Source organism: Lepus europaeus, chromosome 4 (assembly GCF_033115175.1).
Source record: "Lepus europaeus isolate LE1 chromosome 4, mLepTim1.pri, whole genome shotgun sequence".
Lineage (NCBI taxonomy): Eukaryota > Metazoa > Chordata > Mammalia > Lagomorpha > Leporidae > Lepus > Lepus europaeus.
Window position 1 is genome coordinate 88,045,028 of NC_084830.1, and position 1,153,433 is coordinate 89,198,460.

Below are 1,153,433 nucleotides of genomic sequence, written 5' to 3' on the forward strand. Positions count from 1 at the left end.
ATTTGTTACTCTGTAATTGTTCATAATAATCTCTAATGATCCTTTATATTTCCTTGACATCTGTTGTAATTCTCCCTTTTAATTTCTGATTTTATTTATTTGATTCTTCTTTTTTTTTTGTTTCTTAGACTCAGATTTTCTTCAAGGAACCAACTTTTCATTTCATGGATATTTTCTGTAGTTTTGAAAGTCTCAGGGGCTGGCACTGTGGTGTAGTGGATAAAGCTGGCACCTATATAGGTATTGGTTCATGTCCTGGCTGCTCCACTTCTTCTTCTTCTTCTTCTTTTTTTTTTTTGACAGGCAGAGTGGACAATGAGAGAGAGACAGAGAGAAAGTTCTTCCTTTTGCCGTTGGTTCACCCTCCAATAGCCACCGCGGTAGGCGCGCTGCGGCAGGTGCACCGCACTGATCCGATGGCAGGAGCCACGTGCTTCTCCTGGTCTCCCATGGGGTGCAGGGCCCAAGGACTTGGGCCATCCTCCACTGTAATCCCTGGCCACAGCAGAGAGCTGGCCTGGAAGAGGGGCAACCGGGACAGGACCGGTGCCCCGACCGGGACTAGAACCTGGTGTGCCGGTGCTGCAAGGCGGAGGATTAGCCTAGTGAGCATCAGCTCCGGCCTGCTCCACTTCTAATCTAGCTCTCTGCTGTGGCCTGGGAAAGCAGTAGAGGATGCCCAAGACCTTGGTTCCCTGCACCCACATGGGAGATCCAGAAGAAGCTTCTGGCTCCTGAATTCGGATAGGCACAGCTCTGGCTGTTGCAGCCCTCTGGGGGAGTTAATCAGCAGATGAAAGACCTCTCTCTCTCTCTCTCTCTCTCTCTCTCTCTCAGCCTCTCCTTCTTTCTCTGTGTAACTCTGCCTTTCAAATAAATAAGTAAAATCTCAAAAAAAGAAGAAAGTGTCTGTGTCATTTATTTCTTTTTTTAAAGCTTTTATTTAATGAATGCATTTTTCATAGGTACAACTTTGGAATATAGTGATTCTTTCCCCCATATCAGCCCTTCCACCCCAACTCCTGTTCCATCTCCTACCCCCTCTCCCATCCCCTTCTTCATTATGGTTCATTTTTAGTTTAACAGAGGACCAACTCTATGCTAAGCACAGATTTCAAAAGTTTACATCCACACACACACACACACACACACACAACATATAAAGCACAGTTTCTCATAGCACAACTCATTAAGGACATTACTACCTGGGGAGTAAGTGCACAGTGACTTCTGTTAATCATTTAACAATTAACACTCTTATTTATGACATCAGTGATCACCTCTTGCTATGAGCTGTCAAGGCTACAGAAGCCTTTTGTGACCACAGACTCCATCAGTATTTGGACACAGCCATAAGCAAAGTGGAAGTTCTCTCCTCCCTTCAGAGAAAAGTACATCCTTCTTTGATGGCCCCATCTTTCCACTGAGGTCTCACAGAGATCCTTCATGTAGGATTTTTTTTTGCCACAGATTCTTGGCTTTCCAAGCCTGAAATGCTCTCACAAGCCTTTTAGCCAGATCAGGAAGCCTTAAGGGCTGATTCTGAGGTCAGAGTGTAATTTACAGGGAATATCATTCTATGAGTCTGCTGTGTGGACTGCTTCCCAGGTTGGACAGTCCCTCCTTTTTAATTCTATTATTATTACCAGGCACTTGATGTTATTTATATGATCTCTTTTATGCTTAATCCTATCTATATGTTGACTTTAGTCAACTTAGTATGATCACTTTCACAATTAAGATGACATTTTTACCATCAATTTTAATGGGATTGGAGTTCTGCGACAAGTTTTTAAACTGTAATCCTTAGAAGTAAGTCTGTAGGTATGTCACTTATTTGTACCCTGAGTTTTATTATTTCTTTCCTTCTACGAATTTTGGATCTGATTTATTCTTGCTTTTCTGATTCCTTCAGGTGCAGTGATTAGTTGTTCATCTGAGGTTGTTTGGCTTTTTTAAAATTAATTTTTATTTATTTATTTTATTTATTTGAAAGATATAGAGTTAAAGATAGAGATAAAGATGAGGGAGTTGAGATGGAGAGAGCAAGTGAGAGAAACCGAGATCCTTTCTGTTGGTCCACTTTCTTGCTGGTGCTGGGCCAGGCTGAAACCAGGAGCCAGGGACTCAATCCAGGTCTCCCATGTAGATGGCAGGCACCCAAGTATGTGAGCCATCACTTGCTGCCTCCCAGTGTATGCATTAGCAAGCAGCTAGAACTGGGATTGGAGCTGGGTCTTGAACCCAGGCACTCCAATATAGGGATGCAAGCATCTCAAGTGAATTATTTTATTTTTATTTGAAAAAGTTACAGAGAGAGAGAGATAGAGACACACACACACACACAGAGAGAGAGAGAGGGAGAGAGAGAGAGAGAGAGATCTTCCATCCACTGGCTCACTCCATAAATGGCTGCAACAATCTTCTGAAGCCAGGAGCTTCTTCCAGGTCTCTCACATGGGTTTAGGGGCCCAAGGACTTGGGCTATCTCTCCACTCCTTTCTCAGGCCCATTAGCAGGGAACTGGATTGGGAGCGAAGCAGCTGGGACTCACATGGGATGCTAATGCTGCAGGCCAGGGTTTTTTAACCCCCTGTGCTATTGTGCCACAGCGCTGGCCTCCTTAAATGAAATTTAACCACTACAAACGCTTGTACCTCTTTCTGCTGTCTTGATGCAATCATTGATTGCTTCCAACTTCTTTGTAGTAGTTCTTTTGCTGTATTTCACGGGTTTTGATATGTTGTATTTCCATTTTCATTTGCTTCAAGAAATTTTCAAATTTTTCTCCCTAATTTCTTCCTTGATGTATTGGTTTTTTAGGAGTAAGTTGTTTAATTTCCATGTGTTTATGTAATTGAAAATGCTTTTCTTGTTATTGAGTTCTTGCACTGTGGTCCAAAAAATACTCAGTATAATTTCTATGTTTAAAAATTGGTCAAGACTCGCTTTTGGAAGTACTGTGCCGTATGATATTTCCTGGAGAATGATCCATGTGCTGTTGGGAAGAGTTTGTATTCTGCAGCTGCTGGATGGGACTTTCTGTAGAAGTCTGTTAGGTACAATTGATCAAGAGAGCAGTTTAATTTTGCTGGTTTTCATTGATTTTCTGTCCGGATGATCTGCCCATTTCTGAAAGTAGGGTGTTAATTTCCCTTACTATTATTGTACTGGAGTATATCTCTCTTTTTAAGTCCATTGATATTTGCATTATGTATTTGGGCACTACAAATTGGTTTGTATGTGTTTACAAGTGTTATTTCCTCTTGCTGGATTGAATTCTTTATCATTATATAATGACCTTCCTTGTCACTTTTGACTGCTTTTTGTTTGAAATCTGTTTTGTCTTATAGAAAAATGGCCATTCCTGCTTTCTTTTGACTTTCATTTGCATGAAATACCTTGTTCCATCCTTTTAGTTTAAGTCCATTTGTATCTTTAGAGGGGACTGCATTTTTTGTAAGCAGTAGATAGCTGGATCTTGTTTGTTTGTTTGTTTAACCCATTATGTCATTCTCTGTCTTTTAATTGGAGAATTAAGTCCATTTACAATTAAGATAATCATAAATAGGTAAGGTATTACTACTGCCATTTGATAGTCATTCTAGTTTTATGACAGTTCATTTTTTTTTCTCCTTCCTTTACAATCTTATTTTATTATTGAATGATTTTGTCTAGTAGTATGTTTTGATTCTCTGTTTATTATTTTTCATAATTTTATTATAACTTTTTGCTTTATGGTTACCATGAGGCTTACAAAAACATATTTTGATTATAATAAGCTACTTTGAAATGATAAAAACTTGCCTTTGGTTGTAAAGAAAAGAAAAGAAATACCATAAAGAAGAAATACAAATAAAGAATTTTACACCTGCAGTGCTTTCCTCCCTATTTTGAATTTTTGATATCCCATTTTACATCTTTCTATAATGCCTGTCTCTTAGTATTTTAGTGTAGTTACTACTGTTTTTCTAATTATTTTACTTTTTAGTGTTCATTATAAAGATACGAATGGTTAAGGCACCATGTTTACTGTGTTAGAGCATTCTGAATTTGCATACCTCCTTTAACTGTGAGTTTCCTACCTCCTGATATTTTCTTCTTACTAATTAGCATCCCTGTCAGTTTGAAGAACTCCCTTTGGCATTTCTTTGAAGACAAGTATGATGGTGATAAATTCTCTCAGCTTTTGTTTGGGGATGTCTTTATCCTTCTCTCATGTCTGAAGGATAGTTTTGCTGGTTACAGTATTCTTGGATGGCTTTGTTTGTTTGTTTGTTAAAGTTTCATTCAAGAGGCAGGAAGAAGAAGGGCAGATAGGATGGGAAGAATCACTATGTTCCTAAAGTTTTACTTATGAAACACATGAAGTTTCTATACCTAAAATAAGATTTCTGGGGAAAAAAATAAAGCCTCATCCACTCTCTGCTGGCCTATAAGGTTCCTACCGAGAAGTCTACAATCAGGTAAATTGGATTCCCTTTATGTGATATTTTACTTCTTTCCTCTTGCAGATTTGAGAATCCTCTGTTTATCTTTAAACTTGGAGAGCATGATTATAGTATGTCTTAGGGTAGACTTGAGTTGAGTTTGGTGACCTCTGATCTTGTTTCTAGATAGTTACATATTTATCTATTTAAATTTGGGAAAATTTTCATTATTATTTTTAAAAAACATTTATTTTATTTATTTGAAAGAGTTATAGAGAGAGGTAGAGACAGAAAGAAAGATCTTCCATCTGCTGGTTCACTCCCCAGATAGCCACAATGGCTGGAGCTGCACGGATCCAAAGCCGGGAGCCAGGAGCTTCTTCCAGGTCTTCCACGTGGGTGCAGGGGCCCAAGGACTTGGATCATCTTCCACTGTTATCCCAGGCCATAGCAGAGAGCTGGATCAGAAGTGGAATAGCTGGGTCTTGAACCGGTGCCCGTATGGGATGCTGGTGCTTCAGGCCAGGGCTTTAACCTGCTGTGCCATAGCACTGACCCCTCTGTTATAATTTTTTTAAATTTTATTTTATTTATTTGAAAGAGAGAGGAGAGGAGAGGAGAGGAGAGGAGAAGAAGAAGAAGAAGCAGAAGAAGCAGAAGAAAAGAGAGAGAGAGAGAGAGAGAGAGAGAGAGATCTTACATTCATTGGTTCACTCCTCAAATTCCCACAGCAGCCAGGGCTGGACCAGGCTGAAGCCAGGAGCCAGGAACCCCATGAGATGAGTGTAAGGACACAAATACTTTGCCAACATCTGCTGCCTCTCAGGTGCAGTAGCAGGGAACTGGATAGGAAGCAGAGTAGCCGGGACTTGCACCAGGCACTCCTGCATGGATATAGGCACCATAGGAGCCAATGTAACCACTGAACCAAGCACCCACTCCAGTGTCTTTTTTATTGCTCTACTAACAGCAGTATTGCAGTCTCTCACCTGGCTTTAGTGTGAAGGTGGCTTGAATCAAGGAAAGCTGTCCCAGTGGGTTCTTCATGGGAAGACAATCACCTGAGCATCTTACTCTGCTGTCACCTTGCTCTGCCTTCCCAAAACTGCAGTTTAAAGCAGACTTGTGAGTGAACCTTGATTCCCTTAGGTGGAAACATCACTGGGATCCAGACTATTTGTTAAGGATAATTAACTTAGGAACATTCTAAAGTTCCTAACTCTCTTGTCACTATTTTTACCATTGAAACAGGTAAGAATGTAGAAAGCATATCAAAATTGAGGCTGAAAAGGTTTGCAATAGCTTAAATGTTTAATGACAGTTTTCAAAGAAAATCTTGACATCTTAAATGTATCACTAATTCAAATGAGGAAAAGTTTAACAGAATTAACACAATGAACTCCATTAAGAAATCAATTGCTTAATCACAGCTTGAATATGGTTCATAGGAAAAAGATTTGACATAATAGGATGTAACAGTGTGGCTCTGAAAAGTGCAGCTCAGGGGCAGGTGTTGCAGTGTTGTGCTTGCAACACCGGCATCCTCTGTAGGAGCACTGATTCCAGTCCCAGCTACTTGCTTCCAGTGAAGCTCCCTGTTCATGTGCCTGGGGAAGCAGCAGAGGATGGCCTAAGCGGTTGGGCCCCTAACATCCATGTTGGAGACCTGGGTGGTGTTCCTGACTCCTGGCTTTGGCCTGGCCCAGACCTGGCTATCATAGCCATTTTGGAAGTGAATGCAGCAGGTGAAAGATTTCTCTCTGTCTCTCCCTGTTTTTCAAATAAAAACTAAAAAAATTCATTAAAAGCTTGTTCTCTTTATAATGAAATACAATTTAAAACATTGATGTATCTAAAAATATACACAAAATGACTGACTTTCAGTGAGAAAATGAAATTGTTACTTCTTAATAGCTCTTAAAAGTGCAAAAGATTAGGTACTATAGTTAAAAAATCTAAGTCTGCTTTGATTAGGTTTCCTAATTAAAAACTTTTTCTGGGGGGGGGGCGGTTAAGCTGCCACTTGCAATATCAGTATCTCATATAAGTGCCAGTTTGAGTCCCAGCTACTTTGCTTCCAATTCAGCTCCCTGTTTATGTGCCTGGGAAAGCAGCAGATGATGGCTCAAGTAAATGGGCCCTTACCCAGTCACATGTGGGAGACCCAGATAGAGTTCCAAGCTCCTGGCTTTGACCTAGTGCAGTCCCAGCCGATGGAGCCATTTGGGGAATGAACCAGCAAATGGAAGATCTCTTTCTCTCTTTCTCTAGTCACATCATTCTTTCAAATAAACAATAAAATAAATCTTTAAAAAAATAAAATGAAAAGTGAAGCAGAGATGTGGGGCTCAATACAACTGATGCTGTTGTCCAGGTTAAAGGATCTGAGAGTTTCATGTTGTGTGATTATGTGTCATGTGAAAATGGCTAGATTCAATGTAGTCCTCACCTTTTACTAATTGGGATGTATTAATAAACAGTGATCAGAACTATAGTGGGGTAGAAGCATCAACTAAAATGGACATTTCCAAAGTTTTACAAATTATAGATGTGAAAGGTTTGGATTTGTTCTGTGTAGCTTCGAGGCGCAGGACTGAGATGCACCTAGAAGTTCATAGAGAAGTTAATTTTACCTTTACGTGAGGAATATCTTTCTAGTAATTAGAATTTTTTAAAGATTTTTTTTAAAGATTTATTTATTTATTTGAAAGTCAGAGTTACACAGAGAGAGGAGAGGCAGAGAGAGAGATCCTCCATCTGATGGTTCACTCCTCAGTTGGCCACAATGGATGAAGCTGCGCTGATCCAAAGCCAGGAGCCAGGAGCTTCTTCTGGGCCTCCCACATGGGTGCAGGGCCCAGGGACTTGGGCCATCTTCTACTGCTTTCCCAGGCCATAGCAGAGAGCTGGATCAGAAGTGGAGCAGCTGGGTCTCAAACCGGAGCCCATATGGGGTGCCAGTGCTTCAGGCCAGGGCTTTAACCCACTGTGCCACAGCGCTGGCCCCTAGAATTTTTAAAAAAAATATTTATTTCATTTATTTGAAAGGTAGAGTTATATAGAGAGAGATAAGGAGAGACAAAACGAAAGAGAAAGAGATCTTCCATCAACCGGTACACTCCTTGAATGGCCACAACATCCACAATTGGACCAGGGCGAAGCCAGGAACCAGGAGATTCTTCCAGGTCTCCCACGTGGGTGCAGGGGCCCAAGCGCTAGGGCCATCCTCCACTGCTTTCCCAGGCACATTAGCAAGAAACAGGATTGAAAGTGGAGCAGCCAGCATTTGGACCCATACCCATATGGTATTCTGGCACTGTACGTGGTGGTTTATCACACTATGCTACGATGCCGGATCCCATAATCAGCATTGTTTAAAAATTAAATGACTTTTCTTAAATCATAGAAAATATTCAGAGAATAAACAATGACTATTGGAGGTGATTGGATGAAATTTCTAGTGTGTATACTTAGACTTGCTCACTTCAGAGGTGTTTTCTAATTCAAAAACTTATAAGATCAAAGTCAGCGAACTCTAAAGGCTTCCATAGCCCTGGCAACTCATGACTAGAGCCTAGGGAGATTACTGACGCCATGAACAGGAGTGTCAAATTGTTAAGTCAGCAACAGGAGTCGCTGTGTACTTACATCCCATGTGGGATCTCTCCTTAATGTGTTGTCTAATGTGCAGTGATGCTATAACTAGTACTGAAACAGTATTTTTACACTTTGTGTTTCTGCGTGGGTACAAACTGATGAGGTCTTTACTAATTACATACTGAATCGATCTTCTGTATATAAAGATAATTGGAAATGAAAAAAAAAACCTGGTGTTAAATTGGAAATTGCATAGAAAATTAATTAATTTTTAAAATATATTATGTCGGATCTCTGTCTTTAATGTGCTGTACACTCTTATTTAATGCTATAACTAGTATTCCAACAGTATTTTTTTTTCACTTTGTGTTGCTATATGGGGGCAAACTGTTGAAATCGTTACCTAATATATACTAAACTGATCTTCTGTATATAAAGAGAATTGAAAATGAATCATGATGTGATTGGAAGGGGAGAGGGAGCGGGAAAGGGGAGGGTTGTGGGTGGGAGGGAAGTTTTGGGAGGGGGAAGCCATTGTAACCCATAAGCTGTACTTTGGAAATTTATATTCATTAAATAAAAGTTTAATAAAAAAAAAACTTAAAGCAAACATTGTTTTAACCGCTTTGAGTCCATTTTCTTGTATATAGTCTTATATACTTCATAGTGTATCATTAATGCATCAATATTCTTTTTGTTATAAAAATGTTTAAAATTTAAAGGGTCAGATTATTTTTATTTATCTATAGAAAGTACACAATAAATCTGATTTCTACCCTGAAGCTAGTGTTAAAGAAACACATATGTGCCTCTTCCTATTTATTCTACTGGGATATATGGATTCTCCCAAGTGGTCAATTATGCTGTTCTGGGATTAGGAGTTGTGGAGAGTGAGTCAGAATAAGTACTTTCTTTCTTTTTAAAAAATATTTATTTATTTATTGAAAGTCAGAGTTATACAGAGAAGGAGAGGCAGAGAGAGAGAGAGAGGTCTTCAATCCTCTGGTTCACTCCCCAGATGGCCATAATGGCCACAGCTGCGCCAATCTGAAGCCAGGAACCAGGAGCTTCCTCTGGGTCTCCCACATGGGTGCAGGGGCCCAAGGACTTGGGCCATCTTCTACTGCTTTCCCAGGCCACAGCGGAGAGCTAGATCGGAAATGGAGTAGCCAGGACTTGAACCAGTGCCCATATGGGATGCTGGCACTGCAGGCAGTGGCTCTACCAGCTATGCCACAGTGCGGCCCTAGAATAAGTGCTTTCTAATTTCTTTTTTTTTAATTTATTTTTTTAACTTTTATTTAATGAATATAAATTTCCAGTGTACAGCTTATGGATTACAATGGCTTCCCACCTCCCATAACTTCCCTCCCACCCGCAACCCTCCCCTCTCCCGCTCCCTCTCCCCTTCCATTTGCATCAAGATTCATTTTCAATTCTCTTTATATACAGAAGATCAATTAAGTATAAAGATTTCAACAGTTTGCACCCACATAGAAACACAAAGTGAAACATACTGTTTGAGTACTAGTTATAGCATTAAATCACAATGCACAGCACATTAAGGACAGAGATCCCACATGAGGAGCAAGTGCACAGTGGCTCCTGTTGTTGACCCAACAAATTGACACTCTAGTTTATGGCGCCAGTAACCATCCTAGGCTGTCGTCATGAGTTGCCAAGGCTATGGAAGCCTTCCAAGTTTGCCGACTCTGATCATATTTAGACAAGGTCATAAAAGACAGAGTGAGGATAGTCACCAATGATCCTAAGAGTGGCATTTACCAGGTTTGAACAATTATACAGCATTAAGTGGGGAAGAGGGCCATCAGTACACACAGGTTGGGAGTAGAGCCATTGGTGGTAGAGTAGAGGTTATGATTACAAAGGAATGAGGCCCAAGTGTGCTAGACAGAGACTAGAACAAAGGACAGAGTCATTATTAGAGGAGCTAAGAAAGGTGCTGTCTAAGCTACAATTAAGTTTTCTGATTGAGAGGCAAATAGAACCTGATAGAAGGGGCTTGATAATAATCTGGTGGGCTTTAGGCCTTGTAAGTTAAGAGGCCCAGACCTATCTATCTCTTCACGTGGGGCATATCCTAAGGGAGGTGTGAACCTCCTAGGGGAAGGCACTCTGTTGACTTTCATTACTTGGCTGGCCTGGGAGGAGAGCTGGCCAGGTAAAGGCAGGTGCCATCTCTAACAAGAAATTTACAGTTCTGCCTGCAATGTTGCTGACCCTACTTGACCACACCCTCAGCTGCAGTGGTCACTTTGGAAGTTGGGCTGAGTGAAGGGCTTTTCAGCTTAGAGCCAATAAGATCTGTGGCTCTGACCTGGGCATCCGTCGACTCCAGGGCAGGTCCATTTCCAGTGATCCAACTCTTGGCAGAGCTGCCAGGGCTCTTCACAAGCTGACTTCTGCTGAAGCCCAGGCTTACCACATTGAAAGCCACTGCAGTGGACTGGCCTGTTGGGTCTCATTGAGGGCAGATCACTGTACAGATCAGCCATTAATAGGCCTGCCACCCATTGCTTCTGATGCCTAGCTTTCTTTTCCTCCTGGTTTTTGTTAAAGCAGACCAGAGGATGCAAGTCAAGGGAGTGCCCAAGTCCCATCTCTAATCTTCAGTGGCCTGAACTACAAGTCTATATTCACAGGCATGTTCTGTAGGTAGTTTTTCTAAGGTAGACAATGCCCATGAGGAAAATTATATTCTCACTTTAAAATTTTCTTTCCCTTTGGTCTGAAAGGGAGGTTTCTTCTACTTACTGTATACTTCGCTGATGGTGAAGTGAATCTAGCTATGAGATTATTATTTAAGTTCTTATTTTGGCTATGCTATTACAGAAAAATGTTAGCCATCTCTTTTATAAGGTCTAAAGATTAAATTGTGCATCCTACAGATTCCTTCATAATAGAATTAGTTTCCTACCTTGAAGAGAATAGAGAAATGAAAGAACAAGTTGGGCTTAGAATAGAGAAATGAGGGAGCAAGTCCTAGATCGCTTGCTGACAATAGCAATATTACATGAATACTTAGCAAACCGTTTCAATCATTAGATAACAACTTAAGAAAACATTTACCAGAAGGTCCAATGCCTTCTATAAATTTTAAGAATCATGTATTTGGAAACACCTCTTAAATATCTAACATGGTGTAGTTTGTTTAACCAGTAAACTTAAGCACAACCATATACAATGTTTTTAGTTTCTTTCTACCAACAAGTTTAAAACATATGATACACAGATTCAGGTCACACAAATTAAAATGTATCTTTGATTGATTTTAGCAGCTTAAATTTATGGACAATCTTATCTATAAGCCATTTAAAATAAAACTCTTAATAAAATTTCCCCATGTGGACATACAATATGTACATACATATAATATAGCATAATAGACCAATATAGCAATTTTAATAATAGCTTTTAAAATCTTTAACTCTTTTTGTAGATTGCCAATTGATTTGAATTGCTTTTTGTTTTTAGTAACCTCAGTTAACCATACTTTCTCTCAGCTGGTACTGTTAATACATTATTGGCTTCATGTGTTTACAGAGCCATCCCAAAGTACTGAATACAATAAAGTGGCTGGAAAAAGTCCATAGGGACCTATAGGAGGACAGCTAAACACAGAACCAACAACACTTTAGTTTTATGAGCAGCACATCATATATAACTATGGATGACAAAAGACTTTAAGTTGCCATGTTTAAAATTATAAACTCATCCACCAACAAGAGGCACTTGCTTACTTCACAGTATTTTTGAAAGCACATGTAGGATTTTACAAGTATTTTACCCTTTAGGCCTCTGGGGCTTTCTCATTAAGATAACTATCATGTCTAGTAACACAAGATCATTAGACTTTTTAATTCTCAAACATTTGTATTAATAGCATTTTCCATTATAGAAACTTAAAGTCTGGTACCACATCACATCTTGACAGTCCTTCTAATATAATCCAAATAGTCTGATTAGTTGGTGTCTCTATAAGATGAGACACATAGGTCCTTCGATTTTTTCAGTTGGGCCCAAACTGGAAAAACCAAAGTCCAGGATTTACTGGAAATTTTAGAGACCAGATTGTTTGAAACTTTGATTTTTTGAATGCCTGTCAAGAATGCCAAGAAGACTCAAAATCCAAATTATCTGGTTGAAATAAGATTTCTTAAAATCATGACATAACATAGACCAAATTTGATCATTGTTACAAGGTGATTATTCCAATCTTTGAAAAAAGCACATATTTAAATAACCCATAGCTCTTAATAAAAATTCAGCTGTTTTTGAACAATTAGAATTTAACAGACATCAAGAGAACATCATAGATTACTTTAACACATTGCTTTAACAGAGAATCAGAGTTTAATTCTATGTCAAAGAGAAATTGAGCTTCCTGTGATCTTTTGCTGTGAGGTTTCCTTCCTTTCCCTTCTTTCATATTGGTGACCATGTTTCTGTGTTTCTGTGTGTCACACATCTTTAAGCATCTTTTGCAGGGCAGGATGAGTGGCAACAAATTCTTTCAATTTCTGTTTGCTATGAAAAGTCTTAATTTCACCTTCATTCACAAATGAGAGCTTTGCAGGATATAGTATTCTGGGCTGGCAGTTTTTCTCTCTTAGTACCTGGGCTATGTCTCGCCATTCCCTTCTAGCTTGTAGGGTTTCTGATGAGAAGTTTGCTGTGAGTCTAATTGGAGATCCTCTAAGAGTAATCTGGCGTTTCTCTCTTGCACATTTTAGGATCTTTTCTTTATGTTTCACTGTGGTGAGTTTGATTACAACATGTCGTGGTGAGGATCTCTTTTGGTCATGTTTATTAGGGGTTCTATAAGCTTCCTGTACTAAGATGCCTCTGTCCTTCTCCAAACCTGGGAAATTTTCTGCTAGTATCTCACTGAAAATGCCTTCTAATCCTTTCTCTCTCTCCATGCCTTCAGGAACTCCTAGAACCCGAATGTTGGGTTTTTTAATAGTATCCTGTAGATTCCCGACAATATTTTTTAGATTTCTAATTTCTTCTTCTTTTCTTTGGTTTGCCTGTTTCCTTTCCTGTTCTCTGTCTTCTAAGTCTGATATTCTCTCTTCTGCTTCGCCCATTCTGTTTTTAAGGCTCTCTAATGTGTTTGTCATTTGATCTATTGAATTCTTCATTTCATTATGATTTCTCGTTACTATCACAGTTTCTTGTTCCACTAGTTTTTTCATTTCATTTTGATTCCTCCTTAATATTTCATTTTCACGAGGGAGATTTTCTATTTTCTCCATTAAGGATTTCTGTAGTTCAAGAATTTGTTTTTGAGAACTTCTTAATGTTCTTATCAATTTTTTGAGATCTGCTTCTTGCATTTCTTCTATCTCATCATCTTCATAATCTTGGATTGGGGTGTCTTTTTCATTTGGGGGCGTCATAGTGTCTTCCTTGTTCTTGTTAGCTTGGTTTTTGCGTTTGTTGTTTGGCATGTTGGAGATATTTGGTTTCTTCACTGTGGTGTTTTTTCTTGTTACACTATGGCTCTATATTAAGTGGACTGTCTGCTTTCAGTGGAGCCTTAGAGGCTTGAGATGAGTGTGGACTGAGAGCTGTGTTTGGTTCCTCAGGGTTGAGGGTGTGTCAAAGATGACACTCCCAGGTTAGGTGTGGTAAATCTCTCTTTCTTTTTTTGATTTAAAAGGGAAGTAATTCCGCACAGCTGAACGTAATTGGAGGTAGTTAGCAGGCAAATGATATACCCACAGGAGCCAGAGATCAGAAGCTCTTTCCCAAGGACCACACAGGGAATCTCTGCTGCCCTCGGTGTGGGCTCCAATTCTCCTGCAGTCTCCCACTGGGTTGCCAAGTTAGATGCTAATCTCCTGTTATTTCACCCCTCCCCCCAGAGTCAGGTTTTTCTGCTAGGCTCAGGGCCGGTGCAGACCTGAGGTCGCCCTGCTTATGACGTATGTCCAAAATGGCGCCTGCTCTGTCTTGCTCGCCTTTGAGAGGTGAGCGGAGAGAGAGAAACTTGTGTCCGTATCGGTCACTTTTTTATTTTTTTCCTCTCTCTCTTCTAGTTAGCCTGGTGAATTTTTCCCCACGGAGTTTCAAGCCTCATTCCCTCTAGCCTCCTCTTTCTGCTTGCCCGCTGGTGTTTCGGGCTGTTGAGGTTCGGCTCACCTCGCGTTCCAGCGCTGGTGTGTTGAGCCTGCTGCTGCTGTCCCAAACTTGGGTTCCCACGCTCTCCACGCCGGTCCACTGTGAATCACTAGTTCCGGAAGAGTTTCCTCTGCTGTTTCATCCCCTACTCTTCCTTGACCCTGCAGTATCTCCACTTATATTAAACTGTCTCTGCCCCCGGACTAATAGTGTGCGCCCTGCCTATTCCGCCATCTTGCCGCTCTCCCCGTGCTTTCTAATTTCACTGCTAACATTTTTACTCTTTGAAGATGTTGAAACCGAGCCTCAACTCTTTGACAAATTTCTCTTTGTTTTCAACAAACTGTGGACAAATTAAATTGATTGTATCAATTTCAAGCTGGGTAAATTGTTCAGCTTTTCCTTACAAATTTTTGGCTTCCCAAGGACTCTGTTAGCCTGAAAGTAAAGAAACAAAGAGACAAACCAAACACATTCCCAAATGACTAGGTTACAAGGTGTCATATGAAATGGAATTTGGAGAAGGTCATCACTGATTAAGTTTTTTTTTTAGGTTTATTTATTTATTTGAATGTCAGAGTTACACAGAGAGAGAAGGAGAGAGAGAGTGTCTGGGATTGAATCCTGGCTCTGCTCCCAATTTCAGTTTCCTGCTAGTGGTTACCCTAAGAGGCAGCAAATGATGGCTCAAAGAGTGGATCCCTGTCATCCATATGGGAGACTCAGACTGTGTTCCCGGCTTCTGGCTTCAGTTTGATCTGGCTCTGACTGTTGCAGGCATTTAGGGAATAAACCAGTAGATGGAAGTCTCTATCTTTCTCTGTCTTTTAAATATATAAATAATTTTTTTAAAAGAGAAAGTTCAATCTACATATCTTTTAAAAAAAAGCTATGGATGGATGTATTTGAAAACTTTCAGCACCAAAATAATATGTTTTAATTCCATTTTTCCATGAACATTTTGAGGTATGTGCATATAGGTAATTAAGATACACAGTGAATAATTCCTGCTACTTGAATTCCTTATGGTCTGCCATAACAGATGGCTATTTTGTTCATTCACAATAAAATGATTGGAGCGTTCTTTTGAGATGGACTTGGAGTAATGTCTTCAGGTTATATTTAAACTTCTTGTGAGACAACCTTTTTCCTAGATGGAACCTGATGTGGGAGAAGAACCAAAGAAAACAGATGGATCGGAATTGCTGGCTAAACAGTGTGGAGAATCCTGGCTCCTAAACTCCTGGTTCTACTTTCATACGATTCCACTTACACATACACTGGTCCATCCCACATTTACATAGGAAGTTCCTAACTCCCCCTTTCCCAAATCATGGACCCATTTGAGACGGTCCACATAAGGGTTCCAGTTGTTCCTTGACGAGTCACTTGTTTGGTGTCTCAGGCTGATGAATCAGCTTTGGGAACTGAGTCCACTGTTGGCTGTTATGGATAAACAGATCAGGGCACGGACAGTTCAGTTTGTGCTGCCTTTACTTTTAGATGTGAACCAGTCAGAATCAAGTCATGTGGACTGTGTATAAACCCCGACTAGTGGTATGTGTGCACACAGCCCGTGACTGTGAGTCAAAGCCAATAGGATGGAGAGGATTCTGAAAGTTTTGAGAAGTATAAGCAGTTTAAAAGAGGGCTATAGATTGCTTTCCTCTCATGTCCCTTATGAAAGTATGCATAGTCATGCAATGAACCACACTTAGATTACATTAGGATCCCACTCTGAAGTGCTATTTGTCACAAACGGAAGCAGTCTCAAAAGAGGACCCGTTCTGTAAGTAGCATCAGAAAGGATGATCTAAAACCAGCTGTTCTAAAACCTTTCGGATCAGCACTTACAGGAACTGCCTTTCAAAGTTTAATTGCCTGACCACAGACAATTAGCATAGTTGGCTCCACTGGTTTACATACTCATGGATATATTTTACAATTGACTGTGCCAGAGCCTTCACAAGGACAGTTTAAAAGGAGCCATTTCGTAGATGAGTCATTGAGTTTTTCTGTAGCAATGGTGAACAGTGGACAAATGACTGAATTATTTTCCAATCCAAGATGAGGTCAGTGTGGAGTCCATGGACTAGTCTACAAGAAGGCACTGAATTCTGCACTGAAAGAATTGTTGGGTTCAACTTGGAATAAGTCCTCCCAGTTTATCTTCCAGTCTGACATAAGTCTCATTATGTTCTTAATTTTTTTTTAACTTTTATTTAATGAATATAAATTTCCAGTGTACAGCTTATGGATTACAATGGCTTCCCCCTCCCATAACTTCCCTCCCACCCGCAACCCTCCCCTCTCCCGCTCCCTCTCCCCTTCCATTTGCATCAAGATTCATTTTCAATTCTCTTTATATACAGAAGATCAATTTAGTATAAAGATTTCAACAGTTTGCACCCACATAGAAACACAAAGTGAAACATACTGTTTGAGTACTAGTTATAGCATTAAATCAAAATGTACAGTACATTAAGGACAGAGATCCCACATCAGGAGCAAGTGCACAGTGGCTCCTGTTGTTGACCCAACAAATTGACACTCTAGTTTATGGCGCCAGTAACCATCCTAGGCTGTCGTCATGAGTTGCCAAGGCTATGGAAGCCTTCCAAGTTTGCCGACTCTGATCATATTTAGACAAGGTCATAAAAGACAGAGTGAGGATAGTAACCAATGATCCTAAGAGTGGCATTTACCAGGTTTGAACAATTATACAGCATTAAGTGGGGAAGAGGACCATCAGTACACACAGGTTGGGAGTAGAGCCATTGGTGGTAGAGTAGAGGTTATGATTACAAAGGAATGAGGCCCAAGTGCACTAGACAGGGCCTAGAGCAAAGGACAGAGTCATTATTAGAGGAGCTAAGAAAGGTGCTGTCTAAGCTACAATTAAGTTTTCTGATTGAGAGGCAAATAGAACCTGACAGAAGGGGCTTGATAATAATCTGGTGGGCTTTAGGCCTTGTAAGTTAAGAGGCCCAGACCTATCTATCTCTTCACATGGGGTATATCCTAAGGGAGGCGTGAACCTTCTAGGGGAAGGCACTCTGTTGACTTTCATTACTTGGCTGGCCTGGGAGGAGAGCTGGCCAGGTAAAGGCAGGTGGCATCTCTAACAAGAAATTTACAGTTCTGCCTGCAATGTTGCTGACCCTACTTGACCATCCCCTCAGCTGCAGTGGTCACTTTGGAAGTTGGGCTGAGTGAAGGGCTTTTCAGCTTAGAGCCAATAAGATCTGTGGCTCTGACCTGGGCATCCTTCGACTCATTTCCAGTGATCCAACTCTTGGCAGAGCTGCCAGGGCTCTTCACAAGCTGACTTCTGCTGAAGCCCAGGCTTACCACATGGAAAGCCACTGCAGTGGACTGGCCTGTTGGGTCTCCTTGAGGGAAGATCACTGTACAGATCAGCCATTAATAGGCCTGCCACCCATTGCTTCTGATGCCTAGCTTTCTTTTCCTCCTGGTTTGTGTTAAAGCAGACCAGAGGATGCAAGTCAAGGGAGTGCCCGTGTCCCATCTCTAATCTTCGGTGGCCTGAACTACAAGTCTATAGTCACAGGCATGTTCTGTAGTAGTTTTTCTAAGGTAGACAATGCCCATGAGGAAAATTATATTCTCACTTTAAAACTTTTTTTCCCTTTGGTCTGAAAGGGAGGTTTTTTCTACTTACTGTTTACTTCGCTGATGGCGAAGTGAATCTAGCTATGAGATTATTATTTAAGTTCTTATTTTGGCTATGCTATTGCAGAAAAATGTTAGCCATCTCTTTTATAAGGTCTAAAGATTAAATTGTGCATCCTACAGATTCCTTCATAATAGAATTAGTTTCCTACTTTGAAGAGAATAGAGAAATGAAAGAACAAGTTGGGCTTAGAATAGAGAAATGAGGGAGCAAGTCCTAGATCGCTTGCTGACAATAGCAATATCACATGAATACTTAGCAAACCGTTTCAATCATTAGATAACAACTTAAGAAAACCTTTACCAGAAGGTCCAATGCCTTCTATAAATTTTAAGAATCATGTATTTGGAAACACCTCTTAAATATCTAACATGGTGTAGTTTGTTTAACCAGTAAACTTAAGCACAACCATCTAAAATGTTTTTAGTTTCTTTCTACCAACACGTTTAAAACATATGATACACAGATTCATGTCACTCAAATTAAAATGTATCTTTGATTGATTTTAGCAGCTTAAATTTATGGACAATCTTATCTATAAGCCATTTAAAATAAAACTCTTAATAAAATTTCCCCATGTGGACATACAATATGTACACACATATAATATAGCATAATAGACCAATATAGCAATTTTAATAATAGCTTTTAAATTCTTTAACTCTTTTTGTAGATTGCCAATTGATTTGAATTGCTTTTTCTTTTTAGTAACCTCAGTTAACCATACTTTCTCTCAGTTGGTACTGTTAATACATTATTGGCTTCATCTGTTTACAGAGCCATCCCAAAGTACTGAATACAATAAAAGTGGCTGGAAAAAGTCCATAGGAACCTATAGGAGGACAGCTAAACACAGAACCAACAACACTTTAGTTTTATGAGCAGCACATCATATATAACTGTGGATGACAGAAGACTTTAAGTCGCCATGTTTAAAATTATAAACTCATCAACCAACAAGAGGCACTTGCTTACTTCACAGTATTTTTGAAAGCACCTTTAGGATTTTATAAGTATTTAACCCTTTAGGCCTCTGGGGCTTTCTCATTAAGATAACTATCATGTCTAGTAACACAAGATCATTAGACTTTTTAATTCTCAAACATTTATATTAATAGCATTTTCCATTATAGAAACTTAAAGTCTGGTACCACATCACATCTTGACAGTCCTTCTAATATACTCCAAATAGACTGATTAGTTGGTGTCTCTATAAGATGAGAGACATAGGTCCTTCGATTTTTTCAGTTGGGCCCAAACTGGAAAAACCAAAGTCCAGGATTTACTGGAAATTTTAGAGACCAGATTGTTTGAAACTTTGATTTTTTGAATGCCTGTCAAGAATGCCAAGAAGGCTCAAAATCCAAAATATCTGGTTGAAATAAGATTCCTTAAAATCATGACATAACATAGACCAAATTTGATCATTGTTACAAGGTGATTATTCAAATTTTTGAAAAAAGCACATATTTAAATAACCCATAGCTCTTAATAAAAATTCAGCTGTTTTTGAACAATTAGAATTTAACAGACATCAAGAGAACATAATAGATTACTTTAACACATTGCTTTGACAGAGCATCAGAGTTTAATTCTATGTCAAAGAGAAATTGAGCTTCCTGTGATCTTTTGCTGTGAGGTTTCCTTCCTTTCCCTTCTTTCATATTGGTGACCATGTTTCTGTGTTTCTGTGTGTAACACATCTTTAAGCATCTTTTGCAGGGCAGGATGAGTGGCAACAAATTCTTTCAGTTTCTGTTTGCTATGAAAAGTCTTAATTTCACCTTCATTCACAAATGAGAGCTTTGCAGGATATAGTATTCTGGGCTGGCAGTTTTTCTCTCTTAGTACCTGGGCTATGTCTCGCCATTCCCTTCTAGCTTGTAGGGTTTCTGATGAGAAGTCTGCTGTGAGTCTAATTGGAGATCCTCTAAGAGTGATATGACGTTTCTCTCTTGCACATTTTAGGGTCTTTTCTTTATGTTTCACTGTGGTGAGTTTGATTACAACATGTCGTGGTGAAGATCTCTTTTGGTCATGTTTTTTAGGGGTTCTATAAGCTTCCTGTACTTGGATGCCTCTGTCCTTCTCCAAACCTGGGAAATTTTCTGCTAGTATCTCACTGAAAATGCCTTCTAATCCTTTCTCCCTCTCCATGTCTTCAGGAACTCCTAGAACCCAAATGTTGGGTTTTTTAATAGTATCCTGTAGATTCCCGACAATATTTTTTAGATTTCTAATTTCTTCTTCTTTTCTTTGGTTTGCCTGTTTCCTTTCCTGTTCTCTGTCTTCTAAGTCTGATATTCTCTCTTCTGCTTCACCCATTCTGTTTTTAAGGCTCTCTAATGTGTTTGTCATTTGATCTATTGAGTTCTTCATTTCATTATGATTTCTAGTCACTATCAGAGTTTCTTGTTCCACTAGTTGTTTCATTTCATTTTGATTCCTCCTTAATATTTCACTTTCACGAGAGAGATTTTCTATCTTGTCCATGAAGGATTTCTGTAGTTCAAGAATTTGTTTTTGAGAACTTCTTAATGTTCTTATCAATGTTTTGAGATCCGCTTCTTGCATTTCTTCAATCTCATCATCTTCATAATCTTGAATTGCGGTGTCTTTTTCATTTGGGGGCGTCATAGTTTCTTCCTTGTTCTTGTTAGCTTGGTTTTTGCGTTTGTTGTTTGGCATGTTGGAGATATTTGGTTTCTTCACTGTGGTGTTTTTTCTTGTTACACTATGGCTCTATATTAAGTGGACTGTCTGCTTTCAGTGGAGCCTTAGAGGCTTGAGATGAGTGTGGACTGAGAGCTGTGTTTGGTTCCTCAGGGTTGAGGGTGTGTCAAAGATGACACTCCCAGGTTAGGTGTGGTAAATCTCTCTTTCTTTTTTTGATTTAAAAGGGAAGTAATTCCGCACAGTTGAACGCAATCGGAGGTAGTTAGCAGGCAAATGATATACCCACAGGAGCCAGAGATCGGAAGCTCTTTCCCAAGGACCACACAGGGAATCTCTGCTGCCCTCAGTGTGGGCTCCAATTCTCCTGCAGTCTCCCACTGGGTTGCCAAGTTAGATGCTAATCTCCTGTTATTTCACTCCTCCCCACAGAGTCAGGTTTTTCTGCTAGGCTCAGGGCTGGTGCAGACCTGAGGTCGCCCTGCTTATGACGTATGTCCAAAATGGCGCCTGCTCTGTCTTGCTCGCCTTTGAGAGGTGAGCGGAGAGAGAGAAACTTGTGTCTGTATCGGTCACTTTTTTATTTTTTTCCTATCTCTCTTCTAGTTAGCCTGGTGAACTTTTCCCCACGGAGTTTCAAGCCTCGTTCCCTCTAGCCTCCTCTTTCTGCTTGCCCGCTGGTATCTCGGGCTATGGAGGTTTGGCTCACCTCGCGTTCCAGCGCTGGTGCGTTGAGTCTGCCGCTGGTGTCCCGAACTTGGGCTCCCACGCTCTCCACGCAGGTCCACTGTGAATCACTAGTTCTGGAAGAGTTTCCTCTGCTGTTTCATCCCCTACTCTTCCTTGACCCTGCAGTATCTCCACTTATATTAAACTTTCTCTCCCCCCGCACTAAGTGTGCTCCCTGCCTATTCCGCCATCTTGCCGCTCCTCCAAGACCAAAGCTTTTACAATTGTATAGGAGGAACACCTTCGGGACACTCTGAAATTTAGGTTCAAAGTGTGTAGCATAGTTCAGGTGTCTGAGATAAAGTGGTTGTTAATTAGGTATTTTAAGAAAAAGTTGGCAAGGCATTCCTGATTCCTAAAAGCAGAGCTTTAAGTGGAGATGGGCTTTGCCACTTGCTGCTCCAGACATCAAACCAGAAAGCATTGTCAGAAAAGAGCAGGCTTCAGACACAGGTATATTGTTATGTTCTTAATTTTTATAAGATGATTCAAATATAGTAAAAATTCATCACTCTATTAAAAACGTGGAGCAAGAATATGTACTTTGGCTTCTTGCCAGCAAATACAGCCCTGGCTATAACCTACTCCTCTCTGCAGCTCCAATTCACAAAGAGGACTTCATTCACCTTCCTTAAAATACTGTTTCACAAGATATGCTCCTTAAAAATGTGAAGACCTCACATGGGGTGTAAGTACACACCCCATGTGGGATCTGTCCTTAATGTGTTGTCTAATGTGAAGTGATGCTATAACTAGTACTGAAACAGTATTTTTACACTTTGTGTTTCTGTGTGGGTACAAACTGATGAGGTCTTTACTAATTATATACTGAATTGATCTTCTGTATATAAAGAGAATTGGAAATGAAAAAAAAAAACAACCTGGTGTTAAATTGGAAATGGCATAGAAAATTAATTAATTTTAAAAAATATTATGTAGGATCTCTGTCTTTAATGTGCTGTACATTGTTATTTAATGCTATAATTAGTACTCCAATGGTAGTTTTTTCACTTTATGTTGCTAGATGGGCAAACTGTTGAAATCTTTACCTAATATATACTAAACTGATCTTCTGTATATAAAGAGAATTGAAAATGAATCTTTATGTGAATGGAAGGGGAAAGGGAGCGGAAAAGGGGAGGGTTGCGGGCGGGAGGGAAGTTATGGGGCGGGGGGAAGCCATTGTAATCCATAAGCTGTACTTTGGAAATTTATATTCATTAAATAAAAGTTTAATAAAAAAAATGTGAAGACCTTGGCTTCATGCTGGAACTCTGAATTCGGAATCTCTGGAGTGGGGCAGTGTTGTTCTCTGAATCGAGAGTCCGAGCTCTCTACAGTCTAAACGGACTTGGGACCAGTGAGGCTGCAGAATTCTTTTTTACTACATAGTGTCTGGGTGTTAAGCCCTCAGAGACAGGGAAGAAGCAATTGGGTAGATAAAGCATCTGATTTTCTGAGGCAGCTGGACAACCCTTCCTGCTTTCCACCATCCACGTAGATGGGCTTCCACTTGGAGTGGAACAAATATAATTCTTCCCTCTCTTTTTTGGCCAAGATTCAACAGCCTCAATTCCCCATTGGGTCTCAGGAGAAATTTCCAGTTTCCCATCTATTTTAGCCATTAGATACAAATGCAATACTGCTGTGGTTATTGTAAGAGTATTCTTCAGGATGCATCACTATATTATGACATGGTGCACAGTATATCATTTAATCACCCAGGATGGTTTTCTTCAGGTATCACAGCTGCTGCCAGCTGCAGCCTCTCCAATACATAGCATAGGCCCATGTGAATTTTGTGATTATCATGTTTTTGGCTTTGCTTTGGTAATTTGGCAATTAAATGCATAGCCCACTGTTAATAACCATGTATAGGCCATTATGGAATATATTTCTATATATTGTGTAATATACTTTGCTCTGGTCTTTGTATTTTAAAATATTTATTTATTTGAAATTCACAGTGACACAGAGAAGGGGGAGAGACAGAGACAGAGATCTTCCATCTGTTGATTCACTTCCTAAATGCCCACAACAGCCCAGGGGCTGCATCAGGATGAAACCAGGAGCAAGGGAGAAAATCTGAGCCTCCCACATGAGTGGTTGGGGCCCAAGCACTTAGGCCGCCTTCCGCTGCCTCCCCAGATGCATTAGCAAGGAACTAGGCCAGAAGCCAAAGGGCTGGGACTCAAACTGGCGAGAGTCCTAAGAAGTATCTTAACCCACTGTGCCACAGAGCCCGTCCTTGCTCTGGATTTTTTAAAACCTGGGGAGGAAAATATTTTAGTGACCCAATATGCATGTCTTATTCTCAATATTTTATGAATGAAGATACAAGTTCAACAATAGTTAACTAAAAATCACATGTAAAAGTGGTGTTTTTATCATTGTGCCCTGCACATATAATACATTTAACAAATCTTTGTTGAGTGAGTGAGTGATGCATCGTAGAAGGCATGTAAAATCTCTGGACGTATACTATTTCTTAAGAAGACAAATGAATAGAGACAATGGCTAATACTAGTTATAATAGCTGACAGCATTGTGAGCTCCATGCTGTACACACAGTCTCACTTGCTTCACAAAAGCTATCATTAATATCTTTGATTTACAGATTAAAAGCTCTGGGCCACAAAGAGGGTGCTGACTTCCCAGGTTACCAGGGGTGGGTGGCCAAACAGGAAATTTTGCCACATGTTTTACAGCCAAGCTCTTGATCCAGCTGTTGGCAAGAACCCAGTGGCCACAAGACTTAGGTTGGCTTTTACCCAGTTTGTTCCGGGCAATCATTTGCCCTGAGTAATTCAGCTTTTACCCAAGGTCAGCTTGTCCTTTGTGCTGAAGACAAAATCAATACACGCTCTTGGGGCCAGCGCTGTGGTGCAGCATGTTAAAGCCCTGGCCTGAAGTGCTGACATCCCATATGGGTGCTGGTTCAAGACTCGGCTGCTCCACTTCCCATCCAGCTCTCTGCTATGGCCTGGGAAAGCAGTAGAAGATGGCCTAGGCCGGCCCCGTGGCTCAATAGGCTAATCCTCCGCCTTGCGGCGCAGGCACACCGGGTTCTAATCCCGGTTGGGGCACCGGATCCTGTCCCGGTTGCCCCTCTTCCAGGCCAGCTCTCTGCTATGGCCCAGGAGTGCAGTGGAGGATGGCTCAAGTCCTTGGGCCCTGCACCCCATGGGAGACCAGCAGAAGCACCTGGCTCCTGGCTTCGGATCAGCGTGGTGCGCTGGCCACAGCACGCCTGCCGCGGTGGCCATTGGAGGGTGAACCAACGGCAAAGGAAGACCTTTCTCTCTGCCTCTCTCTCTCACTGTCCACTCTGCCTGTAAAAAATAAATAAAAGAAGAAGAAGAAGAAGAAGAAGATGGCCTAAGTCCTTGGGCCCCTGCACCCATGTGGGAGACCCGGAAGAAGCTCCTGGCTCCTGGCTTTGGATAGGCTCAGCTCCCATTGTGGCCATCTGGGGAGTAAACCAGGAGATGGAAGACCTCTCTTTGGTTCTACCTCTCTGTAACTCTTTCAAATAAATAAAATAAACCTTTTTTAAAAAAAATACACACTCTTGCTTGACATCCTAGAAAAAAATCCAGTGTCATCCTCAAGGGTCCTCTGGTTTCTTGGACAATTTTGTTCCCAGTTACTTCTGGCTCAAAGTTCCTGCTTTCATGGGGCTTTTGATTGTCTCCCTTCTCTCCCTTTCAGCTGATATCCACAGACCCACTCTTGGAGTGCACTTGAGTGTGGAGGATTTCAGTAAGGTCCAGAGAAACAGGGAGGATTTACGCTCAGGATCCCAGGCCACTCACTGCTGACTCCTGGGCAATCCTGTCCTTAAACATTATTCAGACACCCTGCCGTGGGGGATTTTTTCCTGGTCACTTTCTCCAACTGTGCTAGCTGCACGGCTCACTCCCTCTCCCTCAGCCCACCCAGAGAGTTGAGGATGTGCTATTGGGAAAGGTATTCCATGTTTTGTGACATGGAGAGCTTTTTTTTTTTTTCCTTTCAATTTCTGTTCATATTTATTCTTTTCTTATAAAAAGCATTCTGTTGAAATACAGTGTACATAACAAGAAAGGCATGTAAGTGTTCCGATAATTGAGTTTTTTGTCCTCTGGGTACACTCATAACCAACACCCAGACTAAACAAAACATTACTAGTACCCCAAGAGTCCTTTCTATTCCCCTCTCTCTATTTCTTTTTACTTTTTAAAGTGAGAAAGAAGAAGTTGGTGCTGTGGCATAGCAGGTAAAGCTGCTGCCTGCAGTGTTGGCATCCCATATGGGTGCCACTTCAAGTCCTGGCTGCTCCACTTCCAATCCAGCTCTCTGCTACGGCATGGGAAAGCAGTAGAAGATGGCCCAAGTGCTTGAGCCTCTGCACCCATGTGGAAGACCTGGAAGAAACCATTGGCTCCCAGCCTCAGATCGGTGCAGCTCCAGCTGTTGCAGCCAATTGGGGAGTAAATCAGCAGATGGAAGACTCTCTCCATAGCAGAGAGCTGGATCAGAAGTGGAGCAGCCTGGACTCGAACTGGTGCCCACATGAGATGCCAGCATTGCAGGCAGCAGCTTTACTTGCTACACCACAGCTCCAACCCCTAGTTTTAAGGTAACCCATTTTAAAATCAACAATGTGCAAATCCATCGATCTGCCTGAAAATTCTGCTATGATTTGAGTGTTTTTGTGATTCTTTTTTCTTCTTCTTCTTCTTCTTCTTCTTCTTCTTCTTCTTCTTCTTCTTCTTCTTCTTCTTCTTCTTCTTCTTCTTCTTCTTCTTTTTGCCAGGCAGAGTTAGACAGTGAGAGAGAGAGACAGAGAGAAAGGTCTTCCTTCCATTGGTTCACTCTCCTAATGGCCGCTACGGCTGGTGCTGCGCCTATCCAAAGCCAGGAGCCGGGTACTTCCTCCCGGTCTCCCATGCAGGTGCAGCTTGGGCCATCCTCCACTGCCCTCCTGGGCCACAGCAGAGAGCTAGACTGGAAGAGGAGCAACAGGGACTAGTACCCGGTGCCCCAACCGGAACTAGAACTTGGGGTGCTGGCGCCGCAGGCGGAGGATTAGCCAGTGAGCCACAACAGAGCAGGCCATGATTCTTTTTTTCATAATGACTGGCCCTTTCCCACTTTACAGAATACCTTGCTCCTATTCCCACATTACAAATAATTATTTCATTTATTTGAGATGCAGAGAGACAGAGAAAGAGAGAGCTTCCATCTACTGGTTCTCTCCCCTAATGTGCACCATAACTAGGGATGGGGTACACCAAAGCTGGGAACCAGGAACTCTTTCTAGGTTTCCCCACTGCTCCAGGGTCTGCATTAACAGTAGGCTGGAATTAGAGCCAGGAATTGACCCCAGACACAAACACAGGCATTCCTACGCAAAATGCAGGCATCTCAACTGACATTTGAACTGCTAGGCCAAACATGCACCCAGAATCTCATGTATTGCTGCATATATATTGCCCTGCAGCACTAACACCTTCACACAAAGGATTCATTTGAAATATCCACATGGACCTAAGAAAGTCACAGGCTCGCATTCTGTCTTAAGTCAGGTGGCTGGGCTGGGTGCTTGCAGTACTGGCATCTCATATAGGCACCAGTTCAAACCCTTGGCTGCTCTACATCTGATCCAACTCAGTGCTAATGATCTGGGGAAACACCAAAGTATTTGTCAAGTGCCTGGGCCCCTGCACCTACGTGGGAGACCCAGAAGAAACTCCTGGCTCCTGGCTTTGCAAGATCAGTTCAGTGCTGGCCATTGCAGCCATTTGGGGAGTGAACCAGTGGATGGAAACTCTCACGTTCTCTCTCCCTCTATCTCTTAACACAGCATTTCAAATAAATAAGTAAATAAATCTTTAAAAAATCAGGTGGCTTGTAATTCCTGACTTAGAACAGACTTGAAGCAGACTCATGGAGTATCAGCTGATAGATCATTGACACAAACCTCGAGAATATACAAATTGACTGCATGTTAGGAAATGTAGCTCGAAGAGAACTCAGGAATTGAGTGGCATTAGTAAACTAAAATGCTTTCATCCCCATCTTCTTATTTAGTTGAGTAAGGATTTTCTTCAATAAAAAAGAAAAGTCAGGATAGAATTAATGCTGTCCCCTATGTTATTTTAGTAATGAATCATTTTAATCTATTGGTATTGGAACTAAGAAAAATCTATGAAGATGAACATTTCTAATTTTTATTTTTTGCTTTTCATGAAATGTATGGACATTGATGTACTGCTATTGTTTGTTGTAATATTCAAATCCAGAAGACATCTAAAAAAAGTTCATAAATATTAAAAAACTTCAAATTTTATTTTGATTCATTTATGGTAATCAATGAAAGGCTTTGCAATATAATAATATATTAAATTTGCACAAAATTACTTAGAAAAAGTGGGCTGGACATGCAAATTTCCAAACATCAACAAAGGATGAGCTAAGCTTAAGAAGAAAAAGAAAGAAGTGATATTCCAATGTTGTCCTCCTGTCCCTCTATGGATTGCACAGCACGTGACATACACATGCCCAAACTGCTTGAGAGGGTCCTGTCAGAACTCTTTGGGCCAGCCATGTGTACTCTGTGTGCCAGAGGAAGGAAGGCAGTGTAGGGTTGCTTTAGGAAGACAGGTGGAACATCCTTAATTCAAAAGTCTAAAATCCAAAACTTTCTGAGCACTGATTTGATGCCCCTGGGTGGAAAATTCCATAACTAATTCTTGTAATGGGTCATAGTCAAAATGCAGGTGCACTCAAAATACTGTTTGCAATTACCCTAAGGCAATGCAACATAGCTGAATATCATGTTTAGACGTGGGACTCAACTCCAAGACACCCATTATGTATTTATAAATATTCTAAAATCAGAAACAATCTGAAATCTGAAACACTTGCAGTGCTGAGCATTTCAGATAAGGTATACTCAGCCTGCATGCCCTGCATGAGTCACTCCATATATTGGGTTCTATGTCCACTGACTTTGGGGATATTATACTTCACTTTTTACATGGAGTTATTTTTCATCGAAAAACCATTTGCAACAAAATGGATGCAACTGGAAAATATTATACTTAGTGAACTAAGCCAGTCCCAAAGTGACAAATGCCATATGATCTCCCTGATATGTGGTAACTAATAGAACACCTAAAAGGTAATCTATAGAAGTGAAATTGACACTTTGAGATGCGATGACTTCAAACAGCCTTTGCCTTGACTGTTGAGAAACAACTTTTTATACCAGTAATCAAACTCTTTACTTAGTATAGAGTTAATTCTATGTGTATAAAGTTAATTGAAAATAGATCTTAGTAAAAAATAAAAATAGGAATAGGAGAGGGAGGAAGAAGAAGGGTAGAAGTGTGGGTGGGAGGTGAGGTAGGGTGGGAAGAATCACTAAGTTCCTGAAGTTGTATTTATGAAATTCATGATGTCTGTATACCTTAAATAAAAGGTTTCTGGAGGAAAGAAGTGCTTTATGGATATAAGCCAAAATAAATAATCTTTTTTAAAAATGGGATTTATTTATTTTAAAGGCAGAACAACATGGAGAGGGGAGAGAGATAAAGAAAGAGAGAGAGAAAAAGATATCATCCATTCACTGGTTTTCTCCCCAAGAGGCCACAAAAGCCAGGTCTGGGCTGGTTTGAATTCATGAGTCAGGAATTCCACCTGGGTTTTCCATTTGGGTGGCAGAGGCCCACGTACTTGGGCTATCATCCACTACCTTCCCAGGTACATTAGCAGGGAGCTGGATTGGAAGTAGAGGGGCCAGAACTCAAATCAGCACTGAGATATTGGATGCCGGCATTGCAAGTGGCAGTTTAACTCACTGTTCTGCAATGCCAGTGCAGTAAAAACAATCTTTTCTTTGCAGAAGACCAGAAAACATTAAGGGTCTTTTCTGAAATATTACAAGGCAGGAGAAGGAGGAGGAAAGCTGTCTTATAGTCTTCATTCTGTAATTTGTGTCTGTAGATGTGAGGTGGTGTACAACACTAAGATTCTAGCGTTATTGTTTATTGTAACTTGTGAAAACAGCCTGCCCCAATAATAAGCTCTTTCTTCTCAACATTTAAAGCAAACTTATCAAGTTTGCTTCTGCTCAATAGCTCTGACGAATTCATCAATAAGAGACAGTGGTTGGGGCTGGCGCTGTGGCACAGTGGGTTAAAACCCTGGCCTGAAGTGCTGGCATCCCAAATAGGCGCCAGTTCGAGACCTGGCTGCTCCACTTCCAATCCAGCTCTCTGCTATGGCCTAGGAAAGCAATGGAAGATGGCCCAAGTTCTTGGGTCCCTGAACCCACGTGTGAGACCCGGAAGAAACTCCTGGTTCCTGGCTTTGGATCAGTGCAGTTTTGTTCGTTGTGGCCAACTGGGGAGTGAACCATCGGATGGAAGAACTCTCTTTCCCTCTCTTTCCCTCTCTCTCTCTCTCTCTCTCTCTCTCTCTCTCTCTCTCTCTCTCTCTCCTCTTTCTGTATAACTCTTTCAAATATATATATATATATATATATATATATATATATATATATTTTAAGAGACAGTGGTTGAGATGCTTGTTTCCCATATCGTAGTGCCTGGTTCAGATACAGCTGCTCTGTTTTTGATCCAGATTCCTGATAATGCATCCTGAGAGACAGCTGGTAATAAAACAAGTGCTTGGGTCTCTGCACCCACATGGGAGTCTCATTGGTTTCCTGGCTCCTGGCTCCTGGCTTCAGCCTGCCCCAGCTCTGGTTTGGGCATTTGGAGACTGAATCAGCAGGTGGAAGATCTTTGTCTGTCTGTCTCTCTGCCTTTAAAATAAAATAAAAATATAGCTTGCCGAAATAGCTCAGTTGGGAGAGCATTAGACTGAAAATAAAATAAAAATATACACATAAATAAATAATTTAAAACATAAATTAAAGGTAGGTACTGTAGTGCAGTGGGTTAAGCAGCTGCTTGCGATGACTTCCAATAAGGAAGTGCCAATTCAAAACCCAGCTACTCTGCTTCTGATTCAGCCTCCCGCTAATGCACCCTGGAAGGCAGCAGGTGATGGATCAAGTATTTGGGCCTCTGCCACCCATGTGGGAGACCTTCATGGAGTTCCAGGCTCCTGGCTTTGGCCTGGCCCAGTCCTGTCATTGCAGGCATTTGAGGAGTGAACCAGCAGATGGAAAATTTCTCTTTGCCTCTCTGTCTCTCTCTGTTACTCTGCTTTTAAAATAGATGAAAAAAAAAGTCAATGATCAAAAAATAAATTAAACAATACCCTTAAAACACTGAGGCTCAACAAAATGACAGTTTGAGCTATTAATAAATATGCTAAAAACTGAAAAAGAGATATCTATTCAAAAAAATACTATGAAGTCTTTAAAAAAGAGTGAAGATGACCTGAATGTATCTATAGACATTTAAGATACCTAAGTTCTCTTGTTAAATGAAAAGAACTGATTTCAGAACAACATTTAAAGTTAATTTATTTGTGTGTTATCCTATGCCTATTAACACCTAGAACTTTTTTGGATCACAAGAAACCATTTCTCCCTGGGAAATGAGGGTAGGGAACATAGGGGATGTGAGAAATGAAGGCTATTCCTTTTTCTTTTGAATCATTCTATACTATTTTAACTTTTCTATATTTTTAAAAAGATTTATTTATTTATTTGAAAGTCAGAGTTACACACAGAGAGAAGGAGAGGCAAGGAGAGAGAGAGAGAGAGAGGTCTTCCATCTGATGGTTCATTTCTCAATTGGCCATAACAGCCAGAGGTATGCCAATCCGAAGCCAGGAGCCAGGAGCTTCTTCCGGGTCTTCCACGTGGGTGCAGGAGCCCAAGCACTTGGGCCATCTTCTACTGCTGTCCCAGGCCACAGCAGAGAGCTGAATGGGAAGTAGAGCAACCAGGACACGAACTGGTGCCCATATGGGATGCTGGCACTGTAGGTGGCGGCTTTACCTGCTACGCCATAGCACCGGCCCCTTAACTTTTCTATATTGGTAACTCCATAGTTATCTCTTTCAGAGGCAAAGAGATAGGTAAATAGATACATAGATCTTCCAACTGCTAGTTCAATCCCCAAATGCCAGCATTGGCCAGAACTGAGCCAGGTTGAAGCCAGAAACTGGGAGTACAACCAAGGTGTCACATGTGGGTGGCAGGAGCCCAAACACTTGAGCTATCACTGCTGCCTCCCAGGGTCTGCATTAGTGGGATGCTGGAGTTGGGAACACACCAGTAATCAGACCCAGACACTTTTTTATTGTTTAAAAAAGATTTATTTATTTAAAGATTTTATTTATTTTTACTTGAAAGGTGGAGTTACAGAGAGGCAGAGAGAGAGAGAGAGAGAGAGAGAGAATCTTCCATCCACTGGTTCCCTCCCCAGGTAGCCACATGGCCAGAGCCAGAATAGGCTGAAGCCAGAAGCCAGGAGCTTTATCTGGGACCCCCACGTGGGTGCAGGGGTCCAAGCACTTGGGCCATCTTCTGCTGCTTTCCCAGGCATATTAGGAGGGAGTTGGACAAGAAATGGAGCAGCCCAAATATGAACTGGAGCCCATATGGGATGCTGATACTGAAGATGGCAGCTTAACGGGCCATGCCACAATGCTAGCCCCAAACCCAGCCACTTTAATGTGGTATGTGGGTGTCCTAACCAGAACCTTAATTGCTGTGCCAAATGCCTGCTATTGCTGCTGCTGCTTCTTTTTATTTTGCTGTAAGAAAGTCACTTCTAAAAGGAAACATAATCTAGTTGAAAAATGAATTCATCTCCTGGCTTTGATCTCCTCTGCCTGGTCTCTGTCTTCCCATTTTTCCTCCCATGAAATGCCACTCATCCCTACAGCACAGTCAGCTTTATCTCTTTGATGACATCTTCCAGAATCAATCATCTCTTTCCTTACTCTCATGACGTTGTGTACACGGTTAGTCTTTTTCATATTAAATGAGGGTACTTCAAAAAGTCCATGGAAAAGGGAATTACAAGGTAAGTTGATTTGGGTGCAAAAAATTTGAAACTCAATTATCTTTTTCCCTCTTACATATGTGGATTTTAAACTTTTGCATCAAAATGACTTACTGAGGAGGATGTTAGGCCGGGTAGTTAAGAAGACCATCTCCTACACTGGAGTACTTTGGTTTGAGTTGCAGCATCCTTTCTTTCTTCCTTCCTTTCTTTCTTTCTTTCTTTCTCTCTTTTTTAAGATTTTATTTATTTATTTGACAGAATTAGACAGTGAGAGGGAAAGACAGAGAGAAGGGGCTTCCATCCTCTGGTTCACTCCCCAAATGGCTGCAACAGCTGGAGCTGTGCCAATCCAAAGCCAGGAGCCAGGAGCTTCTTCTGTGCAGGGGCCCAAGTGCTTGGGCCATCTTTTACTGCTTTCCCAGGCCACAGCAGAGAGCTGGGTCAGAAGAGGAGCAGCCAGGACTCGAACTGGTGCCCATATGGGATGCTGGCGCTGCAGGCAGAGGTTTAGCGTACTACACTACAGCGCTAGACCCGTACATCATTTCTGAGTCTAGCTCTCTACAAACATACACTCTGGGGAGGCGCAGGTGGTGGCTCAAGGAATTGGGGTTCTGCATCGGACATGTGATATTTACATTCAGTACACAACTCCTGGCTTCAGCATGACTCAGCCTTGTTTGGTGTGGGCATTTGAGCAGTGAATCAGCAGATAGGACCCCTCTTTTTCTGTCTCTCTGCTTCTCTAAATATAGATAAACAGAACACAAAACTGACTTATCTTTTGATTGTATTTTCCACAAGCTTTTTGAAGTATTTTCTTGGAAATAAAACTTGTTTTCTTTTTCCATTTGCACTTAGCGAGAATCTATGTCTTTATATTTTCATTGCCTGCAACTTAGTGAGTCCTCAAGACATCTTAAAACTGTAGACTTTACTGCAACTTAGATGAACTGTGAAAGTTCAAAAGTAATTCAAATCTAGAAAATACTAGGGATAACCCTCACAAGACATGTGCAAGATATGTTTTGGTTTTGTAGTAGAAGATATCGGAACTGTAATTGAGTGTGCTATAGAACCTCATTTTTAAGGTCCATTGGGCTCTGGAATAATGAACGTTCCAATCAAACAACTAAATATTTATTTATATGGCTTTTAAACCAAAATCAGTAGAGAGGTCCCAGTACCCTTGACCCAGTTCCCCTCAATGGTAACATCATACATAGCTATAGAATAAAAACAAAGTCAGGGTGTCCATGTACCAGAAGAGGTTACTGTCAGTTATGTTGGGGCTTCCCTTCACTTCTTGGTGTTCCAGTGAGGTGATCATGTCCACACTGCAGAGGGGACCCAGGAAATCTGCAGGGGGATGGTGACAGTACATGGGCTGGGCAGGTGCCATTGTGGAAACAGTGTGAAGATTCAGTTGTCTTTGAAGCTTTCAAGGATTCTCATGACATTCACTAGGAAACCTTATACATTCCAAGGCCAGCAGTGGTCACCTACAAGAAGTATAGTTAACATCATAGCCATGCTGGCCACATCTAGACAGCAGAGAATCTTTGACATTGAGGGGCTGGAGTGGACAGTGAGTGTTTGGACAGCTGATGTCATCCTTGTTTTATTTCTCCTTGAGATAGAATTCTCATATCACAAACTGTATTCTTTTTAAAACTATACTTTAGTGGCTCTTAAATATTTTCAAAGTTCTACAATGATTGTTGCTTGTCTAATCACAGGATATTTTCATCACTCCAGAAAGAGAGACTGTGTCCATTGTTTGTTACTTCCCATCTCTCCCTCCTCTTGAGAAATTTATATTTATCTGGATTCAGTTATTCTGGATGAATATGTGATGTTTTTTGTTTGGCTACTTTCACTCAGCATAATGTTTTTGAGGTTTTTTTTTTTTTTGATGTGTAGTTTCTATTAGCACTTAATTTCTCTTCATGACAGAATAGTATTTTATTATATGTACCTACTGAAATTTGTGCACCTTTCATCCCGTAATTGGGCATTTGTGTTGTTTCCAATTTTTGACCGTTAAGAATGATGCTTCTTAGTGAGACATGGATTCTCACTAAGTGCAAATGGAAAAAGAAAACAAGTTTTATTTTCAAGAAAATACTTCAAAAAGCTTGTGGAAAATACAATCAAAAGATAAGTTAGTTTTGTGTTCTGTTTATCTATATTTAGAGAAGCAGAGAGACAGAAGATTAAGAATGTTGGCATCCCATTTGGGCAGTAGTTCAAATCCCAGTTACTCCACTTCCAATACAGCTTTCTGCTGAAGTACCTGGGAGGGCAGTGGAAGATGGCTTAAGTCCTTGGATCTCTGTACCCTCATGGGAGACCCAGATGAAGCTCCTGGCTCCTGGCTTCAGTCTGGTTCAGCCCGGGCTGTTGCACCCATTAGGGGAATGAACCAGCAGATGGAAGATCTCTCTTTTACTCTCTGTTTCTCCTTCTCTCTTTTCAACTCTGCTTTTCAAATAAAAAAAAGAATGCTTCCAGCAACATTTTTAGACAAATTTTCTTTCCTTTTTCTTAAAATAGCACTTTTTAAAATTAATTAATTTGAAAGAGGGAGAGGAAGAGAGACAGAGAGAGAGGGAGAGAGAGAAAATGCATGCCCCCAAGCTATTGTTTCACTCCTCCAATCCCACAGTACCTGGAGTTGGCCAGGCTGCAAACAGGAGTCGGGAATTCAACCCAGGTTTCCATGTGAGTGGAAGGAACCCAATTACTTGAACCATCACTGCTGCTTCCCAGAGTCTGTGTTAGCAGGAAGCTGGAGTCAGGAGCCTGAGCCGGAATTCAAACCTTGGTATTTTGATGTGGAACTCAGGCATCTTAACTGCTAGGCGCATTGCCCAGCTCAAGTTTTCTAATTTTTTTTTTCTTTTTGGCAGGCAGAGTTAGACAGTGAGAGAGAGGGAGACAGAGAGAAAGGTCTTCCTTTTTCCATTGGTTCACCCCCTAAGTGGCCGCTACGCCCGGTGTGTTGCAGCTGGCGCGCTGCGCCGATCCAAAGCCAGGAGCCAGGTGCTTCTCCTGGTCTCCCATGGGGTGCAGGGCCCAAGGACCTGGGCCATCCTCCACTGCACTCCTGGGCCACAGCAGAGAGCTGGACTGGAAGAGGAGCAACCGGGACTGAACCGGGGGTGCCGGTGCCTCAGGCGGAGGAATTAGCCTAGTGAGCTGCAGCGCCAGCCAAGTTTTCTATTTTAAAATGCATATCACCGAGAGCCCATCTTAGTTGAAGCATATCAATGGGCCAGTAACAACTCATTTATACTAGACTTTAAATTTGTCTGGCTTGTGCAGAAGCCATTGTACTTTGGCAGTAAGAAATAAAAGGATCTTTATTTACTTTATTATGTACTGGGGATATGGGGAAAAACTTTATTTGCCTGTCTCATCTACATATTTTTAAACTATCTTTAGACATTTAGTTAAAAGTTGTTGTTGGACTGGCGCTGCAGCTCACTAGACTAATCCTCCACCTGCGGTGCTGGCACCCTGGGTTCTAGTCCTGGTTGCCCCTCTTCCAGTCCAGCTCTCTACTGTGGCCCAAGAAGGCAGTGGAGGATGGCCCAAGTCCTTGGGCCCTGCACCCTCATGGGTGACCAGGAGAAGCACCTGGCTCCTGGCTTCGGATTGGCACAGCGCGCCAGCCGTAATGGTCATTTTGAGGGTGAATCAGCAGATAGAAGACCTCTCTCTCTGTCTCTCTCTCTCACTGTCTAACTCTGCCTGTCCAAAAAAAAAAAAAGTTGTTGTTGGTTGATTATGTCTTTTCTGTCATGTCTGTACCACAGTTCTATTTCAGGAATGTCTTCTGTTTTATGAAGGGTTTCAAAGCTTGGCATCAACCTATTCATGAGCTTGGTGGTCCCCAAAATGAATGCCAGGTACCTTTGAGTACTGCATAACAACCACTGGTGTACAGCAGCATTTTTTAAACTTATGAATTTGGAATATTCAAAACTAGGTACTTCTACTGACAGCTGGATTATGGTTTCTACGTTAGGTAGTGATAAATTCTGTTGAAGTGATATCTTTGTGAAGCTGGGGTTTTGGTAGTAGCTCTGATGACTTACAAGTGCTCACAAAAGTCATAGAGGAACAGCAAATGAGAACCGGGTCCATTCTGATGAAAAGGCTTGAAGAGCCGTGCAGTGCCCAGCTGAAACTCATCGTCCAAGTAAGTAGTAGTGGTTACTTAATAGTTACTATTTTTTCTCTTGTCTTTGCTGTGACTTAAATGTTATTTGAACCTAACTACTTATAAATGGAACTTACAGTGATTTATTTTGAGCTAGGGGTGCCATGAGAAAATTACTGACACACTAATGCTACAATAAACCAACAAGTTTGGGAACTTCTGCTGTAGTCCTATGTATTTTTTTTTAAACATCTAGCATTTGCCATATTAAACTCTCATTTCTAAAACATACTTGCCCTACTCTCTACATCCTTGCATGTTCTGCTTTCTCTTGAAGGCCCCATTTCTTGCCATTTCCTTCTTCCCTGGAAAGCTTCATTTGCCCTTCAAGACTCACCTCAAAAATTCCCTCTTCCAGTAATCCTTCGTGGACACCCCTGGGAGCCATCAGTGCTGAATCCTCAGTGCTTCCGTAACATCTCTTTCATTTTTCTTCTCTAGTATTCACCAAACTGCTCTGACATGACTTTACCACCGTAGTTCTTCTCCTGTTATACATTCCACAACCACAGAAACCACGTCTTAGCACTGTTGTACCCCAGAACAGTGCCTCGTGCATTGTAACTGAGTAACTGAATGACCTGAATGATAACATAAGGTATCTATCAGGCTCTCTACCATATTTTTCAAGGGAAGCAAATTGTTATGGTAGTATTAGAAAGTACTGTAAATAATTATGATTGCAGTGCCAATAAAGCATTGTAATCAGTCAGAGAGACCATTTGAAAACAAATTGTGATCATTTCGAAGGCAATTTCCTGGCAACCTCAAAGCACCTGTCAGACACAAAAGTTGTGCCAATCTAAGAACTCCATTTGAAATAAAAAGGTTCACTGCAAGTTCAGCCTGAATTGGGCTTAACTGAAATGAAATTGATACCAGATGAAAGCTCAACAGGTTCCAGAATAATTGTACACTTGCTATGATGTTCTCCCTAATTGGAGCATCGCTCAGTGAACCTCAGCTCTGGAACTGCTGCTGGGGTAACCGGCAGGCACATCTGTTTAGTGTGAATCTGCATATTTGCTCAACTGCCAAAAATGTAAAAATGGAGCCCTAAATTAGTTTCAGCTCACTTAATCACTTCCAAACTGAAGAATCAGCTGAATGCTTTGCAGCACTTTTCTTTTTTTTTTAAAAAAAGATTTATTTATTTATTTGAAAATCAGAGTTACATAGAGAGAAAGAGAGGCAGAAAGAGAAAAGTCTTCCATCCACTGGTTCACTCCTTAATTGGCTGTAACAGCTGGAGCTATGCTGATCTGAAGCCAGGAGCCAGGAGCTTCTTCCAGGTCTCCCAAACAGGTGCAGGGGCCCCAGGACATGGGCCATCTTCTACTGCTTTTCCAGGCCATAGCAGAGAGCTGGATAGGAAATGGAGCAGCTGGGACTTGAACGGGCACCCATATAGGATGCTGGCACTGCAGGCAATGGCTTTACCTGCTATGCCCCAGCTCTGGCCCCAGCACTTTTCATTATCTCTGCAACATGGCACATTTCATCCACAAGTGAGCTTTCAGAAAAGGCAGCTTTGAAGCAGAGTACCCAGACTGGTGATGCAGAGACCAGTCCAGCCTTTGGACAAATATATTTTGCTCTCATTTCTCTAAATCAGGGATGGGTATTTACACCAAGGAGGAAAGAGAGGGAGGAGATGTACAATTTGGGACATGCTCAATCGGACTTGCCCCAAATGATGGAGTTAGAAATGTGCCAGGGGATTCCAATACAATCCCATCAAGGTGGCATGTACCAATGCCATCTCACTAGTCCAAGTGATCAGTTTCAGTTCACAATCGATCACACTGATAGGTCTAAGAGTCAAAGGGATCACACAAACAAGACTAGTGTCTGCTAATACTAACTGATAGAAGCAAAAAGGGAGAGAACGATCCAACATGGGAAGTGGGATACACAGCAGACTCATAGAATGGCAGATGTCCTAAATAAGACTCTGGCCTCAGAATCAGCCCTTAAGGCATTCGGATCTGGCTGAAGAGCCCATGAGAGTATTGTAGGCATGGAAAGCCAAGATACCATGGAAAAGAAAAAAAAAAAGAAGAAGACCTAAATGAAAGATCTCTGTGAGTGAGATCCCAGTGGAAAGAACGGGGCCATCAAAGAAGGAGGTACCTTTCTCTGAAGGGAGGAGAGAACTTCCACTTTGACTATGACCCTAGCGGAATAAGATCAAAGTCAGCGAACTCTAAAGGCTTCCATAGCCCTGGCAACTCATGACCAGAGCCTAGGGAGATTACTGACGCCATGAACAGGAGTGTCAAATTGTTAAGTCAGCAACAGGAGTCACTGTGTACTTACATCCCATGTGGGATCTGTCCTTAATGTGTTGTCTAATGTGAAGTGATGCTATAACTAGTACTGAAACAGTATTTTTACACATTGTGTTTCTGCATGGGTACAAACTGATGAGATCTTTATTAATTATATACCGAATCGATCTTCTGTATATAAAGAGAATTGGAAATGAAAAAAAAAACCTGGTGTTAAATTGGAAATGGCATAGAAAATTAATTAATTTTTTAAAAAAATATTATGTAGGATCTCTGTTTAATGTGCTGTACACTCTTATTTAATGCTATAACTAGTATTCCAGCAGTATTTTTTTTCACTTTGTGTTGCTATATGGGGGCAAACTGTTGAAATCGTTACCTAATATATACTAAACTGATCTTCTGTATATAAAGAGAATTGAAAATGAATCATGATGTGATTGGAAGGGGAGAGGGAGCAGGAAAGGGTAGGGTTGTGGGTGGGAGGGAAGTTTTGGGAGGGGGGAAGCCATTGTAACCCATAAGCTGTACTTTGGAAATTTATATTCATTAAATAAAAGTTTAATAAAAAAAGAGAAAATAATAAAAAAGCTCTGATTTTCAAGTTCATTGTGAAACTTGTATTTTCTTAAGGGAAGGTCCTCTAAAGCACAGTGCATTCCCTTAGGCAATGTGTATGTTAATAGCTAAGTGTTTGCTTAAGGGTTTCAAAGTTGTGCTTCTGGGGCCATCATCATGGTGCAGTGGGTTAAGCCGCTGCCTGTGACACCAACATCCCATATGAACTCTATATGAGTCCCAGCTGCTCTGCTTCTGATCCTGCTCCCTAATAATGCACCTGGGAAAGCAATGGGAGATGATCCAAGTGTTTGGGCCCCTGTCACTCAAGGAGTTCCTGGCTCCTGGCTTCAGCCTGGCCCAGCCTCAGCCATTGCAGCCATTTGGAGAGTGAAACAGAGGATGGAAGATCCCTTTCTGTCCTTCTCTCTCTCTCTCTCTCTCTCTCTCTCTGCCTTTCAATAAATAAAATACATTTTTTAAAAATTGTGCTTTTAACAGAATAAAAGTTTAATCTTTATCGGTCCTAGTAGTATTCTCTCCAAAGTAACTTCTGTCATCATAAAATTTCTGTAATTTTATCCTCGTTCTGAAATTGTAGCAATCCTCCTATCCTTTAAATTCAATATAAAGCAATTTATATTTATGTATTATATTTATATTGTACTTTTATCTTCAAAGGTTCTACATCTGGCCGTGTAACACTAACCATTCTGGAGATAGAATGAGTTATGAAGAAAGAGTTCCACGTCCCTCTTGGTTAATATTTATGTCATCTTTATTCAGACCATAAGGGGCAGTGGTGACTGAGTTATCTTTTGGGCTAGAAATTCATTTATGGAAATGTCCTCAGCTGCTACATCAGCTCTACCATACCTGTCAGGACCTGAATCTCTTCCTCCTGAAGCTGTACCTGTTTCCTTGAACTGGTGTTCACGGTCAAGTGTTGACTGGATCCCGGCCATGTGCTGAACACTTGACTAAGTTCTGGCTTTATAGCAGTGAAGAAGAAAAACAATATGTCTGTCCTCACAGAGTTCAAAATCAAATGAAAGACATGCAGGGAAAATAATTTAGCCATACAAATCATATCAGTTGAACACATTTGTTCCTGCTCTATGGGTCAAATTTCCAGAGAGGAAAACATGGGTTTTTGGTATTGTAGATATTACCCAAAAATAAAGTGTTGGTTATCTGGAAATCTCTGGCGAGTGTTCTGTCCAAACTTTACTGTCTATTTTGTAGCATATAGTTAAGTCTGGTTCTACCATTCACTCTGATTCATGGGCTGTGGATAAAACAGTCAGCTGTCCTTGGTTCCCACCATGCTCAGGTTAATAGTAAATATCTCATATTCTGCCATGAATTCCAAGATAGTGGATTAGGGAACAACATACTGTGCTAGGCTAGGGATAAATAGAAAAAAAAGAAAAGAAAGAAAGAGAAAGTGTAGGAAGTGCACTGTCAGGGGAGAATTGGAGAGAAAACCACACTGCAGATCCTACAAGAGGAAGAGGAACATTTCGGACCTGTGTGGAGGGTATGGATGTGCAGCACCAACATGGACAAAACACATGACTGCAGCAGCCAAAAGCTGGAGCAGGCAGCAGATTAGAGTCAGAGGTGAGACCAGACTGCAGCAACCCGTGGTGATACAGCCAGAGGGAGAGGGTGGCGTGAGTTCGGGCTGTTGTCCTAAGGGCTAGCAGCTGTTAGCAGTTGTGCACAGACCCAGTGGAAGTAGAGGGAGCAGGTTTATCTCACCCCAACTTTTCTACAACAGCACTCACTGCCTGGCTAAGAAAGGTGGGTGCCATTTTGAGTTTGGGCAGGAGCTGCAAAAACCTTTGTGAGCATCAGCGGTACTGGTGGCAATGGTTGGGAGAGAGTAACATTCTACCAGTCACTCTTTTGTATGTGTGTGGTCCAGAGATTCCAGCGGAGGGAAATATCTGCAGTCCCCACTGATTTTATGGCTGGGATGTGGCTGAGATGTGGCTGAGATGTGGCTGGGCACCCACGTAGGACTGTAAGGTGCCTCCCAGGATCAAGACACCTAGGCAGAGCTGAATTGGAGAACATCTGCCTCTTTGTTGACTGGACAGGCTGGCAGGGCAAAGTGAAACCTTGGCACCAGTGACTGTGGGAACCTTGTAAGCTGAAGACTTGGGAATTCTGTGGTTACATGAGAGGGTACAGGATATAGTTGGATTTTTGGGCAATCATAGGGTGCAGGTCCAGCTGCTTGGAGCTCCTTTGTTGCCTGGGGTGGGTTATTGCAGCAGGAACCATGCTCACATTGAGGACGGTGCAGATCATTTGTGTGGTTCATATGGCAGTGTGGATGAGTGTTGAACACACTGAGGGCTAACACCCGAGCATTGCTCAGCTTGAAGGAGAGGAGGTGAGGGGGGATCACACCAAAAGTGGTGATCATTCCTCTCCTTCTGTTAACAAGAAGATATCTACGATGCTCATCTTGGATATTATGCTGGAAGCTCGCCCCACCTTGGAGCACTGACCAGAGATACCTGGTTATACCCACCACACACCTTTTGGTATTCACTGAAAGTGCAAACATTCCACTAAGCCACAGAGGCATAGCTTGAAGAAAAAAGCCATCAAGGGAAAAAACAAATTAACTCTACAAATGCCTAAAAATAAGCAGAGAAATTCAACAAACAAGAGTAAGGAAAATATGATGAGTCCTTACCCCCCGAAGGGACACAGCAACATTTCAATATTAGAATGTGGCAGCACATATACTAAAATTGGAACGATACAGAGAAGATTAGCATGGCCCCTGAAAAGGATGACATGCAAATTCGTGAAGCGTTCCATAAAAAAAAAAAAAAGAATGTGAAAATGAAGAGATTGATGAAATGCTGAAATGGAATTCAAATAATTAGTCATAGGATTACTCAAAAGCAAGTGGAAGTAAGTCCATAAACTGAAGAAAACCGTACATGACATGAATGGAAATTTTTCCTATTATTGAGATTTTAAAGAGAAATTAAAATGAAATATTGGAAGTGAAGAATTCAACAGATCAAATAAAATGTGATGGAAAGCTTTAACAGCAGAATTGGTGAGGCAGAACAAAGAATATTGGAGCTAGAAGGTAAATCTTTGGGAATCTTTCAGTGAGACAAAGGAGGAGGAGGAGAGGAAGAAGTGGAAGAAGAGGAAGAAGAGGATGAAGAGGAAGAATAAATAATTAGAAATCTGAGAAACAGTGTTGGAGATTTGTGGGATACTATTAAATGACCCAACATACAGGTCTTAGGAGTTCCTGAAGGTGTGGAAAGAGAGAATGGACTAGAAGACCTATTTAGTGAAATGATTACAGAAAACATCCACAATTTGGAGAAAGAAAGGGATATCCAAGTACAGGAAGCACATAGAACTAACAGACATGACCAAAAAAGACCTTTACCACAACACATTGTAGTCAAATTCTCAACAGAAAACATAAAGAAAAGATTCTAAAATGTGCATGAGAATAATGAAGATTACTTTCAGAGAATCTCCATTAGACTCACAGCTGACTTCTCATCAGAAACCCTATAGGCTAGAAAACAATGGCAAGATTAGTCCAAATCTTAAGAGGAAAAAACCATGAACTCAGAATACTGTTTCCTGCAAAGCTCTCATTTATGAATAAAGGTGAAATGAAGGCCTTCCATAATAAACAGAAATTGAAAGAATTTGTCACCCTCATCCAGCCTTACAAAAGATGCTTAAGGATGTGCTACACAAAGAAACACAGAAATTTAGTCATCACTATGAAAGATTATGAAGGCAGAAAATCCTCCAGTAAAAGTACAACAGAAATCCAAAGTAAACAATAGAAAAATTTTGGAAAAATAGCAGAGCCAGGTCATTACATATCAATAGTTACCTTGAATGTAAATGGCCTCAACTCTCCAGTTAAGAGATACAGACTGGCCTAATGGATTAAAGAACAAGACCCATCTATTTGCTGCCTATAAGAAACACATCTCATTAACAAAGATACATGTCAAATGAAAGTGAAAGGATGGAAAAAGATATTACATACTAATGGAAAAAAAGGGCACATGTATCTATCCTAATGTCAGACAAAATAGGCTCTAACACAAATACTGTTAAGACACAAAAGGGCGCTATGTAATGATTAAAGGAAAAATTCAGCTGGAAGATGTTATTATAATAAATGTATACACACTGAATTACAGGGTGACTGGCTATTTAAAAGAATGTTAATGGAACTAAAGGGAGACATAGATTCCAATGCAATAGTAATGGGATTTCAACACCCCACTTTCATCCATGGACAAATAAACTAGACAGAAAATCAACAAAGAAACAACAGAGCTAATTGACACTATGGATCAAATGGACCTAACTATATATTTTTTTGACAAGCAGAGTGGACAGTGTGAGAGAGAGACAGAGAGAAAGGTTTTCTTTTTCCATTGGTTCACCCCCTAAGTGGCTGCTGCGGCCAGTGTGCTGTGGCCAGTGCACCGCGCTGATTTGAAGCCAGGATCCAGGTGCTTTTCTCCTGGTCTCCCATGTGGGTGCAGGGCCCAATCACTTGGGCCATCCTCCACTGCACTCCTGGGCCACAGCAGAGAGCTGGATTGGAAGAAGAGCAACTGGGACAGAATCCGGTGCCCTGACTGGGACTAGAACCGGTGTACCAGTAATGCAGGTGGAGGATTAGCCTATTGAGCTGTGGCGTCGGCCCCTAACTATATCTACAGAATACACGTTCTTGTCATCAGTACATGGAACTTTCTCTATGATAGACCATATACTAGGCCATAAAGCAGGTCTCAGCAAATTCAAAAAGCTTGAAATCATACCATGCATCTTCTGTGACCACAATGGAGTTAAAATGGAAATCAACAACTCAAGAATCTCTAGATCATATGCAAAAACATGCGACTGAACAACATGCTCCTGAATGAACAGTGAATCATAGAATAAATCAAAAGAGAAATCAAAAATTTCTGGAAACAAATAAAGATGACAATACATCATCTCAAAACTTATGGGATAAAGTGAAAACAGTGTTTTTTTTCTTTTTTCTTTTGAAGCAGTGTTAAGAGGGAAGTTTATAGCAATTAGTGCCTACATCAAGAAACTGGAAAGTCACCAAATAAGTGAGCTAAAATGCATCTCAAGGAGCTAGAAAAACACCCAAAAAATCCTCAAATTAGTAGGAGAAAGAAATAATTAAAATTAGAGATGAAGTAAACACACTTGAAACCAAAAAGCAATACAAAATATTAGTGAAATGAGAGCTGATTTTTTGAAAAAAAAAATAAACAAAACGGACACACCATTGACCCAGCTAACAAAGACAGAGAGAAGACTCAAATCAATAAAACCAGAGATGAAAAAGAAAATGTAACAACAGATACCATGGAAATAAAAAGAATCATCAGGAATTATTACAAAGTGCTGAATGCCAACACATTGGGAAACCTAGAAGAAATGGATAGATTCCTAGATACATATTATCCATCAAAATGAGTCATAAAGACAGAAAACCAAAACAGACCAATAACCAAGGTGGAAATTTAATCAATAATAAAGACCCTCCAACAAAGGAAAGCCCAGGACCAGATGACTTTACTGCTGAATTCTACTAGACATTTAAAGAAGAACTAATTCCAATTCTTCTCAAGCTATTCAAAACAATTGAAAGGGAGAGAATCCTCCCAAACTTCTTCTTTGAAGCCAGCATCACCTTAATTCCTAAACCAGAAAAAGATACAACAGGAAAGAGAACTATAGACCAATAATCTTGATGAAAAATCTTCAACAAAATATTAGCTAATTAAATCCAACAACACATCAGAAAGATCATTCACTCAGACCAAGTGGGATTAATCCATGTTATGCAGGGTTGGCTCAGCATTCACAAATCAATAAATGTGATACACCACATTAACAAACTGAAGAATAAAAACCATATGGTTATCTCAATAGATGCAGAGAATGCATTTGATAAAATACAATATCCTTTCATGATGAAAACTTTAAGCAAATTGGGAATAGAAGGAACACTGCTCAACACAATCAAGGCAATTTATGACAAGCCCACAGCCAACATCCCATTGAATGGGGGAATGCTTCCAGCAATTGGATCCAGAACCAGACAAGGATGCCCATTCTCACCATCACTATTTAATAAAGTCCTGGATGTTTTAGCCAGAGACATTAGGCAAGAAAAAGAAATCAAAGGGATACAAGTTGGAAAGGAGTAAATCAAATTATCTCTATTTGCAGAAGATATGATTCTATATATAGGGGCTCTAAAAGACTCGACTAAGAGACTATTAGAACTCATAAAAGTGTAGGGTAAGGTGCTAGAATATAAATCAACACACAAAAATCAATAGCCTTTGTGTACACAGTGTTATGGCTGAGAAAGAACTTTTAAGATCAGCCCCTTTCACAATAGCTCCAAAAAGAATTAAATACCTTGAAATAAACTTAACCCAGGATGTCAAGGTGGGGGGCATGAAGGAAAGAACCACTGTATTCCTAAAGTTGTATCTATGTAAAAATGCATTCATTAAAAAAATAAAGAAGAAGAAGAAGAAAAAGAAATACAATAAGCCAGAAAAAAAGAAAATTACAAGACAGTAAAGGAAGAAATAGAAGAAGACATTAACAAATGCAAAAAATTCTCCATATTCATGGATTGGCAGAATCAACATCATCAAAATGTCCATACTACTAAAAGTAACTTACAGATTCAGTGTAATCTCAAACAAAATACCAATGACATTCTTCATGGATCTAGATATTCATATGTAAACACAAGAGACCCTGAATAGTTAAAATAAACAACAAAACAAAGCTGGATGCATCACAACACCTAATTTCAAGATATACTATGGGGCAGTTATAATCAAAACAGCCTGGTACTGTCACAAAAACAGACTTGTAGATCAATGGAACAGAATAGAAATTGCAGAAATAAATCCATGCATCTACAACCAACTTATTTTTGACAAAGGAGCTAAAATCAATACCCGGAGCAAGGACAGTCTCTTCAAAAAACGGTGCTGGGGAAACTGGGTCTACATGTGTATAAGTATGAAACTAGACCCCTATCTTATACCTTACACAAAAATATAATCAAATGGATCAAAGACATAAATCTACAATGTGATACCATCAAATTAATAGAGAACATTGGGAAAACTCTACAGGACATTGTCATAGGCAAAGACTTCTTGGAAAAGACCCCTGAAACTCAGGCAATCAAAGCCAAAATTGACAGATGGAATTACATCAACTGAGAAGCTACTGCACTGTAAAAGAAACACTCAGCAAAGTGAAGAGGCAACAGACAGAATGGGAGAAAATATTTGCAAACTACACAACTGATAAGTGGTTTACATCCAGAATCTATAAAGAGCTCAAGAAATTCAACCACAACAAAACAAACAATCGAGTTAAGAAATGAGCAAAGGACTTGAACAGATATTTTTCAAGAGAGAAAATTAAAATGGCCAACAGACACATGAACAAATGCTCAGAATCACTAGCCATAAGGGAAAAGCAAATCAAAACCACAATGAGGTTTCACCTCACTCATGTTTGAATTGCTCTCATACAGAAATCAAGGAATGACAAATCAGGGCAAGGTTTTGGGGAAAAAGATATCCTGCTCCACACTTGGTGGGAATGTAAACCTGTGCAGGCACTGTGGAAGACAGTGGATACACCTCAGCGTATATCTGTGGATATACCTCAGAAATATAGAACTACCATATGATCCAGCCATCCCACTCCTGAGAATTTACCCAAATCAAAAGAAATCAGCATATGAAAGAGTTATCTTTAACCTCACAGTCATTGAGAAGAATTCACAATAGCTAAGATATGGAATGAAGCCACATGTCCATCAACTATTGACTGGTTAAAGAAATCACGGTATGTATGTACTATGGAGTACTACTCAGCTGTAAAAAAAAAATGAAATCCTGCTTTTGCAAAAAGATGGTCACAACTGGAAACCACTATACTTAGTGAAATAAACCAGCCCGCAAAAGACAGATATCATATGTTTTTCCTGACCTGATGTAACTAATAGAGTATCTAAAATGTAATGTATTGGTATAAAATGGACATTTTGAAATTTGATGATTGATTATAGTCCTTGTCTCTTCTGTTGAGGAACAGTGTTTTTTTTAATTCATACTGTTTTTTGAACTTAGTGTAGAGTTAACTTTCTAATCATTAAGTAAACTGAAAATACATCTTTGCAAAAATAAGAGTGGTAATGAGGGGCTGGTGCTGTGGCGCAGTGGGTAAACTCCCTGGCCTGAAGTGCTGGCATCCCATATGGGCACCAGTTCTAGTCCTGGCTGCTCCTCTTCTGATCCAGTTATCTGCTATGGCTTGGGAAAGCAGTAGAAGATGGCCCAAGTCCTTGGGCCCCTGTACCCGTGTGGGAGCCTGGAAGAAGCTCCTGGCTTCAGATTGGCACAGCTCTGGCTGCTGTGGCCAATTGGGGGAGTGAACCAGCAGATGGAAGACTTCTCTCTCTCTCTCTCTCTGCCTCTCCTCTCTCTATGTAACTCTGACTTTCAAATAAAATAAATAAATCTTTAAAAAAAAGAGTGGTAATGGGAGAAGGAGGAGAAAGAAGGGCTGGGTCATGGGCTGGAGGGAGGGTAGGATGGTAAGTATCACTATATTCCTAAATCTGTATATATGAAATACATAAAAGTCATATAATGTAAATAACATTTTTTTAAAAGCAACAATATGACAGACCAAAAAAAAAAATCCCACCTTTTGGTTTGTGTTTACTCTTGATGTGCATACCCAAGTCTATTAGAGCAAAGGTTAAAGCAAAGGGAAAGACCATGAAAGGAGTTGATCACATAATGCTGGGTTCATATTTGGTTGAAGTTATGGATGCAATAGGCTTGAAAATAACATTTTCAATTACCTTTTATTGTATATATCAGATAAATTTTCTGTTAGCCAACATGATATTCTGAATTTTGGTTTCAGTGCTGCTTTAGTACAAATATCCAGGGACAAATCCTTTTATTGAATCAACTGAGAAACCATTTGTACAATTGTTCTTCCAAATCAAAGTCATTAAATGATGATGATGGTTTGCTACAGTTAGTGACTAATTTGGGTACTGCCCAAAGGCTCACAGGTTGCTCCCCAGAGTCTTAAATTAGTGGACTAAGGATGAGGAGAGCGGCAAGATGGCGGAATAGGAAGGGAGCACACTGATAGTCCGGGGAGAGACAGTTTAATAAAAGTGGAGATACTGCAGGGTCAAGGAAGAGTAGGGGAAGAAACATCAGAGGAAACTCTTCCGGAATTAGTGATTCACAGTGGACCTGCGTGGAGAGCGTGGGAGCCCAAGTTCGGGACACTAGCGGCAGACTCAACACACCAGCACTGGAACGCAAGGTGAGCTGAATCTCAATAGCCAGAGACACCAGCAGGCAAGCAGAAAGAGGAGACTAGAGGGAACGAGGCTTGAAACCCCGTGTGGAAAAATTCACCTGGCTAACTATAAGAGAGAGAGGAAAAAAAAAAGTGACCGATATGGACACGAGTTTCTCTCTCTCCACTCACCTCTCAAAGGCGAGCAAGACAAAGAGCAGGCGCCATTTTGGACATATGTCTTAAGCAGGGTGACCTCAGGTCTGCACCGGCCCTGAGCCTAGCAGCAAAACCTGACATGTGAGTACTCTCCAGAGATGCTACAATTTGGTAACCTTGGCAACCCAGTGGGAGTCTGCAGGAGAATTTGAACCCACACTGAGGACAGCACAGATTCCCTGTGTGGTCCTTGGGAAAGAGCTTCTGATCTCTGGCTCCTGTGGGTATATCATTCGCCTGCTAACTACCTCCAATTCCGTTCAGCTGTGCGGAATTACTTCCCTTTTGAAAAGAAAGAAAGAAAGAAAGAAAGAAAGAAAGAAAGAAAGAAAGAAAGAAAGAAAGAGATTTACCACGCCTAACCTGGGAGTGTCACCTTTGGCACACCCTCAACCCTGAGGAACCAAACTGAGCTCTCAGGCCACACCCATTTCAAGCCACTAAGGCTCCATCGAAGCAGACAGTCCACTTAATCTAGAGTCATAGCATAAAAAGAAAAACACACCACATGAAGAAACCAAAGAATATCTCCAACATGCCAAACAACAAACGCAAAAACCGAGGTAACAAGAACAAGGAAGATACCATGATGCCCCCAAATGAACAAGACACCCCAATTCAAGATTACGAAGATGATGAGATCGAAGAAATGCAAGAAGCGGATCTCAAAAAATTGATAAGAACATTAAGAAGTTCTCAAAAACAAATTCTTGAACTACAGAAATCCTTCATGGACAAGATAGAAAATCTCTCTCGTGAAAGTGAAATATTAAGGAGGAATCAAAATGAAATGAAACAACTAGTAGAACATGAAACTGTGATAGTGACGAGAAATCATAATGAAATGAAGAATTCAATAGATCAAATGACAAACACATTAGAGAGCCTTAAAAACAGAATGGGCAAAGCAGAAGAGAGAATATCAGACTTAGAAGACAGAGAACAGGAAAGTATACAGTCAAACCAAAGAAAAGAAGAGGCAATTAGAAATCTAAAAAATACTGTCAGGAATCTACAGGATACTATTAAAAAACCCAACATTCGGGTTCTAGGAGTTCCTGAAGGCATGGAGAGGGAGAAAGGATTAGAAGGCCTTTTTAGTGAGATACTAGCAGAACATTTCCCAGGTTTGGAGAAGGACAGAGACATCCAAGTACAGGAAGCTCATGAAACCCCTAGTAAACATGACCAAAAGAGATCTTCACCACGACATGTTGTAATCAAACTCACCACAATGAAACATAAAGAAAAGATTCTAAAATGTGCAAGAGAGAAACGTCAGATTACTCCCAGAGGATCTCCAATTAGACTCACAGCGGACGTCTCATCAGAAACCCTACAAGCTAGAAGGGAATGGCGAGACATAGCCCAGGTACTAAGGGAGAAAAGCTGCCAGCCCAGAATATTATATCCTGCAAAGCTCTCATTTGTGAATGAAGGTGAAATTAAGACTTTTCATAGCAAACAGAAACTGAAAGAATTTGTTGCCACTCATCCTGCCCTGCAAAAGATGCTTAAAGATGTGTGACACACAGAAACACAGAAACATGGTCATCAATATGAAAGAAGGTAAAGGAAGGAAACCTCACAGCAAAAGATCAGGAAAAGCTCAATTTCTCTTTGACATAGAATTAAACTCTGATGCTCTGTTAAAGCAATGTGTTAAAGTAATCTGTTATGTTCTGTTGATCTCTGTTAAATTCTAATTGTTCAAAAACAGCTGAATTTTTATTAAGAGCTATGGGTTATTTAAATATGTGCTTATTTTCAAAGATTGGAATAATCACCTTGTAACAATGATCAAATTTGGTCTATATTATGGCATGATTTTAAGGAATCTTACTTCAACCAGATATTTTGGATTTTGAGCCTTCTTGGTATTCTTGACAGGCATTCAAAAATCAAAGTTCCAAACAATCTGGACTCTAAAACTTCCAGTAAATCTTGGACTTTGGTTTTCCCAGTTTGGGCCCAACTGAAAAAATTGAAGGACCTATGTCTCTCATCTTATAGAGACATCAACTAATCAGGCTATTTGGATCATATTAGAAGTACTGTCAAGATGTGATGTGGTACTAAATTTTAAGATTCTATAATGGAAAATGCTAATACAAATGTTTGAGAATTAAAAAGTCTAATGATCTTGTGTTACTAGACATGATAGTTATCTTGATGACAAAGCCCCAGAGGCCTAAAGGGTTAAATACTTGTAAAACCCTACAGGTGCTTTCAAAAATACTGTGAAGTAAGCAAGTGCCTCTTGTTGGTAGATGAGTTTATAATTTTAAACATGGCAACTTAAAGTCTTTTGTCATCCACAGTTATATATGATTTGCTGCTCATAAAACTAAAGCATTGTTGGTTCTGGGTTTAGCTGTCCTCCTATAGGTTCCTATGGACTTTTTCCAGCCACTTCTATTGTATTCAGTACTTTGAGATGGCTCTGTAAACACATGAAGCCAATAATGTATTAACAGTACCAACTGAGAGAAAGTATGGTTAACTGAGGTTACTAAAAAAAAAAGCAATTCAAATCAATTGGCAATCTACAAAAAGAGTTAAAGATTTTAAAAGCTATTATAAAATTGCTATATTGGTATATTATGCTTTGTTATATGTGTGTACATATTGTATGTCCACATGGAAAATTTTATTAAGAATTTTATTTTAATTGGCTTATAGATAAGATTGTCCATAAATTTAAGCTGCTAAAATTAATCAAAGATACATTTTAATTCGTGTGACCTGAATCTCTGCATCATATATTTTATACTTGTTGGTAGAAAGAAACTAAAAACATTTTATATGGTTGTGCTTAAGTTTACTGGTTAAACAAACTACACCATGTTAGATATTTAAGAGGTGTTTCCAAATACATGATTCTTAAAATTTATAGAAGGCATTGGACCTTCTGGTAAATGTTTTCTTAAGTTGTTATCTAATGGTTGAAACGGTTTGCTAAGTATTCATGTGATATTGCTATTGTCAGCAAGCGATCTAGGACTTGCTCCCTCATTTCTCTATTCTAAGCCCAACTTGTTCTTTCATTTCTCTATTCTCCTCAAGGTAGGAAACTAATCCTATTATGAAGGAATCTGTAGGACGCACAATTTAATCTTTAGACCTTATAAAAGAGATGGCTAACATTTTTCTGTAATAGCACAGCCAAAATAAGAGCTTAAATTGTACTCTCATAGCTAGATTTACTTCGCCATCAGCGAAGTAAACAGTAAGTAGAAAAAAACCTCCTTTTCAGACCAAAGGGAAAGAAAGTTTTAAAGTGAGAATATAATTTTCCTCATGGGCATTGTCTACCTTAGAAAAACTACTACAGAACATGCCTGTGACTATAGACTTGTAGTTCAGGCCACCGAAGATTAGAGATGGGACTTGGGCACTCCCTTGACTTGCATCCTCTGGTCTGATATAACACAAACCAGGAGGAAAAGAAAGCTCGGCATCAGAAGCAATGGGTGGCAGGCCTATTAATGGCTGATCTGTACAGTGATCTGCCCTCAAGGAGACCCAACAGGCCAGTCCACTGCAGTGGCTTTCAATGTGGTAAGCCTGGGCTTCAGCAGAAGTCAGCTTGTGAAGAGCCCTGGCAGCTCTGCCAAGAGTTGGATCACTGGAAATGGACCTGCCCTGGAGTCGAAGGATGCCCAGGTCAGAGCCACAGATCTTATTGGCTCTAAACTGAAAAGCCCTTCACTCAGCCCAACTTCCAAAGTGACCACTGCAGCTGAGGGTATGGTCAAGTAGGGTCAGCAACATTGCAGGCAGAACTGTAAATTTCTTGTTAGAGATGGCACCTGCCTTTACCTGACCAGCTCTCCTCCCAGGCCAGCCAAGTAATGAAATTCAACCTGGTGCCTTCCCCTAGGAGGTTCACACCTCCCTTAGGATGTACCCCATGTGAAGAGATAGATAGGTCTGGGCCTCTTAACTTACAAGGCCTAAAGCCCACCAGATTATTATCAAGCCCCTTCTATCAGGTTCTATTTGCCTCTCAATCAGAAAACTTAATTGTAGCTTAGACAGCACCTTTCTTAGCTCCTCTAATCATGACTCTGTCCTTTGTTCTAGTCTCTGTCTAGCGCACTTGGGCCTCATTCCTTTGTATTCATAACCTCTACTCTACCACCAATGGCTTTACTCCCAACCTGTGTGTACTAATGGTCCTCTTCCTCACTTAATGCTGTATAATCGTTCAGACCTGGTAAACGCCACTCTTAGGATCATTGGTTACTATCCTCACTCTGTCTTTTATGACCTTGTCTAAATATGATCAGAGTCGGCAAACTTGGAAGGCTTCCATAGCCTTGGCAACTCCTGACGCGAGCCTAGGGTGGTTGCTGGCGCCATAAACTAGAGTGTCAATTTGTTGGGTCAACAACAGGAGCCACTGTGCACTTGCTCCTCATGTGGGATCTCTGTCCTTAATGTGCTGTACATTTTGATTTAATGCTATAACTAGTACTCAAACAGTATGTTTCACTTGTGTTTCTATGTGGGTGCAAACTGTTGAAATCTTTACCTAATATATACTAAATTGATCTTCTGTATATAAAGAGAATTGAAAATGAATCTTGATGTGAATGGAAGGGAGAGGGAGAGGGGAGGGTTGTGGGTGGGAGGGAAGTTATGGGAGGGGGAAGCCATTGTAATCCATAAGCTGTACATTGGAAATTTATATTCATTAAATAAAAGTTAAAAAATAATGGATTAAGGATGAGGTTCAATTGCATTATAGTGCCTGAAGGTGGGGCCTTGGAAAATGATGAGATAGGATTAGGTCACTTGAGTGGGACTGCATGATCAGATAAGCATGGATATTTTAAAGAGAGGTACATGGATATGAAAAAGGACAGTTCCTATCTCTGCTTCCTGGCTTGCCATTGATCATTTTTCTGCACAGATTTCACCACAGGCTACCTCCAGCAGGCCCATGGGGCTGCCTGATCTTTGACTATGATCCTCCAACTGTAGGCTGAAGTAAGCCTTCTTCCCTCCACAGTGGTTCCTCTCATATATTTTAGCTAAAGTAGAAAAAAGATGATTAATACAGTTTGGAACAGGATACAGAGAAAAGAATGATTTCTCGATGGAGCTGGAGTACTGGTGGACAGGAAGGCTCTTCTGAGCAGGTACCAGGTAAGGTGAAGGCAAACATGAGAAGGTGTCAGTCTCGAAGACACCCAGAGTTAAGTACAAGGACCTTGAGCACAGAATAATGCTGATCTCTCTCCCTCTCCCTCAGCTCAACTGTCTTGAGGCACTCAGGACTTTCCTTACCATTTAATGTTTCATATATGTAAATTGGCCAAAGTTTCCGTCTCTGGCAGACACCTGGATGCACCCAAGAGCCAGTTAACAAATTGCATGAACTGGTTTTTAGGTCCATGAAAACCATAAATTCAAAGTTTTTCCAGGAGAGCTCTCCACCGACTCAAGTTCTGTGCTTTATCAGTGAATACTGAGAAACTTACAGACTTTTAAGTTGTGCCCTGTTCTACCTTCTGTGAGGTTTACTTAGGTACCCATGAAATTCTGTACACCTATGAGGAGTTGCTATGCTGTCGGGTTTGTTTCCTGTAGACAAGTCTCTGACACATTTCTAGTCTCTTGAATTCTTCCTAGGTTGGGGTCTTGAATCAAAGGCAGACCTAACATTGATTACTGTGTGCTTAGCTCGTGGCCTGCAGGCAATCCCCGTGGCCATAGGGTAACCTCATCAAGTTCTGCATTCCTTCCACCTTGAGAGGATATTACCACTGAAAGGAACGAAAATGAGCACCACACATAACACTGCATGGGGACTCTGTCATCAACTGCTTGGGGTAAGGAGGCAGAGGAACACAATAGACAGGACTACATTCCTGGAGGGAGAGGGGCTGGGGAGGGGCTGGCATTGCTCTCCTCCTTAGCCAGAGGAATTCCCATTGTTGTTAAAAACTCAGTCCAAATGACTTTTTATGAAGCATTGCCTGATCACCTCTAATTCCCATCCCTAGGGGCTCCATGAACCCCGTGCATCCGCAGTACTTTGTCCCAGTCCATTCCAGTGAGTTGGAGAATATTTGACTGTAAACCTACATCCCTATTGTGAGCTCATCTGCATTTAGCTTACTTATATATACCCAAATTGTCTGCTCAAAAAGTGTTTTGTGTAAATGAATAAATGAATGATACATAATTGTAGGCAGCCCATAAACAAGTCATAGACAAGTCAATGTCAGTCTTGGCTTGTGGAATTCCTGGGAGGAAAAAAAGTCACCTACTCCCATGCTGAAGGAGAAGGATCAAACAAGAACACTCCGCCAAAATTAACTATGTTATGATTGTGTTGCAGAAAGCCTGATAAGTTGCTTGCCTTTGTTGTTCACTTCTGTGTTGCCTTGAGCTGCAGCTGGTTATGTATAAAATATCGCTGAGATGCTGGAATAAACGAGCCTTGATCAGACTTTTGTCTTGGCTCCATTCTCTGCGCCCTTGTCCCTCTTTTCATTCCCACTCCCTCCTTCAGGTTCCGTTCGACAGGTGCGGCTGGCCCGCATCACATAATAAATACAGCTCTACCAAAACAACACCAGAAATGTTGACAGCCAACTAGCAATGGTAGTACAGTATTAATGCACTTTGGTAATTCAAGGAGGAGGAGTAGGGAGGAGAAGAGGGGAGCCTTCCTTAGTAGAAGCAAGGCCATGTCCACAATAAAATAAGGACCAACACTCACTTAGGATTGCTGATATTCCATCCATGTTGCCACCTTATTTTCTGCTGCTTTGGGAAATGGCAGAAGGTGGTGGGACTGAGATGTTTTGAGGAAATTATCTCATCCTTAATGAGTTGGCCCACTTTTTTTTGTTGCTATCGCATCATCAGAAAAGTCTTTTTAGTTCCTCTGCCTTAGTAACTTCATAAGTACAGTATTATGAACAAAATCAAACCTTTATTTGAAGATTGAAACTATTGTAATGCCTAGAAGCCATCATAACTCCCAAACCCCTGCCCTGTTATATTCTGAAAAAGGAATGGGAAATACAGCCGACTCTGCAATGACCCCAGGGTTTGGCTGGCACAGTTGTTCTTTGAATAAATCTTAAAATAATCTGGTTTCTTCATGACCCACACTTTTCACCCAGAAGTCATAAGCTATAAACAGTTCTTGTAGGCTTATTTTTCTGGTTAATCAAGGTTTAGTGTCTGGTTTTAGCTTAGTGCCAAGTAACACCAGTAATCATTCTTTGGCACATGTCATATACAACACTGAAGTCAAATTCATCAACTGATAGGTACACTCATATCCCAGAAGAGAGTCAATTCATAAACCTCTCATCTTTATTTATTTATTTACTTACCCATATCAGGGAATCTTCCAGCCCAATGCTATTAATAGAGGGAGCATGACCTTCCACATTGCCATAATATTGTCTCCTCTTCTATGTCTTTAGTTGGTGTGTTTAGTAAGAAGCCTTTGGAAAAATTTATATGGCGACAGTAGGATGTATAATCCTTGTCTTCCTAATTGTGCTGTGGTGACCAGTGGACGATGAATGATGATGAGTTTTGATTACTTCCTGAATCAAGCAGCATGTTCTCTCTCTCTCTCTCTCTCGCTCTCGCTCTCTCTCATCTCCCCTGGCGTGTGTGTTTATGTGTGTTGCAGATGCTGTCTAGACTATACTTTCTCTTACTAAACCATCAGGATGATCACAGATAATCAAAGGAAAAACGAAATGATATCAGATGCATAAACTTTACTCATCTGTAATACTAACAGTGTAGTTAACAAGACACTCCTGGGACATCATTTACCTTAATGATGTAACAGTGGCAACAGCTGCAAAGAGTTTCTCATTGTTTTTGACACCATCTATATCTGAAGACAAAAGGACTTGCATCCAGGGCTTGCTGTATGGGTACTCTGGCCAAGTCAGGTTATAAACAATTCTAAACCTTTGCATCCTGCCTCCAAAAGCTACTGAGAGGACAGGGCTAGTGAGAAGGTACACCACAGGTGGGGAGTGCTGGCCATAGAGTTTAAACACCTGACTTCAACTCTCACTGTCTAATGCTGGATAAATGCCTTACATCTTGGCGTCTAATTTTCCTCATTTAATAAATGTGGATAGCAATATTGTCCTTACAGGATTTTTGAAGGAATTAGATGGAGATATTGCAAATAAGATGACTGTAATATTGTGGGTGTTCCTAGGGAGAAAGGTGTTCATTCTTGTTTCATAAGGCTGAAGAACTTCTATTCTTCATACACGATTCAACTTAAATGACTGAAGCCAAATTGCTTAGTTGAATCAATAAATATTGAGTAATAAATATGATGTGAAAGTACTCTGTCAATATTAGCTATTATTAATGACAAAATATGACAATAAGGGATTTGCCTTCCCACTGTGAACAATTATAAAACTGAGCATGTAAATGGAAGGGGAGAGGGAGCGGAGGAGGGTAGGGTTGTGGGTGGGAGGGAAGTTATGGGGGGGGGAAGCCATTGTAATCCATAAGCTGTACTTTGGAAATTTATATTCATTAAATGAAAGTTTAAAAAAATGGGCACAGCATATGCAACAAATCTTGTCTGGACTATATAATAGGCATCCAGTATCTGAAAACTCTGGTTTCATATATTTTATTCAATTTTTAGTTGTTTCAGGCTGCAAGATAAATTAAGTTCTTTTTGTCACTTTGCTGTAGCTAGAAATGGAGCTCTGCCCATGGTCTGTGCTAAATTGAAGATGTACATACTTAAAAATAACAATGCGAAGAAGCATAGTTTAATAGCCAATGCAGACAATGAAACTCAATATGAGAAAGCATTCTATTAACCCAAATGAAAGCAGGAGAAAAACAAAAAAAAAATGAAACAATAGGAAACAAATAAAAATAAAAAGATAGTAAAAGCCAACTGTGTTAATAATTACATTATACATAAAGGGATCAAACATTCTATTTAAAGACAGACTGAATGAACGACAGGGCTATGGTAGATAAGGAGCTACACCACCAGACTTTAAGGGAGCAATTTTGCTCTGGCTGTCTGCTGAAGGCACTCACCTGGTAGCTATTTTAGGTTTTGCCCCAGCTCCTGAGATCCACCTCACCCAAAGCCTGCCCTTACAGTGTAATCCATATCCAATGACTGATTAAGACAAGGACATAAAAAACTGGCCACGTTAGCCCAATGTGGGATGACTTTGAGAGGCCACATATGTTCTAGAGCTCCTTGTGGAATGAGCTAAGGCTCTGTGAAACTACAGCACAGTTTGAGTTTTTGTTTTCTTTTTTGACAGGCAGAGTAAGACAGTGAGAGAGAGAGAGAGAGAGAGAGAGAGAGAGAGAAAGGTCTTCCTTTTTCCGTTGGTTCACCCCCCAAATGGCTGCCATGGCCGGCGTGCTGCGGCCAGCACTGCGCCGATCTGAAGCCAGGAGCCAGGTGCTTCCTCTTGGTCTCTCATGCAGGTGCAGGGCCACCCGGGCCACAGCAGAGAGCTGGACTGGAAGAGGAGCAACTGGGACAGAATCTGGCGCCCCAACCGGGACTAGAACCCGGAGTGCTGGTGCCACAGGTGGAGGATTCGCCTAGTGAGCTGCGGCGCCGGCCCACATTTGAGATTTTCCTGATCCCATCTTCTTTAATCTCCTTCCTTTCTACAGTTGCTAATTCTAGTAAATATTCTGACCAACAAGCTCCAGCTCACAATTTGATTTTGGAGTACCTTACCTGGGATAAGGACCTAATTGTATGCTCACTGCTATTCACAGAGACAGATTTTAAAGATTTATTTATGTATTTGCTTGAAAGGCAGAGAGAGAGACACACACACAGAAACACACATAGAGAATCTTCCATTCACTGGTTCACTCCCCAGAAGGTGGCAACTGCTGGGGATGGGCCATGCTAAATCCAGGAACCTAAAACTCCATTCATGTCTCCCAAGTGGGATTCAGGGACCCAAGTACTTAGGCCATTTTTTGATGCTTTTCCAGGCACATTAACAGGGAGCTGGATTGGAAATGGAACTGCTGAGACCCAAACTGGCACTTTGATAGGGGAGTATTGCAAGGAGTGGCTTGATCATCTACACTACAATGATAGCTCCAAGATGGGCTTTAACTTAGCTGGGTTAAAATTAAAAGGATAACCAAAGATGTACCTTGCAATCTGTATACTTAAGAAAATTGGTGGAACAAGGTACAACTCCATACAAGGAGGTTCGGCATGCATGTGCAATTGAGGCAGAGAGAGAGCGCGAGAGAGCAAGAGATCGAGAGCTATTTTAAAAGATAAAAGGTAAATTTAATAGAAAATCACAAGCATCTTAAATGTGTATGCATCTAATAGCAGTTTCAAAATATATGAAGAAAACTGACATAAATAAAGGAAGACATAGACACATCTACAATCTTAGCTGGAGAGGTTAACAACCCTATATAGAAGAAGCAGAAAAACAACCAGAAAGCAATTTGATCAGCTTGGCCTTAGTTTTATTTATATAACACTATAACTGACAATATTAAAATACACATGTTTTTCAGGTGCTGTGGAATGTTCACTAAGGTGTATGCTACAGTACAAACAAGTCTTAGAGGGTTGAAATCTTGGGGCCGGGTGCTGTGGCACAGTGCGTTAAGCCACTCTCTGCAGTGCCAGCACCCATATGGGCACTGGTTCAAGTCCCAGCTGTTTCACTTCTGATCCAGCTCCCCGATAATGTGTCTAGAAGAGCAGTGGAGGATGGTCCAAGTACTTAAAACTCTGCACCCACATGGGAGATCCAGATGAAGCTCCTGGATCCTGGCCCAGCCCTGGCCCTTGTGGTCATTTGAGGAGTGAAACAGCAGATGGAAGATCCCTCTCTCTCTCTCCCTCTCTCTCTCTCTCTGTAATTCTGACTTTCAAATAAATAAATAAATAAATCTTTTTTAAAAAGAAGACTGAAATCTTGCAGAGCATGTTTTTTGACTATAATAGAATTAATTAGAAGCTAATAGCAATCAGATATTTCAAAAATCCCACAAATATTTGGAAATTTGCTAAACATTTTAGAATAATTCAATGGGAAAAGAAGAAATAATAATGGAAATTAGGGAATATTTTTGGTTAAATGATAATTAGAAACATACATTGTAAAATTTATATGATAAAATAAAGCAGCAGTTAGAAGGGAATGTGTAACTTCAATGGAATGCATATAAAATTAGAAAGATCAAAACTTATTTGCAAGTTTCCAGAAAGCAAAGCAGGTAGATAAAATGAACAAACCAGGGGTCATTGTTATGGCCCAGCAGGCTCAGCTGCTACCTGCAACATCAGCACCCTGTATTGGCGTGCAGGTTCAAGTTTCAGCAGCTCTGCTTCCTATCCAGCTTCCTGCTACTATGCCTGGGAAAGCAGAGGAAGATGGCCCAAGTACTTGGGCCCCTGCCACCCACATGAAAAACCTGAATGAAGACCTGGGCTCTTGGCTGAAGCCTAGCCCAACTCCTGCCATTGGAGCCACTTGGAGAGTGGACAAGAAACTCTTGTTCTTTCTTTCAAATAATTTAATATTCTTTTAAAAATTGACAAACCTGATTAGTTATTTGAAAAGACTACTAAAATTGATAAACTTCATTGAAGACTTATGAGGAAAAAGGAGAGTAAGTACAAATCAACAATATTATAAATGAAAGAGGAGATATTACTACACAGCCTGTTGACATTAATTGAATGCTATAATTTAAATGAGTCTTATTCAAAGTCCATATTGAAGTTAAGTCTCCAGTGCAACAGTATTAAGAGGTGGGGAATTGAGGGGTGATTAAGCCATAAGAGCTAAGCTTTCTTGCACAGATAAGTGCCTTATGAAAGGGCTTTAGGAAGCCAGTCTGCCCTGCCATGCTCCCACCATAAGAACATGGCACTCATCCTCACCAGAAGATACAGTACTAGCAGTGTTCTTGGAGACAGAGAGCAGCTTTCAAAAGGTACCGAACCTGATGATGATTTGATCTTGGACTTTGCATCATCTAGAACTGTTAGAAGTAAATTTTTGGGGCCAGCACTGTGGTGCAGCAGGTTAACGCTCTAGCCTGAAGTGCCGGTATCCCATATGGGCGCTGGTTCGAGACCCGGCTGCTCCACTTCCCATCCAGCCCTCTGCTAAGGCCTGAGAAAGCAGTAGAAGATAGCCGAAGTCCTTGGGCCCCTGTACCCGCGTGGGAGACCCAAAAGAAGCTTCTGGCTCCTGGCTTTTGATCGGATCAGCTCTGGACGTTGTGGTCAACTGGGGAGTGAACCATCGGATGGGAGACCTCTCTCTCTCTCTCTCTCTCTCTGCCTCTCCTCTCTCTATGTAACTTTGACTTTCAAATGAATAAATAAATCTTTTTTTTTTAAAAAAGAAAGAAACTGGATATTTTAAAAAAAGAAGTACATTTTTGTTAGTTATGTTACCCAATCTCAGGTATTTTGTTATAGCAGTACAAACAAATAAAGACATTGGGCAACAAGGAAATAAAGAAACATGTCAATGCATTTAATAACACATATAAAATGGACAGCTTCTCTGAAAGTCATAAAATACCAATGCTCACTCAAGAAGAAATAGAAAATTTACATAGCTTCGTAGGTATTAAATAAGTTGAGTTTATAATCACAAACCTCCCCACAAAGAAAATTCCAGGCCTGGCATCTTTACTGATGAAGTCTATCAACTAATAAAGATAAAATTTAAAAATGAGAGGCCAGAACAGTGGCACAGCAGATAAAGCCACTGCCTGCAGTGCCAACATCCCATATGGGCGCTGGTTCGTGTCCCTGCTGTTTTACTTCCAATCCAGCTCTCTGGGAAAGCAGTAGAAGATGGTCCAAGTTCTTGGGCTCCTGCACCCATGTGGGAGACCCAGAGAAAGCTCCTGGTTCCTGGCTCCAGATCCAAACAGCTCTGGCTATTGTGGCCAATTGTGGAGTGAACCAGCAGATGGAAGAACACTCTCTCTGCCTTTCCTTCTATCTCTGTGTAACTCTGACTTTCGAATAAATAAATATTTTAAAAAAGATTTATTAATTTATTTATTCAAAAGTTGGAGTTACACAGAGATAGGAGAAGAGGCAGAGAGAGAGGGAGAGAGAGAGAGAGAGAGAGAGAGAGAGAGAGAGAAAGTGTCTTCTATCCACTGGTTCACTCCCCTAATGGCTGAAACGGCTGGAGCTGTGCTGGTCCAGAGCCAGGAGCCAGGAGCTTCCTCTGGGTCTCACACATGGGTGCAGGGGTCCAAGGGCTTGAGCCATCTTCTACTGCTTTCCCCGGCCATAGCAGAGAGCTGGATGGGAAGTGGAGCAGCCGGGTCTCAAACCAGCGCCCATATGGGATGCCGGCACTTCAGCCCAGGGCGTTAACCCGCTATGCCACAGCGCTGGCCCCATAAATAAATAAATAAGTCTTAAAAAATAAAGAAATTTACAAATGCAAACATTACACAAGCTGTTTAAAAAAGAGAAGTAAAAGTGTATCCTAACCCATTTAATGGGACTTGCATAAACTTGATATCAAAATCTGACAAACATGTTATAGCAAGGAAAATTATAGATCAATATTCTCCATGAACTTATATGCGAAAATACATGACAAAATTTTAACAAGTCTACTCTATCCATGAAGAAAACAATGCATTGTGAAGTGAAGTTTCTAGAGGAAAGCAAAACTGATTTGAAATTGAAAAATGTCAACCAACTTAGTTCATCATATAATAGAGTGAAGGAGAAGCACCATAAGGTCATATCAATAGATGTAGAAAAAAATCCTCTAAAAAATTCAGCACCCAGCCATGTAGGAGCAGAAAAGATATTTCTGAATTTGTTATGGCAGAACATCTTAGTGGTGACACAAGTGGTGAACACTTTCCCCATGAAATAGAGCAAGGCAAGAATGTTCACTCTCACTTTTATTCAATACTCTTTTCTAGACAGTGAAATGAGGAAAGAAGAAAAGAATATACATTGGAAAATAAAAAGTTAAGCTATATTTATGGATAACATGATTATTTACATAGAGAATATTAAGGAATCTAGCAGCCTCACCAGCCTTCCCCTCTGATGTTGTGGCTACAAGGACAAGACCGAGGTTTGAGTGAGCGTGTACACAGATAGAAGGCGTGCACACATTGCTCTTATTAGAGAGAGATAGGCACAAGAACAGCTATGGGTTTTGTGTTTCTTGGGGTCAGAACTGCTGTTACCAATGGATGGCCAATTAAGACCTCTTGAATACTGAGTGTCCATGAATATTTAGTTTATCCTGAATATTTTGTGGTGCTTCTATATTTAGTACTGCATATGCCTTATACATATTTAATAGATCCTGAATATTTAGTATCTTCAGTGTATTTACTGTATCATGAATATTTAGTATATAACTGCTTTATAAATATAGACTGTCTCAACTTTCAGTGCTTTGATTTAAGATTTTTCTGACTTTGCCATGATGTGAAGGTGATATACCTTCAGTAGAAATTATACTTTGAATTTTGTATCTGACCCTTTTCCCAGGGTAATAATTTGTAGTCCAATCCTCTCTTGGAATACAGGGCAGTAGCAGTGAGTGCAGCTCCCCAGCAGCCCAGTAGTCACAAGGAGTCTACAGTGCATTGTGTACTAAGCTGTGATGTGTAGTTGGGTGCAGTCAGTGAATTTTCAGCTTACTGATATTTTCCATTTACCATAGGTTTATCAGGACATAACCTCACTATAAGTCAAAGAGCTTCTGTATCAGGTTTTTTTTTTTTTTTGTCCTTCTGCCTTTTTCTTTCTTTCTCTTTCTTTCTTTAGTTTTTCTTCCTTTACTTCTTTTTAAGAGTTATTTATTAACTTATTTGAAAGGCAAAGCAATAGAGAGAAAGAGATAAATATCTTTCACCTGCTGGTTGACTTCCCAAATGGCTGCATTTGCTGGAGCATTGGCCTGGCCTCGCCCTAGCCATTGAGGTCATTTGGGGATTGAACCAGCAGATGATAGATGTCTCTTTTTCTGTCTGTTTCTTTCCCTATAACTATAGCTTTCAAATAAATAAAATAAATCTTTAAAAAGTTGATTATTATGCTGTGGTATGTTAGCCACAAAGAAGAATGAAATACTGATATGTGCTACAGCACGGATGAATCCTGGAAATGTACTAAGTGATGAAACCAGACATAACAGGTCATATATGCTATGTGAGTCCTTTTATAAGAAACTTCCAGAATAGGACAGAAATTGAATTAGTGGTTCCCAATGGCTTAGGGAGAGGGAGAATGGGGAGTGATTGCTAGTGAGTATGGGTTTTCATTTGGGGTGATGAAAATGTTCTGGAATTAGATTATGGTGATGATGTACCATCTTGTGAGTATAATAAAAGTCACTAAGTTGTTAATTTTTTTTAGAGTTCTTGATTTTATAATTTAATGTACATGTACAACAAAGAGTATAAAGACTAAATTTTGACTAGTACTTACAGATACACATTTCTATAAATAAAGAGAATTGAAAATGAACCTTGATGTGAATGGAAGGGGAGAGGGAGCAGGAAAGGGGAGGGGTGCGGATGGGAGGGAAGCCAATGTGGGGGGAAGACACCATAATCCATAAGCTGCACCTTGGAAACCCACATTCACTAAATAAAAGTAAAAAAAAAAAAAGATACACATTTCCAATGTACCCAGGCACTGGTTTTATCTTTGCATTCATTCAAGTGCATTAAATTTTTCATATTCAGAATGTCATAGCAAATACAAATGAATTTATTTATTTTTTAAATTTATTCAATGAATATAAATTTCCAATGTACAGCTTATGGATTACAATAGCCTCCCCCTCCCATAACCTCCCTCCCACCCGCAACCCTCCCCTCTCCCGCTCCCTCTCCCCATCCATTCACATCAATATTCATTTTCAATTCTATTTATATACAGAAGATCAATTTAGTATATATTAAGTAAAGATTTCAACAGTTTGCACCCACATAGAAACACAAGTGAAACATAGTGTTTGAGTACTAGTTATAGCATTAAATCACAATGTACAGCACATTAAGGACAGAGATCCCACATAAGGACCAAGTGCACAGTGACTCCTGTTGTTGACCCAACAAATTGACACTCTACTTTATAGCACCAGCAACCACCTTAGGCTCTCATCATGAGTTGCCAGTTTTATGGAAGCCTTCCAAGTTCGCCGACTCTGATCATATTTAGACAAGGTCATAAAAGACAGGGTGAGGATAGCAACCAAAGATCCTAAGAGTGGCATTAACCAGGTTTGAACAATTATACAGCATTAAGTGGGGAAGAGGACCATCAGTACACAGAGGTTGGAAGTAGAGCCATTGGTGGTAGAGTAGAGGTTATGATTACGAAGGAATGAGGCCCAAGTGTGCTAGACAGAGACTAGAACAAAGGACAGAGTCATTGTTAGAGGAGCTAAGAAAGGTGCAGTCTAAGCTACAATTAAGTTTTCTGATTGAGAGGCAAATAGAACCTGATAGAAGGGGCTTGATAATAATCTGGTGGGCTTTAGGCCTTGTAAGTTAAGAGGCCCAGACCTATCTATCTCTTCACATGGGGTACATCCTAAGGGAGGTGTGAACCTCCTAGGGGAAGGCACTCTGTTGACTTTCACTACTTAGCTGGCCTGGGAGGAGAGCTGGCCAGGTAAAGGCAGGTGGCATCTCTAACAAAAATTTACAGTTCTGCCTGCCATGTTGCTGACCCTACTTGGCCGTCCCCTCAGCTGCAGTGGTCACTTTGGAAATTGGGCTGAGTGAAGGGCTTTTCAGTTTAGAGCCAATAAGATCTGTGGCTCTGACCTGGGCATCCTTCGACTCCAGGGCAGGTCCATTTCCAGTGATCCAACTCTTGGCAGAGCTGCCAGGGCTCTTCACAAGTTGACTTCTGCTGAAGCCCAGGCTTACCACATTGAAAGCCACTGCAGTGGACTGGCCTGTTGGGTCTCCTTGAGGGCAGATCACTGTACAGATCAGCCATTAATAGGCCTGCCACCCATTGCTTCTGATGCCTAGCTTTCTTTTCCTCCTGGTTTGTGTTATATCAGATCAGAGGATGCAAGTCAAGGGAGTGCCCAAGTCCCATCTCTAATCTTCGGTGGCCTGAACTACAAGTCTATAGTCACAGGCATGTTCTGTAGTAGTTTTTCTAAGGTAGACAATGCCCATGAGGAAAATTATATTCTCACTTTAAAACTTTCTTTCCCTTCGGTCTGAAAGGGAGGTTTTTTCTACTTACTGTTTACTTCGCTGATGGCTAAGTAAATCTAGCTATGAGAGTACAATTAAATCTCTTATTTTGGCTGTGCTATTACAGAAAAATGTTAGCCATCTCTTTTATAAGGTCTAAAGATTAAATTGTGCATCCTAGAGATTCCTTCATAATAGGATTAGTTTCCTACCTTGAGGAGAATAGAGAAATGAAAGAACAAGTTGGGCTTAGAATAGAGAAATGAGGGAGCAAGTCCTAGATCGCTTGCTGACAATAGCAATATCACATGAATACTTAGCAAACAGTTTCAACCATTAGATAACAACTTAAGAAAACATTTACCAGAAGGTCCAATGCCTTCTATAAACTTTAAGAATTTAAAAACACCTCTTAAATATCTAACATGGTGTAGTTTGTTTAACCAGTAAACTTAAGCACAACCATATAAAATGTTTTTAGTTTCTTTCTACCAGCAAGTATAAAATATATGATGCAGAGATTCAGGTCACACGAATTAAAATGTATCTTTGATTAATTTTAGCAGCTTAAATTTATGGACAATCTTATCTACAAGCCAATTAAAATAAAATTCTTAATAAAATTTTCCATGTGGACATACAATATGTACACACATATAACATAACATAATAGACCAATATAGCAATTTTAATAATAGCTTTTAAAATCTTTAACTATTTTTTGTAAATTGCCAATTGATTTGAATTGCTTTTTGTTTTTAGTAACCTCAGTTAACCATACTTTCTCTCAGTTGGTACTGTTAATACATTATTGGCTTCATGTGTTTACAGAGCCATCTCAAAGTACTGAATACAATAGAAGTGGCTGGAAAAAGTCCATAGGAACCTATAGGAGGACAGCTAAACCCAGAACCAACAATGCTTTAGTTTTATGAGCAGCAAATCATATATAACTGTGGATGACAAAAGACTTTAAGTTGCCATGTTTAAAATTATAAACTCATCAGCCAACAAGAGGCACTTGCTTACTTCACAGTATTTTTGAAAGCACCTGTAGGGTTTTACAAGTATTTAACCCTTTAGGCCTCTGGGGCTTTGTCATCAAGATAACTATCATGTCTAGTAACACAAAATCATTAGACTTTTTATTTCTCAAACATTTGGATTAATAGCATTTTCCATCATAGAAACTTAAAATTTAGTACCACGTCACATCTTGACAGTACTTGTAATATAATCCAAATAGCCTGATTAGTTGATGTCTCTATAAGATGAGAGACATAGGTCCTTCAATTTTTTCAGTTGGGCCCAAACTGGGAAAACCAAAGTCCAAGATTTACTGGAAATTTTAGAGTCCAGATTGTTTGGAACTTTGATTTTTTGAATGCCTGTCAAGAATGCCAGGAAGGCTCAAAATCCAAATATCTGGTTGAAATAAGATTCCTTAAAATCATGACATAACATAGACCCAATTTGATCATTGTTACAAGGTGATTATTCCAATCTTTGAAAATAAGCACATATTTAAATAACCCATAGCTCTTAATAAAAATTCAGCTGTTTTTGAACAATTAGAATTTAACAGAGATCAACAGAACATAACAGATTACTTTAACACATTGCTTTGACAGAGCATCAGATTTTAATTCTATGTCAAAGAGAAATTGAGCTTTTCCTGATCTTTTGCTGTGAGGTTTCCTTCCTTTACCTTCTTTCATATTGGTGACCGTGTTTCTGTGTTTCTGTGTGTAACACATCTTTAAGCATCCTTTGCAGGGCTGGACGAGTGGCGACAAATTCTTTCAATTTCTGTTTGCTATGAAAAGTCTTTATTTCACCTTCATTCACAAATGAGAGCTTTGCAGGATATAATATTCTGGGCTGGCAGTTTTTCTCCCTTAGTACCTGGGCTATGTCTCGCCATTCCCTTCTAGCTTGTAGGGTTTCTGATGAGAAGTCTGCTGTGAGTCTAATTGGAGATCCTCTGGGAGTAATCTAACGTTTCTCTCTTGCACATTTTAGAATCTTTTCTTTATGTTTCACTGTGGTGAGTTTGATTACAACGTGTTGTGGTGAAGTTCTCTTTTGGTCGTGTTTACTAGGGGTTCTATGAACTTCCTGTACTTGGATGTCTCTGTCCTTCTCCAGACCCGGGAAGTTCCCTGCAAGTATCTCACTAAAAATGCCTTCTAATCCTTTCTCCCTCTCCATGCCTTCAGGAACTCCCAGAACCCGAATGTTGGGTTTTTTAATAGTATCCTGTAGATTCCCGACAATATTTTTTAGATTTCTAATTGCCTCTTCTTTTCTTTGGTTTGCCTGTTTCCTTTCCTGTTCTCTGTCTTAAAGTCCGATATTCTCTCTTCTGCTTTGCCCATTCTGTTTTTAAGGCTCTCTAATGTGTTTGTCATTTGATCTATTGAATTCTTCATTTCATTATGATTTCTCGTCACTATCACAGTTTCTTGTTCTACTAGTTGTTTCATTTCATTTTGATTCCTCCTTAATATTTCATTTTCACGAGAGAGATTTTCTATCTTGTCCATTAAGGATTTCTGTAGTTCAAGAATTTGTTTTTGAGAACTTCTTAATGTTCTTATCAATTTTTTGAGATCTGCTTCTTGTATTTCTTCTATCTCATCATCTTTGTAATCTTGAATTGGGGTGTCTTGTTCATTTGGGGGCATTATAGTGTCTTCCTTGTTCTTGTTACCTCGGTTTTTGCGTTTGTTGTTTGGCATGTTGGAGATATTTGGTTTCTTCACTGTGGTGTTTTTTCTTGTTATACTATGGTTCTAGGTTAAGTGAACTGTCTGCTTTCAGTGGAGCCTTAGAGGCTTGAGATGAGTGTGGCCTGAGAGCTCAGTTTGGTTCCTCAGGGTTGAGGGTGTGCCAAAGGTGACACTCCCAGGTTAGGCATGGTAAATCTCTCTTTCTTTCTTTTCTTTTCTTTTCTTTTTTTTTTTTTTTGATTCAGAAGTGATGTAATTCCACACAGCTGAACGGAATTGGAGATAGTTAGCAGGCGAATGATATACCCACAGGAGCCAGAGATCGGAAGCTCTTTCCCAAGGACCACACAGGGAATCTATGCTGCCCTCAGTGTGGGCTCAAATTCTCCTGCAGTCTCCCACTGGGTTGACAAGTTAGATCCTTATCTCCTATTATTTCACCACCACCCCCCCCCACACACACAGAGTCAGGTTTTTCTCTATGCTCAGGACCGGTGCAGACCTGAGGTCGCCCTGCTTATGACGTATGTCCAAAATGGCGCCTGCTCTTTGTCTTGCTCGCCTTTGAGAGGTGAGCGGAGAGAGAGTAACTCGTGTCTGTATCGGTCACTTTTTTTTTTCCCTCTCTCTCTTCTAGTTAGCCTGGTGAACTTTTCCCCATGGGGTTTTAAGCCTCGTTCCCTCTAGTCTCCTCTTTCCACTTGTCCGCCGGTGTCCCTGGGCTATTGATGTTCGGCTCACCTCGTATTCCAGTGCTGGTGTGTTGAGTCTGCCTCTGGTGTCCCGAACTTTGGCTCCCACGCTCTCCATGCAGGTCCACTGTGAATCACTAGTTCTGGAAGAGTTTCCTCTGCTGTTTCTTCCCCTACTCTTCCTTGAACCTGCAGTGTCTCCCATTTTATTAAACTGTCTCTTCCCGGACTATCAGTGTGCTCCCTTCCTATTCCGCCATCTTGCCGCCGACTTACCTATGTTGTTAATTTTGAAAGAATGGATTTCATAGCAAGTGAATTACATCTAAATGGAAAAAAAAAAACCCAGATATGTTTTAGTCCATAGACCTCCACAATGTCTTTCATCCTTAGTGATGTCCTCTTTCAGTTCATTTTCTTCCTTTTTTCTCTGTGATCCCAGAGCCTCCTGCCTTTACCTCTGTTTCTCAGATTTTTCCATTGGGTATTCTTTCTAAAATTTTATTTATTTATTTGAGAGTCAGAGAGACAGAGGAATGGAGGCCCCATTTCCTATGCCACTCTAAATAACTGCAATGACCTGTGACTGGGGCTAAACCATGGACTCAGAAACCCAATCCAGGTGTCCCCCATGGTTGGCAGGAACTAAGTCACTTGAGACATTGATTTATTTCCCAGGAATAGCAAGAAGCTGGAATGAGGAGTAAAGCTGGGTCCTGAACCCAGGCACTGCAGTATGGGACGTGAATGTCTTAACTTCTGAGCCAAACACCTGCCCTACCATTGGGTTTTCCTGTTCTCTAGTCACAACATAGAGCATCAGTGGTGGTTTTCAGATTGTCTTCATAGGACTCATCCTTCTTTCTTCTTTCCTCCTGCTGTTTCAGTCACCCAGTGACTGTGCTGGCCTGCACAGGAAGTACACCATGAAAACTGGCAGGAGCCCAGGAAATGGCATTCTACTTCCTGCCCGGGTACTCAGGTGGCAGCTCCGGACTGAAAGCCACCATCTGCTGTGTCATCCAGCTGCAGAACAGCTTTGGACCCCATTGCTTGTTCATTTCAAGTGGGATTCAGAGGACCTGAAACAGAATAATTAAATGAAATGTAATCTGATATAATCAGGGAACAAGTGGCTATCACATTTTTACCTCATTGGAAATGAGAATAATAAATACTAGAGCACTTCAAAAAGTGTGAAAAATGGAATGAAAAGATAAGTTTATTTTGGTGCAAAAAATGCTGAAATCCATGTGCATGTAGTTTGCTCATGAAATGCATTTTAGTCTTTCAAAAAATTTATTTATTTATTTATTTATTTGCAAAGCAGTATAACTGAGACAGAGAGAAAGAGAGATCTTACAACCACTGATTCCCTCACTAAATGGCTACAATGGCTAGGGCTGCGCCAGGCCAAAACCAAGAGCCTGGAACCCCAGCCAGGTCTCCCAAGTGTGTGGCAGGGGTCCAAGTCCTTGAGCCATCTTCTGCTACCTTCCAGGCACATTAGAAGGAAGATGGATCAGAAGTAGGGCTGCCAGGACTTGAACTGGCACTCCAATATGGAAGCCAATGTCATAAGCAGTGGCTTATCCCACTGTGCCACAATGCTGGCTTCCCTAAATTGCATTTTCCATAAAATTTTTGAATTCCCACTTAGACAAGGAAAGAAGAAAAGCAGTGCCAAATAGTGCAGAACTACCTAATTCAATTTCTCTCCTGTTGCTCTGTGGGTGTAATTCCTGTATTTCCAAACCAGTTCCAGGAAGAAGTAAATTGTTTTGTTCGGGACATATCAGCTCATCCTGGCTTATTCATCATTTCAGGGAAACAAAGCAAAACCATTCTATCTAAACATAAAAGGAACTAAAGAAAAATGCAACTATAGAAAGAAAACCACAAGTGTTTATACCACTGGTATAAGGGAGCTGCAGAAACCCATCTGGACAGGAAGAGAAATGAGCAACTTAGTACACACACCGGATGCTTACAAAGTGCAATGGGTCTGCAAAGAGAGGAGCCTGAGCCAGTTATGAAAATGATTAGGAGCAGGGGGAGAAGGAATTAGAGTGAAAAGAGCTAAAACAAAAAGGATACTGCCCAAGCCATGTCATTAAGGAGAACACAAACCAGATCCAGAGAGCAGTCTCCATCAAGGTGGCTTTCAAGGGCTTATTTCAGATAATATACATACAAAAACAATTAGAGCAGTGCCACAGTTACTTTGAATTTGTTTTGGAAAAGAGACAGAGAGAATTAAGGTATCCCGTCAATGCTCTACAGGAGCTATGAAAAAAACTAAGCAGTGCTCAGTGTTTTTTTTTTTTTTCTAGGTTGCTTATTTGAGAGGCAGAGTAATAGGGAGAGAGAGAGAGAGAGAGAGAGAGAGAGAGAGAGAGAGAGGTCTTCTATCCACTGGTTCACTCCCCAAATGACCGCAGTGGCCGGAGCTGGGTTGATCTGAAGCCAGGAGCCAGGAGCTCTTTCAGATGTCCCACGTGGCTGCATTTGGGCCACCCTCCACTCCTTTCCCAGGCCACCAGCAGAGAGCTGGATTGGAAATGGAGCAGCCAGGACTTGAACCATTGGCCAAATGGGATGGAGGTGCCACAGGTGGAGCCTTAACGTACTACACTACAGTGCTGGCCTCAGTGGTGCTCAGTGTTAGCAACACCATATGTGGTAAAGGAAATGCCTGTCCTATTTCCCATTTCTTCTGCCTATGAGTTTTGGAGTAAAGAACTGGTGATTAAAGAAAGGACTAACTACAGAACTAAATACTGATCATGAGCTTTCCTCTTGGTTTTGCCTCTGGAGTGATCCTTAATCTTGGCTAAGTCATTTCAACTTTCTGTGTCTCACTGCTTAATTCTACACATTTCGAGGTACTTACTTTCACAAGAAGTATTTATGAATTGTATGCTCAGACTATATGGCCTTGCCTTTCTATGCACACACATCATTTATAACAGATGCATACTAGAATTGGAAGTGCAAGATATATACTCCCAATTTAAGAGATCATAAAAACGGATTCCCAAGAAAGTTAAGTAGGTTACTTAAGAACTGTTAGCTTGGGATGGAACTGTGATGATGTTGCTTCTTGCTGCAGGCTGGAAACTGAAGGCTAACTTCATTTTGCTTAATATGAAATGGAAAGTTCCAGTTAAGATGAAGTAAAAATTCCTTCACTTCGTTCACTAGAAAACTAATAATATCAGCATTAAGAAGCTACTTCTGTTTAAAAATGCATAGTAAAATATCACTGTCTTCTTGCGAAATGCAAATTTGTTAAAGTCAAAGATAAATACTTTTTTTCTAGTAGGAATAGTTAGCATTTACTGAATACAGACGGTCCCTGACTTGCAGTGTTGTGACTTCTGATTTTGTGCCCTTAGCTTTGTGCAGAAGGAATATTCACTCAGTAGAAAACTGCACTCAAAACTTTGAATCTGGATCTTTACCTGGGATCTCTATATAAGGTGAAATCCTCTGTCCGAATGTGGGGCTGCAACCGTGAATGCACCTCGAAGTCAGCATCCCCCCACCCTGCAACCAGGAGGGGAAACCATGTACACCCCGCAGTGTGCTGTGTTGCTGAGCTAGGCTGTGTGTTCAGGTTAGGTGGACTGAATGCGCTTTCCACTTAACGATACTCGCGAATACAATGGGTTTATTAGTCACTATCTGCTGAGCACAGCCCTAGGAGCTTGGTGTTTAGTGCTCAGTATCTTCCTGTGAGGTCATTGTTGGACCACTCTACATCTAAGTAAACGGAGCCCTAATGAGTGAAGAAAGTTAACGAAGTCTTGGGGCCCACTGAACCTGTGTCTGTAGCCCAGTGTTCAAACTGATGTGGCAATGAGAAGTTTGGAGGACCTCAAGCAAGCATCTGTAGTTCCAGAAAACACTGTCTTAAGTGAAGAGGCAAAACTAGGCTTCCCCACCACAGTGATGGTGGAATTGGGAAGAAAATGGAGCAGTGAATGGGTGGTGGGTATGATTGCCAAGAAGGTGTGGGAGGTGACAGCCAGTTGCCCTCACTGTCATTCTCTGCCCTAAACCTCTGCCTTTCTTACCAACCACCATCATGCAAGGGGCACCACTACCTTGGTGCCTATACCTTTCATGCCCTTTGTGAATGTCTTTTTCCTTTAAAGCCACCAATTTATCATGACTCATATTTTTTAATAGGTGTAATACATATAATAATCTGAATATAAATAATGTGGAGAATTTAGATGTACAAGTATATTGGTGTTTAACACACATGCACCATTTTGATTAATAATATAATAGTCATCACTTATTGAATGCCTGTTATGTAGGACTTGGCATATAAAATATGAGACTTTTTAGAAAATCATTATGAATTATTATCCCATTTTAAGAACTTGCCTAAGGGCAGGGATTTGGCCTAGTAGTTAAGATTCCAGTGATTAATGTTGCAATACCTGGATTTGATGTCCACCTCTGGCCCTGGAGTCCTGCTTCCTGCTGATGCCCACTCCGGGAGGCAGCAATGAGGCTCAAGCACTTTGGTCCCTGTTACACACATGGGAGACATAGATTGTGTTTTTGGCTCCTGGCTTTGGCATTGGAGCACTTCTGCTCATTGTTGACATTTGGGGAATGAATCAGCAGATAGGAGCTCTGTCTGTTAGTCTGTCTTTCAAATAAGTAGGTATGTAATTTGAAGAGGCGATCAACAGAATGGAAGAAAATATTTGCAAACTATGCACTGATAAAGCATTAATTTCCAGAATCAACAGAGAGATCAGGAAATTAAAAAACAATAGAACAAACAACCCAGTTAAGAAGTGGGTAAAGGATCTGAATAGACATTTTTCAAGAGAGGAAATTCAAATAGCCAACAGACATATGAAAAAAAAAATGCTCAGGATCACTAGCCATCAGGGAAATGCAAATCAAAACCACAATGAAGTTTCACTTCATCGCAGTTAGAATGGCTCTCATACAGAAATCAACAAACAACAAATGCTGGTGAGGGTGTGGGGAAAAGGGTAGCCTAATCCACTGTTGGAAGGGATGGAAACTGGTGCAGCCGCTGTGGAAGAAGGTATGGAGATACCTCAGAAATCCAAATAGAGACCTGCTATATGATCCAGCTATCCCACTCCTTGGAATTTACCCAAAGGAAATGAAATCAGCATATGAAAGACTTACCTGCACCTGCATGTTCATTAGAGCTGAATTTACAATAGCTAAGATATGGAATCAATCCAGAAGTCCATCAACTTAAGACTGGATAACGTTATGGTATATATATGCTATGGAACACTATACAATGATAAAAAAATAAAATTCTGTCATTTGCAACAAAATAGGTGTACTGGAAATCATTATATTCAGTGAAGTAAGCCAGTCACAGAAAGACAAATACCATATGTTGTCTCTGATCTGTGGTAACTAATAGAGTACCTAAAAGGTAATCCATAGGAGCAAAACTGACACTTGTCTTGGATGTTGAAGAACAGTATTTTTTACTTTTTTGTTTTTGTCTTTTTTTCCTTCATAGTATTTGGGAAACTCCCTACTAAGCATAGGGTTAACCTTATGAGTATAAAATTAACTAAAAATAGATCTTTGTAAGAAGTAACATGGTAATGGGAGAAGCAGGAGGAAGGAGGGGGAGTGGAAGGTAGGGTGGAAGAATCACCAAATTTGTATATGTGAAATGCATGAAGTTTGTATTCCTTAAATAAAATGTAAAAAAAGAAGATAAAAAATTAGACAGTTTGTCTAAGTTTAAAAACTTGCTTAAGGCCACTTGGTTAGAGGGTGGTGAAACCAAGATTTGAACCACTTCCATCAATTCCAAGGCTGGGACTTCTTAAGATTTATTTATTTATTTATTTATTTAAAGGTTGAATGACAGAGAGGGCCACAACAGCTGGTGCTGTTTACCTTTTTAGCTCCAAAGATGGAGCCCAGAACTCCATCTGGGTGTAGAGGCTCAAGTACTTGGGCTATCTTCTGATGCTTTGCTTGGCACATTAACAGACAGCTGGATTGGAAGTGTGTAGCCAGGACTCAAACCAGTGCTCTGATATGGGATGCTGGTATTTTGCTGTAATTGCTGTGGCTGAGATATTTTGTTATTCTAACTCAATCTTGAGATCTCCCTCTTGAGACTGACTGTAAATTGTAGCCCTGTCCTGAATGGGAGGGGAGTTAGGTTCAGGTGTGTGAGTATATGTGTGTGTGTGTGTGTGTGTGAAGTGAGACAGAACGAGGAAGTGAAACTAAAATACATGAACCGTATTACTCACAGGTTCAAGGGAGTGAGACTGCCTTTTCTAAAGTCTCTGGGTGTGTCCCTGGGGCTCTCCTCTGGGAGTTGTGGATTGGCAGGTTTAAAGAAAATACATGCAAAGAGAGGATTTATATCTTTGACTCTGTGTCGATGATTAGGTTTTGTCATGATTGGCAGCTGTGGGGGGTGCTTGGTTTGCTATCAGTCACAAGATTACATCACAAACAACAGTCCCACCCCAGGGAGATTTAACCAGCCAAAGATGACAGGATTCTAAAACAACTGTCAGTCCTGGAAATGGATGCGGAGATAGCAAGTATATTTAGCAAAGTCTTGACAGTCCCTTTCCACTGTCACTGCCCTCTGTGGAGGTCTTCTCATTTCCCTCATTGTTCTCTTCCTCCTTCAGCCCCCAGCATCATGGTGTCTCCTTTTGCAAGTGTTTTCCAAGCTCCAGACATGGGTAGGTACCCTCTCTGTGTCTCCCTAGGCGCTTACTGCATTGTGTCATGCAGTTGACAATCTGTTGATTTGTCCACCCTCTCCACAAACACTGAGCATTGTTAAGTCAGGGCAGTGTCAAGGACAATTACCCCCACACCCATGATGGCAGTGAGCCTGTGAGGAGTACTCTATCAATATTTGATTAAATGTGGATATGAATATCTGGCAAAAGGTCCGGCAGAGAAAAGGTACTAAATAAAGGCTCATCATTACTCTTTCTTATTCAAGCTCTAATACCCCGAGATTATAGAAAGCTAATTGCATAGCTGGCATCTGGTTGGCACTGATCTTGCTGTGATGAACCTACTAATTTGCACAATCCAAAAACTAAATATAGATGGCAAAGGCAAAGCATTCCCATTTACAGAGAATGGCAATCATGTGCTAAAAGACTGGGTCTGTGAGGCAGCCTTCACCCCTAACCTACTGTCGCTCACACTAGCCTCTTAGCACCTGTTTGAAAATAAAGTGATGTGCTTTCCACTGGGCCTGCTCTTATCTGTGTTCTCTATGTTTCCACTCTGTTTGTCCCAGGCTTTGTGACCAGGAGCCTTTCTTGATTTCCTAGTTGGATGTGGCTTCTCCTTTTAATCTATTCTCAAAGCACTTTTTTCATTGTGCAATATCAAGTGCTGGAGAAAAGAGCACCCACGGGCACTGAACTATTGTCAGTCACTCTGCATGGTCAAGAAAATTCTATATGACATATTATTTACTTTTTTTTTAAAAAAAAGATGTATTTATTTACTTGAAAGTCAGAGTTACACACAGAGAGAGGAGAGGCAAAGAGAGAGGTCTCCTATCCGATGGTTCACTCCCCAATTGGCTGCAACGCCGGAGCTGCGCTGATCCAAAGCCAGGAGCCAGGAGCTTCTTCCGGGTCTCCTACATGGGTGCAGGGGCCCCAGTCCATCTTGTACTGCTTTCCCAGGCCATAGCAGAGAGCTGGATTGGAAGTGGAATAGTGGGTCTCGAATTGTCATCCTTATGGGACGATGGCACTTCAGGCCATGGCGTTAACCTGCTGTGCCACAGCGCCGGCCCCCATATTACTGACTTTCAACTATAGCCTTCCACAGTAGCCTTGGAAGAAGGAGTCCTTGTCATACCAATTTTAGAGAAAGGCAGCTGGAGGTTCTGACACTCGTTCAGAAGTAGCAGTGCCCTGGGTCTGCGTTGAAGTCAACTCCATGAGACAGGACGCTACCGTAAGACAAGACTGTTTGATTTACTCAAGGGTATTAGACTTGGAAATGTCATATTTTCGACTTTATGGGATTTTTTTCACATGCAGATATTTTAAAATAACTTTGTATAGTCAAATCCCTTTTCCTCTTGTAAAACAGAGTCTGGATTTTGAGTCTTTCCACTTTGGAATACTGAAACATTCTCCCAAGGTTTCCTATAATTCTTTTATATTTAAAATGTTTTTTCCCCAATGGAAAAAAAAAATGCAGTAATCTTTCTGTCATCTGGAGTTTATTTTGGTATACTGAGACAAATAGAGATCAACTTATTTTTTTCCCAATAACTACTTGTTTATAGACACTTCTTTCTTGTCCCTGCTGATATGCAGTGCCTGCCTTTTCCCTATATGAAGTGCTCATCTGTAAGTGGATTTATTTCCAGTTGTTCAAATTCTGTGTCTATTCCCACATCAGTACTGCCTGTTAATTGTGACAGCTCTGTAATACAGCTAACTCTTTGGAAGGGCTCAGTGGAAGGGGTCATTCGGAAGCCCTCATTTTTCTGGGTTTTTAGAAGAATTTCCTTTACTATTTTTTTTACTTTTTTACCACAATGATTTCCTACAACTTAACTTTACACAGATGACATGGAGGCTATTAGGCACTGGACACAGACTCATGCAGATATTTATACTCTTAAGTCTTAACATTAAGGGCTGATGGATTATGGGAGAAATCTTGGATGCTGGCCTTGTGGTGCAGCAGGTTAAGCTGCCACTGGCATCACTGGCATCCCATATGTGTGCTGCTTCAAGTCTTGGCTACTGCACTGATGATCCAGCTCCCTGCTTATGCATCTAAGAAAGACCAGATAATGGCCCAAATCCTTGGGACCCTGCTGCCCACATGGGAGACTCTGCAGGCGGAGGATTAGCCAAGTGAGCCACAGCACTGCCTCCCCACTTTTTTTTTATTTATTTGACAGATTAAGTTAGATAGTGAGAGAGAGAGAGAGACAGAGAGAAAGGCCATGAGCTGCTTTTAAGTTGTGAGCTGCTCACAGGTAGAAAAAAATGCTATATTTTTGTACTATCTGGTGCAGAGCTCAGGCAGCTAACTGAGGAAGGAGAAACTTGGAATATATTGGGGACTGAAGGTTTATGTCCTCTGAAATACATATATTGAGGTCCCAGTGAAGTATGTTGGGAGCTGGGGCTTTTGGGTGGTGATTCGGAGACGAGGAAGAAACCTTCATGAATGCCCCAGAGAGTTCTCCTGCCTCTTTGACTGTCCCTAGACAAATAGTCAGGCCCTTACTGCTTGTTGCTTAGAGAACCAAATCACCAGAGAGTTGGTAAGAGGAAAGGATTTATTTCAAGAAGCTGACAGCGTTTTCCAGAGTGATCTCTGGATTCAAAATGTGCTCTTTCCACAAAACAAGCCAGCAAGAAGGAGTTTTAAAGGGAGAGAAGTAGGGGCCAGCACTGTGGCATAATCAGTTAAGCTTCCTGCCTACAATCAGCTCAAGTCCTGGCTGCTCCACTTCTGATCCAGCTCCCTGCTGATGCGCCTGAGAAAAGCAGCAGAGGATGGTCTGAGTGCTCAGGCTTCTGCACTCCAGTGGAGACCAGAAGAAGCTCCTGGCTCCTGGCTCTGGCCTGGCCCAGCTCTTGCTGTTGTGGCCATTTGAGGAGTGAATCAGAGAATGGAGTCTCTCTCTCTCTCTCTCTAACTCTGCTTTTCAAATAAATAGAACAAATCTTTTTTTTTTTTTTTTGCTTTTTAGAGAAAGAGGTAATTGCAAGGGGAGTTCGGAATAAATAAATGAGTCTGATAAATTGAAAACTATGCAGATTTCTAGGGTTTGTTCTGATGATGGTCTGTCCTGGTCCATCTGGGAAATGCAGAGCATCAGCCAGGTGGAGCTTTCTTGATAATGAAGCTCAGCATCAGTTGACAATTGGGCTTAAGGTTTGCTATTCCAAGCCATCTTCTTTCTGTAGGCTCCTGAAATTCTTATGCAAATATTTATTATTCACTAGTCACAGGTAATTCACAATATCAATGGTTGCTTTTTGTTGGATAAATTTTGAAAAGAAGATGCCTTCATTAATATAAAATTATAAAAGCAAAGGAAGCTACCTTTTTGAGGATTCACAACCACGTGAGGACACAGCAAGGAGACCGCCATCTGCAAACCAGGAAACGGGCCTCTCACCAGACATCGAATCTGCCAGTGTCTCGATCTTGAACTCCCCAGGCTTCAGAACCATGAGAAATCAATATCTATTGTTTATGACGTCACCATTCTGTGGGATCTTTGTCATAGCAGGAGAGACACTCAGATAGCAAGAAAACATTCCATTGCCTGAAAATCTGGAAGACTGGTATTGGAAGAGGTTTTAAAGATGAACGTTTCACTTAGTAGATGAGGAAATTTGTTAAAATTGAAGCGACTATTTAAGACTATACAATTAGTTACTTGGTGGTAAAGTCAGGATGAAGATCTGTCCCATGCCTCTCGGTCACATCTTTTCATGATGGATGGGTCCTGCAGGAATCAATAGCAAAGGTGTATGCTTTGAAATAAAGCAGCTCTCCCTAGTCTCTCCCCCTTTAAATCTTCCACAGACAGTTCACGTGAATGGGAAATGCAGATCTGAAAGTTCTGCTATGTTCTTTCTTCATAGAAAGCCTACTTGGCACATTAGCAAGGGTCCAAGTGTAGCAATGGAATCTTGAAATGGTTTTGTCTCTAAAGTAACTCATGTGTTAGAGGAATTCTACACACTTTCCCTCTGCTTTTCATTTTTCCATTGATAAAATATCCTAAACCATCTGGAGAGAACTAGAGCTTGGCTTCATTTCTCTTAGCAGCCATAGCACTGTGAGCAATGGAGGGAGGAGAATGAGATGCATCGGGAGTAACAGTCTCCTGAGCCATCACCACCAGTTATCTGGAGAGAACTAATCTGGATCTCCACAGCAATGGAGCGGAAGTTTGCATGTGAATCTCTCTGTGAGTTTGCTTTGGGAATAAGCATTATACCTTATAGATCCCAAATGCATACTCACTTCACACCAAAAGTTTAAATAATATTTCCAGGCAGTTAAGAGGAGACAGGTACCTTCTACATTGAAACTCATGAAGAAATTCAGCACCTAGGTTTAACTTCCAAGGCTAAAATTTGAATTAAAAAATATAATCCTGCCATGTCATGTTTATTAGTTGGATGTTATATATTTGTGTTACTTATTTCCTATTTATGTCAAAGGAAATTCAAAATGTGTTAAAATGTAGAACAAACACACAGAGCTTTCCTTCATATGTGCCATTTCTTTATGCCCCATTTTCCAAAACCTGTCTTATTCTAAGAAGATGTCAAGCGATGCAGCCAAAGTGAAGTCTATGGGATGCTCACAGTCTGGGAGTTGTACATGGCTATTTATAAAGTGCTCTACTTTCACCATCTGTTCTCTACATTCTCTTGTCTCTTCCACGTCCTGCTTTTCCTGAAACACTGGCCATAGCTCCTGAATGAATTTCCAGATCCCTTTCTCTGTCTTTCTTTGGTGAGAGTCCCTTTGACATTTGATCACATTTGGGAATTGTCTGATGGCTCATGCTCTCTGCCTACCCCCAGTTCCATACTCCCCTGGATTCAGCAGCAGTTCTGAAGCTCTTCCTCTTGCACATGGACACAGGATGGACTGGCACCTCCACAGGGGCCAGAGGCCTCTGCCTGAGCTGGACTTGTGGTACATATGACACAGCCAGGCACCTGAAGTGTACATGACACAGATATGTCCCTTGAGGTGTGTGTGACACAGTCATGTACCTGAGATGTGTATGAAACAGATGTGTCACTTGACACATGTATTCACCTGAGTTGTATGTAACACAGACATGTCACTTGAGGGGTGTATGACACAATAATGTGCCTACAGTATACATGACACAGGAATGTCACCTGAAGGGTATGTGACACAGTATATGTATATATGTACACACAGGGGTATATGTCACCTGACATGTGTATGATGCAGCTGTGTAGCCTGAGGTGTGTACAACACATTTATGCACCTGACGTGCATGTATGACACAGATGTGTCATTTGAAGATGCATGTCACAGGTTTGCATTTGGGGTGTATGACAGTCATGCACCTGAGCTGTTTACTTACCCTTACACAGACATTTCTCTGGAGGTATGTATTATACAGCAATGCACATGTGGTACATATGACACAGCCCTGTCATCTGAGGGGTGTATGACATAACCATGCTCCAGAGACGTCCATGAAGTTATGGGAATGTGTAGGAAATTGTAAAAGGAGACATGAAGTTTCCTTTGGAACATCTAAGCTCAGTTCATCCATAGCTAATTAAATTTGAGATCAGGGCCATATGAATAGGTAATTTTAATCCCAGAATTTTCATTAAGCAACTTAACTCCACCCTCATTTTATGGAAGTATCCCATAGTCTATTATCACGAGAGATAGAAATGACCCTACAGTAGTTCTATGAGCTACAGAAAGTTTACCCAGGGAATCCAGTGGCATAGCAGCAGGAGAGCTGAATGCCTGTGAAGGAAGTCTCTGCTGTGCATCCGGGCGGGAGGCTCACCATCGCGACTGCTCAGTGAGTCACCTCAGCTAGCAATGACGCTGACAATGTCCTTCTAATTGCATATGTTACATGTTTAGCGACAAAAATAGCTGTCCTCATTCCCTTCAATTCCACAGGAAAGATGACCTGCCCAGTCCTCGCTATCATGAAATTTTCATGGCCACTGTCTGCAGAATGAGCCCTTAAAGACACTGTCAGCAACACTTTAAAGAAAGAGTCCAAGAAAGGCCTTTTCAGAGGTCCAGAGCTGAACCTTTACTGAATGCTGATATTGAACCAGAGAGGAAAAAAAACCTCTACACATTTATACAGCGACAGCAAAAGCCCTAATCACATTACAGTAAAAATAAAATCTTTTGTGTCATAAATTTCCAGCATCCATGAGAAAATGTATTTGTAACCATATTAATGTTTGTAACCCAGTCCTTTCCAAGCTTGAATAATTGAACTGCAATGGCACAAAATAAAATGTAAAACTATGCTATCATAAAGCTGCCAGTGACAGAAGGACAGAAGTTTAACACCCTCATTATTAACAACATTTCTAAAGTAAGCAGAGAAATTGGAATGGTAGCATGTGTCTCAATTCTAGCAATGAACTTTAGCAAAATCAAGTACTGTTTCTTACTGCTTTCAATTGTTGCCATCCAGTTGTCTGAATATCGAGGTGCCTTCTTTTTTATTTATTTATTTTTATTTGACAGATAGACAGTGAGAGAGAGAGACAGAGAGAAAGGTCTTCCTTCCTTTGGTTCACCCCCCAAATGACCGCTACGGCTGGAGCTACACCGATCTGAATCCAGGAGCCAAGTGCTTCTCCTGGTATCCCATGTGGGTGCAGGGGCCCAAGCACTTGTGCCATCCTCTGCTGCCTTCCTGGGCCACAGCAGAGAACTGGACTGGAAGAGGAACAACCGGGACTAGAACCTGGTGCTCATATGGGATGCTGGCGCTGCAGGCGGAGGATTAACCAAGTGAGCCATAGCGCAGGCCCCGAGGTGCCTTCTAACAGAGCCTAAACCAAAGACTTAAGGTTTCTTGAGTCAAACACCTAGCTTGTTTCTGAAGAATTTTAACGTCTGGTACAGAGTGTCATCGGCCTGAGTTATACAGCTCCTCCAATATGCTGGTCCTAGGACTGACACCCAGGTCTCTGTCCTCCCCTGTCATCCTTCTATATACATTTTATTCCTCTCTTCCTTTCTCCTTCCCTCCTTCCTTCCTTCCCTCCTTCCTTCCCTCCTTCCTTCCCTCCTTCCCTGCCTCCCTCCCTTCCTTCCTTCCTTCCTTCCTTTCTTCCTTCCTTCCGAGTTATTTATTTGAAAGCTAAGTGACATAACTAAAGAGAGGGAGAGATCATCCATCTACTGGTTGACTCCCCAAATGCTCATAACAGCTGGGACTAGGCCAGATTGAAGCCAGGAGCCTGGAACTCCAACTGAGTCTCCCAGGTGGGTGTCAGGAGCCCAAGTATTCGGGCCATCTTCTGCTGCTTTCCCACACGCATTGGCAGGAAGCTGGATCAGAAGCAGAGTAGCCAGGACTCGAACTGGCACTCCAGTATGGGATGAAGGAGTCCCAAACAGCAGCTTAACCTGCTGCACCACAAGATCCTAGCTACATTTCTTTCTTTCTGGTTTTTTTTTTTATTGTTTAGGTAACTTTTTTTTTTTTAGTTTTTTATATCTTTTTTTTTTAAACTTTCATTTAATGAACATAAATTTCCAAAGTACAGATTATGGATTACAATGGCTTCCCTCCCCCCCATAACTTCCCTCCTACCCGCAACCCTCCCCTTCACGCCCGATCTCGTCTGATCTCGGAAGCTACATTTATTTCTACTGGAAGACAATATTGCAGGGTGGTACAGGAAAACTTTTCCCAGAATTGGCTGGCGCCGTGGCTTAACAGGCCAATCCTCCGCCTTGCGGCGCCAGCACACCGGGTTCTAGTCCCGGTTGGGGTGCCGGATTCTATCCCGGTTGCCCCTCTTCCAGGCCAGCTCTCTGCTATGGCCCGGGAAGGCAGTGGAGGATGGCCCAAGTGCTTGGGCCCTGCACCTGCATGGGAGACCAGGAGAAGCACCTGGCTCCTGGCTTCGGATCAGCGAGATGCGCTGGCCGCAGCGGCCATTGGAGAGTGAACCAACGGCAAAAAGGAAGACCTTCCTCTCTGTCTCTCTCTCTCACTATCCACTCTGCCTGTCAAAAAAATAAAAAATAAAAAATAAAAAAATTTAAAAAAAGAAAATTTTCCCAGAATTGATAACTTGATAGGATTTAGACCATAGAGAAATTGTTATCTCTGTACTAATGACCAATTTATTTAAGGTGATGGTATCATCTGGGTTCATCCATTGAGCCCAAATATATTTCCTCATTGTTCCTAAAATCATATTCATGACAATCTTCACAACTCTAGAACCAGGTGCAACGTTCTTATCTTGCATGATAATTAAGTATAGGAAGCTATATGAAAAATCTCACAGCCTACAGATTTTACTGCAGCTGGGATCTTGTCTATACTTTGAGCCAAGACTTAACAACAATTGCAGCTGATTTGTGAGGAATGTCAGCGCACTTCAATCTAAAAAGCATTTGAAGAGCAAACAAATACCTTTGTTGTAGAAACTGCAAGGAGAGAGATAGAGATTTATTATGTTATTAAAATGGTGCCTTCAGTGGAGTTTTCCTGAGCCCATACAGAGTGACAGGTTTTTCAGGAATGGCTATGTCTTGTCTGTTGTCCAGTTCTGTTGAAATATTAGTGAGTCTTCATAGTCTATCCAGTGATATGGAGCCATGAGCAGTTTTATACCATGGTTTGACAAGTTATTTGGAATTTAAAGGAAAAGCAATGTTTTTGTATGGGGAGTTGGAGAAGTATCCACCACATAGGAGGAGATTGAGATTGTCCTGTAGTATCCACTACATAGAAGGAGACTGAAAGGCCGTGCTGAGGACAAGATGGAAACACTAGTCAAATAGAGCAGTGGAGCTGTTGGGGGAAAGTGGAGGGCTTTTCAGGGTGTGAACAGCTCAGGAAAGGCATGGATATGTTCAAGTGCAGCTCTTGAGCAGGGATGGGGAATCCTGCAGAGGAGATGTAGGAGTGAAGGGCGGGAATTTGGCAGGTGAAGGTCAAGTTGGGATAGGACTTAAGCTATAATTAGGGAGGGGAAGGCTTGGAGATGACACCGTAGAAGTGTTCTGAGCTGGTGCCGCAGCATCATGTCATGTCGGCTCTTTGCCTGTCCTAATTAGAGATCAGGATGAAACTCACATTCAAAGCAATCATGCCCAAAGCAGAGAATGAGTTACCAGTGTGCTTGCTGTGTGCCTGGGCACTGTGGTCTTACTTCTGCAGAATGTATACCCTTGAAACTAGCTGTTGAGTCAAGGAAACATGATGATGGTTTCCTAGATGTAGGATTCCTCTTGTGCTTAAACCTAGTGTCCTGTATCTTCTGATCACAGAGAACACTGTGATGTCCTTTGTTCTTTATACTGAGCAGCCCAGTTAACTATAGAAATTGGGTATTCTCTGTAGCCATGGACCTATTGTTTTCTAGATGCCAACAAATTAGGCCCTGTTTTTTTTTTCCTGCTGTAAATAGAGGAGATCTAGTTTCTGGTGTCACTGAAGTGTAGAGGGGGTAGGAATGTTGCCCTGAAATTCCTCTGGGGAGCCAATGACACAGAAGGTCTGTAGTGTGCACCCTCGGCAGAGGCATTCAGTAGACTATACACAGAGAAAATTTCCATGCAGAACATTGCAATCACCCCTGAACCCCAGGAACTATTGGCTTTAAACACATGTGACTCTTATAAGGAGAAAATAGGTTTCAAGTTATACTATTGAGAGATATTCTAAGAAGTTTTTTTTTTTTTTTCAGTTGGCCGGCACTGTGGTACAGTGTGTTAAAGTCCCAGCCTGTAGCACTGGCATCCCATATGGGGGCTGATTCGAGTTCCAGCTGCTCCTATTCCAATCCAGCTCTCTGCTATGGCCTGAGAAAGCAGTAGAAGATGGCCTAAGTCCTTGGGTCCTTGCACCCACGTGGGAAACCTGGAAGAAGCTCCTGGCTTCGGATCAGCTTAGCTCTGGCTGTTGTGGTCATTTGGGGAGTGAACCAGTGGAATGGAAGAGCCCCCCCCACCCCCCACGGCTCTACCTCTCCCTGTATCTCTTTCAAATAAAATAAAATATTTATTTATTTGAGAAGTAGAGTTACAGACAGTGAGAGGGAGAAACAGAGAAAGGTCTTCCATCTGCTAGTTCACTCCCCAGATGGCTGCAATGGCCGGAGCTGTGCCGATCTGAAGCCAGGAGCCAGGACTTCCTCCGGGTCTCCCACGTGGGTGCAGGGGCCCAGGGACTTGGGCCATCCTCTACTGCTTTCCCGGGCCACAGCAGAGAGCTGGATGTGAAGAAGAGCAGCCAGGACTAGAACCGGTGCCCATGTTGGATGCCGGAACCACAGGCGGAGTATTAACCTACTGCGCCACAGCAATGGCCCCAAATAAAATACTTCTTTAGAAAAAAGAAGTTTTTATTTTCAGACATTCTAGGTCTTTTTATGGATTGAATTCTAACCACCACCTACCCTCTGAATGTATGTGTTGAAGTTCTAACCCCAAGCACGTCATGACATGATCTTATTTGGACACAGGTCATGCAGATGTAATTAATTCAAATGTGGTCTTACTGGAGTAAGGTTGGATCCCTAAGCCGGTATGACTGGTGTTCCTCTATTTTTTTAAGATTTTATTTATTTATTTGTTTATTTATTTTAATTAGAGACATAGAGTTACAGAGAGAGAGAGAAAAACAGAAAGATCTTTCTTCCACTGGTTCACTTCCCAAACAATTGCAATGGCCAGAGCTGATCTGATCGGAGGCTGGAAATCAGAAGCTTCTGGGTCTCTCACGTGGGTACAGGGGCCCAAGCACTTGGGCCATCTTCTGTTGCTTTCCCACGCCACAAGCAGGGAGCTGGATTGGAAGAAGAGCAGCTGAGACACAAACCAATGCCCATATGGGATGCCGGCACTGCAGGCAAAGGCTTAGCCTACTACGCCACAGTGCCATCTCCTGGTGTTCTTATAAGAAGAACACACACGTACACACACATACAGAGCAAGAAGGTCTTGTGAAGATACAGGTAGAGATCAGGGTGATTCTTCCACCAGCCAAGGGACACCATGGATTGCCAGAAAATCATGAGAAGCTGAGGGACAGGCATGGAAGAGATGCTCCTTCCCAGCCCCGAGAAGGAACCAACCTGCTGATACTTGCTGTCAGAATTCTTGCTGCAGCGCTGGGAGACAGTACACTTCTGTAGTTGAAGTTACTGCTCTGTGGTTCTTTATTATGGAGCCCTGTCAAACTAATCAGGCTCCAACAACTGAAGAAGAGACCCAGCTGGGCACCCTTCATGCACAAAGCCTGCCTTGAAAGGAGGTTGCCCAGGGTGGTGAGTACTTTTCCATTGATTTCTTGGGTGTTTCCTGTAATCACTAATAGGACAGCTACCTTATCCTTGCATGACTATTGCCAGTTACACTTTATCCAAATCCATTTTCTCTCTTATGTTGAGAGTGGCTAATTTCTTTCTTTCTTTCTTTCTTTCTTTCTTTCTTTCTTTCTTTCTTTCTTTCTTTCTTTCTTTCTTTTTTTTTTTTTACAGGCAGAGTGGACAGTGAGAGAGAGAGAGAGAGACAGAGAAAAAGGTCTTCCTTTTCCGTTGGTTCAACCCCCAATGGCCACTGCGGCTGGAGTTCTTCGGCTGGCGCACCGCGCTGATCCGAAGGCAGGAGCCAGGTGCTTCTCCTGGTCTCCCATGCGGGTGGGTGCAGGGCCCAAGCACTTGGGCCATCCTCCACTGCACTCCCGGGCCACAGCAGAGAGCTGTCCTGGAAGAGGGGCAACCGGGACAGAATCCGGCGCCCCAACCGGGACTAGAACCCAGTGTGCTGGCGCCGCTAGGCGGAGGATTAGCCTATTGTACCGGGGCACTGGCTGAGAGTGGCTAATTTCAATTGAAATCTAAACTATAATGTATTTTTGCTTTTTTTCCATTTTATTGATCTAAGTTGAATCTTTCCTATTTTATGTTGTCAAATTACTGTTTTCTTTGAAATTGCATACTTTTTTTCTTTAAATGTTTATTTATTTTATTTGAAGGGGAGAGAGAGAGAGAGAGAGAGAGAGAGAGAGAGAGAGAGAGAGAGAGAAACCATCTATCTACTAGTTAACTTCCCAAATGGCCACAATAACTAGGTCTGGGCCAGGCAAAATCACTAGCCTGGAACTCAATCAATTTCTCCCATGCAAGTGTCAGGGAGCCAAATACAGGGGCCAAAATTTTCTACCTCTCGGGGTGCACATTAGCAGGGAGTGAGAGCTGAAAGCAGAGCTGGACCTCAATCCCAGGTACTCTTGATATGGGATGTGGCATCCCAAGCAGCAGCTTTAACAATCATGCCAAATGCCTGCCCGTGGCTGCTGTTTAACTTTATGTGGTCACTGTGAATCTCGTTTTCTTAGTTTGTTTATATCCGAACAAAAGCCTTGAATCAATTAAAGTGAAGGTCACATGAATTTCTTCTTCATTTACATTGTTATTCATCAAGGGCCTAGGATGTACAATATCTTATTTCAGGTTCTTCGGAAAATGCTAAATTAAAATGAACAAAATCTAAAATATTAAGCTGTACACAATAAATATATACAAATTTTATCTATTAAAATTAAGGAAAAAAGAAAGAGAGCAAGAATAATATCCTTGTCTTCAAATTAGTCTGGTTCATTCATCAAATGCCCACAATGGTTCATTTAGGCCAAAGCTGGGAACCAAAAATTCAATCCATGTGTCCCACCTGGGTGGCAGGGACCCACATGCTACCTCTCAAAGTCTACGTGAGCAGGAAGATGGAATCAGGAGCCAGAGCCAGGAATTGAACCCAAGTACCCTGGTGTGAGACCAGGTTATCCTAACTAGTATCTTAACCCCTAGGCCAAATGCTTGTCCCTAAAACAAATATTAAATGAAAAATTAGTCTAAGCAAAATTTTATTTCCAGTACTGGGGGGCTAGGTCATTCAGACAAGATTTCTTATGAAAATAAAAATCATACCAGAAAAAGTATTTTTAAAATTATACCTTAAAAGCAACAGGGAGGCACTGGTATTATGATGCACTGAATTAAGCCACCTCCTGCAATGTTGGCAATGCATACGAGTACCCATTCTAGCCCTGGGCTGCTGGCTGTCTGATCCGGATCCCTGCTAATGGAAAAGATGGTCCAAGTGCTCAAGTCCCAACTACACATATGGGAGACCTGGGTGGAGTTCTGGGCTCCTGGCTTTGGCCTGGCCCAACCATTTGGGGAGTGAACTAGTGGATAGAAGATCTCTCTCTGTCTCTCTCCCTCACTCTGTAACTCTGCCTTTCAAATACATAAGTAAATGTTAAATAAAATAATAAGAAAATAAATGAAACAATGGGGAGATGAAATATGAGTTGGGGAGCATCTGATGGGAGGTGGGACACTGAAGAATGAAGCCAATTGTCTCATTCTCTCCCTGACTCCCAGCCCCAGTGGCTAGCTCAGAGCACAGGTTCCACCAAGATCAATGGGACCAAGCCCCTAAGAAGTGCCTTGATGCAGATGGTAGATGCCATCAGGTCCTAGTCTCCTAATCTCCCTCCCTTAGCTTAAAGTATCCTAGTCCTGCCTTTTGATAGCCCTAAAGTTAGCTCATTGAGTTGAGGGCACAATTTAGCCAGCCCTACAAGGATCTAATCACCAGACTCAGGTGTTGTCTTGTGGGATTTAGAGGAATTCAAGATCTGGGTAGGGAAATTCCAGGTCTAGGGCTGCACATAGCCCACCTGCACATAGCCCCAGGCTGACTGGAGCCCAACTAGCCAACATAAGAATTTCCTGAGGAGCATGACATGACTGACCAATCAAAGGAAGGCCATGAGGACCACTGACCAAGCCCAACCAGGAACCTGGACTCAAATTGATCATGCACCTCTCAGCCCCAACTTCAGTTTATGAGAATCTTCACCCCTAACCTCTTGGGGACTCTGGGAATTAAGTAATGGCTGTCTGGCTTCTAGCTCTGCACTCTGCAATACATGCTTCCTTTCTTCCACCACCCCAATGTTGGAGATTGAGTTTCTGTGTGTTGGGTAAATGGACCCAGTTGTGTGAGTTTTATAGCAACTCCTCCAACAGTTTTGGAAGATAATCTGTGTTACCAAGGAGACATACTTCATCTGGGAAAGTTGGGATGCATCCTAGAATTTCTCTTGGAGCCATGAGCTGAGAGCTGCTAATTGATTACTGGAGTCTTTTTTGCAGCCCTGGAACAAGCCATGCCTGAGAGTGCTTAGTTACATGAGCTGATGCTACGGTTTGAATATGTCCCTCCAAACACAGTTGTTAGAAACTTAACTCCAATGCAACAGTGTTGGGAGGTGGACCCTAATGGGACATGTTGCATATTAATGCAGATTCTAAAAGGGCTAGAGGCTGTGAGTTAACTCTTACTCTCTGGCCATGTGATCCTTCCATCGTGGGATGATATAGCAAGAAGGCCCTCCCTGTTGTGGTGTAGGCAAGCAGTTAAAGTTCAAGAAAGCTGGAATTCTAGTAATGCCTGCAATGTAACTGTATCTCTCTATCAGTTGGATATGCCCAACTTCCCAGGATGCACTGTCACATCCAGGACTAGGGCACATGCTCAGAGCCCACACTGGTTCCTTATAAAAGGAATTTGAGGATGGCCGAGAGCTGTCTTTCTGCAATGGTCCCTCCTAGAGGTACTGCTCACTTTCTCTCTTTCATCCATAGATATCTCTTGGGTGGACTCCTGCTCTCACTTAGAGGTACTGTTTTTTGTTTTTCTTTCTCATTTTTGGGCAACTGTTTGGCCCTCTCATGTTGGGTATTTCTCAGTGTGGGCGACTCACACTCATGCCTGTATGTATGTTTATTCCCTCACTGTTAGATAAATTTTGTTCCTATTTGCACACAGTATTAGTTTCTGTTCAGTATTTTTACCTTTGTGAGAGACAAGAATCTGGATAGAAAATTAATATATTCATTATTATACCATCACTAGGTCACATCATCACACCATTTTGATATCAGGTTTCCAGATCTCTAGAACTGTTTGTAATAAATTCCTTGTTATTATAAATGATCTAATTCTTATACTAATACAACATAGATAGACTAAGGCATTGGATCAATTGCCTCTTTTGCTTTTTAGTCTTTTGTCTTGGTTCAGTTTTAATTCTCTTGTAACAGAAATATCATGAGGTAGGGGCCATCTCTGTGTGATACACTGAAAAGTCATGATCTGGATGAGCTATTTTTTCTTTTTAAAGATTGAGTTATTTATTTGAAAGTCCATTACAGAGAGAGGGAGAGAAGAAATCTATCCAGTGGTTCACTCCCAAGATAGCCACAATGGACAGGGCTGGGCCGGGCGAAAGCCAGGAGCAAGAGTTTCATCTGGGATTCCCATATGGGTGGCAGGGGTCCAAACACTTGTACCATCTTCCACTGCTTTTCCCAAGCTGTTAGTAGAGAGTTGGATTGAACATGGAGCAGCCAGAACATGAACCAGCACCCATATGGGATGCTGGCATTGCAGGCACAGGCTTTACCCACTATACCACAATACCAGAGGATGGGTTATTTTTAAATAAGAATGCCCATGGAGAAAGATGTGGACAGAATCTAAGTTTAAGCTCTATGAAGAGAGTGAGAGGCTGTCCCCAGACTTGGTACTTGGAAAAAAAAGAAAATAGGAGAAAACAGCTTCTCTGTATACAAGGTGGGGGTAGGGGCAGAGAGAGGTTTCAGCCATCAGCTCACTCAAGGCTCTAGGTGAATGAGCACCAAAAGAGACAAGAAGATTTGAGGACTGGTGGTGATACCTTTAAAATTTGGCCCAGGCTGCTAAGACACTGGACAACCAATTCACTAGAGATGAGCATTGATGCAGGGGAATGGGTTTACTTAAGAAGCTAGTGGTCTTGAGGGAACGGCAGAAATCTTCCATCTCAGAAGTGTTTTTCCCAACACTACTAGTCAAACAATACCCTATACCTTGTGCGGTTGTGTGAGTGCAGCCTGTTGAAATCCTTGCTTAGTATATACTAAGTTGATCTTCAGTATATGAAGATAATTGAAAAATGAAACTCGATGAAGGGTGGGATGGGAGAGGGCGTGGGAGAGGGGAGGGCCACAGGAGGGAGGGAGGTTGAGGGGGGGAAGCCACAACAATACAAAAGTTGCACTTTGTAAATTCACATTTATTAAATAAAAAAAAACTATATAACAAACAAAAAAAAGAAAAAAAAGAACTTAATACTTTACCCTTTTAGTATTTTTTATGTTCTACTTAAAACTATTGGTTGAACTCTGTAATTAATACACAATTATTCTTAGGTGTTTAATTAATGCTATAACTAGTACTCAAATAGTATTTTACACTTTGTTTCTGTGTGGGTGCAAACTGTTGAAATCTTTACTTAATATATGCTAAATTGATCTTCTGTATATAAAGATAATTTAAAATTAATCTTGATGTGACTTGAAGAGGAGAGGGGGTGGGATAGGGGAGAGTTGTGGGTGGGAGGGAAGTTATGGGGGGGAAGCTATTGTAATCCATAAGCCGTACTTTGGAAATTTGTGTTCATTAAATAAAATTTTAAAAAAAAGAAAGAAAGAAAAAAAAAGTGTTTTTCCCAGTTTGCAAGTTAGCAGGAGGACTTCTAAAGGGGACATGGGAATTGAGGGAGGTTAAGGAAGATAATGGGTCTAGTTAATTTGCTGATAGGCAGGTCTCCAGGGTCAGTTCTTTTAGTCATCCTGATGTCAACCAAGTGGAGATTTCTTTGATATGAAGCCTGACTATTTCTGGCTGGTGGTCAGAATTTCTTTCCTTATGTGAGGGCTGAAATTTTAACCATTTCCCTGCAGTTAGCCCCTGAAATTCTAGGGCAAGCATTATTTAGCTGTTGAGCAAATATTCTGATTAGTCACAAGGCTAGCAGCTAGCTTTTGTTAATTACAGTATATAAAGGGAAAGGAAGATGTATTTTCTTTACAGGTGCAGTTGTCATAAGGCTAGTCACAAGGTTATAATGTGGAAAGGAAAAGGAAGATATATTCATTATGATTTAAAAAGACCACTGGATGTTTCAGGAGAAATTTCAGGCTCATACATTCATGATAAGAAGTGAAAAGAATGAACTCTTCATTACATGGGATGAGAGGAGGGAGGAAAGAGAAACAGGAGATGGAAATAGAAAGGTGCCAGCAATTGGGCCGCATGTCTAAAGTAGAGGAAGGGACAGACACAAGGGAAATTTGTCGAGTAGGAGAGACTAAAAAGTTTTGCGTATGTAGGGGAAGGATCAGAGATGCAAATAGCAGTAATTTATGAGTGGGTTCTGGAGGGACAAAAGGAAATGCGACTGAGGACAAAGAAGAATAAAGGATGCAGGAATGAGAGGCAAAGGATGCAGTAAGGAATAGGACCACAGGAAGGCCATGTACAGTCATAAAACTGGCTGAATTCCAGAAGAAATTCATGTGAAGAAAGTATGAACTATGAAAAACCATGCCTTAAAGTGTTCTTGTCCTGATTTTTTGATAGCACAGAAATCAATTCACTGAATTGAGAGAGTGGCACAACTGGTCCTGCTAGGTTCGAATCATTGGACTCATGAGGTCATTTGCTTCTCCAATAGATAACACCTTGATGGCTGGAATCAGGGTTTTGTTTAGGGGACTTTCAGGTCTGGGCAAGGGAATTCCAGGTCTGGGGCAGAAAGTACTGTCTGCATGTGACCACCAGCCTGGCTTGAGCCCACTTGGCCACCTTAAAATTCCCTGACGAGCATGACATCATCAGCCAATTAAAGGAAGGTCATGAACCCTACTGACAAACCATGAACTTGGACATGAGCTGAACATGAACTTTTCAGCCTCAGCTTCAATCTGTAAGAACCTTTACCCAGAAATCCTTGGGGAGCTTGGGAATTAGGGGATAGCTGCCTGGCTTCTCTGAAATAAATGCTTCCTTTCTTCTACTGCTCTCATGTGAGTGAGTGACTTTCTGCACATTTGTTGCAAGAACCCAGGTTTGGGGATTCTGCAGCAACTTGTTCAGCCAGCTTTGGAGGTTGTTCTGTATCAACAAGCACACTATATGTGTAAAAGACATTCTTAGGAACTGTGAAGTAAAATAGTGTTAGGGGAGAAAAAGGAAGAATGAATTGTTGTTTTCAGCTCTCTTGCTTTTTTTAATTGACAAATAATATTTGACAATATTTATGAGGTGAATCCTATGTTTTGATTCATGTATACATTGAAGTAATGAGCTATTCAGGTGAAAGTTAACTATTAGTCGCTAACATACCCATCATCTCAATGTTTCATCATTTCTTTGTGGTGAATTTTTGGCATGGTTTTCACAAGAGTGCAAGTGAATCATGCCATAGAGCTGAAAGGAACTGATTCTCATTTGCTGTGGCTCTGCTCACTTGTAGAGAGGCCTGAAGAGGAAGTTCTAGCATTTATTTTTCCCAGGTGACTATCTCTGTAGGCAAGAACCAGGCTTAACCTTCTGGAAATTGCCTCTAAATCTATTAGTGTGCTCTGAGAGAGATGTTTAAAGGTTTTTAAAAAATTTCATTTACATGAGAGGCAGAGGGATAGAAAGACAGAGCTTCCAGCTGCTGGTTCATTCCCCAAATACCTGCAATAGCCAGGGCCTAGGCCAGTTCAAAGCCAGAGCTGGGAGCTGAGTCCAGTTCCCCATGTGTATGTCAGGGAGCCATCACAATGGTCTGCTAGGTCTGTGTTGGTGGGAAACAGGAGGCAGGAGCCACAGGGAGGTATTGAACTGAGGCACTCTGATGTGAGACATGGATACCTTAACTGATATCTTAACTGCTAGGCTAAACACCTGCTCCTGGGAAAGATGCTTAGTACTCACTTCCATACAATGGCTTCCTTTGGCTGTGTCTCTTTCCCGTATCCACTGGAACTTTCAGTCATTCCATTGTCAAAACCAACTGGGTCCTCTTCCTTCTGATAACAATGTCAAAGGGAAGTGCTGTCTCACAGTACAGCCTGTTTCAAGCAGTGGCATGCAAACCGATCCTAACAGATCAGCTTGGAAGGGGTGTGAGATGCCACTGTGACCCTAATTATCTTAAAATTCAGTCCCAACAGCAAAGTCAGAACTCCTCAGAATAATAGAGACAATCAAGAAAGAGGACTTTTGTGTTGAGACAAGTGACACCAGTGTGCCACCTTCTGTAACAGTGCTGTCTCTAAAAACACATGAGGGGTGTGAATCCTTGGGGGAATGTTTCTATCTATAAGTAAGGCGGTTGGCTGTGCAGTAGGTTTTTATTTATATTCATGGTTTCCAGACTGCTTTGAGCAGCCCACTTGGGAGCTGCTGTGAGAGAGGGTAGGGTGTAAAGGAGCTGGAGAAGAGACTAGAATTTCATATGAAGGCTTTGGACACATGAATAGAATTTTGTTTGAACAAAATATTGTGGGAGGGGAAGGAAACCACTATTTTAAGCCAACATTATTAGTGATCAGGTAAACAGAGTTGCGGGTAGAAAGTTATTATTTTGGCTTGTACATCTGAAGCATTGGGCAATACCTTGATAATGCCACTAAAAGAAAGCTGCATTTTTGAGTTTGTAACCTTAGTGAACCTAGAAAAGCCATATCTATTTCATCTGTCAAAATGTAGACTTCTTTTAAAGATATTTCTTGTACCCAAGGTCTTGTGCAGAAAATATCCCTAAGTATATCTCAAGTCCCAAGTCCTCATGAATTTCTTCACTCCCAGTCCTTCTGTTGCAATTTTTAGTATCTTTATTAGATTACAGTTCACAGTTCCCTTGCATTAGATTTGTTTTTGTAAGTGTTTGTCTCTTCCACAAGACTTGGGGCCTCTGGAGAACTCATTTATTTTCATATTCTCCATAGCACCTGTCTAGGCATGGGGACATATAGAAAGGAAGCTCTAAATAAATGTCTATTTTTCTGAATTCTTTGAAGTCATAATTTTTCCAACAGGATAAGGTAGCAAATATTCATAATGGGAGTGAAGTAGCTGCCCACAGCAATCTACAGCATCTAGGGAAAAGTTTTCACTTACCTGGAGACATTATGGACGAGGAAAAAAACACCGTGGTAAGTTACTGTGGATAATTCCAGTTTGTCTTAACTACTCTCAATTATTCTCTTCTAGAAATTTGATAAAATGTCTAGTTTGACTGCTACCAGGATAGCTCACATAAGTTAATACAACTGAGAGACTTGGGGGCTCTGAAATATCTTCTTGTTAAGTTGCTGTTGACCAGATACTGATTCTCCTAAGTTTTATGAGCATCTGCATTCTGTAATTTCCACATTTGTTCTTCATTTCAATTTAAGAAGAAAGTCTATAAAAATTGTTTGGATAGGTGTGTTGGGACAAGAAAGTGCGATTCATTTGCATAGAGTTTTCATCACATAAGGCAGGTAGGATGGCTTGGTTATCAATGACAGGAAAATCCTTGCAGTAGCTAGTCAATGGTCATGGAGATTGGTAGAAATGATTTACTTTAATTCAGTTGTGTCTGTATTAGACTGGGCAAGGAGAGACCCTTTGAAAACCATGTACACCAAATAATGGCCATCAAAATTGCCCATGTTCTGATCCCTGGAACTTGTGACTGTGTTACCTTATCTAGCAAAAGGAATTTTGCAGATGCAAAGGATTCTGAATAAGGAGATTATCTTAGATAATCACAATGGAATCACAAATGTTCCTGGATGAAGAGGCCAGAGTAGGAAGTAGAGACACATTGATGTAATCAAGAAGTTTCAATGAAGGTCATGAGCCCAGGAGTGCAGGTGGATTCCTGGGTTGGAAGAAAGCACCAGATTCCCCCCTAGAAGCCTCAGAAGGAAGGAGCCCAGTAGGAAGACTTGTAAGACTCATTTTGGGCTTCTGACCTTCAGAACTATAATATAATAAAGTTATATGCTTAAAGTCATTGAGTGATTTGCTGTTACAGGAAACATAAAAAATAAAGTATAACACATAGTTAATCCATATACTTTTGAGTGTATACTAAGTGGATGTACAGTTGCTCATGAGTGTACACCAAGAAGTTTGTAGAAAAATAGAATTAAAGGTAACTTTATTTGGGGCTGGTGTTGTCGTACAGTAGGTTAAGTTGCTGCCTTTAATGCTGGCACCCCATATGGGTATGAGTTTGAGCCCCAGCTTCTCCATTTCTGATCCAATTCCCTGGTAATGTGCCTGGAAAAGCACATGGCCCAAGTCCTTGGGCCCCTTGACTTTCGTGGGAAACCTAGATGAAGCTCCTGGCTCCTGATTTTGACCTAGCCCAGCCCTAGCTGCAGCCATTTGGGGAGTAAACAGCAGATGACAGATCTATCTGTCTCTCTCTCTCTGTAACTCTGCCTTTCAAATAAATAAATAAATCTCTTAAAATGAAAAGATATATTTTTATTGCATAAAATTAAAACCCATACATAGTTTTTCATAATACATATTTTCCATGAACTTTCTGAAGACCCTCTGTATGTATGGATTTCAAAATTTTTAGCAGCAAAATAAGCTTAACTTTTAATTCCATTTTCCACAAACCTTTGGAAGTACCCTGTACATCCAACATCCTCTATCACTTTTCTTTGAGCTAAGTTCATGAGGCAAAGCTTAGAAAATATAAGCTCTTATTCCTATAAGTGAGTTTAGTTTTCTCTTTACAGGCCAGAATAGCCCTGGAAATAGGACATGCTGAATCTTTCTGTATGACCCTGTCCATATCCCTGCCTTCTCTCAGGCTTCTTTCATCTTTGATGTGAATGCTCCACCTGCTGTTGGGAAACTGTTCGGTGCTAATTAGAAGCTCTGCTCCTGAAATCATCACAAACCTCTGGGCAGCACTGCGGATGTCGTCCCCAGATCGGGGAGGGAAGGCGGTTTGACATTTTCAAAAAAGAGTGTGTTTTATTGAGACTATTTTAGTTGTGAAGTACACAGATTCAATCAAGCTAGTTTATGGAATTAGACACTTTTTGGATGCTGATGGTAAGTGTGACAAGTGAAATTTTGTTCCATAATGCTGAAATGAAAGAAGACACACACACACATATATATATATAATATATATATGATTATATATAGTATATAATATATACTATATATAGTATATACTATATATAGTATATATAATTAAGAATTACTTTATTTATTTGAAAGACAGAGTTACAGAGAGAGGTAGAGTCAGAGAGGAAGAGAGAGAGGTCTTCCATTCTACTGATTCACTCCCCAAATGACTGCAAAAGCCAGGGCGGAGCCTACCCGAAGCCAGGAGCCAGGAGCCTCCTCCAGGTCTCCCAAGTGGGTGCAGGTTCCCAAGGACTTGGGCCATCTTCTACTGCTTTCCCAGGCCATCAGCAGAGAGCTAGATTCGAAGAGGAGCAGCCGGGACTCGAACCGGTGTCCATATGGGATGCTGGCACTGCAGGCTGGGGCTTTAATCCAATGTGCCACATCGCCGGCCCCAGAAGACAAATAAATTTGGCTTGGTCCCACTTAGTAATGGTGGGGGCTGACAGTTCCTCTTTATTTTCCTTGGAGTTCTAAGAAGGAACCTCAGAAGCATAAGCTCCAAAGTGCACTGGTACTCCGTTTACATCACAGCAGTGTCCTGCGGGCCAAGGTATTATCTTTTTCTGGCTTAGGAATTAAGGTGATGCAGGCTTCATGGAAGGAGTTTGGGAGGATTCCCTCCTTTCAATTGTTTGTAACAGAGAAGAATTGGAATTAGTTCTTCTTTAGATGTCTAGTAGAATTCAGCAGTGAAGGTATTGGGACCTGGGCTTTTTTTTATTGGGGGGGTCTTTATTACTGATTCAATCTCTATATTGGTTATTGATGTGTTTAGATGTTTTATGTCTTCATAACTCAATTTAGTAGGTCGTACGTATCCAGAAATCTATCCATTTCTTCTAGGTTTCTTGATTTGTTGGCTCGATTATTTGTTGGCTTGATTATTCTTTTTATTTCTGTGGTATCTGTTGTTACATTTCCTTTTTCATCTCCTTTTGTTGATTTGGGTCTTCTCCCTCTTTTTTTGGTTAGTTTGGCCAATGATGTGTCTATTTTATTTATTTTTTTTTTTAAAAAAGCCAGTTTTTCATTTCATTGGTCTTTTGTATTGTTTCTTTGGTTTCAATTTTGTTTATTTGTTCCTTAATTTTAATAATTTCTTCCCTCCTGCTAATATGGGGTTTGTTTTGTTGTTTTTATAGGTTCTTGAGATGCATTGACAACTCATTTCTTTGTTATCTTTCCAGTTTCTTGATGTAGGCATTAATTGCTATAAACTTCCCTCTTAATACTGCTTTTGCTGTATCCCATAAGTTTTGATATTTCTTGATTTCACTTTTGATTTCTTTTATGACTCACTATTTATTTAGGAACATATTGATCTGTATTCATGTGTTTGTATATGTTTGAGATTCTTGAGTTGTTGATTTTGAGTTTCAATCCATTGTGATCAGAGAATGTACACGGTATGATTTTGATTTTTTTGAATTGGCTGAGACTTGCTTTATGTCCCATTTTATGGTCTATCCTATGGAAAGTTCTGTGCACTGCTGGTAAGAATATGTATTCTGTCACCGCAGGGTGAAAAGTTCTGTAGATATCATTTAAGTACATTTGGTCATAGTGTCGATTAACTCTGCTGTTTCTTTGTTGATTTTCTTTCTGGCTTATCTATCCAGTGATGAAAGTGGGGTGTTGAAGTCCTCCATTGTTATTATATTGGAGTCTATGTCTCCCTTTAGATCCATTATTTGTTCTTTTAGATAGCTGGATACTCTGTAGTTGGGCGCATATACATTTATTATAGTCATTTATTCCTGTTGGACTGATCCATTAATCATCACATAGTTCCTTTCTTTGTCTGTTTTAACTTTTTTTTTGTGCTAAAGTCTATTTTGACTCATATTAGGATGCCTCACCTGCCCCCCCCCCTTTTTTTTCCTGTTAACATGGAATATCTTTTTCTGTCCTTTCACTTTCAGTCCATGTGTGTTTTTGTTGGTAAGGTGTGTTTCTTATAAGCAGCTTGATTTGTAATGCATTCATCCAGTCTGTGTCACTTTACTGGATAGTTGAGGCTATTTACATTCTAGGTAACTATTGATAAGTAACTACTTGGCCCTGCCTTTTTTCTGTGAATATTCCTATCATTTGCTTTAGATTTCTTCTTCTTCTTTTTTTAACAGGTACTCAATTTCTTTATTTTTTTTAAAGATTTTATTTATTTATTTGAGAGGCAGAGTTACAGACAATGAGAGAGAGAAAGAGACAGAGAGAAAGGTTTTCCTTCCTCTGGTTCCTCCCCAAATGGCCACAATGGCCAGAGCTGTGCCAGTCTGAAGCCAGGAGCCAGGTGCTTCTTCCTGGTCTCCCATGTGGGTACAGGAGCCTAAGGACTTGGGCCATCCTCCACTGTCTTCCCGGGCCATAGCAGAGAGCTGAATTGGAAGAGGAGCAGCCTGGACTAGAACTGGCGCCCATATGGGATGCCAGCACCACAGGCAGAGGATTAACCCACTGTGCCATGGCGCCACCCTGCTTTGGATTTCTTATGTATTGTAACTGGGAGATTTTTCTGTCTTCACATTCTTTCATGATGACGGTTTTCTTTCTGTGTTTCTCTGTGTAGCATATCCTTTAGCATCTTTTGTTAGGCTGTCCAAGTGGTGACAAATTCTGTTTGTTATGGAAGGTCTGTATTTCACCTTCATTTATAAATCAGAGTTTTTCAGGGAACAATATTCTGTATTGAGTTTTTTCTCTTAAAATTTGGACTATATCTTGCCATTGTATTCTAACATGTAGGGTTTCTGATGAGAAGTCAGCTGTGAGTCTAATTGGAGATCATTTTAAAGTAATCTGGCATTTCTCTCATGCATTTTTAGAATCTTTTCTTTATGCTTTACTGTGGAAAGTTTGATTACAATGTGTGTGGTAAAGATCCTTTCTGGTCATATCTGTTAGAAGTTTCATGTGCTTCATGTAGCTTCTATGTGCTTCATGGAGAAATTCATGTAGAATTTCTCCTAATTATGGAAATTTTCTGTAATTATTTCACTAAGTAGGCCTTCCAATCAATTCTCTCTTTCCACACCTTCAGACACTCCTAAGACCCATATATTGGGTCATTTGACAGTATCCTATGTATCTCCAACACTGTTTTTAAGTTTTCTAATTTCTTCTTGTTTTTGGTCTGACTATAAAAGTTCGAGAGATTTATCTTCTAGCTCAGATATTGTTTCTTCTGCCTCACCAACACTGTTGTTAAGGCTTTCTACTATATTTTTATTTGATCTATTGAATTTTTTTTTTTGGACAGGCAGAGTCAGACAGTGAGAGAGAGACAGAGAGAAAGGTCTTTCTTTTTCCATTGGTTCACCCCCAAAGTGGCTGCTATGGCTCACACGTTGCAGCTGGCACGCTGCGCTGATCCAAAGCCAGGAGCCAGGTGTTTCCTCCTGGTCTCCCATGCAGGTGCAGGGCCCAAGGCCCTGGGCCATCCTCCACTGCACTCCTGGGCCACAGCAGAGAGCTGGACTGGAAGAGGAGCAACTGGGACAGAATCCAGTGCCCCAACCGGGTCTAGAACCCAGGGTGCTGGCGCTGCAGGTGGAGGATTAACCTAGTGAGCCATGGTGCCGGCCGATCTACTGAATTCTTCATTTTGGTATTTCATTTTGATTTCTCTTTAAGATATCAATTTCATGGCAAAAATTTTCATTCATATCATACATGGCTTTCTTTTATTTGTGGATTTGCTTCTGATTGCTTTTGAGTAATCCTATGATTAATTTTTTGAATTCCATTTCTGCCAATTTCTCAATATCTTTATCTTCACATTCTTATATTGATGTTGTTCCTTTGGGGGGCTCATAGTGTCTTCCTTATTTTTTTATTTTATTATTTTTAAAAAATTTGTGTGTATCTCATAAATACAACATTATGGACATAGTAATTTTTCCCACCATATCCACCCTCCCACCTATTCTCTATGCCCCTTTCTGCTCCCTCTCCTGTTTTATCCAATAAGAAAAAGAAAAAGAAATAAGGGAAAAAAAAATGGAGTAAAAAAAAACCTGTTCCTCAATAGTCTATAAAAAGGCTATTCTATGTTGTTGCTTCTTGAAGGTGATTTTGCTTTCCCCCTTCTTCTTTTTCCTTCCTTCCTCCCACTCTTTTTTTTTTTTAGAAACTTACTGTTTTAAAGAAGAACCCAAGAATGATACACCTTTTATGAGCCCTTAGACATAACTATGAGACATAATAATATCCTCCATTTAATGCACTAAAAGGAAGTGATTCTGGAGAACAAGTTTTACTATTATGTTTCATGGTACTACTCTTCAGGGACAGAGGTCCTGTGTGGGAAGTTAGTGCACAGTGACTCTTGTTGTTTATTTAACAAATAGCACTCTTATGTATGACATCAGTGATCACCTAAGGCTCTTGACATGATCTGCCTCAATCTTTTGGATCCACTAGCTTGACAAGGACATAAGCAAAAGTGGAAGTTCTTTCCTCCATTCAGAGAAAAGTATATCCTTCTTTGGTGGCAACTTCTTTGCACAGGGGTTCTTTATGTAGGACATTTTTTGCCAAAGTTTCTTGGCTTTACATGCATGAAATACTCCCTCTGGGCTTTCCGGTCAGACCAGAGTGCATTAAGGGTTGATTCTGAGGTCAGAGTGCTACTTAAAGTGATTGTAATTCTGATTCTCCTATATGGACTACTTCCCATGTTGGTGTCTTCATTCCTTTTTAATTTTGCCTGTTATTGTTTCCATATACTTAGTCCTATTTGTATGATCATGTTATCACTTGATCCTGTCTACAGGGTCATTTTACCACTAATCCTATTTGGTTTTTGTAACACTTAAGCTGCCATTTTTATCAGCCAGATTAAGGGATTTTAGGGTCCTATGGCGAACTGTTTAGCTGTATTCTTAGAAGTCAGTCTGTAGTGAAGTTTGTAGGACTATAGTGCTTTGCAGTTACGAACTTCATACATTTCAAATTTACAGCTTTAGGATCTTGGTAATTCTTCCCACCATGCCCACCCTCCCACCCCGCTTCCTCTTCCCTGTCTTATTCTCTCTTATTCTTTACTAAGATCTATTTTCAATTAACTTTATACATATGTGATTAACTCTATGTTAAATATAGAGTTAAATGATCCATATGAAAGAGAAAAAAATGAGGAAAATATTATAAAGGAAAAGAAAGAACAGATATCATAAAATATAGAATAAAATGTTCCTCAATAGTCAAGAGATGAGCTGTTTAAAATCATTGCTTCTCATATTGTCAATTTCATTTCTACATGTTGCCTTTTATGTTCTCTATTAGTTATCACAAATCAAGGAGAATGTATAGAATTTGTCCATTTGAGTTGGCTCATTTCACTAAGTATGATGTTTTCCAGTTTTGTCCATTTTGTTGCAAATGATCAGACTTCATTTTTTACTGTTGTGTAGTATCCCATGGTGTACATATCCCATAATTTCTTTATCCAGTCTTCACTTGATGCATATTTGGGTTGATTCCATGTCTTTGCTATTGTGAATTGAGCTTCTATAAACATGGAGGTACAGATAGCTCTTTCATATGCTGATTTTATTTCCCTTTGGCAGATTCCCAGGAGTGGAGTAGCTGGGTCATATGGTAGGTCTATGTTTAGACCTCTAAGATATCTTCACACTGTCTTCCATAGTGGCTTTACCAGTTTACATTCTCACCAACAGTGGATTAGGGTACCTTTTCCCTCACATCTTTTCTATCATTTGTTGTTTGTTGACTTCTGTATGAAAGCTGTTCTAACTGGGGTGAGGTGAAACCTCATTGTGGTTTTGATCTGCATTTCTCTGACAGCTAGTGATGCTGAGCATTTTTTCATGTGTCTGTTGGCCATTTGAATTTCCTCTTTTGAAAAATGTTTAAGTCCTTTGTACATTTCTTAACTGGATTGTTTGTTTTGTTGTTGTTGAGTTTCTTGATTTCTTTATGTATTCTGGTTATTAATCCTTTATCAATTGTACAGTTTGTGAATTTTTTAAAGATTTGTTTTATTTATTTGAAAGACAGAGACAGGTAGAGATGTAGAGAGAGGTCTTCCATCCGCTGGTTGAGTCCCCAAATGGCCACAATGACCGGAGCTGTGCTGATCTGAAGCCAGGAGCCAGAAGCTTCTTCCAGGTCTCCCATGTGGGTTCAGGGGACCAAGGACTTGGGCCATCTTCTACTGCTTTTCAATGCCATAGCAGAGAGCTGAATTGGAAGAGGAGCAGCTGGGACTAGAACCTGTGCCCATATGGGATGCTGGTGCTTCAGGCCAGGGCTTTAACCTGCTGCACCACAGCGCCGGCCCCTATAAATATTTTCTACCATTCTGTCAGTTGTCTCTTCACTATATTGATTGTTTCTTTTGTAGTGCAGAAACTTCTCAATTTGATGTAATCCCATTTATCTCTTTTTGCTTTGATTGCCTGTGCCTCTGGGGTCTTTTACAAGAACTCATTGTCTATGCCAATGTCTTGTAGAGGTTCCCCAGTGTTCTCTAATAACTTGATAGTGTTGGGTTGTAGATTTAGGTCTTTAGTCCATTTTGAGTGCATTTTGGTGAAAGGTGTCAGGTAAAGGTCTTGCTTAATGCTTCTGCTTGTGGTAATCCATTTTTTCCTAGCACAATTTGTTGAAGAGACTGTCCTTGCTCCACAGCTTGATTTTAGCTCCTTAGTCAAAGATTAGTTGATTGTAGATATTTTGATTGATTTTGGGTGTTTCTATTCTGTTCCATTGGCCTACATGTCTGTTTTTTGTACCAGTACCAGGTTGTTTTGATTGCAATGCCATGAAGTATGTCTTTTTTTCTAAAAAAATTTATTTATTTATTTGAAAGGCAGAGTTACAGTTAGGCAGAGGCAGAGAATGGCAGAGACAGAGAGAGACAGAGAGACATAGAGAGAGGTTCTTCCATCCACTGGTTCACTCCCCAGATGGCCGCAATGGATCTGCGCCAATCTAAAGCCAGGAGCCAGGAGCTTCCTTTAGGTTTCCTACACCAGTCAGGGGCTCAAGGACTTGGGCCATCTTCTATTGCTTTTCCAGGCCATAGCAAAGAGCTGGATCAAAAGTGGAGCAGCCAGGACTCCAACCAGTGCCCATATGAGATGCCAGAGATGCCAGCACTGGAGGTGGCAGCTTTACCACTATGCTACAGCTCCGGCTCCATGTAGTATGTCTTGAAACCTGGTATTGTGATGTCTCCAGCTTTGCTTTGTTGTATAAGATTGCTTTAGCTATTCGGGGTCTCCTCTATTTCCATATGAATTTCCACATCATTTTTTTCTGTATTTGAGAAGAATGCCATTGGTATCTTAATTGGTATCATGTTGAATCGGTAAATTGTTTTCTGTAGTATGGACGGTTTGATGATAATGATTATTCCAATCCATGAACATGGAAGATTTTTCCATTTTTGTGTCTTCTTCTATTTCTTTCTTTAATGTTTTGTAATTCTCATTGTAGAGATCTTTGATATCCTTGATTAAATTTATTCCAAGGTATTTGATTTTTTTGGTAGCTATTGTGAATGGGATTGATCTTAGAAGGTTGTTCTCAGCTGTGGGTTTGTCTGTATACAAAAAGGTTGTTGATTTTTTTCTGAGTTTATTTTATATCCTACTCTATTTCCAAACTCTTTTATGAGTTCCAATAGTCTCTAAGTGGAGTCGTTTGGACCCCCTATGTATAGGGTCTTGTAATCTGCAAATAGCAATAGTTTGACTTCATCCATCCCAATTTGTTTTCCTTTGGCATCTTTTTCTTGTCTAGTGGCTCTTACTAAAACTTCCAAGACTGTATTGAAAAGCAATGGTGCTAGTGGCACCCTTGTCTGGTTCTAGATCTCAATGGGCTTGCTTCCAACTTTTCAATAGGACATTGGCTGTAGTTTTTCATATATTGCTTTGATTATGCTAAGAAATGTTCCTTCTGTTCCAAATTTGCTTAAAGTTTTCATCTTGAAAGGGTATTGTATTTTATCAGATGCTTTCTCTGAATCTATTGAGATAATCATATGGTTTTTATTCTTCAGTTTGTTAATGTGATGTATAACATTGATTTATGAATGTTGTACCATCCCTGCATACCAGGAATAAATCTCGCTAGATCTGGGTGGATGATCTTTCTTATGTGTTGTTGAATTCGAATTGTAGTATTTTGTTGAGGATTTTTGTATCTATGTTCATCATTGATATTGGTCTGTAGTTCTCTTTCTCTGTTGTATCTTTTTCAGGTTTAGGAATTAAGGTAATGCTGACTTCATAGAAATAATTTGGGAAGATTCTCTCACTTTTGATTGTTTTGAATATCTTGAGAAGAATTGGAGTTAGTTCTTCTTTAAATGTTTTAGAATTCAGTGTTGAAGCCATCTGATACTGGGCTTTTTTTTGTTGTTGTTGGAAGGGTCTTTATTACTGATAAAATTTTGTCTTGGTTATTGGTCTATTTAAGTTTTTTATGTCTTCATGGTTCAATTTAGGTAAGTTTTATGTGTCAAGGAATCTATTATTTCTTCTAGGTTTTCTGTTTTGTTGGCAAACAGCTCTTTGTAGTAATTTCTGATGATTCTTTTTATTTTTGTGTTGTCTATTTTACATTTCCCTTTTTATATTGTTTTGGGTCTTTTCTCTCCTTTTTTTTGGATATTTGGGCCAGTGGTGTTTCAATTTTGTTTATTTTTTCAAAAAACCAGCTCTTCATTTTGCTAATCTTTTGTAATTTTTTTGTTTCAGATTTGTTGATTTCTTTTCTAATTTTAATTCTTTCTTTTCTCCTACAGGTTGTGGGTTTACTTTGCTTTTATTTTTCTAGATCTTTGAGATGTACTGATATCTCATTTATTTGGTGCCTTTACAATTTCTTGGTGTAGGCTCCAATTGCTATAAACACATTGAGAACATTCCTCTTAATGCTGCTTTTACTGTATCTCATAAATTTTGATATGTTGTATAGTCATGTTTATTTGTTTCCAGAAATTTTTTTTATTTCCTCAGTGACCCACTGTTTGTTCAGGAGCATGTTGTTCAGTCTCCATGTGTTTGCATATGTTCTTGGGATTCCCAAGTTGTTGATTACCTACTTGATTCCATTGTGGTCAGAGAATATGCATGGTATGATTTTGACTTTCTTGAATTTGCTGAGACTTGCTTTATGGCCAAGCACGTGGTCAATCCTAGAGAAAGTTCTATGCACTGGTGAGAAGAATATATATTCTGTGGCTGTAGAGTCAAAAACTCTGTAGTTATCTGTTAGGTCCATTTGATCTGTAGTATCAATTAACTCTGTTGTTTCCTTGCTGATTTTCTGTTTGGTTGATCAGTACATTGCTGAAATTGAGGTACTGAAGTCTCCCATTACTATTTTATTTGAGTCTATATTTCCCTTTAAATCTGTTAATATTTCTTTTAAATTGTCAGCTAACCTGTGATTAGGTGCACATATATTTATAATAGTCACATCTTCCTGTTGAATTGATTCCTTAATCATTATATAATTCTCTTCTTTGTCTCTTTAAATAGTTTTTATGTTAAAGTCTATTTTGTGTGATATTAGGATGGCTATACCAGCTCTTTTTTGGTTTCTGTTAGCATGGTTTATCTTTTTTTTTCTTTTTGACAGGCAGAGTTATACAGTGAGAGAGAGAGAGAGACAGAGAGAAAGGTCTTCCTTTTCCATTGGTTCACCCCCCAAGTGGCCGCTATGGCCAGTGCATTCCGGCCGGCACACTGAGCCAATCTGAAGCCAGGAGCCAGGTGCTTCCTCCTCATCTCCCATGTGGGTGCAGAGCCCAAGGACATGGGCCATCCTCCACTGCACTCCCAGGCCACAGCAGAGAGCTGGACTAGTAGAAGAGCAACCAGGACAGAATCTGGCACCCCAACCGGGACTAGAAACCAGGGTGCTGGCACCGCAGGTGGAGGATTAGCCTAGTCAGCCATGGCGCCAGCCCTATCATGGTTTATCTTTTTCCTTATTTTCATTTTCAGTCTTCATGAATCTTTGCTGGTGAGATGTGTTTCTTGTAGGCAGCAAATAGATGGGTTTTCTTTATTAATCCATGTTGCCAGTCTGTATCTTTTATTTATTTATTTGAAAGTCAGAGTTGTGTAGAGAAAGAAGGAGAGGGAGAGAGAGAGAGAGAGAGAGAGAGAGAGAGAGAGAGAGAGAGAGAAGTTTTTCACCAGCTGGTTCATTCACCAGATGGCTGCAATGGTGGAGCTGCACCAATCTGGAGCCAGGAGCTTCTTCTGGGTCTCCCACTTGGCTGCAGAAGTCCAAGAACTTGGGCCATCTTCTATTGCTTTCCCAGGCCATAGCAAGGAGCTGTATCAGAAGTGGAGCAGCCAGGACTTGAACCAGTGCCCATATGGGATGCTGGCACTTCAGGCAGTGGCTTTACCCACTATGCCACAGCACTGGCCCCAGTCTGTATCTTTTAGTGGGAGAGTTGAGACCATTTATACTTAGGATAACTATTATTAAGTGATTACTTTGCCCTGCCATATTTCCATTAATAGTCCTAATTTTTTACTTTGGGTTTCCTTTGTGTTTTTACTGAGCAATTTTCTGCCTTCACTTTTTTTCATAATGATGTTCCTGTTTCTATGTATAGTATATCCTTGAGCATCTTTTGTAGGGCTGGGTGGGTAGTTACAAATTCTTTCAATTTCTGTTTGTGATGGATAATCTTTATCTCACCTTCATTCATAAATGAGAGCTTTGCAGGGTACAGTATTCTGGGTTGACATTTTTTTTCTTATAACTTGGAATATGCCTCACCATTCTCTCCTTTCCTGTAGCATTTCTGATGAGACATCCACAGTGAGTCTAACTGGGTTCCTCTGAATGTGGTCTGGCATTTCTCTCATGCACATTTTAGGATCTTTTCTTAGGACCTGTATGTTGGATCCATTGATAGTATCTTGTAGATCTCCAACAGTGATTTTCAGTTTTCTAATTTCTTCTTTTTTTATCTGACTGTAAAATTTCCAGAAATTTGTCTTCTAGTTCTGATATTTTTTCTTCTGTCTCACCTATTCTGCTGTTGAGGCTTTCCACTGCACTTTTATTTGATCTATTGAATTCTTCATTTTCAGTATTTCATTCTGACTTCTCTTTAATATCTTAATTTCATGGGAAAACTTTTCATTTAGTTCATGAATTTGCTTCTGATTGCTTTTAAGTAATCTGATGATTAATTTTCTGAATTGTATTTCTGACATATCCTCAGTCTCTTCATCTTCAGCTTCTACTATTGAAGTGTTGTTGTGTTCCTTTGGTGGAGCTCATAATGTCTTCCTTATTCTTAGCTAGTGTTTTTCCTTTTTTTTTTGGCATTTGTGTATTTTTTTTTGGTCTGGTTGCTTTTCTCTTTGATTTGTGTCTTTGTGGTTTAGTGGAATGTCTGTACTTTCATTGAGTACAAAAAGGTATATGCTAGATGTGGCCTGGGTACTGTGTTCAGTATTCCAGGGTGGAGCAAGTGTCTAAGTTGTTTTGACCCATTCTTCTTCTCACAGTTGTGGGATGCCCTGGTGTTAGTCCCTGGTATGTTCAGCACTACTTCGCACTACTTAATGAATTGCACCTCTAATCTGTGGAGACTTTCCTGTGAGCACAGTTCCCTCTGTTATGAGCTGCTATGTGTTTGTGTGTTGCAAGGGAGTGCAGGGAGCCTGCCTACTGGAGCTTGGCTCACTTCTCAATAGTGGTGAGAGTGGGTAGGAGCTTCTGATAGGCAGGACTTCCTCTTACTGTATAGCTTGCATCATGGGGGAAGAAATTCTTCTGAACTGCTGTGACTTCCATTTTTGGGTGGGGAGTGAGGTGAGGTGACTCCCGCTATTGCTGGGCATGTGCATGGGAGGCAAGGGTGGCAGTCCCCAGCTTGCATCCAAAAATATAAACAAAGGGGCAAAATGGTTTCTCCTAGCCAGCTGCAAGACTGGGTTGGGGGAGGGAGGAGAGAGGTGCCTGACCTCCCTATTTGTTCCTTTATATTTTCCTTTCTTCTCACGTGGAACTTCAAAAGCAATTCACCAAGCTCTCCTTCCTGCTGCTATCTGCAGCTGTGTAGACCTGTAGATTTTCCCCTCACCTGGTCTGCTGGGGGGATTGTGCTCACCTCTCTGGTCCAAGTTTCTGCCATTTCCTTTTCTTATTTGTTCTTTCAGTGTGGACCAGGACAGTCTCTGCTGTTCTTGTTGGATTTCCTGCTGAGAATTTCCCACAGCCTTATCTCAGGCATGTCTCTTCTCTCCTTTTAGCTATTAATTTTCCCCCATGTGATTCGGATCATCCTGTCCTATTCTACCATCTTGGAACTCCCCATCTTCCTTATTCTTGATCCTTGAATTTTTGCATTTTTAGGCATTTGTAGAATTTTTTTTTCATCTGGTAGCCTTTTTCTTTGATTTATGCCTCTGTGGCTTAGTGGAACATCTGCACTTTCAGTCAATATCAAGACACATGTGGTTGGTGTAGCCAAGGAGCTCTGTTCAGTGCTCCAGGATGGGATGAGTATCCAGGGTAACACCCAAGTTGGTCATGGTAGCTCTCCTCTGGTTAGCTGAGTGAAGAGCAATGGTCACTTCTGTTGGTACTACCACCAATTCTATTCCAAGCTGAGGAATGCCCAAATGTTAGTCCCCAGTGTGTTCAGCCCTCATTTGCACTGCCATATGAAGCACACATATGATCCACAGAGTCTTTCCTGTGAGCATGGTTCCCTCTTCTGTGAGTTGTTCTAGGAAACCAAGGAGCTCTTCGACTGTACAGCAGCACTCTGTGATAGTCCAGAACCCAGCTACACCCTGCCTCCTCTCACACAGTCAGTGTTTTCTCAGTCTCAGCACCCAGGGCTCTCAAGGTTAAGGAGTGCCAGAGGTGCCACTTGGCCCTGTTAGCCCATCCTGTCCACAAGGAAATTAAGGTGTTCTCAGAGCCACTGTCTGTGTGTGTTTCAGCCCCCTGGATCGAATCTGATCTTCCCAACCAGATTCGACATCAGTGGGGAAAATGAATTTTTCTCTCTACTAAGATCTTTGGTTCACAGACATGCAAAATACCTGCCAGCCACAGCCCTGGTCACTTCATAATTGTGCTGGGTGCAGAGGGGAGTCCTGCAGGCAGCACTTCCCTTCCATAGGGATTGCTCCCCTTCCCCTCTTATTGTTGGGTGGGTGCAGCTGGTGGGGTGGAGTTGCCTTCCTCAGTTGCACTTGAACTGCTGTGGTTGCCCCTGCTGGGGGAGGGTGACCCCAATAATTTCTGGGTGTGTGCACACAAGCTGGGGTAGCCACTACCTGCCTGTGTCCAAAAATTGCACCAGCCCTCCTGCTGCTGGCTGCAGGTCTCTTTTGTAGCAGGGAGAAGGGGAGGAAGAGAGATATGCCTTTTTTTTTTCTTTGCCTCTGAGTGAGCAGTTGCCCCACTTTCCTGAGGGATCCGGGTCACTGATATTTTCCTTCAGTTGTATCAACAATGGTGCGGGCCCATGGAGTCCAATCTCACCTGGTTTGCCAGGGTGGGCACCTCCCTCCCTGGATCCAAGTTGCTGGGTCTTTTGCTATGTGCCCACTTTATGCACAGGTCCAGGCCATTGCTACTGCTTTTGCAGGACTTCCCACTGCAGTTCTCCTGCAGCTTTACCCTGAAAGTGTACTTTCTCCACTTTTTAAATATTGATTTTGCCCAGCCTAAATCAGACTGCCCTGTCGCTATTCCACCATCTTGGAACTCCCTGAAAATAACTATCTTAAAAACTCATATTTGCTGATTTGTGGTGATAACATACATGTCTGTATACATATTCTGAGCTGTTCTTATTACTGATTGGAAAATATAGACAAAACTGGAAAGACACTCAATAATGATGTGAATGGAAGGGGAGAGGGAGCGGGAAAGGGGAGGGTTGCGGGCGGGAGGGAAGTTATGGGAGGGGGGAAGCCATTGTAACCCATAAGCTGTACTTTGGAAATTTGTATTCATTAAATAAAAGTTTAATAAATGAAAAAAAAAAGAACCACTCATATGAAAAATAATACTATTTTGGTATGGGAAATAATATAATTATTTTTAGACATTGCTTTCATTTTTCTGAAGAATCAACCAGGAAGATTCTATTTGAGATATTCTTTGATGCTGATCACTGAGAAATATTGGTTTAATCATGGTTAGTGCATAGGATATTCAGAGTCTAAATGACAAAGTACATGTAGTTTTCAGCTTTTCATCATGATAACAAATATTGGAGAGGAGATACTTATGAAGGAAGGAGGTTTATTTGGGCTCTTAGTTTTGGAAGTTCACAATCCCATTAATTTGGGGATTTGGTGAGGTCAAACAATGGTGGGGGACTAATCACATGGTAAGCCAGGAAGCCAAGAGAGACAGTGAGCACAGTCATCCTGGTGGTGTCTCCTTATAAAACCACCAGGACTCAACCACCAAGACTCTGCCCTAGCAACCTAACCCAATGTTATCACCTCTCAAAGTTACTGCCTCAGACACATTAATTAGATCAAACTTCCACCCTGCTTTGGCTGTAAGCATCTGTGTTATTTGGTGAAATAAATTGTATAAAACTACAGCACTAGGCATATATTAGATTAGTTGAAATTCATTGACTCATTTTGGAGAAATCATTCCTACAAGTCTTTTGCTCAAGTGCTTCAAGAATTCTCCAGTCAGGGAAAACTTGCATCTGATATTATTCCACTATATTGCCACTCATATTGCTTTAATAACATTTACTTATTGTTCAAATTAAATAACTTTTTCTTCCCACGTAGACTCATTTTTTAAAAGACTTATTTATTTATTTGAAAGTCAGAGTTACACAGAGGAGGAGAGGTAGAGGTAGAGGCAGAGGTAGAGAAGGAGAGAGGGAGAGAGAGGTCTTCCATCTGCTGGTTCACTCCCAAATTGGCTGCAATGGCCAGAGCTGTGCCGATCTGAAGCCAGGAGCCAGGAGCCAGAAGCTTCTTCTGAGTCTCCCACATGGGTGCGGGGGCCCAAATATTTGGGCCATCTTCTGCTTTCCTACTGCTGGCTGCAGGTCTCTTTTGTAGCAGGGAGAAGGGGAGGAAGAGAGATGTACCTTTTCTTTGCCTCTGGGTGAGCAGTTGCCCCCCTGTCCTGAGGGATCCAGGTCACTGATCCCTTCCTCCAGTTGTATCAACAATGGTGTTGATGCAATAGCAGAGAGTTGGATTGGAAGTGGAGCAGTTGGGACTTGAACCGGTGCCCATATGTCATGCCTGCAGGTGGCGGCTTTATCTTCTTTGCCAAGCACCGGACCCAGGCATTTAGATTGTTGCATTGCTGCAATTCCTTCTGAGGTTATAATCTTTTCTCATTTTTTTTTCAAATTATAGTAGTCCTAACTCACTAATCACTATAACTGTATAGAATTATGTTGTAAAATCACTGCCCTCAAAGTGAAAGGGGGAGTATCTATCTAAACCTATTCAACTTTTAGAGGGAAAGATTTAATGATGTGCCTGTGAGCCTGCATCTTTGTTTCTACATTTCAGCTTCTGATTAGGCAATTTTATATATTCTGCATCACCTTCAGCATTTTCTAATATAATGCATTCATCTTAATGACATATATATATATATTCACTTTAAGTTAACTTTTTCTTTGCAAATGATTTATTTGTCATGTATTGTGAGGTACTCTTATGATGGGATTAGCATCCTTGTAAAAAGAGGGGTAGAGCTAGCTTTGTCTTTCTCTTCCATGTGAGGTTGCAACACAAATGTGGCTATATGAAAATAGGGAATAGGACCCCCAACCAGGGACTAAATTAACTGGCACCTTGATCTTGAACTTTCCAGTTTCAAAAATTTTAAGAAATAAATATCTGTTGCTTAAACTACTCAATCTATAGTATTTTATTATAATAGATTGAGTTGGCTAAGTCATATGAGTTCTCTATCTCTCTCTCTTAAAGATTTATTCATTTATTTGAAAGTCAGAGTTACACAAGAGAGAAGGAGAGGCAGAGAGAGAGAGAGAGAGAGAGAGAGAGAGAGAGGTCTTCCATCTGCTGATTCACTCCCCAAATAGCTGCAACAGCCAGAGCTGTGCTGATCCGAAGCCAGAAGTCAGGAGCTTCTTCCAGGTCTCCCACGTGGGTGCAGGGGCCCAACACTTGGGCCATCTTCTACTGCTTTTTCAGGCCGCAGAAGAGAGTTGGATCAGAAGTGGAGCAGATGGGACTTGAACTGCCGCTCACATCGGATGCTGACACTGCAGGTGGTGGTCTCACCCGCTACTCCACAGCACTGGCCCCATGAGTTCTCTTTTAAAGTAAAGCTAGACTTATTCAGCAACTTGGTAATATTCTTTAAAAGCAAAGGGCATTTTTTTAAAAAATGTCAGTACCATTTTATTTACATTCCTAGATGAGGTATGATTAATGAATTTATAAGCCAATTGCTTGTTGATCATCCCTAGTTAGAAAAAATATGAAATACAAAGTGTCCCAAAATCCAAAACTTCATGAGCACTGAAATAATGCTATAGTGGAAAATTCCACACCTGACCTCATATGTTGGGTTGCAAGCAAAACAGCCAAATAAAACAGCTGTGTGCTATTACTTTCACCTATGTGTATATGATGCATGTGAAGCACAAATGCATTTCATCTTTAGATTTAGGTCCCGCCCGTAAGACATTTCGTGATGTACATACAAATGTCCCCATTCTGAAAGAAATCTGAAATCTGAAACACTTCTTGTCCCAAGAATGTTGCACAAAGTATCCTATACTGACATATACTCTGATACACTTGCTAAAATACTTATTTTCACCTTGCAATGACTGAACTGAATTGTTTCTATATTTATTTTCATTCTTTGTTACATTGTTTCATGAAAGTTCAAAAAGTATTGATGGTATACATTACTTTATCTTAAGAAAAATTGTCTTAAGAGCACAGATGGGTAGCAAAGGGCAGTCAAACATTAAGGGAAAACCTGAGCTGATGAAGCTGTCTTCCAGGTGGAAGGCAACCCTAAGAGTAAGACACATTGATGATGGATGGAAAAGATGATGAAGTGATTGGTATGAATGTTCTCTAATAAAAACCTGTACAATGACCCAAAAACAGCATCCCAAAGCACAATTTTTTTTCCTTTTCAAATTAGCAAGTCATCCAATTGTTTTGATATGTGGTCATTTCAGTGTCTTTCTATGATTGATGATATCATTAATAAATGTTATGAATTCACAAGTACAATTTAAAAGTTGCTATATTGGATAAATGAATGAAATTCTGAATGAGAACATCTGCTTGTTGCTATTCACAAATTTTGTTAATCTTAAAAGTATAATTATCAAATCTGATTAAAGGTTTATTAGTTTTTTTAACTCATGGCATAATTTGAATGTTATTCTTCGATCTCAGGAACTTCCTTTCTTCTTCACTTCCTAATCCTGCCAGTCATTAGTGTTTGACCAGTAAGGCTCAGAGTTAGCAATATTGAACTCTCACATAAATTGATGGGGAATATATCAATTTTAGTAGTCTGGAAATCCATCTTTAGATTAATGATAAACAGTCAAATGATTATTATTAAATAGTCTAAAGGTGCTATTTCTTCGGAGAGCAAACTGGGAAAAATCTCTCCTGGCTTATTGCAGAATCTTCCACTCAACATTATAAGTTTGTGTTGATAAATGGGTTCTGCCAAATATGTACCTTTTTGATTCAAGCAGTGTCCCTGAAGGGATGAACTATGGGGGAGGTAGGCTTTCCAATAGCTTGTTCCTAAAGATGACATTTTAGCAGCTTCTATAGTTTGTGCAAGAATGATGTCTACACAAACAGGTTGTGCACTTAGGACTTGATGGTGAAATGAAATGAGGAAAATCATCTTCAGGGATAACTTGTTACTAATGACCCTGGGAAGAAAGCCGTTTAAATAACGTGAAAAAATTCTCAAGGAGGCAATATGGATATAATTTAATAAAGTTGGTCTAATTAATGATGACATTTATTATTGCGAAGACAAGAGTGTGCTATTCTATATGGAAATTGTAAATAAAATAAAGACGAGCCAGAATTTTTCAATGTTTTTTAGTACAGCAAAGTTCCAGGTGACTTAGAAAGAAATATTTTCCCTAGAGCAGAAAATAAAACCTTATCAAGAAACTGTAGATCTTACCAGTTTCTTTCTTTCTTTCGGTTCATGGCACAGGTTTTTTTTTTTTTAAACTTTTATTTAGTAGATATAAATTTCCAAACTACAGTTTATGGATTACATTGGATTTCCCCCCCATAACTTCCCTCCCACCCACAACCCTCCCATCTCCCTCTCCCTCTCCCATTCCATTCACATCAAGATTCATTTTCAATTATCTTTATATACAGAAGATCAATTTAGTATATATTAAGTAAAGATTTCATCAGTTTGCCCCCACACAGAACACAAAATGCAAATTACTGTTTGAGCACTAGTCATAGCATTCATTCACATTGAACTACACAATAAGGACATAGATCCCACATGAGGAGTAAGTGCACAGTGACTCCTGTTGTTGACTTAACAAATTGACACTCTTGTTTAATGCGTCAGCAATCTCCCCAGGCTCTAGTCATGAGTTGCCAAGGCCATGGAAGCCCCATGAGCTCGCTGACTTTGATCTTCTTTCGATAAGGCCATAGTCAAAGTGGAAGTTCTCTCCTCCCTTCAGAGAAAGGTACCTCCTTCTTTGATGGCCCGTTCTTTCTACTGGGATCTCACTCACAGAGATCTTTCATTTAGGTCCTCTTTTTTTTTGCCAGAGTGACTTGGCTTTCCATACTTAAAATACTCTCATGGGCTCTTGAGCCAGATCCAAATGCCTTAAGGACTGATTCTGAGGCCAGAGTGCTGTTTAGGACATCTGCCATTCTATGAGTCTGCTGTGTATCCCACTTCCCATGTTGGATCCTTCTCTCCCTTTTTCATTCTATCAGTTAGTATTAGCAGACACTAGTCTTGTTTATGTGATCCCTTTGACTCTTAGACCTATCATTATGATCCAGTTTCATTGCCTTTATAAAATGCATAATTTGGCCTGTTGGTGTACAAATGTGAACCTTGATGTATTAATCAGAATCCTCCTAGGAACAAGCAGCAGAAATTAACTTAGCCTAGCTTAGGGAGAAGAGCTGTGAGGGGTGTAGTAGGGACTCAGATACTGTGGCTGGGAAGCTTAGCAGGATCCCAGTGCAGAAGGGTAGAATGTGGGACATAATGCTCAGTGATTGCCATTTTGAGATTTTTTTTTGTATTTTCACTTTCTGGTGACTTTCTCTGTTTTTTCTCCATGTTTATATGTATATGTGTGTATTTATGATTTATTTATTTATTTGAAAGGCAGAGTTATTGGGAGGAGAGAGTGAGAAAGAGAGAGGTATCTTCCATCCACTGGTTCACTCTCCAAATGGCCACAACAGATGGGTCTGTGCCAGGCCAAAGTCTGCAGCTTGGAACTACATCTGAGTCTCCCACATGGGTGTTGGGGATTCAAGCATTTGTGCTATTCTCTACTGCACACCAGCAGAAACCTTGATTGGAACTGGAACAACCAGGACTCAAACTGGTGCTTATATGGGATGATCGAATTGCAGGCAGTGGTTTAACCTGCTGTGCTACAACTCCATCCCTGATGTTTATATTTTAAATCGGCACATAGTAATTGTACACTCATGGACTACACTGAGGTACATCAGTATATTTAGATAGTGAATAATAGACCTATCAGGTAATGCCATATCTATTACCTCTGACATAGATACTGTCTTTATATTGGGACTTTTTACCATTCTTCATAATTTATCTTTGAATTTGTGTTTTAAAAGGGAAGGCTGGGAGACAGTTGAGAGTGGACCAAAGACTTAAGGACTGGCTCAAGTCAGGTGTTGGTTATGTGTGATCAGATGACAAAAAACCCTCATTGATCTGTACACTTCTGTGCATTTCTTGGTATGTGTACTGCATTTTAATAAAATGTTTAAAAAGAAAAAAACAAGCAAACAAATCAGGCAACAAAGTATGATGCATTCCCATTTTAATACCTAAAGAGTGTCTACTGCTTTCGAACCAGGTGCACCACAATTTCATTTTGCACTGGGTTCTACAGAGTATGGAGTGGTCCTGGGCTCAGTTCTCAGCGGCTGTGGTTGGAGTTTTTGTAATTTATTGGAATTGGAGACTCAACATTGACTGAAATTTCTGGCTCCTTTCTCTGCTTCTTTCTGAAGTTGGATTTCTTCCTCAGAGAATTCTCTGCCAATACGCTCCCCTAACAGTCAGGTTGTGGGACAAAGTGCTGGTGAGGAAGAGGCTGAGACAACGCGATTCCTCTGCTGTGGTTAGCATCTGATGCTGGGCCAGCTGGGGCATGAGAAATGTGACTACTCAGCTGGAACTGGGAATTCACCTTCCTATTAGCAGAGAGAGCTGGGGGAGGGAGAGGACCAATCTAGCTCCAGGAAGTCACTGTGAGATGATTTCATTTTTCTTTCTTAATCTGAGTTTTCTACATTTAATTAGTATAACTCTCTTTCCTAGGGCTCTTTTTACCTATGAATAAACTCATAAAACTAATTTGTTTCAACTGTTAGATTTTCTTACTTTTAATGTATTTGAGAGACACAGAGACAGGAAAGCACAGAGAGAAGGAGAGAGAGAGAGAGAGAGAGAGAGAGAGAGAGAGAGAGAGAGAGAGAGAGAAGATTCTGTCTGCTGCTTCACTCCCTAAATGACTACAGTGACTGGTCTTTGACCAAAGCTGGAAGTCTGGAAGTCAATCCAGCCCTGTCACCTTGGCTGCAGGAACCCAATTACTTGAGCAATCATCTGCTGCCTCCCAGAGACTGCATTAGCCAATAACTGGAGTCAGGAATCAGAGCCAGGAACTGAACCCAAGCATTTCCATGTGGGAGGTGGGTGTCCTAACCAGCACCTTAACTTGTCCCAAGACCGCAAAATTTATGGCAGAGTCCCCACCCTGTATGACTGAAACAAAACACAAATGTCCTCTGCAACCCAGCCTCAGGAAACTTCTACAAATCTAACTCTTTCCAAAAACTGTACATTTTCTTACATTTAGAGTTCCCCTAATATTGTTTGGGGGACTTTCATATATATAAATGTATATTCATTCTTCACTGTATTTTGCTATTTATTTATTGAACAAATATGTAATGTGTGCTGGAAATAAGTCATGGGGGTTAAAGCTTACTCAAGGGAGAAAGATCCAAAAACCTGTAAATCCTATTAAAATTTAAAACCGTCTAGTAATTCTATGGCAGAGCACCAAGAATGGATGGAATGTTCCAGCTGTCTTTATTTTTGGAAAAGGTTCAGGACTGGGAAAAATAGATTCTGAGCTGTGGAATAAGAGCTCATCTGTAAAGCTGTATATTTCTGCATGCATTCCTATAGACTTGCTTCTAAGGGTACAGTTTAAACACTTGCCATGGTGTGGGTCCTGTGCCTGGCTGGGAGACTGCCTGCCTAGCCCATGCAGGAGGTTATGAGGGCATGGCACATAGTGCCTCCCAGGAAAGACCCTGGTCGGGGGCTCAGCACACTGAGAGCCACATATGATCTGACTGCTGGCAGGTGGCAGGAGCCACAGGCACATTTCTCCCACACCCACTTCCTGTTGAAGGGTCTTATAATTGTCAACTAGGTAAACAGCTCCTGGGTGTGGCCTAGACCCAAAAAGAGCACCTGGAAGGCTACATAGGTTAAGTGACCTTCAAGCTGATTGGAGAAGCATAGAGGTGCTTTATCCTATAGAATTAGTGTTGCTACCCTGAATTAGCTACTCCCCTTTGTCTTCTTTTAAAAACTTATGCATGATTGTTAATTAATGGACATGTTCACCAAAACTGTCTCTTGTGCTTCTTGTCAAAGAATGTTGTTGCCCCACTATCCTAATAGTGTAGCATTGCAGGATGAGCCTGCACAATGGGACCCCATATCCCCTTAAGCTGGGTGGTAAAAATACCACCTTAAGTGTTGAAGTGATCATATAGATAAGATTAAGGGTCTGGTGATAATAAGAAATAGAATTAAAAGGAAGAGGAGAGTGCTCCAACATGGGAAGCAGTCCAAAAGGCAGACTCACAGAATGGCAATCACTTTAAATAGCACTCTGACCTCAGAATTAGTCCTTAAGGCATTCTGGTCTGGCTGAAAATCCCATGAGAACATTTCAGGCATGGAAAGCAAAAACAATGTGGCAAAAAATGTCCTACATGAAGGACCTCTGTGAGTGAGACCCCAGTGGAAAGAGCAGTCATCAAAGAAGGAGATAACTTTTTTCTGAAGGGAGGAGATAACTTCCATTTTGCTTACTTCTCTAAATACTGACAGAGATTGGGAATTCAAAAGGCTTCCATAGCCTTGGAAGCTCATGTCAAGAGCATAAGTTGATCATTGATGTGATATATTAAGAGTGTTAATTATTAAATTAACAAGAGTCACTGTGCACTAACTTCCCATGTAGGACCTCTGTTCTGAAAGAGTTACATTATAATTATGTCTAAGTGATCACAAAAGATGTTTCACTCTTGGGTGCTCCTTTTTTTTTTTTTGACAGGCAGAGTGGACAGTGAGAGAAACAGAGAGAAAGGTCTTCCTTTTTTCCGTTGATTCACCCCCAAATGGCCACTGTGGCTGGCATGCTGTGGCCAGCGTGCTGTGGCTGGTACACTGCGCTGATCCGAAGCCAGGAGCCAGGTGCTTCTCCCGGTTTCCCATGCAGGTGCAGGGCCCAAGTCCTTGAGCCATTCTCCAATGCACTCCCTGGCCATAGCAGAGAGCTGGACTGGAAGAGGAGCAACTGGGACAGAATTTGGCACCCCGACCGGGACTAGAACCTGTGGTGCTGGCGCTGCAGGTGGAGAATTAGTCTATTGAGTCACAGCACCGGCCTGGGTGCTTCTTTAAAGTTAAGTGTCCGCAGCAGACTCATAGAATGGCAGATGTCCTAAACAGCACTCTGGCCTCAGAATCAGCCCTTAAGGCATTTGGATCTGGCTCAAGAGCCTATGAGAGTATTTTAGGCATGGAAAGCCAAGACACTCTGGAAAAAAAAAAAAGAAGAAGAAGAAGAAGACTTAAATGAAGGATCTCAGTGAGTGTGATCCCAGTGGAAAGAACGGGGCCATCAAGGTAGGAGGTACCTTTCTCTGAAGGGAGGAGATACCTTCCACTTTGACTAGGACCCTGTCAGAATAAGATCAAAGTCGGCGAACCCTAAAGGCTTCCTTAGCCTCGGCAACCCATGACTAGAGCCTAGGGAGATTACTGACGCCATAAACAAGAGTGTTAAATTGTTAAATCAACATCAAGAGTCACTGTGTACTTACATCCCATGTGGGATCTGTCCTTAATGGGTTGTCCAATGTGAAGTAATGACATAGCTAGTACTGAAACAGTATTTTTACACTTTGTGGTTATGTGTGGGTGCAAACTGATGAAATCCTTACTTAGTATATACTGAATCGATCTTCTGTATTTAAAGATAATTGAAAATGAAAAAAAAAACTTGGTGTTAAATTGGAAATTACATAGAAAATTAATCAAATTAAAAAAAAATATCATGTAGGATCTCTGTCATTAATGTGCTGTACACTGTTATTTAATGCTATAACTAGTACTCCAACAGTATTTTTTCACTTTGTGTTGCTATGTGAGGGCAAACTGTTGAAATCTTTATATATACTAAACTGATTTTCTGTATATAAAGAGAATTGAAAATGAATCTTGATATGAATGGAAGGGGAGAAGGAGCAGGAAAGGGGAGGGTTGTGGGTGGGAGGGAAGTTATGGGGGGGAAGCCATTGTAATCCATAAGCTGTACTTTGGAAATTTATATTCATTAAATAAAAGATAAAAAAATAAAAAAAGATTTAAATCTTTAAAAAAAATAAAGTTAAGTGTCCGAAAAAAACAACAACAAAAAATGAGATTAACTTCAGGATGCAATGACTTTGAATGGCCCTTGTGTCGACTGTTGAGGAACAGTTTTGTTTGTTTGTTTGTTTCATTTTGCTATTTTCCATGCAAATTGTTGAACTCTGTACTTAGAGTTGGTCTTCTCTGTGTAAAACTGATCAGAAATGAATCTTAGTGGAGAATGGGACTGGGAATGGGGAAGGGAGGAGAAGAAGGGTTGGGAGTGTAGGTGGGAGGGTGGGTATGGTGGGAAGAATCACTATATTCCTAAAGTTGTACTTAAGAAATGCACAAAGTTTGTATACCTTAAATAAAATACGTCTTTGGGGGGGGGATAAATAAATAAATATCTCATCTAACTTACTAATTGATTGAAGTTTTCTGATGAATGTTTAAAAGTGAAGAGATCTGGGGTGCTGATTAGTGAAACTGAGCTGCTGTCTGGTGACTTGTGGCTGGCAAATAGTGCTCTGTGGTGATTCCACAGCAGTGGTGTAAGTGTAGCCTACACAGTAAAATCTAGTGTCCTAAGAAATTATTTTAAAAGTGAGTCCGGCCTTGGAGGGAGTCACTGGCAGCTTCCTTTTCTGTGTCTAGGAGGGGTGTGTCTCTTTTGTGCTTTTGTACACATATATAATGGCTCATTATTTCTGATTTTCCTTTCCAAAAAAGGCATTTAATATTTTTAGTATTAAAATTATTAAATTTCTCTCACATCTGGAGTTTGAGTGGTATCTAATGGACTTTAGCTGACAGAAACTAAAATAGTCTCCTAATGATTTTTTTATTAAACTTTTATCTAATGAATATAAATTTCCAAAGTATAGTTTATGGGTTACAATGGCTTCACCCTCCCAAAACTTCCTTCCCACCCACAACCCTACCCTTTCCCGCTCCCTCTCCCCTTCCAATCACATCATGATTCATTTTCTATTCTCTCTATATACAGAAGATCAGTTTAGTATATATTAGGTAAAGATTTCAACAGTTTGCCCCCATATAGCAACACAAAGTGAAAAAAAACACTGTTGGAGTACTAGTTATAGCATTAAATAAGAGTGTACAGCACATTAAAGACAGAGATCCTACATAATATTTTTTTAAAAAATTAATTAATTTTCTATGCCATTTCCAATTTAACACCAGGTGTTTTTTTTTTTCATTTCCAATTATCTTTATATACAGAAGATCAGTTCAGTATATAATTAGTAAAGATCTCATCAGTTTGTACCCACGCAGAAACAAAGTGTAAAAATACTGTTTCAGTACTAGTTATAGAATCACTGCACATTAGACAACACATTAAGGACAGATCCCACATGGGATGTAAGTACACAGTGACTTCTGTTGCTGACTTACCAATTTGACACTCCTGTTCATGGCGTCAGTAATCTCCCTAGGCTCTAGTCATGAGTTGCCAGGGCTATGGAAGCCTTTAGAGTTCGCTAACTTTGATCTTATTCCGCTAGGGTCATAGTCAAAGTGGAAGTTTTCTCCTCCCTTCAGAGAAAGGTACCTCCTTCTTTGATGGCCCCATTCTTTCCACTGGGATCTCACTCACAGAGATCTTTCATTTAGGTCCTCTTTTTTTTTTTTCCATGGTATCTTGGCTTTCCATGCCTAAAATACTTTCATGGGCTCTTGAGCCAGATCCGAATGCCTTAAGGGCTGATTCTGAGGCCAGAGTGTTGTTTAGGACGTCTGCCATTCTATGAGTCTGCTGTGTATCCCACTTCCCATGTTGGATCTTTCTCTCCCTTTTTGATTCTATCAGTTAGTATTAGCAGGCACTTGTCTTGTTTGTGTGATCCCTTTGATTCTTAGACCTATCAGAGCCATCGAATGTGAACTGAAATTGATCACTTGGACTAGTGAGATGGCATTGGTACATGCCACCTTGATGGGATTGTATTGGAATCCCCTGGCACATTTCTAACTCCATCATTTGGGGCAAGTCTGATTGTGCATGTCCCAAATTGTACATCTCTTCCCTCTCTTTTTCCATTCTTAAATTTAACAGGGATCACTTTTCAGTTAACATTTAAACACCTAAGAATAATTGTGTGTTAATTACAGAGTTCAACCACTAGTACTAGAACAACAACAACAACAACAAATACTAAAAAGGATAAAGTATTACATTGTACATCTAGAGTCAGGACAAGAGCTGATCAGGTCATTGTTTCTTATAGTGTCCATTTCACTTCCCCTTTGGTGCTCAGTTGTCGCCGATCAGGGAAAACAAATGAAATTTGTCTCTTTGGGACTGGCTTAATTCAGTCAGTATGATGTTTTCCAGATTCCTCCATCTTGTTGCAAATGACTGGGTTTCATTGTTTCTTACTGCTGTATAGTATTCTATGGAGTACATGTCCCATAATTTCTTTATTCAGTCTACTGTTGATGGGCATTTGGGTTGGTTCCAGGTCTTAGCTATTGTGAATTGAGCTGCAATAAACATAAATGTGCAGATGGCTTTTTTATTAGCCAAATTAATTTCCTTTGGGTAAATTCCAAGGAGTGGGATGGCTGGGTTGTATGGTAGGATTATTATTATTTTTTAAAAAATTATTTATTTATTTATTTATTTATTTATTTATTTATTTATTTTAAAGGCAGAGTGACAGAGAGGGAGAGACAAAGAGAATTAGAATCTTTCATCCACTGATTCACTCCCTAAATGGCCAAAAGAACTGGGTCTGGGCAAGGCTGAAGCCAGTAGCTTGGAACTCCGTCCTCGTCTCCCATATGGGTAGCAGGAGCCAGCACTTGGGCCATATTCTGCAGCTTTCTCAGGTGTATTAGCAAGGAACTGGATTGGAAAGGGAATAGCCAGGACTTGAACTGGAACCCATATGAGATGCTGGTCTCACAAGCTGTGGCTCAACCCACAGTACTTCTTTACTGTAAAGAAAAAAAAAAGTTTTGATCTCATTGTTCATAGTTTCACAACCTTAATATAATTTTTTATTAGTTTTGAAAGTTTTATTAGTTTTTTTCATTTCTTTTGGATTTACATGTAGAAGATCATGTCATCTTTGAACAAAGACAGTTTTATTTCTTCCTTCTTAATCCAGGTAGCTATACTTGGATTTCTTTTCTTTCTCTTTTACATTAGCTAGAACTTCCAGTATAACATTGAAAATTAGTGATGGCAGGAGGTATCCTGCCTTGCTCTTGAAAAATAGTAAGTAATTTTCATCTCAAGGGTCATTACTTAGCTTAAAAATTCTGTTATACATTCCATATTGACACAGGTGAAAAGATGACACCCAAGATTGTTGAAGATATCTGGATAAAGGTACTCATTTATCCTTCTGCTAAGATTGCAAACTGGTTCTTTCTCAGAGACTTTTGGTTTACAGTATCTATCCATACAATATCTACCCATTAAAATGGACAACCAGTTTTAAACCAGGAATTCAGTTTCCAGGAAGTGTTCACATGAGTAATAAACCTTTTTTATTTTTTATTAAATAAGGTGAACAAATCCAAGTATTTCATATATACAGATTTAGGAGCATAGTGATCCTTCCCATCCTACACTCCATCCTGCCCATGCTCCCACCCTCTTTCCTCTTTCCTTTCTTATTCTTTCTTTTAATTTTTGCAATGGCACACTTTGTTTATTTATTTTTATTTTTTAAACTTTTATTTAATGAATATAAATTTCCAAAGTACAGCTTATGGGCTACAATGGCTTCCCCCTCCCATAACTTCCCTCCCACCTGCAACCCTCCCCTCTCCCGCTCCCTCTCCCCTTTCATTCACATCAAGATTCATTTTCAATTCTCTTTATATACAGAAGATCAGTTTAGCATATATTAAGTAAAGATTTCAACAGTTTGCACCCGCATAGAAACACAATCAGAAAGTTAACCCTCCAGTAAGTAAAGAATTCACCAAACAGTAAGAAAAAAACACCGTTCCTCAACACTAGGGAGAAGGGCTGTGAACAATCTTTGAAGCTCAAAATGTGAATTTCACTCCTATACATTACATTTTTTTGTACTCTATTAGTTACCACAGATAAGGGTAAACATATAATATTTGTCTTTTTGGGAATGGCTTAGTTCACTTAGTATAATGATTTTCAGTTGCATATATTTTGTCGTGAAAGAATTTCATTCTTTTTTTTACAGCTGAGTGTTCCATAGTGTATATATACCACATTTTATCCAGTCATCAGTTGATGGACATCTGAATTGATTCTATATCTTAGCTATTGTGAATGGAGCTGCAGTAAACATGGAGGTACAGAAAACTTTCATATGTTGATTTCATTTTATTTGGGTAAATTTTCAAGAGTGGGATGGATATAGCATTGACTTTTTAACAGGCAGAAAATTTAAAAAGGGAAGTAATACACTTATTCATTAATAAGAATGGATCAAATCACTTAGAATATATCCTTATAGTGGAATATACTATGACGTTTTCAGAAAGAATTGTAGGTCTCTACTATGTACTGACATAATATGTGGATATCTGTGATATATTTTATTGGTTAAAATCCAATGAAGATATCAGTGATACATCCATTTATGGCTTGAAACACATGTTTCAGAACAGAAAATATAGTATGATTCCATTTGTGCAAATAAGTAATACTTGTAAATATGTTAGCACAGAAAATATTTAGTAGAATTAATGAATAGCAGGAATGAGCTGGTCACTGGAGAAGAGAAAGGAATATTTCTGATCAATCCTGTGACTGAAATAATCAGCCTGGTTGGATAATCAAATCTGGAGTTTCATCTGTAAGTCAAAATGAGTACTTAAAACCAGAAGCAGTCTGAATTTTTTTTTTGTAAGCTTCTGTTTGGCTACAAGTTTTATACTTTTTCCTACAGGTGGGCAGGTGCATTGAGCCAGGTTTAAACAAGACAGATTGATGCCATGGATGCTATTCACATTAAAATCAGAGAAGGATACCTTGTCATAGTTATAGACTTGATTATTTTCAGGTAGTAGACTGCACTCCCACATTCCCACAGTACCTCTATGCTGGGAGAGGCAAACACTGGGGTCATTAATCATTCCAGACAATGAGGTTGTTAATCACTCTTCCTATAATGGCCCTAAGATGTAAAGCTAACTCCTTCTTATGGCACAGCAGATGTTTCTTCAGTTACCAACAGAGTTGGGAGGAAAGTCAGGCTGAATCTCAGGAGCTGACTGCACAGCGTCTTCACAGCATGGACAGTGTCCCAGCTGACTTAGGCCTCTGGCAACACCATTCACTCTGGAGTCTACAATTGTACATTTTCTACACGTAAGAGCTATCGTGTATTATGTTTAGAATTAGCAAAACACTCTTGCAGTTTAAGTACTATAGTGAATCTGAGAAATACTTGGGGCCAATGCCTTGTTAATGACTAAGAAAATATCATTTTTCTCTATTTATTTTCCTCTTGCTACTTAAAAGTAGTAAAATATCCTTTTTATTTGTGTTTGAAATCTCATATTTATTCATCAGTACTTGGATTTTTTTCCTTTGGTGACTCAATAATATATTTTAAAACATCATTTATGTCTCAGAACATTCATTGGAATTTTAAAATTTTTATTTATTTGTTTTATTTGAGAGAGAGGAAGAGAGGGAGAGGGATACACACACTCACACACACACAGGCGGGGGGAGGGAGAGAAGGAGAGAGAGAGATATCTCATCTGCTGGTGCAGTTCTCAAATTCCTTCAAGTCAGTGAGTGATGTGTCAGGTCAAAAATAGAAGCCAGGAACTCAATCCAGGTAATCTACATGGGAGCCATGGATGTTTACCTGGGATTATCTACTAATAGAATTTGATAAGAGGTCAACTTCAACCCAGATAAAGTTTTTTTGGGGGGAGTTTATGCTTGAGCACAAGGGAGATGGCACTGTGGGAACAGCTTCTCCCAGCTTCCTTTCCAAAGGGAATTAAGCAGAAGTTTTTATTGTGTGGGAGAAGACCCTTTTACAGTTAGGGTGTGGATGCACCTTGCTTCTGATTAGTTTAGACTGGGTGGAACAAGCAATGGTCAAAGAAGGATACATACTTAGGTGGGATGTGGATACATATCTGGTATGTCTGGTTGGGAGGGCCTGATTTTACGAGTCCTGTTTCCACCCTATCTTATCCATCCTGAGAGATGTTTTTCTTCCTTCTTCTTAGGGAGAGTGGGCTGAGATCTTGTCTTTTGTTGCTGCATCCTGATGAGGAGGAACAGCTGAAATCTTGGGGCCATAAAAATCTCTTGCTGTCTGTTCTAGTGACTTGTAAGGACTTGGTGGGTACTTCTGATAGAGAGGTGCATTGGAAGCCATGGTCTAATATCAGCCTGATGTGGAATTGTTGGAGCCTAGAAGATACAAAGTTTAGCAAATGCCTAAAAACACAGGGACTGAAGATTAGTAACAGCAGGATAGTGACCAGAGGTCCTATGAAGGGTAGAAAGCAAGTAAAACTGGAGATGATCCCTTTAATGGCTTCCTTATAATTGAAGCTACATCTTTTTTTTAGTCCAAATTCCTGAAGCCATTCTAGCTGTTTATAGAATTCTTTTAATATTCATCTTTACTTCCTCCATGGTATTTATCCAGGTACAACAACAGGTGTTAGTAGTGACGATAGTAGTAGTAGTAACAATAAGTGCACAAACTCAACCATAATGAGCAAATAGTCAAGGGTTAAGACATTGTCTCAAACTGCATTGGCCAAGGAACCAATTGATACTTCCAAGTGTGAGAGTATAATCGGTACTAGATGATAGACTCTCTAAAGACTTGGCTAAATTTCAGATGGTTGCTTCTTGGTAAATGAAGCCCATTCCAAGAGTTCACCAACACTGATACCAACCCATTCTAGACAGAATTGAGCCAATGGTCTCTTAGTTCTCCCATTTGAGGACCAGGGTCTTAAAGCAGGTTGGTTGTGAATATAAATTCTCTGAAGCCCCATATCCAGAACATACATTCTTCTATAAATGGAGAATTGTGAAAGCATTGCCAGGCTCAGGGAGGGGAAATAGATGAGGGCTAAAGTCTTTTGTAACCTGGAATCTTGTAACGCAAGGGTCAACAAACAAACACTATTCCATGCAGTGTCTGTACTTGCATGAAAGAACAAGACTTTTGGGCCTGGATGAACTGAGTTATCCAAAACTCCTAGGCATGACTACAAGAGGTTGATAACAGACTCCCATAGTAGCTAGTTCTCTTGGCAATGGGTGCTCTACTGGCAAGTTAGGTTCTCTGTATATCATTTTCCACAACTTGTCTGATTTGTTTATTTCTGATCATTCCTTACATTGCCCAATCCAAAGCTTCTTATTTGGGTGCCCTTCCTTACACCACTGATGAGTTCAGTTAGGGGAACACTGGGCTGACATGTTCAGATGGAAAGATTATTTAGTTTCATTGGCTCCTGCAGCAGTGCCACATGGGACACAAGAGGCGCAAGGGTTTTGCAACTTAGTTGCATAGATCCAGGAGAGAGGTCTTATTGCAATAAGTAAGGTCTAACCATGCAAAGGAATTACCACGGGACCTAAATTCAACATCAGTGAGAAGATTGGAGTGAAACACCACTGGAACCCCACTAAACACTTAAGTTTAGAGATGAATTAGTGAGAGAAAGGAAATGAAATGGCCAGCTATGTATTGGTTGAGGATGAACATGATTCTTTCATCTATTATGCAAGAAATTACGACAATGGAGTTAGATTTCCAAGGTTTTCAAACAGCAGGAGTTAGAAGGCTTAACAAGTATTTTGAAATCATGCCTATTTTAGATCCAGCAAACGCAAAAAAAAAAAAAAATGCTTCCTAGGCATTTCTGGATGAAGAAGCCCACAGAAAGTAAGCATAATAGTTATCACCAGGCCTGTGTCCATCCCCAACAGTATTCTTCTGTCCTTTTTAAAGAGGTATCTCAGGTCCTCCCTGAATCACAGAAGTAGGCAGGTTCATCTAGAAGAGCACTGGGGGCTTCAAAAGGAACTTGCTTTAAGACCCCTACCTTACACCTTACACAAAAAACCACTCAACGTGAATTAAAGATCTAAATCTATGACCTGACACCATCAAATTATTAGAGAACATTAGAGAAACCCTGCAAGATATAGGCACAGGCAAAGACTTCTTGGAAAAGACCCCAGAGGCACAGGCAGTCAAAGCCAAAATTAATAATTAGGATTACATCAAATTCAGAAGTTTTTGTACTGCAAAAGAAACAGGAAAGTGAAGAGACAACCAACAGAATGGAAAAAAAAATTTGCAAACTATGCAACAGATAAAGGATTAATAACCAGAATCTACAAAGAGATCAAGAAACTCCACAACAACAAAACAAACAACCCACTTAAAAATACTTTTAGTATTTTTTTGGGCCAAGGACCTCAATAGACATTTTTTGAAAGAAGAAATCGACAGACACATGAAAAAATGTTCAGGACCACTAGCCGTCAAGGAAATGCAAATCAAAACCACAATGAGGTTTCACCTCACCCCGGTGAGAATGGCTCATATCCAGAAATCTACCAACAATAGATGCTGGAGAGGATGTGGGGGAAACGGAACACTAACCCACTGTTGGTGGGAATGCAAACTGGTTAAGCCACTATGGATGTCAGTTTGGAGATTCCTCAGAAACCTGAATATAATCCTACCATACAACCCAGCCATCCCACTCCTTGGAATTTACCCAAAGGAAATTAAATTGGCAAATATAAGAGTTGTCTACACCTCAATGTTTATTGCAGCTCAATTCACAATAGCTAAGACATGGAATCAAACTAAATGGCCATCAACAGAAGACTGGATAAGGAAATTATGGGATATGTACTCTATAGAATACTATACAGCAGTAAAAAAACAATGAAATCTGGTCATTTGCAACAAAATGGAGGAATGTGGAAAACATCATACTGAGTGAAATAAGCCAGTCCCAAAGGGACAAATATCATATGTTCTCCCTGATCGGTGACAACTAACTGAGCACTTGAAAGGAAACCTGTTGAAGTGAAGTGGACACTAGGAGAAACAATGACTTGATCAACCCTTGTCCTGACTGTCATGGAACAACTTACTGTTTTATTCCTTTTAGTGTTTTTTTTGTTCTACTTAATACTATCGGTTGAACTCTTTAATTAACACACAATTATTCTTAGGTGTTTAAATTTCACTGAAAAGTGATTCCTGTTAAATAAGTGGGAATAAGTGAGGGAGGAGATGTACAGTTTGGCACATGCTCAATCGGACTTACCACTAATGGAAGAGTTAGAAATGTGCCAGGGGATTCCAATTCAATCCCATCAAGGTGGCATGTACCAATGCCATCTCACTAGTACAAGTGATCAATTTCAGTTCACAATTGATCATAAGGATAGGATTAAGTTTCAAAGGATCACATAAACAAGACTAGTGTCTGCTAATACTAACTGATAGAATTAAAAAGGAGAGAACAATCCAACATGGGAAGCGGGATACACAGCAGACTTGTAGAATGGCAGATGTCCTAAACAGCACTCTGGCCTCAGAATCAGCCCTTAAGGCATTCAGATCTGGCTAAAAAGCCCATGAGAGTATTTCAGGCATGGAAAGCCAAGACACTGTGGCAAGAAAAGACCTAAATGAAAGATCTCTGTGAGTGAGATCCCACTGGAAAAATGGGCCATCAAAGAAGGAGGTACCTTTCTCTGAAGGGAGGAGAGAACTTCCACTTTTACTATGGCCTTGTCTAAATAAGATCAAAGTTGGCAAACTCAAGAGGCTTCCATAGCCTTGGCAGCTCATGACAAGAGCCTCCGGTGATTACTGAGGTAATAAATAAGAGTGTCAATTGTTAAATCAACAACAGGAGCCACTGTGCATTTACTCCCCATGTAGGATCTATGTTGTTAATGTGTTGTACTTTGTGAATTAACAGTATAACTAGTACTCAAACAGTACTTTATACTTTGTATTTCTGTGTGGGTGCAAATTGTTGAAATCTTTACTTAATATATACTAAATTGATCTTCTGTATATAAAGATAATTGAAAATGAATCTTGATAAAGAATGGGATGGGAGAGTGAGCGGGAGATGGGATGGTTGCAGGTGAGAGGGAGGTTATTGGGAGAAAAAGCCGTTATAATCCAAAAGTTGTACTTTGGAAATTCATATTTATTAAATAAAAGTTTAAAAAAGGGACTTGCTTTAATCAGGTGATGTGGACCCAGCTTGGGATCTCTCTAGACATGGAAAGATTACTCAGAAGGATTGTTTTCATTTTTTAGACAACTGGTCTTTGGGAGACCCTTCTATCTGAGTTTCAAGAAGAACCTTATCTCTTGACTGCACTGAGGTAAAGGAAAATGTCTCATTGTTGCGTGTCGGCAATACTTGGTTTTTATGTTCCTGAATAGCTCTCTGGACTTGTCCCAGTTTTATAACATGGTTTAGGGTCTGGTCTAATTCCCCACCTGAGAGGAAGTCATTAGTAAGGAAGGGTCTTCCAAAGATTGTATCAAAGGGGCGAGGTTCTATGCTTCCCTTGGTAGAGCTTAGTTATAATTTTCTTAAGGATATGATTAATTTTTCAACCTCTCCAGAGAACTGGGAATGCCAGGAAGTGGGTAATTTATAGTGTATTCATAGTGAGGTCAAAGGATCTAGTGACATTTGCTACAAAGGCAGAGCAGCTTTCACTCTGGAGGGATTTGGAAAATACAGATTGGTGCATTATCTCTTTGAGGAACTTTACAAACTTCCATTTCCTTCCCAGTACAGGAGAGGATTGCTTCTACCCATTCTGTGAAGGTATTGACAAATCTCAAGAGGTACATGAGTCCTGATCTAATAGGCATCTGAATAAAATCCAGCTGCCAATCTCCAGGTGTGTTTTGCTGATTTATTATAGGCCCACATTTCACTGGAGAAGGCCACTTGATTTATGATATTTCTGAGACCTTTTCTTACGGTCCAGTTTCTGCCAGGTATCTCTCCCATGGTCAGTGGCATCGTGGAAGTGTTTAATGAACTTAATCTAACCTAACCCTAACCCTAACCCTAAGCATTTTTGATGAACCATCTAATACACTCTTCTGCCATTCCAATCTTTTGGCCTCCTCGTTATTGTTGGGAGTACTGGAGGATGGCTAGGAAGCTTGGAGGGATCAATCATTAGGGCTGGCCCCTTGTCAGATTCCTGAGATTGGCCTCCTGTTTAGCAGAATTCTCTGCCCTGTTTCCTTGGTTCACAATGAACCCATCCTTTTGGTGGCTCTTACAGTAAATGATTGTCATTTGTTGAGGAAGTCATTGCCTCTCAAAGAAGCAAGATTAGATGTTCAGGTTTTATAAGAGTATTTTTGGTTATTAACATTCCTCTTCTTTCCATATAATAGCATGAACATACAATACCAGAAGTTTATAAATTGTAGCATATTAATTGTTTTAGCATTCCCAATTGTAAGGCCTGGATCAGGGCAAATAGTTCTGCCTTTTGGGCTAAAGTTTGGGATGAGAGCACTCTGCCCTCATAGAGTCACTTAAATGTGCCATGGTGTAGCCTGCCTTCTGGACTCTTTTCTTTACAAAACTGCTGTTATTGACAAAATTCAGCAACCATAATCTTGAAGGGCTCACCATGTAGGTCAGCCTGCTAGAGTAGGTGTATTGTATAATTGAACTCACTGATGTTGTGGAGCCTCCTTTCTGATCAGGGGGATGGTGACTAGTGTTAGGAGCTCACAGACTTTCAAGGTGACGTTGGTATATCTGACAGACGAGCTTCTTCCTGTCAGGCAATGATGCACTTTGAGCTCTAACACTACCCTTGGGGAGCTTTTAGTAACTCTATGTGTTTTTCAAATACTAATTTAGAGGTCTTGTTGACCATAAAGACAATGGAAGCCATGGCTCTTAAGCAACTGGGTGGGCCATCCCTGAGCCACACGGTCCAACATTTTGAAAAAGTAAGTCCCCAGTCTCTGGATATGCCCTGGCCTTTGAGTCAAAACTCCTAAGGCAATTCCCGACCTTTGGCAGATGTAGTGAGTGGTTTATCTAAGTTTGGGATTCCCAGAGCTGCAGCTTGGCCCATTACTGTCTTTAGGGTCTCCAAGGCCCACTGCCACTATGTGTTCCAGTACAGTGATTCTTGCGCCTCACAATTTAGGACCTCACATTTTTTCTATGAATTCATAATCCAGAATTCAGATGCTCAAAAACCTGCCATTCCTAGAAATCTTTTTTTTTTTAACTTTTATTTAATGAATATAAATTTCCAGTGTACAGCTTATGGATTACAATGGCTTCACCCCCCCCATAACTTCCCTCCCACCCACAACCCTCCCCTCTCCTGCTCCCTCTCCCCTTCCATTTGCATCAAGATTCATTTTCAATTCTCTTTATATACAGAAGATCAATTTAGTATAAAGATTTCAACAGTTTGCACCCACATAGAAACACAAAGTGAAACATACTGTTTGAGTACTAGTTACAGCATTAAATCACAATGTACAGCACATTAAGGACAGAGATCCCACCTGAGGAGCAAGTGCACAGTGGCTCCTGTTGTTGACCCAACAAATTGACACTCTAGTTTATGGCGCCAGTAACCATCCTAGGCTGTCGTCATGAGTTGCCAAGGCTATGGAAGCCTTCCAAGTTTGCCGACTCTGATCATATTTAGACAAGGTCATAAAAGACAGAGTGAGGATAGTAACCAATGATCCTAAGAGTGGCATTTACCAGGTTTGAACAATTATACAGCATTAAGTGGGGAAGAGGACCATCAGTACACACAGGTTGGGAGTAGAGCCATTGGTGGTAGAGTAGAGGTTATGATTACAACATTACTAGAAATCTTGAAGCTGTTTCTTGATTTGGGGGACTGGCAGAGGAAAATCACTTTTTTCTCCAATCAACAGCTAGAGCATGAGACCCTGGGGTCAAAATGAAACCCAAGTATTTGGCTAATTCTAGGGAAATCTGTTATTTTGAGGGAGAGACCTTGTATCTTCATTAAGCTAAGAATTTTAAGGATTTTTTTATAGCATTATAAATCAAATCTTACTGAGATGGACTGGTCATCTACATACTGCAAGAGATACTACTTATCAGGTCATACTTCCTTAACTCTTTTGCCAAAGCGTTTCCAAACATATGAGGGCTATTTCTGAAACCTGAACATGCACATTCCATATGTATTTTGTAGCTTCCCAAGAATCTGGGCATCTCCATTCAAAGATTAAAAAAATACTAGGAATCTAAGTGAAAGATAACACACACACACACACAAACACAAAAAAACATCCCTTATATATAGGAAAGTATTATATTGGGCCTCTCTAGGTATGTAAGCATGGGTATGGGTTTGGGACCATGGGGTGGATGGAAATAACTGCCTCATTTATTTTCTGTAGATCCTGTACAAATTAGCACTCTGGTTTGATGGGGTCCTGTCTCTTCAAAGAATATTCCACCCCAGCCTTTAACTTATGTCTATAGGGAGCCTATTATAAGCTTTCCCTGAGGGATAGAAATGTCTCATTCAGATGTGTCTATTTGGTTTTTAATATTCTTGGGAACGTTGACAGCCTCTAGGCTCTGAAGGTTGAGAGGTGCTAACAGATTGGACTCATTATCACCTGGACCTGGTCCCCTTCTGGGGAGATGGTGGCCTTGGATTTGCTTAATAGATATCTACCCAGAAGGGGATAGGGCATTCAGGGACATATGAAAATGAATGAGTTACAGAGATAGACCTGGTTTTATAGGCAGTGGGAAAGTAAATCTTAGTAACGTTAACATCAATCCCCCTATGGTTGAAGAGGAGCCAAGAAGATGAGTCTTGACAGAGTAGGTAGCTCCAGTGCCCACAAGGAATTCATTTCCCCTAAGTGACACATCTAGGGTGAGTTGAGGCTCTGCTAGAGTGATGGATGCAAGCAAGCACTTGGGCCCTGTAAGTTGGTGAGTGTCTGCATTACTCACGAGAGGCTGACCAAGAGGGGTCTCTTACCAAGGTTGTCTGAACTCTCCAGTCCAGGGCAACCAGCACATGCCTTCTTCCAGTGACCCTGTCTCCTGTAATAAGCATACTTGTTGCATCCAACATTGGTGATTTCTCTCAATTTGTCCAATCTTCTGGGCCTATAGCGGTCCTCCTAAAGTGGCTGGTTAATTAGAGCAGCCAACAGCTGTACTATTTTAACCAATCTCTTATCTTTGCTCACCATCTCTGCCTTGTCCTGGTTACTGAAGACCTTGAAGGCCTCCTCCACCAAGGTTGACAGTGGGGTCCCCAGTCCTGCCTCCAATGTTTGTAACTTTCTTCCAATGTCCAGGGCTGAATGAGTAAGAAAATGCATAGCAAGGAAGGTTCTGCCCTTGGCAGGTTCAGGATCTGTATTAGTATATTTCCTAAAGGCCTAAGAAAGTTGGCCCAGAAAGACAGTTGGGTTCTCTTCCTTTCTTTGACTGATCTTCACTTTGTCGTAACTAATGACTTTATCACACATTTTTTTCATTCCCTCTGTTACACAGATAACAAAGTGTATAATCTTAGTTATATCAGGTTGGTCCTCATAATCTCAACGGGGCTCTTTGTCTGGAATTGCTTCTAACCCTACCTGGTATATTCAGTGTTGGGAAGAGTGACAACAAAAGAGCATGCTCTCAGGCCTTCCTAAGGGTAGAGTCCTTCTCACCAGGAGTGCAACAGATAGTTAATATAACAATGCTGTCACACCAGGTAAATGACTAGGTCAAACTCAGCTTGATAAATTCATTGCTGAAATTTTCCAGGTCCCCAGAAAAGCAACCAAATTTTTGCTTACTTAGTGCTAACTCAGCTACTGAGAAGGGAACATGTACTCTGTGTACTCTGCCTTCCCCATTTGCAACTTCTCTTTAAGGAAAGCTACCTGGGAAGAAAGAGGGAAGAGATAAAGGAAATAGTTTTGCACCTGTGGCGAGGCCTATTGCAGAAGGTGCTGAAGGTGAGGGTGTAGAAGCCTATTGGGGCTAGAGGATCAGATTCTAAAGGTAGGTTCAGTAAGAAGGTCAGGGTTAGGTCTACATGCCAAGTGGCTGAGGAAAGGTAGCCATCCAGACACAATAGGAATCATGATACTCGGGATCCTCAATGAGCTTCGTGAAGCCCTGAATATAGATGATCTTTTCCCATTTCCTTTTATGTTCACAAAACAAATCTAGCCGGAGGATGGTGTTATAATTTTGTGACCCATTCATGGGCCATGTCTCCTTTAGTTTGGTTGAGGATGGTTCTACTATGAAAAAAATTAACTTTTTCTTTTTTAAGCCATCTAACTTAAGCGTCTTCCAATTACTTAAAATAACTTAAATTGCACCCGAGGCGAGAGTCCCTGGGGATACTCATCACATTTCCCAGTATGAGCCTTTCAATAAAGTTTGTGGCCTACTCTTAAAAGTTCAGGGGCCAGGCGTAATCTCTGTGACTGAGTATCTGTATGGGAATATGAGCACTCCTGATTCTGAACTACCTGCAGACATAAGTGGTAGAGAAAAAAAAGATTGACAAGATCTGCAGACCAAAGAGATAAGGACAAAGAGGTGTTTTCAGAAACAATTAAACCAAAACGGAAGCCAAAAACTGTGGTTCCACAAATTGGTAATTTCAATCTGTTCCTATATGGGTGTCTATTTTTTTTAAAGATTTATTTTATTTACTTGAAAGGCAGAGTTACAAAGAAAGGTAGTGACAGAGAGGTCTTCCATCCACTGGTTCACTCACCAGATGGCCGCAACTGCCGGAGCTGTGCCGATCCGAAGCCAGGAGACAGGAGCATCTTCTGTGCCTCTCACATGGGTGCAGGGACCCAAGGACTTGGGCCACCTTCCACTGCTATCCCAGGCCACAACAGAGAGCTAGATCAGAAGAGGAGCAGCCAGGACTAGAACCGGTGCCCATATGGGATGCTGGCACTTCAGGCCAGGGCGTTAACCTGCTGCGCTACAGCGCCGGCCCACATTTGGGTGTCTATTAAGATGGGTCAAACCAATAACCAAAGTTGGTGAAGATGTGCAACCTGTGCAGGTGTTCCATTTAGGGATTCCATTGTTGCAACCTGTCTCTCACAGATGGCTAGTAAGACAGCTCAAACAAGAAAGCAAAAGTGGAACCAAAGAACTGAACCAGAGGGATTAGAGAGGCAAAGGATAAAAGCAAGCAGAGAGAAAAGACAAAGCAGAACATCTGGTGGAAAATAATGGGGATCCAGGGAGGGCCGAGGAGAACTCACCAATCAAAGAAATGTTGAAGCAGAGGTTGAGGTGGCCACTGACCCATTACAAGGGTATTCTGCCCCTCAGTCCTGCTGAACCTAGACTTTCCCAAGGGAGAGATGTTTCTCCTTTTGTAGGTCCCTTCATGGTCACCAGGAATATGACACTGACTCCAGGGTCTTTGGCTTACTTGGAAACAGAAATTAACAAGGGGCCAACATTCAGTGCAGACATATTTGCTGGAGACCTACTCTTGAGTACAAACAAGACAGCAGGACAAGAAGAGTTTCCACCAACTGACTCTCCAGTGGGAGTTGACAAGAACTATTGTTGGGTTGGGGAGGGGTGGCCACACTTTCTAGCTCCTCCCCCTCTGCACAAAGCACTTAGGTTTGCACCCAGCTTAGTGTACTGCACAGGTGTATTTATTTCTTTTGAATCTGATATGCTCAAAATGGCAGTTGCTCACCACTTTCTCCCCAGGAAGGTCAAAAGTCAGTTGTACTGGGCTATTCTGTGCATGGGTGAAAGGTCTATAAAAGGTGTATTTCTGTTAGAGTGTGGACACAACTTCCTTCTTATTTGTCTGGATCTGAGTGGGCCAACCTGTGGTCAGAGATGTGGATGTGGGAGATGGATACATATCTAGTATGCCTGACTGGGAAGCTTGACTTTGTGAGTCCTGTTTCTATTGTGTCTCAGCAGGGAGCCAACTACTTAAGCAGTAACCTGCTCTTTCCTAGGGTGTGCATTAGCAGGAATCTGAAATTAGGAGCAGAACTTGAACCCAAGTGATTCAGCATGAGACATGGGCATCCCAAGAGGTATCTTAGCTGCTATGCCAAATGCCCATACCTTTGTAATTTTTGAAGTTTATTATTGATTTTTTTTTAATTTTGGGAAGTCAGAGAGAGACAGAGAGGAAGAAAGAGAGAATTTTCCATCTGCTTGTTCACTCCCCAAATGCCCATAAAAGCCAAGGCTGGGACTGGCTGAAGCTAGGAGTCAGGAACTCCACCTAGGTCTGCCACTCCAGTGGCAAAGATTCAAGCACTTAAGCCATCATCTGCTTCTTCCAAGGGCACACATTAGCAGGGAGCTGGATCAGGAGTGGGTGGAGACAGGACTTGATCCCAGGCACTGCAGTGTGGGATGTGGGCATCCTAAGAAGCAGCCTAACCTGCTGTATCGCAATGCTGGTCCAAGTATGTTTGTTTGCTTTGTTTTAATAGTCTAGGAAAATATAGTTTTTTTCTTATTCCTTTTTTGAGGGAGTAGCCATGTGAAAGAAGAATTTTCTTTTAAATGGGGAGACTGATATCTACTTAAGTGTAGAAAGAAAAGAACAAAAAAGGGGAGCAAAGATTAAAGATTAAGATAGAATTTCAAGAATGGGTGAGTGAACAACCACAGAGATGTTTTGGAAGTAGAGAGAAGTGGAGGGAATTCTGACAGACAATTCTCCATCTGCTACTTGTGGTTCTCACATCTGTGAATATGTGAGGTATGCTAGGGCACTGGTGCATGGAAAAATGTCTTACACTAGGCTCTGGAGAAAGCATGCCTAGATTGTAGCACTTGCTAATTCTTACAGCATCAATGCTGCAACCAGGGTCAATTTCATGATATCAATGGCTTCACAATAGGCTTACTACATTATTAGACATTCATTAAACTTCTGGTAGAAGCTGGTAATAGCACAGCACTGACAAGAATATATGAAGTCACTATCTATTGTAGTACTTCATTCTAATGTGATACATTAATTTGAAGACTTGGCAGAAAGCACATTTTCATACTGCTTTGGTCTGAATATGTCTCCCAGAATTCATATGCTGGAAGCTTGACCCCTGCCCCTTGCCCAGTGCACAGCATTGGGAAGCAAGGCCTTTTGGGAGGTGTTCAGTTCATGGGGGATACACGGATTCATGAATGGACTATCGCCTTTATGTAAAGAGCTTGTGAATGAGGGGCTCCCTCTCCTCTGCCCTTCGGCAGTGTGAGAACACTGTTTTCCCCCTGCAGCAGATAAAGCACTCAAGACAACATCTTGCAGGCAGACAGCAGCCCTCAGCAGGTTCTAGCACTTTGATCTTCAACTTCACAGCTTCTAGAAGTGTAATAAATATATTTCTGTTCCCTATAAAGGACCCTGTCTCAAATATTTTGAAATATTTTATTATAGCAGCACAAATAGTCTAGAGATGCAAATAAATCAAACATGGAACCTTCCAATTTTGAGTCCAGGGCTTATTAGAAGCTTTCAGAGGTCCCACTTTGTCCTTACAACAAACAGGAAACAGAACAAACTAAAATCAAAACCTTGTCAAACTGCCAGCACCAAAATTGGAGAGATAGGATCATACCTGACCCACGCAGGGGCCCCTACAGGATAGGGAGAAGTGAACTGGAGCTGCTGAAGGCTCAGCATGCACGAACCTGAGAGATTACAAACAAACAAACTCCAGGGGAGCCCTGTTTTGGGGAGCCCAACAGTTTTGTGAGTTTTGCCCCCAGGAACTTGACCAGGCTTTCATACTAACTAGGAGAAAAAGCCCCCTGTGCTTCCAGCTTGGGCAACAAACAAGGAATTTTTTTAAAAGATTTATTTATCTACTTGAAAGTCAGAGTTACACACAGAGAGAAGGAGAGTCAGAGAGAGAGGGAGAGAGAGAGAGAGAGAGAGAGAGAGGTCTTCCATCTGCTGGTTCACTCCCCAATTGGCTGCAACTGCAACGGCTGGAGCTGTGCTGATCCGGAGCCAGGAGCCAGGAGCTTCTTCTGGGTCTCCCACGTGGGTGCAGAGGCCCAAGGACTTGGGCCATCTTCTACTGCTTTCTTAGGCCTTAGCTAAGAGTTGGATTGGAAGTGGAGCAACCGGGACTAGAACTGGCTCTTCAGGCCAGGGCTTTAACCCACTGTGCCACAGTGCCAGCCCCTGCATCATAGACTTTTATGCCCTGTTATTAGAGATTGCTGTATCTTCCTGGAGAAGTGACTCCTTTATCATTATGTAATGCTCCCTTTTACCCTGAATCACTTTCCTTGCTCTGAAGATCTTTTAATCTATATGTGTTATTATATTTAAAATGGGCTTCTTGTAGACAACATATAATTAGGTCTTGTGTGTTGATCTATTCTGACAATATTCTTTAATTGGTGAATTTAGACAACTGACAGTCAAAATGACTATTGATGCAGTTGAATCATTATTACCATATATGTGCTATTTTATATTTGTTATTCTTGTTATTTGCTCCAGTTTTTGCCTTCAGTCTTTTTTTATCTTTAAACATTTTGTATAATTTCATTACTGGTTTTAATGTTTATATAATATTTAATGTTTATATGATTCTAATGTTTTTATTAAAGACTCAGTATGGCCAAAACAACATTGAACAAAGTTGGATGACTGATACTATCTGACTTAAAGAAAGACTATGAATTTACAGTTATCAGAACAGTGTGGCAATGGAGAAATAATGCACAAAACGAACCAAGGAATAGACTAGAGAAACTATAAATAGGCCCAAATGTATATAGTCAATCCTTTTGACAAAGGAGCATAGCACTACAAAGGATCAAAAACAGTCTTTTCAATAAATGGCACTGAAGCAAGTGGACATCCACATGCAATAAAAAAAGAAGAATCTAGATGTAGACCTTATACCCATCACAAAAATGAATGAAAATACATCACAGATCTAAGTGGAAAATACAAAGCTATAAACTCCTAAAGGATAACATAAGAGAAAATCTAGATGACCTTGGATTTGGTCGTGACTTCTTAAGTATCACATCAAAGACATGACTCATGAAAGAAAGAATTGATAAGCTGGACTTCATTCAGAGTAAAAATTTCTGCTCTACAAAAGGCATTGCCAATAGAACAAGAGGATAAGCCACAGAACAGTAGATATATTTGCAAAATACATATCTGATAAAAGACATCCAAAATACAAAAGGAATTCTTAAAACTCAACAAGAAAACAAATAACTCATTATAAAATGGGCCAAAGGCTTTAGCAGACATCTCACCAAAGAACATTTAAGATGGCCAGTAATGACACAAAAAGATGCTACACATTATATGTCATTAGGAAAAGCAAATTAAAACAGTGAGATACTGTTATGCACCTTTAGAACGGTCTAAATCCAGAACACCGATGACATCACATACTTGTAAGCACATGGAGCAACAGAAACCTTCATTCATTGCTGGTGTGAATGCAAAATGGTACAACTACTTTGGAAGGCAGTTTCTTGTAAAACTAAGCATACTCTTTCTAAATAAATAATCTTACTTTTTAAGAAACAAGACTATTTATTTGAAAGACAGAGTAACAGAGAAACACACACACACACACACACACACAGAGAGAGAGAGAGAGAGAGAGAGAATCTTCCATCTCCTGGTTCACTCCCCAAATGCCCACAATAGCCAGGGGTGGACCAGAATGAAGTCAAGAGTTCAAAATTCTATCTGGGACTCCCACATGGGTGTCAGGGCCCATTACCTGCTGTCTTCCAAGGAGCATTAGCAGGATGCTGAATTGGAAGCAGAGTAGCTAGAATTCAAACAAGTACTCCCATGTTGAATGCAGGCATCCCAAGTGCAGCTTAACCCATCACACCACAACACCAGCCATTAAGCAAACTCTTAGCATAAAATTAATCAATAATACTCTTCAATCTATCTGGAAATGATTTTAGGGTAAGATGTATGGTAAGGATGCAAATGCATTATTTTTTTCTAAGTGGAACCATTATTGCCAAATTATTTATCAAATCCTCACTTCTTTAATATGAAATCCAAGTTTAGCTTTTCCTAAGTTTCTACATATTCATAAATATTTCTGATCTCCATTTTGCTGGCAATTTATTTGTCTATTACTCTAACAGAACTTTGAATTATATTTGGCTATCTTTGGAGAGTAATTTGCATTTTATTTTTTGGTTTTGTTTCTAAAAATTTCACAGCTATTCTTATACTCCTCTTTTTCCACATGAATTTATAATCAGACTGTCAGTTTCTATTACTACATGAAAAATACCCTAAAACCTAGCAGCATAAAATAACCATCAGCTATTTTGGTTTGCTGGTGCTTTTGGGATCAAGAATTGTGTAAGGGCATCACTAGCAGTGCTCATTTGGAGTTTCTTGTGCCTATAGATGTCAGTGGGGTTGGGGTCATGTGAAGGTCTGAGTGGGTGGGTGTGGATGGCTGGCAGTTGATGCTGGCTATTGGCTGGCAGCTTACCTGGGGCTGACAGCTATAGGACCAAACATTTGCCCTCTGCATAATAGCTAAACAGCTGAAATGGCATATGTCCTTTCTAAAAGTGAACATCCCCACAAAATTAGCTCTGCTTCCGATCCAGTTTCCTGCTCATACACTTGGGAGGCAGCAAGTAAGGCTCAAGTACGTGAGCCCCTGCCACCCACGTGAGAGATGTAGATGGATTTCTTGGCTCCTGGTTTTGACCTGGCCCAGGCCTGGCTGCTGTGGGCATTTGGGGAGTGAATTAGCAGGTGGAAGATCTCTCTCTCTCTCTCTCTCTCTCTTGCTCTGCCTTTCAAATAAATAAATCTTAAAAAAATAAAATTAGCTCAGGAACATGTCTGTCTTTTCTGACTTAGCCCAGAAGGTGTGCACTATCATTTAAGGATAACAAACATTGACTCCTTCCTCTTGATGGGATTATCAAAGAATTTGTGGTCATTTAAAAAACCTACCCAGGGTTGGGGGTGGGAGGAATTTAGCCTAGTGGTTTACATGCCACTTAAGAAACTCAAATTCTCTATCAGAGTATGTGGGTTTGTTACTAGACTTCAGTTCCTGAACCCAGTTTCTTGATAACGCAGGAAAATTCTAGGAGGCAGTAGGTAATGGTTCAAGCAGTTGGCTTCCTACCACCCACATGGGGGACCTGTTCCTGGCTTCCAGCAATGTCCTTGGCTTAGTGCTAGACATTGTAAGCATTTAGAAAAGGAATCAGTGGATAGGAGTCTTCCCTTTGTCTGTCTGTTTTTCTATCCGTGTTGTTATTTCCCTGTTGATAAATTAAATAAAATTAGAAAAATAAAATGATAAAACTGTCTTTAAAGTAGGTTTATCCTTTTCCAGTGATTGCATCAAATGGAGAGATCAGGTCGGAGAGAGTTGAAGCTTTTACAAAATTAAGTCTTCACATTAGGCACCATTTTCAAGTCTTACTGAAAAATGTCCTTTTGGAACAGCTTTATGCTCCCTTGTTTACACCTACTTATTTGTGAAACAATTATTTTGCTGTTATTTAAATGAGAAGCTTTAAATTTCTGCATTGCTGTCATGTTTTAAAGTATTTTCCTCACCACATAGGAGCTCTGTGTTTATTTCATACATATCACCCTGCCAGACTCTTATTAATTCTCATAGCTTTTAAGTTGGTTTTCTTATGTTGTGTATGTGAAATTTGTCATATATCAATAATAACAGTCTCATATATGTTTATGATTTATGACGTTTATGCCTCTAATTTCTTTTTTTAACTTTTATTTAATGAATATAAATTTCCATAGTACAGCTTATGGATTACAATGGCTCTTCCCTCCCATAACTTCCCTCCCACCCACAACCCTCCCCTCTCCCACCCCCTCTCTCATTCCATTCACATCAAGATTCATTTTCAATTATCTTTATATACAGAAGATCAATTTAGCATATATTAAGTAAAGCTTTCAACAGTTTGCACCCACACAGAAAATCAAAGTGTAAAATACTGTTTGAGTACTAGTTATAGCATTAAATCACAATGTACAGCACATTAAGGACAGAGATCCTACATGAGGAGTAAGTGCACAGTGACTCCTGTTGTTGACTTAACAAATTGACACTCTTGTTTATGGTGTCAGTAATCACCCTAGGCTCTTGTCATGAGTTGCCAAGGCTATGGAGGCCTTTTGAGTTCGCCAATTCTGATCATATTTAGACAAGGTCATAGTCAAAGTGGAAGTTCTCTCCTCCCTTCAGAGAAAAGGTACCTCCTTCTTTGATGACCTGTTCTTTCCACTGGGATCTCACTCGTGGAGATCTTTCATTTAGGTAATTTTTTTTGTTTTTTGTTTTTTGTTTTTTGTTTTTTTTTGTTTTTTGTTTTTTGTTTTGCCACAGTTTCTTGGGTTTCCATGCCTGAATTACTCTCATGGGCTTTTCAGCCGGATCCGAATGCCTTAAGGGCTGATTCTGAGGCCAGAGTCAATTTAACATATATTAAGTAAAGCTTTTAACAGTTTGCTCCCACACAGGAACACAAAGTGTAAAATACTGTCTGAGTACTAGTTATAGCAACTAATTTATTTTTTTTAAAGATTTATTTTATTTATTTGAAAGTCAGAGTTAGAGAGAGAGAGGGAGATCCTCCATCCGCTGGTTCATTCCTCAGATGGCCGTAACGGCCAGAGCTGATCTAATCTGATCTGAAGCCAGGAGCCAGGAGCTTCCTCTGGGTCTCCCACGTGGGTGCAGGGACCCAAGGACTTGGGCCATTTTGTACGGCTTTCCTAGGCCACAGCAGAGAGCTGGATTGAAAGTTGAGCAGCCGGGACTCAAACCAGCGCCCACATGGGATGCCGGCACTGCAGGCCATGGTTTTAACCTGCTGTGCCACAACGCCGGCCTCTCTAATTTCTTATTCTTTACTGTTGCACTGTATGGAATCCCTAAAATAGTCTTGATTGTCAGGAGGAAAAGAGGGTTGTCCTTTATGTGTTTATTTATGGTTCCAATGTTTCATGGTTGGTGTATTTGCTATCTCTTCCTGGCAAATATCATCTACTAGTCAGGATTGTTAGTTGTACGCACTCTAACCAGTTTAAGAGGATTTTAGGCAGCACACAGCATTTCTATGTGGCCCCAGAAATAGGGCTGGGATGCTGCATGGACATCAACAATGCAATTCGTGATAACAAAATCCAAGAGGAAGTCCCGGTTTCATCACAGCACTAGGCCATGTGCCGTTACAAATGGCCTGGGCATGAGTTCAACTTGTATTTCCTAGAAATGCATCAGGAAAGGAACAAAGCAAACAAACTGCATCTGTAGAATTGTTTTATCAACATTAAGTTTTCTGATTTCATTTTTAACATGTAGTGGAAAGATAATATACTTTTTCTTGTTTAGTCTGTCATGTATTGTTATAAAATCTTTGCATTTTTAAATGAGTCTTATTTTAAAATTAAGTAAATCCCAAATCTGTATTAAACACATTTTACAGAATTTTTGCATCTAGTGGTTTGTGTCCATGTCTGCAGTTTTAAAGTCAGGATTGTATTATCTTCCTAACATTAGTTAGATTTCCATTTTCTTTATATGTTATGGAACCATATAGAAATATACATATTCACCATTTTTGAATGATGCAAAGAGATTCACATACAGGGGCCGGTGCTGTGGCGCAGCCAGTTAATGCCCTGGCCTGAAGTGCCAGCATCCCATATGGGCGGCAATTTGAGACCTGGCTGCTCCACTTCCAATCCAGCTCTCTGCTATGGCCCGGGAAGGCAGTGGAGGATGGCGCAAGTCCTTTGGCCCCTGCACCCGCATGGGAGACCAGGAGGAATCTCCTAGCTCCTGGCTTCAGATTGGTGCCGTTCCGGCCATTGAGGCTGATTGAGGAGTAAGCCAACGGATGAAAGACCTCTCTCTCTCTCTCTCTCTCCCTCCCTCTCTCTCTCTCTGTAAGTAATTTTCAAATAAATAAATAAATAAATAAATAAATCTTAAAAAAAAAAGAGATTCACATACAAAGTTATTTGGTTACTTTTTTTTCCTTTTTGGAAACATTTTTGAATTTCCTTTCAATGTCTTCTACTTTTATTGATCTAGTCAGCTTTTCCACTTCTTTTTGAGATAATTATAGTAATTTGTTCCATGGAAAATTGCTCATTTGTTTGAAAACCATTTATTGATTATATACTATAAGTGAGGTAATTTCTAGACATTGGGTATTTTTCAGTAGCAAAAATATTCCTTGCATTTATAAAGCTTACATGAGATTCAGTGAGATAGATATTAAGCAAAATAAATAGAAAAAAGTACATGGTTGAGTAGATGATAAGATACATATTGGAAATTTGGCAAAGTAAAGCATAGGGAGTGGAAGATTTTCTCATTTTAAGAAAACTTTCAGGGCTGGTGCTGTTGCATAAGTAAGCTAAGTCTCCGCCAATGGCGCAGGCATGCCATATGGGTGCCAGTTCGTGTATCTCGGCTGCTCCTCTTCTGATTCAGCTCTGTGCTGATGGCCTGGGAAGCAATGGAAGACAGCACACATACTTGGGCCCCTGCACCTACATGGGGGACCCAGAAGAAGCTCCTGGTTAATGGCTTTGGATCAGCTCAGTCTGGCCATTGCAGCCATCTGGGGACTGAACCAGTAGATGGAAGGCCTTTCTCTCTGTCTCTCCTCTCTATAACTCTGAATCTCAAATAAATAAATAAAACTTTTTTAAAAAAGAAAGAGAACTTTCTGGTGAAGTCATCTATCTCATATACATATGGAATCTCTCTCTATATAGAATATATATGTTTGTGAGTTTAAATATATTGTAGTATTCAAATATCTGATATTTATTTTAATTTATAAAAATCAATTGCTTTATGAGAGAGTAGGCCAATTGTAGATTTTATATATTTTTCCTAATGCTTCTAACATTTGTTTCCTTCTTTTCTTTTTTCAGGTGTTCGAAGGAATTTTTTCCTTCCTCCCTACCAGCTTTACTTCGGTGTAAGTGACAATTAACAATCATGTATAGTTAAGTGCATAAAGTGCTGATTTGATATATGTGTACATTGTAAAATGATCACCACAATTAAGCTAATTAGCATATTCATTACTACACAGTGTGATTTTTTTAATGGTGAGATCATTTAAGGTCTATAATTTTTTTAAACTTTTATTAATAAATATAAATTTCCAAAGTACAACTTTTGGATTACAGTGGCTTTTTCCCCCTATAACCTCCCTCCCACCCACAACCATCCCATCTCCCACTCACTCTCCCATCCCATTCTTCATCAAGATTCATTTTCAATTATCTTTATATAGAGAAGATCAATTTAGTATATGCTAAGTAAAGGTTTCAATTGTTCGCCCTCACACAGACACACAAAGTATAAAGTACTGTCTGAGTACTAGTTATACCATTAATTCACATAGTACAACACATTAAGGACAGAATTAAGGTCTTTAACTGTAGCAAACTTGAAGTATACAGTTTGATATTATGCATTATAGTCATCATGCTGTAGGTGAGGTCTTCAGAAAGAACTCATCTTGCATAACAGACTTTGTGCCCTTAAACAGAGTCTCCCTTGTTCCTCCTCCTGTTAGCCCCTAGCAAACGTCATTCTCCTTTTTGTGTCTATGAGTTCCACTTGTTTCAGTTTTCACGTATACATGAGTTAATGCAATGTTTGTCTTTTGGTGCCTGGATTTGTTCATTTAACATGGTGTCCAACCAATTCACCTACGGTTTTATAAACGGCAATGCCTTCTTAATTTTTAAAGGCTAAATAGCATCCCATTGTACCTATTATCCAATGGATTGATCAGTTAGTTGGTTGATAGATATTATATTTTCTTCATCTGTTTATCCATGGATGGGCACTAAGGTTGTTACAGTAAACAGAGTACAGATATCTCTTCAACATACTGATTTTATTCCTTTGGAAAAGGAAAAAAATGCAAACTCTACTTTTAACATTTGAGAGCCATATACTGCTTCCTATAGTGGCTTTACTAATTTACATTCACACTAGCACTGTAAAAGGGCTCTCTTTTCTCCACATCCTTGCCAACGCTTAGTATCTTTTGTCTTTTTGAGAATAATCATTCAAAAGGTGTGATATGATTTATCATTGTGTTTTTTTTTCTAGAATTGTTTTACTTCTCATTTCTTTTAAAACTTTTATTTTTGCTTATTTCATTTTTTATTTGAGGGTGGCGGTGGGGGAGACAGAGACACAAAGAGAGAGATGTTCCATGTATGGCTGACTCCCCAAATGCCCACAACAGCCAGAGCTGGGCTATGCTCAAGTCAGGAACCCAGAACTCAATTGGGTCTCCCACATGGATGGCATGGACCCAAACACTTGAGCCATCATCTGCTGCCTCCCAGAGTATACCTTAGCAAGAAGCTGAATTGGAAATGGAGGAGCCAGGATCCAAACCAGTTATTCTGATGTGGGATTCAGGGTTCCAAACAGTGATTTAACAGCTGTACTAAATGCCTGCTCCTTCTTATACTTTGGTTTCTCTTCAGATCATGTAAATCTTTCACCTTTTGCTAAGTGCTTGCTCCTTTCATTGTGAATTCGATTTGCATTTTGTGATGACTAGTGGTGTCATACATTTTTTCTTAAACCTGTTGACCAGTTCTATGCTTTATTTTTATTTATTTACGAAGCACATTTTTGTTGAATTTATTTGCAAAGCTGATACACACAAATGCACACATGCACATATGCACAGAGAGGTCTCCCATCTGCTGGTTCACTACCCAAATACCCACAACAGCTGCAGCTGGGCTGGAGCCAGGAGCCAAGAACTCCATTCAGGTCTCCATTGTGGGTGGCAGGGAGCCAACTACTTGCGTCATTGGCTTGCTGCCTCCCAGAAAGCTGAAATCAAGAGTGGAGCTGGATTTGAACCTAGGTACTCTAATATGGGATATAGGCATCTCAAACGCCTGTCCTTGCATATTTTACTTCAAGAAATACTTATTCAACTCTTTTGGCCATTTTAAAATCAGGGTATTTCTTCCCATGCTTTCATTGCCTGCAGAAAAGTCAAATGACCTATTAGCTACATCCCTAATTTAGGTACCTGCTCTTTCCATGTGTCTCATTCATGATCAGGGCATCCTAGGCTTCTGATTACTGAGTGAACATGCAGCTATTAGTCTGACTGTAAAGCATAGATGTGCCTTCATAAGAGTGTATGTCATGTTAAATGCACTTATATTGAAGTTCTGTGCATGTTTTCCTTGTTCTAAAGTAAAAATATAATCAATTTAATAATTTATTTTTAATTATTTATTTGTTTATTTGAAAGGCAGATTGACAGGAGAGAGAGAGAGAGAGAGAGAGAGAGAGAGAGAGAGAGAATCCATTTGTTCATTCCCCAAATGGCTGCAACAGCCAGGGTTGGGCCAGACCAAATCCAGGAGTCCGGAACTCCATCCAGGTCTCCAATATGGGTGGCAGGAGCCCAAGCATCTGGGCCATGATTTGCTGCCCTCCTAGGCACATTAGCAGGAAGCTGGGTCAGAAGTGGAGCAGCTGGTAGTGGAACTGGTGCTCCCATTTTGATGCTGGTGTCACAGGCAGTGGCTTAACCAACCGTGCCTCAACTTAGTAAGTTCTACTAACAAAATGCCTCAGATCATAATCTTTCTGAATAGTGACTGAAAGACGCATGCACATATGTAATTAACTACACTCACATCAGTGCAGGGGGAGCAACATCATGTTTCTTAACAGAATGCTGCTGTCTTTCTGGGGTCTTCAGAAATTGCTGCACATATAAGGACTTCCAGGTTGCCCTGGCTCATCTCACAACATTGCCTCTTATTGGGCCACCTACACTTTTCTAGACTTGTCAGTTCTTCACCTCAGTGCCTTGCATATGCAGTCATTCTCTTCTTTGATTGGATTCATGGTTTTAAAGAAATTGATTGAAATCTGTTCAACAAAATAATAGGAGAAAGCATTTAGTACTATGGGAGGGTTTGATTAAACATATTGTATTAGTTTACTCAGGATTTTATAATAAAGCATTGATGGGTGACTTGAATAACAGAAATTTATTTGCCCACAGTTTTGGAGGCTAGATGCTGAAGGTCTTGATGTCAGCTGGGGCACCAGCATTGTTACACAGCAGGTTAAGCCATGACCTGCATCACCAGCATGCCATGTGGGCACAAGTTTAAATCCTGGCTGCTCCACTTCTGGTCCAGCTTCCTGTTAATGTACTTGGGAAAGCAGCAGAGGATGGCCCAAGTGTCTAGGCCCCCACCCCAACTTGAGAGATACGGAAGGTCTCTCTATCTTTCAAATAAAATTAAAAATTTTTAAAAAGATGAAGCAGTTTGTTAAGACAGAGGGGAAACTCACAGGGGATTTTGTTTGAGATCAGGTGTGGTCATAGTGGTGGAGTAAGGGAAGCCAGCCTTACTGGTGTTGCACTAATACACTGAAACTCCTCTCACAAAGTTCAGGGAAGGGTTACTTCTAAGACGTTGTTCTGAATAGCCACACACAGAAAGGTCTCCACAAGTCACGGTGTGGCATGGAGTTTCCAGCTCCTGGCTCTGCTTCTCCTACCTCTCTGTACTTGTTCCAACTTTGATTCACGTGGAGAATGATGATCATCAATATTCATCTTCTTTAAGCAAATTGGAATATATTTTCTAGAAGGTCATTGAATATATAGTTCTGCTTAAAATTATGATGAGAGTCAATTTCTAAACAGAGTACTAGAGCTGGTATTTGCCAAGTGTGGCAGCATTGCATTGGTTAGATTCTAAAACTTATGATGATGGAAAGATGTATGATAAAAAATATGGAATGTGAATGTAGATCTTGTTTGAAACATGTTGGATCTGCTCCCCTAAAATATAGCATCTGTATCTGTTACAACATTTCCAGGACATTCTTTCACTTAACTTTTCTTTTTTTCCTTTCTTTTCTTTTTTTTTTTTAGATTTATTTATTTTGCTTGAAAGTCAGAAGTCAGAGTTACACAGAGGGAGAAGGAGAGGCAGAGAGAGAGAGAGAGAGGTCTTCCATCAGCTGGTTTAATCCCCAGTTGGCCGCAATGGACGGAGCTGTGCCGATCCAAAGCCAGGAGCCAGGAGCTTTTTCCGGGTCTCTCACATGGGTGCAGGGGCCCAAGGACTTGAACCATCTTCTACTGCTTTCCCAGGCCATAGCAGAGAGCTGGATCGGAAGTGGAGCAGCCGGGACTCAAACTGGTGCCCATATGGGATGCTGGCACTGCAGGCGGTGGCTTTACCCACTACACTACAGCACTGGTCCCTCCTTTCTGTTTTTTTAAAAAATAAATTACTGGTTTTGGCAAAGACTTCATTATTTCTAATTGCTCTAATTTTTTTCTTGAAAAAAAAAAAGATGTTTAATAATTGAGTTCATTATCTGAGAAATTAGCAAGGATTTTATATTTTCAGCAACTGGTGATCAGTACAGTGCTCTCAGGGAAGTGTTAATCCCAAGAAATATTCTGAATAATTTTATCTAATTAGATTTGGTTAGAAGAGAGCAAAATTTCAGACTTGGGATTGGTGGGCTCTTACAAATTCTACAGAGTGCATCATGGTTGCTGCCCCACTCCAGCTTCTGTGTGGTGATGAGGCTGCAAGGACAGAGGATCTTGGAAGGTGACTAGATTTACATAAAGCCACGACTGGACCAGCAATAGTGTAAGAAGAGAGCAGAGGGCTCACGTTTTCTCTCTGTGTGTCTCTCCATGCGCATGTCCAGAGGAAAAGCCACAGGAGGACACATGGAGAAGGGAGCTTCACCAGGAACTAACTCTGCTTGCACTTAAGTCTTGGATTTTTCCAACCTCCAGATCCTCCAAGTGTCTATTGTTTAAGCCATGCAATCCACTATTAACACCAACCTCAACTGACAGACACAGATATTCATACATGGTGGACGAATTTGTAAGAACTCAGCAGTTCTAAATACTCTGAACTTCAAGGTAAGGGAAGAAGTTGACCCATGCAAGAGTAAATGCTATTCCTTATTAGGCTAAACCTAAATGCTGATCAGTCTCTCTCTGGGTTTTCATAATCTTATTAGGATTCCCCCAGAATGGATTAAAATAAACAACTTGGTGTTGAAAGTTCTTTGTGTTCTATGTGTCCAGTTCTCTGTGAGGCACTGGGATGCAATGGTAAACAGACACATTGTGACCCCCACAGTTGTGACACCTACATAGTGTTAGGGAGAAAATAAGAATAAGAATAAGAAAACAAGGGTAGTGTTCAGAGAGGGGCAGATGCAGTGGGAGCTCCAGGAGCCTCTGGAAGGTGAGTCAACCAGGATAAGGGAGGCTGAGAATCAGAGATAAAGGAGCAGGAGGTCCAGGCAGAGAGCTATTGTTAAATGGGAAGAATCTCTTTGTGGCTAAGATATGCAGTTGGGAAAGAGTGTCATGAGAGATGAACCTGGGTCACCCACATTTGGACTATGCAGAGCTTTCTAATCTATGGGAGTTTGAAATTTTTTATTTTTATAATTTTATTTATGTATTTGAAAATTGGAGAGGGAGGAGGGAGAAAGAGAGAGAGAGAGAGAGAGAGAGAGAGAGAGAGATTTCACTTCCTGGTTCACTCCCCAAATGCCCTCAATGGCTAGAACTATGCCAGAGCTGCAGCCAGGAGCTAGAAATTCAGTCCAGATCTCCTACATGGTTGGCTGCCTCCTAGGGACTTCATAGATATGAAGCTAGAGCAAGGAGCTGGCATTGGAAAATGAACCCAAGTATTCTGATGTGGGAAGCAGGCACCTTAACTGTTAGGCCAAATACCCTTTCCTGAAGTTTATTTTATTTTTAAAGATTTATATATTTCTTTGAAAGGCAGAATTAGAGAGAGGGATAGATAGATAGATAGATAGATAAATTTTTTTTCATCTGCAGATTCACTCTCCAAATGGCTACAATGGCCGGGGCTGTGCCAAGCTGAAGCCAGGATCCTGGAACTCCACCTGGGTTTACCTCATGGGTGACAAGAGCTCAAGTCCTTGGGCCATCTTCTGCTGCTTTCTAGGCACATTAGCAGGGAGTCTGATTGGAAGCAGAGCAGCTGACACTCAAACTGATGTTCATACAAGATAAACATACAGGATGCCAATGTTCCTGGTGGTGGCTAACTCACCACACCATAATGCCAGATCACTGAAGTTTTTTTTTTTTTTATTTGAGAAAGAGAGTTACAGACAGTGAGAGGGAGAGACAGAGAGAAAGGTCTTCCATCCGCTGGTTCACTTCCCAAATGGCCAGAATGGCTGGAGCTGAGTCGATCGGAAGTTGGGGGCCAGGAGCTTCTTCTAGGTCTCCCACGTGGGTGCAGGGGCCCAAGGACTTGCACCATCTTCTACTGCTATCCCAGGCCATAGCAGAGAGTTGGATCAGAAGTGGAGCTGCTGGGACTCAAACTGGCGCCCATATGGGATGTCAGCATCGCAGGTGGAGGATTAACCTACTGAGCCACAGCGCTGGCCCCTGAAGTTTATTTTAAAGGCACTGATATTAAATAGCAACAAATTGCTATTATGTACATTTTAGAAAGATTATTCTAGTTTCTGTGTGAAATGGATTGGAATAGAACCAGAAAAGACGCAATAGTACTTGATACCTGGAAGGGTTGTAACAACCCAGGAGGGAAATGATGGGGTGGCAATCCAGCAGAATTCAGAGATTTTAAGAATGTAAACTCAATTTAGTGGCTGATTGGATGGGGAGAAGAGGTGAGGGAGAGTGGAGAGTCAAGGAATACATCTGGGTATGTGGCAGTTACGTGCTGAGGGTAGGCCAAGTGAACCAGAGGAGAAAATTATCCATTGGACTTTGTCATATAAATCTGTGAGGATCATCCCACGGCATGGCGGCCAGACTGAAGTATAGCCTGAGGAATTAGTGGAGGATGAAGAAATGGAATTAACCAGAGAGGACAATTCTTTATTGGAATTGTATTCATGGACACACATCATTGTCTATTTGCCATACAATGTATAGCTGGGAGAGAATGATGTGACGGGAAATTCCACACTATCATGAGTCTGTGCTGTTAGACAGACGAACTTGTAGAACGAAGATTCTGTGGATTGGTGATATTTCTTGTATCCTCATATATTGGGTGTATGGTTGGGACAGAAAGGATTTTCAACTCTTTACTCATGTGCTTCCAACATTATTGTGTAAGGGCAGAGTAGCCCATCTTAGCAAACACTTGCATGCCAAAGACCCTGACTCACTGATGCTTTGAATGGAATTTACAATAGGGAAGTAGATCTTAGTGAAACACTTGGTCAACCCATCTTCTCAGCCTGAGTTCAAGTAAGGTTGCAAAGCATCAAACCCTCTTTGGCTGCCCACAAATAAGTAAAGTTTTCTGCTCAGAGAAACTTGAAGAACTCTTCAACCAATGAAGGGTAATTTCTACTGTCTTTTTTTGTTACTTAAAGATTAGAATGGACAGCTCAGGAAAGCTGCCAAGAAAACTTCTCATGACTTAGTTTTAGGGAAGGAGTGAAGTTGCTTCCAGCATGGCTAATTTTTTGCCCTATCCACTTTCTCTGCCCACACAGACCTGAGCTTGGAGGATGATTCCACTCTTTCTAGATTTCCTTTCACCTGCTAGCCCTGGTGAGTTTGTTTATGGAATATGTACTCATATTTGTTATGGTGTGAATGTGTCCCTAAGGTTCACATGTTGGAAATGTAATCCCCAGTGCAACCATGTTGAGAGGTTGGTCATTTTGGGGGTGATTAAGGTGTGAGGGCTCTGCTCTCATTTCTGGGTTAAAGCCATTATTGTGAGGATGGGTCTGTTATAGGGAGAGCAGGTTTGTAGTGAAAGTGAATTTAGTCCTCTCTTAACTCCTTGCTCACCCTCTTTGTCATTCTTCTTCCACCTTCTGCCATGGATGACACAGCAAAAGGCCCTCACCAGTTGATGACACCTTGGTATGGACATTGTAGCCTCCAGAAGTGTTAGAACTAAGCAGCTTTTTTCTTTTCTTTCTTTCTTTCTTCTTCTTCTTCTTTTTTTTTTTTTTGACAGGCAGAGTGGGCAGTGAGAGAGAGAGAGAGAGAGAGAGAGAGAGAGAGAAAGGTCTTCCTTTTTCTGTTGGTTCACCCCCCAGTGGCCACTGCGGCTGGCACTCTGCGGCCGGCACACCATGCTGATCTGAAGCCAGGAGCCAGATGCTTCTCCTGGTCTCCCATGCAGGTGCAGGGCCCAAGGACTTGGGCCATCCTCCACTGCCTTCCCGGGCCACAGCAGAGAGCTGGACTGGAAGAGGAACAACCAAGACAGAATCCGGTGCCCCGACCGGGACTAGAACCTGGGGTGCCAGTGCCTCAGGCGGAGGATTAGCCTATTGAGCCTCGGCGCCGGCCAACTTTTTTCATTTATTGAATAATCCCTGAGTAAGTCACCTAACCCCCTACAATATTATACATGCACATGACGTCGCCATAGATCTGAACAACAGAGACCAGGGCAACTGTGAAAGGATACCTTAAACCTGAGAATCTGCCAGACTGCCTGAAAGGTTGTGATGTGGTCATTATCCCAGTTGCAGTCTCCAGAAAAACATGTATGACATGGGATGATCAGTTCAATACCAATGTCAGCATTGTACCCACCCTAACTGCTGCTTATGTGCAGCATTGTCCTGAAGCCATGATCTGCATTATTGCCAATCCAGCATGCTCCACCACTGCAGTAACATCAGAAATTTTCCAGAAACAGGGAGTAGACACCCTAATAAGATACTTGGCATGACAACCCTGGCCATTGTCAAAGTTAACACTTTGTGGCAGCTTGATTCCATATTCCTGCCATTGACAGCCATGCTGTGAAGACCATCATTCCCCTGATCTCTCAGTGCACACTCTAGATGGACTTTCCCCAGGACTAGCTTATGGTGCTTACTGGACTGATCCGGGAGATTTTTATGTAGCGTAAGGTGGAAGCTGGAGTGGGCCACCCTGTCCGAGGCATATGCCAGTACCCAGTTCGTCTTCTCTCTTGTAGGTGTAACAGCATGAAAGGTGGGGAGTTGTTGAATGTTCCTTTGCTAAGTAATAAGAGACAGACTATGTCTATTTCTCCACACCATGACTATGGAAGAAGAGAGAATGGAGATGAATTTAAGCATCAGCAATGTTTCCTCCTTTGAAGTAATGTGACAGCTCAGGCCTTTCCTGAGCTGAAAGTCTCTGCAGAATTTTATTTTAGCAACCCCAATGCACTAAAGTATCTTATCAGAAAACATTCTTCTAAACATGAAGAAATTTAAAAATTGAATCATTTAAACCTCTTAGAAACATTCACTATTAGTAGATCTGTATATTTAATTCATCTTAATATCTGCACATGATTAAATACATTGACTTGCTGTGCATGTTTAGGTGTTGTTTAAATTGCAAAGAATATTGAAAAAATTTATAATCTACATGTATAAATCTTAACCTCTTTAAGAAACAATTAGCTAGCAGATAGACTAGCAGTGAAGCCAGTTAACATGGAATGTTTCTATGAGTTGAGTCTGAAGAGGAAGGATATATCCAGTTCACCAACAATGAGTATGAGGTCATGAAGTTGCAGTTAAAGAGAAGGGGTAAGCTCAGCACATTACTATGTTACCCACTGGAAAGAATCACTAAACAATTCTTGATGCTCTTGACTTTCACAGTAGTTTTGCAAGAACCTTGACAAAGGTGTATGCATTAAGTTTATGCAGTCTAGAAGACATAAGCAAAGGTCAATAAAGTAACAAACTCAAGCTGTTCTTGACACGTTTCTCCAGAAGGCAATAAAGAATGGACGAAGATCAGGAGTGACATAATTAGACCTAAAAGCAAAAAGAAGATAGGAACACATTTTGATTGGCATACTGAGTGAAAAAGTAGTTCTCAAATCTGGAGAATTGTTGATCTCTCTCTCTCTCTCTCTTTTTTTTTTTTTTTTAAGATATTGGTACATATGTCTGAGTCTGACAACAGAAGGCATTTTTAGTACCTTCCATGTATAAGATGCACCTAATGTCATAGAAGAGGCCTTTAAAGAGCTCTTATAGAAAGAAGAGGAGGAGGAGGGGCCTGTGCTGTGGTGCAGTGGGTTAAAGCCCTGGCCTGCAGCACCAGCATCCCATATGGGCGGTGGTTTGAGTCCTGGCTGCTCCGCTTCCGATCAAGCTCTCTGCTATGGCCTGGGAAAACAATAGAAGATGGCCCAAGTGCTTGGGCCCCTGCACCCATGTGGGAGACCCAGAAGAAGCTCCTGGCTTCTGGCTTTGGATTAACTCAGCTCTGGCTGTTGTGGCCATTTGGGGAGTGAACCAGCAGATGGAAGATCTCTCTCTCTCTCTCTCTCTCTCTCTCTCTAACTCTGTCTTTCAAATAAATGAAATAAATCTTAAAGAAAAAAAAGAAGAGAACATGAGGCCAAGCATCACCATATGTCCATATGTGAGAGTGTGGAGAGAGGAAGTACGGCTAAGAGAGAGAAAAAGGAGAGAGGAAAACAAAGATCCAACAGGGAAGATTTAAGTGAGTTTTAAAAAGGAAATGATCAACAGTGTCAAATGTAGTCAAGAAAAATCAGGAAGGAGGAAGAGCATTAAATCTAATGAAATTGGGACTCACTGGTATTTGGGAGAGCTAATAGGGTTGCAGTAAAATCTATTATTGAGGTCTGTCTACTGAGTCCTAGTCATTGTGCTGGGAGATTTCTATGTATTATCTCTACTTTCGCCATAACCATCAATCTGTAGATGAGAAAAATGGGACTCCAAGAACCTGATGGATTGTGTGTGGTACCATTCTTTTATGCATTCAATAGCAATAATTTTAAAAACCCTAAACTACGATATATCCCTACTCTGAAGGGATTTGTAGTAGCTGCCTTTTGAATGAATGACATGAAATTTGCAAATTATTCCTTCAAGAAGAATAAAACAAAGGGAAAGGGAAGGGGTGGGCAGGGAGAAGTCTAGGAGAGAGGAGGAAGAAGGACGGAAAATCTAGGACTCTGTTTTTGTCAGGAAGATTTCAGCTCAAGGGCAGACAGAAGGAAGATGGCCTCAGAAGAGATGTGAGACAGGGAGAGCAGATGGAGTCCTTTACCATAAAGAAAATAAGCAGAGTTAGAAAGCACAGGTGGAAGTTTGTGCCCTGGGGGAAGAAGGACGGATGTCCCTGAGAGACGGTGGTAAGGATGGCTGCACCTGCAGATGGGTTTTAATTTGCAGGAGGCAGGCCAGATTTTACACCTGTGATTTTGTCTGTGAGATAAAAAGGCATTTATTAAGTGAATGGGTCAGGGTAGACCGAGGCGCTTAGCAACTTGGCCATATCGAGAGAAAATGGCCTGGAAGTGAGTAGGAAAATAGTCTTTGTCTATTTTGTGCTGCCATCATGGAACGCTGCCACAAATTCGTAACAAGCAGAAGGTTACTGACTCACTTTGGAGGCTGGGAAGTCCAGAATTGTGGGGCCACATCAGATAAGGGCCTCTTGTGTCATCATAACGTGGTATGATGAAAGGGGAGAGGGAGAGAGAGAAAGGCACAGATTTTTCTCCTTTATAAGGAGCCCAATCCTCTTATATTCACAGTGACCCATTCACGAGGGTAAAGCCTGAGGCCTCATCGTGGCTCAAAGGTCCCACCTCTTCATACTGTTAGGATGGCTATTCATTTCACTATGAGTTTGGGAGGGAGCAAACATTTAAACCACAGCAGAGGACCTTAAAGCCGGTACTGATTAGATCAAACCTGCTGGGATTGGTGGTGTGGCATAGTGAGTAAAGCTTCTGCTTGTGATGCCGGCATCTGAGTGGTGGTTCGAGTCCCAGCTGCTCCACTTCTGATCCAGACCTCTGCTAATGTGCCCGGGAAAGCAGTGGAAGATGGTCCAAGGGCTTGAGTTCCTACACCAGCCTGGGAGAACTGGAAGAAGCTCCTGGCTCCTGGCTTTGGCCTGGTCCAGTCCCAGTTGTAGCGAATTGGGGAGTGAGCCGTTGTGTCCATTCAGGGAGTGAAACAATGGATGGAAGATATCTCTCTCTCTCTCTCTGTAACTCTTTCAACTAACTAACTAAATAAATCTTTATTAAAAAAAAAAAAACAAAGCTGTCAGTTGAGGTTGGGCTTTTGCTTCTCTTGCTCATTGAACTGGTGTCCTATTGCATACAGTGGGTGCTGTCACATTTGTGAATACTGAATGCTACTGAATAGCCACAGGGGTTACTTTGCAACACTTTTCCAGCAGCCCCAGTTTCCTGTTCAAGGCCATTTCCTATTCTCTTCTTATCTTTCTTAGTATTTACTTGGTTGCTTCAAAAACAACCTTTTCCTAAAATCTCTTCAGATCTAGACATGTCTCCTAAGCCAGCTGTGGTTACAAACGCTTCAGAGGAACTTCCAATTATCTCCCTAAGTGGTGAGTCCTTTTTCAGAAATCTGTCAAAATAAATTCAATTCACACCTAGCATTGTTGCCAGTTTCTTACTTATTGGTCAACTGATTGCATTAGACCAGACTGTTTTCAAGTATCTGCGTATTTGGGTAATGCCTGGATTCTCTTTCCTTTCAATATTCTTTACTCATTAAGCCATCATTTGCTTGGGATCCCAATGTATTGTATTACTGTATTTTTGTTTATCAGTTTACCAAGAAACTTACTCTGTTGTTCTTTACATTCAAAATAAAGTTTTAATCACTAGTATCATGATTTGTTACAACAAAGTTACCTTGAATTATATTTATGATTTTTAGTTGTTACAGGGTGTTACATTGTATGGATATACCATAGTTTGCTTTCTTTTGTTTTTCATTCATTTCTAATTTTTCATGTTATAAACATCATTTCATGTTATAAACATCATTGAATATAAACATATATATTTTTAGGATATTTGTCCAATCCAGTGAGGGTCAATATTTTTATCAGTTGTTCAGATATTTCTGTTTCTTCTTTAAGGGAAAGGAAATTGCACAAATACATAGGTATACACATAGCTGTATTTTCTTGCTGATTATAATCTTTTTGTGATCTCTCTTGTATGTGGAATAAAAGAAAGTATTGCTCATCTCAATGTATTAATATACTATTGCTATTATTGTACTTTCCCAGAAGTCTATTGTTAATCCATATGATGCTATCTGGGGGCAAGAATACATCCCTAGAGGTGACCTGATTATCCTAAGACCATCTATTGATGAGGTCATCCTTTCTACATTGGTTGCAAATGACCATATGAAATTCATTCATTTATTCTGTACACATCCTGTTTCTGGACTTGTGTGTGTGTGTGTTACTGATTATATGTATATAGTTACTGATTATGTGTTCATGTGCCCGTAACAAACTCTTGCAGTTATACTAACTTACAATAGGATGGGAGTGCATTACCTAGTTTCAAAAAATACTTGGCTATTCTTGTGCTTTTACTCTTCCATATAAGTTTATAATCATTTTGTCATGTTTTATAAAATACCTTGTGGCTTTCTTTCGAGTTGTATTAGGTTTCTAGATTAATGAGGGGGAAAATTCAAGATTATGGTATAGTTTTTCTCTTTAAAAAATCATCTTAAATATAAATTAAATTGACTTTCTGCTTACAATAATGTTACACACTGATTGTAGAGAACATGACAAATTCAGAAGAAGAGTTGTTTCTTTGTCTCTCTGTTTTTGGGCCTCACCACAAGAACTGAGCTAAGACTCTTCCTTGTTGAGTGCTCCTGTAAAGTCAGAAAAGAGCAGCTGCCCTGACAGAAAAGCCCAACACCAGCGGCCAGCTCAGGAGGGGCTTCTGTTTCACATGTGTCCATTTCGATTCAAGAGTGTTGGATGGGGACTCTGTTCCACTCACTGATTCAGAGATCCAGGCTCCTTGGGTGTGACTCTGTCCCCGACCCTGGCCCTGGGACACTGGGTTTGGTGCTCCCATCATAGTCTGTGTCCATCTCTATTTCTGCTTTTACCATCAAATAATAGCAAATGAGTGTATCTAGACATCTTCCCTGACTATACTGCATTTTTAAGAAGAAAATGTATTTTTTCATATTTATAACCCTCAAACCATGCAAGGCCAGAGATAGGATTTTTTTTAAAAAAAATTTGTTAAATTAACAGCTTCAAAAAACAGATAAGCTTGTAAAAAAAAAAAGGCAAGACAGAAGTACATCAAGAGGATGGGTTTTAATTGTTTTAACATTTAGCTTAAGTTACTATTAGGATGATAACACCAATAAGTATCTCAAAAAAAGAAACAAGAGAATTCTTAAATTATTTCCATTTCTTTTTCTAATCATTTCCTTATCAGCTTCTGTTTTCCATAGCAGTTTCTAGACTTAGATATTATGCTACAATTTCCTTCTAATATTTTATAACAGGCATTTATAAGCTACTAGAACTCTTACCTTCTGGGTAATAAAAAAGACAGATTACTGAAAACAAAGCAATTAGAATATTTTAAGAAATGCAATTACAGTAAGCAGAAACCCTAATTTGTAGACAAAGCAGTCACTTAGATATATTATTATTATTTTTTTTTTTGACAGGCAGAGTTAGAGAGTTAGTGAGAGAGAGAGAGAGAGACAGAGAAAAAGGTCTTCCCTCTGTTGGTTCACCCCTCAAATGGCCGCTATGGCCGGTGCAGAGAAGCAAGGAGCCAGGTGCTTCCTCCTGGTCTCCCATGCGGGTGCAGGGCCCAAGGACTTGGGCCATCTTCCACTGCACTCCTGGGCCACAGCAGAGAGCTGGACTGGAAGAGGAGCAACCGGGACAGAATCTGGCGCCCCAATCAGGACTAGAACCCAGGGTGGTGGCGCCGCAGGTGAGGATTAGCCTAGTGAGCCACAGCGCCAGCCTAGATATACTATCTTTTAGAAATACTTTTGTTCATTGATAATTTTAATTAATATTTAAACAACTTATGTGATTATTATTAGCCTCTTTGTGACCTGAAATATCTTGTTGCTTTTATTCATAATCATTCTAGATGAACACTCTTTAGCACTTCTCAGAAATAAAAGAAATGAAACATCCTAAAAAGTGATGTAGCTTCATTTTAAGTGTATTTCAATTTTGTTTATTGTAAGATTTTTTTTATTTTTTAAAATTTTTTGACAGGCAGAGTGGACAGTGAGAGAGAGAGGCAGAGAGAAAGGTCTTCCTTTGCCGTTGTTCACCCTCCAATGGCCGCCGCGGCTGGCGCGCTGCGACCGGCGCACCGCGCTGATCCGATGGTGGGAGCCAGGTGCTTCTCCTGGTCTCCCATGGGGTGCAGGGCCCAAGAACTTGGGCCATCCTCCACTGCACTCCCTGGCCACAGCAGAGAGCTGGCCTGGAAGAGGGGCAACCGGGACAGAATCCGGCATCCCGACCAGGACTAGAACCCGGTGTGCCGGCGCCACAAGGCGGAGGATTAGCCTAGTGAGCCATGGTGCCGGCCTTATTGTAAGATTTAAACCCCTTGATCCACGTGTACATTTTTCTATCTTAACAACAATTGTGTCTTGCTCTTTTGGAAGACTTAAAAAGAATCAAGAACTCACACTTCTGTTAAAATGACCACAGTGTACTTTATTTAATGATTTTGGTACCTTGTGTTGCAATAAAATAAAAAAAAATCTACAAAATCCAAATATATAAAATTTCAAGTTTTCTTTTTTTAAAGTTTTACAAGAAAAATCATGTAACCAAGGAAATTTGCTCATTGTGAAGTACTACTTTCCACTTCATTTCATCACAAATTGCAACTTATTTAACAGACCAAAATAACTATGGTACTGTAGTACATCAAATACTCCACACACTGTGCTTGGAACTAGAGCACATGGGGTCAGTGCCAGGAGGCAGAGGCCTCCAGCCATACAGACACGCTTACGATCCGAACGCTAAAGGAATGTTTGGATACATGGAATTTGAATATATATATTTACAGGAAGGAAAAATTTAATAACTCATTTAATTTCTCATTTCAAATAAAACTCCAAATACATTTGTACAGTGTTTACAAAGTAAAAGCACAAGAACTGCCAAGGTTGTCATTCGGGTCCAGGCACTGTGCTCCTACTGGGGAAATTCTCTACACACACATGGGGGCTCTCAGATCTTATTTCTATGAATGGAGAGAGACACACAGGAATGGCAATGTTGTGCAATCAGAATGTCATGCAGATAATTGACAACAGGGAACTGAGAAATTATTGGTCCATTCTCTTCAGTTTGCTGTTCATCTGCCACCTGTTACATTTCTGTTTCCAGAGATAGTTTTAAAACAAAAAAATTATATGAACAGGGAAAGGAGCACAAAATATTTAAGGCAAATTAAGCAAATATAGAGCAGCTTCTCTTGGTATTGAGTGGAAATGAGGATTTTACCACAAACCAAGCTTAGAAACAAACAGAATGAAGTACAACCTTCTGAGGTTGGGTTGCTTACGTCATGTACACACCTTTGCAAATTGCTTTATACCAAGTATCCTTTCGAAAATTTAAATGAAGGACTTATTGATCACAAAGTGCATGATCTCATGTGTATAAACAAAACAACAATTGTTGAGGTAGTTAGATGTGAAACTTACTTAAAATAACTGGAGAATGAAGAACAAATATCAATAACAAAAATCCTTGCTATTTATAAGCAGGTTTATATTGTGCAATGATTTAATGCTGAGAAAATACTTCCATTTTTCTATTAAATATTTTTATTTAAACCAGAATATTAGTGGTAGCAGAATTTATTTCCAATCTGCTTCATAGGACACTGTACAGATGAAATTTATATCTGTAGTCATCTCATTTGTAGCTGTCTCTCACCATTTCTGTATTGAAGATATCAGATAAAATGGCATGAATGGTAATTCCTAGAAAATGTAATCCAAACTAAGAAGAATTGAGTAAAAACTGAGAAGAGAATCAATAAGATGATTTCCTTTTTTTTAAAAAAAATTGTGTCTTAGCCTTCAACTCGATGTGATTTCAAAGAAGGAGAGAGTTTCTGGCTCATTGGTTTTTCTCTTTGTTCTGAGAATGGGAGAAACACAATTTCTATATTGGCCACTGTATTTCTCCTGAGATTACTGAGCTCTCTGACTATGGAGAAGAAAAGCAGAAAATACGTAGGAGAGGCTAAGTTCTCACCCAGAGAATACTGTGGTCCCCTTTTTTCCAGTCTCTTTAACCAATGAAAGGCTTCAGGTGGGACTCCCAATAAACTCTTGACCACAAGATTTATTCTTTCATTTAACTCAAACCATCTAAACATCAAAGGTACTTTGTGATAATAATAATCCAATGATATAAACAGACATAAATAAGTTGGGAGGCAATTGCTTTGAACAAAAGGGACTTTCCATTTGTTTTCTATCATTTGTTTACAGAATAGAGCCTTAACTGGAAATAGCCGTGAAAGTTGGCAATTACACTTACACAGTATCACATATGTGATGGTTACAGAAATGATGTGTCCAAAGCAGTATAGTCATATATATCTTTGTTAAAAACTAACTTTTCTAGCAGAGCTTCTGACTTTCAAAAAGGGCTCTGGAGAATTCCATGTGCTTGGGAAAGCATTGAAAAGAGGCTCAAGCCTCCAAGCTCTCAGAAGCTAGATATCTAGTTTATAGCTAAATAACACACTACCTCCATCTGTGTTTTTTTTTTTTTTACCTGTTTGATTAATAACTTTTTCAAGGAATTGTCCAACTCTAACTCTTGTGGATTCTGTTTTGTATCTTTGTGTTTGAATCTCCCCATGCCTCCCTCTCATCCTAGCAATCTGGAAAGTCACCCCTCGCTCATTTCAGGCCCTTGTATCTAATTCACATTGTCAACTTCAGTTTTCTTGTGCAAAACCAAATAAAAACAGAAACATTTCTTTTCATAGCAAAAAAAAAATCTTCTGTTGTACTTGGAATTAGAAAAAAAAAAAAGCCAGGGAAAGTAAAATCATTTTTTTGACTCACTATACTAATTTTATTTCAAAGCAATACTTAAGTCTTGAATGGCAGCACAGATTTTTTTTTTAATTGCCTGGATGATTTGGAATGTTCGAGAATGCACTAGAAATGTTTAACCGATTTGGAAATTTTAAAGTTTAATATATTGAAATCAAGTAGATTTTAGAATCCAGAAGAGATTATATTGAATAAGTATGTTATGTCTACATCAGCTCTAAACACAACAGGAACATAAGCCCACTTCTCATGGTAAACTTCCAAAATCATACCATTAAGAGCACACAAAAAGATTTGCAAAGGAATATAATCATTATGTAAAGACACAATAATATTTATGTACAACTTTGCTACCCGAAGTCACATCATGAAAACATTATCTGCTTTGTTAGTGTTGTTTCATGGATGTCTTTTTACCTCATGATATCACCTCTTTACCTTCAAAATTGTAAATACTTACAACCCCAAATAATGTTATTTAGCACTAGCTCTTATTAGGATGGATCATTTAAGTAAGAGAAAACATCATAGTTGGAGGAGGTTGTCGAGGACATTTTGAGGTTGTTTGCCTACCAACTCCTTTATCTTTCAGTAGTATTCACATATACATTGATAGACAACTGAAGCTCTTGAGTCAACATTTCTCTAAAATATTTGAAATGTATTTGTAATATGAAAATGAACCAACTCAGGAGTTCTAAGCAGGAATGAGCCTTTATATTTTTTTGTTGGGAGAGATGTGTAACATCAGGGATAAAAAGGAAACTCAGTGTAAGCGACACAAAATTTAATCTCAATAATATCTCTTAAGGATTTCCCCCCCACACACTGCAGATTTCAGAACACGACTTGGTAATCATTAGTGCTAAACGGGAGGTACCATCTGTGGGTTACAGGAAACGTAGATTGGGGTCAGGCATGCAAACTCCTTAGGCATCAGAAGCAACCAAGTTTTCTGGATACATTTTTAATAAACATTTAGTAAAATTTCAGTTTGGCTAAGAAGAAAATTATTGTTCTGTATGAAGCTTCTCAATGTCTGTATGAAAGGAATTCATTTCCTCATTAAAAAGCTGGTCATTTACAAAGTTCTATAGGGACCTTTGAAGGGAAAGTTTTGAGTGATGAAGAAGAACTGTTCTCTGCTTGGTGAGTTATCGCAGGTGAGTTCCTCAGACAGCCTGCCCCGCCCCTTAGCCCACCCTTGTGCTGCAAATAGCTCTCCTTGGGTTCATGTCAATCATTGGGAGTGACAGTGTTTCTAATCTCAGAGTACTTCACCAATACTCATTAATCTTTACAACATCCCACGAGGTAGACACATAAATATTATCTCTCTTCTATCTATGGGAAAAATGAGGCCAAGGGTGAGTTTCTGAAGCTAAAGAGATGGCCCAGGGATTAGGACTCAGGTGTGCAGTTTTCTAGTCCCTTTGTTCCAATCCCCGGACCATAGCCCCCTCACATTCCTGTGGCCAGGAATGGAGTGTAAAAGTGTACTGCTTCATAGGACATATTTAAGCCTACTGAAGACAGCCATTATGTTCAACACAGGGATTTGGGGTTTACAGCTAAACCATAACTTCCATTCAAAGATTACATATTCAAAAATAACTGAAAAAAAATGACAATTTTTTTATTCTTGCCAATTGATTTTTATCTCTTTGTTTCTAATTCAACTAAACATCTTGTCAATAACATGTTGGTAAAAAATTTTGGAAAAGGATTTAGGGAAGTAAAAATCTCAAGGGAAAAGAAAAGCAAAACCAATTTGGGTTGCTACACACATTGATGTTGGAGAGTCTTGCTGGGTTTGAAGGTTTTACACAGTAGCCATGACCTGCCTTCCAAAGACACAATTAGCACCGGGCAGTGGTGCCACAGTGGCTGGAGGTTCTTGCTATACAAAGTGGAGTATCCATTTGAGGTAAGGGAACTTCTGCATTTGAGGGAAGGGGGAACTCAAAAGAGTTTCATGGCTTAGCCCAGGAAGTTGTTCTAACTTGGCACTGAGTATTGAACTTGACACATGAAAATATTACCTAACCCCAACCTTCAAAATATTTAGATTTTCCCTGGAAATCCCCTCAAGATTTTGCATAGCTGAATACCTTTCAGTGCTCTGTGTGCCTGCTCAGAGTCAGTGCCTTCTAGTAAGTTCTGCAATATAAGAGCTCTTAAGAGAAATTTGGTCTAAATTTCTTTGCTTTTCTGCAAAGTTTCTGAATGGTAAATGAGCTAAGCACACAATTTGAAGAAATTCACATGCTCAGCAACCCAGAGCCAACCCTAAAGAAACAAGATTATCTTCCTAACCTTATAAAAAACGTCCACAAATAATCACAAATACACGAGTCAATATGAACACCACACACGTTCCTTCTGAAAAGAGCATTTTCCTTTGATGCCATTTTTTCTTTTTTTTTTTCTGGGAATTTTAACAGTGACTATAAGTAAAAACACTAATATTCCAGTTTTCACAAAGACCAGTTAACACTTGGCAATAGGAACAATATCAACAATGAAACAAAAGATTATAGATTACTTGCTTCTGTTGACACTGTGAAATCATTGCCCCAAGCTGTTTAAACAATTTTTAGGGTGAAAAGGTATAGAAAGGAATGCTTGACATGAAAACTTCTATTTGAGAAATAAAAAGTTAATGAATTTGTATTACCCTTTACATTGCATAAAGTAGACTTTGTGAATGATTAAGATTATATAAACCGCAGAAGAGTGACAATAAAAACTCTAAAAGTAGCAAAATCCAAAGAAAAGGTTTCACTACCTGAATGGGGCCAAGTGGAAGATCCCTGGAACTACCCCTCTGAAGAAGGGCAATGCTGCAGTCACACCTATGATACCCAGGGCAGCCTCCTGAACTTCTTCCATCCACGTGTTTTCCCACAGTAAATAAAAATCAAATAACATTTGCTCTACATCATTTATTTCTCTTTGCACAACAAAGAGACTGCTAGCAATAGAATACCACCAGCAATTGATTATGACACCAGGAAGTTGAATTCCATTACCTACATCACCTGAGCAGTTTGTCTGTTCATACAATACCAGACAACCAAACAGAAAACTATACACTTCCAGTATCTGCACTTTTCTTAATAGTAACTAGATGCTTAGTATCAAGAAGGCCAAATTTACCACTTGAATGAGCTTCTTCACTTTTTGTTGGGATGTTTGCATGCGCATGGACAGTCTTTATTTTTAATAATGCTGTACTGTCTACTTTGGTTTAGGTTCAGCAATCATCCGGAAAATTCAGATGCTGAAATACCTCAAATGGAAAGAAATTTGGTCATGAGGAAAAATCAGAGCTTAAGGGCTATCAATGGTCCAATGGGTTTGTCTATGTTGGAAAAATGCTTAACTGTTCTTTTTTTGTTGGTTTGTTTCCATTATTCTGAAAATCATTTTCACAAGAATTAGATTCCAGTTTGGAAATAGATACATAGACTAAGTGATTGGCAGAATCAAGATCCAAAGTGTGTTTAAAAGATTCTAGTACCTGTAAACCTGGCTTACTGAGTGTGAACAGAGACTCCTGATGCCATGATCTATTTAAAATGGGATGATGGATAAGGCCATGGTAACCCTGAATCTCATTGTTGTTAGAAGGATGGACAATTAAATATTTCATGCTCTACAAGCAAGATTGACTCACAATACCTTCAAATAGCCTATCTTATAATCCATCAGAAGCTCTCGGTGTGCAGAGCAGTGTATGGAGCCAGTGATCAAGAATGGTCAGAAAGTGGGAGTTCTCTTAAAGAGACAGCCATCTCAGACAGAAACCTCGAATTTCTGCTCCCTCTTCCTATGCTAGTCAGGCATTGGCCTTTCTCAAGTCTTTTGTCCTGGTTATGGAACGTCAGTGACTACCTTAAACTTGTTTCTGTAAAAAAGCAGATATTCCTGGTGAGCCACTGACAGATTTTCTCTTCAGTCACCATACCTGGTCCTCTCCAATGGAAAGAAACCCTCAATTCCAACACCCAGCACTGCTATGGTCACTCTTTCCCATGAGCCTTGTCCAAGAGGACTGTTTATTGCTCCTTTGTCCCCACAGTCAACCACCTCATTGTATGTTACACAGTGTCTTTGTGCTTATGTTCTCTTTAGACTTCAAAAATGAACTTTTCTTCAGGTTGCACATTTTCATTGCCTTGCAATTGAGAGTAAGTCACATGGTGGTAGGCCACTTTTCTATCATTCAATTTTAGTGCTTGTGCCAAGAGCTAGTTCTCATAAAGGACTGGCTGTGGCCCTAGAGTTGAGAACTTGGACTATCATTTAGTAGCTCTTGGTGCATCTTGGAGACAACCACCAAGATGTTCATGTAGGAAGAGAAACATCTTTGAAGCACAAGAAAAATGATCCCTGCTTCTTTCTCATCTCATTTTTCTTCTAGACTACCATTGGTTTGATCTGATTACTTTCACTCATTCATCTAGGGCTAATTCCTAAAACTGTGACAACAAAAGATTAGACAGGAGACTTCATAAGAACATATGGATAAGTGACTCTCTTGAATACTCTGAAACTATGATCAATTTGAAAATGTCTGGTGACCTCATTCTTATCGTATAACTCAAATCTTTGAAAAAAAGAGAAGCAAGTGGGAGAGAACTATAACTTAAAACTATAAGATCACTTGTTTACTTCTAAGTGAACACAAAGGCATTAAGAATATCATGGTGAAGATCTTGGAGTTTGTAACCAAGGTTCTGTGTGATCTGAGAAGCCATAGGGTGGCTAATTCCACATAGAAATAGATCTCAGTTTGGAAGTGATAATGTCATCACCTTCAAATCATTCAATAGCTATATCCACACAGATTTTACCTCTGAAATCGAACTATAAACTCAATTTTTACAAATTGCTTATTACAACGCTGATAATGGTAGTCTCAAGAAATGCAGTAAAAGCAGCAACTGTATGCAGACAAAGGTCAATGACTGAACAGGTGACAGTGACTTTTTTTCATTTCCAAACAAGTGGATTTGAATCCACTTAAAGGAATTCTCCATGACTCATACCCATTCTCTGAGCTGCACAAGCCCCCAAGAATTCATTGATAAATTTCTCGCTCTCTTTCTTTCCCAAAGCAACACTTAGTGGCATAAAAAATGAAGCATCTGTATGTTCCTAGCATTGGTGAAGAGGAACCAGGTTGTACGAATTCATTAGCTCTGCTTCACAGAGGTCTTTATCTTCAGGCCTGGGTACTTCATGGCTCACCCTTGAAGGAAGTGCTCCCTTTCCACAAACTGATTAATGTTCCCTTGTAGTAGCTTGATTATAATATTACAAGTCAAGAATTTGCAAGAGTAAAGTGTCTGTTGAATTAATGAACTGCGAATCATTTCCAGTAAAACTTGACAAGTTCCAAGATGCTTCTGTAAAAAAAGAAGGGAATCAATAGCATCAGCAATGTGGAGCTTGGCGACAAGCGAGACCTTGTTTCTGAGTATGACTGGCTCACAGCCACCCTTCCCCTTCCCATTCACAGAGCACCATGTCTCTGATTCAGACCAGGGAATACATTTCAACACAGGCTTTCCAAACATCCTTCAGAGATTCACTTCACTTTTTGTGTATAGTGCATTGCTAAGGTTAATAATGGATGTTGAATATTTAAATTTTTTGAAAAGAGGATAAAAAATGACAATTCTTTCACTAGCTGACAGGTTTCCATTGGTTACACCAGTGTGTGCTGTGGCTTCCAATTTGAATAGGAAATCATAGAGAACCCAATAGAATACCACAATTCAAAGGTTAATTGCTAAGTGAATGTAGCAGTGCCCAACACACTGAACCTCTAGGGTTCCCTTTCCAGAATCACAATGGCTTGAAATACAGTTGTTGATTAAGACACGTGCTACTGATTTGTGATTGAAGTAAGAATTCTTTCCAATGATAGGAACCAGAAATATATTTTCAACCAACTTTGGGGTGTCTTAGGATTTACTGATAAATTAATTCACTGAAATAATTAATATTGTTAATTTGATACATCTCCACACCAGAATGCCACCAGAGCAGTCAAATTAAATTGGTTCAAGCACAACATCTCTGTTAATATTTTTAGCCCTTCAATTAGGTAAGAATTTGATTAATTCCATTTTAATGCAAATCTAGCAGTGGAGAGAAGAGAGGGCCAACCTACTTAATTCAGTCGATTAAGCTCAATAAAAACACAAACCCTTGCATTTTATTCAATTTTAATAACAGAGCAGGTGACAGGCTTCAATAACAGCACAAGAAAAAATTTGTGTTGGCACTGTACTGATGATATTTGCTTATTATTTTCCTTAATGAATTTGGTGTTGATTTGTTTTGTTAAACATGATCTTTGCTCTGCAAACATCTTATCAGTAACTGCACTCTTCTCTGGTGCAATGGCTAAAACAGCAGCAGTCAGAGTAGTGAACATAGTAACAGTAGCACAAGCCCAGAAATCCTGGTACAGAGGCGGCAATATGGTTACACCAACTCTTTTATTAATGCTTAATGAAGCTTATCAGGGATTTCTTCAAATTACTCTGTGCTCGTAAAAATTAATACGCTTTCTTTCCTCTTTTAGTGCATAGCAAACCAATTGATTTATAATTCCCTAAAGAATTATTTCTCTTAAGGAAAATTAGTCTTACAGATTAGCAGTGATTTTTAGTAATGCGATCCATACATCTGTGGGGAGCCATTTTCTTTGCACCATGTTGCAAGAGCTACCAGGACTGGAGCCAAAGACAGCAAGAGGATGCCCAGGGTCTGGGCTGGCTATCTTGACCCCTGGTTTTGGGCTGTGGAGGTATGGCTTTCATCAAACAACCTCCCAAGTTGTAATAGCTGAAGTTGATTGGAAATTTGTTGTTCCTGAATAACGGCTGCTGGCAACATCCAGTGTGCACCCATGAAGGATGCTTTCCTGAAATTCAGAGAAGCAACATCTTGGAAATCTCTACAGAGACCTCAGGGGCTCCTTAAGTTTGTGCCTTTTCTTGAAAGAAATTCTCAGACATATCTCCAAAATGTATTCAGAAGTGGCTGCTTTGAGTTAAATACTATATGCTATGCGAGTATCTTAAATGTTTCTGTTTCTTTTCGACTTTTATTCAAAGCTATCTGATGTTGGAGCTATAAAAACAAGTTATAAAATTGCTTTCTCTTTTTACTGATAGTTATCAAGTATTTGTCTTTGTATGTACATCATGATGTATGTCATTTGGTATGGTGACTACTAATTGTGCAGATTATATAATATAGTCTTTGGAAATATTTTTGTTTTTTATGGCTTTATTATAAAATTATTATTATTAGCAGGGTTTTAAATTTTATTTTAAGATTTTTACCTGTTTATCTTCATCTTATTTGAAAGGTAGATGGAGAGAAAAAGAGAGAGGGAGACTGAGAGAGAGAGAGATCTATCTGCTGTTTCACTCCCCAAATAATCACAGTAGCTACAGCCAGACCAGGCCAAATCCAGGAGCCTGCAACTCAGACTGGGTTTCCCAAGTAGGTGGCAGGGATCGAAGCACTTGAGCCATCATCTGCTGCCTCATGGTGTACAGTTGCAGGAAGCTTGGTCTGAAGAGATGGAGGCAAGACTCAAGCCAGGCACCCAGGTATGAGATGTGGGCATCCCAAGCAGCATCTTAACTGATGTGCCAAATGCCTGTTCCTGTTATAAAATGAAATACTGATAATAGGAAGAGAAGCATCTGTGTGGTACAGTAGAAAAGAGAGCTGAAGTTATGAAATTGATGCCACTACTCGTGAAATTGTGAGCTACTCTGGTGCAAGATTCCTTTTGTGCTTGGAGGTGCATTGCCCAGTGGTCCTAGTCCTGGAGATCATTCTTGCTGAGTGAATGACTGGATGGAATCAGTAAAAGCCTAATGTAAGATAGTGAACACAGAAATTACCTGACACGCTTAGATCTCAGTTGTCTCATTTATAAAAAGAGGCTGATGAAGTAACACATATCTCCTTCTGAGGCTGTCTTCTATACAAATGAATGACTTATAATCTCATGTAAGTTCATAAAGATCTGCTTAAATCAAATCAAAGTAGGAAGGTAGATGATTGTTTACATTTTAACATGTTACACTCAGGGGCCGGCACTATGGTGTAGTGGGCTAAGCCTTCCCCTGTGTCATTTTGTGTCCCGGCTGCTCCTCTTCCTATTCAGCTCTCTTCTGTGGCCTGGAAAAGCAGTGGAAGATGGCCCAAGAGCTTGGGCCCCTGCATCCATGTGGGAGACCCAGTAGAAGCTCCTATCTTGTTTTTTCGAGTAGGCCTACCTCTGGCAGTTGTGGCCATTTGGGAAATAAACCAGTGGATGGAAGACTTCTCTCTCTGTCTCTCCCTCTCTCTGTCTGTAACTCTACCTCTCAAATAAATAAATTCTTAAAAAATTTATTACATTCAGATTGATCACTGAAACCTTTTAGAAAATAAAAACCAGGGGTTGAGGAAATGCCTGGTTTATTATTGATTACCTTGTTAATATTATTAATTCAAACATGACACAGAGCTTACTATGCAATATTATTCAATGTATTACAGCACTAAACTTTCCTCTTCTAAATCTTTAGGCATGCTACATCTAAACTGAGAAGGGAGATATAGCATTAATTAATTTATAATTAAATTAACAAAATATTTGTTATATTGCTACATTCTTTGCATCTACCCCTTTGATCTAAGACAAGGCTCTTTGTAAAAACTAAATTTTGTGACTTGAAGATATCAAATAAAATTTAGGAAAAATAATGGCAATGGAACAGGCTTATCTTATAAAATGAAAATAATGTCACTTTGAAGAGGTAACCAAGCTCAACCTCTTTCCTTTCTTCCCTCTCTCTCTCCTTCACTTTCTTTATCAAAGTAATGGGATTTAGTTAGTTTTCTATCTGCCTAGATAGATGATAGTGGTATACACATAAAAAAATGTGAGAAGAGGTACCAAGTTAATTGATGTTCATCACTTAATTTAGGGCAGAGTAGAGTCATGTGAGAGGAAGCATTTTCCAGACTGGAAGAGTACAGGCAATAGAGATTCCATTTCTCTTTATTGACATTTTATCTTTAACTTTTAATTTTGAAAGATATATTTAGCTTCTAAATGAAATTTTCTTTGAAAAATTTGATCATCCTATCATGATTCTGTTTCTCCTGAAGATCTGTCAAATCAGGAATAGATTTTGAGGGGAATATTCCAAATATTCGTTGTTCTTCTAGAAGGAGTTGCAGTTGTGGAAAATTGTGTTCGACTCTCAGCTCCACTGTGTGCCAACTGCAGAGTCTTGGACAAGCTGCTTACCATGCCTGAGCTGACATTTTGCCTTCTGTAAGTGATGCTTCACTCAAAGGCGGTTGTGAAGGCTAAATGAGATCACATAGACAAAGATCCTTGGCACAGCACTGGGCAAGTGGTGACTTCTTAATCCCAGCAAACTACTCTCAACATGGAAAATGGAATTGCAAGAAAAATCTAAGGGGAACTAAACTGACCAAAGCAAAAATTTGATTTATTCAATTTGTTTCTGACTTTGGGCTGTGTCGTCAATATATTATGCAAACATTTCAGAGACGTTCAGCCATGCCTTATTTAGCACAACATAGGCCCCAGATTGACTGAGTTTTATATTTCCGGGCTAGATTACTCCATGCAGTAGAACAAAAGTCTGCTTATTTTTCTTCTTGTGGAATCCAGAGACAGAGCTTCAGATAGATAACGAAACCACATGACACCTCAAACACTCTAGGGAGAGTTTCTGAGTCCCTCATTCCTGTGGGCACATGGCTGTTGGCCACTTCTTCCATTTGGCTTTCTGCTGCTAGAGCAGGCGGCTTGTGAGTTAGCCTAATTGCTACAATTAGCAAAATTAAATGGCTCATTATGTTGTTATACAATCCCACCCACACTCCGCAGTTTTTCTTTAGGATGAGTAATGAACCTGTCGAGGCTGTCGATCACAGGCACGTGCTGGGAATCTTTCCATGAGCCCATTTTTAGGACAGCAACTGGACAAGACATACGTAGGCAGAAAGAGCTCTGCAGTGTCCTGGTGCTGTGGTACGCTGATACCCAAGCATGCAGATCATTTCTTGGCCTGACCAGAGATGCAGAGACACGGGCTGGGCTGCAATGACCATCCTCAGCCATTCCGGAAAGCCTGAGCATCAGGTGGAGAAGCAGTGTTAGGAGTTACAAGCTGGCAGAAGCAGTGATTTTGATTGTTTTCAGAAGTGGCATTGCATTGGTGAAGTGAAGGAATGAAGTGAACTTCTTTGAACCCATCACTGAAATTTCGGGAAGGGCCACCTCATTCCCTCGGTGCTGTCACCATGCGCATCAACCATCCTCTAAGCCAGATTCTGAAAGACAGGCTGCGCTATTTTTAAAAAGGCTTTAAGGAACTCTCCTTAGAAATATAAAAATGCACCCGTCTCATGCAAGTTTTTTATAGAAATGGTAATGGCTAATGGCAAGGATGCGTGGAGAGTGCAAGAGAGCATATATTTAGTCTAGAAAATGGTTCATTTGACAAAAAAATCCTTGGATTCTTGTCTAAACATTTTGTCAGAACCTGTTTCCACTTAACGGCATTTGGAAATTGAAAAGCAAATGCGTAACCTTATACAAACTTGGTAAGGACATCAGAAGATTTTTTTGCTCAACTCTATCTGTTCAGAGAAAGAAAATTTGAAATGACACAAAGCTATTCTACTCAGCTACTTAAAAGATGAGATCCTTAAGTAATGAAAAAGCTCACTCAGCTGAGGAATGCTGAATTCTATCGAGGGTTTTCCAAATGAAGTTCATACATGTATTGATGTCTTGTAGCCATGGACTGTAAGTATGAGATGATTTTGAAAAAGATGAAGGAAAAGTTTTCTTATCTGAAAGTTCATACATCAATAACACACCACTTCGTATGCATTAAAGGGCACTAACTATGCTCTTTATCTCCGTTCCTTTAGTTGGGAAAGCATATATACTTGTATACTTGATTTTTTTTTTAAATGTCACGGGGATATCATTATTCTAACCCATTTTTAATTGCTCATTAGAATTGCATCATTTGTTCTTAGAGGAAAATAAGTCGGGGATTTAGAAATGGGCCATAAATGCTTCATTTTACCTTTATTGTCAGAATGTCTTTGTATTTATCTTTTGCTAATACTGAATTTCTCACATCCATGAGAAGATTGTTTTATTTGTGAGATTCCTAGCACTCATCACAAAAGAACTGGGTGTCTATAAAGTCAGAGTTACTAAAACAGACAACCCACGTAAGGCCATGTGAATGGGCCAACAGGATAGTCTAGGGGAGCAAACTTTGATTTCTACAGGAAACTTCTTTTTCCATCCAAATACTAAAAGTACCAGTCTTTATTTTAAGACAGATACCTCTCTGTATTTTAAGATAAATATCTGTCTGCATTTTAAGATATATATATATATGTATTATAAGATATATATTCATGCATATTTATGTTAAGATAGATTTATATATATTTACTTTATATAAGTATACACATATATATCTTTGAAAAGCTCGTGGAAAATGAAAAATAAACTATGCATGGATTTCAACCAAAATTTACTTTTAAAATTCCTTTTTTTCCAGAAAATTGAAGTACTTTTTGTACTTTTTTGGGATATATATATAGAGAGATATAGATATGTTCTTTAAGTGTGGTTTCATTTAGAAATGTTTGTTTGAACATCAAAAAAGTAGTTATTTTCCCTTAGCAGATTTTAAGACTCTAGGCAAATAGCGGGTATACTAAGAGCAGATTCCTCTCTTTATATCTTTATGTGGATTAAATCCCTGAAGGCGAGGAAGTCAGAGCTCACAGATGTGGGATCAGTGGTTCCAATTTGTACACTAACCACAGTTAATCCTTGTAGATTCTCCAGTTCCTCCCTGTAGAGGGTTTATGATAAATTAAAAATTAAATTTTTTTTCATTTCCAATTATCTTTATATACAGAAGATCAATTCAGTATATAATTAGTAAAAAAAATAACCTGGTGTTAAATTGGAAATGGCATAGAAAATTAATTAATTTAAAAAAATATTATGTAGGATCTCTGTCTTTAATGTGCTGTACACTGTTATTTAATGCTATAACTAGTATTCCAACGGTAGTTTCTTCACTTTGTGTTGCTATATGGGGCAAACTGTTGAAATCTTTACCTAATATATACTAAACTGATCTTCTGTATATAAAGAGAATTGAAAATGAATCTTGATGTGAATGGAAGGGGAGAGGGAGCGGGAAAGGGGAGGGTTGCGGGCGGGAGGGAAGTTATGGGAGGGGGGAAGCCATTGTAACCCATAAGCTGTACTTTGGAAATTTATATTCATTAAATAAAAGTTTAATAAATGAAAAAAAAATTAAATTTTAGGAAAGATTAGAATATGAATACACAAATCAAACAGTTCCCTTATACACTGAATACATTGCTTTAGGTCTTAATACTACAAACTCTGTGTAAACTCTGCATCTAGAAACTGGCAAAACTTGTATTCCCATACCAGTCTGATGGCTGTGCAGTGCTTTTTGAATCATGAAAGTACGATTCAATCGCCATGGCTCTTGGAAGCAAGTGTTTGTTCTTGTAGTCTTTTGAAAGGTTGTCATTTATAACATTTTGGATATGGCACTTCCTTAACAAGAATTCATGATTCACTAAAACATCATCATCTTCAAGTATATTGTATGACAGAGTATGTACATTTTTGGAGAAAAACCAAGCTTCTGACTACTAGTGTCACCTCCAAGACAAAGCACAGTACATTATTTTTTATTTACATAGTAGCCGTTTCAACTCTTAATGCATTACATGAGGGATCAAGTTGAGAAAGAAGTTAGAACTTACGTGATTGAAGAATGATGGGGCCTGTTGGATTTGTGTTCATTGACACTATTATACTGATATTTACTCATGGGATCAAAGGTATAGTCCAACTGAGAGATTCAATTTCCATAGATCATCAGTTAAAAGTTGTCTTGGAACTAACAAAGCTAATAACTCATGGTTCTGCTCAAAAGTGAAGAATTGCCAAAGTAATCTCTCTCTCTCTCTTTTTTTTTGTCCTTCTACAGTGGGGGTGCAAAGTTCTCACCAAGCGCTGATAAGAAGAGCGTCCTCCAGGGCCTCTACTGGTGACTAGGAAATCCTTCCACTTCCCAACAAAGGATAAGTTAATTTTTAGTGGAAATCTTGCTTGGAGGATCAAATCATGGAGTAGTATGAAGAATGTCTACTGATAAAAATTGTCTATTTTAAAAAAAATCGCTTTGGGGTTTTGTACCAAAAAAAGTCCTAGGTTGAACCTCTGTAACTTGCTGTGGATGTCATCATGAGGACAGCGGTCTCTGAATGACACACCTGATAGAGGTGGTGGCTATGGAACATGACTATTTTAAGTGAATTCAGCAGTCCAAATAACTAAGTTAAACATTTTCCTTTCTGTTTAGTATCTTGATTGGTATTTAATATATCACTTGGGTTTTTATAAAACAAGGGAAGGAAGTTTAAGACATCTTCCACTGTGGCCAGGTGTGTTATAATGGATGGATGAAAATAACCATTTACATCTTTGACCTCCTGGGAAACATTGGCCAGTCATGACAAGCCCTTTCTAGTTAAGCTGATTCTCTCTCCGCCTGAAGCACTGATAGCACCCCTGGCCAGGTTCCTAGGGGCACTGACTTGCAAAAATAGGGTGATCTTGCAAGAGACAGGTGTTTTCAATCTGCTAAGGCAGGCTGATGGAATTTGTGGACCAATTTCTGACATCCCAAGTGACTATGATGCTGAATGTATTTTAAACAATTCCAGGTCTATAAAAAAAGTGATGATGTCTATGTGTATACCCTATATTTTTATTACAAAAATATTGAAATAATCCATGAGTTATTCCACTCTGCACCAACTATAAAAAAATACTATCAAAGTTTGACTGGCACTTTTAATGCAACAAAAAGCACCATGACCGAGGACACTGAGAACAGAAAGCTGAACAGTTACTTGCTGTGCGGAGGTATTTAAAACCCAGAAGCTTGTTGCAAGAGTGCGACTTTGCAGATGATTCAAATACAAATATTAGCTGGATATAGTGATAAGCCCTCAATCAGTTTGGAAGGGTTTTCTCATAGCGTATTCACTGCTTTTGTTTGCTTATACTTACTAAAAAGTGTACCAAAGCCTCTAAAAGATGCATCACTTTGACCTCAGATGGGACGGGGGCAGTCTATACACAGTGGAGAACTTGATTGTTCATTCTCTTGTCCACTTTTAGGGGGCTCAAGCCACTCATTCTCAGTTGCTAGGGGATTGCCTGTCAGTCCTGTAGTTATGGTGTTTGGCACTAGAAAGGTGTGGCATAGCGTCATTTTTATTGTACAAATTTTTTGTACAATTTTATTTGCCCACAGAGCCACTTGTTCTGCATTTGGGCCCAGCAACACTTCAGTGTGAGCTGCACAGGCCTGGGAACCAGATTCTCATTTTGCCTCCCCCCTCCACTTCCTCTTTGTATAGTTATTGAATTTTTGCAATTGAATACTGAATCACAATAATCATTTAAGTTACATCACGAAGTCATCAAGCTCGCATCAAAAGCCATACATGTGCTGCATAGGATTTCTGTCATAAAGAACGTTCTCAACTGAAAGTTAAAAGAACAACAAATCCTGAAATGTGTAGGACATGAACCATTTTGTTTATGGCAGTACACGTGTAAACACACTTGAGTGGGTTGTCCATTGGATAGGCATCTCAAGCACGGTATTTGTTTCCAAATGAGAAAACGGTTTATGAATTCTTTTCTAAGTGCTATTACTTTTTTTTCTGGAGTCTTGAGGGATGTATTCTCCCTTCCTCTTGGTGTTTATATTCCCACGGGAATCTGAGCTTTGCCTCAAGAAAGACCACCTAACCTATTCTGACAGAGAACTGGTGTTGTGTGCGTGTCAGTGTGTGTAGATGTGTGTGAATGACTCAATATATTTTTATGCAAAGATCAGTTAACTCCATCAAAACACCCTATTGATCAGAGGCATGTTAATGGTGCCCTCTGGCGGATATGCTCCAAGACTGTGTGCAGGAGGGGTGTGGTAGCCACAGTCGCACCCAGCTGGCCTCATCCTTTGGGTGGAATAAGAGACTCTGTGCTGCTGGTTTGAAAGGGGACCAGCGGCAAACAGTCAGCTGCTGGGGAATCAAACGATGATCATGATGACGGTCAGACTAAGAACATCACAGCTCACTGCCCTACTCTAGGATAACTGTCCTTATTGCCACAGCCCTGCTGTCACCCTTCAACTGGACCTTGTGGCTCCTGTAGGTCCATTTGTTCTATAAAGTGGTTTCGTATTCCAACCGCTCCTGGATAAGGGCATCATCTTTGTACTGCAGCCTTGGAGGAGACGGGGAACAGTCAAAGGCTAAAATGGCCTTGCGGAGGCTTCGGTCCAAAACGTGTCTCTCCCACGCTGGGTACCTATTCCTGAACAGGTCAATTTTAATGACTGATTCTTCAATCCGTGGTGGACGAGATGATGGGGTGGACGGGGCAGTGGGGCGCACCTGAAAGACAGGGACACACCCGTCCCTCTCTGCAAATTTCTGGTCGCGGTCGCTGACCATGCTGCGGTTGTTGGAGATGGAGCGTAGGGTGCTCGTGGCCACTTCCGGTGGCAGAGTGAAGGCAGCGACGGGGTCCTCACAAGCACAACTTGGTGACTGCCCGAATCTGGGTCCATTGGGGTGGAAGAAGGCATAATACATCAGCATAAAAACCACGCCAGTTAAAAAGCTGCTGAACACCACGCAGAGCGCCGGAATGGCAAACGCGTCTGCGATCTGAGGCGCCTTGTAGAGGTACCAGAGGGCGCTCAAGGCTGTGTTTTCCAAAAGGATCACAAAATAGTAAATGAACAGCCGACAGCGTGTCCTGCCTTCCTTGACGTTGAACCAGCTGAAGATGTAGATGATCCCCACCACCATGTCGAACACGATCTCCTCCCATTTGGTGATACAGAATTCCGTCTCACAGTGGACGATCCAGAAGGTCATGATGCACCAGTGAAGGACGATGAAGATCCCAAAGTAGAGCTGGAACACGGAGGCAAAGAGGGCGAAGGTGATGACCCTGGCGGCGATGGTGAAGAAGTGCCAGCAGAACTGGATGATGACGGCCATGTAGCTGATGGGTTTCTTGTCATCCCGAGAGTCCCGGAGGGCCTTCTGGTAGGAGGCCAGGGCCCAAGCCAGGGACACGAGGGAGGCTGCAGCTGTGAAACCTACAGAGGCAAACAGGAAGACATTCTGTCAACAGTGAGATGCAGTGATACCCTCTGGAAGTCAAGTCACAGGCAGCAGTGGGCCTGGGGACACTACCTGTGACCTTAGCAGAAAATAATTTCTTTGGGTTTTCACGGGACTGAACACTCACTTGGGAATGCAAGCTCTGTCCACTCTAAGGTCCAGACCTTATGGGAAAGTCAAGAAGCAAATAGAATGTTCCTCCAAACTAACATGGAAAGGATTTTACTTTCTGTGTGTGTGATGTAAATAGACCGAAGAGTTAGTCTCATTTCCTGGGAAAATAACAGTGGGTTGGAGGTTGAGAACTGGGTTCCTGTTTCAAGGTGACCACGTCTACCTGCATGACCTTGGACAACCGTTTACACTGGAGTCCTAATTGATAAGAACCAGGGCTTCCTATCAGCTTTGAGATCCTGTGATTGACAGGGATAGATCATCTTGGGTAATCTGAAGACCAGCTGCTTTACCTTTCTGCTCCTAAGCATGAGTAAGTGTAGCTCATTCGTTCACAAGGGAGAGCTTACTCTTAAAAATAAGGAGAGGTATCTCCAGAACAATGTTTCTTTTGATGCCTGGTGTTCAGTTTGAATTGATGCAATCTAATACTCTTCCTGCAGTGTTGAACTTTCTCATTACCATTGCCTTTAGAGAAGACACGTCCACTCACTGTCATTTCTGCCACAGCCTTTCATAAATTAGAGATTGCACTGACACAGCTTGCCTACCACTTCTATTTTTATCATTGTGTCAACCCTACTTGGTGAGCATTCCTTCTAAAAGTAAATTTCCAAAATTTTAAAATCATTTTCACTGCTTTCCTTTACTCTTGATCCATTTACTGTAACTCAGAGTTCATTCTTGAAGACCAGATAGGGACAAAGATTCCCTAAAAACACACTGGCATCCTTTAGGACGGCTCTTTGGAAGATTTCCAGACACAGAAAATGTTACATCAATCTGCATTGCAGCTGGTTTATTTCATGAGCTGCAGCAAGGCTTACTAAGATTAATCATGGTCTCCTGTTAGAGCCCAACTGGCTTTTTCCTCATGAGGTCTCTTATTAATTACATATAGGAATTATTATATTTTTCTCCTTTTTGGAAGTTAATATTAGGTAAGAGGATTGTCAAGAGCTTGTAATGGATTTAGTAGATTCTTTTTAAAAAATATTCTTAGAGGAAGCTGTTATCTACAAGCCTTGAAATGTGAACTTAAAAAATGACTCTTGCAGAAAATGGGCTCGCTAGTTGATAGAAAAAATATTCAACCAAAATAATTATTTCTTATGCATCCTCTTTGAGCAAGGTGAATTCTAGAAAACAATGTTGATACAAAAATATTTTCAAACAGCCATTATGCATGCCTTCTCCCAGTAAAGCAGTCACAGTACCCAGACATGTGGCACTGAGAACTTGAGATGTTTTTCTGGTCAGCACAAAAATCTTTAATTTCTAAAAGTTAACAGCTACAATGATTTGAGGGAATATCAAAAAGTGCATAAAAATGAAATTAAAGGGTAAATTTATTTTAGTGCAGAAATTTGAAATCCATTTATAGTTTTTTCATAATACTCATTTCCCATGAGCTTTTAAAAATTCACTATATGTGTGGATTTCAAAACTTCTGGCACCAAAATGAACATCTTTTAAGTCCATTTTCCACAATTTTTTACTTTTTAAAAAAATTGTATTTAAGTTATACAAGTGTGGTATATTCCCTATTTACAGATTTAGGAACACAGTGATACTTCCCTCCCTCCCACTCCAAAAATGCTTTGAAGTACTCTTGTATTTCTAGGTCAGTTAGAGCCCAGAACACAAAGGAGAATATGTTAATTTAATTCCTATGAAATGGAAGACACCAATATCAACTACAAAGCAAGTTAAAGAGTGAAGAAAGTGAAAGAGGAGTGATTAAAGAATGCAGAAAGAAAATGAGAGGATGGGAAATAACAAGATGATGGAATAATGACTGTGGGAACAACATTCTTATTATCAGTTTAGGATATAAGAACAAAGGTTGTGCCATTTTAATGTGAATCCTTTGTACGACATAAAAGCCACTGATATCTTACTCCCATATGTACTATTTGCAAAAGTGCAATTTCTTGAGCTGTCAGTGCTTTCTATCATTGGCTTCTAAGCTGGGCCCTTTAACCCCTGGGCACCAGCACATCTCTTCCCTGCCTCACTACCCCTCCTTTAAGAAGCACTGGAGCACAGCGCCACCCTCAGGAAGACGACTGCATTGTGGGTCATGCTCCTACAAACCACAGAGCCACAGAGCAGACTTCACCAGGGTGGTCGGAATGGGTCTACTAGCCTGATGTTGAAGGCTGTTTTCCAAAGCAGTGAGAAACAGCCAGAAATTTTAATTACATGACATTATCAAATTATCTGTTATCAGATTTAAAAGAATAGAAAAACTAGCCTCATCCAAATTCCCTGGTAATGTTCACCCCTTTTATTGCAAGTCCTAAAGAGTAACTCAGCCTATGTTTGAGACTCTGGGAACAATAACATGATATTTTGTCAGTAGGCAAATGAAGGCTGACCATCAGATTTACTTTCTATATAGCAATTATATACAATTAAAAATTAATCCATACCAAAGGGGCATCTCCTGCCACTGTGACCACCCCTTTTCTGAATTCTCTGCCTTAGCATGAGTTAGACTTTCTCTTAATCATTTCATAATGCTTTTTTCTTCTGCTTAACAATTTTTATGAAGCAAACATACTTGAACATAAAATATGGGATCATTTAAGAGTTGACTCCCTCAGCATTCTTCAATACAAAGTCACATCTGCCATGGAACATTCAGTATTTTTACTCTTTCCACAAAGGCTATCAACCTGAGTGTTTCCAACACCAAGACACACTTCCTCAGTAAGGCACCGCCTTATAATTCGAGAATGGCTCTCCAGAATTTCTTTTTAAATACAAATGTTATTTATTTATTTGAAAGGCCATGAGAGAGAGAAAGAGAGAGCGAGAGAGAGTGCCAAGATCCAGGAACTCCATCTGGGTCTCCCATGTGGTGACAAGGATCCAAATACTTGAATTATCATTTGCTACTTCTCAGGGTGCCCATTACAGAAGGCTGGATAGGATGCAGAAGTGGGACTTGATCCCTGACACTCTGACATGGAATGTGGGCATCCCAGGCAGTGGCTTGACCTGCTGTACCACAACACCTGCCCCAGTTTCCAGAACTTCTGAAGGATGATGGCACAGAACTGGAACACAGACCTCTGATGATGCCTCCTTCAGTTAATAAGTTAATGACAGACATTTAAATTTTTCTCTGCAAAGAATTTCAAACTTAATTCCAAGGGTAAAAATAGGGCATTGAACATCTATATACCCTCTGGCCAGATCTCATTTTGGTCTTTTGGTCTCATTTGGTCCATCATTGGACAGCCCACCCCAATTATTTGAGAATAAATTGCATATGTTGGGGTCAGTGTTATAGCACAGCAGGTTAAGCCACTGCCTATGATATTAGCATCCCATATAGGAGTGACAGTTTGAGTCCTGGCTACTCCACTTCTGATCCAGCCCCCTGCTAATGTGCCTGGAAAGGCAGGAGAAGATGGCTCAAGTACTTGGGCCTATGCCACCCACATAGAAGACCCAGATGGAGTTCTGGCTTCTTGGCTTTGGCTTGGACCAGCCCCATCTTACTGCCATTTGGAGAGTGAACTAGCAGATGGAAGATCTCTCTCTGTAACTCAAATAAAATAAACAAAATTTTTTAAATATTTGAAAAACATTGTTCATGTAGGTCTTTAAAAAACTGCATATGTAATAATGCTTTACTCTGAGATGTACAAGTGTTTATGTTTTATGGATATGAATATTCTTTCATAACCATAGTAAAGTTATCAACTTCAGTTAATTTAAGATTGAGGAATACTTTTTTTCTCATTGACCATCAGTATACCAATGTCATCAGTTGACCTTAACAATGTCTATTCCAGAATTTTCCCCACTAGTACAGGATCACGTCTAGGATCAGACATTGCCTTTGTTTGTATTACCAATTTAGTTTTCTTTAGTCTGGAAAACTTCCATGGATTTTCTTTGCCTTTTATGATATTAACATTTTGTGAAGAGTATAGTAACTCAAAAAGCATGCATGCAAGCAAGCAGGCAGGCAAGAAATGGATTCCTTGTTTTGAGTTCCCCTGCTCTTTCCTTATGGTTAGACAGTTTGTGCATCTTAGGCAGGAATACACAAGTGACATTGAACAACATAGTTTTAAAAACATTACAATACTAAAATGTAAAGATTCCTTCAAGCGTCCAAGGAAATACTTTATGTGTCTGTCTGTATTTTTTTTTTTAAATGAGTAGCATATCACTCATGGAAACATTACGCTAAAATCAGACTGCAAACACAGCTACAGTGGACTCCAAGGGATTATCTTATTTCTTAACTTTTTAAAAAAAGATTTATTTATTTATTTGAAAGGCAGAGTTACAGAGAGGCAGGGGCAGAGAGAAAGAGAGAGAGGTCTTCCATCTACTGGATCACTCCTCAGATGGCCACAATGGCCAGAGCTGTGCTGATCCGAAGCCAGGAGCAGGAGCTTCTTCTGGATCTTCCACATGGGTGCAAGGGCCCAGGGACTTAGGCCATCCTCTACTGCTTTCCCAGGCCATAGCAGAGAGCTGGATCAGAAGTGGAGCAGCTGGGACTTGAACCAGCGCTCATATGGGATACTGGCACTGCAGGCGGAGGCTTTACCTGCTATGCCACAGCGCCAGCCCTATTTTGTAAAATTTTAAAACAGATAATAAAACCTCAGAGCTGACCTAGTGCTATGATGTCTTTTTTTTTTTTTTCTTGACAAGCAGAGTGGACAGTGAGAGAGAGAGAGAGAGAGAGAGAGAGAGAGAGAAAGGTCTTCCTTCGTCATTGGTTCACCCTCCAATGGCCACTGTGGCCAGTGCACTGCGGCCGGTGCACCGCGCTGATCCGATGGCAGGAGCCAGGTGCTTCTCCTGGTCTCCCATGGGGTGCAGGGCCCAAGCATTTGGGCCATCCTCCACTGCCTTCCCGGGCCATAGCAGAAAGCTGGCCTGGAAGAGGGGCAACCAGGACAGAATCCGGCGCCCCGACCGGGACTAGAACCTGGTGTGCCAGTGCCGCAGGCGGAGGATTAGCCTATTGAGCCACGGTGCCGGCGCTATGATGTCTTTTTATGGAAAAGGAATTGAGCCTCACTTTGAAATGTTAAATGATTTATCCTTCCTGTTTCCTGCTCTTCCTTTGTCTCAGGTATAAATGGCCCTTCTTCTTCTCCAGGGCTGACCCTCCTGCTTCCAGAGAAAGGATCCTGCCCCACTCTCTAGCCTGTCTTCTTCTCTTCCCAGAGCTCCTTCCCAAGGCCTTACAAACATGCAGCAAGGCCCCCGTACCCTCTGCAAACACCATTCACTTGATGTGATTTCTTCTCCTTCACTTCAGACTGATCTCTTGCTTTCCCTCTTGTTCCTTGTTTCACTATTTTTGTCTAATTGTCCCCCAGGTGATGGCATTGCTCAGGCTGCAACCCTTGATCCACTTTCCTTCTCAGCCTCTCTCTACTGATTTCACTGGCTCCCTACCTTCTATTTCTCTCCCAGAACTGCAGGCAGCAAATCCTGTCCTGAGCTGTGTATCTGTCTACCTGAGGCCCTACCTGGAAGCCATCTGGCTATAGGTGACAACAGTGACTTTCTAACAGAAATAACAAAATGAGTCTTCCCTGATCCCATCTGCTGTTGGTGTAAAGCCCTTCTCAGAATGAGAGGGAACACGAATTTCCAGACAGGATGAGATAGTTATAACACAAAGGTTTTATGTGCAACTTGACTGAAATACCATGTTGCACAGTCACCCAAATCCAACTCTTCATGATCCAGCTTGGCTTCTGTCACCCAGCTGAATCCAGCTGACGATTCCGGTTCTTTGTTTTCTTACTTCACTGCAGCCCGAGTGATGGACATGACTTTGAATACAGCAGTCCAGTGACTGTAAAGTTGGTATAATTTTTATTTTTCTTCTGTCATTTTGAGCTGGTTATCTTTACAGATATCTAGATATCCATTTCCTTTGTAGGAGAGTTGATAAAGGACATAGCACTCTTGGAACTATTATAATCCAGGAGTTTTGCTGTAGAAGTCTTCAGGAGCTATTTCTGGCCCCTCAGACATGTGCTTATGAATTATTACAGCCAAGGCTTCTTGAGCCAGAGGATGTCTAAAATATTGGTCCATTTTGAGTAAAGACTTTTCAGAGTCAGGGTTATGGATCTAATACGAACTACTTAACATGTCAAAAGGAACTGATAGAAATCGATATCATGTAGTCCCAGTGAACAGCAAAGTTTTCAGGTTTTCTCCTCTCTTCTTTTTGCTTCATGGGGCTGCCTTTTCCTCAGAGGGCATCTCCTTTTGTGCTTTTCTTCCTTCCCTGCCTTTCACTTGTTCTGTCTTCTCTTGGTCTCTTCTTCCCTGTTTTGTCTATGCTCTAGCATTATTTTTTCCCTATTTCCTGCTTCCAATAAACATAATATGAAATTGGATTTTTTAAAAGATGTATTTACTGAGTTGAAATGCAGAATTACAGAGAGGCAGAGGCAGAGAGAAAGAGAGAGGTCTTCCATCCGCTGGTTCACTCCCCAAATGGCCACAATGGCCAGAGCTGGGCTGATCGGAAGTCTGGAGCCAAGAGCTTCTTCTTGGTCTCCCACACTGGTGCAGGGGCCCAAGGACTTGGGCGATCTTCTACTGCTTTCCCAGGCCATAACAGAGAGCTAGATGAGAAGTGGAGCAGCCGGGACTTCAACTGGGGCACATATGGGATGTTGGCACTGCAGGCTGTGGCTTTACCCACTAAGCTACAGTGCCAGCTCCAGAATTGTATTTTTTTAAAGATTTTTATTTATTTATTTGAAAGTCAGAGTTACACAGAGAGAGGAGAGGCAGAGAGACACACACAGAGAGAGAGACAGAGAGACAGAGAGAGAGAGAGAGGTCTTCCATCCGATGGTTCACTCCCCAGTTGGCCGCAATGGCCGGAGCTGCACCGATCCGAAGCCAGGAGCCAGGAGCCAGGAGCTTCTTCCAGGTCTCCCACACGGGTGCAGGGGCCCAAGGACTTTGGACATCTTCTACTGCTTTCTCAGGCCACAGCAGAGAGCTGGATTGGAAATGGAGCAGCCAGGTCTCGAACCGGCACCCATATGGGATGCCCGTGCTTCAGGCCAGGTGTTAACCTGCTGCGCCACAGTGCTAGCCCCATAAGAATTGTATTATTTTTAAAAGATATAGCTAATTATTTGAAAGACAGAGTTACAGAGAGAGATGGAGAGATACACAGAGAAAGAGAGATCTTCCATCCAATGTTTCACTCCCCAAATGACTGGAGCAACAGGGGCTGGGACAGGCTGAAGCTAGGAGCCAAGAGCTTCATCCAGGTCTCCCACTTGGGTACAGGGGCCTAATTACTTGAACTGTCTTCTGCTCTTTTCCCAGGCTATCAGCAGGGAGCTGGAACAGAAGTGGAGGAACTCAGGGACTCGAACTGGTGACCCTATGGGATGCTGGCATCTCAGATTGTTGCTTAACCCACTATGCCACAATGTCAACCCTAGAACTGAATTTTTTCAAGATTTACTTATTTGAAAGTCAGAGTTACACAGAGAGAAGAGAGGCAGAGAGAGAGAGAGAGAGAGAGAGAGAGAGAGGTCTTCCATCTGATGTTTCACTCCCCAGCTGGCCGCAACGGCCGGAGCTGCACCGATCCGAAGCCAGGAGCTTCTTCCAGGTCTCCTACGCGGGTGCAGGGGTCCAAGGACTTGGGCCATCTTCTAATGCTTTCCCAGGCCACAGCAGAAAGCTGGATCAGAAGTGGAGCGGCCGAATCTCAAACTGGCGCCCATATGGGATGCTGGTGTTTCAGGCCAGGGTGTTAACCTGCTGAGCCACAGTGTCAGCCCCGAACTGGATTATTTTTAAAGAAATAGTTATATTAATGGAAATATGTTTGGTGTTGCCCAAAGCTAACCTCAAAATTGTTCTTAAATCAAGTAAAGCTCACAATAAGAAAGAAATGTAATTTATTTAAATGTTAGAGGTCTATGGTATGAATTAGATGGGATTTGTCCTCCAAGCAAAGTTAGGTCCCCAGTGTGAGGTGTTGAGGCAGTGGAACCTTTACGCGGGAGGTGGGGCCTCGTGGGCAGTACTCAGGTCATGAAGGCTCCATGCTCATGAATGGATGAATGCTGCCTTGGAGGCATAAGTCAAGCCTCCTGGGATTGAATGAATTCCCTCAAGGATGTGTTGTTGTCAGTGAGCCTGGCACCTTCCCTGAGTCTCTCCACTTCCACCCAGCCTCCGTCATTGATGCCACCCACCATGAAGTCTTCACCAGAGCTGAGCAGGCACCAGCATTACACTCTAGATCCCTGGGAGCTGTGGACCAAAGGAGCCTCTTTCTTTGTTGATTACCCAGGTTTACACATTTTGTTTTGCAGCAGAAAATGGACTAAGACAGTCTATGAAAACTATTCTTTTCCTACCCCTGCTCTGGATTCTAAGGCTTTGCTTCAAATCCAGGCTGGCTTTAAAGGCTTCTCTCAGCTCCCATTGAATGCACTCAACATCACTAACCTTTGCTTTTCAGCCAAGCCACTTGTTTTCCTAGACCTTTTTCCTAACTTGTATCTCAATATACTTCATTGAGAGACGTAGAGAATTCTTTGTAAATTAATTCTTTGAAAATTACAGACAGCCCAGAGTTTGGTTGAGAGGGAGCATGGAGGGGCAGGGGTGGGGCATGGTAGAAAAAGCTCTATAGGGCCAATGCAAATGTTATTTCTTCTTGGAAATAATAGACAAGCAGCTGTTATGTGATCTAAGATTCTTGGGAGAGGCTGGCACTGTGGCGTAGAGGGTAAAGCTGCTGCCTCCAGTGCTGGCATCTCATATGGGCACCGGTTCGAGTCCTGGCTGCTCCTTTTCCTATCCAGCTTTCTGCTATGGCCTGGTAAAGCAGTAGAAAGACTAGAAGAAGCTCCTGGCTCCTGGCTTCAGATCAACGCAGCTCCAGAAGTTGTGACCAATTGGAGAGTGAACCGGTGGATTGAAGACCTCTCTCTCTCTCTCTGCATCTCCTTCTCTCTCTGTCTAACTCTGACTTTCAAATAAATAAGTAAATCTTTTTAAAAAGACCCTTGGGAATGGTATAACCCGGGGTTTCCTTTGCTTTTGAAGCTGCCAGATGCAGATGGGGGGGACCTCCCCAGTGTAATTTAGTTCTCTCCATGAGCGTGTTTTCATATCAAGGACTCTGTCCTCTCCCCTCGGAGTACTCCCAATTGATAATCGCACTTCATTTGTGCCTGTTTAATTATTGTGTCTCTCATGGGAGCCTTTGGGCAATGGTAAGTCCTTGCCCTGCTCACCTTTCTGCTCCCTGGTGCTGTGCACAGGACCCAACGTACGTTAAGAACTGGAACTTAGAGGCAGGGAGTGAGGCTGAGAGGGAAGGTAGGAAGGAAAAGCGAGAGTATTCCACATCAAGAGCGGAACAGACAGAGTGAGCTGTTGAAAAGATTTGCACAATTCTCCATGGCTCCCTTTATTCTGTTTCCTTGCAATTTCAGTTAGAGTCACAAATGCCAAAACACTGTGAAATAAAATCTGTATTCCTGTCATGTTGTTTGTGGTCTGAGTGCAAGCAAAAATTCCTGGAAATCTCTAGAGAATATTTCATGGGCTTGCTAGCCTAATTTCCTAGACGGAGGAGGTTCAGGGAATTGAACCGAGGACGCTAATCCTTTGATTCGTCAACAAAGAGAATGAGCTTGTTCCTTTCCTTTCTGGGCAGGGGATGCCGTTCCTGTGCCGTAGGCAAGCCAAAGGTCACTGTCTCAGAGACACATCTACCCACAGGCCCACTTCAATATCCAGACTTCATGGGTGAGATAGGGCTCTTAAGAGAAAAAAAACAAAACTTAAAATGTACTATTATGAAGAATGTACAAAATCAAGCAGAATAGTACAACAAAAAGGAGAGTACTTCAGAAAACTAGTGGAAAATGCAATTAAAAGATAACATTTATTTTCATGTAAAAAATTCAAATTCATGCATAGGGAAGATTTTTAAAAAGTTCATGGAAAATTAATCTTATGTAAAAGTTATGCATGGAGTTCATCTTTTTTTGGATCAAAGTAAACATTTTTTTTTTGGACAGATAGAGTTAGACAGTGAGAGAGACAAAGAGAAAGGTCTTCTTTCCATTGGTTCACCCCCCAAATGGCCGCTGTGGCTGGCACTCTGCGCCAATCTGAAGCCAAGAGCTAGGCACCTCCTCCCGGTCTCCCATATGGGTGCAGGGCCCAAGAACTTAGGCCATCCTCCACTGCCTTCCCGGGGCCACAGCAGAGAGCTGGACTGGAAGAGGAACAACTGGGACAGAATCCGGAGCCCCAACTGGGACTAGAATCCGGGGGCCGGTGCCGCAGGCAGAGGATTAGCCAAGTGAGCCTCTGCGCCAGCCAAAGTAAACATTTTTAAAAAAACATTTTAGAAGCAGAGAGACAAGAGATAGACAGGGAGCGCTCTTATCTGCTGGTTCATTCCCCAAACACCCACACTGCTGGAACTGGCTGAGCCAAAGTCAGGAGTGTATCCAGGTCTCCCACAGGGATGGCAAGGACCCAAGTCCTTATACCATCACCTGATACCTCACCAGGGTGTGCCTTTAAAGGAAGCCAGAGGTAACAGCCAGAACCAGCGCTTTAATCCAGATACCCTGAAATGGGACACAGGTATCCTGACTGGCAGCTTAACAACTAGGCCAATGACTTTGCTCCAAATGTATCTTTTAACTCCATTTTTCCATGAACTGCTTGATGATCCTCTTGGATCCTTCATGCAGAATCAGCAAAAGAGCTCTTAATGAGTCCTGAACATTCTTTCCCCTTTCCCAACAGAGGCAGAACAACTGTTCTGAGGATTAACTCCCAGCTAGGTCCAAGGGAAGGCCCACAGAGCTCACAGCTGGGCCTCCACTGGGACTTCTTGGAAGGCCCACCTGATTCCCCTGCCTTATCTTGTCCCTACCTGTCAGTGTACTTGCCACAGGGCCATCATCACTGTATCTCTCAAGTGCTGTGCAAAGCCATGCTGTCTTCCCAGAGATGGGAGGGGATTTGCTCCTCCATGGAAACTGCATCTCTACTTAATCCCTCTTCATACTTCATTTCTCATTCTAAGCATCACTCATGTCTTCAGGGAAGGGTTTCCAGCCCTAATCTAGGTCAGTTCCCTTGTCACTTGTGTCCCTATACCTTGCACTGGTTCTTGCTTGTGCACCCCAGCATGCCTGTTGTAGTTAGAGAAGTGTCTTCAAAAGGTTTGTGAAAAGCATGTCTTACAAGATAGCCAAGTATGGATTGAAGTGTCCTTGTGGGACCCATCTCCCAAAGGGCAGGTCTGCATCCTCAGGCTCACCGGCACTGGCCACTATCTGTTTCTATTTATTCAGTTGTTTATGTCTTAAAGCTTTACCTATTTTAGAGGCAGAGTGACAGAAAGGGAGACAGAGGCACGCACACTCACACACACACACACACACACGCACACACCTTCCATCTGTTGGTTCACTCTCCAAAATGCCCACAATAGCCAGATCTGGGCCAGGACAAAGCCAGGAGCCAGGAATTCCATCTGGGTCTCCAACATGGCAAGAGGGGCTCAAGTACTTGGGCCATCATTCACTGCCTTCTCAGGCTCATTAGTAGGAAACTGGATAGGAAGTGGAGCAGCTGGGTCTTGAACTGGCACTCTGATATGGGGTGTGGGTGCCCTAACCTGGCTCACTTGCTGGGACACAATGCCCACCCCTCTATTTCCTGAACTAATGTATTTGTCATCCATATGAACTACTTTCATCTCATTTCCCTGTCTTTCCATCATTTTGATTAAAACCATCTTGAATTCTCTTCTTCTCAGCCCCTTTCTTCATCCTTTCTACTAACTTTAAATATTTTGGGAGGAAACTTAAAGTATCTCCTCAAAAAGTGCTTGGGAATGGATGGTGTACAGCATAACCCTCCTCGGCTGTGGAGGTGAGGCTAGCATGTGGTCCTTCATAAGACACACAGTCTGCTCGTCACACACACGACACTCATCACACTCACGTGTCACACCACATGCACAGTCCCTAAACACATTAATTTTAGATGGCAAGATAACATCAAGTTCAGTAGTCAAGAAGTTGCACAGTCTCCTTAATGCCACTGAGGCTCACATCACTGACAAAGAAGGAAGAGGATTTATTGGATCTCCCCACCCCCCCCGCCCCTCCGCCAGCTCTCTTTGTAGAGATGGACCTGGGACCTGCATCTTTTGTCCAACTCCAAGTTTGTGCTAACACTTTGAGGCAGGTGTTGTTATCTGCATACAAGGAAAGGGAACCAAAGGGAGGTTAGGCAACTTGCCCAAATTCAAGCAATTAGCAAGCAGGACAGACAACAGAATTCCCAGATTTCACAGCTCTGTCATCACCACTATGGACTGGTGTGGCCATCCTCATTAGTGCCTGTGGTTAGCGACACTGGCAAGTGCAATGAGTCCTCAGGTCTCCCATAATTCAGACTCAGGAGACACCAACAGTGTGGGCTATATGTGACTTCAGAGGTAATTGAACTTCTGCCACCTCCCCAGACATCTTACTCCATGTGGGCTCCCACATTACTTGCGCCACTAGGACTAGACAAACACAATTTTTACTCAGGCCAAGGACCTTCTTTGGGATTCTTTCCACAAAAAGGACCAGAGGAACAAGCACTTGGAAGGAAGGCCTTGCTTTACTCCCCTTCCAGCCCCATCTTCCCAGATTTTCTCCTGAGAAAAACCGTTGTCCCATTCAAGTTGCCTCATGTGATTTCAGAGTAGCAGTGATGTTACCAAATGAACATGCAGAGCCCGAGTGACTTCCCATGTATTCAGCACATGCAAAGCTTGGCTTTTCGTTATAAGTATAAAAGCAGAAGATCCACTTGGCCAGAATCATATCCCATTAACCCAATTGAAAGAGGTAAAAATTGAAAAAAAAGAAAAAAAGTGAAGCCTTCTATTTTCTGATCTCTGCTGAGTGGGGTGAAAGAGAAGTAAGAAATACAAGCTCCACTGGCCTAAGCCTTTCTCAGTCTTCTTGCATTGAAGCCATTTTTATCGCTGTTTAAAGCCTTGTAATAGTTCTGATTAAAAATATTTAAATGCTTTAATATGTTTAGTTTGGGTAGGGATCTGCATTCTTTTCATAATCCTTCCCTAGGATTTCAACTTCTTTGCAAGGCAAATTGTCAGGCTGCTAAGGAGGTGATAAGGGAGACACATGAATTGAAATTTTAAACGTGTTTTAATGTGAAAAGAATTGAAGAACGTGTTGGGAGAATCAAGGGTCTCTCCTCCTTCCTTCTTGACAAATGTGAGAAATTATCCCTTTCATGTTGCAAAAAAAAAAAAAAGTCTCAAATAATCGCATAATTTTGTCCTGTTCTTAAAAATCTTGTTTTTTTTTTTTTTTGTTTTTTTTTTTTTTTTTTTTAAATTTCTCAAGAACACAAACATTTTGCATCTGGGAACTTTGATATCATCTAAATAAACTTTCTCTAGAAAAAAAAAACCCAAAAACTCTGATATAGGACAAGTCCAAGAAGTTGTTGTTCTTTGTACAAGTCCACATATTGCATAGCTGAATTACATTGAAAATAGAAATGCTGATATAAATTACAGGGGCTGGCCTTGGTGCGAAGTGAGTTAAGCCATGGCCTGTGACAACAGCATTCTGTAGAAATACCAGTTTGAATTCCAGTTGGTCCACTTCTGATCCAGCTTCCTGTTAATGTTCCTGGGAAAGCAGCGGAAGATGGCCCAATTGCCTGGGCCCCTGTCACACACGTGGGAGACCCAGAGCGAGTTCCTAGCTCCTAGATTTGGCCTGGTCCAGCCATGGCCATTATGGCCATTTAGGGGAGTGAACCAGAGGATAAAAGATATCTTTCTCTTCGTCTCTCCCTTTCTCTCTGTAACTCTGCCTTTCAGGTAAATAAACAAAAAAGAGAAAGCAAGAAAGATATAAAACAACAACAACAACAAAACCCTGAGATGCTCAATAGAATTACATTCTCCTTAAAAGTAAGCTAAACTTCTGTCTCAAAGCTTTAAACAACTATACTATATTTTTCCTGAAGCTTTTCTTCTTTGGGTAGTCAGGGGTACAATAAATAAAGTGAAATAAGGAAAATAAAGGGAGAAACAGGACTAGAGCTAGGAAGATAACTGGTGTCCTTCTACGTGTCAAATAGGGATGCTATTTGGACAACAGCAAGATTAAAATACCTTAAGAACCTTAACGTGTATTTTGCCGACTTTTAAAGATGAGGAAATCGAAACTTTGAAAGATGAAAAATTCTTGCCTACAGGGTGGCAAACTTTCTCTGCAGAGTGCTAAACACAGCATCTGGGCTTTGCAGCTCTCTTGGTTTTCTGTCACAAACACTTGACTCTTCCGTGGTAGCCACAGACAGTGCTACAGGCATCAGGCTGAACATGGCTTCCCGCCTCCACTAACTTGTGAACTGGCCTGTAACAGTGCCAGGATTCACACTCACATTTTTCTGACTTGCATCTTTATACTTTTCCTTTCTTGCACTAAAATGTTTTTGACCAATTATGAAACTAAGTTATTTGGGCAGACTTTTTAGGTGGTTATAGCGTGGTTTGAGAGGGTGACTGTCAGTGTGTAGTTTTGTTTGTTTGTTTGGAATCTAATAAGGAGCACAAATGCTTCTTGGTCATTTCAAGGCAATCAGCTATAAGCATTTGCAAAGTGGACAGACAAGATGGCTCCTGGCTCCAGGCTGGTGCCCTGCATGCTTGATTCTGCCCCTGATTGCTGAAAAGTCAGCTCCTCCACCCAGCTTAGCCCTGTACTGTGCCCCTGGCATGAGATGCAATCTTCTGCTGTTCATCCATACCGTATGTTCCTGAGGTGCCCTTTGGTCTGCCACGCATGTGAGTCTGATGGTCCACTTGCAAAAAGCCATCCGCTGGTGTGACTAATATTGACAGTGACTGGCCTGTTTCGGGCAAGCTGTAATGCTGTGCATCCCTGGGAGAGTGACAGAGTCTGGGTGGCAGGGTTTATAATCAAATGTTCAGCCTAATGAAAACTGTCTAGTCATCTACATTTGGAGTTAGTCATGCTTCGAAGACTTGGAAAGAGGCCCAGATGTTGGGAAATGGTGACACTAATGCCATCTCCCATCCGTGGCCAGGGACTTACAGCCACAGACAGTGGGGCATGCTTGGGGTGGTGGCACAGGTAGAGGTAGTGTTGGCATGTGTTGTTCACAGTGACATAAAGTGGAAAGCTGCTTCCTGTTAGGAAAGCGAGGTTCCTGCGGAAATGTGACTCTGCCTCCCTGATAGAGAAAGACACAAAGAAAGCCCATGGTGGGAGCGTTTGCATGGCACAGAGTGTGGAGGGAGCACACTGGCCGCTGCCCATCAGTGGAGGTGCACATTTGGCAGTTGTTCAGCTGTCTACAGTTTGCACCCAGAAGGCCAGGGCTCAGGTCCTCCCTACTTCCCTTCTCCTCCCCACCTTCCCTTAATTCTTGCCTCTTACAAATGTTCACTGAACACCCACTAAGCGGCAGGCACTGAGCATACAAACACAGCTCCCTAGAGGACCTGAAAGCTCAGCGTGGGAGTCTGGCTTCTATTTGCACTGCACGTATTTCCAACACGAGGCACAGAGCGTGGAGAGGGAGAAGCAACTGTGTGCTGAAGCTGAGTTCAAGGGGAAAGTGGCTTGGGAAGGTACAGGAGCCCAGTCCTAAGCTTGCAGATGTGGTCAGGGCTGGAGCAGGTGTTTCTGAGGAAGGATGGAGGAGATTCAGTTGGAGGAGGGAGGATACTAGTGTCATGGAAGACACAGGACACAGGGCACCTGCAGGGGTCACCTGTCAAGGTGCGTGTGATCATGAAAGCGCAGACTGAACCAGGGTGAGAGAAATGCTGTAGGCAGAGGTGGGAGGCATGGCCACACCTCCAGGTGGATGGCAGTGAGGACGGGGAAAAGATTATGGGGGACTCTGCAGGGCGCAGACTTCACACCTACTAGCTCTGTGCCTCTGGGTCAGCCCACAGGTGTGAGAATTAGTGATAAAATCTGTCCATTACAGAACAGAGAGTACCTGAGTTACAATCGTTTGACTTCTGATTTTAGACTCCATGATGGTGCTGAAATAATACACAGGCAACAGAAACCAGACTTGGAGCTTTGCATGGGCTCTTCTCCTGGGCTAGTGCTGTGCAGTCTCATCCTCTCTGGTGATGCTGCAGTCAGGAGGAGGAGAACCCACACTCTCTATTGCACTGTGCTGCTCAGCTAGGATACATAGTATGCTATGTGCAATCAACGGTGTTATGGTATTTCCAATGTGACCTGGATTTATTGGGATGTAACCCATCATGAGCCCAGGAACATTTATACTATGTGAGCAGAAATCTTTTCTGAAAATATAATCAGCCACTCTCAGTTCTAGCTTGCTCTTAATTTTGTCCCTGCCTGGCCCCAAGTGAACTTTTATGCCTGGAATTAAAGATTTATGGGAGAAGGTTGGCTTTAATAGAATAGTCTGACAGAGAAAGCTTAGCATAAGAACTATGACTGATGGAAGTGAAAATATTTTTTTCTCCCCAGAGATTTCAAAGAGATTCTTTAGATGGGATAAGATTTGTAAAAATCACTCTAAAGTAGGAGGAAAAACAATTGGCATCATTTACCTATGCAGAGTATGTACCTGATTTTCTTGGGGCTAAAGGTATTTAGGAGGACAATGGAGACCATTTAATGAGAAGGAAGGAAGGGTGAGGTTTATATTGTCCAGGGTTTGCAGAGAAGACAAAGGCAGGAGCAGACTTTGGTGGCTCGGCCTCCAATGGGGCTGTCTATGATAGAGATCCTTCTAAGGCTGCAGAGGAGGCAGTGAGAGAAAGGCTGGGTGCAGGGCAGTGGGCTGGTGGGAGAGGCACAGCCAGGGAGAGGGAGTAGCTGAGGCTAACCCTTCTGATGTGCCTGGGCAGCACTGGTCATCCACACTGTCTGCTCCTTTGTGCTTGCCCTGCCTGGCATAAGTGAATTAAAAAAAAAAAAAAACAAAAAACAAAAAACAAACAAACCCTGCCTTGAACCTGGTGTAGTTTTTATTTAAGGGTCTCAGATGTAGAATTGCTTCCCCAGGCTGGGTGGTTGGAGAGCAGCAAGAGGCCTTTTCTGTGTGTGCTGGAGGTGTGGGGAGCTGGAATCCCAGCTTCTACTCCAGTGTCCCACTCTCTAGGTCACCTGTTTTTACTGTCAGTAAAAGGAGCAAGTCTAGATACTAGGGCCATTTAATAATGTGGCAATAAATTGTGCTTTCAAGCCTAGCAACGCTTCCTAGGTGATTTACAAAGGACAACTTGATACTTCCAGGACACAGATTGTAGCATTGTCTGTCCTCAGGGTTGGACTGGCTCCTAGAAAGACAAGGCTGCAGGATCGCTGGGCTTCAGAGATGGCACAGCCTTCCCAGTTACCCCATGCTCTACTGCAACTCATGGAGGGTTGCTGGCATGCCCCTCGCTCAGACTTAAGAAAGGAAAGAGGGTTCCACCCCCCCAAACAGGCTATAGAACATCTAACACAGTGGTGAAGATCCTCTTAGAGACGAGACTGTAATTTGCAGCTCTCGTGTGATTGCAGCTTGGCACTACTCCCTCTCCCTTGGGCTTCAGTGTGCCCTTCCTCCTGCGCAGCTGCAGAACGCCCTGGCCAGGCGAGTGCCCACCCTTCCTGTCCCCAAGTTCCATGCTCTGCATACTACCTTCTGCAGCACCAAGATGTCCTGGGGCTATTCTTTTTTCTCCAGGGAAGGGAGATGCAGTGAAGGCCATTCATCCTGTTGCCTGTAGGTGCTGCACTTTCACCACCTGTAAGTAGGTTCTGTCCCTAACTTCCAGAACTATGCCAGCAAGAGGCACGAGAGAGGCTGTGCAAGTGCTTTATGAACTATAGAGTTTTGCCAATATTAGGTATTGTCTCCATTGTTAAAAAAAAAAAAAGACCAGGCCGGCGCCGTGGCTTAACAGGCTAATCCTCCGCCTTGCGGCGCCGGCACACCGGGTTCTAGTCCCGGTTGGGGCGCTGGATTCTGCACCCGCATGGGAGACCAGGAGAAGCACCTGGCTCCTGGCTTCGGATCAGCGAGATGCGCTGGCCGCAGCGGCCATTGGAGGGTGAACCAACGGCAAAAAGGAAGACCTTCCTCTCTGTCTCTCTCTCTCACTATCCACTCTGCCTGTAAAAAAAAAAAAAAAAAAAAAAAAAAGACCAAAAGAAAGAAGCTCAGTTGCTGCATTGTGAAGTTTCTTTTTGGAAATCTCTGGGCTTGAGAGATGCCTTTCTCAGCGAAGAAGACAGATGATCAGAGCTGCCAAGCATCCTGCTGGGCTGAGATTCTTAGATGACAAAGTGTTTGGCACTTCGGGAGCTCTGAACAAGCCGAGTGACACCTGGCTTCCAGCGTCAGGAGTACTGAGACCAATTCAACAGACCTTTCCTACTGGAACTTTCCCTTTAGACATAAATAAGCCTTCACCAGCGAGGGTGAATTAGCTCTGTGTTCACTACATGTGATTACAGCAGCATCCCTCCCCATACACAATCCTGCCAATACCCAGGGCCACCTTTGAGTGCTCTGCCACATGTTGAGATGGTTTCCTTTTTTAAATTTTTATTTATTTATTTATTTATTTTGACAGATATAGACAGTGAGAGAGAGAGAGACAGAGAGAAAGGTCTTCCTTCCGTTGGTTCACTCCCCAAATGGCTGCCACAGCCGGCACTGTGCCAATCCGAAGCCAGGAGCCAGGTGCTTCTTCCTGGTCTCCCACGCGGGTGCAGGTTCCCAAACACCTGGGCCATCCTCCACTGCCTTCCCGGGCCACAGCAGAGAGCTGGACTGGAAGAGGAGCAACCAGGACTAGAACCTGGCACCCATATGGGATGCTGGCACCACAGGTGGAGGATTAGCCAAGTGAGCCACGGCGCCGGCCCAGAGGTTGTTTCTTAACCACTGTATTTTGGAACAACAAAATTCTATGTGGGAAGACACCCTGGAAGTGACCTAAGTCACTGCATGTTTGTGATGATTATAAAGATATATGGGCAGAATCCTTAAAAAAAAAAAGAAAATGAAAGAAAAAATTAAGAAACAGGAATTCTTTCTGGAAGTGTGAGTTCACAATGAAGTATAGGCACTGACATATCAGCCCTTTGAAGCCCACAGGCAGCAAAGGAGAAATTTTTTCAGGTGCTGCAATCTCTATGAGAGCCTCACACATATAGTCAGCCCCAGGTTACACATTAACGCGGGCAGAGGGCAAGACTGTGCTCCCCAAACTGGGCCAGATGACTGCAGATTGACAACACAAGTGGGTGGGTGGTGTAGTAGTTAAGTTGCCACTTGGGATGCCCACATCCCAAATGAGAGTGCCTGGGTTCTGCTCCTGATGCCAGCGTCCTGATAATGCACACACTGGGAGGCAGCAGGTGATTGTCCAAGTAGTTTGGGTCCCTGCCACCCAGGGGAGAGACCTGGGTTGAGTGTTTCTGGCTCCTTGCTTCAGCCTGGCCCTGCCCTAGCTATTACAGATATCTGAGGAGTGAATCAATGAATAGAAGATCTCTGAGAATCTCTTTCTGTCTCTCTGGTTTTCAAAAAAACAAGCAAAAAACAAGCACCTTAAAAAAATAACGACAAACCCAGCCATCCCAGTCCTAGGAATTTACCCAAAACAAATGAAATCAGCATATGAAAGAGTTATTTGTACCCCATGTTTATTGCAGCTCAATTTGCAACAGCTAAGGTATGGAATCAACTCGGATATCCACCAACTGAAGACTGGATAAAGAAATTGTGCCATATATATATGTATATACTTGGTGTATATATATACATACACACACACACACACACATATATATATATACACTTGGTATGTATATATATATATATATATATACACTTGGTATGTATACTTGGTATACTTGGTATATATATGGTGTGTATAAATATATATATATATATATTTGGTATGGAATAGTACTCAGCTGTAAAAAGAATGAAATTTCTGTCTTTTTTTTTTTTTTTGACAGGCAGAGTTAGTGAGAGAGAGAGAGACAGAGAGAAAGGAAAGGTCTTCCTTTTCTGTTGGTTCACCCCCCAGATGGCCGCTACGGCCGGCGCGCTGTGCCGATCCGAAGCCAGGAACCAGGTGCTTCCTCCTGGTCTCCCACACAGGTGCTGGGCCCAAGCACTTGGGCCATCCTCCACTGCTTTCCCTGGCCACAGCAGAGAGCTGGACTGGAAGAGGAGCAATCGGGACAGAATCCGGCGCTCCGACCAGGACTAGAACCCGGTGTGCCAGCGCCGCAGGCAGAGGATTAGCCTAGTGAGCCGCGGTGCCAGCAGAAATTTCTGTCTTTTGCAATAAAACAGATGCAATGGAACCATTATATTTGCTGAGATAAGCCAGTCCCCAAAAGACAAATACAATATGTTTTCTCAGATCTGTGGTAACTAACAGAGTACTAAAAAATGTAATATATAGGAGTGAAATTGACATTCTGAGATTCATTGATTGTTTCTAGCCCTTTTCTCTCCTGTTGAGAAACAGGGTTTTTTGTTTTTTTCTATTTGTTGAACTCTTTACTTTGTGTAGGGTTAATCTTATGAGTATGAAATAAACTGAAAGTAGATCACTGTAAAAATTAAGAGAGGGAATAAGAGAAAAGGGAGGAGGAAGAGGGGTACATGGGAGGGAGGGAGGGTAGGGTGGGCTGCCAGGGAGAGGGAGTAGCTGGCACTAACCCTCCTGAGGTGCCTGGGCAGCACTGGTCACCCTCATTATCAGCTCTTGTGTGCTTGCCTTGTCTAGCTTAAGCAGATGTCTTAAAAAAAAACACTGTGTTTCTAAATATGTGTATATTAAATACATGAAGTTTGTTCACCCTAAAAAAAAACTAAAAAAAATTAATGACAGGGGCTGGTATTAGACTGCAGTGAGTTAAGGAGCCCCCTGCAATGCTGACATCCCATACTAGAGCACTGGATAGAATCCCAGCTACAACACTTTAGATCTAGTTTCCTGCTAATTGTGCCTGGAAAGGCAGTGGAGGATGGCCCAAGTACTTGGGCCCCTGCCACCCATGTAGGAGACCTGGATGGAGCTCTGGGATCCTGGCTTTGGCCTGGACCAGCCCCAGTGTTTGCAGCCATTTAGGGAATGAACTAGCAGTCAGAAGATCTCTCTCTTTCACTCTGCCTTTCAAATAAATAAATAAACAAATAAATCTTTAAAATGATGATGACGGAAAGAATAGTCCACACTGTATGTTCTTTATATTGTTTGATCTATATGTCTTTCTAAAAATGATTTACTTATATATTTGAGAGGCAGAATTATAGACAGAGGGAGAGACAGAGAGTTCGGTCTCCATCTTCTAGTTCACTCCCCAGATGACCACAACAGCTGGAGCTGGTCCAATCTGAAGCCAGGAGCCAGAGTTTCTTCCAGGTTTCTCACATAGGTCCAGGGGCCTAAGCACGTGGGCCATCTTTCACTGCTTTCCCAGGCCATAAGCAGAGAGCTGGATTGGAAAAGGGGCAGCTGAGACACGAACTGGCACCCATATGGAATGTCGGTGCCGCAGGTGGAGGCTTAGCCTACTACAGCACAATGTCGGCCCCCTTAAAGACATACAGTCTTTAATACTATAAATAATATGGACATTTAGCTAATTTATCTCCACCCCCTACATTTTATATGTACTAAAGTCAGCTTCAGAACTATTTAAATATTCTTCTTTCACTAGAGAACTGGAGGGTTCCTGTGTATTAAGAATAATCTCTGAATCAGATCAAGTAGTGACCAACTTCTCAATTAACTTTTTCACACTATTGTGCTTCTCTTCAGAATTCTCTACAGTCTCTTACTGAATCAACAAACACCCACAGAGTGCCTGCCTTGGGTCCACCTGTGGGCTACAATCTGAGAATGTTTAGGAAGGTCTTCATTTTCCACCTGTCTTAGGCCTTTCAGATTCTCAGGACCCTGTCTGGGCCTAGACCTCCACACATATCCCATCTTTCCTTCTCCAGGCGACTATCTGGGCTGCCTGGCTGAGCCCTCTCCATGGGAAACCCACCCTTTCCTCTTCACCACTGCTCGCCTACTCATTTCCCTCTCCCTCCAGGGGAATGAAGCTGCTCCTCTGTGTTCCCTTACCACCTCATGTGTACCCTGATTTTAATTCTAGAGCTATTCATCAGCCTTCTGCTTTTGTGTGACCCATGAGGGTAGAAACTGAGTTCTATTCAGTGCTATACTCCTAGAGATTTAGAAAGTGGCTGGCATGGTTGATAACTTACTTGATAAATTGCATTGGATTGAGCTGAATGGAATTTGGAGATGCTCTAAAATGAAATATTATCACCTGGGTGCTGCTCTTGCTTATAATAAAGATACAAATGACCTGGATCTGGGGCCATTTATTAGTGCCCTGGGGGAATGAATTAGCTTTTGGGGACAGACTGTATAAAACACAGATCACCAAGAATCCAGAGCACATTCCTTTCCTGACCAAGACATGTTCCTAATCGGACAGAAGTAAATTAAATGCATGCCATCATGCATTTAGAGGGTTTTCAATTAGGATTCTGTATGCTGGAAGCAGTAAACGAACAATAATTTCTCAAGACAGAGATATTTAAATGGCACTGACCAACTCCATGTACAAGGCTCTCTTCAAATTTTCTGAATGAATGAAAATAAATTTCTTTAAGCTTTCCATAATAGAGAGAGGGGTGATTTTTATATTATCAAGGAATTTTTAAGTCTGAGTTCTGACAAAAGTTCTGGTATTAAACTTGTCTCATATTTTGGGGGTTCAGCACAATTCAGGGAACTATACAATTTGAAGGCACTGATTCATATATGTGGTCCAGTACCCATGGCAACCATGTGATCATTCGGATGCCAGCAGTCACTATTAAGTTCATTTCTGATGATAAACTTGTAAAAAAGACTCAAAGTAGTAACTGTGAAAGAAATATTTTTTTTTATCTTTTTTTTTTTTTTTTTTGGACAGGCAGAGTGGACAGTAGAGGGAGACAGAGAGAAAGGTCTTCCTTTTGCCGTTGGTTCACCCTCCAATGGCCGCTGCGGTAGGCGCGCTGCGGCCCGCGCACCGCGCTGTTCTGATGGCAGGAGCCAGGTGCTTCTCCTGGTCTCCCATGGGGTGCAGGGCCCAAGCACTTGGGCCATCCTCCACTGCACTCCCTGGCCATGGCAGAGAGCTGGCCTGGAAGAGGGGCAACCGGGACAGGATCGGTGCCCCGACTGGGACTAGAACCCGGTGTGCCGGCGCCGCAAGGTGGAGGATTAGCCTGTTAAGCCACAGCGCCGGCTAGAAATATTTTTAATATTAATAGACTAAGTGATTAATATAGAATAAGAGAAAAAAGTTCCACCATGAGCGAGCCTGGATTAATAATTACTGTTTTATTGAGCTTTTTTATACCTGAGCTTCCAAGAAGCTAAAGTGGAAAAAAAATCCAATGGGTTAACTAATTCTTGTCATTGGATAAAAGTGAATGGTTCTCATCCTGGTATATGATTCTCACAGCAGATAACCAGCACAGTCCCTGCACCTCTTATAGAATGAAATAAGTGCTGGGCTTATAAGCAGTTGTTTGCATTCCGAACTCCATCAGACTAAACCAAGCCTACTCATATACACGAAAGGTCCACATGGACTTTTCCTCCAGAAATGAGATACAACCAAGGCAGAATAGACTTAGCATCTGCAATGAGCAGACAAGAAACCAGATTTTACCAGATTTTCTCTATTAGTAGAGAAAGGGGATGTTGACCATGGCCAGTATACATTCCCCACTCTGACAAGATGAGATCATAAGGAAAATTAGTGATTACCACCAGGTGGAGGATAGGGAGTTGACCTTTCAAGGGCTTCACTAGGTTCTTTTAAAAGTCATTGTTAATATTATTTTTGATTGGCACGTCGTAATTATGTACATTTATGGAATACAATACAATGTTTTGACACATGTATACAATGTAGAACGATTAAATCAAGCTGATTAACATATCTGTCACCTTGCTTATCTATCATTCTTTATGGTGACACATCTGAAATTTATTCTTAGTTATTTTGAAATACACAATACTATTGACTACTGTTACAGTGCTGTGCAACAGAACCTATTATTCTTTCATGTCTGAGAATTTGTACCCTTTGGTCAGCATCTTCCTTTCTCACCTCAACCCCTACCCACACTCAGCCTCTGGCAGCTATTATTTTAGTCTCTATTTCTTTTTTGAATTTTAAAGATTAGATTTTTTTTAATTTAATAAATGTGAATTTACAAAGTGTATTGTTGTGGCTTCCCTCCCCGACCCCCGCCAACCTCCCTCCCTCCCGCAGCCCTCCCCTCTCCCACTCCCTCTCCCATCCCGCCCTTCATCGAGTTTCATTTTCAATTACCTTCATATACAGAAGATCAAATTAGTATATACTAAGCAAGGATTTCAATAGGCTGCACTCACACAACTGCACAAGGTATAGGGTATTGTTTGACTAGTAGTGTTGTCTTTAACTCTCATAGTAAAACACATTAAGGACAGAGATCCTACGTGGGGAGCATGTACCCAGTGACTCCTGTTGTTGATTTAACAATTGGCACTCTTATTTATGACGTCAGCAATCACCCGAGGCTCTTGCCATGAGCTGTCTAGGCTATGGAAGCCCCTCGAGTTCACCAACTCTGAACTTGTTTAGTCAAGGCCATATCACCATGGAGGTTCCTTCCTCCCTTCGGAGAAAGGCACCTCCCTCCTTGATGGCCTGTTCCTTCTGCTGGGGTCTTGTTCACCAGGATCTTTCATTTAGGTTGTTTTTGACACCCTGTCATGGCTTTCTATGCCTGTTAGACTCTGATGGGCCTTTTAGCCAGATCCGAATGCCCCAAGGGTTGATTCTGAGGCCGGAGTGCTGTTTGGGGCGTTTGCCATTCTATCAGTCTGCTGTGTGTCCTGCTTCCCCCGCAGGATCATTCTCTCCCTTTTAATTCTATCCTTCATTATTTGCTTACACTGGTCTTATTTGTGAAATCTCTTTGACACTTACCCTACTTTTTGATCAGTTGTGTACTTATACTTATCACTTTACGAAGTGAGCTGGCATTGGTGCATGCCTCCTTGATAAGATTGAGTTGAATATTTCTTTTCTATCTATGACCTTTTTTTTTAAAAAAAAAGAGATTTTATTGATTTGAAGAGCAGAGTTACAGAGGGAGAAGGAGAGAGAGAGACAGAGATCAATCTTCCATCCACTGGTTCATTCCCCAGATGGTCACAATGGCTGGGACTGGGCCAGGTTGAAGCTAGGAGCCAAGAGCTTCATCTGGGTCTCCCATGTGGGTGGCAGGGGCCTAAGAACTTGGGCCATATTCTGCTGCCTTGCCAGGTGCATTAGCAGAGTTCTGGATCAGAAGTGGAGCAGATGGGACTTGAGATGCTAGCATTGTAGTTGGTGGTTTAAACTGCTGCACCACAATACCAACCCTCTGTCTTCAGAGTTCAAATTTTTTTAGATTCTCACATGAGATCATGCATGCTACCAGGTTCTTGATAAGACACTGAGAGAAAGCAAGGCACCGTGAAGGCCATCTGCTGCTGCTGGGGGTAGTGGAGGATGGAGGCTTTGCAGGACAGTCCTGCTGTGTGCATCTGATCTGCATGCAGCTCTTCTCCAGAGAGGTTTTGAGTGGGAGCATTTGGGCCTGCTGTATGATTTCTGCTGTGAGTGCCTTCAAGCCGATGTGCTTACTATTTGCTTCGTGGAGAGCCTGCGCTGATTTAGGAGCCCTGTCCCTACAACATTCACATTCCTAAGCCCAACTGTGAGGCCCTGTGGGTTGGGAGGAAGCAAGAATTGGGTGACATGTGCATTTCATGCCCTTATGAAAGTGGGACAACCAAAATTTCTACCAGGGTACAGTTGGTATTTGGAGGGTAATCTCATCTGCCTTCCAATGCCCAGAGCTATGAAACTGTGGCTACTGGTCTGTTGGCAGAAAAAGCAGTTGCACAAATCCATGTTGGATCATGCACAATTTGTATACCCAAATATGACAGCCCTGGAAAAAACTGCTTCAAAAGTTCAAATGCAGATATTGATATAGGAAGATTAAATAATGTCACGGCAAATAAGTCCTGAAATAGAACAGATTACTTCACGTGTTCCAGTATCTGCTTCACCCTCCCTAAGATTTTCTGTTTCTTAGAATTAGGTGCTGAACAACTGAAAAGAAGATCAATAAAGAAAGAGAGGACTTGAAACTCAATCCAGGTCTCCCATGTGGGTGACAGGGACCCCACTACTTGAGCCAACGTGGCTACTTCCCAGTGTCTGCATTACCAGGAAGTTGGAATAAGGAGCAGAAGCCAAATTCAAACCCAGGTTCTCTGATAATGGGACATGGGTGACTTAACTGGCATCGTAACTCCTGGGCTAAATGCCCACTCCTGTGCCTAGGTTTACATCTGGATTTGAATGCTGACTCTGAGTGTGGGGCATCAGTTTTCTCATCCATAAAATAGGGATAACAGTATTAATTGTTCAAGATTTGGGGAGTGTTCATGAGATTATAAATGCAAAAACACCCAGCTTGTGCCTGTCAGATATCAGAGTAGGTATAGATTTTCTTCTCCCATTGTCCCATGGGATATCAGTCTTCCCATGACAGGGAATAGGGTCAGTTTTCACAGATCAGTGATGGGATGGGGACAGGAGGATTGTTTAGTGGTTTATGTAGGGTCTCCTGCAGTGGTCACAGATGTTGGTAGAAGGCTGGGTGGAGGCAGAGAAGCTGGGACTTGATCTAGCACTCTGATATGGGATGTGCTGTCACTGGTGGCAGCTTAACCAGTTGCATCCCAATGCTTTCCCCTACTTGCTCCTTAGTCAGCCCTTCCTCCGTGGGCAGAGAACATTCCTGTGTCCATGCTGCAGGTGTACAAGCATTTCCTTCCACATTCCCTCTCAAATTTTTCAGAAGTGGAATGGAAGAAAGGGAAGAAGAAAATGAATGTTGGCAAATTTTTGACACTGGCTATTCCTTTCTTCTGTCTTACTTTTAAGAGCGGTGTTTCCCATAGACACACTAAAGCACTGATAACTTCACCAACTGGAGGCAAACCTTTAGGCTTCATTCTGAATTCCAGCCACAGCCCCATCAAAACAAAACACAATCAGAAAGGAGAACCGTGAGTTAAAGATGGGGCCACAGCTGGATGTTGAGCCGACCGCTGTGTAAATACATAATTAAAGACCAAATTGGTATTATTAGTGCTTGATGGCTTTCCCCAGCAAGCTGCCTCAAGCGGTTGCTTTGACTTCTGTCCATCATTCTGCAAGTCTCAGCTTGGTGGCCCTGTTGGTCCCAGGGTTCATCTCACATTAAGTGACCACAGATGTGGAGAGAGAGTTCTCTCTGCCTGTTAATATACCACCCTTCTGTTCAGCTTCCTAACTGAGGCATTTGCAAACATAATACCAGAAAAGACATTTTACCAGGCATTATTTTTCCAAAATTGAAGTCCTCTGGAACTGAATACTCTGGTCCCCAGTGTCCCAAAGCCTACCTGATGTGTATCATGTGTTAAGTGAGAAATTTTCAAATGGTGAGAAGCATAATATTTAGAGAAAAGTTGCATTTTTAAGTAACATGTCAATAAACCATTTCTTTAACTGACTTCTGTGCTCCAGGAATTTGAAATAGTGGTCATAACAACTTGATCTCCAATTTCTTTTTTCTTTTCTTTTCTTTTTTTTTTTTGGACAGGCAGAGTGGATAGTGAGAGAGAGAGACAGAGAGAAAGGTCTTCCTTTTTACCGTTGGTTCACCCTCCAATGGCCGCCGTGGCCGGCACACTGCGACCGGCACACCACGGTGATCTGATGGCAGGAGCCAGGTGCTTCTCCTGGTCTCCCATGGGGTGCAGGGCCCAAGCACTTGGGCCATCCTCCACTGCACTCCCTGGCCACAGCAGAGAGCTGGCCTGGAAGAGGGGCAACCGGGACAGAATCCGGCACCCCGACCGGGACTAGAACCCGGTGTGCCGGCGCTGCAAGGCGGAGGATTAGCCTAGTGAGCCACGGCGCCGGCCTCGATCTCCAATTTCAAAAATAATCTTAGTATAGACTGTGAGTTTGATGTTTTTCACATTTACTCTAATTTTGATGTTTCTAGTTTCTTTGATTGTTATCTATAAGTCAGTCAATACCCCTTCTGCATTCTGAAGTATTTCTCATCCCAATAGGAGAAAAGAGCCACATAAAAAGAGATGGGCACTTTATTTGTATTTGACTACAAGGTCTGCAGATAAAATGGCTTTATTGTGGCCGGGAAAGACCTTTGCCACCCCCAGCTTTGCTTGCTAGAGCCGCATGGTCAAATTAGCTTCCCTAAGGCACATTGCCTGGATACGGATTCTGGCTAGGCAAGTACTTCTCATCTCCAAGTCTCAGTTTTCTCAGCTACAAAACACGAACTCAGTTTTTCAGCAGATTTTGGTGAATTCTCAAGGCAAGTATTTAGTGCTAGGGATAGAACATAATCAAGCAGGGAGCAAAGCCTGGACTTTGCTGGCTCTCCTAGAATTACATTTCATTGGGGGAGGAAAAACCTGCCTACAAGGGTGAAGTTATTCTGCAGAGGTGAGATGGAGAACTGCAGATGAGGAGCCCTGCTTCTCTGGGGAGGAGAGGATGAGCCTTGAGGGGTCTGGGGAGCGGCTGCTGCAGGCAGAGCAAGTGCTCATGGCAAAGTCCCTCATTGGGGCTGCGTATCAGAGAGACTGCAAGGAGGCCAGTATGGTTATATGCAGAAATTGGGGGTGGGGCTAGAACAAAGGGAGGGCTTGGCAAGAGGCTGAAGTATCCTCCCATCTCATAGCAGTGTTCTCAAAGGTAGAAAGGTCAGTAAAGGAAAAGATTGGATCAGAAGCATATACAAAATAGACATGCAATAAATACTGGGTATAAAGGTACATTACAAAAAACCTGTAATCAATAAACTGCAGATTTGTTACTGTGATCCATTTAGAAATATATTTACAACAAGCACACACCCAAATCCTCCCAAAGCAGGTGTGTGGACTTCCCATCAAAGAAGCTGGAGTCTAGTTTCTCAGGGAAGATGATTGGCCCAGAGCTGCCTTTAATTGTGGGTTGCTTGTGCAACTACAAACTTGAAACCTTATTATCAATGGTCCTACTTTTTAGATGAATAAACTGAGGCTCGGAGAGGTTGGCTGCCTTAAGATCCCACCCTTTCTAAGGGACAGAGTCAGAATTTGACCCCAGGTCTCTGACTGGTTCAAAGGCTGGTGCTTTTAAAGACAAAGGGAGTTGCATTAGCTGGCTGGTCAAACAGATAATTCATGTAGTCAGTGCCTGGTGTACGAACTGGCTGAGATGCTGAATTGAAGAGAGTAATTCTGTTCCATATGGATAAGTTTCTAGGATCTCAATTGAAAGGCAGAGAGAGAGAGGGAGCTATCTCCCATCTACTGGAATTCACCCCACAGATTGCTACAACAACCAGGGCCAGACCAGGTCAAAGCCACAAGCTAAGAACTCAGTCTGTATCTCCCAAGTCTGTGGCAGTGTCCTAAGTAGTTAAGCCATCCTCTGCTTCCTCTCAGGCTGCTCATTAGCAGGGTACTGGATCAGAAGTGGATCCAGGACTCAAACCAGGCACTCCAGTGTGGGACATGGGCATCCCAAGCAGCATCTTAACTGCTATTCCAAACACCCAGCCCTCGAGGGTCTTAATCTCTATCAAACATTACAGTTTAGGATTCTCTTTCACTTAAGTGGCTCCATCCACTCAGTATCCAAGTACTTACTGTGCTCATTACAACCCCCTAACATTTATCAAGTGCCTACTGTGCCCTGAGTTCCTTACAGAACACATCATACATACTCTCCCAGCTTCATTTGAGCTTCCAGAGGGCCGGCAGGGGAGCCTTGATTGACTGACTGAATTAATTTCCAAGCAAACATTTCTTAGTTCATATTCGCAAGTTAATTTGACCTCAATGTTATGCCTGAAGCAATTTTTCTAAAACATTTCACATATGGTGCTTTTGAGGTGTGTGAATATGTGACTAAATTCAGATTTTTTTTTTTAACTGTGAGAGGATGGGTACAGAGGTTATTAACTTACACTGTGTTTGGGGACCACAAGCAATTAATATCATGGCAAGCAGAAAATCAATATAATCTTTGTTTTATACCTCCCTGAATTGAAAAAATAAGAAGTGTGTGGATGGGTAGCAGTGCTGGGTAAAGGGCATGGCCATCTTTACAATCTGTTCCTGTTACGGTCAGTCCAGACAGGGCTTGACTTCCCATTCTACTACTTATTAACTAAAAACAACAGAAGCCATGATGATTTATTGAGAGCATCCTATGGGCCAGGATTTTTTTTTTTAATAGAGTAAACTATGGCTTCTTTAACTCTCAGAATACCCCTAGAAAATAGCTATTATTATCATTGATATTTTATAGATAAAAACAATGAATTTTAGCAGGTAGAGTTGCTGGACTAATCAGTAATGCCAAATACATCTGTTGACCGCATCCCATACATAGCCTTTTATAATTCTCCCCTAAACCACTGTGGCTGGGAACCTCAGAAGTAGGTTTTCCAAATTCCCTGCTCAGCTGGAGTTTGTTGCTGGCAATGGGAGGCACTTACAACCCATTAAATCTGGGAGGAAAATAGAAGCCGCCCTGTTCCTGGCAGTGGATGTGACTACGGATGACTGAGTAGTGCCAGCAGCCCTACTGCCTCTGGCAGATGACACGTATGCCTGCAGAGGCAGCCGCCCGCATGATCCAGGCCTTGTGCAGTCTGCATGCTGTGTCAGGCAGGTGAGTATTCCTCCTGCTAGGGTGGTGTGGCTTTCTGTGGTTTCTCATCTCTGAATGCCACAAACTTTCCCCCTTTTTGTTGATTCAAACCCCCCCCCCCCAATTTTGTCTCTTGAGTCTCTGATTCAATATCTTCTTGTTTAAATGTCTAGATAGATGTGTGTTTTCCTGAGGGAATTAATATCACATCCATTTGGCCTGCACTATCTTCCCAAATCTGCTCACACTTCAAGTGTGGATAGACAGTACTTTTTTTTCTGGACCCAAAGAACTTTCATTAGCATAGTCACCATGGCTCTGCTCCTGGGAACTCCACCTGCCTGTCTGGGCCATCGCTCTTTTACTGGCACAGTGCTCACAGAAGCATAGGGTCCAACAGAAGAACCTCAGATATTATAACTGCAACTTTGACAAAGTTGTGAGATATTTAAGATTCAGTTGAGTATCAATGGAATCATGCATAATCGATCAGACTGAAAAAAATTCAGAATTCCATAGAAATTAAAAATCTTTTAAGACATCAAGAAAGACATCCCTGTATCATAGGAATAACAACAGCAAGAAAGCTGAATATGATCAGTTGGTCAACCTGAATGGGAGTTGAATCCTTCTGTGGTTAAAATGAAGAATTAGGTAATGTGTTTGTCTTGAGTCTAGGGATGTGGGCCAAGTAGCATTGCTAGTCGATTATGACATCATCTACATGGAAATTGTAAATAGGACTGAGTTCCCTTAGCTTAGATCTGTCAAGAGAACACAGTTGTGGCTAATCTCTGTTCAATTAGCTGGGGTCACAGTTGTTTTGCTTAATGGGTGAGAATCTCACCGGGTTCTAATCCCGGTCGGGGCACCGGTCCTGTCCCGGATGCTCCTCTTCCAGGCCAGCTCTCTGCTGTGGCCAGGGAGTGCAGTGGAGGATGGCCCAAGTACTTGGGCCTTGCACCCCATGGGAGACCAGGAGGAGCACCTGGCTCCTGCCATCGGATCAGCGCGGTGCGCCGGCCGCAGCGCGCCAACCGCGGCGGCCATTGGAGGGTGAACCAACGGCAAAAGGAAGACCTTTCTGTCTGTCTCTCTCTCTCTCACTGTCCACTCTGCCTGTCAAAAAAAAAAAAAAGATTTTATATAGGGCATCTGTCAGAACAGAAAGGACGGATAGAGAGTACCCCGTCACTTGGACTCTGGGAGAGTAAGGTTACATGGTTGAATGGAGAGAATACACCTGGGCATGCCAGGCAGTGGATCAGCAGACAGCAGACAGCTGAGCACACAGCCTTTGTTTGGACTTCTGATTTTTAAGGGAGCCTCTTTACCTTCTCCCCCTCCTCCAGGACAAAGGATGGGAGCCCTGGCACAAGTGTTTGTTAGGTGAAAATTAGAAAATTCCTCTCGAGATTTACTGGCACTGGGCAGAGTAGATGAGCTTCCCTTAGGGATTCTGTGAAGGTTTTATTGCTCCATGTTATCAGGTCAGGTAACCCATTTAGTCCTGAGGAGAGAGAATTCTCCTGGGAGCTTTCCTTGGGGAGAAGGGCTGAGATCACCTGGAAGGTTATCAGGGCCTGGGCAAAACTTTTTGAAGTGCAAAATGCTGGACTTCAGGAGCTTCCACAGTAGATGCTGGTCTTCAGGCCCTTCTCACACATACATAGGCTAATATTTTAACTTCTCACCTAACATTTCCCTCTCAAGGGAGAAATACCCATAATCTTATGGGGATAAATGGCCGGAGGTCTGTCTTCTGTAGCTACTTTGGAAGCTGACAAATGGATGTAGAGATGGATATCGGTATTTTTCTCTTGCTATCTGTCCTATGGTGTTTGAGAGTGGCCTTGGAAAGACTGTCCTGCTCAGTCCAGAGGACTGCACAGGTTGTCCAATGGGATGAGCTGGAATCCTTGTTTGACAACCATCTGAAGCTCGACAGCTCTTACTCTGCATGGAGTTTTTTTCAATCCCTTCCTGATCCCTTAGTTAATTCCCCTGTGGATTTCTTCATGGATCCCTTCATGGTCACCAAAGAAAAGAGCTGTGGAAGCCATGGGGTTCTTGTCTTCATGCAAGAAAGAATTCAGGTGTGAGACAGACAGTAAAGTAGTAAGATTTTATTGGGTATAGGGAATCCATCAGAATGGGAGGGACAGGTAGAGAGCAAGGTTACATGGTTGAATGGAGAGAATATCCCTGGCAGGCCAGGTGGGTGGCTCAGCGGAGAGCAGAGGGCTGAGTGCGCCAAGATCTTTCAACCCAGTAGAATGCAGCACTATGTATAACAAGGGTTAAGAGAAGCAAAATCACAAGGTCAGTATTTGGGGGCTAAGAAGGAGGAATATATGCATACTTGGTGTTTACAGTACTGTAATTTTAAAGAAAATATTTCCTATAAGAAATGATTTTACAGCTTTTACTAAAATTATAAAGCATTGACTATATGGATCTGGATTTTCTTTGCTGCCATAAACAATTAGACACCTAGACAAAATAGATCAGACACTGTTTCAGATACTAGACAACAGGACAGGCCTATTTTGCTTCTCTTAACCCTTGTTATACATAGTGCTGCATTCTACTGGGTTGAAAGATTCTTGGCACACTCAGCCCTCTGCTCTCCGCGGAGCCACCCACCTGGCCTGCCAGGTATATTGTCTCCATTCAACCATGTAACCTTGCTCTCTACCTGTCCCTCCCATTCTGATGGATTCCCTATCCCCAATAAAACCTTACAGCTTTGCTGTCTGTCTCACACCTGAACTCCTAGGTAGAAAGGAAACACATAGGTGAGAATGGCAATTGCTCAGACTTTTTGCCTGGAGTCACCTTATAAACCTTGGTGCAGGAAGAGGTACTTGAGTAGCATATTGCTTTGAAAGAGACAGATACTGATATTCAGGAGAACCAAGATGGCTGTGATTTGTGGTGAAGGGAACTGGAAGCAGGAAGTGATGCAGAGAAAGCTCCAGAAACCTGCACAGGCATGCTTTAGTTTTTTAATGTGCATAACCTTGTAAAGAATAAGACTACTGAGGAGCTATCAGCTGAACAATTTCCAGAGCTTGAATGGGACTGGGAGACTTTCGGTTCTGAACAGAAGAAAAAAACACCTCATTGAAAATCTGGAACATTCAGAAAGTACCCCAGAAGGCCATGCCTTACAAAGCAGGGTTAAATTGGCCCTAGAGAAAAAGGTACTTCGGATTTGCAAAGCAATGCTTAGAAACAAGCCCTGAAATTATCAAGCCCATCCACACATTCACAAATTAATTTATTTCCTGCCAGACATTCTTTCAAAGAAGACCAGATCAGATAAACAACATCCAGCTTGTAACCCAAAGTCATTGGGTAGGAATGACCACTGACATTGAACGTGGACCCAGCCAGAAGACAGCATCTTCAAAGTCCTAGAAGAATACAATTATCACCCATCAAACCAGAATTCTTTAACTAGGAAAACATCTTTCCAAGGTAGAGATAAAATAAAGAAACCTCATATGGATAAAAACCGAGTGTCACCTGTGGACTGACACTACAAGAAATGTAGGAAATTCAAGTTGTAGGGAAATATCAGATGCAAACTTGGATATATGCAAAGTAATGAAGAGTGCCAGAAACAAAATATGTGAATACTCACATTTAATTTATTTAAAAGAGAACTCATTAGACCAAAATAATTATACCATATTATGGGGTTTATAACACATGTACAATGACAATAGCACAAAAGCTGGGAGGGGTAAATGGAAATGCAGTATTGCAAGGTTGAATGCTTAAGTGTTATAGTGAATTGAAGGTAGACAGAGCCATGATATGTATTGTAACCAATTTAATGCATAATTGATTTTGACTTATTTCTATGTTGAAAACTTAGAGTTTATGCAAGGTAAAATATTATATTCATAAGTGGATAAATTACTAGAAATTATGTGGTATTTGAAAAATTTGTAGTAAGTTCACTAAAATACTTTAAAAAAGACAACATGCAAATATTAAATGCATAGCTCTAGTTTAAAATAGTTTGATGTATCATGATTGTCTTTTTTTTTTTTTCAGTAAAATGTTAATCTGTGGTCTAGATGGGTTACTTGATTTGCCCAAAATAACATAATGAGAAGACTCAGGACTTCATCTTTTCAGCCCATCCCATATGGGCACCGGTTCTAGTCCTAGCTGCTCCTCTTCCGATCCAGCTCTCTGCTGTGGCCTGCGAGGGCAGTGGAGAATGGCCCAGGTTCTTGGGCCCCTGCACGCGCGTGGGAGACCCAGAGGAGGCTCCTGGCTCCTGCCTTCAGATCAGCGCAGCTCCAGCCATTGCAGCCATCTGGGGAGTGGACCAGTGGATGGAGGACCTGTCTCTACCTCTCTCTGTAACCCTTTCAAGTAAATAAAATAAATCTTAAAAAAAAAAAAAGAAAGAATCCTTCTCCTTTTTATGCAGGCTAGCTTGGCATAGAATCCCCAGCCAGATGGGTTTGTGTACCATCAGAAAAGGATTGTGCACAATTTTACTTTTCTTTTTTTCTCCCACAAACTGTAACCTGTTTGCTCAGTGTGGCCACTCTAAAGTGAACTGATGTTCAATCCTGACAAGGATAGACATTTGCTGCTTTCATGCCAGTGCCTCCTGTGCTCAGCTGCTGGGCAAAGGCTACCCTTTCCCAGGCCCCCACAGTGGGTGATGGGCCATCCAGCTAGAGAAACAGGGATGCAGTAGCCAGCTCTAAAACTAATGAAAAAGAGACATTTTTCACAGCTTTAGAAATACAAATATCCTAGCTCCTTAGTTAAACCAAGCAAAGGCAATCACACTCAGATTTAAGGAAGTTGGGTAGGCATGGAAATGCTAAAAATGCTCAGCTTTGTCTTGTTGCCTGATGAGTGTCACTGTGCCTTGCACATCTGGAAGGATATGGGGGTATTTCAAAATTTTGTGGAAAAATAGAACTAAAAGCTAAGTTCATTTTGGTGCAAAAAACATCTTTAAATCCATACATAATTTCAAAAATTTTTTGCACCAAAATGAATTTATGTTTTAATTTTATTTTCTAAGAACTTCTTAAAGTCCCCTCATATAACTGTAATGGGGCTGGCACAGAACATGGGAGAGGCTTTGCAATTTTCTGTGGTATCCTTTTGGCTCAAAAGACTCCAATGTCTACGTTCCTTTCCTCTTGAATACCTTTCCCACTCTGTGTGGACATCCTCCCCTTTCCCCTTTTAAGACTCCAAGTCACCATTTGCTGTTTTGGTGTATGCATTCCTGTTTATATTTAACACACTAGACAAGTGATGCTCCCTTGCAGCCGCTGTTCTGTTCTTACTGCATGTAACCCTCAGCAGACTGCTCACTTTGTGTGAAGGTTGTAAATCCTTGCCTTTGCACCCACACTTGTAATTTGCTGATTATCCAGTGCTCTACACAGTCTTCTCTTCACCACTTTTTCTGTACCCACTTTGGCAGGGAGAGTCTCTCTGTCATCATTTTCCTTTAGCATTTCACTTCCTTTATGCATGTACCTTTTTGTCTGACAAGTATTTACTTAACTTTATGTAAGGTAGCCTGTTCAACGCTAATGGCACACAGAGATGATGTTAATTCTTGCCCTTACAGGGTCTGCCAGCTAGCAGGAGAGGGCCAAGGGGCAAGTTGGTGATGATAATGCAAAGTGTTATTTGCGCCTGCACTGCACTGAGGGCCTGGAGATCACGTGTGAGGATTGACTTCCAAACTGGGACTTTGGGTGACCCATGGAAATCTCCTGGAGGGAAAAATAACACAGTTGATATCCCAAAGATGAAAACCGATAAGAAGTCCTGGAAGAGTGTACCAGGGAAAGGTTACTGCTTATGAGAGAGTCCCAGGATGGATGTGTAAGGAACAGCAAGAGGCTCAACAGATCACAGATCACAGATTGCAGAAGAGAGGCTTAAGGCTCGGGGACCATGGAACTAAGGGTGATAGGTTTAGTACACTGTGCTATTTGGTCTTTGCCCTGAGAGTGACAGGAACTATTGAAGGGCTTTAAGCAGAGCTGTGACTTGATCAACACAATAGTGCTCATGTTTTTGAAGGACTTCCTATGGAAAGTGGATTTTAATGAACAAGAGCACTCAGGAGGAGGATTTACTAATCCAGGCAAGAGAATAACTGCAAGTTCAATAAGAGTAGAAGGATGGCGGATGGCAAGTAGGTGATTCCAGATACACTGAAGAAAACTTGTATCTCTGGTGAGTAGTTTGTTAGGAGAGAGGAATCAAGTTTGTAGCCTCACATTTTTAGCTTAGGCAGCTCAGTGGAAGACAGTGCATTCCCATAGAAAATTGACAGCTGAGGAAAATGCAGTCTTTTCCTAATTAATGAACTTGGTTTTTTTAGAGCAGCTCTAGGGTCACAGGAAAATTGAGTGCAATGTGCAGAGACTTCTCATAGACCCCACACAACTGATGAACCTACACTGACCCACCATTATCACTCACAGTCCAAATTTACATCAGACCTCACTCTTGGTGTGCCATCTTCCTTAAGTTTTAACAAAGACCTGCATACTCTGTTGTAGAACAACACAGAGTAGTTCCACTGCCTGGCCGGATCACCCTCTTTTCCTATGAGCCCCTCATAACCACTGAACTTTTTACCATTTCTATAGTTTTTCCTCTTTTTAAAAATAATATTACATAGGCAGAATCACACTGTGAGTTTTGAGACTGGCTGCTTTCTTTTAGTAATAAGCATTCAGTTCATTCCATGTCCTTTTCTCCCTCCCTCCCTCCTTCCTTCCTTCCTCCCTCCCTCCCTCCTTCCTTCCTTCCTTCCTTCCTTCCTTCCTTCCTTCCATCCTTCCTCTCTTCCTTCCTTCCTTCCTTCCTTCCTTCTCCTCCTCCTCCCCCTTATCCTCTTCCTTCTCTCCCTCTTCCTTTCCGTCTCGTGATAGCTCATTTCTTTTTTACATTGAACACTATCCCATTGCCTGGGTGTAACATAGTTTATCCATTTTTCAAATGAAGGATACTTTGCTTCCAAGTTTTGACAATGCTGAATAAAGTTACTATAAAAATTTGTGTGCAGTTTTTGGTGTGAACATCACAGTTTTCAGTTCACTTGAGTACATACCAAGGAATGTGATTGCTAGGTCATGTGTATGCTTAGTCATGTGAGTATGTTTCATTTTATAAGAAACCATTGTCTTCCAAATTGGCTTTGCCTTTTCTCATTCCCATCAGCAGTGGATGAGGGTTCCCGTTATTCCATGTCCTCACCAACATTTGGTGTGATTGTTTTGGATTTTAGCCATTGTAATCAGTGTGTACTGGTATTTTATTATTGCTTTAATTGGCATTTCTCTAATGACATGATGTGGAGGACTTTCCATAGGTTTACTGGCCATCATATATCTTCTCTGCTGAAGTGTCTCCTATGTCTTCAGCTCATTTTTAATTGGGTTGTTTGCTTTCTTATTGTTGAGTTTTCAGAGTTCTTTGTATGTTTTAGATCATTGTCCGATATGTATTTTGCAAATATTTTCTCCCAGTTTGGGTCTTGTTTTTTTCATTCCCTTGACACCATCACTCAAAGAGCAGAAGTTTAAAATTTTAATAAAGACCAGCTTGTCAATGCTTCCTTTCATAGTTAATGCTGTTGGCCTTGAAGGCATGGTTTTGAGAGAAAGAAGAGTTCAGTCACGTGTATTGGTGTGAGTCCCCATTGGATGCCCATGAAAAAAGGTCTGCTAGTGAGAAACACCTTCCTTTGCCTTCTCCCTTACCTCATTCCTGACAGCCCCATCTCCACTTCTGTATCCTTCAGTGGTCACAGTGGCCCTCCTACTGCCGCCCTGGGCCTGTGGTTCCTGACTTTACTGTCCTGAAAATCTGTGCATGGCAGCCATAAAACAATAGTCTTACTGCCACACTGTCCTGCTCTTCTTCGGGAAGCTTGCCACAGGCTCACGCCTGTTACTCATTTTTCCCTTCTGTAACCCCAATTCAGCCTTTAATTCTTAGGATCCCACCAACTAACACTCTCCAGGAATCTCCTCCTTTCTCACTTACTTCCCTGCCCATGCTAGGCTATTTTGACTCATCTTCAATACTCACAGTCCTCTTAGCATCCTGCCAGGCCCACTTCTGTGGCATCGCTATATCAATCCTTCATTTCTGCTGCTGGACCACAGATCATTGCCAAGGAGAATTCTGGAGCTTTGCCCACCTGATCCAGTACACATTCATGTGAATGTCAGCTGGGCAAACATCTCTGCTTATCAGTCTCACTATTTGTGTCTTTCTGCTTCCCTGGAAGACCGCAATGTTCTTCTAACCTGGTCTACACCCTAAAATAATTCAGAAAAATCTCTCTGTACCTTCAAACATTTTTAAATTGAGACACAAAAGTTTTCAGCAGAATTTTAAATAGCTTAAGAAATATACTTTCTGGCATATTGTAATGTTGACATTTTAATAAAAGTGTTGCATCGCTCCTTTAAATGGATCCAGTGTAATAGAAATACCGTGGTAATTTGACACCTGGCATTAACCACACAAAACCTTTTTTTTTTTTAAACAGGCAGAGACTTCACACTCTGTCCTTTACTTCTTGAAATCATCTATGCATTTTACTTCTGCCAAACTTCATCCTAGTATACTTTTATACTCAGTGTCTATTCATAATTCTACTGGACTTCTATATGACAAAATACATTTATTTATTTATTTACTTTTATTTACTATGGCTACGAGACTTCATATGTTAAAATATTTTTCCTAAACTGGTTTATCATAAAAATTATTATAAACAGTTGCTCAAAACATCGTAAGTGTAAGGATATCCTCTTCAAAAAGTTCATGGATAAAAGGAATTAAAAGATGTTTATTTTGGTGTCAAGATTTTTGAAATCCATCCATAGTTGTTTCATAATACACATTTCCATGAACTTTTTTAAATAAAGATTTTGCTTTTTTTTTTTTTAATTTGAAAGAGAAATCTTCAACCTGCCTGTTCACTCTCAAAAGGCCACAACATCCAGGAGTGGGCCAGGCTGAAACCAGGAGCCATGAGCTTCATCTGGGTCTCCCACCTGGGTGGCAGGGGTCCAAGCACTTGGGCCATCCTCTGCTGCTTTCCCAGGTGCATTAGCAGAGAGCTGGATCAGAAGCAGAGCAGCTGGGGCTCAAACCAGTGCTCCAAAATGGGGTGGTAGAGTTGCAGGTGGGAGCCTAAACCACCGTGCCACAAGGCTGGCCCCATCCATGAACTTCCTAAAAACTCCTAGTATATGGCAGTGCTTGAGAAATAGTTCCTAAACAAACATTTTATCTGGTTACTTAATGAAAGGAACTGCTGAATTCTTCCTTCGTCTTGTGGAACTGAGATCTCTACACCTGGGCAACGTACAGGGAGAATGGGAGATTTGCCTCATTTTGAGGAAGTAAAGAAAGGGAGTCTGTAGAGAGGAATGGATAGAGATGGGAGACGTGGCTCCACAAGTCAGTCTAATTAAGAGCATGTGAGGTGGTGGGCATTTGACCTAGCAGTTATGACACTAGTGCCATATTTCAGAGCATGTGGGTTTGAGTCCTAGCTCCACCCTGATGAAGGTGCACCCTGGGAGGCGGCGAGTGATGGCTTCAGTATTTGGGTCTCAACCACCTACTTGTGAGACCGGGTTTGAATTTCTGGCTTCCAGCTTTGGTCTGCCCCAGTCCTTACTGCTGTAGGGATTTGAAGAGTGGACCAGCAGATAGGAGCTCTGCCTGTCTTCCTCTGCTTCTCTCTCTTTGCCTCTCAAAAAAAAAAAAAATACATGAAGAAGTAGAGGATAGAAATCAATTTCCAGTAACCTCTCCATGTCTTGTGCTCCCAGAGTTCCTGGTTGCATACTTTGAAGCCAGTGTCTTGACTCCTTTTTTCTCCTCAAGCTCCAGGTTTGAGACAATGAGGAATGTGATAACAGAAGCCCTCATCTTTCATTCTTAAACCTGCCACAGCCCTACCCTTCCTCCAATCCTGCCTCCTTTCCCCTCTCTTGGAGTATATATCCATGCTTATAAGGTTAATTTATTCTCTCTCACAAATGCTGTTTTTTTTCCCCCACATTTTTAACTGCATTATCTGTCCCTGTCATCTTTAGTTTCTTTCTTTCCAGATGCCTTTCCTTCTGCCAGCAAACTTGCCAGGTATCTCCTATTTGTGTGTTTTAAGACAGCTTTTAGTTTTTGAAAATTATTCACTCAATATCACTGCCTTGTCAAGACACACGCTATCTCCATTCCTACTGCAACTACATTCTGGGACTCGTGTGCTTGACTCTGATGTATCTAATTTCTCTCAATATTCTCTCTCCCATCTGCCTCTTCTGCTCAATAGGCCACACTTCACTCCTTCCTGCATTCTCCCCCATGCTCACCCATTCTGCTACATATTTTGAAGTATCTAGATTTTCTGCCTCTCATGCCTACCAGCCTCTCCCTTTCCTGTCCCTTAGGTGGTGCAATGCGCCTGGGCCCCTCTTCTTCCAGGAGGCTTGGAAAAACCTCTGCTTCCTGTTGGAGCTCTCCTTTTCTGTTCTGTTCCATTGAGCTCTGTTTCTTTCTGTTCTCCAGTACTATACACTCTCGAATTCTGAAGCTACCTTTTAAGACTTAAAGTTGGGTAGACCCTTCTCACTTGAGGAGATTCCACTCACTGTAGTTTTCAATTTTTCAAAAAATCCTTTTAGTTATTTTGATTCCATTGAATTTCATATAAATTTTAGAATAATCTCTAAAACTCTTACCAGGCTAAAGACCAGGATTGCAGGTTATATAATCACCTTCAATGCCAGTATCCTATATTGGAGCCTAGGTTCAAGTATTGACTGTTCTGCTTCCAGTCCAGCTCTCTGCTAATGCATCTTGGAAGACAGCAGAAAATGAACCACATGTTTGGGCTCCTGCTACCAATGTGGAAGACCAGGATGGAGTTTCTGGCTCCTGGTTTCAGCCTGGCCTGGCCCCACCACTGACAATTTATAGACGTAACCAGCAAATGGAAGATCTCTTTCTTTCTCTTTCTTCTCTCTCTATCAATCTGTCTTTCAAATAAATAAATAAATCTTTAAAAAAATCTTGCCAGGATTTTGAAAGGGATTGCATTACATTGGAAAGAATTGATATTTTCACTATGTTGACTCTTTCAATTCATAACCATCGTGTCTCCATTTATTTAGATATTCTTTGATTTCTTTCATTTGCATTCTCTTTTCTCTCTCTCTCCCCATCTTTGCATCTCTATAACTCTGCCTTTGAAATAAATAAATCTTAAAAAAAATCTTCCCTGAGAATTTACTTTTGACCCATTTGTTGTTTTGAAGTGTATTGTATTCAAGTGTTGTCAGCTGGCCTCTGTTGTTCACCTGAGTGAGGGGCTCTACTTGGCTTTAAATCCTGCAGATCTAGCTCAATCTATTTTTTAAAAAAGATGTATTTATTTATTTATTTATTTAGAAGGCAGAGTTACAGAGAGGCAGAGGCAGAGAGAGAGAGAGAGAGGTCTCCCATTTGCTGGTTCACTCCTCAAATGGCTGCAACAGCTAGTGTTGCGCTGATTGGAAGCCAGGAGCCAGGAGCTTCTTCCAGGTCTCCCACACAGGTGCAGGGTCTAAGCATTTGGGCCATCTTCTACTGCTTTCCCAAGCAATAGCAGAAAGCTGAATTGTAAGTGGAGCAGCAGGGACTCAAACAGGCTCCCATATGGGATGCTTTACCCACTATGCCATAGCACTGGCCCCAGCTCAGTATATTTCATAACCCTGTTTCTCATTATAGCTTGCAACACAATCCCTGATTCTAGACAAATTTAATGCTCCACACTGTTAGTGAAATGGTACCATCTTATCTGAGGAGCCATCTTTTTTTTTTTTAAACTTTTATTTAATGAATATAAATTTCCAAAGTACAGCTTATGGGTTACAATGGCTTCCCCCCTCCCATAACTTCCCTCCTACCCGCAACCCTCCCCCCTCCTGCTCCCTTTCCCCTTCCATTCACATAAAGATTCATTTTCAATTCTCTTTATATACAGAAGATCAGTTTAGTACATATTAGGTAAAGACTTCAACAGTTTGCCCATATAGCAACACAAAGTGAAAAAACTACCATTGGAGTACTAATTATAGCATTAAATAGCAATGTACAGCACATTAAAGACAGAGATAGTACATAATAGTTTTTTTAAAAAAATTAATTAATTTTCTATGCCATTTCCAATTTAACACCAGGTTGTTTTTTTCATTTCCAATTCTCTTTATATACAGAAGATCAATTCAGTATATAACTAGTGAAGACCTCATCAGTTTGTACCCACACAGAAACACAAAGTATAATAATACTGTTTCAGTACTAGTTATAGCATCACTGAGGAGCCATCTTAATCCCCAGGTGCCATCTTAGGCTCTGGCCTAGCCTCCATCTTGTACACTGAGTTTGATTTCTCCAGCCTGGCTTACTAGAAAAGTCAGGTGACCCAATGGTCCAACCACAAGCAGCAACTCCACCCCCACTCTAATCGGATTTGCTGTTCCCACTCCCTCATCCCTGGAAAGCTATAATAAGGCCTGCTTTTCCACACAGTCCTTCTTTTCCCCTCTCTTTTGCTCTCTCCCTCCAGCCTGTGGAGTTTCCCTCCACTCAACAATAAACCTTTAACTCTGGTGTTTGGTATATTTTGTGGTGGCCTTTCATTGGTGCCGTGACTCAGATTCAGGCTCACCCATCAATCTTGCTTTCCCTTTGGGGACCTGAGCTGCTTTGGGATCCTAGATCCCTGCCAACCACAAAACTCACCTCCAGATCTCCTTCTTCACCACCAAATGCTCTGTGATTTCCATCCACACACTGGCCTTCCAAAATCCTGACATACGATGGGGAACAAGGAGTCCTCCCACTGCGACCTCTACCTTGGGTTGTGGTTTCACTCTACTTGGTCTTTGTCTTTAAGTCCTGGTACTAGGCACCACAACCTGCACGGGTTTTACACCTCTCCATGGACTGTACACCCTTGGGCAACAGTGGGTGCAGGTGATGACCCCCACTCTCTGTTCCCATACTCTCCCTGTGAGAAGGCTGAGATCTGATCTAGGGGGTGCCTGATATCTGCTAGTCTGATCCCATGGGTCACTATGGGAGCTTCCTTGTCCTGTGTTCCATCCAACTTTCCTCTTGGTTGTTTCCTAAACCTCAAACGTCATTACCTCATCTTTCTAATCAGGCGCGGTCCATGTATCATCTCAACAACTAGTCCAAATGGCCGCTCAATGGCATGTTTGATCTTGACATTATTTGCGATCTCTAACACTTCTGTTTAGGAAAGTGGAAGGAAATTCCCTAGGTTCAGGCTTTCTCCTATCTCTTCTCTAAACCTCTCTGTCCTTTGTGTCCTCCAGCTCAGGTTCTCTTAACTTCCAAAGCTCCCACTAAAAGGCCAAAACCCCTTTCTTCTACTTTCAGCTCTACAGACGAGCCCCCACCTCAGAGCCCACTGCCTACATCTGGTCCAGCTCCCACCGTCTCGCTCACTGTACCTCCCCTTACCACCTGAGAATTCCTAGCTCCTGCTCACCCTTAGCTCAGAACCAGCCCTTGTGCATTTCTACTCTCCCTGCCTTATCTATGAGCCTCTCTAACACGCTCCTCCTGGAGAAGCACAGGTGAATTTGAGAACAGGTCCGACTCTGTTACTGAAACTCATCAAACTGACCCATCCTATCCCGTAGGTGCAGATGCAGTCCTGGAACAAGACCCTAACTGGGATTACAACTCACCCAATGGCATAATGGCAGGAAATCATTTCATCACCTGATTATTAGCCGACCTCAAAAAATCAACCAGAAAGGCAAAGTTAAAGCAGCTCAAGAGGGTCCCATTAACTCCACAGGCAGAAATCCTAGAGGTGGTCTTTAAAGTATATAATGGGAGAGATGAGAGAGCTCAAAAGGCCAAATTTCAAATGCTGGCCAAGGCCATTCAACAACCTGCTGCCTCCAGTAGCCCCACTGATCGCAGGGGTTCTCCGGGTTCATGCTTTAAATGTGGCCAAATGGGCCACTAGGCAAGAACATGTCCCAACCCTAGAGACCCACTGAGTCCTTGTCTTAAATGTCACCAGAAGGGGCATTGTGGGGTGGATTGTCCTCTTATCTATCAGGTCAGTGGCCTTCCAATCTCCTCACGCCCTGAGTTGACCTTCTAGGATTGGCAACCAAGGATTAAAGGAGCCTGGACTCCCGCCACCCGACTTTGACCATCACCCTGCAGGAGCCCAAGGTAACTGTGTTGGTAGAAGGTAGGACAATTTCTTTCCTCATTAACACAGGGGCAATTTTCTCAGTCCTTTTCCACTTTTGGGGGCCCACCTCTACTGCCTTCTTTACAGACTCCCAATCTACTCTGAAAAGACACCCTTCTCTCACTTCTTAGATAGTTTTCACCCCTTGGCCATTAGCCCCAAATTTCCCCCTCCCCATCCTATTCCAATTTTATGAGAATAGTAAGGGTGTGGCAATTCCATCCATCTGAGTTCATAGTAAACAAGTCACCGATCCCACCCTTCCGATGGCTCTTTGTTTTATCATGAGCAAGCCAGACAGGATAAAGGATTGCAGCTCAGGCCTTTTGATGGGTTTTTGGCCCATTAGGGTGTCAGCTGAAAACTGCATTCTGTTCTTCCTTCCTCAGAGATGAATTTGTCAGTGAGACTGGGTGCAGCCTGGAGTGAGGCTTCCCTACCTTGCCAGGTCCCTTCAATCCTTACAAATTCGATTTCCTGGCCCCATTAGTGAGCATTTCCTAGACGTTCTGTTCGCTAGCTCTGGGTTAACAGCCAAAACTATCTCTATCTTTTCCTAAACCCTCCTCTTCCATTCTGGCACTCTCTCTTCCTGAGTACAAAAAAAAATATTGTAAAGGGTAACAAAATGTTCATCACTCCAAAAGCCCTGCACCTGGGACATTCCAAACTCTTAAAACCACGGAACTGTAAACTTCACCAAAGAGCCTTTCTCTCATTTGCTAGCCTCACTATCAGCGTCCTTGTGGTGCGCTACACCTCCCCCAACAAACAGCTCACTGTTCAAGCCCGATTTCAAACACCCCTGCCCTCTGTCTGGGCAGACTCAGCTCTAAAGTCTTCTCTAATTAGCCACCTCTTCTTCTTTGGACTCTAAAATCCTAAAACCTAACAACAACGTCCCCCTCCAGACAACATTACCCTGAGAGCTCTCTCTCCCAATCTATGTGAAATGATGATCAAGACTACTGGCCCTTTAAACCAGCAGGCTCATCAAGTTAATTACTATTTCCAGACATATTTCCATTTCCATAATTGCTCCTTATTCTGTCACCTGTCAGATTCTCAGGAATCTCTGGAGGGATGCCCATCTGCTCTGATGGATGCCCTCTCCCATTAAACCCAACATAATAGTAAACAATAACTTGCCAAACTTGTTTTACAACTTCATTTAATAGGTTTCTGATAGCAATGATCATCTGGTTCAATGTCACTGATTTATAGCTAAAATGAGTAGAATTCCATATAAATGCAATTTTGACCTTAATTCAGATGAAGGTATGATATAATATCAACATCTTCAGTTATCTAGATGTAACTATTAAATGTAAATTGGGTAAGACAAATGATAAATGTGTTTAAATGTAAATGTTGGTACTCTTAACACCTTATATTCTATAGAAAAACTATTTGGGTTGTTAACAAATATGTTTTCATAAACTACCTATGAAAAATAGTTCAACACTGCTAGAAAGTATGAAAGAAGTAAATTTTTGGATACAAAATTATTAATCTATTTTCCTCTGTATATAAAATTAAAATCTGGTCCTCTGCTAAAGCAATTAGATTTTTACAATACATATGTGTTAGTAAATATTTTAAAATCATCTTAAAAACCTGTTTAAAACTGCAGTATCTCCTTTTGATAGTTTTTGTTTAATAGGTGACTATCAGTTTTCCAGCCAGCTCTAGTAAGCTATTTTCTCTTCCCTAGTCCTGACTCTGTTAAAATTGTTCCAAGTTATGGATGACTCCATGCGCTAACTCTTATATTTAAGATTTTATTTCCAATTCTTGGAATGACCAAAAAGATAGATTTGTGTTCTATTAATCTATTGTGTTCTCTACTGTCTCTATTAATCTCTGATTGTTTAGAAACAACTGAGCTTTAAAAGAGTTATGGTTTGTTTGAATATGTACTCATTCTAAAGCATTTAAATAATCACCTTGTAACAGTGATCAATTCTGGTTTATATTATGTCATTTTGTTAAGGTGTCCTATTTCTACCAGATATTTTAAACCTACTTGACATCCTTGACAGGCATTCCCAAAAAAAAGTTCAAGGTTCTAAATTCTTTGGAGTTGATATTTCCAGTTGGGTCCCTGGAAATATCAGGATGTATCTCTCATCTTGTAGAGACACCAACTAATAAAGCTATTTGGATTATATTAAAGGTACTGTCCACATGTGAAGTGGTGCTAAATTTTAAGTTATGATAATGTAAGATGCTATTGATACAAATGTCCAGAAGTTAAAAAATCTAATGATCTTGTGTTACCAGACATCTTAATGAGAAAGGCCCAGAGACAAAAAAGGAATAAATGTTTTGTAAAATCCTACAGGAGCTTTCAAAAATAATGTGTGGAGTAAACAAGTGCCTCTTGTTGGTTAATGAATTTATAACTTTAAACATGGCTATTTAAAGTCTTTTGTCATCCACAATTTGTATTCTCCTCCAAACACTAAAAATCAGATTTGCTGCTCATGAAAACTAAAACATTGTTGGTTTGGTGTTTAATTGTGTCCTCCTATAGGTTCTTAAGGAATTTTTCTGGTAACTTTTATTGTATTCAGTACTTCAGGGTAGCTCTGTAAGCAGATGAAGCCAATAATGGACTACAGGTTCCAAATGAGAGAAAGTATGGTTAACTGAGGTTACTAAGACCAGAAAGTAATTTGAACTAATTGATTATTTATTTATGTTTCAAGATTTATTTATTCACTTGAAAGAGTTACACAGAAAGAAAAGTTGAGGCAGAGAGAGAGAGAGAGAGAGAGAGAGAGAGAGAGAGAGAGAGATCTTCTATCCACTGGTTCACTCTCCAGTTGGCCACAACAGCCGGAGCTGTCCAATCCGAAACCAGGAGCCAAGAGCTTCCTCCAGGTCTCCCATGTGGGAGCAGGAGCCCAAGGACTTTGGCCATCCTCCACTGCTCTCCCAGGCCACAGCAGAGAGCTGGATCAGAAGTGGAGCAGTCGAACTCGTGCCCACATGGGATGCTGAAACTGCAGGTGGTGGCTTAACCCTCTCTGCCACAGTGTCAGCCCCCCAGTTGATAATTTAAAAAACAGTTGTATGTCTACATGGGAAAATTTAAGAAGTCTATTTTAATTGGTTTATAGATAAAATATGGCTCATGAATTTAAACTGCTAAATTAATCAAAGATATATTTTTGGTTCATGTGACCTAAGTCTCTGTATCAGCTATTTTAAATTTGGTAGAAAGAAACTAAAACTGTTTAAGTCATTGGCATGTTTGTACTTGATTTTGCTGGTCAAACAGGTTACACTTGTGTTAGATATTTAAGCAATGTTTCCAAATATATGTACTCTTTGAAATTTATAGAAGGCATTGGACTTTTTTGTAAATGTTTCATAAGTAATTATTCAACAGTTAAGTTGCTTGCTAAATTTTCAATTTAAGTGATCTGGGAAGCCTGACTTGTTCCCTCATTTCTCTATTCAAGATGGGAAACTGATACGCAGTTTGATCTTTAGACCTTATAAAAGGGATGTCTAACACTTTCTGTAATAACAATATAGCCAAAATGAGAGCTTAAATTATTATTTCACAGCCAGATTTACTTTGCCACAGGCACAATACACATGAAAAACCTTCCTTTTCAAACCAAACAAAAGGATAGAAAGTTTTACTAATGACTTCTAATTTTATAGATAAGGTGGTCACCGTGTTTGTTAAAGTGAGGACATAGCTTTCCTCATGGGCATTGTTAATCAATTGGGCCAGGTAGAACAAAATGTTAAATTATTCATTTAATGCTCCTCCTTGTACCATTGGCTGCTATTCTCACCCTGGATTTTATACTATCTTGTCTGTTTAAGTGTTTAGAAGAGATGATAATAGAACAAATCAAAGCCTTCCCCAACCAGGAAGTCACCCAAATGCTACTACAGGGATATATTCAGCTCCTCACCCAGGAGATCATGACTTGAGACATTGCCCCACCAATGGAGAGTGACTCATTGACCCATGTCAGCAAGCAGTAGCTCTAGAAGATAGATCATTGTCCCTCCACCCTTCCTGGGCTCTTAGGGCTGATGTAATCCCATACAACACTTACTTTATAAAAAACAAAAGGGGGGCATGTTTGAAATAGTGCTCTTTTATCTGAGGTGCCATCTTAAGCCCCAGGTGCCATCTTAGGCTCTGGCCCAGCTGCCATCTTGTTCATTAAGTTCGGTCTCTCCAGGACATAGCCTATTTTACTAGGAGTCAGGGGACCAAATGATGGAATCGCAAGTGGCAACTCCACCCCCACTCTAATGGTATTCACCATTCCTACTCCTCATCCCTGCAAAACTATAACAAGGCTTCCTTTTCCACACAGGCCCTTTTTCACTCTTTCACTCTCTCCCTCCAGCCTATCAAGTTTCCCCCACCTGACAATAAACCTTTCCTTTAACTCTTGTGTTTGGTGTGTCTTGTGGTGGCCTTTCACACACCACACTCTGAAGATTACCTTGTGTTTTCCTCATTTTCTATTTGTGCTTATATTTATAATTCCTTGATGATTAAGTTTTCTTTTCATTTCCTAAATAACAGTTGCAAAGTCACTTTAAATCTATATTATAAGAAAATTCATACTAACTCTTCTTAGTTTAGAACAAGCTTGTGGTTGAAATTGTCAAAACAGAATGAAGAGTGGTACTTGAAGGGGAAAAAATGATCAGATTCATACCAAGAGTTTGGGTTCCTAACCATGGACCCATTTTTTTCTCAAACAACACAGAACACTGCACCCTGAGTATGCAGGATGAATATCCACCACCATCTGAATGGACAGCTCTACAGCAAATTTACACTTATACTCTTTTGCCTTGAGAAATTAAGTTTCTCATGTTTTCTGAGTTTTTTTCCCAGAACAAGGTTAATAATGATTCATTTGCAAAATGCCCGGGGCAAGAAAAATCTCATCTGTGCAAAAAATTTTAAAAAATATATAATTAATGACAACACGACATGAGGTTTTAGAGAATTTGATTATAGTCTTTAATCTGAGAGAACAAATATATCTAATTGAAGCTTGCTGAATAATAAAGAATAAAATTTCCTTTTTAGAAACCCAAAATACAGTTATTGAAAATTATCAGGTAGTAAATCTAATGCAAACAATTCTCATTTATTATAACCATTTGAATTTATATTGTACTCTTTTCTAAATTCAAAGAGTTTTAATTAAATAATTTTTTTATAAAACCCAACATATAATCATCCAGTAAAATCTACTCATTATTAAATGAACCATAGAATAATGCTTTTTTTGTGTAGGTTTCTACATGTGTTTATGATTTCTAACATGAAGTTTCATGAGTTAAAATGGTATCCGTTTCCTGCCATGGGTAGCATTTTGACTTTTTGGTGGAATCATTCTAGAATTCCAATTCTTTACTATGTGATGCTCACTAACAGTGTTTGGACACTCTGTGACCCCCATGACTGGCTTCCGCTTTATGTCACTCATGGGTTGGTTGTCGGTCACTGCCCCAGGCAGTTGGATCTCATATTGGGTTCTTTGAACAAACTGTGACAATGTAGTTTCCTAAGGTCTACCTGATACCTGTAAGTGATCTTGAAATGTATAATTTTTCCAGCACCAGAAGTAAGGAAAAATTAATTATAATGATGAGTCACTGGTCTGAGATAGGACAATCTGCATTTTCAGTTATGGAATTCCTCTGTACATGGCATAATTTGGTTCACCTGCTCACATCCTTGGTCCATCAGATACAGCATGGCTGTTTTTGTAGTCAATATTGCTGTCTGCTTCTGAGTCTCAATCTACATTGCTCCTCTCTCAGCTGATGAGGACAGAAGTCCCCACTATGCTCTTCATTCTATTAGCTGTCATCATTTTGACCTACTGCCTTGATATCTGAGTACTCTTTAGCATCATTGAGTATATAGTCTACTTTTTTGCATGTGTTTTTAGGTTCTTAGGTAATTGTTTTTAGCTGTAGAATTTGTATGCATATTTTGTGTCTCTCCTATCATACTTTCAACTCCTTGAGACCAAAAGACTTTATTTCTTTAACATTTCAGAGCAGTACCTTGCTCAGGTCTGAGGGCAGCTGGTGTTCATTAAAAGTATTTCACAGACTGGTTTTCTGCATATCTGTATTCAGCTTTAGAAGAATAGGTATGCCCTGAAACATTATGGTAATGTGGCACTGGATGCACATGTATAAGTTACATAGCAAGATATGTGAATAGTCTATTGCACACATGACTCATCTGGCACTTCTTGTGACAGAAGAGACCATTTTCATACCATTTTATTAACATTGAGTAGGAATTCGTGATTAATTAAAAGTGTTAGTGATCATCATTGCCTGAGTGTCAGACAAGATAGTTATTCTGCATATGTTCTAATTATAACTTGAAACCCCTCCAATTTTTGGCCTATATTCTAGTTACCTCAATGCATTTTTTTCCAAGAATGTCTTAGAATAATAGATCACATTTTGCATAAGTCAGTTAATATTTCCTAAAATCTCAAGAACACGTTAGTTCTTTTTCTGAGAAGAATTTTTTAAAAAACTTGTTTAAGTTATACCAGTTTCATGTATTTCATACATACAGATTTAGGAACATAGTGACACTTCCCCCTCAACCCTCCATCCCATCCAAACTCCAATACTTTTTCCTCCTCCCTCTTACATTCCCACTCTTAATTTTTACAAAAACCTATTTTCAGTTTACTTAATGATCATATAGTTAACCCTACCCTAAGTAAGAGTTCAACAAATAGTATGAAGAGAAAAAAACAAAAACAAAAACAGTGTTCCTCTATGGACGTGACAAGAGCTGCAAACAATCATCAAATCTCAAAATATCAATTTTATTTCAATACATTACATTTCAGGTACTTTATTAGTTACCTTGGATCAGTGAAAACATATGATATCTGTCTTTTTGAGACTGGCTTATTTCACTAAATATAATAGCTTCCAGTTGTGTCCATCTTGTTGCAAAAGACAGGACTTCATTTTTTTTTTATAGTCGAGTAGTACTCCATAGTGTATATGTAACATATATTTTTTCTTTTATTCTGAGTAGAGAGTGTGCATCTGTATATATATGTATAATGTGTGTACAAGTGTGTAGACAACTAGAAAGTCTACCTGATTTTAAGCTCCATAATAGAGAATGTATTCTAATTTTTAAAGATTTATTTATTTATTTTATTTGAAAGGTAAAGTTACAGAGAGAAAGGGACATACACACACACGCGCATATGCACACACAGGAAAGACAGAGAGAGAGAGAGAGAGAGAGAGAGAGCGCGCCAGAGAGAGAGAGAGAGATTTCATTTGTTGGTTCACTCCTCAAATGACTGCAATGGCCACAACTGGGATTGGTGAAAGGCAGCATTGAGGAACTCCATCCAGGTCTCTCATGTGGGTGTCAGGGGCCTAAATATTTGGGCCATCTTCTGCTGCTTTCCCCAGCACATCAGCAGGGAGCTGGATCAGAAGTAAAGCAGCCAGGACATGAGCCGGCACCCATATGGTCTGCTGGTGTTGCAGGAGTGGCTTAATTTTCTACACCACAATGCTGGCTCCACACTAATGCATTCTAATTGGTTCACAGAATTTAGTGACAGTTATGAAAATCAGGGTCCAGCCCAATATATATATATATATATATATATATATATATATATATATATATTTACTTCACTTATTTCAGAGGCCAAGGGAGCTCCTATTTGCTGGTTCATTCCCCAAATGACCACAATGGCTGGAGCTGGGCAAGGCTGAAGCTGGTAGCTAGAAACTCAATCCAGGTCTCCCATGTGGGTGGCAGGAACCAAAGCACTTGAGCTATCACCTGTTGTCTCCCAGGGTGTGTATTAGCAGGAAGCTGGAATCATATGTAGAGCTGAAACTCAAACTCAGACACTCTGAAATGGTATACCAATATCTCAAGGTGTGTTAACCATAGCACCAAGTACCTGCACTTCTTCTAATTTTTAGTCTTTCTCTCCCGGGGCTCTGGGATAAGTATGGCATGAAGAGTGAGGAAGCTATAAATAACATTTCTCTCCCCACTGATGTTGATCTGTTGCTCCCAGTCAATGAGCTCATTGTAGCCCTCTGTTGCCCAGGATGGATTCTATTCTGAGAGTCTTCTCTTTCTTCTCAGGCTTGCTTGGCCTGCCCCACACCACCTAGTGACATCTCTAAGACTTCAGAGTAAATATAGCTTCAGCTTAAAAGCTAGGACATTCTCTACCAAAATGGCATTTGCACGGTTCCTTACCATTGGCCTGACCTAAATTCATCGCCACACCCATCCTATGTAGGAAAGAAAGTGTCATTGTGCATGTTTCACAGGTGAAAGTGAGATTCAGCATCTTGTCCCATAGCTCCACCCTTCCCAGCTGAATCCTAACTATTGTATTAAGGTAGCCATTCTACATTTTCCCCCTGAAGGATTTCAGGTAAGGGGAATAATAATGAGAGCAGAATGTCAAGACTATATGGTAAAAGAACACAGACACTCAGTGGTTAAATCTCTACAAAATTGGCATAGCTGAACTTTATATTTAGCTCAAAGATTTTTGGCAGCCAAACAAAACGGCAGACACTGTCAATTCTGCAGTTCCTGTTTTCAGAAAGGAGTAAGGGTGCCAATTTCTCAGAGGAACCAAAGTACATACTTGTCTAAGTTCTGAAAGACACGTGAGGTCCACATTTCCACACACAAAAGAACATTTTAAAAATTAAAAGAGATGGGGGCTGGTGCTGTGGCGCAGTGGGTTAAAGCCCTGGCCTGAAGTGCCAGCATCCCATATGGGCGCTGGTTCTGGTCCTGGCTGCTCCTCTTCCAATCCAGCTCTCTGCTATGGTCTGGGAAAGCCGTAGAAGATGCCCCAAGTCCTTGGTCCCCTGTACCCACGTGGGAGACCCAGAAGAGCCTTCAGCTGCCTGGCTTCAGATTGGTGCAGCTCCGGCCATTGTGGCCATCTGGGGAGCGAACCAGTGGATGGGGACCTCTCTCTCTGTCTCTACCTCTCCATGTAACTCTGTCTCTCAAATAAATAAAATAAATCTTCAAAAAATATAAAAAAAAATTAAAAAAGCTGTTTCACAAAATTCTCCATAAAATGCTAAGAATGTAAGGCAACTCTGCTGTCACCATGTAACACTGCAAATCATAAATCTATCCTTGCTGCCTTCATTTCTTCAATTTTGGTTTATTCTTCAAACCATGCCGATCTTCTTGAGTTGCTCGGTCAAGTTGCTCCCAGATTTGGAGAAAGCTCAGCAATGGTCTCCAAACAGCCAGTCCAAAGTCCCCTCTTATCCAGCTCTCTAGAACCTGAGAGTGTTCATCACTACCTCTATGAAATGCTCTCTTTGGACTTGCAGGGCATCATCTTATCCTTCTCACTGCTTCTCTTCTTCCCTCTGGCTGGTTCTTCCACTGCAGCCTACACTGTAATATTGCAGAGAATGGGTGTTGGCCCCTGGACATGTTCTCTTTTTACTCTACTTTTGGATGTTGTGTATCCTGTTTGACAAGTGGTGCATACTAATAATAACCAGAAAAACAACACATGTTAATTGTTTATTTTTAAAACTAGAACATATTTATATCTCTCTGATTGAATTTGAATTTTGAGAGACCTTCTTGGAGAGAAAAGGAACTCATATGTGGAGAATTGTATCTAAATCTAGACACATGTCTGAACCCTTACAGATGCAATAATATCATCTGTGAAAGTAGAACCAGAGAGCTACCTATTGTGTCCATTCCTGGCAAATCTGCCCCTAGGTCCTAATGATCTGGAAGCTGTATCTCCCTCCCAAACTTTCTCTGGATTTCTAGACTGACACTTCCAGTAGCATCATCATACTTGATTACCTCCTCAGGAATCAAACTCAAACCCCTGAATATGTTTCTCCTTCTCTATTCACCAACCACCCCAGGGTTATGCTAGACTGGTTCTTCCTCTGTAGATCCCACATTTGGCTTCAAAGGTATGTTGCTAACCTTGACAAAGCTGGCCCTTCCTCTAAGTGACTGGCGTTCACAGTTCAGGGAGCACTGAATCCTTGAGAGGGCTTTTCACAACATACATGGCTGGCCCCATGCCCACAGTTTCTGACTCTGTGTCCGGGGTGAGGCTGAGAATTTGCATTTCTAGCATGTTCCCAGGGGAAGCTAAAGCTGCTTGTGGAGTTTATCAGGGTGAGTAGTCACATTTTAGCAAGCACTGGTTTCACCCTCTACTATTGGTGCTTTAATTGTGTCTCTAATCCTTTTCCACTTGTCTTAGGTAATGATCTCTTTACTCTCCCTGCTCTACCTCCCATAGCTCCAGTACATCCTCTAGACTAGAGCAGCCCAGTAGAACCCTCTGTGATGAGATCAGTGTTCATTCTGTTCTGTCCATTACAATAGCTACCAGCCACATGTGGCTATAGAGCATTTTAAGTGTGGCTATTGTGACTGAGGAGCTGAATTAGCAACTATTAAATTGTTATTTAGCTTTCAACATGGTTGGTGGCTACTGTATTAGCCAGCACAGCTCTATGCTGTTGCCAGAATATTTCAGGATAACAGTCCATTCTGTTTTAAATGCTCTGAATGCTTTATATTGTCTGCAGACAAAAGATTGGACTACGGTGTGGTCCATGTTTGGCTCTGAAATCCCTGAGACCCAAGTTCAAATCATGTTGAATAGCCATGTAGCTTTAGGTAAATGAGTTAATCTTTGAACCTCAGCTTCCTTGTCTGTCAATGTAAGTCATTTTTCTTGGTCATCATACAATGTGATCAATAATAGAACCCTCTAATTGTGATGAAAATAACAATAATTATTGCTCCAAACAGTTTTGTAAGGTATACAAGGTCCTTCATAATTAAACGCTTGCCTTGGTTTCCAGCTTTAATTTTGATATGTATTGTTTGGTTCTTTAACTTCTAGGCTCTCCAGGTTGTTTGAATTTCCCCCAAATATTCTCATATACTATATGATTCTATCATTTTGGTTGGGTTGATTCTTACTGGTTCACCTTGGTAAATGTTACTTATAAGCCCAAGAGTTACTCACCTCTTTTGTGTCTATAGTATGCTGTTTCTATCATGGCATCCATCATCTTTTATGCACTTGTTTGCCCTGATGTCTCCTCCTCCTGGGCTCTCTGTTCCTGGGTGGTGGTGCCATTTTTCATTTTGGTGTTCCAGGACCTAGCACATGATACCTTCCTGGCACTAAACCCCTCTCTGTTGAGTGAATGATTGACCAGGTCCCATATTATAAGGCAGGTTTGGGTCATTCCCTCAGCTGTTCATTCAGACTTTTGTTCCAAGATGTGTTCCTATTGTCTATGTAGATTTAAGTCAGCTCATTCCATTCTATGATCCCTGCTATGAAAGTCTGCTCAGCTCTCTTACACTCAGTCATCATTGTCTTCTGCACGGATGCTTTATTTATTATTTTTAAGTTCTGCTTTATTTTATTGACATGGAATACAGTCAGCTCTCCAATCTGCAAGTTCCGTATGCACAGAGTAAACCAATTGCAGGTAGAAAATATAGTTGGTTAATGATGGTTGCACCCGTGCTTAACATGTACAGGATTTTTCCTCTTGTCATTATTCACTAAATAATACACAATGCCAACTACTTATGTTGTATTTGATGTGGGCTAGGCAGGGAGTTAGTGAGGGACAAAGGAGCTAAGAGGTTCCTAGCAGTCTCTGTGCTGCGGCCCTACATTCCTAACTTTATCCCTTCCATGCCAGTTCAGCACACCCACTTCCACATGCCATGATGAACATGTGTATACTGAGCTCCAAGTGGAGAGGTCATAAAATTTTCCCAGAGATCATCACACACATTGAATCCCACCCAAATCACACCCCATTTGTATATTCTATTAGGGTGTCATCCCCTACCCAATATAGGGGGTAGCTAAGTGGGGGAGGGGTGCATTTCTCTCCTCATGGAGCTGACATATTCACTTCTGAACATGTATTTTCTCTTTAATCTATTTAAATAAATCTTCCAATTCTTACACTTTATGTCTCTGCTTTGAATTCTTCTCTAATGTGAGACAAGAACTTGGAATCAATCCAGCTGAGGACACCCTTCCCCACAATAGTATTTACATTGTATTAAGTATTATAAATAATGTAGAGTTGATTTAAAGTGTACAAAAGGATGTGTGTAGGTTATATGCAAATACTATGCCATTTTATTTAAGTGACGTGGGTGTTGTGGATTTTGGTATCCTCAGGGGACCTGAAATTAATCCTTCATGGATACTGAGGGATAATGTATATTGTTCTGGGTCCAATAAAATGAAACATTAAAATTATTACTAATTATTTTTTCTAATGTTCTTGAAAGTAGATATCACAAACATTTACAGAAACTTTAAGCAGCAAAAGTAAGAATTCAAAACAAAACCTAAAATACAAGGGAAGGTCAAAATATAAGGTATATCCAGGAAATACCAAATATCCTGGGCATGAGCAGGGTGAAGACAAGCAATAATTTGAAAAAGCAATGATGGGGCAAATAGCAGTGGTACTTCATTGACAATCTGAGTGGTTTGTTCTTAATTCATCAGAAAAATAAGGAACTATGAGAATAGTAAATTGGTTATAGAATTTTATAATTCCTCAAATCAGAAAAGATGAAGAAGATACATAATTTTCAACTCTGAGTCCTGGAGATAAGTGGGAGGTAAATTGATGCACAGGGAAGAATTAAAAGAAGGCTGAGACAGATATTGTAATGGACAAAATATTCTGGCTTTAGACACTGATTAGAAATGGGGTGAGAGAAAGAAGATGAAAAATGATTCCTATTTTGAAACTACATACGAAGAAAGAGAATGGCACCCATGGAAGAAATATTTAAATCAAGAGGTTGAAGAGGGATGGCAAGATTTTGGTTTTAGATATTTGAGTTGGAAACAGTAATGAGGTGTTCACAAGAATGTATAATTTGAGGGCCAGCATTGTGGCATAGTAGGTAAAGCTGCCATCTGTGACACCAGCATCCCAATTAGGGGCTGGTTTGTGTCTCGGCTGTTCCATTTCTGATCCAGCTCCCTGCTAATGACCAGGAAAAAACAATAGAAGACATCACAAGTGCTTGGGCCCCTGTCACCCACAGGGGAAGAAGCTCCTGGCTCCTGGCTCCTGGCTCCATCCTGGCCCAGCTCTGGCCATTGTGGCTCTGGGGATTGAACCAGCAGATGGGAGATCTCTCCCTCTACCTCTGTCTCTCTCTCCCTCTCTCCTTGTCTCTGTGTAACTCTTTCAAATGAATAAATAAATCTTAAAAAAAAAAAAAAGAACGTGGGGTTGGTGCTGTAGTATAACATCCCATATGGGCATGGGCTGAAGTCCTGGCTGCTCTGCTTCTGATCCAGCTCTCTGCTAATGCACCTGAGAAGGCAGTAGAAGATGGCCCAACTGTTTGTGCCCCTGCGCCCACATAGAGGACCCAGAGGAGGCTTTTGGCTTCTGGATTTGGTCTGGCCCAGTTCCAGCCATTGCAGCCACTTGGTGAGTGAACCAGCAGATGGAAGATCCCTCTCTCTCTGTAACTCTGCCTTTCAAATAAAATAAATAAATATTAAAAATGTATATTTGGAATCTGAAAATGAAAACAAGAAAAACTAAAGGTGAAGGTTCTTTATGGGAGTGTGAAAGAGGCAAAGAAACAATGTTACCAGGAAATCTTAAGTCAAAACATGAATAGATTGGCCGGCTCAACTTTCTCATTCTATAGGGGAGGACATACAGTGCCTGACAATTAAGAAAGGTTTAAAGAACCTATACCCTTACATTATGATTCATTTACCAATGATGAAGGGACTTGAGCCTTCATTTTAATAGGTAAGTCATAAAGGGATTTTATTTCTATCAAGAAAATATTTGATTATTAATTGTAAATCAGCAAAGAGAAGTGATTTTGCTTCACAGGCATATTGTCTTGGTTATCTAAAGTATTGTTTCCTAATAAGATATGTTTTAGATCACAGATTAAAATGAAAATATTAGATAATATATAGAAATAGTACTCAGAGATGAGGATAAAACTCGAGAACCCAAATGAAATGCTTTGGACAAAGCTGGCTTCATCCCTCTGTTTGTTTTCAAATACTCAGCTGTAATTTGATGGCCCTAAGACAAGAAATGATAACAAAAATGTGGAGCTGACATGCTATGTCCTGAAATGCTAGCAGAATGATACAATGCATTTCTTTCAACCAAGTCATTTGAAGAAATGATGTGCTCATCTCCCTAATGGGCTATCTTAGGCTACATTGGTTTGTATAACAATTGGAAGGCCAATGGACAACATATTATCAGAAACTTCTTAGTATACTATTTGCCTCTATTTAGTCCCATCATTTGAGATGGAAGCTGGAAATCTTATTTGATCCCTTTATTTATTTTTTTAAATAGGAACCTCGGAAAATCACACCAAAGGATAAAAAGCAAGATTGAGTAAATGTAAACATTAATAGGTCTGATTATGAAATTTAAAAAATTTTGCATGGTGCAAGGCACTGTAACAAAATTTAAAAGAAAACATACCAAGAGGAAATACTTGCTACAGGGACAATAAATAGTTAATAGTGTTATGAAGTAGGCCAGCGCCACGGCTCACTAGGCTAATCCTCTGCCTGCGATGCCGGCACTCTGGGTTCTAGTTCTGGTTGGGGCGCCGGATTATGTCCCAATTGCTCCTCTTCTAGTCCAGCTGTTTGCTGTAGCCTGGGAGGGCAGTGGAAGATGGCCCAAGTACTTGGGCCCTGCACTCGCATGGGAGACCAGGAGGAAGCAGTGCACTGGCCGGAGCGGCCATTTGAGGGGTGAACCAAGAGAGGGAAGACCTTTCTCTCTGTCTCTCTCTCTCATTGTCTACTGTCTATAACTCTGTCAAATAAAAAAAAAATTTTTCATCATATCATCTGTATTTGTTTTCCTGAAGGAATTAGTCCAGGAGTGTTATGAAGTAACAGCTAACAGAGAATTAAAACCCCAGAGAAAAACAATCAAATAAATGGGTAAATAATGTTTAAGGAAAAGTAAGACATACCAAGATAATAATAATATCAATATTAATAAAATTAATATTAATACTAATAACATTAATATCTGGAAAACATTATGCTGAGTGAAATAAGCAAGTCCCAAAGGGACAAATATCATATGTTCTCCCTGATCAGTGACAACTAACTGAGCACCACAGGAGAAACCTGTTGAAGTGAATTGGACACTATGAGAAACAGTGACTTGATCAGCTCTTGTCCTGACTGTTGATGTAGAATGCAATACTTTATCTATTATAGTATTTTTTTTTTGTTCTAGTACTATTATTTGAACTCTGTAATTAACACACAATTATTCTTAGGTGTTTAAATTTTAACCGAAAAGTGATCCCTGTTAAATATGAGAGTGGGAAAAAGAGAGGGAGGAGATGTACAATTTGGGACATGCTCAATCGAACTTGCCCCAAATGGTGGAGTTAGAAACGTGCCAGGGGATTCCAATACAATCCCATCAAGGTGGCATGTACCAATGCCATCTCACTAGCCCAATTGATCAATTTCAGTTCACAATTGATCACACTGATAGGTCTAAGAGTCAAAGGGATCACACAAACAAGACTAGTGTCTGCTAATACTAACTGATAGAATAAAAAAGGGAGAGAACGATCCAACATGGGAAGCGAGATACACAGCAGACTCATAGAATGGCAGATGTCCTAAATAGCACTCTGGCCTCAGAATCAGCCCTTAAGGCATTCGGATCTGGCTGAAGAGCCCAGGAGAGTATTTTAGGCATGGAAAGCCAAGACACTCTGGAAAAAAAAAAAAAGACCTAAATGAAAGATCTCTGTGAGTGAGTTCCCAGTGGAAAGAATGGGACCATCAAAGAAGGAGGTACCTTTCTCTGAAGGGAGGAGAGAACTTCCACTTTGACTATGACCCTGTCTGAATAAGATCTAAGTCGGTGAACTCAAAAGGCTTCCATAGCCTTGGCAACTCATGACTAGAGCCTAGGGAGATTACTGAAGCCATAAACAAGAGTGTCAAATTGTTAAGTCAACAACAGGAGTCACTGTGTACTTACTTCTCATGTGGGATCTGTCTTTAATGTGTTGTCTAATGTGCAGTGATGCTATAACTAGTACTGAAACAGTATTTTACACTTTGTATTTCTGTGTGAGTGCAAACTGATGAAATCTTTACTTAATATATACTAAATCGATCTTCTGTATATAAAGATAATTGAAAATGAATCTTGATGTGAATGGAATGGGAGAGGGAGTGAGAGATGGGACGGGTTCAAGTGGGAGGGAAGTTATGGGGGGAAATCCAATGTAATCCATAAACTGTATTTGGAAATTGATATTTACTAAATAAAAGTTAAAAAAATAATATTAATATTAACAAAAAATCAACACTTTTTATCTCATTGCCAGAGCCCCTTCCCAATGACTCTGAGCCAATCACATTTGCCTGTCTTTGGAAAAGATTAAACATAATGATAATTTCCAGTACTGTAGATGTTATCATACATCCAAGCTAATGTACAGCTATAATAGTCCTTGATAAATTAGGCAATTTGAATCATAAACTTAACCACTGTGCAGATTCCATGCACTAGTCAGACTTGTAAGATGGTCATTAGTTCTGTTACCTGTCAATAAACTCCCCTGTATATAATCCACTCCCCTTAGTGAAGAAGGTACCATGCGAGGATGGTTCACTCTCCTGTGATTAGTTCATGGTATCTGGCAAAGGTGAAGAAGGCTTGCAAATGTGATGACAGTCCACAGTCAGTTGACTTTGTTAAAAAGGAGCTTATCCTCAGTGGGACTCGGCCAATAACCTAACTCTTTAAAGAAGGGTCTACAGGGGATAAGGAGCAGTAGCAGGTGCTTGAAGAAGAAAGCCATCATACCCACTGAGGAGATGGCCACATGGCTGATAATGGTGAGTGACCTCTAGGAGCTGAGGGACAGTCCTATAACCCCAAGGAACTAAATTCTACCCAACACAGCAAGCTTGGTGAGGATCCGATGCCCTAGATGGACGCAGTCCTGGCTGACACCTCGCATGAAGCCTTCTCAGACCTCTTGCAAACATCCTGTCTAATTTCTGCCAATACCCCAGATCCACAGAAACTGTGAGGTTATAAATATGGCTTGTTCTAAGCTGCTAAGTCTATAATCGTTTATGTCACATCAATAGAAAACTAACATACATTCTTTGACTGAAGAACTCAGCTAATCTTAGGAATTAAGTCTGAGATTTTAATCAGACACACAAACAAAATATATGTATAAGGATGTTTATTGTAGCATTGTTTACTGGTGAAAGGCTAGAAATAACCTAAACATTTAACCACAGTGGATTAATTAGACATATTCTGGTATATCTTATATTACATGGAGACTGTATACCAAAGTAGCAGCTGATTACATGGGTTGGTAAGAAGATTGTGGGTGAATAAATTTAGTTTCCATATATTCTGATCTCATTTTCTTTCACAAATATTTGTTGGCTTTAAAATATAGCCTTATTGATATATAAGTTAATGCTATAGTATCTGCTCATTTAAACTATATAATCCTTCTTCCCTGTGACATATGGCTATGAGTTTCCCCTTTGTCTACATAGCTTAGAGGTCAGTCAAGACTTGGGCAGCTTTTTCTCACATACCTTGCATTCATTAGGCTTCTGCCCTCTGCTAACTAGTGTTTATGAGGATCAGAACTGCATTTATAATTCTCATGTCTGCCTTAGCTTTCACATTTTGCCAGATTCCCTAGAGTCTCCCCTGCACAAATGCATAGTTTTTCTGAAGGCCAGGAGTGTGGGGGATCTCTCACATCCAGGATCCCCCTGCTCAACTTTTCATTGGTCTGTAAAAAATCTTGTCTTGATTGGGGCTGCAAAGTCAGTCTGGAAAAACTGCTGCAACCTCAGGCTGAAAAATCTTCAGGTCTTGTTTTGTTTCCTACTGCTTGTCACTTTCAGTGGACAAAGCCATGGCATTTTAATCCTCTTTTCAATTGAGTTGGCCCCCATTGGCGCTAAAGCTGATGATGGGTTCCATGTCCAATTTCAGGCTGTTAAAATTGCTGTTCTCTCTGGCTGCACTAGAGGGAGGGATGGGAGCAATCCTTGTGAATGTCACAGACTTCTGCTGTCCTTTCCTGAAACGCTACCAAATCTTCAAAAATAAATGTATTTCAATTTATTGTATACTCTTGGTCAATTTTTGACAGTTTTGTCCAATTTTATACCTTATTATTTTTAACCTAAGAGGATTTGCTGCCCTCTTAATGTCACCATGACAGGAAGTCATCTATTGGTTATGAGGGTACTTAAAAACTTCCTGGAAAATAGAATTAAAGGTAAGGTTTTTTTGGTGCAAGAAATTTGAAATCCATTCATAGTTTTTTTAAAATATGCATTTTCATGAACTTTTTGAAAACAATTCATATGCATGTAATTTTATTGAAAAGATCCTTTCAAGCAGTGACTTGTAAAAAAAATGTTTAAATTTCAAGGCTAAGTTTTATTCTGCACAAAATGTTTTTCATTCCATTGATTGGTCATTGTGCACACTGCATCTTGTTCTCTGGCTCGAAGTCCAGATGTATGGGAAGATGAGCACTTTACTGAGTCACTCTTTTCCAGAGCAGTGACTATTTTATATGAATAAAATGAAGTTTAATAACTCGTCTGGTAATGCTAGGCTTATGAATAGAAATGTATAAAGCGTAGAAGAGGAAATCAATTCCTGGCAACCTAAAAATACACCAAAGAAAGAAAGGAACTGCAAAATTGTACAAGCTTGGCTGTTCTTTTTAGCAAACTTGACAGGCAGCATGCCTGCCAGGGAGCTGTGTAAGCCAGGCTGATTCAGCCTGAGGAGTGATCGTGGCAGCTCTGTGTCGTTCACCGGCTGACTGATAACCTAGCAGGAGGAGCTGACAGGCAGGCACCACTCACTGGGAGAGGTTAATGTTACCCTTCTTTAAAACAAATAGTTTAATAAACCAAGCCTCAAAACTGAGTTAAAGAAGCCTCAAATTCCCCACTCTCAGACTTCCCATTCTTCAGCTAGAGAGAAAATACAAATGAAAATGTAAGGAGATTATCAGCTGTCCCTTAAAATTCTGTAGCTTAGCAAACAGTTTCTAAAAGTGAAGGCCTCAGGAAAAAATGTCTTCCTGAATTTTACTGCAAGCTGCAGTGTGACAGAGGCCTGTGGGTCTATCTGATCATAGAGGGCAGATATCATCTCTTGGCACTCAACGTAGTTTCAATGAAAGAATAATGACAATGGTAGATGGTGATGTTAACCTAGGAGAACTTGTGGCGTGGAGTTTTCCTTTCTGTCCTTGCTATCACCCTGGGTCTGTCCTGTGTTTCTTGGTAAACTTTCATGGAGTACTAGTTTGTATTTGCTTCTTCCCCTCTCAGCTCATAATGACTGCACTAGGGTAGTGAAGCCAATCAAACTTCTGTGATTCAACCTTGGAATGATTCATGGATTTGGCTCTCACTGCAAATCTGGTTTAAGTGCTGTCCCTCTTGCCAACCACAATGGTTTCTAATATTCCCTTGTTCTCTGATCTTTGAAGTATCAACATGGTCATAGAGTGAGCTTTGATCATTTCATGACTAGTGGATCATAGGAGTCCTGTCCAAGTAAATGGTCCACATAGATTCCAATCTGTAACTTTTATTATTACCTGCCTTATTCCCCCACTCCTAACCTCTGATTTAATTTTTCTAGTTATGTAAGTTATACCATCACTTCAAAAAGTTGGATAAGACTTGGGACAAACTTTCTTCTCTGGAGCTAATTAGTATTTCTTTATCCAGTTTTTCATGAGGAGGGTTGAAGTTCCTGACAATAAAAACCTAAATGGTCAAGGCTGGCTCTGTGGTGGAGCAGGTACAGCTGCCGCCTGCAGTGCGGGCATCCCATATGGGCACCGGTTCAGGTCCCAGCTACTCCACTTCCCATCCAGATCTCTGCTATGACCTGGGAAAGCAGTGGAAGATGCCCCAGGTCCTTGGGCCCCTGTACTTGCATGGGAGATCTGGAGGGGGTTCCTGGCTCCTGGCTTCGAATCGGCACAGCTCTGGCTGTTGCAGGCATTTAGGGAGTGGACCAAGCGGATGGAGGACCTCTCTCTCTCTCTTTCTCTCTGTCTCTCTGTCTCTTTGCTTTTCAAATAAAACAATTAAATATTTTTTTAAAAACCAGGTAAATGGTGAGTGAAGCATATTTTTATGTAAAGATTTCTTCCCTGGGGATTCACTGTCCTGAGCATATGGCATTTTCCTTGAATAGTGACAGAAGAAGTCTCCTCCAGAAACATTTGTTTGTCACTCAGTGGCTATTTGCTTGGTGGTAGAAACATGGAGTGCTGTACCTAAAACTTTATTGAGCAAGTTCAGCACAATGACATGACTACCCATTCCCCTCTTCAAATTAGTAGTGAGTTAAAGCAGTTTTTTTAAAAAAGATTTACTTATCTATTTGAAAGTCAGAGTTACACAGAGAGAGGAGAAGCAGAGAGAGAGAGAGAGAGAGAGAGAGAGAGTGCGGTCCTCCATCTGATGGTTTACTCCCTAATTAGTCGCAACGGCTGGAGCTGCACCAGTAGCCAGGAGCCTTTTCTTTTCTTTTTTTTAATCTTATTTTTATTTTTTCAACTTTTATTTAATAAATATAAATTTCCAAAGTACAACTTTTGGATTATAGTGGCTTTTCCCCCCATAACCTCCCTCCCACCTGCAACCATCCCATCTACCACTCTCTCTCCCATCCCATTCTTCATAAATCAAGATTCATTTTCAATTATGTTTATATACAGAAGATCAACTTAGTATATAGTAAGTAAAGATTTCAAAAGTTTGCACCCACATAGATATACAAAGTATAAAGTACTGTTTGAGTAGTAGTTTTACCATTAATTCTCATAGTGCAATGCATTAAGGACAGAGATCCTACATGAGGAGTAAATGCACAATGACTCCCGTTGTTGATTTATCAATTGACACTCTTATGTGGGTGCAAGGGCCCAAGGACCTGGGCCATCCTCCACTGCTTTCCCAGGCCATAGCAGAGAGCTGAGTCAGAAGTGGAGCAGCTGGGTCTCAAACCAGCTCCCATGTGGGTCGCCGGCGCTTCAGGCCAGGGTGTTAACCTGCTGTGCCACAGTGCTGGCCCCAGAGCAGTTTTGTTTTAACACAGCTTCTGGATCACTTCCAGTGCTAAAACTTTGGTCAAATGGCTGATCCCCAGGTGGACTTTCATGGCCCATTGTAGCACGGACATGAGCTCCAAGCTTAGTTTGCATCAGGCCCAGTATCTCTGTGATTGGACGAGTTGGGATTTCAGCACACCTTTCCTCAGCATTCCTAAGCAAAAACTTACAGATTCAAGGTGTAGGCTGAGCCAGGTCTTGGGGTGTGGGGCAGGCAGGAGAACAGAGTCCAGTAGCCCAGGGGCTGTGGGGTGTGGACAGTAATCTCCACTGGCTCACTGCATCAGTCAGCTCATCAGACAGAAGTGGTTCAGAATCTCAAGTAGAGCAAGGAGATTGTTCTTTGGGAGATTTTCACAGACAGGTAGTTGGAGGTTTTTCTGTTAGGAGACTTGGGCTTGTGCAGCTGGCACTGATGACTGAACATGGCAATGTTGCTTGGTATGGAACATCTGCACACACGATAAGAATACCTAGAATAATGTGGCTACTCTTACAATGGTAACAGTTCCATCCACTGGCTCACTCCTCAAGTGATAGCCAAGAGTTAGGGCTGGGTCAGGGTAGGGCCAGGGTAAAAGCCCAGAGCCAAGATCCGGGAACCCTATCTTGGTCTTCACATAAGACGCAGTGGCCCAAGCACTGGGCCGTCTTCCACTGCTTTCCCAGGTGTGTTAGCAATGAGCTGGATGGGAAGCAGAGCAGCCAGGACCGAAACCAGTGCTCCAATTTGGAATGCTGGCATCACAGAAAGCAGCTTAAACCACTATACCACAATGATGGCTTCTAACTTTAATTTTTTAATCTTTTACCCTGGAAGCTCTATTTGGTCCTACTGTACCTGATTGCCTGTTAGTCCTGCACCATGTTTGGATTTACTGGAAAATCTTAAAATATTTATTTCATATTTTGAATTTGATGACTTTGTAGCTCTGTCTCTGAGGTCTTCCACCTCCAACTCATGGTAATTTGTTTCCTTATGTGTTTGGTGATTTTGATTGGGAGGAAGCTCCTGTTCCTTGGGACTTTATACATGGACTTTATTTGAGAGATAGATTTAATGTGCATTTCTCCAGAGAGCATTTGTTTGCTTGTGACAGGTGCTTGGAGGTAAAAATCAATCCATGATACATTCAATTAAATTTTTAGATTGTGAATTTTAAGGTCACATAAGTAATGTGAACATAAGACACACAACCATGTCAGAGTGAACAGGTGGTTGGGAATTCTCATAGGAGACATCCTAATCTGTTACTTACTTCTCTTCTCAGAGTCTAGGCTGAGCCACACAAATCCCCCTATACAAGATTATTTCTTCCATTGTCTTACTCTTCTCTGCCCTCCATTCCCCACACTTGAGGTTCTGGCTTGTGTGTGAATCTCTGGTTGGCTTTCTTCTCCATTTGAGCTCATTGAAGCCCAGGTCCACTGTGAACGGAAATGTACAGATGCTTTCAGAGTAAAAGCTGCCTTCACAGTCACTGCTGTGGGTAATGTCTTCCTGTGCTTGTACTCCTGCCAACTCAGCTATGCCTCAATCTTTTAAAACATATTTTATCCAGCATTTTATGAGTTTTTGTACCAGAGGGTTTTCTTGATCTATATAATAAGCCATATTGTCAGGCGGAGCAGACCACCTATCCCTCCTTTAAATTGATTTGGGCAGGCTCATTTCTTGGCATCTTCTTATGTAAGCCTCATTTTTCTCCTCTCTTTGTGATTTGCTTCCTATTTCCATATTTTGTTCACCTTCAGGCAAGAAGGGAGCCTGTTGTGAGTCACCACTCATGGGCATGCAAGGCTATTTCGGTGCCTCGCTCTAGGTGTTCCCCTTCGAATTGAGTTCAGACTAAGTTAGCTTTCCTTGTCTGGTAATGTGTCCCTGGTGCTCTACTTACTGAGTCATTCTGGATCCAGGCTCCTGGCTCTTGCAGCCGCTCTGGCTAACACATCTTCTCTCCTGATTTCACCCAGGACCTTCTCAGTTTTAATTTGCTCTTCTTTCCACCTCTTCCTAGTTTTCAGAGGTTCCACATTCTTCACATTGCTGTGTCTCTCTTCTTTGCAACTCAGTCAACATTTCCTTTCTAAAATGTCTTATTCCTTATTGTTCACACATCTAAATTGCCACTGTCAGTTCTGTTTGTAAATGACATGCAAGGCAATTCTCACTAAATTGTGAATTTTAACAAATGTGGATCTACTATTTACTAACTTCCCTTGGCTATTTTGTATTCCCTAAGTCTTGCTTTAACACTGTGCAGCATTATCTTGTTTCATCCTCCCAACTATTCCAAAAAGCAGGCAGTATTTTAAAATCCCCATTTTGTAAATGAGGACGTTGAAACATACATGGAATAACTATCATTCCTATGTTTATGGATAAATTTGACTTACTCCAATCTGCTTTAAGAGTCAATATTTTACATAATGCAACACCACCCCTCAATAAATAAAATCATGCATGTGAAATAACTAGCCTTGTGCAGGTTACAAAGTGGGTACCCAACAAGTGTTTGTTCCTCTTTCTTGGAGCATTCATATTCTCAGATCTATCTGATTCTGGGGCACTGGTTGGATTTTCAACCACAAATCTATAAAGTAGACCACACAGGTAGCTAGGAACATAATTATAATGAAGGAAGCTTTGGATTCATGCTGCAAACCCTTGAGAGTGAATCAGAATCCTTAGACTGTCTGTTATATTGCTATTTCACTGTGATTCAAAAATCACATAGAAACATCCAAATCTGATTTGGGCTAGAAAGCTCCCCCCTTAATATAGCAAATTGAATAAAAGGTTTGCTAAAATCATCTGTTGATTTGGTTTGGTATCAGACTTCTCCCAATACCTTTATGCACAACTTCCTTAACAAAGCATTGCTTTTTTAAAATCATGAGTAACACATATTCAATCCCTGTGTGGAATTCTGACTAGGAACAGCAAATCTCACATATTTCTTTTCCTTGTTTAGGAAAACATTCCTAGATAGGGAATCACTAGGAATGGAAATAATGAAAAATGCCCAGCACAGGGGTGTGTGCCTGGGTGCCCACAGCATGCATAGGCCCTGGGCTCAGATGCAATAGAAGCTGCTTCTTCTTTGGTATTTGGATCAATCAACTCTTTTTTAGATTCATTTATTTATTGAGACAGATATAGAAAGAGACAGTGGGGAGAGAGAGTGATCTTACATCTGCTGGTTCATTCCACAAGAGCCAGGGTTGCACCAGGCCTGAGCCAGGAATTAGAAACTAAATCCAGGTTTCCCATGTGGGTGGCAGAAACCCAACTGAGCCATCACCTGCTACCTCCCCAGGTGCATTAGCAGGAAGTTGGAATTCTATGTGGAGCTGAGATTGAACCCAGGCTCTCCAATGTGACTTTCCCAAGTGACATCTTGACCACTGCACCAAATGCCTGGCCCAGGTCAGTCAACTCCTAAATTACAAAAGATCCATAGAGATGATCCAGTCCAGTATCTACATTGCAGAGGGAGAAATGGAGGCTCTGAGAACAGAGGTGACTTGCAGGGTGGGCCTGGCACATGCGTGGCTCTTCTTGCACAGGGACAGGAGGGTGAGACATTTTTGATGATATATCCTGGCAATAATTGTCAGTATGTGAGGGTGGAGATCAGAAGACAATGGAGAGAAAAGTCTTCATTGAAACAGAAGACAAAATGTGGCCTAACAAATCGAAAATGTCTTTTAAAAGTAATGGAAATGACTTCTGAGGTCAAACCTGAACACATCTTAGGAATTTTCCAGGATAAACTCCAATTTCTATGTAACACTATTCTAAGTTGGCCGTGGTAAATATAGGCTTCTGATCAGCAACTTGTCAAATACATTTATTTTTAAATCCCTCTTTGCTTAAAAGCACATCTGCAGACTATTCTTAGCAAAGCTGTAACATCAGTGACACACTCATTTCTTAATTTCCTCAGCAATGAAGGATTCTCAAGGGTTAAATTTTGGTTGGCTGTATATTGTCCTGAAAAAGAACTTTGGTGAAGTAAAGCACTTAGGCAAAAAAAATTCCATGAAAATCATGAATCTATTCATTTGCCTTAATAGGAAAAAATATTTTTGATTGAATATATTATATGGTTCATTTTAAAACCCAATCATAGAATGGCTTGTACATTACAGATTAACACACAGAGAGAACAGATTTGCATCTGCAGGGAAAATGGTGTTTTTATAGATATGTAGTACTCAAAGAAAATATGCCATGATGAAAAGTAATTTGCAAGAAGGCAGCTTTTAGGGAGCCCCTCAATGTGTACGAAATCCTTCAGAGCAGAATTTCTATCCTCAACAGAACACTAGCAGTCCTTTGAGGATCTACGTAAGGTTCCAGAGGCATCTAAGTTAGCTCTAAGTATATATTTTGAATTGATTGAAATTCAAATGCCTATTAAGTCTAATGGGAAGAAAAACAATGAAATGGGCAAAATTTGTCTTAAAGCTCTGTTCCTTCTGCTTCAGTCACATGCATGGATGCATTCCTCCTTTGTGCTCAGTTCTAAGGAAGGAGATCTTTTCTCTGGTCTAGGACACAATGAGGAGCACTAATGAGCAAACATGCAGACTAATGCTAGCCAATGTGTCAACAAACTAGTACCTGAGCTCCTACAAGTATAGGCAGATTGAAGACAACAAGAAACACATGCATGTTCCAAAATCCTTAAGCAACTGATGCCAAGCTGGGATTGGTACATACCCCAGTAGATGGATGGGACATGGTTTGATCAGATAAGAGTTGTGTGTGTGTGTGCGTGTGTGTCTGTTTTCAAAAACATAAACATTCTTTAGACTTCTTGACGTGACTGTAAGATGTTGTGTGTGCACATTGCGTATTTTTGTGGGGCAACAAGTTATATGATGGGCTGCAGATTGAACCCCATGTTGCACAATAGGAAAAGGAGAGCTGACTGTAGGTGTCCCCATATGGTGATCTTTGGAGACAGGCAAGGACAGCTTTGGGGTAGGAAGCAGACATAGTGTAATCGCACTAAGAATTTTTCAATTAAATTGCTCATCAACTGAACAAATAAAATGCAGTAAAGTGGAAACACAGTGGGGTTAATCATCATCACACTGAGTGCATGCAAATCTCATTACCATGAACAGATTTACACACACGAGTCCACCATTTGTACAAGAGACTGCAAAGACTATGTGATGAATAATAACAACAAAATCAACGTCTTAGGATGGTTAATTCTGTGAATGTTAATGAGGTGTCATTCCCATCCCATGAATGGGTGAATCTCATGTTCAATCTGGCTCGTGTACTATGATTGGATTTCACCCAATTAATAAAAACCATCTTGATTGCTTTCAAATTTCTTGATTCCTTTCACATAAATCTTTAAAAACTTTTTAAAAAGATTTATTTATCTATCTGAAAGTCAGAGTTACACAGAGAGAGGAAGAGACAGAGAGACAGATCCTCCATCCATTGGCTCACTCCCCAGATGGACACAATGGTTGGGCTGGGCTATTTCGAAGCCAGGAACCAAGTTTCATTTGGATCTTCTATGTGGGTGGCAGGGGCCCAAGCACTTGGGTCATCTTCCACTGCTTTTCCCAGGCCATTAGCAGGAAGCTGGATTAGATGTGGAACATCTGGGACATAAACTGGCATCCAAATGGGATATAGGTGTCTCAGATGGCTTCTTTACCCACTACACTATAATGCTGGCCCTAATAAACTGGTTTTTTAAATGTGTAAATAGGAAGACTCTCTTTAGAGATGATCCAATTAGATTTCACTTTTATAGAACTTTATGATGTGGGTCACATCATCTTCCACTTGTGCAAACTGTTGAAACTTTACTTAGTATAGAGTTGGTCTTCTGTGTATAAAGTTAATTAAAGATTAATCTTTACAGAGAATGAGACTGAGAATGGGAGAGGGAGGAGGAAGTGGTGTGGGAGTAGAGGTGGGAGGGTGCGAAGAATCACTATATTCCTAAAGTTGTAATTATGAAATTTGTACTTATTAGTTTCTTTGGGGAAAAAAGAACACTGTTACCAACAGCCATTGTGCTTTACTACTAAAATACTTACAACTACAGTATATTTTAAAACTGTAAACTATTATGGACAACTGTTCAAAAAATAAAAGAACTGCTACATGCTCTCTGTCCTTCTCTCCCTGCATTTGGCAAACATTTATGGAGTATCTTCTCTACATCAGACAATTAGCTCTCATGAGTCCCTTTGGTTCTACTTGTCTTCCCACCCTTCAGCTGTTCAAAGATGTTTTTCCCTTTGGAGTGATGACAATGCCTTTTCTCCAGGGTGAAATGTAAATCAGAGAGAGCCACACTTCTGTTCATTTATAAATGACTATTGGTAGGCCCATAAAAAAGGGAGAATACCACTTAAATCAGTAGCCTTGAAAATGAGTATAAAAAAGTAATAAAGCATGAGTTAATGATTTTCCATTATTTTCTGTTCCTATATTAGCCACTGTTTAGTCACAGTTGTAATACAGGGAACTAAATTCTATGTGTGATGCCATAATTTGGTGATTTTGGTGTAGATCTGTTTCTTCATGCCCTTCATGGAAAAAAGCAAAAACAAAAATTAACACAATTACCTGTTTAGTGCGTTATAATTCCAAGGCAAATATTGTTATAGCATTTAGAAAATTATAAATCAGTTGGATTGAGATATTCAGTTCTTCATGTTATATTTTTGCCTCAATATGTTGAATGGAAAGAAGTAACTCTGCTTTTTGGTTGGAACAAACACCTTCCGCTAATTTGCCAAAGTGATAAACACAAAGGGAAAGAGGAGAGGGCTGCACAATGGTTCTTCACATTTTAGAAAGTACAGAATTGTTCCCTTGGCCACATACATGCACAACTATGAGAAAGGTGCTTTGTGGACATCAAGAGAATGGGTGCTGTTCAAGAAGGAATACCCCATACATGTTACTGTGGCAACACTGGAAGTTTCTACTGTGTGACCGAGCACGCTGTAAACAAGTTAAGGGCAAGATTCTTGCCAAAAGAATTAACATGCATTTTTTGAGCATATTAAGTACTCTAAAAGCTGAGATAACCTATGAAACATGTGAAGGAAAGTGATCAGAAAAAGAAGGAAGCCGAAGAGAAAGGTCCCTATATTCAGCTGAAGCACCAGCCTGCTCCACCCAGAGAAGCTCACTTTGTCAGACCCAGTGGAAAGGAACCTGAGCTGCTGGAACTCATTCCCAAGGAATTCATGGCATAATAAGTGTAAAGAACAAATTAAAGGTCTCTGAACTGTGAAAATATCTTTTTTTTTTTTTTTGAAAAAGAAAGAAGTAATTCTTTGGCTCGGGGGAAAAAATTGCTATTGCGAGAAAATTACTGAACACACGTAAAAAATAAAGGTGAATTTTAAATTTAAATCTTAAAAGCTTTTAGGCTAGGTTAAAGCAATGCTTATTTTTATTTTATTTATTTATTTTCATTTTATTTGAAAGGCAGAGCGAGCGAGAGAGAGAGAGAGATATATCTCCCATCTGCTGGTCGTTCCCCAAAAGGTCATAACAGATGGCTGGGCCAAGCCAAAGCCAGGAGCCAGGAGCCAGGAGCCAGGAACTCAGTCCAGGTTTACCACATGGGTGTCAGGCATTGTCAGCTGTTTAGGATATTTTGGGAGTGAACCAGTATATAAAAGCTCTGTCTCGCTGTCTCTGTTTCTCTCTCCCTTCTCTCTCTCTCTCTCCCCCCCACCTCTCTCTGTGCCTGTCAAATAAATCAGTACAAATTAATAAAGTTATTCCATTTTTTCTAAAAAAAGAATCTCACAAATATCTTCATAAAAACCCTAGGACGGAGGTGCTATAATTGTATCCTCCATTTAGATGAAGAACTGATACACAGAGGTTAAAACAGTGCCCAAGTTACACAGCTGGTAGATGGTGGAGAAAGGATATTTACCCATGCATCCTGACTTCAGAATTCAATCTCTTAAACACTACACTGCACAAATAACCCTCCTTTTGCCCCTGCTATCAACTACAAAGTCAATGTTTAGATTGCAATGAGCCACCTTCTGGATAAAATTTAACCCTTACAACCACAGGGATATACATTTTAAATTATACAAAGAACTAAATTCTTTTTTTTTTATTATTTGACAGGTAGAGTTATAGACAGTGAGAGAGAGAAAGACAGAGAGAAAGGTCTTTCTTCTGTTGGTTCACTCCCCAAATGGCTACTACGGCTGGCGCTGTGCCAATCCAAAGCCAGGAGCCAGGTGCTTCTTCCTGGTCTCCCATGTGGGTACAGGGGCCCAAGCACTTGGGCGGTCCTCCACTGCCCTCCCGGACCACAGCAGAGAGCTGGACTGGAAGAGGAGCAACCAGGACTAGAAACTGGCGCCCATATGGGATGCTGGTGCTGCAGGCGAAGGATTAACCAAGTGAGCCATGGCGTCTGCCAACAAAGAACTAAATTTTACAACTCACAATATTTTATGGCACAATTTGATGAACCACTAGTAAGTTTACTCTTCCAGTTTATGAAGAAAGAATCAAAAGCCAGAATAGTTCAGTTGAGCAACTTCAAGCAGTGAATCTTATTTGGTGCTAGTGAGTTTTCCCTGAGCAGGTTGTTAGCTTCTTCAAAAGAGTTATGGAAGGAACTGGCATTGTGGCACTGTGGGTTAATCTGGGAGTGCTAGTTTGAAACCTTGTGGCTCCACTGCCCATCCAACTCCCTACTAATGTACTTGGGAAGGCAGTGGAAGATGACCCAAATGCTTGGGTCCCTGCCACCCAAATGGGATATTTGGATGGAGTTACTGCTGTTGGCTTGGCCTAGCCTGGCTGTTTCAAGAGTGAACCAGAGAATGGGAGATCTCTCTCTCTCTCTCTCTCTCTCTCTCTCTCTCTCTCTGTTTTTCACCCTGCCTTTTAGAAGACTTTAAAGAAAAGTTAAGGAAATATATAGGAGGTAGTACATGATAACCAAAAAAAAAAATTAATACACAAGGTTTTATGCTGATAACTGAAAGGTATGCTTTCAGATTTGTACATGTTAATAGTTCTGAAATGCATTGAGAATTTGAGAAGTTACATAGACAATTTATGTATCAGATGCTTTGATAAATGCTGACAAGGAATTCAATTTGACAACATAGTCATAGGTGTGTATACTTCATGCTCAAAATAATTGGAACCACATGAAAAGATAAAAAAAGAATCTACATTTCTGAAATCTCAGCAGGCTGAGGGAATTGATCTTTAGTTGTAGCTACTGATATTAAATACTCAAATTTAAGAATATTTTGGACTTTGATTCTGAATTCCTTTTAGCTTGAAGTTAATCTACATTCAGTCCACCCATAGAGTCAGACAACCTAATAATATTTGGGGTATTAAAGACATTCTGTCCGTTAATGTCACTGACAGGCTTCTCTCCATATTTAAAGCACACAGAAGCTCTTCCATGATCTTTTCTCTTCTAATGTTTCATTTCATCTCAGGGAAAAGGCTCAACTTCAATGGGAGCACATTCTAATTACTTTGCCACTTAATCAAGGTCTGCCACTTCCACTACATTTGACTTATTACTTAATCAAACTCCTTTAAAATATTTTTAATTAAGGTCTTCATTTTGAGATAATTATAGCTTCACATGAAATTGTAAGAAATAATACAGAGAGATTCTATATACCCTTTCCTCCTCCACAACCTTCATATGATTACTGTTATGGGCTGAATTGTACTGGATTTTGTCCCTGCTTCTCTCCCAATCATACGCTGACATTCTAATGCCAGGTACATCATTATGTGGCTGTATTTGAAGACAGGATTTCTAAACAGGTAATTAAGCTAAGATTATGTTATTAGAATGAGCTCTAACCCAATAATACTGGTACAGAGGGAAGACCATGCAAAGACACCCACAAGCCAAGGAGAGAGGCCCCAGGATAAATCAACTTGCAAATACCTTAATCTTGGACTTTCAGCCTCCAGAACTCTGAGAAAATAAGTTGATGTTGTTTAACCAATTAGTCTGTGCAACTTCATAATGCAACTCCAGAATGAATATAGTAACATCTTATAAAACTATAGTACAATGGCACAACCAATAAAATCACAAAGCAAACATTCACACCAGGGTCTTTCATGTTGCTCTTGTACAGTCATGCTGACCTCCCTCCATCTCCATCCAACCTTCCACCTCTAGTAACCAATAAGATGCTCTTTATTTGTATTATCTTATCATTTCAACAATGTTCTATAAATAGATCTATAAGTTTATTTATCTACTCATCTGTTGTAAGAAATGTGAGCTGCTTCCAGTTTTGGGGTATTATGAATAAAGCTCCTATGAATATTGATGTACACATTTTGTATGAACATAAGCTTCAATTTCTCTAGCAGAAGTGCCCACGAGTGCAATGACTTGGTCACATAGTATTTGAATGTTTAACTTTTCAAATAAATTGCCAAATTCTTTTCCAAAGTGTCTGTACCATTTTTCATTCCCATCAAAAGTGTATAAGGGATACAGATTCTTTTTCTACATCCTTGCCAGCATTTGGTGTTGTAACTATTTTTTATTTTTATCCCTTCAAACAGGTAGTAATCTTTCATTGTAGGTTTAGTTTGCATTTACCGATGGCTAATAATGATGAGCATCTGAACATCTCTTCATGTGCTTCTTGCAGGCTACGTTTGTATCCTCATTGGAAAAATGGTTCTTTCCAGCTCTTGGCCATGTCCTAAGTGGATTGCTTGAGGTTTTTTTCCTTAACTGTTGAGTTTTGACAATACTCTATATTTTATAGATAATAATCCTGTGTTAGATATGTGATTTGGAAATACTTTCTCCTAATCAGTGCCTTGTTTTTTGTCTCCTTAACCTGATCTGCAGAGATCTTAAGATGTCAAATTATCAATTTTTCTTTTTATATATCTTACTTTGGGTGTTAAGTCTAAAAATTTAGCACCAAATGTAGTCTTAGATCCTCAAAATTTTCACCTGTGTTGTTTGCTAATGGGCTGTGTAGCTTTATATCACACATTTAAGTCTATAATTCATTTTGAATTAGTTTTTGTATCAGAGTGAGATTCAGATTGAAGTTTTATTTGTTTTGCCTGTGAACATACTGTTGCTCTAGAACCATTTGTGGAAAGGCCGTCTTTATTGTACTGAATTTCTTTCACACCTTTGTAAAAATAAAAAAACATCAGTTAGGCATATTTTTGTGCTTATCCTGGGTGAGTTCAGTGGATCAATTTGTCTAACCCTGAAACAATTTCACACAGTCTTGATTATCATAGCCATATGATAGGTCTTGAAATCAGGGAGATTGATTCTTCTGTTTTGTTATTCTCACTCAAAATTGATGGCACTATTCTAGTTCCCTTGCTTTTCCATATAAATGTTAGAATAAAGTTGTTCCTATATAGACACAATATTGCTGGATTTTTATAGGAATTGTATTAAATTCATATCAACTGGAGAGAAATTGTTATCTTTACTATGCTGAACCTCAAAAAAAGAACATGGCATATCACCACATTAATTTAGATCTATTCTGATTTCTTTCATCAGTGACTTGTACTTGGCAGCACAAATGTTTTGTACATGTTTTTTTGATTTACACTGAAGGGAGAGGGATGCTGATTACTACTGGATTAGAGTAGAAGTGCAGCCTTCCTAGATGGTCTCTACAGAAGCAGGGTGGAGATGGAGGAGGCTCATTACTGCCTGGTGAGTGTGAAATTCCAGGTTTCTTTCCTAATATCATTCCACAGGGGCTGGCAGAGCTTGTTACAATCTGACCAAGGTAGAAGTCTAGGCTTACCCTCTACTTTGCTGCTTTGAGTGGTGCTTCCTTTGCTTTTTGGCTAGAGTAGAGTGATTATTATCTAGAAGCTTTAAGTCTTGCTAAGGTTGTTTTTCAGGTCCTTTGTTGAGAAACAGCAACCTTTTTGGTCTGTGCCTGCTGGCATAACCAGGTTGCCAGACTTCAGGTCCAAAGTTAGGACAGATGACATAAAGAAAACTTAGGAAACTTGTTGCTGTGTTGTTCATTAGGTAGCAATGGTTTAAATGTGCTCTGCCTTATCTCCACATATTTCAGTCTTCTTATACTTATTTTTTATATCATGCCTGGAGATTTTTAACTTTAGTTTACTTCTAAGAGCAATAGGAATATATATATATATATATACCCACTTCCTCTCCATGGAAGCAGAATTCTTAAAAATATTTTAAAGGCACAGTAAGTTGTTTAAACCACATTCAGTTTTCATAGTCTGAAAAAAGTTACATCATATTCTATTTGCCTCAATAGAATTAAGTTCACTTAAATGATGATCAGTACTTAGAGACCGCATATAGGAGCCCCATGTGAGAGCCCACATACTGGTCTCTAAACTATTTCAGCTGCTATAGGTCTAATGCCAATCAGCTGTAAGAGAGCGGGGACCATACCTCCTTTTCAACATCAAGGACTTAGAACACACACTAAGGGCTAAATAGCTGTTAGATAATTTAAAAAATGACATGTCATGGGTGATGTAACCATTAAGTAGAATGTAAAGAGACATTAGAAAGCTCATTGGTTCAAGAACAGTTTTTCTTGAAGTGAGAGGATTATATAGTTGAAGTATACTAGTCTTTCTGGAATTAAATATGGACAATTGCAGAAATCTTGTACAGAATGTGTATTACAAAGCATTCTTTATTATTAGTGTAATTTGGCAGAGAAATGACATGAATTTATTCTGCTTAAGTGATATACTTGCTTATAACCAAAAATTTAATAAGGAATTGGTTCTAGTAATATCATTAAAATACAAAAACTTTGATATACTTGTTAAGCCATAAAATAGATATTTTATAACCAGCACATCCTTTTGTGGTAGCCATTCTGCTAATAATCATCTGTTACACTTTTACTTTGAGCAAACCTTTTCCAGTCATTGCATATCTATTTTAGTATAGCAGGGCATTTTTTATGTATTTTAAGATAACTGCTGAATATCAAATTCAATAATGCTTCTATTATCCAAATATATGTTTATTTGAATGTAAAATGTAATGTTACAGTAATAACCTAAAAAATCATTACTAACAATTACCATATTTTGTATATAGCACTGACCTAATTTGCTTTTACTACCTTGAAATTCTGGTAAATAATTTGCTGTGAATAGCAACTATAGGTAGTGGTAGGAAATCATTATTCCATAAATGTTATTGCATCATGTATGGATTTACAGAAAGTCAGTCAATAATTAAACATTAATTTATCTCCGTCGATGGAGGGCAATAGTCCTCTGTCTACAAATACCAGGACTTTTGCAAAAAGAAGATGTATTCAGCTGCTTCACCTTTAGCACCATTTGGGCTGGTTTCATGATTGGTGGTGGCAAAAAAGTTGTCTGATTTTGAACTGGTGATTGAATTACTTCCAGGTCAATTTATTTAAAATATTGGACTCTATTTTTAGTGTCTGACAGGGCTAAGTTTCCCGGTGTCATAATTTAGTTGGCCATTTATTCATTCATTCACTTTGTGGTTTTGAACTACTCTGTGCCTGGTTCCTGGTATCTAAAATGAATAATACAAAGTTTTACAAGGTTAGAAGAGGAGACTCAAATTAAAAAAGGTAATTAAAATAGGGTTTGTTAAGTTTCATGATAGATGTATGCATAGAGCCTTAGGGAAACATATGTTCAGATGTTAAGGGCAATATGCCCAGCTTTTGTGTGTGTGTGTGTGTGTGTGTGTCTGAAATAGTGATAGAGAAAGGCGGTGGAGAGAGAGAGAGAGAAAGTGAAAGATGTCATGAGTTTCAGGAAATGCTGCCAGAAGATACCTGAGCAGAGTCTTAAATACTGAGCAGCAATTAGGCAGAGACAGAGGATAAAAAAAGGAATTGAGTTAGCATTACTGAAGGAAAATAAACTGTGCAATTGCCCATGTCTAACTGAAAAGTTCAGTACTTTTCTATTAGATAACAGACCAGCATTTCTACAAAAGTCTTCCTTACAAAAGTTTCTACCCATTGAGTATTTTCCATCACCCCAGAGATGGCCCCAGTTATTCATTCATTACTTACTCAAGGGACTCAAAGCAATTTTGTGTTGTTGAGGACCAGGAGTGTGGTGACTGTGGTAGGAATCCAGCTGAGCATGGAGTTGGGTGGGATGCTGGCACTAAGAGTCTCTATGCTAGATTGAGGAGGTAAAGGAAAGCCACTCAAAAGTTCTAAGTAGTTTAGGTTATACAATCACATTAAATTTTTGACTTGATCACTCATATTTCTGGCAGGTTGGCCTTGAAGAAGCCTGGGACAGAGAACAGGTGTTACCTGAGATCAATCAGAAAGTGGCAAGGCAAATGGAAAAGAGACAAAGACCTGGAGGAATACTGAAGAGGTAGTTGTCAGGTCTCAGGTTTGCATGTGGTGCAATGAAAGGGGAAAATTATGGGACAGTCAAGTTTCTGGTGTGGGTGACTGATGGCGATAGACACAGGTCATAATGGAGGAGATTGTGGAAAAAGATACAGTTTCAGCATTGGACATGCTGAACTGAAGGCATCTCTAAGACAGAGGTGGGGATGTTAAACAACCCAGAGCTTGGAGTGTAAGGACTGGGGCTGCCCATCAGATAAGCAAGATCTGTAACCCTACCCATTGTAGTTATTCTCTTTGTGATATTGACATATGCCTGAAACAAACCACACTGTATGGAAGAACCAGGCAGGCACTTATCTGCCAGTGTCTGATGGGATCATATTTAGCTCTCTCACTTACTAGATGTCATATATTTAGTTCTGCAACTATATTGGAAACAAACCCTGGTGAGGCTCTTAAATTTCCCTTGCTTCTCTTCTCTTGGCTATAAAATATGCATCATGATAATACCAGTTGATAGAATTATTGTGAGAATAAAGTAAGATGATATTTGTCAAGTTTGACATACACGTCCTAGCCCATGCTAACTACAAAAACTTTAGTTAAAGTAATTACGGTGGTGGCTGACTTGGCACAATGCTCACGTATCTAAAACAAGAGTTTTTATAATGTTTAGAAAATACAAAAGTGACTTAGGCTTATGGAAGTGTGAGCAGCCTTTTGAGAGGCAAGCCTATGGTTTTGAGAACTGTACTTTAAAGAAATTGATTCATAGGGTGTAGGGAAAAGCCCTGGGGTGACTTAAAGCAGGTGCAAAATCAAATTAATTGCCAATCAGTTGCATATGCTCATAGAAATAAGATCCTTCGGCTGAGCTCCTGGGAAGGCACAGATGTGTTTTGATCCTGTAGGGATCGGGAGGATGCCCTTGACAATGGGATTTCTCTGGAAGACTTTTGCTCCCATCACTACAAATTGACACCTCTTGCTTTCAAGTGAACTTATTCATGGTGAATTTATTCATGCCCCTTGGTGGTGATGAGGCCATGCTGATCTCAAGAGATAAAACCTATGAGTTTGTTTGGGCCTGACAAGAATTATGTACATCAGAGATCTGTATCCTGATACCAAACATTTATTACTTCAGTGAAAAGTAAGCTCTTGCCATGTTTCAAGAACTAAGCCAGGTGCTGGGGATAACAAGTTGGTCAAATTCCCAGCCTGCATGGAGTTCTTAATCTAATGAAGAAATCTGACTGTTAAGTAAGAAATGACACAAACTGAGGTTCCTGGTATAGCATATAGAAGCATTTAATCTGAGTGATAACAATTGTTTCCCAAAGGAAGTGATAGGTGGGAAAACTGACCCTTCAAATCCAGCAATAGAATAAGCCAGACAAGAAAGTATGATTAAATCACCAAGAGTATGAGCAAGAGGTTTTTTTTTTTCATATTTGTTTATGCATTTTTGGTCTGTGTTTTGCATGGCAGAGTCAAATCAAGCATCATTTCATTCAGTGGGTCACCACTTTTTAATTATGAGTTCAATCTTGGTCTCAGGCTAATTTTTAAGGTATATGTTGTTGATCCAGCAGATTATATTATTAAAATGCGCATTGATTGGAACACTGTGGACTTAATGCCATATGTAAATGAGAGTATTACCTGTCAATTTCATAGATCTCAAATACATTTGTATCGGTATCCATGTTACAGATATGGGTAACCCATCACCCATATATCCGTTGTCTAGATCTTGTTACTTCTTATTAAACTAATGTGATAGATACTGTCCTCACTCATTTCCTTGCCTCAATTTTTTTCTACCCCAATGTCTTTTATGCTTTGCTGCCAAATAAAATTTCCTGAAGAGTAACTCTGATTCTATCACTCCTGTGCTTGAAGTTTCTCAAACTGTCTCCTCCATTTGAGATGTTAATAGTAAACCATTGCACCTGGCACCCAGAGCCCTGCCAGGTTCCAGTCCACTTTTCTCAGTTAATGCCCAGTGCCTTGTTCTCATTAAGTCAACATAAAGCCCTTGCTGCCCTTCTGCTTTCCTATTTCATCAGCTTTTGATTGTAACATCCTTCAGTTTAAAACGCACTTGCTTCCCCAGACAGTTCCATGCTGAACTATCCACCTGGTGTGCCAGCTCAAATGCTCCATTGTTTGGAAAGTTCTCCATCAACCCTCACCTCCCACTACTGCATCTATCCTCGCTCTGACCCCAAACCCATTCCCATGCCCATATACTCAATGTTATGTGGGTGTCCTTTGTCTGTCACACACTTGAGCTATGCCTTAATTTGTATAATATGTAGCTATAAGACACTTCGAAAATTTTGTGGAAAGCCAGATTACCTTTTAATTTCATTTCCCATGCACTTTTCAAAATATTATCATACAGTCTGATACACCTAAGATAAGGCCTGTGTCTTCCTCAATTTTGTATTTTTAATATGTTTTAGCATAAAATTCTACACATTGTAGATGACTAATATTTATTGAAGTCTACCAATTCTAGCTGGTAACATTTTTTCATTGATAATGTCTTACTTTTAAAAAATTATTTACTTATTTGAAAAGCAGACCGACATACAGAGAGATATCTCATCTGCTGGTTCACCCCCCAGTTCCCACAACAGGCAGGTCTGGGCCAGGTCAAAGCCAGATGCTGGGAACTCAATCCAGGTCTCTCATGTAGATGTCAGGAACCCAAGTACTTGAGCCATCACTTGCTGCCTATCAGGGTGCTTCTCTGATAAATTTAATTTAGGTTTTGGAAAAAAAAAAAACCCTTAACTTTAATTGTATCTGACATACTCTAACACATGAAACTACTAATTTTTTTTAAAAAAATCTTTTATATGGTTAGCACATATAGGTTATGAGCTTTTCCACATTATTCTCTCAAGCTCCAAGGATCATGAGACATTAATACGTATATAAGTATAGGATCTCAGGGGTGTAAGCACAGGAAAACTAAAAGATGGAGCAGCACGCAGGAGCTCAGAGTTATCAAGGAGCTAAGTCAGGATGGTAACTAAGTACCTTTAGTTCTGGGCCCTGCCATAAAACACCTGCAACTTCTTCCCTAGTGTCTCATTCCTTCTTCTGTAGGCCCAGTTCCTTCTTGTGAAGGCTATTGCTACAAGGAGAATTTCCAACTCTACGCTAACTCAGTTAAGAGTGAACATGGTCACTATATCAAATTGAGAAAGGAATTACAATTTAGACTGTTTAGGTAGTCAAGCACCAATGGAAACCCCAGGTGCTTAGCCCAAATTATACAAATTATAGCCAAATTATATTGTCTGTCCTTACAGTCTGAATTTGCTAATCATCATCACGGGACTTTTTTGTGTTGGTGCAGGCATGACTGTTGCCTGACACACTATCCTTGAGAAGAAACAGCATGCAAAAGGAGCTGCAGATGACCTGGGTGCTATCTCTTAGTGCCAGAATTCTTTGTAACCATTGCATTGCATGAGACTTCAGTGAGGAGTGATCAGAGACATTAATATTTGCAGGTCATGCCTGTGGCTCTCTGGTTGGATCTGCAGTTCCTTTTTTTATTGATCTGCCTCCCACAAGGAAGCTGCGTGTGGTGAAGCAGGAGGATTCTTGGACATAAGTTTCACAGGTCAGTTTTCCTCTTTCATCTAACTCCACCATTAATTGCTTTGTGACCCTAAGCAAAGTATTTAAGAAGTTTGATCACCTAATCTCTAAATGAAGTTATTGTGAGAATCAGATAGCATAAAATGTGGGAAAGCACTCTATAAACATCAAAGCATTTCACTAAAGTGAAGTGTCATTATTATTATAAGATGGAAATAAAATCAGGATTTTGGTTCAATTTTATAAAAAAGTCAAATTAAAATTCTAACTAACTTACCTGCTCATTATTTTAAGGTAGTATTTTAGGAGGCCATGATTTTATAGAACCTGCTTGGTTATGCTGAAGAATAGTTTATAAATGCTTTACATCTCCCAACTTTATTAATTAGATTTAATTATTAAACAGGGAATGAGCAGCAACCTCTATGATCTATAAAGACAGTCAAACAGAAAAGAAAAATGTAGTTTAATATACTCTCCGAGCTAAAACAGCCAAAGATACATATAGACATCTCTCTGAACTTCTCTTGTTCTGGATTGGAAAAATGGCATGCTTCTCTCTGGAGTACACTGTTTAAAATTCAGAGGTTGGCTCACATTATCCTGCTTTTGGTTTCTTAGGGAGAAAGATTTAATCTATAGAACAACAGCCACAGCAAATCCAAATGACACCTAAGCAAAACCAAGAAAGGGCTTTCTTTATTTGTTGCAGTTCTTGAGTGAAGATGCCAAAGCTTTTTAGTAAAATTATTGGAGTGATCCTTACTTCAGGAATCAAACAGCAAGAAGTTTACCACTGTGCTATTGTAAGTGCTGGCTATAAGAGAAAGTGAAGGGAAAACAGGTAATAAAAATGAGAATAGTTCTAAAGTCTCTTCTATTCTACTCACCCAATTCTCTTAAGTCTCCTGAGTGCAAAACAATAATGAAACCTAATCCAAACCGAAACCTTTCTTGATGCCTTGTGTGAACAAAGACCATCTGGATAAGGAAGACAGTGAGAATCTGGACACTGCTGAGGAGCAAATCAATCCATTATTAATTTGCTAAGTGGCAGGATGCTAACAAGGCCCCAGGGGATCATTTTATTGATTCAATATCTACTTCAGCATGTATCATTCCCTTTAAAACCCCCAGGGAGCTAGCTCAATTACATCATGCATTAAAAATATTTGAATACAATTATGGTGCAGTAACAAAGTACTATAGTGAAAACTGTTAGTCCTTATTGGGTGATACAGGCTGGAACAATCAGTGTTAAAATGTGAGTTTTGGAGTGGCATTGGTGTAGTGGTTAACCCACAGTTTGGAATGCCTTTGTCCCACATTGGAGTGCCTGGGTTGCAGCCCCAGCTCTGGCTCACAATTCCAGCTTCCTGCTGGTGCAGATTCTGGGAGGCACTGATGATGGCTCGAGTAGTTGGGTCCCTGCCACCCATGTGGGAGACCTGGATTGAGTTCCCAGCTCCTGGCTTTGGCTGACCTAGTCGTAGCCACTGTGGGCATTGGGGAATCAATCAACAGTGAAAGATGGGAAAGATTCTCTCTCTCTCTCTCCCTCTCCCATTCTTCTCCCTCTTCTCTAGTTTTGCAAACCAGTGTCCTTTTCTTGATTTTGAACTCATTAATGGAGCCTGGGCCACAGGCCAGACATTGCTACAGGTTCTTGGAAACATCCAGTAAGCACAGTAGATGAAAACCCTACCCATCCTATATCCTATTAGGAAACACTTTCACTAAACACATTGAAAAATCAAAGTATGTGAACTAGAAGGAAATTAATACTAATAAGGCAAAAAGTAGGGTGAAGTCCAGGAAGGGAGACATCAGAGGGAAACACAGACAGGAAGGCCTTGCTCAGAAGGCAAGTTCTGAGTGGGTGCCTGAAGGAAGTGCAGGGACTGGCCACAGTATTGGAAAAGGCCTTCCAGGGAAAGCACCCGTCAATGGGGTATGAGGCTGTGGCAGAGAAAGAGGTGAGTGCTACACACTGCGCCACTCAGGCTGAGCAGTGGCTTTGAGTGGGTTGTTGAGGGTCTGAAAATCTCCGAGAAGATGTTGGAGGATTTTGATCAGAAGAGGAAGACGATTTGGCTATCCATTGTAACAGGATTGGTTTGCCTGCTGTGTTGCGAATAGAGAGGATGGGGCAAAAGATGAATGAAGAGTCAGACCAGTGTTCCAGCTTCTGCCAGCTGGGGCAGTTACTGGATCAGGATAGGGGCAGTGGAGGGCGTGAGAACTCCTAAAATCGGAATCAATTTCAAGTTAATACCAGTGAGATTTGTTGAAAGGAGAGAGGTGGGTGTGAAAAATACAAGGGAATGGAGGAAGGCACAAGGCTTTTAGCCTGAGTAACCAAAAGGATGGATTTGCCATTAACAGAGATGGGAAAGTGTGAATGTTAACAGGGTTTGCAGTCAACTCATAGGAGGTCCTGTCTGGTATGAAGTGCTGTTGCTGCCGAGGGCTCTTAGCCAAATTCCACTCTGTGCTTTGCTCTTTGCAGGGTGCTGCCTTGCTGAGTGTTCACATCCCCTGGGAGGGCAGCCCCTATCCAAACAGTGGCTGTGCAAGGTAGGGAGAGGAAGTGTCATGCCCTTGTCTGGATTAGGGGTCAATTCAGTGTTCCCCTTTCACAGGGACTGCCTGAGGCCTCTGTGGCAATAACCATTGTTCAGCTCTTCCTTTGGCCCAGTTCTGCCTCCCTCACCTCTCATAGGGTCCTTCTTAAGAGTACACCCTAATAAACATTCTGTACCCAGATCTCAGTTGGCGTCTCTGAACTCATATTTCTAATTCCATTTTTCCATGAACCTTTTAAGGCACCCTTGTATGTTTTTGGCTACAAAGAATTGTATGGAGAGCCTTTGGTCAGATCCAATATGGCTAAGAGCAACTGCTGGAAGCAAGTTGACTGACAGACTTTGCTATGTCCCCTGACATTGTCCCCTTCTGGTCATCCCCAGCCCTGCTGCCTTCTGCAGGAAGCCAAGCTCTCCCTGCTGCCTGCACCCATCTACCCCAGATCACCTTCAGCACACTGAGGCTGACCAAGTATCTATTGATACTTGGTCAGTCTCTTCTGTCTGATCTCAAAAAAAAAAAAAAAAAAAAATCTGGCCCAATGCATAAGCACCTTGCAGTCACTGTCATTTCATCAGGTGAGAATGTAAGACTGGTTCAGAAATCTTCAGAAATTAGTAAAGCAGAGGCAGGCATTTGGTGCAGCAATAAGATGCTGTGTCCCATATTGGAATGCCTGGGTTCAATCCCCAGCTAAGGCTTCCGGTTCCAACTTCCTGCCAACACAGAGCCTGGGAGGTAGCCATGATTGTTCAAGTAATTGGGTTCCTGCCACCCATGTGGGAGATATGTATTGAGTTCCAGGTTCCTGGCTTTAGCCCTGTTTAGCAAGGTACTGGCTGTTGTAGGCACTGGGGGAGTGAACCAGCAGACAGGAGCTCTCCTTTTCTGTCTGTCTTTCCAATTAAAACACACACACACACACACGCTTAAAAAAACCTGAAAAAAAATTGGTAGAGAAAGTAATATATGGACATGCAAACTCAAAGCAAAAATATATTTAAGAAATTCTGAAGTGTCCAATATTAATCCAGATGTGTCTTAGATAATATGAAACCTAAGTGAAATGAGTAACAACTTAGAATCCCTCATAGCTTTTTTCCCCGTTACTTTAGCTTCGTCACTTACAGGCTTTTCTTATTGGCCTCATTTTCCAGGCCTCTAATTGCTTCCAATGCCTTCATTTACAGAATCCTCTGAGTTGCACACTCATTTAACTTGCAGGGCTCCAGACAGGCCTTTAATTACAAGTCTAAAAACTGTAGCAGGAGTGGAAACATAATAACCTCACAGTGGTTAGCACTGTGTAGACAGTACTGCTGGCTTTCCACTGCAGTAGCCTCACTTCTGCCATTACTCTTAGGCATGAGGCTATCGTTGCTTTTACCAGTGTAATCATTAACAATAACGATAGCTTCCATCTGCTATATGGCTGTGCCGTACCAGGTACTGCAGTAGAGGATTTTCAAGAGTTCTATCCCTCATTTTTCATAACCTTACAAATTCAAGCCTAATGCCCACGTTTACAGTTTCTAACTTGAAGGGCCACGATCTACGCCTCTTAGACTGCATAATCTATGAGATTTACACTGTATACACTGTCCTTTAAACAATGTTCTGGGGTAGACTTTTAGCCTAGTGGCTAAGGCCCAGGGCTGAGATGCCCACATCCCACATCAGAGTGCCTGGTTTCAAGTCTCAGCTCTGTTCCTGATTGCAGCTTCCTGGAGGTGCACACCCAGAGAGGCAGCAGTGATGGCTTAAATAATTGGGTTTCTGCCACCCATGTGAGAGATATGGATTGAGTTTCTGACTCCAGGCTGAAGCCTGGTCCCAGGTCAGGCCACTGTGGGCATTTCGGAAGTGAACCAGTGGACAGCAAGGCTTGTACTTTCTCTCTCTCAAATAATAACAATAAAAGATTAAATTTAGAAACCGGTTTTCTAGTGAGGTTTGTCTGAAAATTAGAAAATAAAAATAACATAGACCAGGATTTTTCTGTAATACTAGCAAAATGTGCAAGTGTAATGGTTTATAAACGCAAAAAATAGGATACTGACTTCCTCTTGTAATGATTTGTTGACCTATTCACATTTTTTTTTTCTTAATGAACTTAGCACCCACCTCATAATAGGAACACAATAAATGCTGGCTGAATGCAAGGTAAGCTCTAAGAGATTTCTTTCTTTTTCTGTTACTTGATGATCACCCAGCTGCTATGCATCTAGCTTTGGACATAGTCACAGATTTTTACAGCTGTCTGCCTTTTGACTGATTAATATTTTTCCCCAGCCTCCCTGTCCAAGTGTGGTGTCCTCACCTGACCTGTCTCCCACGATTTCATAGGGTAATCCAAAATTCTGAAGGGCAAACGTTTGGCCTGTTTTTTTTTTTTTTTTTTGACAGGCAGAGTGGACAGTGAGAGAGAGAGACAGAGAGAAAGGTCGTCATTTTCCGTTGGTTCACCCTCCAATGGCCGCTGCGGCAGACGCACTGTGACCGGCGCACCGTGCTAATCCAAAGCCAGGAACCAGGTGCTTCTCCTCGTCTCCCATGGGGTGCAGGGCCCAAGCACTTAGGCCATCCTCCACTGCACTCCCGGGCCACAGCAGAGAGCTGGCCTGGAAGGGGGGCAACCAGAACAGAATCTGGTGCCCCAACCGGGACTAGAACCCGGTGTACCGGTGCCGCAAGGTGGAGGATTAGCCTGTTGAGCCACGGTGCCGGCCCTGCCCTGGTTCTTGATCAGAGGCATGTCTGTTAGCAATCCTGATGCTGAAAAGGCAGTGCGTGAGTCATCTGCAATTTCTTCATCATGCTGTCTCTAAAGTTTCAGCCCCTTCAACTGCATGATTACAGACACTGGAGTGATGTAAGCTCCCCCCACCTACTCTGCTGGGACTCCATGTACTGGCCAAGAAACCAGGAGAACAGACTGGTACAGCGGTCCGTCCCACCTGGATCTTGGTCCTGGACACAATTAAACACCACATTCGTCCTAGCAGCTGCTTTGAGAAAGCTAGAGAAAAATGATTACTGGAGAAAAATGATTGGGCCTTAATCATGTTCAGAGGCACAGGAAGGACACACGACACTTATATCCTCTTCCCAGCATACTTATTAGACTTCTGATTCCAGATGGGTCTGGGAAATTGCATGGGCAATTCCAGACACAACAGTGGACTATGTGGTTCTGTGTCAGCATTTAAACAGGAAAGAGTGTCTTTGTGGTCTGCAGACTTTGAGAAGGTCCCCAGGGGTCTCTACCTCCTGGTCTTCAGGCTTTTGTGTAACACCCTTTTCTTAGGTGTCGGCTGGGCTTAATAACTAAGACAGAGCATATCTGATATTAGGCTATATATTATAATAAAGGACCTGCTCTAGCAGGCATTTAGCCTGGAGATTAATTAAGGTACCTGTGGCCCATATTGGAGTACCTGGGTTTGATCCCTGGCTCTGGCTCTTGATTCAAGTTTTCTGCTAATGCAGACCCTGGGGAGCAGTGGTGGTTATTCAAGTAGTTAGGTCCCTGCCACCCACATGGGAAATCTGGATTGAGTTCCTGATTCCTGGCTTCAGCTTGGCCCAACCTTTGCCACTGCTGGCATTTGGGGGAATGGACAAGTAGATGTGAGCCCAGTCTGTGGGAAATTTATAGCATGCGATCATAAATCAAAATAGAATCTCTATTTTTACTATCAAAAGGACACAGTGGGGGGCCAGCATTTTGGCATAGTGAGTTAAACCACTGCTTGTAATGGTGGCATCCATATCAGAGCACCAGTTGAAGTCTCAGTTACTCCTCTCCCTATCCAGCTCCCTGCTAATGTGCTTGGGAAAGCAGCATATGACAGTCCAAGTACTTAGACCCTTGTCACCCACATGGGAGATATGAATGGAGTTCCAGGCATCTGACTTTGGTCTATTCCAGCCTCAGCTATCATGGTCATTTGGGGAGGGAACCAATGGTTGGAAGATCTCTCTCCCTCTCTGTCACTGTTTCAAAAAGAAATCTCATTTGATAGTCTATAGACAATGAGATTGTCTTCATAAACAATGCATAGAACAGTTACCAATGAGCAGCAAAGCAGTATTTTTCTGGCATTGTTCTCTTTAATATAACTGGTATAGGAAGGAGAGGTAGATCATGGGACTGATTTAATTAAGTGAGACTGGAAAGCCTAAGGTTCCCCCAAGGTCCCTTGATAAAAGGACATCTCCCTTTGGTAATTATGCAAATTACTGTGGGGGAATCAGACCAAATTTTAAAGGATTTAAATAGAACTAGGGTTTTAAAAAATTATTTATATTGAAGGGCTTTTTAAAGAATGCTCTTATGCAGTTATCACAAAAGGAAGTAATAAGGGAAAGAAAATTTAATTAAGGGAAGATTGTCATAGGGAAGTGCAGGTACATGATTGTTGTAGAATCAATATGGAAGAGATTCTTTGTCATCATATCTTCTCAAGCAAAGGAAACAATCAGTAAAACACGGCTTTATATAGATATGATTTTAGCTAAATATTACTAACTCAGCAAATGGGATGTGTCATCGACATATCCAGGGTAAGTATGACTTCGTTTGTCTTTTAATCCCCACCCTTCAGTGCAGACGTTGCTGTCAATGACACTGTTATCTGACTCAAACACAAGGGTGGTTATGCTGGGGCTGTAATTACTTCCTGGGCAGCTTCAGAAGATTGTTCTTGCCTCCTAGGACAGTTAAAGGACAAGTGATTTCCCTCACTCAGTTCATTAGAATGGCAGGAAATCGTTTGGTTTGGCCCACTTTGGTCAGGTTCTTCAGGTTTTGCGCATGTGTGGAGGGAACAGAAATGAGAAGTCAATTTCCATGTCTTGTACATCCTTAAGAGCAGGCTTTCCTGAGCCCAGGGTCTCTGATTCAAATCAGGCTGACCAGCAGGAGGGTTTTTAGTGACTCTGTTTCAATGATCGGTTTTTTAAAGGAATGTCTTAATGGCTTTCAAATGTTTCAACTTCATCTGTGCATGTGTGTCATTACAGCCTCCTGTGATTAAGGAAGGGCAGTGTGCATTGGGCCAGCACAGCATTGGGTGCAGAGCTGGTCAGGTCTCTGGACATTGGTCTTAGCTCTGCCATTATAACATCAAGGATTTTAACCTTTTCTTTTAAATGAGAAGCTATTTTTTTTTTCTATTTTCTTGTTTGAGAACTATAAACTGTGATCACATTTGATAGAATTGTGACTTTGTAGCTGAAAAGAACTTAAGGAATCATGTGGCTGGCTGCCCTCCTCCAGTTTTTTTAGAGAGGTAAATTTTCTTCTTCATGGCTGATCAGTAAATGCAAGAGCAGGTTCAGAGCTCAGTTGGTTCAGAGCTGAGTCCACAAACCACCTGCACCTACACTGTCTCTTTCCTTCTTCTGCTCGCTGAATGGCCCAGGGTTCTTTTTTTTAAATTTCTTTTTTTATTTATTTGACAGGTAGACAGTGAGAGAGAGAGAGGTCTTCCTTCCATTGGTTCACCCCCCAAATGGCCGCTACGGCTGGAGCTGCTCCTATCCGAAGCTCAGGAGCTTCCTCCTGGTCTCCCATGCAGGTGCAGGGGCCCAAGCACTTGGGCCACCCTCCACTGCCTTCCCGGGCCACAGTAGAGAGCTGGACTGGAAGGGGAGCAACCAGGACTAGAACAGGTGCCCATATGGGATGCCGGCGTAGCAGGCAGAGGATTAACCAAGTGAGCCACAGCACCGGCCCCATGGCCCAGGGTTCTACAAACAACTCCAGGGGCATTAGTCTCTACCCTGCAGGCCTCTTTTCAGTGCCAGCTGCAAGTTTGAGAAGTCCCCTACAGTCTGGAGCCCCATGAAATTTTCCAGCTGCCTTAAAGGGGTTAAAATGTGATGCAATGGGGGCTGGTACTGTGGTGTAGCATGGGAGACCAGGAAGAAGCTGCCAGCTCCTGGCTTTGGACTAGTGCAGCTCTGGCCTTTGTAGCCATTTGGGGAGTGAACCAGTGCATGGAAGACTTCTCTCTCTCTCTCTCTTTCCCTCTCTCTTTCTGTAGCTCTACCTCTCAAATAAATAAATAAATAAATAAATATTTTTAAAAAAATGTGATGCAATGTTTCCCTGAATTGTTTCCATGCCTTATTTTAGAGAGATTAAATTGGAATATTGTAAGATGGAGAGTCTTCTAGAGAAATGGGCTTTTCAAGGAAACATGCCTGTGTCCCCTCACTGGCACTGTCCTTCATGGTCCACAGCAGCCTGAGCATTGTTGGGTACTTGTAGGCCTTAGGGACCCCAGTGCACATTGTGACCTATTATTACTGCACCTGGGCCATTCACTCCATTGGTGATGAGGTGGAGGAACCCAACCAAATTCCATTTCACTCAGCTTGAAGACAGACACTGATTGTCAGGGCAGGGAGGAGAATGATGACCCTTTCATGAGGTTGACTTCAATGCTACAGAGTCAACAGATAGAGTCTTTGATGTCTAGCCTTTTTTTTTTCCATTTTGTTTTTGGGCATCAATGTTAGACAGGCAACTGACCAACTGGCCAAGAACTAACAGAAACATTACAATCTCTCATCACTCCTAGAGTCTCTGCAGGTGACCCCAAGTCCTTGGATTTAGTATCTTTTTTTTTCCCCGAGGCGAATTCAATTTGGAAACCTCACCAAGTGCTTGTCTACTGTTCCAGGTACAGCATTGAGGAACAATGGTAATGAGAAAAATCAAAGTTCATATTCCCTAAGCATGTATTAGGTGTCAGACTGTGGGCTAAGCACTGTACATCTATTATGACATTAAATTATTACAAAAGTTTAGAAGGTAGGGTCAGGATGCTCATCTACACATCAGGCTCTGAAGCCAGAGTGACAGCTTCCCTCACCCAAGAATCTACAGCCTGTTCACGGTGGACTCAACTTCCTGTCCCCTGGATCCTTCTGTAGGGCCTGCTCCCTTAATCACCACTCAGTACTGAAGGTACTTGGAGCTTCCTTTGGGATGGCACTCAAGACTATTCTAGTTTCAGCTAAGGATGCAATAGCTAACAGTCATGCAGGACAAACTTTCAATAATTACTAAACAGAACAGAAGCAATGCAATGCAGGAGCAAGAGGGAGACAAACTTGGTTCTAATCTGGGATGTCTAACAGTATAATGGGCACATCTGTCTGAGGCACTGCAGAGGATACAGAGACCCAGAGATCCAGAGCTGCACTGTGTCTCAGGAAGGGCAAGGTGCACTGTGCCCACAACGGGTGCCTTGTGAAGGCTCAGGGTGGGAGAACAGCTAGGAAGAAGGCTGAGGCAAGATGGGAGGAGAAGATTTGAAGGAGGAGAGAGAGAGAGAGAGAGCTTCTACCAGTTCCATTTCATGGCCTTTTTTTTATTACAGATAAAATGCAGAGAGGAACCAAGAAGCCTTGTCAAGGAGAAATGCAACTCCCCAACACATCCCAGCTCTAGACTGTTTAGCAGCATTTATTTCAAATGCATGAGGATGTGTTTCACTGTAGCTGGGAGCAGTCAATTAAAGAGATTAAAGTAAGAAAAGTGACGGCAGCAAAAGTATTTAAGTTTTAGTTTCTTCTGCAGCTGTTCTTTCTCCATGTCTCAGCAATCAGCATTTCCTCACTCTCTGTGCTGGTTGCTGGGATTGAATAGAAGCTACTTAATTTTCTCCTGCAGGCTTATTTTTTTAAAGGATTTATTTTATTTATTTGAAAGTCAGAATTACAAAGAGCAGAGAAACATGGTGAGAGAGACAGAGCAAGAGAGAATGGGGCGGCAGGGGGAGATCTTGCATCCACTGGTTCACTCCCCAAATGGCTTCAGTGGCTGGGACTGGGTCAGGCAGAAGCCCAGAGCTTGAAACTCCATCCAGGTCTGCCATGTGAGTGGCAATGGATCAAGTACTTTATGCATTAGCAGGAAGCTGGATCAGAAGCAGAGCTGTTAATACTCTAACAGGCACTGTTATGGAATGTAAGTGTCGCAGGCCATGGGCTTAACTTGCTGTGCCACACACCAGCTCCTTGACTTTGCTTTTTGTTTCTAAAGAGATCCTAGAGCCATAGATTGTCAAAAAATTTTTAAATTTCATTTTTAATTGACAGAATTTTTTTACATATTTATGGGATGTAGTGTGATGTTTGACACATGCATACATTGTAATAATAAAATCAGATTACTTAGTATACATTTATCATTTCTTCCTGGGAAGAACACTCAAAAATCCTTTCTTTTTTCTATTTTAAAATATTCAATACAGTATCATCAGCCATACCCAGCCTACTGTGGTATATTGTGCAGACCATTTAAGCATAAGATTGCTTTATTTAGTTTAAGCCTTAGCATGCCTAAAGAACTCATTCTTCTATCCCCAATGTACAGATGAGCAAAATCAAAATTAAAAGCTTTCCTAAAATTGAATACTGTAGGATAAGCAGTCTCAAAAATGTTTTTTCATGTTCCATTGACGTTTCTAGACAAATCCCATCTCACCATCTATTCTTATTGATTCATACCACCTATACACTCAGAGACGTACAACTGAAGGGTGATATCATTGATATTATCATGCCCCACCTCCTCTTCTTACTGACAGAAGCTCACTCTGGTTAAGTGACTTCCCCCAAGGTGCTGAGGTCAGAAATTCCTGGACATTGCCCACAGCTGCCTGTGGTTGCAATCTTCTCACCACCGCTCGCAGGTGCAGCTGGACTCAGGCAGGAGGAATTTCACAAACTTCCTGGAGACTCCATACCCACACAGCCTTTCTGACTCAAGCTTCATGCACAGCTTCAGCCTCATTCCTGAGAACTGGCCCCTGTGGTAATGGAAGGTCTGCTGGTCTCTGCCTATGTCTTATGTCTGAGATCTTAGTCCTTTCTGGTCGCCAGAACCTGCTCTACTCCTGACTGCCTTCCTCCTGATACTGACACTCTGTCCTTGACCTCTGACTAGTCCCCAGCGCCCTGCCACCTCCCCTAGTCTGCAAACTTGGATTGTTCCTGTCTTGGCTACAAACCTTTGCCTAGCTTGGAGGCCTTCAAGATCTTTCAAGATTTCTGCATCCACACAGTCTGGACGCTTAGAAGCTCTTGCTCCAGTGGCTGGTCTTGCAGCCTCTTGAAGTTGTGTTTGCTCCCTGGGGGCCTGTATCACCTCCCCTGTAGGTCCTAGCCCCACACCTAGTCGTTCTCACCCTGCTGTGGTTCCCTGGGCCATGTGCTGAGATATGATGCAGAATCAGTGAGTAGTAAAGCTGTGACTCCTGAGTTCTGAGCCACCATTTTTTTTTTTTCATTGCATTGTGCTTTCTTGTTTCCTTATGGCCTGGGGATAGATGAGCCACCCTGTGTAAATTTCAGTGAAGTCCTCTACTTCTCTGGGCAACATTCTAATTGGAAAGAAAATCAGGATGATAACATTAAATTTCTAGTCTCAGCTGTGAACGTGATGAACACACTTTTTTTTTTTTTTTTTTTTTTTGGACAGGCAGAGTGGACAGTGAGAGAGAGAGACAGACAGAGAGAAAGGTCTTCCTTTGCCATTGGTTCACCATCCAATGGCCGCCACAGCTGGCGCGCTGCGGCTGGCGCACCGCGCTGATCCGAAGGCAGGAGCCAGGTGCTTCTCCTGGTCTCCCATGGGGTGCAGGGCCCAAGCACTTGGGCCATCCTCCACTGCCTTCCTGGGCCATAGCAGAGAGCTGGCCTGGAAGAGGGGCAACCAGGACAGAATCCGGCGCCCCGACTGGGACTAGAACCTGGTGTGCCAGCGCCGCAGGTGGAGGATTAGCCTATTGAGCCACAGCGCCAGCGATATGATGTCTTTTTATGGAAAAGGAATTGAGCCTCACTTTGAAATGTTAAATAATTTATCCTTCGTGTTTCCTGCTCTTCCTTTGTCTCAGTTATAAATGGCCCTTCTTCTACTCCAGGGCTGACCCTCCTGCTTCCAGAGAAAGGATCCTGCCCCACTCTCTAGCCTGTCTTCTTCTCTTCCCAGAGCTCCTTCCCAAGGCCTTGCAAACATGCAGCAAGGCCCCCGTACCCTCTCCTGGACCGGGACTAGAACCTGGTGTGCCAGCGCCACAGGTGGAGGATTAGCCTATTGAGCCACAGCGCCATGATTCCACAGTCAGGTGCCTGGGTTCCCTACTTCCCTAAGCTTGCCTTGAGTGCTGAGAATCTTCCCCTTTCACTGGCATCCCCTCTGCCTCCTCCTAATGATGTGAACATGTTTTAGAAACTGAAGCCCTCTCACTGGGAGACTGAGCCTATGCAGTGTTTTCTGACCATGGTCCCTGTGTGGTGAGTGAGAGACACGGAGCGCCTCACTGGAGATTGTCCAGTAAGAGCTCTGCAGCCACCTCAGGACCTTACTGGAATTGTTGGGGCAGAATGATGAGGGCATTTGCTTTCCAGAGAAGCTGAGAGGATTACTGTCCTTCATCATCTTTCTGGTTTCCTGACTCCAGCTCATGCAAGCAGAATATGACTTATCCAAAACAGTGGTTTTACAATTACGAGTTCTCTGCTGCCACTCCATGCTGTGCTCACAAGGACTTTCCTCTGCCAACTGAGAATGTGTCCAATGGAAATAGGCTTCCGTGGGATGTCGGCTGGCTTCCGTCTTCCTGAGTGAGCCCTTCAATTTGCACACAGGACTGACCAGCAGCTGGACTCCTCAAAGATGAGGATCCTCCATGCCATGTGATTGTGGGCCTTTATTAAAAGGCATGTGGACTTTACAGTTTTAGCCAATTTGTAATAGATTAGCTGACCACTGGGTCAGTAAGGAGACATCTCTGTTGCTGCTCATCCTCTGGGTATATGAAGTTGAGTCCCAGGCAAGTTTTTTGGATACAAGCGATTTGACAGTAATAAGACCTGTGAAATAGATTTAGCTCTTAAGATAATGAAGACAATCAGGAATGTTAATGGGAAAGTTTCACTTTGGTTTACATATATAGCTGAAGTTACTGAAACCTGAGTTCTTCCCTAATGATGTCTCTTAAGTATTTTAGACATGGGCAACAAAAACAAAAAGATGTGAATCTTTTTGCACCAACAACTCCTATAAGCTATTGGATATTTACAACAATGTACTTATTGAATATTCAGTGTGCTTCTTGAATATTAATACTTCCCATCCACTTCCTTCTCTGGATTTCCTAGAAGTTACCTTATTCTGAAAATAAAGGAATTTGGGGAGTGAAGGGTTTAAGAGTGTTTAATTTTCAATGGAGTCTGTGGATTCTTCATTAGCAAATGCAGGCCTGCTAAGTCCTTCTCAGAGTCAAATACCATACAAAGGTACTTCAAAAAGTTCATGAAAAAATGGAATTGAAGTTTTGGTGCAAAACATTTTTAAATCTGTGTGTACTTTGGGTCTTTAAAAAGTTAATAGAGGAGTTGGTGCCGTGGTGCAGTAGGTTAATCCTTTGCCTGTGGCACCGGCATTCCATACAGGCGCTGGTTCTAATCCTGGCTGCTCCTCTTCCAATCCACCTCTCTGCTATGGCCTGGGAAAGCAGTAGAAGATGGCCCAAGTCCTTGGGCCCCTGCACCCACGTGGGAGACCAGGAAGAAGCTCCTGGCTCCTGGCTTCGGGTTGGCACAGCTCTAGCCATTGTGGCCATTTGGGGAGTGAACCAGAGGATGGGAGACCTTTTTCTCTGTCTCTCCCTCTGTCTGTAACTCTACCTCTCAAATAAATAAATAAAATCTTAAAAAAGCTATCTTAAAAAAACAAAAAGTTAATGGGAAATGCATTATGAAAAATTTTTGCATGTTTTTCAGTTTTTTGCACCAAAATTAATTTGTCTTTTAATTCCTTTTTTCCATGAACTTTTTGAAGTACACTCATATAGGTCATGAGCTAAACGTTCTCTCTTAACTTGCTGTAGTATGACTGACAGAATCTTGGAAACAAAGAGCTGCTGACACGTGACACGCTAGGCTGGCATTCTTTACCACCCCTCACCATAAGAAAGGTGTTGGGATTCTTGAAATTTTCAGGAAGCAAACTATAAAAGTCATCTTGCTATGTGGGTAGTTGCCATTATCACTGGAATTTATGCCTTTTCAGGGAGCAAATCTAATAGATTTCCTTGTCCTACTCCTTGACCCTCTTTTTGGATTGTTCATCCGGGTTGCCAGTCCTCATTCTTTGCTACTAATGTCCGATCTCTCTGTTACTGTACTGACAAGTCAACTTCCAAAGCAAATGACAGTTTCTCCTGTTGTCCCACCAGTGCTGGAGAGCTGGGATAGCACTTGTATCTTTGGCAAACTGCTCTTCATTCTCATAAAGCAGAGAAACAGTTTTAAAAGAAATGTCTAAATCATCCAGTCTATTAAGCCATCAAATTCTTGCACAAATTGTACCAGACATTTTTTTTTTATTGTGGAAAGACAGGGATTTTGCAAAGATGTCAAATCACATAAAGCCACAGCACAACACAGCATCAGAGGCATAATCCGATCCGTGCTCGTCACTTTGTGAGGCAGGAGTTGTCATGAATATATCCAGTGAGGTAGTGGGATCTAAACACAGTGTGCACTCCGCCATGATGGACAGGCGAATGCCTAGGCAAGAGTTATTGTGGCTTTCTCTGTCCCTGGATATCTGTTTCCCTCTACAAAGCAGCAGCGATATGGACAGGAATCAAGAGCCAAAGAAATGGTAACTAAGTATGCCTTCCTCCACTGAGCAGATTCAGTAACATGAACTGTTGAACTTGTCATGTTTTGGTCACAGAAATTAAATAACAATTGGATTAGGAGGACAAATGGACACAAGGGCATTTCTGTAGTTAGCATGGAAATGGATGCGTGTTGACTTGTTCTTTCTGAAGCTCTTGGGGAAATGTTTCTATTGCTGCCTCCCAAAACACTAGGCACAGTGGTTTTCAGCAAAGTTTCCTGCTGGTTGTGGTTGCTAAATATGTCTTCAGATTAATTTTCTGGTCCCTAATTGAGGAATGAAAGGACTGTGCTCTAATAATTCTTGTTATAAAATTTAGTGATGTGGGATTTCTTTCAATCTTTCTATCTATCTATCTATCTATCTATCTATGTAGCTATCTATCATCAGTAATTATATCAATCATCTATATCGGTTATCTCTATCTATCTTCCTATTATCTATCATCTTTCTCTGTACACACATGTATCATTTGACCTTACTAATGTTAACAGGCACCCAGAGCAAAAGTATTAGTATTTTGAAGTAATATGAGGTCATAATTAAAACAGAGGCTAAGGTAATAAAAACGTAGATGTACATATTAAAGTGCACTTTTTCAGGAAATGCTCCTGGGCCTGCTCTCTGATCTCCTCTTTCTCCAAGGTTGTATAGCAGCCTAAGGGGGTCCCAGAAAAGCGAGGAATAAAGGGCCAATATTGGGGTCAAGCTGGACAGGGTACAGACAGGGGTTCTCTGGGCATTACCGGAACTTCTGAGATGCCAGGTCTTCACAGTGAACCCCACAAAGATTTTTATTGAAGGTATTTACTAAATGTTTATTGAATGCCTGAAGGAAACAGAGTAGAAAAGAAAAAGAAGAAGCGAGAAGAAAGCAGACGGGGGGAAGGGGCATGAAAACTCTGACAGGGCAAGTTTGGAGCCCTCAGATGACGGGAACGTTAAACTGTTCCAACAAGCAAGCTTGTTTCCCTGACCTTGCTTGAAATGGACGCTCCATTGATTAATACCACAATGAACTACAACCTTTTAATTGCTCAATTGCTAGCAATAAAGTGATGGCTGACTGCCAAAAGGCCAGTGCTTATCTGCAATCAGATCACATTATTTTAAAAGGTAAATTCATTTTTTAAATTTGTTCTCCACTGACAGTTACCTAAAAGGTACAGTCTGAATAAGTTACTTCTACTTTTTTTAAGCTACAGATCCTTCTCACTTAAGTAGTCTATCAATAGAGTGAGAAATTGAAAAAAAGTTTGGAAAACTATCTATTTAAAAAGTCCAAGGAATTGATTGACAAGAAATCATTTTTGACTTAAGAGGTAAAATTGACAATAAGTTAATGGAAACTACAGTTCAAAAAATATGTACATACTCTAGATGTTCAAAGTTGACATATTATTTTTTAAATCACAATATTTTATTAATTAATAATAATTAATTAAATTTTAAAAAGTTAAATAAACACAAATATTCTATTTTTTTTAGTTTTATTTATTTGACAGGTAGAGTTATAGACAGTGAGAGAGAGAGACAGAGAGAAAGGTCTTCCTTCCATTGGTTCACTCCCCAAATGGCTGCCACGGCTGGCGCTGCGCCAATCCGAAGCCAGGAGTCAGGTGCTTCCTCCCCGTCTCCCATGCAGGTGCAGGGGCCCAAGCGGCTGGGCCATCCTCTACTGTCCTCCTGGGTCACAGCAGAGAGCTGGACTGGAAGAGGAGCAGCCAGGACTAGAACCCGTCACCCATATGAGATGCCGGCACCGCAGGCAGAGGATTAACCAAGTGAGCCATGGCGCAGGCCCCCAAATATTCTATTTTTAAAATATTTATTTATTTATTTGAAAGGCAGGGTGACAGAGAGACAGAGGCAGAAAGAGGGAGAGGTCTTCCATCCACTGGCTCATTCCCCAAATGGTCGCAATGGTGGGAGCTATGCCAATCTGAAGCCAGCAGCCAGGAGTTTCTTCTGTGTTTCTCAAGCAGATGCAGGGGCCCAAGGTCTTGGGCCATCTTCCACTACTTTCCCAGGCTATAGCAGAGAGCTGAAGCAGAAGAGGAGCAGCCGGGACTAGAACCAGTGCCCACATGGGATGCCAGCACTGCAGATGGCGGCTTTACCTGCTATGCCACATGCTGGGCCTCATAAATATTCTATTATGAAAATGATATTCAATATATTCTGTTGCAACAGAATGGCTCCTAGGAGGAGCAACCAGCAACAAGGACCTCAGTATCTCAGAGGCTTCTTATCATTGCTAAGAATATTTGGGATGGGAACCAAACCAGGTCTGCTCCTTGATCCTTCCCATTCTGAATTGTGAGGCACTGAGTTTGGGTGGAGCCAGCAGGAGTCTGTCTTCTTGAGTGTGGCTCTGCAGTCTGACCCAGTTCTGTAGCCTCTCACTCCTTTTGCTGCATTTTGCCTTACTGGTTCTCTTTTCCATTCATCCAGCTCCAGACTGTGAACCTGAACCTGGTCCCCAACTCCACAATGCATAAGGTCTACACTTTCACAGTGAAAATTAAAAGCAACACTTGAGTCACAGTAAAAGCCTCTAGTTGGTTTGAACATGAGCTGTATAGACACAGACTGAGCGTTCCTATCAGAAAATCCAAAATGATTCAAAATCTGAAACTTGGGCTCTGACATGACACTCAAGTAGAAAATTCATTTCAAACACAGTAAAAATGCAAGTGCACTAAAAACATTTTCATTTTATAAAATTACCTTCAGGCTATGTTGATCAGGTGTATATATGAAACATAGATGAATTCTCTTTAGACATGGGTCACACCCTTAAAATATCTCATTAGGTATATGCAAATATTCCAAAATAGTTTCTGGTCCCAAGTATTTCAGACTATGGATGCTCAACCTGTCCTCAGAAGACAGAGCTCATGGCTGGGCCAGGTCTGGTAGGGTATACAGCCAGCATCGCAAGTGATGGCTTAGGACTGGTGACCCCAGTTTCTAACAAGTGCAGCCTCATGGGCACCACAGCAGTGACGACGATGCCTTTATGGCCAACAATGGCACATGGGAAAGCATCCTATTGGTAGAACACATCTCAATCCTGAATTTTCTTAAAGCAATACTCCCAGGACCCATCTTTACAATGGTTCATGTTCTAGGTATCCAGGCTTCATTGGTTAAGGTGGTTCCAGAGCAAACACAGGAGAAGGCGCTGTGGGGCAGTGTTTTTCAAAATGTGGTCGGGAAATCTCTGGGTTCCTGACACGTTTTCAAGGGGTCTTTGAGGTAGAGACTATTTTCATAATAATACTAAGACAGTTTCTACCACTCTCGTGACCAATCCATTAGAATTTTCTAGAGTTGCATTGATGTTATTGCAACAGAAGTATATATGAGAATCTTTGATTATTAGCCAGATGTGAAAAGATTTGCAAAACTGCCAAACAATGCTATTCTCATTAGTTATTTTGTTTATTCTCAGCAGTCTATTTTTATTCCAACATTCTAGTTTTTGTAAGATAGTCTACTTTGGTTAACATGAAATGCTAATCTTGTTAATTTTAAATGAACAGATGTCAATTTAATTTTTCTCCTTAAATTTTTAATAGGGTGAATACTGCTTCATATATCTATGTATAGATATCTATATCTGTCTGTCATCATCACTTATCAATCATCATCTAAAACCAAAAGCCTTCTGGGGTTCTCAACAATGACTGAGAGTGGAGCAGAGGTTGTGCTAACAGAAATTTTTTTAAATTTTTATTTAATGAATCATTTTTTCATAGATACAACTTTAGGAATATGGTGGTTCTTTCCTCCTTAACTCCGCCCCCAACTCCCATCCCACCTCCCTCTCCCTCTCCCATCTCCTTCTTCATTAGGTTCATTTTTAGTGTGACTTTATATACAGAGGACCAACTCCATCCTAAGCACAGGCTTCAACAATTTGCACCCACGCAAACACACAAGATACAGAGTACAGTTTGGGGAAAAAATTTGCAGTCGATTCTCATATTACAGTTCATTAGGGATAGAGGTCCTACATGGGGAGCAAATGCACAGTGACTTCTGTTGTTCCTTTAATAATTAACACTCTTATTTATGATCAGTGCTCATCTGAGGCTCTTGCCATGGGCTGCCAAGGCTATGCAAGCCTTTTGTGACGAGACTCCATCAGTATTTGGACACAGCCATAAGCAAAGTGGACATTCTCTCTTCCGCTAACAGAAATTTTGTGATTGCAAGACATGTATGGGAGCACATGGACCTGGCTGGATTCCTAGGAGTTACATTTCAGTTGATTCATCTTTGGAATGATGAGATTCTGCAGGTTAGAGGAGGGAGAATAGCAGAGGGAGTAAATAGGCACTCTGGGAGTGGTAGCTACAGACAAAGTTGGAGCTGAAGCTGTGTCTGGAGCTTTCCCTGTCAGCACTTAGCTATAGGCTGGAGAGAAGAGTGTTTGCCCTTCAGTCCTCAGCCCAGTGCCCAGAGGCTGCTTTTGCTGGACCTGACTGACTCATATTTACCTTTCCTCTTTATCTGTCCCCTCCTGAAGAGTCATGACCATAATAATGTCTTCTATTTGCTCTTTGCTCTGGGATACCAGATGGTAGGAAATAGACCACTTCACTCACAAAGGGGCCACCCTCATGACAGCCAAAATAAATGCCAGCTTGGCCTGTATGACCTCTCAGGTTACAGGTGGAGTGAGTGGAACACAATGCACCTGACAAAGAGCTACACTATAAACATGGGGAGCAGAAAATGCATGCTACCATGTGTGTCCACTTGGTGTTGGCCCATGGTCACTGGATCCAGATTCATGCTTTCCTGGGGGCAGGTACCTGGCCTTGACCTAATCAGATGTGGCATTCACATGGGAAGGCATAAAAAGCTAAGTGGGTAAGGTGCTAGTGTATGAGCTGAGTTAATGCGTGCTCTACTTGGTTCTTCATGGATTCTGTCTCTAAGGCTGTGATTTCAAATTTCTCTGGGTATTTCCATGTAGTGCTCAGAGGTTTGGTAGTCATCCTGAAAGGGATTATGCATAAAAGTATAGCCTACTGGCAGACACGTGTGAACACACATTGAACAGTAAACACAAAGCAAGACTTCCTCAGAGTCTGAAAGCAACGTGCACATATGCCCAGTTCTATGTCAATCAGCAGACCCTGGCACACCCAGCTTGCAGAACCTCAAATCCTCCCTTACCCTCTTGAAATGCAAGCCTCTGGGGCCGGCACTATGGTGTAGTGGGCTAAAGCCTCTGTCTGTGGCCCTGGCATCCCATATAGGTGCCAGTTCATGTCCTGGCTGCTCCTCTTCCAATCCAGCTCTCTGCTAAGGTCTCTATGGCCTGAGAAAGCAGTAGAAGACGGCCCAAGGGCTTGGGCCTCTGCACTCACATAGATGACCTGGAAGAAGCTCCTGACTCCTGGCTTTGGATCAGCCTAGCTCCAGCCCTTGTGGCCATTTGGGGAGTGAACCAACAGATAGAAGACCTCTCTCTCTGTCTCTATAATTCTACTACCTCTAAAATAAATAAATAAAATCTTAAAAATGAAATGTAAGCCTCTTGGGTTTGTGTTACACCAGTGAATTCTGAGGCACGGTAGACTATGACTTGGGTATCAGTGCTCACGGTCTCACTACCATCCTCTGCCTCAACCTACTTTCATCGCCACCTGGTGGAGTTTCTTCCTCTCACCTTGTCCCCAAGACCTCAAAGATCCAATGAACCCCCAGGGATGGTGAATGCCTTGTGGTTCGTGTACACTTCTCCAAGGGTGATCTAATGATCTCATGCCTTTGTTTAAAGACATATATTTATTTGAAAAGCAGAGTTACTGGCCGGCGACGCAGCTCACTAGGCTAATCCTCCGCCTTGCGGCGCCGGCACACCAGATTCTAGTCCCGGTCGGGGCACTGATCCTGTCCCGGTTGCCCCTCTTCCAGGCCAGCTCTCTGCTGTGGCCAGGGAGTGCAGTGGAGGATGGCCCACCTGGCTCCTGCCATCGGATCAGCGCGGTGCGCCGGTCGCAGCGCACTACCGCGGCGGCCATTGGAGGGTGAACCAACGGCAAAAGGAAGACCTTTCTCTCTGTCTCTCTCTCACTGTCCACTCTGCCTGTCAAAAATAAAAAAATAAATAAATAAAAAAAAGAAAAGCAGAGTTACAGAAAGGCAGAGGCAGAGAGAGAGAGAGAGAGAGAGAGAGAGACAGAGAGAGAGAGAGAGAGAGAGAGAGAGGTCTTCCATCCACTGGTTCACTTCCCAGATGGCTGCAATGACTGGAGCTGTGCCAATCTGAAGCCAGGAGTCAGGAGCTTTTTCTGGGTCTCCCGTACAGGTGCGGAGGCCCAAGCACTTGGGCCATCCTCCACTGCTTTCCCAGGCCATAGCTAGATTGTAAGCAGAGCACCTGGGACTCAAATTGGTGCCCATATGGGATGCAGACACTACAGGTGGCAGCTTTACCCACTATGCCACAGCACCAGCCCTGATCCCATGCCTTCTTAAGATCCACCTTGGATGCACGTGGCATCAGAATGATCAGAGTAAGGAGATTGCAGGGGAAGCTGAAGTTTTAAAGTCCCAAGATACTTCTGATGGAATCCAAATGTAAGACTCATTGAATACTAATAACCTAGATGGCTACTAAGTGATTAACAGGAGGGTAGCATTTACAGTGTGAATACACTGGACAAGGGGATGATTTATTTCCCAGGTGGAGCAGAGATTCCATCATTTTACTCAGAATGATGCACAATTTACAATTTATGAATTGCTTGTTCCTGATATTTTCTATTTAATGCTTTCAGATCCCTTCTGACTGTAGAATTGAAACTGAAGAAATGACAAAAATGTGGGTAAGTTGATGCGAGGAGGGTCCAATGTATTTAGCATGTTGGGGGCACTGGGAAAGATCCAAAGGACTAGGAGCAAACTTGAGACAAATGAAGCTCTTCGATGTTCCCCTCCCAGAGTCTGGGTGTGCCTGGCTGTACTTGTCTTGGTTTTGTACCCTGTATCCTCACAGGCTCACCATGACTCTGTTTTAGACTTGTCTGCCCACCTTTGATTGCTCCTCTTTTTTTGCATTCACGGTGGTCATTCAGTCCTGCTATCCAGGAAGAAAGAGCCTACCTACATCTGATTCTAGCTGTCATCTGCCAAACTCCACCTTCCCTGGGGCTCCAGGACAAAGCATGCATGTCAAAGGACCGTGCAAGCAGTTTCCTTCTCAAGGACAACTGGGAATACATATGTGGATTCCTGTCTATGCCCTTACCCTAAGAGCTGAAGGTTACTGGTACACTTCTACACATTTTGTGGGTGGGACTGGGAATAGGAACAAGCATTTTGAATGATATAAATAGCAAGAGCGGTTTAATAAAGATCAGGTAAAAATCGAGATTACAGGGACTATTTTGTTCACAAATGGAACAGGTTCCTGTGAGCTGTCATTGGAAGGAAGTTAACTCACAAACCTATTGTTTAGACACTGACTTGTTCCAGGAAAAAATGGCTATAAATGCCACTTGTACTTCAGACTGAGTTGTACATATTTTTCCCTTTGATTCATTATGCGTCCTTTACAGGATATGGAGTACAAAGGGTGTAGAAAATGCTAGGCTGATAGTGTGAAGTGACCACACCATATCATCCTATCAAGACAAATACTATGCAAAATCTGAACTCCCTGATAGGAAGTCACTATGACAAGACAGGATACAGAGTGGGAGCTTGGCACAGTGGTTAGGACACCACTTGGGATGCCCACCATCGCCACTCCTGACTCCAGCTTTCTGCTAATGCACACACTGGTAGATATGGGTGATAACTTAAGTAACTGGGACCCTGCCACCCACCTAGAGCGACCTGGGTTGAGTTCCCAGTCCCTGGCTTCAACCTGGCCCAACCCCAGCTGTTGTAGGAATTTGGAAATGAACAAGCAGATGTGAGATCTCTCTCCCTGTCTCTTTTTCTGTTTTTGTATGTTTGCCTCTCAAAAATAACTAATTTTTATAATAAAAGACAAACTCCAATCCCACTTTAAGAACTCTTTAAGTTAGATCAGAGAACAACAGAGTAACTTACTTCTTCTAGAAACTCTTTGTTGGTGATATTCAGAGGAAAAGAAGAAATATGGTGTTTTGGTACACTAAAATATAATCATGATAAATAATAAAGTTTTAAATTTGAAATATTAAAAAATTCAACAGGCACAGGGGCCTTTGTAGAAAACCACCACCATTCCCATAAAGCCCAGTGCACCAAAACAAGATTTGTCCTGAGGATAATATTTAAAGACAGCGAGAATCATGAAGACTTTCTAGAGAAAAGTTTCCCTGGACTGCTCTTGCAATGGATTTGCCAACATGTTTTATTTGACTTTAAAATTTTTAATTAAATATCTTCATTCTGAATTCTTTTGTCTCTTCCATGAATTCACGCTGGGTTTTTATTTGGTATCTTCATGTTAAAGATGAAGATCCTGAAGAAAGGTAAAATAATTTACCTAAACCCACAGAGGCAGTTCACACTTAAGCAAAAATTCATACTCTCTTCTGTGACTTCTTTCATAGCATAATGTATCTCTTCTTAATGTTTTATCCTATCAACCAAGACAAATCTATTCTGATGTCTCTTAAAAATATTTATTTATTTTATTCATTTGAAAGGCAGAGAGAGAGAAGGAGAGAGAGACAAAGGAGAGAGACAGACAGACATAAATCGCCTATCCACTGGTTCACTGCACAAATGCTTACAACAGCTAAAGCTGGGCCAGGCTGCAGCCAAGAGCCAAATCCAGGTTTCCCAAGTGGATAGCAGGTATGCAAATATTTGAGTCATCACCTGCTACCTCTCAGAGTATGCTTTAGCAGAAAGATGGAGTTGGAAGTGGAGCTGGGACTCAAACCCAGGCATTTTGATATACAGGATGTAGGCATTCCAGGAGGTGTCCTAACTGTTATGTCAAATGTACAATGTAATACTTTATCCATTTTAGTATTTTTGTTTTGTTTTGTTCTAGTACTATTGGTTGAACTCTGTAATTAACACACAATTATTCTTAGGTGTTTAAATTTTAACTGAAAAGTGATCCCTGTTAAATATAAGAGTGGGAATAAGAGAGGGAGGAGATGCACAATTTTGGGCATGCCAATCGGACTTGCCCCAAATGGTGGAGTTAGAAATGTGCCAGGGGATTCCAATACAAACCCATCAAGGTGGCACATACCAATGCCATCTCACTAGTCCAAGTGATCAATCTCAGCTCACAATTGATCACACTGATAGATCTAAGAGTCAAAGGGATCACACAAACAAGACTAGTGTCTGCTAATACTAACTGATAAAACCAAAAAGGGAGAGAACAATCCAACATGGGAAGTGGGATACACAGCAGACTCATAGACTGACAGATGTCCTAAATGGCATTCTGGCCTCAGAATCAGCCCTTAAGGCATTCGGATCTGGCTGAAGAGCCCAGGAGAGTATTTTAGGCATGGAAAGCCAAGACACTCTGGAAAAAAAAAAAAGAAGACCTAAATGAAAGATCTCTGTGAGTGAAATCCCAGTGGAAAGAATGGGACCATCAAAGAAGGAGGTACCTTTCTCTGAAGGGAGGAGAGAACTTCCACTTTGACTATGACCCTGTCTGAATAAGATCTAAGTCGGTGAACTCAAAAGGCTTCCATAGCCTTGGCAACTCATGACTAGAGCTTAGGGAGATTACTGACGCATAAACAAGAGTGTCAAATTGTTAAGTCAGCAACAGGAGTCACTGTGTACTTACTTCTCATGTGGGATCTGTCCTTAATGTGTTGTCCAATGTGAAGTAATGCTCTAACTAGTACTGAAACAGTATTTTACACTTTGTATTTCTGTGTGAGTGCAAACTGATGAAATCTTTACTTAATATATACTAAATCGATCTTCTGTATATAAAGATAATTGAAAATGAATCTTGATGTGAATGGAATGGGAGAGGAAGCGGGAGATGGGAGGGGTGCGAGTAGGAGGGAAATTAAGGGGGGGGGGAAGCCATTGTATTCCATAAACTGTACTTTGGAAATTTATATTTACTAAATTAAAAAAAAAAAAGAATTTAAAAGTAAAAAAAAAATGCCCACCCCAGTTGTGATGTGTTTTTAAATTGCATGCTATTTTAGAATGATGTGACAACTATTAAGTACATAAAACAGTATTTGCAGAATGACAGCACTGGATGTATATCTAAACAATGACTAACTAAGAACATTTGCCCTGGGTTTACTTTCGTTTACTCCTTAATTTGGGTGAGCAGGGGCAGGGGCAGGATGTGTGGCAGCCCATGGAAGTCCTCATCACCTCCCCATCTGAAACCACTGGAGTGAGGTGGCTGTCTTATTCTATGAACAGGTGTGAGGCCCTGGTTACATCTGGGGAGTGATTTAGACTCTGGGAAGCCCTTCTGGACAGAGAGGAAGGTTTCTAGGAGGGGGAAGTATGTTCTGTCCCTTCTACCCCTTCAAAGTACTCATATGCCCAGTAGGGTGTCAGGGGTCTTTTCTCTATGTAAAAACTAACACTGTTTTGTTCTCACATTAACAGAAAATGATTAGGTTTGCACTAAAATTAGGGACAGTTTGGCAAAGCCGACCACCCTCTGAGTGGCTTGATTGGAGCCCCCAGGGCAATTCCCTTCCTCAGGGAAGAGGCAGCAGGGTTTCTGCCCAGTGGTGCAGGAATATTGCAAGGAGTACGCCTGTGTCTGAGTCAGCTAATTGCACACATCCGCGAGTGTGAGGCTGGGCTAAGGTTTCAGGATTTTTAAGAATTCACAATTTATTTATGAGTGTGGTTATTCAAAAACTCCTGAGCTTGTGTGTGTATGTGTCTGTACGTGTGTGGGTGTGTGTGGTGGGGTCCAGTGGCAGGAAGGAATTCCTGTGAAGATAAAGAAAGTCACACTCATTAGAAGCACAGCTCTGGTGGTGGCAAAGTCACACCCCACTAATTGTGCAGTATTGATTCCAGTTACTCTTGACTGCTACTTGACCACCTGTTGCTTTGTGGTCGCAAACAGAGGCTTGTTGTAACTTGGGTGTGCGGGTCACAGGTAGGAGGTGGCCATCTTTTGAAATCAGCAAGGAGCAGTGCTCTGGCTTTCCCTGCATTGTTTCCTGAAAAGCTTTCCCTTGAGATGACACAAAAGAGGCAAGAATCACCACAGCCAGAGGAAAGTTCCAATATGACTTGCATTATTTACACTTATGCAGGTCCGGTGATGAAGTGCATATAACTCAAACCGAGGCAAAGAAGTTCATCTTGTTCTGTGTTATCTAGAAGATGGTCTTGTTTATTTGCAGATGTATAATTAGATCAGTCAGTCACAGAGAAATGATGGAGAATCATTGGTTCTTGAGTAACAAGACAGACTTGGAAAATCAATCTAAATTTCCTTTATCTTATACTTGTCTATGGAAGAAATATGCAAATTACTACCCTGAAAATGAAAGGGTGACAGTGGTAACTGTCAGATGTTGGAAAATATATTCAAAGAGATTTCTCTGGACAGTTTATGCTTTACTTATAAATGTTTATGCAACTTAGCCCATTACAATAGTTGGAAAATCCAAAAGCAAATACACATAAGTTCTTTAGAGGATAGATTCAGTTATATAAGTACTGCTAAGCCTTACTAATTATTTTAAAATTGTCTGGAATGGGGATATGCATACAGACTGTTGCATTTGGGTACATTCTTCTCTGAATATATCACAAGAAGATGTTTTCAGTCCAGCATTACCTTAATATCCTAAAATCAGGATCCAGGAGTGAGGGGAAAAAGGAATACAAGGTGGATATTCTAGTTCAAAGTATGAAAAGTATTCAAAAATGCCTTGGAAAATGTATATTATGAAAAAAACTATGCATGGAATTAAGAGAGTGTTTTGTGCCCAAATAAATTTTCACTTATTTTTCATCTACTTTAAAGGCATAGTGAAAGACAGAGAGGTCTTTCATCCACTAATTCATTCCCCAAATGCCTGAACAGCCAGGGCTGGGCCAGGACAAAACCAAGAGCCTAGAACTCCAACCAAGTCTCCCGCATGGGACCATAGCCTTCTACCTCTTAGGATGCACTAATTGGAAACTGTATCAGAAGTGCAGGAGCTGGGACTCAAACCAGGCACTCTGATATGGCATGAGGGAGTCCTAAGTGGTAGCTTGTATTTTGGTGGCTGAACCACCAACCTGGCCCCTGCATTTGTTCTGTTCCCAGTTAAACGTCTCTTGGTCACGGTCTGCTCTCTGTTTAAATCCTCACTAGAGGATTCCAGTTAGTCACTTTCTTGTGCAGAAGGAAATTACTTGGGGTAGGCTCAGTGGTAAAATCTCAAGTTTTTGAAAAAAAGAGAAAATGTTAGTTCAAATTTATCTCGAAGAAGCAGGTGTTCATATTTTGTGGGTAGTTCTTTTGAGATGGCTTGATCTCTTTGAAAGGAGTGTTTGTTTATCATTACCACCCAATTTCTATGCTTAGGATATTCAGCTGAATCTGGTAGCCAGTCAGCTTGCCTACTTCCATGTTTGCTTCTTTACCAGTTACAGTGTTATCTACAATGGATTTGTGGGCAGTAGAGCAGACAAAATTGCTTCTTGATTTTTGTATCTCATAGAACACAATGTTTTCTTAATTTTTATTAAGGTCTTCAAATAAAACAAAGGTGGAAAGGCCAGTATGAGTATAATAAGCATTCATATAACCATCACATAACTTCCGCTATTACCAGTATTTTGCCACAATTACTTCACCTGTTGCCTTCCTTTGTTTAATTTTTCCTTAAGAGTTATGTTCCACCTTTATGTACATCAGCAGAGAAAAATGATACATTATCATTTAGAAATCCCATATTTTGGAATTTTCTGCTTTCTTGCTTATAGTGCTATTTGATTATGTCTTACTCTCTTTTGGGGAGGAGATGATGGTGTGTTCTTGAGGTTGCATGATTGTAGGAGACACACAACATCTTCGTGTCCTACTTTTCACCCTAAGACAGTGTGGTCTCCAAAGTTTCCCATCAGTCTTTCATCAAGTGGCTTCATCTATTGCATGATGCTTGCTGAATGTATTATTACGTCCTTTAGAATATCGAAACAATGGTGTTTCCAATTCTGCTATTCTTTCCAGACTGATTAGTCAGCGTTCTTTTTCAACAAGAACTTCTCTTCATTAACTAGGGAATTTGGTTACCCTGAAATGTAGTTCTTACAAGAAAGGCAAGATAAAAGCTTAGTTCTTGATTTTTAGTTGTCAGCTTTCATAGTAAGAAGTTGACATCCTAGTTATTTCCAAAACAAGTACTCTTCCTCAGAGCTTTTATTCCCTTCTCTCTTTTTTTACAACTAGTAATTTAAATATATTGTTTTTATGTATTTAACACATTTCAATAAATTGCATTAATTATTCTTTGAATTAAAACTGTCTCATCTTTGGCCAGTAGGAGTTCCTTTATGCTTGCTTTGGCTTCTTTTTAATGACCTCTGAGTCTTTGCTCTAGGGGACAAGGTGTTCCAGGCTCCATCCAACTTCTTGCTAACTACCTAGGAGGCAGCATATGATGGCCCAAGTACTTCAACTCCTGCCATTCATATGGGAAACTTCGATTGAGTTCCAGGCTCCAGACCTTGGTCTGGTATAGCCCAGGCTATTGCAGGCATTTGGAGAGTGAACCAGTGGACAGAAGATCTCTCCATCTCTCCCAAACTTGGTCTTTCAAATAAATAAATAAATAAATAAATAAATAAATCTTTTTACTACAAAATATGTTCTAGGTTCATCTTGTATATCCCCCTCTCCTCCAGTTTGGAAATCAGCTATTCTACTAGGGACCCCTCTTGAGTTGGGAATGATAGATAGGTAGGTTTCTTACTTAGTGCTCTTGGTATGTTTTCTGCAGTTGAGCTTTTATTTCTTCTATTCCTTTTAGTGGACATATTTGCAAAATAACATATTTTGAAAAGAATCATGAACTCATACTGAAGTATTAAATTTGGAATGCACTTAACAGTTTTTTTGAACTTTCACAATGATAGCCTTTGTTTTCTAATGATATTAACACAATCACTTATTTCATCATTCTATACCTTATGTGGGATAATTTCAAAATGATTGATATTAACATAACAACTACCAACTTGACTGTTGAAGATTTCTTTGTAGCTCTTTGTTTCTTTAGAATATATCTTAGTAAGTTAATGGACCCAAAATACTGTTTTAAGTCACTTGAAATACATCTTTTCTTTGCAATTATGTCATTAACTTTACCTACAGATTGATTCATTGCTTATTTTTATGTTTTAGGTATATTTATATTTTACCCATTTTTATGTTTTATATATGAAAATATATTCCTGAAGTAAAATCTATGTATCAAAGTATATTTAGAGATGTATCCTTCCATTCCTGCCTCCCCATTCTTTCTCATTTTCATTAATTTTGTTTTTTTCTTTAAGAAAGATTTACTTTATTAACTTGAAAGAAACAGTGACATAGAGAGAGGGGCAAACAAGGAGAGAAAGAGATTTTCCATCTGCTGTTTCACTCCTCAAATGGCTGCAAGGGTTGCAGCTGGGCCACGCAGAAACCAGGAGCCAGGAACTCCATCTGGTCTTCTACATGGGTGGCAGGGGTCTAAGCACTCAGACCATCTTCTGCTGTTTTCCCAGGTGCATTAGTGTGGAGCTGGATCAGAAGCAGACCATCTGGGGCTCAAACCAGTGCTTTGATATGTGATGCTGGCATCATGGGTGGCACCTTAACCAGCTGTGCAATAGTGCTGGCTTCATGTTGTCACTAATTTTGGTTTTCCCTTTAGTGTTTCTTTTTGCAAAAATAAGAATGTGTGTGCATGTGTGGTTTTCCTTAAATAGGGCATACACTATACATATTTTTTCTTTTAATTTATAGCTTTTAACAATCTATCCTTGAAGTTGCTCTAATTATAAGATTTATTTTCATCTTTAATATTTATAACTTCATTATGCTCCATTGTGTATCTGCATCATAATTTAATCAATTTGTTCTTTATTGATAGACATTTGGTCTGATTCCAATTTTTTTTTTTTTTTTTGGACAGGCAGAGTTAGACAGAGAGAGAGAGAGAGACAGACAGAGAGAAAGGTCTTCCTTCTGTTAGTTCACCCCCCAAATGACTGCTACGGCTGGTGTGCTGCGCCGATCTGAAGCCAGGAGCCAGGTTCTTCTCCTGGTCTCCCATGCGGGTGCAGGGCCCAAGCACCTGGGCCATCCTCCACTGCACTCCCGGGCCACAGCAGAGAGCTGGACTGCAAGAGCAGCAACTGGGACTAGAACCCGGTGCCCATATGGGATGCCGGTGCCGCAGGCGGAGGATTAACCAAGTGAGCCACGGTGCTGGCCCCGTGATTCCAATGTTTGAAAAAAGGTTCTTTCTTTATTTGAAAGCAAAAGAGAGAGAGAGAGAGAGAGAGAGAGAGAGAGACAGAGAGACAGAGACAGAGAGACAGAGAGGCAGAAAGAGAGAGAGAATCTTCTAATCACTGGTTCCCTCTCCAAATACTCGCAACAGTCAGAACTGGTCCAGGTTGAAGCCAGGAGTCTCCCAGGGACCCAAGCACTTTGGTTATCTTCTGCTGATTTCTCAAGTACATTAGCAGGAAGATGGATTGGAAGCGAAGTAGCTGGGGCTCCAATTGGCACTCTCATAGATGGTGCATGGGGTCACCTAACCTGCTGTGCCACAACCTGTTTCTCCAACAAGGACCTCTGATTCACATTTTTGTTATTATTAAATAATGCTGCATGAATAAATTGTATAAATATTGCTTCATATTTAGAGGTATATCTTCAGGGTAGGCCTTAAGAATTAGAGTTGCCAGGTCAATGATGAATGCCACCTTAACTGTCGTTAAGTCCTGCCCCATGGGGTCAGCTCTGTGCACTTCATCAGCAACACGTGACTCTCCTGCTTCTCCACAATCTCCATGGTAGAGAATGTTGTTAAACATTCAGAACTTTGTCAGTGCTAAAGGAAAGAAATCAGGCCTCAGTGTAGTTTTGATTTGGTTTGTCTTATTATAAATGAGGCAAACTATTTTTTCATGTTTCATAAGCCAACAGAGAATGTTGTCAATGTTTTTAATCAAACTGACCATGTAAACTGCCAGTTAGGGAACTCAAATTCATTTTTAAGTAAACAATTTAGTGGCAGGAAAAGAAAAAGATGAGAATGACTTTCAAGTCACTTTGTTTTTCTATAATTATATTGGGGAGCTCCCTTGGACAAGCTAATCTCTTGGTACAATGAACAAGCTCATGCTCAGGGCCTCCATCACAGTGCAGGGTAAGTAGCCAGCTCCAGGGGTTCAGGGCCAGGATCTGGTGACAGGAGGACTATAGTAGGAAAATATGGAATGATGCTTTGTCAATTTTCACGTGAAGAAGTAATGCGAACACTGGTAGTCAGAGCACTGTTCTCAGCATCTGTGAACCTGAATTCTAGCCTCTATTTCCATAGTCTGAACCTAGTCAAACATGGGTTCCAAAAGAGGGAGAAAGTTGCAAATGGTCCATTTGCATGGTCCATAAGCATGGTAGGTGCTTACCACCTCTGGGTTTCCTACATGCTGGAGAACAAAACCAAAAAACAATCAATGCAAACTACAATGTATGTTGATGGAGCAAAAATACAGCACTTATTTTGTAAAATATCCTTTTCAGAATCTTCTAATGTAAGATAAAAATTATATAGGACTAAGATTGTAATTGTTTTTTTATATCAAAATTGTATCTACCATTAGCCTTTCTATTGCTAATCATAAATGTTAAATTGAAATTGACAAATTATACCATGAACCTAATTTCCCCAGTTTTTTGCATGTGATTCACACAAACACCACTGGAAGCCAAGGCCAAGAAATTAACTAGAGAATGGGTTTTCTTTTTACTTTTAAATATAACTGAGTTGGCAACACCCACTTGCTTTCTAACAGATTGTTAAATTTATCCCTCAGCCTTACAGATGACATTACTGGAAATTAAGATAACTAGAGGCCAGTGCCATTTGTCAAGATGTGGTTCTTTCCTTTAGCATTTCTGCCCTGGGATCCAGGGTCATTTCAGAGGTCCCTGTACAACTTGCACATAACAGCTAGAACACAAACAGCAACCTGAGGGATCATGAGCCTTGGGTCACAGAGAGGCAAAGAGAAACATCAGATGCACAACTTCTAACGGGCATTGGGAACTCGAGGACACAGAGCGTTTCCAAGGAACTGAAATGGCAGTAACTAGGTAGAGATGACTGTGTGTTGCCAGGGACCGTCAGACTCCCTTACAACTTCACTTTATTTCTATAGATGTTTAATAAGCACTGGGACTCCAAGTGCCTGGCAAACAAGAGACACTCGATAAATATTTCTTAAATGAGTGTATCATTGGAAACTCTTTAGTAGATGCTACAGAAAATAGACTAGATTTTTCTCCCATGGATGACGGCTCCATATACCTTTCCTTACTACTTGCCAGTGGATTTAATCTTCTCTAGAAATCTCAAATTAAAATACACTTCCTCCAATACATTTTCTGATGAATTCCATGAGAAAAATAGAATCTATTTGCCTCTACATAGTCTTTATTGTCCTTTGTTCTTTAAAAAGTCAGTTTTATAAAAACCTGGGGTTTTCTGAACAATATATAAATTCTTAGTAGATTATAGGCAACTTGCAAAGACACAATCACTAGCAAGAAATCATTTGCTATCACTATGGAGATTGTCCAGTTTGCAAGAACTCTTGTAACATATGGGGGACTTCAACAACAGAAACTTATTGCCACTGAGCTCTGGGGGTCCCTGGTTGAGGAGTCAGCAGGACCATACATCCTGTGAAGGTACTAAGATAGGATGTATTCCAGGCCTCTCTCCCAATTCTTGGCAGCTCCTTTGCCTTGTGGCAGTGTCATTCTAATCTCCACTTAGTTTTCTCCCTCTGCAAATTCCCCACACATTCTATGGCACACTGGTTTGGGCTGATACCTGCAAAGTCAGCATCCAGGGTCTGAGCTTCAGTTCGAGTTCTGTCTGCTCCTCTTCTAATCCAGCTCTCTGCTAATGAGCCTGGGAAGGCAACAGATGATGGCTCAAGTGGTTGGGTCCCTGTCACCCATGTGGGAGACCTTGATGGAGTTCCAGGCTCCTGGCTTCAGCCTGGCCCAGCCCTGGCTCTTGTGGCCATTTGGGGAGTGAACCAGCAGATGGAAGATTTCTCTCTGTGTCTCTCTGGCACTCTGATTTTCAAATAATTTTTTTAAAAAAGTTAAAAAAAAACCCCACAAATTATCTACCCTTTTCAATGCAGAACTGTTATATTTGATTATGACCTACCTTAATGACCTCATTTTAACAAATTAAATCTTCAGGGACTCTGTTTCCAAAAATGTCACATCCTGAGATACTGGGGTTAAGACTTCAGTCTATGAGTTCTTGGTGTCACAATTCAACCCATAACAGAAATTTCAGTGGTGGGATTATCAGTGGAAATCAATTAATTGCAATTAAATGCATGAGTGCAATGCTAGGATGACAGATTTTAATATGGGATTAATAGAACCCACTACTTCCCCATTGTCCTGTGAAGTGGACCTGGCTGAAGAAGTCTCTTGTGATGGTCTGAGTATTTGTGTGTTATAATCTTAACCCCAGAAGTGATGGCGTCAGGAGGTGAGAACTTTTGGGAGCTGATTAGGTTATTAAGGTAGAGTACTCAGCTTAGTGTTTTTAAAAAGTGGTAAAATGAAGCACTTTTTAAAAAAAATTATTTATTAAGGTGGAAGAGATAGAGAAAGAGAAAGAGAAAGAGAGAGAGAGAGAGAGAGAGAGAGAGAGAGATTTCATTCTCTGATTCATTCCCCAAATACCAAAACAGCTGAGGCTGGGCTAGGCTGAAATCAGCCCAGAATTCCATCCAGGTCTCCCATGTGGGTGGCAGGGTCATAAGCACTCAGGACATCACCTACTACTTTCCCAGACATATTAGCAGGGAGTTGGATCAGAAGCAGAGCAGTTGGGGCTCAAACTGGCACTCTGATGTGGGAGATAGGCTGAGGCTAACCCCACTGTGCCACAAAGCTGGTCCCGAGTTGAGTGCTTTTATCTCTTCACCCTGGGAGAACACAGCAAGAAGGCACCCAGCTGAGAGCCAGGAAGGGGGCCCTTAGAAGACACTGGAACTGATGGCACCTTGATTTTGGCCTTCCCCACCTCCAGAACTGTGATAAATGCATTTCTGTTGTTTTAAGCCACCTAGTCTATGGTAGTTTGCTCAGCAGTCTGAACAGACTAAGATAGCTGTCAATGTGGTAAATCTAAGAGCATAAAATAGCTTTTTCTTTTTATTCCAGAGGAAGTCTTTTCAGAATGTGCCATTAAATGTAAGAGATATTTCTTGGCCTTAGAGGAAAATTATCTTCTTGGGATGCTGGAATACATGTATTAGAATTTATAAAGCAATATATTAGTTAATATCAAGTGACAGTTTTTCAAGCCCACAATGAACAGAAGGTAAATGTTGAGGTCACCATGATTGGAAGCACTGAAATGTAGAGATTGACTTCTAAATGGCTGAGTTAGCAGCTAGTCAGATTCCCCATAATGAAACAACCACTGATGAAAATTATATATATATATATATATATATATATATATATATATATATATATATATAAAACCGCTTAGGTATCTGAAAATTATCCCTAGGGATTACACCAAATGGCAAACCATCTATTCAAGGAAGTCTGCTAAATCATTATAGGAAGAGCAAGAAACTGTGATATTTGAACTATATATTCTGCCTTCATTCACCCTCCTTTCTCCCAACTCTGTGACAGAAGCTCCATTCTGGATTGATATTTTGTGACCAAGGAGGTAGCTAGTGAGCAAAGAGGAGCTGAGGGACTGCCAGTGGCATATGTGTCCCAGCCCTGTGCTGCCCAAACCCCACCCCAATCCTTGCCAATCCAACATGGCTGCAGTCTTGGCACACCCATATTCCGCCATGCACCTAAGTCTCATTTCCCATCATGTGTGAGAGGCCATGACACCTTCCTAGAGATGATCACCTGTGTGCTGCAGCCCCATGTGGAAACATCATGGCACTTCGAACAGTCCAAAAACAGGAACACTGAAGTGAGCAATACTCAAGCCCTGTCCAAACTCTGCTCCAATTAGGGCAGCACTCCCTACCCCATTAAAGGTTGACCCCAACTTTGGTGCAGGCAGCAGCTCTTCCTTCCTCATGAAGACAGCTTGCCTGCACTTAACGTCTGCGTGTTTACTCTCCCTTTAAATTAATCCTGCTTTCCTGTTCACCTTCATGCCTCTTCCTTGAATTCTTTTCTCTTTGGGAGAGGAAAACCTGAAAAAAGCTCCACTGGGGCCAAGTTGCCCACAACAGGTAGAGGCAAGAGGGTGGGGCCCCCTCTTTTCCTATCACTCAATCTAGATCTACAGGGTCACCCTGGGAGGGGCAGGCTGTGGCCATATCTCATTCTCCTAGCTTTGTGTTGTAGCAGCTCTGTTCCAGGTAGGTACAACCAAGAGGATGAGGCCCATTTTCACATTAAGGTTCTAATCTAGACAGGGCTGACTGAGAACCCTCTGTCCTGGTCTCCCTTGCCCCAGTTCACTCAGAAGGAAAAAAATTCCTTGCTGGGAGAGACACACTGATAGGACTAGGGCTTCTGCATCAGACGCCCAATACTAGAGCAGGGTTGTTATTCCAGGAGAAGTGGGTTGCTCTCCCCAGCTTCAGCTCCACAGTAGTAGCACAGGAACTTTGCCTAGGGGCAGAGGCAGGGCTTAGTAGAGGGAACACAACATCTTTGTCTATAAGGAGCACCTTTATTTGGAACAGAACACATGGAAGTTTATACCCAAGGGCACTATCAAAACCAATGATGCTGGTGGTGAGCAATTAAAGTCATTCATGATACTTATGCAAAGAGTAGAAGGTAGATCAGTAAGAAGTAACAGAGAGACTCAAGGACAATTTAGGACTGGGAAGAACCCTAGTGGGTCAAAGCAGCCTCAAAGAAGGGCAATGTACTATCCTGTAGAGGGGCACAACTTTCATCTGCTCAAACCTTGAAGCAATTCATGCTGCGGGATGCTGTCAAAAGCAATTAGCTTGCAATCAGCAGAGGCTGACAACCCCCTCCCCAAAGCTTACTAGGAAGACCAGAGTAAGACTCAGTGACAGCTCAGCCAGAACTTCCCGGAAACTGCCAAATTAAGACCAAGATATGGATTTTCTATGACCTCATATGGTGTGTTGTACAACATATAATAGTTGTTAATAACTGTAGGAGTTACAGATATTTGGTATATGATAGAAAGAGTTAGATCTGGGTTTTTGGGAACTGAGGGAATGCTATATACAGGAATCCTCCTTATCTGTGGTTTTGTATTTAAAAGCATCAGTTCCCATAATTAAACACATCAAAAAATATTAAATAGAAGATTCCAGGAACAATCCATGAGTATTAAATTGCATGCTGTTTTCTGGGGTTGTCCTCACCCAGGATGGCCATCATTTCCACGTCACTGCATGTATGAAAAAAGAATAGTATATAAGAGGGTACTTAATGAGTCAGCATTGTGGTGCAGCAGGTTAAGCTGCCACCTGCAATGCCGGTATCTCATATGAGTGCCAGTTCGAGTCCTGTGACTCCACTTCTGATACAGCACCTTGTTAATGTCCCTGGAAATATGGTAGATGTTAGTCCAAGTGCTTGGGCCTTTTCCACCTATGGCCTCAAGCAGCCCCAGCCATTGCAGCCATTTGGGGGAGTAAACCAGCAGATAGAAGACCTCTCTTCTTCTCTATTTCTCTCCCTCTCTCTATAATGCTGCCTTTTAAATACATAAAAAAATTTGAAAGAGGGTATTCAAAAAGATTCAAGGAAAATGAAATTAAAAGATGACCTTATTTGGGCCTAAAATTTTTTTGAAATCCATTTGTATGAGAGGTGTTCGAAAGGTACATTGAAATTGTTTGTATGAAGAACTTGCATGGATTTCAAAAACTTTTTTCATCCAACTAAACTTATCTTCTAATTCCATTCTCACAAACTTCTTGAAGTATCCTGTTTCCAGGGTGGGGCTATGTAAGGTTGCAGGCAACTACTTGGGTATTGGGACATGTTCCCCACGGATAAGAGAGAACTCTTGTTCATACATGTTAGGATGAAGTTCCTTCCAAGAATAAATATGAGAAAAAGTTTACAAACAGAAGGAAATAAACACATTAGGAGAGTGAACTTCTCCATTTAGAACAAGATGTGTCCGTGTGCTTGGTTTGTGCTTTCACTTCCCATGGTGAAAGGCAGGAATGCTGAGATGTTCTGACTTATCCAGCTGCATCCTGATTTTTGCTACTATATCCCATAATATATCAAATCCAAATTGCCAAAGAGGCAACACGAGTGGAAATATCCTCCAATTTTCCATTAAGGCAACAACAGGTAGGACTTTAACACTACAGAAACTTCTTATTGAATCAGCAATTAGGAAAGCAGGAACCCAGATTGCCTAAGGTGTCAGTCTGCTGGGCCATTACTGGAATGAATGTCTTTCTGGCTCAGCTCTGTCCAGACCGTAGATGAGGTTTTTATAAAAAGGCTTTAATCAGTGCTTTGTGAGCTGTGCTAATTAGCTCCTGGAGACGAGCAGCCATGAAGAAAGATGAGGGGCAGCACTCCCTCTGCAGGCACTGTTGGGCTTTGCCACATCATGTGTGAATGCCCTATTCAGAGGGGGCACTCAGAGGCGGGCTCAGAAAGGGCCCAGGGGACTCAGCAGTGAAGTGGTGCTGCAACACACCCCTCTGATCCCAGGAAGGGTGCCCTGAGGATCTGAATGTTCTAAATGCAGCATGAAATATGTGGACATTTCAGCTCACATTGGTGATTATTTGCTATTCCCGAGTTCTATAAAATGGATGAGAATTTTGATGTCTTGACATTTTATTAGGCATGGGTGTATTCCATTTCACACGGCAGCTGCTCTGCTTTTTTACTCACTTTAAACATGTTTTGGAGGAAGTGATATTTAAAATCACACAGATGAAATACATAAGAAGTTAACAGGAGAAAAAAAAATAAAGGCAGAACAAAGAACTTGGAGATATAATATACATTTTTGTTTCTATCACATTTATTGCCAGTTCTTTTTGTTTTTGGGTTCTTTTGGTTGGTATAATGGAATGTTTTTTTCTTTTGGTTCTTTCTAATGGATTCAGCATAATATGTACATATCAGTGTGGTTATGTATTTTCTAAATGGTAAGACTCTATAGATAGACCAATTTTTAAACATTTATACCAAAACATACATATCAACATGACAGCTGTTGATCTTTCAAGCCAAACTTCTTGAGAGGCTGTTCTGTCTACTCTCTTCTCTGATGTTACTTTGCTAAATATTCCTTGGAGTCAGTACACTCCATTTATTTACTCAGGAAATGTTTACTGAGTGGTTATTATGTGCTAGGTACTCTAAAGCTGCTGATACCAATACTCATAACAAATGATGGGGAATCCAAGATAGATGAGAGCAGACAGTAGGTGTGGCTTAGGATGAAGGGACCTTCAGAGCCAGTAACTGACCCGGCCAGTGACACCTATCTCTTTCTTTAAAATCACATTTTTTAGGAACTGCTATTGTGGTCACACTGGCATTCCATATCAAATCACCAGTTCAAGTCCTGGCTGCTCTTCTTCTAACCCAGCTCCTCGCTAATGCACCTGGGAAAATAATGGAAGACAGCCCAAGTGTTGGGCCCTTGCCACTGACGTGGGGGACCTGATGGAGTTCTGTGTTTCCAGCTTTGACTTGGCCCAGCCCTGGCTGTTGTGGCCTTTTGAGGAGTGAATCAGCAGCCAGAAGATCTCTTTCTCTTTCTGTCTCTTCCTCTCTGTTTCATTCTACTTTTCAAATAAATAAAAAAATCTTTAAAAAATAAAATCATAATTAGTGCTTGTTGCCACTCACAAGATTTAACTATGATTTTTCAAAAGAAAAAAAATCACATCTACTCCTACAGAGAAAAGATATACCTACTGTTGTATTAAGGCCATTGAAAAGAACAGTCATCAGCCATGACGGCAATTCTCAGGAAGGAGGTATGTTTATAGTCATGAGAATAACTCACTGAGCTTGCTCATGGAGTCTGCCTTGGAGGTGACAAAAATTACCGGAAATTTGTAAATTGGATATATTTGCTAGAGAATCAGCTTTGTAACCTTATCAACACACGTGTGTGGGCTGATAGATTGTTTCAGAGGTACCTTGTAGTTGCTGTCAGCTATTGGCTTTGATTGGTTTTCTTGACAGCCTATATTTACTGTCATTATGCCTAATTCCCTGTTTACCAATTTGTAGGGAAATATCTCCGGGTGTTTTTCTGCCTCACTATTATCAGAGATCTTTTTCCTCCAGTCAGAATAAACCTAACTCCCTAATCATTCTATCCAATGCTTCAGTTAAAAACAAACACAGCCAAAAGCACTGAGTTCTCACCTGAACTTGTCATTTCTCAACCTTTCTTTTGGCTACTCTTTCTCCCCTGGTAAAAATATTTCAGCAGTTCAAATGGGAAGCTAGAAGGCTAGTATTTCTAGAACTTGCTGTTCTAACTTTACATTTTAAAGATCTATTTTATTTATTTAAAAGGCAGAATTACAGAGAGGCAGAGGCAGAGAGAGAGCGAGAGAGGTCTTCCATCCTCTGGTTCACTCCCCAGATGGTTGCAACCGATCCAAAGACAGGAGCCAGGAGCCAGGAGCCAGGAGCTTCTTCCGTGTCTCCCATACAGGTGCAGGGGTCCAAGGACTTGGGCCATCTTTCACTGCTTTCCCAGGCCATAGCAGATAGCTGGATTGTAAGTGGAGCATCCCAGACAGGAACTGGGACCCACATGGGATGCTGGCACTGCAGTCAATGGCCTTACCCACTACATCACAGTGCCAGCCCCTACAATCATTCTCACTCTACTGTAATCAGCCAGTCAATAAAATGATAGGAAATAAATGACACGCTTGCTGACTCACCCATTTTCTGCCATGTGCGCTTACCTTTCCTCTAGAAAGTGGACAGGTATTTTCCCTGAATTATGACCTTTTTTGGCCTCAAGGAAGACCTGATTCCAACACAGTCCTCCAAACTTAGCCAACAACATCCTCTCTAGAACCACCCTCATTACTAGCAGTTGCTCAGAACAATTAGCTTTTCCTGAAACAGGCCCTGTACCTTGACAGGTGTTGCTTTTTCCTGTTGAAAAGTACCCCATCCTCTCCATGAATATCACACTTTCTGAGTCCTATTCTACATCCAAATGATGCAATAATACCAAAGATAATTTGCAAGGGACACTTGCAGATATGGTTCCAAATTCTCACTTGGTGCTTCCTCTCAGTAGTTTTATATTAATATGTAGGGCAGAATATGAGATGATTTCTAAGTCAATATGGCTTCCTGTATGATGCTGGGCTACATGTGTTGTCTCTGGTGCTGGATTTCTGATTATGATACTTGGTTCTGTTCTCTTTATTCCTATAACTTTAAGCAAGTTACATTTCTGCACCTCTGCTTCCTAATCAGTGACATTGGGATAATAAAGTACCTAGTCAATCTTCTCTCCAGACCCATATGATTGGGATAATAATAGAACTTCAAAGGCAGCTGGGAGGATTAAATGAAATTAAAACATTAACAAAACACTGTTTTAATTATTAGAAAAATAGAGACTGCTTCAGAAATTCTATCTTAGCAAATTCCAAATTATAGTTCAAATTTGCCTGAAATAAAAATCAGAACAAAAAATTAAGAACACGAATCCTGCTTCCCCCAAAACTCAGAATGCCTAAACCAAGAGCATCTCAATGGCATATACTACATTTGATTAAGTAAGTGATTTGCTGCCCTACGCTTTGTCTCTCTTCCAGGCACTCTTCAGTCTCTCTCTTTCTTTGCTGTGTCTACCAAGGATCAGAAACCATGCCACAGACTTGAGATGTGCAAAATGCCTCATCAGGTCAGAGTTGTAATTAGGTGGTCAAAGGCGAGGTAAATGCACTTGTTCTTTCAGTCTTAGTTGGAACGTGTGCTCACTTATTTATTCACTCAACATTTGCCCCAGTTACTGGTGTATACATCTGCACATTTTATACAATCCAAATTTTAGCTTAGAATATTTGGGGTGTTAATGAAGCCATGTATCTAAAATCCTGAGTGATTAAAAAAAGATGCTAAGAAAACCAAGTGTTAATAGATGGAACTTTCCAGAATACCAAGTCCATTACACTTGGTATTGGTTGGGAATGCATCCAGTTTTGGATAATAAAATACAGACTAATTTTCCACCTTTAGGCTGCTGTGTCAATGGAATAAATACCTAACTGAACTTTTCCAGAATCAAGCCTCTGCCCTTCCAAATGCCCTCTTTCCTTCGTCCTCCTTCCTTTAACATCTCTACTGCATTTCTGTTGGCAATATTAAGAAACACCTGGTTGCTTTTATTGCCGTGAACTAAAACAAACCACCTCAGCCATATCACCCCAAGTATATCAGCCTTCAGTAACTCGGGATTACATTTTATTCTGCTTCTCAAATCCTGGTAGCCAGCATTTTGTTCATTGGAATATATTAACAATTGCTTTTTAAAAGTGGATATCTAAAAATAAATGTTACAGCAGAGTGATCTTGTTCCAGGTCAATGACTACTTCATTCATTACCTAATGTCCCTATTGGAATACAGCTAAAATAAAAGTCAGAGTTTGAGTTCTTCTACTAAAATATCAAAACTCAGCATCAGATAAATAATTTTGCTGTGCTTTCTTGGCCATCTAAGATGAGAAAAGTTGATAAGGGCATCTCAGTAATAATGTTCTAAAGATTTAAGGAGTAACTCCTAGGATTTGCATCACATTTAATTTTGTTGGAGGCGCTTTATAATGAAGACACCGAGGACAAAACGCAGATTCTTTTTATGACCCGGATTAAACCTTTCCACTTAGTTCTGACCTTTTCCACAGAGTTTAATCTTCTGGGTTTCAATTCCCCATTTGGAAAATGAGAATAAGCAAAACACATTCTACACGTGGGGATAGAAAGAGGTGTGAAACTGGGGCTGATGCTGTGCTGCAGCTGACTAATCTGCCACTAGTGAAGCCAGGATCCCATTTTGGTCTTGGCTACTCCTCCAATCCTCTTCCTGCTAATAACCCAAGAAAGCAGCAGAAGATGCCCCCACTGCTTGGGCCCCTGCCACCCACACAGAAGATCAGGATGAAGTTCCCCAGGCTCCTGGCTTTAGCCTGGTGTCAAACCAGTTGTTGCAACTGTTTTGGGAGTGAACCAGGGGAAAGAAGATCTCTCTCTCTCTCTCTCTCTCTCTCTCTCTCTCTCTTTCTCTCTTTCTCCCTCCCTCTCTCTCTCTCTCACTGCCTTTTAAACAAATAAAATAAATACTTAAAAAAGGAGGCATGAAACAGGTGGAACTGCTTCAGTGAAATGATGCTGTAGACATACATGTTTATCACTGGAACCTGCACTTAACTTGAAAATCTTAAATATACACAAAACAAGTCATATTTAGACACTAAGACATGTTATATTGATTCCAAATTAACTTCGTTTGTTTCCTTCTCTTAACTAAGAACTTTTTTATTTTTGTTGCCAAAGCAGAGGAAAACAATTTGGAATCATTAATATAAAGGTAAACTACAAAAGCTGAATCCAAAAGATCCAAAATACATCATATTCAGGGTAATTTAAACAAACTTAAAATTTGTTTGACAGGCAGAGAGACAGATAAAACTCCCCACCAAACACACACACACACACACACACAAATTTTCATTCACTTGTTCACTCTCCTAACAGCGACTGGAATGGGGCTGAGCTGAAGATGAGACCTGGGAAGCAATCCAGGTCTCCCATGCGGGTGGCAGGAACCTAAATACTTGGGCATCACTGCTGCCTCTCAGGGTCTAAATCAGGAGCAGAAACTGGGGATAGAACCCAGGAACTTTTTTTTTTTTTCTTGACAGGCAGAGTTAGACAGTGAGAGAGAGAGAGACAGGGAGAAAGGTCTTCCTTTTTCCATTGGTTCACTCCCCAAATGGCTGCTGCGGCTGGCGCACTGCGCCGATCTGAAGCTAGGAGCCAGGTGCTTCCTCCTGGTCTCCCATGCGGGTGCAGGGCCCAAGCACTTGAGCCATCCTCCACTGCCTTCTCAGGCCACAGCAGAGAGCTGGCCTGGAAGAGGAGCAACCAGGACAGAATCTGGCGCCCCAACCTGAACTAGAACCCGTGGTGCTGGTGCTGCAGACGGAGGTTTAGCCAATTGAGCCACGGCGCCAGCCAAACACAGGACCTTTCATGTGGGACATGGACATCTTAATTGCTAGGCCAACTGTCTGCTCCAATACTCAGAACAATTTTAATTGTTTCCTCTGGAAATAAAAGTAATGACCTACTTTTTGTCATGTCTAATACATTTGGAGTTTATACTCAACTTCAATACTGACAATATATAACATATGTATTTTCAAGTTTCTTGCATTGGATGTTCAATGCACCCATTTTTGAATGATTTTTCAATGTTTTAAACATTAATCATTACCTTAATAGATCCACCAAAATGGATGAATGGAGTATTAATAAAACATTAACTTACAGACTGGAATAAACATGATTTTTAGTAAATTTGAGCCTCAAAGATGACTTAGCTCTATTCTTCTATCAAATGCCTAAATCATCTCTTCAGTATTTGGTTGAAGGTCTATTCCGTAAATCGACAGCAGGCTCTAAGCACAGAGTAGTACTCAAGATACCGAAGACAGGTCTGTAAAATTGATTGCAACAGTCCAGAAATCCCAGGGCTGAATGGTTAGGTACCTAGGCTATCCTTTGGGTGACTGAATAGATGGAATTAATTTCTCTGTTTGCATGTGGGTTTAAATTCTACTTAGCATCTCACAAGATACCACTTACCAATTCTCTAGACAAATCAAACGCATTAAAAGTAAGTGGGAGTGGAGTGGGATTTGGCTTAGTGGTTAAGGTGCCACTTGGGATGCCTACATCCTGTACTGGAGTGACTAGGTTCAGGTCCTAGTTCCAGCTTCCTCCTAATGCATTCACCTGGTGCCTGTCACCTGAGCAGGAGACTTAGACTGAGTTTCTAAATCCTGACTTTGGCCTAGCCTAATCTTGCTGTTGTGGGCATCTGAGGGGAGTGAACCAATGGACCGAAGATCTCCTTTTGTCTGTCTGTCTCTCTGCCTGTCAAGTAAATAGAATAAAATAAAAATGCCAGCTGCCTATTAAATAACTGGAAATAAATGAAATGAGAAAAACACAGCAGCTAAAAGTTCAAATAAATTGTGGGTATGTTTTTGTTGTTCTCTGGATTTTTGTGTGAGAAGGATTTCACAGAATTCAGATTTAATTTCTTGAGGGCTTTCTCATTTCTTTAAATATCTACAATGAATAAGTCCTTTATTGATAATTTTGATTATTAGAAGAATAAGGGCTTATACTCTTTCACATGTTATCAAATATGTATGGAAAACTTCTCACTGACTATATGAGTGTGTATGTATGTGTATATATATATATAATTATAACATATATATATATAATTATATTAAACTCTTATTGAAGGAGACTGATAAAATCACTTTCAGACCAGGCTCATGATGACATCACTTTTGATTCAGTTTCCCTAGACACCACAGCACATTTGGAGCCCTGTATTGTTCCCCTCCATTTAAGAGTGTATTTACAGTTTTTTAATAATTTGTTTTATGTTAAAGAGTGACAGAGAGAGAAAGAGAGAGAGACAGAGACAGAGAGAGACAAGCTCCCATCAACCGGTTCACTTCCCAAATGGCTCAATGGCTGGCGCTGATCCAGTCCGAAGTCCAGAGCCAAGAACTCCATCCTGGTCTCCACATGGTTTGCAGGGGTCTGTGTGCCCCAGTCATCATTCATTGCTTTCCCAGGTGCATTAGCAGGGAGCAGGGTCAAAAGCAGAGCAGTCAGTGGAATAGCCAGGATTTGTCATAAGAAGCAGCTTAGCCTGCTGTGCAGCAACACTGACCTCTATGCTTAGCTTTGCGTATTCTCCAAGGATGCCTGGACATATTTGAGACAAATCATTGCTGCCTGGCTCCCTTACTCAGGCTCTACCAGAATTGAGTTTTCTGAGCACAGTTGCTTTCCCTTTGCTGCACAAGTGTGTGTGTAATTATGTTAAATGGACAGTAAAGGAAGTACAAATAATGTTCTTTGAGTCAATATTAAGTGCCAACCCTTGAGCCCAGCTCTTTATGTGCATGGCGCCATAAATCAACCTTCATTGTATTCACAGTAACCATGGAGATACTTCCCTATTTCGGGGGGCAGGGATAAGTCAGTCTGAGAGGCTTAGAAATTTGCCCTAGGTTTCAGAGCTTAGCATTACACTCCCACAATCTCCCAAGGGGAAAAGATTGGCCTGGGACCTTCACAGGGTGCACTAGAGCACTGCACTTGGGATGGAGGTTAAGGAGCTGATCCCTCCATCTGAGCCTGCAACAAAATAGGAAGTAGAAGACGGCAGCCCAGATCCATCTGTTCTCACTGCACTTAGGAATCCAAAGGGGCTGAGTGAGCATCAGTGCTGGAAAGTTACTGAACTATCCCAGGCCACATCTGTAACAATCACACCACATATCTGTGCTCTGAGAAATCAAGTAGGAACCAGAGGCCAGCACACGACTCGCCCATGACAGTTCCTCTATGAACACTCCCTAAATGAATGAATGAATGAAATGAACGAATGAGCACTCTTGACTTAAAACAATAAGGGAACAGGATGTTTCTGTCTTCTTGATGCAAACTAAAAGGGGATATCAGTCCTGTTCTGAAAAGTGTAATTATTTGGGGATACTTTTGGGAGAAACATGTAGCACATGATGGCACTGGTTGCACATTTGATGAACATGGTATAATTAAATGTCTCTTGAGTTTGTTATATTGCTATTTTGCATTCAGAGAATCCAACAAGATATTTGAGAGAGAGAAGTGTGGGGTATCTGTGACACACAGAACCTCCAGCTCCCACATTGAAGAGCCCTGTGGCTGACTCCATAACGTCTTGTGTGAAAAACATTCACAATTCTGCCCAACAAACTGTTGGGTTACCCATTGGAGTTCATTTGGAATAAGAGAATAACACACTGTTACTCAAAGCAGCATGGATGATTGGATGGTAGCTGTAAGATTGTTTTGTTTTTGCATGAGTATAAGGCAGTGCTTATATTTCCTTAAGATGATTAATTCAGCAATATTGTATTTCCTGTGATACACATAGATTCGGAGAGGTTTCAGGCTACAAGCTTGTATAGTGGCCATTCGGCATGCTCTGGTTTCACAGGTGAGAAAACCAAATCTCCGCCATGGTAGGTGGTGTGCCTCCATTTCAGCCAGCTAGCAGTTAAGTCAAATTTAATCCCTTGCCTCCAATCCATTTTCCTGCCATATTCTATTTTCTTTCTCTCTCTCTAGGTTTTTAAGTAAATGTCTATTGTGAGTGTCAGTAATATCCATATGGAGCTCCGCAAGAGGAATAATAAAAGGCCTTTCAACATAAGAAACTGAGCGTTACTGATGTCCAGGAAGCCCCTTCCTCCCTGTGCCTCCTCCCCCTGCCCCTGCAACCACTTTCCTGAGCTTCATGCTAATCATCCTCTTGTTTCTCTCCACAGCAAGCTACCTCTCTTGATTTCCAATGTCTCTTTTATTATGAGAGCCAAATGCACAGGTGTTCCCTGAAGCGCAATGGATATTTTATAGCTCTAATATAAGATCAGAATCCTAAAGCCATAAAAATAGCCAATTAGGCTTCCAGATCAATCTTGCACTTGCTTCCCATCAGTTACCCACAACCCTCTTTGGTTCTGAGATGACACCAATGACTCTGACCATTAAGAACTTGCTTTTTGGTGTTTCCACATCCTTTGATAGTATAAATATATAAGAATAATGAGTTCCTCTGGGGGATTCTTTGTTTCTCTGCATGTATTGCACTATCATATCCTACACATTTAATGTACTATTGTTTCAAAACCAGGAAACAATAATAACCAAACCAGACCTCTTCCCTTTGCAAGCACTAACCTGCTCACAGGGACAAACAGAAACATTTGTACTCAAGCACTGTCAGTTTTAATTTCTATTCTCTGATGAAGACCAAATCTGACTGGTACCATGGCAACATGTTGCCTAAAGCATCAAACAGGTATTACTCGTGCACAGTCCTGCACACAAATTTTCTTTATAAGTGTTCTGAGAGGTGTGATCTCCTGAAACTCACTGCATTAACAAAGGCTGAAGGAAATCTAATTAGTGTTTCCAGAAGTGCCTTTCTGCATTCTGATAATATCAGATTGCTAGTTCATATTTTTCTCCGTTTCCATGAGGTGCAGGCACTGCATGTGGATGGCCCAAGAGTGAAAAGTATGGGAGCACCAGAACACAGTCACCATCAACGCATGGGCTGCTGGGTGCTCCTCTGGCTTTCCACATTTCAGCCTGCTGCGTTTCCCACCTCTCTCCTTCCCTTCTTCCCTCCCTCAGCAGTGATAAATTCCGCACTCATTTCCTGAGTTTATGTGACAGCACGGCCTTGGCTGTAAAGTTGGTCCCTTGGCTTACAAACAGCTAAATATTCTCCGTGTGACAAGGAGGAAGAGGACACTTCCTGTGTACCTGTCACATGCCAGGGTATCTGCCTTGCCCATGGTCGCAGCAAATTTTTCTTTTTTTTAGAAATTAAAGTAACAAAGTTTATTAGGGAAAGGACATTCGTAAGAACGGATGATCACCTCTCCAGACAGGACCTGAGAGAGAGTGTCCAGTCACTTGGACTGGGGGGAGGAGCGAGGTCACATGGCTGAGTGGAGAGATTACACCTGGGCAGGCAGGTGGCCGACTCAGCATAGAGGCAGAGGGCTGAGCACGAAGTCTGGTTGAGGCCAGAGGTTTTTATGGAGATGGGTCTTTGTTTTCACACATCTCCTGAAACAAAGGGTTTTATGGATGTAGATATTAAGAAGCTCCTATCTTAGTTTTCCCCTGAAGGTATCAGACAGGAGGAGTTTAGTTAGAGGAAGGGTGAGCAAGACCCCCTGGAGAATTAGGATCCAGAGAAGGGTATTTGAAATGCAGATACTGGGCTTTATCTGGAAGGATGACGAAGATTGTTAGGCAGAAGGGGCGGGGACCCCCACCTGGCAGGTTATTGGGTAGGAGGGGGCAGGGCAGGATGTGAATAACTGGGCTGCCCCTGAAACGTTATCAGATGACTTTGAGATGCAGATGCATATGCTGGACATAGATGTCTTTTCTTTAGGCCTTTATGTCACACACACATAAGCTCATACCTGACTTCCTACCTAACATTCCTCCCTCAAGAGGGAATACCCAAAATTCTTCTTTGAGATTATAGATGGAGTTCCGTTTTCTGTAGCTTCTTCAAAGCTGGTATATGGGCGTCAAGGAGGATTGGGTATTTCCTCTTGCTATGTGTCTTTTTTTTTTTTTTTGACAGGCAGAGTGGACAGTGAAAGAGAGAGAAACAGAGAGAAAGGTCTTCCTTTGCCGTTGGTTCACCCTCCAATGGCCGCCGTGGCCGGTGCGCTGCGGCCGGCACACCGCGCTGATCCTATGGCAGGAGCCAGCCGCTTCTCCTGGTCTCCCATGGGGAGCAGGGCCCAAGCACTTGGGCCATCCTCCACTGCACTCCCTGGCCACAGCAGAGAGCTGGCCTGGAAGAGGGGCAACCAGGACAGAATCCGGCACCCCAACCGAGACTAGAACTCGGTGTGCCGGCGCCGCAAGGCAGAGGATTAGCCTGTTGAGCCACGGCGCCGGCTGCTATGTGTCTTATGGTGTGCAACAGTGGCCTTGGAAAGACTGTCCTGCTCGGTCCAGAGGGCTGCTCAGGTCGTCCAATGGAATGGGCTGGAAGCCTTGTCTGACAACCATTTGGAGTTTGACAGCTTTTATTCTGTTGGGGTCTCAGCAAATTTTCAAAGACATCTTCCCTACAAAGCACAGCTCTAACTGCTCTGATGAGAAAGTAAGAGACGGAGAGATTGAGGAACGTGGCACAAATCCAAGTTATGAAGTGGTGGAGCCAAGCTTTTCCCTAAGATCTTCTTGACTCTGACCTCCCTACCACACAACTCAAGGAGGCAGCCTACACACCACTTTTGTTCTCCAGGTGGTAGAGGTGGGGGCAGGTGCTACTAATATCATAACTTTCAAATATTGCACTGCAAGCTGAGAAGAAGTGTGTGCCTGACATTTGTGTTTCTTTGTGCATATGTGTGTATGTGAATGAGAGACAGTCAGAGGAGAGCAAGAGACAAAGAAGATAAGAAATATAATGACTTTTGATGATTCATTGATGTACCAGCCTGGACTGCCTCTAACAGCATGAAGACATGGCCAACAGTTTAAGGAAACCTACATATTGTACCTAGGACTGTAGAAGCTATCCCAACACATATGACATAAATGTTAATGAGCTTGCGAGATAGCAATTACTTTTTTCAGTGGCTAATAGTGCGGAGGAGATGTGCTAAGAAACTTTAAAGACAATGCACATTTTTTTTTTTTATCCATCAATGTGTATTCTTTCAAAAAAAGTCAAGGCTGAAAGTATTTACTGCTAAAAATATAGGTCATTGGACAGAGCCAAGTCTAAGTGCCATTTACTGGAAGGTTTCTGAGTTTTAAAACCTTATGGGGGCCGGCGCCGTGGCTTAACAGGCTAATCCTCCACCTTGTGGTGCCAGCACACTGGGTTCTAGTCCCAGTTGGGGTGCCGGATTCTATCCCGGTTGCCCCTCTTCCAGGCCAGCTCTCTGCTATGGCCCAGGAAGGCAGTGGAGGATGGCCCAAGTCCTTGCGCCCTGCACCCGCATGGGAGACCAGGAGAAGCACCTGGCTCCTGCCTTTGGATCAGCGCGATGCGCCGGCCGCAGCGGTCATTGGAGGGTGAACCAACGGCAAAAAGGAAGACCTTTCTCTCTGTTTCTCTCTCTCACTATCCACTCTGCCTGTCAAAAACAAAAACAAAAACAAAAACAAAAACAAACAACAAAACAAAACAAAACAAAAAAACACAAAAAACCTTATGGGACAATCGGTATTGAGGGCATAAGATCGCAACAAATGGAGTCAGGGCTGGTTGTGGAGGGCCTAAGTGACCTAAGGCCAAAGGAGACCGGAGGATAAGTTAATATTTCACTGCAAGGTTAGAAAAAAGGAGTTTACATTGGTCTGTATCCATTTAAAAGAAAAATAGATTGTGAATTAGGAAACCGTTTCTTCCTAAAGTTAGGAACTTGCTGCTCTTTCTCCACTTGAAATCAGAAGAAAAGATGCAAGAAGATAACACATTAGATTGTGTATTTAACTTTGTCCTCACCCTCATCCCACTAAGGAGTGCCTGGTTTCAATCCTAGCTCCAGCTGCTGATGAAGCTTCTTCCCAAAGCAGACCCTGGGAGGCAGTGAGGCTGGCTCAAGTAACCAGGCTCCTGCCATGAACATGGGAGACCCAGATTTAAGTCCTAACTCCAAGCTTTGGCCTGGCATTTTGAGTTGGAACCAGTGGGAGACAGGAGACCTATGTCAAACTGTTTGTGTGTGAGTCTCTATCTGTCTCTCAAATAAATAGATACAATGACAATAATACTAATAAATAAACAACACACATAGACTGAACATTCTCATTATGTCAGACCAAAGGTTTAGGTTCTTTTTGGAGAGGGGACTGGGAGTTGATTTTTTTCTATTTTTATTGTGCTAAAATACATATAACACATTTCCCATATGAATCATTTTAAGTATATGGGAAATCATTTTGAGTATATAGTTCCATGGTATTAAATACATTCCTTTTTTTTCCCACTTCTGCCTCTCCACAGATCTTTCTTTCTTTCCTTCTTTCTTTCTTTCTTTCTTTCTTTCTTTCTTTCTTTCTTTCTTTCTTTCTTTCTTTCTTTCTTTCTTTCCTTCTTTCTTTCTTCCTTCCTTCCTTCCTTCCTTCCTTCCTTCCTTCCTCCCTCCCTCCCTCCTTCCCTCCCTCCCTCCTTCCCTTCCTTCCTTCCTTCCTTCTACAGGCAGAGTTAGACAGTGAGAGAGAGAGACAGAGAGAAAGGTCTTCCTTTTCCGTTGGTTCACCCCCCAAGTGGCTGCTACGGCCGGTGCGCTGCGCCAATCTGAAGCCAGGAGCCAGGTGCTTCCTCCTGGTCTCCCACGTGGGTGCAGGGCCCAAGCACCTGGACCATCCTCCACTGCCTTGCCGGGCCACAGCTGAGAGCTGGACTGGAAGAGGAGCAACCAGGACAGAATCCGGCGCCCCAACCAGGACTAGAACCTGGGGTACCGGCGCCGCAGGTGGAGGACCAGCTAAGTGGGCCGCAGAGTTGGCCTAAATACATTCCTAATGTTGTACAACCATCCATGCCCAGAACCCTTATTGTCTTGTGCAACTGAAACTATATTTTTTAAACACTCACTTCCCATTTCTCTGCTCACCAGCAATCACCATTGCACTTTCTGTCTATGAATTTGGCTACTCTAAGTACTTCATACAGGGGAATCACATAGAATTCATCTTTTTGTGACTAGCACAATGTCCTCAAGTTTCATGCATGCTGCAGCATGAGACACAGTTTCCTGCCACTTTAAATCTGAGTAATATTCCATCCACATTCATACACTACATATTGTATACCCATTCATCTGTTGATAACACTTATTCCCAAGTTGTAGCTACTGTACATAATGTACCATATTGTACATGGGTGTGCAAACATCTCCTAGAGATCTTGTTTGGTTTGGATATACAAGTATACCTAGAAATGGAACTGCTGGGTCAAATGGTAATTCTCTTTTTAATATTGTGAGGTCCTGCCATGCTGTTTTCCATTGCAGCTGCTGTTTTGCACATCCCCTAACAGTACAGAAATATTGGAACTTCTTTTTTTTTTTGACAGGCAGAGTGGATAGTGAGAGAGAGAGAGAGAGACAAAGAGAAAGGTCTTCCTTTTGCCGTTGGTTCACCCTCCAATGGCCGCCACAGCCAGCACGCTGTGGCTGGCGCATCATGCTGATTCGAAGCCAGGAGCCAGGTGCTTCTCCTGGTCTCCCATGCGGGTGCAGGACCCAAGCACTTGGGCCATCCTCCACTGCACTCCCTGGCCACAGCAGAGAGCTGGCCTGGAAGAGGGGCAACCGGGACAGAAACCGGTGCCCCGACCGGGACTAGAACCTGGTGTGCTGGCGCCGCAAGGCAGAGGATTAGCCTATTGAGCCGCAGCACCGGCCTGGAACTTCTTGAAATACTTGCCAATAGTTGTCATTTTCATAGCAGCCATTCAAATGGCTGAAAGGCAGTAGCTCATGATGGTTTTGATGTGCATTTTCTCAATGGTTAGCATTGTTGGGTGTCTTCTCATGTGCTTACTTCTCCTTTGGGGAAATGTCTATGCATGTATTTTGCCCATTTCTGCATCAGGTGTTTGTTTTTTTTGTTGTTGAGCTGATGAGTGTGTTCTTGTGCTTCTCCATTTCAGACGGGAAAGAAGGAAGCAAGAAGACAACAGAGGCAGATGGAGCACCCTACAGGTGGCAGAAGTTAGAGGTTCTTTCCATGGCTTCTTTTCTTTCTGACACAACACTGCAACTTAGATCATTCAGTCTTTTTTCCAGACAGAAGACCTACAGCCCAGTATGGTTAATACACTTTATGTTACCTAGTGAGTAAAAATTCAAAAGATAAATACATAATGGGATTCCTCTGCAGTGAGGTCTTCACCACAGGTATGGAGTCTGGAATCATGGCTCTGTCCCAAGTCCTCCTGTTCCAGGTGATGTCACTCTTATTAGCCTGCATCCCATTAGGGTAGCAGGGCAGGATCTGTATTAGAGAAGAATTGCACTTTTGTTATACTTTCTGTGTCTATGCTTTAACAGTTCCTCTTGCACAGCCTATGCATACGTTTATGTCTTTGTCCTACAATGTGTAATCTTAACCACTTCACTGGTTTCACTTTTTCTTTTGTAGTCTAGAAATTCTACCCTTTCTCCCACTATTTGTTCTTTATTCTGCATTCTTTATTTCCTAGACTTAGCACTGATATGTTCTGGTGTGTGTTCCTGAGATCTCATTATTGTCAAATCCAACAGGCTCTTCTCAGTTCTCATCTTTTAATATTCATTTTATTGGGAATACAATGAGAAAGAGGGAGAGGGAGGGAGGGAGGGATGGAGAGAGAGAGAGAGAGAGAGAGAGAGAGAGAGAGAGAGAGAGAGAAGCCATCCACAGGTTCACTCCCTAAATGCCTGTAACAGCTGGAGCTAGGTGAGACCAAAGCCAAGAAACCAGAACTCAATCAATCAGTCTCCTATGTGGTAGCAGGGTCAGAAGGAGGTTGGAACTGGGAGTGGGGTTGGGACTTGAACCCAGGCACTCTGATTTGGGACTCAGCGTCCTAAGCAGCATTTTAACCACTGTGCTAAATGCCTACCCCCTCAGTTCTCATCTTCATGATACCTCAGGACATTTTTCTTGAATTGGCTCATGATCTTCTGATATGCCTATCCCTCTCTCCTTCCTTCTCTTTCACTGGCTTTTCTTCCACTCCAACCCTCTCTTGGTGGTGTCCCCCAGACTGTAATTGGCCTTCTCCTCCAGTGAGCTCTCTTTAAGTGGTCTTTTCTGTTTTTATCACTTCAACAATCAACTTAGCTCATGTTATTGTGATGCAGCCTTTCCAATCCTCTCCAGGCAAAATCTGTCACTTGCTTTTTTTGGGTGTCCACTCTCTGTTGGTTCTACTCATTACAACCTTTGCATTTACTCATTAATATGCTGCTCTCCATCCCTTGACTGTAAGCTCTTTAAGGGTAAATGGTCACAGTCACTTTGATTCCTCTATTACCCAAGTCAGTGCCTACCATGGATAGGTACTCAATAAATGTTTATTGAGTAAATGAGAGTTGCAATTAATGAAGATAAACTTCAAGTCCTAATTAAGACTTTATAGATGTGTTGCTGAATCTTAAGAATAAAGAGTGATTTGCAGGATCTTTGAGCTTCAAGGTTAAGTTCATGTTATTCCCACTTGACTTGTATTTTTCTGATCCCTGATGTCTTATCACATCTCCCCTCTGCCAGCAACTCTACATTTGAAATCATCCCATTGCCTCCTTAATGTCCAACACATCTTCTTCCACCCGAAATTTAAATAAATATTTTCTTCTGTGTCCACAAAAATTTAGAAAATGGAATTAACTCCAAAAATTTTTGTGTAACAATGTCACTTTCCTATGCTGATTTTTTAAAAAAACTGTGAAACTGTGTTTTGCATTAATTTATCCAGTCATTTGTTCCAAGGACCTTTGTTAAAAATATTTCTAACAAATCATAGAAAATGTGTTAGATTTTAAATTTTGAGTTTTGTTTTTTTTAGATGAAGATATTTGTTGTATTTATTTGAGAGACAGGGTGACAGAGAGAGAGGGAGAGACAAAGAGAGAAAGATCTTCCATCTGCTGATTCACTCCCCAAATAGCTGCAATGGTTAGGGCTGGGCCAGGCTGTGACTAGGTGGTACCCAGGGACATGGAACTCTATTTGGTTGTATTTCAATGGGGTAGCAGGGGATTAAGTACTTGGGCCATCTTCCACTGCTTTCTCAGCTACATTAGCAATGAGCTGGAAGAAAGCTGCTGGTACAGGAATTCATGTCCATTTGGGATGCTGGCATCATAGGCTGCAGCTTAATCCACTGTGCCACAAAGCTGGCCCCTTAAAATTTGAATTTTAACACAGTGTTTTAACTAATAAACGCCTTCCTTCCTGGGAGCTTCCCACCCCAGAACCCCCTACTTTCCATCCCACCGCCGGTGAGCCCCATGCCCTATAGCATTGTCCAAGTGTTTGAACTGATAATATTATCTATGTTTAAAAAGTTTAGGAGTTGTGGAGTCTCCTTAATCTCACAGTACCTCAGACTTCTTCTACAGTTGAGTTTTTAGCATTGGAAATTTGGCTTCACAATGAAAGTGCTGACAAAATCTTAGGCAGGCAGTGCTCAGCAGGCCCTGTCCTTTTGCAATCAGCCACTCATTGTGAGCTTTGAAGAGTGAATCTCCATGTGATTTTCTACTAACAAACGTTTACACATCCAGTGAATCAATGGCTCCTTCCCCAACCCCCTTGGCACATTCTAACTTGCATCTGGCTCTGACAGTATGTGGGGCAGGGCTCTCTCTTTCTCTCTCTCTCTCTCTCTCTCTCTCTCTCTCTCTCACATACACACACACACACACTCTCTCTCTCTCTCTCCTATGTATGGGCAGTACCCTAAGAAAAAGAAAAAGAAAAAGTCTTTCTCAAATCATTCAGTAGGAGATGATTCTGGCTCTTTATTCCTCCGATGTCATCAAGAAAACACTGGTGTACATGATTTAAAGCTCAGTCTAACTCCAACCTGACAAGTAAATGCAGAATATATTTGTATACCAGAATGCACACTTGGTGATGTGGGCATCCCTGGTTCACCCATTCATTTGGGACTGGGCTAGAAAATCATTATCCTGTAACTGTCTGTGGTTTCCTAAGCAAAAAAAAAATCAATTTGGGAAAAATACCATAGTAAGCCACTTCTGAATTTTTTATTAAGTTGACCTCACCTGTCTTCCTTTTTTGTTTCTGCTCAGCAAGTATTTTGATTGCTATTCACAGTGTTTATTTTTACTGTTTATAAATAACAAATTAGAGTATGTTGAGAGTCAGTCAAAGCAAATTTCAGCTGTAAGTTTGGGCACTGGCTGAAGGACAGGTAAATGGAAACTAAATGTGGGCATCTGTTTCCCTCAATGTGCAAAGTGCTGGAGCACTGAAATGTGGGAGGCTAGAGGCAGGCAAAGAATGAAGTCATGAGAAAGACTGAAGGGCATTGAGTGGCCGGGGCACTGTTCCCACAGCAGAAGGCTGGCCTTCTATTGCTACTTCTCTGTTTCACATAGGGGTGACCTAACCACCCTGGGCCTTTCCTGCAGGTCTCTTCTGTCTGTGGCCATCCACAGACCACTGATGACACTATGTGCTCACCACACAGGTGGCCTGGGCCATTGCCTGTGTGTATGCATGCCCGCACACCTCCGAGGAAAGGACAGAGGCGAGAGAAGGAATACCAAGGAGAAAAATACCATGATTTGTGCTTGATTATTGCAGATAATTAAGTAGAATCTAAAAATAGGCCCCTTATTTCATATTATGTTCGAAATGATTCAAATTCAAAGCTATTCACAGCTGTGTTGGGGGCTGATACACCATACAGAGCTGATTTCCAGCACTTGAATCAGTGACAGGCAGATTAGGTTTCTCCCTGCACTTCTAAGTATAACTTGGGGTGGTACCGTGACTCAGAGACTATTGAATGTGAAGTACAGAGATCAATAATATCACTCTGCCCATGACACGCATTGCTTATTCTGCCAATACCTGTAAATAGAGCAGGCCAAGAGGGCCAACATGCCATGTGAGTTTTGTGATTCTTTTCTCACAAAGCTATTAGTGCTGAGTCTTCAAAATTGAACTCCAGATATGAACTTACTAAGCAAACTAGTGAGTTACTATCTTATTGATCTAATTACTGAAATCCCCAAGTCCTGAACAATGAAGAAACAAAGCTCAAAAATAAGAAATACAGGAGAAAAGATTGTAACACTATTAAAGGGTATATGCAAGAATGTATGCTGCTATAGAAAGTTCTACCAAGTGTTAGAAAGAACTCTAATTGTGTGTTGTAAGCAACCTCCATCATCCTGTTGCTCTAAGACGACCACCACTAGCACTGCTGAACAGAGTCAAGAACCACACCAATCGCCTCTCCTTCTGCTTTTGTTCATGTTGCTGTGTTTTCCTCACAGAACATTCTTTTCCTGGTCACTTCATCATCACAAAGTGTTAGGCATCATTTGTGACCCAGCTTGCCATTCCCTGATATTCTTGTTGTTTGAACTCCAACAATATGGCTTTTCTACAGCCCCTTTATTGAATATCAAATAGCAACCAATAGGACATAGTGCATTGATTCATACTGATGTTTTGGTCTTTCTTTTTCCTTTAGATTGAATTTTGTGAGCGCAAGAGCTATGTCATTAGTTTTTGTATCAATCTTGCCTACATAGGGCTTTTTTTCCCCAAAGATTTATTTATTTATTTTGAAATCTAGAGTTACTGAAAGAGAAAGAGAGAGAGAGAGATCTTCCATCCACTGGTTCATTCCCCAGATGGGTCAGGCTGAAGCAATGAGCCAGGAGCTTCATCTGGGTCATCCACATGGGTAGCAAGGGCCCAAGAACTTGGGCCATCTTCCACTGCTTTTTTTGGGCCATTAGTAGGGAGCTGGAAAAGAAGTGGAGCAGCAGGACATGAACTGGTGCTCTTACGGGATGCTGGCATCCCAGGTGGTGGCTTTACCTTCCACACCACGATGTCTGCCCCTAACACAGGGCTTTGTCAAAAACCAGGCTTCCATTCTTCCCTCTAGTCCACAAGTATCCCTTGATTGCATGCTCTGTGCTGAGAGTGGTGGTTCCACTCCATCAGGAGGGATGTGTGACTCCCTCCCCTTGCTTGTGCTGCCTCTACTGAATTTGCCAGCACTTGGAAGGCAAGGTAGGTCATTTAGATTTCATCATATTAGAGTGCTAAATGCTATTTGGTATATTAATCTAGGTAGAAATCCAGAAAAAAAATGAAGCACAGAACCCCACACAAAAAAATCAAATCACAACTGTCTAATATGGAGGCTAGTATTTCATAATTTCTGTATGGTTTGGCTCTTCACAATTTCTCTTTGGTCAGACTTTTGTCACATGTCTTGTGAAACTTAGGTCTGCTTTCCTTACAATTTTGGTTCGAATCAAGACTCTGATGAAGCTATCTCTAAAATTTGTTTCATTAAAAATGAACCATTGCTACTCAACAGAATATTTAAAATAGCGTGTAAAGGTGGAAACAATGAAGTAGGAAAGAGAAAAAGTTAGGAGACTTCTTGGAATTCCTCTCTTTGAATTCACATGGGGAGCTATTTGTGCTCTGACCTACATCTCAAGAGATTTGCCCCATTCTCAGTTTTGTAACAATTATTTCCCTAACTGACTCCTGTGCCTTTGAAGGAGAAACCTGAGACACTGCAGAAGTCTTCTTAGGAAATGTATATGAAAATGACCAACTTTACACTATGTCTCAAAAACCATTAAATTCAGCAATTTTACTTTTAGGTATTTATTTTTGAGAAAAAATTAGTTTTCTATCAAGATTAAGTCCTTTATGTATTTGTCATAGCATTACTTACTATAGAAAATGTATATGATAATTTGTGACTTTAAAAATAGAGAATTATGGTGCCAGCACCGTGGCTTACTTGGTTAATCCTCCGCCTGTGGCGCCGGCATCCCATGAGGACGCCGGGTTCTAGTCCCAGTTGCTCCTCTTCCAGTCCAGCTCTCTGCTGTGGCCCGGGAGGGCCGTGGAGGATGGCCCAAGTGCTTGGGCCCCTGCACCCGCATGGGAGACCAGGAGGAAGCACCTGGCTCCTGGCTTCAGATGGGTGTAGTTCCGGCCATAGTGGCCATTTGGGGAGTGAACCAACGGAAGTAAAACTTTTCTCTCTGTCTCTCTCTCACTGTCTGTAACTCTACCTGTCAAATAAATAAAAAATAGAGAATTACTTGAAAAGAAAAGAATAAACTATATGTGGGGTGGCATTAAAAATGATATGGAATTACATATACTATAAGCTCATTATGGGTTTACCCAAAAAACAGAGGTTACAAAACATTATCCATGGTTTGATTCTATTTTAACATAATATATATTAAAATATCAAAGAAGCCTGCAAATGTAAGCATCAAAATACAATTACTGGGACCAGGGGGTTAAGCCACCAGCTGTAATGCTAGCATCCCATATGAGTGCTGGTTCGAGTCCCAGCTGCTCCACTTCCAATCCAGCTAATGTGCCTGTGAAAGGAGCTAAAGATGGACCACGTGCTTGGGCCACTGCCACCTATGTGGGAGACCTGGGCGGACTTCCTGGCTCCTGGCTTTAGCTTGGCCTGTCCCCAGCTGTTGGGGCCATTTGGGGAATGAACCAGCAGATGGAAGACGGATTGATTTCTCTCTCTCTCTCTCTGTCTTTTTTTTTACAGGCAGAGTTAGACAGTGAGAGAGAGAGAGAGAGAGACAGAGAGAAAGATCTTCCTTTTCCATTGGTTCACTCCCCAAATGGCTGCTGTGGCTGGCGCACTGCGCCAATCCTAAGCCAGGAGCCAGGTGCTTCCTCCTGGTCTCCCATGCGGGTGCAGGGCCCAAGCACTTGGGCCATCCTCCACTGCCTTCCCGGGTCACAGCAGAGAGCTGGACTGGAAGAGGAGCAACCAAAGCCAGGAGCCAGGTGCTTCCTCCTGGTCTCCCATGCAGGTGCAGGGCCCAAGCATTGGGCCATCCTCCACTGCCTTCCCGGGCCACAGCAGAGAGCTGGACTGGAAGAGGAGCAACCAGGACAGAATCCAGTGCCCTAACCTGGACTAGAACCCGGAGTGCTGGCGCCACAGGTGGAGGATTAGCCAAGTGAGCCATGGCGCTGGCCATTTCCCTCTCTCTCTTTCTATGTATCTCCCTCTTTCATTGCTAACTCAACTTTTACATAAATAAATAACTTCTAAAAATATATAATCCCTAATTATTTCTCAGTGGCAGAATTTTTAATATTTTTGAGTGACAGGAAGGTGATTTATAGTTTCTCCTTTGCATATTGATGTTTTCTATTTTATCTGCAATAAAATTGAAAGTAAAAAATAATATTTTAAAACATCTAAATATGGAGCTGGCACCTCATCTCTGTCTCACTGCCACAACTGCCTAGAAGCTGGCGCTGATCCCGGCCAGCGAGAGTACCAGGAACCTGGAGAACCACTTTGGCGCTGGTAGGATGCTGACCTGGGCCAGGTAGGCTATGAGGAGACAAAGCATGCAGGCAGGCCCTGCAAGATGCTGGCTATGAATCTGACAACTGCTTTACCTCAGTGCAGGAAAGAGCTGTCTGGATCCTCTGGATGGTGCTGGATGCCACTGACCAGATGTGGCTGCCAGCTGTGGGGACTTGGTGCCTCAACAAGCTGCACTTTGGGAGGCTGTGACAGACCTCAGTAAAGCAGAAACTGCCACCAAGCATGGTGATGCCCAGGTGAAGATCTGGCAGTGCTCCTATGTCATCTCTCTGCCTCCCATGGAGCCTGATCCTTTCCACAGCAACATCACTAAGGATGGTAAGTATGCAGACTTCACTGGAGATCAGCTGCCCTCCTGGGAGAGTCTGAAGGACACTATGGCCACAGCCCTGCCCTCCTGCAATGAAGAGATCATGCTCCACATCAAGGAGGGGAAATGGGTACTGATCGCAAGGCATAGCAACAGCCTTTGGGGCATTGCCAAGCATCTAAGGGTCTCTCTGAAGAGGGTATCATGGAGCTAACTGGAAGCCCGTCAAACCCATGCAGTTCCTGGGGGATGAAGAGACCATGGGTAAAGCTACAGAAGCTATGGCTGTCCAGGGCAAGGACAAGAAGTGAAGGCAAGTGGGAAGAACACTATCCCCAGCACTACCCTCCCTGCCCACCCAATCCTCTGCACCTGTCTCCTGCACATGTCACACTGACCACCTCTGTAGGCACCTAAGGTTGTAGCTGCGGCTGCAGACTGGGGGCTCCTGCTTTCCTTTCAACCATTTTGTCTCCTGCACCGCCCCCTTCACAAAATCTAGTCAGGATGGCATCCATGAGGTACTGGCTTTCGGTCCAACTAAAGGAAGACTCCTCTCACCCACAGAGTTGAGAGGTCCAAACACTCGTGTCTGCCAGTGCACTGTTTACTAAGCGCCTGCTGGAGTTGGGAGAGGAAGGAGTTATGCTAAGTCTTAACCAATTAGGAGAGGCAGGAGAGTTTGCTGTGTTCCCAGGAGCCAGTCCTCTGTGCTTCTGCAGTCAGGCCACTGCCCTGGGGGCTGCAGTCATTCCAGTGGAAGATTAATGTAACCTGGACAGTGACTTAAAAACACAACCACCACTTCCTCCCTTACCCAAGAGAAGCTGGCCCTAGAAAGGTTGGGATCAAGCCCGAATTTAGTTTCTGTGATACATTTACTTTTATAAAAACACACACATATAAAATTGATACTAAACAAAAGCTCTTCCGAGGTTCCTAGTGGTCGTTCAAAATAGTCCCCCTTGTGGTTCTTGGTGTTGGTTCAAATAGTTGCCCAGGAAGTCACCAGAAAATAAGCCATTCCTCACACAGATATGGGAAAAACCTGGTCTCTAATCCTAGGACTGTCTCCTGCTGTCTGTCTTGGGATCCTTTTCCTGCCTTGTTCTGTGGCAGCGAAATGCCTCTTGATTGTGTCCAAGTGTGTCTCTGAATGGTTTTTCCCAGTCGCTTGGCCCTGCTATGAGGGCCCAGTACTCATTTTGAGCATAACTGTACTAAATCTTTTTTTCTGGATCACAGTAGTAAAGTAATGATGTGCATATAAAAAGCATTTGACTATGTAGATGTTTCACAAATACAGTATTTTGAGGAAAACCCATGTCTTTTTAAGGATATAAAATAGCTCTATGATTTTCCACAGAAACTTGTAAGCAACTGAGAAACCAATAACAATGAAAAACCTTCTGAGCATGATAAACATAGAATCAATGAATCAAATATGTCTTGAGGTTCTTCAACATTATAGGCTCTTTTTGATAGTGCCTGCCTGCTTGCATATGGCTTGTCTTTCAGTGGAGGTGAAAGCAAATACAAGTTGCAATGATAATACATGTGTAAGTGAATAATATTTCAAATACTATGGAGAAAATGATGCAGTATATGGAGCTAGGAGAGTCAGTTGGTGGGCATGGGGCAATGTGTATGAAGAGAGAGGAGCGTGTGGTGATCTTGAAGATGACAGGGCAAAGCGTCAGTGAATGTAAGTCCTTGATGAGGAAGCAAACCTGGTGTCTGAGGGGCAGTGACAGCTGGAACTGTGGGATGTGGGCAGGAAGGAGAACACAGGTACTGTGGAGGTGCCAAACCTGGGGCTCTTGTTTAAAGTTTGTCACTCAAAATTTATACCAAGTTTAACTGCAGGAAGAAGTCATCTGAGAGTTTTAAAGACAGAAGGGAAGTGATTAAAAGATCAATGTGGCTGCTGGATGGCAGACAGAATGGGGGGAAAGGAGGAAGATTCCAGCTCACTGGGCAGTGGACTAGGGTGCTGTCAATGGAGATGTTGAAGGGTGCTCAGAGTTGAGATGTGTTTTTGAAGTTGGAGCAGACAGCACTTAATGATGGACTGACGTGAGAGACAACAATCAAGGATACTCTCTAGCTTGATCATTATCAGGAAATGCAACTTAAAATTATGCTGAGATAATTACTCAGAGATAGAATTAGGGCTCATAATGTAAGTCCAGGGGCAATTTGGAACTACCTCAACATACACACTGTTAGTGGGAATGTAAATTGGTACCATCACTTTGGTCAGCATTTAGCCATTATCCCCTAAAGTTCAGTGTGCCTGTATCCTATGACTCAGCAAATCACTCTTAGGAGGTATTAACCAAATGAAAATTTGTGTACTTGTGTATCAAAGGTATGCACAAATATTTACATTAGTCATAATATCCTCTAACTGGAAAGCAATTAAATGTCCATCAATAACCATTGACTAGACAAATAAAAATACATTATTATAGAGTAATGAAAATGCATGAGTTATAGCTATGTCCAACAGTATAAACCACAAACATGATGCTGAAAGGAAGAATTCAGTAACACATAAACAGCAATATTTGATTCCATTTATACAAAGCTCAAAAATCTCCCCAAATTACTTTTTTTCCAGAATAGTCATCATACTTCAAACAACAGAGGACCTCTTAATTAGGAGGGGTAGGAGCAGAGCTTCTGTGATGCTGCTAATGTTTTAATTATAACATAATGTTTTACTTATAAGTTTCTTATAATTGGATACTTCTGTGCACAGATCTTACATTTCAAAAGTATTGCTTAAAAATTATAAGCAGAACAGGTGTAGAGGATAGGAAATGAGGAAGAGAAGACAGAGGATAAGGCAAAGCTTTCAAGGAGTCTGTCTCTGCAGATCAAGAAAGCGTGAGGATACCCCCAAAATGTCTGTGGAAAATGGAATTATGTGAGCATTGTGGCATAGTGGGTTAAGCTGTTGCTTGGGACACCCTGATCCCATATCAGGGTGCCTGGGATACAGTCCCTCCTCTGCATCTGATCCAGCTTCTTGGCAGTGCACCTGAAAGGCAGCAGATGATAGTTCAAGTACGTGGGCCCCTGCCACCTATGTGGGATACCAAATGGAGTTCCTGGCTCCTGGCATCAGCCCGACCCAGCTTTGGCTGTTGTGCACATTAGGGGAGTGAATCAGAAGATGGGATATCTCTCTCTGGCTGTCCCTCTCTCTGTCACTCTGCCTTTCAAGCAAATAAATAAATCTTCAAAAGAGGAGGAATATTTTTCTTAGAAGGTTACTTTGGCGCAAAAAAATATGATATCCATGCATGTGAAGAGTCTTCACAAAGTTCATGAAAAATGTGTATTATGAAAGATCTGTTCATTCTGTACATTATTTTGTACCAAAGTAAATTTATCTTTTAATTCCACTTTGTTTTGAACTTTTTGAAATACTTTCATAATATGGCAGTGGGTTATGAGGGTCTATTATTTTTCTTGAATAAAGACAAGAATTATTAGAGCTTGCTTACTTATATGCTGATGATAATGATCCATTAGGAAGGAACAATTGATATGACAGGGAGAAAGAAAGAGAAAGAGAAAGAGAAAGAGAAAGAGAAAGAGAAAGAGAAAGAGAAAGAGCGAGAGCGAGAGCGAGAGAGAGAGAGAGAGAGAGAGAGAGAATGCTATAAACTGGGGTGGGGAAAAGAGAACCCAGTGCACAGGGGAAGGACAGACCTTAGATAGGAATGCCTGCAATTGGTGCATTGACTATGGAGGAGTGGCAGGAGCAGGTAGGTTAGTAGATACATTGGTAGAAAAATAAACAAAGTAGCTTTTGTCTAATTGTTTCCATGTTCTACTGAAATAAGGAGGGAGGCTGGCAGCTAAGAGTGATGAAGGCCAACCAAAGGGAGTGTGAAGATCCAGAAGGCAGGAGAAATAAGGTAGGATTGCTGGACAATGCTGAGTGACCAGTTGAATTCGCCAGCCATACATTTAAGGAGAGATATGCCAGTTGCCAGACTCACTCACTACGTGGGTGTTTTCATAGGGCACGCTCTCCATGATCTAAAGCTCATGCCTTTGTCTTTTACCAAAGTCTTTCAGGCTCTTCCTTCAGACTTTTACTCAGCTACGACTCTAACCCGCTTGCTTATAGTTTTCCAGCTGGTAGCAGCGAAAGTAACAAACAGAAAGGGAGGTGGTGCCAGCTCCCTCCACTCTGAGATGCAGGAGTGACTGAGGCTCCCCAGATCCCATTTCCCAGCTGCCCCTAGTCCTGCCAATAGGTGGCACTGGTGGCAGGTGGGAGGTGGGAGGAGAGAAGAGCTTTTTTTCTGGCTTCTAGCTCAGCTCAAGGTCCTGTTATCACTGGACCTCCAAGCTGTGACTTCTTTTGGCCCTGACATGTGCCCTTAGCAGTAAGAATAGTCCATGTGTGAATTAAGGTCAGCCTAAAGCTGTCCCCATAGATATTTAATTTGGCCTAAAAGTTTCTCAGTATACATAGTGAACTGCATCTTGATGTGTAACTTAATGTGTAAACAGACTATGATCTACCCTTGTGTAGAAAAGCTAAGTCTCAGCCAATCACAAAGCAGCCAACTCTTCAAACCATGGTCACATAAGATAGGCATGAGCAGTAACCAATTGGACTTTCCCTACTTGGGTTCAATTTTGTAATGTTGTTTCCTTTTATCTGACTCTAAATATAACCCTCCCATGTGGTAGGGCAAAGCATTCTGAGCCATTTTAGGTCCAGAATGCTGCCTCATTCTAGCTAGTATGTAAATGAAGTCAATTAAGATATGTAAAACCAGAAGACTGGACATTTGGGAGTCCTTGGTACAGTGGTTAAACTCTGCTTGGGACACCCACGTTCCACATGGGAGTCCCTGAGTTTAAAGCCTGGCTTTGCTTTCTGTTCCAGCTTCCTGGAATGTCTTAAACCTAGAGGTTAAAAAATCAATTAAAATGCCTGCATCCCAATTGAACTAAGAGGATTCTGTACCAGTTGGGGCTCCTGATTTCAGCTTTCCAGTAAGGTAGCCTTAGGAAGTAGTACTGATGGCTAAATTTGTAGGGTTCCTGCCACCAGTGTGGGAGACCTGGATTGAATTTCTAGCTCCCAGCTTTGCCCCAGATCAGACCCAACTACTATGGACATTGATCAGCAGATGAGAACTCTCTGTTGGTCTGTTTGTCTCTCTGCATCTCAAATAAATAAAAATTAATAATAGTACTAATAATAAAACATGCTGATTCAAAACTCAGCAGTTAATGATCTGAGGTCCAAGAGTGAAACTCAGAGTGGACTGGGGTGCATTAGTAGACAGTGCACTCAGCTCTTAGCATTGTGCCAGGAAGTATCAGTGGCCAGCAGTATATACAGCTGGCTGCAGAGGACAGAGGAGAGAGTGCTGCTATCACAATCTCTAAATCTTAGGCTAGCACAAAACCTCCTGTGGATCCCAATGCGTTGAAGCCACAGGTGTAGCAACACACCTTCTTGCCTTGACCCTACCTGATGTTCACACAGATTTACAGAAACAGCTCCCTTTCCCCACTCTATTTCATCAGCTTACTCCCTATCTAATTAAACTTGACAAAATAACATGAGCCACTGTTTACAATAATAAAGACATTAAAATAGATCGTCTCAGAAACCCATGCTGACTCTTGTTGAGTGTTGAGGTAACCTGTTTGGCATGAACATTCAATGCCCCAAGGGCAGCAAGAAGAACATGTCACAGAGGGACCAGAGTGCTGTTGGGCAGGATGTGGAGAGGAGGTTTCCTGGATTACTCTTGTGATACGGAGCAGCCTTCCTGGAGACAGGGTGGACCCTGGGTTTGGGCATTTGAGTAAAGAGCAATTTGATCAGAGACTCTTGTGTCAGGTGGAATGATGAACCAGAAGCCCTTTGTGGTTTTGTCCAATATGGATACTGAGATCCAGTCATGAGCATCTGAGAATGGGCAAAGGGCTATCCAAGTAGAGCTGTTTGGAAAGGGGAGAAAGGTACCCACTAGGGGATCCTCTTATTTTATATTATTTCATCTAGGAAATGGATCCACTCCTTCTGGAAAAGAAACTAAATAAATAAGGTACTTCTAAGAAAGCATGTTTTGCCATGTTGTTTATCATGCCACATTATAAATTTTTAGTAAAACGTGAATTTTTTAGGACACAGTTTGCAGAGAGCTTCACACACCATCATGCACACAATAGAATTTTTTAATAAATGTGCTAATGAACTAACAAAAATAGCAAATGCAAAGCAGTCAGATGTAAAGGCACTTGGAATGTAGTCCCACTCACAGACTGGCACTCTCGCCTGTGCTTTTCCTTCTCTGCAGAAATGGGGGAGGTAGAGCCAGGCACACCCAGAAGACGGTGGCAGAGGGGGAAGGACTTGGGCATGGAGGCCGCTGGGTCTTCCCTAAGCTGAGCCAAGTTAAGCTGCCAGTTTCACTATGATGTGGAGCAATTTGAAATCCAATGATTTAGGTCTTGAAAGTCTCCGCCAGGACATGACAAATGAGATGGTTTTCTCAATTTGGAGATTTCTAGGTAACCTGAGTTAGCACTTGATGATGTTTGCTGGGTATTTGAAGAGAGCCCCATTCACTTCTGACTTCCTTAGGAGCCTCATGGGATGCAAGATGGGAGAAGAATAATTAGAATTGTCTTCCTGCTCTTTCTCTTTTCTATTCACAAAGTGCTCAGGACAAACTTGTTGGTAAAAGGGGAAACACAGGAGGATTTCTGAAATAAGAACTGAGATTTGAAGTAGGGACAAGTGATTTGTTTCTTGCATGGCAAAGCTTTCCTGGGTTCATGGCCTGTGGAAAAGGCATTTGTTGGTAACTCAGCATACTTCATCTAAATGCACTTAGAGGCTACAAGAGTTTTCAACATTGACAAACAAAGGCAGAAACTGGAAATGAAAACTAAAGCCATCTTGAAAAAAGTAGAAACATCTAGGTTGATAGATTGGTACCTGCTTGCATATACTGAGGCCTGATGTCTTTGTGTTTGTGCCACTTGGATGGTTCCTCTACCAGGAAGCATTATTTTTGCAAGGAGGCTCCATTGTGCAGGTCTGCAGAGCTGGCTGTCAGCATGGGGGCTGTAATGTGCAAAGCCAGACTGTGGTTTATACATACTCATCGGGAAAGTTACAGGGGGTGCTGTGATCATTCCCTGGGTGCTCTGGGAAGCACACTATTTGGCCACAGTGACCATGACAATGAGCAAATGCTGCTTTGCTGGATAAGGCCTGTAGACAACTGCCTGTGTATGAATTAGTATCTTCACTACCAATGATGGAAGACTGGACCTACACTAACAAAATCTACTACAGCTGTATCTTGTTATCCTCAGGGATTACCACCACTTAACTTTGGTCTCCGACACCTCCTTAGATACCACAAACCATGGATGATCAAATCCGTTGTCTAAAGTAGTGTAATGGTGGAGTCAGTGGTTGGTGCAACTGTGAAGATGTAGCTGAGGATGCCTGTATCTCATATCAAAGTACCTGGGTTTAAGTACCCATCTCTGCTTCTGATTCCAGCTTCCTGCTAATGGGAACCCTGTGAGACAGCACATGATGGTCTAAGTGCTTGGATCCATGCCACTCATGTGAGACTCAAAGTGAGCTCCTAGCTCTTGGCTTCAGCCTTGCCAAGCCTCAGCTGTGGAATGCATTTAGAGAGTGAACCAGTGAAAGGAGATTCTCTCTCTCTCTCTCTCTCTCTCTCTCTCTCTCTCTCCTCTCTCCTCTCTCGCTCTCTCTGGCTGTTTCCCTTTTAAGTAAATAAAAATAAAGTGATATACTTCCATACAACCTACACAATACTCCCTGATTACTTATAACACCTAACACAATGAAAATGCTACTTAAGCAGTTTTTATATTGCATGGTTCGGGAATGGTGACATGAAAATAAAGTCTGTGTATGTTCAGAAACAATTTTTAAAAGACTTATTTATTTATTTGAATGTTGGAGTTACAGAGGGAGGCAGAGACATCTCCCTTCTGCTGGTTCACTCCACAGATGGCTGCAAGAGCCAAGGCTGAGCCTGGCTAAAACCAGAAATCTGGAACTCCATATGGGTCTCCCACGTATGTGGGTCCAGGGATCCAAGCACTTGGGCCATCTTCTGCTGCTTTTCCAGATGCATTAGCAGGGAGCTGGACTGGAAGTGGAGAAGCCAGAACTCAAACCAGTACCCATATTGGATGCTGGCATTGCAGGCTGGTGGCTTAACCTGCTGTGCTGCAATGCTGGCCCCTCAGACACAATTTTTAAAAAATTGTGTTTTTGATCTGTAGTTGGTTGTATCTGTGGATGGAGAACCCACAGTTACAGAAGACCAACTGTGACAATCACAACATTAAAGGCAAGTTCACAGATTCTCTAGCCTTGCTGGTCACTTTACAATCTCAAGATTGTCCAATTACACTTCTATTTTCTTTGCACCATTTGGATAGAATCAAGTATTCTAGGTTCTCTGTGTCTTAAGTCTCCTTTGTTTTGTGTAGTCCCAAGACTTTTTAATTGGTTGTCCTCCTCCATTTCAGACTTAAAATGTCTAAAAATTTCTTTCTCCAGAATGACTGTCCTGATCTTGTCTGTCTTCATTTTACTGGACCCTCTCAGTGAGACAGACTCAGGCCTGCGTTTCCATGCTCTGTCAGTCTGAGGGTCAATCTTCACTACACTTCCTTTCTAACACAGGCCCCATTAATTAAGGTTTCATGACCTCAGATTTGGACTATTCTTCCTATTCTCACATGCCATCAAAATTCTCACCCATTACTGCCCTTCTTTAAAAATCAGACACCACCTCAACTCAATCAGAATCTGCATTTTTAGTAAGATTCCTGGCACATGGTAGTCAAAGGAGCTGTATGTGAAGGGGCTTGGTCAAATACTTTGCATTTATTATACTGTCTACTCTTAGTAATCCTATGAATTAGGCACTAATATCATCCCAGGACACATGGGCAAATTGAGGCTTAGCCAGAATAAGAAAGTTGCTTCAGGTCACAGGCTAACACTCAGGATACCACGAGGGAATACCTATGAGGGAACAAAAATTTGAATGAGCAGCCAGGAGAGGCCAGTCTATTAAGTTGAATTCTGGAGGAAGAGTAGGAGTTAGTGAGGCTAAAGAAAAGAGGTGCAGAGTCTGGTGCTGCTATCGCCTGGGAAAGCCGTAGAAGATGGGCTCTTGTACCAGTGTGTGAGACCCAGCTTCAGACCAGCCCAGCTCTGGCCTCTCTGTAACTCTGCCTTTCACTGTATTTTAAATAAAAAAAGAAAAGAGGAGAAGAATATCACAGAGATGAGCTAAGAGTATGTGCAAAGGCTCTGAGGTGGGAAAGAAATGGTACCATTCCAAGAACAGAGAGGAAGACATATGGGTGTAAAGCATCGACAGTGAGTAACATGTGCTGCAATACAGGTCTTTGCAACTTGCTTGGGAATCTCACTTTAGTTTTCAATGAGTGTCAAAGGGAACACTGACAGCATAAGTGTGTGACTACTATAAGGAGAATGGAATGAAGAGAAGAGGAGAGAAAGAGAAGCAGTAGGCTGGTTGCAAGGGTCTGGGTGGGATGGGGGTCTTTTTACTAGGGAAGTACAATAAAAACAGTGACAAAGATGAGATGAGGCTGAGCTTTTGCTTCAAAATTGAAGTGATAGGTTTTGGGAGTGCTGTTGTCCATCTCTGATTATTGAGCAGGGGCTTCCTCCCTCTCTCCCTCCTTCCACCCCTCTTCTCTCCCCTTCTCCGATCTATGCCTTTCTGATGCACTACCCTGTGTTGTCTTAGCGATGTACATGATCAAAGTTCTCAGCTGTTTCTTATAGTCCAGAAACATCTGATCTTATAAAAATTCCAGATCCAGTGAAGAACAGCTAGTTTCCTGTAACATAACTCAAGTGACAGCAAGGAATGACAAGAATAGGGTGTTCATGTTTGGGCTCAGCTCTGCCCTGATTTCAGGTCTCAGAGCAGGAGCCCCACAGTCCTTCCTGGACCAGTTCAAACAAAGAAACACTCACCCTCCACTAGTTCTGCCTAAGCCTGTCAGGTACCAGCACACTCAGGCACTTCTGCCTTAATGGCTCAGTGAGCGAGGACAGCCACAGAAGGATTTTCTCAGCTGTCTCAGAGCCCACAATGTCTACCAAGAGAACACATTCCTTTGCGTCAGTGTTAAGCTGCCATATTTCTTGTTTGATTTTTTTTTATTGTTTCTTAGCATGTCCTTCAGAAAGTAGTAGATGGATGGAATGGGATTAAAAAACCATTTTCCTTCTACCCTAAAACCATATTTTTAGACAGTCACATACAGAATGATTTGCAGACCTAGGATCCTTCTCTGCCTGCTAGCTGAGAAGATTTCAGAGATTTGAATTCAGAGCTACTTGCAAATACTTCACAGGTTTCACACCCAATGATAGTTGTGCATTTATACTTTAACACCAAGAATTTTTTTTTTTTGACAGGCAGAGTGGACAGTGAGAGAGAGAGAGACAGAGAGAAAGGTCTTCCTTTGCCATTGGTTCACCCTTATGTATGCAACTCTGCCTCAGAGTAGGTTCTTTTTCACCACATTTATTTTTCTTTCCTTGGAGGTAAAAGCTCTGCTCTTATCCTTCGCATCGCTGTCATTTATCAGCTGGGCCGATTGTAAGTGGGAACCCCTCTCATGGGAGGCTGCATAATGTCTCTCCCCTGAAGACAGCTTTCTTGCAAGATGCACATGGAATCACATGGTGTTGGCAGAGCTTCTTTCCGTTGGCTGAGGCATCTGTGGTTTGCTGTCTGTCGTAAGGGATTTTAAACACTAAAGATTGCCCTATCTTTCTGTTTCTTTCCTGTAACATTTTACACAATTTTCTCAAAAGGTGACCACACTTTTTAGACCATCTCTCACTCTCTCTCCTCTGTCATCTTTGGTGAAGTTTTTCTCTGTAAATTTTTAAATATTTAAAAATCTGATCAGACATTCAGTGATCTTAGGCTGCAGGAAGAGTCCTGGCAACCTTCTATATCTGTTCTTGAGTTTTCCTCTTCTAGAGAGGTCCTGGTGGTACAAGTATACTCTGGAGTTGCCAAATTGTTCTTGACATGAGCACTGGATTCCTTGATGAAGATTTAGTTTGATGTTGCTTTTGAACTCATTTATACCATTCCTTGCTTACCATTTCCTCAAGCACATACCTGGCACCATTGATTCATGGCCAGTGAAGAGTCATGAGGGATCTGGAGTTCCTCCAGTTTTGCTCACGTCCATTACACGTGGGACACCTGACCCAGAGGGATCGTGGGGCTTACACAAGGTCTTATGAGGAGACAATGGGATGAACAGAGCCTCTGTTGCTGAGGCCCTGGTCTTTCACCACTGAAACAGCTGATAGCAGTCGTCCACAACTTATTTATAGATGTCCTTCTCCTGCTCTGTGCTTTTTTCTTTCTATGCAAACATCCCACTTTCTGTTTCCTCCAATTTGCTTTATAGCACCTGAGAACCACACCCCATGGTTTCTTTGACCCTCTTCTCAAGCTGCTTTGGCCAAAGCACTTGCAGTGTGATGGTGGGGTGGGCCAGGGATATATGAATAAATGGGTTGCTGGTTACTCATGTACCCATGCACTTCTTCTTTCCCACTCCGAAAGCATTCAGTCCATGCTGACATTGTAGAGGCTTCTTGAGCAACCAGACCAAGGCTCAAGTTGAAGCATGACCCAGAACATGACAGCTGTGTGCATACACAGAAGGACTAACAGAGGGCTCTGTTGAGATTTAAACAAAAGGAGTATACTGCTGAATACTAACAGCTTAACAACATCTATTTAGGAGGGAATGACCAATGACCAGGAAGTGCTTTATTTTGAAAATGCCCTCACATGCTTCATCCCTCCACCTATCTACTCATCTCTGTAGCCACCAATCTGTCTGATCTTCTTGCTGCCTTATCCTAGAAAGCATGTGAGCAGCAGACCCTAGGGAAACATCAGGGCACCTACGGCATGAAGGAAGGGTTAATACTGATGAGACTACCAAAGAAGACAACAGAACAAAAATAACAAATAATCTGATAAAATACATTTTATAAAACTTTGTAGTATATCAACAATATTTTTAAAATATTGGTATTTTTTCCACCTTACTTTTTTTCAGATATTTGGGCATTCTCTACCATTTCCTTATAATCCTCTCTCCCTCTCCTCCCTCCCCATTTCTTAATATTGAGAGAAAGTGAAACAAATTTTTCTATCCATCTACCTATTAACTATCTATCTATCTATCTATCTACCAAAGGGTATGTGTGCATACTCTTGCTGTCTGTAACTTTTGGAAATCAGTCTATCATAAGTTAGAAAGCCTCCACGGATTTTCATCTCTATATTGACCTAGCATGAAATCATAAAGGATTTTTTTTTTTTTTTTTGCTAAGAGGGCAGCTAGAGGGCAAAAAAGAATGATCTTGCTATTTGTTAGCTATGACAAGTGATGGTGAAGAAAATACCATGCATCATTCACAAATCCTGTGGGCAACAGCAGACATATAACAGGTCTGGGTCAACAAAGGGTATTGGGACAGTTCCTTGGATTGTCACAAAAGTAGCCAATCAATCTTTCCCCAAATTCAGAAACCACATTGCAAGCCCTTACCTTGGAGGGCCTGTAAGCTATGAGTCTGTACGATAATGCAGAGCTGCAGGACCAGCTGTGGAGCACTTTCCAGAAAGGTGGCTAGCAAATGCAGCATACTCACATCAGCATACTCATACACCATTTTCCAGTAAAACCTCCATCTGTCATTCTCCCCACTCTGTCGGCTTCGAATACCTAAGTATATTGTGTGGAAATATCTGGAAAGAAAACATGGAAAACAAGAAAGAGTTGTATGATCATTTGCAATTCAAACTCCAGGTGATTTTTCTTTTCTGCAATCCCCCTTCTTCAAGCAAGTACATGAAACAATGAACCTGATGGCTTTTCACCTACACCCTAAAGTTGACTGCATAGTGGTACCCTTATTCTTCAATGCTCACTTGGAGAAGTCACTGCAACTTTGATTCTCCTGAAAGGCAGTCCACTGAATTGCACTGTGACAAAGTGTAAGGTGCATGTGGTGGAAACTCAGGTGAAGAAAGAATTTGCTTTTTTATTTGTTGATCTTTTAGAATTTGCTACTTCAAAAAACTACATATGTTCTTTCTTGCGGGTTCCTCTATATGTCCAACAGGATTTATGAAGTGAATTCCCTCTAAGACATAACACAAACCTGAACTACTAAAAGGTATCTGCTTATAAACCTTCCCTATTTATCTTTTTTTTTTGACAGGCAGAGTTAGTGATATATATATATATATATATATATATATATATATAGAGAGAGAGAGAGAGAGAGAGAGAGAGAGAGAGAGAGAGAGAAAGGTCTTCCTTATGTTGGTTCACCCCCCAAATGGCCACCATGGCTGGCACGCTGTGCTGATCCAAAGCCAGGAGCTAGGTGCTTCCTCTGGGTCTTCCATGCAGGTGCAGGGCCCAAGCACCTGGGACATCCTCCACTGCCTTCCCAGGCCATAGCAGAGAGCTGGACTGGAAGAGGAGCAACTGGGACAGAACCCGGCCCCCCGACTGGGACTAAAACCCGCGGTACTGGCACCACAGGCCAAGGATTAGCCAAGTGAGCCACGGTGCCGGCCCCCTATTTATTTTTAAAATGAAAAATTCTTATTACTGAAAATCCCAAACATATGCACAAGGAGAAAAAAATTAGGGTAATGAATTCACTGTACTCTTTACTGAGATTAAGTAATTGCCAGTGTATTTTCAATCTTTATTTCATTTATCCTGTGCTTACTCCCTGCCTACACATCATTTTGAAGTGAACCTCAGACAGCACATTATTTCATTTGTAAATGTTTCTGTAAAAATAATTTAAAAGCCAAACCATTATCACACTTTATAAACAGTGACAATAATTTCATAATATCAAATACTCGGGTTTTGATTTTTTCCAATTATCATAATTTTTAAAGTTTCTTTAAAATGCATTTTTTTTTGACAGGCAGAGTGGACAGTGAGAGAGAGACAGAGAGAAAGGTCTTCCTTTTTGCTGTTGGTTCACCCTCCAATGGCCGCCGCGGTAGGCGCGCTATGGCCGGCACACCGCGCTGATCTGATGGCAGGAGCCAGGTGCTTCTCCTGGTCTCCCATGGGGTGCAGGGCCCAAGCACTTGGGCCATCCTCCACTGCACTCCCTGGCCACAGCAGAGAGCTGGCCTGGAAGAGGGGCAACCGGGACAGGATCGGTGCCCCGACTGGGACTAGAACCCGGTGTGCCGGCGCCGCAAGGCAGAGGATTAGCTTACTGAGCCATGGCGCCAGCCTAAAATGCATTTTAAACATGATACACACATCATGATTATTTGATATGAATCTTTCTTTTTATTTGGGAGACAGAAAGAGGGGGAGACAGCCATACACACATACACAGACACACACACACACAAAGGGAGAGAGAGAGAGGGAGGGTGAGAGAGAGATTTACTCCACAAATAACAGCAACAGCCAGGGAGCCAAAGTTGGGAGGCGGGAACTCAATTCATCTCATAAGTAGGTGCTAGGAACCCAACTACTTGATCCATCACATCACTACTACAGGAAGCTGGAGTCAGGAGCTGGAGACAAGTATTCAACCTCCAAATGGGATGCAGGCATCTTAACTGGCATTTTAACCCCTAGGCCAAACAACTACCCTGATATGTATTTTTCTTTTAAGTAAAGATTTTATTAATTTAATTGAAAGGCAGATCACACACACACATACACATACACATACACACATACACACACACATCTTCCATCTGCTGGTTTTCTCCCCAAATGACCATAACAGTTAGGCCTGGGACAGGCTGAAGCAAGGAGCCAGGAATCCATCCCAGTCTCTCATATGGGAGGCAGGAACTCAAGTGCTTGGGCCATCATCTGCTGTCTCTCAGCTTGCATTAGCAGGGAGCTGGATCAGGAGTAGAGTAGCTAGGACGTGAACTGGCACCCTGACATGGGATGTGGGTGTGCCAAGTGTCTGCTTAACCTGTTACACCACCAGAACACCTGCCACCTGATATGTATCATAAGCTTCTTTTACTTCACAGACTCTCCTTCTATTTCTCTGATTTCTTGCATATTTTTCATTGTCTTGATTTTGATGACTGTATTCACAGGCATGTTTTATGTATCTATCCTTTGTGTTTTCTGCAAATGCGTAGTTAGTGCTAGAATTTTGATCAGATTCAAGTTTGATCATTTTTGGCAGGTGATGCTGTGTACTTTCATCAGGACGCACATCATCATTAGTTGTTTTCTTTGATGTTATCATCCATTGATGGTATTGCAATCAGGGTTGGAAAATGGTGATAGTCTGAGTTCATCACTCTCCTTTATTTACCAGTGAGAATACTTTCCCGGCCCTTTTGTCAATGTCTCTGCAGTATTTGCTTGTCAGAAGCTTGCTGTCTACCTGGATGGCTCAAGGAAAGCACATAGGGACAGCATTGCCCAACTCCTTGCATATTGACAACCTATACGCAGTTTTCAGATGGTTCCTTTGCTTCGGCAGATCCTAAAGTTTCAGAGATTTAGCTGGAGATTGGTGCCCACTTTAGAGTCTGTGAAAGGACAGAACATAGGCAATGCAGAAATACTTAGATCCCAAGAGTGAAGGGCAGTGGAGAAACAGCAAGCAAGTGCAAGACTAGAAAAGCCTGAGCAGCCTTTTCACTGGAAGGTCAAGTTGGATGGATGCAAAATTCCTGCATATTCTATGCAAGGCAAGATCAGCAATTTATTCATTGGAGCATTTAAAATCTGTTATTTCACTGTTTGCTAGCATCAGATGTGGTCATGGCAAAGTCTGATGAAAATCTGATCCCCTTTCTCCTGTAAGTTACTTGACCTTTTTGCTTGGATGCCTAAAGAATATTTTATTTCTTTTTAAAGATCTCTAGTTTTCTTAGAACATATCCTGACACTGGCTCTTCTGCATCAATTTTCTCAGGAGTAGAGTCTTACTGTTCATTAAAAAGACTTGAGTTTCAATAAATAAAGTTGTCTTGGATTACAAGGTGCAGTATTTTTGTTATAATCCATTACCTTCATCTTCTTCCTTGAGAATTCCTATTTACATATGTTCTAGTGTCTTCCCCTTCTACAAGTTTTTCTGAATCCTTTTCATATTCAATATATTTTCTTCTTTTCCATCTGCTATTTATATTCTAACTCTGGTGTTTGACTAGTATCACATCCCTTCTAGTTGAATTTTCAATTCTGACCTGCTTTTCTAAAATTAAAATTCTATATTGAGTCCTATCATCCTTCTTTTCAAAATCACAATTTCTCTAGACACTTTTTTCCTAAAATTTTCTAATTCTGACTTGCAATGTTTTTAAATAGCTCTTATAGTTTTCATAGTTTCTTTCAGCTCATTTTGAAATATTGGCTTATGTTTTTTCCCCTGTTTTGTGCATATGCTTCTTTCTGTTGTGTTTTCATCGCAAAAGACTTTTTGTTTTCATACTCTCTTTTCTGGTAGCAGTTTTGATCCTTATCTTGTTTGTTTGACTATTTTATACTTGTGGTGGGGTGGGACTTGTGCATTGGACAGCTTGCTGGTTTCACAGCTCTAGACACTGTTTCTCTGCCGTCCTCCTGAGTGATGACCTGTGACATTTTGGAATCACAGACCTCTGTTCCCCATCTTCTCCCTTTTCTTCGGACCTTTTCTTTTATTCCTATGGTTGTTTCTGTTCTGCTCATCTGGAGATCCATTCCCAGCAGATTCCTTTGATGTGGAGCATTGTCTCGAAAGAGTGTTTATTAGTTAATGAGATGAAGGAGCCAGACTCATCTCATAACATCAGATTGTCAGATTTTATTGCATTGTGACCCCCTTGGACGTAACCTCTTGTTGGATCATTGAGATGATATCCCAGTCTCTCTTTTGTTCCTCCAATGGCCCTCTGCATTTCCAGTGAGTGTCTGTTGGTAAATAGGGTAGGTCTTCCCTTCTTAAGGTCTTGTCTCTGCTCTCTTCTGTATAGTTGCTGATTTCATATAAGCCTTAAAACCTGTCATTAATTTGTCTCCAGGTAATTGTGGGTATGGCTCAGCCCTGAATTTTATCACAGGTATTGTCTATGATTCCTTAGTTTTGCCAATCTAATTGCTCTGCATATTTTAAATGGGATAATTTTGGCAGATTAAAAATCTATGGGCGCCAGTGCTGTGGCATAGTGGGTAAGGCTGCTGCCTGTTGGGCCCCATATGGGCACCGGTTCGAGTCATGGCTGTTTTACTTCCAATCCAACCCTCTGCTATAGCCTAGGAAAGCAGTAGAAGATGGGCCAAGTGCTTGGGCCCAAGCACCCGCACGGGCAGACCTGGAGGAAGCCCTGGCTCCTGTCTTTGGATCAGCTCAACTCAGGCCATTGCAGCCAACTAGGGAGTGAACCAGCAGATGGAAGACCTCTCTTTCTCTTTCTGCCTCTCCTTCTCTCTCTGTGTAACTCTGCCTTTCAAATAAATAAATAAATCTTTAAAAAAAATCTATGTTGCCGCTGCCACTATATTTGTATAATACTATCATTTTAAATTACAGAACCAGTAACATCATTCCCTTGGGACATAGACTGCTCTGCAGCAGCTAGAAGGCAAAGTTTGCTATAGTGCAGGACATGGGAATTTCAGTGCTTTTCTGAGCAGACTATTGTCTCTCTCTCTGTTCCACAATTGCAGCTTCTGATCAGTGCAGCGCCAGCTGCTGGTGTTTCCTTTCTTATACTTTCAGGCCTTTTTTATTAAAAAAAATTTTTTTTGGACAGTCAGAGTGGACAGTGAGAGAGAGAGAGAGAGAAAGGTCTTCCTTTTCCATTGGTTCACCCTCCAATGGCCACTGCGGCCGACGCACTGTGACCGGCGCACCGTGCTAATCCGAAGCCAGGAACCAGGTGCTTCTCCTGGTCTCCCATGTGGGTGCAGGGCCCAAGGACCTGGGCCATCCTCCACTGCACTCCTGGGCCACAGCAGAGAGCTGGCCTGGAAGAGGAGCAACCGGGACAGAATCCGGCACCCCGACCGGGACTAGAACCTGGTGTGCTGGCGCTGCAGGCGGAGGATTAGCCTAGTGAGCTGCAGTGCCTGCCATTTCCAGGCCTTTTCATAGACTCGTTCTTTTTCCTGGAATAGCTTTTCTTGCATCCTTGACTCAAAGACTCAGTTTGGTATTAACAGTCTCCATTCAGTCATCACTGTGATCCCTCAGTTCTCCATGCACAGGAGTGCCTTCCTCTACTTCTTGGTATTGGTTTCCTAAGGCTGTTTTACTAAAGTACTGAAAACTGGTGGCATGAACACAAGAAACCTATTATCTCCAGTTCTGGAAACTAGAAATCTAAGATAAAGATATTATCAGTTTGTCCTTATGAAGGCCATACAGAAATATACCTTATGCCTGTCTCCTCTCAGCTCCAATGGTTTGCTGACAATCTTTGGTATCAATGGCTTTGAAGTGCATCAGTGCAATCTCAGCCTTCATCTTCGCGTGGCCGTCTCCCTGTGTGTGTCCATTTCTGTGTCTAAATTCCTGCTTTTTATAACCACATTTTGTATTTAGGACTCACTCCAGTGATCCCCTCTTAACTTGACCACATGCAAAGACCTTATTCTATTTCTAAATAAGGTCACATTCACAGGTATGGAAGGTTAAGACTTCAACATCATTTGGGGAGGGACCTAATTCAAGTGCTAACACTCTTATCAATGTTTAATCTCATCCCCTCCACTTTGATTTCTCCTCCTTATTGGGTACATTCACACATCAACCCCACCTGAGACACAAACTTGAACGTCCATCTGCTTTGCAGAGGCCCATAAGCATATAGGAACAAATACATCCCAAACACCATGTTAGCTTTCCTGCTATGTTTGTCTCAGCTACTATCCTGGTAATAGAGTGCCACTCATGAAGTCATGGATATTAAACCAAGGGAGTGGTATAGGTGCCTACCCTTCCTTACCACTTAGGTTTGATAAAACAGACCATGTTCTGTATTTTTTATTGCCTTTTATATCCCCCCCTTCTATAAAATTTGATTCTTTGGGTTTTCTTCAAGTTCTGTGACCTTCTTAAAGTATGACCCATACTTAACATCTCTGCCTTAATACTTTCATCTCTAAAGAGGGAAAAAAACAGCAGATCCAATCACGTGGGTACATATGAGAATTAAATGTGATAAAAGTGAAGGATTTAGCACAGAATCTGATCAGCACCTGGTAGACAGTAGGCACTCAATACATGTCAGTTTTTTACTGTTTATTCACTTTGAACCCTCTAATAGATTCTTCCCATTGATTCCAGAGTGATCTGTCAATGAGAGAGAAATTTAACACAGTCTCTCCCATCTTCAAAACCTCAGTGGTCTTCACAGTCTGGAAGAGACAGAGTAAACTCAAACAATGCAAATAATGGTATCTAAGGCTTTTAGTTTAGCATTTCTAATCTAAGCTTTGGGCTTTGTCTCTCTGTCCCATATCCTATGTTCCTGCCTCTGGAAGCTCTTACTCAGTACTCCTGACATGAGTTCATACCACCCCAGATTTGTTGCTATGGTTCTCTATCCTCCAAAACTTCTCCACACTCCTATCACACCTGGAAAGGTGATAATTTTGTGAGACTCTAATATTATCTCCCCCTCACCCTTTCTTCCCACCCAGTTAGAACTGGCCATTGCATTGTCTATTCCCAAATGACTGGGACTTTGATCAGAGGAAAATACCATTCTCTTTGTATTTATTTATCTGTGTGTTCATCTGATATTCCATAGGATAAAATCCAAGAGAGAAAAGAATGTCATTTGTCTTTGTGTCTCCACATAGAGCTTTGCTTCTGATGATTAAGAAGCAATCAGTTAACTCATGCCTTTTTATTGAGTCAATGAGTATACATGAAACATTTGCAATTCTGTATTTTTTTCCAAGAGAAATGGGAAGTCACTGGAGAATTCTGAACAGAAGAGTAAGGAATCTTACTTGCATTAAAAATCATTTATTTATTTTCATTTTATTTGAAAAGGAAAGACAGAGAGAGAAAGGAAGGAGGGAGGGAGGGAGGGAGGGAGGGAGGGAGGGAGAGAGAGAGAGAGAAAGAGAATATCTTCCGTTCAGTGGTTCAGTGAAATGCCCAAGGCCGGGCCAGGCTGAAGTTAGGAGCTAGAAACTCAATTCATTTCTCCTATATGGTTGGGAGGACCCCAAGTACTTAAACCATCAACTGCTGCCTCCCAGGGTGTACACTGGCAGGAAGCTGGAATCATGGGTAGAAGAGCTAGAACTTTTTGAATCGAAAACTATCATATAGGATGTGGGCATCTCAAGTGGTGCCTTAACTGATGTGTCAAACACCTGCTACCTGATTTCTATTATGACAGGACTGGTTGGGGCCAGTGTTTGGGCCCAGTGGGTTTTGCCACAACTTGCAATGTTAGTATCTTATATTTGAGCCCTGCTGCTCCGCTTCCTACCCAGCTTCCTGCTAATGTGCCTTGAGAAGGCATCAGAGGATAGTTCAATTACTTAGGCCCCTGCCATCCATGTAGGAGGCCAGGATGAAGTTCCTGGCTCCTAGCTTTAGCCTGGCCCAGGCGCGGTTGTTGTGTTCATTAGAGAAGAGAACCAGCAGATTGAAGATCCCCCCGCTTCTCTCTCTGTACCTGTGGCCTCACCTTTTGAGTAAACAAATAAATCTTTAAGAAAAAGGAGTGGTTAATGTGTGGAAAGGAGAAGGCAGTATGGCAAAGGGAGACTTAGGGACACTGGTCAAAAGGTGACTACATCTATAACTATAAAGCTGTATATTTCTGCATACAGTCCTACAGACTTACTTCTAAGGGCACAGCCTAAAAAATTATCATGGGACTCCAATCCCATTAAAATCGGTGGTAAAAATGCCATCTGAATTGTTAAAGTGATCATATTAAATGTTAAAGTCAACATGTAGATACGTTTAAGTGTAAAAGTGATCATATAAATAATATTAAGTGCCTGGTAATAATAATAGAATTAAAAAGGAGGGAATGTCCAATATGGGAAGCAGTCCACACAGCAGACTCCTCGAATGACATTTGCTGTAAATAACACTCTGACCTCAAAATAAACCCTTAAGGCTTCCTGGTATGGCTGAAAGGCCTGTGAGAGCATTTCAGGCATGGAAAGGCAAGACACTGTGGCAAAAAAAATATCCTACATGAAGGATCTCTGTGAGACTTCAGTGGAAAGAAAGGGGCATCAAAGAAGGATATACTTTTCTCTGAAGAGGGTAGAGAACTTCCACTTTGCTTATGGTTGTGTCCAAATACTGATGGAGTCTGTGGTCACAAAAGGCTTCCATAGCCTTGGCAGCCCATGGCAAGAGCCTTGGGTGATCACTAGCATCATAAACAAGAGTGTTAATTGTTAAAGGAACAACAGAAGTCACTGTGCACTTACTCCCCATGTAGTACCTCTGTCCTTAATGAGTTGTACTATGAGAATTAACTGCAAAGCTTGTTCCCAAACTGTACTCTATATGTTGTATGTGTGGGTGGGCACAAAGTGTTGAAATCTGTACTTAACATAGAGTTGGTCCTCTGTATGTAAAATTAAATTAAAAATGAATCATAATTAAGAAGGGGATGGGAGAGGGAGTAGGGGATGGGACAAGAGTTGAGGTAGGAGGGTGGGTATGGGGAAAAGAACCACTATATTCCTAAAGTTGTACTTATAAAAAATGCATTCATTAAATAAAAGCTTTTTTTAAAAAAGGTGACTACAATGATCCAGGTGAGAGAAAATGCTGGCTTTCATCGGGTTGACAGCAGCACGATTGGTGAGAGGACGTTAGAACTGGGATATATCACGATGAGAGTGCAGGCAGCATTTGCATGTTGAGTGACCACAATGAATAAATGCTCTGCTTACCTATGATTTTCATAAAAGTTTTAAATCCAAGACCTTCATGTCATGAATAAGGACAGTAGAGCTCCCACAAAGACCTCCCTGAGCTGTCTTATTTCTAGTTCTCACCTAGGGAGGAGGGTCACATACTCTCAGTTGTTGACTGCCACAGGCTACAAAGTACAGTGCTCCCAGAGCTATGACCCACAGGGACATGAGTTGTTGAGGTACAATGAAACCTGTGCTTTTATAGCACCTTGAGCTCACAGTTAACCTGTTGTTGGTGACAGGTTTCTTCCGGTGGAATAAGATAACGAGCATTTGGCTTCATGGAATTTCAGTTAGTAAAACCCAAAATCAAGCTTTCCAATGATGCACAGACAGCTCAAACACCTCTGAACCAAAGGTGGCAAGGGAAAGCTTTTCCGGGTGCTGCACGGTTAGCGTTCTGTTTGTTTTCATCATGGTAAAATATCATAACACAGAATTTACCAGATATCAAGAATTATTTTAAATGGACAGCTGAGTGGTGCTAAGCAAATCCACAGGGCTGTGCAGCCAGCACCAGCAGTCATCTCTGGAATGCTTTTCATCTTGCAAAGCTGAAACTCTGTCCTCACTGAACAATTTCCCTTTGCCCTCCCCCACAGCCCCCGGTAACCACCCTTCTACTTTCTGTCTCAATGAATTTGAATCCTCTAGGTATTGCACATTGTAAGTGGACTCTTACAGTGGTTTTCCTTTCTGTAACTGGCATATTTCACTTAGCGTAACATCCCCAAGGATCACCTGTGTTGTAGCATATGTCAGAATTTCTGGGTGGGCAGTTTTAAAATGTGTGAGTCTTTGTTTAGGAGGAAAGGACTTCTTTACCACATAGCAACTCCTTGATGTGTCCAGCTTACAAAGCATGAAACGAGGAAGTTTTGCCTGATGAGGCTCCATCTCTGGTCTGGAGAGTCTGGCTGGGGTAAGGGTAGTCATGTGAATTGCCAGCCTACAGACCTGCTCAAGACTCACTCTCTCAAAAAACCCATACGCAAAGGACAGGCACAGCCAACTCACTGAATATTAGCTATGAGGGTATATAGCACAGTATTATTTACAATACAACAAATGGTTAAAATGCTCCAAATATGAGCCAGTAAGCCTTTGATTATAATATGACTTAAAAATTTGTTATCTTGAAAAAATACTTTTTAAAGATTTATTTTTATTTATTTGAAAGGCACCATTACAGAGAGAGAAAGAGCATGTGCTTCCATCAGCTGGTCCACTCCTCAAATGCTCATAATGGCTAGGGCTGGGCCGGGTGGAAGCTAGAAGCCAGAAGCTTCTTCCAGGTCTCCCTTGTGGGTACAGCGATTCAAGGACTTGTGCCATCTTCTGCTGTTTTCCCAGGCACATTAGCAGGGAGCTGGATCAGAAGTGGAGCAACTGAAACTCTAACCACCACCCATACAATGCTGGCCCCATAAATAAGTCTTTTAAAAAGATTTTTAAAAGTATGTACAATTATTCATTGAACAGTTTTCCTTTGGTATATGAGGGGATAGGTTTCAGAACCTCTGAGGATACTAAAATCCAAATGCACAAATCCTCTATGAAATGGCATAGCACTGCACATAAACAACACATAGCCTCCTGTTTTCTTTAATTAATCTGGACTCTAATCTGGATTACTTTTAATACCAAATGAAATGCAAATAGTTGTTATAGTGTACATGTTATTTTTAGGGAATACAAACAACTCTGCATGTGTTCATTATAGATACAACTATTTTTTTCAAATATTGCAACTTGGTTTAATCCATGGCATATGGAACACATACATATGGAAGGCCGACTGTATATGAGGACAAAAAGCAGGTTAAAATAGTATATACAATCTGTCCCATCAATAATTTAAAATATGTGCATGTGTGTATGTATACACAGAATAAAGTTTAGAATGTTTAGCACCAAAATATTAAAGTGTTGATTTCTGAGTGATTTATTATTTTTGGAATTCATGAACAATGCTGTGATGAACTTGCATGCTTAAATAGCATTAATGTTGTTAAAGCTTTTTGTATATTTTGTAAGATTGCTCTCTGGAAAGACTACCTAGCATCAGCAATGCATGAGTTCCTTTGCTTTCTTAATCCCTTAGGTATTATGATGAAAAGAAAAGTCTTTGCCAATTTTATGGGGAAAGAGCAACATATGCTTTAATTGGTGTCTTATTCCCAATGAGGTTTCACACTTACTATGACTATTGATCACCTGCATTGTTTTGTGATTTGCCTATAGGTCATTTTCAATGTTATTGTTAATTTTTGTTAATTTTTAAAGATTTGTCTACTTACTTGGATGGTGGTAATGATATTCCTTTTATTTTTTTAAAGATATGCCTATTTATTCGAAAGAGTTACAAAGAGAGAAGGAGAGACTGAGGTAAATCTTCCATCTGCTGATTCACTCCCCAGATGTTCAAAATGGCAAGCGGTAGGGCAGGTTGAAGCCAAGAGCCAGGAGCTTCTTCCAGGTCTCCCACAAGGGTAGCAGAGGTCCAAGCATATGGGTCATTTTCCGTTACTTTTCCCAGGCCTTTAGTAGGGGAGCTGGATCCTACGTGGAGCAGCTGGGACACAAACTGGAGCCCATATGGGATGCCGGTGGTGGCTTTACCCGCTACACCACAACTTTGTGCCCCTTCCCCCTTTTATTCTATATTATAAGGTCATAGTCTAGAGTCATGGGAAGCAGAAACTTGGCCCTGTTTAGGGCTCTATTTATGCAAGTTCACACAGCTGAGAAATGGTAACTGGATCAAGATGTCAGAGTTTCTTCAAGGACCACCATCTTTCATCACATGCATTTAGCTCCAATTATTTTGGAATGCACTAGATGCAAAAACAATGCAGGCAGAATTCATCTCATTTCTACCGAGAGACAGAGCCGTGGCCCGGGACACAGGACCCATGGTGGCACAAGCCGGGAAACCCACCGAACAGTACGGGGTAACTCCAGTGTGGCACTCCTGAAGGGGGCTTTGTTTAATGAGGCTTACCTACTACTGGGCGCAGCCCGTGATGTCTAGCACACCTCTGGTGGGCTTCCTGCTGCAGCTGGAGGATTATACACCTATTATCCCAGACGCAGTCACAGCTTACTACGTGAACCATGCTGGCTTTGAGGCCTCAGACCCATGCATAATTTGGTTCATCTCCCTAACTGCCCAGAAATTCATCTCAGATATTGCCAACGATGCCCTACGGCACTGCAAAACGAAGGGCGCAGCCTCTGACAGCTCTTAGAGCAAGAGCAAGGACTGCAAGTACACTCTAACCATGGAGGACTTGACCCCTGCCCTCAGTGGAGTATAACTTCAATGTGAAGAAGTCGCACTACTTCATTTGAGCCAGCAACCTAAATGTACTTCCCTATTCCCATGTCCCCACACCAGCCTGTTTTTTCGCAATAAACTTTATTGTGACAGGCAGGGCTGATCCCTCCCATACTGGGAAAAAAAAAGGGCGGGGGGACTATACGGGGCAGGCATTGTGAGACAATAGGTTAAGCCACTGCTTGTTATGCCTGCATAACTCTGTGCCCACCTTGAGTCCCAGCTGCTCTGCTTCTGATCCAACTTCCTGCTAATGTGCACAGGGGAAAGCAACAGGTATGGCTCAAGTCCTTGAGTCCTTGCCACCCACAAGGGAGACCTGGATGAAGTTCCTGGCTCTTGGCTTTGGCCTGGCCCATCCCTGGCTGTTGTGGGCATTTGGTGAGTGAATCAGCAGGTGAGAGATCTCTGTTGCATGTGCACTTTTGCTTTTGCATGCTCTCTCTCTCTGTCTCTCTCTGTTTCTCTCTCACACTCTTCCTGTCACTCTTCCAAATAAATGACAATAAAGACATAAATGCAAAAAAAAAAGAGAGAGAGAGAGAAAGATGCTGAAGTAATTAAAAACAAGATGTGGTGCAGTCATTTGGTGCAGTGTTTAAGACATAGCTTGGGATGCCTACATCCCATATTGGAGTGCCTGGGTTCAAGTTCCAACTGTGCTCCTCATTCTTGCTTTCTGCTAATGTGGATCCTGTGAGGCAGCAGGTGATCACTCAAGTACTTGGGTCACTGCCATCCATGTGTGAGACTTGGACAGAGCTCCTGGCTCCTGGCTCCTGGCTTTGGTCTGGCCCAGCCCCAGCCATTGCAAGCATTTGGGGAGTGAACCAGTAAATGGAAGCTCTCTCTGATTCTCTGACTTGGACTCTGTGTCTTTCAAATAAAATAAATAAATAAAAACTTAAAAAGTAAGGTGAGATGATGTACATAAGTTATCTGGTGATTCATCAATAAATGCTAGATGTCATTAAAACATTTCCTTTTCAGGAAAAAAGTGGAGAATAGCAATGATATTCTTTGATTTTCCTTTCAGTTGCCTGGAACCCAAGTCATCTTGAGATTCAAAGATACATTGTTTTAGAGAACCCAAAGTCTATGGACAACCATTCTCTCTCTCTCTCTCTCTCTCTCTCTCTCTCTCTCTCTCTCTCGCTCATGTATGCATCCTATTTATTTATCTTATGTGTGTCTCATCTCTCTAATATCTATCTATCTACCAATCTACCCACCATCTACTCTATCCAGATCTTCGTGTTAAATTATGACCAGATTTCTTTCTGACCCTGGGGGATAGGAACATGCCTGATGGCCAGTCCCTGTACACTTGCAGAAAGGGCCAAGCAGTCTTGTCTTCTTGACATCTGTGTCAGTTCCATCTTATTGGGAAAGTATTTCTGCACTGTCATTCGTAAAGCTGTGAAGTCCCTGAGCCAGTCTCCCTATTTGAGGTAGAGATGATGGTGCTTCCCCATGGCCACCGCTGGCACATGAGCCTGACTCACCACGAGAACGCTACTGCGGGTCAGGTATCCGTGTTCTGGGTTTGTCCATAACTCTTTTTCTTTTTACTCTAACAACAGGAAAATATTCCATGTTTACAGCTCATGTCAGTTTCTTTAGGCATTTTATTCTGGATCGTGTTTCTGTCAGATTACATTACATTAGGCTGTCAGGCAGGATCTGGCCTCTCAGGGGGAAGGAAGACACCCTGAGTAACAGGATGATTTCACTTCCTGAGTACCAGGGAATACAGGCAGTGTCCCGGTGAGGAGGAGGTGAGGGGCCCCCTAGGGCTTTCCTCCATAGGGTTCTGTTTCTTTTCAAGGGTGAAAGAACCTGTTTCTACAGAAAGCGTCAGAGGCCTGGGGAGCTCATGGGAATGAAAAGCTGCAGCTCTTCTGAGAAGTTCATACAGATGGCAGGCAGGCTTTGCAGAAAGCCATAGCTACAGTTAAAAACGCAGCATAATTACCACAGAGTATCATTTAAGAAGGAAAAAAAATTCAAAGCATTGCCATCAAGACTGAAATATGCCCTGAGCTTGAGAGAGCAGTGGATTAAACACACAGCTTTCATTAGTGTTAATGGGAGATGTTCCCGATAAAAGCCCTCTCTGAAATGTCAACGTGTTCTGCCTCCTCCTTGGAAGTAAACATTTGCCTTCCTTACTGCAGGACGGATTCATTTTCTGATAGGGTCATTGTTAGGTGTCAGTGGAAGATGTGGTTTCCCTTAACTCACAGAAGGTCACAAGGATTTCTGCACCAACTTCATCTATATCATCTTAATCCAACAACATTGAGATTTTCTAATTTCCTCAGCAATTTTGGTGATATGCACACAAACCCACCTACACAACTGCACCCCAACACTGTGCACAAAGATACCCACACATAACCTGCTCCTTAATCAGGTCCAGTGGTATTTTGAAGATTTAGATTGCTTTTACCTTCTCATCGATATTTTCCAGGTGCAAACAGCAGCCTGTACTTAAGTCCTAGCCCTTCACATCACTATCTTCAGACACAAATATCACATAGTAAAAGCAACAGACATGGGACAGGGTGGGTAAATCCAAATGTTCAAGATATCAAGAATTATATTGCTAATATGTCTAATCTAGAGTTTAATGTGGTTGAGATAATCTTTACATTACTCATAGGGAATTGGGATATGTATAGCTCATGCATCACATAGTCCATACGTATGATAACCACTTCAGTCCTTAAATAATACTTGATCAAGTATTATATTAACTGCTAATGTATCTGTGGCTGGATCAGAAATCACTAATAGATGGGGATAATTTCCTTATATATTCTAATACTGAATTTTCCTTTGCTCTCTTGCAGTACATGGAATAATGTAGCACCTGGTAGCTACTATTTTTTTACTATCTGGAAAACACTGAGTAAAATCTTTGCAGAAGAGCTTCAAATAAACAACATGAACAAACAGATTCCAACAATTGGTATTTTCTTTGGTTGCCTGGCTGCACAGATTTGCACTCTATATTATATGTATGTATATTGCACATATATTTGGAATCTCAACAGGAGCTACTGTTAAGTAACACAATGGTATGATTTGTCATCTTAAGAAGTGCCTTATTCACAGGTTAAAAGACAGCAGTCACCTTGTTTTAATCCAGAGCTTCAGGCTGCTGTCATTTCCATCCCATGCCATAATGTTAAACGTGACTTCAAATTCTGGCCTGTATTTCTGTAGTAGAAAATTTTCCTACTGACTATTGTTTTATGATTAGATTCTATTTCCGTTTAATCATTCAAAGGGGGGGGGGATGTGTATTGGGAGGTAGAGGGAAGATGAATGGATGACTTTCCATCTGACACAAGCATTGCAGGGGGTGTCACAGCCATGCAAGAATGGTCGGGCTGCTTCCAACCCCAAGAGGACCCTAGGGAGCTGTCAGCTCACACTTGAGAGTCACCTTCTCACAGAGCCCTACTCTCTGTTGTCACTGTCACCGTGCCCTAGGGCCACCACGTCTCACCGGAGGCTCTCCAAATCAGGTGTTGTCAGTGTCGCTGTCATGTGTATGTCAGGTATATTCTCAATAAGAAAAAGAGAGACATGAGAGTATCCTCAGGACCTTAAAAGAACTCGTTGGTCCTGGGCATCTTTTCCCCCATTTCACATGCTTTCATTCCCCTAAGGGCAGCACTGTCTCTCCAATCAAAGATGCTTTGACTTTCTTGGCACATACTTGACCCAAGGGCTGTCTTTCAACCTCCTCTACCTCCTGCCCAGACAGAAAATAATTAGAACTAGTTTGGGGCCCCAAAGAAGGATAGTACTCTAGTAGCTGCATATCTGGGTAGCCACATATAAGTTTGGAAGCCTATTCAAAGCCAAGTCCCACTTTTTTGGCATCTGGTCTTTGATACACGCCTCTTTGTATTGACTGCATTTTTATTTTTCTGTGAGAATAAAATTTATCTATGACATATGGTCATTTTTCTGTTTTTTACACACTCCTATAAAAATGTTTATTACCTAACCTGATACTCTGGCATTTCCTCAAACCTAGGGAAGGACATTTGACAGAGGTTTTTCTCTGCTAAATCATTTTCCCTTATTGGACAGTGTGGCCAAGGCCTTTTGGACAGCTTGGTGAGTATGGCTGTGGCAGGATGGAAGGAGACTGAACTTGGAAGGAAGGGCCTTCATTCACTGTTGTCACTCCACAGCAACAGGTACTTAGCCCTCAGAAGCTACAAAAGAGCGCTCCTCCCAAGTTATTCTTTACTGTAGAGCTTCTCTACAGTAACATTTATTAGCCAGATGTGTGTGCTTACATGGAGACAAGAAGCTTGGGGTAAATGTAGCAGTGATTCTTATTTGACATAATACCAACATGGTAACTATAAACTAAGGCTTCACATGATTAAGAGACTATGGGCAGAAATTACTAACAACGTTTTCAGAAAAAGAGGACTAACAGAATAATTGCTTCTGTTGCTTAGGAAACAGTGATTGTGATAGTATAAGAACCTTCACCCTGAGCCCCATTCAATTGATTTTATGACAGACAAGAAAAATGCCAAGAGTTTGTAGGGTTTTACTTTCTGTAAAAGTCAAGATATTGCCTTGCAGCTCTTTAATGCTTGACTTTAACAGACTTATGAATATTTATAGTTTTCAAAAATAACTGAGAGGCAAGAATTGTGGTGCAGAGGGTTAAGATGCTGCTGGGGACACCTATATCCCATATCAGAGTGGCTGGGATTAAGTCTTGGCTCTGCTTTTTGTTTTGGTTTAAAGATTTATTTACTAGACAGGCAGAATAAGAGAGAGAGAGAGAAAGAGAGAGAGAGAGAGAGAGAGAGAGAGAGAGAGAGAGAGAGAGATCTTCTATCTGCTGGTTCACTCCTCAAATAGCTGCAAAGGCCAGGACTGCACCAAGCTGAAGCCAGGAGCCAGGAACTCCATCTGGGTTTCACACATGGGTGGCAGAGGCCAAGCACTTGAGCTTTTTTCTGCTGCTTTCCGAGGAACATTAGCATGGAGGCATGGAAATGGATCAGAAGCAGAACATCTGGAACTTGGACCAGCACTGATGTAGGATGTTGGCATTGCAAGTGGTAACTTAATTCACTGTACCACAACACTAGCCACTTGGTTCCACTTCTGATACAGCTTCCTACTAATATACAGCCTGGAAGACGGCAGATGATGGTTCAGCTACTTGGGCTCCCACTACCCATGGGGGAGACCTGGATGGAGTTCCTGATTCCTGCCTTCATCCTGGCCCAGCCCTGGCTGTTGTGTTCATTTGGGGAGTGAATTAGGAGGTAGAAGAGCTCTCTTGCTCTCTCCCCCTCTTTCTCTGTGAAAAAGTCATAGGTATGTGGTGTCCGACACATCCTGTCCATTGAGCAGTCAAGTGAGTAGGGGCAGAGTGGGAAGGGGTGTAACAACTTGGGGAGGTTCTGCATTCCTGGTGGCCTCAGTGTCCTGTCTCAAGTGTCCCCAAGCAGATTTATATTACAGGAACTGATTTCACCAGCAATGTGCAAACTTCTTTTTTTTTTTTTTTTTTGACAGGCAGAGTGGACAGTGAGAGAGAGACAGAGAGAAAGGTCTTCCTTTTGCCGTTGGTTCACCCTCCAATGGCCGCCGCGGTAGGCACGCTGTGGCCGGCGCACCACGCTGTTCCGATGGCAGGAGCCAGGTGCTTATCCTGGTCTCCCATGGGGTGCAGGGCCCAATCACATGGGCCATCCTCCACTGCACTCCCTGGCCATAGCAGAGAGCTGGCCTGGAAGAGGGGCAACCGGGACAGAATCGGTGCCCCGACCGGGACTAGAACCCGGTGTGCCGGTGCCGCAAGGTGGAGGATTAGCCTAGTGAGCCACGGCGCCGGCCAACGTGCAAACTTCTATGAGCTTTGAATGCTTATAGTATCTACAACTTTATCACTCTAAACATGACCAATCTTCTGAATGTTTTGAGCTGTGTAGGTCCAAATGTAATTAATTTTTAAGACGCTTCATTACTGCTCATTTTATTGTCTCACTGTATTATTTATTCATTCATTCATCCATCATAGAGAAAGAAGAAATTCAAGCTGCATCTCTGGAGAATCTTGACAGAATTAGAGAACATAAACTATGTGTCCTGCAGAAAGATGGGGAGAGAATAAAAGTACTGAGATCTGGATGACCAGGGTGTAGAATATTTTAGTGGCTGTGACTGGGAGGGCTTTCTTGTAGGCAGTAGGGTCTGGTCTCTGACCCCATGTGGATTGAGAAGGCTTCAGTTTTCATAGAGGTCATCAGCTGTGGCCAGAAGAACTGTGCCTATTCCAGGCTCACATTGGCTGGTCCAGTCTATAGTGGAGTGTATCAGTTTCAGCCTGAGCACCTCATTTCACAGAGCACAGAGCTGAAAGACATCACAGCAGGGTTTCTCGGGGTGTGATATCAATCCAGCAGGAGAAAAGCAAGCGAGCTGCCTGTGCTAAGACTGGAATGTTCCTGGAAAAGGCTTCGATATAACACAGCACAAAGAGGCTTGTGGAGTTGTGTCCAGGAAAGAGGAAGACACTTCTCCATCATCATACAATTATTTTCTTCTTCTATTTGCTCAGCAAGCTGGGTTCTCAACTGTTTTTTATACCCCAGGGAACACTGTCACACCACCATTGGCTATGAGATTGGTAAATGGGCTGTGAAAACCAATGTGCTAAACATGGCAGGGGTCAGGAATCTTCCATTCAAATAATCTATGGGCAGATGGAGTCCCTTCCAGGGAAATCTCCGGTAAGGCATCTGTAATCACCTGCTACACCAGTTACTACACTGGTTTCCCTTAGGAATTGTGTCTACAAGCAAAAGCTCAGTGTTTCTGCAAAGAAAGTCTCATTTGACTAAAATGACTTTTCATTCATTCATTCATTTGACTGGTATATACTGAACACCTATTTGGAGACTGGTAGTCCTCCTGTCTAGGAATAGAGCAGCGGATGAATATTCGGATCTGGTGGAAGAGCCCATGAGAGTATAGCAGGTATGGAAAGCCAAGATATCATGGAAAAAAAAAAAGACCTAAATGAATGATCTCTGTGAGTGAGATCCCAGTGGAAAGAACGGGGCCATCAAAGAAGGAGGTACCCTTCTCCGAAGGGAGGAGAGAACTTCCACTTTGACTATGACCCTATCGGAATAAGATCAAAGTCAGCGAACTCTAAAGGCTTCCATAGCCCTGGCAACTCGTGACTAGAGCCTAGGGAGATTACTGACGCCATGAACAGGAGTGTCAAATTGTTAAATCAGCAACAGGAGTCACTGTGTACTTACACCCCATGTGGGATCTGTCCCTAATGTGTCGTCTAAAGCGAAGTGATGCTATAACTAGTACTGAAACAGTATTTTTATACTTTGCGTTTCTGTGTGGGCACAAACTGATGAGGTCTTTACTAATTATATACTGAAATGATCTTCTGTATATAAAGAGAATTGGAAATGAAAAAAAAAAACAACCTGGTGTTAAAATGGAAATGGCATAGAAAATTAATTAATTTGAAAAAAAATTATGTAGGATCTCTGTCTTTAATGTGCTGTACATTGCTATTTAATGCTATAATTAGTAATCCAATGGTAGTTTTTTCACTTTATGTTGCTATATGGGCAAAATGTTGAAATCTTTACCTAATATATACTAAACTGATCTTCTGTATACAAAGAGAATTGAAAATGAATCTTTACATGAATGGAAGGGGAAAGGGAGCGGGAAAGGGGAGGGTTGCGGGCGGGAGGGAAGTTATGGGAGGGGGGAAGCCATTGTAACCCATAAGCTATACTTTGGAAATTTATATTCATTAAATAAAAGTTTAATAAAAAAAAAAGAAATGCACACTGACATTATAAAAGAAGAAGGCAAGCAACAAAGTAAACAAATTCCAAACGAAATGTATAAACTCGTGCTAAGTGCCAAGGATGACATAAGCCAGGAAGAGGGGTAAAACATGTTGGGGGGTGTTTGCCAAATGAGATGTGCAGCAGGGCAATTTACTGCAGATCTGGAATCTGGGTCAAAACTCCAGGAGGGAGAGGGAGCCCTCTTCACATAAAACCTGAGGAAGAACATTCCAGACAAAGAACAGGAGGTACAAGCCCTGAGAGAGGATGGCCAGAAGCATCAGGTAGATGGGTGTGGTTCAGGCACGCTTAAAGAAGAGTAGTAGGACAGTAGATAAGAAATGAGAGGGTCTCTGGACAGACTGTACAGGTGAGCAGGAAAACCATTTGCAGGTTTGAAAAAGTGAAGGATATGATTGAGCCAATATTTCATGAGGGGCTCCTGGCAGGTATACTAAGACTAGAATAAAGGCAAAGAATTGTAGGATCAGGGAGGCCATTGCAACAACCTTGGCAATTTAATGATGGTTGTTTGGACCTGGAGAACCAGGCAGATTCTGGGTATTTATTTAAAGATGTTGGGATTTGCTGCCATGTTATATGCTATGTGTTATATGTAATCCTGATGGCGGACATGGGATGTGAGAGAAAGAGGAGGCAGTGTTGCATGTATAAATGCTCTTGCCCTGAGATACTGGAAGAACTCAGCTGCATTTACAGAGGTGGGGCAATTTGGCTGGGGGGTTGATTGGCAGATGATGTGCTTTAGACATTCTGAGTCGGAAATGCTTCTTATATATCCACATGGAGATCTTAAGTAGGCAGTTGGACATATGAGTTTGGAATTGAGGTCCAGTCTAAGGGATTATTTGGGAGGCATTATAGTATTAAAAGCCATCAAACAAGATAACATTACCCATATTTACAGTGCCAACCTTAATAAGCTGAATGTGCATCTTTGCCAGGAGTGGGTTTAATGCTCACCAAAATACAGTTTTACTTCAAAAGACACCATGCCCAAATATAACATGGCCCCAGGGGAAGTGAACCTAGCCTCTCTTGGGGGAATATAAATGCTCAGGAGGTCTTTTTCCCAAGGCCAAGGCATAGAAAAGAGATCTGTGGTTCACCTATCATGGCATGAGGGTTAGTTCAAAGTCTATGGAGAAAATTGAACAATGTGGGCTTGAAATTAACTTGATGATAAGATTTCCACAATGTTCAACCCTAGATGCCACTTGGTCACCTTTTCTCAGTGAATACGCTGGTGAAAATGACACAGCTGTCTTCAGAATGTTCTTCCTTGTAGAGTAGCCAGAAATGGCTGGGCTGCCTCTCAACTGGAAAAGGAGGACAGGAGAAATAAGAGTCCAGGCCTCTTTCTGGGCAAGTGTGTGAGACGTTGATTCCTTGTCCACAGACCCTTAGCAATCACAGTCTCATTCCAGATGAGCCTATTGTCTCATTTCATGTGCAGGGCTGCTTGAAAGGACTGAGGAATTAATGTGCTAGGAGCAGCCCTGTGCCAGAGACAAGGGACCCCAATTGTGCCACCTGTCACATAATATAACACTGAAGTATGTTGATGATTGCCTCATAGAGTCCCCAGAGGGCATGAGTCCCGAATTCCCATGTGGTGACCTCATTAACACACGCTTTTGTCTGTCTTCCCTTCCTTTTCCACTTCCCTCCCTAAGCCCTCTCAGGTGAGCAGCATTTCCTGGCATTCCCTGCAAATCAACGTCTTATGCTCAAATGCTCACCTCTGTTAGAAGAGATTCCCAAGCAGCAACCACAGTGATTTTCTTGTTTCCCCTGGACTTGAATCCTCCAATTATGCCATTGGCACCACATCAGTGCTGTGCTAGAAATCTCCAAATCATTCCTAGGCTTCCCATTACATCTGGATTCTGCTGCTGAGCTCTGGATGATCTCCTACCACGTCCAACCTCACAGGCTGTCTTGTTGCATGGCAATGCATGTGTGACCCATGCATACCGCTCTCTGCTGGCCCTGAGTGTCCCGTTCTTCCTCCCTGAGTGACTGCTCTCTATGTACAACACTGAACCAAATCCAAGCCACTTCTATAGAAATAGGTCAAGCAGGCCGGCGCCCTGGCTTAACAGGCTAATCCTCCGCCTTGCGGCACTGGCACACTGGGTTCTAGTCCCGGTTGGGGCGCCAGATTCTATCCCGGTTGCCCCTCTTCCAGGCCAGCTCTCTGCTATGGCCCTGGAAGGCAGTGGAGGATGGCCCAAGTCCTTGGGCCCTCCGCCCACATGGGAGACCAGGAGAAGCACCTGGCTCCTAGCTTCGGATCAGCACAATGTGCTGGCCGCATTGGCCATTGGAGGGTGAACCAACGGTAAAGAGGAAGACCTTTCTCTCTGTCTCTCTCTCTCACTATCCACTCTGCCTGTATAAAAAAAAAAAAAAAGAAAGAAAGAAATAGGTCAAGCTTTCCCTAATTGCCGTTTCTATCAAAACAATTCTTCTTAAAAAATATATTTATGGAGTGGGAGATGGGAGGGGCGCAAGTGGGAGGGAAATTAAGGGGCGAAGGAAGCCATTGTAATCCATAAACTGTACTTTGGAAATTTATATTTACTAAACTAAAAAAATAAATAAAAAAAGAAATGACAGAAGGCTTTTTGGGAATTTGCAACAACACTTACTCTGGTCACTTGGAAATTGTGGCTCCATCAAAGGCAACTTGGTCTAAAAAATTCATTTTGTATCTTAGCATGCAACATTTTTTGATTCTATTGATAAAAATTAACAGGCAAAATATGTTTCCTGAAGTTTATTTTCTTAAATCTATCAGTCAATTATACTTTAAGCACTCCCTGAAAGTTGTATATTTAGGAATATGATTTTCACATATACTATACTATAGATAGTAACTATTGATTGAGCCTTTATATGAAAAATTAAAAATGACTTGAAAGTAAAAATATAAGATAAACAAATATTTATTTGAGAGGCAGAGTTAGAGAGGGAGAGACAGAGAGATCTTCCATCTGCTGGTTCACTCCCCAAATGGCTTCAACAACTAGGGCTTGGCCAGACCAAACCCATGAGCATGGAATTCCATCCAGATCTCTCCCAGGTGGGTGCAGGGGCCTGAGGACTTGGGCCATCTTCTGCTGCTTACCCAGACACTTCAGCAGGGACTTGGATTGGGAGTGGAACAGTCAGGACTTGAACTGGCACCCACATGGGACTGCAGGTGGCAACTTAACCCATTATGCCACAATGCCAGCCCCATCATAGCAATTTTTAACCTATGGGATTATACTGAACTCACTCAGCACCCAAAGTCTTGACATCCAGTGATCCCTAATTGATGAAAAAAAGTAGGCTTAATGTGCATGTTAACTCTGATCCATTGGAGGTAACTGTTGAGAAGAATTCCAAGCTGCGCTGGAGCTCCCTGCAGCCAGTCAGTGATCTCTGTCCTTTAGTGGGCAGTGTCCAGTGTAACAGGTATTTGCACAAATTACTTCACATGCTATTTAGTCTCAACTTTTTCATTAGATCAGAAACCTCTTGAGGCGGTGATGTTGTTACATTTGATGTTGTTACATTTTCTTTCTCCTTTGTGCCTGCCCAACACATCCTTCTGAAGGCAGATTCACTCATCTAAGCTTAAGCTTAATTATGAGGTTCAAACATACAGGCACACATGTGTCAAGAAACAGTAGACCACCACACAACACACGGGCTCAGCTGAAAGTGTGTCTCTGTTGGCTAGCAGCTTACAGCTATGTATGCTGCCAAGTTGTAAGAATTATAGAAAATTTTGTTTTTGTTCTGGGTTTTTGACATTCTGCGACACAGTCCTTTCTCTCATGCCATATGATATCTTTATATCAACCAGTGCCTTTGGACAATTTTCTTTAAAATCACAAGCAAGCCAAAAAGAGTGGGTGCATACACACACTCTTTTGAGTTGTTCTGGTCACTAATGAACTGAAGTTGTACACTGTGCTTTGACCCCAGCAATCCTAGTGATCAATAGGACTTGATGTTGGTTTTCAAGTCATCAAGGGAAATCCAACTGATGCCACGCTTTATATGGAGGCCAGCTTAAGTTGAGGAAAAATAACAGTCAAAATCCAACACACGCCGCTTTCCTTTTATTGAATCTCTATTGTGGTTTGTGGAAATGTGATTCGCGACAATGTATTAAATACTAAAACCAATATAAGGTTAAAATATAAAGACTGGAATTTATAGGATGGCTTTTTAAAAATTTACTGTCTAGCACACAATTTTTAACATGCTGTGTAAATAACAAAAGACTGCCTACATCCTTCTGTTGTTTTACCACAGCCCAGGACATATTAAAATTAGACTTGTTGACTTTTTTTTTTAAAGAAGGTGTCACACCACCCAGACTCAAGCTTCTAACTTGGCTTCAAATGGTAGCTGAGAGGCAGTCCAAGGACCAGTCTGAGAGGCGTGCTTGTGTTTGTGAGCACCTCAAGGTGTGTATCTGCCATTCAGCTTTCTGGAAGAGAGCACATGACCAGGCAAAGGGAATTGACAATAACTTTCTACCTACAATATGTAGGTAGTGGGTAAAATGCTCTATTTAGCTTTGTTTTTTGCTTTTCTCCCCATATGCTCAGAAGTTCTACAAAGGTGGTGTCATTACTCTCTGAGACCCATGAGGAAAGGTTAGCTCACACACAAAGGTGACACAGCTAGGGAGCAATGGAACTCACCACAGACACCATTTCTGCAGCCTCCAGAGCTCATACTCTCTCAACACAGCCAGATCCACTTCTATAGCTCCCTAAGTTATCAAACAAACTCGGCTTTCTTCCTCCCAGGAAAATGTGTCAGTTACCTATGCTTAAATTACCACTTAATTAAATTACTACTTCAATGAAAATTTTATTTGGGTCAGAACTATCTAGTTCCTGGGGTTGGCACTGTGGCACAGTGGATTAAGCCACCACCAAGAGGCAGCTACCTGCTAATAAGCCTGGGAAGCAGCCAAAGATGATTCGAGTCCCTGTGTTCGGGCCACCCATGTGAGAGACCCAGGTAGAGTTCATGGCAGCCTGTTCCAGTCCCAGTCTTTTGGTCATTTGGGAACTGAATCAGAGAATGGAAGATTCTCTCTCTCTCTCTCTCTCTCTCTCTCTCTCTCTCTCTCTCTCTCTTTCCCTCCCTCCCTCCCTCCCTCCCTCTCTCTCTCTCTCCCTCTCTCGCACTCTCTCCTATTCTCTGTCATCCTTCCTAATAAGTCAATCGACAAGTCTCTTGCAAAAAAACTGTCTACTTCCTGTCATATGGAGTTGGACCTGATACATCATGATTCAGAGCTGCTTTAAGTGATGGCTTCTAGAAAACGAGACTAAAAGCTCTATTATGAGTCCTAACTCCAAGCTATTTGCTGGTCAATGGCTACACAACTCATTTCAATTTATTGTTTAACTTTATCAGGAGCAATCTTAACAATAATCGGCTGGTGAATCCAGCCTCAGTTACCCACAGTAGTGACTGGTTTGAAAACTGCTATGGTTTACTTGTTTGTCCTCCAAGGAGTTACATGCTGGAAGCTTGGTCCTCAGTGTGGCCATGTCTGGAGGCCTTTAAGAAGTGGACCTTTAAGAAGTGAAGCCAGGTGGGAAGTCCTTAGGCCTTTGGAGGCTCTATCTTTGGAAGGGATAGTGGGACTTCAGTCCTCTCTGGCTTCCTGTTTTAGCCAAGCAATCTCTCTTTCACATGTCCTCCTGTCATGATGGGATGCAGCCAAAAGGGTTCTCACCAGAGCTGAGCTGACATAGGTGACATGCACTGGAATCTTCAGAACTGTCAGCTAAATAAACCTCTTGTCTGCATAAGTTGCCTGCATCAGGTATTTCGTTAAAGTGGTGCAAAGGAGACTAACCCATTGATACACTCTGGGCTGGCCATTTCTTGTCTCCTACTCCCACTCCTTGAGATCATGACCTAGAATAAACCACACATACACTAGCTGTGTCTCAGGATCTACTTTTGGGGAGACCAAGCTAAACTATTTACCACTAGTGAGTTTAGAACCTTATTTTAGGCCAGCACCGTGGCTTAACAGGCTAATCCTCTGCCTTGCGGCACCGGCACACCGGGTTCTAGTCCCAGTTGGGGCGCCGGATTCTATCCCGGTTGCCCCTCTTCCAGGCCAGCTCTCTGCTATGGCCCGGGAAGGCAGTGGAGGATGGCCCAAGTCCTTGGGCCCTGCACCCACATGGGAGACCAGGAGAAGCACCTGGCTCCTGGCTTCGGATCGGCGTGGTACGCTGGCCGCAGCGGCCATTGGAGGGTGAACCAACGGTAAAAAGGAAGACCTTCCTCTCTGTCTCTCTCTCTCACTATCCACTCTGCCTGTATTAAAAAAAAAAAAAAAAGAACCTTATTTTACACATCAAATATTGTGCAAGCTGGGGCAAACAACAATTGCCAAATGAAAAAATGCAGAGTTTAAAACAAAATTTAGAAGAATTAGCACTTTTACAGATTCTTTTCTTTATTTTTAAGAACCAATCTCTCTCATATGCACAAGACTTTCCTTTTTTACAATGCCTGAGAAAATTTTCCATTTTTTCCTCTGTTGTTCAATTAACTTTGTAGTCCAGGGCATGCCAGATTAGACTGAGTATTTCTGTAATGCATGTTTGTTTCCAGGCAGGAGACTACACAGGAGACATGCTGTTTGTAGCAGAAGGAAGTCACTTCATATTGGGTATGGCAGCAAGGCAATCAGATATCATATGTTTGACTTTCTTACAACACACTGAGGAAAATACCTTGTTTTTCTTGTCAAGAATGAGAGAACTATGCCTTTTGTTCTCAAAAGGTCCACAGGACTCAGCCAAGAAAAGCTGGTGAAGGGACTTCTTTGAGAAAACTGTCATCCAAGGTCCTTCAGTGACGCTTTCAGATCAGATAAACTTTTCACTGTCATTCCTTTATTAAAACCTCTATTTACACTATCATTGCCTCCTTTCACAGAATACAAATTCTCTCTCTCATTCTTTCCTCCCTTTCACTGGCCTCTGTCTCGATTAAAAAAATTATTTATCTGAAAAGCAGAGTGACAAAGTGGGGGGATGGAGAGAGACAGGGAGACAGATCTTTCATGATTTCCTCCCCCAGCTGATAGCAACGGCCAAGACTGGGCCAGGCTGAAGCCAGGAGCCATGAACTCCACTGTGATTTTCCATGTGGGTGGGAGGGACCCAAGTCCCTGAGCCATCATCTGATGCTTCCCAGGCATATTAATAGGAAACTGGATCAGAAGTTGAGTGGCTGAGACTAGAACCAGCATGCTGATATGGGATGCAGGCTTAACCCACTCCAGCACAACCCCTACCCACTCTGCTTCAAGTTTTAATATGAACTATGCTTCCTAGATGTTTTCCATCTTCCCAGGAATAAACCAGTAACAAGGATGAGAAAAATACAGCCTGCTGAGTTTCTGAACAGCCTTCGTTACATGCTTAAGGATGCAGTCACTTGTTGAGAAACATGGCATTGACTCATAATGTATCATAAAGGTGTGCTAAGTTTCATGCAGGCCTGCTTATGGTGGAAGAGAAGTGAGAAGAAAATATAAAAATGGGCGAGTAGAACCATGATTTGATTAATGGGGCATTTGAATTCAAGAGTCCAAATTGAGTTCCAGAAAATTCCATGCTGACATCTCTATGAATTATCATTTCTTTCTGATGAAAGGCAAATTTGGTGATAGGAGATATGCAGCCCTTTCTCAGTGATGAGGCTCAATTGGCTCCACATACACTGTTTCCTCCTCAAGTTCTGAATGCATCTGTGGCAGCCATATCCACGGTCAGATAAGGTCTGGGCATGATGTAACTGCAGCTCAAAGAAATGTTTCAGCCTGTAACATAAGGCATGATGTTTAAAGCAAGTACTGCTAGAATGTCAGGATTTTCACCAGAATCACTTGCGAGTTTAAGATGGTATGCTTAATGTATCTATGTACATGAAGAATCTTTAAAATTTCATGAAAAGTGCATTTTATGAAAAAATTATTCATAGACTTCACTTTTTTGCATCAAAATAAATTATCGCTTGATTTCATTTTCGATGAACTTCTTTTTTTTTTTTGACAGGCAGAGTGGACAGTGAGAGAGAGAGAGAGAGAGAAAGGTCTTCCTTTTCCGTTGGTTCACCCCGCAATGGCCGCTGCGGCCGGTGCTCTGCGGCTGGCACACCACGCTAATCCGAAACCAGGAGCCAGGTGCTTCTCCTGGTCTCCCCTGCAGGTGCAGGGCCCAAGGACTTGGGCCATCCTCCACTGCACTCCTGGGCCACAGCAGAGAGCTGGACTAGAAGAGGAGTGACTGGAACAGAATCCGGCACCGCGACTGGGACAAGAACCTGGTGTGTCAGCGCCGCAGGCGGAGGATTAGCCTATTGAGCCACGGTGCCGGCCTCGATGAACTTTTTTAAAAGATTGATTTATTTGAGAGGTAGTAGAGTTACAGAGAGAGGAACAGACAGAGAGAAATGTCTTCCATCCACTGGTTCACTTCCCAAATGGCCTCAAGGGCCAGAGCTGAGCTGATTTGAAGCCAGGAGCCAGGAGCCAGAAGCCAGGAGCTTTTTCCTGGTCTCCTATGCAGGTGCAAGGGCCCAAGCACTTGGGCCATCTTCCACTGCTTCCCCAGGTCATAGCAGAGAGCTGGATTTGAAGAGGAGCAGCCAGGACTTGAACCAGCACCCATATGGGACGCCAAAGCTGCAGGAGGAGGCTTAGCTTATTGAGCCACAGCGCTGACCCCTCCACAAACTTTTGAAGTTTGTTCAGTAGCTCATTTGTTTAATGACAGAGTAAATGTTCTTTGTGAGCCTAACATTTACACATCACTATGCTAATGAGAGAGAGACTCAGAAATGAATAATGAGCAGATCTTGACCTAATGGTGTTTATAACCTCATAATAGAGATCTGTAGTGTACTCCCCCAAATTATAAATCAAGTGTTGAAATTACTCTAGAATATCTTTTTCTTTTCCATTTTATTTTTTATAAAGTAATTATTTTATTTGAAAGGAGGAAGATAGAGATAGAGATAGAGAGAAAGAGAGAGAGTCAGAGAGAGAAAGAGAGAGATCTACCATCTATTAGTTCACTCCCAAAATTCCTGGCACAGACTGAAGCTAGGAACTGAGAAATAAATCTAGATCTCCCTTATGAGTGGCAGGGACTCAAATACTTGAGTTATCACCTACTGCCTCCCAGGGTGTACATTAGCAGGAAGCTATTCTAGGGTGTAGCTGGATTCAAACTCAGGAATTCTGATATGGAATGCAGGCACCCCAGATGGTGTCTTTACTGCACCAAAAGCCTGCCCCTTCCTTCTCTTTCTCCCTTTTAATCTCCATTCTCTTCTCTCTCACAGGCAACCATTAAAATGTGTTCAATATGCATTATTTTTATTGGAATTTGTTCTTAAAAATTTCACTTAGAAATAATTTCAGACTCCTATATAAATTCAAAAAATAGTATGTAGTATGTTCATATAACAGCATTCCCCAGGGATAACATCTCCCATATATGTAACACAACCAAAAATCAAGATAATGACATTGGCAATGACACTGGTGCAATGTTATGGACCACACTACTGGCTTTCTTTTGGACTTCATCAGTTTGTAAAAATACTCTGATTTTCTTTTCAGAGTCTTTTTTTGGTGTATGGTTCCATAAAATTGTAGCACAAATATAGATTCATGTAACTATTACCACCATTAGGATAGAGGTCATGTCACACAAACTCCCCCATGCTACCCATTTACAATTACACCCTCTACCAACAATGACCCTGACAACCACTGGTCTGTCCTTGGTCATGAAACTTGACATTTAAAAGATGTTACATAAATGGATTCATATGCTGCATAACACTGAGATCCCTCCAAGCTGCTGCATGCATCAATCACTTGTTTCTTTTTAATACTCACCATTGTAACTGGTCACACACAAAAAGACTTCAACAAATGCATGGGAAAATGGAAATAAAGCAAACTGCTTTGGTGCTGAAAACTTCAAAAATTACTCACAGTCTTTCCCTAATATGAACTTTTGGAAGACGCCTTACAGCAGCCAACGCTACAGTCCTCTCCTGTCCACTAGCAAGATTTATGACTTCTGGGGAGGAAGAACACAACTTTTGTCATGGAAACCAGAGGGAGATGCTCAGATACTGGGCAGCTTGTGGATAGTGAGGTGAAGATTTCAGGAAGTTTAACATCTCAGTAGGAAGCTCAGAGTGAGGTGAATTCAGTTACTTTAGGTAGAAGAAGAAACTCTTCAAATGCATTATACTGAGAATTTAAATGACAGTTTTCTCTGGACCTTATCCAAGCTTTGTTGTCTAAAACAGCATGGCTTTGCCATTTTTTTTCCTCTGAGAGAATTCAGAACTAACACAAGTGATAACTGACTACTTATCATGTGCCACACACCACACGAAGCCCATTGGGGCATTCTCTCATTGAATGCTCACTTCTTGCTTTTGAGGTAGAGATGATTACTCGTCTCAGTTTTCATGTGAGGAAATGGAATCTGGGTGCTTTTGGGTGACTAAGTTCCAAAATGCCTAATTGGTTCAGCCAGCCTGAAAGTCGTCTGCATTATTACAATGCCCATGCTCTTAACTGCTTAGCTATACTCCCTCAGTTACTTTTAGCAATTGTTCTAGGGAGTGAGGGGAGAAAAGACATAGACATTATTTTAAGTAATCCTGGAATTAACCCTGTGAATTAGTTATTATTCCCATTTTCCAGTTGGAGCTTGTAGCTTGAAGAGCTTAAATGAAAACCAGAAAATAATAGAGCTCATTTTTAAGCCAAACATCTATGTTTAGCATCTTTCCATTATATCATGTTCTGTCATGTAATGGAGAGATTGTACTTTTGATAGTTGAAAATAGGCTCAGATATGGAAATACAAAGCAATATTTTTCATATGAGGGTATTTCAAAGAGTTCACAGATAAATACAATTTAAAGATGTTTATTTTTAATGAAAAAATTTTTGAGAGCCATGCCTCTTTTCCTGCAATACACATTTTCCACTAACTTTTAAAGACCCCTCATATGAATCTATAGTTTTTGATGATAAAACAGTAGGAATTATTATGTAAGTGGATGAAGGAATGAAAATTTAGGAGACTTAGTAAAATCTTAGAGAAGGAGCACAGAGGGCAATCCCATAAAGCACAGGTGTACAAACAGAAATTCAGCACTTAGAATCTGTAATTATTTATTAAGTTAAGATGACAAACGGGATTGTGTTACCTCTTATTCAGTGCACTACTTTTGATGTGGGACAGCCAGGTAGTAAATTTGGGTTTGTTGAGGTGGAAGTCACAAGGCCCCATGTAATTTTAACTCCCCATTTGTTGATCAAGCACCCCATTTTCCAGAATGGATCTGCTTCACCTGGGACCTAAAGGTGGAGGGGATGCCATGAAAATATGGATATTGAGCTACAGGAAGGGCATTTGGCAGTGCCATATATAGTTACTGGGAGGCTTCATACCTGGTGAGACACCACTCCCTATCTCATAAAGGAGGCCAACAACTGGCAGGGTCTCTCTCTCTCTCTCTCTGTCTCTCTCTCCTGCTGCAGAGGACAGCTGGTAGTGCTATGAGGGTGCCCTCTCCATTTCCCTTCCTCCATGCCTTCTCCTTTCTGTCCCACAACCTACTCATGATGTATATTTCTCTGTGTGGGGCATACTATGTTCACGTGTGTGTGTGAGTGCTCGCTTCCTCACCTTTTGATTAAGTTCGTCATCACTTTGTACAACTTATACATGTCTACACTTAGAATGCTCTTGTGAGTGCATGATAAGAGCCCGGAGTGAAATTACTATACACCAAGCCCACATCACTTTTATTGCTTAAACTAGATCCATATGCATACAGACTTTTATAGGCTAATATGAGACTCTTTACTTAATCTTTAGTAAGAATTTAAATGCATCAACTGTGAGTTCTACTGTCCTGCAGCAGGGTGGGGGCTTGAAGAGGTTGAGGAACCTAACTCTGATGGTTGAAGAGGGAATACAGCACAATTAAATCGGGATTGTGATGGAGGTCCTATACACTTTTATTTAGGGCTGATCTTGTTCAAGGCCCTGATCTCAGCACCGGAGACAGTACACTGACCAAGAGAGCCAGGAGCCATTGCCTCAGAGTGAAGGCAAGGCAGTGGAGGAGAGGTCACAAACAAATACATAAGCATGGTAACTTCAGAGAGTAATAATTTCTATGAGGAAAACAGAGTGAGTGTGTGAGTTGTTGGGAGGAGGGATGAAATAGAGTAGCTATGGATGATTCTCTGACAAGGGGACATAGGAATGGAGATCTGGATGAAATGACAATGCTAAGTACATAAGGCTCAGGGAAGCAAGTGGTAGGTGTGAGAAGGGGCAAGTGCAAAGACCCTAAGGTAACAAAGAGTTTGACACATTCAAAGAGAAGAAAGAAGTACACATAGTGGCATTGCAGGGAGCAGGGAATGAGGACAGGAGATAGGAGCCAGGGGTTGAGCCCAGCCAGGCAGGACAGAGCAGTCACAGTAAGTGGTTGCCTGTTGCTCTGTGCAAACTGAATCCACCTGAGTGCTCCTGTGCAGACTGGACTGAAGGCAATGCAGGCAGAACTTCTCATGCTCTTCAGATAAGGCATGATGGTAGCACAGCTGAAAGGACTAGAGTGGTTGGAGAACGTCTAGAGACCAAGGTCATGGCATTTTTTTCAAAGGGCTATGCTATGAATTGAACAGGACTTGTCATGCAGACATTTAACCTGCACAGTCTTATGTTAGCAGTTGATGGATAAGGATGGAAGTTTGATACAATTATGACATCTGAAAGGTGGGGCCTGGTGGGAGGTTTTTAGGTCACTGAGGGCCTTTCCTCGGGAGGTAGTTCCCTTAGGAGGGTTGGTTATTTAAGTCAAGCCTCGCCTAGCTTCTCCATCTCCTGGCTCACCATGTAATTTTTCCTCCACACTCGCTCTGCCATTGCCAGCTTCTGACCAATGACCAACTGATGGGGTTGCTTAATCTTCCGTTGTGCATCTCCAAACCATAAGCCAAAGTAAACCTTTACCTTCCCAAGAAGCCCCTCTCACATATTTTAAATTAACAAAAAGCTATTACAGAGTAGGTGTGGGGAGTAAGGAAAGCAACCTGCAGCACTGTTAAATAATTTATTTAATAAATATAATAATATATAAATATATATATAAACATAATATGTATTTATAAATAAATATAAATGACAAATGTTATTTAATTATTGGTGACGGTTATGATTTGAACAGCCTTTGGCCCCCAAACTTATGCAAAGGTCTGACATTAACAGCCTGTGGATTAAGGTTAAGGTTAATGGGTTAATCTAACTGTGGCATCTGGAGGTGGGCCTGGAGGGGGTCTTCAGATCATGTGAGTCATGCCCTCAGAAGCTCCTTCTCCTGATAGCATGACTAATATAAGCTGAGCATGCTTTCTGTCTGCTCCATAGAGCACAATATGACCGTTCTTCTACCAGCCTCTACCTCACCAGATACCTGAACAAAGGAAGCTGCATGATCTCACATTCTGACCCTCCAAACTGGAACCCCAAATCAACTGTTTTCCTTTCTGAGTAGCTTCTCTCTGGTATGTTGGCTAAAGTGATGAAAAGCTAACTAATACAGTGATATTGTTTGGAGAAGGGGGCTACCTGAAGACAGGAACTGCCTCTTATTCCCCATGTACTCTTCTAGTAACACTGGGCCTTTAACTTGAAGCCTACATATAACCAACTCCATCAGTATAAATTGGAATGTGAACTTTTAAAAGATTTGGTTCACTCATCCCTAGTATATACTAGCATTTAGATTGCAAAGCTGTGTCTTATTTTCTGATGCTAGAGTTAACCGTGTGAATTTGGAAATTGGCATCTTATTTGTGCTGGCTGAAAGGTCAGACAGACTTATTTTTCTCCCTTTAAAATGTCACAAATGTCTAACCTATTATAGAGAACATTTGTTTTCACCCCGATATTTTGCTACATGTCTATGTCAAATATGGTTCTCTAGGACTAAAGAACATAAATTTAGGATTAAGACGATCATTGAAAAGGTATTATGGTACATTTATGTTTGTGAAAGGACACAAATATGATTAAATTGCAAGGTCTAATTCAACAGTGGCTTAAGCAAAATACAACCTTGAAGCAATCTGAACCTACAATGATCCTAATTAATATGCATTGGGAGGCTTATTTTAACTCCAGCTTGACCCCTATACAATCTTGAGCACTGAATGAATGATATTATTTGTTAGAAATTGAAGGAGAGATTGCCTTAAGCAAAGTATTTGGGATAGCTTTTGTCCCTTACAGGTACCTATTTCCCTTCATACTCTTGACTTGTGGACACCAAAAAAGAGGCTTTCGGAGCATGGTGTTTTTAGCCCCATTCTTCAAAGCAAGAAGTAGACTTTGAACACATATTGCAAACACTTTGTTTTTCTAATTGGCAGGACCATCTAGTGACTTCAACAAAATCACCATGACATAAGGGCCACTTTTGCTGCCCTGAGAAGTCATAGTTCTAATGATTTCCTTGCTCCTCTCATTTAAGTGCTTAGTCCATTTTCTATTACTACAACAGAATACCTGAGACTAGGAAATTTATAAATGAAAGGGGTATATTTTGGCTCATGATTCTAAAGATTCAGAAGTCCAATATGGGGCCCCATGCTGCTTCAGTTCATAGCAGAAAATAGAAAGGCAAGCAAGCATCTGCAGAAGAGACAAATTACTAGACAAATTACTCACTACAACAACCCATTCTTGGAATAACTAATCCAGTCATGAGAGAGTGAGAACTCACTTCTGGGAGAAAGGCATTCGTCCCTCTTAATGAACTGATCACCTCCTGAAACCCCACTGGCCAACACTGCCACACCAAGGAATTAAGGTTCCAACACATGAATTTGGGGAGACACTCTTGAACCATAGCAAGTGCCTACTGACCTTGTATGTTGATTTCCCCACAACCTAGTCAGCTTTTGGCCAGAAATGATCTGGTACATTTCATATATACTTACAGTGATTTCATTTGACTGTATTTCTTTTCTGTGGCTACTGGCCTTCTGAGTCTTGGCTCTTGTAAATGATTGCAAGCACAAGGAGCAAGTTTCTTCTTCATTGTTCTTGAAAATCATCCTGTGACTCATGGGCATTGTCTACCTTAGAAAAACTACTACAGAACATGCCTGTGACTATAGACTTATAGTTCAGGCCACCGAAGATTAGAGATGGGACTTGGGCACTCCCTTGACTTGCATCCTCTGGTCTGCTTTAACAAAAACCAGGAGGAAAAGAAAGCTAGGCATCAGAAGCAATGGGTGGCAGGCCTATTAATGGCTGATCTGTACAGTGATCTGCCCTCAAGGAGACCCAACAGGCCAGTCCACTGCAGTGGTTTTCAATGTGGTAAGCCTGGGCTTCAGCAGAAGTCAACTTGTGAAGAGCCCTGGCAGCTCTGCCAAGAGTTGGATCACTGGAAATGAACCTGCCCTGGAGTTGAAGGATGCCCAGGTCAGAGCCACATATCTCATTGGCTCTAAGCTGAAAAGTCCTTCACTCAGCCCAACTTCCAAAGTGACCACTGCAGCTGAGGGGACGGCCAAGTAGGGTCAGCAACATTACAGGCAGAACTATAAATTTCTTGTTAGAGATGCCACCTGCCTTTATCTGGTCAGCTCTCCTCCCAGGCCAGCCAAGTAATGAAAGTCAACAGAGTGCCTTCCCCCAGGAGGTTCACACCTCCCTTAGGATGTATCCCATGTGAAGAGATAGATAGGTCTGGGCCTCTTAACTTACAAGGCCTAAAGCCCAACAGATTATTCTCAAGCCCCTTCTGTCAGGTTCTATTTGCCTCTCAATCAGAAAACTTAATTGTAGCTTAGACAGCACCTTTCTTAGCTCCTCTAATAATGACTCTGTCCTTTGTTCTAGACCCTGTCTAGCGCACTTGGGCCTCATTCCTTTGTAATCATAACCTCTACTCTACCACCAATAGCTCTACTCCCAACCTGTGTGTACTGATGGTCCTCTTCCCCACTTAATGCTGTATAATTGTTCAATCCTGGTTAATGCCACTCTTAGGATCATTGGTTACTATCCTCACCCTGTCTTTTATGACCTTGTCTAAATATGATCAGAGTTGGCGAACTTGGAAGGCTTCCATAGCCTTGGCAACTCAGGACGGGAGCCTAGGGTGGTTACTGGCGCCATAAACTAGAGTGTCAATTTGTTGGATCAACAACAGGAGTCACTGTGCACTTGCTCCTCATGTGGGATCTCTGTCCTTAATGTGCTATACATTGTGATTTAATGCTATAACTAGTACTCAAACAGTATGTTTCACTTTGTGTTTCTGTGTGGGTGCAAACTGTTGAAATCTTTACTTAATATATACTAAATTTATCTTCTGTATATAAAGAGAATTGAAAATGAATCTTGATGTGAATGGAATGGGAGAGGGAGTGGGAGAGGGGAGGGTTGTGGGTGGGAGGGAAGTTATGGGAGGGGGAAGCCATTGTAATCCATAAGCTGTACATTGGAAATTTATATTCATTGAATAAAAGTTAAAAAAAAAAAGAAAATCATCCTGTGAGTCCTACATTTATCTGTTGGCCAAATTCATTTTCTGGACTCTTTAAATCTTCATGTTCTCAAGAATTCAAACCAATTAGGCATGGAAGCCCAAATATTATCTTGCAGCCTATTTCCATCACTCAAATCCACCTAACTTTCAAAAACAGTTGAGGAAAATTATTGTGAAGATCCAGAGAGACTTGATTTATGATTTCTTGAACAAGTCACATATCTACTTTGAAACTCTTCCTTCCTCTGTGGTAGACATAATAATATAGATCTTGCTTGGTTAGTGTAAGAACTGGAATTCATACCAGGTACCCATGGAGGGGCCTGGCATGGAGGCATTAAACATATGGTGCTTATCACTGTCATCAACATGCCCATCCTGGTATTTATGCCTTCCTGACTGGACTGTTGCAGTATGCACCTAACACTTATACTGCCTGCAGTTTTCTCTCTTCTGTATTTATTTTCCTAAATGCCACTCATTTCAGGTCATTCTGAAATTCCAGATTTCTCAATGATTTTTGTTGTTTACAGGATCAAGTACAAAATGTTTGGTTTGTCATTCAAAATCACATGGTACACAGTTTGGCTCAATCCACGCTTCATCTTTATGTTTAGTCTGTAAACCTTGGCACATTTATGCTACTGATTTGAAATTTATCATACTCTGCCATGTATAATAGTTTTTGTTCCTCTTAGCTCCTCAACTATGTATGAATTTCTTAGAGAAAAATTACCATGTCTCATTCTTTTGTTAAAATTTCTCCCATAGAATCTATTTGTATAGTGGCTCTTACAGCGAAAACTGTAACTGACAGTGATAAGATTGTAGCTCAAATCCACTTCTGGCTTTGAAGAATGGAAGAAAAAAATGTCATTTCAGGCAATTATGTAGAACAATGATGGGGGAGGGGAACCTTATGTTAGAAACTAGAGTTTTTTTGTATCATGTCATCTCTACTTGAATCCTTTTGCAATTAATTAGGAAAGAAAAAATAATATTTAAAGCTGACATAAAGGTACTTTGCATAAAGCTTTTCTTACAAAATCTTCAAAGTTCTTTAAACACATTTTAGTTAAAATCACATTAAAGCAGAAACTTGAGTTTTTTAACTCTTGTTCTTTTTGTAAGACAATCAAAATACCCCACACTGTAAAATTTTCTCTCATGTCTACATAGTAAATCAGTGGGAGATTTTGGGATAAAACTTAAGGCCTTTCTGACTAACTATCTGATACTCAAAAAAAGAGAGACTGATGGAAGGAATCCCTGAAGAAGAGGAGTCCTGGGAATTGATTAAAATATTAGTTCAGTATGTATAACTAAACCCAATCCATTCAATTCAAATGCACATATAAAGCAATTTTGTCCAGGTTTTTGCTTTATGATTATATCATACCAATATTTACAGCTTTCAAAAGGATAATTCATTGTGCTAAAATCATGCCTCATATTTTGCCCTTTGACAAAATGTTTGAAAATTTAGTTGTTCAAACCTTTTTAATGAGCATTATTCAGCATCAATTTTGTAGTACACAAATTTTGTGGCAGATACAACATGTGATACAGAGAATGAGTGGATAGTCTTGTGCTTAGGGCACCTGAGTACCGTATTACCATTCCTGGGTTCTATTCCTGGCTCCAGCTCCAGACTCCAATTTCCTGATGATGCAGACCTTGGGAGGCAGCAGTTATGGCTCAAGTAGTTGAGCCCATGTCACTGATGCAGGAGACCTGGACTGTGTTCCCAACTTCCGGTTCTGTCCCTGGCCTACCTCTGGCCTTTGTGGGCATTTGGAGAGAGCACCAACAGATAGGAATTCTGTCTGTCTCTTTGTTTATGTTTCTCTTCAATAAATATATATGTAATTTGACCTTAGAGGATTATGTGATGAGAAATGTAGTAAAATATTTGTATAGGAGGCCAAGTTGAATACTTCTAAAGTTTGGTATGGCTAAAGAAGTTAGCATGAGCAGTGGAAAGCATTGGAAAAAGAATGAGTTTTTTTTTTTTTTTTAATGAGTCCTTTTTAACTTTGAATCCTGGTACTGAGTTCTATTACACATGTGATTTTAGAAAAGTGAATATTAAGGTTCAAGTCAAAGCAGCCTGTCTCAAATGTTACATATTGCATAGTTGCACTTATTTGACTTTCTGGAAAGAGATAGAATTATTGAGACAAAAAACATATTAATGATGGCCAAGGGAAAGAGTTGGGGTTGGGGTTGGTTGTACAGGGCTCCCATTAGTGAGCATGTGGGAGGTCAAATCACCTTTACCTTTACTATAACAATGCATAAAGGGCTATATGTATTTATCCAAACACATGAAGCTATATATCAGGAAAGTGAATTTTACACAAAATAAGAATATTTTGTATGTACACAAAATAAGAATAATGACAGTAATAAACATTCACCACAATTATAAATTAAATCTTCATGATCATACAGTCATCTCACATGGAGAAAAATCACTTGTTACCATGCACTATGTTTCCATGATTCAATTTAAAATATTTTTGCAAACTAGGATTATAAGAATACCTTTTCTTTATAATTTATTTCTTTATTTTCATTTATTTGAAAGGCAGATTGACAGAGAGAGACAAACAGAGGGACACACAGATACACAGGGAGGGATCTTTCACACACTGGTTCACTCTTCAAAAGTCTACAAAGTCAGGGCTGGGCCATGTTGAAGCCATGAGCCAGGAACTCAATCTAGGTCTCCCACATGAGTGACAGGGACCCAAACAGCTGGGCCATCATCTGTTTCCTTCCAGGTTGCACATCAGTAGGAAGCTGTATTGGAAGTAAAGGTGGGACGTGATCCCAGGCACTCTGGTATAGGATGCAGGCATCCCAAACAGTAGCTTTATTCGCTGTGCAGCAGTGTTTGATCCTATAATAATCTTCTTAACCCAGTATATGATATGTGCAAGATCCTTACAGAAAACATCATACTGAATGGTAAAACACTAAGATATTTCTTTCAATTAAGACTAGAAAAGTACTTATTTCAATTAATATTAGAAAAAATACAAGAATGTTTTATAAATTTTACTCAACACTACTCAGCAGTTCATAGCAGGAGAAATACAAGAAAAAGAAATATAAGGTACAAAGATTGGCAATGAAGAACAAAGCTGCAATTTTTTCCAGATGATAGACAGTTTTTGTATTATACCAAAATCAATCTAAGAAAAATGATCAGCACCTTAACAAATTTGCATTGTATAAGTTAATGCTTAAAAAATCCAATGTGAATATACTTTAAAAAAACACAGTGCAGCAGAAAAGTGTAAATTAAGACCTCAATGACAGACTATTCTACACTCACCTTAAGGGCAAATCCTAATAAAATCCGACCAAGTCATATTTGGCAGGATTATAGCTCAGAGGGAACTATTATTCTCTAATGGTAGATGTTTATCAATTGATGACTGAATAAAGAAAATGTGGTATATATACACAATAGAATATTACTCAGCCATAAAAAAGAATGAAATATTGGCATTTGCAGCAAAATGCAGAGATCATTACACTATGGGAAACAAGTCAGATGGGGGAAGAAAAATATCAAATGTTTACCTTATTTGTGGTAGTTAATATATAGAGAAAGGATAGAAATTGTATAGATGTAAGATCATTTGATACATAGTTAAAAATATCACTTTATTGAATCATAGCATATAAATGACAATATATTCTTATTTCACGTTTAAAAAAGAAATGGGGGGAATAGTGAGTACTCTTGGGGTACCATAATGCTTTGTTCTTGATTTGGGAGTTGGTTATGAGTATGATCAGATGATCAAAAAACTCAGTGATCTGTACACATATACGCATTTCTTGGTTCATGTATTATATTTTTAAAAATATTTTAAAAATCCTTTGGAAAACACTTTGATGCTATCAGGTGAACTTTAAAGTGTGTATAACTTATAGACTTACAAATCCAGGCAAAAGTAAATCACAAACTTTGGCACATTTGTAAAAGGTGGCATGTACAAGAATGCTCATGGTCACTCTTTTTTTTTCCTAGCAAAAGACTTAAAATAGCACAAGTTTCATCAACAAAAGAATGGATAAATAGGGGTCTGTGCTGTGGCACGATGGGTTAAGCTGTCACCTAAACAGCCAGCATCCCATATGAGCACCAGTTTGTGTCCCGGCTCCTCCACTTCTGATTCAGTTCCCTGCTGATGTGCCTTGGACAGAAGTGAAAGATGACCCAAGTACTTGGACCAACGAAACCCAGTCATTTGCAACAAGATGGAGCAATCTGGAAGACATCATGCTGAGTGAATTAAGCCAGTCCCAAAGAGACAAATATCATTTGTTTTCCCTGATCGGTGACAACTGAGCGCCTAAGGGGAAACCTGTTAAGTGAAATGGACACTATAAGCAACAATGAACTGATCAGCTCCTGTCCTGACTTTAGATGTACAATGTAATACTTTATCCTTTTTAGTATTTGTTGTTGTTGTTGTTGTTCTAGTACTATTGGTTAAACTCAGTAATTAACACACAATTATCCTTAGGTGTTTAAATTTTAACAGAAAAGTGATCCCTGTTAAATCTAAGAGTGGAAAAAGAGAGGGAGGAGATGAACAATTTGGAACATGCTCAATCGGACTGGCTGCAAATGGTGTAGTCAGAAATGTGCCAGGGGATTCCAGGACCTTTGAATCCACGTGGGAGACCAGAAAGAAGCTCCTGGCTTCCAGCTTCAGATTGGCCCAATTCCGGTTTGAGTTTAGACAGTGCTTTCAAGAAGTTATGGTATGTTCAGAATCTATAAAGAGCTCAAGAAATTCAACAATAACAAAACAATCCAGTTAAGAAATGGACAAAGGACTTGAACAGGCATTTTTCAAGAGAGGAAATTCAAACTGACAATAGACACAGTGTTTTGTTTTGTTTTGTGTTTTTCTTTTTTTCTTAATACTACTTGTTGAAATCTTTTACTTGGTGTAGGCTTAACTATATGTTCATTAAGTAAACTGAAAATAGATCTTTGTAAAAATTAAGAGTGGGAATCCGAGAGGGAGGGGCTGGAAGGATTGGAACATGGGTGGGAGGGAGGGTAACGGAGGAAGCATCACTACGTCCCTAAATCTGTATATATGAAATACATGAAACATGTGTAACTTAAATAAAATTTTAAAAAATAAAAAAGTTATGCTGTGAAAACCAGAAAAGGAGTTGAGGAGCTGGAGATTAAATGAGAGGGTTTGTTTGCTTCTTAGTTTAATGAGAGGGAAAGATGAATTCATGTGAAATTAGTGAGAAGGAATCAAAAGAAAGAACTTGAATCTACAAAATACAGGAGTAGTCTGTGGTTTAGGCTTTACACAGGAAGGCAGTAGATGGCAATGACAAAGACATTAAAGGACTGGATCTAGGGGGAAGAAAAGTTATTTCCTCTCCTACCAAGGCACAAGGGAAGCAGGTAGGGAAGCTGAAGTTTGATGATAAGAAGCTGAGAGATTTCAACTAGAATTCCAACTGTAATGAAGAATGCTTGGGGGAAGGTCAGGAAATGGATGCCATGGGTTTGAGGAAAGTGAAGAAGGTCTGAAATAATCTTTGTGGGTATACAGAATGAACTGATGAAAAGAACAAGGAAGGGTTATCAAGTAACATTGGGAAGTGTGTGTCATGTGTGGTCACTTATTTTCAACAGTATAACCTGTCTTGTTGGTGGAACCACTCTGGCATTGTTCAGACCTGGGCTCATCAAGAATTGGGATTTTTCTCAGATGCATGTGACAGAAAGAGACAGATGTTGAGGGTTTAGAATTCTGGTCAGAGTATTATTTTGAAGTGAAGAAAGAACACTGATTGTGGCTACCTTAGAGGGAGACATGCAAATAAACTGAAAACTATGATAAAGGCCTGGTCTAGAATGCACAAAGAAGGATGTGTTCTAAGATGTCCAGAGAATTTGGGTTGATTTTACAGAGTTACAATTGAATTCAGTTTTGAGAAATGATTCAGTATTTATTATATAAGAAGGCTGCCAGAGTCAGGCAGGATAGAATCTCACAATATTTAGTGAAGATAACAAAAAGGTATATTCTCTCTTTCCCAAAAAGTTCAGGTATGTTTTAGGCAGACTCAATGTAATTCCCTTAACTTAAAATGTGTATAAAATATTTCTATTTTTGTGAAAAGCCCAACCTCTGTGAATTTTCATAGGAATTGTGCAAATAGCAGAATGACAGCAAGACAAGCTGTGTCTCTACTTGACACTGAATGACTATACATATACTGAAATTAACCAGTACTACCCCTTCTTCTATCCTTTCCCCAAAATAACCAACTTCTAATTACTCCAGATTTGCATATTGGTTCAGTAGTGATTGGTTACTTTTTGTTTGGTAATCAGTGACCAAGTTTGCATTGTACTCAAAGCTCTTGCATTATTACTGATAGGAAGTTAAGGTCTAGGGAAATACATTAACTCCTGCATGTGATCAGGGTAACTCGTGAGCCCAAAGGGTGAAAGCTGAAGATTATAATGTAGCCAAGTAAGTAGTCTGGCTTTTTGTTCTCACTAAGAACACCCATTGTTGGAACGGACTGTTAGATCTGTTGTTTTGCACAGTTAAAGCACAGGTTTTCAATGACTTTTTCAGATCAATATATAATAAAGCTTCTCATCCTGTCTAGCTTAATAGGACCCATTGAATGCATTGGCTCTGCGGTTATTAAGCCCTTGTGTTCTGCAGGAAGACAGTGCAAGGAGATTAAGTGCTGAAATGAGACAGGACAGAGGAGAAGCCTGCTTCAACTTAACAGCACAAAAAATAAAATAAAATAAAATAAAATAAAAACAGAAAAAAAATCACAATGACTGCTCTTAAGGCCCACTTTTATTCTACTTCTTCAACTAAAGCCACCTATTTTTGACCATGTTGCTTTGGTAAGAGGTCTAGATTATGGTTTGTGCAATCATGCAGAAGCCAATTCATTTCTACCACTGCCTACCTGAGAAAACTGGGGAAAATTATTCCCTGTTGCCAAGTAATTTTTCTTTATATCTAAAATAAAAATAACAACTTAATTGACAACAATGTAAATACTATAGGGGATGAAGAGATCTTTCACCTAATATAGATTCTTAATATCTGTTATATTATGTGGATTTATAAGGGTATGTCAAAAGTTCGGGAAAAATGGAACCAAAACGTAACTTTACTTTATTGCCAACAATTTTGAAATTTTACACATTTTTTTCATAATACTTTTTCAATGAACTTTCTGAAGACTTTTGTATTTTGTGTAGGTGGTTGTTTGTATACAAGGAGGATTGCTTCAGGATCCCCTGTGGACAACAAAATATGCAGATACCCTTCTCTTATATAAAATGTAGTAGTATTTGCATACAACCTTTGCATATTCTCTGATATACTTTAAATCATTTCTAAATGACTTAATACCTAGTATAATATAAATGCTATGTGTTGGGGCTGACATGACCCAGAGGGTTAAGCTGCCTCTTATAATGCTATAATCCTACATTGGAGCACTAGTTTAAGTTTAGCTGCTCCACTTCCAACCCAGATCCCTGCTTATGTACTAGGGAGGGTTCAATAGATGATCCAAATGTTTGAGCCTCTGCCACCCATGCAGGAGATCCATACTGGCTTTTGTCTAGCCTAGTCCTGACTGTTGCAGCCATTTGGGAAGTAAACAAGCAGACAGAAGATATCTCTCTCTCTTTCTCTCTCTTCCCCTCCCCCTCTCCATCTCTACCCCCTATCTGTCATTCTGCCTTTCAAATAAATAAATAGGTAAACCTTTAAAAATTGCTATGTGTAGAACCATATTGTTCAAGGAATAATGGTAAGAAAAAAGTCTGCATGTTTGGGATAGATACAATTTTTTCCTGATTATTTTTCATCCACAGTTGGTTGAATTTGTAGATGCAGAATCCACAGATATGGGGGCCTGACTGCATTTTATAGCACTTCCCACAATACGCCTTGAATTTCACTTACGTGTGCTCATGTTGTTTCACTAAGGTTAGGAATCATGACTTACTCATGTTTGGAGACCAGCAACAATAGTTATGGGTTCTTGCCCATGAGTCTATGTGAATTGGAGAATGATTATTTCACATTTTTATTCTCCAGCAGAATGGCCCGTTAGCACTATAGCAAATGACATTGGTGCACTCACCTTTTGGTGTGCAATAGTGCAAGTCACAGAAGAGTGACATGGTTGATATGTGTAGTGAGTTTGGAAACTTAGATTTCATGATAGGTTATGTTCATGGTGGAAGAACAATGCTTTTACTTTTCTGTAGTAAAACTATTTAAAATTCATCATAGAAGCACAAATTGTAAAATGTACCATACCTCTCAATATCAAGTCAAAATTAGTAAGTCCAAGTTTTCCTATTCTCTAATTTTTTTTAGGAAAATATCACAGAAAAAAAAAACTAGATTATGTAAGGGTTCCCTTGATCTGACATGGTTATGAATTTTTCTCCATGCATTTCTCTCTTTTCTCCCCCATTCTGTAACAGAGGGTGTCACAATGACCTTAATAGTTTTCCTTGGGAAAAATTAGTTGCAGAGAGAGCAAGCTGTCACAAAGAGAATAAAAAGGGAACAAAAGTCAGACAATTTACAGTTTCCTGGGAGGCACTGCTCTTCTTCTTTGACAATATGTACTATACTAGAATGTTCCTTTCCTGTGATATTGAAATTTAATAAGGAAGCCAAATTCTTTTATCCCCAAATGTTCTCTTTTGTTGTGGGTCTCTATTGCCCTGTGTGCTAACTTGTACACCTAGTAATAGAGACCCTCCAAAAATCCTTTAGTCTGCAAAATTGGAAGCACTGTCCCATATGTGGAGGTCATGTATCTGGCAGAAGCAGCCATTTTTTCCTAGGGAAACATTCCTGTGGATGGGTCTTTTGGAAGGTGAGCTCTTTCAAGCCAGTAACAACTTTGTATCCATCTTTTCACCCTGAGTATTCAGTATCATGCTTGGCACACAGTAGATTCTCAATAAGTACTCCAAGACAGCAAGCATAAACACCACAATTCTGATATTTTTCATTTGACAAAATGTCTCAAGCTGACTGTTGCTTCACTGATTTGGGCTGTGCAATGGAGAGATATCCCTTGGTTTCTGTTTGAGGTTGGAACAGACTGCTAAAGAGAACAGGAGAGGCACTGAGGCCAAAGTCTCCTGAACGTGTCACAGTTGATAGAAAGTGCTCAATAAGCTCTTGCTGACATGAATAGAAAATTTTCATTGTATTTTACAATACTCAGTAACAGCTATTGTAAAAAGTTATTTTTATCTATTTATTTGACAGAGAGAGAGAAAGAGAGAGAGAGAGAGATTTTCCATGCACTGGTGCACACCCCAAATGCCTGCAATGATTGGGGCTGGGCAGGCTGAATCTGGGAGCTGAAAACTCAGTCCAGGTCTCCTACAGTTTCTTGAGCTGTCATCAATGCCTCTCCGGGTACGCATAATCAGGAAGCTGGAATTGGGAGCTGGAGCCAAGTATCTAACTCTGGCATGCCAATGTGGGAAACAGAGTGGTATCTTAACTGCCAGGCCCAGTGCCTGTCTCAGTAACAACCATTTATTGGCATTCAAGATATTTACAATGTTACTTTTGGCTTAATTAGTTTCAGAATTATCTGATCTTTTGGCATCTATTTGTTGGGATTTAAATATCATGGAAGAGATGCACTAACAATTTAGGCTAGTCAGGGTACATTTCTTTTTAAAGATATTTGCAAAATAGATGATCATCCTGCCTTCCTCCTAGTTCCAAACCTAAAATGGTCCAGTGTCTGCAGAGACATAAACTCTAGCCGACAACTGAAGCAACTTAGAATCAAGCCAGTTTTGTACTGGTTTTAGTCCAACCCTGAACACTGGTTCTAGTAAGCTGAATTATTTGGTTCCTGTGAATAAATTACAGCGCAGTACTACATTTTCAGCAACTGGCTTCTTCTTTTTTTCTGAGTTCTCCAACTACATCCAGATCATGACCATACACCTTGGCTCCCAGTTCTGTTCCTGAATCATAGTCCCTGTGACCAGGATGCTGCAATCTCCTGAGGAGCCCTTGAGTATCAACAACTCTATACTTCTCAGTGATTCTCACAGTATTTTCCTGATATCATGCTTCTCCTGGCCACTACCACTCTGTTTGTCCCAAGCAGCCTCTTGTCCTCCACAGTGGTAGAATGACCTTCAGATGCTGAGCCTTTTTCCATAGTTACCTGGGCTCAGTGTAGGCTTAGATCATGCCTGGATGAGATCACAGGCTGGCAGGTGAGGGTGTACTCTCAATGAATCCTGAGTACCAACTCTCATGCATAAAGATGCCAGGGCCATTGTGACTATTTCACATGGCAACTCTATATTTTACCAATCTTGCTTTCTCAGATGCAGTACAAGTTATTTTTTCTAAAGAAAATGAAAGATGGGGGGGGCAATTTTAATTGACCTTGCTCAAAGAACTTAGACAAAAAACCCAGATTCAAAGAAATCCAATCAGTCTAATGTTAGAAAAATCATGGCTAATTAGAGGAAGAGGCTTTTTATTTGTTTACCTATGATCAATCATTTCAGAGACATAGACGCAAACTCAGCCTAATTTGGTGCTACCTTAGAAATAAGTAATCGTTTTGGCTGCTCATCATTGCTGATTGAATGCCAGGTAATTCAGGCCAATATTGCAGATTAGTGGCTAGAAAATCTTTCAAAAATGAGCAAGCTAAAGATGATGACAATTTTAGTTCTTTTCCTAGTTTGTAACTTTCCAGAGCAGATGTTTATAAATACTGTGGCATCAAAAGAGATTTTTGTTATCTGAGAGGGTAGTGGAGGAGTTAGGAGCGGTAAGGGGGATATGAGAGTGGGAGAGGGCATAGTGGGAGAGAAAATAAAGATGATGTTTAAAACATAATTAAGTTGCATTTATTATCTTCAGGGATTATATCATTGCAACCAACACAATATAAGAACATCAACTATTTTAAGGATAAGAGTCTGGCACAAAGCCACAAATATTTTCCCAAGGATGATCTTGGAAATTTCATTCAGGCAACCTCCTTACTCTGTGCATGAGGAAACTAAGGACCCATTAAATAAGTGAATGCAAGAAGTACCAGGACTAGGAATAGGCAGTTAGTCTAGTGGTTAAAATGTCAATGTCCCATATCATGGGTTCAATTCCAAGTTCCAGCTCCTGACTCCAGACCCTGAGAGGCAGCAGTACCTGGGTTCCTGTCTCCCATGTGGGAACCTGAATTGAATTCTTTTTCCTGCTTCTGCCTGGCCCAGCCATGGCCATTGCAGGCATTTGGAGAGTTAACTAGTGGGAGGGAGTGTTTCTCTCTCTCCCTCTCTTCCTCTCCTCTCCTTCTCTCTCTCTTCAATAAATAAATAAAAGAAAGTACCAAAACTAGAACTCAGATATCTGGAGCTTTCCTTAGATTCTCTCCCCAGCACGCCACTGGGCTGTGGGTATTTAGACGTCTGTGCGGACATGCCTTTGGATCTGTCTCTCAGAGAGAAAGTCAAGATCATCAAAGTTTATTGAGAAAACATCGCACTTTTGGTAAATCAGATATTTACTGTTTTGAACTCTGGATATTTAGTAAGTGAAATTCAAGGTCACCGTGTCTTCTGAGAAAATGACCCAGAAAGGAAAGCACATCAGCAAGAGAGGGAAAATGCAGAATGATAGGACCAAGGGTATCATGGAAGAGATGTCTAAATCTTAAATGTAGTGAGCAAGTACTTTAAATGGAATTCTTCAAATAAACAGGCAGAAAGATTGATGAGTTATGTGCAGAGCACAAATCATCACTAAGTCAAGTCTGCTGAAACAATCATTTCCTCTGAGATACCCGATACAGAGTTCATTGACCAAGCAAGTGCCTCCCACATGCCAGGGAAGAAAGGGAAGTCTGACTATTACCGACAATATGAATTAGGCTCAGGGTATTTCTAACACAGGCTACTGCTCCAGCGACTCATCTCCACTCTCCCTGCCCACCCTCTTCCCTGCAGCCTTATTTTGAAGCCATAGAAAATACATATTTATTAAAAGCCTCACAGCCAGTGAGTCCTTTCAATTAGCAGTCCCCTTAAGATCCGATCTCCTTCTGTTATTCCCTGAAGAACCATTTTGGCTGCAACCTGCATTTAATATTGAATTTGCACCAGGGAACTTCATTAGACACAAAGAATATGAGAATTCCTGTATACGTCCATTCTTTTAATTCCATCTAAATCACTAGATTTAGTTATATCAAGTACACTTGGGGTATGAGGCAGAGAATGGATGGAGAGGATCAGGACAGAGAAAGGGACAAGGTGGAGAGAAGTTGGCTGTGCAGGGTACTTGGCTGCTGTATGAGCAGGGCAGGGACAGGGCATGGGGCAGAGCAGACATGGACTTAGGGAAAATGGAAGACTACGGTGTTCTGGTGGGTTGGCTGAACCTGTGCCTTCAGGGTTCCACAAGGTTCTGTAAACCATCTTTCTTTCTTTTCTAAAACTTTCTTTTATTTCTTTTATTCGAAAGACAGAGAAATCTCCCATCTGTTGCTTCACTCCCCAAATTCCTGCCCTGGCCAGCCAGGACTGGGCCATGCTGAAATGCTTAAGCCATTGGCAATGTCTCAAAGCCAGACAATCAGTGCTTCCTGTTGCAAGAGCAAGGCTGTGGAAGATTCCCTCAACAGATTTCCCAAATAAGAGAAAATGAATATGAATGTGCCCTAGAAATAGTAATAGATCAGCATGAGATGTCACCACTATATTAGAAGAGGTCCCCATTAAATGGAATTTCCAGAAATCAGGCAAACCCTTCTTATGGTAAGATTGCACACATTTAACTTTTGAACTCATATTTGAATGGCTTGCTTTGCTTTCCAGTTGACTGTTTTGGCTTTATGTAGCCATAGCCAAGATCTCAGATGCCACGATGCAGGAACACCATGAAGCTCATCAGTGAGTCTTCTTACTTTTGGATCAAATCACACCAAACCATGAAGGACCCCCCCCGCTGCCCGAAATTTTCAGATTTTCAGAGAGATGCTGTAGTGTTCCCGTGTTAAGATTTTCACTTGGTGAAGAGCACTGAAAATACAGAAAGTGCATTAATAACATGAGTACTTCTTTAATCGTAGCTATGATGAAACACATCATAGCGTTTTGTGGATTGACAAGCCACAGGTCACAGTCAGGTGGTTTTGCAGAGCATGCCCTAGATACCTCCAGAAAATGCCACACCCTGATCAGGTGGTCACCAACAGCAATTGGCTCAGGATGTGCTTGAGAGCAGATTAGTGTCATTATAAAGCTCTATTTGTTCTGCAACATTGCTCAGAAAATGCTCCTGATACTGAACAAGGCTGGACAGAAAACTCACTCAATTATTGCATTTCTAAAATTCCACAGGAGCCACGGGACTGTAATCTCCTGACTTTAGTATCTGGCCCACTCATTGCTGCATCCTTGCAGCCTTGTACAGTGCTGGGTCCACAACAGCTGGCCCATGAATGAATGCTAATGCCAACTGCTAATGCCATTAGTACCCATCTTCTAGAATGGATCGCCCTGACCCATTATAATCAAGGGTAACGCTGACACATAATTTGAGCCTGGAATTGCTCCTTTGCTGAAACACTCCAGAAATGTAAGCATAGCTTTAAAGACTGCAATAATGGAAACAGTGCAATGAAATCACTCAGGTTAGGCATTTTCTCCCTCTGTGTGGTTTTTGTAGTCACCATGGGTGGCTCATCCAGATATTCTTTCTAAGGCCAGCATTGTGGCTTAGCAGGTTAAGCTGCCACCTGCAGGGCTGGCATCCCCTCTGGGTGCCAGTTCAAGTCCCAGCTGCTCCACTTCTGATCTAGTTCTCTGCTTATGCACCTGGGAAACCAGTGGAAGATGGTCCAAGTCCTTGGGTCCCCACACCCATATGTGAGATGGGGAAGAAGTTCTTGGCTCCTGGCTTTGGTTGGTGCAACCCCAGCCATTGCGGCCATTTGGGGAGTGAAACAGCTGATTGAAGACTTCTTTCTCTGTCTATTCCTCTCTCTCTTTGTAACTCTGCCTTTCAAAATAAATAAAATAAATCCTAAAAAAAAACAAACAAAAAAGATATTCATTCTTTTTTTTTTCTGACAGGCAGAGTGGACAGTGAGAGAGAGAGAGACAGAAAGGTCTTCCTTTACTGTTGGTTCACTCTGCAATGGCTGCTGCAGCCAGCGCGCTGTGGCCGGCACACCGCGCTGATCCGAAGCCAGAAGCCAGGTGCTTATCCTGGTCTCCCATGCGGGTGCAGGACCCAAGCACTTGGGCCATCCTCCACTGCACTCCTAGGCCACAGCAGAGAGCTGGCCTGGAAGAGAGGCAACCGGGACAGAATCCAGCGCCCCAACTGGGGCTAGAACCCGCTGTGCCGGTGCTGCACGCGGAGGATTAGCCTATGGAGCCGCGGCACCAGCCAAGATGTTCATTCTTTTTTGATCTCATGGACCTAATAGAGTCTTCTCCATTCTGAGCTGGCTCAGAAACTGCCTTCTCAATTTGTAAATGGAAAAATTAAGATTCAGAGCACCAAATGACTCTCATCACTAAGAGTTAGATGGAGTAGAAAGAATTAGCTTCCAGACTTTGACAGATTGTAACCCACTGATTACACTGTCTTCTTCTCTCTCTTCCATCCTCTGTCCCCACTTCCAAATTGCTCAAGTTTTTTCTTTGTTGTTACTGTTCTGAAGAAAGAGTAAGAGTATAGGAATTAAACCAAAAAAGACAATTTTTAAGCATGATTGGTCTGTTATCTATTTTCCTCTATAATCATGAGTAAAATGAGAACAATTAACTTAAAACTTCTTACTAGAAAAAAAATGGAAGATTGAAATTGTTTATTTTGTTTTTATTTTTAACTACATCTTAATGTCATTTCATTGTTATATAAAAATATCAGCCTTTATTGTATCAATGTGGACATATTTGACTGCGAATGAATTTGTACCATGGACATAGCAGCCAAATAATAAAAATAGTAATAATAACAATTAGTAGTACTTTGAAGGCAGAACATTAATGCTAAAAATCAAATAAAGCCATCAAAAAATTCTACTCCTTCAAGAAAATCATTTCCATTTCAAGATCTGATCAGAATAATAACCAGTCCCCCAGTCATCTTTCAGCCACAAAATCACCTAAAGCAAATGTGGCCCTCAGGGGTGTTGGTTTCAGCATAGCAGCTTCCCAGGGAGTTGAGCATCAGAACAAACAGAGGCCTCACCTGTGTTCCTTGAGGTCAGCCCCCAGAGATGGGGCCTGGGCCAGGTTGGGCATCCCAGGGTTTCTGGAGCCCCTAGAAGACCTATTAGGACTACGAGGTCTCCCAGGGTTGGACCTGTATGCCTGGGGCTGCGATGCAATTGAATTACCTCTGGTACAAAGAACAGCATCCCTGACCTAAATTCAAGATGTCTGTCTGCCAACTTTTGGAACAAGGTTGGCTCGTAATTTGACTCACATTTAAAAATCTTAATTGCTATAATAATTGGGTCTGCCAAGTTCACCAGTCAGCTGCAGTCTTAGAAGAATTTAACCCAAAGGATGGAATCTCCATCTGGTGTTGGCCAAATCCTGAAATTGTGGCTGCTACTGCTGCAGTTCCTCAGAAAATCTATGATAGGACTGACTACGTGTGGGGTGCAGTGATCACTCTGAAGTCACTGTCATAATCGGTGACTTTGACTGACAAGGCTTAGCCTGCTCATAGATACGCAGAAAACTCTAGGGTTTAAATGACTAGGTTAGAATCATATGTAACTGAAAAAAAAAAAAAACTAGCAAAAAGCCTCACCTCCATTGTAATTAGTCATTCTATATTCATAGGTTTCCCAGAGGAGTGCTGTTCTCAAAGAGAAGCCTGATGATCCCAGTGTGAGATCTAATGGTGATGATCCTTCCCTAGTCAAATCACTGGAGGCAGCTGGTGGCTGTGGTGACCTGAAACTTGCTTTTTGATATTCAGCACTTTCTCCTTTCTGTCCAGCTATGTCATTCAAGAGTATGGAATATACCTTGTTTTAACCTTTCCTTCTTTCATGCCAATTGGCTTATGGGATATTGGACCAGACTGAATAAGTAGACACCCCCATCTAGTGGCTTCAAAAGTACCCTGCTCTCAGTCACTCAGAATGCTGGGCCTCATCTGCCCAAATAATCATGCTGCTGTGTGGGAGCTCATGCACTTGCTTTTCCAGGAGCTAGGAAGTGTGTCAGGAACCTGTCAAGAGTACTGTATCCAAAGCCTGATGTCACTTTTATTTTTTCCTAAAGTAAATTTTAGCAAATTAGCTCTCCCTTCATTTCATCCATTACTCTGATAGCATCCTCTGGATGGGTTGGCCATGAAGCTTGTACAAATCAGTGTTATAGCTTCTTGCCAATTACTGCTTATCCTACCACAAAATATTCCTCCCACTCATGATAGTAACGTTGTAAAAGGAAAACAATGTATATAGAAATTTTATTTTGCAGAGTGAATTAAAGAATCTATCAAAGCACTAACAGACTGGGGAATGCATAATAATAACACTTTTTGCTTCTATGGGTTCTATCCACCAAGGGAATTATGGATGCTTTATATAAAACACAAGATTAAAACAACAATTAAAATACTATAATCCTAGAGGAAGGAAGCAGAATAATGTAACCAAACAACTGTGCCACATGAAGTTTTTTAGGAAAAACTAATCAAATGCACTTGCTTATTTAAAGAATCAAAATGCAGAGCCATTCCAAGGGAGGAGACAGAAAGGACAGCTAAGAGCCAGCACAATCGGGTCTGTTCTCTTTATCCTTGTCTTGACCCCACGTGGGAGTGGAAGATGATGGGAAGGATCCTAGACTATAGCTTGCTTTTCGATACTAGTGAATAATCCTTTGGCAGAAAGGACTCAATTAATCCCCCAAATGGAAAAAAAAAATTACTTTGCCAAGGTTTGGATATGGTTTGTCTCCCGCAAGACTTCTTTTGAGATTTGGTTCCCAATATAATCGTATTGAGAGGTGGAGGGCTTTTAAGATGCATTTGGGGTCAAGAGACATCTATCCTCATGATTGTGTCAATGATTTTCTTGCAATCGTGACTTAGTTCTGGATCCTAAGGGACTGGATTAGTTATGGTGGGAGCAGATTGTTATGCCAGGGGATTTCAGAAAGTTGGTGGAAAACTGGAGCTAAAAGATAAGTTTCATTTGGTGCAAAAATTTTGAAATCCATGCATAAGCATAGAGGTAAGTTTGGATTTCTCGGCTCTACTTGCTTCATGCCTTGCACATGTGCTCCCCTGCACATGCCCACTTGCCTTTCCCTTTTGGGCATGAGGTCCTCACCAGAAGTTGAGCAGAAGCTCTTGAACTTCAAAATGATAAGCCAAAATAAGCCTCTTTTCTTTATATACTACCCAGACTCAGGTATTTTGTTATAGCAACAGAAAATACACTAAGTTGTATCTTCTTTAAAGACATACCTAAAAACAGATACTCATAAAATTCATGACTATTTCTAAATAACATCCCAATGGGCATCTATAACATCAGTGATGGTCTATGATTCTACCAATATTCCAATACAATAAAGAATATTGTAGTCCATGTTTAAATCTAATGATTATACTCTAAAGTAACTACAGTTTTGCTTATTTGTTCAAATCTCATCAGAAGTGCTGAGTTGTGATCCTAGGATAGGGATTTGAGAGGAGGCAGAAATAATCATAGTTTGGAGGTTTGAAACTTCTTGTTAATTTTGGGAAGCAATTGAAATGCTGTTATAACTGATCATAGAAATAAATGAAACAAATATATCACATTTATTACTTAGAAGTCTCATGTACTGAACCTTGAAAAAGACAAAGGCTTTATTTTAAGGTGGCAAGGTAAGAATTATTTTATTACCTTTAAGTAGCATGAGCACATGGGTTAGCAACCTTCATTAACAGAAATATTTTGGGCTAATCTATTATGTGATGGAAATATCTGATTTTTCTTATTGAAAAGAAAAATGTGAGTCAAAGTGAACACAGGCAGAAACTTTATTGTCTCCACACCTTAACATCACTGAACAGGTTTAGAAGTGGCTACATTTCCAACAGAAGACTCACAAGAGGTTCACGGCTGAAAGCTTGTGGGGATAATTATCCTCATTTGACCATGAAATTAAATTGTGCTGGAACAGGCTGTTTCAGAACAAATCTAAACCAGAATCTACAGATTTAATTCAGTAGATGTAGATGGCTCTGGACAGCAAAATGAGGAAAATCCATAGCACTATTAACATAATCAACCATGGAAGTTCTTCTTGTGTTCAGCTCTTTTCTTTTCAACTAAATTATAGCGACATTTTAGTTATTTTAGCCTCTTTACAAATTTTCTTTTACCTTTCAGCATACAAAGCAAATAAAAAAGAATTTTAAGCCTGCCTAACTAATTCCTCAAAAATTATTCTGTGTCCCCAGTGGCTTCTTTCTCTGTAACCTGGGGATGTTAACAGGAAACTAGGTTATTATTCCATGTATATGAAGAAACTTGGATCTTCTTCTCAGCAGTGATATTTGTCTCTTCCCAAACTGTTGGGCCCTAGAATCCTGCAAATGAACTCGGTCAGCCTCCCCTTTCAGCGTCATCTCCAACTTTTCCTTCCTCCTTCAAGCCCATCAAGCTGGATGTCACGTCCTCTTTTGATGGCTGGACCATTCTCAGTTCTCACCACCTCCCAGTTTTGCTTGGCTAATTCCTTCTTTCATTTGGTCCTGAATGCCATGTGCAAGCTCCTCCCTGCCACTATGGTGGAATTCAGGCCTCTCTTATGGGGTCTTTAGTGCCTCATGCATGTTTATGCCTTTCCAGTGGCTACTTTGTGTTTCCTACTACACTCTGTGCGCCAACAGGAAGGGGGAAACTCTACCTTGTAGGTGACATCAGTGGTCTGCCAGTGTCCCCTTCGGTCTTTTATCCAATTTCAGGCATAAGCTCACTGCCTGTTTTCATTCCCCCGAAGTCAGTGCTTGCCTCTCTTCACCAGAGAGCTGCCCTCAGGTGGCCATAATTTGCTCAGCTGACTCACACACAGAGCGAGTAGTGCCTGGGAGTTTATTCAAGTTGGTCTGCCATTAAACGGTGACAAGCTAGCATGAGGGTACATATGCCCCCATTCCCAAGTGCAGATAATGCTAGAGGGTGATTTATTTACATCATCTGTCTCTAGAGCTTTCTGTGGGATTGACATAAGCCACCCTCTGTGGGTCTTTGCTTTACTTTCTTCCCTTCCCTGTCCCACTTTCCCTTCCCCCAGGTTTTCTCTCGGGACTACCAAATAAATTTTTTTCTCATGAATTCCTCACTTATGCTTAAGAACCTGATCAAAGAGCCAAAAAGGAAAACCCACAAGTGTTGGTTTAATGAATCCTTGCATCTTGTTTCTGCTACAGACCCAGAATTGCTCTAAGTCACAAACTTTTAGCCTTTTTAGTTTATGAATGGAGGTCCCAAGAGAGTATGATTTGTCCAACCTGACTTAGTGAGCCAAGGGCAGAAGTAGTCTACTACCACCAGAGCACCTCTCCTAAATATTTTATTTTTTTATTCTGTTGTTTGGAAGAGTTGCATGGAAGAGAGTGACCAGACCTTTTGTTCTTTCCATTAAAAACACAATAGTGGTAACATAAATAAGAACTAATAGGTGCAGAGTGCTTACTATGTGTCAGGTACTTGGTTAAAAAACAAAACAAAACAAAACAAAACAAAACAAAAAAAAACAACCAAAAAAACTTCTTGGAAAATAGAGTTTAAAGCTAAGTTTAATTTTGTGCAAAAAATTTGTGAAATATATTCATATGAATGATCTCTAAAAGTTCATGGAAATGCATTTAATGAAGATAACTATATATAGATTTCAATTTTTTTGCACCAAAATACACTTAGCTTTTAATTCCATTCCCACAAGTTTTTGAAATGCCCTCATATGCATTATTTCATTTAAAACTAAAAATACCTATAAAGTAGGAAGTATTATTTTGTCCATTTTATGGATGAGATAACCAAAACATATGAAGGATAAGAACTTTGCTGAAGGTAACATATCTAACATATAACACAGTTTAGGTTTGAAACTTGGACATCTGATCCCAAAGCTCATTTTGTTCGACACCATACACATTTCTTTCCATTTGAAAATATTGATTCAGGGATAGGCATTTAATCTAGCAGTTAAGATGCTGATTAAGACTCCTGTGTCACACATTGGAGTACCTGGGTTCAATACCTAGCTCTGACTTCTTATTCCAACTTCCTGCTAACGAAGACCCTGAAGGCAGTAGTGATGCTATAAGGCCACCACAAAACACACCAAACACTGGAGTTAAAGGAAAGGTTTATTGCTGGGTGGAGGAAACCCAACAGGCTGGCGGGAGAGGGTAAGAGAGGGCAAAGAAGAGAGAGGGGTTGAAAGAGGTCAAGAGCACACATATGTGGGAAGCAGGTCCTGTTATAGCCTTGCAAGGGATATGGAAATGGGAGCAACAAATCCCATTAGGGTGGAGGTGGAGCCATTTGGTCACCTGGCATCTAGTAAACCATGTCGGCTTAGGACCGAAGCTTAACGTGCAAGATGGTGATTGGGGCCAGTGCCTGAGATGGTGCCCGGGGATTAAGATGGCACCACTGACAAGATGGCGCCATTTTACTAACAGATTCTCAGGTAGTAGGGTTCCAGCCATCCCACGAAGGAGCTCTGGATAGAGTTTCCATTCCTGGAATCAGCCTGGGCCAGTCCTGATCATTTCAGGCATTTGGAGGATGAATCAGCAGATGGGAGCTTGCTTCCTCCCTTTGCCTCTCAAATAAACATAAATAAATAAAAATGCTGACTCAGTTATGCATAGCATTGTTTTAAATCACTCCAAAGAAATGTATTAAGTTCACACTTAGTGTGAGGACCTTGTTTGGTTCTTGACTTTTGTTTTAGAATAGGTAATGAAAACCTTTCAGAAAGATGCATACACACTCTGGCCACACATGATATTGAATACAATTTCTGAGTACATTGAGGATTCCTGAATTCACAAAAATAAGTTAATATTTCCTGTGGTACATTCAGATTTTTCATTATCATAAGAAAACCTGTACATAATTAATGGCAGATGATGGCAAAAGAAATTAGGTAGACTTGCTCCTATGTTCTAGGTTTTAATCTAGTCACTTCCTAGTCATGGCTATCCCAAGCATCAAAGATAACAATTTTCTACAACATTTTAACTGAATTTTTATGAAGATGATTATTGATTGCCTGCAGTTGTAAAAACAATACACAGATCTCTTGTATACATTGACAACATTTGTTTCCCAATGATAACATTTTGCAAAACTGTGGTATGAGAATATCAACATGATACAATCCAGCAATCTCTGGATTTCCCAAGTATCACTTGTATTTATTTGTGTGTTTGTGAGTGTATTAACTTCTACACCATTTTGTTATCTGTTTAGGTTCAGGTACTTAGCACTGTAGTCATGATACTGCAGTTCCACAATTATAAATAAATATTCATTCATTGCCCCTTCATAATGACCTCCACTGCCTTCCCAAACTACCCCACCACTGCCATCCCCAACCACAAAATTTGCCTTTCATTTCTTTATTTTTTTCTTCTCTCTCTCTCTCTCTCTTTTTTTTTTTTTTTGGTTCAGCAGCTGCTTATTGACACACAGGCAGGCTCTACAGCAAAGACGTGGACCGCTTCATGAATTTGCATGTCATCCTTGTGCAGGGGCTATGTTAATCTTCTCTGCATCCTTCCAATTTTAGTATATGTGCTGCCGAAGCGAGCACTGCCTTTCAGTTCTAAAATGTGGTCATATGGGAAATGTTATCTAAATGAAATCAAATAGTAGATAATATTCCAGGGATGGTTCTTTTTATTTATTTACTTGTAATGAGAGAGAGAAAGAGAGAGAGAGAGAGAGAGAGAGAGAGAGAGAGAGAGATCCCATTTGCTAATTCACCCCTCAAATACCATAACATTTGGAGTTTCTTTTTTTTTTTTTTTTTTATTTTTATTTTTATTTTTTTTTTTTGTTATTTTTGACAGGCAGAGTGGACAGTGAGAGAGAGACAGAGAGAAAGGTCTTCCTTTTGCCGTTGGTTCACCCTCCAATGGCCGCCGCGGTAGCGCGCTGCGGCCGGCGCACCGCGCTGTTCCGATGGCAGGAGCCAGGTGCTTATCCTGGTCTCCCCTGGGGTGCAGAGCCCAAACACTTGGGCCATCCTCCACTGCACTCCCTGGCCACAGCAGAGAGCTGGCCTGGAAGAGGGGCAACCGGGACAGGATCGGTGCCCCGACCGGGACTAGAACCCGGTGTGCCGGCGCCGCAAGGCGGAGGATTAGCCTGTTGAGCCACGGCGCCGGCCAACATTTGGAGTTTCTAAAGCCAGGACCAAGGAAACACCACCCAGGTCTCCCACATGAGTGGCAGGAAACCATACTCCTGAGGAACAGTGGTTTTTGCACCTACTACTTGAATTCTTTATTTAGTAGAGGATTAAGCTTGTCATTATAAAGTAAATTGGAAGAATGTCATTGTAGAAATTAGAAGAAAAACAAGAAAGGAAGGAGAATGGGGGAGGGAGAGTAGGGTAGGAAGTATCATTATATTTTTATAACTGTGTATTTGAAATTCATGAAATTTGTTCCCTTTACATAAATGATTTTTTTAAAAGGAAACCAAATTCTTGAGACACCATGGTTGCCTCCCAGGGTCTGCCCTGATGTGAAGCTGGAGTCAGGAGCCAGAACCAGGACTCAAACCCTGGTATACCAAAGTGGGACACAGGCATCTAAATCAGTAGGAACAATACCTGCTGCTTCTGGGCTGCTTTTCTTCGCTCAGAACAATTCTCTGGAGAGTCATTCAAGTTGTTGTGAGTACCTGTATGTTCTATTGCTAAGCAGCATGCCTTGGCATTTGTACTGGTTTTCCACCACTGTTGTAATAAATTTCCACAAGCTCAGTGCCTGAAAACCACACCTTCTGTAGGGTGTCACTGGGTGAAAACTAAGGTGCTGGCAGGTCTGTGTTTGTACTTTTCTTTGGAGGTTCTAGGGAAGAACCCATCTTGATTTTCAGCTTCTAGAGGCTGCCTGTTCCTTGGCTCATAGACCCTTTCTCCATCTTTAAAGTCAGCAATGAGTCAGCCTTTCTCACACTACATGATATGATCCCAGCTGCTCTTTTGCCCCTCTCTTTAATTTTTCCCATCCAAGTACCAAGCAAGCCTGACCCTGCTTAGCTTCTGAGATCAGATGAGACAGGTGCATTGAAGGTGGTATGGCTGTAGAGCCCCTCTTTCATTTCTAAGGACACTTTATGTTCCATTATTTCCACACAGAAAATGTAATATAATCTCCACATACAGGTCAGCTGATCAACAATGTTTTTTCCACCTGTAACCTTAATTCAACTGTGCCATGTAACAGCATTTTCATGGGTTCCTCATATTATGCTGTGGATATGTTTGAGAGAACGTGGTTTGTAACATCATAGTAGATATGTTCCAGTTTGTTTATCCATTGTTGATGGACATTTAGGATGATTCCAGTTTCTAGATATTTCAGGGAAAGCTATCACAAACATTCATGGAGAGACTTCGAATGAACATATTTTTCATACCTCTGATATAGTTGTTCAAAATATTAATTGCTAGAATTTTATGGTAGTTCCACTTTTGGTTCACAAGAAACCATCAAGTTGTTTTTCAGAGTGGCTATACCATTTTACCTTCCTATGAGCAATGTGAAAGTGATCTAGCTTGTCCACATCCTTGCCAGCTATTGGTGTTGTCACTAATTTTAATGTTAGCCATTTGATAGGCATGCACAGATATCTCAGTGTGGTTTTAATTGGTACTTCCCTAATTACTAATGATGTTAAACATCTTTTTATGTGTTCATTTTCCATCTGTATATATTTAGTAAAATGTTTCTTCATGTCTTTTGCCCAATTCCTAATTGAATTTTTTGTTTTTCAACTGCTGTTTGGAAGTTCTTTGTAGTTCCTAGGTACTAGTTCTTTGTTGGCTATATAGGTTGCAAACATTTTCTCCCAGTATTAGTTTGTCTTTTCATTCTCTTTATAGGGTCTTCAACAGAGCAAAAGTTTTAAATTTTGATCTAGCCCAACTTATCAGTTTTCTTTTTATGAATCATGCCTTTTTGTGTGTCAAATCTAAGAACTCATTGCCTAGTCCTAGATCTCAAAAAAATTTTTCCCATACACTTTTTCTCAAAGTTTTATAGATTTTTTTTTTTTACATTTAAGACTATGATCCATGTTGACTTAATTTGTGTGCAAGGTGTGAAGTTAGGTTGAGGTTTATTTACTTATTTATTTTTCCAAGTAGATGTCCAATTGCTCCCTACCTAGAACAGTAATTCAAGAGAATTTCAACTTTTCCTATTGAATCCACTTGTCTTGGTATCAATTCCTCCAAGGCTATTATTCCTCTACTGAACTGCCTTTGAGTCTTTGTCAAAAATGAGGTGAGCACCTGTGTGGATTCACAGTCTTTACACCAAGTCATCCTTCTCTGTGTGCTCTCTGCACTGAGTGAAGAAAGTCCCTAGTCTCAGTTGTAGTTGATCTTCTTCGCTGTGTCTGTTTACTTGAAAGCTGAATAGCTACCTACAGGAAGGAGATGGTGAGCAGCAAAGTGTAATAATGGCTCCCTAAGCATTTCCCTAACTGAAATCAGCCTACTGCTCTTTCCAATGTTTATAAACCATGTAAAGTTTATCTGCCCACATGCACAGTTTTCTGAAAAAAATGCTCACAGCTTATATTCCTCTCTGTTTAAGGGAAGGTAAATAAACTCTCCTTTAAACACAGTGTGGTATGTAATGTTTGTCTTCCCCAAGCAGCAGTAAGATCTCATAGTTCCCAATTTCCCAATCTCCCAAATTTACCAGCCCCTTGTTTCAGTTCATCACAGTCAGAAGACTCTGCATTTCTTGATTGAATACATTGACATTCATTTTACCTACATGCTACATCTGCCATTAATTTATACTTTTAAAGCTTTCAGTATCTAATTGGAGTAGGAATGAGTTTTGTTCTCATGGAAGGGAGAGTGGTAAAAGTAATCAATAAGTAAGTCAGGGTTCTTCTTCCATAAGCAATTTTAGGGGAGGGACACCAGGAGTGGCAGGTTGAGAAGGACATTGCTAATATCATCTCACTATTAGCATCTCATTACTTCAACTAAAATACCTAATAGGAGCTACCTATGAAGGCAAGCTTATTTCAGCTTACAGTTTAGGGGGTTTACAGTCTAAGATTTGGCAGCTACATAAGTCTGGTGGATCACGTGGTAAGCCAGGAAGGAAAGAGAGAGAGAGAGAGAGAGAGAGAGCGAGCGTGTAGAGCTAGGCTCAACTGAGCTTTTATAGCCAACTCCTACATAAGAAATACCTTCTGAGGCCATGCCCCTGTGGCCTAAAGATCTCCCACTAGGCCCACCACCTAGACATCATAATGGGATTCTGTCTCCACCCAGCTCCATTAACATCAGCCCCTTAACCAGTAACCTAAGACTTTGGGGACCAAGCCCCCAATACATGGGTCTTTGGTGGACACTCAAACTATTCCCCGAACCATAATGTATCCCTAACATTTATATAGTGCTGTTCTTGTTAGTAAATTTATACACTATTTAAATTAAAAGTCTCATGACCACCATGAGGTGTTTATCATACCTATTCTAGCTAGGTTAAGTCTGAAAACCGGAGACGTAAATGACATAAATGAGGCCATATAAAATCTGCTGCCATACAGCCCAGTGCAGTCATGCATCGCTTAGCATCAGGATACTCCTGAGAAATGCATTTAGGTGATTTCTCCCCTGTGCTTACGCAATCTTAGCTGGCTATGAGGCCATTAGTCAATATCATTTTACAGGACCACTGTCACACACGGTCCACCATTAACCGACAGGTCTCTATGTGGTAAGTGACTGTATCTGCTTCACTCTAACAAGCCAAAAGTCTTGACCAAATTTTAGGCTAAGTTGGAAGCAAGAGATGAGACACTCTGTGGCCTTCCTGTTTCCACATCCTTCCTCAGGATTCCCGAGAGCATTGACATTTCTAGTAATTCTCACAGCGGAACACGGGGGCTCCCTTTTCCCGGCTCGGGATTCTCCCTCTGGAGCACTGCTGTTCAGCTGCACTTTTTTTTTAATCTTTTATTTAATGAATATAAATTTCCAAAGTACAGCTTATGGATTACAATGGCTCCCCCCACCATAACTTCCCTCCCACCCGCAACCCTCCCCTTTCCCGCTCGCTTTCCCCTTCCATTCACATCAAGGTTCATTTTCAATTCTCTTTATATACTGAAAATCAGTTTAGTATATATACAGATTTCAACAGTTTGCCCTCACATAGCAACACAAAGTGAAAAAATACTGTTGGAGTACTAGTTATAGCATTAAATAAGAGTGTACAGCACATTAATGACAGAGATCCTACATGATATTTTTTTAAAAAATTGATTAATTTTCTATGTGATTTCCAATTTAACACCAGGTTTTTTTTTTCATTTTCAATTATCTTTATATACAGAAGATCGATTCAGTATATGCTAAGTAAAGATTTCATCAGTTTGCACCCACACAGACAGACAAAGTGTAAAAATACTGTTTCAGTACTACTGCAGTGATGGAAATGTCCTGTATCTGTGCTGCCCAGCACGGTGGCCACAGTTATATGGGTTTGTTGAATACCTGAAATACAGTGCTGCAAGGAATTGACTTTTTCAAAATTTTTCTTATTTTAAGTTTTAATTAGTTTTTAACAGATTCAATGATTTGTTTTTTTTTTTCATTTTCAATTCTCTTTATATACAGATCAATTTAGTATATATTAAGTAAAGATTTCAACAGTTTTCACCCACACAGAAACACAAAGTGAAAAATACTGTTTGAGTACTAGTTATAGCATTAACTCACAATGTACAGCACATTAAGGACAGAGAACACGTTCAATATTAATTAATTACAAGTTAAATTTGAATAGCCATATATGGCAAGGGCTACCCTGTAAAACAACAGATTCCAGACCCTCCCTTTAACTTCCCTTCTCATTTTATTTTCTCTTCTTTTCTGATATCACAAAGCTTATTATTTATGCATCTGGCAATAAAGTCTCTAATGAGAAAATAAAGAATGTCTTTTTGGATTTCAGTTTATCACTATTAATCTCAAATTAAAACATAATTTTCCTTTACTTGGTCCCACGATGCTCAGTCTGTTATTGTTCCTATTGCCTCCTTCCCACAACATGCTTTGCCTCCTAGCAAACCTATTCCTCATGAACATCTTTTCCAGTGGGGTTGTTGGGGCCACTGTCTTGCCTTGAGAAATCTGACCCCTGTCTTTCACCTCCTTAGATGGAAGCATCTCACTACCCCACACCCAAGCCACCCTGGTGGGTGGGCCAGAATCCTTTTCTTGCCGTGGGTCTATTTCCATGTACTCATTCTTCCTCCTTCCTGTGTTGCCCTCTATCTTCCCGAGTTGTCATTGTACACTGAAACATTTGGTGCCTTGTCCAGAGCCTTGCTTTTTATTCCAAAACCCTTTGCTAGCCAGCTGTTTTCAACATCTGTAAGGACAACACTGTAAAGACAACACTGCTTAACCTACTTTTTTTTTTTTAATTTATTTATTTGAAAGTCAGAATTATACACAGAGAGAGGAGAGGCAGAGAGAGAGAGGTCTTCCATCGGATGGTTCACTCCCAACTAGCTGCAACAGCTGGAGCTGCGCCGATCCGAAGCCAGAAGCCAGGAGCTTTTTCCAGGTCTCCCACATGGGTGCAGGGGCCAAGGACTTGGACCATCCTCTACTGCTTTCCCAGGCCATAGCAGAGAGCTGGATCGGAAGAGGAGCAGCCGGGACTAGAACCGGCACCCATATGGGATACTGGCGCTTCAGGCTAGGTCGTTAACCCGCTGCACCACAGCGCCGGCCCCTGCCTTACCTACTTGTTATAGTCCTTTTTCATTTCTATAACAGCACTCCTGATATTCGTGGATTATAAAGAACAAAGGTGTATTTACTTCATGGTTCTGGAGGCTAGAAGTTTACCACTAGGTGGCCACAACTGATGAGGGCCTTGTGCTGTGTCATAACATGTAGAAAAATGGAAAGGCAAGTGGGTGTGTGCAGAAGACACAACACATGAGGGGCAGCTTTGCTTTCTAGTGATCTGTTCTTGTAATAACTAATCCAGATTCATGACAGCAAGAACTCACTCTTGTATTAGCCTAGTCCTTTGAAAGGGTTTCATGACCCAAAACTTCTTAAAGGTCTTATCATCTCTCAATACAGCTAACATCGGAGACCAAATTTCAACATGAGCTTTGGACTGGAAAAACCATATCCAAACCATAGCAATGCTCTATCTCCTTAACCCTGAGGATGTCTTCTTTCACTTCACCTTAGTTACCAACTGTCAGCTATCCTTGAAATGGTCATTGCTCAAAAGCACGCTCAAGAAACTCTGCAGGAGCCAGCTTTGTAGTGCAGCGGGTTAAGCCACAGCTTGCAATGCTGGAATCCTATATCAGAGTGCAGGTTTGAGTCCTGGCTGCTCCACTTCTGATTTAGCTGCTTGTTTATGCACCTGGGAAAGCAGCAGATTATGGCTTAAGTACTTGGGTGCCTGCCACCCATGTGGAAGACCTGGACTGAATTCCTAGCTCCTGGCTTCAGCCTGGTCCAGCTCTGGCTGTTGTGGCCATTTGGGGAGAGTACCAGCAGATGGAAATACTCCACCCCACCCCGTGTGTGTGTGTGTGTGTGTGTGTGTGTCCCTCTCCTCTCTGTTACTGGACCTTTCAAGTAAGTAAATAAATCTCACAAAAAGAAGAACCTCTGGACCTGTCAGCACTGCAGTCTTTGCTTTCTACCTCCCATATGTAACTCCTTCCTCTTCTCTACACACAACTACTGCTTCTACTGTCTGATTCATGGGACATTCAAATCTTGACACGTATTTCAGGCTCTGTATTCTTTACCTCCTTCCATATGTAGCCTGGTTTCTGTCATCTCTCATTTCAAGTGCATACTTGCCAGTAATTTTAACTCCCTTCCTTTATGGCTCCATATCACATTCATCTGGCTACTCCTTAGCCCTAGTTCCATTGATCTGCCTGATCTGCATATCTGAGCTATAACATGCTACAGGATGAGTCAGCCTATCACCTGTTGGTAAGCCTGAGTTCATGGTTCCAATCTCATCAAGTCCATTGATAGTGATGGACAGTCCTGCTGTGCCCTTACTTGCTTTTCATCCTCTCTCCAAGCTAGTTTCACTCTCCTGGCGGTTCTCCTCCAGCCTGTGGGTAGATGTTCAACTGTGTCCAGCACAAATCCTCACCTAAGATCATAGGGAATAGCTCTCCTGCATATCACACAGAGCCCTCAAATATATTATGTCCACACTGGTATCCAGCCTCCTCTGCCACAGTCTTAGTGGATTCCACACCTGACATTCAGTGCACACTGCAGAATTCCAGCGGTCACACTGGTCGTTCTTACTCTTCAACCTGTATGTCAGAGTCACCAAGTTCTTTCAGTTTTCTACCACATTTCTCTCGATATGTTCCACCTTTTCACCCTAATTTTTATGACAGTCTAGACCACAATAATTTTAACAGAACTTTCACCCTTTCTGGTACATCCAGTCTCAAAGTTACAGCCACATCCAGTCACAAAGTTATTCTTGTGACAACCTTTATCAGAATCTAAAATGATTATGTCCTTAACTAAAGTACACTAATGTTCCTCCTGCCTTCAGAATCATGTCCACATTCCAAATCCCTTGACCTATGACTCTGCTTTATCTTTATGACCTCACAGTTTCCTTCTCCCTTCATCCTTTCACTCTACTGGCTATAAAGATGCTAAGCCTCGCTCATGTCCTCATCTATGTTATGCATTCTCTTGCTCCTCTTGCCATGTGCTCCTCACACCACCGGGAATACATTTACTTCCTATTTTGTCCTGGTGAGGACTTACTACCACCAGGCTCTTAAAAACAGCAGAGCAAGTGAATCCCTTTTGGAAGAATTCTATGCAATAACTGACTGGTATTCTCCAGAATTCAAGGTAACTAAAGAGAACCAAAGAGACATAAGGACCAAAAGCAGCATGTGGTTCTGAACTGGCACTCACTTTAAAGGAGAAAAGATGTCTTAAGGGCTGGATGATTGAAGACAGTAGATACAGACTGTAGATAAGATAAATATTTGTAGTAATGTTATTTCCTAAGTTTGAGAACTGTTACATTAGAGAATATCCTTGTTGTTTGGAAATACTGAAGTATTAAAGAGTAAAGTGGCATCACATAGCCAACTATTCTCAAATAGCTCAGAAAGAATAATTCTTTTTATTTATTTATTTATTTGACAGAGTTGGACAGTGAGAGAGAGAAAGGTCTTCCTTCTGTTGTTTCACTCTCTAAATGGCCGCCACAGCCGGCGCTGTGCCAATCCAAAGCCAGGAGCCAGGTGCTTCTTCCTGGTCTCCCATGTGGGTGCAGAGGCCCAAGCACTTGGGCCATCCTCCACTGCCCTCCTGGGTCACAGCAGAGAGTTGGACTGGAGGAGGAGCAACCGGGACTAGAACCCGGCACTCAAATGGGATGCCAGCACCGCAGGCAGAGGATTAACCAAGTGAGCCATGGCGCCGGTCCCAAGAAAGAATAATTCTTAAACACATATTATAATTATGACATACATATGTGTGTAGACACACACATGTGCACCCACACATAGAACAAAGAGAAAATGATAGAACAAATGTGGCAATGGATTCTACTTGGTGAATTTTGGAGATAGGATATAGGAGAGTTGTATGCTATTCTCGTGACTTTTCTATAAGTTTAAATTTATCTTCCCCAAAAAAGCTAGAAAGGAAGTGATAGGATTCTTGGGTTTCCAGTTTTATAACTGTTGTTGAGCAAATGTGAGAGAGTCTATTCTCATCCTTGTTTTCAGAGCACAAGAGCTAAAATTAAAAGGTGTCACAGAAATTCTTACAGTATAAAATATTTTATTTTAAAAATTGTTAGGTAAAAACCAGAATAATAGATTGTGACTGTAACTAATCAGATATAATGGCTTTTAAAAATTATGAGTATATATAAAAGTAATGTTATCATTGATGGATGGAATTGCTGATGGAATTTTACCTGATTTCATTTTCTATATTCTTATTGTTTGTTATTCTCAAATTTACTACAGTAAATAAGTGTAAGTCAGTTACTAAAATGGAAAACAAATTTACAGTTGCTTAAATAGAAAATAAATTTAACAATGAAATGATAAGGAAATGAAAGCCAATAGGCCAATTTCCACCTAGCCTCAGGACACAGAGTGTGTAAGTAATGTGCCTCTGGACAGAGTTCTCCTTAGGAAAGTCTCGATTATTTGATTTTCCATGGATCTAATGAGTCTGATAATACCTTTCTTAGAGAAAAAAGTATTCACAGAACTTCCATGAGCTTAAAACTCACGACAATTTTCCAAGCTTCTTTTCCTTTCTTCCATCACTTTCTCAATATAACTACTGTGCTTTGCTGTGAAAGGACACGGTTTTGTATCTTATAAGAGAATGAACCAATTATATGATGCTTTTCCCAAATCTCAAAAACCCTAAGTTCTGGATCCTTTGCCTCATCATGTGTGTTGTAGGTTTCTGAGGCCACAGATTCTACTTGTTACAACTGCTGAGCAGTTCAAATGCTGAGCAATCAGCACTTATTGATTTTAACAAATATTTTATGCCGAAATAAAACCATTCTAACCCATCTTGCCTTCATTAAACATTTTATTCCCCTACTAATTTGATTGTCAATTTTAATGTATAATAAAATTATAACCAGTATCATTCATTCATCAGATCTGCTATTTCCAAGTGGCATTTGGAGCCTTTCATAAGTTCTGTTCCTCAAGCCCTTTCCCAATATGACATTAATCAGAATGTTGCAATGGCCTGTGGACTGATCTCAACTCAAGCTTTTACTCACATACCTAGAATGTCATCTAGCTCCAAACAGGCTGTCAAAAGGTATTTTCTGTTGAAAAACCTAAATTAATTTCCTTACTCCTTATTTTTCACATGAAGGAATAGAGATCCTAGGTAAACACCTTGTTCAGGGTCACACAAGTTAATACTTAATGACATAAATAAGAACCTAGACTTCGTAATTGCCACTTTTTTCTTTCATTGATAATACTTGTATATGCATAATTCAGTTCTTTCTTTTGAACACTTATCTGTATTCATAAACACATCAATGTTTTGGTTCTGAACAGAAGCTATTATGAATGCGAAGATTCCTGACTTTGTCTTAACAGTCTACCTGATTCCCTCAGCCTTGGGGTCTTCTCTGATTCTACTAGTCGTAAACAGTTTCCTCCCATCTTGAAAACTGTCTAACCCATCTTCTGACCTCAGGAGGAGCTCAACTACAATCTTTTCACTTATGCATGATTAGCTCACAGTTGTTCATTAATTCTCTACTGGAATTGGATTCTAATGATGATTTTCTATGCAGTGAACAGATTCATTTTTTTCTAAAAGGAAAACAAAGTAGCAATGGCCAACAAGCAGATGAGAAAAGATAAACAGTCCTTCATCACTGAAATGCCTAGGGAACTATGATAGAGCCCATTAGCTCCTGCCCAATATCCAATCCACACTTGTCTTTAGTAACAGGATGCCACATTTTAGCTGGTCATATAGATTTTCAGCCAAACACTCGATTTTGTAGAGGGTGGTTGTGTGAACAATTTCTAAATGTTCTAAAGCATGAAATGAAAGTGAAAGAAGTATGTGCAATATCACCTGCTTAAAGAGAAAAATATGCCTCCCCCTTTCCCTTTTTCCCTTGCACTGGGACCCTGTTCTGTTGCTGGTAGGTGGAGCAGTCACCTTCAACAGGAGCTGGCTGATGTGTGACAAGGACATTGGAGAAGCAAGGTATCGGAGCCTGATTTCCTGATGATGCTCCAGCCCCCTTCCAGCTCTGAACCATTTATCCCAACTTTTGCATGAGAGAGAAATAAACTTCTATTTATCATGTCACCATTGTTTTGAATTTCTCTGTTACAGCAGGCAAACTGATAGTCTATGAAATACAACCTTCATTTAATGCTACTCAATCAAACTCTTAATAGATGTGTGGTGTATGAAATAATAAAAGTGGAATAAAATATTAACTAAAACACTTGAACATAAAGTGAATATATGTGATCAATAAATCTACCTCATTTGTAAGCTAGTCAGGAGTAGATAGATAATTAGTATTTATGCTCCATTGAGCAATTTTATTATCTCTTTTTGGCCATGTGCTTAGAAGACAAAATTCTAACAGGAAGAAACTTGGAATTCATTGAGTGCCAAGAAGCCACTTCCTGCAAAGGGTCAAATCAATAAATGCCTTATTCTTATCTCACTGCTTCTTCACACTCTCACAACGTTTGCAAGCTATTCCCCACCATATTTTCACACAATGTTTCAAGCAGCTTGATGGAAGAATCATTTAATAAAGTGTAGCTATTTTCTTTATCGCTGTTACTAGAACTTAGTAGGTACTAAATCTATGCATATAGAAAGAATGATCAAATTTTTTTTGCAGTGGGGTGTCTGTACCCTACCTCCAAATGTCAGAGTCTTATAAATCCTGAAGTACAAGTCCATTTTCCCCAAGAAATCTCCTCTGATATCTTCAGTTGTCAAAGACCTCTTCTTTTCTATGACTTCTCACCATACTTTTTCTGCCTCTCTTATGTCATTCATAATTACCTTCTGTTACTCCAGTCCATATTTATCTAGAGTTGCCTCCTCTGTGGAGCTTGAAAGTAATTAGGAAGGAGGCCTTGCCATTTTTCTATTCCTTCCTGTTGTGGCCAGCATAGTGTCGTATGCTTAGTATTAACACATCTTTTAACACACAGTATGCAATATATACATTTTTAAGATATACTTTTCATGTATTATTTCAAGTGATGTTATTGATTAGGTATGGAGAGAGAAAATAATAAACAGAAAGAAATTGAGAGAAATATGTTCATATGTTCATTCAATACTTTTGACCTCTTTAGAAGCAAAAGGACCCCAAGTTCAGCAAATTTCACTATGGGAATGTGGCTGGGTAGTAATTTCAATTGATTTTGTACAAACTTCACTACTTGTACCCTGAGGACTTCAGCTTTCATCCATGGCATTAAGAGAGACTCAACTCATCGACTGCAGAACCAGAAACAAAGGCTCCAAATACTGAGCTATTAGGCAACCAAAGCAGGTGTCCAATGATATAAGCATGCTAATGAATACTAGGAGAGAATTTAGAAATATAGAGACACTGGGTAAGAAGACTGAATAGGCTTGGAGAACAGAAGGGAGTGAGAAAGCAAGAAGAGTCAGTGTTGAGTCACATCTCTTGGTGCCATCTATTGAGGATTGTAAATCACTAAATGTTGTCCATCAGTTTTCCAGGTGGCCATCTTTGCTCTAAGCTCTTCCCAGTGTCCCTCAACATAACCATATCCAGCAAGTCCACGGAAGATGACCATTACTCATGAGGAAACAGGGAGGAGATCTGTGTGTGCTAGGAGGTAGAAGTGATACGGGTATCTTGAGAAATGACACATGAAGGAAAAAAAACATGGCATTTGACCAAGATGAGAGCAATTAGTTTGAAAGCCAAGATTCTGATGGCATTGCAGAGAATACCTGCCTCTGTCCAAGAGATTTTTAGAGAAGGTGTTTTTCAATGAAGTCTTCTTGAAACTGGTAGGGAAGGCCTGGGAGGAAACTCTAAGAATGGGAAGCAAACACAGGCATTTGGCCATTGGTGAAGATGCCATCTGGGGTGCCTACATCCTATATTGAAGGGCCTGAGTTGGACACCTGGCTCCACTCATGATTCCAGTAGGTGGATCCCTGCAACCCTTATGGGAGATCTGGATTGAGTTTCTGATTCCCGGTTTTGCTCTGGCCCTGCTGCAGTCATTGTGGGCATTTGGGAGAGCACCAGTGAATGGGAGTATGAGCTCTCTCTATCAAATAAATATGCTTTTTTAAAGTCTTCAAAAACAGGAAACAAACTAGCAAGTATGAGCAATCTTGAGGTAGAACTGATCAGTGCTGTTAACAAAGTGATGATAGTGGGTAGAAAGAAATAAAGTTTAAGATATAGAAAGATAATGATTTATGACTTTGAAAAGATTCCAGTGGAGCCTAGTATTAACAATTCGATTTCCTAGAGTCCTGGGTATTTAAATGAGTCAATGTTTACAGATATAAAAATGTAGCCCTTAATGGGACATTCAGGGAGTTAATCTGATAATTGGAATTGACAGTTTCTATGCAGGTATGAAAAATAAAAAGTGGCTTGAGATTTTTTTCCTGAGTAATTTATTGCCTAACTATTGGCTCAGATTTTCCATATCAAGTTGACTATGACAGAATAATAAATTAATAATAAAAGCTCAAATTTATCAATGAACCTTGTAAGTGCTCATCTATGTAAGGAAACAAGAATAGAAAATTAGTGTACATATAATACATCAATGATTTCTTTAGGCAAGTGATTTTAAATAGGATATTCTCCTTAAAAGTACATAAAATTTTCCAAGTTTCTTCCTAAGATAGAAATAAATACCTGTATCTTTTCATATGTGTGTGTGTTTGTATATATGCATTTAATGGCAAACAAGGTTTATTACAAATATGCAAAATTATTTTAATATTTGAAAATCAATCCATGTAATCTACCTTAACAGGCTATGGCAGAATAATCTCATCATGATATCAGCAAAATTCAATAATCATTAATAATTTATTTTTTAAAGAGATTTATTTATTTATTTGAAAGGCAAAGTTATAGAGAGGCAGAGGTATATATATATATATATACATATATATATGTGTGTATATATATATGTGTGTGTATATAAATATATAAATAAAAGTCCTCAGAGGTGTATATATATATATATGTGTGTGTGTGTGTGTGTGTATATATATATATATATAGAGAGAGAGAGAGAGAGAGAGACAGAGAGAGACAGGTATTCCATCCACTGGTTCACTTCCCAAATGGCTGCAACAGCTAGAGCTAGGCCGATCTGAAGCCAGGAATCAGGAGCTTCTTCCAAGTCTCCGAAGCAGGTGCAGGAGCCCAAGCATTTGGGTCATCCTCTTCTGCTTTTGCAGGGCATAGCAGAGAGCTGGTGTGGATGTGGAGCAACCAGGACTGGAACCGGTGCCCACATGGGATGCCTGCACTGCTGGTGGCAGCTTTATCTGTTATGCCACAGCTCTGGCCCCATTATAATAATTTATTCTTAAGAATAGAAAATCAGGGATAAGGAGACACTTTCTCAACTTGACAAGGACAATCTATTTGTCTCTATTTCTAGATGACATGATCTACATAGAAAATACCAAGTAATCTTTCCTCTCCTCATAAAAGCTCTCCTAGAACTAAAAAGTCAGTTCAGCAGGGTCATAGATACAAGGTAACCTTAAAAACTCAATTGTATGTCTGCATATTACCAATGAACACACGGATGCTGAAACTAGTATTATTATCTTTTACTATAACTCAAACAAAATTAAATATTTAGGTATAAATCTAATACAATGTACAAAGTTACATGTTGAAGATGATAAAACACTGATGAAACAGAGAGGTAAATAAATTGAAAAAGAAACTACATCATTGGATTGGGAGATTCACGTAGTGAATACGTCCTTTTAACAAAATTTCCATAAAAATCCCAGGAAGACTGTAGATACACACAACAGCATACTAAAATTTATATGAAAAATCAAAGCAACCAGAATAGCTGAAGCAATTTTAGTAAAGAATAAAGTGAAAGAAATCAGTCTACTCAATATGAAGGTCCACTCCCAATCCAACTCTCTGCTAGTGGCCTGGGAAAAGCAGCAGAGGGTGGGGCCAGTGCTTGGTTCCTGCCACCCACATGGGGGACCGTGATGAAGCTCCTGACTCCTGCCTTCAGCCTGGCCCTGTGCTGGTTATTGCAGCCATTTGGGAATGAACCAGCAAATGGAAGATCTCTTTCTCTCTGTCTCCCCCTCTCTCTCTGTAACTGACTTTCAAAATAAATAAATAAATCTTAAAATGATGTCCTTCTGATTTTGGCAAAGACATGAAAGAAATCCAACAAAGGAAAGATAGCCTCTAAACAAATGGTAGAGACAAAATTGGACATTAATAGGCAAAAACCGAAAAAAAAAAAAACACAAAACAGAAAACAGAACACAAACCAACAAACTAAAACCCCTCAAGACAAATCTCACATTTAACATACAAATTGATTTAGTAAAAATAAAATGATTAAATTTCAAGAAAAAAAAACATGGAGACTTAATGCTGGGCAAAGGATTCTTAGATTTGGCACCAAAAAAAGATCCATAAAGAAAAGTTAATACCTAGGTTACCTTGTTCAGGGAATAAAGTTACAGTCTGGGAGAAAATACATACAAAGAACATCATTAACAAAGGACTAGTATTTAGACTATATAAAGAATTTTCTGAACCCGGTTATTAAAAAATCAAATGCACACCAAAAAATCCATTTGGAAACTGGGCCAACACATGAAAAGACATTTCACTAAGGAATGTATGCAGATGGAAAACAAGCATGTGAAAAGACATTCAATATCATTAGTTACTAAGGGTAGACAAAAAACACTGACCACCTATCAAAATGACTAATACAAAAAATAGAACCAACCTCAAATGCAGCCAAGGCCGAAAAGACACCCAGGCAATCATACATTACAGATGAGAATGTAGAACAGCATGCTTACTCTTGAAAACAATTTGGCGGCCGGTGCCGCGGCTCACTTGGCTAATTCTCCACCTGCGGCGCTGGCACCCTGGGTTCTAGTCCCAGTTGGGGCGCCAGATTCTGTACTGGTTGCTCCTCTTCCAGTCCAGCTCTCTGCTGTGGCACGGGAAGGCAGTGGAGGATGGCCCAGGTGCTTGGGCCCTGCACCCGCATGGGAGACCAGGAGGAAGCACCTGGCTCCTGGCTTCGGATCAGCGCAGCGCACCGGCCATAGCAGCCATTTAGGGGGTGAACCAATGGAAGGAAGACCTTTCTCCTTTCTCTCTCTCTCTCTCTCTCTCACTAACTCAGCCAAAAAAAAAAACAAAAAAAAAACCACACACACACACACACAAATTGGCAGGGCCCAGCATTGTGGCACAGCAAGTTAAGCCACCACCTGAGACACTAGTATCCCATAAGAGCAGCAGATTCGATTCCTGGCTGCTCCACTTCTGATCCCTCTCTCTACTAACATGCCTGGTAAAGCAGCTAAAGATGCTCCAAGTTCTTGGGTCCCTGCAGCCCACATGGGAAACCCAGAGGGAGTTTCAGGTTCTTTGCTTTGACATGGCCTTGCCTTGTCCATTGCAGCCATTTGGGTAGTGAACCAGTGGATGGAAGTTCTGTCCCCCTCTGTCTCTCTCTCTCTCTCTGTCTCTCTCTCTCTCTGTAACTCTTCAAACATAATAAATTAATATTTAAAAAAGTAAACAATTTGGTAATTACTTCTAAAACAAAACATGTAACTTCCAGAAGACCCAGCAGTTGTACTCCTAGGAATTTATTGCAGGGGAATTAGGTGTGTATCAATGGTTACAGCAGTGGTGTTCATCATAGTAAAAAACTGGAAACCACTCATGTCTCTGAAGTAACACCTTGACAATAGGGACTCCATTTTGGAGAACCTGAGACTCCATTCTGGGAAGGTACTGCCCAACACCGTGAGACTCTGGTCTGAAACTATGATCTAAAACAATTGAACAATAGCAGTTCACTACATCACACTTGGCAGAGCATAGGAACCCCCTAGCATGATCACTCAAGCTTGGAAGTGGATAGGCTGCACCTGGGTTAATGATAAAAATGTAATTTGTCTATGTCCTACATATGATTAAAACTAATACCTGGATTAATGTCAAGTTTATAATTAAAATTGTTAAGATTGTAACTGGTATTGTCAAGATTATAACTGATAATAGTTTCACATAGGTTTTAGGTCAGCTTGACCCCAGTAACTATATATTCCCCCCGATCCTAGCAACCATGTATTCTCACGATTTTGCGGTTTTTGCCATTATAAATCCTGTTGCTTTGGGCTTTAGGGTCAAGAGTTCTTTATGGCATGAGCCCACTCTCCACCACCGGCAATAAGGGACCATCAAATTTTATCAATGTGTGGTGCTCCTTTGTTTACACTCGCTCAGGTACAACATCTTAAAACAAACTGTAAAGTGCATCCATACCATGATATAGCATTCAGCAATAAGAAAGAGCAAATTTTCTGGGGCCAGTGCCATGGCTCACTTGGTTAATCTTCCACCTGTGGTGCCGGCATCCATATGGGCGCAGGGTTCTAGTCCCAGTTGCTCCTCTTCCAGTGCAGCTCTCTGCTGTGGCCCGGGAAGGCAGTGGACGATGGCCCAAGTGCTTGGGCCCCTGCACCCCATGGGAGACCAAGAAGAAGCACCTGGTTCCTGGACATAACAGTCATTTGTGGGGTGAACCAACAGAAGGAAGACCTTTCCCTCTGTTTCTCTCTCTCTCATTGTCTAACTCTAGCTGTCAAATAAAAAAAGAAAGTGCAAATTTTTGATACATGCAACCACTGGGTTGAATCTGCAGATAACTATGCCCAGAGAGCCAGGTTTAGTTAAAAAAACTGTGTGATTCTATCCAACAACATTCTTGGAAGGAGAACAGATTGGTTTAACCTGGGGGTGGGAGTGGAAAGAACTGAGAATAGTTATAAAAGGACAACATGAAAGTTTCTTATGCTGGGTTAGTTCAAGATGTTACTATTGGCAGGAACTGGGCAAAGAAAACATGGATCTCTCTGAATTATTTCTTACAACTGCATGTCAATCTACAATTTTATCCAAATAGCAAATTACATTAAAGAGTACAATATGAGCAGGCATTAGGCCTAGCAGTTAAAACACTGCTAGACCTAAACACTGCTAGTCCTCCACATCCTACTTTGGAGGACTTGGGCTCAATTCCTGGCTCTGGCTCCTGATTCCAGCTCCCTGCTAATTAAGACTATGGCAGGCAGTGGTGATGGCTCAAGTGGCCGAGTCTTTGCCACCCAAATGGGAGACATGGATTGAGTTCCAGGCTCTCAGCTTCAGCCTGACCCAGTCCTGGTGGTCACAGGCATTATGGGGGTGTATTGGCAGGTGAGGGCATGCTCTCTCTCCCCCCTTGTCTCTCTGCTTATTAAATAAATAAACACTAAATAATAAAAATACAGTAGAAAAATGATAGTTGGAGGAAGCAATGAGCATTTGCTTAAAAAAATTGCTCTGCACTGAGCTTAAATATTCTCCAAGTTTAAAATTCATTATTATTTGGCATACTAGGAGGATGAGCCTGGAATTACTTTTGCAAGTGAATTAAAATATCTGGTTTCATTCCAGAAAGCACTTTCAGGATGCATTGTAGAAGCCACTATTTTGAAATTTTTAAGCATAAAGCTCTTAAGTGAATTAAATGAATTTTGCCACCCTCACTTTTCTTGGCGATATGCTTAGCTATTATTTTTTAATTATTGCGAAACAGCAAAGCCTAAATTAAGTCACTAGGCATTGTAGTCTTCACAGACAACAGAGCTCTTCCCCTGAGCCCTGGAAAGCTGAACTACAGTTTTTGTGTGTGACTGAATGCTGCAAGTGCCCTTGGTGGGGGCACGGCCCCCTGAACACTGGTAGAATTCCCCATAATCTTCGTAGATACAGAGGAAAGGGAGATTTGCATTGTGCCAAGTTCAATTAGGTCAAATTCTATGTAGTTCAGAGTTCCTTTCTTTTACCACTAACTAACTTGGGTCAGCAGCACCTCTTTGGGTCAGAAAGCCTCTTTGCAAATTTCTGCTTAGATGGTTTTTCATGAACAACACAGCTTTCTTTAGCAAGGCATCTAATCTGCACCCCTCACTCCCAACCCCAGCAAAGCCCCCAAGGAATGGCATATTCTATGCAAGGCCCTTAGGGAGAGCAGAAGTGGGAAAGAGTAGAAGGAAAAAGGTGGTTGTAGAAGCTGGTCCCTATTCCCCTGGAGGGCAAGCTACCTATAGATCTGCTAAGCAGGACTGGCCTGGCTTTAGCAGGACAACAGGGTCTTGGAAGCTCATGTCACAGTTTAGCTTTGTTCCCAACAACTCCCTACCCCGTTTCATTAGGTAGAAATCTTCCTTGCTTTAGGTTTCCTGGCTGGAATCCTAAGGCCTTTCAGGATTGGAAGCATCTTGTGCGTTGGGATTCCCCATGCCAGCACCCAGCAGCACGCTGGGCTGGGGAGCAGCACCTGGAGCCTCCAACACACAAATGTGCTCAGAGCTGAATTGATTTTCTAAATATGGCCCTGCACGGAACAGCCCCAAGCAAGGTTGCCCTTTTGAAAGTCTCCAGGCACCAGGCTCTGATTACTAAATATACAGATCGCACTCCAACTTCTGGCACTGCTAGTCTGCTCATTTATCTTCTGATTTGAGTGTTTTGAAAATGTTTGGTGATTTGTTCTTTTTTAATTTAAAATCTTCCTGGGTTACTGGATGCATTTTTTTTCTAAGAAATATCTGAGATAGCTTGTTTGACTTAAATTTCCACCCTCAAAGTATAACCTTATTTTCTGTAGTTTAGTAGCCTATAGAAAGCCAAAAGCAGAGAGCCACTAAACAACTGGATTTTGTTCCCTGGTTTTCACACTTTGCAGCTATGGGATTACTGGAATTTATGTACATTAAAAATAATCCATAAAGGGAGGCAGGTGTTGTGGTGCAGCAGGTTAAGCTGATGCTTGGGACACCCGCATCCCATATTGGAGTGCCAGTTGGAGACCTGGCTACTATGTTTCAGATCCAACTTCCTGTTAATCTACCTGAAAAACAGTAGATTATGACCCAAGATTTCTGGCTCCTGGCTTTAACCTGGCCAGGACCCAGCTGTTGCAACCACTTGGGGAGTGAACCAGCAGATGGAAGATCTCTTTCTCTCCTCCTCCTCATCCTTTTCATATCAATCAATAAATATTTTTTAAAAAGCAATCTGTGAAATCATGATGAGGAAACTTGAGATGGCAAAAATGTAAAATTGTAAATCAAGAAGCATCACAAAACTATGCTGCATTTTGGAAATTAATAACTTCATAGATTAAATAACTTTGCTTGTTGTAATAGAGTTTAAGGACAAATTTTAAAAAGACATTAACTTTATCCTGAGCAGAAATCTAGTTGGGTCACTCCATGTATCTTTCATTAGAATGTAGACCTGTTAACCTTTAGCTTTAAGTATTTCTTAAATCTTGGTATTTTGAAAAATGGGTTCCCCATTCGATGGAAGGTAGGTGCAATCACTTCTAAGGAAGTTGTCAGCAATGCACTCATACTGAAGGGCTGTGTGAGTTCATAGAAAAGGGGAGGAGCCTCACTTCCTAGCTTTTATCAGCTACAGCTGAAGGCATTTGGTGGGAAAGACAAAAGGACCTTTTGATGCCCTGCTGTTGGCGTGTGTGTGGGTCCTCTTCCAGGATGCTCAGTCCTATCTCATGTGAGCTCCCCTCTCAAAAAACAATATTCACATACCCCACATCCCTACAAAGCCATGACATGAACCCTCCTACGCAGCGCTCCCAGACCAAGGAGGATGTCTCTCAGTACAGTGCCACGGCACTCACCACTGGGAAATGATAGAACAGACATTGCCTGATGCCCAATGCTAGCCTGAAGATGAGAGGTGTTCTCTGGGTTCCCTTTGTCCTTACTAAACTTCACCTGTCCCCTGGCAGCTTAATTCCACTCTCACCATCTTCTGACCTCCTCAGACAATCTTAGGGCAGCTGTCTCCTTTCTCTTCCTCTGGAGTTTTTACTTTCAGAGCTACCCATTTCACAAATGCCATCTTGAATGAGAAGATCCCCAGAATAATCTCCTTTGTTTTACACTGGACTCTTTGTCAATACCAGGGGGATTTCTTTCCTCTGGTGGGAAATGAATGTGACACTAGGTGTGAAGGGCTCCCTGCATTGTCTCTGACAACAGGCGCATCCACAAGGTAGACAAGGAATCGATGGTGTCTACAGAATCCTGTGAGACCCTCCTTGTGTCCATCAGCAAATAAACTCAAGCTTGCTGCTCAGGTTTTCCACGGGATGTCGCAGTTGAGATGCCTTTAAAAGGTGAGAGCTGTGATGAACTGACATCAAGGATGGCTATTTCCAGGTGGGGATGAGGGGATGAGAAAAGAGTTTAAAAACAGTTGTCTCCATGTGCCTGTAATCTTGGCTGTAGTTGACTGAGCTAGACAGACCATTTCTACACATGCTCAAGAACAGATAAATTGCACCCACTTGGAGATCCTGAACCATCCCTGAGAGAGGTGGCGGCCAGGTGTGCAATATGAAAATACAGGGAAGACAGAAATCCTCTCTGAAGGGTTCTCGCCCTATTCCATCTCCACTCAAGGGAATCAGTAAGCCTTCCTCTAAATATATCATTTAATATCACTTCACTCATCCGTCCTGACACTGCCTCACTCTCACACATATCTCACACTTAATTAATTCAATTCTCTATTTAGTCACTTAAATCCCCATGTTGATAATTTTTTTATTTGAAACAAATTTTTCCCCATTCAGATTTTAGCTTTAGAGATTTCCTACTTCCCATCTAAGCTTTGAATCTCTCCTTTTCTCTATTCTCCCTGCCCACCAGCATTCCTTTATAGAGAAGTCCACATTCAGGCTACTCATATTCCTGAGTAGCAGGTGATTTTATAGAATAGGATACTTAATTTTATGTAACTATGTGCACCTGTTTGAAGTTCTATTTAAAAGTTGGTGATCCAAAACAGCTGAGATCAGAGTCTTAGGGGGAAGAAAGTAGGAAACATGTAGGTGCAATGATAGAGCTGAGAGTTTCCAGCCTTACAAAGCATCATGAGAACTTAGGAAATGGGTTGTGAGCAGCTGGGTGGTGGGGCCTGACTTGTGTTTTAAGTGACCAGCTCTCACTTTTTTATTGAAAATGGCCTGAGGGTGTGGGTGAGGGCAGAACAAATGATCCCGGTGACGTGGTCAGGAGCAGGATTTGAATTAGCCACTGAAGGTGGATTCTGAATGTCTTCAAGGCACAGCCAGCAAACCTCCCTGATAGATTAGATGTGGATTGTGAGGGAAATAACAGTCAAAGCTGATGTAATAGATTTAACATACATCCACATAGTATTTGACAAGCCTGTGTTGAAAAAGTGGAGACCAATTCCCCTTCCTGTTAGTGTGGGCTGGACTTAGTGAGACACTTTTGATGAATAGAATGTGCTGGAAGTGATGTGTGTCCTGTCACAGGTGATATGTTTCCTTCCTCTCTCTCTCTCTCTTTCTCTCTCTCCCTTTTTCTGGGGGAGCCAGACATCCCAGCAACCCTACAGGAAGGCCCATGTAGTGAGCAGCTGAGGTCTCCTTTCAGCAGTGCTATGAGGACACCTGCTTGGGTGCCCAGTGGCTTTACAGAGCTGACACCAGGGTTTTGCTTCCTCTGACCCAGCCCTGGGAAGAAGTGCATAACCAAGGAAGATGCTAAGTGAGTCCTACAACTCTGCCCACTTGCTTTTGGAATTACACAGGTTTAGCCAAGAAGGAACCATTTGGAATTCCCAATCAGGAATCAGGGAGGCAGTCATTCTGTCAGGCATTGCTCAGTAATCCAACTTGGCTCCTAACTGGTTTCTCTTAAGTGCTGTCAGTCTCTGTTGAACACAAAGGCAGCTGCTGAAGTCTATTCCTTCTAGGTTTAAATCTTCTATAAACAGTTACAAAAGACAAATGTTCCATGGCAATACTGCAGTGTGCATGGCTTTGCCTAAAATATAATTTGTTTTTCTATTATATGACTGGATTTATTTTTTTCTTTTCCTTTCCAGTTCAGTTACTGGGTATTGATGCCACTATGGAATTTGCAAGGAAAATAAAATTGCCTTTTTGTGAAACATTGCAATATAGAATAACAGTCAATGATTTGTTTCCATCTTGACATTTCAGAAACAGCAATTAATGTGTCCCATATTTACTGAAATTACATAAATCAAATTTATCTGTAGTTTTTTATTTAGAAAGCACTAAGAAAAATGGATGCTGTTTCATAGAGTAACTCTTAGCAATTGTGGGTCCTAAAGAATGCATTTCTTCATTTTTTATGATTTCTTCAGATTTTATGTGTATATCTATCCACAAATTAATGTGAGAAGCTGTATGACAGTTTTGTAGCCTTCAAGCACTTTTCTGAAAACTGGTAGAAGATGGGTGATTATCCATTTCTATGGGAAGTTCTCAATGCTTCGCTGTACTGTTGAATTAATCAGCCATGCTATGGCTACCAGAGCACAGAGAACTCGAAAGGCATACAACCTTCTGTTGCATTTGTCAGATCCCTAGAATATTTTTGTACTAAATCTGCTGTTTTAGAAAATGTGGAGTTGCCTGCTGGGAAACTGGGTTGGGTTTCTCCAGGTAAAAAGCACCTTCTGCTTTCCATTGTCATTAAGCCAACCTCTGCAGAGGAATTCAGGTTGTTAAATATGATCTAAGACACTCAGTAAAATAATGCATTTTAAATGCCACACGAAGTGTTCTTCCTTTTTTTTGTAAATAAAAGATTAATTTTTTTATTTAGTAAATATAAATTTCCAAACTACACTTTATGGATTACAATGGCTTCCCCCTCAAAACTTCCCTCCCACTCGCACCCCTCCCATCTCTCACTCCCTCTCCCATTCCATTCACATCAAGATTCATTGGCAATTATCTTTATATACAGAAGATCGATTTAGTATGTATTAAGTAAAGATTGCATCAGTTTGCACCCACACAGAAACACAAAGTGTAAAATAGTGTTTCAGTACTAGTTATAGCATTACTTCACATTGGACAACACATTAAGGACAGATCCCACATGAGACATAAGTACACAGTGACTCCTATTGTTGACTTAACAATTTGGCACTCTTGTTTATGGCGTCAGTAATCTCCCTAGGCTCTAGTCATGAGTTGCCAAGGCTATGAAAGCCTTTAGGGTTCACTGACTTTGATCTTATTCTGATAGGGTCATAGTCAAAGTGGAAGTTCTCTCCTCCCTTCAGAGAAAGGTACCTCCTTCTTTGATGGTCCCATTCTTTCCACTGGGATCTCACTCGCAGAGATCTTTCATTTAGGGTTTGGTTTTTTTTTTTTTTTTTTTTTGCCAGAGTGTCTTGGCTTTCCATGCCTAAGATACTCTCATGGGCTCTTCAGCCATATCCGAATGCTTAAGGGCTGATTCTGAGGCCAGAGTGCTGTTTAGGACATCTGCCATTCTATGAGTCTGCTGTGTATCCCGCTTCCCATGATGGATCGTTCTCTCCCTTTTTCATTCTATCAGTTAGAATTAGCAGACACTAGTCTTGTTTGTGTGAAACCTTTGACTCTTAGACCTGTCAGTGTGATCAATTGTGAACTGAAATTGATCACTTGGACTAGTGAGATGGCATTGGTACATGCCACCTTGATGGGATTGTATTGGAATCCCCTGCTGAGTGAATTAAGCCAGTCCCAAAGGGACAAATATCATCTGTTCTCTCTGATCAGTGACAACTAACTGAGCACCAAAGGGGAAACTTGTTGAAGTGAAATGGACTCTATGAGAAACAGTGACTTGATCAGCTCTTGTCCTGACTGTTGATGTACAATGTAATACTTTATCCATTTTAGTATTTTTTGTTTTGTTTTGTTCTAGTACTATTGTTTGAACTCTGTAATTAACACACAATTATTCTTAGGTGTTTAAATTTTAACTGAAAAGTTAAATATATTTAACTGTTAAATATAAGAGTGGGAATAAGAGAGGGAGGAGATGTACAATTTGGGACATGCTCAATCGGACTTGCCCCAAATGGTGGAGTTAGAAACGAAGTGTAGTTCTATTACTAGGGATACACGGAGTGGAATGATTTTGGTCTTTCTATTAGAAGAACTTTTCTGTTTAAAATTTCTATTTACTTGAATTTTTATCAGTTTTTTGTTTGGAAAGGCAGACACACACACACGCACATCTTTCATCTGCTGGTCCACTCTTCAAATGTCTGCAACAGCTGGGACTAAGGCAGGCCAAAACTGGGAGCTTGGAAATCAGTCTAGGTCTGTCATGTAGATGGCTGGGACCTAAATACTTGAGCCATCACCTGCTGCCTCTCAGGGTACACATTAGCAGTAAGCTGGAATAGACATGGAACTGAGACTCAAACCCATATGGGACATGGGCATCCAGAGTGATATTTTAACCACTGTACCAAACTCCTGTTCTGAGAAGGAACTTTTTTTTTTTATTGGTTTTCCAGAAGTCTTGAGAATTTCACTATTAGAAGCACTGTTAATGGAGGCTTAGAAGACTTAACAGGTAAATGAGGCATCATACATGAGCAACATTTAGCTTTGTCACATCTGAAGAAAGGAAGCATAAGTCCCACCTGGAGAAGGAAGGCATCTTGAAAGTCTGGCCTGGGCCACGGACCTCCAGTAAAGATGGAGGGGGTTCTCAGGGGAAACTGGTAAAGGAAATGCGTTTCCCAGTTTTACTTAGTTCAACCCTCTATACCAGCTGGTTTGGATGAATTACTATAGACTAGATACACTTGGAGGACACTTTTTGAGATTTTCTTGGCTGAGCATATTGCTCAGGAAACATTCATGAGTAGAGGCAATGTCCTGTTGAAATACCAAAAGGTGATGGATGAGCAACCATTAATGCTGCAGATCTAGATTCTGTGTTGGAGGGTACACTGCTTCTTGGGGAACCCAATTATGAAGAAAAATCATCAGACTGAACATGGCTAAGACTCTTCCTTGTTATTCTATGGCTTAAAAATTCACATAATTTAAATTTCCTTCACTGTGTACTTGAAAAGCAAATTTTATTATTATATTCCCTTTTGTTTCAAATATTTAAGCCAGATTATTCTTTGTTTGTTACTATTAAAATCTATTCAGTTTCTTCTCTAACAATTGCATGTAAGATAGCCTTATGACAATAATATATCTTTAAATCATGTTTTAAAAACTATTCAATATTTTATTTCTATTAGGTAACTATTAAAAGAGAAATTCAAAATGAGGAACAGTTTGACTTTCAAAACTGAAAGAATTTTGTTTCCAACAAAAACACCACATCTATTTTCCAAATTTTTGTACAGATATTTCATTTTTTAGGAATGATTTTCTGGAAAATGCATAAACTCCTTATGAAATATAAAATAAGAATTTAAAATTTTAGTTTTCAAATATTTCCTTTGGAAATAAGACATAATTCCAGATTGATTGCAATACAGCCATCGTATATTTGACCCCAAGCACACAGTAAAGGAACCTATTTTTACTGATGTTGGCATTTATTTTGGGTTGAATTATATCCCCAGAAAAGTCATACAATGAAGTCCTAACCATCAGTATCTCTGAATAGACCTATTTGTAGATAATGTCTCTAATGAGTTCATTAAGCAAAAATGCAGTCTTTTTTTGTTTCTTTTTCTTAAATTTTGTTTAAGTTATACAAGTTTCATGTATTTCATATATACAGATTTAGAAACACAGTGGCACTTCCCCCATTACTCTTCCTCTCATCCATGCTCTAATCCTTCCTTCCCCTCCCTAGCGGATTTCTACTCTTAATTTTTACAGTGGTCTATTTTCAGTATACTTAATGATTGTATAGTTAACCCTACTCTAAGTAAAAGAGTTCAACAAATAGTATGAAGAAAAACAAAAATGTGGGTTCTGACACATATATTGGAGACCTTAGAAATAGAGCAAGTTTGAACAGAGAGATACCACAAACACAGGCATATGCAGAGAGATGACCATGTGAAGACACAAGGAGAAGATGTCTATCTACAAGCCAAGGAGCGAGGCCTCCAGAGTAATGACCTGTTGTTTCCTTGATGTGGGACTTCCAGTTTCCAGGACTGTGAGAAAATAAATTTCTGTTGTTTAAGTCACGCAATGTGTGGTACTTGTCTTGGTAGCCCTGGCAAATTATGAAGCACTAGACAAATGAGTAGTATTCTGGACAGTAATGCTGATATTCTACTTTTGACATTTTATGATTCAACATTCTGGTAACCATCCGTAAGTCATTTCAGGTCCTGAACTTGTTCTATGCCCTTGTTTCAGTTTGCTGAAAATCTTACTTATGAACATAGTGAAAGAAATGATGCTAGGCAAACAAGACTTGCTCCTGAATTTTTCATCTTGTAGGGTGAGAATTCACAACTAGAACCTTCTCATCTACCCCCCTTCTAGCTCCACTCCATGGTAGTGGTTTATGACAAATCTAACACACACTTCTTTTCTCAGTACTACATTATCTTCACCCTATGCTATCCTATCACACTTGAAAGGGAAATAAAGCTAACAGATATTGTTCTGTTTCTCCTCTAGAATGGAATTGCATCACCACATCATTCCCTTAGAGATAGGCTGAGGCACTCTGGACATTTTTGCTGAAAATTCAATTAACTGCCCCAACTTAGGCAGTGGTATTTATCACAGAAGTTTATGCGCAATAGTTTATATATCTCCAGACCTGCTTAATTAATAGAGGAAAGTAAGTCATTCTACAGCTAATTAAAATCTAGTCTAAAACACAAGTCTTACATTTCTCCTTTAAAGGACAGAATAAAGTAGATTAATTAACCATTTGCCATAAATGGTAGCTAATCAGAAAGACCATCTGTAGCAAATATTAAGGACATAAGAATATGTATGCATAAAGGAACACTTGTTAGGTTTGCTGAGTTAGCACAATTTGGGGTTAGGCGAGACAGAAACTGAGGGAGAGACAGTTGGTACAAGGTTACTCAGGCAACAAAGAACCAGTCGGAGACGTCTCAGGAAGAGCTGGGAGCTGGCCAACAACAAAACAGAAATCTAGTGTGAAGTGTGAAGATCCCATCAAAGATGTTCCAAAGCTGCAGACTAGGAAGGAAGCTTAGCTCTAAAATCAAGCACTGTCATTTGTTCTGCAATAGATGGAGGGTCCATACATTCTGTTGCAAGCCTTAACTTCCCCTGCACCATGGCTATTTCTATTGGGCTATTCCACTATAACTGGCTTTGTCCAGAAACATTTTCAAGGCATTGCTCACACAGGTCTAAAGTTATCATCCAATTGCTTGCTAAGCTTTGGTTGCCAACTTACTCTGAATCTTTTTCCTTCCTTTTTTTAAGATCAAAAGACTTCAGTTCTATACTTGCTCTGATAGTGGTGCAGCCTGATCTATTCTTGGATGAAAATGCCCCTGGTCACCTTAGTAGCTGCTTGTCATGTATAAAGTGACATGATTTCTTATTCCTTGTTCTTTTAATAACTGCTTCTCTGGACCTAGCTCTACAAAAATCCCCGAGTACTCAATTTGCTTTCCCAACCATTGTCCCAACACCCTTACACACAAAGGGCAAACTCTTCTTTCACATTTCTGTCTTGAGAGATGGAGTACATAAACAGGCAACAGCTAAACCACATATGAAAACAGAACTCTGACCCACCACCTGTAGCAACTTGCCTAAGAAACCAATTTCTTATCTACAAGAGACAGCCTTAGAAGCCAGACTTGCTGAAGGCCAGATTACAATTTCTAGGGAGAACCCAGGAAGCTAAATGATAGCTTTTGTATCTTAAACGATATCTTAAGCAATAACTTAAACGATAGCTTTTGTAACTTAAAATGCCAAAAGCTGCCAGGACTTGATTAATAACTGACAGTTTCCCTAATTTTTCTCCTGCTTCTAACTCAACAACCAATCAGAGAAAGCGAAATATGCACCCTTATCCATCACATAGGACACACCCCTTCTAGTTGGTACCTACAGCTTCCCCAAGCCAAAAGCCTCAACCAGAGAACATTTGAAGCCTTCCTTTTCTCCCATTCTGCCTGCCTGTGAATCTCTGGCAAATATGTGTTGTATCTGATCCTCTTGAGATAGCAAGTTCTGATTCAATAGACTTTGATTCTTTCATATGGTTGGTCTTCCTTTACTTCCATTCTTTTCTTTCTCTGCTTCTTCATTGTTACTTTTTGGGGCCTTTAAAACAAAAACAAAGATGTGTGCACTTAGCCTTGCCTTCCATGATTTTATTTGCCCTCAGAAAAATTTACTTTGTTTAGTGATTGTTGCTATTTTCACTCTGCTTTCCAACTCTTTCATTCTCATACTTTTACATTAATTAATGATTGAGCTTGGGTTTTATGTTCTTTGAACTAGGAAGGAAATCAGGGAAAAGGAAAGGAGATTTCACAGGTCTTAGATGGGACCTGCCAACTTTCTAGACAGGAGGTAAAGAAGAAGAGTTAGAAATCAAACATGATGGGGTGAGTATTTGGAGCAGCTGTTAAGAGGCAGCTTTGGATGCCTGCATTCCATCTCAGAATGTCTGGGTCTGAGTCTAGTTTCCAGCTTTCTACTAATGTACACCCTGGGAAGCAGCAGGTAATGGTTTAGGTTCTTAGATCCCTGCCACCCACACGGGAGACCTGGATTGAGTATTGGGCTCTTGGCTTTAGTCATTGACCCACTCCTAGCATTTGTAGGCATTTGAGGAGTATAAGTTAAAAAGAGAAGTCTAGAAGAAGGATATTCTATGACAAGTGCCAGTGTTCATCAAAATGCTTGCTCTCTATTCTTGAGCAAGTCTATTCTTGGGCAAAGTCCCATGCTTAGCCCCCCTTGCCCTTAGGTATGGTCAAAGGGTGATGCTCTGGACAAAAGGATTGAAAAACCAAGTGCTGTGAGCCCACTTTGGTACATTACCCATTAGAGGCTTTTAGGTAGAGGTCCACATACTCTGCCACCTTTTTCCTGGACCTTACAGCCATGTGCACAGTGACTTGGAAACTGTGCATTAAGGAGGAATGAATGACTTCGTGAAAAAAGCCATCAGCAAAGTGCAGGACCTATTTTCCACTGTGACCTGAGAGAATAGAATTCCATACTTCGCAGCATAGAATAATTTTAGGGTTTCTTTTACAAGCAAGTCAGCCTACATTATGTAATGTAAGTGAGTTTGAATTGCGTACAATTGTCTCACGGTTTCCACAGGGAATTGCTTCCAGGACCCCTCAGGGATTCCCAAATCTGTTGATGCTCAAGTCTCTTAGGTAAAATAGTATAGCATTTGCATAGAACCTCACACACCCTTCTATGTGCGTTCAATCATCTCCAGATTATTTATAATACCTAATACAATGGAAATAGCTGTATATGGTATTATTTGGAGCATAATGATGAAAAAGTCTGTGCACGTTCAGTGCAAATGTAATTTTTTATGAATATTTTCAAACTTTTGATTGGTTGAATCTGTGGATGCAGCATCCACAGATATGGAGGGCAGATTGTATTCTTGGAGGAGTATAATAAAATTCAAACCATATTACTTGAGTGCCTGTAATGTCCCAGACATTGTTAGACTCCAGGAATACAAACCTGATAATTCGTGGTGTCCCTTGCAAGAGGCTTGCTGTGGAACCATCTCAGAGACAACAGTAAGAGCCACTCATTCTCAGCAGAGCTGGCTCTAAGGCACTGGGGCAGTTCATGGAGGAAACACCTAACTCTTCAAAGGAGCAGGGAGTGGGATCCAAGATTCCAAGCTTTGAAGGATGACTAGGAAGTTACCAAGTGGCCAGGACCTTGGAAGAGATAGGGATTAAATAAAGGGAATGGGGCCAGCGCCACGGCTCACTAGGCTAATCCTCCACCTTGCGGCACCGGCACACCGGGTTCTAGTCCCAGTCGGGGTGCCAGATTCTGTCCTGGTTGCCCCTCTTCCAGGCCAGCTCTCTGCTGTGGCCCGGGAGTGCAGTGGAGGATGGCCCAAGTGCTTGGGCCCTGCAACCCATGGGAGACCAGGAGAAGCACCTGGCTCCTGCCTTTGGATCAGTGCAGTGCGCTGGCTGCAGCACGCCAGCCGCGGTGGCCATTGGAGGATGAACCAACGGCAAAAGGAAGACCTTTCTCTCTGTCTCTCTCTCTTACTGTCCACTCTGCCTGTCAAAAAATAAATAAATAAATAAATAAATAAATAAATAAAGGGAATGGCCACAGTGAAAGGCATAGAGCAAAGACCTGTTCAGAAGCCAAGTGGACCTCAGGGGTGTTCGAATTCAGCATTTATCTGAGGCACAACCCCACTGTACTGCCTCCCAGCCATGCGGCATGCATGCCTCTGCAGGAATAAGTAGCGCTTAGGGACCTCCAAACTGCAAGAAAAGTTCCCTGCTCTGTTGAACACAGCTCAATGGGAATATTTCCATTTTCCCTGTAGGGAAGTAAGGGACCTAAAGTGCGAATGATTAATCCTCACTTGGTCTGTCATTGAAGATATGGACAGCAATTCCAGTGGCTCCAAAACAATACTTCCCAGAACAGCACAATTGCCTCATCAGCTTACCTCTGTTAACCTCTTTACTGGTCTGTTCGCTAAGAGCTTATTGACTGACCATTCTGCAATCAAGGTCTCCAGCTTTTCTTCTTTTTAAGATTTGTTTATTTCTATGTTTGAAGGACAGAGAGACAGAGAGAGGGGTCAAGATGGGAGAGGGTGGGTGAGGAGAGAGATTTCCATGCACTGGTTCACTCCCTAAATGGCTCAATAGCCAGGTCTGAGACAAACTGAAGCCAGAAGCCAGGAACTCCATCCTGCTCTCCCACAGGAGTAGCAGGGACCCAAGTACTTAGCTATCGTCCACTTAAGACAACTTAGCAGGAAGATAGATGGGAAGCAAACCAGCCAGTACTCGAACAGGCACTCCAATATGGGATGCCCAAAGCTGTAAGTGGAAGTTTAACCACTACACCACAACACCAGCCCTGAAGTCTTCAGTTTATTCACTGTCTTCAGGACTTGTAAGAATGAAAAGATACAAAAACCCACAATGGACAGAACCTCCAGGTTCCACATTTTGTGACTCTTTGAGGTTTTTTCAACTTTGCTCTGAACTTTGAGGCAGCTATAAGAGAGTGAAGACAGAATTGTTTCTGCAAGACTAACAGATCAGTTGCTACCATTATAAGGAAGGACAGGTTCTTTGCACCTGGCTCTGAGCCCAGCTTCTATTTGCCATGGCACAAAGCTTGGATGCCAGCTCCTATTCGAATCTCTCCTTCTCTCATGCTTTCTGCAACCAATAAAATACACAGTATTCTGAGAAAAGAAAAGTTATACACTTCAACAAGTATGGTAGAATCACATGCATATAAATGCATTCTTTGTTCATCATGGAAACTGAAATTGAAGGTTTTCAGTACCATACTAATGATTCCAAATTAACAATTTATAAACTATGCTATGGGTTTAGTGATGCTAAACAAATGATAGGAAATAATCACTTATTTTTTTTCATTGCAACATATGCAGTAGTATCATGCCACAACCTAATCACTCAAATCTCAACTTAGAACCAAAAGTCAAGAAGAGCAAGAGAGACCAAAAAATAAGCAAACCAATGACTAAAAGCCCCAAAGCAGCCAAATACATAAAGCTTTTTTTTTAAAGTATTGCTTTGTTTAGAATAAATTCATCCAGACTTCATTTAGAGAAAGTTTACTCTTAATTTTACATAGAATTCTAACTCTTTTGGATCCTGTCAGCCTAGCCCCTAAATGACCACATTGAAACAAATGACATACCAGAAAAACATCATGGAGGCCTTGAGCCATTAAAGAAAAGATTCCAAGAATTCTTTCAGAGGGGGAACTTGCTCTGAATGCTTAGCACAAGTTCACCTAAAATGATTAATCATATAGAAGCACATTTAGCACATACAGATGTAGGGACTGAGATCCTATCCTAGGGATCTGGAAATTTATTTATGTAGAAAGATTTGTCTTCTGACAAAGTTGGATAAACAATCTGAACTTTGTCTACACTCTTGAGGAACAGAGGTTTTTGTTTTTGTTTGTTTTTTGTTGTTGTTGTTGGTTTTTTTTTTTTTTTTTTTTTTTGGACAGGCAGAGTGGACAGTGAGAGAGAGAGAGACAGACAGAGAGAAAGGTCTTCCTTTTGCCGTTGGTTCACCCTCCAATGGCTGCCGCAGCCAGCGCACTGTGGCCAGCGCACCGCGCTGATCCGAAGGCAGGAGCCAGGCGCTTCTCCTGGTCTCCCATGGGGTGCAGAGCCCAAGGACTTGGGCCATCCAAGGAACAGTGGTTTTTCTATGGACTACTTGTTAAGTTCATTATTTAGTGGAGAGTTAAGCTTGTGATTATAAAGTAAGTTGAAAATATGTCACTGTAAAAATTTAAAGAAAGATAAGAAAAAGAGGAAGGAGGGTGGGAGTGAGGGAGGGAGGAAGGGTAGGACAGAACGTATCATATGCTCTTAAAATTGTATATATGAAATTTGATCCCTTTATAAATAAAAAATAATTTGTTTCCTCATCTCATAAAACAGGAATAGAAATATAGCCCAGTTCTTGAGACCCTGTGGGGCTTTAGTGATTTACTGCTAGGGAAAACAATTAGCACAAGGCTAGGTACACTGTAAGTGTACAACATACAATGCTGTGTGATGGCTGTCATTATCAGGGGCTGTTTCCCTCTTCATCTCTTTTTTGAAGATAGAAGCCATATTCACATTAAATTTTCTTTTGTTTTCTGAATCACTTAGGACAGGTTCTTTCTTTGGTAGGAACATAATAAATACTTACTGAATAGAACCAGTGGTATACATACATAATGGAATATTATTGTATAAAAAAGAATGAAGTTCTACCATTTGCAGTAAAATGGACGCAATTGGAGGATATCTTGTTGAGTGAAATAAGCCAGGCCCAGAAACACTGCATGTTCTCCCTTATGTGTGAGAGCTAAAATTTAAAAAAACAAACAAGAAAGAGAGGAAAGAAAGAAAGAAGAGAGAAAGAAGTACCTGTGTGTATCAATATGTAAAGCTTTGTTTTATACCTTTGTCAAACTGATGGTTAAGAATGTTATGCTACTATAGTTTTAATGATCTGTGTCTACTTTAAAATTTACTGTATATAGGTGAAATATTCATTTTTGAATTCAATTATTGTTTATAGCTTTGTCAATATTCCCACTAAACTAGTGTCTTTTTGCTTTTTGCTTGTTAAACTTCTTGTTGCGTGAAGTATTAAGCCTTTTTACTGTAATGTAATTTTAAAATATGTTATCTCAGCTGGCACCGCGGCTTACTTGGCTAATCCTCTGCCTGCGGCACTGGCACTCTAGGTTCTAGTCCTGGTTGGGGCGCCGGTTCTGTCCTGGTTGCTCCTCTTCCAGTGCAGCTCTCTGCTGTGGCCCGGGAAGGCAGTGGAGGATGGCCCAAGTCCTTGGGCCCTGCACCCGTGTGGGAGACCAGGAGGAAGCACCTGGCTCCTGGCTTCAGATCGGCGCAGCACGCCGGACATAGCGGCCATTTAGGGGGTGAACCAACGGAAGGAAGACCTTTCTTCTCTGTCTCTCTCTCTCTCACTATCTAACTCTGCCTGTTCAAAAAAAAAATTTATCTCAAAAAGTAAAAAAAAAAAAAAACCAGAAAGGGAGAAGGAAAGAGGGTGAGAGGGAGGGAGGGAGATAGGAAGGGAATATCATGCTCTTAGAATTGTATCTACAGGGCCGGCGCCGTGGCTCAACAGGCTAATCCTCCGCCTTGCGGCGCCGGCACACCGGGTTCTAGTCCCGGTCGGGGCACCGATCCTATCCCGGTTGCCCCTCTTCCAGGCCAGCTCTCTGCTGTGGCCAGGGAGTGCAGTGGAGGATGGCCCAAGTTCTTGGGCCCTGCACCCCATGGGAGACCAGGAGAAGCACCTGGCTCCTGCCATTGGAACAGCGTGGTGCGCCGGCCGCAGCGCGCTACCGCGGCGGCCATTGGAGGGTGAACCAACGGCAAAGGAAGACCTTTCTCTCTGTCTCTCTCTCTCTCTCACTGTCCACTCTGCCTGTCAAAAATAAAAAAAAAAAAAAAAATTAAAAAAAAAAAAAGAATTGTATCTACAAATCACATTGAACCTGATTAAAATTAACTAAAAATAAATTAAAAATTAAAAATTAAAAAATCACATATTACATATTTCATTATATAGTTCTTCAGCCCCTAGCTATCACATATTCATATATCCTCAAGCACAAAATGAAGGTCTTCAAAAAGCTCACAAGAGATGTGTTTTATGCAAAAGCTGGGCATATATTTCAAATCTTTTTAGCATATAAACAAATTTATCTTTTAATTTTATTTTTCCATGAGTTTTTCAAGTCTTTGAGTGTCAACATCAGTGGAACACTGTCTTTCCTTCATGGTGCTACACAGTATCTCTGTTTTTTTCCTTGAAGATGACATTATTATCATTATACCTATTTACTGTTAGAATAGAAACAAATTCCTTTTAAATTTATTGTCCTGTAAAGTTCTCATCTGCTAGCTCTCAATTAAAATGTTGAAAATATGGCATAATTTCTTTCCTCAAAATGAAAATGAATTGCTCTAATTTATGGAGAATCTTGTTACTCCTCCCATTCATTTTAATCTCACAAAGGTAAGAGCATAATGTACTCATGAAGGCAAAATCAATAGACTTGTGTGTTGTCTCAATAATACCTCTTTATAATTATATATTACTCATTAGATGATACAATGAACATCCAATATAGGGCACTGCTTTTTTTCTCCAATTAATTTCTCAATCTTTTATTTCCTTTCATTTCCTCACCTCCTCTCTTTCATTCTTTTTCTAAATTAACACCATTTAAAGAGAAAAAAACTGTCTAACAGGTCCTCCAACATTTTATGAAATCACTTTTTCCTGCAGAGGATGTGTGTGCATGCTATGAGTAGAAGTCACCAGAGTAGAAGTCACTTTTGGATCAGTCTATCTTCTCACATTCAGAAAATGATGAGAGGGTCGTTTATTAGATTACAAATGCTTTGCCAATTATAAAATTTTTAGGGTCATGAGCAAAATAATGAAACTCTATTGCGGGCTGGTGCTGCAGCTCACTAGGCTAATCCTCCGCCTCTGGCACCAATACCACGGGTTCTAGTCCCAGTCGGGGCGCCCGATTCTGTCCCAGTTGCTTCTCTTCCAGTCCAGCTCTCTGCTGTGGCCTGGGAAGGCAGTGGAGGATGGCCCAAGTGCTTGGGCCCTGCACCTGCATGGGAGACCAGGAGGAAGCACCTGGCTCCTGGCTTTGGATCTGTGCAGCGTGCCAGCCGCAACGAGCCGGTCTTAGCGGCCACTTGGGGGGGGGGTGAACCAATGGAAAAAGGAAGACCTTTCTTCTCTCTCTCTCTCTCTCTCTCACTCTCTCACTGTCTAACTCTGCCTGTCAAAAAAAAAAAAAAAAAGAAAAGAAAAAAAAGAAACTCTATTGCAAAATTGGAAAAGAAATAGATAAAAGAATTAAAGCTCATAAGACCACTAAGTTATCACCTATTAACAAACTGATTACAATAGAATACCTGAATTCTCTTCATGATGCTATAGTTGAAGTTATTTATGTGTTGGAAAACATACACCCCTCTAAGTCACTTTGTTTGGGATTGTTTTTTCTTTTTTTTTTTTTTTTTTTTTTAATTAAACTTTTATTTAATGAATATAAATTTCCAAAGTATAGCTTATGGGTTACAATGGCTTCCCCCCTCCCATAACTTCCCTCCCGCCCGCTACCCTCCCCTTTCCCGCTCCCTTTCCCCTTCCATTCATGTAAAGATTCATTTTCAATTCTCTTTGTATACAGAAGATCAGTTTAGTATATATTAGGTAAAGATTTCAACTTTTTGCCCATATAGCAACATCAAGTGAAAAAACTACCCTTGGATTACTAATTATAGCATTAAATAGCAATGTACAGCACATTAAAGACAGAGATCCTACATAATTTTTTTTTTCAAATTAATTAATTTTCTATGCCATTTCCATTTTAACACCAGGTTGTTTTTTTTTTTTTCATTTCCAATTCTCTTTATATACAGAGGATCACTTCAGTATATAATTAGCAAAGACCTCATCAGTCTGCGCCCACACAGAAACGCAAAGTATAAAAATACCGTTTCAGTACCAGTCATAGCATCACTTGGCTTTAGACGACACATTAGGGACAGATCCCACATGGGGTGTAAGTACACAGTGACTCCTGTTGCTGATTTAACAATTTGACACTCCTGTTCATGGCGTCAGTAATCTCCCTAGGCTCTAGTCATGAGTTGCCAGGGCTATGGAAGCCTTTAGAGTTCGCTGACTTTGATCTTATTCCGATAGGGTCATAGTCAAAGTGGAGGTTCTCTCCTCCCTTCGGAGAAGGGTACCTCCTTCTTTGATGGCCCCGTTCTTTCCACTGGGATCTCACTCACAGAGATCATTCATTTAGGTCTTTTTTTTTTTTTCCATGATATCTTGGCTTTCCATGCCTGCTATACTCTCATGGGCTCTTCAGCCAGATCTGAATGCCTTGAGGGCTGATTCTGAGGCCAGAGTGTTGTTTAGGACATCTGCCATCCTATGAGTCTGCTGTGTATCCCACTTCCCATGTTGGATCTTTCTCTCCCTTTTTGATTCTATCAGTTAGTATTAGCAGATACTTGTCTTGTTTGTGTGATCTCTTTGAGTCTTAGACCTATCAGAGCTATCAATTGTGAGCTGAAATTGGTCACTTGGACTAGTGCGATGGCATTGGTACATGCCATCTTGATGGAATTGTGTTGGAATCCCCTGGCACGTTTCTAACTCCACCATTTGCGGCCAGTCCGATTGAGCATGTTCCAAATTGTTCATCTCCTCCCTCTCTTTTTCCACTCTTAGATTTAACAGGGATCACTTTTCAGTTAAAATTTAAACACCTAAGAATAATTGTGTGTTAATTACTGAGTTCAACCAATAGTACTAGAACAACAACAACAACAACAAATACTAAAATGGATAAAGTATTACATTGTACATCTAAAGTCAGGACAGGAGCTGATCAGTTCATTGTTGCTTATAGTGTCCATTTCACTTAACAGGTTTCCCCTTTGGCACTCAGTTGTCACCGATCAGGGAAAACAAATGATATTTTTCTCTTTGGGTCTGGCTTAATTCACTCAGCATGATGTTTTCCAGATTGCTCCATCTTGTTGCAAATGACTGGGTTTCGTTGTTTCTTACTGCTGTATAGTATTCTATGGAGTACATGTCCCATAATTTCTTTATCCAGTCTACTGTTGATGGGCATTTGGGTTGGTTCCAGGTCTTAGCTATTGTGAATTGAGCTGCAATAAACATTAATGTGCAGATGGCTTTTTTATTTGCCAAATTAATTTCCTTTGGGTAAATTCCAAGGAGTGGGATGGCTGGGTTGTATGGTAGGGTTATGTTCAGGTTTCTGAGGAATCTCCAGACAGACTTCCATAGTGGCTTAACCAGTTTGCATTCCCACCAACAGTGGGTTAGTGTCCCTTTTTCCCCACATCCTCTCCAGCATCTGTTGTTGGTAGATTTCTGAATGTGAGCCATTCTCACCGGGGTGAGGTGGAACCTCATTGTGGTTTTGATTTGCATTTCTCTGATTGCTAGTGATCTTGAACATTTTTTCATGTGTCTGTTGGCCATTTGTATTTCCTCTTTCGAAAAATGTCTATTGAGGTCCTTGGCCCATCTCTTTAGTGGGTTGTTTGTTTTGTTGTTGTGGATTTTCTTGATTTCTTTGTAGATTCTGGTTATCAATCCTTTATCTGTAGTATAGTTTGCGAATATTTTTTCCCATTCTGTTGGTTGCCTCTTCACTTTCCTGACTGTTTCTTTTGAAGTACAGAAACTTCTCAATTTGATGCAATCCCAAATGTTAATTTTGGTTTTGACTGCCTGTGCTGTTGGAGTATTTTCCAGGAAGTCTTTGCCTGTGCCTATATCTTGCAGGGTTTCTCCAATGCTCTCTAATAATTTGATGGTTTCGGGTCGTAGATTTAAGTCTTTAATCCATGTTGAGTGGATTTTTGTGTAAGGTGATAGGTATGGGTCTTGCTTCAAGCTTCTGCACGTGGAAATCCAATTTTCCCAGCACCATTTATTGAATAGACTGTCCTTATTCCAGGGATTAGATTTGGATTTTTGGTCAAATATAAGTTGGCTGTAGATGTTTGGATTGATTTCTGGTGTTTCTATTCTGTTCCATTGGTCTATCCATCTGTTTCTGTACCAGTACCATGCTGTTTTGATAACAACTGCCCTGTAGTATGTCCTGAAATCAGGTATTGTGATGCCTCCGGCTTTGTTTTTGTTGTACAGGATTGCTTTGGCTATTCGAGGTCTTCTGTGTCTCCATATGAATTTCAGCATCGTTTTTTCTAGGTCTGAGAAGAAGGTCTTCGGGATCTTAATGGGTATTGCATTGAATGTGTAAATTGCTTTTGGGAGAATAGACATTTTGATGATATTGATTCTTCCAATCCATGAGCATGGAAGATTTCTCCATTTTTTGGTATCCTCTTCTATTTCTTTCTTTAAGGTTTTGTAGTTTTCATCGTAGAGATCTTTAACGTCTTTGGTTAAGTTTATTCCAAGATATTTGATTGTTTTTGTAGCTATTGTGAATGGGATTGATTTTAGAAGTTCTTCCTCAGCCGTGGCATTGCCTGTGTATACAAAGGCTGTTGATTTTTGTGGATTGATTTTATATCCTGCTACTTTGCCAAACTCTTCGATGAGTTCCAGCAGTCTCTTAGTAGAGTTCTTTGGGTCCCCTAAATAAAGAATCATATCATCTGCAAAGAGGGATAGTTTGAGTTCGTCCTTCCCGATTTGTATCCCTTTAATTTCTTTTTCTTGCCTAATAGCTCTGGCCAAAACTTCCAGAACTATATTGAATAGCAGTGGTGAGAGAGGGCATCCCTGTCTGGTACCAGATTTCAGTGGAAATGCTTCCAACTTTTCCCCATTCAATAGGATGTTGGCCGTGGGTTTTTCATATATTGCTTTGATTGTATTGAGGAATGTTCCTTCCATACCCAGTTTGCTTAGAGTTTTCATCATGAAAGGGTGTTGTATTTTATCAAATGCTTTCTCTGCGTCTATTGAGAGAATCATATGGTTTTTCTTCTGCAGTCTGTTAATGTAGTGTATTACGTTGATTGTTTTGCGAATGTTGAACCATCCCTGCATACCGGGGATGAATCCCACTTGGTCTGGGTGGATGATCTTTCTGATGTGTTGTTGCATTCTATTGGCCAGAATTTTATTGAGTATTTTTGCATCTATGTTCATCAGGGATATTGGTCTGTAATTCTCTTTCAATGTTGCGTCTCTTTCTGGCTTAGGAATTAAGGTGATGGTGGCTTCATAGAAAGAATTTGGGAGGATTCCCTCTTTTTCGATTGCTCTGAATAGTTTGAGAAGAATTGGAGTTAGTTCTTCTCTAAATGCCTGGTAGAACTCAGCAGTGAATCCATCTGGCCCTGGGCTTTTCTTTGTTGGGAGGGCCTTTATTACTGTTTCAATTTCTGTGTCAGTTATTGGTCTGTTTAGGTTTTCTATGTCTTCCTGGCTCAATTTAGGGAGGTTGTATGTGTCCAAGAATCTGTCCATTTCTGATAGATTTCCCTGTTTGCTGGCATACAAGTCCTTGTAGTAATTTCTGATGATTCTTTTTATTTCTGTGGCGTCTGTTGTTACGTTTCCCATTTCATCTCTGATCCTATTGATTTGGGTCTTTTCTCTTCTTTTTTTAGTTAGTTGGGCCAATGGGGTGTCAATTTTGTTTATTTTTTCAAAAAACCAGCTCCTCGTTTGGCTGATTTTTTGTAATGTTTTTTTGGATTCAATCCTGTTGATTTCTTCTCTGATTTTAATTATTTCTCTTCTCCTACTGGGTTTGGGTTTGGCTTGCTGCAGATTTTCTAGATCCTTGAGATGACTTGAAAGCTCATCTATTTGGTGCCTTTCCAATTTCTTGATGTAGGCACCTATTGATATAAACTTTCCTCTTAACACTGCTTTTGTTGTATCCCATAGGTTTTGGTATGTTGTGCTGTTATCATCATTTACTTCCAGAAAATTTTTGATTTCTCTTTTAATTTCTTCTATGACCCATTGTTCATTCAGGAGCATGTTGTTCAATCTCCATGTGTTTGCACGTGCTCTAGGGATTCCTGAGTTGCCAATTTCCAATTTCATTCCTTTGTGGTCTGAGAAGCTGCATGGTATGATTCTAATTCTTTTGAATTTGCTGAGACTTGCTTTATGGCCTAGTATGTGGTCAATCCTAGAGAGGGTTCCATGTACTGCTGAGAAGAATGTAAAGTCCTTAGATGTAGGATGAAATGTTCTGTAGATATCTGTTAGATCCATTTGGGCTATAGTGTCATTTAAATCTACTGTCTCCTTGTTGATCTTCTGTCCTGTTGATCTGTCTATCTCTGAGAGTGGAGTATTGAAGTCCCCCAGTACTATTGTATTGGGGTCTAAGTCTCCCTTTAAGTCCCTTAACAAGTCTTTTAAATAAGCTGGTGCCCTATGATTAGGTGCATATATTATATGTTGATAATCGTTATATCTTCCTGTTGAATGGATCCCTTAATCATTATATAGTGCCCCTCTTTGTCTCTCCTAACAGTTTTTGTGGTAAAGTTTATGTTGTCCGATATTAAGATGGCTACGCCCGCTCTCTTTTCATTTCTGTTGGCGTGGTATATCTTTTTCCAGCCTTTCACTCTCAGCTTGTATGGATCATTGTTGGATAGATGGGTTTCTTGTAAGCAGCAAAAGGATGGGTTTTGTTCCTTAACCCAGTCAGCCAATCGGTGTCTTTTAACTGGACAGTTCAAGCCATTAACATTCAATGTGACTATTGAGAAGGAGTAACTTTGCCCTGCCATTTGCCAAAGATATTTTCTAATATCTGGTTTGAGATTCCTGTGATCTTTTGCTGTGAGGTTTCCTTCCTTTAACTTCTTTCATATTGGTGACCGTGTTTCTGTGTTTCTGTATGTAACACATCTTTAAGCATCTTTTGCAGGGCTGGACGAGTGGCGACAAATTCTTTCAATGTCTGTTTGCTGTGAAAGGTCTTAATTTCACCTTCATTCACAAATGAGAGCTTTGCAGGATATAATATTCTGGGCTGGCAGTTTTTCTCTCTTAGTACCTGGGCTATATCTCGCCATTCTCTCCTGGCTTGTAGGGTTTCTGATGAGAAATCAGCTGTAAGTCTAATTGGAGATCCTCTGAGAGTAATCTGGCGTTTCTCTCTTGCACATTTTAGGATCTTTTCTTTGTGTTTCACTGTGGTGAGTTTGATTACGACGTGTCGTGGTGAGGATCTCTTTTGATCATGTTTATTAGGGGTTCTCTGAGCTTCCTGTACTAGGATGTCTCTGTCCTTCTCCAAACTTGGGAAATTTTCTGCTAGTATCTCACTAAAAAGGCCTTCTAATCCTTTCTCCCTTTCCATGCCTTCAGGAACTCCTAGAACCCGAATGTTAGGTTTTTTAATAGTATCCTCTAGGTTCCTGACAGTATTTTTTAGATTTCTGATTTCTTCTTCTTTTCTTTGATTTGACTGTTTCCTTTCCTGTTCTCTGTCTTCTAATTCCGATATTCTCTCTTCTGCTTCACCCATTCTGTTTTTAAGGCTCTCTAATGTGTTTGCCATTTGATCTATTGTGTTCTTCATTTCATTGTGGTTTTTTGTCAGTATCGCGAATTCCTGCTCCATTAGTTTTTTCATTTCATTTTGATTCCTCCTTAATATTTCATTTTCACGGGAGAGATTTTCTATCTTGTCCATTAAGGATTTCTGTAGTTCAAGAATTTGTTTTTGAGAACTTCTTAATGTTCTTATCATAAATTTTTTGAAATCTGTATCTTTCATTACTTCTATCTCATAATCTTCATAATCTTGCATTGGCGTGTCTTGTTCACTTGGGGGCGTCATAGTGCCTTCCCTGTCCTTGGTACCTCCGCTTCTATGTTTCTTGCTTGGCATGTTAGAGATAATTTGTGGTGTTTTTGTTTTTGTTTTTTTCTCTCGTTATACTATGCCTCTAAGTGAGCTGTCTGCTTTGTTGGAGCCTTAGGGGCTGTGATGGGTGTGGCCAGAGAGCTATGCTTGTTTCTTCAGGTTTAAGGCTGTGTAAAGAGCAACTCTCCCAGATTTCTCACTCACTTGCTCCTTGCTGGCTCGCTCTCTCTCTCTCTCTTTTTTTTTTTTTTTGACTCAGTTGGGAGTGGGGTTGAGTGTAGTTGAAATCTGGCCTTTGTGAGTATTCGTTTGATCTACCCCTGGGACCATCCACAGAGATTATGCAGCCCTCAATGTGTTCTCCAGTTTCGCTGAAGATACTGAGTTTGGCTGAGCTTTACATATGTAAATTCGCAGTGTTCTTTGTTTTGCTTGGTGAGTGAAGGGAGAGGCCTCTGTTCCCCCTCCCCCCAATGTCTCGGACTTCTCAGGTCTTTGTCTTACCCTCCTCCTCCGTTCCCGCGCTGGCGAGATTCTGAGGCTCTGGCTCCTCTCTCGCCGCTGCCACTCGGCTCCTCTCGGTTGGTTTTCCACGCGGTGGGTTCCCTGTAAGTCCTCTGTGTCTCATCCACGAGATCCGGAAGCGTTTCCTCTGCAGTTTTTTTCTTGAGTCTTTTCCTGAGGCTACAGTAATTCCACTTTTATGAAAGTTTATTTTCCCAAACTAAGGCACACGTCCTCACTATCCGCCATCTTGGCTCCGCCCCCCGGGATTGTTTTTTCAAGAGCTAGTGTGTATCACCCCAGATAAAATCATTTCTAAGTCCTTGAAATGATCATTGAAGATTTTGTGTCTCAATTCTTACCTGTAAAGTAAGGATAATAACACTGCACTCTACCAGATTACTGGAAAAAGCACAGTTTGCATTATATGCTCTTTATCAATATTAATTAGTAACGTGGATCTTTCTTGTTTGCTGGAATATTATCATTATTTCAGTTTTTACTTGTTTATTTGAGAAGCAGAGGGACACAGAGACACACACATACACACACACATACAGACGGAGCTTCCATCCACTAGTTCACTCTCTAAATCACCCTCAATGGCCCCCTGCGGAGGTCTAAGCCAGGCACCAGGAACTCAATCCAGGTCTCCTACATGGGTGACAGAGACCCAATCAATTGAGCCATCAATGCTGCCTCCCAGGATCTGCATTAACAGGAACCTGGAGTCAGAAGTGGAGCCTATTAATGAATCAAGGTACTCCAAGATGGGATTTGGGCATCTTAGCTAGCATCTTAACTGTTAGATCAAATGCCTCCTATTATTTTCTTTCTATTTGTAACATCTGAAGATACCAAATGTATGTTACATAGTAAGGCCTGAGTTTTATCTTCTAGTTTGAGTAATTTCAATTAATTATACTTTAATTTTGTCTAAATCCAAATTAGCCCTATGAATCTTCAGCTGATCTTCCCTCTCTCCCATACTCACTGGATATCCTCACCAGCCTCATTTTCTGGGTATACTAAAACCCACAACAGGCATCCCTCCCCAACCTTCTCAGAGTTTTCTCTCTCTGTTCCAGCAGTTCTTTGCTACTTTCCTGTGTAACAGAAAGGGTAGCAAATTCACATTGACAATCATTGTGCACACAGGTTTGTAATTCCTCTGTCAGTCATGACTGCAAAGAAAGGCTAACAGGTATGTGGTACTTGTGACCTTTATACATGATATGTCCTTTCCCCTAATGGATTGCATTAGAAGATCTCAGAGAAAGAACTTATCTCTCTTTAAGAGAATCAAATCTGCTCAGGGCAGATTGTTTGTTGTGAGGTTTTTCTGGTCATTGATAGACAATCTGTTTCCCCATCCTTTAATAGCCATACATGGTTGCACCATCCAGAAAGTTAAAAAAAAAAAAAAACTTTTCATTTCTGATCTTGTGTCTGGGCAAATTACTTCTCTCTGTCTCCATCTCTGTCTCTGTCTGGCTCTTTCTCTCTGGCTCTCTCTGTGAATCTTATATTCAATACTGGTTGGAACTGACCCTGGTCTTCAACTTTTTTCAAGGATGTATTGAATTTCTATCTTCTTTTGATAGGACTGAATGTTCCTCTTCTCTCTGTGTGCTGTCATTAGCAAATGTCATGGGCATTCTTTCTGTTCTATTATGCTGTTCATGGTTGAAATCTGTGTCTATCTTGAAAGTGGACCCATAAGTCAGGCTGGTCCAGGGCCAAATGGTGCACCCAGGCAGAGGTGGTTTCAGAACAGAGGATGCTGAAACTACCAGGATCCTCTGTGTCCTTCTTATGTTCCCATTTGGCTAGGGCCAGTTACATCATCAGGCTCATCAACTTTTCTCCCATCTGCCCTCATGGTTGCCCCATCAGACTAATTTTCCATTTCTTACTCTTGACGTTAATGTGGTTTTCACAACTCTTCAAATTACTTTTCCATTTTCTCTGAGTAACTCACTCATCCTCATATCCAGGTCTGGCTCTCAAGATCCCATTGCTGAGGGACCAGCTGCTGGGATGGGCATGTTTTCTAACCTGCTTAGAAGCCATGTATGGAAACTGAACCTTTTGGAGTAATTCATAGCTGCCTTCAAACAGCGTGAAGGCATAACCCAGATTGGCTGTGACACAGGCACCTGTCTAATGCACGTGTTCAAACAGTTGTAGACCTTGGGTGACGCATAGTCACTAGTCCTTATTTCCCAGCAAATTGGAGAATACTCAGCAGAGGGAGCACTCTGAATCATCCTGTTGGCAATGGAGCCACACAATGAAGATGTATTTCCTATATGGGTCACAGGACTGACATAGCCACAAGGAATGAGGTTCTGGAATATAATCCACCTGTCAGGACTGAAGTCCTATTTGTTGGAATATCCTCTGCTTGCTGGAACAAGGGTAGAAACTGGCTGACAGTAAAATACACAAGCAGATGTCCTGTGATGATTGTGAGCAGAATGGGCAAAAGAAATGCTTCAAAGTTGTAATTTAAGACAATGTGGACAGTTTGTGGGATTCTGGGAAACAGCTGCAGCAGACAGAACCATCTGGCATGGAAGAGTTAGAAGGGAATTTTGTTGGAAAAGATTGGGACTCTTCACATATATCACCAGGGTTTAAAATTGTGTCTCCAGAAGCAAACAAACACCATGTGTGTTCTATATTTTATACAAATATAAATGCAATATATTATATATTTATGCTTTATATATTTTATATAGCATATATGAATATTTATATATATATTCTATCTGTGTTCTGTAGAGACAGAAATAATCAAACACAGAAGGGGAATGATGAACAATGATCACATTCATGCGTTGCAATGCCCCACTGAGGGTTGACTTCTATAATGCACTCTAGTTAATGGCTTACATGACAACTTGCAAGCCATGAAAATATCTTCCTCTCATGTGAGGACTTAGCTAAAATTACAAACCTAATGGAAATTCAAACACAACCTCATAGACTAAGGTAGTAAATGTGGCTGAAACATTAACACTGTGTTGGATACAGACATTAGACACAACTTTGAATAGCCGTACTGAGGTTCTAGTCACCCTACAGATATTAGCTAGGGGCAGTTTGTTCATCCATTTATCAAATATTTCTTGAGGCCCCTTAATCTGGTCAGTATCTTAGGCTCTAGAGGATACAACAGCAAATAGAAAAGACAATGTCCCTGCTGTCATAGAATAGAAAGATAAACAATGAACCAGTAAACATAAAATCTGTCACATGCTGATAAAGGCCAGAGACATATGATGTTGGATGGAGGGGACCAAGAATGGTTGGAGAGATGCTTTACACCCAGACAAAGTGAGGGAGTGAGTTGTGATGACTGGGGAAGAGGCTCCAGCCAACTAGCAGAGAAGTGCAAAGGTTTTGAGTGCAAACCATGCCTGGGGTGTTCCTGTCACAGAACAAGGCCAGAGAAGCTGGAGCAAGATGGGCATGGATAGGGCTGGGAGGTGAATGAAGGAAGTCATGAATCAGCTCCTGCAGCATCCCGGGCACCAGGCTTCTGTTCTAGGTCCCATTCTGGAAAGTGGTGAATGTGCCTTTCCCAACAACTCCTGCATGGAGGTGCTTCTGGCCTTTGACACACCTGCAATGATCATTTTCCCAGTTTCAGTCAAGGAAATGAGAGGTGGCCCTGATGGGTGTGCAACACAGTCCTGCAACCCCAAGAGTTGTGTGATAACTGTGGGTACACACACTTGTTTCTGCTAAGAAGCACACTTCAGTCTACACTGGAAAGGACACTGACTCCCCAGTGTGGTCCCTTGCTAACTCACTCAAGAAATTACTCAGACAGTTTGCAAGGTGAAAGGGAGACAAAAAAAAAAAATCATGCTTTGAAATAGTTCAGATCACAGAATTCAATGAAGAGTAGCAAGAATTAAAGGAAGAATATTTGTAAATTGCTTTGCCATCTTTGGGTGAAGAGGTGTTATATAAATAGCATTACAGTGATTACTTTAAATATGCATTATTTATATCTGCATACAATTTCAGCTACGAAATCTTAATAGTCTATTTTTGAATTTATTTCTGCCTTTTTCCTGAGAAAAGCATTCCTGTTCACTAGGTCTGGCTGATCCCAAGAGGGAAAGCAAGGAAAAGAACAAGAAGACTGGCAGCAGTTCACACAAAGAGACATGATGGGATGCACCCAGAGGCACGGGGCCAAAAGCAGGACACCTGGCATGGGTTTCAGCCCCACCTTGTGATGCCAACAGCAGCCACAATATTTTTATCACCTGTCCATATCCACACATCCTTTGTAGAGTGGGACATGCACAATTCCCACTACTGACACATTTATATCACTTCTCCTTGTATTACCAAAGGATCTGAGTCATAAAAGTAACATAACAATTTTTAAGGAGATTTCTCTTGGGTAAGACTGCAGACAGGAAAGCCAGTGGGGAGACAGGTTGTTAAACTGAGGCAGAAAGAGTACCGGTGGTCAGAGGGGCAGGTGTGAAACCAGGTAAAGAGAAGTTGCAGGGCTCAGAGGCTGATTCTGGGCAGATACCGGGAAAGTGAGAGGCCAAGGAAGGGATCTCCTTGCTTTCTGAATTTCTACATAAAATAAAATGATTATTGATTTCTTTACATCTAGTTCAAAGGCAGTGACAGAGGGAGAGAAAGAGGCAGACACACACACACAAACACACACATAGACACACACACACAGAGAGAGAGAGAGAGGAGTGTGAGAATGAGAGAGAGACACACACAGAGATTTCTACTCACTGGTTTAATCCCCACAAATGCTCACAAAAGCCAGGGCTTGGTTAGGTTGAAGCCAGGAAAACAGAGCTCATCCAGATCTCCTTCATGGGTGGCAGGGGACTAAGCACTTTGCACATCTGCTACCTTCCCGGATGCATTAGCTGGAAATTGGATTGGAAGTGGAAGAACTGGGACCTACACTCCAATCTGGGATACATGCATGCCAAGAGGCAAGTTAATCCACTGCATCACAGTGCTCACCTTGGAGCCTCTACTACTGTGTGAAAAGAGTTAATTTCCATTTGGCTGTTGTCCCACGGGCTATGGCAATTCACAGTCCTTTGGTGCACCCGCATATTCCATCCAATGCCCCCGACCCATGACAGCTTCATTGATCCATATCCTTGTCAGCATGGACTTTAAGATCTGACAGCCGGAGGTTCTAACACCAGCTCTACCACTGTGGCAGTCAGTTCCAGCTGCTACCCTAAAGGTCTATGGACTGTTTGGTTTAACCAATGCACATTTACTGCTCACAGTTCTGGAGGCTGGAGAAACCAAGATCAAGGGGCTGCGAGACTCAGCATCTGCTGAGAGCTCTCTTCCTGGTGGCTGCCCATTTGCTATGTAAGAGAAAAGAGAGGGAGGGAGGGAGGGAGGGAGGGAGAGAAACACTCTGGTCTCTTCCTATAAGGCTACCTATTCCATTGCTGAAATGCCACTGTTAGGACCTCACCTAACTTTGAATACATCCCAAAGGTTTCACCTCCAAATATCATTACTTTGGGGTTTAGGGATTCAACACAGAATTTTGGAGGGACATAAATGTTCAATCTGTAACAATTATTTATTAGCTATTCATTCTGAGGCAAATTCCTGAACCTCTCTCAGCCTGTTTTCCCATGATTTTTATGGGAAAATAATATCTCCTCCATAGGTTTGTTGCACTGGTTAATTTTGGCAGTTTAAATAATGAGCTTGTTAAGGAAGGTGCTTAGTATTAGCAACATCCTTCATAACATGCTTCATTCATGAATTGATTGATATCAGTTCCCTGCCTATTTTTTAATGTCCATAAAATTTTTGCATACACATTCCCCACAAATATCATGCATGCAAAGTCAAGCTCAGTTTAAATTTATCCAAAGCAGTTTTCAGATGATTTCTGGGAAATGTTGGCATTGGCCTTATTCATCAAAGTTCCTCAACTCTGTGCTTTGGTGGCCTCTCATTTTATTCAAACTAATCACTATGTCTTCCAGTAAATGGATAAAGATAAGGACTGCAATCTAAAGATGATAATCTATATGACTATTTTTGTCTTTATAAAGCCAAGTCTTCCACTATCAAATGGAGGGAACTTAATGTTACTGGAAATGTTTGGTGCCCCAGAAGAAAGACCTTTGGCCTATTAACGACCAAAGCTTCTTTTTTAAACTCTGCATTTCCTGTGCCCATGGAGAATTCATACGGTATTTACAGAAGGAAATCTGCTCCGTTGTGTGTTTCTAAATCCCTATATTAGTTTCAAACCAATTTTACTTTCAAGGAAAGTTTAAAGCTTTATTTTCCATGTTTTCATTAGCCTACAGAACATATTTAAAAGGTTACCAAAGGCCACCATCCATCGGTGTTAAAAATCCTGACAGTTTTATTTCTATTACTGTTCAGAAAATTAAGGGCTGGATTAGATGCAAAGAAACCCAGAAAAAACAATCTTTGAGAGTTTATCAGATTAACAAATACTCCTGTTAAAAGAAAATTATTCTTTTAACATTATAGAAAGCAATGAAATTTGAAAAGTGTTCCATTTGATAGAAAACATATCTTAAGTTGAATCATCTTTAGTTTGACCTGGATGTTAGACATTTGGAGAACTCTGAGAACATCTAGTCTGACCCACTTCTTTCTAGGGTAGGAAAGATAATTCTGGGCAAGTTCAATGCTTTCTCAAGGTCACAGGATCAGTAACTGCTGGCATTAGAACACAGGTACCCTGATTGCTGGTCTACTGTTCTTCCCTCTGTATCTTTTCCTTTGTACTCCTTTTCCTCTTTTTTTTAGTCTGATTTTTCCAACATCACACCTCACAAGTTAAAAAGACAGAAGTACCAAGGAGCTCTTTTCATACCTTTCAAGGAAATACATTAAATACCCTTAAGGCAAAGTATACTTGTATTATTTATTTACTAGCTTAACTGAGGTGGAAATAGGTGATGGAATAGAAATGAAGCACCATGGAGGTTTTTTTTTTTTTTTTTTTTTTTTTTTTTTTTTTTTTTTTTTTTGACAGATAGAGTTAGACAGTGAAAGAGAGAGAGACAGAGAGAAAGGTCTTCCTTCTGTTGATTCACTCTCCAAATGGCCCCTACGGCCAGAGCTATGCGGATCTGAAGCCAGGAGCCAGGTGCTTCCTCCCGGTCTCCCACGTGGGCACAGGCACCCAAGCATTTGGGCCATCCTCCACTGCCTTCCCAGGCCACAGCAGAGAGCTAGACTGGAAGAGGAGCAACTGGGACTAGAACCTGGAGCCCATATGGGATGCCAGTGCCACAGGCGGAGGATTAACCAAGTGAGCCACAGCACCGGCCCACCATGGAGTTTTAAGAACAAATTGTAAAAGAAGGGAGGTGGCTTAATTAGCGGAGAATTTTGGTTCCGTGGGAGAGTCAGACTGAAGAGTGAACAGGTGCAGGGAAAACAATGCGTTCATTCAAGCAAGTGTTCTTTGACCACCAACCATGCTTGCCACTACTCCAGGTATTGTTGATACAGCCAGTGAGAAACCAACATGCAAGCCCTCATGGGGCTTACATTCTTGTAGGAGAGAGATAGGAAACAAAGTACACAAGTATTTTTGGACAATCCTAGACATTGGTGACTGCCAAGGAGGACAGATCAGAGAGGTAAGAACCACAGGAAGTTTCCTATGTTGATTATGTGTATGTGTGCATGCACATGTGTTGTGTGGAGTTTCAAATAAGATGGCTGGGGCTGAGCTTATTGAGATTCTGTTTGAATAAAAGCCAGATGAGAATTAGGCTCAATTATGTTTAATAGGAATTTCCTATTTCTAGCTTGTTGGAATTCAGAACAATTAATTATAAGCCTTCAAATTCTGCACTACAAAGTGCCATAAAAATGATCAGATAGGTGGATCAATAGGGCTAATCATTTATATTATTACTGTGAGAGAGGTGTAGGGGAATACATCATTATCATCAGCTCTCTGCTAGTGTTCCACTCTCATACATGGGAAGTGAGAGTCCCCTCATACTCTATAGCAGGACTGAGTCAACTAATATTACTAGTTATGTTTCTACATATAGTGTTTATTAAAGGCCAAGCATGGTGTAAAGCTCTTCGCATACATTGTCTAATTTAATCCTCATGATTAAACTAGGTATTTTCTTGACTGCTTCACAAACAAGGAAGCCAAGAAATTGGCTAAATAAAATTATCAAACAGGACTTGATCCCCAAACCATGGATCTAAAACCTAAAGTTTCACTCCAGGATGCAACCCCTACCTATGCATTCTTTCTTAGGGATGTGGGTGCCACCTAAGTGTCCAGAGCTCAGAAGGTGCTTGGTCAACATCACCTCCTTCTCTCACTTTCTACACTGCACTGAAGTATGTGGTAGCTTCAAGATTCTCAAGCACATCCCCAATGTCAAGTGTCCCCATTAGCAGACTATCACATGTTTGCTGAACTAAAGCCTTCCCAGAGACTGGGAAGTTCCTAGAAGTAAAGAAATAAATGACTGAGCCATCAACCTGAGACCCTTCCATTGGTATAGGTACAGTTGATGTTAACAAAGGAATGTTTGGGCTCAGTCAGACAATCAATGTATTTACGCAATGTTTGTTACAATTCTCGCTGTAATCTAGAAAACAAATGCAGGTGAGTCAAGACCAGAAAGGTCTGCAATGATCCCAAACTTCCTGGCCAACCCAGAGAGAAAAGGGTCAGGATTGCTATTGGGTGTCTTGGAGTCTCTCTAGAACTCAGCCTAAAACAAGTGTTACAATGGAGGAAATGTAAATGTAAGGTCCTCTGGCAGATTGGGATGGAAAAGTGGTGGGACAGGAGACAGAAGGGGCAAGAGAAAAGGGAAAGGCATGTAGAGAGGCAGACAGATCATGAAGGCAAGTGAGGAAAGGCTTGGGGTGTTCAGTAGCATACACGGCTCCCTGTGTCCCCACGCCTTGGCACTCCGCTCACTGGACATCCCTGGTGCACCCTACAAACTATACAAGTACATCGTCCCTCAGATTGCTGGCTGGTCCAAGGAAAACAAGTAAAGGACAGCTTGCTTTTAAGCAAGAGTCTGTCTACACTAAATCCCTTTCCCACTGGATGTGGGCAGAACTCTACTGAGGGCAATGGTTAATAGAAAGAACCTCCCCTATGCAAAGCTCCTTTTAAAGAGGTTATTTTATGTCTCCCTTTGTCAACCAGGAAGAAATTTGTCTGTTTGTGTCTCAGATAAAGCCAAAGAGATTTGCAAGGGGATTGCTTCATGGGCAAAAACTGTAATTGAATTTTATTATGAATGGGCCAGCTTGCCTCAGGAAAAATCATAATAAGGGTCAGGACACCTATCTCCCTGCACCAAGTACATCTGGGCAGCCTCTGGTTACTTGGCAACCAGACACTCAGCAGTGAGGCCCATCCCATCCCAGGACACCTGGGAGTCAATATCCCTGGTGAGACCAACAAGCTGGGAATTAACACCCAAGCTTCCTCCTGCCTTGTGACTGAGCCGTGTATCTCTTCTGTATCCGGACATTACAGGATCATTGCAATGATGATATACAATTAACTGTTTGGCCAAGGGAAGGCAATCTTCTTAAATCTGAGTGGATCCCAACACTAATCTCAGTTCCCCATGGCTTGTCCCACTCCTTGCAACTGTGCTTTCACTCTATCACCCTGCCCAGTCCCTGACCTTTAGAGCTCGAACTCGAAGAGGACAGTAAGGAGGTGAGAACAACTCTAGAGGCCTATCTCACAGGAGTGCAGATTTCATTATTAAAATAAGAATAAAAACTTTGAAGGGGAGTAGTTGTTTAGCCCTGTCCCACTTCTAAGTGCCTGGAATCCATTCCCATCACTGGGGTCACACCAGCTTCCTGCTAAGAGGGAAGCAGAAATGGCTCAAGTACTTGGGCCCCTTCCATCCATGTAAAAACACCTGGATTATGCTCTGCTTCTTGCTTTAGGCCTTGCTCCAGCTTGAGCCACCAATCAAGGCATTTGGGGAGTGACCCAGTGGATGAGAGCTATCTCTGTCTTTCAAATAAAGATAAATAATCAATAATGATCTAGGAAATTAAGATGGCTCTAAGTTAAATAAATAGTATGACTCATCTAAATATTAACAATAATTGCTCCACATGGAGTGTTTCCTCATTATCAGGCATTGGGCTAAGTGGTCTACATGAATTTTTCTCATTTCACCTACACAGCTCTGTGAAGCTAATGATGGCATCATCTGTGCTTTGAATTTCTCACAGCATACAGCTGTTATAGCACGGGCCCAACATCCTCCACTCAGGACCCAGGGCTGGGATCCAGAGTCCATGGCCCACATCATGCTCCATCTGGTATGGTTTCACTGGTGTCCACTGGGGCACGGAGAAGCCTGGTGGCCAATAAGAGGAGAGAAAAGAATTTGTGTATTTCAAAAAGTTCATGGAAACTGTGTATTATGAACCTACTATGGGTAGATTTCAAATGTTTTTGCACCAAAATAAGCTTAGTCCTAATTCCATTTTCCATGAATTTTTTGAAGTACTCTTATATGAAGAAAGCAGGTATGATCTGAGATACATTTTAAATGTCAAAGAGACTCATAGAAAACACAACAATACAAAAATAGATTTCCTCTTTTAAATCTTTGGGAATGTTTGTTTTCTCTTCAGTCAAGAGTGAATAGACACCATATCAATTCAATATTAATGAAGTGTCACATAAATAAACACACTCTTAAAAGTTTAAAATGGAAACCCAGGAGTATTTGGTGTACACATACAATATTGACTTTGCATATATTTGCATGAAAGTTAAAATTTTCCCACTTGAAGAAGAAAGAACAGGATTTTCCTTCCAGTGTGACAGTCAATAGTCAAGATCATATTCAGGGGGCCAGCATTGTGACTCAATAGGTTGAGCCACCACCTGCAGCATCTGCATCCCATTTGGGTGCTGGTTTGAGTCCTGGATGCTCCACTTCCAATCCAGCTCCTTGCTAATATGCCTGGGAAAACAGTGGAGGATGGCCCAAGTCCTTGGGACCCTGCACCTACATGGAGACCTAGAAGAAGCTCCTGGCTCCTGGCTTTGGCCTGGCCCAGCCCCAGCCATTGCAACCATTTGGGGAGTGAACCCGTGGATGGAAGACCTTTCTTTCTGTCTTTTCCTCTCTCTCTCTGCAACTCTTTCAAGTAAGTAAATAAATCTTTATTTTTAAAAGATCATCTTCTGTGGCGCCAGCACACCAGGTTCTAGTCCCGGTCGGGGCACTGATCCTGTCCCGGTTGCCCCTCTTCCAGGCCAGCTCTCTGCTGTGGCCAGGGAGTGCAGTGGAGGATGGCCCAAGTGCTTGGGCCCTGCACCCCATGGGAGACCAGGAGAAGCACCTGGCTCCTGCCATCGGATCAGTGTGGTGCGCCGGCCGCAGCGCGCCTACTGTGGTGGCCATTGGAGGGTGAACCAATGGCAAAAGGAAGACCTTTCTCTCTGTCTCTCTCTCAGTGTCCACTCTGCCTGTCAAAAAATAAAAATAAAAAAATAAAAATAAAAAAAGATCATCTTCAAACTCCCATAATAAGACTTCCTTCTCCTCCCTAAAGATCTCTTTCTCCCTCTCTGAATTATTCTTTGTTAAACTCTTACTTTATTCTCCTCTCTTCTAATTTTGATGCCCACTCATTTTTCTTTAAAAATACAATTTTAACTATTAAACTTTTAATATATATTTATTTTATGAACTTTTTTTGATGTCCCATTCTTTTATTTTATTTTTATTTTTTTAAAGATTTTATTTATTTATTTGACAGGCAGAGCTACAGACAGTGTGAGAGAGAGAGAGAGAGAAAGAAAGGTCTTCCTTCCATTGATTACTCCCCAAGTGGCTACAACAGCCAGAGTTGCACCAATCCAAAGCCAGGAGCCAGGTGCTTCCCCCTGGTCTCCTACGCGGGCACAGGCGCCCAAGCATTTGGGCCATCCTCCACTGCCTTCCTGGGCCACAGCAGAGAGCTGGACTGGAAGAGGAGCAACCGGGACTATAACCGACGCCCATATGGGACGCCAGTGCCGCAGGCAGAGGATTAACCTATTGCGCCACGGCGCTGGCCCCATGTTCTTTTATTTTAAAATCTGTGAGTTGACTGCATCATTTAATTCTTAAGGAAGCCTTAAAGGATTTAAAGAATCTGTGACGGCCAGTGCTAGAATGATGTGTGTAAAGCCGCTGCCTGCAGTGCTGGCATTCCTTATGGGCACCGGTTCAAGTCTCTGCCGCTCTACTTCTGATCTAGCTTCCTGCTATGGTATGGGAAAGTAGTAGAATATGGCCCAAGTCCTTAGGCCCCTGGAAGCACGTGGGAGACTCGGAAGAAGCTCCTGGCTCCTGGCTTCAGATCAGCTCAGCTCTGGCCATTGGGGCCAATTGGAGAGTGAACCAGAGGATGGAAGACCTCTCTCTCTCTGCCTCTCCTATCTCTGTAACTCCGACTTTCAAATAAATAAATAAATCTTTTTTTTTTTTTAAAAAAAAAGAATCTCTGTGGATCAGTATCCTACCTACCTTATATCATTATGTGCTATGGTGTGATTGGTGTTGTGCATCTCCAATTTTGTTTAAAAAAAGGTTTATTTAATTGAAAAGCAGAGAGACATAGAGAAAGGCCAGAGAGACAGATAGAGGCCTCCCATGTGCTGCTTTCTCTCTCAATGCCCCTAAAAGCCAGGGTAGCCAGGCCAGGCCAAAGCCAGTAGGTGGCAATTCAGTCCAGTCTTCTGCACAGGTGTCAGAGACCCAAGTACTTGAGCCATCGCCTGCTGCCTCCTGGGTTCTTCATTAGCAGGAAGCTAGAATCAGAAGTGGAGCTGATACTCAAACTTGGGCACTTCAGCATGAGATACGGGGGTCTCAAGTGGTGTCCTGATGCTGTGCCAAACACCTGCCCCCTCTGAAATGTATTTGATGTAACCTATACACAGTGTGATAGTATGAAGAGGCAAATCCTTTGGGAAATGACTAAGTTATGAGGGTTCTACAATCATGAATAGAATATTGTCCTTACAAAAGAGTTTGAAGGGAGCAGCATTGCCCTTTCCACCATGTTAGGATGCCACAAGAAAGTGCCAGACACTTGATCGTGGATTCTCCAGCCTCCAGTAGCATGAAGAACAAGTTTCTGTTGTTTATGAATTTCCCAGTCTAAGGTATTATGTTGTAACAGCCAAATGGGGTCATTTTCTTTTTTCTTTTTTTTTTTGACAGGCAGAGTGTACAGTGAGAGAGAGAGAGAGACAGGGAGAAAGGTCTTCCTTTTGCGGTTGGTTCACCCTCCAATGGCCGCTGCGGCCGGTGCGCTGCAGCCGGCGCATTGCGCTGATCCGAAGCCAGGAGCCAGGTGCTTCTCCTGGTCTCCCATGGGGTGCAGGACACAAGCACTTGGGCCATCCTCCACTGTACTCCCGGGCCACAGCAGAGAACTGGCCTGGAAGAGGAGCAACCGGGACAGAATCCGGCACCCTGACCGGGACTAGAACCTGGTGTGCCGGCGCTGCAGGCGGAGGATTAGCCTAATGAGCCGCGGTGCCGGCCCAAACGGGGTCATGATTTATGTCACAAACCATCTCAGAAGTGAATCCCCATCCTTCTAGAAGCAGATGACCTCACCTCTCTAGTCTAAATGTCTCCTCTGAGGTTAATGCTTCTCCACCATTAGCATTTAGTGGGCATTTCAGACTTGCTTCATCATCCCTGCTTCAAAACCTCATTCCTCCTTCAGCCTTCTCTCTCTCAGTGGTTAAAATCACCTTACATTAACTCACGCAAACTATAATCCTCAAATCGTCTAAGATTCTTACATCCTCAACTCAACTCCAATATGACATCAATCACCAATTCTGCTGGTGTTTTCTAAACGTCTCTCAAATTACCCCAACCTCCATGAGCCTGGTTTCCAGTTTCCTGAACTAATTGCAAACTGAGTCCCCGAATGACCACTCAGAACCAAGCTTGGGGTTCTTCAAATTCATCCTCCACAGAGCCACCAGAGAGACTCCTGTAAAATATAATCTGGCCATGCAACTTCTTGGATTAAAATTTTTCCAGGGCATTAACCGTCTATAGCAGGAAGTTCAAACCTTTTAAAAAGATCTATCAAGTCTTCAGTCTGAATTTCTTTTACTCCAAACCTCATACTTTACCCCCTAACACCTTACAGTCCTATGAATGCTCTACCTAATTTTGCCAAATATCGTTTTCTTGGGATATCTTTATCCTGCTGTTCCCATCTCCCAGGCTACCTTCCAATTTCCCTGACCTTCTAATCCTTTTAGACTCTGCCTAGAAACAAACACCACCATCCCCCACCTCACTTGACACACCCATAGCATCCTGGACACACCTGGGTCTTTTCACAAATTCCTATCCATTGGAGTGATCTGTGTTTCATTCTGCTATAAGCTTGTTAGGAACAAGAAACATACTCTTCCTGAACTCTCTGTCCGCAGCACCTAGAACTTTGGTCCGACATGTAATGAAAACCCATCCAAATCTCTCCATTTCCAACTAAAGTTAATTTGTCTGTCACAGCTCATGTAATTTATGACTTCACAGACTGAAGGTAAATATTTCCTATTCTTCACCAAGAAGTTTATTTTTATGTTTAATTACGAATCTTGTGCATCTATGTGTATGTGTGTGCACATTCAGTAGCCCACTTATCTGTGGTTTTGCTTTCAGCAGTTTCAGTTATTCACAAACACAACTGGAAAATATTAAATGGAAAATGTCACAAATAGGCAATTCATGTTTTAAATTGCACCCCATTTTAAGTATCATGATGAAATTGCATGTTGTACTCTGGCCGCAGAATCAACTCGGGGCATTCGGATCTGGCTAAAAGGCCCATGAGAGTCTCACAGGCATGGAAAGCCAAGACACGGTGGCAAAAACAACCTAAATGAAAGATCTTGGTGATCAAGACCCCAGCAGAAGGAACAGGCCATCAAGGAGGGAGGCGCCTTTCTCTGAAGGGAGGAAGGAACCTCCACTGTGATATGGCCTTGACTAAACAAGTTCAGAGTTGGTGAACTCAAGGGGCTTCCATAGCCTAGACAGCTCATGGCAAGAGTCTCGGGTGATTGCTAACGTCATAAATAAGAGTGCCAATTGTTAAATCAACAACGGGAGTCACTGGGCACATGCTCCCCATGTAGGATCTCTGTCCTTAATGTGTTTTACTATGAGAGTTAAAGATAACACTACTGGTCGAACAATACCCTATACCTTGTGCGGTTGTGTGAGTACAGTCTGTTGAAATCTTTGCTTAGTATATACTAAGCTGATCTTCTGTATATAAAGATAATTGAAAATGAAACTCAGTGAAGGGTGGGATGGGAAAGGGAGTGGGAGAGGGGAGGGCCGTGGGAGGGAGGGAGGTTGGGGGGGGGAGCCACAATAATACAAAAGTTGCACTTTGTAAATTCACATTTATTAAATTAAAAAAATAAAAAAAGAAACAAAAAAAAAGAAAGAAATTACATGCTGTACGTCTCCTGCCTGGAGCCTCATTCATTCCTTTTTTATCCTATGCATGCTGTATACACTACCTCCCCACTCGTCACCTAGTACCCATCTCCAGTTATCAGATTGACTGTCATAGTATTGTAGAGCTTCTGTTCAAGCAATCCTTATTTACTTAATAATGACCCCAAAGAACAAAAGTAATGATGCTGTCAATTTGGATAGGCCAAAGAGAAGATACAAAGAGTTCCCCTTGAGCGGAAAGGTAAAAGCTCTTCACTCAATAAGGAAAGAAAAAAATTGCATAAGGTTGCTATAGTAATAATGAAATTGTATATCTGTGAAATTGTGAAGAAGAAGAAAAAAGAAACTCATGCTAGTTTTGCTGTCACACCTCAAACTCCAAAATTATGGACTCAATGAACTCTAAGTGCTTAGTTAGGATGGAAAAGGCACTAGGTTGTATATCTATATACTTTTATAGGGAAAAACAGTGTATATATAGGGCTCAGTACTAACCATGGTTTCAAGTATTCATTGGGGGTCTTGGATCATATCCCCTGCAAATAAGGGGGGGCCCTAGTATCTATCAAGTGATGATTTTTGACTGTGGTCAAAATTTTAAATGTGGTCATTAATTCATTGACTAAACTTATACCAATTGTTTAACTACCACTCTGAGTGCTGAGAATCCAAAGACGAAAGACTCAGTCTCTGCACTCAGGAAGTTTACAAATAAATACTGACAATGTTAATTGGGTAATTGTATGAAAATTAAAAGCTGTTTCATATATGTTGGGAATTGTAGGGGAAAAGATGATGGTAGCCAATAAACAGGCTAATCTTAAAAATGCTACATGCATTAAATGCTCATTATGTCCCAAGTGTTGTTGTAGGCACTATATATATATATATATATATATATATATATATATATATATATATTTCTCTTCAGTTCTTCCTGTAAGTTTTAAGAAGCAAAGTAACTTGCATAAGGTCTCATAGCTAGTAAAATCTAAACTAGGTCTGCCATGTTTCAAAACCCAGGCCTTTCTCTCTAAAGTCAGAAGAGATCAATGCATAGACCAATTTTCTTTTCTTTTCTTAAGATACATTTATTTATTTGAAATAATTACAGAGAGGAGAGGCAGAGAGAGGCCTTCCATCTGCTTGTTCACTCCCCAGATGGCTGCAATGGTGGGGGCTGAGCCAGGAGCTTCTTTTGGGTCACCCATGTGGGTGCAGGGGCCCAAGTGATTGGGCCATCTTCCACTGCTTTCCCAGGTACATTAACAGGGAGCTGGTTAGGAAGCTAAGCAGCCAGAACTCAAATTGGGGCCCAGAGCAGATGGTGGCTTAATGTGCTGCACCACAGCACCAACTCCAGTCCAGATTTCTTTAAACAGCACATGAATGCAATAGTGGAGACACTTTGGTAGCTATGGAAATTTTGCATGTGTACTCAAGAAAATTGTGCAAAATAGTTAAAACTCTTTGATTTTTTCTTGATTTTTAGCTTAAATTCTACAAACTCAGTGTGGTCGGTTCTTTCCTGTATCTACAGATCAACTTGATATTGTTTGATAGAAAAAAAATCGATTTTGACTTCAGAAATACAATTTATTGGTAGTGAAAATCTTTCAATATTATTGGGTACACAGGACAAAGCAGTAAGAAAAGCATTTTGTAGACAGGAAATTTGAACTAGCAAATGAGGCAACTGAAATGTTTTGGAAATCAGTTAGAACCTTGGATGCCATTCCCCAGAGCAGGGGCCCCAGCATGCTGGGAAGTGAAACAACTGGTTGACTGCGATAGATTCTGACTCTCAGCCTCATGGGAACAACTCTGCATGTCATTCAACCTCCAAGTCTTACTGGACCCCTAGCCAATGCCTTTCCAGCATAAGGGACAGTCTAGGGGCAGTTCTGCAATCAATGCTTTCTTCATCAAAGCATGAACATTTCATTCTATTTTAAAAAAGGATCACTAGTTCCAGGAGGTTATTTGGCAAAGCACTGAAAAAAGGGTCATTTATAGATTTTTCCTGGAAAAAGAAAAGCACTTCGAGTTTGTACTTCATCTTGTACTTTCTGAGCTGCCAGACACCCAGCCCATGACAACCGTGGGCAATGGCTATGAACCGATCAATTGTGACAGGATTACATACTCTGATGATTTGGTTGGAACAAGCAGTTCCAGTGTGTTTAAAATTCGTTCGGGTCCACGCTCACAGGCACTGTACAAGTGAGTAATCATTTTTTATGTTTGGAAAGGAAGAGAAGGGCTGTGAGAACAGAAAAAAAGATTATACAGAAAGACAAGAGATCCTCCCTCTCCCTCCCCCTCTCCCTCTCTTTGGCACAACACAGAAAGACAAACTGGACTGAAAAATGTAGTCTATATCAATTTAACAACTTCACTGCAGAGAACACTCGATCTGTTGAAGAGAAAGATAAGACCAAACAAAAGTGACAGAGGTGTATAAGAAAGCAGAAGATAACCTTTGAGAAATCCTCACCAAACCAACACTGATTCTCAAAGACAACAATGCCCTCCCTTACTTGGCTTTGATCTCTGAATAAAAAGTGACTTTCTGTCTACATTAAAGATCATCATAAATCCTCCATGTAAGAATCTTGGAACAAGGTGCAATCTATGCAGGAATGGAAAACAAACATTACAGGACTCTGCTTCTTGTTCATTTCTCATAATAGTCTGAAAAATTACGGAGCTGGATATTATTCTATTGGAATTTTAATTGTAGCTACACAAATAAACCCAGTAAAAATTGTGGATGAAAATTATCAAAAAGGTATGGATTTCCTGCCACCTACATGATCATCACCCTTGTAAAGATGCACCTCATAAATATGATATATGTTGCAATTGACTTGTACCTTACCTCTGTGGTGCAGACACATTTTAGTGGGGATGTTTTACTACTGTGGAGGTGAGGAAGGAAGAGAATATTTACCTAGCAAGGGAAATATATAGCATAGCTAACATTTTGAGATCACCCAAATACTCCATTCTCTGCAAACAGTTTCTGTTTCTGCATACAAAACTCTTCAACAGAGTAGTTAAATCAAGCAAATTCATTTTTAGATTTGAAAGAGAGAGAGAGAGGAGAGAGAGGAGAGAGAGATCTTCAATCTACTTGTTTGCTATCCAAATGGTTGCAATGGCTGGGGCTGGACCAGGCCAAAAGCAGGAGCCTGAAGCTCCATCCAGGTCTCCCAGATGGGTGGCAGGGACCTAAGTATTTGAGCAATCTGCTGCTGCTTTCCCAGGTACATTAACAGGGAGCTAGATTGGAAGGAAAGCAACCAGGACTTGAACTAGCTCTCCGATACCAGGCATAGGCATCACATGCAGTGGCCTAACAAATAGCATCACAAAGATGGTCCCAAGAAAATTCATTTTTAAAAAGATTTATTCATTTATTTGAAAGGGAGAGAGAGATTGATCTTCCATCTATGGTTTAGTCTTCAAATACAAAAACTGAACTGGGGCTGGTTCAAGCCAAATCTAGAAGGTCGGAACTCTATCCTGGTCTCCCACGTGGGTGCAGGGGCCCAGATACTTGGCCATCTTCTGCTTTCCCAGGCACATTAGAAGGGATCTGGATCAGAAGCAGAGCAGCCAGAACTGGAACCAGCATTCCAATAGGGGATGCTGGTGTCACAGGTGGCAACATAGATCACTGCAGCACAATGACAGCCCCTCGAGCAAACTCATTTTCATTTAATATGTGTTTTTAATCCTTGTGTTTTTCCACTCACCTTTGCTTTTTTATCATGCTCTACATGCTCTGGTATTTGGAAACCTGAGGGCTAAAATGACATTATCTATCTTCCATCCCTGGGTACAGGAAAAGGCAGGGCAGAAGAGAGGCAATGCACTCCAGAAGTAGCCCCTGAATATCTCATTTGTGCTCTGTTATTCCTCATTTGAACCCACACACATTCTTCATTATTTCTTCTACTTCAGATCCTCCAGCTGGACACAATGAGAAAGTAAGGTCCAGCTCCTCACTTTACACATAGCCTCAGAGATTTTAACAGAATCTCTCCCCAAGATTGTCCCAGATACCAGCCTATCAGTAGTCCAGTAACCAACACTTTCCAGCACAGACAACATGTACCCTCAGTCTTCACTTATAGATAGTCCTTGCAGAAGGGCATACTGGGAATGGCCCAGTTTTTGCAAAACTTGGGCAGTTCATGACTAAGAATGTGGACTGACAAATCTTATAGAAATCAGATTATTATTTGCAGCAACTCCTGATTTTCCATCTGTGACAAATTAGTCTGTGCTGTGCGACTTCTCAATCTTGCAACCCTCATCGCCAGCCAACTGCTCACACATTCAGCAGACATTTAAATAGTGACTGTTCCAAGCTTAGGCAGTCAAAATACAACAATAAAACAAAAATAGTCAGTGATTCTCGGGGTACAGATTTGAGATCCTTAAGTTTGGGGAAATACAGGAAAATAAAAGGCAAACATTTTGTATATTTTTATAAATGCATTGAAAAAAAACTGGAAGTTTCAGGGGGCCTCTTCAGCTCAATGTCAAGACAACAACCAAAACAAAGAGGCAAACTTGTTTTTCTTACGTTCCATGTTCCATTGATGCTGACCTGAAGAACAACCCTGTTTTAAACCATTGGGGCATTCTGAATCTGGTTAGAGAAGTTTTCTACAAACATATACAGTGTAAGTCTGTTGGAAACAGAATGAGAATTTTACAAAGTTTTAGCCATCCTAATCTAATGTGGGACAAATATAGATTTTACCATCTGAGCAGGAACTGATAACTTGTATGGAATTACAAAGCATACTCATGGGATTGCCAGTCAGTAAAACATGGTCTGAAAAAAACAACCATCCTCACCAATAAAAACAGAACAAGTGTATGCTATAAAAACTGACCAGAAATTGGAGCAAGGCTGATACATTTATTGTAGAGACAGATAAACTATACCAGCACACTATTTTACTGGTGGCTCAAGCCAAATATCTATGAAGTCACTAAAACAAAATGAATGCATTTGAGAAAAAGTTTTAAAGGCAAAAGTATTAGAATAACAACTTCATACTCATTCTCACCCTCCAAGCCCACTGTATTAAAATCAAATAAAGGATAATAGACTTTCTTCATGGTTTAGAGACTCACAGACTTAACTTTTTTCTTCTAATTTTGTGGATTCTTTTATTCATCTAGCTTCCAAATCATTAATAAAAAAAAACCAATTACTCATGATCCTGCAAATCTATATGGGGTTACAGGACCCATTCTATCCCAGCTCTATAGCTAATTACCTCATTCAATGGTATTTATGTTCAAAGAGTATTAGTATGTACAGTGGTGGCAGAGACAAAACTCCACATAAACTTTATAGAAGAGTCAGCAGCCCCTTAAACACAATTTTAAATTCAACATCCCCTCTAGGATGCAGCAGCTGAAAGCTATCTGACTGAATTTATTCTGATCTTCAAAGAACATGGGAGGTCATCTGAAATGCACTAACATTGGTGGAAACAGGTGGCACAAATAACCAAATCATTACCTATGTTTATCTCTGTACTAAATATCTACACCTACACCTGTACCTGCACCTATAACTTCTTGAGTGGGCAACAGTCCTTCTTGGATCCCTAACCCTGCCACTGTATGCTGCATACATTTTGTGGATGCTATAAAAATACAATTCTGCCAGAAATAATGATGAATTATGATGACCACTGAAAGTGACATAATTCCAATTTGCTGTCAACATATCTAATAACAGGGTTATCAGGATGTTAAGAGAAAGAATCATTCATTATTTAGTTTTTCAAAAAGTATGAATGGATCACCTAGTCTAGACTAGACTATGTGATGCGATTTCCTCATTCCTGTTTGAACATTCTTAATTCGACATTCACAAATAAAATGGTCACCAGTCACAGAATGTTTTATTTTAGAAAGTACAAATGGTTAAAATGACACCTATTTTAAATATTCTTAATTTGGGATGACCCATAGACAACTGGATGAGGAAGCATGAACTGAAATGAGAAGAGTGGGTTGGGTCCACACAAGGTGATTTAAGATGCCTTTATTTTAAAAATTTATTTATTTTATTTTAAAGGCAGAGTTAGAAAGACACACACACACACACAGAGAGAGAGAGAGAGAGAGAGAGAGAGAGAGAGAGAGAAACAGAGAGAGAGAATCTTGCATCCACTGGTTCACCCCCAAAATGGTTTGGACAGCTGGAGTGGGGCCAGACCAAAGCCAGAAGTCAAGAGATTTCTCCAAGTCTCCTACATGGGTGCAGCGGCCCAAGGACTTGGCCCATCTTCCACTACTTTCCCTGGCACACAAGCAGGGAGATGGAAGGGAAGTGGAGCACAGAACTCAAACCATCACTCTTATGGGGTGCTGGCATTGCAGGTGGCAGCTTAACCCACTACACTACAGTGCCGGCCCTTTAAGATGTTTTTGTAGGACTTAGGGAATCCTTCCAGTGCTCCTAGAGAAAAGCCTCTAATGAAGCCTTAAATTAAACACTCAGAGGTGCAGAAGCAGGGTCTGTAGGTCTAGAATGTGAAATGTAAGTAGACAAAAGGAGAGTTGTATGACCTGCTTTTGTAGATATGCCTAAGAATCCATGGGTTTCTTTGGAATAAAAGTGTGTCATTTTGCCATAGTATTCTTGGAAGAGAATTTTATAATTTTGATTCTGTGTTTGGAAACTGACCTGCTGCCGCCTTTCAGGAAAGAAAAATTTGTCTTTTGACTCACATGTACATATACAAATGAAAATAGTAAATGTGCTAAGAATATAAGTTAAGAATCAGAGAGTAGATACATTAATTCTATGGAATACTAAACAGCCCTAAATAAGTTACTAGTTATGATTGCAGCTACCTCATTGGCTTATTGTAAGCAATGTCTTTTTATTTGACTTTGCTGTAGGTTTTTATAGAAATATTTTTGTTGTACCTCAGCTAATGCACAGTATGACAAATTTACCAGACAGTTGGAAAGAACATAACCTTAGTAGTATAAAAGTTCCCAAAGTTTAAGATTTGAATGGCAATTTGGAGTTGTTCTCCCATATAAGAAGCACCTTGCAGTTGAATCAGGCATTATCTCCTAAGGAAGGAGGAGTCGACCCATTCAGTAGATATAAAAAGGGGTATTCAGAGATTCAACTGGACTGTAACAAAAAATACAGTCTAGGCAGCCATTTTGACTGTATTACTTGAGTAGGTGAAGCATTTCTACAGAAAAGAGGATGACATTGCCATGCACCTCCAAAAAAAAAAAAAAAAAAAGGCAACAAGAGCCTATGATGCTCTAGGAAAAAAAAGAGTTGGAGGGAGAGAGTCATTGCTTTGTTTCCAATGACTTTTCAATTTCAAATGTTAATTCTTGATGAGTACTGATAAAATTCATGTCCTTGAGTTGCATTACATACCTATTTCAATGACCTTGTATTGCTTATGTTAGCATGAATGGGCTTCATTTTGTTATAACCAAACAATTCCTTACCAGAAAAAAAAAATCAAGGATGTTGCCTGTTTCAATCATGACTTAGAACCATACTTAGCAATCGACAATGATTGCTGAGTTAACTGACTGGAGAACTCAGAAGAAATATAAAGTCTGCAAAATGAAACTGGGAAGGATAGATAATGAGTATTCCACCTTACTTGCCAACTCTGGATTCCAGAAGGCCTGTCTTTAGGTCTTCATTGTGAAGTTATAGTGACTTGCTACTAGGAAAGTAAGAGCTCACAAGACCAAGACAGTTCACAATGCTCTGAGATTCCACCCTGCGTAGCTTGGTCAATGTCACACTTAACATGTTCAAAATTAATAAGGGAAGGAGATAGGAGAGATTCTGGAGAAAGAAAAAAAATAAATTCAAAGTTTTTAATTTGTGTGAAAGAGTCTTAAGTTAATAAGCAAATGAATACATATATCTACTTGCATATGAACATTTAAATTATTTACATTCAGGTGCCCCTATGAAACATGCAAAAGAACCCTAGAGATAAATGAGGCAGAGTGAATATATGAGTAGTTTGAGAAGTAGAAAGACACTCTATACACCAAGGCACTATTAGTGTTATGCACTATTTTGGTAGACAATAAAATATTCATCACTGAGGGAGAGACATGGAGAGAGATGCTATGATGCAATTTGCTTTTCAAATGTGGCTGATGTGTCAGCTACTTCTGAGCTATCATGTGAGTAGAAGAAATCACGTGCATGATGAGTGTCAAATGATACTAAATTGATCTTCTGTATATAAAGAGAATTGAAAATGAATCTTGATGCAAATGGAAGGGGAGAGGGAGCGGGAGAGGGGAGGGTTGCGGGTGGGAGGGAAGTTATGGGAGGGGAAAGCCACTGTAATCCATAAGCTGTACACTGGAAATTTATATTCATTAAATAAAAGTTAAAAAAAAAAAAAAGAACACTAGAAACTACAAAAAAAAAAAAAAGAGACGATGAATGCTTTTCTGTGGGAGTGAGTCAGTTATTTTGAAAGCACAGATAAAACAGGGTATGCATGAAAAGGAAATACCAAAAATATGATTGGAGACTGAGCTCGACGTGAAGGATGAAAAATATTCCAGAAGAGGCATTCAGCCTCTCTCCACTGGTTCTTTGGTAGAGATGAATAATAAGAAATAATGTAAGTCATTCTATTCTGATTACTCAAAGAGTAGACCAGTAGAAATCGGACTCCTAAGAGATATGATAAAGCATGATCCTTGTAATTGTGAATTGCAGAGACCAGATCTGTACATTCACACTGGCATATAATGAAATAAAATGAGATAGAGGGGCCAGCACTGTGGCCTAGTGGGTAAAGCTGCTACCTGCAGTGCTGGCACTCCAGATGGCACTGGTTCGAGTTCAGGCTGCCCCCCTTCCTATCCAGCTCTCTGATATGGCCTGGGAAAGCAGTAGAGCATGTGGGAGATATGGAAGAAGCTCCTGGCTCCTGGCTTCGGATCAGCGCAGCTTCAGCCGTTGTGGCCATCTGAGGAGTAAACCATCGGATGGAAGACCTCTCTCTTTCTGCCTCTCCTCTCTCTGTGTAACTCTGACTTTCAAATAAATAAATAAATCTTTAAAAAAATATTAGGGTGGTTACAACATGAATAGGTGACAGGAATTTTTCAGCTTAACCATATCTTATGGGACAACCATTGCATATGGAATCTATCATTGGCTGAGTTTTCAGTATCTGACATATAATTACATTTAATATTTAATTTATAGCCACTGACCATTTTTCTACATAAGCATGTACATGCACTTATACTAATTACTGTTCTTCTTGTTAAGTGTTCATCAAATGTGTGGCAGGTACTATGCATCCTCATCTCACTTAACCTCCACTATCATGTGGAAACATCTAAAACCATCTTCCTCTTCCAGTTGTTTCCTGGTGACTAGAACTCAAGTTTTCTGACTTCAAAGCTTGAACTTGGCTTACTATAGAGTCTTTCAAAATGCACATACTGAGTTAACAGGAACTCTCATTCATTGCTCATGGAAACATGAAGTAGTATAACCACTGGGGACAAGAACCTGGCAGTTGCTTACAAAACTATGCCCACTCTTGCCAAACAACCAGCAACCAGGTTCCTTGGTACTTACCCAAATGAGTTGAAAACTTAGGTACACACAAAAACCTGCACACAGGTGTATATAGCAGCTCATCTCATAATTATCTAAACTGGATACAACCAATTAAAAGACATATATGAAATCTGAATGTATATCACAGGCTGAAAGAAGCCAAACTCAAAAGTCCACATACCATATAATTCCAACAAAATGGCATTCCAGGAAAGGCAAAACTATGGAGGAGAGTGGCTGTGAAGAGTGTGTGGGGAGGGAAAGATGAATAGATCAAGTAGCGACGATGTTCAAGGCAGTGAAAATACTCTGTGTGATATTGCAATGATGGATCCATGTCATTTTACATCTGAACACACTCATAGGATGTGCAAGGCCAAGAGTAAATGCTTATGCAACGTATGGACTTTGGGTGATGAAAAGTCAGCGTAGCCTCATCAGTTGTAACAAGGGTTCCACTTTGGTAGTGGGTACTGATAATGGGGGAGGCCAACCAGGTGGGTATGTAGATAATCTGTGGATTTCCTGCTCTGTTTGTTTTTGAATTCAAAACCACTCTTAACAAATCAAAATAAGACAGTGTTATTTTGCTCTCACGTGAAAGCCTGGAGTCAAACGTAGTGGTTCTGCTCCACAAAATTCTCAGGAAGCTAGGCTCCTTCCAGCTTTTCACTCCACCATGTGAGGTATAGTCCAGCATGGCAGCTAAAGGTCCAGACGTGACATCCACATTTCGGGAAGCAGGATAGAGGTGTTGTTAGCTAACTTTTAGGAAAGTCCATAGAAGCTGCCCAATAAGTTTCACTTACATGTCATTAAATCGCCTCTCAAAGCATAATTATAGGGGCCGGCACTGTGGTGTAGTGGGTAAAGTGGCATCATACCATATGAGTGCTGGCTCATAACCCAGCTGTTCTTCTTCCAATCCGGCTGTCTGCTATGCCCTGGGAAAGCAGTAGAAGATGGCCCAACTTCTTGGGCCCCTGCACCCATGTGGGAGACCTGGAAGAAGCTCCTGGCTCCTGGCTTCGGATCAATGCAGCTCTGGCTGTTGTGGCCATTGGGGAGTGAACCAACAGATGAAAGACCTCTATCTCTCTCTGCCTCTCCTGCTCTCTCTGTGTAACTCTGACTTTCATATAAATAAATAAATCTTAAAAAATGCATAATTATAGCTATAAGAAAAGCTGGAATAAATAGATAACTCTTATTACTAAAGGAAACTCCTATTAGGGGCAACATCTCACTGCTACATTAGCTCACTAATTACTCATTTCATGCATACTTGACAATGTAGACTGTAGGTAGCTTTTTCACTTTTACACAGTTCAGATTCAATAAATATTTGTTGACAGGTTTTTTTTTTCTATCTCTTAACACTTCATTCTAGAATCACCTATTTGAGTTTCTTTATAAGAAAAGTGACAATATGTAGATGTAGTTTACACTCAAAATTATGCTGTAAATTAAAATAATTGAATAATAAAAAATGAATCTAGCAGAAAAAAATAATGCAAGCAGAGAGTATACACATTATTTTCTAAGTTGCCTTTCCCCTAGTCATTAAGTAGTTTTATAAAGCACTGTTTTACACCCTAAACAGCACTCTGGCCTCAGAATTAGCCCTTAAGACTTTTGGATCTGACTAAAAAGCCCATGAGAGCATTTCAGGCATGAAAAGCCAAGACACTGTGGCAAAAAATGGCCTAAATGAAAGATCTCTGTGAGTGAGATACCAGTGGAAAGAAGGGGCCATCAAAGAAGGAGGCACCTTTCTCTGAAGAGAGGAGGGAACTTCCACTTTGCTTATGGTCATGTCTAAATACTGATGGAGTTTGTGGATTCAAAAAGCTTCCATGGCCTTGGTAACTCATGACAAGAGCCTTGGGTGATCACTGACATCATAAATAAGAGTGCCAATTGTTAAATCAACAACAGGAGTCACTGTGCACTTGCTCCCCATGTAGGACCTCTGTCCTTAATGAGTTGTACTATGAGAATTAATGGTAAAACTTGTCTTCAAACTGTACTTTATACTCTGTGTTTCTGTGTGGGTGCAAAGTCTTGAAATCTTTACTTAGTATAGAGTTGATTTTCTCTATATAAAGATAATTAAAAATGAATCTTAATAAAGAATGTGATGGGAGACGGAGTAGAAGGTGGGGTGGGAGGCAGGTACGGGGAAAAGAACCACTATATTCCAAAAGCTGTACCTATGAATTTTATATTTATTAAATAGAAGCTTTCTAAAAAATATAAAAGCACTGTTTTGTTGATTTCATATCTTATGACTTAGTATGTCATTATTTAATCAATTTCTTATTTTGGGATTTGTTAAATATCTGATTAAAATCTTCCTTATGTAATGAAGACATGGAAATATTTATGAACAATGGAAATATTTGAGTCCATTTCTGATGACATCAGTAGATCACTCCTAGAACTAAGCTACACTCATGTTTTCTCTGTTGCCCACTGCTGACTGGGTCTTGTTTGGAGTTCTTTGCAGTGGGGTATACACACGCCCTCTCCTGCACACTTGCCAACCTTCTGAGTTGTTACCACTTTTAAAAACTATTAATTGAGAGGCAGAAAGACAGATAGATATGGACAGATAGAACCATCTTCTAGTTTACTCCTCAAACATCTACAATGGCTGGGGCTGGGTTTGGGCGGAAGCTCAGAGCCAGAAACTCTTTGCATGTCTCCCATTTTAGCTGACAGGAACCCAATTACTTGAGTCTTTATTTGCTGCTTCCTAAGGGTAGGAGCTGGGACTAAAATCCAAGCAGTCCAATATGGGACAACATATCACCAGTTATTCTATTTGCATTTTCTATCTTATTAGTGAATATTTAAAACATTTTACTTATGGAAAATCTAATCCATTTTGAATAAAGTGACTCAGCCTCTCCTACACTTCTTTCTTGCATGGCCTTGTTACCCCTTTCAGTTCCTCTCTCCCAGGTGATCTGAGTCCTGAGGGCCAGCCTGTCTCCCTTAGAGAGTTAGGAAATGACAGATGTTGAGGTGCCATGAGTGAATCAGGTGCTAATCAGGACAAGAGCAGTTTTTGGAGCTCCATGGAGGATTGGAAATTATTACAATGGGACTAAGTTGAAGGAAAACCCCCCAAAAAGCATTAACAAGTAAATAAATGAACAACCTAAGTTACATTCACACGTGAAATATCCTGCCACCTAGTACATCACCTAGGATACAAAAGATTAGTTATGTTTTAAGGAGAAGTAAGAGCTAAAAATTTAGAATTTATAGAGTTGTAAACATATTTATAGCCATAACTTTTTATTTATGGTCACCACTGCTATTGTTACACATGGCTAGTGTCATATTTAGAGTTCAAGCTACATACTTGTCATAGTTATATTATTAACTTTTATAAGTATCATTTGTTAAGTATCTACTACATGTCAGGCATTAAACAACTTATATGCATCTCCTTGGTGAATATCCAGTTCTGGAACTCTGAAATATCAAAGGAGGCAGGCAGGATAGGTGTTTGCATCAAGCTCCTTAAAGCACAAATGGAAAATTATAAAGGAGATTAAGCCTGAATGATGCGGTCCTGGGATTTTGTGACTAGGGTTCCCCTTGGAGCATGTAGCAAGGCAGGTATCTAGGTGGACAGCAGTTCTTTATCAGCCAGATTGTTTTACCTGCTGCTGTCCTCGAAGGAATCTTCATATCAGTCCCCCAGGGAACTGGCTACATCCTTTGGGCTAAGGGAATGCAAAGAACATAGAGAAGGGTAGCTTGCAGGGCTTCAGCAAAGAACTCTTACTCCAATGGGAATATTCCTGCAACTTGGAAGAAGGTGAGGACAGCAAGATAAAGACAACCAAAAACAGCCACTGAGTCTCTGGCCTTGCTGACCTGTGGGGAAGAAGAGTGTGGGATATGAACAACATGAGGACAGGAGCATACAAGGGAATGGAGACAGGAATATACAAGTTGCTCAATAAATTCTTGTTGAAAGATTGAATGATTGGGTGGAGAGTTCCAATCACAAAAAGAGGATGGACTAAGAGGCAAAGCCCTTTGTCCACTCAAATGGCCAAGGTTAAGCAAAGTCACATACACTGTTTTTGAATGAATTGTCTGTCTTTAAGAAGATGCGAGCACAGAGTTAGAAGCCTTTATTCTTAAATCTTCACACTTGGCCCTGCTAGCTGAAGCCCTAGTGATCAGCATGTGAACCATCTATGGAAAAGCACAGACCACAGTCCTCTTCAGTCCATAGCTAGAACGGTTTGTCTTTCCTGCAAACCAGAGTATAACACAGGACCTAGCGAACTCTTACATGGGAAACACTTTCCTCACCATGTACTATCCAATCACTTTTTCGTTTTCAAGCCATGTGTGTCTTGAGAAATGTCACGATCATAAACTGAACTGAATGCATTGTCTCGTGAAATGACATTTTGTCTGGAAAAAGGTCTCTCTCCCACACACTCTCTCTTAAATATAAAGGGCTTGCAGGGACTCAGAGTTCTCTGCTTGCCTGCATGCCCTGGAATGCACTAATCTTCCACGTGGGTTAAATTTCCTCTTGTGGAAAATGAGTGTCTATTTTCCTCCTGTCACCCTTTTTTGGATGATGAAGCTAAAATGAAGACAACCTAAAGGGTTTTTTTTTTTTTTTTTTGACAGGCAGAGTGGACAGTAGAGGGAGACAGAGAGAAAGGTCTTCCTTTTTGCCGTTGGTTCACCCTCCAATGGCCGCCGCGGTAGGCATGCTGCGGCCGGCGCACCGCGCTGATCCGATGGCAGGAGCCAGGTGCTTATCCTGGTCTCCCATGGGGTGCAGGGCCCAAGCACTTGGGCCATCCTCCACTGCACTCCCTGGCCACAGCAGAGAGCTGGCCTGGAAGAGGGGCAACCGGGACAGAATCCGGCACCGCGACCGGGACTAGAACCTGGTGTGCCAGCGCCACTAGGCGGAGGATTAGCCTAGTGAGCCGCGGCGCTGGCCGACAACCTAAAGTTTTAATTTTCCATTCTTCCTAACCATGTTCTCTCTTGCTCTGGGACCTGCCTTGTCTGTCTACTATGTCAGGCTAAGATCTCACTTCTCATACTGGTCCATCTCCAGATGCATCCACGTAAGCCATAAAGTTCTTCAGCACTATGTGTATGAACAATTGTTTTTAAAAGTGAGGGTATGTATCTAAGATCATTTATATTGGTCAGTATTTGAATGTTGAATTAATGTCCAACATGAAACTGTTTAATTTCTACTGTGTTCACACTATGCTTTTATATTTATTTTCTTTAAATCACTCATGCCCTGACTATACAGAATATTTATTAACTTTGGTCTTATTGGTTGACTCTGGGGAAAGCCCTGGTAGAAAAGGATATGTTTCATTCAATTCAAAGTTCTTGCTCATCAGCTGTGATTCAGGCCTTGTACCAGGTGCTGGGGGCTGGATTTAGAGGGGATACAGGAAAATATGTACCCTCAGTGAGATGCACTGGGTTGTAGGATGCAGGCGTGGACAAGATCAATGCACCCACAAAAGAAGGGCACTTAATTTATCCTGGAGAGGTTAACAGGGGCAGAGGGTTGAAGAGAGGCCATGGGGTCAAGTGTGAATGGAAACAACTTTGGGGAAATGATTTGAAGAGTTCTTTGTGCGATGCTTTGACATACCATTGACCCTGCAACTGCTGTATATGAGGTCACTTCTGAAAGCTGCAGGATGGATTTGGGTAGAAAAATTGCAGATGGGCTAACAAGACATGATTGAATAGGCCAGCAGAGGCCATGGCTAGATACATAAAGTCAGTTATTTCCCCAAAATAACTGAAGAAATGGGAGTAGATGGGAACACCCAGCATGAGCAGGCACAGGGCAGAATGTCAGAAGATAGGGCAGGTGTCATGGTGCAGCAAGTTAATCTGCCACTTGCAACATCAGCATTCCATACCACAGTGCTAGTTTGAGTTGAGGCTACTCTGTTTCTAATCCAGCGTGCTGCCAATGCACCACTGCTAAGGCAGTAGAAAATGGCTCAAGTTCTTGGGCCCCTGCCACCCATGTGGAGGACCTAGCTTGAGTCCCTGGTTTCTGGCTTCAACCTGGTCTATCCCTGGCTATTGCAGCCATCTGGGGAGTGAACTAGCAGCTGGAAGATCTCTCTTCCCTGTCCCTGATCCCCTCCTCCCCTCCTCTTACTCTGTCACTCTTTCAAATAAAAAAAAATCTATTTTTAAAAAATAAAAGAATGTTAGAATAATATACATATGGAAAGGCCAAAGAACGGAGAGTAGCACACTCAATCCAACAGAAGCCAGGAAGGAAAGAAGGTGGAGAGCCACGCAGAGAAAGGATAGTGGAGATAGCAGAGCAGATGAATCAAAGACACAACCCACTCCTCGGAGCTAGAAATCAGCTCAAAAATGCTGCTTTGTTGTCAATGAACAGGAGGCATGTCTAAATTGCTCTGGGCTGAAGACAGGATGTCTTTCGCATATAAAAAAGCATCATAAGGTTGAACATAGAGTTTATTGATATTGATTTGTTGCCTTCCTTTTCTATCTGAACACAATTTGAGCTACCACCCATGACCAAACAACAAGATACTTCACGTAAAAGTGACACAAATTCATGACATCTCTACATAATATGTAGCAGTGAAACTAATAGTGTTTTTCAAGCTCCAATATTCTAAGAACGTATTGGTGTTTTCAAACAGCACTGTATAACAACTTTTTTCAGTGCAACGAAAATAAACCATTAAATCAGAACTCAAATTATATTTTTCATATGGGTTATGTGTTAAAATAAAAAAATATACAGAACATGCTAGTCAGTTATGGAAACTGAACGATGATCTTAAAATTTATTCATTAAAATGCATCACAACCAAGTGGAGTATAGGGGAAATGTAGAGATTTTGAAGCTGGGGTTACAATTATCATTGACTTATTTGTTATCTACGTGAGCCTAGACAAATTATTCATGTTGCTGAACTTCATTGATGCCTTCTTAAAGTGAAATTAGATGGCTACATTGCCAAAATGATTCCATGATATTTGAGGTTTTAATTTATTTTTTTAGAATCTCTCACTCTATGTGGCAGACTGCTGACCAAGCCTCATTGCTAAGTCTCTTCTTTTCATATTAGAATCACACTTCTACCAGGTTTTAGCTGAGCTCATAGCAGCCAGCATATGATCCAATATCCTAGCCACTCTTATGGCTGGGTATGGCCACATCTAGATCAGGGCACAGGGAAGTGAGCAACAGTGGTGTGTGTAATTCTAGTATATATACACCATGACCATGCTTTCCTTAAATTTTGCTCCCCATCCCTGTTGTCTGCAAGATGGTGCAACTGAACTAGCAGCCTTGGGTCCAGAGATGAAAACAAATGCTGAGGATACTACCACTTACCCTTTGATGCAACTGTACATGTGGATGGGTGATTGTTCTTTACTATAATGAAATACCTGAGACAACCTAACTTTATAAAGAAAAGAGCTTCTGCTTTTTTGATAAATAGCAATTTTACAGGTGAGATGTAGGGAGGACATCCACAAAGAACAGGAGGAGGAAGCACCTGGTGTTCAGAGTGTGAGCAGAAGAAGGAAGAGATTGGGAAGGGTGCAGGAACAGAATGGGGGCAGGAATGATCCATTGGTCAATTAAGGGCATTGCATTTTTTTTTTGACAGGCAGAGTTAGACAGTGAGAGAGAGAGACAGAGAGAAGGGTCTTCCTTCCGTTGGTTCACCCTGTGCCCATCCTAAGCCAGGAGCCAGGTGCTTCCTCCTGGTCTCCCACGCGGGTGCAGGGCCCAAACACTTCGGCCATCCTCCACCGCCCTCCCAGGCCAGAGCAGAGAGCTGGACTGAAAGAGGAGCAACCGGGACAGAATCCAGTGCCCCAACCGGGACTAGAACCCGGGGTGCCGGTGCTGCAGGAGGAGGATTAGCCTAGTGAGCTGCGGCATCGGCACCTAGCTTTTAAAACTTATTTATAAAAAATTTTAAGTTATCATGCAATACTTGTAAATTTTCATTAGTAGGATAAAGTGTAATACTTCATTACATAAATGTAGCATCAACCAATTAAACCAGACAACCAATGTTTCCATTTTCTTGTCTCTTCTTTGTATTTGGAGCCTACCTACCCCATCTCCTCCAATTCTTTATTCAGTATATACAAAATTAGTTGTTCTGATTTTAGAGTAGTGGTCATTAGAGGCTGAGAAGAGAGGGAGGAAGGAGTTACAGGGAGATTTATAACAGGTACAAAACACAGTCAGATACAAGTAATGACTTCTAGTGCACTAAAGCACGATGGGACGACTTTAGTTGACATCAGTGTATTAGGTAGTGTACTGCATCTGTTTTAGGAAATGCTTGCTGGTCAAGCTCTTTAGGGAAGGGCCTATTCAAGATTTTAGGTAGTTCCAAAGCACTGGGGCAAAATGGGGTGCGCTCTGGCTCTGGGAAACTGGGCCACACAAGAATCAGCTGACATCTCCATTATCCGGAGTGTCTGCCCAGGGCCAGCAGATTCTAATGCTTAAGGCCACACTCTGGACATTATAATCTTCTGCCCACTATGCAGGTTCTGTCTGCCCTGGACTGTGGGGGGGGCAGTTTCCTACAGCTTGAGGAAAGGATCTGTTAATTAGGCAGCATTTGATGATGGGGCGTCCAGGACAGCTCCATGTGCCAGCTACTTGATTGCCTTTCCTCTGAATAAGCAAGCTCAGGGGATCCCCTTTTCATTTGCATTTGGAAAGGCTTGCAGTTTCACCTGGATTTCACTCTTGTCAAATGGAATTGATTATCTTTAAGGGAAAAAGAGCTCGTTCACATGGACTTGCAAGGAGAGAAACCACTGGAAGTCCAAGCCTGTGCTGGGCTGTGTGCAGCCCCTGAGGGCCTTACCTCAAGAGGATCTCCTTGCAAAGGCAAGGGGGTGGAGGGTAAGACAGCAAATAAGTGCATTCAGCTATTTTGGTTTAGTTTCTACTCTTCTTTGGCTTTGTCCTGTACCTGGTTAGTTCCACATTGGTGTCCATTACTCTCCATGCACCTGCCTCACTGTGTCCTGCAAAGACTACTCTGTCCACTTAGGCTGGGAATATGCTGCACTTCAGGATCAGTGCAAACCAGGTAGAATGACTACACCAGCCAAGTAGGCCTGCAAAGAGCCAAGCTTTGGGTTTGAAATACAGTCAGGTGAGCACATCTCTGAAGCATTTAATGCAAAGAGACCTGATCTGGCTCACCACAGAGCCAGACTCAGTGTGAAAAATCACAGCCAAAGCTCTATCAGAGGCAATTTAATTAAAGTGAGTTGATTATCTAAGCCCAACAAGACTTGCCAATTTGTAACCTGGCAACAAGCAGTCATGCACTTTTTAGATAGATTCTTTGTCCTCTTTTTCCCAGGATCAGGCTGTGCATTGCTTTGGCTTACTTCTGTTCTGTTGCTGCAGATCATTTCAGGCCAAGATTTGCCTGAAAGGTTCTCTTTTTTAAAGCATGGGCAGTTTGTAGATGAAAGAAGCAAGGTAGCTGGTGTTGTGGGGAAAGGTGACACTCATAATGCACCTACAAATGAATCTACAACAGCTAAAAGCAAACTTATGTTTACTTAGTAAGTGTAATCTTTTGACTACCACAATTATTAGCTAAAATGCATACACTGCTTAATACTGTGTATAAAGTACTATTCTAACCACCTTTTTCACTAACAGATATGTTACAACTATCAGTGAAAGATATTCTAAGCATCTATATTTTACACTTGAGGCAACTGAATAGTGACCTGAAAACACATGTCCAGGAGCCAGTGCTATGGCATAGTAAGTTAAGTCCCCACCTGCAGTGCCAGCATGCCATATGGGCACTGGTTCAAGTCCTGGCTGCTCCACTTCCAATCCAGCTCCCTGCTAAAGGCCTGGGAAAACAGCAGAAGATGGCCTAAGTACCTGGGCCCCTGCATACATGTGGGAGACCCCAAAGAAGCTCCTGGCTTCAGATATGTTCAGCTCCAGCCATTGTGGACACTTGGGAGTGAACTGGCAAATGGAAGACCTCTCTCTTTATCTCCCCTACCCCGTAACTTTGCCATTGAAATAAATAACCAAATCTTAAAACAACAACAATAACAGCAACAATACGTGCTCACCAGGAACCTCAGAATGAAACATTATTTGGAGACAGGGTCCCTGCAGATGGAATTAAAGTAGGGATGTGGCTGACAGCATCTGGATTCAGGTGGACCTTAAATCAAATGAGTGCTGTTGTAATAGGAGAAGACACATGGATTTCAATGGATGGGCAGGATGGAGGCAGAGACTGGAGAAATTCCATCCACAAGCCAGTGACTGTGAGTGGCCAATGGCATCCAGGAGAGAAGCATGTAATATGTTCCCCCTCCCTGCTTCCACTAGGAAACAACCCTTCCAATTCCAGATTTCAGACTTTGGGCCTCCTGAGTTTTGAGAGAATAAATTGCTTACAAATATTTATTTATTTAAAAGGCAGATTATGAGAAAGAGAGGGAGAGAGAGATCTTCCATCTACTTGTTCACTGCCCAAATGACCACAATGGTTAGAGCTGGGCCAGGCTGCAGCCAGGAGCCTGGATCTCCATCCAGGTTTCCCACATGGCTGGCAGTGTCACAAGCACTTGGGCCATCTCCTGCTGTTTTCTCTGGTGCATTAGCAGTGAGTTGGATTGGAAGCACAGTGGCCAGGACTTGAACTAGTGCTCATATAGGATGCTGGTGTTCTAATCAGTGGTCTAACCCAGCGTGCCACAATGCTGGCCCCAAGAGAATAAATTTTGATTGTTTTAACTCCCCAGCTCATGCAATTTGTGATAGCAGCCACAAGCAATCAACATAATCACCCAGACACTTGCCCAAAGACACATAGGTATTAAGAACAGATTCAACGAGTCTGGATCCTGATGCTGGTTCTAACCACTTTGTTGTGCCACCTCACTATCCAGAGGACAAAGCTATGACCTGGGAGACTGCCCTAAAGTCATCATGTTTGGTTTTCACTGTGTGTCTCTAATGCACTTGATGATTTTATTCTTGGTGATAAGCCATTCAATAGCCCCCTTCACAACAATAGTCCTGTGTTGGCTTCACTGGCTGCCAGATTACAGTGCCCATTAAAAGAAATATGCTTTCATTCCCTCAGCATCACTCACCATCACCAGTGTTCCTACTGAGGAAAATTACTAGAGTGACACAAATTTTAACAAGAGTTTGAATTTGGAGGTAATAAGGTTTTGTGGGAAATGTAATGCAGAATGATTTCAGGATAAAGCATTTAGCAATGTCTGGTTCAGATGGAAAACTTGCAAGTTCAGATTCAGACTTCAGACTCACCCCACAAGAGCATGGATCTGGGGTGATTTAAAAACCTGTGCATCTCTGTTTCTGTCAACTGTTACAGTTCAAAATGCAAGCTGAGTTTTAATGAAAAGTTTTTTCAAAGTAGCTCCAAATGAACAAGGAGGTGGGGGGAACAAAGTATTTTTCCCGAAATCTGACTTTGCATTGTTTTAAATACAATAGGATGGTTTCATTTTGGAGAATATCCAAATGTATGGGTTAGGGGCAAGCCTGACAGTACTGTCAGGTCTGAACATCTCTGTGCTGTTAAAATTACACCAGTGTGAAATTGAAAGCTGCATCTATGAAGGTAATGAATGCTTCTTCTTCCTGGTCCACAGGTATTACATTTTGCTAATATCCATCTTTTTTTTTTTTTTTGACAGGCAGAGTGGACAGTGAGAGAGAGAGAGAGACAGAGAGAAAGGTCTTCCTTTGCCGTTGGTTCCCCCTCCAATGGCCTCTGCGGCCAGCGCATCGCGCTGATCCGAAGCCAGGAGCCAGGTGCTTCTCCTGGTCTCCCATGCGGGTGCAGGGCCCAAGGACTTGGGCCATCCTCCACTGCCTTCCCGGGCCATAGCAGAGAGCTGGCCTGGAAGAGGGGCAACCAGGACAGAATCCGGTGCCCCGACTGGGACTAGAACCCAGTGTGCCGGCGCCGCAAGGTGGAAGATTAGTCTATTGAGCCGAGGCGCCGGCCGCTAATATCCATCTTGACCAGAGTTTCCTGAATCCTGTGTGCTATTAATGTGAACTTTGGGGGTTGATAGTGGTATTGACCCTGGGACTCATTCCCAAGCTCCTTGTGGCTCTGACACATGACTTCTGGAGTTCCCATTTAGGACAACTATTATAATCTAACTTTTACTTTTCATCTCTGAAGTACACAAATGCAGTAACCACAGTCTCCCAAATACCATTTTCTGCTTTTATGCATTTTCTTCATAGTTTATCCAGTGCATCTGCAACAAGTATATGATGGCTGCATTTTTTTAAAACCCACTACTAAAGGAGTGTGATTGAGGGATTAAGGAGCTACAACAAATATGGGGACAGTCCATGGAAATGTCCAACATCTCAATTTTGCAGGTTTGTCTTCAAATCACAGATCAAGCATTTGCATGCTTTAGGGCACTTTTCCTGTGAAAAGGTGCCCTATACCTGGAGAAACGGGCGCATATCAGCATGGCTGCATTAAGGCTCTTGGACAATGTGTAATTAGGTGTGCTCTGCATGTATGACTTGCCTGTGCCTTCCCAAAGAGCCCACTTCCTTCGCGAGCCACTGTGGAGAGAGGCATGAGCCATGCCATTCCCCACACTGTAGATTAGAAAGCGCTGTCCCCTGACCTGAAGGGGACATCAAGGCCTGGCCTTAACTGTGGTCTGGTGAAAAAAAAGCTTGGGCAGAATGCGATCCACCTACTGAGTATTTGGAGTGTGATAAGGGCCTCAGTTGGTAGCTGGATGGAAAACAGAAGGCACAAGGAATATAAATTTCGTTTGTGGTGGCAAACTGGAGGGAAACTCTGTGAACTATTGCTGCAAGGATCAACAAACATGCACGCTCCACTCCCTGCCCTTTCTGAAGCCAGGCTTCCAGCTTCCCTTGAATTTCTATAAAGCATCTCCACATCCTTATACAGAAATCCCGTTTTCAAGTGAGCGACTTTAATTTACCATCAATTGCCTCTAATCAAAGAAGAGTATAAAGTGACTTCAAACCCATCTCCCTGGCCCTCCATAAACCTATTTCCTCCTGCAAAGATACACTTCCCCTTCCTTCCTGCCCATGCCCCCTCATAGTAGGCAGCAAAACCACAGAGAAACACAGCCTCAATGGGATGCACAGAAAGAACTACAAAGACCAAGGCTCTCAGAGAGCCAGAACAGAGATGGCCAGAGAGACTAAAGTGCACAGAGCAGACAGAACCTGGTCCCAAAGGAGAGTCAGGCTGTCCTTGGAACTCAGAGACACACACCGGTCCTGGGCACTTATCTCATTGGAAATGTCTGGGCAAAGGAGCCAGGAGGTTTGGAGGACAAAACAGAGGCTCCCTTAAAAACAGGGTGGGGGATAGATATTTGGCACCATGGTTAAGCTGCCTCTTGGGATGCCTGCATTCCATACTGAGTGCCTGGAATTGAGTCCTGGCTTTGTTTCCCATTCCAGCTTCCTGCTAATGTAAACTCTGGGAAATGACAGGTACCTCAAGTACCTGGGCCTCTATCACCCTAATAGGAGACCCAGACTAAGTATTAGGATCCTGATTTCAGCAGTTCTGGAAGTGAACCAGTGGGTGGAAGATGTCTCTCTGCCTCTGTCTTTCAAATAAACATATTGTGATTTGGATACAGTTTGAAAGTGTGTGCCAAAAAGCTCATTTGCTGGTAGCTTGGATATCAGTGTGGTGATGTGGAGGTAGTGGGACCCTGAGGAGGTGGGGTCAAGTAGGATGTAACTAGATCACTGGGGACATCAGCCTTGGAAGAGATTAATGGATTCTCTCAAGACCTGGGGTAGTTTTTTTCAAGATGGCAGAATAGGGAGGGAGCTTATTGCTTTAGTCTAGGGGAAGATAGTTTTTAAAAATGTAGAGAGAGTGCAACCTCAGGGAAGAGTTAGGGAGAAAATGGCAGAGGAAAGTCCACACAAATTAGGGGAACACCGTGGACCTACGTGGAGGGTGTTACATGCACAGCTCGGGACTACAGCACTACAGCCTTAGCATCAGCTTTGGAGTGAGGTGAGATTAGACTGCAGCAGCACAAGCCACTGGAGATAAAACTGTGGGAAGAGCCAGGGTCAAGCTTGGAGGCTGTGGAGAACAGTGTACCTGCCAAACTAGAGGGAAAAAGGGGGGCACATTTATCTCTCCCTGACCACCCAGCACCTGTAAGTAGCCAAGAGAGGCAGGGCACCATTTTGGATAGATGTAACAGCTGTGCCAGCTTGTGTCTGCATGCCCAGGAACCAGCCAATAGTAGATATCTGAGTCTGGCTGGGAGAACTGACAGGAGGCTGGGTGCTCATGACCATAGGAACCTTCTGTGCCAGGACTGTGGAAACACTATGGCTGCATGGGAGGGTGTAGGGTGTGGCTACGACTTTGGGCAGTCACTGTGGGTGGCTCTACATGCTCTGGCTCCCTGATCTCCTGGTGAGGGTCACTGCTGCAGGATTCATGTTCACACCAAGGACTGCACAGATCCTTTGTGTGGTTCTTGTGGCAGCACAGAAGAAAACTGTATCCACTGGGGCTAGCGCCCAAGCACTGGTCTCCTTTGAGGAGAGGAGGTCAGCATGAGAATACGCCAACAGAGCAGAACAAACCTTCTCGCAGTTAAAAAAAAAAAAAAAAGAGGAGCTTCCACATGCTCAACTTGGGTGTCACCTTGGACAGAACCCTCACACTGGGTCACTGAACAGACCTCCCTGATCACACCCAGCACATGTCTCTGGGTATTCATTGTGATCACACCCAGCACATGTCTCTGGGTATTCATTGTGATCACACCCAGCACATGTCTCTGGGTATTCATTGTGATCATACCCAGCACATGTCTCTGGGTATTCACTGAAAGAGTGGACACTCCACTAAGTCGCAGAGGCATAGTTCAAAGATAAAAGCCATCACAGGGGGGAAAAAAAAAAAAAAACCAGCAAGAACCACTACAAATACCTAATAATAAATGCTGCAATTTAGGAAACAAGAATAAAGAAGACAGCATACACCCCCAAAGGAACACAACACTTCAATAGTAGAATGTGAAGATGAAGAGACTGCCAAAATGCCAGAAATGGAATTCAAAAAATTGGGCCGATGCCGTGGCTCAATAGGCTAATCCTCCACTTTGCGGCGCCAGCACACCGGGTTCTAGTCCCAGTCAGGGCACCGGATTTTGACCCGGTTGCCCCTCTTCCAGGCCAGCTCTCTGCTGTGGCCAGGGAAGGCAGTGGAGGATGGCCCAAGTGCTTGGGCCCTGCACCCCATGGGAGACCAGGAGAAGCACCTGGCTCCTGCCTTCGGATCAGAGTGGTACGCCGACCGCAGCACGCTGGCGACAGCACACTGGCTGTGGTGGCCATTGGAGGGTGAACCAACAGCAAAGGAAGACCTTTCTCTCTGTCTCTCTCTCACTGTCCACTCTGCCTGCCAAAAAATAAATAAATAAATAAAAATAAATAAATAAATAAATTGGTCATTGGATTACTTAGAAGTAATCAGAAGCAAATTTATGAACTAAAGAAAGTCATACATGACACGAATGGAAATTTATCCCAAGAAATTGAGATTTTAAAGAGAAAGCAAAATGAAATATTGTCAATGAAGAAAATAGAACAAATAAAAATTGCAGTTTAAAGATTTAACAACAGAATTGTAAAAGCAGAAGAAGGAATATCTGGGAAGACAAATTTCTGGAAATTTTACAATCAGACCAAAAAAAAAAAAGAAGAAGAAATTCAAAAATTAAAAAAATGGTGTCATAGATTTATGGGATACTATCAAATGACACAACATATGGGCCCTAAGAGTTCCTGAAAGGCCTGGAAAGAGAAAATGTATTAGAAGGACTTTTCAGTGAAATAATTATAGAAAACTTCCCTAATTTGGAGAAAGAAAAGAACATCCAAGTACAGGAAGTAAAAAGAATTCCTAATAGACATGACCAGAAAAGATCTTCACCATGACACACTGTAGTCAAATTCTCCACAGTAAAACATAAAGAAAAGGTTCTCAAATATGCATAAGAGAAATATCAAATTACTTTCACTGGATCTCCAATTGGAATCACAGCTAACTTCTCATCAGAAACCCAACAGACTAGGAGGGAATTGTGGCATATACTTTAAGTCTTAAGAGAAAAAAACTGTCAATCCAGAATACTGTACCCTGAAAAGCTCTCATTTATAAATGAAGGTGAACTAAAGACCTTCCATAAAAAACAGAAAATGAAAAAATTTGTCACCACTTGTCTAGCCTTAGAAAAGATGCTTAAAGATGTGTTACACACAGAAACACAGAAACATGGTCATTACTATGAAAGAAAGTGAAGGAAGAAAATCTTCCAGTAAAAGTACAAAGGAAATCCAATTAAACAATAAGAATATTTATGGAAAAAATGTCACAAGCAAGTTATTACTTACCAATAGTCACCTTGAATGTAAATGGCTTCAACTCTCCAGTTAAAAGAAACAGACTGGCTGAATGGATTTAAAAACAAAACCCATCTATTTGCTGCCTACAAGAAACACATCTCATCAGCAAAGATGAATTTAGACTGAAATTGAAAGGATGGAAAGAGATATTTATGATAACAGAAACAAAAAAAAGCTGGTATAGCCATCCTAATATCAGACAAAATTGATTTTAACACAAAAACTATTAAAAGAGACAAAGAGAGGCACTAGGTAATGATTAATGGATCAATTTAAAAGTAAGATGTGACTATGTAAAAGAATATGCACCTAATTTCAGGTAACCTGGCTATTTAAAAGAACTATAAATGGATATAAAGGGAGACATAGACTCCAATACAGTAGTAATGGGGGATTTAATTGTTCACTTTCAGCAATGAACAGATCAACCAGAGAGAAAATCAGCAAGGAAACAACAGAGTTAATTGACACTAAAGACCAAATAGACACAACATATATTTACCGAACTTTTCATCCTACAGATGCAGAATAACATTCTTCTCAGCAGTGCATGGAACTTTCTCTAGGATTGACCAAATACTAGGCCATAAAGCAAGTCTCAGCAAATTCCAAAAAATTGAAATCATACCATGCATCTTCCTGACCACAATGGAATGAAGCTGAAAATCAACAACTCAAGAATCTATACAACATATGTAAACACATGGAGACTAAACAACATGCTCCTGAATGAACAGTGGTTCAATGAAGAAATCAAAAAAATTCTGGAAATGAATGCAGATGACAATACAACATATCAAAACTTATGGGATATATAAAAGCAGTGTTAAGAGGCAAGTTTACAGCAATTGGTATCTACATCAAGAAATTGGAAAGTCACCAAATAAATGAGCTATCAGTTCATCTCAAGGACCTAGCAAAACAATAGCAAGCCAAACCCAAAACTAGTATGAGAAAAAAATACTTAAAAGTGTGATGCCGGCGCTGTGGTGCAGTAGGTTGATCCTCCGCCTGCAGCGCTGGCATCCCATGTGGACGCCGGTTCTAGTCCCAGCTGCTTCTCTTCCAATTCAGCTCTATGCTATGGTCTGAGAAAGCAGTAGAAGACAGCCCAAGTGTTTGGGCCCCTGCATCCACATGGGAGACCAGGAAGAGGCTTCTGGTTCCTGGCTTCAGATCAGTGCAGCTCTGGCAATTGCAGCCATTTGAGGAGATAACCAGAGGATGGAAAACCTTTCTTTTTGTCTCTCCCTCTCACTGTCTATAATTCTGTCTCTCAAATAAATAAATAAATACATAAATAAGATAATTAAAATTAGAGAAGAAATAAAATTGAAAAAAATTTACAAAATATCAACGAAATGAAAAAGCTCATTTTTTTGAAAAAATAAAGACACACCATTAGCCCAATAACCAAAAAAAAAAAAAGAGGGATAAGATCTAAATCAATAAAATTAGAGATATTAAAGGAAATGTAAAAACAGATACCACAGAAATAAAAAGACTCATCAGAAATTACTACAAAGTGCTGTATGTCAACAAATTGGGAAACCTAGAAGAAATGGATAGATTCCTGGACACATATAACATACTTAAATTGAGCCAATAAGATGTAGTAAACCTAAACAGACCAATAACCAAGATGGAAATCGAATCAGCAATAAAGACCTTCCCAAGGTGAGAATCCCAGGAATGGATGGCTTCACTGCTGAATTCTACCAGACATTTAAAGAAGAACCAACTCAAATTATTTTCAAGTTATTCAAAATAATTGAAAGGGTGAGAATCCTCCCAAACTCCTTCTATGAAACCAGCATCACCTTAATTCCTAGACCAGAAAAAGATACAGCAGAGAAAGAGAACTACAAACCAATTTCTCTGATGAGCACAGATGCAAAAATCCTCAATAAAATACGAGGCAATCAAATCCAACAACACGTCGGAAAGATCATTCATTAGAACCAAGTGCAATTTATCCCAGTATGCAGGGAAAGTTCAACATTCACAAATCAATATGATATATCACATTAACAAACTGAAGAACAAAACCATATGATCATCACAATAGACACAGAGAAAGCATTTGATAAAATACAACACCGTTTCATGTTGAAAACTCCAAGCAAATTGGATGTATAAGGAACATTGCTTAACATAATCAAGGCAATTTATAAACAAACCATGGCCAGCATCCTATTGAATGGGGAAAAGTTGGAAGCATTCTCACTAAGATCTGGAACCAGACAAGAATGCCCACCCTCAAGATTGCTATTAAATATAGTCCTGGAAGTTTTAGCCAGAGCCATTAGGCAAGAAAAAGAAATCAAAGGGATACAAATAGGGAAGGAGGAATTCAAACTACCCTGTTTGCAGGTAACATGATTCTATTTATAGGGGATCCAAAGACTCCACTAAAAGACTACTGGAACTCATAGAAAAGTTTGGTAAAGTAGTAGGATATAAAATCAACACACAAAAATCAATAGCCTTTGCATACAGACAATGCTATGGCTGACAGAGAACTTCCAAGATCAATGCCATTCACAGTAGTTACCAAAAACAAAATCAAATAACTTGGAATAAATTTAACCAAAGATGTCAAAGATCTCTATGAGGAGAATTACAAAACATTAAAGAAAAAATAGAAGAAGACACATAAGAATGTAAAATCTTTCATGTTCATGGATTGGAAGAATCAATATCATCAAAATGTCCATACAACCAAAAGCAATTTTCAGATTCAATGAGATAACAATCAAAATTCCAAGGACATTCTCTGCAGATATAGAAAAAATGATGCTGAAATTCATATGGAAACACAGGGGACCCCAAACAGCAAAAGCAATCTTATACAACAAAAATAAAGCCAGAGGCATCACAATAACAGATTTCAAGACATACATGAGGCAGTTATAATAAAAACATTTGGGTACTGGTACAAAAAGAGATGGATAGACCAATGGAACAGAATAGAAGCACTGAGGTCAGCACTGTGGCCCAGTGGCTTAAAACCCTAGCCTGTTGTACCAGTATCCCATATGGGTGCCGGATCAAGTCCCAGCTGCTCCAGTACTGATCCATGCTGCTTGGACCCTCCAACTAATAGAATTATGAGCCAAATAAATTTCTTTATAAACTACTCATCCTAGGGTATTCTGATACAGGAACAGATAATGGACTAAGTTAGAGGGGGCAACTACCGTAAGATTTTGTTATTTTTTATTTAGCTCATGAGTAATTTTTAAAGTATGTGTTTTGGATTTAACAAAATCCTATTACAGGGAAAAATCAGACAACTCCAAAGTTGCTTTTATATGGTTCTCTTTATACTCGAGAAGATTTAAAAAATATGACTTTCCAAAGGAACCCCACATATACCAAATGTCTGGAGGACTGACCACAATTTTCATTTTTATTCTATCTTTTTCATGTCTTGGGGGTAAGCATCAAAATGATGAGAGAATATGATTCATCTTTGCATGCTTTTCCAAGCCATCTGCAGGATCCTGAGAGAAGCACAATTTTTGGCCTGTGAACATACAGCTTGTTCCACATTCCAAACCCTAGACTGGCAGCTGGGTGCTAATGGACTCTTCCCAGCAGTGCGCCAGCTAATGGCCTCTTCCTGGCACTTGGTCAAGCATCACTAATGACCAGCAAGTTGCCTGCCCACCCCAAAAGTGAGAATTCCGCTTTCACATTTGCAGAGATCTACCCAGAGGTCCCTCCCCTTGGCCACAAAAGCCAAGGGACTTGCATGTACAGCACAATAGAAAATGACTTCTGAAAGGCAAGACATGATCTGTGGTCAGAATGACAAGATTGAGATGGGATTCAATTTTGAACCAACAATGCCTTGTCAGAGAGACATAAAACCAAAAGGGATACAACATCTTTCTTTTATGAGCCCATCTATCAGTTTGATAGTGATGTCAATATGAAAGAAGTATTTTGTGAAACTCTTAGTTGCAAAGAAATGTACCTGAAATGATAATTGGCCCTCGAGTGGGAAATGTGTGCATGAATATATTACAGTCAAGTATCTCAAGCTGTCTCAGTGCTCTGTTCCTCACAAACACCAAGGGGTAGGAATCTTTCAAATCAGAGAAATCAGGTGGGATTTATACGCCTTCCAAGTAATTCTGCTCTACAGCTGGGATTCCCTATTCTGGACCCCATATACTTATTTATCTGCACTCATTTTTTTTCACTTGGCTCTTCCAAAAACACTGCTGGATGTCTACAAAATACAATCATGAGATGGCATTCATTTGCCAAGATCAGGAATCTCATCCTTTGTGCCTATGAATGATTTATCATGCCCTTCTATTATTTTTGTCTTGACTATCTCAACTTGAACTCTACTTTGGTTGAGATAGGAAGGAATGGAGCAGGCTGTTAGTGCATAAAATAAAATCAAGATGATCAAAGAAACAATATAAGAAAAGTCAATGGTTTCTTTTCTAAGTGGAAGAGCAGATTTTCTCTGATGTGTTTCTCTCCAACACACACTAAGATGATGTGCATGAAATGGGTATTTTCATCAACCTGCCTGAGTTTACTCAGAATTTTCCCTGCAGATTATAACCTAAGCAGATGTTACTAAAGAAAGGTTTCAATTACATGGATTTGTCCTCTATTTTCTATTTTGCAAAATCCTTTATATTTTGTAAAATCCTTTTACAAAATATAATATAAAATAACAAATATAAAATAATCCTTTTATATATTTGTAAAATCCTTTATATTTATATATACATATATGTATATAACCCTTGATATTCTCATTTGAATTTATGATACAGAAAGCTAGATTTAAGAAAATATATTGTGATCACTTTTGATTACATACATCAATTAGTCATCAATCAGTAACATAGGTTTTAGCAATGAAAGCAACCTCATAAGCATTAAGTGTATACTCTTCATTGTAAGCAGGAGGAAGCTAAGGCCTAACGAGGTCAGGTCACGTGACAAACACCTTTAAAAAAAAAATTCCAGAACTCGGACCTTTGCATACTGAGCTTCTTCAGGAGCCAGGACAGTCAGAGAAGGAGTGTGGGAACACACTAAGGCCCTCACTGCCTCTCAGCACCTGTGGCCAGGCAGGGACCCTTGTATGTCGTAAGGACATTGCCACCAGAAATAGTGGTGATCAATGGATCAAGCTTTTTCTAAAAACATTATTTTCCAATTATTTTTAATATTTCACTGTTTTCAAGTTGTTCTCTATTCTATGATTCTCATGCATTCTCATTAGAATTAAAATATTCTTTCCCTAAATGTAATAATAACTATCACAGATGGAAATCTATAAAAGGCTTTTACTAGGAGAAATCAGAGAATGAGTTCCCTCCCTAATTTTTTTTTCTAAATTTGTTTTTTTTTTCTAATTGTTTTATTTACTGCTCTGTCATATCTAACATTCTGGGAAACCACTGCCTTAAGCCACAGTGAGTCACTGAGGATTTTTAAATCAGGGAGTACCATGAACAGCAATGCAATTTGGGAAAATTAATTGTTCTTTAGTGGATAGTATCAGTTTAATGGAAAGAAAATAGAGTCAGGAAGCTGCTTAGAGAACTGTTGCAGCACAAGCCACATGCAGTACGCAGAATGAGCTAGCATGGAGGCAGGGAGGCCTGAGTGGGAGGTGCGCTGCAGAGGATGGCACAAGGCAAAGACAGAGTTGATGTCTCAAGCCCAGCTGCCCCAAAGTGATCATGACTGACAGGGGAACAAGAACAATCTGGGGAAGAAGTTAGAAACAAAATCCTGGGGGCCGGCGCTGTGGCGCAGTGGGTTAATGCCCTGGCCTGAAGCTCCGGCATCCCATAAGGGCACTGGTTCAAGACCTGGCTGCTCCTCTTCCAATCCAGCTCTCTGCTATGGCCTGGGAAAGCAATAAAAGATGGCCCAAGTCCTTGGGCCCCTGCACCCACATGGGCAACCTGGAAGAAGCTTCTGGCTTTGGATCAGCACAGCTCTGACCATTGCAGCCAATTGGGGAATGAACCATCGGATGGAAGACCTCTCACTCTCTCCCTGCCTCTCCTCTCTCTGTGTAACTCTGACTTTCAAATAAATAAATCTTAAAAGAAACAAAATCCTGATTAACCGGTCATAGCTGTACCTGGCTTGAGGATACGGCAGGTACAAAAGTGAGGACACCCAATTAGAATTTGGCAATGCAGGGCTAAACTTGTGTTTGAGGAAAGGTGATTCTATGGGGGGAATTCATGTAAACATAATAGATGCAAGAAAGGAGGGAAAAAAGATCTCAGGGTTTGAGAAGGCAGTAATACATCCCTGACCAAAAGGAAGAATGCAAGAGAGTGACAGAGACAAGAACAGTCCACGAAAGAGAAACTCGGGATGAAAGGACAGAGTTTATGAGAAAAACAATGTTCAATCCCTTCCTTCCTTCCATCCCTCCAAGCATTCATACCTGTAGTCCATCCAACTACCTGAGCACTGACTATATTCCAGGCCTTGTGCTTGGCTCTGAATAAATCCAAAGCTGCAGTCTAGACATGGACAAGGCTAAACAAACGAAAGGACACAATCAGGTTTTAGGAAAGGATGGAGCGCAACCTGAGTGATGTGCCTAACCTCCATCAGATCCCTGTCTGCTAGCTCTCTCTTTCCTATACAACTCTCTTGCTCCACAAGCCCTGGTGCTATCCAGAATCCTGGTTCAGAGATACTGAGGTGCATGTAACCATCAGAGCACAGCACAGACCTCCATCCTTTGCAGAATGGGGTTAAGCAAAGCCTTTAGGATCCTTACAAAGCAGGTGAGCTCAGTTTAGGAACCTGGCCACGGATGTCTCAGGGTAATGTACACAGACAGAGACAGTGGCTGCCACCCTCCTCGTCTGCAAAGGCTTTTTTCAGTTATTTGCAAAGAAAAATATTTTAAAGGCAAGATAGAGAAATTTCTTACTAAGTGAAGTATTCATCTTTCACCTAACAATTAATAACAGGTAGCCCCATGATCAAGGCTATTCAAAGACTTTCTTTTAATAAATTCTCCACTCCTGGGGCCTGCATTGTGGTACAGCAAGTTAACCCAGTGCTTGCAACCCAGGCATATGACATGAGAACTCCAGTACAATTCCTGGTTGCTCCACTTCTGATCCAGCTTCCTGTTAACCTGCTCGGGAAAGCAGCAGAACATGGACCAACTGTTTGGGCCCCTGCCACCCACATGGGAGGTGAAGATAAAATTCTTGCCTCCTGGCTTCAGCCTGGTCTAGCCCCAGTTGGAGACTGAAGCAGTAGAAGTAAGATCTCTTTCTCACTCTCTTGTTTGTCTCTCCCACTTTTTCTGTTGATCTCTTTTCTGTTACCTTTCAAATAAATATAAAAATAAATAAATTCTCCAATTCAGAACCACAGTTTAGAGACAGAAATAGGTGTGGATATATGATCACACATAAATACACATATATAGATATGCACAAATACAAGTGGTCTTCAAAAGGCTCATGGAAAATGTATATTATGAAACATCCATTGTATGCAGGGATTTCAAATATTTTTGTACCAAAATAAACTTATATTTTCATTCATTTTTCCATTTACTTTTTGAAGTACTCTCATCTATACACACATCTCAACACCTGTGTAGTGAATCACCCAAAAGGAAAACCAATAAAATTACAACTGCAGTAAGCTATGAAGTATATAGACACCATGCTGCCATATAAAAAGAGAATAGGAGGAGGCCTCCACAAGACTCAGTCTCCTTATTTTGTAAATGAAGGTAAAGGTCTTATTAAATTCTTTAAGTTGTTACTTTGTTTAAGTGATTTCTTCAATTAGGCTGTAAACAATAACATTTTATTGATTTTTTTCCCCTTTGTGGATATTTTAACTACTGGATTTAATTATTCTATTTGTAGTTCATACATGTGCTTAAGGCTTCTGAGAAATTAGAAGGTGTGATAAGCTAAATATATAATATGTAATAAATGAAAGAAATCATCAAATTATTAGAGAGCATTGGAGAAACCCTGCAAGATATAGGCACAGGCAAAGACTTCCTGGAAAATACTCCAACAGCACAGGCAGTCAAAACCAAAATTAACATTTGGGATTGTATCAAATTGAGAAGTTTCTGTACTTCAAAAGAAACAGTCAGGAAAGTGAAGAGGCAACCAACAGAATGGGAAAAAATATTCGCAAACTATACTACAGATAAAGGATTGATAACCAGAATCTACAAAGAGATCAAGAAAATCCACAACAACAAAACAAACAACCCACTTAAGAGATGGGCCAAGGACCTCAATAGACATTTTTCAAAAGAGGAAATCCAAATGGCCAACAGACACATGAAAAAATGTTCAAGATCACTAGCAATCAGAGAAATGCAAATCAAAACCACAATGAGGTTCCATCTCACCCCAGTGAGAATGGCTCACATTCAGAAATCTACCAACAACAGATGCTGGAGAGGATGTGGGGAAAAAGGGACACTAACCCACTGTTGGTGGGAATGCAAACTGGTTAAGCCACTATGGAAGTCTGTCTGGAGATTCCTCAGAAACCTGAACATAACCCTACCATACAACCCAGCCATCCCACTCCTTGGAATTTACCCAAAGGAAATTAATTTGGCAAATAAAAAAGCCATCTGCACATTAATGTTTATTGCAGCTCAATTCACAATAGCTAAGACCTGGAATCAACCCAAATGCCCATCAACAGTAGACTGGATAAAGAAATTATGGGACATGTACTCCATAGAATACTATACAGCAGTAAGAAACAATGAAACCCAGTCATTTGCAACAAGATGGAGCAATCTGGAAAACATCATGCTGAGTGAATTAAGCCAGTCCCAAAGAGAAAAATATCATTTGTTTTCCCTGATCGGTGACAACTGAACGCCAAAGGGGAAACCTGTTAAGTGAAATGGACACTATAAGCAACAATGAACTGATCAGCTCCTGTCCTGACTTTAGATGTACAATGTAATACTTTATCCTTTTTAGTATTTGTTGTTGTTGTTGTTGTTCTAGTACTATTGGTTGAACTCAGTAATTAACACACAATTATTCTTAGGTGTTTAAATTTTAACTGAAAAGTGATCCCTGTTAAATCTAAGAGTGGAAAAAGAGAGGGAGGAGATGAACAATTTGGAACATGCTCAATCGGACTGGCCGCAAATGGTGGAGTTAGAAATGTGCCAGGGGATTCCAACACAATCCCATCAAGATGGCATGTACCAATGCCATCGCACTAGTCCAAGTGATCAATTTCAGCTCACAACTGATAGCTCTGATAGCTCTAAGAGTCAAAGAGATCACACAAACAAGACAAGTATCCGCTAATACTGATAGAATCAAAAAGGGAGAGAAAGATCCAACATGGGAAGTGGGATACACAGCAGACTCATAGGATGGCAGATGTCCTAAACAACACTCTGGCCTCAGAATCAGCGCTCAAGGCATTCAGATCTGGCTGAAGAGCCCATGAGAGTATAGCAGGCATGGAAAGCCAAGATATCATGGAAAAAAAAAAAAGACCTAAATGAATGATCTCTGTGAGTGAGATCCCAGTGGAAAGAACGGGGCCATCAAAGAAGGAGGTACCCTTCTCCGAAGGGAGGAGAGAACTTCCACTTTGACTATGACCCTATCGGAATAAGATCAAAGTCAGCGAACTCTAAAGGCTTCCATAGCCCTGGCAACTCATGACTAGAGCCTAGGGAGATTACTGACGCCATGAACAGGAGTGTCAAATTGTTAAATCAGCAACAGGAGTCACTGTGTACTTACACCCCATGTGGGATCTGTCCCTAATGTGTCGTCTAAAGCGAAGTGATGCTATAACTAGTACTCAAACAGTATTTTTATACTTTGCGTTTCTGTGTGGGCACAAACTGATGAGGTCTTTACTAATTATATACTGAAGTGATCTTCTGTATATAAAGAGAATTGGAAATGAAAAAAAAAAACAACCTGGTGTTAAAATGGAAATGGCATAGAAAATTAATTTGAAAAAAAAATTATGTAGGATCTCTGTCTTTAATGTGCTGTACATTGCTATTTAATGCTATAATTAGTAATCCAATGGTAGTTTTTTCACTTTATGTTGCTATATGGGCAAAATGTTGAAATCTTTACCTAATATATACTAAACTGATCTTCTCGGAGGGGGGAAGCCATTGTAACCCATAAGCTATACTTTGGAAATTTATATTCATTAAATAAAAGTTTAATAAAAAAAAAAGAAATTCTCAAATATCTAGGATGAAGTTTGGCTGTCCTTAAAAGTTAGCATTTCCTGCAAGTGATTCCCTTTTGATGAAGAGTAATTTTTTTATTAAGTGTCATTTTTTATATTTAATATTTAAAGCAATTTGCACTTAATTCCTGGGTCATAAAATCTGCCATATTCCAAGTCTTGGTTCCACATGCCAGTTTGACATTATGTGGTGCACCCAGAACCAACAAAAGCCAGGAATCTACAGGGTGGTCTGACTTACATATCCTGGTCACTCCTGTGCATAGCAAGGAGAGGCTCTGAACCGCTTTGAGTCCCACCTAGGGCATGTGTGGTGGATGCTGCTCTCTTAACACTTGCCCTCTTTCTCCTTCTGTCTCCACAGGGTCTCAGGCTGTTCCTGCATTCATGCCACCAAACTATCCCATTGTCACTGTTAGGCAGCTCACTCAGAGATCTTTCAAGGCTCATACTGGTTCAGGAAACTGATTTCATTCCCACATTTTGCAGAGACCATGATTACCTTGATCAGAAGGGAAAAGAGCTTGGCTTTGGACCAACACACAGCTGGTTGGTGCAACGACTCCAAGTTCAGGGCATGTAAGGTCATCCTCTTCATGTGATGTCATCAGGAAAAGAGTGTGCCTTCAGTGTTGGGCTTGTCTTGGTCCCTCAATTATTTTTTTTAATGGGATTTTCTTTTTTATTTAAGATTTATTTATTTACTTGAAAGGCAGAGTTACAGAGAGGCAGAGACAGAGAGAGGTCTTCCATCTGCTGGTTCACTCCCCAACTGGCTGCAATGGCCAGAGCTGGGCTGATCTGAAGCCAGGAGCCAGGAGCTTCTTCAAGGTCTCCCACATAGGTGCAGGGTCCTGAGCATTTGGGCCATCCTCCACTGCTTCCCAGGCCATAGCAGAGAGCTGGATCAGAGGTGGAGCAGCCGGGTCTCAAACCAGTGCCCATATGGGATGTTGGCAATGCAGGTGGCAGCTATGCCACAGAGCCAGCTCCACCCCCCCCAACACACACCCTTCCCTGCAACAGTTGTTTATTTAATGAAACCATGACTGGAAATTGTGTCTGTTGAGTAAATGAAAATTCCCATGTCTTCATGCAAAGAATAGTGGGCCTGTTATATCATTAATAATAGAATCAGTAACTAGTGGAGGCCTTTTAAATGACAGTTGCTCACAGATCAGAGAAGGACACAGGTAAGAAAAAAGTCATGAGAGCAAGTGATACATGTCATGAGAATGTTTTACAGGGCTCACTGGCAGATGGCAGGTGGCTCCTACATACCACACACTGGGAGGTGCATTCTGGGAGGGCCTTTGGAACTAGATAATGGCCAAGAGCACACAGAGATAAGCAAGAGTGGACCATGTGTATAGAGTGCGATTCAGGAAGAGGCCAGAGAAGAGGGGGCAAGGTCATAAAGATCATAGGATTTTGATTTCTACCTTAGAATTAATGGATTTTGAATGGCTGATGTGATCAAATCCATGTTTTAGAAACATCACTGTCAGCAGTAGGGTTCTCATAGCAAGAGATATTGAAAGGGAGGAGGAGGATAAGATTGGATAGAAGAAAGTGTTGGCCATCCAGGCAAGGATGAGTGATTGTGGTAGCAGTAGGGAAGGAGAGGAAATGCTGAGTTGGCAGATTCTTTGGAAGTAGACCATCGCACTGAGTGGTTTATGGAATATCAGAAGTTCCAAAGAAGAAGAAAACATTTGGATGGATCTATAAAAAAATGACTTGGGAAGATGATTTTTACTATAGGATGTACTTCATAACCCTAGCTTCAGCACCATGGCCATTCTCCTTAACTTGGAGAGTAGAAGCGCCTCATTCTGTGAGTTGGGCAATTATGTCAGATCACAGGCTGTGTGCAATCCATCCCTTATCATATTTTCAATTTCACATCTAGCAAAATGTCTCCTTCAGCCCAATTTATATGTTCAATTGCCCTACTGGGTGGGTATTTTTTCTCTTCCATGAATTCACATTTATAGATCTGAGAAAATATTGACACTTTTCCTTAATTTTCAAGTTTATTAAGATACATATCCTACTTCCCTGTCTCCTTTCATGAACGTTTGAATAAATTCTATGTTGCTAATCTCTGTATATAAAGATATTATATCGGGGTGTGGATTTTGAGGTTCTTCTATAAAGATATTATATCAGGGGCTTTGAGATTTTTTATATTTTGAAGGACTTTTATGTTGACTGATCAGTTGTTTTGGTTCAGGCATCTGTGTGGACCACAGCTGCTGGTGAATGAAGACTAGGAAGCTAAGGTGGAGGACAGAGTTCTCTGTCTCATTATGTAAACATGAGTCCAAAGCCTTTGACCTGCACTAAATGACTCCAATATCACTTCACCTACAAGACAAACGTACATACTTTAAAGAGCAAACCAGATGGGCATTTGGCCTAGAAGTCAAGAGGCTTGTTATGACGCCTGCATTCCATCAGATGCCTGGGTGCAATACTCAGCTCTGGCTCCTAACTCCAGCTTTGTGTTAATGTGGACCTTGGCAGGCATTGGCTCAAGTGCTTGAGGTCCTGCCACCCAAATGGGAGACCTGAATCAACTTCATGGCTCCTAGCTTTGGGTAGGTCCAGTTTGGCTGTTGCAGGCATTTGGGGAATAAACCAGTGAATGGAAGCATTCTGTATTCCTCTCTCTCTCTCTTTCTCTCTCTCTGCTTCTTAAATACTTAAATAGAATGTTTTTTAAAAGCCAACAAAAGGACACTTCATTTATGAATACGTGAAATACATGTGGAGTTCTAATCTCACTTACTATACAGTGCCTATTTCTATTATTCTCCAGAAAACAACTGTCAGCAAACACAGCACATTGCCATTTATTTGAAACAACCAGCCATTGTGCTCAAACAAGTTCTATGTGCATTATGTGCACATGGGCATTTGCTAAGAATTCACGCAGTTTGACATTTGGCTTAGAAGACTATGGCTAAAATGAAAAAGTTGAGAGCTACCATTGTGGATCATTGCTAAACCCTCATCTGTCTCCATAGGAGGAGATGGTTGCATAAACTTTCCTAAGCACTAGAAAATCATGAGTGAGATGGTTTGTCCAGAGCACCATGATGGGGACAATGATAACCAGGATCCTACTACACAGCCAATTCAGGCTGTAGGCCATGTAAAAGGGCTAACAAAGATGTCATCTTTTTCATTATACAATCCATTCCACCTAAAGTGCAATTTCTAAATATTACAATTGTGTATACAATACATATGCTTATCTGCAAGTAGCTGTTTAACTTGTAGTGTTAGTCATTATCTTCTTAAAATGTACATTTTGAATTGAAACATCATACATTACCAAAATTAAAAATAGCCAAATGAAATATAAAAGAGTCATTCAAGCTTTCAAAATCTGGAATATGTGTAGTCACACATCACGACTTCATGTTGTGTAAATACCAAATGATACAGATATAGTCACTTGGACACATTAAGGGAAGCAGAAGGAATACTTAACCAGGGTGAAAGATATAGTAAGTTTTATATTAAGTTTCACTGTAAATATTTACAATGTGCTAGTGAGCTTTAAAATTATACTATTGAGCCTGGCATTGTGGGACAGAGGGTTAAGCTGCTGCCTGCAATGCTGTCATCTCTTATGGGTGCTAGTTCGAGTCCCAGCTATTCCACTTCTGATCCAGCTCCCTGTGAATGTGCCTGGGAAAACAGTGGAAGTGGCCCAATTGCTTGGGGCCCCGCACCCTTGTGGGAGAGGCAAAAGGGGTTCCAGGCTCTTGGCTTTGGCCTGGCCATTGTGGTTATTTAAGGAGTTAACCAGTGGACACAAGATATTTATCTCCATGTCTCTTCCTCTCTCTCTCTCTAACTCTACCTTTCAGATAAATAAATTAATTATTAACAAAACAAATTATGTTAATTAATTCAATAATGCAATAACATATAACGAAATTGATATATATGTGTATGTATATATATATATATATATATATCTTAATACTACTGTTAGTAATAATTAATGTCAGAAAACACCTAATTCTTATTTTTTTGGAAAGTTAATTTATAGCCCCTTCTGAAATCATCTATAGTATATGGCATTATTTTAAACTAGTTCCCTTGGAATAAGAAATTATATAAGTAGTATTCAGCATATTTCAAAGTATTCACTGCCAAGACTGCCATCATTTCATTTAATGAATATAAATTTCCAAAGTACAGCTTATGGATTACAATGGCTTCCCCCCTATAACTTCCCTCCCACCCATAACCATCCCCTTTCCCGCTCCCTCTCCCCTTCCATTCACATCAAGATTCATTTTCAATTCTCTTTATATACAGAAGATCAATTTAGTATATATTAAGTAAAGATTTCAACAGTTTGCACCCACACAGAAACACAAAGTGAAACATACTGTTTGAGTACTAGTTTTAGCATTAAATCATAATGTATAGCACATTAAGGACAGAGATCCCACATGAGGAGCAAGTGCACAGTGACTCCTGTTGTTGACCCAACAAATTGACACTCTAGTTTATGGCGCCAGTAACCACCCTAGGCTCCCGTCCTGAGTTGCCAAGGCTATGGAAGCCTTCTGAGTTCGCCAACGCTGATCATATTTAGACAAGGTCATAGTCAAAGTGGAAGTTCTCTCCTCCCTTCAGAGAAAGGCACCTCCCTCTTTTTTTTTTAAGGGGAAGGGTTTATTGGGGAACACCAAACAGACTGGAAAGCTGATTCCAGCAAAGACTGGGAGAAAAGTCACTCATTTTTTGTAAGTAGAGGGGTTTGTCTGTAGAGAAATTTTGAACAATTATATAGAATTAAGTGGGGAAGAGGACCATCAGTACACACAGGTTGGGAGTAGAGCCATTGGTAGTAGAGTAGAGGTTATAATTACAAAGAAATGAGGCCCAAGTGCGCTAGACAGGGTCTAGAACAAAGGACAGAGTCATTATTAGAGGAGCTAAGAAAGGTGCTGTCTAAGCTACAATTAAGTTTTCTGATTGAGAGGCAAATAGAACCTGACAGAAGGGGCTTGATAATAATCTGGTGGGCTTTAGGCCTTGTAAGTTAAGAGGCCCAGACCTATCTATCTCTTCACATGGGGTACATCCTAAGGGAGGTGTGAACCTCCTGGGGGAAGGCACTCTGTTGACTTTCATTACTTGGCTGGCCTGGGAGGAGAGCTGGCCAGGTCAAGGCAGGGGGCATCTCTAACAAGAAATTTACAGTTCTGCCTGCAATGTTGCTGACCCAGCTTGGCCGTCCCCTCAGCTGCAGTGGTCACTTTGGAAGTTGGGCTGAGTGAAGGGCTTTTCAGCTTAGAGCCAATAAGATCTGTGGCTCTGACCTGGGCATCCTTCGACTCCAGGGCAGGTTCATTTCCAGTGATCCAACTCTTGGCAGAGCTGCCAGGGCTCTTCACAAGCTGACTTCTGCTGAAGCCCAGGCTTCCCACATTGAAAGCCACTGCAGTGGACTGGCCTGTTGGGTCTCCTTGAGGGCAGATCACTGTACATATCAGCTATTAATAGGCTTGCCACCCATTGCTTCTGATGCCTAGCTTTCTTTTCCTCCTGGTTTGTGTTAAAGCAGACCAGAGGATGCAAGTCAAGGGAGTGCCCGTGTCCCATCTCTAATCTTCGGTGGCCTAAACTACAAGTCTATAGTCACAGGCATGTTCTGTAGTAGTTATTTTTTTCTTCATTTTCAATTATCTTTATATAAAGATTGATTTAGTAGATATTCAGTAAAGATTGCATCAGTTTGCACCCACACAGAAACACAAAGTGTAAAATACTCTTTGAGTACTAGTTATAGCATTACTTCACATTGGACAACACATTAAGGACAGATCCCACATGAGATATAAGTACACAGTGACTCCTGTTGCTGACTTAACAATTTGACACTCTTGTTTATGGCTTCAGTAATCTCCCTAAGCTCTAGTCATGAGTTGCCAGGGCTATGGAAGCCTTTAGAGTTCGCTGACTTTGATCTTATTCCGATAGGGTCATAGTCAAAGTGGAAGTTCTCTCCTCCCTTTGGAGAAAGGTACCTCCTTCTTTGATGGCCCCATTCTTTCCACTGGGATCTCACTCGCAGAGATCTTTCATTTAGGTCTTCTTCTTTTTTTTCTTTTCCATGGTATCTTGGCTTTCCATGCCTACAATACTCTCATGGGCTCTTCAGCCAGATCCGAATGCGTTAAGGGCTGATTCTGAGGCCAGAGTGCTATTTAGGACATCTGCCATTCTATGAGTCTGCTGTGTATCCCGCTTCCCATGTTGCATTGTTCTCTCCCTTTTTGATTCTACCAGTTAGTATTAGCAGACACTAGTCTTGTTTGTGTGCTCCCTTTGACTCTTAGACCTATCAGAGTCATCAATTGTGAACTGAAATTGATCACTTGGACTAGTGAGATGGCATTGGTACATGCCACCTTGATGGGATTGTATTGGAATCCCCTGGCACGTTTCTAACTCTACCATTTGTAGTATTTTTTTTAAGGTAGATAATCCCCATGAGGAAAATTATATTCTCACTTAAAAACTTTCTTTCCCTTTGGTCTGAAAGGGAGGTTTTTTTCTACTTACTGTTTACTTCACTGATGGTGAAGTAAATCTAGCTATGAAATTATAATTTAAGCTCTTATTTTGGCTATGCTATTACAGAAAAATGTTAGCCATCTCTTTTATAAGGTCTAAAGATTAAATTGTGCATCCTACAGATTCCTTCATAATAGAATGAGTTTCCTAACTTGAAGAGAATAGAGAAATGAAAGAACAAGTTGGGCTTAGAATAGAGAAATGAGGGAGCAAGTCCTAGATCACTTGCTGACAATAGCAATATTACATGAAGACTTAGCAAACTGTTTCAACCATTAGATAACAACTTAAGAAAACATTTACCAGAAGGTCCACTGCCTTCTATAAATTTTAAGAATCATGTATTCGGAAACACCTCTTAAATATCTAACATGGTGTAGTTTGTTTAACCAGTAAACTTAAGCACATACATATAAAATGTTTTAGTTTCTTTCTACCAACAAGTTTAAAACATATGATACACAGATTCAGGTCACACAAATTAAAATGTATCTTTGATTGATTTTAGCAGCTTAACTTTATGGACAATCTTATCTATAAGCCAATTAAAATAAAACTCTTAATAAAATTTTCCCATGTGGACATACAATATGTACACACATATAACATAACATAATAGACCTATATAGCAATTTTAATAATAGCTTTTAAAGTCTTTAAACTCTTTTTGTAAATTGCCAAAGATTTGAATTGCTTTTTGTTTTTAGTAACCTCAGTGAACCATACTTTCTCTCAGTTGGTACTGTTAATGCATTATTGGCTTCATCTGTTTACAGAGCCATCCCAAAGTACTGAATACAATAGAAGTGGCTGGAAAAAGTCCATAGGAACCTATAGGAGGACAGCTAAACACAGAACCAACAACACTTTAGTTTTATGAGCAGCAAATCATATATAACTGTGGATGACAAAAGACCTTAAGTTGCCATGTTTAAAATTATAAACTCATCAACCAACAAGAGGCACTTGCTTACTTCACAGTATTTTTGAAAGCACCTGTAGGATTTTACAAGTATTTAACCCTTTATGCCTCTGGGGCTTTCTCATTAAGATAACTATCATGTCTAGTAACACAATTAGGATAACATTTTAAATAAGGTAACAGAAATTTTAGCCTGAGCTTTTTTCATTTCTGTTGGTATGATATATCTTTTTCCAGCCTTTCACTTTCAGTCTGTATGCATCTTTTTTGGAAAGATGTGTTTCTTGTAAGCAGCAAATAGATGGGTTTTGTTCTTTAACCCAATCAGCCAATCGGTGTCTTTTAACTGGACAATTCATGCCATTAACATTCAATGTGACTATTGAGAAGGGGTAACTTTGCCCTGCCATTTGCCAAAGAAATTTTCTAATATATACTTTGAGCTTCCTGTGATCTTTTGCTGTGAGGTTTTCTTCTTTACCTTCTTTCATATTGGTGACCGTGTTTCTGTGTTTCTGTGTGTAACACATCTTTAAGCATCTTTTGCAGGGCTGGATGAGTGGCAACAAATTCTTTTAATTTCTGTTTGCTATGAAAGGTCTTTATTTCACCTTCATTCACAAATGAGAGCTTTGCAGGATATAATATTCTGGGCTGGCAGTTTTTCTCCCTTAGTACCTGGGCTATGTCTCGCCATTCCCTTCTAGCTTGTAGGGTTTCTGATGAGAAGTCTGCTGTGAGTCTAATTGGAGATCCTCTGGGAGTAATCTGACGTTTCTCTCTTGCACCTTTTAGAATCTTTTCTTTATGTTTCACTGCGGTGAGTTTGATTACAACGTGTCGTGGTGAAGTTCTCTTTTGGTCATGTTTACTAGGGGTTCTATGAACTTCCTGTACTTGGATGTCTCTGTCCTTCTCCAGACCCGGGAAGTTCCCTGCAAGTATCTCACTAAAAAGGCCTTCTAATCCTTTCTCTCTCTCCATGCCTTCAGGAACTCCTAGAACCTGAATGTTGGGTTTTTTAATAGTATCCTGTAGATTCCTGACAGTATTTTTTAGATTTCTGATTTCTTCTTCTTTTCTTTGGTTTGACTGTATACTTTCCTGTGCTCTGTCTTCTTTGACCGATATTCTCTCTTCTGTTTCACTGACTCTGTTTTTAAGGCTCTCTGATGTGTTTGTCATTTGATCTATTGAGTTCTTCATTTCATTTTGATTTCTCTTCACTATCACACTTTCCTGTACTACCAGTTTCTGCGTTTCATTTTGATTCCTCCTTAAGATTTCATTTTCTTGAAGGATATTTTCTATCCTGTCCAGTAAGGAATTCTGTAGCTCAAGCATTTGTTTTTGAACACTTCTAATTGTTATCATAAATTTGTTGAAATCTGTATCTTGCATTTCTTCCAGCTCATCATTTTCATAATCTTGGCTTGGGGTCTTGTTCATTTGGGGGTGTCATACTGTCATCCTTGTTCTTGTTTTCTCGGTTTTTGCATTTGTTGCTTGGCATTGTGGTGATATCTTTGGATTCTCCTTCCCTCGCTGTGGTGTTTTGTCTTGTTATACTATGACTGTATTAAGTGGACTGTATGCTTTTGATGGAGCCTTAGAGGCGTGAAATGGTTGTGGCCTGAGAGTTCTGTTTGGTTCCTCAGGGTTGAGGGTGTGTCAAAGGTGACACTCCCAGGTTAGGCATGGTAAATCTCTCTCTTTCTTTTTTTTGATTCAGAAGGGAAGTAATTCCACACAGCTGAGCGGAATTGGAGGTAGTTAGTAGGTGAATGATATACCCACAGGAGCCAGCGATCGGAAGCTCTTTCCCAAGGACCACACAGGAAATCTGTGCTGCCCTCAGTGTGGGCTCCAATTCTCCTGCAGTCTCCCACTGGGTTGCCAAGGTTACCGAATTGTAGCATTTCTGGAGAGTACTCACATGAATTCCATGAGTTCTCTCCCCCACCGTCTCTTTTTTCACAGTCTCAGTTCATTAGCACCACACATTCACTAGGTCCTAATCTCCTGTTATTTCACACACCCCCCAGAGTCAGGTTTTTCAGTTTGGTTGAGGGCTGGTGCAGACCTGACTGAGATCACCCCACTTATGATGTATGTCCAAAATGGCGCCTGCTCTTTGCCTTCCTCTCCTTTGAGAGGTGAGTGGAGAGAGAGAAACTCGTGCCCATACCGGTTACTTTTTTTTTTCCTCTCTCTTCTAGTTAGCCAGGTGAACTTTTCCCCACAGGGTTTCAAGCCTCGTTCCCTCTAGTCTCCTCTTTCCACTTGCCTGCCGGTGTCTCGGGCTATTGAGTTTCGGCTCACCTAGTGTTCCAGCGCTGGTGTATTAATTTCGCCATCGGTGTCCCGAACTTGGGCTCCCATGCTCTCCACGCAGGTCCACTGTGAAACACTAGTTCCAGAAGAGTTTCCTCTGCTGTTTCTTCCCCTACTCTTCCTTAAACCTGCAGTATATCCACTTTTATTAAACTGTCTCTCCCCAGACTATCAGTGTGCTCCCTTCCTATTCCGCCATCTTGCCGCTCAATCAGTGGCTTAGGACATTTGGAGTGGAGGTCAATAATCATATTTTTCCTTCTAACTACTCCAAAAAATATAAAGACTTTGTATGGTCAGAAGAAATAGTCTCATTGGTTTTCTTAGGGTCAAAGACTGTTGTTATAATTTTATCACTTTGTGTCTTACTATACTTGTACAGGGATTAAGCTGACATGATTCACCTGTGACTCAGGGTCATAAAATACATCATCTGCTTAAATGCTATAATTTTTATGGTGTATGAACAAAAGATTGACAAAGAAGCAAGAACAAATCTGAAAGACTCTCCCTAAGAAACTACTCCAACTAGGAGAACTGGGCTCCACACTGGCTGGCTCATTTTGCAAATCCTAGTGTTCTAAGCCAACTTGTACCTAATCTTGGCTGGCACTGATACTCAAAACATCATAGCCACTAAGAGGATGGGAGGGACAAAACGTATATGTTGGCAGAGGTGACAACTGGACATGGATTATATGTAAGGAGTGGTCTATCCACCCGAGCTGGACAATTGGACCACTAGCAGTAGAGTAGCTACCATTGGCATAGAGCTTACTATACATAAGGCACTCTATCAAGCACTTACTTCATTCTTGTAATAGTCCTATACATTAATATCTTAATTTAAAAGGTTATAATTAAAGATTAAAATTAAAAGGCACTGGCCCAAAATCACCTCGGTAGTAAAATCTAAAGATACTTGGAGTAGAGAATGCAGGTCTGAGGCCCTGGGGGAAAAATAATGGCAAGACCTAGAAGATAGTCAGATTTCAACCAAACTGGCTGTGGTTTACAAGTAAGCATGTGTGGAGTTCACAGGGAAGGGACAGAGAAGGAGCTGGGACCTTCTCCACTGCCTGTAGAGAAAGGCTCCCTGGGTATTGGCTCAGGAACTGCAGGTTTCAATACCTGAAGCCAGCTGGTAACAAAAGAAATACTGCTGTATCCTTTTAAGCACATTAATTTGCTTTTTAGCCTAAGAAAATGGAATTTTTCAGCTCATTTTTATTGAGCTTTGTATGCAAGTACTCCAGTGCCAATGAAAGTGAGCTTAAAAATTAAAAATACTTGCATACAAGTACTTGAGTTTAGCATCCAGGAAGACTTCCCTGCTTGCTTTCCCTGCGGGATATACCTGGGTGTTTTCAGAGTGTATACACTTGCTACACTTCTTCATTTGTTATCCTATTTATTGATCATACAAGCCAAGATTTAAAATGAGTAGTTTTCAATGTTATACGTTTTTTAAAGATGTATTGATTGTTTTTCAATGAACAATAGTTGTGTCATTTGTGGGGTATCATGTGATGCTTCAGTCTGTGTACACAGTGGTTCTTGTTTGCTGCAATTTCATTTTTCATGTTCTGTTACCTACAGACACTGCAGTCTGAAAATACACAAATACTTATCTTGACTTCCTGGAGAAAGACCCATATTCACATCATTTTTATTAAATTGCAACAATGGTTCCTTTATTGTTAGTTACCACTGCTGATCACTTACCTGCCTAATTTTAAAAATAAACTTTACCACAGGCTTCTATGTAGGGGAGAAAGCATAGTATATGGGGTATATCAGTACTATCTGTGTTTGTAAGCATCCACGAAGCAACTTGGTTATATCTCCAAGGGTAAGAGGCATATACTGCTGTACATTATAGAAGATTCAGGGAAGTTAAATAACATATCCATGACCTCACCAATTTATTATTATTATTGTGGTAAGAACATTAAAAATCTGTTAGCAATTTTGAAATATACAATAGGGGGCAGCATTGTGGTGTAGTAGGTAAAGCTAAACCTATGATGCAAGCATCCTATATGGGTGCCTGTTCAAATCCCACTTCCAGTGCAGCTCCCTGCTAATGGCCTGGGAAAAGTTGTGGAAGATGGGCCAAGTACTTGGGCCCTTGCCACCTATGTGGGAGACCCAGATGAAGCACCAGGCTTCAGCCTGGCTCAATCCTGGCCATTGTAGTCATTTGGGCAGTGAACCAGTGGATGGAAAGATCTCTCTCTTCCTCTTTCTCTCTCTCTCCCTCTCCTCCCAGCATTTGTAACTCTTTCAAGTAAATAAATAATCTTTAAAATATATATAATATATTACTGTTACTTGTAGTCTCTGCACAGTGCAATAAATCATGAAAACTTATTCCCACAAAATATTGGGCAATGTGCCTGTGCAAATCCACTGACTAAATAGGAAGTCTTAGAAAATTTCTGGAGTGTATGCATACATGCATGCAAAAAAAAGAAAAAAAAACACTGAAGAAACAAAAAAAGGAACTTCCAAATATTCTCCTTCCTTAAAACTCCCATAGAACAGAAAATATGTAAATAGTTAAATTTCACTTCCAATTACTCATCACCAAAGCAAAGTAAGCAATGAAGGTTATTGAAAAAGAAAAGGATTAAAGTCCAGGTTCTGCTCTGCTAATAGGCACAATACACCCTAAGAGGTAACAAGTGACGGCTCATGTAGCAATCTCTGGACAGGATTCCTGGCTCTTGGATTTGACCTGGTCCAACCTCAGCCGTTGTTGGCATTTGGAGAGTGAACCAGAAAATGGAAGATGTCTGTCTGAATGACTGTTTCTGTCTCTCTGCCTCTCAATTGGAAAAAAAAAAGTCTATAGGACAGCATATATGCCTATAAGCCTGATTTGATTCCTTAAAAAAGTCTGTTTTTTTCCAGGAGTCAATATTTAGTTGATTGGCGATGGCAATGTGTGGAGAGAGACTGGAGGTTTGCAATGGTTGGGGTCTGAGTAAATTCCACATTCACCAGATACTGTCAGGCAAGACGGCATCATTTCTTATACAGTGACACATACATCTTCTTCAGAGTTTTTATATCCCCCTTGATAAGCAGACCAATTTCAAGAGATTTAGCCATAGGGAAAACCAGTACTGCCCACTTCCTCCACAGTGCTCCCTGCAGAGCTCAGTTGCAGAGGAGCTGTGTAATCCAAGCCATGGGGAGCCTTTACCAAGAATGAATGGCTGCTCTCAGCAGGAACTGCAAACATCCCGAGTGAAGGGGGAAGAGCAGTTCTGAATGAGAAAGGCACAAAGGACCCATGGCAGGGCCATGAATGAATCAGCTATCATTTACTGGTTAGGGGCCTGGCAAACAACAACGCTTTTGACAGGTACCTCAGACATTACTGCCATTTCCTGTAATTACTTCCAGATGATGAGAACTGAGCATCTGACTGCTTGGGGAATGACATACAGAAACCCAACTCTTAACAAGGGATTTAGGCCTCTCCTCTGCAGGGCTCATACCAGAATAGAGGCTTCTGTCCACGGAAGAAAACAAAAACAAAAAACCCTGCTCCTAGAATTTACTATGAGGATGTAACAATTTGCCAGGCAGATCTTACTATCTTGACGACTAATAAATATCTTTCTGAATCTGCAGGTGTTTGGAATGCCTGCTCTTATGTCTCAGATGTGAGAACAATTCCTATTGAACACTAACAGCTCCTCAGTAAGCAAATGAGCAGAGGAGAGGGGGTGCTCTTTTTTTTCCTGCAGAAATGTAATAACATCTCTGAAATTGTGGAATGATTATCTACTGTTTGTTCAAATTTATACCTGCTTCAAAGAGTGTGATTACTTCTTATAAAGATGTCTTGTGACTGAAAGTTGAAATGTTCTGTAGAAAACGTTACATCCCAAAGAAAAACAAGATCTATGGGCCCACAAACCATGGAAGTATTTTAAAATCAGTTTTTAAAGGAGATATATGAACTTTGTCTTTCTTATAACAGGGAATTGGTTGCAATGATTTTGACACCAGGTTTTGCCCTTTAAATTTAATGCAGGTGGTGATTTTCATTTTCTTTTATCATTCAAAATCTGTGCAGACAATTGGGTTAGATTGTGTCTCAGTTTCTTCTGATATGTGGACAACTTCCATTTTAATTTTAGTCATCTTACCTCATAGTATGTTTCATAAAGGGTTTGTTTTGTTGATGAAAGAGAAACAGAAAGCTCTCTCCTCCTGGACAAAAATGTCCTTTGGTTTTAAAAGATAATAACCACACATCACATAACAATCACATCAGTTGTTACAAAAATGGGTTTTCATAAAACAGATGTGAATTCCAACCTTAGCTCCACTATTTTAGAGCTATGAGACATTACACAGATAATTACCCTTTGCTGGCTTTAGTTTTTGTAGCTTTAGAATAAGCAGAATAATACATAACCTACTGGTTTTTGTTGAGTAGACGATGACATACATTTGTTGAGAGCAAACCCACAGCTCCCTTTCTCCATCATCCATTAATATTTTTCAAAAGTAAAACTTTGAACATAGGGAGAAAGAAAGAGAGATGGGCAGGGTAATAGATCATTTACTATGATTTTTGTTTGTTTTTATCATTCAAGTTATTGGATAGAACTAATTCTTCTTGGGTGTTTATCTTTGCTTTCATTATTTTCCACATATCAGAGAAAACACTGCCAAGATTTGTGTGCATGATTTCATTATCTTTGCAAACCAGTCTTCTGAGACTATTTTAACCATATCTATACATCATCTATCTCATTGATTTATCTCTATTATCTATTTCTATCTATCTATCTATCTACCTACCTACCTACCTATCTATCTACTTACCTATCTACCTACCAACCATCCTATGTGTTTTTGGTTCTCTGTAAGAAAATACCATATTTACATAGAATTCTACAACTGGCTTTTATCCATAACTCATTTGCTTGTAGGTGTTGTGACTCATTTTTACTTTTAAGTAGTATTCCATTGTTTGAAAACATTACAAAAGTGCAAGAGTTATCAGAATTACATACTCACTTAGAAAGAGAATGGCTGAATCAAAGAGCATTCACAAGTTCAATTTTATGAGATAATGCCAAATGATTTTCTAATGTGAGTGTACTAGTTAATACTCTCACCGCAGAAGGTAGACGATATATGTTTTCAAATCTCCAATGCTCAGTGTTAACAGACATCTGAGGACATAAAATTGTATCACTCGCTTATTTTAACTTGGATTTCTCAGTTTACTTACGGAGATTAGCATGTTTAATATGGTTATCAGACATTCATTTATGTTCTCAGTGAAAAGACTCTCCATATCTTTTGCACTTTTCTTGTTGAAGATATTTATTTGCAATTCTAATGCTTTCTTGTTTATATGCAGAACAAATATCTTACTCTAAACCAAGACTTGCTTTTCCATTATCTTTACAGTATTTTTAGAACTGTACTTCATAATTTTAGTGTTGATGAACTCATCAACTTTTTAGAGCTAACACTTTTATTGCATCTTTCAATAAATTTTTTCCCTGAGTTCATAAAGATGTAGGCTTATAAAACTTTACCTTTAATATTTAAACATTTAATCCATGTGAAATTTATTTTTTACGTGGTATAAAGTTGATCCAAATTCAACTTTCCCTTGTTGATAAGTAATTGGTCCAGCAGCATTTACTGAATAGTTCATTCTCTCTAGTTATCCGCATTGTCACCTGTATTATAATCAAGTGATCACAAATGAGTAGGTTTGTTCTGGACTCTCAATTCTGTTTCATTAATATATTTGTCTACCCCAAACCAATGCTACATATGCTTCCCTGGTTACCAGATCATAGTATCAAATATAGAAGGTCTTAACTTAGATACTTCTTCAGGAAAGTTTTGGCTATGCTTGCCTCTTTGTCCCTCCACATACAGTACGTTACCATTTCATTTCATTTCATTTCACCATATCCAAATTTCATGTATCTCAATAGTCTCCTAGTGGAGTCTTTTGGTTCCCCTACGTATAGAATCATGTCATCCACAAACAGGGATAATTTGACTTCCTCCTTTCCAATCTGTATCCTTTTGACTTCTTTTTGTTCCCTAATTGCTTTGGCTAAAATTTCCAAGACTATATTGAATAGCAGTTGTGAAACTGGGAATCCTTGTCTGATTCTGGATCATAGTGGAAAAGTTTCCAAGTTTTCCTTATTGAATAAGAAGCTGGCTGTGGGTTTGGCATAAATAATCCCACTATATATATTTTAAAATTATTTTTCTCAAGTTTCTGTGAAAGTCCTCTAGGGATTTTGATTTTATTTCCCTTCATCAATTTATGGCATTGATAATGCATGATTTTTCATCATCTTATCCATGAATGTGGTATATAGCTCCACTTAGTTTCCCTTTAAAATAGTCCAATAACTCATAAAATTATTTCATAAACATCTTGCTTATTTCTGTTACATGCAGCTTCTCTTTAGTAGTTTATTCTTTTTTGGATTCTATTTCAAATGGTATTTGTTTTGAGGTTGAGAGTAGTTCCCTATGCACACAATTGTGGCATTTATAAAAAATTTTTTAATCCTCACAATTATTTTTATTGTATAAGTGAATCAGTCAATACTTCAAAAGAAATCTTGAATAAATTCAGCATACATTACATTTTTGTCTTGGCTTGATTTTAAAGGAAATATTTCCAATGTTTCTTGACTAAGAATAATGTTTGTTAAAGATTTGGTTGGCAACTCATGACAAGAGCCTAGGGTGATTACTGATGCCATAAACAAGAGTGTCAATTTTTTAAGTCAATAACAGGAGTCACTGTTCACTTACTCCTCATGTAGGATCTCTGTCCTAATGTGCTGTACATTGTGATTTAATGCTATAACTAGTACTCCAACAGTATTTTTCACTCTGTGTTTCTATGTGGGTGCAAACTGTTGAAATCTTTACTTAACATATGCTAAACTGATCTGTATATAAAGATAAATGAAAATGAATCTTGATGTGAATGGAAGGGGAGAGGGAGTGGGAAAGGGGAGGGTTGTGGGTGGGAGGGCAGTTATGGGGGGGGAAGCCATTGTAATCCATAAGCTGTACTTTGGAAATTTATATGCATTAAATAAAAGTTAGAAAAAATTTAAAAAACAAAGATTTGGTAGATAGCCTCTATCAATTTAAAGAATATTCTTGCCCCCTAGTTTCTGATAATTTATCTTTTAAATCATGATTACCTTAGAATTTTATCTATTATCCTAAATCTAATATGATTTTGAAACAAAGATTTTAATCTAAAAACCTAAAAATAGAGTGATAAAAATCTTTCTTTGTTATTATGTGAATTACACTTGTAGATTTGTAGTATTAAATTAAATATCGCCTAAATTCTTACATTTGTATGATTAAGCCAAAATCACCACTGGATTTAGTTTACTAATATTTTGTAGAGCAATATTTCATCTATATTACCAGCACAATTTTCTTCAGGTTTCCATTCTTATACCGATCTTGTCTAGTTTCAATATCACATAAAAATTAGGGGAACACTTCTTTTTTTCTTATTCTTTGAGGAAAAAAATAAGATCAAAAAATTCTTAAGTACTTATCCCAGAAAAATGCTTATTATGCTTTATGCACCTGTGGAACCTCACTGGAATAGATGAAATTACATGGCCTATATGTATTTGAGTAAGTTATGACCTATCTTATAAACTTTCAGGGGCTCTCCCTACATAGCAGTAGATTCATGAGGAGTTCTAGTCTATTCCTTATTATATTCCACACCAGCTGAATGAAGAACAAGAAAAAAATACGAATGTGGTCTGAGCTTTAGGAATTTTTAATAGCATACTCTAAACCTGAGTTGTTTTAAGAGGCATATGATACAGATGTTAGAAATCACAGCGTAGAAAATATTAACTGACAGTAGAGTCAAATTCACTGCTCTATGGTGCTTAAGAAACATAGCCTGAAGAAATGATTCCTGGCATAAGCTTTTATTGATTCAACCCCTTGACCAACTAAGCAAATAAATGTGTCATAAATGTACACCAAAAATAAATGAATAAATATATAGCCGGGGAAAACATTTGATACTATCATGTGGGAAGTCTTCTCATGGCCTTACTTAACTATTCAGTGAGATGTAGGAGTTGAATGGATAGACAATCTGTTGTCAGTGTAGATTTTAAATCTGAAAGCATCTCCACCAAAGGTATTTTAAAATGCCTCTTCATTGACACATAATGGAGAACACACACTGTTAAAAAAAAAAAAAAACACAACACAGAATATGCTAAAGGGTACCTAAGAATACAGTATAGTACCAGCACACAAAGGAGGAATATGTGAATTAGTGAGAACTGCAAACTTATGCAAACAGACGGCGGCATTCTGGAGATATGGGTCAGTCAGCTAGCCAACAATTGTGAATAATACAGAAGAAGTAAAGCTCCACAATAATCAATTTGCTAACAAGTACCTAAAAGATGCAAAGATAAAGAAGTATCTCCCAAAGACTCCAATATGAGGATATATTAAGTCCTAATTCAGAATGTGAGAATAAGAATTGTTTGGGCAGGACAAAAAAGAATCAGCAAAACTTTAACAAAAGTTGCACTAATTTCTACTGAAAAAAACTATAAATTTTCTATCTGCACTCTCCTGGATAATTGTTCTTGTTCTATATTTATGTCTATACTTACTGAATGCATAATAAAAAAGATTATTCTTGCCCTAGTGTACAACCACTTTTAGCAAATTATATTTTGGAATTCCAATGTCCTTTAGAAAATAAGTCCCATACTCTTCATTTCTTAACTATTGCTAGAGGTCGTTAGGAACGCTGGGTGAGTGAGCACCACAGTGCGGACAACCGTCTGGTGCTCAAAGTGGAGGAAAGTCAGGAATTCATTGCCCTTGTGGAACATTACCTTAATGAGGCTTAATTCTGTTTGAATTACATGAATATGTTGATACTAGACTCTGGATTTTCAGGCAAAAACAATGAGGCAATGAGGAATACTTGTGGAAAACTATCTTTCCTGTCTACAAATCAAACTAATAAGTTAATGTTTGATTGAGCAGGACAGATTACAAACTTTTACTTCAGTGAAAAAAAGCACAAACTCTTTTAAATATGGAAAATAAATGAGTATTTAGCCTAGCAGTTAAGTCAGTAGTTAAAATGCCCATGTCCCACATTGGAATACCTGGGTTTGATCCCCAGCTCTAGCTCCTGACTTCTGTTTCCTGGTAATGCAGATCCTGGGAGGCTGCAGGTGAAGGCTCAAGTAATTGGATTCACCCATGTGGAAGATCTAGATTGAGTTCTTGGCTCCCAGTTTCAGCCCTGGTCCAGCTCTAGCCATTGTTGGGCATTTCAGGAGTGAGCTAGCAGATGGGAGTTCTCTATCATCTCTCATTCTGCCTCTCAAAAAAATGAAATAAATAAAAATTTTGAAAGGAGATAGAAAACTAATACCCAAGGTCTTTTATATGAAATTATAAAATAAAACTGGCTTACTAGTAATTATTAAGAGAGTGAGAAAGAGGGTTATTTTTAAAAAGTCAAATTAATTGAGTGACATAATATAATAATGAACCAGTTTGAGTCTGAAGTATTAATATCCTTCCTTACCTAGGAAATTTCTGCCATGTATCTGTAGAAGGAGTTTAGTAATATAATCTGAACTATGAAATGGTCATTTTGACAAAGTACTTGGTTTAATGAATCTTTGTAACTAATAAAATTTTTGAAAATCAAATTTTCCTTTTTTTTTTTGAAATTGACATATAAAGAAAAGGGTAATATAAAACTACAGAATAATAGCCTTTTGGCTCTCTGAGAACCACCAGGGAGACTGGTGAGAATAAGAACCTGACAGAAGTTGACAGAAGGGAGCCGAGAAGAAAGTGGTTGATCCATTTTCTAAGAAGGGTTGATTTGCTGTGAAAGCACATCATGCTGTGTCCAACAGAAGAAGTACTGGAGAAGCACTAGTCATGGGGATGCAAGGAACCAAAATTGGATCTGATGGGGTCAAAGCTGATGTGTTTGAAGAGACTCTGCTGATCTGTAGAATGATGAAGCTGCAATTGGAAAATTCAAGCTAACCACTGAGGCAAAAGCTGCATGACTCACTTCCCTGGCAAGGATCTTAACCTGGGACATATGTGTTCCATGGCCAATGAATGGCAGATTATCACCAAAACTCACGTTGATGTCAAGATTACCAATGGTTTTTTGCTTTAAAAATTTTACTAAAGAATGGAAGACTTTCTATGCTTGGCACCAACAAGTCGTTCAAAATCAGACGATGGTGAAAATCATGACCCAAGTGGTACAAACAAATGGCTTAAAGGAAGTGGTCAACAAATTGATTCCAGACAGAAATGGGAAATACATAGAAAAACCTTGCTTGTCTGTTCATTCTTTCTATAATATCTTCATTGGAAAAGTAAAACTACTGAAGCAGCCCAGGTTAGTGTTGGGAAAACTCACAGAGATTCATGATGAAGGTGGTAATTCTAGAAAGGATAGAGGACAAGGGACAGGTGATGAATATGACCCATGAAACTGTGTTTAAAATAGTGATAAATAAGAAATCATATTAATTGGGGGGAAGGTTTCAGAATGAATAAATGTAGACACACAAGGAGATTTCAAAAAGCTCATAGAAAATGGAATTGGAAGATAAGTTTATTTTGGTGAAAAAAAATTTGAAATCTGTATATATAAAGAGTCCTCAAACACTTCATGGAGAATATATATTATGAAGAAACTATGCATGGGTTTCAAAATTTCTTTCTTCCCAAATAAACTTATCTTTAAATCCAATTTTTTTTCCAAGAGAACTTATTGAAGTGTCTTGTACTATGAATAACATTTGGATGTTTCAGGACCTTCTAATTAAGTTGTCTCCAAACAATGAATAGTTTAAGAGCTCAATTTGAAACCCACAAAAATTTCATTTGTCTCCTTTTTTTTTATTTTTATTTTTATTTATTTATTTATTTATTTATTTTTTTTGACAGGCAGAGTGGACAGTGAGAGAGAGACAGAGAGAAAGGTCTTCCTTTTGCCGTTGGTTCACCCTCCAATGGCCGCCGCGGCAGGCGCGCTGCGGCCGGTGCACTGCGCTGATCCGATGGCAGGAGCCAGGTGCTTCTCCTGGTCTTCCATGGGGTGCAGGGCCCAAGGACTTGGGCCATCCTCCACTGCACTTCCTGGCCACAGCAGAGAGCTGGCCTGGAAGAGGGGCAACCGGGACAGAATCCGGAGCCCCGACCGGGACTAGACCCAGTGTGCCGGCACCGCAAGGCGGAGGATTAGCCTAGGGAGCCGCGGCGCTGGCCCATTTGTCTCCTTTTTATAATTACTTACAAACCTGGCATATTATTCAGGAGAGACAGAGGTGAAAAATATGCAAAAGTTGTGACAATTTGTGGGGAACCGCAGGCTGGCCACCTGTGAGAACCTCCTCATCTACGTGGCTTGCAGCAATCAGTGGACCACAGGCCTACGAAAACAACCAGGTGAAACAGATGAAACAGAATGGACTCTGCATAAACAACAGATGAACTTTCGACGCACCCTTTCATCTGATTGGACGATATCAGCATAAAGGGACATTGGGCTCTGGGTGGGCCGGCACGGCCGCCGCGGCCCCCTCCTCTTTTCTCCTCTCCCCACTTTCCTTCTGCCCCCACAAGTAAAAGTTCCTTGAGAGCCGATGAACAGTGACCGTGTTGTGACTGCATTGGACCCTTGCAGGCGAGGGTCTGACAAATGATGCCGTGACTCGGATAGTCGGACCGGTCGCTGGAAGCAGGAAAGAAAATTAGAACGTGTGTAAAACACGGGAATCTAGGCGGTATAAAAAGCCTAGGGTTGGTACTGGAAAAAAACTAGAACGTGTGTAAAACACGGGAATCTAGTGGGTGATATAAAAAGCCTAGGGTTGGTACCGCGGAAAAAAGGATCCCTCGACAACCAAGTTGTCTTTAAAAAAAAAAAAAAAAAAACATAGCGGGGACGCCTGTGAAAGTGGGTAGGTAGGGTCGGAAGACAATTGAGGGCAGCAGAGAAATCGCTTGAAGTCCTTAGGCTATGGCAACTGATCGACCAAGCTCTCCGTAATGACTTGGAGGAAATAGCAGCCCTCTTAGATGAAGGGGCTGATTTACTAGAGGAAACGCAGAGAGAATCTCCATCTGGGAGCCTAGACGGAGACAAAGAGGACAGAGACAGGACCAACATGGGTCGGGACAGATAGGGAGGATGAGAGACCCCTTCCTTCTGCACCCCGCTATTCGAACCAAGACACTCCTCCTCCAGGAGAGAGACAAAAGGCGGGGGCTTCTCCCCGGAACTTCCTCGAGAAAAACGGGCAGGAGGACGAGGCACTCCCCCTAAGTGGGAAGAATATCACCACATAAATCAGGCTTTCCCTGTGATAGTGGACGCGCAGGGCAACCGGGGATGGACCCCCCCTGGACCATAAATTGTTGAAGGAATTACAACAATCAGTACAATTATATGGACCACATGCTAACTTTACTAAAGCAGTCCTAGATAACATAGGCACCAATGGACTAGTCCCAGAGGACTGGAGGAACCTAGCTAAGGCAGTGCTTGGTGGGGGAGACTTCCTCCTCTGGTCGGTGGCTTACAGAGAGCTCGCGAGGGCTCAGGCCCATGATAACGCTAGGAACGGTCAGCCAGCCTGGAACGAGGATATGCTAAATGGGGAAGGAGCTTTTAATGACGAACATGCCCAGGCTAGTTGCCCTAATGAGGTTTAGATGCAAGTGAAAGTTCCTTGACTAGCCCGGAGGGCGTGGAAGGTCATTCCAAGGAAAGGGGAAATCAGACACGGTTTATCCAAGATTACACAAGGCCCGACTGAGCCCTATGCTGATTTTGTGAACAGATTAATGAAGGCTGCTGGCAATATTTTTGAGACCATAGATGAGGCTATGCCTTTAGTCCGAAGGTTAGCCTATGAACAAGCAAACAAAACCTGCCATGAGGCTCTAAGACCCTGGCAGCACAAGAACATTCCCACCTTTAAAATCTGTAGGGATGTCATGGATGAAGTAGCCTCGGGAGAGCACACAGCAGTTGCCAGGGCCAAAATTACACGCGATAACGGGCTAGGACAAAAATGTTTTAAGTGTGGAAAAGGTCACATGAAAAGGGAATGTACAGAACAGACAATCGGGATGCCAACCAGGACTGTGTCCTGATGCGGTAAAGGCAACCATTGGGCAAATGAGTGCTATTCCAAGCAAGATAAGGCAGGCAATCCGCTTCTATCGCCCAACAGATCAAGTGGCCAGAATGTACATTCCAAAAAAAACGAGTGGCGGGTCCCCACACCCAGGGTCCCGAAAACTCAATGGGTGAAAGGACAAACCATGGGAGGAGTAGGACCGTCCCAAAAGGACCGACAAGCGTTGACTACACAGAGCTGCAAGCCACCAACCATTTAGTATTAACACCTCAAATGGGAATCCAGGCAATAGATGCGGAACCTCGGGAGCCCATGGATGATATCAACGGTTTAGGCGTTACTATAGGAAGGGCTACAAATTCATTAAAGGGGTTAGTTGTTATAACGGGGCTTATTCCGTTACCTTGCTCACAGCTCGAAGTAATGTTCCAATCTACGAAGGGGATAGTGCAGCTGTTGCCATTGCAGCCCGTTGCTCAGCTGCTAATAAGCCCTGTAAAGGATACTAGAGGTAATCAAGGAAAGCATTTTGCAGCCCTCACTATGACTCTTGGCGAGCGCTCACTATGGACTCTTATTATCAAAAGAAAGGCAATCAAGGGGCTGTTAGATACGGGCGCAGATGTTAGTATTATCTCCGAACAAGACTGGCCTCCTTCATGGCCCCTCCAGGAAGGGGATAACACTTTGGTAGGATTAGGCACCGCTGTTGCCCCATCTCGAAGCGCGCAAGTGCTAGACTGGAAAGATCAAGAAGGCACCACAGGCAAAGTACAACCTTACGTGTGTGCTATCCCTGTAACTTTATGGGGGAGGGATGTCTTAGAGCAACTTCATTTGCAGACCTGTTGTTGGCAGCTGCGAGAAGACCCCCTAGAAAGAGCGTTTACCATGCTAACCTCATGCTTGCAGACAGCAGGGTTACAGATTGCACCAGAAAAGATTCAAAAGGGCACCGAGGTCCAGTACCTAGGGCTAAGGTTAACACCAACTACTGTGGCCCCTTTAGATTGTTATATCCACCGCAGGACTTAAGACCTTAAATGACTTACAAAAAAATTATGTAGTAACTTAAACTGGATATGGCCTTATTGTAAACTAACCACTGATGAAATGCGCCCATTGCTTAACATTTTGGAAGGCGATTCACCTCGTACGCTGACCCCAGAGGCAGCTGCAATCTTACAGAAGGTTGAAGAACGCCTTAAAATCACGCAGATGCAAAGACGCCAGAGCTGTTCCCATGTGTCGGTGGACACGTTCTCTGGAATTGTGTCAGCCACGGCTCTAAACAAAGAAGGAACTCAACAGGTTATTCAACACTGTCTACAGTCCTTTGCCACTTGGGGGTGCCCAAAATTATCAAAACAGATAACGGGCCAGTGTACACTTCGGCCCGTTTTGCTACATTCTTAAAAGAATTCGGCATAAGCATGTTACAGGTGTGCCCTATAATCCCCAAGGGCAGGCAATAATTGAACGGACTCACCTGTAAAATCTCTGACGAACCCTTCCCAGTGGAAACAACAGACTCATTGACAATAGAAAGTGACTAGCTTATAAGTAGTGAAGAGACCGTTTCTTTGCCTATTGATAGTTTTATTGATTACCTTCCTCCTAATCAGGGTCATCCTGGCAGTAGTCAGGAGTTAGCAACGCACTAACCTAGTGGTCTGAAAGGCTATGCTTGCTATGTATCGCTCTGACCCTCAGCAGCAGATATGGCTTGGCATGAAGCAGGTGGCGTGTCGCTGGGAACCTAAGACAGGCACAACTCCGCACCATAAATAATAATAAAGGGGGAGCTGTGGGGAACCGCAGGCTGGCCACCTGTGAGAACCTCCTCATCTACATGGCTTGCAGCAATCAGTCAACCACAAGGCCTACGAAAACAACCAGGTGAAACAGATGAAACAGAATGGACTCTGCATAAACAACTAGGAAGAACCAGGTGAAACAGATGAACTTTCGACCTGAGGCTATATGCGCCCTTTCATCTGATTGGACGATATCAGCATAAAGGGACATTGGGATCTGGGCGGGCTGGCACAGCCGCCACCACAGCCCCCTCTTCTTTCCTCCTCTCCCCACTTTCCTTCTGCCCCCACAAGTAAAAGTTCCTTGAGAACCGATGAACAGTGACCGTGTTGTGACTGCGTTGGACCCTTGAAGGCGAGGGTCCAACAACAATTGTCATTAGAATGATTTAAATTTACCATAATAGTTCACCTAGATCATACTTTGTGGGGAAAATTTATTGAGAAATGCAGGCTATAAGATCAGAACAAAATGGCAAAGAGGATAACGCTTTCCAACTCTAGAACAGATCTGTGATTCTCAGCCTGAGCTCCAATATAAGTTCATGGTTCAACTTTGGGCAAGTCATTGGTTCTTTCCATAGCTATGTTTGTAAACAACAAGTACTCCTAAAGATTCTGCATTCTTGGGCCTAAATACTTGGACTCGTGTCTAAGAAAACAAACATGGGCTTACAATCAGAAAAAAGACCTGGATCTTCATATTAGCCTCTCCATTTAAATCTTGTTTGGAAGGCCTAGTAGGAACCCAAACCCTTCCTAAGCTTTGCCTGACAAGGGGGATGCTCAGGCTGATGTGCACTGGCAGCCCCATCAGAGTACGGGTACAGTGCAGAGTTGAAGGGCTTCCTGGTCTGCAGCGCAGCCATGTCCACCATACACACAGGCATCAAAGCCAGATCACCCTCTCCAGCCACCTGCAGGACCGGGGGATGTTCCTGGCCCTCCTAAGACAAACGTGACTTCCCCAAAGAACTTCACAGCCAGTGTGTGAAAGAACCTTAAACTCTACAGTTAGAATTGCTGTCTATCACCCAGCCTTTCCAGCAAAATTCTCTACCTGGAAAAATTTGTCTTAATAGGGTAAAATTCAACAGCACAGGCTCCAGAGCCAGATAGCTTGGGGCTCACATTCTAGACCTGCTACTAGCTAGTGGGAGACAATGAGTACGACCAGATTAACTGATTCTCAGGACTCAGTCTCCTCATCTGTAAAGTGGGAGTTGAGACATCAAGTATGGGAGCACATGCCTACCCCTGAGCTACGGGCCTATCCATAAGAATCCACAAGGCAAGCTGTGAGAGACAAATCATACCTAGACACCATTCTGTCTCCTTTTGGGCACACTCAGGTTGTAGAATTTGGTCATGTCCAAGTGAAAATTTGCTAGAATGGATTGACTTTCTGAGGTTAACCAGCTACTTACTGCATGGCCCTGATGACAGACCTGGCTAACTGCAAACTTACTGGAGATCTTTGGGTGAAGATATTAATGTAAACATGGGAGGAGGGAAAAAAAAAAAAAACAACGCCAAATTATAGTCTACCGATAAAGGAGAATCGCTCTTCTTCGTCCTCTGTAAATGATCTGTGATATTTATCTGTGTATTAGAAAGATTATGTTCCAGCCAGCGCCGTGGCTTAACAGGCTAATCCTCCGCCGGCACACCGGGTTCTAGTCCCAGTTGGGGCGCTGGATTCTATCCCGGTTGCCCCTCTTCCAGGCCAGCTCTCTGTTATGACCCGGGAAGGCAGTGGAGGATGGCCCAAGTGCTTGGGCCCTGCACTGGCATGGGAGACCAGGAGAAGCACCTGGCTCCTGGCTTCGGATCAGTGAGATGCGCCGACCACAGCGCGCTGGCCACGGCAGCCATTGGAGGGTGAACCAACGGCAAAGGAAGACCTTTCTCTCTGTCTCTCTCTCTCACTATCCACTCCACCTGTCAAAAAAAAAAAAAAAAAAGAAAAAGAAAAGAAAAAGAAAAGAAACATTATGTTCCATATTAGCAGAGGATCTATACAATTTTGTCAAATCACACTTGTCAGCACAGCTGGGCTCCTGGGAGGTTAGAGTTGTAGACCCCTGCATCAGGGACCTAAGGTCTCTTTCACAACAGAAAGCAAACTGTAGTAATGAGAAACTCCACTCTTGTTTAAAATCACTATATGTAAAAAAACATAGTGAGAAAATTCTTTCACTGAGAGGTATTTTCCTGAGTAGCTAAGAGGTGCACTGGAAAAAACAAACTAAATATGAGGAATTTTCATCATGTTTCAGTAACTATGTGTGCCAAATGATAAGTCATTGTGGTTCTATGGACCTGAGTTTCTTCAACAAAAAATAGCTCAAGAACTATATTTGATCACATTGTACTGTATTCTAGAAACTTCCTAAGAGCTGATTTTAGGTGCTCTTACCACATACAAAAAGGTAATTGTGAGATGATAAATCTGTTTATTGGCTTTGCTGTAGTATTCTTTTAACTATGTGCATCAAAACATCATGCTGGGGGCCGGCACAGTGGCTCACTTGGTTAATCCTCTACCTTGTGGTGCTGGCATCCCATACGGGTGCTGGGTTCTAGTCCCGGTTGCTCCTCTTCCAGTCCAGCTCAATGCTGTGGCACAGGAAGGCAGCGGAGGATGGCCCAAGTGCTTGGGCGCCTGCACCTGCATGGGAGACCAGGAGGAAGCACCAGGCTCCTAGCTTCAGATCGGCACAGCGCCAGCTGTGACGGCCATTTGGGGAGTGAACCAATGGAAGGAAGACCTTTCTCTCTGTCTCTCTCTCACTGTCTATAATTCTACCTGTCAAATTTTTTTAAAAAATCTCACTTAAACAAAACATCATGCTGCATACCTTAAATATAGACAGTAGAATAATAATGATAAAAACAGAAAAGCATTAGACATGATGATGTCATTAGATCAAAGGCTTCCATCATTCTGCTGAGACAGGAGGGCTGAAAACAAGTTTCAGTTAAAATAGGCAAGCAACAGGAAGTCTATGAATTATGCATCACTTCAGGACCCCTACACAATCATTTCCCAAAGTAGTTTTGATATGGAGTTGAGGAAGAAGAGAGGGCCAGAGGAACTTGGGGCCTGCGCAGTATAAGGTGGAGGTGGGGTCTAGACACTTGAGGACCACCTGTTTCCTTAGCTCTAATTGCTTTGCTGTTTGGAAACTGATTTATTTTTTTCTCTACTTCCTCCTCTAGTTCTTATAGGGCTTGACCAACTTTATGAGAAGAGGGATTAAGTTTCTATTTATTAAGCATTCAATGGGGCAAGAGATATTGTGTATATGTGTGTGCTTGTGCACTTGCGGGTGTGTCTCAGTGGGGTAGATTTGTAGACTTGTGTTTTGCAGGAGAAAGGAGGAAGCAATTGATGAAAGAATGGGGATGAGGATGAGATGACAGATAACAATGACACCTGCACTGGCAGGACTCAAAATGTAAAAGTGCTGGCTAGACTGCCACACATAAAAGAAACCTCTACAGACACACAGAGAAGAACTACCATATATAGGAAACAATGGGATACCAGGGGTGGGGAGACACCTAAGGAAAGGTTTGGTGATAGAGAAGGCTAGATTTACACAGCATCCCGAGGGAAATCGGGCTCATGTCGAGAAGGACAGGGGCCAGCAACCTCCATTTTTAGACTGATCCTGGGCACAAGTGGTTGCCCAGCAGGAGCAATGGAAAGGAGTACTAAGTAGGTCACTGGGCCAGCAACTGCCCTGCCCAGTCCCCATGACACATGTATGCTAGATGTTCAATTACAACTGGTTAACTTGGAGGCTGCAAAGGTATATAGCCATTTGAACTGAGGCAGAGGTTGGTGAGACGTGAGGCAAGAAAGCATCAAGTCATTAGCAGCTTGAATTCCTTCCCTACTCAGGGCACTTTTTTTTTTAATTTTAATTTTTTTTTATTTTTTTATTTTATTATTATTTTTTTTTTTATTTTTGACAGGCAGAGTGGACAGTGAGAGAGACAGAGAGAAAGGTCTTCCTTTTGCCGTTGGTTCACCCTCCAATGGCCGCTGCGGTAGCGCGCTGCGGCCGGCGCACCGCGCTGATCCGATGGCAGGAGCCAGGTGCTTCTCCTGGTCTCCCATGGGGTGCAGGGCCCAAGCACTTGGGCCATCCTCCACTGCACTCCCTGGCCACAGCAGAGAGCTGGCCTGGAAGAGGGGCAACCGGGACAGGATCGGTGCCCCGACCGGGACTAGAACCCGGTGTGCCGGCGCTGCAAGGCGGAGGATTAGCCTAGTGAGCCCTGGCGCCGGCCTCAGGGCACTTTTTGAAAGGAAAGGTACGTTGCAACGTGGTTTTAGAATTGGGAGTGCAAATTTTTCTTCCAAGCCTCTATAGCTGGCTGAAATGCAGTGTGGTTCACGGGACTCACATGGCTGAATTTTTCCTGATTAAGTGGACATAATCACTTAGTCCCATGATGCAGGCTAGCATTCTAATATGTGTTTGTCACTCTGCTGAAGGAGATGGTTCCCAAACCAGTTCCTGCAGGCATGGTTTGTAATTCTATGCCTTGTTGTAATTAGTTTAACTTAATATCTACCTGGGGCCGGCGCCATGGCTTAACAGGCTAATCCTCCACCTTGTGGCACCGGCACACCGGGTTCTAGTCCCAGTTAGGGCGCCAGATTCTATCCCGGTTGCCCCTCTTCCAGGCCAGCTCTCTGCTATGGCCCAGGAAGGCAGTGGAGGATGGCCCAAGTCCTTGGGCCCTGCACCCGCATGGGAGACCGGGAGAAGCGCCTGGCTCCTGCCTTCGGATCAGCATGATGCGCCGGCTGCAGCGGCCATTGGAGGGTGAACCAACGGCAAAAAGGAAGACCTTCCTCTCTGTCTCTCTCTCTCACTATCCACTCTGCCTGTCAAAAAAAAAAAAAAAATCTACCTGGGATGAGTGTGCGTTATTTCTTTCACCATTTCAAATTTAAATATTTACTTTAGGCAAAAAAATTATCCCCCTAAGAATGATCCTCAAAACTGTGTTCTTCACGAAAATGAATGTTTCCCCCCAAAGCAAAAATATGTCAAAAATCAAATGCCTGGTAAGGTGAGCAAGCCAACTTCTTTGAGGATATACTGTAACCTATCTGGCATTCCACCTTTTTCACAAGTTGGGTTTGTTTTGTTTGCTTGTTTGTTTAATTTTAATCATCATTGTAGGCATGCTCCTACTTGCATCTCTGGCTCTTATCACTCAGTAACTGCAGATGGACAACAACAAACACAGAAATGATTGTGGGCTGTGCACTAAGGAAAGTGGACATTCTTCACATATGATTCTTTTTTTTAAAGAATTTATTTATTTGAGAGGTAGAGTTACTGACAGTGAGAGAGAGGGAGACAGAGAGAAAGGTCTTCCTTCCATTGGTTCACTCTCCAAATGGCCGCAACAGCCGGAGCAAAGCTGATCCAAAGCCAGGAGCCAGGTGCTTCTTCCTGCTCTCCCACAGTGCAGTGGCCCAAGGACTTGGGCCATCTTCTATTGCTTTCCCAGGCCACAGCATACAGCTGGACTGGAAGAGGAGCAGTTGGGACTAGAACAGGTGCCTATATGGGATGCCGGTGCCATAGGCGGAGGATTAACCCACTGCACCACAGCACTGAATCATATATATGATTCTTAAATGCAGTAGAAGCTTTGCCATGTAAAATTCTCATTGTGAGATGCTTCAAAGAAAAATGGCTTACTTGAATATCCACGTCTGTTGTTTTATCGAAGATAGATATGCTTAATGGTGTCTTTACCCCTTCTGTAAAATTACAGAGTAAACAATATTGAATAAGAATGGAAATTTCACAGTTCTGATTTCTCTAGGGCAGATTTTTTCCTAATAAGTAATAGTTCAAAGGAAGCAGGAGGGCACATTCTTTAACGAGGGTCCTGGATGAGGCTACTCTGTGCTTTGTTCTCTGAAGTTGGTTATCTCCATTTTGTTGTCATTCTAGGTAGTTGTTCATTTATTTTCTAAGCTGTACTGAACCTTTCGGCATGCAAAGAGAATAGAAGGAACATTCTCTGCTTCTAAATTTGAATGCAGCTGTGTAACAGCAAATGCACATCAAATAACTTAAGTATAAAATTAAATACCATAAAGTATAATGTGCGTGCAATATGACACAAAAATTGTAACAAATGATCAACTCATCAGGAAAGCTTTTCCACTCCTTAAAAAGCAAATTGGAACTAAAAAGGCTGGGTTAATAACCACCTCTTTTACTTTTCTAAGATTTTTGGAGCAGGTATTTTGGCACAGTAGGTTAACTTGCCACTTGGAATGCCTGCATCCCATATCTGAGAGCCAGGGATGAAGTCATGCCTCCACTTCTGATCCAGTTTCCCACTAATGCACTACCTGGGAGGCAGCAGATGATGGCTTAAGTACTTTGGTTCCTAACACTCACATAGGAAGACCTGGATGGAGTTCTGGGCTCCTGGCGTCAGCCTGGCCCATCTCTGGCTATTGTGGGCATTTTGGGAGTAAACCAGAGGATGGAAAATTTATCTTTCTCTCTGTTATTCTGCCTTTCAAATAAAGAAGTTTTAAAAAGCTACACGTCATAAATGTCAATTCTTAAAAAAGAGGTGGCTTTGATTTTCCTGTTTATGTGTTAGTAAATATGAGAAAGCATAGAGATGAATGAGTGTTCTTTGTGTTTCCTGGTTCACTGACACTGATCAGAACACTTCTGACAGGCTGGCCACTGGAGTACCTGTCGTCCCTGCCAGGAACGGCAGCAATTAGGAAAGCAAGTTATGCCCATCCCACAAGATCCCTGCAAATGCTGATCAGGCACCCAGGGGCTCCAGGCCAGTGTCCCAGTCCATCTCCAATTGTGGCCCTGAGGGACTGACTGGGGAGAGTTTAATTGCCTTTCAAAATATTAGAATGTATTGCTGATTCATTTTCATCATCTTCCATCTTGTTATGTCTATTATTAGCAACTGAGACCATAAAGTGTAGAAAATAAACCTTTACATTTATATAAACTACTCCCAGTGATGAAGTTACACACTTGGAAATCTAGTTCAGAAGATTCTTCCCAGGCAGGTATTTCACATAGCAGGTAAGATCCTACTCAGGAGCCTGTGTCCCAGAGCACCTGAATTCAATACCTGGTTCGGGCTCCTGATTAGACCCTAGGAGGCAGCTGTGCTGACTGAAGCAGTTGAGTTCCTGCCTCCCAAGAGGGAGCTCTAGAATGAGTTCCTGGTTCTGTCTTTGTCACGGCCCAGCCTCCACTGTTAGGTACTTGGGGAGTGAACCAGTGAGTGGGACAGCTTTCCCTGTCTGGATCTGTCTCCTTTTGTGTTCTCCGTCTACCTGTTCCCTGTCTCTCGAAAATAAATGAATAAAAGTAAAAACTTGTAAAAAGATTCCTTCCAGGGATCATCCTCTCCTTATCCCACTCCAAATCACAGAATTTTTCTGCTGCTCTCTGTGTACTCAGATTGTGTTATTCTTTTTTGTTGTTCTTGTTCCTTTAACTTTTTGATGACAGCATCTAGTGTTGAAAAGAGCTGTAGATATAGGTTATATCGATGTATACTGGAACAGCTTTTGTGGGTAATTGGCAATATTCAAATCAACAGTTTTTAAAATACTCACATTCTTTGGCCATGAATGTTCATGCTTAGCAACTAATACAAAACATCAGAGAATTACAAATGATGCATATGTTAAGATTTTTATTCACAATATTACTTTAAGAGATAACAATTAGCTATAACGTAAATATTTTTCAAGAGCTAAATATTAAATAGAAGACAAGATATAGTCCATCCTATTTAAGACTACATCAAAAAATGGAGTTAAAAGGTACATTTATTTGGGGGAAATATTTTTTTCAAATCCTTGCATGTTTTTTCATATTACACATTTCCCACAATCTTTTTTGAAGACCTCTCATATAATTCAAGTTTTTTTCAAAATCTTTATTTAATTTCATTTTATTTAAAAGGCAGAGAAACTCAGAGACAGAGTTCATCCATGTGCTGACTTACTTCCTAAATGTCCACAACACAGCCAAGAGCCCAGAACTGAATCCAGATCTCCCATTTGGGTGGCAGGGACCCAAGTACTTGAGCGATCACCAATGCTCCCAGGGTATGCATTAGCAGAAGGCCAGAATTCAAAGCAGAGCCAGGACTTGAACCCAGGTACATCAATACAGGATGCAGGCATCCCATGTGGTGTGTTAACCACTGCACCAAGTGCTTGTCCCTAATTCGGGTTTTAGTACCCTTTCATGTTGTGATTTGTTCCTTTCACACACAGATCTCTTCCCAGGAATCCACAGCTCCAGAAAGCCAGGCATCTTTCTGTCACTTAAAATAAGGCCATATCTCTTCAAAGTGCCTCCAAACATGCTGCGTGCACAAATGTCAAATGAGCGCTTGTGAACACACAGATTCTCCCAAGAGCTAGAAATCCCTTTTTGAGACATTCCTCCCAGCTCAGTCATTTTCGATCTTGGCCACACATTTGAGTCACCTGGACAATTTAATGGATACCTGTGCCTGGGTCCCCTCATGGAGAGCTTGTGAGGTGTGGCCTGGACAGTGGGATTTCTCTAGCCTTCCAGGGGTTCAAACACTAGCTCAGGTGGAGAATCATGTTCCAGCTCACTCTGCCTCTGTTTCCTGGGAAGAGCGACTCGGAAGCCTACCCTATATCAACTTCCTCCACTGGGTCTGCAGTAGGGTCTCCTCTTCAGTTTTTTATCCTCAGGGAATTTGAGCAAGCACAGAAGTTGGCTCAGGGCTCCCTTGAAAGTAATTAGGTGCCCTCGAGCCAACTCAGAGTCATGCCAGCTTACTTTCATGCCCATCTTCATGTGCTTTTGCCCAGTGAATGCAAATATGAGGTATGCTAAGATGCAATTTGGGGAGCAGGGGAACCAGGGAGGGGAGGAGAACATGACAGAATAATTCAAAACCAAGTTACAGCTTTTGGATGCAGGGGCAATGGTTGGCAGGCCTTTTGCATCTGCTTTATTACTGCAGACAATGAATCTCTGCTGGTGCCAAATGTGACACACGCACCACATGCCTGTCATTTTATCCAACACGCTGGTAGCTAGTCTATGCCAAGCTCCTTACCCACAGTTTGCTAAGCTTGAATTGTTTATACTTGGCTACACATCCAATAAGCACTCAGTGAAATAGTCTCCTCGGGCATCTCAAATGTCTGCAACTTTGGGGATTACCAACATGCTTGCTGGGGCGGGAGCCAAAGGCAACTCCCTAGAGGTCAGGGTGTGAGCCGGCAGGCAGAGCTTCTCTGCACACTGCGACTTTGGAAATCTCCTTCTCCAATGAAGCTTTGTTGGATCTTGTAGGAAATGGTGTTTGTGTTTAAATGTCAAAATGATCTCATTTCTTTGACTTTCTCTTCAGTGATACATTTTAGTCTGCCTCTCTTTCACAGAGTGTTACTCAATAGAAGTGCTCTCATCCCTTAACCAAGTTGCAAGCTGGTTGAGTTCCCCCAGGGAGGGCCATGGACCCTGGAGACCCTGGTTCTCCAGCCAAAAATGCTGGTCCCTTGCAGGTGAGCCTCTCTGACATATACTGGCAAGCATGCCTGAAGGGGCGTATTTGTAATGAAAACACTGAGCAGCACAGCAGTGCTTCTGAGAAGCACAGGGATTCTGCTATTGGCAAATCCTAAGTGCTTATGGTTTTTTCTGGACTCATTCAGAAGGCAGTGAAGATGAATTCAGAGTCCTTGAAGGGGCCCTTGGAGAGGACACCCCTTCAGAGCATAGGCCCATGTAGAAACTCACACAGCCCAGAAACACTGCTCAGCCCATGCCCATAAGTCTCCTGAGGCAACTCCCAGCCTCCCCCAGTAGCCATCCCATTCTGGCTCCATAAATCATTTCATTTCTGCTTAGGGCGCTTGCCAATTGCTGTGATGACATATTGAACCTTGGTTCCCTCCTGCCTCGGGCTGATTATATATTCACTAGCTTTTAAAAGGCAAGTCCAAGCTCTCAAGTATCCTTCATATTTAGAACTAATTCCCTTGCTAGGGTTTCATACTTATTAGAATCTGAATAGCTGTTGGCACCAGTTCTTTCCTCTTCACACTATGTGCCTAAGTGGGAAAAATTCTTGAGCACTTACTATTTGCTATTGCAGGTAGTACTGAAAAAAAAAGCCAAGATCCAAGCCTCCACGTTGTAAATAAACCATGTCTCAATTTTAGCCAACAAAGAATGATGCTCCTTTTTAATAGGAGGCATCTGATTTAATAACATAGTTGCCAAGAGGCCCTATATGGACAACAGGGTAGTGACTAGAAACCACATCTTCCTATAAATGCTGGCCTTCGAAGGCAGTAAGATGCTGTACAAACCCAACAGGTATGTGTGGGCAATTTCTGTACTTCTCTATAGCAAACAGAATAGTGTCTTTCAGTTTTGGCCACGCACTCATCCTCTTTCACGTGGAAGGCTGGAAAATCCGAGACACAAGTCTACTAAAGCTTCATTCCTTATAGCTCATGATTACAAAGCTCCCAATGACATTTTTTAAAAAGTAATGACATAGCAAGCTCTCCTAGACAGGATAAGAGGTGAAGCTGGAGAGAGTTTGCCCACCCCACAATATCTGTAGTCCCTGGTGAAACACAAAAAATTCTTTGGTTCTCCATCCTCCCCTACAAAAACCATGACAAATTTTAAATCACTCTGGAGTCCAGAGAGTATAAGAATATATATAAATATATTACATATTTATATTACATAGTAAATATATAAATAAATATAGCAGAGTATTGTCTTTACTCTTCAAGTTAAACTTGCATTATCACAGCATGGGCTCTGTTGCTATATCAATTGTTGGCATAGAAATGTCTCAAGGCATGACAATTTTTCAGATGCATTAGCTTCTCAATTCAACTGCAGCCACAAATATTTTTTATTCTTCTTTATTTGCCTGCACTGTCCTAAGCTCAGCAGACATAAAAAAAAAAAAAGACAGAGTGTACTGATTAATCACGGTTTCTTTTAAAACTTTCAACTAGGAAATACAAAATTAACTTTGTAAACTTAACTGACTTTTACTTATTTATATTCATTTATTCACTTATTTATTAGAGAAAGACAAATTCCACAAATGTCCACTATAGCCCCAATATGGGCTGGGTCTAAAGCTGGGAACCAGGAACTCAATCCAAGTCTCCCATGAGAGTGGCAGGAACTGAAAAACTTGAGCCATCACCACTGCTTCCCAGGATCTGCACCAGAAGGAAGCTAGAGTTAGGAGTGACAGCCAAGCTTTGATCCCAGTACTCCTATGTAGGATACAGGATTCCCAACTCTTGTATTCATTGCTAGATCAAATTTTCACCCCTCAATTCACCTTTTTTTTTTTTTTTTTTTAGATTTATTTGAAAACCAGAGTTACAGAGGGAGGGGGAGAAAGGAGGGAGGGGGAGAAGGGAGGAAGGGAGAGAGACAGAGAGAACTTCCATCTGCTGGTTTACTTTCTAAATGGCCACAGCCCCAGCCAAAGTCTAGGCCACCTGCTACTGCTTCCTCGGGCACATTAGCAATGAGCTGGATAGGAAGAGGAGTAGCCAGGACTGGAATCGGCACCCATAAGGGATGCTGATGACACAGGTAGCTTAATCTGCTGAGCCACAATGCTGGTCCCAAGATTTATTTACCTATTTGAAAAGCAGAATATCAGAGAGAGAAGGAGAGACAGAAACAGACAGATTTTCCATCTGCTGATTCATTCCAGAAATGGCCATAACATGCAGGTGTAGGCCTCAAAGTCAGGAGCCAGGATCTCCATCTGGGTTTTTCATGCAGGTGGCAGGGGCCCAAGGACTTGGTCTATCATTTGCTGTCTTTTTAGCACATTGGCAGGAAGCTGTACAGGCAGTAGAGTAGCCAGGACTGGAACCAGTGCTCAACATAGGATGCCAGAATAATAAGCAGTGCCTTAACCTGCTCCACTGCCATCAACTCCCTTGATTCACTTCTGTTTTAAAAGGGTTTTAGTTATTTGAAAGGTAGAGTGACAGAGAAAGGGAGAGACACAGAGATAAAGAGATCCTTTGTCCCCTGGTTCATCCCCCAAATGGCCACAACTGCTGGGGCTGGGCCAAGCCAAAGCCTGGGACCCAGGACCAGAAACTCCATTCAGATCTCCTGCATGAGTGGCAGGGACACAAGTACTTGGGCTATTTTCTGCTGCTTTCTTGGGTGCATTAGCATGGAGTTGCTTTGGAAGCAAAGCAGCTGGGACTCCAACTGGCCCTCTAAAATGGAATACCCACATTATAAGTGGTGGGTTAACCCGCTGCACCACAACACCAGTCCCTTGACTCACTTTAAATTCACAATTTTTTTTTCTCTGCTGGAACCAATATACATTCTCCAAATAACAGTAACAAAATGCCCAGATTCATACAAGGACATTTCAAAAACATCATGGAAATTGGACTTAACAACTAAGGTCATTTTGTTGCAAAAAAACAAAACAAACACCACCTGAAATCCATGCATAGTCTTTTCATAATATGAATCTCCCATGAACTTTTTGAAGATCCTTCACATGATGGATTTCAACATTTTTTGTACCAGAATAAGAAATTTCCATTTTTCAAGAACTTACTGAAGTACTCTTGTATGTTCTTTCTTGCCACAGGATACAATACTCAAATAAGTGGCATTTCATTATTAGTTAATAGAACTTAAACGAATAATTTAGACTCAAATGGCCTGTTGTTAACTACGGTTCAATACTGGGGCAGTTTAGAGCGACTGTTTGTTTACAAGCTACAGTTCTGTCTTGGTTTGTTACAAAATGTTTGACTTGTGTCGTCATCCTTGAAACATGAAAACGCCACTGTTTCTGCTGACCTCAGTCCCGGAGATCAGAGGGTATGCCTCTGGAATACACTCAGTCATGCCGTGTATAGCTTCACTCTCACAGCCTTCATAAACAAGGCATTTTGGAATAGCAAAAACCATGCTAAGCCATATTACTGTGTCAACTATTATTCCACATCTAAGTTAGAGAATGATCTGGTTTACTGAATAATTTCAGTGATTTTTAACTTACATCTCAAAAATGGTTGGAAAATCTTTGACCACTTCAATTTCCATAAACATTTGACTGGTATTATGTTCAACTTTTTTGGCACATAGACTTGGTATGTACTGTACGATTGCCTAAATTAGTGACTTCCAATTCTGAATATTTAGCCGTATATCTGACTACCTTCATCATCATCATCTCTATGGAATCTATAAAAAGGATACAGCACTGCCCACACAGTGCTGCTGAGCTGATGTGAAGTGACATAGTGAAGCAGTGAAGGATAGAAGCTGTGGAATTGGACTTATGTTTGCTGGAAGATTCTACAACTTGCCAGCTAGGTGACCTCAGGCAAGTAACTTAACCTTTTAAAGTCAGTTTCTTCATGGGCAAAATGGGGAAAAATATTATCTAGCTCAAAAGGATGTTGAGAGGATTAAAGAACAATGTAGGTATAGACACTTGATCAAGCAGTAAAGATGCTAGTAAAGACACCCACATCACATATCACAGTATTTGGGTTCAAGTCCAAGTCTGCTCCCAATTCCAGCTTCCTGCTGTTGCAGTACCTGAGTGGCTGTGGTGATGACTCGGGTAATGGTTCCTGATACCCATATGGGAGACTTGATTGAGTTCTTAGCTCTCAGCCCAGCCCCAGCTGTAGCAGGCATTTGGGGATGAGCTAGCAGTTGGCAGTACTATCTTTCTCTCTTCCTCTCTCTCCTTCTTGAATAATAAAGAAAAATACAGTAAATGCTTACTACCATATTTGTCAAATAAGAAGCACTGAATAAAATGTTAGTTACTATTATTAAATAGCTTATAGACTTAGAGTACCATAAGTTGGCCATCGATGTGGCTAGAGGAGTTTTTGTTTATCTGTTTTCTCCAATATTAGCAGCCCATATCTATGATCAGGAGAGTTGGCATACAGTCAAAACTATCAGATGAAGAGTCCAGAAACTATACTCTCATTCCATCACTTAACTCTGAAACCACAGGTCATTAATGTCCCTAAGCCTCTCTCCCTTCATTTGTACAATGGGAACATAATCTTAGGTCTGTGGTAAAGATAAAATAAAATAACCATATGCAGAAATATCCTGGAAATTAAACAGCACATAAGAGATATGTTACCAATAATGGAAGCTTTAAATACAAGGAAAAGATGATAGTTAATGATGATAACCAACAATTATTTAGTGCTTTCTGTAAGCCAGACACAGCCCTAAACACTTTAGATGCATTATCTCCTGGCCCTAGGTGTAATCTGAGATCATATAAAGAGAAGTGTGTAGTTTTGTAATCTATGAATAGCTAAACTGCTGATTTTCTCCTCTTTTATCTCCCCTCACCCACTCTTAGACAAAGTCTGACCAGGTCCACTGTAGGTTTTGGAAATGTCTTTGACCTTCCATGATTGCACCATTACCTCTGGCTCTCCAAACTGCCATTTTACAATTCTACATTAATATGAAGGAGGTAGTACTACAAGTGCATTGATTGCCTAATCTTGTTGCCTACACTGAGATACGTTTTTAATAGCTTTTCCATATGTGAGCTGAATGCTTTCTTCACATTTTCTAGATTACTATACATATTCTGTTCAACTGCAAAAGCTGGATATTCACTGCTCAAAGGCTATGCTGTGGATTTGCTAAACTTCAGATCAGATTATATTTTAGGAATACATAGCATCTCTCACCATAACACCATGCCGAGGTGGGGGAGGGAGGTGATTTCTTCTATTTGTCCTACTGTTACAGAAGGATTCTGGCTATAGGTACATTTATGTAGTTGTGTAAAACTCTAGTGATGTTATAGGCATTGTAATGATTATTTATCACAAATTTGTCAGATATGGTATTTTTGAACATTCTTTAAATGTGTATATAATTTTTCTACCAAAATCAGTACTTTACCACAACTTTCTAAATGATGACAAATAAAATATTCAAACATGGAATCCATTTCTTAACACAAAGGTATCCATTTAAGTTTTATTTATATAAATACACACATGTAAGATATATTTATATATATACATTACATAAAGTAGATAAAATAACTTTTATGTAGTTGATGTTTACAACTTTTCTTGACTTAAACCCTCAGTAGTTTATTCCTCATGATCAGTTTTAATTTGTTCTTTTACTATTTTTATTGATTTTTTGATCATATCCCATAAAGAGGTTTTTGATATCAAACTACAAGTTATCCAGGTAGAATGGATGAGAGTTAAACTCACTGTCATGAGTTTAGTTTGATCAAATCACTATCACAATAACCCAGGAGTTAGAGTTTGATTATAAGCCATGGAGGCTCGGCCTAGTTGAGAGGCACAGGTAGGAAATTCATTATGAGGCTGCTGTGTTAACCACTGGCAGCCATGGCAGTGTCATTCCAGGGCTTCATGGAAAACACATCAGGGCAGCCAAGGCCTGACACTGCTAATGCAGCAAGCCCTCTGAGTTTCCTTAGAACACCTCATTTGACCAGTGTGGATACTTCCATTGAGACACTTTTTCTTTATTTTTTTCTAAAAAGATCAGGAATCTTAGGATCACAGTAATATTATGTAGAGGGTTAGTAAAATTTTTTGTTATAATGTTAATCAAGGATTATAGTTATAAAGCCTCATAATAACAAACAATCTGTGATTGTTTTGAAATTTACTACATATGAATGAAATGGTTATATTTTCATTTGGTTATTGTTTATACCCTTTGCCTATATTCCCACTGAACAAGAGTTCTTTTCCTTTTTATTTGTTGAACTCTTTATGGAGCTTTAAGCCTTTGACTATAATGTAAATTAAAATATGTTATCTCAAAAATGGAAAGGAAAGGAAGAAAGGAAGGAAAGAAAAAAGATGGAAGGAAGGAAAGAAATACAGAAGAAAGACAAGAGGAAGGAAAGATGGAAGGAAGGAGGGAAGGAGGGCAGGCAGGCAGAGGGTAGACTGGGAGGGAGTGAAACAGGGAGGGAGGAAGAGACTAGCACATATTCTTAGAACTGTATCTATGAACCACATAGAATCTGTCCTTTTTTAATTAATAGCATATTAACATGACAAAAAATAAAATATCAGATAGTATGAACAAGAAACAACAAAAAAAAATTAGTTGAAGCCAGTGCTTTGGTGATGGACAGATCCACTTATATGTTTAAAATAGAAAACTGCCAAGGAGTTTATTTTATCCCTTCATTTAACCACATTGGATATATCACAAAGTGAAACCCTTTTATCCACAAAACAGCAAATATCCAGGTTTTGCAAGTAAATAATCAATGGTGTGGCTAAGGATACTTCTTACTAAATGGTATGAACACACTAGTAATGTAATATCTAATATATAAGGATACATCTCACTGAAAGAATCACAGATCAAAAAATGAATTCCATTATAATTACTGGAGGGAGTAGGTGTTGTGGCACAACTATGCTGCTTGGGACATTCACATACCATATCAGAGTGCCTGAGTTTGATTCTCTGTTCTGCTTCCCATCAATATTCCTACTTGCAGACTGTGGTCCCTGGCATCTACATGGGAGACCTGGATTGAATTCTAGCCTACTGCATTCTTCCTGGCTCAGCCCCAAATGTGGTGGGCATTTGGGGAGTGAACCAGCATGCAACAGTTCTCTCTCTCTCTCTCTCTCTCTCTTTCTCCCACTCTCCGTGTTTCTCTGTCCCTCTTTTTCTATGCGATTCTATTTTTCAGATAAATATAAATTTTAAAACTTTACAAATAATGTTGAATACACACTCATGGATTCAATCTATGGCAGGGAAAAATCGCTACTGGACACGAACAGATGTTTTCTTGTTATTTCCTGCAGAATACAACACAACTATGTACATTGTGTTACATATTATAAGTAATGGAGAGATTATTTAAAATCTATAGGAGGATATGAATAGGCTGTGTGCCAATATACCATTTTACATAGGGACTTCAGCATCTGTATAATTTGGGATCTGCAGGGATCCTGGAACTGATTCCCCACAGATCCTTAGGGAAGACTGTCTATGAAAATTATGGAGACAGCGATTGAACTGAGCCGTCCCAAGCCATCACAGCTTTCACTGTGCTACCCTGAAGCACAGATGGCTCCATCAGAGCACCTAGAACAGCAACATAAATCATCAGGCCCAGGGATCTCCCTACCGACATCCACACCAAACCAATAATAGAAAGGGAATAGGAATGGGTTTTCCCTCCACTCACCTTGTCTCTATCCTGGATTGTGTTATTGGTTATTGACCTCAGCTTATCAATCATTCCAGGAATGGCACTGACGAGGCAGCCCAGCCCCTGCCTACTGACCCTACATGAGCTTTCTTCTTCTAGGGTCCTTTATAAAGCACCCACTGTGTGCGAGCACAGAGGCAAACACCTTGGGTAATCCCCAGGGAAGAAGGGTACACTTCTCATCCAAGCAATGCTGTCCAAAACATTTAAATTCATTCTCTCTCTTTCTAATTCATTCTTATTCTTCAAATAGAACAGAAAACCAAGAGTTCTGGTACCTTTTTTCTGATTATTTCTTTTATCAAACTAATTCAGCTGTTTCCAAAATGCAAAATGTTTAAGTAAAGCATATCTTGATCCCTACACAAAATCTGTTCTTAGAAATCCATAATCTTGTTTAGTTTTTAAGATTGTAAGAAAATAATACAGTGTTTCCAACAAGCTCAGTGATGAACTTTTAAAACAGAGATTCAAAAAGTCCTTAGTGAAAACTCAGCCACAGTGCTCCCCTGGGGGTTACTATATTTACTATGAAGGAGTAGGAGGAAGCTACTTCCTCAACCACTGGCTGAATCACCTGGAGAGACCTATGGAGCCATAGATTCCTATGCCACATGGTGAGAGATTCTGACTGAGCAGCTCTTTAGAGGTGTAGCTTGATACTGACAAAAATATAAAAATATCTGTAGGTGGCTTTGATGAGCAGCATCATTTAGAAACCATGGTCATTAACTTCAACTGTATTCTTCAAGCATTTGTTTCTGTACACTCAAAGGAATTTTGGAAATTGGATACCTCCTCTGACATTTGCAAGATGTCTAACATCTTTTATTACAAATTCTAAATGACACAGGATATAAATTTTTTAAATGTATAACAGTGGATGCTGTCTTAAAATTTGTTTTTCAAGTTCTTATTTATTTTTAAATATTTGAAAAAGAGTCAAAAGGACAGGTAGAGAGAGAGAGGGAAGGAGGGAGAGGGAGAAAGAGAGATATCGTCCATCTTCTGGTTCACTCCCCAAATGGCCACAACAGCTGGGGCTGAGTCAGATATAAAATAGGAGTCTGGTTCTCAACCTGAGTCTCCCATGTTACTGGCAGGGACTCAAGTTCCTTGGCTATCACTGCTGCCTTCCAAGGTACACATTATCAGAAAGTTGGAAATGGAAGTAGAGCAGGTACTTAAATAAACCCAGGCACTGTGATAAAGGATTGGGTATCCCAAGGAACTTCTTAACTGCTGTATCAAACACCCAACCCAAAGGATATAAAATTGATGCCGTTTTCAATTTTAACTCTTATATCATTGTTTAAATCCTTGCAAAGAAATCAAAATATCTGTGAAATTTGAGAGCTGAAGTTGTCCATTTTAAAAAGAAGAAATGGAGTGGCTATTTGGCTTAGTAGTTAACATACTCACATCCCAGTTGGAATAGCTGGGTTTGAGTCCTTGTTCTTGCTTCTGTTTCTAGTTCCCAGCTACTGCAGATCCTGGAAGGCAGCAGGTTATGGTCCAATTAGATAGGTCCCTGGCACCACATGGGAGATCTGGCTTGAGTTCCCAGCTCATAGCTTCAGTCTGGCCATTGTGGGAATTTGGGGAGCAAACTACTGAATGGGAGCACAGCATCATCCACTTCCACTTCTGCCTTTCAAATCATCAAAAAAATCGTAAACAGTAGTTTTTAAACAACTTGACCTTTCAAAAATAATTCCTTTTGCTATTTGAGTTTTTATTTCCACTTCACTTCTCTTACTTTATTCCAAGCTAACATTTCCAGCTAAAATTTCACACTGCCAGTGTGTTGTGTGCGTGGGGAGGGTGTAGGTGGTCAGATGGTCAGAAGTGCACCCTGGCCTGGAGCTTTCATACACCCAGGCCTTCCTAATGCTGGAAGGGACAGCCAGCATAGCCAGCACCAGGGCTCAAACAACCTGAAGGAGCCTCCTGCCCTGGGGAAAATCGGGCAATCAGTGCTCCAATCATTCCCTCAGTTGCCTAGATCCTGCATTGCTTGGGATCACTTCTCACCAGGGGACTTGGGTTTCTGCAGTCAATAGGCATGTGTTCTTGTCTAGGGTGAGGAGAATTGAGTAACATTCTCCTGAGTGCTTGCTCAAGAAGGTAAGCACAGGTTTATGTATTCCAAAGTGTAGTGAGGGACCCACAGCGGCACCCTGGGGCCACTCCAGGACAGCAGCTCTGAGGACATGTCACATACAAGAACCAAGTTGCTAATGGGGTAAATAGAAAGGGAACAGGTAGGCTGGCAGACATGTGGGGAAAGAAGGTAAAATGCAATTGTTGGTATTGGGAGAAAGATGTAAGGGAAGAGAGACACTGGAGTAAGCTGAAAGCCAAATAAGACAAAACAAAAACAGAGATAGAGGAAAGAGGAATGAGAAGTACAGAAACACAGAAAATATGATGATTATTCATCATAGAAGGGGTGGTTAAAAAAGCAAAGAGAAGGGTATAAAAAAATCAGTTATTTGGCCCAGGCAGCAGAGTTTGATCACATATGGGGAACAGTGAGAAGTGTAGTTCTACACCTATCCAATATATTTAATTTTTTTTTCCAATCCAAAACCTCCTTAAAACCTCCCATGATACTACCATGTCCACCTCCATTGCTCCCATTCATCTTCAAAACAGGAAATGTGGGAAGGGAAGGAAGAAGGAAGAGGGGCAAAAAACAAGTCTCCTGCAGCATAGGGTGTGAGCATACCTGGGTGCATCAGTGGATTCTCACCCTCCAAGTGGGAGTTTGTGCTCCCACAGCCCTCTTCCACATAACTACCCAAACCTGAAGTGCTACAAGCCTCTTTGCAGAATAAGTTTCCTCTAACAGGTGAAGCTTTTGGCAAGCAATGCCTTATTACTTTTCACTAATTTTTCCTACAAATCTAACTAGAGTAAAGATCCCATAAAGAGGCACAACAATTACATGTTCAATTATGTGCATTCAATTTACATGAACAGAACCAGCTATTATGTTGCTATATAACTGATAAGAGACTATTCCCCAACATCTGTCTCAATAACTCAAGAGTTTCCAGCTATTCACACGGCTCTGTATTTCAGATTTGTTTTGGTACAGTGTGGAAAAATTTGGACTTTCATTTTCAATAATTGATAAAACTTCAAATCATTTACAACTGCCCCCCCCAAATTTGTATCTCTGTAAGCATCAGAGACACTATTCTATAATGATTAATTTAAAATTATTTATTTATTTCGCTTATTTGAAAAAGATATTACTCATCTGCTGGTTCACCCTCCAAATACCCACAGTAGCCAGAATTGGGCCAGATGGCAGGTAGGAGGCAAAATCTCAGTTTGGATTTCCCACATAGGTGGCAGGGAGCCAAGTACTTGAGTAATTACCTGATGCCTCCCAGGTGCACATTAGCAGGAAGCTGGAATCAGAACACAGCTGGGACCCCAAACCAGGCAGGCACTCTGATTTGGGATGTGGGCATCCCAAGTGGCATCTTACCTACTGCACCAAAGGACCACCCTACTGTTTTTTAAAATTTGAATGTAATTTAATGGTTTTATGTTCCAAGTCACTTCTGACTCTCATGCTTTGTTGAATGGATAGCACAGGAATTTCTACAAATTTAAGGGGCTTTGCAAGAATTGTGTGAAGGAGAAAGAAAAGAAAAAGGAAGGAATTGGAAGCATGACCCAGTCCTCAGGAGCACAGTGTGCATTTACATACACTTGTGATAATGGAAGGTGCTTGTAGAGCAGACCCTGCATTTAGTAAAAGCCATGTCTGGGTACAGAAGGAAATCAGGTGGCTCAAATGGGTAAATGAGAGTCTTAAGTTCTAACTGCATAGTTCAGGGTTCGGGTGCAACCTGAAAGACTAAATCAGTATGTAGAAATCCTGGACTCTAGTGGAATAGTGACTGCACTCAGCTAAGTCAGTTGGGAAGCTGTTCAGGTTCGTAGACCTCCTGCAGCTAGTTCCCCCCTTAATTAACAATCAATTCTGTCAGCTATTAACAGGTGCTCTTCAATTTCCAAGGAAGTATTCTATGATTTTCAATATGATTGATAAGCACTCATGATTCCATATTGCTCAACCCAACTCAATGCATGAAAACACTCTGTGAGAAAAGTATGAAAACCTGTAACCACACTCAGGCTTGTGGAAAAGCAAATTCAAGCAACAACAACTGAGTGATTGTTGTCAGGTTTGAATCTTCAGTTTGATGATCTCGATCAACTTTCACTTTGATTTTTCCAACCAAATGTGGACTACTTCAGTCAACAAAATGAAACAAACATTATAGAAACTCTGAAACCTGCCACTCTCCTTTCTATAAGCTGTGTTCCACTGGGGTGGCGGGACTCATAGCTGGGAGGAGTGATCCAAGCAGGTGGCAAGGTTGAGGGAAGCTGCAGGAGCTTAAGGGGAGGGGGGTGTCTGGTAACACAGTCAGTGCATAGAAGACTTGGCAGGTCTCGTGATGGACATGCAGAGGGATTGCTCTGCAGCCTGCTGTTCATTCCAGGCTCTGAAGGACAGAAGGGACTTTCCCATGGAGCTACACACTAAAGCAACTCCATGGCTACATCTTAGGAAAGATGGGCAAGCCCTGCTCAGTCGATCAGTCCCACCTCATTTTACTTCTATTTGGAAGCTCCCTGCTGATAAGCACAAAGCTTAATCTTATTGGTAGGAGTGGTCCTTATAAAATGAAATGTTGTTAGAGAGAGGGAAAGGGCTAATCCTGTGCTATATTGTTTCAGAGATTGAAAAAGCCCCACTCTCATTATCTTCAAAAATAACAATTCTCAGATTTACCAGGGCTGCACACTATATGCTTGTTTCCATCAAGCAAAGCAGCTCTTCTTGCTGTCTAGATTCAACCTACTTTAAAAATATTTGAAGGCTTCTGTCTTGTTGTTTTAGCATATCCCATGTCATCTTTCAAAAATGATTATTCCCTTTCACATACATTTGTTCTCTCTTATTTTTATCTAAGCCCACATAGGGTGTCTCCTATACTGATTGTAAGAGTTAGCTGAGCTTTTTTAAAAAAAGTATGTATTCACAGGTCCATCTCCTGGCTATTCTGATTCACTAGTTCAGGAGTGGGCCCAGGAATCTACCTTTGTAAAGAGTGTCTATCCAGGGAAAGTCTTGGAAACATTCTAGTAAAGGGTTGTTGAATTAAACCTTGGCCTCTTTCTCTGCCTTGTACTTTAAAACAGTCTTGCTTACACAACCATTTCTCCATCTCTACTATAGCTTTTGCTCCCTATACTCATATGAGCAGAATGAATAAACACATGGAATTAATATATAAAACATCCCAAGCAGTCACAAGTAGAAAATAATAACAACCTTGAGGTATACCAGAAATGCAGGACTTTATTGCTAAGTAAAAAAAAAATTTTTTTTTTTATTTTTGACAGGCAGAGTGGACAGTGAGAGAGAGAGGCAGAGAGAAAGGTCTTCCTTTGCCTTGGTTCACCCTCCAATGGCCGCCACGGCTGGCACATCTCGCTGATCCGAAGGCAGGAGCCAGGTGCTTCTCCTGGTCTCCCATGGGGTGCAGGGCCCAAGCACTTGGGCCACCCTCCACTGCACTCCCGGGCCATAGCAGAGAGCTGGCCTGGAAGAGGGGCAACAGAATCTGGTGCCCCGACCGGGACTAGAACCCGGTGTGCCGGCGCCACAAGGCGGAGGATTAGCCTGTTGAGCCACGGCGCCGGCCCGCTAAGTAAAAAAAAATTAATGATATAATCTCTAAAGTAATGTTCTTATGCCACATTGTGCCAGTTAAAGTCAAATCTAGATGGCATGCCTGGCCAGATTCCTGCTAAGAGAACACCAAACATGTTATTCACACATCTAACAAGTTCATAAAAGCCCCTTAATCGTCACAAGTTCATTCTCTGGAAACTTTGAGAATTCATACATTTGCTAAGGCAAATTCAGTCTGTAATTCCCCCTCTGTTTAGTTTTCCTGTGTGTTTACTGTGTTTCCTTAATTGTGTCTATCAATAGCAGATGTGTTTTTCTCTTTGCTTCTCCTATTAGACAAGAGACCATACATGTCTGACCCTAGCAACAGTGGAGTGTGATGCCAGGTGGTCTAGATTCTTGCAGGGAGACAGGGCAGCAACTGATTCAAATTCATGCCTTAGAAAAGTTAGGATAAGTCACAGTCCTTCAAACCACTAGTGAATAGTTAAAATTGAGAATGTCAAATCCATGAATACCAAGGGTTCCTGTATTTAATTGTGCATGACAGATACTCATTCTCTCAGACCCAAACAAACATTCTCTGTGGATTAGAAGCTATGTTATGTAAATGTTAGTCTTAAAAAAAAAAAAACACAGCACAACTAAGAGATGCTTATTTTTCATCATAATTACTTCTTTAGTAATCATAGCTCATATAATTGCTTGTTCCCTAGATGCTGGCCACTTATTTGGTGAATGCATAATTACCTATTACAAACATAACAATCTATTATTTCATTACAATTATTATCTTAATCTGGGGAGCATATTTTTCTTGAAGAAAAAGCATGATGTACTAGGAAGCAAACCTGGGGAGGAGGGGGAAGGACATACTTCATATAAAAGAATTCATGGCAGGTTTTGTCAGGAATATGGAGAAGCCTATTTGGATTTTTAAAGCCAAGTCTTATTTTCAAATTATTTCTGATTGAAATCGGAGATGACCCCTAAAATTTACACAAAAATGTAAAGTTCCCCAGAAGTGTTATCCGGGGTGCCACATATGCTACCGGAATTTGGGGTGCCATACGATTTCACCATATGCTTATTAATAAATCCCCAATATTAATAAGCCCAAGAGGGTTCTTGCCTAATATTTAGAGAAGAATTCTAAATACCGCCACAGATAAACGAGGCAGCATGGTACATTTTTTTTTTTTTTTGACAGGCAGAGTGGACAGTGAGAGAGAGACAGAGAGAAAGGTCTTCCTTTTGCCGTTGGTTCACCCTCCAATGGCCGCCGCGGTAGCGCGCTGCGGCCGGCGCACCGCGCTGTTCCGATGGCAGGAGCCAGGTGCTTCTCCTGGTCTCCCATGGGGTGCAGGGCCCAAGCACTTGGGTCATCCTCCACTGCACTCCCTGGCCACAGCAGAGAGCTGGCCTGGAAGAGGGGCAACCGGAGCATGGTACATTTTAAGCTTTTATTTAGTGAGAAAGATGCATAGAAGAGTGAGAGCTTTATATAAGAGAGAGAGCTTTATTTAAGAGAGAGAGGTCAATCTGGGTTCATACCGAGCATCAGGAACCAGCCATGTGGAGGAGCATCTAGGCCAGGAAGCGTAGAGCACGTGGCCGGAAGGCCATGTGCCCTGGAGGCTCAGGGCTACAGCAAGCCCCCTCCTGGCAAGAGGCCAGGGCCCAAGAGAAGGGGCCAAGACACACCGTGTCCCAGACTTTTAATCCACTTCCAAAGGGGAGTGGTTAATTAACCTGATTGGCTTGTGGGCACCCAGGTGTGGCCAGGTAGGGGGATGAGGTCACACAGGGGCATGGCGAAGGTATCAGGTAGGGCGTGAGGTCACACAGTGGCATGACGAAGGTGTGGTCTTCCAGCTCACAAACCTAATTGATTTTAACCTATATGCCTGCCCACTTCAATACTGTCATGTGTCTAGCTTAATTAATCACTTTGTTAACATAAATGGGGTCCATATATTGGCAAGGAATCACAAGAGGTTAACACTGTCATTTCCCTGCCCATCAGGAAAAATGCAAAGTAGCAGTTCTGTTACAAACATATTGTCCTTATACTGCTATTACACCTTATCCTGAGAAGTGTATCATCCAATTTTCAGTTGGGATGGGAACATCAGGGTGTTTCCAATTTGCCTTATCACACTCTTTGGGGTCCACTGAATGCCTACAATCATAGAGAGTTCTTTATGTTAAAGGAAATACAAAGTACTTCCCCCTCAAAATATAGTTTATCAATTGCTAACCATTTTTATAAAATGTTTATTTTTCTGAGATAACATATTTTAATTTATGTTAAAGTCTAGGGCTTATTGGCTCCACTAAATAGAGTTCAATAAATAAAAAGTGAAAAAACCATGATCTAGCAGAAAAACAGGAATGGGAGCCAACTATTTTTGATGATCATTATAATACTTTGGCTCCATGGACACCACTATGGGCATTGATGGGCCCAAGAAGTTCATAGGAACTCAACATGACATGGATCTTTGAAGGCCACAGGGTGGGCATAGAAGGCAGCAAGTTAACAGCTAAGAAGCTACTCTGGGTGGAGGCAAATTCTCATACTTTTTTTCTGGGAAATTTTCATGGTTTATTCATAAGTAAATAATTATAGAATTTCAGCAACAACCATGAGGCATGTAATTCTCTTCCCAGAACTACATATTTTCACCAGACATCTTTTATCTAACCACAGAAAATGATGGTAAACCCTTAAAAGCCCAAATATACCTGAATTCTAAAAATTCTTAAATATTTACAACTGCTTTGTATCAAAAGTACACTGAGTTCCATTCCTTTAATTCTACTAGTGTGTATACTAGCAAGAAAAGCTTTCATTAGCTTCTGAGTTGTCTCACAATTATTAAAAGGTCATTCAAATTGTGGTCATTTTCTGTGTATGTCTATCAGAAACTCAGCAGATAGGACAAATAACTTCATGGCTGGGAGTGCATGTACATCAGTTTTATAAAGGAATCAAGGAGAAAAATAAGGCAATAGAAGATGAACTTTCAGTAGGAATTACTGCCACAATGCCACCAGGTAGAAGTGGGATTTTTATACTCAAACATATCAATATTGAAAAAAATTGCTTCAGGTTGTTTATGTCATGATTGATGGACTTTGGTTTGAAACAGTTTGGCAAATGAGATTGCCTCAAGCAACAAAAACAGTATCCCCATATTTCTCTGACCATTTTTCATCTAGTGTCAGTATTAAAAAAATAGATTTATTTTGTGACACTGTTTAACAACACAATTTCTATGATCAGGTTATATGCCAGAACTCTTGCTTGTTTTTATTTATTTAATAATTTTAAATTGAACCTCAAGTGTTATTAGGTTAGATGTACGGTAATTACTGATAGACATTCACTATTGAGTATATTCATTATTGAAGTTTAAGCATTTTTGGAATTAAGTGTTCCTTCAGTTACTATTACAATTTTGTGATTAATAATCACTTAGCCCTTTAAAAATGATAAATAGTTCTTTTCCTGAGAAGAGAGATTTCTATCACCCAAACACAACACATCTTGATTAGAAGACATAAGAGCTAAGGTTAACACTGGGGAAATATTTCTTTTTTTTTTTTAAGTTTTTTTGTTTATTTACTTGAGAGGAGTTACAGACAGAGGAAGAGACAGAGGTCTTCCTTCCATTGGTTCACTTCCCAAATGGCTGCAACAACCAAAGCTGTGCAGATTTGAAGCCAGGAGCCAGGAGCTTCTTCCCAGTCTCCCACACGGGTGCAGGGGCCCAAGGACTTGGGCTTTCCCAGGCCACAGCAGAGAGTTGGATTGGAAGAGGAACATCTGGGACTAGAACCGGCCCACATGGGATGCCGGTGCCGCAGGTGGAGGATTAACTTACTGCTCCACGGCGCAGTAATATTTGTAATATTTCTTTGGAGGGTGTAAAAGTGAGTGATGTCTGCCATAGTTATCACTGAGATCACCACCACCCCCAGTCACCATGGATTCAGTGGTGAAGCCCACCATGGCACAGGGATATATACACCATTTGTTTCCACAGGGTCCAAGTGACTACACAGACACATAGAACAGACACACACTAAGATAAAAGGAAACAGCAGAAAAATACACAAATTCCACTGTGAGAAGTCAATGATGGGAAATGGCCAGAAAGCTCTAAAGTAAATTTCTGCCAGTGAGAGCTTCAGGGAACTGGGATTTCCACTACAAGAGAAGCCAAGAGGCAAAATAGCACAGATTACTAGAAATACAAAAAAACGACAACAACAACAACAAAAAGATATCTACGTATGAGACATTTGGTTTCAGCTTAAAGATATGGAAAGCATCACTGCCACTTTTTTATACAAGGAAGTCTGAACAAACAGAAAATTAACAACTCTTTAAACTTTTGAGAGCACTGAAGGTAGAGAATAAGTAAGACAAATTCAGAGACAGAAAGGGTACCTACAGGGAACAAGAGCACACAGCATTTGCTGATCTGAACTTCAAACAATCTGGGAAGGAAATTCAGCTAGACAGGTGTCTTAACAAATTTCTAAAGGTTGTCTTTGGGCTATCAATAAGGGTGAACTCCCTGGGAGGTGTAGAATGGGAGTCACACTCTCTTATAGGATTCCTCTCCATCCTGAGAAAGCTTATTGATGGAGCTGACTGGCGCAAGAACAGTCATCATCCGAAACGTGCATATTCTGAACAGAGGTTCAAACCACACACCCCAAACACTAATAGAGCTGAACAGATGTACAGCCAAATCCATACTTGTAGCTGGAGAAGTTAACACTCCTCTCTCAGGACTTCGGAGAACAAATAGGCAGAAGGTAAGTAGGGACTGAGATGGCCTGAAGAACTCCGCCAACTTGACCTAGTGGACACTTATAGCACACTCCATCTGACAACAGCAGAACAAACAATCTTCTCAAGGACACACAAAGCATTCACCACAATAGACTGTATATTCAGGGCATAAAATAAATCTTCACAAATGGAAAAGATTAGGAATCATACAAAGCATGCTCTTGGATGATAATGGGATTTAAACTCCTAAATCAGTAACAAAAAGATGTATGGAAAATTCCCCTAGTATTTGGACGTTAAGCAGCACAACTTGAAAGTAACCCATGGCTCACTGAGGAAATCATGGCAAATTCCAATGCGGCTTGATGGGTGGGCATTTGGTGCAGCAGTCAAGTAGCCATAACACAGTGCCCGGGTTCAAGCTGCAGCTTCTCTGCTTCCAGTCCAGCTTCTAGCTTGTGTGTGCCCTGGTTAGGCAGCAGATGGCAGTTCAAGGACATGAGTCCTTGCCATCTATGTGGGAGGCTCGGATTCAGTACCTGGGTGTTGGCTTTGGCCTAGTTGTTTGCAGGCATTTGGGAAGTAAACCAGCAGATGGAAGATTTCTCTATCTCCCTTTCTGCCTTCCAAATAAGATGAAAATAAATAAATAAAAATTGCAAAAAATAAAAATAGTTTGAATTGAACAGAATGAAAACCTAACCCATTAAACTTTTTTGTGCACAGCAAAAGTAGCACTTGGAGATAAGTTTGCAGAATAATTCTTACATTAAAAAAAGAAAGGTGGGGCTGGCCTTGAGCATAGTGAGTAAAGCCATCACTTAAGACACTGGCATTATATATGGGTGTCGGTTCATGTCCCAGCTGCTCACTTCTGATCCAGCTCCCTGCTAATGGCCTGGGTAAAGCAGTGGAAGATGGACCAGGTGTTTGGACCCCTGCCACCCACATGGCAGACCTGGAAGAATCTCCAGGCTTCAACCTGGCCCAACCTTGGCCATTGTGGCCACATGGGAAGCGAGCCAGCAGATGAAAGATCTCCCTCTGTCTCTCCCTCTCTATCTCTCTCTCTCTCACTTTCAAATAAATAAATATAAAATTTTTTAAAAAAAGCAACGCTCAAATCATTAACCTAAGCCTTTACCATGAGAAACCAAAGGAACAAAAAGATCAATTTAAATCCAAAGTAAGAGACAATAATAAATAATAAAGCAACAATTCATGATACCAAAATTTGGTTCTTAGAAAAGATCAATGTTTGGAAGGCTTCCATAGCCTTGGCAACTCATGACGAGAGCCTAGGGTGGTTACTGGCGCCATAAACTAGAGTGTCAATTTGTTGGGTCAACAACAGGAGTCACTGTGCACTTGCTCCTCATGTGGGATCTCTGTCCTTAATGTGCTGTACGTTTTGATTTAATGCTATAACTAGTACTCAAACAGTATGTTTCACTTTGTGTTTCTGTGTGGGTGCAAACTGTTGAAATATTTACTTTATATACAGAAGACCAGTTTAGTATATATTAAGAGTATTGAAAATGAATCTTGATGTGAATGGAAGGGGGGAGGGAGCAGGAGAGGGGAGGGTTGCGAGTGGGAGGGAAGTTATGGGAGGGGGAAGCCATTGTAATCCATAAGCTGTATATTGGAAATTTATATTCATTAAATAAAAGTTTAAAAAAATCAATGAAATGGATAAAAGTCTACCTAGACTAAATAGAAAAATAGAGAAAACATAAATTAACAACATTGGGAATGGAAAAGCAAGTATCTGTATTAAAAATGGACAGTAAAAGCACAATAATGGGAGTCTATAAGCAACTATCCTAATAAATATGACAGCTTAAATGAAACTGACCAATTCCTGAAAGACAGAAACAGCAAGTCATTCAGGAATTTTGAAATCCATGCATATGAGAGGACTACAAAAGTACATGGGAAATGCATATTATGAAAAAATATGGGTGGAATTCAATTATTTCTGCATCAAAGCAACCTCATCTTTTAATGCGTTTTGCACAAACTTTTTGAAGTACCTTTGTATTTGTGTATCTAAATGTAGAAAAGGTGCAGTGACAATAATAGATGATAGGAATTTCTCAGTTCCACTGTACTCTCAGAGGACCACCATCATATGCAGATCCGTAGTATGTTTTGACAGAAATGCCATTGTGCACGACTGACTATCAGATTCAAGTGAAATAAACAAAACAAATATCTGTGTGTCCATGCAGATTTGAACAAATGAAGGAATAAGTAAACAGATCGGGAAGAATAAATAAGTATTCCGTACCAATAAATCTCAAGCAGTAAATGTAAAAACAATTGATGAAACAGAAAATCTCAATTATATCACCATTGTCATAATCACTTTAGGCAAAAACCCACTGATGCCTATAAAAACTAGAGGGTAAAATTTTGAAGAAAAATGAGATATTTGCATAGCCTCAATAGATGTGTGGTTTTAAATTTGTCTATAATGTCTGATATTCCTCCTTCCAGTAGAGTTTAATGTCCTTTTCCTTAAGTACGAGACAGACTTTGGTGACGTGCTTACAAAGAATATAGTATGTAAAGGGGAAACCAGTAACCTTCCTGGAGGAATAGGAAACCCAGAAGACACCTTGATCAACAGCTCCAGGTTACCATCACTTATAAGAAGCCATATGCTGAGAGTATGTGCGCCCAGTATCACATAGTGAGAAGGGCACACCATCTGTGTGGTGTTCCCCCAAATCCATAATTTCAGCCTAATCATGAGAAAACATCAGAGAAAGCCAAACTGAGCCATAGTCTACAAAATACCCAGCTAATAGCCTTCAAAAGTATCAACATCAAAGGACAGGCATTTGGCCTGGTAGTTAAGACACTTTTTAAATTGCCCACATCCCACACCAGAACAACTGGATTTGAATCTCAGCTTCCTGCTAATGCACACCCTGGGAGGCAGCAGTGATGCCTGAAGAACTTGGGTTCTTGCCACACAGGTGGGATACCTGGATTGAGTACCCAGTTCCAGCCCAACCCCAGCAGTTATGGGCACTTGGGGAGTGAAACAGCAGATGAGAGCTCCCTCTCTATAGTCTCTCTGCCTCTCAAATAAATTCCTTATAACTACAGAAAAATCAATCATAAAATACAAGTAAAAATGGAGAATCTTAGAGAGGTTGGAGGAAACTAAGGAAAAATGAGAACAACAAAAAAAAAATTTTGTGGTATTCTTGATTGGATCCTGAAACAGAAAAAGCACATTATTAGAAAAATTTGAAAAATATTTATGAAATTTGTAGTTTATTTGACATTTACATCAATTGCTGATTAGTTATATTAACTAACTACATACTGAATTCTATATTAATATTTAACTATTATCAATTTTTTAAAATTTCATATGTAGGCTTTTAAGATTTTGACCAAAGGGGATTCTAGGTGGAAGATAACCCATAAAACAATTCCACTTTTTCTGCAATTTTTTTGCATACCTGAAATTATATTTCCAATAAAATGTTAGAAACCTATCTATAGGCCGGTGCCGAGGCTCACTTGGTTAATCCTCCACCTGCGGCACTGGCACCCCAGGTTCTAGTCCCGGTTGGGGCGCCGGATTCCGTCTCGGTTGCTCCTCTTCCAGTCCAGCTCTCTGCTGTGGCCTGGGAGTGCAGTGGAGGATGGCCCAAGTGCTTGGGCCCTGCACCCCATGAGAGACCAGGAGGAAGCACCTGGCTCCTGGCTTCGGATAGGCGCAGCACGCCGGCCTTTCAGTCATTTCGGGAGTGAACCAACGGAAGGTAGACCTTTCTCTCTCTCACTCTCTCTCTCTCTTAGTCTGTAACTCTACCTGTCAAAAAAAAAAAAAAGATAGGTTTCTTTCTTTCTCTTTCTTTCTTTCTATCTATGACATATCCAAAGAATTTTCATCCACATTATATGGCAGCCTGAAAAACTCACACAAGTGGAGTGCATCTTTGAACAGAAGAAAATTGCACAGCAGAATAACTGTTGCCTATGTTATTGCATCTCCTGCATGTGGTATGATGTCCTGGGGAGACCCCACAGTATCAAACCAGATACACCATCAGCCTTGAGGACAGCACAGCTTTAGATGTTTACAATTCATAAAATGAAGCAAACAAAACAAAAAAATGGAGCAGGCGTTTGGCACCATGGGTTAAGCCCCCACACTCCATATTTATTCTGAAGATTTATTTGTTTACCTGAAAGATAGGAGAGAGAGAGAGATCTTCCATCTGCTGATTCACTCCACAAATGGCCAGGGCTGGCCAGGCTGAAGCCAGGAGACAGTAGCTTCATTGAGGTTTCCCATGTGGATGCAAGGGTCCAAGTACTTGGACCATTTCTGCTGGTTTCTCAGGCGCATTAGCAGGGAGCTGGATCAGAAGTGGGGCAGCCCAGACTTGAACTGGTGCCCACATTGCATGCCAGTGTTCCAAGAAGTGGCTTTACCTGCTGCACAACATGTGTCCCCCACATCACGTACTGCACTGACTGGTTTCATGCACAGCTCTGCTCCAGATACCAGCTTGGTTGCTGTGAATATCCAGCAAGGCAGCACATATTGGCTCAAGTAGTTGGGTCTTTGACATCTACCCAACATGGGAGACCTAGATTCAGTTTCAGTGCAGGTTTCTAGCTTTAGCCTAATTTAGCCCTGACTGTTGGGGCTACTTGGGAGTGAATCAGGAGGTGAAAGTGCACTCATGTGTGCTCTCTCTCTTTCTCTCTTCTTTTCAAATAACTTTAGTAAATAGTAATTAAAAATAAATATATAAAATAAAATCCACAAAAGCTAGCTTCAATTCAATATAATTATGCTATGGAAATGAAGAGAAGAGAGCAATGAAAAATGAAAGTATGGCATTGTAAAATTAAAAGAAACATTAGAAAAGAAAGAGGAGGGGGGCTGGAAATGAGGGAAGGAGGGAGAGGAGGAGGAGGGTGAGAAGTACCATTATATCCTTGAAACTTTAAATATGAAATTTGTTTCTTTTATATAAATAAAAATAATTTAAAGTAAAAAAAAACAACGTCAAACCTAACCAATCAATCTTGGAGAATTCTGACATCTATTTCACAATCAGACCTATGCACTAAGATAACTTGGCTCATTTCCTTGGAATTACAAATTTACTCCCTTGAGACATGTTAGGAATGTGGACCTAGTCACAGAGACCTGCCAATAGGATTTTAATTCCAAACTGATTTTAAGGTTTTATTCAATGGGTTCATCCATCAATTTGCATTGAAACAATTTAATGTCCTCATCATTCATCAGTACTATTCTTAAGTGAGTTTGTTTTGATCTATATCAGGAATCTTCTCACAGTTCGAGAGCAAAATGAATCCTTTCTGTAGATAAAAAGGCCTAGAAAGAGAGAAATAATTCTACCAAAATTCATGATATTTTGGCACAAGCATACAATAATGCTAAAAAAAAAATACCCTCAAGTTCCTTGGTCACTTTGTCTCCCCAGAGCTATCACAATACCAGAGATGCATAAGGAAGGAATTGTCTCCTAAGTAAAGGAGGCGGGCAGCCTTTATCAGCTCTGTCAAACGTGCATGTTCATTTCCCTCACCAAGACTTGGATACGCTAACTACACATTCACCCTGCCCATGTGCATTCACAGCCATGTGTGTTTGTGTACTATTAGCTCTGCCTGTTCACATGACCTCTGACCAATAAACTGTCAACAAGGCTGATGTATACAGTGTCATTGATGGTTTTTATAAAGTACCTTCTGGCTCATGAAACCTTTTCAACTATCCAATCTAATGATTGAGTTCACATGAACTAGAATTTAATTGAAAATGAAAAGTTTATAATCCATTTGCTGACATCAAGATATAAGTCATTGTGCATTTAATATGTGTTTAAACATCACTGCACAAAAAGAATGACCATAATCTAGGTCTTTTAAGAGAATTGGTTATCTTAGCTTTTGCTATAAGAGGAAGGAAATGTTTTGGAAAGGCTTCTAACAGTTTTCCAGTTATCACTGAAAAGAAAATATAATTATATTTGTGCAATTTTATTAAAATGTGATATTAAAGTAAATAGCACATGAGAAAAGGTAAATCTGAGAAACTTCCTACAGTATTACAGTACAGCAGCCACACATCTTTTTTGTTTTTTTTTTTTTAATTTTTATTTTATTTGACAGACAGTGAGAGAGGGAGACAGAGAGAAAGGTCTTCCTTCTGTTGGTTCACCCTCCAAATGGCCGCTATGGTGGGTGCGCTACGTCAATCTGAAGCAAGGAGCCAGGTGCTTCCTCCTGGTCTCCCATGTGAGTGCAGGGCCTAAGCACTTGGGCCATCCTCCACTGCACTCCCGGGCCACAGCAGAAAGCTGGACTGAAAGGAGCAGCTGGGACTAGAACCCGGCATCCATATGAGATGCTGGCGCCACAGGCGGAGCATTAACCAAGTGAGCCACAGCACTGGCATTTCTGTTTTTAACACTCCATTCTGTTCTTACTGCTATGCGTCCAAGAAGCCAAAGACAATCTGTTTTTATTACCTAGGCAAAAAAAAAAAAATTCACATATTTCCTCAGTGAGAAGGTAAAGCAAGATTACCTGACCTGAAGCTACTTATGCCTTTGACATCTGAAGATCTGAATGCAAAGCTGAAACTTACTCCCTCAATAGTTACCAAAAGATGATTAATAAACTTCAGGTTTTACAAAATCATCAATCACTTCTAGGCTGTAGATTATTTTCTTTTCTTTTCTTTTTTTTTTTTTTTTTTTGACAGGCAGAGTGGACAGTGAGAGAGAGACAGAGAGAAAGGTCTTCCTTTGCTGTTGGTTCACCCTCCAATGGCCGCCGCGGCCGGTGCGCTGCGGCCAGCGCACCGCGCTGATCCGATGGCAGGAGCCAGGTGCTTATTCTGGTCTCCTGTGGGGTGCAGGGCCCAAGGACTTGGGCCATCCTCCACTGCACTCCCGGGCCACAGCAGAGAGCTGGCCTGGAAGAGGGGCAACCGGGACAGAATCCGGCGCCCCAACCGGGACTAGAACCCGGTGTGCCGGCGCCGCAAGGCAGAGGATTAGCCTGTTGAGCCACGGCGCCGGCCTAAAGATTATTTTCTAATGATAAGCCACACAGCACAGAAGTCATTCATTGGTGGAAAGTCATAACAGGACATCAGTCTGTAGATGTGAGAAATGATCTACTTTAGGGGCAAAACAATATTGCTCTCACTAAATTGGGGAACTGCAGGACCTAAAGGGATTTTGAGAAGTCTTGCATGTCAGCACTGATACACAGCAGGCACTCACTCAATGCAGGACAAACGAATGAATTAATAGGTGGAATATCATCATATTCCTGCCACTAGATAAAGTTGGACTTATACAACCTCAGGAAAATAAAAGGAACCTGTTCTATGTTAAAGTTTCTAAGGTAGATATTCCAAGTATTATTTGGCAATTCCACTTATCTTCTTTATGGTTGGGATTCTACTAACCAATTTTGATCTTTTGGTACTCTATAGCAAAAGATACTCTGAACCAAAGATTTCTAGCTCACCCTGCTATATTTAAGCCCAGTTCCTCTTGTCTAATTTTTCTGGGAAAACAAAGAACAAGTTGTCACTATCACTCATATTCCCCTGGTGTTCAGATAAATCTACTTTGCCACATGCTGCTCTACTAATAAAAAGCAAAAAAAAAAAATTTTTTTTGAATTCTGTACTACTGAGAGGAATGGCATTGAATCATTCTTTGGGGGTAAACTGATGCAGTTGGGGCCATGGTCATAATCAATAGCTCAAGGCAAGACAGGACATACAGCCGTGGCCCTTGTCATATATGTAAACTACTGTGGTTTGGATGCAGTTATGGGTTCCCCCAAAGACATTTAATCTCCAAAGCCACATGTTAATGCTAATCAGAGGGTGGAAACATTATCCAACTATAGGGTTTAGAGGTGAGGCTTCTGAGAAGTCATCACATTAAACACGGTCATTAGGGTGGAGCCCCTAGGATTGCATCTTGGTGGCTTCATAAGGACAGGTAGAGAGACAAACACAGACATGCCTGCTCCCCGTCTCTCATAACATAATGCTCTGTACTGCCTCAAGACCCCACGGTAAGCACTTCATCACTAGATGTGGGCTCTCAACCTCATAGCTCTAGAACGATGAGTCAAAATGAACCTCTTTTCTGTATAAAGTAGCCTGTTATAATTTGGAAAACAGGTTAATATGTAGAGCTGTAACCCTTGAAGTTCCATAATGTGTTTCTATCCCCTAGTCTTTATGTTGCAGACAGAAATAGAAGTCAAAAGAAGTTGAGTTCATTTCTGTGGTCACATGACTTGTTATTGGTGAGCTAAGGTTGGAATCCATGTGGTCTGGCCCTGATGGTCAGCTCAGGGCTCTTGGTTTTCCCACAATACATAAATCCAAATAGGAGATTTCCTCAGAAGAACACAGATAGAATGACAGAAGAAGCACTCTGTTGGCTGGGGTCAGGAGATCTGTTTTAGTAATTATAGAAGTACAAATCGTTTCAGGGAAAACTACAACATGACAGACACTGTACCAAATGCTTCATTCACACTATCCTTTGTAACCTTCACAAAAGATAATGAGAATAAAAAACTCAATGAATTAAGTGATATCACCATTCACATTTCACAGATGAGGAGATTGAGACAGAGTTTGTTACCCCAGGATCATAAGTTAGTATAGTTGGTCCTTGAAACAACTGCCCCTGTGGTTGCTTCGCTAGGCCATTATTTAACCAAGAAAATGAGAGGATTAAACCCATCCACATTAGCAATGCACTTAAGAACTAACATTCTCTGGTTTATAGCAATTTCCAGAAAATATCGCCAATGGTTCCAATTATATGCAAGCTTGGCAAAACCAGAGGGCAATGCACAAACTGCTGACAGGGATTTCTCTTCCTAAGAAATTACCACAGGGCTGGCACTGTGGCACAGTAAGTTAATTTTCCGCCTGTGGTGCTGGCATCCCACATGGTCACTGTTTCTAGGCCCAGCTGCTCCTCTTCCAATCCAGCTCTCTGCTATGGCCTAGGAAAGCAGTGGAAGATGGCTCAAGTCCTTGGGCCCCTGCACCCGTGTGGGAGACTGGAAGAAGCTCCTGGCTCCTGGCTTCAGATCAATGCAGCTCCAGCTGTTGCATCCATTTGGAGAGTGAACCAGCGGATGAAAGACCTTTCTCTTTCTTTCCCTCTCACTGTCTTTAACCCTACCTCTCAAATACAAAAACAAAAAAAAAAAAAAAAAAAGAAAAAGAAATTACCACTACCAAAGGGGTTTGTTTCCATCTTTGATCATATGAATTCCAAGGTGTCTGAGTCAAGCAAGTGCCTAGTGGGACATTGGTCCTTGGCTGCTTATACAGTTCTGGCTACCGGGATTTGATGGGCAAGGACTTGAGTTGAACAGGGAAGCTATGGACATCACATGTCTTAAAAGCCAGTTTTGGGGGCCGGTGCAGTGCTTTAATCCTCCACCTGTGGCACCTGCATCCCATATGGGTACTGGTGTAGTCCCGGCTGTTTCACTTCTGATTCAGCTCTGCTATGGCCTGGGAAAGCAGTAGAACATGGTCCAAGCACTTGGTTCCCTGCACCCACGTGGGAGACCAGGAAGAAGCTCCTGGCTCCTAGCTTCAGATCGGCGCATCTCTGGCCACTGCAGCCATTTGGGGAGTGAACCAGCAAATGGAAGACCTTTCTCTCTGTCTCTCCCTCTGTCTATAAATCTACCTCTCAAATAAATAAATAAAATTTAAAAAATAAAAGCCAGTTTTGGAGAGATACACAACCAGCACAATAAATGAAAAACAAATTGGGGCCTGCGCCGCGGCTCACTTTGGCTAATCCTTGGCCTGCGGCGCCAGCACCCCAGGTTCTACTCCTGGTTGGGGCGTCCCAATCCTGGTTGCTCCTCTTCCAGTCCAGCTCTCTGCTGTGGCCCGGGAGTGCAGTGGAGGATGGCCCAAGTGCTTGGGCTCTGCACCTGCATGGGAGACCAGGAGGAAGCACCTGGCTCCTGGCTTCGGATCAGCGCAGCATGCCGGTCATAGCGGTCATTTGGGGAGTGAACCAACAGAAGGAAGACCTTTCTCTCTCTTTCTCTCTCTCTCTCTGTCTAAATCTTCCTGTCAAAAACAAAAAACAAAAACAAAAACAAATTGGAACCATCTCCAAGTCCATATCAGCAATGCTATAAAAACCAAATCTTCTTGAGAGAGAAGTAATATGATATTTACAACTTTAGCACAGCAACATCTCTTCAGTGTTGTCAGTAAATACTGTCTATAAGAAACTACAAAGAGAACAGGTCTCTTTCCAACAGGCTGTGTCTGCCAAAGCTCAGGGCCCTTGCTCACTCTGGGACCCAGGGAGCGAACTCAAGTTAGAGAACATGCCTTCCAAAGCCAGTTGAAGGTCCATGCATGGTTTCGCTAGGAGGAAATTCCCATGTGGCACAAGATCCTCTTCCTGATTTTCTTGAGCACAGCCATACTCGGGTTCTGCTGAGAAATCAAGTGTGCTTGAGATGGACCTTGAGTGGGAGTCCAGTGCTTATGAATCTGAGTCAAGTTGTCCTAAAGGTAAGAAAGATGGACCACTGACATTTATGGATTTAGTATTTCTGCTTATGGTGATTTGAAAATTATTAGGCGTTTATATTGGGTGTTTTATAATTGGCTGAGTACAAATTTGCCTTTGTGATAATTTGCCCAAGTGAGAAGATGGTGTGCAGAAAGGAATTAGCCAGAGAGTGTGATTACCAATCAACATTTCCACAGTTCAACCCATCACCATCGACCTTGGCTCATGAACCACTCGAAATCATCAAGGCATTATTTATTTGTAAAAAAGAAATGACTGTCACATGGGAGACACTTTCAACAAATCTGAAAAGTGCACCATGAGGTTTAGGAACAGGAAAACATGATTGCCAACAGAAATAAGGTCAGACCAAAGTGAGAAGTCTGGATACATTGGAGAACCTAGACATATACACAGGTCTAAAAGGACAGACCCGTGACGGCCTGGGGCCTACCATACACCAATGGATTTTTTTAGAAAAACTGTATTCATGGTGTGTCACCAAAAGCTGACAATCTGAGTTAATTGGGAAGCTTTCCTAAACACATACACACACACACACATACACACACACCAGTGCTCAGCTCTGTGGGCAGGAATTCCCTAGCATACAGTGGAATGTAAGACTCTATCATCACATGTGTCTCTTCAGAGGCAGTGACTGAGACTATGCACAAAATACAAAGCTGGCAATGCCAACTCCATTGTGAGCTCTTTCGTAACCAACTGAGCTCCTCGTTCTGTGTTGCCGGTGCTCATACCCTGGTCCAAGATGTTGTTTGTACAGAACACATCCTTCAGAGCTCTTTGAAAAGTGATTCAATTTGATTAGTCCATGCCAGAGATAAATACTAGGGTATTTTTTTCTTTTGTTCTGATGTTATATATCTGTGCCTTCCCACAGGCTACCTGCAGATGTAGGTGTATTTCATTAGGGAACTTAAAAAGAGGATGTGTCTTCTCACAAGCATGTGAAGTGAGTCTTAACTCCTATCTGGACAGAAGAGGGGGAAAAAGTCACCTATCTTATAGATTTTAAGAGAATTTCACTCTATCAAGTGTTTATTAAATATTACGTGGCTTAACTTAATTCCTCTAGTTACAGTAGGTAGTAGAAAGGAGTCTTATATCCCCAACCAGCTAAAAGTGCGCCACTCCTATAATGGATATATGCTTATCCAAAGGTACAGCTCAGTTCAAAGTAAAGAGTAAGGAGACCCAGGGAGTGACTAGGTTAGACATAGTGATTCTGTGGAGTAAGACCTATATTGTCCATATCGTATGTGACCCTTCAGGGACCCTGAGCTGCTGAGAAACTTCCCAAATGTTTATGGCTAAATAAAAGCTATGGGTCCAAACCCAGGCTTGCCTATCCTAATTCCCATTCTCTCTTCTCCCAATTTTGTCTTCCATTAGGTGCTATAACTGGTGGTGCTAAGAATATATTTGCTATTAAAGACCTCACTATTAAATAAAGTGCCAACATCTCACCTAAAATATTCCTTGATTATGCACAAATGCATTTGTATGCTTGACCATAACTATAAAAAGTCATATTCACTATTTCCTGCTTGAGCTACCACCTGCAGCCTCCCAGGGTGCACACTAACAGGAAGCTGGCATAAGAAGCCAAACTGGGACTCAAAACCAGGCAATCAGATATGGATGTGGGCATGCCAGGTGGTATCTTAACCACTGTGCTAATCTTCACTATGTCCTGTGCTATGTTTCATTTTACAGTGTACATATGAATAAGTATTTTGATTGCCCTCTCTGTCTCAACTGAAGGAAACAGTTCAATCTGTATAGTAAATATACTAACTATTCTCAGAAATATTAATTTCTGGAAGATATACAAAAGCATAATACCAAAAATACCATGGAACTCACCAAAAATTACTGACACTACTGACAGGAAGCAGGAAGTTCACTGCTAAAGATGGAAGAACAAATTGAGACACTTTGACCTTGTGTGGTCTGACAAACTATGAGCTGTGTGTTTCACCCTTCGCCAGTTACCAAGTATTTGCCAATATCCAGAAAGTCGGAGGGAATTTTAGTTCATAAATTCAGGGGGTAGAAACTCAATCTAGGTGTCCCACACGGGTGGCAGGAACCCAATTACTTGTGGCATCACCACTACCTCTAAGGATCTGAATTAGAAGGAAGTTAGAGTCAGAAGCTAGAGCTGGGGATCAAACCCAGGAATTTCAGCGTGAGACACAGGCATTTTAGCCACTAGGCTAAATGCCCACTCCCTCAAGTAGTCTACTTTCTTCTTCCTGCAAGCTCTAGAACAGAATCTGTTTCTGCATCCTGGCTAGCTGGAGAGGCCACCTCCACTCTTTGAATCACGGCCCCATTTCCCTGTCTTCAAAGGGATCCCTCTGACACCAAATCTGAATTTCATGTGTCTCATATTAACTCCCTTTTGCTGTGTAAACTCACATATTTGCAGGTGCCAGGTGAAATCAAAGAAGATCCCCTAAAATTTACACTGAAATGTGGCTCTTAAAGTTCCCTAGAAATGCTACCCAGGGTGCCACATGTGCTACCGGAATTTGGGGTGCCATATGATTTTACCACGGGCTTATTACTAAATCCCCGATATTAATAAGCCCAAGAGGGTTCTTGCCTAATATTTAGAGAAGAATTCTAAATATCTGCACAGATAAACGAGGCAGCATGGTACGTTTTAAGCTTTTATTCAGTGAGAAAGATTCATAGGATAGTGAGAGCTTTATTTAAGAGAGAGGTAAATAGGGGTTCATACCAAGCACCAAGAACCAGCCACGTGGAAGAGCATCTAGGCCTGTATCTGGGCCAGGAAGCCTAGAGCACATGGCCTGAAGGCCATGCACCCTGGAGGCACGGGGCTACAGCAAGCCCCCTCCTAACAAGAGGCTAGGGAAGAAGACCAGGCCAGGCCACACTGTGTCCCAGCTTTTAACCCACTTCCAAAGGGGAAGTGATTGGCTAGTTGACGCTCAGGGCTGGCCAGGTAGGGGGATGAGGTCACACAGGGGCATGGCGAAGGCGTGGTCTTCCAGCTCACAAACCTAATCAATTTTAGCCTGTATGCCTACCTACTTCATTCCCCCCTCAAAGACTCCATCCCTTAATCCTAAGGCAAGTTGATAGACATCGAATCATCTCTTCTGTAACTGCTTCCTGCTTATGAGGGGCGTAGTGCAGGCCCTGCCTATCCAGGGTCTGGAGGTCTCTGCCTATTCTAACAAATTTGCTTTGTGAGCTGGTGCAGTCTCGGTCATTGCCAAGGTCTGTGTCCCCTGTGTGGTCAGTTACTCCCAGAAGTCAAGTTCTGAAACATATAAGTTGTTAATTACTATAAGCAAAACTGGAGCAAAACCAATTATAGGTGGGGTGCCCCTTTAGATGAAAACAACATATCTTAGATTCCCAGATAGTGGGTAATGATAAGCTACCCTTATTTAGATTATAAACCCATTTAGTTTGAGTATAAAGAATAATAATAGAAGAAATCATTAGGTAGCTTTATCCTCAATAACTGTTCCTAGAGATAATCAAGGAAGGCAAGTACTGCATGTTTGCCTTAAGGAGACAAAAGCAAAAGTTTTACTTATCCTTTTTGCTTTGAAGTACTTAAGGTGTCTGATTGGCTTATAGGAATAGTCAGGCATGTCTTTCGTATTCACCTGTGAAGACTTCAGAGGTAGAAGTTTAATCCTAATTTCACGGAAGTAGTCGTGTTTAATAGCACCTGGTAAGGTCCCTTTTATTTAAGCTGAAACTGATCTGAAGAGGATCTTCTTATGAATGGCTTGCTCAGGAATTTCTAATGTTGGAGTTTTTGTTAAAAACTCCTTGATTCCTTGGAACACCTTTGCAGCTCCCCTGTCCAGCACAGTGTCTGTCTCAGAGGCTTTTAAGCAAACACAAGGCTTAGAATCCAGATCCTGGAATCCATAACAACTTTTGTAGCTACCCTTCTCAGTACAAAGTCTGCATCAGGGCCTCTTTAAAGCTAGACACAAAAGTTTGGAATCCAAATGTGGGAATCCAAATTCCATAGAATCCTGTCATCAGTAATTCCCAATACCGGAGCTTTTATTTAGAAGCTCCTTAGTTCTCTGGAACAACTTTTGCAGCTGCCCTGTTCAGTACAGAGACTGCATCAGGGCGTCTTTAAAGCTACACACAAAAGTTTGGGATCCAAATTTTGGAATTCAAAGTCCACAGAATTTTGCCATTCTCAGAAATCTCCTCGACTGCCTCTAAATACCTGACCCTATGTTAAAAGATATAAGATAGGAATTTCACAGAGAGACATGTATGCAAGATTTTGTTTGAGGCACTTACTAAACTTTAAATACCTAGTAGCACAGGCAATGGAGTCTAACACTTAGACCTAACTAGAACTACTTCACCAGGGATGAGGATGTAGACGTTTTTGAGGGGAAGAGGAAGCACTATTCTGTATACTACAGTTTTTTGAATATTTTTCTTTTTAATTAACATTTTATGATTGTATATACCTCTACAGTTTCTTATATCTTGACTAGTTCATTATTAATAATTCAAGAGTGAAACTACTGGTTGAAAAAGAAAAAGATAAACATAGATTTAGAAAACAAGGATAACTATTGCCTGTTTGTTAGAGCATAACTAAATGAATTGAGGGGACAACATTCTGGTACAGCAGGTTAAGCCATCATCTGGGACAACAGTATCCTGTATGGACACTGGATTGAATCATGGCTGCTCTACAGCTGATCCAACTCCCTGCTAATACACTTGGGAAAGCAGCAAAAGATGGCCCAAGCACTTGGGCTCCTGCCACCCACATGGGAGACAGGGATGAAGCTCCAGGCTTCTGTCTTTAGCCTGCCCAGCCCTAGCTGTTGAGGCCATTTGAGGAGTGAACCAGTGGATGGAAGATTTCTCTCTCTCTCTCTTTCTCTATCTCTCTCCTCACCCACTCTGTCTCTCCCCCAACCATGTAACTCTTTCAATTAAGTAAATAAATCTTTTAAAACAAAGAAAGTAATTTATTAACTCAAGACATATACTCCATTATAAAATGGCAAATTACTAAAAGTTAAATTAGGATCAAGAGATGTTAACTCATTCTTATTACTCTTATAGGAACCAAGATTAATTAGGGGTAAAGTAAGAACTCCTTGCATATCATTACTCCTTTTCACTTGAGAATTTTTGGCCACCTAACTAAGAGGTACATTCTGGATAGGAAATGTTTCCACTGTGTCTCTACAACTTTCAGTTTTCATTTTAATCAAGAGACAGTTTAACGCCACTTTCCCTGAAATCAAGACCGAGCAGTTGGGTGAAATGTGTGTTTCTGACCACAAAAGAGAAAGGACTGCCTTAATCCAGGTGCCCACTCTATTCTGATTGTTTTTGCAAGATGCCAGCCTGATGCTGGATCCTTGTCCACCTGGTATTATGTTGAAAATGGAACATAAAACACAGAAGGCCTTAAGAAGGTAACGAGTCAGGGCCCTCCTGTAACCCTGAATTGATAACCTTCATATTGGCTTGGCTTTTACTGTCCAAATTCAGTCTTTGCAAAGGGAGGAGACCACGATGGACATTATTGCTGTTCTACTTGCCCTTCCCATCTCCCTTCCTCAGCAATCAGTCAAGTTTCTATGAGCTAGAAACTCATACTGGCAGAAAGGCACAGAGAGCTCAGAGCCCTCCCCAGCACAGAGGCAATGGGAGATAAGATAGATGAATTTTATATTTCAAACCATATATAAAGGCATTAGCAAATGGCTAGTGCTACAGAATTTTCAATCATGCCAATATTTCAAAGAGTATATGTTAAAAAAAACTCACTGCTTCCTCTTCCATAATTTACTATATAACCTGTATCTAGAAAGAATAAAAACTGGACAATATTTTTAAAGGGATATGATTTGAAAAAAAAAAAAAATTCTGCAATTCTCATCAAGAAGTGGTCTACCAAATGGTCAAATAGATTTTCCATAGGTATATGCTAGGACTTATTCACAGAACCACATTTAATAAGTTGATTGCAAACAAACTGGTAGATCCTGTATATCAATATACGTACTTCAGAGTTAATTGCCCTGGTCTTGTTTGTAAAATACAGAAAGTCCTGGAATTTTTTGCTTGAATGAAACAAAGGATGAACAGTAGGGAAAAGCTGAGATTTGAAAAGTGTCATAAAACATACGGATGATCTGAGAGAATCTTTACTACGATTCTGACAACTCAGGATACACCACAGGCTTCAGATGAAAACATAACAAAAGCAGAATAGACAAAAATTAAAGCAAACAGAGAATTCAAAGCATGATAAGGAGACCACATAGCATCCAATTTTTCCTAAAGGCACAAGTCAAAATAATATATTTTAATTCTCAAAACAATAATTCCAGAATGATTGACTGACACTACAAAATGAAGCATTTTCCATAGTTGAAAAAAACAGATGCCTTTAAAAATTAAGGGGCAGGCACGGCACTGCAGCAGTTTAAGCCACAGCTTAGGATGTCCTCATTCCACGTCAGAGTGCCAAGTATCAGATCCTGCCTCTGCTTCTGATTCTGCTTCCTGCTAATGAGCACCTGGGAGGCAGTAGTAATGGATCAGGTAGTCAGGTCCCTGACACTCATGTGAGAGAGCAGACCTACTTCTAGTCTCCTAGCTTCAACCTGGTCAAGCCTCAGCTGTTGTGGGCATTTGGAGAGTGAACCAGTAATGAAAGATATTTTTTTCTCTGTCTCTCTTTGCCTTTCAAATAAAATAAAAATAAACACTTTAAATGTTTTTTAATAATTTTATTTTTAAAGTAACAACCTATAAGCATCTCATATAACTTAGAATAAAACAAAATAGGATGAAGTACTTGAGTCCAATATTTGATTGAGCCATGTCCTTCTCCTCAATATAAAACATTCATATTGCTGATGAGAAACACCATCAAAACAATGAAAATGAAAACAAGTCCTCTATTCAAAGTTACACTTGTTTAGATATGAAGAAAACGGACTGCTAGGCAAATGAAAAGCTCCAGGTTCAGGTAGTAAATGATAAATGAATATTTCTATGGGCTATCATTTAGAACTATACATTTTCTGTTCATTCTTCTCTTGTTAAACAATGTATATTAAAGATTCTACAGTTTCCACCATTTTCATAGCTGTATTATATTCTATTGTAAGCTTATCTTCTTTCCAGCAGTACCTGTATTTCTCATAATGAAGTGGCCAATTCCTTACTGTTTTCAACCTGCCATCTTTATCTCAAAATTGGTTGCTTTCTCCTCCCTGAATTCCTTGCTTTACTGGCTTCCTGGGTAGCGCACACTCCTGGTTGCCCTTCTACTTCCCTCTTCTCAACTTTGTCTTCAATGCTGGTTCCTTTCTAAATCCTTGACCTTTAAATATGGGAGTCCCTAGGGCTCAATCATTGGGCCTCTTCTATTTTCATTCCATGCTTAATTCCTTGGGGATCACATCCACTGACAACGAGTCTAAAAGCTGGTGTTTGTCAACCTGGATACTGTACTAGTTAGCATGACACCAATTTCTCTGTACCAGATAGATCATCAAATCTCAGTGACTTCACAAAGAAACAGTAATAAGAATTATTATTAATATTAAGTGCTGTGGTTTAGTAGGTAAAGCTGCCGCCTGCAGTGCTGGCATCCCATATGGGTGCTGGTTCTAGTCCCGGCTGCTTCACTTCTGATCTAGCTCTCTGCTATGGCCTGGGAAAGCAGTAGAACATGATCCAAGTCCTTGGACCCCTGAACCCATATGGGAGACCTGAAAGAAGCTCCTGGCTCCTGGCTTCAGGTCTGCACAGCTCTGGCCGTTGCGTCTAGTTGGGAAGTGAACCAGCGGATGGAAGACCTCTCTCTCTCTCTCTCTCTCTCTCTCTCTCTCTCTGCCTCTCTTCTCTCTGTGTAATTCTGACTTTCTGTTTTTAAAAAATATTTATTTATCTGAATTAGACTTTACAGGTGGCCTTAGACCTTGGTTATTCAGGGACCTGGGCTCTGTCCATTTGTGCTTCTGCCTTCTTTTTGAAGTCCTCGAAAGGTGGTGAAAGAGCTTGCAGTATAATGCTTGGGAGATTTTCTTGGGCTGTGCTTATACTCATGTTCTGCAGCTGCAACTCAACCACAATGTCAGACTAACAGAAAGGAGCCCAGGAAAGATTGCTGCAGGTGGATGCCATAGAAAAAGAAGAAAGCCTATAAAACCTCAATCTTGTTATTGCCTAATACCGATTTTCTAAACTTCCTTTACAAAAGCCTCTTCTTTCTGGAGTCTTCTGCAAAACATTGCATGGCATTCTTTCACTTACTTAGCCAATCACTGTATCATCTTGATTCTTGTTTTTCACATTTCACATCCAGTTCACTAAGAAAGCTGTTGACTCTAACTTCAAAATATATCAGATCAGCTCACTTTCCACCATCTTTGCCATTTTCATCCTAGTCTATGGTTCCATTCTCTCTGGCTTAAAACTCTTGCAAAATCTTTAAGCTTTAAACCTTGCCTTCTTGAAGCCTATTCTCCACGCTTAGCCCCAATGATCCTTTTGAAATCTAAACCTGATCATGACTCTGGTCAATATCCCTTAATGATTTCAAGTCCCCCTCAACCTTTGCTCTGGTCTTCCAGGTGGTACTGGATTCGATCCATCCTCATCTCCTGTTCTTACACCTTTACTCACTCTGATTCAGGCACACAGACCTTGCTGCCACTGAACATGATGTACAAGATCTGTCCTAGATCCCTCTGCCTACCTGTCCCCTACATGTCACACAGCACACTAACAGCAGCTTCTTAGGAAGACTTAAATCCTGTCGCCCCCCCAGCCAGACTCCCTTTATCATTTTTCTGCTTTATTTTTTGTTAGAGCAGTTGCCATCTCATTCATACAAATATCCAAATCCACAAACTTGGCTACAAATATGTTTCTCTCTTTACATTAACTATGTTCAAAGGAATGCATAAAGTTATGTCTTTTTTTTTTTTTTTTTGGACAGGCAGAGTTAGACAGCGAGAGAGAGAGAGAGAGAAAGGTCTTCCTTTTTCGTTGGTTCACCTCTCAAATGGCTGCCATGGCAGGTGCATTGCAGCCGGCGCGCTGCGCCAATCTGAAGCCAGGAGCCAGGTGCTTCCCCCTGGTCTCCCATGTGGGTTCAGGGCCCAAGGACCTGGGCCATCCTCCACTGCACTCCCGGGCCACAGCAGAGAGCTGGACTGGAAGAGGAGCAACCGGGACAGAATCCGGCGCCCCAACCGAGACTGGAACCCGGGGTGCCAGCGTCACAGGCAGAGGATTAGCCTAGTGAGCTGCAGCGCAGGCCAAAGTTATGTCTTAACACATTATGTTTTCCATTCAGGGTCACAAGTAGACAAGATATTTGCTTCCTAATGGCAAAGGCTTTCGTTCATTTTTAGTTTGCATTTGCTGCTGTGTGCATAGTGTGAGGAGACTGGCAAGGCCTGGGAAAGTAGCAAAGGATGGCCCAAATACTTGGGCCCCTGCCCCAATGTGGGAGACCCAGAGGAAGCTCCTAGCTCCTGGGTTCGAATTGGCCCAGCTCTGACTGTTGCAGCCATTTGGAAGATCTCATATTCTCTCTTTCTCTCTCTCTCTCTCTCTCTCTCTCTCTGCTTTTCAAATAAATCTTTTTAAAAAATAAGTAATTAAAAAATAAAGGCTTAGGCTCTATGACTGGTCTCATTCCATCCATCCAGTGTCCTTGGGCTCCCTCTTGCATAATGATGGTGATAGAACTTCTTTATAGATCTGGGGTCCAATTATCTCTCAGGTTTTCATAGTTTCTGAATGTGATGGCAAAAAAGAAGATGATGCACACCATCTATAGGAAAACACACTTGGATTGCCCACTGATTGCTGATGTAGTGTTTATTGGACCACTGCTTCAGCAACCCTGGCATTACTTCCTCCTGTACTTGACCTATTTGTGTGAAAGAAACAGCAGAATACATGGGCTCTGCTACATACATGTCTCCTTGCTATCCCAAATTCTGTTCAAAGTCATGGCGAAAGTCATTTCTGAATATATCACTCTTGACCCTGAGTGGGAAAGGCATATAAAGAGCAAAGGTTGGAAGTAACTGGGCTAATTTTATTTGTAGGCAAGTGGTAACTTTTTCTTCAGATCCAGTAACATGGACATCCTACCATTCTACAAATATCCTTTTTTTAAAAAAAGATTGATTGATTTATTTGAAAAGCAGAGTTACAGAGGCAGAGGCAGAGATAGAGAGGTCTTCTATCTCATGATTTACTCTGCAAATGGCCACAACAGCTGCAGCTGGGCCGATCCAAAGCCAGGAGTCAGGAGTTTCTTCCAGGTTTCATATGCAGGGGCAGGGGACCAAGGACTTGAGCCTTCTACTGCTCTCCCAGGCCATAGCAGAAAGCTGGAACAGAAGTGGAGCGGCTGGGACTCGAACCGGTGCCCATATGGGATACCAGTACTGCAGGCTGTGGCTTTACCCACTCTGCTACAGAGCTGGTCTCTTTTGACTCTTTGACTCTCAACTATGAGTTGACTATCCCTTATCCAAAATTCTTGATCAGAAAAGTTTTGAGTTACAGATTCTTTTCAGACTTTGGAATATTTACATATACATAATAAGATATGTTGGAGAAAGGACCCAAGTCTAAAGATGAAATTCATTTACATTTCATATACACCACACCTTGTCTATGCAGACTGAAGCTAATTTTATACAATACTTTTGCATAATTTGTACCTATAATTCTGTACCATAATTTGAACAAAGTTTCATAGCATGGGATTTTCTGCTTGTTTTGTCATATCCTTGCTCAAGAAGCTTTGGACTTTGCAGCATTTTAGACTTTGGATTTGGAGAATAGAGATTCTCATCCCATACCACATTTTATGAGCTTTCAGATGAAGCTCTTCAGATGAAGATTCAGGTCAACTAAATTTTGAGATGCATCTTGCTGACACTGATTATGACACCAAAAGTCACTATCAACAATTAGAATTTCATGTGTGTTCTGTATTATTTTTAGGTTTTGGTCTTTTTAAAAACACATTTCACAATATTTGCAAGTTTAGTATTACCAAATTTTATATAAGCCACTAAGGCAAAAATATCTTCTTTGTTAATACTGATGATTAATGTTTTAGAGCATAGGGAAAATTAAAAATATATAATTGTTGTGAATATTAATGGTGCATAATATGTATGAAGGTGATTACATGGTCAAGGAAAAAATATTAAAATAGCTGGCATTTTGATTAGGCCTGATTCTTTGTCTCTCTTTACATGGATTCATTAACACACCTCTAACGTGTCATTAGCCTCACAGTGAAAGGCTCTTACAAATCCCTCCCTAACTTCAAATAGACCAGTTAAGCAACCTTGTCTCTTATACAAAAAAGAACACTTGGGAAGAACATGCACATGGCATTTTCATTGTCCCATCTTCTATGGGATTTGAGCATCCTACCTCCTTGGACCTTCCTACTTCTTTATGCCACTGGAAGATAATTTCACAGCTTTTGCCATTGGTGAGAAATGACCACCTTGCCTCCCTGTGAACCCAGAGGATGGATCCTGAGTACCAGTCCTGAAGGACAGGGCAGAGGGACGGTGAGTCAGTGACCAAAGTCTGACTCTACAGACACCAAAGTCAGAATATACCATTTTTTGGAATGAAAAATGGCACTTACCTTCCACCTGTGCATTGGGGAATATACATCAACTTTTGTTAGTAGGAATTGGAATAAAACACAAAATAAGGAAAAGATTGAGAGTGGTAATTTTTATACACTGATCTGACTTGATTCGCCCTGATTGTCTTGGCTTCCCTACTGCTAGGAGATGCACAATTTGGGACATGCACAATCAGTCTTGCCCCAAATGATGGAGTTAGAAATGTGCCAGGGGATTCCAATACAATCCCATCAAGGTGGCATGTACCAATGCCATCTCACTAGTCCAAGTGATCATTTTCAGTTCACATTTGATGGCTTGGATAGGTCTAAGAATCAAAGGGATCACACAAACAAGACAAGTGTCTGCTAATACTAACTGATAGAATCAAAAAGGGAGAGAAAGATCCAACATGGGAAGTGGGATACACAGCAGACTCATAGAATGGCAGATGTCCTAAACAACACTCTGGCCTCAGAATCAGCCCTTAAGGCATTCGGATCTGGCTGAAGAGCCCATGAGAGTATTGTAGGCATGGAAAGCCAAGATACCATGGAAAAGAAAAAAAAAGAAGACCTAAATGAAAGATCTCTGTTAGTGAGATCCCAGTGGAAAGAACGGGGCCATCAAAGAAGGAGGTACCTTTCTCTGAAGGGAGGAGAGAACTTCCACTTTGACTGTGACCCTATCAGAATAAGGTCAAAGTCAGAGAACTCTAAAGGCTTCCATAGCCCTGGCAACTCATGACTAGAGCCTAGGGAGATTACTGACGCCATGAACAGGAGTGTCAAATTGTTAAGTCAGCAACAGAAGTCACTGTGTACTTACATCCCATGTGGGATCTGTCCTTAATGTGTTGTCTAACGTGCAGTGATGCTATAACTAGTACTGAAACAGTATTTTTATACTTTGTGTTTCTGCGTGGGTACAAACTGATGAGATCTTTACTAGTCATATACTGAATCGATCTTCTGTATATAAAGATAATTGGAAATGAAAAAAAAAAAACCTGGTGTTAAATTGGGAATGGCATAGAAAATTAATTAATTTAAAAAAAAATATTATGTACGATCTCTGTCTTTAATGTGCTGTACACTCTTATTTAATGCTATAACTAGTACTCCAACAGTATTTTTTTTTCACTTTGTGTTGCTGTATGGGGGCAAACTGTTGAAATCGTTACCTAATATATACTAAACTGATCTTTTGTATATAAAGAGAATTGAAAATGAATCATGATGTGATTGGAAGGGGAGAGGGAGCGGGAAAGGGGAGGGTTGTGGGTGGGAGGGAAGTTTTGGGAGGGGGAAGCCATTGTAACCCATAAGCTGTACTTTGGAAATTTATATTCATTAAATAAAAGTTTGATTTAAAAAAATATTTTATTTATTTATTTATTTATTTATTTTTATGTTATTTGAAAGTTGATCAGATGGAAACAGATCTCAAATCTGCTGGTTCACTCTCCAGAGACCCACAACAGTGAGAGAAGGGCCAGACTGGAGCCAAGAGCTCTATTTAGGTCTCCCATAAGGGTGACATGGAACCAGTCACTCCAGCTATCTCCCAGGGTATGCATTAGCAAGAAGCTGGACCAGAAGTGGAGGAGCTGGGACTGGAATGAGGCACTCTGATATAGGATGGAGGTATCCCAAGAAGTATTAACTGGTGAACACAATGCCCCCCTTCCAAATGTAAACTTTACATAAAAATATAGAGAATTTCCCATGCTGGAGTCTGCATTCCTTGTTAGAGTGCCTGTGTTCAATACCCACCCTTGGCTCTTGATTCCGGCTTCCTGCTAATGCACACTCTGTGAGACAGCAAGTAATACCTCACATAGTTGGGTTCCTGCCACCCAAGTGCGAGACCTGACTCCTTGCATAGGTTGGCCAGTCTCAACCATTGCAGGCACTTGGAGAGTGGACCAGTGGGTGGAAGTGTGCTCTCTCTCTCTCTCTCTCTGTGTGTGTGTCTGCCTCTCAAATAAATTAAATATAAATATTTTTTAACAAGAAAAGAGATTCTCCCATATTCTCCTTTCTCCTTTTTCACACCCAGCCATCACTGGGGCTGACCTGGTGGGAATTCATTCGCAGAGTGCCTGAATATTTCCCAAGGACTAATGTGTTCAAGACATGGTGTGGGCAACTGCAAAGAATATCTAGGCAGAAAGTGTTCATTTCCATCTTCAAGGAACTTAGATTTTACTTTCCAGGAATGTTGGTGAGTTTTTTTAGAGCAAAAAATTTTTAAAATCCATGTATAGTTTTTCCATGATTTGCATTTCCTATGAACTTTTAGAATACCTGTCGTATATAATATTTTAAAACTTTTCTGCACCAAAATAAACATGTTTTAATTGTTTTTCCCACAAACTTTATGAAGTACCATCGTATATATATACCATACAAATACACTCACACTAGCACCTGCATGCAAGCATTAGAGAACTGAGTACTTCTCCTCCTCCTTCTTTTTTGAGACAGATATACATATATATATATATATATATGTATATGTATGTATGTATGTATATGTAGAGAGAGACTTTCCATCTGCTGGTTCAGTCCCCAGATGTCCACAACAGTCAGGGCTGGGCCAGGCTGAAGCCCAGAACTCTATCCAGTTCTGCTATGTTGTTGGCAAAAACTCAACTACTTGAGCCATCGCTTGCTGCCACCCAGGGTGTGCATTAGCAGGAAGCTGGAGTCATGAGCCAAGACTAAAGCCCAGGCCCTCTCAGATAGAATGCAGCCCATTGCACTGTACCAAGCACTGGCCCAGAGAGTTGAGCACTTCTAAGTCTGCTTTCTCACCCTATTTTAAAGAGCATAAATATTAATTTTGTGAATAATTCTTTTTTAAAAAATATTTTATTTATTTGAGAGGTAGAGTTGCAAACAGTGAGAGGGAAAGAGAGAAAGTTCTTCCATCCACTGGTTCACTTCCCAAAAGGCTGCAACAGCTGGAGCTGAGCTGATCTGAAGCCAGGAGCCAGGATCTTGCTCCACGTCACCCAAGTAGGTACAGTGGCCCAAGCACTTCGGCCATCTTCCACTGCTTTCCCAGGCCATAGCAGAGAACTGGATTGGAAGAGGAGCAGCTGGGACTAGAACCAGTGCCAATATTGAAAGCTGGTACCACAGACAGAGAATTAGCCTACTGCACCACAGCACCAGCCCCATGAATAATGCTTTACACAATATTTATAATTACTTTGTTGTAACCATATATAGTTACTATATACATTCTTTGTATAATATTTATAATTACTTATACTAACAGGAATTAGGTACTATTATTACCTGAAATATAAAACCAAAAGACACAGAATACACAGGGCCATGCAGGGATATTGCAAACTCTCTAGTGACATGAAATTCTAGTTGGAACTGTGCAGTTCATCTACAAAGCTGGAGCTGCCCTTTTTGCCATTTCCTTGCTCCTATACTTTCTTTCTCCTGGGCACACAAGGGCTTCATTGCATCTGAGTAGAGGCTGTAGGAAGAGACAATCTATTTCAATGAATCTAAGAGGCACTTACACTTAAATGCAAGTAGCTGCTAATAAACAAAAGTATTCTCTTCCCAGAGTTACCTGGGCAATAACAGGGATCGGAGCCTCAAGTTGAAAGTATTAAGCCTCAGTTGTTGCAGCAAGCATGTGGCTCTACAAGGCAGGTGGGTTTATTTTAGGGAGACATTCCCACATGAATTACAACATAAACGCTCTCGCCTACTGACAGGTAGAATGTATGTTAATTTGAGTCCTTTTGTAAACAGTGACATTAATAAATGTAAAGCGTTATATATTATATTTATATACTATGCATTTCATAACATTTTGGATTATTATATTTATTAAATTATGGCCCCACTATATGTTCAGAGGTACAGACAACAGAACTTAGCTGAAAATAACCATTTTCTAGAGATAAATATGGTAGTTTTATCATCACAAAAATTGTGTAGACTTTGGACATTTCTAATTTAGTAGTTCAAATATTAAAAGTATGCAGGTAGGGTACGCACTGTGGTATAGCAGGTTAAGCTGCCTTCTGCAGTGCCGTCATCCCATATGGATGCCGGTTGCTCCACTTCCGATCCAGCTCCCTGCTGGAAGGATTCAGAATGGGAATGGCAAAAAGGGAGCGGGAACAAAGTAGCCCCTGTGGTAATGTAAAACATTTTCATAACCTAGCTGGGAAACTGGCCTGAACTAGAAAGCAAGTGCCATAATGAAAGAGACAGAAGTTCGTTTGACTGGTAGGGAGAAGAGCAAGCTGCAGCGCCCAGGCCACAGGGAAAGCCAGGTGGCTGGAGATGTCAGGGTCTCAGCAGTGAGCTGAGGACGAGCAGCTCCCCCTCCCCACCCTCCGACAGGCCCCGAGATAGAAGTTGCTCTCTGTTCTGTAAAAAGTCACAACCAGATGGGAGGCATGGGACAAAACAAGGCAGGATGAGCTCACCACAGCAAGAAACACTTTTCTTAGAGGACTTTGTGCAAACTTTTCAGGGGCTATAAAACCACCAGATCACTTCCTTTCAATGACTTTTTCCTCATTAAGAAGCCCCTCCCAGCTGCTTTCCTGCTCTTTCAATCTTTCTGCTCTTGTCAAGAAAAGTCTTCTGCTAAATTTTGCCTTCTTGATCTGTTCACCTGCCTCGTACTTCATCATGGAAACAACAAGCTCCTGGGGTTCAAATCAGCTGTAACATCTTGGTGCTTGGGCCAGGAATTGAACCCTTCCATTTATCAGCTGTAACACTGCTAATGCATTTGGGAAAGCAGTGGAAGACGACCCAAGTACTTGGGTCCCTGCCACTCAAGTGGGAGACAGACCACGGGGATGGAGTTCTTGGCTCCTGACTTCAGCCTGGCCCAGCCCCCTTACCTCTGCAGATCTCCATCTCTCTCTTGCTTTCTCTTTCTCTCTCTCCCTCTCTTTCTCTCTCCCCCTACTTCCTTCCTCCCTCCTTATCTCTCCCTCTCTCTGTAACTTTCAAATAAATCAATAAATCTTTTTTGTAATAATGGTCCAGTGATTAGTATGCACGGAGCTTAAATATTTAGACACACTGTCTAATCTAATCCTCATAACACTTCTCTAAAGGTATTATCTTCATTTTGCAGATGGAGAAGTTGTGATTGTAAGAACATAAGACACACAATGCATTCAGTCACGAACTTGTGGAGGTGATATGAACACGCAGCAGCAGGCTTCTCTCCCCACTCATTTTAAAAGGCACTTATTGCTGGGCAATGTTGGGTTTTGCAGATACAAAGCAAATAAGGTGTGATCTGGTATCCAGTAAGCCCTTAGAGCTTCAGGAGGAAGATCCCAGAGCACAGCAGACTGCAATGAGTGTGGTGAGAGCACAGCTAACAAGTCTCTCCAGGAATGGAGGGGGAAGGACTCAGAGTCCGACTTTGAGTTAGGTTAGGGAGGGCTTCCTGGTGGAAATGGTGTCAAAATGAGCTGTGAAACAGGTAGAAAAATATTTAGATAAGGAAGGACAATGAGTAAGTGGAAGGTCACATGCAAGCATGTACCCAGGGTTGTGAAACAACATGACACCAAGCCAGAGACCGTGGTGGGTGGAAGAGCAGAAGGTGAGACTGCAGAGACAGAAGAATGAAAGAATTTATCAAACATGCACAAAGCACCACAGGAGTTAAAGGAGGTGCTGACAGAAATGCTTTGGATTTGAAATCCTCAGGTATTTAATTTGGCTAAGCCCAATTTTGTCATCTGTGAAATGGAGAAAAGGATTTAGTAATGATTAAGTGAGTTAATACAAAGCAATAGGTGGAACCTGTCTCAGGCAGTTGTCCAGGTATTAGTCTGTCTAACTGTCACTGCAGCCTTAGGGAGTGGGCACAATGACTTTTTTTTGACAGGCAGAGTGGACAGTGAGAGACAGAGAGACAGACCCCACAATGGCTACTGTGGCCAGCGCACTGTGCCGATCCAAAGCCCAGAGCCAGGTGCTTCTCCTGGTCTCCCATGCTGGTGCAGGGTCCTCCACTGCACTTCCCGGCCACAGCAGAGAGCTGGACTGGAAGAGGAGCAACGGGGACAGAATCCAGCAACCTGACCAGGACTGGAACCCGGAGTGCCAGCGCCGCAGGCGGAGGATTAGTTGGCCTACAACGACTTTTTTTTTTTTTTTTTTTTTTTTTTTTTTGTGCCAGGCAGAGTGGACAGTGAGAGAGAGACACAGAGAGAAAGATCTTCCTTTACCGTTGGTTCACCCTCCAATGGCCGCTGCAGCCGACGCGCTGTGACCGGCGCACCGCGCTGTGACCGGCGCACCGCGCTAATCCGAAGCCAGGAGCCAGGTGCTTCTCCTGGTCTCCCATGGGGTGCAGGGCCCAAGCACTTGGACCATCCTCCACTGCACTCCCGGGCCACAGCAGAGAGCTGGCCTGGAAGAGGGGCAACCGGGACAGAATCTGGCGCCCCAACCGGGACTAGAACCCGGTGTGCCAGAGCCGCAAGGCGGAGGATTAGCCTATTGAGCCGCGGCACCGGCCCATACAACGACTTCTAACATGAAGACAAGTCCTGGAGGATGAGGCAGTGACAGAGGTGGAGAGAAACTTGTTCTTCCCTTTCCTGTCTCAGTGATGGCGGCTGTGAAGGGCTCATCACTGCCCAACCCAGCAGCTGCTCAGTCTTCCGTTCCCCTCAGCAGCTTCAAGAGAAGCCAGGAGTTACGGTGAGTACCCAAGATGGGAGGAGGGATCCCAGCCTTTACAAGTAAAAATGTCAGAGACACATGAGTAAGTCTAGGCCTGTATCTTATTTTCCAGGAAACATATTTGCAAACAAAATAAACAAGTCCATAAAATCAGAAATAAGAGCTTCCAGTTTATTCTATCTTTATTGGGCCAGCGACCATTAAAAGATGGCAGTTACTCCTTCCCATTGCCATATGTTTTCAGGGCCCATATTCCACACTCCATATCCACAGAACCCATGACAAGCCCTGGCCGGAACAAATCTAGGTGCTGGCAAGACCTGATGGAAGAGAATCGCCACCAAAGCCAAGCTCAGAACACAGGTGTTGCTAGGATTACAGAAGATGCTGCAACTGCTTGCTGATCAGCGATGTGTCCAGGAAGCACCCTATCCTTGCCTTTCTGTTCCATTTCCAGTGTTGGAAAAAAAAAAATATTGAAAAACTCCAGCTGCTAGAATATACCAGATGCTGCCTTCAAACCTTTGTATGTGGTTCTATTGATGGAATTTCATTTATTTCTTTATTCAGCAAACATTCAATGAATGCCAATTAGATGAGAGACACTGTGATAAGCATTAAAAACATAAAAAGAAATGTACCATGGTCTCTACCCATGAGAAACTCATACTAGTGCAAAACTTAGATTGAACCACAAGAAATTGCACCTTCTAAGGTGAGAAACAAATATTGGCAATTTCATGAGTTCAACCACATGTAATGATGGTAACAATAAAATACAGTGCACGTTCAATGGAAATTATGGAAACAGAGTGAGCCTCTAAGGGGGGCTCTGCCAGGAACCATGCTTCACCAGATGACCACAGCTGATGAATTCTGTCCTTGACATTCACTGTAGACCCTGTCATTGCCAAGAGCTGCAGGCAGCAAGCAACCTGAAATCTCAGCACCACACATCCCACTGACTGGCCTTTTTTCCTTCCACTTCATGCCTCGAGAGCTCTCACTCCAAACCTATCAAACTCCCGTTCTCTGGTCCCACAGCTCTTCAATGGCCCCCATCTGTCTCCCCTCCTTTCCAGCTTATTTTGCACAAGACATGTCAGCACTCCTTGCATACAAACTGCTGCACTGACCTCACACTAAGACACCACTTCCTGATTAAACTCAGCTTGCCACCTAGTTCAGGCTGGCACTCAGAGGCTGAACATGGCTGGAGTCACAGACAGGGTCTCACATCACCTTCAGGGCCACACAGCTCATGTGCCCAGACAGTAAGACACACCTTCATGCATCCATCCTCTGGGTTCCCACATGGCTACTACACAGCCTTTTTTCTTCGCTCAAATCCCCAGCACCTCCTCTCTATCCTTTTATTCAATGATCTGATGGAAAAGAAGCATTTGAAGAAAACTCAACTCTACTCCCACACTGACTAACATCACCTGGATCCATTTGCAATGCTGTGAAGCCAGGGACCACTGTTGGCCTATGGCCCAGGCTATGTCTGCCCCAGAGTACATCACTTCTTCAACATCATCAACATCCCCATTGTGGATTATTCCTATAAGCTATTATTGATCCCACAGTGAAGTATTTGCTTTTAAATTTGTTTGAAAGGCAAGCAGACTTACAGAAAGAGAAAGAGAGCATGCACACTCCCAGCCACTGATTTGTTTCCTAAATGTTCTCAATGGCTAGGACTGGACCAGACTGGAGTCAGGATGTAGGACTTAATCCAGGTCTCTCATGTGTGTGGCAGGAACCCAACTACTTGAGCTAAAACTGATGCCTCCTAGGGTCTGCATTAGCAAGAAGCTGGAGTCAGGAGCCAGAACCAAGTATCAAACCCAGGTATTCTGATATGGGCCACTGGGCAAACTAAACAGCACACTAACCAGTAAGCTAAGTGCCTACCTGCTCCTCTTCCATGTTAAACAAATAAACAAAATCCTGCCTGTCTCCCCTGATGTTCAGCTCTTCATCACAATGCTTTTGAAAGGGCGTCTGCACTTGATGTTTCCAAGTCGTTCCTCACCTGTGCTCTCTTATTTACGTGCTCCCACTCTTTCTCCTCACTGTCGCTCCTCAACTGCTTGTGTCAAGGACAACATGACCTCTGCAAGTCTTTGTTCAAAAGATAAAGATGCTTTTTCATAGCAATGTATGCTCTCCAAAATGCCATCACACTTCTCTGCTTTCCTAGTATTTACTGCCTTGTAACACAGTGTGTAGGCAAGTGGAATTTACTCATTTGCTTTGCTTATATTTGTCTCTTCCACAAGAATGTAGTCTCTGAGGGAAAAGATCTTTGCTTTGTTCACTGAGATATTCCTCATGCTTTGAAATGTATGACACATAGTAGACCCTCAATAAAAGTGGGTGGAGGGACTAAGGGAACTTCCAAAAATGTTGTTGAGCAGAATAAGCACACTCTAAAGGTTGAATAAGTTCTAAGTGACTGAAACAGACCACACCTCACTCTGATCATCTCTAGGTAACACTGCACCCACCTTGATCATTTGTTAATTCCTATGCAAAAAAAAAAAAAATCCTCCAATACAAAAAGTTCTACAACTCAAGGTATATACTTGTATTGTTCTATAACTGATTTCCTTGTCCTATTCATAAACATTCTTTTAGAAGTAAATTCAGACTCAGACCAAGGTAGGAAACAATACACAGGGTTCATTTAAGCACATCAAACAGTCTGTTCTAGTTACTGCTATACACACAGTGGCACAGAAGCTCCCATTTGAATGACTGAGTCAGTTAAAATGATGGCATTCAACTACATCTTGAGCAGACATCAAAAATGTACTCAACAGCTTATAAAGGTTGCAGAAATACTTATCATCACAAATGAAAAAGTATAAGGATATAACAATATATACAGTGGGTTCACCACCATACAATTAATGCCAAGAGAGGTTGACTTTGGAGACATAACTATGGATTATTCTCAAATTTTATTTTTACTTTATTTGAAAATTTGATTATAATGAGTGTACAATAGATTTTACAATGGAAAAGTGGTATTTTTTAACTTCAAAAATATGTCCCTAAATTCAATTTGACTTACTCGCCATTTTACGGACAATCTGACAATTTTCCTTCAGCTCATGCTTCCAACAGCTAAACACTGTCAACAGCCTCTTGCAAAAAGCATTTACAAAAAGAGCAATCTCAAGGGCCACCTCTGGAACTGAGGTACTCTCTGTCAACTAAGAAATATGCACAGAAAACTTCAGATCAGATTGGGTTCAGGTGTATCTACACCCTGTGATACGTGAAGGCTTCCTACTTCCCTATTGCTCATCACTGCAATGATATCTTGGGCTGTTCCCCCCCCCCCCAAAAAAAAAAAAGTAAAGGAATGAGTAGCTCTTACATGGATATGATGCAGTCCAAAACAGATCTCTTTGTCCAATCCTCCAGGCTATCTTATCCCTTTTTACCACTCTTATCCCAGTGGTCCCACAGCCCATGGTTAGATCCTGGATTCAGTTTGCTGTTATGCAATGAGCAATGTTAGAACAGTGATGCCCAGGAAGGGTTCTGGGATTACTCATAACTCAACTTTATGCTCTGATGCATGAGCACTGCCTTTGGGAATTCTAACACAACACCCTCCCTTCTTAACACTACTCAGTTTGAGCCAGCCATTCTACCATTGACTGCTGGCCTTCTACTGATAACTGCTGATCTGTCTTGCTACATAAAAGGCATCAAATGCTAACAACTTTAGGAACCTTTATGGCTAACAGGAGAGAGAGAAAAAAGATACCAGCCGTGAGCCAAGTTGGCTGAAATGTCTCAAAGCCCAAGTGAATAGAGGCAAAACATGTTAAGAATTTCTAAATTATCTTCTCTTTCTGTGCTTGGATTATTCCAATTTTCTATGTCATTTGATGCTCACAAGGACTGCATAAATTCCTTCTTTTTCTAAGCTTCTACAACTTCTATTTTTAAACCTGTCCATAGTGGCCAGTGTTGTGCCTCAGTGGGTTAAGCCATGGCTTGTGACACCAGTGTCCCATATCAGAGTACTGGTTCCAGTCCCAGCTTCTGTGTTTCTGATCAAGCTCCCTTTAATGTGCCTGTAACAGCAGTGGGAAATTGGCTCAAGTACTTGGGACCTTGCCACCCACATGGAAAACCCGTATGAAATTCCTAGCTCCAAACTTTGGCCTGGCCCAGCCCCAGCTGTTGCAGCCATTTGGGGAGTGATGCAGTGGATGGCAGATCTCACTTTCTGTCTCTCTCTTTTTCTATCATTCTATTTTTCAAATTAATTTTTTAAAAAACAATAAACAATTTATAAATATTTTTTAAATAATGTGGTCAACAGAAAAAAATCGGGTTCATGACTTGCCCGAAGTCACACAGTGCAGGTTGTGATTTTCTCTAGAATTCTGGAGGATGACTGGGTTATGGAGGGTTGCTGTAGAAGCTATAGCAGCTCTGGGGTAGGGGCCCAGTGATGGAATGGTGAACATGAATGTAGTTGGAATAGGTACCCGGGCACCACTGGCCAATTGGTAACCAAGGGAAGTTCCTCAGGGTATATGCAGTGAGCAAAGTAAATCAGGGTCTGGATAAGTGGACATAAATTGCATATTATCAATAAAAGCAGCCAGTACAGCAGCAAACAGAGTGAGACCACCAAAAAGTAAGTTTACTCCCTCTCATCTGTCATCCTTATTCTGCTTGCCTTTCTTTTGCTGTAAATTTGGCACAACACAGGCCCTTGACAAGCAAGTAATGGAAGGATGCATGCTTTCCTAGGAAAGACCACAGAGGAAAAGACCGACTGGGGCAGAAGAACTGAGAAAATGCATCTTGCACCATATTCTGACATGCTAAAAGTTCATAGAGCACCTGCAAAAAAACCCAGAAGTTTCCACTGCACAAGCCAACGCATCACTTACCTGAATGGTAAAGGACTGATTTAATCTTTTAGTTTCCCTTGCAGTTTTTTGAGTTAAAATGATGGAACAATGAATTATCTGCAGGGACAGTATGAACCTTTAAACACTATGAAAAATGATTGTATATAGTCACCAAGCACCAATTTAGAAGATGATGTGATGTTCTTCTGTGAAAAATCTGCTTTATATTTTATGGTCTGATTCTACATTTAGAATTCTGGATGTCAGTTCAGCTCCATTGTGAACAATCTTCTTAGGGATTGGTTTCTACAAGTTTACAGGTACGTGCTGTAAGTGTAGCCTCTTTTGGATAAACCACACACTTTGGTTTCAGGGGGATATGACAAGATTGTGGCTCCCTGAACACTTACGTAATATGACGGGCCTTCAAAATGTTTGTGGAAATGAAATTAAAAGTTAACATGGCGCTGGTGTTCTGGCACAGCAGGTTACGCTGCCACCTGCCAACACTAGCATTCCATATGAGCACCGGTTCAAGTCCTGGCTGCTCCACTTCTGATCCAGATCTCTGCTAATGCACCTGGGAAAGCACTAGAAGATAGCCCAAGTGTTTGAGCCCCTACCACCCACATGGGAGACCTGGATGGAGTTCTAGGTTCCTGGCTTTGGCCTGGACCAGCACTGAACTTTGCAGCCATCTGAGGAGTGAACCAGTGGATGGAAGATTGATCTCTCTCTCTCTCTCTCTCTCTCTGGCACTCTAACTCTGCTTATCAAATAAATAAATAAATCCTTTAAAAAACAAAGTAATTTTCCATGAAACTTGAAGTCCTCTTATCTGTATAAATGCTTCTTGCTGTTTCATCAATTAAGGCCTTTTAAAGCTTAGCTTAAACTTTTTATTTAAAATGAAATAGTACAAAGATATTTAAAAAGTGAAAAAAGTCCATGTTCTACTCTTTTCTCCTTAAATGCCCAATCCCACAGCTCAGAGACAAGTTCTTTTTTGACTTTTTAAAGACGTTTCCTAGAACATTTATCTGAAAATGCTTTATGTTTTTGTTGCCTTATGAATTTGAGACATAATTACAGAATTAACTGTTTGTTAGTTACCTACTACAAAAGGTAAGTTTTTAATTCTCATGTAACAACCTGTATTTCCTCTTATCTCATATTGCCACCATGTATGCAGCACCAACTATTCCTTACTCACAAGTCTCTTTGAATTTTTTGAAAATTTTTTTTGATTTGTTTATTTATTTATTTTTTTGTGATTTCTCTAAAAATCAATATATTTATTAGGATGAAATTTATGTGCACTGCTATTTCTGTGTTTTTCTGGTCATGGTAATTTTTTTTAAACTTTTATTTAATGAATATAAATTTCCAAAGTACAGCTTATGGATTACAATGGCTTCCCCCTCCCATAACTTCCCTCCCACCCGCAACCCTCCCCACTCCCGCTCCCTCTCCCTTTCCATTTGCATCAAGATACATTTTCAATTCTCTTTATATACAGAAGATCAATTTAGTATAAAGATTTCAACTGTTTGTACCCACATAGAAACACAAAGTGAAACATACTGTTTGATTACTAGTTATAGCATTAAATCACAATGTACAGCACATTAAGGACAGAGATCCCACATGAGGAGCAAGTGCACAGTGGCTCCTGTTGTTGACCCAACAAATTGACACTCTAGTTTATGGCGCCAGTAACCACCCTAGGCTGTCGTCATGAGTTGCCAAGGCTATGGAAGCCTTCCAAGTTTGCCGACTCTGATCATATTTAGACAAGGTCATAAAAGACAGAGTGAGGATAGTAACCAATGATCCTAAGAGTGGCATTTACCAGGTTTGAACAATTATACAGCATTAAGTGGGGAAGAGGACCATCAGTACACACAGGTTGGGAGTAGAGCCATTGGTGGTAGAGTAGAGGTTATGATTACAAAGGAATGAAATTTTATTAGGAAGAGATAGAGAGAGGGAGATCTTCAATGCACTGGTCCACTCCCCAAATGCCCACAGCTGTTAGAGGGCCAGGCTAAAGCCAGGAACTGGAAACTCAATCCAGGTCTCCCATGCAGGTGGCAGGAATCTATTTACCTCACTCATCACCACTGCTCCTGAGGGTCTGCATTAGCAAGAAGCTGGAGTCAAGAGACAGAGCCAGAATTTGTACCCAGGTACTCCCATACGGCATGTGAGTGTCTTGACAAGTGGCTTAACACCCACCACCTTACTCCCAAATCTATATATGTACATTTTGATTTAAAACTGTCTCACTTTTTTTTATCTGTTTGTTTTCTTAGATGAGTCTATCTATTGCTTTTTTTTTTTTTCCGAGTGTTCCAACAAATCTGCCAAACACTTGGCACATTTTTTTTTTAGATGCAGAAGAACAATAGCAAGATAGTCTACTATTTCTTTTCCTCAGGAGGCTTCTCTCCCACAGTCACGCTTCTCAGCTGCAATCAAAACTGTTGCTCCTGTAGGCCACCCTCCTGTGCCCCAAGCCCACTTTCTCATCTCTCCTGATGTTCTCATTCTCAGTTAAATTCTCCATTTGGCTGAATCACGTCTTCCCAGTAGCTTCTTAAAATGTGCTGCTTGGGCAGTAATTTTGTGTGAGCCCTGGCATGTCTGGGAGCTTCTTTATTCTGCTCTTACACTTGACAGACAAATTGGCTGAATGTATAACTTGATACTGAAAATCATATTCCCCTCAGCACAGTAGAGTTTACCTCTGCTGTTTCCTCTCACCAAATGTTGATAGGAGGCTGACTGCTTTTCCCTGGGAGCGGCCCTTTTTTCCTTCTTCACACATTTGGGGTCTCTCTCTATCGCTGAGATTCTGATATTTCACAACGATTAGTGTGAGGATTAGTGTACATTCTTCCTTTGTTATTTAGACTGGATGTCTATGGGTCATTTTTCATTTAGAACATCACATCCTTCATACTTGTGTCATTTTGCTTTAAGACTTATTTATTTATTTGAAAAGCAGAGTGACAGAAAGAAGGGAAGAACAGAGAGAAAGAGATCTTCTATCTGCTAGTTCACTCCCCAAGTGGCTGCAGTGGCTAAGACTGGGCCAGGCCAAAGCCAGGAGCCTGGAACTCCATCCTGATGGAACAAAGACATAAGCCTTAGCTATTCTTGCTCATTGCACAAAAGATAGATAAACACTGGAATTTATTTCTTGCCTTTGAATCTCAATCCAGTCTCACACCCTACTGCCTTCACACCATACCCCTGCATTTTTCCCCAGGTTCCAGAGGCCCTGTGTAGCCACCTGAAAGACCAGTTCCAGGAATTCCCTTCCACCTGCTGCCCCCTACCCCCACCCTCATCCCTAGCCCTCCTGGCCTGGTCCCTGAGGTTGGGGCCTTCTGCAACGTGTTCCATCAATGTGCACACCAGCTGCTGGCTATCCACCTCTGTGAATTTATTTTCTCCAGATAAATTCGGTATGGCTGTGAATTTATATATTGCCTCCTCTCTGTTCTATACCTCTTTTACTAATATTTTTGGTGCCCCGTGTGAGGAGGCACCAATCAGCCCTCTTTTCCTAACAGATCCCACATGGGAGGCAGGGGCCATGGAACTCGGGCAATCTCCTGTTGCTTTCCCTGGCACATTAGCGTAGAGCTGGATTTGGAAGCAGAGCAGGGGCCAGCGCCGCGGCTCATTTGGCTGATCCTCCGCCTGCGGCGCCGGCACACTGGGTTCTAGTCCCGGTTGGGGCGCCGGATTCTGTCCTGGTAGCCCCTCTTCCAGGCCAGCTCTCTGCTATGGCCCAGGAAGGCAGTGGAGGATGGCCCAAGTGCTTGGGCCCTGCACCTGCATGGAGACCAAGAGGAAGCACCTGGCTCCTGGCTTTGGATCCGCATGGTGCACCGGCCGCAGCGGCCATTGGGGGGTGAACCAACGGAAATGGAAGACCTTTCTCTCTGTCTCTCTCACTGTCCACTCTGCCTGTCAAAAAAAAAAAAAAAAAAAAAAAAAAAGGAAGCAGAGCAGGAGAGCAGGTAGGACTTGAACCTAAGCTCCAATATGTGTCGCCTGCATCCTAAGTGGTGACTTAACCTGCTATGCCCCAATGCCGATCCTGTGTCCTGTGTTATTTCTTGAAAAATCTTTAGCATGACTAAACTTTTTGGATTGCTCATGAAGAATTTAGCTTTTTATTTTTCCTCTGTCTTTTTTTATTTGTTTCATTTTCTAGGTTTGCTGACTTTTTTCAAATCCTTTGCATTTTTTACATACCCATCGGATCTTAAATTCCCAAGAACTCTTTACTATTTCCTTATGTTCCTGCCATTACAATATCTTGTTATTCAAAATCTTATCTTTAAAAAATATATATTTACTTTGAAGTGTTTCTTCTACCCCTATATTATGCTTTGTCTAAGAACCCTTTTATTTTCTAATTTGGCCTGTTTTGGAATGTTATTCTACTGTCTGGTGATCCTGAGCTCCCTGCCTACATCTAGGAGTATTTGTAAGTTCATTTTCCTTGGAGTTGAAGAAGACTAAGGAGTATACAGTTAGTCATAGTCTCTCTCAGAGCAGGAGGGTGTGGGGGGTGTGGCTAGGGGTCCCCCATAGATCAGCAAGCTGCATTAGATTCGATATCTGCTTTTGTTCTTATACAATAACCTTACTCTTCTCTGGACCTACTGACCCATGTCCAGAGCCTGTGAGCTGATTTCTCTAGAGAATTGGTTTCTGGTTTCCAGAAAGGGTGGGGAGAAGTCATCCATCTGCAAGAGGGGTAAGGGAGCTCCCTGAATTGCTCTAGGGATCGCATGCAATCTGCCATGCTTAGGCAGAAGTTTTCTCCCTGGGTCCAAACACTGTACACCAGAAACATTGTCTGAACTGTGGGAAGATAAATTTTATAGTGATCTCTGCCAGTCAATACATACCCCCACAGCTCTGTTTAATTGACCCATTTCCCTTTTCAATCAACAAGCTGCTTTAAGATAATTATAGCCACTATCTATTAAGGCATTTTAAGTGAGTTTAGGTTATTTGCAGCTACTAATAGCCTAATGATGGGAATGGGTTTCTTATCTCTATTTAAGTGCAGTGTCCTGATGAATAGGGCTTTGGTCCCAGCATATCTGCTTTGGAAAGCTTTGACACTGAATTTTTGAACAGTTTCATGAATAAGTATCAGACACCTTGAGGCTGAAGCCTGAGGCAAGGCAAATTCGAGCAGGTTAATCATTTCCCACCCAACACTGCATGCAGCTGGGTGGAACCTCTTATCTGATGTCAATGACATATAGCACATTTTTATCAGGAATCTCCAGTTTCTAAAAATTAAATATAACAGAAGTTTAAATAGAAAAAATTCCACAAATGTGTAGGAATATCAACTTTTGCTGAGTTTTAGGGTTGTAATACATTTGACAGATATTATACATAGAAAAATCACAACATAAGAACAATGACTTTCTCAAGAATTGATTTGTCTAGAGATTGAAAATCTATGACTTGGATTGTCACACAAAATAATAATAATTTGTTCAAGAACTACAATAAGAACATCTCTTGAAATAATTATGGAATTAGTAATATAACCTGAAAACAGATTTGCAAATCTGAACATGTATTAAGACCAGAACAGAGATGCTACTAACCTTCCCTCTGTATATAGGGAAAAGAATTCTATCTTCTTTCCTGTCATTAAGAGCCCTAAGTGTAATCAATGGGTCATATACTCTAATCTGTGCCTGGGGCTGAAAGAAATGTCAATAGAAGCTGTGTTGGAAGATCAAGGGCAATGAGTTTATCAATGTGTTTACCCTGCCTAGGAATACACCCTCATCAGAAGTATTCTCTAAGCCCACTCCTTTGTCAATTCCCAGGTATCTGTGATTTGTCTATAGGTCTAATATCTCCATGCCTCAACAAGCCTGGCTTTCCTTTTTCTGAGTGGATTTGTATAAGATCAAGAAAGCACTGAACTTTCCTGTCAGTAGCAGAGGAAACATTTGATCTGTCTGCACCAAGGACTTGACCTCTGCTTCCACACATGGAATGGTATCATAGCTGAACACTTAACATTTAGCTAAGACTGGGCATCAAATAAGTCTTTCAAAGAGGAAAAAACTGTTCTTTATCCAAGCAGCATGTTGTACTGGAACTCTTAGGGAGCATTCTCAGGTTTCACCAGGCTCAGTGAAGTGTGTTTGAAGTGTGAAGAAACATGAGATTCGATTGACCCACACTGATTGTGTTTTCATCATTATAGTGGATACATATCTGTGAAGATATTTCTCCTAGGAACAGCCATGCCAGTTTTTCCTAGTCCTCGCTCTGGTAGGCTAAAGTACTAATGTGTGTGGTCTTGGGAAGGTCCACCAGGTCATAAAGTAATCTTTGTTCTTTCTGTTTTAATTTTTAAATGTTTATTTAATCAATTTATTTGTTTGAAAGGTAGAATAAGCAGAAAGAGGCAAAGAGAGAGAGAAAGAGAGACAAAGAGAGAATCACATATGCTGGTTCACTCCCCAGATGCCTGCAACAGCCAGGGCTGAGCCAAGCCAAAGCCAGGAGCCAGGAACTCAACACAGGTCTCCGACTTACGTGGTAAGAACCCAACCTCTTGAGCACATTACCTGCTTCCTCCCAGGGTGTGCATTAGCAGGGAGATGGAACTGAGAGTACAGAGGGAACTGGAACCCAGGCACTTCAATATGGGATGTGGGTGCCCTAAGCGGTGTCTCAATTCCTGTGCCAAAAACCTTAATCACCGGTGGCTATTCTCTCCCTTAAAGGTCCACATGCTCTGAGGAGTAATTGGCTTTATCCCTAATATCACCCCCTGGGTGGTGGCAGCGGGGGGGGGGGGGGGGACACTAGAAGGAGAAATGTTGATTGTTTTCTCTGGTAAAATATTTTTCTATAACATACTTGAATTAAGTTGAGCAAACACAAACAACTCATTCCATTTTAGAATTGGGAGACTCCTGAACGTCCATAGTGGCACAGTGGGTCAAGCCACTGCCTGTATACTGGCATCCCATATCAGAGAGACAGTTTGAGTCTCAGCTGCTCTGCTTCCAATCCAGCTCCCTGGTAATGCACTTGGGAAGGTAGCAGAAATGACCCAAGTGCTAGGTCCCCTGCCACCCATGTGGGAGACCTGGATGGAGTTTTTGGCTCCTGGCTTTAGCCTGGCCCAACCCTGGCTCTTATGGCCATTTACAGAGTGAAACAGCAGATTGAAGATTCTGTCCTCTGTTACCCTGCCTTTCAAATAAATAAATAAATCTTTTAAAAAATTATACATGACTGATTCTTCTCTTGTAGGTCGTTAAAGATGAAACAAAAATTTCACAGACACTGCATTATTTTCTTCTTACTTTTTAACTCTTTAAATGTTCTGAATAGAAGCTGCTAGTTCTATCTGAAAAGGCAGATAAATGACACATAAAGAGCATCATATCAAATTTCAATTCAAAACTTAAAACTTTCTGGGGAGCTCTATAGAATTACACAGTATCTCGCACCTTGCTTTAAACAGAGAGTGGAAATGTAGAGATTGCAAAAGTGCACAGCTACCAACTCACTAAACCCCGGTGACTGCAATCTGGAGTCCTCCCTCATAAACAGAACTCATGTTATTCTGCCTATATTCCCTCTTCTTGGGAAGCTTTCAGCTAAGGTTAATTTGAAGACTGCTTTTCTCTACCGTATGGGTAGGATATGTTTTCATCAAAGCAGACTTTGCCACTATGAGAAGATGAATGAGATTAGATGGGCAACTTTGCCATCACAGATCAGCAGCCTTAAACACCTTCATATTTTCTTGGCAATTACACTTCCAGGAATGTTGTTTAAAGAGAAAAAGATAATAAAGATATCTACAACGAGTGACTCACAAGATTGCTCATTGTATTTGGGCAGTAAAAATAATGGAGATGTTAGGGAAATGGATGAATACATCATGATAAACTCACTCACTGGAGCATTAACAAGGCATTAAAATCATGTTTTTGAGAACTATTTATGATCTGAGGAATGCCCATAAAGATGTATTTGATGAAAACTAAGTGAAAAATCACTTATACTTAATTCCAGTTCTATCTAGGGACCCATCTCTCTATCTTTGCATTTCAAACTAAATAAAAATATTGACAATAAGATGAGGGCATACAGTCATTTAAATTTTCTTTTTTCATAAATTTTTTTCTAAGTTTTTGCACTTTTATAAGAAACAAGTATTATTTTGCACTCAGGACAAACAGTATCTAAATGTTTCTTAAGTGTGCATTAAATTATACTGACATGTTTTTTGTCCTATGTCTGAATATCTGTGCTAGGAATTCAGCACCATTCCTGAATTTCTATGTGTGGCCTCTCTCTGATCATTGTATAGTCATGTCATGTCTCAGACAATGAGCGACGGAAGTTTTCAGTATGACTGGCAGCATGTCTTTTGGTTCAGATGAAGTTGGTGATAGAAACTTCCCTATTTTTGTTGCTTTTCTCTCAACCTCAGCTTCTTTCACTGTCAGATCTGGTGTTAGCTCAAATCATTGTTAAAGTCAAAGAATATCTTCTGAAATTGACTTCACAACCAGAAATGAAGGTAGAAATTATATTAAGATAGTGGTGCTATTCTTGTTCATTAAATGCTCATAGGTTGCTAATACCGCTTGGTCTACCTTGAGGTGATTTGGAATATGTATTACTTACAGCTTGAGAGATCATAAGCCAGAGACAAGCTTGCACTGATGACAAGTACCAGCATATTGCTCGTATCAAATTCCCTTTAAGTAGTTAATCAGCACACTTAATAACTCCTATAGCCAGAGGTTTAGCCGAAGCATGATTTCCTTAGAGAGCTGAGATGGAATGGGGTGGGGGTTGGGGGATGTCAGCTACCCCACTTACTGAAGCAAAGGTAAGCAAAGGCATTCATTCATTCCCTATTCAGCCATCCCTTCCTTCTTTCTTCCCAACCATGCTTTTTGGCACCTGCTGTGGCCTCAGGGTGATCCCTGTGAGGAAGACACAATCATCCTCCATACAGTCCCCACTTTGTTGGAGTGCAAAACACATAAACGGATGCAACACATAGTAAGGGTAACAGAAGAGATAGTGAAAAAAGGACTGTGCAAACCCAGAAGAGAAGACATTAAATGGTCTGGTGCCACCTGAACTGAATTTTCCAAGGTGGGACAGTTGACAAAATAGAAAATGGGAAAGGGACAGAGAACATTCTAAGTAGACCGCACTCTGAGCGCAGGCCCAGCAGCAGGAAGGATGCATGGCAAGTGGTGGGGCAGCAGGGCTGTGGTGTGGCTCCTGGGCAGGGGTTGCTGGCAGGGGTGGGTGAGTGGGCTAATGAATAGGATGGTATAAAAGAGCCTGCAAGACTTGCGAAGCACAAGGGATGGCTTTACAAAGATCATTCCGCCATTGAGGGCTGCTCAAATTAAATTTTATCTACTTAGTCTGGAATAGCTAAATCTAACCCTCTATTAACAACTTTTTCCCTCCTACTTCCTCCTTGTTCAGCACCCCACACAGTATACTAAAAACATACCAGCATCAGCTTGCAATAAATCTGCTGTGTTTTACTTATAAATGCAGATTTGAATGTAAACTGAACCAAAACAAGAAGAGAAAGAAATGGCAGAGAAATGAAGTTACAGTTACGCAGCAGTGTCTGGCTTCAGTCATGCCTCTTACTAATGCCAAGGCCCGGTTTTGCAGACCAAGGACAATTTTAGTTAGTAATGCATGAAATAGTATTTATAGAATTTTAGAGCAGGATTGCATAATCAGGGTAACCTTGTTCCACATTTTACAGATGAAAAGACAGTCTTTGGGGCCGGCACTGTGGCACAGCGGGTTAAAGCCCTGGCCTGAAGCTCCAGCATCCCATATGGGCGCCGGTTCCAATCCTGGCTGCTCCACTTCCCATCCAGCTCTCTGCTATGGCCTGGGAAAGCAGTGGAAGATGGCCCAAGTCCTTGAGCCCCTGCACCCACATGGGAGACCTGGAAGAGGCTCCTGGCTTCGGGTTGGCTGAGCTCTGGCCGTTGTAGCCATCTGGGGAGTGAACCAGCGGATGGAAGACCTCTGTCTCTGTTTCTATCTCTCTCTGTAACTCTGTCTTTCTAATAAATAAAGTAAATCTTTAAAAAAAAAAAAAAGACAATCTTGATCCTGACTTGACCAGGAACGTACAGCAGGAGTTTTGAGCTAAAAGATTGGGTTCATCTTTATGCACCAAGGCACATCTTCCCAAAACAAACAACAAGTCAGTATGGCTTCTCTTTCTATGGAACTGTTTATCAATAAGCAGCCAAAGTCCTCAATATGAGTTTTGATAGGCAAATTTCCCTCGGCCTAATACAACATACTACTTTAAAAGGTGCACCTGCTTTTGTAGTAAGTTGCAAAGAATGAGGCTTAAATACAACAGGTAGTTTTTCCTAACTCCAGCACCCCTCCTGCTATCTGACTATAAGTATAGTGAAACCATAAATAGAGTAGCACTTAATAGCATCTTCTGAAATGCTCCTCCCAGTTGGTAACCATCCTAAGAATAATCGTCCTGTTACTTATCAAAAATAATACTCCCACCAACCACGTTACCAAGAAACCCTGAAGACCACTATGTAATATCTAATTTTGAACCTTTTCTCCATTCCAAAGGCTCCTCACCATCCCACCTAGGCCTACTTCTCTTCTCTTCTTCTCCTCTCCTCCATGTGTATCTAGCCTTTCCAACATGTCCACTGTTGCCTCCTTGCCCTGCCTCTTTCTTCATATGCTGAAGGCAATCTCTTCCTGACAGTATTACAAGGTTTCTCCTCCACTAGCACCTGGAGAAAAGGGAGTCCAACTCAAAGAGTTGGAAACTGAGATAATTCAGTGTGTACTTAAGGTGCCTGGATGGGTCAAGCATGTTATGAAGACATCATAGACACTTAATGCCAGAGACACAGGGAGCCAAGGCTGCCTGATACACGCCCAGGATAGGCTCTGATGCCCACTAGCCAGAGATATTCATTATGAACTTGTTTCTAGGCAAACACTAAATAAGACTATGTCTTAGATGTTAAAAAGAAAATAAAAAGTCAGTGTATCCTGAGCTGTATTTCTTGAATGCCATGTAATTAAGCCATGTGAGAATTTGGCTGATTTGTATTTTGTCTTCAATACCAATTTTTACTCTCAAGAATGAAGGAGTTAACAGTAGGAATGCAAATCATTAGGAAGGAGAGTCCATTCCCTGCTAACAACTCTCTCCGTGACATAGCCAAAGAGTTTTACAGTCCAGTTCTAAGAAATAAAACACCACCAAGTTTAGAGTAGCTTCCTGTAACTTTCATTTCCACCTAAGCTCCACAATGACTTGAATATTTATCCTTCTCAAATTCAATCATCTGGTCTCCAACGTCTTATGTTAATGGTACAAAAGGGTAGAAATTTAAACCTAACTTTGTATTTGGAGGTGGGGCAACTGGGAGGTAACCATATTGGATTGGATCCTTAGATGAAGTCACCATCAGTAACTCACAGTGACCTGAAAACATCAATTTGCAGACATGTATGCACTCCCTGCCTCTTGCCATGAGGAGCTTTGCTCTGCTCTGGGACTCCGTTAGCACAAATATCATCATCAGAGCCTAAAGCCATGGTGTCTACCTGATCTGAGAATGTGAACCTCCTGAACTGCCATTCAAAATAAATACTTTCCTTTACAGAGTTAGGCTACCTCAGACATTCCATCAGAGTGACAGAACAACTCAGTAATACAAGCTCATGGGCTGCCTCATGAGTCTAGGTCTGGATGTTAATTGTAAAGGAAATAAAAGAAAAACCTGTTTGAATAAAAATAATAGATTGTAATCTTCCAGGCAACTAAAGTAATGACTTAAAAGAGAAAGCTCTGCATTGCTTTTCAGGCCTGAATGTTAGGAAATGGAGATCATCAATTCCCTATGAAACTATGCTATTTTAATTCCTAAAAGAACTAAAGCTATGCTCTTTTATGAAATGTTTCTCTCTTAAAATTCATATACCCTGGAATTAGAGCTGTAGTGTAGAAGCTTAAGCCCCCACTTGCAGTGCCAGCATCCCATATGGGTGTTTGTTTGAGTCCCAGCTGCTCCACTTCTGATCCAACTCTATGCTAATGCACTTGGAAAAGCAAAGGAAGATGGCCCAAGTGCTTGGGCTCCTGCATCCACATGGGAGACCTAGAAGAAGCTCCTGGCTCCGGCTTCATCTTGGCTTAGCCCTGGCCATTGCATCCACTTGGGTCGTGAACCAACGGATGGAAACCTCTCTATCTCTTCTTCTCTCTCTAACTCCACCTTGCAATTACATGAAATAAATGTTTAAAAAGTTCATACATCCTAATTCTCATAGAACCACTCAAACAACCAGCGTTCATGCATGAATGCTGTATCAGGGCCAGTATGCCTATAATTCAGCCCACTCCTTTTATTAAGAAGTTAGAGAAAGGAGGAAGGCACCAAGGCCATCAGAAGGCCCAGCACCTGTCCATCCTCACCTGGAGTTCTATCCTCCAATATGAGAGACAGCTATGATTCTATACATGGTTCACACATGTAGCAGCCCGGATTTCTTGTTGTATGTCATTCCTTTTGATTACAGTTTTCTGTTTGGTCACAATTCCATGTTTATGACACCAATTACAAAAGACACAAAATAGAATCATAGTATAAAAGCTCCAAAGACTTGAGATTTTATTTCTTTCAATAACTGGTAACTTAATGAATTGCCATCCCTTGTGTCTGTTCAGAGAGATTCTCTAAAAATCTAGATGTCAGTGAGCTTTGCTTTGGATATTAGATTTGACACCTCTCAAAGACCCATGTGATAAAGTCTTGGTCCCCAAAGTCTTATGTTAGTGGTACTAAGAGAGTAGAGACTTAATCCATTTATGGTATTTAGAAGTGGGCCCTTTAGGGAGTTGTTAGATTGGATTAGGTTGGTGGGGTGGTGCCCATCAGTGAATCAGGTGGCTTCATAAGGAGAGACATAGATAGGCACCTGCTCCCACTTGCAGTGTGATGTTCTGCACTGCCTTGGGACTCTGCCAGCAAGAACCCTACCACCAGGGGCCAAATCAGGGGGGCCACCTGGTCTTGGCCTATGGACTTCCAGAACTGTGAGCTGGAATATACGTTCTTCCTTCATAAGCAGCTTGGCTTAGGTATCTCATAGTACTGAAAAGTTAACTAATGCCTAGTGCAATAATCACTACATTTCAAATGTAGAGACTTAGAAATACAAGAGAAAGATAAAGACACCTCTGGACAGGAGTTCCCAGCAAGGGTGAAGCCACTCATTCCAGATTACAGCACTCAAGACTTGAATAAGTCACAGATTCTGGTCCTGATGCTCTGAGAATGAGTCTAAGAATATGAATACTGATAATCATGAACAATTGGAACCTGAATCATGAGATCCAGCCCCAAACAGGACACTCCTTATGATCTAGAGACATAATTACTGACAGGGGTTCTCAGGACTCTTCCCCACATGTCTTCCTCTCTCTCTCTCTCTATCTCTCTCTCTCTCCCCTTCCTCCCTCCCTCCTTTCTTTTAAAAAGATTTATTTGAAAGGCAGACTTACAGAGCAGAATTACAGAGCAGCAGAGGCAGAGAGACAGGGAGAGGTCTTCCACCCACTGGTTCACTCCCCAAATGGCCATAATGGTCAGGGCTGAACCAATTCAAAGCCAGGAGCCTGGAGCTTCTTTCAGGTCTCCCACAATGCTGCAGGGGCCCAAGGACTTGGGCCATCTTCTACTGCTCTCCCAGGCCATAGCAGAGAGCTGGATTGGAAGTGAGGCAGCCGGGACTGGAACCAGTGCCCATACGGGATGCCAGCACTGCAGGTGGCAGATTTACTCACTACGCCACAGCACCAGTCCCCAACATATCTTTCAAAGCAGAAAAAATTTCCTCTCTCTGGGATAACATCTGTATTTTCAGTTAATTCTCGAGACTGGTCTAGCTAATCCCTCCAGGGTTTCCCCATTCTCTTACTTACAGCTATTGTACTATTTAATATTTGCTTTATTCTGTTATTTTCAGATTTTTTTTCCTGAATAAAACTTCAGTTTCTTTTGTTCAATCAAAGCAGATGTTAATTGAATCTTGATTTTCTTAGACACCTGCTTCTCTCATTTCCTGGGATACATAGATTGGAACACAGATGTTTGACTTTAAAGGCCCACAGAATCTATTTTATTGATGAGTCTGAATGTGTTTAATACTGTGACCTATCAAATACTCATCAAAGACTTTGGCTTTAATAAGTCACCCAAGTTATTTTCAAAAAAAAGCATTTCATCATACTGGCTATTGTGATAGTGTGTGACCTCCCCTTCAATGGAAGGATTCTCTGTAAATCACAACATCTGCTGCTATGTGCTTCTCTCCAAGAGGCAGCTCAAGCATGGGCAGAAGTGTCTGCCCTCTCCCCCTACCCAGAGGACAGTCACATACAAGGATGGTGGGAGCAGCGGCATTCTCTCCCAGCCTGGATATCAGACCTGTCATTCAGCCACACACTGTCTACAACCTCTCTCTTCCTGAACACGTCTCACCTTGAGACATTAAAAAGTAAATTCCCTCCATGAAAATATTCAGGCACCTTTCTCAGGTCAAAGAGCACAAATTATTTTATGTCTCTTTAAAATATATGTAAGAGATAAATTTGCCCCCAGCATAGTGTTGGTCTAAAACAGTAGCCACAAGCTACCTGTGGTTATTTACATTGATGTTAATTAAATTTTAGAGATTGGTTTCTTGGTCACAATTGTCACATTTACTACTTGTCAAAGATGCCAACAGTCACATGTTGGGCAGCACAGATACAGAACATTTGTGTCAATGCGTAAAGCTCTGCCTGGGAACGCTCTATCCAGCAAATACGGTGTTTTGTCATAGAGTGCTATTTATCTTGTGGAAAACCTGTGCCTCCTTGTTGCCATTACATGCTATTAACACTCCTTCATGAACTTCTTGGAAAAGCACACTCTTAGCTCTGATCCCCAATTCCTAGTCTTCCTCCCTATTAGTGTCTCTGCTAAGCTAATGCAGCAGTTTCAGGAGGTGCCCCAGGGAAGTCCGGACTTTTCCCTGGGAATTTCAATTTCGTCCTAGGAGTAGGCAAAGAGATATATCTCCCAGATCTTTTAGAACATTAGTTGGCAAGTTATTTTACAAAACATAAAAGGCATAACAAAAACAGTGTAGCCTTTTTTTTTTTTTTTTTTTTTTTTTTGACGGGCAGAGTTAGAGAGACAGAGAGAAAGGTCTTCCTTTTCCGTTGGTTCACCCCTCAAATGGCCACTACGGCTGGTGCGCTGCGCTGATCCGAAGCCAGAAGCCAGGTGCTTTCTCCTGGTCTCCCATGCGGGTGCAGGGCTCAAGCACTTGGGCCATCCTCCACTGCACTCCCGGGCCACAGCAGAGAGCTGGTCTGGAAGAGGGGCAACCGGGACAGAATCCGGTGCCCCAACCAGGACTAGAACCCAGTGTGCCGGCGCCACAGGTAGAGGATTAGCCTAGTGAGCCACGGCGCTGGCCAAAACAGTGTAGCCTTAAACCACATTTCATGCTCTATTTTGACTAAGGATACAATGCCATTTTGTAGTTCACATTTCCAAGATGTCAGCTGTATATCACAGCTTACCCAATCAATGAAAATAAATCTGAAAGAATATTTACATTATCATGTGAATCTAAAATAACTAGTTAAATCTAAAGGAATGATAATGACATTATTTTCCAAATAGATGTTTCCAGTAATGAAACTCTTCAAATTTCTTCGTAAGACACTGGGGTGTACTGGCCAGCTGACGTGTATTTATTTGGCATCTATTGCACAGAAAATGTCTGTTGTAGAAAAAGACAGCTCTTGTTCCTTAAGGACTTCACAAGAGAATGCACTTTCATGAGCACACATATAATTAAAGAAATCTATTTCAAAATTCAGACTATTTAAATCAGTTTCAGGTTCTTAAATAGCAAACAAAACATCTTGCGTTAAATTATGTATGGACCACAACCAACCAGACAGTTGCTAAAATATTTTGATGGTTTTGATGAGCTGTAGATGCCATCTCACATTTTATATAATTCAACCAAACAAAACAGCTATTGGACAGTCTCTGCAATGCCCCCAACGTGTGCCAAATATTGCCAGCAGGGGTGCTACAAACAGATGTAAGACCTAACAGACAGTCTTATTACGGAAATTAAATCTTTGTCTTCAGAGAAAAAAAGAAGAAATCAGTGCATCCCAAAATGTTAAGTGCACTTACTCCCCATGTAGGATCTCTGTCCTTAATGTGTTGTACTACGTGAATTAACACTATAACTAGTACTCAAACAGTACTTTATACTTCGTGTCTGTGTGGGTGCAAACTGTTGAAATCTTTACTTAGTATATACTAAATTGATCTTCTGTATATAAAGATAAGTGAAAATGAATCGTGATGAAGAATGGGATGGGAGAGGGAGTGGGAGATGGGATAGTTGCGGGTGGGAGGGTGGTTATGAGGGGGGAAAGCTGCTACAATCCAAAAGTTGTACTTTGAAAATCTATATTTATTAAATAGAAGTTAAAAAAAAGTGTGGCTTTACAGATCAACCAGAATGTCAAGTGAGTGTTTAAGAGGAAAAGGTCCTGTCGTTTGCAACAAAATGGAACTGGAAAACATTATACTTAGTGAAATATGCCAGTCAAAAAAAGACAAATACCAAATGGTTGCTCTGATCTGTGGTAACTAAAAGTTAATCTATCCCACCTTGAAAAGGGATGCTTTTGAACGACTCTTGACTTGACTGTTGAGGAATAATGTTTTTCTTTTTTTTTTTTTAAAGATTTATTTATTTATTCAAAAGCCAGAGTTACACAAAGAGAGGAGAGGCAGAGAGAAAAAGAGAGAGGGAGAGAAAGAGAGAGACAGAGACAGAGACAGAGAGGTCTTCCATTTGCTGGTTCATTCCCCTAATTGGCTGCAATGGCCAGAGCTGGAAGATCCAAAGCCAGGAGCCGGGAGCTTCTTCCGGGTCTCCCACATGGGTGCAGGGGCCCTAGCACTTGGGCCATCTTCTGGTGCTTTCCCAGGCCATAGCAGAGAGCTGGATCGGAAGTGGTGCAGTCTCAAACCGGTGCCCATATGGGATGCCGGCGCTTCAAGCCAAGGCGTTAACCTGCTGCGCCACAGCACCGGCCCCAAGGAACAATGTTTTTCTTATTTGCTTGTTTGTTTCTGTTCTTCCTTTTTTCTTCATGCTACTTGGTGAACGCTCTACTTAGTGTAGGGTTAATCTTATGAGTATAAAATTAACTGAAAACTGAAGTTTGCAAAAAATAAGAATGGGAAAGGGAGAAGGAGGAAGAAGAAGGGTGGGAGTATGGTGGGAGGGAGATGGGGGAGAAGAATCACCATGTTCTGAAATTTGCATATATTAAATGCATGTTTATATTCCTTAAATCAAATAAAAATCACCATGTTCCCAAATTTGTATATATTAAATGCATGAAGTTTGTATTCCTTAAATAAAATTTAAAAAAAAAAAAGAACAAGGGAAAAAAAAAAAGCAGGATAAATGGTAGCAGGGCACAGAAGGAGAAAAAATTTTAAAATGACCAAAGAGATGGCCACAGGAGTGAATGTGTGAATGTGGTTTGTGAAGGAGGCAGGGTTGGGGGTGGTGTGCCTGAGCAAAACATATGTGTTGGGAAACGTGTTTACAGCAAGGGTGGCATGGCTTCCAAGTGAGGGTCACAGCTGTCGGCATGATGGCAGCATTTTTAACAGATTTGATGCATGGCAGAAATCACCGACAGGCTGATCAGCTTGGGGACCTCACTCCACCCACAGAACCAACTTTTTTCTGTTGTTTTGTCTTTGACTTACAAGGTTTTTCTTTTTTAATGGATTAGATGCCAAAATTAAAATATGAGAACATGTCACAAGAAATTTTGGCTTTTCAAATGTTTTTGAAAAGTTGGAAGATGTAAAAACACTAAGCCCAAATCTGCCATGGCAATGCTGGCCTACAGGTGGATAGCAGCAGATGTGTAGCTTTTTAAATGGGGATTTCATGGCTTTCAGTTTTCAGTTACCATTTCCAGGTGGGCTTGCACTATTGTTTTTCTCTTTTTTTTTAATTTTTATTTGATAAATATAAATTTCCAAAGTACAGTTTATAGATTCGTAGGGTTTAAATAGAACTTCAATTTTTTTTTTCATGAAATCCTCAGCAAATCAGGAAAATAAACCCTGGACCAAGCAGTCCCTGGATGTCAAGGAAAATAGAAGGCAGCAAAATTGTGGACAGCCCGGCAGATTATTAGATGCTTGACATGTCCATCTTCACGCATTTGCATTACCCGGTCCCCCGGGTATTTGGATGTGTAACTCCTGTAGAAGATAAGGCCCAGAAAAGATAGAAAACAAATGTGTTGTTTTCTAAGGACTAATCTGATCAGGAGCACGCTGAGATATATTGGAGATGACAGAAGATACAGTTCAGAAAACAGCCAAAAGGTTGTTGGAGTAATTCAGTCCTGTAGTGATGAGAATTTGAATTAGGGGAGAAGTAATGAAAAGAGAAAAGAAAAGGGCCAATGTAATGTAAATGATAGATTAGCTATTAGGAATAAAAGTCTGTTAAATGCCAGAAAAATCACTGCAGCAAAAATACTATGTAGGGACCTGTTTTCTAGTTACAATGATTCCTGAGCCACACTGACATTTTCCATCTTTACTAAAAATTCCCACACTGCTTAAAGAATGCTGACCTGCCCCTGGAAGGTCCTACATTTGTCTGTAGAACTGAATGACAGTGAAAACTGCAGGTCATTCCAGGGGTCACATAAACAAGGAGTTTGGAGGCACACCTTGCCTGGACTTTCCTTCAAGGTGACACTGAGTATGTAGGTCTGATTTCTCAAAGTGTAACCAAAAGCTTGGTTCCTGTCCCCAGTTCTGAATCAAATTACCAAGGACATTGTTTGAGGATAAAGGAAAGAGAAAGTTTTAATCTACCCATAGAGGAGGAAGTAGCAGACTTTCCAGTCCCAAGAAATACTACCCTGCTGAGAGAGGGTGCTTTCAGGTTTCTAAGGAAGATACAAGAATGGAGGACTCAGGAATAAGGGGGACAAAGGACAGGGGCAGTTGAATGTTGGCCTCCAGCCAGGCAAAAAAGGATTCGTGGGAGTCACAGTGCTTCTCTAGTCCAGTTACAGTTTCAGCTCCTTTCTAAGTTCCTGGTTGGTCAGCAATGCTGTACTCCTCAGGGAATGTTTATGATGCCCAGGTGGGCTTCAGCACTTGCTGTGCTCATCTGGAACACCCTGCCCAGACCTGGAATTCCCCTAAACAAAGCCATCATAGACAATACCTGCCATCAAGACGTGGTAGAGCCACTGTGCCACACCCTCAACTCAGGGGTTAAGCTAAGCCAGACTGTGGCCTGAGTGTATCTAGCATTCTAGGCTTTGTTTAGGAGCTCAGTTATAAAACTACCCTGGATGACCCCTACACACTTGGTCTCTTTTAGTTGAAAATTTCTAATCTCTTCCATACTAGTCTCTTCTCTGAATAATGACTCCTATTTTCCCAGAACTGAACACAACATAATTATTGCCTCACAAAGATGACAGCACTTTGAGGAAAAAACAAAAATTTATCACATGTTAAATAAATGTTTTTACTCTTTAATTATTAATGAGTAAAGTAACCTTGGGAAATCATTTGGTAGCGTCTACTCATGTTGAACATACACATAGTTTAAGACTTAGCATTTCTGATTCCTGTTATATACCTAAGAAATGTTTACATATGTTCAACAGGGATAGATATGCACAAAAATGATAATAACAGCACTATCTGTAATGGCCCAAATTGAAAATAAATTTCCAAACATTGAGCAATACTAAAAGGATATGGTAAATTCATAAGATGGAATTACTACACAGCAATGAGAATGAATGAGTGATAATAACACACAACATCAGGGATTAATCTCCGCAGTTTAGTGTCGACTGAAAAGAAGTCAGACAAAAATGAATACATATTGTATGATTCCATTTATGCAAAGTTTAAAAACAGACAAAAGGAACCCAGAGTATTAGAAGTCAAGCTACCCATCTCCCTTGAGGGACTGCTCACAAGGAGCATGAAGGGGACTGCTGGCTGATGTGCTTCATCTGCATGCTGTTTATATAGGTGGACTCATGCTGCAAATAATCAGTGAGCTTAGCTTCATTATGCACACTTGTCCACGTGTGTGATACTGCATGCATGCAATAAAAGCTTACATCATGCTTATGTATAGTGCATGTATGTTATACTTCACACATATGTGCACTGACAGTTTGCCTATGTATTGTGTATATATGTTATTCTTCATACATAAACACAATCAAAGCTTGTGTTGTGCATATGTATTGTGTGTGCATGCTATATTTCACACATAAATGCAACAAAAGCTTACACAAAACAAAAACAATGATTTCAACAACAGAAAATGTGAGCTCAAAATGTCTAGCCTCAAAGTTTAGAAGATTAGTGGATTTACTTACCAAAATTGGGTACTTTGACACAAGAAAAACTAAGAATGAATACACTTACAAGAGCCACCTTTCCAAATCTAAGTTGTAAAAAAACTCCATCTGTGATACATGTGAAATCAAAAGTTTAAAAAACATAATTTAAGAGAAATCTTTAAATCAACATTTAAAAACACAGAAATCTCTTCATTTTGAGCAAGTACCTGGCTTACATGTGCTCCAAGATCAGGAGGCCTGCCCAGCAGCAGAACCCCAAGGATCAACTGGACCATGGTCCACTTCAGGAATGCTGCTAAATGGGACCCAGGATGGGGGGCGGTGCTGTGTGCAGGCAGAATGGACTCTTAACCAGGATAAGGTGGTTGGAAAGAGGACAATTGATCTGAGGAGAGCACAGTGCTCCCCATGGCTCCTATTTCCAGGAGAATGGTGACGTTTATCTTCAAGGAAGGTGGAGTGAGAACATCAAGGGCTGAGAGCAATTTTCAATAGTGTGAAGTCTCTAGTTAGCCCAGCTGACAGACAAAAAACACAAAGAGCTTAGGAGAAGGAGGCTTAATCAGAGCCCTGGGCTTCAGGCAGGGGAAGAATGGCAGGAGATGAGGGGAGAAATTCAGAGTCCCCAGCATCTGGGAGAGTTGTTGGGAGGTTGCAATGCCAGACTGAGAAGAGAAGGGGAACTTGAGTTGAGCCCTGGCCTTTCCAGACAGCCTGAGGTGGCCTTATTGCAGGTAGAGGGAGCTGAGCAGTGGGGTCACCAAAGGGGGTGCTAGGCATTCAAACATGTTGGGCAGCTCAGCCTCCTGGATCCCCGTTTGGTGACGCAGCCCCTGTAGAGTGTGCAGTGGGAGTAGGACCACTCTCTACACCACTTAGCGCTCACTCACTCAAAGTCAAATTTATTCCCATCTGTTTTCTGGGAGCTCCTAACTGAGATCCAGGGATCTGAATAGCAAGCTGCTGTATGGATCATTACTGATATGAAACAGAAGGGGGCAGCCCAGAGACAGCGGGAGAGATGTAGGTGTGCAAAAATGGACCCAGGCCCAGCTAGGTGCATGGTGAGAATTGTCACCTATGGCTGTCTAAGTCTCCACATCAGGCTCCCCTACCCTTCCTACTCTATTCCATCCCTTGACGACATGAATTTCTGTGGGTCTCCTATCTGTGTGACCCAACAGTTCTCAATGTGGATGGGATCCGGTGCTGCATTGCAGGGAGAGGGTGAGGAGGAGTGCAGAGAGAATTGGACATCCCCGTGGGGCAGACAGCATCACTGAAGCAGTGACAGCAAGATACAAAGTGGGAGCAAAGCAGTGACAAGAGGGAAGGGGGAGAGGCAAGAAATGGTGAAAGGGGAGGAGCCCAGTGAGCAGTAGTAAGTGGGAAGAGGGAGAAGATGGAGCAATCCTGTCACAGCCAGGCTGCACGGCAAGGCATCCTACTACAGAGGTTAATAAAATGTTTGCTAGAGGCTGCAGGGGTGGGAGGAAGAGAAGGACTGGTAATGGATATACGGCTTTGTCCAGAGGTACAAGACCCACTCAACTGTGGTGCTGTTTTCCCACCCTGTGAGTATGCCAAAAAAAATCAAACTGCACTGTGGACACGCATGAATTGTATGGTAGGCAAGTTACATTCAGTAAAGAAAGCTGGGCATACGAGAAATGTTTGCCCCAGTCCATAAGGAAATGGACACATGAGCATCTGCCGTTTATCTGGAACACTCCCACCTCAGGCAGCCTTTATGAGCCTAGTTAGACTTCAGAGTTAACAGAGATTATTCCTGGACAACTAGGCCATTGTACCTGGGCAAGGCACCTTGGTCACACCTCAAGCCTAATGCAGGATTGGTGCATAGACCAGGGCCAGGCAAGGGCCAAGCACATCTCAGACTACATGAGCCACTGTAGACACACTCAGCTGATGTAAGAGACCGTATGTCCCCATATACATGAGCTGTCATCCCTTCAATGTGAGCAACAGTTGGGGCTCTCGTTTGGCAGAGCTTTGGATGCCAGTGTCCCACATCACAGTGTCTGGTTTCAAGTCCCAGCTCCACTCCTAATCCTACCTTCCTTCTAACTCATATCCTGTGAGGCAACAGGTGATGGTTCCACTACGTGGGTCTTTGCCACTCACGAGTTCCAGGTTTGGCCCTAGCCTTGTGCCACTGTGGGCATTTGGGGAGTGAACTAGCTCATGGATATCTCTCTCTTTCTAGTACTTTTTTTTTAAATAGGAATTGAAACCCACCTCCCACCCCGGCTCCGCAATGCATTTTATAGCCAGCCAACAATGCTAGAAGATAGGGAGTCCTCAGTGCATCTGACGAAAGAGAGCAAGTGTGGAGGAAGTGGGTGGGGAGAGCTTGGGAGAACCTTGTCTTTATACTTGGGAAGAAGCCATCCACTGAACTGAGACTGCCAGGCACTGTGAGGCCTGGGGGGCCCCAGAAACAGGAACATTTCCACATAAGCAAAATGAAGAGGTTTCTCTGTCACGTGTGGCTGGCAGTCTCAGCACAGAGTGTGAAGCAAACCATGCACCCAAACACAAGGTTTCTCGAGCAGACTTGCACTAACATCACATTCCTAACTTCTCTTCCTGAGTTGAAGTGAACTCTAAAGTTCAAAATGAGCAATTATTTATGAGAGTGCATGGGTGGAACTCACTTTTGAGAATGGGGAAAAGAAATGCTGTCAGGATGCTAACAAAGAGTTCAGGGAAGGCATCTGGCCTGGCAGTCAAGACTCCTGGGTCCCACACCAGGGTACCTGGTTTCTATTTCTAGCTCCAGCTCCTGATTCCAGTTTCCTAATGCACACCCTGGAGGAGGCAGTAATGGCTCAAGTACTTAGGTACCTGCCACTCACATGGGAGACTTGGATTGAATCCCAGGCCCCTGGCTTCAGCCTGGCCCAACTCTGGCTGTTGCAGGCCTTTGGAGAGTGCACCAGCAGAGGAAGATCTCTTTCTGTCTTACTTTGTCTAGCTATCTCTAATAAGAAAAAAAAAATGCTTTCAAAGAATGACTTAATCTTGTAAAATCATTTTAAAATGTAGTTATGCTCCTAATTTAACAAATAAAAATGAATGTGAACTTTCTCAGTAACACTCTCAATTTTAAGTACCTTAAAATCAACTGTTAGCTAATTAAAGTGAAAAAGAAACAATGATTTGTAAATACATAAACTTTAATTGCACGTAATTTGGTAAATTAAGGACATATGTTTAATGGCATACATATTCAATTAAGTGAACAGGTTTTGTCTTTGCTTTTTTATTGATGAGGATGACAGAAATAATAGTTACTTTTTTGAGTACTTGTAATGGGTACACTTTAAATACATAAGCTCATGAAATGCTCATATAAACCTTTCAAGAAAGCAACTATCATTCCCATTTTGCAAATACGGAACTGGATGTTTTAGAAGTCTAGTAGTCTCCTGAAGAAGATAATCATTCTAACATGCTATTTTCTCTTTTTAACATCAGATTTCTGTTCTTGAAAGGTCTTCATGTTGAAATGCTCCATTGATGTCCAGTATCTGCTCCTCTGTGTCACCTGTTTAAGTGGAAACCTATTTCAATTAGGGCTCAAAAAAATCCTACTTCAAAAAAGACTTCTTCTTTTTCCTTAGAACAAGTTCTTCCTCACTGGCACACTGGATATCGCAATATAAAGAGAAGACCAATGTTACCACCCTTTTCTCTCTGAAGAATACATAGAGTTTGAAGTGAAACAGCTTAGAGGCAGGGTGGGGGCGTAGTCAGTGGGGGTGGTTAGGAATTTAGGTTTTCAGAATCCTGACCCATTGCACAAACACATACAAAGGCAACACTTACACTTTCATTCTCTACTGTGCACAGATTAAGTAAAGAATGCAGACTTCAGCCAGAATTGCCACCTCCTCTCTTATTCAGGGGTGCTCATTATCTGCTCTTAATCTTATTTCCTCTTCTCTCTTTGAGGATTTGCTTTAGCAGTTATTTCTGCTCTCTTTGCTGCATATTCAACTTTTCTTCGAGCGTGGCTTCTTCACAGCCAACATTAATTCAATTCCATCTCCAAAAACATCAAAGACATCATCTCCCTGTTTCCTGCACCCACACCCAAAAACTCCATATCTCCTTCTCTTAGCACAACTCCAGGCACATGGTAGACACTCAATTAACTTGTGAATAAATGAACAAGCCAGTATAAGCCTCATTTCAATGAGAGAAAACACTTATTGGTAGTCATCTCTAATTAAAAACATGCTCCTTGGGCCCAGTGTGTGGTATAGTGGGTAAAGCTGCCACCTGCAGTGCTGGCATCCCATATGGGCACTGGTTCGAGTCCCAACTGCTCCACTTCCCATACAGCTCTCTGCTATGGCCTGGGAAACCAGTAGAAGATTTCCCAAGTCCTGGGCCCCTGAATCCACATGGGAGACCCAGAAGAAGCTCCTGGCTTCTGGCTTCAGAGCGGTTCAGCTCCAGGCATTGCAGCCATCTGGGGAGTGAACCAGTAGATGGACCTCTCTGTCTCTGCCTCTGGTTCTCTGTAACTTTGCTCTTCAAATAAATAAAGAAACCTTAAACAAACAAAAAATACGTTCCTTGCTTTGGTTATGCTTAGCATCAACTTAGACATCATGCTTAGAACGATGTTAAGTATACTTTAGCAGCCACTGTCGCTATTTTTGAGTGGCAGAGAAATAGACAGAGAAAGAGACACATCTGCCATTCACTGGTTCACTTCACAAATACAACAGCCAGAGCTGGACTGGGCCAAAGCCAGAAACACAGCCCAGGTGTCCAATGTGGGTAGAAAGAACCTAATTACTTGAACTAACACCTGCTGCCTGCCAGGGTCTGCATGAGCAGGATGCTGAAGCGGGAGCTGAAGGCAGGTATTGAACCCAGGCACTCAGATGTGGAACATGGGCATCCTCACCACGAGGACAAACATCCACTCCTACATTCCTCTAACTGCCGTGATCACAGTAAGTGCTTACAGTAGAATAACTGATAGCATAACAGCAGACAACTGTAACAACCACCAGAAAGCTAAATTTGAAGACCTCTGGACTGAGGTTGGAAGGCGTGGCAGGATCCTCAGTTCTCTCACTCATCTCCCTCCTTTTCCCATCTACTCCCAACATTCTTTTGACTTTATATAAACTCTTCTGACCTTTTATTCTAGTAGATTCTCTAAATATCTTCCCAGAGCTGATATGGAAAAAATGTCTTAGAGATTACTAAACATAGGGGTGGATATAGAAGCACAGCAGATTACACTGCCATGTGGGATGTGTGTATCATATTGAAGTGCCTGGGATTGAGTCTCAGATCCTCTGCTTCCAATCCACCTCCCTGCTAAAACACCTGGGAAGCAGTGGATGCTAGTCCAAATACTTGGGCCCCTGTCATCCAAGAAGGAGACCCAGACAGAGCTCCTAGCTCTTGGATTGGACCTGGCCCAGCCCCAGCTGTTGCAGCCAATGGATATAAAATTTTCTTTCTCGCTCTTACTCTCTCTCCCTCTCTGTCATTCTGCCTTTCAAATTAATTAATTAATTAATTAATTTTTAAAAGACTGCTAAACATAAAATGTTCACAACTGGACATTTCACTCCAGGACCTAAAACCTATTGCTCTCAGAAATGTCTAGCGTTATGGTTTCTCCTGTGGTTAGGGTCAAAGATGCCAGTTCTGTTCACAGCAGAGAGAACAGACACTTTTTCACACTATATTGTAATTAGCTCTGTATTCCTCAAAGACAGGTGCCTTTTAATGCTTTCTCTTTATATGAATTTAAAAAATGATATATGTGTGAAGTCTAAGGGTATTTGAGGGAAACTATTTCAGGAACTAAAATTGTTTAAACTTAAGCTAAAATGACTTCACAAGTTTTCTTACTTCTTTGTATATCTACCATTTTAAAGTCTCCATCACTAATTAAAGAAGCAAAACCAATTTGTTAGAACACAGCAAATTTATTCACAGTAAAAGGGAACATATGACTCATTTGTTATCAGGGGAAAAAATTAAGACCTATAGAATCACATTACTCCTATTACAGACATTTGATTGCTGGCCAACCTTCCTGGTAACACCACCATTATAGGTTTCTCTTGACTATTCCTGGAGGCATAAGTATCACATTAAGTATATTATTACCAAAGTACAACTACATGCTCAAAACTCTTATGCATAACACTTTGCTGGTGTGAGAGAGAAAATGAAAGGGTGTGGTTTTTGTTTAAAGTACCTACTTTTACAGAAACAGCTATAAAACAGTAGTTATGCTGAGGAAATACTTGAATGGTAATTCATTCAGCTCCAATCCTTAAGGGATTGGTAAGTGACTATTTAGAAAGTTTAGGTTGTTCTCTTGGAAAGAATGAAGACAAATCTGCAGCTCCCAATGCAATTCCCTGCTCACCCCAAGCATATCTAAATATATGCCCACTTAGAAAATAATAGTGAGTAACTGCATTGTGATTTTTTTTTTTTTTTGGCAGTAAAGGCAGATTCTTGAGCATGTTGGAAGAAAATCTAGAAGAAAAATAAAATATATTTAATACATATAATTTGCATCTTTCTTCTTTGAGAAGCCATCCCACTACTTAGGTCTGTAAGAATAAGTGGTTGATTCATAAAGGGCATGAAGATACAATTTCGCAAGGGCTTCAGATTTTATTCTTGTTCCTGTTCATCCAACATTAAGCAAATATTTATTACATACCTACTATGTGTAAAAAGTTACTGTCAAATAGAGAGGCATTATAACATAGCAGTTAAGGAGTGTGGGCTTTACTATTATTTATTATTGCTATTTATTTGAGAGTCAGAGAGAGCGAGCGAGCGAGCGAGTGCAGAAAGGTCTCATTCACAGGTTCATTTCTCAAATGCCTGCAATTGCTGGGGTTAGGCCAGGGCCAGAGCCAGGAGTGCAATCCAGATCTCTCACATAGGAGGCAGGAACCCAATTACTTGAGCCATCACTCCTGTCTTCCAACATCTGCAGTGGCAATGAGCTGGAGTCAGGAGCTGGAGCTGGGAATCAAACTCAGGCACTTCAATGTGGGATGCAGGTATCTTAAAGACTGGGTCAAAGGCCCATTCCTCCAGGAATGTATGCTTTAACTGATGCTTGAGCATTTGTGCATGATAATTGACTTGTATAATCAATGTAGTATGTTACTACCATCATAAAAAAGAAATGGTATAGAATATGTTCTACTCCTTGTGTGTGTGCACATGTGTATATATCACAAAAATCATTATTTCAAGAATTTTGTATTTTACTGTTGTATTCACACATACATACATGTGTATGGATTCATGTATGCATGTTTATGTATTTACACAAGCTGATTCACAACATAAAATGTATTTCTTATTATGCACATTTTTAAAAAAACAGAGAACCCAACCCTGTTCTAGATCCATACAACTAAGTTTCAAATCTCAGCTTCTCTATCAGGCTGTGCCCTCAAAGATCTCTGTGCCTTACATTCTTTGTCTTCTAATTAAGGCTTCTATATGTGAATAGAGTTTAAATGAAATAATTCACAGATTAACATGTTGGATGTGGTGCACAGTACTCAATATGCATACCCTTGTTATAGCTAAAGGTAGGAACTAATTCCACAAGACTGTAACTTCCCCAAGGTCAGGCAGCTAATAAACGATAGTAATAAAGCCAGAATGGCAGACCTGATGCCATTACTACACCAGCTCAACTCCAGTGACATGAAACAGGACCACGGAAATGCAGCACAGAATCACACTGGAGGTAGAAGCCCAGAGTGAGGGAACACAGGAATGAATGAATGAATGAATGAAGACAACATTATTTTTCTCTCCCTTCCTTTTTGCCCTCCCATAGACTTTATGTGAAAGGAACATTTGCACACAAATGTAGAGATCACTTCTTTTTAAATTTTGTCTTCTTTTCCTTCACAAAGGACATAAAAACTATTATTTGCATGAACACATACAAATAGCATCCGATAGTCACAAAACTATGCTTTGCTAAATCCAGGTAACTTTGATAAATGAATGGAAAGAAATGTCCCACTTTCAACAGCACTTTCTCTTCTAGAATTGTGTGCGAGTCAGAGGACCTCACCATTTTCTATATGGGAGCAAATCTTCCTATATGGTAGATATCAGTATCCCATAACATAATAAGGACAGTACTTCTTTTTCTCTAATCAGTTGTTATAAATAGTCTTTTGTTTTCCTTTCAAATTTAGTAACTGAAACAACTTACAAAGTGATTTTAGGGAAAACATTCTGTGTAGAAGGACAATGTTTCCAAAACATCTAACATGTTGAATTTGTTCATCTCAGGTTCCTTTCACTCCTGAGGACTTCCTCACTTTCTGAGCAACCCACAGACGAGAAAGCTCTAACAATATCAACTTCACTGTATCTTCCAGACTGTCAAATTATCTCATAAATTTTTGTCTCCATTATTTGTAATTAAATATTCAAACAAAATTAAGTGCAACATAATTCTCCCTATCCATCTCTTCTTTTTAATTGCTGATACTTACTGAGCAGAGCAAACATCATCCATTATGTATCAAAATACTTAATTCAACTCTTTAACAGCTTTGGCTAATACATTCTTAGTTTTCAGATGCAAAGTATTGTTGTCATATTAATTTTTAAAATTTTCTTGGGAGACAGAGAGGAAAAGAGACAGAAATAGAGAGAACGCTCAACCACTGGTTCAATTACCAAAATTTGTCCTGTTCCTCTTAGTAGAACTGCATCCTGAGAACATCTTGAATATGCCATTCCTCCCTGATATTGGAGTTTTACTACACAAAGATCCCTCATCAGTCAATCACACTGTAACCAGAAGCCACATGCCTGAGAAATTCAATTTCTGACAAGGGGTTCTAGCACAGATTAGTAATATGTCCCTGGAGTCAGGCACACCTAGATGTGAGGTTAGCTTTGCCTGGAAACTATGTTTTCATGAGCAAGACTTCAACTTCCCTCCCAACCTTTTTTTTTAAAAAAAAGATGGGACAAATAATGGTGTGCATATTATAAGGGTGATGAGAAGTCAATGAGGATGTCCAGTCACTGGGATGCTCCTATGGCCTGACTCATGACTAGTAGTACCATTCCCCTTGGGCTCCATTCTTGACCTGCTACTTGAAACTGCTTTGCTGAAGTATAAACATAACTCTGTCATCTCCAAATATTTTTTCACAAAGAATGGGCAGAAAGCCATGCATTAACAGCACTGTTACTACAACAGAAACAGGAAGATGTTGGAAAATCTTTTTTTAAAGGCTTTCTGGAGCCAGGTGGGTAAGCTTATTGGTTAAGCTTACCATATCAGAGTACATTGGTTCATCTCCTGGCCTCAACTCCCAACTTCCAACTTCCAGTGAATGCAGACCTTGAGAGACAGTGGTGATGACTCAAGTAACTGGGCTTCTGTCACCCGAGTGGGAGACCTGGATTGAGTTCCAAGCTTCCAGCTCTGGCCTGGTCCTGAGCCTGCCATTGCGGGCATTTGGGAGGTAAGCCAGTGGATGGGAGCTCTATCTCTCTCCCTTGCCACGTCTCAAAGAAGTACCTAATTTTCTAGAAAGGCTTTGTAGTGAGCATATGAATCATGCAGTGTGAGTTATGTAACTTCACAAACTCCAGAGGAAGCTTTAGAAAGAGATCTGATGTAGCTGAAGTGACTCAAACTTCAAGACAAGAGGACACTTATCTAGACAAACAAAAGAGTATGGATCTTGAAAGAAGAGATAAGATTAAAAAAATGATTTCCTATTATACAAGTAATTGGATGATGTATGCTCCACTTTTTAATACAGGAATTCTACAACTGTTTCCATTTTGCTCAAAGAAAGTAGAAAAGGCCTGTTCTTGCATAGAACAAGAAGGATCTCAGGAAAAAAGCTCTTAAAGAGAGAGGAAAAAATCTTCCAATTTTGTTTGAGGATCTATAACGCAGGACTTCTCAAACTAGAAATCCATGCAAATCACCCAGGGATCCTATTAAAACACACATGTTGGTTCTAATTCAAGTGATTTGAGATGTGGTCCAAGACCTTGCACTTCTAACAAGCAGCTGAGGGCCAGACTTGCAGTAGCAAAGCCCTGAGTGTCCAATGAGGCAAAGCAAAGCCAACTGCAGGTCAACAGATCATTTCTCAACCGTCAGAGTCTGATTTTACTTCCCCTTTACACTGAACACTTGTGCACGTCTACACAACGCACATGCATACATGCACATACATATGCCCTACACATGATGTGAACTCTTTCATTGACAAAGGGGTCTGATTATCTTCTCATTTGGTCCTGTGGGATTGCAGTCCTGAAGACACTGTCCAGGGAAGAGCCAGAAGCAAGGTACACAGATTGCACACAGAAGCTCAATCCAAAGGACAGGTGTGAGATAACAAGAGAAACAGAGACCCCTGGCCCAGGCTGTCCACTCTCACCTGTGCTACCCCCACTACTCAGCCTTCACGTAGAGTGGTGTCCCTCTCAATCTAGAGGCCTCACCTGATTCCATCAAATTGACTCCCGACCCAGCAAGGCTCTGACACATGGCCAGTGTGAACTGTGTTCAGAGGATGGAATATGCCTGCCTTCCTCTTCATCACCTCCTAAATCCTGCCCTTCAGGGGCTTCCTCAAGGATCACCAGTGCAACTTTCCTTGCAGGTCACTAGTATGACAGTTCCTGAGCCACTTCTCCTAATCTACCCCTCCTCTTTTTAACGTATTCCTGCCCAGCTTTGGTCTATGTCACTTGAAAATGCCTTCAACTCCTGCTCTTCTTTTATTCAAAACTTCTGGCAGAATCCCTCACAAAGAGTGAACATTACAAGCAACACAAGCCCTTGTATTAGGTCAACATGACAGGTGAGTGATGGCTATTTGGAATGTTCTTGTCTCTGGTACCTGTATAACTGACTTCTTCACTTCCTTCAGTTCTCTGCTCAAATGTTTCCTTCTGGAGCCTTCTTTCTGCTCTCTTTTCCCTCTACTTTATTTTTTTTTCTTTTTTCATGGAAGTTATCATTTGGCATGTTATGTATTTATTAGCTTTCTTGGAATCTTCTCTGTATTTTCTCTCTGGAATATATCATGCTTTATCATTGATGCCAGTAATAATAACTGATGTATAAAAAGACCTGATTGGGGCTGTGAAATGCTTCAGTGAATGTATTTGAGAATCTGAACAATGCAGAGAAAAATCACAAATTCATGTGGATTGGTGATACCATAAAACCAACGTCATCAAACTCAGCTGGTCCTTAAGCTTACCAAATTTCTCTACTTTATTCCTCCATTCTCTTAAGTGACTATTTCAACCATCATCTCTTCAAACAAAGAATTCTGCTATGTCACAACCCACACCCTAACAGGTAGCCTTGGCCCCTAATTAAAAGAGAGAAGAGGGGTTTCCAGACTGCCAGAGCAGTCCCTGCATTTTCACAGTGCCCTTCTCCTTCCTCCACCTAAAACAGACCATTGTTTCCACCTGTGCTCGAGATACCTTTGCTCTGTGTCGTAGAAATATTGCAAGTGAAACCAAATTTACTCTCCAGTATCACTGATGCTAACCTCAATAACAGTCTCCCTTTCTTCCTTCACTTTCTCTGTTATAATCTGAATATGGCTTGTCCTCCCTAAACTCTTATTGAGAGGTAATCCTCATATGAGATATTAAGAAGTGGGAGCAGGTAGGGCCTTTAACAGTGAATCCAGCTCAGCCCTCAAGAACAGATTAGCCCATTCACATTAGCCATGAATTAATGTTAATGGTAATATTTTTTTCTTTTTTTAAAGGGTTTATTTATTTACTTGAGAGGCAGAGCTACAGACAGAGAGAGGGAAAGACAGAGAGAGGTCCTCCATCCACTGGTACACTCCCCAAGTGGCTGCAACAGCTGGAGCTAGACGGTTCTGAAGCCAGGAACCAGGAGCTTCCTCTGAGTCTCGCACATGTGTGCAGGAGCCCAAGCACTTGGGCTATTCTCTACTGCTTTCCCAGGGCTTTAGCAGGGAGCTGAATCAGAAGTGGAGCATCCAGGACTTGAACCCATGCCCATATGGGATACCGGCACTGCAAGAAGATGCTCAATCTACTACGCCATAGCATCAGCCCTGGTTAATGGTAATTGTGAGAGTAGGTCTGCTGTAAAAGCCTGCTTGATCAGGTTTCTCACTCTGTGATGATCTTTTTTAGAAGGATTTTTTTTTTTTTTTTGACAGGCAGAGTGTATAGTGAAAGAGAGAGGCAGAGAGAAAGGTCTTCCTTTTTGCCGTTGGTTCACCCTCCAATGGCCGCTGCGGCCGGCGCATCTCGCTGATCTGAAGCCAGGAGCCAGGTGCTTCTCCTGGTCTCCCATGCGGGTGCAGAGCCCAAGGACTTGGGCCACCCTCCACTGCCGGGCCATAGCAGAGAGCTGGCCTGGAAGAGGGGCAACCGGGATAGAATCCGGCGCCCCAACCGGGACTAGAACCCGGTGTGCCGGCGCTGCAAGGTGGAGGATTAGCCTGTTAAGCCACGGCGCCGGCCACTCTGTGATGATCTTTGGCACCTCAGGACTCTGCCAGCCAGAAAAGCATCACTATGTGTGGTCCAATAACTTTACACTAGAACTATGAGCCAAAATAAATCTTTCTACATAACATAACCACTCTGCGGTATTGTGTTAGCAACAGAAAATGACTAAGACACATTCTCTGTCCCTCTCCTGTAGCTTTCATTCTTTTGAATTATATTCAAACATGCTCTGACTCTCCAGCTGAAAACATAACAACATGGAGCTGGTTGTTGTGGCATAGTGGGTTAAGCCACCATAGGCAATGGTGTATTATGTATTAGAGTTCAAGTCTCAACTGTTCCACTTCCAACCCAGCTCCCAGCTAATGTGCCTGGGAAGACAGAAGATTGTCCAAGTACTTGGACTCCTGCAGCCACATAAGAGACGTGGATGGAGCTCCTGGATCCTTCAGCCTGGCTCATCCCAGCTATTGCAGTCCTTTAGGGAGTGAACCAGTGAATGGATGATCTCTTTCTCTCTCTTTCTCTCTCTCTCTCTCTCTCTCTCTCTCTCTCTCTCTCTCTCTCTCTCTATCTCTCTCTCCTCCCTCCCTCCCTCTGTGTGTGTGTGTGTCTGTGTGTAAGTGTGTGAATGGAAATCCTTTCTCTGTGTCTCCCTCAGTCCGCTGCTCTCTCTGTCATGCTGCCTTTCAAATAAATAAACTAAATCTTTAAAAAAGAAAACACAATAGGTACTAAAGAAAGGAAAGAACAGAGAAGAAAAGGAAAATAAAAATTTCCAGCCTTCCATCTCCTATCCATCCCAAATCCCCATCTTCAATCATCTTCCACCTCCTCATCCCCAAGTCTGAGGCTGTCCACCACCTACAGAAATCTGGTTTCTCCCACCACACTTCAGCAAAATGACTCTTGCTCAGGTCCCTCAGATGGTCTCTCCTATGTTACCAAAGCCAATAAACAACATCCTTCAGTCAAGTAATGAATTAAGATAAACACAGATGATGTCAGTGGAAAGGACAGCCTGTAAAAATAGAATATGACTTGAATGCTACTTCCTTCTTAAGGAGATACAGCTCACAGAGAAACCACACAGCACTAGGCAGTTTTACCCCCACAGACACACAGGTGTGTGACAGAATCAGAGAATTTTTTTCCCTCAAACTTTCCCAGAGGGAAGAAGTCCCTTGAGGGCACCACTTCAATATCTTAGAAAACTCTTTTCTTGACTCAGAATATGGATAACCAGTCAAGTAAGTGGAAATAAAAAAAATATTTTATTTTAAGACTGAGATCTTTAAACTATCCATTTTCAAAACTCAATAGATGTTCATGCATTCTCAGGATTTGCTGGGAAAAAAAAAAAAAAACATGTTCTGGCTTTTGTTTGTTCACTCTAAGATTAATATTTCCCTATTCAAAAGTCATTTCAGTTCAGCTGGGATGTAAGAATATTTGCAGAAGCTTCCAGTTCTCTTGCAGCTGTGCAGATGAAGCACTTAGATTCTATGCCCACTGACGCCAGGATTATCCTATAAACAAAATGCTGGTGTACTTTTCCCCAAAATTCCACTCCTAAATCTAAGTCATGGCCATGCACCTGTGTTTCAACATCCTGAATAGCAGCACTGCTGCATGCATAACAATTGGCGCCATTTGCACATTGATTACCTTTGTTATTCATTTTTTTTTAAAGAGAATCTTGAGTAAAGCAAAGATGGCAGAATAGGGAGGGAGCTTACTGCTCTAGTCTAGGGGAAGATAGTTTAAAAAGTGAAAAACTGGAGAGAGTACAATCTCAGGGAATAATTGGGGAAAAACTGCAGAAATCTCCATGTAAATTAGAGGGATTTGTAGACCTACATGGAGGGTGTGGATGTATACAACTCAGAACCCCAGCAGCAGAGAGCCTCAGCATCAGCTTTGGGGTGAGGTTATACCACACTGCAGCAGCCCAAGCTACTGACAATAAAGCTGAGGGAAAAACCTAGTGTGAGTTCAGCTTGGAGCCCTGTGGAGGACATGTACCTACCAACCTAGAGTGAAAAAAGGGGGGCACATTTCTCTCTCCCTGACCACCCGGCACCATCTTATAACTAGCTGAGAGAGGCCAGGCACCATTTTGGACACACATACCAACTGCACCAGCTCATGTCTGCGTGTCCAGTAACCAATTTAGAAGAGACACCTGAGCCTAGCTGGGAGAACTGACAGGGGACTGGGTGCTCATGACTGTGGGAGCTTTGTGTGCTAGTACTGTGAAAACATTGTAGCTATGTGGGAGGGTATAGGGTATGGCTGGGATGTTGAGCAGTCACTGTGGGCAGCTCCACACGGTTGGGGCCTCTGATTCCCTGGTGAAGGTCATTGCAGTATTATCCTTGTTCCCACCATAGACTGCACAGAATCTTGGTGTGGTTCTTGTGGCAGTGTGTATGACAATCATACCTACTGGGGCTAGCGCCCAGGCATTGGTCTCCTTTGAGGACAGGAGATATGCATGAGAATATGCCAAAAGAGCAGAATATATCTCCTCTTGAAAAAAAAAAATTACTACACACAACTTGGGTGTTACTTGGACACTCTCCTTACCCTGGCGTTTTGTACAGAGCTCCCTGGCCACACACAGCACACACCTCTGGGTATTCATTGAAAGAGCAGACATTCCACTAAGCCACAGAGGTATAGTTCAAATATAAAAGCTATCACAGGGAAAAAAAATAAACAAAACAAGTACACCACAAATGCCAAATAATAAATGCAGCAATTCACGAAACAGGAATAGGGAGCCGGTGTCATGGAGCAATAGGATATTCCTCTGCATGTAGCGCCAGCATCCCATATGGGAGCCAGGTTCTAGTCCCAGTTGTTCCTTTTCCAGTCCAGCTCTTTGCTGTGGCCCGCGAAGGCAGTGGAGGATGGCCTAAGTCCTTGGGCCCCTGCACCCATGTGGGAGACCAGGAGAAAGAACCTGGCTCCTGGCTTCAAAAGTCTGTGTAGTTCCGGCTGTTGCGGCCATTTGGAGAGTGAACCAACAGAAGGAAGACCTTTCTCTCTGTCTCTCCCTCTCACTGTCTGTAACTCTAACTCTCAAATAAAATAAATAAAATCTTTAAAAAAAAGAAAAAGAAAAGTGGACTCTCACTTTAAAAAAAAAAAAAAGAAACAAGAATAAGGAAGGTAACATGATGCCCCCAAAAGAATACAACACTTCAGTACTAGAATGTGAAGATAAAGAGATTGATGAAATGCCAGAAAAGAAATTCAAAAAATTGACTGTAGGATTACTTAGAACTAATCAGAAGCAGATTCATGAACTAAAAAAATACATACATGACATGAATGAAAATTTATCCTACAGAATTTAGATTTTAAAGAGAAATCAAAATGAAATATTGGAAATGAAGAATTCAAAATAACAAAAAATGTGGTGGAAAGCCTTAACAACAGAATCAGTTAGGAAGAAAGAATAACCAAATTAGAAGATAAATCTCTGGAAATTTCAGTCAGACCAAAAAACAGAAGAAGAAAATCAAAAACTAAAAAACAATGTCAGATATATATGGGATACTATCAAACAACCCAACATATGGGTCTTAGGAGTTCCTGAAGTGTAGAAAAAGGGAATGGATTAGAAGGCCTTTTTGGTGAAATAATTACAGAAAATTTTCCTAATTTGGAGAAAGAAAGGACGTACAAGAAACACATACAACTCATAATAGACATAATCAAAAAAGATCCTCATCATGACACATTGTAGTCGAACTCTTCACAGTAAAACATAACGTGCATGATAGAGATGCCAGATTACTTTCAGAGGATCTCCAATTAGACTCACTGTGGACCTCTCATCAGAAACCCAACAGGCTAGAAGAGAATGTTAGGATATATTCCAAATCTCAAGAGAAAAATCTGTCAACCAGAAGACTGTACCTGAAAAGCTCTCATTTATGAATGAAGGTGAAATAAAGACCTTCCTCCATAACAAACAGATATTGAGATAATTTGTCACCACTCATTCAGCCTTACAAAAGATGCTTAAGGATGTGCTACACACAGAAACATGACCATCATTATGAAAGAAAGTAAAGGAAGAAAAGCTCCTAGTAAAAGTACAAAAGAAATCCAAAGTAAAAAATAGGAATAGTTATGGGAAAATAGCAGGGCAAAGTTATTATTTATCAATAGTCACCTTGAATGTAAATGGCCTCAACTCTACAGTCAAAAGGTACAGACTGGCTGAATGAATTGAAAACAAAACCCATCTATTTTTTGCCTATCAAAAAACCTATCTCACCAACAAAGAGATACACAGGCTGAAAGTGAAAAGATGGAAAAAGATATTCCATGCTAACAGAAACCAAAGAAAAGAGCTGGGTTAGTCACTGTAATATCAGACAAAATAGACTTTAACCAAAAACTGTTAAAAGAGACAAAGAAAGGCACATGTAATGATTACAGGATCAATTTGACAGGAATATATGACTATTATAAACATATATACACCTAATTACAGGGCACCTAGCTATTTAAAAGAAATGTTAATGTGTGCAAAGGGAGACATGAACTCCAATACAAAAGTAATGTGAGACTTCAAAACTCCACATTCAGCAATAGACTGATCAACCAGACAGAAAATCAGCAAGGAAACAACAGAGTTAATTGACACTATAGACCAAATAGACCTAATGGATAGCCACAGAACTTTTCATCATACAGATGCAAAATACATGTTCTTCTCACCAGTGCATGGAACTGCTCTAGGATAGACCACATTCTAGGTCCTACAGCAAGTCTCAGCAAACTCAAAAAAACTGAAATCATACAAGGCATCTTCTCTGACCACAATGGAATGAAGCTGGAAATCAACAACTTCAGTATCTCTAGAACATGTGTAAACACATGGAGACTGAATAACATGCTCCATAATGAACAGTGGGTCATTGAAGAAATCAAAAGAGAAGTCAAAATATTTCTGTAAATGAATGAAGGTGACAATACAAAATATCAAATCATATGGGATACAACAAATGCAGTGTTAAGAGGAAAGTTTATGGGAGCCAGTGCCATGGCTCACTTGGTTAATCCTCCACCTGTGGTGCCAGAATCCCATATGGGTGCCGGGTTCTAGTCCCGGTTGCTCCTCTTCCAGGCCAGCTCTCTGCTGTAGCCCGGGAGGGCAGTAGAGGATGGTCCAAGTGCTTGGGCCCCTGCACCCACGTGAAAGACCAGAAAGAAGCACCTGGTTCCTGGCTTTGGATCGGCATAGTTCCAGCCATAGCGGCCATTTGGGGGGTGAACCAATGGAAGGAAGACCTTTCTCTCTGTCTCTCTCTCACTGTCTAACTCTGTCAAATAAAAAAAAATAAACAAATAAATTTTAAAAAAAGATGCAACAGAGAAAGAGAATTACAGACCAATATCTTTGATGAACATAGATGCAAAAATCCTCAACAAAATTCTAGCTAATTGAATTCAGCAATACATCAGAAAGATCATTCAGCCAGAACAAGTGGGATTTATCCCTGGTATGCAAATCAATATGATACATCACATTAACAAACTTCAGAAAACCATATGATTATCCCAACAGAGGAAGCATTTGATAAAATATAATACCCTTTCATGATGAAAACTCTAAGTAAATTGGGTATGGAAGGAAGATTCCTCAACAAAATCAAGGCAATTTATGACAAACCCATGGACAGTGTCCTATTGAATGGGGAAAATTTGAAAGCATTCCCACTGAGATCCACAAACAGACAAGTATGCCTATTCTCAGCAATGCAATTCGATAAGGTCCTGAAACTTTTTAACAACAGTTATCAGGCAAGAAAAAGAAATCAAAGGGATTCAAATTGTGAAGGAGGAATTCAAACTATCCCTATTTGGAGATGACACAATTCTATATATAGGGGATCCAAAGTACTCTATTAAGAGACTATTGGAACTCAAAGAAGAGTTCGGAAAAGTTAAGGACATAAAATCAACACACCAAAATCAAAAGTCTTTGTATACACAGACAATGCCATAGCTAAGAAAGAACATCTGGCTGGCGCCGCAGCTCACTAGGCTAATCCTCCACCTTGCAGCGCCGGCACACCGGGGGTTCTAGTCCCGGTCGGGGCACCGATCCTGTCCCGGTTGCCCCTCTTCCAGGCCAGCTCTCTGCTGTGGCCAGGGAGTGCAGTGGAAGATGGCCCAAGTCCTTGGGTCCTGCATCCCATGGGAGACCAGGATAAGCACCTGGCTCCTGCCATTGGATCAGCACAGTGCGCCGGCCGCAGCACTCCTACTGCGGCGGCCATTGGAGGGTGAACCAACGGCAAAAAGGAAGACCTTTCTCTCTGTCTCTCTCTCACTGTCCACTCTGCCTGTCAAAAATAAAAAAAAAGAAAGAACATCTAAGATCAATCCCATTCACAATAATACAAAAAGAAGTATATACCTTGGAATATATTTTAACCAAGGACATCAAACATCTCTATGGTGAGAATTACAAAACATTAAGAAAGAAATAGAAGAAGACACAAAAAATGGAAAAATCCTAATGTTCATGGATTAGAAGAATCAATCTCATCAAAATGTCCATATTACCAAAAGCATTTTACAGATTGAATGTGATACCAATCAAAATACCAAAGACATTCTTCTCAGATATAGAAAAAAAAGGATGCTGAAATTCATATGGAAGCACAGGAAACCCCAAATAGCTAAAGCACTCTTATACAACAAAAACAAAGCAGGAGGCATCATAATACCAGATTTCAAGATATAATACAGGGCAGTTATGATCAGCAGCCAGGAACTGATATTAAAACAGATGGACAGATCAATGCCAGAAATCAATGCACACTTCTTCAACCAACTTATCTTTGACAAAGGAGCTAAAATCAATCCCTGGAGCAAGGACTGTCTCTTTAACAAATGATGCTGAGCAAACTGGATCTCCATATACAGAAGTATGAAGCAAGACCTCAACCTTACACTTTACACAAAATTCCACTCAAAATGGACCAAAGACCTAAATCTATGACCCCATACTATCAATTATTAGAGATAATTAGGGAAACCTGGCAGAACATTGACATAGGCAAAGAATTGTTGGAAAAGACCCAGAGGCACAGGCAATCAAAGACAAAATTGACAAATGAGATTATACATCAAGCCGAGAAGCTTCTGCACTGCAAAAGAAACACTCAGGAAAGTCAAGAGGTAACTGACAGAATGAGAGAAATTATTTGCAAACTATGCAACTAATAAAGGATTAATAACCAGATTATATAAAGCAATCAAGAAAATCAACAACAAAAATAAACCAAACAACCACAGTTAAGAAATTGGCAAAGGACTTAAGCAGGTTTTTTTTTCTTTTTAAAAAATATATTTATTTATTTGAAAGGCCAAGTAACAGACAGAAATAGAGATCTTCCATCCACACATTCACTCCCCAAATGCCTGCAACAGTCAGAGCTTGGCCAAGCTGAAGCTGGGAGCTAGAACTCCACCTGCATCTTCTGCATGGGTGGCAGAAACCCACGTACTTGGGCCACCATCTGTTGCCTCTAAAGTGCATTAGCAGGAAGTTGTATCAGAAGCATGGAGTAGCCAGGACTTGAACCAGGCAACATGATTTGGGATTTAAGCATCCCAAATGATAGCTTAACCTGCTGCAATGCAATGCTTGCCCTTGGAATTTTTTAATGGAAGGATGATTATATATACCATTTAATGTCCTTGTAACCTGCTTTGCCAGTTTGTTAATATGGAAAGTTAATTAGGTATTTTCCTGAACTATAGTAAAAACAATGATACATAAAGCATCTAGAAAACAGCAAAGTATTCTGAAAATGTGAATTACAACAGATCAAAAACCAGCTTCATTTACTTGTTCAAATTTTTCATAACCATGTTTGGACAGATTGTCTTATCTGCTCTCTCATTTTACACTAATTTCATAAATGTCTTTTATAAATTACAGTGTGTATGCAGTAGATAATACAAAAGTATAAGTCAGCTGTTTTTTGCTCAGAAACTCTGGTTGTCAAAAACAGCAGTGTATCTTATGAGATCTAGTGGGGAACCAAATTTAAAACAAACAAAAATATTTGAAGTTTACTACATAGAGAAAATATTCAATAATCATTCATCTGTACATTCACATTATATGTATTTTCTCATAGTCAAAAAACTGATTCAAATGACTTAAGTTATCACCATTTAAAGAGAAAAGTCTGCAATAATTTGAAACCATGGAATTATCTTAATTTCACTATTGTTTGCTTTTTTCAGAAGTTCTTCCAGTTCTTTTGTCACATACCAGTAGCTTTTAATCTCACTGGGATCTGGGTTCAAAGTTACATTCTTCCTCACAAACAAAATATAATCAATTTCATATTCACCCCAAATATAATCAGACTGAGCTTTGTAGTGAATTCATGTTAGATAATTTATTTCTTCTGGAGGAACCCCTTCCATAGGAATTCCTAGTTCAGCTTTTAAATGCCTCTTCTTACTCCAATGGCATCATTTTCTTCAAGTTCATGTGGGTTACTTAATGGATGACTAAAACAAGTATTGGTAAAACAACCTGAAAAGGTAATTTTAGCATCTGATCTCTGCTGTAGCAGAAGCTTATTTTTGGTATTGAATAAGAAGACACTAAAAGCTCAGTGAAATAACCCTTTCTCGATGTTTTCATTCAGGTGACAGTTCTTGGTCTCAGCCCCAATTTTATTGTCATTTTCATCAATAAGAATACACACTTCTGCCAGAAGTTGAACCTGTTGCTCATCAAGATGGTCACCATATATTTTAGGAATCATTAAAAAATATCTAATCTGCCCCAAGAGTATTTGCCCCCAGCCCTCTTGCTCCACCATGTCACTCCCATGCTGCCCTGAGGTGTGTATTCTGGAACCTCAAACACAGGACCCCGTGGCATTTTTCAAAAGAGGAAATCCAATGGCCAATATACACATGAAAACATGCTCAGGACAACTAGCCATCAGGGAAATGCAAATCAAAACCACAGTGAAGTTTCACTCATCCCTGGATGAATGGTTTTCATACAGAAATCAACAAATGCTGGCAAGGATGGGGGAAAAAGGTACCCTAATCCACTGTTGGTGAGAATGTAAACTGGCACAGCAGCTGTGGAAGACAATATGGAGACACCTCAGAAATCTGAATGTAGATCTACCATATGACCTAGCCATCCCACTCCTAGAAATTTACTCAAGGGAATGAAATCAGCATATGAAAGAGTTATCTGTACCCCCATGTTTATTGCAGCTCAATTAAAAATAGCTAAGATATGGCATCAACTCAAATTCCTGTCAACTGAAGACTGGATAAAAAAATTATGGGATATGTATACCATGGAATAATATATAATGGTAAAAAAAATGAAATCCTGTCATTTGCAACAAAATAGATGAAACTGGAAAACATCATACTTAGTGAAATAAGCCAGTCCCAGGAGGACAAAAACCATATGTTCTCCCTGACCTATGATAACTAATAGAGCACCTAAATACAATCTATAGAAGTGAAATTTACACTTTGAGATGAAATGACTTTGAACAGCCCTTGTCTCAACTGCTGAGGAACAGGTTTTTGTTGTTTTTTTTTTTTCCATACAATTTGTTGAACTCTTTACTTAGTATAGAGTTAATCATATGTGTATAAAGTTAATTGAAAATAGATTTTAATAAAAAATAAGTTTGGGAATAGGAGAGGGGGGAGGAAGAGGGGTGGGAGTGTAAGTGGGCGGGTAGGTATGGTGGGAAGACTCACTATATTCCTAAAGTTGTATTATTAAATGCATGATGTTTCTGGTGGGGAAAAAAAAGAGAGAATCTTCCATATTCTTTCTCCATAAAGACAAATCAATCATTGATTTATTGTAAAGGTCAAACATAAAGAGCTGAAATGTCAGGGTTCACTGAGTGTTTGGTCTGTCAGCCAGAGGTCATCACATGCCTGTATCATAGTTTTCTGTTTCCAATGACATGTTTTAAATGGGTTTAAAGTGCAGAGAGTCACATGAGATAGACACAATCACTGTTTCTCTTGCTTCATGTGATGAGGCATGGTGCTCTTTTAAGATGGAGTCACTGAATATTGACTTCAAAGGCTTCCTCTAAGGCAGACTTGACCACATCACTCTGCATTCCCAGATCTGCATCCAGAGAGGGGCTGAGTAAAAGTCAAGGCCAGCTCAAAGTCTGTTGTGTCTTTAGGTACTACTCATGGAGTTGCTCCTTTCTCCTGGCCTTGACATCTGAAACTATGGAAGGTCTAGAACACTAGTTTTGCTTAGGGTCAGGCACTGAACTGTATATGATGGGCATCAAAACATTCCAGTTGCCTCACAAGAGGAATTAAGGGACCAGTATTGTGGTGCAACAGGTTAAATGCAACTTGTCACACTGGTATTTCATATCAGAGTGCTGGTTTGAGTCCCAGCTGTGTGAATCTGCTTTCAATCCAGCTTCCTGCTAATGTGTATGAGAAGGCAGTTGAAGATGTCCCCAGAACTTGAGCCCCTACCACTCATTTGGGAGACCAAGACAGAGTTCCAGTCTCCTGGGTCCAGTTATGATCATTTAGGGAGTGAACTTGCAGATGGAAGGTATCTATTCTCTCCCCCCCCATCCTTTTTCCCTCTCTACTTTTCTCTCCGTTGTTTTCTACCATTCAAATAAAATATTTTAAAGAAAGAGGAGGAGAGAAAGTTAAAAACAGAAAAACCCTGAGTTTATTAATTAGTTCCTTGCATCTGATAGTACTCCAGGCAGCCCATCCAGGTAGAATTCACCTCACTGTAATGTCATGACTGGTTCTCTCATCTCTGTTTATTCAACTGAATGGAATTCCCGGAGGGTGAGAAAACACAGCCTGTTTATCTTTGAATTCTCCTCTTTTTTATAAAAGGATTCCTGTTTAAGATTATTTTTGAAAACAGTGTTATTGTTTCAGTTTGCACATTTTAAGGTAAAGACATATCACATAAACCAATTATGCCTGAATTCTATAATTTTGGCTAATTTTGTGAAACACTTGATTGATAGATACTATTTGACTAAAAAATGAGTGAATGCCTAGGAAATAACACTTTATGAGATTTCAGTGGGGAGACCCAAAAGCAAATTTAGTTTTAATTGACAGTTTTTCAGCAGTAAAGTAGCTAGAACTGAAAATCTAATGAACTTCTCTGGATTTTGATTGGATTATTTGTTAAGATGCCTCTGTTCCCTTGGCCATTCTCCACCTCCACCCTAGGATTACGAAAACACCATTTTCATTTTGAAATGTATCTGCTGAATCCTCCCCTGGTTTAAGTACAGCAAGATGTATTACAAAGTGTTATATGACTTGAAGAGTTTCTGGTGTGACTTAGGAACCAAGACAGGACCCCCAGTGACTGGGAGCAGCTTTGCAAGCGGACAACGACTAACCACAAGGGAGGGACAGACCACTGGGACCTCTATCAGTGTTCCCCAGGACAACGAAGCACTTTCCAGCCTTAAGTGGCTCACTTCCACACCTCAAGTTACAGCAAATGCACAACTTTTTGGCTGAGCTGGGTTCTTGAGCTGTCTGAAAAGATTGAATTGTATTCCTAGGGCGGGCATTTGGCATAACAGTTAAGACATTGTTTGGAAGCCAGCACTGGGTATCAAAGTGCCTAGGTTCAAGTACTGGTTCTGTTTCAGATTCTAACTTCCTACAAAATGCACACATCCAGGGAGGCAGCAGGTGATGGCTCAAATGGTTGGGTCACTGCCACCCACATGGGAGACTAGATTAATTTCCTGGCTCCCAGTAATTTGGGGGGATGAACCAGCAGGTGGGAGATTTTTTCTCTCTCTCTTTCTCTCTCTCTCCCTCCCTCCCTCTCACCTCTTCTCTTTTTTTTTTTTTTTTTTTGACAGGCAGAGTGGACAGTGAGAGAGACAGAGAGAAAGGTCACCTCTTCTCAAATTAAAAAAAATAAAGATTTATATAATTATTTATTTGAATGGCAGAGTTAGAGAGAAAGAGAGAGAAAGGGAGAGTCAGAGAGAGATCTTCCATCTGCTGGTTCACCCACCAAACTGCCAAAGCTGGGCCAATCTGAGGCGAGCATCTAGGATTTCTTTTGGGTCTTCCATGGGTATGCAGGGGCCCAAGCACTTGGGCCATTTTCTACTGCTTTCCCAGGCCATAGCAGAGACCTGGATCAGAAGAGGAGAAACCACAACATGAACCAGTGCCCAAATGGGATGCTGGCACTGCAGGTGGAGGCTTAGTCTACTATGCCACAGCACCAGCCGCCTTATTTTTTTATTTGAAAGTCAGACAGAGGAAGAGGGAGATCTCCTATCCACCAAGTCACTTCACAAAAGCCTGCAGCAGCTGGGTCTGAGCCAGGTAGAAGCCAGGAACATGGCACCCAATACAGAAAGAAATTGGAGCAGATATTTGGTAAACCAACTTATACTATCTGCTTCACAAACACAGGAATAGAAAAAAAAAATCTCTTCTCCAGGTGACTCACTTCAAGAGCAGGCAAACTTGTGCATTAACATATGCCTCACATGTAGAAGGGTCTTGCATTTGCTTTCAAGAGACACAAGCAGCTTGTATATATCCAGCAACTTTACACAGAGCTTAAAAATAAGGATGCATTTCCTTACCTGTAAATTGAACTGTTCCTCTTTTTGCAAATCAAAAACCTTTTTTCTTATAAACTGTCGATGCATGTCCTTTGCCCATTTTCAAAAAATACTTATCTTTTTGAAAGGCACAGTAACAGAGGGCGAGAGACAGGGAGAGCAATCTTCTATGTGTTGGTTCACTCCTCCAGTGCCCCCAACAGGCAAGCCTGGGCCAGAACAAAGCCAGGAACCAGGAACTCCAGCTGAGTCTCCCATGTAGGTAGCAGTTACCCAACTACTTGGGCCATCATTCACTGCCTTCCCAGGCACATTAGCAGAGAACTGAATAGGAAGCAGAGTAGTCGGACTCCAACTAGCATTCTGACATGGGATGCCAGCATCGCAAGCAGCAGCGTCACAACCGTTTTAAATGAATGATTGGTCTTTTTTTCTCTTATCATTCATTGAACATTTTTGTAAGGTAGGAAAAATAACATATAATATCTGAAAAGCTATTTTTCCAGTTTGTCAGATATCTTTTGCCTGTTTATTGCCTTTCTTTTGTCAAGTTGCCAAAGGATTTTCATACATTAATGGGCAACTAAACATATTTTTAAACAAATAAAAAGCCAACGAGTTAATCATTGGTAGGGAAATAGCACTTCTTACAAACTCTAGTTACCTGGAAAAAAAGCCTGCTAATTTGGATTTTTAAATGAGTAAGATCTGATATACTTATTTCTCCCATTTAACACAATTTTCAAGGAAAATGGCTTCATGTTAAAAGTTATAATATATGATTTCAAAATATCTTGCTAGGATTAGCAGAGGCCAGATGTTACCACAACTGGCTGCCTGGTATTTGGCAGGAACTTATTACATACTCGGATGAATTCTGAATTTCAAGTATGGGTAGGTCCACTATTAATAAAGAAAATGATGATGATCTTGTATTACACTTGAAAGCTTCACATTAACTCTCCAGTTAAAAATTAGGAAATGAAAATGGTCTGTCCCAGAGAAAAAGAAAACAGCAGACAGATTTCCCTGAGTTATCCAAATGCTTGACAGCTCTTCTGAAGCTCAAAACTTAGACTGAGGCTCCAGGAGTGATTATAATAAAATGCACTTAGTTTTTAAAAGTTTGTGAGCATGGTTTAAAAAAGATAAAAACCAAATCAAACTAACCCAAGGAGACACCATATTCCTAGTAGCAATAAGAATATTAAAGATAATGGGCCTGGGGCTGGCATTGGGTTACAGAGGGTTAAGCCAGCACTTGCAACACCGGCATCCCATATCAGAATTCTAGCTGGTACTCTGCTTCCAATCCAGTTTCCTGTTAATGCACCTGGGGAGGCAGAAGGCAGCTCAAGTGCTTGGGCCCTTGCCATCCTGGGAGACCAGGATGGAGCTTCTGGCCCTTGGTTTCAGCCTGGCCCATCCCGGGTCATTGTGGTCATTTGAGGAGTGAACCAGCACATGGAATCTCTCTCTCTCTCTCTCTCTCTCTCCCTCTCCCTCGCCCTCTCCCTCTCCCTGCCTTTCAATTGAATAAATAAATATTAAAAAAAAAAAAAGATAATGGGGCTGGGTTCAGCATTATGGCCAAGCAAGTGAAGCCACCACTTGGGATGCTTACATCCCATATCAGAGTGACTGGTTGAATCCAGGCTATTCTGTGCTTCCAATCTAGCTTCCTGACAATGCACCTGGCAGGTAGCAAGGGATGGCTAAGTACCTCAGTCCCTGCCACCTACTTGGGGGCCAAGATGGAGTTCCTGGTCCTCCTCACTTTGGCCTGATCCATCCCCAAGTGTTACAGTCATTTGGGCAAAGAAACAGCAGATGGAAGATACGTCTTTCTCTCCCTCCCTCCCTTTCTTTCTCCCTCTCTCCCTCTCTTTTTTTCAACTAAATTTTTCTAAGAAATGGGCCTTCAATCTTACTGCACTTTATGGTCAGAAACAAACTGAAGGCAATCCTGGGATCTGAAAACAAGGGAAAATCCATCTGCCCTGCCTTCAGGGGAGAACTCTCCATGTGAGCTGGAAGTTCAGGATGGATGGCAGGTGTGTCACAGGCAGAGCTAAACAGACAGGACAGCAACATAAGGAACAGCACCAGCAAGCAAACACATAGCCAGGAAGCACAGGAGAAGGGGCCCCATGGATGGAGAGCACAGTTGTCAGTTTGGGAACGGTGGACCTTGCATTCCAAATCAGGCAGGAATAAGTCAGGGGAAGCATTTGTGTACCTCGTGTCCAGATTATATTATTGAAGAGGAAGAAAGGGGATGAGGATACAATTACAACAAGAGAATTGGGGCCAGCACTGTGGTGTAACGGGTAAAGCCACTGCCTACAGTGCCGGCATCCCATATGAGCGTCAGTTTGAGTCCCGGCTGCTCCACTTCTGATCCAGCTCTCTGCTACGGCCTGGGAAAGCAGTAGAAGATGGCCCAAGTCCTTGGGCCCCTGCACCCACGTGGGAGACCTGGAAGAAGCCTCTGCCTCTGCCTCTGTAACTCTTTCAAACAAATAAATAAATCTTAAAAAAGAAAACACACACACACACACCAAGAGAATCCCTCTCATTTTACAGACAGTAAAACAAACCTCCCAAACAACAGAACAGCAAAAGATGCATTAGAACAACTGTTATATCAATAAGCGCTTTATGATGATATGCAAATGATTAACAACGATCAATGCTCTGATTACTTTTGCTATTTGCTTTTGTCCAATCAAAATTGTTAAGTGGAAAACACAGTTTCACAGTCCACAAAATGGTGCAGATTTCATTGTGTGCTCACTCTCACTTCACCAGGGAAAATGAGAATGGGATCACCTGCAGTGATAAATCACAGCTGTCACTGGGAGGCCCAGGGGTCTTCCCTGCCAGGCACAGGAGGGAACAAAGGCAGCTTAAGAGGCTGCTTCTGGGCAGGGGCAGTGTCAGCAGCACGACCAAAGATGCTTTCTAGGTGCCAGGCTTCTTCCAGGCCTGGGATGGAAAGTTCTCAGTTCTCAGTGGGTAGTCACCCCTGAGATGTCCTCAGAGGGAACTGACAGGCAAAACTAGATGGCCTGGTATTATCATGGATGGAGCGGGGTGAGTGGGGGCATGGTTCTGGGGTGCCCTGAACCCACACTCTTGGGTCAAACTGAGTCCTGACTCCACACCTTCCAGCCACGGGACTGACACCAACTGCAAAACTCAGTGGGAGGCATGCTACACAGGCATCCCGGGCGGCACATTCACAACTAAAATAGAACATATAAAAATCAGGAATCTACCTTGCTTTCATTGCAATGAAAAGAGAGTCCTCTCATAGTTTGCCGATTTTCATTTCATTCATTGACGGAATCAGTAAATATTAAATAACAATGGTATGCCAGACACCATACTATATGCTGCGGATCCTGCTCCAAACAGATCAGTTTCTGTTCTTATGGAGAACATATTTCAGAAAGTGGCAGAGTTTAAAAACGAAACTAACCAGTATAAGGCTGATAAAAGAGTCACTGATAGATATTACTGAGGAAGTGCAAGCCAGTATGTAAATATCAGGTACTAAATGGACTCATAAGAGTCTGTCCACCGCCATTAAGTTGGGTCTAAGCCTTCCCCTTGTCTCCCATCCTGCCAGGACTCCTTCCTCTGACTTCGCTCAGAGACCCATCCCCATGTGACCGCAGCAAAATCCTCAAATGCCTGCAGGTTTAATTACTTCTTGTATGGAAGAGAAAGACGAGCATTTTGCTGCAAGTCACAACATTTAGAGTTCACGAGAACAATATTCCTTTTTCAATTGTTGTTAGATCTGTTGTTTGTACAGTGAACTTAGAGAGCTTTTGTGTCTGCATCAGGCAATACTTTGGTACTTTTTTCACATACTGCTCATTCACAAGTCCTCCCATTCTGATCAGCAGATTTACCATTGACACTCACTACACACAGGAAAATTCTCAACACCTTTCAAACTGAGGCCTCAGCAGATGCTGAAGGCTGGAACCTGTTTAATGAACTTGATGAGGTTTACTGTTCTTCTCAGCCAGGTCGTCTTACCAGACGCATCCCCACACATTATGTAACAATTTCATGAATATCTGTATACAATTTCAAAACCAAAAATTAAACACATGGAAAGCAACTGAGGAACATGAACTGAGACAAGCGTTTATGAATAATGTAAAGACAACTGACACGGCTTTGACATTTGACACTAACACTTGGCACTGCTGAGGTTTCTACACAGCACAAAGTAAACAAGAACCTTATCTGATTGTATGATTGAGGTTAGAAGCAATTGACACAGCTGAATTTTCCTAGGCTTTAGCCAAATAGAGAACAAAATCTGTAATTCATTGTGTGTTTTTAAAAGGTGCAAAAATAATTCAGCTCAATACTATCTAATACTATAATAATTCATGCAGAGATTCTGACAAAGCCTTTTAAACAGGAAAGAAACCAATCTTCCGCTGTTCCTGTGCATGCAGTTTCTGCTCGGGCAGATGTGAGGTGAGTGAGTCCAGCTGCTGTAGCCCCAGAGAAGGTGTTCTTGTCTTTGGCAGAACTCCAAAGAGTTTCAAAGTTAGGTGTGTGTGTGTGTGTGTGCGCGCATGGCATGCAGTTTTTCTTCTGTAAAACGAAGTATTCACCTCAGGGTTACACACACATACATATTTTTTAATTTATTTATCTGAGAGGCAGACAGGCAAACAGACAGACAGCTGGCCAGGGCAAGGCCAGGCTAATGCAGGACGCCAGGAACTCAGCGCAAGTATTCCATGTGGGTGCTAAGAACTCAATTCCTTGAGCTATCACCACTGCCTCCCAGGGTCTGCACTAGCAGGAAACTGAAGTCAGGAGCTGAAGGTTGTACTGGCCCCTGGAACTCTGATAAACTCAGTATCTTAACAGTTATGCCAAATACCTCAAGGCTGTATTTTTCAAGTAATAATTTATTGAGCAAAACAAATCCATGAAAATCGCTAACACAGAGGTATAGACAGATTTGTTTCAACAGTTTCTTTCACCCATGTGAATCCAGAGAGTAGGTACCAGAACTCATTGTCTAGATATCAACTAGAATAATTCCACAGAGCTACCTAAATGTACCACTATTATAACTGTACTATTTTATAATAATTTAAAATGTTATTTTTTCTGTTTCTCATCAAGAATTATCCCATTCATACCATAATGCTATAGATCCTACATTGTAAACTACTCCTTAATTTCAGAATATCTGCAACTTGGACAAGTTTATGGTATTGTAACTATTTCTAGAATAACATGAGTGTCTGGTTCAATACCTTTGTACCCCTCAAAAGGATCATCTGGCAGGTGGTAAGTGCTTAAAATTTGGCTAAGTGTGAGATTGCAAAATGGTACAGCCACTTTGGAAGACAGTCTGGCAGTTTCTCACAAAACTAAACATTCTCCCCACATCTCCAGCAATCATGCTATGTGGAATCTAACCACATAAGTTACAAAATATTTGTCACACAAAACCCTGTGTAAAAATGTTCACAATAGTTGTAATAATAAGTTCTAAAAGTTGGAAGCAACCAAGACATCCTTTATCATCTGAATGGAGAAACTCTTACATATATCTATACAATGGAATAAGCATTAAAAAGAAATGAGCTATCAAGCCACAAAGATGTAGACAAACTCTAAATGAATATTGCTAAGTGAAAGAAACCCTAAAGGGAAAAGGGTGAGATTCCAATGAATATATGAATATTTTGGAAAAGACAAAACTATAGGCAGTAAAAATAACATTAGTTGGGGCCTGCACTGTGGCATAGTGGATAAAGTCACCGCCTACAGTGTCCGCATTCCATATGGGCACAGGCTCAAGTTCCAGCTGCTCCACTTCCTATTCAGCTCTCTGCTATGGCCTGGGAAAGCAGTGGAGATGGTCCAAGTCCTTGGGCCCCTGCACCCACATGGAAGACCCACATGAGCTCCTGGCTCCTGTTGCAGCCATTTGTGGAGTGAACTAGCAGACAGAAGCGCGCGCTCTCTCTCTCTATTTGTCTCTCTACTTCTGCCTCTCTCTTTTTGTAACTCTGCCTTTCATATAAATAAAAATAAATCTTCAAAAAAATAAATAAATCATTAGTTGCAAAGAGTTAGGTAGTGGGAAGTGGGGATGAGGGATGAACAGGTGGAGCCCAAGGGATTTTTAGGGCTATGAAATTGCTCTGTGTGATCATGTAATTATGAATATACATTATTATACATTTTTCAAAAGCCATAGAACACGTACAACATGAAGAGTGACCCCCAGTGAAAACTATGAACCTTTTATTTAAAGATAATGTATCCATATTGGTCCACCCATTAAAATGAATGTGCCATACAAATGCAAGATGTTAATAACAGAGGAAATTAGAAATGGCAGAGGAGAGGGTATGGCAGAGTGTATGGGCACTTTCCATTCAATTTTTCTATAAACTTAAAACTTCTCAAATGAAAATAAACTGAGGCAGGGGTTTGTGAGTCTCAACAGTATGTTCCTCTGAGGCATATCTGCTGTGCTATTTCTCACCACGATCAAAAAGTATCAAAGATGGAGAATTCACCATATCGAATCATCTGAATGGCCCTGGCCACTTAGGGATCTACTCTGCACCTATGGAGTTCACTTCCACAAGGAAGACAGGCAAGTCTTAATAGGAGTCAAAATGTGTCCAGGGAACCAAGGTAAAGTGGAATCAAATTTGGAGGCAATCTCCTTTTAGCTAAACAAGAAACCCAGGTATGAACATCAAGGACAGTCACCTTTAGCTCAGGAAGCTGGTCCATCAGCAGGCTGCATGGCCAGGAGTCACCAGTGAGCTCTGTCCAGAAGTTTCCTGGCTAACTGGTGTTGGCTGGAAAAGCAAACCTCTGTCTGACAGCACATAAGTTAATGCACCCTTGTAAAAGTTCAAGATAGTTATTACCGAGTTGTCACAGGCCCATTAATTATCCACTGCACTGTATTTAGCTGTACTCTGGTAAATCTTTCCTAATTGCCCAGCCTGCATTTACAGAGCATCTTTATTTAACACACTCCCAACTCTGTTTATGTTTATGTCTTTTCCGATAACTCATTAAGCTGAGTTCCTAACCAGTACTATCAGAATCTCTAGTGAGCACCCAGCCAAGCCCACTTAAGTGCTCTCATCATGCTCACTCCTTACAAGGCATTTTAAACTTCCAAATATTTTGCAAGTACACCCCTCATTTCCTTTTCCCTGCCTCTGAAGAACGCAGACAACTTTCTTTTTTTTTTTTTTTTTTTTTTTTGACAGACAGAGTGGACAGTGAGAGAGTGAGACAGAGAGAAAGGTCTTCCTTTTGCCGTTGGTTCACCCTCCAATGGCCGCCGCGGTAGCGCGCTGCGGCCGGCGCAACACGCTGTTCCGATGGCAGGAGCCAGGTGCTTCTCCTGGTCTCCCATGGGGTGCAGGACCCAAGGACTTGGGCCATCCTCCACTGCACTCCCTGGCCACAGCAGAGAGCTGGCCTGGAAGAGGGGCAACCGGGACAGGATCGGTGCCCCAACCGGGACTAGAACCCGGTGTGCCGGCGCCGCAAGGCGGAGGATTAGCCTGTTGAGCCACGGCGCCGGCTTACAGACAACTTTCTTCTTCGCTATTTTCAACCTGTGCTCTAGGTTAACTGTTGGAAAATACACATGAGCACCTGAGCCTCCTCTGCCAGTGCTGTCCATTCCTGAAGAGAATGAAAGCCAGACTCCTTAGAAACTGCCTAAGGCCCTGGTGAGTTTGGCCTTGAACACATTTCTCATGTGCTGACATCCTTTCCTTAGAATCTCCTGGGTCAGTTATTCACACAATGCAGAAGAAAAGGTCCTTGTCCATGCTTTTCTCTCTGCGCAGCACTCTCTCAGGTCCCACGCAAATTACTGCCTTCATGAAACTTCCCAGGCAGAAGGCTCCACCCCTCCCCCGTTCTCCCAAACCGTTCTATCCCTGTCCTCGTGGAGATGATGCACAATAATGATGAGGCATGAACGGTTACCAATGAGAAACTGTATTGCACAACACTGAATTTCTTGAAGTCAAGAGAGCACGTGTTATTAATCTTGTGTGCTCAGAGTCTGCACATAGTGAAGAGCTGATGTCTTGATCACATCAGTGAACAAAAGCATTGTCACTCCACAGTACCTGAGTTTAAAACATGTCAGATCTATACATCCTAACCTTCATGTATACCTAGTATACACACAGCCACATATATACGTAGTAGAAAATCATTCAAAGTAAGAGTGGTATAAATATGCATGTTTCTTAGAGGATGTTAATTGGGATCAAAAATCTCAGTAAATTGGAACCCATTTTATGCCATAAACATTAAAACATATTTGGAATTCATCTATTATCTGGAAAAACAATACTTTTTTGTAAGATTTATTTTATTTATTTGAAAGACAGAGTTACAGAGAAAGGTAGAGACAGAGAGACAGGTCTTCCATCCACTGGTTCACTCCCCAGATGGCTGCAACAGCTGGAGCTGAGCTGACTGGAAGCCAGGAACCAAGAGCTTCTTCCGGGTCTCCTATGTGGGTGCAGGGGCCCAAGGACTTGTGCTATCTTCTACTGCTTTCCCAGGCCATAGCAGAACTGGATCGGAAGAGGAGAAGCCAAGACTAGAACCGGCGCCCACATGGGATGCTGGTGTTTCAGACCAGAGCTTTAACCCGCTGAGCCACAGCACTGGCCTGGAGAAACAATACTTTCCAAAAATACCATTTAACTACAAAGAGAAACAACACCTCATATTTTTCATGGAAAGATACAAAAATTAAAATAGGGAAAAGGCTGCAGGTGGCAGCTCCTTACAAAGCAAGTCAGATCTACCTCAGGCAACATCTTTTAAATAGGCATAAAAGAATTCTTTTGATTTTTAGAGATGATCATTTGGAATGCCTTTCATGAAAACTGATCTTGAAAATCCAGAATTGCATGCATTTGAGAACGAACTTTCTAGTATTTGCATGTGCTGGACTATTAAACGTGGTCCTCCGAGCTAAATCTCAAGAGGTGAACTTCAAGTTTTGTCACTGAGATGTAATTCCTGTTGAGAAGGATATGTGACTGACAGAGGGGCTTTGCCTTGTGTTGCCTCTCATGCATGCAAAATGAGGATTCTAAACACAGGTTAATTACACACTAATCACATGGGAATGGAGCTTACTTAGGATTCTTTGTTGTCACACATTTCCCAATGGCAATAACATGCATTTTGCCAGTAGGAATCAAGTGAATGTAACATATTATGGACATACAACATTGATCTGAAGCCTCTCTGTTCGAATTTTGATATAAATATTAGTTCTAGGAATAGTTGATCAGCAATCTAACCCCAGTCAATAAAACATGAATATTCTCCCCCACATAAATATTCTCTAAAGTGTATAAGAAGTGATATACATCAAGTACCAGTTTGAATAAGGTGTATAACTCCCACTCACCACTTTATAGGTGAGAAGATAACCGCACAGGCCAGGAGCTTGCTACTTAGTTGCTGTATGTCCTTGAGCAAGTCTCCTTTCTCTGGACCTCATCTTCAGATGGGAGCAAGAACAGCACATATTTTGAAGGGATGATGAGAAGATGTTTGGTTCAATATGAATAAATGTGCCTGGCATGTTACACTGGCACTTCCAAAGATTTAGTCCTCGCTATCTTCAAACACTATTCATTAAACCAAGTAAGCACAGCGGGCAGCCGGGCCTTAAGCAAGGAGGAAGCAGGGACGATAATGAGCTTTGCTCACATTAGGGGTTTTGTCTTGTAACAAGTCAGTTTTTACCAGCAGGTAATCTTATTCACAAAATCCATTAAGTCATCTGCCTCAGCAGCCAAACAACTCCTTCCCCTGGGAACTTTCAGTAAACTCTTACCCCGTATTTTGAAACACTTTAGTCTGCACACTCCTCTTCTCAGTCCTCAACAAGCTCTGACATTCTCGAATCAACAATGTCCAATAGAAACACAGTACAGGGGCCAGTGCGTTGGTGCAGCAGGTTAAGCCACAGCTTGCAATGCCAGCATCCCATATCGGAGTACCAGTTTAGATCCTAGCTGCCTGCTTCTGATTCAGCTTCCTGCTAACGCACTTGATAAGGCAAAAGAAGATGGCCCAAGCACTTGGGCCCTTGCCACCTACATGGAAGACTCAGATGGAATTCCAGCCTCCTGGCTTCAGCTGCTATGAACCTGGCTCTCACAGTCATTTGGGGAATGAACCAGTGGGTGGAAGATCTCCCCTCTCCCCAACCCTGCCTCCCCATCACTCTGCCTTTCGAATAAGTAAATAAATAAATCTTCACAGGAGAAAGAAAGAAAAAAGAACAAGGCAGTCCACATTTCTAATTTTAACTTTGTGGAGCCACATTTCAAAAGTAAAACACAACAGAAGAAATTAATTTTAGTCATATATTTTTTGAACTCAACAAATCGAAAACATTACCAGTTCAACATGCAAATCAATATGAGGGCCCGGCGCTGTGGCACAGTAGGTTAATCCTCTATCTGTGGCACCCAGCATCCCATATGGGCGCCAGTTCTAGTCCCAGCTGTTCCTCTTCCAATCCAGCTCTCTGCTATGGCCTGGGAAAGCAGTAGAAGATGGTCCAAATCCTTGGACCCCTGCACCTGTGCAGGAGAACTGGAAGAAGCTCCTGGCTCTTGGTCTCAGATCGGCCCAGCTCTGGCCGTTGTAGCCATTTGAGGAGTGAACCAGTGGATGAAAGACCTCTCTCTTTGTCTCTCCCTCTCACTGTCTGGAAATCTACCTCTCAAATAAATAATAAATAAATTTTTTAAAATCAATGAGGCCGGCACCACGGCTCACTTGGCTAATCCTCCACCTGCGGCACCGGCTCCCCGGGGTTCTAGACCCTGTTGGGGCGCCAGATTCTGTCCCAGTTGCTCCTCTTCCAATCCAGCTCTCTGCTGTGGCCCGGGAAGGCAGTGGAGGATGACCCAAGTGCTTGGGCCCTGCACCCGCATGGGAGAGCAGGAGGAAGCACACGCCTCCTGGCTTCGGATTGGTGCAGAGCATTGGCCATATGAGCCATTTGGGGAGTGAACCAATGGAAGACCTTTCTCTGTCTCTCTCTCTCACTGTCCAATTCTGCCTGTCAAAAAAATAATAAAAATACTAAAATCAATATGAAAATAACCAGTGAGATTATCGATTATCCCTTTTCTTCCACACTGTTTTCACAACCCCCAGGTTGTGGACACTCTGAGCACATCAGATAGGGACCAATCACAAGGCAGGTGCTCACTAGCCACTGCAGCTTATAGCTATCATATTGAAAAGTCAAACAGGTCTCAAGCCTGGCAGGGTGACCCTGTTGACTAATAAAGTAAACTAAGGAAAAGAAGCTGAATAACTCTCCATGAAAATACTAAAGAACATGGAACCCAACAATCATATCTGAGCACATGTTTGGTGGAGGGAACCCTAGCAACAGAAGTGACAGCTGGGCAATACCAGTAGGGTTATATGAAAAGGAAATCAGAAAACAAGTACTCGAAAAGAGGTATTTCTGGGAAGGTCATCCTTTTCTATACTGTCTAGCGTGAAATAAGGAAACTGATAATATATCTACACAAGCAGGCATTTTATAGTGCACTATTCTCATGATCCCTTTATTCTAAAATACAGAGACTGGGATATTTCATCCTAAGAGCTTAATGTGGTATTTCTCCCTTAGGAAGACAGATGGTAGAGCAGGATATCGGACTAAATTATCACATTTCTTCTCATAGTGTGGCTGTGCCTCGTGGGGTTTATGGGTCACCGTGCAGAGGTGAACTGCATGCAACAGGTTGCTTGGCATAAATTTCTCCATAATATTTTACATAATTACCCAGCTGGCCAGATTTCAGTCTCTCAATCCTCATGTTCCATGTTCTTCTCTTCCTGCTTTGGTTCTCCTTTCTCAATGTAAACACAGGGGCTCCTTCATGTCTCAGACTAAAAGCTGGAGGGGACGGATGCCCAGAAATCTACCCTCCCTCAGCAGCCCCTCTAACCAGTGAGCAGGCATGGTTTGCTTAGCCTCATGACTCCTTCTTCTTCTTCTATTTTTTTAAATTATTTACTTATTTGAAAGTCTGAATTTTAGAGAGGAAGAGGCAGAGAGAGAGAGGTCGTCCATCTACTGGTTCACTCCCTAAATGGCCACAAAGGCTGGGGCTGGGCCAGGTTTAAGCAGAAGCTTCTCCAGGTCTCCCATGTGGGTGCAGGGGCCCAAGGACCTGGGTCATCTTCCGCTGCCCTCCTAAGTGCATTAGCAGGGAGCTCGATGGGAAGTAGAGCAGCCAGGACTCAAACTTGAGCCTACATGGGATGCCTGCTTTGCAGACAGCAGCTTAACCTGCTGTGCCATAGTGCCAGCTCCACAACTCCTTCTTATCCAGAAAGCCACAGATGAATGCCAATGGCCAGACCACTGAGCTTCTGTCAGCAAAGGCAACCACCATCTTTCTCGGTTAGAGCTCAGTTCTCAGGGTCTCATTGCTTCATTGCCCTTCCTTCCCTTCATTCCCACCCCCTCACTGCCCCTGGGAAGGCCTCATCCTTCTTTCAGGACCTCTGGTGCACTATGATAACTCCTTTGCTAGGGACTGCATGACACAAAGTCTGAGCACTACATACAACCAAGGGAGACAGGCAGGCAGTGTGCTGAATTATTTTTCCAAAGATCAGTTCTGAAACATAAAAGTGTAAGATCATGAATTCCTAATAAATATTGAAAACTACTTCCTTTACCAATGGAAGATTTCACAGTTTTGCTTAAGATACAGTTTATAAGGAGATGTGTGTGTATCTGTGTTTTGTGTATGTGTGGTGACACACCTATTTCTGTTTGTTTCTAAACAATAACTCTAACTATAATACTAGGTGAGCTAACTGGTTAGAAATCCAATCAAAACATCTGGATCACCCTTACTTTTCACTACTTGGATTGCATTTCTTGATCATTAAAGCTTAATGGTCCCATCTAGGTAGCAACAGAATGCACACACAGGTTGAGTATTCCACATCTAAAACTCTTGGTGTGATATGAGAAGTGTTTGGGAATTGGGATTTTCTTTTCATTTGTAGACTTCAGATTTTGGAATATTTGCATAAGCATAATGAGGAATCTTGGGGATAGCACCTAAGGTTAACATGAAAATTTCAAATATACTTTAGATACCTAGGCCTGAAGATAATTTTATATAGGCCTTCAGTGTGCCTGTGGTTTTTTTTTTTTTAATTTTTTTTTTTTATTTGACAGGTATAGTGAGAGAGAGAGAGAGAGAGAGAGAGAGAGAGAAAGAGAGAGAGAGAGAAAGGTCTTCCTCCCATTGGTTCATTCCCCAAATGGCCGCTATGGCCAGCGCTGCACGGATCCGAAGCCAGGAGCCAGGCACCAGGCATTTCTTCCTGGTCTCCCATGTGGGTGCAGGGGCCCAAGTACTTGGGCCATCCTCCACTGCCTTCCCGGGCCACAGCAGAGAGCTGGACTGGAAGAGGTGCAACCGGGACTAGAACCAGCACCCATATGGGATGCTGGCGCCAAAGGCAGAGGATTAGCCTAGTGAGTCACAGTGCCGGCCCCATGCCTGTGTTTTGAGCTGAAACTTGTCAAACAACATCAGGTGTAGAATTTTCCAATTTTGGATTAATGCCAGGGCTCAAAAAAGTTGGATTTTGGAGGATTTTAGATCTGGGATTTTCGAGTTAGGGATGCTCAAACTGTACTAATTATCTGGGAATCAGGTTAAAATGTTGGTTATGATTCAATAGGCCTAGAATGAGCCTGAGATTCTGCATTCTGAGAAGGCTTCCAAGAACTGCTGATACTGTGAGCCTACTGTGAGTAGCAAGGCCACAGCTCCACACCTGGTGCATGGCCACAAACAGATCGGGATGTACACACATGACATGTCTGCTTTCCTAGTAAGTAAACCTTTAGGAGCACATTCTTTTTAATGTATTTTTCTTATTATAGTTTTAAGCAGAGTCTTTTGAGTCCATGAAGAAAGAGTTACAATAGATTGCTTACGTTTGTAGTTCTAGTCTCAGTAACTGATGGTAGTGCCCAGTGATTTCGTGGATGGGCCACTTGTGGATGGATGTGCTATCTACATGGCTAAGTGAGAACTGCCTGCAGTTCCAGCTCTCTGCCCTCCCCTCACTGGGATTAGAACTTTACTCTAGCCTTGCAACTTACTGTCAACATCCAACCAGACAAAAATTTTATGTTGAGGATATAAGTCAAACCAATTTCCCTTAGTTTTACATTTGGAAGCTTAACAATAATTTTTTGCTTTCCTGATGGCCTTGAATTCAGATTCCTAGGTACCTGTAGTATAAACTGATCATCCCTAATCAGAAAACTTAAAATCCAAAATGCTCCAAAATCCAAAACTGTTTGAGGACTGACTTGACACCACAGGTGGAAAATTCATATTGCCCACATGGATGGCTGAGACCTCTTCTTTCTGATAGTTCAATGTACAAACTTTATTTCATACAAAAAGTTACTGAAAATATTAAGTGAAATTACCTTCAGACCATGTGTAAGGGTTATGTGAAACATAAATACATTTTGTTTTTAGCCTCAGATCTCATCCCCAAGATATCTCATTAGATAGATACAGAGATAAGCAAATATTTCAAAATAAAAAAAAAAAAAAAAGACACTGAATCACTTCTAGTCCCAAACATTTTGGGAGAAAGGACACTAAACTCGTATAAGTAAATTTATTTCTAGCCCTTGCTAGGATCTTCAGGTTTCTAATATGTTCCCCATTTTTGATGATGTATCTTCGTATTGATCCTCAGGCTGCTGACTTCTGAAAACACAACACCCTGGGATGGCAGACCCCACTGTGCCCTCAATATCAAGTTGTTCGCATAAACCTGACCATTATCCTTGCTTACATTTTGTCTTCTTTTCCCTTACAATTAACTCATCTAACAGAAGCCTGGCCTGGCTGGTGACACCACATTTTAAGCTTTGCTATGATGCATTTAGCAATGGGATTCAGTATAATTTTCCCATTCCTACTTCCAAGGAAGGAAACCCGTTTATGATTACAAAATAAACTTTTCTATTTTTGTTCATCCTCAAGCTAATAATGCATGCTTTATGGATAACACCCTAAGCTCCATTTAGTAGAGAAATGCATGCAACCCCATGGTATTCTCTAGAGTATTTGGACACTCCTGTTTGATTAAAAAAAAAAAAAAAAAAAAAAAAAACACCTTCAAATTTCCTCCCCTGACTCATTTAATTCCAATCTGATCTTATAGTCATCAGATATTAGAGCCTTAAATAATTATAACTATTGAGTACTTTGCAGAAGTAGAAATACAACTACTATGCTTTCACTGTGATGGTGTTAGGTTACTCATTGCTACCTAGAAATCAATTGTTCAAACCTGGCCATCACCCCATCAGGAAAAATATCCTGTAAGATGCCTGTGACTGACACTCTTGTTCATAACATATCCCTTAGAAATACAAAGCCTGTAGGGACACGCTTCCTAATTGACACTACAATAATAGCTTCCATTATTGTAAATTGCTTAGGAAAGTCTTCTGGAATTGACCTACATTTTCAAAAATGACTGCTATTAATTTTACTTTTGTAAAACAGGTAATTAATGAACTGCAAGTCTATGAAAACGTAAGAAACCTTTACAAATCCTCTGGTTGCCTCACTGAAGAATCATTTCCTCGTCACTGACACAATGATGCAGTGACTTTGGCACCAACAATGACAGAAGTTATGGGGGATCATTTTGTTATTGTTTCAGCCACAACTGCTACTTTTGCTCTGATTATTAACTCTCTGCTACTGTGGGAACAACAACAAAAAAGACCTGAAAACTATTGAGCCCCAGACAGAGATCTTTATTCATGACTATTATCTGAGCCGCAGAAAAAAAGCCAGACTGCTTTTTCCATGGATGAAATCTCTCAGATTGTTGGCTCAGAAAGGTGACTTTGCCTTGCTTAAATGTACTGCAGTTAATGGGAAGTCAAACTAAAGTCATCTCAAATCTTTTTTCAAGTCATACTCACTGCAGATCCTATGTCTCTGTGTGCGTGATTTTCTGGCTGAGTAATTCTCACTCACCCCACATGCTGCCCACTGCTCTGTTGGTTACAAAAGGATTCCCCTGACAGGGAAATATGGCATGTGTATAAATTAAACAGAAGAAGTAGAACTGATTCAAACAGCCTTCTCATGAATCATGAAAGATGAGAAAATAGTTTAACATGCTTGGTTCAGATACTCTTAAAATAGAGGCTTAAAAATTTTTTTAAGTTTAAAATCTGAAATGTTGGCATCAGTTGGAAAACTGTTCAGCTTCACAAGAAGCTTTCTAACATCCTAGAATCCAAGCGGTCCCCACCAGGAAAGGTTAGTGTAATGCTCTCTTCATCTAGCAGAGTGTAACATATCCTTATTCTTTAACAAGCACAGACCTGGATACAGTATCTTTGAATAGAGTTTAAATTCAATTTCCAGCATTATTAAATCAGTGACAGTGTAACCCAGGACAAGCTTTTAATTTAAAAGCAAATCTAGCTCTAGCAACCGTCTTCTCATTGCCATAATGGATGGTTCTTTCAAAGCCTGGGAGGCATTGTTCTTATTTGTTAATCACAGCCCTCCAGCTGCGCATACCTCGCTACATCCACTGAAATGTGGATGACAATTTTGGCTTTCTGAGTCTATATGGCATATATCATGGAATGTGTGATACAGAACACTTTAACATCGGGTTCAGATACTTAGATATGCATTTAAACAAAAATGGTTTTATTTGACTTCAACTAAATATGTTTTCTCACTGACATTCTATGACCCTTTCCCATCACTTTAGCATTATGGTACAGTTCAGTTCACCTCTAGGGAGTTCCTGCACTTATTTATTTCCATGTGAATGCTGTATTAGCTTCCTATGTGTACTAGACATGGAATTAATGTTTTATGATGAAAGGCTACAAACTTTCTTCAAGTGAACAGATAGAAGCACAAACACCTCAGATCATTCCACATATGCATGTTCTCAGACAGTCCAAGTGTAGGTAGTAATTAAATGAAAACATCCATCCCAAAACTTCATCACGTATTTATGAATTTTATGTGTCAAAAGCTGACTAAATTTAAAAATATCTAGAAGCTTGGGAAAGTATTATTTTGGGTGTGTCTGTGAGGGTGTTTCCAAACCAGATTAGCTTGTGAATCTGAGTGGACGGTGGGGAGACAGCCTTTGTTGTGGGCAGTATCATCGACAAGCTGGAGGTCTGGAGAGAATAAATGTGGGAGAATTGGTCTCTCTGAGAGCTGGGAAAGGTTCATCTCCTGCCTTGGACATCAGAACTCCAAGCTTGTAGCCTTTGGACTCCAGGACTTAGGCTAGTTGCCACTTGCTGGGGGGCTACTCCTCCTTGCAAAGGACCTGCCATGGGACTTCCTTCCCATCTCCACACACAGCCTATCAATTCTGTCCCTCTAAAGAGTCCTGGCTGACACAACCATTCTGAACATTGTAGCAGCAAGAATAGGAATATGAAGTTGTGCTTCTAGATGCATTTTTCTCAGAGGGTGACTAGTACTTCAATTTTCTAACACTGGCGATCTACAAAAAGGGCTAGGGTGATGTTTTCTATCCTCTCTTCTAGACAGTATTGCATGTTTTCTGATTCACTTTACACTAGAAAATCAAAGAAGCAACTATGCAGCAGGTGTAGCTATAGTCTCTTAAAGATGAATAATGCCTGTTTTATACACAGATCAGTAAACATTTATGGACATGTATTCCACAGCCACTAGAGTAACTTCAGACCCATGGTCTGCCTTCCTGACCCGCCACATCATTAGCTACAAAGGATACTATGAAGTAGTGGCATGTGAGGGCATTTGTGTGTGTGTGTGTGTGGCAGGCAGAGTGGACAGTGAGAGAGACACAGAAAGGTCTTCCTTTTCCGTTGGTTCACCCTCCAATGGCCGCTGATGCTGGCGCACCGCACTGATCTGAAGCCAGGAGCCAGGTGCTTCTCCTGGTCTCCCATGCAGGTGCAGGGCCCAAGGACTTGGGCCATCCTCCACTGCACTCCCGGGCCACAGCAGAGAGCTGGACTGGAAGAGGGGCAACTGGGACTAGAACCTGGTGTGCTGGCGCCGCAGGCGGAGGATTAGCCTAGTGAGCCGCGGCACCGGCCAATGAGGTCACTTCTTAAGGTAATCAGATTTACACAATGCCACTCAAGAGAATATTTCCTGTTGGGAACTAATGGCTGTGATTTCCCCTGGAATCCAATAACATATTAGAACTAGGCTACAAGATCACACTTGATTAAAAACAAACTTCCTCATGACCACACTGCAGCTTGTATTTGATAATGCATGAGAAAAATAAATCTGATTCTAATTCTGAGTCTTGTTCCCATAAGGCTAGTGCCACACAAATGTCTACAAGTCAAAGATATGTGTTAATCACATCAGTCAGTAAATTCATGAAAACTGGAATTATTCCATTTATCTGTTACACAGTGATTGGCATTATTTAAATTCATAGGAAGGTAGACTATTTCATTCAAACTGTAAAATTTGGAATGTATATAATAGCAAGTTGTGTACTTGGATATTCAATCATTAAGGAAATTTTTGTAAGCAATTGAGCACTTTCAAGGCCACTGCCCCAAAGATTTGTGGACACTGTTCAAAACTGACAGAATACATTTATGTAGATACTATAGTCAACTGCTATGTCAAGACAGTCTCTGATATTCAGCAGCAAAGTAATATAAACCTAAAATTTTTCTTTACCCTTGTGAAACAAACAGTTCATGGTTCAATCAAATGGAAACAATTTACAATCTTTGCAGTAGCTATTACAAAGATACTATGTAGACATAGCCACCACAAAGCTTTCCACCACCTCAAGTTATGCACAAATTCTTCCAATTCACACAGAAACCCAAGCACAAAGAACTGTATAGTCGTATATGAATTTACATCTGCTATATCTCTGAGTTAAGTCAGAGATTTAAATACCAAGCCAAGCACTCAGGGATGATGTATGGATTTGTGATGCTCTAGGGAAGACACTGGGTTCATAAACCAATGAATATATTATAAAGTGACACATCTGTTGTATTGCAAGGAAAAGCATTCCACTTCATCCACAAAAAGGCAAAGGTCAGTACACTATGTATATAATGATGAAAACTGTCAAAAAATCTCAGGGCTGGAAGGTGCTCTTCTGATGCAACCCTCTCCATGACAATTAAAAGTCCTTCCAGCACACCCTTACCTTGTTTTTCAAACTAGGTTTAGACATTCTAATTACGGGGAACTCAATGTTTCTTAGACATTAATTGATCTATAGGTATCCTTTGGCTATTTTTTTAAAAAATCCTTTACTACATCAACTCAAAATATCTTCCCTGCAGTGTTTGGCCTACCCGTTAAGCCACAAGATTGAGAGGACTGTAGCCCTTAACAGAGCACCTGGACTTGATCTCTGGGCCCAGCTCCTGACTCCAGCTACCTGCCAATGCAGACCCTGGGAGCAGCAGTGATGATTCAAGTAATTGCGTCTGCCATCCATATGGGAAATCTGGATTGTGTTCCCAGATTCTAGCTCCCCACTTCAGCCTTGGCTCAGTCCTGGCTATTGCAGGTACTTGGGGAGTGAATCACCAAATGGGAAATTTCTCACAATCTCTCTGTCTATAAGTGTCTTTCTTTCTCTACTGTTAAAGAATCTATTCCTTATAGGTATCTTCTATTTTGTCCCAAAGTGTCCATGAAAAATCCAATCCCTCTTCCCCATGACAATTCCTCAATACCTACCAGAGAGCTCTCAAATTTTCATCAACCATTTTTTTCATATTGCTTTCCTCTCCCACATCAGTACTAATTCCAGGCTAGAATGTGCACCAAACTATGTGACCTAAAGAAGAAAGCATTTACAATTCTCTCTCTTAATTTTCACATATGCAAAATGGAAGTGCTATTTCAGCGATTATTCTGAGGATCAAATAAGAGAGAGAATGTGGAAGCTCTCCAGAAATTTTAAAATGCTTTAGAAATATAGGGGCCATGTCTCTGTGTCAGGACCCTTAAATTTCAGTAAGGTGCTAATTTTCCTGTCCTAAGGAAAAATGATTCAAAAAGTAACTGAAAACAAAATTTTGTTGAAAATTTAATTTAGTATTATATTTACAATGAAAAATTGCAATCAATCTGCTTTTCTGAAAAACAACTCTCTACCACATTGGGTCTCTGTCCTAATAATAAATAAACACAAACTCTGTGAAGACAATGAGTTTCTGTGTATGGAAAGACATAATTGAGCCAGAGAGAAATTGATGATATAATCCCTGAAACTTTCACTGTTCTGCCATTCCTTTCAATAATACACTGTTTTAGGCTTTTTGTTAACAAGGCTCACTCCTTACAATCTTTCAATGTATCTTCCATGCCTTCAAAATAAAATCTAAAATCGTTTCATTATCCAGCCCAACTAATTCTCCATCTTCACCTCTCAATAACCTCCAATCCTCACTGTCTAAAGCACACACTTAACCTGCCTTGTTCTTTCTTGTGCCTCTGCCTTTATGCTTATTGAACTCAAGCTCTAAAGACAATGTCACTGTTTACTAAGAGCTTTGCCTCATCATTCAACCGCTTACTCATACATCTTCTTCTCCAGAGAGCCTTTCCAGAACTACCAGGGTGGTTAGAGTTTCCTGATCACATCATAGAGCTTCAATTAGTCTGTTTTCCAATACTGTAATACTATAATGAAATATCTGAGACTAGCTACATCATAAAGAAAAACAGGTTGTTTGGCTCTCAGTTTGGGGGGTGGAAAGTCCAAATAGAGTGTTGGCTCTAGGGATGGCCTCCTTGGCAGCACCCCATCATGGCCAATGGCATCACAGTCGCAGAAGCATATGCAAGAGAAATAGATTATATGATAGGAACAGAATCCAGAGAGCCACTGGGGTCCCATGAGAACTCCATTAATCTCTTCCAAGAGTATGTCCATAATGACCTAATGACCTTCAGCAAGGCTCCACCTGTTAAAGGTCCCACCACTATTCAACATTGTCACAATGGAGCCAAGCACAAGAGCCTTTTGGGGATACCTTTAAGCCAAATCCAAACCTTAGCAGTGCTCATTTCCTTCTATTGAAATAGTTTATTTTTCTGTATTCCTCACTAGGAAGCAGATTCCTTAGCAAAGTGTATTTTATTCACCGGGGGATAATTAGTGCCTAGTGCAATGCATTACATAGAATAGGTACTCAATATATGTTGAATGATAAAGGAACTAATATGCAGAAAAATAGAACACAAATATAAAGAAAATAACCATTTGATAAACCCAGCAAATGGTACCAGTCTTACTGGACCTATATCAGCATTCAGGACTCTAACTCAGAAATAATAAAACACTTTTTCTTTTTTTCCTTCTGTTTAAAATTTTAAGAGGCAGAAACATAAAGAGAGAACTCCCATTCAATGGCTTACTCCCCAATTGCCTGCAACACCTAGGGCTGAGTCAGGGCTGAAGCCAGGAACCAGGAATTCAATCCAGGTCTCCAACATGGCTGGCAGAGATCCAACTCCTTGAGCCATCATCACTACCTCCAAGGGTCTGCATTAGCAGGAAGCTGCAGTAGGGAGCCACAGCCAGTTATCACACCAAGGCACTCTAATGAAGGATGCAGGCATCTTAACCAATGTCTTAACTGGTAATATAACCACTAGCCTAAACACTGGCCCTTAAAGCACTTTTTTCAATAGTTGAAGATGTATTCTCTGTTTTTTCTCTATTTCCCTACCACTTCTTTACTCCTAGAACCTCTTTATCACTTGCAAATAATTTATTGTATAATCTCATACATAAGGCTATTTAATCATTAACACCCACTACAAGATCATGTAGCCTTGGTGTGTCCAAATAGTGCAGAAAGAGGAGCACTGGACTTAGGATCAGACAGAAAGCCCTGTTCTATGATTTGACTACTGCCACGTAATTGAAAAGATCCCCTCACCTGTCTAAATTACAGCTCCCTTTCCCTCTGCCAACCACAGTGATGGTAAGTTATTATTTTTATATATCATTGTCATTCTTATACAAATGGACATTTGGTGGTAACCAACTGAGCCATAAAAGTATAAACATTATAGTAAAATAGGCCTAATTTTGAATCCTAACTATACCACATTAACAACTGAGCAACCTGCTGCCAGTTAACCTCTCTGAGTCAGGTTTTTCACAGAGAGATATTGATCATTTCCTCTTGGATTAGTGTAAAACTAAGAGATCAGGAGCATAAAAACATTTGTAGATTTTTGAAGTGTCAAATAAAATCATTATTATACTTGTTTGGACAGGTTTAAGAATGGAATAGAACAATGTTTCTCAAAGTGCTTTGTATTCTGCATCATTACAAGATTATTTAACAGGTGTGCCTTTAAAAAATATTGACAGCTGAATTTTAGCTTATTAAAGGCTGAGGGGGTGGGCATTGTGGCATAGTAGTTAAGTCACTTGGGGAGCCTGTATCCCATAGCAGAGTGCTGGTTAAAGTCCAGGCTACTCTGCTTCGGAAGATAGATCTTTCTCTTCCTCTCCCTGCCCCAGATGAAAAGGAGCAAGCATTTAAAAAGAAAGAAAAATAAATGTCCTGAGAAGTCCTGCTGTGGCAAGATCAGTTGACCATAATTTAACTTAACATTTTCCCAATTTATCTGAACATGGAACATCCTTTAATACCCTGTGTTACATCAAGTATGACAAGAGTAGAACACACTGTTCTTTTACCATACCTTTCTTGTATGACTCTCATGACAGAAACTTAGAAACAAAACCCAAAATAGTAAAACCAGTGAAAATACTCCCCACTCTACATGTATTGACTTATTGTTTATAATTGTCATATTTGCTAGAAAACAACTAAAAGGAGGGCTGGCATTGTGGTGCAGCCAGTTATGCTGCCTGGTGCAATGCAAGCATCCCATATGAGTGCCAGTTCATTTCTGGGTTGGTCCACTTCCAATTCAGTTCCCTGCTAATGTATCTGGGAAAGCAATGGAAGATGACTCAAATGCTTAGGTGCTTGTCACTCACATGGGAGACCCAGATAGAGTTCCAAGCCCCTGCCTTCAGTCTGGTCCAGCAATGGCCGTTGTGCCCATTTGGTGAGTGAACCAGGGGATGGAAGATTCTCTCTCTCTCTCTTCCTGCTTCTCTCTCTCTCTCTCTATAACTCTGCTATATCAAGCAAATAAATAAATCTTTAAAAATATATTTACACACACACACACACACACACACAAAAAAAGGTACATACACACACAAGAGAAATTCAAATAGAATTATAAGATTAAATTTTATAAATCTGTATCAAAGAAACATTTGGGTATAACTGACCATAAGCATGAAGACTAAAAAGTATTCTAATTGATCATTTGTGATTCCTACTGGCTGAACTGTACCGTAAGCAATTTTGGGAATGATACTGAAAAAAAAAATAAAGGTATTTTTCTCTCTCATTCATAGGTCCAATTCTTCTAAAGACCTAATTGTTCTTTTCAGACAGTAGCAAAAGTTCACTTCATTATTTCAAATGGCTCTTTCCTGACTTTATCTCCTGTGCCTTTAAAAGCTACTATTAATTTCCTATTAGTAAATTTTAATCAAAATGAATATGTGTCATTGCTGTCAGCAATTGCATTTGTAATACATGTATAAATATATGCAAATGTTCTCCACAATGATTCAAACAACTATTTCTGAATAAGCAAACACTTTGATGTCATTTCAAAAGATTTTTGTCTACAAAATTTTTGTCTGGCTATCCCTAAAATAATCAGGACTTTATGGAAATACAATGAACAGTTAGCAACTTAGCAAGTCTATTTTATTGATTCAGAAAGTAGCATGTTAAAACATGAATAATGACCTCTGAGTTTTGAAGTACTCAGCACCTTGGTTTTTCTGCACTATTTGTGTACCATACATGAAAAGAAAAGCTAGAAGAGGTAGAGGGGCATGACTAACATAGGAAATCACAATTGTCTTAGCAATAATTTGACATGAGTTATATTTCATCAGCTTATTATCAAAGATGTATCTACTCCCCAAAACTTCATTTAAATATTCAATTCTCAGAGAAATTGGAACACATTAGCATGCATCTGAGTGTTGAAGTCCATAATCTTTCTTATCTCTTAAATTTCCAACATTAGACTAAAGTGCTTTTTAAACATGTTAAAAAGAAACAATGAGACTTATTAGTCTTACATCATGCTTCCACCATGTAACCTTCTCCCAAAAATCTTAATCAGAATCCAAGAACAATTCAATGAGATGATCATTCACAGTTGCATACTATAGGCACATTTTCCATAAATGTTGACAAACATCTGATAATATTTCTAACAAAAATGCTTCCTCCTAGGTGATATTGCATTATCAGAATAACTTGAAACCCTCTAAGAAAAGACTTCAGAAATGCTTAACAAACAGGACGGCGTGACCACAGCTTCTCCAAGGTTTGGGTCAGTGAATGCGTTTGTGGGGCAGCCTGTGGTTTTCTTTCTGCAATCAACCTTACCCTTCTTTCCATCCACTCAATGACTTTTCTCTATGGCCAGTTGACCCAGTAGTTGGAGTCTCACTGTAAAGCTTTTAAAGTTTCATTATCTTCCCTAATTATTTCTCACTTGCTATACAGTATTTCCTGAGAAAATAAGCATTATTGTTCAATTGGGAAAATATTTGCTAGGAAGGTATAATAAATACAACTATAATTAAAGTAAGTTCTTCAGTTCATAGAATTTGATCTCGGATTTTTTCATGAGGTGTCAATCTGTAAAAAATGTGAAGTTTTTCAGCTAACAGAATCGAGAAGTATTTGCATTATTTACATAAATCTAGAAACTTTAAAGGCAATGAAAAATAAATCATTTCAAATCTTGCTTAAAGTTTGAAAAAGTGGGGGCCAGAGTTGTGGCATAGCAGTAAGGCTGCCACCTGCAATGCCAGCATCCCATATGGGCACCAGTTCGTGCCCCGGCTGCTCAACTTCTGATCCAGCTCCCTGTTAATGGCCTGGGGAAAGCAGCAGAGAATGGCCCAAGTGCTTGGGCCCCTGCTATCCATATGGGAGACCTGGTGGAAGCTCCTGAATCCCAGTTTCCGCATGTCCCGGCCCCAGCCCTTGCAGCCATCTGGGAAGTGAATCAGTGGATAGAGGATCTCTCTATCTCTCCCTCCCTCTCTGTAACTGACTTTCAATTAAATAAATAAATCTTTTTCTTTAACAAAAAAAGTACTTCTTTCCCAGTTATAAAAAGTTTGAAAAAGTGAAAACTGGAATGGTTAGCTTTATTTATTATGCTATTAATTAAAATGGTAATCACATGCATACTAGCCACTAAATAATTTCATTAGTTAAGTCAATTATTGCAGTTCTTCATTATACTTGAAAAGCATAAAGATATAACTCTTCCTAATAGCCATATATGGGAAATAGAATTATCACAGTGAGCTGATATTCCAAAAAGTCCCCTTGAGTCCAAAATATAGAGGTCTCCATCATCAAGGTGCCTGACTACATACATATCACATATCACTTTTCCAGAAGGCATATGCTTGGGAAATAACATCTATAATCCTAATATCCACTGTCAATGACAATGCTTACCCTGCTTTTATAAAGCACTGGTCCCAGGAAAGGTGGTAAAATCATCACACCTGCTCTTCTCAGTTGAAAACACTGTTATTCCTCATAAAAAAAATAAATTTGAGGTTCTATTCCACAAACTCTCCAATGCTTTGGCATCGATAATGACTTATAATATCTTTTATCACAAAAATAAGTACAAATGAAATAGAAAAAGAACACTCATATAGTAGAGTGTAGTCCCATAATGGCATACTTTCTAGGAAGTTCCTCATCTTTACTTACAGTACATATTTGCTTAGCATTTAAGTGAAAATTACCTTCGGATGTTAGCATCTTTGTATTTCCATACACTTTTGTTAGATCTATAATGCTGTCTCAAAAAGCTACTAAAACAGACAAAAGTCAAAAGAGTACATTTCTGAACCTACTATTTCACTATATGCCTAAGTCTAAGCAGTGACTGACTGCCCAAGCTATGGTTTCTCTCTGTTTAACAAGGTTAATGTGTATTCCAGTTAGTAAATGGAAGTGATATTTGTGTAAAAAGAATTGGTAGATCAGATGACAAGTTTCAAAGCAGCCAATGAAGATGCCAAGTGTGATTAAAGTTTATATGACACCACCCCTTTTCCAGGGGTTCTTAATTATATGAGAAATTAGATATGAGGATACTCTAAAGATAATTGGAAGGTGCACTATAAAAGTCAGGGTCCCATAAAGTGTACTTTCTCATGTCTGCAGATGCCCTGCACATGTATGTCACAAATATCTGGCAACTTGGACAAACATGACAGCTCTTTACTTGAAGTACAGTACTTCTGTAGCAGTGACCATTAAATGCGGGTACTTCTGAGCAATGACATCCTCCATCTAACCAGAACTAACAATTTTTCCCAGGGAACAAAAGAAATCATCCAAATTGCAACACATACCTCATATTCAACATAACAGAAAGGATTTTTAGATGTGTCAAGAATCCTGGCTTACTCGCTGAAAAGAGAGCACTAAAAATGAGGAGGAGGAGGGCTGTAGTGTGGAAAGGAGAGAAGCTAGTGAGGCAGGGTTGGGGAGGAAGGGATGAGGTGATCAGACCCACTCTGCTGCCCTTCCCTTATTTCTCACTTCCCTCCCACCCCAGGCTGAGATCACAAATCTTAAAAATGCAAGCCCCAGTTTTTTTTTTTTTTTTAAGCCAAATTAAAAAGAAAGAAGGAAAGAAATTGAAGGAGTGTGAACAGGGTTACTCCCACAGCAACCCCGAACGAACGGTTTTCGTGCAAAAGCAAAGCAGTGAGGATGTAGTAGCAGCCGCAAATCCCCCTCTTCCCCCACCCCGGATACGGTACCTCCAGATCTGACCGAGCTGCAAGATGTGGATGAGTGACTGCAGGAGCCAGATGCAGAAGGAGCAGGACGCAGACCTGTGTTTGCCGCTGGCCCGAGTGGCCCCGCTGCTGTTGCTGCCGCTGTTGGCGGCGGCGATGTTGCTCTTGCTGGCGTTGGAGGCTTGCCTTTGCGGCGTGGAAGGACGAGCTTCGCCTTCACCGGCTGCAGACCCACCGCTGACCACCGTCTTGCATTCGGCTCCCGGCTGCTGGCAGCTGGAGGCTGCTGCGGCCGTGGCGCTGTCCTCGGTGCTGAAATCGTGCACAAACCAACGGAAGCTGAACACTTGCACCGACAGGGAGCCGAGCACCACGAAGAAGAGCGTGAGCCCGAACCACCAGCGCTGGCCGCGCAGGTAGTAGTCCACGGCGAGCCAGATGTCCGTGCCCACGTCCGCGAAGTACACGGCCACGGCAGCCAGGATCCAGAGGCAGTCCCACAGCGAGTAGCGCCGCTGCTCCCTGCCCAGGCGCAGGCACAGCGCCGCTGAGCCCGCCCCGCCGCCGCCGCCCGGGCCGCCAGCGCCGCCGCCAGAGCCCCCCGAACCGCCGCTCCCGGAGCAGCAGCAGCAGCAGCGTGAGCAGCCGCCGCCGTCCGGGCAGCAGCCGCTGCCGGCCGCCTCCTCGTCCTCGGCTCCCGACCCAGACGGCAAGCCCGGGGCCAACCCCTGCACCGAGCCCGAGTGGTCCGAGTTCTGCAGCGGGGTGAACGCCACGTCGCTGCTCTTCTTCATTTTCAGCCTCCCGTCTGACTTAGCGGCCATGATGCCTCCCCGCCGGAGGAGAGCCCTCCTTTATCTGACACCTTTCCCCGCTGTCTCCTCCTCCCGCCACCTCCTCGCCTCGCCCAGGCTTCCCTCCCTGGCGGCGCGGCTCCCCCGCCTCCTGCTCCTGCGCCGGCTCGCCCGCCGCCCGCCGCCCGCCGGGCTGGGCGCTGGGCCGGGCTAGCGGCGCGCCTGGGGCCGGCAGGAGCGCCGCCTGGCTGCCTGCGCGGAGCCAAGCTGCTCGCGGCGCCCCGCGCGCGCCCCTGCCCGCCGCCCGCGCTCCTCGCCCGCCCGGCCCCGCGGCAGCCGCCCGAGCCGCCGTGGCCGCCAGCAGCAGGAGCAGCAGCGGCCGCCGCGGCGCTCCTCGGACCTGCACATTCCTCGCCTCCCCTCGCGCGCGCTCCCTCCTCCCGCTTCCTCTCCTCCACCAGCTGACTCCGAGGGAGAGGATGACCTCATCCCTTCTCTTCCAGCTGCCGCCGCTCCCACTCCGGCTCGGGAGGGGCGACGGAGGAGGAGGGCCCCGGAGGAGGGGCCGGGACGGAGGGGAGCGCCGGGTGGGGAGGGCCGACCTGGCCGGCCCCGGGCGCCCAGTGGAGCAGCCGAGGGACTGCGAGGAGGCGGTGGAGGACCCCGCTCCCGGGGCTTCGGGGAACGTTGGGCGGGTTTGACCGACACTATGGGGCGTGTGCGCGCCGAAAGGAGGGGTCCCGGCGTCCAGCCCCTCGGAGCACGAAGAACAGTGGGGCCTGGCGGGCGTGGCGGCAGCGAGAGCCAGGGAGGCGCACGTCTCTTTGTATTCCGTTCCGGGCCGGGGTGGCAAGGGTTGGGAGAACTGGCTCAACTCGCACGCCGGCCCGAAAAGCTGGCAGTGGGCGTGCCCGGCCTCGGAGAGCAAAGGAGGGAAGCGTGCAGGGCCCCAAGCGCGGAGACCCGGCCACGCCGGCAGCGGAGGGAGGGCGGGTCTGCCCGGAGCCCGCGCCCTCGGGAGAAGGAGCGGGCAGCTCAGCTCGAAGGCTCCGGGCTTCTCCCTCGGGCATGGGCACAGGCACTCGCACTCAGACTCCAGGAGAGGAAGAGGCGCTCGGGCCCTCCGCAGCCAGAGCCCGTGTCCCTCGCACGCTCTCGGCCGCCGGGAAGCAAGAGGCCGACCCGGAGGCGGCCCTCGGCAGGTGGGAAGCTCAGCACTGCCGGCAGCGGCGGCTCGAAGCGTGGAGGGGCGCGGCTCACAGCCACGGGATTGGGAGTCCGGCCCCGCCCTTGCCCCCTGGGCGAGGAGTGGCGGAGCCTAGAGCTGGCGCCACCCCGCCGCTACTCCAAAACTAGCATTACCTCCTCTTAAAGCTGTAGGGGCCGCAGACTGGCTGGGTGGTCCCACTACTCCGGAAATGACCCGAATAAAAGAAAACTGCAGCGTTCAAGGCGGTTCACTAATTTAGACATAGGGGAGTATATAGAATGTGTTGTGGTTGCAGAAATTTCTTAAAACCCTAATAAAAATGGCATTTTTTTTTTTAATAAGAAACTTAGGCTTGGTTTGTTTCACTTTTACAAATGGAAGCGACAGGAAGTGTAATTTTTAAATGATACAGTGACTCCTGTGTTTTAAGACCAGAGGGAGGTAGGGCAGCACATCTTACTCTGCCGCTGAGAGCAGCAGTTGTGGTCTTCTACATCTGAAGGCCAAGCAATACCATCTCCCAGTCCACCCCCTTCAACCTCCAATTACCCCAAATTCCAACCACCTGTTCTCCCCACACACACACACAGGCCCAGATGAGCACCAGGCTACTGCACAGCCATTTTCCATTAGCGTGTTAAGAAGCCGAGAGCAGGATCTCCGCTTGTGGAAATAGCTACTCCAGTGCCTGTAGACCTGGAATTTGCCTCACCGTCTGGATACTGTGTCTTTTATTCTCAGGAACTGATGCCCAAGGCCCTGCTTCACTTGGCCTTTGCCTGACATTGTGGTAGAAGAATGATAAGGATGTGGGGCCGCAGTTCACAGTCACGGTGGCACATAGAAATCCAGAAATCCTAGCCAAAGGCGTGATCAAGTGGTAGCTGAAGGCCAACATTACCACTGAGCCCCCCACCCTAGAATGCAGCCAAAAGGCTGTATTTTAAGCTCAGCTATAAAGTGGAGCCCCTCTTGTAGAAAGAAAAGACTTTATGGGAAAACACCCTGGTTCCAGTCACCAGAGTCCAAATCTAAGATTCCATCTCCAGGGTGCTGCCTCTGATCTTGCTTTGTGCCAAACCATTAGGGAGAGGAACTATCTCTTAGGTAACTGCGTCTTCAGGGACAGAGTGTATTCTAGGTCAAACGCAATGCCTTAAATTGCACCAAGTGAGGAAAGGCCCCAGTGCCTGCACAGACTAGCTGCTCTGTAAGCATTAGGTGAGTGAATGCATGAGTTTATAGAAAGAACATTCCACTGCAGAAACAATGCTACATTTTATGCAAACAAATGTTCCCATGGAGACATAGGAATTATGAGACTTTTCCTATTAGGTTCTAAAATAAATAACTAGTAATGGTTTCCTTATTAATAGATTTATCCAGAACCATTTAGAGTGTCTTTAAAGTTTCCGTCTGAACCATCTCTGGAAACTAATGGCTATCCAATTTCATGGAGAGCCTACACAAATAAGAGGTCAGAGGAGGCGCTTTCACATCCAGGCTTTTCCAATTAGTAGTCCCATGATCCTGGCAATTTACTTAATACACAGGATTAATATGGGGATTAGATGAGATCATGGATATTACTGGGCTTTGTATACAATGTTGTCCTCAGGAGTGTCTGATCCCATCAGTCTAGCAATCACATCTCAGGATGTAGATTTTAATATTACCTGCACTGTCATCATTACTGCACCTGTCAAGGCGGATGGGCTTAATGGTTAAGAGCTAGAAGCTTGAATTCAGATGGAGTTGTTCTTGGGAAATTCCTTTGTAAAATGGATATGATAATGATCTCCAGAAATCAGTATTGTTGCCAGGAATAAGAGAAAGATCCCTGGGAACTGTTCTATACCAATGTCTAGCATCTGCAATACACAACATTCTGTCAGTGTGCTTCCAATTCTTCCAGCACCCTCATATTTTCCTACCCCTTAACAGCTTCATAATCTCAATTATAAACCTTTCACTCTCTGGTTAACTTCTAACTGGTTAGTTCCCTCCCCCAAGTAACTTGGACCCTGGGTTTCATGTCTCTTTCTCCACTTCATGCTCTCACGCTTCTTCTTCAGCAGTGTAAACACCATGCTCAATCACTGTAGGCAGTTCTTGCACACATCTTCATCTCCGTTTTCCCTCTTGGCAAAGACCAGCCCTGGTTAAAGTGGGCAATCTACCAGCTTCAAGCTTGAGCCTGTGCAATTGGGTCATGCTGGAGAAGGGGCATGGCTGTGCTGTCTGTATTCCTTTCCCATCCTTGATCATCAGCTGGAAGTGGGCCACAAGGGTACTCTGCAGTCACACTCATCTTCCTCATCAATTTGCATTCCTACTCATATGTCCTTTCCTTATTTTCCCTTATCTAGCTTTAAGCACCCCAGAAACCCTGAGAAAAATGAAACAAACTGAATCAAACCCACATCAACTCTCAGCACCTTCTCTGCCCTCCTACCAGAGTTTGTACCCACCTGCTCAGCTTCCTACCTCTAAGAGGTCCACTTGCCCAACTCTGTACCAGCTCCCATGCACTCTCACTGCTCAAGAGCACAATTCCACACTCATTTCTACAATCACCAATTTTCCCTCTCATTAGATTATTCAGATCAGCGTACAAATGTGCTCTTATGTATCTGCTGGCTATAAAACAAAGCAAAGCCAAACCAAACTCCTTTTGATGCAATTCCCTTTCTAGCCACCCCTGCATTTGTCTTTCACAACACAGTCCCTCCAGAGTTGCCTAACCTCACTTTCTTGGATCCCTTTTCTCCCATCTTCACTTGAGCACACTCAAATAAACCAATAACTGTTCCCTGGACAATTCCTACCTGCCAAGCTGCTGATGATCTATCATTCACTCAATCACTCAGACTTCACCTGCCTGAAGCCCTCAAAGTGTTTAATGTGGCAGACCTTTCCTCTTCAGTGAGGTCTGCTCTTCCCTTAGCTTCCACTACACCACATGCTTTGGGGTCTTGCCCACTTCAAAGCCTAGTTTTCTGTTAATCCTAGGTTCTTAGTTAATTCTTTATTCCCCATACCTTTTAATAAGATTGATCCTTAATCCCTTCTCTTTGGAGTCTCACTCTCTTGAGAACTTCATGCAATGTCCCATTTCAAATATCACTGTGCAGGGGCTGGTACCATGGTGTAGCGAGCAAAGCTGCCACCTGCACTGCCAGCATCCCATATGGGCGCCTGTTTGAGTCCTGGCTGCTCCACTTCCGATCCAGCTCTCTGCTGTGTCCCGGGAAAGTGGTAGAAGATGGCCCAAATCCTTGGGCCCCTGCACCCACATGGGAGACCTAGAAGAAGCTCCGGGCTCCTGGCTTTGGATCAGCTCAGCTCCGGCGGTTGCCGCCATCTCAGGAGTGAACCAATGGTTGGAAGACATCTCTCTCTCTCCCCCTCTCTCTCTCTCTCCCTCTCTCCCCCTCCCTCTCCCTCTCCCCCCCAACTCTCTTCCTTTCTCTGCCTCTCCCTCTTTTTCTGTGTAACTCTGCCTTTCAAATAAATAAATAAATTTTTTAAATTTTTTTTTATTTTTCCCACCCCCTCTCTTCTTCCACTCACATCAAGATTAATTTTCAATTATCTTTATATACAGAAGATCAATTTAGCATATATTAAGTAAAGATTTCAACAGTTTGCACCCACACAGAAACACAAAGTGTAAAATACTATTTGAGTACTAGTTATAGCATTAATTAAACACCTAAGAATAATTGTGTATTAATTACAGAGTTCAACCAATAGTTTTAAGTAGAACATAAAAAATACTAAAAGGGTAAAGTATTAAGTTCATTTTTTCTTTTTTTATGTTTGTTTTAGAGTTATTATTTTTTTATTTAATAAATGTGAATTTACAAAGTGTATTGTTGTGGCTTCTCCCCCCCAACCTCCCTCCCTCCCACGGCCCTCCCCTCTCCCACTCCCTATCCCATCCCACCCTTCATAGAGTTTCATTTTCAATTACCTTCATATACAGAAGATCAACTTAGTATATACTAAGCAAGGATTTCAACAGGCTGCACTCACACAACCACACAAGGTATAGGGTATTGTTCGACTAGTAATGTTTTTAAGTTTCATAGTAAAACACATTAAGGACAGAGATCCTACGTGGGGAGCATGTACCCAGTGACTCCCGTTGTTGATTTAACAATTGGCACTCTTATTTATGACGTCAGCAATCACCCGAGACTCTTGCTATGAGCTGTCTAGGCTATGGAAGTTCCTTGAGTTCACCAACTCTGAACTTGTTTAGTCAAGGCCGTGTCACAGTGGAGGTTCCTTCCTCCCTTCAGAGAAAGGCGCCTCTCTCCTTGATGGCCTTTTCCTTCTGCTGGGGTCTTGTTCACCAGGGTCTTTCATTTAGATTGTTTTTTGCCACCGTGTCATGGCTTTCCATGCCTGTGAGACTCTCACGGACCTTTTAGCCAGATCCGAATGTCCCAAGGGTTGATTCTGAGGCAGGAGTGCTGTTTTGGGCATTTGCCATTCTATGAGTCTGCTGTGTGTCCTGCTTCCCCCACAGGATCATTCTCTTCCTTTTAATTCTGTCCTTCATTATTTGCTTACACTGGTCTTATTTGTGAAATCTCTTCGACACATACCCTATCTTTTTGATCAGTTGTGTATTTACACTTATCACTTTACCAAGTGTGCTGGCATTGGTACCTGCCTCCTTGGTAAGACTGAGTTGAACTAGAAATGTGCCAGGGGATTTCAACTCAAATAAATAAATAAATTTTAAAAAGATACTACTGTGCAGCAGGTATTTGGCATAGCAGTTAAGTCACCACTTGGGACTCTTGCATCCAATGTGAGAGTGGTTCATGTTCCAGATACTCTCTCTGCTTTTTTTTTTTTTGGACAGGCAGAGTGGACAGTGAGAGAGAGAGAGAGAGAGAGAGAAAGGTCTTACTTTGCCGTTGGTTCACCCTCTAATGGCCGCTATGGCCGGCGCACCGCGCTGATCCGAAGCCAGGAGCCAGGTGTTTCTCCTGGTCTCCCATGCGGGTGCAGGGCCCAAGCACTTGGGCCATCCTCCACTGAACTTCCGGGCCACAGCAGAGAGCTGGACTGGAAGAGGGGCAACCGGGACAGAATCCGGCACCCCAACTGGGACTAGAACCTGGTGTGCTGGCGCCATAAGGCGGAGGATTAGCCTATTGAGCCACGGCGCCGGCCAAGATACTCTGCTTTCCATCAAGCTTCTTACTAACACACATCCTGGGTAGCAGTAGTGATGGATTCTTCCCACCCATATGGGTGACCTGGATTGAATGCCAGACTTCTGGCTTTGGCCTGACTCAGCCTTAGCTATTGTGAGCATTTGGTGACTGAACCAGGGGATGAAAGGTCTTTCTCTGCTTTTCAAATAAAAAATAAATAAATAAATAATTTTAAAATAGTTTTGATAAATAAAAATAAAATACCACCTTATGCTGGCAACTTCCATATTTATTTCCCCAGCCTGGATACATCCCATGGACCCCCAGAGCACTCCCAGTGCTTTCTTAGCATCTCTCTGTAGGTGTGTTAAAGACATCTCAAACAGAAATGTCCCAAACTGAACTCCAGGTCTGCTCTCCCCAAATATGCTCCTCTTTCCACACTTCCATTAATAGCAGTTTTGTCCATTTAGTTTCTCTAAGCAAAAAGGGGAAGTCATCTTTGACCACTTTTTTCTCTTGGACTCCATGTCTAATCTCCCAGAAAATAGTGAGTTCTCTTTTCAAAAATATTTTTACTTGACTACTTCATGCAATTTCCCCTGCTCCCACCCTGATTTTATTCACTATAATCTCCCTCCAAGATTCTTGCCTCCTTCCTATTTTCACACTTGCTGGTCTCACCATCAACAGAGCAGAGTGGTCCTGGTGAAAAACAGGCCAGATCATGTGATTTTGTTCCTCACACTGGGGTTAGCCCAGTTAAAAATAAAAACGCAGGATCTAGCTGTAGGCAGGAAAGTCAATCCAGCATCCTATAGGACTCCAACCCATAGAGGAGAAGCAGTCCCTGAGAGATGGCAGGCTGCACTTCAGAATCTGCTCATTCCCCAGACCCTGAGTGGGCAAGGGAACTGTTGAATTGAACACACTGAATGCACCTGGTGCTTCCAGTCCAAGGAGAAGGGAGCTACCACCTGCCATATCTCAAAATGCCATGGAGCATACACTTGACCATGACACTGACAGTCTATAGTTCTTCAACATTGTGATGGCAGGCAGCAGCAGTGATGGGTCAGGATGGGAACACAGAGGGAGTGGTCAGACAGGGCTCTCACACCACCAAGAAGTTCAAGTCCTAGCTTCTCCACGTCCAATCTAGCTTCTTGATAATGCACATCCTAGGAGGCAACGGTGGTGAGTCAAGTACTTGTCTGGCTTTGCCCTGACCCAATCCTGGCTGTTATGGGTTGTAAGGGCCCATTCCAAGCAGGCAACAGGACAGACCACCTTGAACAGAAGCTCGGAGTTTCTAGCATATACACCAACATTCCTTTGGACTTCACTTACGTGATACAAATTCTGAAGCAGGCACTTAATCTAGCAGTTAAGACTGATAGTTGGGATGTCTATGTCCCATATCACAGTGCCTGACTTTGAGTCCTGGCTCTGCTGATTCCAGCTTCCTGATAATGCAGAACCAGGAAAGCAGTGGTGATGGCTCAAGTAGTTGACTCCTAACACCAACGTGGGAGTCTTGAACTGAATTTCTAGTTCCTAGCTTTAGTCTGGTCTAACACTGTCCATTGCAGACATTTCAGGAGTGAACCAGTAGATGGGTAATCACTAGCTATCTGGCTCCCTCTCTAAAATAAATAAATAAATATTTAAAATTTAAATTCAAAGATACAAATATAGTATCTAGACCACTGAAGCATGAGGAGCTTCTAGCATGGAGCTCTGTGTGTGCACACTGGTCACATATGCTTGAAAGCAGCCTCTTAGTTATTAAATGTCTTATATTTGCACACAAGTTTTATACCAGCATACAAGACCCTATGTAATCTAACCTCCCAAACCTGTTTCTCTTGGTTTCTGTTTCATACTCTTCACCCACTCCCTGTCTTCACTCTGATAAAGGAGTCTTCTTACTAGTTCTCAAGCATACCACAATGCTTCTGCCCAAGAGCCTTTGCACTTGCTGTTCTCTCTGCCTAGAATTCTCTTCTCCAAGTATCAACAGGACTTGTTCATTCTATTCAAGTCTTCACGTGGCACTCTCCTTTGGTTAATCTTACTGTGAGTAAGGTCCTCTGCCATGCTCACTCAGACACCCCAGTCGACAGCTAGGACACGAGAAGGAGGTCTGGCTCATTCACTTCTCTACCCGGTGCTCCTACGATTTTAATTTCCCTTCCAGGATTCTGCCTCCCTTTATGGTGATGAGCATGGGGGACAGAATTCTACAGAGAGCCCACTGGCATCTGAGCCTATCCTGTATTGCATCACAGAAGCCACATCAGTATGTGCATCAGTCCTGACATTTGCCCAGGACATTTACATGGCTTTGCAGTGTGGGAAGCAAGCCTTGTCAGCTTATGCTGTTTCTATTTCTTACAGTCCAAGTCTAGAGGAAGAAGCTATGGGATTTAATTGAAGAGGGAAGAAAGACTTCTGGACTTAGAAGAAAGGTAGGAATGAAAGAAAGAGTCAATGTCAATGTCAGGTATGCTGTTGGTCAGCCAAGACAATCAGCATCAGAACACTTGTCTATAGACTAGGCTATAGCACTACTGTTTTAGACTGAATGTTTGCATACCTCTAAAATTTGTTTATTGAAATATCCGCCATCTGTTATGGTATTTGGAGGAATGGCCTTTGGGAAGTAATCAGGTTTTTTAAAAAATACTTTATTTATTTGTTTGTTTCAGAGATAGATCTACAGAGAGAAAGGTGGGAACAGATTTTTCACTTTTGGTATTGGACATAATTCCCAGACATTTATAGGCCTTCAGATCCAGCCATTTCAAATGTGTGCCACTGTCTGGTCTGGGACTATTCTAAGAATGGGAGCTATTTGTTCTGCTTCTTGGCCAGAAACCACCTCCTAGGTGCCAGAACACACTTCACTGTAAGGTCTCAGATGTCTCTTCTCCAGACATCTGGACCTCACACCCCCATTGCCTTAGCTCAAGACCCATATTCGCAATTAACTCTGTCTGTTCTTCAGGCTTCCATGGACATGAACAGGATGGCACATAGCTCTTCAATGTAACATAAAAATATGAACTTTTTAAAAAAGCATATAGCCCAAAGGAAATGAAATTATGTTATGTTTTATGTTTTTCAAACACAGCTGCTTTGCTAAGGCCTCATAACATATTTGTGAAAGGACCCAGATAGGAATGTGATCCCTATAAAGAGAGGCTGTGTGAATTAAAAAAGGCTGAGAGTTTGAAAGCCCAAAATCACAATGCTTATGGGATAAGTTAAGATGATGTAATGCTTCCTCCTCCACACCCCACAAAAAAGTAAAAAAAAAAAAAACCTATAGAGACTCTTGAAGCATTTGAAATTAAGAGTGATGGATCCAGCATTGTCCTGTAATGGGCTAAGCTGCTGCATGTGATGCTGGAGTGCTAGTTCGAGTCCTAGCTGCTTTGTTTCCAATCCAGCCTCCTGCTAAAGTGTCTGCAAACACAGCAGAAGATAGCCCAAGTGTATGAGCCCCTGTCACTGATGTGGGAGACCTGGATTGAGGTCCTCTTCCTGGCTTCAGCCTGACCCAGCCCTGGCTATTGTGGCCATTTGGGGAGTGAACCAGCAGATGGAAGATTGATATCTCTCTCTGTCATTGCCTCTCTGTTAATCAACTTTAAAAAATTAATAAATCTTTCTTAAAAATAAAGAGTGAGATGATGACTTTTGTGCTTGGGAATGACCATTCTGGTAGCAGAGTGGAGAATTAAAGGGATATCTTGTATAAAACCCTGGTAATGTATTATATTCCACCAATTTCTCATTTATACTCTGTGCCCAGAGCCTAACACAGTATCTGGCATATTGAGAGGCATTTGATAAATATCCGGGGAAAAGATTCCCCTGGCAAATAGTCTGTCACTCTTCTGAGGAGCATTAGAGCTACCACCATGGCCTTTGAAATGCTGAAGCTCTGCAAGCAGAGAGAGCACTGAAATGCTAAAACAACAGCAGCCATGGCTTTTAAGCATAATTTAGATTAATGCTAAGAAGCTTCAAGTTTAGAAGGACCAGGGTGCTTCCAGCAATCTCATTACTGAAACTACACACACACAGACACATATGCAGATATCTAATCTCCAAAAGACAAGAAATCACTGTATTGGTCCACTTTGTTAGCTGCAGCACTCCTCACAATAGCCAAGATATGAAATCAATCAATGTGTCCATCATCAGATGAGTGGAAAATGAAAATGTGAGATGTTTACATTAAATGTTTATATATATATAAATATATATATGTGTGTGCATAAATATATATACAACACTTTCCATTATATATTATATATATTGTTTCATTACATGTATTATATATAATATATATAATGGAAAGTGTTGTATATATATAATGGAAAGTGTTGTGTGTGTATATAATATATATTATAATATAAAAATGGAAAGTTTTGTGTATATATATAATGAAAAGTGCTGTGTGTGAATATATATATATATATATATATATTATTCAGCCATGAAAAGAAAGCAATTCTGTCAATTGCAGCAAAATGGATGGAACAGGAGAACACTGTGAAATAAGTGAAAGAAACCAAAAGGCAGATGCTGCATGTTCTCACTCCTATGTGAAAGCTAAGAAACCTCAGTTTGAACAGACAGACTAGTGATTACTAGAGACTGGGAGGGGAAGGACAATAAAGGTGGAATATGGATAGTGGATACTAAATCAGTTAGACTGAAGGAATAAGTTCCTGGTGTTACCCAGCATAGTGGTGTGACTATACTTCACAACAAAATATTATAAATGCTATGAGCAAATAGAAGAAAGAAACTCCAAGTCTGCAAATCCTGACAGTAATGTCAAAGGGGAAATGTCAATTGCCCTGAGTTGAACAATGCACATTTTATAAATGTTGCATTGTTGCTCATAAACATACGCAATTATTGTTAATAAAATGTTAAGATTAAGGCAAAGAAGTTCATGGATGTAATAAACATTTTACCTAGTGGTTGGATACCTGTCTCTGAGTCTAGCTTCCTGCTGATACAGACCCTGAGAGGTTGTGATGATGGTTCAGTTAACTGGGTCCTTACCACCCACATGGAAGCCTGGCTTTTCACACTGAATAGCCCCATCACTATGGCCATTTGGAGAATGAACCAGCAGTTGAGAACTCTCTCTCTCTCTCTCTCTCTTTCTCTCTCTCTCTCCCTCTCTAGCTCTCTAACTCACAAATACATAAATGGAATTGTCACCATTGATATGAATGAATAACCATTATATGAATAAATCGAATTCAAAAGTAAGTTTATTGTAGGTGTGAAAAATTCTGCAATGCAAACATACTTTTTTCATAATACATATTTTGCATGAACTCTTTGAAGACCCCAAGGAAGCAGATTTGTGCTAAGAGATACATCTACCAAAATTGTCATTAGAGAAATTCAGAAGGCTGAATTGCCCCAGCATTTTAATTTCCAAATTGGTATAGCAACATGAACTAAGTAAAAGAAAATAACATGGGATATAGTCTGAGGTCCAAATTGAAGTGTCTCAAAAGCTGGGAACACAGGTTTAGGTTTGATGCAGAAAGAAAGGGGAGCCCTGGCTCTCCCTCTATACTTCATAATAGCCTCCCACTGCTAAGTGCCTTTTGTTTCTGAAGCATGTTAGTAAGTGAGTCATTTAGGTCTTAAAATGCATTTTCCAACAGGGAACAAAATGATAAATGGCGATTAAGTTTCAAATTAGCCAACAAAAACCTGTTTAACCCTGACAGAGCTGAAGTGGACATCTGCGAAGGAAAAGCAGAAAATGCATTACTTCCATACTAACACTTAGATCTAGTTTTTAAATATCATGGGGTAAAACAAGAAAGAGTTTTATTTATACCAGATGCTGGTACTTGAGAGAAAAAGAGAAATTTTTAAAAGTATATGAGCCTTTTCGGAAGGATTTAATTTCCTTGACCACTGCCCACCCGAGTGTGGCCCGGAGTTAGTAATTTGTTGCCAATAAAGATTTGCTGCCAATAATAGAGTATGGGAAAGGGGAAGTAACTTTCTACTGAGACCTCAAACTCTCTCTCTGCTGAGAATCAATGTCAACATCAAAGACAAATCACGTTGGGAGCAGGCTGAGAATACTTCATTTCTGTGATCTTTTTTCTCAAACCTGCAACTACAGTCTAAGCATGAGGAAATCAAAAGAAAAACGTAAACCAAGGGGCATTCTACAAAACACATGATCATGCTCTCCAACACTGTCAGTGCTGGGCAGGAGTTTATCCAGCCATGCATTTACATGCCTCTGTCCCACATCGGAATGTCTAGTTCAACACCAGACTGCAGTTCCCGACTCCAGCTTCCAGCTACTGCATATCCTGGGAGGCAGCAGGCGATGGCTTAACTAATTGGGTTCATGCTACCCATGTGGGAGACCTGACTCTTCTTATGGCCTTGCTCAGGCCATTGAGGGCACTTAGGGAGTGAACCCCTAGATGGAAGCACTCTATCTGCCTCTACCTCTCTGACTCTCAAAATATTAAAAAAAAAATTTTTTTTTTTTAAAAAAAACAGAAGTTGTCATGACATCGATCACAAGAAAAATTTGACAAAGTGTCTCAGCCTAGAGGACCCTGCGGAGATGTGACAACCTAATGCAGTATTGTGTCCAGGATGGAATCCCAGGTCAGACACTAGTGGATAAATCAGCACACCCTGAATAAAGCCCATAGTGTATTTAGCAGTTAAATGTACTAATGTTGGTTACTTAGTTTTTTATTATTATTATTTTTTTGACAGGCAGAGTGGATAGTGAAGGAGAGAGATAGAGAGAAAGGTCTTCCTTTTTGCCGTTGGTTCACCCTCCAATGGCCACTGCGGCCAGCGCATCGTGCTGATCCGAAGTCAGGAGCCAGGTGCTTCTCCTGGTCTCCCATAGGGTGCAGGGCCCAAGCACTTGGGCCATCCTCCACTGCCTTCCCGGGCCATAGCAGAGAGCTGGCCTGGAAGAGGGGCAACCGGGATAGAATCCGGCGCCCCAACCGGGACTAGAACCCGGTGTGCCGGCGCCGCAAGGCGGAGGATTAGCCTGTTAAGCCACGGCGCCGGCCAGTTACTTAGTTTTGTTAGATATGTAAGGTGTTGGGGCTGGTGTTGTGATGTAGTTGTTAAAGGTACTGCTTGCAATGCAGGCATCCCGTATGGACACCAGATCAAATCCTGGTTGTTCCACTTCCAATCCGGCTCCCTGCTAATATGCCTGTACAAGCAGCAGAATAGGGAGACCTAAAAGAAACTCCTGGCTATTGGCTTCAGAATGGCCCAGTTCTGGCAGTTGTGGTCATTTGGGGAGTAAACTAGTGGATGGAAGATCTCTCTCTCTCTCTCTCTCTCTCTCTCTCTGTCCCTCTCTCTAACTCTGCCTTTCAAATAAATAAAATAAACAAATCTGTTTTGGAAAAAAACAAGGTGATAACAATGTGGGAAATAATGAGATGTATAAAGGCACTCTCAGAACCATCTTTGCAACATTTCTTTAAATCTAAAGCTGACCTAAAATTAAACAATTTAAAATTGGGGGAAAGATTAATAAAATCCATAAAGTTAAGAGCAAGACTGGTAAAGAAAAAAGAAGAAACAAAAAAAGGATACTACTTTGAGATGTGAAGACAGGATAGCTCTTCAAATTATGTTGGAATAGGAAAATAAGTCATAGGACTCAGGAAGTACAGACTTGGGAATTTATTCCTGAGAAATAAAAATTTATGTTCACACAAAAAGGAATGTTCATGGTGGCCTTATGCATAATTGTCCCAAACTGAAAATTATCTAGAAGTCGTTGGATGTTTGACTGGTTTTAAAAGCTGTGTTACAGGGATGGTGCTGTAGCCTAGTGGTTTGCTTTACTCACTAGGCCTGCAACCCCGGGATCCCATATGGGTGCCATCTACTTCACTTCCAGTCCAGCTCTTTGCTAATGCACCTGGGAAAGCAGCAAAAGAAGGCCCAAGTGCTAGGGCCCCTGCACCCACGTGGGAGACCCGGAAGAAGCTCCAGGCTCCTGGCTTCATCTGGACCCAGCTCTGGCCATTGTGGCCATTTGGGGAGTGAACCAGAGGATGGACGATCTCTCTGTTTCTCCCTTTTTCTCTGTCTCTCTGTAACTGTGCCTTTCAAATAAATAAATAAAAATTAAAATACATAAATAAACAAATCAATAAAAGCAGTGGTATATCCATGCCATGGAAGAGGACCCAGCAAAGGCACAAGCTACTTCATGTGCAACAAACTGGGAGAGTTTTACTGAGCAAAAAGCCCAAGAGATCATATACTCTATGAACGCTCACTGTAGAGCACTTACTGTTTCTCTGGTAACTGCAGGGCTGATAGGGAGCTACACTTGCTGTGGCTGCCCAGAATCACCTAAGAGAGTGGGGCTTCACAAAGCTGGCCCAGGAAAGATACAAACTCAAAATTCAAAGTATGATTTCTGCTGCATTGCATATTGCTTTTACACCATTGTGAAGTTGAAAAATCCTAAAGTAATCCATCCTAAGTTGGGGACCATCTGTATAACATTGCTCAAATGAAAAACATAGAAATGGAAAAGAAATTAGCTGTTGTCAAGGAGTAAGGATAAAGGGGTGACTACAAAAGGATTGTGATTATGAAAATGGTCGTCGTATTGACAGGTGGGAGTCCTCAAGCCTACTCATTTGATGCTTACATAGAAATGAATAGACATACACAGATATTATTATAAAATTCATGCCAATAAATTCAATAAATTAGAGGGGGAAAAAGCCCATGAGAAATTTATTTAAGATATTTCAGGATAGGGGCCTATATTGTGGTGTGGTGGGTTAAGCCATTGCCTGCAACTCCAGTATCCCGAACAAGTGCTTGTTTGAGTCCTGGTTGCTCCCCCTCCAATCCAGGTCCCAGTTAATGTGCCTGGGAAAGCAGCAGAAGATAGTCCATGTACTTGGGCCGTCGCACCTACATGGGAGACCCAGATGGAGTTCTGGGCTCCTAGCTTTGCCCTTCCCAGCCCTGGCTGTTAACAGCCATTTGGTGAGTGAATCATTAACACATGGAAGATATCTTTCTGTCTCTCTCTCTTTCTCTCTCTTTCCTTCTCTGCTGTCTTTCAAATAAATCTTTTAAAAAATGTATCACAGGAAATTCTCCCTCTTTCTGTCATGTAATTATATATTTTATTTAATCCAATATATCTGAAAGAGTCATTTCAGCATGGAATCAATGTAAGAATTATTGAGATATTTTAGTTTTTTTAACCAGGTTTTGGTAGTCTGGCATGTATGATATGTCACAGCACCTCTCATTTTGTATCCCACACATTCCAGTGCTCAGTAGTCACACGTGCCTGGTGGCTGCCATATTGAATGGCACAGTTCAATCCCTACTTGTAAAGAACATGTTGGTGAAGCACACAGAATTCTGTTCTGGGATTCCCATAGACCAGTGGAAGTGTTTCTAATTTTTACTGTTGTGGTTTGAGGGTACTCATTGCAAACATCCCTTTCTAGCTCTGTGAGTTCCAAATCAACTGAGAGCCAGATACAAGGGTGCAGGTCAACAAATTAGCTTCAATAAATATATAAACATCACTGAGTAACGTGGCTTAGGTCTTTGTCTACACTAGCCTTCCTATACACTTTTCCTCGCTGTGGTCTTGGGGCCTCTCATCAGCCTGAGGCCGTGTATAAGGAACTGAACCCCTACCAAAGCATGTTTCTGTGAGATCAGGAGCTGGTGAACTGAATGCTGCAGCAAGGCAGGACCAGAAGCAGCTTTTTATATCTTCAGCAGTCAGATAAACAAGTTTTCTTCTCTTTTTAGACTGAGCTAATTTGGAAAAAGTCTTCCCAATAGACTTTCATCCTGGTGGAGAGAACGGACAGCCTCCCACTTTCGAAAGCATTAGAAACTGATGGCACCGTTTCTTTGCTCTAATTTTGCTTCCAAAGCTACAGTCCTTCCTTTCTTTTGACACGAATACATCCCTAGTACTCTTATCTTTAAGGCTCTGGGCTCACAAATAAAATTCCCTTGAGACAGGGAGAGGAAATGAGAAAGAAAAGAGGAAAGACTTTTATGAGGGGTCAGTTGGAATTCAGAAGAGGGCTAAAGGGAGGAACGGAATGGAAAGAACACAGTGTATTCTAATAAAGAGATGAGCTTGCAAAACTGAACAAAGCAGGCAGGAGGAAGGGAGGGAGCATGGTGTAGCACAGCCAGCCCAGAACCAGAGAATGCGCACAGGCGGTGGGCCAGGCAGTTCATAACTCAAAGATGCCCTCCATCCACCAGTTTCTGGATGCTTCTCTGAGTGAGGAAAGACTGGTAGACAAGTCAAGGTGCCAGTGGATTTAAGGTTCTATTGTTTTAGTCATTTACATATGCGTGAGAGTGCAGAATTTAGGATATGATGACAGGAGACAGTGGGTTGGGAATATACTCACAGGTAGGTGGCCAGGTGATTGAGCCCTGAGCTCAGGTGTGGTTGCAGTGGAAAGTGGTTGGGGAGGGGTCGCCTGGTTGAGCAGGCTGAAGACATACCAGTTATGCACTGTGCATTTTTGTGTGAGCAGAAGCTGTCCTTGGGAGCACCTTTAGCTACACTTTCTATTCTTTCAGATTGTAGTGGCTTAAATAGTGTCCTTCCAAAACCAGTATCCACTCAGAACCTCGGATTGTGAACCTGGGATTTTGCAGATATGATTAAGGAAAAGATCCAGAGTAAATCAACCTGGGGTAGGAAGGGCCCTTAAACTAATGAGAGTTCTTACATGACGGGAGCCAAAGGCACAGGGAGATGAGGAGAAGTCAACGTGAAGATGAAGGCAGAGGCTGCAGGGATGAGGCCATGAGCTGAGAAACACCAGGAGCCACCAGATACCGGAAGAGAGGAGGGATCCTCACCTGGAGCCTCAGCTGGAGCCTCGCCCTGCTGCCACTGTGCTGTTGGACTTGTGTCTTCCAGAAGTGTGAGAATCAGTTTCTGATATCGTAAGCAAAATGACAGAGTGGTCCATTGTTACGGCAGCCCTAGAGAAGTAATACAGACATCTGCCCAAACTACCCAGGGTGAAGGTTATAATGATATACTGATGTCACCACCTGCCCTTTTGGGCTCACCAGGGACCTGTCTGCATTCCACCGTTTTGGGGAAGTGTCAGAACCCGGCATCCGTTCTGTTTCAGTCTCTTGCTTCGCTGATCTACTCTCCTGACCACACGTGCTCTGCATGTTCTCAAAAAAGGCAAAGACTTCCTGGAAAAGAGTAGAAAGGAGTGCTGTAAGGATAAAAAGAAAAGCATTTTTTTTTTTTTTTATAATTTGGGACACCAGTGTTTGTGCAAGTGTTTGTATGTGTGTGTGCGCTGCACTTTATGTCCTTGTACACAAATCAGTTTATACAAACTAGAAATAAAGTGATTTCCTTGTTCCTATGTGAAAGACACTTTCAAAGCCAACCTTATGATCAGATATTGTGTCTTTATTTTATTCAGTAACAAATGCTTTCCAATCTATTTTATAAATACTTCAAGTTGTGAAAATGACTTTATGTGAAATAATTCCTACTTATATTTTATAGAGATTATAATTTTATATAAAAATAATGTGTGCTGCAGCTTGATTATTACTTAAAGAGAAATATTTCACACACACACCCCCCAACACACCTATAACTTCTGTTCACGTGTTTGTTTTTGTAAAGGCTTTTATTTAATTTATTTGAGAGGGAGAGAGGGAGAAAGAGATCTTTCATCTGTTGGTTCACTGCTAAATACTTTCACCAGCCAGAGCTAGGCCAGGTTAAAGCTGGGAGCTAGAACTCAATCAGGGTCTCCCATGTAAGTGGTGGAGACACAAGTACTTGAGCCGCCACCAGCTTGTCTCCCAGGGTACATATTAACTGGGAACTGGAATTGCAAGCAGAGCTGGGACTGGAGCCATGCATTTCAATTTGGGAAGTGAGTATCACAAGTGAAGATATCTTCAATACCGTGTTTAATAAAATTTGTTTTGAAAGCTGTCTCCTAATTGTCCTGTGTAGCAAATAAAATTATCTCTGAACTCCAACATTGTTTTTTTCTTTCTGGAATAGTTGTTGAAATAAAAAATATAAAAAATAAATAACATTATCTAATGCATAAACAAGAGCTATTATTAATAAAAATATATAAAAAGAATTTTCACAAACTTAATCAATGGCCTTTAAAAAAAACACTGATTTTTAAATAAACCACTGAAATGAATCTAATCCCAATTGATGATTAAACAAAAATATAGATCAGTAAATTTAAATTCAATAAAATCAACCTTTTTAAAACCTCTTTATTCTTTTTAAAATGTTTCCTTTAATTTTTTGACCTACAAAAACCCTATGTAATTAATGTATACAACTTGATGAATTTGGATATAAGTATATACCTGTGAAATTATCACAATTGGTGCCATAAACTTACCCAACACCTACAAACTGTCTTCCTGCCCCTTTTATTATTAATATTATTATTTTATGATCATCGAGCTAAAAAGCTTTTACATAGCAAAAAAAGCCAACAAAATTCAAAAGACAACCTATGAGTGGAAGAAAGTATTTGCAAACTACGTTATCTTTTGGTGTTTTGAGGTCTGTTAATATTCTGCATTCTGAAAACAGAAGACTGTTTCATCAGGAAAGGGAGTATCAGGAGAGTGAAGGCCCCTGGATGGGGAACAAGGAAAGCTGGGTTCTCAGAGCTGCAGCATTTGAGGATCCTGGCTAAATGAGGAAGAAATAAGCACACATTCTATGTTTTAGAACCCTAGGGGATTTTTATGATGTGTTTTCTTCTTGCCAGCATCATGGGATAAGCTTCTGATTGTCTCCAACCTCACTCTAGTAAGTATTTCAACCAAAACTTGCAAGCCAAAAACATCTTCCACCACAATATTTCCTAATCCTTTTCTAGATTACTTTTCCTTGCCCTCCCTGCAGTGGTCTCCCATCACCATGACAACCCACATCCCATAACAAGCAGCCAGGACATTATCAGGAGACAGTAGAAGGGCAACATTTACTGCCAAGGCTGCTTTGGAAGTCTCATCATACATTCTTTTTTGTTGTTGTTGTTGTTGTTGTTTTTTAATTAAACTTTTATTTAATGAATATAAATTTCCAAAGTATAGCTTATGGGTTACAATGGCTTCCCCCCTCCCATAACTTCCCTCCCGCCCACAACCCTCCCCTTTCCCGCTCCCTTTCCCCTTCCATTCATGTAAAGATTCATTTTCAATTCTCTTTGTATACAGAAGATCAGTTTAGTATATATTAGGTAAAAATTTCAACATTTTGCCCATATAGCAACATAAAGTGAAAAAACTACATTGGATTACTAATTATAGCATTAAATAGCAATGTACAGCACATTAAAGACAGAGATCCTACATAATTTTTTTTCAAATTAATTAATTTTCTATGCCATTTCCATTTTAACACCAGGTTGTTTTTTTTTTTTTTCATTTCCAATTCTCTTTATATACAGAAGATCACTTCAGTATATAATTAGCAAAGACCTCATCAGTCTGCGCCCACACAGAAACGCAAAGTATAAAAATACTGTTTCAGTACCAGTCATAGCATCACTTGGCTTTAGACGACACATTAGGGACAGATCCCACATGGGGTGTTTTTAAAGATTTATTTGAAAAGCAAAGCAACAGAGGAAGAGACAGAGAGAAGGAGACAGAGATCTTTCATCCACTGGTTCATTCCCCAGACCGCACCAACAGCCAGGTCTGAGTCACCCAGAAACCTGGAGCCAGGAACTCCATCTAGGTCTGCCATGTAGGTGGCTGGGGTTCAAGTACTTGGGTCATCTTTCACTACCTTCCCAGGTGCATTAGCAGGGAGCTGGACTGGAAGCGAAGCACTGAAGACTCCAATGAGCCATGTGCTGCAGCCATATGGTCCTCACCTGTCTATGTGTACATAGGGGAGGTGCACCTAGTGTTCTGTGGACCCCATCATCCTATTCATGCAGCGCCTACTCCTAGTGATTTTTCTGGAAATCCATCAAAGATGCGATAGCTGTACCTTCTTATTTCCGGAGTGAAGCCTCTCAGATACTGTGAGCTGATCATCATGCTCATATTGAAAATGGCAAATACCAAGAGTGGTCAGAAGTTTCTACATTAATTACTTCATTAGTTCAACAGCAATTGCACACTCTGTAAACATAACAGATGGCAGGAAGTCAGTATACAGGAGTTTTCGTTGTCCCTGGCTTTGTTAACCACAGTTTCATTCCAGACTGGAATTCTGGGTGCTTTGGTTCTCTGAGCCTCAATGTCTCCACCTGAATGTATACTGAGGATGTTATGTTTTCTGTCTGTTGTGGCTCTGAAACTGCCAGGAATCTTAGACTGTTGAAAGTTATAGACTGTAATTTTATATGTATTTATATTCATAGACAGTAAAACTGATACCCAGTAGACAAGAACAAAAATGAAGAACCAGCAGGTATTTGGCCCACAGATTACATTCCATTGAGGAACAATGTTATTTTTTTCTCCTTTATACTATTTGTTGAACTCTTTTACTTAGTGCAGGATTAATTTTATGATCATTAAGTAAACAAAATAGATCTTCGTAAAAATTACGAGTGGGAATGGGAGAGGGAGAAGAAAGAATGGTTGGAGTGTGGGCAGGAGGGAGGGTAGGGTGAGAAGTATCACTAAATCTGTATATATGAAATGCATGAAACTCGTATAACTTAAATACAATTCAAAAAAAAAGAGACCATGTACAACAGCTGGTTCCTAAATGAGTGAGACTAGATTCCAGATGCAGTTACTGATCCCAGCTTCCTGCTAATGCGGATGCTGGGAGGTACTAATGATACTTCCCAAGACAGTGGGTTTCTGCTATACCATGGGAAACCTGGATTGAATTAACAGCTTCTAGGTTTTTTGTTTGTTTGTTTTTGTTTTTTTTTTTGGTTTTTTGTTTGTTTGTTTGTTTTTTGACAGGCAGAGTTAGACAGTGAAAGAGAGAGAGACAGAGAGAAAGGTCCCCCCTTCTCCGCTGTTTCACCCCCCAAGTGGACGCCACTGCCGGCACGTTGCACCAATCCGAAGCCAGGAGCCAGGCGCCTCCTCCCAGTCCCCCATGCAGGTGCAGGAGCCCAAGGACCTGGGACATCCTCCACTGCCTTCCCGAGCCGCAGCAGAGAGCTGGCCTGGAAAAGGAACAACCGGGACAGAACCAGTGCCCCAACCGGGACTAGAACCCAGAGTGCTGGCACCGCAGGCGGAGGATTAGCCTAGTGAGCCGTGGCACTGGCCAACAGCTTCTAGTTTTGATCCTTGTTCTCTGCCTCACTCCCAAGGCCCATGAACACATCTGGGGAGTGAAGCAGTGGATGGGAGCCTGCTCTCTCTGATGGGGCTGGGGCATAGCAGGTGAAGCTGCCGCCTGCAGCACCAGCATCCCATATGTGCTCCAGTTCTAGTCCTGGCTGCTTCACTTCCATTATGACTCTCAGCTGTGGCCTTGGGAGGGCAGTAGAAGATGGCCCAAGTCCTTGGGCCCCTGCACCCATGTGGGAGACCTGGAGGAGGCTCCTGGCTGATGGCTCCTGGCTTTGGATTGGACCAGCTCTGACCACTGCAGCCATCGGGGAAGTGAACCGGCAGATGGAGGACCTCTCTCTCCCTCCCTCTTTCTCTCTGCCTCTGCCTCTCTGACTCTGCCCTTCAAATTAAAAAAAAAACTTAAATAAATTTTAAAAATAATTTTAAAACAGTGGAGAAGATGTGGATCACTCCTTCAGAAAGCTTCTAGTCCTGTGTGGCAAGTGGACACAAATTCCAGTAACAGCAGGAAAAATATATTAGCACACATATGACATAGAATGGAACTGCTTAATGAACCTTCTGGAATGAAGGGTGGCTCTGCAGAGGACACAGTGTGGGATGTGGTTCCTAATGATAGAAATTCACCCAGCAAGCAGAGCGGGGAAGGCCATTCTATGCAGAGCAAGCACAGTTCCTAAACATACAAGGGCACCAAACAGCATGGCATATTTACTGAGCTCTCCATAATTATATCTCACAAGAGGGTAAGTACACAGAGAGACAAGAGAGTTTTCAAAGCTGTGGATGGAAAGGGATACACTCAAGGTGTCAAGAGGTGGCTGGCGAAGAGTGGATTGGTCAAATCTGAACTGTTGGCCAGTGCTGTGGCATAGCAGGTAAAGCCTCTGCCTGCAGTGCCAGCATCCCATATGGACATCAGTTGGAGTCCAAGCTGCTCCACTTCTGATCCAGCTCTCTGCTATGGCCTGGGAAAGCAGTAGAAGATGGCCCAAGTCCTTGGGTCCTGCACCTGTGTGGGAGACCCAGAAGAATCTCCTGGCTCCTGGCTCCTGGCTTCAGATTGGCCCAGCTCCAGCCACTGTAGCCACTTGGGGAGTGAATCAGTGGATGGAAGAGGTCTCTCTCTCTCTCTCTCTCTTTTTCTCTTTCTCTCTCTCCCTCTCTGCCTCTGCCTCTCTGTAATTCTGCCTTTCAAGTAAATAAATCAATCTTAAAAAGAAAATCTGAACTGTTATAGTATAAAACATTTCTGATACTGTTGAGAGCAAACTCTGCTCCCAGGATGTGATCCCCATTCCCATAAGTCCTCCTCTAGATTGGCTCTGGGGACCCATCTTTCAAAGGGAGCAGAATGAGCAGGTCTGAGGGCACCCCTCTAGAGACCCCTGGCTCACTTCCCACCTCCTCCTGTGTCACCTCCACAGTTTGAGCTCACGTTGAAGTCTCAGAGAGAAGTGAGCCCAGCTCCAGCTGCTGCCCAACTCCCTTCTCCTAATTCAATTTCCCAGTTCCCTGAGAAAGAGGATTACAACCGACTGATGATGCCGGCTGCCTTGGAGAAGATGAAGCTGTGCAAGGCTGCGTGTTTCTCTAATAAAACTGAAAGTAATTGAAAAACCCAATGGCTTTACAATGCAGCTTCACTTCTTCATAAATTAGATGTAGATTTAAACTGTTTTTAATTATTCAGATCAAAAAGATATGATTAAACCTAAAAGAGAAAACGTGCAATGTTGAAATAATTGCCTTAACTTTCAAACTCAAGTTTATACTATATTCTCCAAAAAAGAAAAAAAAAAACACAAATAAACAAAAACATTCACCTACAGTCAGCCAGAATTATAATAGGCATTTCATGTTTCAATGTTTCTTGTTTCCAAAGTGAAGATAAATGTATGTTGCAGATAAATTACGTAAATATGTAATAAACTGCTTGTCAGAAGGAATAAAAGATGTGGTAATCTTTTACATAAATAATCTCAGGAGAAATTGACTTCAATTGATTTAAATTGAGTCACAATAAATCTTCTAAGGTGGTAATAAACAGACATTAGTTCATAAAACATCTACTAAAATATACAAATATTATTTTGGATGCTGGAAAAATCTGAAAGAATTGCATAAATACACTAGAAATGTACAGAAGATATATGTGAATAATTAAATTTTAAAAAGCCGCACGAAGTAATTTTTCTACTCCAATGCAGTTTTCACTTTCTAAATCTACAAAGGTTAGGTGTAGTTGTCTGCTTCACATAGGAACAAGGGCAAAGAGAAATGTGGTCTCCCACAAAATAAGTCTTAGGAGGCGGATTCAAGAGAAATCCAATTCATGTAAGCGTGCATAGGTATATAACAGTGTGTAGACTTCCCAATGAGGACGCCTCCTCATGACTCAAGAGCCTCAGGAGTTAATTACTGAGCAAATGTCACATCATTCTTCAATACAAGTATGTTTTTGAACAGGCAAATTACAAACAAGACCAGTGTGTGCTTCATACACAGAGTCTGGTACTGTGGGTGTCATTGAGTCCTGGGTACTGAGGTCAGTCAGATTTGGTTCTTATGAAGACAGGATTAGATTTTTTGCCTTTGGAATGTGGGGGAAGTCAAATGACTTTTCTTTTTTTAAAAAATTTTATTTAAGGTATACAAATTTCATACATGCAGATTTAGGAACATAGTGATATTTCCCACCCTTCCCTCCCTTCCACCCACGCTCCCACCCTTTCTCCTCCTTCCTCTCTTATTTGCATTCTTAATTTTTACAATGATATACTTTCAGTTTACTTTATATTCATAAGATTAACTTTGTGAGGCTGCTGCTGTGGCATAGTAGGGTAGAGTCACCACCTGTGGTGCCAGAATCCCATATGGGCGCTGGTTCAAGTCCTGGCTGTTTCACTTCCAATCCAGCTCTCTGCTATGATCTAGGAAAGCAGTGGAAGATGCCCCAAGGCCTTGGGCTCTTGCACCCATGTGGGAGACCCGGAAGAAACTCCTGGCTCCTGGCTTCACATTGGCCCAGCTTGGGCTATTTCAGGCATTTGGGGAGTGAATCAGTGGATGGAAGACTTCTCGCTCACTCTCTCTCTGCCTCTGCCTCTCTGTAACTCTCTGCCTTTCAAACAAACAAATAAATAAATATTTAAAAAAAAGATTAACTCTGCACTAAGCAAAGAGTTCAACAAATCAAATCTCAAAATGTGCATTTTACCCCTATACATTACATTTTTAGTAGTGGAGAGTTGACGGCTTTCCTTCATGGGTTATACATTTAAATACAAGAGATAACTTTATGGGGAGGAAGAGGATCATCCCAGAGTGGGGGTGAAAAGAGTCAGGATGAGTCCCCAGTGATGTGTTTCTGTCAAGGTTCAGTAGAAGGACTGGAGATAAAGCTCGAGGCTTCTGAATCCAGTTCATTCTAGACATCTTGTGTGTTACACTTGAACCATGGAAATGTCACTTGTTGGTTAGCAGAAGTCCTGGTTATATGAGTATTCTTTTCAAGTCATCCTTGGGGACAGTTCTGTTTCCAATTGTACTGAAAACAAGAGTATATAGACTTGTAAGAGAGAGGGATGTGGAAACGAGGACACTGATTCTCACTCAGAAACATTGGATCAGGATCAATTATCATGCTGCCTGCTGCTAAGCAGGGTCCCCTGGGGTAGCAGGGCAGCCTCTCTCCCTCTTGGCTGTCAGTGAGATCATACGCCAACTCTGAGAGCAGGATTTGGCTCTGCTTATGCTTTTCAAATGAGTACATCAGTCAGGTGAAACTGATGAGTGAAATGAACCTGTATTTTGAGAATTTAAAAGCAAAACACTCAGATGCACTATTACAATAGGGAAGGCTCATTATGCTACCAACCATTGAGAAAGAGCATTCTATGCCCTGGGGGTGGCCTCGAGTCTAGGCCTGCTTCTCCAAACCCCGCCCCAGGGTAAACATCTTAAGTAGAATCTGTTGAGGAAGGCCAATGTAAGCCAAAAACTCAAGCTGTGGCTTGTCTTTGAGTTGATAGCCTCGTGGAACCAATTATGCTTGTTTTCTCCACGTACTACTTAGTGCAGTACGGGTTACAAGACAGAGCAGCCACCATAGTAAGTAAATGTCTCTCCCGACTAGACTTTTGGATGATTTCTCTGGAATTAATGAACATTATGCATGAGCCTTGTTAGACTTCAGGCTACCAAAGCCTGGCAACTATTTAGCTTGTTAGTAAATACACTGAAAGCACACTGTAAGGGATTAGCGAGGGTGCCCACACCATAGGACAAATTATTGATACCATCTTAAGTAGTGTTCGTTCTTGATTATAAAGGTGTCCCGAGCATAGTAACAGCACGGAGGCTGTGTTGGTTCTCATAAGGATTTTATTATGCAGTGGGGAAGCCACACATTATAACTCACACAACATACTGTGCAAACTGACCACCCAAAGTTCCCAAAGTATCTTTGGTGCTCCTCACAACATGACTTAGTCACAGAGGGCAGATCCTCACAGCATCCGTATGGGTGGTATCTCTGAGCTGCAGAACGCAGGTCTCGAAGGAGGAGTAGAGACTCCGAGATGGGCAAGCGCAGGGCTGGTTGGGCGAACTCTCTTACAGGAAGGTCTGTGATGGGTCAACCTAGAGCTTTCACTCTGCCCCTCTCGGGAGAGTCTGTTCAGAGTCTCACTGGGCTTCTTCAGTCTGTAGTTTATATATACTTTTGGTGGTCAGTGTACGGTCGATTAGGTCCCCAGGAGGATGTGTGCAGACCATGCTGGTTCTTATCAAGTCCATGCAGATCTCCTGCAGGTAGATTAGCTCTCGTTTATTTCCTGTTAATATTATGCTGAAGCTGCTTAATTTCTGCTTCTTACAATGGGGGACAACTATAATAAATATCAAGTGGGTGTATGCAAGGGTGTGTTTTTGGGAAAGACTCAACTGGAAAAACTCACTACCCCATGGCATCTTATGTATCAACTAAATCTTACAAACAGCAGAGCCAACAACTTTAGGTGGCCACAGAAGACGGAATCAAAGTTCTTAGGGTTGACTCAATAAGTATTTGTCAAAATAAAAATACTTCTTTGTTTCTCTACAGATATTGCCTTCATCATAAATTTTAAAATGTTCTATTTGTTTTCTGAGTTAAACTCTCAGAGTGATTTATTTACTAAGAATGCTACATAACTATATAACAGTTCATAAGAAGTGTGTATTATAAAAGAGCCATGCATGGGTTTTGATTTTTTTGCTCCAAAATAAGCATCTTTTAATTCATTTTTCCAAAAATTTTTTGAAGTATTCACTACATACTCAACTATGTATGTGTCTATGTATATATGTATCTATATACCTAACTATCTATATTTACCTCATCCACAATTTCCCATATAAAATATCCATATGAAATGTTAGAAAGTTTAGAAAGAAAAAAGAGAAATGTCCCTTGTTAAAATTGGATAGCCCATTTTTTTCTAAAAAAATTGAAAGTATTTATTTTTACCTTAAAAATATTTTTTGAGGGCCAGCGCCGCGGCTCACTAGGCTAATCCTCTGCCTTGCGGCACCGGCACACCGGGTTCTAGTCCCAGTTGCCCCTCTTCCAGGCCAGCTCTCTGCTGTGGCCCAGGAGTGCAGTGGAGGATGGCCCAAGTGCTTGGGCCCTGCACCCCATGGGAGACCAGGATAAGTACCTGGCTCCTGCCTTCAGATCAGCGCGGTGTGCCTGACGCAGCACGCCAGCCGCGGCAGCCATTGGAGGGTGAACCAATGGCAAAAGGAAGACCTTTCTCTCTGTCTCTCTCTCTCTATCCACTCAGCCTGTCAAAAAATAAATATATATATATATATATTTTGAGAGACAAAGACAGAGAGAGACAGAATTTCCATCTGCTCAATCACTCCCCAAATGCACCCAATGGCCCTCTGCTGGGACCAAACTTAGAATCCGGAAACTTAATCTAGGTCTCCCAAATAAGTGATAGGAACCCAACCACTTGAGCCATCACTCTGCCTCTCAGGGTCTGCACCAGCAGGAAGCTGGAATAAAGAGAGGAGCCAGGTGGTAAACCCAGGAACTCTGGTTTGGGACACAGGAGGCTTACTTGTCACCTCTGCCACTAGACCAGATGATTATCCACTCCCATTCTTTGTTTGTGCCTCTTGTTCCATTTTCAAATAAAGGCTTTCTAGTTATTCATTCAATTGTTCTTCTCACTACTCCATTCATAAGGAAGATACTGTCCTCTCTAAAAGCCTGAAAATACAATCCCCAGGGACAATCTCTTACATTAGAAAGAAACTGCCATCTTACTACTTGATCACAATAAAGACAACAGAGTTTGAGTGAGTTTTAAGGTCAAAATGCCTTTCCCTTTTTGATCCCTAATGGATGAGCACACAGGTCCGACAGGACAGGTGTGGCGAAGGCTAACAAATCCTGCCCCACAAGCCACTCAAGAAAAGTATCACCAGTAATGAACAACAAATAGATTAGGCAGGGTTTCTTTACACACGAAAATCAAATATAACATCAAAGAGAATTAATATTACACATGATTAATGAAAGGCACAGCAAGGAAACAAAGCACGTACGAAGTGGTTTAGTGTAATGAATACTGATATTAAGTAACCACACTGTACTCCTGGAACTGAAGTTTAAATCCACTCCAGTCCCTACTGTAGCAGTACAACAGGAACTTATGTTTCTGAAGGGCTGATGTTGTATCTTTATTTGGTTAGTTGGACCTGTCAGCAGACTCTTGAATTGTTACTTATTGGGGTACAGAGAAATAAAAACCAACTTTCAAGAGGTCACCACCTATTTGATCAACCAGTGGACATTCCTGAATCTGATTGTTAAAAGCAAAAAGGGTTTTCGTCTCAATTCTGAAATTTGTGTTATCACAAGAGATAGCACTTTGAATTAAGTAAATCACCACCACGAATACAGGCCAGGTCAATACAAACACTTCATCTGCTGGGGAAAGGCAGGGCCTTGGTCCCTATTGGAATGTTCCCATGTGAATGCAGAACTGAGACCTCTCAGGTACTACTTTTTCTAGCTAATTTTCTGCAACATCTATACTTTTTATTTCTGATCATAGCAAGAGGCAGATGCCAAAATCTTATGAGAAAGGCTGTTCACAGAGTATTTCTAGCCTGTCTGAAAATAGGAAGTGTTAGAAATTTCATAGGAAAGTCAGTTCTTGTTAGCTCTCAGATTCAATTTTTACAGACCAAATTGATTTGTATAATCAGAGCCTGGGGAAAAAATAATGATTATTACTGAAGGTAGTGACAATTAGCATAGGCGGACAGTAGATTGTCATAAAAGGCCACTGGACCATGCATCAAAAAATCAGGAATTTCTTATAACTCCAAAATTTTCTATGAAGTCATTGAAAAATCACTTAACACCTGTAGCCTCCATTTGTCATTCATATATTTAAATGCATAACAATTTCTTCAAAACAAATACCATGTAGTCAGCAAATAATAAAGACATATAAAAATGGAAATGCCCTTTTTGAACAGAGGGTGGTTGTCACATAGTATGTGCTCAAAAAATATTATTGAATGATGGAACCTCAAACTCCTTTAAGAGTCCAGCAAGGAACTCCACAGAGCATTTCAGTTCAATCTTTCTTGAAAATTCAAGTGAACAGCAAAGGCTTTTCTAAAAACCCAAGTAGAAAGGGAGAATACCTCAAGAAAATTGTCATTGATATGAAGTAGATGTCTGGAAGACTGGATGTCTGGAAGATTGCAGGCTTTGCTGTCATAAATAGAAAGCACGATGAAAATGACTTAAGCAAAAATGGTACTATAGTGATCAACTAATTGGTGACATATTGATAACTAACTGGCAGCTAACTCCAGAGGTTCCCAAGTCATTAAGCTCCGGCTCTCTTTGTCTGCATTTCTCTTATCATTGGTTTCCCCCATATGTGGTCAGCATCTCTGCCCTGACTCCTTCCTGATAGCAAGACAGCGACAGCAGTTCATACTTCAAATCCATAGCACACTATCTAGAGAAAGAAGTTCTTTATCTCTTGTTAGCCTCCAAAGAGGAAAGAGTTAGCTTCATTTCCAGAAGTTCTCATAAACACTGCAGTTCCCTTGGCTGAGATTGCAACATGTGTCCATTCATGACTAATCCCAGGGGTATAGAATGAAGCCACTGGGCTAAGTCTAGGCTCCTCCTTCAGCCAGGCAGGAGATCAGCGTCACTCAAAGTGCACAGCTGGGACTTTATGGAGAGATAAAGAGGAGTGGCCACCAACTAGCATCCAGTTCAGCAGCTAACTTTATTAATTTAATTAAATGCCTTGTTTCTTCATACAGACCTAATAAGTTCTTGGTGGCAAAAAGTTTGTCCACATATGATCATTATTGTTTCCTGTTGTCTTAATAAAATCTATGTGGACACCTAACTACTGGACGGAAGGACAATGACACAGTTCAAAGAATTGCATATGAGCTAATTTCAGTATATTAGAGACACATAGAGACAACCAACTCACAGCATGGGTCTTCGCTTGTTCTTATTTACACATCATTCTAACAAAACTCCCTAGTATTGCCTAGGAATAGATTGCATATTAAAGAGCTTGAGACTCTACAATGTTATTAATGTTTTGTTTTGACATTCTTCATAATAATTACAGTACCCTTATAATTTCCCTGTGAAGAAACCCAGACAATAAAATTAGCATTTATTTGGGAGGAACAAAGAGAAGTACATGGAGAATAAACACTGGGAAAAAAATGAAAACTTCCTGCGTAAAGCTCCACAGCAAGAAGCCCATCACTGTCATACTCCATCACCTATGTAGGCGGGGAAGCAAGAACTTGCTTTCCACAGGCACAGCTCAACGTGTATCTGAGGGGCAGTTAGCAAATATGCTCAACAATGGAAAGCATCACTCCTCACTGCATCTGAAACCCAATCCTTCTGCTCATGCCTAGCAGATGAACAAAATTGTCATTTCTATATTTTAACCTGCAAACTGTAAAAAATAATGATTGTCAGAGAAGACTTTTCTCAAACCATGCATACAAGATATCCTTTGAAAACCTGCTCTGAGGGCTGGTGTTTTGGCCCAGTGAGTTAAGCTACCACTTGCAACATTGGCAGCCCATACCAGAGTGCCAATTCAAATCCTGGCTGCTCTTCTTCTGATCCAGCTTCTTGCTGATGTGCATGGGAAGGCAGCATAAGATGGCCCAATTATATGGAACTTTGCCAGCCACATGGGAGACCAGGATGGAGTTCCTGGCTCCTGGGTTCAGCCTGGCCCAGCCCTAGCTGTAATTTAGGGAGTGAATCAGTGGATGGATGATATTTCTCTCTTTCTCTCTCTCTCTCTCTGTCTCTCGCTCTGCCTTTCATGTAAACAAATAGAAATGAATAGAAAAAAAGAAAGAAAATCTGCTCTCTATTATTAGGTTCTGTGAGAGAAAAGAAAGAAGATTCAGAGCTCTTATCAAGAACTTTGCTTTATGTTGTTTTTAAATCATTATTACTTAGGGACAAATATCATATGTTCTCCCTGATCGATGACAACTAACCGAGCACCAAAAAGGAAACCTGTTAAAGTGAAATGGACACTATGAGAAACAGTGACTTGATCAGTCCTTGCCCTGACTATTGATGAACAACTTAATATGTTATCCCTCTTAGTATTTTTTGTTGTCTATTCTACTTAATACTATTGGTTTAATTCTGTAATACACAGTTATTCTTAAGTGTTGGAACTTAACTGAAAAGTGATCCCTGTTAAATACAAGAGTGGGAATAAGAGAGGGAGGAGATGTACAATTTGGGACATGCTCAAGCTGACTTGCCCCAAATGGTAGAGCTAGAAACATACCAGGGGATTCCAATTCAATCCCATCAAGGTGGCAAGTACCAATGCCATCTCACTAGTCCAAGTGATCAATTTCTGTTCACAATTGATCATAATGATAGGACTAAGAGTCAAAGGGATCACATAAACAAGACTAGTGTCTGAAAATACTAACCGATAGAACAAAAGAGGGAGAGAACGATCCAACTTGGGAAGCAGGATACACAGCAGACTCATAGAATGACAGATGTCCTAAACAGCACTCTGGCCTCAGAATCAGCCCTTAAGGCATTCGGATCCGGCTGAAAAGCCCATGAGAGTATTTCAGGCATGGAAAGCCAAGACACTCTGTAAAAAAAAAAATGACCTAAATGAAAGATCTCTGTGAGTGAGATCACAGTGGAAAGAACAGGTCATCAAAGAAGGAGGTACCTTTCTCTGAAGGGAGGAGAGAACTTCCACTTTGACTATGACCTTGTCTAAATATGATAAGAGTCGGTGAACTCAAAAGCTTCCATAGCCTTAGCAACTCATGACTGGAGCCTAGGGAGATTACTGATGCCATAAACAAGAGTGTCAATTTGTTAAATCAACAACAGCAGTCACTGTGCACTTACTCCTCATGTAGGATCTCTGTCCTTAATGTGCTGTACATTGTGATTTAATGCTATAACTAGTACTCAAACAGCGTTTTTCACTTTGTGTTTCTATGTGGGTGCAAACTGTTGAAATCTTTACTTAATATATACTAAATTGATCTTCTGTATATAAAGAGAAATGAAAATGAATCTTGATGTGAATGGAAGGGGAGAAGGAGTGGGAAAGGGGAGGGTTGTGGGTGGGAGGGAAGTTATGGGGGAAGAAAGCCATTGTAATCCATAAGCTGTACTTTGGAAATTTATATTCATTAAGTAAAAGAAAAAAATCATTATCACTGGTTTTGTATAAACAGGAATAAATATCTGAACCCCCTAAGCTATCAAGTAGGTTCATTGTGTAGATGAATGGCAAATAATGACTGAAAGACATGGAAATAGCCTTTAAAACTCTAGTGACAATATATTCCTGTCTTAGTGTGAGATGAAACTTAGGCTTGAAGGAAGATAGTAGAATGCCACAGCAGGTGCTGAGGTTGAGCCAAATGTAGAGGCTGGCGCCGCGGCTCAATAGGCTAATCTTCTGCCTTGCGGCGCTGGCACCCGGGGTTCTAGTCCCGGTCGGGGCACCGGATTCTGTCCCGGTTGCTCCTCTTCCAGTCCAGCTCTCTGCTGTGGCTTGGGAGTGCAGTGGAGGATGGCCCAAGTGCTTGGGCCCTGCACCCACATGGGAGACCAGGAGAAGCACCTGGCTCCTGGCTTCGGATCAGCGCAGTGCACCGGCCGCAGTGCGCCGGCCGCGGTGGCCGTTGGAGGGTGAACTAATGGCCAAAGGAAGACCTTTCTCTCTCTCTCTCTCTCTCTCTCTCTCTCTCACTGTCCACTCTACCTGTCAAAAAAAAAAAAAAAAGTAGAGAAAGTGGCTCTCAGCTGGAAAACGTTAACATCCCTGGAGGACCTGAAGCTACACATGAGGATTGCACTGCTTTGATGATAATGAGCCCACTGAGAAAGCTCCCTCCACGGTCTTGTATACCCTTTAAATAAAGAGCTTTCAATAAGCAGTGTTTCAGCATTCTGATCTCTGAGGAATTTTATTTTATTTTTATTTATTTATTTACTTGGGAGGGACAGAGAGATCTCATCCTCTAAGTCACTCCCAAAGGGCCTCCCAAAGCTAGGAACAAGGAATGCTATCCAGGTCTCACATGGGCAGTGGGAATCCAATTATGTGAGCTATCACCATGTCTCCCAGCATCTGTGTTAGCAGGAAGTTCGTGTGAGGAGCCTGAGCCAGGAATCAAACCCAGGTACTCTGATGTGGGACACAGGCATCTTAACTACAGCTCTACTAGGAGGAACTAAGCTTTGCCAAGGCTTGTTGAGGGACTTCAACCTATTTGAAGTGCCTACAATCCTGCCGATTTCAACGTGACATTCTTTTGGGAATCCACTTGGGTAACAAATGCTGGCACATGATCCCTAGTTTACCTGCTGGCATCCTGACTTGCCAGTTAGTGAGTTCAAACAAACTGAATCCCTCAGAGCCTCGGTTTCCATCCCTATGTTAGTGGAGCTGTCAGTACTCTTCCTGCAGGTTCTCTGCAGCTTTAAAATGAAATTTGTAGGACGAGTTCGAGGTGCAGAAACTGCTTGGAAAATTTCTATTCCTTGCCCTTTCTTGCTGTGTATCACTCAGGCAAAGGTAGTTTTTTGAGTTGGAGCTGGGATGAAATGGTTGCGAAGTAAATCCAAAGATAAAAACAAAGCAAGGGACTCAGGTGAGAGGCTTATTATTTCACTTTCGAGGGGATGGATTATTTGGATATTTCAGGACCAGAAAACAATCCTTACTTTCTGCTTCCTATAAATGAGTTGGTTCTTGGGCTATAGACATTCTCACTGGTTCATAAACATCTTGGATGGCAGTCAAGGAGGATTTGAAGGCCACACAGAGCAGGAACAGACATGCTATCTGGAGGCATATTTCAGATTTGCAAGACACTTTGCATTTTTATCCATGCAGAAACACCTATTGGGAAAAATTCAAATTGAGAATACCTATAAAGAAGAGTTGTTTTCCCGTTGAAATTCCCATGTCTGCCCAGGTCACCTTGAAGTCATGTTGATTCATGCAGAAACCAGATTTTCAGAGGTAAGTGATGACCCTAAAGCTTTTTTATATTAATTGTATTTTTCAATTGTTTTTAGGTTGGCTCATTTTGCACACTGAATGTCTCTCCTCTAAAATCAACAGGATGATATTTGGAAGGAGGGTCATTGAGAGATTTGTAGGCTTAGATGAAATCCTGAGGGTGGACACTGGTCTGTTGCTGCTAGTGCTTTTACAAGAAGAGACCTCAGAGAGCTGTAATGCTCTCTCCCTCTCTCCCATGCTCCTTTTCTCTATTCCTCCTTCCCTCACTTCTTCCCTAAACCCATGCCCCCAAAGAAAGGCCATGGAAAGGCACAGCATCAAGACAACCAGGAAGAGAACCCTCTGCAGAAACTGAATTGGCCATCACCTTGATCTTGGTCTTAAAGCCTCCAAGAACTGTGAAAAATAAATTTCTGTTATTTAAACCATCCAGTACAGACCAAAACAAACTATAGCTTGTATGTTTTAAGACATTAGTAATAAAAAAAATCTCACTTTCTAAAATGTGTGCTACAAAACTTGCGTCTGTTCTCTTTTTTGAAAGTTTATAACCAGCAGTTGTTGAAGCCCGTTATATCCAAAGTCCTTAGCTGATGTTAAGGGTCCTGGTGCTCTTAACCAAATAGCTTCTGGCACCACTTTTGCCATCCTCCCCACTCAGTATTCCAAGTCAGGAAGGTGGCTCTCTCTTCCCACATACCATGGAGGGGAATCATGTGTTTGTTCACAGTGTTCTTACCATTACCACACCTTGCTCCCATGCCTGATAGTGTAAAGCCTACCTCCCTGCGGCTGCTCCATGATGAAGTCCTTCTGCATGTCTCTTCCACTCTAGACTCAACTCTACCCAAAGGCAATTTATCAGAAAGACAAGAATATCAATTATGAAGTCAGCCATCCAAGCTGAATTTCTGTCCCCCCTCTTTTACTATGAGTATAGTGTACTATGATGACAAGTTAACCTCTGTGAGAAATTGGTGACAGTAATACTTATGTGGGATATAGGCAGGAAGTTGGTTAAATTTTAGTCCAGCTGGAATTCTTGTAACCCTGCAATATAATGCTATCACTTTAACTGTAGATCTGATATACCTACAATGCCAGGATGCACCAAGGCAAAAGAAAGATCTACTTGAGTGGGTCCATTATTGGGGCTGGAGTTGGGTGTTTGTATCTAGGCCTCATGTTTCCCCATGTCACAGGGGACTGGCTGGATACTCAGCTGGTTGACAAAACAAGAAGAATGTAGACATGTGGAGAGAAGCTAAGGGACAGGAGTGATACTGAAGCTGGTTTCTACAGCCCACTTGCTGCTAGAGAGGAGGTTAAATGTGTTCCTCTACCCTGCTTAAACTTTCCAGTTGGGACACTGTAAAACAGACTGGCTGCAGACAGATCAGCAAGAGAAAAGTACACAGAAGTTGATCAGCAAGTACATTGTGTGTGTAACACATGCGAGTATCCCAAGATGAGCAACTCAAAGGGCTGTTTATACATGAGGCTTAAATGTGGAGTCTTCAAAAGTTTGTGGAAAAACTGCATAGTTTCAAACATTTTTGGCATGAAAATAAATTTATCAGCCGTTGCTATGGCTCATTTGGCTAATCCTCCGCCTGCGGTGCCGCAATCCCAGGTTCTAGTCCCAGTTAGGGTGCCGGATTCTGTCCCAGTTGCCCCTCTTCCAGTCCAGCTCTCTGCTGTGGCCCAGGAGGGCAGTGGAGGATGGCCCAAGTGCTTGGACCCTGCACCTGCATGGGAGACCAGGAGGAAGCACCTGGCTCCTGGCTTCGGATGGGCGCAGCGTGCCGGCCGTAGTGACCATTTTGGGGGTGAACCAATGGAAAAAGGAAGACCTTTCTCTCTGTCTCTCTCTCTCTGTCCAACTCTGTCTGTCAAAAAAGAAAAGAAAAGAAAAGAAATTTATCTTTTAATTCAATTTTTCCATCATTTCTGCAAGTTCCCTCACATATCATTTTGGGCTAAAGGAAAAAGTGTTTGGTGCTTCTATATGGGGGAGGAGCGACCTATGGTAGGTGATGAAGAAAAACAATGACTAAGGGTTGTTTAGTAAGATTGTTAAGCAGATTTAAGTCACTCTCTTGAGGACAGTTGAGAATCCACCACCTCTTCTTGGTACAGACTGAGACATCTCTATACCTGGAAATCGCATTTACAAATGTAAATTTGCTTTAGAAAAGGAAAACCCTGATTTAGAGTTTTTCCTTCTTCTGCTGGTTCTCAGTGACCTTTAGCTCAAAATTATCTGCACATCAAAGTGGAACACCTTGGGGATGACAGAGTCTGGTACACCTCAGGACCTGTCTTCACCCATCCATTTATTTATCCAATTATTCTATAAATAGTTATGAAGAGCCTACCATGGGCCAGTCTAAGAGGGAAAGAGAAAGTAAGTCAATAGAAAAACAAAATGTTTAATGAAATATCAAAAAAGTTCATGGAAAATGTGTGTATTGAAAAAACTGCATGGATTTCTTTCTTTCTTTCTTTCTTTTTCTTTTTTTTTTTTGCATTCAAACAATCCTCTTTTAATTTGTCTTTTCCATGAGCTTTCTGAAGTGCTACTAGGAAAGATAAGGTAGGGTATGACAGATAGGAGCAGGAGCACTGTCCGTTTATTAAGGAAGGCCCGTGTGTGGTGACGTTTGAGTGAAGGCCTAAATAGAGAAGCAGTGAGCTACATTGTTAACTGGGAAGCAGCACCCCAGTTAAAGAAGGACCTGCAAATGTTTTGGGGTGTGGGGGGTCCTAGCCAACATGCTGGGAACTTTTTTACACTGACCCTTTAGCAGTCTACCAATTCTTACCTACCCAAGCAATGGTTCCACTGCAGGTTTCTCCTCTTGGGCTCCTGACCCACTAGGTTGTGCTTCTCTGTATCTTGTTGTCTGTCTTGAATTTGGGGAGCAGCAGTTGTCCCTGTGACATCAGTTCTCCATCAAATCTAAGAAAAGTTGTTGATTTTCAGTTTGTTCAGCTCTTTTCTTGTTGTGTGGATGGGAAAGATGACTTCCAAGCTTCTTACTTGCTGGACTAAAAACTGTAAGTTCATTTTCAGTTTTGATTTGCTTTAAAACTGAGTACTTCCTCTCCTACATTGGAGAGGAGCTGCACCACTGCAGGAATTCTGTGTGTAGGCTTGTGTTCCTCTTCTCTGCACCACCTTGCTGGAAGGAATGATGGACTGATTAGGTAACGTTTTTGTTCATACATGTATATTTTTTTACTTTTGCCTGCACATGTGGAGAACAAAATGGCTAGAGATAGGACAGAAATTAAATAAATGAAAATAAAGAACCCAGATGACAGGTTAGTGATATTACTTGAAGGATGCATTTCTGACATTTTTCAACCTCTGATGAATATTGTATGTCTCATGAATGTCTGTTTGCTGCTGTCTTTAAGTGAACATTGAGACTTGGTCTACAAGAAGATGGGTTTATGGGAGAAAGCTGGAGGAAGTTGTAAATCCGATTATGGACAATACTTAAGAATTAAAATGCGTTGATATTGGATAAAAAGTGTTTGATAGGGTGTTATTTTGAGTAATAGGATATATAAATTCAACCTGGAAGGTTTTATATAAGAATGGAAATAAAGTAAATAAGTAAAGTGAGTGTGTTCATGGAAATCCCAAGGCTATCATGCTACAATGGTTAAAATCTGAAAGATGCACCGAGAAAACTGAATTCTGTTTATTTCTAAAGTGAGTGTATTGTTTTCCCTATTTTTCTTAGAATTTTGAAGAATACTTGTTATTTTTGAGCCAAGATAAATAATTTTCTTCCACTAAAAATGTGCAAGAAAATTTTTTTTGAAAAAACAGCTTTGGTTTCCTACTAGTTCTAATCAGGAGGATTTTAATTTTCCTCACCCCAACCTTTCTCCTTCCCTGTCTTTCACTCAGCTTCTCTTCCTCCGTCTTAACTGCACTCTCCTCTTCTGCTCCAACAAGTCCCAGCTTGACAGCTATTATCACCTTCAGGAACTATCCCTGGCAAAAATGTTCAAGACCTTGTTGACCTAATGAGAATTCTCGGGGTCATCCCAGACCACTCTGCCTACCCATTGTGCCATCTGATTAGCAGGGTTATGCTCAGGAACATGCTGGACTTGCAGGAAAAATAGGTCTCTACAGCATGGTATAATTAAGAGTACAAAATCTGGAGGCAGACAACCTACATTTGAATCCCATCTCTGTGATTCACTGGTTAGGTGACCTGATAAAGCACAATCCCACTGAGCATCAACATCCTCGCCTGAAAACTGGATATTAATGATCTGGAACTCAGTGAGGGGTTTGGAGACTCAATGAGAGAGAGAACACAAAGCTCTTGCAGAAAAGTTTCGTGCACCTCTGTCACATGGTCTGTGTCATTGTCCTACCCAGCTCATAGTTGAAGAAGGTTCCACCACCCATACCTCCACTCTTCATTCCCTGCCTGAGTAGCAGAGGGAGAGAAGAAAATCATAATATCCTTGAGAATGAAGGTGACTGCTGCTTTTTAAAAACTATGGATTGGAGCTGGTGCTGTGGCGCAGCGGCCTGAAGTGCCGGCATCCCATATGGGCACCGGTTCAAGTCCTGGCTGCTCCTCTTTTGATCCAGCTCTCTGCTGTGGCCTGGGAAATATAAGTCTGCAGGTAGAAGATGATCCAAGTCCTTGGGCCCCTGCACCTGAGTGGGAGAACCAGAAGAAGCTCCTGGCTTCAGATTGGCACAGCTCTGGCTGTTGTGGGCAATTGGGAAGTGAACCAACAGATGGAAGACCTCTCTCTGCCTCTCTTCTCTCTGTGTAACTCTGACTTCCAAATAAATAAATAAATCTTAAAAAAAAAAAAAACTATGGATCAGCATATACTATACTCTGTGCTTTACATATGTATTTTTTCAGTCAGTTTTCATGGCAACCCAATGATATAGAAAATGAGGATAGAGAAGTTAGGGACATAAAATTATTGAATTGTCTAGCTGGTATTTGAACCTGTACCTCCTCTGAGACCAAATCCTGTGTTGTAATCACTGCATAACATGTTTTCCTGTGGTCATTCCATCTTCTCCCATCACCACCTGCTTGGTGCCTTTTGGCAAGAAATCTACCTCCATTGTCATGCATGGCAAAGAGAAGAACAAGAAGTTCATGCAAGGGACAATGACTGAAGAACACCCCAGGTAGTGCTAACATGGTGACTGTCCTCAGAGTGTTCTCAGATTGACATGGCTGACATAGTGAGTGTCCTCAGACAGTAGTCCTGACATTGTAGCAGCACATAGTGCCTGTGGCAGTCACATATATTTAGGCCTATCCTGCTGAAAATCCTAAAGCAAAGTGAGTAGAACCATGTCAGCTGCCATTTTTGGTTTTCCCAGGACATTTTTTTCATCCTTCTGATTCTGAGCCTACCACCTCTTCCTATTTGGAGACATCTCTGGGATTCCCTGAGATTTTGATGGCCATCAGATATGGTGCCACACCCCCAACCTCCATCCAGGTTCTGGTAACTGTAACAGGCCCATCCCTTTGGCAATAGATATGCGTTAATACGCAAAAAGACCCTTCAGAGTCCATTCTCAGGACTCACATTTGGATAGGGAGAGGGGAAGTCTGTTTATATAAAAGATGTAAAGTTGGGATATTGTGACTCTGAGGTTTTCTCTTGCCTACACCCACCTTCAAGAGAGAGCAGACCAACATGTAGAAGAAATTATGAGAGGGATAAAGCTGACCGCATCAGATGAGCTCGTAGATTCAGCCTTGCCTGAGGCTAAAGTCCACCTCTGGATTTCCCAGGGATCCAAGACAACAAAATTCCTTTTCTGTAATGAATTCATTTGAGAGTCTACCTCATGCAATCAAAGGAATCTTGACTCAGATGATTTAATATAGTGAAGAAATTTAGAAAACCTGCAGGTAAAAAATGAAAGTATTTCAAAGGATAAAGACTGTGCAAATTATAAGACAGCTCCACTATGAGGATAAAACAGAAATTTGTGTGTGTATCTATTGCAAAGAAGGGAGTATATTTTCACTCTGGATTTTCTTTCTGTAATATCAACTCAGAAAAAAAAAAGCCGCTAGCTGTAGGGTAAAAATACTCAAGTGACAAAATATTTTAATATGCTGCACATTCAGACACAGATAAAGATTCTTTGTGTTTTTGTTGCTACCATTAGCCTGAGGTTTTAGAGAAATACTGACTGAGAGGGATCTCTTCTCACTCCCATTTCCCACACCAAAAGCCATAATATAAAGCATTCGGATCATTTTAGAGAGCTATTTGGTGGTGGGGGTTATGAGGACAAGCCTTAAAACTGCAAGGGTGAGTTTTGATCTTGTTTAAAGTACAGTTGAAACAGCAGCTTGGGGAATCTCATCAGACCAACACCATTAGACAATTTGGGACCATGTTTAAAGTTTGCTTCAGTTTAATGTTTGCTTCTTTTCCCATTGTGAAATGCTATTAAAGCACATTAGTAGATTCTAATAATATAAGTTTTTCTCTGGTCAGGTGAAAAGAAAAAAAACTAGCCATCAGAGATTTTAATTTTTTTCTGAGATACAGAAGCCTCTGAATAGATATAAAGAGCAGAACTTCATCACTGTGAGGTTTTGCACTGAATTTGCTCATCTAATAGGTTTGAGATTTTGGTAAGAACATAACAAGGATCTCACATTTCTGTTTTGAATGCTTCATCCTAGCTGTGCTATTTAAGGGCTACTTTGGTGACTTGGTCATGAAAAGCCAATGAATTTGGTCAAAAGATGTAACTTGCTTTGTGATCCACACCTCCTTTGGATTCAGTTACTTCACTGATAAAAGTTTAAGATTGTTTTAAGTTGTCTGTGTGGTCCCACTAGACGGTAATTGTAGAAGAAATACTAAGTTTCATTACAAAGAACAGCTCTGTGTTCTCCCTGGAACAGAAGAAACTCATTCTTCACTAATGTTTTAGCATCATCCTACCATTTAATAGACGTGAATGGTTGTTTTCTTCACCTAAGTGATTATGACAACCTGGTTGATTTGTGTTTGTAAAATATAAGAAATACACTTTTCTCCCACTATTCCAAGGAGAGAAAATCTGACATGTAATTCATTGACTTGACTTATGGCAAAACATGTGCAGAAAACAGTAGACTCAAGCACATTTGAGTGCATTTATAAGTGCTTCCTGATATCTGATTGCAATGTACAGCTTTCTGCATGCTAATATTTTAGTAATGGCTATTGTGTATACAGAAGCTGATCTCCAAAGCTAAACAGTCTACACTGATAGCATAAAATCATGAGTAGAAGAGGATGCCTAAATATTCCACATATTTTCCCTTTCCCTGTAAGCTGCTGAAGTAAGATAAGGATAAAGATAAAGAAATCCTTATCATGATCACAACCAAGAAGAGGAGGGTAGACCATAAAAAAATTGATCAAAGCAAATCATCCATTAACTCCCCATTGCCACCAAGATCCTGGCATATTGAAGCATTCTGAATACTACAGATCTGGTAGATTTTATAGATATTTGTAAGCAACATATAATTTTTTAAGTAAAAGAGAAATGTTATAGACTACTTCATATTTGTTTGTATAATTTGCACACATATTAAATCATTTGCTTTTCATAACACCCTGTGATGTAGATACTATTACTCTCATGGAACAGCTATTTTAGTTGAAGGAAAGCAAAGATGAGTAGCTGCCATAGGTCATGAGCTTGAGACAGAGCCCACTGATGAGTCCAGGTCAGCCAGCTCCAAGCCATAGGTGAACACTATACCTCAGTGCCTCTCCCCACCAAGAAGAGGAATATGGGTTTACTTTGGAAGATGTTGTGTGTTTATTTCAGCTAGACCATGGTGAATTTATAAGTTTTGCATGAATATTTTAGAATGTCTTCCATTGAGTGCTATTTACAAGGGCATACTGAAGAGTCCTTATTTTCTTATAAGGACCCTTGATAGATGCTGTGTGAAAGGCACCAGCAGGGACAATTGTGCTGTGTAGTTGACTCTGATGAATAGAGAAGCATAATGAGTGACAATGGAGGGTCTTGGTGAGTAAGAATGAGTATTTTCTAATGTTAGTGAAGTCAGTGGTGCAAAAATGTATGAAGGCTGGAGGATTCTGTGAGAAATTGTACTGTATTCGTCAGTCAGCACAATGAATGGGAGTAAGCCAGTGGGGAATAGATACATATTTATCGGAATAAAGGCAAAGATTGTGTTCACTAATGAAGATCTGGAAGCAATCATTGCACTCTGCATTCCAATGGGCAAGACGTCTAAGAAGCAAACCACAGTGAAGAAAGACCCATGGAGATGGTAGCAATATCCAAGGCATGCAGCCAGGTCAGATGAGCCATCAAGTTGTCGAAGGTCTAAATGCCAGCCAGATGCTTGAAGCTGCACCCATAGGGCCAGGAGGCTGAGGCTTGCCTCAGACTTCACATGAATCTTTTTGAGCAGTTTAACCACTGTCACTAGGGAGCCAATACCCATTAATAAGCCACTGGATGGGAACAAAAAATGAAGTTTTGGAATGCAGCCAGTGAGCCAGCTCTACTGAAACATGGCTTGTAATTTCTCTGTAATACAGATGTGAGGCTAATGCACGGCCATGGATCCAATTAGCAGAAATTGCTATAAAGTGAACTGAAAATGGGAAACAGGAAGCACAGGAGTATCTGCTGATGTACAGTCCTGAGTGAAAGGTGGATAGAAAGCAGCTGGACATGGGGATCTCATAGATGCTGTGACTTTTCTTTCTTTTCCTTTTTTTCTTCTTGAAGAAGGCAGAATCAAAAATAGCAACACACTCAGTAAACAGCCTCTACAGCTGCTAAGGAAAGAACAGTCTTCATTCAAATACACTGCAGCAAGGACAGCTGGTTACATTGGTCTTTTCTGCCTTCCCTGTGCACACATTTAGCAACATAGTCAGTGGCAATTTCTTTGAGAATAAAAGATGTTGATAGATATCAGGGAGAGATCCAATTCAGTTACATTTTGCATGGGAAGAACTCACCAAGTCCTGCTCCATTATGCTCAAATCCATTCTCTCTAGTTGTCCTAAATTCTTTCTTTTAATATAGAGTATTCCAGGCTTTAAAATAGATGGAGAGGGCAGACTACAGAGAAGTCAAAGCATTCCAAGTTGAAATTTTGGCTGGGTCACATTTGTGATTATACCAAATAGATGTTTGAGCTCCTATTCTCTCCATTAAACATGCAGACTGTTCTTTTCAAGATATCCACTGAGAGTTCTTCACTTTTAGGTGGGTTGTATAGAGGGATGAGAGCCCCACCCAGTTATACTTTGATAAATGGATTCAATAAACAAGTGTTTATATTGTCAATGCTCTGCACCTTACAGAGTGAGGACCTGCAGAAGACACTGGAGTGTGGATTCCCACCTTCTCCCTAGGAAGGTGCCTGCACTCACACACAGCCAGAAATAATATTCAACTTTTTTTAAAAAAGATTTATTTTATTTATTTGAAAGTCAAGAGTTACACAGAGAGAGAAGGAGAGGCAGAAAGAGAGAGAGGTCTTTCATCCCCTGGTTCACTCCCCAATTGGCCGCAATGGCCGGAGCTGTGCAGATCCAAAGCCAGGAGCCAGGAACTTCCTCCGGGTCTTTGCACGCAGGAGCAGGGGCCCAAGGACCTGGGCCATCTTCTACTGCTTTCCCAGGCCACAGCAGAGAGCTGGATAGGAAGTGGAGCAGCCGGGAGTTGAACTGGTACCCACATGGGATGCTGGCACTGCAGGCAATGGCTTTACCTGCTATGCCACAGCGCCAGCCCCCAACTTTTAACTTAATGCACATTGGATTAGGCATGCACACATACAGGTGCACAAACGTAGACAGAGCCACAAACATCCTAAGGTGAGAGAGACAAGGAGAGAGAGGAATCAAGCAATGACTTGGAGATGAACTGTGAAGGATCAGCAGGATTTTGGAAGGTAAGTATTTGGGAGCTGGGGTAGGGTGGAGGTGGAGTGGAGAGTAAACTTGGGAAACAATAAAGTCATCCAGTTGAAACATAAAAGAAGTTGAAAGGGAAGACTGAGCCCCATATAAATAAATTTGCATTTCAATTTGAAGGGTTCTGAGCAACTGCACTTCAAGACAAGTCCAAGATACTCAGGTAGCTTACTTTTCATTATCATTGCCTTTGTATACAGAATGACCAGAGAAAGGAAGGGATCTAATTGAATAAATGCTTTACATTTTGTCAGGCTGCTCAGGCTCACACTGCCTTTAAATTCTGAAATATAAGATTATTTCTTATCATCTGTTAGTAAAAGATGGCAATAAATTTAAAAATAAAAGCAGTCTTCTACAGTATGATGAACTTACAAGATATATGAAATATGATTCTTTGAGTCATGCCAATACTAGTGTTTATTGTCATGTATGTGGACAAAAGAAGGACAGGTTATTATTACCTTTATGTTTAGAATGGGAAACTCAGATTTCAGTTGTAGATGTGAGATCTTGGTGCTGATCACCCAGCACCTGCTGTGGTCCACACCCTTCATCAAATCCTCAAACAGTTCCTTCACATTCCTGCCTAGCCTCCTTCTCTAATGATTTGGCCATTGGAGTTTTGAAATTTTAAAATATCTTCAGCAAGGCAAGAAACCCTTCATTGGCCTTTGTCTCTAAGTGTTCCTTCTTCATAAATCTATTTTGGGAGTGAAAACCTGAAATATGGTTGTCAAAATAAACATCTTTTGTTAGCAAGGAAAATCTGGAAGGACTTTGGAAGCAAACAGTGAGATCATGGGGGAGGGAAACCTTGCAACATCAGAGGATGGTCACCCACCTCAGTGCCTACTGAAGGACTTGTACTTGTGAAAATTTACCAGAGCCTAACCTGCTGAAAAACAAGGAAGTTTCAAGAAAGGTCAGTTAGAAAGTTTCAAGAAAGGTCAGTTTCTGGGAAACTGCAACTTAGCAGATAACAGGGAATACCAGTTTGGAAACCCCCCTTGTGCAATGGTTAAGATAAGTAAAACTGATGTGTACTAAGATAAGTGAAACTGCTGTGTGCTAAGATAAACAAAAATCCCCTTCCCCTTTGTATTCACTTGCTTAAGATAATTTTGTGGTTTTTGCCTCTAAATACTGCCTGTAACCCTCGTCTGGCACCTCACTCTCTCAGGAGGGAGGGGTCCATTTTGCGTAAAATGTAAATAAACCGCCTCTTGTGCTTGCATCGCCGGTGTCCGGAGTCTGAATTTCTGGGTCCCCAGGGTGCTACCCAGGACCCCGCCAGCTTTGGGTCCTTCACCTACCACAGACACAGCACCGGAATTACTGTCAGAACATGAGTCGTGGATCCAGAGCAGGAATTAATGAAGTTGAGGATTTGTCTCTGGGGAATGGCAGTGACTATGCGCCAGTCATCACAATACCCTCACTGGGCAGTGGAAGCTTCCCATTTTTGGACCAGATTACTCCTTCACCTATGCTCAGGTAGATAATGCAATGGAAAATACTCAAAGTCTTTAAAAAGGAAAAAAAAATTGAGAGACACATCAAGTTTGAGAGAACTTTGGAGTTTGTAAAAATGTAATTGAAAGTTAAGTTTATTTTGGTGCAAAAAATTTTGAAATCTATATGTAGTTTATTCATACTACATATTTTCCATGAATTTTATGGAGATCCCCATATGCATGAATTTCAAAATGCTTTCATACCAAAGTAAACATCTTAATTCCATTTTCCACTAACCTTTGGCAGCATGCTCATATTACAAGGTTTTCTTTCAGCTTAAGAAAAAAAAAAGGGATAGGATTCTTTTTTTCATATGAATAAATCTGCCATGCTTAGCAAAATTCTTTCCTCATTCAAAGGGTATGGGTGGGTCTGAGAGGGAGCAGCTGTGCAGGCAGAGGTGAGCTCTTTTCCAGACAGTTTTGTGGATGTCAGCATTGCTTCTCGCACCTTTAGTATCGCTTGTGTATGCCTTAATTTGCTACTCATTCTGTGACCAGGTATTTCATCAACTGGGAATTAAGAATGATTCCAGTACCACAGTCAATGCTGGTTTTTTTTGTTTTTGTTTATTAATCAATCATGGAAAAGGCTGAAACTATTTTTTCTTGTATTTCAGGCTTATCAGTGTTCACAATGAATTGCTTTCCAGTAAATCAATATAAAAGTGAGATTTGTTGGCATTTTAGCCAAGAAGCATCAGGAAAACAGGTTAAACTTCTGAAAGGTCCTTTGTTTCCTAGAGGTTCACATCCCCCACCATGAACCAGAGAGCTCAAGCTTCTTTTTCTAGACTTAGTGGAAAACTTGTGTCATCTGCTCAGCCTGTTCATCTCGAAAGGTTGGCTCTCCATTTGTGGGTCTGAGGAGTGAAGCCCTGTTTTGCCCAGTGGTCAATGTCAGGCTTCATCTACCTCTTTAGGAATTACCCCTTCTTCTTTTTGAACAAGTAACTAGTGCCCTCCTAAAGCTGGGACCAGTTTTGTGCCAGAGAAAACCATCTGTCAGACCAGAACAGTGTTATGGGAAGAGTGATGGAGGAAGCTTGTTCTTTTTGGAGGTAGTTGAAAAAAAAAAAAAGGAGAGCGAGAGAGAGGGAGGGAGAATGCTCAGTGGAAGCAATGACTGCATCAAAACTATGACTTTTTGTTCACTGGGACATGGGTTGAGTGAGGAACATAGGAGAGAGGGTTGTGAGGCAGAATGGTGGTGAGGAGGTGAGTACATAAATCACCCTGCATCAGTCTACAGTTAAGATCAGCCCTATCAGGATTCACAAAAAGTTTAGGCTCCAACTCATCTTGTGAAAGGGTTTATCTGGGAATGTGGTGAAGACAGGATCTGGCTTCATGGGTATTTTTCAAACCAGCTCTGACCCTCATTGTCTCTGAAATTTCAGTTTGGCAACTTTTTCTCACTCTGCCTCAGTTTCTTAACCTATAAAACGAAGATCATAACAATCCTCTTGAAGTAATGATGGCAATGCAAACTCCTAAATTAATTCTACATTCTACACAAGTGGAAGGTCCAATCTTTCCAATCTTCCTCCATGATCTTTCTTGATCCACCCTAAAGAAGAAATCTGATATGAATCAAGACCACCATTTACGATAATGAATTGTTTGGGGCATCTTAGGCCTTTTGTATCTCCATTTAAAAAATTTAATAATTCTCTTTTAGGGCTAAAATGGGGCTTAGAATGTCTCTAATTTGGAAAGAAAGTATCCCGTTCATGATCATCTCTGCCCACCTTGGAATGACATGAAAAAACAACAACTAGGAAAAGGAGGCCAGTGAAAGGGCTTCTGAGATTTATATTAATCCAACACAAGATTGCAAATAGGTTTCCTCTCCTATGCAAAAAAGTACTGTGTGGGAAGGATCCTGCTGCCATACCTGGGTCATGAAGCATCATCAGTATCTGCCATGGGGGTTTCAGGAGGACCCAGCATGTGCAGATCTAGTCACTTATCACTCCCGCTCACAATGAGGTCAGAACCATGGATGAACAATACAAAACACACTTTTGCCATTAGTGTCCTGTTGCATTTCTTCTGCCAGGAAATGACTGGGCTGTGGTTAGTTTGACCAGTCGAGGATTTGGGATCTTGCTCTTTTCCTTAGAACAGGACTGGCACTGCTCAGCACACTGAAGTAGAGGCTGAGGCAGTTGGGAGCTCCATGCCGAAGAGTAGCTGCAAGACCAAGGGACGTGGTTTTACTCAAGAGAGTAAAGTGTAGGGGAGAAACTTACTCAGAGGTGGGGTCTAAGTGGCCTCCCTCAGGTGTCTTAAGCTGCAAAAGCCACAGCAGACTTGGTGGAACCATGGGATCCATATGTCCTCTCAGGTTGCTGAAGGAGGGAGACCCCACTGGTGTCTAGCATGCTTGCCATGGGGGAGGCAAGGATATTGAGGAGGGGTTTCTGCTGGGCCTCTTGTCTCTGGTGAATAACACTAGGGTCTTCCTTTCCCTTCCCCGGCTCCTTTGGCAGGAGTTGAAAATGCCTGGATGTTTTCTGTTTACAAATGCTAGTGGGGCAGAAAGATTGTCCTAGAGCATCTTATTCAATTTGAGATTAAGGTGTCAGAAATGCAGAGGCCGAAGAGAAAGGTTAAAAAGTGTTTCTTAAATATTTATTAGGGATACTAAAGAGAAAAAGAAGGCCTTGGGGCAGACCCCAGGCTAGTGTTGGCAGCATTGACAGTTTCTCAAGTTAGCTATAAAATACTGTTTGAGAGGCATTGTCCTAGAGAGGAGACAATCTGTATTGCTGTGGGAATCTTAGTTCTGCAGTTAACCTATTTATGAAAAACTTCCCCCAAATGTGTTTTTATAAAGATTTACTTGTTTATTTGAAAGGCAGAGTTACAGAGAGAGAGAGAGAGAGAGAGAGAGAGAGAGAGAGACTCCTTCTATCTACTGGCTCACTCTGCAGATAGCCACAATGGTAGGGCTAAGAGTCAGGCTGAAACCAGAAGCCAGGAGCTTCTTCTAGGTCTCCCACGAGGGTGGAAGGGGCCCAAGCACTTGGGCCATCTTCTGCTGCTTACCTAGGTGCATTAGCAGAGAGCTGGATTGGAAGTGGAGCAGTGGGGACACAGACCCTTGCCCATATTACACACCAGCATTGCAGGTGGTAGCTTAATCTGCTATGCCAAAATGCTGCCCATCCCCTAAATGCATTTTTAAATCACTGGCAATAGTGTCTTGATAAATGATAAAAATTAAACTGTCTTTCTCTTTTCATCTCTATTTCCCTTTTCTCTATCTATTTCCTTCCTTCTGCTAAAAATAGGTATGTGTAACAATAGCATGTAGGTTTAGATGGCAACACAGCTGGGCTTCAGGCAACTCAGCTGATGCTGAGGAGACATTACTAGATGAGTGCATGTCAAAAAGTTTTTGAAGGGAGACGCATTGTGGCACAAGAGGTTTAAACCTCTGCCTGTGATGCCAGAATCCCATAGAGGCCATGGTCCGAGTCCCAGCTGCTGGCCTTTGAGTCCTGGCTGCTCAACTTCCTATCCAGCTCCCTGCTAATGCATCTGGTAACCAGTGGAAAATGGCACAAGTACCTGGACCACTGACATCCACATAGGAGGTGCAGATGTAGTTTCAGGCTCCTGGCTTCAGCTTGGATGGGAAATAAACCAGCAGATGGAAGATATCTCTCTCTCTCTCTGCCTTTTGAATAAATATATAAATCTTTATTTTTAAAAAGTATGACAAAAGTACAATTGAAAGATAAATTTCTTTTGGTGCAAAAGTTTTTGAAATCCAAGGCAGACATTTGGCACTGGGATTTAGACATTGCTTGGAATGCCTGCACAATACATTGGAGTGCCTAGGTTTAAGTCCCTGAAATGAATATAATCCAGCTTCCTGCTAATGTATACTATGGGAGGCAACAAGTGATGGCTTGCGTACTTGAGTCTGTGACACCAAGGTGAGTGACTTGGATTGAATTCCTGGCTCCTGGCTTTGGCTTGGCCCAGCTTCCAGCTTTTGTAGGTATTTAGGAAGTCATCCAGCAGATGGGTTGACTTCCTCTCTCTCTAAAAAATAAATAAAAAATTTTAAAAATTCAAATCCATGCATAGGCTTTTATAATACAAATTTTCCATAAACCTTCTGAAAGATCTTTATGTAAGAACTTTTTCTTGCATGGGGCTATTGGCTACTGGAAGTCCCATTAGACTCAGGGACGTGTCTCTGTCGATATCTTATATGCACAGAGTGGTGACTGCAGTCCTTCAGTGTGATCAGTAGGTCCCTGACTCTGAAATGAAGATGTGCTGGTGTCAGCACTGGCTTACTTCCACTCTTCAAGGCACAAAAGGAACTGGATGAAGTCCTGTGGAAGCAAGAACTTTGTGCCTGACTTGTTACTTCTGTTTTTCTAAATTGCTCAGAGATTCAAAGAATGCATTAGTGAATATACTTAAACATTCATCAGATGATGGAGAATTTAAACCTCTTCTATTAATGTTATTCCCTTGTACAGATAGTGTTGAAATCTGGTGCCTATTGTTTAATTCCATCTGTTGGACTTCATTGGTTGATGTTGTTGGCCATAACAGAAAAGAATAAAGATTAAGGTGTTTTTCTGGTCTAGTTTATGACTCAAGTGGATTTTTCTCTTTTCCTTTAATTTGAGTAGATCTTACATTTTCATGAGTTTTGAAAAACATATGGGGGCCATTGCTGTGGGGTAGTGGGTAAAGCTGCCACCTGCAGTGCTGGCATCCCATATGGGTGCCAATTCAAGTCCTGACTGCTCCAGTTCCAATCCAACTTTCTGCTATGGTCTGGGAAAGCAGTAGAAGATGGTTCAAGTCTTTGGACCTCTGCACCCATGTAGGAGACTTAGAAGAAGCTCCTGGCTCCTGGCTTTGAATCAGTGCAGTTCCAGCCATTGCAGCCAATTGGAGAGTGAACCACCAGAAGGAAGACCTCTCTCTCTCTGCATCTCCTTCTCTCTGTGTAACTCTGACTTCCAAATAAATAAATAAATCTTAGAAAAAGAGAAAAATGGATAAAAATGTGTGATCCCCACCCTAATCTCAATGTAGAATATCAGATTAGAGTTCTTAGTCTCTTCCTCCTCTGAACCTCTTCCTAACAATGGGAATCACTGTGCTAATTTCCATCATAATAAATTAATTTTTTGTGTTCTTTGAACTTCACATGTGTAGAACCATCAGTATGCACTTCTTTTTAATTTTACTAAACTAGAACATGCATGTTTTTGTAGAGATGCATCTGTGTTGTAGGTGGGTAGTTCTTTTTATTTCTGAGAAGTATTCCATTCTATGAATTTATCATAACATATTCCTCCATTCTCATATTGATGGGTATTTGTGCTATGTAAACTTTTAAGAAACTAGAAAGAAAGGCACTTTAAGTTTCCTCTTGCAGATGTGAGCACGTAGCATTGCTCTGTCATAGAAGATCTGGCAAATTATTTTCTAAATTGTTTTTAGCATTTTGCACTCACACAGTATTGCAATTTCTCTGCATTCAGTGATGTTAGCCTTTTTAATTAACCATTCTTTTAGAGTTTAAGGGTAGTTCCTTGTGGTTTTAATTTACTTTTCCCTGATGAATAATGATGTGAAACACTTTCAGGATACCTATTGGCCAACTGGAAATCGTGTCTGAAGTCTGTTTGAGTCTTTTTGTCATTTGTTATTGGGTTGCTTATTGTGTGCTTTAAGTAAAAATTTATTAGAGAGGCAGAGAGGGAGAGAGAGCAAGCTCCCATCCAGTGCTCACAATGATCCAGGGGCTAAAGCCAGGAATCAGGAGCCAGGAACTCAATCCAGATCTCCCATGTAAGCGGCAGGTACCCAATTACCTCACCCATCACCTGTACCCAAGGTGTACACTAGCAGGAAACTCTAATTAGGAGTAGAGCTGGGACTTGAATCTAGGCACTCAGGTATGAGATTCAGGGGTCCTAACTGGTGTCTTATCCACTAGGCCTCATGTATGTCCCTTCTTGTACTATCTGATTTAAAATTAGTTTTTATTTTGTGTATCAGCCATCTGTCAGGTAAAAGAACTGCAAATATTTTCTCCAGCACATCACTTACCTTTTAATGTTATATTTTGAAAAGCACAAGGTTTAATTTTATCAAAATTAGAGTCTAGTTCACCAGGGTTTTTAGAGTTTTTTTTTTTTTTTTTTGATTGTTGTTTTTTTCTTTCTTTCAGTGTTCTGGGAAATACTTGCCTATCCAATGGTCACAAATATATTATCCTATGTTTACTTCTAGAAGCTATATAACTTTTGCATTTACGTTTAGACTTCATTGCATACATTCATATGATTCTTATGGAATAAAATTTTTATTAAGCTGTGATATAGATGTTAAAGTTTACTTTTATTCATGAAGCTAAGCAATTGTTCTAACACTATATTTTTTCCCCATTGAATTGCTGTAATATATTTGTGGAAATAACTTAATTATAAGTGAAACTATACAGTCTATTCTGCTCTGTTGATATATTTGTCTATTATTTCACCCATAACATATTCTGTTGATTTGTGGTGAATCTAGAAATTAAATGGGGTAAGACCTCCAACTCTTGTTATTCTTTTCCAAGATTGCTTTCCCTACGCTAGGTTCAAGCTTTCCGTAAAAGTCTGATACTCAGTTTATAAATTCCTGCTCCCAAAAAGTGTCTAAGGCTAAGTTTTTAAAATATTTATTTATTTAAAGTCAGAGTTACACAGAGAGAGAAGGAGAGGCAGAGAGAGAGAGAGCTAGGACTTCCATCTACTGGTCCACTCCCCAGATGACTGCAACAGCTGGAGCTGTGCTGTTCCAAAGCCAGCAGCCAGGAGCCTCCTGCAGGTCTCCCACACAGTACAGGGGCCCAAGGACCTGGATCATCCTTTACTGCTTTCCAAGGCCACAGCAGAGAGCTGGATTGGAAGTGGAGCAGCCGGTACTCAAACCAGCATCCATATGGGATGCTGGCACTGCAGGTGGCAGCTTGACCTGCTACACCACAGCACCAGCCCCTAATTTTTTTGATTGAACCTGAATTTTATTTTTACTAGTATATATATATCCTATATTGTATATATATTTTTTTAAAAAATTAGCAGACATGTAAAGATTATGCATGTTTACAGGGTACTATGTGATATTGTATTACTTGTATATATTTTGTAATATTCAATCAAGGTAAATGTATTTATCATTTGATGCATTTAATATTTCTTTATAGTGAAAGCATTCAAAATCCTATCTTCTGACTTTTTTTTTAAATAGAGAAAAACTCAGCCGGCACCGCGGCTCACTAGGCTAATCCTCCGCCTTGCAGCGCCGGCACACCGGGTTCTAGTCCTGGTCAGGGTGCCGGATTCTGTCCCGGTTGCCCCTCTTCCAGGCCAGCTCTCTGCTGTGGCCAGGGAGTGCAGTGGAGGATGGCCCAAGTTCTTGGGCCCTGCACCCCATGGGAGACCAGGATAAGCACCTGGCTCCTGCCATCGGAACAGCGTGGTGCGCGGGCTGCAGTGCGCCTACTGCGGCGGCCATTGGAGGGTGAACCAATGGCAAAAAGGAAGACCTTTCTCTCTGTCTCCCTCTACTGTCCACTCTGCCTGTCAAAAAAAAAAAAATAGAGAAAAACTCAGTATTATAAAGTTTTAAAATTCCTATCCAAAAATGCATATGGCTATTTTTTGTTGTTGAACCTGAATTTGATTTTTACTTTTTTTGTTAAAAAGATTTATTTATTTATTTGAAAGGCAGAGCTACAGAGAGGCAGAGGCAGACAGAGAGAGAGAGAGAAGGAGAGAGAAAGAGGTCTTCCATCCACTGGTTCACTCCCCAAATGGCAGCAAAGGCCAGAGCTGATCTGATCTGAAGCCAGGAGCCAGGAGCCTCCTGCAGGTCTCCCACATGGTGCAGGGACCCAAGGACTTGAGCCATCTTCTGTTGCTTTACCCAGGCAATAGCAGAAAGCTGGATGGGAAGTAGAACAGCTGGGTCTCAAACCGGTGTCCGTATGGGATGCTGGCACTGTGGTGGCGGCTTTACCTGCTACACCACAACACCAGTTTCTTTATTTTGTTTTATATATAGTTTACATTGCATATATTTTATTAAAAAATTAGCATAGAAAAAAAATTTTTTTTTGACAGGCAGAGTGGATAGTGAGAGAGAGAGAGAGAGACAGAGAGAAAGGTCTTCCTTTGCCGTTGGTTTACCCTCCAATGGCCGCCACGGCCGGTGTGCTGCAGCCAGCGCACCGCGCTGATCCGAAGCCAGGAGCCAGGTACTTATCCTGATCTCCCATGGGGTGCAGGGCCCAAGCACTTGGGCCATCCTCCACTGCACTCCCTGGCCACAGCAGAGAGCTGGCCTGGAAGAGGGGCAACCGGGACAGAATCCGGCGCCCGACTCCGGTGTGCTGGCGCTGCTAGGCGGAGGATTAGCCAGTTGAGCCACGGCGCCGGCCCAGCATAGAAAAGTTTTAAGTGCTTATCGAGTACTATGTGATATTTTGTTACATATATATGTGTGTAATAACCAATCAGGGTAGAAGTGTTTATCCTTTCAAGTATTTAATATTTCTTTACAGTGAAGCATACGAAATCCTGTATTCTAGGTTGTTTTATAAAAAGAATAGAGAAATATATAATATATTAACATTATCTAGTTTCACGCTACTATGCAATAAAATAACAGAACTGCTTATTCCTATCTCGCTATAACCTGCTACCTAAAAATCAACCTTTTCCCATCCTTTTCTCCTCTTCCCTCCCTAGCCTCTGGTAACCATCATTATATTTTAACTTCTATGAAATCAGCTTTGTTTTTGGGCTCCACATATGAGTCCAGATGATGCGATATTTGTCTTTCTGTGCTTGACATTTCATTTATATTAATGACCTCCAGATCCATACATGTGTTGCAAATGAAAGATGTCACTGATTTATAGCCGAGTAATATTCTGCTGTTTGTATGTACCACATTTACTTTATTGATGGACACTTCAGTTGTTTCTACTTTTCGGTTATTGTAAATAGTGGTGCAGTGAACCTGAGAGTGTGGCTGTCTCTTCAACGTATGGATTTCATTTCCCTTGAATATATGGCCAGGAGCAGGATGGCTGGAGCCTGCAGTGGTTCTACTTTCAGTCTTTTGAGGAATATCCACACTGTTTTCCAAAATGGCTGTGCTATTTACATTCCTACCAGCAATGTGTGAGGGTTACCTTTTCTTCACATCCTTGACAACACTAGTTATCTTTTGACTTTTCAATAATAACCAATCTTAGTGGAGTGAGGTGGTATTTCATTGTGTTTTTGATAGTGATGTTGGGTATTTTTTCATGTGTCTGATGGCCATCTGTATATCTCCCTTGGAGAAATGCCAGTGTGGATCTACTGCCCATTTCTTATTGGATTCTTTGCATTTTTTGCTATTGAGTTCTTTGAGTTCCTTATATATCTGGATATTAATCCCTTGTCACATATATAGTTTATCAATACATTCTCCCATTCTATGGTTTATCTCTCCACTCTGTTGATTTCTTCCTTTGCTGTGCAAAGGCTCTTTAGTTTAATGGCATCTTTGCTTTTATTTCCTGTGCTTTTGCAGTCTGATCCAGAATACCCTGTTCTTTCCAATGTCCTTAAGTGTTTTCCTTTAATAGTTTCATGTCTCGCATTTAGGTTTAATTCATTTTGGTGGTTTTTGTACGTGGTGAGAGATATGGAGCTGGTCTATTTTTCTGTATGTTTTCCCACAACCATTTATGATACAACAAGTATCCCTTCTCCAAAGCTGTTCTTAGCACCTGTATCATTGACAAGTTGGTTCCTGATGTGTGGGTTTACTTCCAGTTCCAGTCATCTGTGGATCTCTTTTTATGCCATTACCAAAATGTTTTAATTATTATAGTTTTGTAATACATTTTAGAGTCAGATAATGTAATACTTCCTACTTTGCTGTTTTTTCTCAAGATTGCTTTGGCTTCAAAGTTTTATATGATTCCCTGCAAATTTTAGTAGTGATTTTTCTAGCTCTGTGAGAAATGCCATTGAGATATTGATAGGGATTGTGTTGAATCTATGTCACTATGGATATCACACACATTGTAGTAATATTGATTGTTCTAACTTGTGAACATAAGATATCTTCATTTTTTGTGTCCTCTTCAGTTTCTTACTTCAGTGAATTATAGTTTTCATTAAGGAACACTCTAAATTTATTACCAGGGTGTTTTTTTTCTGATAACTATTGGAAAGGGATTATTTTCTTGATTTCTTTTCCACAATTCATTCTTGATATACAACAACAGTAATGATTTTGCACATTGACTTTGTATCCTGCAACTTTGCTGAATTTGTTTATTAGTTCTAACATCTTTTGGGTGGAGTCTGTAGTTTTTGATATATATGATCACATCATCTGCAAACAGTGATAATTTGAGTTCCTCTTTTCCAATTTGGATGTCCTCAATTTCTTTCTCTTGCCTAATTGCTTTACATATGACCGCTAGTACTATAATGCATAACAGTGGGAATTTGGGCATCTTTAACTTGTTCCAGATCTTAGAGAGAAAGCCTTCAGCTTTCCCCCATTCAAAGTGATGTTAACTGTTGGCTTACTACATCTAGCCTTTGTAAATGTTGAGATATGTTCTTGCTGTACCTAAGTTGGTCAGAGGTTTTGTTTTTTGTTTGTTTTGTATCATGAAGCAATGCTGAATTTTATAAAATGCCTTTTCTGTATCTATTGACGTTGTCACATGATTTTTTTACCATTCTGTCAATCCAGGGTACAGGAGTTATTTATTTGCATATGTTGAACCATCCCTTGCTCCCTTGCATTCCTGGGATGAATCCCATTTGATCGTGGTGAATGATCTTTTGATTGTGCTGTTGCATTCAATTTACTAATATTTTGTTGGAAAGTTTTACATCTATGTTCACCAAGGATATGGGCAGGTAGCTTTTTGTTGTTGTTGTGTCCTTGTCTGGTTTCGCTATTAAAACAATGCTGGTCTTAACAGAATGCATTTGGAAGAAATTCTCCCTCTTCTATTTTCTGAAATAATTTAAGAGGAATTGATGTTAATTCTTCTTTAAAAGTTTTGGAGAATTCATCAGTGAAGCCATCTGGTCCTGGGCTTTTCTTTGAAAAACAATTAAAATTACTAAACTCAAATGTTAAGAGACTGAAAATAGGGAAAGAGGTCAGATGTAAAATGAAAAATTGAAAATGTAGAGAGGAATGGAACACAAATATAGAGTGTCTTGCTAGGATTTCTGGTCCTTTGTTCTTTGTCTCTCCCTATTTTTGTAACTGATGTTAAGCTGGTATCATTTTGAGATAGCTACAGAAATTTTTTGTAAGCTTCAGGCTAACCACAAAAGAAAACTTATGCCTAGACTTATCAAAAATAGTAAGCAAAGAATCCAAGTACACAACTGGAGAAAATCACTTACAGATGGATGAATATTATAACTTAGAAACAAAGAAAGTAAGTATGACAAAAATACAAAATGGATATCTAAGTGACAATACTAAGATCTTATCTATCAATAATTAACTTAAATGTCAAAAGAATAAATTCTCCAATTAAAACAGGTGGACAGAATGGCTTTAAAAACAGGACCAAAGTATATGCTGCTTATAAGAAACTCACTTTACCTCTAAGGAAGCACTCTGACTGAAAGTGAAAGGATGTTCTATGCAAGGGGAAACTGAAAGAAAGCAGGACTAGCCCTTTTTCTATTAGATAAAATAGATGTTATTTCAAAATCAGTACACAGAGGTCAGGATGGTCATTATATAATAATAAAGGATTTGATAGAACAGGAAAAAATAACACTCGTAAATATATATGGACCCAATATTGGAGTACCTAAATACACAAAGCAAATATTAATAGACCTGAAGGAAATTATAGACTCCAATACAGTATCCAGGTACATATAATAGAAAAAGAAATCAAACATGTATGAACTTTTCACACTGAATACTATAAAACTTTCCTGGGAGAAATTAAGAAAACATACATAAATTTTCATTGTTAATTGGAAGATTCAGTATTATTAAGATATTAATTCTATCCAAACATCTAAATTTCCAATGGCATCTCAATGAAAATAGCAGTAGGAACATAGTAGGAAAAATAGACTCCAATTCAATAATATAGAATTTCCACACCCCACTTCCTGAACTTGGCAGATCATCTAAACAGAAAATCAACAAAGAAATAGCAGAGTTAAATTGCATAGATCAATTGGACCTAAAAGACATCCACAGAACTTTCCATCCAGCAGCTGCAAGATACACATTCTTCTCAAATGTAACATTTTCCAGAATAGACCATATGGTAGGTTACAAAACAAGTTTCAACAAATTAAAAAGAATTGGAATCAAATTGATATCTTTTTTTTATCATAATGCAATGAAACTAGAAATCTTAACAAGAAAAACTTTAGAAACTACATAAATACTTGGAAATTAAACACTACTGAGAAATCCACAGATCAAGGAAAACATCAGGGGCTGGCATGGGTTCAGCGGGTTTAAAGCCTTGGCCTGAAGCACCAGTATTCCATATGGGCGCCAGTTCGAGGCCCGGCTGCTCCATTTCCAATCTGGCTGTCTGTTATGGCCTGGGAAAGCAGAAGAAGTTGGCTCAAGTCCTTGGGCCCCTGCACCCACGTGGGAGACATGGAAGAAGCTTCTGACTCCTGGCTTCTGATTGGTGCAGCTCTGGCCTTTGCGGCCATCCGGCGAGTGAACCATCGAATGGAAGACCTCTCTTTCTCTCTCTTGCTCTCCTCTTTGTGTAACTCTTTCAAATGAATAAATAAGTCTTACAAAAAAAGGAAATTCTTTTATTTTTAAAATTTATATAAAATGAACAAATGTCATGCATTTCATATATATAGTTTTAACAGTGTAACGATACTTCCTACCCTAACCTCTCTTATTCTCACCCTTTCTCCTCCTTTTCTATTTTTTCTTTTGATTTTTGTAATGTCATACTTTCAATTTTCTTTATAATCACAATCCTTAACTTTCCACAAAATAATGAATTCAACAAGCAGTAAGTAGAAAAACTGCTGTCCCCAAGAATAATAGACAAAGGCTATAAAAATAATTAAAACTCAAAATGCCAATTTTGCAAATATACATTACTTTTTTTGTATACTCTGTATATTAGTTACCATAAATAAGGGAAAACATGATATTTGTCTTTTGAGGACTGGCTTATTTCACTAAGCATAATGGTCTCTAGTTACATACATTTTGTTGTGAAAGATAGGATTTAGTACTTTTTTATGGCTGAGTAGTATTCCATTGTGTGTGTGTATGTGTGTGCATACCATAATTTCTTTATCCAGTTATCAGTTGATAGTCATCTGGGTTGATTCCATGTCTTAGCTATTATGAATTGTGCTATTCAATTCCTTTGGGTAAATTCCAATGAGTAGAATGCCTGGGTCATATGATAGATATATTCTCAGATTTCTGAGGAATCTCTGTTGTTTTCCATAATGATGTATCAGTTTACATTCCCACCAACACTGTAGAAACACAAGACACCAAAAACCTATGAAATACAGCAAATGTGGTACTAAGAGGGAAGTATATACCAATCGGTGCCTGCACCAAAAAATAATCATATTTCAAATAAAGAACTTATCACTACACCTCAAGAAACTAGAAAAACAAGAATAAATTAAATATAAAATTGACAGAAGGAAAGTAATAATAAAACTCAGACTACAAATAAATTACGTACAGACAAAAAAATCAATGAAATGAAAACCTGGTTGTTCGAAAAGATAAACTCTTAACTAGACTAACCAAGAAAAAAAAGAGAAAGTATTCAAGTGATTGATGAAAATGGAAACATTGTGACTGACACCACAGAAATACAAAGGATAAGAGGTTATTGTGAATCATTATATGGCAACATATTGGATAACCTAGAAGAAATAGGGAAATTCTTGAACACATACACTTTACCTAGACTGAATCATGAGAAAATAGAATACCTAAACGGACCAATAATGAGTATTAAGTTTGAACCCAATAGCAAAAACCCAGTCTATTAATAAATGGGCAATGAGTCAATGCTGATATTTCTCAAAGAAGGGCATACAAATGGCCAGCAGGTACATAAGAAAATCTTTAACATCACTAATCTTCAGAGGAATGCAAATCAAACCACAGTACATACCACCTCACTCCAGTATGGTTGACTATTATCAAAAAGACAAAAGGTAACAAGTGTTGGTTAGGATGTGGAGAAAAAGAAACCATTGCACACTGTTGGTAGGAAAGTAAGTTAGTTGTGGAAAACAGTATGGACTTTCTCAAAAAAACTGGAAATAGAACCACCACAGGATTCAGCAATCTCACTCCTGGAAATATATTCAAAGGAAATGAAAACCATGTGTTGAAGAGACATCTGCACTCCTATGTTGAATACACAGCTGTTCACAATGGCCAAGAAATGGAAAAAACAACTGAAGTGTCCACCAGCTGATGAATGAATAAAGAAAATGTGGTACACACACAAAATGGAATATGACTAAGTTATAAATTGATGAAATCTTGTGATCTGCAAGACATATATGGATCTGGAGGTCATTATGTAATGTGAAATAAGTCAAGCATAGAAAGACAAATATCACACTGTGTCACTCATGTAGTCTAAAAATAGGTGATATCATAGAAATTATAGATATAATTGTGGTTGCCAGATTGTGGAGAGAAATGAATAGGGAGATTGGGAAAGGCTAACTAACATGTACCAAGTTATAACTAGTTGGGTGTAAGAAGTTCTGGGGTTCTGTTAAGCGGTATGGTGAAGACAACATAATATTACTGTACTGTATATTTCTCTGTTTAAAAAAACTAGAATTTGTAGAGGTTTCCATTTTCATTATAAATAATGTTAAATGCATTACACAATGTCATAATACATGTAATAAAACAAAACAGAATTCCATAAATAGGCATTATTTTTATATGTCTGTTACATTTTACAAAAGTGTTACTTTTAAAAGATAACCACATGCTGAATGGAAGGGGAGAGGGAGCAGGAAAGGGGAGGGTTGCAGGTGGGAGGGAAGTTATGGGGGTGGGGTGGGGAAGCCATTGTAATCCATAAGCTGTACTTTGGAAATTTATATTCATTAAATAAAAGTTAAAAAAAAATAACCACATCCTACTTAGGAGAGCCTAGGTTCACCTCCTGGCTTCACTCTTCACCCTGGGAGATCCAGGTTAGCTACTGGTTCAGCCTGGTTCAGTTTCAGCTGTCAAAGGTATCTGTGGAGTGAACTAGTGGCTAAAGGAGATGGGGATCTCTCTCTCTCTCTTAGTAAATAAAATAAGTAAATAAAAATACAGTTAGGTTTATTATGTCTTCCTAATAAATTGGTCTCTTTATCATTGTGAAATGCCTATCTTACTTCTCATAATATTGCTTGGTTTAGGGGCTGACAGTGTGGCATAGTGGGTAAATCAGCCACCACCTGTGACACCAGCATCCCATATGGGCACCTGTTCAAGTCTTGGCTGCTCCACTTCCAATCCCTGCTAGTGGTCTGGGAAGGCAGTGGAAGATGGCCCAAGTGCTTGGGTCCCTGAACTCATGTGGGAGACCTAAATAAGCTCCTGGCTCCATACTTTGGTCCAGCCCTGCCCATAGCTGCCATTTGGGGAGAGGGCCAGTGGATGGAAGATCTCTCTCTCTCTCTTTTTCTGTGATTCTACCTTTCAACTAAATAAAATAAGTCTTTTTTTTTTTTTTTTTTTTTTTTACAAAATTGCTTGGTTTGAAGTCAATGTTTTGATATTAATGTGGCCACATCAATTTCTTGGGTGTATTGCTTTACATGTTACATCAATTCCATGTTTTTACTTTCAGCTTGTCTTTATAATGTAAATAGCTATTTATTTCTCTGTAATCTATCTACCTCTCTATCATCTATCATCTCTTCGGTCTGCCATATTGTTATCTTGCCTAAATAGCTCTGGTTTTTAATGATATAATTTATTTTTATTTTTTTGACAGGCAGAGTGGACAGTGAGAGAGACAGAGAGAAAGGTCTTCCTTTTCCATTGGTTCACCCCACAATGGCCACTGCGGCCAGTGCGCTGCGGCCAGTGCACCACGCTGATCTGAAGCCAGGAGCCAGGTGCTTCTCCTGGTCTCCCATGCAGGTGCAGGACCCAAGCACTTGGGCCATCCTCCACTGCACTCCTGGGCCACAGCAGAGAGCTGGACTGGAAGAGGAGCAACTGGGACAGAATCCGGCACCTCGACTGGGAATAGAACCCGGGTGCCAGTGCCGCAGGTGGAGGATTAACCTATTGAGCCATGGCCCCAGCCTAATAATAGAATTCAGTCCATTTATATTTAACTTACTTTTGATAAGGTTTTAAGTCTATCATCTTGTTTCTTTTCTAATTGTCTCTTCTCCTTTCAATTCTTTATTCCTTCTTTTCTGTCTTGCTTTGGGTTTTTTGTGCATTTGTTTATTCCATGTCTTCTTTTTATTTTTTTAGGTATGTCTCTTTATTTTGTTTTAGTTATTTCTCAAGGCGTTGTCACAACTATGTTTAACTTGTCACAGTCTACCTTGAAATAATGTCATAAAATGATATAATGCTATACTTTACATTCCTCCTGTATTTATATGCCTGTCAAATATTTTCTTCCACACAAGTTATAAACCCATGCATTTCTTATTCTTTATGCTTATTTTCAATAAAAGGAATATTATTGTAAACATAGAAATATTATAAATATAAAAAGCGAAAAGTAGTCTTTTGTATTGCTTATACTCATTTCTTTCTATAGAGTCAAATTTCTTTAAAATGTCATTTCTTTCTCTCTGAAACACTTCCTTTAACATTTTCTAAAGTGCAAGCAGAGTGGTGATGAATTCTCAGAGCTTTCATTTATTTCAAAATATCATTATTGCATCTTAATGTATGAATTATATTTTTTATGAATAACTGAGTTCGGAACTTTTAATTACTTTTTCCCTTTAACACTTTAAAGACATCATTCCAGCATCTCCTGATTTATATTGTTTGTAATTAGAAATCAGTTACAGTACTTATTGCTGATTGTCTATGTAATGCATAGTTTCCTTTTGCTAACTTAAAGCTATTTACAATTGTCTTTGTAGTTCAGTCATCTGCCTTGCTCCTTCTCCGTGGCAATAATTCTGCATAGATATTTATTTTGGTTTCTTGAATCTATGGGGCCATAATTTTCATTAAAAAATTAGGAAAGTTTTTCAGTGTTGCCAACTTACTCTGTGATCTAGACTCAGCTGACTTTTCCTCATTTCCTCAGTACCTTTCTATTCCTAACTAACTTTTCTGTTTATTTCTATGTTAAGTACCTGGTCCCATTTACATAAGCTGTTCTGTTATTTTTTTCTGTAATTCAGTACATCAGGGTTCAGTAGGATCCTCTATTCCTAGCTAATGCTATGGAAAATATGCTGTAAATTTCATGCAGGTTTTACTTATCAAAGGAATGAAGGTCTCTTATCTTTTTCTCCTCCTAATCAGAATTATACCTTTTGGAAGCGAGGAAAGGGGTAACATGAAATTGGTACAACATAGATACAAAAAAAAAAAAAAAAATCAGAGACAGATTTAGAGAACTGGCCTCAGAAGATGGAGAGAAGCTTTCTGATACTTTGGGACCCTTCTCTTAGGTAAGACATTGGCATCATTAGGATCTGCACAAGTGGAATACAAAATTTCCTCCATCTTTTCATTTTTGTGGCAATCTGTGGCCAAGACAGATTCCTGCCAATGACATTATTGGGCAGTGAAGATAGAGGGAGCCATGGGATGGAGAGCATGGTTTTTGCTTTTCTGTGGATCTATGGACTCAGAATCGTCCATCTCAGGGCCAGCACTCTGACTTAGGTAAAGCTGCTGCCTGCAGTGCTGGCATCCCATATGGGCGCCAGTTCGAGTTCCAGCTGCTCCACTTCTGATCCATCTCTCTGCTTTGGCCTGGGAACGCAGTAAGAAGACGACCCAAGTCCTTGGGCCCCTGTACCCACATGGGAGACCTGGAAGAAACCCCAGGCTCCTAGCTTCAGATCAGTCCAACTCCAGCTGTTGTGGTCATTTGGAGAGTGAACCGGCAGATGGAAGACCTCCCTCTGTCTCTGTCTCTGTCTCTCTCTCTCACTCACTCTCTGTTGCGCTCACTCTCACTCTCTGTGCCTCTGTAACTCTGCCTTTCAAATAAATAAATAAATCTTTAAAAATTCATCCATTTCTTTCTTGTTTATATCTATATTTACATAAAATACATATATATACATAAAAATACACATATACACACATATATATAAATATATATGTGTATATATATATATATATATGTATTTTTCCGTTTAGGGATTTTCCTCCCTTTTACAATACATCCCCTATGGATGGTTGGTAACAAAATTGGTAACAAAATATTTATCCATGGCCTCTTCATACTTAGGAAGAGTAGGAAGAGGTAACTTTATCTTTTTTTTATTTGAAAAACAGAGTTACAGAGACAGAGGAGGATATATATATATATATATATATATATATATATACACACACAGAGAGAGAGAGAGAGAGAACAAGAACACACATACATGCACATACAACAGAGCGAGAAAGAGCTAGAGCGAGCGAGAGAGAGATCGGATTTTTGATCTTTTGGTTCACTCCCTAAATGATCATAATGGCATCTTCTAGGTTGATCTGAAGCCAGGAGCCAGGAGCTTATTCCGGGTCTTCCATGTGGGTACTGGGGCTCAAGCACTTGAGTCATTTTCAACTGCTTTCCCAGGCATTTTAGCATGAGCTAAATCCTGAGGTGAGCAGCCAGGACTCAAATTAGTGCCCATATTGGATGCAGGCTATATAGGCTATGGTTTTACCCACTGTACCACAGCACCGGCCTTTATCTTTATCTTTACATAATTAACTGGGAGCCAGGGTAAGATCAGGAGAACAGAGTTTCAAAGAATAAAGACACTAGATCAGATATTTAGCTTAGTGATTAAGACACCTGTGTCCTTTATTAGAGTATCTAGATTCAATTCCTGGCTCTGTTGCTCAATCTACCTTCCTGCTAATGCAGACTCTGTGGGCAGTGGTGATGGCTCAAATAATTGGGTCCCTGTTACTCATGTGGGAGGCACGGATTGAGTTCCTGGCTCGTGGCTCATTCTCTGGCCCAAACTTGGTCATTGCTGGTATTTAGGAGCATGAACCAGGAGATGAGTTCTCTGTCTCTGTGTCTTTGCCTGTCAAATATGCAATATATTTAAAAAAAAAAAGAGAGAAAAATAGAATACTCACCTTTGGTCCAGCTCTTTTTGCCAGCGTAAAAAGATTTGGAATCCAAACATTACATTGTATTAAAGAATTCATTTGCCTGGAAAATTCTATGATATCATCTCCTTCAACATATGTGATGACTATAGACAGCTGACAAAGAACTCTTTGTTTGGAATCCCAGCCAAGTTTTTTTTTATATTGCATAACATTTATTTCCAGAGATTCTTTTGAAAAGTAGATGAGCTGATATACAGAAGACTTTTCAAACTATAAAATTTTCTATGAATAATAATTATATATTTTTCTTATGATGATTATAATCTATATTTCTAGATGGAGAGAGATTGGTTGGGTGCATCCATTGAGAGGTTACTGGCTTTCTCTCCGATAAAGGGAGAGGGATACTCTGGGTAGCATGAACTTTCATCATGATGAGTTCTCACTTGGCACCCAACATCTCTCTTCGGCTTAAATCACAAAGAGGAAAATACAATTAAAGTTCTACATAGAAGATGGCTTGCAGCCCCAGTTCTTTTGGTCACAAATCATGTTCTTTCTTCGGTTGCATTATCCCTCACTGTCAGAGCTGGTGCTGCTTGTTCCTAGGTGATCATGACCTAGGCAGAGGATGGAAGTATCTCTTCATCATGAAGAAGGTGAAATGGGCCCCAAATGGGAGAGTTGAGATCCCAATGTAATTGACTTTTTATTCATTGTGTGTGAATAAAACCTCATTTCCTGCCACTGTCTATTGAAATGAGAAGTATCTGCAGGGATTATCATCACTGGATCCTCTCCTTTGTGTTCTGAAAATGTGAATGTGCTCTGCAAAGGTTGTCCCTGGGGTCTTGAGGCAATCCATATTGAGGGGTCTGGAAGTGACTACGTTTAAAAACCTTATTCCATTTTAAACTTGCATTTTGTAGGCAGTCCATGAGTGTAGGAATATACTGTGGAAATTCATCTGATAAGTTTTGTGGAATTGTTTGACCCTTCGTGTGACAGTTTGCTTTTCCCACATATGGGGGAAATTTAGAAGTCTGCATATTTGCTAAAAGTTCTCCCAAGCTCCCTACACACCAGATTGTCTGTAAGATCAAACTTATTTATTCATTTCAAAAACACAAATGAGCTCTCTTCTATGAGTCTCCATCAGATGTAGTGTTTGAGTATCAAATACATTGCCAGTAAAAGGAAAGAACCTAGCAAGTATTTGAAGAGTATATCTAAGTTTCTTCTCTGATCTTAAATTTGCATGGCTATTGCTAAAGTTCCCAAGCTAACCCAGCAAGATGTTGATTCTATTAGTTTGTAGTTATCTTACACCTCCCAGACCACAAATTAATAAGTAAGAGGGGATTTTTAAAAATTTGTGGAAAATTAGATTAAAGGTGTTTATTTTATTACAAAAAAATTTGAAATATATCAGTTTTTTTCATAGTACAAATTTCCATGAAGTTTTTAAAAGCCACTGTGTTAATAATTATTATTAATTTTCTGAATATTGTGCGAAATATACTTTTTATTTGCATTTGATAAATATATATTAACTTAGGATGGTGATGTGTTCAAGATTACCAGAATGTCAAGTGATACAAATGAAATTCAATGGATAGAGTCAAATCACATAAACAATATATACTCTGTACCCAGTAAATAATTTTCCGAAGATCACTCTACTTGCTTGTAATGGAGCCAGAATTCAGACTAGGTCTTTCTGACTGCAACCTATTCTTTTTGCTTTGTTTTTTTGTACCTTCCTTCAAGGCCCAGAGAGAAGGCAAAAAGGCAGCCTCCAGAGGCTAAGGTAAGCATCTATGCTATAGATTTCTGACTCCTTCCCTGGAAGTAGAAGACCACTGACATTTGTTTCACATATCACATTTACAAAATACATTCATATGCTCAGTACTTTCACTGCTCATAATAACCTTGAGAAACATGAATCTTTTTGTTATTTAACCAACTTAAAGTTCAAATGACTACTTTGGAACATCAAATATTACTGAATGTAATAATTATATGTAAACTGTCTTTAAAATTTATTTTTGAAGTATATTTTATTGTGTATATTTAGTGACTACAGCATGATGTTATGGGTTAGTCACAGTAAGATTACTATAGTGATGCAGATTAACATATCCATTATTTCAGTTACCACCAGCCCTGTTTGTAATGGTAAGAGCAGCTAACATCTCATAAAACATAAGTCCTATATAGAGTAGAATGGTCCATAGTCCCCATTCTTTACATTTATCTATAGACTTGTTTGTCTTACATGTCTGCTACTTTGTACCCTTTGACTTACATTTATCCCCCTCTTTCCTCTCCATCCACTGGTCCCCTATAACCATTGTTTATGACAGTAAGCATGCCAATGACATCATGCAATAGTTGTCTTTTTCTATTCCTTGAAGCATAATGTTAGACTATTTCTTTGTATGTTTTTGAATGTAGCATCTATTTTTTAAAAGATTTTATTTATTTATTGGAGAGGTAGAGTTATAGACACAGAGAGAGAGTTAGAAAGAAAGATCTTCCATCCATTTGTTCACTCCCCAAATGGCTGCAATGGCTGTAGCTGAGCTCATCTGTAGCCAGGAGCCAGGTTTCCCACGTAGGTGTAGGGCCCAAGCACTGAGCCATCTTCCATTGCTTTCCAAGGCCATAAGCAGACAGCTGGTTTGGAAGAAGAGCAACTGGGACTTGAACCAGCACCCATATGGAATGCCAGAGTGGCAACTGGAGGCTTAGCTTACTATTCCACAGCACTGGCCCCAAGCATTTATTGCTATACACTTCCCTCTTAACAGTTTTACTGCATTCCATGGGTTTTAGCATATTGTTTCTATTGTTTGTCTGAAGATATTTATAAATTTCCATTTTGATTTCTTATTTCTTCTTTGACCCATTGGCTGTTCAGGAGCATGTTTAGTTTGCACATTTTGGTGAACTTTCCAAAATTCTCCCCATTATTTTTCTTTAAGATTTATTTATTTTTATTTAAAAGTCAGAGTTACACAGAGAGAGAAGGAGAGGCAGAGAGAGAGAGAGAGAGAGAGAGAGAGGTCTTCTATCTGCTGGTTCACTTCCCAGATGACTGCAATAGCTGGAGCTGTGCCAATCCGAAGCCAGGAGCCAGGAGCTTCTTCTGGGTCTCCCACGCGGGTGCAGGGGCCCAAGGACTTCGGCCATCTTCTCCTGCTTTCTCATGTCATAGCAGAGAGCTGGGTCAGAAGTGGAGCAGCCAGGTCTCGAACCGGCACCCATATGGGATGCCGCACTGCAGGTGGGGCTTTATTTGCTATGCTACAGCGCCAGCCCCTCCTCCCTTCAAATAGTGCTTTATACTTTGTGTGTCTGTGTGGGTGCAAACCGTTGAAATCTTTACTCAGAATAGAGTTGATCTTCTGTATATAAAGATAATTAAAAATGAATCTTAAGAATGGAATGGAATGGAAGAGATGGGATGGTTTGTGGACAGGAGGGTGGTTATGGGGGTAGAACTGCCATAATCCAAAAGTTGTACTTTTGACATTTATATTTATTAAATAAAAATTTCCTATTAAAAATGCTAGTTTCATACCACTGTGGTGCAAAATTATATGAGACTTCATTTAAATATACTTAAATTTGTTAATAGCTGTTTTGTGGTATAACATATGGTTCTTTCTGGATAGTGTTCCATGGGCACTAGAGATAAATATGCATTCTACTGTGTGTGGAAAGGTCTGTGTATGTCTGCTAAATCCATTTGGTAAAAAGTGCAATTCATTTCCAGTATTTTCTTATTAATTTTATGTCTGGTTGATCCATCCATTGTTGAAAGCATGAATTCTTATTTCCATTTCCATTTGAGGAAGTTGTAGTTCACAATTCAGACAATTTGTTCAAAGTCACAGATTTCAACTCCAATCCATTTCATCTGGCATCAAACTCTTTAGTTTTTTAGCGCATAATTCTACATAAGCACTTTTCCCTTTAGAAAGTTGAGTTCTTGGGACAAGTATTTGGTACAGAGGTTAATTTGCTGCTTGAGATGCCCAAATCTCACATTGCTGTGCCTGGTTTGTGTCCCAGTGACTACACTTATGATCCAGCTTCTTGCTAATGTGCTTCCTGGGAAGACAGCAGTTGATGGCTCAAGTACTTGGATCCCTAAGATCCATGTGAGAGACTCTGATTCAGGCTCTTGGCTTCAGCCTCGTTTTTTGTGGACTTCTGGGGAGTGAACCAGTAGATGGATCATCTCTATCTTTGTCTTTGTCTCTCTCTCTCTCTCTCTCTCTCTCTCTGTTTTCCTGCCTTTCAAATAAAATTAAAATACATGCAATTTTAAAAGAAAGTTTTTCTTTCCCTTTAAGATGAATCAAAGGATTATCGAACCTTTTGTGAATATGATATTGAATGATTATAAACATTTTTCCAACTTTAACACTATCATTGAATTTTCTTTCCAAAGCAAAACTTCAAACCTTATCTCACATCCAGTACTATATACAAGATGTATACAACATAGTATCTGTATAATAATGATTCATTTCCTTTCTTTTCTTCCTCAAATTCTCCCTTGAGAGGACTGCTGTACATTCTGCTTCTCATGGGCCTTTACTGGAGCTGGACAAACAAACCTACCTGAGCAAGTCCCCCCCCCCCCCGCCCCCGGGGAGCACAGTGGTGACACTGTTCACATAACATCTCCAGGCTTTCCCAGGTCAGCAGAGAGGAGCCCAAGGAGTAGACTGAGGCTTCCATGCCCATGTGATGAGTCTCTGGGCCATGGTTTTCCTGTCTGGCATCAATGCTTCCCATGTCTTCAGCAATCTGTAAGGCATGCATTTCTTTCAATTCTTCCCCCTTACTTAAGGGATACATTTGATTTGCTAATTTAGAGTATCATATCATGTGACTTTCCAGTTCAACTGCCTCCAGAACAAAAAAATACAAGGACAATAAAACATCCAGGATGTCAATCAAAACTGGATACAGAATTGGAAAAACAGTATAAATTCAGCCGAAGAAAATGTGAAATGCATTTATTACAGAGGATGAAAGGTAGAATAACTTTCTGCATTTTTCTGTACATGGTTTCTGATCAGGGAGTAGGCCCCTATACTTCTACTGCTTCAAATGGTAAAGATTTTAAGGTGGGTTAAATTTTGCAAGTCAGGAGAGAGCGGCAAGATGGCGGAATAGGAAGGGAGCACATTGATAGTTCGTCAAGACACACGTTAATATAAGTGGAGATACTGCAGGGTCAAGGAAGAGTAGGGGAAGAAACAGCAGAGGAAACTCTTCTGGAACTAGTGATTCACAGTGGACCTGCGTGGAGAGCGTGGGAGCCCAAGTTCGGGACAGCAGCGGCAGACTCAACGCATCAGCGCTGGAACGCGAGGTGAGCCGAACCTCCATAGCCCAAGACACCAGCGGGCAAGTGGAAAGAGGAGACTAGAGGGAACGAGGCTTGAAACTCTGTGGGGAAAAGTTCACCAGGCTAACTAGAAGAGAGAGAGGAAAAAAAAAAGTGACCAATACGGACACGAGTTTCTCTCTCTCTGCTCACCCCTCAAAGGTGAGCAAGACAAAGAGAAGAGCAGGCGCCATTTTGGAGATACGTCATAAGCAGGGCGACCTCAGGTCTGCACCGGCCCTGAGCCTAGCAGAAAAACCTGACTCTGGGGGGAGGGGTGAAATAACAGGAGATTAGGATCTAACTTGGCAACCCAGTGGGAGACTGCAGGAGAATTGGAGCCCACACTGAGGGCAGCACAGATTCCCTGTGTGGTCCTTGGGAAAGAGCTTCCAATCTCTGGCTCCTGTGGGTATATCATTTGCCTGCTAACTACCTCCAAGTACGTTCAGCTGTGTGGAATTACTTCCCTTTTGAATCAAAAAAAAAAAAAAAAAAAAGAAAGAAAGAGAGATTTACCACGCCTAACCTGGGAGTGTCATCTTTGGCACACCCTCAGCCCTGAGGAACCAAACACAGCTCTCAGGCCACACTCATCTCAAGCCTCTAAGGCTCCACTGAAAGCAGACAGTCCACTTAATATAGAGCCATAGTGTAACAAGAAAAAACACCACAGTGAAGAAACCAAATATCTCCAACATGCCAAACAACAAATGCAAAAAACAAGCTAACAAGAACAAGGAAGACACTATGACGCCCCCAAAGGAAAAAGACACCCCAATTCAAGATTATGAAGATGATGAGATCGACGAAATGCAAGAAGCAGATCTCAAAAAATTGATAAGAACATTAAGAAGTTCTCAAAAACAAATTCTTGAACTACAGAAATCCTTAATGCACAAGATAGAAAATCTCTCTCGTGAAAATGAAATATTAAGGAGGAATCAAAATGAAATGAAACAACTAGTGGAACAAGAAACTGAGATAGTGACGAGAAATCATAATGAAATGAAGAATTCAATAGATCAAATGACAAACACATTAGAGAGCCTTAAAAACAGAATGGGTGAAGCAGTAGAGAGAATATCGGACTTAGAAGACAGAGAACAGGAAAGGAAACAGGCAAACCAAAGAAAAGAAGAAGAAATTAGAAATCTAAAAAAATATTGTCGGGAATCTACAGGATACTATTAAAAAACCCAACATTCGAGTTCTAGGAGTTCCTGAAGGCATGGAGAGGGAGAAAGGATTAGAAGGCATTTTCAGTGAGATACTAGCAGAAAATTTCCCAGGTTTGGAGAAGGAGAGAGGCATCTTAGTACAGGAAGCTTATAGAACCCCTAATAAACATGACCAAAAGAGATCCTCACCACGACACGTTGTAATCAAACTCACCACAGTGAAACAGAAAGAAAAGATCCTAAAATGTGCAAGAGAGAAACGTCAGATTACTCTTAGAGGATCTCCAATTAGACTCACAGCAGACTTCTCATCAGAAACCCTACAAGCTAGAAGGGAATGGCGAGACATAGCCCAGGTACTAAGAGAGAAAAACTGCCAGCCCAGAATATTATATCCTGCAAAGCTCTCATTTGTGAATGAAGGTGAAATTAAGACTTTTCATAGCAAACAGAAACTGAAAGAATTTGTTGCCACTCATCCTGCCCTGCAAAAGATGCTTAAAGATGTGTTACACACAGAAACACAGAAACATGGTCACCAATATGAAAGAAGGTAAAGGAAGGAAACCTCACAGCAAAAGATCACAGGAAGCTCAATTTCTCTTTGACATAGAATTAAACTCTGATGCTCTGTTAAAGCAATGTGTTAAAGTAATCTATTATGTTCTCTTGATGTCTGTTAAATTCATATTGTTCAAAAACAGCTGAATTTTTATTAAGAGCTATGGGTTATTTAAATATGTGCTTATTTTCAAAGATTTGAATAATCACCTTGTAACAAGATCAAATTTGGTCTATGAGTTTATAATTTTAAACATGGTGACTTAAAGTCTTTTGTCATCCACAGTTATATATGATTTGCTGCTCATAAAACTAAAGCGTTGTTGGTTCTGTGTGTAGCTGTCCTCCCATAGGTTCCTATGGACTTTTTCCAGCCACTTCCATTGTATTCAGTACTTTGGGATGGCTCTGTAAACAGATGAAGCCAATAATGTATTAACAGTACCAACTGAGAGAAAGTATGGTTAACTGAGGTTACTAAAAAAGCAATTCAAATCAATTGGCAATCTACAAAAAGAGTTAAAGATTTTAAAAGCTATTATTAAAAATGCTATATTGGTCTATTATGCTATGTTATATGTGTGTACATATTGTATGTCCACATGGGGAAATTTTATTAAGAGTTTTATTTTAAATGGCTTATAGATAAGATTGTCCATAAATTTAAGCTGCTAAAATCAATCAAAGATACATTTTAATTTGTGTGACCTGAATCTGTGTATCCTATGTTTTAAACGTGTTGGTAGAAAGAAACTAAAAACATTTTAGATGGTTGTGCTTAAGTTTACTGGGTAAACAAACTACACCATGTTAGATATTTAAGAGGTGTTTTCAAATACATGATTCTTAAAATTTATAGAAGGCATTGGACCTTCTGGTAAATGTTTTCTTAAGTTGTTATTTAATGGTTGAAACTGTTTGCTAAGTATTCATGTGATATTGCTATTGTCAGCAAGCGATCTAGGACTTGCTCCCTCATTTCTCTATTCTAAGCCCAACTTGTTCTTTCATTTCTCTATTCTCTTCAAGGTAGGAAACTCATTCTATTATGAAGGAATCTGTAGGACACACAATTTAATCTTTAGACCTTATAAAAGAGATGGCTAACATTTTTCTGTAATAGCATAGCCAAAATAAGAACTTAAATAATAATCTCATAGCTAGATTCACTTCGCCATCAGCCAAGTATACAGTAAGTAGGAAAAACCTCCCTTTCAGACCAAAGGGAAAGAAAGTTTTCAAGTGAGAATATAATTTTCCTCATGGGCATTGTCTACCTTAGAAAAACTACTACAGAACGTGCCTGTGACTATAGACTTGTAGTTCAGGCCACCGAAGATTAGAGATGGGACACGGGCACTCCCTTGACTTGCATCCTCTGGTCTGCTTTAACACGAACCAGGAGGAAAAGAAAGCTCGACATCAGAAGCAATGGGTGGCAGGCCTATTAATGGCTGATCTGTACACTGATCTGCCCTCAAGGAGACCCAACAGGCCAGTCCAAGGAGTGGCTTTCAATGTGGTAAGCCTGGGCTTCAGCAGAAGTCAGCTTGTGAAGAGCCCTGGCAGCTCTGCCAAGAGTTGGATCACTGGAAATGGACCTGCCCTGGAGTCGAAGGATGCCCAGGTCAGAGCCACAGATCTTATTGGCTCTAAGCTGAAAAGCCCTTCACTCAGCCCAACTTCCAAAGTGACCACTGCAGCTGAGGGGATGGTCAAGTAGGGTCAGCAACATTGCAGGCAGAACTGTAAATTTCTCATTAGAGATGCCCCCTGCCTTTACCTGGCCAGCTCTCCTCCCAGGCCAGCCAAGTAATGAAAGTCAACAGAGTGCCTTCCCCTAGGAGGTTCACACCTCCCTTAGGATATACCCCACGTGAAGAGATAGATAGGTCTGGGCCTCTTAACTTACAAGGCCTAAAGCCCACCAGATTATTATCAAGCCCCTTCTATCAGGTTCTATTTGCCTCTCAATCAGAAAAATTACTTGTAGCTTAGACAGCACCTTTCTTAGCTCCTCTAATAATGACTCTGTCCTTTGTTCTAGACCCTGTCTAGTGCACTTGGGCCTCATTCCTTTGTAATCATAACCTCTACTCTACCACCAATGGCTCTACTCCCAACCTGTGTGTACTGATGGTCCTCTTCCCCACTTAATGCTGTATAATTGTTCAAACCTGGTTAATGCCACTCTTAGGATCATTGGTTACTATCCTCACCCTGTCTTTTATGACCTTGTCTAAATATGATCAGAGTCGGCAAACTTGGAAGGCTTCCATAGCCTTGGCAACTCATGACGACAGCCTAGGGTGGTTACTGGCACCATAAACTAGAGTGTCAATTTGTTGGGTCAACAACAGGAGCCACTGTGCACTTGCTCCTCATGTGGGATCTCTGTCCTTAATGTGCTGTACATTTTGATTTGATGCTATAACTAGTACTCAAACAGTATGTTTCACTTTGTGTGTCTATATGAGTGCAAACTGTTGAAATCTTTATACTAAATTGATCTTCTATATATAAAGAGAATTGAAAATGAATCTTGATGCAAATGGAAGGGGAGAGGGAATGGGAGAGGGGAGGGTTGCGGGTGGGAGGGAAGTTCTGGGAGGGGGAAGCCACTGTAATCCATAAGCTGTACACTGAAAATTTATATTCATTAAATAAAAGTTAAAAAAAGAAAAAAAATTTTTGCAAGTCAGAAATTGGCCAGAAATCAGCATCAAATGACAGTTAACCACCACCTATGATGAGAAAAAGACAATTTAACACGATGTAAACCTGCATAAATGTGATCCTGGTCATTTTCTCATAAGGAACACAGACATACAGACAAATGCATGCCAGTGCAGTATGTTTAAATATAAAACATTTGCTTCTAAAAGATGGTATAATCTTTCATTTTAAAGTAACACCACCAAATTAAATTTGGAACAATTTTCATAAAGAAGTAACACAGTGTCTTGGCTTTCCACGCCTGCGAAACTCTCATGGGCCAGAGTCTGCTGTGCATCCCAGCGGAAAGAACAGGCCATCAAAGAAGGCAATACCTTTCTCTGAAGGGAGGAGAGAACTTCCACTTTGACTATGGCCTTGTCTAAACAAGAGTGAACTCAAGAGGCTTCCATAGCCTTGCCAGCTCATGACAAGAGCCTTGGGTGATTACTGACATCATAAATAAGAGTGTCAATTGTTAAATCAACAACGGGAGTCACTGTGCACCTGTTCCCCATGTAGGACCTCTGTCTTTAATGTGTTGTACTATGCGAATTAATGGTAAAACTACTACCCAAACAGTACTCTATATTTTGTGTGTCTTTGTGGGTGCAGTCTGTTGAAATCTTTACTTAGTATATTCTAAATTGATCTTCTGTATATAAAGATAATTGAAAATAAATCATGATGAAGAATGGGATGGGAAAGGGAGTAGGAGATGGGAGGGTTGCGGGTGGGAGGGAGGTTATGGTGGCAAAAGCCGCTATAATTCAAAAGTTGTACTTTGGAAATTTATATTTATTAAATAAAAGTTAAAAAAGAAGTAACACAAGCTCTAAACTTTTATTACAACTTTAATGATTGATATGTAATAACAATGACTTAAGTTTTATTTCAAAGATCTATAATATGGCTACATATATGCTTGTGGAATAATAATATATTGGATTTTAGATTTTATAAGAGATGAGAATACTTCAAAAGAGTAGAGAAAAATGAAATTAAAAAACTTCTTTATTTTACAACAGAATTTTTTTGAAATAATCATATTTTTCATAATACACATTTCTATGAACTTCTTGATGTATTCAGATAATTTTTTCTTTCAATAAAATATGTATCGGTTCTTGAAGATTTGAAGAATAAAACATTTAAGAAAAGATGAATTGTAAACTGTCTATTAGTTTAAAATTTTGCAACTGGGGCCAATATTGTGGTGCAGTGGGTTAAGCCACCATATGGGACATTGGCATCCCATATTGGAGTGCCAGTTCTGGTTCCAGCTCCTTTGCTTCTAATCCACTTTTCCGTTATGGCTCCTGGGAAAGCAGTGTAATATTGCCCAAGGAGACTCAGATGGAGTTCCTGGCTCCTGACTCTGGCTATTTAAGGAGTGACCCAATGATGGAAGATTGAGCTCTCTCTCTCTCTCTCTTTCTCTCTCTTTCTGTCTCTCCCTCTCTATCAATCTGCCTTTCAAATAAACAAACAAATAATCTCTTTTTTAAAAAAATAAAAAATAGAAGCTTTCAACTGTTATGGCAGAAGTCTAAATATTTACTATTTTATGTATTAATTCAGTTAATTGAGTATCTACTGAACTTAAACTTTGTGCCTTATATTGTATTTGATGCTAAGGATACAAAAAAAGTCAGTTGAACCAAAATTGCCATTTTGGTGAGTTGTGCTACTTAATAGCAATTTAAACAGCTATTTAACATGATATAAACTTGCATTAAACACCATCTTGGTCATTGTGGGTGTCAGTCTGAAAAGAACACAGAAATGCAAATGCATGCTAGTGCAGAATGAAGAATTTCAGGGCATATCTTTCAAAAATAAGGAATGGAATGGGTGGTATGGTATCAGCTGGAATAGTTGTAGGAGACTAGACATTTACTAGGAGGTGAAGGAGTGGAGACAGGAAATGCAACCTATCATTCTTAAAGGTTGGCTGTGAAATGAACATCCATTCCATGTGATGAGCCTGTGGTTCTGGACTTACTTATGTGTTTTCTTTAACAATGGGAGAGGGATTAGGAGAAAGCCTAGGAGTCTGACCCTGCAGAAGCAGGATCGGAGTTTCTGGCCCTGAGCATGGCATTGGGTCCTGTGAGTTCATGTGCCATGTCCATGACTTCAGCAGTAGGAACACGACCAGTGTTTTCTTAACAGAAATACAATCCACGCCAGATTTTTCTATTTTTGGTGGTACTTTGTTCTCTAAGGGACATAGTTGGAGAGAGCTCATTCTGAAGAGAAGTTTTAAAATCTCCCTTCTAAATGTGTTAAGTAAACAGTGTTCTTAGGAATGGAAAAAGAAAAAGAAGGAGAAACAGGTATTTGCAGAGCCCAAAGCTTAGTCAGAGAACAATTTGGGGTTGAAGCAGAGCTGTTCTGTGCACAGAGAAAATGAGACACACGGGAGGGTTTGATGAATGAAGACATGGATCTGAGAAAGGTATTACAGATGGGAAAAATCATGAAGATGAGAGAGGCTTTTGAAGCTCAGAGCAAGGGCAGCAAGAAAACTATTAGTTCCCGTTGACAGAAAGAGTGTTGCTATTAATTGCTTGGTGCAATATAATGACTATCCCTTTGTCTGACAGAAAGATAATCCATGTAGTGTGTGAAAAGAGAATTAGCAAGCAGTGACAGTGCTCTGGGCTCTGCTGACAAGGCAAGATCCACAAAAGGCCCATGCTCAGAATGTTAGGGTCAAAGAATCCTACTTTTAAATGATGAGAGAGAGACCTGAACAGTCAAGGAATACTAATGTTTCTAAAATTAAATTTTAAAAATCTATTTGTTTATTTGAAAGGCAGAATGACACACAGAGAGGGAAACACAAGGAGAGAGAGAACAAGATATATCTTCCATTTGCTGGTTTACTACCCAAATGTCTGCAACAGCCAGGAACAGGATAGACCAAGCCAAGAGCCAGGCACTCCAAACTGGTTTCCTAGGTGGATAGGAGGAGTCCAGGCATTTGGGCCATTATGCACTGCTTTCTAGTTGCATTAACAGGAAGCTGGATCAGAAGTGGAGGAGCTGGGACTTGAGCCAGTGTTCTGATAGGAGATGTCAGCATAGCAAGCAGTGATTTAACTGACTGCACCACAATGGTGGCCCCTCTAAATAACATGTCGATGGTTCTTTATGTAATCTGATTGGCTTACAAACATTTTAGGCCAATTTAGCTCTTATTTCAGGGTTGTTTACTTCGCCCCTGTGGTAGTCTCTTTAAAGGACAAAGCCACCATGCTTGCTAATAGAGATGGAGGGGTGAGAACCACAGCTCTGCTTCAAGCCAGGGGTCCCAGGCTGCTGTCCCTGCAGCTGTCCTTTCTCTTTCTGGCCTTCCTCCAGCCCATTCTCTGTCCAAACATCTCCGTGGTTCCCAACTTGAAAACGGTTCTATCGCTTATTTTCCTTTTTCAAACGGCCCTCATTTTTCAACAGTCTGTTTTCTTTACTATCTGTGAAAGCAGCCTTCTTAATCCCAATCTTCTTTCTTTCTCTTGGAAGTAATCTCTGTCCTTCTGTCCTGGAGTCTAGGATCAGGATGTCACAGGTGTGTGCATACCACCTGTCGATGTGCACCAGGTTGTTTGGTGCCAGGGCCATATCTGAGCTGTGTCTGCATAGAGAGACACTGCTGGCTGGATCCCACTCCACCCCCATGGTTGCATCCTGGGTGGGGAGGGATCAGCTTCCCATGGTCCCAGGACTTGTTGCTCAGTATAGAAATAAAAGGATAAGTCCAAGAGAGTGCAAAAGTGCAAGTGAGTTTATTTGCAATAAGCAACAAGAACTCCCCACACAGAGGAGGGACCCTAGAGCTGGGAGTGTTGCCCCAGCAGAACTGCTCTCTTTTATGTTATTTCCCTTCCTCTCCCCTTATTTGTGACCGACTGGCTCTTCACCTAGTGCATGCCATAGGGGTCTTTTTGGATTGGCTCTTCTGCCTTTGCATGTAAGAATTGGTATTTGTATTCCTAGAGGGGTGGAATGTCCCAGAATCCACTGAAGGTCTACTCGTTTTTTCTAACCCTGCCTCAGAGTCCCTCTTTCCCTGCACCCTATCCCTCACCATATCAGGGAGGGGAAGAAAACTGGTTTTACTACAAGCTGGGATTTACCAACCCACTAATTCATTCTATCTGATGCCACCAATGTTTGAAGGCCCAGAGGTATGATCAAGTAAACTGGAGTTCTTTAAATCACATACCAACATGTTCAGCAGCTTGCACTTCAACACAGATGGATCTAGGTTCAAAATCTGACAATCTTATATGACACAATGACTTGGGCTTTTTGCATATCAGCTTCCCCAAATGTGCAAAGAAGATTATAGTCCCTATGTGAAGCACTGTTGAGTTAGACATGATACAGGTCAATTTCCTACACCACGCCTACCTCAGGGAAACTATGTAATTATTCACATATTATCTTATATGAAGGCCTGTATTTTCTTAATTTTTTAAGAAAGTTAAAGTTCCCAAAAAGACCATCTCAGGGTAGTGTCAGGGGCCTTGATGAGATAGCTCATGGCAGGTGATATATCAGAATTAGTGTAATGCATGCACCAGAGTTGCCTGCTTAAGAACACACTGAAGGTGGGTCGATATTCCTAGCACCAATACTTCCCTGTCATAACATTCTACTTAAACAATCAATAGACAAATAGGAAGACCTTAATGATTTAACATAGTATTAGCATAATGCAGTAGCTGCTTGCAAGGCAACTGACTTTGAACTACAGCTGGAAATTTGAAGCAGGTGATTTTTTTTAAAGACCATTGGGCTTTTTTGGCAAGTATCCATTGACAGCATGTTACTTTTGCTTTCTTTGTCAAGCCCAGAAAAACAGGAAGCACAAAATCAATTTGGACTGGGGTAGGGTGGCAGAGAGCTTGTGGAGCAGTGGCTGTAGCTCCAGGTAGGGTCTGAACTGCATTAAGCAATAAGACCTCACTCTACATTCAGCCCAGCCCTCCTGTTGGGCTGCTCCTTTGAGCATTTTTGGACACACAAAGAAATGTTTTTGTACATGGGAGGTTTCTGACTCTCTCCCCAAGACCTGGCTCTTTTGTTGTTGTTTTAATATCTGTTGGGGTGTACCAGAGCAAATCAGTGAGCAGGAGCAATAAGTCTGAGCTATGGGTGTGGATCCAGATTTGCAAGAAATTTGCTATGTAGTCTTGGTCAGTAACTCCATTTTTGCAACTATGAGAGCTCTGAAGTAGGAAGCATTTTACACTCAAGTTCCATACAAGGAGTGACCCAAGTTGGCTGGCTTGTGATGTGGCCAGTTGGAGACCCTATGCTCAATCTAAAGACAGCCAAATTCCATTTTTTGAAAAGTCCTATTCCAAGAGAGAATATTAAACTGGCTGCCAATTCTAGAGCCCAGATGATCTGTTGGGTCTCCTAGTTCTATAATTTGGCTTTTTTGGCAATGGCAAGGCGAACTATTGGATATTGAAAGGTGTGCAAGTACTGCAACTTTGCCAAATAACATTGAGTCATGTATTATAAAGAAAGCTTGAGTGATGAGTGTTGTGGTACAGTGGGTCAAGCCATAGCTTGGGATGCCTGCATCCCATTCACAGGGCACATTCAAGTCCCAGATACTCTCCACTTTCAATCTAGCTTCCTGCTAATGCACCTGGGAAGGCAAAAACAATGGCTCAAGTACTTGGGCCCCTGCCAACCATGTGGGAGATGTGGATTTCAGAGTTCCTAGTTCTGACTTCAGCCTGACCCAGCCCTTGCTATTGCAGGTATTTTGGTAGTAAACCAGAAGATGAAACGTCTCTCTCTCTCTTTCTCCCATCACTGTGCCCTTTCCAGATACATAAATAAAGACTATTCTTTCTTTTTTTTTAAAAAAATCTTAAAATATAGAAAAATAAACTTGCTTTGGTTATACTAATCCTAAAAGAAAAAGTAAATGAATTCCAATTTAATTACAATTAACTCTAGGAGTAATAGATGGCTTTTCAGTAATTTTTAAGCATACAGAACTGTAGAGCTTTGAGAAAACTGTCCATTAGATGATATTATCCTCCACAATCATTTATCATCTTCAATGCAGCCAGATACACACAGACCAGACAGTGCTTCCCTTAATGGCCACTCAGCAGGACTCGATCCATCTGTCTCCATTAAAAGGAAGAGGAAGTGTTTTATTTATAGAATGACTAAAAGTATCCATTGTTGCTTCATTCTGCATTTTGGAATAATGAAGAAACAGATCTGCAGCTTTCCAAACTGTGCATTCATGTAACACTTTATTGGTCATTCTCAAGTCAAAGGGAGGCAGACCTGAAAGTCAGTGACCCAAATTATCACCTGCTGGGACAAGTCAATCTATAAAATAAGGATAGGTACCAGCCAGGACCCCTACTTTTAGAAACCCAGGGTGTTGACGTGGATGGTGAGCTCCATAAAACAATGTAGCCACATGGGGTTTGTTTAGAACTTTTTGTCTTGAAATAATTGGAGATTCACAAGATGGCAAAGACAGCACAGAGGGGACCTGCATATCCTTCACTAATTACTTCTCAAGTAGAAGATAAAATCAGGACTAGGAGACTGACATTGCTGTAAATCATGCACATATAGTTCTATGTCATGTTATCGTATGTGTAAATCCTGTAACTACCATAATCCAAGTGCACAATAACTTCATCCCCACAGTGTGCTCTTGTGCGCCACCTTCTACAGTCTGGAATATGGATGGGTCTTGGTGGGTGGGTATGCACTCGGCATAGCAGTTAAATTGCCACTTGAGATACCTGCATCTTACGTTGAAGTGCCTGGGACTGAGTCCTGGCTCTTCTGATTCCCATTCAGTTTGCTGCTAATGTGCACCCAGAGAGCCAGTAGGTGATAGCTCAAGTAACTGGGTTCCTGCCACTGTTGTGGGCATTTAGGGAGTAATTTGATGGGAGATCTCTCTCTACCCTTCAAATAAAATTAAAATTAACAAATAAATAAATGTTTAACGGTAAAAAAAAATAGAAAAGCCAAGAAATTCACTGCCATATTGTTCCTTAGTCCTTTAAATCTCTGGGAGTCAGCCTTCTATCCCTCCACCTTTCACAGTCTTCCTATTGCTGGTCATGCTACCCAGGGTTTTAGTTGTCTTCAGTGACAGGAAAAGATACAAATATTTCCACTCTATCTTTCCAGAAGTGAACATACCTTCTCCATCCTCCCAATGAGACTGTGACATTCTTATATTTAGTCCAGACTTTTCTCATTCCTGTACTGACATTTTTTAACCTTGAGGTACATTTTCCATAATGTCTTCTCACCAAACTATGTAATAATATAGTAAATATAAGATAAATATTATTTTCAATATTTAAACCAAACAAAATGAGGCCAGCTCATGTCCTGGCTGCTCCACTTTAGACCCAGCTCCCTGCTAATGGCCTGGGAAAAGCAGGGGAACATGGCACAAGTGACCATGGGTGAAGTTCCTGGCTCCTGGCTTCAGGCCATCTGGGGAGTGAACCAGCAGACGGACGATCTCTCTCTCTCTCCCTCTCTCTTTCACTCTGTGGCTCTGACTTTCAAATAAATAAATAAATGAGTAAATAAATCTTAAAAACAAAGCAAACCCCCCCCCCCCAAATTCCTGTGATAGACTCACACATATACACACAAAATGCAGGGAAAAGGAAACGTGTTTTCCCTTTGTTTCAATCAAGCATTTATCTGGGCAGTACAGCATCCAATACCCAACAAAATATTCTTACCAATGCTTTAATGTACTTCTACTTTCAAGAAGAATGTTATGAAGTTAGGGTAATTGAACTGTTTTAGAAAATCAGTGTGTTTCTTTTGGGGCCAATATTGTACCAGACAATATCTTCGGGACCATAAAGAAATTGCTCTAATAAATAAAAATGTGTGTTTTGACTGGCTAATATCCTCTATGCCTACTTATATTTTTGAGTAGCACAAGGAAGACGTAACAGAACCTTCTTGCAGAAGGCAGATTTTGCCTGGTGTGGACAGCTACCACATGAACAGATGCAGTGCAGGCAGCAATGGCACAGATCTCACCTGACATCAAATAGTGGCGTCTCCATGGCAAGGCATTTACAGTTTCGCTTTCTTGGATTTTTTTTTTTAAGATTTATTTTATTTATTTGAAAGAGTTACAGAGAGAGGTAGAGACAGAGAGAGAACTCTTCCATTGCTTGTTCACTCCCCAGATGGCCGCAACGGCTGGAGCTATGCTGATCCGAAACCAGGAGCCAGGAGCTTCTTCCAGGTCTCCCACGCGGATGCAGGGGCCCAAGAACTTGGGCCATCTTCCACTGCTATCCCAGGCCATAGCAGAGAGCCGGATCAGAATAGGAGCAGCAGGACTAGAACCAGCGTCCATATGGGATACCGGCACTTCAGACCAGGGCTTTTTAACCCACTGCACCACGGCGCCGGCCTATGGATTTTTTTTTTTTTAATTGAAAAGGAGATTGAAATACAATCTGATGCTTTGGCCAAACAATGTCTAAATAATGAGCGTATGTACTCATGGTGTTCAGGTACTTGAGCATCCTGTACATCAAGATGAAACTGAGAAGACTAGAAAGACTACCACGTGATTCTCTGCTTACCTTTACTCTCCCAGACACAGGCCTAGAGCAACGAGTTGGTTCCACCACACACACAGTATTTTGAAAAGCTTTAGATCTAGACACTCACTGTTCCTCATTTTTAACTATTTATGTTTCATTTACATAATGACTGCGCTCTCTGGTTTGGATGTGTCTAGATGAATCAGATACTTTTAATATCAAACTAATTACTTCACTCAGAGCAAGAAACAATCACACAATATAATACAGTGTTTTCTCTTATTATTTTGTGGTTAAGTCAATGAAAGTCAATGAAAATTTATATAGCACATTACACCCAGGTTTTCAATGTCCATCATTCTTAAGAATTGCTTAGGAGCCAAGATTGTGACATAAAGCAGATACAGCTGCCACCTGCAATGCAGGCATCCCATGTCTGTGCTGGTTCAAATCCCAGCTACTCCACTTCCCATCCAGCTTCCTGCTAACGGTCTGGGAAAAGTCACAGAAGATGACCTGAGTGACTGGGCCCCTGTAACTCTTATGGGAGATCCAGAAGTTCCTGGCTCCTGGTTTTAGCCTGGCTCAGTCTTGGCTCTTGCACCCATCTGGAGAGTCAACCAGTGAGCGGATAGAAGATCTCTCTCTCTCTGTCCTCACCCCCTGCCCCGTAACTGACTTTCAAATAAATAAATAAACTTCTTTTTTAATAAAAGAATTACTTAGGGGCCGGCGTTGCAGTACAGCAATGAACGCCCTGGGCTGAAGCACCAGCATCCCATATGCGTGCCGAGTCAAGACCGGGCTGCTTGACTTCTGATTCAGCTCTCTGCTGTGACCTGGGAGAGCAGTAAAGGATGGCCCAAGCCCTTGGGCCCCTGCACCTGTGAGAGACCTGGAGGAAGCTTCTGGCTCCTGGCTTCGGATTGGCGCAGCTCCGGCCGTTGCGGCCAGCGGGGGAGTGAACCATCGGATGGAAGACCTCTCTCTCTCTCTCTCTCTCTCTCTCTGCCTCGCCTCTTTTTGTGTAACTCTGACTTTCAAATAAATAAATAAATATTTTTTAAAAAGAGAATTATTTAAAGACTTTCAAAGTTATTCAAGATTTCTCATAGCATTTAATCTATAACTTAATTTTTCTATAAACAATGCCAGCAATTCACAGCCTTTAAAACAGTAATAAAATTGGGGGCAGCACTGTGGCATGGCAGGTACAGCCCCGGCCTCTAGTGCTAGCATTCCATATGGGTGCCTGTTCAAGTCCTAGCTGCTCCACTTCTGTGCCAATTCCTGGCTAATATGCTTGGGAAAGCAGTAGAAGATGACCAAGTGCTTGGGACCCTGCATCTACATGGGAGACCTGGAAGAAGCTCCTGGTACCTGGCTTCAGACCAGTCTAGCTCTAGCCATTGTGGCTATTTGGGGGAGTGAACTAGCAGATGGAAGATCTCTCTGTCCACACCTCCTCCCACAAAACCCCTCTGTAATCCTGCTTTTCAAATAAATAAATAACATCTTTTTTTAAAAAAGAAGTAATAAAATTGAGACTAAGTAATAAACAATTAGATAACAATGTCCACACTAATAAACACTAGCAGATCACATTATTGTCCCATGGAAATAATGCAGAGTAAGTACCAAAAGACTTTCCATTGTTTTTTTTTTTTTTCTTGTGAGGGGAGTGTAATATAAATAAATCATAAAACCTATAAGGTTAAGCATTTTAATGTTTAAAATTGAGTCACCTTGAGATCCTTTGTGAACAATGTTAAGCAGTTCTCATAAATGCCCAGGCTGGTTTTTTTAAAATTTTATTTATTTTATTTGAGAGGTAGAATTATAGGCAGTGAGGAGGAGAGACAGGGAAAAAGGTCTTCCTTCTGTTGGTTCACTCCCCAAATGGCTGCAATGGCTGGAGCTGTGCCAATCTGAAGCCAGGAGCCAGGAGATTTTCCCGGTCTCCCACATGGGTGCAGGGGCCCAAGTACTTGGGCTGTCTTGTATTGCTTTCCCAGGCCATAGCAGAGAGCTGGACCGGAAGTGGAACAGCCAGGACTAGTATCCATGTGGGATGTCGGCGCAACAGGCGGAGGATTAACCTACTGCACCACTGCGCTGGCCCCGACTCAGACTGATTTCAAAGTCCTAATTAGACAAGATAAAACACAACAGTGTTCTGTTCTTTGTATGATGCTGGGCATTGTGATAAGTGTTGCATGCATGGGTCATCCAATCAAGCTTCATGACCTTTTGCTAATCACAGGGTTCAGAGAATCTAAGTTTTGCTGTTAGAGTAAATGCGCTATTTTCTTTTTCCAATTTCCTCTGATAAGTAAGCTCTGAAATTGGACATAAAATCAAGAACTGACTCCAGCTTTGTCTGTCACTCTGAGTCTGAGGCATTCTCTTATGCAGGTGGACTTCAAAAAGATGAACAAAGGTGGCTGCTTCCACGCTGAACATACACTTGGAAGAGGTTAGGTTAGCAAGAATGAAATCCTCATCTGCACCCCAAGAGACAAGAGACAAAACTTTCCTACTAGGAAAAACAGCTGACTCCTGATGAGGGCTGAGTCATAAGTTCCAACTTCCTCTTTCTGGGAGAAGAGCTTGAAAACCTTTGCTAAGAATATTTTATATTCAACCAGATCTGCAAGCTTTCCAGGGAAGCTTCATCAAATCTTTCCAGTATTCATTTCCTGTGACTAAACCTGAAACCTCTCAGCAGGGTCCAGTACTGTGGGGTAGCAGATAAAGCTGCAGACTGTGACACCAGCATCCAATATGGACACTGGTTCATGTTTCAGCTTTTCTACTTCCAGTCCAGCAGAAAATGGCCCAAGTGCTTGGGCCCCTGCCACCCACAGGGGAGACCTCGATGGTGCTCTAGGCTCCTGACTACAGCCTGACCCAGTGCTGACAGTTGCAGCCATCTGGGGAGTGAACCAGCAGTTGGAAAATCTCTCCCCCCTCCCATGACTTTTTCAAATAAATTAATCTTTTTTTACAAAAGAGAACCTCCAATTTTCAGAGTACAGGTCGATGTTCTATCACCTAAAATGAAAATATAAACATCCCTGACACCAAGTTCTTCTGTCTAAAATTCAATCTAAACTGGTCACTGATTCAGTTTAGCCAGACATATTATTGGCAGCAGTGAAAGGAGATAGAAAAATGAGCAATGCATATTATGAAAAAACTGTGCATGAATTTAATTTTTTTGCACCAAAATAAACTTATCTTCTAATACCATTTTTCCACAAATATTTTGAAGTCCTCTCATAGTGTCCCTTGACACCATACATATTTTCATTATTTGATTCTCATAACAATCTGGTCAGGTTGATGTTATTTTCTCTACATTGCCAATAAGCACACAAAGCCTCAGAAAGATAAAATAATTTGCCTACATTCACAAATCTAGTGAGACACATACATAAATAGAAACATTTTTTTACTATAGTTACCCTGAGGTATAATAGAATGCCAGAATTTATTGCTGCTAATTGTAACTTTGCATCCATTGACCAAAAGCTCTTTCTCACCCTTCCACCTTGCTGCCTCTTTCCATCCTCAGTTTGTCTCTGATAACCAAGATTCTATTTTATTTTCCTATGTACAAAGCTTAAATAGCTAGAACAGAGAATTTGGAAAGCCCTCACCACCAAAAAATATATATATAATGTTTGTGGTGATGCACATGCCATTTCATTAATTTGATCACGACACAATATATGTGTGCCAATTAAAATGTTTGAAAATTAAAAAAAAACAGAGAAACGGCATGAAGAGTTTCTAATGATAAGAATTAAGCATCTAGTACTGTGCAAAACATAGTCCTTATACAAGGATTATAACTTCAGTTACTGTTCGCATGGCAGAGATGTAACTGAAGTCTTGTGGTGGGGAAGTGGTTTACCCATTGTCACCTGGCTCTGGAGTCAGGACCCTAAGGGGTGCACTGCTGGATTCCACACTCATTGCTTCCCACAGGATCCCACTGCTCTCTGCCATGCTTCAAGGCTTCCTAATTGCCATGGTGTCACAATGGTTTCTGACAGCAAACGCTTACAATCAAAACATCAAAGCTGGAAACTGAGCTTCGTGAACCAGCTCAGCTTCGTTGAAAACCACGTATCACCTGTTGAAAAGGAATTATGAGCAGGCTTCTAGTAAAGGAAGAGTTAGAAGTCCGGGAATCTGACATTTTTTTGCCCACTTTGCACTGCTTTATTCCTTTAAAGGCTTTTGACGGTTCAGAAAGGAGGGTGGAGTTGCACATTTGGAGCAGCATAAACTCCAGTGTAGGTTGCTCTTCGTGGGCCCAGTTTCCTCATCTACAAAATATTGTCATTCAATTTCTAATACAACTAGGATCCCTAGAGCTTTTCAAAAGCCTATTTATAGTATTTAACGAAGCAGAGCTACTACTATACCATTTATAATAGGGTTCACTCAGAGATAAATGATCTATAACAACCTTAGAATGCCTTAGTACTTCACTACTTGTCTCCAAAGAAAAAGAAACAACCATGTTCCCTTCTAAATTTTAAAGCACATTGAGACATTAAGAGAATCATTGTGCATTTTTTTGCATGTGTGCCATTATCCATAAACTCAAATAGGAATTATAAGCTCAATGCCTCATACCTAACATGCCCATGGGGACCTAGGACTCTTGACATCCATTCTAAATGCAACAGGCAGGAAATCCAAAGACACTTAACAATTTCAAACACTTTCACCATTTAAAGAATTTCAAGATTAACAGTGGGTCCTTGTGTGGCTTCTTTTACTCTGATGTGCTAGTTTCTTCTAGAGTACAGAGGACAAAACCACAGGTGATGGATGGCCACAGAGATGCACGTGCACATAACAAATGAATGAATTTTCTCTACATATTAAACTATCATAATAGAAAACATCTTTATATATATGAAGATTATATATAAATATATATAAAGATTTTTTTTTATTTAAAGGCAGAGTGACAGAGAAAAACTAAAATCTTCTATCTGCTGATTCACTCCCCAGATGCCTGCAGCAGCCAGGGCTGGACTCTGCTGAAGCCAAGAGGCAGGAATTCTTTTTTTAATTTATTTGAGAGTTAGACAGTGAGAAAGAGAGAGGCAGAGAGAAAGGTTTTCCTTCCACTGGTTCACCCCCCAAATGGCCGCCACGGCCGGAGCTATGCCCATCCGAAGCCAGGAACCAGGTGCTTCCGCCTGGTCTTCCACGCAGGTGCAGGCGCCCAAGCACTTGGGCCATCCTCCACTGCCTTCCCGGGCCACAGCAAAAAGCTGGACTGGAAGAGGAGCAGCCAGGACTAGAACCTGGCGCCCTTATGGGATGCCAGCACTGCAGGCAGAGGATTAGCCAAATGAGCCACGGCGCTGGCCCCAGGAGGCAGGAATTCTATCCAGATCTCCCACAAAGGTGATAAGGGCCTTAGTACTTGGCCCATCTTCCACTGCTTTTCCAGGGACATTATAGGAAGCTGACTCACAAACAGCAACACAACATTAGCCCCTGCAAAAATATTTTTGAAAGTAATAGATGCAAATGCTTAGCACAGTGGTTAAGATACCACTTGAGTACTTGAGTTCCAGTTCTCCTCTTGATGCCAGCTTCCTACTAAAGCACACTTTAGGAGGCAGCAGGTGATGGCTCAAGTAGCTGGGTCCCTGCCACTCACTTTTGTGACCCAGATTGAGTTCCTAGCTCTTGGCTTTGGCCTGGCCCAGTCCTGTCTCTGTTTCTGTATCTCTGACTTTCAAACATGTAACAATTTTAGAGTAAATAAATACAAGTAAAGATCAGCCATTTGATCTTTTTATTTAGTTCTGTGGGACTCATTTACTCATTATAATATTTATTGCATATATGAAGGCTACTGTGAGGTATTCTTGAATAACTTGGTTATAAAAGAATTTTGGATATCTCATGAAAGTTAAAGTGCAAAATAATAAATATAATGGGCTGGACAAGTGATGCCCAAGGTCATCTTCAGGGGAGATGATGAGTGTTATGCTATCATGGCTTGACTGCAACTGACTTAAATGAAATAACATGGACAATGTATGCATTGGTCAACAAGAAGAGTGCTTACCATCCATGAAGACAGCACCAAGAAGTCAGATTGTTACTTCCAAAGCTGTCTGCAGCCAAGGTCTCCATAGCTTTGTGGTATAATGGAAAATGTATAACTGGTCTTTGCCTCTGGTTGCTGACACTGAGCTCCTAAATCACTCGGATACCTTTTTGTATTCACAGCAAACACATTTCAACTGTATCTGAGCTTACACTAAAGAGGTGCCTCTTGGTGGGTTCCTAGATAGCTTCAGGGTGGAGAATGGTCACCAGAAACATCAAGGTAAGATTAGAGACTTGGAGCTTTCATCCACATCTTCTAGCAGAATTGGGTAAGGGAGAAGCATAAGAGACTGGATTAATCACCAATGGCCAATGATTGACTCAACCACTTGTAAGTAATGAAACCTCCATAAAACCCCTAAAAGATTGAGTACAGAGAGATTATGGCTTGGTAGACATGTGGAAGTGCTGGGCAGGATGAGTGCATGGAGAGGGCATGAAAACTCTGTACCCACCCACTCACCCGCTGACCCATTTTGCCCTACAGATTTCTTGCACTTGGCTGTTCCTGAATGGTTTCCCTCCTAATAAATCAGTAAATGCCAGTGTTTCCCTGAGTTCTTGGAGTTGTTCTAGTGAATTATTGAAACTAAACCCCTATAATGTAAAAGCAGAATCCAGCCTTTTGTCCATTTCCCTTAGCCCAAAGTGTCCTTGCTTGTCCTTTATCAAAAGGAATACATGGACTTGAGAGAGTAATACAGCTGGTCTTACAAGGTTCTAATCATGGGACTCAAGGAGTCATTCGTTTCTGCAATAGATAAGATCCTTGGTGGCCAGTGTTGTCCTGGGGTGGCTTGTGTAGGGAAATTCCAGGTATGGGCAGAATGTAACTGCCACCTTCATGTAACCCCAAGACCAACTAGAGCCCACCTGGCCTTCATAAATTCCCTATAGAGCACAGAATCACTGACCAATCAAAAGTAGGTCATGAGTATCACTGACGAACTGGGAGCTGATCACAAGCTGATCATGTGCCTCTCAGCACCAATTTCAATCTATAAGAATCTTCGCTCCTAACTCTTCAAGGAGCCCAGGATTTAAGCAATTACTGCCCAGCTTCTTGCTCTGTGATTTGCAACAAATACCTACTTTCTCCCACCACCCTACTGTCAGTTATCAGCTTTCTGTGTGTATGGCAAGCAGACCCAGTTTGGGGGTTCTACAGCAATGCCTCCAAATAGTTTGGGGTGTTGTTCAACAACAGTTGACAACCCTGAAGGGATTATAATCTCGAGTGGGCTTCTTGCCTGTGGAACACCAGCCCCTTGCTCACAGTTACCCTTGGGACCCATCTTGCAGCTGCCTAAGCACTTGTTTGTTTCAGAGACAACTCAAATTGCTGACTGATGACCAGGCATGTTGGCCCAAGGCACTTGTTTGGTGAAAGGAATTAGACTTAAGTTCCACTTAAGATCTAGAGAGACATCTTAGGTGAGTAGCAATTCAGTGCAGGATAATACCAAGGTAATATCTCTTATGTTCCAAGGTAATATCTCTCATACTAATTTGATTCAGATGTGACTGAACATTGGGTTTAAAGGGATCTCTCCCTTTTTGGAGCTAAAGAAAGCACTGCCTTGAGAATTTGGTTCAACTATGATTAGACATTGAACTAAAAGACCTCTCCCTTTTGGAGCTAGAGAGATCATTACCTTGAGAAATTGCTATGTAGCTTGCCAAACTTTTCACTTGATTCAACAGGTCTTGTGCAGAAATAGCAATGGGTGATTGGAGTTCTATTGTTATAGGCCCCTAGGGTGTTTTTTGCAAAATTAAGAAATTTTGGTTTAAATCTATGAAAGAAAAAGATGGTGTTTTACAGCAGCACTGCTTGGCTTCAAAACTCCCTGAGACTGAATAGAAATGGCCTCTTAATAGCTCTCTTGTTTATTTTACTGTTTTCCAGCTAGAGTTGTTTTGTGAAAAGAAAAGAAAAAGGGAATAAGTGTCATATATGCAAGCTTTTATGCTGTTATACCAAAGTGAGCCAATACAGAGTAGCTCAGGAAAATTATGTTAATCCAAATGCCTGCTGATTCACATAACTTAAGTAAACCTTTGATAGATGGCTAGTTTAAAGTTGTTAAAAAAGAAAAGGATGAAGATATTTTCAAAATTTTTAACATATATTGTTTGCTGGTCAGAAAGTGTTGTACTTATCCTTGCTAATTATTTGAAATTGTTAAAATATGGTTTTGACCTAAGACAAATAATTTGGTGAAGGTATAGTATTCATTGTGTTCTGTGTGCTAGCTACATTGAACTAGCCTTTAATGTTTGCTTTGAGGGAAATTGATTTAAAATTCTAGCTGTTTGTCTAATGTCTATTTCATAAGTCATCTGGGTTTAGTTGCTAAGTATAAATTGGGTAAGGGTAAATGAGATAAGTATTTCTAAATGTAAACCTAAGTACTCTTAGCATCTTGAATTTTATGAAAAAAAAAAAAAGACTATTTGGGTTTGTTGATAAATATGTCTCAGGCAAATTTTCCAGATACAACAAATAATTCAAGACTGCTTGAGAGGCTGGCGCTGTGGTGTAGTGGGTAAGGCCGCCACCTGCATCGCCAGCATCCCATATGGGCACCGGTTCCTACCCAGCTCTCTGCTGAGGCCTGGGAAAGCAGGCTCAAGTCTTTGGGCCCCTGAACCCATGTCGGAGACCCAGAGGAGGCTCCTGGCTCCTGGCTTTGGATCGGCACAGCTCTGGCCGTTGCAGCCAACTGGGGAGTGAACCAGCAGATGGAAGATCTCTCTCTCTTTCTCTCTGCCTCTCCTCTCTCTGTGTAACTCTGACTTTAAAGTAAATAAATAAATCTTTAAAAAAAAGACTGCTTGAAAGTAACAAAGAGGAAAATTTCATATGTTCTTTTATTTAGAAAAAAACTTAATTTGGAGAGTTTTATAGGATTATTTCAAAATGCAAATTAAGGAAATCAGTAGATGGGGACAAAGGTTGCAAGCATGAAAATGTGTTTTTGGTTAGAAAGGCTACGAAGCAAGGAATTTTTGGATAAAGGAAGAAAATGGCTTGTAAAAAAAAATGTCCTACAGGAGAATGGCTCTAGACTAGAAAGGAAAAGATAGGACAAAATACTTAAAGGTTGAAGTAAGTTGCAGAAGTGTGAAGAAGTCACAGAAGGTGAGAGGAACAAATCTTTTAAGAAGATTTGTGGGGCCAGTATTTTGGCACAGCAGGTTAAGCCACCACCTGCGATGCTGACAACCCTTATGGGTACCAGATCTAGTCCTGGCTGTTCTACTTCCAATCCAGCTTCCTGCTAATGCTTCTGGGAAAGCAGTGGAGTATGGCTCAAATGTTTGGGTCCCTGCACCCATGTAGGAGACCCATGGTCTCCTAGCTCATGGCTTCTGCCTGGCCCAGCTCTGGCTGTTGTGACATTGGGGAGTAAACTAGCAGATGAAAGATTCACCTCTCTCTCTTACTCTCTGTCTCTTCCTCTCTCTCTGTAACTCTGCCTTTCAAATAAATAAATAATAAAACAGAAGATTAGTGTGTGATAAAATTGATTGTTTATAGGGTTTTCTAAAAATTTTGCATTAATACCAAAGGGACAGTGACATAGAATTAGAATCAGATCCTCTGTTAAACAAAGAAGATTTTTAAAAATCATACATATGTTAGTAAATATTTGGAAATAGTCTTGATCTCTAATTTTCAAATCTGTTTTTAATTAATTACAGCATCTCCTTTTAATAGTTTCTGTTTAATTTGTGACTCTCTCAATTTTCTAGCCAGCTCCTGTAAGCTCTCTTCTCTTCCCTAGTTCTGACTCCATTAAATTGTTCCAAGTTATGAGATTATTTTATGTGCTATTTCTTTTATTCAATGTTTTCATTTTCATTTTTGGTGTTTATTAGGGTAACCTGCTGTTCTCTCTACTGTCTTTGTTAAGTTCTGATTGTTTGGAAATAGCTGAGTTTTAAAAGAGTTAAGGGTGTTTTTTGGATATGTACTTATTTTGAAATATTTGAGTGATCACTTTATAACTATGAATAAATCTGATTTATAACTGACTGGTTGAATCACCCTGACTAAATGGATATTACTTCATGTTGTTCAGGCATCCTATTTGTTTTTTTTTTTTTTTAGATCTATTTATTTATTTGAAAGTCAGAGTTACACAGAGAGAGGAGAGGCAGAGACAGAGAGGTCTTCCATCTGATGGTTCACTCCCCAATTGGCTGCAATGACCGGAGCTGCGCCAATCTGAAGCCAGGAGCCAGGAGCTTCTTCCAGGTCTCCCACATAGTTGTAGGGGCCCAAGGACTTGGGCCATCTTCTACTGATTTCCCAGGCCATAGTAGAGAGTGCATCGGGGGTGGAGCAGCCAGGTCTCGAAGCAGCACCCATATGGGATGCCGGAGCTTCAGGTTAGGGCATTAACCTACTGTACCACAGCGCCAGCCCTGAGACATCCTATTTTGACCAGATATTTTAAGGCCTCTTTGCATGTGTGATGGGTTTTCTGTTACTCAAGGTTCTAAATTCTCTGACTTTGAGATTCCCAATTGGATCCTTGGAAATGTCAAAGGCTATTTCTCTCATCTTGTAGAGTTAATACCCAATTTGGATATTTGGATTGTATGGAAAGTAGTATCAAGATGTGAAATGAGGGGCCTTGTGTTGCAGCATAATTGCTTAAACAACCATCTATGACACCAGTATTCCATATGGTTGCTGTTTAGAGTCCTGACTGTTCCACTTATGATCCAGCTCCTTGCTAATGCTCCTGGGAAAGCAACAGAAGATGGCCCATAGTCTTGCACCCTTGCACCCACGTGGGAGACTCTAATGAAGCTCCTGGCTCCTGGTTTTGGCCTGGCCCAGCCTTAGTTGTTCTGACCATTTGGGGAGTGAACCAGTGGGTAGAAGATTGATCGATCGATCTCTCTCTCTTTCTGTAACTCTTCCTTTCAAATAAATAAAATAATTCTTTAAAAAAAGATGTTAAATGATGTCAAACTTTTAGTTATGTTAATATAGATATGCTATTGATATGAATCTCCTAGAAATTATATAAAAGGTAGTAAATCTGATGGTTGTGTAGTGTTATCAGTCATGATGGTTATCTTGTCAAAAAAGGAGGTCCAGAGGCCTAAAATGGACAGAAGTTTTACAAAACCCTACAGATGCTTTCTAAAATGCCATAATGCCATATGGAAGGAACACAAATGGCTTTTCTTGTCAATTAATGAGTTTAAAAATTTTCATCATGGTTATTTAAAATCTTTTGTCATCCACAGCTTTTTATTCTTCTCTAAAAACATAAGCATTCAGATTTATGGACAAGATGCTAATAAATATTCTTGAATACAGGTTTCTGACAGCTTTAAGATCAATGGTCTAGATGAGAAGTTCCCAAAATCTAAAGAAACAAGAACTATGAAATCCATAAAACTGCTAATGGTGATGAAACCAAAATTAGCTATGTGAGATTGACTGATTCATAAAATTTGCAGATTTCTGTCTTTGCTTAAAATATTGTTGGTTCTGTATTTGAATGTTTTTCTAGATTCAGGAAAACTTTTCCTGTGATTTCCATCATTTTCAATGCTTTAGAATAGTTTTGTGCATGAATAAAAGTGTTTGCCTTTCCCCTTAGCTAATTCTTCTAAAATACAAATGTATTTTCTGAAGATTTTTTATTTCTTTATGGCAGTGTGATTGTCTGCATGAGTTCAGCTAGAACCTGTTCTTGTCATAGCAGGTAGAGTTGCAAACATTGCCATATCTAAAATCATACACAGAATACCTGTCTTCAATGTCTCCTAGCCTTGTAGTAAGTGAATGGAGATGTAGGCTCTAAAATTTCAAAAGATTAGGTACTATAGTTACAAAAATATAAGTCTGTCTTGGATTGACCTTTTAACTTTGAGAGTTTGTTAATATTAGATTATTATGTGTACCTAATGCAAATAGAAAAGCAAAACAGACCATAGCACACCTGATTTTAGATTGTAACCCTGTTCATTGTCTTTAGGTTTGCTAACATTGACAGTTTTCTGGGTCTGATTACTACATGGTTATTCAATCTTCTATACTGTACTTACATGAATAGTCAATTAAAATATTTCTGCTACTAGACTGTAATGCTGTTCATTGTTTTTAAGGTAAAAACTTAATTTGTTATATTCTTGTTCATATATATATTTCTACTTGAACTTTGTGCCTATTGCCCTTCAGAAGTACAATTCCCAGCAAGATAATGCTGGCCTGGAACTTTCAGATGATGACCCATGCTTACAGAACAGATAAAGCTAAGTTTGACATTAAACTTCTGTGAAGTTAGCATAAGAAAGATTCTTTCCAAAAACTCTTTGTTGCTAAAATGTGGCTAAAAAGGTTTTTGACACTGGCTCCTTATCATCATATATTTCCCTCCCAACATGGGACTGGATGAACAACCAAGTGAAATCCAACCTGGCAACAAGGGACAAAAGGAACATGACTAATCAGCTGTGAATTTGGAAATGGATGTTCATTGCATCTGGACTGCATAAAAATCAAGATGGAGTCACTAGTGTCAACCCTAAACCAAATCATTTAAAGCCAAGAGGTTATAAAGAAAGGGTTCTTATGTGTGATTGCTTGATAGTAATTGTCACAAAAGACTCCACTAGAACTATACTCTCTAGGGAGGGCCCTCATCCCAAAAGAGAGATGCTAACTAGATATGATACGTGGTATTTTCCCATCTAAAGCTAGAGTCTATATAGAGCACCCAAGTGAGAGTCTGAGAAAGCTCGTCAATCTCTTTTTAACTGAGAGATAAGGATCAAGACTAGAAATATTGACCCAAAATTGGGAAAAGAATTAAATGATGGTATAAGATCTAGACAATATCACCCATGGCTGGCTAGTGCATCTGGTAATGTTCCGCTGGAGATGGAATAGTTCATTTTTGGGCAGCTCTCTCTGTACTGCCACTTCTGAAACAAAAGGGAGATTACTAGTTAACTTAGTACCCGGAAATACTAAGCCATCTTATTTAAACTGAACTGTTAATCTAAAATTGTACCATCTTTTAATTTAGCAACCTTGTCCCCAGACCCCACTAGGGAATCTATACATGACTGATTATAAGTTATTGAACAGCTGTTCCCTAGAAGGCTGGATCTGGTTGAAGTTGAGATTACCAGACTTGAAATATTCATGGATAGAAACAGCTTCATGGACCAGAAGAATCAAGGTTGTGTACACAGTGGTTACTTCCTAGGAAACTTTAGAAACAACTACACTGCCACCAGGTATCTTAGCCCTGAAGGCTGGGTTCAAAGTACTCACCCATGCCCAATGTCTTAGCGGTTGGAAAAGGGTAAACATTCACACTGATTCCAAATAAGGAAGAAATGTTAGTGGCCTTGGATTCTCCTGTGATAGAGCCAATGTTGTCCTTTGTGTCTTCTGTGAGTTCAAGGAAGATAGGAAAATATAAAAAGTCTGCCAGTTTCCCAAATGTGCTTCAAACGTAGACCAAAATATAAAAAGTCTGCCAGTTTCCCAAATGTGCTTCAAACGTAGACCAGACCTGTCTTCCACTGGTGTGATGACCGGAGGTGTGATTTTGCTCATTAAGACACTGAGAATTGGGGCAAGCACTGTGGTACAGAGGGTGGTACAGAGTCTGGTTAAGATGCCTGTAATGCTGGCATCCCATATGGTCCAGGCTGCTCCACTTTTGTGATCATGGTATCTCTTCTACCAGGTAAGTATTTGGCTGCTCCACTGCCAATCAGCTCCTTGATAATGGCCTGGGAAAGCAGCAGAAGATGGTCCATGTCCTTTGGCTCCTGCACCCACATGGGAGACCTGAAAGAAGCTTCTGGCTCCTGGCTTCCATGTGGTGCAGTCCTGGCCGATGTAGCCATTTGGAAGATTTCTCTCTCTCTCTCTCTCTCTCTCTCTCTCTCTCTCTGCATTTCAAATGCAATAAACCTTTAAGAAAAAGGCACTGAGAAATGATATCCAGCCTGTCCTTGAGAGCTTGATTGGAGGTTCTAGCAGGAGAGTGCAGCTGCTCACATACCCTTGACCGAAGATTGGTCCTCCTCTTGCAGGGAAGGTTGTCCTCTTCAACCGAGTACGCAGCTTTGGGAGGGATGCGCATGGAGTGGTGAGAGAAGAATGGGACACCCACCTAGCCATCCAGATCAACTGAATCAACCCTGGTGATAAATGGAATGACCGATGTTGCAGCCAAATTGCCCTCACATCCACTAATCTGTCCTAAAATGACAGTGCTAAGTTCTTTTAAAAAATTATTGCAGTGACATACTTTCAGTTTATTTTATAATCATAAGATTAACCCTGATTAATCCTTCACTAAGTAAAGGATTCAACAAAAGTAAGAAAAAAGAAAAAAAAAAAACCACTGTTTCACAACAGTAGACACAAGGGTTTTAAACAATAATAAATTCTCAAAATGTCAATTTTGCTAATATACATTAGATTTTTTGTACTTTATTAGTTATCACAGATTAGGGAAAACATATGGTATTTTTCTTTTTGAGACTGACTAATTTCACTAAGTTTAATGGTTTCTAATTGTATCCATTTTGTTGTGAAAAATAAGATTTCATTCTTTTTCACAACTGAGTAGTATTCCAGTGTACATATACCACATTTTCTTTATCCATTTATCATTTGATGAGCATCTGGGTTGATTCCATATTCTGGGTATTGTGAATTGATCTGCAATAAACATGGGGGTGCAAATAGCTCTTTCAAATGGTGATTTTATTGTGTTTGGGTAAATTCCCAGGAATGGGATGTCTGGGTCATATGTTAGATATATTTTCAGCTTTCTAAGTTAACTCCAAACTGTCTTCCACAATGACTGTAGTAGTTTGCATTTCCACTAACAGTGGATTAGGGAACTTTTTCCCCTACATCCTCACCAACATTTATTGTTTGTTTTTTGTTTGTTTTTGGTTCTTGTGTGAGAGCCACAGTGCCAGTTCCAGGCTGCTTTGAATCCAAGTGCCCTGTAGTGTGCCTTGAAACCTGGTATTGTGATGCCTCTGTTTTTGTTCTTGTTGTTTAAGATTGCATTATCTATTTGGGGTCTTTTGTGTTTCTATATGAATTTTAGCATCTTTTTTTTTTTTTGAGATCTGAGAAGAATGTCCTTGGTATTTTCATTAGAATCACATTGAATCCATAAATTGCTTTTGGTAGTATGGACATTTTGATGATATTAGTTCTTCCAATCCATGAACATGGAAGATTTTTCCATTTTTTTCTACAACTAAATCTTAATTAACAGTTCTAGTCCTGGCTTGGGACTGAAAGTTTTCTGTTGTAAAAATTACTGATTTCTCTGGCTTTCATTATAGGTATAGGAATGCTAGTATGTTGTTGCCTTTATCATTGCTGTGGGATGCCAATACATCTGCAAGATAAAGCTGTGCAAGAAAAGGGCTGGGCCAAACACTATCGTAATACTGAGAATCTCCACTGCTGGAAACCCTGGACTATTCCTTTACTCTGATCCTGAAAACGATCCCATTTTGTCCCATAAACAGCATGAAGGATCAGAGTGGTTGTCATCCCTATTCTCTCAGGATTGAGGAGCAACAAGAAATGGGGAGTCTGAAACTGAACTCCTAAAATCCAAAAGCAAACCCAACCTCTTTTCTGTCCCCCTTAACTTAAGGTGTCCTTGCCTGTCTTTTTTCAAAACAAACTCGTTGATCTAAGGGAGTAATTCAACTGGCCTTACAAGGTTCTAATCACTGGACTCATTTGCTTTTACAATAGATAGGAACCTTGATGGCCAGTATTTTCCTAAGCTGAGATTCCAGGTTCAGGCAGAATGTAGCTGCCAATTTCACATAACCTCCAGACCAATTGGAGCCCACATGGCCATCATAAATCCCTTAAAGAGCACAGGATCACTGACCAATCAAAAGAAGGTCATGAACACTACTGACAAATCAGGAACTTGGACACAAACTGATCATGCATTTCTCAGCCCCAATTTTGATCTATAAGAACCTTCACTTCTAACCCCTCAGGGGGCCTGGGAATTAAGTAATAGCTGCTTGGCCCCTTGCTTTGCACTTTGCAATAAATACCTACTTTCTCTCACCATCCCAATTCGGTGATTGGCTTTCAGGCAGCAGACCCTGTTCAGGGGTTCTACAGCAATGCCTCCAACATTATGGAACTGAAAGTGTATTTTGGGAGCCTCTGCATCCCATGGCAATGTCAGACAGAAGCGTGGGTGCCATGGGAAGCTGGGACTTTCAACTGACTTATAAAATAAGTGCAATCTTGCACCAAGCCTGTTAGCTTGTAGGATGTACACTGACTCTGGATAGTTAGTGTATTAGTCTGCTTGGGCTTCCAGAATAAGATATCATAGACATGGTGTCTTAAACAAACAAAAAAATTATTTTCTCACAGTTTTAGAGGCTTGGAAATCCCAGATCACAAGGCCAACATGATTGGTTTTTGGTGAGGTCTCTTCCCTGGCTTGCAAACAACTATCTTTTCACTGTCTCTCACATGGCCTTCCATTGGTGTGCATGAAGGAGGAGGGAGGGAGGGAGAGAGGAAGAGAGGGAGGGAAGTGGGAGGGAGAGAGAGAGAGAGAGATGAAGACAAATATGGAGATGGAGACTCAGAGATGGAGACAGAGAGAAAGCTCTCTGGTGCTTCTTTTTATGAAGATATTAATCGTTTTTGATTGGAGCCCCATATTTATGAACTCATTTATCCTTAATTATTTCCTTACTCCAAATATAGCTATACTGAGGGTTAAGTGGTGAGAGGGACAAAAACATCTAATTCATAACAGTTGGTGTCTAAATATCAGAAAATTGGTGTTGAAAAAGATACCATATACTAGGTATCAGGGAGAAAAATCATTGAGGAAGAACACACAATTCATCTCTGGGAATAGGCATGTCTTTTGATTGGGAAAGCGTGCCTGTAGATTTTACTGTGACTTTATGGTCCAGAAGTTAGTTTAAGGAGCTATGTTGAGATAATAAGAAAGTAAATTGCTCTTCAGTTCTGAATCTGAAGTAACACAAGGTAGACTGAGGTATCGCTGTTGGTTTGATACTGGGGGGCTCTTGGTCCAGGTTCTTGTCTCCAACATATGAAAGATTTTGAGGACAAGAAGTAGATGAACATTAGTAGAAGAATAAGGTTTATTGGCAAAGAGAAAGTACACCTTCAAGAAGGACTGTGGACATTCTTCAGAGTGAGCTGCAACCCATGAGGTTCAGGGTCTTCTTTTCATGTGATCTTGAGGCATAAGGGGTAGTGCTTTGTAATAGCATGAGGTGCGTGATGGGAGTTGGAATGTCAGCCATGGTAATTTTATTATAATGAATTATATAATAGGCCATAGATCATTACAGGGATGTAGTCATTAGCCATGTTGGGTATTTTCAGCTAGCAACACAGTTTTAAGTAGCTGCTTTGCTACAATGGCAATCTCAGGTTGTTGGTCCCAGTAGATTTAGAGGCAACTCTAGAGAGAAGGCTGTGGTGACATATTTCCTCTGGCTGTATCTCTGATTCTTGATTATCTCCTTACCTGTAACTTAAAAACAACCTGCTAAAATGGGTCATCACAGTGCAAAATCCATCTCTTCACTAATTCCAGTGACCACTTCAAAATTTCTTCACTGACTTCCAATCTCTAATTCCAACCAACTGCCCCCTCACCAAGCAAAGACTTAACCTTCTATGCAGCAGAAAAGGTTGAAGCCAATATTGCAAACATTCATCAGCTTCCAAATCTGACACTCTACCCGTGTCTGGAACCATCTACTTTTTCCATGTTCTATATTTTTTTTGCAGTGTATCCCCTCCTATCCACGAGTAATTCCTGAACCAATATTTTGAACATCAGAAACCCCAAATACTCAATTATCCTCTCTCTCTCCATAATCATCCACATCTATCAACTCTATTATTGCTGTTTTCATTTAAACTCTCCCAAATAAATCACATAAATGATCAGTTAAAACCTTTCTTTATCACACATCCCTGTCTAAATATTGATCTTTTACTTTTCTGATATTTTAAAGATGTCTCCCAGTGAACAAGTTCCCTATACAATGCTGGTCCTTATAGCTCATATTCAGATCCCTATCTACTTCTCACTTTGTATTCTCTTCCTAGACAATCTCATCATCCATTAACTGTATCTTGAAACAAGTGTTGATTAATCCATTATAGCCCAGATCTCACTTCTGAGCTCCAGATAGTCTATCCAGCCAAAAGCTCAACCTGGGTATCTCAAAGGCACCTTCGATTCAACATAACCAAGACAGAATTCATGACTCCAGCTTCCAAATCCTGCAGTTCCTATATCTACTTAGGAGACTTCCATCTTTTCACACATGCAATCTCCAGTTTAAGGGTTATGTTTGAGCTCTTCTCTCTTTTACTGCTATATCCAGTGCATCACTGATTCCTTTTGCTGGTCTTCCCTTAATAATTCTCAACCCCAAGACCAGCTTTGTGATGCCATATGGAAGCCATGAAGTATTTTATTCAGTTATTACAAGGAAGACATAATCCGAGAAGATTACAAAAGCTAGGATAACTACATTACACAAAAAGAAGGAATAGCCCAAAACCAATAGAGTGTTTTTCCATTGGCAATATTATTATGACTACAGAGACAAATGCATCAGATTCTCTTCCTCTGATGTTAAATATTCAAATCATGTATTGATTTCCCTTGATCTGAGTCTGGCCTTCCCCAGTAAACTTCTGATTATATCGGGCTTCCCACATAGGCCTAATGGGGAGACACTGCCCTTCACTCTTTATGGCAGTTCATTTCTTACTGTGAATTAGCAAATCAATGTTCCAATTTTATTCATCAAACTCATTCATGTGTTCATCTTTAGATGAAACTGATCTTCATTTGCTGTTGGAAACAGTTTCCAAAGTCAATGAGGCAAAGGGTAGCTGTCAGTGTACCATGTGTCCACTAGAGATGGGACATGCTCTGAGTCCTGGATGGGAACTTCTTCTTCTTTTTTTTTGTCTGAATATTTATTTATTTATTTGAAAGGCAGAGTTACAGAGAGGCAGAGGCAGAGAGAGGGAGAGGTCTTCCATCTGCTGGCCCACTCTCCAAATGACCAGGATCTTCTTCCAGGTCTCCCACATGGGTGCAGAAACCCAAGGTCTTGGGCCATCTTCTACTGCCTTCCCAGGCCATAACAGAGAGCTGGATCTGAAGTGGAGCAGTCAGGACTCGAATTGGTGCCCATATGGGATACACTATAGCGCTGGCTCGAAGTGGGGCCTTCTTAACCTGCTACTTCCACTTGAGATTTTCTCTCTTCCTCCACCCTGCATAAAAAGACCTGTGTTACATAAAACATACACAATAAAAGAAGTCTAAGCATGGTCTCTTCTTGTTATTGCTTATATCCTACATAGGAAGAAATACCTTCAAAAATCCCCTTATCCATTTAAAATATTTAATGATTGAATAAATATTGCTAAGACAAATGATTTAGAAAATAATTCAAATAACTACTGAAAGAAATTAAGTTATCTTTAAATTATGATTATTTAACAATTAAGTCAATTCCAACTGGAGAAATCAGGGAAAAGCTGTGTGGAGGAGGTGGAAATTGAGTTAGACTTAAGGGGTTACAGAGATTTCAGCTGAAAGAGATTTTGGGAGAACAGAGAGAGCAAGAGGGTAAAGGAGAACCAGGTGTATTTAGGTCCTGAAAATAAAACAAGGCCCCTTGTTGCAGATGGAGTTGTGTCTCCCCTAATTCATATGTGCAATTTCTGACCCATAGTACTTCAGAATGTGACCCCACTTGGATATAGCATTGTTGTAGAAGTGCTTACGTCAGTTAAAATAATGTTGTGATGGTGGGCCCTACCTAACTCAATGTGACCATTGTGCTATTAAAAGAAAAAAAAAAAGGAAATTTGGAAACAGAAATAGAGGTAAAAAGAGAAGGTCATAGGGCCGGCATTGTGGCGTAGAAGGTAGAGCCACTGCCTGGCGTGACACATCCCATATCGGCGCTGGTTCAAGTCCCGGCTGCTCCACTTCCGATCCAACTCTCTGCTATGGCCTGGGAAAGCAGTGGAAGATGGCCCAAGTCCCATGGTGCGGGAGTCCTGAAAGAAGCTCCTGGCTCCTGGCTTCGGATCGGTGCAGCTCCAGCAGTGGCAACCATCTGAGGAGTGAACCTGCAGATGGAAGACCTCGCTCGCTCTCTCTGTCTCTCCTTCTCTTTATGGGTAACTCTGCCTTTTAAGTAAATAAATAAATCTTTCAAAAAAAGTCACTTCCTCTCTCAAAGAAATAAAATCTTTAAAAAATTTTTTTAAAAAAGAGAAGGTCATGAGAACCTGGCAATGGCATTTACAAGCTAAGAAGAGAGACCGAGACAGATCCTTCCTCTCCTGCTCTCAGCAGGAACCAGAACTGCTAACACCCTGATCTACAACTTTCTGCCTCTAGAGCTGTGAAATAATGGAGTTGATTAAAACAAGCACTTGGCATGGCAGCTCAAGCAAACCAATATATCCCTATAATAACATTTCTCAACACAAAAGTCACAAGATATAAGGCCACATAGATGTGTAGGAGTGTTTTTTAAGGAGTCAGAAACTTCAGTCAAAGAATTCTGCATTTTATCCTGAAGCTGCTGGAAGTGAAAGGAAAAATCATTATTTACCAATCACCAATCAGTTCAATGAGTATTGTTATGGCTTCTTCTCCCATTTATTTTGTGTAAGAAACCCTGGGGTAATATTATTAACACAGATATGAACTGGAGCACCAGCTATTAGGATTCATTTACTGGGGTGGGCATATGGCTCAACGATTAAGATGCTGTTTGAACTCCTGAATTTCAAATAGGAGTGCCTGGGCTTAAGTCCTCTCTCTGCTTCTGATTCCAGCTTTCTGCTCATGTGTACCCTGGGAGCAGCAGGCTATGGCTCATGTGGCTGAGCCTCTGCTGCCACCCCCCACCTCCTTTTCCAAACCATGGAAGATCTTGATTGAGTTCCCAACCCTTAGCACCATGGCCTGGAAGAGCCCCTACTATTGTGGTCTCCATCAGGTGGCACTTCCCTTGCTGTTCAGCAGGAGCCATGACAACATTCAGCTGCGTCTTGGACAGGCACCAAGGACAAAAGAGCCCCAGTCCCAGCTGCGGTAAGTGGAGCTCCTCTGAAGGAAGGGAAATGGTGCACTTGGCTGGGAGACAGGAGTTCTTCTTCCAGCTCTCAGGGGACACCACTTTCCAGGGACTCCTAGACCGTCAGAGGAGTGCTGGCAAACACAGGGGATTTCATGCTTGCCCGGGCACTTGCTACTCTCGCACTGCTCTGCACTCGTATTTGTGGAGTCTGGCAGTCCTTCCAATCACTTGCTCATCTCCCCTGCAAACACTTTCTCCACACCTCGGGTGGCCGGCCTGCTGTCATTTGAGTCTCAGCGCCAGGGCCAGTCATTCAGCGCTACCTTCTGGGGTTCTCCACCCTCCAATCAGCTCCCCCACAACCCCCTTTTTAAAGATTTATTTAGTTATCTGAGAGGTAGAGTTACAGATAGAGAGAGGGAGAAACAGAAAATGGTCTTCCACCCACTGGTTCACTCCCCAAATGGCAGCAATAGCCAGAGCTGAGCCGATTGGAAGCCAGGAGCCAGGAGCTCCTTCTGGGTCTCCCATGTAGGTACAGGGGACCAAGTACTCGAGCCATCTTCCACTGCTTTCCCAGACCATAGCAGACAGCTCGATCAGAAGTGGAGCAGCTGGGACTCGAACCAGCACCAAAATGGGATGCCAGGGCCACAATCAGAGGCTTAGACCTCTATGCCTGGCCCCAGTCAGGCCTTTATGAAACCTGCCTTGCTTGGTAGACTTCACATTACTTACAAATACAGCATATTAAGATGCATGTTCCCTGTCTTTTTATTATATTTATATTGTATTTTATCATCCATTTTGCTCCAATTGAATTTAAGCCTCAAGGAAGCAAAGACTCTGTCTCCTCAGCTTCCCTGCATCATTTTCTATCTCCAGTAACTAAAACAGTCTTGGACAAAAGGAAAGCACTCACTGAGAACTTGTCGTCTATGTGAATTCTCACGATCAGGTAGGTATGGTGGAGTAACACGGGCTCTAAATGCAAAGGAATACACTTACTTTATCCATATCTTTTAAGAAAGAGAGCATCACGAATGATCTTGGGGTTCTAGGTGTGTAGGACTACTTAAAGCCAAGGCTGCCTGGTTGGGGACTGGACAGTAGTCTGGGTTTACCGAGAGAGGCATAAAGTGCAGGGGCTCATTTGCAACCACCTGTGCCTATGTCATGGACATCTTTATGGGGGTGGCAGTGGCCATATCGCTGCTGCAGGTGTGCAAGAGCTCATAGCACAGGCAGCCTTGGCCGGGCGCTACCTTCACTCTCACTCTGGAGGCTCCTGGAGCTCCTGGAGCATGCACAGCCCTCCCTTGCTAACATTTCTTCATGCAGCAGTTACCATGGCAGCGACCTGCCTGGTTGACGTCTAAATATAGTGATAAAAGATTTCATCTGCTCTCAACTACTAAAAGACAAATTTGTGGAGCAAAGAAAAATAAATGTTCCTATGCCATTATTAATTTGGGGGAGGGTGAGACATTTTATTTTATTATCCTTCAGATGTGAGGAAAAAGGTGATTTATCACTTTTATTTATATTTAACAAGTTATTTGTTGCATTGCCATATTGATGCTTTATTAGAGTATTTTCTTCAAGATCATAAGCTTTTGGGGGGAACAGAATAAACAACTGTATTTTAGAATGTTTTAGTGATTCTCAAGTAGTGACATATATGAAAATAATCTAAGACAGATACCCTGTGATAGCTCAAAGGATTTTAAGATGAGGAGAGAAAATACGTACTAAGGAAAAAAATAAAAGGATTTATCTATCCTAAGTCACAAGGCAAAGGTAGAAAAGACCTTCATGCAACAGAAGAACTTGCCATTTTATAGGATACTCCAGTTTAGGAGCAACCAAGAGGACAATCCTTTACAATAATGATATTTATTAAAAGGGCACAGTGTAAAAATTTGTTCCTTCCCTTTTCCAGCACACTGAGCAGTCACTTGAACTTTGAGAGAACTCACACACTGTGAAGCATGCACTGTGATAAAAGATGCTGTGTTAGAATATAAAATTCAGAACCAGTTTGGCTCTGGAGGCATACACTGCTTCTTAGTAAAGCAGATTACCTCTTTCTAAACCAATCCTCTGTGAAAGGGATGTCAAACCACTTATCCATTGATCCAGGAGAGGCCTTCCCAGTACAGCTGTGGAGATACCATGGTTATACAGGAGCCTTGAACTTGGAGTCAGAAGTCCCTGGCCAAGGACGTGGGCCCTGTCTGCTTCTCTGTTCCCAGGCTCACCCAAGGAAGTGTGGTGTGAGAATGTAGACAGTTGTCCCTCTGAAGCTAGTGTCACCATGGGTAAGACCATGTTTCACCCTTGTTCAACTTGAACGTTAGTGACACCACTCATAGGGAAACATTTAGTCAGACTGCACACCCTAGGGAACCCAGCTCAAGTGGGAAGGGAGTAGTTTCAGAAATAAAGAATAGAGCCTGTGAACAAGGTCCCAAAGTGGGGCTGCTTCCTCCAAGGTCTGTGATAGCCTGGATCCACATCCCCATCTACAGCAGTCAGAGAATCTCGAGACAATGTGTCAGTGAGCTGGCTTTGTATGGGTCTAATGCAACAGATTGTGTCCTCTGCAGAATATCTCCTTTAACTTGGGTGTTCATGGCAGGAAGTGGACATAGCATGAACTCAGGAACCCCACTGGTGTCTCCTTACTTGATTCATCCTTTCTGTGCACTTTCTCCCATAGCCCTCAGATCAATTGACAGTGCAGTACCCCTGCCTGTACTAAAATAATTACTTTCAAAAATAACAGCAACAAAAAATCTGGTCAGATATGAGTGTGCTTCAAAACGTTTGTGGAAAATGGAATTAAAAGATAAATGTGTTTTGATGTAAAAAAATTGAAATAGATGCACGGTTTTTCATAATACACATTTTCTGTGAACTTTTTGAAGCCCCTTCATATTAAACAAGTATGCTTTTGGATCTAATATACAGATTAGGCGGTGATGGATATGTACATTAGATTGTGGTAATTATCATACAATGTGCACATACAGCAAATCACCATGCTGTATGTCTTGCTTATATACAATCTTTGTCAATTAAATATTTTAAAAGTTAAAAATACAGCTTATCTCCAAATAAGTTGACATAGATAATCTTCACACAAATTTTTTATTCCATCATTGAACTACATCTCCAATAATATATGCTTTTTTTCAAAATCTTCTATTTTGTGCCTAGCAAATTATACTAAGATACAATTTTTTGGTGTTAAATGTGTCATGCTCAATAGATATATTAAAGTATAGGAGGGCAATCATCAGCATTTGGCACTGTGGTTAAGATGACATTGGGATGTCTGCATCCTATATCAGAGTGCCTGGCTTTCAGTCCTGGCTCCACTACAGATTCCAGCTTTCTGCTAACGTACACCTGGGGGGAGCAAGTGATGGGTTAAGTTGTTGGGTCCCTGCCACCCATGTAGGAGACCCAGACTGTGTTCTTGCCTCCTGGCTTCAGCCTGGCCCAGGCCTAGCTGTTGTGAGCATTTGGGAAGTGAAGCAACACTCTATCTTTCTCCCAATTTTTCTGTGCCTCTCAAATAAATAAATAAGAATTTAAAAATATATATCAGAATTTTTATAAATCTATTTTTTAGTATTTTTAATAATTATTTTATTTTAATATACCATTAGTCCTGCCCCAAAAGGGGAGGGAGTTGATTGAGGTCTCTCCTATTGTCTGAGAACCTGACTTTAGCTGCTGTCTCATTTATATTCTGTTATGATCTCTTGAGTACAATACTCAGAGGATGAGTATATGAGGCTCTGGTAAGTTATCCCATGGTACTTATGCTACAGACCACATTCTGGGCAAAGGTGAGGGCTCGGGATCATCATCTACTGTAAGTGCTTGGAAAGCCCCAAGAGTGATAAGGCCTAATCTACTTTCTCAGTTTCCATAAACTCTCATTTCTACTTTCACCCTAATCATTGGAATGAGAAGGAGACAATTCTCACTCTTATCTCTGAGCCTTTGTTCATTTCTGTACACCTTAGTCTTATCATACTCATTCATGTTTCAGTTCCACCCAAACCTCCAAAAAGGCTATGGAAGATCACTCATTTTCTTCAACTAATATCATACAATATGGCTAGAGAATTTTGTACATTTGATATTCCTTCCTTTATGTAATTCTCTGCTTCACATTTATATCTTTGTCTCCCTATGACATTCCATGTGTCCTTGAAGTCAGGGGTCATTCCTTCACTCATTTAACAAGCATTCACTCTAAACCATTCATCTCCCTGATCATGTGGACAAAAAGGCACTGAACCAATACACATACATGTGGGTATTTGATTATAAATTATGACAAGAATAAAGGAAAAGAAGCAAATATTATGAGCAAAACATTTTCCCTGGAAAGCAATTGGTAGATGATACAGCACCATTAGTCAGGTAAAAATTCATGGAAGGTCTTGGAAGTCTAAGATTGTATCGTGAGGACAAAGGATGCCAAAGAAAGAATTTAAACAAGAGGGTCACATAATCTTTTTTCAAACTTTTATTTAATAAATATAATTTTCCAAAGTACAGCTTTTGGATTACAGTGGCTTCCCTCCCCCCAATAACTTTCCTCCCACCTGCAACCCTCCCATCTCCCGCTCCCTCTCCCATTCCATTCACATCAAGATTCATTTTCAATTAACTTTATATACAGAAGATCAGTTTAGTATATATTAAGTAAAGATTTCAACAGTTTGCACCCACACAGAGACACAAAGTGTAAAGTACTGTTTGAGTACTAGTTCTAGCATTAATTCACATTGTACAACACATTAAGGACAGGGATCCTACATGGGGAGTAAGTGCACAGTGACTCCTATTGTTGACTTAACAATTGACACTCTTGTTTATGGCATCAGTAATCACCCTAGGCTCTTGTCATGGGTTGCCAAGACTATGGAAGCCTTTTGAGTTCGCCAACTCTGATCTTATTTAGATAAAGTGGAAGTTCTGTTTCCTTCCTTCAGCGAAAGGTATCTCCTTTTTTTTTTTTTTTTTGACAAGCAGAGTTAGACAATGAGAGAGAGAGAGAGAAAGAGAGAAAGGTCCTTTTTCCGTTGGTTCACCCCCCAAGTGGCCGCTATGGCTGGTGCGTTGTGGCTGGCCCTCTGCGCTGATCTGAAGCCAAGGAGCCAGGTGCTTCCTCCTGGTCTCCCATGCAGGTGCAGGGCCCAAGAACCTGGGCCATCCTCCACTGCACTCCTAGGCCACAGCAGAGAGTTGGACTGGAAGAGGAGCAACTGGGACAAAATCTGGTGCCCCAACTGAACTAGAACCCCGGGGTGCCGGCACCACAGGTGGAGGATTAGCCTAGTGAGCTGTGGCACTGGCCAGGTACCTCCTTCTTTGATGGCCCGTTCTTTCTGCTGGGATCTCACTCACAGAGATCTTTCATTTAGGTGGTTTGTTTTTTTTTTTTTTTTTTTTTTTTTGCCAGAGTGTCTTGGCTTTCCATGCTTAAAATACTCTCATGGACTCTTCAGCCATATCCGAATGCCTTAAGGGCTGATTCTGAGGCCAGAGTGCTGTTTAGGACATCTGCCATTCTATGAATCTGCTGTGAATCCTGCTTCCCATGTTGGATCATTCTCTCCTTTTTAATTCTATCAGTTAGTATTAGCAGACACTAGTCTTGTTTATGTGATCCATTTGACTCTTACTCCTATCATTATGATCAATTGTGAGCTGAAACTGATCACTTTGACTAGCAAGATGGCATTGGTACAGGCCACCTTGATGGGATTCAATTGGAATACCCTGGCACATTTCTAGCTCTACTGTTTGGGGCAAATCTGATTGAGCATGTCCCAAATTGTACATCTCCTCCCTCTCTTATTCCCACTCTTATATTTAACAGGGATCACTTTTCAGTTGAATTTAAACACCTAAGAATAATTGTGTGTTAAAGAGTTCAACCAATAATATTAAGTAGAACAAAAAATACTAAGAGGAATAAAGTATTAAGTTGTTCCTCGACAGTCAGGATAAGGGCTGATTTAGTCACTGTTTCTCATAGTGTCCATTTCACTTTAACAGGTTTTCCTTTTAAGTTCTCAGTTAGTTTAAGTCACCGATCAGGGAGAACATATGATATTTGTCCCTTTGGGACTGGCTTATTTCAGTCAGCATGATGTTTTCCAGATTCCTCCATTTTGTTGCAAATGACCGGATTCATTGTTTTTACTGCTGTATAGTATTCTATAGAGTACATATCCCATAATTTCTTTATCCAGTCTACTGTTGATGGGCATTTGGGTTGACTACATGTCTTAGCTGTTGTGAACTGAGCTGCAATAAACATTGAGGTACAGACAGCTCTTTTATTTGCCAATTTAATTTCCTTTGGGTAAATTCCAAGGAGTGGTATGGCTGGGTTGTATGGTAGGGTTATATTCAGGTGTCTGAGGAATCTCCAAACTGACTTCCATAGTGGCTTTACCAGTTTACATTACCACCAACAGTGGGTTAGGAGAGTCACATAATCTTTTACCAATTTTGTCACATAATTGCATGAAGCAAACAGCCCAGCTTCAGGCACACACTGAAGTTTACCATCTATTCCTTGTGAAAAGAGAAGCAAAGAGTGAAGGGCAATTACACTGAGTGCTTTTAGAAGGACATACTCATTAGTGACTATCTACTAGTGTAAGGGAACAGGATGGAAAAGACTGCAACCTGGTATTTTGTATTTTTTTTTCCTTTTCCATTAGAAAATATTATCAACACAAATAATCTGGTTAATTTATGTGGATGTCTACAGTTAATAACTTAAGAGTTTAGTCCCTAGGGCTGGTGCTGTGGCTCACTTGGTTAATCCTCCACCTGTGGCGCCAGCATCCCATGTGGGTGCTGGATTCTGTCCCAGTTGCTCCTTTTCCAGTCTAGCTCTCTGCTGTAGCCCAGGAAAGCAGTAGAGGATGGCCCAAGTGCTTGGGCCCCTGCACCTGCGTGGGAGACCAGGAGGAAGCACCTGGTTCCTGGCTTCAGATCGGCGTAGCTCCGGCCGTAGTGGCCATTTGGGGGGTGGTGGTGAACCAATGGAAGGAAGACCTTTCTCTCTGTCTCTCTCTCTCACTGTCTAACTCTATCTGTCAAAAAATAAAGTAAAATAAAAAAGTTTAGTCTCTATTCCTAAACAAGTTTTATTTTGAAGAGAAAGTCTTTTTTATGAGGGCAATTATTGTTATCTAGACTCTTCAATGAGTTGAAGAAATATGCTTCTCTTTCAATTAAGGGAAAAAATAAACACATAAAGCTATATTTTCCTTTCCATGTGTTCTTTGAAGGTGCAGGCCTAGATAAAATTATATGGTCTGGTTCTTCTCTCTCTCTCTTTCTTTCTTGCACTCCCTCTCTGTCTCTCTCACCCCATTCAAACGTACAGATCAGATCAGTTGTGATGACTTATATCCTTCTTTTAGTAAACAAATAGGTGTTACACACATATATGATGCATGAGCGTTGTTCCAAATGTCTTGGGACAAAATTTGGGAGGATGGACAGTATCATAGAAATGCATTCTTCTGCTCTTTCTGCCTTATTTACTTGGCCTTTTTGTGGATGCTGAATTTGTATTTCATTGTTACTGTCTTTGAATATAAAACTGAATGTGAAATTTAATCTCCATTGACCCTATAGCTGGTGTTTGGCTCACAAGGAGAAAGAATCTATCTTTTTTTTTTTTTAAAGATTTATTTATTTATTTGAAAGAGTTACACAGAGAAGGAGAGGCAGAGAGAGAGAGATAGAGAGGTCTTCCATGTGCTGATTCACTCCCCAATTGGCCGCAATGGACAGAGCTGCGCTGATCCAAAGCTAGGAGCCAGAAGCTTCTTCTGGGTCTCCCATGTGGGTGCAGAGACCCAAGGACTTGGCCATTTTCTGCTGCTTCCCCAGGCCACAGCAGAGAGCTGGATCAGAAGTGGAGCAGCCGGGACTTGGACTGGCACCTATATTGGATGCCGGCACTGCAGGTGGCCACTTTACCCGCTATGCCACTGCAGGCTCCAAGAATCTATCTTTCTAAGTGAGCTTTGATTTATGGCAAATCCATTTGAATGTGGATGTTTTCCATTCTTTGTACCTGGCTATCCTCTGGGGTATAGCAGACTTGATGTTTGTCTTCCCAGGAGCTGGATTGTCATGTAATTGAAGAGTTTGACAACATTTTACTTCAATGGTAAAATACAGTTACTGTTTACTAGCATCTTTGGGGCAGGATAAAGTCTTCTTAAAAAAGAATATTTTTTAAGAATGACAACTAACAAAAAGAAAACCCTATTTCTCAGTGGAGCATTTTTCTACTTAAAAACCACATGGAGTCAGGCACAAATGACAAATACACCCTTTAAAATCACTAACCCAAAGCCAGAGTATGTGATCATTCATTGAATTCATCAACCTGTTCAATAAAATTATTATTACTATTATTTTTTTACCAAAAATGCTATCTTGCTTTGAACTCTAGTCACTGATCCTTACACAGCATCAGCCTGTGAAAGTTCATTACAGCACAGTGGTGAAATGTGTGATTTCTGTAGACGGAGAAGTTGGGTTAGGATTAGGGCTGGCACTTGGGTTGAGGTTAAGGTTCGGGTTATGTTTAATTTTAGGGTTAGAGTTAAGACTAACTTTATGGTTCATTTTCAGAGAAAACTATCATCTACAACCAAGAGCAAAGTATGTAATGTAGCTTGGCTTTGAGCTTCCTCATTTATGAAAAGGAGAGTGTTCATGTTACATTATATACTTACTTCAAAGATGAGCTGCTTAGTACATTCAGGGTGCTTAGAAAGGTGCCTGGCACAAAGAAACCAACTCAATCACATTAGTTTTTCCTCTGTCATATTTAAACCTGACGTAACACTAGGTCTACTTTATATTTTTTTAGGAGGAACATGTATTCTAAGAGTTGTTTATGACTGTAAAAGAGGAGTGACCAATTTCATGTAGCCCCCTTGTCTCCTTGCTGTCATCACTCATTTTGAGTCTTGGACCAGAGACACTACCTCCACCAGCTTGCAAGTGCCACCCGAACTACCAGAGGTGCCCAGCTCACAATTCTTCTATCTGTTCGATGAAATAATTTATCATCAGAGTCATTAAATGTCCTAGTATCCTACCCAAGAAAGATCACAACTAAAAATCTATTGTGTGGCAGTTTAGAGACTTTCAGCTCTGACATCTCAGAACCCAAGGATTTTGCTGAGCTCCTTCATGCTGAAGAACAATAAGATTTGAACTAAAACTTGTCTTCAAATTCCAGCCTTCCATCAGAAACCCCAAGCCAGGTTGATCAATCTGACAGGACAGGAATTTGGAAACTCATGCATAGGTTTCTGCAGACTGCTGGGAGGTGAATGACCTTTCTAGAGGTCATGTATCCAGGGGCCAATATCCTTAAATCCACCGTCACTTTAAATCAGCCAAAGAATCCAAAGTAATAAAGACACAGCACAGGCATGTTTTATCAAAACTTTCCCAGCCGGACTTCCTGTTCTCACAGTGCTCCCACTGGGTCCTGAGGCTCTCATTGGAATTCTTCAGGTCTGGACTAACTTGCATTTGGGATTCGCATCTGTGGTTCTCATTCTGGAAACCATGACTCCTGGAATAAACTAACGCTTCTGGAGAGGGAAATAAGGATATCTGTCAAGATAGACAAAGGGGAAGAAAGTTAACATTTGTGCCATGCATAATTTCATCTAATAGATTGACATAAGTTAGTCTGTTACTTACTGTGTGTTAATCAACTTCCCTTGATGTTGCTTAATACCATTCAGTTATAACACACCAGGAGGAGCACTGTGCCCAGAGGTATAATCTGTCTTAGACACAAAATATTATCTTCAAAGAGAATTTCTTCTTGAATCTTGAAATACTAATGGCCTCTAAGGCAATCACTGAGCCTGAGGAGAAGGGTGCGTCTGCGACTCTGACATGCTCCTCTGGAACCCAAGGCCATTTTCAAATATAAAGAGGAAGATGCTTGTCTTCTGAAAGAGTAAAGTCTCCTTTAGGTCACTGGAGTTCTATTTGATTAATGGGGCACGGAGTTATTTCCTAAAGAATGGTAACAATTTTGAACTCATTCACCTTGAAGAATGTGAAGGAATTTTATGTTGGCAAAGTCCAAGACTTTAAAATATCTCCTGCTGTAGAGAGGAATTAGTTTTGTTTTTCTCCTTTCTTTCTCATTTTAAAAATTTATTTATTTCAGGGGAGGGAATGTGAGAAGGAGAGAGAGAGAAAGAGAGAGAGAGGGGGGCAAAGAGAGAGAGAGAGAGTGGCCATTTACTGGTTCATGCCCCAGAGGCTTCTAACAGTGAGGGTTGGGCTGGGTCAAAGCCAGGAGCCAGGAAGTCAATCCGGGTTTCCCACTTGGGTGCAAGGACACAAGTACTTGAGCATCACCACTGCCTCCTAGGGTATGCAAAAGCAAAAGGCACCTATCCTAAGCCATTCTGTCTAAGTATTGGAGTTTTTTTGTTTTTTGTTTTTTGTTTTTTGTTTTTTTTTGACAGGCAGAGTGGACAGTGACAGAGAGACAGAGAGAAAGGTCTTCCTTTGCCGTTGGTTCACCCTCCAATGGCCGCCGCGGTAGGCGCGCTGCGGCCAGCGCAGCGCGCTGATCCGATGGCAGGAGCCAGGTACTTATCCTGGTCTCCCATGGGGTGCAGGGCCCAAGGACTTGGGCCATCCTCCACTGCACTCCCTGGCCACAGCAGAGAGCTGGCCTGGAAGAGGGGCAACCGGGACAGGATTGGTGCCCCAACCGGGACTAGAACCCGGTGTGCCGGTGCCGCAAGGCGGAGGATTAGCCTAGTGAGCGATGGCGCCGGCCAAAGTATTGGAGTTTGTACCTTGTCTCATTCACCCAGCAATGAGGCGAACAAGAGCACAGACAATAACTCTCACTAAGTGCCTGGGCACAATCCAGGTGCTGTTCTAAGTGCTTTATGGGGTTCATGTTTACAAAATTCTAGGAAGTTGTTTCGTCTTTGATAAAACAGAGTGATTTAGTGGTGGAGCTAGGATCCACGTGGAAGCAACTTCTCTGAGTTCCTAATTGCACAGTCCTGACCCAGAGAAAAGAGACACAGAACTGCGGGAATGGTGTTGAGGTAGTCAGTGAGAAGGAAAGGGCAGAGGAAGGAGAGACTCCAGGAGAGGGCAACAGAAGTGTCTACTGGGAGGGAGAATGACACTTGTAGCCAAAAAAGTAAGGATCCGTGGGGGAGCACCCTGGAAAGCAGGCTGGAAGAGATCTGGACCCTGAGGACTGTCCTCCCAAGGTAAGCCTTTGTCACCTTTCCCATGTAACAATTACCACAGGATTAAAACATGTGCTGTCTTTTCAGTATTGTAGATGTTGGGAATCCAAAATGTCACAAAATCTCTTCTCCTTAGTTTCGGGGCCACTGATTTAGTCCAAGGAGTCACATTTCAAATAGAGACTGAGGTGATCAGAATTCTTGGCATTTATTTATGCTTTGTCCCTGTAAGTTCTCTCACTGGTGTCAGCAGTGCAGCTTCAGCCAGCTTAGAGCTTGGATCTCTGCTATTTCTCAAGCCCCAAGCTAAGCTTAAGTGACTCAGGCTCCTAAAGGTTAAGATAGCAACTCCAGAATCTCTGTTTAGTTTATATTTCATTTTTTTTACATGTGAAGAGAAGGACAGAGGCACAAATTTTAAATTATCAGAAAAAGTGAGAATTTCATGGAATTTATCACAAGAATATTAACCGAGTGCTTCAGAATCTTGCTGTTTCTTACTCTGTATTAGGTGATGGTGATGAGTTAATCTCTCCTCTCATTCCTCCATAGGTGTTGTTTTCCCAATGTGAAGACCAATGATGTTTTGGAGGTGCTTAGTTCCCACTATCTTGAAGACATTATGTATCTTCTCCGTTCTTTTTAGGGTATCACAGAATATTTTTGTCCTCTCTGGGATCTTGGAAGGCTAGATTTTTATTATTATTATTATTTCAATAGGCAACATATCACAGGAAAATGTATTGGGATAATTTTTGTTCTTTTCAAAAATCAAAAAGGTTTTATATGGTCAGGGATTGATGAGTCTGGATGACAAATGTACTTTTCACATTTTCATTACCAAAGAGAAAAATAAAGCATTTTAAAAACAAAAAATTGTTAATAGCAGAAAAATTATCTGATTCCCTGAACTAGTAAGTTGCCTAATTTAATGCTTTTGAATGTCCATATTGAAAAAAAAAAAAGACCATTATTTAGAAGAAAGGAAATACAAGCTCAAACTAGGAAATAAAAAAAAAAAACCCCAAAACACAAAAAACAACCAAAATCACTGATGTGTCTCCTTATCATCCTCTTTCCTTCAGAGCCTCTTTTGCCCAATGGCCTATAGGGACTCAGCAGTGGGACAGGTGCTTCAGCCACAGTACCTGACCCAGGGCCAGCTGGTGTTGATGAGAGGAATGACTTGTCTCCTGAAGTAGAACATGGTGCAATTGCTCTTTTTGTCCATGGACTCCACCTTCACGGAGTCAACCTGCAGAGAAAACACTTAAAACAAGTTTGTACTGAAAACGTACAGAGTTTTTTCTTGTTATTTTTCCCTAAGAAATTGTATTAGGTATTAAAATAGATTATTTATAGTAGATTATTTGCCAATACAGTGCTATCTGACATAAGGAACTTGAGCATCTACAGATTTTGGTATCCATAGGGAGATCTGAACAAATCTCTCTGAGAGGGACAACTGTAACTATCACAAAATAGATACACTGTTAGTTGACGCACACCCAAACCAAGTCTCATGTGACTCCCTGACCTGACTAGTTTTCTTCTACAGTGAGAGATAGAGCTATAGCAAATCCAGAACCTTTATATCAACAATTGTACATATGATTTGATGGCCTATGACTTTCTTGGTCCATGACTTTAAAGTTAAGATCTAACTGAAGATTGAAGCACTCACATTACCCCCTTTGAAAAGTGGCCATTGTCCATGTTTCCATCTGTGTATCCAGTATTTTTTTTTAAATTTATTTGACAGAGTTAGACAGTGAGAGAGAGAGAGAGACAGAGAGAAAGGTCTTCCTTCCATTGGTTCACCCCCCAAATGGCCACCAGGGCCAGAGCTATACCGATCCGAAGCCAGGAGCCAGTTGCCTCCTCCTGGTCTCCCATGCAGGTGCAGGCACCCAAGCACGTGGGCCATCCTCCACTGCCCTGCTGGGCCACAGCAGAGAGCTGGACTGGAAGAGGAGCAACCAGGACTAGAAACTGGTGCCCATATGGGATGCTGGCGCCACAGGCAGAGGATTAACCTAGTGAGCCACTGCTCAAGCCCTGTGTATCCAGTATTGATAGCCCCTGTAAGGGTCCCTAACTGAGTGAGTGTGCATGGACATGCGTTTGTGTGAGCACACAACTAACAGAGGTGAGAGATGGGGTGATTTCCTGACAATTGAGTGGCGAAATTGCATAGATAAACTGAAGAAATGCTAGTGCTTTTGCATAGAATAAGTCTGTTCAATAAGGCCTGATAAGGGAAATCTGAGTCATTGTCACTGAAAAGAAACTGTTTTTGTCTTGAAGGCAGCCTTTCCATTGCCTTGTGAAAGCAACTTTCTGGTGCTTACTTTGCTCTTCTATAAAAATAAGAAGCCTAAAAGTGATTGACCCAAGATTTACTCACTTTGTTGCAAGAATTGGGTTCCCCTCACTTCTCCACCCTGGATACCTATGGAACCCTGTGGAAGCTGTCTAGTATCTCTGAACCTTGGCCGTCTTCTGCATAAGGCAGAGGTAGAACCAGAGCCTACCTCTGGGTTATTGTGAGGGTCAGGGGAGATGGATACAGGTATGGAAGAAGCTTAAGTACACAGTTTAAGTTCACAGTTTCAATTGTTTGTACTTCCTGAGATTTCTACTTTACACAGGTATTTTATTTGCTTATGTATTTATTTTGGGAGGCAGAGAGTCAGAAAGACAGAGAGCTCTCAGCCAATGGTTCACTACCCAAATGCCCAATGCCTAGGACAGCAGGGCCTGGGACAATGCTAAATCCAAGAGTCCACAACACAATCAGATTACCAGTATGGATGGCAGGGACCCAGCTGTTTTAACCATCATCACCACTTCACGTATTCTGCATTAGCAGGAAGCTGTAGTCAGGAGCTAGAGGTCTATATCAAACCTAGATAATTCAATATGGAATGGGGACATCTGAACCCAACATCTTAACCATTAAGCCAAACACCTGCCCCAGCATACGTAGTTTAAAAGAAGTAATAAGTTCAGCATTACTGACAGCATTTCAGTTCTTAATGAAATTAATTTTACTAAAATTAATGTTGATTTCACTAAAACAGGAGTCTCCCTTTTGTGGAAGTACTGAGCTTTTCTCTCCTTTGTCACAGTTGTCAGCTGTTAGTGTTGACCTTTCTCTTCCTTTCCGTCACTGAGAAACTTTGAAAGAGTAAAATGATTGCATTAGATTGCAAATTATAATGACTGGTAATGTGTACTGCAGGTTAAGCCTCCTGTGAAGTTGGCATCCCACACAGAGGTGCTGGTCTGAGTCCTGGCTGCCCCGCTTCAAATCAACTCCCTGCTAATGTGCCTAGGAAAGTAGTAGGTGATGGCTCAAGTGCTTGGGCCCCTTCCACCCATGTTATAGACCTGAATGGAGTTCTGGGCTCCTGGCTTCCACTAGATAAGCTCTAGCTGTTGCTATTTGGAGAATGAACCAGTGGATAGAAAATCTCCCCTCCCCACTTTCAAATAAATAAATAAATAAATAAATAAATCTTTAACAAATGCAGATTAGAACATATGTCCATCTAAATTAAGGCCTTGTAACATTGAGAATTTGAGAATCACATATATAGTATTTTAAATTGAAATCCACAGAAACTGGATGATTGTTCATGATCCCATAATCCTGTTGACTGATTTTGTATCCCACATTTAATCTCCTATAGCTCACTTCTTAAGCATATCTACCTACATCACTTGCATCCAATTGACAAGTGTCCACTAACTGGCCCATTTGAGTAATCTAAAATTAGAAACAGATCAATACAGAACTTGCTCAAGGTATTTAGAAAAAGGAATAATAAAGGAAATAACTTAGGGATCACTTTTCTTGGCTTCATGAAAATGTATTAGTCAATTAAATTCTCCTTCCTAGAGCAATCCATAGCTGATGGTCAACACTGGCAACATTGGGAACTACATGGCAGCCCTCAACTCAGCACATCTATGAATAATCAATAAGTAAAATAACAAGCAATTGTTACCTTTATGAAGACAATTTTTGGATATTGTCAGAAAAGTTGTAGAATTTTAGAACTGAAAAGGAAAATAGACACAATTTAGTCCAATTCAGTCATTGTGCAAATACAGAAGTGGAGGCAAAGACAGTTCCAATGCCCTGTAAGTGTAAACTTTGGGTTTTGTGCTGAAGAAAAAGGAGTGAAAATTGCCCACTCCAAGCAAGAGCTCACTGGATGACAAGCACCTATTTTATGTAAGTTAAAATACCATCCAAAAGGCTGGCGCTGTGGCTCACTTGGCTAATTCTCTGCCTGTGGTGCCGGCACCCCACGTTCTAGTCCTGGTTGGGGCACCGGGTACTAGTCCCGGTTGCTCCTCTTCCAGTCCAGCTCTCTGCTGTGGCCCAGGAAAACAGTAGAGGATGGCCCAAGTGCTTGGGTCCTTGCACCCGCATGGGAGACTGGGAGGAAGTACCCGGCTCCTAGCTTCAGATTGGCACAGCACCGGCCGTAGTGGCCATTAGGGGAGTGAACCAACGTAAGGATGATCTTTCTGTCTCTCTCTCTCTCTCACTGTCTATAACTCTCTCTCTGTCTCTCTCTCTCACTGTCTAACTCTGTCTGGCAAAAAAAAAAATGTCATCCAAAAGCATTGTTTGAATTTCATTTCCAATATTTTATCTCAAAAGTAATGACAGGAGCCAATATTGTGGCACAGTGGGATGCAACTCTGGCATCCCATATCCTAACGCTGCTCAACTTCTGACCCAGCTTTCTGTTAATGTGTTTGGGAGGGCAACAATAATGGACCAAGTGCTTGAGTCCCTACCTACCATGTGGGAGACCCAGTTGGAATTCTTGGCTCCTGGCTTCTGCCTGGTCCAGACCTGGTTGTTGTGGGCATTTGAAGAATGAAGCAGCAGATGGAAGATCTGTACCTCTGTCTCTCTCTCTCTCTCAATCTCTTTCTCTTTCCTTCTCCCTGTTACTCTGTGTTTTAAATTAAAAAAGAAAAGTGATAACAAATGTGTGAAGAAGAGCTATCCATAAGAATTGAGCCCTGAGTCATGGTGCATCCTGCATTTGGAGAGGAAAGGAAAATTCAGGACTTCTACTTGGGTAGATGAGATGAAAGTGCAACTGTCCCTCAGTATCCATAGAGAACTAATCCTAGCACCCACCCTCAGACTACAAGTGTAGATGCTCAAGGCCTTTATATAAAATGGTATAGTATTTGCATTAACGTACCCATTTCTTCCCATATAGGTTAAACCATCTCTATATTACTTATAATATTTAACAAGGTAAATGCTATGAAAATACTTGTTATTATTACTTATAATAATTAACAAGGTAAATGCTATAAAAATACTTGTAATGCTGAATTGTTTGAGGACTAATGAAGGAAAAATGTCTGTACATGTTCACTACAGATGCAATTTATTTAAAATACTTTCAATCCATGGTTGGTTGAGTCCACGGATGCAGAACCCCTGGATATGGGAGGTAAATTGCATTCATTTCAATCACAAGCAATTACACTTGGTCATGCCACCTTAAGCATTATGGATTATTTTAAGATTAAAGCCAAACTTAGGGAAAAAAAAGAAAAAGCTTTAGTTGATGAGGCACCTAAGGATTTTTTCCACCATTGAGATTAAGGAGTGAAATATCACTTGCTGGAGAGGTTGTGACATGGCCAGAGGGGAAAGAACTTCTCATTCTGTGCTTATTCTGGTTTTGTGTATATATAACTTTTTCTCTGGCCCATCTTTTGTATTTATTCTTCTTCTTCTTCTTCTTCTAACTTTTTTTTGACAGGCAGAGTGGACAGTGAGAGAGAGAGAGAGAGACAGAGAGAAAGGTCTTCCTTTGCCATTGGTTCACCCTCCAATGACCGCTGCGGCCGGCGCATCTCACTGATCCTGAGGCAGGAGCCAGGTGCTTCTCTTGGTCTCCCATGCGGGTGCAGGGCCCAAGGACTTGGGCCATCCTCCACTGCCTTCCTGGGCCATGTATCTATTATTCTTACAAACAACTTTCATATCCATGCAGGAAAAACATTTTAAGCTTCTTTGGAGTATTAGAAACAACAGGAAAATTTTCAGAATTAATAATTCTGGCTTTCTTCCACATTAATTCTGCAGATCTAGCAAAAATTTCTGAGAGGAGAGCTCAATGCCTGGAGTACTGGGAAAATTTTAAGTGAGCAATCAAGAATATGGGGAGTAAAATAAGCCTATCTGATTTAAAATATTTTTGCTATAAATATAAATGCATAGGATTCATATTTTTTTAGAAAAGCATTTCATATTCAATGGAAATTATTCTCAGTCTTTGATACACATACCAAGGATTATGCATTCTTTCCTATATTTTATTCTATTTTTTGGTTTTATATATATATATCATACACATATATCATACACATATATTATATATGTCATCAATTCCATTGTTTCCCATTTACTGGCCACATGTACATAGGATATTTTTCTACTTAAGAAGACAGAAAGCATATTGTCCCTTATCTCAAAGCACTTGTTTTTGCTTTTTCCATTAATTAATTGACTGACATAGATGTCAAGTTTAATATAATCACCACCACCTGGCTGTTCACATACTTTGAAAACCAATTCACTAATATGCCAAGTCTATTTATTTAATGAGCCAGTTGGGTTCCTTGGTAAGTAGACCCTCCCTGAATGACATTGACTTGGTGATGATGTTATAACCTAACCAGAAAGAACTTAAAACCTAAATTTACAGTTTTTCTTTTAAGAAATGATAACCTTACTAAACCTAAATTAGTACTTTTAATAGAGATGAGTAAAGAAAATGCATAATTGCAAGGCAGTCATGCAGGGATGTGTCTACTCTCCAGCAACATCAGATTTCTAAGAGCTTCCTGTATGGATGAGTTATTGATCCCTTCCTTGGCTTTGCTGATCTTCCTCTCCCTCCTTCAATTTCCTCCCTCTGAGATAGTCTTCTTCCCAGTCTTTTTAGCTGGTTTCATACCTACTTTTACTTCTAAAGTTCATCTCAATTATCTCTCCTTCTAAAGGCTTCCCCTACCCACTTCCAAGTTTCCCTCTAAGCCCTGCTAACTCCTCTGTGGGTCCTGAATTCCTGGCTCCTTCTGCATGCCTCTGCCAGAACTCTTCTCCAGTGTATCATCAGCATGTATTCTGATGTTTGATCCACTCTACTAGAGCTATAAATTTTAGAGTATGATCCACACATGAGTACATCATAATTAACTACTTATCCTTAGGTGGGCTAGGACTTGGGCTAAGCCCTAGCTTAGATACAACAAAGCATAATTTATATGTATATGATCTGGAAACATTTAGTTTTGAATAAACTTAAAAGAAGGAATTTATTTACATTAAAGTTTGAGAACAATGAGAAGACAATGTACTCCATGAAGGTTGGAACTATGACTTCTTTGTCTATAATCCAAGAATCTTAGTGTAGTGTAAGACACTAAAATAAAGTGTCTGACACAAACTAATCTAGAATTAATTGTGTCAAAACAACAATGAAAATCAATAAAACCAAAAGTTTATTCATTTAAAACATCAGTAAAATTGACAGAAATTTAGTTATACTGATCAAGTGTTATGGACTAAATTGTGCCCTCCTCAAATATATTTGTTGGAAGCCCTGACCTCCAGAATGACTTTATTTGGAAAAAGAGCTTCAAGGGGGTAATTGAGGATAAATGATCTTATAAGGATGGAGCCCTGCTGCCACTGCATTAATGTCCTAATAATAATAAAAGGCACCAGAGAATGCTTTCTCTGTCTCCACACGTGCACGGAGGAAAGGCTCTGTGGGCATAGCAAGAAGGCAGTCATCTACCAGCCAGAAAGCAACCCCTCACTGGGAATCAAGTCAGCCAGAAGCTTGACCTTGAGTTTCCTAAACTCTAAAATGATGAGAAAATAAATTTCTATTGGTTAAGTATCCAATCTGTGGTATTTTGCTATGTTAGCCAAATCAAAGCAATATACAGGCAATAAAGACAGAAAATTCAAATTATTAAAATAAAAGAGAAATGAATCAGGGGAAAATGAAGTATAAGGCATTGGTAAGCAGAAGCTTGTGCCCACAAATGAGATAACTTTGATAAAACTGGTAAAATCATACAAAGACACAAACTACTGATCTCACTCAAGAAGAAATAGAAAATCTGAACTGTCCTATAATAAGAGACTGAATTGGCTTCTAAACAAAACAATCAAAATACCACCAGCTACCCACAAAAAGGATAGATCCAGATGGCTTGAGTAGCTAATTATATTCCATATTTAAAGAATTCACCCCTTTACTATACAAACTCTTCCCAAAAAATTAGAAGAGAGGGACACTTCTCAACCCATGGATAAGGCTGTTATTATTCTAATTCCAAAACCAGATAAAGACACTGAGAGAAAATTCAACTACAGGCAAATCTCCCTTATAAAATCACATGCAAAGTCTTCACAAAATATGAGGGGTCTTCAAGACATCCATGGAAAATGTGTATTGTGAAGAAACTGTGCACAGATGTCAAAAATTCTTCTGCACCAAAATAAATTAATATTAACTTGTTATAAAAATCTTAATTACATTTTGAAGCACTAAGGTGGAAATCAGCTTGAGAATATACCCTATGAGAGCATCCTGCTAAAATGAAGCAAGAACAAACATAAAATTTAAAATGATATTTGTACATAAAAATGGTAAGATCATTGATGCTGGGTGAAAAGTTTTGCATGACAGCATCTCAAAGAAATCATCAGTTTAGAAATGGATGACTCATTTCAAGAAGGATGAGACAATGTTGAAGATGAATCCTGCAGTAGTAGATCATCTATATCAATTTGTGAGGAAAAAAATGAGTCTTATTGTTCATGTCCTAATGGAAGAGGACTGACAATTGACAGTGACACAATAACAAATACCACAGACATACTCACTTTACAGTCCTAATTCAGTTCCTTTTTTTCCTTAAAATTTATTTATTTATTTGAGAGACAGAGAGAGAGAGACAGAGAGAGAGAGACAGAGAGAGAGGTCTTCCATCCACTGGTTCATTCCCCAAATGGCCACAATGGCCAAAGCTAGGCAGATATGAAGCCAGGAGCCAGGAGCTTCTTCCAGGTCTACCATGTGGTTGCAGGGGCCCAAGGCTTTGGTCCATCTTCCACTGCTTTCCCAGGCCATAGCAAGGAGCTGGATCAGAAGAGGAGCAGCTGGGACTTGAACTGGTGCCCATATGGGATGCCAACATGGAGGGTGGCACAGTGCCAACCCCATAAATTAATTTTTTTAAAATGGAATTACATGATCTCATAGACCAAAAATAGATTTGGGTTTTGCTTATAATACTGAAATACCTATTGCATTGAGACATAAAGTATCTTCCTCAATTTCAGGTGACTGAACCACTTGTCCCTTTAAGAAGTTTCTGGCGCTGTGGCACAGTGGGTTAAAGACCAGTTCTGCAGTGCTGGCATCCTATATGGGCGCTGGTTCTAGTCCCAGCTGCTCCACTTCCAATCAAGCTCTCTGCTATGGCCTGGGAAAGCAGTAGAAGATGGCCCAAGTCCTTGGGCCCCTGCACCCACGTGGGAGACTGGGAAGAATGTCCTGCCTCCTGGTTTCAGATCGGCACAGCTCCAGCTGTTGCAGCCATTTGGGGAGTGAATTAATGGAAGAAGACTTCTCTGTCACTCCCTCTCACTGTCTGTAATTTTACCTCTCAAATAAATAAGTAAAATCTTAAAAAAATTTTTTTTCTTTAGTATCCTGTGCCAAAGAACTAAGAGTTTCCTTCATAGTCAAGTTGACAAATCCGTATCAATAAGCAATGAGTCCTCCACCAACATACTCTTATCAATCCGATTGCAGTCCTTCCTCCTAATTTTTTCCTACAAGGATTGGCCTTGAGGTAGGAGAAACTGGTGGTGGCTAACATTTGTGGTATGTTTGCAAGTTTATGCAGCATGGCCACATCTCTTAGCTCTCAATGTCATTATGAAAATCCTATAAATTAAACATTAAAGTTAATCCTTATTACAAATATGAACACTGATGCTCTGTAAAAGTGAAGTGTCTTTCCTAACACTGTGAATGCAAACCTCAAATCCAGGCCCTCTGTGGCAATGGCCGTGCTCCCTCTGCAGTCACTGGTCACTTGGGATCGTGGAGCCTGGGATCGGAGTCCCAGCTTCTGTTTCATACATCACCCTGTCCCACTTCCATTATCACCATCCCTTTGTTGTCAGACCAAATCAACATTTGAGAAAGTGAACTATACCTTTAGGATAAATAATTATATTCAAATGATGACCCACAGGTTATGGCAAAATACCCATTGCACAATTTTTGTTCAGAAAAAGGACAGGGCCAGAAAAGATAATGTAGTAGTAATGAAATGACCAAGACATAAATCGCCTTCATGAGTGCCTAAAAGGCAGGCCATGCAGCATTGGTCTGGCCCTGACACAGGAACCGGGTGGCTTTATTGTTATGCTGTCCTTGTTCCCTTGCTCTTCATAACATCAGGTACTCCCAGATGGGCATATTCTATTTTGGAGGCAATGAGATGCTGTAGCAGAAGCCGCACTGAACACATCCTCCATATTAGAATGTCACTGGGAGCGACACAAAACCATTAGGACCGGGTCCCCAGGGAGCCTGCAAGTCAAGACTGGAGCAGGGCACAATTGCACATCCTGACACCCCAGGTTTACAGTGCTCTCTTGGTGGAAACTGACGTTCGCCTTCAGTGACGTGATTCCTGTTTCATTGCACTGAAGCTCTGTTGCAACGTGAGACACGCACTGGGTAGGGCGTCAGGAAATCCCATTGCAAAACGACAGCGCCCTCCCTGGCAGACACCTGACCTAGCACTTCTGCCTCTGAAAGTCATCTGAGGGAAAGCGGTTGTTCTGTATTTTCAAGCCGGGCTAGATTTAGGGCCTGCTGGCCTAGGCAGGAGGAATATTGTCTCTGCAGAAGAGGATTTCTCTGAGCTGTCCTCTGCTCAGGGAAAGCACTTTCATGGTTTTGTTTAGTTAGGCTTAGAATGGTCCGAGGAATTTAAATCCTGCAGGCTGTAAAACTCACTTTGAAGTAGATTGTCACTTCAGACCTGATCTGTTTTCCCCTCTGTCATCCCAAATTTTCACGTACAGCCTTTTATGCCATGGGGTTTAGGGTGAGGAAAGTGTGTGAAGTCCTCACAGGGCTAAATTACAAGCAGGGAGGGCAGCAGCTATGGGAGACACGTTCCCAGAGCTGAAGTCAAGTCCCCAGATCGCCGGTGGTGGCGCTGGAGCTCCGCCCCCTTACTAAGGGCTGATTTTACCGTGAATCTCAGAAGTTCAGGGGTCTAGGGAGCATTGAGGAAACAAAGAGCCAGTGGCATAAAAATAAGAAAGATTTGGCTGATTGATATCAAGCATTGTTTCAGTTAAAATATTGTGTGCTTCAATACCTCCACCCAAAGAAAAATTAAATGAAAAATAGCTAAAAAACATGCGTGGCATCACATTTAGCTGTTACTTATATCTGTTTTTGTGTGCTATAAACAAGTACAGCAAAATTATCTTTCTTTTGAATTTTTAAAATTTATTTTCATTTTATTTGAAAGGCAGAGAGACAAAGAGAGAGATGGAGATGAGAGAGATCATCCATCCACTGGTTCATTCCCCAATGCCCACAATAGCCGGGGCTGAGCCACACAGAAGCTCAGAACCAAGAGCTCATTCCAGGTCTCCCAAGTGGGTGGCAGGGATACAAGTTCTTGAACCGTCACCTGCTGCCTTCCAGGATGCACTTCAGCACGAAGCTAAATCAGCAGTGGAAGAGTCTTCTCTGATATGGGATGCAGGCATCCCAAAGAGTGTCTTCACCACTGCTTCCAAGGTCATCTCTTGTACTATTTTTTTTATTGGCCAGAAGATCAAGGCATCAAGTACATATTTAAAATTTAGAAACCGTTCAACAATGTATTTTTATAAATTGCAGCATTAATGATGGCACTTGGAAGACTGCAGTCCCTCCTGTAAAAAAGATAAGGGGGAAAAAAGCCTTATAAAAAGCCCTACCTCTCTGGGTGCACAGAACAATGATGTACCTAAATGCATAGTGCACAGATGCTTATTTCTATTCCTGACATCCCTTCAACTTGAAGCCTGTATGTCTAACTTCTGACTCTGAGCGTATTCATTTCAAAGGGCTTTATGGGCAATTAGCTAATTGCTCCTATGGGGTAGGCATAGAAGCCAATGAATGTGATTATCATTAAGCTCTTCAGCCCTGAACATTACGTGCAGCAGGACCCTCTGTGTTTGTCAGGAGAAAATCCGACATACTTCACAGCTCAAGGGAGCAGCAATGCCAAATTGACACGCCAGCTGTGAAAATCTTCGGGTTGAATTATTATTATTACCCCAGTAGCTCTCTTCCTTTCACATGCTTTGAATCACCACCGTCTCTGGCTGAGGGTCTTGTGCCAGCAGTTGATTGCAAAGTTCCAGCCCTAAGTATGCACCTGCCACTGAGATCCACCAGCCTGAGCAGTCTTCAGACTCCTTTTCAAATTTACCAACTGGCTAGCTCACGTATCTTCTACAGGCACATGAAAGTGAAATTGGCAGGTGGGTCTGCAGATTAATGTTTGCTGTTGGTTTCATCATCCTAGCAGCTTCAGCACTTTACAACTGTAAAGGGTTTTTTTTTTTTTTTTGCCCCCCTCCCTTATTCTTACAAAGACAAAACAACAACAAGAAACTCTTAGATACAGGCTTGTAAACCTTCAAAGGAGAAAGATGCATGGCTATTTTCCCTCCTTGCTCATTTTCTTTATTGCCAGCACAAATAGATCAGGATCTAATCTGCTTACTATAGCAGAATTTGCGCAGCAATTTTGATGTGATTGGAGGATTATCTTTGGCATCTCAGACACTTGAACTGTACATTTCATTTTTAACATGTCAACCAAAGTGGCAGATATTTTTGTCAAAAGGCATTTCTAGAATCTGAGTTCATTACCTCTTTGGAATTATATGTCTGGAACATATAACAACCAATTTGGAATTATGGTAATAATCTCTTTCAAGCTCACAACAGTAAAAGTTTATTGAAATGGAGCAACCTTGAAGCTTGCTTTCAGCAGGCAATCTCCCTCTGTTCTCTTCCAGTTAGAAGTAATTTTTCAATTTATACATCATTTAATAAAAATTCACAGAGGTGTGTTTTTCCATCACATGTTAAGATATTAATCCTAAGGCTTATCAACTAAACAATTTTTCTTAAACTTTGATTTATTTACAGAGAAAGAGAGAGAGAGAGAGAGAAAGAGAGAGACAGAGATAGTTCCCATCCATTGCTTTACTTCCCAAATGTACTTGCAATGACTAGGCTGGGCTGGGCCAAAGTCTAGGAGCTGGGAACTCAATCCAGATCTCCCACGTGGGCAACCCAATCACTTCACCTGCTGCCTCCCAGGTGCACATTAGCAAGAATTTGAAGTCAGGAGTCAGAGCCAGGTACTAAACCCAGGCACTCTGATATAGGACACAAGTGTCGTAAGCACTAGACCACACAGCTGTGCCTAAAGTATTTAAAAAGAACTATAGTGTCCATCCGAGGCACTATTAGAAAAGAAGTTATGTTTTGTTACTGAATTTTCCTTTGAAAAAGACTGCCTAGGTGGTATAGCACTCTGGGATTGAGGATGATTCCTGTCCTCCAGGAATTTGTAAGTAAAGAAACCAAACACAAGATAAAAGAGAACACAAATGACTGAATGTTTTCTTGACAGCAATAGCAGAGATCTCCATCATCAGCCCCTCTGACATGCAGGCAGACTCTTCACACCCTTCGTCCCCTGTATCTGTGCTTCTGTCTCAGTGCCTCTGCAGAAAGCTATGCAGCTGGAAGGCCCTGGCCACAGAAAGACAGAGGTCACCTCAGGGCACAAAATTGGATAGGGCCCTCACTATTCTGCCTGGTGACTTGCCAAAAGTCTATTCCTGTAGAGCACAAACACACACACACACACGCACACACACGCACACGCACACACACATAGCCCTATGCATGCAGCCATATTCACTGCAAGTGTTCTAGGAATTACCAATGTAAGCATAACTTCACATTCAAGAAGCTTTACTCATTCTTCAGAAATTACCTGAAAAGTAAAAAAAACACTACTAAGACATTACCTCTATTTTTAATACTGTCTAAAATGATCTAAAACAATGCATTTTAATAGTAATGGAATGTGAGCATAAATGCTATTTCACATTTTCTAGTAGGTAAAAAATAATACTAACAATATATTTTATTTAGCATAATATTTAACATAATATTCTAAAATAGCATTCAACTTGCCATCAATGTAAAATTGTTAATGAGAATTTTTATATTTTTTTCACATGGTTTGAAATCTATGGTATATTTTGCACTTAGAGCACTCTTCAATTTGGACAAAACACCTTCCTTTTCTTAATTAAAAAAATTATTTGAGGTGGCAGAGATACAGAAAGAGAAAGAAACAATCAGACAAAGGAGGGCTCCCATCCAAGAGTTCACTACCCAAATGCCTATAATGGCTGGCACTGGGCCAGGCTAAAACCAGGAGCCCAGAACTCAACCCAAGTCTCCCTCATGGGTGGCAGTCATCCAATTAGTTGAACCATCCCAGCTGTTTCCCAAAACACGCATGAGTAGGAAGCTGGAGTCAGGAGCCAGTGTCAGGAGTCAATCCTCATTATTCTGATGTTGGACATGGGGATCCTATCCATGTCTTTGCTACTAGGTCAAAGGCTGATACCTGGGAAAACCATATTTCAAGTGTTCAAAAGTGTACTGCAGTCAGCCCTGCATAGCCACAGATTCTACATACCAGACTCAACCAATCTAAGATAAAAAATATTAGGGGGAAAATGCATACTAAACATGTATGGAATTTTTTTCCTTGTCATTATTCTTTTGACACAGCATTAACACCTGTTTACGTACCCATTACTTTGTATTAGGTATTGTAAGTAATTTAGACATATGATTTAAAGTATATAGAACAAGATGCATAGGTTATTTTATTTTATTTTATTTGTGACAGGCAGAGTGGACAGTGAGAGAGAGAGACAGAGAGAAAGGTCTTCCTTTTTGCCTTTGGTGCACCCTCCAATGGCCACTGCGGCCAGCGCATCGCACTGATCCGAAGCAAGTCTCCTGGTCTCCCATGCGGGTGCAGGGCCCAAGGACTTGGGCCATTCTCCACTGCCTTCCTGGGCCATAGCAGAGAGCTGGCTTGGAAGAGGGGCAACGGGGATAGAATCCGGTGCCCCAACCGGGACTAGAACCCGGTGTGCCGGCGCCACAAGGCAGAGGATTAGCCTGTTAAGCCACGGTGCTGGCCGCATAGGTTTTTTTTTTTTTTTTTTGCTTTTATTTAATAAATAAATTTCTAAAGTACAGCTTTTGGATTACAGTGGCTTCCCCCCCCCCCCATAAATTCCCTCCCACCCACAATCCTCCCATCTCCTGCTCCCTTACTCTGCCAATATATAAGATACTTGAGTATCTACAGGTTTGGGTATTTTCAGGCAGTTCTGGAACTGCTGTAGGAATGTGTTTCCCAGTTTTTATTTCAAGTCTTTGCCTCTATAAAAGATAAGAATTCAGAGCAGATGCACACAAGTGCATAAATGAGGGCAGGACTTACTTAAAGTGAGGGAGTGAGTATTCAGGTGTGGGTTTGGGCAACTCCACAGGAGAGATACTCACCATGAGAGGGCCTGAGAGTTGCTTGTGAGTAGAAAGTACAGAAGAAGGCAGCAAAGGGCCCAAAAGAAGAGCTATTCCCATATCCACTAGTCTCCTTTATGGGGTAAGGTGTGGGGCCCTAATTAAATACTTAAAAAGGGTGGAGTTGAGCAAGGCTGGATATGTGTAAGATTTTCTGGGAGTTTGATGATGTCTCCACATAGAATTCAGCTTACACATGTTCACCATGGCATCTTCCCTTCCATGGTGTAGGAGATGCACCTACATCATGAGAAAGCAGTATACTGGATTGACTTGTAAGAGGGTGGAGTTAAAATGCAGGGTAGCAGAACAGAAGTTGTGGGGAAATCTTCCAGCTTATTTTTCCCCTAACTCCCTGCCTGTCCCAGACCCATATCAGAATCAACCTCCTGCAGATAGAGGGATGACTATACATTATACAGTGCAAGTCTAGATGGCAAAATGTAAATCTTGGACTTGTATTAATGCATGGAATGAAGTTGACACTACCTGAGACACTATTCATTGAGTATAACTTTTTTTTGATGGTGTTGTAAAACAGGTTTTTGTTTCCTGAGTGGTTAGTGTCTTTAGTTGCAGTATTATCTGACCTACTCTAACTAAAATAGGATTTGACTTTCTCTAGGGATACCCCAAGATATTGTTTGCTTGGAGATGTCATAAAGAAATCAAAAGGTTGATTGGAGATTAGGTATGACAACAAAAATACACGGTTCAATCAGAAATCTTTGAGGAGCACAAATCCTGCAGAATAAAGCCTTAGGTCCCTACGGTGGTTTTCTGTCATCTGGATTCTATCTTGGGTTCCAGCCTCTTTGCTGCCCCCCTCCCCCAAATTCACCACATGACTTTATTATATTAAATGATTTGTAACTCCCTTAATGTGATCACACATATACCTGTAAGACAAGTATTTCTAACACTATTTCGCAGGTACCATGGGGTTCAATGGCTTGGTTCAGCTGAAAGGTACAGCTAAGGAAGAGACCTTCAGACCCCTGGCCTAGCACTTCCTATTCCACAAGGGGCTGCAGGGATCCCTTCAAAAAAGTGTCCTCTGACTGTCTGTCTCTTGCTTGTGGCTCTGAATATGACAAAGTATTTATGGCAGGCATTTGACTTGAGTTTTGCAGTAGAAGGAGCTTATATGCATTCAGAAATACAAAAAGGCAAAGAATTATGGTTTGTTTCCATTTCAAAGCATGCCAAGTATTTAGCTTCTGTTATTTCGAAGGCAGATCAGTCTAAGAGCTTGACAAGGTAATTTGAGGGAACATTACAATTGGTGCTTTTGAAATTACTGTTGTGGCTTTGGGTTTTCCTCCTGTCGTTTCCATAAACTAGTATTTTATGTGGGTGAATAGAAAGTTGTTTTCATTTAGGAAATTGCTGGTATTAAAGTAACGAGTGTGTTGGTTAGCAAATATTTTAAACAGAAAGAATGTGTGCCAACACAGAGATCACTTCTTTACTTTAGCAAGGAATGATTGTGTGATAGCACCATTTGTTTGCTGCATGGGCTCCCTGGTTCTTTCCTAAACCTTCCCGTATGCAACTTGTTGTCACCGATAGAAGATGACTTTTGGATAAATCAGAATGTGAAATATTAAGTTGTGTGAATCCTCTTTTACTTGATTTCTTCATTATTCTTTATTGTGGTTATGATTTGAAAAAATATGTAGACATCTGCTAGGTGGATAAAGAATCAAGACCGTGTCATCCGTCACAAAAGTGTGATGCGTACCCAATTGATTAAACATAAAATCTTGAAAATACTTGAATAGAGACTACAAAAGCAAAATCAACTCTCTGGGTAACATGTGCATGAGAGAGCCAAAAATAAGAGATGGGACTTACTAGGAAATACTATACTTTGATGCCGTAGTGCAACCAGGTGGAGGGGAGCAAGCAGCTTCAGGGACATGAAGGGTGGTATATATGCTATTTTAAGTGTATAGGTACATCAAAAAATAGAGACATAAGAAGTTAGAAGCATAAAGGAATTATTACAAAGATCAACGGTTATTCTCCATGTTGGGCACTGTAGAGAGAAATTTTCAATAAGAAATGATCCAATGTACCAGTACAATGGGATAAGCTCCTGCCTGTAAACACTGGCATTCCATATGGACACCACTTCGAGTACCAGATACAAGTCCCAGATATGCCATTTCTGATCAAGCTCCCTGCTTATGCAACTAGGAAGGCAGGTGCTTGGGTCCCTGTCACTCACAAGGGAGACCCAGATGGAGCTCTAGCTCCTGGTGGTGCCTGGCCCAGCCTGGCATTGTGGCCATTTTGGGAATGAGCCAGCAGATGGAAGACCTCTTTCTCTCTCTAACTCGCTTTTCAAACAAATAAATAATATTAGTAATAAAAAGCCTCTTCAAGAACTACAAACTTAACCAGAGGCCTCTGTGAATTACTTAAGCAAAAAATACTTCTGGGGGCCAGCTGTGTGTTGCATTAGATAAAAAGCCCCAGTTGTAGCCCCAGCTGCTTCACTTCTGATTCAGCTCTATGCTACAGCTTTGGAAAGCAGTAGAAGATGGCCCAGGTCTTTGGGCCCATGCACACACGTGGAAGACCCAGAGGAGGCCCTGGCATCTGGCTTCAGATAGGCACAGCTCCCGATGTTGGGGCTATCTCAAATAAATAAATAAATCTTAAAAAGTTCGTCTGCAAAGACATCTGAACAGCAACTGTCTTTCCAATTTCAGACTGATATCAGCCTTGCTATCAACCACTGCAAAGATTATAGCTTCAAAATATCTCCTGTAGCCTCCTTATTTTTTTTTAAAGATTTATTTATTTACTTATGTGAAAGGCAGATTTACAGAGAGGCAGAGGGAGAGGGAGAGAGAGAGAGAGAGAGAGAGAGAGAGAGAGAGGTCTTTCATCCACTGGTTCACTCCCCAAATGGCTGCAATGGCTGGAGCTGGGCTGATCTGAAGCCAGGAGCCAGGAGCTTCTTCCAGGTCTCCCACACAGGTGCAGGGGCCCAAGGACTTGGGCCATCCTCCACTGCTTTCCCAAGCCATAGCAGAGAGCTAGGTGGAAAGTGGAGGAGCTATGACTGGAACTGGTGCCCACATGAGATGCTGGCACTGCAGGTGGTGGTTTTACCAGCTACACTACTGCACTGGCCTCAGTCCTTTCTACTTCTGCCTTTAAACATTTCACCTTGCCTCAACCTCCTTGAATCCCCCAGTAGTTTTCTATGGTACATGTATTCTCACTACAGTGCTCAGCTGTTCTCAAATTAGTATCCTAATTCTTTGGAGAATCTTTCTCTGATTGTTGTTTAGGAGGCACAAGAGGACCACCAGATGTTAGCAGTTAATTTCCCTGTGTTAAGCAAAGGCTGTAATGGGCACCAGTTACCCATGAGATGGCCCGCAGATATTCTTCCTGCCCTCCCACTTGGTGAATTGGATAAGAGGAATTATTGGAAAACAGGTTATACAAAAAGCCACTATGTTTAGGGTATTATTATTCAGTGTCACATCATGTTGGAGGGCAGCAGAAAGAAAATCAAGGAGCTTTAAGCTCAATAGCTGCTCAAAAAATGGCCCCACCAATTTACACCAACCAGAGAACTGATCTAGTCAAAGTAAAGACATCCTATTTAGACATGACCAACTTTAGTGAAATCTTTGCCAATCCATAATCCAACTGTGAAGGCAGATAGGCACAGAAACAAGGCATAGACAGCCAAAACTCCTGTAAGAAAAACATGCTTTTGATAACTCACTCTGTATTGCAGGAGGCCCTGGAAATTTTGGTAAGAGTGAATAAGAATCTACTTTAAGCCTAGATCCTTTGGTTTAAATAATACATCACCTAAAAAATAAAGTCAGCCCTGAATCACACATAATTCACACATAATTCAGACATAATTCAGAATCATTCATAAGAAACTAGTTATAGTTATGTAAGCTCTTCAAGTGTGTGTTGCCACAGAGTTTAGGGCTTTTTTTTTTTTTTTTTTTTGGAAATAGTATCTCCCAAAGCATTTTGGAAAAACACATCCTTGTCTTTCTCTCCTGTCCCCACATTCACTTTAAAACTTTGAATAAAAGCCATTTTCCGGTCAGTGGTTCCTTTGTACATTTGGTGAGCAGTGAGAGCTCTCCTTGACTGTGACTGGGCAGGATTGCTCTGTTGACATATCCACGGAGTTTCAATGCTCTTTGCCTTTGTTGGTTACTACTGTGGTTTGAATACGGTTGGAATGTGTCTCCCAAAGGCTCATGTGCTGGGGGCCTGTTCAGTGAAATAGTACTGAGAGGAGGTGGAATCTTTAAGAGGTATGACCTAATGGGTAGTGACTATGTCATTAGGGGTACTCCCTCTCACTTGGGAATGGATACATGCTGACCTTGTGGAGTGAGTGAGCTTGCCTGAGAGTGAACGGGAATAAATGAGACCACCCCACATGCGTGGACTGTTCTGCACAGTCATTTTGCCTTTTTGCTTCCCCGCCATGTTGTGATGGAGCCAGAAGGACTTCAAGAGAGGTCAGATCAATGCTGTCACCTGGTCCTGGACACTTGGCTTTCAAAACTGTGAGCTGCCTTTTTCTTTATTCATGACCCAGGCTAAGGCATTTCCCTATCAACAGAAGATAGACATTACAATCACCAACTTCACATCAAAACACTGTACTCTAAGCAAAGTGAAGGAGCCTTTGCTCCTCCCTGTCCCTGGATGATCATTTGGTTCAGAAAGCACCCAGCACCTCCTTGCATGAGCTCAGTAGCACATGTCTTCACTTGCCCAGGTCCATGACACACAGAATAAAGGTGTCTAGGTGATCAAGAGCAAACTACAAAAATAATATAGGTATGATCAAATGCGGCTGAATGTGAGTAAAATTCTATTATGCAGATATGATGATTTGTAGACTTTTTGGAAAGAATTTATAGAAAGATCAATATAGACACACTGAAGTCATTAACAGCAAAGTTTTCCTTCTCTCTGTAGTAATCTCTTCAAAGAAGGATTTTAATCACAGCCATTATTTCTGTCTCACCTTTTCAACAGCAGTGGTCTACAATTAGTATGCTGTAGCATGTTGATGATATTTGAAACTGTTACAGATATGCTTCCAGATTTTTTTCAATGTGTGCAATTTGTTTCTCCTAAAAATGAGAACACACTTATGGTGATTTTTGTCAGGCAAAGATGCAAGCCAAGGGGATCATGTGATGCAGTTCAGAGTAAGGTACAAGTGGTGGCAAGCTGTAAGGTGCAGGAGAAAAACCTGTGGCCACACTGAGGTTTTTTTTTAATTCCTTAGAAGTTCTTTTTTAAAAACTAATGTCCACTTCTTATAACCTTTAGTACTGCCAACCAAATTTTCCAATATTGAAACCTATGTCATGAACTCAGAAAGGCTGTGAAATAGTTTCTTCATGATGAATGAATCCTACTATTCCACTTCACACATTTCCTTGTTACAGCCTGAATTAGTCTATTAGAGCTGCCAAAATACCACGGTTGGGCAGCTGAAACAACAGACATTTGTTTTCTCACTGTCCTGAAAACTATAAGTCCAAGATCAAGGTGATGGCAAGGTTTGTTTTTTTTCTGAGACCTCTCTTCTTGACTTATGAATGGCTTTCTTCTTGATGTGGGTTTGGGTAGTTGTCTATGTGTATATATATCTGGCCAATGTCTTGATTTTCTCTTCTTTAACTTTATTGATTGATGGATTTTATTTTATATTAGAGAAACAGACAGAAACACAGACGGACAGATGGAAATCTCTCATCTGCTGGTTCATTTCCCAAGTGCCCACAGCAGCTGGGGATGCGCCAGGCCACAGCCAAGAGCTGGAAACTCAGTCCAGGTCTCCCACATAGGTGGCAAGAACCCAACTACTTTAGCCATCACTTGCTGCCTCCTAGGATGAGCACTAGCAGGAAGCTGGAATCAGCATCATAGCTGGGACTCAAACCCAGGCACTTCAATGTGGGATGCAGACATCTCAAGTGAGGTCATTACCACTGCCTCAAATGCTCACCCCTAGTCTCTTCTTATAACACCAGTCAGATTAGCTTGAGTCCTCAAAATGACATTATTTTAACTTATTTACCACATTCAAGGTCCTATCTCTAAGTATAGTCACATTCTGATATTCTTAGAGTCAGTGCTTCAACATATGTGATTGAAGGAAACACTATCTGCCCATAGCACTGCCCTGATGCCATCTGTGCCACAGGTGTTTCATGGACTTTGACCCTTTTTCTACTTTGTGTCCCACTTTATGGCTCAACTACTTTTGTTTCTCAGTTAATTTCCACCTATGCAAAGACAAGCAGTCAACATTCTAACTTCATAACTCCTCCATATGTCACAGTAGGCAGTTATTTCAGCTTCATTTTGTGAAATATGTTCCAAAACTAATTCAAATCAAAGGTGAACTGCTGTTAAGCCTCTCTCAGGTATCCCATTGTGGAGATCACTGTAAATACAGGAGTCAAAAAGTTTAGAGTGGAAGGAACTGTCTTCATTTAGGAGAATGATTACAATAGTGGTCTGGAAAATATAGACATTGGCACAACAATTAAGATGCTGCTTGGGTTGCCTGCATTCCACATCAAAGTGCTTGGATTCAAGTCCTAGCCCTGCCTCTGATTCTAGCTTCCTGCTAATGTGCATCCTGGGAAGCAGCAGGTGATGGTTCAAGTCGTGGGATTCCTGCCACCCACATGGGAGACCTGGGTTGAGTTCTTAGCTCCTGGCTTTGGCTTGGCACAGTCCCAGCTGTTGCAGGCATTTGGGGAGTGAACCAGCAAATGAAATCTCTCTCTCTCTCTCTCTCTCTCTCTCTCTCTCTCTCGCAAATGAGTTAAATAAATAAATTTAAAAAATGATCTGGGAATGGCAACCAGAGCCCTCAATACAAGGATGGCAGGGCACAAAGAAGCAAAAATAAACAAGACATTTGCTTCCAGGAAAGGTGATAATTGATAGAAAGGTTTGTTGAAAAGGAAGCATAAATAGAACTTTCTAACACTGGTTGAAATAGAGTAGGAGAAAGAGAGAAAGTAATGAAAGGGAGAGTTGGATGACATGGAATATAGTATCTTGATGGGGTGGCAAGATTTGGTAAATGCTTTAAAGCAGGTAAATAGCATATAGCTATTTAAAAACATTTAAAAATACACAAGAAGATATACCATGGAAAGTAACTCCTTCACATATGACCCTTTGTCACTGGCAAACATTCTTCATTTCATCAAACTTTAGTCAAACTCCCAAACCTCTTAAGCCCATCTGTGCACTTTCTTGTAAGATCCAGTTTTAGCAAAGAACCTTGCTAAGTCAGATGATCAAGAATGCTCCACCCTCAATATCTGACCAGGTCCCTCATTCTCCACTAGGTCCCACATAATGTCTGATGCTCCTGTCTTTAGCAAGAATCCCATTAGGTCAGTCTAGCCAGTTTCCACCTTACTTCTTATGCTTTCTCTTGGTAATTTTCCTTCACCATCCCCACACCTAGCTGGCACCTTGACTATAAATTTCCACCTTGTCCTTGCTGTATTTAGAATTGAGCCAAATCCCTTTGCCTCCCCCCACCTTAGCAAGATGTCATTGCAGTGGTTCAAGTCCTGAGTAAAATATTTCTTACCATGCTTTAACATGTATGAAGGAAACATTTAAAGAGATTCTACAAGGTGTCATCATTGGGCAAAGAATCCTTAAAATGCTTTCAGTACCACAGGGACAGGACAGTGGGACCTCCTCCTTACCTTGACCACTGTCAGCCTGAAAGCATGAGAGCAGAGGGGTGAGGTTGCAAAGGCTGATTGACTATCATCTTCATTTAAGGGACACAGCCAGGTGATAGCAACTGTGTGGGGAGCCAAGCGACTAAATAAACTTAGAAAAATGTGTACATCACCCACCAATTGTTCTCCACTCCCCTTATATTCCACATCGACCAAATGCAACCAAAAGAAGGCAAGACAGCCCATCTATATAGTCTATACAGGTAGAAAATGACATGGTGAGGCAGTGAGTCTGGAAGGACAAATGGCAGGTATCTAGCACAGCCAACTCCCACACCTTTAGCATCCAGTTCTTTCTCTTTCCAATGAATAGTTTCTGTCTCCACATACAGGAGACATTCAGGGGACACAGCCACATACCATCATGGAGTGATATCAGTTTGGTCTTATATTCCTATCTGAAACTTAAATCATTAACTATCACGGATGTATTTCCTGTGAGTGGAGTAAGAAGACAAAAGAAACAATTGAGCATAACCACCATGTTCTCACTTCTCTAGCTGGCCATGAGGCTTCTGACAATAAGCAGAGTTTGTTGAGAGAGAGGGCTCAGACATAGTAAACCTGCCAGGAGATGACTGGCTATCTCTGTCGGGGATGGTGGTACATTGGACCTCCCTATAGATCATACCTGGCTATAAATTTGGTGATCAGAAGTCCTAGCAGCCAGGTAAATATTGGTGAAGGGAAATCTATTTTGTTGAGTCAATAAAAATCCTCCATCCCTGCCCCCTGCTTAGTTTGGACATAGACTCATTAAACAGAGGAATGGCTAGAATGAGAGATTAGCGTCCACATGTACCTGAGATACAAATACATGAAAACACCAAGAGTCCCATCTATGCAACTCATTCAAACCACTTAGTCAACAACTATCCAGTATCATACTGATAAATCCATCTAGCATGCCAGTCCATTGGTCACTGCTTATGAATAAGTATAGTTTGTACTTGACATCATCTCTCATTTCATACAAAACCCTCAGTCCTATCAATCACCTGAGAGTGTAGCCACTGAGAGGATTTCCCTTCATGACTGCCTTCAGGGCTAGCCCCAGAGAATAGGAGTACAGCAGCCACATGTTTCTAGCTGATGTAGACAGAAGTAAACTGGACCTTATATTTTTCCTCTTCAGCTAATTGGTCATGGAGGATGCCCATGGGGCCAGAAAATTGGGTTGAGGGGAAGAAGGCAAATCATTTGGAACAAGCACCCTGGGAATCTAAGCTACCTGTCAGTACTAGTCAATTGTGTAATTTTGTCATAGAATGTTTGGGGCATGTCAGCTTTTGTAAAGGCAGATTTTACAACTCCAAGTTTGTGACAAGGAGTCCACTGATAGCCCAGTGAGGCCTGCATTCTCTACTTCATTCAATAACTACTTACCAGATGCTTTCAAAGAAGAATAGTTACCAATAGAAAAAAGAATAATCTTACTCTCAAACTCAAGGGTTTGTGCTATGACCCCGCTCTGAGGCTTACATCAGGATTTCTGAAATCACTGGTTATGTTGGGCATGAGGCCCCATGTCAGTTGAACCTGGTGGGGTTTTGTTTTGTTTTTATGATTGGCTTATTGGATATTTGCCCTGAGCCCTATTCAAAATTATCAGTCATATTGGTTACTAGGTAAATAGGTCAAAGCAGCAGGCCCATAGATGGAATATGTTGCTTACAAAGAGGGCCACCATACATTGGATCTCTTTAGGTGTGACTTACAATGAAAGACACAACAACTTACTTCTCACATGTAGAACAGATTAATACAACATAGAATCCTCACTGGTATAGAGGTTCCTAAATCATTCACTTAGAAAGTTTTTTGTATGGGTCTTGTTACTTTAATGTGTCTATGATATTCTGTTGGTTATGAATATGATGTAGTTTCCTCTAGATCAGTACTGTCCAATAGAAACATAATGTAAACAGTAGCACAAACCTTATGTGTCACTGTAAATTTTACAGTTCCCAAATTTAAGGGTTAAAAAAGATACAATGATTTTAATAATATATTTTCAGAATATTATATAAACATTCTATCAATCTAAAAAAAGTTCATACTAAATCTTAACAACATGGCATTCTTCTGGAACATCTCTATTTGTCTCAGTCTTATGGTCCACAGCCATGTTATAGAATTGGACAAAAAGCAGAGAATTAACAAGGGCTGTACTTCTATCTTTAAAAACCAACTGTTCCTGATTATCTGTGCTGACAACAGTGAGAAAAGAGACAGCATTTGATAGTCAATAGGTGTCAGAGTCTGGGTTTATTTCCCCAATAAAGATAAAGCATCTGGAACCACAGCTGTGATTGCATCACCACCTGAAAAGGTTTGCAGGAATACAGAATCTTTCCTCACAATCCATCTGGCTTTCCATGGCCTAAATAGACAAGTTAAATTGAGATGTGTTTGGAATAATTATCCCTGCACCTCTTAGTTTGCTGATTGCAGCAAAAATTTCAGTAGTGGGGTGGGTGTAACAGATTAAGATTCTGTGAGAGATGCCCACATCCCATAATGGAGTGCTGGTTTCAGTGCTTGCTCCACTGCTTCTGATACAGCTTTCTACTAGTGTGCCTGGGAAGGCAATGGGTGAAGGTCCAATTACTTGAGTCCCTGCTACCCACACTGAAGACCTCAATGGAGTTCCTGGCTCCTGGCTTTGTCCTGTTCCAGTCCTGGATTTTGCAGGTATTTGGGGCATGAACCAGCAGATGGAAGATCTGTGTATTTTTTATCTATCTATCTATCTATCTATCCACCCACCTTAGCTTTCCTTTAGAATTGCCACTTGTTTTGGAAAACTGAGTGGAGAACTGTGTTGGAGAATTTTGTCTGAGATCTCAATCCATGGGCATTTTCTCAGCCTCAGCCTCTGCTGAACCCCTCTCTTATTCTGATCATTCCTCCTCAAGTATCGTAGTTTGGATTTCAGGTTTCTCTGTTTTATTGGGGATGAGGGTTTTCTTCCTGTTTCTCACTATCTTTGTTATAGGTAATTCATAGAGTTTGAAAGGAGCAACAGCATCCGTTCCTGTCTATCTCGATATGACGTGTCAGATCAGGTAACTTTGCAGGAGGCTCTAGGGCACACACTGAGCTGAGAAGGTAAGGAATAGAAGGACCAAGTCCTGAAAGAGGCAAAGAGGAAGGGGATCTAGAACACATCTAGGCAACACTTCTTTACATTATTCCCACACAGGACATGTCAGAATTTGTATAGTATATGGGAACAAGTGTACAATACTGCTCATTCTGGGTGGCACCAGCCTAAAGATTTTGGCTTATGATGCTTGAATACTGAGGAGATCCATATCTTAGTACCCTGGAAACATTTCCATACTCTAGCTTAACACCAATGTGGGGTAGGTTAGATTGGATGAGAAATCTGAGTGAGGTTCCTGTTATTAGGTACATAAGATGAATAGCTGAGGTAATAAAACAGATGGATTTTAAGGAAGAAAGAGAGGAGATGTGAGATGTTTATCAACAATTACCAGATTAGTTGCATCTGACTCACCAACCCCTGGAGTGATGTGGAAAAGCTGATCATAATTCTCATGAGTTTATTTCATCACTCTCATATTGACACACTTCTAAACTCTGCAAAAAAATAAAGAATTGATTACATAGGTATTTTTCCAATTTTCCATGTAAAACTAGATATTTTAGATGTAGTGTACATCATGTGGATCTACACTATACCCTAGCTGTCTATCTCTTGGGGAAGTATGGATAGATACGTGGATGAGTAGGGATGGCATGGAGGCCATGTAGAAGGAGAAGCAGAAGTTTCCATCCTCTTGCCAACTACTACATCAACCAGGGAGGGCAAAAGACCAAGGAGACCATGATAGATTTGGCAACCGGTCCAATATCTCCTTGCCTACCTCAATCCACTGTCCAGTCAAAAGTTTGTTAGCCACAGAGCACATGGAAGGAGGAATGTGGTATAGGGAGAAAAAAGATGTAGCTATGTTGGATTTCCTTTCTGTATGACTTCAACTTCTTCAGGTGAGCTTCAGAGAGACAATGGGTAGAATAGTATAAGTAACATTATTGTTGCCCCCAAATCTATTTTTCTTTTTTTTTTTTTAACCAAAAAGTAAGATTATGTTGGGTTGGTCTAGATGACCCTTCACTTAGAAAAATCTGACCTATGTGAATCCTTTTCACATTTTCCTTTACATCATAATTCAAATAGGAGCCTCTCACTAGCCACAGACTTGAGTGGAAAAACTCCTAGGCTGAAGACAGCAATGGACATAATTAATCCTTGTTTTGAGTGAAATCTCATCACATTTTCCATTGTATAATTGTTACTTAAAGAAGCAGTATTTATTTTATGCTTCATGTTTACCTTCTTGGCTTATAAATTTTTCTCGGTATGAAGGGATAGATTTCTATCATATGATCATTGATAATATAAGATTTTCAAATTGGAATTGTAATAAAAATGGTCAACAAAATTTAAATGGAACACTTCAAGTAAATATTGGAATTCACATTCACAGTAGTCTTGGAAAGTAGGCAAAAGGTTAAAAAATAAATCTGTAATCTAGTATTAAATTCCCAGTAAGGAGTATAAAATTCTGCAATTTCTGAAATTAACCACTGACAAACTAATTATTTCAGCTGGACATTATTTTGAGAGCTATGAGGGATGGGTTGTAATTTTCCAAAGAGGTAGTTATTAAGAAATTCAAAATGTGTAGTATGCCCTATACTTTGTCATAAAAGCATACATTTATTTTTATTACTAAATTAGATTCTAACCACATAGTTAACCAACAACCTCCTTATTTCTGTAGCATCAATATTTTATACACTATTTTAACTAATATCAAGTGAGTTCATTTATAACACATATTATGAGAAAAAGTTTGTTTTTTTTTTTAAATGGCTTACTGAATTTTGCACACTCTACAGCAGAAATAGCAAATAGCCCACTGATCAAATATCTCAAGAGGGTTCTCCTATCTTTATCATTAGAGGAATAAATTTTACATACCAGAAACATGCTAAGGGCTTTTCACAAATCACCACATTTTCTATTTGCCAGAACACTAAGCAATACTTATGAATTCTCCTAGTTTTACAGCTGAAAAAAGTTGACATTCAGAAAGTTGAAAGAAATTGTCCAAGGTTAAAGAGCAAAGACTCAAATCCAGTTTTGTTTCACTACAAAATTAGGCTCTTTGCCCATGCTTATTTTAATAATTGAAGTGACAGCCATGAACATGTGCCATTCACACCTCCTGCAGTACTGGGTCTGTTTATCAGCTGGGCCTCTGGAATCTGTTTTCATGTTCACTAGGGTCTCCTCCCCAGAGTGAGCCTGGGTCTCACAGACTCTCTCTGAGCGTGGTCAAAACATCCTTGGAACCCTCAGCCCTATCCTTTCACTCCTTCCTCCTTCTATAGGCATCATACATGCTGCCTTGTCTGAAACAAGCTGGGCTTTTAAAATCCTTCTTTGAATAAATCTCTTGTATGAATAATCCTGTCTTTGTGCTTGCTTTCTGTCCCCCTAAAACACTATAATCACTTATTTGGATGATGTATACCAAGGACATAGGAATACCTAAACATTTGGAGCACGGCCTCACAGAGGGTCTTGGGTGACATTATCACTGAGAACACAGTGATTCATCATGATTCCCTTTAGAATGAGAGATCTTAAGGGGGAAGAAATGAACAAATTAAATCCTGACTGAAGTCCTCAATGATGTCTATCCCATAAGCACAATTGCTATTTTCCAAGTTCCCAAACATATCATTGGAATTGAACTAAGTGATAACTGGAAGAACAGAAATTTCTCACATTCACATGGATTGCACAAAAAATACTCATTTATAGTTTTTTTTTTTTTTTTGACAGGCAGAGTGGATAGTGAGAGAGAGAGAGACAGAGAGAAAGGTCTTCCTTTTGCCGTTGGTTCACCCTCCAATGGCCGCCACGGCTGGCGCACCGCGCTGATCCAAAGGCAGGAGCCAGGTACTTATCGTGGTCTCCCATGGGGTTTAGGGCCCAAGCACTTGGGCCATCCTCCACTGCACTCCTGGGCCATAGCAGAGAGCTGGCCTGGAAGAGGGGCAACCGAGACAGAATCCGGTGCCCCGACCAGGACTAGAACCCGGTGTGCCGGCACCGCTAGGTGGAGGATTAGCCTGTTGAGCCATGGCGCCGGCCTCATTTATAGTTTTTAAAGATCAATTATAATTTATTTATTTGAGACAGGGAAGCAGAGTTAGGGAGATGGAGAGAGAGAGAGAGAGAGAGAGAGAGAGAGAGAGAGAGAGAGAGAGAGATTCCATCTGCTGGTTCACCTGCAACATCTGTGGCTGAGTTGAGGCCAAAATCAGGATCACAATTCAGGTCTCCCACATGGGGGGCCAGAACTCAGTTCCTCGAGCCATCATTGGGATCAGTGGGGTCTCATCATTGGGATCTCAGGGTCTGCTTTAGCAGGAAGGTGGAGTCACAAGCCAGAAGTGAGAATTGAATGCAGTGCAGGTCCCCCCATCTGGGGCATAGGCATCTGAACCACTATGTCAAATGCCCATCCCTTTCTCACAACTGACTTCAGAGATCTATTAACTCTCCTGCCCTTTTCTATAATATACTCAATATGTTAGAGCCTTTGGTAAGGCACATGTACTCCAGGGGGCAGGAGATAATAAGCCCTATCAAGATTCGGGGGTTTGCCAATTCATTACCTATAGTTGAGTTAGGGAGTAATGTCCTGCCCAAAGTATAAGACAAATTTGGTGTATCTTGCATCTTCTATCACAAAGAAAGAAAGCCAATGCCTGGTTGGTGTCTGGAAGTTCTGAATAAAACATGTTCCAGATCTGAGAAAATCCTCCAGAACATCTGCAGGTGACAAAATGCTGCCAGATTTGAGTGGGACTCAGGGCAGGGGATATCTTTACAATGAATCCAGGCTATGGTCAAAGCAGTCTTCTAACTCAATCCATGTCAGTAATGGGAAAAGATGCAGTACAAAACAAGTGACAGGCCCAGTTTTTGTCATAGGCAGGCCTGTGGGATTCTGGATCAAGGCCATGCCATTATCAGAAGAAAATTACATAGTTTTTGAGAAATTAAAGTGTTCCTGGATCATGCTAGAGGTGAATACTTGGCCATGAGGTACCACATGATCATCATACAGATTTTCTCTATATAAGCAGGGTTCTGAGAGACCTACCACATAATTAAGTCATGTATGCCAAGCGCATTTAATGTTAAGATGGGCATTGTACGTCAGGGTTGTACCTGAGTCAACAGAGGGCAGAAGCCCGTGTTCCCAATTATGGTTTCCCCAGGGCTCCTCCCTCATTTTACAGCTATGGTTACACAACGGGTTGAGGTTCTCAAATGACCAGATATACAGGAGAGAAGGACCAAGTTCGGTATATGAATAGTCCCCCTGAATATGTAGGTCTGAGTCTAAAATGATGGAGATGAATTACCATCATAGAGACAGGTGTCCTTGGAATGCAGTGGAGAGGAAAAGTCTTCTGAAGCAGCAGAAATTCAGAGTGAGCTCCTGGACATCCTCCCTGGGTAGAAAGAGGAATGAAATGACATATCCAGATGACTTGGAAGTGGCCTCTGGAAGGGAAAGGGCAAGGCCTGGGAGACGTACATTGAGAATGCTGGGTAGAGGCAAACAGATGTGAGATTTGGTGCCAACTGTGAGGGTTGAATAACCAAGCAGAGAAAATGATGTCCATTTGTCAGGAACCAGTCTTCATCATTGACACCTGGAGCTAGTGGAACTAGCACTATGAACCCATAAATGGTAGCTGTGGAGGCAGATATGGAGGCTATGATGGATCCAGTGGCATGGACTACCACTTACCAAAGGTGATTACTACTGCTGCCTTTGAATGTCTGGTTATCAGAAACAGACACCAATGGTGACTCCAAGACACAAATAATTACTCAAAGAGAATAGTCAGATACTTGAGCAGGTGCCATCATTAGCATCTTTCTATTCTGGAGGGCTAGTGACTCATCCTCAAAGATGAAGATCTATTCAGGATAAGGCCTTGACTTTCTTGCCTGCAGATCTTCACTCAGCACCACTATCTGTAGCTTCTATGATTCCTGATTCATAAGTACAGAATCCCATACATCATGGCATTCACTGAGAAACCCATCTCACAGCAAAAAAGGTCAACATGGCCCCATCATCACACAATTCACTGATAGTATCACATATTGCACCACCCAGTAGCAACCAGACTCAGAGCACCAGACTGGACTTCTAAAAGATGTTGAGTTGACAATTTAAAGATAGCACTTTGAAAGGATGAGGAGAGAGCCCTCACATTGTGATATATGTAGTGTGAGAATCTTCTTCATGATTCTTTCCCAATAGGAAGAACGTATGGGTCTGCATACCATCACTGTAAATGAGTCACTTGGGGGATTTTGTGCTTCCCATTCCTACAGATCTAGGATAGGGGTCCTGATCCACAGAAAGGGCACAGTCCTTCTAGGGGACAGTCTAAGTTAAATTATAAATTGCCAAGGAACTTTGGACCCTTGTGCCAGGGTTTGGGTGAGCAAGAAAGTCATCTGATCTGTAGGGTGAACTAGGTTTGATTTTACACATGAGGGTAGGGATGCACTTGGAACCCAAGTGATCCACTTGAGAACCTCTGAGTACGCCCTTGCCCTATGTTAACTATGATTGTACATGGGCAGTAACAGCAGACTGATACGGTTGTGATAGCCAAGGACTCAGATCATTGAAAAAGGAAGTTCTGTGTAAGCCACATAAGTCCCCAAGGTCTGTCAAAGTGATAGCTGAGGGTGAGGAAAATTGAGAATGATTACTACAGGATTGTGAGCATGGGAATTGCTATTACCCCCAGACCAACAGCAATAACGGGGGTGGCATGAGCTGTATTTTCTCCAACTAAACTTTCTTTTAAGTTTCCCTTAAGGAAAGAGACCCATGGGAAACTTGGAGGAGCTCCTCCAAAACGTTCATGGAGAGACTGTTCTGAACAGTTCCAGGAGTGAACTTTAGTGGGCATGAAAATGCAATATTTGCATCTCTTGCTGCCAGGCCCACAACTGCTTGATGGCCACAGCTGCTGCCTTATGGATCCATGACTATGACTGCACTTTCTATTGGCTGCTCTCACCTATGACTGGGCATGGTGGCCTTCCCATTTCACTCAGTGTGGGGCTACATGATGTGGTAACCTGGGCTTGTGGATTTCCTGTTAGTCTATTGGGATCTTTCTTGGAACTTCACTGGAGTTCAAGTCTCTTTCTATTTAATCTTTTCTTTTGTTTCTCCCTCCCATATTGTGGTATGAAAGTTTTCCTTATCGTCTCTTCTTACTTCCCTTAAAAATCCCCTTGAATTTCTGAACTCATCTTGGGATCTTCTTTTCAGGAGACTTAAGTAAGACAAAGAATTAAAATATTATATGTTCTTATGTTTTCTCTCATAATTGTTCCTTCTCTATGCTAATATTATACTTCAAATTCTCAATGGTTGTATGAAAAGTACATCTCAAATCAATTTTACCAAGAAGGCAGGTACCAATGCCAGCGCACTTGGTAAAGTGATAAGTATAAATACACAACCGATCAAAAAGATAGGGTATGTGTCGAAGAGATTTCATGAATAAGACCAGTGTAAGCAAATAATGAAGGATAGAATTAAAAGGGAGAGAATGATCCTGCAGGGGAAGCAGGACACACAGCAGACTCATAGAATGGCAAATGCCCAAAACAGCACTCCTGCCTCAGAATCAACCCTTGGGACATTCGGATCTGGCTAAAAGGCCCATGAGAGTCTCACGGGCATGGAAAGCCATGACACGATGGCAAAAAACAATCTAAATGAAAGACCCTCATGAACAAGACCCCAGCAGAAGGAACAGGCCATCAAGGAGAGAGGCGCCTTTTTCTGAAGGGAGGAAGGAACCTCCACTGTGACACGGCCTTGACTAAACAAGTTCAGAGTCGGTGAACTCAAGGGGCTTCCATAGCCTAGACAGCTCATAGCAAGAGTCTCGGGTGATTGCTGACGTCATAAATAAGAGTGCCAATTGTTAAATCAACAACGGGAGTCACTGGGTACATGCTCCCCACGTAGGATCTCTGTCCTTAATGTGTTTTACTATGAAACTTAAAAACATTACTAGTCGAACAATACCCTATATCTTGTGTGGTTGTGTGAGTGCAGCCTGTTGAAATCCTTGCTTGGTACATACTAAGTTGATCTTCAGTATATGAAGGTAATTGAAAATGAAACTCGATAAATTGTGGGATGGGAGAGGGAGAGGGGAGGGCCACGGGAGGGAGGGAGGGAGGTTGTGGGGGGAAGCCACAAAAATACAAAAGTTGCACTTTGTAAATTCACATTTATGAAATAAAAATAAATAAATAAATAAAAGTACATCTGAAATGTAATTATTCATAAACAAAAATGATTGGATGGGAAAATGTACTAATTGTTATCTCTAATTTCTTGTCTCCTTAAAAGTAGGAACAATGAGATGTGTCCAATTAATAAGTCACAGTATAAAAGAAAAAAATTCTTCTATTAGACTAGAAGAAAATTAATCCAAGAATTTGAGATGATGAATGTCATAGTATCATTTTGGTGTTAGCTGCAAATTCTCCCTTATTTTCTTCCTGATATTATCAGCTATTTTTATGTCAGTTTTTATCAAATTTTTAATTGTTCTTATTTATCCTTTTAAAGAATTTCTTTTGTATCAGCAGACTTTGTTTTGAACGATTTTACTATTGTGAATTGTGTTTTGCTTTGTGAATACTGGGTCTATGCTATTTTAAGATGTCAATTTAATTGTTCAAAGACTAATTATTATCTTCACCGTACTTTATGCAATTTGTAATTTCAAAATCTTACATTTCAGCAAAAGAATATACACTTTACTGGCATACTGCAATTTCAATCCAAACACCAGTACCCAGGAAGCCTCAACAAAGAAATGAAAACATAAACACACCAGTTTTTAACATCTTCACTTACAATATGATTAGCAAAATATTTTGCAATACATTCATTTTAAAAATTACTCTTATGCATATATTAAAACAAAGTTTCAAGTAAATTATTTTTAATTGCCTTTGTTAATGGAATTGAATACTAAGTTGGCTGGGAATAAGAATTTACATTTATTACTGTCTTCTAATGCTTCGATTAACCTCTCCTTTTCCAGAATAGGGCCTTACATTGGACTACTTGAGTTTTGTTTTACGATTGATAATAGATTATGAATTTTTTCACCTGTTCCAGAAACAGATTGTATTACTGTATGTTCACTGGCCAAGAATATCACATCTGTTATAAAAGAACATATTGGGGGAAAAAATTAATAAAGAAATAGTCTTAAAGTCATTGCTAAACACATATTAAAATGAAGATTTATTGGCAGATATTTATTATTTCTTGTAACCAATATTAGCATTAAGAAATACTTGTCAAAATCATTTTTCCTTGAAATATTTTTCTTTGAAAATATGGCAATGAGTGCATTCATGTTTACTAACTTAAAGCTTCCCTTTAGATGTTATAACCTTTACTGAGAGGGCTTCTAAATTGAGTTCCCCTATCAAGGGTTCTTTTGTTTTATGCCCTGCCATTTTTCAGCTACTCCCCCATGCCCAAATCTCTATTAATGGTATAATTCAGATTTCTGTTTAAAGCAAAAGCAATCCTCAACTTTTGCTAATTATAGTCATCCAAATGCTCTAGAACCTTATGAATGAGAAGAAAATTCACCATAAAACATTTCTACTGTTTCTTTTAATTAGAGGCTTTTGGTATAAAAGTTCAGGAGGTAACCACTGTCACCTTCAAGGACTATGGTGTGGGAGAGGGGCTCTACTCTTTAGAATTTGATGCATGAACATTTTCCAGGCAGGGCAGTTACGATCACTTGACATGCTTTCTAGATGACGATAGACAGTGCATATGCCTTTGGCAGGATTCAACAAAGCCACTCACTGTGCAACATCATGGTCTTCCAGACTCTGATGCCCACTGTCCAGCCAGTCTCTGCTGTATTACTGATCAACATTCACCCAAGCAGGAACACAAAAGTGTACTCTCCATGGGCCACAAAGACTTCTTTGTGTCTACATACAGCACACACTGTCATGTACACGCATTCTCATCTAGAGTATTGTGAAAACTCTCCATTTATTCTAACACTTTTTACTTTAAGGCACTAAATTCCAGAACCAAAAACAATCACTAGGTAGTAGACATTTGTGGCAAAAACAATTGCAGTTTTCTAAAATGTGTTTAATACAAAATGCTACTTGTCTAAAATAGTAGGCAGAGAAATACCCTTAAGGTTCAAAATAGTGCTACTACATTTCTGTGAAATCAAAGTGTTCCAGAGAGCCTTCTGCATTTGGTTCTCCACCTGATGTAAGACACAAGACAAAACTTTGGAGAGGTGTGGGGCACTAATCAGAGCCTGGGGGCTGGGCTGTTTCGATTCAGCAGTTTCTCTGGGAATGCACGCACGTTGTATCTGCAGCTGGACAGACAAGCTGTCCCTCTGTGTCAGTGTCTATGAACTAAAGCTACAAGAAAAAGGAAATCATTCTGGGCCTAAACACAAACTCATTTATAATGAAATAAAACTATTCTTGGGAGTCTCTTTCATTGTAATTTTTGGTGATTACAGGAGCATTTTTTTCTTTTTCTTTTTTTTTTTTATTAAACTTTTATTTAATGAATATAAATTTCCAAAGTACAGCTCATGGGTTACAATGGCTTCCCCCTCCCAAAACTTCCCTCCCACCCACAACCCTCCCCTTTCCCGCTCCCTCTCCCCTTCCAATCACATCATGATTCATTTTCAATTCTCTTTATATACAAAAGATCAGTTTAGTATAAATTAGGTAACGATTTCAACAGTTTGCCCCCATATAGCAACACAAAGTGAAAAAAAATACTGTTGGAGTACTAGTTATAGCATTAAATAAGAGTGTACAGCACATTAAAGGCAGAGATCCTACATAATATTTTTTTTAAAAATTAATTAATTTTCTATGCCATTTCCAATTTAACACCAGGTTTTTTTTTTTCATTTCCAATTATCTTTATATACAGGAGATCGATTCAGTATATAATTAGTAAAGATCTCATCAGTTTGTACCCACGCAGAAACACAAAGTGTAAAAATACTGTTTCAGTACTAGTTATAGCATCACTGCACATTAGACAACACATTAAGGAACTATCCCTCTTTGCAGATGATATGATTCTTTATTTAGGGGACCCAAAGAGGAGCATTTTTTTCTTTGTCCACACTAGATTACAAATAGCTGAATTCTGTGTGGTAGTCCAGCCTCTCATGGCTTGTTTTTGAGAAGCTTCCTATAGTCTTTGGTTAAATAATGCAAAATCATTTTGAAATCACAGCCTATCTGCTATATTTCAAGATTTGAAGCACCACAGGAATGCTATTTCATGTTAGTAGTGTTTTGTTCCCTCTCATATATTTTTATATCTATCTGGAAAACACTACTTTAGCTAACATTTCTTTCCTTTCTTCACTTTATAATCAGACAGCTTCCTTGCCTAAGTCATTTTATATTACTTTATAAATGTAAACAGAAGATGTAGTTGAAATGCACATAAGATTTTGCATTTTATGAAGCTCAATGGTAATGAAACTAAAAGTGTCAATCAATTGATAATCTACAATAATAGTAATAGTGTTCTGAAAGAAAAAGATATTTGCCTTCATATTCTATTCTGAAACATTAGTGTGCTGCATTGTGGTGCAATGGATTAAGCAGCTGTTGCATGTGATGCCTGTGGCATCCCATATCAGAATGCCTGTTCAAGTCTTGGCTGCTCTGTTTCCAATCCAGCCCCCTGCCAAGGTACTTGAGAAAGCAGAGGAAGATGGCCCAAGTACTTTGGGCCCCTGAAACGCATGAGGGATATCTGGATGGAATTCTGGGCTCCTGTCTTTAGTCTGGACCAGCCCTGGCCATTTTGGCCATTTGGTGAGTGAACCAGCAGATGGAAGATCTCTCTCTGTCACTCTGTCTTTTGAATAAATAAATCATTTAAAAATGTTACAAATTTACAGAAAATTAAGAATGCTGTAGTAGATCCAGTGACAGGGAGATTCCAAGGTGGCAGACTGGGAATGGCATACTGCACTAGATAGGGATAAATAGTTTTTTGTTTTTTTGTTTGTTTGTTTTGACAGGCAGAGTGGACAGTGAGAGAGAGACAGAGAGAAAGGTCTTCCTTTGCTGTTGGTTCACCCTCCAATGGCTGCCTCGGCCGGCACACTGCGGCTGGCACACCACACTGATCCGAAGGCAGGAGCCAGGTGCTTCTCCTGGTCTCCCATAGGGTGCAGGGCCCAAGCACTTGGGCCATCCTCCACTGCACTCCCTGGCCACAGCAGAGAGCTGGCCTGGAAGAGGGGCAACAAGGACAGAATCCGGTGCCCTGACCAGGACTAGAACCCGGTGTGCCAGCGCCACAAGGTGGAGGATTAGCCTATTGAGCCGCGGTGCCGGCCGCGATAAATAGTTTTTTAAAAAGTGTAGGAAGTGCTCTGTCAAGGGAGAACTGGAGAGAAAACTGCACTGGAAACCCTACAAGGGGAAGAGGAACCTGCCTAGGGCAGGTCGTTGCAGTGGGAAATGTGCTCACAGTGAGGATGGGGCAGATCATTTGTGTGGTTCATAGGCCAGTGCAGATGAGTGTTGAACACACTGAGAACTAACCAGGCATTGCTCAACTTGGAGGAGAGGAGATGAGGTGGTGATCTCACCAACAGAGGTGACCATTCCTCTCCTTCTGTTAACAAGAGGAGACCTGCCACACCCATCTTAGGTGGTACTCTGGATATTTGCCCCACCCTGGAGCACATACCTCTTGGTATTCACTGAAAGGGCAGACATTCAAGTAAGCCACAGAGGCATAGCTCAAAGATAAAAGCCATCAGAGAATAAAAAACAATTCACTCCACAAATGCCTAAAAATAAATGCAGAAATTCAAGAAACAAGAATGAGGAAAACACCATGACCCCACAAAAAGGAATACAACAATACTACAATATTAGAACATGAAGAGAAGAGATTGATGAAATGCCAGAAACAGTTTAAAAAATTAATCATAGGATTACTCAAAAGCAATCAGAATCAAATCCATGAACTGAAGAAAACCATACATGACATGAATGAAAATTTTTCCCATGAAATTGAGATTTTAAAGAGAAATCAAAATGAGGCTGGTGCCGCGACTCAATAGGCTAATCCTCTGCCTGCGGCACTGGCACACCAGGTTCTAGTCCCGGTCGGGGTGCTGGATTCTATCCCAGTTGCCCCTCTTCCAGGCCAGCTCTCTGCTGTGTCCCGGGAGTGCAGTAGAGGATGGCCCAAGTGCTTGGGTCCTGCACCCCATGGGAGACTGGGATAAGCACCTGGCTCCTGCCTTCGGATCAGTGTGGTGCGCCGGCTGCAGCGCGCTGGCTGCGGCGGCCATTGGAGGGTGAACCAACGGCAAAGGAAGACCTTTCTCTCTGTCTCTCTCTCTCACTGTCCACTCTGCCTGTCAAAAAAAAAAAAAAAAAAACCAGAGAAATCAAAATGGAATATTAGGAATGAGGAATTCAATAGATCAAATAAAAAATGTGACAGAAAGGCTTAACAGCACACTTGATGAATCAGAAGAAAGAATATAAGAATATCTGAGCTAAAAGATAAATTTTTGGAAATCTTTCAATCAGACCAAAAAAACAAAACAAAACAAAAAAAACACAACAGCATACGGGTCTTAGGAGTTCCTAAAGGTGTGGAAACAGAGAATGGACTAGCAGACCTATTTAGTAAAATAATTACAAAAAACTTCTCCAATTTAGAGAGTACAGGAAGCACATAGAACTCATAGTAGACCAGAAAAGATCTTCACCACAATACACTGTAGTCAAACTTTTCACAGTAAACATAAATAATGATTCTAAAATTTGCATGAGAGAAGTGCCAGATTACTTTCATAGGTTCTCTAATTAGACTTACAGCTCACTTCTCATCAGAAACCCTAGAGGCTAGGAGGGAATGGAGAGACATAGTACAAGTCTTTAGCGAAGAGAACTGTCAACCCAGAATACTGTACCCTGCAAAGTTCTCATTTGTGAATTAAAGAGAAATAAAGACCTTCCATAACAAACAGAAATTGAAAGCATCTGTCACCACCCATCCAGCCTTACAAAAGATGATTTAGGAAGTGTTACACACTGAAACACAGAAATATAGCCATCATTATGAAAGAATGGAAAGGCAGAAATTACCCCAGCAAAAGTACAAAAGAAATTCAAAGTAAACAATAGGAATATTTATGAAAAAAAAATGGCAGGGCCAAGTTGTTACTTATCAACAGTCACCTTGAATGTAAATGACCTCAGCTCTCCAGTTATAAGACACAGACTGAATGAATGGATTAAAAATCAAGACCCCTCTATTTGCTGCCTGTAAGAAACAGATCTCACCAACAAAGATACAAGCAGACTGAAAGTGAAAGGATGGAAGAAGATATTCCATGCTAATGGAAAGCAAAAAAGGGAAGATGTTGCTATCCTAATACCATATAAAATAGATTTAAACATAAAAACTATTAAAGGAGACAAAGAAGGGCACTATATATTGATTAAGAGGTCAATTCAACAGGAAGATGTGACTATTGCAAATGTATATGCACCTAGTTACAGGTTACCTGGCTATTTAACAGAAACAGTCCCTTCTACCAGTTTCTGTCTTTTATGATACTGATATTTTGGAATCCAGACAAGTTTTTGGTAGGCTATCTCTCAATCTGGATTTGTCTTATTCTTCCCCCTCATGAGTACATACAGGTTGGAATTTTAGGCAAGAGAGCCATAGAAGTGATCTGCGCTTCTTGCTGTCTCCCTTAGGAGATATGTAAGTCATTTGTCTCATGGTTGATAAGGGCAAGTTTGGTCACTTAATTCAGGTAACTCCTCCAGATCTCTTCATTGTAAAGCACAGCAATCAATAAGTAAATTGTAGGATGATGTTTTGAAAATTCATAGCTATCCCACTCTACAACGTTTCATTCAATGATTGTGCTACATTCCAGGGCAAAAACTTTAGAGGTAGACATTTGGAGCAGGGGTTAAGGTGCCACTTGAGATGCCAACATTCCATCTCACACTGTCTGGGTTCAAGTCCTGGCTTTAATTTCAGTTCCAGCTTCCTGCTGATGCAGACCCTGGGAAGCATAAGGTGATGGCTCAACTACTTGTGTCCCTGCCACTCATGGCAGACCTGAATTATGTTCCTAGCTACTGACCTGGACCTGGTCCAGCTATAATTGTTGCAAGCATTTGAATAGTGAACCAGTGGAAGACCTCTATCTTTTTTTCTCTCTCTCTCTGCCTTTTGTTGCAAGCATTTGAGTAGTGAACCAGAGGAAGATCTCTACTTCTCTCTTTCTCTGTCTTTCAAACAAAATGAAAATAAAATTTTAAAAGAAGCCAATATCTGAGGTCAGCACTGTAGTGTAGTGGGTTAAGCCACCCCTGTAGCACTGGCATCCCATGTGGGTGCCGGGTTAAATCCTGGGTGCTCTGCATCTGATCCAACTCCCTGCTAATGCAGTTGGCAAAGCAGTGGAGGATGTTCCAAGTCCTTGGGCCCCTGAACCAACGTTGGAGACCCAGAAGCAGCTTCTGGCTCCTAGCTTCAGCCTGGCTCAGCCCCGGCTATTGTGGCCATTTGAGGAGTGAACCACCAGATGGAAGACCTCTGTCTCCGTCTCTCCCTCTCTCTGTAACTCTGCCTTTCAAAATAAAGTAAATATTTTTTTTTAAGAAGCTAATATGTTTTCTTATCCTCTTTATGTTTCCACTGGCTCAATGTAAATGACTTATAACTCTTGAGGGTTATGGAGTCATGGGATGAAAGAAACATGGTGCTGTGGTTTGTCCCCAAATGTTTATATGTTGAAAACCTGGTCCCTGGTGAGAGGAAAATAGAGGTAGTAGAACCTTTAAAAGGTGGGACTTGTTACAAAGTGATTAGGTCATTGGGGAACTGCGTTGGCAGAGATGAATGCTGATTCACAGAGTGAGTTTTTACAAGAGCTGTTAGAAGAGCAAAAACCCACTGCCATGGCCGGAAGCCATGTAACCCCATGGCCCAACCACCGGTGTCAGCTCCACCCCCACCCTAATGGGATTCGCTGCTCCTACTTCCCTGCCCGGCTCCTGGCATAGGTTTAAGAGGACCTGTTCCTGAACATGTAGCGCTCTCTCTCTCCCTCTCTCCCTCTGAATCTCGATCTCTCTCTCTTGCTGTGTCTCTTACGCTGTCCTTATCCCTCTTTTCCTTCTTCACCCCTTCCCTCCAGTCTGTCAGGTTTCCCCCCAATAAACCCTTTCCTTTAAAAAAAAATTAATAAGAAGAGAAAGGCTGGCCTCTTCCCACTCTCCAACATCTCTTTGCCACACCTCTTGTGCCTGTACCACCCCCCATTGTGACGCCCTCTGTCATGAGGCCCTCACTGAAGTGGAGCAGAAGTTGGCACCATGCTCTTGATTCTGCACTGTAAGCCACATCAACTTCTTTCCCTTATACATTACCCAACTTCGGGTATTTTGTTATAGTAAAGGAAAAATGGACAAATACACTTTAGAGTCCTCAAATCATAGCCTGGAGGAAGTCAGAATGCTGGAAACAGTGCATGAGAAATAGACTTCTTTACTGGTAAGACCCTAACATTTTGGATCTCTTTGAAACTGCAACTAATATTTTTTTTTCTTAATAGTAGCCAACAGAAAAACACATTTTGTTACACCCACTTGAAGCATTGCTTTTGGTTTCTGTCTTTGTTGAAACTTTTGTATTTAATGACCATTATGGCAAAAAAAAAAAAAAAAAAAACTTCCTAAGTTATATGTAAATCCAAAGAGGAGAAGTGCATAATTGTTTGTGCTAACTGGATTTTGATACTGAACTTTAGTGTCATTTTCTACTGCAAACTTTTTTGCTGTTTTTGTTGAATTTATGCTAGTAATGTTACAAATAAATTGTATTTAATTATATATTTTAGCAGAATTCATATCCATGGAAACCCTTCATTTGAAGTTTTAATAGAAGTTAGAAAACTGTCTCTAAATTTTTGTCTATAGTCACAACTATTTTTATGGATAGCACATCAATTGCTTTCAGAGGGAAGATTTGTTTCAGAGGAGGAAAGATTTTCAGATAACCATTTTAAAAATTCTCTTCCTGTGTCAAGAGTTTCTTTTGAAAAGCAGTAAAAGTGTACATCTCTTTTTAAATGATACCTTGAGACATTTGAGAATGTGGTTAAGTGCATTTAATTTTTTAAAAATTTGTACTTGAAAGCACAATACTTATCAGTAATTTGCCACTGATAATGTCTACGCAACTTTGGAATGCCCTTTTTTTAAATTAAAAGAGTAGCTTCTTTAAGTTGAGTAATTCATTTAGGAATCTTCTTGTGAAATAATAAGCAAATACTGTGTTAATGATATTTTAATCATCACTCCTAATTTCATGACGAAGTATTGTCAGTTTTCCACCATATTTTCAAACTGATATGAAAATGTTGTCCTGTAGAACATTGGACATTCCTCGTTTCAACTTTTTTGCAATTAATTTGCCTCTATGAATAATTCACTGAACAAATATTATGAGAGGTTCTACTTCAATCACTTCATCCTTTAGTCATTACACATCTGTCTATTTGCAAAATATCATTTTTATTATAGGGATCATTCACCTAAAACTTTTCTGGTACCTCTTTTCCTTTAAGGGCCCATAAGAAAAGTGTTTTTGCTTTTGTTTCCATAGCTTCACAGGCCATTGGCTATCACCATGGTGACATGTTGGAAATATTGGTACACTCTCATCAAACTATAGAATTGCTGTTTGTCCAAAGTGGTATACTGTATTCTAATATGTTCTTTTTTCCATTGTGAGCAATATTTTCTTTTTGCATTCTACTACTATGTGTATTTGCTCACAGAGGAATATACACTTAAATTAATCATCATGTTATCCATTTGTTACTACAAGTACTTTCATTGCTATAAGAAGAACAGATGCTTTTCCAATGGTGTATGGCTTTATGTCTGCTGCTATCAGTAAAACAATCTCAAAATAAGCTTTAAACTTTTATCATAAGGTTTGATGTAGTTTTATAAGGCATATATTATGTATTACATAATTGAAACTTGAAAAATATGCTTTCATAATCTGCTATTAAATGCCTTATACATCCTGATGGCTTGCCTTCATATCATTCTTGCTAATATCAGAAGTTATCATACATGCTTTAAGAAAAATGTTATTGTTTAAGACCTTGGATGTAAATCCATTTTCTGAACCGTCTTCTTCATAATTTAAGGCAGGTTTTTTTTTTTATCACTTAGTGACAAAGTTCCATTTGTTCTTATCTGGTAATATGGCCCACAAATATTAGGTGTAAGAGAAGGATTGATGTTATTATTTTTTCTTGTGCCAGCCATCGTTATTTTACCTTTTATCATTCACTTTTTTTGCAAGATGATTTTTTAGTTACCTGTCAATTTGTGATAGTTCATTTAGTTGTAAGTAGATAATAAAATGCCTAATTTCTTTTAAACTTGCACATCTTTTGAAAGTTAGATCAAAACAGATAGTGAGAAGCTAGTGCCGATCCTCATATAATCATCAAATTAATTCCTTTCTTGATTTTTATCCTAAAAAAACCTAGAAATTCTGTATTTCCTTTTCAGAATCCATTTGCTCATACCACATATCCTTGGTTGTGCATTGGTCTTCATCAGAGACCATTTGTGTTTTTAGCAAATACAGTAGCAGAGACCTTTAACCATTTTTTCTGTAACAGTGAGAATCTTTTACATGTTATAATCCTATTCACACACACATACATATATCTATAAATGAATGCATCTTTTATAAAATAATACTTTGCGTGATACATTCTATTTTCAATATTTCATTCCATTATGGTGTCATTTGAAAAATAAACTAAAGTTTGAAAAATACTGTGCTATCCTGTTCTGCACATGATGCTCACTTTCAGGGAAGCTGTTTGATATTGTAGCAAAAATAAGTGTATTGGATTCAGACTGGTGATGGAAACACAATTTGGTCATTAGACAGCTCTTTCATGTCATAGCACTGTTCAAAGTCTCCTCCTCTCAATTGTTCCACCTGCATAATGAGAATAAATCTACTTACTTAGTGGAAGTCATCAGAATGAAATGAAAGAATATATGCAAAGCAGTTATCCTGACACAGTGAGCACTCAGTTGATGGATGGAAATCATTGTTAGTAGTAATGTTATAATAATAATGTCCCCAGCTTTTTTTTTTTTTTTGACAGACAGAGTGGATAGTGAGAGAGAGAGAGAGACAGAGAGAAAGGTCTTCCTTTTTGCCGTTGGTTCACCCTCCAATGGCCGCTGCGGCCGGTGCATCTTGCTGATCTGAAGCCAGGAGCCAGGTGTTTCTCCTGGTCTCCTATGCAGGTGCAGGGCCCAAGGACTTGGGCCATCCTCCACTGCCTTCCCGGGGCCATAGCAGAGAGCTGGCCTGGAAGAGGGGCAACCGGGACTAGAACCCGGTGTGCCAGTGCCGCAAGGCGGAGGATTAGCCTGTTGAGCCACGGCGCCGGCCATGTCCCCAGCTTTTTAATAAGAAAGATGAGTGTATGGGGGAATCTGCTTAGCTTTTGAGATGCTGTTTAAGATGACCATGTTCCATATTAGAGTACTTGAATTCAAAGTCTAGCTCTGGCTCTTAATTCCAGCTTACTGCAAATGCAGGCCCTGGGAAGCAGTGGTGATGGTTGAAATAATTAGGTCCCTGCCACTCACATTGGAAACCAGAACTGAGTTACTGGCTCCCTGCATTTGGGAAGTGAACCAGCAAGTAGGAGCTCTCTGTCTCTCTGTCTCTCTCTCTGCCCCTCAAATTCATTAATTAAAACTATGGATGCATGAACAAAGATAAGCCAGACATGGTCACCAGAAAGAGAAAAAAAAGCAATCATAGCAAAAACTTAAAACTGCAAAGAAGACAGAAATGTGGGTATAAATTCCAGTTCTGCCCCTGCTGACAGGGGTTTCAGGTGCTACTCCCAGGAATCTCCCTTGTACAGTGGTGAGGTCAACTGCTGTTCAGATTCAGATTCCACCTCTCCCAGTGCTGTGGCATAGCAGGTAAAGTCACTGCCTGCAGTGGCATCCCATATGGCCGCTGGTTTGAGTCCCGGCTGTTCCACTTCAAATCCAGTTTCCTAATGGCAAAAGAAAAGCAGCAGAAGATGTCGCAAGTGTTTGGGCCTCTGCCATCATTGTGGAAGACTGGATGAAGCTCCTGACTCCTAGCTTTGGCGTAGCCCAGCCTGGCTGTTGTGGCCATCTCTGGAGTGAACCAGTGAATGAAAGATCTCTCTCTCTCTCTGTGTCTCCCTCTCTATATATAACTCTTTCAAATAAATAAATAAATCTTTTAAAAAATGATGCCACCTCTTCTAGAATGCCAGGTACTATTATATACAATCTTACAGTAATTCTGTAAAACACATAGGCACAATCATTTTACCAATCAGGAAACTGAAGTCTACAAGATGTTAAGTTACTGCCTGCAGTGGTGGCAGGGGCTCACAACGGCAGGTCCTAGAATTACAAGATCACACTTATGTTTCCAGAATGGGCATGAGCTGGCCACACTAGGAAGCTGTTGGCTGTAACAATGCAGCAAGGTTCCTCTAGACACAAGGAGTGCTGTTTTGTCTGTTCTAAACTGCATTGTAGTCTAGGATAGCTATTCTACAAGGGGCCTCCCTGGGGTGCGGCGGCTGGAAAGTCTGAGTATCTGAAAGAATTCAGAAGCACCCCTGAGTGAAGAAGACAAGAGAGGCAGGGGAATCATGAGAGACAAGCGAGAGGCTCCAAAGATGCTGCATTGCCTGACAAGAATCTGCCCTGACAGCACCCACCCCTGCCGTCATCTGGAGCCATTGCTATTTCTGCCCTGGGACTATGACAATCTCCTGTATCTTCTTTAGTTTTCAGCAGTCTTACCAGTCAAGCGCAGTTCTCTGCCTTCTATTCTTCAAGCTGGACGCTCAAACTTCACAGATAAGATTTGGTTGTTATTTTTGATAAATGCTCATTTGTAGGAGGTTGTGCACTTGGATGAGGTTCTTACACTGGATCCAGTAGAACAAACCAATATAGAGGTTTTTTGTTTTTGACAGGCAGAGTTAGACAGTGAGAGAGAGAGAGACAGAGAGAAAGGTCTTCCTTTTTCCAGTGGTTCACCCCACAAATGGTTGCTATGGCCTGCACATTGCGGCTGGCGCGCTGCACCGATCCGAAGCCAGGAGCTTCCTCCTGGTCTCCCATGCAGGTGCAGGGCCCAAGCACTTGGACCATCCTCTACTGCCTTCCCAGGCCACAGCAGAGAGCTGGGCTGGAAGAGGAGCAACCGGGACAGAACCGGCGCCCCAACGGGGACTAGAACCCGGGGTGCTGGCGCCGCAGGCGGAGGATTAGCCTAGTGAGCCTCAGCGCCAGCCTGCTAATATAGAGTTTAATCACAGTAATAAAGCTGAGGTTTGACTAATTGCAGAAAGATCTGAAACCAGTTCACCAATTAAGTTTTCTCTATATCTCACTTTCGTTTTCTATAAATGCTATCAGATCATGTTGTTGGACGAAGTTCTCTGAAATTGTTCTGGTAGCTGCCTGATGCATGAATCTTTTTTTTGTTTGTTTTTATTTGCTCAAATAAACTCTAGTAAACTTAACTAATATAAAGATTTTTATTTTTAGCAAATTTGGCATAGTTTTTAGAACCCAAAACAGAGCTCCTGTGACTCCCAGGAGTATTGAGCAATCAGACTTTGTATGCACTATGCCCATTTTGCTGTGTCTGGGGACAATGAGTGGACTGAATATCTCTCAGATCTGAGCTCCACTAATTTAGATTTTCAGTTGTCCGAATTTGAGCAATTTTTGGACCCGTCTTGGTTTGGAAGTCATGATGGAGACAAGATTTTGTGCTGGAGAGAGTCTCAGATGTCTGACTAGGACAGACAAAAGCCAAAACCAAACCAAACCAAAACATTGAGTTGGGTTCAGTAAGTAGATAAGGTTACTAGAGAACAGGGTTGGATTCAGGAGGCTAGAACTGTACTTTGTAGATTCTAGGTGAGTTCATGCTGGGAGGGAATGCATAACCTTGAGGTGAATACCAAGAATCTGTTTATGCTACAAGAGGGGTTTTGCAGTGGTTTCCTGGGTCAGAGACTGGATTGTATGGAACATCTGGAACTCTTCCATTCAGAACTCCAGCAACATCATGTATAAGAATTCACAGAACCTGTAGTTTTTTGGGCAAATGGATGAACCATACCAAAAAGAATTACAGTTGCCATAATGGGCAGGTTTTATTCTGAGTGAAATATTTCAAAAGCACATTGTTTAGGAAGGATCAAAAATCACATGGAAATAAATATGCATTTTTAAATTAGTGTGCAAAAGCTTTTTAAAAGAGTGAGTGAGGTGGGGGTGTTTTTTTGTAGAAGTTGGGCCTTTAAATCAGTTGGATTCACTCATTTAATGACTTATGCTTTGGTTGAATCCAAAACTCATCTGAATAATAGAAAGTATCCTACTGAACTCAGCAACCTAATTAAAGAACACAGGGCTGGGTTGGGAAGCTGTCTATTTATTTGTTGTTATTTTGAGACCAGTTTTTAATACAGAATATTTACACTTCTGGTTGTATCTGTCCCTCTGAACCCAGGAGAGGAAAGTCTAAGCCATTGCAGGCGTTTATAATGGAGAAGGCAAACAGATCTGTGGTCTCTGTGTACAAAACCACCTCATCTGGGCCATTTGTATTAATGAGGTTTCTGACTTCTACATTTCTTCATCTTGGCAGGTGATGGTATTTAGGGCTGAAATCTGAACAACCTAGCTTATAATTGTTTAGGTCAATCATCAGGTAGGTCAGTCAAGAAAGGCTTCCTTGCATCAACCCACTCTCTGTTAAGGAAGGTCAGAGGGTAAAGAAAATATCCTCAAAGTGAATGGCTTTGTGGAAAGTTGAATGAACCCTAGAGGAAGAGATGATGGTTTGTAACAGGGTCTGTCTGATGTGGTGAAATCTCTCCTGTGATGAGTTAATCTTTGGAGGATTGATCACAATTGAGTCCCTCTGATGAGTCTGTCTTTAAGTAAATAGAGGGGAACTTTGAAAGCCTTGCATTTTGCTGTTTTTCAAGTGCCTTCAGCTTAATCAATATGCTCAAATAATATATTTTAGGTGTTATTCCTTGAACTCCTTTAATGGTTAGTTTTGTTCTATGAACAATCCAAGCATAATTGACAAGAACAAGTTGATTAGTTGATGTCAATGGGTTAGAAGGTTCTAAATAAAAATTTTATAATTTCAGGATTTTTCCCAATAACTTGTAATATGTTGGATTAAGTAATATATTCTTATAGGGTGTCTAAATCATATTTAGATGAAAACATTGAAATTTGTTCATTTGTGCTCAGCCATTCTGATTTTGTTGTGTGCTGGAGAAGAGAGTGTTGGAGTCAGGATCAGTGTCATTCTAATAGATTCCAGACTACTGGAAAACTTCCTGATTATCTTTAATGATTGGGGCAGGCTACTAGCAATTGCTGTGAGTAGAAAGCAGCTGTTTACTGCTTTCACTGAGAAAATGCAGAATGTATCTTGACTAATTGGAAAACACTGAGCAATGAAATGCCTTCATTGAGCAGATATTTGCCCATGTACAATGTGCAACACATTCTACAGGGGCCAGAGATACAACAAAAAACAAAGTAAATATAGTTGCTCCCCTCATGGAACACCATGGTTGAAATAGATGCACACATAGAAACAGTATAAGCAAGAAATAGACAGTTAGTAATTGTGTCAAGTGCGCCAAAGAAAAAAAGAATTACCTGAGTTGATATTCTGAAAAAAGATGAATAGTTGTATTGAACTTCTTATGCTAGTTATGTTTGGATGTTATCTACAACAGAACCAACGAAATTTCCATGTCAATTGTGTCATCCTTATAATGAACTTCTGAAGTGTTTAGTCTTTAAGAAATCTAATGAAAGAACTCTGACAAGTACAGTTTCTGATAACTTTGAGAGTGAATCTCTGGACTGTGTAAGAATCCCCATAAACTTTTTGAAGAAACTAGTTGGTTCATGAGACTGCTTATAAAACATAAGGCAGAACTTCGATTGGTTTAATACCAGAGAAATGATTTGGCAGATTTTACTACTGAATTAGTCAATACTGAAATTATGTGGCTTTCAATTTAAATGAACTCCATGAGCTTAATCCAAATCAGATTGCCTATGGTGGCCTGTATAACAGACAGTGCTATGCATTTGAGTTGGAGAAACAAAATTGGTATTTGAAAAGAAGTAAATTTAATATTAAGCAGGATTCATGTATGGCTGGGATGGCCACTTGGTCTTTCTTGAGTCTTCAAAGCTTGTATCACTGAAATTTTTGCATTCTATAACTCTTCGTGGGATAGACAAAAGATAAAATTGTGGGAAAATGTTTGCATGGCATCTGTTTAAAAATTGCTAAAATAGTTTATGATTAGTGTTTTGCTTGTCAAGCCCATAATCCTGGTAAGGCTATCAAAATTTCAGATAATTCAGTTCTGTTCTCTGATGAATGATCTGACTATCTGCAAAGGGATTTCATTCAATCTCTACCTTTAATTGGGTATAAACATGTTCTTGAAATAATCTATGTTCTCTGATTGTGTAGATGCTTTTCCATGGAAGTCCAATGGTATGAAACATTAATGTGACTGAAATTTTTCAATGTTAATCCACTTAATTTAACCTAGTGCTAGGGTGCTAGGTCATTTACTAGCTAATTAGGAAGAGTCTTGTAGTTGTTTATTTTTTTGTTACACATGGACAAATACTTTAGGTATTATAGAGACTATGTTACAAGAAAATTAATGCATATATTTGGAAAAAATGGATAGACTCCTCATCTGGCTCATTTTTGATCATTTGTTTTTTAATGGTTTGGTTCATGAGGACCATGCAGATCATGTTCCAAACTCTTGGTATTATCATCCCAACAGTTGTAATAATCTCCTCTGTGCACTATATTTCCAAAAAGTTTCAGCTATGTGCACATAACCATCTGCTAAATGCTAAATTGTCTCTCTTCAGCTGAAATGGTGAGGCTTAAATAACTGCATGACCAAAAAGAAAGACTATAATCTATGAATGACATGTTGAGACCATAAATCCAGGATATTGGCAACTGAGAGAAGCACTGATGTCCTAAATTTTGGTCACACACTCATGAGAGAATGACTGAAAGGAGGAGTTAATAAAACTAATCTAACAATTAAAATTTTGTAAGAGCCCATTGATTGGATTATGCTTCTGCACTGGGTCCAACAGAACAAACCAATGTAGAGTTTAATCATAGTAGATGAGCTCTTGTTAATTGCAGGAGGTTCTGAAACCATTTCCCCAATTAAGTTGTCTCTATACCACACTTCAGTTTTGTATACATATTGTCAGATCATGTTGTTGGATGTTCTCCTAACTCTTCTTATGCACCATTTTTGTCTTGTTTTTCTTTGCTAGATATACTCTGCTAAATTTAATTGACATAAGGAATTTTCCTGTTAACATCTTCATGGGACTTTTAAAATTAATGCCTTTCCCAAATGTTCTGGTTTCTTCAAATGCAGACTTTCTCCCAGAGTTATGTGCTTTCACACATCATAATCCATTGCCTCAACTGATGTTTTCATTGACCTGATCTATCATCAGTATTGCAAATTTATATGTCTTATTAATATTGTGTTATAATTAGTGGGATTAAAAAAATCCCATTATAAAATCCTGAGAATTTTATCTCCCAGGAGATGAGGGAGGAGGAGAATGCTTCTGTACATTGATTTATTGGTGCAGTTTCTTATCTGACATGAGACTAATCTATCAATTTGACACTCAGTGTGAGGTTCCTTCCATCCTATTATGGTGTTGACTGTCACTGGTTGTTTATTCTTTTTATTCTCAGGACAGTCATTTCTCTAGAACTACTTGGACTACTCAGAATTTTCTGTCTTGTTTACAGAGAAAAAAATATATCAATATTTTATAAATAGATATATATTTGATAGAAAAAAATCAAAGACTCAAATGTACCAACACACGATTAAAGCTCATTGAAATAAGCATGCCCTATTATGTTTCCTCCAATTATATTTGAACTAGCTTTTATATGCCTTAACTTTTCTTCTCTTTGAGAATCATTATGTGTCCATGATTTTTCACTGACACAGTCTCATCTTGCTGTAGTTAATGATAAGAACTGTTTCTCACTGATGCTCAAATGTATACATCTCAGCTACTGGTAGCACCTTGCACTGCCTCTGGGTCCTTTGAGTATCACCCTAAACATTTTTTCTTTATAGGCAGAGTTAGACAGTGAGAGAGAGAGAGAGAGACAGAGAGAAACGTCTTCCTTTTTCCTACCCTAAACATTTTTTAAAGTCTATTTGTTGCTTACACGAGACAACAAGATATTACAGGACTCTCTTGAGTTATTTCCTGGTCCTGAAAATGGAATTAACTACTCTTATGGGAGTCTGCATTTCCTTCAGAAAATAATCCCAAGAGGAGGGCTAATATCAGGCAATGTCACAAGAGTACTGCTTTTGGTCAAAGGATTAGACCATTTCAGTGATAAGCCCAGAACATTATTTTTCATGGTTCAAGATCATATGACATTCCCAAACTAAGTCTAAGAGTGCTGAGCCAAAATTTTTTTAAATTTTTTTTTACAATATAAAAATTGCAGTTTGCTACATTATTTAGATTTCTAACCCCTTACCCATGAAATCTTGACTGACACATATATGATGGCTTTCTATTACATTGACTGGAAAAGTTGGTTTCAGTTTATTGTTTATAAAAATATTGCACAGTATTCCTTAAAATCCTTGCTCTGTTAATGATATGCTGTATCCTTCAATTAACTTTAATATATTAATTTGCAATACTGACAACACCTTGTGTGGCTTAATTTTTCTCTGTAGGCACATGCCAGGTAAGAAAACAAAAATTTTAGTGATCACACCATGCCCTCAACACGCATCTGTGTGATGACACTAAACTACAGTGCATAGAAAGGCATTATGGTAAAGAATTTTCCCATAGTAGAATCAAAAGCATATTTGGATTTTGGTATTTTTCTAAAATAGGATGGTATCTGAGCAGTTTAGCTTCCTTTCAACACACTTGCATGTAGCATCACAAAACTCACTCTCTGGAGCTTGGTTTCGAGCAGCTAGACTGAATTATCAAGGAGTCTGCCAACATTCTCTGGCATTTGGGATTTGGCAGAATGTTGCAAAATAAGTTTTCTTAGACAATTCTGGTTTTGCTACAAACCCAAATGTCTGTGAAGTAATTCCAAATGTTCCTGACCACAGATTTTCCTCTGCATCTCTCGATTATGCTACTTTTTTTAATTTCCCAAGGTTAAATGGCAAATCACACCAGATTGGGGGGAGATATGACACTGTGATTTCTATTTCAGTGCATTCTTTGAGATTCTTTTTTTTAAAGACTCATGTGATTAAAATTGATGTTTTTAAAGCAAAGAGACCAAGTTTTTCAAATGTTGAATTTTCTATGTAGTAGGCTTACCTCTCATTCCAAACTAGTCACATGACTGTGTAGACCCCCCAGTGGGTTGTCATTCCACTTCTTGTTCATCACAGCAGGGATCCTGTTTAACTTTGAATTTTGAAATAATAATTATTTTTATTTGTCAATATTTTTTAATAAGATAGTCCATGCAGAGGACAGTCTGTTATGTCAACAGATTTCCCCTTCATATTGCATTGTATGTTTATTCTTATTTATTTGAAAGGGAGATACAAATAGACAGAGAGAAATATTTCATCAACTGATTCGCTCCCAAATTCCTGCAACAGCCATGGCTGGGCCAGGCCAAAGCCAAGATGCTGGGACTCCACCTGAGTCTCCCACATGTGTGGCAAAGACCTAAGTGTTTGAGCCATCACCCGTTGCCTTATAGGGTGCACAGTAGCAGGAAGCTGGATCCTATTTGATAGATTCAATGCTCTTTATGACTCACCACAAGCATTTGAGTGCTAAACAGGTGGTAAAGCCATTTTGTATTAGCAGAGTTCAAAGAAAGGTATGTGAAAATTGCTGGTGTCAAGATGAAATCACTCTAGTTGACTTGGGCAAAATTAGAGCCAAGGAATAATGAAGGACAAGAGCTCATGCCTGCCTGTTTGAGATAAGAATTGTCTCAAGGACTATCAAAAAATCCCATAAGAAATTCCTTCTTGTTCTACACATACGCTGTGCTTTCTATGCTTCACACGTAGGCATACATTTCTGTGACAAAGTTTATCTTTATGCTTGAAGACCACAGCAACTCAGACAAGATGATCTCTACAGAGCACTTGCCCAGCCATGGCACCTCCACCAAGGTGCTGATGTCACCTCCTGTCTCAGATCTCCAAGATCAATGAACTTGGGGTCCTAGCAGCCTACATGAATTTCTTGCTTTTTGCTGGTAAGAAGTCCCCCTTGTTTCATCCTCTTTGAATATGCCCATAGTTTACTATGGTGCATGTATCATCGTTGCAATGCTATTCCCCAAAAAACTTAATTATTTGATAATTGCTTTAATTTGAGAAGTCAGATGTGCACATGCAAGAGAATATGTGTGGGGTTTTTGGAAGGAGTGGGAATGAGAGAGGAATGTGTTCTGGATGTTCAGAGGAGAGGAATGGGCATTGAAGAGATGTGGAAAGGTACTGACAAAAAGTGCAGCCAGCTGGGATTGGAGAGTTGTGAAGAAAGAAAGTGGGGGGTGGATCCATCCAAGATCATAGGACAATTATGGAGTGCAGGAAGAGCAGGCTCCGGTGGAAGGGAGCTATCAGCATCAGGAGTTTCTAGTGCCAGGCTCCCTGTGGGACACCAGATCTCAAGTCCCTCTCACCAATCCTCTGAGGGAGGCATGACAGATGAGGAGACAGAGGCAGAGAGAGAATCAGTAGCTTGCCTAGTATCCTCCAATACAGTGGCTAGGATTCTTCCACCCAATTTTGCTAAAATAATTATGTAAAAGCTTATCTCACACATTTTAAAATAAGCATGGGAATCTGTTTTTAATTTTAATTATAAGTTTATTTTCCTTGGTAAGTATAAAATAATAAACACTTTATAAGATGAATTATAAAAAATAAAAATGTGTACTTCATAACAATATTTGATGAGATCAGTTTTTACTAATTCATATGAATTTTAAGCACAGTGGGGTGGAAAATAACCACACACATTTTTATTTATGAATTTTGTCTAAATCCTGAAAGTTTTTGGAGTTCTGGACAATCAGGTAAAGTTAGGCTATAGCTAGAAATTTCTTTTTTAAAGACATCTATTTGTTCCCTAGTTGAATCAAAGAAATGCTGAGATCCAAACATGACCAACAAACAAGTGAGAAGAGATAGAGGTTTCTCCTTCCATTGTAACAGTCTTACTTGCAACCAGTTATCTGAGTGAAATTTAAAAAAAAAATAAGCAGGTGTTTACTTCCTGAAAATAATATGACACTTCTTCAAAGAAAATTCACCTTTAACATTCTAACAGAATTAACATGTCAAGGAAGTTACAAAAAGAGTCAACACAAATGATAAATACTCTCAGGCTGCTTAATTTGCTGAAATCACCAGTAATTCATATACAGATAACCTGCATTGTTCAGTGTTACATTTCATCTGTTTGCCTTCACTTCAGGTGCATGCAACAAAGGTGTGAATCTCAGTGCCAATGGCCCCGCAGAGGATGTACAAGTAGACACAATTGCTTGTTTTCCCATCTGACACTGAGCTTCTTATCAGCAAGAAAGATTTATATGACTACATTATATTTATCCCCACTCTCAATTACTTAGATTTTCTTTATTCCAAAATGCAAAAAATATATGAACATGTATCCATTGATATACTTAATTGATTACTAGTCCTAAATTTATTTAGCATTTCTGGATTACCAAAGATTGCTAATTGCCTACCTACTTTAGCATTCATATATTCCCTGATTCTGCTGAGAGTGGCAATCTGCCTAGCTAAATATTTATATTTCCTGGCCTCCTATCCAACATGAGGTTGCCATAGGATGCAGTTCTGGCTGGAGGAAATAATCACCAGCCATTAGAAGAGTATTGCTAGTAGGGGAGCTCCGTAACAGGAACAGACTTTCCAGCAGCAGCCACCTCGTTTCCTTTTTACCGATTCCCTTCTTGCTTGAAACTGATGATGGCAGAGCACCAGCGTCTTTTTAGAGAATGAGCTTGTGATTCTCATGCTAATGGTAATAGAACCAATAATGGGAGCAACATTGGGGATCTAGTGACATCGTGGAGCTACCACAGGAGGCTAGGACCACCCAGTTCAAGATTTATACATTGGGAAATAAGAAATAATCTCTTTTCTTGGTTAAGCCAAACTCAATTCTGAACAGCTGCACTAGATACATTGCCACATTTAGCAACTTAAAATAGGAAAATAAAAGGCTAAAAGCATGACTTTAAAGCCATGTTATTGTATCACAGACAGGTGTGTCATGACAAATTTGAAAGAAGCCATTTAAAGAAACACAATTTATAAAAATGAAAACATATAAGAAGCTAGATTTTCTATTGCTTTACTAAAATTTCAGTGTGGTTAACATAAAATCAAATGGTCATCAACTGCTCCTATCATTGTCCCCATTTGATGGAATCCTAATGAGGAAAATGATTCTTTACATTAAATGGTAAATAATTAAGTCTTTGATTTTCAAAATACACATGGCTAGGAAAAGGAAATATCTCTTCTCTGGATAGAAAACAACATTATCTGCCAAAATCTCGGATTTGAATGCCAAGAACTAGATGAGTCAAAAAATTTTCTGGCAAAAATAAATGTACAAGTTTTGAAATTAATCGGATTCTTTGAAAAGTGCTTATGGTCCTTGTTTGTGATCCTTGGGAGCATGACTATGATATGAAAGCCAAGCACCAGAGTACTAGAGATGTGAATCTAGGTTCTGAAAGTGGAGGGGCATGATCATCTCAGTGCTTCAGCCTGGATCAATAGAGATGCACTTTGCTCTCATAGTGCATCTCCTCCCCCCGGGCAACCATGTGTACAAAAGGCTTACTGTTTATTGTTTAATTGGCAAGAAAAGCACACTGCTGGGAGACAGAAACTGACTGATGTTCTGTGATCTGAATGAATAGCTAGCAAGGTGAACTTGGATCATGACAGAAGCATCAATTACAGACCTATGCCTATACTTTCCTCTGCTGCGTTCCTGAACTTGTACATGAATATGATGACATCCCAAAGTTCTTTTGACTGTTGAATCAATCATTTGTCTAAACACCTTCTTACAGGAATATCCAATGAGAACCCAGAATTAAAGTAGAGGAATAGAGATGGGCGTTGTGGCTCAGTAGGTTATATGTGGCAGCTTGAGACACCTGCATCCCATATCAGGCCACTGGTGTAAGTTTCAGCTACCCCTCTTCTGATCCAGCTTCCTGCAATGTACCTGGGAAGCAGTGGATGATAGCCCAAGTGCTTGGGTTCCTGCCACCTATGTGGTAGATGAGGATGAAGTTCCTGTCTCCTGGCTTTGGCCTGGTCCAACCCTACCTGTTCTAGGCATTTGGGGAATGAATCAGCAGGGAGAAAACTCTCTCTCTCTCTCTCACTGTCACTTTGCCTTTCAAATAAATAAATAACAATAACAACAGAAATAAATAAATCTTTAGAAAAAATAAAGCAAAAAAATAGACTGGAAGATGTAGAGTTCTAGAAGAGCAGATGAGGACATCATATAGCATATCCACAAAACCTCTGAGTTAGTGTTTTATTTGAATTTTATAGGTCAGTAATTGAAAGGTAATTATCAGGGAAAATGATATTATATATCCCCTGTATTCCTCACATTTGGTTGTGTATCCACGTATGTAATGAAGTAGCAGGTGAACACTTATTCATACAAAAGTTTTTGGAGTACTAAGTAAAATTAAGACACTATGAGGGACCCAAGTTATGTTTATTGCTCTTAGAATGTTTCCATCTTTGCTGTATTTGTATTAAACACAAATTAGATATTCTTCCTAAGTATAAACTAGTTTCCATATGTGTTTTAGTTTACTTTTTTTAAAAAAAAGATTTATTTATTTATTTATTTATTTGAAAGTCAGAATTACACAGAGAGAGGAGAGGCAGAGGGAAAGAGAGGTCTTCATTCCGACGGTTCACTCCCCAATTGGCCGCAATGGCCGGAGCTGCACCAATCCGAAGCCAGGAGCCAGGAGCCAGGAGCTTCTTCCAGGTCTCCCATGCGGGTGCAGTGGCCCAAGGACTTAGGCCATCTTCTATTGCTTTTCCAGGCCATAGCAGAGAGCTGGATCAGAAGTGGAGTAGCCGGGTCTTGAACCTGTGCCCATATGGGATGCTGGCGCTGCAAGCCAGGGCATTAACCCGCTGCACCACAGTGCCAGCCACTTTAGTTTATTTATATCATATTTCATAATATTCAGGCAGGATAAGACAAAATATGCAACTTGATGTCTTTAAGCAGTGTTGAGCCTATAAGCCAGTCTATATTTTGATTGCAGCTTTAACAGTCTAAGCCACTTGTAAATTAAAGTAAAAACTAATACATGGAAATAATGCTTCCGTTGAGGTTTTATTCTTTTTTTTTTTTTTTTTTTGACAGGCAGAGTTAGACAGTGAGAGAGAGAGAGAGAGAGAGAAAGAGACAGAGAGAAAGGTCTTCCTTTTTCCGTTGGTTCACCCCCCAAATGGCCACCATGGCGGGCGCACTGCGCCAATCCGAAGCCAGGAGCCAGGTGCTTCCTCCTGGTCTCCCATGCAGGTACAGAACCCAAGGAACTGGGCCATCCTCCACTGCACTCCGGGGCCACAGCAGAGAGCTGGACTGGAAGAGGAGCAACTGGGACAGAATCCGGCGCCCCAACTGGGACTAGAACCCCGGGCTGCTGGCGCCACAGGCGGACGATTAGCCTAGTGAGCCGCGGTGCCAGCCAGAGGTTTTATTCCTTTGCATCCCCAAATTTAAAATATAGGCAGCCTCATGTGCAATATTCTGGGAAGTATAACAAGTAGCTTAAAAATTTCAGTCATTTTCACCATATTTCTTCTTTTCCTGTGTTTTTTTTTTTTTATTCAAAAGTTAGCCCAAGGAATGTCCATTATTCTTTTTTCAGTAAACACCGATAATTTCTGATAAGGAAGGCCATTGTGCAATCTCATGTTTGGAAATTTATCATCAAATGAGTATAACCCCAAACCTCCTAATTTGCATGATCCCTGAAATCTATGCAGCTCATTGGGAATTAAGTTCACTGTAATAAAAAATAATAAAAATAGTAGCTCCTGGTTAAATACCCTAACATGCAGGAGTCAGTCTTTTGGTGCAGCAGGTTAGGCCACCACTTGTGATATTTCCAGTTCAGCTCCCTGCTGATGCAGCTGGGAAGGCAGCAGTTCAGAACCCGAGTTCTAGGGCTGCTGTCACCGGTGTGGATTTTCAGGCATCTGCCTTCAGCCTGGCCCATCCCTGCCCTTGTAACCATTTGGAAAGTGAACCAGTGGATGGAAAATTTCTTTCTATCTCTCTGCCCTTCAAATAAGTAAAATAAATCTTTAAAAATAAATGCCCTATCATGCAGTCGCACGTCACTTGATGACAGGGATATATTCTGAGAAATGCACTAGGCAATTCTATCCTTGTGCCATGGAGCACTTCATGCAAGCAGGTTACTAAACCACCTTAGGGGAGCTAATCTTATGGGACCACCATCATTTATGTGGACTCTCATTGACTGAAATGTTACTTGGTGAATTGCTCTATTTACCCTAACACAAAGTGGTATGGTCACCACACAGGTAATTATTTTGCATTTCCAACACTGTACCTGTTTAAAAAAACACACACACTTCCAAGATACAACATTCACTGGTAGTCTGCCAGAAGGCAGTGCTCCAATTCTGAGAACAGCCACCTGTAATTCAAAACCAGCAGACTGGGAATGCTGAATGAACAGTGTTACGTTTAGTGCACCAATTGACTTAAAACATGCCTTTCACTCTCCTTTTTGGCGACTGTGAATATTTTTTCATTCCCTGAACTTGTATTGATCTCCCCTAACTTCTTGATAATGCAACACTGACACAGTTCAAACAATCCTGTTAGTTTTGAAGCCCTTAGGAATCTTTTTAAATGGAGAAACTGAAGGACAGGAAAGCTAAGCGAGCTCCCCTGGGTGCAGAGGTGGTGCAGAGCCAGCCAGGATTGGAACTCAAGTACCCTGAGTCTCAATCAGACGCTTTCAACTTCACTGCGAAGAGAGGGACTTAAGAATTTTAAGCCCTTCTGCTGTCAGTAATATACAGTGGTTTCAAAGTTTCCATGCTCTGTTGAAAGTTCCACTAATCATATCATTGCTTGTCAGTTGTTGGGACCTACACAACTAAATAAGATGACACATGATAGCTCATGGAGGAAGACAGGTAATGTGTCTCCAAAGAGGTCTAGAAGTCCCATCAATTATTAGCCTCTAAATACTCAGCGTTCAACTTGCATGTGCTCAGGGGCCATAGAAAATGCTTTAGCAATGATGCCAGGTCTCAACAGCTGAGAACTAACATGTCAAGTTTCACAGAAAGTGAAACTTGGGTAACTTATTAACCTTATCACTGGCGGTACATATAAGGGTATATTAAAAAATTCTTGGACAATGGAATTGAAAGATAAGCTTTTTTGGGTGCAAAAAAAAAGTGTTGAAATCCTGGAGCTGGCTTTGTGGCACAATAGGTTAAACTACTGCTTTGAATGTTCACATCCTATATCAGGATTCTGGTTTGAGTCAAAGCTGAGCTGCTTCCAATCCAGCTCCCTGCAAATGAGCCTGGGAATGGAAGATAACCCAAGTACTTGGACCCCTGCCAAACATGTAGGAGAACAGTACAAAGCTCTGGGCTGCTGGTATCAGCCTGATCCAGCTTAGGCTCTTATGCCATTATTGTAGTGAACCAGCAATTGGAAGACTTCTCCTTCTCTCCCTCTCTCTGGATCTCTTCCTCTCTCTGTGTGTCACTCTGCCTTTCATATAAGTAAATAAGTAATAAGTAAATAAATAAATAATAAGTAAATAAGCAAATAAATATTGAAGTCCATTCATGTGAGAGGGCTTTAAAAATTATATGGAAAACATGTATTGTGAAAAAAATGCAAGTCTCAGAAATTTTTGCAACAGAAATAAACACCTTTTAATTCCATTTTAATGAGCTTTTTTGAAGTATTCCATATGACTTCTCATGGAAGAAAAGTGATGTTTTTCCTGAAATTATTTTTCATAAGAAGGGAAAGAAGTAAAAAACGTTAAGGCAATCAAGTAAGCAAGTCCTTTATAAAGCATAAAGTATCAGGGAAAATGTATGAGGAGCACTAATACTGAGAGCTACTGAATTACTACCAATATTTCTTCTCATCCAAATGAAGAGGCTGATATTTTCACTTTTCCCCATTCTCAAGGCGAGCAGAAAGCAGTCACACACTGCGTAATGATGTTTTGGTCAATGACAGACTGCATATATAATGGTGATCCTGTAAGATTACACTGCCAAGTGCAGTCACAGCCTTCTAACTTTGTGTAAGTACACTCTGTTTACACCACAAGGAAATCATCTAGTGACACATTTCTCAGTGTGTATTTCAGTCATTAAACTATGCATGACTATACTTAACTCAGTCTTCTCATTATATTTAGAGGTCAGCACACTAGGAAAAATTTATTTTGTTAAGTTTTAAATGCAAAGAACAAAGATTTTGCATTACTATTTTCTCAAAACTAGTTCCATAATGGAAATGGAGCAGCTGGAAGAAAACTAAATGGTGATTTTTTTTTTTTTTTTTTTTTTTTTTGCACAGGTAGAGTTATAGACAGTGAGAGAGAGAGAGAGAAACAGAGAGAAAGGTCTACTTGGGCCATCCTCCACTGCACTCCCGGGCCACAGCAGAGAGCTGGACTGGAAGAGGAGCAACTGGGACTAGAACCTGGCACCCATATGGGATGCCGGCACCACAGGTGGAGGATTAACCAAGTGAACCACGATGCTGGCCCTAAATGGTGATTTTTAAGCACTATTATCGTTCTCCCAAATATGTCTTTCTAGCAGTTTCAGTGTTCGGTAGACCCATTCACAATGCTTGACCTTCCCTAGACTAATGATCTTCACCTCCCTCCACTTTCTGCATTCAATGACAAACTCTTCTTTTAATCATCAGAAGGGTTCTCAAACTTCTGAAATTTTCAGTTGTTAAGAGTTCATTCTCACCGTGGGCCACACGTAGCCACTGTTCATTTCTTAACTCCCACTATGTCTGATCATTCACACTATTTATCTCCTAACTAAGTCTAGATGTTGATGCTAATTACTTGAGCATTTCTTTCCTATCATCCACATTTTCTTTGTTGTTTGGTCTTTTGTTTAACTGTTCTATCAATTCAGTATCAAGATTAAAAAGTATCTTCTCTGGGCATGCACTTGGCTTTTTTCTTCTGTGAAATACTTGTTTACATTTGCTAATCATTTACTTGTCAGAATTTTTGTCTTTCTTACAGAGATACTTATATCTTTTTTGCTATGTATGGTATATAAGCTTAATCTTCAAATTAATATGTAATAATTAACTTTTTTGAGTTGCAAGTGTCTTCTCAGGGGGGTTATATTTTAATTCAAATATGTTCTATTTTATCACACAGAAGTTTAAATTTTAGTATGTTCAAAATTTAAAATCTTTATGTCATGATAAAGATACCTTTTCTTACCAGGAAATAAAAATTTTGACATATTTTCTTGTAATACTTTTAAAACTATTTTTCATACTTATGTGTCTCACAGAAGTAGAATTTCTTTTTATGCATGGTGTGTTTAAAAAAGCTTTCAACAAGTTGAATTTACACATTTATTTGTGTAAAGAAGGATTCATAAAGCAGGCAGGCAGCACTTACAACCTGAAGAGCTTCAGATATTCCTCCAAGCAACACAAATGCAGAGTAGAGAAATCACCTGATTGGCTATAGCTAGGCATTTTGCCTTATTTGGCCATGGTGTAATGAATTAGCTGCCTATGACTGACTAAAGCTGGCATGTTTGTGACTGGCTGAAATCCAGATATTTGTTACACAAATCTACTTCTGGGGCCAGTGTTGTGGCAGAGCAGGTTAAGGTGCCCCCTGTGACACTGGCATCCAATATGGTTCAAGTCCCAAATGCTCCACTTTTCATCCAACTGCTGCTAATGTACCTTGGAAAGTACAGGATGATGGCCCAAGTGCCTGGGTCTCTGCCACCCATGTGGGAGACCTAGATGGAGTTCTGGCCAAGCGCCAGACATTGAGACCGTTTGGGGAGTGAACTGGCAGATGGGAGATCTTTCTCTTTTAGTCTACCTCTCTCTTTGTCACTCTGCCTTTCAAATAAATAGATCCTTAAAAAATATTTACCTCTAAGCTAACCTTCAGTCTGATCACATACTAAGTTATGTTTCAGGTTGTTTTCTAATAGCTCACTCTGTAAGACAGACTTAGGCTAATCACCTTCTGTTTACTTTTGAAGGTATTGGGTAGAGATCAGATTTCCTCTTTTTCAGTATTGATGATTAATTACCCCACTTACTGAAAATTTGTCTAATCACTGATTGTGATTCCATAACTTTCATTTACCTGAGTTGAATTCTCTGCCCTTTATTTTGCTTCATTCCATTCAGCTAAACCTGTGTCTATTCTACCTGACTTCTGCCTTGATTCTTTCCTGTGGCTGTGTCCTTTTCTTATGAACTCTTGGAGTTCCATTATCCTCCTAGGTTTTGGAAAATGCAGAGTGGACTTCACACTTCTTTGCTTTTGCATATGTTGGTTTCTCTGCTAGAATAACGTGTCCTTACCTGTGCAGAAAACTTCCAACCAATACTTTGAAACCTAGATCAGAAGTTTTCTCAATGGATCCTTCTCTACTTACCATGAATAAAATCAATTGCTCTCTTTCCTTTAGCAGGTTCATCTAATACTGAATTTAACACACAATAACTCCAATGCTTTCCTGAATTTGTATTCCTTTCTATTATACTCTGTGTTCATCTAATGGTAGGCAGAATCATGATGAATCTGTTAATAGATTCTCCACCCATAGCACATTACCTGGCCTGTGGATATATTCCATATTTCAGTGTGATGTTAGAACCTAATATCTCGATTTTCTAGTAAAAATTCACAGTCTGTCATAAAATAGTCATTTTTAATTACTATGTACATGGGTATAAATGCAATGGGTAAACCTAGAATTGGGCATAAGAGATCTAGAATCTTTGGATACTATGTATTTCCCAAAGAATAACATTACCAATCCTCTGGGTGTCTGGGGTTACATGTCAATGCCAGCTGAGGACCTCACACTGACCCACAAGAATAGCACAGCTGCTCTGAGGAGTTGAACACGTTCCTGAGACAGAAAGTTATAAATGGCATTGTTAGTACTTACAAATTTAGAAGTCCCTGGGCATTTGGTTGAAGACAGCTGTCTACTCAATAATGTCAGCCACAATCTGTAGAAATCTGTGATACTAACTTCCATCCTTTTGGTACTGTTCTATATTTCCTGGATCTGCATTAATTCTCCCTAAATCTCTTTCTTTTAAATCTCTGAATCTTCTTTATATTTTCAGCTGCCTTTCCCCCCCATTAACATATTTTGTTGTCATTTTGTGGAAGCTCTTGCTCTATTTTCACAAAATAATAATGTTTGGGGTCTAAAAAATGCATGAAAGTGTTTTTATTTAAAGAGAATAAGAGTTGCTTTAAATGTATAGGTGCAGGTTAACTCAAAATATTATATATTCCAAAGGGATTAAAATATCATTAAGAGTTCTCTAAGAAGTAATTTATTGCTGTAATTACCAGGCCTTTATAATAACTCCTTTCATGATTTTTTTTCACTTTTTAAAAAAGATTTACCTTTTTTTTATTTAAGAGAGAGAGAGAGAGAGAGAGAGAGAGGTCTTCTGTCCACTGGCTTACTCCCCAATTGCTACAACAGCCAGGGCTAGGCCAGACCAAGGCTAGGAGCCTGAAACTCCATCTGGGTCTCCCACATGAGTGCAAGGGCCCAAGTACTTGGACGATCCTCCACTACTTTTCCCAGGCCATTAGCAGGGATCTGGATCAGAAGTGGAGCAGCCAAGAATCAAACTGACACTCATGGAATGCTGGTGCTGCAGGAGGTAATGTTACCCACTAGCAACAACGCCAGCCCCTGATGAAGCCAGATTGGAAGTGCAGCAGTGGGGACACAAACTGGTGCACATATGGGATACTGGTGATGCAGGCAGAGTCTTAACCTACTATGCCACAGAGCCGTCCCCCCCCCCCCCCCTTACAAATGTATTCAACAGACAGTATTTAAGTGGATGCTTGAGGTAGAAGTGGGAATAGTGTGGTTTCTCTCTCTCTCTCTCTCTCTTTTTTTTTTTTTTTTTTGACAGGCAGAGTGGACAGTGAGAGAGAGAGAGACAGAGAGAAAGGTCTTCTTTTGCCATTGGTTCACCCTCCAATGGCCGCTGCAACAGCTGGAGCTGGGCTGATCCAAAGCCAGGAGCCAAGAGCTTCCTCCTGGTCTCCCATGTGGGTGCAGGGCCCAAGCACTTGGGCCATCCTCCACTGCACTCCTGGGCCACAGCAGAGAGCTGGCCTGGAAGAGGGGCAACCAGGACAGAATCCGGTGCCCTGACCGGGACTAGAACCCGGTGTGCCAGCGCCGCAAGGCAGAGGATTAGCCTATTGGGCCGCGGCGCCGGCCGTGTGGTTTCTCTTGCACACTATGGAGACTGAGGCCTGAGTGTCTGATCTGGGACTCAGACACAACTCCAGTGCAATGCCCTTCCCATTCTTATCTCTTGTAAGGATTACAAAGCAAACAGAAATGATAGAGACTCTTCTTGCAGTCTAGGATAGAAAAAATAAATGAGCACAACACAGAGTATAACAACAATGGGCTATGTATTCATCTTAATAGAAGTCAAAACCAGTACTCTGAAAGATTAGCGCGGCAAGATGGCAGAATAGGCAGGGAGCACACTATTAGTCGGGGGGGAGAGAAAGTTTAATATAAGTGGAGATACTGCAGGGTCAAGGAAGAGTAGGGGATGAAACAGCAGAGGAAACTCTTCCGGAACTAGTGATTCACAGTGGACCTGCGTGGAGAGCGTGGGAGCCCAAGTTCGGGACACCAGCGGCAGACTCAACACACCAGCGCTGGAACGCGAGGTGAGCCGAACCTCAATAGCCCGAGATACCAGCGGGCAAGCAGAAAGAGGAGACTAGAGGGAACGAGGCTTGAAACTCTGTGAGGAAGAGTTCACCAGGCTAACTAGAAGAGAGAGAGGAAAAAAATAAAAAAAGTGACCGATACAAACACAAGTTTCTCTCTCTCCGCTCACCTCTCAAAGGCGAGCAAGACAGAGCAGGCCCCATTTTGGACATACGTCATAAGCAGGGCGACCTCAGGTCTGCACTGGCCCTGAGCCTAGCAGAAAAACCTGACTCTGCAGGGAGGGGTGAAATAACAGGAGATTAGCATCTAACTTGGCAACCCAGTGGGAGACTGCAGGAGAATTGGAGCCCACACTGAGGGCAGCAGAAATTCCCTGTGTGGTCCTTGGGAAAGAGCTTCTGATCTCTGGCTCCTGTGGGTATATCATTTGCCTGCTAACTACCTCCAATTACGTTCAGCTGTGCGGAATTACTTCCCTTTTGAATCAAAAAAAGAAAGAGAGATTTACCACACCTAACCTGGGAGTGTCATCTTTGACACACCCTCAACCCTGAGGAACCAAACACAGCTCTCAGTCCACACTCATCTCAAGCCTCTAAGGCTCCACCGAAAGCAGACAGTCCACTTAATATAGAGCCATAGTGTAACAAGAAAAAACACCACAGTGAAGAAACCAAATATCTCCAACATGCCAAACAACAAACGCAAAAACCAAGCTAACAAGAACAAGGAAGACACTATGACGCCCCCAAATGAAAAAGACACCCCAATTCAAGATTATGAAGATGATGAGATAGAAGAAATGCAAGAAGCAGATCTCAAAAAATTGATAAGAACATTAAGAAGTTCTCAAAAACAAATTCTTGAACTACAGAAATCCTTAATGGACAAGATAGAAAATCTCTCTCGTGAAAGTGAAATATTAAGGAGGAATCAAAATGAAATGAAACAACTAGTGGAACAAGAAACTCTGATAGTGACGAGAAATCATAATGAAATGAAGAATTCAATAGATCAAATGACAAACACATTAGAGAGCCTTAAAAACAGAATGGGCGAAGCAGAAGAGAGAATATCAGACTTAGAAGACAGAGAACAGGAAAGGAAACAGGCAAACCAAAGAAAAGAAGAAGAAATTAGAAATCTAAAAAATATTGTCGGGAATCTACAGGATACTATTAAAAAACCCAACATTCGGGTTCTAGGAGTTCCTGAAGGCATAGAGAGGGAGAAAGGATTAGAAGGCATTTTCAGTGAGATACTAGCAGAAAATTTCCCAGGTTTGGAGAAGGACAGAGGCATCGTAGTACAGGAAGCGTATAGAACCCCTAATAAACATGACCAAAAGAGATCCTCACCACGACATGTTGTAATCAAACTCACCACAGTGAAACATAAAGAAAAGGTCCGAAAAGGTGCAAGAGAGAAACGTCAGATCACTCTTAGAGGATCTCCAATTAGACTCAGAGCAGACTTCTCATCAGAAACCCTACAAGCTAGAAGGGAATGGCGAGACATAGCCCAGGTACTAAGAGAGAAAAACTGCCAGCCCAGAATACTATATCCTGCAAAGCTCTCATTTGTGAATGAAGGTGAAATTAAGACTTTTCATAGCAAACAGAAACTGAAAGAATTTGTTGCCACTCATCCTGCCCTGCAAAAGATGCTTAAAGATGTGTTACACACAGAAACACAGAAACATGGTCACCAATATGAAAGAAGGTAAAGGAAGGAAACCTCACAGCAAAAGATCACAGGAAGCTCAATTTCTCTTTGACATAGAATTAAACTCTGATGCTCTGTTAAAGCAATGTGTTAAAGTAATCTATTATGTTCTCTTGATGTCTGTTAAATTCTAATTGTTCAAAAACAGCTGCATTTTTATTAAGAGCTATGGGTTATTTAAATATGTGCTTATTTTCAAAGATTTGAATAATCACCTTGTAACAATGATCAAATTTGGTCTATGTTATGTCATGATTTTAAGGAATCTTATTTCAACCAGATATTTTGGATTTTGAGCCTTCTTGGCATTCTTGACAGGCATTCAAAAAATCAAAGTTTCAAACAATCTGGTCTCTAAAATTTCCAGTAAATCCTGGACTTTGGTTTTTCCAGTTTGGGCCCAACTGAAAAAATCGAAGGACCTATGTCTCTCATCTTATAGAGACACCAACTAATCAGTCTATTTGGAGTATATTAGAAGGACTGTCAAGATGTGATGTGGTACCAGACTTTAAGTTTCTATAATGGAAAATGCTATTAATACAAATGTTTGAGAATTAAAAAGTCTAATGATCTTGTGTTACTAGACATGATAGTTATCTTAATGAGAAAGCCCCAGAGGCCTAAAGGGTTAAATACTTGTAAAATCCTACAGGTGCTTTCAAAAATACTGTGAAGTAAGCAAGTGCCTCTTGTTGGTTGATGAGTTTATAATTTTAAACATGGCGACTTAAAGTCTTTTGTCGTCCACAGTTATATATGATGTGCTGCTCATAAAACTAAAGCGTTGTTGGTTCTGTGTTGTTGGTTCTCAGTACCAACTGAGAGAAAGTATGGTTAACTGAGGTTACTAAAAACAAAAAGCAATTCAAATCAATTGGCAATCTACAAAAAGAGTTAAAGATTTTAAAAGCTATTATTAAAATTGCTATATTGGTCTATTATGCTATATTATATGTGTGTACATATTGTATGTCCACATGGGGAAATTTTATTAAGAGTTTTATTTTAAATGGCTTATAGATAAGATTGTCCATAAATTTAAGCTGCTGAAATCTATCAAAGATACATTTTAATTTGTGTGACCTGAATCTGTGTATCATATGTTTTAGACTTGTTGGTAGAAAGAAACTAAAAACATTTTAGATGGTTGTGCTGAAGTTTACTGGCTAAACAAACTACACCATGTTAGATATTTAAGAGGTGTTTTCAAATACATGATTCTTAAAATTTATAGAAGGCATTGGACCTTCTGGTAAATGTTTTCTTAAGTTGTTATTTAATGGTTGAAACCGTTTGCTAAGTATTCATGTGATATTGCTATTGTCAGCAAGCCATCTAGGACTTGCTCCCTCATTTCTCTATTCTAAGCCCAACTTGTTCTTTCATTTCTCTATTCTCTTCAAGGTAGGAAACTAATTCTATTATGAAGGAATCTGTAGGATGCACAATTTAATCTTTAGACCTTATAAAAGAGATGGCTAACATTTTTCTGCAATAGCATAGCCAAAATAAGAACTTAAATAATAATCTCATAGCTAGATTCACTTCGCCATCAGCCAAGTATACAGTAAGTAGAAAAAACCTCCCTTTCAGACCAAAGGGAAAGAAAGTTTTAAAGTGAGAATATAATTTTCCTCATGGGCCTTGTCTACCTTAGAAAAACTACTACAGAACATGCCTGTGACTATAGACTTGTAGTTCAGGCCACCGAAGATTAGAGATGGGACTTGAGCACTCCCTTGACTTGCATCCTCTGGTCTGCTTTAACACAAACCAGGAGGAAAAGAAAGCTTGGCCTCAGAAGCAATGGGTGGCAGGCCTATTAATGGCTGATCTGTACAGTGATCTGCCCTCAAGGAGACCCAACAGGCTAGTCCACTGCAGTGGCTTTCAATGTGGTAAGCCTGGGCTTCAGCAGAAGTCAGCTTGTGAAGAGCCCTGGCAGCTCTGCCAAGAGTTGGATCACTGGAAATGGACCTGCCCTGGAGTCGAAGGATGCCCAGGTCAGAGCCACAGATCTTATTGGCTCTAAGCTGAAAAGCCCTTCACTCAGCCCAACTTCCAAAGTGACCACTGCAGCTGAGGGGATGGTCAAGTAGGGTCAGCAACATTGCAGGCAGAACTGTAAATTTCTTGTTAGAGATGCCCCCTGCCTTTACCTGGCCAGCTCTCCTCCCAGGCCAGCCAAGTAATGAAAGTCAACAAAGTGCCTTCCCCTAGGAGGTTCACACCTCCCTTAGGATATACCCCATGTGAAGAGATAGATAGGTCTGGGCCTCTGAATTTACAAGGCCTAAAGCCCACCAGATTATTATCAAGCCCCTTCTATCAGGTTCTATTTGCCTCTCAATCAGAAAACTTAATTGTAGCTTAGACAGCACCTTTCTTAGCTCCTCTAATAATGACTCTGTCCTTTGCTCTAGGCCCTGTCTAGTGCACTTGGGCCTCATTCCTTTGTAATCATAACCTCTACTCTACCACCAATGGCTCTACTCCCAACATGTGTGTACTGATGGTCCTCCTCCCCACTTAATGCTGTATAATTGTTCAAACCTGGTAAATGCCACTCTTAGGATCATTGGTTACTATCCTCACTTTGTCTTTTATGACCTTGTCTAAATATGATCAGAGTCGGCAAACTTGGAAGGCTTCCATAGCCTTGGAAACTCATGACGACAGCCTAGGATGGTTACTGGCGCCATAAACTAGAGTGTCAATTTGTTGGGTCAACAACAGGAGCCACTGTGCACTTGCTCCTCATGTGGGATCTCTGTCCTTAATGTGCTGTACATTGTGATTTAATGCTATAACTAGTACTCAAACAGTATGTTTCACTTTGTGTTTCTATGTGGGTGCAAACTGTTGAAATCTTTATACTAAATTGATCTTCTGTATATAAAGAGAGTTGAAAATGAATCGATGCAAATGGAAGGGGAGAGGGAGCGGGAGAGGGGAGGGTTGTGGGTGGGAGGGAAGTTACGGGAGGGGGAAGCCATTGTAATCCATAAGCTGTACACTGGAAATTTATATTCATTAAATAAAAGTTAAAAAAAAAAGAAGTCAAAACCAAGCAATAACAAAAACAAAATAAAAAAATAGTTCTGATGGACTCCACAGTGTTGACTTAATTCTTTTATCATAGTGTCTCTGAAATATGCACACTTAAAATAGGTAAACTACTTATGCTTCTAGTTCTCTAACCCAAAAAACTGCAAATTAAATAACAACATTTGAAGTCAAGAAAATTCAACATATCAAACTGCATTTTAGGGGACTGATAATGCTGCTTTCTGAGTACAAATCTCAAGTTCTAAGGGTACCAAATAGCAGGGGGTACAGGTTCTTTGCAGACTGATGTATTTATATTGCCACATGTCCTTGACCTTTTGAGCTGCTATAATAGATTATTATAAGCTATGTAGCTTAATAAACCCAGTTCTGGGAGCTAAGAAGTCAGAGATCAAGGCAGCAGTACATTTAGCATCTGGTGAGTTCATCGCATTCCTTCACATTGTGTCCTCAGGCAGCGGAAGTAGTAGACTAGCTTTCTAGGGTCTTCTCTCTCTTTTTTTTTTTTTTTGACAGACAGAGTGGACAGTGAGAGAGAGAGAGAGACAGAGATAAAGGTCTTCCTTTGCTGTTGGTTCACCCTCCAATGGCTGCCTTGACCGGCACACTGCGGCTGGCGTGGCACACTGCGGCTGGCGCACCACACTGATCTAATGGCAGGAGCCAGGTGCTTCTCCTGGTCTCCCATGGGGTGCAGGGCCCAAGCACTTGGGCCATCCTCCACTGCACTCCCGGGCCATAGCAGAGAGCTGGCCTGGAAGAGGGGCAACCGGGACAGAATCCAGCGGGACTAGAACCCTGTGTGCTGGTGCCGCAAGGCAGAGGATTAGCCTATTGAGCCACGGCGCCAGCCTCTAGGGTCTCTTTTATAAGGGCACTCATAGGGCTGTCCCTGTGGAATGGTAGGTTCAGTCTCTGCCTGTAGCACCGTATGGGCACCAGTTCATGTCCCAGCTGCTCCTCTTCTAATCCAGCTCTCTGCTAATGGCCTGGAAAAGCAGTGGATGATGGCCCAAGTACTTGGGCCCCTGCACCCATGTGGGAGACCTGGAAGAAGCTCCTGGCTCCTGGCTTTGGATCAGCCCAGCTCCAGCTGTTGCAGCAATTTGGGGAGTGAACCAGCAGATGGAAGCCCTCTCTCTCTGTCTCTGCCTCTCTCTCTCTGTAACTCTGCCTCTCAAGTAAATAAGTAAGTCTTTTTACAAAAGTTATAACAGGGGCTGGCACTGTGGCATGGCAGGTGAGGCTGCTGCCTGCAGTGCCGGCATCCTCTGTGGGCACTGGTTCTAGTCCCAGATGCTCCACTATTGATCCAGCTCTCTGCTGTGGCCTGAGAAAGTGTTGGAGGATGGCCCAAATCCTTGGGCCCCTGTACCTGTGTGGGAAGACCCAGAGGAAGCTCTCGGCTCCTGGTTTGGGATCAGAGCAGCTATGGCCATCGCAGTCAATTGGGGAGTGAACAGTGGATGGAAGACCTCTTTCTTTGCCTCTCCTTCTCTATCTGTGTGGCTCTGCCTTTCAAATAGATAGATAAATATTTTTAAAAATAAGTTATAAGGGCACTCACAAATCCCATTCATGAGGATTCTACCTCCTAATACCACCACCTTGAAAGTTAGGGCTCCAACTTATGAATCTGGGGGGGGTGGGGCACAAAAATTCAGGCACAATATAGCATATGAAAGCATTTTCTCCTCAACTTTTATCTAATAAGTCTATTTTAAAACCTTTACAGAGCCAACTAGAAGTCCTTTACTTGACTCAACCATGTCATCTACACATCAAGTGCACCCCTGGGGTTTGCTCATTTGGAAAGTACAGATAAAATAGCTCCACTGATGACAACACAACTTCAGACACAAGTATATATGCAGTGATTCCCTAAAATAACATGATAGAGCTTGCTTATAAGTTAATCATCCAAATGATCTAGACTACCCTTATATTAATATTTTCTGATTAACATCAAAATGAAAATAGAACTTAAAATATGTCATAGTAGTGAGGGCCCTCCTATTTCCCTCTTCTACAAACTGGAAACTCACCTACCCCCCCCAAGGCCCCTTATAATACAAGGATATTTCAAAATGTTTGCAGGAGATGGAATTAAAAGATAAGTTTATTTTGAAATCTAAGCATAGTTTTTTCACAACATCAATTTTCCATAAATGTTTTTAACTATTTGTTTATTTGTTTGAAAGGCAAAGTTATAAAAAGAGAGAGGGAAAGAGCAAGAGAGATCTTCCATCTGCTGCTTTACTCCTCAGATGACTGAAATGGCCAGGGTTGGTCAGACCAAAGCCGGGAGCCTAAAACTCCATCCAGGTCTCCCACATGGGTGCAGGGACCCAAGGATGTGGGCCACCTGTTGCTGCTTTCCCAGGCAAATTATCAGGGAATTGGGTCAGAATTGGAACAGCTGGGACTCAAACCCATGCCCATATGGTATGCTGGTGTGGTAGGCTTAAACTGCTCCACCATAATGCAGACATTATCTTTCCATAAAGGTTTTGAAGACCACTTGAGCATCTTATGACCCCCACAAATCCATAGACAGTAGTTTGAGAAGAGCTAAACTAATGAGAAAATTACTCCATTTTAACCTGCACTTCTGCTCCCACCAGAACAACCTTAAAACAAGTCTGAATGAAACAGTCTTAGACACTAGACCCTGAGAACCTCAGTTCCTGAGTTAGGGAGGAGCAATGGTGCCAGTCCTGTCCCCCTGTTCTATGCTTGGGACCATTTATTAACATGATGCAATGGAAGAGTACATGCCAAGGAGGTATCTGTTGAGCTGCAGAGGCAGAAATCAGCATCAGGACTGTCCAAGCAGGGACAGAGCAAGGCCTGGAGAGGAGAGAACTGTATGGGAGGACTCTAGAGTCTGTGCGATGAGCCTCCAAAGTCCTTGGCTGATGCCTGGGCTGGCTACGCACAGGCAAATGGTCTCCCAAGAGTAGAAGGAGATGGAGCGTTGAGAGCAGAACAGAGGTATAGCAGGTCACTAGATTCATCCACTAGTCCTGTATGTGAAAGGCAAGTTCAAGGAACTTAATTGCAATCCAAGTGTGGAACATGAATCATGACTGAGATCTGAGACCAAATAGTTTTACTATTTAAGAATAAGTAAACATATCAACAGCATTTTATGGGCAGGTATTCTCAGATATATACTTGTTTATGAGTACTTTTAAGTCTCTACTGTTCAGTCTTTAATTTATATAATAAGTTTAAAAAAAAAAAAAACAGACAAAACTTAATGATTCAGAGCCAGAGTTCTAGGGTCATGTTGCTTGATAGGTCTGATGGAAGTAAAAATTCTTTTCTCAATCTCCGGTGTTGTATTCACTTATTCTTCTTTTAAATTAGTAACAGCTCCCATCTGACAAGCAATGAGGGAAAACAAAGCCTAAAGACACCCCAAATGGCCCTCTTTCTTGTCATGATAGGTTGGCTATTTCAAAAGATAAATTCTCACTAGAAAAAACAAATGTATTTTGAAGCAAAGTCGTCCCTTTTGGATCTGAACTTCAGCTTAAAATTCGGTCTCAAGATATTATGCCAGATTTCTAAGCATGACTTCACAATCCCAGAAGGACTTCAGATCCACAGATGCTTAACTAGCTCCTTCTGTGAGAAGCCTCCTTGAACAGAAAACATAAAATACTTGGATTTTCTTTCTTCCATTGGTTTTCTTTCTAAAGCCTTAGTTTATAAGTAAGGAATTTTTATTTGAACAGAGGCATCCACCTCGAGGATGTATCTTCTCAGTTTTTAAGCCAAAAGGGTGACCAGGTGGTCTTTTCCAAAGCAAGATGACTTACATTCAAATTACAGAAATGAAAACTAGAGCTTGAGAGTATAGCAAAAACCAGAAACCAGTTGGCACTCCGTATCCATGGAATCAACCAACTGTGGATTAAAAATATTTAGGAAAAAAATTACATCTGTATTGAACATGGACAGACTTTTTTCATGTTGTTATTTCCTTTACAGTATGACAACTATTTACACAGTATTTGCATTTATCAAGTATTATAAGTAATGTAGAGGTTATTTAAGTATAATTTAAATTATATGAGAGGATCTGTGTAGGTTTTATGAAAATATTACACTAAAATTTTGAATAAAGGACATGAGAATACATAGGTATTGGTATTTGCAGGGAATCCTGGAGCCATCTCCCTTGGATAATAAGGAACAATTTTATTTAGAAATGATGCTACAGGAGCTGGTGTTGTGGTGCAGCAGGTTAAGCTGCAGCATGCAACACAGTATTCCACATTGGAGTGCCAGTTCAACTTCTCTACTTTCTTTCTTTCCTTTCCTTTCTTTTCTTTTCTTTTTTTCTTTTTGCCGTTGGTTCACCCTCCAATGGCCGCTGTGGCCGGTGCATTGCGCTGATCCGAAGCCAGGAGCCAGGTGCTTCTCCCGGGTCTCCCATGCGGGTGCAGGGTCCCAGCACTTGGGCCAGCCTCCACTGCACTCCCGGGCCATAGCAGAGAGCTGGCCTGAAAGAGGGGCAACCGGGATAGAATCTGGCGCCCCAACTGGGACTAGAACCTGGTGTGCCGGCGCCGCAAGGCAGAGGATTAGCCTGTTAAGCCACGACGCCGGCCTCAACTTCTCTACTTTCTATCTGTCTCTCTCGTAATGTTCCTGGGAAGGCAGGAGGTGACAGCCAAGTACTTGGGTCTCTGCCACCCACATGAGAGACCTGACTCCTGGCTTCAGCCTGACCCAGGCCTGGCTCTTGTACTCATTTAGGGAGTGAACCAGCAGATGAAAGATTCTCTCTCTCTCTGTGTGTGTGCCTTTGCCTCTCTGTAACTCTCCCTTTCAAATAAATAAATAAATCTTTTTTTAAAAAAAAAAAACTATGCATGAATTTCAAAGTCTGTGTATGTATGTGCACTTATGGAGAGGAGGACAGAGATAGAGCTTTCTGGATTTTAAATTATGCTTCTTTCTCGGTCTGTTAAGATGGGTTTGAAGATTTCCCAAAGTAATTCACCTCTAAGTCAATGACTGCATTTTTTTGTTCCGATTTTTTCTAACTGCCACTATGGTGACGAGGGACAGGATGAGGACAAGTACTTTCCAGAAAACACTATTATCTTTCTTTAAGAGGGAGAAAAGTGAGCAACTCTATAGTACATGAAGATTTCAAAATTTAGCATTTGACACATACATGGATGTTTGAAATATATATATATATATATTTATTTATATATATTTGAAAGGTAGAGTTACAGAGAGAGGGAGAGACAGAGATACAGGGCTTCCATCTGCTGGTTCACTCTGTAAATGGCTCAATAGCAGGGGCCGGGCCAGGCCAAAGACAGGAGCCTGGATCTGTGTCTTAGGATCTCCCAGGTTGGTGGCAGGGACTCAAGTATGTGGACCATCTTCTGCCGCTTTCTCAGGCACAGTAGCAGAGAGCTGAATGAGAAGGAGATCAACCTGAACTTGAATGGCACTTAAATGGAATGCAACCTGCTACACTAAAACCTTGGCCCTGAATTTAGCATTTTGAGTAAGGACATGGTGGTTGTCAGTTGGCTGTGATGTCCTTAAAACACCCCCATCCATTCCTTCTGGAGAACAAACAGAAGGCTAGGCCACCCTTTCTGTCTTGAATTTCAAAAGTGCTATCAGGCCAGAGAGAATTGTTGGGGATAAGGAGAGGAAGAGAAAGGAGAGTTAAGATTCTAAACTGCAGCCAGTGCTCCCCCGGGGGTTGACTTTGATCTTCAGGCTCAGCTTACCCCTATGGACAGCAGTGCTTGGTCTCAAGGTCAAGACAGCTGTAAGTGGGCCTTATGCCTGACCAGAGTCAAGTGGAACCTAAACCCAGCCATGCTTGGCAACCTCCCCTGCATTCAGCATTCTGAGCATACCACACAAGCAGCATACCACACAGACATCCTGAGTTGGCCCAAGGGATCTCCTCAATAGAGAAAAGAAGCCCACATCATCCTCATTGTCTCCTCAGCAGATGCTGGGGCCATGAAGTAGGAAATGCAGCTCCTTTTCCTTGGGTTCTGAAGGATGCACACTCCTCTACCTGGAAAGGAGGTGCCCGAGTCCCTCCAAAAAAGTCAACGCAAGCAGACAGCATGTGGGCAGGCAGCTTCTCTAAGCTCAAGGGGACATGTCCCACCTGCTCTAAGCCCCACATCTACCTGTACTGTACCCCCAAAGCCCTATGGCCACTAGCTAATCTCCTTTTTCAATGTCTTCACCAGCTCCACAATGTTGACAAAAATTTAAGCTTTTAAAATTTTTATTTATTTAATTATTTGGGGAGAGAGAGAAGTAGAGAAAGAGGGAGCTCCCATCTGCTGGCTAACTTCCTAAATGCACTGTGACTAGACTGGGCTGAAGCAGGGAGCTCATCCAGGTCCCCCATGTGGGTGGCAGACACCCAGCTACTTATGCTACCACCTGCTGCCTCCCAGCGTGGGCATTAGCAGGAAACAAAAGTCAGGAACAGAATCAGGACTTGAACACAGACACTTGGATATAGGATATGGGTGTCCAAAATAGTGTCTTTTTGTTTTGTTTTGTTTTGTTTTGTTTTTCAAAATAGTGTCTTAACAACCAGGCCAAATACCCCCAAATTTAAAATTTTTAAAAACAACTGGCTCCCTAACGCTGAAAATAATAAAATTTATATATTCAAATACTAACAAATGAGTTTAAAAATTTTATCTTACAGAAAATGTTGATATCCCTTAAACACATAAAGAGTATCTAAAAATAGATAAGGTAAAGGCCAAAGGTGCATGGGCTGAAAATGATTGTAGTTTCCTACATGGAAATGGCTCTTTATGAAAACAGGCATAACCTTACTCTTAACAAGAAAATAACAATCAAAATTGCACGGAGGTATTATTTTAACTATATAGTTACTGTGTTCCTATTTATGGTGTTGTGCTGGGAAGCAGGACCATGTCTTATCTCTTCAAAGAGGTTTAGCCCACTGTGAAGGCAGGAACCATGTTCTATATTTCTCCATATGTCATTAGCATGTTGGTAAGTATCTGACTGATAATGTGTCTGAGACAGTGATTAGGAGCTAATGTTACAGATGCTACCAGGGCAGTTGTCAGGCTTCAGAGTTGCCAAATCCCCAAAACCAGAGACAGGCAGTAAACGGAGGAGAGCCAGCAGGGAAAAACACTATTGATCTCAAATGGAACGTACAGTGAGCTTCTTCTCTGGGCACAATATGAAAAGAAAACGAAAAAACAGAGGCAATTCACAAAGCTATTGTGAATTTTCATCTTTATTTTCTGGCAGTAAAGAGAAGGCTCTGGTACAGTCAAAGAGAGCTTTTGAGAATTATGTGACTGTGTACCTAACATAGTACTTTATCTTCTCCTTCTAGGACATTGTAACATTAGTACAGATAACAAAGTGATTTTTATAAAAATGTATCTAGTTATTTATTCTCATTCGAAAGGCAGAGAGATACAGAGACAGACAGACAGATCATCGACTACTGATTCACTCCCCAAAAGACTGCCAACAACAGGGCTGAGCAGGATGAAGCCAGGGTTCCAGAACTCAATTCTGCACTCCCATATAAGTGGTAAGAACCCAACAAGTTGAGGCTTCGCCTACTGCCTCCAAGGATTCACAATAGTGGAAGCTGGAGTCAGGAATTAGGAATGAAACTAGACGGAACTCAGGCACTCTGATATGGGATGTGATGTCCCAAGCAGCATCTAACCACTATGCCAAAATGCCTGCCTCATAAAGTGATTTTTAATCAACTCTGTAAGATGAAACAAGTTGAAATGTGGATACGTACAATACCTGTGAAGAAATGACACTGATTGAGAGAGTGAGTCAAAATAAATTGTGGAGGAGATGGAGAGAAGGACAAAATAAGATGCCATCAATTATTCTGGTTCACAGGTAATAGAAAAACATCTCCAGGATATTTGTTTTTAAGCGTATTTCTACAGCTATTTCACATTATTCTCATAAGCTTTTCATACTGAATGATATAATGAAAGGGCTCCATTCCAAATATTATGACATCTTATGCAGTCATTATTTAAAATACACTTAAAATACCAAAAAGAGCATAATGCTAATGAAAAAGACAGTTTTTCATATTCCTGACAAAATTAGAATAAAAAAGATAATCTCTAAGGGAAAGGGAAGTTAAACCTAGAATTAGTGCCCCATGAAGAGGTGTCATGTCCACAATACTATAGGTCTTTAAGAGACAAAATATGTTCTGAGTTTCTAAACTGTGAACAAAATCTGGAAAAGGGAAGACAAATTTTTAGTGTAACAAGCAAATTACGTTTTGTTTGCTTCTGTGCAAGAGTAGGTACAAACGTTCAACACAATATTAGTTAAAACTGCTAGCATGATGGTAAAGAGCACCAGGCTTATGGAGGGCTGTTTAGGACACTAGTGTTTAGGACACTAGTCTCATATCCTGGTGCCTGTGTTCAAGTGCCAGCTCTGCTCCTCACTCCAGGTTCCCGCTAATGCAGCCCATGGAAGACAGTGGTGAGGAGTCAGGTAGCTGAGTTCTTACCATCTCTGTGGGAGACCTGTGTTGGGTTCCAAGCTCCCAGCTGTGACCTGGCCTCATGCTGGCTGTTGCAGGCATTTGGGGATGAACCAGCAGTGGTGTGGCCACTCACTCTCTCTTTCTGTCCCTCAAATAAACTTTGAGAAAAAAGCACCAAGACACAAATTTGGAAGGTGATAGACAATAATTATAAGAACTTAAATAGAGATTTTCTAAGTAAAGGGCTAAGCTTAAACTCTTCACAAACATTATAAATGGTGTTAGAATTTTACTTACTCCTGTAGTTTCTTTAGTTCCCTATGTAATGTGTGATATGATGTGTAGACTGGGAAGGAGCAGTCAGCTTTGTGTTTAGAGTTGTAGACTTTGCCAAAGGGTCCTATGAACCCTAGAAATTCACCCTAACCCCATAAGTGCCAAAGGGGGAGTAATCGATGACTCAGTCTTGGTTTCCTTAGGAAAGAGCGTATTCAGTAACTTGGGCTCACCCTTTGGGGTCAAATATAATCTCACAACTTATATTTGCTTTTTCTTTTTTTTTAAAATACGGCTTTCAAAATGACTTAAAGACAAGGCTGGACACTAGTTGTTGACAGAAGAGAAGCATTTGGAGTTGAAAGGTAGAATGCGACTGGCAGATTAGCAATGCTTTTTGTCCCAGGCATCCTTGGCAAGGAGGAAGCTGAGAGGTTGGTGAGGGAGCTGATACAGTTGGTAGCTGTGCCCAATCATAGGGCTGTTGAGGGCAGAACTCAAAAGGAATACCCTGGATGATTGGGAAACACTCCCTTACATTGGTGCCATCTTAACACATGTCAGCAAAAGTTATCTTACTTCAGTCCCAAAGTGGGGCCCAGGCCTGGAGGAAGGATTCATGTTGTCACACAGTGCACAGCTGAATGTGGACTACAGGGCAGGATTCAATAGGTGAAACAGAGGTCAAGGTGCATCTGCACATCTCAGAAGTTGGGGGCAGCACCAAAGGAAAACAGGAGAAGGACTATGGAGGAAAATCTTGCAAAGCTTCTGGAGGAACTGAACAAAATATATATATATATATATATGAATATATATATGTGTGTATATATATGTATATATATATATATATATATATATATATATATATGATGGTCTACACAGCACACCATGACCAAGACATAGGGCAGCACTGGGGTAGGGCAGAAGAGGCAGAACAATGCAATACTGTGTGGTGAATGCAATGGTGCAGACTTGTGGAGGTGAGTGTGGAGCACACATGAGGGGTGCCTCACCCTGCCCCAGGTGGAGTGGCAGTTCATCACAGCTCTTTAAGAAGAGATGCCTGTGCTGGGCTGTAGTAGTGGGAGGATTGGGAGGCACAGAGGTGAGAAAAGATAAATAGGTTGAGTGATCACCAGGTGAGAAGTCCCCTGTGCAGAGACAGAGGATGTACGTGTGTCAATGGAAGAAGGGGAAGGAGGGTGATGTTCTAGCCCATCTTCTGTTGCTATAACAAGACAACTGACACCAGGTAGTTTATAAGGAATTGAAGACTGGTTGGCTCACACTTCTGGGGGCTGGCTAGTCTAAGAGTATGGTGAGGGTCTTCATGTGTGTGCATGTGTCTCATTTTTATTTGAAAGGCACAGAGTCAGAGAGAGAGAGAGAGAGAGAGAGAGAGAGAGAGAGAGAGAAGCATAGAGAAAGAGAGAAAGAGAGAGGGAGAGAGAGTGATATCTCTGCTGGTTCACTCCCTAAATGTCCACAACAACTAGGGCTTGGCCAGCCCAGAACACTATCTGAATCTCTCATGTGTTGGCAGGGACCCAATCACCTGAGTCATCATCTGATGCTTCCCAGGGTGCACATTAGCAGGAAGCAGGATCAGAAGCAGAGTAGCCTGGGATTGAACCAGGAATTCCCATAAGGAATATGGGCCTCCCGAGTGGTGACTTAACCACTCTGCCAAATGCCTATGCCAAGTGAGTCTCTTCTTGTATCATAACATTGCACCAGACATCACATAGTAAGGCAGAACAAGCATGCTAGCTTAGATCTCTCTTCCTCCTCTTCTGTAGCCACTAATTCCACCAAGGAGGCCCCACCCTCACAACTTCATCTAATCCTAATTGCTCGCCTAAATGCTCCATCTATACATGAATGTATGGATTAAGTTTCCAAGACACAAACTTTTGGGAGATCTATTCCAACCATGGAGGTGGGGTTCTGGAGATGAGATGAGTGGGAAGTAAGAGCCTTGAAAGTCATGAGAAACTTAGTTATTTTCTACCTAACATGTGGCCACAGGACCTGTGATGCCATTTACAATGGAAATTTGTGGGAGTGTGAAGGAGAGGAAAGCAAACAAGTTAAATTCTGAAGCAGTTGGGCACGTGGTGATGCCATTCTGCACTGAGCAGCAGGGACTGGATTCCTGGAAGATACTGTGGGGGCAGAATAGATTAAGATGCGTGTGGCAAGAGGGAAGGCAGCTGGGGTTCTCCCCTCTGTGTCTGATAATACTGAAGTTGGGAGAACAGTTGATAGGTAAAGATGGGGATCCTGATACATGTGTAAGAAATCCTGCAGACAGAGTACAGGAGGGCAGGCAAACCTGATGGTGAGGCATTGGTGCACCAAGGAGAGCTTAAGCAGTGGAATGAATGAAGTTGCCATGGTAACCACTCCTGTCTCTCAAGCATTTCCCTTTGGCTCCTCTCTTGTCCAGATGTGTGGTCTCTCCCATATCCAATCAATCTCCAAATCTTACCAATCCTACTTCATAAATTATTAAACTGCTTTAGCATTTTTTTCTAAGAGATATACTAACTGTAGTTGCCACAAATGACTGTTGAGCACTTTAAATGGGGTTAGTCTAATTGGAGATATATTATGAGAAAATTTCAAAAGTATGTGAAAAAACAAAGCATGAAATGCTGTCATTATGGCATAAGGGGTTAAACCACCACCTGCAACACCAACATTCCACATGGGTCCTGGGTCCAAGAACCAGCAGCTCCACTTTTGGTCCAGCTGCCTGCTAATGCATCTGGGAACGCAGTGGAGCATGGCCCAAGTGCTTGGGCCCTGCACCCATGTGAGTGACCTGGAAACTCACTCCTGGCTCCTGACTTCCACCTGCTTCAGACCTGGCCATTACAGCCATTTGAGGAGTGAACCAGTACTTGAAGATTCTCTCTCTCTCTCTTTCTCTTTGTAACTCTTCAAATAAACAAATAAATCTTTTAAAAAAATCTAAGCATGGGTTTAAAAAACTTTTGCCTGTTATGTTTATCTTATTCCTGTTTTGCAAGAACTTTTTGAAGTCCCTTTGTGTAAGCACCAGGACTTGTGTTTTCTGTGGAAAAGCAAGCATGTAAAATATCTCAATAATATTATTAAAACAATAATTATTTGGATGTATTTGGTAAAATGAAAATTTATCATTAAATTCATCTCAACTGCTTTATATATTGGAAATTTTAACATTAAGAAAATGCTTGTGTTATATTTATACTGGGCAGATATAACACATCTGAGAATATTGAATATGGTCAATGAATGAGAACATAATGAATGTATATGACTATATTCGCCTAAATTATTAATATAACCTAGCAATTTGATGTAACTGAAAAGTTTGATATAAACTATTTAGACAAGGTATGAAGCAGAACATTTATAATTTCATCTTTCTGAGCATTGTGGATCCTTACTTCTTCCTATGACCTAAGTTAATCCTATCTGTCACATCCTATGGTGTGTAGCTAGTGGCCTCTGCTGATAACATCACCTAGGTAGACCCATGGTAGGCGTATCAACTGGCTGGATCTTTTCTCTCTGGTAAGCACTTGACATAAATACTGTCAGACACAATGTGGTATACCAGTAAACTGGCTTTCCAAAGATAAATTAAAGCCTTGTTTGAGAATCTTTCCAATTAGTAGCCAATTTCGAACTATCAATAGCTTATCAATGGGCTTGCAAAATTACTGATAGGCTCTTGAAAGTCAGTCTAAGCTGGTGCAGTACACTACTCTCAAGTCCCGACCACTGGGTGAGCAAGGGAACCACTTGTGAGTTTAGATCAGGACAGACCAGTGGACCTTTCTTCACTGGAAAGGAATGTCCTGTGTCTATACTGTGTGGTTGTTGAGCACAAAGGAATGGAATTGTTGTTTTGTTTTAATTAATGTAAATGTAAATAATGAGGGCATGCATCAAGATGAAGTGGGTTCAGCCTCTGCTCCAGACCCCAACATCCCATATCAGAATGTTGATTCAAGTTTCAGCCATTCCACTGTCGATCCAACTTTCTGCTAATCCATCCTAAGAATCAGTGGATGATGGATCCAGGGCTTGACCCTGTCACCCATGTGGGACATCCAGATGGAGTTCAAGGCTCCTGGCCTTGGCCTGTCCCAGCCCTGGATGCAAGCATTTGGGGAGTGAACCAGTGAATGGAAAAGTTTTCTCTCTCCTCTCTGTCACTCTGTCAATCTGCCCTTAAATAGATAAAAATAAATAACTTTTTAAAAAATAGTAACATGTCATATGTGGCTAGTGGCTGTTGTATTTGGCAGACCAGATCTGGAAATACACAGAACACAGAGAAAGCTCTTTTAATGCAAACAACTCATTATGGGGAGGGGAGAGAATATTAACAGCCGCACACGCTTCGTTCCTAGCTGGGGCAGGAGCTGCAGCTGAGGTAAGAGAGACTCTACAGGTTTCTCTACTACCTGAAGCATGCCGATTTCCCCTCCAGGGAGAAAGAAGGAAACAGAAACTTCCCTCAGAGCTTTTTGAGTCGGTTTGATAATTTCTTTTCATAGAACTCTTGTGGTTATTCCTTACATTCCAATGACTACAACTAAAATTCATAAATATGATCCCTGAAACCGCTTGTCCCTCATTCTATATGAAGTTCTCTGAGCAACACAGGAAAACTCGCCTCCTACAAAGCAATCATTCTGGTTCTTCAGAACATTATAGACTAATGCCTTGGGTGCAGTGAAGAGAGCTATGTGGAGTTCCTGTTTGATACACAGGTTAAGAATTTACCATGGGACAAACATTGTGGCACAGTGAGTTAAGCCACTTCTTGTGATACCAACATCCCATATTGGAGTGCTACTTACAGTCCTCATTGCTCCACTTCTAATCCAGCTTCCTGCTAAAGTGCCTGTGAAGGTGGAGGAAGATAGACCAAGCGTTTGGGCCACTGCCACCCAGGTGGAAGTTCAGGATGGAGATCCTGGCTCCTTGCTTTGTCCAGGCTCAGGCCTGTCTCTTGCAGGCATTTGGGGAGTAATCAGCCAGTGGAAGATATCTTTGTGTGTGTGTGGTCTGTGTGTGTCTCTCTGTGTGTGTGTGTGTGTGGTGTTTCCCTCTCTTTATTACTCTGACTTTTGAAGAAAGAAAGAAATAATTTTAAAATGTATTTTTACCAGATACTACTTGCTTTTTCCCCAAGGAAATGAGCTGCAAAAGTAGTTAGAAATCTCATGTCTTATTTTAAGAAATATTTGACAATAGCCAGAGGTGTATTATGTTTGTCTTAATTACATAAGAGTCATCAATCTCATTTCCATTGTACCAGATTCCAGATGAGCTCACTACTTTGTCATTTATTAAAAAGTTATTGATCAGTGGAACCAGAATGTAGACAGCAGATTGTGATCAATTCTGATTCCTGAATTCATTTCACTGCATTAGAGAAGCCTGAGCCTTAGGGATTGACCTAAAATTTTCATGTTCATCCTAAGAGAAACAAGATATTAATTTCTTAAGAGTTTCATTAATTCTTAATTGGCAGAAATATATATTAATTGATCAGTAGGATTTTGAATTAAATTAACAGTATTGAACATAGATATACTTAATGAAGATTTCAAAAGCAGTTGATATATTATGGTCATAATTCTTACATTTTAAAAACTTATTCATAAACACAAATGAACCCCTCAGATTTAAATACTGGAGACATTCTGATTATTTCTGCTTTGCAATTGCTAGATACTATATGGTAACAAAAAGTCAAAACAGAAACTATTGAAGTCAACCTTGAAAGGCAAACTCAGTATCTCTAATGATAAGTATGCTTAAGTGTTGCATTTATTTAAAAAACCCCAGGATGTAGGTCTCAGGAATTTGCATTTTAACAAGTATCTCTGGTGATTCTTATGCAGCCTAATTGATGAAAATCCTTCAAAGTCAAAGAACCTTGCAGGATGAAGTAGGTATCACCAATTGCCTTTGTCTGCATACTGACAAAATCAGTAGTTGTACATTCAGTTACTTACCATCTAAACCCAAGCATTGCTCTATAGACAATATGAAATAGACATCATAATGCAGACAATTCTGGGCACCTATAACTTAGTAGCGCAGAATAAATTTTTGGTCCTTAATGTCCAGAACACATAGGAATTGTTCACTTCCAAAAACAGTCAATGATCTGTGAAGAACCCTAATTACTGTTAAGTACAAGGATGGGACAAAGTGTTAAACCTGTCTTTGGACTGTCCTCATTCATTCCTTCCATTTTAGCTTTTAGATACTGCAATAAAATACCCGACATAAGCTATTGATAACGGAGGGAGGTTATTTTGGCTCACAGTTCTGGAGGATCACAGTACAAGATTGGGCAGCCCTTATTGGTTCAGTGTCAATACTGGACTCCTTGCTGGCAGTGTTCTGGGTCTGTGCTCAATACTACACAGCAAGAGGAAGCATGTGAGCCTCTGTCTCTCTTTACAAACCTTTTATGATTCAATCATGGAGCTTACCTTGATAACCTAAATCCAATCTAATCACTTCCCAAAGTCCCCTTCTCTAAATACCATGACTGAGTTATACCTTTGCTCCCTTAGCATTATTATCATAAGACATTGAGGACCAAGCCTTTAACATATGTAGTTTGGGGGGCAACAAGACTAGAATATCCAGGTCATGACATCTCTCATCGCTTCTGTTTCCCACTGGGGTGAGATTACTCTGCTGCTGGTGCTGCTGAAAAAATTTGAAAAATGCCTCACTCTCCAATGCCTATGTATACATAGACTTAAAATGAAACATCTCATTAAATTTAAGGGGCTTAGGGGCTCAAATTTCTGACCATCAGAAGAGTGTTCTCCAGGAGATTTCTTCTGGGTATTATAAGACTAATTTGACTTAAAACTACAGTTTTAAAGTTATTAGGAGCCATGAGAACAGCCTCTATGCGACAAAGGAATTTAAAACAAAACAACTGCCCAAAATACGTACTTGGTAAAGAAGGCAGAAGAAACAAGAGATGAAGGTTAATTATTAACAAAGACTTCCCCACGGCAGAGAGACAATATCTGTACATTAATTAGGATTCCTCTGTGAGTCAGGAGCATTATCAACCATTCTTGAGTATTCAATTAGTAAGCAAAAGCTGAACTATTTTTTGGGCTGTGACCCACTTCCTGCAATTTTCAAGGTCATATATTTGAGATTCAAGTGCCCAGAAAAGACCAGGTGGATGACATTAGGTCTGCTCTAACTCATATCCATGTGCATTTCCCTATGTCTTGGGAAAGTGTCTTTATTTGAAGTTGTAGTGGTATCTACATCAATCATTTCCCTTAAAAGTGTGGAAGAAATGAGAAAATGAGAAAGGAGAAGACATTAGGTCAAATCATAATGTACAAGGACCAAAGACTGAGCAAAGCTGGATTTGCAGGTTATGTGTATCCAGGGGCAACCGTTTACCTTGATCACCACCATAGTTGTGTTGCTTTCATTGCTGAAAGGATTTATCACTTGAGCCTTCTTAAAATAGTTCCAAGTCTTCTGGGTAGTTTTATTTTTTTCTGGTTGCCAAGTTATTTTTACTGCTTTCTTCTAGAACTGTTTGTTCAAGGACAAATTATCCCTAAATTTATCTCTTAAATGGTTAATAGGAATAAAAAGCTATCATTTTATTTAGAAACCTTTTGCGATTGTGAAAAATTATTTTTTTCTGTTATTAACTTCAATACAGCTTGTTCCTTTGGTATCTAAGCATGGTTCCACTAAAGTTAGTATTTTAAAATCCCCTAAGGAAAATCTGATGCAGTTGAATCCTGAAACAACTTTGCCTCCTCCACCATGTGCAAGATATTGAGAAATCCAGGTCTTTTCCAGTTTCTTCTTCTGAACACAATCCAAGACTTAAATTAATCCTCTCTTGATTATAAGATGCAACTTAGGAGCTGTTGGCTTGAAAATTCAAGCTTTAACAAATTGCTAAGCAAAAAAGCATTCAGAACACAATGGTTCTTGATATAGTCCTGAAAATTCTGGATTGATTCAATTTTAAAACACAGGGAGCTTGATTGTCATTAGCAAGATCAAGCACATCCTACCTTTTCATTCATTAGTCAATTCAGGGAGCAAAAAAAAATTAAAAATAAACTTGGTTAGGGGCTGGCATGTGGTACAGCAAGTTAAGCTGCTGCTTGCAATGGCTGCATTCCTTGTTGGAGTGCTGATTCAAGTCCCAGTTGCTCTACTTCTGACCTACCTTCCTGTGAATGTGCCTGGGAAAGTAGCAGAAGATGCCTTGAGTATTTGGGCACCTGGCACCCTTGTGGGAGAACAGGATACAGTTTCCATTTCTTGGCTTTGGTCTGGCCCACCCCTGGCTTTTGCAGCAATTTGGGGAATAAACCAGTAGAGCCAGGATCCTAGAACTGCATGTAAGTCTCCCTCATAGGTGGCAGAGGCCCAAGTACATGAGCCATTTCTGCTGCTTTCCCTGGTGCATTAGAAGGGAGCTGGGTCAGAAGCGGAGGAGCTGGGACTTGAACTGATGTTTCTGTGGGATGCCAGTATTACAGGCAGAAGATTAACCTGCTATGATACCACACTGGCCCCAAACACTCTTCTAAAAACAAACATGCTCTTTAACCTTTGAGTGAAGGAATGATCAAGTAAATAATCGTATAAACTGCCACAGAAGGCAACTTTTAAGATTTTTCTATACTTTCTAAAATGAGAGTATATTGGTTTAACAATAAAAATTACACATTTGTATCAAGATAAGTCTCACATATGAGGGGATTTCATAAGTTTTTTTTAAAAAATGAATTAGAAGAAAAGTTAGTTTTGGAGCAAAAAAATTGAAATCACACATAGTTCTTTCATAACATGCATTTTCCATGAACTTTTTGAAGACACCCTGTAGATGATCTGATCTGAAACAGTCACTTTGTCATTCTTTCCTATCATATTGTCTTAATTTTCCTTAGGATACTTATTGGTATATGTTTCTTTTTAAAATGTATTTATGGTTTCCTCTGCCCAGTTGAGGTGTATTCTCAGTGATATCAAAGATCTTATTATTCTTGCAGACTGTGTTTCCAAAATCCAGACAATACATTAAAGTGGACATGCAGTCGTTATTTGCTGGGTAAATAAATAAACTTCCCAACTAACACTTTCACTCATAATTAAATTTGATTTATCTCTCTCTCCTCCATGCCTCTAATACTCATATAATCCCAAGGAGGCAGGGACTATGCCATTTTCATTTTCCTTACTTCCCAAAGCAGTATGCCTGATGCACAGTAGATACTTAATAAACTGTTGTTGTGAATGAAATGAATGAATGAGTGTAAGTCTGACTATTCATACCACGCTCTTTCTCCTTGACTGTTATACTAAATTCAACCTGCAAGATGTTAATAGGAATTCTAAGGCTACAAAGAGTCCTGTAATCAATTACATAATGTATCCTCCTTTGAAGCAGGTTACAATTTCATTTGCCATGTTACTTCGAGCATTTTTTGTATAAGGGTGCTCTGAAATCATCAAAGATCTAGAGCATATCAGAAAACTTAGCTTCTGGAGAGTTCTGTAGGCAAAGGTGGCCCACCACGTGCTAGAACAGCAGCCTGACTCAGTAGGAACTTTGTTTCACGTGTTTACTATCTTAATCACCATTTTTTTTAATTGAACTTTTAATAATTACTCTGAATTTTTGGAGATAATGTAACACCTGGAAACATAAGATAGCAACTACAATGTATGGCTCTTCTTTAAAACATTTCCAGGTTACCTGACCAGGCTGTTCTTAGTTATGGGGCATATGGCTCATGAGCTGTCCAGGCTGCAGTGGGACCCTCACTTATGCCTCTGTAGCTTTCCCTGTGAGACTCTGCCACTATCAAAATGTAGCAGTGTCCTGGGTTCTGGGGTCAGTCTTCAACTGATCTCCTGTCCCTTATTGGTAAAACATGGATAATAGTAAACACCTCATGCCTTCTGATGGAAGTAAATTTATGCCAAAGGATAGTATGTGTTTATATTCCAGAATGTGCTATTCTGTCTGTTCCATTCCATTTGGGGTCATTTATGTGAAGGCACAGAGTTAAGATTGGATTCGTGGAGGAGACTCTGGAAAGGATTCACCTCCACCAAGCACTGTGCACCATTCTGTCCTCCATGCTACACTCTCTTGCTGCTGTGTTCTTAGGGATTTCATAATAATCCACACCTAGTCTTTCATGCAGAGGCAAACTCAGAATCTTTCAGATAAGTATGGAGAGAGTCCCACAATGGAAGGGCCCACTCCACAGTGGCATCTGCAAACTCTTGAACTGTTAGCATGTTCCAGTTCAACCCAGCACCATGAGGCTTTCCCATCATGTCCTATAATCATTAGCTATAAGTGATCAGTGAGGCAGGTTTCCCAAAGAATGAACCCAACTTCAGTAAAAAAGTACATGAAAGATTCAATGTTGACATTTAGTGTAGAGAATTTGAATGATGCAGGCTAATTAACTTTGAGAAAAATCAAAATAACAATTTTGATTACAATCATTGAAAAGTAATTATAATTTATTTATGCACATATATAAACACACATGTACGTGTCTAAATCTAGATTTTTCCTTTAAGAAAAAAATATAAAAGATATTGTAGATTCAGTGAGACCAAAACAGAATCGTTTCCTCCATCATGATGGTATAGCATTCCTTCTTACAAGGCTATTGCAAAACATTCATGGAAAATGGAATTAAACTTTAAGTTTTTGTTGATGGAGAGGATCTTTGAAATCCATATATAGGAGTGTCATGAAAAGTGTATATTTTGAAAAAAACGTTCTTTTGAATTAATTAAGCATGTGTAGGAATGGAGGCCCTATTGCATCCTTGTCTATTATAGTCAGACCACAGGATTCAAATCCAACTATCCTAAGAGTTATTGGCATGGTCAACCTGAATGTCAGTTTCCTTGCCTGTAAAAAGGTGATAATAATGTATCTAACATTAAGTTTATTTTTATTGTTAAGAATTAATAATCTTAAGATTTTAACTCTTGATAAATTTTGTTAATTATTATCTTAATAATATTGATAGATTATTAAGATAATTATAACTGCCTACAACAAAATATATTTCTTATTATTGTTATGCCCCACCAATAACTCACAAGTGGAGAAGAGGATAGAGGAATTTAATTAATTGAATACTCATTACATTGCCCTAAGGTTCATGGACTCTTCACTTGCTACCAGAATTTCTAAGCACAAATACAGTGCCATAACCTGGGCAACAGAAGAACAACAGATTGTCTGGCTTCAGACCCCTCTTCTGACATGAGGTAGCCACGTGACTTACAGCAAGGTACTTAACTGTTCCACCCCACAATTTCCTCATCTTGTAACCATGTTAAATAGTCCACTTTCTAGGATTGCTGTAAAAATTAAATATGACAAGAAGCTTCCCCACACTCTGTACCTCAGCCCCTTATCTGTTCCTTTCAAGGCACTTTCTATTTTATTATTCATGTCTAATGATCTGTCATTTTTCTCTCTGAAGAGGATATAGGTGCATCAGGAGTGGAGCGATCCGTTATTCTAGTTCAACTGAACCCTAAGCACTAGCACAGTGCTGAGCATGGGGAAAGGCAGGCTGATTTATTAGGCGCTTGGACTTTTGTAGACACTTCACACATATTGATGTGTTGACTTATTTGATCCTCCCGTCAACATTGTGTGTTAGGATTGTCATCTCTATTTTATAGGTGAAGATACTGCTAACTCAAGTAACAGCGCTCACAGAGTAGTGAGAGTTGGGCTTGGGTTCATGCCATCTCTGTGTGACTGGACAGCCCATGCCTTCAACTAATCCCATTATGACCCCAGTGAGTATCCTGAGAAAACACAGGGGCAAAGGAAGCAAATAAAGTCTCGAGCAGAACACATTTTTAGGAGTCCCACCTGGGTTGAAGCTCACAGTTCCAGCAAGGTCGGGCATTAGCTTCTCTTGAAACTAGAAGCATGTTCGTTCTTTACACATAGCACAAACCCTGTCTGCAAAGATTAAATGTAGAAACATGAGGGAAATGATCTCACTAGTTGTTTCTCCTCAGTCTCCTTGATAGATTCTTTCTCTTGTGCTCAAAGTTTTTGTGATAGAGACTTATGGGGCTTAGCTCTTGGGTGGATTCTGCTATCCATCTATACTCATTCCTTATACTTTACCTCTGAATTGTTGCCTGGCATATTATATTATTCATTCAACATTTCCACATTTATGTCTAAGAGAGATATCAAATTAACTCATCTTTCCCATCTCAGATTGAAGATAACCTTGTATTTATTGTGTAAACAAATCTTGGCATCATCTTGGGACCCCTCTGTCTCTCACATCCTATATAATAGTATAATCAATCATTCGGCATGGTTGAATCTAGCCTCAGATTGTACCCACGATTCAATCACTTTTTACCGCCTCTCCTGGCTACCACTTAGACCAAGCCACTGGTGTATCTTGCTTGAATAACCACAAAATGTTATTCTTTTGCTCCAGTGATACTTACATGTTTTCAATAGAGTAGACATAATGATCCTTTTTTAAAAAACATCCATTTGTTGGCCGGCGCCGCGGCTCAATAGGCTAATCCTCCGCCTAGCGGTGCCGGCACACCAGGTTCTAGTCCCGGTTGGGGCACCGGATTCTGTCCCGCGCCAGCCGCGGCGGCCATTGGAGGGTGAACCAATGGCAAAGGAAGACCTTTCTCTCTGTCTCTCTCTCTCACTGTCCACTCTGCCTGTCAAAAATATAAAATAAAATAAAGTAAAAAAAAAAAAAACACATCCATTTGTTTACTTTGAAAGAGTTACAGAGAAAAGGAGAGATAGAGATTTTTCCATCCGCTGATTCACTCCCTAAATCTGTGCTACATCCAGGGCTGGGCCAGGCCAGGGCCAGGAGCCAGGAGCTTCATCCAGGTTTCCCACTTTTGTGGCAGGGCCCCAAATACTTGAGCTATCTTCTACTGCTTTTCCCAGGCCATTAGCAGGGAGTTGGAATGGAAGTGGAGCAGCCAGGACTTGAACCGGCACACATATGGGATACCAGAGTCACAAGCAGCAGCTTTCCCTGCTGTGCCACAATGCTGGCCCCCATAATTGTCCTTTTAAAACATAAGTTAGGTCATGTCACTTCTGCTCACAACTTAACTCTTCATCTTGGTAAAAAAGTAAAAGTCTTCAGTGATTTATGAAGCTTTACATTTTAGGCCCCATTACCTCTCTGATCTCTCATCCTCCAGCACCGCACCAAATCACTCTACCCTGGCTACTCTGACCATCTTGATGTTCTATGAACACTTGTGACATCCTGTTCTTGTTTTATGGCTTATGGCTCTCATCTACCAGTCTTTCTGGAAGTAACTTCAAGTCTTCTTTCCAATCTAATTTTTACAAAGACACAACACTTTGCATCTTCTTTTGCTACTCCAAGTTTTGCCTTCCACTGTCATCTACTTTATTTTGTACCGCAACATAAATGGTCTAGTAATGTAAGATAAGATTTTCTTTTTTTAATTTTTGACAGGCAGAGTGGACAGTGAGAGAGAGTGACAGAGAGAAAGGTCTTCCTTTTGCCGTTGGTTCACCCTCCAATGGCCGCTGCGGCCACAGCGCGCCCGACGCACCGTGCTGATCCGATGGCAGGAGCCAGGTGCTTCTCCTGGTCTCCCATGGGATGCAGGGCCCAAGCACTTGGGCCATCCTCCACTGCACTCCCGGACCACAGCAGAGAGCTGACCTGGAAGAGGGGCAACTGGGACAGAATCCAGCGCCCCGACCGGGACTAGAACCCGGTGTGCCGGCGCTGCAAGGTGGAGGATTAGCCTATTGAGCCACGGCGCCGGCAGATTTTCTATATTATCATATTTATTGATAATTGCCTGTCCCCTCCCAATAGACTACAAAATGAAGGAAAGCGTGCAACTTACTTGATTTTATTCACTAAGATAGTCCATATACCTAGAATTATAAATTGTGGGTGATCCATAAATAGATGTGCTTGATGGTTAACCTTAACTTTAATATTATAAATGTGTTTACGTTTTGCACTTACAAAAGTATTTAAGCCATCTCTTAATTCTTAAGTTTGCTGAATCTGGGACTACTTTTAGGGAAAGAAGATAAGAAGGTTTCCAAAATTTTATGCTAAACAAGAAAGAAGTCGTGGAGACAGACGGGATGAGAAAACTGAGGGTGGAAGAATAAATGAAAAGGCTGAGGCAGAAGGAAAAATTAGAATGAGGGAGGGAAGACAGGCAACTGTGAGTAAGCAACTAGGGGTGAAGCATGAAAAGAAATCTTAAATCTGAAAAATTAGATGAGACAGGAAAATAAAACACCATTGAGTTCAGATTAAAAGCAGATCTAAGAAAATGTGATTTAAAACTCAACTTTGTGTTCAAAATTTCCTTTTTATTATGAAAGAAATGATTTTTTTCTTTTTCCCTATGTAAGATCATAGGAAAAACAGCTCTTTGGTCTATTCAACAGGAAGTTGTACTTAGTATTGAAGCATCGCTACCTTATATTCATAATTGAAGGCATCACTAGACTCAATAGCAGTCACATTTACTCACATAATCAGCGTTTCCCATTCTTTGTTTCTCTGCATAGATTTATATTTCCTTATGGCATCTTTTTTTTCGCTCTATGTGAAGTATTTCCTTTAATATTACTTGTTCTGAAGGCCTGCTGGCAGTAAATCCTTTCAGGCTTGGTATATATGATAAAGTATTTCATTTTCAATTTAAAGGCACAAACGAGTGTGGAGAACTAAACTGACAAGTTCTTTCTTTCCGGCTCTCCTTTTTGCAGATATTGCTTTACTGCCTTTTTGCTTACATTGCTTCAGAAAAGAAATTTGCTGTGATTCTTATCTTTGTTTACCCTTATTTTATGTATCCTTGCTGTTTTTAAGACTTTTCTCATTGCTATTTCATTAAGTAATTTCATTAATAAAAATTCATATTTTTCTAAATTGTATTTTATTTCTATTATTGCATAAACTCACTGAATTTGAATTCTTTAAGGAATGTTAAAACTTATTAAGTTCAGATCTCTCATTGTTGTAGATGAGAAAGCCTACAACAGAAGCCCTTGAGAGTTAATGCAGATACTAAATGTAAAAAAGGCATGTAAAAATTATGTAGGAAGGTAGATAAACAGGTAGATATAATAGATCATAAATATATATTATGTTAGGTTAAAATATTGCATAATAGCCATATAAATCTCTCAAAAAAGCAGCTAAAGAGCTTGGAGTGGAAAGAAGTCTTGGTCAGATATGTGAGCCTGTTTAATTTTCCCAGAGGAGAAAGTAGATCAAAACAGATTAAAAACAAGCAAACAAACAACAAGCCAAGAAGGATACTTAAAGTTGGGTAACAAAGAAAATCTGAGTGAATATAGAAGTAAGAGAATATAAAAATCAAGTGAATAAGTAGTAACAACTAAAAAAAGTGTTCCACAAAATCATTCTTGTTCTTTAACACTATTTGGAATAGTACAGAGAGAAATATGAATATAGGTACTAAAAATTCATAGTGGAATTTGGCCACTCATGTGTATTATCAACCTTCAAAATAATAATGTTTAAGAGGATGCAAGTACAAATCTGTTTTTTAAAGATTTGTTTATTTATTTGAAAGGCAGAGTTATAAGAAAGAGAGAGAGAGAGAGAGAGAGAGAGAGAGAGAGAGAGAAAGAAGAGGCAGAGTGAGATAGAGAAATCTTTCATCTGCTGATTTTCTCCCCAAATGGTTGCGATGGCCCAGACTGGGCCAAGCCTGAACCATGAGCCAGTAGCTTCATCCAGGTATCCTATGTGGGTATAAGTACTTGGCAGGGGCATAAGCACTTGGCCAAATTTCTGCTGCTTTGCCAGGCACAATAGCAGGGAGCTGGATAGGAAGTCGAGCAGCTGGGACTCAAACCCACTGCCCATCTGGGATGCCAGAGTCACAGGTTGCAGTTTTCCCTTCTATGGTATAATGATGGCCCTGCCTACAAATATATTTTAAAGGAATTAATAGACAGTGGGAGAGAATATTGTTATTTAGTTACATAGTATATAGTGCTTACCATTGTGACATGAATTTCTTAAGTGCTTTGTAAGTATTAAGTCATTTAATCCATCTTTAAGCTTCATTTTCATTCTCATTTTTCAGTTAAGAAAAGAAGGAAAAAGGCTGGTTAAGCATTTGTCCAAAATCACAAGGATCATAGGTCATAGAACTGGAATTCAGATTCACATTATTGTAGTCTTGATTTGCTCAAGATTTTTTGAAAGTTTTATCTACTTATCTTCATTTTAATTGAAAGAAAGAGAGAGACCTTCCATCTGCTGGTTTATTTCCCAAATGCCTGCAACAGCCAGGGTTCGGCCAGGCTGAAGCCTGGAGCCTAGAAGTCCATCTGGGCTTGGGTGACAAGAATCTAATTACTTGAGTCATCATCTTCTGCCTCCTATAGTTCATATATATATATATATATATATATATATATATATTTGACAGGCAGAGTTAGACAGTGAGAGAGAGAGAGAGAGAAAGATCTTCCTTCTGTTGTTCACCCCCCAAGTGGCTGCTACGGCTGGCATATTGTGTGGATCCGAAGCCAGGAACCAGGTGCTTCCTCCTGGTCTCCCATGCAGGTGCAGGCCCAAGCACTTGGGCCACCCTCCACTACCTTCCTGGGCCACAGCAGAGAGCTAGACTAGAAGAAGAGCAACTGGGACAGAACCGGTGCCCCAACCGGTACTAGAACCTGGTGTGCCGGTGCCGCAGGTGGAGGATTAGCCTAGTGAGCCACGGCGCCGGCCTCCTATAGTTCATATTAGCAAGAAGCTGCATCAGAGGTGGAGGAGCTGGGCCTCAAACCAGGCACTTTAGTATAGGATGTGGGAGTCCCAAGCAGATACTTAACCAATGCCCCAAATGTCAGCCCCAGAATATACTTTTTTTTATATTATCTGTTAGGTTACATTGGAATAAAGAATATAAATATTTTTCTGTACCTCCATTTGCTTTCGGTCTTTTCTTTTTCTTTTTTTTATCTTTTATTTAATGAATATAAATTTCCAAAGTACAGCTTATGGATTACAATGGCTGCCCCCCCCCCTTTACTTCCCTCCCACCTGCAATACTTTTAAAGATTATTCTACACAGTCTCCAGAGGAAGTGGGAAGGAAGTACAGATAAGTCTTATTATCATAACTTAAGGAAAACCCTAATTAGAAGAGTTGGTAGCACATCCAGTCAGGACCTGGCTACCAGCACTCACTCAGTTGGCCTAGCCTGATACAGCCACTATCAAGGCAATCCTGATATTCAACAACCATGGAAAGTCAGGACTCTCCATGTTCTACCAGTCCTTCAGCGAAGAAGAAATCCTTCAGTGAACAACAAATCATCAGGGAAGACTTTACATTTGGCATCTAAGAGAGATGAAAATGTATGTAATTTCCTAAAAGGAGGATTATTGATTGGAAGATGGGACAACAAACTGATTTATAGACATTATGCAAAATGGTATTTTGTGTTCTGTGTGGATGTTTCAGAAAGTGAACTGACAGTTTAGATCTAATGCAAGCATTTGTGGCGACATTAGGAAAGTGTTTTGAAAATGTCATTTTCCACAGAGACAATATTCACAATATTCTTGCAGAAATGGTGATGGAGGGAATGGTATTGGAAACCAACATGAATGAGATTGCTACACAAATTGATGCATGAAATAAACTGGAGAAATCTGAGGTTGCCTTAGGAGGAGCTCCAGCCCGTGCTGAATCAACAAATGTTACTGAGAACCCAAGATATACTAACATTGGTGACACCTATATAATTGTGACAAACCTACTCTTTTTAAATAAAAAAAGGCCACTCCCAGGTAAAATCTGGAAGGGAACATCATCTATGTTTACCATGGAGTTGTTTACAAAAAATAAAAGGGGAGAGTCTTACATTTTGCTTAAATATAACATTCCTCAATTCTTTCTGTGCTTTGTCATAATTGCTATTTAAAGAACCAAGCACGTATGGCATGAAAAATTATGTCTTTTTTTTCTCTTAGTTTAAATAAACTCCAAAGTAACTGGACTTCTAACACACCTTTCTGTTTGCCTGATATTTACTTTAGCAATAATTCTGGTCTTTTCTCTCTGCAGAGAATGCTTTGACCAGTTCCCTGTCTTCTCTGTTAAGAGACAAACAACAGCTACAGTCAAAGGTCACCTCATGTTTTGAATGTTCCTTTTTTATGTGAAAAGACTTCAAATATCAGCCCTTGAAGATGGCTGAGGCCTCAGAGTTGATCCAAACCTTGTACATGTCTCCCACCTCCAGGATGAAATTTATAACACAGTCAGGAAGAAACTAGGCCTCATAACTTGGTTTTATGAACAGCTGTTAAAGATATTACTAGGAATGACTTCTGAACGCTGACTTTGTTACAAGCAGTCCTCATTTCACTCTCACAATAGCCCTTCCATCCAGGTATTGTTAAGCATGCCTACCAATGGGGAAATCGGAGCACAATCTTAAATAGAAGAATTAATACTTACACTCTGATCATTCTGACATACCAAGCCTACAAGCTAGTCGGCTTGAGTAATCTATTGTAGCTGATATTAAATTTTGATTCATATTCGCAATTGATTGCCCCAGGTTAGAATTACATAGCAAATGGAATTAATTTCTTTATTGATTTCATGATTGGATGTATCTTAAAAATCCATGTTAGAGTAGCAGAACAAGAAAGCTAAGAAAGTAGTTTGTGGGCAAAAAGCTCTTTTGAAAGCAAGCAAACTGCAGGGTAGGGAAGCCTGGAATGTTTGTGTGGGGAACTTATTCACTAACACACCAATATTAATTACTGCTAGATGACTGAGCTGTCAAACTAGGTAACACAGATCAATACTTGTGAAGTTGCATATAACTAAATGATATTATTTTAAGGTATTTATATTAAATTGCATTTTTTCATGAAATTAGGAAACTCACCAAAATATGTTTACTTGCCCTCAGACACAAGCAATGAAAGAACAAAAGGGATCAAGCCAGCGAATCATTCAAATCCAACAGCAGGTCATTGTGTTTAGTTTCCATGAAGTCATCCTCTCATCCTCCAGGAGTTTGGTTTCAGGCCTCTGAGGAAGAGTGATATCGTTCCCCACCCATCATGTGGGCACTTTTGTAAGAAAAGACTGGTTAACAACAGAAGTGCATAACAAATTTATCTAATAAATGCTGTGTATGAAATGGGAACTTTCGAAAGTCAAGACCAGAGAAAGCCATCTATTGTTTTGCATTTGGGTTTGCTAAAGAATGAACCACACTCTGTAAATGTGATCCAATGAAAGGATATGATCTAATAGGAACAGACTCAGGAAGAGGGATGGAGGGAGACTGAGCAAGACCTGTCTGTCCAGATTTCTCCCGGCCTCCCAGTGTAGATGTCCTTCCCCTTGGGCTGTGGGAAAGCATCTCTACAGAATGAGGGAGAAGGCAGACATGATCACCATAGCTTTTGTGGTTCTTGTTTCTGTGGCATGCTTTGGGGAAGAGGAATTCTCATTTCTGAGACTCATTTTTGGAGAGAAAAAGGTATAGGAAGCAGGAGGACAGGAGAAAGTCAGAGAGACCTTGCTTCCAAAGTCTTCTAATAAAATTATTCAGCATTCTGAAGTGCCAGACTTTGGGGTATAGTGTTCTGGGCCTGAACAATGCAGGTAGAGAAACTAGCCCAGTTTAGTCCTGTAGTGAGCACCATAGACATCTTGTATCCCTTATAGAATGTTCTGATGCATCACGGATTTTGAAAAATTGCAGGGCTAGTTAACATAGGTGATATCCCAATTCCCAGGAAGATTCACAGATTTCCATAAGTAATTCAACTGCTTTTGTAGCCTCAGGAGCACAGGACTCCAGTGATTTCTGAGCTGTCGTTATTCACCATGCCTGTGACTCAATGTCAACATGTCTACAAAGGAGACAAAGAGTCCCCAGGATGGTAGTGAAGGGTCCATTAATTACAGATCTCTACTGAAAGACCTGGTCATGTGGCCAAGGACTTCACAATTTTTAGTAACTTTTACTTTAGTACAGTGCTTTCTCTTTAAAAAATGTTGTTGCATAGATTTGGAGTCACAAATGAAATCCATTCTAACATCCCCTAACCCCTGAAACTTCCAGATCAGAAATCCTAGTGTGTTAAAGAAGTTCCAGTGACTGCTTTTAAGGTTATACAGTTCATTTTTGTGCAAAAAATTATTACTAAGTACTTTGGAGTCTGTTTATAACTTTACTAATAATCCTTATATTAAAAACTTAGCAGAATACTGTTAATCACACAATTGGGATAAGTTAAACACTTAGCATCTCACATACAGTTGGATATTCTCACATTTAGCCCATTATTTAAGTAAATAAAGGAAAAGGTTAGGCTACTCTAAGATACAAATTCCTTCATCTTTGGCGTCTTGTCCACTGTGACCCCCCAGTGGTTGTGACTTACAGTGGTCAGAAGTATTTAAGAAGTTTGTTCTCAGAATTTCCACTCCCTACCCCCAATAAACCAGTTGAATTTAGACTTCTAAATATGGCATCCTTTCTCCTTGGTGTTAAAAAAGGGTTTGCAATCAAGGTTAAAGATGAAAGTAGAGAAAATACTAACAGATTGCACACAAAAGGTGAACAATTATTGAACTATCTAAGTACCAGCCAACACCTTGTTAGCTGTGCCCTGAGAAGCATGTGCCTGTCTCATGACAAGATCAAGCATTTTAAAATGAGCCATGATATGGTTGCTGTCATTATCATTATTATTAACATTTTCATATTGAAGAGCAATTCTGTTTTTTTAACTTTTATTTAATAAATATAAATTTCCAAAGTTCAACTTTTGGATTATAGTGGCTTTTCCCCCCATACCCTCCCTTCCACTGGCAACCATCCCATCTCCCACTTCCTCTCCCATCCTATTCTTCATCAAGATTCATTTTCCATTATCTTTATATACAGAAGATCAACAACACACCACCCTATCCTTGCTATGATTACACAGATGCAGTCAATATTGTTCATATTTTATAAAGGCAAACATCAGTCTTGGAGAGAAAATGGTCTATGCAAGGGCACTTGTCCAACATGTTATAGAGCTGTGATCAGAACATTATTATTATTATCATCAATTTGGCTACATTTAGGGCAAAGACTAAGCTAGAGGTTTGTTTCCAGATTCACTATGTGTAGCCTACCTGCTGTGGTTGTAGAAATGACTGCAACCAACACATGTTGAAAAAGGATTTCTGGAGCTCACCCAAAATGAGGAAAATTGTAGCTAGGGAGCAGATCGTGTTTCTCTGCAGAGAGGCAACAGGCAGATTTCAGAGATACTGTGAGTTTGGTTCCAGATCACTGCAATAAAGTGAGAATTGCAGGAAAATGAATTGCACAACTTTTTTGGATTCCCAGTGCATATAAAGTTATGCTATAATTTATTGTAGTCTATTAAATGTGCAATAGCAGTATGTATGAAAATATACATACTATAATTTAGAAATTATTTATTGTTATAAAAATGCTATGATCATCTGAGTCTTTAGCAAGTTGCAATTTTTTTCTGGCAAAGGGTGTTGCTTTGTTGTTAATGGCTGCTGACCTATCAGGGTAGTGATTCCTTAGCCTGGGGTGGCTGTGACAATTTCTTAAAATAAGACAACAGTGAAATTGGTTGCATCGATCGACTCTGCCTTGCACAAAAGATTTCTCTGTAGCATGCTATGCTGTTCAATAGCACTTTACCCACAGTAGAACTTCTTTCACAATTGGATCCAGTCCTCCAAATCCTTCTGCTGTTTGATCAACGAAAGTTATGTAATATTTGAAATCCCCTGTTGTCAACAATGGTCGTAGTATCTACACCAGTACTAGATTCCATTGCAAGAGATTACTTTTCTTCGCTCATCCATAAGAGAGACAACTCCTCATACACTAAAGTTATAAAGTGAGATGGCAGCAATTCAGTCCAATCTTCAGGCTCCACTTCTAATTCTGAGTCTCTTGTTATTTCTGCCATATCTGCAATTGACTGAAATATTTTTCTAAAAGACTTGTATGTTTGTTTATTTGAAAAGCAAAGTGACACAGAGAGAGCAAGAGACAGAGAGAAGAAGGTATCTTCTATCTGCTTGCTCACATCCAAAATGACCTCATCAACTGGGACTGAACCAAGCCAAGTCAAACGCAGGAGTCAAGAACTCCATCCAGATCTCTCACGTGGGTGGAAGAGACCCAAGTAATTTGTATCATCATCCACTGCCTTCTTAGGAGTGTTAACAAGAAGTTGGATTGGAAGCAGAGTAGATGGTACTTGACTGGTGCTTTGATATGGCATGCCAGCATCACAAGTGGTGGCTTAACCCACTGCACCACAACACCCCCCACTCCACTGAAATAAACTTGTCCATGAGAGTTGAAAACAAATTTTCAAAACTCCTGTTAATGTTGACATTTTGACCTCCTCCTATGAATCATAAATATTTTTAATGTCATCTAGAATGGCAAATCCTTTCCTTCAGAAGGCTTTCAGTTGACTTTGCCCAGATCCATTAGAGGAATCATTATTTATGACAGCTATAGCCTTATGAAATGTTTTTCTTCAGTTATAAGACTTGCAAGTTAATATGACACCTTGGTCCATGGGCTGAAAAATGGGGGAATGGAAACTGTGTTAACAGACATGAAAACAACATGAATCTCATTGTACAACTCCATCAGAGAGTTGGGCCACCCAATTCCTTTGTCAATGAACAGTAATATTTTGAAGAGTATCTCTTTTTCTGAACAGCAATTCTCATCAAGTAGTCGTAAAATACTCTATAAACCACGTTATAAACAACTGTGTTGTCATGCAGACCTTGTTGTTCTATTTAGAGAGAACAGGTAGAGTAGATTTCATTCTTAAGAGCCCTAGAATTTTCAAAATGGTGAATGAAAAATTGGCCCCTAACAACAGAGGCATCCTGTCCTTTGAAGATTTAAAGCTGGGCACTGACCTCTCCTCTCTGGCTGTGAAAGTCCTGGATGGCTGCTTCTTCCAATAGCAGGCTGTGTTGTCTACACTGAAAGTCTTTTGTTCAGTGGAGCCACCTTCATCTATGATCTCAGCTGCATCTTCTGCAGAACTTGTATCTCCATCAACACTTATGGTTCACCTTGCACTTGTGTTTTGGAGAAATTATTTTCCTTAAAAGTCCTGAATGAACCTCCACTATCTTTGAACTTGTCTTTTGCTGCTCCCTTACCACATTCTGTTTTCACAGAATTAAAGAGACTTAAGGTCTTGCCCTGGTTTTGGACTTGGCTTAACGGAATGTTGTGGCTGGTCTTCTATCTGGATCACCAACACTTTCTCTATGTCAGCAACAAGGATGTTTTGCTTCCTTATCATTCACGTGTTCATGCTAGTGGAGTAGCATTTTTAATTTCCTTCAAGAACTTTGCTTTAACATTCTCAGTTTGGCTATTAGGCTCAAAGGCCCAGATTTTGGGCTTGCTTGGCTTTCAAAATGGCTTCCTTACTAAGATTAATCATTTGTAGCTTTTTCTTTAAAGTGAGGAACATGCAACTTTTTACTTGAGTACCTACAAGCCATTATAAGATTATTGGTTTAATTTCAATACTCTTGTGTCTCAGAAAAGAGGGAGGCCTGAATACTGGCAGGGAGATGAGGGAACAGTAAGTTGGTAGAGCATACAAAACCTACTCATTTATTAAATTCATTATCTTTATACAAGAGAGCTTCAAAAAGTTCATAGAAAATGGAATTAAATGATAATTTTTTCCAGTGTAAAAAAATCCTTGAAATCCATGTGTATGTGGAATCTTCAAAAAGCTCAAGGAAAATGCATATTATGAAAAAATTTTGCATGGATTTTATTTTTTCGCAGCAAAATAAACTTATCTTTTAATTTCATTTTCCACAAAATTTTTGAAGTTCACTCACATGAATGTAATTTATGGAACCTCAAACACACAATAGCAACATCAAAGGTTACTGATCACAGACCATCATGACAGAAATACCTTTTGTATTCCTGGACTATTTTGAGAATTACCAAGATGTGACACATAGAGATATTAAATGAGCATAAGCTACTGAAAAAATAGACACTAAAATTGCTAGAAAAAGAATTGTCACAAACCTTCAATTTTTAAAAACAAAACACAATATGTACGATGCATTATAAAGCAAAGTGTAATAAAAGAAGCATGACTATTCATGCTTTTTTTAATTTTAAAGGTAAAGAGACATACTAAACTGATTTTCTGTATATAAAGAGAATTGAAAATGAATCTTGATGTGAATGGAAGGGGAGAGCGAGCGGGAAAGGGGAGAGTTGCAGGTGGGAGGGAAGTTATGGGGAGGGAGCCATTGTAATCCATAAACTGTACTTTGGAAATTTATATTCATTAAATAAAAGATAAAAAAAAGGTAAAGAGACAGAGGGCTACAACCTAGTGGTTTACTCCTTAAATATATACAATGGCCAGGACTGGGCCAGGACTGGGCTGGACTTAAACCAGGAGCCAGAACTTAATCCAGATATCCTGTGAGGGTGCCAGGAACCCAATTACTTAAGCTATCCTGCTGACTTCCTGAGCTTGAGCAGGAAGCTGGAATCAGGAGCTAGAGGTGGCCTATATTGAATATAGGCCTTCCAATGTGGGACCTAAGAATCTTAATCAGAATCTTAACCTCTAGGCCTAACTCTCAGCTCATTTGCTTTGTTAAAAAGATTTTTGTCGTTAGAAAATCTTAAAAGAATTTTGGAAATATAAAGGACAATCTTAACAATTAAAAAGTAACTTATGAATAGATGCAAATAGAAGAAAATGTCTTCACAAACCCACATCTGGTTAAAAAGAGAACAATCCAACCTGAAAATTTTGCAGAATAGAAACTTTATTTTCTCCCTTGAAAGTGATTCTTATTTAGAAGCAAACAGGATGCAAGTTTGACCTAGGAGTTAAGATGTCACTTGGGATTGCTGCATCCTGTATCATATGCCTGAGTTCAAGTCCAGTCTCCATGTTCAAGTTAGCTTCCTGTGAATGTGCACCCTGGGAGGCAGCACGAGATCATTCAAGAATCTGGGTCCCTGCTAGCCACATGAGAGACCTGGATAAATTTCCCTGATCCTTGCTTTTCCCTGACAGCCCTTGCTATTGCTGGCATTTGGAGAGTGAGCCATCGGATGGGATTTTTCTGTCTCTCTGGCTCTAAAATGAATAAAACACATTTCAAAAATAAATAAACAGAAACAAACATACGTAACCACACATACTTCCCCTTCAACAAAATCAGTGAAGTTAATGTCTTTCACCACATTAGACACAAGTCTCAACTTATGTCACAATCATCAGGCTGGAACTTTCAGGGGGAAAACAATTACATTTTATTTTTGTTGGCTAAGGAATATAATGAATCTTTTTTTTTTTTTTTGACAGGCAGAGTGGACAGTGAGAGAGAGAGAGACAGAGAGAAAGGTTTTCCTTTGCCGTTGGTTCACCCTCCAATGGCTGCCGCGGCCAGTGCGCTGCAGCCGGCGCACCACGCTGATCCTAAGGCAGGAGCCAGGTGCTTCTCCTGGTCTCCCATGGGGTGCAGGGCACAAGCACCTGGGCCATCCTCCACTGCACTCCCGGGCCATAGCAGAGAGCTGGCTGGAAGAGGGGCAACCGGGACAGAATCCGGTGCCCCAACCGGGTGAATCTTACAAGTTAGCTGACTCAAGGCAAGGATTGTCTCAGAACCTAGGAATCACCCACTGGACTTTCTAGCTCATATTAATACAAGGAATTTTTGAACAGCAATGTCCTCATGGCTACTTTTCCCCCTTTCATAAAAGGATCCTGTCGCACACATTGCATGCAACATCGAAATATACCTGGAGCCATTTAAAAGAATATTTTGTTATATTCAATTCCAGGGAATGCTGTCAAAATCGCTTTTTTTTAAAAAAACAAAAAAACTTAGCTTCTCAAAGCTGTGATTTTCCCTTGGGATTTTTCATTGCATACATTCACAACAGAGATACATTTGCGACGAAATATACTTTTTACTCACCAATTTTAAGATTCTCCTAGATCAGCAGATTTTTAATGCTTTACTCTTTTAGTTAAATTCATCATAGCTTTGGCCACTCAGAACACATAAAATTTATTTTTCATATTGAACTTCCAAAAATTTTATCCAATTTACTCCTTCTACTTCACATCTTTACTTCCTTAGGAATATAATCTATTTTATTATGCCAGCAATTTACTCCCCATCTGAGTAAACTTTATTCATCATAACATTATAAACTCACAATTAAGAACTATGGTGTGCTGTTTCTAACTTTCTTTGGATATGAATCTTTCACTTTTTAAAAAATTTCTATCAATAAGACAGCTAGCAATGCTGCAGCATATGTAGCCAATTGTTACTAGAATGTTTTCCACAAAGCATCAAGTTCTTCATGTCATCCCCGGCTGTTGTAATCATCGTACAGTATTTAAAAAATTGATAAAACATCTCAACTCATTCAGGAAGGAAAACTTCAAGTTTTTTTATTTTATTTTATTTTTGACAGGCAGAGTGGACAGTGAGAGAGAGAGACAGAGAGAAAGATCTTCCTTTTGCCGTTGGTTCACCCTCCAATGGCCACTGTGGCCAGCGCACCACACAGGTCCGAAGCCAGGAGCCAGGTGCTTCTCCTGGTCTCCCATGGGGTGCAGGGCCCAAGCACTTGGGCCATCCTCCACTGCACTCCCGGGCCATAGCAGAGAGCTGGCCTGGAAGAGGGGCAACCGGGACAGAATCCAGCACCCTGACCAGGACTAGAACCCGGTGTGCCAGTGCCGCTAGGAGGAGGATTAGCCTGTTGAGCCACAGCGCCGGCCAAAAACTTCAAATTTTAAAAATTCCAAAAATACAAATGTTCTTGGAAAGATCGCGTACAAAGGAAGATTAAATGAATCCCCAATGCAAGTACAATGTGAAATCAAACTGAAAATAAAACAAGTGTTAATAGTGTGTGGAAGCATCTCCCTATGAAGGAGAGTTCAGGGGTACAAAGCTGTAGTAGGCATTTCTGACCAGAGAGCTATGAGACTGTGCTGTGGAGACCTAATTGTGTTTTCTGTCCATTCTGTTTCATTACATTCTCAGGCTACATACATCTTGTATAACCATCAGACCATAAAATTATCTGCAGTCATTTTTTTTTATTTAGGGTTTTGGTACTCTCAGGGGTGGGGATGCATCCTATTCTCACTCTGCACGGTTTGAAGGGGTGTAGGAGCAGAGCACGAAGGGGAGAGTGCCCTTTGCAGGAGCAGCTGCACAAGAGAAAATTCAATCTGACAGGTCCTACAGCTACCCAGAGGAGCCATTCCTTGTCACGCCAGGAGAGAAGTCTTCTCTGGCAACAATAGAAAAGACCAATTTCCACATGCAGAAAAGTTCTCTTGTTTAAATTTGGCTTTAATCTTTAAGCAAGGACAGGTGGTTTGTGGTGGCAGGCACAGACCAGCAGAGGTTTAGGGATAAGGACCCCATCACAGGCCTGGTATTTTAGGCTTTTTAGCCTTGGGAAGTTTGGCCTTATTTGGGGAGACTAGAGTACAATTTATTTATTTTTTTTTAAACTTTTATTTAATGCATATAAATTTCCAAAGTACAGCTTATGGATTACAATAGCTTCCCCCTCATAACTTCCCTCCCACCCACAACCCTCCCCTTTCCCGCACCCTCTACCCTTCCATTCACATCAAGATTCATTTTCAATTCTCTTTATATACAGAAGATCAGTTTAGTATATATTAAGTAAAGATTTCAACAGTTTGCCCCCACATAGCAACACAAAGTGAAAAATACTGTTTGAGTAGTAGTTATAGCATTAAATCACAATGTACAGCACATTAAGGACAGAGATCTTACATGGTATTTTTTTAAAAAATTGATTAATTTTCTATGCAGTTTCCAATTTAACAGCAAGTTTTTTTTTTCCTTTTCAATTATCTTTATATACAGAAGATCGATTCAGTATATACTAAGGAAAGATTTCATCAGTTTGCACCCATATAGAAACACAAAGTGTAAAAATACTGTTTCAGTACTAGTTACAGCATTACTTCACATTGGACAACGCATTAAGGACAGATCCCACATGAGACGTAAGTACACAGTGACTCCTGTTGTTGATTTAACAATTTGACACTCTATGGTGTCAGTAATCTCCCTAGGCTCTAGTCATGAGTTACCAAGGCTATGGAAGCCTTTAGGGTTCGCCGACTTCGATCTTATTCTGACAGGGTCATAGTCAAAGTGGAAGTTCTCTCCTCCCTTCAGAGAAGGGAGCGGAGCCGCGGGAGCCCAGCTGTAGAAGCCCAGCCTCAGAAGCCCAGCCGCAGAATCTGTGTGCCAGCACTGGAAGGGGAGGTGAGACAAAAACCTCGGTAATCCGAGACATTGGTGGGGAAAGGCAGAACGAGACATTGGTGGGGAAAGTGCACCAGGCTGACTGGAGGAGAGAAAAAAAATGAATAAATAAGGGGAACCGGCACGGACCCTAGCCTCTCTCTCCACTCACCTTACAAAGCCAAGCAAGACAAAGAGCAGGCACCATTTTACATATGTAAAATGGCGCCTGCCATCAGCCAAGCAGAAAAACCTGACTCTGGTGGGGAGAAATAACAGGATCTAGTGAAAGTGTGTGGAGCTAATGAACTGAGACTGTGAAAATCTGAGGGGGGGCAAGAGAACTCACCGAGTACACAAACTCGGTAACCTCGGCAACTTGGTGAGAGACTGCGGAGAAATTTGAGACCACACTGAAGGATGCATAAACTCTTTGTGTGGTCCCAGGGGTAAGCAGACGAACACCCACAGAGGCCAGATTTCATACATCAGCTACCCTCAATTCCACTCCGCTGTGCGGAATTACTTCCCAACTGAGTAAAAAAAAAAAAAAAAAAAAGAGAGAGAGAGAGAGAGCGAGCGAACGAAAGAACAATCTGGGTGAGTCACTTTTGGCACACCCTCAACGCTGAAGAACCAAACAGAGCTCTCTGGCACACCCATCACAGCCTCTAAGGATCCATTAAAGCAGACAGTCCACTTAATCTAGAGTCATAGTATTACGAGAAAAAGCACCACAGCCAAGAAAACAAAGAATATCTCCAAAATGCCAAATAAACACAGAAACTGAGGTAACAAGAACAAGGAAGACACTATGATGCCCCCAAATGAACAAGACACCCCAATTCAAGATTATGAATATAATGAGATAGAGGAAATGCAAGAAGCGGATCTCAAAAAATTGATAAGAACATTAAGAAGTTCTCAAAAACAAATTCTTGAACTACAGAAATCCTTAATGGACAAGATAGAAAATCTGTCTTGCGAAAATGAAATATTAAGGAGGAATCAAAATGAAATGAAACAACTCGTAGAACATGAAACTGGGATAGTGATGAGAAATCATAATGAAATGAAGAATTCAATAGATCAAATGACAAACACATTAGAGAGCCTTAAAAACAGAATGGGTGAAGCAGAAGAGAGACTATCTGACTTAGAAGATAGAGAACAGGAAAGGAAACAGGCAAACCAAAGAAAAGAAGAAGAAATTAGAAATCTAAAAAACATTCTTTGGAATCTACAGGATACTCTTAAAAAAACCAACATTCGGGTTCTAGGAGTTCCTGAAGGCATGGAGAGGGAGAAAGGATTAGAAGGCATTTTCACTGAGATACTAGCAGAAAATTTCCCAGGTTTGGAGAAGGACAGAGACATCCTAGTACAGGGAGCTCATAGAACCCCTGATAAACAGAACCAAAAGAGATCCTCACCACGACACGTTGTAATTAAACTCACCACAGTGAAACATAAAGAAAAGATCCTAAAATGTGCAAGAGAGAAACGTCAGATTACTCTCAGAGGATCTCCAATTAGACTCACAGCAGACTTCTCACCAGAAACCCTACAAGCTAGGAGGGAATGGTGAGATATAGCCCAGGTACTAAGAGAGAAAAACTGCCAGCCCAGAATATTATATCCTGCATAGCTCTCATTTGTGAATGAAGGTGAACTAAAGACTTTTCATAGCAAACAGAAATTGAAAGAATTTGTTGCCACTCATCCTGCCCTGCAAAAGATGCTTAAAGATGTGCTACACACAGTAACACAGTCATAAATATGAAAGAAGGTAAAGTAAGGAAACCTCACAGCAAAAGATCACAGGAAACTCAAAGCATATATTAGAATACATCTTTGGCAAATGGCAGGGCAAAGTTACTACTTATCAATAGTCACACTGAACGTTAATGGCCTGAACTGTCCAGTTAAAAGACACAGATTGGCTGATTGGGTTAAGGAACAAAACCCATCTTTTTGCTGCTTAGAAGAAACACATCTTTCCAACAAAGATGCATACAGACTGAAAGTGAAAGGCTGGAAAAACATATACCATGCCAACAGAAATGAAAAAAGAACAGGTGTAGCCATCTTAATATTGGACAACATAAACTTTACCACAAAAACTGTTAGGAGAGACAAAGAGGGGCACTATATAATGATTAAGGGATCAATTCAACAGGAAGATATAACGATTATCAACGTATATGCACCTAATCACAGGGCACCAGTTTATTTAAAAGACTTGTTAAGGGACTTAAAGGGAGACTTAGACCCCAATACAATAGTACTGGGGGACTTCAATACTCCACTCTCAGAGACAGACAGATCAACAGGACAGAAGATCAACAAGGAGACAGTAGATTTAAATGACACTATAGCCCAAATGGACCTAACAGATATCTACAGAAGTTTTCACCTTACACACAAAGCATTTACATTCTTCTCAGTAGTACATGGAACCTTCTCTAGGATTGACCACATACTATGCCATAAAGCAAGTCTCAGCAAATTCAAAAGAATTGGAATCATACCATGCAGCTTTTCAGACCATAAAGGAGTGAAGTTGGAAATTAGCAACTCAGGAATCCCTAGAATACAGTTTAAAGGTAAAGATACCCCAGTTGGAAAGAGGAAATTACCCAGTCCGATTAGTTCTAATTGGAAGTGACCTGATATTCAATCCTTCATCAAATATTTATTTGGCACCTACTCTGTGCTAATCACTGATCTAGACCAGGAGATTCTGCACTGGGTGGGACAACATCACTGCTCCTGTGGAGTCCATGTTATAATGGGGGAGAAAGGCACTAAAGAAACAGACATACATACCGTCTTGCACAATGCCAAGTTCTACAAAGAATAGATGGCAGGGTAATTGGATAAGAAGTGACCTTGGGCAGATGGAAGAAGGGGGCAACTGAAAGTGGTCAGTGAAACCCTCTTTGTGTAGGTGACTGTAGAATTGATATCTGATGGCTGAGAAGAGGGAGCCAGGGGAAGGCTCATGGATACAGATCCAAGCAGATGACACAAAGATCCTGAGACAGGGCCAAAGCCATGCAATGATGTTGACCATCTGCTCTGTAAAACAGCTGAAGAAGAGAAGCCCTACCAAATTAAAACGCACACTTGTAGTTTTCTCTTCAAAATCCACAAAAAAAAATGTGGAAACGTTGGCTCCACTTCTTACAAAATGCCCCTTTCTGTTGAACATGCACAGTAAAATATACAAAGAACTCCTCTTAATGACTTACCAGGATTTCCTTGGAAGACCCAGGAAGAAAACGGTGTCCTAGGTTGCCTGAGATGATGATGATGGTTCCCTCCAGACTATAAAGAACCCTGGGTCTCTTGCACTCTTGAGGTTCAGCAGAGTCTTCAACTGTGTTAACTTGTGCAATCCATGCCCGCTTGACAGGGTAAATGGTATGAATGTTTGTTGGCATCAAAGGTTTTCAGGCATCATGTTCTATCATTTTTCTAATTGAAAGTGGCTTACAAAATTAAAAACAAACTTGAAAATAGGAAATATCATACTAAAATGTAAATGGACTCCAAATTATATTTTAACTTAAAAATTGCAATCAGAAAATTTTTAAAATATATATATATTTTTTCATTTTTGTTCATATGTAGATTTTTTTAACTTTTATTTAATGCATATAAATTTCCAAAGTACAGCTTATGGATTACAACAGCTTCCCCCTCATAACTTCCCTCACACCCACAACCCTCCCCTTTCCTGCTCCCTCTCCCCTTCCATTCACATCAAGATTCATTTTCAATTCTCTTTATATACAGAAGATCTGTTTAGTATACATTAAGTAAAGATTTCAACAGTTTGCCCCCACATAGCAACACAAAGTGAAAAATACTGTTTGAGTAGTAGTTATAGCATTAAATCACAATGTACAGCACTTTAAGGACAGGGATCCTACATGAGGAGTAAGTGCACAGTGACTCCTGTTGTTGACTTAACAAATTGACACTCTTGTTTATGGCATCAGTAATCACCCTAGGCTCTTGTCATGAGTTACCAAAGCTATGGAAGCCTTTAAGAGCTGATTCTGAAGTAGGAGTGCTACATAAAGTGATTGTTGTTCTATGAGCCTGGTGTGGACTGCTTCCCATGTTGGAAATTTTTCTCTCTTTTAATTCTACCTATGGATTCTACCTATTATTATTACCAAACACTTGATCTTAGTTATATGATCACTTTAACATTTAATACTACCTATATGTTCACTTTAACACTTAATGTGATTACTTTAACACTTAAGATGGCATTTTTTCCATCCAGCTTAATGGGATTTGGGGTCTCATGACAAGTTCTTAAACTGCACCCTTAGAAGTAAGTCCATAGGAATGTATGCAGAACTATACAGCTTTACAGTTACAAATTTCTTCATCCCTCTCTTATTTCCACTCTTATTTCTTACTGGATCCATCTTCTATTGACTTTATATACACATATGATTAACTCTATATTGAGTAAAGAGTTCAACAAATAACATGAAGAAAACTGAAAAAAAAAAAACTGAAACTGTTCTACACAAGGGCAGCTCAAGTCATCCCTTCTCTAAGTGTAATCTCACTTCTAAAGATTTTGTTTTAGGATCTCTATTAGTTCTCAAAGATCAGGGAGAATATGTTATTTGTCCCTTTAAGACTGGCTTATTTCACCAAAGGTGATGTTTTCCAGATTCATTCATTTTGTTGCAAATGACAAGATTTCTTTTTTTCACTGCTTTGTTGTATTACATAGTTAACATATCCCCTAATTTCTTTATCCAGTCATCGGTTGACAGGCATTTCGGTTGATTCCATGTCTTAGCTATTGTGAATTCAGCTGTGATAAACATGAGGGTGCAGATAACTCGTTTATTTACTGATTTCATTTCCCTCAGATAAATTCCCAGGAGTGGGATGGCTGGGTCATATGATAGGTCTATATTCAGATTTTTGAGGCATCAACCTGCTATCTTCAATGGTGGTTTTACCGGTTTACATTTCCACCAACAGTGGATTAGGGTGACTTTTTTCCCACATCTTCAACAGCATTTGTTGTTTGTTGATTTCTGTATGAAAGCCATTCTAATTAGAGTGAGATGAAACCTCATTGTGGTTTTCATTTGCATTTCCCTGATGGCTAGTAATCCTAATCACTTTTTTATGTGTGTATTGGCTCTTTGGATTTCCTCTCTTGAAAAATGTCTGTTTAAGTCCTTTGCTCATTGCTTACCTGGGTTGTTTGGTTATTCTAGAGTTTCTTGATCTTTGGTTACTAATCCTTTATCAGTTGCACAGATTGCAAATAATTGCTCTCATTCTATCAGTTACATCATCACTTTCCTGAGTATTTCTTTTGCAGTACAGAAGCTTGCCAATTTGATGTAATCCCATTAGTTAATTTTAGTTTTGAATTCCTGAATCTCTGGGGTCTTTCCCAAGAATGCTTTGTCTGTGCCAGTGTCTTGTAGGGTTTCCCCAATGTTCTCTAATAATTTGATGGTGTCAGGTCATAGTTTTAGATCTTTAATCCATTTGAGTGGATTTTTGTGTAAGGTGTAAAGTAGGTGTCTGGCCTCATACTTCTGCAAGTGGAAATACAGTTTCTCCAGCACCATTTGTTGAAGAGATTGTCTTTGCTCTAGGGATTGGCTTTAGCTCCTTAGTCAAATATAAGTTGATTGTAGATGTTTGGATAGACTTCTGGCATTTCTATTCTGTTCCATTGGTCTATCCATCTGTGTTTATGTCAGTATTAGGCTGTTTTGGTCATAACTTCCCTGTAGAATGTCTTGAAATCTGGTATTGTGATACCTCCAGCTCTGTTTTTATTGTATAAGATTACTTTAGCTATTCTAGGTCTCCTGTATTTCCATATGATTTCAGCATTATTTTTCTAGAAATTTCAGCATCATTTTTCTAGATCTGAGAATAATATCATTAGTATTTTCATTGGTATCATATTGAATCTATAAATCACTTTCAGAAGAATGGACATTTTGATAATATGGACTCTTTCAATACATGAACATGGAAGATTTTTCCATTTTTTTGTCTTCTATTTTTTCTTTAATGCAATTCACATGATGGACATCTTTGACATCTTTGGTTAAATTTATTCCAGGGATTTGATTTTTTCGGCTATTGTGAATGGATGGGATTGATCATAGAAGATTTTTCTCAGCTGTGGCATTGCCCGTGTATACAAAGACTATTGATTTTTTGTATTATTTTATATCCTGCTATTTTACCAAACTCTTCTGTGGGTTCCAGTACTCTCTTGGTGGAGTCTTTGGGATCCCCTATATATAGAATCATGTCATCTGCAAAGGAGGATTCCAGCTTGACTTCTTCTTTCTCAATTTCTATCCCTTTGATGCCTTTTTCTTGCCTAATGGCTCTGGCTAAAATTTCCAGGATTATTTTGAATAGCAGCAGTGTGAGAGTGAGTATCCTTGACTGGTTCAGTTGGAATGCTTCCAAATTTTCCCCATTCAATAGGATGGTGGCTGTGGGCTTGTCATAAATTGCCTCGATTGTGTTGAGCAATGTTTCTTCTATACCCAACTTGCTTGGAGTTTTCACCATGAAAGGGTGTTGTATTTTATCAAATGCTTTCTCTGCATCTATTGAGATAATCATACGGTTTTTGTTCTGCAGTTTGTTAATGAGATGTATCACTTGATTGATTTGCAAATGTTGAACCATCCTTGCATACCAGGAATAAATCCCACTTGGTCTGGGTGCATGATCTTTCTGATGTGTTGTTGGATTCAATTGGCTAGAGTTTTGTTGAGGATTTTTGTGTTTATGTTCTTCAGGGAAATTGGTCTGCTGTTCTTTCTCTGTAGCATCTTTTTTGGGTTTAGAAATTAAGGTGATTCTGGCTTCACATAAAAAAAATTGAGAGGATTCTCTCCTTTTCAATTGTTTTGAATAACTTAAGAAGATTTGGGGTTAGTTCTTCTTTAAATGTCTGGTAGAATTCAGCAGTGAAGCCATCCGGTCCTGGGCTTTTCTTTGTTGGGAGGGCTTTTATTACTGATTCAATTTCTGTCTTGGTAATGGGTCTGTTTATGTATCCTAGTCTTCATGGCTCAGTTTAGGTAGTTTGTATGTGTCTAGGAAGCTATCCATTTCTTCTAGGTTTCCCAGTTTGTTGGCATACAGTTCTTTGTAGTAATTTGTGATGATTCTTTTTATTTCTATGGGGTGTGTTGTTTCATTTCCTTTTTCATCTCTAATTTTGTTGATTTTGGTCTTCTTTCTCCTTTTTTTGCTTAGTTGGACCAATGGTGTGTCAATTTTGTTTATTTCTTCAAAAAAACAGCTCTTTGCTTCACTGATATTTTGTATTTTTTTAAGTTTGTTGATTTCTTTCCTACTTTTAATTATTTCTTTCCTCATACTAGTTTTGAGTTTGGTTTGCTGTCATTTTTCTAGATCTGTGAGTTGCATTGATAGCTTATTTATTTGGTGCCTTTCCAATTTCTTGATGTAGGCACTAATTGCTATAAACTTTCCTCCTAACACTGCTTTTGCTGTATCCCATAAGTTTTGATATGTTTTGTTGTCATCTTCCTTTGTTTTCAGAAATGTTTTTTATTTCTTCTGTGACCTACTGTTCCTTTAGAAGCATGTTGTTGAGTCTCCATGTGTTTACGTATGTTCTAGAGGTTCCTGAGTTGCTGATTTCCAGCTTCATTACATTGTGGTCTTAATGTAGGCAGGCATACGGGTTAAAATTGAGTAGGTTTGTGAGCTGGAAGACCACACCTTCACCACGCCCCTGTGTGACTTCATGTCCCTACCTGGCCACACCTGAGAGCCCACCAGCCAATCAGGTTAATTAACCACTCCCCTGTGGAAGTGGATTAAAAGCCTGGGACATGGTGTGCCTGCCCCTTCCTTTCCTTGTTCTCTTGTTAGTATGGGGCCTGCGCAGCCCTGCACCTTCAGGGTGCAAGGCCTTCAGGACACCCATCCCATACTTCTTGGCCTAGATGCTCCTCCACGTGGCTGGTCCTGGTACTTGATATGATCCCAGATTTACCTCTCTCCTATAGATAAAATCCTCACTCTCCTAGGCATTTTTCTCATTGAATAAAAGCTTAAAATGTACCATGCTTCCTCATTCATTTATGCCAGTATTCAGAATTCTCTGAATATTAGGCAAGAACCCACATGGGCTTATTAATACTAGGAATTTATTAATAAGCATGCAGTGATAACTTATGTCACCCCAAATGCCAGTTTCAGTCTGAGAAGATGCATGGTATGATTTTGACTTTTTTTAATTTTCTGAGACTTGCTTTGTGGCCTAGCATATGATCTATTCTAAAAAATTTCCATGCACTGATAAGAATAATGTATATTCTGCCACTGTGTGGTAAAAGGTTCTGTAGATATCCATTAGGTCCATTTGCTCTATAATGTCAATTAAATCTGTTTCCTTGCTGATTTTCTGTCTGGTTGATCTGTCCATTGCTGAAAGTGGGTATTGAAGTCTCCTGTTATTATTGTATTGGAGTCTATATTTTCCTTTAGGTCTATTAACATTTTTTAAGTAGCCAGGTGCCCTTTGATGCCTTTTTCTTGCCTAATGGCAAGAATGTAATTGGTACATATATATTTATTACAGTCTCATCTTCCTGTTGGATTGCTCCCTTAATCATTACATAGTGTCTTTCTTCATCTCTTTTAACTGTTGTTATGTTAAAGTCTATTTTGTCTGATATAGGATGCCAACATGAGCTCTTTTTTGGTTTCTGTTAGCATGGAATATCGTTTTCCAGCCCTTCATTTTCAGTCTGCATGTACTTTGTTGGTGAGATGTATTCCTTGTAAGCAACAAACAGATGGGTTTTGTTTTTTAATCCATTCAGCCAGTCTGTGTCTTTTAACTGGATAATTGAGGACATTTATATTCAAGATGACTATTGATAAGTAATTACTTGGCCCTGCCATTTTTTATAATTATTCTTATTATTTACTTTGTATTTCTTTTGTATTTATGCTGGTAGTTTTCCTGCCTTCTCATTTTTTCATAATGGTGGCTATCTTTCTGTATTTCTGTGTAGCATATCCTTAAGCATCTTGTGTAGGGCTGGGTGAGTGTTGACAAATTCTATTTTTGTTTGTTATTGAAGTTCTTTATTTCATCTTTATTCACAAATGCAAGCTTTGTGGGGTACAGTGTTCTGTACTGTACAGTACAATATCTAGGTTGACCTTTTTTTTTCTTTTAAGACTTGGACAGTATCTTGCCACTCCCGGAGAAGTCAGCTGTGAGTCTAATTGCGAGCCTCTGAAAGTGATCTGGTGTTTCTCTCACACCCATTTTAGAATCTTTTCTATGTTTTATTGTGGAGAGTTTGACTACAATATTTCGTGGTGAAGATCTCTTCTGGTCATGACTGTTAGGAGTTCATTATGCTTCCTATACTTGAAATCCCTTTCTTTCTCCAAATTGGGGAAGTCTTCTGTAATTATTTCACTAAATAGGCTTTCTATTCCCTTCCCTCTTTCCACTCTTCAGATTTTTGAGATATTTTCAGATATTACCTGTAAGTTTGGTCATTTGATCATATCCCATAGATCTCCAATATTGTTTTTAAGTTTTATAAGTTTTATATTTTCTTTTTTTTCTAACTATAATATTTCCAAAGATTAGTCTTCTAGTTTGGATATTCTTTCTTGTTCTTCATCTAGTCTGCTGTTAAAACTTTCCATCATGTTTTTTATTCGATCCATTGAATTATCCATTTCTAAAATTTCGTTTTGATTTCTCTTTATATTCTCGATTTCCTGGGAAAAAATTTCATTCATGTCTCGTATAGTTTTCTTCAGTTCATGGATTTGCTTCTGATTTTTTAAAAATAATCTTATGATTAATTTTCTATATTCCATTTCTGGCATTTACTTGGTCTCTTCATCTTCACCTTCTTCTTCATTTTTTTTTTTTTGACAGGCAGAATGGATAGTGAGAGAGAGAGAGAGAGACAGAAAGAAAGGTCTTCCTTTCTGCCGTTGGTTCACCCTCCAATGGCCGCTGCGGCAGGCGCATCTCGCTGATCTGAAGCCAGGAGCCAGGTGCTTCTCCTGGTCTCCCATGTGGGTGCAGGGCCCAAGGACTTGGGCCATCCTCCACTGCCTTCCCAGGCTATAGCAGAGAGCTGGCCTGGAAGGGAGGCAACCGGGATAGAATCTGGCGCCCCAACCGGGACTAGAACCTGGTGTGCTGGTGCTGCAAGGTGGAGGATTAGCCTGTTAAGCCACGGTGCTGGCCATCTTCACCTTCTAATGTCGAATTGTTGTTGTGTTCCTCTAGGGAGTTCATGGTGACTTCCTTTTTCTTGTTATTTGCATTCTGGTTCTTATTTTTTGTCATTTTTGCGAGTTGGCTTTTAATTTTTTTCTTCTGTTGACTTGTTTTTGGAGCTATGCATGTGTGGCTTCTTGGAATGTCTGCCCTTTCAGTGAATACCACAAGGTGTGTGGTTGGTGTGACTGGGGGCTCTGGTCAATGCTTAAAGGGTGAGTTTCCTGGATAAAGATTCCCAACTATTCCCTGCAGCTTTTCTTGTAGCCTCCTCGGCCACAAGGTCTCAGTGCCTAAGGTTCCCCTAGAAGCTGCTGGTGTGGACACCCCTTTACTTCTGGTAGTTGCCCAGACCCTTCCTAGTGGATCTCTGAGACAGTGGCTGCTGTGGGCTGTTCCATCTGTTCTTAGCTTGGGATCACACACTACAGTCACTGGCTTAATGCCTGCCTGCCACTGCTGCTAGCATTGTGTTCAGGCGCCCTGTCTCAGTGGCCTGTTATGTGTGCACCTGCAGGCTTCCGTGGTTGTAGTCTTGATTTAAAATGGTGTCCAATCTCTCTCAACCTGGTCACAGGTTTTGTTTTGGCGATTGGTTTAAATCAGCCACCTCTCTCCACTTCCACTTGGACCTCAGGCGACCACCAGCAGCCACCATCTCTCCAGGTCATAGACCGGACCTGCACTACACTATATCCATGGCTTTCTGCCTCCTGTCCTGCTCCCCTGCCTTGTTTCAGAAATGCCACTGTCTGTGGCTGTATGCAGCTTCAGTTTCCCAAGCTCTTTGGGTGCATGCCAACATTCACCTCACTGGTTCAAGCTGGTTTCCCTCCTCCCATGGAGCTTCCCAGTTGGTTTTCTCTTCTAATCTCCATCAAGTGTATACCTCTTAAGCTTATTCTCCTATTTCTCCCTAGCCCTGTGTAATGTGCTGCTCCCTTATCTGTCATTTTTCCCCCAAAGAACCTTACTGATTCTTTTTTTTTTTTTTTTTGACAGGCAGAGTGGATAGTGAGAGAGAGAGACAGAGAGAATGGTCTTCCTTTTTGCCGTTGGTTCACCCTCCAATGGCCGCTGCGGCAGGCGCATCGCGCTGATCAGAAGCCAGAAGCCAGGTGCTTCTCCTGGTCTCCCATGCGGGTGCAGGGCCCAAGGACTTGGGCCATCCTCCACTGCCTTCCCGGGCCATAGCAGAGAGCTGGCCTGGAAGGGAGGCAACCGGGATAGAATCCGGCGCCCCAACAGGGACTGGAACCTGGTGTGCCGGTGCCGCAAGGCGGAGGATCAGCCTGTTAAGCCACAGCGCCGGCCCTTACTGATTCTTTATACATGGGTTGTTTATTTCCCCATGAATAAAGCCAGCAGTAGGTGTCAACAACTTTCTGACCACCATAATGTTCTGTACACCAGGTAGGCTTCTATCTTTAACTCTAGGGAGTCTGTATCAAACAGGAGACTAACCTTCTGCCAGTAGCCTAAGTATCCCCAAAATGAAATAAACAAAACAACAAGTGAGTCTACACAGTCATTTCTACTTTAAGGAGCAAAGGTACCCAGTATGAGTCATAATATGTTCTTGCATAAGGCAATGATGAGATGTAAGCCTGTATAAGAGTGAATTTCTGTAAATTATTGAGAAGACTAAAGAAAAATAAATTTATTCAGGCAATTTCCCTTTGACAACAGGTCCAATTCATACTAATATAGAAAAATATCTTATCAAGAAAAATATTCCATGCATACCTTTTTTAATTGCAGAGGTAGAGAGACAAAAAGACAGAACTCCCATCCACTGCTCTACTCCTCAAATGCACACAATGGTCAGACTTGGGCAAGGCCAAAACCAGGAACTGAGAACTCAATCTTGGTCTTCCTTGTGGTGGTAAGGATTCAAGCCATTGATCTATCAACTTCTGCTTCCCAAGGTTCACATTAGCAGGAAGCTAGAGTCAGGAGCCAGAATTAGGAATCAAACCCAGGTGCTTCCATATGGGATGCAGACATCCCAACCAACATCTTAACCACTGGGCCAAATGCCCATCCCAATGAAAAACCTTTAACTGTAGTATTTACTACTTTTTGAGTGCTTACAACATGACAGTCTTTGCTGTCAACAATCAGAATGACCATTGTCCTCACTGTGCAGGTGAGAAGACTGAAGGGAGACCTCAGCAGCTATGTCTCCTCATTGATGAGGTGCCAGGCTGGAACTCAGGCTCTAATCATTGCTCTTACTGCTATGGAAACCATTCATCTGGACAGAAGGTAGGTTTCTGAGTACATAGAGGCATACATTATTTTATTAAAAGGGATCAACAATGTGATATGTAACCTGGCCATAATTTAACATATTTGGATAAATCATGATGAAAAAGATACTTCTTAGTTATACTACTTTTGAGGTATAAAACTCAAAATACCATTCCCTGTTATTTGACTGTGACTGCAAAATGCTAACTTAAAGTAGTCTTTAAAATAATCAAAAGCATTCAGCCTTGTTTAGATTAACTATAAGCAGCAGGAATAGGGATACCATTGCTTTAATACATCAACACATTACAAATATTGAAATAATTCAAATTGAAAATCCAGGCAAATATTTTTAAAATTTTAAATCCTGGGGCCCAGTGTTTGGTGCAGTTGTTAAGATATTTCTTGAGACATCCACATCCCAGATTGGAGTGCTTGAGTTGAAGTCCCAGCTCTGCTTCCCACCCAGCTTCTTGTTAAAGCATACTGTGGGAGACAGCATTTAATGTGCCAAATAGTTGTTCCCTGGCACCACGTGGGAGACCTACATGGAGTGCTAGGCTCCCAGCTTTTGTCTGATCCAGTGTGGGATGCTGAAAGCATTTAGGAAGTGAACCAACAGATGTGAGCTCTTTCTCTTTCTGTCTCTCTGCCTCTCAAATAAAATTAAAAGAAACAAATTTTAGAATTAAAAAAATCCTGAGAGAAGAACTAAAACCATAAAAAGTACAATGATCTTAGAAGACACGTTAAAAAGAAACTCTCCAAACATTACGTTTCCTTGTGGAAGGACTTGCTAGTGCTACATTGAAAGGTTCATATCTTTTCATATAGTATTTTAAAACTATGTATCAGCCATGAATCACCTCTGATTATACACACTGGTGATAAATATCTCTGTTACTTAAAAAGATGACATTTAACACCTTTTGCTGGAGATAACATCACTGTAAAACATAAGTTGAGACGGCTTAAATTGCTCTGTTTGATTAAGAGTTGTCTTTTTAACTCAGCATGATAGTCCTTTACTTGAGTCTGCCTGTTTTCTATTTATAGAAAATGTTTCCGCAGCTCAATAGGCTAATCCTCCGCCTGCGGCGCTGGCACACCGGGTTCTAGACCCTGTTGGGGCGTCGGATTCTGTCCCGGTTGCTCCTCTTCCAGTCCAGCTCTCTGCTGTGGCCAGGAGTGTAGTGGAGGATGGCCCAAGTGCTTGGGCCCTGCACCCGCAAGGGAGACCCGTGAAGCACCTGGCTCCTGGCTTCGGATCAGCTGGGGGTGCTGGCCGCAGCACGCTGGCTGCAGCGGCCATTGGAGAGTGAATCAACAGCAAAGGAAGACCTTTCTCTCTGTATCTCTCTCTCTCTCTCACTGCCCACTCTGCCTGTCAAAAAAAAAAAAAAAAAAAAAAGAAGAAGAAGAAGAAGAAGAAAGAAAATGTTTCTTCAATTGCTCTACTTTATATGATCTGATTGACCCAAAGATCTATAGGGAAAACCTGAGGCCAGCATTTTAAATGCTAAACATATTTTCAGAGATTCTGGGTTCGTTGTGTGATTAAGTTAAAAGAATTTTGAAAGAAGGTATGATTTGAAAATACAGCCATTAAAAATGGAAGAATATCAAGTGTTGTTTGAAAACATACAGCCTTAGAACACAACACATTCCAGCAAAACTAAGGATTCAAATTTGCTTCAAGATAAAATGTGTAGGAAATTAGCGGGAGATTACTGAAGAGGGCAGTGGGCAGGAGTAAGAGGTTAGTAAGTTAGGTCTGTGTCCCATAGGGGACCATTGTCTTCGAGCAGTGAAGGCACCCAGAGCTCTGACACTGGCAACAAAGGATCTGGCTCTGCATTCCAGGTCTGTGAAAGTTCAGGGGAGCACAAACTGGACAGATGACCTGATCTTTGTGTGCTTCAATATCATCCTTACTACAGGCATTGAATTTCTTGAATCAAATGTTCATAATTTGGGGGAATCTTTTAGAACAGGGCCAGGTATATAATAATCCAAATGCCAACAAGTGACTGAGTCTTCCTCCAATTTATAACAAGCATGTAACTGGTGAGGGGAGAGGGTTCCCGGCAACTGCCCACATCCCATATTGACAAATGCCATTTTGAAACCTGACTCTTCTACTTCTGATCATGTTTCCTGATAATGCACTGGGGAAGGCAGCAGATGATGATGCAATTACTTGAGTTCCTGTCATCCACAAAGGAAACTTGAATGAAATTCTGGGATCCTGGCTTCAGTTTTGCCCAGAAGGCAAAACTGGCTATTGCTGGCAGAAGGAAGATATCTCTCCCTCTCTTTCTCTTTCTCTCTCATTTTTGTCTCTATCTCTTGCTCTGTCTCTATCATCTCTCCCCTTCAATACTCTGCCTCTTGAATGAATAAATAAAGTTTTTATTTTTTTAAAAGAACATGTAACCATTTCACACTCTGACTTAACTCTGTGATTAGTGACAAGACCCTTGCAGCACATGTCAGATCCAAGGCACTGGCACTGTGAAGGATTTTCAGTCCACTGGCCCTCTGCAAATATAGGGTCAGAGACACATGTGGCTTGGTGTGGCCTTCCAGCTGAGCGCATCCATTATATTACCAGTGTTTGTATCCTGATCTCCCTACTATGCTCTGCACTTCCTCCCCATCTCACTCATGTCCCAGGACCTGCCCAAAAGCCAGCCCACAGGACATAGTTTGTGGTGCTTTCTGCATGAATGAGTAATTGGATGCATGTATGAATTCACAGCAAAGATGTGGGTTGATTGGATGGCTGAGGAACAGCCTTTTTTGACACTCCCTGGGAATCCCCATATCTGAAGTGACAGGGTACTGTGACATCTTCATGGGTGTGCTATTGATGACCCCCCACATTTCCAAGAACTAAGAGCCAGGGTGGCTGCTGGGGAACTCATACTCATGGCAGTGTATTTCTCTGTTGGCACCAATCTTTTGAAAACCTCCACATCTCCCAGGATTGGGCACACCAGGCCTCCCTGAGAGCAACTCTGCACTGGAAACAGAACCTTTGGTCCTCTGAGTGCTGCCTGCTCAATGCACACTGTTGAGAGTGCCAAGAAGGGACTAATTAAAAGCGCTAATTAATAGTCAAGAACAACTCTGGGAGAAGCAGGTGATGTGGTATGGAACTTTTTCTGTCTCTTTTTGCACTGTCAGTCTTCAAAAAAATTTACAGCAAAATCTATTTTAGGCATCGTGGTCAAACTGATAGACCAAATGCTTTCATTAAATTAACTGAAATGTTAAATGCATTTGTGCTCAGGCATTCTGCAGCTCTGCTCTTTCTTGGACTTTTTAACACTGTGAAGCCTTATACTTACATGCTTTGTTTTACCATTTCTCCTCTTCCAAGTGTAGTCAAAAAATACATATAACAGTGGCACATTGGGAAGCTTCCAGATGTACAAATTCCAAATCTCAGGAAAAACCATGGAAGATGTGTACAAGCTGTCAGCAGCAACGACTGTAAGGTGGTGAATGATGTGACACTGTCAGTCTCACTGATGTGTTACAGTGCAATCCCTAATGGTGCCCAAGCCAGCCCAAGGTCCAGCACCTGCTAAGCAGCATTACAGTCAGCCTTGGCACTTCCTATAGACAAGCAAGAGAATCAGCAGAAAGCTCTAGACCCCACCTCCAGAGAACCTGCAGCATTAACTTTATAGTGAGACAGGGGATCTGCATTCAAAATAACTTTCCTAGCTTGTTCTGATGTGCACACACGTCTGAGAAAAATATCTTAATCAGGTCTTTGCTGACTTCCATATAATCACTCAGTAATAAAATTAATTGCAGGGGGCAGGTGTTTAGTGCAGCAGTTCATATGCAAACAGGCAAGAAAACTTAGGCCATTTTGATAGCCTCATTTTTTAAATGCATTTAGAAGTAGAAGACACGATTCAAAAGACATTTGAAAATATTCTCATGTGTGGGCCCTGATCACCTACATTTAGAGACTCCAAAGAGCAACTAAAAGTAATCTTCAATTATTAAAACAAACAAAAAATACCATTGGATTAGAAGCCAGAATGCTTGGTTTCAATAGGTGGCTTTGGGCAAAGATTTCATTTCTTATATTTCCTTTCCTTTGCATTGGAAATGAAAATAAAATAAAAGTTTGGATGAGTAAAAGCAAAGAGAAGTTCCTAAAATATTAAAAAGAAAAAAAAAAACTAAACCACAACACTCAAGGGTCAATAGGGACTGAATAAACAGACAACAGCTAGACTCCAGATGACAACAGAACTCTCCTCTCAGCCACTGCAACAACCAGTCCAGGAGGTCAAACCATAACCTCCGAAGCAATGGCCCCAAAGGCCAGAACACTATCAATAAATGCCAGCTTTCCTTCTTTTGGTCCCTACTTGCAACTTAAGGTCAACCAGAGAAGTCAAGTATACATCCATAGACCATCACAGAAGATGCTTTGCTTCTAGTTGGCCACCACCAACTTCCCCAGGCCCACAGCCTCCAAAGGGCACATCTCCTTTCTCCACTATGAAGCTTTTCCATTCATCTGCCTGCTTGTGAGTCTCTGCCAAAGCACAGGTGGTAATTGCTGCTTCCTTTGCATTGGCAAGTTCAGAATAAAGAAGTTTTGCTTTTCTAATTTGGGCAGTTTTTTTATTATCATATAATCATTCAGTAATAAAAAATAATAAGTAGGGACAGATGATTGGTGCAGTGGTTAAGATAGCACTTGGGATACTTATATCCCATATTGGAGTGCTTGGGTTACAGTCCTCACTCTGCTACCAATTCCAGCTTCCTGGCATTGTGAAGCCTGGGAGGGCAGCAGGTGATGGCACAAGTACTTGGGTCCCTGTCACCTACATGGGACACTTCAGGGAGATCCCAGCTCCTAGGTAATTGAGGAATGAACCAGAGAACATGAGTTTCTCTCTCTCTCTCCTCTCTCTCTCTCCCTCCCTCTCTCTGTTTCTTCTCACCCCACCCCTAACTCCAGTCTTTATTTCTTCTTAAAAACAAATATACTTTTAAAATTTAATTTAAAAAAGCAAGCAAAACCAATCACTCCTATTGTTTCAGGACTTCCATTCTGAGCCATGTACATAAAGTCTGGGGTTAAAGGAGGTCGGGGGGGGCAGTTGATCAGCGACTGGAGGTCTATGGGGCAGGATCCCACATGCAAACAGGACACAGGGCTGAAGGTAAAGGGTGCATAGAGAAGTGGGCTAAGTAAAGTGCTTGAAAAAAATCCAAATACTGTAATTTTAGGGAAGAGTGACAAATGTTAGATAGCCAAATCATCTGTAGGAAGGTAGTTGAGGGGACTAGCTTATGGATGGGAAGACAACCTGAGCAATGGGAGGGACTCAGTGCACATGGCCCACATGCAGAAGCCTCAACAGGCAATACTTAGGGGTTGGGGTCTGCTTTGCAGGGTTGGGCTAGAACGACAACATTCTTTGGTCTCCATTTAAAGCCAAAGTACAGGTAAGTGCCATATAATGACATTTTGGTCAACAATGTGACCAATAAAGTCTATAACAGTAGCTATACTATATGGCTTAGGACTGCAGTGGGCTATACCATCAAGGTTTGTGCAAGAAACTATGGTGTTTGCACAATGATAAGATTGCCTAACAATGCATTTCTTGGAATTTGTCCCTGTCAGGGAGATGTAGGATTCTTATCCTCTTTGCTTGGGTCACAAGTCTTGCCCCCAGCCAAGATGACAGTACAAGAAGTACACAATTCTTTCTTTAAAAGATGTTTATTTTCATTTACTTGAAAGACAGAGATTAGATAGATTATGATGATAGGCAGATAGATAAATATAGGTGAGAGAGAGAGAGAGAGGGAGAGAAAGATCTTCTATTGGTTCACTCCCAAAACACCAGCAATCAGAATCCTAGAATGCCATCCGGGTGTCCTTTGTGGGTGGCAAGACCTTGGGCTATCATCCATTGCCTTCCAGAATGCATTATAAGAAGTTGGATTAGAGGAGGATTGGATGAAATTTGAACCAGGCACACTGATAAGAAATGGGGATGGCAGCTTAACCCATTTGGCTACATCACCTGCCCAAGAACACAGTTCTTAGGAAAAGTTGAGTCCTCAAAAGGAAAGTGAGAGTGTTCTTTGATAGGTAAGTGGGCTGCTGGGCAGCTGAAACACAGTAAGTGATGATAAAGGATTTCTAGAATTTAGTGTAACTCATTATCCCCTAATATTGCTAAAATAAAATTAAAAGGAGAATGAACATTTTTAAGTGCTAGGGAGTCTGCTGAAATGTTCAGTACACATGAAACTTTTGAATGATTCTGTGCTGCTTACATTTGCCTCCCCTCAACAGTCATCTATTTTATTGTTGACATTAAAGAAACCTGTAATCATCAACTCTGATGGAGAGAGTCACAAAAGCTGTAACAATGGAGAGACAGGTGTCAAATAACTTAGCCAGAAAATTTACAAAAATGGGCACTGTATAAGCCCACTCTGAGTCTTTTCCTCAATAGGGCATTCAGTGTAATACTAGCAATAGGTGGATAGCTTCAAGAAGTCAGATTGCATTTTCATGGAGTCTATGTGAGCCAATTGCCTCAAATCAGATTCTACCATGAGCTTCACCAACCAATTTCACAGTTTCACAGCTCTCAGAGAAAACCCTTGTGCACTGTCGATGCTCTCTGACCCTCCCTGTACTGAGATTGTCATGTCATGGTACATTTTTATTCTCCTAAGTCTTTCTGAGAAATCTGTCCCTTTATACTAACTGCCAGTGACACTGGGCTAAAGAGAGCATTCTGAAATCTCTTTTCTAGATATCTCACTGGGCTAAGGCAGAATCTCAAATATTGTTGGGAAAAAGTATTCCAAAAGTGGCTCCATTTTCTCAGTCTTCCTATGGATCTTGCTACTCCTAAATGTACTTTTTTTCTAATAGCAAAATATACTAGCCTGTGTATGTATGTATGTGTCAGTGTGTGTGTGTACCTGTACCAAGCCGAACATTGTGCTTGAGAAAACTGACAGGAAGAAGACAATCAGGGATTTTTCAATTTTTATTTTTAACTGACATAAAATTATACAGAATTATGGAGTACATGTGATGTTCAATGGACATATACATATAATGTTCAAATCAACTTAAGAATATCTCTCTGCTCAAACATTTAACATTTCATTATGATGTAGACATTTCAAATCCTTTCTTCTAGTTAACAGAAATACACACTGCATTGTCATTATCTATAGTCAACCAACTGTGCAATAAACCCCAGAACTTTTTATTCCTCTGTAACTGCAATTTGGTAAGCTTTAGTAAGCATTTCCCCACCGCTCTCTCCCCTTCACTCTCCCCAGTTTCTGGTAACCACCATTATACTCAACTTCTACAAGATGAAATTTTAATACCCCACAAGTGACTGAGATCATGTGCTCTTTATCTTTCTGTGCCTGTCTTATTTCACTTAACAGAATGACCTCCATTTCCATCCATGTGGTTGCAAATGACAAGATTTCATCTTTTATTATGGCTGAATATTATTTCATTGTGTATATGGGCATTTTTATGCTTTTATCAACGGATGGACTATTTTATTATAAATAACAGATTATATATAATCCATTAATAACTATAAATAAATGGATTAGTTTATTTCTGTCTCCTGGTTGGGGTGAATAGTGCTGCGATAAACATGGCAGTACAGATGTCTCTGACAGACTGTATTCATTCCCTTTGAATATGTACCCCAGAATGGAATGCCCAAAGCCTAAGGTAGTTCTACTTTTAGCTTAGTGAGGAATGACTGTAATGTTTTCTGCAATAACTGAACTAATTTACATTCCCACTAACAGTGTTCAAGGGTTACCTTTTTTCCATATCCTCTCCAGCACTTGCTGTCTTTTGTCTGTTTGATAGCAAGGGATTTTGAGCTATTTATCCCTGACTTTTGTTTGTTTTCTTCCTCCTTCTCTTGCCCTTCTTTTCAGGTATGAGGTCAGGTTAGGGAAATCTCACTTCTTATATGTTGGGTACAGAAGAGAGTTCAAAACTTATTGCTTAAGGTTTTGGTGGTTAAGATACTCCTCATTCATTTTTAATCATTCATTTTTTCATTCTTATTTTTTAATGGATGATAAACTCAGTGATTCAAAACAGTCAAGCGGTGTAAAAAGACTTTTTTCTACCTCTTCTATCCTCCCCCATTTCAATCCTTTTGCTGTCACAAGTAACCTTCTTCCTTCCTTCCTATCTTTTCTTTCTGTCTTCCTTCCTTCCTTCCTTCCTTCCTTCCTTCCTTCCTTCCTTCCTATCTTTTCTTTCTGTCTTCCTTCCTTCCTTTCTCTCTCTCTCTCTCTTTCTTTCTTTCTTTCTCTTTCACTAGTTTCCTTTATGTCTTTTTTTAGTTGCCTTTCTGTTTACCTGTGAAATATAAATATCACTTAGACAAAGAAATACATAAAACACACGATGATAAACCAAATGTGGCATATTCACATAATAGAATATTATCCAGCTTCTAAAAAGGAAGAAAATTCAGATAGACACCAAAGCATGAGTGAATCTTGAAGATATCAAGCCAGTCACAAAAAGACAAATAGTATAGGATTTCAGTTATATTAAATGCCCAGAATTATGCAGACTGACCAGACAAAAAGTAAATGAGAGGTTACCAGGGAATGAGGCAAAGGGAGGAACAGGGAATTATTGTTCAATGGGCACAGAGTTTTGTTTGGGATTTTGAAAAAGTCCTGGAGCTAGATGACAGGCATGGTTGACAACATTGTGATTTACTTAATATTATCAAATTGTACACCCTAAAATGGTTAAAATGATACATTTTGTGTTATGCATATTTTGCCACAAAACACATATAATAGTATATATAATAACTCTAAAATCAGCAATCTTGTATATATCAAAAGGAGGTCATAGGAAGTGCATGGTTGGCTGCCTAGAAGCCCTCCTGTGACTCTCGCTGAGCCACGGCCCTCTCTCTCCTGGATCCCAGTCTTCCTTATGTGATTGGTAATTACTTCGAGACTTCTCAAAAAATTATTCAAAAAAACATTGCTATGAAATCTTGGCCAGATTTTGACATTTTTGTAAATGAAATTGATTTTATATATTTGTGTTTTTGGCTTCTTTTGTTCAACATTACATTTATGAAATATATTCATATTAGTATCAATACAGCTGTAGTTCACTCAGTTTTATTAATGCTTTATGTTCCAACAAATGCCAATTTTTGTATGTGTGTATACATATGCAAACAATGTATGTGTGTATTTATTTGGGTATATATATGCACATTGGTCATTTACCAGATGCAATGTTTCATTTGCATCCATTAGATCCTTTGTTAAGTGTGTCATTTAAATTTTCTATATGGTGCTGTGGCGCAGCAGGTTAAAGCCCTGGCCTGAAGCTCTGGCATCCCAGATGGGCGCCAGTTCTAGTCCCGGCTGCTTCTCTTCTAATCCAGCTCTCTACTATGGCCTAGGAAACAGAGGATGGCCCTAGTCCTTGGGCCCCTGCACCTATGCGGGAGACCTGGAAGAAGCCCCTGGCTCCTGGCTTCAGATTGGTGCAGCTCCGGCCATTGCTGCCATCTGGGGAGTGAACCAGTGGATGGAAGACCTCTCTCTGTCTCTACCTCTCTCTGTAACTCCGTCTTTCAAATAAATAAAATAAATCTTAAAAAACCATAAACTTGGCCGGCGCCGCGGCTCACTAGGCTAATCCTCCGCCTTGCGGCGCCGGCACACCGGGTTCTAGTCCCGGTCGGGGCACTGGTCCTGTCCTGGATGCCCCTCTTCCAGGCCAGCTCTCTGCTGTGGCCAGGGAGTGCAGTGGAGGATGGCCCAAGTACTTGGGCCCTGCACCCCATGGGAGACCAGGAGAAGCACCCGGCTCCTGCCATCGGATCAGCGCGGTGCGCCGGCCGCAGCGCGCCAACCGCGGCGGCCATTGCGGGGTGAACCAACGGCAAAAAGGAAGACCTTTCTCTCTGTCTCTCTCTCACTGTCCACTCTGCCTGTCAAAAAAAAAAAAAAAAAATTAAAGAAAAAACAACCATAAACTTTCTATATTCTGAACTCTTATTTTCTGAGTATTTTCTCAGTTACCAAGATAAGTATATGTAAAAATCCCCTAATATTGTTATATATTTGTCAATGCTTACTTGAACCTTAAATTTCTTTTTGTTTCAAATCATTTGAGCTTATATTATTAGTAGCATTAATTTAAAATTATAATATCTTCCTGGCAGATTAAACCTTTTAACCTCACTTATACTTTTTGGAATTTTGTTCTCTTTTTTATTCTCTCAGTGCTTATCTAGAAATTCACACGTACATGCTCTTACTTAACCTAGTAGCTTTCTTCCCTTTTAAAAGACACAAGGTTTTAGAATGCAGCTCTTTATGTATCCCCCAACTGATTAACAGATGCCTTTGTTGCTTTCCACCTTAACTCTATCTCATTTTGTTTTAACTCAGTATTATTATTTTTAAGTAATCAATTTATTTTAGACATTCCTCCATTTTTTCCATAATTGGTTTCTGTGATCCCTGTTGCTTCTTACCTCTCAGTCTGTCCATCTAGGATCAGTGTCTTTCTGCCACAAGTGCCTGCATCAGAATTTCCTTCAGCAACAGGCTAGTGACAAACACTCAGAACTTCTGTGTGTCTGTGGGTTTTCTGTGTTTGAAAATAGCTTCATTTTGGCCTCCTTCTGGCAATGTGTTTCCCTCGCTGGAGAATTCTAGATTATGGGGTTAAGCCTTCAGCATTCCGAGGACTTCAGTCTCTGATTTCTGTTATCACATTTGAGATACCACCTGCACCTGCATATTCAGCTTCTTTAAAATAATTAACTTCTATCTCAGGTTGTGTGTTAAATATTCTGCTAAGTTTCTGATATTTGGAAATTTAGCTACATTCGTGATAAGATGTGGATTTTGTTTCCTGTATACAGCTCAAATTTTATAGGTCTTGCGAAAATTTAGAACTATGTAAAATCTTCCAATACTTTTGGAAACTCCTCAATCATTCTCTTTTCAAATATTGCCTAATACAATTTTAAAATTAGATTTATCTATCTATCTATCTATCTATCTATCATCTATTTATTTATTTATTTGAATGGCAAAATGATGGGAGGAGAGGGGGACAGAGAAGCTGCAATGGTTAGGGCTGGGATAGGCCAAACCCAGGAGCCAGGAACTTAATCCAAGTCTCCCACATGGGTGGCAGGAACCCAAGTACTTGAGTCATCATCTGCTGCCTCCCAAGGGTGCACATGAGCAGGCAGCTGGATTGGCAGCAGAGCAACCAGGACTCAAATCAACACTCCAATTTGGGCTGAACGTGTCATAAGCAGTCATTAACCCACTGCACCACAATGCTAGCTCCTCCATACCATTCTTTACGTTCTCTCTAATAATTCAACTAGACATAATAGAACCTATTGTTCCATCCTCAAAGTTTCCTAAGCTCTCGTTAATACATGTAATTCATTTTTCTTTCTCTGTTATATTCTAGAAAATTCCTTCTGACCTACATTTCAATGAATAAATTCTCTTTTCAACTGAACTTAGTTTGCTGTTAAACACAATCATTTAAGCATTGTATTTCTACAAGTACTGTTTGTCTGTTATTATTGTGGTTTTTCAAAATGTTAGATTATTTATATAGTTTTCCACTCTAACAGGTATTTCTAAATCTGTTGTTTTTTTAATGTGATATCACGGATGTTCTTATAATATTTGTTGACAATTTCAATATCCTAAAGCTTCGGCACTCTGACTGCTGCTATTTCTCAGAAATTCACAAATGCTTCCTCGTTGTGCTCAGGATTTCACTTTGTTTTTTTACTATTTGCTGTTAATTTTCCTTGGAAAATTATTTGTGGGGACTCTTTGAGACTTAACAAAAGGGACATTCTCTATTGGACCTTGTTCTACAGCTTCTGTCTGGCCTCAACCTTCCCCTTATCCATAGCTGGCTGCTCCAGAAATATAGTTTGTTGCTTTTGTTCAACAATTGCTCACGACTGAGAAAGGGTAAATGAAGTTCACAGAAAAAAAATTAATAGGAACACAGAATAATGAATGAATGGTGCCAGATAAAAGGCACAGACTGTGCTTCCCAGGAAAGAAGGCCCTCGAGCTGGCGTGATTTAGATACTGGAATGGAAGGAAGGAAGGAGGGAGGATTGCCTTAACTTCCCTATGTGGCTGTAGGGCAGACCCTGTGGGTGCTTTACTAAGACTCTTGGCAGGCTGCTCAATAGACTAATCCTCTACCTGTGGCACCGGCACACCAGGTTCTAGTCCCGGTCGGAGTGCCGGATTCTGTCCCGGTTGCTCCTCTTCCAGTCCAGCTCTCTGCTGTGGCCCGGGAGTGCAGTGGAGAATGGCCCAAGTGCTTGGGCCCTGCACCCCATGGGAGACCAGGAGAAGCACCTGGCTCCTGTCTTCTGATCAGCGTGGTGTGCCAGCTGCAGCGTGCCGGCTGCAGTGGCCATTGCGGGGTGAACCAATGGAAAAGGAAGACCTTTCTCTCTGTCTCTCTCTCTCACTGTCTACTCTGCCTATCAAAAAATTAAAAAAAATAAAAAATAAAACAAAAATTCAGACTCTTGAACACCAGTCTAGATCTTTTCTCTCCAACACATGCAACTATTGAGGCCTTAAATATGGTTCTTCTGAGTTGATGTGGGATTGTGTGACATACACACAGGATTTCAAAGATTTTAGTAAAAAAGTAAACAATATAGTAATATTTTATTATATGTTGAAATAATATTTTGTACTTACTGGGTTAGATACAAATATTATTAAAATTAATGTCATTTTTTAAAAATATCCTTTTGAACTTTCAAAATGTTTATGTTCATTTACTTGAAATGCAGAGCAATGGGGAGAGAGAAAGAGAGAAATCATCCCTTTTCTGGTTCATTCCCAAAATGCTCACAACAGCCAGGGCTCAGCCAGGATGAAACCAGGAGCCAGGAAATTCACCCAGGTCTCCCATGTAGGTGGCTGGAGCCAAGTACTTGAACCATCATCCACTGACTTCACAGGCACATTAAAAGGAAGCTGAACGGGACTGGGAACAGCTGAGACTTCAACTGGCACTCCAATATGGGATGCAGATATCCCAAGTGGTGGTCTAACCTCCAGCACAACTCACACCTCTAATGTGACATTTTGAAGAAGAGAGAAGGATTGTAAATGTGCTGCTGTACAGTACTGGGAACATCTCAAAGCAATCTGTACAGTGGAGGAGAAAGGGGAAAAGTATATTCAAAATTAAAATATATTTTTGTAGGAGAGTTTGTAAAAATAGAGGCATTGAGTGTGATTATTTGTGAGTGTTTATATAAATATTAGCTGAATCAGGTGTAACTGATACTCTCATCACTGAAACCGTGTTGTAAGCAGGGATGATTCATGCGCAATAGACACAGAGCACTTACTGAGTCAGACAGAATGCCAAGAACTAGATATGCAAAGTGGAGCACGAAAATAATTTGCCTCCAAGGGGCTTGCCATTCAGCAAGGAATCCTCTGTCTGCTCTGTGTTGCAAAACACATCATCCATGCAGGTCCCTACTCAAACATCCCCCATGGGGGCGTTGTGATGCCGGCATCCCATAACAGCACAGCACTGGTTCTATTCTCAGTAGCTCTGCCTTAAGATTTAAAATGTACCATTGATAAGATCTATATCAATCATTTGTCTTGAGTTGGTAGAAGGTTGGTTTCTATCTAGTGAGCTCTTATTTACTCATCATTAGATACCAGGCTCAAAGCTAAGTAAAACATATATAAGTATACTCAAAAGTTGGTGAAAAATGTGTATTCCAAAGAAATGGTGCATGGATTTCAACGTCTTTTTGCATCAAAATAAACTTATCCATTTTTTCTGTTTTCCTATGAACCTATTGAAGTCCCCTCTTATACACACACACACACACATATATGTATATATATGTGTGTGTGTGTGTATATATATATATATATATATATATATATATATACTCAGTGCTTTTCTAAATTGTGAAATGTGTAACTCTGGATGTTTCTAAGATAATTTTATGTACTATGTGACTAACCTAAAATTTTTGTTAGACATAGGTTCCTTTTTATATGTTTTAGGAAAACATATAATAATGTGTTAAATCAGCAATTTCATGGATAGTGTGAAGATGGTTTGAAATGAGGTTAAGCCCTCCCCACACTCAAATAACCTGGTTTAAACAGTTTAAAGAAAAAAAAAACCTGTGAAGTAGATAATAACAGCACAGACAGTAGCTACATAAGAGAAAACACATGAAGGTGGTGTGTGGGATTTGATCCTTGGGGCCCCTCTGCATAATCTCTTGGGAGTCTAGCAGGGCAGGAGGGCAAAGGGGTACTGTGGCCACAAGCTGGGTTCAAATCCTAGCTCTCCTGTTATTCCATTTCAGGAGCTTGAATAAGTCTTTGGCTATTCCAAGTCTTGGTTTCCTCATCTGCAAATGTGGATCATGATAGCATCTACGTCACATGAATCAATATGCAAATAAAATGTACCCGGCTTTGAAACCAAAAAACATACCATGAACCTTATGGGATTTTTTAAAGATTTATTTATTTATTTGAAAGGCAGAGTTGCATAGAGGGAGACAGAGAGAGATATATACCTTCCATCCACTGGTCCACTCCCCAAATGGCTGCAACAGCTAGGACTCAGCCAATCTGAAGCCAGGAGCCTCGAGCTTCTGGTTTCCCCACATGGGCATAGGGGCCCAAGCACTTGGGCCATCTTCATCTGCTTTCCCAGGCACATTAGCAGAGAGCTAGATCGGAAATGGAGCATCAGGGACTTGAACTGGTGCCCATATGGGATGCCAGTGCCACAGGCAATGGCTTAATCCACAACTCCACAGCACCAGCCCCTCTTCTGGGCTTTATCTCATGTGCCCATGTGAAGGACTGGAAAAAGCTGCCCATGGAACACAGTTGCAGATATTCGTGGCACTGAGGAGAATAGTGAGCAAGAGATGTCAAATGTCTGCCTCAACGTAGATCATCTGCACAATGCTCTGGAGCTGTCTACCTGCAAGGCGGAGTCTCCAGCTCATTGAAGCAGTTGTCCTTGTGAACCAGCATGAAGGGCAATGGGATTGCAAGATGATTGGTTTCTTTTTACATTTCTTATTGATATTGCCACCAATGCTGAGAGAGACATACCATTATCCAAGAAAAGTCTTCCATTTCAAACTTAACAAATGTTGTATGAAAGTATTTTACATTTATCAAATGTCATTTATGTATCCCTTCAGTTACTTTATACACAGGTAATCTCGTTAAACATTTCAGTAAACTTACTCGGTCTTCTGAAAGAAGAAAGAAGGAGGAGGTCAAGGAAGGGGAGGAGGAGGTCAAGAAGAGCAGCGGGTACGAGCGCACCTCATGAACCTTTGGCCAGTGGTTGGCTGATGTACTCAATGCACTCTCCCAACTTGGGAGACTCTGAGAAGCAGGCAACATTCCAGCCCAAAGTGATCCTTCTCAGGTGTGTGCTCTGTTCCAAGCAAAGAGCAAAGGTACTTCCACAATCCGATCCATAGCCTTTTGAAGCACAGTGGAACCACAGCCCCAAGGAGCTCTCTCAGGAGGCTACAGACCCAGTCTCTCCTCCTCCACTGTGGCTGCTTCTGCACAGAGTTCCAGCTCGGTCTGGCCATCGTCTCGGTACTCATCTAGCCATCTACCATGGAAAGAGAGAGGATAATTCAGAGGAGAGAGCACTGAAAGGAGGTATGTTACTCAGAAAAGAAGATGAAATATGGAAATGACAAAAGAATCTTTCGGAGAAAAGCTCAGAATTTTTAAGAAGGATCTAAGATTTCTTGCCACACCAATTTATCTTTAGGTTTCCAACTTCAGCAAATCTTTGTCCTACATTCCGATTGCAAAATCACACTGGTTCATCATAAAATTTTCGATTTAAAAAATCCATATGGATAAAAAAATCTTTATTATATATCTTAATATCAATAAGCACTTCTTGTTGGGAGTTTATTTATTCCTCTTCTATCATGTGACTGGGAGGTATACACAGTGGCTAAACCCTTGGACACTGGAAGAGCATTCTTCAAGAGAAAGACACAAACTACATATGAAGGAATATCAAAAAGTTCATGGAAAATAGAATTAAGAGATAAGAAGAAGCTTATTTTGGCACAAAATCTTTTGATATCTATACATAGTCATCCTATAATACTTATTTTCCATGAATTTTTGAAGATATGTATGTAAAAAGATAAAATAATTTTAATATTCATTTTCTAGATTCAAAAGATTGTTATTATGACACGTAATCAGTATAAAATCATATTACATTCTTTCTTTGTGCTACATCTTTGGATTGAATATGCATTCTATACCTACAGCACATCTCCATTCAGAGTAGACACAGTTTAAGAGTTGGGAACACACACTATACATGTGGCTTGGGGTTACTAAGTGAGAAGGTGCATTTCTGGAGTCAGATATATGTTGATTTGTATCCTGAACACCAATTATATGAGGGCAAGGAATTCAACCCTTTTTGTGTCTCAGGTTTCTTGTCTATACATAAGAAGCATTGCAAAGTTTAGCTTATGGGTTTGCTGTGAGGATCAAAATAGCTCATGTGTGATATCCTCGCATTACCAGAAAGCCTATTCCTTGATAAGAGGTCAGTAAATGCCAGTTATGAAAATTCTCCTGATTTTCTCTCCAACAGTTAAGAAGACAGATAGGTAACCTGTAGAGTCCCACAACAGAATAGATCTCTCTTTTTTCTTTTTAACTCAACAATAAAATTATAAATAATTTTCTTCAGAGATCGTTTCTTTTTTCACCATTAGAAATGAACTTGGGGTGCCGGGTTCTAGTCCCAGTTGTTCCTCTTCCAGCCCAGCTCTCTGCTGTGGCCCGGGAGGGCAGTGGAGGATGGCCCAAGTGCTTGGGCCCCTGCACCCACGTGGGAGACCGGGAGTAAGCACCTGGCTCCTGGCTTCAGATCAGCGCAGTGTGCCAGCCATAGCGGCCATTTGAGGGTGAACCAATGGAAGGAAGACCTTTCTCTGTCTCTCTCTCACTGATCTATCTATCTGTCTATCTATCTATCTATTTATCAGACAGAGAGACAGTCAAACAGGGCTCCCATCCACTGATTCACTCCTCAAATATCTGTAACAACCAGGACTGGACCAGGCAGAAGTAGAAACCTAGGAACTCAGCCCAGGTCTCCTATCTGGTTGATAGAGATCAAAGCACTTGGGCCATCACTGCTTCCTTCTAGGGTGGATTTCAGCACCCAGGAACTCTGATATGGAATTTGGGTGTACAAAGAGGCAGCTTAAGTTCTGTGCCAAACACCTACAAGAGACTGGAGTTTAAACAGCTGAGAAAACATGCTAGGGAAGACACTAAAATCTGTATCTTCTAAACTCTCCAAAATCTAAGTAGAGTTTTCCAAAAACAATTTTTATAGCCAACTCAGCATTTTGTGCAGGGATCTTTTCCTTAGAGGATAGTAATATAATGGAAACAGCAGATGACAGACATGAAATTAAAATTCTCCAGTGTCAAGAGACCAAGAGAACCTGCTCTCTGATTCACCTTGGCATGCATCATGCATATCATTAATCTCTTTGGGTGTAAGTTTTTTCATATGTTAAACAAGATATGAGACTAAATGTCATTATCTATGGATTCTTCCACGTTTAGCAGAATACACAAAAAAGTTCTTATTTTTTCTTTAGGTACCTCTGGGTCCTCAGAGAGAATGAGCAAGGAAAACTGTCAACATTGCCACAGACCAACAATACACGATAGCAGTATAATAATTTGCCTGTGTGCAGTATTTAATACGCTGGAGTAGCAATACAATCAAACATCTGAAATATTTTTATTTGCATCATTTTGCTCCCATAAATCCAATTTCCAAGTATTGTAATTATTCTAACATTAGGGATAAGTCACCTCCATCTTGACTTTCATTCCTTCATTTTGCCAGTAAAATCAATTTTGCCTCTAAAGAGAGTATGACTATCATCACCTGCTCTGGGTGGCTCTTCATTTTGTTCAATGTGTCATGTTTAGAAAAATAATTATCTCTTACTTATTACTTACATTATTTCATAGTTACTATCACATACAGAGCAATAACACTCTATTGTACAATATTAAACATAGCTTCAGATGCTATCAAATATCTTGCTGTGATATAGAACCAAATGTTGTATATAATCTAGCCAATGTAGTAGTCACTAACCATCTGTGTCTATTGAGCACTTGAAATGTAGCTAGTGTAACTAAGAAAACTGATTTTTAAATTTGATTTGATTTTAATTAATTTAAATTAATTAGCCATATGTGGCTAGTGGCTACCATATTAGGCTGTGTAGATACTTTTTTTTTTAAATAAAAGTTACAAAATTATGTGGAGAGTTCTAAAAACTTAACATATTATCCAGAAATAAAGGTATGTTTCCCCCTCATTTGTAGGTGTGGCCTTGTTTACCACCATGGAGCTTCTGATAATTGCAAGGCATTTTACAAGTTCTTCATATCTGAAAGTCTCAAACAACCATGCAAAACATGTGTCATTGCTGCAATTTGACATAAGAGTAAACTGCGCTTTTCAGAGGTACATAGTAAGGGAGGTGTAATTCAAATCTAGTCTAAAAAACCTTAATCTTTGATCCTTGCACCCCCATTAATTAATAAAAAGATTTCTTGGAAAATAAAGATATAAGGTCTCATCCTGAAACTTGAATTTTTAAAATGGCAATAAATACTAAGATACACACGCATTTTAAATGAACGTGTATTAGGGAAGAAAACAAACTGAAGACTACGGAAGTGACATAAATTTTGTTCATACATCATGCAATTTCTTACTAAATTTTAAAAGAAAAAAATATTTCCTAGAATCAAAACTATGATAGGGGAAAATTATTTCAGTCAACTAATGTGAGTCTCTGCATGTCTGAAAGAATGCACATTCTTCTGGGGAAGAATAATGTCCAACCACTTACTGAACTCAGAGCTGAGAACTATGGTCCCCTCCCTTATCTACCATCAAATGGGGGCAATTTGAAGATAGAAGTCCTTAATTTTCTATCTGTATATTCAGAATGATATATTCATGATATCTAGCAGGCATGCAACATTTCTGCATGAATAAATAGGTGAATCGGTTTACGCAGTCATCTAGATTTAAGGATCAGGAAATCACATAGACATAACACCTGACAGTTGGGTCCTCACAGCATGCACACATCCTTGTCTTGTGCCTTAGAACACTAAGGTGGTATCCCAGGGCTCTTGACAACTGACACTGCATTGCTTTGTTGGTGGCTCTCCATGGTTTGCTCCACTTCTTAATATGGGAGGTGGTTGACTGCTATTTTGTACAATGACTGAATGAATGAATCAATGTATTCTATAGATTAATTACTAATGGAGGAAAATTGATCTTATAATTTCTATTTTTAGTGTACTTTTTTCAAGGTACATTTGATATTCTGCTCACAACAACTCTATAAAATAGGTAGAAAATATTTAACTATTCTCATCATAATATTTTAAAAACTAAGCATCAGTTTAAAGTGTTTTATGCACATTCTCCTATTATACCTATACCATGTTAGCATAATGTGCTAGAGTTCACAGTTTCACACCTAACTTCAATGAGTTTAAATGATTCAAGTGAACTGGGAGGAAAGGTATTGTTCTTGTCTTAATTAAATTTGGAGACACAGAATCTCACAGGTGTTGAAAGTAGTATCCAACTTATCAGAACTAGCTGGGAAGTTAGCAAGTATCTGAGCAACAACACGTTTTCTACTTCTAATCTGATTTCCTTTACATTTCAGCATACTTACTCCAGAAGAGAAAAATTAGCTGTTATGAAGAACGACAGAATTACTAGTGCTCCTAAGAATTACTAGTGCTCCAGGGGCGAGAAGGCCTTCAGCTGTGGTTAAGGGAGGAAAGGATGTGGTCCTATAGCTGGGAGGAGGCCTGCTGGTGAGAGCTGGAGTGAGTTGGACAAAGGGGAGCATAATTTGCATATTGAGGTATTAAGGGACCACCTACCTGTCACAAGGGAACAGCACCTCTTGAATGCCATCTTCCTCTTCAGACTTAACAACAACACTCTCAAGAAACCATCCATTACCTGCATAAATTGACAAAAGAGATCAGCCAAAAATATACTAGCATTGTCTATTTTATCTTTAGCTAAAAAGAATACACTAGCATAGTCTATTTTGTTCATAGACTCTCCGAATGTTTTTTTTAAGTACATTTGTCAGGTAATTTGGTTACAAAAATATGCATATCCAACTTATATTAGTAGAGAAATGAAAGCATGAGTGAGTGACCTAATTACTCAGAGTTGTAGAAGCAGAGGAAAAGAGAAGTTTCACTATTAGGGATATAAAGTCTCCAAAAAATTCTTAATCTTTTTAAGTACATGAAGCAAGAATAAAGAGATAAGCAAATTACATAAATGCATTTAATTAGGTTAAGTTAGAAAAAATTGATACTTTTAAGTAATCATGGAGAGTCATAATCAATCATCATTCTTAAGAGTAAAAATTTTTAAATTATCACTGATTATTGCACAGGTCAGTGCAATTAAAGGAAAATAAAATGAATAAAGTAAGTAAAGAGGAAAGGAAAGAGGCTGGGAGGGAAGGAATGGAGAAGAAAAAAAGGGAAAAAGAGAAGGAAGGCAATAGAAAAGTAACGTATTGGTGAAAATAACAGAACCATTATTTCACAGTTTGTATGGCTTACTACATTAAAAATCCAAAACCATCACAGAAAATAGTAGGATTAATACTTGAGGAAATGGTTACATACACAATGAATGCATAAAAATGCAGTACATTTCTATTGGCCAGGATGGAACAGTTAAAAATGTAATTCAATGAAAATTATAATGTTACAGTGCCATAAAACTATAAATATAGAGTAAATGTAAAACCAGATATACTATAATTATAGAAAATTACCTAAATTTAAGAAATTACAGCAAATAAGGCATAAACAAAGGCAGAACCAGCCCACATTCAGGAGTGGAAAACACTGTAAAGATGTCACTCTCACCCAGACTAATCTTTCAGTAAAATTAAATCAAATTCACCATAATATTTTTCATGAAAATGAACAAACTTATGATGAAATTTATGTAGATGATGAAGACCCAAGACTATCCCAGGCATTTTTGAATTATCACAAGGTAGGGAATTTGTCCTACCAGTTATCAAAATTTATTATAAATTGATTCTACTTCAGACGATACAGAATTGGTAGCAAATTCTTTCTATAATTCCACTTATCTTACACTTAAATTTCACTTTCAGCATCATCACTTTTCATTTTATTGACACAGTTTTATCTTGCAATTATGTTACAAACTGTCCTATTTGTTCATCCCTGGTAGACAAGGAGGCAACACAACTACATGCTTTGCTGTCTGTGCATGCACTTACTAACAGATGGACAGTGGCACATCACTGATAGGTAGACATTGAAAACAGTGCTGTGCTTAGTTTCTGATCAGGATGTGTACTGTTAATCATGTAGTGATTTGTGGACTGAGAAGCTGATAGTAAAGTTTATATTTTATGCACTTACTGTTAATGGAGCATGGTAACTGGAATTTGAATCATGTTACTGGGGGACTTACGCTATTTAATTACATCATTATAACCAAAGCTTGTCCATATAGGAATTGTGCAAAGCCAGGACTATCTGTTTAAGATAAAATTGACTTTGTAGAATACTCAGGCAAAGTTAGGAGAGTTGATAAACACTGGCAGTACAACTAGTTATCCATAGAGAAAGAATCAAAATTGGATTCAATCCTCATGTCAAACACAAAATTAGTTACAGTTAGAGTAAATATTTAAATCTTAAATATAAGACATAATACCCATACATGTATATGAATATCTGTCTATTTAGCTATCATCTAGAATATTCTAGAGGTAGAGAAGACTGTCCAAAGTAAGACACAAGATGTGCTGATTATTGAAAAGTGTGTTAAATTCAATTACATTAAAATTAAGAAATTCAGGCATCAACATCTACAACTGGAGAAAATGTACCAACACTGCTTGCTCTCTCCTTTCTGACAGCTCTGTAGTGCTAGAGCCCACATTTCCCAGATGTCTTTGCTGCTGTATATAAATTACATGAGTATTTTCTCAGTAATGAAATGTGGCCAAAAGTCCTATGTTCAGTTCCAATATCACTGTCTTAAAATACATTGTTGTCAGAGCTTTCTTTTTTAGGTGCTGTAACCAGCAGAAAGACCATCAAGAGTATTTTCAAAGACCTATACATTACTAGCAAATTCCTAATGAAAGCAAGGATTAAAAAGTATGAAATGATAAACCATTCAGGATAAGTACTTTGGAAGAGAAGGTAATAAAGGTGAAATACAGGTAGAATCATTAATATTGTTGATGTTCTCAGCTCATGTTAGGTCATCAGACTTAGTATACATTTTGAAAAATAAAAGGGAAAACACAGCCTAGATATTCTGACTATTATGGTAATTTTTCCATTTAATGAAAAGATTAAGCAGAAAGTTGGAAGAATAGTTGAGGTAAGGAACTTTGGAATCCCATTATGCTAGTTACTTTTGACCTTCCTTAACCGAATTTCAAATAGCCTAATCCCATCAGTCAGGGAAGTCCACCAAAATCCTTGACTATCCAGGTAAATCCTGTCATTCCCAACTATACACTATGTGTCTGCTTTTGCCAGGGAAAACTTCATGTTCTTCTGGACTTAGTAGGTCCCCTTACTAAATGACATAATAGCAGACTGAGGGTCACTTTCAGAACAGTTCTCATACTTCATTACAATTTAAAAAAATATTTTATATGTGTCTTCTATCTGTAGACTCTGTGAAGGCAGAGAGCACTTGCACCTTGTCCACCTCTGGAAAGTGCCAAGCAGTGAGCAGGCTCTCAGCCAAGAACACTTACACCGGGCAGCAATCTGAGCGTCACATACTTGGAATCCCCAAAGGGCTTGTATTGAAACAAATGAAAAAATCTGTATGTTTCTGATTACTCAAGACCCACCGGTCAGAATCTCTGCTATTGGGCCCATGAGTGTGTTTATTTTATTTTTGTCACTACTATCTAAATAGTTCCTATTTATTCTGAAGTTTTTTTTAAGATTTATTTATTTATTTGAGAGGCAGTGTTACTGATAGAGAGAGAGAGAGACATCTTCCATCCTCTGGTTCATTCCCCAAATGACCACAATGGCTGGAGTTGGGCCAATCCGAAGGCAGGAGCCAGGAGCTTCTGGGTCTCCCATGTGAGTGCAGGGGCCCAAGCACTTCCACTGCTTTCCCAGACCAACAACAGAGAGCTGGATTGGAATAGTAGCAGCCGGGACAAGAAACAGCATCCATATAGAATGCCGGTGCCACGGGTGGAGGCTTAACCTACTACACCACAGCACCAGCCCCTTATTCTGAAGTTTTACAAAGTTTGCTACAAATCTGAGACTTTTATTAAGCCTCCTGTTCATTTTATTTGTGGTTATAAGCCCACAAACATATTTGGTTTGAAATAATCATGTTGTATGTGGTCTCTCTTTTTAAAATGGAAAGAAAAGAACCTTGAGAATTTTGCTGAATTTTCCCATGCCTGTACAGGTTTTTGTTAATGAGAGAGTTTGATTGATTTTTTAAAAAAATCAGTATTTTAGAAATGTGTTGCTCTTTCCATCTAAAATCTTTTCTAAATTAGAAATTTAGTTCCATCAGGCTATTTAAAATCAATGGTCCTTTCAATTTTCCTTCTACCATTTTCATTCTTTGTATCAAATAACTTTTTCTTGAATGCATCTTTCCCAACAAGTGTCCAAGCCTACATCTTCCAATAAATTCCTAACTCTTCTTCTTTTACCTAAAAAAGTAACTACTCTGTGGTTGCCATTCCGCTGTCTCCAGAACACTTCCATTTTGACTTTCTGGGGGTCTCAGTTAGACCTGATAACACTGCTTCCTCCCCTCATCACCAGCAGGATAGCTCAGAATCATTTTTAAAAGCTAGATCCTTGGGGTCGACACTGTGGCTCAGAGGGTTAACGCCCTGGTCTGAAGCACCGGCATCCCATATGGGATCCAGCTCTCTGCTGTGGCCTGGGAAAGCAGTAGAAAATGGCCCAAGTCCTTGGGCCCCTGCATCTGCATGGGAGACCTAGAAGAAGTTCCTGGCTCCTGGCTTCTGATGGGCACAGCTACGTCCATTGTGGCCAATTGGGGAGTGAACCATTGGATGGAAGACCTCTCTCTCTCTCTCTCTCTCTCTCTCTCTCTCTTTCTCTCTGCCTCTTTTCTCTGTTTAACTCTGACTTTCAAATAAAAAAAAATCTAAAAAGAAAACAAACCCTAGATCCTTGCAAAGCCTGGGATTTTGACTAACTGCTCCATTCTGATGCTTGCCAAAGTCACAGTGCTTATACTAATCAAATATTATGCAAATTGGCTCATGATGTTCAGGGGATGCTGGGGCAGGTGCAGGAAGTCTCAAGGTAAATTTCCATCCTGCGTGGAAAATAATCTAAAGGCTGAGCACTCACCAGTGATACAGCTCTTCAGTGTTGCCATTCTATAGCAACATGCTTCTACAGGGATGCCACTCTACAGTGAAACAGCCCTACAGTAATGCCATTAATCTACATCCTTTTGTTCAATAGATGGTCGCTAATTAAGCTATCTATACTGCCAAGCATTGTGCCATTCAGGAGGAATAAGGATCCATATATCTATTTCCAAGTTTCAAAAAATTCAAAATCTGGTAAAAAGAAAAAAGGAGAATAAAAGTATAATCAGTGGCTTCTGTAGTGTAAATTAAAATGCAATGCTGCATTTTAGCTGTAAAGAATACAGGTTCTGGAGCCAAGCAAACTTAGGCTTGAATCCAATAGCTCTAAGAGAGATTGTAAAACAAAGCAAGGAAAAAAACCAGGAGTCAATGAAGTAGAATTGACAGAACTTGAGTAACAGTTGTGGCAGGGATGGGAGACAGGGAGGGAAAGACAGGAGCAAGGAAGATCCACAAGTTGCTGATTTGCTGAGTGTAGAATGTGGGAAATAGGAGAAACACATGTGCAGGGGCACACGGGAGATGGCACTGTGAACACTGCCTCATAGAAGTGGTCATCACACACATGCACACACAGAAGACATGCTTCCATATTCCTAGGAATTTGCTTTCATACTAACCTAACAGGATGCTTTGGTAAGTTCTACATACCTAACCTGACAAAACTTCACTTAGGTATAATTTCTGGAAATAAAATTATTTTCTCATCTCAATATATGTCTATCTTATTTTTTACTAATCTTTTATACTATATTCAATAAAACAGCAAAACAAACTTCCTGTAAAGAAACCAAGTCTTACCTGGACCTGTCCCATCATGACTAATCAGAACCTTCTTCAGTTTCCCAAGAGATACAGCCTTAATGGAAAAAATATCAACCTGTACAATAAAAAAATAAACTGAATGACTACTAGGATATTTCCTTTCTCTAGAGGAAAAAATGGCATTATTATTGCTATCGTATGGCTATACATCACCATAACTGTGCTACTATTTCCAATACCATGGAAATTGCCACTTGCAATTTTTAGTCCATTTTTGTTGTTTATGTTTCAGCTACTTGAATGGCAGAGCAACAGAGAGAGTTTGAGAGATCTTCCATCCATTGATTTACCCTGTACATGCACTCCAACAGGCAGGCCAAACTGAAACCAGCAACCAGGAACTCTATCCAGGTCTCCTACAAGGGTGGCAGGGGCCCAAGCACTTGAGTCATTATCCATTGCCTACCTGGATACATTAGCATGAGAATGGATCAGAAGCAGAGGGGCCAGTACTGGAAGCAACACTCCAATATTGATAGCGCATGTCTGAAATGGTGATTTAATGTACTGCATCACAAAACCCACCCACCACCTACTAGCTTTTGTGCAAAGGCCTAAGGTGTCACACAAACATATAGCATACGAGTTTTTCTCTCCTCATACAGTTGAGTGCAAATAATGTTAACCATGTAAATCATGACACTTATTATATGTAATCATGGCATTTATTGTAAATCTACTACCAATACTAATAACATCCTGTATAGTCCTTCCTATGTGCCAAATTCCTTCAAGTGCTTTTTTTTATATTAACTTATTTAATCCTCAAAGCAATCCATGAGATAAGTACTATTTGCTTCCTCACTTCACAGCTAAAGAGACTGAGGCACACGAGTTAAATGACTTATCCCAGGCCAAAGCCTAAGGAGGACAAAGCCAGGACTCAGTCCTGGGAGGCCACCTCCAGATCAGGTGCTTTCCACCGCTGTTCTGTCTTTAGGTATCGTTTGGTTTTTAATAAACTTTGAATGGAAATATGTACACAGAACATACAGTGCCCCCACCCCCTGAGGGTTTCACACCCAGGGATAGAAACCAATCACAGACAGTTAAAACTGGAGAAAAGAATGTGTCTCTGCTGCCATGTGCAGACGTCTTTTTCAGGGCAGCATTTCCTAAACAATTCAGTATAGCAAATGCTTACATAGCATTTACCTTCTATCATACATTGTAAGTGATCTGGAGATGATTAAAGTATATGGGAGAATGATATGGGTTACATGCAAATACTATGTCATTGTATATAACAGTCTGAGCATCCTTAGATTTTAGTCCTTGAGAGCATTCCTGGAACCCTCATCCAGGGATATTGAGGGGTGACTTATACACATAATAGGTCTCGAAATACGGAGTGGATGCAGAATACAAATTCCAAAGGCACATTCAATGAAAACACACGCTGAGACCCCATCATGCCTCTTTCCAGTTCCTGTCTCCCTAAATGATACCTACTCTCTGGCTTACTGCACTGTTAGTTTTGCCTGGTGTGGGGATATATGTAAACAGAATCCTATGGTCAGTTCTCTTTCTGCGTCACTTGTTTCATTCAACATATGTAAAGTTCATTCACACTATTTTGTTCAAATTCATTACCTTTATTCCAAATTAATCTATCCTACTATTTATGGAAAATTATTGTTCCTAGAATCTTGTTTCTCAGAACATTCCTGTACATGTCTTTTCACGATACTTGCCTACATATCTGTTGACAGACAGCTGGATTAAAGGATATTCATGTGTTTGGCTATCACAGATAGTCTCAATTTTCCAAAATACTTGTACCCACATATGCTATGCACTATATGCACAGTGTATGAGGATTTACAGTGCTCCATGGGCTAATAAATACTTGCTATCACCATTCTCTTTACATTTAGCCATCTGACTGTACACAATAACACTTCTGGTTTTCATTCTATTTTCCTGATGACAGTTAAGGCTGGTGCATGTTTCATGTTTATTGGCAAATTGGATATCCTTTCATGTCAAGTACATCTTTAAGTGTCCTCCTCGTGTTTTAGATTGGGCTATCTGTCTTTTTCTTGTTGATCTGTGGGTTTTCCATATACAGCCTATAAACAAGTCTTTTGAAAAGTATATGTTTTTACAATATCTTTTCACACTTTGTGATTTGCCCTTTCATTGTTTTAATGATGTCTTGAGGAACACAAGACTTTAATATTAAAAGAATTAAATGGAGGCTGATGGTGTAGCACAGTAGGTTAAGCTACCACTTGCAACAACAGCATCACATTTTAGAGTGTGGTTCTAGTCTCAGCTGTTGTGTTTCTGAACCAGCATCTTACTGAAGTACCTGGGAAGGTGGTGGATGATGACACAAGTGCTGGGGTGCCTGCCACCCACATGGGAGACCCAGATTAAGCTCCTGACTCCTGGCTTCCGCACGCCCCACTCCTGGCTGTTGTGCCCATTTGAGGGAGCGAACCAGCAGATGGAAGATCTGTCTCTCTCTCCCTCTCTTTCACTGTCATTTTGTCTTTCAAATAAACAGACAAATAGTTTTTAAAGAAAGAGTGAAAAGTAAGCTTTTTTTTTTCTTTAGGCTTAGTATGTTCCCTGCTTTGTTGTTAAAATCTTATAGTTTTCTAGTCATGTTCATAGCAGCATTATTCACAATAACAAAGATATGAAAGCAGCCCAAGTGTCCATCAACAAAGGAATAGATAAACAAAATGTAGTGTATATACAAGCAATGGAATATTATTCAGCCTTTAAAAAGGAAGTTTTGACACATGCTACCACATTTAAGAACTTTGAAGACATTAGGCTAAAGTGAGGCTGTCAAAAATGACAAATACTCTGTGATTCCACTTATATGATATACCTAGAAAAGTCTGAGACAGAAAGTAGAAATGGTGGTTGCTACAGGCTGGGGGACGGAAGAAAAAAATGTTGTTTAGAGGTTAGAGTTTCAGTTTTGCAAAATGGAAAGAGTTCTGGAAACCGATGACAGTAATGATAGAACAACCACATAAATATACTTAACACTATAGAACTATACACTTAAAATAGTTAAAATGAAAAATTTTATGTATTTTTTTCCTCAATTAAAAAAATTAAGTCATAGTCTAGGGGCTAGTGTTGTTGTATGGTGGGTTAAGCCACCACCTACAACACCAGCATCTCATAATCCAAGGGCTGCTCCACTTCTAATCCAGCTTCCTCCTAATGCACCTGGGAAGGCAGCAGACGATGGCCCATGTTCTTGGATCCCTGCCACCATGTGGGAGACCTTGATGGAATTCCTGGCTCCTGGTTTCAACCTGGTCCAGTCCTGGTGGTTGTGGGCTCTTGGGGAGTGAATGTCTCTCTCCTTATCTCTGTCACTCTGCCTTCAAATAAATAATCTCTATTTTTTTAGTAGTAGTCTACCATCAAAATCATAGATTTTCTCTGTTATAGATATTTTACCATTTTACCTTTCACATTTAGATGTAAATTTGCATTGAGCTTATATGGGATAGGTGCGTTGGTGGGGGTGGAGGTTGGGTAAAACACAGGTCATAATTTCTTCTTTTTTCTCCATAATAACATCCAGTTACTATAAATTGTATTGAAAGGATTATCTTTTCCTGATGTTGTATATCAGGACATGTGCCTCTGTTCCTGAGCTGTTTTTGTACTCTATTTGTCTTGTCTTGTACAAATTGATGCTGTCTTAACTTCCCAGTAAATCTTGATACCTGGCACTGTATGTCCTCCAACTTTGTTTTTCTCCTTCAAGATTATTTGACTCTTTATAATTTTTATAATTAGACTGCCAATTTCCATGAAAGAACTCTTCCTGAGAGTTTGATTGATATTTCTTTAAAACTGTGCATCATTGGGCAGAAGTGAGAACGTTTTGATATTGAGTCTTCTAACCCAGGAATATAATACATTTCTCTATCAATTTACCTCTTTCAAATTTTTTTTCAATAATTTTTTTAAGTTTCATATAGAGGTCTTGCCTTAGCTACCACAGCGCCTGCTGTGCCAGTAGATGGAGTAACCACGGCAACAGGGAAGAGACTGGGCATGGCCCCAGGACAGAGGCTCCTTCCCCTAAGCTGCTCCAGACACTGATGCTGTCAACGTCCAGTCTGAGGGTTGAAGTCCTGGAGGGAGCCATTCACTTCTGCTAACTGCAGTGGCCCCAGAATGCACACTTTACTGGTTCTTCCTCTTTCCTTCTCTCACTCTCTCTTCCTGTCACTCCTGCTTCCTGGAATCACCTCTTCCTACTGATGATTTGCAGGACATGCCCTAGTCCTGCTTAGGCAGGGCTCACACAAAGGATGCAGTGGGTTATAAAGGTCTCTTCACTGCCGGGCAGGATCCCATCTCCATGAGACCTCCCAAACCTCCACACAGCAACTCCATATCTCTGCTGTCACTTTCTGATTGGCTTCTTGCTGCTAAACTTCCACTTGCAAGTGGCAGGAAGCTCCAGTCATCCCAGATTCTCCTCTGCACTTCCCTTACCTCCAGCATCCGGGACACTCAAGCCCTAACTGCCTGTGTAGATGTCAATGCCTTTAAAATCAGTTTAAAAGGTATTTTAGCAAATGTCCCACAGTTTTGCTCAGCAGAATGCTAGTTTTGTTTGGAGCTAGTCTACCCTAGCTGGAAGTAGAATCCTGGGAATTTTGTTGTTGTTTAATAGAGAAGACTGGGGCTTATGGTTGCATTGCTCCTGGGTTAAGTCTAACCTCTACCCAATTCCAGCATAGTAAAAACACATCAGGAAATGAGCACAACTCCTTGCCCTTCCTAATATAGGCCAAATGAGCATCTCGGGGTGTGTCTTAAGTTAAAGAAATCAAGTAAGGTTTCTGGGTAGGAATGGATGAAGATCTTTCTGTTACCTGCCCACGCAGGAACTTGACCTTGTTGTTCTTGGATTGATGAAGGCTTCGCTTCCCAGAGTCTCCTCTGGTGCCGATGAGGTTGATAAATACATTAGACTCTGTTTCTGCATCTGGCTCTGTACCCGTGTATATGTGAATCTCATAAACCACCACTGGGAAGACAGAAATTTTGTATGATCTTTCTAATTTGTATTTTCCAGAAACAGATACTTACAAGGGGATTCATGTGTTTGTTAACATGGTTGGCATGAATTTCTCTATGGCTTTGGCTCTAACTGTATGTTTTGTGTGCCCTCCCCCATTCAAACATACTCCTAGCTACTTCATGTTTACCCCATTCAGATATTTGACTATTCCAAGAACTGCCATTTCAAAATTATTATTTCAGCAATTATGTACTTTCATTAACCACTATTATGTGAAATTCTGTTTAAAAAAATCTCCTCTCTGTTAATTAGATGAAAGTGGCAACTTTTACCCTGAAGTTTGGCTGTACTAATCGCAGCTGGTCACTCATGCTGCTACTTCTTGCAGATCACTTTTCCAATAATGGAGATTTTTAATAGCCCTCTTGAGAAAGAAAAAGACACAAATATCCTAGAGAGATGCAAATTTAAATATAATTTTTAAATACAGCCCAGTGAGATAACAGCAAATTATAACCCACCATATTTGACCTTAGAATTAAGGCAATTTCTGAGACACTGGTAGGAGTCACTAATTAGAAAAGAGATTGCTCTTGCTGATACTACTAATATGAATAACATCTTGGATACAAAGAGAACTTTTTATTCCAAGATCTTAGAACTGTTTATAAATCATACTCTGTGCAATTGAGCAGTTGCATTTATAGAAATCCACATTAACATTTTCCAAAGAACTCAGACATGAAAATCCAACAAGTAAGAAAACAAGGTAAGTGAGAAACATTGCCTGTTTCTATCATGCCTGACCTTTAAAAAGACAAATGTGGTATATTGGGAAATGGTATAAGCAGGGAAGATAAATCAGTTTCTTTGTGCAGTCTTACATACTCTAAAATACCCCAGAGTGAAACCCAGCAGAGCCTAACTGAAAATTAGAACACCTCTTGTGAATTTAGGACAACCAAAGAAATCTTCAAAGCTGCCTATGAAGAACAGCTGGTCTTACGTACAGCCTCCAGGACTGCCTGAGCAGAATTAAGTTAAAATTTCTGCTAGAATTCACCCTGAAAATGAGGATGAGGAGAAGCACGATTTGCTGTCTTTATAGAGAAACCAATCTGCTGTTGGCCGAGAACTTTTTCTATTTCAGGCAGTGAGAACTTGGTAACAACTTTTTAAGAGGGGGAAACATTTAAAATATTAAAACACAAATTAAGTGAGACAAAAAGAGATAGTTAATAGTTTTGAAAAGTACTATCAAAATTATGTAGGACACAAAACAGATATTTACGGGACAAAGAACAACATTCAGTTTCCCTCAGCCATTGTACACAGCGCCTGAGGAAATCACAAGGCTTGCCTGTGAACCTGCACATGGCTCAGTTACAACACAGCATTCTCAGAAGCTGCTATGAATTAATTAGGTTAAACACATATGCATCAAGAGAGCTCTCACTTTCTACCTAAAATTCAAATAAAGAGAAATAAAGGTATCAGAAATTAAGGGCATAGTGGTTATTACAATTGAGCACTAAATTTTATTCTCAAGCTACATTAAAAAGAGTTATATAATTTCAAATGGAGGTTGAAAGAAAACACAATCCCACCCAGAGAAGCAGACATTTTGTTGGAATCTGTCACATAGACTCTATTTTGATTGTACTACAGGATATATTTCACTAAGCATTTGCTACAGTTCTGCCACAAAAACATGCAGATTCTTTTTTAAAATGCTAAATTCATAACCATAAATTCTAACTCTGGATTTTTTCATGATCTTTAGGGCAACATAAAATTCTTTCTTATCTAACTTAACCCAAAGGGAGAATTTAAGGAATTCTTAGTTAACATTTCACTTAGATGCTCCCCTAGAGCATCATGTGTGTTAAATGAGTCTTTGCAAATGAAGATTGCTACGGATCCTTTCTGTAGTCCTTCTTCTTGTGCATGAAATGTCAAAACTCACTGTTATTGATTGAAAAAGAGAGTCATGTACAAGGAGGCTTCAAAAAATTCACAGAGAATGGAATCAGAAGCTAAGATTGGGGAAGGTGTTTGGCCTAGAGGTTAAGACATCAATTAAGATGCCTGCATCCCAAAGAACACACCTAGGGTTCAAGTCCCAGCTCTGTTCAGATTTCCAGTTTCCTGCTAATGCACACCCTTGAAGGCAGCAGATAATGTCTCAAGTACTAGAATCCCTGCCACCCATATGGGAGACACGAATTGCATTTCTGGCTCCTGGTTTTGGCCTGGCCCAACAGTATTGCAGTGAACTAACAGATTGAAGATTTGTTTCTCTCTGTTTTTCTATGCCTTTCAAGTTTTTTTTTCAACCTATGCAGAGGTTTTTCATAATATGTATTTTCCATGAACTTGTTGATGTCTCCTTGTATGCATGGATTTCAACAATTTTTGCACTGAATTAAACTTATGTTTTAATACTTTATTCCATGAACTATTTGAGGTCTCATCATTCTGTTAACAGAAATTTGTCCTTGTGACAAAACGAATAAGGTCAATAAATTAGCTTTACCCCAAGACAGAGACATCCCACAAAGCAAAATGAACTCCAAAATATGTTATAAGAGAACTTGAAATTAGCTCAAATTCTTGAAAAATGCAAGGATGTGTTTCAAGACTTTGAAGTTTTGCAGCATGGAAGAGATCCTTTTGCCTGAATATGTTCAAAGAGAGGTAAAACTAGTTATTCTGATTACAAATTATCATTTTTGAAACACTAGTGTTTAGAAGTAGCTATTACATATAACCTTCACCATTGTTCAGCTGCAAGTTTAGGAAAGAGTTGACTTGTTGGTTAAGGCAGAAATATATATTGAACATTTTTGCCAAAAGAAATTTTAATGTTCTTTTTATACCAACTTCAGTGATAAATTTTCCTTTCTGCCAATTAGTTAGTAGCTCCCATTGCCTATGCATACCTTACTCATTCTGACAGTCTGCTAGAGTACAGAATAAGATGCTTATCTTCCTGTTTGTTACAACTGCCATCTAACTTGGTTGATAGCTACATTATATACTTTCACTATTTTTTCATTTTTCTGAAATATCATCTCCAACTCTACTGTTCTTATATTTACTTATTAGTTATCATTTCAACAATTTCCCCATATTTCATAGTACAATTATCACCATCAAAATTCAGCATTTTTGATGTCTGCTCTATTTAACTTATTTATTCTTTAGGCTTATTAATTTCTAGCCTAAATAAAGAGACTTAATATCTTCTTATTCATGACACAAAACTTAAAATCTTCACCTGCATGTTTATTTTCAGACATCATTGCAGACCAAAGTCTTTGCCAAGTGTTTGTTAATGATGATTTATCTGCATCAGCTCCAAGCATTAACATCTCCATAAATAGTATCCTGAGTTCTTGGATTCTTTATCTTTGCTAATTGCAACAACCAGAATTTTTATTTTTTTTAAAAAAGGATACTTGTTCTTCACTGGAACAAACAATTCCTTAGCCATGAAGATATATTAAAAATGTCAATTGGCTGGTGGAGAGGGGTCTGAAATAAATTCACCTAATATGATTCTCTCTTGAAGTTCGGATGAGAGATATGCAAAGCACTTGTCCAAGAACAACAATTTAAAATTTTTCATCTAGTATAGTTTTACTGTAATGAATGAATTCACTCCTTAGCCTCCAGATGAGTTGTAAAATCAACAAAATAAAAGAAAAAGAAAGCACAGTTGTGTTTTCTTGTTGATACAGTGATGCACAGGTATACTGCATCTGCCTTGCAGAGTACCAGAGATTGGCACTTCCCCTCTGCCTGTTTTATGCGTAGCCTTGGCTGAGCATCCTCAGAGACTTTTGGACCCCTTATCCCTCATTACGAAGCTTCTGAAAAAACAGTGCTGGGAAAGAACTATCCTTGTTCCTAGCATCTCATTTGTAATATTCATTATAAGTCTTCAAAATGTTCTTTGCAGCAATGCCACTGAATCCATGATCCAATTTCTTGGTTTCCTTTTGAAACAATTGTGTCAAGTAGAAGTTAACATTATTTTCACTATGAATTCATGTGTTTCTAATGGTAGAGCATTCTCTGTCCAGCAATGTGCTTGGGGAAAGAATCTAAACCAGACACCATCTGTCTTCTGCAGCTGTATCACTGGGCCTGATCAACACCAGGAAAGTCTGAAGCAGGAGCTCTGGCACGCTATCAAACACCCAAAAACTGTTTGGAAGAGTTGCCATAGAACTCCAAAACTGGGCCCGCTCACCTGATTCCCAGCAAGCCAATCACTGACACTGGGGTGGCAGAACAAAGCCAGGTGCAGAGAAAGGAGTCAAGCGGCCAAGGCTCCATTCCTGGATCCCCCTGAGAGAATAACAGCTGTGAATCTCACAGGTCAAAGTTGAGAAGGGCCAGTGGGTGGTCAGCTCCTGGGACCTCTGGTTTGTTCACAGTGTCAATGGCCTTCCTTTGACTAGTTAGTAGTAGGGGTCAGCAGGTTTCCTTCGAAATGGTAAAGGTAGACTCCAGTACATCTGGGTCAAAAGATAGCCTGAGTATTGCTTTCTTTAATGGAGGCCTCTGAGTTCCTGCCAAAGCTCTCGGAATGAAGGGTGGTGTTGAGATGCTAACTGTGTGATTTAGGGTCTCTTACCTCTGTGTCACTCCCTTACCTCAATGAGTTAATCTTTACAGAGGAACTGCAAGCGAAGGAAGAGATACTGGGGCTCAATAAAAGAAACATCAAAGGCACTGGGGGTGAAGGGCTCAGCTTCCAGCAGCATAGGCCAAGGACCAATGAAGCACGGTTCGCCTTGCCTGACGATCCCCACAAGCACTCCCCCCAGGACCTGTCCTCAAGCCCCAGGAATAAGAAGGCCAGGAGGAGGTGCTCACTGGGAACCAAACAGCTCACTGCCTTGGGGCCTCAGAGGAGAAGGGGCAGAAGCAGATAAAAATTGTCTGAGACACCTCAGTTCTACCTGGTTCAGATCTGCACATGCTAAGACACCTGCTCTGTCTCAACTCTAATGATGCCTGTGTCTGGTACCTAAGCCCTCACATGTGAGGGACAGGGAGAAAAAAGGGCAAAACTGCAATAGGAGATGAGAAAGGAGTGAAGAAGAAGGGAGCAGTCACATGCATTTTCATGTTGTGGCAGAAAATGTTAAAATTAAGAGCAGATTGAATCAAAAGAAAAGTTAGATTTTTTTTTTAAGATTTATTTTATTTATTTGAAAGACAGAGTTACAGAGAGAGGTAGAGACAGAGAAAGGTCTTCCATCCACCAGTTACTCCCCAGATGGCGCAATGGCCTGAGCTGCGCCGATCCGAAGCCAGGAACCAGGAACTTCTTCCGGGTCTCCCATGTGGGTGCAGAGGCCCAAGGACTTGGGCCATCTTCTACTGCTTTCCCAGGCCATAGCAGAGAGCTGGATCAGAAGAGGAGCAACCGGGACTAGAACCAGTGTCCATATGGAATTCCAGTGCTTCAGGCCAGGGCTTTAACCTGCTGAGCCATAGCACCAGATATTTTACATGACTAGTGGCCAAAGACACAGAAGTAGCAGAAGTGAGGGTAGATGAGCAGAGAAGAGAAGCAGCAGCATTCAATACATTCTGCAACTGCTTCCTAAGAGCCAAGCACCCTGCAGACACTGAGGCATAGCTGCAAGGAGTGCAGGTAGCACACTACCCCCGGATAGTTGATCACACACACTCACCCAGGTCAGGGCACTGGAAGGCAGAGGCAGCAGTAGCTATAAAGTGTTAAGGAGAGAAAGTGTTAAGGAAGGGCTGGCACCTTGGCGCAGTAGGTTAATCCTCTGCCTGCGGCACCAGCATCCCATATCGGTGCCAGTTCTAGTCTCGGCTGATCCTCTTCCAATCCAGCTCTCTGCTGTGGCCTGGGAAAGTAGTAGAAGGTGGCCCAAATACTTGGGTCCCTGCACCTCCATTGGAGACCAGGAGGAAGCACCTGGCTCCTGGCTTCGGATCGGCACTGTGCACCGGCCATTGCGACCATTTGTTGGGTGAACCAATGGAAGGAAGACCTTTATCTCTGTCTCTCTCTCTCACTATCTAACTCTGCCTGTCAAAAAAAAAAAAAAAAAAAAAAAGGCTTGTGGGAAAATGGGGTTAAAAGATAAGTTTATTCTGGAGGAGTTTTTTTTTTTTTTTAGAAAATCCATGCATCATTTTTTCATAATGTGCATTTTCCATGAACTTTTTAAAGACCTCTTATATAGTAATAGCCTGCATCTTATTTAGAAAGACTGTCTTGCAAATGATACTAATGCATAACACATATTAAATGAATTCATAAATAAAATGAATTCATAAATAAATTCATAACTATAAACTGTACTCTACCTAGTGTTGTTCTGTGGTTTTCATCTGAATTCCATTTGAGGGATTAACTCCTGATATTCTTTCATGTCAGGAAGATTTTCATTCCCTTGGTGACCCATTTCTCAATTATACTCAAGGTAAAGTGAAGGCTGCAAGCTTGGGGTGTCAAGATTAATCTTCAAAAAGCTGCATGGGATGGAGTGATTTAAGTATAAGGACATCACAAGTTTATGTGTAGACAGAATTAAGGAGTAGGTGGAAATGGCCACTGCTTACCCAATCTATGGTATCAACATGAAACATAAGCAAAGAAGTACTGAGGGCAAAGTAATGTCAGCCTAGAAGGAAATTAGTAAGTACTGTGGAAAGGCACAGACTGCTGCCTCCACCACGGCCTGTCAGTTATCAGTATTAGAATGGGATAATAAATCAGTTGAGCTGAACAATTTTCCTTCTAGATTAAGGCAGTTATTGTCAAAGAAACACTCTAAAAGGAAGTAACCTCCCAATTTAGTACGATTTTGAATAAAACATGAAAGAATGTTTGGTCATTCTGATATTAAAAGTCGCCTGAAATGGTCGATGATCTGTGAACCCACAACTCTGGGCAGGGATGTCTGCAGCCCAAGCTGCCTACCCCTTGAGAGAGCATCTCCTGCAGGAGAGTGCTTCTCTGCCTGAGAGACACTGGACTCCTTCCCTTAAACCCCGTGATTCCTAAGGGCAGGGGCCTCAGATCCTTGCACAGGTAAATATCTAGTGAATAAGTGAATGCTTACTCACCCATCCATCAATAAGTGTTGTCTACTGCTCTCTACTGGTTGTCTGAAGTACGGCTCTGGTATGAATCTCTTTAGAGTATTGTTGACTTTAGTTCACCCAGAGCTGTGCCTCTAGCCAGGCACTGTGCAATCCCAGCCCAGAAACTTGCTCCCTTCTTGTGATCATTGGAACTTGCCTCTTTGTTTCCAACTTTGCTTCATTTCTCAGCTCACTTTAGGGTCCACTGAGCTCTACCCTTTTTTTGTTTTGTCTCCACCTTGTAGGTCCACATGTGTCAGTGGAGCAGAGAGGTGAGTCTGGCTTCTCAGATTCTGGTGACCCTCTGCCTATGGAGTGACTGAGAAGGGCAGTGGGCAGGGCATAGACATCATTAGCCCTCCATGCCAGATGCTGTCCTGAGGTTCCTCCTGAGGGAGTCCATGTTCAATGCTTCCCCATCCTCTTCACATAGTACAAGCCAGTGGTATCATTCATTTCTTTTGGTAAACCACCAAAGATTTCTCAACCTGCTCTGAAAACAGTCTCTATTTATCATATAAACAATAAGGGCAGGAGCTGGCACTGTGACACAGCAAGGAAAGCCTCTGCTTGTGATGCCTGCACCCCACACTGGAGTGTCACTTGGAGTCCTGGCTGCCCCACTTTCAATCCAGTTTCCTGCTAATGCATCTGGGAAGGAGATGGGTGATGGGCCAGGTGCTTGGGGGTCCTGCCACCCATGTAGGAGACCAAGAAGGAGTCCTTGGCTCCTGGCTTAAGTCTCGGCCATCTCTGGCTATTGTGGCCTTTTGGAGGAGTGAATCAGTAGATAAAAGATTCTCTCTCTCTCTCTCTCTTATTTGAAAGGCAGAGTTACAGAGAGGCAGAAGGAGAGAGAGACAGAGAGAGAGAGAATCTTCCACCTGCTGGTTCTCTCCCCAGATGGTCGCAATGGCTGGAGCTTCATTGTTCCAAAGCCAGGAGTCAGGAGCTTCTGCCAGGTCTCACATGTGGGTGCAGGGGCCAAAGAATTTGTGCCATCTTCTACTGCTTTCCCAGGCCATAGCAGAGAGCTGGATCGGAAGTGGAACAGTCAGGACTTAAACCAGTGCCCATATGGAATGTTGGCATTGCAGGTGGTGGCTTTACCAGTTCACTACACCACGGTGTTGGCCCCTTTGTCTCTCTCTCTCTCCTTTGTCTTTCCCTCTCTGTTGCTTTGCCCTTCAAATAAATAAACTTTGAACGAATAAGGTCACACAAAAATATTCTTTCCAGCTTTCCCCCTAATGTTGCACACCACCATTCTCCTGCTTAGGGATATGGTTCACATGTCATTAGGAAATGAGTCATGGGGCTTACCCTAGACAGATGTGTCCTATGAGAACATTGGGCATGTGCGTACACACACACACACACACACATACACACACCCTGCCACGTGCTAGAGGCAAACACCATTACACCCTAGTGAAAAACATGGGACCTGGCATTTTAAGTAGGGCCCTAACTGGAATATTCTTCTTCAAATATTAATTCTGCAATTTAGAGATAATTGGATAGAAGTTTCTCTGGAGCAATCAGTCTCCCAGCTCTCTCCAGAAAGCAAGCACTCTGGGCCATGATCTCCATGCCTTTCTTTGCCTCTTCTCAGGAGACAAGCTGTGGACACATTTCAGGCCCTACCAACCTCAAATGACATACTCAAATAATTGAGAAGTACCAGGGGAAGGCTAGGTCATATACTTCTCAGGTATACCCACAGTCTTGTCACAGCACATAAAGTATTTTTCATGAATGCAAATATTCATTTTTCTGGAACTCAACTAATCAGAAAGAGAAATGTAATTGCTTGTATTTAGGTACTTCCCTAGTCTCTCTTTTTTTGTCATGATGCTCAAATGTACTGAGGTAATACTGAATGACTTTGCAGGACTCCGTGTGTAAGCCCCTCCCTGTGGGGAGCCTACACCACTGTGCACATGCACACCTGCACAGCTACGTGCTGTGAGAGCTGCTGGGACGGACTGGTTGGGCACTTGGGGAGCTCTGCTGTGGAATCTTTCATTTGGTTTAATTAATGGACTGTTTTAGTGCTTTCTCTCAGGTCTCCAAGAATTAAGCCTTCTCAGCACTCATCGTGGTGTGATCATGTTGCAACAAACGGCCCAAAGAAATCAGATCTGGGAAGCAGATGGTCAATGAGATTCAGCGTTAAACATGTGCTCACAGTTCAGTTCCAGTCTGCACTGAAGGGCTGTGGGCCAAGATAGTCTATGGCGGCGGTTTGGGGCTGAATCTTCATATACCTCTTGGTTGAAATATTTACTTTATTCTTGCAAAAGAAGCATTTCTGGCTTGTAGAGAGAAAAGGCGTTGGGGATGAGGAAGGGAGCAGAATTTCTTGCTATTTCATAGAAGGTCAGCAGGGAGCCATCTGTAAGGAGCCCCTTGGATCAGAGAGCTGGTCATGCAGAGGCCTGGGGGCAGTGTAGACAGCACATGGAATAGAAGTGGCAGAGGCCGCATGTGCAGAAGCCAGGACATAAGTAGGGCCTTGTAGGACCTTGTGACAACTTTGCCTTTTACTTATAATAAGTTAGGAAAACTTTAGAAAGCTATAAGCAAAGGAATGACATAATCTGTTTGATATTTTAAGCAGGTCACTCTGGCTGCAGGGTTGAGAATAGCCTGTACTAATCCCAAAGTGTTCTTTGTGATATCAAAGTTCTCCTGACAGCAGCTCGATGCTATGAGGGAAAGACAAGTCGGATGGGAGAGAGCACAGTGTAGCATGTGCCTGCCACGTGACAATGCCTTATACACGTCTTGTGTCCTCCCGAGGACACTCCACGAGATAACCATGGTTCTGATCTGCCTGGTGTGGCCCCACTAACATCTGCTGTCCAGGCATAATAATTCACAGAGGATTTTCTCTTTCAAAAAGCCCTGGTTGGGATGGTAGAGGGCAGGGTGATCACTCCAGGAATAGATACTACACATGCTATTCCTTAGCGCAGGTAAGACTTGGAAAACTTATATCACCTGCCACCATTCACAAAGCCAGGGATGCAAACAAGTGCTTGAAGCCAGACTTTACTCATCTGAGCTACAGTTGACTTGTGGCTGAGGCTCTGTCTCACTCTGAATCTTCCCCTGAAATGTGGATGGGCAAAGTGATGAAGGCTAAAGCGTTGCAGAGTGCTTGGTTTGGGTTTATAAATGTCACCCAAGGTCACATAGTCAATTAGCTAGTAAGTCACTCACTAAGGACTTTAAAAGGAGCCCTTTAAACATTAGCATCCACTTTTGCCTATATCTATATAATAATGCAGAAGAATGTTCTTTTCTGTGTTTTGATGATCATATTTGTTTTATATCAACTAAAGAGTGACATGAAAGGAAAAAAATTAAAATTCTGTCCATATTTATTTTATAAATTTGAAATATGTTTAATTATCATTCTATGAAAATATATTCTTTTGAGTTATGATATTTTAAAGGTGGTCTAGTTTTTAAAAGAAAAAAAGAAATGATTTTTTTTTTTTACTTAGCTCAGCTGTTACTGAAAACTTGCTGTAGGCTGTCATCAAATGTTTCAGAAAGATGCTTATTTTCTCACTGGAAGTCTGATCAATGCAAATATTTTGCAATTATCATGATACTCTCCTGCATTCACTGTTATTTCTTGATTTGAAGAAAACCACCAAGCATGCCCCTTGTTGACTTGCTGAAGTCAAGCATGAAACATTTCTTCATCCACAGTTGTGGCCTCAAACCTCACTTCCCGTTATCATCCATCCCGCCTGAAGGGAGTCTGAAGCCAGAACCTGAGAGGAGGCTGCCAGGAGCTGAAGTGAGCTGAGTCAGCTGTCTTATCATCCCTGGGCATCCCTGCCAGACCATTTACCAGAGATTCTTAAGGATGGCCAACCCAGGGTGGGTGATCAGCTCCTCAGTACCTCTCTGTACCAGCGGGCAGACTGTGAATAAATCCAAGGAAGATGAGGAACAAGCTCAACTTGGCAGTGCTAGCCCCTGGGAGGGGCTTGCTCTGATCCCACTGGCAAGCTAGCTCAGCCCCCAAAGAATGGTGATTTATAGGCTAATCATCTCAAAGACCCTTTTCTTTTGAAAACATTCCAGTAATCTTTTGAAAAGAAGAGGCAAAGCCACAAAATTAATTGGCTCAGAGTGTAAATGCCAACTGCATGGAAAATCCCTCTTTCTGTGCTACTAAATTAAAATATATATACAGAATCCTCAAGTGTGTCCATAAGACTTTTCCAGCCTGGGAACCTTAAGACAAGCATTAAAAGCTTAACAAAAAGGAAAAAGTTCTCATCATCATTCCTGATTCTTCTTCCAGCTAGCTTCAGGATGCTTTGACACATGGACAGACAATCCCTAATATTGAAGGTCAACCTCACTTTACTCCTCCTCGCAAACTCAAACCAGAGAAGCATCAATTTTGTGGTTGAATCTACTGTGGGCTTTCTTAGTATCACAGGAATGGTAACTGAATCTCCACGGAGACTGACTTTCCAAAAGGTGGCACTCATCGTGCCTAGGCGGCTCCTTGCTCACCAAAAAGGCCGGGTCCCTCATTAATTTCTGAACACTGAGGTGTCATAATTTTTCCATTTTCTTATTTTAATGAATTTTCTCTAAGTGAGCAAATATTCTCTCTGGGAAAGGGGTGGCTGGATTGATCTGTGAGAACCCCTCCTCCCCAAAACATGAGAAGACCGAATCAGATCAGCTCTAAGTTTCTGTATTACATTGCACTATTTGGTTGGAGAAAATGTCTTAAGAAATGGTTGGTGTGCTTCAGCTAAGAAATTACCTCTTTAAATGGGAAATGCTAATGGATAAGTTTCATTAGCTGGCTGGAAGAAAGGATGAACAGAAAGATGCAGGGGAGACACGCTGAGCCTTTATTGCTGCTCCAGTAAATGAACCCAAAATCAATAGTTCATTTCAAGTACAATGCTGTTTCTTTGGTATCTTGGATCTTTTTTTACAAAAGCTCATACAATTGCCTTTCGTATTTTTTCCCATGTAATAAACTGTTCTTGTATCAAGTCAGTGGCCATTGGAAGAATTATAAAATTGGTATCTAACAGAGTTTAAATAAAGTTCATTGTTAAAACAGTACAGCACTTAAAAACACTGCAAAATGAGAAAACAAAAACTAATAGAATAAGCCAATGAGATTTCTTCTGTTTCTTATTGGTACTGTGGATTTAAAAATTTTCTAAACACCATTGTTTAAAAGCAGCATAAATTCTTGACAGATGTTAGAAATTGGGTGAATAGAATAAGTAGATCCTAGCTTCTGCAGGGTGGAAACCAGGATTCCAAATATCTTACTCTCCTTATATTTTTTATACTTCTTATGGACATCCCTATGAATACCACTCCTATGCTCACATGACTACAGAGCAACTGGTAGGATCTGGAGCTGTATTTTATAAATGGGGTTTTATGAGGGCAAATTGTCAAAATACATGAGTATACCAATGTAAATAATTAGCATTATTTCTCCTTTCATTAAGTTGGCCTTCTGCCATATCTGAGTTAATCAACAAGGTGTTTTTTTGTGGCACACAGCCTCTGGGCTCTGTGCCATGTGTCATTCTAACAGGAATTGGGAAGACAAAACATGAGGTCCCTGATGGGAAATAAGGCTGGTGGGGAGAAGACCAGACTCTCCATGTAAGTTGAGAAGAATTCAGCATGAAACGGAAGAGCAGGGGAGGTGACTTCAGTTTGGGATGTGGTGGTTTCAAAGCATCTATGAGCTGCTAAGCAAGACTTCCAGGGGAAGCTAAAAAGACGAAACTGAAGAGGGGGCAGAAAGAGGGGAGTCATTGGACCACTGGTGATAACTACTGCCATGATAGCAGAATAGTTTCCAGAGAACAGGTACCCTATCTGAATCATCTGTATTTCCTCTGGTTCTCAGTACTCCTTGCACACACTTGGTACCTTAATACCTGTTGGCACACATATGCATGTGAAATAGTTAAAGATTGGATAGTAGAGATGATGAGAGGATAAGCCACCCAATAGGATACTGGATCCTTAAACCAAAAAGAGGGCAGTACTGAGGGATGGCATTTGGCAGAGTGGTTAAGATGCCACTTTGGATGCCTGTATCCTATATCAAGGTGCCTGGGTTCAAGTCCCTAATCTGCTTCCAATCCAGCTTCCTTCTAATGGACACCCAGGGAGGCAGCAGGTGATGCAAGTAATTGTGTCCCTGCCACCAATGTGGGAGTCCTGGATGGAATTTCAGTCTCCCAGCTTCAACCCTAGCTATAGCGAGCATTTGGAGATTGAACCAGTGGATGGGAGCACTACCTTGTGTACTCTCTCACTCTCTCTTTCTCCCTTTCTCTCTCAATGTTTTTTTTAAAAGAATAGGACCAACGATGAAAATGTGTATTCTCAGGTTAACAATAATCATTAGGGAGATGTTCAAAGGCGAGGGAAGGATCAAGCATTTAAATCCACATTCTCAAGGGAAGAAAATCAAGTTGAGACAGAGATAGAAATATAGAAAATTGAATGAAACTCAAATAACAAGGCTGATATCACATGTTGGGGGTCTGAGTTGGAGAGAGATTTAATGAGAATGGCTAGTACTTCCTGTGTGCCAGAATTGCTATGTGCCAGAAGCACTGCTAAGTCTGGAGGACATTGTCCTAAACACTATAAATGTACTAAAAACAGTCTTGTGACATCGGCAGTATTTTTATCCCTGTTTTATAGATGAAACAGAGTTGGCTAAGGGAGGCAAACTATTGCATGGAGATTGACAGAACACATACTCACTCTCTTTCTCTCTCTCTCACACACACACATGCACACATACACACGTTGCTGTTTAATCTCTAACAAAGAGGCCATTAGTATTCAATGAGAGAGAATTTTTTTCTCTAGGGGGATGGAGGCAAAAACAAGGTGGACATCAGAGATGCAGAGGATGGATGGAGAGAAACATTTGCTGAAACAGTGGAGATTAGAAGAAAGTCACATTTGCTGAGTAGTAATACAGCTTACTGGGAGATGAGTTGTCTGCCTACACACACACGCTTGCACTCATTTTCACTTTTGAACACACATGCAGGTATTATTCTTAAAGCCTAATGTTCCAAACCAGGGGTAGGAAATTACATAGTATGGACCATCTCTGCTAGCTGCATGTTTTTCTACAGCCTGGGGGTTAAGAATGCTTATTATCTTTCTTCACTGTTTAAAAAAATAGAACAATACTATTTCTAACAAATGAAAATGATGTCCAATTCCAATCTCAGTGTCCACAAATGAACTTTTAGTGGCACATGTCATGTCACCTCTGACAGACTGTCCAGAGCGGCTAGCTCATGGGCTGGCAGAGGTGAGCAAATTCAACAGAAGTGAGCACTTTCAACTTCACAACTTACTGAGTATAAGGTGCCAAAGAGTCTGGTCCTTCTCAAAAAAGATGCCAGTCCCTGTTCTAAATCATGTCACTTTTTAATTTTGACTGCATTTCACAAAGGAACTGAAATTCTGTACCTGGCAAAGACTCTTTCCCAGCTCTCACAATGGGCATTTCTTTCCATGTATCTCCATCAGAGTCATTCTTGGCTATCCAGGAATCAACAATCAAACAAAACAGCTCACGTGTGCCCATGTTTTCCAATCTGATCTCCTCCAGGTACCAACTGGGATCCTTCCCACCATTGTCATGTCCAATGCGTATTTTATAGATTTCACCAATATCTTTAAGATTTATCTGCAAAAAAAGAAGAGAGAAATAAAACTCCCTACATCTCTGATTTGATTTTTCACATCCAAATTCATATTCTATTTTGAACTCAGCAGCTACTTTTTTAAACCCCCTACTAATTTCCTATAGATCTAGTAACAGAACATCATGAAATGTCTGGTGAAGCACATGGTCACTGACCACAGACAAATTGGTACATTAAATCTAGCTACTTTTCATCACATCTTTGTTTAGAACTTATCATTTTTTTAAAAGAAATGTTTTATTGTGATTATTGATATGCATAATTCGTTCTCTGGTGTTTATAATACATTGGATTTTCCCATTAAAGGGAGATCCTGAGGAAAGGGCACCATATGCACACCTAGCTTTAAGTGAGAGTTAACCAGACAGAGCTTGAGGTAGACTGAATTTTTATAGGAAAGACTGAGATTTTTCAATAATTTTGGCAACGTGATTATATATCCTTTGCATCCTCACTGCACCCAAACATCTAATTAATTGGTACAATAAATGTTGTAACATATAAGTCATTATTAAAAATAAGCAATATTTTTCTTCTAAAAATTCACACATGGATCATATGAAAAAGAAACTCATCAATTACATATGAGTCTAGTTTTCCATTTCTGCCTAACAAATTACCACAAACAGAAACTGAAAACACGACCCAGTTATGTCTCCTAATTCCATGAGGCAAGAGTCTGTGTAGCTGAGCTAAGCCCTCTAGTTGAGCCCTCACAAGCCCAGATAAAGGGTTGATGGGATTGGGCCTTTCTCTGGAGGCACTGGGGGAAGATTCAGCTTCCAAGCTTATTCACGGTGTTAAGGGCCTCAGAATCCAATTCCTTAAGACTATAGGTCCTTTTGGTTGTAGGACTGAGGTCATCGTTTTCTTCACACATGGCCCTCTTCATCTCTACATCAACAAGGGCACATTAAATCCTTCTCATGCTTTGAATCTCTTGGCTTTCACTCTGCTAACAACAGGAGGCAAGTGATTGAGATTAGGCACACCTTGATAAACTAGGCTAATCTCCTCCAGTTCCATTAATGAGTAATCTTCATTACATCTGCAAAATTCTTTTGCTGTGAGACATAACATATTCACGAGGTTACAGGAGAGCCAACGATCATGGGGACAAAATTCTGGCAGCCAAATAATAATAGCCAATAATAATATTAGAAACAGTAGCAGAATTAATGTTAGAAACAGTAGCAGAATTTGTATTATGGTTAAGAAACTGCTTGGGACACCCAAATCCCATATCAGAGTGCATGGGTTTGAGTTCTGGCTCTGCTCTCATATTCCAGCATCTTACTAATGTGCTCCCTGGAAAGCATCAGGTGATGGCTTAAGTACTTTGGTCTCTGTCACCTGTGTCAGATATCTAGAATGAGTTCCCAGCTCCTGGCTATAGCCTGACCCAGCCCCAGCCATTGAAGGCATTTGGGAATGAATCAGTGGATAGGAGATTTTCTCTCTCTTTCTCTCTACTTTTTCTTTTTCTTTTTCTGTTTTTAGAGAGAGACACACACAGAGAGAAGTCTTCCAGAGGTCTTCCGTTTGCTGGTTCACTCCCCAAATGGCCACAACAACCAGGGTGGGGCCAGGATAAATCCAGGAATCAGTAGCTTCCTCCAGCTCTCCCATGTAGGTGTCTCTCTGCCTTTTAAAGAGTAACTAAATTGAAAACAATTAAAATTTAAAATCAAAAACAATTTTCTCTGCCTCATGGTATTCTGTCTCCTTACTATTACCACCACAATCATCACCCATATTTTTTCTCCCTTGTATATTACTATGAATAATTACCACAAGAAATGACTCTAGGGTTAATGAAGATCTACTCACCATTTTCTACTAAAACACATTTATTAGAAATATAATCTTGCATTTCTGTGTTTGGGATGAAAGCTCTGAATGAATTCTTTCATGTAACCAAAATATCTGTTAGTCAGGATACATAGGAACAGAATTCAACAGATTGAAGCTAAATACTTAGGCCCTTCCCATTATTTTGAGAACAATAAGGTTATAGAAACTCTATCACAAGGAAATCTTAATAGTATAGGCAAATGAACTCCTAAAATCATCCCCAATGCTGAAGCAGCAGAAAATATTGAAAGCATTAGCCACCTTCCAACATAAGACACAATAGCACAATGGCTAAAAACCTCAGTTTTTGAAATCCAGCAGATCTGGGTTTGAAAGTTCTTCTGCACTTGCTGGACATGCACATTCCAGCAAGTTTCTCAACCTCTCTATGCCTCCGTGCCCCCATCTGAACAGTGAGACAGTCTATATCTTAAAAAGTACTATAGCACTCAATAGATATTAGCAGATTCCTAAAATGAAATACCTAAAGCCACTAATGTTATGAACAGAAAAGGTTTATTTAGCTCTCAGTTTTGGAAATTCATATCCAAGATTGGGCTTCCCTATTGATTGGGTGTCTGGTGAGGCAGGCAGATAGCAATGGGGGAGCTTGTTAGGACGAAGAATCACCTGATGAGCCAGGAAGCAGAGAAAGGCTGGGCCCAACTCATGCTTTTGCAGCAACCTTCTCTTGTGAGAAATACCTGAGAACATGTCCCCAGTGATTTGAAGATGTCCCATGAGGCCCCACTTCCACAAGGCTCTACCAACCTGCCACCAGCCCCACCTTGGGAACCAAGCCTTTAACACATGTGCCTTTGGAAGCCATTCAACAGCAAAACTAACCTACAAAGTGTATAAGAAGCTATAAGAAGCTATTATTTTTCAACCAGAGTTTTGTGCTAATAAAAACAAACATATCTAAATCTACTTAATCTAGAGGTAGGATAGGAGAGGGTTAGTCAATGAAAACCACAAACAAAGTAACCGAGCCATATACTAATTAATGTTATGGATTACTCCCAAATTACTTCTAGCATGTTTAATAACTGGAAAGGTTAATTCTGCTTTAATGTAGTCAACCTTGGTCATCACAGTTTCAATTTATAAAAATGTAATATACCAAGAAATTGTTCTTCTACATAACTGACTGTAGTTTTTCTAACACCCTAGATTTGAAAATACAACGTATAGTGATTCTAAAATATGGGATGGCTTTCATCACAAATATGAGCCTCATTCTGGATCAGTTGTCCTTAAAAAATACTATGCTTTAAATAGTATATGGTCACAAACAAAAATAAAATTGTTTTCACAATTCTGTCAGTTGCTCTTCACTCTCCTGACTGTTTCTTTTGCAGTACAGAAACTTCTCAATTTGATGCAATCCCAATAGTTAATTTTGGCTTTGACTGCCTGCACCTCCAGGGTCTTTTCCAGGAAGTCTTTGCCGGTGCCAAATATTTGCAAACTATGCTACAGATAAAGGATTAATAACCAGAATCTACAAAGAGACCAAGAAACTCCACAACAACAAAACAAACAACCCACTTAAAAGATGGGCCAAGGACCTCAATAGACATTTTTCAAAAGAGGAAATCCAAATGGCCAACAGACACATGAAAAAATGTTCAAGATCACTAGCAATCAGAGAAATGCAAATCAAAACCACAATGAAGTTTTACCTCACCCCGGTGAGAATGGCTCACATTCAGAAATCCACCAACAGATGTTGGTGAGGATGTGGGGATAAAGGGACACTAACCCACTATTGGTGGGAATGCAAACTGGTTAAGCCACTATGGAAGTCAGTCTGGAGATTCCTCAGAAACCTGAATATAACCCTACCATACAACCCAGCCATCCCACTCCTTGGAATTTACCCAAAGGAAATTAAATTGGCAAACAAAAAGCTGTCTGCACCTTAATGTTTATTATTGCTCAATTCACAATAGCTAAGACCTGGAATCAACCTAAATGCCCATCAACAGTAGACTGGATAAAGAAATTATGGGCCCGGTTGCCCCTCTTCCAGGCCAGCTCTCTGCTGTGGCCAGGGAGTGCAGTGGAGGATGGCCCAAGTACTTGGGCCCTGCACCCCATGGGAGACCAGGAGAAGCACCTGGCTCCTGCCATCGGATCAGCGCGGTGCGCCAGCCACAGCGCGCCAGCCGCGGCGGCCATTGGAGGGTGAACCAATGGCAAAAAGGAAGACCTTTCTCTCTGTCTCTCTCTCTCTCTCTCACTGTCCACTCTGCCTGTCAAAAAAAAAAAAAGAAAGAAATTATGGGATATGTACTCTATAGAATACTATACAGCAGTAAAAAACAATGAAATCCGGTCATTTGCAACAAAATGGAGCAATCTGGAAAACATTATGCTGAGTGAATTAAGCCAGTCCCAAAGGGACAAATATCATATGTTCTCCCTGATCGGTGACAACTACCTAAGCACAAAAAAGGAAACCTGTAGAAGTGAAATGGACAACATGAGAAACGGTGACTTGATCAGCCCTTGCCATGACTGTTAATGAACAACTTAATACGTTATCCCTCTTAGTATTTTTTTTTGTATGTTCTACTTAATACTATTGGTTTAATTCTGTAATTATTACACAGTTATTCTTAAGTGTTGAAACTTAACTGAAAAGTGATCCCTGTTAAATATAAGAGTGGGAATAAGAGAGGGAAGAGATGTACAATTTGGGACATGCTCAAGCTGACTTGCCCCAAACGGTAGAGTTAGAAACATACCAGGGGATTCCAATTCAATCCCATTAAGGTTGCATGTACCAATGCCATCTCACTAGTCCATTTGATCAATTTCTGTTCACAACTGATCATAATGATAGGACTAAGAATCAAAGGGATCACATAAACATGACTAATGTCTGAAAATACTAACTGATAGAACAAAAAAAGGGAGAGAATGATCCAACATGGGAAGCGGGATACACAGCAGACTCATAGAATGGCAGATGTCCTAAACAGCACTCTGGCCTCAGAATCAGCCCTTAAGGCATTTGGATCCAGCTGAAAAGCCCATGAGAGTATTTCAGGCATGGAAAGCCAGGACACTCTGAAAAAAAAAAAACAAAAAACAAACAAAAAAAACGACCTAAATGAAAGATCTCTGCGAGTGAGATCCCAGTGGAAAGAACAGGTCATCAAAGAAGGAGGTACCATTCTCTGAAGGGAGGAGAGAACTTCCACTTTGACTATGACCTTGTCTCAATATGATCAGAGTCGGTGAACTCAAAAGGCTTCTATAGCTTTGGCAACTCATGACAAGAGCCTAGGGTGATTACTGATGCCATAAACAAGAGTGTCAATTTGTTAAGTCAACAACAGGAGTCACTGTGCACTTACTCCTCGTGTAGGATCCCTATCCTGAATGTGCTGTACATTGTGATTTAATGCTATAACTAGTACTCCAACAGTATTTTTCACCTTGTTTTGCTATGTGAGGGCAAACTGTTGAAATCTTTACTTAATATATACTAAACTGATCTTCTGTATATAAAGAGAATTGAAAATGAATCTTGATGTGAATGGAAGGGGAGAGGGAGCGGGAAAGGGGAGGTTGCGGGTGGGAGGGAAGTTATGGGGGGGAAAGCCATTGTAATCCATAAGCTGTACTTTGGAAATTTATATCCATTAAATAAAAGTTAAAAAAAAAACAAAAATAAAATTGTTTCAACGTGAAGACCAAAGGCATATGGATTGTGATACACAGGGTCAGAAAGAAAGAGGCAGAGAAATCTGGAAATACAGTCCATTTCCATTGTTTTAATATCAGTAATTGAAAACTGTAGTGTACCAATAAACTCACACTACAGAACATGTCGATTCTAAAAATGTTGTCTGAGGATGTCTGATCTGAGTAGTTGAAATTATTAACAGAAAAAGCTTAGATCTACCCTGACTTTAAGGCAGAAAGTAACTTGTGTCCATAACATTTTTGGAGGCATCTGCTTATTACACACACTACTCCAAGAACATTTTCAATGTAAAGTGACTAGTTTAAATCATTTACACATTTCACATGTTCTTACATACAAACCCTGCTCTAAGTACACATATAAACATGGATAAAACAGATCTCACAATCTGAGGACAGAGACGTGAACAACAAATTCAGTATGTACAGAGAGAGAAACAAGCAAGAGATCAAGAAAAACGTAGTGAGATGTCCCAATGCAAGTTGCAGTGATCCAAGTTGTCTGTACTTTGAGGAGTATGCATGTGCCCATGCAGCAGGGGACACAGGAAATGATATGGACATAAGAAAGTGCTTTCTGGTGCTGAGTTAGTTGTTCTTGAACTTTTCAAATTCTAAGTTTTATTTTTTCTCTTTGAACAGAATCTAGTATGTGTTTAGGTATGAACAGAGACTTAGCAACTATGGGTGTGGGAGTGCCTAGCCTAACACTTAATGGAACAGATTTAGGAACAGAGGCTCTAGTCTGCAAATCCAGGCACTGAGCTCCTCTGGCAATAGATGGTGCCTAAACTTCAGTTTCCTGATTTATATAAGCAGTTAATGGAGAACCACTCCTCTGGGAGGTTGAAAGGATGAATAATATTATACTCATTTAAAAAACTGGACAAATCAACACATACTAGGTATTTCATTAATAGTAATGATTGAAGTAAAGTAATTTGTATTATTACTAATGAGGATCAGAAGGAAGCAACCAATGAATATAATGGGGTGGGGGTGGTTAGTAGGGGATGGGGATTTGATTCTGCAGGCGTTCGTGTTCGAATGCCTTAGACCCTGCAACACTGAGCTGGGTGTTTGGATGGGATCTGGAGGTGAGATAAAGGAGACCCAGCCCAGCCATCCCACTGTGCCCTTCCTGCTCAGCATCTTGGCCAGGGCGTTCTGCAGCAGCTGTCTTTGGAGCTAGGGTTCCTGTGGATGGGGCAGCCCTAACTGGACTGGAGTCCTGTTCTGGGAGGCAGGAAGAACACCAAGCTTTACATAGGAAAATCTGGCTGCAAGTCCAAGTCTTCTCACCTCAGTTTTCCTGAGTTTCAAGTTCCTGTTTGCAAAAACAAGGACCAAATAAGACAATGTTGTGAAACTACACAGCAATGCACAGACTGGCTGCAGGTCTCAGGATAGAGAGGAAGGGCAGATGCTCCAGAATTGGAAGGACTCAGCCTTGGCTGCTTGTATTGAGACCAACATACCCCTTTCCTCAGAGTTTACTTGATTGAAACAATGAGAAAATTAGATAGTAATTTGAGGGCTACTCAAAAAAAAAAAAAAAAAGAAATCAAAGATTATCACAGGAAAGAACATTTTCATTTGTTAATGAAAATGGAAATATAGGCCGGTGCCGTGGCTCAACAGGCTAATCCTCCGCCTTGCGGCGCCGGCACACCGGGTTCTAGTCCCGGTTGGGGCACCGATCCTGTCCCGGTTGCCCCTCTTCCAGGCCAGCTCTCTGCTGTGGCCAGGGAGTGCAGTGGAGGATGGCCCAAGTGTTTGGGCCCTGCACCCCATGGGAGACCAGGATAAGCACCTGGCTCCTGCCATCGGATCAGCGCGGTGCGCCGGCCGCAGCGCGCTACCGCGGCGGCCATTGGAGGGTGAACCAACGGCAAAGGAAGACCTTTCTCTCTGTCTCTCTCTCTCTCTCACTGTTCACTCTGCCTGTCAAAAATTAAAAAAAACAAACAAACAAACAAAAAAAAACAAAAAAAAATAAAAAGAAAATGGAAATATAAATGTGAAAAATAATAGAAAAGATTTTCAAAGTTAAAAAATGCACTTCAACAAAATGCTTTTCCAATTCCACAGTATAATGTATATGTTACATTTTCAAAAATAGAGGCTTTTTAAAAAATATACATTTACTTATTTAAGGAGGGGGAGAGATTGAGAGAGATCTTCGACCAATTTGTTCACTTCCCAAATGGCTGCAATTGCCAAGGCTAGATAAGCCAGAAGTCAGGAACTGGATCCGGGCTCCCACATGGATAGCTCCATTGCTTTCCCATGGGCATTATCAGGGAGCTGAATCAGAAGCAGAGCAACCAGGACTCCAGTCAGGGATCCAATATGGGATACTCACATTACAAGCAATGGCTTAAGCTACTGGCCACAACACAAAACCTGGAGGTCTTTTTTAACCCCAAATTCCCATAGCACATCAGAAGATGCGTATACTTAGAATGAAGGAATAACCTTTATTTCTAAGGTAGACAATATGATCTGTGAACATTCAAACAGTGTAGGAGAAAAATATTCCTTCTTAGGTCTGTAATTTTAGATGTAACTCTCAAATCAGACATTTTTGCATTTTTAATGACTGCCTATTTAGATTTCTGTAATTCAGAAACACTAATTTCATAGGAAATTTCAGCATTTCAACATTTTTTAATAAGCAGTATATGCACGCTGACATCTGGGGGTTCACAGGAAAATGGAATTAAAAGATAAGTTTATTCTGGTGTAAAAATAAAATTGTATATAAGAAAGTCTTCAAAAAGTTTATGGAAAATGCATATTATGAAAACTGTTTAGGGGCTGGTGCTGTAGGCTAAGCCTATGCCTGCAGCACTGGCATTCCATATGGATGCCAGTTTGTATCCTGGCTGCTCCTCTTCCAATCCAGCTCTCTGCTAATGGCCTGGGAAAGCAGTAGATGATGGCCCAAGTGCTTGTGTCTTTGCACCCATGTGGGGGACTTGGAAGAAATTCCTGGCTCCTGGCTTCTGATCTGCTCAGCTCTAGCAGTTGTGGCCATTTGGGGAGTGAACCAGCAGATGGAAGACCATTCTCTCTGTCTCTCCCTCTCTCTGTCTGTAACTCTGACTCTCAAATAAATAAAAAAAAAATCTTTAAAAACAAGCATTTTTAGATTTCAAAAATTTTTGTACCAAAATAAACGTATCTTTTAATTCCATGTTTTCTTGAACTTTTATTTTTAATTTTATCTTTTTTTAAAGAGCATTTCAGATTTCTTATTTATTTTTTAAAAGATTTATTTATTTATTTATTTATTTATTTATTTAAAAGGCAGAGTTACAGAGAGAGAAGGAGAGACAGGGAGAGAGAAGTCTTCAATCAGCTAGTTCACACCTCAAATTGCTGCAATGACTAGGGCTCAACCAGGCCGAAGCCAGGAACCAGGAACTTCTTCCCAGTTTTCCACGCTGGTACAGGGGCCCAAGGACTTGAGGCATCCTCCACTGCCTTCCCAGGTATGTTCATGGGGAGCTGGATGGGAAGCAGAGCAGCCCAGACTGGAACCAGAGCCCACATGGGATGCCAGTGCTGTAGGCTGTGACTTTAACTTGCTGAGTGAGCAACAGTGCCAGCCCCTATTTACTTACTTTCATTTGAAAGGCAGAGAGACAGAGACAGAGGCAGACAGGCAGACATTTTCAACCTGCTGATTCACTCCCCAGAAGCCTATAATACCCAGGATTGGGCCAGAGCAGAGTCAGGAGGCTGGAACTGAATCCAAATATCTTCCAAGGGTGGCAGGGATCCAGATACTTGAGTCATCACCTACAGCTTTCCAGGAAGCTGGATTGGAAGCAGAGGCAGGATTCAAACCCAGGTTCTCCGATATGGAGAACAGTATAAACTGATTATACCAAGCAATTTGCCCTTCAAGTTCCTTGGCTGCGAGCCACTGTTAATCTGCCGTTCTTAACATGCCACTGCCTATCACCTTCACTAAATGGCTCTTTGGTACCCATTACCCAGTTTCCCTCTGGCCTACCTCCCCTTATGTTTCTCAGCTTCTAGTAACCACTACTTTTCTGAAAAGATTTATTTTTTACTTTTTAATATTCCTTGAGAGTAAATATATTTATCTTTGTGTTTTGTCTTTTTTTTTTTTTTTTTTTGACAGGCAGAGTTAGACAGTGAAAGAGAGACAGAGAGAAAGGTCTTCCTTCTGTTGGTTCACCCCCAAAATGGCCGCTACAGCTGGCGCGCTGCACCGATCTGAAGCCAGGAGCCAGGTGCAGGGCCCAGGGACTTGGACCATCCTCCACTGCCCTCCTGGGCCACAGCAGAGAGCTGGACTGGAAGAGGAGCAACCGGGACTAGAACCTGCGCCCGTATGGGACGCCGGTGCCACAGGCGGAGGAGTACCCTAGTGAGCCACGGCGCTGGCCCTCCATGGAATTTTTAAAATATCCTTATAATTTGTTTTTAAGACTTAATTCTAGAAAAAATCTCTGGTCATGCAAAGTCTGTATCCTCTATCTAAGAAGGCTTTCATAGTTTGAAATCACACATTGGAACCAAAATTACCTTTGTGATCACTAAAATCCTGTCTGACCTGTGTGTTTTAACTCAGTGTCTCAGTTAATCCATGATAGTTCATGTTACCTATCTGTTGCCCTTCAAGAAAATATTATAATTTCTAGCCCAGGGCAGGAAGGTGAAAGTACAGACTAGAAACTTGAACTCTATCAAGTTAGGAACACTGAAAATTGTTGGGGTGAATTTCAGAAATAAGTGATCCCACAAAAATCAACAACATGCCTGGTGAACCACAGGCAATTTGTTACACATTACAACACGGAACTATGATACTTCTACATACCTCCTGGGTGCCAATTCCTCATGTTCATGAGGCCCACCCAGCACACGCTTCAAAGGGACAGAGAGTGAGGATATGCCCATCATTTCTCTTCCCCCAGAGCCTTTTCCCTAGGCCTTTTCTGCACACCAGTAGTGCCATTCCTTATGAAATAACTGAGAAGAAATCTCTTTTGGGCTAGTGAGTAAATGATTCTTACATTGTTTAAAGGGTTTTAATTCCTAGAATATTCAGGCTTCCTTCTGAAACTAAACATGAGTCCTATCAAAGTCATATGTTCTCTCTTAAATGTAGTAGTTAATATAGAATACAAGTAGTATAGGAGTGAAGTGGGCATTTGGGGATTTGAACGCTGTTTTTAGCCTTTGTTTATACTCCTGTGGAACTGTGGTCTTTATCCTTTTTACTTGCTGAATATTAAGGTTAGTAATATCCAGTGGTTATAGAATGAACTGAAGTTATGTTTTTGTAAAAATTAAAAAAAAAAAAAACAAGAAGGGAAGGAGGGGGATAAGGGAGGGAGAAGGTGAGGGAGGAAAACATGATTATCTTGCTAGAATTGTACCAGTAAAATACATGAACTCTGTTACCTTTATACTAATAAAATTAATACAAGAAAATAAAAAGTCTTGGTTTTGAGGCTGAACTCTATGTAAGCTGAAACTACTGTGGGAAACTGGTTGAAGGGTACATGAGACCCCTTTGTAGTAGTCGTGCAACTTCCTGGGAGTACATAGTCATTTTAAAATAGACATTACATGAAGTACTCATTTTTATTTTATTATGATTGGCTGAGCCATCTAGAAGACCTCTCCTAGGAGGAGGAGATGCATCTGTAGAGTTGAGCCTCCACGGGTCAACCCTGGAGCCCATAGTGAACCCCCTCTGCACTTGGCCACTGTAGATATCCAAGGGCTTAGCCAATCCTTCCCTGTCTTTGTATGGTCCCTACTTATTCCTGGGCTCTTTGGATTACTCACAACTCTGTTTTACCCTTCCCTCCTACACAGAGAGAAACAAGTATATTTTTGTGCTTACAAACAAATACATAATTAAAATAAAAGGTAAAACACTCATATATCTAAGATATCCATAAAATACATGTACAGTTTGAATTTTAAAACATTTGCACCTAGAAAAGATATAAATAATTTGCAAAATGCAAGAGGTGGAATTTAATCATCATTTACTCTAAATGTTTCAAGATCTTTTTTAATCTATATCTTGCATATTTCAAGTAATAAAAACTATGCCATACCAAATGACATCAGTATCATTATCCAAAATCATGGTGAATGCAATGAACACTAAGATTCCTAAAATCAAATAGGCTTCTCTCTGAGTAAATTTTGTCTTATAGATTGTTTACATCTTTTATAGGAATGAATTTATTAAAATTTCAGATGGCATAGGCTTCACAGGAATCCCATTTATTAACACTACTTTATTTATTAAAACCAATGAATAATTAAATGTATCCTATTATGTATACCCTTCTTTGTATTACTACTACATTTTGTACATTATATATTTATACAATTACTGATTCATGGCTTTTCACAGACTCAACTTGTTTCAATTAACTATTATGATTATTATCACTATTATGGTGATGGTACTTACAGTATAACCAATGAAATCCCTTCTAAGTTTGCTCTTCTGTCCTTTAGCACTGCCCTTGACATTTTTAAGCTCTCATGGATTCCAGACAACAAAAGGATATTCCAGACCAATTTTGTTTTTTCCTGCTCAAAAGCATAGAATCAATTTCCCTTCCAGGGACTCTGGTTCCTTATAGCTGTATGCATGATTATCAGTGAAGTCAGAGCACTATGAGACACATGAGAGTTGGTGGGCAGTGGACTTGCAGCTGCCATTGGAACAATTAATGGTGAAAGATTAGAAAATATAGATCTGTTTGATGTCATGAGTTTATGCTAATGTTTCCAGTGTCACACATTAATTTGCTCTCCCTGCTTTCTCTGGAGTATGTGATTTCATCCACCACTCAGGCTGCCTGCCCTGGTAGTTTCATCCTCACAGCAAACATCAGAAGTAAATATTTGTACCCCCTTTCCACACATCAGAGCGCTGAGGTTTAGAAACTACTGAATTGGTCTCCATTACACAGGAAGGCGGAAGACAGGCTCCAAATCATAATGACCAGAATTTATTTTAGACAACATAAACTTATTGAAATTGGTGTAATGTGCTCATGTGAATTGGCATGCCATGGCAGCACCTATATTTTAGGACAGACCTATGGGAATATCCTTACCCTTCCAAAAACCTACCATCATATATCTGGATGGGTAGGTCTCTTTCCACGGATTTTGTGTGGGACTTAATAAGCCCTTTCATTTATACAAGGTTATTTCAGAACATTTGTGAAAAACAGAATTAAAGGTAAGTTTGTTTTTGTGCAAACAAGTTTGAAATGCATGCATAGCTTTTTCATTAAAAGCATTCTTTATGAACTGTTTGAAGATCCACCTGGTATATAAGGATTTTCTTAAACCAGAATAAACTTATCTTTAAATTCCATTTCCCACAAGCTTTTTGAAGTACCCTTATATATGTTGGTCTTTCTATAACTTCAGACAGTTGGTTCCACCATATTTTTAACAATTATTATTATATATTCCCTGCTTCTTCTTCCAAAACACCTTGGTTTGCTCTCTGTTCTTGACTCTCTACACCTGCCTTCTTGTCTCTATTTTGCTCGCTATTTTTCATTCTGGGAGTTCATTCCTGGCACATCCTACAGGGCTGATTCCATCTTCAGCACTGCTGTTCTGTACATGTCTGGTTTAAATATGAATTTTCGTTCTGCTCTGTTTTGTTGCTAAGCCATTTCCAGTTTTATCTCTTATCTTGCTGTTTCATCTCACTATATTCTCTCCTTATGGATGTGCCTGTGGATTCCTGCAGGCTGTGTCTTCTTTTACTCTCCTGAGGACACCCAAAGCCTCTCTGAGTATACTCTGAGTCCTGTGGTGCATCTCACCTCACTGTCCTCCCCTGCGGCCCAGGACCCACCTTTCTCCATAGCATCCTGGGGCAGTGAGTTTGTGAGTTTGTGCAGTTCTCCTCTATGCCCCTCTTGAGCACTTCATTCTCCAAAATGCGCTCCATCTCTCTGATCTCCTCCCATTTTTTCCCCTTGTTTTGTGGGATTTGCAGTATCTACCTTGTTCTGAGATCCTGGCAGTAAGGTCCTCCTCCTCAAATAAGAAAATAGAGCAAAGACAATTTATCTGCCATAGCAGTTCCAAGGAGCAAAACTAGGAGAACAAAGACCCTGAGACTAGAGTTCAGAGAACCAACATACAGTTGCTCTAACCTACTTCTTGTCTTTCCCAAAGCAGTCTCTCTCTTCCCAGATAAAGCCACACCTGACATCCTGACTTGGCTCCACTTAGAAGTCCTTTTCCATCAGGAGGTCTGTTGTTAGTCTTGCTTTTTTTTTAATGTTAGCGTTTTTCACTGTAACTGAATCTCCTTGTGTCTGATATGAGATACATGCATTTTGGATAAAAATTCTCAGCCTAAATAAATTTGATGGGTTTTTACAAAATAGCACCTCTTGGGATTGATGGAAGGGAGAAGACAGAAAATCTCTTGTGAGAACAGGCCATCGTTAGCATAAGGCTTATTTCAGCTACAGTGTGCATTTTTGCAAAGACACTATTTATTGAATCCATTTCACAGCTGAGGAAATTGAGCTAAAGTAGCTAGGTCCAGAGTGCATAGCAAGCATGCAAATGAAAGGTGCTGGCCTTCAGTGAACATTTAGTTCAAAACTGTCAATCAAATTCATTTTAGCCAAAGCACTTAGGATGACCTTGGCATAAAAAAATGACTTAAGCAGTTGTTGTTAATATATGGCATCTTTGCAATGTTAAAAATGGTTGAAGGTGTTTTGGCTTTTTGTTGCAGCTTTTTTTTTTTTCTTATAGGAAATCTCTGGTTGTGCATGTTGAGGTTGGTAAAGCTTCATGGAAATAGAAATAGCCTTCTTTTATGAAAATAAAATGAAGTAGACCACATTTTAGTTATGACTTTCTCTGCCAGTGGAATTTTGTAACACTGCAACACAAATCTAATGAATTAAAATGGAGTGCATATTATTTTTACAGAAAATATGTTTTGTTGTATGCGTATCATGTATGTGTGAACATCAGTAGAATTAACAGATGGGATAATGAGACAGTCTAGAGTAACTTAACAAAATAAAACTCCCTATGTAAGTGAAGAAATTATTTAGAAAATTGTGATACTCTCTTTGAATTAGCCATAACTTTATTTTACACATGTGATTTGTCTGTTTGGCTCTGCCATTACTCTGACCTTGCCCTGTTCAGTCTCATTCCCCACAACTCCCTGCCCTCTAGACTGTGTCATCACCAAAGGCAATGGGCTTTATTGTTGTTATTAATATAAAGAGAGCTGATTTCATGTATGTCATAGACACAATTCTGAAAATATGTTACTTTCCTCCATTTCTCCTTCCTCTCTTTCTTCTTTTCTTTTAATTTTTGTGAAAACATACTTTCAATTTACTTTATAATCACAGGCTGAACTATAGACAGATAGATAGATGAAATCTTCTACCTAGTGGTTCAACCCCCAAATACCTACAACAAGCCAAAGCCAGAAGCCTTCTACTCAATCCTGTTTCCCACTTGGGTGGCAGGACCTAACCACTTGGTCCATCACTTGCTGCTTCCCACAGTGTGCATTAGCAGGAAGTTGGAATTGGGAATAAAGCCAGGGCTCAAACTCAAGCACCCCAATATAGGATACAGGCGTCCCAAGCAGTGTTCAACCAGATGCACTAAGTTCCACCCCAGCAATAGACTTTCCCAACAGTCCCTTCCATCCTACCACACTGCTACCCAAAAGTATGTGCCCAAATGTCTTCTTCACCTTCCCAAGCTCTAGGCAAAGTTCCAGCTTGATTCCACCTCATCCAAAAACATTCCCAAGACACCAACCCTGCATGGATCGCGTTTGTCTTTCACCCTCCCCGCGTCTTTATTCATTCAGTCAGTCATCCAAAAACATCTTGAAAGCCTATTATATATCAGACACTGTTCTAGGCTCTGGGAAGAGATAGCAATGAATAAAATAGATAGGTTGCACACTCTTCTAGCACATGGCTTGCAATGGGGTTGGAGAAACAATCAATACAACTGAGCAAAAAGCAATGATATGCTCAGTCCTCTACAGAGACTGAATTAGTCGTCATCCTAGATAGCATGCCAGAGAAGGTCTCTTCAGGAAGATGATATTCAGGATGAGATATGCATAACAGAAACAGACTCAGACAGGAGATATTAGAAAAGAACACACTGCAAGCAAGGGGACCTGCTACCACTATCTTTTAAAGGCCCTACAGTGGGGATGTGTTTAGAGTGCTCAGGTTAGGAGCTAACAGAAATTCTTCAGGCTCCTGTGAATCAAGAGAAGCACAGAATGGGTGGAGGACAAAGAGGTAGACGATACTGCCAAGCAGAGATCGAAAGCCACACAGGAATTTTAAGCATAAGAAAGCATCATCTGATTTGTGATTTTAAAATATTTCTAGGCCGGCACCGCGGCTCAATAGGCTAGTCCTCCGCCTTGCGGCGCCGGCACACCGGGTTCTAGCCCTGGTTGGGGCACCAGATTCTGTCCCAGTTGCCCCTCTTCCAGGCCAGCTCTCTGCTATGGCCCGGGAGTGTAGTGGAGGATGTCCTAGGTCCTTGGGCCCTGCACCCCATGGGAGACCAGGAGAAGCACCTGGCTCCTGCCATCGGATCAGCACAGTGCGCCGGCCGCAGTGTACCAGCCGCGGTGGCCATTGGAGGGTGAACCAACGGCAAAGGAAGACCTTTCTCTCTGTCTCTCTCTCACTGTCCACTCTGCCTGTCAAAAAAAATATATATATATATTTCTCAGATGTTCTGCAAAAGAAGAAATGAAAGGAAGCAGACATGAAAGCAAGGTGACTAGTCCAGAGACCAGTGTGTTAAACCAGGCAAGAGAAGATCGAGGCTCTGACTTGGGTGTAGGAGATGGAAATTGAGGGAAGGAAGAAAATTCAGAATAGATTGTGTCCATTCTATGCCCCATATTTTATCTAATTGCATCCTTGAACTGAAATTCCACCTTATTTGCTTCTTTATGTTTCCAGATGACAGATCATCCCTTGATGGTCCAGAAAGAGTTCAATGATTCCATGTTTTTTCTTTTGTTCATATTATCCATTGAATATAAGCAGGGAAACTATTCCTTCAGCCCTTCCTGCTTTGCTTTCAATGCCTATTAGCATTTTCCTCATCTCTGGTTATATAAGGTTTTAACCTTATTGAGACCTTTTTTTGAAAGCTCATGAAATTCACTTTTATGTGTTTTTAATTTTCCCTTTATACATTTTAGACACAGCTTTCAAGATTTTAGCTCATCAAGGAAATATTTATGTAGTCAAAGTGACTTTATTAAATAATTTCCCCTTTCTATCATTGTGAATATTTCTAAATGGAGAATAAAGGTTTCATTTTTAAGCATCTGCCTTTCGTGTAAGACAATCCCCCAAGGTTTCATATTTACGCCTGTGGAAGAAAAGAATTAGGACTCAGCAGACATCACAAAACTAAGAGACAATAGCTCTGTAACTCTACTAGAGTGTTATGGCCAAATTGGGATAAATCAGTATGCTACAGGTTCAGGTTCATGTTGTATTAAAATTTCTTTAGTAATAATACCACTGGAATCAAAGGCAAAATGTTCATGTCTAAACATAAGTTAATAACCAATACAATATTTAGATACAATTAAGCCAAATATGAACTCTCTTTCTGAAAAATATTAACATTTGTAAATGGAACCTTCAAATAGGCATCTATTTTTTAATCTAAAATATGAGATTGCCATTCTTCATTCTATGTATGTGTGTGTATGTATGTCTATTTCTCTCATACACACAGATTCTTGTTTTTATAAAAATCTTCCAGGAATTAAAGGACTGAAAAGGATCTTATTATGCTATCCAATCCATCTGTCTGCCATTAAGAAGTCTAAAAATGGGTCTTCCCAGATCATGAAGAAAATTCCAGACTCCCTTAGCAAACTCCTTCAATATTCATGTCTTATGTGAGGAATATTGTTACATTGTCTGAAGTATAACAAATCAATATTGGTCCTATTCACAGGCCAGAATGTTACAAGTGTCCTTTTTCTTGAGTTTGTGCAAATATAAAGTATTGGATAATAGGTAATTTTTGTATTTCATTAAGTAAAACTAGAAGAATAGAGCTTTAATTTACATATTTTATGAGCTTTATTGAGGTATAATTGATACACAAAAGCCACACATATTGAAAATACACAATCTAGTCTGTTCAGACATGTGCATTCAACTCTGAAACAGTCATGGTAATTAACACATCCATCACCTACAATAGTTTCTTCAAGCCCCTTTGAAGAAGGGAATTTTAAAGCCTGATTTTAACTTGAAAAATAGTTTTTCTAAGACTGAGTCATTCAACAAGCATCTCATAAAAGTATTTTGAAAATAGTTTTTCTATAAACTGCTTCACTTATAAAAGAACAACTCAGTCACAGAGGATAGAATTCTATGACTGTGGCCATGGTGGAGTTGGATTGGAAGGGTTAAAGTGTGCGTTAAATTACCTGAACTACAAAGGAAATGCTAGCATTTATGATAAGGTTCTTTTTCTCAGCAAAATTTGTACTTTTTTTCAGTGGGACCATAGGCACTGCCATTTTGATCAGCAGCAAACCATCCAGAGAGAGGAAGAAAATACCTGAAGCAATTTGAGCAGCATCAAGTGTCAGCTTAACAAAGTTCAAATGAATACTTTGGGCACCCAGCACATAAGAGAGAACTTTGAGAACGCAGCAGCCGGGACCTTTGTATCTTAAGGGAATTAAAGAGTGTATTCTATGTCCTGTGTCTCCTGCTAATATACAGACCCATTTACAGGACCAGTTTGTTACAGAGTAATGAAACAGGTTTCCTATGTTCTAATGATGTCTGTCACGGCACCATTTGTGCAGACTGTGAGATCGTCATTCATTCCATGCTATATGATCTTACAGTCTGTAATACTTCCAAGGGACAGTACAGTGAACTTTGAATTACTTTTGAGTTTCTTTCTCTTGAGTTATGAGTGCTCAAATCATTAGTATTCCATAAATTTCTTGGAGATTTTCATGGGTCTATTCATTTTTGGAAATACAAGAAGAAGATGGTCTAGATATGTGCCTAACATATATAAGAACTTTGACTTTTTAATTAAAAATAGTCTTAACAACTAATACCCAAGACGTTTCTCCAAGGTTCCCTGGTGGTTTAGTGATCAGAAATCTGTGCTCTCATGCTTATTCAATCTAATATCAATAACAAGGTCAAAACCAGAACATTACTGATTGTTGAGGGAAGGAGATTCTCTACAAAACATTTCATACATGAGGGTACTTCAAAAAGTTCATTGACAATTGTATTATAAAAAGACTCTCCGTGGATTTTAAAATATTTTTGCACCAAACTAAGCTTACCTTTGCATTCCTTTTTTTTCCCACAAATCTTTTGAAGTGCCCTTGTATGTTATTTTAAATTCTTGCAGAGGTGGGGAAATTTTTTCTTGCCAATGGCTATTTGGATATTTATAATGTCATTTGCAGGCCACACAAAATTATCAAGTTAAAAATTAGTCTGCTATTGATTTATTCAATTTTTTGAGTCTTGTCTTGTACAAGAAACTTATAATTCACACGTAATTCTCCCCTAGTTGGCAAAGAGGAAACTGAGTTTCAAAGAGATTATGCAATTTCTTCAAAGTTTTAGGGCAGAAACTTTAACTAAGACAACACTGAATTCATAGTGTGTGTCCTTCCCACCCTTCAGTACCCTACAATGCTTGGACAATTCAATCCTGAGGGAGGAGGCTTGTCCACAAGGGAAACCAAACAAAATGCAAACAGAAAGCATGGGTGATATGCTGTGGCTGTAAACCAGTTTCTCAGTTCTTCCTCTGGGCCCTGCACTTCCTGCATAATCATGCCCTGTGCAGACATGGCCTGTGCTTATTAAATGACTGTGTATGAATGTGTGCAGGAGCCTGTGTATGTGACTGCACATTTGAAGACTGGCTTTCAAATGTCCTATAGTGTTTTTTCAGGGAATTATGAGATATTTTATTTGCAAGAGCAAATGATGAATTAATATGACAACTGATGAAATTATGATAACCTTGATACCAACTGACTGGAAGTTTCCGAAGCCTGACAGTGTCTATCTAACTGCTTCTCTGCTCTCCAGGTAGTGCCTCATTTTGGCATGTCACTGTATTTCTATTTGCATTGTGGGTAAACATTAACCATTTTTGCGAATGCTGACACTGCATGAGGGGACACTCAAGTAGTAAAGCTCAGGATTGTGACACAAATGCAGAATGAATTTGTGAAATAAAATCCATTCTGTTTTGAGCCAGAGACCAAACTCACTGAGGCAATGAGGCCTACAGAGGTGTGCAGCATAGAGGGTATAGGACAACACTGAAAAAGGTCATCTCTGGGCATCTGGGTGGGCTATCCAGAAACTTGGTCCCCCAAGACACTTTGATGAACCCATAGACCAGCGGTCTCTGCTTAGCTTATTAAGTTCTGTCAATTAATCCAGTCTTTGAATCCAGGTAAAGTAGACTGGAAATGTTCCTTGGAAACCATGGGGGTATTGGTTCATTTGTCTACTGTTACAAGACTTAGGGAACTACTTGAGAAGTTCAGGTGTAATTAGAGTTCAAGGCCTAAAGTTTCACTCTCATGCTTCAACTGTAACTTACCAGCTAGCCTTGCAGGCTATGAAAGTTTAATGGAGTTTCCCATTAACACTTCTCACCATTACCAACAATAATATTCTCACAAAATAAAAGTCAGTAAAAACTAAATTTTGACTTGTGACATGGACACATTAATACCAATAAAATCTGTAGATTGAATACATTGATAAGGATTAGTTATGGGGCAGGTGTTAGGCGCAGCGGTTAAAGTGCCACTTGGGATGCCTTCAACCCATATCACAGTGCCTGTTTCAAATTTTTTCTGAGTCCTCTGTTTCTTATTCAGCTTCTTCTAATGCATTCCCTGGAGGCAGCAGGCATACTTCAGTCCCTGCCAAGCATGCGGGAGACCTGGATTAGGTTCACAATTCCTGGCTTCAGCGTGGCCCATCCCCAGTTGACACAGACATTTAGGAAGTGAACCAGTGGATGGGGGACCTTTGTCTATCAATCTGTTTCCGTCTCTCTGCCTTTAACATAAAATGAAAAAAAAATGAATTTTAAAAATGAGTTACCACAGGCATTTAAGAAACTGAAATATTTATAGCAGGAAGCTGCTTGAATCTCTGGAGAATTATCAATAATATGATTCCTACAGCCAATCTTGTGGTGCAGTGGGTTAAGCTGCCACATGCAAAGTGGGCATTCCATATCAGAGCACTGGTTCCAGTTCCAGCTTTTCTGCTTCTGATCCAGCTTCCTGCTCACGTATCTGGGAAGGCAGCCGAAGATACTTTGACTCATGCCACCAGCCTAGGAAACTTGAATGGAGTTCTTGCTCCTGGCTTTGATCTGGCCCAGCCCTGGCTGGTAGAGCCATTTGGAAGAGTGACATAGTGGATACAATAGTGAATACAAGATTCTTTCTCTCTCTCCCTCTCACTCACTTTCTCTCTCTCCCTCCCTCTCTGCCTTTCAAATAATCTTGTTTTAAAAAAGAGGGGCTCCTCCAACCAGGTGGTATTTTGTTATTGTAAAATATTCAACAAGGAGGATGTTGCAGGATTACAAGAGACCTAGAGACCAATCCACAAGGATTTATTCTGTTATGTTATAATTATCTATATAAAGCTACACTTTGGAGCATTCAAAGAACACTACCCAGAGTTTAACCCTCTGTGTGCATGTTTTTCATCTCTTTTACTACATTTGTTCAGATTTAAACCTCTTATTGTTTGAGTGGCAGAAAAAAGACTTGGCCTCAAAGTCAGCATGGTTGGATGGTGCCACCTTTTACACTTTTTAATATTTAAAATTTATTTGAGACACAAATAAACAAAGGGAGAGAGAGAGAGAGAGAGAGTGAGAAACTCCTATCCAAATTCTTGCAATGACTAGACCTGGCCATGAGGATGCACAGAGCCAGGAACCTAATCCAGGTTTCCCATATAGGTGGTAGGAACCCAATTACTTGAGCCATCACCTCTGCCTACCAGGGTACACAATGGCAGGAAGTTACAGTCAGGAACAGAGCCAGAAATATGGGAAGAAGGTGTCCTAACCTCTAGGCTAAAAATCTGCTTTTACACTTTTCTCTGTGATCTACCATAGTAAACCAAAATTGTGAATCTTCCATGTTATCTTGAACAGATCCTGCCCTCTTCCCCAGTAGCAGCATTTTTCAGCAAGCAGGTGCAATGTTTGAACAGGAATTTTACGCAGAAGCACAACAAGCATTGCATGTTTCATTTGTTGCCATAAGGTGAAATTTATCTTTCTGAATAAGGAATACATGAATCTTGGCGTGATGTACTTGGATACACTAATTAACAGCCAACTTAATTCCAATTACTTCCAAATGGAATGGAAAAATAACTCAATATATGGGGAGTTTTAATGAAGGTAAGGGAATTTGAACAATTTCTGGGAATAACATTTTAACAACAACAGCAACAGCAACAAAAATAATAATATAGTCAAGAAGCAAAAATCAGAATGGTAGAACTTTTTAAAAAAACTATTAAAAGTGACCATAGGGGCCGGCGCTGTTGCTCACTTGGTTAATCCTCCACCTGTGATGCTGGCATTTCATATGGGTGCCGGGTTCTAGTCCCGGTTGCTCCTCTTCCAGTCCAGCTCTCTGCTGTGGACCCGGAAGGCAGTGGAGGATGGCCCAAGTGCTTAGGCCCCTGCACCCGCAAGCAAGACCAGGAGGAAGCACCTGGCTCAAGGTTCAGATTGGCGTAGCTCTGGCCATAGTGGCCATTTGCGGGAAGGAAGACCTTTCTCTCTGTCTCTTTCACTCACTGTCACTCTATCTGTCAAATAAATTAAAAAAATTTTTTTAAAGTGACCATATAGAGTATGTAAGGAAATAATTTCTTGTAAAATAAGATTAAGTTTTTTAAAGATGTATTTATTTATTTGAAAGTCAGAGTTACACAGAGAGAGGAGAGGCAGAGAGAGAGAGAGAGAGAGAGAGAGAGAGGTCTTCCATCCTATGGTTCACTCCTCAATTGGTGCAACGGCCAGAGCTATGCTGTAGGATTAAGTTTTATCAGTGTTCAGAAATGCTCTTTCTGAAGTCTTTGTGTTGGCCTAGCAGTTACCAGTTGAAACACCCAAACAGCCATGTCTCACAATGGAGTACCTGGGTTCAAGTCTCAACTCTGACTCCTGACTCCATTTTTCTGCTAACGCAAACTCTGGGAGGCAGCGGATGATGACTCAAATAGTCAGATTCCTGCCACCCTGTTGGAGACCTAGATTCAATTCCTGGCTCCTGACTTTGGCTCCTATAGCTGCTGCAGGCATTTGTGGAGTAAACCAGTAGGTCAGAATTCAGTCTCTCTCTCTCTCTCTCTCTCTCTCTCTCTCTCTCATTGTTTGTGCCTACTAAATTAAAAATAAATAAATAAAATCTTTATGCTAGAATCAAAACAATCACAGGAGTTACCATCTTCTCTTGCTGATGGCTTTATTAGAAGTAGGGTGCTCTGGCATACAAGTAATTTTAAAATATTGCTTAGTATCTTTCTTTAATCCAAAATAACTAGAAGTTCATGCTGGTGCCAAATGTGAATTATGTTTATTTCTTTCTGCAGATCACAGCAGTTTTAATGGCATTTGCTGGAACATATGGTTAGGAGTGTGCATTAATTTGAAAGAGGACTTGCATATGTGCTCCGGACACACATGCACACTCTATTTAGAGTGTAGAAAGTGTTCACCTGTTTGAGCTTTCATTAGTTTACTTCACTTTCAGATGAGCAGCTTTTGCACTGAACTCTCAGCAGTATTGACTTATTAAAATGCTACCACTTGCCAACTGGAATGCTGTCAAATGTTTTTCAACTCTCTCTTCTACACAGCAGTTCAGAAGAAAACGCTCTCAGTGTCACACTGCATCACAAATAACTTCCTTATTCCCACCTTAACTAATATGGCTGAAGTTGCTACTGAATTTTCAGCATTGACCTCACCATTGCAAATGTCATGCATGCAATCTTCGGGACCGAGGTATGCTGCATAAGTTGCCCTAGGAGACAACATGGAGTTTTTGTAGCAAAGCCACAAAACACAATACATTTTTATTTCTTTCACAGCATAATGGCTGTAATCATCTTATGTACAGTGTGTCTTTCTGGCATAAGGCTAAAATAAACACAGAGAATATGTTTGAATTTAAGGCTTTTATGAACAACACAGTCCCTATTACTTGCATACTGCATGAGTTTGACTTTTCCATAATCGAGATGCTTCAGTAGACTCTATCTTTTCCTTTGATCCCCATTGCTGATACTATCTCACCAGGCTATTTTGATAGCCTGTGAAAATTAGGTCCTTTTGAAAGCATATACATAACTCCCACTGACACTAAACCAAGTTTTGCATTGCAAAATAAAGAAATAAGATGCATGACTAAGAATAGAAGTTGGTTATTCATGATAGCATAAGATTTTAGCAAGGTATATGTACATCTAAAATAAAGAAATATCTCCAAATTCATAAGAGCAAATTCAATCTTCTTGAGATTCACATTCTTTCTAGATAAAGACAGTGAAAGAAGCAAATGCTATTGTCCAGAGTTTGGAAATAAAGGCAGGAAGATGTCAGTTAATTCTTGAGTAATGAGAGCTGAAGTGCCAAGTGAAATCATTTGCATAAATACTAAGTCTATTGAAATATTTGCTGGAATCAGAGCTTTTAGCTTCACAGGAGCTTTTAATCTCATTTGTGTGATAAATTTATATTTTCTAATTGTTCATGTTTTAGGGAGATAATATTGGTAGGCATAAAATACTCACAAATGTCCCTTGCTCAGTGAAGTTGATCTAGGTAGAACTGAGTGTGGCCATCAAAAGCTATCCTGGTAACATAATGGGCAGAATGTCTAGGTAGATAAAACAAAGAGATAAGAAAATATAACCAACATTGGTTCACCAGATCCTCTGAACTTCTATGGGGTTATGCAAGTATACCTCAAAAAGCTCATGGCAAATGAAAGCAAAAGGAAAACTTACTGAGGTTTAAAGTTCTTTTTTTTAAAATCTATGCATGGTTTTCTCATAATACACATTTCCCATGAATGTCTTGAAGACCCTTACCATCAATGAAAGTGCAACATGTTAGAGAAAGAAATGTTCTTTTTTTTTCTTAATGGTCATGTGAAAAAGGAAGGGTAGGAAGGAGAGTTTTACTTACATCTTCTTGACTAATTAAGAATTCTAGGGGCCAGCATTGTGGCATAGTGGGTGCCTACAACACCAGAATCCTATATGGGTGCCAGTTCAAGTCCCAGCTATTCTGCTTCCAAATCAGCTCCCTGCAAATTCGCATGGGAAAAGCAATGGAAGATGGCCTAAGCGCTTAGACATCTGTACCCATGCGGGACACCCAAATGAAGCTCCTGGCTCCTGGCTTTGGTCTGGTCCTGCCCCAGCAGTTGTAACCATCAGGGGAGACTGAACAAGCATATAGGACATAACTCTCTCTCTCTCTCTCTCACTGTAACTCTTTCAAATTTTTTATTTAATAAATTGATTTTAGAAAACTAATTCTAATGATGGTATCACGATCTGTAACAATCTGTAACAATCATCTGGGTGTCTAAAAGATGTACTCAAGGATTCCTAGAAGGTTAGGATTATAACCCTCACTTCCTTTACCCCTGCAAATTAGCAATCTCAGTATAAACTCACAACCACTCAAGTTCAGACTGAGAGCAAATCTGTGGAGGATGTCAGGGCATATGAAGATGCCCATCCTTAGATTTCCAGTAGCCCAGGGATTGTGGACAATTACCTGCCATTCTTGCTTGGCATCCTGGAAGAGTTGTGGGAAAGTTAGGAGAGTTGAAGGGAGAGCGGCTCCAGCTGACTGAGGATCTGGGAGAAGGCAGACTTTTGAACACTTAAGTGAACCCACATACTGGAATCCCCTCTTCATTCTTGTTCAGAAAGAAAAGTTCCCAGGCTTTGATGATCATTGTAACTGGGCCATGGGGCCCAGATATTTGGTCAAATCCTATCCTGGACCTTTCTGTAGAAATGCCTTTTGGATAAAATTGTATTAATTCTGTAGATCCTCAATAAAACAAAGTGATGTCCACAATGTGAGGTGCCTCATGCAAGAAGCTGAAGACCTTGATAAAACAAAGTCTGAGCTTCCCCAGGCAAGAAGGAATTAAAGAATGCACTGCTTTTGGACATGGACTTCAGGGCTTCCCTGGATCTAAAGCTTGGCGATCCACACTACAGTTTGGGGCCTATACCTCTACAATTGCAAGTTTAAAGAATTGCAAGCAATTCCTTATATAAATCTCTAGATACATGCATCCTGTTCATTCTTTCTCTTTGGAGAACCAAGACTAATACATATCCCTACACCCAGGTACCTCTCTAAGCAAATGAACAAGTGGACAAATATCAGAAACATACATCAAACACATCATACATTCACATTTGTGTGGTCAAAAGAGTAAATGGCACCAATGAGGTGCCAACCTAGATTATGGCATATTTTAGCAAGATAAGACTCTAAACATGCAACGAGTATAAATTCTTCTAACTAAGAAGAGCAATGCATGATTCCCAGTCCAGACAAGTTTTCTGTTTGAAGGACTTGCAAGTGATTCTCTTCTGCCTCAGTCCCTAACTAGAATGTAGAACATGACATAATCAAAGACCGGTGGAGTTTGACAGCCTTAGGCCCCCAAGGGTGTGTGCCCATTGCTCTTGACAAGTTACCTGCCCTTTTGCATCTTCCATTACAGAAGAGGGGGAATATTTAATTAGATGACACGTGTAGAATACTTCAGATAATTCTAGCCCTTTGTAGGTGATCAATATTAATTTTCACATTGCATCATGCAAACATGAATGAAACACCTTGCCACCAAGAACAGCTTATTTTGTTTAGTTTTCTGTTGAAAACACAATTTTGTAGCAAATCAGACTGTAAAGATAGAGGCAGTTTAAATTGATGCACTCACAGCTTATTTGGGGCTCAACGTGATCAGAATTGTGTAACCTTAACAGCAATATTTTCTCAGGGTGAAGAGAATCAAACATCTCCCCTAGAGGTACTAAATGTTCCTCCTCAATCATTACTGGCAACAGTTTGTTTAAAATAACTAGAAACTTTTTTTTATAAGTATAAGAAATGGGGCCAGCATTGTGGCCTACTGGGTAAAGCTGTTGCTCACATATCAGGGTTGCTCAACTTCCAATCCAGCTCCCTGCTAATGCTCATGGAAAAGCAGTCGAGGACGAAAGTTCTTGGGCCCCTGCATGCACGTTGAGAGACCCGGAAGAAACTCCTGGCTCCTGGCTTTGGCTTGTCCTAGCTTTAACTGTTGTGGCCATTTAGGGAGTGAACTAGCAGATGAAAGATATCTTTCTCTCTCTTTCTCTGTCTCTATCTCTATCTCTTTCTTTCCACCACTATGGCTTTCAAATAAATAAATACGTCTTTTAAAAATAGCAGAAATGGGCCGGCGCTGTGGCTCACTAGGCTAATCCTCCACCTGCAGCACCGGCACCCCGGGTTCTAGTCCCGGTTGGGGCACCAGATTCTGTCCCAGTTGCTCCTCTTCCAGTCCAGCTCTCTGCTGTGACCTGGGAAGGCAGTGGAGGATGGCCCAAGTGCTTGGGCCCCTGCACCCGCATGGGAGACCAGGAGGAAGCACCTGGCTCCTGGCTGCGGATCCTCGCACTGCGCCGGCTGTAGCGGCCATTTGAGGGGTGAACCAATGGAAGGAAGACCTTTCTCTCTCTCTCTCTCTCTCTCTCTCTCTCTCTCACTGTCAATAACTCTGCCTGTCAAATAAATAAGTAAAAATCTTAAAAAAAAAAAAAAAACACCACCTACTAAATGATTACTGTCTATCCTGTAACATAGTCAAATTAGTGGGTCTTAAAGTCATTCAAAATAATAGCTCCTGGTTGTATGGATACAGCATAATACACAGGTTCATTTATTTCATCTTCACTTCTTTTTAATGGTTGGCTTGCTTAAATTAATTTACACAAAACATTTATGTTTGTAAATCAAAAGTGCAAATCAAGATTACTCAAAGAAATTTAGCTTCTCTTCCTGACTCCTCTCATGTAGCCTCTGACATATGTGCCTTTCCGATGTTTATTTCAAAACCATTATTTCAAAAACCATGTATATATATATGTACATATAAGAGGGCTTCAAAATGTTCATGGAGGGTCCAATGCCATAACCCAACAGGTTAAACCTGTGATATCACCATTCAATATGAGTGCTGGTTGGAGTCCCAGCTGCTCCACTTCCCACCCAGCTCTGAGTTAATGTGCCTGGGAAAGCAGCAGAAGATGGCCAAAGTGGTTGGGCTCCCTCCCACACATGTGGGAGACCTGGATGGAGTTCTAGTCTTCTGGTTTTGGCCTGACCCAAAGCCAGTTTTTGAGGCCACTTGGGGAACAAACCAATGGGTGGAAGATTTTTCTCTCTCACTCTCTGTCTGTGTCTCTTCTTCTCTCTTTGTAACTCAACCTTTCAAATATATATAAGTACATACATATAATTATATATTTAAAGTATGTGAAAATCACATATTATGAAAAAATAAATGAATTTCAAAAAACTTTAAATCAAATAAGTTTATTAATTATATCTTAATTCTATTTTTCATGAACTTTTGAATTACACTTGTAATTACAGATGTGTTTATATCCATATAAAATTCCTTTTCCTAAATAAATAGTACTATACATATTTGGTTTCATCCTTTTTTTCAACAAATAATAAATCCTGGAAACCATTTTGTAAAAGTACAAAAAGCTATACTTCATTTGTTTATAGACTGAGAAATTCTTTTAAGAACGTAATTCAACAACATCCTTTCCTGAATATTCAGCATTTGAATGATGGTACTGTGATGCCATTACTGGTCACATGCCTTTCTGGTCCCTGTGTTTTCTTGCGTGAGTCTGGGGTTGAAAAATTTATGTGGGAAGCATAAGAGGTATAAAGAAAAAAAATGAGTGATGAGTCAAAAAAATGCCAAAGCTCTTATCTCCTATGAGCTTAGTAAACTACCTCACTTCTAAAGAACACAGCGCCGGCACACCCTGATCCCAGTTGAAAGGTCCACTAGTCAACAGCTATAGAGGATTTAGTTTCAGGCAATCCCAAGAGAGAACAGTAGATCCTTTGTGTGAGCCCTGGAAGTGATTTTTATCTGTAGTGCTAAGGCCCTAACTCCTGACATTTCTGGCATCACATCTGTTTCATCTGGATATGTCCCTTCTCCTTGATGTGATTATTTCTGAGTTTATAGTTCTGTGCTTTCCAGAAACCTGAATTGTGTTGAACATTTTATGTGTATTCTTGCTGAACTACATTGAAATGAATTAACACCTTTTGAAAACCCACTTTTAGAAATCAGTAACAACTTTGGTCTTCCTAAAATGTTTTTTGAAAGGCTAGATAAAGCATGTTGTTTAGGTTTTATTTTCTCTGTTCTAAGAACTCCATATTCCAAATCTGTAATGGTAATTCTCATTTTGTTTTGTTTTTTTCCTCTCATTAAAAAGCCTGTATTTTCAAACACGTAATACCGTCTATTTCTCAGCATTAAAAAGTCTTATAGATCCATTATCTTACTTACAAGTTGGTTTCATTTAAATAAGGACATATTGAAAATGCCACATTTGTTATTTAATATTGTCAGGGGAAAGGAAACCATGATCAATATTATTTCTGTGCTATTTTACATGTAGTATTTAGAAGATCTCTCTTGAATATGACTTTAATTTATCTTGTTAGAGTTGATGTCATTTATTATTAGAGAAATGAAAAACAATGGACTTATATTTCTGAATATCTTATGTGCTTGACTGTATTGAGTTTTTGTACATTTTTAAGTTCTATATATTATCTGTAGCTCTTTAGTGACTATAGTTCTATAAAAAGCTATTCAAAAGTTAAATTTACATGCATATCTAAACATTCATAATTTGAGTTCAGAGATGTAGAATCAGAAAGAACATCATCATCACCTGAAAAAAAAACCTGGAAAATCTGCAAATTAACCATTTTCCTTGGGAACTAGCCTCCAAAGTAAAAAGCTAACCCAAACTCTGGGTAGAGGCTTGTTTCCACAGACAGACACAAGACCCAAGCATTTGCCTATCTGAGGCAGAAACCAACAGATGTCATGTAAACCAGTAAAAGAATTTACCTAGAAACTTTCAACAATTGTGAAGGGTTGGGTGTGGGCTGGCACAAGCAGAAGGCTTTGCAATCTCCTGCAGACTTCTCTCCATGAACCATGCTAGGCATTTGCAAGATAGACTGGCTTGAACACTAACAAAGAGTCCTTCCTGGAACTGGTTAAGGGGAGGAACAGTAGCCACCACTGAAACCCTGAAACCAATCTCCCCTATCTCGCCTATGAATCTCAAGATTTAATATGCATAGGGAAAAGCAACAACACAGTCACCTAGGGGCACTAGTGGAAACCTATCACACCTGGGTCAAGGTAATATGAGAGAAAAAAGGAAGAGGCACAGAACCAGTTCTAGATTTCCAGTACCTGGCTGGGACTGAGAACTCACTCCTCCTCCACCTTCTCACTGCTATATTTATATGTTGAATAAAAATAGGAGTGGAATACACCTGCAACAAACAGATCAGAGGGGCCAACGCCAGGTAGAAAGAGCCAAGGCAATTGGAAAACAAATATTGAGAAAAACTCCATGACAAATTAGACTACACTCTAAACAGAAGCTATTTCCAAAGAAATGTGAAGACTATGATACTCTGAAGGTAGCCATAGAAACACATACTTTAAATCTAGCCCGATCACTGGTTACACAAGCTCAAACTCCTTCACTAAATGCCAAGCTGAAGGAAGGTGTGCTTATTTCTAAGCATAAATAAATACTATTGACCTCACTATCTCATGGCCCTATACAACATGTCTACTTCCAACACAAATATTGCAAGGCATTGGAAAAAGCAAGAATGCCACAATCTGAAGAGTCAAAGCGATAACCAAAAACAGACTCAGATGTGACATAGCTGTTGAAATTATCATACAAGAAATTTAGTATAATAACTGTGGTGAATGACTTTACTCAGAGGAAGCATAAAAAGGAAAAAAGGTAAAAACAAATAGAACAAATAGAAAACAGCTAACAAGATGGAGATCCTATTCCAATTACATAAATAATCACTTTAACTATGAATTGGGGTGTCTTTTTTTCATTTGGGGGCATCATAGTGTCTTCCTTGTTCTTGTTACCTCAGTTTCTGTGTTTGTTTGGCATATTGGAGATATTCTTTGGCTTCAGTATTTTTTTGTTCCACTTAATACTATTGGTTGAACTCTGTAATTAATACACAATTATTCTTAAGTGTTGAAATTTAACTGAAAAGTGATCCCTGTTAAATATAAGAGTGGGAAAAAGAGAGGGAGGAGATGTACAATTTGGGACATGCTCAATTGGACTTGCCCCAAATGGTGGAGTTAGAAACGTGCCAGGGGATTCCTAAACAACACTCTGGCCTCAGAATCAGCCCCTAAGGCATTTGGATCTGGCTGAAGAGCCCATGAGAGTATTGTAGGCATGGAAAGCCAAGATACCATGGAAAAGAAAAAAAAGAAGAAGACCTAAATGAAAGATCTCTGTGAGTGAGATCCCAGTGGAAAGAACGGGGCCATCAAAGAAGGAGGTATCTTTCTCTGAAGGGAGGAGAGAACTTCCACTTTGACTATGACCCTATTGGAATAAGATCAAAGTCAGCGAACTCTAAAGGCTTCCATAGCCCTGGCAACTCATGACTACAGCCTAGGGAGATTACTGACGCCATGAACAGGAGTGTCAAATTGTTAAGTCAGCAACAGAAGTCACTGTGTACTTACATCCCATGTGGGAACTGTCCTTAATGTGTTGTCTAATGTGAAGTGATGCTATAACTAGTACTGAGACAGTATTTTTACACTTTGTGTTTCTGCGTGGGTACAAACTGATGAGATCTTTACTAATTATATACTGAATCGATCTTCTGTATATAAAGATAATTGGAAATGAAAAAAGGAAAAACCTGGTGTTAAATTGGAAATGGCATAGAAAATTAATTAATTTTTAAAAAAATATTATGTAGGATCTCTGTCTTTAATGTGCTGTACACTCTTATTCAATGCTATAACTAGTGCTCCAACAGTGTTTTTTTTTTTCACTTTATGTTGCTATATGGGGGCAAACTGTTGAAATCATTACCTAATATATACTAAACTGATCTTTTGTATATAAAGAGAATTCAAAATGAATCATGATGTGATTGGAAGGGGAGAGGGAGCGGGAAAGGGGAGGGTTGTGGGTGGGAGGGAAGTTTTGGGAGGGGGAAGCCACTGTAACCCATAAGCTATACTTTGGAAATTTATATTCATTAAATAAAATTTTAATTTAAAAAAAAAGGAAAAAAATATATAATTATTCATTTCTCCTTTCAGTTCTGTTAATATTTGCTTTACATATAGGTGTTCTAATGGTAAGCACTTAATTATTTGCAATTATTTTACATTATTGAAGTGATGACTTTATCTCTTTTTATACTTTTTTCTTAAAGTCTATTTTTGAGGAGTTAGTGCTGTGGCATATCCGTTTAAGCCCCCTCCTCCCTTATATGTGATTAATCATTTTCCTCTTGCTGCTTTCAGAATTCTCTTTCCATTTTGACAATTTAATTACAGTATGTAACAGGTTTTAGTTTGGTTGGGGGGAGGGGTTTCAACCTATTTGGTGACTTTGTGGACTTTGTAATCTGGACATCCAGTTCTCTCACACATTTGTGATATTTTCACCATTATTTCTTTAAATAAACTTTTTGTTTCTTTCTCTCTGTTTTCTCATTGAATTTTCAAAATACATATATTGTTTCACTTGATAATGTCCCATAGGTTCCATAGGCTTTCTTCACTTTGTCATACTTTTTCCTTTTCTTTTCTTGCTCCTCTGAGTGAATGATTTCACATGGTCTGTCTTCCAGTTCACCGATCCTTTCTTCTATTTGATTGAGCAATTGAATTGGCTATTTAAGTTCCCTATGGAATTTTTCAGTTTAATCCATGTGTTCTTCAGCTGTAGTATTTCTGTTCAGTTCTTGTAATGGTTTCTATTCCTTTTTTGAATGTCTCACATTTTGATCATGAATTGCTTTCCTAATTTCTTTTCATTTTCTGTGATTTATTGAGGTTCATTGAATTGCTTTAAGAGGATTATTTTGAATTCTTAGTCCATTTAGATATCATCATTTCCATTTCTTTGGGTCCAATTATTGGAGCTTAACTGCTTTGTTTTGTTGGTGTCATGTTTCCTAATTCTTTTCGATCCTTGATCCTTAGTTCTCTTAGCTTTAATAGATTCAGATGAGAAGGAAAAGACCTTCACCATAAACCCCAACTTGTGTTTCTAGATGAGCCAGCAAGTAGCAACTGTAGGGTGGGCACTATAGTCAAGAAGACTTTTTCCCATACTCTGAAGTCAGGTAAAGCCACTGTCTGGGTTTTGCAGTCAGTGGGTGTGTTGGCTGCGTTCTGCTGTCAGAAAAGACAACTTGCAATACCCACAATTTTCTCTGGTTGAGCATAGTCTCAGCATTGACTGGCCAGATAATGCTGCTGGTTGGACTCATTATTGGATTAAACTGCAGACTGCGCTCTGTACTCATCTACATTTCAGTGGAATCCTAAGCTTTCCTGCCTAGCCAGGCACTGCTGTTGCTGGTCTCCATATTCAGGTAGAGTTGAAGGCTAGATTCTGTAGTTATCGTGGCCACATACTAAGCTCTGCAATCAGATGGGGCAGCAGACTGTCCCATAGTTAAGTGGGAACAATGGGTGGGTTCTGTTGCCTGTGTGGAGCATCTATGTATTCTCCACAGCCAATCAGGCTTGCTATTGCACTCTCAGGTTGGAAGCATCGGCAAATTGTGCCTGAAAGTTGGGTAGGGTTGCAAGCTGTGCTCTACAATTAGGTGCAGCTACTAGCTGGACTTCCTGTCTCACTAGAGCCATAGGATATGCTCTGCAACCTGAAAGGGCCATCAGCAAGCCTCCATAGTTACATGGGTCTGTAAGTGGGGATAGGACCATTGGCTGAACTCCGTGGCCCAAATAACTCATTTATATCCTAACAGAACAATAGATTGGACTCATGGTTAGGCAGGGTCCTTGTCTGGACTTTGTGGTCAAATAAGGATATCTGCTATATTCTGCATTCTTTTAACTTGGCTCCTCACTCAGGCAAAGATGAAGGATGCAAACAGGGGAGAACTACAGATTGTTTCCTGACCAAACAATGCCAGTGGATCAGCTCCACGGTCAGCAGAGCCACTGACTGAGCTGTCTAGTTGAGTATGATAATTTCATCAGTGATCAAATGACACTTCCAAGATCCATGTGTTAGTTACTGTGAACAGTGCTCTTCTTTGTTCCTGAATGACTCCATGTGATGTACTCTGCCAGTCCCTCCAGTGCTCCCTGTGACACAGACAAAAATGGGTCCCTGCAAAATATCTAAGAACAATGAGGAAGCTGGGTATCTCTCTCAGTCTTGTTTTTTCCTACTGACAAAAATTCAGGACCAGGGAACCCCTCCATGTGGTCCCGTGCTGGTCTGAGGGAGGGGCAACACAGTAAAAGTGAAACTATGCCTTACCCTCCTAATGTAGCTTTTTTTGGGAGGGGGATGGGTTATAGTCCAGGCAGTGTTTCAGTTTCACTCACAGGTTCTGGAATTGTCACAAAGGCATTCACATATGTGGATATTTTCTATGAAGGGCATTCACATTCTGTCATCTTGCTAAAGTCACCTGCATGGAGTTTTGTTCTCTATAGTTTATTCTATATTAATAGGGTACATGACTCCATTAAATTTTCTTGATAAGAATTCATAAGTAAAATTGTAGTAGTCCCAATGTAAAAGATGCCATTAAAATATTTTAATTTTGTAACTGAGGGAAAAGATCAAGTTATATTGTCCCTAGAATCTGCCATCCACAAGGAAGTCAATTGTGACAGCAAGACATTGCTTAGTGCTACCATTTCTAAACTGCTGAATGAAGTTGATGTGAAATATTACCACACTCCAAGTTTCAGATTCACAGAAAGAAGAAGAAAGAAAAAGAAAAAAAAAAAGAAAGGAGGATGGAGGGAGAGGAAGGAGAGAAAAAAGTCTATAAAAAGAAAGTCATACAGAGTTGTGCCAAAAATCAAAATGACATGGTATTAATTTAGTTAATGGCTAATAATTTGTAGGTACACATGGACATCTAAACTTTAAACATTGAAAAGGCTCAAGATAAATATTCTTGATATTACTTATGTACTCATCGACTTGCTCTCGCTCAGCCAACCTAGTCTTGGCTCCCTCTGTTCCTTCCTCCTACTCCAGCCTCCAGACATTTCTACACAGACCCCAATGCCAGCAATAGCCACCTACTAACCATCTGCCAAAACTGCATTCCTGCCTTCATTCATCTGAAAACTTATCTTAAATCCCACCCCATCAGGAAGCCTACCCCAATTTGTGGGTAGGATCATAAGAGTCAGCTACAAGAGCATAACACTTTATATAAAGGATTTCAATTTTTAACTCTTTCAATCTGCACTGTAATATTTTGGGTACTATTGTACCCATTTTGCATTGGGGAAAATTCAAGCTTAGAAATGTTAAGTGGTTTAGCCATGTTTCCTTAGATAGTACAGGACAGAGTTGGAACAAATATAAATCATATAACTGCTGCTGATATAACTTGTTTTTTAAGGAAAAATGTACAAGGTATTTCAAAACGTTTATGGAAAATATAATTAATAGATAAATCCATTTGGTACAAATTTTTTTTTTTGGAAATCTGTGTAGTTTTATCATAATATACATTTTCCATGTATTGTTTTGTAGTATCTTTATATTATGCATTCTGTTGTAAGGAATAGAATGGCTGCTCAAATGATTAGGCAAGTGTGCTATGAGCTCATAATAAATATTAAACGTATTCATCTAAAAAGCTAATGAATTTTATAGAATGGGAAACTAGGAGAAGGAAACTATTTTCTCTGAGTGAGAGACACAGACATCAACATTTTTCAAGCAACAGAGAGCACTATTTAGTGTTTCAATTTACAAAAATGCAATAAAAACTCAGTTAAATCTCCAGGCAGGTATCAAAATTACTACAAAGCCATTGACACTATTTTGTAAGCCTTTTCTGAGTCTAGAATCTTCCTCTACTCTACACTGTCCTGCAATCAAGTTCCCACTGAAGACTTAACGACTGGATCAGGGAAATATTGTAGTTGTCCCATGTTGGCACATACCACATGAACCAGTTATATAAAAGGTAATTTTTCACTGTTCTAACAGTAACGAGATGCTCAATGTGTCATCAACCACTGGGATGGCGGCTTCTCTATTTCAAGGATTCAGTCACATGGTATGTTAAAAATGCAAAGACAAATTTATATTGGTCCAGTTCTTAATCTTCCTCATCAAATTACAGAAATCACAACCACAAATGGAAAATTTCATGGAGGAATATAAACTTGAATTTAAAAGGAACAAAATATAATAAAGAAGGGGTAGTGCCAGACTTCTGATTTAGAAAATTGAGACCCTTTATAAATCCATCCCTCCACAAAGGCAATTATTGTTTAAATCAAATTTCCTAGAACTCTGGAAATTAACCAGAGGCTTGCAACAGTCTAGGGAGTATTTATTCAACAAAAACTACAGTCCTTGATAAGAACACAAGGGCTTGTGCATTATAAATCCATATAATCTCTACCCATAGCTTTACAATATCCTTGGAAACCAGCAACCTTGCAACCACAGTAGCTCTGAAAACCAACAGCACACCCAGACACAAACAGTCTAACAATTAAAGAACAAAAACGAGGAGAGAATCTTAAAAGCAACATAAGATAAACAATTTGAGGGATCCTCAAAGAATTATCAGGTGATTTCTCTCAAAAAACATGAAGTCCAGAAAGCAATAGGACGGCACCCTCGAAGAAAGTAAGTTTTCAGCTGTGAATTCTATATGCAGATGAAGACATACCCAGATAAAGAAATGCAGAGGTGTCACTTGCAGACCTGCCCTACAAAAAATACTAAAGGGAATTCTTCATGCTGATTTGAAAGGACACTAGAAGGCAACTAAAATCAATACTGTTAAGAAAGTTAAAAGACAACCCAGAAAATGGGAGGAAATATTCACAAATATGTTAACAGACACATCTAGAATGCACAAAGAACTCTCTAACTCAGTAATAAAATGATAATGCAATTTAAAATGATCCAAGGATTTGAATAGTCATTTCTCCTGTGAAGATATGCAAATGACCAATAAGCACATGCAAAGATGGCTATTCTCATGAGTCCTTTGGGAAATGCCTGTCAAAAGCACAGTGAGGTACTGCTTCACACCCACTTGAATGGGTAGAATCAAAATACAGTTAATAAGGAATGTGGGTGAGGAGGTGGAAAAAGAGAAAACCTTGTACGTTTCTAGTAGGAATGTAAAATTGGCACAGCCACTGTACAAAACAGCTTGACAGTTTCTCAAAATGTTAAACATAGTGTCATCATGTGATCCAGCAATTCTACTCCTAGGTATATACTCAAGTAAAATAACATATGCCAACACAAAAATTCATACATTGAGCTACATAGAAGTTATTATTCTTTATAGTTGAAAAATGGAAAGAATGGGGCTAGCATTATGGTGTAGCAGGTTCATGCTCCAATTGTTCCACCTCCAATCCAGCTCCCATGGCCTTGGTCAAGTAGTGGAAAATGGACCAAGTGTTTGGGTCCTTATACCTATTTGGGAGATACAGATGAAGTTCCTGGCTTCAGTTTGGCTCAGTGCTGGTAGTTGGGGCCATCTGGGGAGTGAACTAGCAGATAGAAGATATCTCTCTGTCTCTTCTCTTTTTGTAACTCTGACTTTTACATAAGTAAATAAATATTTTTAAAAAATAAAATAAATATAGAAAGAAACTAAACGTCTATCAACTAAGAAATGGATAAATAATAAGTGGTGCATCATTAACATGGAATATTATTTAGCCGTGAAAAAGCAGGATGTACTGATACATGTCAAAACACAGATTGATTTTTACAACTTAAGCTAAGTGAAAGCTGTCAGACAGGGAAGACTCCACGTTGTATCATTCCATTTATATGGCATGTCCAGAATAGGCAGATTTACAGAGACACAAAATGGATAAAAGCCTTCCTGTGTCTGGGGGAAAAGAGTAGGGAAGTTACTGCTAATGAGTACAGGCTTACCTATTAGAGTGATGAGAAAATGTTCTAAAATTACAGTGTGATGATTGTTGTACAACACTGTGAATGCAAAAACTGAACTGTACATTGAAATTAGTGAATGCTCCATTAAGTGAACTGTGTCTCAACAAAACTCTTTTAACAAAAAGATAGAAGTGAAGAAAACTCCCACACATCCTCAGTCATATTCTATAACATGCGAAAAGGAGCTGAGAAATTTTAATTAAAATATAGATGCGGCAGAAGCAGATACCATGATTTAGAATGTAGTAATCATTTAATAATGACTGAAATTTACCATTTGCTTCCTATGTCCTGGAAAACACAGTGCTGTGTAAATCACATGCCTATACAGAGCAATTTGTCATCAGGTGTAATCTCACTTCTCAAAATTGGTCATAAGAAAATAAGAGAGCTTTGTCTAAAAAAAGTAGAAAAACGATGGCCATGTTGTGCAGTGGGATGCCTGCATCTCATAACAGAGTGCCTGCTTCAAATTCTGTCTCCTCCACTTCTGTTCCAACTTCCAACTTATGTGCACCCTGGGAGGCAGTATGTGATAGCTCAAGTATTTGGGTTCCTGTCTGCCATGTGAAGATCCAGACTGAATTTTAGGTTCCTGTTCGAGCCCTAGCTTTTGCAGACATTTGGGGAGTTAACTAGCAGATGGAAGATTTCTCTCTCTCTCTCTCTCTCTCTCTGTCTCTCTCTCTCTCTCTGTCTCTCTCTCTCTCTCTCTGTTTCTGTGTCTCTGAGTCTCTGGCTTTCAAAATAAAGTGAAAATAGAAAAAAGTAGAGCACTAAAGGAAAAAGTAGGTTTACTGCAGAATTATTGATAATATTAAAGGCCTACAAGTCATCTAAAGATCCAATAATACCAAAGTGTTTCATTTACCTATAGAATATTACTCAATGTTAACCAATAAAATATTGCTAAGAAAACTACGTAGCTTCTTGTGTAAGTGATTGTATTAGACGTACAAGGGATGCTACAAGAGTGCTGATGTGCTGTAACATTAACAGCATTTCAGATACTTCATAAAGGATTACATCATTTAATCTTATGGTAACTCTTTGAAGCAAAGATTACTGAGGAAACTTAGGCACACAAAGATTCAGTAAGATGTCGAGGTAACCATGCTTGTAAATGGCCAACTTAGCATTTAAATTTCATCATTTGACTTCTGAGATCACATGAAAGCCATAAGGCTGTTCCGCTTTGCCATCACAGCGCAGCATTGTGTCTTAAAAGTCAGATACAAACAAGGACTGGAACAAGTATTCAAAAATTAAAATACAATTTTCTGGTATGATTAGCAATAAATCATTTCTAATTTTTAAACTTTCTGAAATTCATATAACTTCTTACCTTTATACAAATAAAAAGTGGAGAAGAGACCAAAATCTCTTCTTTGTGTTATTATTACAGTCTCCAAATTCCCTTACAATCAAAGGTTTCATGTATATCAAGAAAATTTGATGCCAATGAAATGCCAAAACAGAAAATAATCATTCTCTGTTACATGTTAGGAAATGTACAAGTACATCTTATCTTAGCAAACCAGGTATAACCATATCAATTTTACCTTGAATATATCAGCAGTGTTGGGGTTAAATAGATGGTATTTCCCAGATCCCAAAATAATAGGACCTGAGCATTTTGTTTCTCCATAGACATACACAGACACTGTTGCTGTGGTGCCAGCATTTTCAAAGTCTCCAGTGATGATGGTCACCTTCCAGTCTCCTTCTGCAAAAGGGAAAAGGACATAAATATATAATTATGGAAGAAAATCATATTGATACCAAGAGAATGAGCAATTCTCCTTAGTGTACTTAATTATTAAACAAATGGTTTGTGAAGTCAAAAAGTAACAAAATAAGTGCTTGTCATGGACTACCTTTGTGGAAACTGGCAAAGGAAAATGTTTTGAAAATATTATAGAATTTTGATTCCAAAACAAATAAGGATTTTTGAGAAAAAATAAATATTTTGAACAAAACGCCTCAGTTGGAGACATTGAACATTATGCATTTGACTGAAAAATTCAAGAATACATTGAAGCATCACTGTCAAATCTTCCCTTGGGAATGGAAGACAGAAATATTGATCATCTAGCCTGGAGGCATTATCCAAACAAGGAAATAGTCCTGTCTAACTGAGGTTAGTGACACAGTTGGTGCTCACAGCAGATGAGTGATAATGATGAGGAAGACCTAATAGCAAAACGAAAGGAGCCAAAAAGTTTCTCATGAAAATTTCTGGTGTCTACTTGGAGTCCGCATGAACCAACAGGAAAGGGGGGAACTGCAATAAAGGAGAAATAGGGCCCAGCAAAAGGAACTGGGCTTGGGCCAGACAATGCATCTCGTAAGCAGAGATCATTGAGCTTCCTGCCACAGTGATGCCAGGAGCACAGGAAGGAGCAAACAAGAGTAGTATGACAGAAAACATCTTTTCACAAATCTATGGGTCGTCCTGCCATTCATTTAGTAGGATAGACAAATTGAGACAGTATTCGTGAGACAGTATTTGCGTTACCGTGTTGTACACTTCTTTGGGAAACTGTCCTCATCAGACAGGCGGCCGTGAAGCCCTCCAGCACTGAGTCACAGCACACAGCCAAGCGAAATGACAGGGTAGAAACAGTGTGGAGCATGGGACTCTCCTCACCACAGGCTCCCCCAGGAGTGCAGGAGCAATCTGAAGGTGTCTTCAGGATTTTCAAAGGTTCCATATGCACATACTACTTTGTGAGTATTTTTAACATTTCCAAAATGTGCTTAAAACCTACCACCGCCGTGCTGGATACCTGACTTCTCAGTAACTACTCCGCTAAGATGTCCTCTTTTTTACAACATAGAAATGCTACTCCCTTCTCCCTATCCCCATAGATGCATAAACATCACTAGAACATCTCTAATCAATTTGACAAAATTTGCATCAGGTAAATTTTGCATAATGTATGTTTGATATAAAGATGGAAGTGAAGCGTTGGGACCCAGAGTGAAGGAGCAGCAGAAGGGATGTGCCTCAGCCACCTTGCTTTGAGGAACTTCAGCTCCTGTGGGAAAACAGGAAGCATGCAAATTTCAAACCATATTCCCATTGAAAATCCTATCATGATATTAATTCCTACAGAAAACCTGTGCTTTGTTGAGGCATAATTCAAGAAGCTAAATGATTCCCCCAACACACACCTTTTCAGATTTTCTTTCCCATATCATCTTTTTTTTTTTTTTTTTTTTCCTTTCCATGCCATCTAGGCCTGCCTTTGATTTTCCTCTCAGGCAATCATGGGTAGAGAGACAGGAAGGAGTTTGTGGATAGACTTGGCTATCTTATTTTGTAAAAACAGAGACAAACAGCCGGGACCACTGACTCACATATGTTTCTCTGTTACTCCCTTTTGGAGTTAACATGTCTCCATGATATTTATGTTACCGGTAGAAAACCAATGAAGGGGCCAGCGCTGTGGTGTAGTGGGTAAAGGCACAGCCTCCAGTGCCGACATCCAATATCGGCGCCAGTTCGTGTCATGGCTGCTCCATTTCTGATCCAGCTCCTTGCTCTCACCTAGGAAAGCAGTAGAAGATGCCCAAGTCCTTGGGTCTCCACACCCATGTGGGAGACCTGGAAGAAGCTCCTGGCTTCTGGTTTTGGATCTGCACAGCTCCGGCCATTGTGCCCAACTGAGGAGTGAACCAGCGGATGGAAGACCTTTCTTTCTCTCTCTGCCTCTCCTTCTCTCTCTGTGTAATTGTGACTTTCAAATAAATAAATAAATAAATCCTAAAAAAAAAAGAAAACCAATGAAATGAACTCTGCATATATTTGTGCTGATTTTCAAGTTTTCCTGATCATACTTTATCTTCTGCCACTGGGAAAAAACTAACTCCTTCCCCTATGCTTTCTACAAAATATTTTAAAAACCTGATCACTTAACTTGTCTCCGAAGTTCTCACTATCTAAAATACTAAATAGTAAAGAACATCTGTAGAAAACAACATTGAGGAACACTCTTGTGTACTGAAATTAAAATTCCCTCTGTCCTGTAAAACAATTGGTTTGTATCAATGCTAAAAATCTGTCTACAAGTTTTGCATTGTTTTAACTGTGTCAGAATTAAAAGTATTTCCCTGTAATTTTCTGTTGAAAAGTTTTCTTTATCAAAAAAGTCAGAAAGCTATGAATTCAGACCTTTTGTCTACATATAGTTCTTTTATTTTCTTTCCTATAAGTGCTGTCTGCTCAACTTCAAGAACTCATTTCTAAAAATACTGTCATCTGTTAATCTCTAGAAATTACTTCTGTTAAAGCCCTCCAAGGAAGAAAGAAAATACTATGTAATCAAAGTCTAAATACTTATCTTACATTTACCAGTATTTCGAAAAGTTTAAGAAAACATTTGTTGCTTGTGCAATAACAATTACTGACAATCTACCGTAGTCTGCCCCATTTCGTTCTCTTCATTCACTTCAAACTGAAATTGGGGGAACTACCACAGCAGTGGCCTCCATCTAACAACAATCTACTGTAGAAAAAAAAGGAAATTTGTCTTAGATTCTGCATTTCCAGGAGGCCCATATTTCTTCTGTGCTAAAAATACTCTAAAAGTGGTCCATATATACTCTATGATCTCCAAACACTCCTTAATAAACTTGGATTTCTTCTCAATAATAAACTAAAGTTCAATAAGAGCTTCTACTTTCACAATGAAGAGTGTTTCTCTGCTGCTTTGCTAGTTCCATTCTTATTGAACTCAGTGTAACAACTATAGATACTATTGAACTAGAAACTCCTAAGCTTCAGTCTATGATGTTCTCCACAAGGAAGTGATTAACAGATTAACTACTGATTAATAGACGTTAAATATTGACATTACATAATGACTGATTAAATATTAAAGATACCTCTCAGAGACCAGAGTTGGCAAACTATGACCCACAGGCCATATCTAGCTGATCACCTGTTTTTGTAAGGTTTCATATGCTGGCCACTGGTGTTCTGGTGCTACACAAGCAGAGTCAAGAAATTGCAACAAAGATCACCTGTTCTGTAAAGCCTAAAATGCATATTATTTGGCCCTTTATCATCAAAATTTGCTGAATCTTTCCCCTTAGCTATAACTCAAAAATGGCCTCTCAATGAGTGACTCAGACTGAACATGCAAGATTTAAGCAATACATGCAGAGCTATTAAACATTGATTTCCCAGACATTTCCCCGTCAAGCCATAAAAATACTTGGTTTATTTATAATAGGTAACTGAGACAGATCAGGTATATTCTGCACTGGGAGCTTGCATTATTCAAAAAAGGCTGCACTGATATCTCCTGACTTACTGGCTATTTTGCAACGTGACCATTGTGCTGGTTTGTTAAGAATCCGGGCTGCCATTGGCCAATACATGCAACAGAAGCAACATTCTACGAATTTAGAGGCTAAGTGTACCTGGGGCTATTAGAAATTCTCTCTTGAGGCCTTGCCTCTTGAATCCCAGGAGCCAAGCTGTGAAATCTCAAGACGTACACACCTCCTGTAGGCTAGTAACTTGCACCGAGCTCCCAGCATCTTCAACTGGCAGCATGAAGAAACCATTCCAAGAGCCCAGCCCAGCCATAACCTCAAGTGTCTGAACCTGCAGCATTATCCAGCTAAAAATCACATGAGAGGCTCTAAACAAAATCACCTTGCTGAGCCACATCAACCCTACAAGGTAGACGATAACAATGTATTATTGTTTTAAGCCACTAGGTTTTGGGGTAGTTGCACATAGATCAACAGATAGATGGAATAGCTGCTGAAAGCATTTCCTACATAAGGTTTCTTTGTAATTATAAATACCATGTGTGTTTTTAAACCAAGTTTGAATATTAGCAGGGGTGCAAGCTGGAGTTGGCTGAGGCAGCTATTTCATAGGCTCCAAGTAAAGGAAAAAAACAGACTTTGGTCTGCCATTATCTGCTTCCTTCCCAATGTCTTCTTATCATTGGGGGTTCATTCTCACAAAGGCACTGTGAGTTATTTTGGGCAAGACCATGTGGCTAGTGAAGTTCAATAGCCTTTCCTGAGATCTTAACATTTTTATCTTTCTCTTCTCTGCATTCTTTTACAGGGATTACATGCATTTGACTTTGCAGCTCAGAAAATTAACCCTGTTGTTGAATATAGAAACATCTGTGTCTACACACATTTTCAGTTACTTGGCAACTACCCACTGAATACTCAAAGCAATGCAGAGAGGATGAATGTAAATTAAGCTCTTACCATGCGATTGCTAGTTCTGCACACTGAGGGGAAAACTCCTTGCAGCTGCCTTCTCTCAGTCACACAAATGCAAAATAAAACCATGGGATGCCGTGCTTTGCCTGGTGGTGTGGCAGACACCAACATGGTTCTGTGATGTTTACCTTAACAGAGCAGGACCCAGGAATATGCAGCAAAACAGAAAACACAGTGGACCTCTGAAGACTGCAACTTCTCCCTCCTCAGATTACCATTAAGGATAGATTGAGATGGCCCAAAAAGACAAAGGCCACTGTGAATGAAATGTTTGCTTGGCTCTTACTTGGTAGAGAAGCTGTGCATTGAAATGAAGCAGAAGGGAAAGACGGAGAAGGACTACAGGCGACTTAGTGGGACAAAGTTCCAAAGCTGACCAGATTCATGAGTTCCCCCGCTCCTCCCCAAAGCACTGTGCAGGCTTCTCAGTCTCTAAGTGATGAATCAATCACTATCTCTTCATCCATGAGAGAGGTCAGGATAAATAAAACTTTCTTCAGCGTTGCATCCACAGCAATGTTGTAGCATTACTTATAGATTAGCATGCCTGTTGTGTTTAAATGAGCTCTTTCTATAAAACTGGTGCCCACTATCCATTCACCACAAAGTGGCCTCTGGCGCTCTCTGACGCCTCCTCACACAGGTCCTTCCACTGCCCATCAGCTGCCCTCAAGGGTCCCTCCTACTCCCAGGACTTGGCCTGAAACCCCTCTCTTCTCCTCCTTCCAGCTGCTGAATGCTTTACATCTCTCAGCTTAGAGGTCACCTTCATGAAGAAGCATGTACAGACAGACCTCCCTGACTCTAGGACAAACCACTCACTTTCACACCTTAGGTGGATCCTCACACACCTCACACATGCAAGCTTCAGACTTGGCAAGTGAGTGTCCTGACATTATCAGGATCCTCTGCACTGCTTTTTACCCATCTAAATTGTTTAAGCTCCTTGTAGGGTAAGCTTTGATCTTAAGTACCTCTGTGTCCCCAGTGTTGACCTCTCAAAAAGTGAGTCATTTATAAAACATCTTGAAATCCATTACGTATTTTGAAAAGCCAAGGTTGCAAGAATATTCAAGGTATTTTTATTATTTCAGTGCAATGTAAAATTATGTTTCAGCACAATATATAACTTTCTCCATAAACAAAGAGCAAGTCTTTCTGATGATGTGTCATTAGTGTCATTTTCATACAAAGGACAAGGACATTGTTATTTGCTTCATAATAGGTCTTATTATTAGCACAAAGATAATGGAAACAATATTGACCTTGAATCACCCACATTTTCAAGGGCATGCAAATATATTTCAATGAGATTTGGTAAAGAGACTGTAAATAAGACAGGTGATTATTTATTCTATTTTGTGGTATTTTTACCTCTAAATAATTCTATGTATATAAACTCACAAGTCCTTCAAAATGCAACCTCCTAAGAGGATCATGAGGTATTTTTTGAATTTTTAAGTGCTTTACAAATATTTTTATTCTTTCAAGAGACAAATATTATTAATCCTATTATACATGCAAAGCAATAGAGAAATTTTGTGCTGACTACCACAGGAGCCAGGATAAATTTGATACAGAATTAGAAACAGTTATGCTTCCTGAATAAAAGGGTTTCAAACAATGCTCAAATTTCTCCACTTTAAGTTCAGGAAACAACCATGACACACTATGAGAAACAAATCTGTTATACATTTTATCTTAATTCTGGTTTTAGAGTGACTCTTTCATCATTCTGTGATTATGTTAATTATTGGTCATGGTGTAATATGAAAAGAGATACTCCACATACAGGACTGAATTGAGATGACTAAGAAGGACAGAGAGAGAGCATGTGGGGTGGACCACCTGCCTGCTCCAACCAAAACGCCAATTCAGTGAGATGTATGCTGGGAGGGTGAATCACAACACTCAGGATAGGAATAAAACCTACCACAAGTGAAAAAGGAGTTAAGAAATTAACATTTATTGGGCACGTGAGATATGGTGAGTATTGTTCAAGGTGCTTTACAGATACTATTTTATGTAATCCTCACAGCAACCCTGAGATAGATCTTATTATTGCCTATGTTTTATGTTTTATAGGAAAGAAACTGAGGCACAAAGAAATACAGTGATCTCCCATGTAAGCAATGCATCTGTGCTGTGAAGCTGGACACTCAGTAGCCTCCCTAAGCATGAAAGCTTGCTCCATATCGCTATTGAAGTAGGACAACTATACTTTGGTGCACTTTACTGTGTGCTCCCTTTCTCTGTATCTAGCACTTTGTTCCATGGCAGGTAGGTTAGCATGAAAGTTACACATCAAATTCGTGTTGGGTATCCAAGTTTCCAGTATCCATCTTCAACCTGCATTCTAGCTTCTCAGTAATGGCATCTCCACTTTGTCCTAATCCCAATTCTCTTCAAGTTTATAACTGGTACTTACTGATGAACTTCCCCCTTGCCTCAATCCTTCTTTGATAACTTGGCTTGCCTTTTTTTTTTTTTTTTTTTTTTTTTAGTATTTGCTAACAGTTCTCAAGTTCTTTGTGCTCTACTCAAGTATTTTGTGTTTTGACCACCTAAGGAATCTAGTAAGTTCAAAACTACTTTCAAAACCATGGTAATCCATACTGCAAAACCATGGTAATACATACTGCTACTCAGGATAGCAACTCATGATCAACATCTTTATAATAAAAATATTGACCTATGAGTGAGAGTCTACATGAACTAGCCAGTTTCACTTCCATTGCTATAGTTATCAATAGTCATCTACAGCTCATTTAAAGCTTAATAACTTAAAACAATGACACTTGTTTTTGCATGGCGTTGAATATTTTCAAGATGCTGAAAGCACAGTATTACTACTTCAGTGTAAAACCCATTCCATTCCATTGCTATGCTGAATTATGAGTCTTCTGTATTAGACAGGGAAATGTGCAAACCAATGGTCCAAGATTGGTGTAGCGTAAATTAACACCCAAACATTCACTATTTAATGTCAGAAGAAAATGAAGCCAAAGCCAAGCCAGTGAATGGGAAGCACCGTGTTGTCCTGGTTGCTCCTTTAACCCTTCCTGGAATACGAATGCCTAAGGGGCTATGCACCAAATGTCAGTCATGGCAACTTCTGGCCTCTGCTGAGAGTTTCTCTGGGCTCACCTTCTCTCCTTTTGATTCCAAACTTGTCCACCCTGACTCTTCTTTTCCCACAGAGCCCCATCAGAATCTGTTAAGCCAGTTTCAGGTCCTGTATATCGATACCAACAGAACAATTGTGGAGCTGGTTCCTTTGATATCTCTGCTTCACATATTATGAAAACTTATCAGAGACCCTGACTCCTCAGTTGCTCAGGATCTTAGATGATCAGAGTGTCTTCCTGTGGGGAAATCAGATTGCTACAGCAGGAAGAAGCTCCATACAGCACAGGGCCTGGCAATCACCCTATCATTATCCATACCACCAGACAAAATTGTGCCCTACATGATCAGAGCAGGGGGCAATCCAAAGCCACCTACATTTGATTTGATGATACTACAGGATATTTTATGTGCCTAATTATGGTTAACTGAGACTAATCATTAAATTTAATTTTCTTTCCCTGAGCAGATACTATTTGAGCAGTGAGGCCAGCTGAGCATGAGACAGAAAATATTTTAATAATCTTTAGTACAGATAATCCACCAAATTGCTAATAATCATATTACAAAGAATTGGCATTGCCAGTAAATAAACTAGTAAGTGCTCCAAGATTTTTAAAGACCCTCAAGTCAGAAATCCTTGGAAGCATATGTAGGTAGAAAGCTGAGTCATTTAAAATGCCACAGTTTTGTATAGTGGTTAAGAGCTGAATTCCATAGCAGTTCTTTCTCTTACAAACTGCTTACCCTAGGACAAGGTTCTAATACTTCTGAGCCAGTTTCCTAGGATGATAATTTTACATATTTCTCACTGTAATACTAGAAACTAGAAAATTTACAAAAAAATCTTAACTTTTAGTTATATTATTCAATAAGATTAAAATGAATAAGATTAAATGTACCAATTTTGGTACTTTACTCAAATAAGAAAGTAAAAAAAATCCTCCACTGCCAAATAATATTAAGAAGAAGACCTTGGGGCTGGCATTGTGGTGCAACAGATAAAGCTGCCATTGGTGTGCCCGACATCTGCTATGGGTGCTGGTTCAAGTCCCAGCTGCTCCATTTCCAATCCAGCTCCCTGCTAATTACATTATATCAAATTACATTAAATTATACTAAAGTCATCTGGGAAAGTAGCACAGGATGGTCCAAGTGCTTGGAAAACCTGCAAGAAGTTCCTGGCTCCTGGTTTTGTGATGGCTTAGCCCTGGTCACTGTGGCCAGTTGGGAAGTGAACCAGTAGATGACAGATTTCTCTTTCCATGCGTCTCTCTCTCTCTTTATGTAACTCTGCCTTTCAAATAACTTAAAAAAAAAAAGAAGAAGAAGAAGAAGAAGAAGAAGAAGAAGAAGAAGAAGAAGAAGAAGAAAATGGGCCATAAGTGAAACTGTATGGTGTGCATTTAGCCAAAGAGGTTAGGGTTGAGTTATGATAAATGCCAGTGTTCCAGGCCAAGAGAACAGCAGGCTACAGCTCTCACAGGGGTGGGAACCTAAGACTTTTGAAGTATGTAAAAGAGGCTGCACATTCAGCAAATGGTGGGGCTACAAATAAAGGGCAAAGCAAAGGCAACTCAGCAAGAACCCTGTGTGTCTCCAGGAAAGTTCTATGGCTTGATAAGGTGGAAGAATAGCACAATGCAAAGACAAGAGTGTTACATAGTCACACATGCAAATTATAAATTAGTGGGGGCAGTTGGAAGCTGTTTCTTTAAGGCTTCTTAAGACTTTCAAGTTGAGTCACTTGCATTTGCCACCCGTGTGACATTAGGCAAGCTAAAAAAAAAAAAAAAAACCAAACAAACAAAAAAAAAAAAACCCTGTGCCTTTTAGTTCCCTCAGTTATAAAGTAGAATAATGATACTACCTATCTCATAATTATTGTGAGTTAAATAAGTTAATTTACCTAAATCTCTTTTTTTCTATTATTTGACAGACAGAGTTGGACAGTGAGAGAGAGACAGAGAGAAAGGTCTTCCTTCCGTTGGTTCACCCCCCAAAATGGCCGCCATGGCTGGCGCTGCGCCGATCCCAAGCCAGGAGCCAGGTGCTTCCTCCTGGTCTCCCACATGGGTGCAGGGGCCCAAGCACTTGGGTCATCCTCCACTGCCTTCCAGGGCCACAACAGAGAGCTGGACTGGAAGAGGAGCAACTGGGACTAGAATCCGGTGCCCATATGGGATGCTGGTGCTGCAGGAGGAGGATTAACCAAGTGAGCCATGGCGCCGGCCCCCTAAATCTCTTTTACAACACAGTAACTAATGCATATGTTCCTTATTTATGTTACTGTCACTGCTTCTATTCTACATTGCACTAGAGTCCAAGATAGCACATTTAGACAAGAAAATGTATTATTATTCACATATGATATAGCTGCCCTCACAGATCATTCAAAAAATATTTTGAGAAAATTTATTAGAATTAACATTTTTTTTTTATATAGGCAGAGTTAGGCAGTGAGAGAGAGAGAGACAGAGAGAAAGGTCTTCCTTTCCGTTGGTTCACTCCCCAAATGGTTGCCACAGCTGACGCGCTGCGCCAATCTGAAGCCAGGAGCCAGGTACCACACCCTGGTCTCCCATGCGGGTGCACTTGGGCCATCCTCCACTGGCTTCCAGGGCCACAGCGGAGAGCTGGACTGGAAGAGGAGCAGCCGGGACAGAATCCGGCGCCCCAACCGGGACTAGAACTGGGGTGCTGGCGCCGCAGATGGAGGATTAGCCAAGTGAGCTGCGGCGCTGGCCTAGAATTAGCATTTAAATTTATTATTATACAATTCATATAAATGTATTGGAATTAATGATAAGGTTTAACATAGTAGCTAGATATAGCAAAAGGTATTGCTAAAATTGCAGTCCAGCAATGTATATTATCTCACAATTGTAAGAAAATGTTTGGTGGTCCATTTTCAATACTGAATGCAAAAGTACTGTTAGCCAAATTGCAGATGTAGTGAAACTTACTTGGCAAACAGGATGTTATGGAGTGGAGTAGCAAACAGGAGGAAATTTTAGAGAAGGAATGAGGAAGGTAATTATGTAACTTAGATGATTTCCTGGAAGATTGTACACTCCATAAGCACTCAGCCAATGAGGAACCAGGGGAGGGTCCTGAGTGCTAGGATATATATTGCTTGCTGTATGTCTTAATTAATTGTGGGAATTAATTAAACATAACTAGGAATTAGTAATGGGACAAACTTGTATTTAGTATTAATCATCTCAAAATTATTTTAAGTCATCTCAATTGATTCCTCTTTTCCTTCCCATTTTTAAAAAGTAGAATGTTGCTATACTGCAGCTATGTAGAAAGGCATGAATTGCATAAATGTACTTCATGTATTCATACTTTCAAAATCTAAGACTCGTGTTTGTTTTTCAACATTGTTAAGCACACTGTAACACTGACTCAACAGATGAGGCAACTTCAGCTCTCAAGGTGCTTTCCAAACCATAAACTAGCTCATTCACATAACTATAAGGCTTTTAATGTATTTTCACAATCATATCCCAAGAAATAATAAATATTACATTCCTTAGAATTTAAAAATGAACCAAAAGAGGACCATTCACAGACAAATAATGATAGTGTCTCATAAACTAAGGCCTATGATTAATCCACTTCTGCGCTATTAAAAAAAATCCAGGCATTTTAATTATACCATATAAAATAATATATAAAATAAATTATAATATAAAAATGTAATATATATAATATAATATATAATATATAAAATAATTATAAGAAAGCATTTTGTAAGCTTATTTTAATCAAAATAACACTTAAAGAAGAATATCTAACAAAATCCTAGTTCAACACCTTCCTTGTACAATGCGACCTCATTATGTTCAATACTACTGATGCTGATTGATACCTTTTGTTATTGACAAAGGTCTTTTGACATTTTCAACCTTAATTATAATCTTTACCTTAAAACTTGGCCTTTTTACTCACATATGCCCCACAACGGTCTGGAATTAATAGATAATTTTTCTACTTAGAGTGTCATCTTAAGTCTTATTACTTAAGGATTTATTGTAAGACACAGACCTTGCCGCACTTTGAAATTACCAAGAGACTCAGAAACATTAGTAAAATTAGGTCATCCTAATAGACTGGCACATATATAAAACTATCCTTTTAAAATAAAACAACAAAAAATAACGTATAAGCCAAAACACAATTTCTAATATAAATAAATGCACACGTGTGTAAGTTGTGTCAGAGTAGACATGAATTGTTTGTGTGTCAGTGCTCATCTATATTAATCTAGGATGTTCAGACTAATAATGTTAGTATTAACTCTTGCCTATATTCGAATCTCTGCCCAAAGCATAATTGAAAACGAATCTTGATGAAGAATGGGATGGGAGAGGGAGTGGGAGATGGGATGGTTGCGGGTGGGAGGGAGGTTATGGGGGGAAAAGCTGCTATAATCCAGAAGTTGTACTTTGGAAATTTATATTTATTAAATTAAAGTTGAAAAAAGATAAAAAAAATAGAGAGAGGTTTGTTAACCTCTCTATGCTTATTAGTAATCTGACTTTTCCATCTCATTCAGAAAAACTGCAAAATAAAAGCATATTGGTAACACAATTGCATGCTGATATGAAGAGGATCTAATAAGAAAAAAGCTATTCACCTAAAGACTCCAAAAGAAAACTGAAAAACCAAACTGCAAATGAGTATAAACAGTAGAACTAATAGAAATTAATCATTTGGAAGGTTATTTCCCACATCTATATAAATTATTGAAGGGAAGCATTAAACAGGAAAAAGGCACTTGGGACTAAAGTTGCTCACGTTAGTTGTTTTATAATTCAAACTATAATACTTATTGTTAAATTCATTTTCAGTATTTTTCAATCAATAGTTTTAACTCAAGAATGCACTGCAAAAAATGTGCAAGGCAGGTAATCTTGAAACAGAAATAGATTATTTAGATGACTAAAAGATGAAAAGTGGCAACAACATTTACCATTTGTTTCCTCTTGTATTTTAGGTTGATGATTTATTTGCATTTCTGCAAAAATAAAAGTGAAGTGTAGTTAATAATAGCTCTGTCTGATGACATTATAAATGGGGGGGGGGGAGAACTCTGAGTTTAACTCTTTAATGGTGGCAAATCCTTAGGTTCTTTTTTACTTAAGAGTAAGGCATATAACACTGCCAAGACACATCTTTACATATATTTTTATTTTCACTGTGAGCAGTAACTATAAATTCAACACAAAGGATAAATTATCAAAGGGAACATTCCAAGGGCAACTGGACATCATGTTCCATGACGTGCAGATGTAACGAAATCATCTTGTACTTTCTTCTCCTGGTGCTTTCCGTAATTCTCACCTTGAGGATAAAGTTCAATTTCTGAATGAATAACACCCTGAGACATGAAGGGAAGCCATCTGAGAAACAGAGAGAAAAAGAAAATTAATTTTTATTTTCTCAATTTTACACATAAAAATGTAGCTATAAAATAGCTTTTTATACAGTTAAAACAATATAACCTATCACATATTCATCACTTTGGTAAGAATTACAACTTTGCTTTAAGAAATATGTAAGTTGCTAACCCTGCTAACCACTTACCTTTCCAGGTTCGTCAGCCCCCAATCACCAGCACCTGCAAACCCAACTAGCACTTCAGCGGTGCTATCCCAGAACCAAGTTGAAACAACAGCAAAGACAGGTTTCAGATTTAGAACCTGGTACCTTGGCAGGCTTAGGAAGTGGAGCTTGCCTGTTGGCTTGTGGAAAACTTAGCATTTTAATATTTTCTCTACAGGAGTTCCTGTCTTGATTTCACATGGCTATCTCTAAAACTTTTTCCTCAGTGTCTGCAAAATGAAATCATGGTAAGATTTAAAACATGGTGAATATGTTACCAATTTGGAAAATGTGCTTACGGTGGAGTAATGGCTCATCCTGGTAGTTTCCCCTAAATTAGTCAAATTTCTCTATTGGAATTTTTCTGTGTTGCATAAAAATTCAGACTAGACTCAGAAAACCAGTTTTATCCTTTCCTGGTTTTGTGATCATACCCTCTTGAAGCTTAGTTTCCTTTACTGATTTACCTGCCTCATAGAACTGTAATGAGGCAGAAATTAAAAGTCCTGGGAAAATATTTTGTGTGCTATTAAGTTATACATGAATGTTATTAAACCACGGAAACCACATTATTACTATCCCACATTCAAACACACTTCCACACCCTTTCTCCAACAATATATCCACTTAATATTTAGAAAGTGCCCTCTGTCAGCCTTTCAAAGAGACACCTATACTTCCATACGCACTGCAGCACTATTCATAATATCCTAAATATGGAATCAACTTGGGAGTACATTGATGGATGAATGGATAAAGAAAAAATATATACATATGCAATGGACTAATATTATTATCATAAAAAAGGAAATCTTGACATTTGCAGCAAAGTAGATGGAACTGGAGGTAATTATGTTAAGTGAAATAATTCAGACACAGAAAGGCAAATACTATATGTTTCTCATATGTGCAAGTTAAAAAAAAGTCTATCTAAACTTAGACTAGTGATTACTAGAGGTTAGGAAGTCGGAGTGAGTAAAGTAAAGTTGGATAATGGTTAGCAAATACAGAGATAGGAGTATGTTTCCTTTCTGCATCACAGTGGGGTGACTATACTTAACAATAATGTATTCTATTCTGTATAAATAACTGGAATAGAGGAGCTTCCAGGCTCCAAACATAAAGAAAATATAAGGAAATGGAAATGCTAATTGTCTGAATTGATTAGTTTATGCGATTTACATTTCTTTGAATGTTGCACAATACTCCCAAAAATGTACAAGTATTACATGTTTATTCAAAATGTTTTAAAATTTATGAAAAATGTGTATTATGGAAAAAGAAGAAGCGCCAGACATTTTGCTAAGTGTTAGGACTACAACAAGAATGACAGCAATAAGGAAAGTGATCTGAAGAACCATCCAATGTAAAGGAAGGAAATTGATATGTAGAGACATAAATGTAATGCAATGTGGTGACTGATGTGAGAAATTCCTACACTTGTGACAAAAGCAGAGAAGACTGATAAACTGAATGGCAGGAATGGGTAAGTGCAAAGGGATGGAAAATGACAACGGAAGTTCAACAAAGAGGTCACAGCTGAGCTGAAGGTTGGACAAGAAGTAGGTATTTGACAGGCAAATAAGAGGTCAGGAAAGGCACCACAGAAAGAGAAGAACAATGTCTGCAAAGGTACAGAGAGATACAATGATACACGACAGGCTGAAGCTCTAGATAAGACAAGGTGTGAGGTGGGAATTGGGGTCAGCTTACTTAAGGGAAGGTCATAGGATCTGAGATTGTTAAAGAACTTAGAGGTTGAGTTGCAGAGCTGACTCCACCACACCAGCTTTGAAATCACCACAGGATGGTGAGATCAAGGACAGAAAGGTGAACTGCAAGCTCACCCCTTCCTGCTCAGCAGTGAGGCAATGTCCTCTCTCCATCTTTCATTTCCTTTTGCCCACTTAAGCTTACAGTATTCTTTCTCTTCCTTCTCAGAATCTAGCAACACATGAGATTTATTTTACACATTTAGCTAGCCCCTAGTTATACAATCTTGGTTACATTTATGTATCCCATTTTCCCAGTCAGATTCCTACCTCCATAAGGAGTTTACTTTATATGCCAGAATAAAGGAAGTCAATTTTATGTTTAAGAATAGAGGATCCAATAAATGTCAGTTAGTATTGTATGTTCTTACTGCCTAATACAATATTTGTGCATAGGTTGTATATTATAGATATATTTGAGGTGACTACCAGTCAACCAACAACCTTTTTTCTTTTGTAAATGTGCCATAAAAAGGTGAGACTTGGGCAGTTGCATTTGCTCCAGAGGTTTTGACTTTTATCCTGCCTGGTTGGAACAGGAATGAACACCTTATCCAGGCTTAGTCAGAAGATGTCCTTTCTTAATATCTTGACCTAAGGAATGTAGAAACTGTGATCAGACAGCACTGCATATGGAGGCTTCACAGTACCCATACTATTGAGGTCCACTGATGCCATGGGACCCAAAGCCTGCTGAAAACTAAAGTTATGAGACAGAAGAACCTCCCCAGAAATAATTGAGATTTGGGGGGAAGAATCCTTGAGAAACCAAAGAGTGAGCAGCTCTTTGGTGATATTATAGTTTGTAAGTCTAGTGTTATTTCTTAAAGCTGGAATTCATGACAGTCACCTTCAAAGCTGCCCTTTCTAAGATAAGCTTTAGTGAATTTCTCATCCTTGCAACCAAAAAAGCGTTTATTGATTGATCAATTGAAGTACAAAAATCACACTCTCTAATCTTCAGTCCAATTTTGAAAAGTCTCTCCTATGATTTCTAATTTTTTTCATAAGATACAGGACAAACATAATATTATGAACCTGAAAGTCAGAGACATTTGAGTATGGGTTACTTATTAGAAATGATTCCCTCTAGATTAATCTAGACTCAGGTTTCTGAAAAAAAAATTAAAATCATTAGACAATTCACTCTTTTGTCATTAATTTTTTACTTAAAATTTTTAACACATAAAAATGTGATGTTGTTTCAATAAATATATATCTTGCATAACTGTCCAATCATAATAAACATATCTATCCATATCTATCCCTTTCAAACACTAAACATTTGTATGTGGTAAAAACATTCAAAATGCATCTCCTAGTTTTTTAATTATAGAAACATACAATAAATTAACATTATCTGTGGTCACCCTGCTGTGCAACAGAACCCCAGAACTTACTCCTATCTATTATTTACTGCCTGTTTATTAATCTTCCCCCATCCTTCCCTCTCTCCATTCCTACCCAGACTCTGTAGACTATCATTATGAAATCACTCTTTTTATTAGAGTCCACAGGAGTGAAATCATATGAAATTTGTCTTTCTGTGCCCGCCTTATTTCACCTGACACCATATTGTTGCAAAAGTAGGCAACATTTCATTCTTCTTATGGCTCTGTATTTCATTGTGTATATGTACCACATTTTCTTTATTTCCATTTGAATTGTGAACAGTGCTGCAATAAACATGGAAGCGTAGATGTCTCTTTAACAGACCAATTTCATTTCCTTTGGACCCTAAATAGTGGGATTGCTGGATCCTAAGATATTCTATTTTGAGTTACTTTAAGGAAACTCCATACTGTTTTCCACAATGTCTACATTAATTTATATTCCCACCAATACTACAAGGATTCTGTTTCCTCAACATCCTCATCAGTACTTGTTATCTTTTGTCTTTCTGACAAACTGGAGTGAGGTGATATTTTGCTGTGGCTTTGATTTGACTTTCCCTAATGATTAATAATGTTGAACATTTTTTCTGAATGTCTTGGCCACTTGTATGTCCTCTTTTGAAAAACGTCTGTTCATATCTAATGTCCATTTTAGTTGAATTTTTTTTACTATTGAGTTATTTGAGTTCCTTATATATTCTGGTTATTAAACAGACAAAAAATTTGTCAGAAAAATAATTTGCAAATATTTTCCCCAGTCCGTAGATCATCTCTTTATTTGTTCATTATTTGTTTACTGTGCAGAAGCTCTTTAGTTTGATACATTTTGTTTATTTTTGCTTTTGTTACTTGTGCTTTTGGGGTTGGGGCCAAGAAATTTTTGCCCATTCCAATATGCTGAAGGGTTTCCCCTATGTTTTCTTCAAACAGTTTTTAAGTTTGATGTCTTTAATACATTTTAGTTGATATTTGTACATGGTGATTTTGGGGGGTGTGGTTTTATTCTTTTGTATGAATACATTCAGTTTTTCCAGAATTATTTATTTAAAAGGCTGTCCGTTTTCTAATGCAGCTTCCCAGTATCTTTGTCAAATTTCATTGATTGTGGATGTATGGATTTAGTTCTAGGGTTTTCTGTTCTATTCCATTAATCTATATGTCTGTTTCTATGTCAAAACCATACTGTTTTAATTATTGAAGCATTGTAATATATTTTAAAGTCAAGCGCTATAATATCTCCTGCTTTATTCTTTTTACTCAAGATTGCTTTGGCTATTCAGGGTCTTTTGTGGTTACATATATATATCAGTAGTGTTTTTTTCTAGTTCTGTGAAAAGCATTATTTGTGTTTTGATAAAGATTGCATTGAATATGTAAATTGCTTTGGGTAGTATGTACACTTTAACAATACTATTTGTTTCAATCCATGAACATAAATATCTTCATTTCTTTGTGTTCTCAGTTTCTTTCATCAACAGTAAGAACATTCACTCAAAATTTCTTTCAGTGGCCATTATTTACTTATTATTTTATTTGAGAGAAAATGACAGACAATGGAGCTACCACCCTTTGATCTTTGTCTCAATGCCCACAGTGACCAGGTTTAGGATAGGCTGAAGAAGGGAGCCAGGAATTCAATCCGGGTCTCCCGTATATGGAGCAAGTACCCATCTACTTGGGCCATCACCTGCTGTCTTCCAGTGTGTGTATTATCAGGAAGCTAGAACCAAAAGCAGAGCCAAAACTAAAACCCAGGGACTCTAAAACAGGATTCACATATCCCAACTGTCATCTTGACAGCCAGGCCAAACACCTACCACAGTGGCCACCATTTCTATGAAATTAAAAAGAAGTTTTGTATTGCCATCAGATCTTGACTCACCAATTATTTGTAATGAAGAAAACAGGATGGATTTTAGGTGGTCTAGCTGAGTTATTTACAACACACACATATTTTCTTCTGTATATAGACCTCCATATACCTGCCGAGGCACAAGAACAAGCCCATTCTTTCTCTTATAATTTCTTGTTAAAGATTTATTTCTCATTTATTTGAAAGGCAGAGTTACAGAGAAAGGAGGGGAGACAAAGAGAAAGAGAGGTCTTCCATCCATTGGTTCACTCCCCAAATGGCCATAATGGCTGGAGCTGAGTCAGGCCAAAGCCAGGAACCAGGAACTTCTTCTGGGACTCCCACATAGGTGTAGGGTCCCAAGCACTTGGACATCTTCTGTTGCCTTCCTAGGCACATTAGCAGGTAGCTGAATCAGAAGTGAAGCAGCAGGGTCTTGAATCGGCACCCTTATGGGATGCTGACATTGCAGGTGAAGGGTTCACCTGCTATACCACAATGTTGGTGTCACAGGAAAAAGTTTAACTTGCTACACCACAACACCAGCCCTTCTTTTTCTTATAATTTCTATAGCAAATTGTGCTTCAGAAAAGAAAAACAGAAAACAAACAAAAAATCAAAAACAAACAAAAAGATAGGAGATAACTAGCTAGAGCTAGTACCAGAGAACTATGAACACTGTTTTTGCATCAGGACAACAAAATTTCCTCAAAGCCACTAAACAGGTGGGTATACAGGAGCATTACTGCTTGACAGGAACAGTGATAATATTACAGGAGTGAAATAACATGTGACCAGGAGGTTCTTGCTTGCCCAAAAGTCCATACATATCATGTAGCTAGTTGCCAAAGAACTTGTACATAACCCCAGATCACTAACATTCGTTTCTTTGGCCTGGTTAGGAATACAAAGACAAGGAATGAAAATTCTATAAGTGTTTTAAAGATTTATTTATTTGAATGGCAGAGTTAAAGTGAGAGAGAGAGAGAGAGAGAGAAGAGATCTTTCATCATCTAGTTCACTCCCCAGATTTCTGCTACAGCCAGGGCTGACCAGGTTGAAGCCAAGAGCCTGGAGCTTCATCTGTATCTCCTACATGGATGCAGGGGCCCAATTACTTGGGCTATCTTCCACTGCTCTTTCAAGTGCATTAGCAGAGAACTGAATCAGAAGTGGGGCAATTCAGACTCGAACTGGTGCCCATGTGGGATGCTGGCATTGTAAGTGATAGCTTAACCTGCTATACCACAATGCCAGCCCTTCTTTAAAAGTTTTTAAATATTTGAGAACTATGGATTGTGTTTGGGTGATACTGCCTTAAAACATACAGGGTGCTTCTGCTGGGAAATGGGATAAAAATGTAAGGAGTGATACAGATTAGATTTTGTCTGAGATGCAGTTTAGATAGGGCAACCAATCCTTCACATTGAAAATGGCAGAAGAAATACTTGAATGTTCCATGTCTCCACCCCCATCTCAAAAAATGAGCAAGACTCATTCCTGCGCCTCATTCTGTCAGTTTCCCACCATCACTACTTGTCACTTTCGCACCAAGGAATGGCAAAAACTGACAAAGAAGAGCACAGAAATCTGCAGCAGCACAAATACATGCTCAGAATAGCAAGAAATGATTAATAGTGGCCGCTTTCAGGAAAAAAAAAATCAGTGAAGTTAAATGATTGCTCACTCTCTCATGATAATTTTTATTATTCTTTCCTCCTTATAAAAATAGTATTTCATATTTCTGTACTTTATCAAAGTTTCAACATCCTTTAAAACATCTTATTTACCCTTTTCAACTATTTCCCAGAAAAAGAAAATAAAACAATTTGTACATATACTGATTTATTTGGAAATTAATTGAGTGCACAAATACTTTTTAATGAGACACTGAGGATGTTATAGACAAAACTCACATAAAGATTGGGTGATCGCTGTGTTTTCTTCCAACTCAGTATTTCATTATGTTTTCTGTTAATTCCTTCCTTCCTTCCTTCCTTCCTTCCTTCCTTCCTTTTTTTTCTTCTTTCCTTCCCTCCTCCCTTCCTTCCCTCCCTCCCTCATTATGCTCTTCCCTTCTTCCCGTCCTTCCTGTAAATATTGACCAAGTCCCTAGTTAGTTTAAGAAATGAATGAAAAGAAACATATGAGACCCTACCCTTAAGAAGTTTATCATCTGGAAGCTCAGCTAACCGTGCTCATAAACAAGAATGGTAGATGACAGCATATGGTAAGTACTGCACAAAGGCTTAAGTTCTTCAGGATTGCGGAGAGGCTAAGGAGAAACTCACTGCTGGTTGGCAAGCCAAGAAAGCTTCATGGGCTGAAAAGCATTTTGTCCTGGGCCTTGTAGGGTAAATGTTTCAATTAGCAGAGAAAAGAGTATCATGAGCTGAGATATTTCAGCTAACAGAGTATCAGTGTCCCTGGAGAACTTCTCAGAAGAGAGCAAAATGGACTCTATTGGAGAGAACTGGGAGAGAAACCTAGAAAGGGGAATGGCCCACAGAGGGCCAGGGGATCATTTCTTTTAGGCCTGCCACCACACACTAATATCTTCACACAGAGCTGGCCTAGGTGTAAAAGTTTCCTTGCTCACTGTACCGACTCAAAAGGTGCTGTTAGGACAGGGCTGCCCCTGGTTCTTTTCCTGTTCCTTTTCTCAGTGCTGCTCTGTATAGGACTTGGTTTATGAAACACTCACAAATTCACTAACTTGGCACATAATTCCTGAGAACTTGCTATAATCTGTGCGTTCGTCCTGTGGACCCTGAAGTTCTTTGATTACAACCTCATACGGGCATAGAGTTTCATGTGTGATATGTGGTTTTCCTGGCGTAACCACCAGAGCTGGCACAAGGCACTTAGGCATAGAAAACCTATGTGAATGGTAACAGTAGAATGGCAGAGGGATGATCTTCAGCCTTGCATCTGTTTAAGAGTCCCTTGCCCTGCTGGGGCTTGAGGGAGCAGAGGTGGAGCAGTGGGAAACAGGTCACTCCCTACCAGACAGGTGAGGCGGAGACATCTCTATTGGGCTGATCACTTTTCTTTTTTTGAAAGATTTATTTATTTGAAAAGCAGAGTTGGGGGTGGCAGAGACAGAGAGAGGTCTTCCATCCACTGGTTCACTCCTGAAAAGGCCACAATGGCTGGGGCTAGGCCAGGCCAAACCAAGAAGCCAGGAGATTCTCCCAGGTCTCTCACATGCATGCACAGCTGTAAGCACTTGGGCCATCCTGTGCTGCTTTCCCGGGGCCATTAGAAGAGAGCTCGACTGGAAGTGGAGCAGCTGCAACTTGAACCAGCAGCCACATGGGATCCTGGCACTGCAGGCAGCAGCTTGATCCACTAGGCCACAGTTCCAACCACCAAAATCACTTTTTCAATGCTAAGCTATCCTGAGACAAGTAAGCCATGTACCGCTTAAAATTGACACCCCTAAGACCATCACCTTTCTGTTCGAATTCCTGTGCTAATTGCATGCATCTCTCTTTCTTCACTATCATTAACACATAAAATGAATATTAAGTGAACATTTTGTTTACTTATATCTTAGATTAAGACATATGTAAACCTTTTAGATTTAAAGTGCTAATTCCAAATCCATCGTTTAATATTATTCTCTTGGGTTTATGGTTTCGTGATTAATACACATCATTTAATTTAATTTATTACATAGGAAAGTTTAACCTATTCTATTCCAAGAACTATAGTAGTGGCCGAAAGTAAAATTTAAAGCATTGGCCCAACTTTGGGGAAAAGCTTACTGAGAGCTGGAGAAGTGGAACAGACAGACAAACCCACAAATAGAACTTGTTCTAGTGACTACTGAGATAATAGCATGCACTTTGTGAAAGGTGTTCAAAGAAGTGACAGTTTCCCCACCTGAAGCTTCAGGAAAGAAGCACAGTTCTTCAGAAAATATGCACAGTTCATGTATCTTTTGTCAATTCACAAGGAGAAAAAGGAGCACCTACAGAATTCTAGGCAGGACCAAGAGTTAAAACCTCCAACAGGACAGCACCAGCTGACAACACGCAGAAGGCCAATGTGGAGCATGGAAGGCTTCTGGACCCTAGCCTGACCAGAGCTCTGCTATGTGGGCAAATCTGGCTTCAGCTGGTGTGGCATCTATATAGAACAAAATCATGAGTATAAGGAAGCCCCTTCCAGCCTTCCCTACCCAAGGTGACTCTTCTGCCCACAGGGGCCTACAATTATGTTAATGGAATGACAGACTCTACTCAAGAAGTAGTAAGAAGGCACTGAGGACTGTGGAATGGGGTGTGGCCCTGGAGTGGAGGTCTCATCCCCTGCCAAAGGATCCAAGGTTTTCCAACAGCCTATTCTAGCCATAGCAGATATCATTGTCCTTTTTTTCTTCTACTTTATGCAAAAAAAAAAAAATGATCTCAACCTTTCTTTAAAAAGGGAGTCGGAGGGGAGGAGGGAGGAGGAAAAGGCTCCTGAATAGAAATGAGATAGGAACACTTTCAAGGCGTTGCTGCAGTACTGACTCTAAGGAACACGATGCAGCACCTTGTCCTCACTCCTTAGGTTAATACGCCTCAGGGACACTCCACTATCTCACCATAATTTGGTTTTGCGAGAACCAAGCTAGTCATGCTGCTCTCCCCTGACAAGTAAGCTCTTTAAAATATCACTTATTTGCATTTAACGTTTCAATTCCTGAATCCATAAATTCTCCTTCTATTTAGAGTTGCCCTGGGTAGAGCTTTTATTTCAAATAAGTTGTTCCAGAAGCTCATGTCAATGCCACATCCCCAAAGAGGAGTAATGGAAGACAATACTGAGGTGCTCTTGGTACTCTTGACTCAGGCTGAAGAGTTTGACTATCACTTTTGGCATTTCTAGGTCCTTCTAGGTCAAGCAGGTTAACAAATATATATCATAAAAGATGCTGTTTCTGTTACAAGACATTTTAAATATTTCATCCTTAAAGTCAAGGAAAACCCACACATAACACTATGTTAAATTTGGTAACACATAAAAGTCTAGATTTACTAATAAAATGCTAAAAAAAGTACATTGCATAATACATTATGGGACCCACTCAAGTGGCAGACTGGATTAAATAGTGTTCCCCCCAAATTCATGTCCACACAGAAGCTCAGAATTAGACCAAATTTGGAAATAGGATGTTTATGGATATAATTGGTAGGCTTATGTTATAGTAGGATATGCCTGGTACAGGGTTGGTATCCTTGCAAGAAAAGAAGAGACACAAACACACACGGGTCAAAGACAGCTATGTGACAACAGAGGCACAGATTGGAGGGAGGCAGTTTCCAGTGCAAGGAATGCCAAGATCACCAGCCACCACCAGGAGTCACAAGAGGCAAGGAAGGACTGTTTCATAAAGCCTCCAGGGAGTGGGGTCCTGTGGATAACTGCATTTTGTACATCTCATTTCCAGAACTATGAGAGAAGAAAGTTATGTTTTAATGAACCCAGTTGACATCAATTTGACACAGAAAACTGATATAAAAACTAAGTAAGAATATTTATGTGAGTGCATAAAGTTGGTTGAATGTTTGCTTTATTCAATACAAAGTTTGCTTGCTCCAAACCTTTAATGGCCAGAGCTTCTGTGAAATGGTAGAAACTTAGTGGTATATACATACCTCTATATATAATAAGTATAGAGAAGGCAGAAAAATAATATCTTCAGGTATAGAAATAAAGTAAAAGCATGAGGATGTGAGTGTTCTGTTGAGCAGGGACAAAGAAACAGAGGATGTGGGTACCCATGGGAAGTGTCGGAGAGGCCCAGGAGTGCTCTCAGCCTGGAGCTGCTCTGTATGGCTCCTAAGCTCTGAGAAGGAAGGAGTACTTGGTGGCCTTTCTCTCTGCCCTAATTCAGCAGTGCTACAAATTCTTGTTCTTTGAGGAAGCTCCAAGATTGGTTTTTCTTTTCCCTTCTGTGATGTATCCACCTGAGCATTTCTGCCACCTATAGAGCAGAACTAATTACCCATAAGGAACACACCCAGCACCAGCTGCCCCACCAGGACTTGGAGGAGACTTCCTAGGCCCCCTCCTGAATTCTTCCCTGAGTTTTTTTTTTTTTTTTTTTTTTTTGTCTCCTGGAGTCAGTCTTCAAGACCAAATGCCTTAGAGGATGCTGGCCTTGACCTATCACACGCAGGGAGAAGTGCTGGGGCAGAAAAGCAATTTTAAGTAGCTTCAGGTAGTTTTTCTCTGAAAGAAACCTGATGCACCCATGTTTTCTTCTTGGTGACATCTTTTTCTGCTTCTTTAAGAATTACAGAAGCAAGATCTACCCTATCTCTTTACATGTACAGAATTAAGAAGGAATGATTTTTATAACTTTTTTTCGATTATATGAATGAGCATTAGCTACCACTTTGGAATCTACTATGTGCAGGGCATCAAATAATAGCATTTGATATGTCAGGATGGTACAAATCTGTTATTTTTGATGTCTCAATATATTTATTTCATAACTAAATATTTTCATGTGCAAAGTGTTTAAACTAGGCCAGCGCCATGGCTCACTAGGCTAATCCTCTGCCTGTGGCGCCGGCACACTGGGTTCTACTCCCAGTCAGGGTGCTGGATTCTGTCCCGGTAGCTCCTCTTCCAGTCCAGCTCTCTGCTGTGGCCCAGGAAGGCAGTGGAGGATGGCCCATGTCCTTGGGCCCTGCACCCGCATGGGAGACCAGGAGGAAGCACCTGGCTCCTGGCTTTGGATCAGCGCAGCACTGGCCGTGGTGGCCATTTGGGGGTGAACCAACGGAAGGAAGACCTTTCTCTCTGTCTCTCTCTCTCTCACTATCTAACTCTGTCAAAAAAAAAAAAAAAGCATTTAAACTAGGCTATCACTTGTATGTCTTCCCTCCAGACAAGGCCAAAGAGCATGGAACATACAAGAAAAAGAAAGATAGTACATGAGAGGATGGATGAAAGCAACAAGGTGATGGTGGTAGAGGTAACACTGATGGTGAGGAGTGTATGTGTAAGCAGGCACAGTGGTGATGAACAAATCTCAAGTATCCTGCAGAAGATTTTATAGTTAAAACTCAGTTGAATTAATGTGACAAAGTTGAACACAAAGAGAAAGCTTGGGATAAAGCACTCCCTAGCTCTTCTAAAAATGGGGAATAAAATATAGCTTCCACTGCCTGAGATGCCTGTGAGGCAGGAGCAGGCTGGGAGTGATGCTTGGTCCTCAATAGTGCTCCGTGTCACTGGTCAGATGGGGAGACTGAGCTACACTAAGTTCTGAAGAATCACTGGGAGAAGACAGAAACTTTTTTAGTTGGGCAAATTAGCTCATGCAAAGGCTGAATTTGAGTGGAAACTTGAAAGATAGCAGAATTGTGATAGGGAGAGTAGCATAAGGGAGGACACCTCTGGTTGAAGAATAGCACACTTTGAGGGACACAGGCTAAGGGAAGAGAACTTGTTCAGGACAAAATTGTCTAATTTCACTAAGATCTTGCAAAATGATGGTTATAAAGCAAACTGGATAGGGGAAATGGAAAAACCTTGAACAGAAAGATCAGGAAGCTATTTTTTGTTTGCTTTTGCTCTCTTTGGTAGGCAATATGGATTATTGAAGATGTTCTTTAACTATTATTGTTTTTTATTTATTTGAAAGGTAGATATCTTCAGAGAGAGAGAGAGAATAGTGACAGGGACAGAGAGAGATCTTCTGTCTGCTGGTTCACTCCCCAAATGCCCGCCACAGCCAGGGCCAGACCAAGCTGAAATCAGGTGCTTGGAACTCAACCTGGATTTACCATGTGGATGACAGAAACCCAAGTACTTGAGCCATCATCTGCAATTTCCCAGGGTGCACAGGAACAGGAAGTTGTAGTTGGAAGTGGAGCTGGAAGTTAAATCCAGGCATTTCTGTTATACTATTGGCATGGTAACTGCTGTGCCAAACACCCACCTCTAAAGATTTTTAAACAGGGGAACAGCTTAGTTAGAATACATTTTTAAAGGTTGATTTATTTATTTGAAGGCAGGGTTAACAGAGAGAGAGGGAGAGACAGAGAGAGAAAGGCATCTTTCATCCACTGATTTACTCCCCAAAATGGCCCCAATGGCCAGGGGATGGGCCAGGCCAAAGCTTGGAACCTGGAACTTCATCTGGATCTCCATGTGGGTGCAGGGACCCAGCCCTTGAGCCATTAAGGTGCTAAGGTGCTTTCCCAGGCACCTTAGCAGGGAGATGGATAGGAAGCGGAACAGGCAGGACTCAAATCAGTGTCCATATGGGATCCCAGCATGGCAGGTGGTGGCTTAACCCACTGCACCACACTGCTGGCCCCAAAATACAATCTAGAGAACAATATTCTCCCTCACACTTTTTTCTTGAAACATTGTAGGGCAAAATTATACAATAAAATCTAAAGAATAAACTTCAAAGTAGAACAAAAGGAAAATGAGAGGAGAAAAGATCAAGAGAAGTCAGAATAATTCTAGTTAGTATCATAATATGGTTAGCTTGGAAGTGTTGGCAGGGCAGACTGGAGAAGAAATAATGAATAGACAACTACAGAACCACTGTGAAAATCTACTTTTGATGAAACAATGGCATGGAGTAAGGCAGAGGTGGGAATAAGGGAAATAAAGGGGTGAATAAAATAGACACTGAAAAAGAAATAGATTGAACAGGTAAAAATGGAACAGGACTCACAGTGGTTCTCACTGCCCCTTTTCATCCACAGTCATCCCCAATCATCTTTGATGTCTGCAGTTTTGTGTTGTGCCTTTAGTATTTTTGGATGAATTGCCTTATTATTTTTTGCTCCAATTTTTGCTTAGTACTTAAAGTTGCAATTGTCTTGGCATCTCCAAATCCATGTCCTTGAATTTCCCAATGCCCTAATTTTGCCTGTATTTTTTTGGCCTCATTCTCTACAGATTGTCTATTTGAGAAGAAGGCTGGAGAGCAGCTCCCAACATTGAAGATAGAAAATTTCAAACTAAATCCTGAAGTTTCTCATTTCCATACCCACAGTAGATTGGATTTTTTTTTTTTTTTTGACAGGCAGAGTGGACAGTGAGAGAGAGAGACAGAGAGAAAGGTCTTCTTTTTCTGTTGGTTCACCCCCCAATGGCCACTGCGGCCGGCGCACAGCACTGATCCGAAGCCAGGAGCCAGGTACTTCTCCTAGTCTCCCATGTGGGTGCAGGGCCCAAGGACATGGGCCATCCTCCACTGCATTCCTGGGCCACAGCAGAGAGCTGGACAGGAAAAGGAGTGACCGGGACAGAATCCGGCGCCCCGACCAGGACTAGTACCCAGTGTGCCGGCGCCGCAGGCTGAGGATTAGCCTATTGAGCCCCAGCGCCAGCCATTAGTAGATTGGATTTTTAATGCAGAAATCTATCCTCAAACCCATTCATGAGTCTGTGACTGAAATCAAGCAACAATAAGCATCACACCAGTCTAGCTGAAACAGAATATTCTTGACATTGCAAGACTCAGCAAAGATCCAAATAGTAAGGCTTCTTTCTGTGAAAATGACTGATACATTCTGAAGTGCTGAACTGAAGGAGGTGTTGAATTTGTAATGGATTTTAAGAAGGGAGGATACATGCTCAATCAGAAAACTTAATTGTAGCTTAGACAGCACCTTTCTTAGCTCCTCTAATAATGACTATGTCCTTTGTTCTAGACCCTGTCTAGCGTACTTGGGCCTCATTCCTTTGTAATCATAACCTCTACTCTACCACCAATGGCTCTACTCCCAACCTGTGTGTACTGATGGTCCTCTTCCCCACTTAATGCTGTATAATTGTTCAAACCTGGTAAATGCCACTCTTAGGATCATTGGTTACTATCCTCACCCTGTCTTTTATGACCTTGTCTAAATATGATCAGAGTCGGCAAACTTGGAAGGCTTCCATAGCCTTGGCAACTCATGACGACAGCCTAGGGTGGTTACTGGCGCCATAAACTAGAGTGTCAATTTGTTGGGTCAACAACAGGAGCCACTGTGCACTTGCTCCTCATGTGGGATCTCTGTCCTTAATGTGCTGTACATTTTGATTTGATGCTATAACTAGTACTCAAACAGTATGTTTCACTTTGTGTGTCTATGTGGGTGCAAACTGTTGAAACCTTTATACTAAATTGATCTTCTGTATATAAAGAGAATTGAAAATGAATCTTGATGCAAATGGAAGGGGAGAGGGAGCGGGAGAGGGGAGGGTTGCGGGTGGGAGGGAAGTTATGGGAGGGAGAAGCCATTGTAATCCATAAGCTGTACACTGGAAATTTATATTCATTAAATAAAAATTAAAAAAATAAAAAAAAAGAAGGGAGGATACATGGGACCTTGGGTACAAACTTAAATGCAGTGTGTTCAGGTTAAGAATGGAGGGAGACGATAATGGGACTTACATCTTACAGGGCTAGATGGAAAGCCCAATTTATCTACACTCTAATGTTTGTCTTTCTTACATTCTGCTCTGAAAGTTGTTCTCTCTAAAACTCTCCATCTTTATTTCCCTTATCAAATTGTTTTAATGTTAAAATTTTAGCGATGCAAAATCATCGACATTTAAATAAATATTCTACATATGTAATAATTTCCAATGTTAAACTTTTTATCCTTTTGTGACACACAATCAGTTGTGATAATAAGAAATTACAAGAGAAGACTTCTTTGCAATGCTTAGCAAAAGATTATTTACTGGGCGGTGCATAATGTGGAATCCTAAGTGACACAGATTTGTAACCCAGAACGCACATATGCATACACACACACACACACAGTATTATCCACAGTGCAACACACTGCTGTATAGTGCCCAGAGACCTGCGTTACCTTTCGCAGGTGAAGATGGACTCAGCTGTGGCAGGAGACTCTCTGATGACAATCTTCTCACAGTACCAGTACTGTGATTTGTCACTGGCCTCACAGCGCAACAGCACCTTCTGCAGTTTACCAAGTGACACTGCTGTGACTTGAAATTTGTCAATCTGGTATAGAAGACAGAAAATCCCACAGAAATAACTGTAGCCCAGCACATGACCAAAGAGGCAATAATACTAGCCCAAAGGCTGCCAGGAGCAGCACAACACTTTAAAAGACAGAATGTTGCTACAGTTAGCATTAAAAGGAGCAATAAAGGAAGAAAAATAAGCAAATTACCTTTACCTATTAAAAATATATTTTTGGTTGTGGTCTCTTTCTCTCTCTCTCTCTCTCTCACACACACACACACACACACACATACACACACACAGAGATTTATTTTCTTCATTTGCAGTAGCATCCAGTGCAAAAAACAAACCAACTCCAACACAAAGGGTTTTCATCTCCTTTAAGACCCTGCCCTTGAGAACCAGTGCATGAGGTGGCCAGGCAATAGCCATGAGGCATAATACATACAGCCCATTTCTTTCCCATGAGTGCTTACATACTATGAGGCAAGACGGACAGTTTCTCTTCTTCTCTTTCCTTCCCCATTCTCTCCCCCATCCCTCCCATCTGTCTTCTTTCCATTCTTTCAATAAACACCTTTCCTGCATCTTTCTCCAATAAATTAGAGCACATGCTCAGGTTTTCTGTGGAGCATTCTGGAATCCTTCCTCCTAAACAAAATCAGTTTATCATGTCAAAATTGTACTGGCATTTTTGGGAGGTGCAGGTCCTGAAGTCAATACAGTGCTGATTGGAATAAATAGAACTCCTTTACACATTACTTCCTCATAGATTGCTGTTGTTGAGAATAATCATCCTAGAGAACGATCCAACACAGGAAGTGGGATACACAGCAGACTCATAGAATGGTAGATGTCCTAAACAGCACTCTGGCCTCACAATCAGCCCTTAAGGCATTTGGATCTGGCTAAAAAGCCCATGAGAGTATTTCAGGCATGGAAAACCAAGACACTCTGGCAAAAAAAAAAAAAAAACCCTAAATGAAAGATCTCTGCAAGTGAGATCTCAGTGGAAAGAACGGGCCATCAAAGAAGGAGGTACCTTTCTCTGAAGGGAGGAGAGAACTTCCACTTTGACTATGATCTTGTCTAAATAAGATTGGAGTTGGCGAACTCAAAAGGCTTCCACAGCCTTGGCAACTCATGACAAGAGCCTCGAGTGATTACTGACGCCATAAACAAGGGTGTCAATTGTTAAATCAACAACAGGAGTCATTGTGCACTTACTCTCCATGTAGGATCTCTGTCCTTAATGTATTGTACTATGTAAACTAATGGTATAATTAGTATTCAAACAGTACTTTACACTTTGTGTTTCTGTGTGGGTGCAAACTGTTGAAATCTTTACTGTGTATATACTAAATTGATCTTCTGTATATAAAGATAATTGAAAATGAATCTTGATGTGAATGGGATGGGAGAGGGAGTGGGAAATGGGATGGTTGCAGGTGGGAGGGAGGTTATGGGGGGAAAACGCCACCGTAATCCAAAAGGTGTACTTTGGAAATTTATATTTATTAAATAAAAGTTAAAAATAAATAAATACAGAGAATAATCATTCTAGAATTATCTGAGGACAGACTCATGAATTTAATTAAGTCTGGGAAGTTCTCAGAAGTCATAGTTGACTGTTAGCCACCATTACTCTGCTTAAAGGTAAAAATGTGAATCTAGTAGTGCTTGTGTTGCCTATGTGGGATGGACTGCCTTAGTTGTTGCATACATTGTTGCCACATTAAATTTCATGTCAGTATTTGAAGATGTGCTACCTCACTATTGGTTCCATGTTAATGATGTAAATTTTCTCTTATTTTGGTCAGACCAAAGTCATTACTAGTCACCCTTCTGGGAGACTAGGAATGCATTTCTGGTCACTGCAGGAACAATGAAAGTGAACCAGCCAATCAGAGCTCTCTCTGCCTCTCTCTCTTTCTCCTCCCCCCTCAAATAAATAAAAAAGTAATTTTAAATGTTTAATTAAGAAGATGAACCAGGAAAACAAAGCATATTGATATCTTTGATTCTAAACTTCAAAACTGATGCCACTAAAATCACACTACTACTCTTCCTTATACGCTGATTATATCTCCTATCCAATTTTAATTTCAGTACATAATATACTCACCTGGTTCTCTGTTAAGTCTTATACATAATGTTGAACTGAAGATGAGTCATCAAGATGAAGTATGTAATCTTAGGGCATCATCTTAGTAACTTCACATGATGCTGCACTGCTACAAAAATGCTGCATACTGGTGCCCCAACTAGTGGGAAGCCAGAAGAGATGGGGCCCTCACCATTCACCATGAAGTGGGAGAGGCAAAAAGTCTGGGGCTGATGAAGAGCTGGCTGGATTCTTTGAGGGATAACTTCACTGATCATTTAATATAATATTATAATATGCTTTCTGAAATTTTGTCTCTACTCAAAATTAGTGATTCACTTGCAAAAGCAAAAAATAGGAATAATTTTGTCTTTGTGTCATCCAAAGCAGAACTGGCTATCCTATTTATTCTGAGACAGCTTTTGTGTAATCTACAGTGATAAATAAAAAGGTACAGTTGAGCTGTTAGGCCTGTGATGCTTCCTGTTTCACAATCTACAACAAAAATGTCTGAGAAGCAATACATTCAAACTGATTTAACAAGGCTTTTTGCTCAAAAACACACACTTGGGCACTTAATCCCCAATCTTAATTTCAGAGACCCAAATACAACCCATATACAACAAAGTAACTTTAAAACATAACTGGGTTAAATATATATCCCACTGCAACTTCTCAACCATCTATCGTATGGAAAGACTCATGTTGTATATAAAGGGCAGGAGGGAATAATGAGGGGCTTGGGGTGTGAGAATAGTAATTTGGTTTCATTAAAGGTGTTTAAAGAAAAGTCATTGTGGCCGGCGCCGCGGCTCACTAGGCTAATCCTCCGCCTTGCGGCGCCGGCACACCGGGTTCTAGTCCCGGTCGGGGCACCGATCCTGTCCCGGTTGCCCTTCTTCCAGGCCAGCTCTCTGCTGTGGCCAGGGAGTGCAGTGGAGGATGGCCCCAGTGCTTGGGCCCTGCACCCCATGGGAGACCAGGAGAAGCACCTGGCTCCTGGCTGTGGATCAGCGCGGTGCGCCGGCCGCAGCGCACCTACCGCGGCGGCCATTGGAGGGTGAACCAACGGCAAAAAGGAAGACCTTTCTCTCTGTCTCTCTCTCTCTCTGTCCACTCTGCCTGTCAAAAAAAAAAAAAAAGAAAGAAAAAAAAAAAAAGAAAAGTCATTGTGTAATATGAAATATTCTAGAGTGGCCGTAGTGTAGTATGACCTTTTAGAATAATGCTTTGTAACTTTCAGTATTTTTTTAAAAAATATTTGATTTATTTATTTGAGAGGCAGAGTTACAGAAAGAGGGGGTGACAGAGAGAAAGTTCTTTCATCTGCTGGTTCACTCCCTAGATTGCCGCAATGAACAGAGCTGGGTGGCGGAATGAGAAGGTCATGCCCAGATGGCCAGACAGTAGAAACTGCCTGGCAACAGGCTGTGATTGGATGGCTTCAGAAACCACATGACAACAGAGCCTGACTGACAACAAGTAGTGATTGGATGGCTTCGGAAACCACATGACAACAGAGCCTGACTGACAACAGGCTGTGATTGGATGGCTTTGGAAACTGCCTGGCAACAGGCTGTGATTGGTTAGGACATAGACCAGGTTGGCTGCCTTGGCTATATAAGCAGCTGTAGCAACTGAAATAAACGAGCCTGCAGGCTGCTTGCATCAGGCCTGCTTTCACCCGACTCCCGGGGTCTGTGTGGTGACTCCGCACCTCTTGCCCCCACCACGCTCCTCCTCTCAGAAACGAATCCACCGCAACAAGAAGCCAGGAGCTTCTTCCAGGTCTCCCATGCAGGTGTAGGGGTGCAAGCACTTGGGCCATCTTCCACTGCTTTTCCAGGTCATAGCAGAGAGCTGGATGGGAAGAGGAGCACCCAGGACACAAACTGGCACCCATATGGGATGCTGGTGATGCAGGAAGAGGTTCAGCTCACTATGCCAAAGCACCAGCCCCAACTTTCAGTCTTGTCAGAGCATGTTAATATTATTTCCCTGACATCTTTTCAATTCATTTTATTTTTTTTCTTTATTATATCACTATTTTATTCATTCAAGAAGCAGGCAGAGGGGTTGACACTGTGGCACCCTGGCCTGCAGTGCCAGCATCCCATATGGGTGCCGGTTTGAAACTTGGCTGCTTCTCATCTGATCGAGCTCCTGCTATGGCCTGGGAAAGCAGTGGAAGGTGGCTCAAGTCCTTGGTCTCCTGCACCCACGTGGGAGACCCAGAAGAAGATCCTGGCTCCTGGCTTCAGATTGGTGCAGCTCCAGCTGTTGCGGCCAATTGGGGAGTGAACCATCGGATGGAAGACCTCTCTCTCCCTCTCCCTCTCCCTCTCTCTCTCCTTCTCTCTCTCTCTCTCTCCTCTCTCTGTGTAATTCTGACTTTCAAACAAATAAATGTTTTTTTGTTTTGTTTTGTTTTTTTTTAAAAGAAGCAGGCAAAGGGAGGAGAGAGCTCTTCTATCTACTCGTTCATTACCCAAATGCCCACAATGTACAGAACCAAGAGCTGGGAATTAAATTCAGGCTTCTTACATTAATGGCAAAGACCTAACTACCTGAACTATCATCTACTGCCTTTAGGAAGTTGGAATGAGGAGCTGGGACTGGGAGTTGAACCCAGGTGCTCCAATATGGGATGCAGGTGACTTAATAGCTAGACCAAATGCCCACCCTAATTTTTTCTTTGTTATGTGATTCATTTTTAGTTTAGTGTGTCCTATTTTTCTTTCAAGAACAACTTCTTAAACAAAGCATATTTAGGAAATCAGACCATGACATTTATGTTAAAGATTTCCAAAAACTAAAACTTGAAGAATATCAAGTACTTTTTAGATTTTAAACCACACATGGCCATCTTCAGAGGGGATGCTGGGAACCTGGGGATTTATTTCCACAGACTCACCTGTCCTCTTTGAAATTTGACTGGCATGTTAGATTTATGTAGCAGTCGAAGGCCGGAATCTCCCCTGTCTCCATAGAGACACAGCAAAACCTCAGATTCTGTTTCTGCTTGTTTCAGTTGTCCAGTGTAGACATCAACCTGGTATTTCACTACTGACAAAACAATGGGAGAGAAAACAAACAAACAAACAAAAAAAGAAATCCATTGTCTTGGAACTCTTACAAACAGAGAGAAACTCTTAGTCAATGGTAAAAATATCAAGTGAGAATTTCTCTAAACTGGACTTTCTGTGCCTAATGAGACACTTTGGATTCTTTAATTATTAATTTTAATTGTAAATGAATATGTTTACACATAAACAAATATCCAGAGCAGAGCGTTTATAGCTTTTTCCAAAGAGACATACGAGATTGTCTAAAGGCTATCCTATATATGTGAGATAGGAGAAGGTTATGCATAGTGGTCAGTGACAAAAGTGACAGTATTTTTGTACATGATGCTTAAAATTTAAATTGATATAAGGTTTGATGAGGAATCAATCAAAAGCAAGCTGATGGCTTCAGGTGAACAGCTAGTCCCAAGCAAAACTAAAGCACAGCCATGACCATTGTTAGCCCTTACAGCCTCAGCCTTGGGGCTGTTAGCTGGACCATGAAAACCACTGTGAGATACACTGAACCTGACACCCACGAAACTCCCACCATGACACTGAAAAATTCACTTCCCAATGGGTCAAACAGCTCTTAGATATAGGCAAAATTATGTATAACTAAATAATATGGCAATTTATTTCATCAACTACAAAACCACTTGTATAGGCTACTGAAGATTAATAACACACATGGGAAAATGGCTTCTCCTTCTTTTACTACAGGAAGCTCACAGACAATGTCCCCATCTGCTTGCATCCGAGAGAGCCAGGCATTTGTTGCAAAATCTAGGATCTTCTTGCTCTTCATATGTTGCATGGTCACCTGGGATTAGAAGAAACAATAGTCAGACTGTGTGATTTCCAATTTATTATAGAAGTCGAGTTGTTAAAGTGTACTGCAAAGTCTCACCGTGGTGGCAGTGGTTAGCAGCACTAATTTTGCTACTGGCTATAGCCATTATTATTATTGTGCTAAGTGATTTAATTTAAATATCTTTTGATCATCACCAACTACATTGGTAAAATTCTTACAATTTTGTAGATAAGAAAAGGGAGGCACGGAGAATTGAAATGAATTCTGTCTGAATGGAAACTATCGATCTTGCCTGTGGCAGTGACCAAACAATAATCTACAGGAGAAAATCCAAGAGATTTTGTGTTCATATTAGTCACCGGGGCAGGCCACACAGCAGAATGTTTTAAAATTTCTCATGCCCTTCAAGTGTATTTATAACACCTTTTAAGTGTATTTATAACTTCTGCAGGCTGAGGATAAGCCCTCAGCTGCCAGAGTCCAAGTGCCTTTTTTTGCAGCATGCAATCAGTTGCATTCGCCTCCCTGCCCAGAGAGTTCTCAGAAGACCTTTCCTTAGCTCTTGCTCCTCTCAGGATCTTTTACACAAAGGCCCCCTTCCCTTTATCCTCTACTTCACATCAGACGAGCAGAACACTTCCGGAAGGAATTTTGTAATTATTTGCCAGCCCTCCTAACTCATTGCAACTGTGCTCCTTTTCAGATATTAGTAAACCTTCTAAAAAAGCCTTCATCCTTCCTCAATTTCTCCTGTTTCTCACCTTAGGAGCAGGTGCTTGCTCCCATTTCTCAGGGGCTCACTGTCAGAGCCCCGATGTAACACACTCTCTGCCATTCATGCTCCTCTCCATCCATGCCTTTAGGTTTTTTCAAGAGAAATTATTCTAAAACAGAAATCCAATGTCTCTGTACACTGCTTACAACTTTTTCAATAGTTCTACCAATAGTATAAAATTTTAAACTCTGAACATAATGAGTCATTCATGATTGATGCTCTCCTTGCTAGATACTTTCTCTCACATCTTATATTTTAGTTGTACTGATGTGTTCTCAGTGCCACTCCTGGCCACATTACTTCTCATCTCACACATAAACTTGTCTCTCTGATTAGAATAGCTTCTATATGACTCATTACTATGAGGAATCTGCCTATCCTTCATCAGTTTTCTCATCTTTAAAATGGGGGATAATTATTACTTTTCGCAGTTGCACAATATGGAGATTAGGTAACATTATAGGTTAGAAATGTATAAATCTTTATATAAGTTGTATTAATACATTCTTTTAACATTAGCCAAATTTGGGGCGCTATATATATATATATATATATATGGTTAATGTAATATAGTCTACTACACTGGGAAACGTCCTTTCTATGGACTGTATCATGCTTTATTTTTATAGCAATGGGATGGAAAACTCAGAATACCAAGACAGAGACTGGTTATAAGGACTCATACTAGTCCCAATAAGATACAGTCAGATACAAGGCTCAAATAAAATTATGTTCAGCCCATTGCTGATCATAAGAAATTTCAGGGGCCCATGCTGTGGTGCAGTAGGTTAAAGCCGCAGCCTGCAGCGCTGGCATCCCATATGGGAGCTGGTTTGAGACTTGGCTGCTTCACTTCCGATCCAACTCTCTGCTATGGCCTGGAAAAGCAGTAGAAGATGGCCCAAGTCCTTGGGTCCCTGAATGCACATGGGAGACCAGGAAGAAGCTCCTGGCCCCTGGCTTCTGATCGGCGCAGATACGGCCGTTGTGGACCATTGGATGGTCTCTCTCTATCTGCCTCTCCTTTCTCTGTGTAACTCTATGAAATAAATAAATAAATCTTTAAAAAAATAAAAAATAAAAAAACTTCAATTGTCCTAAGTGGCTAGAAACTCAGAGTGTGGACTGCTTACCTGAAAACTGGAGTAGAAGCAATGGTGGGTGAATGAAAAGAATGATCCCCATCCCACTACTGAAGCCCTAGTTTAAGAGCCAGCTTGTTGGTAAGATTTCAGCTGTATAAAGGAACATATTCCTCATGGGCCAACAAACAGAATTCCTAAACTAAAACAGCTAACTAGAGGAGTTCCCAGGCCCTCCTCTGTCCATGTAGGCAGAATGCTCTGAAAAGGGGCACACATACCCTCGGCCTCATGTAGGCACAACTTCTGATGTAGATGTGCATGGACACTGGATGAGCAGGTTTAGGGGTTAAACAAAAAGAAACTGTCTCTATCATCAAGGAGACTTTACAGATGATCTGTGATGTATAAACCCAAAATATTTAAATAATATGAGACTACATTAAAGCAGCATATCAGTAAACTCTTACTAACACAGACAAGCTCTGTGAGGACTTGTAATAATTCAAAGACCAGATGGAATGCAAAGTTTCAGATAAATGGAAATCATAAGTGAAGGGGTCTTTTAGATTTTGGACTTGAAGGCTTCCCCATGAAATATAAGGTTTTTATAAGGCCATTCTACCTAAAACTCCAATGGGTTCTTCCTCTATACTGACTCCTCCATGGAAACTGTCGAGAAACCTCTCATTTCTCAGGCACCATCATCCCTTTGACCTTAAAAGTATGTGCTGAGGACTGAGTCTCACTGACTACTTAGGTGCAAATCCATTAACACCACTAAGCAGCCTCCAAGGTGAGGGCTCTGAATGAGCTCCTTTTACCATCAAGATTACAATGCCTCAAAACAGGAAGACAAAGAGTCAAAGTTGTATGTTCTTTTTAAAGTAATAAAGGGATGTAGTGGTGCTTCTCAACCAGGTGATATTTTTGCCCCCTACTGGACATGGGGCAATGTCTGGAGACATTTTTGGTTGTTACTACTTGTGTGGTGGTGCAGCAGCCCCTAGCATCTGGTGCAGAGACTGGAGATGACACTAAACATTCAACTGTGCATAGGACAGCACCCCCCTCACAACAAAGAATCATCTAACCACAAAAGCCAGCAATACCAAAGCTGAAACATCTTAAATACGGTAGTCCCTTCTTATGCAAGGGGACATATATGCCTGGAACTATGAATAGTGCTGAGTCTTATATATACTATGTTTCTTACTATACATACTATATACTTAGGATAAATGTTAATTTATAAATCAGTAGGAAGCCAACAATGAAGAATAATAAAATAAAGTAATTATTATAATATACTGTAATAAAGTTATTTAAAAACCTATGAATTGTGTTCCTCTAAAATTTTCCACTTAATAATTTCACATCATAGTTGACTGCAGGTAACTGAAACCACAGAAACTGAAACCATGGTCAAAAATAAGTAAATACAATTACTTAATCCCCAGCTGCATCATTAGAGTGACCTAGGCAGATAAAGAGAGAGAAAGGGATACATGCATACATGGGTCTTATTGCCAACTGTGCTTACTTCTGCTTTTATTTTCACAGGAAATATTCCACTTGTTAAATAAAAAAGGGCAAAATTTCTGAAAGACCACAGTGTATAGACTCAACAATTCTATAGCTAATGGTGCAGACCCAGTAAAGGACTTGTGGTAAGTGGAGTAAACCTGGATTTGGATCAAAAGATCTTGGTTTATGCTCTGCACTGCTACTTACCGGGTGCATAGCTGTGATCATCAGGTCCTTATGTGCAAAATTAGCACTGTAACTTGTCTCACCAGGGTGATGAGTAAATGAAGTAAACATGACCTATGGAGGGCCTGGCACTGGGTGTGGAAGGTTAAGCCTCTGCCTGCAGTGTCAGCACCCCATAGGGCACCAGTTCAAGTCTTAGCTGCTCCACTTCCGATCCGTGCTAATGCACCTGAGAAAGCAGTGGAAGATGGCCCAAGCACGTGGGTCTCTGCACTCACATGGGTGACCTTGAAGAAGCTCCAGGCTTCAGCCTGGCCCAGCCTCTGCCATTATGGCCATTTGGAGAGTGAACCAGTGGATGGAAGATTCTCTCTCTCCTTCTCTCTCTGTATCTCTGCCTTTAAAAAAACCATGTAGGCCGGCGCCGTGGCTTAACAGGCTAATCCTCCGCCTTGCGGCGCCGGCACACCGGGTTCTAGTCCCGGTTGGGGCGCCGGATTCTATCCCGGTTGCCCCTCTTCCAGGCCAGCTCTCTGCTATGGCCCGGGAAGGCAGTGGAGGATGGCCCAAGTGCTTGGGCCCTGCACCCGCGTGGGAGACCAGGAGAAGCACCTGGCTCCTGGCTTGGGATCGGCGAGATGCGCCGGCCACAGTGGCCATTGGAGGGTGAACCAACAGCAAAAGGAAGACCTTTCTCTCTGTCTCTCTCTCTCACTATCCACTCTGCCTGTAAAAAAAAAAAAATGTAAATTTTTTTTAATGTCTTATGGAAAACAGCTTGTAAATCATGTTTAGGTGATTGGGCATAGGAAGTTATTTCCCAAAGTGGAGTTTTCTCAAGCATAGGTCATGATACCCAGGAAGACTGTAAGGCAGCTTCATTTTGTAACCATTGATTTTCAATTTCACTTCCTTTTAGGTCCACATGCTAGCTATGTGATATCAAATGCTTATTTCCTGAAAGTGATTTATTAATTTGAGATAATACCAGTATCTGCCTTCCTACAGTATAAACATTAAAAGTGATAATGTATACCCTGAGTTTTCAATATCCGTTTTCTGTTGTTGTTACTAATAGTAGCATCAAAATTAAACACTGTGCAGCTGGTGTTTGTGGTACAATGGATTAAACCGCTGGCTGCAAAATCAGCATCCCATATCAGAGCACCATTCCAAGTTCCAGCTGTTCTGCTTCAGATCCAGCTTCCTGCTGATGCACCTGGGAAGGCATAGAAGATGACTCAAATGCTTGGGTTCCTGCCACCCATGTGGGATATCCAGATGGAGTTCCTGGCTTTTGGTTTCAGACTGGCCCAGCCCTGGCTATTACAGTCATTTGGGGTGTAAAGCAGGGTATGGAAGATCTCTCCCTCTCTTTCTCTGCCTATCAAATGAATAAATTTTAAAAATAATAAATCCTTTAAAAGTAAACATAGAGATTAGAGACAAGAATTCTTAACTATTATTTAGAATTCTGATTCCTCACTCTCTAACAATCTCCTAGAGAGTGCACAAGGAAAACTTCATTCAAATGTTCAGTTCTCTATAATTAGAAGGAGAAATTCTATCCCAAATCCTTGCCTCTTCCCCTGTGTGGATTGATCAGGACTATCTGGGAAGACAGATAATGGCTTCTTCCCCTCTGCTTCCCCTAAGCAAATAAGTAGATTCTCCTCCTTCTTCTCTTCTAGGAAATTTCCAGAATTCTCTAGCTCATCAGTCAAGAGGTCCATAAACAAAAGGTAAAAATGCCAAAAGAGACCTCCAAACTCTTTGAAATTCCAAAGTTACTATCCTCTGAACACGTTCTCCCACTCAGCTCATCCCCCGAGTATAGTTCTCCAGCACATTTAGCTTCCTAGATATACAACTGCATACTCCCTATCAGCTTTTTCCAAGGCAGCTCCCATTCTGGTCCCTTGTATCTGGGGCAGGAACCCAGAAGAAAAGTGGTGTCCATTCCTCTCTCTACTGCAAGTGCTGGCACCACCCCAACTTCTCTCCATGGCTTTACCTCTTCTGCTAATGCCCTCTTCCAAGGCCTTTTACTAACTCTCCTTACAGTTTTATTGTGTTGTGTTTTGTTTTCATCTCAACCAAGACAGCAAGAGAGAAAGGATCAGATCAGGCTAGATGGAGGGAGGCTGTCACTGCAGCCAGAACACTCAAGGTGGTGAGGGAAGAGTGGGCCAGTTTAACCTCCTGCCTGGCTAGGCTCCACATCTTTCCTTTCTATTAGGATTAAGCCCAAATGTGATTAATAACCAAGAATAATTGCTACTGTATCCTACTTTTTAAATAATTACTAACTGTATCCTACTTTTTTTTAATCATATAGCCTTCACATATTTTATCTAATTCTAAATGTAATGTAGACTTTTCTCGGAAGAGAAATGATATACAACCAAAGTTTAAAAAGATTTTCTGAGAGCCACACACATGGCAGCTGGACACCTACACATAGGATAAAGGATGTATTAGGATGAAAAAGTTTGAGAAAAAATGCTTTTAGAGATCCTACTATGAAATATTGTAAACCTTCATTCAATAAAACAAAAAATTGTGTAATACTTCAACCCTCACTATATACCCAATTTATACAAAGTTTTTCTAAAAGATAAAAGGCAAACAGTCACTAACACATTTGTTGGATACAAAGTGTTTACCATACCCTATAAGATCTAGTAGTGAAGATGGGAAGTGAGTGCTAACACCAATCAGCATTTTCTTGTTGGAGTCAGAAATATGAAAATATATTAACACAAAACTATGTTCTCAGAGAACCCCTGAAGTGTGCCTATAAATCAGGTATAAAGTCAAAGTTTGACTCTAAGTCTTCCCATTTCTCATCCTGTGCCTTGTGCTAACACCCTGTTTGTTACAAGGACTGCACAAGCAGGATCAACTATGGTATTTACAATCGACTGAGGGACTATCAAATGCACGAATTTATCTTTGGTTCAAATAAACTGGTGCAACTTTGAGAATGTTTCTATAAACTGCTGGAGTCTTTTGAGATTAAACATTTGACTGGAGATTTTGTGAGAAGCTGGTGCTTCCTGCTGTTCATTGAACTAGAAAATCCTCAAAAACGAACTATTTCTCTTGTTGCATTTCAGAACTTGCTCTTTCCCTTCAGTGGTTCTTTCTAGAAACCTGAAGTAAAGAAGTAACTGAAAATGAAAAGGATCTGGAAATACTTAAAAGGTTTTTTAAAACTTCAAATAAATAAATAAAGCCAATTTAATCTTGTCAACCAAAATCAAGATGGCCTGGAGCTCATATCAAATAGATTATCATATCAGGAGAAGGAGCTGTGGTCTTGTCTCACTATTAACTGTCTGAATAGGCTGCCTCTCTAAAACTGCCCAGGATGTTTTTTCAAGAGCCCCCCTACATGCCGAGTCTCAGCTATGCAAGGTTACATTCCATTCCCTAAACACCAAGCAAGGTTATATGATTTCCCTTGAGTTAACACTATCAAGTCACGAAGCATTTCACATAGATTATATTTGTTAAAATATATAACATCAATTCACTCATTTCACAAATATTTAGTCAACATCTACAACATACTGGACACTAATCTAGGAGTTGGGGTTATAACACTGAATGATACAAAGTAGAGATCAGATAATAAACAAATGAAAAGAAATAAGCTAAACAATGTATTCTAAAGAAAATAAACCAGGTCAATGATAGCATGACAAACCACGTGACTCAGCATCATGAGCAAGGGCAGAATGGCGTCAGATTAGACAGGAGGAAGACGTGATCTGATTGATGTTTATAAGAAACTGCTGTGGCTGCTCTTTGATGCCCAGATCCTAGAGAGGAGCAGAAAAGAAGCTGGAAGGCATTCGCAGTAGAGAGGAAAGAAAAAATAAAAATTTAGACTAAAGTAATGGTTAATAAGGTATAGAAAAATAGACAAACTCAAGACGTGTTTCAGGAACAGTCAATGAGATTCTTAAGGAATTGAATTTTGGGGGTAAGGGAAACAAAAGAGTCTAGGAAAACTTGCAAGGTTCTAGCTTAGATAACTCCATGCTCAGGTGAATTAGATTGAGGGAGAAGTAGGTTGGGTAGGAGAATCAAGAGTTCTTATGAAGTATTGTTTTAATTTTTTTCAGAAATAGGGCAAGTGTTGTTGAGCTCTGCTTTAAAATAGAGTAGACTTAAAGGAAAAGTGATGAGACCACTTTCTAGAATTTAAACATTCCCCAAGCCTTTTAACTTCAATTCTAAAGTTTACTTCTTCAATTTGAATAGTCAAAGATTATTGAAGAGAAGAAAAAAAATAGGAAATCTAAGAATCAAAAACAATGACTAGCTTGAAATAACAGCACTTGCTAAAATAGATTCCTATCTTTATTTCTTCAACATTCAAAGATATTTACTATATGACCATCTTCAGGTACAGCCTTCTTATTTTAGGTTCACACTATATAAAAGCTGAATTGCAATCAATTCAGTTACTTGGATTAATATTGTATAACAGTATCCTGGAAGATAGAGAGTATAGTTGTTCAATGTATATAAATATAGCTAAGATACCAAGTCAGATAGCAGAAAAGGCCTGGTCAAGGAAAAAGAAAAGCTTAAAATCTGAATGATATCCCAGATCCACCCCTACACCAAAGGCGGCCAGCTGCCAAAGTATCATGCATGGAGCAACTTTCCTATCAAAATCTAAATGTTACACAAAAACGTAGGTTTTACCCCTTTTAACCTGGGACACTAGGAAAAATTCCAACAAGTACCTGTTAGAAGTACTGATTTCCCCCAAATAATGATGTCCCCAAAGTACTCCCACTGTTTATCACATGGAGCTGTTGGATATTCACAGTTCACCATTATCAACAGGAAAGGAGCCCTCACTGTATATGTCCTAATAATGGTAGACTTTCAGATGTTCTCAGTCCACGAGAGGCTACATTTGATCATTACAAAACCAGCCATTCTCTGTTTTCAGAATAATGCTGCAGCCTATTCTATTATTCTATTTATACCAAGAAGTCCCAAACCTCTAACTTTCACTTTACCTATGATACAGAGTGGCCAACTGTGAGGACTATGAAAAAGTCATCATTGTTGAGGGAAAAGGCTCTGATTTCAAGCTTCAAAGCTAAACTTTATGTTGGGATGGACAGGGTATGAATAAGGTGAATTTTCCAAAATATTATTTCATTGAAATATAAACAACTAACTTTCCTTTGAAAAAATAGCTAAGGAAATAGTAGCATCTTTGTAACCTAAGATATTCAGGATGTTTTAACTTCCTAAATGAATAGAAACAATTTTAGGAGTGGCCTCAATAGAAATTGAAGTTCATTTCCTTAATTCCCTCTGCTGATTTACAACAGCAAATATTAGTTGTTTCACAAGAGAACATTACCATAAAAATTCACTCTAGGTTTCTTAGAAAGTTAAGATTCCTGAACTACTGTAAGAAATTTCAGCCAAATTATTAAATACTTATCCTAAAAATAGCTGAGTGGAACAGACACTGGGTGATAGTTAACACCATCTGACTCAACATATTACAATTCAACGTTGAGGTTACAAAACCTTGGTCAGGTTACCGAACCTTTCTTTCTAGAGCCTGAGAGAAAGGGAGAAATCAATTTAGTTCCTTCAATAAATATTTCAGGAAAGAGAGAGAGAGAGAGAGAGAGAGAGAGAGAGGCAATTTCACTGGGATAAAGAGAATTAAAATTATAACTCTAAGGAAAACTAAAATACAATCTGGTTTACAGTGAAGTTAATGATGGAACTATTATCTTTTCCCTATGCTTAATTAAATACTTTGAACATGACAATAATTCTGTATGCTTTCATGCACCTGCCAAATGCTCTCCTTCTTCAATCCTGACATGTAGAAGAAAAGAAAAGTTACTTTGGTCCTAAACTGTTCTAAAACATAAAGTTAGTTGATTAGCACAATCCATACATTATTTAAAAAATGAAAATAGCTATCAAGGGGACTACATAGAAGTCCTAAAGATTACTGAATTGTGCCACTAGGAAAAAATGCATATGAATGAATAAAACTTGGTATTAAATAGGGATAAACTTAAAGTGCAATTCTGAAATGCTGAGAGAATAGATAATTAATAGAGTTTAATGATCAGATATAAGATGATAGTCACCTACACAGCATTCTTTCCACATGCCTAAGGAAGAACACAAGAGATGGTAATATAAGATCTGTAAGTCTATGTATTTACCAACTGATTCTACTTAAGCAAAAACAAGCACCATTTATCTGACAAATTCCAGTCTATCTAAAGACCACTCAAACACTAGAAAACTATTTTAGTTTTGCAAATTAGGTACTGTCCCTCTCTTTGGAGAACAAATAATCTTGCCTGCATAGCTATACAGTATTTCACAACAGTCTATGCTTATCATTGGTAAGTGAAATAGGCAACCCCCAAATAACATTCCATTCACCATATCTCCCTGTTGTACCTTCACTTGTACCTCTCCTCTCTTGAAAATCTTTGTCCACAAAGTCTTTCCAGTTCTTTTAAGTAACATGCCTATTTTTCTTATTGGAAACCTACTGCAAGTAGGTCTGAACATGGAGTCATGATTTTAACTACTCTCTAGTTTTCATGTTCCTTAATCTTATTTCTCCATCCAGATTAAAGGAAAAGAAGAATATGCATTCTAATTTTGCATCATTGCAATGGCTAAGGGCAGACAAATGGTGAGCTTATTACTGCCTCTGAGATACACCATCCTAACCCAATAATTCACCCACCTACTGTTTCTAGGCTAGAAGTAGTCCTTGGGATCTCATAATGATCACTCTTCCCAGAACTCTCTACAGACTTTCAGAGCTCAAAAGAGTAGTTTAGCATATTAGCTAGTCATTGTCTATATCACATTAATTATAACCCCCGCATATTATTAACTGTGATTGGATTCATACAATGTAAGTTATTTTTCCCAATGTATAAGCATTATTTAAATGAGCCAAAGATGGGCTATTATACTAGCTCCTGTGTTATTTCTTCCTATAGGCTTAGACACATTAAGACAAAATCCCATGAAAAATAAATTCAAGTTTTTACAAATCTAATAACTTTTGAAATTATTATTATCCAAGGAAATATTGAAAATATTATTATCCAAGGAATTTTCTACCACAATAATAAAAGGCAAATAGTTAGTCATTTAGACTGCTATTTTGTATATCCCACAAAACATAACCCAACAACCATTACATATTTGTGAAATGGGGCCTTGTAGTTATAAGCCCTAAGCTGCAGTGGTGGCCCTTCAGAACCCTCTGACACAGACAATCAGCTATGTGCCTGGACACTTCACCTGGACTCATTCCCCAGGGAGCTCTCTTGCCATCCTCCTTCTGAATATCTGCCTGCACTGTTGCCTCTGGACAAACGCCTGCTGGGAGAGATTTCCCGCCAAGTGCAAACTTGTCAGGCATCATCCAAAACTTGGGAGTGCTACTGCCTCTGCCTCCCAGTGTTATCGGTTTCCAGATAGCTGCCAAATTCCTCAAATCCCTGCAGTAATGCACAGTCTTCATTTCTTAGGATGCTAATAGATTTTATCTGAAAAGTATGGTCCTGTGGTGAATTTAGTTTTGGAAATGCTGTTAAACAGTCTTCTTTGCCACAGGGCATCTCAGAGCCTTTACTGTATTTATATGTTCTGTGATGTTCCAAGAGAGGCATGAGGAACTCAGTGTTTCACAAACTCACTTCACCAAGGAAACATTTATTGGAGAGCACCTTTCGAAAGCGGAGGCAGGACCCGATTCTCACTTTGGAGAGAGGGGTCTCTGGGCTGAGGTGGTGGGGATTAAGAGGGAAAGTAACTTCTCTGGATGGCTCACCCAAATACTGAGTTGTAGAAACCATTCTCCACCCATAAAATTAGTAAGAAAGAAAACTTCCTAAGAAATAATTGACTCCAGAGCTGGAGAAAGAAAAGGAAGTTCTAAATGAACCTGATCTTTTTATCTCAGAAAATAAAGAAATCCTCACAGAATGGATAGCAACATGTCAAAAAGATATAGGAGCTTAAAGGAACATATCAAGAATGATTTAACAACCAAAATAAATGGTGATAAAAACAGAGTAACTCTATCAAATAAAATAATACCTGGTAGTACAGTTGTCTCTCATGGATGCTCAAGTTCCTTACAGAAAGAAAATGATGTATCTTTTGCATACATCCTCCCACATACTTTAAGTTACTTATAATACTCACAGCAATATAAGTTCTATGTAAATAATTGTTGTATTATATTATTTAGGGAATAAGAGTAAGGACAAAATCTGCACATGTTAAGAACAGATGCATTTTAAAAAAATATGTTAATATGAGGTTAGTTCAATCCATGGGTGCAAAGCCCATGGATATAGGAGGGCCAGTTGTATAAATAACTAAAACATTAAGTAGGAGAGGAGAAAGTTCTACTTTATAATTGAATGCCACTTAATAAATAGAGAAATAAGAACAGAAACAGAAAGTCACCATTCAGCAACCATCAAAGTAATACCTGCTTCAGGCAAGAATCACCAATGGATGCTGAAATTAGTGAGTGAAACTTTTATGATACGGTATTTACATAGCCAAATAATCACTAGGTATGTCAGTAAATCTCTCTCAAGTGATTAAAGCACTTTTAATAGAGAATGATAAAACAAAAGGATTTCAGTTCTAGCAACTAGGGAATCTAGGTAAAATTGGAGTTCTTTGTTCTAGTCCAGCAATTTTTGAAAAAAAAAAAAATCATGAAATGACTTCAAAATTAAAAACTGTATGAAAAGTTCCTTCCTCCACAACACTTTGGTGGTTTAATTACAGTTCTAGTTGCTCAGTTCATTTATTGAATCAAATAATGCTCCATGCACTTTGCTGTCACCAGAATGGCTCCCAGGGCTGAGCGCTCTCACCTCCAGCATCTTGCAACACAGTGATGTTGCTAAACTGTTTTCCTTGTTTTGAATATGGTTTGTCTTCTCTGAATGCATGCTGAAATTCTATAGCCACTGTGGCCGTATTGGAAAGCAAGACCTTCAAGAGTTAACTGGGTCATCGAGAGGGATTCATGCAGTTCTCATGGGACTGGATTAGTTATCTTTTATTATTATTTGTTTATTTATTAGAGAGTCAGAGCCACAGAGAGAAAGGGAGAGACTGAGAGAGATTTTCCATCCATTGGTTCATTCTCCAGATGGCCACAACAGCCAGGGGTGAGTCAAGCCAAAGCCACACTCCAGGAGCTTCTTCCTGGTCTCTCTCATGGGTAGCAGGGGCACAACTACTTGGGCCATATTATGCTGCTTTGCCCAGACCACTAGCAGAAAGCTAGAACAGAAGTGTAGCAGCTGGGACATGAACTGGTGCCCCTATGGGATGCCAGGCCAGTGGATATGTTATCTTGAGAACAGGTTGTTTAGTCTCTTGCACACTCATGCCCTTGAGCTTTCTGCCATCATGCTATGTTGCAACATGAGGCCCTAGCCAGATGTAGCTGCCTCATCTTGGACTTCTAGCCTCCAGAACTGTGAGCTAAATAAAACACTTTCCTTAATAAATTATCCAGTTTCAGATATTTTGTTAAAGCAACAGAAAGTGGATTAAGGCATCCCTTGAATACACATGTAACTCCAAGGCCCCAGAAAAGCACAAGCCATGTGAGAGATTACAGGTCTAATATAATCATAGGTATGTCTTTTCTACAATGTTCTCTGACTCTTCTTTCACAATAATTCACAAGAATGGACATGCAAGTTAGCCTTTATCTCTCCTTTGAAATCTTTGGATGCTTCCAAACTGAAAAACTTTTGAGACAGCATATGATTTCCTTCCATTTTCCACAGCATCTAGCACAATGCAGGTCCTATATTAGATGCTCGAAAATATTCTTGACTGACTGATGGAACGTATTTACCTGTTCTTGTACTAGAAAAATATATTTCATTATATTAGGTAGTGCTGAGAAATCATACAACATATATCTCAGCATTTTCTCACTTAATTATACAACTAAAGATGCAATAATAAAAATCACAGATAACATTAAGAAACATTTACAAAAATACATATTTTGCCATACTCTATCAGTGGTATTCCAAATTTTAAAACTCAAACACATCATATACTATAAATGAACCAGTGACAGACATAGTATTTAAAGCTAGATATCAGAGATATCCTAAGATTCAAACCACATCATCTGACTTCACTATAATTTATGGCTTCCATTTGGAAATCTCAAAGATCTTAAGAGTTTATTTGTCACCTATTTTTGAAAACAAACTTAAGACCCAATGACAGAGTGTAAGATCTCAGTCTCTGGTGTCCAATATACAATAAGATTGTTACTAAGTAATCTCATAAAATTATTTAACATTTTTGAGCTCAGTTTTCTCAACTATAAAAAGGGGAATGTTAATGATATCTAAATCAAAGTGTTGCTGTTGGGCTGACTTTCACACAGAATTTAAGTCACCACTTGGGGCATCTGCATGCCCTATGGAATGCCTGGGTTCAAGAACCTGGGACCCTGCCACTCACATGGAAGACTGAACACCTAGCTTTGGCCGGGCCCAATTTGGCTGTTGTGGGAATTTGGGGAGTAAACAATTGACAGGAGATATCTCTACATCTTTCTCTGTCTTTGAAATAAAAATAAATAAATAATATGTTTTTTAAAGAGTCACTGATGAGCAGAAATACAATAGTTATTTGTAAGTCAGCTGGCATAGATGTCATTTATTAATATTATTACCATGCTAACTAAAAAATAGAAAACAAGATCCCAAAGTAGATACATACTATGATTCAATTTCAATGAAAAGTATACATATAGATGTAATATATACATATATAAGTGCATATAGTTGATTCTTTTGATATTAAAAAGTTTTATTTTTTAAGATTTTGAAAAGAATATAATTAAAGTTTAGATCCCACACAGGACACAGGAGCAATGCTGAGAGGCAAGTGTCCACTGTTTGTGTTATTGACACCGTTTGTGTTATTTTAAAGAATAAAACTTATTTTTAGATTGTTATGTTCACAAAAATTTCATTCACATTACCTACAACAATGGAGAACAAAATACAAAACATGATCACCTTCTGTAGGTTCCATTCAGGTTGCTCACTAGTTCCATCATGTCCTATCCTTATCTTATATATTTTTCCAATTCTTCCTACTTGAACCTGAATGACAAGCAGAGAAGAAAAATATTAGCAGAATGTTTGAGATTAAGCACATTAAAATTCCTTTCCCTTTTTATTACTAAATGTATTTTTTTTGTTGTTGTTCTTAATAGTAGAAAAAGTCTCAGGGACAATTTCAAGCTCTAGAAATGAAATTTTCTCAAGCAGCTATCACTGTGAGTGGGCGTTTGGTGAAGTGGTTACGATGCTGCTCAAGATACCAGTGTGCCTGGATTTGAGTCCTGCTCCACTCCCAATTCCAGCTTCCTGCTAATGCATACCCTAGAAGGCAGCAGTCCTTGGGGACTTGACTCAAGTACTTGGATCAAAGGTACCTCCATGGGAGACCTAGGTTGATTTTCAAACTCTGGCTTTTGTGGGCATTTGAAGAGTGAGCCAGCAGCTCACTCTTCTCCCCAACTCTCTGTCTCTGTCTCTTTGCTTTTCAAATAATTTAAATTAATTTTAAAAATTTGAAAAGAAGTTATCAGTGACTCTAGAAGACACAGAAAATGGGACAGGAATATCATGAAACAACTAAAAATACGCAATAGGAGTCAGATGAAAGAACAGTCTAAAAAACATACATCTGCTCAGTTCTCTGACTGCCACACATTTGTCACTGGAAGTCAACGCTTTCTGAAATCCGGCGACAGAAGATGGGCTTTTATTTTAAGAAGGGAGAAAAGCATTTTTTCACAAAAGAAAAGCTAAATATAGCTATTTTTACGAGCTTAAGGAAAGTATCTATGAGTCTAGAACTTCATTTTACTCTGAAAATTCTCTCTTTGACTGCTAGGCTGATATAGATGTTCTCATTTTATGAAACTGAAACAGACCTGTCCATGGAGTATGTATAATTGGTTGATTTTCAACATGGATCAAAAATATATTAATTCAGGTAGTAAGTATTGTGGGGGAACTTGCTTTGGAATCACTTTGAGGTCTGCGAGAATATTGGCTGTTGTAAATTGAGTAAGATATTGGTACTTTACATATCTAGTCCTCACTTTCTTCATCTGCTCCATGGGCATAATTCTCATTGCATAAAATTTTCAGTTCAACTAAATGAATGTTTATTAATAAAATAATCTATACATTATACAAAACCACAGGTAAGCATACATGAAAATAATGGTATAATCCCTAACTGAGCCTAGCAAAGAAGACATCTATAAACCGATATTTTCAGTATAACATACTGGCAGGATTAAAACATGTAATATGCCACCCTATTTAATGACTTAATTAATAAGCATTATCATCATTTCTAGTATTCATACCCATCTACTGCTACAGACTAGGTAGGCACTGGAATATTATATCTGGCTTTATATTATTGCCTACCTATGAGCTGGTATAGTCAGATGACTCAGAAGTCATAATTATTCCTCTTTCATACCCACTTCCCATTCCTGGAAATTGTCTTTTTCAAGCGCATATTACCACCTTCCCCCATAGACTGTAGCAGCTAAAACAGTGCTGGTCAAGAAAGATTATGCTGGCATGGACTGGGAGAAAGGAAAAGATGAATGTTAATCCTCACAGCCAATTTCCTTCCCCTTCCTTATTCCCAGAGCCAGTGTCTGGAAGAACTCAAAGCCTAGTTCTTCCCATTTGAGAAAGTAGGACGTTATCCCACATTTTTGCCTGGTTTGTCTGTGAAAGGTAAGCAAAACTTTAGACATCTTTTTGTTGTCACAGGAATCTGTTAGCACTTGACTGTAAATTTCCTCTTTCTCAACATTCTAAGAGCAAACAAAGGGACAGCACAACAGACAAGTCACCAAGTGTATGTGACTTCATGCCTGTTTCCTATTGCTGCAAGAGAAGGGAACTGCTTTGCACTGTGCTATGCTCTGTGCCAGCCAGGATCTCTTCTAATCTGCACAGCAACCTTGTGAAGAGTAAGACTTCTTAAAGAGTCCACTAGAAAGGATGAAGAAACTCAAAGAGGTTAAGTAATTTGTCTAAAGACACACAAATACACAGTATGTACTAAAATCAAAATCTAAACCCAAATTTGTCTTTTCAGAAATATACTATTACAAAAAAATGGCCATATGCTCACTTCAGCAGTACAAAGGAAAAAAAGACAAATTGAGAAGTGGTAAAATATACCAATGAAGAGGAACAAGGGAATCAATGCCAAGAGACTGAGAAGGAATGAGCTAACTAGTCCTGTAGTTCTTAGACTATCAAGAGACCCCAGTCTCAATGTCTTGTAACCATTAGGCCAGTGCTTCTCAAACATTAGTGCATACACAAATTACCTGGAGAAATTGTTAAAATGCAGATTCCGATTCAGTAAATCTGTGTGAGTCTGAGAGTCTGCATGGCTACAAGGTCCCAGAAAGTGCCTAGGTTGCTGGTCTGGAATCCAAAAGATTCCTAACTGAAATCTACACCACTGAGGAAAGATCTTGGAGTTAGATATGTAGTCCCTGCCCTCACTTCATAGTAAATGACAGAGGCTAATGGAAAAGGCATCCTGATACCATGAACCAGGAAAGGAAGAGTCATTGGTTATTGTAGTATCTGTTATCCTTAGAGCAATTCCGATCTATCAGACACAGTACAAGCACTTAAAGTCCCCAAAGTTCTTTCTTTTTTTTAAACTTCACAGCAAGCCTTGTAAGTTAGTATCATTACTCCTTTTGAATTAAGAAGGAATAGTATTTATGAGAATAAGCAAGATATCCAAGAACTAGTGAGAAGTCAAACTCCATTTGAACTGTGTCGCCATTACCAATTTATTATATTTCCTATAATTCAGGAGACTACTTTATTTAGGGGATCCAAAGAACTCTACTAAGAGACTACTGGAACTCATAGAAGAGTTTGGCATATAAAATCAATGCACAAAAATCAACAGCCTTTGTATACACAGGCAATGCCACGGCTGAGGAAGAACTTCTAAGATCAATCTCATTCATGATAGCTACAAAAAAAATCAAATACCTTGGAATAAACTTAACCAAGGACGTTAAAGATCTCTACAATGAGAATAACAAAACCTTAAAGAAAGAAATAGAAGAGGATACAAAAAACAGAAAAATCTTCCATGCTCATGGATTGGAAGAATCAATATCATCAAAATGTCCATTCTCCCAAAAGCAATTTATACATTCAATGCATACCAAACAAAATACCGAAGACCATCTTCTCAGATCTGGAAAAAATGATGCTGAAATTCATATGGAGACACAGGAGACCTCGAATAGCTAAAGCAATCTTGTACAACAAAAACAAAGCCGGAGGCATCACAATACCAGATTTCAGGACATACTACAGGGTGGTTGTTATCAAAACAGCATGGTACTGGAACAGAAACAGATGGATAGACCAATGGAACAGAATAGAAACACCAGAAATCAATACAAACATCTTCAGCCAACTTATATTTGATCAAAGATCCAAAACCAGTCCCTGTAGTAAGGACAGTCTGTTCAATAAATGGTGCTGGGAAAATTGGATTTCCACATGCAGAAGCATGAAGCAAGACCCCTGCCTTTCACTTTACACAAAAATTCACTCAACATGGATTAAAGACTTAAATCTATGACCAGACACCATCAAATTAATAGAGAGCATTGGAGAAACCCTGCAAGATATAGGTACTGGCAAAGACTTCTTGGAAAAGACCCCAGAGGCACAGGCAGTCAAAGCAAAAATTAACATTCGGGATTGCATCAAATTGAGAAGTTTCTGTACTGCAAAAGAAACAGTCAGGAGAGTGAAGAGGCAACCGACAGAATGGGAAAAAATATTTGCAAACTATGCAACAGATAATGGATTAATAACAAGAATCTACAAAGAAATCAAGAAACTCCACAACATCAAAACAAACAACCCACTTAAGAGATGGGCCAAGGACCGCAATAGACATTTTTCGAAAGAGGAAATCCAAATGGCCAACAGACACATGAAAAAATGTTCAAGATCACTAGCCATCAGGGAAATGCAAATCAAAACCACAATGAGGTTTCACCTCACCCCTGTGAGAATGGCTCACATTCAGAAATCTACCAACAATAGATGCTGGAGAGGATGTGGGGAAAAAGGGACACTAACCCACTGTTGGTGGGAATGCAAACTGGTTAAGCCACTATGGAAGTCAATCTGGAGATTCCTCAGAAACCTGAATATAACCCTACCATACAACCCTGCCATCCCACTTCTTGGAATTTACCCAAAGGAAATTAAATGGGCAAACAAAAAAGCTGTCTGCACATTAATGTTTATTGCAGCTCAATTCACAATAGCTAAGACCTGGAACCAACCCAAATGCCCATCAACAGTAGACTGGATAAAGAAATTATGGGACATGTACTCTATTGAATACTATACAGCAGTCAAAAACAATGAAACCCGGTCATTTGCAACAAGATGGAGGAACCTGGAAAACATTATGCTGAGTGAATTAAGCCAGTCCCAAAGGGACAAATATCATATGTTCTCCCTGATTGGCGACAACTAACTGAGCACCAAAGGGGAAACCTGTTGAAGTGAAAGCGACACTATGAGAAACAGTGACTTGATCAGCTCTTGTCCTGACTGTTGATGTACAATGCAATACTTTATCCATTTTAGTATTTTTTTGTTCTAGTACTAGTGGTTGAACTCTGTAATTAACACACAATTATTCTTAGGTGTTTAAATTTTAACTGAAAAGTAATCCCTGTTAAATATAAGAGTGGGAATAAGAGAGGGAGGAGATATACAATTTGGGACATGCTCAAGCTGAATTGCCCCAAATGGGGGAGTTAGAAACATGCCAGAGGATTCCAATACAATCCCATCAAGGTGGCATTTACCAATGCCATCTCACTAGTCCAACTGATCAATTTCAGTTCACAGTTGATGACTCTGATAGGTCTAAGAGTCAAATGGATCACACAAACAAGACTAGCGTCTGCTAATACTAACTGATAGAATCAAAAAGGGAGAGAACAATCCATCATGGGAAGCTGGATACACAGCAGACTCATAGAATGGCAGATGTCCTAAATAGCACTCTAGCCTCAGAATCAGCCCTTAAGGCATTCGGACCTGGCTGAAGAGCCCATGAGAGTATTGTAGGCATGGAAAGCCAATTTTCTTTAAAAAAAAAAAAAAAGATCTAAATGAAAGGTCTCTGCAAGTGAGATCCTAGTGGAAAGAACGTGGCCATCAAAGAAGGAGGTACCTTTCTCTGAAGGGAGGAGAGAACTTCCACTTTGACTATGACCCTGTCTGAATAAGATCAAAGTCGGTGAACTCAAAAGGCTTCCATAGCCTTGGCAACTCATGACTAGAGCCTAGGGAGATTACTGACGCCATAAACAAGAGTGTCAAATTGTTAAGTCAACAATAGGAGTTACTGTGTACTTACTCCTCATGTGGGATCTGTCCTTAATGTGTTGTCGAATGTGAAATAATGATACAACTAGTACTGAAACAGTATTTTACACTTTGTGTTTCTGTGTGGGTGCAAACTGATGAAATCTTTACTTAATATATACTAAATTGATCTTCTATATATAAAAATAATTGAAAATGAATCTTGATGTGAATGGAATGGGAGAGTGAGCAGGAGCTGAGAGGGGTGCGAATGGTAGGAAAATTATGGGGGGGAAGCCATTGCAATCCATAAACTGTACTTTGGAAATTTATATTTGCTAAATAAAAAAATTCAGGAGACTATATTTAAGGATTTATACATTTTTTTTCTTGTCAGCAGGCCTCCTTGGAATTTAGAGAGAAAAAAACGAATGCTCTAGCCTCCGTTATATACATAAAGATAATGATGGCCTAGAGAAACTATGTGACATATTCAAGGTCACACAGCTAACATTTGGGAAGCCAGGACTCCAATCTCACCTGATTTGCAATTTAGTGTGCTATAACTGGTATTTTCAAACTTGGATGCACTTGAGATTCACTTTGGGAGCTTTTAAAAACCTCCAAACCCAGGATGCGTCTCACACAAAATAAACTAGAATCTCTGGAGGAGGAATCAGGCATCCGTAGTTTTTAAAGCTCCCCAGGTGATTCCAATGTGCAATCAAGATTGTGAATCTATGCCATCCATTCTAACATTCGACCCTGGCTAAAACTTTCCAGAAAAACATTGACAGTATTTATCAGCACATAAATACATATACCAAAAGGTGTATAATGGGAAATAATAGGCCTCTGTGAGGTGAACTAGGGATCTAACCATACACAGGCATTCTGAATTCTAATTAATCATCTTTAAAAAATCTTTTGAAGTACAGGCCTAGAAAATGTATACTACAAAAAAACTGCATCAATTTCAAAAATGTTTGCACTAACATAAAAGTATATGTGTTAATTCCATTGTCTATGAACTTTTTAAAGCACCCTCATATGTTTATAAAATATGGCTGCCTGTGTATTGAGCCAAAGTGCTTCTCCAAGGGTGTAAACAACTACTTTTCTTCACTAAACCTTAATTTAATGATTGCAAAGCCCAGGAGCCACAGACTCAAGTCTGCAGATCTAGAAACCATTTGGGTATTAGTGATTTATAGGTACTATAGCCCCAGACAGCCTTAGCTTCCTGGTGACTCAGGTTGGCCTCGATCATTCTCTGTGAGAGCCAGCTTTAGGATGCAAAACAAATACTGTCCAGGGAGTTTTCCTGCTGTTTTACATCTACCAAAGAACCATATAGCTTTCACACTTCAGGGAGGGGTGTGAATTAGTGGAATGCAATGTAATTGTCCTAATTGAAATTTGGCCAAAAGAGGTCTAAGGAACTAGAAGAGGCAACCAGTCATATGCAAAATAAAGCAGCCCAGTGTTCTCTGACACTAAGAAATAAGGGAGAAAGAGATTAAAATGGGCATGAGCAGACCTTCAAAATATGGCCTATGAAGATGCCAAGAAAGTGATTTCATACCCATACAATTCAGCTGAGCAACATCCAAAAGTATATGCAAGTATATGAAGGAGTCATTTTCATTTCCAGAAAAGCCTCCAGATGGCTTATAATCTGGTTATAATTTGAATTGAAATTGATGGTTTATGAGGCCAGTTTCAAACCAATGGTCTAAAACAAACTGTCTTTAAAGAAAGCAATTTTCTTTTATAACTTTTTTTGCTTGTATAAGATATAGAAGCAAAAATGTTTCCTTTGAATATTACAACAGGAATTAAGATAACTAACTTATGGGGATTCTAGTAGCCTAGTGATTTCTTTTATACAGGTCGCACACACACATAAAATCACACTCCTTTTTTATTACAGAAATGCCTTTGAAAGGTTCACAGAACAATACTACTGCCAATTTTGCTTACCTGAAACTCATCCTCCTGTCTTGGAAGGAAGAGCTGCTCTGGGCTGTCCTTGCTAAGACTTATTGGTCCAGTGACTCCTTCATCTCCATACACCCAGAGAGTTACATTGGCTTGAGTCCCTATATTTCCCGTCAGCACTAACACCTTCCATTCATCTTCTGACAGAGGATGCTCACTGCTTTGGGAATGTCTGATTTCTTCTATGGGAAGAAAGAGGCATTAGTGGCCAACCAGATACAACATCAGGCTGACAGGTCCTTTGTCTCATCAGAGCCCAAGGACATCAAAACTGGGTGGAGGTGAGCTGGGATGAAGTTGCAGGCACTGAACTGCGAGGACTCCCAGGAGTTGATTTGTGTTGTCTCCTCACAGCGAGGTTCTGGTCAGCTTAAACTCAAGTACTGAAGTAAAGTGAATTACAACAATAAATATCTGAAGTACACAGTAATCTTTCACATGTCCTCAATGCTACAAAAGAGGAATTTGTAGTTCTGTGATGATAGGTCTTCCAGAAACCACCCTGCCTTGCCTTACAGTTTTAAATAGAACTACTAGGATATAGTATGTAATAAAAAGTTGGAATTAAGAAAGGTTTTCAGATAAGTTATAAAAATGCAAACTGAGAACAGAGAATTTGTTTTCTAAGGTATTTCTGAAAAAACAAAACAAAACCCTAGTGGAAAAGGCAATGGAAAGGATTTGGAAATAAGAATTGAATGTTGGGCCTAGGTCCAAGTGGTTCCAAGGTGCTGAGTGGTTGTCCTTGAGAGCAGAGAATAGGCAGTGCTAATGTTTCACACAGAGACTCCAAGCATTCAGCAGCCAGTAACCAGTGCCCATACAGCCATTGCTGTTTGTAGGGAAAGCACTGGAGTGGTTGTCGTTCCCATACTCCCTTTAGCCTGTCACCTACTCTGAAGAGGTCCTGAGACATGCAGGGCTGACAGCATCTTCTGAACTACTCTGTATTAGCTGTCTGGAATTGCCCCAACAGCTGAATCTGAATTCTTAATTGATATTTCTATGTAGAAACATTACACACTTAAGGCAATGAGGTGAATTTCCTCATGTCAACTGGTTATAACATAGCCAGAACTCTTCTCTTTCCTCTTATTCTGTGGCTTGAAACAGGCAGCTCTAGGCAACACCTATGATATCACTGAAACAGCCATCAACAGTCATGACAACAAACTCAGCAAATAACTGGTTATTTCCTGCTAAGGTATAATGAGCCAATTTCAAAATAATAATCATAAGTTGAAACAAATGCTGTGAAAGAACTAACATTCATTTCTATTTTTTGAAGATTTATGTTATTTATTTGAAAGAATGAGAGAGAGAGAGAGAGAGAGAGAGAGAGAATGTTCCATCCACTCATTCAGTTCCCAAATGGCCACAAGGGCCAAGGCTGGGCCAGATGGAAGGCAGGAATCAGGAGCTCCTTCTGGGACTCCCATGTGGGTGCAGGGGCCAAGCATGTGTGCCATCTTCAGCTGCTTTCCCAGGCTCATTAGCAGGGAGCTGAACTGAAACGGAGCTGCTGAACTCTGACCAGTGGATATATGGATGCTAGCGTCGCTAGCAGTGGCTTCCCCATTACACCTCAACATTGGCCCCTGATGTTCATTTTTAAAAGTTACTTTCTCTTTACTGTCCTGAGTAATCGCTCCCTTTATAATAGTAGGTGTCTTCCCTTCAATAATAATAATCATAATTTAATAAGCTCTTACTATATGCTGGGCTCTTTCTGAATGTGTCATATGCATTTCCCATTCAATTTTCAATACAAACCCACAGTATTAATCACTTTAAGATAAGGTAAAGAGGAAAGATGTTAAATAATACAATCAAGTCACATAATTTTAATTATGGAGGGGCCGGCGCTGTGGCACAGTGGGTTAAAGCCCTGGCCTGAAGCGCCAGCATCCCATATGGGTGCCGGTTCTAGTCCTGGCTGCTCATCTTCCAATCCAGCTCTCTGCTATGGCCTGGGAAAGCAGTAGAAGATGGCCCAAGTCCTTGGGCCCCTGCACCTGTGTGGGAGACCTGGAAGAAGCTCCTGGCTTCGGATTGGCTCAGCTCCAGTCATTGCAGCCATCTAGGGAGTGAACCAGCAGATGGAAGACCTCTCTCTCTGTTTCTACCTCTCTCTGTAACTCTGTCTTTCAAATAAATAAAATAAATCTTTAAAAAAATTAACTATGGAGTGTGTAGCTATAAAAGCCCTGTTTTAAACAAGCTTGTTGAGTGTTATATGTTTGCCTATATGCAATTCACCAGGACACAACAGCAGCAGCATTGCTAGCATTTAAGATTTCATTCTTACCTAAGCTCTGTTCTAAATACACAACATTCATTGTCATGTCACTCTTATTCAGTCCTCACACTATTACCACAAGGTATTGTCCCCTATTAAGCATGTAGACAAACTGAGACTCAGAAGTTAAGTGAGTTTCTCAAAATTACATAGGCAGAAACAAGTACGCTTCAAACCCAGGTATAGCAAGTATGAACTGCAGGTCGTTCAGGGTGATTTAAAGGCAAAATTGATCCAATAAAACTTCAGAACACTCTAATTTTTAGAACTCAAGCATTACTTGTGAACCTCTGACTACCCGTCTACCATTCTTACTCAAGTACTCTTGGGATTTGCACAGGTTCCAGAGAACAGAGAATGTTATAAGCAGTTCTTTCTTGATCACAATTCTACAACACATCCAGGAGTGCAAGAGCACAATTAGGGATCTAGGTCCAACAGGTACTTCTTTTGGATGCTAAACATTTATTTAATACCTTATGATTATCTTAGTCATTTGAAAGGATCAGTTACAATTGATTCAAGAGAAATTTACTTACTTTTTAATATTTGTTGGTCACATCATTAGGGGCATCGCTCTCATAAAAATAGCACTGATTTAAAGTTTGAAAGATAGATAATGAGAATCTTATCTTCTAGTGGCTAAGACAGGCATATAAATATTTGTATTCAAATATGTAGATAAATTCACTAATGGAAGACAAAAACAGTGCTACAAAGTCCAGAAATAATAAGACAACAGGGGGTAATTAACTATGCAGGGATGGGCAGGAAAGACTTCATAGGTGAACTGAGTGCCAGATGTAGAAAATGACCCAAATTTTACAGAAAAACAGGAAGGGCATTCTCGACAGAGGGAACAGTATGAGTCATATGAATGTGACATGAAGCAGGAGGCATGCTGGAGGAACTACAGATGATAATATAATGTTGAACATAACATGACATAGTATGTTTGAAGAAGGTAGGAAAATGAGATCATAAAAGGCACGGGGCAATTTGGGAGTTGGCACATCCTTGTGTAGGCAACAAAGATCCAGTCATGATTTTAAAATATGGTGGTAATATGACATAAGTATTAGAAAGATCAGCCTGGCCAGTACCGTGACTCAGTAGGCTAATCCTCTGCCTGCGGCGCCGGCACCCTGGGTTCTAGTCCCAGTTGGGGCACCGGATTCTGTCTCAGTTGCTCCTCTTCCAGTCCAGCTCTCTGCTGTGGTCCAGGAAGGCAGTGGAGGATGGCCCAAGTCCTTGGGCCCTGCACCCGTATGGGAGACCAGAAGGAAGCACCTGGCTTTGGATTGGCACAGAGTGCAGGCCGTAGCGGACATTTAGGGGGTGAACCAATGGAAGGAAGACCTTTCTCTCTGTCTCTCTGTCTCTCTCTCTCTCTAACTCTGCCTGTCAAAAAAAAAAAAAAAAGAAAGAAAAGAAAAAGAAAAAGAAAAAGAAAGATCAGCCTGAAACAGAGTGAGTTGAAGCAAGAAGAGACTTTGATGGGAAGGTCAATCAACAAGCAATAAACATTGAACATAGAACACACACACACAAATAGTAGAATTGGGTCAGAGATCCAGTTATATGGTTTTAATTTTTGTGATGTTCATGTACAAGTGCACACATATTTATGTGTGTTTGTATTTAACTTTTATGCCTAACTTAATATACAAATGACTTGATGGCCTCCAAGGCCCCTTCTTGGTATAACATTTTCTTACATCATTTACACAAATGTAATACATAGTCAGGGTGCACTCATATCACAAATATTGATGTTTTACTATGGTATAATCTGTAATATAGAATGATATATTAAAGTCTGTGCTACTATCAACTAAATATAAATACCATCTAATACTATGATCTTTTGGAAGTGAATCAAAGTCCATTAGTCTCAGACTATAAATTTCTACATCTGAAAACCATAAAAGCAGTTGCTTTTGTAAACTAAAGTTTAAAATAGTCTAAGCTAGGAGAATATATGGTGTAGATGCTGGATTAATCAACAGATTGCCTCAGGGTCTCTCTGAATTGAATCTATAGTACCTAAAGCATTCTCAGATGACTCAAAAATGTCCTGCACAGAGGTGACAAAACAATTTAGTTAAGCATCAATCAGGGTGACTCAGATAAAAAGGAAAGGCAAAGTTACCTTTTCGTCATTGGTCAACTGAAGCTCTGCAGGAGAACAATAATGCATAATTTGTCACCACTCATCCAGTCTTACAAAAGATGCTTAATATATACATACATAAAGATATGTATATATATGTAAGATGTATATACATATCTTTATTTTTATATATAATATATATTTTTATATGTATAATATATCTTATATATATTTATATATGTATATATTTTGTAAGATGTATATACATATCCCTATGTATATACATATCTTTATATACATATATGTATATATACATACGTAAAGATACTTATATATACATACACACACACACACACACATATCCCTCCCTCTCTCTCTGTAACTGTGCCTTTCAAATAAATAAAATAATTTTTTAAAAAAAGAAATCTGAAAATAGATCTACCATATGACCAGCCAGCTCACTCTTAGGAATTTACCCAAATGAATGTGAGTTATCTGTAACCCCATGTCTATTGCATCTCAATTCACAATATCTAAAATATGCAATCAACCCAGATGTCCACCAACTGATGACTGGATAAAGAAATTATGGTGTATGTATACACTCAGCTATAAAAAGGATGGAATTCTGTCTTTTGCAACAAAATGAATGCAACTAGAAATCATTATACTTAGTGAAATAACTCACTCCCAAAAAGACAAAAATCATGTTTTCCCTGATCTGTAATAAGTAATAGAGTACAAAAATGTAATGTATATGAGCAAAACTGATACTTTGAGATTTGATTATTTATTGTTTATGGCTCACTGTTGAGGAACAATGTGTTTTTCTTCTTAATTTTTGATGAATTCTCTACTTAGTGGAAGGTTAATCTTATGATTATAAAATAAATGGAAAGTATGTCATTATAAAAAATAAAAAAAAGAAAAGAAGGAAGTGAGAGAGCAGGAGTGTGGGAGGGAGGGTAAAATGGGAGGTATCACTCTGCTCTTAAATCTGTATATATGAAATACATAAAATTTGTTCACCATATATAAATAAAATTTTTAAAAAGGTCATAATCCATCCATAATTTTTTCACAGTCCACATTTTCTGTGAACTTTTTAAATACCCCTGGTACAAGCAAAAGATGAAAATTTACTAGGGAAAAAATAAGGGTTCTTCATAGAAATTCATGAGTCAAAATAATTTATAAGTAGGTTTTCTAATGAACATAGAAAAGTACTTTCAAGTGATTCAGATTATTTGAAATAAACGGTTTATGTCTATATTCTTCATTTGAACTTCTGCATTGCCTTTGTAATGCCAAAGCTCCCTTCAAATTCTTTCTATGATAAATGAAAATTTATACCATCTTCACATTGTTATTTACCACAATGGTAGCAGAAACTAGTAAAGGTATACTTTATAGTCCGGATGCTATCTTTCTTTATATTAGAAAGGTCACTAAGGTAACAACAGAAAGTATGTTTCATATACTCCATTATCTAGTAATTCCATGGACAGGAATTATTCTAAAGAAATAATATAAAATATAGATGAATGTTCATACCAAGCTATAGGAAGGAATTAGGTAAACATGTTATGGTACATCAATACATGAATTATATATAGCTAATCAATTATTTCATAAAAGAAAACATCTTTTGAAAATGCATATATTGCTTAGTACCTTCTACTAACAGAAAACCAAATAATAAAACTGTATACCCAACATAATTGTGTGTGTGTGTATTCTAACAACACAAATATGAATAAATTTTATCAAGATCTTTGGGGGTAATGAGATGATATAATTTTAATATCTTCCTTTATGTCTTAAATGTTCTACATTTTTTCAGATAAAACTCAATCTGGTAACTGTGATTTCCAAGGAAGCCTTCAACTTGATAATAGATTTCTCTTTTTTGCCCAGGTCTCTTTGTTTTTTAAAGTGTTTGCACCAATATATGTTTTGTGAAAGAATATCCATAGCTAAGATTTTGGTACAATTAGGTCTTGCCCAGCGACAGCACTGATCACACCAGCCCAGACAAAAAAAGGACTGGTGTGACTGTCTCATGGCTCTTTAATTGCCAGTGTGTAGGACAGATGCCTGGAGGTGAGACATCAATCATGTTCTTCTTCCTGGTACTCTATTTTCTTGTTTGTTTGTTTGTTTTTTAAATAAGAGGTTATAGTGAAGATGTCCTGGACAGTTTCAGTTCAGAGCATCAAATCATAGGTGTTTTCATCCTTTGTATTTGGTATGAACATGCTTAGGTACAATATTTCCTACTGCTCTTAGATGACTTTAAAAGTAGGAGATAAGTTGTCTAAAGGGGTTGGCACTGTGGCACAGCAAGTTAAAGTCCTGGCCTGTGGCTGCTCCACTTTCAATCCAGCTCCCTGATAGTGTGCTGGGAAAGCAGTGAAAAATGGCCCAAGAACTTGGGCCCCTGAACCCAGGAGACAGGAAGAAGCTCCTGGTTCCTAACTCTTGGCTTCGGCTTGGCCATTGCAGCCATTTGAGAGTGAACCAGCAGATGGAAGACCTTTCTCTCTCTCTCTGTCCCTACCTCTCTCTGTAACTTTTTCAAATAAGTAGAATAAATGTTTTTTAAAAAGCCAGAAAAAACTATATTAATAAAATTAATTAATTTTATAAATAATTTAACTAACATATTTTTCAACTAATAAGTATTTTCTTATGAATGCCTGATATAACTGAAATCCATCTAGCATGCCAGCTAAACTGCAAAACCAAGAGGAAGATATTTTTTGCATGAAACAACTTCTAGCTGTTGGTTAGAGGTAGGTAAATGGCAACTACAAGAAGTCATGCTCTATTCATTCAGTAATGAATGAGGGCCTTCTTGTAATACTCATAAAACATGAAGACATTTTTCCTAAAATCATGGATGCTTTAAATATCATTCCCACTGCAATCAAAGGCAACAAAATTTAAACAAATAATGGGTTTTTATTTGTAAGTGGCATGGGCATTAGAGGAGCTTCATCACTTGAGATTTCCAGGATTTCATGCCGAAGTTCAAAGTCTGTGGTATGTCAAGGTTTTAAGTAGCTCTTGAAAAAATTCAGCTCAACCTCTCATTCTTTGGTCCACCCTCCATTTCTACTGTATTGCCATGAACTACAACAAAGAATGTATAACCCAACAAAGAACATAACACATTTTTCAGAATGAATTAGTGATTTTAATTTTATTTTATGTCTAGCACACTCTGGATCTTTTCTTCATCTCAATTATTAGTTTTTAGCCTTAAATTTTTGTGTATTTCTCTAATGCTTATTTGACTCATTCAGCTGTAAACTTCAAGAGGGTGGAGACCAAATCTGTTTTGCTCATCATTGTAATTTTTATTTCTAATATTTAGTAGGTACAGGCATATTTGATGATTGATTTAATATAAAAGTGATTTATTTAGCATGAGGCCTCATATTTTATTGTAACAACTTACTTATTACAATTGCCTTATTGAAACATTTTCACTTTCCAATCCTTACAAATTTAACAATGGGAAACAGGCATTTGTTCTATTGGGTAAAATGCCTGCATGTCACATTAGAGTACATGGGTTTGATTCTCAACTCCAGCTTCTGACTCCTAATTCCTGCCAGTGTCATTCTTGGAAGACAGCAGATGATGACTCAAGTAATCGAGTTCCTGCCACCAATACTGGATTTTGTTGCAAGTTCCTGGCTTTGACCATGCTCCAGCCCAAGCTGGTACAGCCATTTGTGGAGTGAACCAGCAAGAGGAAGCTCACTCTCTCTCCCTATCTGTCTCTCTTTCTCTCTTGCTCTCTCTATCTGCCTCATAAACAATCAAACCCACACTCAATTTTTGAAAAAAAAAATTAACAATTGCAACATTTTAAAATTGTTTTGTCAGAACAAATTTTTGTAAGACATACTGAAGCTTTCTCTAAGGCATTTTGCCACTCATTAAATACTAGAGATTTCAGCAAGCAAGCTATTCTCAATGAAGTCAAATTTTACTTGACTGTCCCTGATGTAGGTGCCACTAGTATCTCTGAATTCTTCTGTGAGAGGTTTTAACTAAGTACATATTTCTTATAGTGTGACTCTTCACACTGCTCCATGGGTCCATGACACGATATGGATATGGAGAACTAGAAATAGCTCAATGCAATAAAAATCAAAAGTCTAATTGCTCTTCCCTATAGTTGATGTGATACCATCATGTATTAAATGTTACTATCTCAAAGGAAAGATAGTACACTCAATAATTTTCAAGACCACAATTTAAAGGTAACATTATTATTCATCTGTCTCCTAACATGGGTCTAAAACATAATCAGAGAGAGTGGCCCTCTATTTTATTTTACCCAAAGAACTAGATTCTGATGCACAGAATTTGTCATCTATCTATATTGTACTTCTCACTCAGAGGATGGTAATACATTTAGCAGTCAGAAAGTCAGACTGAGGCAGAAACAGAAATTCAAATCTCTGGGACTAGAGTGCTTTATTCATATCTCAGTTTCTATATCAGAGATATGGTAATTATTTTGCTATTGCTTAGACTTTAGTAAGAACCTACTTGTTTCTCATAAAATATATGAATAAAAATTTTGTGACAGTTCAATATAATATAAAAACTTAATACTATCTTCTTCAGAAATGAATGTTCTGTAGTGAACATTTTTAAAAGACTTTTTTAAATTTTTTTTTATTTTTTTGACAGGTAGAGTGGACAGTGAGAGAGAGACAGAGAGAAAGGTCTTCCTTTTTCGGTTGGTTCACCCCCAAATGGCCGCTGCGGCCGGCGAGCTGTGGCCAGTGCACCATGCTGATCTGAAGCCAGGAGCCAGGTGCTTCTCCTGGTCTCCCATGCGGGTGCAGGGCCCAAACACTTGGGCCATCCTCCACTGCCTTCCTGGGCCACAGCAGGGAGCTGGACTGGAAGAGGAGCTACCAGGACAGAATCCAGCGCCCCGACCGGAACTAGAACCCAGTGTGCCGGCGCCGCAAGGTGGAGGCTTAGCCTAGTGAGCCACGGTGCCGGCCAAGATTTGTTTTATTTTATTTATTTGAAAGACAGAGTTACAGAGAGAGGTAGAGCCAGAGAGAGAGAGGTCTTCCATCTACTGGTTCACTCCCCAAATGACCACAATGGCCAGAGCTGAGCTGATCCGAAGCCAGAAGCCAGGAGCTTCTTCCAGGTCTCCCAAGCAGGTATAAGTGCCTAAGCATTAGCACCATCTTCCACTGCTTTCCCAGGCCATAGCAGAGAGCTGGATTGGAAGTGGAGCAGCCGGGACTAGAACCGGTTCCCATACAGGATGCTGGTCCTGCAGGCTGCGGCTTTAACCCACTGTGCCACAGCACTGGCCCCTATAGTGAATATTAATTTAGACAAATGCAAAGATGGATGTTTGATATAGCATGCCGCTTGGGAATCCCACATCCCATATATGAGTGCCTGGGTTCAAGTCCTGGCTACACTTCCAAATCCACCTTCCTGTTAATGTACACCTTGAGAAGCAGAAACTGGTTGTTCAAATATTTGGGTCCCTGTCACCCACATGGGAGACTCAGATTGGGTTCTACCTTCCAGCTTTGGCCTGCCCAACCCTGGCTACTGCAGCAATTTGAGGAGTAAACCAGTAAATGAAGATCTCTGTCTGACTCTTTCAAATAAGATAAAAATAAAGATGAAAAAAAATTGAAAGACACACATTTATACATTTTAAAATAGATGTATTACTGAAACATAAAACTAAAGCACAAAAAAGTAAGATAATACTTGAAAAGCAGTTTACATGGTATAACACATTATAATAATATAATACATATTATAAAAGTAATGATATTCTTCTTGAAATAAGCAGCACAGGTAAGGAGGGAGTAGAGGAGGAGGAGGAAGAAGATACTGCTTACTTGTAGTTGAAGAAGGTAAGAGAGTTCTATCTTCAGGTGCTGGTGGTGTTTCTTTCTGTTTTATCAGCTCACAGGTATTTTCTTCCCCTTGGCTGGGTGTCACAGACATTCCCGCTGGATTTTCTCTGCCAACTGAAATTAAGATTTTAAAAGATGGTATCCTTTCAAAAATCACCTGTTTCTTCTCAGAATGCTCACCATATGTTCAGCTATGCAAGTTTAAGTTTTCGTATTGTTTCCACTTCAGTGCCTAGTCAAATCTTTTCACCCCTCATTGCAGTTACCAGAAAATGACTTTTTATTCTTACCAATAGGCTATGCATGAATGATATTGCTATAAAACCTATTCACTATTTTGTAAATGCAAGCAATAGTTTTATACTCTAGTATGAATCAAATGACATGCTCAGAATATTTTTCTTACACTTTATAAATAGGAACCCCGTAGATAATCTAATACTTTCCCTTCCTCAAATGGGGAAACCGACTAACATACCATTCAAACAGAACCTTACTGAAATATGAGAATCAACAAAACACACACATACTTATAAGTGAAGAAAAATAGTAGCTACTTTCCTGCCTTTTATTTAGAAGCAAGTTGTTTTGGAGTCTTCTTCAGAAGCAGATATCTCCAACTTGCTTGAATAATGACTTCCATTTTGCAGTATTTGCTCATGAGTGCTATTTATATTTCAGATTTCAAAGTTTAAGATGTTTGTGTCCTTTATTTAGGATCAGGTTTAGGATGACTATTTTTTAATATTTATTTATTTATTTGAAAGAGTTACACAGAGAAAGAGAGAGAGAGGGAGAGGGAGAGGGAGAGAGAGAGACAGCCTTCCATCCACTGGTTCACTCCCCAACTGGCCGCAACAGCCGGAGCTGTGCCAATCCGAAGCCAGGAGCCAGGAGCTTCTTACTGGTCTCCCACACAAGTGCAGGGGCCCAAGGACTTGGGCCATCTTCTACTGCTTTCCCAGGCCATAGGAGAGAGCTGTATTAGAAGAAGAGCTGCCAGGACTTGAACTGACACCTATAAGGGATGCTGGCACTGCAGGCAGTAGCTTTACCTGCTATGCCACAGCGCCAGCCCTGAAAATTTTTTTTTTAAATGATAGTAATTCGCACCATGAGGTTTGAGGGACCTAATAAGTAACAAAAGTCATATATGAGGGGTATTCAAAAAGTTCACGGAAAGTGCATGAAAAAAATTATGCATGGATTTAAAAATCTTGTGCACCAAGATAAAAATCTTTTAATATCATTTTTTACAATTTTTGAAATTGTCTACTATTTTGAAATTGTCTACTACTATGAAGTCCCTACATAGATATCTGAATCTACATAATTATACATGATAGCACCTACTTCTTAATATCATAATTGATATTAATAATTTAGATATCTCATAAGGAAGACAATCTGATGGTATGGTTAACAGGAACTAATGCAGCTTAATCACATGGAATGATGACACAGACAGTACAACACAGTATCTGAAGACCTGCCCATGATCACATTATTTATTCTTCATGTATCCTTTAATTTCAAACAATAATAAGCTATTAAATACCAAACTCCATTTTAAAAAAAGAGTTTTCCATATGGGTTATTTACAATGTAATGCTTTGACATTGGAGATTGGTAATCATAACAAAATTTTAAAATATTAAAAGAAAGATCAGAAATAACTAGAAATACACTCATTCAGAGTAAATGAACACTTGGAAAGAAAAAATAAAAATGGATTCTAAATAATTAAGGTCCCATTTATTCACGGAATAATGCAAAAGTCCAGGATTTGTAAAGAGAAGAGAAACTATTGTCCAGTCACTTGCATAGCATTAGGATTAAATCAATGCCTAAGACATGGCTTTTGCCATGGGTGGGATTACAACCCAAAGGGAAAACACACAAATGCTAACTTCTGAACACTCTGATGAGTGCTGTAACAGACAAAGGCACAAAGTGCACAAGGAGCAGAGAGGAGGAAGCAATCGATGTACCAGCCCATAAAGTAGAATCAAGTACAGGAAGGGCTGCACAACAGGGTCAGCCAAAGTAGAACTGTGAAATGAGTGAGCATCCCTCAGCTCCCCACCCTCCTTACTCTGGCTTCTCCACATTCAACATCAGCCTTTCACAAAGGAAACAACACAGCCAGAAACTAAAACACAGAAACCGTTTGCTGGAAATGTCATTCAGAATGTTTCAATCCCTCTGCCCAGTGTTGGACTCATTGTTACGTTTTAGTCAGGTGGGTCACAGAAGGAGGTCCAAAATCCAAATATCAAAGTGGGCCTCCAATAATACTCTGAGTTGGGACAATTCTCATCCGTGTTCTCTTGTAGTCTGACTTTCACAATTTAAGAAGAAATGTGAAAATTTATCAACAACAACGCAAAATAAAAACTATGATGAAATGCAACTTTATTGTCCTCTCCCTACCACTACCTCTTTCCCTATCCAAGTCTATTTATTGTGCAGAGTATTTCATAACTTCAATGATACTTTCCAGGTAACTACAAGGAAACGTTTATCCTACTAAAACAAGCTTTGGAGTTGGACTTCTATGTTTATAATGAAACAAAAGTAATTCAAAACTCGCAGCAAGACGCTCATGTTTAGCCTATCAGTCGATGCCCAAGTACCTGAGTTCAATTCCTGGCTTGAACCCCTGACTCCAGCATCATTCTAATGTGTAATCTGGAAGGCAGCAAGTTATGGCTCAAGTAGTAGAGTTCCTATCACCCATGTGGGAGACCTGGATTACGTTCTCAGTTTCCTGGTTTTACTTCTGGCCAAATCCAGCCACACCTATTACAGGCATTTGAGGAGTAAACCAGTAGATGGGAGCTCTGTCCACCTTTGTCTCTGCCTCTCTCTCTCTCACACTACCTCTCAAATTAAGCAAACAAACAAAACCCTACAGTTTCAAAAGGATCAGAATGGGAGGGAGAGGAGGAAGTTAATGGAACATGTTCAATCTATCATATATAGTGATTCTAAAATGATAAAATGATTAGTGTGATTAATATGAACTTTAAAAATGTAACTCTCTCCACAAAACACTATAAGATAGTTTTTAACACTTTCTGAGTCATTGATCCTTTTGAAAATCTAAAGAAGGTCATGTAAGTCTTCCCACTTCAAATGCACACTCATGCATATTTGCACACAATGTACTTCCTCAAAATATGTTTACTTGCAATTTCCAAAGGTTCACAGACTCAGGCAAAAAGTTCTTACTCTAATACAGTATCATTATTTTCATTTACAGATGACAAAATAGAGATTGAGATGTTAATTAATTTAATTAGGGGTCTATTGCTAGCTATGGAAATAATACACAACATTTCTATGCCATTCATTTCTTTAACAAGGACACCTTGCACAACTACTCTGAGCCAGGCACTGTGCTTTCTTTTTTTCCTTCTTTTTTTAGAAAGCTTGAATTTAGGCCGGTGCTGTAGCTCACTTGGCTAATCCTCTACCTATGGTGCCGGCACCCCGGGTTCTAGTCCTGGTTGGGGCGCGGGGTACTATTCCCGGTTGCTCCTCTTCCAGTCCGGCTCTCTGCTGTGGCCCTGGAGGGCAGCAGAGGATGGCCCAAGTGCTTGGACACCTGCACCCATGTGGGAGACCAGGAGGAAGTACCCGGCTCCTGGCTTCGGATCGGCACAGTGTGCTGGCAGTAGTGGCCATTTAGGGGAGTGAACCAACAGAAGGAAGACCTTTCTGTCTCTCTCTCACTGTCTGTGACTCCCTCTCTCTCTCTCTCTCTCTCACTGTCTAACTCTGCCTGGCAAAAAAAAAAAAAAGAAAGAATAAAGAAAGCTTTTGTTTAAAGAATACAAGTTTCACAGGTACAGCTTTAAGAATATAGCAGTTCTTCCCCCATACACACCCTCCCACCCCTACTCCCATACCACATCCTATTCCCTCTCTCATTCCAATCTTCATTAAGATTAGTTTTTAATTAACTTTATATACAGAAGACCAACTCTATACTAAGTAAAGATTTCCACAATTTGCACCCACAGACACACAAAGTATAATGTACTATTTAAAAACAAGTTTTACAATTAATTCTCATAGCACAACTCATTAAGGCCAGAGGTCCTACAAGGGGAACAACTACACAGTGACTCCTGTTGTTGATTTAACAATACAATTTACATTCCTATTTATGACCTCAGTGATCACCCAAGGCTCTTGTTATGAGTTGCCAAGGCTATGGAAGCCTTTTGAGTCCACAAACTCCATCAGTATTTAGACAAGGCCATAGCAAAGTGGAAGTTTGCTTCTCCCTTTAGAGATAAGTACATCTTTCTTTGATGGCTCCTTCTTTCTATGGGGATCTCACTCACAGAGATCCTTCATGTAGGTCATTTTTTGCCACAATGTCTTAGCTTTCCATGTCTGAAATGTTCTCCTGGGCTTTTCACTAGATCCGAATGCCTTAAGGGATGATTCTGAGGTCAGAGTGCTGTTTAGAGCTTCTTCCAGGTCACCCATGCGGGTGCAGGGGCCCAAGGACTTGAATAGTCATCTACTGCTTTCCCAGGCCATAGCAGAGAGCTGGATCAGAAGTGGAACAGCCAGGACTGAACTAGCGCCCATTCTAAAGTCTGCTGTGTGGACGATTTCCCATGTTCGAGCATTCTCTCATTTTTAATTCTATCTATTGTTATTATTATCAGACACTTGGTCTTATTTAAGTGATCTCTTTGAAACTTAATCCTATCTATATGATCAATTACACACTTAATATGATCACTTTATCACATAAGATGGCATTAGTGCCACCTAGCTTAATGGGATTTGGAGTCCTATGGCAAGTTCTTAGCTTTACCCGTAGGGGTAAGTCCATTCCAATGTGTGCAAAACTGTACATCTCCTTCTCTTATTCTCACTCTTGTTTTTTTACTGGGATCTATTTTCAACTGGATTTAAGCACATATGAATAATTCTGCATTAAGTAAAGAGTTCAGCCAATGGTATTAAGTAAGAAAATAGTAAAAAAAAAAAAAAGAAGATGAAAAACTGTTACTGAACAGTCAAAACAAGGGCTATTCAAGCGATTGCTTCTCATAATGTCAATTTCACATCTACAGGTTTCCTTTTTAGGTGCTCTGTTAGTTGTCCCAGATGAGGGAGAACATATTGCATTTGTCCATTTGGGAATGGCTTATTTCACTAAAAGTGATGTCTTCCAGATTCATCCATTTTGTTAAAAATGACCAGGTTTCATTTTTTTACTGCTGTGTAGTATTCCATAGAGTACATACCCAATAATTTCTTTATCCAGTCTTCTGTTAATGACCATTTAGTTGATTCCATGTCTTAGCTATTGTGAATTGAGCTACAATAAACATGGAGGTGCAGATAGCTCTTTTATTTGCTGATTTCATATCCCTTTGGTAAATTCTGAGGAGTGTGATGGCTGGGTCATATGGTAGGATTATATTCAGATTTCTGAGGTACCTCCAAACTATCTTTGATAGTGGTTTTAGCAGTTTGCATTCCCACTGACAGTGGATTAGGGTATCTTTCTCCCCACATCCTCGCCAGCATTTGTTTTTTGTTGATTTCTGTATGAAATTCATTCTAACCAGAGTGAGGTAAAACCTCACTGTGGTTTTGATTTGCATTTCCCTGACAGCTAATGAGCCTGAGCATTTTTTTCATGTGTCTGTTGGCCATTTGGATTTCCTCTTTTGAAAAATGTCTTTTGGCCCATCTCTTAACCGGGTTTGCTTTGTTGTTGTGAAGTTTCTTGATTTCTTTGTAGATTCTGGTTATTTATCCTTTATCACTTGCATAGTTTGTAAATACTTTCTTCCATTTTGTCAGATGCCTCTTTACTTTGCTGACTGTTACTTTTCTCATACAGAAACTTCTCAATTTGAAGTAACCCCATTTGTTAATTTTGGCTTTGCCTGCACCCCTGGGGTTTTTTCCAAGAAGCCTTTGCCTGTGACAATATCTTGCAGAGTTTCTCCAATGCTCTCTAATAATTTGATGGTGTCGGGTCGTAGATTTAGGTCTTTAATCCATGTTGAATGGATTTTTGTGTAAGGTGTAAGGTAAGGGTCTTGTTTCATACTTCTGCAAGTGGAAATACAGTTTTCCCAGCACCATTTTTTGAAGAGACTGTCCTTGCTCCAGGGATTGGTTTTAGCTCCTTGATCAAATATAAGTTGGTTGTATATGTTTGGGTTGATTTCTGGTGTTTCTATTCTGTTCCATTGGTCTATCCATCTATTTTTGTACCAGTACCAGGCTGTTTTGATTTTAACTGCCTTGTAGTGCATCTTGAAATCTGGTATTGTGGTATGTCCAGTTTTGTTTTTGTTGTATAAGATTGCTTTAGCTATTCGAGTTCTCCTGTGGCCTCCATATGAATTTCAGCATCATTTTTTCTAGATTTGAGAATAATGTCTTTGGTGTTTTGATTGGTAACACAGTGAATCTAATTTTTTTTCCGAAGAATGGATATTTTGATTATATTAATTCTTCCAAAACATGAACATGGAAGATTTTTCCATTTTTTTCGATCTTCTCCTATTTCTTTCTTTGATGCTTTGTAATTCTCATCATAGAGATCTTTGATACCCTTGGTTAAATTTATTCCAAGGTATTTGATTTGTTTTGTAACTATTTTTTTTTATTTTATTTTTTTTTAACTTTTATTTAATGAATATAAATTTCCAGTATACAGCTTATGGATTACAATGGCTTCCCCTTCCCATAATTTCCCTCCCACCCGCAACCCTCCCCTCTCCCGCTCCCTCTCCCCTTCCATTCACATTAAGATTCATTTTCAATTCTCTTTATATACAGAAGATCAATTTAGTATACATTAAGTAAAGATTTCAACAGTTTGCACCCACATAGAAACACAAAGTGAAACATACTGTTTGAGTACTAGTTATAGCATTAAATCAAAATGTACAGTACATTAAGGACAGAGATCCCACATCAGGAGCAAGCGCACAGTGGCTCCTGTTGTTGACCCAACAAATTGACACTCTAGTTTATGGCGCCAGTAACCATCCTAGGCTGTCATCATGAGTTTCCAAGGCTATGGAAGCCTTCCAAGTTTGCCGACTCTGATCATATTTAGACAAGGTCATAAAAGACAGGGTGAGGATAGTAACCAATGATCCTAAGAGTGGCATTTACCAGGTCTGAACAATTATACAGCATTAAGTGGGGAAGAGGACCATCAGTACACACATGTTGGGAGTAGAGCCATTGGAGGTAGAGTAGAGGTTATGATTACAAAGGAATGAGGCCCAAGTTCACTAGACAGGGCCTAGAACAAAGGACAGAGTCATTATTAGAGGAGCTAAGAAAGGTGCTGTCTAAGCTACAATTAAGTTTTCTGATTGAGAGGCAAATAGAACCTGATAGAAGGGGCTTGATAATAATCTGGTGGGCTTTAGGCCTTGTAAGTTAAGAGGCCCAGACCTATGTATCTCTTCACATGGGGTATATCCTAAGGGAGGTGTGAACCTCCTAGGGGAAGGCACTCTGTTGACTTTCATTACTTGGCTGGCCTGGGAGGAGAGCTGGCCAGGTAAAGGCAGGGGGCATCTCTAACAAGAAATTTACAGTTCTGCCTGCAATGTTGCTGACCCTACTTGACCATACCCTCAGCTGCAGTGGCCACTTTGGAAGTTGGGCTGAGTGAAGGGCTTTTCAGCTTGGAGCCAATAAGATCTGTGGCTCTGACCTGGGCATCCTTCGACTCCAGGGCAGGTCCATTTCCAGTGACCCAACTCTTGGCAGAGCTGCCAGGGCTCTTCACAAGCTGACTTCTGCTGAAGCCCAGACTTACCACATTGAAAGCCACTGCAGTGGACTGGCCTGTTGGGTCTCCTTGAGGGCAGATCACCGTACAGATCAGCCATTAATAGGCCTGCCACCCATTGCTTCTGATGCCTAGCTTTCTTTTCCTCCTGGTTTGTGTTAAAGCAGACCAGAGGATGCAAGTCAAGGGAGTGCCCGTGTCCCATCTCTAATCTTCGGTGGCCTGAACTACAAGTCTATAGTCACAGGCATGTTCTGTAGTAGTTTTTCTAAGGTAGACAATGCCCATGAAGAAAATTATATTCTCCCTTAAAAAGTTTTTTTCCCTTTGGTCTGAAAGGGAGGTTTTTTCTATTTACTGTTTACTTCACTGATGGCGAAGAGAATCTAGCTATGAGCTTATAAATTAAGCTCTTATTTTGGCTATGCTATTACAGAAAAATGTTAGCCATCTCTTTTATAAGGTCTAAAGATTAAATTGTGTGTTGTACAAATTCCTTCATAATAGAATTAGTTTCCTACCTTGAGGAGAATAGAGAAATGAAAGAACAAGTTGGGCTTAGAATAGAGAAATGAGGGAGCAAGTCCTAGATCACTTGCTGACAATAGCAATATTACATGAATACTTAGCAAACCGTTTCAACCCTTAGATAAGAACTTAATAAAACATTTACCAGAAGGTCCAATGCCTTCTATAAATTTTAAGAATCATGTATTTGAAAACACCTCTTAAATATCTAAGATGGTGTAGTTTGTTTAACCAGTAAACTTAAGCACAACCATATAAAATGTTTTTAGTTTCTTTCTACCAACAAGTTTAAAACATATGATACACAGATTCAGGTCACACAAATTAAAATGTATCTTTGATTGATTTTAGCAGCTTAAATTTATGGACAATCTTATCTAAAAGCCATTTAAAATAAAACTCTTAATAAAATTTCCCCATGTGGACATACAATATGTACGCACATATAACATAGCATAATAGACCAATATCAAAATCCAAAATATCTGGTTGAACTAAGATTCCTTAAAATCATGACATAACATAGACCAAATTTGATATTTGTTACAAGGTGATTATTCAAGTCTTTGAAAATAAGCACATAGTTAAATAACCCATAGCTCTTAATAAAAATTCAGCTGTTTTTGAACAATTAGAATTTAACAGACATCAAGAGAACATAATAGATTACTTTAACACATTGCTCTAACAGTGCATCAGAGTTTAATTCTATGTCAAAGAGAAGTTGAGCTTCCTGTGATCTTTTGCTGTGAGGTTTCCTTCCTTTACCTTCTTTCATATTGGTGACCATGTTTCTGTGTTTCTGTGTGTAACACATCTTTAAGCATCTTTTGCAGGGCAGGATGAGTGGCAACAAATTCTTTCAGTTTCTGTTTGCTATGAAAAGTCTTAATTTCACCTTCATTCACAAATGAGAGCTTTGCAGGATATAATATTCTGGGCTGGCAGTTTTTCTCTCTTAGTACCTGGGCTATGTCTCGCCATTCTCTTCTAGCTTGTAGGGTTTCTGATGAGAAGTCTGCTGTGAGTCTAATTGGAGATCCTCTAAGAGTGATCTGACGTTTCTCTCTTGCACCTTTTAGGATCTTTTCTTTATGTTTCACTGTGGTGAGTTTGATTACAACATGTCGTGGTGAGGATCTCTTTTGGTCATGTTTATTAGGGGTTCTATAAGCTTCCTGTACTAAGATGCCTCTGTCCTTCTCCAAACCTGGGAAATTTTCTGCTAGTATCTCACTGAAAATGCCTTCTAATCCTTTCTCCCTCTCCATGCCTTCAGGAACTCCTAGAACCCGAATGTTGGGTTTTTTAATAGTATCCTGTAGATTCCTGACAATATTTTTTAGATTTCCAATTTCTTCTTCTTTTCTTTGGTTTGCCTGTTTCCTTTCCTGTTCTCTGTCTTCTAAGTCTGATATTCTCTCTTCTGCTTCCCCCATTCTGTTTTTAAGGCTCTCTAATGTGTTTGTCATTTGATCTATTGAATTCTTCATTTCATTATGATTTCTCGTCACAATCACCATTTCTTGTTCCACTAGTTGTTTCATTTCATTTTGATTCCTCCTTAAGATTTCACTTTCACGAGAGAGATTTTCTATCTTGTCCTTTAAGGTTTTCTGTAGTTCAAGAATTTGTTTTTGAGAACTTCTTAATGTTCTTATCAATTTTTTGAGATCCCCTTCTTGCATTTCTTCTATCTCATCATCTTCATAATCTTGAGTTGGGGTGTCTTTTTCATTTGTGGGCGTCATAGTGTCTTCCTTGTTCTTGTTACCTCGGTTTTTGCGTTTGTTGTATGGCATGTTGGAGATATTTGGTTTCTTCACTGTGGTGTTTTTTTTTTTCTTGTTATACTATGACTCTAGATTAAGTGGACTGTCTGCTTTTGGTGGAGCCTTAGAGGCTTGAGATGGGTGTGGACTGAGAGCTGTGTTTGGTTCCTCAGGGTTGAGGGTGTGTCAAGATGACACTCCCAGGTTAGGTGTGGTAAAAATCTCTTTCTTTTGTTGATTCGAAAGGGAAGTAATTCTGCACAGCTGAATGTAATTGGAGGTAGTTAGCAGGCAAATGATATACCCACAGGAGCCAGAGATTGGAAGCTCTTTCCCAAGGACCACACAGGGAATCTCTGCTGCCCTCGGTGTGGGCTCCAATTCTCCTGCAGTCTCCCACTGGGTTGCCAAGTTAGATGCTAATCTCCAGTTATTTCACCCCTCCCCCCAGAGTCAGGTTTTTCTGCTAGGCTCAGGGCCGGTGCAGACCTGAGGTCGCCCTGCTTATGACGTATGTCCAAAATGGCGCCTGTTCTTTGTCTTGCTCGCCCTTGAGGGGTGAGCGGAGAGAGAGAAACTCGTGTCCGTTTCGGTCACTTTTTTTTTTCCCTCTCTCTCTTCTAGTTAGCCTGGTGAGCTCTTCCCCACGTAGTTTCAAGCCTCGTTCCCTCTAGTCTCCTCTTTCTGCTTGCCCGCTGGTGTCTCAGGCTATTGAGGTTCGGCTCACCTCGCGTTCCAGCGCTGGTGCGTTGAGCCTGCCGCTGGTGTCCCGAACTTGGGCTCCCACGCTCTCCACGCAGGTCCACTGTGAATCGCTAGTTCTGGAAGAGTTTCCTCTGCTGTTTCTTCCCCTACTCTTCCTTGACCCTGCAGTATCTCCACTTTTATTAACCTGTGTGTCTTGCTGAACTATCAATGTGTTCCCTTCCTATTCCGCCATCTTGCCCAGTATTTTAAAAAATAATCTTGTTTTGTAACTATTGTAAATGAAATTATCTTAGAAGTTTTTTGTCAGCCATAGAATTCTCTATATAACAAGGTTGTTGATTTTTGTGTATTGACTTTACATCCTGCTACTTTACCAAACTCCCCAATGAGTTCTAACAGTCTCTTAGTGAAGTGTTTTGGATCCCCTATATATAGAATCATGTCATCTGCAAAAAGGGAATCTGACATCTTCCTTCCCAATTTGTATTCCTTTGATTTCTTTTTCTTGCCTAATGGCTCTGCCTAAAAATTCCAGGACTATATTGAATAGCAATGAAAGTGACATCCCTGTCTGGTACCAGATCTCAGTGGGAATGCTTTCAACTTTTCCCCATTCAGGACATCACTGGCCATGGTTTGTCATAAATTGTCTTGATTGTGCTGAGAAATGTTCCTTCTATACCCAATTATCTTAGAGTTTTAATCATGAAATGGTGTTGTATTTTATCAAATTATTTTTCTGCATCTATTGAGATAATCATATGGTTTTTGTTCTGCAGTTTGTTAATATGATGTATCACAATGTTTGATTTGTGAATGTTGAGCCATCCCCGCATACTGAGGATAAACCCTACTTGGTCTGGGTGGATGGTCTTTCTGATGTGTTGTTAGATATTTGATTGGCTAGAATTTTGTTGAGGATTTTGCTTCTATGCTTATCAGAAAAATTGGTGTGTAATTTTCTTTCCCTGCTGCATTTTTTTCAGGTTTAGGAATTAAGGTGATTCTGGCTTTGTAGAACGAATTTGGGAGGATTCCCTCTCAACTATTTTGAATAATTTGAGAAGAATTAGAATTAGTTCTTTAAATGTCTGGTAGAATTCAGCAGTGAATCCATCTGGTCCTGGGCCTTTCTTTGTTGGGAGGGCCTTTATTACTAATTCAATTTCCATCTTGTTTATGGGTCTGTTTAGGTTTTCCATGTCTTCAAGCTCAATTTAGGTATGTTATATGTGTTCAGGAATCTATCCATTTCTTCTAGGTTTCCCAGTTTGTTGGCATACAGCTTTTTGTAGTAATTTCTGATGATTCTTTTTGTTTCTGTGGTATCTGTTGTTTCATTTCCTTTTTCACCTCTAATTTTATTGTTTTGGGTCTTCTTTCTCCTTTTTTTGGTTAGCTGGGCCAATGGTGTGTCAACTGTGTTTATTTTTTTTCAAGAAACCCCACTCTTCATTTTGCTGACATTTTGTATTTTTTTGGATTCAATTTTGTTAATTTCTTCTCTAATTTTAATTATTTCTTTTCTCCTACTAATATGGGTTTTGGTTTGCTACTATTTTTCTTGATCCTTGAGATGCATTGAAAGCTCATTTATTTGGTGGTTTTACAATGTCTTGATGTAGGCACCTATTGCTATAAACTTTCCTCTTAACACTGCTTTTATTGTATCCCATAAGTTTTGATGTGTTGTCGTCTTCATTTGTTTCCAGAAAATTTTTTATTTCTTTTATGATTTCTTCAGTCACCCACTGTTCATTCAGGAGCATGTTGTTTAGTCTAAATGTGTTTCCATATGCTCTAGAGATTCCTGAATTGCTGATTTCCAGCTTCATTACATTGTGGTATTAGAAGATGCATGGTGGCTGCTGGTGAAATACCACTACTCTTATCATTTTTTCACTGACCCGGTGAGGCAGAGGGGCGAGCCCCGAGGGGCTCTCGCTTCTGGCTCCAAGCGCCGGGCCCCGTCGGTCCACGCGGGCTGGCAGTGGCCGGGCGCGACCTGCTCCGGGGACAGTGCCAGGTGGGGAGTTTGACTGGGGCGGTACACCTGTCAAACGGTAATGCAGGTGTCCTAAGGCGAGCTCAGGGAGGACAGAAACCTCCTGTGGAGCAGAAGGGCAAAAGCTCGCTTGATCTTGATTTTCAGTACGAATACAGACTGTGAAAGCGGGGCCTCACGATCCTTCTGAGCTTTTGGATTTTAAGCAGGAGGTGTCAGAAAGTTACCCCAGGGATAACTGGCTTGTGGCGGCCAAGTGTTCATAGCAACGTCACTTTTTGATCCTTCGATGTTGGCTCTTCCTATCATTGTGAAGCAGAATTCACCAAGCGTTGGATTGTTCACCCGCTAATAGGGAACGTGAGGTGGGTTTAGACCTTCGTGAGACAGGTTAGTTTTACCCTACTGATGATGTGTTGTTGCCATGGTAATCCTGCTCAGTACAAGAGGAACCGCAGGTTCAGAAATTTGGTGTATGTGCTTGGCTGAGGAGCCAATGGGGCGAAGCTACCGTCTGTGGGATTATGACTGAACGCCTCTAAGTCAGAATCCCGCCCAGGCGGAACGATAAGGCAGCACCAAAGAAGCCTTGGTTGGCCTTGGATAGCTGGTCCCCCGCCGTCCTGCCAGTGGCCCACACCTTGCGTCCACCTTGGCGGCGTGTGGCATGCCCCTCCCTGCGCGTCGGGACCGGGTCCGGTGCGGAGAGCCCTTCGTCCTGGGAAACGGGGCGTGGTCGGAAAGGGGGCCGCCCTCTCGCCCGTCACGCACCACACGTTCGTGGGGAACCTGGTGCTAAACCATTCATAGACGACCTGCTTCTGGGTCGCGGTTTCGTACATAGCAGAGCTGCTCCCTCGCTGCAATCCATTGAAGTCAGCCCTTGACACAAGGGTTTGTAAAAAGAAAAAAAGAAAAAGTATTAAAAAAGAACAACAACAACAAAAAAAGAAGATGCATGGTATGATTTCAACTTTTTTAAATTTGCTGAGACTTGCTTTATGGCCAGAATATGTGGTCAATCCTAGAGAAAATTCCATGCAATGCTGAGAAGGATGTATATACTGCAACTGTAGGATGAAAAGTACTGTAGATATCTGTTAGGTCCATTTGGTCTATAGTGTTGATTAAATATGCTGTTTCCTTATTGATTTTCTGCCTAGTTGATTTGCGTATTGCTGAAAGTGGAGTATTGAAGTGGTGGAATGAGAAGGCCGTGCCAAGATGGCCACTGGCATGCAAGCATCAGTTACTCAGGAAATGGCTTCGAAACCCACCTGGCAAAGAACCTGCCTGGCAAAGGCAGTGATTGGTTAGGGCATAAACTGCCCCTTGACCAGATTGGCTGCCTTGGCTTTATAAGCAGCTGCACCAACTGAAATTTCATGGGCAAAATTTTCTTTCATGTCCTATATGGATTTCATTAGTTCATGCATGTGCTTCTGATTACTTCTGTGTAATTATGATCATTTTTTTGATTTCCATTTCTTGCATTTCTTCCATCTCATCATCTTCACAATCTAGTATTCAAGTGTCATGTTCTTTTGGAGGCATCAAGCTGTCTTCCTTATTCTTGTATTTTGAATGGTTCATTTGTTGTTCCACATTTATGGAGATTTTTTTTTTTTTTTTGCTGTGGCGGCATTTATCTTTGTACTATGAATCTGTAGATAAAGTGCAATGTCTGCTTTCCCTGAATATCTAGAGGCTTGTAGTGGATGTGGCCAGAGAGCTCTGTTCAGTTCTCCAGGGTTAAGATCATGCCTTAGGTGACACACCCAGGTTTGGCATGGTAAATCTTCTCTCCTGTTTTTTTTAATCAGAAGGGAAATTTATTCTGCTCAGCTGAGCTCCTCTCCTCAATGGAGACCAGTGTCTGATCACTAGCTCCAGTGGGTATAATTCATCCACCTTGTCCCAAGAACCACACAAAGGATCTGTGCAGTCTTCAGTGTAAGTTCTGTTTTCCCAGCAGTGTCTCTCACCAGGTAACCAGGAAACCCTGAACATGTGGAGTCTCCCATTGTGACTGTTCAAAGTCCCAGCCACACCATGAGTCCTCCCACACACCTTCAGTTTTTTTCAGAGTCCCAGTACAGAAGCCTCACACAGTCACAAGTTCCTAGTCCCCTGTTAGTTTTCCCCACCAGATTCAGGAGTCTCCACTCAGCTGGTTGCTAGGCTCAGACACAAGCTGGCACAGCTCTTACATATGTCCAAAATGGCACCTGCTCTATTGGCAGAATGATCTGGGAGAGAGAAACACAAAATGTGTCTGTCCCATCATCCGCTCTGTCCCAAGGTCCACACAAAGGATCTGTGCAGTCCTCGTGTAAGTTGATTTTCCAGCAATGTCTCTCACCAGGTAACCAGGAACCCCCGAGCTTGTGGAGTCTCCCACTGAAACTACTCAAAGTCCCAGCCACATAGTGAGTCCTCCCACTCATCCTCAGTTTTTTTCACAGTCCTAGTACAGAAACTTCACACAGTCACAAGCTCCTAGTCCCCAGTTAGTTCTCCCACCAGAGTCAGGAGTCTCCGCTCAGCTGTTTGCTGGGTGCAGACACCAGCTGACAAGCTGTTACATATGTCCAAAATGGCACCTGCTGTATGGGCTTGTTGCAGAACACCATTGTAAAGTGATCAGGGAGAGAGAAACATGTACATCCCATCCTTTTTTTTATTTTCTCCTCTAGTTTGGATGGTACACTTTCCCTACAGGGCTCCAAGCTGGGTTCCCTCTAGACTCTTTTGCAGCTTTTCACCAGTGGATTAGGCTGCTTCGGTCTGGTCTCACCTCACTTTCCAGCCCTGGTGCATAGGCTCTTGGCTACTGGAGTCCAGAGCCATGAGCACCCACGCCCTCCATGTAGCTCCACTGTGTCCCTCTAATTTCAGTAGAATTTCCTCTGCCATTTTCTCTCTGAAACTACACTCTCTCCACTTTTTTTAAAACTATCTTCTCCAGGGCTAGAGCAGAAAGCTCCCTCTCTACTCTGTTATCTAGGAACCCCTGCCAAGGGCCATAATATGGGGCAAACATTGCCATTTGGTATTCAATGATCAAAGAAACTCTGACTAATGAAAACAAAGGAGTAATAAAAAATTAGAGAAGAAAGCAAACCATTTTGTTTTCCTTATCCCACAGGAAACCTAGGCTGACTAAAGCTCAGTGGTTCCTTCGACACAGTAGCTATTTGAAGGAAACCTAACTGTACTTGGGAAAAGGAGGAAGTGGGTAAAAGTAAGGACATATATCTACACAAACAAGAATTCCCAATGGTGCCCTCCCACATAGCAAACACAAGCCTTTGTACCTGAACCATTCTGTGTACTTCCTTCTGCTGAAGTGTTCAGAGTTTAATGATTAATTAACATTAACACAAATTTCTAAGAGGAATTGCAGTGATGTATTCTGCAGGTAAATGTTTCATTACGGTACCAGCAGAAAAAAAAAATACAAACTTGATGTAGAAGCCAAAATGCATGAGGTACACACATGGATTTCTTGACACTGGGAATCTTTTCCTGTGAAATGGGCAGGTATTACTAGAAACTGTATTTTGAAGAAAGGCTGATGCTTTTATACCCTTCCTCAGAACTCCAAGGATTTACAATGCACCCACAAAATGTTGAAAGCCATGTCCCCTATATTCTTGCACTTTTTAAGAAAGGTAGTTGCCACCAGTAAATAAATAAACACAAACAATCCAGGCTCCAGTAATAGAATAAGATTTAGTCAGTAAAGAAGAATGACTTCATTTCTATTGCTTCTATTGATGCTAATGCCCTAAGATGACAAATGAGGCTATTCATTCTCTCCCACGCCATGCCACAAATTACTTTTTCTGTTTCTCGCCTCCTTTTCTAATTATTGCTATCTTCTCATTCTCTTCTTTTCTTTTCTGCTCCCTCATTATTTTTCATTCCTTCCTTCTGTTCCAGTCAGTGGCTGTCCCCTGCTAGCCATGTCCCAATGCTCTTCTTCTACTCTAGCGTATATCCTTCTGCCTGCTTCCAAGTCATCTGTTTCCCATCAGAGCTCCATAGACAGTAGCACATGCATTTTGCTGATCAGGAATGTACTCCGTGTCACCCTGTGGATTAGGGAAGTGATGGCAGTAACTTAGGGTATACTAGCCCAGTGATTTGTAAAATTTCGAATGTGGCAACTAAACACTGAGAAGTAATTAAGGCAGATACCACAAACAATAGGGCCAGTGCTAAATAAGGCTGTGTTCTTACTTTACACTATCTTCTTTAGTATATTTTACATACACACACAGACACATACACACACACATATAGGTAAACTCATACAAAAAAACAAAAGTAAAGAAGAGTCAGGCTGGCTAAGATAATTATTCAGAGTTTGATTTAAAACAAATTTTATGGACCCACACCAGGTACAAATTAGTCAGCAAACTAAACATTGAGACAATTAAAAACCAGCATATGGGAGCCGGTGCTGTGGCATAGCAGATGAGGCTGCCGACATGCAGTTCCAGCAATAAAAATGCGTGCTGGTTCATGCTCCAGCTGCTCCACTTCCAATCCAGCTCTCAGCTATGACCTGGGAAAACAGTAGAAGATGACCCAAGTGCTTGGGCCCCTGCACCCATATGGGTGACCCACAAGAAGCTCCTGGCTCCTGGCTTTGGATAGGTGCAGCTCCGGCTGTTGCAGCCAATTAGGGAGTGAACCAGCAGTTGGAAGACATTCTCTCTCTCTCTCTCTCTCTCTCTCTCTCTCTCTCTCTCTCTCTCCATCTATCTCTGCCTCTCCTTCTCTCTCTGTGTAACTCTGACCTTCAAGTAAATAAATAAATCTTTACAAATAATAACCACAATATGTAATTCATTAGCCTTGGGGTTCAAGCAAAGCTCAAATCCTGTTGATATTGATAATCATTTAATCTCCTTTTATACTGTAAGAATTAAAAATTAAAGCAATGGGAGTGGATATGTGGCATTGCTTGGGACACTGGTATCCCGTATTTGAGTACCTGGCTTCAAGTCCTAGTTCCACTCTTGATTCTAGCTTCCTGCTAACATGTACCCACCTTGTGATGTAGCAGGTCTATGAATCAAGTTTTTGGGTCCCTGCCACACACATGGGAGACCCAAAATCTGAGTTACCAGCTCCTGGTTTTGGCCCAGTCCAGCCCCAGCTGTTGCAGGCATTTGGGAAGTAAACCAGCATATGGCAGATCTTTTTCAGTCTGTCTGTCTCTTTCTGTCTGTCTGTCTCTCCCCACCCCTGCTCTGACTTTCAAATTATTAAAAAAAAAACAGTAATAAACCTGAATATTTTTAACAGCTTCATCCTCTCTCAGTGTGCAGAGATATTCTTAAATAACAAAAAGATTCAAATATGCACATGGACACACACACACATGAATTCAAATACACAAATTAAAAGATGTAAAGGAGTTAAATGTAATAAAAGCTCTATATCTGACATTAATTATCTAAAATTTGAGGTAAGTGGTCTTCATTATGTTCTTCTTCCAGTGATCCTAGAATTATAATCAAAAAAGCTAAATCGTAGAGATTTTCTTAGTAAAAATGTGATTAAAGTATCAGACACTGTACCTAAATCATCACACAGCAAGTGAAAACCAAAGTATTTCAGAGAAAACATACATTGGATGACTTGTGGATAGAAGCAAACATTTTCATCCTTGGTATAAACAACTGGTCTTGTCTGTCCATCTGATCGAAGTCCAACAAACAACCCGGGGCTCCTCGTAGATTCCAAACTTATGGATGCATTTTCCAAGTTCTTCTTAATTTTAAAATGACAGTCAACATCTCCTGTACCCTACAATCAATACATGCTTTCATAAGTGTGAGCCAACACTGAAACCAGTCATTTTGCAAGAATATTGTTTTACTTAAGTATCAAAACATCATGATAAATTCAGAACATTTTCCTGTTAATTGTACTGTGTGTTTCGTCAAGTTCCCTAAGATCTAGAAACAGAGACCACCTGATAGGCAGAGGTAAGGGCTCATGCCTTTGAGGAAAACCCCCTGAATCACAAAGGAGCTTCATTTAAGGACAGTGTAGTGTCTGCTGTGTTTCATTTCAGAGGGGCTGACCTATAGACTTGAACACAGTACACTAAAATATGAAGTTTTACCCTTCATAAAATGGCCATGCACTGCTTGGTGGGGATACTTTCTAAGAAATGTATCAGTAACCAATTTCTTTTTTTGTTTTGTTTTTCCTTTTTATTTATTTATTTTTTTAAACTTTTATTTAATGAATATAAATTTCCAAAGTACAGCTTATGGGTTACAATGGCTTCTCTGCCCCATAACTTCCCTCCCACCTGCAACCCTCCCCTTTCCCGCTCCCTCTCCCCTTCCATTCACATCAAGATTCATTTTCAATTCTCTTTATATACAGAAGATCAGTTTAGTATATATTAAGTAAAGATTTCAACAGTTTGCCCTCACATAGCAACACCAAGTGAAAAATACTGTTGGAGTACTAGTTATAGCATTAAATCACAATGTACAGCACATTAAGGACAGAGATCCTACATATTTTTTTAAGAATTGATTAATTTTCTATGCAATTTCCAATTTAACACCAAGTTTTTTTTTTTCATTTTCAATTATCTTTATATACAGAAGATCGATTCAGTATATACTAAGTAAAGATTTCATCAGTTTGTACCCACACAGAAACACAAGGTGTAAAAATACTGTTTCAGTACTAGTTATTGCATTGCTTCACATTGGACAACACATTAAGGACAGATTCTTCATTATGTGAACATTGTAGCTTGGACTTACAGAAACTTAATGGAAAAACTTATGACACATCCAGGTTCTATAATGTGTGTAACGTGTGTGTGTGTGCGCGCGTGCGTGTGTATGACACAGCTTATTACTCCCAAGGACCATGATGAACAAAATAGCAGAGTAAATCAAGCAGAAGAGAAAATTATGCAATCAACAGGTGCAGTAAACATGAGATATATGAGGCTGCATCTGGTATAACACAGTTCACTACTTTAAAGTAAGTTCTTCTTCATAAGTAGTATACTTAACAATAGTATAGCAAATACATACATCAATAGCAATCACTTATTATCATTCTCAAGTATTATGTATTGGACATACTGTACGTACTATGCTTTTATATCACTGACAGTGCAGGTGTATTTAAGACAACTCGCCATAAACCTGGGTGTAGCACAATGTGCTACAACAGCTATGATATCACTGGGTAATAGGAATTTCTCCATGCCATTGTGATCTAATGGTACTGTTATCACATATGTAGTCTGTCATTGACAAGATACCATCATTCAGTGCATGACTGTACTCTAAAATGATGGGAAGAGGAAAAATGTAATTCTTTATCATAAATCCATTTACACTTAAATATAAACCAAGTTTCCATACACAAATTACACAGAGCATCTGGCAAAACATTCAGTAATTAGGTGCTTAGGAGTAAGCCTTATACCTATCAGATCATTAAAATCACCTCTTCCTTTTTTAGGATATTAATAATCAAATATTGGAAAATATTTCATCTTCTGCTGTGTAAAAGTTTTCTTATAATATTTCACAGTTCTAGAAAATGACTTTTTTGATAACAAACTAAAATTTTCATTAGCAACTATTATTTTAGAAAATTGATAGAAATTTAGAAAACTATCTTTCTATAACAGAAAATTACATCCTAATCTCCATTCAAATATGAGCTTCTTGTAGGTAAGAATCATGCCTGTTTCTATTTCTCATTTTATAAATATGAATTAAGCAACTTTCATCTCTAGTTCTCATTATGGATACAGTAAGACTCTGGCCTTGATTCATTTATGGTCAAGTACAGGAGACAACTACACATGTAGTTGACAATAAGTTCAATAGGATACAGCCAGACTCCTGGGGTTTGGGGAAAGAAGAAAAAAGGCACCAAATTCAGGAGAATCAGGGAAGACTTCCTGGAGAAGGTGAAGTAAGTATTAAATAACACCAAGCTAAGGAAAGAAAGCTGAGCTGGGGGTGAACCTAGGGAATGAACAAAGGCAGAGAGGCAGCAGGCAGCATGATATGTAGATGAATAAGCTTGCTGACATTGCTGAACACCAGAGAGAAGGTAAGAGCAGAAAAGTAGGCTCAGTGTGTATACTACCTAGGGAGTTTGGGCTTTATCTCAGATCACGGGGATTACTGATGGATTTTATGAACATATGTTAAATTGCCTTCAAGACATTTCTTGAATGTCTTTCTAATACCTCTCCAACAGAAAAATCCCATATTTACCCAATTAGCTAGTTATGAATCCCTTTCTTGTTTTCTAATAACTATTAACATGATCTTTGTTCTGCATTCTACCTCTTCATGTAGTATTGGAGATTCCTTTTATTTTTCTTTAGTAAAACTTACTTTTTAGAAGTTTTGGATTTACAGAAAAATTCAGTACAGAGTTCCCGTTTAAATGTCTACACTCAATTTTCCTTATTATTACCATCATACATTCATACCATATGTTTGTTACAATTAATGACCCAATGCTGATATATTAGTATTAGCCTATAATTTATTCAGGTTTCCTTAATTTTTACCAAATGTCTTTATTTATCTGTCCAGGATCTTATTAAGGGTGTCACATTCATGTAACAATCATGTCTCCTTAGGCTCCTCTTTGCTATGGCAGTTTCCCAGACTTTCCTTGTTTTTCAGTCCTTGAAAATTTTCAGTACAGGTCAGAATTGTTAACATACACCCCCATGAGAAACAACTTCATCTTCTAGAGTACAGTACTCATACGCAATTCCCTCTTGCCTTTAGTCTTATTGATTCCCTTTACTTACAGAGATAGGTCAGTACCTATTCTCATCATCCTCTTCTCAGTTCTTTCATATGAATGACTTTTGTCACCATCTGCATTCTTTCCTGAGACTTCTGAACAATGTTTATCTACACATGTTAAGATTCACTCTCTGTGCTATATAGTCCTATAGATTTTGTCAAATGCATAATGTCTTCTATCTCCCAATACAGTGGCACACAAATCCACTATGTTTCTCTTATTCATCCCCTCCACATTCTTATCTAATCTCTAGCAACCACTATTGACTTCATTTTCCTTAGTTTTGCATTTTTCAGAATGTCATATAATTGGAATTATATAATATGTAGCCTTTTCACACTGGCTTCTTACATTTAGTAATATGAATTGTTAAAGTTACTTCAATATGTTTTCATGGCTTATAGCTCATTTCTTTTAATTGCTGAACAATATTTCACTGTATGGGTATACCCCAGAATATCCATTCAGCTACAAAGCACATCTTGGTGATTCCCTATTTCAGGTGATTATGGAAAAAGCTGCTATAAACATTTACATTCAATTTTGTGAAAGCATATGATGCAAGTCTAGAATCTTTTTTGTATGTAGACATCATCGTTATTCTTTTGCCAAGTATCAGTTGACAATACTTGTGTTGGTCCATTTCTAGGCTCTGTATTCTGTCCTATTAATTCCTGCATCTTTTCTTTCAAAACCACTCTGTCTTAATCACTACAGCCTCACAGTAAGTCTTGAAATTGAGTTTGGCAAGTCCTCTGATTTTGTTTCTTTTCAGTGTTTTTTGAGATATTCTTGAACCTTTGCTTTTCATATAGACTTATGACCAGTTTATCAATATCTATAAAATAGTTTGTTGCTATTATATTGAAAATATGTGGGTAAGAGCTGACACTAGGCTTGAATATCCAAATCCATAAACATGGACTATCTGTTCTTTTTAAAAAGATTTTCTTTAATTTCTTTCATCAGAGTTTCATATATTTCTACATAAACATCTTGCACATATTTTGTGAAATTCACACCTTATTTTTTGTGATGTAGCTGGTGTTTTTAACATCAAAATTCAATTATTGTTATTTACTAGTATAAGAAAGCAATTGCACTATGACCTTGTTATAATCACTTGTTAGTTTAATTTCTGCTGACTCTTTGTTATTTCCTTCATAATAATATTACCTGTAAAAAAAGAGAATTTTTTTATTTCTTCCTTCCCAATATATATTCATTTTACTTCCTTTTCCTATTTTATTACACTAGCTATGACTACAGTAAAATTTTCAATAGGAGTAGTATGAGGGGGCACCCTTGCTTTGTTCCTAATCTTAGGGGTAAAGCACCTAGTTTCTTACCCATTAAGTATTATTTTATATGTAAGTTTGTTGTGGATATTTTAACGAGGTGAGAAAGTTTTAGATGTGCTTTATGAAGATGAGAAAGTTGCCCTCTATTCATGATTGTTTTCATTTTGTTTTTACACCAATATTCAATCATCCACTATTACTAAATATTCCATAAAAATATCTATCAAACTTGGCTCAGACACTTCAGTTTTATTACTACTTCCCAGACCTCATCTCATACCTAGATAACTACAACAACTAATTGAAATAAAGATACTATTTTTGACTTATCAAACTAATATTTTCTCATTGCTAACTGTCCCAAGGTTCTCTTAACTCCTAGATCAACAATGCTCATGTGTCTTAGGTAAGTAAAATGTAGCCTAGAACAAATAAATGTTTGTTCAGCTTTGTTTCCAAATAGAAGGGCTTCAAGAACTCTGTAGCAAATAAAGGAAATAAAAGTGTTTTTATTTGCACTAAGAAGGTTTTTTAAAAATTTTCAAGTGATCTACTTTCAGTTTACTTTATATTCATAAGATTAACTTTACACTAAGTAAAGAGTTCAACAAATAGTAAAAAGAAGAAAAACACTGTTCTTCAACAGTAGAGACAAGGGTTATAAACAATCATCAAATTTCAAAATGTCATTTTCACTCCTATACACTCTACTCTTGTCACTCTATTAGATCAGGGAAAATATATGGCATTTGTCTTTATGGGAACTAGTTTATTTCACTAAGTATAATGGTTGTAATTTCATCCATTTTGTTGCAAAAGAAAAGATTTCATTCTTTGAGGGACATCTGGGTTGACTCCATATCCTAGCTATTGTGAATTGAGCTGCTATAAACATGGGGGTACAAATAACTCTTTCATATGCTGATTTCATTTCCCTTGGGTAAATTCCCAGGTGTGGGATAGCTGTGTCATTTGATATATATATATTTTCAGCTTTCTAAAGTATCTCCATTCCACAGTGGCTATACTATTTTACATTCCCACCAACAGTGAATTAGGCTATCTTTTCCCCCACATCTTGACCAGCCTTTGTTGCTTGTTGATTTCTGTATGAGAACCATGCTAACTGGGGTGAAGTGAAACCTCATTGTGATTTTTATTTGTATTTCCCCAATGCCTAGTGATCCTGAACATTTTTTTAAGTTTCCGTTGGGCATTTGAATTTCCTCTTTTAAAAAATGTCTATTCAGTTCCTTTGCCAACTTCTTAACTGGACTGTTTGATTGTTGTTGAGTTTATTGAGCTCTTAATAGATTCTGGGTAGTAATTCTTTATCAGTTGCATAATTTGAAAATATCCTCTCCCAGTTTGTCAGTTGCCTCTTCACTTTGTTTCTTTTGCAGTGCAGAAGCTTCTTAACCTGATGTCAATCTCATTTGTCTATTTTTTCTTTGGTTGCCTGTGCTTCTGAGATCTTTTCCAAAAAGCATTTGCCTATGCCAGTGTCTTGCAGACTTTCCCCAATGCTCTCCTCTAGTAATCTGATAGTATCAGGTCATAGATTTAGATCCTTGATCCATTTTGAGTTGATCTTTTTATGAGGTGTAAGGTAGAGGTCTTGTTTAATACTTCTGCACACAAAGATCCAATTTTCCCAGCACCATCCATTGAATAGACTATCTTTTCTCCAGAGATTGATTTTACCTCCTTTGGAAAAAAATTGGTTGTAGATGTATGGGTTACTTTCTAGAGTTTCTATTCTGTTTCATTAGTCTACATGTCTATTTTTGTGCCAGCACCACATTATTTTGACTACAATTGCCCTGTAGTATGTCTTGAAATCTGGTATTGTGAAGTCTCTGGCTTTGTTTTTGTTATTTAAGATTGCTTTAGCTATTCAGAATCTCTTTTGTTTCCAAAATGAATTTCAGCATTAATTTATATAGATCTGAGAAGAATGTTGTTGGTATTTTGATTGGGATCACACTGAATATATAAATTGCTTTTGGTAGTATGGTCATTTTGATGATTTTAGTTATCAACTATGAACACGAAACATTTTTGTATTTCTCATGTCTTATGCTATTTCTTCGTTTATTTAGGGAGACAGAAAATATTGCCAAAAGAAATTCAAAAATTAGAATTCCTAAATTTAGAGCTAGCCCTGGAAGACTGGACATCATAGAGTTTATATGAGGAAGCCACTGAAAATGTAGATACTGTTTATGACATAGAAGAAACTTCTACTCCACAAGAAGTAAAGCACATCTGGTGCTAGGAGTAGAGTCCTGGGGTAAACAGACTAGAAGACGGAAATGGAAGTCCTTATTTTAATCCTATTTGGAGATTACCCTTGGTATATATGGTAGGAGAAACATCCACATATTTGAAGGTGTGGATCTTAGGATCTCAGTGTCTGTCCCAGTATATTCACAAATTCTAGTTACAGCATCCCATGGTTTAGCATAATATTGCTGTCTCATGGGACTATACAAAAGGTGGACATAAATCATCTGAGGAAGAAGTCTGAAAATATGACACAGATGTAGCTTCCTAACTCACCACAGTGTGTACGGAAACATCAGGAATGCAGAGTTACCCCATGCCTTAATGGCAGATTCAGTACTAAGAGATCTAGTGACAAGGGAGAGGGCTAGACTCATTACAAGTTGGGCACAGAGTCTTGACCCATGCGACCAAAGCCTATTTAGGAGTCTCAAGCCTCATGTTATGCCAAATGTTTAAATGTTTAAGACTGTAGTATCAGGTCTCATTTGCTATTATAAATGATAGATTTTTCCAGAGACAAACAAAATTAGTCACACCGCAGTAGAGAAGCATGTGGGCCTGAAGAACAGTGTTTGTCCAGTGTACTCTCTTGATAACTTTTTAAAAAAAAGTTTTTGCATTCAGATACAATCAAGAATGAAATAAGGAGAACGAACGAATGAATGAATGGATGAATAAAACTCTCATTCATTATTAATGACCTATAAGTGACTAACCTTTGAACTTGATAGAAACCAAGATATGCAAGCTTTAATTTGAAGGAAAAAATCAATCAACTGAATTAAATAGATTGTAAAATGCTATAACCATGGTTGCACTTCAGGCAAACTTCAGGGCTTGTAAGCCAAATTTTATTTCATTACAGTAACCTCATACTTATTCTTCTAAACTTTGGGTTATCCATAAACTAGCCTATCTTATACACAGAGGCAGGATTTATGAACTTTAATATCATTTTCAACCCATAATCATCCAAGCTTACAACAGATACCTTACTGAAAAAGCTGTCATTTTTCTTTAAAGATCTCAGGTCTAAGTGACCATGACTCATGTAATTGAAAACATTTTCTCAGACATGTCTCTTTGCTTACCAACTTAGTATCTACCTCTGATGTACCGTTCACATTGTGGTGTAATTATCTGTTTACATTGTCCTTTTCCTCTCTTAACTTCCAAGTTTCCTGAGGGCAGAGTACATTCCTTGCTATAGCTACTGTAGCACTTATAACAAGAAGTTTCTGCCTTTCAGTAGAAAACTCAATAACTGTCAGCTTTAAGAAAATTTCTATTTTGTGAATTTCTAAGTTCATATTTTCCTATAAAATAACCTTCTCTTATTCTTTGATAACAAAAAGTAAAATAGAATTATTACATCTAAAATACACCATTCTTGGGAAATTTCTTCTGACTCACTCACTCTGCTCAAATTGAATCATGGAAACAGAGGGAGTCACCTGGGAGTAGCTCCTGTTATCTCAAGCTCTGCAGGATACAGGATTGGTTACTTTTGTTGCTCTGGAGACAAACAGACTTGCAATTTGGCCCAGGTTTCTACCTGTTTAGGGGGCCAAAGCTGACCTAGGTTGATATGCAGTGCATTATACGCTCACTGCAATACATTAGCACGTGAAATTTCATACCTACCAGCCACAATGACAAAGAGCAGAGCATAAAAGGAGCAAAAAAGCAGTCACTAGATTACAAGAAATCTGTACTTCGAAGAAAAAAAAAAGAATATCTTTCACCTCTATTAGAATATATATGTATATATTCTAATATATATATATACATATATATACATATATACATATATATAAACATATATATATATGTTTCATTATATATATTGTTTCATTAAACAATTCATATAGTGGTAAAATACACTACAGAGAAAGGGTCAGTCCTCTGAGTGAACATGCATTGACTGTGGAGTGTGTACTTTCACTTTCTCAATAAAATGCTTGCTGCCTGCTATTTGCTATTCTCTGATTCACTCATGAATTCTTTCCTGAGGCAAAGTCAAAAACCTGCATACCAGTCAGCAAGCCCTCACTGTCTGGTGCTATCTTTCTTCGAGAGTCAACCAGGAGATTAGAGATAACTCCAGGACAAATCAAAATGCACACATCTCATTTGATCTTTCTTCTTATGAGTCTTGTGAGCATATTCATCTGCCAATAACCACTATCTTTCTTTCTTCTATTTGCTTCAGTTCACTGGGCCCCAAGTCTCTCACTTGGATGCCATGTAGAAGGCTGGAGCACCACTCTGGCTTAACAAGACTGTCCACCAAAATCAATGCTTGAGGCATTGGAAAAACTACCACCTCAGCTATGGGGAAGAGGGAAGCACTCATCTACCAACAGGAAGTTCACTGGAATTGCCTGGAGTCTCAAAGGGGACCTGGAGTATTCCCTACCATAATGGCTGAGATGAGCAATGACTAGGGGCCTTTAGACTCCCTGGAATACTTGACTATCCCTGCTGAGGAGCCTTGAATGACCTGACATGGCAAGTAAGAAAAATCATTTTTTTTTATTAGATACAACTAGACAACCACTCTTTGGACCTCTCACTCTTTTTAAAAATTTTATTTAAGGTATACAAGTTCCATGTATTTCATATATACAGATATAGAAACACAGTGATATTTTCCTACCCTACACTCAAACCTGACCATACTCCAACACTTCTTCCACCTCCCTCTCCCACTCTTAATTTTACAAAGTTCTATTTTCAGTATACTTTGATTCCCTATCATAGCTATTGTGAATTGAGCCACTATAAACATGGGGTTACAGATAGCTCTTTCATATGCTGATTTACTTTTGCTTGGGTAAAATCCCAGTAGTGGGATTTCTGGGTAATATGGTAGGTCAATATTCAGATTTCTAAGGTATCTCCACACTGTTTTCCACAGTGGCTGCACCAGTTCACATTCCCACCAACAGTGGATTATGGTACCTTTTTCTCCACATCCTCATCAGCCTTCGTTGGTTGTTGATTTCTGTAAGAAAACCATTCTAATGGGAGTGAGGTGAAATCTTATTGTGGTTTTGATTTGCATTTCCCCGATGGCTAGTGATTCTGAGCATTTTTCAAGTGTCTGTTGGCCATTTGAATCTCCTCTCTTGAAAAATGCCTGTTCAAGTCCTTTACCCATTTCTTAATTGAATTGTTTGCTTTGTTGTTGTTGAATTCCTTGAGCTCTTTATAGATTCTGGATATTAATCTTTTATCAGTTTCATAGTTCACAAATATTTTCTCCCATTCTGTGGGTTGTCTCCTCACTTTCCTGAGTGCTTCTTTTAGAGTACAGAGCTTCTCAATTTCATGTAATACCATTTATTAATTTTGGCTTTTATTGCCTGGGCCTCTGGGGTCTTTTCCAAGATCTTTTTGCCTGTGCCAGTGTCTTGCAGGGTTTCCCCAATGCTCTCTAATAATTTGATGTTATCAGGTCATAAATTTAGATCTTTAATCCATTCTGAATGGATTTTTGTGTAAGATGTAAGATGGGGTCTTGCTTCATATTTCTGCATGTGGTAATCCAGTTTTCCCAGCACCATTTGTTGAAGAGACTATCCTTGGTCCAGGGGTTGGTTTAACTCCTTGGTCAAATATAAGTTGATTATAGATGCTTGGATTAATTTCTGGCATTTCTATTCTGTTCCGTTGTCCATCAGTCTGCTTTTGTACCAGTCCCAGGCTTTTGTGGTTATATCTGCCTTGTAGTATGTCTTGAAATCTGGTATTATGATACCTCCAGCTTTGTTCTGTTGTATAATACTGCTTTAACTATTCGAGGTCCTGTATTTCAATATGCATTTTAGCATTCTTTCTCCAAAATCTGAGAAAGATTTTGATTGGGATCAAAAAAAAAGATTTTGATTGGGATCTTATTGAATCCTTAAGCATCTATTGAAAGGCTGCATAAGCAGTGACAAATTTAATTTCTGTTTGTAATGAAAGGTCCCCAGCCCCCTGTCATTCCTCTCAGCCAGACTCAAGGACAGTGGGGAATGTGGATTTTTCCCTCTGCTAGAATCTCTGGATGACATGTGTACACAAAGCCTTAGGTCGAATGTTGCCATCTTCCCCCTCCCCCCCAACTGCACCAGAGCTCCTGCCATCAGTACTGCTGAGAAGATGGTGTCTTGTCAGCCAGTTGCTGTGTGCACACGGAAGGGCTTCCACAGCTGCTGCTTATTCCCAAAATGGTGCCCTTTCTCTCTCAGCTGGTTGCTGGGCATTACAGAGGGGGATTAGATGAGAGAAATACACCCCCTTTTTTTTTTTCACTAGGTCTGAGGTAACCCTTTCCCCCTCAGAGCTGCAGGTTGGACTCATGCCACATACTCCTTCCAGCTATATCAACAGTGGCATGGGTTGCTGCATGTGATCTCACCTCAGGCTTCAAAGCTGGTGCTACTTGGCTCTTAGTTACTGAGGTCATCTGTTGTGTCCACGTTTGTGTTACATGTCCACACCTTGCACACCAGATCTCCAGCATTCCTCTTCCTTCCACAGAATTTCCATTGCAGTTTTCTCTCTAATTCTCTCCTGAGAATGCACTTCTTACAATTTTGTTTTTACTACTTATCCCTAGCCTGGTACAATTAGGTGTTCCCTATTCCACCATCTTGGAATCCCCCATGACTTCTCACTCTTGTACCATTACTAAAATAGACAGGAAGTAAAGGTCTAAAAGATTAATCTGTAAAATGGAGACTTAACAACATTTTCTCATCGTTTCCTGACAGTGCCAGATTGTCCAATATCCCTCCTGGAGAGAGACTGAATAAACTAGGCACCATAGTACAGATTTTATGAACTAAAGAAGTTAGTTTCCTAAGGGTCACCTATGCCAAGATACATTTTTGCTCAGAATAATTTGGGAAGCCAAGAAACCCAAAAGGCAAAGAATATCAAGCCTAGCCAAATATGACTCAAAGACCTCATTTCATTCCCTTTTAAAGGACACAATCCCATTCAGTTCAAGGGCAATGGATAACTCATAATCTCAAAATTCCTCAGGTATCTGCTTACAAGACCTGGCAACGTCCTTGTAACTCATCCATTCTACCTATAAACAAACCAAATGATGTAGAATTTAAGAATAATAAACAAGGCTCTGATCCCTATATACTCAATAGTTACTAATCCCAATATATTCTGTCTCCTCTACCACCCATTGATGTTTCTTAAGTACAATGACTCTTCTTGCACCCCATATAAATCCCTTCAGCAAGGATATTACAAGGAGGTCACATGCTGGAACTTTCAAGATTTTCTATTACACTTAAACCAAATTCATCCTAATATTGCACCTCAAACTACATTCATTGGTGTCCCTTGGGTCACAGAAGTCAGTAATATAATACTGGGTGGGGTGACTTGGTTTTCTCGCCAACACCGTGCTTATAGAGATATTCAAAGGCCCAACAGATAGCAGGGATTTCCAAAGGTCTGGGGTTACAGGGGGAGCTTCCCTCTTCCCAATGCAGATTTAATAACTCTCACCTGGTTAAAACAGATGATGAAATTTGGAAATTCCACCTTGCCCTTAAGAAGTTGTGCTCCACTCAGGGACTGCATAATCTGAGAACACTATTGAACTGATTTTTTTTCAAATCTTTTTCTTTGAAACACACAGTGACAGAGACAGAAAGACAAAGAGAGAGAGAGAGAGAGAGAGATCTTCCATCCACTGGTTCACACCCCAAATGCCCACAATAGCTCCAACTGGACCAATCTAAACCATAAACCAAGAAATCCATTGAAAGCCATTTAGTTTCCCAGTGAAGGGCCAAAGTCCTTCAGCCATTATCATCAGCCTCCAAGGATACATTAATAGAAACCTTGACTGAAAGCAGAGGAGCTGGGACTGACGCTGTGGCACAGCAGGTTAACACCCTGAACTGAAGCACCAGCATCCCACATGGGTGCCGGATCGAGACCCAGCTGCTCCATTTCCGATCCATCTCTCTGCCATGGCCTGGGAAAGCAGCAGAATATGGCCCAAGTCCTTGGGCCCCTGAACCTGCTTGGGAGACCAGGGGAAGCCCCTGGATCCTGGCTTTGGATCGGCACAGCTCCGGACATTGTGGCCAATTGGGGAGTGAACCATCAGATGGAAGACCTTTCTCTCTCTCTCTTTCTGCCTCTCCTCTCTCTGTGTAACTCTGACTTTCAAATAAGTAAAAAAAAAAAAAAAGAAAGCAGAGAAGCTGTTACTTGAACCAGCACCAAGGTATAATAAGTGGACAAAGCAAGCAGCAGTTTAAACTGCTAGCCATAACACCCACCAACCGATTTGATCTTAAAAGCCCATATTATACCCAACACTTTCTCTGAACTTTTTGTCAATGCATTGACAGCTACATAGAGGTGAGTGTTCAATGTGAACCTTGGCTCCAAATGGCAAATCTGTCTGAATATCAGGCCAAACCCAAAGAAATTTGTCATTGGGCTGATTTGGGTGGTATGGGGCATTCATTGGGTGAGCTGTTCCTTGGGGAGGCTTTACTTACAATGAAGCCATCATGAAGTCTTACTCTGGCATGAGAGATGTGGCCCAAGCTACAGATGAACGTTTTAGTCACACACAGACCTCTCAAGGCTCCGTGGCTGGCATGGTTCTTGACAACAAGCTTGCCCTTAAATATTTGCTAGATAAACAAAGTGACATATGCACTATAATTAAAAAATCTGCTGTACTTAAATCAACAACTCAGGTATGGTAGAATTAAATATTAAGAAATGGCTACAGGCTGGCGCCGCGGCTCAACAGGCTAATCCTCCACCTTGCGGCACCGGCACACCAGGTTCTAGTCCCAGTCGGGGTGCCGGATTCTGTCCCGGTTGCCCCTCTTCCAGGCCAGCTCTCTGCTATGGCCCAGGAAGGCAGTGGAGGATGGCCCAAGTCCTTGGGCCCTGCACCCCATGGGAGACCAGGAGAAGCACCTGGCTCCTGGCTTCGGATCAGCGAGATGCGCCGGCCGCAGCGGCCATTGGAGGGTGAACCAACGGCAAAAAGGAAGACCTTTCTCTCTGTCTCTTTCTCTCTCACTATCCACTCTGCCTGTCAAAAAAAAAAAAAAAAAGAAAGAAAGAAAGAAATGGCTACATTCTTTTGGACAAGGGGAACCAACAGCTGACTCCACCAGGCAAGTAATAAAGGATACCCTTCTACACATCAACTGGTTTCTGCCTCTTTTAGGCCCTCTATTGACTGTAATGTTGTTACTGGTTTTCAGCCCTTGTCTGCTCAATTTGCTTGTTAAGTTTGTCTTCTCTTAAAAAAAAAAATTCCATGTCAAGTTCATGGTCATTCAAGGATTCTTCAAGGATTCTGACCATTGGTGAATGAGCCAGACTCAACAGTTCCACTGCTGGAACCTCTAGATCAGGTGCCCAGAGAATTCTATGCCCTTGGTAGGTAGAGACAGCAGCACTGAAGAAGTTACAGAAGACAGATCTTTTCTTCTCACCAATCCCTTAATATTTAAGGATTGACTTCTCTGAGGGGAAAATGAGACAGAGAGTTAGAAGAACTGTTTGAATCACCTTGGGATAGTTCCTTATCTCAAGGTCTACAGCACATGGGTTTGGTTCTTCTTCAGGCCCTGGAGATAAACAAACCTTCTACCTAAACCAGATTCATGCAGATATAAATTAGGGCCATGGCTGACCCTGACAGAACTACAGAGCTCATTATGTATTCATAATAATACATTAGGATACTAAATTACACATCTTACCAGCCTCCAGGACATGAAACACTGAACCATAAAAAAGAGCAAAACAGAATGGTAGTAGCTAGATTATAGGATACCTACTTCCTAGAAAAAGCTTCAATATTCCTCTCTTTTATTAGAATATGCATCCCCTTTCATTAACCAACCTATATGATGTTAAAACACAGTACAGGTATAGAACCACTCCCCTCATAGTGAGCCCAGGCTCTGAGTATGGAGTATGTACTTTTGCTTTCTCAATAAAATTCTTTGCTGCTTGCTATTCTCTAATCTCCAACTCAGTCATGCATTCCTTCTTAAGGCAAAGTCAAGAATTTGGGTACAAGACAGAGAGCCCTTGATATCCAGCACCAAAATCTGTCTCTCCTGAACCTTCAGAAGAAATTGAACTAACTTGAATGGCATTACTGGTTTGCTAATGTTCTCTAGATCACTGTTACGTGCATATTTGTTCCCTCCAATAATACTTGAAAGATGATATTTTTAACCATTAAATATCATTAGTGAGAAGAATGAAAGTAAAACTTAATATGATTAAATTTCACAACAGTAAACATTTAGAGCTTCTTCTACTTCCTCTTTCTTCATTTAAAAATCTCTGCTTCATCCCTACCCCAAATACAAACTAATTTAAGGGATACAAATGGGAAATAAAATATATGGGTTCTGGGTGTTTAACAAGAAATACTGACTGGACAAAGCCATGTTTGAATATGTAATGCAAGTTAATGCTCATTTCCCTCTATTGGGCTCCTTTTCAGAAAATTAACTCCTAGTTGACCATTGTGATATATTTTTTAAAGTTTATATGTTTATTTGAAAGTCACAGTTACACAGAGAGAGAAGGAATGACAGAAAGATCTTCCATCTGCTGGTTCACTCCCTAAATAGCCACAACAGCCAGGACTGAGCCAGGCCAAAGCCAGGAGCCAGGAGCTTCTTCTGGGTCTCCCACTTAGATACAGGGGCCCAAGCACTATTTTGAGCATGTACCAACTGTCAGGCCTTACTGTGGAATTCAGGACATTTTAATAAATAAGGAGGATTCTCTTGTGTGTTATTCACATCCTAGCGACAGAAATTCTATTTGAGACAGGGAGACAGAGCAAGCAGCTGACCCACCTATCTCAGTATCTTCAGGATATAGGTTTGGTTCCCTTTGCTTTGAATATAAACAGACCCACTGCCAGGTTCATAACAGTTTAGGGTCCAAAGACTGACCTAGATTGACCTACAGCTCATTATATGCTCACTGTAATACATTAGCATGCTAAATGATACTCCTACCAGCCTCCACTGCAGGAAACATTGGACCATACAAGGAGTGAAGAGGGGCAGTTGCTAGATTCTTGGAAATCTCCACCTACTTCCCAGAAAAACTATGATTCCTCCCCCTTTTTAGAATATACTTTCACTTTCATTAAATGACCTGGACGTTAAACCCAATTCACAGATGGAGCAATTCCCTTCAAGTAGGCCCCACTCTGTGGAGTGGGTATATTTATTTTCTCAACAAAATTCTTGCTACTTGCTATTCTCAGACTCACTCCTGAATTCTTTCTTCAAGTTATGTCAAGGGCCAGGGTACCAGACAGCCCTCACTGTCCTATGCCACATCCACTGGAATATTATTAATGCTATTCATCAGCTTTTTTGTTTCTAAGATGAAACACTTGACAATTTATTCCTTTCTTAAAATTTATTTGCTCCTGCAGGGTGAGGATGGGGGATTTTTTTTTTTTTGGCTGTCTTTATGGCCATTTGTATATTCTTCAAATCTCTTCCATGCTGTAAAGATCAAAGCTAATCCACAGACTGCGGTCTACAGTGAAGTGAAAGACCATGTTCTAGATAATTCAAACAAAATAATTCATCCTGCATGGTAGCTATTTTCATTAAATATCATTAAATCAGTTTTCTTTAGAATTTTAGGTAAAACATGATATAATTATTTACATAAAACTGAGTAAGACATTCTGTTACAAAACAACTCCCCAGACTAGTTGGAGAAGTTGTTACAGAATACCGAAACCTGGATCTGCTTGCCCAGTATGCAGAAAGCCAATCACTGACAAATTCATGGTAGAAGAAAGTAGGTGATTATTGCAAAAAGCAAAGCAAGAAGCCGGGCAGCTATCGCTTAATTCCTAGGTTCCCTGAGAGGTTATGGGTGAAGATTCTTGTAGACTGAATTTGGGGCTGAGAAGTACATGTTCAGATTGTGTCCAGGATCCTGGATAATCAGTGGTGCCCGTGGCCTGCCTTTGATTGGTTAGCAATACTGTGCTTTTCAGGGAATTTTATGATGGCCAAGGGTACTTCATGCAAGTGGAAGTTACTTCCTGCCCTGGGCCAGAATTCCCCAAAGCAAGACACCAGATATTAATTACTAGGAAAGTTTTCTGGGCCAATTGCAACATTCCTTCAATTTTGTGAGTTCTTTTTAATTAGTGGTTAATTCGTAATCCTAAATGAAGGGCAAGAACACTTTGAGCTAAGGGTCAGAAACTGGTTTCTGGTGATATCTTGACTCTGGTTTACAGATGGACACTTGTATAGGAGCTTGATTTCAATTTTACCAAATTTTATACTTTGCAACCTATTGGTCTAGCATGGTGTACACCTAATCTATCCATATGCTTTCATATCTCAACTTCTTACAAATATAAATTACTATTTTAAAATTATTTGCATGTGTAGAAATATTTTGAGTTGAGTCAAACTGGATCAATCTACAGTGAGAGAATCTTTCCCAGTTTCTACACACTAAACTCCTGCTCATAAACGCATATCCCACTAGCGTAGGATGTGTCTGTGAGTGTCTTTGAAATGCTGATGACTCTTGAGCTTGTTTTTCCTACAACTCCTACATCTTTGTACTCATGCTTATTGCATTCCACCCATGTTGTTCTGAGGCTTGTTTTTTCTCTTTAAATTAACAACCTTACAATTGTCCCTAGTGACCCACATGCTGTTTGTTGCTAACTTGAATCTCTACCATACCAAAATCTATTAAATGATTTACTCCTACAGGATAATAATTTTCTAGCAATAAAAATAGAAATGTTTGTTAGAGGATCAGCATCACTTGATTCAAATGTAGATGTATTGAGAAGTGTTTTCAAATGTACAGTTGCAAACAGATTGGAACTATTAATGCTTTTATTCAATTCAATTTATTACAATAAGCATTTGTCCAGTCACTAACAGGACTATGACACTGTTGGATTTTTAAAGTATAACAAAGCATAGTAATATGAGCATGCCTTACCATTTACCTTTGAATATATGTTAAATCTCTTTGGATTTGGGCTGGTGCTGTGGTGTAGCAGGTGAAGCTGCCACCTGCAGTGCCAGCATCCCATATGGGCACCAGTTCGTGTCCCGGCTACTCCACTTTCTGATCCAGCTCTCTGCTATGGTCTGGAAAAGCAGTACAAAAATGACCCAAGACCTTGGGCCCCTACACCCTTGTGGGAGACCTGGAAGAAGCTCCTGGCTCCTGGCTTCAGACTGGCGCAGCACTGGTCATTGCAGCCATCTAGGAAGTGAACCAGCAGATGGAAGACTTCTCTCTCTCTCCCTCTCTCTCTTTCTCTCTCTCTCTCTCTCTCTCTGCCTCTGCCTCTGCCTCTGCCTCTCTGTAACTCTGCCTTTCAAGTAAATAAATAAATCCTTTAAAAAACCCTTTGGAGAGCCCAAGCATGCCTTACTACAGCCTCTAAACATATGTAAACTAGAGTAACTAATGAGATTGTTACCATTCTATTTTCAAGAGTAATGTCATTCCAGTCTAGAAATTCCTGGTAACATACAGTGAAAGTGAAAAATAACATACTTTATGTTTATGCATCAATGCTATCTCTTAAGAGAAAAAAAAAACTGCACATGTATTTTGACTAAAAAGACTCAGTACCAAAATTTCTGATGGAGAATTGAAAACCATACACTCACCTTGTGCTCATAAAGCCCCACGAGAAATTTTATGAATTCTGTGCCTGGAAAAACTTCTTCACAGCAATACACCAGAAAGAAAAGGGAGAGGGGAGAAGAGCCCATACCCATAAAAACTCCAGTCTGGGAGAATGCAGACTGGGCCCTTGGTTCTTTGCTAAGTTGCCCACCTAGCCTGCCAGGTATATTCTCTTTATTACACATTGCTAGTTTGACTACTGCCTATCTCTGTCACACACCTGAAATTCTTTTCTTAAGGGAAGACAAGAACTGCCACCTCCAGTAACATAAAGAAAATGCTACAATGCAAGTAACAGAATTTAAAGATAATGATGATTTTCTATGGTGGTACTTCTCTATAAAATACCAGAGTAAAGGCTAAAAATTAAAGTTATTTAACTGGCAAACACTATCAGGATGCAGACTAAGAGTGCTCCTTCAGACCTCTATTAATTAATGAAACACAGCTCTTATATGCACAAAACAACTGGCTGCATGAGATCCAGAGAACAATACATAACTGACCCCAAGGTCTATGTGATATAGGCAGAGAGCCAGAAAGAGGGAGCTAAGGACTGCACCACCCATACTACACCCCCTTCCTTGGCAAACTCCATCCCCTTCCACAGCAATCCAACATGGCTGCAGGTTCAGCACACCCACTACCTATAATGTACCTGAACCTCACTTCCCATCATGCATCAGATGCCATGGTAATTCCTGGATTCCAACACATGCTCTGTAGCCACAAATGCATCAGATTCCATGATGCTCCTAGAAATTATTGTGTATAATGCAGTCCCAACTCAAGCTGCATCTCCTTTAAAGATTCAGTTAGGCCCTACACTGAGCACACACTTATCCTATTAAAGGATTACCTGCAATCTTGTAAATTAAAATACTCCTTTTCACCTGTGGTTTCCTGCATTCCCATTTGTGTACTTTGATTCATGTTTAAATAAATCTTACATCCTTTATGTCTACTTCTTGAATTTTTTCATGCATGGAGGCAAGGCTTGAAACAAGACCATGGCGGTGGGGTGGGGTGGGGTGTCACAGTTTCTCTGTCCCCTGCATCACATGACAGCCTGAGAAATCACAATCAAAGTGTAAATTCCAAAGAAAACCCAGAATAGGATTTATCTCGTCTTTGTATAATTATTAGGATGTAGTACAAGAAACTACCCCAAAATATGGCACCTTGGTATACTCTGTATACTAAGCTGGAGAAAATTAAGAAAACCACAAAAACAAACCTTACCTGTTATGTAGGAAGTCAGATATGAGCTTATGTGTGTGTGACAAAGGCCTAAAGAGTTGACATCTAGGTCCAGCATATGTATCTTTAAGTCATCCCGATAACCTTCCAGGGGCAGCCCAGTATCTGCACTTGAAACATCCTGCCCTGCCCCTTCTACCCGATAACCTGCCAGGTGGGGGTCCCCGCCCCTTCTTCCTGATAACCTTCCAGGTGCAGCCCAGTATCTGCACTTCAAAACATCCTGCCCCGGATCCTGATCTTCCAGGGTGTCCTGCCTATCCTTCCTCTAACCCAGGGCTATGCCAGCCAGGCTTCCTCCTGTCTGATAACTTCAAGGGGAAAATTCAGAAAGGAATTTTTAGTATTTACATCCAAAAAGTCCTTTGTTCCAGGAGAAGCAGAGGCGGGGAGGCAAGACCCATGCCCTCCTCAACCACCCCTGGCCTCTACGGCCTCAACCGGATGGTGCACTCAGCCCTCTGCCCCTATGCTGAGCCACCCGCCTGGACTGGCCAGGTGTACTCTCTGCACTCAACCATGTAACCCCACTCTCCCCTAGTTTGAGCAACTGGGCACACTCCCTCAGGTTCTGTCTGGAGAGGCGCTCATCCATTCTTACGGATGTCCCTGCCCCAATAAACCTTGCTATTTGCTTTCCACTTACTCTCTGTTTCATGCCTGAATTCTTTCTTGCACGAAGGCAAGAACCTTGCAGCTCTCCAGTAACAATCTGCCCACTCTTTCCTGCAGCAGGCCAGAGAACTGAGATTCTTCTTACCCCCCTATCTTCTGAAGCAGGCCACACAAACCAGAATACCCTGACTTTTTCCTCCTTAAAACAAGCCATGACATCTAAGAAGGTCATACTCTAATCTTCTTCTTCCTTTCTCCCCTAAAGACCCGAAAGGGAGAAAATATTACATAGGGGCTTCAATAAGAGTCTGAGTAGATGGGCATTACTAAGTTCCTCATAATCTATTATAATTACATCATACCTTTTTGTTCTCCATCCCTCAACATGACTGTCCGAAAAAATACAAAGCTTTCCCTGACTCCTTGGGTCTTCATTTCTAAGGACTCTTGTGTCATGTAGTACTTACATTAAACAAAGATATATGCTTTTCTATTGTTAAACTGTCTTTTGTTACAGAGGTCTTAACTAGTATCCTCACCATATGGGTGAGGAAAGGGTAATTTTTTTTCTCCCCTACAATTAAAAGCATTAAATTTAGAATGTAAACTCTTCAACCCTGATTCATATTTTAATAACTACAAGAAAGGAGTCAAAAGATCATTTACTTGGGTCAGTTTTAGATAAAGACCTGCTGTTCCTGTTTGCTGGCCTGATGGCTACTGTGTGAGTTTGAAGCAAAAGGAGTCACAGAAGACACCAGAGAGTTCACTCAGCCTTGACCATGCAGTAGATATTGAAACACAGTCTGCCTTCTCACTTCACCTTCCTGGCTGATCTAGTGATTAGGTAATCCACTGTTTGCTTGAATGGTGGCACACATCTCTTTGATTAACAGGGTATTTAGGAACCTCTGTCTTTGTGTACACTCTTCAAAATTTCAAATCTTTTTTTAAAAAGATTTATTTATTTATTTGAAAGTCAGAGTTACACAGACAGAGGAGAGGCAGAGAGAGAGAGGTCTTCCATCCGATGGTTCACTCCCCAGTTGGCCGCAACAGCGGGAACCGCATCAATCCAAAGCCAGGAGTCAGGAGCTTCTTCCGGGTGTCCCATGTGGGTGCCGGGGCCCAAGGACTTGGGCCATCTTCTACTGCTTTCCCAGGTCATAGCAGAGAGCTGGATTGTAAGAGGAGCAGCCGGGACTAGAACCGGCGCCCATACGGGATGCCGGCGCTTCAGGCCAGAGCGTTAATTCGCTGAGCCACAGCGCCAGCCCAAAATTTCAAATCTTTCAGTAATAACTTATCAATGCAATGATTTTCCCCCAAGCAGGCTTGGAATTTTAAACAGAAATAGCAGTAAGCTCTTGATCTCTGTAGAAAGCTAGTGTCCTTGAATTTAGGAGATGGGGGGGGGGGGGGAGAAAAGAACTGACCTGTAAGTACATCATAGACCATGAAGACTTCCAAAATCTTGCCTTAAACTAAGATGTTTTACTGATTTTTTTTTTAAAGTAACAAAATTATCTCTTCAACCTTCAAGGATCATACCCATGTCACCTGATGCTGGAGGTGGATATTGAACTGATTTACATTTGTACAGCCATACACATTTTTTTAAAAAAAGATTAGCCCTAATTTTACTTTTTACACAGCTTCCCTTATCAGTCTCTTTTCCATTCAGCTCCTGCTTCATATACAAGTTGCTACCTAACACTCTTGTTAAGTCATGTGCAATCAAGATATGGCATGCTCATCCCCAAAACCTCAGGAGTCTTTGTTGTCTGCCCTGGACACCTTCCTTCAGTGTTCTGTATATCACAATCTGTTACCACACCCTGTATCCTCCTTTGCCTTGATCAGTAGACCTTGTGGAGTTCTCTGTTTTGTTATCTCTGTCCAAAAACCTCTGATTTTTTGTTCACTGTGGCATATCTTGAAGAAGAAGAGATACTTGGCTATAAAACTCTAATGTACAATTGTTTGCCTTTGTGCAGAATACACTGGAAATCCTGAACCTAGCATTTCACCCAGAGAAGCATTTCACCCACCCAATAGGGAGGGGAAATAGAAAGGTTCCCAGCATTGACACAAAGCACAAGTAGACCCAAAGGGCACCTATTTATTTTAGACCCAGTCACTTACCTAAGAAGCTGTTAACAAAGCTAGCCTTGGAAAATTGCTGAAGAAGAAAATTTTGGGTTTGCAATTACCTCCCCTCCCTGTTTCTTGACCTTGGTCTTTTCATGCAGGTCAATCCAGTTTTTCCAACCTTTTATCCCAGGTCTCACAATGGAACTGAGCTCCTACACAGTTCCTTGAATACTGATGCGAATACCATCAGGTCCATTGCTAAAACTAAGTCATCAAATTGATGGAACAGTGGGGCTGACCTACAAGGTCCTTAACCAGCAGCTTTATAAGCTTCTAATGACCAGCCCCCTGAGGCTATTTGCTTCTCCAATAGATAACATCTGGATGATCAGTTTTTTTTCTTAAAGGGTTTCTTTTCCAGGAATCTCAGACCTTGAACAAAAAGTAACTGCCACCTGCACAAGGACTCCAGATTGACTGGAGCCCACATTGCCATTATCAAAATTCCTGAAGGAACATATATTGCAGACCAATTAAAGAAGAGACATGAACACTGAAGACCAATCAGAAATTTGGACATGAGCTGAACATGCTAAGAACCTTCACCCCTAGGCCCTGGAGAGCCCCAGAATTAAGTGACAGCTGCCTGGCTCCTGCTATACACTTTGCAGTAAATGCCTCCTTTCTTCCTCCTGATGTCAGTGATTGGCTTTCAGGATACTGGACTAGTAGACTGTTTTTTGAGGGATCTGTAACAACTCTTCCAACCAGTCTTAGAAATTATTGTATTAACGATATGGTTTAAGAGACAGGTTGACCTGTTCAGTCTCAGCTCTAACATTCCCTGGGTTGCTCTAGGCGATCTGCTTAACCAGCTCACACTCAACTCCTACTTCTGAAGAATGAGTCTTCCCAGTAGTTCCTCCGTGGCAGGATAACACTTCTGTATTGCAACCTGTGCAGTTCTGTCCAACTTCCTGTGCTCACTAGCTTCTTTCTTTAACATCAATGACTTCTACTCCCTCATCTTAATGAGAACAAGCAGAATCAGCCACATCACAAGTCTGTGTGCGGGGTAGGGGGGAGCAGCAGCAGGAGTATTTGGTATAGGACATAAAGATTCCTTTACAAACTTGCAGAGAGGTTAACTTATTCATGAAGGACATGACAACCAGCACAATGGGAGAGAAAAAAAAAGATACAAAGAAAACTCACACATATTTAAAAAGGACAAAAATGAAGAGCCGTGAAAATCATCATCCAACTTGGGTAAGAGGTTGTTAAATGGAAGACAATGACCACTGAGTGTCCCTTTGGTTGCCATTCAGAAAAGACACAAATTTCCAGTGCTATCCTACCTCCCATTTTGGAATGATAAATATGACCCCAGAAACTCTGGCCAACAACTTCTAAACATATACACACCCAAGCACGTGTCATACAGTAACTCAGTATCTCATGGTTCTGAAAACTCCTTGGAGCACCAGGAGACAAAGGTTGGTGTAATTTGTGGATGTTGATGATATGAAAGAAAAGCTATTTCTAGATGTTTCTCCTATACAGTAACCAAGCATTCGATGAAATCACACTAGTCTGGTCATAGGAGCGTTGTATTTTCATCCCAATTAGTCTACTTACAGCTGAAAGACTATAGTATGACACTTGCCTCTCAATCTTGGCCTCCTCCTCTGCAAAATGGTGAGAAAACTGACTTCATTATCATCCCTTGTAAGTGGATCAGAGATGTTAATTAAATGTGTAGGCACTATGCTTTTCCCTTTAACATTGTGAGCATCAGTGCAGCTCACCAGACACAAAGTTGCAAATTTTAAGCAAAGGCAGGAACTCTGAGGACTGGGAAAGATCTATTTCCTCCCTCTCCCTACACCCACAAGTTCATATAAGTTCTCCTACACAGCCAGATGTCATCTGGTAAGGAGAAGGGAGGGAGAGGAACTCTGAATTAACTGGAAAGACTCAATTTAAATGAAATCATTTCAAACAGGACTACATGACAATAGCATTAATAGGTACATTAAGTGTGCAATCTTATATGAACTGACCCCATGAAAGAGTTATGAATATATAGAAGATACTATCTCACTTGCCTTCCACATCAACTTCTAACACTGAAGATATTAAAGAAGGCCTCTAATACTGCAACTTTAAAATTCTACCATTAGTCAAAATACAGTGTTTCCAAAGTTGGAAATTCAGATACCAAATGGAACAGTAAGGAAGCATTGTTGAGCTAAGACTTTCTAGAGCTTTGGTTGGTGAAGTGTGGTTCACAAACCAATCTCAGCAGAACAGTTAGGAGCCCGTCAAAGATGCACATTCATGTTTTACCCCAGCCTTTCCCAATTAAAATCTGCTTTGTAACATGATTTTCCAGGAGGCTTCTATGCACATGACATTTCAGAAGCACTGTCTAGAGGGTCAGTATCCTTATGTTAGAAAAGGCATGAGGCTGTTCTCCATCCTTAATCAAACCCATATCACATATAAAGATGTTCACATGTAAACCTGAAAGACAAAATATAAACTGCTGTCCCCTTGTCTAGTATTGGCAAGTGTCTCAAACATTTTCTGAGAGAAATAAGAATGGATGCTTACTGTTCCATCACACTGGCCATCCTTAATCCTTAGATACATCCGGGCACTTTTCACACTTTCAAACATGCAAATCCCAGAGCTGATTTTATGCACTCTCCAGTAGGATTTTTCCGACTGATTTCCCACTCCCGTGCAGCTCCCATCAGGCTGAAGACACAGGGCCTGACACAGGCTTGTAGCAAGCAGAATCACAGCACTGTTAAGGAACACCCCCTGCAGAGCAACAAGCAGAACAGAAAGGCAGTGACTACAGGCTCCAGTTTCCCTGGAGGGAGGCAGCTATATGGTGAACTCTTACAGAGGATATAGTGATCAGGACCTATCAGAAGTTTGGCTTAAAATGAGAAAAATAATAATTATCATAATAATTTAGCTTCTATGCAAAGCTGAATAAAACTAAAGGAGATTGATTTATAGCCATCATTATTTATTAAGATTGTAAAGTTCAGAATCAAATGTTACTGGGATTTATTTTTAAAGATACAAATCAAATGTTTCTTTTAAGGAAGTTACAATCACTATAAATAAACAATTTTAAAATTAATATAAAGCAGAATGAATTAAAGAGAATACTTTTATTATGAATTATGGAATACACTCTATGGATATATGGATAGTTGAAGATATGTACATAGAAATTAGTGAAAAGAGATAGTACATGCAACTAAGGAATACTTAAGTAAATCTTATGTGATTTTTAACTAAAAAAGAGATGCAAAGCTCTTGGAAGTTAATTAGAATCTACTAACACTGTCAAGAAATGGATGAAAGAAAAATATCAAATCAAAAAGACAAAATATAAATGGTGAATAAACAAAAGGCAATCCACACTAGTTAAAGTAAAAAGCTACAACTGGATGTTTACTCTTCTAGAAACAGCCAAAGGTTTTATCTTTAAGGATTATTATTTAACATGGCAGTCAATGAGATGGATATTTTCTTAAAATGTTAAAAGGAATTAGGTAGCAAAATTTAACCCAAGAGGTCTGACTGTTGCTTTAGCTTCTGAGAAGTAACCTCTAATCCCTTAGAATATTATGCCTAATAGGAGTGATTTTGTTTACCTGGGGGTCTTGAGCCAGCCAGGTAGAAACAATACGACCTACGGAGGGGGCTTTGGATCACAGATGTCAACATAATACAGGCTACGCAGGCTGCTAAGTAGATCTGCGCAGCTGGAAGCACCCGCAAGCCACAGCCCCGTCTCATGTGTAATTCTATCTTACTTGCCATCAGAATGCTGCCTTTCCTGGGATGCTTGTTCATTGGGACCTGGGGGGGGGGGGGAATACCCTGTAAATATGCATACTGGGTTCTATGTGGAATTTTATGGAGCATCATAAAACTTCCTGGTAGCTTTATGACTGTATAGAGACCCCCTCCAACCTCATAAAAGAGGCCAACAACTGGATGAAGCTCCCGCTTCTGCCAGTGACCACAAATGGAGAAGGTACTAACAACGCTCTTGCTCTCTCCATTTCCCCTCTGCAACTTCTCCTCCTGGGCCCACTTCTAACTCATTATGGGTCTCTGTGTGGTGCAACCCATGCTCACGTGTGTGTGTGTGTGTGTGTTTTCTCATCTTTTAAATAAATGCTATCACTTTGTGCACCTTACATGTCTGTACTTAGAATGCTTCTCTAAGTAGAAGGCAGGGACCTGGAAATAATTAGTATCTCCACTTCCCACACAAACTGACTGCCTGATAGGTGCTTAGAGCCTAAGCTCAGCCACATGGACCCCCCTACATGACAGAATCCCAATAAAGATTCTGGACACCAAGGCTCAAGTGAGGTTCCCTCCTTGTCAATACTCAGAGTACACCATGACACATCAATGCTGAGGAAGTAACTATGTCCTGTCTGCATGGGAGAGGGCAAATGGAAGCTCCATGGTGGTGTTTTCCCTAGACTCTGCCCCAAGTGTCTCTTGGCTCAGCAGATCTTAATTTGTATCCTTTGTCAGAAGCCATCACTGAGAGTATAACAAATTTTGATGTCCTTATGGTACAACATTAACCCTTGGTAGTGGTCTCAAAGGTCCCCATGCCTGTGGCTGGTGTCAATGAAAGTAGTTCCCTTTAATTTCATAGTTGGCTTAACTTGAACAGAAATTGTTACATTGCTGGCAACCACTGGCTTGAGGGGGGTGAACGGCAGCATGTTCCTCGAGTCTTAAAAGTTTTATATTCTGACCTGTAAATTCAATTTCTAATTTTCTAAGCTAAGAAAATAATAGAGAGCCGGCGCCGCGGCTCACTAGGCTAATCTTCCGCCTTGCGGCGCCGGCACACCGGGTTCTAATCCCGGTCGGGGCACCGATCCTGTCCCGGTTGCCCCTCTTCCAGGCCAGCTCTCTGCTGTGGCCAGGGAGTGCAGTGGAGGATGGCCCAAGTGCTTGGGCCCTGCACCCCATGGGAGACCAGGAGAAGCACCTAGCTCCTGCCATCGGAACAGCGCGGTGCGCCGGCTGCAGCGTGCCTACCGCGGTGGCCATTGGAGGGTGAACCAATGGCAAAAGGAAGACCTTTCTCTCTGTCTCTCTCTCACTGTCCACTCTGCCTGTCAAAAATAAAAAAAGAAAAAAAAAAAGAAAAGAATAGAAATGATCAAAAGCATATGTGCAAGTACATATTGCAATATCACATGTGCAAGTGTCAAAATGAAGAAAATAAATGTTCAACAATAAAAATTACATAAGTATATATATATCCATATGTTTGAGTATTATTTTTATTAACTTATTTATCTGAAAGGCAGAATGACAGATAGAGGGAGAAACACATACACACACACACAGAGAAAGAGAGAGAGAGAGAGAGAGAGAGAGAAAGAGAGAGATCTTCCAGAACATTTTTTTTAATTAACTCATTTATTTGAAAGGCAGGATGATAGAATGAGAGAGAGAATCTTTCATTCAATGGTTCACTGGTTTACTGGCTGCAATGTTCGGGGCTGGTCCAGGCCAAAACCAGGAGCCAGGAAATCCATCCATGTCTCCCAGGAGGGTGCAGGGGCCCAAGCACTTGGGCCATCTTCTACCGCCTCCCCAAGTGTATTAGTAGGGAGCTGGACTGGAAGCAGGGCATCCAGGGCTCAAACCAGTTGACTCCTATATAGGATGGAAGTGTCATAAACGGAGGCTTAACCTACTGCACTACAATGTCAGCCAAAGTGTTTAATATTATTGAATAACATACTAAGATTTAAAATCATGCTGTTTCAAAAAACAATGTGAAGAAATCTTTATTATATAGGAAGTTCCATAAGTTTTAAAGATAAATAGGCTGTGGTTGGAATCATGGACTGCCATTTACTAACTATGCTATACTAATCAAGACTCTTAATTTCCTTGGAAATCTTTCCCTTCACCTTAAAATACAGGTAAGTCAGTACTTTTATGATTAAATTTAATCTTGTATGCAAAATATCTGGGTCAAAATAGACAAGTTCACAAATTAGAATTATAATAATATTGTAATAATATGCCAATATCACAAATAAAAAAAAGCTTAAGTATTATTAAATTATCATGCATGCATAACATAATATGCCAATATCACAAATAAAAAAAGTGTAAGTATTATTAAATTATCATGCATGCATAACACTCAAAAGGGTATAAATTCTAATTGTCAAGAAAGTCAAAATATATATTTGTTTGATTCTCAAATACAGGATTCTCGAACTGTTTATTAAGAATCCTCACATCCGTAGTTTCTACTTCCAAATTCAATTTGATATAGAATGTTACACACAGTTTCACTATGGCTAACACACATTTTCACTATGGTTAATATGAGGTCCCTATTGCCTTTCAAAGTCCAAGTAAACAATGTTAGTAGGCATCACTGCCATCTAGTGGAAAGAGATTTTGTTATTGCATTATGACACAATCCAAGAATTCAACAGGCTAAAGAAAAGTAGATATTTAACAATATAATTGTTATTGACTTAACTCCACTTTACCTTCACAAAAATCACAAATTCTTTTGAAAGGTCTGCAAAGCCTGTTGATTGATCAGCTGTTTTGGTATGATGATCAAAAGAAACCATGTCACCAGGAACTCTTGCTGATTGAAGAAGTGCACAGCGGTTGGGCTGATAAAGCACCCTTAGCTCAGTGGCAGCTGCACCACTAGCCTGAAAGAAAATGGGAAAAAGAAAAAGAAAAAAAAATCACTGAATTAGCAAGAGAAAACAGTTAAATTTAAAATGTCGTGACGTTATGTGTATGTAGAGGTCTATTTCACTGTCTAGAATTCTTGTATTATTTATACAATCTCACGATTTTGTAATTTAGTTGTTTTATTCCCTATAGCCTTGGTTTCAAGGACTTTCTTCTCTTGCTTTCTCAGAACCCATGGCAGATTGTTGGGCAGTAATATCCAGTGGCAGGACAATTTAACAAGATGTTAATTTTTGTTTTATCATTACTCATGTTTCATTTCTTCTTTTTTAAATTTTTAAAATTTATTTGAGACTAAAAATTGAGGGGCAGGCATTTGGTGAGCAGCTAATGCTTACATCCCATAATGCCTACACCTCATTTCAGAGTCCCTAAATTCAAGTACCAGCTCTGCTTTTGATCCAACTTCCTGCCAATATGTACCCTGGGGAGGCAAAATGTGATAGTTCAAGCAGTTTGGATCCCTGCTGCCCACACGGGACATTCAGACGGAGCTGTGGGCTGTAGCCTTTGGTTTGGTCCAGCCCCAACTATTGGGGGCATTTGAAGAGTGAACCAGAGGATAGAAGATTCTCATTCTCTCTCTGTCTCTCTCTCTCTTTCAATTAAATAAAGTTAGAATCATGGTTAACATTTTTTTCTTTCAAAAGATTAATGGGTAGGCATTTGACCTAGCAGTTAAGATCTGCTATCACATATTGGAGTTCCTGAGGTTGAGTCCTGACTCTGCTTCCCATTATAGTATCGTGCTAATGCACATCCTAGGAGGTAGCAGGTGATGGATAAACTGGTTGAGTCACCGCCACCTATATGAAAAACTTGATCCAGTTTCTGACTTCTAAGCACTTGAAGAGTGAACCAATAGACAGGAGGTCTATGCGTGGGTATTGGGGATGGGTGGATTCTCCCTGACCTTTAAAAATTAATTAATTAACTAAGCAACTTGAGGAAGTTACACTACAGATAGCCATTCTTGGTTTAAAAAGGTTTGAGGTTCTATCTCACCCCTTCTTAGTCCCCCGGCGAGTCAGTGGCCCTTGGATGCTTGGACTCAAGACTTTAAGTGTATCAAGCTCAGTGAAGTTCCATTGCCAAATATGACAACAGAGCAACAGAGCTGTTTACCTCCAATAAAGCACGTGACACCAGTGACCAGTGTAGACCAATGTTTTAAAGGCTCTCATCAGATACTCTGAAGACCGATACCAGGCCAAACAAGATGCATCTCAAATAAATAAGATTGACTCTCCCACTAACCCAGAACAACCTAGTGGGATAAGGAGCAGCTTAAAAGTATAATTATTTGATTTTTAGAAAAATATGTTAATGACTGAATCCTTGAATGCTTAATTCAAAAGAGTTGATTCCGTAACGAACACATTCATATTTATTAAGCATTTACTACAAGCAGCTTCTGCATTGATCGCAATGTGCTTCAAAATAAAGTACAGGGTATGTTACAAAGTTCAGAGCAGAGGTAAAGGCTTCACAAGAAGGTTGACTAATTAATCACTTGGTCTAAATTACATAAGTTTTTAAAATAATTTTTATCCTTAATGTAAATTCTGTCAAATCCTTATATAAATTATTATATAATAATGTATAACACTATATAAGAAAGCCAAAATATGCATCAGATTACTTGTGTTTAATTCCTGCTTCCATACTTGCTACCTTTTGACCCTGGGCAACTCAGTCCTTCTATACTTCATGTTCCTCTTCTATTAAATATGAATAGTGATGGATTCTATCTTAGAGCAGATTTAAGGCTTAAATTCTAAAATACATATTAAGCATTTAAAACAGGACATGAGTGGTCTCATTTTATAAAGCAGGTAACACGCATGTATTTGAAAGATACATTCAAATATTAAAAGCTGCTTTTCAAATCTAGACTAAGCAACATAAAGCAAAATTAAGCAATAAAATGACTGCTTTTCTAATGATATAGTACATAAAAGGACCATAAATATGTCAATCTGCTTTTAGAAGATCATTATAATTTTGGATGTAGCACAGAATTCAACTTTTTGTTGTCTAAGTTTCAGGACCATTCATGCATCAGAATCTTAAAAACTGATCAAATAAAATAGAACAATTAAAAAGTATAAATACAAGCTAAAAGAAAATACAATTTGATACTGTTATAAAAGTATATTATGCAAAAATATATCATATATAGATGAAACGCTATTGATAAATGATGAAGAGAAAATTTACTGCTTACCATTCCAGTGACAAGGCCATTGTCAACAGCAAGAGAAAGATGTCTCATCTCATGACTTTGGAAAATGCATGTATTTCCTTTGTTGAAAATGACATCAAAGAGACCTAGAAAAACATTCTTTAAGTATTAGCAAGTAATTCATGATTTTAAAGCTTTTTTTCTTCTTCAATTACATACTAAAATGTGCTAATAATACATTTTAAGATAGTTCACAAATGTTTTTAATTAGTTCAAAGGCAAAATTCTTCTACAGAGAGTTGACAGAGTGTTCAGATTGTAGAAATTTGTAATATAGTGTGTATACTTGTTTGTATTTCTTCTGTATATGTATGACGTACTTGAACAAAATGATTGTAAAAATAAGTGATTACTTTAACCATGACTTATTTAATTTCCTAATGAGTTGCCTCTGAGTGTTGTATATACATGGATTATACAATTATATAATATAAGAAACACAATAAACATAATGTAGAATCTACAAAATGATTGAATGGTACCAAAATTAGATTTTCTAAAATGAATCAACCTTCCTTACCATGATCAACACAGCCCTTTTTTCACTAGCTCAAAACTTTGAGCTTAGCAAATATATACCAAATAAAACAATATTATGGTAGCTCTTAGGTAATTTAGATTTCTTAACTTCCAATTATTAACATGAAATTATTCATACACTTGCTTTAATTATCTACCTTATTGTTATCTGCCTATTCATCTAGCATTAACAGATATGATTAATGAGTTCTACATTTATCTTTTTATTCCAACTAATTATATGGGTAAATATTTTCAGTTAGGAATCAGTTCTGATGCAAAGGTTAACTATACAACTCCAAATTTTAAAAAAAACTTCACTGTGTAGTTCAGCAATCTTATATTCATTTAAAGTCATACTTCTAAAAGTGAAAGACAAATGGAATCTTTTCTATCTAATTAATATCTAATTTATTTTTGTCCAACTAATATAATGTATCATAATGATAAAGAATTGAGTATCTTCCTAAAATTAGACTATGTTAATGTGCACTTAATGATAATTCTAATCCTTGGATTAAGGTGTCATTGCAATGAGGAAAAAACTAAGAGGCAGGATTCCAATTTTGATTCTAACATTGACTCATTAGATAACCTTGGCAAATCACTTTGCATATCTAAGTTTCGGTTTCCTCATCAATAAACTCAGGAAAAGAATTCCAAAAGAACTGTTGTTAAGATGACTCATAATAATGTGAACTAAAGAGGTAATGGTGGAAGAGTCTGAACACTAAGGGACTGTTAATGAAAATACACTAAGAATATTGTCATGGTTTAATTCAAACCTCCATTTAAATAAAAATGAATCAAGGGTCTAAATCTATGACTTGATACCATTAAAATTACTAGATGAGAATATCGAGGAAACTCTTTAAGACATTGGAATAGGAAAAGACATCATAGAAAAGACCCCAAAAGCACAGGCAATCAAAGCAAAAATAGACAAGTGGGATTACATCAAGAAGATAAGCTTCTGCTGTAAAGGAAACACTCAACAAAATGAATAGGCAACCAACAGAATGGGAGAATATATTTACAAACTATGAAACTGATTAAGGATGAATATTCACAATCTATAAGGATCTCAAGAAACTCAACAACAACAAACAAAGAATCCAGTTAAGAAATGGAGAAATGACTTGAACAGGCATTTTTCAAAAGACAAAACTCAAATGGCCAACAGACACTTGAAAAAATACTGAAGATCATTAGCTATCAGGAAAATGCAAATCAAAAACACAATGAGGTTTCATCTCACCCCAGTTAGAATGGCTTTCACACAGAAATCAACAAAAAACAAATTCTGGTGAGGATGTGGGAAAAAAGATACCCTAATTCACTGTTGCTGGTAATGTAAGCTGGTAAAGCCACTATGGAAGACAGCATGGAGATACCTAGAGACCTGAATATAAAACTACCATATGACCCAGCAATTGCAATCCCAACATGAAAAAGTTATTTGTACCCCATGTTTATTGCAGCTCAATTCATAATAGCTATGACAAGAAATCAATCCAAATGCCAATCATCTAAAGACTAGATAAAGAAATTATGGGTTATGTACACTCTGGAATACTATACAGTGGTTAAAAAATTAAGTCTGGTCATTAACAACAAAATGGATGAAACCTGAAACATCATACTTAGTGAAATAAGCCAGTCTCTAAAGGAAAAATACCACATGTTCTCCCTGACCTGTGATAACTAACATAGCACCTAAAAGGCAATCTGTAGAAGTGAAATTGACATTATGAGAAGCAATGACCTGACTAGCCATTATTTTGACTGTTGATACAGTTTTGGTTTTTTTTTTTTATTAAACTTTTATTTAATGAATATAAATTTCCAAAGTATAGCTTATGGGTTACAATGGCTTCCCCCCTCCCATAACTTCCCTCCCGCCCGCAACCCTCCCCTTTCCCGCTCCCTTTCCCCTTCCATTCATGTAAAGATTCATTTTTCAATTATCTTTGTATACAGAAGATCAGTTTAGTATATATTAGGTAAAGATTTCAACATTTTGCCCATATAGCAACATAAAGTGAAAAAACTACCATTGGATTACTAATTATAGCATTAAATAGCAATGTACAGCACATTAAAGACAGAGATCCTACATAATTATTTTTCAAATTAATTAATTTTCTATGCCATTTCCATTTTAACACCAGGTTGTTTTTTTTTTCATTTCCAATTCTCTTTATATACAGAAGATCACTTCAGTATATAATTAGTAAAGACCTCATCAGTTTGTGCCCACACAGAAACGCAAAGTATAAAAATACTGTTTCAGTACTAGTTATAGCATCACTTGGCTTTAGACGACACATTAGGGACAGATCCCACATGGGGTGTAAGTACACAGTGACTCCTGTTGCTGATTTAACAATTTGACACTCCTGTTCATGGCGTCAGTAATCTCCCTAGTTAAATGGACACTATAAGCAACAATGAACTGATCAGCTCCTGCCCTGACTTTAGATGTACAATGTAATACTTTATCCTTTTTAGTATTTGTTGTTGTTGTTGTTGTTGTTCCAGTTTTGGTTTTTTTATACACTTTTGTTGAACTCTACTTAACACAGAGTTAAATATATGTGTATAAAGTCAATTGAAAATAGAACTCAATAAAAAAGAATAGAGGGAAGAGGAAGAATTGGGAGTATCGGTGGGAGGGTGGGCACAGTGGAAAGAATCACCACGTTCCTAAAGTTATAATTATGAAGTTTATGAAGTTTGCAATTGTAAATTTGTATAGTTCTGCACATGTTGCTACGTACTTTCTTCTAAGAGCCATGGGACCACAAATCCCCTTAAACTGGGTGGAAAAATGATAATGTGATCATGTGGATAGAATTAAGGAAATGGTAATAAAAACAGATAGAATTAAAAAGGAGTGAATGCTTCAATAAGAGAAACAGCCCACATAGCAGACTCATAGAATGATAATCTCTTTAAATAGCATTCTGACCTCAGAATCACTCCTTAAGGCATTCTGGTCTGGTTGAAAAGCCCACAAAAGCATTTCAGACATGGAAAGCCAATACACTGGCAAAAAATGTCCTACATGAAGGATCTCAGTGAGTGAGATCCCAGTGGAAAGAAGTGGTCATCAAAGAAGGAGGTACTTTTCTCTGAAGGGAGGAGAGAACTTCCACTTCGCTTGTGGCCTTGTCTAAATAGTAACAGAGTTTTGGGATTCAAAAGGCTTCTATAGCCTATGCAGCTTATGTCAAGAGGCTCAGGTGATTACTGAACTCATCCATAAGAGTGTTAATTGTTAAATTAACAACAAGAGTTACTGTGTACTAACTTCCAATGCAGGACCTCTGTCCTCAAAGAGTTGTATTATATCTTTGCCTAAGTGCTCCCAAAATATGTATCATTCTTGGGTGCTTCATTAAAGATAATTAAATTTCTTAAAAAAAAAAGTGAAATGAACTTCAAGATGCAATGACTTTGAACAGCCCTTATCTCAACTGTTGAGAAACAGCTTTTTTGTTTTGGATTTTTGGGTTATTTTTACCTTGCAAATTGTTGAACTCTTTACTTAGTATAGAGTTGGTCTTCTGTGTATGAATTTAATTAAAAATCAAACTTAGTGGAGAATGGGACTGGGAATGGGAAAGGGAGGAAGACGAGGGATAGGAAAGTGGATGGGAGGGCGTGTATGGTGAGAATAATCACAATATTCCTGAAGTTGTACTTATGAAATGAATGAAGTCTGTATTCCTCAAATAAAAGGTTTCTTTGGAGGAAAAAATAAATTGAAAAAATAAAAAAATTTAAAAGACTTATGGATACAGCAAAAGAACTGTTAAGTGGGAATTTTATAGAAATTGGTGACTACATGAAGAAACTGAAGTGTCACTATGTTCCTAAATCTGTATATATGAAATATATGAAACTTGTATGATTAAGTAAAATTAAAAAAAAAGAAATTGCAAAGGAACAAAATAAATGAGCAATGCATCTCAAGAACCTAGAAAGACAAAAACAAACCAAACCCCAATTTAGTAGGAGGAAAGATATATTTAAATTGGAAAAGAAATAAACAAATTTGAAACCAAAAAATATGAAAGGTCAGTGAAATAAAAAGCTGAGTTTTTGAAAAAAATGAACAAAATTGGTTAAAAAAATTGGCCCAACATACAAAAAAAGAGGAAGAAGACCCATATCAATAAAATTAAAGATGAAAAAGAAAAACAGCTACCACAGAAATAAGAATCATCAGAGATTACTACAATGTGTTGTAAGCCTACAAATTGGTAAACGTAGAAGAAATGGATAGATTTCCTAGACACTAAAAAGAAAATATAGATACCTATGTGAAGATAAAAAGATACTATATATATATACATATATATAAATGAGTACAATACTATACCTTGAAATCTAACATATATATATCCCTGATATATATATATATATATATATATCCCTTCCTCAAAATAATTTATTGACTTTCTGTTAAAAAGTTGTTAATAAATATATGAATCCATTATTGACTACAAATATGAATACTATACTATTGTTGTACAGCCCATAAAGGTTCACTATGATTTTCCTTAATTATGATAAAATAACAAAATCATTTTAATCATTTTAACTATTTTTTAAAGAATACAACCTGGTGGTCTATAGTACACTTACAGGGTGGTACAACCATCACCATTATCTAGTTTCACAACCTTTTAATTACCCCCAAAGAAAACTTTATCTATTTAGCAGGCAATCCCCATTCCCTGCCCATCCTCTGCCAGCTGCCACTATGCTTCCTGTGTCTATTAACTTGCCTCTTCTGGACATTTCATATAAACAGAATCATACAGTATGTGATGTTTTCACACAGCACAATGTTTTCACAGTCCACCCACATCATAGCATGTATTAGTACTCCATTTCTTTTTGGGATTGAATAATATCTCATTGTACTTACAAACCACATTTGTGTTTTCATCAGTTTATAGACATATGGGCTATTTCTACGTTTTTAAATGTTATGAACAGTGCCATGATGGACATTTTTAGTTCTCTTGAGTATATACCTAAGAGTGGAATTATTAGGTAGAAAAAAATTCGTGTTAAGTTATTGAAGAACCAAAGCAACTGAATCATTTTTATGTTTCAAACAGTGCACATATGAGACTTTCAGTTTCTCTACAACCTTACCAGCACTTGTTATTTTCTAGTATTTTTATTATAGCCTTCCTGGTGGATATGAAGTGGCATATCATTTTGGTTTTGGTTTTAATTTGCTTTTTCCCAGTGACTAATGGTATTGAATAATTTTTCATGTGTTTGTTGTCAACCTGTATATATTCTCTGAATATGTGTCAATAAAAATGCCATCTTCATTTTCTAATTGAGTTGTCATTCATTGGTGAATTGTAAGAGCTTTTAATATATTATGGATATTAGATATATGATTAGCAAATATTTTCTCCCATTTTGTGGGTTGTCTTTTCATCTCATGATAGTATACTTTAATGCACAAACTTTTTAATGCAACAATGTCAAATTTAATTTTTTTCTTTATTGTGTTTTTGATGATATACCTAGGAAATAATTGACTATTTTAAGGGCATAAAATTTACACTTATGTTTACTGTTAAGAGTTTTATAGTTTCAGCTCTTACACTTAAGTCGTTGGTCCATTTTGATTAAACTTTGTAATGAGGTAAGGGTCTAGCTTTATTCTTTTGCATTTGGATATTCAGTTATCCCAGCACCATTTGTTGAAGAAACCATTGTCCCAACACCTTTATTGAAAATCAATTGATTATATATGCCTGAGTTTATTTCTGGACTGCCAGTTCTATTACATTTACCTATAGATCTATCCATATGTCAATAGCAATGTTTTGGTTAAATTTTTAGCAATTTTTGAAATCAGAAAGCTTCCAATTTTGTTTTTTTCATTTTTTTTGTTGTTATTTGAAGTACCTTGAAATTCCATAAGAAATTTAGGATTAATTTCTTCTATTTCAGCAGAAATTTTGGATTTGATAAGGAATGTACTCAATCCACAGACTGCTTTGGAAAATACTTCTATCTTAACAATATTAAGGATATATGGAACTTGAAAATGGCGGAGTAGGGAGGGAGCACACTGATGGTCCGGGAAGGGAAGGTTCAAGGCGGGGTGAGAATTTATAGCTTCGGGGAAAGGGCAGAGAGAATATACTGCAGAGGAAACTATTCTGAAACTGGGGAGACAGGGTGGACCTGCGAGGAGGACGTGGACGCCTGAAGCGTAGGACACCAGCAGGGGAGTCTATGCACCAGCACTGGAAGCCAAGGTGAGACAGGGCACCCGGCACCACTGCAGCAGCTGCCGCTGCCCCTCCCCCAACCCACCCTGAAACAGACAGTGAGACACCCATGACTGAGTGGGGGAGGAAAATGGAACAGAGTAAGTAGCGCCTGAGGAAAGAGTGCGCGATCCAAGGGGACGAATTGAGGGACTGAACACGCCAGGATCCCTTGGTGCCTCCACCCTCCCCCAAATTGGAGTTGCAGCAGGTGGAAAGAAGCCATCTTGTTTGTTTACATTTGGGCTTAAAGGTGAACTGCCTCTGCCTCCGCACTACAAAGAAGGAGGAACCTTCAGAGGCGGAGTCCAATGTTGGAGTGGAGCGACATGACACTCCTTGCGCAGGGGGCACAGCGAGGGAGGGCAGCTCAAAGCCCTGACACCAGCCTACTCAAGTTACTAGAAAAAAAAAAAAAAGAATAGCGCCCGGGGGAAGAGGGCACAATCCAGGGGGACGAACTGAGGGATTAAAAACGCTAGGATCCTTTGGAGCCTCCACCCTCCCCACAATCAGAGCTGCAGCGGGCAGAGAGCAGCCATACTGTTTGTTTACATTTGGCCATAAAGGAGGCTGGCCTCTGCTCCAAAGGGGGAAGCAGCAGGGGCAGAGTCCAAAGGTGGTCTGGAGCTACTTGGCACTCCTCGCGCAGAAGGTGCAGTGAGGGAGAGTGGCTGACCAATGAACCCCAGGCACAGACACGTAAGGGTGAATAAAGGAACAGGGAAACTGGACCCCAAGGGGTGGAGATTGGCACCTCAAAGCCCTGACACCAGCCCAGTCAAGTTACAAAATAAATAAATAAGTAAACAAATAAGTAAAAAATAAATAAGCAAACTCTAGAAGGTAGAGTAGCCTGCTTACACTGGATATTGGTACAGACCCACAGCAGCCTATAGCAGAGGGAAATCAACCTGAAAAACAAGGCAGACAGAATGCCAAAAAACAAAGGAAAAACCCACAATAAGAATATAGAAGAACATATAAATTCACCAATGGAGCAGGTTAAACCAACTGTAACAGAGGCTGAAGAAGAAGAAGAATTTGAAACCATGCCAGAAAAAGAATTCAGAAAATTAATAATCAGATTACTTAGAAATAATGAGAAACAGTTTCAAGAGCTGAACGAAAAACAAGCCCAAGGATTAGAGATCCTAATGAGAAGCCAGAATGAAATACTGAAAATGAAAAACTCAATTGACCATATAAAAAACACTGGGGAATCCCTTGGAAATCGAACAGATGAAATAGAAGAGCGAATATCAGAATTCGAAGACAAACTTCCAGAAATAATACAGTCAGTTCAAACACAGGAAGAAGAAATTAAAAAATTAAAAAATACGGTTGGAGACCTACACGATTCAATCAAGCAGTGTAATGTTCAGATAATAGGAGTCCCTGAGGGCGTGGAAAGAGAGAATGGATAGGAAGGTGTTTTCAATGAAATAATATCAGAAAACTTCAAACAAAGGCAGCTGGATAATAACAGGCAAATTCAGCAGATAGCCAGGAGTCTGAACAGGTTAGACCAGAAGAGAAATTCAATCCTAAAATGTGCCAGAGAGAAAAGACAAATCACATTCAGGGGTAAGTTAATCAGACTCACCCCAGACTTCTCATCACAAACACTACAGGCAAGGAGACAATGGCATGATACATTTCAAGTTTTAAAAGACAAACAATGCCAACCTAGAATACTATACCCTGCAAAGCTATCATTTATGAATGAAGAGGAAATAAAGATCTTCCAAGACAAACAGAAACTGAAAGAATTTGTATCCACGCATCCAACCCTACAACACTTGCTCAAAGACGTGCTGCACACAAAAATACAAAAATAAGAACTTCACTACAAAAAAAGCGAATGCAGAGTAAGCTGCAAATAAATTTCAAAATACATAAACAGCTCGTTTCAGGAAACATGACTGGGAAAAGACAGTACTTAACAGTAATCACACTGAATGTGAATGGTCTTCATTCTACTACCAAGAGACACAGACTAGCTGATTGGATCAAGAAAGAGAATCCATGCACATGCTGCCTTCAGGAGACACACCTTATCAGCAAACATGCACATAGACTGAAAGTGAAAGGATGGAAAAAGATACTCCAAGCTAACAGAAATAAAAAAAGAGCTGGTGTGGCCATCCTAATATCAGACAAAATAGACTTTAACAGAAAAACTATTAAAAGAGACAGAGAAGGGCACTATATAATGATTAAAGGATCTATTCAACATGAAGATATTACTATTATAAATATATACACACCTAATTATAGGGCTCCCGGCTACTTGAAAGAATTACTAAAGGATTTAAAGGGAGATATAGATTCAAATACAATAGTAACAGGGGACTTCAACACCCCACTCTCACCAATGGACAGATCAACCAGACTGAAATTCAAGAAGGAAACAACAGAGCTAATTGACGCTATAGACCAAATAGACCTAATAGATATCTTCAGAACCTTCCACCCCACAGCCACAGAGTTCACGTATTTCTCCTCAGTACATGGAATGTTCTCTAGGATCGACCATATGCTAGGCCATAAAGGGAGCCTCAACAAATTCAAAAATATTGAAACTATACCATGCAGTTTCTCAGACCATAGCGCAATGAAACTCGAAATCAACAACCCAAGAATCTCTACACCATAGGCAAACATATGGTGAATGGACAACATGATCCTGAATGAACAGTGGGTCATCGAAGAAATTAAAAGAGAAATCCAAAGATTTCTAGAAACAAATGAAAATGATAACACAACCTATCAAAACCTGTGGGACACAGCAAAAGCAGTGCTAAGAGGAAAGTTTATAGCAATTGGTGCCTACATCAAGAAGCTGGAAAGGAACCAAACAAATGAACTCTCCATGCAACTCAAGGATTCAGAAAAACAGCAGCAAATCAAGCCCAAATCCAGCAGGAGGAAATAAATATTAAAGATTAGAGAAGAAATAAATAGAATTGAAACAAACAAACAAAAAATACAAAAGATCAAAACAAAACCAGGAGCTGGTTCTTTGAAAAAATAAACAAAATCACCACACCATTGGCCCAACTAACCAAAAAAGGAGAGAGAAGACCCAAATCAGTAAAATCAAAGATAGTAATGGAAATGTAACAACAGACACAACAGAAATAAAAAGAATCATCAGAAACCACTACAAAGAGATGTATGTTAACAAATTAGGGAACCTGAAAGAAATGGATAGATTCCTGGACACATACAACCTTCCTAAACTGAGCCATGAAGATATAGAAAATCTAAACAGACCCATAACCATGGAAGAAATTGAATCAGTAATAAATGCACTACCGAAAAAGAAGAGCCCAGGACCAGATGGCTTCACTGCTGAATTTTACCAGACATTTAAAGAACAACTAACCCCAGTTCTTCTCAAATTATTCAAAACAATTGAAAGGGAGAGAATCCTCCCAAATTCTTTCTATGAAGCCAATATCACCTTAATTCCTAAGCCTGGAAAAGACACAACAGAGAAAGAAAACTACAGACCTCTCTCCCTGATGAACGTAGATGCAAAAATACTCAACAAAATTCTGGCAAACCAAATCCAACAGCACATCAGAAAGATCATTCACCCGGACCAAGTGGGATTTATCGCTGGTATGCAGGGATGGTTCAATATTTGAAAGTCAATCAATGTAATACATCACATTAACAAATTGAGAAACAAAAATCATATGATTATCTTAATAGATGCAGAGAAAGCATTTGACAAAATACAACACTGTTTCATGATGAAAACCCTACGCAAATTGGGGTTAGAAGGAACATTCCTCAACATAATTAAGGCAATTTATGATAAAACAATGGCCAGCATCATATTGAATGGGGAAAAGTTGGAGGCATTTCCACTGAAAACTGGCACCATACAGGGATGCCCACTCTCACCATTGCTATACAATATAGTCCTAGAAGTGTTAGCCAGAGCCATCAGGCAAGAAAAAGAAATTAAAGGGATACAAATGGGAAAAGAGGAAGTTAAACTATCCCTATTTACAGATGATATGATACTATATATAGGGGACCCAATAAATTCCTATAAGAGACTATTGGAACTCAGAAGAGTTTGATAAAGTAGCAGGATACAAAGTCAACGCTCAGAAATCTTTGTATACACAGACAATGCCATGGCCGAGGAAGAACTTCTAAGATCAATCCCATTCACAATAGCCACAAACACAATAAAGTACCTTGGAATAAATTTAACCAAGGATGTCAAAGATCTCTATGATGAAAATTACAAAACACTAAAGAAAGAAATAGAGAAGACGACACAAAAAAATGGAAAAACCTGCCATGCTCATGGATTGGAAGAATCAATATCATCAAAATGTCCATTCTCCCAAAAGCAATTTACAAGTTCAATGCAATACCAATCAAAATACCAAAATCATTCTTCAATGACCTAGAAAAAATGATGCTGAAATTCATATGGAGAAACAAGAGAACGAGAATAGATAAAGCAATCCTTTACAATAAAAACAAAGCCGCTGGCATCACAATTCCAGACTTTAAGACATACTACAGGGCAGTTATAATCAAAACAGCCTGGCACTGGTACAAAAACAGATGGATAGACCAATGGAACAGAATAGAAACACCGGAAATCAATCCAAACATCTATAACCAACTCATATTCGACAAAGGACCTAAAACCTACCCCTGGAACAAGGACAGCCTCTTCAACAAATGGTGCTGGGAAAACTGGATGTCCACATGTAGAAGTATGAAGCAAGACCCCTACCTTCCACCTTATACAAAAATCCACTCAACATGGATCAAAGAACTAGAGATACGCCATGACACCATGAAATTAATTGAGAGCATAGGGGAAACCCTTCAAGACATTGGAACAGGCGAAGAATTCCTGGAGAAGATCCCAGAGGCATGGGTAATCAAAGATAAAATAAACAAATGGGATTACCTCAAATTGAAAAGTTTCTTTACAGCAAAAGAAACAGGAAAGTGAAGAGGCAACCAACAGAATGGGAGACATTATTTGCAAACTACACAACAGATAAAAGATTAACAACTAGAATCTATAAAATGATCAAGAAACACCACAGAAACAAACAAACAACCCAATAAAAAAGATGGGCCAAGGACCTTAACAGACATTTTTTCAAAAGAGGAAATCCAAATGGCCAGCAAACACATGAAAAAATGCTCAGGATCCCTAGCCATCAGGGAAATGCAGATCAAAACCACAATGAGGTTTCACCTCACCCGGTTAGATTGGCTTACATACAGAAATCAACCAACAACAGATGCTGGCGAGGATGTGGGGAAAAAGGGACACCAATCCACTGTTGGTGGGAATGCAAACTGGTAAAGCCACTATGGAAGACAGTTTGGAGAGTCCTCAGAAACCTGAATATAGCACTACCACAGGACCCAGCCATCCCACTCCTTGGAATTTACCCAAATGGAATTAAAGGGGAGAAAAAAGAGCCATTTGCACCTCAATATTTGCAGCTCAATTCACAACAGCTAAGACATGGAATCAACCTAAATGCCCATCAACAGATGACTGGATAAAGAAATTATGGGATATGTACTCGATGGAACACTATACAGCAGTAAAAAACCAATGAAATCCGGGCATTTACAACAAAATGGAGGAATCTGGAAAATATAATGCTGAGTGAAATAAGCCAGTCCAAAAGGGACAAATATGATCATATGTTCTTCCTGATTGACAGCAACTAAACGAGCATCTAAAATGATACCCATTGAAGTGAAATGGACACTATGAGAGACGATGACATGATCATCCCTTGTCTATACTGTTGAGGAACAACTTACTATTTTATACCTTTTATTATTTTTGTTGTTGTGGTTGTTGCTCTGTTTGTTCTACATATAGACCACTGGTTGAACTCTGTAATCAATATACAATCATTCTTAGGCGTTTAAAATTAACAGAAATGTGATCTCTGTTAAATATAGGAGTGAGAATAAGAGAGGGAGGAGATATATAGGTTGGCACATGCTCACTCAGACTTACCTCCAATGGTGGAGCTAGAATGTGCCAGGGGAGTTCAACTCAATCTTATCAAGGAGGCATGTACCAGTGCCAGCGCACTTGGTAAAGTGATATACATAACTGATCAAAAAGATAGGGTAAGTGTCAAAGAGATTTCACAAATAAGACCAGTGTAAGCAAATAATGAAGGATAGAATTAAAAGGAAGAGAATGATCCTGCGGGGGAAGCAGGACACACAGCAGACTCATAGAAAGGCAAATGCCCAAAACAGCACTCCTGCCTCAGAATCAACCCTTAGGGCATTTGGATCTGGCTAAAAGGCCCACGAGAGTCTCACAGGCATGGAAAGCCACGACATGGTGGCAAAAACAACCTAAATGAAAGATCCTGGTGAACAAGACCCCAGCAGAAGGAACAGGCCATCAAGGAGAGAGGCGCCTTTCTTTGAAGGGAGGAAGAAATCTCCACTGTGATATGGCCTTGACAAAACAAGTTCAGAGTTGGTGAACTCAAGGGGCTTCCATAGCCTAGACAGCTCATGGCAAGAGCCTTGGGTGATTGCTGACGTCATAAATAAGAGTGCCAATTGTTAAATCAACAACGGGAGTCACTGGGTACATGCTCCCCACGTAGGATCTCTGTCCTTAATGTGTTTTACTATGAAACTTAAAGACAACACTACTAGTCAAACAATACCCTATACCTTGTGCGGTTGTGTGAGTGCAGCCTGTTGAAATCCTTGCTTAGTATATACTAAGTTGATCTTCTGTATATGAAGGTAATTGAAAATGAAACTTGATGAAGGGAGGGATGGGAGAGGGAGTGGGAGAGAGGAGGGCCACGGGAGGGAGGGAGGTTGCGGGGGGAAGCCATAACAATACAAAAGTTGCACTTTGTAAATTCACATTTATTAAATAAAAAATTAACAATATTAAGACTTCTAAACCACAAACATGTGGTATCTCCCTTAGGTGTACTTTCTTTCGACATACTTAATAGTTTTCAGTGTACAAGTCTTATACTTCTTCATTGAATATATTCTTTAAGAATTTGATTATTACTGGTAGAATTGTTCTTTTAAATTAATTTTAATTGTTCTACTGACAAATAGAATGCTTTTCATGGATTGATCTTGTATCTTACAACATTGATGATTTTGATTATTAGGTGTAGTAGAATTTTTGTGTGAATCCATTAGGATTTTGTACATATGAGATCACACAATCTACAAATATAGTTTTACTTCTTCCTTTTAAATTCAGATGCTTTTTATTGATTTTTCATGCATGATTTCCGTATCCAGAACTTCCAATAAAATGCTAACTAGAAGTGTCAAAACAGACATCCTTGCTTTATTCCTGATTTAGTAAGCAAGCTTTCAACGATTCACCATTGACAATAATGTTAGCTGTGGGTTATTTGTAAATATCCTTTGCCATGTAGAATAATTATCCTTTTATTTTCTTTTATTTTCTTAGTGTATTTATCATGAAAGAATATAGATCATTACTTCTGTATTTTTTTTAACAGGGAGAGTTAGACAGAGAGAGAGAGACAGAGAGAAAGGTCTTGCTTTTCCATTGGTTCACCCCGCAAATGGTCGCTACTGTCAGCGTGCTGTGGCTGGCACGCTGCGCCAATCCGAAGCCAGGAGCCAGGTGCTTCTTCCTGGTCTCCCATGTGGGTTCAGGGCCCAAGCACTTGGGCCATCCTCCACTGCCTTCCCAGGCCACAGCAGAGAGCTGGACTGGAAGAGGAGCAACCGGGACAGACCGGTGCCCCTACTGGGACTAGAACCCGGGGTGCTGGCATCGCAGGTGGAGGATTAGCCTAGTGAGCCACGGTGCTGGCCATTACTTCTGTATTATAATTTTTCCCCTAATCCTTGCAATGCATTTTATAGGAAGAATTTTGTAAAATACATCCAGGACCATTAAATGGGCATCAATAGTAATAGTGCAGAAAAAATACACTGAATAATGAATTGCTACAGAATATAAAAAGCAAACAGCAACACTAGAAAGAAGACGGATATTTCAATCAGAGATGAGAGATACTGCCATTTACATTTCTGTTTCTAACTTCATGTGAAAAAAGGTGAAGCCAACCCTACTGCCCAGAGTGGAAATATTGTGCTATCATTCAGAACAGTGTATGAAATGGTATATTAGTGATCTAGTGTATGTTCAATATAACTCTGAAACTTTGCAGTGTAAAACATTTATTATCTTGACAATTTCTGTAAGTAAATAATTTGGGAGGAGTTCTGGGTCAGAGTCTCATGAGGTTGCAATCAGGATGTTCTTTCGAGCTACAGTTATCTCAAGCCTTCACTGGGGCTGGAAGATCTTGTAAGATGATTCAAACTATTATTGGCAAGAGGCTTCTGTTCCTTGCTGTATCTTTCAATGTCCTATGACACGAGACCTGGTTCCCCTCAGAATGAGTGATCCAAGTGACAGTTCCAGGAGGAATCTGTTACAAATTTTATGACCTACTTATGAAAGTCACAATCACTTCTCCCATATTCCATTTGTTAGAAAAAGTCATTAGATACAGCCCATACCCAAGGAGTTTTTAGGTTCTACCTTTTGAACAGAGCAGTGTAAAATAATTTGTAGATATATTTTAAAACCTCCAAATTGAAGAACACAGTTACCTTTCCATATGGCAATTGTCTGACATGATATGAAATAAATTAAACACTCTAAAAGCAGAAAACAAAAATCCAGTATAAAAATTTGGTAAGGAGTTGGCATTCAGCCTAGCAGTTGAGACACCTGAGTTTCATGTTAGTATACCTGGGTTCGTGGTTCCAGCTCCTGATTCAAGCATCCCACCAATGAGGACCTTGGGAGGCAGCAGTGATGCACAAGTAATTGGTTTCTACAAGCCACATGTGAGACCTGGATTGTGTTTCTGGCTCCAAGCTTCAGCCCTAGCCCAGCCTCAGCCCAGTCTTGCCCCATGAGGACATTTGGGTAGGAAACCAGTGGAGGGGAACTCATTTCTTTCTCTCTCTCTCTCTCTCTCTCTCTCTCTGCCTTACAAATAAATAATTTTCTAAACAAATCAGAGATCCACATGCAGAGATAATGAAAAGTACATAGAACAATGACACAGAAAATTCCATTTATGTGATACATTGTAAATACTTAAAATGTATGCATAATCCTTTCAGGAATATGAATCAAACATATCTGAATCTAGATTATGAATTTTTCTCTTGAAAGGTTACCACCAGAAAATGATAAAATTATATGAATCAATATTTATGAAATTTCAAGGTATGTGAAGTTTGTGAAACTTAACCTGACATAAAAGCAGCCATCAATGGTTCAGTATGAAAAACTTAACACTTTTTGTAGCCTGGTCCCTCCTTTTAGTGACTGGAACCCACTGTATAGAAAAGACTTGTTTGTGATTGTAACTGTCAGTATTATTACATTATCAATTTTAGCACCTGAGGGCTTATGACCATAAGATGAACATGCCTGTGGCATTTCAAATAACTTCTCATGCTGTGTGTCTGTTCTTAAGTCCAGACAAATGAGCATTCTGAGTATGGAAACAGCTATATAACTAAATACAGCTAAATAACTAAATAGAAAGGTTGGCTTAATGTGATTTTTTTAAAATCTTGCTTTGAGGAGTAAGAATTATCAGCCAATATATTTCCTAGCATGTTCTTAACATTTTCCTGAAAGATGCCCACAAGTAAGCACTGTTCATCATAATACTTTCCAAGCATGTGAAGACTGATTCATGAGTGTGAATTTATGGGACACAAATCATAACATAGGAAATAATCCTGCAAGTAATTATCAATATAAAAGATCTCCTATCGCAAAAATGGCAGTTACTCTGAGGAAAATTACTCATACTATCTTGCACCTTCCTTTTTTAGGATTGTTCATTCTGTTTATATATTGCAGGATTAGCATTTGATGATGCTAGAAAGAATTAAAAGTAAAAATCTTCTCTTTCTTCTGCCAGTTAGTTCGGTCTACACAGCGATTCACATGCTGGAGCTGGTGGGGCTCAGGACTGGAAGTCAGCTGGGGCTCTTTCTTTTTCCTTGGAGAAATGGCTTCCTCACAACAAAAGGGATAGGTTCCAGAAAGGATCAGCTCAAAGAATGAAGGTAGAAGCAAATCCTAGAAGTGTTGCTTCGGCTGCATTCATTTAGTCAACTTATTTACAAAAGGCTAATCCAGAATTCTCCTCCTTGATATGCAGTAGCAAGGTCTCTACAAACTGGTCTGAGGAATGGGTGCAGACAAGGAGTCATTCAAGTCCCTGGAATTGTCATGTTTCTGGATGGTTCAGACCCTCTGAGCAAAGATAGTTTCAAAACATTTTCTTTTCTTTTTTTTTTTTTTTTTTTTACATTTTATTTATTCACTTACTTGAAAGGCAGAGAGATGAGCGGAGAGGAGAGAGATTCCATCTATTGGTTCACCTCCCCAGATGCTTACAATAGCTGGGGCTGGGTCAGGCCAAAGCCAAGAGCCTGGAACTTCACCCAGGTTTCCCATGTAGATGGCAGGTACTCAAGTACTTGGGCCATCATCTGCTGCCTTCTCAGGTGCATTATAGGAAGCTGGATCAGAAGCAGAGCAGCCAGGACTCAAATTGGCATCCTGATGTCAGAAGTTGTACATGCTGTACATGGTACATGCTGTACATGGTACATGCTTCCATAAACTGATTTTATAAGGAGACATTACAGCACAGAAAAAAAATATTCTTCTCTCTTCTCTTGAAAAATATTTGAAAAGCAGGTAAAAAGAGAGAGAGAGAGAGAGAGAGAGAGAGAGAGAGAGAGAGATCTTTCATCTGCAGGTTCACTCCCAAAATGGCCACAACAGCTGGAGCTGAGCCAGGCTGAAGCCAAAAACTAGGAACTCCGTTGAATCTCCTATATGCATGGCAAGGATCCAGTACTTGAGCTATCTGCTGCCTCCCAGGTACATCAGCAGGGAGCAGGATCAGAAACAGAGTTGCTATTTCTCCTACTGGCTGTCCAAAATGGGATTTAAGCATCCCATACAGTTGCTTAACCTTCCCATCCTTGGAAGATATTTCCTTACCTTCCAGAATAAAGACAGGTTCTCCCTATCTCTGTCTTCTGTATGTATCCACATATTTCTGTCTCATTCTCTGGAAGGAAAGCTATACAGCTCTATATAAGATAATTTCCCATATGCAAAATTTCTCTTTTTAATGTGCCTGACTGCATGCATAGGCATCATCAGGCGCTTGTATCATGACACTGCAGGGCTGTGGTTCAGGGAACACACTTGAGATATTGCTCTGACTGCTGCATTTGCTGTGAGAAATAAAGTCTTGGTCTCTGACCCAGTGGTCTCATGTTTGCTACAAATAGGGTAAAACAAGGATCCTTCATAGTTTCTGATTTTAAAATGGGAGATAATTTTGAAGTCATATTTGTATATCTGTACTAAAATAATAAAGAAAAAGTGTCAACACAGGCAACAGAGAACCCAGGAAAGAGGATATAAAGGATCATTTTGGGGGGCCAGCATTGTAGCTTAGCATGTAAAGCCACCACCTATAATTCTGGCATCCATATGGGTGCTGTTTTGAGTCCTAGCTGCTCAACTTCCAATCCAGCTCCCTACTATCATGGCTGGGAAAGCAGTGGTAGACAGCCCAAGTCCTTGGGCCCCTACCACCCATATTGGAGACCTGGGAGAAGCTCCTGGATACTGACTTTTGCCTGGCCCAGGACTGGCCATTGTGGCCAACTGGCCCAGCAGATGGAAGATATCTCTCTTTCTCTCTCTCTCTCCCTCTCTCTCCCTCCCTCCCTGTAACTCTTTCAAAAACAAGTGGGAACCAGTAGGTAAGAAAAGTATTTAAAGAGGGGCTGGCACTGTGGCACACTAGGTTAGTCCTCCCCCTGCAGTGCTGGCATCCCATATGGGCATCAGGTTCTAGTCTTGGTTGCTCCTCTTCCAGTCCAGCTCTCTGCTGTGGCCTGGGAAATCAGTGGAGGATGGCCCAAGTGCTTGGGCCCTGCACCCGCATGGGAGACCGGGAAGAGGCACCTGGCTCCTGGCTCTGGATCAGTGTAGCTCTGGCCATTGCAACCATTTGGGGGGTGAACCATCGGATGGAAGACCTTTCTCTCTGTCTCTTTCTCTTACTGTCTGTAACTCTACCTATCAAATAAATAAATAAATAAATAAATAAATAATCTTTGAAAAAAAAGGAAAGTATTTAAAGAATACAATAATTTTGGAAAGAGAAGCTATTAGGAGGTAATATTAGATGGCCACATATTTTCATACAGGCAAAAACTGGATTACTCCCTGGGATCATTAATGTGAGGTGGAAGAGGTTATATTTTTGAGGAAATGCTACAGATGAGAATCTCCAGCACATCCAGAGAACAGCACAGTTACTAATAAAGCATACCAAAGTCACATTCATAGATACAGCATGCAAAATTATTTAAGAGTAAATGTCAAAATTTCAAAAAGAGTTAGAGGTTTGGGTTTAGAGATAAATCAGACCAAAATCATCATATTCCCTCTTTGTTGATTCTTATGATTATGACTTCAGGAGATGCTGATAGTAAACATCAAATCTAGTTGTTGTTCAGGTACTTTTTTTCCTCATTTTTCCTTTGTAGCTTTATTATGACATCAGCCACAAACAACTATCAGAAGTATTGCATATGTTTGTCTTTTTTCATTAGATTATGAATCTCTGGAATTCAGGATACATCTTAGTTGTTTCTATGGCCCTCAAATTCTTTAACATGATATTTTGTACGACTAGTTAATTTCCTATAACTGACTTAATTCCTGAAATGGTCACATTGTTCAAGAGCTACAACTGTTATTTTTTTTTTAAGTACAGTTAATGTTAACTGCCTATACTTTTTCTTCAATTAAATACCATATAAAAGTTTTTTTTTTTTTTTTTTTTGGACAGGCAGAGTGGACAGTGAGAGAGAGAGAGAGACAGAGAGAAAGGTCTTCCTTTTTTCCATTGGTTTACCCTCCAATGGCTGCTGCAGCCAGAGCACCACGCTGATCCGAAGCCAGGAGCCAGGTGCTTCTCCTGGTCTCCCATGCGGGTGCAGGGCCCAAGCACTTGGGCCATCCTCCACTGCACTCCCAGGCCACAGCAGAGAGCTGGACTGGAAGAGGGGCAACCGAGACAGAATCCGGCGCCCCAACTGGGACTAGGACCCGGTGTGCCAGTGCCACAGGCGGAGAATTAGCCTATTGAGCCGCAGAGCCGGCCAATATATATAAAAGTTTTTCATGGTGTACTTTCCATCAGGATGTTGCCCACATTTAAAATCTTGTCATCTACCAATCATTTATATTAATGCGGTGAATTATTTAGATGGCTTAATTCTTGGATATGTAAGGTGTCTGAAAGAAAAGGAGCAAAAGTATACATTACACTGTGTATAATAATCTACTTCTTTCGGTTCCTACCCCTGTACAGCACATTAACTTTGTCAATGCCTTTACCGTATTTGTCTGTCTTCTCTCCAATAGCATCAACTCTGCCATCTGGATGTAGACGGACAAACCCTCCAGTCAATCTATTGTAGAACTGAAGAGTATTTCCTTTCATAAACTTCCATCTTTCTGCAGCCCACTAAAAAATAAACCAAGCAAATACCAGTATGAGAAGACACCAAGAGAAAAATTCACTAAGCAACTTCCCTCACTAAATATATACTATTTTAACACATAAAATAGGTATTTTAATATTGTTTGTACTAAGTAAAGGCCAAAGCAGAATCTTACTGTCTCTTTTCTCCTATATTCTAGCTTCTGCCCTGAGAAGATAAAGAGACAACCATTAATTTCAGCAGTGTCATACTTCGTTCATGCATGATAAAAAACATAATTTTCAAAGCAACGTGTGTACATGTCACTCACTTGCAGAGATGATGCTGTTATCCCTAGCATACAGTTCTCTGACAATTTTACCATCATCTTCCCCTTGATCCAGCCATCTGTGGAAAGGAAGTGCATCAATGATTTTCAGGCTTTCTATTTACACTAACCATTGGTAATTATTTACCCAAGTCAGAAATAATATATATTGGGGCCAGTGCGGTGGCACACTAGGTTAATCCTCCGCCTGTGGCACCGGCATCCCATATGGGCGCCAGATTCTAGTCCCGGCTGCTCCTCTTCCAGTCTGGCTCTCTGCTGTAGCCTGGGAAGGCAGTGGAGGATGGCCCAGGTGCTTGGGCCCTGCGCCTGCATGGGAGACCAGGAAGGGGTGCCTGGCTCCTGACTTCAGATCGACGCAGCACCGGCCATGGCGGCCATTTGAGGAGTGAACCAACGGAAGGAAGCCCTTTCTCTGTGTCTTTCTCTCTCATTGTCTGTAACTCTACCTGTCAAGTAAATAAATAAATCTAAAAAAATAAATAATATATATTATTAAAAAGCAATGAATAGCGGCTGGTGCTGTGGTACAGTAGGCTAAGCCTCTTCCTGCAGCACTGTATCCCATATGGGCTCTGGTTCATGTTTTAGTTTCTCTTCTTCCAATCCAGTTCTCTGTTTATGGCCTGGGAAAGCAGTGAAAGACTGCCCAAGTACTTGGGCCCCTGCACACATGTGGGAGACCCAGAGGAAGCTCCTGGTTCCTGGCTCTGGATCAACTCAGCTCCATCCATTGCAACCACTTGGGGAGTGAAGCAACGGATGGAAGGCCTTTCTCTGTCTTTCTCCCTCTCTATCTGTGACTCTACCTCTCAAATAAATAAAAAAATCTTTTAAAAACAATTTTAAAGGCCATGAATATCGAGTTGATCAAGGCAGAGGAACACAATATGGAAAAGGAAATCCTAAAATGACTATAACAGTACAAGGGGTGTGGGAGGAGGAGTTACCTGGGGAAAGACAAAATACATTTTCCTCTAATCAACAGGTGAGTTACTCAGTTTGCTAGCTGCCAAACCAATAGATTTTAAGTCCACTGGATTGTTTGCCCTATTCTTTAACCACCAGCTACAGTTCAAATTCTGATCAGTTATTTCATTTGTTTCATAAATGGCTCTTATTGGTTCCTTAGGAAAAGAAACAGAAGAATGTTGAAAGAAAGAGTAGACATATCACCAGTGCTGACAAGGTAACTCCAAGATCAAGGCCTATGACATGAGTCAGCAGTATCATTATTGTATAAAAAGCCACATGCAATGTTTATTGTGTATATTAATTACTTTTGAACCTACTTTGGGACCTAGTCTTCTCAGAGACTTTCACTCTCCTTACTGACATATAGAGAAAAAAATCTTATTTTAAAAACTCTACCTTAAGTTAGGAGTAAACATTCAGTTTAGATCATCAAGATAATAATTGTCTTTCTCAATAGAAGCAGCAGCTCCTAAATTAATATTTACAATACTTTCCCAAAAAGTATCAATGACCAAGAATGATTGAAAAAGCATTCCAGTTCTCCAAAATATATGAACTTGGAACTAACATGAAATGAATCTGTTCAATATAAAAGCACATCTACCGACCTGTGACAGAAGAAAGTATATTCATGGCTTGTTGTAGGATCCTTGACCACCACATCCTCAAGAAACCAGCCATTTCCTAAAAATGAATTTTAAAAAAGGAAAATGTAATGTGAATTCGTATTTTTCAGGTATTATTTCAGTTTTGAGAAACAAGTTCTATCTTAAAGTATATGTAAAGGCCTTGCACAATATAAAGCTTTAATACTTCAAATAAAGCAAAATATGACAGAAGTAAACTATGAGAACATTTAAACATGTTTCTTTATACGTATTAAAATTGCGGCATTATTTTAAGGTTTTACACACTGTGATATTTATTTCAATATGATTTTCCAAGCTCTTGAAAACAGAATAATTCCACAGTTGCTCTTGATTCCATAAACTGTATCAAGAATCATAGACTTAACATCTTCCAAAGAATATATATTTGATGAGCTAATAACTTTCTACTTCTGAAAAGTTATTAAAGTTCAAATTTAGACTGAGACTACATAAACAAACCATGTAAGTTCTGATAAGCTAAAAATGAACAGTCATTCAGAAAATCCATCCAAGCACACAGACTGAGCTGGTACTCATGAAGGAAAGAATTTGCTTTCAAATGTCTAGTTTGATATTAGTTTGCAAACTGCCTTAGTCAAAATACTACTTTATTTACAGATGAAATGAAATACTTTAATTGGTCATAGTGTTTGTTCATGCAAAGTTCCAGCTCAAAATGTTTCCCATAATTAAAAACCCTTGACTTAATGAGTTAATACTAATCAGCTTTAGGGTAAAACTTTTTAACAAAGCATAGAAGGACCTTCATTACCTTATCTCTGCTTACTCAGAGGCTTCTTCTCCCATCGCCCGCTCCTATCAGTGAGCAGTACCAAATTCCTCACAATTTCCTAAATCATGGTTCTCAAACCTTGGAATCACTAGGAGGGCTTCTAAAAACACAACTTGCAGAGTACCACACTTGCATTTTAGGGTAACCAATTGTCCCAATTTGCCCAAGACACAGTGGTTTTCCAGGATGCGGGATTATTACTGCTAAGATAAGGATAGTCCCAGGTAAAACAGGATGGTTGATCATCTTAGATAAGATCCCTAGAAATGAATTTCTTTTTAAAAATGTTTATTTATAAATTCTTTATTTATTTCAAAGACAGAGTATCAGAGAATTAGAGAGGAAGAGAGATCTTCTGTCTGCTGGTTCACTCCCAAATGCCTTTTACAGAGAGGGCTGGGCCAGGTTGAAGCCAAGAGCAAGGAACTGGATCCAGGTCTCCTATGTGGGTGGCAAGAACAGTTTTAATGTGCACTGTTGGACAATCACTAACCTTCAAAAAACATCACCACTGGGAGACACTATTGGTGCCTCCCCGACTAGCAAGTTAGAATACTAAAACATATAGTTCCCAAATCTCCTTATTATTTTCAATCACTTTTTCTAGCAAACACTTGGGCATGCCTATGTCATTTTGGAGAAAAATGCATGTATTTAAATTCTATATAACATTTGGGAATAATATTTTGATATCAGATAGTCAATACTTACAGATGGAATTTCTACAAATTTTCCACATCACATTCTAGACTTGCACATGTTTTCACTAAACAGAGTAAAATCAGAACCTCATTAAATCTCTGTAGAAGAGTCTTACCTGGCCCAAGTCCATCATGGCCTATCACAATCTTGTATAAATCTCCAAGGTGCACAGCTTCCAGGAAGAATGTATCAGTCTACAACCAAGGAAAAACAGTTTAATTAGATCTAGCCAGTAACTCTGATTTTTACCAAGTGTATAAATTAAGATGCAGTAAAAGAAATTAATTATAAAAAGAAATAGGTTCATTAAGCAAATACATAAATCTATGTTAGGAAAGTACAAACAAAAATGATATTAATTTATAGGACATAATAATAAAGTTCCAAATATACCCCCTCTTTATGGTCAATTTTTAGCTACAGAAACATACATTTAGGGTCTCTCTACAACTATAGTTTTTAAATAATCACAGTATATATGTAATAACTGTAAAATGTTCTAAAAGTCTGTAATCCATTTCAATGAAAAAAGTCTCTTCTGCACCCTTTGATGGAATTTTTAAAGCAGAGTTTATGGGCCATTTGCAATTATAATACCCCTGTTGCAAAAAAAATCAGTAATTTATGACATTTTTCTGAAGTCCTAAATTTTCTATTTCTAAGAAAAGGAGCAATGGTTGTACTCAAATAGATTCTCTATTCAGAAGAGTCAAAGGGATCACATAAACAAGACTAGTGTCTGCTAATACTAACTGATAGAATAAAAAAGGGAGAGCATGATCCAACATGGGAAGCGGGATACACAGCAGACTCATACAATGGCAGATGTCCTAAATAGCACTCTGGCCTCAGAATCAGCCCTTAAGGCATTCGGATCTGGCTGAAGAGCCCATGAGAGTATTTTAGGCATGGAAAGCCAAGACACTGTGGCAAAAAAAAAACAAAAAACAAAAACAAAAACAAACAAACAAAAAAAAAACCACAAAAAACAAAACCCTAAATGAAAGATCTCTGCGAGTGAGATTCCAGTAGAAAGAATGGGCCATCAAAGGAGGTACCTTTTGGCCAGCACCGCGGCTCAATAGGCTAATCCTCCGCCTTGCAGCACCGGCACACCGGGTTCTAGTCCCGGGCGGGGCACCGATTCTGTCCCGGTTGCCCCTCTTCCAGGCCAGCTCTCTGCTGTGGCTAGGGAGTGCAGTGGAGGATGGCCCAAGTGCTTGGGCCCTGCACCCCATGGGAGACCAGGAGAAGCACCTGGCTCCTGGCTTCAGATCAGTGCGGTGCGCCAGCCGCAGCGCACCAACCGCAGCGGCCATTGGAGGGTGAACCAACGGCAAAGAAAGACCTTTCTCTCTGTCTCTCTCTCTCTCTCTCACTGTCCACTCTGCCTGTGAAAAAAAAAAATTTAAAAAAAAAAAAAGGAGGTACCTTTCTCTGAAGGGAGGAAAGAACTTCCACTTTGACTATGACCTTATCTAAATAAGATCAGAGTCAGCAAACTCAAAAGGCTTCCATAGCCTTGGCAACTCATGACAAGAGCCTAGGGAGATTACTGATGCCATAAACAAGAGTGTCAATTTGTTAAGTCAACAACAGGAGTCACTGTGCACTTACTCCTCATGTAGGATCTCTCCTTAATGTGTTGTTCAATGTGAATTAATGTTATAACTAGTACTCAAACAGTATTTTACATTTTATTTTCTATGCAGGTGCGAACTGTTGAAATCTTTACTTAGTATATACTAAATTGATCTTCTGTATATAAAGATAATTGAAAAAGAATCTTGATGTGAATGGAATGGGAGAGGGAGCAGGAGATGGGAGGGTTGTGGGTGGGAGGGAAGTTATGGGGGGGGGAGGAAGCCACTGTAATCCATAAGCTGTACTTTGGAAATTTATATTTACTAAATAAAAGTAAAAAAAAAGAAGATGGATAAAAGTGAGGAGGCCACAATACTTTTGATAAAATCTAAGATAATGTTACATGTTTCAATGCAAGAGAAATAAATAATGTGACACACCTGCTTAAAATGACCAAGAAACATAAAAAAACCTCTATATTTGTATAGTGCTCTATATGTTTTAAAATACTTCTACAGACATTTTATTTTATCCTTGAAACTGTTGAGTAAGAAAAAAATTTTTTCTGAAGATAAGAAAGGGGAAGCTCAGATCCAGGATTGGAGTACCAAGGCTATTTTCTTTGTGAAGCACTCTACCTGTGCCTAAGTGTACTGTTAAAGATATAAATAATGGGTAAAAAACTATTCACATTCATTAACAAAAAAATACTGAGCATCAATGGTACAAGTTAATGGGTTACACTATCATCCCTTTATCCACCAAATATTTTTGAAAAGGAGAACTTTCTGTTCAGAAAAAGCTAGCAAAGAAAATTATAACATGATATTTATGATAATCAATGCAAAGAAGTTTAAGAAAAAGAGAAGAAAATATCCTGACATACTAATGACTAGTTGGGTGGCCAAAAACATAACTAAAATGTGATGCACTCTCCCTGATTTACTGTTAAAAGTAAAAGAATGAGTTTATTACATGCATATTAATATTAGTAATAGTAAAAGAACTGAGGCATTTACTTTCTACATTCAACAATGAGAACTGAAATCTCATATACATAATTACCCACATTTAACAATCTCAGAATAGATTTAAGAAACAATGAAATAAGGAGGCAAATTAGCAAGACAGCAGACTAAGAAACTCCAGTGTCAGTTTATCCACTGTGATAAGAAGTTAAAAATTAGAATACTCCTTTGGAGAATCCTGTGGACCACCTGAGAGTTGCAGCACCCAGATCAAAGCACACCAAAAAGGGACTCCAATCAGAAAAGGGCAGGAAAGTTCAGAGATTCTTGCATGCCCATTCCTCTACCTAGCATAGTGTAGTGAAACAGGAAGAAAACCTCTACGTCATAGACCTTCCATTGGAACAAAAACAAAGGAGTGGATTATAAACCCAAAAATTCTGTCTTGTCTGGAGGCTTCCTGAAAGGTCGGTTTGTCTCCCCTGACCTGGAGCCATGGTAAGAATAGTTGGGAATGGGTCTGGTGCTGTGGCGCAGCGGGTTAAAGACCTGGCCTGAAGTGCCAGCATCCCATATGGGTGCCAGTTCTAGTCCCAGCTCTGCTCCTCTTCTGATCCAGCTCTCTGCTATGGTCTGGGATAGCAGTAGAGGATGGCCCAGGCCCTTGGGCCCCTGCACCCACGTGGGAGATCCAGAAGCTCCTGGTTCCTGGCTTCAGATCGGCACAGCTCCGGCCATTGCAGCCATCTGGGGAGTGAACCAGCAGATGGAAGACCTCTCTCTCTCTGTCTCTACCCCTCTCTGTAACTTTGTCTTTCAAATAAATAAAATAAACCTTTTAAAAAAATAATAGTTGGGAAGCTTGTAACACAGGGACCGGCCCTGCAGCCTAGTAGAGCGACAGAGAAGCCTCAGTGTGGGAGACAGATGACACAAGGAGCAAGAGATGATGAGAGAGAGAGAGAGGGAGAGAGAGAGAGAGAGAGAGAGATTGATTGATTGTGGGCTGAAGTGTAGAAACGGGTACCCTAAGAGTATCTCAGACATGGAAAGCCAAGACACTCTGGCAAAAAATGACCTAAATAGTGAAAGATCTCTGTGAGTGAGATCCTGGTGCAAATAAGGGGCCATCAAAGAAGGAGGTGCCTTTCTCTGAAGGGAGGAGAGAACTTCCACTTTGATTATGGCCTTGTCTAAGTAAGGTCGGAGTTGAACTCAAGAGGCTTTCATTGCCTTGGCAGCTCATGAAAAGAGCCTCGGGTGATTACTGATGTCAAAAATAATAGTGTCAATTGTTAAATCAACAACTGGAGTCACTGTGCACTTGCTCCTCATGTAGGACCTCTGTCCTTAATGTGTTATACTATGAGAATTAATGGTAAAACTAGTCTTCAAACAGTACTTTGCACTTTGTGTGTCTGTGTGGGTACAAACTGTTGAAATCTTTACTTACTATAGAGTTGATCTTCTGTATATGAAGATAATTAAAAATGAATCTTAATGAAGACTGGGATGAGAGAGGGAGTAGGAATTGGGATGGTTTGCGTGTGGGAGGATGGTTATGGGGCAAGAACTGCTATAATCCAAAAGTTGTACTTTCGAAATTTATATTTATTAAATAAAAGTTTTCTATTAAAAAACGAAAAAACGGAACAGGGGCAAGCACTTCAGGAATTACAATAGTTCACAGCATACTCAGAAGCCCAGAGATGACCCATTGCCAGAAAAGGTCTGAGAGGTTTCAAACTACCACATAAATTGATTGGTGCAGGTTTTCCACTGTATAAACCTAGTCCATAGCCACTAAGATGTGTTTGCTTTTTTAATGCCCAAATCTAAGCAGAAGATTATAAGACCTACAAAGAAAAAAGAAAATATAGCCCAATCAAAGGAACAAAATCTCTATTAGGAGATGGGACTTTGCATTTGCAAATCCCCTGGGACTACAGAAAACCATAGCATGCTTTTAAATAGGGCTACCCTCCTGGATTCCTAGCAGAATGAACAAGAAAAATCACCTTAACGACTACAGTCTTCCTGGAAGGTTTGATTGTATTTTCCCTGCTGTTGCCTGAGGATCAGGCTTCTAATTAGCCTGTATCTGTGCAATAGTGTGCACATGATTTGACTCTGAAACTCATACAACCTTCAAAACCTAAAGTCTTGGGGCTGGCGTTGTGGTGTGGCAGGTAAAGCTGCCACCTAGGATTCAGGCATCCCATATAGGAACCAGTTCAAGTCCTAGAGATCCATTTCTGATCCAGCTCCCTGCTCTTGCACCTAGGAAGGCAGCAGAAGATAGACAAAGTCCTTGGTCCCCTGCCACCTATGTGAGAGACCCAGCTAAAGCTCCTGGCCTAGCCCAGTCCTTGCTGCCGTAGCCATTTGGGGAGTGAATCAGTGTATGGAAGATCTCTTTCTTTTCTTCCCACTTCTGCCTTTTAAGTAAATAAATAAAATCTTTAAAAAACAAAAAATCAAAACCCTAAAGCCTTTAGTTAATGGTACTAAGAGAATGAAAACAATTTAATTATGATGTTTGGAAGGTGGGCCTAGTGAAAAGCTGTAAGTCACTAGGGGCATTTGCCTGAAGACTGTTCTCACAAGCGTGTTAGATGTGAAAACCTGAGTGACACAGCCTCCTCCTGCTTCCAGCCTTGCCATATGAGCACTCCTCTGCATTCACACTCCTACTGCCATCCGCTGCCTCTCCAGACCCCATCCAAGGTCCTCCATGAGGACAGAAGGATCTAGATCTTGTTTTTAAACCTCCTAAACTGTGAGCTTGATGTATCTTTCTCCTTATACAGTTAGATTTCTCAGGCATTTAATTGTAGTATGTAAAAGCTGACTAACACAATGCAGCAGCTGATTGGGCAGGTAAATAATAAACTAACAGAACCATGAAGGGGATTAGGGGCAATTTCCATGCCTTCTCACCCAGGCTCATTCCAGCAGTACCAGATTTCCATCTTCTCCCTAGAAAGAGACTGTTCACATATTGAGTGTCTCAACTTTTGCAGCTTCCCCGCCCCCCCCCCCCCCCCCCCCCCCCGATTTCAACGTCCCTTAGCTCTGAGAGCATAGAGGCTCAGTATTCGAGTCCTCTGGGACTACAGAGAATAAAGCGGTGGGTTTAAATGAGCTACAGAGCATTCCAGCAACTATTTCCATGGCTCAGTGCTGAGCAAGCAGGTAAAAATACCCCCATTTCCAATCTCTTTTTGAAAGAGGTTTGACTATACACCTAATGTCTCAACTGCTGTCCATATGTCAGCTATATTTTTTTAACAAAGATTTATTTATTTATTTGAGAGCCAGAGTTAGAGAGAGAGAGAGAGAGAGAGAGAGAGAGAGACAGAGAGACAGAGAGAGAGAGAGAGATCGATCTTCCATCCACTGGTTCATTCTCCAAATGGCCACAACGGCTTGGGGTGGGCCGATCTGGAGCCAGGAGCCAGGAGCCAGGAGCTTCTTCAGGTCTCCTTCATGGGTGCTAGGGAACAAGCACCTGGGCCATCCTCCACTGCTTTCCTAGGCCGTAAGCAGAGAGCCAGATCAGAAGAGCAGCCAGGACATGAACCGGTGAGGCTTAACCCACCATGCACAGTGCCAGCCTAGGGTCAGATTTTTAATTAACTTGTAGCTAGGAGGTGACAGAACAAGCGATCAGTACTGCATTGAGAGCATCTGAACAAACAGTTGGGCATTTCATTCAGCCCTTTCCCCAGGTCTACTCCAGAGACGCAGCCAAGCCTTCATTTATCTTGCCTATCTCTAAGCAACTGATGGGACCAAGTATTAGAAAGATTCCTATGGGTAAGAGTGTGGTCTTAACATGAATATGTGCATTTGCCATACTCCCTCCAGCTTAGTACAGACGGAAAGGCAGATAAACTCCAGTTCCCAGGTCTCCCCAAGGAAAACTAAATCACACACCTGTCACTTTAACCTTTTTGCAGCTTCTTAAGGGACTGGTTTTATTCTTGCCTGTTCCAGGGCACTGACAGAATATGGCACACCCTAACCTAACTGGAGCTACTGAAAACAAAGATGGAAATTAGGACAAACACAAAGGTTTGAGAGGCACCCTGAGTCTCAAGCCAGGCTGACTGATAAGGTTCATTTCCTACATGAAGTCAGTCTGACAAATCTTGGAGTGGTGGCTCTTATCTAATGCACAGAAACTAACAGAGAGTCACAGAAAATGAAGTAAATATCGAAGATGTTCCAAAACAAGAGAACAAGATAAATCTCCAGAAATCAACCCTAATAAAATGGAGAAAAGTGACTTACTCAACAGACAATTCAAAATAACAGTTCTAAGATACTAGGTTAGGTGACAAAACGAATGAATGGAGAATTTCATTGAAGAGAAAAAATTCAAAAGTTTAAGATCCAGAACATATATAAAAAATAGTATCTAGATTTCAACAACAAAAAGAATAAATAACCTAATTCACAAATAGGCGAAAGGCCTGAATAAACATTTCTCCAAACATAGTATACAAATAGGCGTCAAGTAAGAAAGATGCTCAACATTACTTATTATTAGAGAAATGCAAATCCAAGCCACAATGAGGGAGCACCTCATATCCATCAGGATGATTGCTACCAAAAAGAAAAGTAACAAGTTTGACAAAGATATGGAAAAACTGGAAACCTTGTGCACTGAAGGTGGGATTGTAAAACGGTGCACACTCAACAGAGAGTGGCAAATTCTTGAAAAAATAAAAATAGCCACCATGTTATCCAACAATCCTACTTTTAAGCAGATATCCAAAATAATTGGAAGGATGACCTCAAAGACATCTTTGCACACTTATGTACATATCAGCACTATTCACAAAAGCCAAGAGTAACAGGCAAACCAAATGTCCATTAATGATTGAAGTGATAAACAAAATGTAGTGTATATATACATGAATACCTTAAAAGGATTGTGGGGAAATGGGACTAAAGATAAAAATAAAAAACATAAACTTTATTTCTAATCATATGCTCCATCGAGCTCAGAACATTTTGTAATCAATGATACCAGTCATTTAGTGCATTCTCAAAGAAATTCACATTCTGGAAATTTAGCCATGTCAATGTAGTATTTTACATATTATTAACTGAAGAAAAATAGGAAGCCTTTCAAGATATATTAAGACTATAAAAAATGAATTGGGGGTGTCAAATTAAGACTATAAGGTAGATGCCTAATGATTTCCCACTGAACCTCACAAATACTGCCCATTTGGCAAGAGGAAAGAGGTGCACAACATGCTGGACAAGACGCTCTGGTGAAGCTTTCCTTTCCTGATAAAGTACTATCTAGCTGTCTAAAGAGAGTCTCCTAATGAGCAAATGTTCCCAAACTTTGGGTGTTCAGAAAGCCCATAAGCAAAATGATATGAGATCCCAAAACAATTGTTGCTATTGATCAGTCCTTATTTGCTTTGAGAGGACTACTTTCCTCTTGCTAACCGTTTATTTGTGCTTTGTCTTCAGGGTCAGATTGATAAAGCCTATTTCATCTCCATTTCCAATTCTTGGAAGAAATGCTTAAGACTCAGTATCCCACTTACATTGAAAGCTCTGCTCTTGTCTCTAATTGACCCATGCGCAACAGTTTTAGTAGCCATTCTGCAGAAAGTTTGCTCCATTTTAATTTTTTCATTCACAATAGTGTAAGTTGAAAAAAATGAGATATTTAGGGTGTTGGCTTTTAGTTTTGTATTAATCATCTTTTGGTCACTATAAGAAAATATGTTAGACAAGCTACTTACAAAGGAGGGAGGTTCATTCTGGTTATGGTTTTAGTGGCTCACAGTACAAAATCGGATAGTCCCACTGGTTCAGCATCCATTGATTGCACTCTTGTTGCCAGAGTCCCAAGGTGTTACAGAACATCATATAGCAAGGAGGAGTGTGTGTCCTTCTATGTCTCTCCTTATAAAGCTACCATGATTTATTTAATCATGGGGCTGCACACTCAAAACCCAATGCAATCTAATCAGTTTTCAAAGGCCCCCTATCTTGACACCATGATTGAATTAAGTTTCCACCATTGACATGAGATTTTGGAGACTGAGCCTTAAACATGTCAGCCTTTGAAGTACATACAAACTAGTATTCATACTACAGCCAGCACAAATAAGATGCTGTCCTCACAAGTAATGTGGGTGGTCTGCTATTTCAGACTTCACCTTCAGTATCACCTTGGCCCTTCTTAAAATGAGTTACCATTATTCAATGGATGATTGCTTTGGGGCACTGAACCCATAAACCTAGCAAACCATCAAAGATTTCACCATTTTCCTACCCAAGCATCACTATAAATCTGATGTTAGCTTTTGCTTCAGTTTCAGAATTCATCATGTTCTTTATATGATAGCAAATAACAGTAACACCATCTTGAGGTTTTTTTTTTTTTTTTTGACAGGCAGAGTTAGACAGTGAGAGAGAGAGAGAGACAGAGAGAAAGGTCTTCCTTTTTCTGTTGATTCACTCCCTATGTGGCCACCACGGCCGGCGCATTGCAGCTGGCATGCTGCGCCGATCCGAAGCCAGGAGTCAGGTGCTTACTCCTGGCCTCCCATGCAGGTGCAGGGCCCAAGGACCTGGGCCATCCTTCACTGCACTCTCAGGCCAGAGCAGAGAGCTGGACTGGAACAGGAGCAACGAAGACAGAATCCGGAGCCCCGACCGGGACTAGAACCCCGGGTGCTGGCGCCGCAGGTGAAGGATTAGCCTAGTGAGCTGCGGGGCCGGCCTTGGGCAGTATTATTCTAAGAAAGAGGTCAAAATGAAAGGATAAGGCTGGCCCCGCAGCTCACTAGGCTAATCCTCTGCCTACGGTGACGGCACCCCGCGGTTCTAGTCCCGGTTGGGGCGCCGGATTCTGTCCCGGTTGCTCCTCTTCCAATCCAGCTCTCTGCTGTGGCCCAGGAATGCAGTGGAGGATGGCCCAAGTTCTTAGGCCCTGCACCTGCATGGGAGAACAGGAGGAAGCACCTGGCTCCTGGCTTCGGATCAGCGCAGCGCGCCAGCCGCAATGCACTGGCAGTGATGCCCACATGGGGGGTGAACCAACAGAAAAAGGAAGACCTTTCTCTCTGTCTCTCTCTCTCTCTCTCACTGTCTAACTCTGCCTGTCAAAAAAATTAAAAAAAAATACTGCTCAACTGCAAGCATAACTTTCCACTGGCAGCCTACTATCCAGCCATAAAATTTAAGTATACTTACAGCCTGGCTGATAAGGATGAAAAGTCCAACCTGAGAGAGATTAAATTCCAAAGAATAGTTAAGGAATATTATAACACGAGCTTTTACCCTAGCTGTACACTGATTTCTTCTTTTTTTTCTTTTTTTGATGCGGCGAGCCTTGACCAGCAAGGCACAGAATTAACGGCACGAAGATCCTTCTTCGATCACGGTTTATTGAGACGCCACTCGGTTGTCAATACAGATGTAGGCGGAGAGGCGCTAAACACATTCCTTCCACTGCTTATGTACCCATTCCCTGTCCCAGTACATAGTTAAACATTATCTTAAGTCTAAACATGGCGAAAGAGCAGTACAATATAAACCCATAAAAGCAGGAATCTTCAGAACAAACATGCCTTACCAGGGATGCAGAAACTGGCCTTGTTAAACATTAGTGCCTATGCATAGACACTTATCTAAGGCTGTTGGGAGAGTACACAAGCAACCTTTACTCCAGCACGTAGGCACCCTGCCTTACAGGCCTCTCGGTCACATTTTGACAAGCAGAGTTAGATAGTAAGAGAGAGAGAGAGAAAGGTCTTCCTTCCGTTAGTTCACCCTCTAAATGGTTGCTAGGGTCGGTGTGCTGCGCCGATCCAAAGCCAGGAGCCAGGTGCTTCCTCCTGGTCTCCCATGTGGTGCAGGGCCCAAGGACTTGGGCCATCCTCCACTGCCTTCTTGGGCCACAGCAGAGAGCTGGCCTGGAAGAGGAGCAACCGGGATAGAATCTGGCGCCCCAAACGGGACTAGAACCCAGGGTGCTGGCGCCGCAGGCAGAGGATTAGCCAAGTGAGCCACAGCGCCGGCTCTACACTGATTTCTAAATGTATAAAATCTTGACTCTCCTGCCACCCTGTGCAGAAAAACCTGTGGTAACTGTGCCTAGACCACTTGTCTGCCCTGGTCTGGAATCGCATATGTAAGTTGCCCCAATAAACTTTTTCACTCTTACATAGAACTTCCTTCTACATTCTTTGATCTCACAATTCTTTCTAAGGTCTGGAGGCAGTGTGTATTCTGCCAATATTCAGACACTCCAACAGGTTTTCTTTCCGAAATGATGTTTTGTCTTTCTTGTTTGCCTCAAACCATATCTGCTTCAGATGTGTTATAACAAGTCAGTATGAGTTTATTTTTGTGCAAAGCAATTTTGAAATCCATGCAGCTTGCTTTTCATAATGAGGATTTTCCATGATTATTTTGAAGACCCTTCATATACACAATGGAATATTACTCAGTCTTATAAGGGAAGAAAGTAAAAGAAGAAAGGCGAATGGAAGGAATGGAAAGAAGGAAGGAGAAAGTGAAACAATACCAAATAAAACAGTAAAATATTTTTTTAAAAAGCGAAGGAAGGGCAGGCCTTTGGCATGGTTCTGAAGAGTGCCTGGTTCCTATCCCAGCTCTGCTTATGATTCAGCTCCCTACTAATGTGCACTCTGGGAGACATCAGGTGATAGCTCAAGTACTTTAGTCCTTGTTCACCCAATGGGAGACCCAGAGGGATTTCTGGATTCCTGATTTCAGCATGGCCCTATCTTGGCTGTTGTGGGCATTTGTGGTATGAATTAGCAGACAAAAGATCTCTATGTGTCTCTATCCTCTATGCTTTTCAAAATAAAGTGAAAATAAATAGGTATATATTTACAAGTAGGAAAGTCCTGCTTGTAAACTTAAAAAATTGCATGTCAAATCATCATAAGTTAGGGATTGTCAGTATACTTAATATCAATGAATACACTCTTCAAATTCACTTAAAATGCATTAAACCGGTTAAACTGTGAGACCTGAGCCTAAATCAAGGTGTAACTATTTTAAATTAGGCCTCCATCTTGTAACTTGGGCCTGATCAGGCCCTGAACCCTAAGCCAAAAGTAAATAAATGAGCTCACCTTGCAATAAAATCTCCTAGCAACAGCCGATTAACAGATAACAGAAGCCGGTGCCGCGGCTCAACAGGTTAATCCTCTGCCTTGCGGCGCCGGCACACTGAGTTCTAGTCCCGGTCGGGGCGCCGGATTCTGTCCCAGTTGCCCCTCTTCCAGGCCAGCTCTCTGCTATGGCCCGGGAGTGCAGTGGAGGATGGCCCAAGTCCTTGGGCTCTGCACCTGCATGGGAGACCAGGATAAGCCCCTGGCTCCTGGCTTCGGATCAGCCCGGTGCACCGGCCGTAACGTGCCAGCCGCGCTGACCATTGGAGTGTGAACCAACGGCAAAGGAAGACCTTTCTCCCTGTCTCTCTCTCTCTCACTGTCCACTCTGCCTGTCAAAAAAAAAAAAAAAAAAAAAAAAAAAAAAAAAAAAAAAAAAAAAAAAAACAGATAACAGAGAAATACCTAGGGTCCCTGGTGTCTTCTCAGGGCAGATAAGGTGATTGATAGCTACCTGAGACCCTGCAGGTCGGCACGCACACCCACGTACACCCCAGCAGTTTGAACCCTATGCGTTGGCCAATCAATTCAAAAGGCATCAACCCCAAAGCCATCCAACCACCTTTAGTAGGTCCGTTCCCGCCGCTGGATGCACTAATCAATTCTAGGAGATGGCCTTTGAATTTCCCGTGGGATGAGATGATTTGCTAAATGGTATCATGATGTATAGAATGTCTCTGAGAACCCTGTTAACTGAAGGGTTGGGGCTCTCAATTCAGACCCGCTGCATCGGGGTTGATTGAGAGACCAGGCCGGACCTTTAATAAAACTCTCGTGTGCTTTACAGCGGTATTGGCTGCTTGGTGGTCTTTGGGGACGACTTAACTGGGCTTAACAAAACTTTTTATGTTTTGTAATTTTTACCATAATTAAAAGTCATTTTAAAGTAAAACAAACAGCTTTTGTTTACTTACTTGTCCCCTTAAAAAATTACAGGTGCTTGTAGATTTAAATAGCTGTCTGGATCCTGTATCTCCCTTCTCTCCATAAATAGAAATGAAGACATTTGCTACTGTTCCGGCATTCCATAGCTCACCTGTTGCCACGTAGATTTCATATATTGTCACTTATAATAAAAGAAAAAAAAGCTTTATGTGACAAGCATTACTGTAATAATAGGAAAGTAAGTGCACATAACAGTTCCAGGCAAGATGGAATGACACACGCTACTCAGTCTCTCCACTGAATGCACCTCTAAAAAGTAAACGCACGAATACTTTGAAAAACGAATCATAGAAAGAGGATTGGAAAAAATTAAAATTTTAAAATCAGGCATCAGTATGTTTATTATTTTTCCTCCTTTACAATTCCAAACTTGAATTGAAGGCACTGGAAACCTGCAAGTATGTCCTGTAGCTCAGATACAGAGGACTCAGAAGCCTTTAACTTTCACTCAGGAAGCAAGAAGGGGAATTCCTAACACTCAGAGAAGTTGCAGACATTCCACTTTCTTTTTTCTCATTCATTTCTCTATTATATTATATCCCAATGTGCCTTGGAACAGGAACACACAGAAGCGAACACTTTAAAGGACAACAATCTTCCCTTCTGTTCAGTGGAGCTCAGCTTCCATAGGGTGGGGCCAATCCCCACTGCTTTCTTTCTCTGACCACTGCCTAGCCCTGGACATAGATAGATAGTGGAAGAGCACTGCACAAGAGGAATAACTAAAGCCTCAACTTTCTCGTCAAAGGGCCAAAATTAGGATGTATCAATATATATATCAATGTATCAATATATATTGTATTGTATAGCTTTTTGAGGGAACATGGATGAGCAAAACATTGTCCAGGCTGATGATCCCATTGTGATTTTTAAATAAGGTGTAATATTAACTCTTCTTTAGTTTCTAGACTTAGGATATTTCTGAAAAAAAAAACAAAACAAAACAAACAAACAAACAAAAAAACATGAATAGCTCTCATTTCCTGAAAAATGTAGCCTTGCATGAGTGTTGTTCCTATCATGAGCATTTCGCTATTTATAAACATTGTTTTCACTATTCTTGTTCCTCAGCCCACACATATCACCTGGGAGGCAGTAGCACCAGGTGCTGTATTCCTGCCATTGTAATGATGTGGAGGCCACTTTTTGCTTTTGCCTTCCTCCATTTTAATTATAAAATCCTGCTAAAAATAGGTATACTCTGCAAGTATATAATGGTTGTCTTTGACTTCTCTGTAGTTATTGGTACTTACAGTTTATTAATAAAGTTTTTCTTTCAGTTTCAGTATTGTAACTATATCCTGTCAGGCTTGGTAAAGCCTTTATTTAGGTCAGTGACAGATATAGCAGTATTCTAGCAAAGATTGATACTGTGTCTGAAATGAAGTCAGTACAGACTAGAAACAGCCTTCAATAGAAGCAGACCTATCAGTTCTAGGTGATATAAATAAAGAAAGCTGTATTAATGCCTTTTTTGCTATATTTTGTTCCTTCAAGTCAAGGATGGGAAATGTTCAACCCATGGGTCATATAAGGCTTGCAGAATCATTTGGTCTGGACTTGCCAAGGTAGCCTCAGGTGGGACTTGAAATTCAATAATTCTATAGCAGTTACAAGCTCTTAATTGGTTTGTGGAATTCTCCCAAAGGCATTGTTCTGGGTATCCTTGTTAAGATGGTTTCTCCATGGGAGAACATGGTCTGGGGCTTATATTTATGCCATCTTGCTTGTGAGCTTTTTAATGAAAAATAACTGTTTTGTGTTTTGTTTTATGCAGTTGAACCCCGGGGAAAATATGTCAATTAATTTTGGAAGACTCCTCTTTTCTTATTTCATAGCATTTTTGAAAAAAAATTATTTTGAAAGTCAGAGTTAGAGAATTTTGAGAGAGAGAGAAAGAGAAAGACAGAGAGAGAGAGAGAATCTTCCTTCTGCTAGTTCACTTCCCAAATGGCCTCAATGGCTAGTGCTAGGCCAGGCCAAAGCAAGAGTCAAGAGCTTCATCCAGGTCTCCAATGTGAGTGGCAGGGGCCCAAACATTTGGGCCATCTTCTGTTACTTTTCCTAGGCCATTAGCAGGGAGCTGGACCAGAAGTGGGGCAGCTGGGACACAAGCCAGCATTCCTAATGGGATGCTGGCATCACATCAAGTGGCGATATCCACTACACCACAATGCCAGCCCCCAGTTCACTTTGCTTCTATGTTATTATATGGAAAATAAAATAGCAACTCCTGTGATTAGGAAAATACAAAATTGGTAGCTGCTGTTAATCTATCTTTCTTCCCCTATTTCCTCCCTCCAATTTTAGTAATGTTAGGTATTTGATTTTACAAAAAGGAAAAATGAAATTTTGAGTAGGAAAATAATGGGCAAAAGATTTTTTTAATATTCATTGGATTGACAAGTTAAAAATACTAGAAAATAAACAAAACTTCTCTCAGTTACTACTCTTTATAAATTCTGTTTCTTTATGAGCTAAATTGGGAATTGCAATATCACGTGAAAATTCAAAGGCTGCAGGTGGTGTAGGAGGGCAGTCTAGGATTGTGTTTAAGAGTACCCAGGATTTTGGAGTCAGGCTCTTTCTCCTCTTCTGGGACAGCCTGGCATGAATATCTTTTGTTTTTATCTGATAGGTTCCTCAGGCTTTTAAAAAGTATTTTTCTGTGTTGCATTCGACAATTTCTACTTATTTACCTTCAAGTTCATTAGTGCTTTCCTGTTTTCTCTATTCTGCTTTATTTGTTTATGATGCTTTCTTCAGTTCCAACACTTCCTTTTGAATATTATTTAAATTTTCTATTTCTTTGCTGATACTTTGTATCAGCAAGTATCATAGGGAGTTCTTCTTAATAGTCAGGTAATATTTACTATTTATTTGATTATTTAAAAAAGGAAGCTATCACATGACTGTAGAACATAATCTGGATTTGAGAAAAGCCTATTTCTGTAATTTAACAGTTCTCCTTTATCTTTTTCCCATTATTTTTCAAAACAGACACAAGTAGATACAATGGCTCTTACAGACAAAAGTCATCCTGAATTCTTACGATGGATAGTAGTGACTACTTAGCCATGAGTAGATCAAGAGTCTACCTTGAGCCATGTTTATACAAGGCTTAATCACATTTCTGTTTTTGGCCATATGTTTAGAAAGTCACTGAGCAGTTATGTTTTCATTTCCTGATCAAAAGGATAAATTTTCAGAAAAAAGATAAAACTTTGTGTAAAAATACACATTGAGTATATTTCTTAGTGCTTAACTTCATTTGACATTAAGTTTTCTCATGACTTTCTAAGAACTAAGTTTCTTGTTTTGATTAAGAGGCATTTTAGCTTACTTTCCTCCAGTTCTAACCAACAACAATGTATTCTGGAATGTCAGAGCAGAAAACAAATAAAAAGCATTTATGTGCAGCTGCCATACCAGCAGAAGTAACTGAGGAGAACCAGCAGTCCTTAATCATTCATTCATTCATTTATTCAACAGTTATTTATTGAGTTTCTTGTTCTTCAGCATTCAGGCAAACGAACTTTTTGTGCTGCCTGGAGTTGGATCTTCCCTACCTGGAAGGATGGCTTGTCCTTTATTTAAAACAGGAAATTCTCGACAGATTTCCCCATCCTCTTGATCTTGGGCCAACCATCGTTGAACTGGTATGTAAAACTGTTTTCCAGAATTCATGTTTCGCAATTTTATCTACGATAGCAACAACATTACTTTCAAAAAATTAAGACTGCTTTATCAAAGAGTCAAGTCCTTATACTATCCCAGTCTGTCAACCTACGCAGTTATCATTCTGTATTTTTAAATATGGAAAACAGTTGATTACTTGACAAGAAAAGTCTAATTTCTTTTTATACTATCAAGTACAATGGCATTTCTTTTCTCCATTTAGTAATTTCTCTATTTTCAATTTCTCTTTGAAATGTTTATATCAAACATGCCAATTTCCTTTGAAATTCTGTATGCAAATATTTTCCTATTTAAAAAGAGATACTTATGATTGTTCCTGGCTCTTGGCTTCAGTCTGGCCCAGCTACAGGTGTTGTGGCCATTTGGGGACTGAACCAATAGGTGAAAGATGTTAGCTTTCTCTGTTTCTATCTCTCCTCCCTCTCTGTCATTCTGCCTCTCAAACAAATTTTTTTAAAGGAATCAAGATTAAAAGCAATGTGATTACTTCATGGAAATATTCTATCATTGTTCTGTTATGAAGCCAATATTTATATTCAAATCCTCTCAGGTTGTATGGACTTATTGGCTTATTTAAAATCTCAGATTTCAAACTTCTAAACTCTGTAATTAGAATTTAATAAAATATTCTCAATCAAATATCTACCATCTTGATCCAACCAAATGAATAAATTATGTAAAGGTTTTACATTAGCAGAATAAAACTTTGAGTCATGAGTATGTCTCCTCTTCATTGACATTCTCAATACTTTATAATGAGAGTCCTTGCCATAGAAAGACAATACCAATTTCACAAATGATTTCTATATCATTCCTTTACAATACTTAATAATCTTTCCAGATCACTTGACAAACATCTCATCATTCCAGCTTAATAATTAATGCAATAATGCTTATCAATTATCAATCAAATGAGATGGCAGGAGGATTAACTATAATTTTCATGAATTGGCTTATTATAAAAAGAAAATATGCTTATCAATTATCAATCAAATGAGATGGCAGGAGGATTAACTATAATTTTCATGAATTAGCTTATTATAAAAAGAAAATATACTAAGAGTACACATACTCTATTAACATATTTTAATTTTATACCTCAAAATTTGGCTATCAGTCCTCAAAAGCTCTACAACTATTTCATATAGAAGCCAGATAGTAATTTTGAAATCTACCTTCTAGTTAATTTTTTCATGTATTATAAAAGAAGAGCAACTTTGTCAAGAATATCACAAAAGTGACTTATGTTCATTGTATTTTGAGAATTTGCTTAGTTACTTTGAAAAGTTAGAAGATGTTAACATATCATACATAAAAATGAGTTATATACTGTATGAATCTCAGTGTTGGATACCTGCATTTTCTGACAATCATGGAAATAGTAGAATTTCTATGCTGAATAACATAGAAAATGATATATAACTATAAACAATTTATATCTAAGTGATCATTTACAATATTATATAAAATAATATAGAAAATTTATCTCTGAAAATACTCAATTGGTATTACCTTGCCTAACCTGAGTACACTAAGTTTCAGAGCTAGCATCTTTTAGATTATTATTTCATCAACATAATGATGTACTTTTGAAATATTTTGAAGCAAATGACATAAAGCTAGTTATCTTTTCCTCATTAGTGCAAGTGTGCCAAGAATATATGTGAGTTTATCTGGAATCTCAAGTATTTCATTTTGTTTGCAGAGATGAAATAATTCCTTAATTGAGACATTTCTCTCAATCAGAAATTAACTAATTAACAGATGTATATGATACTTCTGCCTTGAGAAATACACTGATTTAGTTCAGGTTTGACTCCACCAACAAACTATAGGCATACATACTTACCTCCTTACAGTGCCAGGATGGGGAGTGTCCAGAATTAGTATGACCAATACGAATCTTAAAGAGTGTTCCAATGTCTCCAATTTTGATCTATAAAGGAGCCAAGGAAATATCTTTCAATGTAATTTCACAAAATCCATCTTAAAACATTTAGATTAGAACATTATATATTAATACAGAGTCATCTCATCATGGAAATACTAGGATTATAAACATGTGCACACACCTAATAACAGCACACTAAAATACAGGAAGTGAAATTTAAAAGGACTCAATGGAGAAATAATTGGAGACTTCAATAACTCACTTTGAAAAATGGATAGACAACTAGAGAGAACAATAAGGAAACAGAAGACTTATGAACCATTAGACTTAACACTCTATTCAATAAGAGTACAAAATTATCAAATTTCTACAGAAAATTCACCAAGACCACATACTATGCAACAAAACAAGTCTTGAAAATTTATAAAGACTGAAACCATACAAAAAACTTGTCCAAACACAATGTAATGAAACTAGAAATCAACACTACATGGAAAACTGGGAAATTTAAAAATACACAGATATTAAAACAACACATTCACAAGCAACACATGGTTCAAAGAAGAAATTACAAGGAAATTAGAAAATACTTTGAGGTAAACGAAAATAAAAACATGTCAACTAAAAATATGGAATAGAGTGAAAGCAGAACAGAAAGAGAAATTTATAGCTGTAAATACCTACATTTAAAAAAGAAAAATACAAAATAGGTTAACTTTATATCCTAAGGAACCAGAAAAAGAAAATTAAACTTGAGTTGTGCTTCCCTAAACTTTCAGAAGGAAGGAAAGAAAGATTAATATGTTGACAAATACATCACAGAATAGGAAAACAATGAAACAAAAAAGTTGATTCATTGGGAAAAAAAATCAACAAAATGGACAAACTTCTAACTAGTGCAAGAAAAAGGAAGAATCAAATTTCTAAAATCAGAAATGAAATCAGAGGTTTTACTATCAACTTTACAGAAATAAAAAGGATTATAAATGAATCCTATTTACCATTGTATACCAACATAGTAAATGCAACAAACTTGTAGAAACACAAAAACTACTGAAATTGACTCGAGAATAAATATAAAAAATGGATAGGTCTATTTCCCATAAAGAGAAAATATGAATAAAGGGATTCAATCAACAACAAAAAAAAATACTTCCTGGGTGGTTCCAAGGTGGTGGAATAGCAACATCATGGTTTGATTTATGCAGGGCAAAATTAATATTTTTTAAATATTTATTTATTTATTTGAAAGTCAGAGGTACACAGAGATAGGAGAGGCAGAGAGGGAGAGAGAGGTCTTCCATCTGCTGGTTCACTCCTTCATTGGCCGTAACAGGCGGAGCTGCGCCGATCCGAAGCCAGAAGGCAGGAGCCAGGGGTTCCACTGGGTCTCTCAAGCGGGTGCAGGGGCCCAAGGACTTTGGCCATCTTTTTACTCCTTTCCCAGGCCATAGCAGAGAGCTGGATTGGAAATGCAGCAGGCAGGTCTTGAACCAGTGCCCATATGGGATGCCAGCACCACAGGTGATGGTTTAACTCACCAGCCTCAAAAATTAATATTTAAAAAAGAAGAGAAAGTAAACTCTTAGGATAAAGCTGTGGGAGAACCACAACAGGAGACACTGCAAAAGCAGTAGAAATGGTCCAGACCCACACCGAATAAGAAATACACAACAAAAGACAACAAAAGCTTGGATCTGGGGAGGAAGATGGCTGCTCGGCAAACCAGGTGAGAAGGGAATCTATGGGCCCTCAGCACTGTTGATACAGCAGGAGGGAGAGCTTGGTGAACTGCCTTTAGAGTTCCACGCAGACCCGCTAAGACAACAGGTGAAGGAACAACCAGAGGCTGGGGAAAAAAAAGAAAAAGCGTCACATCTCTCTCCCTTCCCCCTCCCTAATACAGCAGATACCTGCAGTCATCGGGGAAGGGCTCATGCCATTTTTGGACACAGGCAAGCAGTTGCCACCCTACCTCCCATTTGCATGCTCAGCAATAACAGGGGTCATCCTCCACCTGGTCAGCAAGAGACACAATTCAAAAGAATTCCTGGCCAGTGCTGCGGCTCACTAGGCTAATCCTCCGCCTAAGGCGCCGGCACCCCCGGTTCTAGTCCAGGTCGGGGCGCCGGATTCTGTCCTAGTTGCCCCTCTTCCAGGCCAGCTCTCTGCTGTGGCCCGGGAGTGCAGTGGAGGATGGCCCAAGTGCTTGGGCCCTGCACCCGCATGGGAGACCAGGAGAAGCCCCTGGCTCCTGGCTTCGGATCAGCGCAGTGTGCCGGCTGCAGCACCCCGGCTGCAGTGGCCAATGGGGGATGAACCAATGGAAAAGGAAGACCTTTCTCTCTGTCTCTCTCTCTCACTGTCTACTCTGCCTGTCAAAAAAAAAAAAAAAAAAAAGAGAGAGAGAGAGAGAATTCCTTCCTGCTCCGCAACAGCTACACTGTGCCAGTGCAACGGGAGAGGAGGAGAAATGCCATCTGTGGGACTCTCCTACCTTCCCAGCACTACTGAGAAGTGAGTGGGACTGCAGCAGGTGGGTACTTTGTGAGCCTGTGAACAACAGACTTAACCAGAAAGAAAAACCCAGCTTCCCCACAGACACCAAATCAGGTTGGCAAGACCACACACAGACAGTGGCTCTGGGAACACCTTAGTGTCCTTATAGCCAGGACTTCCTAACAGGGTGAAGAGGCCCCACTGGCACCCCATAACCCCGAGAGCTCTGGGAGCTAAGTCTGAGAAAACAGTGACTCCCTAAGAGGAGGCAGGGTGTGGCTAGGTTCTGGGCAACCACAGAGCACCCCACCACACTCTCTGAGCTCCTGGGTTGCCTATAATAGCTCACTGCAGAGGGAAATGTGTTCACAGGAAAGACTCCACAGATCAAACGCCCAGTTCATAAAGCACCGCAGATGAGTGCTGAGCACACCAGGGAATAACCCCTGGGTGTCCCTCAGCTGTGAGGAGAAGGGCTGGGCACACCAGCAAAGGTGACCACTCCTCTCCATCCAGCTATCCAGAGGAGAGCTACCACACCCAACTAGGGTCTTAGCCTGAATAGAAGCCCCATGCTGGAATACTGTACAGAGCACCCTGGCCACACCCAGCTCATACCTCTTGGAATTCACTTAAAGTGTAGACATTCCACTAAGCACAGTGACACAGATGAAAGATAAAAGCATTCAGAGAAAAACATCTGCAAATGCTGGGGAAAAAAGGTAAAAATTCAAGGAGTAAGAAAAAGGGCCGGCGCCGTAGCTCAACAGGCTAATCCTCCGCCTTGCAGCACCAGCACACCAGGTTCTAGTCCCGGTCGGGGCACCGGATCCTGTCCTGGTTGCCCCTCTTCCAGGCCAGCTCTCTGCTATGGCCCAGGAGTGCAGTGGAGGATGACCCAAGTGTTTGGGCCCTGCACCCCATGGGAGACCAGGAGAAACACCTGGCTCCTGCCTTTGGATCAGCGTGGTGCGCCGGCCACAGCGCAACGGCCGCGGCGGCCATTGGAGGGTGAACCAACGGCAAAAGGAAGATCTTTCTCTCTGTCTCTCTCTGTCTCACTGTCCACTCTGCCTGTCAAAAATAAAAAAAATAAATAAAGAAAGAAAAAAAAATAAAAAGTTAGACACTATGAGCCCCACAAAGGAAAATTACAGCATTTCAATATTAGAAGGTGAAGATAAAGAGATTGAGGAAATGCCAGAAATGGAATTCAAAAAACTAATCATCACATTACTCAAAAGCAATCAGGAGCAAATTTATGAACTAAAGAAAAAGTTATATATGACATGAATAAAAATTTTTTCCTGGAAATTGAGATCTTAAAGAGAAATAAAAATGAAATATTGGAAATGAAGGATTCAATAGAAGAAATAAAAATGCAATGGAAAGTCTTAACAACAGAGTTTGTGAGGCAGAAGAAAGAATATTTGAGCTAGAAGACAAATCTCTGGAAATTTTAGTCAGACCAAAAACAAGAGGGAAGAAATTAGAAAACTAAAAAACACTGTTGGATATCTACAGGATACTATCAAATGACCCAACATATTGGTCTTAAGAGTCCATGAAGGCATGGAAAGAGAGCAAGGATTAGAAGGGCTTTTCAGTGAAATAATAACAGGGAAAATCCCTAATTTGGAGAAAGAAAGGAACATTCAAGTACAGGAAGCATGCAGAATTCCCAATAGATATGAATAGAAAAGATCATCACAATGACACATGATCATCAAATTCTCCACAGTAAAACATAAAGAAAAGATTCTAAAATGTGCACAAGAGAAATGGCAGATTACTTTCAGAAGCTCTCCAATTAGACTCACAGCAGACTTCTCATCAGAAACTCTACAGGCTAGGAGAGAATGGTGATACATGACAAGTCTTAAGAGAAAATAACTATCAACCCAGAATACTGTACCCCACAAAGCTCTCATTTAGGAATGAAGATGAAATAACAAAAAGAAATTCCATAACAAACAGAAATTGAAAGAATTTGTCACCACTGATCTACCCTTACAAAAGATGGTTAAGGATGTGCCATACAAAGAAACACAGAAACATGTTCATCACTATGAAACAAAGTGAAGGCAGAAAATCTCCCAGTAAAAGTACAAGGAAAATCAAAGTAAAAAATAGGAATATTTACGGAAAAATGGCAGGGCAAAGTCATTACTTATCCATAGTCAATTTGAATTTAAATGGCCTCAACTCTCCAGATAAAAGATACAGACTGGCTGAATAGATTAAAAACAAAACCCATCTATTTCCTGCTTACAATAAATACATCTCACCAACAAAGATACTTGCAGACTGAAAGTGAAAGGATGGAAAAGATACTCCATGCTAACTGAAACCAAAAAAGAGCTAGTGTAGTCATCGTAATATCAGGCAAAATGGACTTCAACACAAAAACTGTTAAAAGAGACAAAGAAGGGCACTATGTAATGATTAAGGAATCAATTCAACAGGATGATGTAACTTATAAACATATATGTACCTAATTACAGGGCACCTGACTATTTAACAGAAATGTCAAGTGACTTAAAAGAGAGACATAGACCCTAATACAATAGTAATGGGAGACTTCAATACCCCGCTTTCAACAATGGACATGTTAACCAGAGAGAAAATCAGCAAGGAAAAAAGAGGGTTAATTGACTAAAAGGACCCAACAGATATCTACAGAGCTTTCCATCCTACAGCTGCAGTATAGATATTCTTTTCATAGTGCATAGAACATTCTTTAGGATTGAACAGATGGTAGGCCATGAGACAAGTCTCAACAAATTCAAAAAAATCAAAATCATATCATGCATTTTCTCTGACCACAATGGAAGGAAGTTGGTAATCAACAACCCAGGAATCTCTAGAATATATGCAAATACATGGATAATGAACAACATACTTCTGAACAAACAGTGGGTCATTGAAGAAATCAAGAGAAATCAAAACATTTCTGGAGACAAATGAAGATGACAATACAACATATCAAAACTTATGGGATACAGCAAAAGCAGTGCTAAAAAGAAAGTTTATAGAAATCAGTGCCTACATCAAGAAATTGGAAAGGCATAAAATAAATTAGCTACCAAAGCATCTCAAGGATCTAGAAAAACAACAGCAGACCAAACCCAAAGCTAGTAGCAGAAAAGAAAAAATTAAACTCAGAAAAGACATAAACAAAATTGAAACAAAAAATACAAAAGATAAGCAAGATGAAGAGCTGGTTTTTTGAAAACATAAACAAAACTGACACACCTTTGGTCCTAAAAAACAAAAAAAAAAAAAAAAAGGAGAGAGAAGACACAAATTAATAACATTAGAATGAAAAAGGAAATGAACAACAGATGCCACAGAAATAAAAAGAATCATCAGAAATTACTATAAAGAGCTGAACGCCAACAAACCACAAAACCTAGAATAAATGGACAGATTCCTGGACACATATGACCTACCTAAAATGAGCCATGAAGACTCAGAAAACCTAAAGAGACCAATAATCAACACAGCAATCCAAACAGTAATAAATACCCTCTCAAAAAGCCCAGGAAAAGACGGCTTCACTAATAAATTCTACCAGACATTTCCCCCCCAAAAAAACCTTTTATTTAAGGAATATAGACTTTATGCATCTCATAAATACAACTTTAGGAATATAGTGATCATTCCGACCATATTCACCATCCCACCTACTCTCCCAACACTCCTCCTTCTTCCGAAACGTATTCCCAATCCCATTCTCCACTAAGATCCATTTTCAATTAACTTTATAAACAGAAAACTCTTTATTTAGTAAAGAGTTCAAAAATTTGCACAGAAAAAGAAAACAAAAATCAAAACAAAAAAAAAAATCTGTTCTTCAACAGATGAAACAAGGGTTGTTAAGTCATTGCATCTTGAAGTTCATTTCACTTTTTTTTAGAAACTTAATTAACTTAAAAGAAGCAACCAAAAATGATACATCTTTTGGGAGCACTTAGACAAAGATATAATACAACTCTTTGAGGACAGAGTTCCTGCATGGGAAGTTAGTGCACAGTGACTCCTGTTGTGAATTCAACAATTAACACTCTTATGGATGAGTTCAGTGATCACCCAGGGCTCTTGACATGAGCTGCCTAGGCTATGGAAGCTTTTTGAATCCACAAACTCTGTCACTATTTAGACAAGGCCACAAGCGAAGTGGAAGTTCCCTCCTCCCTTCAGATTAAAGTACCTCCTTCTTTGATGACCACATCTTTCCACTAGGGTCTCACTCACTGAGATCCTTCATGTAGGACATTTTTTGCCACAGTGTCTTGGCTTTCCATGCCTAAAATGCTCTCATGGGATTTCCAGCCAGACCAGAATGCCTTAAGGGGTGATTCTGAGGTAATGGTACTATTTAAAAAGAGCGTCATTCTTTGAGTCTGCTATGTAGACTGCTTCCCATATTAGAGTCTTCCCTCCTTTATTCTTTCTATTATTATTACTATACCCTTAATCCTATACATATGATCATTTCAACACTTAAGATGGTATTTTTACCATCCAGCTTAAGCCATACCACCCTGAACATGCCTGATCTAATTTGATCTCAGAAGCTAAGCAGGGTCAGACCTGGTTAGTACATGGATGAGAGCCACCACACATTTAAAGAAGAGCTAACTCCAATTATTCTCAAGCTATTCAAAATAATTGAAAAGGAGGGAATCCTCTCAAACTCCTTCTATGAAGGCAGCATCATCTTAATTCCTAAACCTGAAAAGATATGAGAAAGAAAGAGAACTACACACATATGTCCCTGATGAAGATAGACACAAAAATCCTCAACAAAATAACAGCCAGTCAAATAAAACAAGATATCAGAAGGAAATATCCCTGATATGCAGTGTTGGTTCAATATTCACAAATCAATCAATGTGATACACCTCATTAACAAATTAAAGAACAAAAACCATATGATTATCTCAATAGATGAAGAGAAAGCATTTGATAAAATACAACACCTTTCATGATGAAAATTCTAAGCAAATTGGGTATAGAAGGAATATTCCACAACACAATGCAATTGTGTTGCATTTTATTTATGCAATTTATGCAATTTATGACAAACTCATGGCCAGGATCATATTGAATGGGATAAAGTTGGACATATTCCCATTGAGACCTGGAACCAGACAAGGATGCTATTCAATATAGTCCTGAAAGTCTTAGCTAGAGCCATTAGGCAAGAAAAAAAATCAAAGGGATACAAATTGGGAAGCAGAAAGTCAAACTATCCCTATTTGCAGAAGATTCTACTAAGAGACTCCTGAAACTCATAGAAGAGTTTGGAAAAGTTAAGAATATAAAATCAATACACAAAATCAACAGCCTTTATATACACAGACAATGCTACATCTGAGAAAGAACTCCTAAGATCAATCCCATTCACAATAGCTACCAAAAAAAACCAAATAACTTGGAATAAATTTAACCAAAATGTCAAATATCTCTAAGAGGATGATTACAAAACATTAAAGAAAGAAAAAGAAGAAGGCATAAACAAAGGAAAAATCTTCCATGTTCATAAATTGGAAGCATCAATATCACCAAAATATCCACTCTAAGGAAAGAATTTTACATATTCAATGCAATACAAATCAAAATGCAAACCACATGCTTCTCAAATATAGAAAAAATGATACTGAGATTCATATGGAAGCACAGGAGATCCCAAATAGCTAAAGAAATCTTATACAACAAAAACAAAACTGGTGGCATCACAATACCAGATGTCAAGACACACTACAGGGTAATTATCATCAAAACAACCTAGTACCAGTACAAAAATAGAAGGATAAACCAATTGAATGGAATAGAAAAGACAGAAATCAATCTATTCATCTATAACCAATTTATCTTTGACAGTGGTGCTAAAATCAACCCCTAGAGCAAGGACAGGCTCTTCAACAAATGGTCCTGGGAAAACTGGATCTCCACCTACAGAAGTATAAACCAAGACCCCTACCTTACACCTTACACCTTACACCTTACACCTTACACCTTACACCTTACAAAAAAATCAACTCAAAATGGGCTAGAGAACTAAATATATACCTGATGCCATCAAATTATTAGAGAACAGAGGGGAAACTCTGCGAGACATTGGCATAGGCAACAACATCTTGGAAAAGACCCCAAAGGCACAGCCAATCAAAGTCAAAATCAACAAATGGGATTACATCATAGAATTAGTTTCCTGCCTTGAAATGAATAGAGAAATGAAAGAACAAGTTGGGCTTAGAATAGAGAAATGAGGGAGCAAGTCCTAGATCGCTTGCTGACAATAGCAATATTACACGAATACTTAGCAAACCGTTTCAACCATTAGATAACAACTTAAGAAAACATTTACCAGAAGGTCCAATGCCTTCTATAAATTTTAAGAATCATGTATTTGAAAACACCTCTTAAATATCTAACATGGTGTAGTTTGTTTAGCCAGTAAACTTAAGCACAACCATATAAAATGTTTTTAGTTTCTTTCTACCAACAAGTTTAAAACATATGATACACAGATTCAGGTCACACAAATTAAAATGTATCTTTGATTGATTTTAGCAGCTTAAATTTATGGACAATCTTATCTATAAGCCATTTAAAATAAGACTCTTAATAAAATTTCCCCATGTGGACATACAATATGTACACACATATAACATAGCATAATAGACCAATATAGCAATTTTACTAATAGCTTTTAAAATCTTTAACTCTTTTTGAAGATTGCCAATTGATTTGAATTGCTTTTTGTTTTTAGTAACCTCAATTAACCATACTTTCTCTCAGTTGGTACTGTTAATACATTATTGGCTTCATCTGTTTACAGAGCCATCCCAAAGTACTGAATACAATAGAAGTGGCTGGAAAAAGTCCATAGGAACCTATAGGAGGACAGCTAAACACAGAACCAACAACGCTTTAGTTTTATGAGCAGCACATCATACATAACTATGGATGACAAAAGACTTTAAGTCGCCATGTTTAAAATTATAAACTCTCTATTCTTTTCAAGGCAGGAAACTAATTCTATTATAAAGGAATCTGAAGGACGCACAATTTAATCTTTAGACCTTATAAAAGAGATGGCTAACATTTTTCTGTAATAGCATAGCCAAAATAAGAACTTAAATAATAATCTCATAGCTAGATTCACTTCGCCATCAGCCAAGTATACAGTAAGTAGAAAAAAAACTCCCTTTCAGACCAAAGGGAAAGAAAGTTTTAAAGTGAGAATATAATTTTTCTCATGGGCATTGTCTACCTTAGAAAAACTACTACAGAACATGCCTGTGACTATAGACTTGTAGTTCAGGCCACCAAAGATTAGAGATGGGACATGGGCACTCCCTTGACTTGCATCCTCTGGTCTGCTTTAACACAAACCAGGAGGAAAAGAAAGCTAGGCATCAGAAGCAATGGGTGGCAGGCCTATTAATGGCTGATCTGTACAGTGATCTGCCCTCAAGGAGACCCAACAGGCCAGTCCACTGCAGTGGCTTTCAATGTGGTAAGCCTGGGCTTCAGCAGAAGTCAGCTTGTGAAGAGCCCTGGCAGCTCTGCCAAGAGTTGGATCACTGGAAATGGACCTGCCCTGGAGTCGAAGAATGCCCAGGTCAGAGCCACAGATCTTATTGGCTCTAAGCTGAAAAGCCCTTCACTCAGCCCAACTTCCAAAATGACCACTGCAGCTGAGGGGATGGCCAAGTAGGGTCAGCAACATTGCAGCAGAACTGTAAATTTCTTGTTAGAGATGCCCCCTGCCTTTACCTGGCCAGCTCTCCTCCCAGGCCAGCCAAGTAATGAAAGTCAACAGAGTGCCTTCCCCTAGGAGGTTCACACCTCCCTTAGGATATACCCCATGTGAAGAGATAGATAGGTCTGGGCCTCTGAATTTACAAGGCCTAAAGCCCACCAGATTATTATCAAGCCCCTTCTATCAGGTTCTATTTGCCTCTCAATCAGAAAACTTAATTGTAGCTTAGACAGCACCTTTCTTAGCTCCTCTAATAAAGACTCTGTCCTTTGTTCTAGGCCCTGTCTAGTGCACTTGGGCCTCATTCCTTTGTAATCATAACCTCTACTCTACCACCAATGGCTCTACTCCCAACCTGTGTGTACTGATGGTCCTCTTCCCCACTTAATGCTGTATAATTGTTCAAACCTGGTAAATGCCACTCTTAGGATCATTGGTTACTATCCTCACTCTGTCTTTTAGGACCTTGTCTAAATATGATCAGAGTCGGTAAACTTGGAAGGCTTCCATAGCCTTGGCAACTCATGACGACAGCCAAGGATGGTTACTGGCGCCATAAACTAGAGTGTCAATTTGTTGGGTCAACAACAGGAGCCACTGTGCACTTGCTCCTCATGTGAGATCTCTGTCCTTAATGTGCTGTACATTGTGATTTAATGCTATAACTAGTACTCAAACAGTATGTTTCACTTTGTGTTGCTATGTGGGTGCAAACTGTTGAAATCTTTATACTAAATTGATCTTCTGTATATAAAGAGAATTGAAAATGAATCTTGATGCAAATGGAAGGGGAGAGGGAGCGGGAGAGGGGAGGGTTGCGGGTGGGAGGGAAGTTATGGGAGGGGGAAGCCACTGTAATCCATAAGCTGTACACTGGAAATTTATATTCATTAAATAAAAGTTAAAAAAATATATATATATATACTAAACCGATCTTCTGTATATAAAGATAATTGAAAATGAATCTTGATGTGAATGGAAGGGGAGAGGGAGTGGGAGATGGGAGGGGTGCGGGTGGGAGGGAATTTATCGGGGGGAAGCCACTGTAATCCATAAGCTGTACTTTGGAAATTTATATTTACTAAATAAAAGTTTTTTAAAAAAGTGAGAAAAAAAATGGGATTACATCAAATTCAGAAACTTTTGAACTGCAGAAGAAACAACCAGCAAAGTAAAGAGGCAACCAATAGAATGGGTGAAAATATTTGCGAACTATACAATTGATAAAGCATTTATAATCAGAATATATAAAGAGGTCAAGAAACTCAACAACAACAAAATAAACAACCCAGTGAAGAAATGAGCAAAGGATTTAAACAGACACTTTTCAAAAGAGGAAATCCAAATGGCCAACACATACATGAAAAAAAAAATGTTCAGGACTGCTAACCTTCAGAGAAATGCAAATCAAAACCACAATAGGGGTCAAGCACTGTGCCACAGTGGGGAAAGTTACCACCTGTAGTGCTGGCATCCCATATGGGTGCCGGTTCCAGTCCTGGCTGCTCCACTTCTGATCCAGCTCTCTGCTGTGGCCTGGGAAAGCAGTAGAAGATGCCCAAGTCCTTGGGCCACTGTACACACGCTGGGAGACCCGGAAGAAGCTCCTGACTCCTGGCTTCAGATCAGCACAGCTCCAGCCATTGCAGTCATCTGGGGAGTGAACCAGCATATGGAATATCTCGCTCTCTCACTCTCTCAGGAAAGTGAAGAGGCAACCGACAGAATGGGAAAAAATATTTGCAAACTATGCAACAGATAAAGGATTAATAACCAGAATCTACAAAGAGATCAAGAAACTCCACAACAACAAAACAAACAACCCACTTAAAAGATGGGCCAAGGACCTCAATAGACATTTTTCAAAAGAGGAATTCCAAATGGCCAACAGACACATGAAAAAACTGTTCAGGATCACGAGCCATCAGGGAAATGCAAATCAAAACCACAATGAGGTTTCACCTCACCCGGTTAGAATGGTTTACATACAGAAATCAACTAACAACAGATGTTGGTGAGGATGTCGGGGGGGGGGGGGGGGGACATTAACCTACTGTTGGTGGGAATTCAAACTGCTAAAGCCACTATGGAAGTCAGTTTGGAGATTCCTCAGAAATCTGCATATAGCCCTACCATACAACCCAGCCATCCCACTCCTTGGAATTTACACAAAGGAAACTGAATTAGCAAATAAAAGAGCTGTCTGCACCTCAATGTTTATTGCAGCTCAATTCACAACAGCTAAGACATGGAATCAACCCAAATGCCCATCAACAGAAGACTGGATAAAGAAATTATGGGATATGTTCTCTATAGAATACTATACAGCAGTAAAAAAAAAATGAAATCTGGTCATTGCAACAAAATGGAGGAATCTGGAAAACATCATGCTGAGTGAAATAAGCCAGTCCCAAAGGGACAGATAGCATATGTTCTCCCTGACTGGTGACAACTAACTGAGCACCTCAAAGGAAACCTGTTGAAGTGAAATGGACACTATGAGAAACAATGTCTTCATCAGCCCTTGTCCTGACTGTTGATGAGCAACTTAATACTTTATCCCGTTTAGTATTTTTTTTTTGTTCTACTTCATACCATTGGTTGAACTCTTTAATTAACACACAATTATTCTTAGGTGTTTAAATTCAACTGAAAAATGATCCCTGTTAAATATAAGAGTGGGAATAAGAGAGGGAGGAGATGTACAGTTCAGCACATGCTCAATCAGACTTACCCGTAATGGTAGAGCTAGAAACGTGCCAGGGGATTCCCAATTCAATCTCATCAAGGTGGCATGTACCAATGCCATCTCACTAGTCAAAGTGATCAGTTTCAGTTCATAATTGATCATAATGATAGGATTGTCAAAGGGATCACATAAACAAGACTAGTATCTGCTAATACTAACTGATAGAATTAAAATGGAGAGAATGATCCAACATGGGAAGCAGGATACACAGCAGACTCAGAGAATGGCAGATGTCCTACACAGCACTCTGGCCTCAGAATCAGCCCTTAAGGGATTCTAATCTGGCCAAAAAGCCCTTGAGAGTATTTCAGGCATGGAAAGCCAAGACACTCTGGCCAAAAATAAAAAAAAAGTGCTAAATGAAAGATCTCCATGAGTGAGATTCTAGCGGAAAGAATGGGCCATCAAAGAAGGAGGTACCTTTCTCTGAAGGGAGGAGAGAACTTCAACTTTGACTATGGCCTTGTCTAATAAGATCAGAGTTGGAGAACTCAGGAGGCTTCCACAGCCTTGGCGGCTCATGACAGGAGCCTCGGGTGATTACTGACATCATAAATAAGAGTATCAATTGTTAAGTCAACAACAGGAGTCACTGTGCACTTACTACCTATGTAGAATCTCTATGTACTATGTGAATTAACGTTTTAACTAGTACTCAAACAGTACTTTATACTTTTTGTTTCCTTGTGGGTGCAAACTGTTGAAATCTTTACTTAGTATACTAAATCTATCTTCTGTATATAAAGTCTTATCTGTATATAAAGATGGTTGAAGATGAATCTTGATGTGAATGGGATGGGAGAGGGAGTGGGAGATGGGATGGTTGCAGGTGGGAGGGTGATTATGGGGGGAAAAACCTGCTATAGTCCAAAAGTTGTACTTTGGAAATTTATATTTATTAAATAAAAGTTAAGAAAAAAGAAAACTATAAACCAATATCCTATTTAAATAATGATGTAAAATTCTTCAACCACACTAGCAAGTTCAATCCAGAAGCATGTTAAAAGAATTATATACCACAGCCAAAAGAGAATTATCCCATGAATGGAGTTTGGGTTTACACAAAAAATCAATGCCAACACATCATATATACACAATGAAGGGAGAAAAAAAGGTATCATCATCTCAAGGGATTCAAAAAATTGTTTTGACAAATTCCAACATATTCTCAAGCCAAAAATTTTCAAAAATATTAAGAATAGAACATGCAGAAGTGTGGGGGAGGCTGAATCCGGAAAGGCCTAGAGGAACTTCCTGAGCCTGCCTCGAATTTGAAAACCTGTCTTTAAGTTTCAATTCCCTGGTAGCAAACACCCCAGCCCCAGGGGGCTTCTGCCTAAGGATCATTAAGGTGGTATAACAGGAGTGGCTAAGACCCTTTTGCATCACAACACCCCACCCCTTGCCCACATCCGCTCTGCTCTGTACCATCTGCTCTGTACCTCAGCTATATATACACCTCCCTTTTACAATAAAGTGAGACCCTGCTTCAACTGGGCTC

The 1,153,433-nt window shown here is 40.5% G+C and overlaps 2 protein-coding genes, 1 non-coding gene and 5 pseudogenes across 3 annotated transcripts in view; 4 read left to right on the forward strand and 4 right to left on the reverse strand.

The window, feature by feature from the left end:
• Positions 1–42,076: 42,076 nt before the first annotated feature.
• On the forward strand, positions 42,077–42,173 carry LOC133758931 (U6 spliceosomal RNA; annotated as a pseudogene).
• Positions 42,174–156,885: 114,712 nt separating this feature from the next.
• On the forward strand, positions 156,886–157,561 carry LOC133758719 (malate dehydrogenase, mitochondrial-like; annotated as a pseudogene).
• Positions 157,562–181,844: 24,283 nt separating this feature from the next.
• XKR4 (XK related 4) lies at positions 181,845–656,558 on the reverse strand. The gene is made up of 3 exons (XM_062189583.1): positions 655,756–656,558; positions 341,064–341,263; positions 181,845–182,791 (listed from the first exon to the last, which is right to left on the reverse strand). Exons 1-3 carry the CDS (start codon positions 656,556–656,558, stop codon positions 181,845–181,847), a joined length of 1,950 nt encoding a protein of 649 aa, XP_062045567.1.
• On the forward strand, positions 307,067–328,684 carry LOC133758180 (phosphoglycerate mutase 1-like; annotated as a pseudogene).
• LOC133758925 (U6 spliceosomal RNA) lies at positions 400,178–400,284 on the reverse strand. Its single transcript, XR_009865831.1, has one exon. It is a non-coding gene; the product is annotated as a U6 spliceosomal RNA (small nuclear RNA).
• On the reverse strand, positions 624,156–624,843 carry LOC133758424 (isopentenyl-diphosphate Delta-isomerase 1-like; annotated as a pseudogene).
• Positions 656,559–754,137: 97,579 nt separating the features above from the next.
• Positions 754,138–909,268, forward strand: LOC133758720 (AP-3 complex subunit sigma-1-like; annotated as a pseudogene).
• Positions 909,269–918,676: 9,408 nt separating this feature from the next.
• Positions 918,677–1,153,433, reverse strand: part of RP1 (RP1 axonemal microtubule associated) — a 293,476-nt gene continuing 58,719 nt past the window's right edge. The window contains exons 4-28 of the mRNA XM_062189888.1: positions 1,138,866–1,138,952; positions 1,136,887–1,137,019; positions 1,133,287–1,133,438; positions 1,120,751–1,120,829; positions 1,119,099–1,119,174; positions 1,117,498–1,117,574; positions 1,117,363–1,117,394; positions 1,117,081–1,117,210; positions 1,096,696–1,096,799; positions 1,094,249–1,094,422; positions 1,090,281–1,090,493; positions 1,065,177–1,065,354; positions 1,046,697–1,046,828; positions 1,036,358–1,036,557; positions 1,028,966–1,029,052; positions 1,014,146–1,014,278; positions 1,013,305–1,013,456; positions 1,008,168–1,008,322; positions 992,054–992,112; positions 991,683–991,727; positions 978,877–979,040; positions 939,007–939,226; positions 924,188–924,342; positions 919,271–919,374; positions 918,677–918,683 (exon numbers count right to left, since the gene is read on the reverse strand). Coding sequence (XP_062045872.1) covers positions 918,677–918,683; positions 919,271–919,374; positions 924,188–924,342; positions 939,007–939,226; positions 978,877–979,040; positions 991,683–991,727; positions 992,054–992,112; positions 1,008,168–1,008,322; positions 1,013,305–1,013,456; positions 1,014,146–1,014,278; positions 1,028,966–1,029,052; positions 1,036,358–1,036,557; positions 1,046,697–1,046,828; positions 1,065,177–1,065,354; positions 1,090,281–1,090,493; positions 1,094,249–1,094,422; positions 1,096,696–1,096,799; positions 1,117,081–1,117,210; positions 1,117,363–1,117,394; positions 1,117,498–1,117,574; positions 1,119,099–1,119,174; positions 1,120,751–1,120,829; positions 1,133,287–1,133,438; positions 1,136,887–1,137,019; positions 1,138,866–1,138,952 — 3,048 coding nt within the window. The remainder of the gene's footprint in view (positions 918,684–919,270; positions 919,375–924,187; positions 924,343–939,006; positions 939,227–978,876; positions 979,041–991,682; positions 991,728–992,053; positions 992,113–1,008,167; positions 1,008,323–1,013,304; positions 1,013,457–1,014,145; positions 1,014,279–1,028,965; positions 1,029,053–1,036,357; positions 1,036,558–1,046,696; positions 1,046,829–1,065,176; positions 1,065,355–1,090,280; positions 1,090,494–1,094,248; positions 1,094,423–1,096,695; positions 1,096,800–1,117,080; positions 1,117,211–1,117,362; positions 1,117,395–1,117,497; positions 1,117,575–1,119,098; positions 1,119,175–1,120,750; positions 1,120,830–1,133,286; positions 1,133,439–1,136,886; positions 1,137,020–1,138,865; positions 1,138,953–1,153,433) is intronic.

What these genes read in the sequence shown, in the direction of transcription:
- XKR4 (XM_062189583.1), bottom strand. Translation starts at nt 656,558, where the DNA reads ATGGCCGCTAAGTCAGACGGGAGGCTGAAAATGAAGAAGAGCAGCGAC. An exon ending in CAGCTCGGTCAGATCTGGAG is followed by an intron (nt 341,264 to 655,755) that starts GTACCGTATCCG and finishes TTTTCTTTCCAG; the next exon opens with ATATTTCCACACAATATACT. An exon ending in TAGCTTACAGGCCCTCCAAG is followed by an intron (nt 182,792 to 341,063) that starts GTAAGGGCTTGC and finishes TTGCCTCTGTAG; the next exon opens with GTTTCACAGCTGCAGCCTCC.